Raw genomic sequence first — 1,142,377 nt, 5'->3', positions numbered from 1 at the left:
GAATCTGCTATAGTTTTCTTATGCCTGAATCAGAGAGTTGTAGATGATCTTTAACAATATATCAACATAATATAGATGTTCAGAGTATAAATTAGATTTGGAGGGAGGAATGTGTTTGATTGCTTCTGGTGGATCAGACTGGGTCCCTTCAGGAGACAAATATTACACAGTAAAACTTAGGAGAAGTTTAATGCAAGGAATTATTAAGGTATAAAAGGAAAATAACTGAAAATATAAAGAGAACTCTAAAGGGTAACCTAGGACTGAGAGGCCCCAAGGAAGGAAAACCTTAAAAGAAGGCCCCCTTTCCATGGCTGGAAGTCAGACCTTGTTGAAGAAATTGTGGTTGGAGCCCACAATAGCAGAGAAGTTCTCTGGGTCAGAGCTGGTCATCAGTTGCCCAGAACTAGGAAACAACTCTCTGAATAGAGAAGCCAAGACTGGTTGGTCAGTGTAAAAGGGTGTTGGAATCCTGCTGTGGGTGCAAGGCCTGAAATACATCGAGGGGGCTGTGGCAAGGTGGTCACTAGGGTCAGGCCAGGGAAGTGAGGTCACTGAGCGACTGTGTGTGTGGATGCACAGCTCAGGCAGAGGCCACCAGATGTCCCTCCACACACAAACCATGAGTGGACCCTGCAGCAGGAGTAAGCCAAACCCAAAGGCAGCACCTGAACCCAGAAAAGAAGCCCCTGACTTCTGCATTATTCCTTCAGTCTCCTTAGCTGACAGAGCTTCACGCCATGCGCCCTGGAAAGGAGAAATGTTTGAAGAGTCCAGTGCACCATCATGGAGCAGGTACTGAAGGGTGAATTTGGAACTAAAAATCAATAAACTGATAATTGGCATATATGAGTACAATATAAAACAAGATTCTCAGCTAAATTGAAGCTTCCACTATCCAGGACATCAGTGCCTGTTCTCAATGAATCAGAAGGTAGAACAAGATACTGTAACTTCTTTCTTTATTGTCAAAATCCTCTGATAATTACTATACTATTGGTTTGTGAAGTAAACATATTGGCACTTTTTTTTTTCAAGAGCTGCCATCTAAATATGCAGTGCAACTGAACAGCTCTGAATATTTCAGAGATTTAGTTGGTATAGCAAGGTTGGACACTGAGCATGCACACATGTCCTAAGATATAACCAAAAGTTTTTTAATGAATTTATTTTATTATACTAATACTTACCTATGGTTTACATGAGTAAAACATTCTTAATTTAAGGTTTGTGTTCATTGGGTTTTCAGTTAATAATAGAAGTTTTCCTGTATAAACCTAAACCCCTATCATATTGACAGAAAATGTTGATTGTTTTCATATTAGTAATAGAAAGCAAAGAAATTAATATTTTCCTCTTCACAATAAACCATGAAAGATCAAGCCCAGTGGATCTATAATAATAACATATTTATTTGTATAGTCATTGTAACTTGTATGGCATATTATCCCTTACATGAGGGTACACTGATACCCTCTAAGTTTCTAATAATTGGAGAAACTAAGAGTCAAGTATTTTTAACTCTCATATTAGAGATGAGAAAATGAAAACTCAGAGAAATGATTCTCTAACAACACAGAGAGACTAAGACATTTTTAAAGATTAGGGAGAAAATTTATTATTTCATCCACATTCCTTTAGAGTTCCTCTTACAAGGGAGAATGCCAATATATTCCATTGGTAAGGACAGTTTTAGGAATTACTTAATTTTCATAGAATGTGTAAAATTTAAGAGCCATATCCATCTGACTTATACAGTTGCCTGCCACACAGATGTCAATATTTGGGAGGTTTGCAATTGGACCATCTGTTCTTCAAGGATATTTGTGATGCAGTAGCCCCCTCTGCAATGCACCATTTGCTGTTCTGTGTGCTGCTTCATTTCAGAGAAGCACAGAAATAATGAGAGTAAATTATGTTAGTCTGAAGCGGAGGAAACACCCAGTGTGATACCAAACAAATCAGAGGACTATAGGAAATGCAATTTCCATTACTTTCACACTCAGATCAGTAATAACATCTTGGGAAACAGGTCAGGGTGGTTGATACCAGTTCACTGTTACCTTTGCAGTGTGATAAAGTTAGTTCCAGGTCATGAGTAAAGAATGGAAGGTGGTAAAGGTGAGAACTTGGTGAGAAACTGCCTATACATCCAATTATGCTGACAAGGTTACCTAAGATTCTCATTTGAAATAAAATCTCTCTGCTGTTTGGTAATGGCAGGCAACACTGCTAAGTCCACTGAAGCATAGCTGGAAAATCCAGCTGCCCTCACATCTGTTTTGCATGACCTTTCAATCATCAGCAAATACTTCGGCCTCTAGGAATGGAGGACTGGGTAGGATATGGCTATGTGACTTTCTAATCTATCACTATGGAAAACATATTGAAACAAAATTCACGCATGCCATGTACTGTGCCCAGAAATTAGAGACTTGTCTAGATGGTGTTAAGGTTTTGACCTATCTAGAGTGCTCACACCTGCTTCTTACATTCATGTTGTTAATCCTTTGTTCACAAAATGAGACATATTATGAAATATGTGAATGGACTTCTCTGGCTTAACTCTTAAATGTTTAGGCTCTTAAACTGGTTCAAACTAAAATAACATTCATGAAATAGTGTCTTTTAGACTTCTAATGATTACATTTATTATATTCAGAGGCCTGTGTGATTTCAGTTAACTCTCTGCTTCCATGAGAGCCTTGACTTTATTACAGTACTTGAGTTCTTGGTTGTAACAAAATGTTCTGAAAATAAGAAAAGAAGGGAAAAAATGACTAAGGAATCCCTTGAAAGGATTGTCATGAAGTTTACTCTTATGCTAATAAATTTCATTCTCACACTAATTTGATGAGAAGCCAGTGGAATAGGTGCAAGAACACAGTTCAGTTTATCTCAAGACCAACTTTAGCTGTTGTCAAAAAGAAGCAGTTATTCTGAACACAGTAGTTATCCATAAATATTTGAATCAAGCATTTAAAGAGAGGGAACTTTGTTTAGGAGGAATACTGTAGGTGCTGGCATTTGATAAGTGTCTCTGAGCTGAATTTTGATTACCCCAGGCTGAACTTAGGGCTTCCCTGGTGGCTTAGATGGTAAAGAATCTGCCTGCAATGTCAGAGATCTGGGTTTGATTCCTGGGTCAGGAAGATCCCCTGAAGGAGGGCACGGCAACCCACTCCAGTGTTCTTGCCTGGAGAATCCCATGGACAGAGGAACCTGGTGAGCTATAGTCCATAGGGTCACAAAGAGTCAGACAAGACTGAGCGACTAAATACAGAACAGATTGAAATTTGTAGGATTGCCACAGGCAGGTTAATAATTTGGAAAATTCAACAGTATTGCTTTTTAAATTTTTATTCAATATTTATGTGGAGGAAAGGTCGAGTACTTTGTTCAGGGAGAAGAGTGGGTCCAGGATCCCTTGAAGCAGAGACCAACCTTCTAGGATGCTCTGATCCACTTAACTCTGCCCCATACTTGCCCACCGCGCTCAGCAAAGCAGCCCTCAGCCAGAACTAGCTGGCGTTGTTCCAGAGTCTCTCTTAGGAGTCAGTCCCTGACTCTGTGCTACTTATTAAAGTATCTCATTCAACACCAATGAAATTCTCTCCCCTAAAATCACCCCCAAAAATCACAGTTTTCTCCCCCTCACAAGGTTTTCAGTGATGTTCAGAGTTTCTCATGGATGGGCACTCTGGGCAACTGGCCAGCCAGACCAGCTTCTTAAACTGGTGTTCCCTCCCCTGAGGAACTACTGATCTTGGAAAAGCTACAGAATTTGGTTGAGTCTATGCTTTATTTTTTCCCCACTAGTGTGTCCTACATCTTGGAGAATGATTATTTTCCAATGTCTTGGAGAGTTGTTGAGACACATATGGGATAGTACATGTGAACATACAAGAGCTACAATCCAGTCTTTTTTTTTGAGGAGACAGTAAGTGATATTACTCAAAATACAAGTTCACATTTTTAGTCCTTTGTCCAGAAAATGAGACATATTTTGTAATATCTGGATGGACCACTATAGCTTAAATCTGAAGTGTTCTCAATTAGGTTTGAAACTTGCCATCAACTATCTCAGAGTCACAATGCACATTTAAACATCTTGCTGTGAAAAAGAAAAATAATAGTTTAAACTATGTTTTACTTAAATATATTTGCCCATGAACCCTTTTACTTAAAAAAAATTTATGTATCCTACATAATACAATTTGGGAAATACTGGCTTATCTTTTTTCTTTCTTTAGGGTGAATACCCTTAGTCATGAAATTAAAAGACTCTTCTTACCCCTTGGAAGAAAAGTTATGACCAACCTAGACAGGATATTAAAAAGCAGAGACATTACTTTGCCAACAAAGGTCCATCTAGTCAAGGCTATGGTTTTTCCAGTAGTCATGTGTGGATGTGAGAGTTGGACTATAAAGAAAGCTGAGTGCCAAAGAATTGATCCTTTTGAACTGGGGTGTTGGAGAAGACTCTTGGGAGTCCCTTAGACAGCAAGGAGATCCAACCAGTCCATCCTAAAGGAAATCAGTCCTGAATATTCATTGGAAGGGCTGATGTTGAAGATGAAACTCCAATACTTTGGCCACCAGACACGAAGAATTGACTTATTTGAAAAGACCCTGATGCTGGGAAAGATTGAAGGCAGGAGGAGAAGGGGACAACAGAGGATGAAATGGTTGGATGGCATCACTGACTCAATGGACATGAGTTTGAGTAAACTCTGGGAGTTGGTGATGAACAGGGAGGCCTGGCCTGCTGCAGTCCATGGGGTTGCAAAGAGTCAGACATGACTGAGCAACTGAACTGAACTGAACCCTTAGTCATGCTTACCTTCACATTTTAAACCAGCGGTTCTCAAACTTCTGTGCATATTAGAATCTTCTGGAGGGTCTGACTCCTGGAGTTTCTCAGGTCTGGAGCTGGTGAATATCTGCATTTCTACCAAGTTCCAGGTGAAGCTGATTCTCACCACCTGAAGACCACTCTATGAGTAACACCTGTTCTAGATCTCGCGTTAATATGCAAATACCGCGAGGACCTTGTGCCTGAGCCCGCCCTCAGAGATTCTGATTGGGTAGGACTGGGATGGCGTCAATAACCTCTCATTTCTGAGCGGCTCTGACGGTATCGCTGGCCCACAGACCACGCCTGATGGAGGCGTTCTCTCGCTTGGACCTCTCTGGAGGTGAGGGACCTTAAGAGACTACAGGTAGAAACCGGCGTTTTTTTCCTTCCTCTTGTGTCTAAGACCAGAGACGCACACTTCAGTTTCTGAAAACTAGATATGTTAGGAAAGTATGCCCTACTCTGGGAATCCTGCAAGTTTCTTTTACCCTCTTTTCTTCCCAGGATTTTACGACGTTCGTGGAAAGCAGGGCAGAGACAACAGATCCTACGCAGACCTGGCTTTTGGCTGAAACAGAACACTTAATGCCCCAGTGTGTGCAGCCCGGCAAGTAAGTGAGGAGTTAAATTAAATCTCAAATGGTAGAGGTTTCTCCCATCATTCCATATCGGGAGTGTTAATTTTCCTCACCTTTAAAGATAAACTTCATGGGGAGGTGAGGGAGTGGGGTGCGGCAATCAGTAATAAAAGAACACGCAGGGAGCCAGGTGTAATGCAATTGGGTGTTTGGTCTGGTTGATTACTCTTTCTCTGATGCTGGAAATTGGCCTGAGTCCAAATCCTGACCAGACCGTCCTTCTCTACAAGAATTAACTAGGTCAGTGGCTCCTACATTTTTACCGGTTTTGTAGCTCCTCTGAACAAACTTCAGAAATTTACATGTAGAACAGCCCACAGGAAAGCATTTCGCACGTTAATTTCTTAGTTTTTCTTTCTTTCTTCTTGTTTGTTTGTTGTTGTTGTTTTAGTAAAAGATACTTTAAATTCACAAAAGCACCAAAGAAACTCTGGGCTCCTCATGTTTTCAGGAACAGGGTTTGTAAGTCAGTTAACCAGAAGGTCGCCTAAATTTCTTCTGTTGCAACATTCAAGTACCTGTGAGGATTGCGGATTTGTTCTGGTTGATACACATCCATTTACATTATCTACAGTGACTTTGACTTCTAAAGAGTAGTTTGTTTTTAATCATGATTCGTGTCTTCAGTGCTTTCCTCTCCCCTAAACACAAGCCGCGTTGTTTGTTGTTGTTATTGTTTTTTTATTTGCAAACTATTGAAAACTACTTGGTCTGGGAGGTGGGGGATGGGGGGAGGAAAGATTGTCTGCAGCCACTCAGGGAGGTCTGGGAGCTGCTCTGTTTTCTTAGCTGTGCTGTGCAAATGAACTGAAGGTTTAACACTTAGGTGCTGTTTGAAGATATAATACAACAGAGCCCAGAGGGAGGGAGTCTGGGCCCGCCATTCCGGCCTGGCCCAAGGCCCCTCGGTACAGCTGCTCTGGGGGCTGCAAAGCTAGAATTTGTTGCCATGGCTTAGACCTAAACAAACCCTTGCCTGTTCTGGTATGTAGATTATGTTCTTCCGGGACAGCCCTGCTTACTCATTTTGCATCCATCTGTGGGACACACCGGTTTCAATCATTCCTTCACCGTCTCCCATTCTAAAGCTGCAGTTTGTTACATGATATAGTGCCTTGTCACTTAGCAGCAGACGCCACAGAGCTGGAATCAGCCTGCTCCTCCAGCTTTTCCCCAGCTATACTGGAACCTCTGTCCTCAGGGACCTTGCTGTGGGACCACCTTGCAGGCGTTAATACTTTTCCCACTAAACCCGCTTGGCCAGAGGCCAGCCTGAATGCTGTTCTCAGTGGAGTAATTGAGATTCCAGAATACCTTTAGGTTCGTTTGGAGGCACGAGAGCACAGGATTTCTTCCCTCTTCCATCAGGGTCATCCTCTTTTAATTTCCCATTTCTCCCTTCACCATCTCGGTCTCTCTCTCTCTCTCTCTCTGCCCACCCTCTGGGAAATGACTCTTCTCTTGGTTTATTCAAGTACAGTGATATTTGGCTTGATTTTTTATTTCCCTCCATTTCAGAGGAAGAACCAGAAGGTCTCTTGGGAGACAGCAAAATGACATTTCTTCTAATTCCATGCAACATAGTATGGAGCAAGAAGATAACATATGTGTTTTCTTATCAATATAAAGTGTAAGAGCAAGTGAAGATTATAAAACTTAAAGCACAGATACTTTTAATTAGAATAACTGCACAGTGGTTTCCCTGTATTAGTAACAACAGTGTTACTACATTGTTTCTCTGGCAATTAAGAGGAAAGTGGTATGTGGTCTATATAGTCAGACTGAAAAGTTGCAGATACATGTCATGAGGAATACTCCTGGCCCTGGGTTCTTGAAGGAACTTGTGTTGATCCTTGGGCCATTTTGTTATCCAAGTCTTTTGCACATGTTTTCAGTCTTGAAATGGGTAGAACCATCATTTCTATAAAGTCATCATTTTATCAGCTCTAAGAGCAAAATATGAAATGTCATCCCAGAAAACATTCTTGCAGGGGAGTTTAATATGGTCCATATACATTGATGCCTCCTGCACCCTTTCACACATTTGTTCATGGAACAAACATATATTGGAGCACCTAGCACTTACTGTGCACCGTTTTAGTCACTGGGCATTTAGTACAAGTGTCTTCCCTCCAAAAGCTGACATTCAGTCAGAAGAGGCACGATGGACAAGGTAGCAATTGAATGGATAGAATAACAGTGAGTGAAGCAAAATAAAGAAGAGGGAAAGGCAGGTTAGGTGTGGGTAAACCAGACAGAAAGGGGAGGAAGGGAGTCACATGGATCTTTGGAAGAAGATTGTTCCAGGCAAAGGAAAAATCTTGCCATGTTCAGAGAATAGTAAAGAGCCATTGTGGCTGGAGCGAGTGGGAGAGAGAGGGGTCTGGGGAGGAGGATGGAGGGGGATTAGGAGGCCCCAGAAGGGGGACCTGGGCTTTTATTTGAGTGGTAGATAGTTAACAAGTCCTTTAGGATGGCATCTATCTCCACCGACCCCACCCGCCCCCCCTTGCTCTCCTCTATCTCCACTTGTGAGGCAGGTCGTTGGCAAGTGGAGGACCACATTCCAGTGTCTGAATGAGTGAAGTCCTGAGTGTCTGCCACGTTACTGACCACCTTTGACTTTTACTGTAATTTGCTCACAGGGCAGGGCCTCCTGAATACTCTATTCTTGGCTTGTACAAGAAATTATGTAGTTCTCATCTTGATGAAATTTCACAAGTCTGGACTCACTCTAATTTCTGTAATAGAGAATTTAGGAGTCTCCAATGTTCCTTTCCTTTCTTGCTGTTTCTGGGCGTGGAGGAAGCTCTTTCTCACGGGGCTACCACACTGTGAGATGAGCCTTCCATGACTCAAATTGGCCCTTAAGCACAGGGAAGAGGCTTCTCCTCGGTTTCTTCAGGGCCAGGATAATGGGGAAGTAGGTGAAGGGACTGATGATGAGTTGCTGAAGGCCCAGGAGGTTAAGTAGATGTACCTGCATCCACAGGTGAAGGGAATAACCTCTGCCTTCTCATGACCCCTCAAAAGAGGTGTTATGGAACTTCACTTGGAATCATAAGACTCTTGTATTTTGTTTTTCACTGATTACCTCTTAAAGTGTTACCAATCACTATTCTAGAAACCTGCAGAACTTTGGGGAAATCACTCTAATGTCCACCCCCGAACACTTTTGTCCAAGAAAAATAACTGTCAGGAGTAGTTTAAAGGTAAAAGGGAGTCCCCTAGACAAATCTTGAATGTATGCATGTTAAGAGTATGAGGACTTAAAGACTGTCTTGGTGTTGAACTAGGTCGGTGGTGGAGGCTCTGAAGTGTCGAGAATGTGGCTTCCTTGGCTGCCTCTTCCACCCTGCCCTCTGCTCTGTCATCTTGAGCTACTGTCAGCTGGACAACATTCACCTCATTCTTTAAACTGCTTTCTGGCCATGCAACAGAGTTTTAAAATCTTTACAGACAGTTCTCTCTACACACACATAACAATGTTCTATACTCCGGACATTTGTATTTGTTCCTTCCAAAATCCAGGTGCATTGTGTGCGACTGCCGATTTGTATGGCTTGTTTTATGAGCTTCAGATTACAAACCGTTGACATGATCATTTATCCCAAGGAGAAAGGTTCATTGGTATCACATCCTCCGTTACCACCCTCTTTGACCAATCAGTCATCAGGATGATTCCCGCAAACACGTCTCTCTCATTCTGTTTCCAGATCACCACCTCTGTGTGACATCATGGGAACTTAGTGCAAATAAATCTCCAGAGAAACCTGTGCTAGACAGATATTGAAATGGATTGTGCAGAAGAGCATTGCTTATCTCCTTAGACAGCAGGGTTTATCACTAAAGCAAGACTTTGACAAAAAACACTGCTGGGGCTTCCACCATACCTCAGTGTAGCCAAAGCATTTCACCATCAAGTCTGGACACAGCCCAGAGCAAGATGAGACAGAATCTTATTAGCAGCTCTGAACTAGGACCGTGTTTGGGGGACAAGAGGAAGTAGCTGTGACAATACATTCTAATTATCATTGATACTATTGATGTCCAGCCAGCAGGGTAGAAGAGGTTCCTAGCTGTGGCTATTGAAATTTGGTCCTTGTCGATGTTAAAAAAGTCAGCTGTTAAAAAAGATACCTCTCTTCCCAATCTCTGCATTATCCTGAGTGGAAATTTCTGTCACTGCAGTGGGAGTGTATGGTGTTTTATAGGATGATGCTTAGGACTGATCAAACTTTGAAACCTATAGAATTTCTGAGCATGTCCTCTTTTCAAATAATTTCAGTCCTTCTGAGGTTGTAATTTTAGAATGGGTGTTATTTTCAACACCTTCTCTTAAATCCAAAATGAGACAAAGGAATGACAGACAAAAAAATTTAGGGGAGAGAGTGGTAGCAAAACCAAGTGTTCATGGAGGATAAGGCCGAGAAGTCACTCCACATTTAGCTGGTCTGAAAGGACTGCCTAAAAAGTGGGATAGTCAGGCCTTACCATTTTTGCAGAATCCAGGAGAACGGGTGCAGAGAACAAGCCCAAGTACAGGACTGAAAATGAAAGCACTCAGTAGTGTCTGACTCTTTGTGATCCTATGGACTATACAGTCCATGGAATTCTCCAGGCTAGAAAACCAGAGTAGGTAGCCTCTCCCTTCTCCAGGGGATCTTCCCAACCCAGGGATCGAACCCAGGCTCCCACATTGCAGGCAGATCTTTACCAGCTGAGTAAAGGACTGAGATGTACCCAAAGATACTCCTAGTCTGGAAGGAATAGGGAAGGGGGAGGCAGTATTCAACAACCAGAAAGTAAGAATTGGTGACTTTATTTTAAAACTAGAGGAAACTGAGGTTCAAAATAGGTTATTTTTCACAGGGTAGCAAATGACAGAAAAAAAACTTTCATGGCAGTCTGTCTTCAAAGCCTCTGTGCCCTTGTCTGTCAGAAGTGTTGAACTCATTTGCTCGTTCCCAGAACACAACAAAGAGAATGTTTGGGGCCCAGTAGAAGTCAGGGTTATATGACGGAGTCTTGATCAGAATTTTTACCCTTTATGTCAGAAATTGGAAGTAAATAAGCAGTCTCCTTGCCAGTTGGAATCTTTATGTGGCCATCAGGTTAAAAAAAATGTAAACATAGTTGCTGCTGCTTCTTAGTTGCTCAGTCATGTCCAACTCTTTGCCCATGGACTGTAGCCCCCCAGGCTCCTCTGTCCATAGGATTTCTCAGGTAAGAACACTGGAGAAGTTTGCCATTTCCTTCTCCAAGGAATCTTCTCAATCCAGGGAGTGAACCCACATCTCCTACTTGGCAGGTGAGTTCTTTACCACTGAGCCATCTGGGAAGCAAATGTAGTTGCCCACTGTAAACTCTGGAGATGATATACCCAGAAGTCAGAGTACTGTCTTGGCTCTAAAGACATAGCAGCTTTTGGCCTTCCAGGTGGGAAGGTGCTGGAATCAAGTGGCTGCTGTCCCTTCTTTCTCAGCTTGCTGCTGTTGGCCCTGCAGGCTTTTCACTCATCTTTGACATCTGCCGGACCTGGCAAACACTTGAGTGCCTGGCCCCTGATATAATAATGAAGAGCCATGGAGGGCTCTGAGTAGGAGAATAACATGATTAAAGAATTTTAAGAAGCAGGAAAAAAGAAAAGGTGAAAATAGATCTTTAAATTTGGTCCATATGGCCCTTTATGCAGCTGCTGGCAGTCATTAATATCACCATGCTCCATTCAAATCTCCCCACTGAACAAGCTGTTCTGAGGAGCAGTATTTGTTAGTCTTGGGAGGTACACTAGCAGCTGAGTTCAACCCTTATTTTACAGTTGAGGACAGAAAGGCCTATTTAGGAAAAGCGATGTCCCCCAAGGTTGTTTAGCATGAGAGCTGTTCTCTGAATATATATGAGAAAATCCATTTATTCAAAATGATAGAAAATGATGCAGAGTATCAGATCTTGAGTAAAAGTCTCATTGGAACTGTACATTTCATAATGAGCCTGATTTTTTTTTTTTTTTTTTAAATCTTTCATGTTTCTTTATAACCCTTCTCAGTGGATTTCGTGGTGGGCTGTGGCTCTCTGTGCAAACGGGTTTGCCTTGAGATTGTGTCTGAGAACATGGAGAGGATATAGGCACCCTCCCCTCTCCCCACCCCCATGTCAGTTTTGTCTACGTCAGAGCAAACCAGTGGCCTGGAAAATAGAAACTACAGTCAGTCTTTGGTTCTGGTGCCTTTGGATTTTATGTAGCATTCACATTTCAAAAAAAAAAAAAACAAAACCCTGAGATTCAGAGGGTTCCAATTTTTAAACTTTTCGCAAATTGACAACTATCATTTCCTTATGGAAATCATTACATGAAAGAACATTTTAACATCAAAGATGAAAGACATGATCTCAGAATAACCAACAACTTTGTCTCAGTAAAACTTATTGGCAATCTAGCCCTGACATATATGTAAAAACAAATGTGTGTATGTATTTGTTACAGATATAAGTTATCTGATCTTGCTCTGAATGAGTGAACATTTTAACCGTCTGGTATTTGGGAACATTTGTTCTAAACAGCACCCAACTACAAATTAAAATACTTTATGGCCACTGTGACTGAATTTTGATTATTGCTTTGTTTTCATGTTAAGCCATCTGCCAAGTTTTTTTATTTTAATCTGAAGGAGCCTGTAAAAGCCATGTTCAGAGCCTTTCTCTGCTTGTAGAAATTGATGCATATATTTATAGTCTGCGCTCTGTGCCATTTCTGAGTATACTCCAAAACCTTGCAGAAAAGGAGCCGTCTGCCCTGTGTTCTCGAATTCACAGTTCTGTCTGGTTGTCGTTTGATTCCTTTTAATATAAGCTGTGCTGTTGAGGTGAATTTTGCTTGCTGGTGGTCATGGGTAAGGCAATTACAAAGTCTGACATTATTCTTGGAATGGTTTTAAGCAAAATATCATAGTTCATCAAAACCTGTCTGCAGAACGCCAACAAGTTAATAGTCATTTATGTACAGAAGAAAAAAGTTATAGCTGCCAGACCACCTTCATGTGGGAGATTTGGCCATAAGTTTTAAATATCCATTGTGAGAATTATATTATGTGTAAGGAAATCAACATCCTGCAGTTTTACTAGTAGGCCTAGAAGGACCTAATGTACAAGAAATGTAAACAGGACAGGCAAATAAGGCATCTCCAAAACTTCTGGTGCCTTTTACAAAGCTTTTGGAAAGAGCACCATTCCTAATACTTTTTTCTTTTTTTTTAAATACAGAATGGTGTTGCGGAGCCTGAATGTTTTAAACTCTTTGCTACAAGGCTTTAACACTTTCTATGTGCTGAGTATCTCTTTGGACCATCTAACATAAGCTTTGAAAGAGCCCCGTGAGTTGTAGCTACTGAGGAAGCTGAAGTTCACTGAGATTGGTAACTTGCACAAATTCTCAGTCTATAGGCTAGACTGTATCTGGCCATTGTATCAGATCAAAAGGCACCATCTTAAGGGTAGATGAATTATAGAAAGGTACTCCTCTGAGCACTGGAGTTACAAAAAGGTGCCTGTCCTTCTGTGTCCCTATAGCCCACCAACAGGGATTCAGCTAAGACTTCTTGGGAATGTGGGTATTATCTTTATAACAAAAAGATGCCACTTCCTCAGAGCGGACAGTCTTGCCCCAGAGCATAAGGCTTTGGGAGCAGTGGGCTAAGCTGCACCTCCACTGACCCCAGTCTGGCCTAGCTTCTGCTGCAGCTTTTTTTTTTTTTTAAATTGTAGGATAGTTGCTTTGCAATGTTGTGTTGACACATTATATCAATTCTTCCAGTTAAACCACACAGCAAGTAGAGGGCTTGGGGGTCAAACCCCGGTAGCACCATGCTAGAGGCACATGCTTAGGTGCAATTTTCCCTTTCTCATCCTTAATCAGAGTTCAGGCCAGTGGGCAGACACCTCTGTCGTTCATGCAGAGGTCCCCAGAGTCATTTCTCCTTTCTTCCCATCATATTCCATTTACCTAGGTGGTATGTGCATGCACACCCGCAGTGAATGAGAAATGAACACTGCCCTCAAAGAATTCATGTTCTAGAGGCATCACAATTTCCCAAGTAATTAAATGAGTTGATAGAGCCAGTGACAGGTGCAGGTAGAGGGAACATAAAAGGAGCCATGAGCACACGGGGCAGGAGCCTGACCCTGACTCAGCGTCACAAGACTTCTGGGAGCAGCTGCGGCTAAGCTGGGGGCTTGGGAAGGAAGAACAGGAATCCACCAAGAGAAGGAATGGATACAAGCAGTGGGTGTGACAAAGGCGGTCTATGGAAGGAAGCAGGACACAGATCTCAGAGGACTTCTGGGCCATGTCAAGGAGTTTACACCTTATCCCAGGGCTAAGGGAAACCACTGGATGTTTTTAAGCAGAAACATGTCTTCTAAAATAATAATCCTGTATGTTCACATGGCCATATTTTTTTTTTTTAATTTTTTTATTAGTTGGAGGCTAATTACTTCACAACATTTCAGTGGGTTTTGTCATACATTGATATGAATCAGCCATGGATTTACACGTCTTCCCCATCCCAATCCCCGCTCCCACCTCCCTCTCCACCCGATTCCTCTCGAAACATCCCACCCTCGCCTTCTCCCACAGAGTTCAAAAGTCTGTTCTGTATTTCTGTGTCTCTTTTTCTGTTTTGCATATAGGGTTATCGTTACCATCTTTCTAAATTCCATATATATGTGTTAGTATGCTGTAATGTTCTTTATCTTTCTGGCTTACTTCACTCTGTATGAGGGGCTCCAGCTTCATCCATCTCATTAGGACTGGTTCAAATGAATTCTTTTTAATGGCTGAGTAATATTCCATGGTGTATATGTACCACAGCTTCCTTATCCATTCATCTGCTGATGGGCATCTAGGTTGCTTCCATGTCCTGGCTATTATAAACAGTGCTGCAATGAACATTGGGGTGCACATGTCTCTTTCAGATCTGGTTTCCTCAGTGTGTATGCCCAGAAGTGGGATTGCTGGGTCATATGGCAGTTCTATTTCCAGTTTTTTAAGAACTCTCCACACTGTTTTCCATAGCGGCTGTACTAGTTTGCATTCCCACCAACAGTGTAAAAGGGTTCCCTTTTCTCCACACCCTCTCCAGCATTTATTGCTTGTAGACTTTTGGATAGCAGCCATCCTGACTGGCATGTAATGGTACCTCATTGTGGTTTTGGTTTGCATTTCTCTAATAATGAGTGATGTTGAGCATCTTTTCTTGTGTTTGTTAGCCATCTGTATGTCTTCTTTGGAGAAATGTCTGTTTAGTTCTTTGGCCCATTTTTTGATTGGGTCATTTATTTTTCTGGAATTGAGCTGCAGGAGTTGCTTGTATATTTTTGAGATTAATCCTTTGTCTGTTTCTTCATTTGCTATTATTTTCTCCCAATCTGAGGGCTGTGTTTTCACCTTACTTATAGTTTCCTTTGTAGTGCAAAAGCTTTTAAGTTTCATTAGGTCCCATTTGTTTAGTTTTGCTTTTATTTCCAATATTCTGGGAGGTGGGTCATAGAGGATCTTGCTGTGATTTATGTCGGAGAGTGTTTTGCCTATGTTCTCCTCTAGGAGTTTTATAGTTTCTGGTCTTACATTTAGATCTTTAATCCATTTTGAGTTTATTTTGGTGTATGGTGTTAGAAAGTGTTCTAGTTTCATTCTTTTACAAGTGGTTGACCAGTTTTCCCAGCACCACTTGTTAAAGAGGTTGTCTTTTTTCCATTGTATATCCTTGCCTCCTTTGTCAAAGATAAGGTGTCCATAGGTTCGTGGATTTATCTCTGGGCTTTCTATTCTGTTCCATTGATCTATATTTCTGTCTTTGTGCCAGTACCATACTGTCTTGATGACTGTGGCTTTGTAGTAGAGTCTGAAGTCAGGCAGGTTGATTCCTCCAGTTCCATTCTTCTTTCTCAAGATTACTTTGGCTATTCGAGGTTTTTTTGTATTTCCATACAAATTGTGAAAGTCTTTGGTCTAGTTCTGTGAAAAATACCGTTGGTAGCTTGATAGGGATTGCATTGAATCTATAGACTGCTTTGGGTAGAATAGCCATTTTGACAATATTGATTCTTCCAATCCATGAACACGGTATGTTTCTCCATCTATTTGTGTCCTCTTTGATTTCTTTCATCAGTGTTTTGTAGTTTTCTATGTATAGGTCTTTTGTTTCTTTAGGTAGATATATTCCTAAGTATTTTATTCTTTTTGTTGCAATGGTGAATGGTATTGTTTCCTTAATTTCTCTTTCTGTTTTTTCATTGTTAGTATATAGGAATGCAAGGGATTTCTGTGTGTTAATTTTATATCCTGCAACTTTACTATATTCATTCATTAGCTCTAGTAATTTTCTGGTAGAGTCTTTAGGGTTTTCTATGTAGAGGATCATGTCATCTGCAAACAGAGTTTCACTTCTTCTTTTCCTATCTGGATTCCTTTTACTTCTTTTTCTGCTCTGATTGCTGTGGCCAAAACTTCCAACACTATGTTGAATAGTAGTGGTGAGAGTGGGCATCCTTGTCTTGTTCCTGATTTCAGGGGAAATGCTTTCAATTTTTCACCATTGAGGGTGATGCTTGCTGTGGGTTTGTCATATATAGCTTTTATTATGTTGAGGTATGTTCCTTCTATTCCTGCTTTTTGGAGAGTTTTAATCATAAATGAGTGTTGAATTTTGTCAAAGGCTTTCTCTGCATCTATTGAGATAATCATATGGTTTTTATCTTTCAATTTGTTAATGTGGTGTATTACATTGATTGATTTGCGAATATTGAAGGATCCTTGCATTCCTGGGATAAAGCCCACTTGGTCGTGGTGTATGATTTTTTTAATATGTTGTTGGATTCTGTTTGCTAGAATTTTGTTAAGGATTTTTGCATCTATGTTCATCAATGATATTGGCCTGTAGTTTTCTTTTTTTGTGGCATCTTTGTCTGGTTTTGGAATTAGGGTGATGGTGGCCTCATAGAATGAGTTTGGAAGTTTACCTTCTTACATGGCCATATTTTAAAATGACTTTACAACTTTGCTTTTACTCTATTTGTTATTTACTCTATTTTTGTTCAGTTACTCAGTCATGTCTGACTCTTTGCAACCCCATGGACTGCAGCACTGCAGGCTTCCCTGTCCTTCACCATCTCCCAGAGTTTGCTCAAACTCATGTCCATTGAATCGGTGATGCCATCCAACCATCTCACCCTCTTTTAGCCTCTTCTCCTCCTGGCTTCAATCTTTCCCAGCATCAGGGTCTTTTGTAATGAGTTGGCTCTTTGCTTCAGGTGGCCAAACTGTTGGAGCTTCACATTAGATACTGAGATCTCATCTGGTTTTCAGTGTTTTTGAAAATGGCTTGAAATTAGTTCCTAGTCTTCCCCCAAGGGCTAAGTGACTTATCCTGGGTCTCCAGACTAGGTTTGGCCCATCACCGTCTTCATCACAGCATTTAGCATGATTACATCGACATATGTATTCCTACAGTGCTTTATTCGCTGCCTGCTGTGTCTGAATGTAAGCTCTGCGTGGACAGGGACCTTGTCTGTCTTGTTCACATAATACATTATTCAGCAAACACTTACGTGATGAATTAATATCCCATGTCGAGGGGCCATTCTGCTTCCTGATATTTAGTGGCTCCCCAGCACTCCAGTACTCTTGTCTGGAAAATTCCATGGATGGAGGAGCCTGGTAGGCTACAGTCCATGGGATCGCAAAGAGTCGGACACGACTGAGCGACTTCACTGGTTCAGCATCTTCAGTCCTTGGGAGCTGGTGCCTGAGACATGAATTGTGAACCCCCTGTCACTGAGAGTTTACAACAGGCTCTTGGGTTGTGCATAGTTAAAATTGTTTAGTGCAGCCTTTCCAAAAATTGACATTACATTGTCATTGTAGTTCCCTCTAGAAGCCCATTCATGGAAACCATGAATTTCCATGAAAACCATGGTTTCCATGAATGGGCTTCTTTAAGAATGAAGTAGAAGTTGCTGGAGGTTACCACTAGTCACTGAAAACTAAGACTTTGGTTACTTTAGCAGAGGGATGCCCAACATCATCCTGTTTGGGAGCACCCTAGAACTGAAGTCTTCACAACTCATAATGTCTTAATATCTCTTTACAGCTCATGTTGTGGGTCAGTCCAAAAAAAGTTTAAGTTTGTGTATTTCTAGACATTGACTCAAGTTCTGAATTAATCATGAGCAGATGGTTGTTCTCTTTAGCCTATGTGTTAGTTTCCTTTCTCTCTTATAACAAATTATCACAAAATTTAAAATAGTACAACTTTATTACCTTACATTTCTGAAGTTATAAGTTATTACATTGTAATATATTATATACATTCTTTGTCTGGCATCAGTTCAGTCACTCAGTCGTGTCTGACTCTTTGTGACCCCATGAACGCAGCACGCCAGGCCTCTCTGTCCATCACCAACTCCCAGAGTTTACTCAAACTCATGTCCATCGAGGCAGTAATGCCATCCAGCCATCTCATCCTCTGTCGTCCCCTTCTCCTCCTGCCGCCAACTCCTCCCAGCATCAAGGACTTTTCCAATGAGTCAACTCTTCGCATGAGGTGGCCAAAGTTTTGGAGTTTCAGCTTCAACATCAGTCCTTCCAATGAACACCCAGGACTGATCTGCTTTAGGATGGGCTGGTTGGATCTCCTTGCAGTTCAAGGGACTCTCAAGAGTCTTCTCCAACACCACAGTTCAAAAGCATCAATTTTTTGGTGCTCAGCTTTCTTCACAGTCCAACTCTCATATCCATACATGACCACTGGAAAAACCATAGCCTTGACTAGATGGACCTTGGTTGGCAAAGTAATGTCTCTGCTTTTTAATATGCTATCTAGGTTGGTCATAACTTTCCTTCCAAGGAATAAGCGTCTTTTAATTTGATGGCTGCAGTCACCATCTGCAGTGATTTTGGAGCCCCCAAAAATAAAATAAAAATGTTTCCCCATCTCTTTCCCATGAAGTGATAGGACCAGATGCCATGATCTTAGTTTTCTGAATGTTGAGCTTTAAGCCAACTTTTTCACTCTCCTCTTTTACTTTCATCTAGAGGCTTTTTAGTTCCTCTCCTAAAACTCTTAGAATTGCTGTACTGAGAAGAGCCTTAAAGATATCTTTTGTTATGTTAATGAGGGAACTTTTGGAAGCTACTTAAGGGAGGAGGGTGCTGTTTGCCCAGGGAACCAGCTGTTGAAACTTTCCCTCCCACCTTCCTTTACCCAGACCTCTGAGGAGAGAAGAGATTGAATTCAAGATTGAATTCAATCACCAATAGCCACTGATTTAATCAATCATGCCTCTGTCCTGAAGTCTCCATAAAACCTCAGAAGAATAGGATTCTGAGAGCTTCCAGGCTGCTGAAGACAAAGATTTCAGGAGAGTGATGTGCCCAGAGAAGGCATGGGAGCTCCATGCCTTCCCTCCACACATCCTTGTCATACACATCTCTTCTATCTGGCTGTTCCTGAGGTTTATCCTTCTATAATAAATCCATAATCTAGTAAGTAAACTGTTTCTCTGAGTTCTGTGAGCCACTCTAGCAAGTTCATTGAACCCAAGGAGGGGATTGTTGGAACCTCCAACAATCTGTAACTGACTGTAGCCAATCAGTCAGAAGCACAGACAACCCAATCTTATTTGGCATCTAAAATTGGGGGCATGGGTACACTCTTGTAGAACTGAGCCCTTAATTTCTGGAAACGGATGCTATCTTCAGATAGTGTTAGAGTTGAGTTGAATTGTAGAATATCCAGCAGGTGTTGGAGAATTGCTTGGTGGCATGGGGAAAAAAATACACATGCATTATAACTGATATTGGTACAGTTGAAGTTCAAAATAGAACTTAGCTAAAAGCACAGGTTGGGCAGGGCTATGTTCTACATCTGGAGGCTCTAGGGAAGAAGTCATTTCATGCGTTTTTCAGCTTCAGGTGGCTGCCTGTATTGGATCACTGTGATAGTCTCTCCAGGACATATCTTCTCATACTTATACCTCTGTCTTTAATGCATAAGTGTTGCAGGAAGGGAGACCCTTTCCAGGGCCCAAAACTGGGCTCTTGTCTAACACTTGGAAATGAATTGTCTGAGGAGACACATGTGCTGACAAAGCAAGAGATTTTACTGGGAAAGGGCACCTGGGTGGAGAGCAGGAGGGTAAGGGAACCCAGGAGAACAGCTCTGCCATGTTTTATGGTGATAGGATTAGTTTCTGGGTTGTCTTTAGCTAATCATTCTGACTCAGAGTCCTTCCTGGTGGTGCAAGCCTTGTTCAGCAGAGATGGATGCCAGAGAGAAGCATTCTGGGAGGTGGTCGGACATGTGGTGTCTCCTTTTGACTTTTCCTGAACTCTTCTGGTTGGGGTGGCTTATTAGTTCCGTGTTCCTTACCAGGACCTCCTGTCATAAAACAGCTCATGCAGATGGTTACTGTGGTGCCTAGCCAGGGTGGGCGCTTTCAGTCATTGTGCTTCCCCTAAATAAGGATCCTTGTGATTACATTAAGACCACCTTCATAATTCAGGCTAGTCTTTGCATTTCAAGATCTAGAATCTAATCACACTTCTAAAGTCCCTTTGCCGTGTAGATACCATGTTCCTAGGTCTTAAGGATTAGGCTGTGGACATCTTTTAGAGGACTATTCTCTGCCTACCTCAGCTGCTTTTATGGTGCATTCACCCAACTGGTATAGGAAAGAACGATGAGTCAAAGTAGACCTAATTCCAGTTCACTTCCCCCACTTACAGAAATACAGTCTTAGGAAAGTTACTTCATTTGTCTAAGCCTCAGTTTCCTCATCTGTCAAATGAGAAAGATATTGTCTCACCTCAAACAGTCAAGAAGTTTATAGACAATTCTACAGGTATTATTTACTGCCTCTATCTAGGAAACACTTTAAAATGTTAGATGTTATCATTATTACCTTGTTTTCCTTGAGAGGGCATCTCTGATAGCACATGAGTCTTTTTGACTTGGGGAGATTTTCGGAAGTTTATCATGGTACGTCATCATTCTCTTAAAGATTTTTGTTAACTTGAAATGTTACCATTTTCATAAATGGAAGTTATAAAATACTCAATAGTAAGTTCAGAAATAGTCACTGAGAGCAATACAGATTTTGAAAAACAGCTTTCAATTCCTACAAGAAATTAATTTAGAGACTGGGTATGCCCTCAGAAATATTTTTAAAGTACATAATTCCAATTTCAGTGGGTTCGAGGATCCATCAGCCTTGGGCACGCTGTGGTCTTTGAGTCTGCTTTCCTCTCTTTGAGCCTTGACAAAAATTGCTTCGGGACTCTTACTAGAAATCATCATGGCATATTTAGGGCTAGCATTGTAAATTAGACTGTGCACACCCTGCTCACCTCTAAAACTAAATTCCCGTAGAATAAGACTCATTTCCTGCTGCTTCTTTCCCAGCTGACTTTTGGATAATCAATTTCCTATAAACTCAAAACGAGATGCCAATTTGCCATAAAATTTTTAAAAAGATCCTCAGCAGCTGCCTGAGCTTGCCTTGAGGCAAGGCTCTATGACACCCTCTCCTTTCCTTTCTCCTACTTACTGAAGAGCAAGTCTGCCTGCCGCAGTGAGAGCTCTGTTCTCTGCTGACAGTGGGCATTGTCTCTACACAAAAAGCTGAGGTCTATGAGCACATTTTGAAAAACTCAGTAGGAAAACAGTATGAGAATGGTGAATTCACCCCTCCTCCAGCACACATGTTCACACATACATATCCGTACATACACACATATACTCAGGAATTTACGAAGAATCCCTTGAATCTCGGTGCAGAAGTGAATTGCCAGAATAAAAGAAATAATGTTTTTGTTGAGGCCATTTCTAGAGGCTCTGAGCTTTGAACAGGGACAATTCTTGGTTCATACTTTTGCCATAGAATTAGAAATCAAAAGTACAGTTATTGAGTTATGAAGTTGTTTCTAAAAAAATGCCAGAAATTCTACATTCAAATGTTGTCACTCTTGTACTTAAAGGTATTTAGTTCAATAGATATTGTTAAATGACCAGAGTTTTCACCCATGAGAAGTGTTAAACACTATGATTACACAATAAATGTAGCTTATTGCTTTTTTTTAAAGAATAGATGATTCTTGAAATACTTTGTGAGTTAGATTTTTTACTATTAAGTTGTTAATAAAGTCCTAAAGGATATAATCATTTTAAAACTCCTTGCAGTGAATCTTTATATCAGTATGTTTTATAAAACAGTAATTGGGGTAGTGTTGACACAAGGATAGATGGACAAATAATTAAATCAAACAGAAGGTCCAGATTCAAATCCATGAACACATGAAAACTGGATCCATAGCAGAGGTGTCTGCAGATCAGCCAGAGAAAGTCATCTTTTCAAATAACAATGCTATTATTGGTTGGCCATATACAGGGAAAATTGGGTTTCTATTTCTATATAACGCAAATTTCAAGTGTATAAAGATGGAAATGTGAAAAGTAGACCTTCAAAATGCTAGAATAAAATAGAGACAATTTTTTTATTACTTGGATGTAACATAAGAGTTTCAAAATATCACACATATATACACACATAAAGGAAAATATTAATAAATTATCTTCCATTAAAATACAAAAACCTAGATTTGTCTAAGACCATTTTTAAAAGGTGAAAAAATAAGCCACAGTCATGGAGAAGATATTTGCAAGGCAAAAATCAGCAAATCAATTAGAAGCAGTGTATTTTATAGATAATGGGTATGTAATAGAAACAAAACTTGTATATAATACTATAAAAATGAAGTTAAGGGCTAAGATTGAAACACAAGATTGAACAAAGCTAATTGAGAACTTGCAAAACCACAATTTTATCATTAATAGTTATAACTTAAAAAAATTTCTTCCCACGTACTTGGCATTGTGCTAAGAACTTCGAATGGATTATCCCTTTTATTTCCTACAAACCTGTGACACAGGTACTATTTTTAACAACCCTATTTTACAGATGAAAAAACTGAAACCCATGGACTATGTAATTTGCTTGCAATGGAATATCTAGTGAGTGTTATTGTTTAAATGATTTTGGTATGTTCGTGACTCAGTCGTGTCTGACTCTTTGTGACCCCATGGACTATAGCCCACCAGGCTCCTCTGTTTATGGGATTCTCCAGGCAAGAATACTGGAGTGGGTTGCCATTTCCTTCTCCAGATTTTTGTATAGAAGATATAAAAACTTCCATTATTACACTCCTCTCTGACATCCTTAAGTGAAAGAACTAAGAGCAACAATGAAATAATTGTTATTTTCTCAAAACATTTGTTTGCTTAATTTGATATATTCTCTTTGCATAACTGCTGATAGGTCTTTAAATCACATTGAAACTTGTGATTTAAAAAGTGAGGAAAATTTTTAAAAGTAATATTTTCTAGTTTCAAATAACTAATAGATGGACTCTTACAGAAAGTTCCTGTTTAGATAACTTCTCTGAAAGAGAAGAAACTAGGATGGACGATAATGTCTTATCCTACCCTGCTGTGACTTCTTCAGGTGGGCAGTCAAATTGAGCCCTTTTAACGCAGGTCATTGCAAAAAGGAAAAGAGGTGTTTAATGAGATGTACTAGACAGAGAAAAATGAAGGAAATGCCATGTACCTCTCATCCCCATTTACTCTCTCTGGACTGAGGTTCAACTCCTACACCTCAAGTGGTGGCATCTACTCCTAAATGGAGGTTAGTGCATGCTGGTTTGAAAACAATCATTGCATATAATCTTCTATATTGCCTTCTTCATTGCCTTACCTTCTATAGGCTCAAGCTTGGTTTCTGTTTACTTCATCTGGCAAGGCCATTAAGAAAATATTTGCATAAAATTGAACTCTTAAAAGGCATCAGCATATTATTAAACCTATATAGATGTTGGAGTGCTTTTTATTCTGTGCTATTTAAATTGTGAATTGTATTTGGAAGTAATTAAAAGAATAGCAGACAGAATCAATGAACATACTTAAGTTTCTGTTTTGTAGATGCAGTTAGAAAACACCTTCTATTAAAAACAAGCACTAGCAAGTAGTAAGTTCAGGATTCAAGTCTAGAGAGCCTGACTCCAGAGCTTATCTAGGTTGGATGGATGCAAAGAAAAGTCAATCAAAGACCTACCCCTTCTGATGGTAGAAACTGGTTCTATTTCTTCTTTTTGTTTTTGTTTTTAAATTGAAGTGTGGTTGATTTACAGTGTTAATTACTGCTGTACAGAGAAGTGTTTCAGTTCTACATATATATACACACACATTCTTTTTCATATTCCTTTCTCTTATGGTTTATCACAGGATACTGAATATAGTTCCCTGTGCTATTCAATAGGACCTTGGTATTTCTCCTTTCTATATATACTAGTTTGCATCTGCTAATCCCAACGTCCCACTCCCCCACCTTGAACACCACAATCGATTCTCTGTGATCCTGGCTGTATGAGTCCTATTATTTCTATATACCTATGTCTATACACCCTATGCCCTTCTGAGAACACCTGTCCAAAAACTGAGATTCCATGTATATTCTAACTAAAGCCCTCCTTAATTGAGTTCTTTCCTTTGAAATTCAATGTCTAATAGAAACAACTCATGAATTTTGTTAGAGAAATCTTTCATACTGTGACTCTTTGAATAAATGACTGTCCTCTTTAACATTTCACAAGTGGATCACATAAATTAATACATTTTTGATTCACAGATTAAATTCACATTCTTCACAACATGATTTGATTTTCTTTACCTCATTAAGAATACAAATTTCTAACTTTGTTTAAAGCAAAGAAATTGTTCATCATATTCTTAAGTTTGTGTTAAAGAATACAAAGATTTTCCCTAGTTCAATTTTATCTTGAATTAAAACATCTTATCTTCAACCCTTGTTTTCTGCTTATTGTACACAACAGTGCAAGTAGGTATAACGTGCAGAACATCAAATACACTTATTTTCTCATCCGTGACTAAACCATTTTTATTCAACAAGCCTGTCCTTTAAAATTTTCTCTTTTTCTTTAATTGTGGGAACTCTGGTACTATTGGCTCTTGATCTAATGCTTGTAAGAGAATATTTAATGGTTGGTGGCAGTTTTATTGCCCCTTAAACATTTAATAGGTTTTCTGCATAATTTCTCAGTGTGTTCTTATTTGTTTACATTTTTACACTTTTTGGTATAAAACTGAAAACTTATGGTATTGAATTTTATGACATTGGCAGAATTCCTCCCCCACAGTTGTAGTATATACTTATTTCCACTTTATGTACTCTTATTTCTAGGGGCCAAAATATGAACTTAACAGTGCAACATGGCCTTGATCCATAAAGTTTATATTTAGATCACTAATACAATAAAATAAAAACTTTTTTCTTCTTTAAACTAGTAAGATTGTAGTTTCCTTTTCTTAATTTTCATTTATTTTAAGTACATTGGAAAAATTTGGAGCTACATTTTATTATAATTTTTTAAAGTTCAATGTAAGTTTGATCAGTTTTGTTTTACTTGCCGAAGTATGTTCTAATAGAAATGGCACCAGGGTGGAAGTCAGGAAATTCAGATTCTAGTCATAACACCGCCATTCATTTAGATGCTCTGTGATCCTGAGCCTTAGTTTGGACGAGATCAGAGATTTCCAAATTTTTTTAGGCTAACACTCTTATTTAAACAAAATCTTACAATATTAAAATCAGAACACAGTATCTGAGAGTGTAATTTTGTGTGTGTGTGTGTGTGAGAGACTTTATAATCCTAGAACAGTACAATTCACTTGATGAAGGAAATAAGTCCTGCAAGCAACTAAGGAGAGGTTTTTCAATTGTTTTAAATGACTAGTTTGCTCTTCATGGCGATTTATTTTACAAGCACAGAAATTAGAACTTTAGAAAGTAACTTCAACTTTCACAGATATATTTATAAAAACTTTCTATTAGTCTGTGTCCCCCAGTCATTCTACTGGTATTTATATTAACAATTTAGTAAAATTAAACTAAAAAAAAGCAGTTTTCAAAAGTCCACACTTTAAATGGGCAAAAACCAGAGTGATGATACTGTAAACAGTTTTTACTCTCATATTTAGACTTTATATAAAGTGAGCAAGCATAAATGTTTTTGTTCTTAAATTACATGTATGGGAAAGTTCATTATTTCTTCTGTCTTTTGGGAAATGCTCCCAAGGAACCTGACTGCATCTCACAGTTGATTTCAAACAGGCCATTTCATGCACAACTCAGAACCCACTGTCAAGAGACAGAATGACATAACTGTTTTACAGAAAAACTGAGAATGAATGCCCACTTTATCTTTTGCTCACACTCTCTGAAGTCACATTGTAACCAGCCCCCGTCATATCATTGGCACCCCACTTTGGCCTGTCTAGCCCCAGTCTCCACTTGCCTCCATAGCCATTCTCACAAGGAGGCCCTGGGGCTGCTGCTTCCTTTGGGAACAGCTCCCCTGACTCCCTGCAGGTCGCCAGGAGAATCTTGCCAGACTCTCGCTCACAAACCTCTTTACTCCCCTCTCCTGTTCTTAATTTCATAGCAAATCTTGTAGGTTTTTGATGTCTCCTTTGTTCTAATTGTTTCAGCCTATGCTTGTTCTCTGATTTGTTTTGATGCTCCAAGCCTTGGTTCAGCCACCCTCTCACCCAGGACTCCAGACGACTTTATTGTCCTTGACTTGATCTTGGTCAGAACAGCCCCAGGATTTCCCTCAGTTCAGTCCAGTTGCTCAGTCATGTCTGACTCTTTGTGACCCCTTCAACTGAAGCATGACAGGCTTCCCTGTACACCACCAACTCCTGGAGCCTACTCAAGATGAGTTTGAGTTTGTCGGTTGAGTCGATGATGCCATCCAACCATCTCATCCTCTGTTGTCCCCTTCTCCTCCTGCCTTCAATATTTCCCAGCATCAGGGTCTTTTCCAATGAGTCAGTTATTCTTATCAGGTGGTCAAAATATTGGAGCTTCTGCTTCAGCATCAGTCTTTCCAATGAATATTCAGGACTGATTTCTTTTAGGAGGAACTGGTTGGATCTCCTTGCAGTCCACGGGACTTTCAAGAGTCTTCTCCAACAAAACAGTTCAAAAACATCAATTCTTCAGTGCTCGCCTTCTTTATGGTCCAACTCTCATGTGCTTGCATGACTACTGGAAAAACCATAGCTTTGACTAGACAGAGATTGTTGGCAAAGTAATGTCTCTGCTTTTTAATATGCTGTCTAGGTTGGTCATAGCTTTTCTTCCAAGGAGTAAGTGTCTTTTAATTTCATGGCTGCAGTTACCATCTGCAGTGATTTTCAAGCCCCCCAAAATAAAGTCTCTCACTGTTTCCATTGTTTCCCAATCTATTTGCCATAAAGTGATGGGACCAGATGCCATGATCTTAATTTTTTGAATATTGAGTTTTAAACCATCTTTTTCACTCTCCTCTTTCACTTTCATCAAGAGGCTCTTTAGTTCTTCTTCACTTTCTGCCGTAAGTGTGGTGTCATCTGCATGTCTGAGGTTACTGATATTTCACCGGGCAATCTTGATTCCAGCTTGTGCTTCATCCAGCCCAGCATTTCGCATGATGTACTCTGCATATAAGTTAAATAAGCAAGGTAACAATATACAGCCTTGACGTACTCCTTTCCCATTTTGGAACCAGTCTGTTGTTCTATTGGAGAAGGAAATGTCAACCCACTCCAGTATTCTTGCCTGGAGAATTCCATGGAAAGAGGAGCCTGGTGGGCTGCTGTCAGTGGGGTCACACATAGTTGGACATGACTGAAGCGACTTAGCAGCAGCAGCAGCAGCAGCTGTTGTTCTATATCCAGTTCTAACTATTGCTTCTTTATCTGCGTACAGATTTCTCAGGAGGTAGGTAGGGTGGTCTGGTATTCCCATCTCTTGAAGAATTTTCCACAGTTTGTTGTGATCTACACAGTCAAAGGCTTGGGCATAGTCAATAAAGCAGAAGTAGATGTTTCTCTGGAACTCTCTTGCTTTTTCGATCATACAACAGTGTTGACAATTTAATCTCTGATTCCTCTGCCTTTTCTAAATCCAGCTTGAACATTTGGAAGTTTTTGGTTCAGGTACTGTTGAAGCCTGGCTTGGACAATTTTGAGTATTACTTTGCTAGCGAGTGAGATGAGTGCAGTTGTGTGGTAGTTTGAACATTCTTTGGCATTGCCCTTCTTTGGGATTGGAATGAAAACTGACCTTTTCCAGTCCTGTGGCCACTGCTGAGTTTTCCAAATTTTCTGGCATATTGAGTGCAGCACTTTCATGGCATCATCTTTTAGGACTTGAAATAGCTCAGCTGGAATTCCATCACCTCCACTAGCTTTATTTGTAGTGATGCTTCCTAAGGCCCACTTGACTTCGGACTCCAGAATGTCTGGCTCTAGGTGAGTGATCACACCATCGTGTTTATCTGAGTCATTAAGATCTTTTTTGTATAGTTCTTCTGTGTATTCTTGCCACCTCTTCTCAATATCTTCTGCTTCTGTTAGGTCCATACCATTTCTGTCCTTTATTGTGCCCATCTTTGTATGAAATATTCCCTTGGTATCTCTAATTTTCTTGAAGAGATCTCTAGTCTTTCCCATTCTGTTGTTTTCCTCTTATTTCTTTGCACTGATCACTGAAGAAGGCTTTTTATCTCTCCTTGCTATTCTTTGGAACTCTGCATTGAGATGGGTATATTTTACCTTTTCTCCTTTGCCTTTCACTTCTCTTTTCTCAGCTATTTGTAAGGCCTCCTCAGACAGCCATTTTGCCTTTTTGCATTTCTTTTTCTTGGGGATGGTCTTGATCACTGCCTGCTGTACAATGTCACAAACCTTGTCCATAGTCTTCAGGCACTCTGTCTATCAGATCTAATCCCTTGAATCTATTTCTCACTTCCACTATATAATCATAAGGGATTTGATTTAGGTCAACCTGAGTGGTCTAGTGGTTTTCCCTACTTTCTCCAATTTAAGGCTGAATTTTGCAAAAACAAGTTCATGATCTGAGGCACAGTCAGCTCCCAGTTTTGTTTTTGCTGACTGTATAGAACTTGTCCATCTTTGACTGCAAAGAATAGAATCAATCTGATTTCGGTATTGACCATCTGGTGATATCCATGTGTAGAGTCTTCTCTTGTATTGTTGGAAAAGTGTGTTTGCTATGACAATGCGTTCTCTTGGCAAAACTCTGTTATCCTTTGCCCTGGTTCATTTTGTACTCCAAGGCCAAACTTGCCTCTTCTCTAGGTATCTCTTGACTTCCTACTTTTGCATTCTAGTCCCCTATGATGAAAAGGACTTTTTTTTTTTTTTTGGTGTTAGTTCCAGAAGTTCTTGTAAGCCCTCATAGGACCATTCAACTTCAGTTTCTTTGGCATTAGTGGTTGGGGCATAGACTTGGATTACTTTGATTAACAGGCATTCCCTGACCACTCCCTACACAGTAGGAGTCCTGGCTGAAGTCCAGTGTCCCACTGAATCAGAGTCCCTTATAATCATGACATCACTTAATTCTAGATGAAAAATAAATTTATATTTTAAAGTTATTTTGTATTGATTTAATTCTTTTAGTCCAAAGGACAGAAGACCCCTTCCTGCCACACAATTATTTTTATCTTTTCCCCTTTTTGGTCTCAATCATCTAAAATCCTAATAAAAAACTTAGTTGTTAAATACAATCTGATACAGATCCTTTTGGGATGAACTTGGCTAATACTCAGGTAACAGTTTTGGACCCTATTTTATGTGTATACTGAATTAATTAGAACATATATTTTTATTCTTTATGAACTGACAGATACTTCATACACAGTTGTAGGACTGAAAGTATCTTGGTTTTATGTAGGTGTGCAAACATCTAAAAATGCTAGAGTATTCTTTCATTGTTTGATAAAAAACAGTTTTGGGGCATTTACGCTCTGCAGGATTCCATAGGGAAATGTTTGTAACCTAATGAGCAGATTAAGATAATAAAAGCTCATACAAACAAGTATTTTTCCCTTCCTACACAGTTATTACATGTTTATTTTTCTTCTTGCAGTAAGGACAAAATCCTGTTTAAATATACTGTTTTCACTAAATTGTGAAGTATTTTATGGTATAATTCCACATAAAAGCTTCAGTTCTTACACTGTAAAATATAGTATTATACCTTAAATCCTAAGCATTCTTGCTTGTGAGCTGAAAATTAAGAATCGGGATCCAGTCAAGCCTTTCCAATTGCTTTTGGAACAGGTGCTGGGGCAAAGCTGTGAAAACAGAAAGCTGAGCGCCAGGAATTCCCATGGCCTTCAAAAATGGAACTGACAAAACCAAAGGGTGGTCCAACAGTCACTGCCAAATGACATAGCTCACTCTAATCACTGTATATTTTCAGAGCAAATGCACTGGAATAACGAAACTTTTTTCCCTTATTTTTGTATTTTGGAAAATAGGAACTAGGACAGTTGTGAGAATTTTCTGTGTTGTAAAGAGAAATTATGGGGAGGGCTCTGAAACTGGTATTTCATTAGGAAAGCAAATGAAAGACACAGATCCCACGGCTGAAAGCCGAGTCTCCCAGGACCTCGCTTCTGCTTCCTGGGAGTCCTTCACAGCCAAGCACACTTGTGGGAGGACTCAGGGACTGGCCTCTCCATGAGCTCTCCACGTCTGCCATCACCCTGGGGACTGCTGCCCCCTTCTGGTGCCGCAGCCTTCTGGGTATTGCGCTCTCTCCCCCATGCTACTGGAGCCGTCGGGGTCTCAAAGCTGCAGGGGCTCACCGTTAAGACACCCCAGGCTTGTTTCGCTCCTTTGACCTGTCAAAGAACATCTCTGGAACTCAATTTCCTTGTCTGAATTCAGGATAAATAACAGGCCCTGTCCACACATAACATCTAAATGTACGTGCTAACTCAACATGCACTACTTTACAGGGTCCAGTAAAGGAATGTGTACAAATGTGCTTCATGAAGCAGAAATCAAAGATGTAAAGTGTGAGGTGAGCTCGAATGCCCTGTATGTACAGGTTGTCCAGTTCCGAACAGCATACCCAAGTTTGGATGATGCTACTAGAGGGAGGAAAGTAGACAGCCATGGGGAGCTAGGAGTGTGAGCAAAGGAGCTCTTAAGAGGCAAGAATTTGTCGGTGATAAGCACATCATAAACTCCTGAAACAGGAGTCAGTTTCATCTATTGTATTTCACCTTGTACAGACAGGTGCTTCACTGGGCATAATAATGCTTTGTTCTATTAAAATAGAGTTTTAGATTTTACAAAGTAAAAAGACATACACCTCTGGCAATCCTAAGAAAAAGAAAAGAAATCGTTCATTGGAAAGATCCTGAACAGCTCACAGATCTAAGGAAGAACTGAAAGATGAGATTTGGTTGCAGGAATGACGGGAGAGTCTCTTCAGAGCACCATCAGTGGCAATCGAAGTGCAGAACCCTGGTCAAATTCAAACTTCTTTCCCCCTGCCTGGGATAAACTGAAAAGGAGAAACAGCCCAGAGACCTTGTTTGTTTAAATTGCATGATTTCTTTTAATTTTTCATTTAGGAATAGTTTAGACTTAACATAAAAGTTGCATAAATAGTACAGAGAGTTTCTGTATACCCATCACCCTGCTTTCCCTAATGTTAGGATCTTGTATAACTGTAGTGCAGTAATCAAACCAAGAAATTGGCATTGATGCAATGCTAATAACTGAACTGCAAACCTTATTTGGGTTTCACCAGTTTACTCAGAAATGTGTTTTAACTGCACAAAATCCAGTCTAGGACTGGACTATCTAACTATCAGGTCTCCTTAGTCTCCTGCGGTCTGTGATGGTTTCTTAGTCTGTCCTTGTGTATCATGACCTTGACATTATTGAAAAGTGTGGTCAGTTATTTTGTAGAATGTCTTGAAATTGCATTTGGCTTTTTTTTTTTTTAGTTTGAAGTGAAGAAAGGTTTATTGTAGGTGACTCATGCTCAAAAATCCCTGAACTATCTGGCATTTTATAGGAAAGCTTGTGGTGGCTCAGACAGTAAAGAATCTGCCTGCAATGTGGGAGACCTGGGTTCAGTCCCTAGCTTGGGAAGATTCCCTGGAGAAGGGACGGGCAACCCGCTCCAAAATTCTTGCCTGGAGAGTTCTATGGATAGAGGAGCCTGGCGGGCTACAGTCTGCATGGTCACCAAGAATCAGACGTGACTGAGTCACTAACACTTTCACTTTTCATGTATCTTTGGTAAGAACACCATAGCAGTGATGTTGTTTCCTTCTGGGTGCATCACATCAGTTTATATGACACTAACTTATCTTCTTAATGGTGATCTTTGTGACTTTGTTTAATGTGGCATCTGCCAGGCTTCTCTACTCTAGTTATTATTCTCTTTGTTATTAAAAAAAAGTATTGTGAGGAGATACTTTCTAAGGCTGCAAATATGCTATGTCTCATTATACTTTTGCTCCCTAAATATGACATCTGTTGATGGTTCTTAACTTAAAACAATGCTTGCCTAATGGTGATATTTTTGTTCCTCTTATTCCTTCTCCATTAAGAATCCCATGATTTCTAAATCAGTACTTGATTGGAGCATGATCATGATACCCATATTTAGGAAAACAGTATTTCTTACTAACACTAAGATGTGGTTATAGAAATCCAGGTTGAACTATTGAGGCTTCATGCAGTTAATTGCTCCCAGTGCCTAATCAATTAGTCAAATACTCCCAACTGATTTAGCCTTATGAGATTCCATTTTAAGCATCATATAGAAACTGGGAGTTTTAGAATACTATTTTGTGACAATTAAAAGACTTATAGCTGGGGTAATTTGCTATAATGAGATAAAAACCACAGAATTGGAAAACTCTTGACTGAAAAAATTTGGGTTGAATCAGATGCTTGTTTAAATGAGTTAATTGTTCAGTTTTGGTTGACATGGTGTGGGAGGAAATATATTTTAAATATATGTAAATAGATATAAAAAGGACATAGTCCCTTTAAGAAACCAGAGTGCCAAATGTAGGAAATATTCCAAGAAACAACTCTCAGGGCAGGGCAATCTTTTACATCATTTGCCACAATTTTGATAAAAGCAGAAAGTGCACAGAGGCTCCAAGCTCTAGCCTCTAAGTCAGGAACAGCCCTGGGGGAGAAAAATTAAGAGCCTAGAGTAACTAGAAGGTGTTAAGGAGGCAATAAAATCTTTTCCTCTACATGGCAGCCAGGAACTGGCTGAAGGAGAAAGTGCCAGGGGCGATGAAAAGGTCCAATAACTTGAACTGGTGGCATTATTTCAGATCACAAAGTTTAGTTGGTACAACTGGTAAACACTGTTCTTACAATAAAGTAAATATTCCTAACTTAGAGAGTCATGGGGAAAATGAAATGAGCCGTACTTAAGGATGGCTGGTGTACAGTAAACAGTGAATAAATAGTATTCATTTTCACAACAAACATCCACTGAGTTTCCATGTAGTTTTACACTTAACCATTTTGGACCTTAGGTTTTTTTTAATAGTTATAAAAGTGATCATACTAACAACATCTAAAGTGCCTTTTCACTTTAAAATGCTACAAATACACTACCATAGGTGGATACTTTTAAACAAAAGTGCACATTTCACTTTTATAAAGGCCTAACTGCCTTCATTTATTTATTTGTTGAGTACTGGCTATATAGCAAGCACTGTGCTAAAGACTGGAATCTTCAAATAAATAGCAGTCATTCCTTGACTTATTTCAGCCTCACATTCTGTTGCGACAGATGACTATGCAAACTGTTAATATGTAATATGGTGGAATAATGGAAGAAAGGGTAGTGCTTCTTGTAGGAGCAAAGGCTGCCCTTGGAAGTGAAGACAGAAGACCTGTTCTGTGTAGAGCGAGAAGAAATTTACCCAGTAGAGAACAGTGCTCGGTAAATTGGTAAGGTAGAAGAATTGTTTGAACAAAGGTATGGAGGTATGGAAGTGTGTGGTCATTTAGGAATTAGTACAGTATTATACTTTGGGTGGAGAAGAAAGTGAATGAATATGTGTCAAGCTGGGATAAGACTAGAGTTTGACTTCTATAAGCAACAGGAAGCCATTGTTACTTGAGTCACATGACACGTGACTGTTTTACAACGTATTTGTCAGCAGGGTAGAAAATGAAATTAGAATGACTGGAGGCTGAGAAAACAGTTTAAAAGACAATTCAGGTAGGAAGTAATGATTTCAACTAGGGCAGGAATCATAGGTATAGAAGGGGAAGAGATGCCGTAAATATTTTGAAACTAATGGTAGCCTCTAGGAGTTGCATATCTGTAACATGGCCATCAAAGTATTTATACTAACCTTTTCATTGAAAATATCTACAAATGTCAGTATGCTTGTGAATTTTTAAACATCAAAATGCAGAAAAGTAAGAAAACATCAAGCCAAAAATCTGTGTAAAAGGCAGTAACCCGATAGGTTCAGCAAAGCAGCTCTGCTTACCTAACTTAATTTATCAAGGCTTTGGGGAGCGTAAAGGGCAGAAGACAGAGCCCTTTTAATGTGAAGCTGGGAAGTCTAATAGATAAATTCCTTTGGGACCTCAAAGGGTTATGCCATATGTATAAGGATATAAGGCTGAACGAATAAAAAACTCTCCAAGTTTCTTCCATTCCCCCAACATCAGAGGATTGTTAAGAATTACAAGGAAAATTGTCAGACAAAGCAAGGGTTGGGGAAAAAATAATAATGCAATTCTTTAAGTTGCAATCACAAATCTGTCCTTAAAGTATTTGATAGGTTAAATTCACATTTCCTGGGAGGCTGCCAAAAATTTAAGCCTTTAACCTAGTGTTCCAGGATTGGTAGTACCCTAGTATACTTGAGTGAAGTAGATATCAATCTCCTATAGAGAAACCCACCTACATAGTAGGCCTCAAAGATTTTCCACAATGAATTATTCAAAGGAAAGTGTGTGTGTCTGTGTTTAGTCACTCATATGTGTCTGACTCTTTGTGACCCCATAGACTGTAGCCAGGTTTCTCTGTCCATGGGACATTCCAGACAAGAATACTGGAGTGGGTTGCCATGCCCTTCTCCAGGGGATCTTCCCAACCCAGGGATTGAACTCAGGTCTCCTGCATTGCAGGTGGATTCTTTACCATCTGAGACACCAGGGAGCAAAGATAATCAAGCACACAGGAAACAAGATACCATGGACGTATACCAGCAGAAACAACAGGCAGCAAAAGCAGACCTATATAAATGTTACTATGAGACAGATTTTGATATAAATTTCCATTTTAAAACAAATTGTGTTTAAGGAAAGAAAGACAAACCTAAAAATACCTGAACAGAAAACTAATGTTAGCAGATTTTGGTTGGTTGTCACTAAGTCATGTTCAACTCTTTGCAACCCCATGGACTGTAGCCTGCCAGGCTCCACTGTCCATATAGTTCTCCAGGCAAGAATACTAGAGTGAGTTGCCATTTCCTTCTCCAGGGGATCTTCCTGGATCAGGCATTAAACCCATGTCTCCTGCATTAGCAGGCAGATTCTTACATCACTGAGCTACTAGGGAAGCAGATTTTAAAATTAACCAAATAAAACTAGACAAATGATAATTGAGTTAAAAACTCAGATGACTTTAACTGCAACTACAGCTGAAAACATAATTAGTGAAGTTAGGGGTCAGGAAAGGCCTTATTAAGAACCAGACCTTACAAAAATCTAGGGTAAGAGTATTAAGATGGAATGAGCTTGCATACAAGCTTTGCATGTCAGAAAACAAAGAAGGCCAGGGATCTGGAGCATAGAGAAGGAGAAAGTGGTAGAAGTTGAGGTCAAAGGAGGAGATGGGGGCCAGAACACGTAGAGCTTCATGTACCAAGGGAATTACTGCCATATGGAGCTGTATATTATAAAATGTGATGGGAACCATTGGAAAAGAGATTTCAAGGCAAAGTCTAAATTACATTTTAATAATAACATTCTGATTATATTGTGGGTAGAAAAAGAGGACTATTTAGAATCCTATTGCAATAGTCTTAGATGATGGTTATACTGATGAAGACAGAAGCAAAGAGAAATTTGAATGTGATTTATGGTGGGAGACTAGGAGACAGTTCTTTCTGGGTTTTCGTTTTCTGCATGTCTTGCAAGGAGTCACTGATGGTTTTTGCTCTGAACTTGCTCTGGGACTATCTTTTCTTGTTTGGATCCCTGTGTAGGGTACAATCTTGGAGAATAGATAGTCTTCCATTGAAAAAAGGGCAGGCATGCTTACTGGAGTTTTCCAAGTTGAAAGCAAACTATTGTGTATGTCAGTGTTACTTGGCCCTCTCTGCATTACCCTGTGGGAACTGGAGCTTGAGGTAAGAAAATGCCAATATTCTGGCTATTTGTTGTTGTTCAGTTGCTCAGGTTTGTCCAACTCTTTGTGACCCCATGGACTGCAGCATACCAGGCTTCCCTGTCCGTCACTATCTCTGGGAGTTTGCTCAAACTCCTGTCCATTCAAGTTGATGATGCCATCCAACTGTCTTATCCTTTGTCACCCCCTTCTCCTCCTGCCCTCAATCTTTCCTAGCATCAGCGTCTTTTCCAATGAGTCAGCTCTTCCCATCAGGTGGCCAAAGTATTGGAGCTTCAGCATCAATCCTTCCAATGAATATTCAGGATTGATTTCCTTTAGGGTTGACTGGTTTGATCTCCTTGCAGTCCAAGGGACTCTCAAGAGTCTTCACCAGCACCACAATTTGGAAGCATCAATTCCTCAATGCTCAGTCTTCTTTATGGTCCAACTCTCACATCTGTACATAACTACTGGAGAAATGATAACTTTGATTGTATGGATCTTTGTCAGCAAAGTCATGTCTCTTTTTTAAAAATATGCTATCCAGCTTTTCTTCCAAGGAGCAAGTGTCTTTTAATTTCAAGGCTGTAGTCACCGTCTGCAGTGATTTTGGAGCCCAAGAAAATAAAATCTGTCATTGTTTCCATTTTCCCCCCATCTGTTTGCCATGAAGTGAAGGGATCAGATGTCATGATCTTAGTTTTTTGAAGTTGAGTTTTAAACCAGCTTTTTCATTCTTCTCTTTCACCTTCATCAAGAGGCTCTTTAGTTCCTCTTTGCCATAAGGTTGGTGTCATCTGCATATCTGAGGTTACTGATTTCTCATGGCAGTCATTGATTTCAACTTGTGCTTCATCCAGCCTGGCATTTTGCATGATGTACTCCGCATGTAAGTTAAATAAGCAGGTGACACTATACAGCCTTGACGTGTTCCTTTTCCAATTTTGAACGAGTCCACTGTTCCATGTTCGGTTCTTACTGTTGCTTCTTGACCTGCGTGCAGGTTTCTCAGGAGGCAGGTAAGGTTGTCTGGTATTCCCATCTCTTTAAGAATTTATCACAGTGTGTTGTGATTCATATAGTCAAAAGTTTTAGCATAGTCAATGAAGCAGAAGTAGATATTTTTTGGGAATTCTCTTCCTTATTCTATGATCCAATGGATGTTGGCAATTTGATTATAGCTGTTGGTTAATAAACTCCTTTGTCTCTAACTCAAAACTCATGTCTTATTCTAGCATCCATAAAACTGAAGCAGGTTAACTTGATAGCTTGCAAGTAGACTTCAGTACTAGAAGTGTGCTAGAATGCTACATTGGGTATCAAATTACTTAAAAAGGGAGAGCTTGAGAAAACCCCAGTTTCATGAACCAAGGCATGCAGAGGCAGGAAAACTCAGACAAGGAAACTCAAACTTAGAAGTAAATGTAGGTTTATAAGAGGTTGATCAATGAGGTAAAATGTCAAAGAGGTGAACATGTTGTGTAGTTGTATTTGGCAGTGAATAATGAAAATGGAGAGTCAGAGGCATACAACTGGGACACCCACTGTAGGAATAATGTGGGGATAGAGCTTTGACCTAGGGGCACTAACCTTGCTGTAGGTGAAAAAAGAAAGAAATCTGCCTCCCCTTTTGGGGAGGTTGACTGAGGTTGTTTAAGTACTTATTATCTGCTTCAAATCTGGATTGATTTTAAAACTAAGGGTGAAATGGGCAGATCATTTGTGGGATATAAGAAAGCTAGAAGTATTAGAGGTCAAAGCAGAGTCAGAAAAGTTCTTTTTGACTCCATCTTCTTGCATAAATGTCTTTCATGTTTCTTAGCATTGCATTCTACAAATCTTCCAAATTTGCTTCTTGTTTCCACCTTTTATGTGCTGTAAACACTTGATACATACAAAGACAATGACCTGAGCCCTTTTTGACTATTGCTAAGGCATATTTCCCTTATAAACACTATTTCTTAAATAAGTTATCAGTTAATTTTGTTAGGAATACTTTCAACAAGCACTAATAAGAGTACCCAATTAGCTGTGGCTTAAGCAGTAGAGATATTTGATTATTTCACACAATGGGAACAGTGAAGGTAAGCAGGCTTCAGGAAGAAATGTCTATATCACCAATGACTCTGGTTCTTTTTGCCCTCTAGTCTGCCACCTTCTATCATGATAACAATTTGGCTCTTATTGTTCCTCATTCAGCTGGTTCAAAGCAGGAAGAGAAGTAGAAGGGCCTGGCCTCATGAGACTGGATAGAAAATTTGTTTTTTAGAAGTAATGAGGTGGGGTTAACATCCCTTTGGCTAGAACTGGATCTATACATGTTAGCCCAAACCGGGTCACATGCCTGTGCAGACCAATCACTAGCAAAAGGAAAGGGATTACCATGAATGACATAGGCCAGCATATCTCAGATGTCACTGCCACTGAAATCACGTTGGGAGCCTTAAAAATACTGATGCCTGAGTCTTACCTCCAGAAATTCTGATGCAATTGTTCCGGGTGTGACCCAGGCATCAGGTTTGTTTGTTTCAGTTTCCCAGGTGATTCTATGTGCAGCCAAGGTTGACAACTACTACTGAATACTTAAAATGCCAATTATGATCCCTTAGGGTTGGCGTAGGGACCTAAGTTTACAAGTTCAAGGGATCTCAGCTGCCAACTGAATGAAACTGAGGTAGAAAAATGGCTGCTGGTAGCCTCAGATTCACATTTTTTTCAATCTAGCCAACCCAGTGGGGAAAGTTCTCTTTCTTTTCCAGTATTTCCAGTAAAAGTTCAGAATTGAGTCCCATGGGCCTGTCTTTGGGTCTCTGCCATCCTCGAACAAATCCTAATGGCCAAAAGGATAGGAAACACTAGTAGACTGATTGTGGGTCACGCGCCAGAAATAGAAATCACACCAACAGAACCAAGTAGACTGAGTCAGAAAGAGGAAGAGGTTATTCCCCCAAAGGACCACGTAGGAGCTGGTACTGGAAAAGGAGGAAGAGAAAACCAGAGGTGCACTTGTGTTCAATATACTGAATTTATTGAATGAATGAGTGGAAGAATGATCCTCATTTTTTCCATTCCTGAGCAAGCAAAGGGAATCATTAGTACACTGCACTCTCATTTGGTCTGAGTTCTGTTCTTCAGAGGAACTCCACTGATGGTCAAGACAAGGATCTTTGAAATATAGTTTCATGTATTTAGGATTATTTCTATTCTCAGGCTTTGAACTGACTTCCACTAAATGGATAATAAGGAGAGAGATGTAGAAGATACACACATTCCATAGGAAATAAAATTGAGTCTTTTGGCCCAAGTTCACCACTGTGATCATTACAGTGCCAATTTTGCATATTTAATTGTCAAATATGTGGTATTAGAGAATAGCATATATTATTATGAAATCATCAAAATTAAGGTATCTTCACCTGAAAATAAATAGTTGTTCAATTAAATCAAAGGATGACTTTATTGCTAACAGTGTATTAAAAACAGCAAACAAACAAAACCCCCAAGTAGGTGTTATTGTGGCTTGTTAGCTTGTCGTTGTAGTCTCTTTGAATATTAGCATAAGGTTGTAACACCAAGTTACAACCTTAGCAGGTGCTGTAGGATATCAGAGAACATATGACGAAGAGTCAAAAAGAAATGTTAGGAGGCCAGAGTGGTTCATTCAGCCTATATCCTGACTCTTGACTTTGTACTCATAGATTAATCATTAGCTTCAGGGCAATTATTTTCCAAAGGATATTAAAATAACAATTTCCACAGCCACCCTTAAATGAGAGGGCAGTGAGGTGCTTCTTACAAACTGCCAGGAAGGGAGAATGGTGGAATCTTAGTTCCTGGACCAGGATTGAATCCAGCGCAGCTGTGAAAGTGCTATGTCCTAACCGTTGGACTCTCATGGAACTCCCTGTTTTATATACCCAGGTTTATAATGTTATCATTTTGTTCTACAAAACACATGCCCATTCTTATTAAATCTATGTTTAAATTTACTTCTTCCATCAGTTCTTAGCACAACTTCCTTATTACTATATTCTATATTTTGATTCAATTCTTAAAGTCTGGATTTTATTGTCAAGTAATTTTTTTTTTCGGCAGGGCTCATAGGGCTCTACTAAGTTCCTTTCTTTATCTTTGAGAATTATGACTGTTGTATTTATATTTTTTTTCTTCCTTCATTTATTTTTATTAGTTGGAGGCTAATTACTTTACAACATTGTAGTGGTTTTTGTCATACATTGACATGAATCATCCATGGATTTACATGTATTCCCCATCCCGATCCCCCCTCCCACCTCCCTCTCCACCCGATTCCTCTGGGTCTTCCCAGTGCACCGGCCCGAGCACTTGTCTCATGCATCCAGCCTGGGCTGGTGATCTGTTTCACCCTAGATAATATGCATGTTTCGATGCTGTTCTCTCAGAACATCCCACCCTCGCCTTCTCCCACAGAGTCCAAAAGTCTGTTCTGTACATCTGTGTCTCTTTTTCTGTTTTGCATACAAAGCAGACAAATGGATAAGGAAGCTGTGGTACATATACACCATGGAATATTACTCAGCCATTAAAAAGAATTCATTTGTTGTATTTATATTTAAATGTTTTGGCTAACTATGGTAATTATGGGTCATCCTTTTCCTTAGAACATGACAAATATTGTTTCATTGACTTCTAGAATTAAACTTTGCTATAAATTAGATTGAGTCTAGAGTAATTTTGCCTCTGGATAGATCTGTAAATATATACTTTTTGATATGTGACCTGAAGCCCTATAACTTGGGTGTGTGTCAGATTGGGTACTTAAAATTTCTGTATCAAATTCCTTGAAATACAGTCTGTATGCTGCAAATATTGTTTTTCCCTTCACTTCAGAGACATTTTCTTGTATATATTATCCCTGAATATATCTTTTTTTCCCATGGGCTCTTTGCTTCAGAGCTCTTGATTATCCTTATTTTGGAATTGATTTCAATTTCAGTCTCTGAACCTATTAAGTTTGTATCATTCCAACTGCCATATTTTTAAGCTGAAGCATAGTTGATTTATAGTGTGTTAATATCTACTGTACAACAACATGAATTAACTATTAGTATACTCCCTCCCCCGTGAGCCTCCCTGCTCATCTCCCATCCCACCCATCTAGGTCATCAGAGAGTACTGGGTTGAGTTCCCTCTGCTATACATCTGCTTCCCACTAGCTGTCTATTTTAAACATGGTAAAATATATCAATGCATTTATAGCACTTATATATATCAGTGCTACTCTCTCAATCCGTCCCAGCCTCACCTTCCCCTGCTGTGTCCACAATTCCATCCTCTATGTCTGAGTCTCTATTCCTGCCCTGGAAATGGGGTCATACCTTCTTTTTCATATTCTTTTTCATTTTGTCTTTTCCATTTCTTTTCATCTCACTTTGTTGTATAATCACATTTTTAAGTTCTTTAAATGGTTTGTCTTTTGACTGGTTTGTTCCCATCCTTTTGCTCTGTTTTGCTGGTGGGTTTTCATCATTTCTTGCCATTTTACTGTTTGCAAGTTGCAGAGTTGTGCTGTTTCTTTTTGTATTGTTCATGCCTGAGTGACTCTCAACTCTGTTTGCTCTGCTAATGTGAAGAGTGATTTCTTAACTCTTTCTACAGTATTTGAGGGTTTGTGGGGTTTTTTTTTTCCCACTTCTTACCTACAGCTTGAGATTCTATATGTCCTTAACCTACACCCCCCCTCCCTTTTTTTCTGTGTACTAGAAGAGTGGTGGGGAATGAGAGCAGTGTGCAGGCTGTGTCAGATGACATGGGGTCTTGTGCTTTTTTCCTCATATTTTATTACATAAAGTGAACAAGAGTTCACTTTAGTTAATTAGGACTCAATACCATTCACACTGGGGAGTTCTTCTGGGCTTTGCGTCCCCTTCTGCTTCACCCATTTCTCTCCTTTAGTTCTTTTCCACTATTTGTCAAACATGGAATAGGATAATAAAACCAAGTCAATTTCCTTTTCTCCATATTTGGAGGTATTTTGTGGGAATTCTCAGGCTTCTGTGAACCCACCATCATAGTTTCTGGAAAACTGAGGGCTGGATTCTTAGCCAAGCTATGTCTTTCATTCTTGTTTCATTTCAAAATAGTTTTTTATTGTAATAGATTACCCCTCTTTCCTTATTTGGTGGTTTGAATTTTTCTTTTTGTTGGATTTTATTTTTTTAAACTATAAAAGGCAACTTAAGTAAAGTGCATAAGGCATGAACTCTGGAGTCACACTGCCTAGCTTCAGGTCTCTATCACTTGCTCATTCTGAGATTTGGAATCAGGTAAGGAGCTTCCATGGTGTTAGTTTCCCAGTCTGTCTTATCTTTCTCAAAAAATTTATTAATATTAGTTAACACAAGTAAAGCTTTTAACACTATATCTCTGGCATATAATGAGCACTTAATGTTAGGTAATCTTTTTATTTTTATTATGGCTAACTTTGGTATATATTCAGCCAAGGAGAGTTCTTCCAATCTACCCCCTTAAACCAAAAGTCTCTGATTCTGTTCTTCAGGTCGACGTTTCCTAAAATTTAGAATCTATAATATACATGTTGCCTGCCTAATGTGCTCAGTGAGGCTATTCTGTTTCCATTAGTCCGGACTCTCCATTTATAAACTCAAATCAGATAAACATGCCATTTTTTGTCCTTCATCTTGTCCTTTTCTCAAATCTTTGACTTTTAGGAGCTTATTAAGCACTTACCAATATCTGGTGCCTACAAGGCACTGATCAATGTTTCTAAATAAGGATACCTAAGAACTGTTTCACACTTGGGTTTTTTATGCCCTAAGGGTCATTTAAGAGTTCATGCCATTCTTTCATATATTGGGCATCCTAAAAAAAAAAAAAAAAAGTTTAACTTGCTATCTAGACATTGTATTTTATTCTTGCGTAAGTTAACATGGTATATTTTAAAATATTTATTTTTGGTTTTATACTTCAAAATATCTGATTGCTGCTGCTGCTAAGTTGCTTCAATCATGTCCAACTCTGTGTGACCCCATAGATGGCAGCCCACCAGGCTTCCCCATCCCTGGGATTCTCCAGGCAAGAACACTGGAGTAGGTTGCCATTTTCTTCTCCAATGCATGACGGTGAAAAGTGAAAATGAAGTCGCTCAGTCATGTCCGACTCTTAGCGATCCCATGGACTGCAGCCTACCAGGCTCCTCCGTCCATGGGATTTTCCAGGCAAGAGTACTGGAGTGGGTTGCCATTGCCTTCTCTGCCAACGATTCTCAAATAGTGGGTCCTACAAACTGGTTACATGTAGGTGGTAATATTGATTCCTCTTGGCGGCTGGGCCAAGCCTGAAAAGCTGGAACAACCTGCCCTCAACATTCTCTTAGCTTAGCTCTGTTGCTTAGCTCTGTTACAGTGATCATTTTCTGTGTGTGCCACAATATGGAATATGTTGAAAGGAACGATACTCAGCAGTTAAGAGGTTCAGTACAGTTCAGTCGCTCAGTCGTGTCCGACTCTTTGAGACCCCATGAACCACAGCACGCCAGGCCTCCCTGTCCATCACAAACTCGCGGAGTTTACTCAAACTCATGTCCAAAGAGTCAGTGATGCCATCCAACCATCTCATCCTCTGTCATCCCCTTGTCCCCCTGCCCCCAAGCCCTCCCAACATCAGGGTCTTTTCCAATGAGTCAACTCTTCTCATGAGGTGGCCAAAGTATTGGAGTTTCAGCTTCAGCATCAGTCCTTCCAATGAACACCCAGGACTGATCTCCTTTAGGATGGACTGGTTGGATCTCCTTGCAGTTCAAGGGACTCTCAAGAGTCTTCTCCAACACCACAGTTCAAAAGCATCAATTTTTTGGCGCTCAGCTTTCTTCACAGTCCAACTCTCACATCCCTACATGACCACTGGAAAAACCATAGCCTTGACCAGACAGACCTTGGTTGGCAAAGTAATGTCTCTGCTTTTTAATATGCTATCTAGATTGGTCATAACTTTCCTTCCAAGGAGTAAGTGTCTTTTAATTTCATGGCTGCAATCACCATCTGCAGTGATTCTGGAGCCCAAACAAATAGTCTGACACTGTTTCCACTGTCTCCCCATCTGTTTCCCATGAGGTGATGGGACCAGATGCCATGATCTTAGTTTTCTGAATATTGAGCTTTAAGCCAACTTTCTCACTCTCCTCTTTTACTTTCATCAAGAGGCTTTTTAGTTCCTCTTCACTTTCTGCCATAAGGGTGGTGTTATCTGCATATCTGAGGTTATTGATATTTCTCCCGGCAATCTTGATTCCAGCTTGTGCTTCTTCCAGCCCAGCATTTCTCATGATGTCTCTGCATATAAGTTAAATAAGCAGGGTGGCAATATACAGCCTTGATGTACTCCTTTTCCTATTTGGAACCAGCCTATTGTCCCATGTCCAGTTCTAGCTGTTGCTTCCTGACCTGCATACAGGTTTCTCAAGAGGCAGGTCAGGTGGTCTGGTATTCCCATCTCCTTTAGAATTTTCCACAGTTTATTGTGATCCACACAGTCGAAGGCTTTGGCGTAGTCAGTAAAGCAGAAATAGCTGTTTTTCTGGAACTCTCTTGCTTTTTCGATGATCCAGCGGATATTGGCAATTTGATCTCTGGTTCCTCTGCCTTTTCTAAAACCAGCTTAAATATCTGGAAGTTCTCGGTTCAAGTATTGCTGAAGCTTGGCTTGGAGAACTTTGAGCATTACTTTACTAGTGTGTGAGATGAGTGCAATTGTGTGGTAGTTTGAACATTCTTTGGCATTGCCTTTCTTATGGATTGGAATGAAAACGGACGTTTTCCAGTCCTGTGGCCACTGCTGAGTTTTCCAAATTTGCTGGCGTATTGAGTGCAGCACTTTCACAGCATCATCTTTCAGGATTAGAAATAGCTCAACTGGAATTCCATCACCTCCACTAGCTTTGTTTGTAGTGATGCTTTCTAAGGCCCACTTGACTTCACATTCCAGGGTGTCTGGCTCTAGGTGAGTGATCACACCATCGTGATTATCTGGGTCATGAAGATCTTTTTTGTACAATTCTTCTGTGTATTCTTGCCACCTCTTCTTAATATCTTCTGCTTCTGTTAGGTCCATACCATTTCTGTCCTTTATTGAGCCCATCTTTGCATGAAATGTTTCCTTGGTATCTCTGATTTTCTTGAAGTGATCTCTAGTCTTTCCCATTCTGTTGTTTTCCTCTATTTCTTTGCATTGATCGCTGAGGAAGGCTTTCTTATCTCTCCTGGTTATTCTTTGGAACTCTGCATTCAAATGGGTATATCTTTCCTTTTCTCCTTTGCTTTTCGCCTCTCTTCTTTTCACAGCTATTTGTAAGGCCTCCTCAGACAACCATTTTGCCTTTTTGCATTTCTATTCCATGGGGATGGTCTTGATCCCTGTCTCCAGTACACTGTCATGAACCTCAGTCCATAGTTCATTCAGGCTCTCTGTCTATCAGATCTAGTCCCTTAAATCTATTTCTCACTTCCACTGTATATTCATAAGGGATATGATTTAGGTCATACCTGAATGGTCTAGTGGTTATCCCTATCTCTTCAGTTTAAGTCTGAATTTGGCAATAAGGAGTTCATGATCTGAGCCACAGTCAGCTCCCGGTCTTGTTTTTGCTAACTGTGTAGAGCTTCTCCATCTTTGGCTGCAAAGAATATAATCAATCTGATTTCGGTGTTGACCATCTGGTGATGTCCATGTGTAGAGTCTTCTCTTGTGTTGTTGGAAGAAGGTGTTTGCTATGACCAGTGCGTTCTCTTGGCAAAACTCTATTAGCCTTTGCCCTGATTCATTTTGTACTCCAAGGCCTTAAGTTACACTATAAAGTAAGACCCCTCCTCAAATGGACCCATTCACCATCAGCTTAGAGGACAAATGATGGGTTTGAGAAAGTCCACAAAACCCCTAGAATTGAGCGCAAAGTTTGTGTGTTTTTCTGAGGTAAGGCTATATAACTCTTAAAAAATCTCAGTGTTTTTCAGAATGCAATTTGAGATTCAGAATCATCTGAAAAAAGCTTTATCAAAGATATGGACTCCCAGGACCCATCTTACTGAATATAAATGACTAAAGTAAAATCCTTTACTTGTCCAAGATATTTGAAATTTCTGTACAAATGTCATTTTTTTTTATAAGTTGAAGTTGAGCATAGTGCTTGTGGCAAAATTGGGGAAAAATTATGATTTGTGTTTGACAGTAAGTTCTGCATTTATTGATAATGTAAAGAGGTGATCAAAAGTTGATAAGATCATCTGCTTTACTGACAAAAGTTTATATGTAGAATAGATAAAAATGGCCTTTAATTCCTTATGGATTATATCACACATAGGATGTGTTCTGTCCCAGAAACTTTCTTTTATATTGCAATTTTAATTGAGATAATTATAGATTCATGTACACTTGTAAATAATAGAGGAATCTCATGTAGCCCTTACCTAGTTTCCCTCAATGGTAATGTTTTGCAGAACTCTAGTATAAATTCAGTTCAGTTCAGTCGCTCAGTTGTGTCTGACTCTGCAACTCCATGACCCGCAGCATGCCAGGCCTCCCTGTCCATCACCAACTCCCAGAGTTTACCCAAACTCATGTCCATTGAGTCAGTGATGCCACCTAACCATCTCATCCTTTGTCGTTCCCTTCTCCTCCTGCCTTCAATCTTTCCCAGCATCAGGGTCTTTGCAAATGAGTCAGCTCTTCGCATCAGGTGGCCAAAGTACTGGAGTTTCAGCTTCAACGTCAGTCCTTCCAATGAACACCCAGGACTGACTTCCTTTAGGATGGACTAGTTGGATCTCCTTGCATTCCAAGGGACTCTTGAGTCTTCTCCAACACCAGTTCAAAAGCATCATTTCCTCAGTGTGTACACACTGAGGAAACCAGATCTGAAAGAGACACGTGCACCCCAATGTTCATCGCAGCACTGTTTATAATAGCCAGGACATGGAAGCAACCTAGATGCCCATCAGCAGATGAATGGATAAGGAAGCTGTGGTACATATACACCATGGAATATTACACAGCCATTAAAAAGAATTCATTTGAATCAATCCTAATGAGATGGATGAAACCGAAGCCCCTTATACAGAGTGAAGTAAGCCAGAAAGATAAAGAACATTACAGCATACTAACACATATATATGGAATTTAGAAAGATGGTAACGATAACCCTATATGCAAAACAGAAAAAGAGACACAGAAATACAGAACAGACTTTTGAACTCTGTGGGAGAATGTGAGGGTGGGATATTTCAAAAGAACAGCATATATACTATCTATGGTGAAACAGATCACCAGCCCAGGTGGGATGCATGAGACAAGTGCTCGGGCCTGGTGCACTGGGAAGACCCAGGGGAATCGGGTGGAGAGGGAGGTGGGAGTGGGGATCGGGATGGGGAATACGTGTAAATCTATGGCTGATTCATATCAATGTATGACAAAACCCACTGAAATGTTGTGAAGTAATTAGCCTCCAACTAATAAAAAAAAAAAAAAAAGCATCATTTCTTCAGCGCTCAGCTTTCTTTATAGTCCAACTCTCACATCCATGCATGACCGCTGGAAAAACCATAGCCTTGACTAGAAGGACCTTTGTTGGCAAAGTAATGTCTCTGCTTTTTACTATGTTTTCTAGGTTGGTCATAAGTTACATGTATATATTGCAAAATGGTTATCAGAATAAATTCAGTTAACATATATCATCCCACATAGTTACAAATTGTTTTTCTTGTGATGAGACCTTTTAAGACCTATTCTCTTAGCAACTTTCAGGTATATAACACAGTGTTGATAACTATGGTCATCATGCTCTACATTACATCCCCATGATTCGTTTATCTTATACCTGGAATTTTATACGTTTTTACCACCTTTACTCATTTTGCCCATACCCACCTCTGGCAGTCATCAATCTATTCTCGGTAAATATGAATTCAGTGTTTTAGATTCCACATATACTTGATTATCATATGATCTCTCAGAAACTTTGAAAATTATAGGAAACTAATTTCAGATCCTATAAAAATAACTTTCTCTTAGTCAAAGCTGCTTACTGATGGAATGGGCCATTTTGCAGAGAACTAAGTTTCCCTTTCACTGTAGAGGAATTGAACATAAGGCCAGCTGTAGAGGGAATTCAAACGTAGGCATATTGGGATTCCACTGTTTTAATAATCTACCTTACCCTGCCACTCCAATATTTTAAAATGTTTTTTACAAAAGTCACGTAGTTATTGCAGAAAATTTAAAAATTAGAGACCAACAGGAAAAAATAGAAAAAAATTTTAATCCTATGCCATTCATAGATAACTGCTGCTAGCATTTTAAAGTCTTCTAGTCTTTTTATAGACATATTAATATAAATATTTAGAAATATTTTAACAAAATACAATTATATTGTGCCTAATGTCTTATAAATTATTTTTTCACTTTATATTAAATATTCTGTTAGTAACTTATTTAGAATATAATTTTTAATATCTACCTATTTCATTTTATGGATAGTCATATAATACTCTTGACTTTTTTATACTGAATGTTTAGATTCTTTTTGTAAGACATTACAATATACATCTATATAGTCAAAGCTTTGTGTATATCTGTATTGTCTACTGCTGCATTAAAAAATTATCCCACACTTAATAGTTTAAAGCAACAAACATTTCTTATTTTCTGAGTCAGGAATTAGAAGCATACTGGCTTTTTATTTTTGGCCCACGGTCTTAGATAGGTCATCAGGATGTCAGCCAACGTTTAGTAATCTGAAGTCATTTTTTAAAACTGTCCAATACAATGTCATTAACTATAATCACTGTGTTGTATATTAGATCCTCAGAACTTATTCATCTTATAACTGGAAGCTTGACTCTTTAACCAACATCACTCCTTCCTCCCCTACCCCAGGCCCTGGTAACTACCATTCTGATCTCTGTTTCTGGGGGCTTGGCTTTTTTAGATTCCACATATAAGTGAAATCATGTGGTATTTGTCTTTCTCTGTCTGAGTTATTTCACTTAGCATAATGTCCTCAGGATCCATCCATGTTGTCACAAATGACAGAATGCCCCTTTCCATGGTTGAATAATATTCTATCAAACATCTTCTTTATCCGTTTATCCATTCACTGAAAGATGTTTCCCTATCTCAGCTATTGTGAATAATACTGCAGTGAACATTGGAGGGTAAATATTGCTTTGCTATCTTGTTTTCATGCCCTTTAGATATATACCCAGAAGTGTGATTGATGAATCACACTATCTCTAGCTTCAATTTTTTGAAGAAGCTCCAGTGTTTTCCATAATGGCTGCAGCAATGTCCATTCTCACCAACACTGCAAAAGAGTTCCCTGTTCTCCACAGAACTTTTCTAGCACTTGTTATCTCTTGTCTTTTTGACAGCTATTCTAACATGTGTGAGGTATATCTCTTTGCGGTCTTGATTTTTCTCTTCCCTGATATTAGTGATGTTGAACACCTTTTTATGTACCTGTTGGCCATTTGTATAATTTTTTAGGAAAATGTCCATTCACTTCCTCTGCTCATTTTAAAATTGAATGGTTTGGTTTTTTTGCTATTGAGTTGTGAGTTCTTTATACATTTGGAGTATTAACCCCTTATAAGATGTGATAGATTTCCTTTTTGTTTTGTTGATAGTTTCCTTTGCTGTGCAGAAGCTTTCTAGGTAGATGTGGTCTTGTTTGCTTGCTTTTGCTTTTGTTGCCTTTGCTTTTGGTGTCAATCCCAAAAATTCATTGCTAAGACTGATGTCAAGGAGTTTAGCCCCTATGTTTTCTTCTAGGATTTTTATGTTTCAGATCTTATGTCCAAGTCTTTAACCCATTTTGAATTGACTTTTTTGTTTTTGCTGCAACACATGGTGTGTGGGATCTTAGTCCCCTGACCAGGAATGGAATCTAGGGCCATGGCAGTGAAAGCACCAAGTCCTAAACACTGGACCACCAGGAAATTCCTGAGTTGACTTTTGTTGTGTGGTGTTGGATAGGGGTCCAATTTCATTCTTTTGCACATGGCTGTTCAGTTTTCCCAGGGCCATTTATTGAAGAATCATCTGATGTGTTGTCAGAGGCTGAATGCTGACTTTCATGGCTCCCTCTCATGGCCAACAAGTTAGTCAACTTGGGTTTGGGCAGTAGGTCATGTGGGCTCCTCCACAGGCTGCTTGAGAGTTCCTACAATAAGGCAACTGCCTTTCTGCCCCAAAGCAATTGATTTGGTAGAAAGCCAGACAGAGGCTGTTCTCCTTGTGAGTTAACCTTAGAATTCGTGTGGCAGTCCTTCTACCACGCTGTTTCTGTTAGATGTGTCTTCACTGAATCTGGTTGATCTTCAAGAGGAGAGGCATAAGGCTCCATCTTTTGAAGGGAGGAATGTTATATAAAAAAAAAAAAAAGGTTTTATGAACATGTTATAAAAATCACCTCACCAACTAACCTTAAAATCAATTCCTAAAGAAGGGACTTGAAGGATCAAAGGATATGGAACCTGTTAAGGTGTATATGTATTTCTAAATTGCCTTTCAGACAATTTGTACTGATTTTACTCACATATGAGTTCCTGTTTTCCTGAACCTTAGCAAACACTGAGCATTCTCTTTAAAGCAGGGCCTCTGCTTGCCCAAAGGGCGCCTTTGTAAGAATTATAAAAAGGTGCCCCTTTTCTGGGCAGGCACAGGGCCCCAAGGTACATGGCTTGGCAAGAGGAGTCAGCTCCCCTGGCCTCTTGGGCTGGGTGCCCTTGTGTAGGCCACAGCATGCATAATCATACTCCGTGGCCCTGGTGAAGATTTTCCTTTTTCTCCTAAACTACAAATTTGTCTTTTTTTACTCATTAGATCTGATTTTGCTTCTCATTCTAATCAGCAAAGACTTGCACTAATTTACAGTTTAAATTTATTCCATGTACTTGAGAATGATAAAAATTTACTTTCTTAACAAGTTATTCTATACATGTTTTATTAAACTGGTCTGAGTTTCTTATCCCTGCTTGGCCTGTCTCTCACCATCCTCCAAAATGGGGATTGGATTATAACTGTATTAGGACAAAATTGTTTGTAGGTATGATTTCAGTTTGTAATGATACAGGAAGCTTATAAAATGCTAGCCAGAAAAGTTAAGTATGTACTTATAAGCATCAATTGCCCTTGACCATATTCACAGCTTTGGCCTTTTTTTTTTTTTTTTCACACTTTCATTTCCTGTAAGCGGAGATGTGATAAACCACAAAATTGGCCATGAATCCTATACCTGCTCCAACTGGCCATTTGGATCCTGGCACTTATTTTTCATAAGAATATACAAACATATTTATGCCAGTTTACTGAAGAATACAACAGCCTATTCACATGTTCTGTTAGAAGAAAACATTTAAATTATGGTTTCTATACTGCCTCAACCAGGCTATAACTACCATCCATTTTAATATACCTCTTTCTGTTCCTATACATCAGGCATCAATTTCTGAGTAATTTTTTACTGCTCAACTATCTCTCATCTCATGTCCTTTTAAGACTGAAAATTTACTTCATTAACTAGTTAAAGAAACATTTGATAATTAAAGGTTTGGGAACCTTGACTAATGTAAATGTGGATGATACTGTTAAACAATTTGACTGTTTTAACTAATCTAACCACAGTGGTGGTCTTTTTACATTAAATTGACTATTCCACTTAATCATAAACAGTAAAGTGGTTTATGTGGTTAGCAGAGTTGAAGCCAAAAATATAGCTGCTGTTTTTCACACTAAATATTTGGCTGTGATATTATCATATCTGATTCCTCACTAAATCTATGCTTGGTGTGGTAGGTTTAGGAAGCAACAAGAGCTTGGATTTACTTCCACAAGCCTCATGGGAAGGATAATTGGAACATTACTTAAAATGTAATTGCTTTTCCATCAAAAAATCTAAACAGATCACTTTTCCAGGTGTCTAAGCACTGATTTTTTTTTAAAAAGTTACAGTCGCTAACACTTACCAAAATATACTCTTTATATCAAATAAAAATGAGTTCCACTAAAAAGCAAACAACCTCACTCATAAAAAATTTGTGTGAGTGGTTACCTCTAAATAGATATGTGATATAATGTTCGCGAAGATCAACAAATTCTAATATGACAAAAACAGACTACTAATGGCTTAGAGTCCATTCTGAAACAGTCCCATTTGATCATTACATCAAGCAAGACTATTTTAACTTTACAGCAGTCTCTACTATCAATATCCTCTTTATCATATTGTCAGAAATATTTTTGCCTCTAAAATGTCCCTGTCCTTTCTTAGTTGTCAACCTGGATTTTACATCAGTAGAGAGAATGGTGTGAGAAAAAGCTTTCAGTGGGCCAAGGGTTTAGCTTAAATCAATTTCTGTTAAAGTGCTTTCCCATTTATCACCTCTGAAAGGACGCTTAACAAAGGCCCTCTGACGTAACTTTTGTCAGAGTACCAGGTAAACTGCTGCTTAAACATTAGCTTGGTCTTGAGACTGAGTCTTCGAGAGGGAGGGGCAGTCATCAAACCTGAGTCTATATGAGGAAATGAATTTATTTGTGGAGTTGTTAGCTGCTTGTTCTAAAATCTGTCGCTTGGAACTTAACAGTTTCGTGTCCAGGGTGAGAATTCCCATGTGAAGCATGATCTAGGGGATTACAATATTTAAAGCTTAAAAAAATAAATGGGTGGATCACTGGAAACATCCTTTCCAATGCAGCAGTATAAAAGGTTTTATGTGTACTGTGAACCTGGAATATTTGGATCTTGTGGGGGAAAGTTGACTTTGCTGGCAGAATGTCCTGATTTTTTTTTCTTTTGTTTTTATGTTGTATTGGTTTGTAGCATTGAAGCTGGACTTCAAAGTAAAATAGAGATTTTATATTTGTGGAGATTAAGTCACTTCTATGAGGCATTTTCATAGGTTTAATTACATTCATGTAAGTGAATCAGAGTCCTAGGACAAAACAAGAATATTTAACAGAAAATGACACTTGTATTAAATGATGTTAATATTTACAGTAAAGTTGTTTGGAGGGTAGAGTGTGTCAGAGTCAGTCCCTCCCTCTCAACAACACCTTTTCGGCGGTGACATTTTTGTGAATAGACCAAATTAAAGGTAGGCAATAAGTTGCAACACAAAAGCAAAGATTACGCCTCCACCAAACCTGGCAGCACCACCAATGTTTATTGGAACTTTTTCTTTTTTTAATACCACTTGGAATTTGGAAGGAGAGAGAAAATCTTTTCTGTTGTGTCACTTATGCTGGTTGTAGTCAGGTAAAAAAGAGCACCCAAGGGGACTTTAGTATTTATTTCTGTTTAAATGAAAATATGAATAGAGCGAGAAAAACCTGAATGTGTTTGTGTACACTCCTTTCTCCACCTCAGATGTGGCTGCTGCTCAAAATGAGGGAAGCATAGGATGAGATGCTGTATGGAGGGAAGACTATCATTATGGACAAAACTTCTAGGGTGAACTGCGTTGACTTTTTATGATGTTTCTAGAAAAGGCGCTCTGAGAAATACATAGCACAGTATTCTGTCTCATTAGGTGCTCGGTAAGTTTTTGTTTTTCTTTTGAAATAAACTATAATCCAAGACTTTCCCAGTGGCTCAGTGGTAAAGAATCCACCAGCAGTGCAGGAGATGTGGGTTCGATCCCTGGGTTAGGAAGATTCCCTGGAGGAGGCCATGGCGGCCCACTCCAGTATTTTTGCCAGGAGAATCCCGTGGAGAGAGGAGCCTGGCGGGCTACAGTCCATGGGGTCGAAAACAGCGGGACACAACTGAAGCAACTCTGCACACATGACCCAAGATCTTCTAGGCCCCCAGCTGTTATGCTAAAGGCAATGACTTGTTCTGTATGCTAGTTACAGGACCTTCAAGCTCCTTGAATGTTTCATACAGTGATTTCTAGGAGTTTGAAAGGAGCGTCTTTTTGAGTTGAAAAGCAGGCCGTAGCTTGGAAACTGCTTGAGAGGCTCAACATGGCAGTACTAGTCTCCTTGCTAAGTGGTAGCTTTCTGACCTTCGTATGGGGCCACTGGAAGGTCTGTGTAGGACCATAAAGGTCATGCTCTGCACAGCCTCAGGGAGCACAATTTCCACCTGCTCCAAAGTGAATGGCCCTGCCTGGAATTGTGTACAATTCTTTGCTTGCTCTCCTACAAGGCTGTGCTTGCGTTACCTCTCAGTATCCTAAAAATGGTGCTGTATTTCACAGAGTTCACCATCTGCCAATGGCATGTGTTACTGCAGAAATGCAGAATGCACTCTTTCTTTCTCTACTCTGACCTGCTTGGACACCTGGGCCCTAAAGTAGCACTGCTTATGTCCTCTACCTTCCGTTAACAGCAGCTTTAGCTTCTGGAGACAGCCTCATTCTATACATCAAGTGCAATGGGACCAAAATTTGGAAACAATGAATAGCTGACCCTTCTCCTAGTCCTGACTCTCTGTGCCCAGGAAAAACTTTCACTCAACTCTTAGGGGCCCTAACACATCTATTTATTAAGCATGCTTGTCTTGTTTGATTTTGTGCTGGGAATCAGGTGTGGACTCTTGCTAGAGTTTGAGTATGTGAATAAATTCATGAATGACTGGATTTTAGTATCCATATATATGTCTCTATTTATTAAATTGGGTTTATGATGGGAAAAATCTGTATGTGGTATTAGTTGCCATAGTGGAGTTTGAACCTGAGCTCTCTCATCAGTATCTGTTGGAAAGATAAATTAGTCATTCCTGTGTTTTGGACCTCTCTGTATGATTTAATGGGAAAAGCTTTGAGGTTGATACAGAATCCTCACTAAACTTCCTAATTAACAAGCCATTAAATGGACAATAGGAGACAGCGTAACACATCCTGGAGAGGAATTCTAATAATTTTATGGTTCTGCTTGGTTTTCTTTAAATGATGCGTACCTAATAATCACCAGGGCATCTTTAACATAAATAACTTACTGTTAATTTTAAAACAAAATCTTGGTTACCCATAAGCCACACAGGTATTGTGGTTTTCTGTTCCAGGGTGAATGAACAGTTCAAAGCCCCCTGTTTCCAGGGTCTATAACTCCCTGATGCAATGTGTCAGAGCCTCTAGCCAGAATGCAATGATCTATATACCCCTCCAGACCAAGGTCCTGCATCCAGAGTCTACAGATACAGCTTATGGAGGATGCAGAGGTTTTTGTTTTTTGTTTTCCCTTTCCTGTGTGGTCTGTTTTTAAGTATAGCAGTTCTAGCCAGTCTCAACTACTTCTTTAATGTCTCCCAGTTAACGTGGGATACACTGATTGGATTCATTGAAACCTTTTGAAAGTACTCTCTGTTACTGATGGATAGGAATCTAAACTCCTCAACCTGCTAACAAGGCCCTTAACCACATGACCCCAACCTACCTTTCATACTGTTTTCTAACAAAGCTGTATAGACTGTGCCCTAGCCTACAACAAATGCAACACCATTGCCCATATACATCATCCAGTGCAGTTTTGTGATGGTGTGCAAGCCATTCCATCTGACTAGAACTTTCTGCCTCCTTTCTATAGTCTCCTTCATTCTTAATAACTGGCCATCTCTAGGGCTGTTTACAGATGATCAGTTTCTCCTGCCTTCAGGCATTTGGTAGGAGTGCTCTTCCCCCGTCCTGTTTTAATTTAGGTGTGGTCTTGTGACTTTTTCCCTTCCAGTATGTTGTGAGCAGATGTGCTGGGCTACCAGAAATTCCCTGGTAGAAGTTGAGAGGAATGAGAGGTCCTGAATCCAGCCCCCGCCCCCCTGCCCCGCCACTCCTCGTCCCTGCTGCAGCTCTCAGGAAGGTACCTGTTGAGATGAAGTCTCTGTCAGCTGGTCCCCTAGTGACTATGTAGGACAGTGCCTGCTAACTAGACCTTGATGTCTAATATGAGTGAGATATAAATGTTTGCATCTGTGTTAACAGAAATTTTGGTGGTGGTGTTTTCCATGGCTTAGCCTCGCCTAGTCTGGCTAATAATCATTACCAAATCAAATTCAAATCTTAGCTTATCTAAGAACTAAGATTTGCTGTTGCCCACCTCTCCTGAAAAACCACATTGATCACAACTCTCTTGGGCTTTCATGATGCCTTAGACATAACTTCATCATTACAATTGTCACAGTACATGGTAAGTTTTATTTACATGGCTGTTTTCCTTCTCATCCTTTGAATCACCAAGGAAAAAACTATATCTTAGTCACTATTACTATCTTCCCTGCATTCTAACTGTTTTCATTTTCTGACCTGACCCACTGCTTGGTACCTGATATTTAATGACCATTTTAAAATAAATGAGAAAAGGACAGTGGAAAACCCATTTGCCTTTTATGATTAGAAGTCAGTTCAGTCATTTCAATTTCTCAGTCATGTCCAACTCTTTGTGACCCCATGAACCGCAGCACGCCAGGCCCCCTTGTCCATCACCGACTCCCGGGGTTCACCCAAACCCATGTCCATTGAGTCAGTGATACCATCCAACCATCTCATCCTCTGTCATCCCCTTCTCCTCCTGCCCTCAATCTTTCCCAGCATCAGGGTCTTTTCCAATGAGTCAGTTCTTTGCATCAGGTGGCCAAAGTATTGGAGTTTCAGCTTCAGCATCAGTCCTTCCGATGAACACCCAGGACTGATCTCCTTTAGGATGGACTGGTTGGATCTGCTTGCATTCCAAGGGACTCTCAAGAGTCTTCTCCAACACCACAGCTCAAAAGCATTAATTCTTCTGCACTCAGCTTTCTTTATAGTCCAACTCTCACATCCATACATGACCACAGGAAAAACCGTAGCCTTGACTAGATGGACCTTTGTTGACAAAGTAATGTCTCTGCTTTTTAATATGCTATCTAGATTGGTCATAATTTTCCTTCCAAGTAGTAAGCGTCTTTTAATTTCATGGCTGCAGTCACCATCTGTCGTGATTTTCGAGCCCCCAAAAATAAAGTCAGCCACTGTTTCCCCATCTATTTGCCATGAAGTGGTGGGATCAGATGCCATGATCTTAGTTTTCTGAATGTTGAGCTTTAAGCCAACTTTTTCACTCTCCTCTTTCACTTTCATTAAGATGCTCTTTAGTTCTTCTTCACTTTCTGCCATAAGGGTGGTGTCCTCTGCATATCTGAGGTTATTGATATTTCTCTTGGCAATCTTGATTCCAGCTTGTGCTTCCTCCAGCCCAGCGTTTCTCATGATGTACTCTGCATATAAGTTAAATATGCAGGGTGACAATATACAGCCTTGATGTACACCTTTTCCTATTTGGAACCAGCCTGTTGTTTCATGTCCAGTTCTAACTGTTGCTTCCTGACCTGCATACAGGTTTCTCAAGAGACAGGTCAGGTGGCCTGGTATGCCCATCTCTTTCAGAATTTTCCACAGTTTCTTGTGATCCACAAAGTCAAAGTCTTTGGCATAGTCAATAAAGCAGAAATAGATGTTTTTCTGGAACTCTGTTGCTTTTTCGATGATCCAGCAGATGTTCAAAATTTGATCTCTGGTTCCTCTGTCTTTTCTAAATCCAGCTTGAACATTTGGAAGTTTTTGGTTCAGGTACTGTTGAAGCCTGGCTTGGAGAATTTTGAGCATTACTTTACTAGCATGTGAGATGAGTGCAGTTGTGTGGTAGTTTGAACATTCTTTGGCATTGCCCTTCTTTGGGATTGGAATGAAAACTGACCTTTTCCAGTCCTGTGGCCACTGCTGAGTTTTCCAAATTTTCTGGCATATTGAGTGCAGCACTTTCACAGCATCATCTTTCAGGATTTGAAATAGCTCAGCTGGAATTCCATCACCTCCACTAGATTTTTTGTAGTGATGCTCCTAAGCCCACTTGTCTTCACTTTCCAGGGTGTCTGGCTCTAGGTGAGTGATCACACCATCGTGGTTATCTGGGTCATTAAGATCTTTTTTGTATAGTTCTGTGGATTCTTGCCACCTCTTCTCAATATCTTCTGCTTCTGTTAGGTCCATACCATTTCTGTCCTTTATTGTGCCCATCTTTGCATGAAATATTCCCTTGGTATCTCTAATTTTCTTGAAGAGATCTCTAGCCTTTCCCATTCTGTTGTTTTCCTCTATTTCTTTGCACTGAGCACCAAGGAAGGCTTTTTATCTCTCCTTGCTATTCTTTGGAACTGTGCATTCAAATGGGAATATCTTTCCTTTTCTCCTTTGCTTTTCGCCTCTCTTCTTTTCACAGCTATTTGTAAGGCCTCCTCAGACAGCCATTTTGCCTTTTTGCATTTCTTTTTCTTGGAGATGGTCTTGATTCCTGTCTCCTGTGCAATGTCACGAACCTCCGTCCATTGTTCATCAGGCACTCTATCAGATCTAATCCCTTAAATCTATTTCTCACTTCCACTGTATAGTCATAAGGGATTTGATTTAGGTCATACCTGAATGGTCTACTGTTTTTCCCCGCTTTCTTCAATTTAAGTATGAATTTGGCAATAAGGAGTTCACCATCTGAGCCACAGTCAGCTCCTAGTCTTGTTTTTACTGACTGTATAGAGCTTCTCCAGCTTTGGCTGCAAAGAATATAATCAATCTGATTTTGATATTGACCATCTGGTGATGTCTATGTGCAGAGTCTTCTCTTGTGTTGTTGGAAGAGGGTGTTTGCTATGACCAGTGTGTTCTCCTGGCAGAACTCTGTTAGCCTTTGCCCTGCTTCATTTTGTACTCCAAGGCCATATTTGCCTATTACTCCAGGTGTTTCTTGACTTCCTACTTTTGCATTCCAGTCCCCTATAGTGAAAGGACATCTTTTCTGGGTGTTAGTTCTAGAAGGTCTTGTAGGTATTCATAGAACTGTTCTACTTCAGCTTCTTCCACGTTACTGGTCGGGGCATAGACTTAGATTCCTGTGATATTGAATGGTTTGCCTTGGAAACGAACAGACATCATTCTGTCGTTTTTGAGATTGCATCCAAGTACTGCATTTCCAACTCTTCTGTTGACTATGATGGCTACTCCATTTCTTCTAAGGGATTCTTGCTGACAGTAGTAGATATAATGGTCATCTGAGTTAAATTAGAAGAAGGTTTTTTAAACAGCTCAAACAGGGAAAATAAGCTCATCAGGTTATCTGGCCAAGATTTTTTTGCTGTTCATTTGAAGTCAAGAATGTTAAGTTTATTTAAATATTGATTTTGTCTTAAATTAATTCCACAGGAGGAGAGTCAGTCATTTATTGGTAAGTTTGCAATCAGCACCAAAATCTTCATCTCTTATAATCAAGGTATTTTAACTCGTCACATTGTTAATCCTCGATATTGTGTTTGCTTATGTTTCATTCATTCAGTAAATATTTATTGATTGCCCCTGTTGTGTCTGACACTGAGCTAGGGACTAGATACGGTGAGTCAGTAAAACACAATCCCTAACACTAGGGAGCTGATAGCTTAGTTGGACAAGGATAGACAAGGTAATTATAATACAATGGAGTATGGACCGTAACATACAAGGCATTATTTATAAACACAGAAGCATTCTTACAGCCTGAAGAGTCTAAATCAGAGTGACTTGATCACATTCACAATTCTATTTCACTCTGGTTGCAAGATGGTTTTGTTTTTGTTGCTGTGTTGTATGAAGCACCTGACCTTATGCAATGCTGGTAAAATGGACAAGAGGTAAAGTTGAAACGTCTTCTTGCTTGGGTTGAGGTAGGGGTAAGGAAAGGGAGAAGTCACGAATGACATCCAGGTGCTATCTCATGGGGTTGGGGGTATGATAAGACCACACGAGTAGAAGCACATTTAGATAAAAGTTAATAAAACCATTTTGACATATTGAATTTGAGGTATGCATGGTTATATCCAGGCACTATAGCCTGCAGAACATTAATGATACAAAACTGAGCTTGAGATACATCTGTGCTGGAGATGTGGATTTGAGTTCCCAGCATTCAGCGTGTCCGTGGAGAAGTAAGGAGTGGCAAAGGAATCCAGAGAATTGAGGCATAGAGTGGAGCCACGGTTCTCATCAAGGGAGGAGGAGGCTGATGCCCAAAAGAGGGACAATTTCAGCCATCACAAAGATTGGTAGTGCTCTTGGCATTTATTGTCCTATAAAGAAAGGACCGTTCTACACAATAAAGAATAGTACGTGGCTTTTTGGATGTCCTGCTGGACACTGATGCAGGTAAAAACTTGTTCTGAGCCTAGAAATTGACCCTATTTTATATGTAAATAAGTTTTTCATGCTTTCTCTTGCTCACTTGCTCTCTACACACACACACACACACACACACACACACACACACACACACACACACACACACACACACACACACACACACGTTAGTTGCTCAGTTGTGTCCAACTCTTTGCGATCCCATGAACTGTAGCCCACCAGGCTCCTCTGTCCATAGATTTCTCCAGGCAAGAATACTGTACTGGGTTGCCATTTCCTTTTCCAGTGGATCTTCCTAACCCAGGGAACGAAACCTGGATCTCTCGCATTGCAGGCAGATACTTTACTATCTGAACCACCAGGTAAGTCCTGGTGGAATGCTTTCAGTATACATTGCTTTATTTTTTAGCCTCTAGAAATGTAACTACCCGATAGTTATACTTATGTTTGGAATTTTACCAAGAGTTGTTATTATTTTAGAAAATCATACATTTGAAGATATCAATCACAGTATTTGAGTTATACAACTATCAATCTACATTGTAATTGTCACAATTGATAATGAAAGATGCTAGGAATCTGATTACTTAATTATGGCTTATAGTGCTGCTGAATCAAAGTATTTACATATTGGAATATGTACTAATTTAATATAAATTCTCATTTATATTAGAATATTTTACTTAATGTTTTTAAATATGTGTTATGAAGATATACTATATTTAGCTTCAGGATCCTGAATGGGGCATTACGTGATTATAGAGAAGGGGCTTTGGGGCTGAGGGAGTTGGTGAGCTATTTCCAAAACCTGTAAAGGCCTACAAAGCAATGTGCTTCTTTCTCAGTAGTGGCAGATATAAGAAATAACTTTTATTTTTGAGATAATTTCCTTACATGCCCTTTAAAAAAAAAGTCACTGATGCTGCAGACTCCTGAACCTTCATAGGGATTATCTCTCATCCTCTGGAGTTCATCCCATCTTGTAAGACGGAGACTTCCGCCTCATGTTTAAGGAAGGTTAGGAGGGCCAGCCTTCGAAGGAGAGGAGTAGGCCACTTTTACAGGCCCAAAGGGTTCAGTAGAATCTGAAATTTCAAAGGCCTTGAGTGTACTGGCTGAGATATTTCTCTCTCAAGTCTCATCCTTCCTCATCAGGGCACTGTAATTGAGCTCACTTGTCAGACTTGAGAATTCAAGCTTCTGGGCTTCACTCTTTCTAATTAAATTTAAAGCCCAGTCCTTAGTGTCTTCTGTTCTCCAACTGCAAGAGGTGAACTGCTTCATATGCTGCCAAGGAAGGTCTTCTAATCACACTTTTAAAATTGGTGATTCATCACCATTGTGCTTATTGTCATTGTCTAATGCATCAATAACACCCAGCAACAGCCATCTAATTCAGTGGTCATTAAATTGCTATTTCCCCCATAGTGCTCAAATGCCCGAGATCACAGCCCCCTTCAGTGCGTTCCCTTCCACTGGCATCCTGTACTCCTTCACTGCTGCTGAGTGATTGCATTGCTCCAGTATGCCATGGGCTTGAGTATTCCACCTCAGATCCCCCTCCATGGCTCTGTTACAGAATTGTTCTTAGGACACTTCCAGTTTTAAGCCCTAGGTTGGATTTCCTGGAAACAGATTCTGAGATGTAGTTTTGCAAGTAGCAGGTTTATGGGGGAGTGTTTTATGGGCTTCCCAGGTGGCTCAGTGGTAAAGAATCTGCCAGTCAATGCAGGAGATTTGGGTTCGAACCCTGCATTAGGAAGATCCCCTGGAGGAGGAAATGGCAACCCACTCTAGTATTCTTGCCTGGAGAATCCCAGGGACAGAGGATGGGGCACAGTCCATGCGATTGCAAAGAGCTGGACATGACTGAGCAACTGAGCACACACATTTCTGAGGTAGAACGTGTCAGGAACTGAAGAAGTTGTGATTAGGGAAAGACAGCAGTTGTGTCAGAGGCCCTAGCTGACCTCACAGGGACCTCCGCAAGTGGGATGTCCTTCAGAATTGTCCCACAGTGAAGCCAGGGGCCCAAGGGACTGTAAAATACCACTCTTAACCAGTGTTTAAGTGCAAGCAATCCCTGAGGATGGGATGTGACCTTGAATGAGGCAACTACCTCTGCTCAAAAGTAATTCCCAGAGAGGAATGCCATTGTGATCCACAGGCCAAATTATTACTGTTAAATTATTAGCTGCAGCATTGGGGGAGGGCAGAGACAGGTGCCTTGGTCCTAAGGGGTTGATCTGGGTTTTGCAGCACAATACAGTGCAGTTCAGAAGTGCTGTTTCAGAGGCAGTAGAAGAGGGAAGGGCCAAAAGGACTTCAAGGAGGGAAAGATGAACAGATTGATATCCCTCCCTGCTCTCCTTTTCATTGTTGTTCAGTTGCTAAGTCATGTCTGACTCTCTGCGACCCCATGGACCTGCAGTACAACTTGCTAGCTGTGTGACCCTAGGCAAGGTATTTAAACTCTACACTTTAGTTCTTTCATATGCAAAATAAGGCTAAGGTAGCCACCTTTCACATGGGGTTATCAGAAAGATTAATAGTTAACATTTCTTGCATTCTTAGTATAGACTGGGTGCTCTTTTTGGTATTTCATTTGCTCACCCTGCTAGGGAGGAATGATTACTAGTCAACTCCCAGATGAATAGACTGAAGCACAAAGATGGTCAATACCTTGCCCAAGAATTTCAAAACCAGTATGTGACAGAGTGGGAGATTTGAACACCCATCATCAACTTTATGTACTTGATCTTTGATTATTGTCCTGTACCACTTGCTTTAAGTGAAATGTTTTATTAAAAGAACTCATGGGTGTAGAGTATCTGTCACATAGTAGGCACTCAATAAATGTTAGTTTCTTTCCAGTTACCTTTTGGATGGATTTCTGGAATTGTCTATCTAGATTGCTTTTCTGGTTCTGTTCTCTCAGGCCTCATGTGAGTCTGCATTCAAATGTCCATGAGAACACTGTGTTTTATTCTTGCAGGGTGCTCATATATTGTGTGAGTGTTGCAAACTAGATCCTCAATTTTTTAAAATGAAAGAACAAATGACACTGGATATTTAAAAAAATAGTTTCTAGAAATATTGTAACAAAATTATGGTGGTTTCCACTACTAAGTACATTTGTCAAAACTTATTGCATTATACACTTAAATGGGTAAATTTTATTATATGTAAATTATGCTTCAATAAAGCATATTGAAAAACAGTTTCAACTCTTAGTAAAATGAAAAAGAAGCTCCCTGGAATACATTTAATCACTATGGGATACTGAGATGAGTTCTCTGTCACCAGAAAGGGACTCTAGTTCAATTAGGTCATCCATTGTAGAAAGATTAAGTTTCTAGTTCAACCAAGATAATGTAACAACTTGGCTCAATGTTTCCTTAATTGATTTACTCTTTCCTCCCTGCTGCTTCTGTTATTCTGAGAATACTTTGAGTAAATTTTAATTTTAAACACAAGTTACCAAATTTTTTAGGAAATTGGACCTCTATGGCACTGTCATATTGACCATATCCATAAAGCACAGTGGCCAGGAAACGGCATATTGGTTTACAATCCCAAACAGTCACATATAGTAATCTCAATCAGCCATGTTAACATGGGCAGAAATTCCATATTAATGATATAAAGTGTGGAGTAAGAAGACACGTTCTGATAGTGGTTTTAATTTTCTGAGGGTTGGGGAGAAGTGTTTAAGCAAGCATATTTATGTCATTTTCTTAAGTTGTCAAACCCTAGAAATTTACTGTGGCTACAGAAAATATCTTTTATAAATATGTCATTATAAATACAAAAAAGATGCTAAAGTAATCAGATACAAGAATAAATCTTGACAGTTTTTATTTGCAGGGCCTGCCTTGTGGCTTATGTGGTAAAGAATCTGCCTGCAACATGGGAGACCCAGCTTTGACCCCTGGGTTGGGAAGATCCCCTGGAGAAAGGAAAGGCTACCCACTTCAGTATTCTGGTCTAGAGAAATCCATGGACTCTATAGCCCATGGGGTCGCAGAGTCAGACACCACTGAGCGACTTTCACTTTCACTTTTATTTGGAAGAGCAACTTGGTTTTCAGAGTATTATAGTCCTTCTGCTATTTCTTTTCATATTGGGTCTTTCAAAAAACCGTGAAATTGAGGGAAAACTTTCTTAAAATTATTGAGGGCAAAAATGTATCAGTGTACTGAATTCCTGGTTTGTTGGTGTCTCCCATGTTTTTATTATTTTTAAGCAGCAGAACTATATAGCTTTCATCTTTATTTTCCTAGTCATAGTATAGTGCTAACCATGAATTCATGCTTGTTCACTAACTGAAGGTGAATGAAATGGGCTGTCAGGTGTTATTTTAAGAATAGCCATGAGGCCCACTGAAGACCATGGAGTCACCTCTTCCCAGTGGAGAAGCCAGGTTATTGCTGAAGAGGCTTTAGAAATATTAGCCAGATGAGTACAGCTAATTGAAAACAAAACTGAGGTCTAGAGAGGTGGTGGCAATTTTCTAAAGGTTATCTAGCAGAACCAGATCTAGAATTTAGGACTTCTGAATTCTAGTTCATTTATCTTTCAAATACCTGATCTTGGCCCTCTGGGTTTTTTAAATCATCAGATAAGCATTCACTCATTCAATAGTAAACAAATACTTAATTACCCTCCTATATTCAGATACTGCCCTAAATATTTGGGATAAAATAGTGAAAGGTACCTATACCATACTCTAGTGAAACAGTTGGGAAGGAGAAACAAATACAAATATGCAAATGAACATACTAAATATCACTTTATTATAAAAATAATGATTGTAGTAAGCATTTATTACTTATTCAGTTAATTAGTACGTGTTCCAGGCACTATGCTGATGCTCAGAGAACCTCATTCAGTCCTCACTGGAACTCTAAGTAGTTACTGTTTATCTGTATTTTAAGGGTGAGAGAGGGAAGATTCCTCAAGATGGATAAATTCCAAAGCACTTAGTTTGTTAGATGTCCTCCCCAGGTGGTATAGGCAGGCCCTGGGCCGGTACCGGAAATCTCAGTGGAGAGGAGGACTGCGGTCTGGGCCTCCAGAGAGTGAATTTTCTCTTAAGCCACCAGCTGTCCTCTGCCCTCAGTCCAGAGACCTCAGGTTTTTGCCCTTTCCACAGAGCAAACTTCACTTTTAGTCTTTATTTTCTTTGCAAGGATGAGGAAGGAACAGTCACCTGGTTGAGTGGTGCAAGTGTAAGGGATGGAAACTGGGAAGCAAGCTGCTTCCTAAAGTGACTCTGAACCAGTCTTCCTTACTGAGGCTTCCTCCTCCCATCACCTGTGTTACCCCAGATCATAGTACATGTATGGCAAATTGTGATTATTACATTTCAATATTTGGTATGTCTAATTATTTTTATTAGCTATTAGAAGTTAATATTTATAACATTTAGGTTATAACAGAAATAGAATTACTATGGTAAAAGAACATGACAATTCTCAAGATTATTGATATTGTTTGCACTTTCACATTTTCCTAAAGATAGTATGGGCTTCCCTGGTAGCTCAGCTGGTAAAAAGTCCGCCTGCAATGCAGCAGGCCCCAGTTCAATTCCTGGGTCGGGAAGATCCTCTGGAGAAGGGAATGGCTACCTACTCTAGTATATTCTGGCCCGGAGAATTCCATGGACTGTATAGTCCACGGGGCCACAGAGAGTTTGACACAACTGAGTGATTTTCACAAAGATGTTGTTACCTATTCTGATAATAATCTCTGTTTTGTGTTCACATTTAACTTTTCATCTATCCGGATTTTGTGATTAAGTAAATTTCTTCTTTCTTTTTTTACTCTAACTCATTCTTTCTCTGCCTCTCCCCTGTTTCTTCCCTTTTTTCCCTTTCATATGTCTGACTTACAGCCTTGACAGCATTTGCTATAAATCTATCTTTTCCCCAGTATTTTCAATGCAAATTCTGTTTAAAATCAAGTTTCCACAAATGTACAGGTTTGTTTCCTAACTATTTCATTCTGTTTTGTAGGTTACTTTTGTACAATTGCAGTGCATTAGTTCCTGTAGTTGTATATTAATATTAGTTACCTAGTAGAACAACCCCCACTGCCCACTCCTCAACTAGTGGTTTCTTCTTTATAGTTACTTGGCTCTTTTCACCTCCGTATAAATTCAGAAATCGCATGTGAAGTTCATGAAGTCTCATATTTTGAGTGTTGATTAGATGGTGGTACTAACCTGCCTGTCAATGCAGGAGACATAAGAGACACAGGTTCGATCCCTGTGTTGGGAAGATGCCCTAGAGAAGAGAATGGCTACCCACTCCAGTTTTCTTGCCTGTGGAATCCCATGGACAGAGGATCCTGGCAGGCTACAGTCCATGGGGTTATTCACAAAGAGTCGGACACGACTGAAACGACTGTGAGCACGCACGCACGTAGATTTGTGTTTAACCTATAGATTAAAAATGAACATCTTTGTGATTCTGGAGCAATCTATGATCACGGTATTTTTCTGTCTTAATATCATACCAGAAGTCCCTTTGGTGTCCTTTCTAAAGACCTTTTAAAGATTTATTTCTAGGCACTTTGTTTTTTGATGGTATCGTAACTCTTTCTCTTTTTGATGGTATCGTAATGGTGTCTTTAAAAAATTGTATTTCTATTTGTTTGCTGGCATATAGGAATATAATTGACTTTTACATATTTTGTATCTACCAGTCTTATTAATCTGTGACTTTTAATAATTAAAGATTCTTTTGCATTTTTTATGTAGGCAATGATAGCATCTGTGAAAAATTGTACATTCCATTCTTTTCTTTCTAATTCTTATCCTTTTACTTTTTTCTATTGCCTTATTCTTCTGGCTTGGACCTCTTCTGAGTATGTTTAAGAATTTGCCTTTCATATAAGTATCTAAAATTCAGGGACTGGTTATGTGAAATCAATGAACTGACTACCATCTGATTAAGAATTACCTGTCATTAACTTGGTGGTCCCTATCTAAAGAGAACATAGTAAATCAATGCAAACATAGCTCATGAAACCACATAACCCTTAACTTTTGTGAATCTAGACAGCTGTATAGTTATTTAATGGTTGGCTTCCCTAACAAACCTTAAGAAGAGGAAGGAGCGGGGTGCTCTTCTGTTCATCATTGTTTTCTCCACAGTCAAGCATATTTCTGGCACAGAATGAACCTCTAATAAATAGATAATGTATGCAAGAAGTCTTTTTGAGGCTGATAATTAGACTTTCAGCTTCATTGGCTACATGAAGGCTGTAGATTTATCCCACACTGATTGTCTTTATTCATGCTGCTCAAAATGATGTTGTTGGGCCAGCAGGATCTCCATCATCTTGGAGTTTGTTAGAAGTACAAAACCGCAAACCCTACCCCAAATCTACTATATCTGCATTTTAACAAGATCCCCAGGCAATTTGTAGGCTTTTAGTGTGGGAAGCCTTGATCTATGTGATGCCTGCTGGCTTACCTGATCTAGGATCCTTTCAGAAGTTTAATCCCTATAGTTTTAGGCAGTGTCTGACTCTTTCCTGAGGAGGTCTGAAAATCCTCCCGCAACCAGCCACTCTGCCATCTCTCATGCATGCTAGAAGTCCTTGGAATTAAGTTAATGCTCTTGTTTTCCTGTTCAAAAGACAAGGATTTCCTTCAGGAGCACAGTCAATGCCAGACAGAGATGATGTTTTTAGATAGGCCTGAAAACGTCCCCTTTTTATATCCATCAGAAAATGCTGGGAATATTTGGCAGATAGTGTGTTCAAACTCATCATCATCTGTGTGATTCCACCTCTTTGAAATGCATTAATGTTTGCAGTAAGTCGTAGAGTGTTGGCAGTCTTTCCTGTGTGCTTGAAAATAATATGTGTGCTACATTTGTTGAGTGCAAAGTTCTATGTATGTTTATTAGATCATGCTTTCAAGCTGTCACATTTGTATTTCAGGCAGCAGTGAGAAGGAAGGCAAAAAAATTGGTGTCTCCAAACTTTGCTACTTTTAAGAAGTCTTTGTACAAGCCTCACACAACACTTTCATGTATATTACAGGGAGCAGGAATTAGTCATATAGCAGTATGTAGCTGTGTGGGAGGCAAGAAAATACAGGATTTATTCTGGGTGGCAGTATGCCCAGTTAGCAATTGGGGTTTCATTCCAAAGAAGAAAGATATTTGTATTCATAGACGAGTAATAGTACTTGCTGTATGTAGGACAGAAATTCCCTCACCTCATTAATACAATATTTATGTTTCTGTTTTTTGCTAGTTGAAACCTGGCTCTTCTAGAAGACACTGCTTCTGCAATAGTCCTCTTGTATCAGTTCAGTTCAGATGCTCAGTCCTGTCCGACTCTTTGCAACCCCATGGACTGCAGCACACCAGACTTCCCTGTCTATCACAGGGAAGTGATAGCCTGTGAGTCAAACTCCCGGAACTTACTCAAACTTGTGTCCATTGAGTCGGTGATGCCATCCAGCCATCTCTTCTTCTGTCGTCTCCTTTTCCTCCAGCCTTCAATCTTTCCCGGCATCAGGGTCTTTTCAGATGAGTCAGTTCTTTGCATCAGGTGGACAAATTATTGGCATTTCAGCTTCAACATCAGTCCTTCCAATGAATATTCAGGACTGATTTCCTTTAGGATGGACTGGTTGGATCTCCCTGCTGTCCAAATGACTCTCAAGAGTCTTCTCCAACACCACAGTTCAAAAGAATCAATTCTTTGGTCCTCAGTTTTCTTTGTAGTCCAACTCTCACATCCATACATGACTACTGGAAAAACCATAGCTTTGACTAGACAGACCTTTGTTGGCAAAGTACTGTCTCTGCTTTTTAAGATGCTGTCTAGGTTGATCATTGGAGAAGGAAATAGCAACCCACTCCAGTATTCTTGCCTGGAGAATCCCAGGGACTGTGGAGCCTGGTGGTGTCCTTTCTGTGGGGTTGTACAGAGTTGGACATGACTGACATAACTTAGCAACAGCAGCTAGGATGGTCATAACTTTTCTTCCCAAGGAGCAAGTATCTTTTAATTTCATGGCTGCAGTCACCATCTGCCATGATTTTCGAGCTCCCCCCCCAAATAAAGTCTGACACTGTTTCCATTGTTTCCCAGTCTATTTGCCATGAAGTGATGGGACCAAATGCCATGATTTTAGTTTTCTGAATGTTGAGCTTTAAGCCAACTTTTCCACTCACCTCTTTTACTTTCATCAAGAGACTCTCTAGTTCTTTGCTTTCTGCCATAAGTGTGGTGTCATCTGCATATCTAAGGTTATTGATATTTCTCCCAGCAATCTTGATTCCAGCTTGTGCTTCGTCCAGTCCAGCAGTTCTCATGATGTACTCTGCATAGAAGTTAAATAAACAGGGTGACAATATACAGCCTTGACGTACTCCTTTCCCGATTTGGAACCAGTTGGTTGGTCCATGTCTGGTTCTCACTGTTGCTTCTTGACCTGCATTGACAGATTTCTCAGGAGGCAGGTCAGGTGGTCTTGTACTCCCATCTCTTTCAGAATTTTCCACAGTTTATTGTGATCCATACAGTCGAAGGCTTTGGCATAGTCAACAAGACAGAAGTAGATGTTTTTCTGGAACTCTCTTGCTTTTTCGATGATACAGTGGATGTTGGCAATTTGATCTCTGGTTCCTCTGTCTTTTCTAAATCTAGCTTGAACATCTGGAATTTCACGGTTCATGTATTGCTGAAGCCTGGCTTGGAGAATTTGAGCATTACTTTGCTAATGAGTGAGATGAGTGCAACTGTGTGATAGTTTGAACATTCTTTGGCATTGCCCTTCTTTGGGATTGGAATGAAAACTGACCTTTTCCAGTCCTGTGGCCACTGCTGAGTTTTCCAAATTTTCTGGCATATTGAGTGCAGCACTTTCACAGTGTCATCTTTTAGGATTTGAAATAGCTCAACTCGAATTCTATCACCTCCACTAGCTTTGTTTATAGTGATGTTTCCTAAGGCCCACTTGACTTCACATTCCAGGGTGTCTGGCCCTAGGTGAGTGATCACACCATCATGATTATCTGGGTCATGAAGATCTTTTTTGTACAGTTCTTCTGTGTATTATTGCCACCTCTTCTTAATATCTTCTGCTTCTGTTAGGTCCATACCGTTTCTGTCCTTTATTGTGCCCATCTTTGCATGAAATGTTCCCTTGGTATCTCTCATTTTCTTGAAGAGATCTCCAGTCTTTCCCATTCTGCTGTTTTCCTCTATTTCTTTGCATTGATCACCGAGGAAATCTTTTTTCTCTCTTCTTGCTATTCTTTGGAACTGTGCATTCAAATGGGAATATCTTTCCTTTTCTCCTTTGCCTTTTGCTTCTCTGCTTTTCTCAGCTTTGTAAGGCCTCCTCAGACAACCATTTTGCCTTTTAGCATTTCTTTTTCTTGGGGATGGTCTTGATCTCTGCCTCCTGTACAATGTCATCAACCTCCATTGTAGTTCTTCAGGCACTCTGTCTATCAGATCTAATCCCTTGAATCTATTTGTCACTTCCGCTGTATAATTGTAAGGGATTTGATTTAGGTCAACCTGAATGGTCTAGTGGTTTTCCCTACTTTCTCCAATTTAAGGCTGAATTTTGCAATACGAAGTTCATGATGTGAGCCACAGTCAGCTCCCGGTCTTGTTTTTATTGACTGTATGGAGCGTGTCCATCTTTGGCTGCAAAGAATATAATCAGTTTGATTTCGGTGTTGATCATCTGGTGATGTCCATGTGTAGAGTCTTCTCTTGTGTTGTTGGAAGAGCGTGTTTGCTATGACCAATGCATTCTCTTGGCAAAACGCTATTAGCCTTTGCCCTGCTTCATTCTGTACTCCAAGGCCAAATTTGCCTATTACTCCAGGTGTTTCCTGACTTCCTACTTTTGCATTCCAGTCCCCTATAATGAAAAGGACATCTGTTTTGTATGTTAATTCTAGAAGGTCTTATAGGTCTTCATAAAACCGTTCCACTTCAGCTTCTTCAGCATTGCTGGTCAGGGCATAGACTTGGATTACCGTGATATTGAGTGGTTTGCCTTGGAAACGAACAGACATCATTCTGTCATTTTTGAATGGCATCCAAATACTGCATTTCAGACTCTCTTGTTGACTGTGATGGCTACTCCATTTCTTCTAAGGGATTCTTGCCCACAGTAGTAGATATAATGGTCATCTGAGTTACATTCACTCATTCCATTCCATTTTAGTTCACTGATTCCTGAAATGTCATTCACTCTTGCCATCTCCAGTTTGACCACTTCCAATTTGCCTTGATTCATGGGTCTAACATTCCAGGTTCCTATGCAATATTGCTCTTTACAGCATCGGACTTTACTTCCATCACCAGTCGCATTCACAGCTGGGTGTTGTTTTTGCTTTGGCTCCGTTTCTCCATTCTTTCTGGAGTTATTTCTCCACTGATCTCCAGTAGCATATTAGGCACCTACTGACCTGGGGAGTTCATCTTTCAGTGTCTATCATTTTGCCTTTTCGTACTTTCATGGGATTCTCAAGGGAAGAATCCTGAAGTAGTTTGCCATTGCCTTCTCCAGTGGACCACGTTTTGTCAGAACTCTCCACCATGACCTGTCCGTCTCGGGTGCCCTGCACAGCATGGCTCATAGTTTCATTGAATTAGACAAGGCTGTGGTCCATGTGATTAGATTGGTTAGTTTTCTGTGATTGTGGTTTTCATTCTGTCTGCCCTCTGATGGAGAAGGATAAGAGGCTTATGGAAGCTTCCTGATGGGAGAGACTGACTGAGGGGGAAACTGGGTTTTGTTCTGATGGGCGGGGTCGTGCTCAGTAAATCTTTAATTCAATGGGCTTTCCTGGTGGCTCAGAGGGTAAAGCATCTGCCTGTGATGCAGGAGACCCAGGTTTGATCCCTGGGTCGGGAAGATCCTCTGGAGAAGGAAATGGCACTCCAGTATTCTTGCCTGGAGAATCCCATGGACAGAGGAGCCTGGTGGGCTACAGTCCACAGGGTTGGATACGCAAAGAGTTGGATACGACTGCGTGACTACACTTTCTGTTGATGGGTGAGGCTGTGTTCCCTCCCTGTTATTGGACCTGAGGCCAGCCTACGGTGGAGGTAATGAAGATAATGGTGACCTCCTTCAAAAGGTCCCATTCATGTACTGCTGCACTCAATGCCCCCAACCCTGCAGCAGGACACTGCCAACCCAGGTCTCCACTGGACACTCACGGGCAAGTCTGGGTCATTCTCTTGTGGGGTCACTGGTCCTTTTTCCTGGGTCCTGGTGCACACAAGGTTTTGTTTGTACCCTCCAAGGGTCTGTTTCCCCAGTTCTGTGTAAGTTCTGGCAGCTCTGTGGTGGGGTTAATGGCAACCTCCTCCAAGCGGGCTTATGCCAAACCCAGGTCTACTGCACATAGAGCCCCTGCCCCTGCAGCAGTCCACTGATGACCTGTACTGCTGCAGGAGACACTTCAAACACAATCCTCTTGTATAAATGCTACTCTCTCTCCTAAATACCACCCACCAAGGGAGTGGAGGTATGACCTGAATTGCTCTCATTTCCCTAAACTATTTCAAGATCACTCATTAATTCTACCCCTCCCCCACCTTTTAAAAAACCTCTTGTCACTTGAGCCATGTGCTACTCAGCTACATCAGACTTCCTATCAGTCACGGTCAAGGGCAGTTTCCCAATGACTCCCATATTCACTAAAGAGTTGAGTTCCTGGGTCTTCCTTTCCACTCCCATTGTGATCCATCATCTCTTTTGACTTAATGTTCACAGTGAACTGTAGTTTTCAAAAGGATCCTGGGTTTGGGACCTTTCCAGGGGTTCCATGAGGGCTAAACCATTTTTATAGTAATTCTAAGATGTTATTCCTCTTTTCACTGTCATTGTTTCACAAGGGGACAGTAGAACTTTCCAGAGGCTACATGGTATGTGATATTGCAACATACAGTGTATCCATAGAGGCATCAATGAGACTCCAGCTGTCTCCTATTAAGCCAGACATTAGAAATTCATAAAAAACAAAACAATGCTACTTTTATCTCTATTCTTTTAAGGTTATTTTTTATAAATATATATTGTTTATGTATTGGTTTGTTTTGAAGTGAATTAATATAATTTTTGGTTTAAAATTTGAGTTTAAATTTATCACACTGTACATATACATGATCACAATCTTTTTAGGGTTCTAAAAAGTCTAAGACTATAAAGGTTTCCTGAGACCAAAAAGTGCTGACACAGACAAAAAAAAAAAAAAACAATCTAGTATTTCAGTCTCTGAGTTCTTTGCCTTTACTGAAAGCACATTTACCTCATATGCATAATGTTCAGAACAAGGGGCAATGATTTGTGTCTGATCTTCACATTCAGCTGTCCAGTACAGCAACTTCCTTTTTAATGTCTCCAATTAGATGTCTCATGGGCACCTTGGGCTCATTGTGTCAAAGCTAAATTTCATCACTTCCTCACCAAACGAGTTCTTCTTCCACTTTTACTGTTTCAGAAAAATGGCATCATGACCCACCCATTGTCTTAAACTAGAAGCCTGAAAGTAGTCGTCCGTGTCTCTTTCCTCCAAACTCATATTTAATAATTACCAAGTTACATCATTTCTACTGCCTTTCTATGTGTGTTCATCTTTATTTTCAAATTTTTTATTTTAATTGAAATATATTTGATATATAGTAAAAGTTTAAGGGATATAGCATGTTGATTTGATATATATTGCCATACAGTTTCCCTTGTGGTGGTAGCTAACACCTTTGTCATGTATATAATTATCATTTCTTTTTTTGTGATGGGAATCATTAAAGTCTTGATTTTAGCAGGTTTGTTTATAATACAGTACTGTGGTCTATAATCACTTTGTTTTGCATTAGATGCCCAGGATTTATTTATCTACTAGTTGCACCTTTGTATCCTTATGAACATCTCTCCTATTTCTCTAATTGCCAGCTCATTTTTTACTCTCTTTTTAGGAGCTTAGCTTTTTTAGATTCTATACATTAGTGATATCATACAGTGGAAATTGGCCATTTGTGACAACAGGATGGACCTTGGGGCATTATGCTAATGAATGAGTCAAACAGAGAAAGACACTTCTAGATTCTTAATGACTCCTGAATCTATCCACTCACCTCCAGTCCCATTGTCACTACCTTAGGTAAGTTCACCATCATCTCCAATTCTGGCTGCTGTGACAGACTGCCAAGGGTCTCTTTGTTCCCCTCAAGTCTGTCTTCCACATCTCAAGTTGTTGTTCTGAAATCATTCTTGTCACATCACTTCCTCATTGGCAGTCTTTTCCTTCCCATTCACCTCGAGGTAAAATGTAAACTTCATAAGGTAATGATCATTTTGTGAGCATACATTATTTCCTCAAGGCAACTCCATAAAGTAGATACTGTTGTAACTTGAAATAAAATGAAAGTTGCTCAGTCCTGTCAGACTCTTTGTGACCCCATGGACTATACAGTCCATAGAATTCTCCAGGCCAGAATACTGGAGTGGGTAGCCTTTCCCTTCTCACGGAGATCTTCCCAACCCAGGGATCGAACCCAGGTCTCCCACATTGCAGTCTGATTCTTTACTAGCTGAGCTCACCAGGGCTTACTATTGTAATGTATCATCCCCTTTTAAGATAAAGAAACTAAGGCATAGAAAGGTTATGTAACAAGTCCAACATATCAGTCAGTGAAACAGACCCACTGCGAGTTATGTGATAAGAGATTTACTAAAGTATAATGAGATGTCTTAGAGGAGAATCTGGAAGATCAGAGGGGTCACCAGTTAGTCAGTAAGAAAAGCCAAGCACACACAGCCCCTGTGGTGGGACTATGAGGAGGCTGGCGGGGGAGTCTGTGGGAGCTGTCACCTCCATGGGTCTGCAGTCAGGCATCTAGTAATGGTCCTGGGGCTGCTCTTGGTCAGTGGAGCCAGAGCTGAGAAGAGCTGAAAGTGGTGAAACAAAGGAGGGTGAGGACCAGCTGGAACCCTCCAGGCTCCTCTGGGTCTACCACCACCTCCAACCAGGAGGACCTTCAGAGGGTAATGACTGCCACTTCACTTCCATCTCCTAAATCTCACAAGTTCCTCATCCGGTCAATAATAACAGAACTATCCAGTAATGTAAAATATGAAGTATGATTTTCAAGTTAACCATGTTGACCATGGAATGGTTAAGCACCCTGAAAATCAAGCTTGTAAATGCTTGAACCAGGCTTTGAACCAAAGCAGCCTGCCTCAACTTATGTGCTGGTCCACCTTCTTGTGACTTTGCTGTTCTCGTTCCTGATTCCTTTGGTTTCACAGATGTCTGCTGTGCGTCCTCTACGTCAGTCACACTGACCTACCTCTGGTTCCCTGACTTTGGGATGATTTTTAACTTTAGGGCCTGTGCACCAGAACACTCTGCCTTTTCTTTGCCTTTGTCTGGAGAAGCGTTATTTTACTTTTGGGTCTCAGCTAAGCTGTCACTGACTCTAGAATGACTTCCTTATCCTCTAAAGACTGGCTTAAGTACTCCTTGTGCAATAGGATCTAATGCTTGATGTTATCTTAGGACTCTTGACACACAACCTCTACCATCGCAGAGGCCTATGTGTCTTTCAGACTGCTGTATACCTAACACAATGGCTAATAAACCATGAGTAAATAGCCACAACTTTGAGTAACTTATTCACTAAATTCCCTCCCTGAGCTATAAACTCAATTGAGATGGGTTTTTGTCTTGCCTAATGTAACCTTAGCATACAGCATAATGTCTATTTGTTTAATATATGTTGAATTAATGAGGCCAAAAAATAACTGCAGAAGTTTACAATTCAGATAATCATTGAATATGTTCTCTTCTTGGTAAATTAATAGAGACTTTGTGAGAATGAACTTGGAAGTGAATATTCTTTAGCTTAGATGATTAGACTCATTAATCACTCTGTTCATCTTTATAAATACAGTTACTAACATAAAATTATACTATGCAGTTTTAGTTATTTGTTCAGGTTTTAGGATACCACAGTAAAACCAACTTCTTTAAAAGATCTAGAGCTAGCCAACAGTAAGGATGATAAATCGAGTGTGAATATTGTTATTAGAGAATGAGAGAAACACTCACACTTCTTTGAACATTTTGCTGATTATCCTGGTAGACTTGATTACTGGGAGAAGGAATCTAGCAGTTCTGCTTGCTCATGAATTCTGATAAAGTCCAGGGAGTGAAGTAATCATAGTGTTTCTTCAGAAGGAGGCTGCCCTCCAGATGTAGGATATAGAAAGGTAGAGTTACTAATGTGTTTTCTATGAAAATACACTGGCTTCAGTAGGAAAATCAAAGTGAAAGAATATGCTGCACATTAAAGTGAATCCTAAATCTTATAAATCCCTCTATAAGGAAAAAAAACATGGAGGAGGAAGTTACATGAGCTAGAATATGACCTAGGAAAAGATATGTAATGTATATTCAATGGTCATAGTGGTATGCCACGGGTGAAGGATACTAGCATTTCTAGAGGTGAAATCAACAGTATCAGCTGCCTAAGCCAAACATTAGGAGCAGATAAGTCTTTGAGAGATAAAGGAGAAAGCTTTAAATAAATAGCATGTCATAAAGTTTTACTTCTTTTAACAAAAATGTTGATCAGTGCAATTATAAGTGTTAATTAGCAAGTTTATGAACCTGGGTTCTGTTTATATTCTCTTATGAAGGACAGTTATTTGTTAGCATAAGATTTATTCCTTGATGGTGAATGTTAACAAACTCAAGGATCGGCTGAGTTTGGGTAAAAGATGAGATGTTTACAATATGCACACAATTGTGGAAATTCAAATGTAGAACTTTTAAACAAATGATTATAGTTAAAGTAGAAGTGCAAACAGAGCTATAATTCATGACAAGTCAATTCTTTTTCCTGCCATAGTCACAAGTTTCTCACCTTCCCAGTAACGCCCATATGACTGCAACAAAATAGATCATGACTAAAGGGTTGGTAAGACTTGCTTTGCAAGAAAATAAAAACAAAAATAGACAAGACTTTAAGAAAAAAACTATTGAGTTGCTGCTTAATGAATTCCCTGTACTTTCAGGACTACAAAGCTAGTCTATGGGAAACTGAACTGTTTGAATCTTCTTTTGTTCCCAAATCTGTTTTACATTTACTGACACATTCTAGGTATACATTATACAGATTAGACCCCAGACCTAAATGATTTCCTGGGAATTAGGTTTAAAGAAATGGAGATCTTGGTAGCAGGGCTTTCCATCTGCTACTATAATCAAGACCAGTATCATATGTTAGGAGTGTGTGGAATACACTTTAGCCTGGTTATGACTATATAGAAATGAATGCTGCTTCTTAATAACAGAGTAAAATTCAGGAATCTTCAATTCAGAAGCCCATTATCTCAAAGGTATACTCAAATAATATCTTAAAATTGTTCTTTATTAATTAGAACTAAAGTGACAAAATAGAATGGTAAGAAATTCTGAGATTGTCTTTGATGTAATAGATCGTAAAGCTTGTACGTAGTTGGATTAATTTTGACAACTCCTGGATGCATCACACACGCACCCTAGTCTGTCATACTCCCATGGCCATGTTGTCCTCCAGTGTGAAGGTCATTAAAACAATAATACTCTTAATCATCTATATGGGAGAAGTATCTTAAAAAAAAAAAAAAAACACGAAGTGGATATATGGATATGTATAACTGATTCACTTTGGTGTACACCTGAAACTAATACAACATTGTAAATCAACTGTACTCCAATAAAAATTAAAAAAAATAAAAAACCCCCAAAACAATCACCATCCGAATTGTAGGCAATTGGAAAAAGTGAAAGAATATAGTTAAGAAAAACAATAGGAGCCACTAAAACAGTGTCTTGGTTAATACCTTGAGTGCCTTTATACTAATTTTTTATATATTGTACAGTTACCTGGCCTCAGAATACTGTACTAAACACAACTGTGAAATTACTAGATACAGAAATATGAATATCAGTAATTTTGAGATTATGGTGAGTTGCAGATATAGTGTTTCTTGTGAAATGTTCTCTTGTATAATCTGGAAGTCACTAAAAGCTCTTGTAGTCATTCACTTTTTGGTCAGTGGCATCAGGTGCTTTCTGTTTAAAAAGGTACAGTGACTTGGCCAGCATAAGGTGGCAGCTTTATGAATGAATAGCCTTTCTCCAGGTGATTTTCTCATCACTCAGGGAAAATAGTCTTTCTGAGTGTTAACACCATTCCAACTATTGTCTTTGGTTTTCATATAATATGAAGAGTAGACTATTGTCACCCAACGTACCAGGCTTCTTGTCAACTTTGAGACCGCTCTCTATCTTGCAGAGCCAATACTTGAAGTCTGAAGGATAATCTGTCCTTATTTCAGAATTCATGGTATAACATCATTACAGCTTAACTTCATTATCTTTTTCATTATGACACACATACACACACACACACACATCTTCAACACATATAGGTCAGAAAAATCAGTATAATGCTAAATTGAGACTAGAATTGTGTGATTTATCTTTGTATTCATTAACATGTAAAATATTGATTAATATGATACAAGTATGTTAAATGCTGAGAACACAAAAATATAAAGATATAGTCTTGACCTCAAGAAGTCAAGGGCTTCCCTTGTGGTTCAGCTGCTAAAGAATTCACCTGCAATGCAGGAGACCTGAGTTCGATCCTTGGGTTGGGGAGATCACCTGGAGAAGGGAAAGGCTACCCACTCCAATATTCTGGCCTGGAGAATTCCATGGACTGTATAGTCTATGGGGTCTCAGAGAGTCAGACACAACTGAGCAACTTTGACTTTCAAGAAATTGAGCAACTTGTAAGAAAAATAAAATAAAAACTTAACATTCAATATAATTTCAGTGCTTTAAAACCTTTAATAAAACAAAAGGGGATCCTAAGTTAAAATATTTCCTCACTCCCTATTAATGTTGGACTTTTAACCATAGAAATGACATCTTTAACATCAAATGATGTTGAAGGTACTGTGTTGTCCGCATGGTAGTTTTCTCATGAACATTCCATGGTGTGTGATACCACATCCGAAGGTAATGGCAGTGAAGTAACTTTAATACAGTAAAACGGTAAGATATCTGCAATCATTAACAGTTTACCTCTTTTTGGTCCCCAACAGAACAACATTCTAAAGTAAGTCCATGGCTCTAGAAAGATCTTACTAACAGCAATGAGGACTAAACAGTAGATTCAGTTAGAAATATTTTAGTCAGCCCATGCATCAGCTTGCACTTTTAACTTTTGTGACCGTATTTAGAAGATCTGGGGTAGAGGGCATTCTGGTTAAGAATGTAAGCTCTTTATCCTAAAAAATCTGGATTTAAATATTCATTCCAAGGTATGCTAGCTCTATATCTTAACAAGTTAATTGCTTAAAACCTCAATTTTGGACTTCCCTGGCAGTCCAATTGTTAAGACTTCCAGCTTCCAATGCGTGGAGTGCAGGTTCAACACCTGATAGGGGAACTAAGATCCCACATGCTGTGTGGCACAGCCAAAAAAAGAAAAACAAAACAAAACCCACACACCTAATTTTCTTCATCTGTAAAGTAATGGCAATAATAGTGTCCATGATTAAATGAGATAAATTGCTATAGTACCTGGTACATAATAAACAATGAACAAGTAATAGCCATTGTTTATACTATACTATTACTGTTTTTATTTCAACTCATCTCTAATTTTATTTGACTTATAATAGAAGCATGTGTGTGAGAAGAATTTATCTGTTCTTATACTTCCACAAGAACATTTGGTGGGTGAAACAGTAATGTTATAAAATTGATGCACGTTTTCATGTTATATTTGTTCATTCCTCATATATTAATCAAATACTGAATATGTTCCAGGTTACTAATTGTGTGTTTGCATCCTGAAGATCTCCTATTTATATCAGAAAGTGTCATGAAACACTCTGTGTTCAGATATGAGTGCTCTGAAAATCTGATAACATTCTCAGCAAGTCATCAGATTTGCTGGCAGTTTCTTACCATTTAGAGATGATAGTGGTTATGGACTGAATGTCTATGTCCTCCCAAAATTCAGATGTTGAATCTTAACCCTTAATGGTAGCAAGAGGTTGGAGCTTTGGAAGGTAATTAGGTCAGGAGGGTGAAGCCTTGATGAATGGGATTAGTGCCTTAGTGAGGTAAATGAAGAGTTTCCCAGGTGGCTCAGTGGTGCAGAATTCATCTGCCAATTCAGTAGACTTGGGAGATGTGGGCTCAATCCCTGGGGTTGGGAAGAACCCCTGGGGGAGGGCATGGCAACCCACTCCAGTATTCTTGCCTGGAGAATCCCATGGACAGAAGAGCCTGGCAGGCTATAGTTCTCGGAGTCACAAAGAGTTGGACGTGACTGAGCATGCACACACACATGAAGGGACCAGAGCTCGCTCTCTTTTTTTTCTTTGCTATGTGAGAACACAGTCAGTCAGTCATCTGCAACCTGGAAAAGAGCTCTTACCAGATCTCAGCGTTGCTATCTCCCTGATCTCAGACTCCTAGCCTCTAGAACTCTGAGAAAGAAAATGTTGTTTAAGCCACTCAGTCTGTGATATTTTTGTTTTAATACCCTGACTGGGCTAAGGTAACAGTCTCTGAATTCCTGAGCAAGGACTGAAGAAACTTTGCCCCTGAGACAGTCACTCCCACATCTGACTGAACTTCCATCATCTGGGCTCTCCCCATCCGACACCCAATCCAAATTGCAGATTGGTCCACCCATCACTTGCCCTGATCTTACAGTAAATAAACTTGTTTTTTTCCTTTGAAAATCTTTTCCTATTTTTAATTTTTTTGGTTTTGTTTTTATAAATCCCTGACAAAACCCCATATATCCTGCTTCCCATACAACCCATGTGTGGGATGTTGTTATTTCAAAACCTTTGAGTGGCTGATACAGTTGGTGATGTACGACTGGTTCTAAAATCTGGGCTCATGAGTCTAACATAATCGTGAGATTTCATAGTTTTGTCTTCCTTTAACAGCAAAGATGCATGGAACACCTATTATTACTAGACAGTGTACTATGTTAAGAATACAAAAACGTATAAAATATGAGAGTGGTAGTGCCAAAGCTTGAGAAGATGTGACTAATATGCCTGGGGAAATAAAAACATGTTTTGTGGGACGAAAAAAAGACATTTGACTGGGATCTAGAAGGTGAACCTCAGATGAGGAAGGGATAGCAGTCAGAGGGCCTGATGATATACCAGGCGGGAGAGATGGTGGGAAGTGTGAAAATACTTGACAAGCAGCCTTTGAGGCTGGAGTGTTTGGCAAGAGATGCGGCTGGCATGGGATGCTGAGGTCAGGTTGTGATGAGCCCTGAAGTTTCTACTGGGACGCATACTTTGTAGGTAAAGGAGAATCCCACCATTTTGTAAGCAAGTGAGTTATAAGATCATCCACATTTCATGTTCAGACTTAATATCTAGCTCAACTTAATGAATAGTGCTACTCGACAAAATCACAAATCCTGTGTGCTAAAACAGAATTCTGCCAAAAGAAAAGAGATGTGTTATATGTGTATTTATTTTTGACTGTGCTGGGTCTTCGTTGCTGCCTGGGCTCCTGTATAGTTGCCGAGCGTGGCCGTCTCATTGCAGCGGCTCCCTTTGTTGTGGAACCCGGGCTCTAGGGCACAGGCCTTCAGTAGCTGTAGCACATGGGCTCAATAGTTGCAGCTCCCAGACTCTCAAGCACAGATTCAGTCAATAGTTGTGGCTCAAAGGCCTAGTTGCTCTGTGGCATGTGGGATCTTCTTGGATCAGGGATCAAACCCGAGTTTCCTGCATTGGCAGGCAGATTCTTTACCCTGAGCCACCAGGGAAGCCCTGAAAAGAGATATTTTAGAACATAATTTTTTTGTTTCCTCCTTGACCTTTTGCTTCCTCGTTCTTGCTATTTTTTGTTACTTGGAGGACTTGTTTCCTCTTTAGTCCTTTTCTCCTCAAACTTCAGTTCTGTCATTTTCCTTTCCATTAATAGTAGTGTGAAATGTCCAGGATTTATTGAAGACTGCCAGGGAAAGCTATGGCTTTATCCTGCAGTAAGCCCTAGAAATAATCAACCTAGCTATTTTATTTTGTGGTATAGAAATCTGAATAGCTTTCAGTGTTCCAGTATTGATGTCTTCACATTATGTGATTTCAAAGCATAGATATTCTTGTAATTAGTAATGTTAATAAGAACTTCGTAAAATGTCACCTTTTAGTTCATGGGGTTATATTCAATATTGTTCTGACATTAACACAGTGTTAAATCTTTATGAATTTATTGACATGTAGGGCACAAAACTCTGAATTCCTGGAATAGAGGTTAAACTTCTTCACTGGTTTAAAGCAATTCTATTTATTGAAGAATATATGATGGAAAGAATAGGCTTTTCAGGTAGTTTAATTTCAGGTAGTTTATTTGGAGATTTGCTCTTCATATGTTTTCATTTCCTAACTTTTCCTTTGTCTAGTACAAAGGGGAATAGTTGCTGTATATTTCTTCCTGAGATACACACTGTAAATATACTGTGAGTCACGAGATCACCGAGAGGTTCCAAGGCTGGCAAATCACTTTAGAAGGAAAAGGCCATTGGGAACATGAGACTCCAAAGAAACAGATGTAAAAATTTTTATAAGTTTCATTGCAGAATTTTTTCCTAATTTTCCAGTTTTAGGAATTATGTAGGTGTATGGGTCAGAGTGGTTCAGAAAGAAAAGATGCTCAGGCTGTAGAAATTTTTAAAAATTGAAATGCAATAACATTGTATTCAAATCCAATTTCAAAGGGATTAATTTATATCAGGCCCTGGATAATTTGGCAGCATATAAATAGGTAGATATTATATCTGCTTTTATTAAGAAAAATTGGAACAATGCTGACAGTAAAAGAAAGTAAAATCATTTTAGCATTTCTACTTCAGATTTTTTTCATGGTTTATTTCTGTTTCAATTGAGAAATTCTATTTTTCTTAAACTTACATAGTAGACAAAATGAATTTAGTTCTAGTTATAGAACTAGAATCTGCTTTTTTCCTGTATGTAATCACAGTTGTTTTAAATAAATCAAATAAAGAGAACAGCAGAAAGTAGAGCAGATGTTTCAGGATACAGTATGGAAGTAATCTCTGTATTTTAATTGTGAGATTATCACAGACATGCATCAGTGAATTATCAACATATTCATTCATATTAATTTTAAAGTTATTTAATAGCCATTTCAGTACTATGAGCCTTAATACTTATGAGTTATATATGTCATATTTATGTTGTATTTGTGCTAATATTTTAAGTTATTAACCTAACTACATTAAATATAGACTTGGAAAGTAGAGAGGGGTCTTAGAGATTTTTGACTTTCCTTCCTACCCACTGTAGCAACCTTTTCCACAATATTCCCTCTCTGCCTCAGCCTGCATGCTTATGATGGGACTCTCACTACCTTATGGTACAATCTGCTCTACTATGTGAAAACTTCTGACTTGGTGCTAAATTCACTCATATCTAGTTAGCAAAAGTGGTTGTGTTTTAAAAAACATGTGGTTGCAGAGAGTAGTGAAAGACAAGGAAAGGGATCCTCAGGAAGTTTACAATTTGGCAGCTGGCCTAGCCAAAGGCTTTAAATGCTGACCCAGAGAGCGACATTTCAAAAGCCACAGACCCTCCTGCTTCCCACGTTCCTGGCATCGGCAGCTTTTAGCCCAGGTGCTAGTTTCTAAGAAGCTTGGGAAACTGTTTAACAAAATATAAAGGACTCAAGTACTTTACTCTTCCATCTGTTCTAGGATCTGAATCACAGTTTATCTAACATTCAAGATCTTTAGGTATTTTTGTCTAGTATCTGTTCATTGGATACTTCTCACTGCTAGTGTAGTTTAGTAATGCCGAATAAGCCTGAGGTGCTGTAGCGACATTGCCTGGGTTCATATCCTGCCTCTTCCACTTGGTAGCATGGCCTTCAGCAGGCTATCTAACTTCTCTGTGACTCAATTTCCTCATTCGTAAAATTGGGAAGAAAATAGTACCTACCTTGTTATGAGACTGTAATGTGTTCGTATGTAAGAAGTACTTCGTAGTATGCCTAGCACACTGTAATGAATAAATTGGGCTTCTATTATAGAAGCTATACATGTTGCCCGTACTTACATTTTTAAGTTGGGTTTAAATACTTTAAATACTTCAGTTGAGAGGTTTAATCTCTTATTTTGTGTTTGTAGTCACTGCATTAGTAGTGGGTTCTAAGAAAACCACAGTAGTATGAATCATAGGGAAAGAAAAAGATTTCTTTTTCTGGAATATTTCTTTCATCTAATTCCTAAGATAACTCAAGAAAGAGACTATTGTATGCCACATCCAGGGAGAAATAACTTAAAAGCACACACTTCAGAATGTTACTTACAGTGGTATACCTTTCTTAGGATAAAATAATAATGGTCAGATCCCTTATAGTTTTGGAAGATGGGGAAATGGAAGAGGTAAAGATGTGGAAGTAGCGAAATCCATGAAGAGGGAACGGTTGGGAAAAAGGCTGAGATCACAGAAATTAAAAGACGCTTACTCCTTTGAAGGAAAGTTACGACCAACCTAGATAGCATATTAAAAAGCAGAGACATCACTCTGCCAACAAAGGTCTGTCTGGTCAAGGCTATGGTTTTTCTAGTGGTCATGTATGGATGTGAGAGTTGGACTGTGAAGAAAGCTGAGCACTGAAGAATTGATGCTTTTGAACTGTGGTGTTGGAGAAGACTCTTGAGAGTCCCTTGGACTGCAAGGAGATCCAACCAGTCCATCCTAAAGGAGATCAGTCCTGGATGTTCATTGGAAGGACTGATGCTGAAGCTGAAACTCCAATACTTTGGCCACCTCATGCGAAGAGTTGACTCATTGGAAAAGACCCTGATGCTGGGAGGGATTGGGGGCAGGAGGAGAAGGGGACGACAGAGGATGAGATGGCTGGATGGCATCACCGACTTGATGGGCATGAGTTTGAGCAAACTCTGGGAGTTGGTGATGGACAGGGAGGCCTGGCGTGCTGCGATTCATGGGGTCGCAAAGAGTCGGACACGACTGAGCGACTGAACTGAACTGAGATCACAGAAACAAGCTTACCAAATCACTTTCTCACGTGTATCCTGTTCAGTTGCATGTAAATTCCGCAAATAGGTTTGAGTCCAACAGAGCTGGGTTAATGTCTTATTCAGTGGGAAATAAGCCAGCAAATTCTATGAGAGTTCTTGCTTTTGCTGCCCTGGGGTCCTCTCCTGAGATACTGGGAACTTTTCCTTTCTTTACCTTTACACTTGGATGAAAAGAGAAACTGTGCTTTTGCTCAGATTTGTCATCTCACCAAACAGCCTTCCCTTCCTCTTCTCCTCGACAGCTTCTCCCTGAGTGGTCCCTGTTGCCTTTAAAAAGACCACCAGCCCAGGTTGCAAGGCCAAGGAATATGCTTCTACAGCTCAATGTACTTGACATAAAGTATTTTTCCAAGTCTGCTGGTGATCTTGGTAGCCACATCAATATCTTGGTTCAGATATTTATTCTTTACACAGTAGACTCCTAACTGGTTCTGTGCTTCCATTTCTCCTTCTCTAGGTACTTCAGAATGATCTTCTGAAAGTCCCAATCCACTATTTAATTCCTTGGTTTAAAAATCTTCATTGCAAAAATAAAATAAAATAAAAATCTTCATTGCTTCCACATCACCTAACAAGGAAAAATTTATTTCATTGGCATATCTGACCAGGTCATTCCTAAACACGGAGATTCATCTCTTGTACCTTCTCCTCATAGCTTGGGTAGCAGCACTGAGCTACCAGCTATTCCCTAAGTTTACTCTGCTTTTTTATTCTGTTCCCTTTACTTACAATGCTTATTCTCTTTCTAACTGCTTTTTGGTCTCTAAATGATCCTTCAGAACATCCTTCAGGTGATCAAGATCACCCTGATAAAATGTGACTGTTATGTGCAGTTCTTCCTACCATTTCCAGCAGGATAGCTCCTTTTTCTGTGTTCCAATAGATGTACATTCATACACTAATTACTGTATTTCTCTCAGAATATTCTAATTAAAAAAATATGTATGTATGTAGTCTCTTACAGGTTTCAATAAGGGACAGACAGAATTTAAATCTGAAACACCAGTGCATGGCATACCATGGGTATTCAGTGAAAGTAGATTGTTGAGTAGCTTATACCCCAGATTCCTCATCCCTGCCTATTGAAATGCTACCTTCCAAGGTGTGCTTTGGTTTCCTTGATTGTCCTCTCTGATTCTGTCTTACCCAGAGTGCTTTTAAAAAAAGTTTTAAATTTCTTCATTGCTCTGATTTGGAATTTTTAAAATATGTTATTTAATCTGTCTTCCCTACTCAGAGATGCTTATACCCTTTGGATTAGTGTGTTACATCCAGTATACTGATGCTTACAAGGATATTTGCTGAATGGATTTAAGTCAATTCTTAGCACAGCTTCTGAAAAGCTGTACTGCAACCCACACACTCTCTGCTCCAAAACTTCTTTAATGTCTCATTTATTTCACGGTAGTTTGTGAGGATTGAAATTCTGTGAGGAAAAAATAGTCAAATGAAAGTTACCAGTAATTAACACGGTAGAGGGGGATAGATTCAATCAGATTTATTTCCTCTTTAAACCTAGTTAATATCAGAAGATGGAGATGATAGGAAATTTGAGGACACTGAGGAAAGTAATTTAGGAGCACAGAGAGTTTGGTAAGGGTAAAATGTGTGGATTCCATCTTGGGATTCTGGGGAGAGTAAGATGATTACTTGTACTAAGGACTAGAATGTGGGTTGAGTTAAGAGGGGTGAGATGATGCCAATGGCAAATGTTACCTGCTTTGGAAAATTTCTAGTGTTACGCTAAACAGAACTTTCCTCTCTGTCTGGCACCAAGAACCAGAATGCAGGTTAGTCCCGATAATATCATGGTCCAGATATGTACTGGGGGCATATAGACTTCTGCAGGGACCTTAACATGTCTTTGGGGAAAACATGCCTACATTTTACAGGCTCATCAATACAATGCCTGGATGACCACATGCTCCTGAGTGGAAGTTGCATAAAATGAATTTATATACAGTTTAATTTCTTATAAGCTCAAAGGACTGTATTTAATGTTTAGCATAAAATCATTTAATGGGAATAATTTAAGAAAAGGGAGGAGGTGAAAAGAAAATGGTAGGCTAAGAATTAGACAATAGAAACAGATACAAAAAAAGTTGGAAAACTCAAGAGTGAAATGGTATTAAATGATTTGAATCACACACTTGGTGCCTAGAGAGGGTTTATCAATATATATGGAAGATGGAAAAATTTTACAAAAGGAGGAAATTAATTCTGGAGGGTAAATAACTGAAAGGCACTGGGAGGAAAAAAGTATTTGGAAGTTATTAGATGTCTCCCTGGAAAATACTGTGAACAAAATAGTTGATTTTAAAAAGTTAACTCTTCTCCCCAAGTTTCCTGAAAGACTAGCTTAATTTATATTTACCTCCTTAGAAAATATTCTAACACTGAAAGATTTAGCAAGGAAATCACAAAGAGGTTACATACCTTCCTGAAATAAACATGATGATTGTAAAATTTCATCAAATACAAATGGAAGATGTTTCCTTGTTCTTTTTTTTTTTTTTTTACAATTTCAAAATATTTGAAGAAAGGAAATATTTCTTTTCCCTAGGAGGCCCACCTGTTTCAGGGTTTCTACACTCCTCGTCCAAAACTGCAGGCATAATTTGCCGTGTAAGTGTATTTTTTACAAGGTGTGTGAAAGTTTTTTATCAACTTCTCTGAAGTGTCAGTGGCCTTGATGAGTTTCAGTCCACTGCGCTAGATCAGTTTTGGGAGCCCCTTCCAAGCTCGCAGTGTACAGTAATCCCACCTTTGTTCCTCAAACCTGTTTTTCTTTTTTTTTCAAACCCCTTCTTACACATGACCGAGAAAGCATCTGTGACTGAAACCGAGGTGAGGCTCTGAGAGGCAGACGGAACTGGGAAGTGCCCCGCCTCGATTCAGGGGATGCGGGGCGGCAGAAGGGCGGGAGGCAGCCGGCTCCCCAAGTCCGCTCGCCCTTCCAGACACAGGCGGCGGCGCTGGGGCAGCTCCAAGTGCGTCGAGAAGTGTAATCCCTCCGCTAAGTACTTGGCTCTCAGGCTCCAATCACTAGTGGGAGCTGGAGAGGGCAAGTGAAAAAAAAAAAAAAAAAAAATTCCAGAGGCAGCAGAGGAGCTAGAGGGAAAAAAAAAGTCCCGCGGCGGCGGCAGAGCGGCCACGGCGGCCAGAAGTTGACGGCGCGGCTGTGCGCGGGGCGCGGAGTGGGCGCGGGCCTGCGGGGCTCCGGGACGGGCGGCGCCGAGGACGCCAGTGCCGGGGCGCGGCGGCGGGTAAGGCGCGCGCGGGCGGAGGGCTGGAGGGCGGGCGCCCGGCTCGCGTGCGGGGGGCCGCGGAGCCGAGCCGAGCAGAGCCGAGCCGGTGCGGGAAGGGCCGCACCCGGGCGCAGGGCTGGGCGGGCGCGCCGAGGAGGGGAGAGCCAGGCGCACGCCGTGGGGGCGGCGGCCGCCCAGGAGGCTTTGTGCGCTGGCGTCTCTGCCGGTATCCCCAGCCCCAGTGCCTCTGCCGGCAAGGAGTCCGGGGGCAGAGGCGGCTGCGGGTGGGACACGTGCTCGGGGTTGGGAAGGAAGGAGGGACGCACCGAGGCGGGGAGTCGGGACCTGTGCGCCCAGGGAGCGGAGGGATGGGGGGCGGGAGGGCAACCCTGGGATCGGGGAGACCGGGGGAACCTAGCCGCCGCTGGAGGCGCTGAGCCCGCCGAGACTGGACCTGGGGGCCCCAGCTCCGTACGGAGCCACCTGCCCCGGCTGCCTCCCGAGACCCAGCCTGCGGCGGGAGAAAGTGCGCAGCGGGCCGGTCCAGGCGCCTGAGACCTGGCGGCGCTGCCTCTGGTGCCTCTGTTCCTGTCTGTTGCTCTCCCTTACAAGTTCTCAGTGTTTCTCTGCCTTCTTCCTTCCATTCTCTTTCTTCCTCTCCCCACCCGCACTCTCTCTTCCCCCCCTGTTTCTTTCTTCCCATCGTCTTTTCTGTTTCTCAGTGTTGCTTTATCTTTATCGCTTTATCTTCCACCCAGTCTCCCACACTTCTGTCTCCCTCTCATTTAGAGGCTGACTTTCTGTCCCTTGTCTCACTCTCTCCTCTCCACACCCATCCATCTATTCGTCCGTTTCTATCAGGGCTCAGTAGTATTTCTGACAGTCCCTAGAGGTGTTAGGATTATCTGACACTAGAGAAGATCCTCTGGAAATTGTCTGGTGTGATGCCTCATCCTTCTGAGCCGCACTTCGTCTGGGTCCTCGACCCTTCGAATTTGTTCTCCATGGAATGAGAATACTGGTTTCCTTGAGTTATTAGGAATTGTTCTTAGTTTCCTTTTCACCAAGGTGAGGTCGGTGACGGAGAAGCCACAAAGGTTCCAGTGAAAGAAAACAGAAGAGAGCTGCTTACTGCCCCTGACATAGAAAGAGAATGTATCGGATGTATCCACAGTAAAGCAGATCTACCTGAGAAAAGGCTCCTAGATTCTGGAAAGAAACACAAGAGGCTCTATCAGTAATGAGAGGAGTTAGCTAACAAGTATTTGAAAATAATTTGAAAGAGCGCTTAAGGAAATTTCTCCCTGTCCTAAACTGTTGCCAACTAATAACTGTTTTTCTTACATACTTTTTAAAGGATCCTAGTGACAGCTCTCCTAATTATTGTTTTGGGAAAATCATGGGAAATGTCCTGTGTCAACTGAGACGTTTGTCTTTAAGAAAATATTCAGTCTTTGTACTGTTATACCTCTTTACACTCTAGTGATCAAGAAGAATTATTTCTAACTGCAAAGAAAATAGAAAAGGATTTGTCAGTCATTTTAAAACATGAGACATTCCAGAGATCAATAATTTCTTTGGAAAACTTTCACTATAAGGATGTTTTGAAGGATATTACATCTTAGTGAAATATGCAAGTTATTACACACTTAGATCATTGTACGATGCCAAAAAAAAAGATTGTGTGCTATAAGCAAATCATAGCAGTGACGGTTTTTTTCTTTTTTATGGGAAACATAGCTGGAAATTAATTGCTCTGATTTTCACTGTTTTCTTTAGTCATGCATAATGTACCTTTGTTTTTAGCAAAATATGGCCTAGGGCTACAACACTTGATACAGTGTGTTATTTGTCCAATCTGAATTACCATTTAGAAAACCACCTTTTCCTTTTGGTCACAAGATATGAGTTGATGCGATCTCATTACTCATGTGCTGGGGTCTGCTGATGAATTTTCATGGCACTGACTTGTGATTTTAAATCAAAATGTTAGTTTTTGGTGAGTTAAAGTCTTGATTTATGTCATGTTAGTGAATCATCACTATTTATAGGGGCTTTGCCACCTTGTCTGCCAGGTGCTACACAGCATTTCGCCTGGGCAGGGTTGTCTGAAATTGCCTGTTAGATTCTTGTTCCTGAGTGACGTGCTGCCTCTACTTATGGTGTGTTCACATATGCCCTTCAGAATGTTCTAGTTGTTAAAGATTTATCAAAAAGAAATTGACTTATTTTTTTCTTCATAAACTTTGAAAACTGTGTGAGATGGCGTGATAAATTATTTTTGCTACAGTAAATACTGATTGTATTATTTACTTAAAAGAATAAGGCAGTTTAAAATGTGATTTTTTTGGGGGGGGATAACATATAGCGCCCTTCACTTTTCCTCAACACTCATACTTATCATTTAAATCTAATCTACTCCAACCTAGCACAGCCTTCCCTAATTTTTTAAGCCACCTTATCTCTGCCTCTCTGAGATGGGATATTATCCTTTTCTTAGCTTCTCTGGGTTTCAGATGGCCCAGCACAGTACCTGCCACGTGACACTCAAAAAAATCCTTCAAGAATGATTTGTTCTCTTCCAATTTGTCTCTAACTTGTGATGCTTATGTTTTGTAGATGCAGTAGCTCCAGGGAAATAAGTTAGCATGGTATAATAGAGCATAAACTGAGGGTTGAAAGAGTCCTCAAGAGCAACTCATCACACATTAATATTAACGTTGAAGCAGGCAAGGCCCAAAGAATTTGAAAACCATGCTCAGAACTAGACAGTGAAGTCACGTGGGCTATAGAACTGAGACCTTATATTCACTGTGCCACAGTTGTTTTTTTTTAACTGGACTCATGCCTGGCTTCTTCCACTTGAAATGAGTATATCTGTCTGTTATTAGAAGCAAACAGTTACTTAAACTCTGAAGAGTCCTTCTCAGGCAAACCAATAAGAGTCATGTCTGAAATGTATCAATTTGCAATAACTTGCAATCATATTCTACATATGCATGAAGGTAATATCTTTTAGAACATTGCCTATGTGCTCTTAGGTGTGAAGCATTATTTTGGGTGCTGTGTCAGCTTGTGCAGACTGACTGTTTCTACCTGCAAAGAAGACTTAAGTTCTCTGGACTGAAACTGTCTTCTCTGTAACTTCCAGCTTGTATGTTGAAGAGGGCTGGGGAGAAAAGAAAGGAAGTTTGGACCAGATTAAGGGCTCTTTTTGAAGTCTCTTCAGAGACCACTAGTTGAACTCCCAGAACAACTGCAGATTCATCTGTTTTACATATCAGACGTCTCTGTGAGCTTTTGTTTGAAAGAAAGCTAACACAGTTTAAAAAAAAAAATCTTGAGGACTGCTTCACTTGATGTTTTCCAATCTTCCTTCCAGTTCTTGAATTTAATGACCAAGATCATTTTTGGGTTTTAATTCTGGGTATCTGAAGGATGGTTGATAAAAGTGTTAAGAGTAGAAGGAGAAACTGCTTTTGTCCGAGGGATACTAATTTCGGGTTTCCATATGCCAAATGTGATGTGATGGCAGACATTGAAGTAGGATTGTTGCAGTATATAGAGGCAGGCCAGAATTCACGGAGAGGAAGGGGCCAGAGCTCGACATAGAGATTTAAAAGCCATTCACACTGAATTAATAATTAAAATTAAGGAAAATGGAAACTTTTTAGGGGTAGTCTGGAGAGAAAAATGAAGATTTGGAGTGGAGAACAGGGGCATCTTATATTACTTCTGATTATTTTTAAAGCCCATCTCTAGTATTAAGAGAAAAAAAGCCCTTTGCTGTCCACCTGAAACTGTCACAGCATTGTTAATTGGCTATACTCCAATATAAAATAAAAAATTAAAAAAAAAGTAACTCATGATTTATATCCAGCAGTAATCTGTTTCCCTGAATTTTAGAACATCCACATATATGCTAATATCTTAATTACATTCATTTTTACTTAAATGTTTGAGTGCCCAATCTGTGCCTGAGATTATTGTGTACTTTGGGACATTGCAGCCAAAAGAGACATAAGACTGTTGTTATCACTGAACTCTCATTGTAGAGAGTGAAAACAGTGAATTATAAACAAGCACGTAAGATGATTTTCAGTGGTGCAAATTGCCATTATGAAAATAAGGCAGGGTGATATGACAGTTCAGTGACCAGGGCTGCTTCATGTGAGGTGGTCAAGGAAGGTCTCTTTACGGATGTTTCCAAACAAGAAAGAGCCAGCCCAGTGAAGATCGGGGAGAACTTCTGGCAGTGAACTGAGAATCATAAGGCTTTCACTAGAGCAGCAGCAGGCTGGGCACCCTGGCAGTCAGGGGAGATGGTAGAAATGAGGTCAGAGAGATTGCCAGGCCAGTGTTAAAAAGTATGCATTTTATTCAAAGTATATTTTGTTGACCTATCCAGGAGGATTTTAGACAGAATTGAACAAATGTGACTTAGCATGTCTGTCCGTAGTGTGAGCAAGCATGTCTGAAGATGATGCAGAAAGCTGTGAGAAAGATCTGGCTGAGTTGGTGGTTTGGCTGAGGGTGGAACCCCGAGAGATTGATCAGACATTGTTCTTATCACTGAGTAAGAGTCGCTGGGTTTAATCATGAGTCATAATGTGTGGCCTCCATCCACTCACCACCCTGCCGCCCCCGCCATTGATCTACACTGCAGCGGTCCACTGGTTCAGTAGTTGCTTTTGCTTTGAAATTGCAGACCTCAGAACCTCACAGTTCCCACATGTCACCTTTTTGAAAAGTGTTAGTTGCTCAGTCATGTCCAACTCTTTGGGACCCATGGCCTGTAGCCCCATGGCTTCTCTGCCCACGGGATTCTCCAGGCAAGAATACTGGAGTGGGTTGCCATTCCCTTCTCCAGGAGATCTTCCCAACCCAGGTATCGAACCCAGGTCTCCCACATTGCGGGCAGTTTCTTTACCATCTGAGCCACCAGGGAAACTTCATGTCACCTCTTTATCTTCCTTCAAATATGTCCTGGGCTGGAAGCAAGCTTCTTGACTCCAAGGCTGCAGAATGCCTTGGGAGGTGTTGTGGCCTTGGACTACCTGGGGATGCTCGGCTCTTCAGGCTAACCTCTCTCCACTTCAGTATACCTAAAGTTTGTGTTCTGGTTACAGACGAAAGGAAGCAAGTTGGAATTTCTCTAATCATGTTAGTGTGTCATATTTTTCTACCCCTCAGCTTTGAAAACTGTCTGCGTCTTGAAAGATTTCACTGTGAAGCCCACATTTTAGATTTGGGTCTCACCTGTCATATCCCAGCCTTTGCAAAGAGCATACAGTAAACATTCAGTAAATATGTGTGGAATGCCGTTGGATGCAGTCTACTAGAGATGCCTCGTTTTGATTCCGCTGACTTTATTTTTCCTGTCTTTCAACAAGTATATGGCTGCATGTGCCTTCAGCTTACAAGATAATAAGTAGCAAGTTTGGAAATTATTTTTCTGCAGTTTGCTTTTACTTATTGGCTGAAGGAAAAGATACAATCCAATATATCTCTCTATAAGATTTCTTGCCTGGCTGTCTTAAGATAAACATTTTAGTCATTTTTATAGCAGTTAGATAGATACGGGTTTAAACAAGTACAGACATGTCTGTCACTCGTTAATTTGTTGATTTATGAATCTGAGGTGATTCCAAGGAGGTCTGTAATGATGGTGCCTTTGTCTAAATTAATCTCTTGATAGAAATCAGTGAGTTTTATCTAACTAAAAAGAGTTTACAACCATCTGTAAAAGGTATTAAATTATCATTAGTTTCTTTTCTGGAAACAAACTACTGTTCTGCTGTTGTCCAATAAGCATTTAGCCACACTGGTACACATAATGGGGGATTATCCCTAAATCCTTTTGTTAACAAGCGTGTTCTGCTCAGATGGGCTTACAGGCAAGTTGGTTGGTTGTATCTAGCAATTCTGCTTCACTTTTTCTGTAGATCCTTTTCAGTTAAGCTGTCTCTTCTGGATCTGAATATCCTCTCTTCCTGTCTGACTTCATTTTGCTAAAACCTCTTGCGTTATACCCGCTGGCTTCTGTGTGAAGGGCCTTCTATCTGCCTCTCCAGGTCTGCTCTCAACCCTTCGACTTTATGTCCTCTGTCCAGGATGACACCTGACTGAACCGTGTTGATTTCCAGATGGCTTATGTCACTGGGGACCTCCAGAGACAGATTGGAGGGACAAGGTAGAGAAATGGGTATTGATTCTTCGGTTTGCTCCCAGTTGATGGGTCAGCTTGGGCTGCCTGTGTCTCTGCACAGAACATCGCTTCTGCTCTTCAGCTGCTCTTCTCTGTATCCGTTTCTTTCTCAGGACTCCAGTGATCTCTGGAGTTGGCTCCTCTGTTTTTATGCCCCTGATTTACTGCACTCTCCTCCAGGTTCTTTTACACTGCACCTATACCTTATTAAATTGTTTGCAAATAAATCCTCTACAATTTTTCAGAAATTTGTAATGGTTAAGGTCCTGTTTTCTGTTGATTTAGCTTCTGAAAAGCTGCCTCCTTTTCGGAGCCTTCTTCAATTGATAAGAGCAGTCAACTCCCCTTACCTTGTTGGATCCTCGCTTTCCACCAAATTTACTTGCTTCTTCTATCCATGCAGCAGTGACACAGAAAACTTACACTGTTCTTATATAAATACTTTTCTCTCAACCAGTTTATTGGCTTCAATTCTTTGCTTTATAGTCTGTAAATTTTCACATATGTACTTTGGTTTCACTCACTCTTTTATTCATTTATTAACATGGTACATACTTATAAAGTTGCTGCTTAGACCAATGCACTGTGCTCAGCGTAGGTACAAAAAGGCAGATGTTTGTCCTTTAATTGGGTTGAAGACTGGGGAGGAGAAAAGAAATAAAAAACTAAACATTATATTTACAAATCAAGTTTGTAATTTATTATTCAGTGACCACAGAGAGGGAAAACAGTCTAACCAAATTTCTCTTGTTTAGCAATTCTTGAAATTTTTAGGTCGAACACCATGGCAAGTTATTGCTATCTCATCACGTACTCAGTGAGAAATTGGAGTTCGAAGCAGTATGAGTTATCCAACTAATTCAGATACACAGTTTACATATACTAGTGTATTTTAGTTGATTGCATTGTTTTCATGGTATGTTCCAATGGAACAAAGGTTTTTGGGATGTCAGGTTATGTAGCTCAAGAAGGATTGCATGGGTGGCAGCCTAGCCTACTGCTGAACTGTGAGGACTCTGGAGTTTGACTGCCTTTTTCTGTCACTTAATAGATGTGTGGCCTTGAACAAGCTGCTGAACCTTCTGTGTTTCAGCTTCATCATCTGTAAGATGGAAATGGCAATAATAGTGATTATGTCCTCGGTTTGAGGATTAGAATAGTGAATATTTGTATAGTGTTTAGAACAATGTCAGGTACATAATAAACACCACAGAGGCATTCAATAAGTAAATAAATGATCAGAGAAGTCTGGGAGTTGCAGATATGTTTAAACTGAAGCCTTGTGTGAGCCTTAATTATGCTAATGTGCATTGCGACCATCCCCATAAGGGGTGTTTTGACCTTGGGGCTTATATTTTTCCTTGCATATATCATTGGACAAATGTTCCTCAAAACAAACTTTTGGAAAAATTGATACAAATAGTTGGCTGAATATTTCACCAATCTGTTGTCTCCTGAGAGATGGGACTGTTCCTCTACCTGTCACACCTGTTACAGAGTGGAATCCAGTTCTTGTTCCCCTTTCCTTCCCCCTTTTTCTTTTTAAAGGTAAAATGAACGTTTTTTTTCATTACCAAGAGAAAGACTTTCTGCTTGTATAGATATAAGTATACTCAGGCCTCTGGGGCTCACAGACCCAAGGTTTACAGTCTTCTAAAAATATACTGATTGTTTTATTTTTCTAATAAAGGATGCATATTCCTTGAAGTGAACTTGGGAAGTACAGAGAATTCTAACAGTTAAAATCACTCATTTCTACCACACAGATAGCTTATTAACTTTTTGGGTCTTTTTTTTTTCCTTTATATAATTAAGAGTATAGTATAATATGATTTTGTGTCTTGCATTTCTTTTTCACTTTACTTTATGTATTATTCTCAATCCCAGACGTGTAATGACTTCTGGCCTTCAGATGATTGGTAATCTACATTTCAAAAGAGCTTCCTTCCTTACCTCCCCAGTTCTGTGGCCAGAGACAATATGAAAATAAAATGGTGTATCTAGAACGAGTTTCTCATTTTAAGTATTCTCGGAAATTGGAACCACCTGGTAAGCAGCTGGCAGTTCTGTTTAAGAGACCTGGAGTAGGTGACCTCAGGTTGCTTCATTTATGAGTCATTGCAGTGTTCTAGCCGGCAGCCAGATGGACGCACAAGAACCCATGACCAGGCTGCTTTGGAGGCAGTACTTAGTCATCCTGAGTGCCTGAGTGAGCTTATATAATGTTGAGATGAACTCAGAAAAGTTATACAGGGAAACCTGAATTAGTCCAGGATAAATTTAATGGTTACTCAATTTTTAAATGATACTTTCTTCCTTCCATTGCATGTTTGAGTTGTAGGATTCTAATAACATACTAATATGTGGTTCTCTATTTTATCCTGTCTTGTAATTTTATATTTTAAGTGAGAGACAGTGTTGCATCTGTATGTCAGTACATAATGGAAAGATGTAAAAAATACTAAATGTTGTAAGTTTTACTCTGCGTACTTTATAAGTGAGGGATGCTGTTGTGGTTAAAATATGTCTGTTCAGTAAGTCCTTTTTCATTCAAAATATTTCAACAGTTCTGAATCTTTATCTCAAGATTAAGTCAATCATGCTTTAAAACACTTATCTTTAACATCTGTAGCAAATGAAAATGTTTAAATTCTTTCTGAAGAAGAAAACCATGCTATAATGTTTAATTGAGTTAAATAAGCTTTTCATGGAAATTTACCTAGGAGCTGTTTCTGGAACCAATTTGGAAAATGATCTTTGTGTTCTGTGGCATTTATGTTTGATTATGTTTTTTTTAGTAATTCTCAATGGATGTGATTCACTCCTTGCTTCAGTCATCAAACTCTTCTAATTTTTGTAGGCAAATTAGGCATTTCCTATTCCATAATTATGCATATTTATGGAATAATGTATGCTTGCTTTTTAAGTAAAGACAATATAAGCAATTCCTAATCATATAACTTAAAATTTTCTAAATTTTTTTGATCATTTTTAGCATTCCATAGAGTATGTTAAAGCTGAGATATAACAGTCATATATAAATTAACTTCTTCCAAAAATGTTTTCCAGTTTGTTTTGACAACTTTTACTAAGAAAAGCAGGTGTTATTGTTTCTAAAAATAGCAGAAAATCTAAAACTTTTTGTAAATACATTGCCTTGAAACAGTCTGTACTTTAAGCACATCAAAGATGTGCCTACATTTTCTGGACTACATTTTCTGCATTCTCTTAGATTGTTACTTCACAGAGCCATGAAGAATTTGAAAATTGCTCAGAAAAACTGAAGTTTCAGATTCTTCTAACTGTAAAATTTATCCTTCAGCATCAAGAGTATGGTGTGTGTTTTTATGCTTGAACCAGGACTATGACGTAATACCTTTATTTCTTGAATACTTCCTACTTAGCAGTTTAAAGATATTTAAAGCATATTTAACTTTAAAAAACAAAACAAAAACAACAGCAAAAAACCTTTGCCAGTATCTGCAATAATCTGTATGTTGGAATCGCAGCTCTTTGTCTCCTCAGGTCTGTGAATACACGAATGCTCATTTCTATTCTCTTTTACTCTCCACCATCCTGGTTGTGCCTTCCCCCTTTATTTTTTCTCAGTTTTGCACTTGATTTGAAAACATTGTTTCCTCTACTTTTTCTGAGCCAGAGGGGTTTAAAACATTCTCATTTTTCTATGATCCTGAATCTCCATAGAGTATTTTCACGACCCTTCCTGACTTTTCCATCCTCTGACTGATTGGAGTTTTGACTGAGTTAGTGTAATTGGAATGATGACTTGGTATTCTGTAGACATAATCTTAAAATACTTTAACAATATTATGGAAATGATAGTAATAGCAAGATGAATTTCTATTTTATGAAATTACTTATTATATAATTTCACTCATACTATTTTTATGAAATGTCCATGTTTGAAACATTTAAAGAAATGGATTCTAGTGGTTAAAGTTAAAAATGGCACAAACATATGAAACGTATTGCTAGATATGACTTGAATCTAGACAGTTTTCATTCCTTTCTGTATTTCTTTGATATAATGCAATTATAGATGTTTATATAGGTTTTTATCAGATACTGTCTAGCTCCTCTTTTATTTGAGATTTTATGTGTTTGTAACTGTGGTTTGAAAGGTGTTATTAAGCATTCTTAGATGTTTTTCTTATAACTTACTAGCATGCAGCTGACTTACATGAGACCATAGATTCCTTTTTTGGCTCATTTCTCCTAAACCTGGAAGATATAATGCATTTTAACAATAATATTTTACATCTTCAGTTTGTGAATAATGTCTTTCTTACAAACGGAATTGTTAAATATTTATGCAATATGAATAAACTTCATGCCATATGTGTCAAAGAGATAACCTGAGTCTTGCTCGAAGGGGAAAGATGTTTAAAATCATGGATGATACACTATCAAAAAATAAGCGCAGAGCATAAACAGATGTAACATGGGAAAGACAGGATGAAAGTCGATGAGCACATTGATGAGGTGCCGCGGTGAGTCAGTCAGTCTATCATTCCGTCTTTAGGCAGTGTCACTGGGGACTGTATTAGGGAAGGTGTGACTGGTGTTCCGCGATTTCACTTTTAAAATTTTGTATTATGTCGAATATCGTAGTTTTCCTCAAGACACACCAGTGCTCTCTTTTTGGAACTTAGGAGATTTTTCCAGTTTAACTCCTTGACTTCATATTTGTATTCTAGTTGAATCGATAGCTGCAGTTCTTTAGCTCTGTACATCTTGTCCATACTTTCCTTCGTTATACAGAGCCTGTTGAGCTTTGACAGGTCCAGTGTTTCCATGTAACCATCACCTGTCCAGACTGAAAGAATGCTCATCTATCTTGTTTTTCTTCACAGGCCTGTCCTGTGGTCCACTCGATCATTTATTTTTATTCACGTGGATTTCCCTCAGTTTCTAGATCTTTATTCCCCTTCTTTCTTGGTAAAATTAGAGTTGTAATTTTTCATCCTTTAGTAGGTAGTGGAATGCTACACTGTGTTAGACTAGATCTGTGTGTAGTGCTTTAAGTAAAAATGAACTGTGGTTTTGAATTGGAGGGAAAAGCATGTTTTTTGTTCTTGAGTGATGTCAGTCCCATTGTTAGCTTTGTTGGCTATGGGAACACAGAAACACAGTGACTTCTATGCTCCTATTTATGATATCTAAGGCCCATTTATCCTAAGAAGTACAGTCTCTATGCTTTCCCCCTTACATGTCTAACCCTATAGTTTTCCACTTTAAATCTTATTTGATGTCTTCCTCCTAGTAACTCATAAAGTTTTAGAAACCTTGTAGGTTATCCCACTGACTTGGCATCTCACATACTGGAAAAACTTAGTATCTTTTGAAATCCTGGAAAATTTTATCTACATTTCCTCTTCTGCATCATTTATAAAGATGTTGAATAAGACCACTTCTAGCACCTTCCCTATTTATAGTTTTCTTGCCAAAATAATGTCTTTTTTTTTCTTTTTTACAGTCATCTTTGTTTCTCCAGTTAAAAGTTCGTCTAATCCTATGATGACTCAGTTCTAATAACTTTTGTGGTAGTACCTTGTCAAGGGCTTTTTAAAAAAAAATAGGGTGGATTATATTCACTGGTTTCTCCCTTGAGGCTCCATACAGCTTTTAGTATTCCAAGACATGATTAGCCCTAAAAAAAGTTGAAGCTAGCCCCCCACCCCCTTACCATTGTTTGCTAAACTCTTTGGTGACCTTATGCTTTAGCATATATTGACCTCATAAATTTGCCAAATTGCCAAGAAATAATTATAATATTATATTGGGAGAATTTGAAGGGCTGAGGATAAAGGAGATGAAATTTTAGCATTAATGTAGATGGCTGAAATACAGTTATATATAAGCAGGCAAAAGATAGAGGTTACTGTGTTTGAGTCTTTCCTGTGTTCCAGGCAGTGAGCTAATAAATAAGCTCATCACGGTTAAGATAGTGATTGCCAGCTCCATTTTCAGATGAAGGAACTTAAAGACATAGTGAGGTTCGGCAGTTGTTAGTGGGGGATTCTAATACAGGGCTGTCTGATTTTAAATCTGTACTTAAATATGGGAGGGCTGTTAGAGCCAGACATTTGTTAGTTATTGATGGTACAAAGATGAGTAGAGATAAGCCCATGTGGTCCAACAGCTTTGAAAGACTCCTGGAAGAAGGAAGAGACTTGTGCACAGTTGAAAGAGAAAACTGCATGTGGAAGATGTGAGCAAATTTACCACATTTTTACTTAAACTGACTTCCGTTTGATCCACATTTTTCTGTGTGTGCTTTTTTTTTTGTGAGGGAGAGGGACATGCAGTCATTAACATGGGTTAAATGCAGTGACATGTTTTAGTGGATTTGGGAAACCAAATAGCTCAGGTAGTTTGCTAAGACTATACAGATGCAAATGATGAAAATTGTTTAAAGTTGATCAGTTTATCTGAAATGACATTAATAAACTTAAATTATTTTGAAAGAACCACCATAATATAAGCCTTATAAAAACATTGGATTTGGGGGCTTGGCACAAATCTGCTTATTGGGAGGCACCAGAAAGTTCCCACTAAAAATACAATAAAAACCTTTGAGTAGAGTTTGATCTTGAAATCACTTTTTCTAACATTGAAATGGACTCTAGGTCATCTGTAATAGGGATATCACCTATATTTTGTCTCTATTTTTATTAGACTGTTGGAATGAAAATGAAATTAATACAGAGGTTTTCAAAGAATCATAAAACCTCTCTTTAAGTGTAATACCTTTATTTTTTGCGTGTTTAAATGAAAGGGGTCTGTTGGCTGTGGCCATAGAGCTTAGCTGAGGCAGAGTTGTTAAAGAAATCTTTAGTTTCCAAAATAACCAGTTGAAAAATATTTTACGTGGAGCAAAAGTGCTATGGGGAAAGCAAAGTTTAAAATGGACTTAGGCATTAAAAGTGAAATGATAAATTTAAAAGTTAATATTATAAATATTATATATAAGTTAAGTCCTCACATTTTTGCTAGTCTGGTAATCACCATTTGATTTTCCAAAGGCATGTATAGACCACAAAAACATTAAGTTATAGTATAATTTGTAACAAAGAGAAAGCTTCCTTAGTGACTCTTTATATTCCAAAATATAATTTTTCCATTATGGAAAATTATATTTATGTTGAACATAAATAATCAGATATTTGCTTCACTAATGATCCAGATTATTTTAAAATCATGTTACTGGATTTAACGATGCGACCTCTGTTCTGTGACCTTGTGTATTCTGGAGGCTTGTTATGCATGTCAAGGGTATTTCCTTTTATTTGTTTTAATTTTACCTGCCACTGAAATCATTGAATAACCCTTCATAATTTTATTATGAAACCATATAATAAGGAAGGACTAGTTGATTATTTTTTACTTTAACTTTCATAATCTCATATAGTTCAAATCTTCTTTGTGTTCTCATTTCTCAGGTCAGATAATTCATGTTTTGCAGTTTCTCATCACAGTAACGGATGAGATAGGGTAATATATTTCAATACATTTACTATTTTTCTTTTAGCATTTTAATTCTGTTCTCTCTTTCAGGGGGAGAGAAGCAAGTAGTATGTTGAAAATAGCACACAATTGGGAGACAGGAAAGGCCATAATTAGTTTTGGAACCTGAGACTGATCAGTTAAATAAAAGATTGGCCAAGCTCTCTAAGGTCTTTCTGGCCTGAAATGCTATGATTCTATAACCCAGATGGGCAAATCTTATCATGGTTAATAATTACACTGTGACATTAGGTTTCTTAAGAGCAAGACACTGTAACTAATACATCTTCGTGCCGTTTTTTTTCTTTAGGTGGTTTTTGAAATTTCTGAGACAAAACAGTAATCACAAATGAAGTTCTTTCCAAACCTAATCACCTTTGGTATTTTATAATTCTTCAAATGAGATACTGATACTTATAAATCATATAATTATACTGTGTGCCATTTTATATACTTTTATAAATAAACCCTTGGGGGTTGCAAATAATTTTTGTTAATAGGAAGTGACTCTGCAATCAGTACTGTTGTAATACATTCTTTGAATTATTTTATAAGGACTTTGAAGCAATTGTTGAAAATAGTTTTGTTCAGAAATCAGATTCAGTTTAAAAGTTGACCGTGTTGGATTATGGGCTTTCTGGGTAGAGCAGTGGTAAAGAATCCACCTGCCAATGCACGAGACACAGGTTCCAATCTCTGGGTCAGGAGGATCCCCTGGAGTAGGAAATGGCAACCCACTCCAATATTCTTGTCTGGAAAATTCCATGAACAGAGGAACCTGGTGGGCTACAGTCCATGGGGTAGCAAAGAGTTGGACACAACTGAGCAATTCATTGTGCACACACACTGGTACTGGACTGTAGTGGGTAATTTTACTAGAGATAAAATATGCAGAGAGAATAACATTGAAGCATGTATATTACCATATGTGGACTAGATCACTAGTCCAAGTTGGATGCATGAGACAAGGCACTCAAAACCGGCGCACTGGGACAACCCAGAGGGATGGGGTGGGGAGGGAGGTGGGAGGGGGGTTCAGGATGGGGACACATGGACACCCATGGCTGATTCATGTCAGTGTGTGGCAAACACCACCACAATATTGTAAAGTAATTAGCCTCCAACTAAAATAAATAATTAAAAAAATATGCAGAACATCCCAGCAATATGATGAATTTGATTTGGTGATTATAACTTTTCACTGATAAGAGATTTTTTCTGTGTGCCTTATTAGTTAACTTTGTTTCTCTAATGCCGCATACTAAGTATAATCTCTTTTAGAGTCCTTTTAAATGTAAAAACAGGACTGAACTAGGTTTAAGATGTTGTGCAAATAACCTGGTTCTCCCTATGAGAAGTTAATCTCCGTACTATTCTTTCTAAAATATTCTTTCCTCATATTGTTCCAGGATTGGCTTAATATTCAGATGCCTTTAAAATGTCTAGGGAACTTGATATATTCTTATTATTTTCAAGTTGATTAGTAATTTCCTTTTAAGAACTATAGTTTCATACAACAATCAACTATGTAATTTTTATATGTTTGAAGGTTTCAGTGATATTTTCTAGATTATCCGTAACAAGTTTTTAATCCCAGCCCACTTCTGTGCAACCTGTTTGTATAGTATGTCTGTATGTGTTGAAAGAGTCTATGCTAAAGAAAGCTATACTTACCAAATAAAGTAAAATAGGATGAGAAAATTATGCTTACACAGTAAAGTAAAATAAGACAGAGGACAAGATGGTTGGATGGCCTCACTGACTCAATGGACATGAGTTTGAGCAAGCTCTTGGGAGACGGTGAAGGACAGGGAAGCCTGGCATGCTGCAGTCCATGGGGTTGCAAAGAGTTGAACATGACTGAGCAAAGTAAAATAAAATTGAGGAAACAAATAATCACAGCCCGTAAAAGTTCTATCCTGGAGCATTTGCTGTTGATATAAAGCAGGAAGCCTCCACTGAAAACTGTAGAGTTGTCTGTTTTACATGAATTGTTTGCTCTTAGGAGATAAGGGAAATGATAAGGAAAAAGTTGAAGTTCTTAAGTAATGCTGAAAATGTTTTGTCCATAGTGAATGCATTAGAATTCATGATGCTAAAACTCTTGAATCCAAAATGAGAAAGTGTGAAGCAGAGTAAGGGAAATTCCCATCATGTGGACTCTTTCTTGGAAGTTGGATTGAAAATGAAAAAATAGTAAAAAAAAAAAATTACACCCAACATATATCACTTTACATAATGAATTTCTCACACTGATGCTGTTCTAGCATTTTTCCCTTCTTTGGAAAACAGCTTCATTTTCAGAAGAAAGTCTATTAATGCCACCCGCCTGAACTCATGTATGTACATTAATGCATAAAATTAATGTAGTCTATTAATACATACCCCCTGAAAGTAACTTTTCTTCCATTACTTTGTACCCTCTTCCATTCTAAGTGTTCTGCACTGCATCAATTTATAATTACTAGTTTCCTGGATTGTTAGTGTAATTAGCATCCTCACCAAAAGCTTCCTTGTTTCTCTATTTTCTTCGTATTTCACAATATGGAATATAACACACAAAAGATGCTAGGTCAGTGTTGATTGATTGATCGCCTTCCTTAGTTTGGTTCTTTATTTCCATGTAATTATGGAAATTTTCCCTTGACAATATGTGAGGATTCTTAGGGTTTTTAAAAATCTACCCTTTGTTTAATTTATAAATACATTCTAGGACATGAAATGGGAAAAAATTCTCTTCTGTATTTTGACTAAAAGCAACATAGATGCTCTGCAGTGGATCTGCAGTCAGATAGCCATGTTTGTATTCTGGCTGCTCCATTCAGTGCTCTCATCTGGAAAATGGGGATAGTAGGAGTAGGACTCAGTAGGGATGCTGTGGTAATTAAAGGAAGAACCTAGAACTCTGCCTGGCATACAGTAATTGTTCAGTGAATGTTCACTCTTGTCCTTTATTTTAGACGTCTTTAAGTGACAGGCACTCAGCCTACTTTGGGAGGTACCTATATGAGACTGTTCTACGAAAATGGAATGAAGAATATTAACAGAATTAATAGATCAATTTTTAATTTTTAAAAATTTATCTATTTTGCTGCAGCACAACATGTGGGATCTTAGTTCCCTGACCAGGGTTGGAACCTGTGCCCCCTGCAGTGGAAGCACAGTCTTAACCACTGGACCACCGGGGAGGTTCCTAATTAGTCAATTTTAATGAAAAACAATTTTCTTACAAAATGTTTCCAAATGCACAACATTTTAAGTCACAGATACTCATGAAAATAAGTGCGTAGTTAGAAATAAAAAGCTCATAGAAACAGTTATTTCCTTCCCTTTTTATTCAATTTGGGATACTTACATCTCTATTTCGAATACTTCTAAAAAAGACAAAGTCTGTATAATGAAATAAGAGGATAAATTGTATCCTTTTATTAATTTGAATGATATTTTCCCTTGGATGAATTATGAAAAGTCTGGTTAAGTTTAGCACTAATGGAGCTTGAAGAGATGTCAGTATTAAGCAAGTGTTTAGTTGCATGACCTGATCAGTTTACACTATTGCAGAACCTTAATTAAAGTTTTATTAAACTGTGTAAACTATGATCCAGTTTGGATTTGAAAGTAGATAGACATCTGTTTCAAATATTATTACCACAGTTAGAAATTTATAGCTTTTTTTCTGAAAGTCTCAAAGTTGCCCTTTTGAATCTGTTGTTTCTGTCTCCCCACCATTCTCTGTACTAAAATATTTTTTTGTGATATTAAGGTTATTTTAAAAATCACATTCATAATCTATATAATATCTATACAACAGAAAAGCAGGGCAGTGTTTGGAAATACTTTATTGAAACTAAAAAACAAGACTCCTCTGTTTTATGTTAAAAGCAAATTTCTGTAGTGATGCATCAGAGACACTGAAGCCAGCTTTTTGATTGGGGACCTTTTGTGCCTTTTCCCCCCATCTTTCTCTTTTTTTCTTTATGAAATGAAGGCTAATTCTAGTTAAATTTGATGTCAGTTTACTCACTGACAGTAAGCAAAAGTGCCCTATTTTTTTCCTTTGCCTCAATGACAGAAAATTCTTCAGCAAATGTACTTCTTCAGTTGGTTGTGTATACATTTTATCCTTCCTTCTGGAAAGGAGACTTGGTATCATTTCATTCAGAGTATTTAATGCTATCTAGATAAAAAAATCAGAATTTAAATTTTCTTTTAAATCTTGCTCACCTGATATGATAGAAAACAATGCTTGTGATATCTCACAGTTAAGAATTCATTCATTTACTATATTGCTGTGTCTTGGTTCTGTAGGAACTTATTATTAAATGAATGTGTGTTTGATACAAACTTTTTAAACATAGGAAGAAGTCAAAAGGGAAATTTCTCTACTTGGAGTCTGTTAATTGTTTTCATTTTGATATATTTACGTCTCTCTTTATCATATATTTTTAGATTTTAAAGAAGGGATATTGTCATTTTAATTTTATAAATTTTATTTTTGCTTGAAATTATATTATGAATATTTTCGTATCTTTAAATATGCTTCAAAATATTTTAGTGACTGGAAAATACTAGTATTCCTTAATAGTATTTTTTCTATTTTTTTATTATAAATAATACTGCAGTGAGCATCTTTATGAATAGATCTTTGAATATTTTTATAAAGGCCTTTGTATATAACACCAAATTGCTTACTGCTTTCCGGTCAAGTCATTCTAATTTATAATCCTACCTGCAGGGTATCTATTTAATTCTACTCATATTCTTAGTAAGTACTTCAGTTGTATCCATTAACTTTCTCTAAGGATCAGAAAAAGACAAAATGTGAAAAACCCAAACAGTAGTTTTGAATAAACAGGAATGTGCTTCATGTTATTTTTATTAAAAAAAAAAAAAAACAGCACAGGAGTTTTTACTTCTTATGAATACTGACCATTACTCTTGATATATAATTTCATAAAATATATAAATAAATACAAATTAAAATGCCAGTCTTTTTTTTTATTATTATGGTTCTTTGTAACAATAGAAATGATTTAAGGAAAAAGCAATTAAATTACATAATCCTTAAAGGCAGACATGATGGTAGGAAAAATATCTCATGCAAATTATTTGATACGTAAAATAACATTTAAGGTGGTTTTGTGCCTTGCGAAAATACCCTTGTTTTGGAGCAGAGCTGTAGAAACTAAGTTGTCTGATTCCTGTAATTTTTTGATATATGTTTTAAAAGGAAACATTTCTTCCATATTTAAAAGTATATATTTTAAGGAGTGACAGAGTGAATGTATTTATACCTGCTAGTCACTTTATGAAGCAAAGTAATTCCAGTACCTTTTAAAACTCCTGTGTGCTCTTCTCATTTACTCCTGTCCTTTCCAGCGGAGTAAAAACTCACCTGAGTTTTGTCTGCATTATTCACTTACTTAAAAAAAGTTTTTTTTTATACCGTATGCTTGTGTATCTCTAAACAGTGTATTTAGAACTTTAGGAAAATGTCATTCAGTGCTGTTGTATATTTTTTCTTCCCCGTTCTCAAATTTATGTGTTTAAAACTTATCCATGGTGCCTAAAGCTGTATTTCACTTATTTTCACTACTTTGTGGTACTCTTTTTGTGCATAGACCACAGTTTAGTTTGCCATTTGTTGATGGTTATTTCTTAAATTTTTGCTATTACAGAAAATGATGTTATGGGTTGCTTATATTCTCAGTGCACAGGCACAAGGGACATGGGATTGCTTGGTTACACAAAAGGTACATTTTAAATCTGTAAGATTACATTCTATTTTCCAAAGTAGTTCAAACTCCTACCAGCCGTATAAGATAATTCCTGTTGTGCTGCTTCCTGTCCTGTGCTTTATATTGTCAAATTTATTAAATGTTTTCTAATATCCAAGCTTAACATGCTGCCTTAGTAAGATACGTACAAGTTGTGGATACTAGTAATTTTTAAAACAATCAATTAAATTCTTTGCAGATATCTTCTTACTTGTGGTTTGTCTCTTTTATGTTTGTATGGTAGCTTTTAACCACAGAAGTTCTCAATTTTAATGTAGTCTAAATTTTCCAGTCCTTATGGCTTACATTTCAGTTCCTTGTTTAACTTTTGCTTACTCTAAGGTCTTAATGATGTTTTGTTATATCCTTAATCCATCTGCAACTGAATATTGTGAGGTGTGAGTTAAGGTTCAATTTAATTGTTTCCATATGTATCACCTGTTGCCCATTCATTTCAGAGTGCCTCTCCATTTATGTCAGCTCTTTTATATATGTATATGTATGTTATAAAAGTCTATATGTTGATGTAATATATATCTATTTTATGTATATGCATCTGTATATATAGATATGTACATATCTCTTTTGAGCTTTTAAATTTCCATTGGGCTAATTTTCTCTTCTTGTAGTAATACTGCACTGTCTTAATTTTAAAAGTTTATTGTGAGACTTTATTTTTTTAAACTGAAATATATTTGACATGCAATGTTAGTTTCAGGTATACTGTGTAGTAATTTGACATTTGAATACATTATGAGATGATTACCACTCTAAGTCTAATAACCATTAGTTCACATACAAAGATTTATCTTCATTATGCTTTATTTTACATAGTCATTTATTTTCCTGTTGCTTTGTTGGATTCCACATATGAGTAACATCATAATGAGATTTGTCTTTTTCTCACTTGGCGTAATGCCCTCTAGATACATCCATGTTGTCACAAATGGCAAGATTTCTGTCTTTTTCATGACTGAGTAGTATTCCTCCATGTGTGTCATATGTTCTTTATCCATTCATGTTTTGGGCACGTAGATAGGTTCCACATCTATGCTGCAGTAAACATTGGTGTGCTATGTATCTTTTTGCGTTAGTGTTTCCCCGCACGCCCCTCGCTTTGGGAAATACTCAAAGAACTTCCCTGATGGCTCAGTGGTAAAGAATCCACCTGCCAATGCTAGAAATGTGAGTTCAACCCCAGGGTCAGGAGGATCCTCTGGAAAAGGAAATGGTAACCTATTGCAGTATTCTTGCCTGGGAATTCCCATGGACAGAGAGCCTGATGGCCTATAGACCATGGAGTCTCAAAACAGTCAGATATGACTTAGCAACTAAGCAGCAAAACAACAAATAGCCAGAAGTGAAATTGCTGCATCATATGGCAATCCTATTTTTTAATTTTTTTAAGACCCTCTGTACTGTTTACCATAGAGGCCATACCAAGGTACATCCTTACCGATTATGTGCTAGGATTCCCTTTTCTCCAAATCCTTGTTAATACTTATGATTTGTTTTCTTTTTGATGATAGCCATTCTGACAGCTGTGAGGTAGTAGCTCGTTGTGATTTTGACTTGCCTTTCCCTAATGAATAGTGATATTGAACATCTTTTCATGTGCCTGTTGGTCATCTGTGTATCTTTGGAAAAATGTCTAAATGATTATTTAAGTTGACGATGTCTCAAGTTTAAACATTTTAATCACCCTATTTTTAAAATCCCCTCACGTTTAATATTTTTGACATAATATTTGATGACTTTGCATCCCTCAACTGCTTACTCTGGCTCTAATATGATTTTACTACTTGGGTCTTACCTTTCTGCTAACTTTCTAACTAATTGATCTACCTTTACTGAATACTGTGTTGGCCAATGAGATTTTTCCTTTCATGGTTTTTATATTTCTATGTGATATTTTCTTTTTTGCTTGGAGGAGCCCCTTTAATATTTCTTGTTAAGTGAAATAGTGTTGCTGAATTCTTTAAACTTTTCTAATCTGTAAAACTCTTGGGTGAGGTGGGCTCAGATAGTTCAGATAGCTATTTGCCCAGCCTAGGGGCAGAGCTTGGGGGCTGGTGCTGGCCTGCTGAAGGGTGAGGCTGGGTCCTCAGCACTAGTAGGCTAGAGGCATGAATCCAGAATAGTATTTAATAGTGCCAGTGTTGTTGCTATAGGGCAAGCTTTCAAAAATGTCTGCTACAGCACCTCTGTCCCCAGAGTGACCTCCAGTTGCTGCCTGCCTCTCCAGGTGACTCTCCAAGATCAGCAAGTAGGTCTGACCCAGGTTTCTTTCTGCAGTGGGATTCAGAACATGTGAGGCTTCACGTGCCCTTTTAAGGAAGAGTCTCTGTTTCCTTCTAGCTCTTTGGCTCTCCTGAACATAAGTAAGCCTTGCTAGTTCTCAAAGCTAGATGTTCTGTGTACAGGACTCCTGGGCTGGGGTGCCCAGTGTGGGTCCTAGACCCTTCACTCCTTGGGGAGGACCTCTGTCATTGCGGTATTGCTTCTCTTTGTAGGTCACTGGCCCAAGGGTGTGGGTCCCAACTTTACCACATCTCTGCCCCTCCTACCTGTTTCATTGTGGTTCCTTCTTTATATCTTGCACTGTGGAAAACTTTTCCTGCTAGTCTTGAGGCGGTTCTCATGGATAATTGCTTTGCAAATTGTCATAATTTGGGTGTGTCTGTGGGAGGAGATGAGCTCAGAATCTTCCTACTTGGCTATCTTGGCCACCTCTTTATTATCTTCCTAATAAACTGCTAATACAGTATCCGATTTTGGTCTGCTAATACAGTATCTCATTTAGAACTTTCACATATATGTTCGTTGATGACATTGACTTTTTTCTCATAATCAGTTTTATTGTTCCTTATAACACACTCAGCCCTAGGCAGCCAATAATATAATTTCTGTCTGTATACATTTTCCTTTTTAGACGGTCAGTAAAAAATGCAGTTATTCAATATGTGATCTTTTGTGACTGACTTTTCTAACTTAGTATAGTATTTTCAAGGTTCTTCCATATTTTAACATGGGTTAGTAGTTAGTTCTTTTCCATTGCTGGGGAACATTCCACCGTATGGACATCCCACATATTTAGCCATTTAGTAGTTGATGGAAATTGGGATTGTTTACACTTTAAGCTTATATTAATGATACTGCTACTAACATGCATGTCCAAGGTCTTGTGTGGGAATATATTTTCATTATCTTGGGTGTATACATCAGGGTACAGTTTCCTGGCCATATGGTAAACTCTATGTTTAACATTTTGAGGAATTTCCAGATTGTTTTTCAAAGTGGTCTCAGCATTTTATATTCCCACCACCAGTACATGAGTGTTCCAATTTCTTAATATCCTCATCAGCATTTATTATTATCTGTTTCTTTGGTTATAGCTGTCTTAGTGGACGTGAAGTGGTATCTCATCATGGTTTTAATTTGCAACTTTCTGGTAACTAGTGATGTTATGCATCTTTTCATGTACTTATCATTCATATGTATATCTTATTGGAAGAATAAGAAATATCTTTTTTCTATAAGAAATAGAATAGAAATATCTATTCATATCCTTTGCTCATTTTTAAGTTGAGTTATTTATCTTCTTATTAAGGAACCGTGTGTCCTTTACATATGCTAAATAATGTCTTTTATGAGTCATGTTATTTGCAGGTATTTTTTTCTTGGTTCCTAGGTTTTCTTTTTCACTTTCTTCATGGTGTCCTTGGAAGCAAAAGTGCTTTCAATTTGATGTCCAATTTAATCTATATTTTGTTTGTGCTTTTGGTATCATGTTTAGAGACCATTGACTCATCCCAGGTATATATGTTTACCTCTGTGTTTTCTTATGAGTGTTTTCACCCTCATACTTGAAAGATAGTTTTGATGGATACAAGATTAGTGATTGACAGTTTTTTCTTCTAACACATGGGTATTATCATTCCAGTGTTTTTGGTTTCCACTGTTTCTTATGAGAAGGTACCATTAATCTCATTGATGAGCTTTGAATTACTGCTTTTAACTAGATTATTTTTCATCAAATTTGGAAAACTTTCTGTGATTATTTCTTCAAATATTTTCTCCTTTCTCCTCTCCTTTTGATAGTCTCGTTACACATGTATGTGCTTAACATTGTTATTCAGTTGCTAAGTTGTGTGTGACTCTTTTGCGACCCCATGGACTCTAGCCCGCCAGGCTCCTCTGTCCGCGGGACTTCCCAGGCAAGAACACTGGAGAGGGCTGTCGTTTCCTTCTCCAGGGGACCTTCCCGGCCCAGCGAGCCACCTGGGGAGCCCCTGTACATGCCTAGAGTCCCACATTTCTCTGAGGCTATGCTTATTTTTGCATACTATCTGTTGATCTGTTCCTTATACTTTTTAAAAAATAAGTTATTGTACTACATATCACCAGAATTTACATTAAAAAAGTAATTTCTCTTTATCGATAAAATTTTTCATCTGTGTTCGGTAGGACGCTGTCATCATGTTATCTTTTGCTTTTTAGAACATAGTCTTCTTTAGTCCTTTGAGTGTATTTATAATGGCTTTGAAAGATATCTTTGTTATGACATCTGGACCCTCTTGCCAGTAGTGTCCCTACTGTTTTTTTTTCCCCTGCTTATGGGTCACTTTTCTGTTCGTTGATATGTCTTGTAATTTTTTGGTAAAAAGTGGATGTTTTAGATAGTATAAGTGAAGTGAAGTCACTCAGTCGTGTCCGACTCTTTGAGACCCCATGGACTGTAGCCCACCAGGCTCCTCCATCCATGGGATTCTCCAGACAACAATACTGGAGTGGGTTGCCATTTCCTTCTCCAGGAGTTAGATAGTATAGTAATTCTCAAATCTGATTCCCACCTTCCTCTGGCACTTGTTTTTGTTGTCATTTGCTTATTTCTTTAGTAACTTCGTTGGACTTTTTGAATTAAGCATTCCCGCCTTGGAATATGAAGCTTCTGCTACCACTCTTCAGAAGTGAACATGTATTCAGTCACTCAGGGATGACAGTGTTTTCTTTATGACTCTCTCTTTTCCGAATTATGCTGTCTGCATCTCTTGTCCTAACCTAGCTGTTAGGCTCCACTGGTAGCTGACTGATAGCCCCATTGTTTGGGCCAGTGCTCTGAAACATAAATTTCTTCACAGTCTTGTTTAATACATTTTTGACTACTTTGCAGGGGTAGTTTTTAAGGCTAGTATTAGAAGTTTGTTGTGACCTTAGAAGACTCTTCTTAGTTCTTTCCCTAGTTCTCTCTGATAAACTCGGTGGCCTATGCATGCCACATCTCCAGTCATGTCCAACTCTTTGCAACTCTCTGGACTATAGCCTGCCAGTCTTCTCTGTCTGTGGGATTCTCCAGGCAAGAATACTCAAATGGGTTGTCATGCCCTCCTCCAGGGGATCTTCCCAACCCAGGTATCAAACCCATCTCTCTTATGTCTCCTGCATTGACAGGTGGGTTCTTGAAAACTAGTGCCACCTGGAAAGCTTATATCTCTCATAGACCTGTGTGTGCATGCTAAGACATTTCGGTAGTGTCCAACTCTTTGTGACCCTATGGACTGTAGCCTGCCATATTCCTCTGTTCATAAGATTCTCCAGGCAAGAATACTGGAGTGGATTGCCATGTCTTCCTCCAGGGATCTACCAGCCTCTTAATTACTTACCTCTAAAATCTTTATTTTTTCTCCTGTCCTTAAGCTTAAGCTTTCCTACACTCTGGTGTTCCAGCTAAAGTTAGTCTCTCTGCAGAATAATGCATTCAGTCAAGAATATCCATTTTATTTCATACTTATGTGGTATTTTAACTTTTTTGGCCATAGTATAGATGATCCAACTGTTGGTTAAATTTGCCAGCATGAAGTATTAACACTGGACTGAATGATTTACAGAAAATAAATGATTCCTACTTGGCTGACATTTTTATTCATTTACCCAGATTTCCTAGATTTGTCAGTAAATTTCTATGCAGACATTTGGTGATATATTGTTATCAATGCCTAGAGGACTGCAGAGTAGAAGGAAGCCCTTGTCTAGCTCTATTTTTTTAAAATAAAAAATCCCTTGCATGGGGGGAAATAATGTTAGTCTCTTTGGCAAGAGTTTTGAATCGCTGTTCTTCCAGACTTCCTCTCCCTCTGAGCAGAATCTCTAGGCCCCCTATCTGGAGTGTAGGAGGGGACAATGGCCTTCTCCTGGAGTGATGCCACTGTTTGCAAGGATGGTGCTGGACTGAGATGGTAGCCTCTGGTCTTCTCATCTTGCCGCTCGTGATGTAGAACCTTTACACCATGAGCAAGCCAGGCTGAGGGCCTTCAGGGCCCCAGTATTCTCTGCCTGCTTTGCTTGGTGTGGAGCCTCAACCCTGTTGGTAGAGGAAGGCGGCATTAGCCTCTTGACTGACTGCTCTCACCAGGAATTTAGCCACATAACTCAGAGCTAGGTGGATGACAGATGCTGCTCGCTTCTCCCTCACGGTGAGATAGTGCCAAAAGGTGAGGGAAAATGAGCACCATTTTCTTGGCCATATCCACAATGAGTAGAGTTTTCATCAGGTTGAGCTGTGGGTGGGGAATGGGAGCAGATTGTGGCTCCCGTTGCTGTAGACTCTGTCTTTACCTAGGTTTAGAATTTTTTTTTTTAATAAATGTTTCCTGATTTCATTATGCCCATAAGACATTATACAGAGACTTTAAATGGCCTAAATTTTTTTTAAGTTTTTAAATACTTTTCACCAGTTACATTTTTGGGGCAAGGGAGTAGGTCTGTGGAGCTTCTCATCCTGCTGTTCTGGAAGTGGATTGTTGTGAGATTAGCTTTTAGTTTTCTTATTTTCCATGAGAGATTTAGGTAATCCAATGGGATGATGGTAATGTGATTTATTTTTCTATTTTTTGGATGAACTCATTATGGACTGATGGGTATTTGTGTCCTTCCCAAATTCTTAGGTTTAACGCTACTCCCTTGATGTGGGACATAGGTTCAGTCCCTAGGTTGGGAAGATCCCCTGGAGAAGGAAATGGTAACCCACCTCAGTATTCTTGCCTGGAAAATCCCATGGGCAGAGGAGCCTGGTGGGCTACAGTTCATGGGGTTGCAGAGTTGGACATGACTGAGCAGCTGGGCACACAAGCTTTATGTGTGTAAGCTAAGCCTAAGCCCCCAGGGTGATGGTATTAGGAGGTGGGGGCTTTGGGGGTTAGTTAGATGAGGTCCTGAAGGTGGAGTCCTCATGAATGGGATTAGTGCCTTCATGAGAGAGTCACAATGGGAGAGTCACAGTAGGACAAAGGTGAACTGATGATGGCAGAGGCAGGGCCCCCTGCCCCACCCTGCCCCAGTTAAGACTGGAGATACCCCAGGGCTGCTCTGAAGAAACAGCAGAGCAAGCTGTTGAGACATGGGCAGTGGCACTCAGAAGACTGAAAGGCACATAGGCCAGTTTTAGGGCAACCCTCCCCCGGTGCCATTAGGGTGTCTGGCATGCTCTCAAGACACACCGATCTCATACGAGGAGGTGACTGCTCTTGCATCTTCTCCAAGAGAGGAGGTACAAATCCAGTTCTTCAAGGTAGCAGCTCGCAGGTGCCAGAAAGAGTTAGTAACCAAGCTGCAGTGTGTGCCATTTGCACTGGGTTCTGTAAACTGATTTATCATCCCCTCTTCCACCTCCCATTTTAGATTTCCTTCACCTTTGACCAGTGCTCTGGGTAATCTGGGCTTTTGCCTTATAGGGTGACCCAGACATTAATTCCCAATGGGCTTGGGCCTATAATTACCTTGACTTTGTCAGGCTATAGTTGTTTAAATTGTCCAAAATGTAGTTACCTCAAGGCAGGGAAACAACCAAAGACGGCCCAGTGAATCCCCTAAGCCAGAGACAATGCTCCCCATACCCATGGGATAGCAGTAGCCTTAACTTCCGGTGTTCAAAATGAATGGTCTGGCTGATACTTCTTTTATGCCCACTGGTGCACTGTCATAAGCCCAAAGAGAACAGGTGGTATCACAGCTTTCAGTCAATGGAATTCTTAATGGCCTCTGGCTAAATTGTTCTTCATCCCACCCTCCAGAAACCAGAACCTTTAAACCAGCAGAGGCTAAAATTGCGGGACAGAAAGGACAAAGTCTGCAAGTGGGTCACTGAGATGGATGGTCAAAAGCCAAGTCTAACCTCCACCCCTACGTTTTCAGATTCCTTTGTTACGAATTCAGCACTATCAGTTATCCAGTCAGCACCCTAGGTAGTACAGTACATCCACACCCACAGAATTACCCACATGCTGCTTCCTTCCCCGAACCTCTCCTCCCTTCCACAGGCCTTCCACCCTTCTTATCCAGATGCTTCTGGGTGCTAGAAGGCACAGTGAGATGCCGAATCCTGCAATCATGAGCTCAAGTATAAAACAGGCCCCTTAGTCCAAGGAAATCTTACACGGGGTCCTAAACTGATATATTCATCAGCCAGTCAGTGGACTGAACACTCAGATACCCACAGCTTTCTATAGGAAGGTGAGTAAAAACCTACTGTACATATCAATTCTGATAAGAACAATCTGCTACCTCTTCCAAGCTCAAAGGTATCCAAAATAACCCACCTGCCACCAGAGACTGGCTGGATAATGCCATATCAAGGGCTCTGGGTCTGTTTATTAGTAGGTTCAACACTCATCAGAAGGTTCTAGGTTCTCAAGTCTTACAAAGTGAATCCTTTCCAGTAATCCTGTCCACTAAGGCTTTTGACTCCCTTCTCAACAATGTACCAAAGAAATTCTGATATTTCCACACATCCTAGACTGATCATTTACTCCCAAATCACAGTTACATACCCACATAATAATTAATTTGCCCGGTAACACCCTATATTCCATATCCCACCATCTTTTAATACCCTCAAGATCTACTCCCACAAATACACAATCCCTGAAAGTACATACTATCAGGCAGTTATTTTGATGTACAGTACATTTCTCCTTGGAGTAGGGATTGTAGTCCCCCCACTCAGGCTGTTCAACCTGGAAGTAATGAGAGGTAGTGTGAACAAAGCTTGAGGAGCTTAAGCAACTTACAAAGCGTTACCTTCAGGTAGTGTCACTGCAGAGACTCCGGATGAAGGGAGTGTGTTTTCCCCTAACCAAGAAATGGAGGGCAATTTGAGGGTTCGATACAGTCAAGCACACCCACCTCAACATACCAGATTCCTTACCTCAGAGTCCTGCTCTGCCTTTGAGTTTAACATAGGCAGCCTGTTAAAACTGTACCCCGTGTTCAGGCTCCTTAGCAGCCGTGTCACCCTTATAATCATACTCTGGGCCTGGTTTTCAGCACAGTATTCACTATGGATGCAGAAATGAGTGTCTCCTAAAGCAAATGTGGCTTTCCCACAGTATCTGAAGCTGACTCTCAGCTGCCTTGGGCCTATCCCTTTTTCTTTTCAAAGGCTCTGATGATGCCAAAACATTAAAATCTTTATAGTTATCTGCATCCCTGTTATTAGTCAAGCTCAGTGGCCATACATTTTACCTCTCACACCAAATATTCAGAGCTGAAAGCTGTATCTCTGTGATACCACTGCACACTGGGTGGCAACCTTTGCCTAATAAGAGATGGGACATGGGAGGGAGACAGACAATTGCTTATCTGTCTTTTCTTCAATAGACCCTTCTAAGATGCAGTGGTCCCATCCACCTTTCTGTATTGTCAGTGATGAGTATATATTTAAGAGGTAATCTGAGACAAGAGGAGAAATACTTGTTCCAAATAAAGGACAGCAGCCTCTGTGGTATTTTTAAAACTTCTTTAAAAATTAATTTTTATTGGAGTAGAGTTTATTTATAATGTTGTGTTAGTTTCAGGTGTCCAACAAAGTGAATCAGTTATACAGATACATAATATCCACTCTTTTTTAGATTCTTTTCCCTACAGGTCATTACAAGTATTGAGTAGAGTTCCCTGTGCTATACAGTATGTTCTTTTTATCTATTTTATATATAGTAGTTGTATATGTCAATCCCAGTCTCCCAATTTATCCTTCCTCCCTTTTTCCTCGGTAACCGTAAGTTTTTTTCTACATCTGTGGCTATTTCTGTTTTGTAAATAGGTTCATTTGTACCATTTTGTTAAGATTCCGCATATAGGCAGTATCATAGGATGTTTCTCTTTCTCTGTCTGACTTACTTCACTCAATATGACCGTGTCTAGGTCCATCACTGTTGCTGCAATCTGTGGCATTATCAAGATAGGAAAAGGCGGCCTGTTATTGAGGAACTGACATAGTTTGAGTTGAGATCATAGGCTAATTGGCAAACATGAGATTTGAGTGGCAGATTAAGGCCTGATCTTAACAGTTTGCACTCTATCCTAGAGTTTACTAGTGATCTACAAAATGGTATGCTTGTTCATTGGGATGTAGGAAGAACTTACTAAAACTTCTATTGATATCATTTTTAATATCATCCATTATAAATTTTATGTATGTAAATATCTTAGTACAGTAAGTCTTATATGTAACATAAAATAATTGATAGATGCCAAGGGGAACTGATAAGAGTTGTTACTGTTAGAACATAGTGGACTAATAGCAGATATTGGTTTTAGAAAGATAACTTTATTGTCTGGGCTGGGTTGCTGGGTGGGTTATTGGGGTTCAGAAGGTAGGAAGACAAGCTGCGATGCTTATGACTCCCAGACGCTGAGGTCCCAGTCTCACTACTTTATCCCTCCTGCTGTGGGCTCCCAGTCTTGTTCTTGGCCTGGATCTTTGTGACTTCCTGCAGAGCTGTCCATCACGTAGGAGCCTTGCATTCTAGGATTCATTCTGTGCTTTTCCCCTGTCCACACTGAAAAAATTCTCACTGTATCTTCCTACAGTTTGTTAAGGTAGAAGTAATTTCTCTTTTATCTTAATTTTAAAAAACAGACTTTATTTTTAAAGAGCAGTTTTAGGTTTCAGGGCTTCCCTGGTAGCTCATATGTTTAAGAATCTGCTTGCAATGCAGGTTTTAGGTTTAATCAAGATAATTTTAGAACAAAAAGAAAAGGATACTTTTTAGTTTTTTTTTTATTTTTACCTTTGGTTATCTTCAGTATCTTCATGCTTCGTCACGATGAATGACTCCTTGGTAGGTTGTAACATCTGTTCTGTAGAAATTCTATGTAGTCTTCCTTGATTTACATTATGGCATTGCTTTTAATAGCATTTTAATAGTTTTATTATGAAGATTTCCAAATTTCTAGTGTATCTTTCTATTATTTAGTATTACTAAGATGATTTTATTTGGAGAAGAGTTAAGATTTATTGTCTCCATGAAGTTTAGAAATGATCACTGCTTCACGTTCTTTGGCTAGTGTCTTAAATTTCTGGAGAGAGCTGAAAGATATAAACTATTTAAATGCTTGAGAGTTTTGTCTCAGTTATGCTCATGTTAAATTTTAAAATAATGAAATGAAGTCTTCTAATCACTTGTAAAAATACTTAAGTTATCTAAATTAGTTTTTTATTTACTTAAAGTATAAAATGATAGTTTATTGTTGCTGTTTAGTTGCTAAGTCATATTTGACTCTTTCGAAACTCTGTGGACTGTAGCTCACCAGACTCCTCTGCTCGTGGGAGTCTCCAGGCAAGAATCCTGGAGTGGGTTGCCATTTCCTTCTTCAGGGGATCTTCTTGACCCAGGGATAGAACTTGCATCTCCTGCATTGCAGGCGGATTCTTTACCGCTGAGCCATGGGGAAGCCCCAAGGGGTCACAAAAGAGTCTGACATAATTTAGCAACTAAACAGTAACAACAAAATGTTTTAGGAAAAGCTGACCAAAAGCAGCCAGAAGTGGCTTCCCCTAGTCCAGGCTATTTTCTGAAATGAATGGTTCTTTATTTCCTAAACCTATCTTTACTGGTTGTTTTAAACCTGTTCTTTCTTCTTTTGATCCATGACCTAAATTTTTCGTTACATGGCAATGTTTGATGTATACTGTATTTTGAAAAGAAGTTTAAAATTACTAAATTGAGCAATTCTTTATTTATCTGGCATATTTAAATGATGAACTATTCAAATTAAGGTAACATCTCAATTTTTACATCTTATTAAAATATTTAATTATCATTGATAGGCAACTTAAAAAATATATGCTTTCTTGCCTCATAAAATAGGTTATATTAAGCTAACTTAATCTCTCTTGATTACTCAACTATTATTATAGAAATCCTCTTTAAAACTCTACTTTCATAAATAATGTTAGTATAAATAGGCTTTTTGTACTCCGAGTGTTCTCAGACTGAATTCTTCTGTCAATTTGGCCTCTGATTTTTGTCATTTATTTGCTGGCTGCAGTATTTCTGCCTCTAGTGGACCCATGCCAGTTCCTCTCTTCTCCTTCCTTCCCCTTCTCATCACCCTTCCCCCCCCGCCCCCATAACGCACCATACACAACACATACACACTTCTTTTGTTATTTTTATTTCTTTTATGTCCAGTATATTGCAAAATGATGGCATTAATCTGAAGCCAAGAAATTCTACTATTTGTGAAATATCCAAGTCTCATTGTGTTTATCATTTGGCATTTCTTTTAACTGGTTAGTGGCCTCCTTTAGTATGCTTCTCAGTCTTTGCTAGGCTAGAGAGCTGAATTTTCTAATTAAGCATGTCTTTAGGTTAACTGAGAAGCTGTTGTAAAACTACATTTTTTTGGTAGTTAACATGAATTGTGAAGCAGAGTTGATTATGGAAGCATATCCAAGAAAATTGTCTTTTAAAATAGTGTTCACTAAACAACAATATGGCTTACCTGGTGCCTCAGTGGTATAGAATATGCCTGTCAATAAAGGAAATGAGAATTCTATCCCTGGGTTGGGAAGATCCCCTGGAGAAGGAAATGAAAACCCACTCCAGTGTTCTTGCCTGGGAAATCCCATGGACAGAGGAGCCTGGTGGGCTGCATACAGTCTATGGCACTGCAGAGTCAGACATGACTTAGTGATTAAACAACAAACAACAACATAGACATGAAACTTCATTAAATAATATCCAAAGCAACTTAAATGGGTTCTGCTTTTACTGTCTCCAAGTGATGGCATTATTCAGATAGGCACAAAAAGGGGAAAATATGGTTTAACTAATTTCCTATGGAAGGATATATAGAAAACATCTTATTGAAACATTAAAAATATAATTTGGTGTACCCAGCAAGGATCTCATTCAAATATGAAGGAGAAATCAAAATCTTTACAGACAAGCAAAAGCTGAGAGAATTCAGCACCACCAAACCAGCTCTTCAACAAATGCTAAAGGATCTTCTCTAGACAGGAAACAGAAAAGGTTTATAAACTCAAACCCAAGACAACAAAGTAAACAGCAATGGGATCATACTTATCAATAATTACCTTAAAAGTAAATGGGTTGAATGCCCCAACCAAAAAACAAAGACTGACTGAATGGATACAAAAATAAGACCCCTATATATACTGTCTACATGAGACCCACCTCAAATTTAGGGACACATACAGACTGAAAGTGAAGGGCTGGAAAAAGATGTTTTATGCAAATGGAGACCAAAAGAAAGCAGGAGTAGCAATACTCATATCTGATAAAATAGACTTTGAAATAAAGACTGTGAAAAGAGACAAAGAAGGACACTACATAATGATCAAATGATCAATCCATGAAGAAGATATAACAATTATAAATATATCTACACCCAACATAGGAGCACTGCAGTATGTAGGCAAATGCTAACAAGTATGAAAGGGGAAATTAACAGTAACACAATAATAGTGGGAGACTTTAATACCCCACTCACACCTATGGATAGATCAACTAAACAGAAAATTAGCAAGGAAACACAAACTTTAAATCTGCAATAGACCAGTTAGACCTAATTGGTATCTATAGGACATTTCACCCTAAAACAGTAAATTTCACCTTTTCCTCAAGTGCACACGGAACCTTATCCAGGAAAGATCACATCCTGGGCCATAAATTTAGCCTTGGTAAATTTAAAAAAACTGAAATCATCTCAAGCATCTTTTCTGATCACAGTGTGGTAAGATTAGATGTCAAATACAGGGAAAAAACTGTTAAAAATACAAACATATGGAAGCTAAACAACACACTTTTGAATAACCAACAAATCACAGAAGAAATAAAAAATGAAGTCAAAATATGCATAGAAATGAATGAAAATGAAAATACAGCAACCCAAAACCTATGGGATTCAGTAAAAGCAGTGCTAAGGGGAAGGTTCGTAGCAATACAAGCCTACCTCAAGAAACAGGAGAGAAATCAAATAAATAACCTAACTCAACACCTAAAGCAACTAGGAAAAGAAGAAATGAAGCACCCCAGGGTTAGTAGAAGGAAAGAAATCACAAAAATTAGGGCAGAAATCAATGCAAAAGAAACAAAGGAGATCATAGCCAAAATCAGCAAACCTAAAAGCTGGTTCTTTGAGAAGATAAATAAAATAGACAGATCATTAGCCAGACTAATCAAGAAAAAAAAGGGAGAAGAATCAAGTCAACAAAATTGGAAATGAAAATGGAGAAATGATAACAGTACAGAAATACAAAGGATCATAAGAGACTACTATCAGCAACTATATGCCAATAAAATGGACACCTTGGAAGAAATGGACAAATTCTTAGAAAAGTATAACTTTCCAAAACTGAACCAGGAAGAAATAGAAAATCTTAACAGACCCATCATAAGCACAGAAATCGAAACTGTAATCAGAAATCTTCCAACAAACAAAAGCCCAGGACTAGATGGCTTCACAGCTGAATTCTACCAAAAATTTAGAGAAGAGCTAACACCTCTCCTACTCAAACTCTTGCAGAAAATTGCCTAAGAAGGTAAACTTCCAAACTCATTCTATGAGGCCACCATCACCTTAATGCCAAAACCAGACAAAGATGCCACAAAACAAAAACAAAAACCCCACAGGCCAATATCACAGATGAACATAGATGCAAAATGCAAAAATCCTTAACAAAATTCTAGCAGACAGAATCCAACAACATATTAAAAAGGTCATACATCATGACCAAGTGGGCTTTATCCCAGGGATGCAAGGATTCTTCAGTATTTGCAAATCAATCAATGTGATACACCACATTAACAAATTGAAAGATAAAAACCATATGATTATCTCAATAGATGCAGAGAAAGCCTTTGACAAAATTCAACATCCATTTATGATAAAAAACCCTCCAAAAAGCAGGCATACAAGGAACATACCTCAACATAATAAAAGCCATATATGATAAACCCACAGCAAACATTCTCCTCAATGGTGAAAAATTGAAAGCATTTCCCCTCAAGTCAGGAACAAGACAAGGGTGCCCACTCTCCCCACTGCTATTCAACATAGTTTTGGAAGTGTTGGCCACAGCAATCAGAGCAGAAAAAGAAATAAAAGGAATTCAGATTGGAAAAGAAGTAAAACTCTTACTGTTTGCAGATGACATGATCCTCTACATAGAAAACCCTAAAGACTCCACCAGAAAATACTAGAGCTAATCAATGAACGTAGTAAAGTTGCAGGATATAAAATTAACACACAGAAATCCCTTGCATTCCTTTACACCAACGATGAGAAAACAGAAAGCAAAATTAAGGAAACAATTCTGTTCACCATTGCAACTAAAATAATAAAATACTTAGGAATAAATCTACCTAGAGAAACAAAAGACTTATATATAGAAAACTATAAAACACTGATGAAAGAAATCAAAGATGACACAAATAGATGGAGAAATATACCATGTTCATGGATCAGAAGAATCAGTATAGTGAAAATGAGTATACTACCCAAAGCAATCTATAGATTCAGTGCAATCCCTATCAAGCTACCAATGGTATTTTTCAGAGAACTAGAACAAATAATTTCACAATTTGTATGGAAATACCAAAAACCTTGAATAGCCAAAGTAATCTTGAGAAAGAAGAATGGAACTGGAGGAATCAACATGCCTGACTTCAGGCTGTACTACAAAGCAGCAGTCATCAAGACAGTATGGTACTGGCACAAAGAAACATAGATCAATGGAAAAAAAAAAAAAACAAACAGAAAGCCCAGAGATAAATCCACGCACCTATGGACACCTTATCTTTGACAGAGGAGGCAAGAATATACAATGGAGAAAAGACAACCTCTTTAACAAGTGGTGCTGGGAAAACTGGTCAACCACTTGGAAAAGAATGAAACTAGAACACTTTCTAACACCATACACAAAAATAAACTTAAAATGGATTAAAGATCTAAATGTAAGACCAGAAACTATAAAACTCCTAGAGGAAAACAGAGGCAAAACACTCTCCGACATAAATCAAAGCAGGATCCTCTATGACCTACCTCCCAGAGTAATGGAAATAAAAGCAAAAATAAACAAATGGGACCTAATGAAACTTAAAAGCTTTTGCACAACAAAGGAAACTATAAGCAAGGTGAAAATACAGCCTTTAGAATGGGAGAAAATAATAGCAAATGAAGCAACTGACAAAGAATTAATCTCAAAAATATACAAGCAGCTCCTGAAGCTCAATTCCAGAAAAATAAATGACCCAATCAAAAAATGGGCCAAAGAACTAAACAGACATTTCTCCAAAGAAGACATACAGATGGCTAATAAACACATGAAAAGATGCTCAACATCACTCATTATCAGAGAAATGCAAATCAAAACCACAATGAGGTACCATCTCATGCTGGTCAGAATGGCTGCTATCAAAAAGTCTACAAAAATAAATGCTGGAGAGGATGCGGAGAAAAGGGAACCCTCTTACACTGTTGGTGGGAATGCAAACTAGTACAGCCACTATGGAGAACAGTGTGGAGATTCCTTAAAAAACTAGAAATAGAACTGCCATATGACCCAGAAATCCCACTGCTGGGCATACACACCGAGGAAACCAGAATTGAAAGAGACAGATGTACCCAAATGTTCATTGCAGCATTTTTTACAATAGCCAGGACATGGAAGCAACCTAGATGTCCATAGGCAGATGAGTAGATAAGAAAGCTGTGGTACATATACACAATGGAATATTACTCAGTTATTAAAAAGAATGCATTTGAATCACTTCTAATGAGGTGGATGAAACTGTAGCCTATTATACAGAGTGAAGTAAGTCAGAAAGAAAAACACCGATACAGTATATTAACACATATATATGGAATTTAGAAAGATGGTAATGATGACCCTATGTGCGAGACTGCAAAAGAGACACAGATGTAAAGAACAAACTTTTGGACTCAGTGGGAGAAGGCAAGGGTGGGATGATTTGAGAGAATAGCATTGAAACATATATATTATCATATGTGAAATAGATCACTAGTCCAGGTTCGATGCATGAGACAGGGTGCCCAGGGCTAGTGCACTGGGATGACCCTGAGGGATGGGATGGGGAGGGAGTTGGGAGGGTGGGTCAGGATGGGGAACACATGCACACCCATGGCTGATTCATGTGAATGTATGGGAAAAACCACCACAATATTGTAAAGTAATTAAATAAAAAAATAAATTCTTATCTATTAGACTTAAATAAAAACAATGAAAATAAAACTATATATATATATATATATATATAATTTGGGTCTGGATTAATATTAAAAAAAAAAAAAGTAAAAGCCTATACCACATCTGAGTACACTAAAGTAGTTGCGGAGTTAGATGAAGACAGGGAGAACCATTCAATGTTTAGACTGAGACTTTGCTTTTTGGAATTTATGTTTGGTAGATTGACATTGCATTTTAAAACTGATATTACTTTGCATAGTTGGAGATGGTCAGTAAATTGTCAGGCCAGTTTTATGAGTTTAAACAGTGCTTTCCTGTTCTGCACACACGCTGTGTAGATAACAGTAGCTAGGTAAAGTTGTGTTTTAACAGTACACTTGACTCGCTTCTACCAAGCAGCATTGTGTAAAATCACAGACTTGTGGTATATGTTTGTGGCATCAATGTGTTTCTGAGTAGCTGGGACAAATAGTATCAGTCTGTATTGAGTAAAATCATATTTTAGGCCTTTTTCAGATTATATGCAAGTAAGAAATAATTGAAACCTTTGAGAAGAAGTTTTTAAAAATACTTTTGAAGTTTTAGGTTGAGTAAGGATCAGGACTGGTTAAATAAGAGGTGTTGTTTAAACACACCTCTTGATTTCTCTTCCACCTCATTAAAGATAGACTTTAAAGTAACAGAACTTTTTTCCCAGAAGAGTGTTTTTTTCTGTTTCAGTTCTTAGGTTGCCCATATGTCTTCATTGGACTTCCTTGAATTTCTGTTAATGATATAGTTCTAGTAATTATCTTCCAGTGCTGCTTGAAATTGTGTTATGAGAAGGCAACAGAAACAAAATAATTTCAAAAGTAATTTCTGCTTATTTCTCATTTATCTTTAGTTTATAATCGTGGTCAGGGTTAATAGGTTTACTTTCTAATTTAAATATTGAGCGTAATATGGAAGTGTATAATAATTTGGCCTCTGGAGTACTCAGAGTTCAAGAGATATACATGTAAGAAATAAATACAATTTAGTTGGAAGCACTGTTTCTCTGTTTCTAAAGAGTTTGTTTTGAAAGTGCTCAGGGAAATTTTTTAGAAATCCATAGAAATTACTGAGGTAATCTGTTCTGTAAGTTGAAGTGTTGTGATTGCATGTGTTGTACAGAAGAAATTGTGCAACTTAATATTCAATATGAATTCAAAAAGTAGAGGGGATTATTGAGGCGAAAGTTGTGACCAACTTAGATTTGGTGGTTAAGAGTGAAGTGAGTTCATATTGAACCCAGGCGGACTATGTAGTATTTTTCAAATTTGTTAACAAGGCCTTCCTGGGTAGTAGAGGGTATGTGTTTTGAATCACATTTCTGGGTCCTTTCTGAAGAGATTCTGACTGAATAGGGTTGGGATGAGAGACCCATGAATTTGTATTTTTTACAAGTGCCCTAGGTGATCCTTGTTATTAAGTATGCTTGGCAGACACTCATCGTTTGAAGAGTTGTACTGGCATATAGTGTCTGTTGACTGCAGCAACCAAACAAGGCATTGATTTTATGTTGTTAGAGGACTGTTTGCCGTGTTTGTGGATGAGTTTATACTACTGATGATGGAAAATAGCTCTAGTCATATAATTGCATTTTTCTTAATCATAATGGTATTTATTTAGGGTTTAAGATGTGCCATACATCGTGTTTATTGATCGCATGCAGCATTTGTGAATATTATTTTATATATCTTGTTTTAATCTCATTTCAGAGTTGAGGAAACCAAGACTGAGAGTTGTGACTTAACTAGGGTCAGATTTAATGAGTGGGGAAAGTGAGATTTAACTCCAGGTAGTCTCTCTGTTGCCAGAGTTAGTATTCTTAACCAAAGTGTAGCTATACTGTATGCTGGATTCCCTCTTTTTTGGTTAAGTGTTTATAATTCCATGGTCCTCAACTCTAGCATCCCTGTAATAAGAAAGCAATTCTAGCAGACTCAGAGTAGGCTGTGGGGAGTTGTATGAAGGGACTGTGTCATTCCCAATGAAGTCTGTCCCTCAGCTCTCAAAGAGTGCTTTAGTATGAGGAGACACACGAGTGGCCTGACATGGCCTAGAGTATTCCTCATCCTTAGTTGTGCTGCGTTGTCTTTTCAGCTGCTTCAGGTTCTTTATGACCTCATGGACTGTAGCCCACCACGCTCCTCTGTCCATGGGATTTTTCAGGCAAGAATACTGGAGTGGGCTCTTAAGCCCTCCTCCAAGGAATCTTCCCGATCCAGGGATCAAACCCAGAGCTCCTGGGTTTCCTGCATTGTAGGCGGGTTCTTTACTGCTGAGCCACCGGGGAAACCCCATCCTTAGTTGGGAGTCTCCTAAGACCAGCTGAGAGTTGGATGACATCTACCGCATCACTGTTACTCTCCAAATCCCATCATATCAGTCCTCCCACACAAATATTCTTGAAGCCAGGCAGCAGTATTTGTCCTTTATGTGTGTTTTCACTTACTGACTGACCTTTGGCTGGCTTAGCTGCCTCAGTCCTAAGTGATAACTTTTTGTTGACATCTGCCTGTTGGAGCTGCTGAATGGAGAGTTTAATCAGAGTGCTGATAGTCTAAGGTGTTGATTGTGAGGAAGGTCAAGAGCTGCAGAGTGTGATTTACCCTCTATGTTCTCAGGGTTATAAATACTGAAGGTTTCTCATCTCCCTCTCTTACCCTCTGTTTTTAAAACATTAATTAACCTTTGTGTTGAGAATCTTTTCTCTCATGTTGCTCTTTTAGAAAGCAGTATCCAGAGAGGAAGGGCTTCCTTGGTGTCTCAGTGGTAGAGAACTTGCCTGCCAATGCAGGAGACCCGGGCTCGATCTCTGGTCAGGAAGATCCCCTGGAGAAGGAAATGGCAACCCATCTCAGTATTCCTGCCTGGAGAATTCCATGGACTGAGGAGCCCATGGGGTCACAATGAGATGGACACGATTAAGTGACTACACAACAACAGACAACACATTTCTAGTCAGAGATGTCATTTGTATAAGAACAACTTTTGAATCCAGATGTGAGATCTTAAAGTTTATATTGGAAGATTGTATGGGAGATGATTTATTTTATGACATTTCAGAGATTAGGATAGAGACTGAGCATAGGAGAATTATTTGGACATTCCCCTGTGGTGGGAAGCAAAACTATTTTAAGGTCTTTTAGTTGTTTTACTCTTTTCTTTGGTCAGCAAGTGGGCTTTTAGTGAGTAAGACAGTGACTTTTAAGCACTTAATATGAGTCTGGTGCTCTTCTGGAATATACATGGGCAACCGTGGGGAGGGTGTGAAGTCACCTTGTTGCTCCTCATCTGTGTGACCTCAAGCCAGTCCTATCTCATCTCTGGACTTCAGTTTCCTCAACATGAAATGGAAACTGTCCCCTCACAGACACTAACTGTTGCCTTTTGACCTGCATACAGGTTTCTCAGGAGACAGTTATTATCCTCATTTTATAAATAATAATGAAAATCTCTGTGATTCGGAAAGTTTAAATAATTTGTCCAAGATCCTTTAATAATACATACTGGGACTTGAACTAAGCCTGTGTATCTGTTCTTTTTTTTTTTTTTTATTTGTATCTGTTCTTTTCAATGCTGGAAAGCTGAAAGCTAATTTTAACTATTTGATTTTAAGAAATTTTTACACATAAATAGGAGAAAAGCAATAGGACAATAGTGGACTTTGGAAACGTCCACATTTTTTTTTCCCCCCTTCTTGGATTTTTGCTCCTGCAAAGTAATAGATAAAATGAACCTTATGATTAAGTAAAAGATCAGTAATATATTGAGATAATTGAGTTGATTACAACTGACTCAGATTTCAGGAATATACTTTTTTCTTTTCACTGTGTGAGACACTGTGTAAGTCCAAAAAATTATTTATTTTGATTATTGGATTCTCTTATTTCATATTTTACAAATGAATATATGCTGCTAAGTCACTTCAGTCATGTCCGACTCTGTGCGACACCATAGATGGCAGCCCACCAAGCTCCCCTGTCCCTGGGATTCTCCAGGCAAGGACACTGGAGTGGGTTGCCATTTCCTTCTCCAGCACATGAAAGTGAAAAGTGAAAGTGAAGTTGCTCAATTGTGTCCGACTCTTAGCGACCCCATGGACTGCAGCCTACCAGGCTCCTCTGTCCATGGGATTTTCCAGGCAAGAGTACTGGAGTGGGGTGACATTGCCTTCTCTGAATATATACCACGGCAAATTGAATATATACCACAGCAAATGAATATATACCACGGCAAATTGAGTAATCTTTCAAAAGTTATTTTATTTTTAGCTGGGAGGAGCACCTTCCCTGAAGGCAAGGAATGTTTTGTATTAGGTTGTAGATGTTGTGGTTGCCTACTGTAATTGAGAGAGACAGGTGCTGTAGACATCGCGTTTATTGGATGTTTGACTTCCTGCTTTTTCCAGGTCATTGGTTCTGGCTGAATCCCCAGCATTTGTGTCGACATTGGTCTGGCCTATGATTATGAGAGAGCTGTTCCCCTTGGCAGCAGGGCTGGGGAGAGACCTGGGAGGCTCAGGAACTGGGTTGAGCTGTGCTGTTTGGGGAAACTCCTCAGTGTTTCTTTTAAAGGCATGTTGTCATCTCAGGAGTTTAGTTATCTTGCCTAAAATTATTTTTGTCCAAGAAGATCTGTGAAAAGAAGAGATGAGCAAGATAGAAGTAGAAGACTCTGTGATGAGTATCGTTACACAATCTCCTTGGGTAGTGATAGGTATTTCACCCTTCTTCTAGCTCTTCTACAAGATGGCAAAATGTAGGGGATAATGGGTGTGGCAGAGGGACTTGCCTCATGCCCACCGCCCATTGTCTTTATATGTGAAGCAACTTCTCTTCATTGCCTGGTTGCTGGATGCCTCATTGACCTACAGTGCTCATGTTTGTGATTGATGAAACTCATGATCCACTAAAATTTTTTAATTCTTTCATTGGGTTCATACTGGCTAGCTCCAGTCTTCTTGGCTTTTGCCGGACCGTGGAACCCTGACTGTGATACCCACTTGGTCATGTCCTGAGAAGTCCACCTTGCAAATCTGGTTTCAGAGGGACCTCAATTTATGGCAGTGATCGCCCTCTGAGAAGCTTCTTGGTCTGATTCATCACTGACTCAATGTACATGAGTTTGAGCAAGCTCTGGGAGATGGTGAAGGACAGGGAAGCCTGGTGTGCTGCAGTCCATAGGGTCCCAAAGAGTTGGACAAAACTGAGTGACTGGAACCACCAGCACCACACAGTAATCTAGCACAGTTCAGGAAACTAAACCTCAGTGATCCCCTGCTGGCCAGTTCACTGTGGTTTCTTTTAATAGTTCCGCTCAGGTCCTTAAGGCTATCATGAAAATGGAGAAAGGAGCTTGTGGACAAGTTGGGACTAAAAGAATTGACATGTCTGCTCATCTTGGTGCCTCCCTCCCCTTCTTTTCCCACAGTTCTTCCAGTGTCAAAACCAGGCAGTATTCTTCCTCTCAGGTCTTCCTTATATAGGAGTCTATAGTTTAGCTGAGCAAAGATGGCCAAGGAAGGACAGCCTTCTCTCAAGATAACAACTTGATTTACAAGACTCTTATACTGCAAAATCTTATTTTCTGAATCTTAGAAGTTGAAAGTTTCTTCTGTATTGGTCCTTGTATTTGCAATTATTCCATGATAAGCCTTAATTGCTCCAAGTTGTAAGCTTGGGGCAGATTTGGGAAAGATAATGTGTTTAAAAAGGCCAAAGCTAAAAAAGTACATTAACATTTAATAGTATTTGTTAAAAGTGGTAAATAAGTGACTCTGGAAACTGACCCAGGTTCTTTGAACCATATTTTCCAGGCTCTGTCCTGTTGGATTAGTTAATAGCATGTGTAAGACGAGTCCTTGCAAAAGGGATGTATATCCATCCTGATATCTGCCCCTTAAGAGAATCAACAAATACTGGTTTCTTAAAGGTTCTGAAAAGTCCTGCATAAAAAAAGTATCTGTTATATTTTGACCATGAGGCTTTTAAAAAGTTCTTAAATACCTACTGATTCTTAGTGGAAAACAGCTTTTGGCTGTGGTTGACCTAAATACAGGGCATGTTCATGGTCTTGCTAGGTAGAGTCTAAAACCAAAGAGAAATCAGATTTGAATGGCTGTTCACACAACTTGCTATGTAATGCTTTTTCTTGCCAAGGACCATTACTGAACCTCTAATGAATGGATTTTTCGAAGTAAATCTGTATTTTAAACCTGTTCACCTAGTATTTGCTTTGAACTGAACTTTAGGTAGAAATCATTTTCTTTGGTACGTATTTTTTTTTTTGTAAAGTAGTTTATGTGATGTGGAAACTAGTTCATAATACTTATGCCTAAGCAGGGAGCCTTTTGTTAGAGCCAGTTATTAATTGTTTTCTTTTTTGTTTAAATGTGAGACTCTGAAATTGTTTTCATTTGGCTGCAGGCAGGCAAATTCATTTGGGACAGCTTGTGCATCAGTTTTCTGCAGATGAGTATAATACTAATAATATTTGTGTTTACATAATTCTAGAATTTAGTATGGATAGAAATGGCCAAGATGTACATTTGTCTGAAGTAATATACCAACTTATAGTGCTTATTTTAGAGTTCTTCTAAATCTACAAAATGAAGAAAAAAGATGCTGTGCTTGCTAACAGGATAGAGAATTAAAGAATGAAGAATTTTGGAGCTGGAAGAAACTAAATTGGTGCCTCTTTATACCATATATCAAAGCAGAGAAATGAGGCTCAGAGAAGGTAAATGACAATTTTAAGATTCTGTAGTGAGCACAGAAATATAACTTTACTTTTGGTAAGCTGAATGATGATTTAACATTATTTTAGGTAACGTTGTTTTTGGCTAAAACATTACACCAAAACTCAAGGAATCTGACTCCTTCTGAGATCTTAAATCAGATGCTCATCGTGGATGTTAAATCCCACATTGTCTGTATATATTTTACTCCCTGAAAGGAAGTATATTTACAGGGCTTATAAATATGTGGTGAAACAGCCTCAACTTTTAATTTATTTTGAAAATAAGAGTATTTTTTGATTGATGATAAATGAAAGCTACAGTTTTATTGCTGAAGGCTTTTGTTCACCAGTTGGGGTAATTTGTATTCACAAGTCACAATGGAATGAATTTATAATGCAGTTATAAATCATACTTACATTATTGTTCCCAGCAGTTGAAATGGTTTTAAATAGAAAAGTCACAGAATAATTATATTGCATTGATGGGGGTAGGAGAATTACTCTGGGGAGTAATGCGGAAACTGAGAAAAGAGTGTGGATGTAATAGATGGAGATTCTGGCAAAACCTTGGCTCTTAACCTAAAATGCCCTGGGAATGAATGCATCTGTTAAATTTTGTCCTTAACTTTTGTTCTTTATGTTCAAATCTCCATATCTTAACACGTGGTAGGAGCTGAAAAGTTTATATACATGAGTGCATGAAAAAAATGAGTAAGTGAATAAATATAGATCTGGAAAATTGTAGCCAATAATAGTGTAAGAAAAGAAGATTTTCCATATAATTAAGTTTTAACACTCAATTTTTATACAGTACATTCATCTGATATTTTTACTGCCTGGATGTAGCAATAACAGTATTTTCTGAGGTGACTTCTACATGTAGTTCACTTTAGCTTTATTCAAGAAAACCAACCTCTTATTATCTAAATGGGATATTTTCCATATTGTGCCAAGTCGATCTTAAGGGAGTATATGTACAGCTTAAATGCAGGCTGAATCATGACAGTTTTAATAATATTCAGTGATTTCAGCCACTGTTGATAGTGAGCTTCTATATGTCAGGTCCAGAGTTAGTATTCTTCTCCCTCATAACTGGGCATTGGAAGAGAAATCATTAGTTGGCTCAGTCATTCACTTTGACTGTATACCCCATTGTTTGTAGCAGTTCGCTGCTGGATTTTATAAACTAGTTACTAAGCTAACAGAGACTGTTTCCTCAGTAGTTCAATGAGGGTAGTACCTATCTTACAGGGTTTGAATGAGGATGACATAGATCATCTGATATGCCAACTGCTCAGCAGTTCATGCAGAGATTATTGCCCCAGAAACTAGTAATTCCTTCTACACTTTCCCCTTCTCATTCTTTTACTCTATTGCATGTCAAAATGTAAATGACTGAGTTAATTATGCTTCCAATGCTTTAATATTCTCTTCATTATTTCTACGGCTGCCAGGTAAAGTATAGAATATCCAATTAAACTTGAATCTCAGATAAACAGTAAATAAATTTTTACTGTGAATATGTCCCAATATTTTATGGGGCATGCTTATACTAAAGTAGTCATGTTTATTTCAAATTCTGATTTAACTGGAGTATCTCATATTTTTATTGTCTAAATCTGGCAACTTCATTTCTACATGCCAAATTTTACATTATTAGCAACTGATGTTTCTTAATAAGAACATTATTAAGTAAGTTATGATGAATAATAAATATTAGTTGCTGGTTATCTATGTATTATAAATTATATATTATAATGAAAGTCATATATAGTAAAAGAATGAGACTTGATATAAAAAATTTGGTATGTTGTTTTCTTATCATTGCCTATGTTTTATTTCTTAAGACTCCAGAGAGAGAGGGAGGAAAGGAGGGGTAGGGAAAGGGAGGAAGGCTAGAATCCAGTAGAGAGATTGTGAATGTTCTTTTGGTTGTAAATCAATTAACACAGGAAATGAGTCACACTTAGGTAATTAAGAATGATTTAATTTAACTTCAAGAAGTGAGATCTGCTGACAGCAGATCCCATGAACGTGTCTGCCATACCTGAGATGTTGTGACTAGAGAGAATAACATGGTATTTGGTAATCTGTGTAGAATAAGAAGTCAATTCAGTATGGCTCCAGTGTTGTATTTAATGGAACTTTTTTATAATGCTTCAATATTTGAGCTGATAAAGGAAACATTTTTTATAGTAACATTGTCTCAACACTTAGAAATATCTTGTAGTTATTTGTGATTGTTACTTTGTACCGTCTCTAAAACTAAATGAATATATTTGTTCCTAGTGCTAGTGTAAAGGTTTTGCATTTTCTTTGCTAGACAGGTATCATATACCCACTTTAGAATTTCTGGAAACTTAGAAAAATTATGGTGCTATTACACGAGGAAAACAACTAGTATCTTTTTGGTATTTTAGTTACTTTAAATTTTTTAAATTGAAATATAATTGATTTACAACATATTAATTTCAGTTATATAGGATAGTGATTCAGTATTTTCTACATTATACTGCATTAAGTCATTACAGAATAGTATAATTCCCTGTGCTGTGCAATAGGTCACTGTTGCTTATTTATTCTATACATGGTGGTCTGTATTTCTTAGTCCCCTACCCTTGTTTTGCCACTCTTTCTTTCTGTCTCCCCACTGGTAATGAGTTTGTTTCCTATATTTGTGAGTCTCTTTCTATTTTGCTGCATACATTCCTCTTGTTTTCCTTTTTAGATTCCACATATAAGTGATACCAAACATTATTTGGCTTTCTCTGACTTATTTCACTAAGTGTAATATTTTCTTGGTCCATTCATGTCATTGCAAATGGCAGAATTTCATTCTTCTTTTTTTTTTTGCCTGGATAATAGTTTATTTTCATCCCTGACAACACCAAGTTTTTCATTCTCAACTTGGTGACAGCAGAAATTAGGAAAATATTTTGCAATATTGGTGTTCATAGTAAACACATAATTAAATACATATATATATATATATATATATATATATACACTTGAAAAATTTTTAAATTTAATTTTATCAAAAAATTTCCAAGTGTAGCCTGTTGAATTATTTGTCTCTGCTTCTCCATTGAAGCCTCCCTTTGCTTACATTGATTAGTTTCTGATGGTTCCCCAAAAATCTGTCTTATTTAGGCTTATTTCGGTTATCATGTATATAACATGATATCAGGAAAATAAAATATATTTTAATATTTAAAACAGCAAACTCAATCATGTAGGTAATGAGTCCAAAATAAGTCCATACAATATCTAATCATCAGCAAAACAGTTGACACAAAGTTCATACACAGTTGACCCTTCAGCAACAATGGTTTGAACTACACAGTTTCATTTATACCCAGATTCCTTTCACTGAATATATACTTCATGATCTACAGTTGGTTGAACCTGCTGTTTCAGAATGTTGGATATGGAGGGCCAACTGTAAAGTTATGTGAAATGTTGCAACTGCAGGAAGGGTTGGTGCCAGTTATCCATGCATTTTTCAAGGGTCAGTTGTGCTTTATTTTAAAGTATTAGAATCACTCTCAGGAACATTAAGTTTAACACAGTTAAACGCAGTTTAACTGACTTCATACTAAATGAAAATGTTGATTTTTGCCAAGATTATCCATTTTTTAAAGTAAAAGTATCTAGAAAGGATAGCCAGCTTGCATTAAAGTTTTCTCATTAAGCTTCAGTATAAAGTAGTTTATATTATTTAGAAAATTACAATTACAGGTCATTTAGAATATTAATTTCAGATCATGTTGGATCATTTGGGATATTACAATAATTCTGAAATTTTTTCAGATGACAATAGAGGTATTTAATAATTTTTTATTTTAGTAAATAGTACATAGGTTTGATACTTAAGGGACAGGCACTAGAGATTTTTTTAAACGATTACTCAATGAATAACAATGAATAACAACTGTCTGAAATGTCTGGAAATGAGAAAGACTAATTTTTTGGGTAAGCAGAGTAAATGATCTCTCAAAGATGTCCATGTCCTAATTGCTGGAACTTGTAACTATGCTCTTTTGTATGACAAAAGGAGCAAGACTCTCATTCATATTTCATGGAGAAATAAAAAGTTTTCCAGGCAAGCAAAAGTGAAGGGAATTTATCACCACCAAACCAGCTTTACGCCAAATGCTAAAGGAATTTCTCTAGTCAGGAAACACAAGAGAAGGAAAATAGATATGTAACAAGCAACAAAGGTTTTTACTGTGTAGCACAGGGAACTCTAGTCAGTATCTTATAATAACCTATAATGGAAACTAACCTCAAAAATAATACATGAGCATATGTATAATGGAATCACCTTGCTGGGAACCTGAAACATTGTTAGTCAACTATACTTCAATAAAATATATATATTAAGAAAAAAATTCAATGGATTAGCAACTTAATTCCATCTGTAAACTGAGTAATATTCCTTTGTGTATACATGTGTCACATCTTTATCCTTTCATCTGGTGAGGGGCACTCAGGTTTCTTTCAGATCTTAGATATTGTAAGTAGTGTTCCTATGAATATTGAGGTGCATTATCTTTTTGAATTAGTGTTTTCATTTTTTTCTTGGTTTGTACCCAGGAATGGAATTGCTAGATCATATGATAGTTCTATTTTTAGTTTTCTTAGGAAATGTCATTGCTGTTTTCCATGGTGGCTGCGCCAAGTCACATTCATACCCACAGTGTATTTGGAAAAATTATACTGTGGTTGGAGTGTGTGTGTGTAAAGGTCTCTCTGTTTTGTCTGGCTCTTTCGACCCCATGGGGGAAAAAAAAAAACCCCTGCCAGACTCCTCTGTCCATGGAATTCTTCAGGTCAGAATACTGGAGTGCATAGCCTTTCCCTTCTCCAGGGGATCTTCCCAACCCAGGGATCGAACCCAGGTCTGCCACACTGCAGGCGGATTCTTTACCATCTGAGCTACCCAACACTTATTTGTAGCATTTTGATGATAGTCATTTTGACAGGTATGAGGTAATATCTCATTATGGTTTTGATTTGCATTTCTCTATTAGGCATGTTAAGCTTCTTTTCATGTGCCTGTTTGCCATCCATATGTTTTCTTTGGAAAAATGTCTATTCAGGTCTTCTGCCCATTTTTTGATTGGGTCATTTATTTTTTTGATACTGAATTCCATGAGGTTTTTGATATCACCCTTTGGTCATACCATTTGCAAATATTTTTTCCTTTTCAGTTGGTTGTCCTTGCTGTGCAAAAACTTTTAAGTATGATCAGGTCTCAAATGAATCAAATCATTTATTTGATTTACAAGAGGAACAAAAATAAATAGAGCTGTGATTTATGTTAGTGTTCCGTGTTCTCTTCCAGGAGTTTCATGGTTTCAGATCCTACATTTGGATCTTCAGTCCATCTTGAGTTTATTTTGCATATGGTGTCAAGGGATGATCTAATTTTGTTCTTTTACATGTAGCTGTCCAGTGTTCCCAGTACCAAGTATTAAAGAATCTCTTTTCTTCATTGTGTATTCTTGACTCCCTTGTTGTTGATCAATTGATCATAGGTATGTGGGTTTCTTTCTGGGCTTTTTCTGTCCTGTTTATCGTTGATCTGTGTTTGTTTTTGTTCCAGTGTCATCCTGTTGTGATTACTGTGGCTTTATGGTATAGTCTGAAGTCAGTGGATATGATTCCTCCAGTTCTGTTTTTCTTTCTCAGGATTGTTTTGGCTACTTGGGGGTCTTTTGTGTTTCCATATGAATTTTAAACCTCTTTGTTCTGTTCTATCAAAAATGTCTTTGGTTTTTTGACAGGAATTACATTGATTCTATAGATTGCTGTGGATAGTATGGTCACTTTCACAACACTGAGCCTTCCAATCCAAGAACATGGTATATCTTTCCATCTGTTTGTGTTATCTTCAGTTTCTTTCATTAGAATCTTACAGTTTTTGAAGTTCAGGTCTTTTGCCTCCTTCAGTAGTTTTATTGCTTGAGTATTATTTGTAGGTTGGACATCATAAAAAATTGTCCTCATTGAATACTTTCTAGTTTCACCTCCTTCACACCATTATAATCGAAAAAAAAGCAACAACAACTTGGACAGGTTCACTTGAAACGAGGTTACCCTGATGAAGATACAGAATATTAGTTCTTTTATTATGTATAAGCTCTGGATGATACAGCTTCAGGTGAATTTACTTTTAACTCTCCAAGGGTCATGTTAATAATAAGTCAGTATGAGCAAAAGGTACCCAGTACAGCTGTTTTCTTCTCAATTACTAAATAATCTCATTTAATGCTTCTTTCCTTTGATTTTTTCCCCTCCCTTTTGTATACACTCTACAGTCCTCCCGGCCAACTTGAAGAAAAGAGAAGCAATACTTCGCATAAATAATTTTTTTCTTCTCTTTCTAAAACACATTTGTTTTACTCTTCAGAAACAGAGGCCAAGAATCTGAAGGACTCAAGAATACCAGTCAGCTTTCTACTGTAGGAAAAAAACTTTTGCATCAAGCTAAATATCCATCTGGTCTCTGCTCGTATCCAAGATTTGAGGCATAAGTACAGCCAAGTGTTCGCCCATGGGGAAAGGAGGAACTCAGGTGGTTACTGTTGTTTTTCTGTAGAACCTGACTCTTGAAGGAAGTATGTGTCAGTGAAGGTGTATCAGTGCCACCTTTCTGTTGTTTTGCACTTGTGTGCAAGCACAGAAGAACATGTGAACTTATAGCTTTTTTGACTCTAAAACAAGTTGGCAATGGACTAAGGTCCAAATGGCACAGTTGTTTTTTTTTTTTTTCTTTCTTTCTTTCTGCCTTTGTGCTTTAAAACGAAACTCTCAAGAAATAAAGAGAGAGAATTATGTCAGGCTGTTACTATCAACTCAAGGTACATAGCTTTTTGAGTCAAGTTCCTTTATTATGTATATGTTGGTGTTTATTTGCTTCCAAACCAAAGTATTTTTATTGTTTTGTGTTGAAGACCTGCTACAGTGTGTTCAACACTTGTTGGGCATATTCTGTCTTTAATGAATACCATATTCTTTTTTTTTTGTATTTGCAACACCGTTCATTCATTTTTCATTGACAGTTAATTTACCACTTGAGAGCATCTGTTGACTAGAAAACAAATCCTCTTCTTTTTATAAACTAGGAATCCTTCAGAATAACTCCCACACTGATTGATAGAAGGGGTCATGGAGAAGGTCTGAGTAGTGGAAATGTGTGGCTGAGATATACAGCCTTGCCATCAGACACAGCTGTGTTGGAGTTGGTGCTCTTTGAAGATAAAATGGTCAGTGGTTAGTGTCCAGATCATCTTTGTCTCAGATGACTAAGTGCCACTCCAGGGTTCTTTAATGGGTACCATATTAACTTGGTAACACTGTAAGTAGATATGTAAACAAATACTCGCCATAGTTGAATAGGTCCTTTTGTTCCTTCTAGAGTTGAATAGATCCTTTTGTTTCAGGGAATAAAAGTATGTACTAAATACTAGTAGTATCTTGAGTAGGTATCTACTTGAGTAGCATCTAGTCATCTTCCAGGATTAGAAATTCAGTGCAGCAGGAGAACTTATAAATTTGGTCTGTGAATGGAAATAGGCAGCAAATTGTATTGTTGTCCCAAGGTCAGGACTCTAACAAGAGACTACATCAAACATTTCATTACAGAGACAAACCAAGTGCAATTTGATTTTTAAATTAAAAAGTCTTAAGTCTGTTTTTTGCGATAAATAAAATAGACTTCATATCTAAATCTCTTCTACTATAAAGATAAAACCCAGACTGTTTTTCTTGAAGCTGTTGATTACAAGTGGTCAGAATAAACATGCCACGTATACATTTCTGGGGTGTATTGTGTTGCTTTCACCCTTATGTCTTGAGTGGCTTCCTCAGTGTCAGGCACATAGTTGCATAGTTAACTGATGCTAATTGGGTTAGTTTGGCATGATTCTTTCAAATAGGGATCAGATATCTTTATTATATATATTGTATATAATATATAATATATTCAGTTTATAAACTACATACTTAACATGTAAATTATATATATTTGTATCTTTATATATATCGTGGATCAAATATTTTAATTATTTGTATCTAATACATAAATATGTACATAAAATTCTTTTCAAATAGTCCATAGCATAGTGTTAGGAAGACTGGGTAGAAAATTTACTGGTTACAAGGAAAATCAGATGTTCACATGTTTCCCTGTGAAGTGAAAAAAAGGTAGCATAATAAAGGTAGTTGACTACTTAACTAAAGTTCTCAAACTGCTAATTTTCAGACTCAATGAGTGTATTTAGTTATGATAATGCTTATTGTTGCATAATGATGATAGCTCAAAATGTATAGTGCTCAACTATTAGAAAGAACAAATTTATTTCTTCATGTTAAGTTCAGAACAGGTTTCCTGACTAGCAGATGGTTCTTTGATTTATGATTTAAGGACCCAGGCTGACCTTATTTTATGGCTCCATCATTTTCCATGTATGGCTTCCATGGTGCTTACGTGCTTCAGGCTGAGGGGAGAGACCAGGAAAATAGTGCATTGGAGGTTCCATGGGCCAGGAGGAGAGGTGCTGCATCCATTAATACTTGTGCTCACATCCCATTGGCTAGAACTCACCTACCTAACTCAGGGGTCCTCACCTACCTAACTCAGGGGTCCTCACCTACCTTCCAGGAACTAGGAATATAGTCTAGCCATGTGCTAGACCATAGATAATCAACTGCAATACACTCTTCTTTCATCATTGTTTCTTTTCATTAATCAAATGACTCCAATAGGGCTGTTATACTCCAATCTAGCCTGATCATTAGGAGAATTAATGACTCTTTTAAGAATCAAAGCTAACTGAATGTTTGAGTACAAAATTCCTAAGTTTAAGAACTGCTAAGCTTCGATACCTTGGTCATGACAGATTTCTCCAGTGCCAGGGAGGGAACCTTTGAATCCAAATATTTTCTCTGTATAAAAGGCCCACCCACAATAACATTCATTTGCAGAAGGAAATGATTTATTGCTCCCTGTGAATGAGTGCCAAAAAAAGTTTTCTACTGAAATTTGGTGCCAGTGTTTCCATATAAACATAATTTTACTATATTTGGAGATGTGGAAATTTATTTTTTCCATAGAATTTATAGGTTTTGTGATGTAAAGGGTTCTCATAAAGTCCTTGTGAAGTTTGAAAACTTGAAAATATTTAACTTTTATAGTTCAAAAATTTATGTTGTAGAAATGATATAAACAAGATCTAGAGGACATTTAAAACTTTTTTCTTCCAGGTTACTTGGTCTGCTTGGCAGAGAATATTGTTTTATATTCTCATTCATTAAACATGCACTGAGTCCCAGCTGAGTATTGTGTCATGGGCACACATTTGTTACCTAGTTCTCTAGAATTTAAAGTCAGATTGAGGAGAGAAGCTCTTAATCTATGAACTCAACACATCATCTATTCTGTTAGAGGAAATGGTGAAGGAGGACAAGACCTATTTTTGAGGAGAGTTTCTGATGCTGACATATCATCTTGGCCTTGTTTGAATAGTCAGTTGTTATTTACCTGAAATAGAAGGGCCTTAGAGTATTCAGGGCAAAGAAAAGCACGGGCAAAGTGATGAAGGTTTGGACAATTCATGACATGATTTGGATCCTGGAATTAGTTTTCACAGGCTGGGAGTTTGGCAGGTTAGGGAGTAAATGTGGGCTGTGTGCTCTTCCCAGTAGACTGGACTGGCTTTGCAGAGCATGCCAAGGCTTTTTACTTTTTCCCATAGGCACCAGATAGGTCTGTGAGTTTTCAATATGGACAATGATATAAGCTGTATTTTAGAAAGATAACACTGTTAGCTGTGTAAATGATGTGTTAATGTTGAAAAGACCAGAGGAAGCTGAGAGAGAATGAGGGCAGTCCCTGGGAGTGGAGAGCCCAAGATGGTTAGGGGAGAGAGTCCACAAGTAGAATTGCCAAAAGTTTGTCATCAGTTTCCAAAAGTGGTTTTTCGGTCTGTTATGAGAAATTGCAAAGATAATAATAAGTAAAATTGAGTTGTGTCTTTGATCCGAACTTTAATACATTTATTTTAAATATAGTTTTTGGATTTTGCATTATATGTCAAATATAGAAAAACAAAAGTTAACAAAATACAGGAAGATGAAGACAACCTTTATTGCTTCTTATCATGAAAATAATTGATGTTTTACTTACGGCTTCTTCCTTTACTTCAATCTCATATAAGGATTTTAACCATTGTTCTAATTTTAGTAGCAAACTGGTTAATTACACAGTTATTTACAGAATACCTACATGTGCTCAGAGATGATCTAGTTTATGAACTATAAATCTCCTGCCAGTGTGGAGTTCAATATTCTCTTAAAGGAGACAAATAATATATAAAATAAACAAGAAAGTCTACATACAATGGCAGGTTTTCATAACACCCATGGAGAAAAATAAAGCAGAGGAAGGGGCATGGCAATCATGGAAAGGTCTGTTATTAACAAGTGATCAGGGAGGGCACTCAGAAGGCAGCATATAAGGAGAGACCGAAGGTTATGAGGAAACAAGCTATGTGGATTCCAAGGGAAAGGATTTCCAAGTAGAGGGAACAGCCAGTGTTCAGATGGAGGAAGGAAACTGGGAGACCTGTATGTGAGGAACACCAGGATGGCAGTGGGCTGGAAACGCAGGACAGAGGGAAGGAGACGAGGTCTGAGAGGGAGATGGAGGCCGTCTTGCTGTAGCCTTGTAGGCTGCTGTTAGGATTCTGGCATTTTCCCTGAATTAAATGTGGTGGAGAGTCTTGAGTACAGATGTGACATCATCTGGCTGAAGTTTTCAAAGGGTAGCATTGGCTGTTATGTTGAGGGCAGATTGTAGTGGGCCAGGATGGAGGCGGTGAGGCGGCCACCTCAACAATCCAGTTAAGAGAGAAAATGCTGGCTTGGACTAGAGTGATAGTGGTAGAGATAGTGAGGAATGGTCATACTCAGACTGTATATGCTGACTAATGGCATATGTGGTGTGAGAGAGGAGTCAAGGATGACACCGAAGTTTTTTTGCCTGTACAACTGGAAGAGTGGAGTTAGCAATGTCAAAATAGGGAAAGCAAGAATCAGGAATATAGTTTGAGCATCACAAAGTTGCTCTGTCTATAAGATACACAGGTGAAAAACACCAACGAGGTAGTTGCCAGATACACTACCCTGAAAGTCTAAAGGTCAGAGTAGAATTTTGAGTATGCCAGGATGGTGTTTGGATGAAAAATAGAGTTAATTTAAAACTGGTTTTAAATAACCCAAATATCATCTGTTTATAAATATTTAACACTTAAAATGAATTGGGAAAAAAAATGAATTGGAATATGTTGTAATGACAAGAAAAAAATAGATTGTCTCTATAAAAATAGATTTGTCAGGGATTTTTTCCTGTTTTATTCATTTTAAAATTCTTTTTTTAAAAAAACATATTGTCATTTTTATAAATCCAGGATTCAGTAAAGGAGAACTTAAGAGATGGTTTTTCTTTAATTTGGGCTCAGAAAATAAGCTTTCCTAAAAACACAGCATGTTACTGCCATATGTAAACATTATGCTTACCAATTGTTTACCTACGTCCTTATTCTGCTTTCCAGTAATAAGAGTTTTTGACAGGGTCACACAGTGAATGCCAGAGTAGAACTCTTAAAAGAGTGTGGGCTCTGAAACACATCCTGATTTTGCAATTTATTAGCTGGCTGACCTTAGGCAAGTTACTTACCATCCTTCTGCCCTGTTTTCCTTATTAGTAAGCTAGAGATAAGATTGGATTGTTGTGAGGATTAAAGGTATTAATACATATAAAGTCCTTAGGGCATATAGTAAGGGTATAAGTGTTAGATATTATTATTTGCTACTGATTAAATGGTTAGTATATGTCAAAATTTATAGTAGATGCATTGCATATATTGTTGTACTGTGTACTTTTAAACTATTTTCTGCACAGAATATATTTATTGCACAAAATAACAGTATTAATGGGAAACTAAATTAAAAAAAAATTAGTGTGAACTCTACTACTTCAAATTAATGAGGCATTTTTATTTCTTTCTTAGTCCCTCTCAGACATGTTCTCTTGCATATTTAATATACCTTTCTGTCATCTTCCATGTTGTAATATGGTCATAATGATTATACATTTTAATGTAATAAAAATTATTTGGTTATACTTCTGATGGATATTTGGACTACTATAACTATAAATAGTGTTATTATATAATATTGGGAATTATGCATATTTTCCAGCAAATAATTCTCCTTTTATTTCACTTCCTGGGATTATAGGCCTAAAAGTAGAATTACTAGGAAAAGGAATGTATACTTTGGAAACATTTTCCTAAGTTTCTTTCAAAGCTGTGCAGCATATCCTCCTATTAATAATGTATCATCAATAGTGGTAATTTTTGTTTTGATAATTTAGTGGCTATTGGTAATATTGATAAGTAGATATTAAACTACTAGTAAAAATCTTATTTTTGCTAATTTGAGGGGCTTCCCTCATAGTTCAGTTGGAAAAGAATCCGCCTGCGATGCAGGAGACCCTGGTTTGATTCCTGGGTCAGGAATATCTGCTGGAGAAGGGAAAGGCTACCCACTCCAGTATTCTGGCCTGGAGAATTCCATGGACTGTATAGCCCATGAGGTCGCAAAAGAGTTGGACACAACTGAGTGACTTTCACTTTCACATGATAAAGAACATGGGTGTTGGGGTTAGGTTGTCTGCAAGTAAATTCCAGAATCACCCTTGACTAGATGTGTGATTTTGGGAAGGGTACTTATCTGTTCTAATCATTGGCTTTACTGGACTGTAAAGTGTGAATAATGCCATAGCCTGCCTACAATGGCTATTGTAAGGATTAAGTCAGATGATATGTATAAAAAGAACATAGTGTCTGATGTTTTGTAAGGTTATTACTGTTACTCTCTAAGTTTTTTCCTGAGTGCTTTTGATTCTCAGTATGAACAATTATGTCAAACAGTTTTAATATTTGTGTACATTTTTATTTTGTGTGGATTGTGTTTTTGGAGGACTTAAGCATATTTTGTGCTAAATGATGGCATTTTTCATAGCATATAGTATACATGTAAATTTTATTGATATTTTGGTATTGTATAGTTTCTTTGGTTTGTTGGTTTTCCTTTCTTTCACTTCTGTTTTGTTTTAAAAAGGCATGTGTCATTACAACCTCTTCTCATATACCTAATAAATAGTTTATGCTACTATTTATGTAATTTGAACTGTTTGGATGTAACTCATTCATTCTGTTTGGGATTTGTTGTAAAATGTGAAATATGGATCTCAATTAGTATTCGGGAATATATTATTTTTACTTTGTCATTGTTTTTAATAGTTCAAGTTATTCTTCTGTAGAAAGAAAAATGAAGACATGAAATGCTTCTTAGTAAAACTCTAGCTATTGCATTGTTTTCTACATTATTTATTCTAAAAAGTGAATTTCACAGAAGTTAGTCATATGACTTAGAAGGCACTATTATCAAGGAAAACAAAGTGGTCCAGGCTTATGCTTTTCTTAAAATCTTTATTTGGGAAAGATAGGTGCAAGTAATTTTCCTTCTCAATCTGTCTGTCTCTAAAGATAGTAATTTCACCTGTAAAGTCGTTTGAGAATTCATGGTCAGTATAGAAGACAGCAGTTTGATTCTGAAGAGAATGCACCACAAAATCCCTAGAAAATGTGTTTCCAGGTACTGACCTTTCAAATACTCAGTGTCATTTCCTTCCCATAGTTTCAGAAAGTTCCCCTTTCCACTCTTTGATTAGAGTCTTGCTCTGCTGCTCCTTACGCTTGTGGCTTTTGACATATTATCCTCACAGCCTCAGTTTCTCTGCCTGGTCTGCAAAATGGAAATCTAGTGACAGTTGGTGTCATACTCTTGATCAGTGCCTGTGTCTAACTAGTTGATAATTACTTTAAAATGTCTTTTGCTTCTCAAGAATGAGAGATAATATCTGCTGTATGCTCCAGGGTCCACAGGTAGTGATGGGAGATAGATGCACCTCAAGAAAAGTTAACAAGATTGTATAGAAAACCTTTTCTGATGTTGTTGTTCTGTCCTTAAGTCATGTCTGACTCTTTGTGACCCCATGAACTGCAGCCCACCACGTCCTCTGTCCTCCACTGTCTCCCAGAGTTTGCCCAAGTTCATGTCCATTTAGTTGGTGATGCTGTCTAGCAGTCTCATCCTCTGCCTCCCTCTTCTCCTTTTTGCCTTCAGTCTTTCCCATCATCAGGGTCTTTTCCAATGAGTCATCTGTTTGCATCAGGTGGCCAAAGTACTGGAGTGCCAGCTTCAGCATCAATCCTTCTAGTGAATAGTCAGGGTTGATTTCCTTTAAGATTGACTGGTTTGACCTACTTGCAGTCCAAGGGACTCTCAGGAGTCTTCTCCAGCACCACAATTTGAAGGCATCAATTCTTTGGCACTGAGCCTTCTTTATGGTCCACCTCTCACGTCCACACATGACTACTGGAAAAACCATAGCTTTGACTAGACCGACCTTTGCTGGCAAAGTGATGTCCCTGCTTTTTAATACACTGTCTAGATTTGTGATAGCTTTCCTTTCAAGGAGCAAGTGTCTTTTAATTTTGTGGCTGCAGTCACCATCTGCAGTGATTTTTGGAGCCCAAGAAAATAAAATGTCATTGCTTCCCACTCTTTTTCTCTTCCAGCCACTTTCATGAGGAGGTTCTACATATTGAATGGAATGTGTTATATGCCTAAAATGCACTGAGGTGGAAAATATTGGAATCCGCAGTTCTACATGGGTGGTTCTTAACTGTCCTTCCCAGGAAGATCACTGAGAGAACTTTAAAAATTTAAGCCAGAAACTGCAGTGGCGCCTAGGCATTAGTGTTTTAGAAAGCTCAGCTGATGATTCTGTTGTTAACATAGGTTTAAGAACAAATACTCTGGATTAGTTTTATGTCATCAAAGCAGTACTGCTCTTTGTATTCACTCTTTTCCATTTTACTAAGGCCTTCTTTACAGATATCCCTGTGGTCAACTCATTATAGTATCTTTGTCTTGTGCTTTTATTTATACTCTGGCTATTGTAGTTTAGCCTTCTAGGTATTCTCATTTACTCAACAAACAATAATATCCAGTATTTACATACTGCTAATTTTGTGCCAGGCAGTGCTACAAGTACTTTATATATTTAACTCATGTATTTTCCATGACAACTTCATAGGATAAGGTACTATTACTGCCCCCATTTTACATATAAAGATTCTGAGCCATAATAAATACCTTATTTAGGGTTATACAGCTATTAAGAGCCAGAACTGTGCCTCACTGAAGAGTCTAAGCTTTTACCTTCCAGGCAGTACTCTCTCTCTAGTTGGAGTACCTGGATTACCAGGGACTCTCTGGGGTGCTGAGATGTACCCAGTGGACAGAACAGAAAAAAGTCCTGCTGATGGGGGAAATTCTAAGGGTGCTGCTGATTTTTAGTCAAGATCTTGTCTCAAAATGCTCTACCATGAAGCTATCCAATATAATTACTTATAATTTTGTGTAGGTGAAAATCTATGGTATCTTTACTTCAAGAAATATTTTATTAGTCTAGACTGATTTTGGGGGGTGATGAATAATTGGACATTTATGGAAAAAAATTCCACACTCATTCTCTAGACAGGCTAAAAACTGTTTAGTTTTCTCTTATAGGGTTAGCCTTGGGCCAGAGGGTACAATTTTATAGCTGGAACTTGCTCAGTCCTCTCTGGATGAAGGGACTTAATATATTTTTCCTTATTTTTTTTTTTTTCCCCTAACGGGAAAACGTCAAATACGTACCCAGACATTTGTTAATCCTCATTTACCTTTACAGCTTCTCTTCATGGCCTCTCATTTTTTGGGCACTGTTGAGTGTTATGGGTGGCTAATGAACAAAGCTGATTTGAGCTAAAATACTGGCTGATGATAGTAAAGGAGCTATCCACGCTGATACCAGTTGTGTCTACGCAGGAGTTTCCATGTGCGCTCCTGTGGAGGGACTGTGTGGGAATTTCAGGTCCTGTGGCATAGCCGATGGAAGTATTTTTAGCTCAGAGGCTCTTTCATCAACCCCTCTATCACACTGCTTAAACAGCTGCTTACTCTGTGTATGTGTAAACAAGTTGTTCTTCCTCCTCCCCAGTGACCTAGATCTGAGACCCTAATTCAGTCCTTCATACTTATAGCTTTGGTTGTGACCTTTAATCTGGATGCTCTTGTGATTTTCAAGTACATGCTGACAGAGATTTTATGGGAATATAAGTATCTGCTTCATGGTGAGCAAAGAGTTTTTAACAAGGAGCTCACCCAGTACTGTACATTTGGACACAGTCACAGACACAGACACAGTTACCTTAATAGTGGGACAGAATTTACCTAGTAAGAACTTGTGTTTTGAAAGGTTGACTTGAAAGCATTGTGTTCTGTTATAGTCAGAGGAGCACTTTCCTGCCAAAAGGAACATTTCCTGAAACAGTCTGTCATTCTGAGCTTTGTTCACTCCTGCTCCTTCAGTTTGCTTCAGGATTACTGAGTAGCTAAACAAATTGAAATTGCCTGGATTTCATATCCATCTTTGCTACAAAACTGTGATGCTTGAAGCCTGGGAAGCAAGTGTATTATTTCACTGCCACTTCTACTGAGGCCCAGCGAGACTCACATTGTATAAGTTGTGAGAAAAGGGGTTAGGGAAGCAAAAGAGTTTTCCTAGGGTACTAGACCTTTACCAGCAGGATTTTAACTCGGTAGTTTGATTAAAAAGTTTATGATTTAACTTCACCAAAAAAATCAACTCTGAAGTGAATTTAAAAAACAAACATTGGAATGTACTCCATCTACAACAAACCTTTGTTTTCTTGGAGAGCTTTACGGAGCTCATAATTCGTGAGCAGTTTGCCAGTGCCTGTATGTAACCTGATTGCTGGTCTGCCTTTCCAGTGGGACTGTAAACTCCTCCAGGGCAAGGAGACTGTTTTGTTCATTGTTTATTCCCGGGACTATGCAGAGTGTTCCACAAAAAAGTGTTTTAAATTACTTAATGCCTTGTTGTGATGAAAACATATTTTTCTCATAAAGATACAGTAATGATTTGCATCAACAACAGACGACTTTTTCTCTGAATAGTTGAAAGATCTCAGAACTTTTAAGACAGATACTAACTCAATCTCAAAGGGCATTTGTATCTAGGATTCTTAACTCAGGTTGTCAAATCTAAACAAAGTCAAAAGTGTAGATATATTTGCAGCTCTTAGAAGTGTTAACAACATCACACAGATGCCTAATCTGATTTATACTCAGAAACTTCATGAATGAAAAGAAATACATTTAAACTGGTTAGGGAAAAGAACCTGATTCATTCCACTTTTAGCATTGACTTTAAGCATATAATATATGTTGCTAAAACTGGACTTTTTCAGAAATATGGTATTCACAATAACTCGAACAGTGGATTCTGAGAGAGATCATTAGTGCTCACAATATGCTTTAACTCTTACCAGCTGTGACAGGCCACACCATTGCTGTTCCTCAGATTTTGCCTAGAAGCTTTGAAAGAATCTGTTTATAAACTGGAACCAATACTTAAGTGTCACTGGATTAACACTTCAGAATTTCATGTTTACACGTATATTTCACAACTCTCTTTAATATGCTTTAAAGCTGGCTGAGACTTATTTATGTGTTACACAGCTATACTGGGTTCCATAATCTATACCTACTTTCTTTTGAAATTAAATTTACTGCCACAGAAAATTGTGGCGAAAATAAAGCCAAAAGGTGTTGCAGCCCGCTAATTGAAAACATGCATTCTGTAACTGGTAAGCGTTAGTAGATACTTAGGAGGTTAAGTTTTATTTAGCATTCTTAAAGTTTAATACTAACAGAAAACTCAGATTTAAAAATATTAGCAAAATATTCTCAAATAATCTTAGCTAGAACATATATATATAAACAGAAATTTTGTTTTAAACTTAAGACAAATGTAGACTCTATTCCCAAACAGAATTCATGCAGAAAAGTTAAGATTTGGCTTAAGATAGTCTTGGAAGTGGTTCCTGCCTAGAAGGATCTTAAATCAAAATTAATAGAGGTTCAGTGAAACAGTAGTATATATAAACTATTAAAGTTAATTCCATAAAACTTTTGAGTACCTACTATTTTGCTGGACATTGTGCTCGGCAATATGAATACAGGAATGAACAAGATGTAAGTGCTAGATTGTATGGATTTAGTCATAAATGTAATAAGAGCAAGATTCATAAATGTTTTCTTGTGGCCTAGGTGGAACTGTGTGTTGGCAGCTGCTTTGAAAAAAAAATTAGGTGGCTTTTGGCAAATTCATACCAGATGCATCTATTTAGGTCATGGATAAGTGAATCTTTCAACTCCCTTCCTCCTTCCCAGTTAATGAAACACACTATATGCTAGTACCAAGCTTGGTGGTAGCACTAACTTTATTATGGAGTAATTGCTTATCTATTTGATTAGTTCTTACTGGGCTGTGAGCTTTTAGAAAAGTAGAGACCACTCATGTTTACAGGACAGAGTTTCCTGACTCATTGGACAGATTTAACTATGGTTAGGTAGGATGTGTAAATTAGTAAGTTGGAAAAGGATAAAATGGGAAAAAGAGAAGAAAGAATAAGGAGGAAGATGGGCAGAGTGGAAAAGAAAGAAACGAGGAATACTGAGAGAAAATAGGAGGTGGCTGGCTCCCTCTCTGCCCTGTCTTCTTCAGATGAGACCAGCTGCGACCTTCTGTCTCAGGGCTCTGGGGAGCATGATAGCAGTGACAGGAAAGCCAGGTTTGGACTGAGGTGAGTCTCTAAGTCTTATTGAAACACTACTGCTGTGGGTGTGGTACCCAGAGGACTAAACCACTGCATTCTAGCAAGCATTCCACGCCAGGCAGATGGGGGACCTGTTTGTTCCCAGCTGGGCTCCTGACAGCAGCATTCCCTCATCAGCTGCTCATAAAGTGCGAAGGATACCAAAGCTTTTTTAGTGTGATCCTCATCAGTCCAGCATTCTTCTCCCAGTGTAGTGGCAGCATCCTAGAGCTAAGCTTTGAATGATGATTGCATTTGAGTGGGAAATGACATTCCTAAATGTGTGCTTTAGATAAAATTGTGTTTTTGCTTCCCAGTTAAAAAGTGTTCATATCAAAAGACAAATGTTCCCAAGTTAATTTTTGGCATCAACATTTGGCAAGCATTTCTATAGGCAACCTCTCTGCCATACTGTGGGCTCCCCTGGAGGCTTGGTGGTAAAGAATCTGCCTGCAGTGCAGGAAACCACCCTCAATTCGGGAGATGCAGGCCACCTGAGGGTCTGGATGATCCCTTGGAGAAGGGCATGGCAACCCACTCTAGTATTCTTCCTGGGAAATCTCATGGACAGAGGAGCCTGGTGGGCTGTAGTCCATGGGGTCGCAAAAGAATCGGACATGACTTAGCAACTAAACCAACACCAAGCCATACTGTACGCTTTCTTGTTAGAGATTCTTTGAAATGCTTAGTTGAAATATGGTGAAATAATTTCTTACTGAGGTTGTGGTGTCCTTTCTCATGCCACATCCTCAATTTACCTCACGGAAGAGCAGCTTTAAATTCTGAGACAAAGCTACTTTTCAAAGATTTTGTTTAAAACTATAGCAAAGTGGGCAGAGAGGAGGGGTTTGTCACTGTCAACACATTAGTGGGAGAAGTGACTTAGTGGAAGGTGATCTTTGGTTCATGTCTCTTCATGCTTCTCTCCTCATGGGCTGCCAGGTTCTGTGACGGATGTGTGTGGGGGCAAAGCTATGTTTCATATCTTTCCTTTGGGGCAACTCTGCCTGTACTTTGGGGGACCAGTGGCTGGGATATAGTTTTAGAGACAACTAGCAGAGAAGGTGGAGAAGGAAATGGCAACCCACTCCAGTGTTCTTGCCTGGAGAATCCCAGGGACAGAGGAGCCTGGTGGGCTGCTGTCTATGGGGTCACACAGAGTCGGACATGACTGAAGTGACTTAGCAGCAGCAGAGAAGGGACTTGTGAAGAAAAAATAGAAAGACATGAAATAACATACCGGGAGCCCTTTGCTGCGTACACAGTCCACCTCTGTCTATGGCAGAGTAATGACTCTCCATTTATCTCCCAGGGCTACATTCTGCCTGAGATAGGGAGCAAAGAAAAGGTTAGAGGTGCCAATCTGAGCAGCCTACAGATTGAATTGTTTTATCTTAATGTCCCTTTCAGGTTTGGAGTTCAGAGTCTCGTTTGGTGTTTAAATTTCTTTTGAAATTGTGGTGAAGTAAAATCAAATGTATGATGGAGCTACTAATTCAGGTGCTTAACAGTTTAAAACATTTTTGTTGGGTTTTGATGCATCAACTCAGTACATCATTTTGGTTAGCCTGATAATTGCTGACACTGTCCCATGCATCTAGTCAGAAAGGAGCTCAGGAAATCTTTCATATCATAACGTTCTTCTCCATCGACTCCCCATGAAGTACTCCTTTTTTGTGCTGGTACACAACTCTGCGGTAGCACTTATCTGGTAGTGGTCTGTGTCCGATTTCTTTAGTGGATCCTGAGCATGTGATAGAGCAGACATCTTCATCACCTGTGAAGCTTCTAAACTTTAACCACTGCACCATTATTCCCATATGCCTGCACCAAAGTAGTGCATCCACATGCTATTTGGACTTACACAGTTTTTTTTTGACTTGAAGTATATTGGTTTACGATGTTATGTTAGTTTTAGGTGTACAGAAGAGAGTCAGTTATACGTACATATCAGTTCTTTTTCAGATTCTTTTCCACTCTACGTTATTACAAGTTATTGGATATAGTTCCCCTAGCTCTACAGTAGGTCCTTGTTTAACAGTTTTATATATAGTAGTATATATCTGTTAATTCTAAACTCCTAATTTATCCCTCCCCCTCCACTTTTGATAACTGTAAGTTTGTTTTCCGTGTCTGTGAATCTATTTTTGTTTTGTAAATCAATTCATTTGTATCATGTTTTTCTAGATTCCACATGAGTGACACCATATTGATATTTGTCTTTCTCTGCCAGCCTTCACTTAATATGATAATCTCTTGGTCTATCCATGTTGCTGTAAGTACCATTGTTTTAGTCTTTTTATGGCTGAGTAATACACACACACACACACACATATCTCATCTTTATACATTCATCTGTCAATGAATGGGCATTTAGTTTGTTTCCATGTCTTGGCTATTGTAAATAGTGCTGTTGTAAACCTCGAGGTGCATGTATCTTTCAAATCAGCTTACTCTGGATGTTTGCCCAGGAGGGGATTGTAGGATCATATAGTAATTCTATTTTTAGTTTTTTAAGGAAGTTCTATACTGCTCTCAATAGTGACTGGACAAATTTACATTCCTACCAATGGTGTAGGAGGACTCCTTTTTCTCCACACACTCTCCAGCGTTTATTATTTGTAGAGTTTTTTATTGATGGCCATTCTGACTGGTATGAGGTAATACTTTATTGTAGTTTTGATTTGCATTTCTTAATAATTAGTGATATTGAGCACCTTTTCATGTACCTGTTAGCCATCTGTATGTCTTCTTTGGAGAAATGTCCATTTAGGTCTTCTGTCCAATTTTTGATTGGATTATTTGTTTGTTTGTTTGTTTTTACATTAAGCTGTATGAGCTATTTATATATTTTGGAAATTAATCTCTTATTGGCCGTATCATTTGCAAATATTTTCTTCCATCCTATAGGTTGTTTTTTGTTTCATTTATGGTTTTCTTTGCTGTGTAAAACCTTTTAAATTTGTTTAGGTCCCATTTGTTCTTATTGCATTACTCTAGGAGATGTATTAAAAAAATTATTACTGCAATTTATGTCAAAGAGTGTTCTCTTTTCCTCTAGGAATTTTATGGTATCTGGTCTTACATTTAGGTCTTTAATCCATTTTGAGATTATTTTTGTATATAGTGTTAGAGAATGTTCTAATTTCATTCTTTTACATGTCGTTGTCCAGTTTTCTCAGCATCGCTTATTGAAGAGAGTGCCTTTTCTCCATTGTATATTCTTGCCTGCTGTGTCTTAAGTTAATTGGCTCTAAGTACTTGGATTTATTTCTGGGCTTTTTATGTTGTTCCACTGACCTATGTGTGTCTTTTTGTGCTAGTACCATACTGTTTTGATTACTGTAGCTTTGTAGTATCATTTGAAGCCAGCATGATTCCTCCAGCTTTGTTCATCTTACAGTTTTTTTGGTTCTTTGGGGTCATTTGTGTTTGCATAAAAATTAAAACTTTATTTTGGTCCTAGTTGTGTGAAAAATGCCATCGGTAGTTTGATAGTTATTGCATTGAGTCTGTAGATTCCCTTGAGTATTATGGTCGTTTTTAACAATATTGATTCTTCTAATCCAAGAACATGATACATCTTTCCATCTGTCTTTATCATCTTTCATTTCTCTTATGAATGTCTTAAAGTTTTCAGAGTACAGTTGTTTGTTTCTTTAGTATTTTATTCTTCTTGATACAATGGTAAATGGGATTATATCCAAATTTCTCTTTCTGACACTTCAGTGTTAGTGTTTAGAAATGCAACAGATTTCTGTATGTTAGTTTTATGTCCTGCAACTTTACTGAATTCATTGAGCTCTATTAGTTTTCTGGTAGCATCTTGAGGATTTTTTTATGTATAGTATCCTGTCATCTGCAAAAAGTGACAATTTTGTCTCTTCTTTTCCAGTTCAAATTCCTTTTATTTCTTTTTCTTCTCTGATGGCTGTATCTAGGAGTGCCAAGACTATGTTGAATAAAATGACAAGAGTGGGCATCCTTGTTTCTGATCTTAGAGGAAATGCTTTCAACTTTTCACTGTTGAGTATGATGTTAGATGTGAGTTTGTCATCTATGACCTTTATTATGTTGAGGTATGTTCCCTTTGTTGGCTTCCCAGATGGCTCAGTGGTAAAGAATTCACCTGCAAATGCAGGAGATACAGGAGATGTGGGTTTAATCCTTGGGTCAGGAAGATCCCCTGGAGTAGGAAATGGCAAACTGCTCCAGTATTTTTGCCTGGAAAATTTCATAGATAGAGGAGCCTGGCAGGCTACCTCTGTCCATGAGGTCACAGAGTCGGACATGACTGAGCATACGTGATGTTTCCTCTATGACCACTTTCTGTAGAGTTTTTTAAATCATAAATGGATGTTGAATTTTACCAAAGCTTTTCCTGCATCTCTTGAGGTGCCCATATGGTTTTTATTACTCAATGTGTTAATGTGATGTATCACATTGGTTTATTTGCAGGTACTGCAAATAAACAAGTCTTTGTTTACAAGTCTTTGTATCCCTGGGATAAATCCCACTTGATTATTGTGTGTGATCCTTTTAATGTATTGTTGGAGTCGATTTGCTAAGATTTTGTTGAGGAATTTTACATCTATGTTCATCAATGATACTGGCTTGTAATTTTCTTTTCCTGTGAAATTTTTGTCTGGTTTAGGTTTCAGGGTGACAGTGGCCTCATAGAATAGATTCTCGAGTGTTTCTTTCTTTGCAGTTTTTGTACTAGTTTAAGGAGGATAGGTGTTAACTCGTCTCTGAATGTTCGATAGAATTCACCTGTGAACTGCCTGGCTCTGGTCTTTTGTTTACTGATTCAATTTCAGTACTGGTAATTGATCTGTTCATATTTTCTATTTCTTCCTGGCTCAGTCTTGAATGATTGTACATAAGAATATGTCCTTTGCTTCTAGTGTGTCCATTTTATTTGCATATAATTGCTGTTAGTAGTCTCTTAGGATCCTTTGTATTTCTGTGTGGTCAGTTGTAACTTCTTTCTCACTTCTAATCTTACTGATTTGAGCCCTCCCCTTTTTTTTCTTGATGAGTCTGGCTAAAGGTTTGTCAATTTTCTTTATCTTTTCAAAGAACCAGCTTTTAGTTTCATTGATCTTTTCTATTGGATTTTTAGTCTCTATTTCATGTATTTCTGCTCTGACCTTTATGGATTTCTTCTAACTTTTGGTTTTGTTTGTTCTTTCTGTAGTTTATATATAAGATTAGGTTGTTGGATAATAATGACTGGCTTATCCCTACTTGTGTTAAGAGATGCAGAGTGTCTCCTATAATAGATAAATCTCTACTTGCCAGGTACAAATTTAATGTGTTCTGTGGAATATGGAAGCAAAATGGGTTTCATTTTACATCAACAAAAAGAGTTTTGTAAGAAAATAAAATCATATCTCATAAGTATATATTTATAAAGGATTAAATACTGCTAACAAAGGGCATTTTTCCCCCTGGTTTCCTAAACTTTGAAGTCAGGCACATGATAACATTTACTTTTTAAATCCTTACTTTTGCAATTAGGAATGCTAGATTTCCCCCCTGTGCCATTGGTTACTGGGAGAGGATCTAGAAGTTTATTTTTATTTGTGGGAAAATGTTTTTAAACTGTTGAACCTCATAAGAAGGATATGAAACCATATTTTCTTTGATAATAGCCAGTCAACATAAATGAATTGACAGGATGGTACAGAATGGAGAACTTAGATTTTTTTAAGATATATTTGAAACATAAATGAAACATTAATAGAAATCTCACAGGAGACTTTTGGCTGCAGTCTATTGCTGGTAGTTTATAGCTTGTGAAGAATGTTAAGGTTAAATAAGGGTTGAAGGGATATTGCAGATGTTACTCTTCTGTCAAGTATAGTCATTTGCATACCTGCAACACTGGGGTCTTCTTTTAATGTGGATTAAAGCTCACTAGGGGCCAGACTGCTTCCAGATTTATTTCCTGCTCACTTTGTTCTCCTTTCCACTGTGCTCTTCTGTGTCCTCATCTCATTTATTTAACCTACTTTTTGTAGAGGAAGTTGTTCTTGTGGATTTTGGATTTTCTTGTAATATTAAAAAATATGGAATCATTGAGATTCCTATTAAAGTTTTTTTTTTTTGCTGTACAATTAGCGTTATCATTAGTAAGGTGTTTATAAAGGGAGCCTAGTAACTGTATTCTTTGGGGAAACAGGAACATCTGGAAAATTCTGTATAATAGTAAAAATGGAAACAGATGCATAATTGCTAACCTGTCTCCTGTCAGAAATCTGTTAGTAGTAATTTAGAAAAAATTTTATTCTGCTTACCCACAATGAAAGATAAATATGTACTTAAAATATTAAATTGGTGAAAGTGAAATGAATAGTTTTATAATAATATTAGTGATTTCAGTGAAAAGTCTTGTATTTCCAGAAGTAACAATTTTGCCCATAAAATGTAGGAGTTAAAATACAATAACTTTTGATATGACTTGCCATGCAGATATAAATTGTTTAATAATTTATGTGGTCAAAAATGCATCATGTTGCCAATCAATCAAATTTGCCAACCAATCAAAATTGATTTAATTATAAAAATAAACCAAAAATACAGAATTCTTTAAAAAAAACAAACTAGTTTTTCCTTTTCTTGAAATAATTTTTCTTTGTGTGCTTATTTGCTAAGTCATGTCTGATTCTTTGCAACCCTATGGACTGTAGCCTGTCAGGCACCTCTGTCCATGGGATTTCCCAGGCAAGAATACTGGAGTGGATTGCCCTTTGCTTTTCCAGGGGATCATCCTGACTTGGGGATTGAACCCAAGTCTCCTGCATTGGCAGGTGAATTCTTTACCACCTGAGAAGCTCTACTTTTCTTTATATAGTGTAATTTGGTTCCTTAAATGTGTGCTGTTGCTAAAATGGCATTCTGTTTGATAGGTGTCCCCTGTACCCCACTCCACATCTGCTGCTGTGTTTCTCTGGCTAGTAGTTTAAGACTTGAGCAGCAAAAGCATCCCCTTTTATAGGGTAAAAGCTTTCAGTGTTAGATCCTCTCTCCTTGACATTAGACAGTATGACTGTGTTATCAAGTCTGTGTATTGCCTTTTGGAAATACATTGACAAATAGTTCTTTTAAAGCAAAGTTTATACAGAGAACAAAACTCTCATACACGTATTATTCACATTTCTGTGCTGCTTTCAAACTGCTGTCTGTCAGTCATTTCATTCACAAATTCAGCAGATTGTCTGTGGAATACCCAGTGTGCCAGGTACTGGGTGAGGCACCAGAACAAACAAAAATCTTTTTCTCATGGAGCTCATAGTCTTTAAATCCTATTACCTGTTAACTGATGCTTTCATTCAGAATTACCTTTTTTTTTTTTAATTCCTCTAGTAATTATTTTTTGCTATTCTTACAGCTTCCCTGGTGGCTCATATGATGAATCCATCTGCAGTGTGGGAGATCTGGGTTTGATCCCTGGTTTGGGAAGATTCCCTGCAGGAGGGCCTGGCAGCCCATGGAGATTCTCTTGCCTGGAGAATCTCCATGGACAGAGGAGCCAGACGGGCTACAGTCCATGGGGTCACAGAGAGTCAGAGATGACTGAGGTGACTAAGCACACTCTTATGGCAGCCAGCAGTGCTGAGCTGCTTAGCAGTAGTTGAAGGTATCTGTGCTATGATGTGAAAGATTTAATTCACATGAATTTTTGTGATTAAAAGGAAAAAGAGAAAAGTCGCTAGATGAACAGGATGAGTATACAAGTTACCACCGAGACAGTATAGTGTAATGGAGAGGTGACTAGAATGTGAGTCAAAAGACATTTCATCACTTAATTCTGTGAATTGGTGACTCACTTTTCTGCTTCTTTTATGAGCGAACTAACTCATAGTAACACACAGAGAGAAATGCCTGCCATATTAGCTTCATGCAAGGTGTTTGTAAACACTCAATAAGATCATATATGAGAAAACATTTAGATCTGAACATACTTAAAGTCTTTTATAACATTGCTTAAGCATTTTATTAGGAAATGTGAACACACAGGTGGATTTGTGGCTTTCAGTAATTTGAATTTGCAATGATGTTAAATTATCCATAACTTCTAATTAATTGATTTAATGATTGAAGCATTGTCAAATTTTTTTTCTTCACACCAACTGCTACTGAAGTTACTGCAAGAAATGGCATACATGATTGGATGAGATGCTATTTTATTTGGACAGGAATAACACACAGTAAGAAGTTGGATTGTTTACAAAGACAGAATAATGTTCTGATAGAGTACATTTAAGGAAATAGTTCCAAAGAGTCAAAGGTAGATTTTTCCAAAGTGTATTCTTAAATAATTTTTTACTGCTTTGTAACTTTTGAAATAGAGTTGATGCACAATGTTGTGTTAATTTCTGCTTAGTGATTCAGTTATTTTATATATATTGTATTCTTTTTTAACATTCTTTCCATAATGATTTATCTTAGAATACTGAATATAGTCCCTTGCTATACAGTAAGACCTTGTTGTTTATCCATTCTATATATACCAGTTTGCATGCTAACTCTGAATTCCCACTCTATCCCTATATAATCCACATTTAATAACTTACATTTGCTAACCTGAACCTCCTGGTCCATTTCTCTTCCTTCCTACCCTTGGAAACCACAGATCTGTTCTCTGCCTGTGAATCTGTTTCTCTTTCATAAAAGTTCTTTTCTGTCATACTTTAGATTCCACATTTAAGTAATATCATATGGTGTTTGCCTTTCTCTTTCAGACTTTCTTCACTTCTGATGACAATCTCTAGTTGTATCCATGTTGCTGCAAATGGCATTTCCTTCTTTCTTATGACTGACTAGTATTCCATCACATGTGTATCACATCTTCTTTATCCATTCATCTGTTGATGGACATTTAGGTTGTCTCCGTGTCTTGACTACTGTAAATAGTGCTGCCATGAACATAGGGGTGCATGCATTTTTATGAATTATATTTTTATCTGGATATATGCCCAGGAGTGGGATTATGGAATCATACGGGAGCTCTATTTTTACTTTTTTGAGGAACCTTCATACTGTTTTCCTTAGAGGCTGCACCACCTTAGATTCCCACCCACAGTGTAGGAGAGTTCCCTTTTTTCCCCACCCTCTCCAGCATTTATTGTGTGTAGATTTTTTTTGATGGCCATTTCTGATGTGAGGTGACCATCATTGTATTTTGATTGCATTTCTCTGATAATTAGCAATGTTGAGCATCTCCAAAGTGTATTCTACAGAGCATGGTAAGATGTTAATGGTTGCTCTTTGACTCCAGGGTTAAATAATTTTGTTTGATAACCAACTAAAGCTATTAATTTATTGTAAAACTTATCAGAGTCTGTAATATGCTGATATGTATAGTGAAATTTTCAGAGGACTTACAAAGTTCATAGCATTTTCCAACAGTATTTAAGAATGGGTGTTTTGTGGTCCTGGTACCAGCAGGATCACCATCACTGGGGCTATACCCCAAACTTCCTAAATCAGAATTTCTGAAGGTAGGGCTAAAGGTCTGTTTCAGTAAGCCCTCCAGGTAATCGTGATGTATATGAGAACCATTGTCTTGGGTTCTAGGAACACAGTTTGGAAAGTAAAGAGCTAATGAACTTAAAATATGTATGCTTCAGCAAGCCATTGTTTTATTCTGAGTAGTAATATTTAGGACTCAAGATTTCGTGTAGGGGTGTGTGTGTATGTGCAGGTGTGTGTGTGTGTGTGATCATCAAAGGAAAAAAAGGTAAATGCATTCTTGCCAAATAAGATAGGTGTGGTAGAATTAAAAAGGTGTTGAAAGTTTATGATTCAGGATTCAGCAAAAGTGGAGTTGGATTAGCTTTAGATTATACATCTGTCTTTATAATACCACACCCTGACTACAGATTTATACTTTTGTAAATTGAAAATGTGCGTACTCACATATCTTGGACTACAAAATAGAATTGCTCAGGATTTAAATTTTCAAAAAGAGTTATGCTGTTCTTCTTCTTCTTTCTTTTTTTTTTAAAGCTTCCTGACTCTCTTAATTTATTCTAACAGGTTACAGTTTTCTTATGATAGATAGGAAGGTTTTTTCACAGTTACTTATTGGCTGCTTAGTAGGGGATTGGTAGGCACTATGCTAAGTCTTGGACATAGGTTCGTAAATACAGTGCTGATCATCACAGAGCTTGTAGAGTATGGGAAGGTGGAGGCCAGGAAACGAGACTCTGCCTGAGGAGTGAAGTGCCTCTCTGGTAAGGAAGTCCAGGATACTAGACAAAAAACAAGGACACGTGATCTAGACCTTTGGCATTATGTAAGGTTTCTTGGAGGAAATGTTGAATAAAGTATTGTGATTTGATAGAAGCAGTTTATTAAATTTCACACCATTAACTTGAAAAATAGTGCAGGAATATTCTAACTCATTTCTAATTTGGGAAGGAAAAACAGTACTTACTTTGGGAGCATCTCTGATTAGTGGCCAGTTGATCATGTAGGTTAAAATGCAGTGCATCTGTTGATTAAAAAAAAAAAAAGATCTGTTTTTTCTATCTGTTATAGAAAAAAACAAAGATCACATCATCCTGAATTTTAAAAAATTGGAAATGAATCTTCATCACATGTGTGTTTTATTATCCAAACTTATTCTGATAAGTAATGTATTTAGGCTGACATGAAAAATATTTACATCAAATAACTATGTAAGTAATAAATAATTTTTTGGACACCTTCAAAAGGGAAAATCCTAAAATTTAGCAAAAATAATGTTAAAAGCATTTATGACTTAAAAACCTTTTCTAGGAATGCTAATGTGTAAGCGCTATGTGTGTGCTTAGAATAGAATTCTACTCATGTATGTATGCAGTTTCGTGTGCTACAGTGTCTTTGCTTTTATGAATATAATTTTCTCTCTTTAAAGGAGTAAGTTATTCATACTGTGTCAGTAAAGCTAGTGTTAATTTTAAAATTCTAGTGTTTAATATATTTTTTGAGTCACTGGGTTTTATTAGCTGTTAATTATAGCAGCACTACAGATAGGATTTTATTCTGTGTAGTTTATAATTTTAGAGTCTTCCTCCCTCCCCACTTAAAAACTCTACCAGGTACTGTTATTGCTGTGGTTTTCTTTTGGAAAATTACCTCTAGATACTGCCGTATTGTATCAAATAGTAGAGGTAGCTGTTAATGATGTTGACAATTTCCTGAGTTTACTACTGGACGTAAATGACACTGTAATGTCATTTAACACCAGACACTATTAATACTCCAGATAACCAGAGTCCCTAAGACTTGATGGAGGAAGGTTTATTTGTACCTTAGAGGAGCTGATGACTTGTTTGATTAGGTCAGTAATCATGTAGAAAGGGAGTATAAAAGTCACATTGCATAGGTTACATAGGCACTGAGCATAAAGCACATGATTTAGCTTTTCTGGGCATTAGTTTCCTCATGCTTAAAATGTACCTGCTTTATAGATTGTAATGAGCATTTTAAAAGTTAAAAGTACTTAGATGAGATCATGGTACATAGTCAATGATCAATAAATGTTAGGAATTATCATGTTTCATTTGGCCTTTAATAATCCTTCATTATTAAGGTAAAGAAGATACTGTTGTTAACAAGCCCATAAAACAGCCCCATATTCTGGCCAGTGTCCCTTGCCCACACCTTTTCCCCTCTGAATGTTCAAGCTACTTTCTATCTTTGGGAGGTTTTGTAGCTGTTTGTTACTGTCTCTCCTGAAATATTTCTTTCTTCCATCTTTTCTTGGTCAACTGATTTGTTTTCTTGTGCTTAAAGTTTGAGCTCAAAAAGTAAATTCTTAGCTTAACCTTTCCAGATATTACCCCACCAGCCATCCATACCTCCAAACCAGATATTGCTCCCTGTTCCTGTGTTCATATAGAATTTTAACAGTTTATGATGATGCAATTAGTTTGTTTGTTGTTTCTTTACTCCATAGCATACTATGGGCCCCAAACTGTTCTTAGCACATAGTAGATGCTAAATAAATATTTGAATGTGTATGTGTGGAAGGGAGTGAGTAACTTATGAATGACTGAGTTTCCCTATATGTACTTGGGTATGATGCACATTTGGGTACTCTAAACTCTGGTACCAGATAATCCTGACACATATAATGAGACATTTTTCACTGTTCTTGACTCTTGAGAAGATAAATGCTTCACTGTATGCAGGGGTATTTGAGAACTGCCAATACAGAGTAAGTGGGCTTGGTTTGACTGATTATATGGGAAGAAAGTCTTTGGTTTTTGCATATCATGTGAAACAGAGTAGAAGTATTTGTGTTTGAAGTATGCTAATAATAGTATACCTGGGCCTTTAACTATCACCAGCTTCGACAGTGTTCCCAGGCTGCTGTGGGGCTGCAGGAGGCACAGTTGTGTTCCCTGGTATGCATCTGCAGGTGATCACCCTGAGGCAGTTGCCTGCAGGAAGTCATTGAGAACTAGTAAGTTGGACTTTGAGGCTCCTGCATGAGCTTTACAAGTACAGATTTGTTTGCAGGAGAGACTAGTTCCATTAGGTTGAACTCATTAACTGCTTATCTTCCTTTTCTCCTGTCCTTTTCCCCCTTATCCATACAATTTTGTCTACTTTAGTTGGTTTCTCTTATCATATCCTGGTTTCCTCCAATTTTGCATACTTGAAAATATCTTTTTTCCCCCCTTTCTCCCCCTACAACTTACAAGCAGTGAAAAACTGATCAAAGTTAAACCGTTTCAAAGGCATTAAACTCCTGTTTGAGAGATTAAGGTTTGGCACACGAAGTGAAATTCTATAGTTTAGAATCTTATGAACCAGAATCAATAAAATGGTTCACCAGAATGGGAGTGTTTTCTACTTTCTGGATCACTGATTATTTAGTACAGAAAGTTTGGCATCACCAAAGCACATCATTTAGCTGCTCATCCATGCCTTACTCTGAAAAGGAAATGGCAGTACCTACTTTGTTGTTTTCCACTCGCTAAGCCGTGTCTGACTCATTGTGACCCCATGAACTGCAGCATGCCAGGTTTCCCTGTCCTTTACTATCTCCCGGAGCTAGCTTAAACTCATGTCCATTGAGTCGGTGATGCCATCCAACCATCTCATCCTCTGTTGCCCCCTTCTCCTTCTGCCCTCAGTCTTTTCTAGCATGAGGGTCTTTTCTAACGGGTCAGCTCTTTGCATCAGGTGGCTAAGTAAACTGGGACTTCAGCTTCAGTTGTTCCAATGAATATTCAGGGTTGGTTTCCTTTGGGATTGACCGGTTTGATGTCCTTGCAGTCCAAGGGACTCTCAAGAGTCTTTTCCAGCACCACAATTCAAAAGCATCAGTTCTTTGGCACTTAGCCTTCTTTATTCAACTCTGACGTCCATACATGACTACTAGAAAAACCATAGCTTAGCTATATGGACCTTTGTTTGCAAAGTGATGGTTTTTAATACACTGTCTAGGTTTGTCGTAGCTTTCCTTCCAAGGAACAAGTGTCTTTTAATTTCATGGCTGAAGTCACCATCTGCAGTGATTTTGGAGCCCAAGAAAATAAATTTGTTACTGCTTCCACTGTTTCCTCTTCCATTTGCTATGAAGTGATGGAACCGGGTACCATGATTTTAGTTTTTTGAATATACCTTCTTTAGATATTTTGATGATAAAAGGGACTTATTTTTTTCTCCACTGATTGAACTCAACAGTTCCTAAGAAAGAGGCTGACATTATAATCACAGAATAATCTTGCAATTTTTTTTTTTCTTTGAAACTATCCTTCAGAAAAGCTATAGTGGTAGTCCTTCTCACCGGGATGAGGCCTTATCCATTTTAAAACCATATTCTTGTACAATCTCTAGGCCTGTCTGGGAAGACATAGATTTGATTAGTTTGTCTGAGTCATCTTTGGTTAGGTAGATAATCATAAAGAGTTTTCTATAGGTGTTTTGGTTTTCTGTAGCAGCAAGGGTTATCTTTACAGCAGTGTTAAAATAGAAGACATAATTTATTGCCTTTTGGGGGGGGGCATTTTTTTGGCAGCAGTGTTCACACAAGAGCTTCAACTACAATGTCATTCCCTGTGCATGCTAACACTGAAGTTGTTTTCTTAAAGAAGTGATTTCTAAAAATGGAATATTCTTCTAGTAAGGTTACCAAGCTTTCAGAATTGCAATAAATTCATCAGTTGGCAAAATATTTTCTGTTGACATAGTGATAATCTCTTTGGTGATAAGCAAATGTGGCCATAAAGATACAATTTTATATATATATATATATATATATTAGATGCCAGTTTATATTGAGAATATTTATTATGTGTAAGTTTTGTAAAACTGTACTATGTGAAGATTCTATCTCCAAAGATCATGATATATTTTATTAAAATGTGAGATTGCCATTCACTGAAAAGCCATCATGTTTCCTATTGATGGTCATTAATTGGGGACTGATGAAAATAACTGCAAATGAAGTGAATCTTAGTAATGTTTCTTAGTAGGTTTTCTAATCTTTAGTAATCTTCCCTAGTGAGGCACTTAAAGGAGATAACTGCTGGAAAGTGGAAGGGCATTGTTTTAATAATGACTCAATTACATGTGTTCCTTTAGCATAGACCTTTTTAAGGCCTTGGTGCAACAAAATAAAAAGTGCTTAGAATTTGCTGTTTTCTAAAAAAAGAATGATTTAACTTACTAGATTTTTTAGGTGCATGGTACAAAACTCAAAAACTACAATGAGAACTTCCTCCTCTTCTATACTTCTTCAGAAGTCCTCACAGAGACAAAGACTGTGACCGAGATTCTTGTTATCCTTATAGAGATTGTAAGTGTACATGTACACATACATATAAATGGATATATGATACAGAACAGTGTATATAGCATGTATAAAATATGTTTTATATGTGTATTTCTTGCTTTTAAATATAAGGTAGGGTAGCTATACATATGTTCTGTATCTTCACTTCAGTCACTCAGTCATGTCCGACTCTTTGTGACCCTATGGACTGCAGCACATCAGGCTTCCCTGTCATCACCAATTCCTGGAGCTTGCTCAAACTCATGTCCATCGAGTCGGTGATTCCATCCAATCATCTCATTCTTGGTCGCCCCATTCTTCTCCTGCCTTCAATCCTTCCCAGCATCAGAGTCTTTTCCAGTGAGTCAGTTCTTCACATCAGGTGGCCAAACTATTGGAGCTTCAGCTTCAGCATCAGTCCTTCCAATGAATATTCAGGACTGATTTCCTTTAGGATTTGATCTCCTTGCAGTCCAGGGGACTCTCAAGAGTCTTTTCCAACACTATAGTTCAAAAGCATCAATTCCTCGGCACTCAGGTTTCTTTATGGTCCAACTCTCACATCCGTACATGGATACTGGAAAAGCTTTGACTAAATGATCTTTGTCGGCAAAGTAATGTCTGTGCTTTTTGATATGCTGTTTAGGTTTGTCATAGCTTTTCTGCCAATGCGCAAGCGTCTTTTAATTTCATGGCTGCAGTCTCCATCTGCAGTGATTTTGGAGCCCAAGAAAATAAAGTCTGTCACTGTTTCCATTGTTTCCCCATCTATTTGCCGTGAAGTGATGGGATCAGATGGCATGATTTTGATTTTTTGAATGTTGAGTTTTAAGCTAGCTATTTAACTCTCCTCTTTCACTTTCATCAAGAGCTTCTTTAGTTCCTCTTTGCTTTCTGCCATAAGGGTGGTGTTATCTGCATATCTGAGGTTATTGATATTTCTCCCAGCAATCTTGATTCCAGTTTGTGCTTCATCCAGCCCAGCGTTTCTCATGATGTCTCTGCATATAAGTTAAATAAGCAGGGTGACAATATACAGGCTTGTGTACTCCTTTCCCAATTTGGAACCAGCCCATTGTTGCCATGTCCAGTTCTAACTGTTACTTCTTGGCCTGCACACAGATTTCACAGGAGTCAGATAGGGTGGTCTGGTAATCCCATCTGTTTAAGAATTTTCCAGTTTGTTGTGATCCATACAGTCAAGGGCTTTGACGTAGTCAATAAAGAAGAAGTAGATGTTTTCTGGAACTGTCTTGCTTTTTTTGTGATCCAGTGGATATTGGCAATTTGATCTCTGGTTCCTCTGCCTTTTCTACATCCAGCTTGTACATCTGAAGGTTCTTGGTTCACATACTATTGAAACCCAGCTTTGAGAATTTTGAACGTTACTCTGCTAATGTGTGAGATGAGTGCAGTTGTGCAGTAGTTTGAACATTTTTTGGCATGGCCTTACTTTGGGATGGAATGAAAGCTGACCTTTTTCCAGTCCTGTGACCACTGCTGAGTTTTCCAAATTTGCTGACATATTGAGTGCAGCATCTTCTTTTAGGATTTGAAATAGCTCAACTGGAATTCCATCACCTCCAGTAGTTTTGTGCATAGTGATGCTTCCTAAGGCCCACTTGACTTCAGATTCCAGTATGTCTGGCCCTAGGTGAGGGATCACAACATTGTGGTTATCTGGGTCATGAAGATCTTTTTTGTATAGTTCTGTGTATTCTTGCCACCTCTTGTTAATATCTTCTGCTTCTTTAGGTCCATACCACTTCTTTCCTTTCTTGTGCCCATCTTTGCATGAAATATTCCCTTGGCATCTCTAATTTTCTTAAAGAGATCTCTGGTCTTTCCCATCCTATTGTTTTCCTCTATTTCTTTGCATTGATTACTTTTTTCACTTAACATATAAAGCTATATCATTGCTTTAAATGCTGCATGCAATTATGTTAAATGTCATGTATGAGTATAACATAATGTATTTGGTTTTTCCGGTCATTTGTTTTTCATGTACATGTGTGCTTGTAACTTCAGGACCATTTCCTAGAGCATAGAGAATTGTACACCAGATAGTTTGTACCCACTTCCATGCCCACCCACAGTATGTGATAGTTTCTGCTACCAGTGAATATTTTATCAAACTCTTAAACTTTCACAAAGCTTAGATAAAGAAAAGAATGCTGTCTCTTTGATGGTTTTACTTTGCATTTTTCATATCAGAGATGCTGAGCATCTTTTCATATACTTAACCACTTATGTTTGAATTTTTGTAAAAATATTTCCATAGTGATTATTTTTCATACATTATTTGTCTTTGTTTTTATTTTTAGGACCTTTCTGTATACTAGGGAAAAATTGTCCTTTGTGGTGAAAGTATTTAGTCAATTTGTATTTTGACTTGACTTATGATTTTTTTGATCCAGAAACATAGGTGACTTTTTTTTTTGCCATTTACTCTGTGACACTCTTTTAAACCATTTAATTTGTCCTCATAAATGTGATCTTTAAAAAAATTTAAAAATCTATGAGAAATTAAGTAACTTGCCTACAGTCTCAGAGTTAAGTAGAAATCAGATAGTCTGACCCCAAAGCCCATCCTCTTAACTACTATACTATACTGCCTGTTTGTTTTTCTTAAAGAATAAAAATATAATTTTCCTGAATTAAAAAAAATCTTAATTCATGGGATTTTTTTTCTTCTTGATATGGGCCACTTATAATTAGCAGATACATATTTTAATCATTTTTCCCCCCCAAATAGAAGTACAGGGACTGATTTACTGCTTACTTCAAAGTAAAACTGAGAATTGTTTGTTTGTGAGTTAGAATTCTTATTTACTCTGATTGGATTTTGCTGTCTTACTTTAATGTTTTTTCAGCTTTTTCACAAAACTGTTACATGTTACAGAAACTGCCTCTCAGGCTCTCTTAAAGAGTGAAAGAAATGTATTGGCTCACAAAATAAAGTTCAGGGATACCAGGCTTCAGGTAGGGTTTGATCCAGAGGCTCAGGGTGTTATTGGGATCTGTTTCTGAGATACTCTAGACTCTGCACTTTGTTCCATCCCCAGACAAGATGTCCTCATTACCTCACATATTCAGGTCATACTGTCCAAATGTAACAATTAAGTGCATTCACATCAGAAATTTTAGTGAGAATACTGATGCTTACTCTGATTGACTCCAGTTGGATTTCGAACTCCATCCTTGGGTCTGGGAATGGAATTAGGTTTCCTGGGATTACATATCCCTAATAGAAACTGGGCCTTATTGGGTAGTGGGAAAACAGACTGATGTTACAGCCAAATTCTGGTTGTACCAATGGGATGGGGGAGGGTAAACACACATTTTACTACTTTTGGGCAAGTAATCTGAAGCACAAACCTTTATTTCAATGTATCTTTTTTTTTAAAGGTAAATTACAATTTTACATTATATTCTATAAGACAGTCTTGTATATATCAAAATTCTTTCAGAGTTTTGAGTAAAGTCTTTGAATTGTCTTTTAACTTGTGACTTCAGACATCCCTTGGTGTACCAGTAGGTATTTGTAAACAAGTCTTGCATAATCTTAACATAATGGACTGTTTTTAAAAGCACATATTTGATGTATAAAATAGAACACTGAAAGATTTAGTCAGTCCTATATCCTAGATATATTTTAAGTCATGATTTTTATAAAATATTGTCCATTTTAAGGGTGTTTTCCATAATTGACTATTATTTACAACTACCTATAACAACTGGGATTAACCACTTCTTGGGTATTAATAATCATTATAAAAATATCAGAGGATATTTTTTAGAAAACATTCTTTGTACTCTGGATCATTAAACTTAGTCTGAGAATGTGTTTAGTAGCTGTAACCATGTGCAGGACATTTTAAAAACTAGAATTGAACTCTCAACCCCAGGTTTCCTCTGAGATAATTACAGGATGAAAAAATGACTGAAGGAAAAAAATCAGTTTTATCTTTGTTAATAAAAATGCCTGAGTACTGTTCAATACCTTTTAAATTTAATGATATTTTCATTTTACCTACACAAACACTGACTTAACATCTGTCTGTTTTTAGAAAAAAGTTATCATTTTCTGTGATCTTGTCTGAGACTTGGATAGTAGAGAAAAACTTCTAATTATTTTCAAGCAAAAGTAGGACTCACTGTGTGCCAGCCACTGTTTTAATGTTTAAAATATAATTACCTCAGCTACTTACAGTAGTCCTAAGAAAGTCAGGTTCCAACATGATTAAATAATTTGCCCCACATTGTTTACAGAGCTAGTAAATAGTTAAGTAGGAGAAGCCAGGCAGTCGGACTGAGGAGGCCATGATCTTAACTACACAGTGTGTTGATTCCTAGTTATTCTATTAATAAAAAGGAAATGTTTGCCAGGTAAATCTCTGGAAGTTCGTTATGAAAACAATTTGCGGTGATACTGTCCGTGGACTCTTCTGGTTTAAAAGTGAACCACCAGCCCTGTGTTTGAGCTCTGGCACCAGCGCAGGCTGTTTCCCAGAAACTCACATCTGTGCTGTACCTTTTGAAGTCATGCTTCGTTGGACCTTTGATGTGTTTCTTCTGTCCAGGTTCCTTTCAGGTGTCTAACTTCAAATGAGTGGAAATGATGCCATTCTTCACCAATAACATAATGGAACTTGGGTTCTTTTATCCCTGTTGTTCTGTCGGTCATAATATGCTGGATTTATTTTAACTAATCAAAATGTTGAGTTTGAAGGTTTATCTTTTGGTTATTATTTTGTGTATTTATCCAGTGACAGATTAAATTAGAAACTTTTACATAATATTTTTTGAAACACCAGCTGCTCTTCAAAAGAAGTGTGGTGCATGAATTATGTTTGTGTTTTGGTAAGTAGCAACTGGGTGAAAACCTTAAATCATTTTCTCTCTCAGCCTCAGTTCACCTCTACCTCCTTTATTTTGGATACTCACCTCATGCTTCTCTCAGTTCCAGAATGCACTTCTAGTCTTGTGGGAATTGTGAAGAACAAGCTGGGGCTGTAACTTGGAAAATATATTGAATAGATGTAAAAATACCTCTCTATTTTCAATTGTCTTCCACTGTGGCTTGCTTTTTCCTGTCTCTTCCCTCTGTCATGCTCCAGCCCCCCTCTGTTATAGTTATAGGAAAAAGAAACCAATCTTAGATTTATTGGGAGTGAACTCAGAGTGGCTCAAAGGAAGAATTGAAGAATCAGGCTTTAGGATTGGAGCCAGTTGCTTGCTGACCTATGTCTAGACATCTCTCAAGTTCATGACTCATCTCTGGTCACCTTCGCAGGACTATAGCATCTGGGGAAAGTGTGGGAGGACCCAAGTCAGTTCCCCCCACCCCCCAACGCTGTCTGTGGGCTGGAGGGATGGGGTGTACTCTTGGAGGAGCTTGCCCCAGAGGATGTGGAGCTGGCTAGGTTTCTGTCTCCCCATTCCTCCACCTCCCCACCCCCTGACCCCACCCTGGGTCTCTCTGGATTCCATGTACACTCCCAGACATAGGCAGTCTAATTTGATTTTGAGCAGAATTTTGCTCTAAGAAAGAAAGACTTGCTAAAAAAAGAAAGAAGTAATGGCTCTGGATTCCAAATCAATTTCATATTGATCTCTGGATAATTCTCAGTCATGTTTTGCAGTAATCAGGCATGCAAATTGTTAAGATTGATGAATGTGGCTGAGGGGATAAAAATGGGCCAGAACCTAGCAACTATATATTTCTACCTATGCCCTTCCTCAGGGAAAACCCAGAGAGGAAGGAGGGAGAAGAATTAGCTTAGTAGTTGTGCTTATTCTTCTGGTTTAGCTTTTTGCAAGACTTCTCTGCTTTTGCCAACTAAGAATAGAGAAAAATAGAATGTAACACTAAAAGAGGAGAAAAAGAAAATCATTATAGAATGTTGATAATTAGAATTTTATAAAATACTATCCAGATGACATATTTCATAGAGGACTTAACTGCATGATTTAAAGAATGAGTAATTGGGCAGAGTGGTATATGAGAAAACTTGTACTGATAATTTCTGTTTCAGAAACTTGCTGAATTTAAAGCAGTTCATAATAAATTGTTGGGTTAAAAATGATGAGACTGACAATAACCAGGAAATTAAGAAGGACTAAAGAAGAAAGATTGTTATCAAAACTTAGACTCATTTGTTTCAATCACAAGCTGAAGTTTCTACCTCATTTATATCCTATATTTAAACTCTACAAAAATCAATTTTTGATTAAAATTCTGTCTAGGTGTAAGTGAAAACATTGGGATCTAGTCCATTTACATGTAAACCTTTAAGAAGAAACACTGAATGTTATTGTTTTGACTTAATGTATAGATCAGGGTGTAGGGAACAAATTTGGAAGAATTATTTCTTCCCTGTGTACTGTGCTTAGTTGCCCAGTCGTGTCCAACTCTTTGTGACCCCGTGGAGGGTAGCCCAGCAGGCTCCTCTGTCCATGGGAATTCTCCAGGCAAGAATACTGGAGTGGGCTGCCATGCCCTCCTCGAGGGGATCTTCCCCACCCAGTGGTTGAACCCAGGTTTCCCTCCTTGCAGGTGCATTCTTTACTGTCTAAGCCACCAGGGAAGTCCAAGAATACTAGAGTGGGTAACCTATCCCTTCTCCAAGGGGTCTTCCTGATCCAGGAATCGAACTGAGGACTCCTGCATTGCAGGCAGATTCTTTACCAGCTGAGCTATCATGGAAGCCCATTTCTTCCCTAGAAATATGTATTAGAATTTTGTTACCTTATCAAATATATTGAATAATGCCTTAATGAATTGCAGTGAAAGTAACCATAATTTTTCCAGTTTAATATAGTTGAACATTGGTAAATAAGTGCTATGCTAGTGTGTCATAATCTTAGGATTCACTTAGGAATTTAAAGAAAGCTGAAGCTAAGTTTCAGTTATGGTCTTTCACTGAGTCTATGAAAGTCTGTTTCGGGGAAATTAACTGCTATATATGACAGTTCTCTATAATTGATCCCCAAAGTACCCAACAGGAACATTTTTCATTAACAGAAGTATTAAAAAAAATGGGATAAAAAGTTATTTTTTAAAGAATGAATCACTGCAGCTATTTTCGTATATTAGAAGTGAGGTATGTTTCAGTCATTTCATTCTATGTTGCGGGGAGATGGTCCTGGCAGAGTGAAGAGCATGTGCAGGTAACACGTGCAGCAGTGTGACTGACAAGCTTAAGGGCAGCATGCCTGAAGTGGCCAGCATGGTCCAAGGGGAGAGGACCGAGAGGGCATCAGAAAGTCAGGAGGTAACGAGATCATGTTCAGACTTGTAGCAGCCTTAAGGACCTTGGCTTGTATTTTTAGTGATATGGAAAGTCATTGGAATGTTTTAATCAAATGAGTAACATGAGTTGTCATTGGCTTAAAAAAGATTGTTCTGGCTCCTGCATAGGGAGTAATGTCAGGTCCAAGGATGGCAGTTGAGACACCTGCTGAAGTTTCTTGTAGCAAGCCCAGGTGAACCAGGGTGGCAGCAGATGAGATACACAAAATGTATTTCACAAGAAGAACCAAACGGATTTGAACTGGGTGTGGGAGGTAGATAAGAGGGAGCTGTCAGGAACAGATGCAGGGACTTCTCCAGCTCAAAGGCTGAAGTTTCCGTTTGTGGGGCCAAGGGGAGGCTGAGAAGTAAAGGTGTGGGTTACATCAGGAGTTCGTTTTGGGGCATGTTGAGATATCAGTTAAAATGGGTTTGTGAGACTGGAGTTCAGGGAGGAGTATGGCTGAAGATACAAATTTTGAGTTTCGTTTGCACGTAGGTTTTGCCTAAAGCCACTAGACTGGATGAGACTGTTTAGAGAGTGCATGTTGATAGAAAAGAAACTCAAAGACTGATGCTAGAGAACTCTGAGGGTTGGAAGTTAGGGAGATGAATAACCAGCGAAGGAAGGTAGAGAGTGAGGTACAAAGGCAATCGGGACATTGTATGTATGCCGGCAGCCACATGGTGAGGGTATTTCAAGGAGAAGGAATTGATAATCTTAGTTAAATCCTGTTTAAAGTTCAGCAACAAGGAGGGTCAGCTGGCGACCTTGACAGAAGCAGCTGGTGGCATTGAGGGAAGGCGTGACTGGATTGGATTCAAGAGAGGGAAGAAGTTGAGGGGGGAGTTGCAGGTAGCAAGTATAGACATTTCTCTTGTGGAAAAAAGGAGCTGAGAAATGAGTGCTATTTGGAAAGGAAATGAGGCCAAGATAAGTTTTTTTTTTCTTCTTCTTCTTTTTTTTTTTTTTTTTTTGTTAGTCGGAGGCCAATTGCCTCACAACATTTCAGTGGGTTTTGTCATACATTGATATGAATCAGCCATAGATTTACACGTATTCCCCATCCCAATCCCCCCTCCCACCTCCCTCTCCGCCCGATTCCCCTGGGTCTTCCCAGTGCACCAGGCCCGAGCACTTGTCTCATGCATCCCACCTGGACTGGTGATCTGTTTCACCATAGATAGTATACATGCTGTTCTTTTGAAATATCCCACCCTCACCTTCTCCCACAGAGTTCAAAAGTCTGTTCTGTATTTCTCTTTCTGTTTTGCATTTAGGGTTATCATTACCATCTTTCTAAATTCCATGTATATGTGTTAGTATGCTGTAATGTTCTTTATCTTTCTGGCTTACTTCACTCTGTATAAGGGGCTCCAGTTTCATCCATCTCATTAGGACTGGTTCAAATGAATTCTTTTTAACGGCTGAGTAATATTCCATGGTGTATATGTACCACAGCTTCCTTATCCATTCATCTGCTGATGGGCATCTAGGTTGCTTCCATGTCCTGGCTATTATAAACAGTGCTGCGATGAACATTGGGGCGCACGTGTCTCTTTCAGATCTGGTTTCCTCAGTGTGTATGCCCAGAAGTGGGATTGCTGGGTCATATGGCAGTTCTATTTACAGTTTTTTAAGAACTCTCCACACTGTTTTCCATAGCGGCTGTACTAGTTTGCATTCCCACCAACAGTGTAAGAGGGTTCCCTTTTCTCCACACCCTCTCCAGCATTTATTGCTTGTAGACTTTTGGATAGCAGCCATCCTGGCTGGCGTGTAATGGTACCTCATTGTGGTTTTGATTTGCATTTCTCTAATAATGAGGAACCTCGCGCAGCGCGGGGCGCGCTCCATATAGAACAGCCGGAAGCCTGAGCAGCGCAGACGGAGAAAGCAGCGTCAGACCCTCCCGGCAGCGCCAGCCGGTCCCCGCGGCGCAAGCCCGTCCCCACAGCGCCAGCCCCTCCCCGCGGCGCCAGCCCCTCCCTGCAGAGCGACGGAACTAGCTACCTGAATAAGAGTCCACTTTTTTGTTTTTTTAAACGAAAGTAAATTCAGTACAGAAGTGATCCAGTCCTGAGATGCGGGGGTGGGGGTGTGTGTGAACTGCTATCGTTCTGTCCTTCAGGTAGCCAGGAGAGATGGGATCTAGTGCAGAAAAGGGACCGCGGGGCCTGGGGTGAGGGGTCAGTGGAGAAGGAGGTGGTCTTGGATAGACACACAGATTGTTTATTCACTTAGGGAAGGTGGAGGGTATGGGCACAGATGCAGGTTGATAGTTAGGTGTGTGGGGCATGATAAAGTAGGAGGGTTTTTATAGTGTGTGTTTTAAAAGTTTATTTCGTTTTTGTTTTTTTACTTTCTGCGGGCTATCCTAGAGAGAGGACTGAAGGGCATGGGAATAAGAAGTAAGGAAGGATTGTGGAGAGAAAAGCTAGAAACCAAATGAAAGACTAGTGTGCAGTGGAGTTTTATAGCAGCTGCTGCCTGTCCTGGAATATATTGTATTCTCTCCATTTGTTCTGACTCTTCAGTCAAAACCAGTAGCACGTGAAGGATTGTCCCTTGACTGACTTTTCTTTCCCTTCCTCTCAGTTCTTGCTCTGCCCCTCTTCATCCTGAACACAAGGCTTTCTGTGTGCAGCAGACTTTGCCTCAAGAGTTGAGACAATGGAGGGAGATTACAACATGACCCTTCCTGCCTTAATTAAAAAAAACCCGTTCCCTCTTGCTTCAGAGCAGTTGTTCTTCCTTTTTTGTGCTCTGGAACCTTTTGGCAAACTAGGAAAAGTGTATAGATGCCCCTTGCCCTAAAAAATGTTCGGTGTTTTTTTTTTTTTTTTTTTTTTTTTTTATGAAAAAGTTTGTAGTATTTCAGAGGAAACCAATTAACAAGATACAGTTTTTTAAATGTTAAAAAACACACTTGTGATACAATATGAGTCTTTATTGTGAATTCAAGAATGAGCTCTAGTAGAAGGTCACATGACTACCTTAATTTCAAAGTAGTCAATGAGTAAATAATATTCTTAGATCTCTGTAGCATCTGAGATATAATATGAAACCATGATTTCCTCTAGTGACAAGATCACAGGTATTGATACTATGAATTGTTGCCTACTTTCACAATTAAAGGAAATGCTAAATTTCAGCTAAAGGGTCATAAAAACAGAGATGAAGTATTTTCCCCCATCAAGTTCTGTCCTGCAGTCGGTGTAAACCTTTTGGAAGTCTGGACTTAAGGTGAATCACCCTTGCCTCAGAGGAGATATTGCACCTTTCCTGTCCAAGGCTGATCCCATCACCCTTGGTCTGCGTTTCTATTTTTTACTGTCTCTAGGACCTGCTCCAAACAGATATCCCAGATTGCTTTTATATCTTGAATCTTTTTCTATCAATGGGTTTCAACTTTCTTTTTGAAACACTCTTGACTTTTCCTCTATCTTTTGTTTCCCATGAGGGCAATAAATAGCCTAACTTGCCTGGATGTGGCCTGTGTGCTTTAAATGTTTACTGCTGTAGAAGTGCTCATTAACTGTTGAGGATAAATAAATAGGTACTTCTCTTTCTGATGGAAATTCACAGACTTTTGTTTCAATTATCAGATGTTATAACTGTCTTCCTTCTGGTGAATGGAAGATCCTCATAGGATTAGTGAACATCATGCAAGCCCCAGTGGTAAACTCAGTAAATTCATCTGTCTGTTGGTGAAAGTTAATATTCTCCTGGAGGGATATGTTAAATTTCCAAATTTAAGTGACTGTTAAAAAAAATTGAGATTGACTCTTTATCAAACCAGTTCATACGTTTCCATGAAAATCTGATAAAATGTTGAATGATTTATAACTTGTAACTGTATGTGTAAAATATAGTTTGCCTCAATTTTGTTAAGTTGCAAATGTCTAAATGTGTATGTTTAAAAACATAGTTCTGAATTAAATTTTGCATAGATTGATAGAGACATGAGTTATCTTAGACTACAGTGATAGAATTATGACAATAGAATTTAGTTTGGGAGAACTATTTACTGTTAGTATTAGCACATGTTTTTGTCCTTGATATGAAATTATGTTTATTCTGTCAGTTAATACAGTCTATCCTTGATTGATTTACTTTTCTCATAATCCAGCATCTAATATTCTTGAACACACACTTCTAATTTATGTAGCTATAAATTATATTTTTATGTTATAATATTTGTCTCTGGTTTACTATTCCTTAATTATTGAAGGGTTTCTTGAATTTTTATATAGATATATTTATGCCAACATAAATGAGTCAGTTGAAGTAACTGCAAAGCTGTTACATTGGTGCTTGCACATAATGAACACTATACAATAGCATAAGGGACCACAAACATTCTCTCCAACTAGATTATAAATTTGTGTGTAAACTCTTTGAACATGGGACCTTATTTTTCTTATACATCACCTTCTCCCTGGCATACCTGGCACAGTGTTTAGCCCAGAGTGGGCTATAAATAAATATTTGTTGCATGAATGTAAGCCCCTAAGGAGCAGTGGTCATGTAAGGTGGGAAGAGTTTGCAGAAAGTGGAGTTTTTCTGGTAACTCATGACAAAGATAAACACATTTCCTCTTCTTACCTATTTTTATTTGGTGCAACTGATATATCTTACAATTACAAAATGACTATGGTTATTGAAAGTGGATCAGGTGTCATTAAGCCAGGACACACTGACATGGCTGTCTTCTTTCTGGCCAGCTTCCATTCTCATTCAATATATATGTATAAAGGCCACAGTGGGTAGCATTTTGAATATTATCTGTGGGCTTAAGTGAATATTTGGGGGTAAAGTTCTTCAATTAAGCTGTGTAGATAGGAAAAATATGAATACACACATACACAAAGGGAAAATCCTGAGAGAATTAATGAGCATCATGCAAGCCCTGCTGATAAATGCTGTATGTCTAATTTTAGGCAGTGATTGGTATTTTAACATATATAAACCATTTATGTATTAACATTTATAAATTAGTAAGTGATGTTTTCATATTAGGAATGAGGTATTTTAACATATGGAGTGTTACTTTTTCTAGTTCCAAATGGCAGTCATGGTAATGAAATAAATTATTGGTTTTATTGCATTTATATACTTGCCAGTTTAGTAGAGAACTCAGATATTTTATAGGGTCATGAAAATTAATCAGTCACATTTTCTTCTTGTAATGATAAGCACCCATATTAAAAATGATCACATTCCAGGTACTTTATTTTTTGATCATCATTGTCTTATCTTTCCCCTTTAAGAAAAAGCAGAGCAACTACTATACTATATATAAAGTAATTTTATACTTGCCAATTGATCTTCCCTTGGGGGCTACTGTAATTTTTATAAATAGCTTGCTGACTTCGAAGAAACATAGTTCTGTCCTTAGGAACTCATCTGGAAAGGGCATTTCTTTGGGGATATGGAGACCATGTGTGGAATTTCAGCTACAGGAAAAATCCTGGGATTTAAACAAAGAAATATTGCCTCGTTTAAAATTGAAGGTCTGTTTGTGAAACATTGCCTTGCTCTTAATAGCAGTATTTTGTTTTTAGACCCTAATATACTGTGGAATTATAGTCCCCAGTCTGGAGTTTTCAAACTCCTAGGGACCTGCAAATAGATTGGTGCCACTGGTCGTATTATCCTGGTCAAAAGTGCTGATTTGAAGTAGTTTGCCTTTGACTTATTAAAAATGAGCAAACATTTCTGACTTAAAAATGGCAGTTTGTTTAATTCACTAAATTTCTCATAACATGGAGTTCATGGAGTAAAAATAACAAAAAGTTCCTTTGGGAAAGACTCATGTCAGCCTGAAGCTTAATCGCCGCAACTGTCATATATGTGAGATAGTTGCCACTAGAGATTTTATTGATTGAGTTAATGTATTCATTTGTAAAGCTAAGAAGAAAGACTATTTAAGTGTATTTTACTTAAAATTGAGGTGTAATTGACATATAACATTGTATTAGTTTCAGGTGTACACAAGCTCTCATTACAGAAAAAAAATAATAACTGTCTGTGGTGACGGATGTTTACTAACTCACTCTGGTGATCATTTCACAATGTATACAAATATAGTGAGAGCTTGTTAGATGTACTCTTGGCAATTTTTAAATATATAATACAGTATCATTAACTGTGATCACCATGCTGTATATAGTATCCCCAGGGCTCATTTATTCTGTAAGTTGAAGTTTGTGCCTTTTGACAACCGTTAATCATTTCTGAATTTTACTTTATGGTGATTATTAAGGTTTAATGAACTACTTTTTATCCCACATTAAAGTTTTTTATAGAAGATGCAGGTGGTTTTATGATATTCCTGTGATAAGAATACATGTGAAGGTTTGTGTATCTTGTATATATTATTATCCTTAATGCAATGGATACGTGATACTGAAATTCGTATTTCTTAAAGTAACTTTCATTATGCTTGGATTAAGAGATATCTAAAATAATACCCTTTACTGTTTTAGGACCAGCGTTATTTTCTTTGTTTTTGTTTGTTTTACTTTTTTTCTTTCTCTTTGAGGAAGAGGAGGAGGTCATGGTTAGACTAGTAGCACATGCCAACATCAGGCTTCAAACCCTCTGCATGTATATCACACTCCACCCCCAACTTGTAAAAGCGCTAGAGCTGTTACTGAAGACTCAATTTTCTATGAATTCACTTTGAAACACATGAAAATTAAACATTAAATGAATAATTATAGAATTACTCATTTATAGTCCAATTTGATATTGTGATAAGCAAAGCATTCTTATTCTTAAATGGCTTAAATGTGCTGATGGAATTTCTCATTCTACTGATACAGTTTTGTTCTTCAGGATGGTATGTAAAATACCTAACCTCAATCCTTTCTTATTGCAAGGTAAACTAATTCTAGTACAGCCTGTGGTTGGAGGGAAATAAATTGTGTTATTTGCATTTTCTCTAGGCTGCCTTTGTATATTTTAGGATTACTATGAAGCTCTTTATTCCTGTTAACTCTGTTCTCTAAAACTCCACACTGTTTGTCTATTTTATAGCACTCCTTTAGTTTCCTAAAATAACAACATGATATGATACTCTACTCTAATCCTGTTGTAGTATAAAGGAAAAAGTTACATTAAAATTAATTTTTGTAAAAAATTGTTAACAGATACATTTTCAAAAATAACATGAATTTCAATATGGAAATGCTTCAGCATGACCATAACAGAAATAATTAACAAATTAGGTTATTGTACTCATGTGTAGTATCAATATATGCCATGGATACAAATCAGTTTAGTTCAGTCGCGTCCGACTGTTTGTGACCCTGTGAACTGCAGAACACCAGGCCTCCCTGTCCATCACCAACTCCTGGAGTCTACCCAAGCCCGTGTCCATCGAGTCAGTGATGCCATCCAACCATCTCATCCTCTGTCGTCCCCTTTTCCTCCTGCCCCCAATCCCTCCCAGCATCAGGGTCTTTTCCAATGAGTCAACTCTTCGCATGAGGTGGCCAAAGTATTGGAGTTTCAGCTTCAGCATCAGTCCTTCCAATGAACACCCAGGACTGATCTCCTTTAGGATGGACTGGTTGGATCTCCTTGCAGTCCAAGGGACTCTCAAGAGTCTTCTCCAACACCACAGTTCAAAAGCATCAATTCTTCGGTGCTCAGCTTTCTTCACAGTCCAACTCTCACATCCATACATGACTACTAGGCTAAAAAAAAGTGGTTGTATCAATGACTCAGAAAATAGTAAATGGTGTTGAGAATGTGCGAATTTTTGATATGTTGAATCACTTTTGACAAGGCTCAAAACGAAATAAACCCTTTGACTTACATAGGGGTTTACTTGAAAAATTCAGTGTGTATTAAAAATGTTTCATAAATACTATGTTTTTGTGTAAAATGGAGTAAGATTGTAGACTCGGGTACTTATCAGCATATTTTTCATACTCTTGAGTGTCTAGCTGTTCATTAGGCTTGAGAGCCCAAGAACATTCTTTGTTTGGGACTCTCTTTTGTATTGCAGCAAACATAGCAAGCTTCTTTTCAGCCTATGAAAAGCAAATAATATTCCCTAGTCACTGTGTAAGCCAAAATGTAATCACTTATTTTCAGAAAGGCCAGCGCTAGGTGATTCTTTTGGGAAAGGACCTTTTTCTCTAGGCTGAGGCTTTAAACCTTAATGTCTGTTTTTTAAAGCATCAGTAGTTTTTACCTCTCCTGTAGACTGCCCACTTTTTTTTCATTATCCTAACATAATCAATAAGAATTCATGTTTGTTTATCTTAGAATATGCCTAATAGACAATGAATGGTGCAGCTATAATAATCTAGGTGTATAAATAAAATTTCAAGCAAAGTACCAGTTGCTAATAAACCATTGTGGGTGAGATCCTTTCATCTTCTTTAAGTGGAAGTCTAGTACATGAACTGAGAACTTCCGTATATACAAGCTGGATTTAGAAAAGGCAGAGGAACCAGAGATCAAATTGCCAACATCCATTGGATCATAGAAAATGCAAGGGAGTTCCAGAAAAACATCTACTACTGCTTCATTGACTATGCTAAAGCCATTGACTGTGTAGATCACAACAAACTGTGGAAAATTCTGAAAGAGATGGGCATACCAGACTACCTTATCTGCTTCCTGAGAAACTTGTATACAGGTCAAGAAGCAACAGTTAGAACTGGACATGGAACAACAGACTGGTTCCAAATTGGGAAAGGGGTATGTCAAGCCTGTATATCGTCACCCTGCTTATTATATGCAGAGTACATCATGTGAAATCCTGGGCTGAATGAAGCACAAGCTGGAATCAAGATTTCCAGGAGAAATATCAGTAATTCAGGTACTCAGATGATGTCACGCTTATGGCAGAAAGCAAAGAGGAACTAAAGGTCCTCTTGATGAAAGTGAAAGAGAGTGAAAAAGCTGGCTTAAAACTCAGCATTCAAAAAATGAATACTATGGCATCTGGTCCCATCACTTCATGGCAAATAGATGGGGAAACAATGGAAACATTGAGAGACTTTATTTTGGGGGGTTCCAGAATCACTGCAGATGGTGACTGCAGCCATGAAATTAAAGGATGCCTGCTCCTTGGAAGAAAAGCTATGACCAACCTAGAAAGCATGTTAAAAATCAGAGACATTACTTTGCCTACAAAGTTCTGTCTAGTCAAAGCTATGATTTTTCCAGTAGTCACGTGTGGATGTGAGAGTTGGACCATAAAGAAGGCTGAGCGTCAAAGAATTGATGCTTTTGAACTGTGGTGTTGGAGAAGACTCTTGAGTCTCCGGGAGATGGTGAAGGACAGGGAAGCTTGGCATTTGCAGTCCATGGGGTCACAAAGAGTTGGACATGACTGAGTGACTGAACATCAACAACAAATTTATGTAAAGATTAGGCATTTATTTTTATTTTAAAATATGTGAGGAGTTAATCATAACACCAGTCATTTATAGAACATTTAAGTAACAGTTATTTTGTTTGCCTTATCTATTATTTTTAGTTTGCTAACCATCTGATAAAGCAGGCATTATTGATATCTTCACTTTGCAAAACAAGCTCAGAGCTGTAAGGAGGTTAATTACCTTGATCAAGGTCACACAGCTATTAACTAGTAGAGTCAGGATTTAAACTTGTATTTTTCTTATTCTAGAGCATTTACTTTTAAATTTCAGTGGTATTCAGATGAAACATTTTTGAAAGTAGAACCACTGTTAACATGTCTAACACAGACCTTCAGAGAAGCTTTCCTAACTTTGAAACATATTTATACATGCCTCAGCAGTATGTGAACCGTGAACTTCCATACGTTCAGGCTAGTTTTAGAAATGCAGAGGAACCAGAGATCAAATTGCCAACATCCACTGGATTATTGAAAAAGCAAGAGAGTTCCAGAAAAATATCTATTTCTGCTTTATTGGCTGTGCCAAAGCCTTTGACTGTGTAGATCACAATAAACTGTGGAAAATTCTGAAAGAGATGGGAATACCAGACCACCTGACCTGCCTCTTGAGAAACCTGTATGCAGGTCAGGAAGCAACAGTTAGAACTGGACATGGAACAACAGACTGGTTCCAAATAGAAAAAGAAATATGTCAAGGCTGTATGTTGTCACCCTGCTTATTTAACTTCTGTGCGGAGTACATCATGAGAAATGCTGGGCTGGATGAAGCAGAAGCTGAAATCAAGATTGCTGGGAGAAATATCAATAATCTCAGATATGCAGATGACACCACCCTTATGGCAGAACGTGAAGAAGAACTAAAGAACCTCTTGATGAAAGTGAAAGAAGAGAGTGAAAAAGTTGGCTTAAAGCTTGTCATTCAGAAAACTAAGATCATGACATCTGGTCCCATCACTTCATGGCAAATAGATGGGGGAACAGTGGAAACAGTGGCTGACTTTATTTTTCTGGGATCAAAAATCACTGCAGATGGTGATTACAGTCATGAAATTAAAAGATGCTTACTCCTTGGAAGGAAAGTTTTGACCAACCTAGACAGCATATTTAAAAGCAGAGACAATGCTTTGCCAACAAAGGTCTGTCTAGTCAAGGCTATGGTTTTTCCAGTAGTCATGTATGGATGTGGAAGTTGGGCTATAAAGAAAGCTGAGCGTCAAAGAACTGATGTTTTTTTTTTTTCTCAGTTTTAAATTGACTTTTTTTTTTTTTTTCATTTATTTTTATTAGTTGGAGGCTAATTACTTCACAACATTGCAGTGGGTTTTGCCATACATTGACATGAATCAGCCATGGACTTTTATTTATTTATTTATTTTAATTAATGTATCTATTTTATTTTATATTTTTTCATTTATTTTTATTAGTTGGAGGCTAATTACTTTACAATATTGTAGTGGGTTTTGTCATACATTGACATGAGTCAGCCATGGAGTTACAAGTATTCCCCATCCCGATCCCCCCCTCCCACCTCCCTCTCCACCCAATTCCTCTGGGTCTTCCCAGTGCACCAGGCCGGAGCACTTGTCTCATGCATCCAGCCTGGGCTGGTGATCTGTTTCACTGTAGATAATATACATGCTGTTCTCTCAAAACATCCCATCCTCGCCTTCTCCCACAGAGTCCAAAAGTCTGTTCTGTACATCTGTGTCTCTTTTTCTGTTTTGCATATAGGGTTATCATTACCATCTTTCTAAATTCCATATATATGTGTTAGTATGCTGTAATGTTCTTTATCTTTCTGGCTTACTTCACTCTGTATAATGGGCTCCAGTTTCATCCATCTCATTAGAACTGATTCAAATGAATTCCTTTTAATGGCTGAGTAATATTCCATGGTGTATATGTACCATAGCTTCCTTATCCATTCGTCTGCTGATGGACATCTAGGTTGCTTCGATGTCCTGGCTATTGTAAACAGTGCTGCGATGAACATTGGGGTGCATGTGTCTCTTTCAGATCTGGTTTCCTCAGTGTGTATGCCCAGAAGTGGGATTGCTGGGTCATATGGCAGTTCTATTCCCAGTTTTTTAAGAAATATCCACACTCTTCTTCATAGTGGCTTTACTAGTTTGCATTCCCACCAACAGTGTAAGAGGGTTCCCTTTTCTCCACACCCTCTCCAGCATTTATTGCTTGTAGACTTTTGGATAGCAGCCATCCTGACTGGCGTGTAATGGTACCTCATTGTGGTTTTGATTTGCATTTCTCTGATAATGAGTGATGTTGAACATCTTTTCATGTATTTGTTAGCCATCTGTATGTCTTCTTTGGAGAAATGTCTTTTAGCTCTTTGGCCCATTTTTTGATTGGGTCGTTTATTTTTCTGGAATTAAGTTGCAGGAGTTGCTTGTATATTTTTGAGATTAATCCTTTGTCTGTTTCTTCATTTGCTATCATTTTCTCCCAATCTGAGGGCTGTCTTTTCACCTTGCTTATAGTTTCCTTTGTTGTGCAAAAGCTTTTAAGTTTCATTAGGTCCCATTTGTTTAGTTTTGCTTTTATTTCCAATATTTTGGGAGGTGGGTCATAGAGGATCCTGCTGTGATTCATGTCGGGGAGTGTTTTGCCTATGTTCTCCTCTAGGAGTTTTATAGTTTCCGGTCTTACATTTAGATCTTTCATCCATTTTGAGTTTATTTTTGTGTATGGTGTTAGAAAGTGTTCTAGTATCATTCTTTTCCAAGTGGTTGACCAGCTTTCCCAGCACCACTTGTTAAAGAAGAGGTTGTCTTTTTTCCATTGTATATCCTTGCCTCCTTTGTTGAAGATAAGTTGTCCATAGGTTCGTGGATTTATCTCTGGGCTTTCTATTCTGTTCCATTGATCTATATTTCTGTCTTTGTGCCAGTACCATACTGTCTTGATGACTGTGGCTTTGTAGTAGAGCCTGAAGTCAGGCAGGTTGATTCCTCCAGTTCCATTCTTCTTTCTCAAGATTGCTTTGGCTATTCGAGGTTTTTTGTATTTCCATACAAATTGTGAAATTCTTTGGTCTAGTTCTGTGAAAAATACCGTTGGTAGCTTGATAGGGATTGCATTGAATCTATAGATTGCTTTGGGTAATATACTCATTTTGACAACATTGATTCTTCCAATCCATGAACACGGTATGTTTCTCCATCTGTTTGTGTCCTCTGTGATTTCTTTCACCAGTGTTTTATAGTTTTCTATGTATAGGTCTTTTGTTTCTTTAGGTAGATATGCTCCTAAGTATAGAACTGATGCTTTTGAACTGTGGTGTTGGAGAAGACTCTTGAGAGTCCCTGGACTGCAAGGAGGTCCAACCAGTCCATCCTAAAGGAGATCGGTCCTGGGTGTTCGTTGGACAGACTGATGTTGAAACTGAAACTCCAATACTTTGGCCACCTGATGCGAAGAGCCGACTCATTTGAAAAGACCCTGATGCTGGGAAAGATTGAGGGCAGGAGGAGAAGGGGATGACAGAGGATGACATGGTTGGATGTCATCACTGACTCAATGGACATGAATTTGGGTAAACTCTTGGAGTTGGTGATGAACAGGGAGGCCTGGTGTGCTGCGGTTCATGGGGTCGCAAAGAGTTCGACATGACTGAGTAACTGAAGTGATAAATGCTTCCTCTTAGTTTCCCTTTTGAGGGCAGCTATATGGGATATAAAAGTGACCTGTACACAGAAATTCTACTTACTGGTGTTTAAATGTCAATGTGGCAATGAGAAATTGATGATGACCAAGTACTTCAAACTTGTCAACATCAGGATGCTCATCAGTCAGTCAGTGCAGTCGCTCAGTCGTATCCGACTCTTGGCAACCCCATGGACTGCAGCATGCCAGGCTTCCCTGTCCGTCACCACTCCCGGAGTTTACCTAAATTCATGTCCATTGAGTCAGTGATGCCATCCAACCATCTCATCCTCTGTCATCCTCTTCTCTTCCCATCTTCAGTTTTTCCCAGCATCAGGGTCTTTTCCAGTGAGTCAGTTCTTTGCATCAAGTGGCCAAAGTATTGGAGTTTCAGCTTCAGCATCAGTCCTTCCAATGAGTATTCAGGACTGATTTCCTGTAGTATCGACTGGTTGCAAAAACAGCACTCATTTGTGGATGGGACGGGTGATGGAAATAAAGTCTAATGCTGTAAAGAGCGATATTGCATAGGAACCTGGAATGTTAGATACATGAATCAAGGCAAATTGAAAGTGGTCAAATAGGAGATAACAAGAGTGAACATCGACATTTCAGGAATCAGTGAACTAAGATGGACTGGAATGGGTGAATTTAACTCAGATAACCATTATATCTACTACTATAGGCAAAAATCCCTTAGAAGAACTGAAGTAGCCATCACAGTCTACAAGAGAGTCCAAAATGCAGTACTGGGATGCAGAGTCAAAAACAACAGAATGATGTCTGTTCGTTTCCAAGGTAAACCATTCAGTATCACAGTAGTCTAAGTCTGTGCCCCGACCAGTAGTGCTGAAGAAGCTGAAGTTGAATGGTTCAATAAAGACCTACAAGACCTTCTATCACTAATACCCAAAGAAGATGTCCTTTTCATTATAGGGGACTGGGATGCACAAGTAGGAAGTCCAGAGCTACCTGAAGTAAGAGGCAAATTTGGACTTGGAGTACAAAACGAAGCAGGTCAAAGGCTAACAGAGTTTTGCCAGAGAACGCACTGGTCATAGGAAACACCCTCTTCCAACAAAACAAGAGAAGACTCTACACATGGACATCACCAGATGGTCAACACCAACATCAGATTGATTATATTCTTTGCAGCCAAAGATGGAGAAGCTCTATACAGTCAGCAAAAACAAGACTGGGAGCTGACTGTGGCTCAGATCATGAACTCCTTATTGCCAAATTCAGACTTAAACTGAAGGAAGTAGGAAAACCACTAGACCATTTAGGAATGAACTAAATAAAATCGCTTATGATTATACAGTGGAAGTGACAAATAGATTCAAGTTATTAGATCTGATAGAGTACCTGCAGACTATGGACAGAGGTTCATGACATTGTACAGGAGGCAGGGATCAAGACCATCCCTAAGAAAAAAAATGCAAAAAGGCAAAATGGTTGTCTGAGGAGGCCTTACAAATAGCTGAGAAAAGAAGAGAAATTAAAGGCAAAGGAGAAAAGGAAAGATATACCCATTTGAATGCAGAGTTCCAAAGAATAGCAAGGAGAGATAAGATAGCCAGGATGCTTGTCAGTGATCAGCATGTGAACTTAGTCTCCCTGTGTGGTCTAGAATGATAGAAAATATAAAAACACTGTCATGTACTTGAGAAAATCTACAAGAATAATAAAACCCAGAAGGTACCAGCAAATGCTTATTTTTTGTTAACCACCTTCAACTTCAACTAATGGGAAAGCCTGCTTGAAATTTCTTCAGGTGCCAGTTACCAGTGAAGAAAATGAGTGTATATTGCTGCCACTGGTGATATTTGTGACTTTATTATATAAACTGTGCCTTTTAGTCTTCTGTGTGTTATTCCTTTCAACATTAATAAATTTATTTAAATAAGGTCATATGAAAGAATCAAATGAATCTTTCTTGTGCTTGATAGTGAAGTAATCAGAATTTTCACTTATTTTAGATTCAGAGAGGCTTCTCATTAAAAAATAGCATTTTCAGTAGTTGCTGATTCTGCCTCTTCCACTTTTCTATTGGAAGACCATTGAAGACTTTGAAAGAAATACACACCGTATTGGAGGAAGAAAAAGAGTAACTCTACCAGAAATTTTGATGCATTTCCTCCACCCAAAAGGAACTGAACTGGTTAAAACCAGATTGTCTGATGAAACAGCCCAGCCAGTTTAAAGTAGGAAGTGTAGTTTGCTGCTTTCATAACATCTGCTGCTTGTTCAAATGCCTCTAGTCTTTAAACAGTGAGAAAATGAGGCTGCTCTCCATCTGCTGCAAGGAGGCTGTTTTTCTGAGGAAGCTATAGTATTACCATCACTTAGGTCTCCATTCTCTCATGTCTCTCTACATCCGTCCAACAGCTGTATGAACAATAGTAAGCAGCGAGAATATGAAGGGTAGAGACAGTTGGGGCTGCCCACTGCTGCATCCTGAATGGATGGTGTCTCCTCAGATAGAGAGCTCGAGATGGGAATGGAGAGCTAAATGGTAGGCATTTTACTCTTAGATGATCGTTTTTTAGACCAGCAATATATAAGGAGAAGGTCCCTCTGCAGTTCAGAAGACCAGCTGTAAAATAATGCCTGCGAGGGACTTCCCTGGTGGTCTAGTGGTTAAGACTCTGAGCTTCCAATGCAGGTGGTCTGGGTTTGATCCTTGATCAGGGGACTAGATCCCATATGCCACAATTAAGACCTGGCACAGCTGGAAAAAAAAAAAAAAAGTGCCTGAGAGTCACTGAGAACTGGGATTATAACTTGTTACATTCCTGCTACAGAATTGAAAAGGGGGTTCTGTAATTATCCAAGAGCAAAATGAGCTAGGCCATGCCCTCTATTGACAGTGAACACCACCATCATCATAGAAGATGCAGTAGAAAAATTCAACAACGTGGGATCTGTTGACAGACAGTGTATACTTCAAGGTGAAGATTGATCATCCTGAAGATGCAAGAGAGAAGCATGTTTTGGAGAATATTTACAATGATTAGGATATTTACTAAACAGTGTACCATAAGAGAACATCTTCTAAGGTCTGGTATCTGTGGAACTGCAGTGGAGAACTCTAAGAGAACGAATTCATGTTTTAGTGAAAGTGAGCAGAGTGTGCAAGGAACAGTGAAACTGAGAGCCGGATTTAAGTCTGCAGGGGAGGCGGCATTCTTAGTCTTGAAAACCTAAATCAGTGATGGGAAGAACGAATCTGAGGAACTTTCTTAGATTTTAGAGAAGGACCAATAAGTGAAAAAATGGGAGAGAAAGCTGAAATCCAGTCTAAGAAAGGCAAATATAAATGGCTGATAAAAATATGAAAATAATTCAGCCTTATTATGCAGAGAAATGTAAATGAAAATAAAAATGAGTTCTCACTTTGCACCAATCAAATTAACAAATATTACTCAAGTGACAGTTTTGACACAGACCAGTAAAAAGAATGCTGTTTAAAATGAACAGTTATTTAATGCTTAACAGTGTTATTAAAATATTTAACACTGCATTTTAAATCAACTGTACTTCAATAAAAAATGTAGTCATTTAGATAGTTTGATAATATTTTCTTAAAGAGGTTGCCACTTTATCTAAAGGGATAATTCATATGTAGTAAGGTTTATATATAAGGGTAATGGAAATGGGAAAAAAATCCAGTAAACTATGAGAGTCTTAAACCTAGTAATAATTTATAGCCTTAAAATGTGATTTTGAAAATATCTAGTGATATGGAAGTATCCTTTGCTAATAGTGTAATTCCAGTGTTTCTCAAGCTGGATGCTAACAGACAAAAGAGGAAAATATATTAAGTGGGAAATAAATTTGGGAAGCTGCTTACTAACTAAATTTGAGATGACTTGCTTCCTGTCTTTTATTATGATTTGAAAAATCATAGTAAATGTTAGCACATTATAGGCTCTGAGAAATCCTTCAATAAAGACATCAGCTAACTTTTCTTAATATGTTTTATACTGTTTATACCACAAAACACTGCTTTTAGTGGAAGAGATACTAACATATCTCAGACAGTGTTCTTTAAATACCAGTATGGGAAATAGTGTGTTTATGAAATGGGAGTAAATACACCAAATAACTTGAAAATATCTCTGAATAATGTAATTGTTTTATACTTACATGTAACTCAACTTTTCTTCACGAATTTATTCAATAAGAATGCAGTACTTTTTTTTAACATGAGGAAATACAGCAAATGTATTTAAAAAGCTGGGTACTCCAACTATAAAATTTAGAAGTCATTAGAGGAACCACCATTATCTTGAAATTCATGTCACATTTAACTTCTGTAACTTACTGTTACAGAATTTTGGATTAGGCCTTTATTTTAAAATCTGGAGGGAGATATTTAGTTCCTCCTTGACTGTGAATAATGGATTTCAATAGACTAACAAATTGGGTTACCTTGAGTCAAAACAGAATGAAAATAGTTATTTGTTTTAATCAAAGAACTGAATACAACTGTCATCTTATTTGTTACTAACCTCAAACATATGAAAAATAGGACAGGGAGGTTAGTTGCTGTTGATGGTTGAGAGGTATGTGTGTGCATGTGTGCATGCTGAGTGTTTAAAGTTTCTAATGTCTTCGTTTTCAATACATCAAAGTGACAAACCCTGTAATCCTACCTCTTTAGAGCCTTTCTCCACCCTTTCCAGATCAACTTAAATTCTTCTAATTATTCACAGATGAGATTAAGTCCAAAGAATTTTTGTCCGCATTATGCTGTTTCTCTTCTCTTTCTTTTAGAGATGACTACCTTTCTTTTTGTAGCTGTATTAATAGATAAGCACATCAATCTAGTTTACTGTTGCCCTAATCATATTTTATTAATTCAAGAGGTTTTAGACTAACAGAGGAAAATCTGGAAGTGATTTAGATCTTGCCTTTTTGAAAAATTTGAATTGTGGTCCCATCAGACTGTCCAGAGCAAGTTCAGTTGGGAGATGAGAGAATTAAGCTTCAGGAGGCTACACCTTGTTAGAATAGATAATATTCACTGTAAAAGTTGTAAAGTGAAGTTGAAAAATGTGTATTTTACTTGGTCTTTTTTTTTTTTAAAGTAGCTTTCCATGTTTTCAATTAAACAAATGAGTTTTTTATGCTTTAGACCAAAGGCTATGTAGCACACATGAATACCCATCTTATGAGGGATGCTTTAATGCTGAGTCAGTAGACCAGTCTTAATTTGTTTACTGATAGAGGTAAAAGAGCATCTCTTCTCCCACATTAATTTGCTGAGTAAGACATAATTTCAGAAGACCTTCTGCACATTTACTTTAAGAACAAAGATGGAAACTACTGGAATCCTCATATGTTTAACTCCTACATTCTTGATGTGGTGAGCACTTTGATCACTGTAGTATGGCAGTTTTGCAGCCAAATCCTAACCCAGGTGGCAAAAAGATGATGAACCTTAAAACAATGGGCTTCAGTGACAAGGCTTTCAAAGGGGGTTAACATGCTGTAAAAGTAATAGAGAAGTCTGTGAAAATAAACATTTTGAGTTATTTTGGTTGCCCCTGTGAACAAAAATTATTTAATTGCATATCAATAACTAAAGGGTGGTGTGGTTAGGATTTCAAAAGTAAATCATTTCCATTTCATCCAATGAAAAAGTCTTCTTCCTGAGTCTCCGGAAGCTCAGTTAATGTTTTTCATTGTGATCAATGTGTCTTTCGGGATTTTCATCTGTAACTAAATAGAACTTATTTTTTTCTCTTAATTTGAAATTCCAGTTCCTTGGTGAAACTCTCTAATTGGAATAAGAGAAGCAAATTTTTCTGACCCTATTCTCCCTTCACAAATAAGGGTTCCCTAAAAGCACAAGCTGGAATCAAGATTGCCGGGAGAAATATCAGTAACCTCACATATGCAGATGATGCCACCCTTATGGCAGAAAGTGAAGAAGAACTAAAGAGCCTCTTGATGAAAGTGAAAGAGGAGAGTGAAAAAGTTGGCTTAACTCTCAACATTCAGAAAACTAAGATCATGGCATCTGGTCCCATCACTTCATGGGAAATAGATGGGGAGACAGTGGAAACAGTGTCAGACTTTATTTTTTGGGGCTCGAAAATCACTGCAGATGGTGACTGCAGCCATCAAATTAAAAGACGCTTGCGCCTTGGAAAGAAAGTTATGACCAACCTAGACAGCATATTAAAAAGCAGAGACATTACTTTGCCAACAAAGGTCTGTCTAGTCAAGGCTGTGGTTTTTCCAGTGGTCATGTATGGATGTGAGAGTTGGACTGTGAAGAAAGCTGAGCGCCGAAAAATTAATGCTTTTGAACTGTGGTATTGGAGAAGACTCTTGAGAGTCCCTTGGACTGCAAGGAGATCCAACCAGTCCATCCTAAAGGAGATCAGTCCTGGGTGTTCATTGGAAGGACTGATGCTGAAGCTGAAACTCCAATACTTTGTCCTCCTGATGCGAAGAACTGACTCATTGGAAAAGACCCTGATGCTGGGAGGGACTGGGGGCAGGAGGAGAAGGGGAAGACAGAGGATGAGAAAGCTGGATGGCATCACTGACTCGATGGACATGAGTCTGAGTAAACTCTGGGAGTTGGTGATGGACAGGGAGGTCTGGTGTGTTGCTATTCATGGGGTTTTAAAGAGTCAGACACGACTGAGTGACTGAACTGAACTGAACACTTTTTAAGCTGGGTATAACGCTGCCGATGAAGGGAGAAATTGAAGGTTGAAAGAATCAGTGTAGCCTGTTAGTTTATTTTGTATCCAGATATTGTTTACAAGGGGAAAATTGGTCTCTTTGGGTAGGGAAGAAATAAAGAGAATTATATGTGCTACAAACTTCAGGAGCAAAAATTGTGTACTTATAAGCATTTAAAGATCCAGAATGTCATTAAGAAGCTGAACAAATACTGTTCCCCAAATAGTCATCAGACATTAGAAAATGAAATCCATAGTCACAATGGGCAGCTCTTGAGAAAAAAGACTGTTTATTTTTTAAATTCATAGGTCTTTAATGGCAATTTTCATATAAAAGGTTTGCTTAAATATCTATCAAGAAAATAAAAATGCTGAGGCATGAGGATTAAATTTATGAATTAAATTGAGTCTGTTTTAAATTAAACTTGTTCTGTTAGTGTGTTACAGCCAGGCATCTTTTTTCCTTAAGGAAGAGGTGTTTGCTACTCCATTAAAAAAAAGTTTTGTAGTTTTCTCTGCTTCCTATTAGTAAGTGTTGTGATTATAGGAAAGGAAAGTGTTTAATAATAGTTGGAACCAGCTTTTAAGTTTGGCAGACTTGTGTCTTCTTGATCCTAGAAATTTTTGCTGTAGTCTCTCCTAGAAGTCCTTGGACTAAGTCAACCTAAAACTTCATTTTTATATGACTGTCTCTCTCACAAATCCCATTCCATCCCATCCCAGTTCATTCTTTCCCATTCTTTTATTCTTTAATATATGTGAATATACTTTCCTGGTGGCTCAGATGGTAAAGAATCCTCCTGCAGTGCAGAAGACCCAAGTTCAGTCCCTGGGTTGGCAAGATAGCCTGGAGAAGGACATGGCAACCCACTCCAGTATTCCTGCCTGGAGAATCCCATGGACAGAGGAAAAGCCTCTTGATGAAAATGAAAGAGGAGAGTTGATGAAAATGAAAGAGGATGTGAGTTGGACTGTAAAGAAAGCTGAGCGCCAAAGAATTGATGCTTTTAAACTGTGATGTTGGAGAAGACTCTTGAGAGTCCCTTGAACTGCAAGAAGATCCAACCAGTCAATCCTAAAGGGAATCAGTCCTGAATATTCATCGGGAGGACTGATGCCGAAGCTGAAGTTCCAATATCTTTGGCCACGTGATGCAAAGAACTGACTCACGGGAAGAGACCCTGATGCTGGGAAAGATTGTGAAGGCAGGAGAAGGGGACGTCAGAGGGTGAGATGGTTGGATGGCATCACTGACTCGATGGACATGAGCAAGCTCTGGGAGTTGGTGATGGACAGGGAAGCCTGGCATGCTGCAGTCTGTGGGATTGCAAAGAGTCAGACAGACTGAGCGACTGAACTGATATGTGAATATATTTTCCATTTTTGTCTTGAGAGTTATATATAGTGTAGTGCAGTGATAGGGAAAGGACACAGTGGCTAAACTGGATTCAGACTCCTGTTTTGCTATTTACTAGCTGGACACGATTTATGATAAATTATTTAAGCCCTGTGTGTCACTTCCCTGGTATGTAAAATTGAGATACTGGTATCACTTACCTCTTAGAGCTGTTGTAAGATTAAATGTGATAATATGTAAAGTGCTTAGAACAATGTATAATGTGCATCTAAATCCTTTTGTCTATCTTTGAAGGCTGATGAGAACTTGCTATTTCCTATTCCTTCCCAGAGTTTTTCTGGACCCACTTTGATGGTCATATTTCACTTCAACCAAGTTTGAATTCTTCCTTTGGTCTGCTCCCCCCATGCCCTGCATGTTCCTAGAATATTCTCTACATTGCTCCAGCTACTTGGATTCTACATGTCAAGCCTCCTATCCTTCCCTTTTCTTACTACCAAAGTAACGTCATAGTCCCTGAATTTAAAACTCATGTAGACTGCAAACCTTTTAAGTACAGACAGAAATTGCTTTTTGGTATCCCGAAACATCCTATATTGCAACACTGAGCAAAAATGTTAGCAAATAAATACCTGCTGATTATAAAATTGTGCTTGTTGCTTATCTATTGATATTTAACAATGGAAACATTTAGAAATGATGTATAGTAATATAGGTCCCTGGGTTGGGAAGATCCCCTGAAGGAGGGCATGGCAATGTATTGCCATGCTCTAGTATTCTTGCCTGGAGAATCCCCATGGGCAGAGGAGCCTGGTGGACTGTAGTCTGTGGTTTCTCAAAGAGCCGGACAGAACTGAGTGACTAAGCACAGCACATGCAGCAGGTTTTTCTATTTACAATTTCAGTTGTGTGCTAATAGATGAGGAATTATCAGAGGTGGTTTTCACATTGTATATATTCCCTGAACCTACTGTTTGAATAAAATAGGATCATCCTATGGTTGAATTTCATACAAGTAGGTGAATAGTTTGTATTTAACCACTTTGTGTAGACATCAGTTGTAAGGAAACTATACATTTTATTTGAAATAATAGTAACTTTGTTGTACAGAAGAGACTAACACAGCATAATCAACTATACTCCAGTTAAAAAAAAATTGTAGCAGTTAAAACTTTATATAGTGCTTACTGCATGCTGCATGGTACCTGTTAGACCATGTTAGAAAGGAGCTGCATGGTACCTGTTAGAAAAGTAAAAATAAAGACAAGATATCTTGGGGATTCCAAATTTGATTATAAATGTTAGAAACTTTTTTTTTTTTTAATGAGAGATTTTAGTTTAGAGAGTTTTATGTTGAATAGAAATGGTGCTTCTAGATAGCTCACCTGTCTGTACCTGATTCTGAGGAATCCCCACGGTGGTGGTCTCCCCCAAGTAGTAAAATGAGTGGTGGAGGGCATTTGCCTTGCAGCCTGGAGCGGTGAACAACAGTTCCAGGGTTTTCTTTTCCCTTGAAAATCTCTCCAAGGTTTGCAGGCTATTCAAAGAGAAAGGTGAAGAAAATAGTAGCACTCTGTATTTATTTTGCAGCTGCTATTTGGTTTCTAATTTAGGCTGTGTATTTTCCTTTAATGTTTCATTTTGACATAATATATTTTAAAATGGACTTTTCCTGTGGATAAACATTTTTTTTTTTGGATAAACATTTTATGATATGATATTTTCTCAAGTTCTAGGCGACAATGTGGCTGTGTTTTATTTATTTGAATCATTTGTGATGAGAACCAGACTCAAACTTATTTCAGAAATAGTGGTAATTATACAAATGAAAGAGGCAGATATCTGTTTTTATTCAGAGTTGCTCTGCAGTGCATTCCTGAAACTATATCTGAATAATCATACATCTTCTAAAATTGGTAGGTGTGTTATACTTGTCCATTGGAAGTTATATGTAATTAAATGACCACACAATGATGTATGGTTGTCAGACAGAATAAGGTTCAGCATATGGGTTGCTACAGTAGTCCCCCTTGCCTGTGGTTTTGCCTTTCAAGGTCCCAGTTAGCCGCAGTCAACCACAGCCTGAAAATATTAAATGGAAAATTCCAGAAATAAACAATTCCTAGATTTTAATTTGCACACCATTCTGAGTAATGTGATGAAGTCACACATCATCCCACCTGGGAGGGGAATCATCCCTTTGCCCCACGCGCCCGTGCTGTATACCCTACTTACCAGTTAGTCACTGAGTAGGTGACCTGGTTATCAGATGAACTGTTGAGGTGTGCAGTGCTTGAGTTCAGGTAGCCCTTCTTTTACTTCATAGTGACCCCAAAGTGCAAGAGTAGTGATGCTGGCAGTTCAGATATTCTCACTGTGCCTCATTTATAAACTAGGCTTCATCATAGGTATGTGTATCTAGGAAAAGACATAGTGTATATGGAGTTTAGTACCATTCAGTTTCAGGTGTCCACTGGGGGTCTTGGAACATATCCTCCATGGATCAGTGGGGGAGTACTATAATATATGATAATGAGGTTAAAGGTAATGAAAGATAGATACAAATGTGCATGAAAAATTGTGTGCTTTTTAAACTAACTGAAGGTTTTAGTTGATCTCCTACTTGCATATATAAATAAAAAAAGAAGTTGGTAGGTCTTGTTATGTTCTCAGGTATGAACATTTGGAGTGGACAAAATTCAAGGCATATTGTGTTGCAGTAGCTGTACTGTGGTTTGTTACTTGAGCACCCATCACTGTAATTATTGGAATCTAGTTTTCAGAAGATCCTCTCTGGGATACAGTCCCAACATGAATCACAACCTGTCCCATTTTTCATCTCCTTCATGGCAGGTGGACAGTAATGGTGGCATTTGGGAGGGTGTCAGGATAAAAAAAATCAGGATGTCAGGATTAAAAAAAAAACAAAACCTCATTTTATTAAAAAAAAAAAAATCAAGGTATTGCTCATTGGGGGAGGAGTAGAGGTATAAGGATTTGGAGTAATTTTGGATATTAGGGTGATTTACAATCCTTAGGAAGTGTTTATTAGGTGCCAAAGACTTATCAAAAGATTAAGTTGTATAGAAGTAGATAATTTCTTAGAATTTCTTGACTGTAAATTAGGGACTTAGTTATCTTAGGTCATTGTATTTGAGCTTGAGGTACAAGCTCAAGGAGCTTTAAGTATGTTTTGGAACTACTAGGACTGAAGGTTGAATGTGAACAAAAAGTCAGACTGACTTGATCACCTTTTAATCAACTTTATTTAAATAATATTTAAAATTTTAAATCCTGAACTTACCTTTTCTATTTAAATATATTATTATATTACATAAAAATATTTTAATAGCTTCGTGGTATATGCAGCTTTGTTTTATAATTTACCAATGATACACTTCAATATAATTTATAGAATAAGAATGAGTTTATGGATATCATGTAGATTAGTTTAGAAATAAAAATGTAGATTTTAGTTATTTTGTTTATTAAAACTCATAAGAATATAGTACATAGTTCAAAGCAAATCTGTTCACATTGCTTTCTACATGAAGTTTTTAGCAGTTCCCGTTGCCTTCACGATGAAGTACAACTTGTGTATCTGGGAAACCTCATCTTTTTCATTTATTCATCTGCAAAGCTTTTATTTGTCCCCAGCCTGCTCCTTCTTCTCATTCCTAGTAGAGATTTTGTCACTATTTGTGTTCTCCAGTGTTCTCCCTTATCGTATTCCTGTAGCTTTTTAGAGGGTGACCGTTTCTTTTCTCTAGCCGAGAAAATACAGGTCTTAAGAGATGGCTATCAGCTTTCTGCTTTTTTACCAGTGCCCACTCATGCACCTCTTGATACTTAAAATAACAATATTCTTATTCAGTCATATTCTCTCTCTCTTCCTGTCTTTTTCTTTGCTAACTAACTCCCTTTTTACAAACTCTTGGCCCTTCCCTGATTCAATCTCAGTATCTAACTGTTACTCTCACTCTTTGGAAAGAAGCCGTTCCTGACTACCCATTCATTGTTTACTTCATTGTCTGCAGCTAGAATTTGTTCACTTGCTTCGTTGTGTCTGACTCTTTGCGACCCATTAGACTGTAGCCTGCCAGGCTCCTCTGTCCATGGGAGTTTCCAGGCAAGAATTTTGGAGTGGGTTGCCATTTCCTCCTCTAAAGGATCTTCCCAACCAAAGATCGAACCTGCATCTCCTGTCATGTCAGGCAGATTTCTTTACCACTGAACCACCTGGAAAGCCCCATAGCTCCAACTACCTCCCTCAGATTACTAATGACCACTGATTTGCCAAATCTCAGAGATTTGTTTCAGGCACTAGCATATCCCCTGTATCCTGCAGTGCTGCATGTTGAGACACAAACAATTTGTTAAAAGAATGCCATTTTTCACTTGTATTACCTTCTTTTCGTTTATCTGACTTCACCTTCTCTGGGTTCTTTTGTGCATGCTAAGTCGCTTCAGTTGTATCTGACTCTTTGCAGCCATGTGGACTGTAGCGACCAGGCTCCTCTGTCCCTGGGAGTTCTCCAGTCAAGCGTACTGGAGTGTTTTGCCATTCCCTCCTCTAGGGGATTTTCCTGACCAAGGGATTGAATCTGCGTCTCTTACATCTCCAGCATTGATAGGTGGGTCTTTACCACTGGCACCACATGGGGAGCCCCTAGGTCCATTCACTGGCTCCTTAAATATCTGTGTTCTCTGTAAGGTTCTGAGAGACCACATTCTCATACCACCATGATTTTTACTGTTTGGATAGAAGGTGCCCATTTACAAGCACGCCTTCCAGTGTATATAGCAGGTCTCTCATCTTAAGTCTTAGCCCGTATTCAAAGACTTCAATCTTTTTGTGTGTTCACGGAGTTCCTAACTCAGGATGTCCAGTGCTGAACTCAGGATCAATCCCCAGAAGTATAGTCCTTCTAGGTTATTACCTATAAGTGACTTCACCAGATGCTCAAACACTGAAACCAGATCTGAAAACAGCTCTATAATCCTTGCTGCCTCTAATACCTTAATTTTGAGTCGTCTTCCTCTCTTTACTCCTCCATCTTAGGGTCTGGGTTAGTGCCATCTCAGTTTTCACCTGGAATGTACTTAGTTTAGTCCTTTTGCCTGTCTCTCTAGTTTTGACTATCTATGTTTCTTCTTTTTAACCTAAGTAAAAGATTTTAGAGTTTCAATGGGATGCATACATTTTCTTTTCAGATTGGTCAGATTGAAAATATTTGTTTGTGAGCCCTTGGAAAAACAGAAATTTTCAGGACCTTCAAAAGGTGATTGGTACATTACTCAATGCATGTTTATGATTTTGATATAGTGATATTTTTTGAAGCTAGTTTTAGCTGCATGTTGAGATCATTATTTACTTCTTTATTCAGTTTAAAAGAACTTCTTAGTGTTGTTGGCTTTGCATGGGGAAACTAATGAGAGGATCACATTTCCTTGGAAGGGGCTGAGAAGTGTCTTTTATTTCCAATGTTGGAGAATAAACATAACTTTAACAGTTGTATATGACAGGAAGGCCATTCTCTGTAGAAGGAAGACAAAAGCCAATGCTTAATGCCATGAAAAGAAGCACAGTGAAAATATTCTTGGAATGTGAAAATGTTTGAATTTATGCAAATGCATAAGAAGATTAATATTTATATTTGCCTAGTCTCATTAGTTTATTTAGACAAATATTTCATCTTAGAGATTCCCAACTTGGTAGACTAGATATGATGTATTGAATGCTGCCCTTTAATTTCTTCTGTAAGTCCTAATATCTTGTTAGTACTGTTTATTTACATAGTAATATGAGTCTCCATGGCGTCATTATTTAGAAGTCAAATGTTAGAGCACTCTGATGATAGGGCCAAAAATAAAAAATTGAATCTTAACTTTGTCTAAAACCTCTTAAAAAAATAGCAGTGAGGCTGTACTTCGTTTAAAATCATCTATCTTTCACACACATACACACACGTAGAGAGAAATGCTAATTTGTATTTCTACTTGCTAGATAACTTGTGAATTTCACTTACTCTTTATATAATGTAAAAGATAAAGCCTCCATAGCTTTTCTTTTAAAGTCTAGAATCATTATTCATATAATGTATGAAAACAATTTTACACTTTTTTTTCTTCAATCCTTTTTCCTTTATATTACTAAGCACCAGAAGAAAGGCAAATTTTTCCTGTGATGCTAAAATTTCTTCCAGATCACATGCAGAAGTACCCTTTCCTTTTCCCTTTGAGGTCCTTCTTAAGTGATCAGTTATAGACTTTTAAGTATATATGGCCAGGTCTTTAATCTGAGCTACTCTGTCTAAATTTAATAGTATGTATCTTCAGTGTTAAGCTTTGCATATGGTCTACACTTTAACCAGGTAGTATTTTTTTTTTTCTTTTAGATTTGACTGAAATTAGAGGTGTGTTCCATCTATATTGTATGGGTTCAAAAGACTTGCTTGATTTTGAAATACTCTTTTATTCATTATATAATAGAATGTGACTGTGTTTCTAACTGTACGTTTCCTAATTAGTAATACTTAAATTATTTTCCTTGGATTATGTATGCATTTCTTTTAAAAGTTTAGTTTTTATAAAATGGTTCATGTTTTATATATGCTTGGCTTTCTGAACTTTTTTTCTGAAGATGTGAAGCTGAATGAATTTAAAGAACAGCAGTTCCACTTTCCCCTTTGAGACCTGGTCAACTTTTGCATAAGAAATAGCAAATGTCTTGCAGATTGAATAAATTATTAGTAGTACTTTCAAGATGATATTTAGCAAGCCTTATGGGTAATACAGTTGAAAATACATGTAGTCTATATGTTATAAAATTACATTACTATAGGGAAAAAATTGCAGACTAATTTAGATTTTAAAGAAATGTATCACTTTGTTCCTAAACAGTCTTTTAAAATCCTGGTTTTATAAATCCTGATGAGTCTTTACTAAATTTTGCTTTTAAAACTTTGAATGAAAATGCATGATGCATGAGTTCCTTCAGTGTGGAATTTGTGTTGTATTTGGGCTTGTTTTTGTGATTTTCTTCCACTGAAGTTGAAATGGAGTCTTGAAGAATAGGTTTTTGGCTCCCAAGGGCCATCATAGTCATACACTAATTCTTAATCACTGTGTCTATGGAGTATCTCCCTGTTGTAGCCCTCAGCGTATTGACTTGCTCTTCTTCTTACTTCCAGCCAAGATTTTTTTGGAAATGTCTTAACCATAAAAAAAAAAAAAAAAAAGTACACATTCTCCACTTGTGATGGAAAGCATCTTTACTTGGTTATACTATTTGCTGTGTGATGGTTAAGGAATTACTGCTCTAAATAGAAACTGTCAACTTAGTTATCAGTGTACATTTTGAATGAAAGGATCCATAGCTTTTATTTCTTCTCAGTCCTTTTTCTTGTTTTTGTATATGTTAGATAGTGGAGAATTGGGAAGAAAAATAAGTGATTTACTGTTTAATAATTCACCTTTTCTTGAGTATGTGAAAGTAAATATGAATGCCTTTGTTACAGTGAGGTTTTTACATTATAGATGGATTTCATATTCTTTGAAATAAAAATTTGTGCAAAATTTAAATTGCACAAATTATCCTGTTAGCAGAGCAGATTTATAATGCTCCAACATTATTGAAAATCTTGCACTGGATTCTTACCTGACTCTGCAAGTTTTTTCTCTAAAACTGAAATGATACAAAGAAGGTTAACATGACTCAGAATTTGGGATTTCCCATATCAGCACTGGAAGCTGTCTTCTTATACAATCTTGAACGGCAATTATGAAGCAGTGGAAATAACCTTAGATGAAGAGCTGGGTAACCTGAATTTTCAAGTAGACTCTGTTGTTTTCAAGTTTCAGAACTCCACCGTAAATAATTTTTTTTTAATAAGAGGTATTATGTTAAATGCTGCATGTTCATTATCTTAATTCTTACAGTATAAGTTAGGCATTATCTCCAGTTTACAGATTAAGAAACCAAGGCTTAGTAAAGTTAAGCAGCTTACCCAAGATTACACAGCCAGGAAATACAGAGCTGGAATTCATACCCAGGGAATATTTGGCTCCAAGGCAAGTTCTTCCCTGTATTCTCTGTAAAGCACCATGTACTTGTGGTGAAGATTGTTGTTGTTATTTAGCCACTCAGTCGTGTCTGGCTCTTTGGGACCCCATGGGCGGCAGCACGCCAGGCTTCTCTGTCCTTCCCGTATCTCCCAGAGCTTGCTCAAACTCATGTCCATTGAGTCAGTGATGCCATCCAACCATCTCATCCTCTGTCGTCCCCTTCTCCTCCTGCCTTCAGTCTTTCCACATCAGGGTCTTTTCTAATGAGTTGGCTCTTTGTTTCAGGTGGCCAAAGTTTTGGAGCTTCAGCATCAGTCCTTCCAATGAATATTCAAGGTTGATTTCCTTTAGGATTGACCAGTTTGATCTCTTTGCAGTCTAAGGGATTCTCAAGGGTCTTCTCCAGCACCACAGTATAAATGCATCAATTCTTTGGTGCTTAGCCTTCTTTATGGTCCAACTCTCACATCCATACATAACTATTGGAAAAACCATAGCTTTGACTAGATGGATCTTTGTTGGCAAAGTAATGTCCCTGCTTTTTAATATGCTGCCTAGGCTTGTCATAGCTTTTCTTCCAAGGAGCGTCTTTTAATTTCATGGCTTCAGTCACCATCTGCAGTGATTTTGGAGCCCAAGAAAATAAAGCCTCTCACTCTTTCCTTTGTTTCCCCACTTATTTTCCATGAAGTGATGGGACTGGATGTCATGGTCTTCGTTTTTTGAATGTTGAGTTTTAAGTCAGCTTTTTCACTCTCCTCTTTCACCTTCATTAGTTCCTTTTTGCTTTCTGTCATAAGGGTAGTGTTATCGATATTTATTGGTATTTCTCCCAGCAGTCTTGACTCCTGTGCCTCATCCAGCTCAGCATTTCACATGATGTATTCTGCATATAAGTTACATAAGCAGGGTGACAATATACAGCGTTGATATACTCCTTTCCCAATTTGAAACCAGTCTGTTTTTCCATGTCTGGTTCTAGCTCTTGCTTCTCGACCTGTGTACAGGTTTCTCAGGAGGCAAGTGAGATAGTTTGGTATTTCCATCCCTTTTAACAATTTTCCACAGTTTGTTGTGATCCACACAGCCAAAGTCTTTATGTAGTCAGTGAAGCAGAAATAGATGTTTTTCTGAATTCTCTTGATCCAACTGATCAAGTCCTATGATCCAATTGATGTTGGTAATTTGATCTCTGGTTCCTTTATGTATTGTCCATCCTTTGTAGTCTTGTTAGTCTTGGTATAGTAAAACATGGCATATTTGGAATTGGAACTGTTGTTAATCCCTTATGCTATTTTAAGGTTTTATGTTTACTTTGTAATTTTTTATATATGAATACTTTATACCCTCAGGATTGTTTATATTTTGTCAGTGTCATGTTTTTTGATTTATGATGTATTCATGTTATTTTTTTATTTAAAAAAAAAAAAACAACTTACTAACAGGGAAGGAAATCTATGATTCCCTCCCCCTGCCCTTATTTTCCATGGAATTTTGTTCTGGAAAAAAGAAAAATCAATAGTTTTACCTCAGAATCTTATTTAGGATTTTTTGGACTTTAGAGCTTAATAATTTTTAAAACGATTCACTTGTCATTTCCTGATGGAGGATAGGATCTTTTAACACTCCAGTATTCTTCTTCTTTTTTTAAACACTCCACTATTCCTAAAAAAAAAGAAAGACAAGGTAAATACATTTAAAAAAATTGATTGCTTCGGTGAGAATACTGAATGGTCAAAAGATTTTAAACAACTTAGTTTACTACCTGTATATAGAAGCTGTTTTGAGTATTGTGCATTACTGAAATACTTGAAGGCCTTTTCTTGGAATGCATTGCTGAAATACCCTAAGGTTTGATTCTAGAATGCTTGAAAAACTTTAAATTGCAAGAGGAAAACAAATGAATGCTTACTCATGTTGTAACACTTTTCTGTAATTTCCCTCAATTTCTGAGGTTGTCCTTTGTTACCTTTTATTCAGGTTAGGAATGGATTTTAAGTACTCTTGATTCCAAGTAATTTGTTTAATTGTCTTAATGCTATCTTTGTAATGACTTTAAGCTGTGGTGCTCTGTGAGCTAGCGCCCAAGGGCTGGATAATTGACATCCAGGCAGTGAGGTCTGCTTTCTCTTACTGATCTCTTGCAGCCTCTGTGACCTCACAAGGGCATTTAAAAAAAAATCTTTTAACCTCTAGTAGCTTTGAAGGCAAAGTTCTGGAATATGGTTTGGGAATTCAGAATTGATAATTTAAGTAAACCTAATGTAAATACATATTTGTAGACAAAACCCTCGAGTCTAAACTATAGTTTAAACACGCTCTAAAAGCATGCACTCTTTTTTTCAAGATTATTTTTTTAAAGCCAGGAGCAATATAGTGTCCCTATCAGTATCACATATTTAGTGATGGTTGCTAGTATTTGTTTGAAATATTAATTTTGAAATTCTGTTTTTTGATTAAAATAGATGTATATGAAATTATTAACCTTAATTTTCAGATGGAAAATTAAAAATAATTCTTCACTTCTCATGAATAGTATGATGGATGAATCTACAGCTTTTTGTTTTAAGATTCTTCTTAACAATTTCAAGTATTTAGCAAAGCTCTGTGTAAACATTCACAATAGAAGATGATCAGTGTTTGCCTAGTTACATGTAAATGCTTTCTGTAAACATAAAACTGAACTTAGAATAAAGGATATAAGACACAGTCTCTACTCCCATTAGGCTCCTCTGTCCATGGATTTCTCCAGGCAAGAATCTTGGAGTGGATAGTCATTCCCTTCTTCAGGGGATCTTGCTAACCTAGGGATCTAACCTGGGTCTCCTGCATTGCAGGTGGATTCTTTACCATCTGAGCCACAAGGGAAGCCCTCCTAAGCCTGGAGCAAAGAAATTTTAATTTGAATCAATTTAAAGTAATGTAAGTCTGCACTAGCTTTGAAAGATTTTGTAGGATATGTCTTCATTTATAGGCCAGCCAGCTAGTTAGTTGCCTGTGAAGTCCCTCAAGCCCATCTCAGGTGTGTAAAGGCTGAATTTAGAAATACTCTATCTGAATTTTATTTGCCTTCAGTCAAACTTCCTGGGTCGTCATTGATCAGTCTTGTCGCAGGTATTCCTGATGGCGTTCTTTTGCCTCTCTGGTCTGTTTGGCCGGTGCTTTATTTGTTCTGTCACTTCAGAGAGTCTTGAGTACTGACCACATTATCAATTGATCCTCAATCCACTTGTCAAGTTGCATCTGGGCCACTCTTATTTGCCTGTTTCCCTAGATCTTTGCTTCCTCTTCCTTTGTGTAGGTTGGGTCTTCTGCCTAGTTTTTCCCATTCCTCCTTCTGCTTTTCTAAATCTTATTTATACTTCAAGGCTATGAATTATGAAGCATTGAATTATGAAGCATTGAATTATGACTGTAAATTCATGTATGTTAATTATTGTTACCTATGTTTTATTGCCTTTAAAATTTGTGCAGAAAACACAAAATGTATCATGCTACCAATTTTTACCTGTAAAGTTCAATAATGTTAAGTATGTTCATATTGTGCAACAGATTATCACTGCTTCGTCATCTTGCAAAATTGAAATTCTCTGTTCATATAAAAGCTTCCAGGAGAAGGAAATGGCAACCCACTCCAGTGTTCTCGCTTGGAAAACCTTATGGACAGAGGAGCCTAGAGGACCTCAGTCCATAGGGTTGCAAAGAGTTAAAAAAAAGAAAGAAGAAAAAAAAAAAAAGGTTCCTATTTCTTCTTCCCTTCAGCCTCTGGTAACCACTGTACTACTTTCTGTTTCTGTGAGTTTGACAACTTTAGATATCTCATGTCAGTGAAATTATACAAGGTTTGTTTTTCCATGACTGACTTATCATATTGCATAATATTTATCCATGTTGTGACATGTGACAGAATGTTCTTTTTTAAAACTGAATAATATTCTGGTGTATGTATATACCGCATTTTGTTTTTCCCGTTCATCCATCTGTGGGCATTTGGGATGGTTTTACCTCTTGGCTACTCTCAGTAATGCTATTGTGAACATGGGTGTGCACATATTTCTCTGAGATGTGCTTTCGATTCTTCTGGCTATAGACTCAGAAGTGAGATTGCTGCTGGATCATATGACATTTTTATTTTTAATTTTTTGAAGGATTGCCATAATGTTTTCTGTTGTGGTTGTACCATTTTATAGTCCCACCAACAGTATATCAGGGTTCCAGTTTCTCCACATCCTTTCTACTTCTTGTTATTATTTTTTTCTTTTTTAAAATAGTAGTCATATTCATTCTTATGGGTGTGAGGTAATATCTCATTGTGGTTTTGAGTTTTCATTTCACTGTTGATTGTTGCTGAACATCTCTTCCTTTGCTTGTTGGCCATTTGCATATCAAAAATTTGGAGAACTTTTGTTGACGTCCTTTGCCCATCTTTTTTTTTTTTTTAAGCTTTATTTATTTTTTAAAAAATTTTTATTTATTTTTTTACTTTACAACATTGTGTTGGTTTTGCTATACATTGACATGAATCTGCCATGGATGTACATGTGTTCCCCATCCTGAACCCCCCTCCCACCTCCCTCCCCATCCCATCCCTCTGGGTCATCCCAGTGCACCAGCCCCGAGCACTTGTCTCATGCATCCAACCTGGACTGGTGATTTGTTTCACATATGATAATACACATGTTTCAGTGCCATTGTCCCATATCATCCCGCCCTCGCCCTCTCCCACAGAGTCCAAAAGACTGTTCAATACATCTGTGTCTCTTTTGCTGTCTTGCATACAGGGTCATCGTTACCATCTTTCTAAATTCCATATATATGTGTTAGTATACTGTATTGGTGTTTTTCTTTCTGGCTTACTTCACTCTGTATAATAGGCTCCAGTTTCTTCCACCTCATTAGAACTTTGCCCATCTTTTAATTGAGTTCCTTTTTTGTTGTTGATATGTAGGAGGTCGCTGTATATTCTGGATATTAAACTCGGATGCATACTATGCTAATATTTGCTCCCATTCTACAGTTTACACTCTATTGATTGTGTCCCTTACTGTGCAGAAGCTTTGTAAGTTTAACATAGTCCTGTTTGTTTGCTTTTGTTATCTGCATTTTCAATGACATGGCCAAGAGTTCATTGCCAAATCCAATGTCATGATACTTTTATATTCTCTTCTAGGTATATTAGTTTGAGTCTTTAATCCCTTTTGACTTAGTTTTGTGTAAGGCAAGGATCTGGCTTCATCTGACTTCTTTCAGATGTGGATATCTAATTTTCCTAGCACCATTTGCGTAAAAGACTATAGGTAAGCTAGACTTTGAAAATTGTCTACGCATTAATCATACTGAAGCTGGTCATTGAGTGTTAGGCATTTTTGAAACGCCATGACTTTTAATAGATGAGATTGAAGCACAGAGGAATTTCAGTAATTCATCTAAGGCCCGATGAAATGAAATATGTTTACAAACTCATTAATTCCTAGTTACTTGCTAGATGTCTATTAAGTACCAAGACTGGTTTTTTTGAAACTGTTTTTGACTGCATCATGTCCGTTTCAACAGGTGGGATCTTTTGTGGTGGTGCACCAACTCTGTGTTCTTAAGTGAATTGGTCTTATGTTGGCATTTAAGGCAAGATGCCTGGTATTGAAGCATTTCAGTTTGATGCTGTGTATAAAGTGATCTGATTTATTCTGATTCTACCATTTATTAGTACTTTTGCATGTGATTTGAATGCTCTTAAATTGCAATAATTGTAAAACAGCATTAATTAAAACATAAATCATTAATTCATACTTGGCATCATAATCTCATACAATTTTGTTTTTCAGACTATTAAAATGTCCTATTTTGTGAATCCAATTTAAGGTCTCTCCTGATTTGGGAGAGTTAAATAAAACTGTTCTAACAGAGTTCTGTTTGTAAATTTGAACTCTGTGAGAAATGGGTTTTATTTTGCTTTGAGATTGTGGGAATTTTATTTACTAATCTGGCAGTCAATTCAGTTTGTCAGTTTAATTCAGATATAAATTTGTTTGCCTGCTTAATCTGATACCATTACAATGAAAAATATCTTTTTTTTTAACCTCACTTGACCACACATTTTGCTTTTAGTCTTCATCTTTATTCTTTGTCTCTCTTATGTGTTTTAATTGGAAAAACATATTTCCTACCTAATTAAGATCTAATTGTGGTTTACAGAAATTTTACTAGAATTGGATGATATGAATACTATCAAAGGACTATCAAAATCCCATTGTTTTTCTTGCTTCCATTTTTTAGTAAACAAACTTGGTTCGAAAATTGTTATAGATAAAATTCAGTATACATAATTTACTTTGTGGCTATCCTTTTATATAAGTAAAATCTTTAGTGTTACTTATACTTAATAGTAGCTTCATTTTGGAAATATACCAGACAAACTTTGTATGATATCTGTAATTTTATTATATGGAGTACTGTATTTTCTTATGTTTGCAAGCTAGGAGCTCAGAAGTTAGAGCTTTGAGGTGCTATAATACAAATATCTTTCCCCCCAGTTTAATTATGTATTGCCATTGACTCTGCATTTGTATTGATGAAACATCATCCACCTTTTTCTTCAACTAATAGATTAAAACAAATAATATCTCCATTTTTTTCTCCCTCTGTTGACAGACTGGATTTCACCCTACTCTTAGATGTGAAAGGGGGAGGTTATTGCATGCTTTGCTGATAAAAGTAAGGTCATAGTAATTATTAAAGAGTTTAGGATGTTTGGGCATCATTATTAGTTTTTAACATTTTGACTTTGGAGTATGCTGAAGTTAACAGAAAGTTAACATATTTTATACAAAGAATGGAATGTATGTTTGGTCCTTTAGTTATCAGTAAAAACACATAAGATAAGGAAACCAGCATAAATCAACATGACAAAGATGTGATTTGTTATATAATGAGAAAGTAACTTGTACCTTTCATTTGAAATGTTGGCTTACACAGTTTGTTCATCAAACATTTACACACTTGGTAATAACCTTTTTCCAAATGTTACTGATATCAACATGATAACATTTTTCAGGTTAATAAACAAACTAGATTACAGAATTATGCTGTTTTCAAGCAAATCCAATCCATTATATTTTTTGACTGATAGTTCTAGTTGGCTTCACTCATTTGAGAGGGCAAATGTGAAACAGGTGTGAGCACTTCAGAGGCCCCAAGACTGAAGAGATTGTGAGGGACTCTGGTGACTGTTCATGTGAAGACTCTTTTCTAACCAGTTTGTCCCTGTGTATAGTTACTTTTTATAATGTGCTTCATTGTTCACTCATTGCTACAAATCCTTCATATATATATATATATATGTACATATATATACACACACACACATATATATTTTTTTGTGCTTGCTTAGTCACTCAGTTGTGTCTGACTCTGTGACCCCATGGACTGTAGTAGCCTGTCAGGCACCTCTGTCCATGGGATTCTCCAGACAAAAATACTGGAGCGGGTAGCCATTCCCTTCTCCAGGGGATCTTCCCGGCCCAGGAATCGAACTGGGTCCCCTGCATTGCAGGCAGATTCTTTACCATCTGAGCAACCAGGGAAGCCCTAGGAAGCCCTACACACACACACACACACACACACACACACACACACTCACCCATATATGTAGATAAACATAAGTATATGTATAGAGAGATAGATATTTAGTATTCTTTGCAACATATCATTCCCACTTTAAAGATAATAAAACTGAACATCGGAAGGTTGAAAAAGCTAAGATTACATGGCTAGTAAATGGTAGACCTGAGATTAAATCATGACCTTATGTTCTTTACTGCCAATGTTATACTTAAAACCTATAAAACTACTTTAACAGTTACCCTAGGGCAGACTGTGTGTGTGTGCGCTTATGCTAAGTAGCTTCAATTGTATCCAACTCTGTGCAACTCTATGGACTGTAGGCCACCAGGCTCCTCTGTCCATGGGATTCTCCAGACAAGAATGCTGAAGTCTCTTGCCATGCCATTCTCCAGGGGATCTTCCTAATCTAGGAATTGAACCAGAGTCTCTTATGTCTCCTGCATCGGCAGGCAGGTTATTTACCACTAGTGCCACCTGGGAAGCCCAGACCCTTGCTTCAGTTCAGTTCAGTCATGCAGTCGTGTCTGACTCTTTGTGACCCCATGGACTGCAGCATGCCAGGCTTCCCGGTCCATCACCAACTCCCAGAGCTTGCTCAAACTCATGTCCATCACATCAGTGATGCCATCCGACCATCTCATCCTCTGTCGTCCCCTTCTCCTCCCACCTTTAATCTTTCCTAGCATCAGGGTCTTTTCCAATGAGTCAGTTCTTCACATCAGGTGGCCAAGTATTGGAGTTTCAGCTTCAGCATCAGTCCTTCCAGTGAATATTCAGGACTGATTTCCTTTAGGGTGGAGTGGTTTGTTCTCCTTGCAGGCCAAGGGACTCTCAAGAGTCTTCTCCAACACCACAGTTCAAAAGCATCAATTCTTTGGCATTCATCTTATTCCACATCAACTGACAGCTCAGCTGCAAACTTAAATTTTGGTCAGATTTTGCTTTTTAGTAAAATTCTGTACTTCACATATGTCTTTTAATTTTTGACTACCTAATTTGTTTTCAGCCAAAAACAAATGCCTAAATTTTTTTCTGTGAAAATACTAACTTCATAACTCTGTAATATCCACAGTTCTGTCTTTGTTTTGGAAGATTTAAATTGTTATAATGAGAGGTGAGATAATATTCAGTAGGATAATGTATATTTTCACCTTTTGATTAGTGATTTATCATTTTCTCATTTTCTTTTAAACATTCTTCAGGAAAATATTTGCTTCATTATTTCATATTTCTTGGAATTTGTACAAAACGTTGCAAAATACTAATGAGAAATTCTGTGAGAGAAAATTGCTGCATGTTTCTTTGAACATGAAGTACTTAGGAACATGAGTTAAATACTATTGGAGTGATAAAGTTCACTTTGACAAGACTGGTTTTAAAGGCAGGGCATGTTGGTCAGAAAAGCTGAGTAGAGAGTATAGGAGACCAAGGAGGTCTGTACACAAGAGCTGGGCTATTTAGAAGGCTCGTGGATGTCAGTAATTGTTTAATTGCTGTGTTTTTATATTTTTCTTAAAAATAAAATCCCCAGAAACCATGTGCCCTTCTTTCTTCTCTTTCTGTAATGAAAGGTAGCACCATCCGCCTGGTGGCAGCAATTTAAAGTATAGACCTTGGACAGGGAGGAAATAAGAAGGCTCCAACCTAAACCTTTTTTTGACAACCAGCTACATCTGAGGTGAACAAGCGTCTCTTCAGCATGGGACAGAAGGGGTTAGGTGAAGAGAACAATGATTGTGAGTTAGTAACTCTTAAGGATCTGATAATTTATTAGTCAATTTAAAGCTTCTTAATTTGTTCTTGGTAATTAGAGATTGGACTTCCCTGATGGCACATCAGTGCAGAATCCGCCTGCCAGTGTAGGAGACTCAGGTTCCATCCCTGGGCCAGGAAGATCCCCTGGAGAAGGAAATGGCAACCCACTCCAGTATTCTTGTCTGGGAAATCCCATGAACAGAGGAGCCTGGCGGGCTACAGTCCATGGGGTTGCCAAGAGTTGGACATGACTTAGCAACTAAACAACAGCAGCAGTTAGAGAATAGGTGAAATTTTAGTGTAACATGAAAGGAGAATGAAAATTTTTCACCAGGTGCTTCAGTGATTGTTCCAGTTCTTTTTCCATAAGAAGAAAAAAGTAGATGAGATTATAAGAAGGTTGGTTGACACTTTTTCTGTGTGAACATTGCAGGGTGAGCTGGTTCCATAATAATGGAGAGATGGGCTTTGTTTTCTTATGTCTTTTCTGATAACAAATGAGCAATAGGGAGAATAAAGTTAGATTTTTTTAATGTGCTAGACTTTACTACAGTGAGCTCTATCAAAATTTTTAATATTTTAAATCATTATTGAATATAGTCAGTACAGTTTTCGGAAAGTTGCTTAATTAAGATTCCATTACTTGCTTAAAAATAACCATTTTAAAAGCTGACAGGATAATAGTAAGAATTAATAAATAATGTAATTTATAAGTATTATTATTGTTGCTTTTTGGGCTATCAGTGAAACCCTTAGCCTAGGGGAAAAACTGAAGCTAAATTTTCAACATGGTAACACCCAGAGCCACCACCTTATGCCATCGTACTGAAAAACACATGTTGACTTGGGTACCAGAATTGTGGAATTTCCCTCATGGGGAGAGATGATGGGAGAAAAAGCCAGAAAGAGTAGGTCTTGCTGGTTTTTTTGCAGAATGACATCTGCATGGCATTGATAGGGCATCAGGGAACTCCTACAGGGCTAGGGTGTGGGCGTTGGAAAAGGTTTCTGTCCACTTTTTAGTCATGCTCCCAGTTGTTGTTGGGATCAGAGTTAACTCCAAGGGAAGAACAGGAGGCATCTTTTGTCGGATTTGGGATGGGTCAGAGAACTAGTTTGACGTGGCTTCAGAGTTGGGATTTCTGCTAGTAAATGAACTGGAGTAAATCAGAAAAAAGGGAGAACTTCAGCCTGTGGATCAGACGCTTACAATTCTGCTGGGAAAGGGGGGCGGTCTTACAGGCTCTGTTCCCTAGAAATTAGCTTTAAAATTAATCTAGACTACAGAAGTAATCTCAGTCTGACTCTCCAGGGTGCAAGGACTTATAACACAAGGCTTCATGAACATATGCCAGAACATGGGACTTGCTCACTACAATTAGCCTGTAAATTAAAATTTTAACTCTACTTGTTAAATAAGGAGCTTGAGAAAGGTAGAAACTGATATGCATGTGTGTGTTTTCAAGGGCATCAACTATCAAATGTGTCCGCTTTCATTTAATATGCAGGTGACTCTGGTTTGATTCCTGGGCCGGGAAGATCCCCTGGAGAAGGGATAGGCTACCCACTCCAGTATTCTGGCCTGGAGAATTCCATGGACAGTGTAGTCCATGGAGTCGCAAACAGCTGGACATGACTGAGTGAATTTCATTTAATATATTGTCTAGAAATGCAAGATTAGGACAGTTGAAACATTTTATTAGTGAAAATAATCCATGCTTATTGTAGAAATAGTAGAGGTAAAAGGAGTTCTATAACCTCAGTGTTTGAATTTTTATATTTTCCCTCCATCTATTCCCTTACCCTCCCTCCCCAACTTGTAATTGGAATCATATTGCCTTTGTTGCTGCATGGTCTTTTGAAATAGAATTTTAATTAAAGACTGTATAGTCTTTGAATATACTGAGTCAGTTTATATCTCTAGAATATGTTTCTAACATAATAACTAGATAAAAAAAATAGGAATTTAAGGCTCTTAAAATACTGTAAAATTTTTTCAGAATGCTGTATGATTTGTATTTGTTCCAGGAGTTTGAGGGGACTGGCTCTACTGGCTAGTATTATGAAAATCTTTGTTAATTAGATGGGAGATTTGTGTTCTATTGTTGTAATATTCTATCCTTTGATCCCTTCTGAGGTTCTACTTTTTCTTTCTTTCTTTTTTTACTTCTGATGTATTTATTTGGATAGACATTTGTATTTCATTTTGTGTGATTTTCCTGTTCATATTTGCCAATTTATCTATTTCAGTTTTAGCTTATTACTAACTTGAATGAGATTCTTATGTAATGAAAATGATTGCTTTTTTTGCTGTCGTGTCAAATAGCCTTAAAGCTTGTTGCTTACTTCAATTTAAATGCATATATTGCAGTTTAGAGGTTTCACGTTGAATTTATTGAAGTATAAAGTTTTCACATTCATGGCTAATTTTTTTTTTTTTTTTTTTTTTTACAATTTCTTCTAGTTTCTGGGTTTAGAAAGCTTTCAAATTGTTGCAGGAAGGGGGACCCCTTCCAGGGCCCGAAACTGGGCTCTTGTCTAACACTCGGAAATGAATTGTCCAAGGAGACACATGTGCTGACAAAGCAAGAGATTTTATTGGGAAAGGGCACCCGGGTGGAGAGCAGTAGGGTCAGGGAACCCAGGAGAACAGCTCTGTCACGTGACTAGGGTTTTACAGTGATGGGATTAGTTTCCCGGTTGTCTTTAGCCAATCATCCTGACTCAGAGTCCTTCCTGGTGGTGCACTCCTTGTTCAGGCAAGATGGATGCCAGAGAGAAGGATTCTGGGAGGTGGTCGGACAGGTGGTGTGTCCTTTTGACCTTTCCCGAACTCTTCTGATTGGTGGAGGCTTATTAGTTCCCTGTTCCTTACCAGGACCTCCTGCCATAAAACAACTCTTGCAAATGGTTACTGTGGTGCCTGGCCAGGGTGGGCAGTTTCAATCAGCGTGCTTCCCCTAACAAAATGACCATTTTGATGGTGATAAGAATAGATTTGGCATGTACTTTATTTCCAGACTTAGTCTATCATTCACTGTAACAATCTTAGGAAGTAATTGGCTTCTAGTACTTTGTTTTGTGAGCTTCTTTTGTAAATGGATGGCAAAACTAAAACAGAGAAAGTAAGTTACCTGAGTTAACCTAGTAAGTAAATGATAGAACTGGCCCCACACTTCCCTAGAACAGAACAGACAAGGGTACTCTTAAAATGATTCAGGTATTAGTGGAAAGTACCGTGAAAGACATTTGATTTATCTAATATTTGAATTTGTGATCCTCATTTTTCTAATATTCAGTGAGTTCTTTCTTTTTTCCATAAACTCTTTAAAAAATTCCATTGTTACAGAATTGGAGCAGTATCTTACAAAAATATGTAGCTCATATATATTTCAGTGTCATCAAATTACTGTATGATAAGAATTGACTAGACAATGAACAACTAGTTTTTAATAAAAAGTAAAATATGTTTTAAAAAAAACTTTCTATGTTTCAGTTACATGAACCATATGGAGTATTCAAATTTCCTAGATTAAATTTGAATTAAAGTACTTAGTTTTTTTTTATTTGTGGCTTTTATCCAGTGTCTAAGAGAAGTGATTATGATGTGAACAAATTAATTATTTATGGAATATCCTGTTATATAAAATGTCAAGACAACAAAAATTCTTCTAATTTTACTTTTTAAAAAGTATAAGACACTGTTGTATTTATTTATTGTTGTATTTATTATTTATTGTTGTATTTATTGTTGTTGTTATTTTCTAAAAAGATAGAACTTTCATAGCAGGAAAGCCCTTCTTTAAAGTAGCTAAACACTTGGCTGCCTGTTTGAGTGGTTCTCATTCAAGAACTGGCAGAATTTCAGAGAGTACTTTCTAAATCCTGATTGTCTCTATAAATTCAAGGCAGAACAGCTAATTTGCGCTCCATACAAGGAATTAAAGTGGTATTTTAGTAAACTTTCAAAGATAGAGAACCGTTCTTTTTTCTTTTTTTTTCATTCTTTTTTCTTTCAAAGACTTGACAGTGAAAAAGATGTGATGCAAGAATTTGGCAGTGAGAAGAGCTGGGTTCAAGTTCTAGGTTTAGGCAAATATTTTAAATTCTCTAGGCTTCCTTTTCTTCGGTTGTAAAATAAGGCCATTGATTTCATCTCAGTGGGTGGCTGTGGTCCCTTCCAGCTCTAAATATAATCTTTCTAAAATAATCTGAGATATCCTGGAGTAATTTGAAAAACTCATCCTGGTAAGACAGTGAACCCTGAATGTTCCCACGACAAAATTTGTGAAGCTTTGAAAAATGCTGATTCCCTTTGCTGGGACATTTTTGTTTCCAAATTCTGGTTTCCAGACCAAGGACTGTGTGTTTTAAAACAAAAACCAAAGCTGTCATGTGAACCTATTGAAAGTCAAGTTTGAAACTACTCTAAAAAGGGCTCCTCTGTTGCCTACCTTTTTTATTCTTTCTCTACTGAAAGGCTGGGGAACAGGACATCTTTCTGTGAATTCTTTCAGTTTAAAATTTTTGTCCTTTCCATAGAGGAAGACATTTTTACAGCCTGCAGAGGAAAGTACATAGTCTTTTGTGTCTTTTCTATTTCAGGAAGCAAGAACTGTTCTATCACCAGATAAATTTCTTATGGGAACAGGTATAGCTTTGTCTTATCTTGTAAACAAGAATTGGTACTCCCTTCATCAGTTCAGCTTGGGGAATGAGGAGTAGCAGTGGAAATACATGAAGATTTAGCTGAAGGTTTATCCTTTTGCCTGTCCTCTCCTTTGTTTTTGTCGTCTGTTAAAATTGTCTTTTACTTGTCATGCGATGATAAATACCCGGCATACTTGTTTCATTTCATCTTGTCAGCAACTCTTTGACAGAAGATACTATAATCTGTTCTTTTTAGAGATGAGGAAAATCAGAAGCAGAGACTTCATTTGCCTGGTCCAGATAATCTGGCTAGAATTGGTAGAGTGGAGATTTGAATTTGAATTTAGGTCAATCTGGCTGTACCTTTAAAGGTTACAGTATCTGGCTTTAAATAGAGTTTTTCAGATTTCCTCAAGGATCATGAAATACAGGTAAAACAAAGGTCTTCTGTAAAAGGCATTTATGATATCATACCATGCCGTGTGGGGCCACCGAAGACAGACAGGTCATGGTGGAGAGGTCTGACAGAATGTGGTCCACTGGAGAAGGGAATGGCAAACCACTTCTGTATTCTTGTCTTGAGAACCCCATGAACAGTATAAAAAGGCAAAATGATAGGATACTGAAAGAGGAACTCCCCAGGTCAGTAGGTGCCCAGTATGCTACTGGAGATCAGTGGAGAAATAACTCCAGAAAGAATGAAGGGATGGAGCCAAAGCAAAAACAATACCCAGTTGTGGATGTGACTGGTGATAGAAGCAAGGTCTGATGCTGTAAAAGAGCAATATTGCATAGGAACCTGGAATGTTAGGTTCATGAATCAAGGCAAATTGGAAGTGGTCAAACTGGAGATGGCAAGAGTGAATGTCGACATTATAGGAATCAGTGAACTAAAGTGGACTGGAATGGGTGAATGTAACTCAGATGACCATTATATCTACTACTGTGGGCAGGAATCCCTTAGAAGAAATGGAGTAGCCATCATGGTCAACAAAAGAGTTTGAAGTGCAGTATTTGGGTGCAGTCTCAAAAATGACAGAATGATCTCTGTTCATTTCTAAAGCAAACCATTCAATATCACAGTAATCCAAGCCTGTGGCCCAACCAGTAACACTGAAGAAGCTGAAGTTGAAGACCTACAAGACCTTTTAGAACTAATACCCAAAAAGGATGTCCTTTTCATTATAGGGGACTGGAATGCAAAAGTAGGAAGTCAAGAGACACCTGGAGTAACAGGCAAATATGGCCTTGGAGTACAGATGAAGCAGGGCAAAGGCTAATAGAGTTTTGCCAAGAGAACACACTGGTCATAGCAAGCATGCTCTTCCAACAACACAAGAGAAGACTCTAAACCTGGACATCACCAGATGGTCAACACTGAAATCAGATTGATTATATTCTTTGCAGCCAAAGATGGAGAAGCTCTACACAGTCAGCAAAAACAAGACCAGGAGCTGACTGTGGCTCAGATCATGAACTCCTTATTGCCAAATTCAGACTTAAACTGAAGAAAGTAGGGAAAACCACTAGACCATTCAGGTATGACCTAAAACAAATTCCTTATGACTATACAGTAGAAGTGAGAAATAGATTTAAGGGACTAGATCTGATAGACAGAGTGCCTGATGAACTATGGACGGAGGATCGTGACATTGTACAGGAGACGGGGATCCAGACCATCCCCATGGAAAAGAAATGCAAAAAGGCAAAATGGTTGTCTGAGGAGGCCTTACAAATAGCTGTGAAAAGAATAGAAGCGAAAAGCAAAGGAAAAAAGGAAAGATATTCCCATTTGAATGCAGAGTTCCAAAGAATAGCAAGGAGAGATAAGAAAGCCTTCCTCAGCGATCAATGCAAAGAACTAGAGGAAAACAACAGAATGGGAAAGACTAGAGATCTCTTCAAGAAAATTAAAGATACCAAGGGAACCTTTCATGCAAAGATGCATTCGATAAAGTATATAAATGGTATGGACCTAACAGAAGCAGAAGATACTCAGAAGAGGTGGCAAGAATACACAGAAGAACTGTACAAAAAAGATCTTCATGACCCAGATAATCACAATGGTGTGGTCACTCACCTAGAGCCAGACATCCTGGAATGTGAAGTCAAGTGGGCCTTAGAAAGCATCAGTATGAACAAAGCTGGTGGAGGTGATGGAATTTGAGTTGAGCTATTTCAAATCCTAAAGGATGATGCTGTGAAAGGGCTGCATGCAGTATGCCAGCAAATTTGGAAAAGTCAGCAGTGGCTACAGGACTGAAAAAGGTCAGTTTTCATTCCAATCCCAAAGAAAGGCAATGCCAAAGAATGCTCAAACTACCGCGCAGTTTCACTCATCTCACAGGCTAGTAAAGTAATGCTCAAAATTCTCGAAGCCAGGCTTCAGCAATATGTGAACCGTGAACTCCCAGATGTTCAAGCTGGTTTTAAAAAAGGCAGAGGAACCAGAGATCAAATTGCCAACATCCGCTGGATCATTGAAAAAGCAAGAGAGTTCCAGAAAAACATCTATTTCTGCTTTCATTACTATGCCAAAGCCTTCGACTTTGTGGATCACAATAAACTGTGGAATATTCAGAAAGAGAGGGGGATACCAGACCACCTGACCTGCCTCTTGAGAAACCTATATTCAGGTCAGGAAGCAACAGAACTGGACATGGAACAACAGACTGGTTCCAAATAGGAAAAGGAGTACGTCAAGGCTGTATATTGTCACCCTGCTTATTTAACTTATATGCAGAGTACATCATAAGAAACGCTAGGCTGGATGAAACACAAGCTGGAAGCAAGATTGCCGGGAGAAATATCAATAATCTCAGATATGCAGATGACACCACCCTTATGGCAGAAAGTGAAGAAGAAGTAAAAAGCCTCTTGATGAAAGAGGTGAGTGAAAAAGTTGGCTTAAAGCTCAACATTCAGAGAACTAAGATCATGGCATCTGGTCCCATCACTTCATGGCAAATAGACGGGGAAACAGTGTCAGACTTTATTTTTTGGGGCTTCAAAATCACTACAAACGGTGATTGCAGCCATGAAATTAAAAGACGCTTACTCCTTGGAAGGAAAATTATGACCAACCTAGATAGCATATTAAAAAGCAGAGACATTTTTTGCCAACAACGATCTGTCTAGTCAAGGCTATGGTTTTTCCAGTGGTCATGTATGGATGTGAGAGTTGGACTGTGAAGAATGCTGAGTGCTGAAAAATTGATGCCTTTGAACTGTGGTATTGGAGAAGACTCTTGAGAGTCCCTTGGACTGCAAGGAGATCCAACTAGTCCATCCTAAAGGAGATCAGTCCTGAGTGTTCATTGGAAGGACTGATGCTGAAGCTGAAACTCCAGTACTTTGGCCACCTCATGAGAAGAGTTGACTCATTGGAAAAGACCCTGATGCTGGGAGGGCTTCGGGGAGGAGGAGAAGGAGACGACAGTGGATGAGATGTCTGGATGGCATCACTGACTCAATGGACATGTGTTTGAGTCACTCCGGGAGTTGGTGATGGACAGGGAAACCTGGTGTGCTGCGATTCATGGGGTTGCAAAGAGTCGGATACGACTGGGTGAACTGAACTGAATTATAAATATGGAAATTAGTAAATTATAAATGTTATCACTGCTCAGATTTGGTTGGCAGTGCACTATGAATGAATAGCACCTTTTCTTCAGAGTTGCTAGTATTTCGAATTTGCACCAGGCAAACTGATGAGACATAGTGCGGACATCTTCTCTTTGCTCTTCTTTTTCTTCTTCAGTGACCTTGACATTTTTAGGCAGTACTCAGTTGTTAGTGCAGGGTTTTTTCTACTGATCTGCCCTTCCTGACAGTGTCCTTAGGAACATTGAAAACTAACCCTGTAAAAGTAATGCAATTCTGTTGATAGTTTACCTCCCCTCTTCCATGGACGAGACAACTGTGTTAGCTGGATTCTAGTCCAGAGCTTGCTCTTTTATAAGGTAGTTGTGAATATGAGGGAGTTTCTTGGGACTGAGTGCCTGCAGACTCTGATGCTATCTATATTCTAAATTTGTCTATCTGTACGTTTTCTGGTTCATAACTTCATCAGAGTCTCCAAGAAGCCAATGGTCAAAAAACTAGATGGAACCAAGAGTTTTTACATTTCATCACATTGACATTCTAGATAGTCTTGTCTTCTCCATCTCTGAGACTAATCAAATATTAATGTGATAGCTCATTCCCCAAGGCTTTCTTATTCATTACTGATATACATGCTCATGTATTTGCTGTTTATACCTCTGCTGTGGGCTTCCCTGGTAGCTCATCTGATAAAGAATCCACCTGCAATGCAGGAGACCCCGGTTTGATTCCTGGGTTGGGAAGATCTGCTGGAGAAGGAGGATAGGCGACTCACTCCAGTACTCTTGGGCTTCCTTGGTGGCTTGGACGGTATAAAGAATATGCTTGCAGTGTGGGAAAGCTGGGTTTCATCCCCGGGGTGGAAAGATTACCCTGGAGGAGGGCATGGCAACCATCTCCAATATGCTTGCCTGGAGAATCCCCATGGACAGAGGAGCCTGGAGGGCCACATTCCATGGTGTCATAAAGAGTCGGAAGTGACTGAACGACTAAGCACAGCACAGCACCTCTGGTGTATTTTCATAAAGTATTTGAGACTGTTCATGTTAAAATATTAAACAACTTATTAATAACTTGATTTTTATCCAAGAAGAATACTTTTCATAATGTGATACATTTCATAAGCTTTTCATCTAACATACTTACTTAAAAATGGTTTCTAGATGGAGAATTCTTTATTGTGGTATGGTCAATACATATGAAATATATATTGAAAAAAAATATATATGAAATGTAAGGTGCAGAATATAGGACTTATTTAGCTTGTTTTTCTTTGTGTTAATTATTATTGCTTCATTGTAATGATTTTTCCAAGTTTTAATTTGACTCTTTTTCATCCAGAGATTGAAAACTTGAATGGCTTGAGAGTTGATTGGGAGTAGAGTGGGCTGAGGGCAGAACAATATGGAGTAGTGGGAACTATGACAAAATAGAAAATAACTGCACTGCTAAAGCATTTATGTTCATATTGTAGGAGAAATGCTGATAGCTTCACAATTATGGTTAAGGACAGATGTCTGTGACTGATGATCTGCTCCCTTTTTAGGACTAGAGATGTGTCAGTAAGTTGGATACATTTGCAGTTAAACTATTATAGGATAAAGCAAATGATCAGTCATAATTGGAGGAGTATTTTTTTTTTTTAAGATCTGTTCTTCAATAAGTTGAAGATTCCATGAGTAGATGAACTGTTGACTCCTCAGACCAACTATAGTATTTGGCCCATAGCAGTGTGTTGAAAATACATTTAATAGTATAGTGAGTTCTGCCTCCTAATTTCCCACCAAATCTGCTTATTCCTTTGCATCTCCACCATCAGTACTGTTATCTACAGCACTGCTGTAACTTATAAGTTACCAAAATAATTTTTCTGACTCTAGTTTGGTTCATGTGAATCTTTGCACACTGAAGCTGGGGTGATCCTTGAAGGATTCAGAACTAGTAACATACCTCCTTCAATTAAAAGCTTTTGTAGATTTTAATAGTTAAGATTAATCTTAACTAACTGCTTGGTCTTCTAGCCTTCTTGTATAGAAGTCTGACCTCAAGTCAGCTAAAAGGATCCCTCTAATATAAATAAGATTTATGACCACTGCAGGATTGTATCAGAAGTTTTGCATAATCTTATTTAAGTGTTATGGAATTTCTAGATGCTAAAAAAAGATAACATCTTATGAAATATTGACTGCAAATTTAAATTTCATATTTACAGATTATGACTTATCCAGTGCAAAAATGGCCCTAGTTCTCTTCTTTTTCTGTCTATATTCTCTGCAATGTGACTTTACAATTCTTCCTATGAAGAAATAGAGTCTATTTCCTACCTCTTGAATCTGCTGGCCTTGTGATTTGGTTGAGCCAATAGAGTAAGGGGTAAAAGTGGGACAATTTTCAGGCTTAGTCTTAAGATTCCTTGTTGTGTCTGTTCCCTTTTGGAACCTTGCCACTGCCAGGAGAACAAGGACAGACTAGGCTGATGGAAGAACATTAGCCAAGTGGACAGTTAAGTTGTTATACGCGAGCCAGTCATTCTAGGCTAGCCACCATCCAGCTGACCCTGAAACATATGAGAGCCCAGCAGAGATGAGCAGAGTCACCTCCCCAACTTGTACCTTACCACGCAATCTTGAATGAGCCCAACTGACATGAAGAACCTTCCAAATGATACATAGACTCTTGAGAAATAATTAGCATTTGAAGCCGCTGAGTTTTAGGGAAGTTAATTTTTGTATCAGTTGCTAATAGATACAGATACTGGTACCTTTTTAATCCAGTTAGTGAAAAGAAGACTTAATTTAAAAAAAAATAGAAAATGTTATATCTTTATTTAGAAAATCATCATTATTGATGTTTAGAGGATCTGACAAATGAGTCTGCCTATTCCTAAGAGTTTATATAGAATGATGGTATTTGAACATTTTTTCTATTCAGGTCTGTTTGAAAAACCATAAAAAGGACATGCAAAAGTATCTTTGTTTTTAAACTGGAACCATTAGAGCTAGCACGTTTTTTCACCAGGGAAGAAACTAATACAAGAGACATTTTGCCAAAATGTCTCATTGTCCTGTACTTGAAGGAAATGTTTATGTAGAAGAACACTTGACTTCCATTTTTGACATTATGGCAGAATATTTTAAAAAATTTTTCAAGATTTTATAAATATATAATATAAAAAGCACAATTTACTATTAAATATAATTTTAAGTGCATTGCTAAGCTGGCAAGATACTAAGAGAAATCTTTGGAAGCCAAAAATAAGAGAACATGAATCCAGAAAAATAAGGAGAGCTCTAAATTTGACAGCCTTGGTGTTCCAAGCCTGGAAATTTAGCATTCTCAGTGAAAGGATGTACTCGGACCAAAACTACCCCATAAAAGAAAGCTTAGTAAAAGTTGCAGGACAGATCAGGTGAACAAAAGATCCATAAATAGAAGATACAAACAACCTAATCAGTAGGGTGGGTCTTATAGAGATAATTTTAATATAAACTCTACACCCTAACAGTTGAGATTACACATACTTCTTAAGTGCTGATTGCATTCACAAAAATTGATAACATTCACAAAGAAAACATTAATTTTGTAAAGTAAAAATATGGCAAATAGCATTCTCTGATCACTATGCGTTAAAAGTAGAATTTCTTAACAAAAACAGAACATGTTAGTAGCTTTGAAGAAAATAGAAACGATCAGTTTATAGCGAGAAGGGTCTTTCCTGCTGGCTCAGACAGTAATCTGTTTGCAATGTGGGAGACCTGGGTTCGCTCCCTGGGTTGGGAAGATCCCCTGGAGGAGGCCATGACAACCCGCTCCACTATTCTTGCCTGGAGAATCTCCATGGGTGGAGGAGCCTGGTGGACTACTGTCTATGGGGTCGCAAAGAGTCGGACACGACTGAGCGACTAAGCATAGCACATAGAGAGAAGACCAGGAGTGTATATGTACCAAGTTTGTAGAATGGTGGGGGCGTGGATCTTCATTGATGTCAAAGTGATGGTGCTGTTGGTTTTTTTAAAAAAACCTGTCATAATAGAATTGAATAAAAATTTTATTTTACCACTGTTAGTGCTGAATTCAGCAAACTTTGTTTTTTCTACTCTGTGCAAAATACTGAGATGAAAAACTCTTCTTTGCCTTGAAGAAACTCCTTGTAGAGGTGGGTAGTTATGATCATTACAGTGGTAGAATTAATCAATTACTCCTGGAGAAGGAAATGGCAACCCACTCCAGTATTCTTGCCTGGAGAATCCCAGGGACAGAGGAGCCTGGTGGGCTGCCGTCTATGGGGTCGCACAGAGTCGGACACAACTGAAGCGACTTAGAAGCAGCATGAGACAATACTCAGCATCTAATATTTCTACAGTTTTGCTGCTTGTTGAGGAGCAGGGTCTTCATATTGGGTAGAAACCCTCCACACCCTGTGCTGTTTTTCTTCTGTACCTTGTGGCCTGGATAATGCAAATCCTGTTTCCTAGCCTCCATACAGTAAGATATTCAGTACAATTAAAACACAACTAATGAGTCAATCTCATGTCTGTAGTTTTTTAAGTAATTTATATCATCTTATTATTTATACTTTATGATAATTTTAAAAATGAAACAGTTGAAAGTGCTAGTCGCTCAGTTGTTTCTGACTCTTTGCAACCCCATGCACTATATGGCCCGCCAAACTCCTCTGTTCATGGAATTCTGTAGGCAAGGATACTGGAGTGAGTTGCCATTACCTTCTCCAGGGGATCTTTCTGACCCAGGGATCAAACATGGGTCTTCTGCGTTGCCAGCAGATTCTTTACCATCTGAGCCACCAGGGAAGCCCAATTTTTAAAATAAGATTATAATTTGTATATGAGGACCTTTACGTGAGCAGATCTTTTTTCAGATGCTCCCTGCTCTAGGATCCCTTTTACTCATTTTGGAATAACAGTGACATGACTGACTGTCTTGTTTTTATTTGTTTAAAAACAACAAAAAAAGACTTTGTCTTTTTAAATAACCGAGTTAGACTTGGTTATTTTACAATATTTAGAAAGTCCAAAGTATGAAAAAAAGAACATGTTTCCACTAATTGTTACCCATATGAGCATTTCTTGTATTGTGATCAGTATTCTTACTCCTTTTCTCTCTCCCCTCTCCCATTTCTCATTAGCTTTTTCCCCCTCTCCCTCCTCTTTCATTTGTACCTTCTATATGTGTACAATTAAAATATTTTATGTATCTGCTGTTCTTTTACACAGTGTGATGGTGGGACCAGGGATGATAAATTATAAGTGGACAGATTGAGGAAGGTCTTCTTAGAGATGGTGGTTTGGTTATGGAAAACACATTGGTGAGCATGACATCCAGTTGAGGCCAAGCAAACTGAAACATCAGAGTTTGGAGCAGAGAAAGATTTATTTCAGGACTATCCAAAGAGACAGGTGACTCATGCCCCCAAAGCCCCAAACTCCCTGAAGGGCTTCAGCAAAGCACTTTTAAAGACAAGTGAGGGAGGTTTGGGACTGGTTATTGCAAACCTCTGTGAGGGGATCCTTTGTTCTTATGGCTGTTCAGCTGCCCCCATAGGTCAGTTTCCTATAAACCTCTAACAGGAGAAATGTTCTTTCTTGTTTTGAATGGAAAAGTGTTCTACTCTTAAAGGACAAAGTCTTGAGAATGGGCTTTCCTGTATATTTCAGGTTATTTTTAACTTAAATCAAAAACAACAGAATACAAAGGTTGAAGATCTCATGGGGAATCAGATTTATTTTTCCTTATTGTAGTTTTTTTTCTGATCTGGGTTTCAGAGAATTGGGAGAGATGTTTGACAGGCAAAAATGGGGACAAGTTCATGGTCGGTAAAGTTCTGTTACTAAAGGCACACAGGCAGGGAAATTGAGACTGTGTTTGAAAAATGCAAATAGTTGTGAATGTATGTATGTTTGTTCACCATCATAAAAGCCTGAATAATAGCAATAGTTAATGATGATACAAAGCACTTTCTATGGGCCAGGGACTGTTCTAACCTTGTAAACATTATTTAATTTTATCACAGTTGTATGAGGTAGATTCTATTATTAAGTATGTTACAGATAAGGAAACAAAAGCATAGCGGGATTAACTAGTAACTTGGCTCCAAATTGGTAAGTAATAAAGCTGGGATCAGACAGAGGAAGGCTGGCTGTAGATTTGTGCTTGTACCCATAAGCAAGGTACTTCCCTGGTGGCTCAGCTGGTAAAGAATCTATCTACAATGCGGGAGACCTGGGTTCGATCCCCTGGAGAAGGAAATGGCAACCCACTCCAGTATTCTTGCCTGGGAAATCCCACGGACATAGAAGCCTGGTGGGTAACAACCTGTGGAGTCTCAAAGAGTCGGGCACAACAGTGACTAAACCACCATAAATAAAGTGACTTAGTGGACCAGAAATTTCTGGTCTTGTCCCCATTTCATACATTTTTCTAAGGTTATTTACATGGGATTTTTTTTCTCATTTTAAATTTTCAGAAAAGATATTGATAGATTACTAAGGCAACTACATATTCCATTGTTTCTTATACTGTTAACCTGACTTTTCACCAGGATTAAAACACTCTAAATTTTATGGTAATAGGAGTAGTTTAAAAAAATATATAGACTTCAGGAGCCTTATTTTTTTAATTTTAAGTGTATGCTGGAGTCTCGAAGAATGAGAAATTTATAATGTAGTCCTTTTAGTAATTCAGTACCAAAAGTCTCTTTTGTGGAATCCAAGGGAGATCTTCCTCCTAATGAATTTGTTGCAGGAACGGGGATCCCTTCCAGGGCCCGAAACTGGGCTCTTGTCTAACACTCGGAAATGAATTGTCCGAAGAGACACATGTGCTGACAAAGCAAGAGATTTTATTGGGCAAGGGCACCCGGGTGGAGAGCAGTAGGGTCAGGGAACCCAGGAGAACTGCTCTACCATGTTGGCTCGAAGTCTGGGATTTTATGGTGATGGGATTAGTTTCTGGGTTGTCTTTAGCCAATCATTCTGACTCAGAGTCCTTCCTGGTGGTGCAGCCTTGTTCAGCCAAGATGGATGCCAGAGAGAAGGATTTTGGGAGGTGGTCAGACCTGTTGTGTCTCCTTTTGACCTTTTCAGAACTCTTCCGGTTGGTGGAGGCTTATTAGTTCCCTGTTCCTTACCAGGACCTCCTGTCGTAAAACAGCTTATGCAAATGGTTACTATAGTGCCTGGCCAGAGTGGAAGGTTTCAATCAGTGTGCTTCCCCTAACAAATTCTTACTGTCTCTACCTCCTTTGGATGGTAGGATGATGTTCCAAATGTGTAATCCACAAGTCAGCTTAGTGGAATTTTAAGGAAGATATTTTATCTCTTGCCTTCCTATATTTTTATCTTAATTTGCCTATGGTTAAAATATTTTTTCAGTAATAACAAAATAATATATTTAGAATTTCTCAAGTATATTATGCATGATAGGCATTTTCTGAGTCAAATGTGGCTAAGCCCTATGGCAAGTCTGTATAATCTGTTTCCCAGTTGAAGTAACTGAGGCTCAAACTGGCACAGTGAAAACAAGTGAAGATTAAAACTTAGGATGGTAGAGTTCCAGAGTTCATGCATGTGGTGCTAAAGCTCTGGTTCTTTCAATACAAAAATTGGTCATTGGATGAAAGGAAAAGGTTTTACCCTTTCTACTGATGTGAACAGAGGAAGTGCTTATTAGTTCTAAGTCTTCCCTAGTGATTTTCACTGATGCTGCTGTCCTGCTGAGAGCTTTCCCATACTGTCACTATAATGTACCACAGCCCCAGGCTTCCAAAATGGGAAACCTGAGAAGGATCCACAGTCTTCCTGTAAGCAACAGATGGTTACTGTTTAAATGAGGATAAACTCTGAATCTCATCTGTGAAGGGATTTTAGGTTTTTGCAGGGTGGGTGGGTTTGGAGGGTTGCTCAAGAAAATCAAGCTAGTAACAAAATTGAGGAGGAGGAAGAAATAACAAACCAAATTTGCCTGTAGCTCTTTTCGTGATATATAGGCTTCAGTCACAGTCATGTGGTAGGTTGTATTTTTCTGCCCCTTCCTTACCCCAGTAGAGGAGGAGGGGTGATGGGAGGGAATGGCAGGCTGTTGAAATTTGTAGTGTGTTGGCATCTCGCGAGTGAGTTTTCTGCGGGGTACGTCCTGTGGCTTGTTTTCTGCCTTGTGAATAGAGCCTTTCCATCTTTGCCAAGCCTGCAGTTAATGCGGTCAAGGGATTTATTATGAAATGTACTAAAACTTGGCATGGAGCTAATTGCATATAACAAGAAGCGTGCTAGGGGCTTGGACCTGAGAAGTGACACATGCAAAAAGCATTCTCTTTCTGATGCTGCTGAAAGAGGTTTTGTGTAGGGAAATGTCTGCATGTCTGCGCTTATTGCTAATGAGGTAACCTGTCACCCAAAGCATATTTCTGAGTTACTTGTTAAAATAAATGCAGAGGTCTACCTCTTACTCTGAAATTTACCAACAATTGGCAATTGAAGAGTATTTACTAGCTCCAACTTTACTTCTAAAACTCTTAGTATACCATAAAAATACACTCATGGCAGTTTAAATTACATAATTACAACTTAGAATAATTCTTATATAAAGGTATAAGAGTTAACCAGAGAGGTATTGTCTTAGCTCAAGCTACCATAACAAAATATCATGGAGCCGGGGGCTTGCTTGCACAACAGAAATTTTCACATAGCTCTGAAGGCTGGAGTCTGAGGTAAGGGTACCAGTATGGATGGGTCTAATGAGGGCTCTCTTCTTGACTTACAGATGAATGATTTTTCTTTGTAGCCTCACTTGGAGGTGGAAGAGGGAAAGAATGGGAGATGCAAAGAGAGCTTGAGCTCTTGTTCTCTGGTGTCTGTCCTTATAAAAGCACTAATCTTTTCATAAGCTACCTCCTACTCCCTGCCAATGACCCTGCCAGAAGAGTCTAAACCTAGTTATCCCCCAAAGACCCTATCTCCAAATACCATCATATTTGGAGGGGTGGGGCTTCAACATACAAATTTGGCAAGGACACAGTCCAGTCCATAGGAGAACTCAAAGGATAAAACACACAACACATCCTTTTAAGCCCACTGTATATCCTTAAATTTTTATTTTAAAATTTCCTTTAAAGGTAATTGAATAAATGAAAGTAAAAAATTGAATAATATTTTCTTTTTCTATTGTGTTTGTGAAGTGTTTTTTTAATGAAATGTCTCAAAGCTCTGTTGAGATATAGTCTTCACAACACTCTAATGTATGCAGTGTATATAGTAGGTGCTTAACACTTGTTTGGTATATTAAAAACCTAAACAGGTTTAGCACTTTCCCACAGTACATACCACATTATATATTAGTTTACTGAGATATACAGAGAGGAAACCAGTAAAACTTGGTTTAATGAAAGAGTCACATCTTTTTTTGACTATTAGTAGAAACATTTTTTGGAGACAATTCTCTTCCCTTCTGATACCAGATTCTGATTAACAAGGTATGTTTAGGAAATAAAGTTTCATATTTTCCTAGATTAGTAATTTTTGTACATGTAAAGTTGAGACTGATACTTAAGAAGTAAGTGGGAAATGATAAATGGGATGATTGGTCCCCATCATACAGTTAACACTAATCTTGGTGCTAGTGGTTTTTCAGTGGCAGTAGTCCTGACTAAAACAAAGCAGTAGCGGTCACCCATTTTAATCCTGGCACAGCAAAAAGGAAATGTTGAAATGAAAGTGTTTGTAGCCTTTGAAAAAAAAAAAAAGAGTAGCATTCGAAAATAGAAGAGCAAAGAAATCATTTGTATGATCCCTGTAACATTGCAAATTCATTAATATCCAGGGCTTACCAGATCAGTTTGAATTTTTATCAAGTGCCAGAAGTTGGCACTGATCAGGGTGATAAAAACCTGATGATTAACAGAGAAGGAATGGTTTGCTTGTTCATTCATTCATTCAAAATTAATTTATTGAGGTTCTGTGTTTTGAGGCACCATGCCAAACACCATATGAGAGAGACAAATCAGTGATATTAGCTTTTACCCTTGAGTACTTAATTTTGTAGTTACTTAACTAACATTGAGTCTCTCCTACATATACAGTACTGTCCTGTCTCTTGGGATTGAAAATATAAACATCATTAAAAATGGTCCTTTTCAAAAAAGCTTGTGTCTCATCTAGGGAAATACACATAAACACATAATTGCTGTTAGTTATTAAGTTTAATAACTTAAGATTTGGTGCCAGGTCTAAATAGAGGTTAACATTCAAGTGGAACGTATGGCTTTCCATACCATTCACCAAATCTGATAAGTGTTATTGCAGTAGTATATGTCTTTTCTACCCAATGGGTGGTCTGAGAACCAGCAGCAATGTCATCACTTGAGAGAAAATACTGGAAATGTGTAAGAATCTCGGGTTTCACTCCAGACCTACTGAATCTGACTCTTTTATTGTTTAGTCACTCAGTGGTGTCTGGCTCTTTGCGACCCCATGATCTGCAGCACGCCAGGCTTCCCTGTCCTTCACTATCTTCCGGAGTTTACTCAAACTCATGTCCATTGAGTCGATGATGCCATCCAATCATGTCAACCCCAGTCATAAGATCTCCACACGATTCATATATACATTGAAATTTAGGGAACTTTAATACAAGATTTGACTTGTATTCATACTTAGATGAAATTTTATCTGATCTCGTAGATGATTTCTTTTATTTGCACATGTGTTCTTTTCACAAGCATTTAGTGAACACAAAATTTGTTGAACATGTACCGGGTACTGTATTGGGAGCTGAAGACAAATCAAACAACTTTTAGCCACAATTGATTGTTAAATAAATTCTATAACATAGTAAAAAAGTAATTACATCAGTATGGAGAGGAAGAAAATGTTCTAGAGAAGATGTAATACCTGAACCAGATCTGAAAAGGTGGGCAAAGATTTTCTTTAGGAGAGGGAGAAATAGCCCAGATTCTTTTCTCAGAATCCATTTATCTGTCAGCTTTTGAACAGGTGAGTTACTAGAGATAGGTTATTGAGTGTTTTAAAAATTATTAGGTAGCACCTAAATCAAGGTTTGTGTATTTTGGTATATTTTGTCAATGAGATGAGTATATTCTTTCTCAAGAAAAAAGCTATGTAATGAGCATTGAAGTTCAATGTGAGTAATTTCATACTGTGAGCCTGAGAGTTTTTTTTTTTTTTCCTTTCATCTGTAAAATAGGAAAGTCTGTGAGATTTTAATGAAGATTACTGGTGCAAAGAATTTAACACTATGGAGTCCAGTAAATTTTAACTGTTTTTAATGATTATAAGAACAATTTTTGACGTAATGTTGCTAATTTATTTTAGCAAAAAGAAAATACAACAATGTGATACGTTTAAAGTAAAAAATTTCCCAATAATAATAGTATCAATAAATCCTCTATAATCTGAGATGAAAAAATTAAAAACAGGAATAATGAGTCATAATGTCTAAAAACTGGAAAAAATATTTTCACCTTCTTAAAGAGGAAACTTGTGAACTCAACATTCTCCTTTGGCCCTAGACTCTGCACTTGAGTGTTTATAGTCAATCCCAGGACAGGCCCTCTCTGTCTATAGTAACGGGCCATTTCAGTCCTTCTTAATGAGGCTTCACCGTAATGCCTTTTAAATATTTGAATAGCAAATTTGTCTGAAGTGGACTCTTTAGCATGTTGTGTGTGGGCTTCCCAGGAAGAAATACATCCATGTGTTCTTAGAGAAAATATGACTGTTTTTTGTTTCCTGAATTTGAAAAAACATGTTTAAGTTCCAAGCTAATGTAGAGCAGCTGAGTCTTTCTCTCATAAACAAAAATTGAAATTGGCTTTCTCTAAAAGTTCTTTATTCAGTTTTCCAGAACTGGGTTACTTGCTTTTCTATAGCTGGAGTCTCATACGACTTCAGGCAAAATTTCTTGGTGCCTTTCCATTCATTTAAAGTGGCCTTCTAAGAACCACCAGTAGAAGGCAAAATGTCAGTGGGAGGTATTAATCTGAATAAAGGTGAGAATAGTGCAGAGAACCCACTGCTGTGTGGCACAGTCAGAAATGGGTAACAGCGTAAAGGGGGCTGAGGGAAGGATTTGAGTCCCGCAGTGAAATGTGCTACTCAAGGTAAACAATCCATCGTTGTTGTCTTTGGCAATTCTTGAGAACCTTGTCATGTTAATGTCGTTATTGAAATTGAATTTCAAGATTGTACTGTTATTCTCATATTTCACTTAAAAACAGTGCTGCTAACTCCCACCTTGAGAGATCACATGTATCTCATAAGCAGGGCACTGCTAATATTTTAGTAACCCCACAAGAAGGATGGTGAAATGAAATACTGTGAAAACACAACCGACGTGTGTTTTCTTTTCCCAACTTGCTTGCAGTAAGAAGCGTAATGTAAAAATAACCCACTACCAGGTTCACTTCACAAACGCACAAATGGTACCCATTGTGTGTCAGAGATCACCCTGAGTCTCTGTGACCTTGGCAGCATTTCAGGGGTTACATTTTCACACGAATCAACTTTTCTTGAACAGTTTCTCCAGTATATTGGCACAGACCAGCTGTTCTTAAACAGTAAGCATTTATACCTTTTCCCCACCTATTTTTCCTCACTGAACATAGCTATTGTAGTCTTTATAAGAGAGAGAGAGAGAGAGAAAGAAGAAAAAAGGAAGAGAGGGAAGCAAGGAAGAGGGGTGGAGAGAAAGAGAAGGAAGAAAAAGATAAAGGAAGAAAGGAGCCCTAATTACCTATTTGTGCTAGAAGGTTCCACAATGTCAGGACAGTGGTGTTGTAGTATGATCTTAGTTCACATTTGTCCCTTTTAAAAATATTTATTATTTTTGGCCATGGTGGGTCTTCACTGTTGCGCAGTGTTCTTCTCTAGTTGTGGTGAGCAGAGGCTACTCTCTCATTGCAGTGTGCAGGCTTCTCTTTGTGATGGCTTCTCTGTTGCTGCTCCCCAGCTCAGAGGTTGTGTCTCAGGGCTTAGTTGCCTTGCGGCATGTGGGATCTTCTCAGAGCAGAGATTGAAGCCATGTCTGCCGTGTTGGCAGGTGGATCCCTAACCACTGGACCACCAGAGAGGCTCGGCACCCACCCACCCCCACCACCACCTTTTGTAATTTTAAAATACTGGTTCTTTCAGGATTTCCTTTTGATAACATATTGCTTATCGCTCCCTTGTAGGACAGTTTAAGAGATATTTATGAAACTACATGTATTTTCATTGACATAGCATTTGATTGCTTTTCTAATAGGGAGGAGTTATAGATTTGACTTTGGGGTATTTCAGAATTACTTGAAGAAAGGAGACTTCTTATTTCTTTCAACTTGCTCATCTTAGGTGCTGAATATTGAAAGAGATTGCTGCTTTATGTTCTGTACTTGCACATTTTAATGTACTTCTTAAGACTGTATAAATAGAGTGAGTCTTTTGATCATTATTGGATTTTTAAAGTTACGTTAAATCTATCATGAAACTACTGATTTCTTCTTGATTCTCAGGATTAGGCAGAACAGTTATTCTGCAAGTACCATGATAAAGAAAAATAATAATAGAAAACAAAATAGTTAATATCAGTGTCTTAAGTTTTATAAAGTAACTTTATATTGGAAAGACTTGGTAGTATGATGTCTAGCTATTAATGTAAACAAGCATCACAAAATTCTCTTTTCTCTTGATTTTAGAGTTGTATAGCTCATCCAAAGTTGAAAATGTGTTGTTCTTGAAAGAAAAATATCCCTCATTGCCTAGATTAATGGTGCTTCAAGACATGTTTACTCAAAGATGGCAGCAAAGAGTTGAACAGGGTAAATGTTCTGCATTAGCGATCACTGTGTCATATACAACAGATGGAGCCAATGGACTGTTTATGTAGCTGCCTTCAATTTTTCCTTGATTTATAATCTATGAGAAAATTGAAATGTTTTTCCTATTTTTGAAGAGAAAAAGCAAAATAAGGACATTTTACACAAAAATCTGTTAATTATAAAATTTGGTTCATGAAGAATCTTAGCCTGCTGTTATACATCAGGTCTGGTGTTAAGTTGTACATTCAGGTCCTTTTCAAGAGTTGCTCTATGAGACAGCTGAATCAAGGAAAATTACCTTGATTTTGGTATCCTAGAGTCAGCTTATAGTATGTACCTATAATCCACTGGTTAAATTTGAACATATGGCACTTGCAAGTAATCATTAAGAAATATGCTGGTGTTCATGAGAACAGAACATGAAAGGTATCAGAAATATGTTTTATATAGCTTGTGATTTTTAAGTAAAACAATCAAATTTCCTAAACTGGTATGTTTCTCTTGTGTCCAGTTACTGGAAATCATCATATGAGCATTCTAAAATAGGCAAAGTGATTTTGCTGTATACTTTATAATGCTAAAATGTTACACAAACATGCCAATCATTAGAGAAAAGAAAGGAACCTATCTGTGTTTATCTGTAGGATTTCTTAAAAGAGTTTCTGATTGGTATTTGAGTTTGAAGTCTACTGTTGACATTAACATATATATTTCAATGTTTTATGACCAATCTCACTAGTAGGGCTTTGGCTATTACTAGTATTCTTTTAGCAAGGATAGCGATAAAGACTTCCTACTTTTAGAAATTTATTTTTTCATTTAATGATGTAGTCCTGGTTGAAAGCTCTTTGGGGATTTATTAAAAAAGAAAAAAATTCTTCTCTACTACTTACTCAAAGGATAAAAGTGAATAGTATCTTCAGAGGTTTGAAAAAAAATGTTTATCTTCTTATTGTTGAAGTTGATATAACTTCTCAAATTAGTGATATATATGTGCATGGCTACATGGCCCATGAGTAGAGTATTTTTGACCTTTAGATTTAGATAGATGATCAAAATATTTGTTTCATACAGAAAGAGAAAATTTTGAGAATGGAGTATTTTAAATTGACATTTGATATTTAGTCTTATGTGACTGATCTTCTGATGCTTTGAATTTGCTGTATATAAATCTGAAAGTTGAAAATTAGCTCTAATTTGAACATTATTTTTATACCAATAGTTATAAATATCATTTATTTGGTTATATTTTAATGTAAAAGAACTTATCAAAGTTAAAACTAAAATAGTAAGGTTCTGTAGTGTATATTTACAAATATAAAAATATTTAAAAATAAATTTGTAATATAAATTTACAGATATAAAATGTCTATGAATTGATTCTATAGTCTAAATGAGAATGTAAAGCTTTTGAAAAAACATACCTAGTTATAATACTTTTTTTTTTTTTAAACATATTTTGGGTTACATTAAGTCTCTATAGAGTTTCATAGGAGTTATTTTTTCATTTGTGCCAATAAGTGAAATTAAAGTTTGTCAAGAATTGTTGGCTTTCAGAATATTAGAATATGTCATAAAATGACCAAATGTCAAACTAAGACCCTATTGTATGGCGAGGCTTGGCCAAAAAAATTAATATAAACTATATCCTAATTCAAAAATAAGTGAAATGAAAAGATAGTATTGATTTGAAAGATTGAGTATCTCTTATATTTATGTATAGTAGGTTATATATAGTAGGCAGTATTTATAAAATTCTGGTTTAGTTATGCCTTGGCTTACTCATGAGTCTGAAGGTTATAAGGTAATGAAATATTTACCAATAGGATTTCCATACTTAAATATCAGCCAGTGAGAATAGGTTTGAGGCCTCAACCTTGTTTTTCTAAAGCTTTCTGATGAAGTTGTCCTCTCGCCATGGCTAAGCCTGGCTCTGCTGCTACACTGCCATCACATGAAGGGGACTCAGCCCCCAGCCTAAAATGAGATATGCTGTGGCTTTTGTCCCAGCTCTTCTGCTTTTGTAGGAGTGGCCTTGAGTGGCCTCCAAAACTTCTTGTTCTCTATTGTAAATAAGAGATAGTAATATGCATTCCTGAATAATTCACAGATTAAAGTCATTGTAGACGATGCAGTGCGTTTGAAGGCATTTGCGAGACTTGTCTGGTAAGGCATTATTCTTATGTCTTCCAGTCACCCGAAAAACTGGAACATTTGTATCTGCCAGCTACCCTTTTTTCAGCACAGCCTGCCCTCAAAGTATCTGCTGTATTTTTAGTAAAACTTAAAAGGAAAAAGTCGACCGTAATCCTGTATATTTCTTTCTGGTCTTTTTTCTGTGCATTTAAAATAAGAATTAAAAGCAATAATGTATATATTCTTTTGTAAGTTCCTGTTTATGTATAACATAGATGTTTTTTCTTGAATTCTTTTTAAACATTATTTTTGATGGATATATAAGATATTTATCTGAGAAGACATACTGCGGTTTACTTAATTCTTGTTCTGTACTTGAAAGGTTAGATTATTTCTATTTTTTTTTTTTAATGCACAGAAAATTCCTTGTGCAAAATTTTTGTAAAATTTTGTAACTCATGAAGGTCTTTTTAAAATATTTTTCTCCTTTATGGTTTATCATAGGATACTGAATATAGTTGTATGTGCTACATAGTAGGACCTTGTTGCTTATCCATGCTATATATCATAGATTACATCTGCTAGCCACAACCTGCCAGTCCATCCCCCCTGCAGACTTCTCCCTCTTAATAACAAGTCTGTTCACTGTGCCTGTGAATCTGTTTCTTTTTCATAAAAGTTCATTTGTGTCGCATTTTAGATTCCAGGTATAAGTGATGTCATATGGTATGTCTTTCTCTTTCTGACTTGTTTCACTTAATATGATAGTCTCTAGTTGCATCTGTGTTGCTGCAGATGGCACCATTTCATTCTTTTTGTGGCTGAGTAGTACTCCACTGCACATGTGTACCACTTCTTCTTGGTCCATCCACCTGTTGATGGACATTTAGGTTGTTTCCATGTCTTGGCTTTTGTGAATAGCGCTGCTATGAACATAGAGGTACATGTATCTTTTTGAATTATAGTTTTGTCTGGATGTATGCCCAGGAGTGGGATTGCTAGATCTTATGGAAAATCTAATTTTAGTTTTCTGAGGAACTGTCATACTGTTTTCCATAGTGACTGTACCAACTTACATTCCCACCAACTGTGTAGGAGTATTCCCTTTTCTCTGCCCCCACTCCAACATTTGTTATTTTTAGACTTTTTAATGATGGCCATTCTGACAGGTAGTACCTCACTGTAATTTTTTTTTTTTTAAGATTTATTTATTTTTGACTGCACCAGATCTTCATTGCTGTACTTGGGCTTTCTTTAGTTTTCCCGAAGCATGTGGGATCTTCCTGGACCAGGGATCGAAACCCTCTGCATTGGCAGGTGGATTATTAACCACTAGACCACCAGGGAAGCCCACCCATTGTAGTTTTGATGTGCATTTCTCTAAAAGTTAGTGATGTTGAACATTTTTTCATATACCTATTGGCTGGATTGTTTCTAGTTTTGATATAAAAGACATGTACTATAGGAACATCTTAATCGGTAAAATTTGACCTGATTTTGGCTGCTTTCTAAATATTTATTCTTAGCAGTGGAATTACTGAAGCAGGGGGTATAATCATTTTCATGTTCTGATAATTACTGAGAAATTATTTTCTGAAAGATTTTAAATGTAGTTTCAGTTCTTCTCCTGGATTAGGCATTTTCTTTCTTTTCATATTTAAACACTCTTCATTTTTCAAGGACTATTTTTTTTTCTAAAACCCTTCCTAGACTCCTCACAGCACTCTTGAAGAATATCTGTCATTTTCCAAAGTGTCTGGAGACTCCTTAGGCCCAATTTTATTATTTTGAAAATTCATTCTGTTATTTTGAGATAATAGTAATTATAGTTGTATTAGTTTCCAGGGCTCCTGCAACAAGACACCACAATTTTAGTGGTTTAAAACAGCATAAATTTGTTCTCTTACAGTTCTTGATGGTAGAAGTCAAAAACCAGTTTCACTATGACTCAGTGAGTCCAAACCCACTCTGGAGGCTGTAGGGGAGAATCCATTTCTCGTTTCTTCCAGCTTCTGGTGGCTACTGGCATTCCTTGATTTGTGGCCACATCCCTCAGTCTGTCTCCATGGCCACATTACCTTTTTTTTGTATGTGTGTGACATTGGCTTCACTCTTTGTCTTATAAGGACATGTGATGGCACTTGGAATCCACCCCGTTAATCCAAGATACTCTCGCTATCTCAGTGTCCTTCATCACAGCTGTGAAGATCCTACTATATTAGGTAACATTCACAGGTTCTGGGTGGTACGACCTGATGTTTTGGTAGCCAACATGAAGGCCCATACAATAATTCATTGCTAAATGAGTAGGACAATTTGAATGATGATTTGGATTTTTTAAAATTTTTATATATTTAAAAAAAAAACCCGATACTGTTGGGAAATGATATAGTTGAATATGAAGTAAGAATATGAATATAAACTTGTGAAGTGCTCCAAGTAGTGTCATCTCTTACAAGTGTTATGTGACCTACTATTAAACATAGTTTATGTGTATTTATGGAGATACAGCAAAAGAAGGGGCTTCCCTGGTGGCTCAGTGGTAAAGAATCTGCCTGCAATGCAGGAGACCTGGGTTTGATCCCTGGGTCTGATCCCTGGGTCGGTAAGATTTCCCGGGAAGGGGGGTATGGCAACCCACACTAGTACTCTTGCCTAGAGAATCCTGTGGACAGGGGAGTGTGGCAGGCGGCAGTACATAGGGTTGCCCAGGGCCGAACTTGACTGAAGCGACTAAGCAGCAGCAGCAAAAGAACACCATTTATAATTGGTGTTTAAAAACCTTTCAATAGAAATGTGAAATTTCCTAATTCAAATTCATGAAAAATTCCTGAAAAAATTTATTATAGTCACCGTCAAACTTAAGCAAGGTACTAAAATTTTTCTTTTTGACCTGCAGTGTTTCTACTAGAATTAAATTGGGCATTTTTCTCCCTCTAGATACCTGTGACATTAACTGAGTTTCCCTGTTCACCCACACGTAGTTATCATTTCAGGTAGCTATTTCTTTAAACTTTTTTTAAAAAAAATTGAGATGTCATTGATAAAGTATGTGTTTGTGACAGTCCATGCCAGGTTCAGAGCTTGCTATTCCAATTGCTACTGTACCATTCCAGAAAACAGCAGGTTGTTACTTAGCCTCCCAGTATGAGAGAGGAACTCAGGGAAAGTGGGAGGAATAGGCAAGGGTTAGAAATAACCTGCAATTCTAATCTTCAGAACCTTTGCATAAACAAGATTGGAATAAAAACAGTATTGTTGTTTTTCTTAAATTTGGAAACCTGTAACTTATCCAATCATAACATTCCATGCTGAGTGCATGCACACTTTTAAAAGACACCACACTGTAATGCATTAGGTCCCCACGTCTGCTTCAGTACTGGCTTTGTGTATAACTTAAACTTCAGACGTCAATTGGCTGGACACTGTATTTTTATATCACATCCAGTGAAATGAAAAGATAAAATAGCCGGCAGAATATAGTCAGCATAGCACTAGTTAGTTTTAAGAACATTTTATGTTTGATCAGAATGTTGGGTCCTATATTTTTAATGCAAAATCATAAAGGTACAATTTAAGTTTTCCTGTATGTATAGAAACATTTAGAAATTTTCACCACTTAGGATTAGCGTTTGACTGTTGAATACAGTGAAAATTTATTAAAAACAAGGGGGCAGAGTTCTGAGAAAAAGAAAAATTAGCCGAAAATGCAATTTAAAATTAATGGAACATTCTATGTCTGATTGTTTTGTTCAAGAATGCAAATGTCCATATTCTCTGAGGCAGTATTTGGAGCAGCAAATAAACTGTCTGAATTATTTGCTTAACAAAGAGTATCAGTAAGTTGTTTGCCAGCTTCCTGGGGCCGTAGAAACAATTTTGCTTTTTGTTATGGCAAATCTTGAAACTGAAATAACATACAAAATAAAGCATGCTTTTAGGCGTATTCAAAATACGTCCCTGGTCCATATCTCTCTGGAATGTAAAAGACAATCTACCATAAAACAAAACAATACAATCCTAGAATAGTAAAAATAACTCCTAAAAATACTCCTCAGGGGAGTCAGACGTGCTGCGTGCGAGCCTGTCCTTTGTGCATCCAGGTGAAAGGTGGAATGAGATCTTGTAACAGTAAGGGGCTGAGAGGCCTGGACCTCTTTGAGCACATGCCCATTTAGGCGTATCTTGCTATCAGTGTCTTTGTGTGTGGGTAGGGGGCTTCAGTTCATTATAGATTGAAACTTTAAATGTACTCTCTTCTGTCTAGGCCCTTTGGGCATAGGATAGATCCAGTGTTTTTCAGACTGAGTATTGTGATGCATAAATAGAGTTATGACATCAATTTAGTGTCTCAATTAGCAGTTAAATACATTGAGATGCAATACAATAGAAAATATCAGAGTGCTTCACTGATAATGTAAGAGTAAGCATTGTTTTGCATATTTGCTTATGTTCTGCAATATAACATACAAATATTCTAATCAACTCTTCTGAGATTTCTCATTAGTTTGGAAGTACTGTAATATATGACTAGGTCTTCGTGTTCAGACTGTGGGAAGGGTGGAGACACCAGTATGACAGTCAATTATTGTTGGTAGATTGATGAGATAGGAACAGATGCAGAGTGACCTTAAGTGATAAACTGTACTTATGTTGGGTGAGAGATTTTTCTTTGTGTTCTTGACCAGCTATTCACTCTCCTGAAATTGTGGATTTATTCAGCTCAAAAGGTTGTTCCTAATCTATGAAACAGAAAGTAAAACAGCAATGAAATACCACTTTATACCCATCAGATTGGCAAAGTAAATCTGATATCCCCAACTTTGGCCTGAATGTGGCAATAGAGTAATTATTTTCCATCACTTTGGAAGGCAGTTTGACCCATCCTGGTGAATTTGAAGGTATGTGTGTCCTCTGACCCAGTACTTCTATGGCTGTGTGTCTGCTGCAGAGGAAGGAACTCTCTCACACATGCAGGGAACACTTGTACCAGGGCGTTTATTACACCATTCATATATATGTCTGCATATCCATATTTCTATCTAAATACATATATGACTGTGTAGATACAGAGATCTGATCATTTCTATACTGTTTCATTTCAACAGTGGAATGATTAAGAGGGTAAAGCCAGATACTTTGATTTTGTTTTTCTTATTCTCAGTTCTCTTTCTGCAAATTGTGTGTGTATGTATGTAAAGGAAACAAACTGACTATCCCTTTACTAAGGAAGAAATAACAAACTGAGGTTATCTATGCTGTAAATATACTATAGCAGAGTTGGAATGAATGGGTTAGACCTACCTGGACCAATGGAACACATCAAAAATAACAGGGGAGACAGAAAAGAAAAATGCAGAGAATTCACATAGTTTAATGCTACTTCTGTAAAACTTTGATATATAAAATAAAATGTAGTATCTATTATGTATATACATTCATATTTATTAAAAACCTGAGTGAAAATAGTATTCTGAGGTTTGATCAGCTTGGTAGAGGCAGAGAGTGAGAAGTGAGTGATAATACTTAGTCGTGCTTGGTGATGATATTTTAGCTATTATCTGTACCATTTGTGACCAAAAAGATAAAGGTTCCAAAGAACAAGAGTGCGAAATGAGACTGTCATGCAGAGTGAAGTAAGTCAGAAAGAGAAAAGCAGAAATAGCATTGGGTTAGCGAAAAAGTTTGTTCTGGGTTTTCCATAAGGTGTTATGGATGAAGTTCATCTGAATGAACTTTTTGGAAAACCCAGTGTATATCACTTATATGTGGAATCTAGAGAAATGATATAGATGAGCTTGTTTGCAAAGCAGAAATAGAGACACAGACATAGAGAACAAATGTATGGATACCAGGGGGAAAGGGAGGATGGGATGTGAATTGGGAGATGGGATCTGATATATATACACACTGCTATGTATAAAATAGGGCTTCCTGGATAACTCAGCTGGTAAAGAATCCGCCTCCAGTGCAGGAGACCCTGGTTCAATTCCTGGGTCGGAAAGTTCCCCTGGAGAGGGGATAGGCTACCCGTTCCAGTATTCTTGGGCTTTCTTGCTGGCTCAGATGGTAAAGAATCTGCCTGCAATGTGGAAGACCTGGGTTTGATCCATGGATTGGAAAGATCCCCTGGAGGAGGGCATGGCAACCCACTCCAGTATCCTTACCTGGAGAATCCCCACGGACAGAGGAGCCTTGTGGGCTGTAGTCAGTAAGGTCACAAAGAGTCAGACAGTACTGAGCAGCTAAGCACAGCACATGTATAAAATACTTCCCAGGTGGCGCTAGTGGTGAAGAATCTGCCTGCCAGTGCTGAGACACAGGAGACCCAGATTTGATCCCTGGTTGGGAAGATCCCCTGGAGAAGGAAATGGCAACCCACTCCAGTATGCTTGCTTGGGAATTCCCATGGACAGAGGAGCCTGGCGGGCTACAGTCTATGAGGTTGCAGAGTCAGACACGACCAAGTGCGTGTGTGCATGTGTATGAGTGTACACACACACACACATAAAATAACTAATGAGAACCAACTGTATAGCACAGGGAACTCATTACTCTACGGTGAGCTAAATGGGAAGGAAATCCAAAATGAGGGGATATATGTATATGCATAACTGATTCACTTTGTTGTATGGTTGAAACTAACACAATATTGTAAAGCAAATATACTCCAATAAAAGTTAAAAACAAAAAACTCTGAAATATTAATATTTGCTACTGTGGCTTGTAAGTACATGGATATTATATTGTTCTCTGATCATTTCTCTTTGTCTAAAATGCTGAACTACTTAAAATGTAGTCTATCCTATCTTTAAAAACTAGAATTTTTTAAATCTTTGAGGTGTAGATTAATAAATTTGAGTTTCCATAACTCTTTAAATACATTCACTTAATAATAATATTTTAAAGAAAAGGTAAACTTTATATCTCAACAGTCTCATTTTCTGATCTCTGCTATATTTGGCTTCATTTCAGTGCAGGAATGTAAAGAAAGTAATGTGAAATGTTTTGATTCTTTGTTGTTGCTTATTCCTTTTCTGCATTCTCAGTGTACATTCACTAGAACAGAAGCTCGTGAAGGATGGGGTTTTGGTTTCTGACTTACCAGCATCTAGAGGAGTTGATGCCTGGAGCTAGTAGGGCTTATTACTTTTTGTTCAATGAATGGACTAAAGAATAATAATGAATGTCCAACTGTGAATGCTTTCTCCTAGTCTGTATGCATATAGCACAGCCAGTGCTATTACATTCCAAATGAAGTTACTGTGAAAGACATTAGGAGATACTTTTATATTAATCCATTCCTTACTTTCCTCTGAGGGCTTACTGTCAGGACAAAATTTCTTTTGTTGGACAAGCTTGCAATCTACCTTTCTTTAAAAGATAACCCAGTTCATTTTCTGATTAATTCAGAGTTAAACCTATTGTCTTTTGGATACTGTAGAATGAATTTATGCATCCCTATGTCTTCTACAGTGTCTAATGGTTTCCAGTTTCTCTTTGATTTTTTCTTTTTACTGTTCTATTATCATATTTCATATTGTCTTAATACTGTAAACTGTCTCAAAATTTTTTTGGAAAAAGTGTTATTTCCATAAAAATCACATTACTTTAAAGTTGTATATTACCTACTTTTTTTGAAAATGCATCATTTAAAATGTACCTGAGGTCTAATATTTTTACCAGAAATTGGTTATGAACTTTATAAAGCCAATGCTTATTTAATGTAATTGGCTGAGTTGTATCCCCCCCCCAAATTTATACATTCTCATACCTCAGAATGTGACTGTATTTGGAGACAGAGTTTTTAAAGGGGAGTAATTAGGTTAAAATGAGGTCACTGGGGCGTGCCTTAATCCAATGTGACTGATTTCCTTGTAAGAAGAGATTAGGACACAAACAATACAGAAGGAAGACTGGGTAAAGATACAGAAAGAAGACAGCTGCATGGAAGCTGCAGAAGTTGATTAGAAGAAATCAACTGTGTCAACAATTTCATCTTGGATTCTAGCCTCTAGAATTGTGAGAAATTAACTTTCTGTTGTTTAAGCTACCTGCTGCTGCTGCTAAGTCACTTCAGTCGTGTCTGACTCTGTGCAACCCCATAGACGGCAGCCCACCAGGCTCCCCCGTCCCTGGGATTCTCCAGGCAAGAACACTGGAGTGGGTTGCCATTTCCTTCTCTAGCGCATGAAAGTGAAAAGGGAAAATGAAGTCGCTCAGTCCTGTCCGACTCTTAGCGACCCCGTGGACTGCAGCCTACCAGGCTCCTCCGTCCATGGGATTTTCCAGGCAAGAGTACTGGAGTGGGGTGCCATTGCCTTCTCCGTAAGCTACCTAGTATGTGGTATTTGCTATGCAGAAAACTAGAAAACTAATATACTTGGTAAAATGAATGGATATATACACATTTATCTTTTATTTTGTTTACCAAATTTAATAGCCAATAACCTACCATTTACATCTTATGAAAATACAGAATCTGTGAAAGTGAAAGTCACTCAGTCGTGTCTGACTCTTTGTGACCCCATGGACTATACAGTCTATGGAATTCTCCAGGCCAGAATACTGGAGTGGGTAGCCTTTCCTTTCTCCAGGGGATCTTTCCTACTTAGGGATCTAACCCAGGTCTTCCACATTGCAGGTGGATTCTTTACCAGCTGAGCCACAAGGGAACCCTGAGAATACTGGAGTGGGTAGCTTATCCCTTCTCCAGTGGATCTTCCCAACCTAGGAATTGAACTGGGGTCTCCTGCATTGTAGACAGATTCTTCACCAACTGAGCTATCAGGGAAGCCCGAATAAGAAAATAAGAATAAGGAAATAGAAAGTAGAAATAGAAAGATGTCAAATATGTGATCTGTACAGTCTTACTTTGTTTATGTAGTTTTTTAGTCTTTAAATACAGTGTCATTTGGAGGGACCTAGAGATTACCATACTAAGTCAAGTACCTCAGAAAGACAAATACTATGTGATATCAGTTATATGTGGAATATAAAATATGACAGAAATGAGCTTATTTGCAAAACAGAGACAGACTCACAGACATAGAAAACAAATTTATTGTTACCAGAAGGAAAAGGGAGGGGGACCGGGATAAATAAGGAATTTGGGATTAGCAGATACAAACTACTATATATAAAGCAGATAAACAACAAGGCCCTACTATATAACACAGGGATTTGTATTCAGTGGCCTATAGTTAGCCATAGTGGAAAAGAAAAAACATAAATACAGTGTCATACATCATCTCCTTAGGTAGCAATCTGACATTCCAGTACATGGTAGCATTTCAGCATACATTTGGCCATACATCCTACACATGTACAGTTCTTTAATAATTAGTGCCTGTGGTAGGAACTTTGAAGTACTTTTCAGGCACTTTGCCACCTCAATTAGACTTAATTTAAATCTAATATTTGAAAAAGTGGTAAACAATGGGTATTATTAGTATGGTAGCAAACAAGAATACAGAACATCAAGTTAGCTCAAATTGCTCATTCATAGCTCCACTTATTTGGTAAATATTTTTCTACAGTGGTTTTACAGTATCTACCTCTCCTGGTTTCAGTTCATCTACACCAAGTGATTTGTGAATTACTAATAAGAGAAATCAATGATTATAAAACTTTAATCAGTGGTGAAACATTCTTTTGCTTCTAAAATGAAAAAATAGTCATTAATATTGTAGAACATTATTTTCTCTGGTAGCAAGCAGGGAAGTAAGTTTTATGAGGTTTTAAGATGATGAACCCTAAAATATGAAAAAGGTTGTATTTGAATCTACTTGCTTTGCTTTTATTCTGCAACTTGGCAAATATCAAGAAAAGCAGGTTTGGCATATCTCTCATTTCACTTTTTGTTTTTCTTCATCGTCCCTCTTTGTTTTCTTCATGTGTACACTTCAAACACTACAAGAAAATAAAAATATATGAAATAGTCTACCCTAAATTTTGAGTTTTCTCTTTTGAATGACTTTGAGCTGTAAAGGCCTTGGAATCCTTAAACAATCTCTATTTTCAGCAGGCACCATGAAAATTGTTTTGTAAATTATTTTAAACTATCTCATATAACTCGTGAAACTTCGGTGAATTCGTTTATAAAATCTTCCAAAGATGGTACATTTTCCCTTTAAGATGGTCATGATTGTTAGTGTTGTTAATTTCTTAACTATTGGCATGAATTAATTTAAATGAATTTTCTCACTTTTATTAATTCAGTAGCAAATTATGTCTCATTTTTCATTGGACTGCTTGAAATTTTCTGGTTTTCATCATACTTAGAATAGGTAGATTTTACTACCATTTAGTATCACTTACGCAGTGAAGGTAACTAATTTCTAACGCAGAACAGTTGACAGTTTAAAGTATAGACCTCTTAAGAGCAGTTTATAGTCTAAAAACAGCTATAAATATTGTTTATGCAGGTTAATCAGTGAAAATTAATCTACATTTTCTGTCAACTTGTATTTTATTCAAGTCAGACTGTTTTTGACTAGTCAGATCATCCGTTCACATAGCCTTCCTTCAGTTTTCCTCCTTTGATTAACCCCCATTCCGTTTGTACCCAAAAGATAGTTGGTGTGATCATGTTGCCATGTTCTGCATTCCTGTGTATTCCTCACAGCTGTGATGCTAAGGGTTCTCTGCATGGAATGCCTACCTACCTCTGGCTGCACCAGCATACCTAATGGTTAAATATATCACAGCTAGTCATGTGGAGGGCAGGGCTGTATATCTCTCTCTCTGATTTTCTTTGCATTTACTTTTCTGTCTTAATGTAAAATTTGTAATTTTAACATTTACTAAGGAAGCAGTTTAAATGGAATTCATTTTTTTTAAACTGTTCATTCTGTTTTTAATAGAGATTTATTTCCCTTTGGGAAGGTATTAAGCTACACAGGAACACTGAGTGGATAATAAAATTAACAAAGTAATTTTGGTGATTTAAAAAAAAAGTATTTCATAGCTAAGGTTGGTTCTTGTGAAGGAAACTCTTAGTTTCTATTCAGCCAAGATTTTTCTCTTCTGAATAGTGTTTGGATGTAATTCACATTATCTCCAGTGACTCTACTTTTTCCTGGCTGCTGAAGCTGAGTAACTCTTCAGATTATTTTCTTTCTGTAGGTATTTTGATAAATCAATCAGTTTGGGTTGTCTGGTTGAGTTGGGAACTCAAATGTAAAACCTTTGAAAATGTCTCCAAAGACCAAATAAAATCAAAACCTTTTTTTCCCCTTTATATTTGTTATTTTTGTTATGTCAAAAACCTAGTTCAAATACCAGTGCATTTCAGACTAGACATTTGAGTTTTATATGGGTAAAAAAAAAAATCACATAAAATATTCATACTTGAGGGGCAATAGCCAAAGGCAAAAATGTTTCATGACTCACTATTAGTCTTCCTGACTGTTCATCCAAGAAAGACATATCCTTTCCTCTTACATCTCTCTGGCCTGATTTCTTAATGCCGAATTAAACTCTTGATGACAATCATGTATCATTTATTTTTACTTTTTAGGGGATAGTTCACATTTTGTCTCTTTAATACGAACAAGGTCTTCTGTATTGTAATTTGGTTAATTTCTGGTTTATAGAGTAACTTTTGGATTATAATCTCTGCCAAGATTATTCCTCTCTATATCCAGGTAGGTAGAACATTTTAGCAGCTGTCACCTTTGAGTTCCAACTGGTATAATGTTTATGCCACAGCCTTCAGCTTCGGATCAGTAACTCTGCGAAGTGTAATAGAATCTGACATGCAGGGAGGTTTTTAGAATGCACATGCCTGTGCCCTATTCTGCACATAATGCTTTAGAGTTTTGAAGGTGGTAAACTCGGCATGTGCAATTTGCAAAAACCTCTCAGTATATTGTGATGCACTTATGTGGTGAAGAGACATTGACCACACTATAAACCCTGAAAACGTGTCATTGGTGATATTCTTCATTTAACTGAGAGGAAGGCGACTTTTGTTGTTTCTGACCCAGAATGGCATTGCCTATGACTGGTGAAAAGAAACTAAGCTATTTTAACAGAAAACAAAATTATTCGTTAAGCATGAATTCACCTATGCAGGAAATAAAGTGATGTGGTAGGAGCACTTCGGATTCAATGCGTAAGCCATGAAGTAATTGCCTATCGTTATGCTCAGCCTCTATCTCAAACTCCCCTCTTCTCCATTCTCTCTTTACCTAACTCTTTACTAAGACATGCTTCAGGCGGTGCCATCTTGTTTCACTGATACCCTTACCAGAACCTCTAGGTAGAATGAGAGGCCACGTCTATTGCTCTCTACAAGCTTTAGCATGTTACTATCATCTGTGTGTCATACTGTACAGAAATGTTATTTCTTACGACTTCCTTGTGTGTGTCCCCTCATTAGCCTGTGAATTCATTCAGTGCCTTACATAATAGCTGGGGAAATCTTTGTTTTGCCAATGCTGAAGTGTCACAGGTGGTCTTAAGTGTTTGCTGAGTGCCATTACTTTTTCTACATAGTAGTAGGATTAATGGGAATGCACATGTCTGGGATCATTACAAGTTAAAAAGGCCTTCAGGGAGGGTCCATGCTAAATAAATATGGAAAGTTTCACCTGCAGCACCTTGAATAAGAGACAAGATATTTTTCATGAGAATTGCTCTTTCTAGACTGAGTCAGAAGTTTTGATACTGTATTAGAATTTCAGAATTTTATAAGAGTAAATTTGACATACTAGTGCGTGTGTCTGATATTTTATATACTACATTTGAATTGGATTTTTCAGTTAGTGTTAATTTATTCAACAAGCATTATTTCAGTGTCCCTAAAACACGATTACCATGTTTTGTGTTATATCATGTTTTCTTTGTTATCTTACTGCTTTTAGCTCCTTGATCTGTCTGTCTTGTTTCTCATCCTAAACCTCTAAATGGTAGAGCTCCTCAAGGTTTTCTTCATATCACCTTCTTTTCTTTTTTTGTACTAATATCTGTTGATATCACTCTTGCTCAAGGCTCTCCATACCATCTATACGTTAATGATCCCCAGATTTTGTCTTCGGTTTCAATTCTCTTATTATAGGTAGTAATTTATTTCAAAAGTTTAGTCATAGTAAAGGGTAGGCTGATGGATATCTGTAGATGAAGACAGAACTTTTCATCAGATCCACTGGTGTCTCATTAATGCATTCATGTCAGATATCTTCTATTTAAATGAATTATGAAAAACCCATATTCTTGATTAACTCTTCTTTTATAGTTCTTAGGTTTTCCTCATGAACTTATTTTTATTGAGGTAATATTGATTTGTAACGTTGTATGTTTTATGTATCCAACAGTATAATTTGACATCTGTATACTCTACAGTGGGCTCATCAGCAAAAGTCTAGTTTCTGTCACTGTTCTGTTAACCCCGTTTATCCTTCCTCTGCCCTTCTTTCTTTCCCCCTCTAGTAAGCACCAATTTGCTTTCCATATCTATGAATTTGTTTTTCTTAATTACTGTTTTTAGTAATAATAAAATATTCTGGTTCTTAAAGAAATGGGAATACCATCTTACCTGCCTCCTGAGAAATCTGTATGCAGGTCAAGAAGCAACAAGTTAGAACTGGACATGGAACAACGGACTGGTTCAAAATTTGGGAAAGAGTATATCAAGGCTCTATATTGTCACCCTGCTTATTTAACTTATATCATGAGAAATGCCAGGCTGGATGAAGCATAAGCTAGAATTAAGATTATAGGGAGAAATATCAACAACCTCAGATACGCAGATGATACCACACTTATGACAGAAAGCGAAGAAGAACTAAAGAGCCTCTTGATGAAGGTGAAAGAGGAGAATGAAGAAGCTGGCTTAAAACTCAACATTCAAAAAATGAAGATCGTGGCTTCCAGTCCCATCACTTCATGGCCGAATATGATGGGGAAACAATGAAACAGTGACAGACTTTATTTTCTTGCACTCCAAAATCACTGCAGATAGTGACTGCAGCCGTGAAATTAAAAGACTTGCTCCTTGGAATAAAAGTTATGACAAACTTAGATGGCATATTAATAAGCAGAGACATTACTTTGCCAACAAAGGTCTGTATACTCAAAGGTATGATTTTTCCAGTAGTCATATATGGATGTGAGAGTTGGACCGTAAAGAAGGCTGAGTGCTGATGAACTGTGGTGTTGCAGAAGACTCTTGAGAGTCCCTTGGACTGCAGGAGATTAAACCAGTCAGTACTAAAAGATATCAGTCCTGAATATTCATTGGAAGGACTGATGTTGAAGCTGAAACTCCAATACTGTGGCCACCTGATGCAAAGAACTGACTCATTAGAAAAGACCCTGATGCTGGGAAAGATTGAGGGCAGGAGGAGAAGGGGACGACAGAGGATGAGATGGTTGGATGGCATCACTGACTCAATGGACATGAGTTTGTGCAACTCCAGTTGTTGGTGATGGACAGGGAGGCCTGGCGTGCTGCAGTCAGTGGGATCACAAAGAGTCAGACATGACTGAATGACTGAACTGATTCTTTAATTCCACATATAGGTGCATTCATATGGTATTTCTCTTATTTTACTTATGACACACTCAAGGCCCATTCATGTTATCACAGGTGGCAAGATATCATTTTTTTTTGGTTGAGTCGTATTCCATTGTGTGTATGTGTGTTTATATCTCATCTACTTTAATACACTTATCTGCCCAATGGCACATTTAGGGTGTTTCTATATCTCAGCTATTGAAAATAATACTGCAATGAATATAGGGGTGCATATTTCTTTCTGTATTAGTGTTTTTTTATTTTTCATACAAATACCTGCAAGTGGCATGTCTGGATTATATGATAGTTCTTTTCTTAATACTTCGAGAAATCTGTTTTCTGTTTTCTATAGTGGTTGCACCTACATTTCTGTCAATAGTGTATAAGGATGCCCTTCTCCAGATCCTCTCTACTACTTACTATTTCTTGTCTTTTGATAATAGCCTTGCTAACAGTCATAATGTCATATTTCATTGTGGTTTTGATTTGTATTTCCATAATAATTAATGATGAACATCTTTTCATGTACCTATTGGCTGTCTGTGATCCTCTGACCATTTTTTAATTAGGTTATTTTTGTTATTGTTATTGAGTTGTATGAATTTTTTATATGTTTGGATATTAACCCCTTATCAGATACGTGATTTGCAAATATCCTCTTTCATTTGGTAGATTGTGTCTTGCTTTATTGATGGTTTTCTTTGATGGGCAGAAACTTTTCAGTTTACTGTAGTCCCACGTTTGTTTTTTCTTTTGTTTTCCTTGCCTGAGCAGGCATATCCAAGAAGATATTGCTAAAACTGATGTCAAAGACCATCCTGATGCTTAGGTTTTCTTCTGGAGTTTTTATGGTTTCAACTCCTACATTCAATTCCTCAGTTCATTTTGTGTTAATTTTTTTGGTATAAGATAGTGGTCTAGTTAAATTCTTTGGCATTCCAGATTTCCCAACACTCTATAGAAGAGAATTTCCTTTCTCAGTTGTATTTTTTATGTCTCTTTTGTTGTAAATTAGTTGTCCATCTATGTGTAAATATATTTCTGGGCTTCAAATTTGGTTTCCTAGATCTGTGTATCTGTTTTTTTCCCAATACCATGGTTTTAAAAATTATTATTATAGTTTTGTAGTATAATTTGAAATCAGGACTTTGATGACTCCAGCTTTGGTTTTTTCTCAGGATTGCTTTGGCTTTTTCTCAGGATTGCTTTGGCTGTTTGGAATCTTTTGTGTTTGCATGCATTTTTAGAATTTTAGCTTTTGTAAAAATATCCTTGGAATTTTGATAGCAATTGCATTGAATCTGTGAATCACTTTAGGTAATATGAACATTTTAACAATGTTAACTCTTACAGTGAACAAGGAATAGCTCTCCATTTATTTGTGTCTCTTTCAATTTTTTCAACAGTGTCTTACAGTTTTCAACATACAGGTCTTTCACCTCCTTAGTTAAATTTTTTCCTAGGTATTGTAGCGATTGTAAATGGAATTGTTTTCTTAATTGTTTTTTTTTTCTACAAGCTTGTTGTTAGTGCACAGGAATACAACAGAGTTTTGTGTATTGACTCTGTGCCCTGAAACTTAATGGTGTTCATTTATTGTTTCTAAATTTCTTTGGTATCTGTAGGGTTTTCTGTGTATAAAATGCCATCACAAAACAGTGACAATATTTCTCCTTTCCAGTTAGGATGCCTTTTATTTCTTTCTCTTGCCTAATAGGGAAGTACTTCCAATGCTGTGTTGAATAAGAGTGGTGAGATTGAGCATCCAGGGATAGCTTTTGGTTTTTCATTTCTGAGTATTATTTAGCTGTGGGTTTGTAATCTGTGGCCCTTATTATGTTGAATATTTCACCTATACCCATTTTATTGAATATTGAATCTTGTCAGATGCTTTTTCTGCATTTACTGAGATAATTGTATGCTTTTTACCTTTTGTTAATGTGATATATCATTGAATGATTTGCAGATCTGGAATCATCTTTGCATTCCTGGTGTAAATTCCACTTGAACATGGTATATGATCCTTTTTAAATATTATAGAATTTGGTTTACTAATATATTGTTGAGGATTTTTGCATCTGTGTTTAATCGGTGATACTGGCTAATAATTTTCTCTTTTTTTGGTTGTCCTTGTCTGATTTGGTATCACGGTAACATTGGCCTTGAAAACTGTGTTAGAAAGCATTCACTTTTCTTGAGTTTTTTGGAAAGTTTTTGAGAAGAATAGGTAGTGAATCTTTGAATGTTTGGTAGAAGTTGGCAATGAAGCCATCTGGTCCTGGAGTTTTGCTTTTTGGGGGGGATTTTTGACTACTCTTTCAAACTTTTTACTAGTGATTGGTCTATTCAGAATTTCTGCATCTTCCTGATTCAATCTTGGAAGGTTGTATGCTTCTAAGTATTAATCCATTTCTTTTAGGTTGTCTGGTTTTTTGGCTTATGGCTATTCATCATAATCTGTTACAGTCTTTTGTATTTCTTGTTTCACATTTTATTTGTTTGAACTACCCACCCCCCCCCCCCCCCGCCCCAAAGGGAATCTAGCTAAAGACTTTTAAATTTTGTTTATCTTTTCAGAAAATCAGCATTTTGTTTCATTGATCTTTCCTGTTATCTTTTTAGTCTCCATTTTTTTTCCTCCAATTTTTATTATTTCCTTCCTTTTATTGACTTTGGTCTTTGTTCTTTTTATAGTTCCTTTAGATGCTGAGTTAGATTGTTTGGAATACAAAAGTAGGAAGTCAGAAACACCTGGAGTAACAGGCAAATTTGGCCTTGGAGTACAGAATGAAACAGGGCAAAAGGCTAATAGAATTTTGCCAAGAGAACACACTGGTCATAGCAAACACCCTCTTCCAACAACACAAGAGAAGACTGTACATGTGGACATCACCAGATGGTTGACACCGAAATCAGAGTGATTGTATTCTTTGCAGCCAAAGATGGAGAAGATCTATACAATCAGCAAAACAGGACTGGGAGCTGACTGTGGCTCAGATCATGAACTTCTTATTGCCAAATTCAGACTGAAATTGAAGAAAGTAGGGAAGGCACTAGACCATTCAGGTATGACCTAAATCAAATCCCTTATGATTATACAGTGTAAGTGAGAAATAGATTCAAGGGATTAGATCTGACAGAGTGCCTGATCAACTATGGACAGAGGTTCATGACATTTTACAGGAGCCAGGGATTAAGCCCATTCCCAAGAAGAAGAAATGTAAAAAAAGGCAAACTGGCTGTCTGAGGAGGCCTTACAAATAGCTGTGAAAAGAAGAGAAGCAAAAGGCAAAGGAGAAAAGGAAAGATATACCATTTGAATGCAGAGATCCAAAGAATAGCAAGGAGAGATAAGAAAGCCTTCCTCAAAGATGAGTGCAAAGAAATAGAGGAAAACAACAGAATGGGAAAGACTAGAGATCTCTTCAAGAAAATTAGAGATACCAAGGGAACATTTCATGCAAAGATGGTCATGTTAAAGGACAGAAATGGTATGGACCTAACAAAAGCAGAAGATATTAAGAAGAGGTGGCAAGAATACACAGAAGAACTATACAAAAAAGTCTTGATGACCCATATAATCACGATGGTGTGATCACTCACCTAGAGTCAGACATCCTGGAATGTAAGTCAAGTGGGCCTTAGGAAGCATCACTGCAAACAAAGCTAGTGGAGGTGATGGAATTCAAGTTGAGCTATTTCAAATCCTAAAAGATGATGCTGTGAAAGTGCTGCACTCAATATGTCAGCAAATTTGGAAAACTCAGCAGTGGCCACAGGACTGGAAAAGGTCAGTTTTCATTCCAATCCCAAAGAAAGGCACTGCTAAATAATGCCCAAACTACTGCACAGTTGCACTCATCTCACATGCTAGTAAAGTACTGCTCAAAATTCTCCAAGCCAGTCTTCAACAGTACATGAACTGTGAACTCCCAGATGTTCAAGCTGGTTTTAGAAAAGGCAGAAGAACCAGAGATCAAATTGCCAACATATGTTGGATTTTCAAAAAAGCAAGAGAGTTCCAGAAAAACATCCATTTCTGCTTTATTGACTGTGCCAAAGCCTTTGACTTTGTGGGTTACCACAAACTGTGGAAAATTCTTAAAGAGATGGGAATACCAGACCATCTGAAATGCCTCTTGAGAAACCTGTATGCAGGTCAGGAAGCAACAGTTAGAACTGGACATGGAACAACAGACTGGTTCCAAATCTGGAAAGGAGTGCCTCAAGGCTGTATATTGTCACCCTGCTTATTTAACTTACATGCAGAGTACATCATGAGAAACACTGGGCTGGATGAAGCACAAGGTGGAATCAAGATTGCTGGGAGAAATATCAATGACCTCAGATATGCATATGACACCACCCTTATGGCAGAAAGCGAAGAAGAACTAAAGAGCCTCTTGAAAGTGAAAGAGGAGAGTGAAAAAGTTGGCTTAAAGCTCAACATTCAGAAAACTAAGATCATGGCATCTGGTCCCATCAGTTCATGGCAAATAGGTGGGGAAATAGTGGAAACAGTGTCAGACTTTATTTTTTTGGGTTCCAAAATCACTGCAGATGGTGACTGCAGCCATGAAATTAAAAGATGCTTACTCCTTGGAAGGAAAGTTATGACTAACCTAGACAGCATATTAAAAAGCAGAGACATTGCTTTGCCACCAGAGGTCCATCTAGTGAAGGGTATAGTTTTTCCAGTAGTCACGAATGGATGTGGAAGTTGGACTATAAAGAAAGCTGAGTACCGAAGAATTGATGCTTTTGAACTGTGGTGTTGGAGAAGACTCTTGGGAGTCCCTTGGACTGCAAGGCGATCCAACCAGCCCATCCTAAAGGAGATCAGTCCTGGGTGTTCATTGGAAGGACTGACGTTGAAGCTGAAACTCCAACACTTTGGCCACCTCATGTGAAGAACTGACTCACTGGAAAACACCCTGATGCTGGGAAAGATTGAGGGCAGGAGGAGAAGGGGACAACAGAGGATGAGATGGTTGGATGGTATCACTGAGTCAATGAACATCAGTTTGAGTAAATTCCAGAAGTTGGTGTTGGACAGGGAGGCCTGGCATGCTGCGGTTCATGGAGTCTCAAAGAGTCGGACACAACTGAGCGACTGAACTGAAATGAACTAAATTGTTTGAGGTTTTTTGTTTCCTGAGTTAGGCCTGTATTGCTGTAACTTTCCTGTTTTGTTGCATCCTATAGATTTTGTTATGTTCTTTTTCCATTTCCATCTGTCATCCTATATGTTTTTATTTCTCCTTTGATTTCTCCATCGACTCAATAGTTGTTCAGTAACATTTAGTTTAGTCTCTACAAGTTTGTGGTATTTCCAGCTTTCTTCTTGTGGATTTCTAGTTGCATATCATTTTTTGTTATGTTTTTAGTCTTCTTAAAAGCTATTGAGGCTTATTTTGTATCCCCAAATATGGTCTATTCTCAGATGTCTTTATGCACTTGAAAAGAATGTGAATTCTGCTGCATTTGGCACAGAAGGTCATGGCAACCCACTCCAGTACTCTTGCCTGGAGAATCCCATGGTTGGCTACAGTCTATGGGGTCACTAAGAGTCAGGCATGACTGAGTGACTTCACTTTCACTTTTCACTTTGATGCATTGGAGAAGGAAATGGTAACCCATTCCAGTATTCTTAACTGGAGGATCCCAGGGACAGAGGAGCCTAGTGGGCTGCTGTCTATGGGGTCATACAGAGTCGGACACTACTGAATTGACGTAGCAGCTGCAGCAGCTGCATTCGGATGAAATGTTCCATATATATCTATTAAGTCTATGTGATCTAATGTTTCATCGAAGAGCTATGTTACCTTATTGACTTTCTGTCTGGATATTCCATCCACTGATCTGAATATGGTGTTTAAGTCCCATCTTATTACTGTGCTGCTGTCAGATTCTCTCTTTGGATCTGTTAAAATTTGCTTTTTATATTTTAGTGCTTTTATGTTAAGTGCATATATGTTAATAATAAAGAGTATGTTTTCTTGCTGCATTTTGCCCCTTTATCGTGATATAATGTCCATCCTCGTCATTTTTTGTCTTGAAGTATATTTTGTCTGTTATGTGTGAAGCTCCACCCACTTTCTTTTGACTGCCATTTGCTTGGAGCATCGTCTTCCATTCCTTCACTTTGAGCCTCTGTTTGTCTGCAGGGCTGAAATGAGTCTCCTGTAGGCGCACATATACTTGGGTCTTAGTTTTTAATCCATCCAGCCACTCTGTGTCTTTAGATTGCTGGATTCAATTCATTTACATTAAGAGTGATGATTGTTAGGCAGGACATGGTATTGTCTAGCTTGGGTTTCTGGTTTTCCTATATTTTTATTGTTTCTTTTTCTGTCTGTTTCTGTCTGAAATTTTACTATGGTGGTTTTCTTGTGATGTTTTTCTCAGTGTCTTTTTTGTTTGTTTCATGTCTCTGGTCTAGGCTTTTGTATTGTGTTTATCATGATATTTGTATAAAACATCTTGTTAATAACATAGTCCTTTTTCTGCTGATCGCATCTCTTATCTTCATTTGTGTCTACAGGTTTTGTCATTTTCCTTTGTGAGTTTTATTGCAGATTATTTCTTTTCTGTTGTGCATTTGTTACCAAATGAAAGTAGCTGTAGTTATTTTAATCCTTTTAAATTTTATGCTATAATTGTTTAACATCTTGTCCTAATATAGAGTTGCAATTTTCTGATTCTGTTTACACCTTACTTAAAGTCTTATATACTTTTGCCTTTTTGTTTCTAATAAAAGAGCTCCTTTCAACATTTCTTGTAATGTAGGTCTAGTGGTAACAACTTACTCAGCTTTTGTTTGTCTGGTAAAGCATTTGTTTGCTTTTCTATCTGATGATAACTTTGCTGGATATTCTTGACTGATAATTTTTGTCTTTCAGTATTTTGAGTATGTTATTGTACTCTCTTCTGGTTGGCAGAGTTTCTTCTGAGAAATCTACTGATAGCCTGATGGGGGTACCTTTGTAGGTTATTGTCTTTTTTACCCCTGGTTGTTTTAAAAATTCTTTCTTTGTTATTGACTTTGGTTATTTTAATATAATGTGTCTTGCAGAATGTCTTTTTGCACCAAGATAATTAGGTGTTCTATTAGCTTCATAGACTTGTATACCTGATTCCTTTGCCAGGTTGGGGAACTCTTGGCTATCGTTTCTTTAAAGAAGTTCTCTGCTTTCTTCTCTCTGTCTTCTCTTTCTTGGATACCTAATATCCCCATGTTGCCTTTTCTAAGGGGAGTTAGATAGTTCTTGTGGAGCATCTTCATTTTTAAAAAATATCTTAGTTCTCTCCCATCTGTCACATGAATTATTTTTAGATTTCTATCTTTTAGCACACTAATTTTCTCTTTTAAATGGTCTGTTCTATTTCCAGTGCTTCTAATGCAATCTTCATCCCACTTGTTGAGTTCTTCAGCTCTAGATATTGTTTTGTTCTTCTTTTTCAGAGTTTCAGTCTCTTCATTAAAATATTCCTTCTGTTCATGAATTTTATTCCTGAGGTAATTGAACTGTAGTTGTGAGATTTTTTTTTAGCTCATTGAGTTTCTTCATAACAGCTATTTTGAATTCTCTGTCAAATCACAATCTTCTGTGACATCGAGTTTGGTTTCTGGAGAATTTTCTTTTTGTGATACCATTACTGTGATTTTTCACGTTGTTTGGTGAGCTGCTGTTCTGATGGCACATTTGCAGTAGTGAATACTTTCGTTATTTAAGTAAAGCTTTTTTTACTTTGATTCTAGTAGTTCAACAGATTGGTAATTAGAAGTCCTTCTTTTGTTTTTTTCTGGTGGGTTGACTGGTAAAGAATCTGCCTGCAATGTGGGAGACCTGGGTTCATTCTCTGGGTTGGGAAGATCCCCTGGAGAAGGGATAGGCTACCCACTCCAGTATTCTGGCCTGGAGAATTCTGTGGACTGTCTAGTCCATGGGGTCACAAAGAGTCGGACACGACTGAGTCACTTTCACATTCACTTTCACTTTCTTTTGTTTTTCAGTAGATGGAGCTATAGCAGTAGTTTTCTTATTTCTCTTATCTGCGTTGCCTCTATTTTTCCTCTGAGATATCTCTGAGAGTTGGCGTTATCGTCCCTCTACCACTTCTGCCAGAGGTGTTACGGGGTCTCTTGTCCTCACCGCTGGTACCTCCAGGGTCTCGGGTGCTTTGTTGCTAATTAGCTGACGGTGCTACTAAGGTCACCATGTTGGTAGGCTACTCTGCTGTGTCCAGGGTTGCCTGTGTCCATGGGCTGCCATGGTGTGGAAAGGGGATTGTATGCGGGAGCTGAAGTTGTCAGGTTCATGGGCATTATTGCTTTGGGGGAGTCAGATTTGCAGGCAGTGCACTGGTTGGAGGGTTGGGGTCCCAGGCCCTGCCACCTCTGCTGTTTGGTCCCCTGTCACTTAGGTGCTGCTGTGGCCGAGAGGCTGCAGTTTCGTGTGCTGCCTCTGCTCCTGCTCCCGAGGTCTTTGGGGTGTGAACTCGGCTGTCATCGCTAGGGTCTCGAATGGGACACTGCCTTTGCTGCACCCTTAGTTCTGGCCTCTCTATGTGGCCAGTCCACTCATATTCAGATGTCTAGATGTGTGGATCTCTCCTGCGTAATGTATTGGACAGAGGATACTTTTTTGAGTTATGAATGTTTAGCTAGTTGTAGATGGAAGGGGTTAGACAAAGGCAGCATCTCATTACCTCGTGTATTGGTTCCCTAAGGTTGCTGTAAGCAATGACCACCAACTTAGTGGGTTGAACGACAAAAATGAATTTGCTTATAGTTCTGGAGGCCAAAAGTCTGAAATCAGGGCATTAGCAGGATCATGCTCCCTCTGAAGTCTCTAGGAAAAGCATCCTTCCTTGCCCTTTGCTAGCATCTGCTGGCTTCTGCCAGTCATTGGCATTCTTTGCTTTGTAGCTATGTCACTCTAGTCTCTTCCTCCATCTACACATGGCCTCTTTCTCTGTATGGGTGTCTGTGTGTCCTCTCCTCTTTCAAGGATATAATTCACTGGCTGTATGGCCTTCCCTAAATCTGTTATGACCTAATTTTAACTAATTATTTCTGCTAAAGACCTTTTCTCCTATGTTTGCAGTGAAGTGAATTTTTGGAGGACACTAACCCACTATACTCTGGGTTTATCTGTGCCGAATAAACAAGATGAGAGGCAACCGCCATGTAGACCCAGAGTGCACAGTCTAGACAACGTGTCAGATTCCACCACTGACAGGTGTGTGACCCGGGGCAGGTTACTTAATTACTCTGTGCTTTACTTTCTCCTGTATAAAAGTGGAGATCATCATAGTGCCAACTCGTGAAATCGTTGTAAAGATGAGAATATTTAATATGTGTATGGTGCCTGAAATACCTGGCACAAAGTAAGCACACTTTAGTCTGTTAGTGCTGCCACAGTCAGGCTTCTGACTTAATAGGCCTGTGAAGGTGTTTTCCTGAAAACTTTCTCTCAACTTAATTTCTCCTCCCTCTTCTTGATCTTAAATACTGTTCAGTTGTGGTAATTTGTGAGGTAATGCAAGAGGTATACTAGAGTAGTGTAGATGGCCTTTGCACACATTCAAGGTCAGCTCTGGACCATCCCACTCAGAAGCCTCTACACGGCTGAATGGTTAGAGATTGTGGGACCTATTGTGCTTTTAAATGCATGTGGTTGCATGGGATCCCTGGAATGTTAATTAATTTTCATATTTCCCTTTAAGCTACCTCTGTAGCTGGAACAAAGAGTTTCTGAGCTGGGTCCCAAAGTGGCATTCTCTCTCATTCACAAACACCCTCAAAGAAGATTGTACTTGAAGTTTTCCTGTTATTTTGAAGAGTCTGTAAAAGGCATTCTAGGTTTGCAAAGCTGGTTTAAAACATGTTCCCAGATCTAGCAGTGGAGCTTTTGGTCGTATATTTGTACTAAAGATTCTGGGATTACTTAAGATAGTGTCCTCTGTTAGGCTGAGGTACATTTATGGCAACGGAGGGACTGTGAGATAAAGAATGATGCTCTCAGATGTCCTCTGAGAACCTCCTGGCCTTGTTAGAAGTGATTTGATTTCAAAGCATGTCTCATTTTATATTATTCTCTGCAGTATTATTTTTCTCTTAAAATTAAAGAACCCCTGATGTAGTTATTGAAGTAAATTCAACTCTGTTGAATTCTTTCCTGTCATTATAGACCAATGGCAAGAAATGAGACTCAGTCAGGCCTTGTAGACTATGCATGTAAGTTTGGTTGATCAATGTAATTTATAAATGTGTGTTTTTTAACGATGACTGCTTACTTTTATTATATTTTTAAGTTAAACAACAGTATTGAAAATTTCAGATAATTCAGGGTAAAAAAAATTATTGACAGAAGAGAATTTATTAGGTTAAATTGACTCATACAGTACTTATATTCCACTACTGCCACCTGTGAAACACAGAAATTTTTACTGATAAAAGAGATTATTAAATTGACTCATCCAATACTTATATCAACCACATATACTGTATCCTCCTTTCTACCTCATTGACTTGCTTTTGGGTCTTTCATACTTACTAATGTATTCAAAACAGACTAGTCTAGTTTCTTGTTTCTGTACAGTGAGATGAGCTGAGAAAATTATTCATTCATCAATACTCATTTGGAGTTTACATTTTACTGACTTGGTCCCAGCCTCTGAGATGAATGAGACTCAAACTTTTGCTTAGTGAGTCTAGAAGAGAGAATTGATGTGTAAACCATTGAATTACAATATGGTATGAAGAAAGCAAGAGGTTGCAGTGATTATCTAGGATTGAGGGTGGGGAAAAGTTTGCCAAGAGAAGGTAACACTGAGCTGTATTTTGAAACATAAAGGAAGCTTGTTGGCTGATATAAACAGAGAAGAAAATGAACATCATAAATTATGGTGTATACAGTCAACTTTGTTTTGATGTTTATAATTTATGGTTGCTTTATTTTGGAGAAGGAAATGGCAACCCACTCCAGTATTCTTGCCTGGAGAATCCCGTGGAGGGAGGAGCTTGGTAGGCTATAGTCCATGGGGTCGCAAAGAGTAGGATACGACTGAGCGACTTCACTTCACTTCACTTTATTTCTGGAACTCCTGGTAGCTGTGGTTTTTGGTGTAGTTTGGGGAACTTTAGGAAGTTTTATTTACCTTATACCTGCCAAATAATTTGATGAGATAGTATAATATCAAATTAACATTTGCATTGTGTTGTTGCTAAGTTGTGTCTGACTTTTGCAACCCCATGGACTGTAGCCTGCCAGGATCCTCTGTCCATGGGATTTCCCAGGCAAGAATTCTGGAGCAGGTTGCCATATCCTTCTCCATAAGTGAATGTAAATTAAGCCCTGATAATTGATATCACAATTTCAGAGGTTTGGAAAGTATTACATAATACTACAGTCATAGCATTTTCAGCCCCTTCTGCTCCAGTACATCTGTGTAATGCACTCTCTTTGTGGTTTAGTGGTGGCTCACCATGGTGATAGCTCTCAATCTTGGGCAGTAGGGTAGGCCCACATAGAAGCATGTACTTACTAAGGATAATCCAGTCCTTGTAACATATAAATCTCTAAGTACAAGTGGATTAATATGCTAGGTATTTATTTCTCTCCTACAGGATGAGAATTTTTGACTGGTAACTGGATGTGGGATGGCTGGAGATTAGGTAGGAGGTGAGAGGGTTTGGTGCCTTATCATTGCTCAGGGATCTAGACTGATAGACATTCCTCTGTCTTTAGCATACAACTTCTAAAGTTGCCATGGGTGTTCCCATCCAAGTTCTGTTTGGGAGAAGAGAGAATATGGAGAAGGCCTATCAGCTTTGTATCTACTTAAGCCCTGAAGTGACATACATAACCTCTGTTCCTGGTCCATTGGTAAAAAGCAGCCAGAAGGCCCCACCTAAATGTAAAAGAAGATGGAAAAATTGTCCCCTGCTGGACCACTGCTTCTCAACAACTCAGTGCTATGGAAGATGAGCATAAATGTTTGCTGGGAAGTCAGCGACCTCTGAACTTCCTTGGTAGCTCAGATCGTAAAGAATCTGTCTGCAATGCAGGAAACCCAGGTTTGATCCCTGGGTCAGGAAGAACTCCTGCAGAAGGAAATGGCAACCCACTCCAGTATTCTTGCCTAGAGAATTCCATGGACAGAGGAGCCTGGCAGGCTATAGTCCATGGGGTCTCAAAGAGTCAGACAGGACTGAGTGACTACCATTTCACTTTCACTTTCGACTACTTCTACAACCAGGGTATGTTAGAATCATTAATGAGGGAGTAAGAGGGTTTTGGAAGTGTAAGTAGCTTGAAAAAGCCTTGCAGGTGATTTGCATGTGTCTTCAGGCATTTTTCTTTTTTTACCTTGAGTATTAATACTAGCCAGATGTCTTCCTGTGTAGGTGTTGATTCTGAAATTCAGGGAGTTTAAGTCTTAAAGTTAAGTGTTAAATTTTGACTTAGTATTTCATGTACATCATCCTGACTTTATTTGACTTTTCTACCAAAGTGTGCTTAGTATGCTGAGTTTTTTTGCTTTTCCAAACAATTTTCAAAGTCCATTTTTCTTAAAAGTTGAAAATTCCTACAACTCCCAGAAAAAAATGCTTTTAAATACATATACACTGCTTTTGGAAGAGGTCACAATCCTTGGATCTAGGGAATTTTTGATTTAATGTTTTATTTGACTATAATTTCAGTTATAGTTGTGTAATAGTATACAGTATAGTTATAGTAAGTAGGACATAATTGCCAGGTAGATGATATATGTGCATTATTTAGTTTATAAGTAGAGATTGAGTATGCATTCTGCTTTTCGTCTCCATTTCAGTGACAGATGCTGTAAGATTTATTAATACATTGTTAACATAAACTTATCCAGGAGGTGATAATGAGTCCTAAGGTTAATAACAACAACCATGCCTCCCTTGGAATGAGATTCAGAATTTCTGCCAGTGCTGATAATTTTGACTTTTACAATGTTTTAAACCTGTTTTTGGCTGTCCTGGGTTTTTGTTGCTGCACAGGCTTTTCTCTAGTTGTAGTGGATGGGAGCTACTCTCTAGTTGTGGTACACTGGCTTCTTACTGCAGTGGCTTTGTTGCAGAGCACAGGCTCCAGGGCGTCAGTAGTTGCAGCACCTGGGCCAGCACTTGTGGTTCTCAGGTTGCAGAGCACAAGCTCAATTGTTGTGTCACACCATGTGGGATCTTTCCAGACTTGGGTGGATTCGTTACCATGGCTCCTCCAGGGAAACCCAATTTTGACTTTTAAGAAGTTACTTCTTTTCACTGGTTCTCCAAAGTGTGTTCTTCATAGTGTGATGAATTTGAACCACAAATGATTTCTGGTTGTTGTCCCACTCTCCTGTGTTCGTTATTCCTCAGTAGTTTGTGTGTGTGTGTGTGTGTGTGTGTGTGTGTGTGTGTGTAGCCTACTCTTTTTCAGGCCCTCTATAAGTGCCAGGTTGTGGGTGGTGGGTACAAAGTGCTCTCATGCAGCTTACATTTTAGTGTAGTGCTAATTATTGAGATGGAAATGTTGTATATCTGTAGTATTCCCTATGATAGCTGTTATCTGCATGTGGTTCATTAGTCACTTAAAATGTAGCTAGTGAAACTGAGGAATTGAATTCTTTTTTATCACTTCAGTGTTATTGAGATATAATTGACACACAGCACTATATAAGTTTAAGTTTTACAACCTAATGATTTGACTTACATATATCATGAAATGATTATCTCAATAAGTTTGGTGAATATCAATCATCTCATAAAACATTAAGGAAATGAGGAAAAAGTGGGTTTTTTGATTGTGATGAGAACTCTCAGGATTTAATCTTAACTTTTATGTATATCTTGGCCTCCAAAATCACTGCAGATGGTGGCTGCAGCCATCAAATTAAAAGACACTTGCTCCTTGGAAGGAAAGCTATGACCAAACTAGACAGCACATTAAAAAGCAGAGAGATTATTTTGTCAACAAAGGTATGTCTAGTCAAAGCTTTGGTTTTTCCAGTAGTCCTGTATATATGGATGTGAGAGTTGGCCTATAAAAAAAAGCTGAGCACCAGTAGTCCTGTATATATGGATGTGAGAGTTGGCCTATGAAAAAAGCTGAGCGCCGAAGAATTGATCCTTTTGAGCTGTGGTGTTGGAGAAGACTCTTGAGAGTCCCTTGGACTGCAAGGAGATCAAACCAGTCAATCCTAAAGGAAATCAGTCCTGAATATCCACTGGAATGACTGATGGTGAAGCTGAAACTCCAATACTTTGGCCACTTGCTAGTAAGAACCGACTCATTGGAAAAGACCCTGATGCTGGGAAAGATTGAAGGCGGGAGGAGAAGGGGACAACAGAGGGATGAAATGTTTGGCTGGCATTGGGCTTCCCTTGTAGCTCAGTCGGTAAAGAATCTACCTGCAGTGCAGGAGACCTGGGTTCGATCCCTGGGTTGGTAAGATCCCCTGGAGAAGGAAACGGCAACCCATTCCAGTATCATTGCCTGGAAAATCTCATGGACAGAGGAGCCTGGTGAGCTGCAGTCCATGGGGTCGCAAAGAGTTGGGCACGACTGAGCGACTAACACCGAGTCAGTGGACATGAGTTTGGGTAAACTCCTGGTGTTGGTGATGGACAGGGAGGCCTGACATGCTGCAGTCCATGGGGTCGCAAGGAGTCAGACATGACTGAGCGACTGAACTGAACTGCCTTCATCCCCTGCTCCTCCTTTCTTCCTCTGTTAACCACAGGTGTGATCTCTTTTTCTACCAGTTTGTTTTTGAAGTATAATTGACCTGCAACACTGTATTATTTCCTGATACACAGCATAGTGATTTGATACATCTATACATCACAAAAAGATCACCATGATTAGTTGTCCTCTGTTGCTAAAGACGTTACATAATTATTAACTATTTTCCCCAATCTGTACATTTTATATCTGTGACTAAAATTTGTTGTAAAACTGAAAGTTTAATGCCTCTTAAGCTCCCATTTTCCTCTCCCCAACCCCTACTCTCTGGCAACGACCTGTTTGTTCTTTTTTATTGATGACTGTTTCTATTTGGTTATATTTGTTCACTTGATTAGCTTTTTAGATTTTACATAAATGAAGTCATATAGTATTTGTCTTTCTGGCTTATTTCACTTAGTGTAATACTTTCTAGGTCCATCCACGTTGTTGTAAAGGGAAAAGTTTCCTTTTTTATGGCTAAGTAATATTCTACTATGTGTATGTATGTATATATGTATGTATTATGTGTGTGTATGTATAACAGAAAACATTCTGTTATACAAAATAGACTAAGGCGAGCTTAGGGAGTACAGAAACCTCCTGTGGAGCAGGAGTGCAAAAGCTTCAGTGCGAATACAGACCATGAAAGTGGGGCCTCTTTAGAAAAATAAAAACAAAACAAAAACAAAATAGAATACATATACACTAATATAATACAATACAATATATTCTATTATACATACATACACACATGCCTATATATGTGTTTGTGTGTGTCATATCTTCTCTATCCACTAATGATAGATGAGCACTTAGGTTGCTTCCATACCTTGAGTATTATAAACATTATTGCATTGAATATAGGGGTGCATATATCTTTCTGAAATAGTCCTTTCACTTTCTCTGGATAAATACCCAGGAGTAGAATTGCTGGATCATATGGTAGTTATACTTTTATTTTTTTTGAGGAACCTATGTATTGTTTTCCATTATAGTTTCACCAATTTAAATTCCCACCAACAGGATGAGGCTTCCCTTTTTCCCCATCACCCTGTCAACACTTGTTATTTGTTGTCTGTTTGATAATAGTCATTCTAGCCTGTGTGATACGATATTTCATTGTGGTTTTGATTTGCGTTTCCCTATTGCCTAATGATATTGAGCATCTCTTCATATGCTGTTGGCCATCTGTATGTCTTCTTGGAGTTGAATTCTTAATTTTATTTGATTTTAATTAATTTAAATTTGAACACCTACATGTGCCAGATATTGGCTTTCTAATTGAACTGTGCAGGTCTAGGGGAAAATTACACATTATTGAGATAATCACACTATGAAATGTAAAATTGCAAGATTGATAAATGGTGTGAAATATACACACAGTGCTTGGGCACCTATTGAGTTTTAACTTATGCAGGTAGGTCATTAAAAACTTAGGTTTGGGCAAGGCTAGAGATGGAGAGAAGTGGGTAAATTTGAAAGATAAATACAATGTAAAATGAACAGGATCTGGTGATAGTTAAGTGCCTTCTAGATTTCTTGCTTGTACAACTGAAGAGATGAAACTTATTCACTAAGAGAACACTGAAAAAGAACTAGGTTTATGGGTGAAGCAAATGAGCTTGGTTTTGTAATACTGGGTTGGAATACACTGGGCTGAGAAACAGAATAGAGATTTAGGCTGGACATAGACATACGGTAATTGAAGCTGTGAGCAAGAATGTGTTCACTTAGAAAGCATAAGTTGAGACAGTGAGAGTGCCGTGGACCGAACTCTTGTGCTTGATTGTGGGTTAGCATGTAGAGGAAGGAGAAGGATAGTGGGTTCAGAGAAAACTAGGATTCAAGGAACTTGAGGTTCCAATGAAGTCAGAGAATAGCCTTAGTTGATATAGTTGGATGAGTAGGCTTGGGGAGAAAAGGTTATGGTTTAAGACGTATGAATAAATGAATTTTGAGATGGAATATTTAGTAGTTGTAGTAGTCTTAGTCACTCAGTCGTGTCTAACTCTTTGTGACCCCATGGACTGTGGCCTGCTGGGTTCCTCTGACCATGGGATTCTCCATGCAAGAATGCTGGAGTGGACTGCCATTCCCTTCTTCAGAGGATCTTTCCGACCCAGAGATTGAACCTGGGTCTCTTGCATTGCAGGCAGATTCTTTGCTCTCTGAGCTACAAGGAAGATCCAAGCTACCAGGAATTTTTAGGGGTCATGATAATTTTCAGGCACTGTCTATGGGCATGGATGACCAAAATAAAGCAGAGAAAACCATAAAGATTAATTATAATGAGAGCATTTAATCCCATTTTGACAAAGGCAGTCTAAAACTTTCTCTTGTTAGAATTAAACGATATTAAAATGTGTTTCATAATGTGCATATATTTAAGTAGTAATATATGCATGATATACTCATTTGTTATGGTACATAATAAAGCTAATGATAACATAATATCTCTTAGGGAGCTTTTGATCATTCAAAATTTGAAGATTTGTTGTGGAAAGTCTTTTGAAGATGATTAAAGATGATTTACCGTGTTATTTAAAAAACTTACATGACTCCTGAATCTTGGCAGATACCAAAAATGCCTTGAATCTTGCACTTGTGGCTTTGAATATATGAATGTTATTGCAAATTAAATCACCTGTCCATGATTTGAAATATGTAAAATTGAGTATTTGACCATTCATTTTTCATTGGCATTGACTTTTTAGCAGCTCTTACATTTTTTCTTCCTTTTATAATTAACTGAAGCCACAACCTGGAAAGAACATGAGTTATTTGAACCTTATGAAAAACCCCCATTGAAGTTTTAATAACTTCAGGGAAGTAGATAGTTATCAAAACGATTTTGATTTACTATCTGTGAACCAGTTCTTACACCTCCCCCCATGCTTGGAAAAGCACACATGAGTTAACCTTTCTAGTTCCGGCTAAATTGTAGAATATAATTCTAAAATTATTTAAAAATAGTTTTTGAATATAATTATTCAGTTTGACAAATGTTCCATTTTTTTCTTGCCTCTCTTTAAATAAATGTTTTTGAAATGAAGACATATTTAATTAACTGATGAAGATATTAAGAAAAGGAATGATATGGATGTATCAATGTAAATACCAATTTCAGTTGTCATTTATATGATTAATTTTTTGGTACTTAACATATTACCATCACTACCACTCAAAAAATGCAGATTAAGTATTTGATTTTAGCATTGTTAATAATTTATGTATAATTGCCATTCAACATTATGTTAGCTTCAGGTGTAAAATGTAATGATTTGATATTTGTATGTGTTGCAAATAATCATCACAGTAATTCTAGCTATCATCCATCACCAGAATTTTTTTTCTTGTGATGAGACCTTGTAAGATTTACACTCTTAACAGTTTTCAAGTATGCAATACAGTGTTATTAATTCTAGTTGTCATGTTATACATTCCATCCCCATTACTTAAAAATGAAAACTGTACCCTTCACCTGTCCCATCCAACCCTTTCCCCTTTGGCAACCACCAATCTGGTCTCTCTATCTAGGAGCTTGTTTCCTCTGTATTTTAAGAATTCCTTATATAGGTGAGATCATACTGCATTTGTTTCTCTTTGTGTGACTTATTTCATTTAGCCTAATGCTAAATGAGCGCATTTAGCCTAATGCCCTCAAAGTCCATTCATGTTGTTACAAATGGCAAGATTTCGTTCTTTATATGGCTGAAGTGTGTGTGTGTGTACCACATTTTCTTTATACATTTGTCTGCCAATGGGCAGTTAGGTGTGGTTTCCATATCTTGGCTATTGTAAATAATGCTGCAGTGAACATAGGTGCACATATCTTTTCAAGCCAGTGTTTTCATTTTCTTTGGATAAATTCCAGAAGTGGAAATGCTAGATCATATGGTAGTTCTATTTTTAATTTTTTGAGGAAACTTCATATTGTTTTTGACTGTGACTATACCAATTTATATCCCACCAGCAGTGCACACAAGTATTCCCTTTCCTTCACATCTTCTCCAACACTTATTTCTTGACTTTTTGATACAGCCATTCTAACAGGTCTCAGGGTTTTGATTTGCATTTCCTTATTGATTAGTGTTGAGCTTCTTTTTATGTAGCTTGGCCATCTGTATATCATTTCTGAGAAAATGACCTTTCAGGTCTTTTCCCAACTTTAAATCAGATTTTTTTTTTTTTTTCTTTGCTTGAGTTGGATCTTCCTGACTCAGGCAGGGATGGAACCCGGGTCTCCTCCTTTTGATCCTCCAGGGAGGCCCCAAAGTGTTAGTTGCTTAGTCGTGTCCAGCTCTTCGTGATCCCGTGGACTAGAGCCAGCCAGGCTCCTCTGTCCATGGAATTCTCCAGGCCTGAATACTGGAATGGGTTGCCATGCCCTCCCCCAGGGGGTCTTCCTGACCCAGAGATCGAACCCAGATCTTGTGCATTGCAGGCAGATTCTTTATGGTGTGAGCCACCAAGGAAGCCCTATATTTTGAGTATTAACCCCTTATCAGATATATGACTTGCAAATATTTTCTCCCATTTAGTAGGTTGGCATTTCACTTTGTGGATGGTTTTCTTTGCTCTGCAATAACTTTAGTTTCATGTAGTCTCATTTGTTTATTTTTGCTCTTATTGCCTTTGATTTCTGTGAAAAGTGCAAAAAATTGTCACCAAGACTGATATCAAGGAGCTTACCACCTGTATTTTTTCTGGGAGTTTTATAGTTTTAGGACTTAAATTCAAGTCCTTAATCCATTTTGAATTAGCTTTTGTGTATGGCATATGATTCCACGCTTTTGCATTTGTCTGTCTGGTTTTCCCAACATCACTTATTGGAGAGACTTTTCTCAATTGTGTATTCTTGATTTCTTTGTTGTAAATTAATTGACCATGTGTGTGTCAGCTTATTTCTGGGCTCTCTATTCTGTTCCATTGATCTGTTTCTCTGCCAGTGTCATACTATTTTGATTAATATAGCTTTGTAATATAGTTTGAAACCAGGGAACATGATGCCTCCAGGTTTGTTTCTTCTTTCTCAGTATTGCTTTTGGCTTTGGGGTCTTGTGGTTCCCTCCAAATTTAGGGTTGTTTGTTCTTTTCTGTGAAAAAATACCATTGGCATTGTAGTTGTCTTTCCTTTAAATCTGTATATTACCTTAGGTATTATGGACATTTTAACAGTATTAATTTTTCCAGTTCATGAGCACAACACATTTTTTGATTTGTTCCTGTCATCTTCAATTTTTTATCAATATGTTATAGTTTTCAGTGTACAGGTGTTTCACTTCCTTGGTTAAATTTTCTTCCAGGGTATTTTATTCTTTTCAATGAAATTATAAATAGGAATGTTTCCTTAATTTTTCTGATAGGTTTATTATTAGTGTATAGAAACAGACTTCTATATATTGATTTTGTATACTGTAACTTTACTAAATTTATTCTAATATTCTTTGGTGGAGTCTAGGTTTTCTATGTATAAGGTCATGTCATGATTATATATATATTGCTTCATAGTTGCCACTTGTTTGTGTATATGTCAAACACACTTAATCATCTTCCCAAACTCTGCATGTAACAGCAAAAAAGGATTTTTTTTCCAATGAAATTATTCTAGAATGAAAGATACTATTCTACTATTCTCTAATTTTCTGAGACTTAAGTATTGAGGCAATGCTATTAAAATTCTATAAATATGCATATTATATCATGCTAATTAGAAATTAAGTTAGTTATTCTTGTGGCCTCACTTTAAATGGTAGATATAGCAAGAGAGTAGTTTTACTCATTCCTATTTACAAAAAGTACAGCTTCTACCTATAATGGATTTCAATTTCCTTGTGAACTTGCTCTGCCAAGTAACTGGTTATTAAAAATATAATCTTGTCAGTTAATAATTTTTTAGCCTCTTCTGAATTAAGTCATTTCCTGTTGATTCTGTTTGGTGTAAATACTCAGTCTTTTGTTTTCTCTTATCGTATTACTCTGTAAGATGCATCTCTACTTGTCTCCTGTGACAGTCTGGTCAGGGTTTTCTTCATTGTTGTGGTGAGTTCACTGCTGGGAGCCTGGTTTGTTGTGATCTATACATGTGTCTGTTGAGGGGTGCCTGGTTCTTACTGGCCCTTTTGATCAACATGTAGGTGTGTACTACTAAAGTCCATGATCCCAGCTATTTACATTTAATTTTGAAGACCTTGGATAATGCCACCCTTTATGCTGAGCCTAAGCCTCTGCCAGCCCACCAGCCCTCTCAGTGGGCTTTACCTCTCGGGAGGACCTGTGAGAAGTTCTGAGTCCCTCTCAAGCCACACTGAAATCACGAGTACCCAGAGCATTGCTTTAGGTATATCTGTCACTGCCCTCTTCCAATCTATATTCCCATGTCATTTACTATATGCAGTTGAACTGATATTTGTTCTTCTCCTAGGGCATTTGCGTTCACACTATTAGGCTATGATCTATAATAAATACATTTAAAACTGTGGCATGGAAACAAAAGTTTCATAAATCTATATTTACCTTTCCTACCTAAGAGAAAATATCTTCTATATTATTGTAATAAATTTTTTAAAATGATACTTTTGACCAAATAATAGGTCTTTACCCGAAGTTTAATGAACATTGTTTTTAGAGGCCTGTAGCCTCCCCCAGGTTATGCCTGAGATGCAGATCTCTAAGGGAGATGTTCTTTGCGCGTCTTATATCAGACTGGATGTATTAACAGAGTCACTTGCTTACCTGCCTCCCCCCACCCCTGCCATTTCCCGCAAATAGAAGGTTCAGGCCATACGGTCTGGTTTTGTGGTGATCTCCTTTCTCTCCATCTGTCTTTGCTTTCCATACTCTCCCATGGTCAAAAGGAGCAGACCTTCTTCTGTGCATTGGGGTTTTCTTTTCATCATAAACTAAGCCCTTTCTATGTTAAATGGGTAAATTCTGTGATCCAGTCATCCAACTTTTGATGTGGGGCTGGGGGTTACCAATAAAACTAGGTTACTTTAACAAAAACTGTCACCCCTAATACCATGGTTAGGATCATGCTATTAGGTTAGGATATACTTTGAGTCATTTTTTTTTTTTCCATTTGAAAAAGCTGGTGAATTGCCCAGGTTGGATGCATGAGACAAGTGCTCAGGGCTGGTGCACTGGGAAGACCCAGAGGGATTGGATGGGGAGGGAGGGAGGAGGGTGGATCGGGATGGGGAACACATGTAAATCCATGGCTGATTCATGTCAATGTATGGCAAAAACCACTACAATATTGTAAAGTAATTAGCCTCCAACTAATAAAAATAAATAAAAAAGAAAAAAAAAGCTGGCGAATTAAAGTCGGGACAGGGACTTGGTTGTCATATTCTTTATTCTTTAAAAGTGATTGTCTTTCAGTTGTATATGAATAATAATAATTCTTTAAACTCTGTATTGAGTTGTTGTGCCACTAGTAGAAAAAGTGTGTTCTTGCAAGTTTTCACTGTTTTTGGGTTCAGAATTTCCAGGAGACTTCAGACTCAGTTTTGTATGAAGTCTAAAATCAGATGTGGCAGACTTATTTATCTTAGAAACTGGAGGTTGGTGCCTTGACTACTTTCACCCATTTCCTCCACCCCCCTGCCTCTGGCAACCAACCAGTCTGTTCTCTATATCTGAGAGTTCAGTGTTTTGTAAGTCCTGGGGATATGTTGTGCAGTATGGTGATTAGAGTTAACAGTACCATATTGTATATTTTAAAGTTGATGAGAGAGTAGATCTTAAGAGTTCTCATGACAAGAAAAAACACCGTGTGTAACTATGTGCAGTGATGGATGTTAACTAAACCCAGGTACTCATTTCACAATCTGTACGTCTATCAAATCATTATGTTGCACATCTAAAACTAATACAATGTTTTATGTCACTTGTATTTCAATAAGAAAAAAGTAATCATAAAACAAAACCAGATGTGGTGAGGTACATTGAAAAAAGGAAAAAGGTTGTTAATTGTGTTTTCTCTGTTAGCTAAAAGGCGTTCTGACAGGTTCTTCTAAATGTAGAGCAAACAAAACCACTTTGCCCATACACAAGGAAAGCCCTCTTTCTGAAGAGCAGTTAGTTATTCCCACTTTTTATAAACGTAAAGATTGCCCAGAGTTTTAACGTTTTTATTGCTTTCTGATTATTTTTTATTGAAATGCTTATTGTTTCTTGTGTAATAGCTGCTTTAATTACACGGCAGTGGCCCAGCTTCTCAACCTTTTCCAGAAGAAGCCCCCAGTTTCCATTAAAGAGTTTTATGGGGGTTCCCCACACGTCAGATTTCACACAACCAGCTACATTGGCTTTTTATAAAGGTCTTTGAATGCAATGCCAAGGCCTCCCACTAATTGTTTTATGGGCTCGGTGTGGGATCTGCATCCCTGACTGAGGAAGCCCCATGTTAAAAGACTGTGGGAGTGAGGAGTTGTCAAACATACCCAGAAAGAGCAGTTAAAAAAAAAAAAATCCTGGTTAGCTGTACTGTTGTTGCCAAGGAGCGTAAGCAGGACACAAAACATGCCAAAAGGTGACTGATTTTAAACAGCGTCTCCTATTGCAGAGAATACTCACTTCATTACATTTTTGACAGAAAATCAAATTACAAATAGCTCCATAGTTGATTTTAATGCTCTTTGGAAACTTTGGCACTGGTAAATTGCTGTTTTTTCTTAAAGTGGTTAAAAAAATACAACAGACTTAAATATTTTTATGTGTTCTTTCAAGGGGAGATAACTCTTCACGATTATCTGTGAAGATTGAGTCTTGGAATAATGTGTTCAAAGTTCTTTGCTTCATTATCTTTTTTTCCTCCAAAAAGGTTAAGGAAGTATGTTTTTGCCCCCCTTAATGGTGTTGTCCCTTTAATGGTTTTAGTAACCATTAAAGTACATGTATTCCACACTAAAAAGAAGTACTTTCTGCACTTTAAAGAAAAATTGTAGTAGCAGAATTAATACTGTTCCTCCCTCACCTTGTGTTTTTTTCTATCGCAAGCATCTGCTTGGCATTCTGAGCCTGTCTTTCCTCTAGACACAGAAACAGGACATTTGTGATGTACATTTGAACTTAGAGTTTTTAGCTTGGTTAATGTTGACGTGTGAACAGTCATTTGAGCCAAACTTCATTAAGGCCTAGAGTAGAAATACTGTATTCTGTAGGAGGGTAAGTACAGAGTGTCTCCTTGCAGGTTGATAGCATTAAAACGAAATGACATATTGGGATTTTTGTGAATTTTGAAATGTCACGTTGGAAGCTGGTGAGGGAGAAAAGTGAGTAGAGTTCTTCTCAGTAATTGAAATGTGCTGATTAAAAAAAGATTCTCATATTTTTAGAAACATAAAATTAGCAGTTATTTATGGAAAAAGTATTCTCTTTTTCTTAGTGTTTCTCATGTTGTTCAGTTTCTCAGTCACATCTGACTCTTTGCAACCCCGTGGATTGCAGCAGTCACTCCAGCGTTCTTGCCTTGAGAACCCCATGAACAGTATGAAAAGGCAAAAGTGTTTCTTATATGTATGTTAATTTGTGGATATGTCTTGTGTGTGGTGTATGTGTGTGATACATATGCTATTCTCTCACACCATTAATAATACAGTATCAATGTCTCTAGGGCTTGCCTGGTGACTCAGTGGTAAAGAATCTGCACACCAGTGCCGAAGACTTGGGTTTGATCCCTGGGTGGGGAAGATCCCCTGGAGAAGGGAATGGCAACCCATTCCAGTATTCTTGCTTGGGAAATCTCATGGACACACTCTATGGCATCGCTAAGAGTCAGACCCAGCTTAGTGACTGAAACTAAACAACCGCCATCAGAATGGAATCTGTAGAGCAAACCACAAACGAACAGTGTGTTAAGTACACAGTGAGTTAGACTTTGCTAACTACAGAAGGTAATTTCAGTTGTCTGTTAATATATTGATGCTTTTGAACTGTGGTGTTGGAGAAGACTCTTGAGAGTCCCTTGGACAGCAAGGAGATCCAACCAGTCCATCCTAAAGGAAATCAGCCCTGCATATTCATTGGAAGGACTGATGTTGAAGCTGAAACTCCAATACTTTGGCCACCTGCTGTGAAGAGCTGACTTATTGGAAAAGACCCTGATGCTGGGAAAGACTGAAGGCGGGAGAATAAGGGGATGACAGAGGATGATTATTGGATGGCATCACCGACTCAATGGATATGAGTCTGAGTAAACTCTGGGAGTTGGTGATGGACAGGGAGGCCTGGCGTGCTGCAGTCCATGGGGTCGCAAAGAGTCGGACACAACTAAGCAACTGAACTGAACTGATTCATGTAACTGTTACATTTTTGCTTTCAAAGTTGGACATAAGATTGCAAAACCTGAAACAGAAAGAAACCCTTGATGGTAATTTCCTTATCACTGTGACTCTAAAAAATTTTAATTTCAATTTTAATATATGTTATAATTATCTATGTAAAATAACTTTAGTCAACATGCTATTACCAACTGTGTGAAAAATCACTCTTTAAAGCCAGATATTCTCTCTGGATGACCCCTTGTATGTTTATTTTGAATAATAATCAAGTTGGTAGTATGACCCATAAAATCAGCCATACCCTGTTTATTAAAGATAAGTTATCTTTTACAGCTTCTTTTATGAGCTTAAATTTGTCATTTTAAATTCAAACTGCAAATTATGAAATCTTTTAACTGTTGGCAACATTTCTGCTGTCAGTTCTGCTAAAATTTTCCCTATGTTTTGAATTCTGAGGGGCCAAATTACATAGAGTGATTGACACTGCTTGTGTGTGCCCTAAGATTCTTTCATCCCAGTGGAGCTCACATCTAAAGTGCTAGTTCATTGACTCATTTTTCCATTAGAGTCACACAAAATATCCTTGGTTGTAATTAATCCATCTTTAACCAGCTTGCTTTTTCTTCATAAGAAACTTTGCTCTTTCTGTAGTTGTTCTGTTGATATCTTTGTGTGCATTTTTTATGTCCGTGATGATAAAGTTCTGATTCATTTTCAGTTAATATTATAAGTTAACATATATTTAATACTTTCTCAATTCCAAGTACACTTGTATAATAGATATATCTTCTTCTCCTGTATCTTTAGCCTTATATCATTCCTATTTCCAGGTGAGAAAATTGAGTCTTAAGAGAGTTAGGAAAATATCCCAGTCACAGCAAGTAAGCAGAGTCAGGATATGAATGCAACAGGCATATTATGTATAGTCCTCACTCAGTGTCTGGGGAAGAGAGGTAGTTGGTTCAGCGACCCACTGCAGATACCAGACTCCATAGGTGCTCAAGTCTCATAGTTGGCCCTCTGTGTCTATGGATGAGGAACTGTGGATAGGGAGGGCCAACTGTATATGTATTGAAAAAAATCTGTGTGTGAGTGGATCCACGCAGTTCAGATTCATATTGTTCAAGGGTTAACTGTACTACGAAGTTTTATGTTTGTTAAAGGAAGTATTGAAATTAAAGAGATTGTTTGGATATTTTGATTTATTTTTTTTTTTTCTGGTGTCTGGTTTACAGAGACTGTTCTCAAGTAACTACTAATAGTATATGCACAGTAATTGTTGAATGAACCCTGGAGCCCTGGGTTCAGGTTCAGACATTTAGACTGAATATTGATAAATATTGATTGAACCTTCTTGAACCTAGGCTTCTCACTTTAAAAAATAATGTATTGAGGCATGGGAAAATCTGCACATCCATGTATGAAAGAATGAAATTGAATTCTCATATCATACACAAAAATCAGCTCAGAATGGATTAAAGACTTAAAACATAATCTTGAGGCTGTATACCTGCAAGAAGAAACATAGGGGAAATGTTTCATAACATTAATCTTGGCAATAATTTCATGGATGTGACCCACAAAGAAAGCACAGGTAGCAAAAGCAAATAAAAAAGTAGGCCTACGAGCACTGCTCGGCCAGGCAGACAACAGACTAAAAAGGCTTCCTGCAGAATTAGAGAAAATATTTGCAAACCATTTATCCGATAGAGTTAATCTCCAAATATATATAGTAAACTTCTACAACTCAACACCAAAAAAACTAATAACCTGATTAAAAATGGATTATGAACTTGAATAGTCATTTACCCAAAGAAGACCTAAAAATCCAACAGGTATATAAAATCCTACAAGTCCAACAGATATTTAAAAAATAGTATCACTAGTCATGGAGGGAAAGGAAATCCAAACCGTGATGAGAGATCACTTCATACCTATCAGGATGGCTGTTATTTAGAAAGATACAAGTATTGGCAAAGATGTGGAGAAATTAGAATGCTTGCACACTGTTTGTGGGAATGTAAATGGTGCAGCCACTAAGGAAAGCAATAAGAAGGCTCCTCAAAAATTAAAAATAGAACTATTGTATGATCCAAGCATCCTACTTCTGGATATTTATCCAAGGAATTGATGTCAGGATCTCTAAAGGAGACGAGCTCTCCCATGTTTATTGCAGAAGTATTTGTAATAGCCAAGATGTGGAGAAAACTTAAACATCCATGGTCAGATGAATGAATAAATAAAATATGGGATATACACATTGTAACACTATTCAGCCTTAAAGAAGGAAATTCTGCTTTATGTGACAGCATGGAAGAACCTGAGGATATTGCATTAACTGAAAAAATCAAATCAGAGAAAGACAGATGCATGACTCCACTTTATGAGTATACCTAACACAGCCAAATTCATAGAATCATAGTGTGTAGTAGTGGCTGCCAGGGGCTGAGGAGAGGGGGAAATGAGGAGTTACTCATCAGCAGCCGTAATGTTTCAGTTAAGCAAGGTGAATGAGCTCTAGGGGTCTGCTGTGCAACATCGGGCCCAGAGTCAACCCTGCTGTGTTTTACACTTAAAATTTGTTAACAGAGTAGATCTTGTGTTATATGCTTTTACTCACAATAAACTAACATTAAAAACTTTCTTTTAAACATGAAAAAAGAGAAGTTTATCTGAGCTATTTTGTATCATAGATAAGAACAGACATGCTCTTCTTAGAGATATATTGATAACAGTGGGATGAGAGAGTGGTCATAAAACTTCCTCTGCTGTATTTGTCCCTGCCCTTAGGCAGCTGAAATATACTAGATAAGGTGATCTTTCAACTCAAAGATAATTTGGGTTCCAAATCTCTTTGGCCACAATCTCTTGAAAGGTCTGGCTTGGACAGGGTCTTAGGAGAATCTACAGTATGATGTTAAACAACATGATGAATAAACCACTCTTGGGGGTAGGGATGGGGTTGCCTTCACTACTCAGCCCTTTCTAATTGTCATGGGATCCAGTGTAAGGGTGTGATGTCTTGACTGGCATATGCTGTTCTGGGGATGGTGGTATTCCCTTTTACTTTGGGAATACTTTCCTTTTCCTTTTTCGGATAATTTCCCTTTTCCTCCCTGCCTTTAGGCATTTAAAACATTTACTTGGTATATGTTTGTTACTCCTACTTGGCAACTGTAGTTGCTTGTCTTCACTTTTTCTGGGAAAGCACTGTAAAGTTGGTGTTACCTTGTATAGTGACTTCTTGCTCTTAGATTTCTAGGTAAAACTTACTGTACTTGTAAATTAGAGAAAAATGATAATTGTTTTGCTTTATGTTTCTTGAGACTATAAAAGTCGGGAAGATACTAGAGCCCATTGGGATACCTAGTCCACTATAAACTTAATTTGGAATAGGGACATTTCGGGGCATTTTGCTTCATTTCAGTGTAAATTTACTCTTCTTTTACCTCTCCATAATCTGTCAAAACAGAGACTTTTAAAAAGAGCAGAGCCAAAGTCTCAGATAGGATCAGAATGTGTCCCAGGCTTGATTGGTAGGATGGATTCTTTTCCTGCCTCCCCGGCATTCATTTGACAACTTTTCTCCCACTAATAATCCATGGTTTCCTTCTGAGTATCCATGAATTTCTAGAGAAGCTGGCTTTACTTTCTGCATACATTTTAGATCAAGGCAATCAGTGTATTTCATTCTTCTGGCTCTAGTGATGGATACAGGGTGTGTATGTGACCTAAGCCAATTCAGTCAAACTGAATCATAGAGCTTTGTTCAAGCATGTTAGAACAATAGTGATTTCTTTCTTGGCAAACTTGGGGAAGGGGAGTATTTTGCCTTTGGAACTTCTCGTCCCAGTGTTGGAATAATGAGCTAAAATGGTATAGTGGAGAAATGGTTTCTTGGTTATTTCATGAAGCATTGTATCAAGCCTTATCTGAAGCTCATCCTACTTAACTTTTCAGTTATGAGAACCAGTAAATCTCCTTTACATGTAAGTTAGCTTGAATAAGTCACTGCCTCTGAGTGAATTTTGACTGATGTATGGAAACTTTTTGTAGTTTTACCTAGACCTTCCTGATTCAGTTTTCTTTCCTAGAAATAAAACTGTCCTGTCTATTTAGAACTTAGTTTCCTCATCTATTAAATGCAGAGTTTGAATTGGACTGTATAAAGTATCCGTTGGATCACTTTTTTTCTCTTTTTTTCCAAGTAGTGGAGCTTGAATCTGTTAGATCAGAAATGTGCCAACTTCTCTTTTTCTATTTAAGAAAGATCTATCTTGCTGAAATCTAGACTCTAGGAATGTGGATTCCTTCAATACTACATATAGAACAGCGTGAATATCATATACTTTTAGTCAGTTTCACAATATATGATTAGCTCTCTCTATTTTTACCCAAGAAATAAATATTTTTTAGAGATGCAAGTTTAGAGAAATAGATGAACATAAGAATGATGAAGAATTACTTTCCCATTAATATTTCCATTAATCTGTAAGAAACAACAAATGACTATAGGGAAGCAAGGAAGTAATAATGCCAAAAATAAGCAGTATGTCCTGATATAAATCATTTAATTTTGCTGTGTTTTTTTCCCTAATAACAGACTGGCTGCCTAACCTTAGCCAGCTATATCTTAACTGTTGTCTGTAGTTAAAATTATTAGAGAATAGTCACCGATCAGCCCACAACTTTAACCCACTATTAGAAAAACAACTTACAGCAGATGTCTTAAAGATATCGTAAGTCCAGGTGAAATTCACATGTAAGGAAAAGCACAAAAGTGCAGTTGAAACTTGGACATGGTACCAGGGGAATTTTAATGGAGTTTGGGTATTCATAAGGACTTTAACCATCTGTTCCAATAAGGTGAATAACTAAGCAGATTTTTAAAGCTCACTGGTAGTGAGTGGGGTATTGGTGAGAATTAGCTTCTATTGAATTGTACTGAACAATGACAGGCAGCAGTCAGCACTTTATATGAATTTAGTGAATGATACTTTGTAGCAATCCAGTTTCATGCAGCAAGGATTACTTGCAAGGCACTAATTTGTTTCTGTTTTTTTTTTTTCCTGAAAGCGACAATTTTGATATGTGTGATTCAATGATAAATGATTGTGTGAAATGCTATTCATGAGAAATAGGTGTATTCCTCCTCCAGATTGCACTGTAGGACTTTTAATGCTTTCTCTTCTGAATAGGTGTTTTTCAGATTTTGCAGAATTTGTACCAAATTTATCTTGGTCTTATTTGTAAGGAAAAATTACTTGAACATAGTTAGACCTAATATTGCTCTCATATTTCTTTTATGCTTGCTAACTTGACCTTAGCAGTGAGTTTTCTTATATTCTAAAGTATTACTTAAATTAAAGATATTTAAATTTTACTATTTTTCTTTCAGGCCAACCAAAACATTAGCCTAGAGGAGTTTGCTCTGGAGTTCAGATGCATCTGCCATTTTGAATGGATGCCCCAGGGACCTGTCTTGTTTTGTTTCTCTCAAGAACACCTTGTTAAATTTGGCAATCATGTCCAAAGTCAGCAATACATGCTGAGTTTTGTGAGTTATTTGGCTATACACTGGGTTGCTTTTTTTTTTTTTTTTTAGAGCTGTCACTATTTTCATTGAATCTTATAGTGTTATATTGATTTATAGTTTTGTGTGTGTATGTGAGCAATGGCTACATTTGCTTCTTGTAGTTTAAAAAAATAGTTAAGAGTATCTTTGCATAGTGTTCATAATGTGGAAATCTAGTAGATAAAGTTTAGAAAACAGATGACCTCAAATTATGTGTTAGCTTTTAAAAAATATGTTTAATTTAAAGCGTGTTTATTTTGACACTTAGTAAAAGGATAATTTTCCTTGTGATGGAATGATAGGAGTTCCTTTGAAAAAGATAGTTCCTCTCTTAAAATTAACCTGATATTTACTTTCTTTGCGTCAAGTTTTTTTGTATATAATCCATTCATCCAAAGAACTTAAGTTTCACTAACAATAATTGGTAAACTTGGATGAAACTGCATTCAACCAGTACAAGTCCCAGTCTCAGTGTCCAGAAACGGGGCAGTAAAAGTGCTAGTGGACAGACCAGTTCATTCACTCTGATGAGTTGGTTTGCTTCCAAACCTGCATTAATGCATTGACATTTGCAACTAAATTCTGCAAATACTGACAGTGTTACTATGATCAGACCATTAGGTGCCTCTAGATGAGAAATAGCTGTGGCACATTTCCTGTCCCTCATGGAGCCAGTGGATTACTAATGGCATAATGTAAAAGCAAAAATAAACAATGTTCAGGACATATATAGAAACTATACAAGACACAGGTGTTCTGTGAGGGCATGGTCAGAGGTGGATGGGGAAAAATAAAATTGTGAACTAACCAGTGTTTGAGATCATCATTGAAATATCAAGCAGCTTTTCTGGGAAGAGGATATGGGATAAAGGGACATTCAATGAGCAGAAATGCCATGCGTAAAGTTAGGGAACTACGACTAGAAAATGGTGGAGAAATGAAGTTTCAGGATAGTAAGCCTTAAGTAGGTTCTCTATGAAGAAAACTGCCATGTAATGAATGGCTCTTAAATGCCAAGGGGTGTTCACTTAAGTTTTTTGGTGGAGGGGAACCACTCAGGGTTGAAAATAAAATCACATGGAACAGAGGTTTGTGCAGAGCAGTTGGGGTTCTGCTTAGGAAGAACTGGAACACTTTTGGAAGTTACACAGATGGTAAAATGGTGAACTTCATGGTGGCCGAAGCAATGGAAAGAAAGGGACAAATTCCTGACATATTGAGTATGTGGAATCCATTGTAGTTGGCACATATTTGGATATAGAGGATGAGAAAGACTGGTGTGAAGGATAACCCCAAAGTTTTGAGGCTGTCTCTGGAATGTTGGTTATTTTATTAATGGAAATTGAGATGTCAAAAAAAGAGCTGTTTATGAAGAGAAGACATAGAAATTAGGTAAAAGGGACTTCACATGTGCTTAATTTCACAGCTATAACAGGAAAAAGCTTCATTTGATGACTAAATACATGTGTATTTTTTTTTAACATTAGTTCTGCAAGTCATTCTAATTTGTATGTGAAATTCTTTAATACATTTCTTAGATTTGGAGTTATATGCCAAAACTTGTACATAATGGCAATTACACTTTTAAAATATCTGTTTTAATATAGTTGATTTATAATGTGTTAGTTTCTGTTGTACACCCAAGTGATTCATATTATTTTTCAGGTTCTTTCTCATGATAGGTTATTATAAGATACTGAGTATATATCTGAGGGTATATATATGCCCTGTTCTATACAATAGGTCCTTGTTGGTTATCTCTTTTATATGTAGTTGTGTGCAAATTCCTAATTTATCCCTTCCCCCTTCCCCTTTGATAGCCGTGTTTGTTTCTATGTCTTTAGTCTATTTCTGTTTTGTAAATACGTTCATTTGTGTTATTTTTTTAGATTCCGTATATAAGTGATATATTTGCCTTTCTCTGTCTGATTCACCTCCTTTAGTATAGGAGGTGGATAGTGTAGGTCTATCCATGTTGCTGCAAATGGCATTGTTTCATTCTTTTTTATGGCTGAGTAATATTCTCTTGTATGTATTATATACCATATCTTCTTTATCCACTCACCTGTTGATGGACATGTAGGTTGCTTCCATGTCTTGGCTAACAGACCAATTACTCTTTAAGCTTGGTAAACTAAAAACATTTCAAGGATTTGAGACCTCTGTCCAACATTTGATTGACTCTCCTGTGGCAATACTAGGTGGGTCCACCTCTTGCTGTGTGGTCATACAAAGGAAATGAAAGGGCTAAATTTTTTTCTAGATGTTCTGCGGTAGAACAAAAGGAGGATATTGTTTGGCCAGATGCTGCGGAAATAAACAGCTGGCTAGGACGACTTTTTTCTTCTTTGTTGTGTGAGTTTCAGGGGTACAGAATTATAATTCAACATCTGTGTACATTACAGGGTGATCACCACCACAAGTTTTAGGTGCCATCAGTCACCGTACACCTGACCTCCTTCACCCATTTTGTCTATGCCAGGCACTACTCTCATCTTCCATAGATATTAAAACATGTTTAGGAAGATTTGTAATGTAGAGTCCTTGGTTTTGCTGTCTGAACGTTGGTTCACACCAGATATTTTACCTACTTATATCTTTATTAAGCACTTTAATGTATCAGTTTTATTTACAAATGATAACGTGCAGTTCTTTAATTCTCAAAAGCTCCTATACCTCAGTCGAAATGTGTCATGGGTGATATAAGGAGACAAGTGAACTCATAATGAGTACCTCCTGTCCTGCCATTAATATTTACTAATCATCAATTGAACAATGGATTTGGGAACTTTAAGTCATGTAGAATCTATAGCATGATTTAGTTTGATACTATGTTTGTATTTTATATTTTACACTTGATATACTTGCATATTTTAAAGATATTGTATGTTCAGCTCCAGATTACTGTGGTAAAGTGAATATTGCAATAAATCGAGTCACATGATTTTTCGGTTTCCCAGTGCATATAAAAGCTATGTTTACACTATACATGCAGTTTGTTAAGCATGCGATAATAGCATTATGTCTAAAAAATGTATATACCTTACTTAAAAAATATAGTATTGTTAAAATATGTTGATTATCATCTGAGTCTTTACAATGAAATTTACCTTTTTATAGACTCTTCCTTTCATGAACAGTTTTTTTTGTAGATGCAGTGCTAATTGATAGTGGTTTACCTTCAGTAGAACTTATTTAATAATTGAAGTCAGTCCTCTCAAACCCTGCCACTGCTTTGTCAACTAAGTTTATGAAGTGTTCTAAATCTTCTGTTGTTGTTTCAACAGTCTTCACAGCATCTACACCCAGAATAGATTGCATCTCAAGAAACTACTTTCTTTTTCATCCCTAAGGAGCAACTCCTCATCCATGAGGATGGAGAATCCCCATGGACAGAGAAGCCTAGGGGGACTGTAGTGCATGGGGTCACAAAGAATTGGACACAACTGAGTGACTAAGCTCATACACACAATTCTTCAGATGGTGGAATTTTCGGAATAAGTGAGCACTGGCTTCAGCTTAAAGCAGTAGCTCCTACCAAGACAATCAGCATGTCCTTTGAAGCCAGACATTGACTTCCCTCTAGCTATCAAAGTCACTGATGGCATCTTCTTTCAGTAGAAGGCTCTTTCCTTAATATTGAAAATCTATTGCTCTGTGTAGTCACCTTCATGAATTATCTTAGCTAGATCTGGATAACTTGCTACAACTTCTGTATCAGCACCTGCTGCTTCACCTTGAATTTTTCTGTTATGAAGATGGGTTTTTTCCTTAAACCTCATAAACTAACCTCTGCTAGCTTCAAACTTTTCTTCTGCAGCTTTCTTACCTTGGGATTCATAGATGTGAAGAGATTTAGGGCCTTGCTCTAGATTAGGTTTTGGCTTAAGGAAATGTTGTGTCTGGTTTGATCTTCCATCCAGACCATTAAAATTTTTGTCTACCAGCAATGACTGTTTTGTTTCCTTATTATTCGTGTATTCACTGGATTAGCACTTTCAGTTTTCCTGCAAGAACTCCTTGCATTCACAGCTTAGCTATTTGACACAAAAGGTCTAGCTTCCCACCTGTGTTGGCTTTCAACATGCCTTCTTCAATAAGCTCAGTCATTTTTAGCTTCTGATTTAAAGTGAGAGACTTGAAACTCTTTCTCTCACTTAAACACCTAGAGGCCATTGTAAGGCTACTAAGTGGCCTAATTTCAATACCGTTGTGTCTGAGAGAATAGGGAGATTCAAAGACAGAGAGTGATGGGGGAATGGCCAGTTACTGGAGTGTTCATAACACATATGGCATTGATTAAGTTTGCCATCTTATATGGGCATGGTTCATGGTGCCCCAAATGAATTAGAATAGTAACATCAGGGATCACTGATCATACATCATGACAAGAATATAATAATGAAAAAGTTTGAAATATTGGGTTGTCCAAAATGATCGTTCAGGTTTTTCTGTAAGATGTTATGGAAAAACTGAAACAAACGTTTTGGCCAAACAAATTATTTCAACAATTAAAAAAATATGACACAGAGACACAAAGTGAGCAAATGCTGCTGGAGAAATGGTGCCGACAGACTTACTCAATGCAGGGTTGCCACATTCAGTTTGTTAAAAACAAACAAAAAACTATGAAGCACAATAAAGTACAATAAAATGACATGCCTATATTCCCCAAATGTTTTAGATAGGGATATAGTGATCTTATTTATTTCCTTAAGATTCATTAAAATACAATGACCTATGACACAACTCATTGAATGGTTTTCATAACACATGCACTTAAAATCAGCAGAAGCCAATGTCTCCTCACAATTCAGCTTCCTTAGACTGAAAAACATTAAACTTGGCTTGGGTAATGGTTTAAGAGATTCTCAAATAATACGGGGAGTGTCCTAGAGCACTTCTCTTACTTCCCACTGAGATTTCAATTGTAGACAAAGCCATCATTAAACACTTGTTTGGTATTGCTTTGGGGGATTGTGGCATATTTTAAAAACTTGGATAGGGTGACACGCAGTGGAGTGTAAATTAGGAACAGTTGGAACACTTAATATGTTCCAGGAGCTATGCAATTTTTTCTATTCCCACATTGTATTTGTTCTTCAATAACTTTTGCATCACTGTTTTCTTACTGCTGAAACCATCTTTTCAAAGGTCATGAGTTACCTCTTTTGTTGCAAAATCTATTGGCCTCTTTTAGTCCTTTGGCTAAAAGTGCTCCCAGGATCATTTGACACTTAGGTGTTCCCTTCTCAGAACTCTGGACTCTTTACTCTAACTCACTTCTCACCACCTGTGCTGCTGCTTTTGTTTCTTTTACATGTTTCTTCACTTCCTCTGTCTCCCTTTTTGTTGTTCCCAGGAGTTTAATCTGAGGCTTTTTTTGCCGGCCCTCTCCTGGTTCACTCTGTATACACTTCCATGACTTTATTTGCCATTACTAATGCTGATGGTACTCATATTCCTGTTCCCAGAACAGATCTCTTCCGCACACAGCAAATCTTCTTGTACAGTTTCTAAGGATCCCTGTTGGAATGGATTTTCTCAGTTGTCAAGAAGGTGATTTCCTTGAATATTTGCCTCCAGTGAACCATTGGTTTCCAAGGTATTTTCAGTTTTTTCCCTCACCAGATTTGCTCTCTGCTTGTTCTGTTTCTTTAATACTTCTTATGTGTGTCTACCATTCTCTGTTTTGATTACTACAACCTTAGTTGAGGACTCTATCATTTCTCACCTAAATCATCATCATCATGAAATTAAAAGATGCTTGTTCCTTGGAAGAAAAGCTATGACCAACCTAGACAGCTTATTAAAAAGCAGAGACATTACTTTGCCAACAAAGGTCCATCTAGTCAAAGCTATGGCTTTTCCAGTAGTCATGTATGGATGTGTACTCTAAAGAAAACTGAGCACCAAAGAATTGATACTTTTGAATGGTGGTATTTCAGAAGACTCTTGAGAGTCCCTTGGATAGCAAGGCAATCCAACCAGTCTATCCTAAAGGAAATCAGTCCTGAGTATTCACTGGAAGGACTGTTACTGAATCTGAAACTCCAATACTTTGGCCACCTGGTGTGAAGAACTGACTCATTGGAAAAGACCCTGATGCTGGGAATGATTGAAGGCAGGAGGAGAAGGGGACAACAGAGGATGAGACGGCTGGATGGCATCACCGACTCAATGGACATGAGTTTGAGTAAGCTCTGGAAGTTGGTGATGGACAGGGAAGCCTGGCATGCTGCAGTTCATGGGGTCGCAAAGAGTCGGACACGACTGAGTGACCGAACTGAACCATTCTCTGTTTTGATTACTATAGCCTTAGTTGAGGACTCTTATCATTTCTTACCTAAATCATCATAACCACCTCTTCACTGGTCTTCCTACAGTCAGTTTTGCTTCTTCCATTCTGGTATCCATTTTGTAGTCAAAGTGACTTTTCTAAAACATATTCTTAAATGGTTTCCTAGAATAAAGTACCAAATCCTCAGTATGACATAGGAGGGTCTTGATATATGGTGAGCTTAAAACTTCAAACCTCGTATTTCATCACGTGTTCTGTGGTTAACTCCCAGTAACCTTCAGAACTTGTCCCACTGTAGCTCAGACCTGGCCTGTTCCCCGATATTCCAGGTGAGGCCTCTGTCACTTCTTTGTGTTCCTGTGGGACAGTGTTTAAGACAATGTATTGCAGTCATTTGTTTTCTTTTTCTTTCTTACACTTTCCTTTTAATATTGATAGATAGGGGCCTTTGGCTTTTTTCTATATACTTACTGTAAGTATTTAGCATATGACTAATAGATATACAATGAGCATTGAATGAATTAATGAGTAACCACACTAAGATCAATAAAACCTACATTCTGTTCTCAAGTACCTCATTGTGTGGTGAGGAGTTTTACAAGTACAAATAATTTTAAAAAGCCATCAACAAACAATTACAATGTAGTGTGGTATGAGCTATTAAATGTAATGTTTTTAAGTAGGAAGTCATTAAATGCTAATCTCTCAAGGGACTGTCTCTTGAGGATATATAATAGAATTAAACTAATTTTCATGACATTCAACCATGTTTCTTTGAAATGAGGTCTTATTGTAACACTTAAGGTATTCAGAGTACTTTATGAAACATTTTTATTGACTCTGTAAAACTTTACTTTGTCTTTTGTTTTGTCAGTTTTATGAGGGCTCAACAAAAGTGAGGCAGGTTGTATTAAGTTTCTAGACATCTTATTTGCCTGGTTAGGAAGTATGAAGATCATAGCTTAATTTTCTTTTCCTTTCTGAGCCTACTACAATAATTTCTATTATCTAACAAGATTTTACATGACTTTATGCTTTATAGTTGATTAGCTAATAAAAAGAAACATATTGTTTTTTCCCTCTAAAGCAATTTAAAAGGACATCATGCATTTTTAAGAACTTGGGGCTGCTACTTTTATGATCTCTAAGATTTACAAATGCTGTTGTAACATAATTTTCTTCATAACAATGGAGTAAAATATTGTTGAAAAAATTAGTTACCTCTTCTGATTTTAAACTTTTAATTAATATGTGTCATGGACTTTTAGAATAGTCAACACTGTGAATATTAACCTGGTGATTGCAAGGGCAGGATCTGCTTAACTGGTTTTCAAATCATGTCCCTCAGGACTCTAGCTTTCCGAGGGGTGTCTGAGGGAAACTGAGGAGTAGGTGGACCGATGGTTGGTGAAGTTCTGTACCCCTCATGCATCTTCCACCCTTCAGTCATATCTGCTGTTTTTCTATCATCTGCTGGCCTTTCTTTGTAAAGGATATTGGTTAAGGAGAGGAAAACTTCAAAAATACCTCAAACCATTGGTTCACTTGATGCAAATATTCAGGGAAATCCCCTTGTTGACAATTGAGATAACCTATGAAGGTGGAAAATGTACAGAATTTTTGCACTGTTTTTTCCATGTGTCACCTTCTGTGAGATCCTGAAAGACAGTGAAGGAGAGCTGTACACTTTAAGTGCTGGGCCACGTGTCCTATCTCATGTGTTTTCCATCAGAGACTCTCAGTCACCACATGGCATTTCCATTGTCTGGTCTTTAGAACCTGTGAACCAGGGCCTGACTAGATTTAGGGGGAACTGGTGGTGGAAATTTTGAGGATGGGAGATTTAAAATTTAATGCTTCTTAAGAGCAAGGGAAAGGGTTGCTGATCTTGCCAGTTCCGTGGTGTTCACATCATAAGGCTAAGTACTTTATGCCAGGAAGCTGAAGGGTCAGGTCATAGTTTTATAGGTTTTGGCCAAAGGCAGTTCCAAGGGAAAAGTAATTGTTTAAAGGTGCTGACCACTAGCCGATCTTAGTCGTCCATTCTTTCGGTCTCTTACTTCTCTCCCCTGCCCCAAATAGGGTTATCCTAGGTGCACGATTCAGGTCACTATCATAGTAACCACACAAACAGAGCACAGAGGAGTGCAGTTTGCTTCAATTTCCTGAGGATGAAAAGAAAACTATACAAGGAGATGCTTAGAGGTGACATAGATGCTGGGATAAAAATGTATCAATAAGAGATATGTTGGAATGGACTTTGCCCATAAAATAATTTTATATCTTAAACAGAATCTAGGGAGTAACTACATCTTTTTAAACACTTAAAAAAGTTGGCAGAGTTGATTCAAAGTGCTATTTAAAACTTAACATTTAAGATGACATTTTTGGGGGGAAACTGTAACTGTCAATTTGAAGGATAGGATTCTTTTCACCAGCAATTGTAAAAATATCCATTTACATATGTGAGGCAGGTTTAGCGTAGTTTATCATAAAGAGATGAGTTTGTCAAATGCATACCCACACACGCAAACACATATCCCTTTTTGGCCTCAGAGAAGAAATTCCAAGGCTGTAGATAAATACTGTGCATTTCTACAATACGTCTCACAGATCAGTAGACTTTCGATTAAGACACATATTAAGATGAAACAGTTTAAGAATAGGGATTAATCATACCTGGGACAAAGATATTACTGGAGTTTGTTTGTGGACTTGGTTGGAGTTGGGGTCCTAGGAAGTGGTTGAGTGGGTATCACTTAATGATCTGACTCATCCCTTGTTGTACTGATGACTTATACAAGGAACATGATCTTCAACTGTGGTCAACTCCATTTGGCTCAAACAATTGTAGTAGCTACTATATCTTCATTTCTAATTATGAAAACAGTATATGTTTGTAATTAGAATTGTGTTTAGTTCTACTACTCAAAGATAACCTCTGGGAACATGTTGGTGTGTCTTATTTTCTCTTTTTTGTATGACTTAGTATATGTATTAAAATTGGAGAGTCAAATTATGCATATAATTTTTGTATAGGTTTTGTATGCTGCATTTTTATTTCCTTTAACAGTTTTTCAATATGTGCCTGTTATAATCTAGGAATTTTTATGTGCCATTAAATTTTCCTTGAAAGCATGATATTCAGTGACTTCTTAATATTCCATCATATCACAGTTTATTTCAGTATCTTACCCTTGGACATTTACATTGTTTCAGCTTTTTGCTATTATAAACATTTTTTTTACCTCTAGAAATCTTTTCTATTTGAATTTATCTGATTATTTCCTAAGGAAAAACTCCAAGAGATATAACTATAGATTTTAATAATCCTTGATTTAATAGCACTGTAATTGGGGAGAATGAGATGAACCTAAGCTTTCACAGAGCTCAAATAATCAGACATTCAGAAAATGTAAGACATAGTTACTCTGATTGACTTTTCAGTAATCAGCATTCTGGATGGATTTTAAATGGTCTAGTCATCACTGTCATTTTAGTGTAGATGTATCCAGGTTCTAACATAGTGCTACTGCCCAATAAGTAACACATATTTGTTATGACCGTGTCATTGTAAACTATGTCATTTCTTATTACTGTTCACAAATACCTGAGATTTGCGATAGTCTCAACACCCAATTCTTATTGCATAAAACAACTTTTAGAGCCTCATATCTTACACGCATCTGGATCATTGATGCTGTGAAAATGTTGCAATGTACCATAACCCCATTGAATAAAAGAGGAGAAATTTAAGAGAAAAGAAAATTCCTATACAGTGTAAAGGTATTCTGTTGTGTTCTATGATAATCAACAAATTTTGCATTTATTGCTGAATTTTGAACTATGTCTGACATATTTTTCTTTTAGATACCCCTTGCAGTAGCTAATGGCTATAATATGAAGGGTCACTGATAATTTTCTCTCCCTCCTGTCCTCTCCCTCTTCCCATGTGTGTGTTCTATGACTCAGGTCTATTTTTTTCAAATATACGATTTGGTTCATTTCTGTCATGTGTAGCATCCACAAATATTTAGTCAAGTATTTAATCTTCCCATGAAATGCTTCAGAGATTTGTCTTATGAAATCATTGGTTTCTCTTTAGTGCTAAGTCATAGCAAATTATCATCTTTTTTAGGTTGATTTCGTAGAGTGTTAAGTGCTGTTTAAATTTCACTTCGATATGGAGCTATTTATTTTTCTCCTGATCACTTAAAATAGCAAGAGCTAATCAACTGGAGTTTTTCTCCTTTTTATGAATACATCAGTCTACCCCTGACTCACATACATGTTTCTGCCTTTAGGTCAGTGGGAACTTTTCCCAGCCATGTTCCCCCCCCCCCCCCCCCCCCACCCTTCATTCCTAATTTCTCTCAGGAACAAATGGCAGCATAGTTAAGCATTAGAAACTTGTTGCTAAAGGTGCTAACCTAAACATCAGTGCCAGGATATGACTGAGACTTAATAGACTAATTAATTTGTCTACTGCACCTCTGACCTGGGAATTACATACAATGGGCTATACTTCCAGAACTAAGAGTTTGGGATCCAAAGTAGAGAAAAATGCAACTTTTGTGTGCTTTATACATCAACGTGCAATTAATGCTGGGTTCTTTTAGAAAACAGATTTTGAAAATGGAGCTTTCTTCCATCACGTTTTGGAAGTAAGATAGTGCAAGATTCTGTGTACCTTATCTCAGTTTTCTTCTTTTATATTTTATAACGGTACTAAGCAGAGCCCTCACATTACTTGATCCAAACATGCTACTGACCTCCAGAGGAGCAAATTATATAGCCCATGTTTTCTGTATTTATTGCAATGTAGTATGCTCAGATAGGAACCACAGTCACTCTTAGAAAAAAAATAGGAACTTGAAGCTTGAATGACATTTTAAAAAAGTGTTTGTGTTATAATTCCTGACTGTGCTTTTTATGCTTCTATCAGTGAGAAGATTAATTTTATTTTCCCTTACATTCCTTTTCTCCCTTCTTCATTTTAAAGATAATTTGACTATTTCTTATTCAAAGGACAGGTAACATTTGACTACCACTGAATTCTTATTGTCCACACTGGATAGAAGCTGACATGAAAAATAATCTGTTTATATTAGCCTGTCAGTGTCTGATTGGAGGCTTCTCGGGTGGCTCATAGTAAAGAATCTGCCTACAATGATGGAGATATGGGTTCGATCCCTGGGTTGGGAAGCTCCCCTGGAGTTGGAAATGGCAACCCACTCTAGTATTCTTGCCTGGGAAATCGCATGGACAGAGGAGCCTGGCCTGGGCTCATTGGGGTCACATGAAGTCGGACATGACTTAGTGACTAAACAGCAAAAACATCTGGTTATGCATCTCTCTGGGTCTTGAGAACTCTCAGAGGTGCCAAGTAAACCCTTCGCTGTTAGGATTTTAGTTAGAGCAGGGTTTTAATATTTTGGTGGTTTGTGGATTTGCAAGGACTCATCAGGCCACCAAATGTTTGTTGAACACAGCGCAGACACTGCTCTAGACACTGCTGCTAAAGCAGTGAACAAGACTGATGCTTCCGGCTCTGCTGAGGCTTACAGTCCAGTAGCAGTAGTCACACAAGGTAAGTCCTAAGAGTAACAGTGTAACTCACGACAAGGCTATTTGTTATGTACACAGCAAAACAAGCTGAAAGGGTAGAGCTGTGACTGGAATGTGTGTGAGGAGCTATTTTAGCCAGAGTATTAAAGAAAATAGCTCTCAGGGAGGCAGTACTAGAGCTGAGAGCTTAACCATGAGACGGTAGCCTTTGGGTAGATCCTGTTCCCTTTCCGTTGCTGGCAGTCACTTTACCAGGAAGATGCAAGATTTCATATACTTTTAGTGTAGGCATAGTGCATGGATAGAGCAGATGCCCACAGGGTATGAGGATGAACAAAATAGATAGATACTGGCCTATGATTTGAGAGGCAAATGCTTTACCTTTCTAAAGTTATGTTGCCTCCAGTGGTAGAGTGAAAGTTTTAGGTTTCATATGCATGTTGTTGTTGGTATTGTTGTTAAATGTAGTGTGAACCTCACATTGAATTATTTGTTTATTTACTAGGTTTCAGCGTGGTCAAGAGCGTGAATGTACCTGAAGTGGATGTACTGCGCGTAAATCATCAAGAACGTCCTACACATTGGTTATCAGCAGCCTGTTTATCTGGTTGGTATCTAAAGCAAGTCAGATTTGCCACGATAGTTCATCTCATAGTAACTAAACCATTGATTTTAAGGAAAAAGCCTTAAAATGACTTTGTTTGGCAAGTAATGCACAGGCAGTTCGCCATATGTCTAACCAGGTCACTTTAAGGTTAGTTAAGGTGTTAAAGCAGTAATCTGAAATCTGAGGTAGAGGGCAAAGGGAGATGCTAGTGAAGGCAAGAAGTCAAGTTGTGTAGAGGCCAGACAGAAAAAGGCACATAGACTCTATTTACTGCCTTGCTTTTATTTGTACCCATTTCAAAAGAAAACCTGATGAACAGGTATGTTTGCCATGCCTTCACTTTGACAGGTTGTGGGGGGGGTTGGTGGGGGAGATGGAATTCTGTTATCTCTGAAGACTTAATGTTTGAAAGACATTCCAAGATCAGTAGATAGATAAACATGGTTTCCAGTTTAGGCTTTACATTGCTAATCTTGACCTGTTTCTTCTTGTTTATACGCTGAAAACTGAAGTTTTCAAGATAGAAGAAATATTTATTCACAAACAGAATGGATTTGACTTTCAGTAAAGATTCATGTTAAATGTCGATGTTGCACAGAGCCTTTTCTTGCCTTCCCCTCTTCTCATGTAGTTATCGTTTCATGATAATTCATATTACATTATATTACTTTCATTTATTGTCATTTCATTTGCTGCATCCCTTATTTCAAATACTCATTGTTTCTCAGTTATATTTTAAAATAGCTTCTCAGATCCATCTACTTTATCCCTTTCTAAACTCTCTACTATTTCATCAGCAGAAGGAATACCGACCACTCTCTCTTCATGACCTCTAATGCTTCCAGGATTACATCCTGTAACATAGAGGGCCCTTTAACTTCCTCAGATCCTTACACATCCTCATCACTTGGCACTACTTTTTCCAATCTGTTACTTATAGCCTATGAATCTTTTATGATTCATCAGTTTATCTGCTTGCTCATTCATTCACGATTCTGTTCCTTTGCACTTGCTGTTTCCGCTTGTTGAACGTCATTCGCACTCCTTATTTGCTTCGCACATTTTTACTTATCTTCATGATTCTATTTAAAGGAAAGGTTTGTCTATGATTCTTTCCCTGGCAGAGTTAGGAACTTCCCATCTGTCGTCCCATAATGCTGTGACTATCTCTGATTTGAATCTCAATATAAAAGTTTTCATGGCTCACTCACAGTATTCAGTAAGCCTTTTATGGACAGACACTGCCTTCTGTTTTCCTCTTTATCCCCAGCCCTCAACACATAACTAGCAGTGATTCACTTGTCATGCATTGAATGAATAAATTGATAACTGCTTTGTGTTGTAGCACCATGCTATTTATGGTAAAGGAAAAATTTTAATATATGATTGTTTAGTTCCTGTTTTCAGTAAGCTTTTGATTTCGTTTGGTGGACAAGACTTAAACACGTGAAATAATTAGGAAACACAAGCTAAAGCATAGTATACAAATGAATTATTTTTATTTTAAAAGTATAGCGTATACATACATATATGATACACATGGTGGTTTGGAGGAAGGGCGAAGATCAAATTTAAGTTATTAGTTAAGCTTCTTGGACTAGATAAAGATTTCATGGGATAGTAAGGGAGTTGAGATTGGAACATGGTCTGAGGCATGAGCAAAGTTCTTGTTTGATTGAGTCCTCTTATGCATGTTTTGTCTAGCTTATTTTTAGTAAGTCTTAGGTAGTTTGTGTACATTTACTAAAAGGCAAATGGTTAATATTTTTATTTTGTGAAGGGCCAAAAATCAAATAGGGGAAATTAGAACAAGAAATAAAAGTTGAGATGGATGCTGTGTATGCATCAGAAAGAGATTAATCCATAGGAAGCAAAATCTGGACTGAATGAAGTCCTAAATCCAGATGCCCAGGTAGGAAATGGAATGACTGACAGAATTATCTCATAACGACAGTGATGTAAAACCTCCCTTTGATTGGGTTCTAAACAATATTTGTGAACAGTATTTTCCTGGGATCAAAGAGGTTAGGGCTAGAACACATTCCACGTGTATGGGGAAAATGAAAACCAGAGAACAACAATAAGCCAAATTCATTAGTTTTCAGGTGTTTAAATTGAGTCAGGCATGACTCTTTGATGAAAGAAAAACCATCTCACCATCTTTCTGGGCAGTCAGAAAAGAGAAAATGTGCAGTGGGAATGTGCAGAAGGTTCACAGACTGAGCAACTAATTAAGTAGGTTAAGTAGGCCTGCAAAGGCTGAAATCTATAGCCATAATCTGTGACTGTGCGTTTCTCACTCGTGTATTAGTTCCCTGAGGGCTTTGAAGATAATCCTGCCTTAGTCTAGGATATGTGAGTCAGAAAGAAATTTAGGAAACTCAAAACCGTATTCTTCCCTTTGGGTCCTAAGGTCCCTAGTTGGTCTTCTCCTCTGTACTTTTCATAGTCTTCTTATGTGCCTTTTGTAGATGTTCAGAATTTTTAGTTGTAGTCATCTAGTGGGATAAGGGCTTCCTGGTGGCTCAGATGGTAAAGAATATGCCTGCAATGCAGGAGACTTGGTTTCCATCCCTGGGTTGGGAAGATCCCCTGGAGGAGGGCATGGCAACCCTCTTCAGGATTCTTGCCTGGAGAATCCCCGTGGACAGAGGAGCCTGGTGGGCTACAGTCCATGGGGTCGCAAAGAGTTGGACACGACTGAGTGAGCGTAGCACAGCACAGTAGGATAAACATGAGGAAATACTTATATCCATTCCAGTCCAGAATCACTTAGATTTTTAAAAAAGTTTCTATTTGGTCTTTGGAATTTAGGATTGGAACATGTTGAATTGATAGCTTTTCAAACATAAGGAGATAATATGCTGTGGATTCTTAGGCACCAAAAGACGAACTACAATAATAGCTACATTTACCACATGCCAGACCCTCTGTAAAGCATGGGGCTTCCCTGGTGGCTCAGATGGTAATGAATCCGCCTGCAATGCAGGAGACCCAGGCTCAGCCCTGGGTTGGGAAGGTCCCATGGAGAAGGAAATGCAGCCCACTCCAGTATTCTTGCGTGGAGATTTCCATGGACAGAGGAACCTGGTGGGCTATAGTCCATGGGGTCGCAAAGAGTTGGTCCTCGCCAAGCGACTATCACTTTCACTTTCTTTTCTACCTCAGCCCTCTGTGTAAGGGAAGCAGGGCAAAGAAAGTTTTTAAGCTTTACCCAGGACCCCAGACCTGATTCCATAAACTCAACTTTTAATCACTGTGTTACTGTTACCATTTGATTAATAAAATTTCTTAGGACTCTAACATTCTAAATTGGGTATCACCAACTTTCAGCAAAGGATTATGGAAATTGGTGATGGAACCAGATACTTAAAGTGATAGACTGAGAATTGTGTATGTGAGTCCAGAAGAACTATAACTACAAACTTGAGTTTTTCCCTCACTTCTCCTTTCCTCTAGAATAATTTTTATGTTTCTCATAATTAGGGAGTAACCAACGCTGTGAGTTAAAATCAGGGTAATAACTAAACTCTTCAACATAGAAGTAATAGTTCTGGATAGGCAGGTGGTCTGTGATGTTATTAGGGTGTCGTGAAAATTTAAATATCAGTTTGAAAATCAGCCTGAGGGTCCACTGTACTTGCACATTTGGAAAGTTTTCCTGGACTAATGTAGTATGAGTGTCCTGACTTTGTCAAGTTTGTAAATTTCGTAAGCTTTATTACTTAAAGTCAGATCCAAAGCAAACTGATAACTAACATTTGCTGTCTAGTCACAACTTTCTTATTTTCTCTTAATTTCTTCATGGAAACCATCAGTACAGGTGGCATGTTGCTAACACACTTCAGTATATATGAGGTGAAAAATCTCATTTGTTATTTTCCAGTTTTTAGATTTAGTGGTTATATTGCCTGATTTTCATAGTTTGATATAACTTTCTAGATATTAATTAGGAAAATACCTTGTTTTGGTTTAACACATTTTAAAGCCAAAACCATTTTAGGATACATTGGCCACAGTTGAAGGAATCCAGCAGTCATGAAAGGACCTGGCGAATTTCAACAGTATTCTGGTTAGTTGTTGTGATCAGTGCTTTAACATGAGTTGTTTGTTTTGAATTATATACTATTACAAATTAATACTACCCACCCTTTTTTTGTGTGTGTCTAGGAACTAAGCCAGGAACTAAGCAACACTAATGCATGTGGGTGTTATCATTATGGTGATGTAAAAATCAAACATTTATGAACTAACAAAGCAGGAATTGTTCAAGGTACAATTGGATACTGGATCTAGTTAATTTTTCCACCTGACTTCTTATAAATTCAGGCTTCTGCAACGTTGCTTATGATATTTTCAATGTGTCATAATTCCTGGTGATAAAAATTTCTGTAGTTTTGCCAGTTATAAGTTCTTAAAGATTTTTTTTTTTTTTTGTCTTCATCACAGTTGTTGAACATGTAAAGAAATAGTATTTGCTCAGTTGTACAATATCTATAGGCTGACTTACTGTGAGGCCACTGGATTGCTAGTCAGTTTAGATTATCACTCATTTCAGCATTTCTTTGCCATATTGTTAGCTGTGCCCTAAGACCACTAATTGCGCCAAACTTGTTCCTCTCCTTTCCCTTGAATTGAAAATATTACCAAGCTCTGTTGCTGTGTCCTCTGTTGGTCTCCAGAGGTAACCCCTAAAATTTATTCTCACTCTCACAATCCTCTCCAAGGCCTTTATCCTCAAATGACTGAATTTTAGCACAGATTTTTAAAACTGATTTCTCTGCTTCTGTTTTTTCCAACTCCATGCAGAAAAGTTGATCTGAATTTTGAGGTACATGGTAGTAGGTACATTATAAGGATGCAATAAATGCTTATTGATTGGTTAGAAATGAATTCTCATTGGTAAAAAGTCAGATACTTTATTTGAATATTTAAATGTGAATGATTGAAGCCATTTTTTGTTTGTTTTGGTGAAAAGTCTTTCAAAATTCAACTAGGTTCTTTATTTATGTACCTTCTACATTTTAGTTGTGAATTGTGCACCCTAGTTCTCCTATAGGTGCTAATAAAAACTAAAAAGTGCTGGTTACAAACTTTTAGTAGTTCAGAACAGCAAACATTGAGTAAACATTTAGTAGTTCAAAACAGTAAAGTTAAAGGTAATATTTCCTTTCTAGATATTTTCCATTTTTAGCTGTAAGATATATTTAGACATTTAAAAAGATTAAAAATTAAAGTGAGAGTTAGCAGATGGTGTGGGCAATATAAAGAAGTGTAAGAAAAAGACAAAGTAGCCTTTTATAGGACTTTCTCACATCTGTGAGGTTGTTGACCTAGTAACAATTCATTTTGGGTAGCTTAGTTTCAGTGGGTTGATCTCTGTTTTCAAGAAGAAAATTAAAATGGTAACCTAACTGTAGTTTGTGGCCTTTTCACCAGATTCCTTGAGTAAATTTAAAGTTGTTTGAAAAGCGTGCAGTGAAAGTTGTGTGAACAGTCCTTCGCTTTCTATTGTTTTGTGTTTCAAACATCACTCATCTGCTTCCAACAGGTGTTCTGCCAGCTGTGCCCAAAACGTTTCAAATGATTTAGAAGCTGTTTCCACACTTACCTTGCACAGGGGCTGTTTACTGTGAAAGGAGTTCTCTGATTACAGAGTGCTTCGGTACAGGCAAGAGACTAGAAGCCAGAAAAGCAAATCTAACTTGAGGTCTACCTGCCTGTCATTGTTGCTTCAGAAGGAGAAAGAGTGAGAGGACTAGGATTGGTTTTTGTGTAGCACTGGTGCTGATAAAGGGGTTTTTCTTTCAATCTTGCATACTTTGGCATGTGTATTTATGTTGTGGCAGGAAAGAATTTAAATGGTATCAGAATAATTTTATTTTCATAGCTGCATGAAGATGCAAGGAAAGAGTTTGAACTCTCAGAGATCTTAGAGCTATTGGGGCCTATTAAAATAGAGGAATAGACTCTCTGTATTTTACCCCTTTAGTAAAAAAAAATATGTAAGGTCTTTTCTATAAGGTAACTAACTAATGATCGTAAATGACCAGGAACGTGTAGGAAATTTTGTGACTATCTCACACTCTTGTCGAGACATTAAACAAGCATTAGAATTTATGAATATTTATGTTTCATGCTACTGAGATTAAACTATTCTTTGTTTACTTATTATTAACCAACCAAATAAGCAAGTCTCAATAGGTAGTAAATTAAACAAAGCCGTTTTCATGCTGATAAGTAGGGTTTGCCTTCAGCTATAAATAATCATGTTGAAAGCATTTCATTTTCAAGCTGTAGTTATATGCAACACATACCATGTTTAAATGTGATCTTATCGCTAATATCAAATTTAATTGTTGCGTCACTTTATGGCATACCATTATTGGACTGAATTCCAGCTTCAGAGTGCAACTCCAGATATAAGCAGGTGTTAAGAATTTTTGCCTAAGAGTTACAGGCATAGGATAATGTGTCCATGCAGATGATATGGTCTTATTTGTAATATTGAGAATATGTTTGCATTTTGTGGATGAAATAAAACTAATTAGGAGCTCTAGGGATTATCTAATACTTTCTTTGCATATTGTACTATATTGTAGAGCTGCTGTGATCTAAAGTACTGCAGTATCTTCAGTCAGCAAACCTTAAATTTTTTATTAAATTTTTATTTTTCCCTATTATTAGAAAATTAAAACAGCCAAACCTCTTCATTCCGAAGAATATCTTAGTATAATGCAGTCAGGACACAGCTTAGCGACTGAACAACCAAGTATGGTGATGAAAAGAGCTGGTCCTAGAATCACCTGACATGGATGTAAATTTTTGCTCTTCTTTCCTACTTGTCTTTATCTTTAAATGAGGATAATAATAATAGTACTTAACACATAGGTTTATTTAAGTGTTAAATGAATTCACTTATTGTCTTTACCTCTAAATGAGGGCAATAATAATAGTACGTAACACATAGGTTTGCTTAAATGTTAAATGAATTAATGTATTCAGTGTGTAGGACAGTGCCCTGCATGAACAAGTATGGTTGAGCTGTCATCATTTAGAGGCTTGGTCCTCCCATACCTGATGCCTGTTGGTTGAAAAATACTAATGTGGGAAAGTGGAACTTTATATACTGTCATTTCTCATGGTTTTAATTTTTAAAGTAAAGGAAATTGAAATTGAGTGCTGTTAAATGAATTGTTTAAGATTGAACAAGTACTTAGTGGCACATTTGGCCCAAACTAGAATTTAGGCCTTTTTCAATGTTTGGCATCTGCTCTGTTTTTATCTCAAGAGCATTTAAATAATTTTAATAGTTATCTTTTGTACTTTTGATGTTCAGAATTTTTCTTTAATTTGTAATTTCATGAAAATAGTTAAAATGCTACAAATGTATACAGCAGAAACTATTTAATATTCATGTATCTCTAAAATTACTTTAAAAATTCTCTTTGGGAAGATGGTTTGCATGTCTTGTTGTATAGGAACACTGGGATGTGGGAGCCAGAGTGCATTTCTGCATGATGTCTTCTATCTGCCGTGGACTGAAGCTTAACGTTCTGTGCCATAACAAGTGATAGCAGGGTTTAAATTCATAGGTTAGCTCTTAACATTAATAATGCATTGTTGCTTTGCATTTCTCTGAAGGCCAGGATTTAATTCATCATACTTCCTATGTAGATACATACCATAGCCAAAGAGAAATTGTTTGTTTAGATGACCTTGTATACTGTCCTTCAAGAGCCTAATGATTTATAATGTAATTTTTACAAAGTACTGTGATTCACAATAGGATGTCAGGCAGTTAGATGGTGACATTTGTATTTTTTGGATAGTTCCAGTGGTAAGTGAAGCTTCTGAAGGCAGAACTATAAATAGGTCCTAATTACCTCCCCTCAGTGATTTTTTTTTTTTTTTTTGTATTGAACTTTTTGACTAATTGTAATGCTACTACAGTCTTTATGGTGCTACCTGTATACCTGAATTGACTGGAGAAATTGAATGGCTGGCTGGTACATGAAATAGATTCCAGCCTTTTTCCGTGACATCATCATTATAACAGACTTCCTTGAGAATATGAACAGCAGCTGTGCACTTTTGTGAGTTTTACATTATGAACCATAACAACCTTTCCAGCTCTGTACAGGTGATAGGGTAGCTTGATGCTTAACAAATGAAGCCAGACTCTGAGCTGTGAAACTGTTAACAGATCTAGTAATGACATGGGCCCCTGTTTGGAACATTTCATAATACAACTGGGGAAAACAGGGGTGACTGCCATTTAGCACATTGGCAAAAAGGTTTTTCTTTACCTCTTATTCTGTATAAGTCCGTGGAATCAATGAGAAATTGATTTGCAGTTTGTGTCAGTAGATCTAGAGTCTCTTCAGTTGAATTTTATTTTGAAAATACCAGATTTTCCAGCATTTGAGCATTCTATTTCCAGCCTTTAAGCAGAAAATCAAGTAATATTTTCCTTGATTATCAAAAAAAGTGCTTGCTTTTACTATAAAGGTAAGAATCTAGTGTGATGATGTGAAAAAATGTCTTGATTAAACATCTATGGGTTATATATGTGTAGCAAAATACTATCTATTTCTAATCTGAATAATAATAAAGCAAAAATAAATCATTTTAACAGAGAAATTTAACTGTTATAGACTTACCTGAAAAGTTCCTTACATATTCTGCCTTATCAAACTTTTTCTTTTTGAATAATAATTTATGACTGTGGCTTGCAGTGACAAATTATATACCTTCCATGTGTCTATTTTTATAGTAAAAAGAAATAAATAACCTGGAATCATGTCTTTTCCTGGGATTTGTAAAATTCTGCAGAGTGTTTTAAACAAGAGAGATTAAAATTCTTGAGATGGGAAATTTTTTAGAAGAATATCCTGAATAATTCCCTATCTCATTATAAATTTATGCTCTTAGAAGAACAGTGATTCCACAACTAATCATGTACAATCCTTGCTAAAAGGAGTGAGTGCGGCCATGGAATATTGATGAGTATATTAGAGTTATCTCTTATGACCCTTTCAGCAACAGACTCCAATTTTTTAGACTGTCATTGTCATCACTACTTTTTTTGAGTGGTAGTTGACTGCTTCTTTGTTATCAGTGAAAGAATATAAAATATTTTTCAGATTCCTAATGAAAAAAATTGTGGCTTGTAAAAATGTCAAATCTTGAATTTTTCAGGGAATAGTAATTCTAAATTTTATCAATTTTGCCATTTTGTTCAGATATCACTTAGTTTGATGTGAGGGTTCATTTTTATGAGTGAGGCACCTAATACTTAGAGGACAAATTGATCTGCAGAAAGCTTTATAATATGGCTTCTTATAGAAGGGACTGGGGCAAATTTGAAATAAGCTTCATGTAATTGAGTTTTCAGTGACAAGAATTGAATTTATATTACATGTGTTTAACAATAGACTAAAATTACTGGGAGCGGGGATCGGGATGGGGAATACATGTAAATCCATGGCTGATTCATGTCAATGTATGACAAAAACCACTATAATATTGTAAAGTAATTAGCCTCCAACTAATAAAAATAAATGGGAAAAAAAAACAATAGACTAAAATTATGAATTAGGAATTTAGTTTTTAACTTCAGTTACTAAAGTTTCTAGTCAAGCAAAACAAATATTAAATAAATAATGCTGTTTCTTTTCAAATGCTGTCATTTGAGATTATAAGTCATAGTTTATATCATAATATGCAAAAGTGTAAATTCAGACAAAGGTCCTGACTTTAGTAGAAAAAATATGGCATCATAATCTGTGTATTATTGTGATTAGGTTGATTACTATCACTCAAAAATGAGAAGTTTAATGATAGATATGTTGAATAAGTTTGGGAAGAAATTTTAAACATAGCCTTTCTTGAATCCCTATAACAAATATTTTTTATTTAGGCAAATTTTACTCGATGGGCTTAATACTACTTATGTGCTTATCTGGAAGTGAAGGTAGCTTTAACAACCTGAATAAAGTGAAATGTTTGCTGGTATAATTTGCTTAGGAGTATTGGTATGGAATAAGTCCATTTTTAAGAAAACAGTCACAATTCTTCACAGGTACTTGCTTCTTTGAGCTAATTGGTGGCTGGCTGTCTTTCAGGTGAATTAATCTTTGTTCCATTAGATTGTAAAGTCCTTGAGGGCTGGATTCTTGCTTTCCTTGTACCTCCCTGTGGTTGGGGGTAGAGTAGGTATTTAGTACACATGTGTTAGTTGAAGTAATGGTCTTGTTCCAAGCAGGATTTTGAAGTCAGATCACATGCCTTTGTGTGATAGCCAGACAAATAGCCAAGGGTGGTGTAGTTGATTGAATTTTCTGGCCTGTCACGGCTCCTTTAGCACCATTTCTTCTTGCAGTTTCTTTCTATTCCTGGAAATGAAGCCTCCTGCAACCTGCAGCCCCTCTGGCTGTTGGTGGATTTAGTCCTGAACCACACGTGTGCTGTAAGGCTTCTCTGAGTTCTTATAAATTCAGATCCTAGGACTAAACGCGTTGCTGCAGTTTACTGACTTCTCTTAGGTGTTAAGTCCTTTGCATATGCAAATTTATTGAATTCTCACAATCCTGTGAGACAGGCATTTTACATGCCAGAACAAGTACCCTGTCCAGTGACTCACACCAGACTGGGGAGAGACCAGATGTTCATCTAGGACTTTCTGACTTTAAACCTCTTTCCTTAAATCTCTTCCTGGCCAAAGCTTTTTTTCCCTTCTGTCAAACCAGGTACTTGCACTTCTCCTAACTGTAGTTGAGTGCTTATAGTTCAGACCCTTCTAAAGTGACTTGGTCCATTACCCAGTGGTAGTTTGCACAGCACCACCACCAGAATCACTCTGAAAGATTCTAGAAGAACAGGCATGTTGAGAAACATAAGGAGACCTGAAATGAGGAACATGGAAGAATGAACAAGAGGACACTCAGGATCCCTGTGTCTTGCCGAAGTGCTCAAGTTTCCAAGACAGACAATGTATTTAAGCTCAAAACCAGTATTTTTGCCTGAAATTAAATGAGCCAGTAGCACTTTTTAAGGTATCTAATCCTTCTCATTCAGATAGAAGTTAAAAACAAAGGGGGAAAAAAAAAAGGAGCATGAAGAAAAGATGAAGCTTTGTGTTTCCCATCCTTGAGCCCAGGTCCTTGAAGAGTTCTAAGGTCCAATATAATCTGGGATCCTTCTTAGCTGACTGTGTAATGTTAGCTATTTCTCTTACTCTCTGAGCTTAAATTTCATCCTTTGTAAATTGGAGATTATAATTCCTGAATCCAGGCTGCACAACAGAATCTCCTGGGTTGTTTTAGTTTTTCCTCCTTTCTCTTTTCTTCTTGCCCCTATCTCTCCCCAGGTGTCTGGGATTCAGCCTAGATTTGCTAATCACAGTCTTTGCCTGGGCTTGTGCAGAGATAGAGAGATGTGACTGGATGGGAGGTGGTGAAGTGTGCCTTGCTAAGGAGTGTGGGCATTGCTGCGCAGGTGGTTAGGAGGCTGTGCAAGTTTTAAAGCAGTTTATTAGTGTCTCTGACAACATTGAATGAAGGTAGGCAAAAGGTGTGCCATCAAACAGGTAAATGCATCTTTATTTTGTGAAATGTGTAACTTAAGGTAAATGTATTCGTTAGTAAGTTGTATTTTGAAAAGAATAAAAGGTGAAGTCGGTGAAGAGACTCGGCCTTTCTTTTCAAGGATGGATTTATATTTCTAATTTGTCTCCAAATGAAAATTCATTCATTCTTTCTTTCACTCAGGAATGTTAATTGTGTGCCAGATACAAATTATGTTACTCCCTCAGAAAATAATTTGGTCTTACTGAGCTGCTGCCTATATGTGGAATAATGGAAAGGGGTAATTTTGAATCTGGTGAAGAAAGACCTTTTAATTGCTAGACAAGAACTATGCTAATTATCTCTGCCTCTCATTTATGTTTTCCTCACATATTGGTACTTAAAGGTGATTGTGGTTTTTTTAAAAATCACAATTATATTAATATTTTAAAAGAAAAATACTTGGTTTCATTATCAAGTACAGAAGAACGTACCACAGACTGCTTAATGTCACTTTTACAGATTATTTATTTTTGTCCAGTCTCCAGTTCCTGTTGAGCTTTTGGAAATGCTCACAAGTTCCTCACATAAATTTCTTAACCAGGACTCAGTTTTCTCAACTGCAAAATGGATGTGTTAATTCCTATGTGATAGAGTTGCTGAGGATAAAATGACTTCTGAAAGCAAGTATCAGACTTAATATTAAGTCCTAATAAATGTCATTTCTCTCAAATAGTTTTCCAGCATCCAAATAGAAGCATGAATAAGCACATCATATGTGCAGATCATAAAGCCAAAAAGCTCTTGTATGTTTTGTCTATTTATTTATATTAAGCCTATTTTCAAGAGCAGTTTTAGAATCACAGGAAAATTGAGGGGAAGATACAGAGATTTCCCATATACTCCCTGCCCCTACAAGCATAACATTTCCTCATTATCAACATCCCCCTCCAGAATGGTACATTGTTACAATTGGTGAACCTACATTGACATAATCACTCTAAGTTTATACCTTATGTAGCAATTTAGTCTTGGTGGTGGGTATGGGTATGGACATTCTATGGATATTCTATGAGTATGGACAAATGTACCCCCATTCTGTGGGTATGGACAAATGTACCATCACTGTGGTATTTTCACTGCTATAAAAATCCTGTGTACTCTGCCTGTTCATACCTCTCCCTGGCAACCACTAATCTTTTTACTGACTCTGTAGTTTTGCTTCTTATAGGATGTCAAATAGTTGGAATCATATAGTATGTAACCTTTTCAGATTGGCTTCTTTCATTTAATAATATGCATGTAAAAAAATTATACATGTAAGTTTACTCCATACTTTTTCAAGACTTGAGAACTCATTTATTTTTAGCACTGAATAATATCCTGTTTGCATATACTACAGTGTATCCATCTACCGACTACTGAAAGACATCTTGATTGCTTATGTGATGTTTTATTTTTTTTAAGGAATTTTATTAATTTTTGGCTGTGCTGGGTCTTTATTGCTGCATGGGCTTTTCTCTAATTATGGAGAACGGGAGCTACTCTCTAGTTGTGGTGTGCAGGCTTCTCATTGCCATGGTTTCTCTTGTTGCGCGGCATGGGCTCACGGCAGCGTGGGCTCACGGGCACACAGGCTTCAGCCATTGTGATGCGTGGGCTCAGTAGTTGCAGCTCTCAGGCTCCGTTGCTCCGCAGCATGTGGGACCCTCCTGGATCAGGAATCAAACTTGTGTGTCCTGCATTGGCAGGTGGATTCTTTACCACTGAGCTGCCAGGGAAGCCCTTATGTTTTATATTCTTACTTGAGTCCTTTTTTTTCTTAGTCATTTGAGAGAGTTTCAAATAGTACAAATTTAAGTATAATAAATAGTTAATTGTATTTTACTTTGTAATTCATTGTTCTTACATTTTCCTTAAAGTTATTCTGAGAATTTAGAATATCACAAATGCAAAATGAAACAACATTGTATAACATAGACTCCAGCTGATTTTGAAAACTGTACTGAGTTCTTATCCCGCCCTTTATTCAATATTCCTTGCTTCTCCATTATAACGGGCTCTAACATCTTGTATTTGTTAGAGTTTTTCTATTTCCAGGATTCTTTTATGTCCGTTAATGAATTCAATCCCATGACAGCTCTGTTTTAGGGTCTTCTTTCTGCCTTTGGTTTAGATCCTATCCATTGCTGCCATCTTCTTGATGTTGATTGAGCCTTCACTTCTTTGTTGCTTCTTGATTTTTTTTGTTTCTCTGGAGAAGAGATTCCCTTGTAATATATTGCTGGTACAGTTACACAGTTCATCCTTGTAATGTAATATTGGGAGGCTCAGCTCTTTGGAACAGTAGATGTATACACTGTGCTTTTCAGGAACAGTCAGTGGCTTTTCTCTCCCATTCAGAGCATAGAGATCAGATGGGAAATGAACTAAGTATCTTTATCCTTTTTCTTTACTCTTTATCAAACCAAAGTGGTTTACTCCTTGGGTCCCAGAATAAATCTTGCTTATTACCCTGTCTTTTCATTGCTGATTCCAGTCTGAGTGAAAAGAGTGAGACTGACTATATTTCAGATTTTGATTGTTTAACTGTGCAACTTGGGCTAAATTATTAAACTTTATACCTGTACAATGCAGATCATTATGGCTGCCACACGTGGCTGCTCAGATGGGGCACTCAGATGGCACAGCGCGAGGGACTCTGTTCAGATAGATTACAATATTTGGAATGCCCCACATCCTTTGAAGGATTGTTAGGAGAATTATATGAGATCGTAAAGAGAGTAGTATTACATGATGATAAAGAGTCTGGATTTCAGAGCCCCAATTCCTGGGATTATAACTAAGCCATTCCACTTACTAGCCGTATGATCTTGGGGAAATCATTTAACCTTTTCTATGCCTTACTTCTCATTTAAGATGGAAACAGCAGTGACTCTTTCACAGGGATATTTTGAAAATTCAATGTATTAATATTAAAAAAAAAAACACTTAGAATAGTTCCTGGCATATATGGATAGTTCCTGGCATGTACTGAACTCCTAGTATGTTTTAGCTGTTTTTCTAACTAAATGAAAGTTATTTACTGTCGTGTTGATGCTCTTTAACTGTTAGCTCCTTATATAAGGCTTACTTTTCACATTTATGGTCCTTCTCCATTAGGTCTTTTCTAACCCTTATGCTCTGATTGTCTTTTCTTTAGAATTATACACAGTAGCAATTACAGTAGGCGTGTAATTTAGCTTTGAATTTATGCTGTATTATAGTATGTGTGTTTCTCTTTCTAAAAGTCCAGGACCCTCATCTGTATCTTTAAAGTGTTCTCAGGTTGTATCAGCTTCTGCCTCACCTGAAATAATGTTGGTGGAAAAGGATCCAGCGTTGCTCTCTGCTCTGTAGGGAGCTCTCTGCTCTCCTAAGAGTCTGAGGCTTGAGAACCAGAAAAGACAGTAGAAGTGATATACTCATGGTCTCCTCATTTTAAAGGCTTTTATAATCCATTTGATGATTTAATTTTGCCTGCTTGACAGTGAACAATTGCAATGTAATTAAATTCTATGGTATATGTTCAGGCTAACAGAAAGCAGTAGGAGTTGAGAAGAAAGCTGTCTGTAAGAGCTGGGTTAGTGAGAAGAGGTTTCCTGTGGGGTGCAGCTGAAATGGAGTTGTGTGAATTGATTGAGCTGAACTAGACCTTCAGACAGTGCTGATCATGTTAATATTTACGTTGATACTAATAGCTGGTGATTTAGTCACTAAGTTGTGTCTGATTCTTGGAACCCCATAGACTACAGCCTGCCACGCTCCTCTGTCTGTGGATTTCCCAGGCAGGAATACTGAAGTGGGTTGCTGTTTCCTTCTCCGGGGGATTTTCCTGACCCAGGGATTGAACCCTCATCTCCTGCATTGCAGACAGTTTCTTTACCAACTCAGCCACTATTAGCTAATATGTGCTAATATTAATCCAAAGAGTAAACATTAACGCAGCTTGCAATGCTAGGCATTGTTCTTAGTGTTTTACACATATTTACACATTTAATTCTTACAATAAATCTATGAAGCAGGGACTACTATTATCCTCATAGTAAAAATAAGGAACTTGATATGACCAACACATTTATTGAGTTGTGATCATGATCATGAATTTTACTTTATTTCACAATAAATGAAAGCCTTTACAGTTTCTTGAATGCCAACATTTTGAAATTATATTCCATCATGTTTTCTTTCATCACTCCATGTAATCTTTCTTTTTAAATGAAAGTTGTTTTTATGGTAGCTCCCTCCTGGTAAAGACATAATATAATTATCAACAACAACACAAAAAGATAAAAGGCTTTCCTGGTTTGGAATGTGGGGTAGCTTATTCTATAATTTTATAGCTTCTTTTATAGTTTAGGTCAGCACATCAGATTTTAATGGTTTCTTATTTGTCTGATTGAAAACAACTGGTAAAGCTCATCTCTAGCAAGATGAAACAGTATTGAGTTTGAAAATATTTATGGTGGTGGAGTTCTGGATTTAATTTTGAGATACTTGGGTGCCAGTAACAGACTAGAATTTGCTTTATAACAACTTTGATGGACTTGGTGTACTCCTGTCTAACTTTATAACATCAATTGTGGATTATTGGCAAATCCCATCAGTAGTTTCTTGGGCAGGCTTTTGGTGGAAATAGACTTTGATTTTTATTGTGTTATTGAGAGGAAAAAATTGAAATTAATCTGTCATTTTTTTATTTATCAAAGAGTCTGTCTTGGTTTCAGTTTGTAACTGCATCTTTTTCTAATGAGACATAGGCTATATTCCTTGTGATGTCAAAGAAAATTGTTTAGTTTCTAATAGAAGTAGAAATCATTTAAGAGGTTGCTGAAGATGAACAGGCTTGAATGTGATTTCAAAAAAAAAGTCTCCAAGTGTGGGCTGTTGTGTTGATGCGCACAGCATCCAATCGTTATTGGTTTATTCATTTGCCAAAGTAGCAGAGAAATAATCTGGAGGACAAGTGTTTGTTGTTGAGTCCCCGACTAACTGGGGCCATATATCCTGTGGGTGTTTACCTATCTTACTTTATTCTCATTCACAGATCTTGCTGTGGATTAGTGTTAACAGCCCTGTGTTTGAGCATAGCTGTGAAACTTGATGCCTCCCTCACACAGGAGGCCTGCACCTATGGCAGCATAGAAGGCGTGATTATAAAGTGTGAGACTGGTTTCCACTTTATGGACAGACTGTGACCATGCAGTCTGCCTCTGTTGTGTGTGTGTGTGTGTTTTTTTCTTTTTGGAGTATGTGGGTGGGAATGTATGTAGGAATTCTTTCTGGCTCTTCTCTCTCCACCCCCGCCTACCCCCCCGCCCCCGACACACACACCACAGAGACTTCAGGAAGTTTGAATAAACATTTGTTCTATTTTTCTTGTCCCGCCCCCGCCCCACTGCCCTGTTGTCTTCACTGCAAATGTAGATGGAAAACATTTTTCTTTGCCCTACCTTTTCTATATTACTTTAGCTCATCACAAGGATGCTTCATAGATGATATTGTGATCATTCATTGTTTAAAAGTCTAGGCAGTAACACATAACTTCAGTTAGTGAATTAAAGTATTTAATCAACTCTAAGATATAAGATACAATCTGATTTCAGAGATATAATAGTGTGAAAACATGTTTATAGTGGTGGTAAAGTGTTACTGATTTAAGTTGTACCTTTTTCCAGGATGTCACAATGAAAAAAAAAATGCAGGTAGTTGTATCAGTGAAATTTGGTAACTTTTATTGAGCCCTGGCTACTGTAGGTTATCACTCATATTTGATATGAATTAAACATAATATGAATGGAACCAAGATAAACATATGTGTGCCAAATTCCACTTTTTGACCACTTTTAAAAACAGCTCTTTTAAATAGACCATTATTAATTATGGAACCTGATTATTACTCATGTTCTTAAAATGCTTATGAAAGAAAAGAAAAAAGAAAAGGAATAAAAGAAGCTTTCTACATCTCAGTCTATCAATTCATCATCATTAGCATTCTACTGAAAAAGCAGTACTAGTGGTAATAACATTATCTTTGGATCACTCACACATGAGCAGTAAAACATGGTGTTTAATACCATGAGCTTCAGAGGAAAGTAGACCTATGCTCTGCTTTGTCCTGGGGTCTACTTTGAAACCTTGAGCAAATTACTTTTTTCTTTCATTTTTCTCAAATAAGAACCATACTTAACACATCGAGCTGTGTTGAGGATTAAATTATTAATATAAGGACACTTTACAACATTTCCGGACATATGCCTGGGATGTTAGTTTGCTAGGGTGGCTGTAAACGTGTGCCACAGACTGGGTGACTTGATTTTCTCAGTTTGGAGGCTTCAAGGTCAGGGTGCAGGTGTCAGAGGCCTTTCTCCTGGGCTTGCAGATGGCTGCCTTCTTGCTACCTCTTCCCATAGTCATCCCCTTGTGGGCACACATTCGTGGTGTCTTCCCTGTGTCCTAATTTCTCCTCCTTTTAAGGACAACAGCCTAGCAACTGTCAGCAATCCTAACAACCTATTTGTAATTTAATTACCTCTTTAGCGGCCCTATTTCCAAATACAGTCACATTATCAGGTATTTGGGGCTACAGCCTGTGAACCTGGGGGGACTGCAATTCAGACCATAATTGCAACCCCACAAGATTATTTGTTACTCAGAAATGATTACTGCTTAGGTGAGGGTTCTCAGGTGGTGTCTGGGGTCAGAATGAGACTGGTGGTGTAGGGAAATGAGAGTCCTTTTATCCAGGTTAGCATGGTCAGCATAGGTCTCCGGAGAACCTTGGAGTTTTCCCTGGTGGTGAGGATGGTAGTGCAAGTTTAAGCAAAAGATCAGTAGTTATAAATGAGGTTTAAAATGTTAAATTTGGAATGAGCATGGTATGGTTGGAAAAAATGTGAGAAAGTTGATTTGGCAGGGGAAGAACACTGCATTGGGAAGTCATGAGAGGTTAAGTGTCTATAAGAAAAGGAGAAACCAGCTTTTACAGTTGCTCGAAAACCAGGCTGGGTTTGTAAACTCATGTTAAAAGACTACTGAACTGTAGTATGACATAAAAAGAATTTTAAGAGGGTCAGAAAGTTGTTTGTTTGTTTTTTTTTTTTTTTACAATACAAATTTCTGTATATTTTTAATACATGAAATGAGCATATATTTTACATATTGCTCATGTATTTAAATACATTTGAAAGCATTTGAAGTGGTCTTGTTAGCAATGCATGGTAATGGTAGGTAGTCAGCAGTCTCATAAGACCTGTGGTGTGTGTGTGCGCGCTCAGGCGCTCAGTCGTGTCCGAACCTTTGTGACCCCATGGACTGTAGCCCACCAGGCTCCTCTGTCCATGAGATTTCCCAGGTGAGAATACTGGAGTGAGTTGCCATGTCATTCTCTAAGACACGTGGAGCACTCTGAAATAATGTGTTCAGTTCCTCTGCTCTCCTCCATCTCTGTGAGAAAATGTAAGGTTTAAAGATCCTTTGTAGACAAGTCGTATCGGACTTGTGGATAATCCCTGAGAGAGTTTGTAAGCATTTTATGGAGACTCTTGAAAGTCGAATATTCCTTCGGATTATTAAAATGTCTCTTCTCACCTTTCTTTTAAATATTTTTTACCAATATTGTTTCAGCCACATGTGCTGTCTTTATAAGGACAGCATTCTTTCTTGAAATCTAATATAAAATTTCATTACAAAATGCTCACTTGGGTTCCATTTCATAAAGTTAATTTACTTCACAGAGCTTTGGAAAAGCTTTGTCTCGTGGAGCTTTTGATCTTTGATTAAAATGTCAGGTAATAAAAATATTATGTGAATTGAGATATATCTGAATCAAATCTAGGGTAGAGAATATGACTTTAGTTACAACATGGAAAGTTTTGTGCATTAGTTATTATTTTTGAAATCCCCTTAAAAGTGAAAAATAAAGAGGTCAGTGTGATAATCTAAAAATTAGTTTTCAGAGATTCAGATGTTAATTGAATTGTCTGTGTGTTTGCAGTGTCAGAGTAGAAGTTTAATAGCTCTTGACTTATTGTTTAAATTGAGAGTTAGTAGTGACACATCTTGAATTATTGCATGATCCTAAGGACCAACCCCTCTTAACTCACAGAAATTGTCTTGGATGCTAAATTTTTATCTCTTTTTGCTAAAATGAAGGACCAGGAACTTTGCAGATCTTTTTGTTTAATGAGGACAGTTTTAGTTGTAAGTCATCTTTTAAGGAAAATGAAATTATATCTCAATAATAGGAAATAATATGTCCGTGTTACCAGTTCTGAGGGAATTATCTCCTCATTAGAGTTGTAGTATTAAGACTCTTTGGCTTCCCTGGGAATTCAGCTGGTAAAGAATGCACTCGCAGTGCAGGAGACCCTGCTTTGGTTCCTGGGTCGGCAAGATCGCCTGGAGAAGGGATAGGCTACCCACTCCAGTGTTCTTGGGCTTCCCTGGTGGGTCAGTCAGTAAAGAATCCGCCTGCAGTGCAGGAGACCTGGGTTCAATCCCTGGGTTGGAGAGACCCCTTGGAGGAGGGCGTGGCAACCCACTCCAATGTTCTTGCCTGGAGAATCCCCATGGTCAGAGGAGCCTGGCAGGCTATAGCCCATGGGGTCTCAAAGAGTCAGACGTGACCAAGCAACAAACACATTGAGATTCCTGCTTATCTAAAACATCATTTCATAGCATAAATCTCCTGCATACTAGACCCTTTAAGAGATCATTATGAACATCGTTATTTTTCCCGTGACTCATGTCAGTGAACCGTTTTCAGAGGCAGCTTGAGTCAGTAAGGTTAAGTCTCTCATATATCCGCGTGGTTTAGGAATAAGTGATAGTAATGTTAGAGCGTAAGAAGAGAAAACTTTCGGGCATTCTGAGGCAAACTAGGTCTAAGGGGCTGCTTTAATTTAAAAAACAAAAGCACTACTGTTTCTATCCAGAAAACCAAAGATCTTGGAGTTAAACATGGAAAATGTTTATAGTGTTGTATAGTTTTATTACTTCAGACAGAAGGAAAAGAGTTTATTGAGTAACCTTCAGCCAATAAGAAATTTTATACAGGCCAACAATCAAGAGGTGAACAAAAAATATTTTCTGGTTTAGGGAGAATGAGTAATAAAGGCTTAAGACCTTAGCTGTTCTTTTTGAAACAAGTGCAGTTGTTTTTTTTTTTTTTTAACAGTAGACAGCTAGCAAGTAAAAGGGCTTTGTGACTTAAAGAATGGCTCTCAAAGTGTAGGCTGTGCCTTTTTCTACTCTTCTTCCCTTAGATTGCTCATTTGGTGGTTGAACTTCAAGCAGATGTCTTGAACCAGGAACTAAGAGTTGTACGTGGAGGATGGTGTGAAATTGGTATTGGAAGAGACTGGGCTTTTTAGGATTGTGGAATTGCCATACGAAACCTCTCTGTTACCTGGGATTTGCTTATGATAGAGAAATACACTTTTGCTTGTTTGAGCCAATGCTATGTTAGGCTTCCTATCACTCGTAGTGAATGTAACTGTGACTCAGATACCCTCCCCAGCTGTGTTTACTTGTGGTTGTTCAGTCTCTAAGTTGTGTCTGACTTTTTGCGACTCCGTGGACTGCAGCATGCCAGGTTTCCCTGTCCTTCACTATCTCCTGGAGTTTGTTCAAACTCATGTCCATTGAGTCAGTGATGCTATCTAACCATCTCATCCTCTGTTGCCCCCTTCTCCTGTTGCTCTCAGTTTTTCCCAGGATCAGGATCTTTTCCAGTGAGTCGGCTCTTCTTATCAGGTGGCCAAAGTATTGGAGCTTCAGCATCAGTCCTTCCAGTGATTATTTAGATTTGATTTCCTTTAGGATAGACTGGTTTGATCTCCTTGCAGTCCAAGGGACTCTCAAGAGTCTTCTCCAGAACCACAGTTCGAAAGCATCAATTCTTCAGAAGTGCTCTTTTACTCCTAGAGCCACATGACCTATGTTCTGCTGGTCAAATCTAGTCCACTGCCTGTTTTGTAAGTAAAGTTTTATTGGAGCACAGCCATGCCCACTTGCTTACACATTGTCTGTGACTGCCCGTGGCTGCTCTCCTATTACTGTGGCAGAGTTAATAGCTGTGGTAGAGACCATGTGGCCCTGAAAGCCTAAAACTTTTATGATGTGCCCCTTTATAGAAAAAAGATTAACCAATCTTATCTCTTGATTGACTTCATTTTTTTTTTTCCTTTGCAAATGTCTCTTTCATTCATTTTTTTCCTATATTTATACAGGTCCATTACCAGGCTGAACATTTTTAGCTCATGTTTGAACTACTTTAGCTGTCTTGTTGCAAGTGTTCTTAAATCATTTGTCATTCTATCACTTATTCATTCTGATATGCCATAATATGGTAAGCTTTCCTAGACACATTTCCATTACGTTACTCCTCTGATGGAAAACTTTCAGTGACTTCCTTTTTGCTATAGCATCAGGTCATAAAATTTTGCTTCTCTTTTATGATTCCTTATATTCTTTCCCTATCCTGGCATGATAGTATTATTCCTTTATTCATTTATTAATCATTTAACAAACTTTTAAAAATACCAACCTATGCTAGGAAACCTAAAATGAGTCCACAGTTCTAGTGATCCTTTGTAAAATAGTAGCAGCTTCTAATTGGTCTCGTAGCCACTAGTCTTCCGTGTTCTGGTCTATTATCTTTCTTAGTGCTTTCTGGGGAGTTTTCTGGAATGCAGTTTTGACTGTCACACTCCTGATTACAGCCTTCAGTGACAGATGTACCCCTGCATGGTAGCATGTGCAGATTCAATCTCAGTTAGTGGTGTAGATACGAGGCTCTGCCTGGTTTGGCCCTTGCATGTGTTTTGTAATGCTAGTTTTTCTTTGAGATGACCTTATACTCTTTCCTTGAGAGCTTGCTCTTTTTAAAATTTCTGCCCAATTTCTGTTCCTTTTGCTCGTACAGTATAGCTGTCTGAAGAATCCTTCTTTCTCCCTCTTTCTTGCCAGCCTTTTTCTGCAATAACAACATATGCTTATTATGTCTTCCTAGATGAAGCACGAATGACACTTTCATCAGAGGTGTCCCTGCCTCCTCAGCCGAGCTCATCACTGCCTCCTCTGTGTTAATAGAGCCTTGTACATACTTATTATTGAGCACTTAGAATCGTCAGAGTTGCTGGTTCAAACAGTCATTTCAGCTCTACTACACAGTGACTCCTTGGATTAAAGCTTCCTGATCACATGTGCCCCTTGGTTCTTGCAACTTTGCCGTTGTCACAGTTGTGTGTTATATTTCTCTGTGTTGTTACTGGATTAATGTCTTTCTCGTTCATTTCATTTCCCAGTGTAGAGCTGAGTGCCTGGCATACAACATGCACTCAGTACCTGGTTGTTGAGGAAGTTTTGTAGTTTAATTTGTTGAGGGCAAAAGACTGTTTTTCCTTTTGTGTTTGTGTCTGTGTCACATAGCACAGAACTCAACAATGTTAATCGCTAATGAAGCCTTGAAGAGTACTTGAAGAAAAAAGAGAGATTCTTTTCTTCAAATAAATCTTAATAGAGTTTCAACATATAAAAGAGATAAAATCATATACACTATGGAATTTTACTCAGCCATTAAAAAGAATTCATTTGAATCAGTTCTAATGAGATGGATGAAACTGGAGCCCATTATACAGAGTGAAGTAAGCCAGAAAGATAAAGGCCAATACAGTATACTAATGCATATATATGGAATTTAAAAAGATGGTAATGATAACCCTATATGCAAAACAGAAAAAGAGACACAGATGTACAGAACAGACTTTTGGACTCTGTGGGAGAAGGAGAGGGTGGGATGTTCAGAGAGAACAGCATTGAAACAAGTATACTATCAAGTGTGAAACAGATCACCAGCCCAGGTTGGATGCATGAGACAGGTGCTCAGGGCTGGTTCACTGGGAAGACCCAGAGGGATGGGATGGAGAGGGAGGTGGGAGGGTGGATCGGGATGGGGAACACATGTAAATCCATGGCGGATTCATGTCAATGTATGGCAAAAACCACTACAATATTGTAAAGTAATTAGCCTCCAACGAATAAAAATAAATGGGAAAAAAAAACCAAAAAGAGACAAAATCAGAAGTACCATGTTTGAATACCCTCCTCCTGGCTCCTCACTGGGCTCCCGAGGGAACTTCCCAAAATCCCTTGGCCTCACCTCAGGAATGATGGTTGGGAAACCACTGCTAGAGTGGAAATAGCATTGTCTAAAATAGCAGGTGAGCAGTGTTTTTCATCAAGTTTTGGCTGTCCCCGTGTGTCTGGGCAAATTGTTTAACTACTCTGGGACTTGGTTTTCTTGTCTTTGAAATGAGAGGTTTGAACTAAAGTTCTTGGTGTTTCTTTTTAGCTGTGTGAGTGTATTTAAAGTGCATGTTTTTTCTGGCCCTTGGTCCTCGTTTAGATATACATATTCTCTTATTTGCCCTTTTTAAAATTTCTGCCCAATTTCTGTTCCTTTTGCTCATACAGTGTAGCTGTCTGAAGAATTCTTTCTCCCTCTTTCCTGCCAGCCCTTTTCTGCAGTAATAACATTGGAGCATGCTTTCTTCTGCCTCGCCCTAGTGCTGAATTTCTCTCAAGACCATGCCAACTTTCAACTCGTCTAGGAAGTACTCCCCAGCTACTCCTTTGCTTAATACATTTGTCACATTCATTGTCCACGAGCACGTAAGCTAGAACCTAACACACAGAGTTTTCCCAGTACAGAGTTTCCATGCCAGAATGTGTTTTAGCAGGTAGATTGGCCAGACACCCATTTTGCTTACCTTAAACAACCTAATATTGTTTCAAGATATTAAGGCATGTTCTTTCCTTATGTATGTTATTTACTTTCTGATAAGTATATTAATATATACATTCTATTGGAACACTGTAAAGTTTCTTCTTTTGGTCAATTATCTCTGTTAGCTTTATCTGCTTGATTGCACAGACCTTACATTTCTATGTGTATCTTATAATTTACTAATGTTGATTGATCTTTTGAAAATTAAGCCCCTATTTAGTTGTTCAAGTTAGAAGAAATAGAGGGAGATATACTTTGAATATTATTTAGTGAGACTGTAATTCAAATGAGGTTGTATTTACTTATGCAAGAGTTGGACCATAAAGAAAACTGAGCACCAAAGAATTGATGCTTTTGAACTGTGGTATTGGAGAAGACTCTTGAGAGGCCCCTGGACAACAAGGAGGTCAAATCAGTGAATCCTAAGGAAAATTAATTCTGACTCTTCATTGGAAGGACTGATGCTGAAGCTGAAGCTCTAATACTTTGGCTACCTGATGGAAAGAATTGACTCCTTGGAAAACACCCTGATGCTAGGAAAGATTGAAGGCAGGTGGAGAAGGGGACAACAGAGGATGAGATGGTTGGATGGCATCACCAACTCAATGGACATGAGTTTGAGCAAGCTCTAGGAGTTGGTGGTGGACAGGGAAGCCTGGTGTGCTGCAGTCCATGGGGTCACAAGAAGATTTTGAAAGAAAAAAGTCGGACATGATGGAAAAAAAAAAAAAGAAACAGGACTGAGGGACTGAACTGATATAAGAGGGACAATCCATTAAAATCATTTCTATTATTCATTAGCTAAAAGAGCAGAACAGAAGAGAGACCTGTTTTGCTCTCAGATCTTAATTTGAATTGGAGCTCTGCGTGCCTTTAGGCAAAATAAAACCTCTCTTACTTTAGATTCCTTTATTTAAATGGGGTAATGCCTTCTCAGGCTTGTGAGGATTAGAGCTAAAGCCATGTCTAAAGCCTATCACATAGCAGACATCCCACCAAAGTTAACTGTTCATGGTATTTCTTATCACTGGAGAAATCTGAGATAAGCTTCCAGTAGTCAAAGAAAAAGATCCAGGTTTTTGATAGGGTGCATGCACATCCATTTATTTTCTGGCCTGGCTTATGTAAGAGATTTTAGATTGAAGTTAAGAGCTTTTTTTTTTTTCTTTCCTCCCCTTCAGGCAGATTTTCTCTTGGTTTAAAACTGCTGAAAGAAATTGGAGAAAATAAGGAGAATAGGTAACTTTCATGAAAGTAACTTTCATGTTCACGTTTTGTGGGACTGATTTTTATCTTCTGAATTTACTTAGTGGTACACTGAATGTCTTTCAAAGAAATGTAGTTTGTTTTAGACTAAAAGAGTAAATAGTGCCTGTGTTCTCATGTTACATATATGCAGAGGAGCATTGATATGATGACACATCTTTAGGCACTCAAGAGCCCTGAACAGTATTTAGAGCAGTGACCCTGTGATCATCGATGAGGCATTTGTGGACAAACATTGGAAAGCAGGTTCACTGGCACATAGGGAAAGTGTGAACCAGCAAAGCACTTAGGATGGACATACGACCACACAGTTGTAGAAAACAGATTTTGAGTTTCTCAACAAAATGTCTTGGCTTTGGACTCCCTTAATTTAAATATTGACTTTTAAAATGGGTTGAAAGTTGATATATGCCACCTTGCAATATCTTTCTCAGCACACTACGTTAAGTGGCAGTAACATAGCCTTGATGAATAACTAGTTCTGTGTTGTTTCTGATTTACAGCCCTGGTAATTTTTCTTGTTCTGGGAATACAAGAAGTTGAAGTTAAAATTAGCTTTAAACCTACCTAAGTAAAAGTGAGAATTCTCATATAACCAACTTAAAAATATTTAAATTTAAAAATAGTGTTTCAATATATAGATTTAATTCTCTTTCTCAGAGAAATTATGAAAAGAATAAAAAATATAAGCATAGAAACAAAAATAGAATTAAGAGTATTGAAATGAATGATATATCAGTTTTAGAAGAAAATAGAATACTTAAATACCCTTGGAAAAAACAATGTAAAAATTTGCCATAAGAAGAACAGGCGTATGTCTTCTTACTCAAAGGTAAAAAATATACTGTAATGAAAAAATGCAAACTTCTTAATTGGCCACAGTGTTTTTTTTTACAATGAATAATCTATTATATAGTGGATATTCTTTTAAGTCATGAGCTCTGTATAATGAGCTATATGGAAAAAATCTCCCTATAATTGGATAATTCCAGAACCTTCACTTGGCTGTGTATATTTGGCATAAATGTTCTCAAGAGAGTTTATGACTTAATTGTCATGCCTAAGAAATAGTTGCATTTTATTAGATTTAATTTAAAGTACAATTAAGAATTGAAAACCTAAAGTTTGATGGCTCCATTCAGATTATGTGCAATCATTGAAAAATATTTTACTTGCTATGTGTATATTGAAAAATTTTCATGAGCACAACCAGCTCTATCCTAAGAGATAGTGTGGGAAAGTTTAAGGAGTGTTTCTAGAAGTTCCATGAAGGGAATGAGGGCCCTTGGAGACATATTAGTCAGTCTGTAATAAAGAAATTATTTTATCTTGGGAGGTGACAAAAAGAGGCAGAAACTAAGCATGTGAGATATTTTTATATAATACTGATGTGTAGGGAGGAGATAGGGATTCATGATAAAACCCCAAAAGTTGGGTTATATTCAAACTCTGTTAGTTTAAGAAAAATAAAACCATTGAATTAAGGGATAATTTCACCTTTTGACCTAGAATAAGCCCTTTTAGACCTTTTGTGCAGTCTTCAACCCTGTTAAGTAGACATACACATACGTTTAACATCTTTCTTAGGTTTAATGACTAATGTAATTTGAATTGAGAAGATTGCCTAGAATCAGCAGTTCAGAAAGTAGGAAGAATTATAAATGCAACATTCTCATTACAGAGTATGTACCGCAGTCACATTTATTGTAAAGTGGCTTTCTGTAAATGAGAATAGAAAAAAATTCCAGTTTTATTAACTTATACAACAGATAACTTTAATTTACACGTGTTTTGTCCATGTGAAACAGGTTAATTTTCCTTTGGCCATTTAATAAAATAAGAAGAACATTAAAAAGTCTGATTGTGGTACTCTAACAACTCAAAAAAGATCTGAAATTTTATTAGAGAACATGAGATAGCACACATGACCATATTTGTTATCTCACTTGGAGGGTATCTCCATAAAGGCAGTGATAATGATATTTTAGTGGTTTGATTAATTTCTCTATTAGCTGTCCAAATATGAACTGTACTTGTAACTTTACATTCAGAGAGATTTTCTTTCCTTTTTGTCCTCTTTGGACTTTCCTGGCATCTGTCCAGGTGCTATTACTTAATAATATTTGTATGGCTTACTTGCTGTTCAGAAAGATGTAGCTAGAGACCAGAGTGGTCACACCTTGCTTAGTAGTGGTGGCTCCACAGGCTCCCCGTCTCCCCCACTCCTTATGGCAAGGTCTCACTGAGCCTCCACAGAGGAACATTGTAATGCTCAGCTCTGGGATGTGGTGAGTACTTAATTAAAAAAATAAATAAAAGCAAGTTTAAGAATGCTGTTTTTCGTGGACTGCACTTTACATGAGAAAATGAAAATGCTATGTCGAGTTCTGGGCCAAATTTTACATTTATTTAAAAATTAGGTATTTTATTTTTTTGGACTGAGAAATGTCAGAAAATTTACACTGCCAATTTAGACGCTGAAATGTTAGGAGGAGCGTTTGAGAAGCGGCAACCTCAAAGTAATTTTATACTCCTTGAGTTACTTTTGACTTTGATCCTTACTGTGACACTTGAAGGCAGCTCATGGAGTTGGGCAGGTGGCAGGCACAGAGCCATGGGCCTCTGGTGTTTGAGACGACTCGAGAATCCGTCCTGTGCCGAGTCAGTAAGAACTGAAGATCTTCCTGATTAGTGAGTTCTACCCCTGGCATCATTATATTCTTGTACCTTTGATCCATGTTCTAAAGTAATTAGGCCTTATTCCTGGAGATCTACATTCCCTTACTCCATTATCTACTGTCAAATGTCCCTCATGTTCTACAGGTTCTATCCAGCTTCACTCATACTTGTTTGTGGATTTTCTAGCAGTTTTTCTGGGCAACCACAGTTCATCCCTATATCTCAGATCGTCTTGACCAGCTGCATTCCACCAGCCCCTGTGACTACATTCTAACTGAAACAAGTGCTTGGATAGAAGCCTATAGTTGCCAGGCTAGTAAGATAGTAAAGAATCTCCCTGCAGTGTGGAAGACCCAGATTTGATCCCTAGGTCAGCAAGATCCCTTGGAAAAGGTAATGGCTACCCACTCTAGTATTTTTGCCTGGAGAATCCCATGGACAGAAGAACCTGGCGGGCTATAGTCCATGGAGTCGCAAAGAGTTGGGCATGACTGAGCAAGTAACACACACACACACACACACACACAGACTAGGCTGTTCATTCTATTCCAAACCTGAAGGACTTTATTTTGACTTTGGGTAATACCCTCGGAAAATTTGTAGCCCATCACAAAGCATTCCCCTGCCCCATGTTTTATCCTAACAAAATTTTGATTACTTTAAAAACATTTGGATTTTAGGATTAAGAGCCTGTGTTCTTACTGCAATAATAGAATCAAAGAATAGAAATCTTCCTTCTCTGATTTAGTTTCCTCCTCACCAACATATTTCACATTGAAACCTTGTTTAGTATTCTTATGATCTACCCACTACAATGTGAGATCCACTTAGGCAGAGAATTCTGTCTGCTATTTCCCCTCTGTGTCTTCCATTATTGTAATACAGCCTGATGTATGGTACATGCCCAGTAAATATTTGTAGACTGAAATTCTAACTTTGTCAAATAATTAGGTATTTAAGTTTAGAAGTCTGCTAAAGAGTCAATGTTTACTATGCTTTGATTGCCTTGCGGTTTTTTTAAGAAGTAAAAGTGATATTTTCATGAGTTTTTAAATGTTTGCTATATTTCTCAATGTTTCAACATTTACTATGCTTAAGAACTATAATTAGATATTAACTCTTTAGTTACTTGGAAGCCTAGGATTATGTTTTTGTTATATACTTGTTTTATATCTTACAGCCTTTTAAATTCTTTTGCCTCTTGTAAACCCATTAAAATAAGCCAAGCGTATTCAATGATCCTAAGACATACAGTGTTAACATATTTTATGATCACTGAATTTGGGATATGGTTTAATGTCACCATATGACAATCACAGCGTTTTTTTTTTTTTTTCCCCCTTAGTGCTACATAAAATGGTGGTGTGCTGCATTATGTGAATAATGTTTTATGTTTGAGGAAATACTTTAGTTACACTTTGAAGTTTTGGATAGTGTTTGAAAGTCATTAAAGTTTACTTTCTAGAATAATTTTCCATTTGAATCACAAAGCTGATGTGAAAAAAATCACAAAACACTTGATAGTCTTCTTCTTTACACTTCATATACCTCAGTTACACTAGCAGAATAATAATTTGAAGGGGGTTTGCTATTACTAAAATTGAACTAGAGGGAGTGATTAATTGCCTGACACTGATTCAAGGTACCACCAATGTATCACCATTCAAGTGATTTCAAGGTGCCACTTCTGACAGTGTGTGTAATGGAAACTTGTCCGTTTGCAGCTTCACACATGATCTCAGCCTGTTGTGTGACCTCCTCCTGTTGTGTGACCTTGTTGTGTGACAATTTCCATCTCCTAAATAAAGCAGAGTTGTCCTCCAGAGACCACTCAGTTTTTGATAGAATATTAGGATCCTGTGTTAACAAGTTTGTGAGAATCTAGAATGTATCTCCCAGGCAGGAGGCAAGGGACTTTGAGTTGTCAGAGAAACTATGTAGAGTTGTCAAGTTTTAAAGAAACTATTTGACACCTCTGATTCACTGACTGACATTGTAGAAAGTCACCCATGTCTGCGCCTGTTTCAGTAATTGTGAAATGGGAGAACTGGCCTGTAGAATGATAAATAAAAAAGTTGTCTCTGTAGAAATGGATATGTTTTAGAAAGAGTCAGTTTGATTTCGGCAAAAAATTTGTTTGAACATTCATTGATTGAAAGAGAGTGATCATTTATTGGTTGGAAGAGGGTGATTCCAATAGTCTTTGAACTTAACATGTTTATTAATTAAATTAGTCATTGTTACGAACTAAATTTTACTAAGATAGTTTTTTATTCAGTCTTTCACTTTAAAGAAAAACAGTTTAGACCTCACCTCTATCACATAGTCATTTAACTTATGTTTAGTTTCACATGACAATTAAAACATGATGGATAAGCATGCAGTACCCTAATTTAATTCAAAGATGCCTCAGCTGCAAGCAGCAGCTCCATATCTATTTACCGTCTTGATCTTATCAAATATGACACCACAGAGATCAGATTTAATTACCATTTTCTCTTACTGCTTATTCATTGACAGATTTATTACTTTCAATATTTAATGTTACAGAATATTTTGGATTGATTATTCCAACAAAATTTAAGTTTTTGAAGCATCAAATACTTCATATGTAAACTGTAATAATGAGACTGATATAAATGTTGTTAGCAATAAAATTTAACCTAATTTAATGTATTTGTCGCCACAAAATAGGAAGCTGTGACACAATTTCTCTCTTATATAACACTATAATCTTAAACTAATGTTTTCACACTTAAAATATATTTCATGTCTTAGACAAAGGGGCTAAAAGTAAAAGTTATACAAGTAATATAATCTTATTTAATAGTGAAAAGTATAAATAAGTTTCCTAAATGATTTTAAGATCATTTGATTGACATTGTGTTGCATTTGTATTGAAGGTTTGGGTGATCATTTATTATATATATTATAAATAATTGTGCTCAGAATCTTTAAGAAATTAGAGGAATATTTAAATGGTATTAATGCAAGATGTAGTACATATAATATTTTAATTCTTTAATATTCTTTTTTCTCCCACAATAAATAATAAGCCAAAAAAAATCATTCAGGCTATGGATAACATAAAATCTTCTTTGAAGAAATTTTATGAGTCATCTTTACAAAGTATTTTGGGGAGAATTAAGTCCATTTAAAACAAATAATTTGCATTCAGTGTCTTGCTAGCTGTCATTTTAGCTAACTTGTTTTTTGCTCTTTATTTAGACAAATAGCTTTATCTCTACTCATACTGATTTTTCAGACCTGTTTTTATTTTCAATTGATATTTAATTCAATAATTTTTTCCAAACAACTTTTTATTGATGTATAGTTGATTTACAATGTTGTGTCAGTTTCAGGTGTATAGCAAAGTGATTCAGTTATATATATTTTTTTTTCAGACTTTTTTCTCATTGATTTTTACAAGATACTGAATACAGTTCTCTGTGCCATACAGTAGGTCCTTATTGTTTACTTTATATATAGTAGTGTGTTTCTGTTAATCACAAACTCCTAACTTATTTCTCCCCCACCTCTTCTCCTTTGGTAACTGGAAGTTTATTTTCTGTGTCTGTGAGTCTGTTTCTGTTTTGTAAATAGATTCATTTGTGTCATTTTTTACATTATACATAAAATTAATATCATATGATATTTGTCTTTCTCTGATTTGTTTCAGTTACTGTGATAATCTCTAACTCCATCCGTGTTGCTGAAGAAGGCATTATTTCATTCTTTTTCATGGCTGAGTAATATTCCACTGTATGTTTATACCACATCTTCTTTACTCATTCATCTTTATCCATTCATAGCCATTTAAGTTGCTTCCATGTCCTGGTTATAAATACTGCTGCTGTGAACATTGTAATGGATGTATCTTTTTGAATTAGAGTTTTCATTGTTTCTGGATATATGCCCTAAATGAATAACTTTATATGATATTTTTGAATATGAAAATAATCTGCTGTCTGTAGTACACTTGGAAAATGCAGACAGTAAAAAGAAAATAGGTTTGTTCATTAGTTTCATCACCTCGGGTAACCATAGATGTCATATTGGTTCATTTCTTTCCATTACTTATTCTAGGTATGTACATACATCCATGCATTTTCATAAGTATCTTGTAGACAGGCATACTACCCTCTACGTGGTGGGATGGGAGATATTATTGCAGTTATCTGCCTCTGGCCGTTCTTTGACCACACCTTTACAGCCCTCTTACATTTAAGAAATGCTTATGTTTGCCATCAAAGCCCCCCACCCCACCCCGCTTAAGTTTCATTCCATTACTGCATTACCTTGGAGTCTAGGACCTTGTCTTCTAAATCAAATCCAGGTGCAGATGAGGCTCCTTGAGTAAGGCTTCAAGTATTGAAAATTCTTGAACTAGAGGATTTTCTGAAAAAACTTTGAACTAAAGATGTAAGTTATCTGCCCTTTATAAGGTAGCCAACATTTTATGGTATGACAGGCACAGGAAAATTCTGTGGTCCCACCTGTTCAAAGACGGAGAAATAAGAGCCTGCTGTATCCCACAGCAAATATCAAACCCAGATGGTCTTGCTGTCATTTGCTTAAGTTGGGGCTCAGTCTTTTTCTGGGAATTGTTCTCCTTGACTCTTGATTCTTCTCACTGTGTTCTTCTTTCCATCCTCGGAATTTTCATTCTTTTTCCAAAAAAACATGGCCTGTATTTGTTGCTGACAAGTTTTCTCAAGCTTCTACCTGTGCATGAAAGTTTGGGGTCCAAAATCCACTTTTTATTTTGTGGTGTTTTTGTTTGCTTTTAGTGCCAATTGGAATAATTTGCTAAGAAATTTTTAGAGTTTCTTATATGTTAATTTATAATTCACTCTGTTAACAAAAGCCACACTCCCCAAATTTCTGAGATAATTGCTCTTTTACCAGAGGTTCCCTATGTGGTGTGATAACATTCTCACTTTTTTTTTTTAATTGAAGTATAATTGACTTGCAATATTATGTTAGTCTCAGGTATACAGCATAGTAATTTGATGTTTTAATAGATTATACTCCGTATAAATTATTATTGAATGTGGCTTTATTCCCTGCACTGAACATTGCATCCTTGTATCTTATTTTATACCCAGTAGCTCGTGGGACTTCCCTGGTGCCTCAGATGGTAAAGAATCTGCCTGCAATGCAGGAGACCTGGGTTCAGTCCCTGGGTTGGGAAGATCCTCTGGAGAAGGGAATGGCAACCCACTCCAGTGTTCTTGCCTGGGAAATCCCATGGAAAGAGGAACCTGGTGGGCTACCATCCATGGGGTTGCAAAGAGTGGGATATGACTGAGCGACTAACACTAAAAACTTGTATCTCTTAACCCCTTACCACGACTTTGCTCCCCGACCCCATTCCCAACCTTAAAATTCTTAGTAGTCATGTTGCTAAGAGGAGAAAGTTGTCTTCTTCTTCCCTTAAGAACCTTAGATGGTCCTTTATCTATTTTAAAGAATCTATGAGGCAACCATCTTGATACTCCTGAAATTTTGATACAGTGTGTTTATAGTCACATGCTTACCTTTACTTGTAGACCAGATTTTTCTGACATCACCTGGCATTTTATCTTTTCCCTGAGGCTCCTTTTTATTTTGCTCTCTGAAGTGATAGGAAATGAAATATAGTTTTATTTTCAAACCTAGAAAGTTTGGTCTTGTTTTTAATAGTTCCTCCAAATTTTGCTGAAAACCAAGTAGTCCCTTTTTTAACTCACCTGTCTCTATCAGTATCATATCGTAAGTAGCAAAGGGGAGGCAGGTGTTCCTTTCAGTATTCTGTTCAGAAGTCTCTTTAAATTAATTCCTTGGCGTTCATTAGGTACATTTTCTATTTTTTACCTCACTGTGGGCAATCATATTGCTAAATGTCCTTCAACCACTTAGCAAGAATCTTCTTTTCTCTGCCTTCAGAAAACATAACACTTGTTTCTCTGGGGCCCTCACAGTCAAAACTCTTTGAGGCACATCAAGGTCTTATTGACGGTCTCATTCAGGCTTCCATCTGCTGCCTGGTCTAAAAGTCAATACTATCAGTTTTGAGTTTGCTTACTTTTATTGTGCTACTTTCACTTCTGATATCAAAGTATGTTCTAGTTATATATTGCCTTCTAACAAAGAACTATAAAACACGGTGGCTTGAGACAGCAAAACCAATGTTATCTCCTGCTTCCTGTGGGCCAGAATTCTGGGCAGAGCTCAGTTAGGTGGTTCTGACTCCATCTCATGCATTTGAAGTCTTTGGTGTCTGGAGCCAAAATAGCGGGATGCTGAAGCAGCTGAGGGTGTGGTCCAGGCATGTCTCTATTCATGTAGTCTTAAGGACTCTATGAGTCCCCCCCGTTGGCAGTTTGGTCTTATAGCATCATGTCCCCTGCATAGTCAGACTGCTAAAGTGGTAGCCAGAGGCTTTAAGAACATGGGTTCTGATGAGTCAAGTGAGGGTCGGACCATATTTTAATTACCTGGTCTTGACGCACATAGTGTCACTTTCACTGTAGTCATCAGCTCATCCAGATTCAAGGAGAAATAATGTAGACCTCACCTCTCAATAGGATGTAAGAAGAGCATTTGGGATAGGAGATATTGTTGTGGCCATTGTTTGAAAATGAACTCTACTGTGCTTTGCACCCAGTCTTTACAGGTCAGCTTCAAAGTTTATGGAATATAGACATAGATGTTGATAGAAATATATGTATTAAATTTATGTATTAAAAAAAAACACTTAACATCCTTGCTTTCATCCTCAAATTTTGCTATTTAAACATTCAGTGAATTTTATAATTCTAGTTATAGCATTTAATGGGGATCTAAATTTGATGTTTTTCTCTTGACTAAGCCAAAATTAGGATTGTGGGTGGTACATGTTTTAAGTTGTATCAAGTTCTTAGGCATGCAGAGTTTATGAATAGTAATAGTTTTAACTGGCCAGCTATTGAAACCTTGTGGTTTTGTAAAAGAAGAAAAATGTTTCTTAAAAACTAAGAAAAATTACATTTCTTCCTACAACCCAGCTCTGCAGAAGAACCGACAGATTGTCACGGTAATTCTTCAAATTAATCTTTTGGAAATACTCAGAACATACGGTTGAACTTCGTGAATATGAGCAGTGAGCTCTTCCGTTAAAGGCGGTGAACGTACAGCTGCCAGCATCTCCTTTCTTCCTGGTCGCATCAGCTGAGTTTGTCTTCTGCCACTCCATGACTGAGCCACATGTGCTTTGGAAAGTTTTTGACTGTTTCGGATGTTTAGTCTGCATAGGCTGAGCCCTGTCCCCTGCATCTTATTACTTCAGCTTTCCCTCTGCTTCCAGCAGCCTTGCTGTCCAGCCAGCTTTTGTAGGAGTGCCAGGCCTGCCGTAGCCTGTGAGAGCCAAGGACCAGAAAACTGCTGGCTGTGTGAAACTCGACCGTGTCTTCACGGAACTCTTAAGGACCGGTTCTACTTAGCCCTCTTAAATGGATCTCAGGTGATATAAAATGAATAAAAAATACCAGAATAAAGTATCACAGTTGATTGCAATTAATATACCTAGGAAAGTATACCACTTTTTTACCAATTAACGTGGCCTACCGACAGTGGAAATGCAGTTACCGTAAAAGCAGAGTTAGCGTCGTGTGCGTGCCACGGTGCATTTGTGTCCCGCGCTTTGCCACCGCCTGGATTGTAGCCCGCCAGGCTCTGCGCGTGGGGTTCTCCAGGCAGAAATACTGGAGTGGGTTGCCATTTCCTTCTCCAAGGTAGCATTGCTTAGTGAAATGTTAACTGTAATTTGAAAGATCTTTTAAAATATATTCAAAATGTGGTATAAGTTCTAACATAGGATTGCTTATTACATGTCTTAGTTATAATTTTGCCTTAGCAATTCACCCTCGAGTAAATTTCTCTGTGATATGAATTCCAGCAAGCAACCTAGTAAAATTGAGTAGGTTTGTTCATTTAAGTTCAACCAGATTTTTAAGACGATTGAATTGTATTTCAAACAAAAGAACTTAGATCATTAGGTAAGTAGTAATCCTATAAAAGCAACAAATGACAAAATAATATGACAGCATTGAAAACTGGGTCATAAAGTAACATAAAAGTAACATGAAATAAGATAATTGGAATGTCAGATTGTGATAAATGTTTTCAGCTCATTTCAATTAATTCACTTAGCATTTTAATTGTATTAAGAAGGGTATTAACAGTTTGATTATTATGTTATTAATAATAATACTTATTAATAAGTAATTATGTTATGACTTATTCATGAAAATTGAACTTATTCATTTAAAGATGAAATTCATATGTTCTATTTAATAGTTTCCTACTCAAATTTTACGAGTTATTATTTTTTTTTCTGCACAAGTTGGTAACTCATTGATTGTCAGAGTACTAACTGTTAGGTTTATGTGTTCGCCATTATGCAAGATCAGATGAACCGAAATTTATTAATAATTTTAGGACAATCTTTTGGGGCCTTTATATTTTTTTGCTTACTTCCCCTCCTACCCATCCTGCACACTGCTTTACAAATCTTCTTATGCCACATGGCTTCTTAAAGCCGCTCACTGGTTTCTCACTGCCAGGAGGCTGACAGTTACAAAAGCCCAGGCCCTCCGTGATTAGCCCCATCTTCCCTTTCTTGCCTTGTCTCCTGCTTCTCCCTCCACGGCAGCCTCTGCTCCATCCACAGAGACTGCTTGTCACTCTCTGCACAGACTGTACTCTCTCTCACAGCTCTGCCTCTTTTCCCAGACTAATTCTACTCGTCCCATTTAGGCTTAGTTCCATGACTACCTTTCCTTCCCAATGAATTAAGCGCTTGTACTTTTTCACTTACGTATAGCGCTTACATTGGTCTTATTACTATACATTATAGCTTTTGCTGGTGTGCTACTTGGAGTCTGGGGCTGTGTCTTACTTAGTTTTATGTTCTCGATGGCGGGCCTGTATTAGATGTTCAAAATTGTTTACTGAAGGAGTGAATGATTGAATGAATTTATGGCCCATTTTATCTTTCATTTATGTCTGCAGTCTTAAATCATCGACTCCTCTTTTTCAATGGGTCTCTTTTCTTGTTCAGAGCATAGCAGTACCTCTCATTTCACATTTCAGCCTTTTCGTGTTTTTTTCAAATTCCTCACTTTTTTGTCCTTTTACCAAGGAGGAGAGAGTGGTAGGCACCAGGGCTTGTCATTGGTAATGTATATTTGCAGCTCCTTCCAGCACTTAGCTGCTTTATATGTCTTACCTTCAGTAGTGGGAGGCTGATAAGTCTGCATTATTCATTAATTAGGTGTTTGTATAACACTACAAAGGATGGTACTGTGAATGTGCAAAAGTACATAAACATAGCTCTTGATTTCAATTAATGTATTGTCTACTAGAAAAAAAAGGAGACAGATACTTAATACAAGATGGGGATGCTGTGGGTTTTCATAAAGGTATAGAAAGAATGCACAGGCTATTTTGAGATAGGTTAACTCAGATGGCTTTATCAGATAGAACTTAAAGAAGATAGGGTTGAATAGAAGTTGTTATTTCTTTTGACTCACATACTGTGAATTCCATACAAATGGACTGTACAGAAAATTTATCTACTGTCTTGAAATTCCTTTAAAGAAAAATTGGTGGTAATACAGTATTTACATATGCAGTTTTGATGAAATATTGTCTTGGGTAGGCAAATTAAGGAATATCTTAAGTTTATTTTCTAAACTTAAGGGGCTGACTTTTTAAATAAAATTCCTTCATGTAGTTCATGTATTTTAGTATCCTCATGAAACTGGAGGAGATGGTATCTCAGCAGAGCTTCTAGGACTGTGGAGCCACATGATAGTTGAGTCAGTTTTTAGCTGATTGGTTTGCTTGCCTGAAATGGGACCAGGACTTGATTGCTTTTGCTTTTCTTTAATTTTGGTACCTTAGTTTATGCATAATTATTAGCTGTTACAAGATAGGAACTCAAGTTGACACTAAGAGCTGGAAAATGAGACATTTGACTACCATTGGGAAACTTTATTCTCTGTTAAATGCCGTCCAAAAAAAGAGGTGTTCTAGTGTTTATTTGAAAATAGAGATGTCATCTGCACCTGATAAATGTATCTAAATATTTTAACCCATGGTGAGTTTCTCAGGTGACATCAGTTCCAAATAAATCCCATTTCTCCTCAAAGGTTATTTCCCAATGCAATGCTAGTGAGCAAACTCTTATCAGAATTATGTTCTTCAAAATGATGTGCCATTTACAGTGGATGGGACCATGTGGGCTGCACTAGAGAACTCCCACAGTTAATGCTGCAAATAATCAAAAAAATAATATAAGGAAAATTCAGACACCAGCTCAAATGTTTTGTGTGTCATTTTTCTTCAGAGATACAAAGTTATTCACAAATTATAAGCAAACATATTCTAGGATTTACAGGGAGAATACATTAAAGCAATGAATCAGGAAATGCGTATGACCGAGTGGGCATTACCTGAAGAACCATTATTCACCTAAATTATTTGAATTTCTAGAGGGACATGTTTCAATAATTGTTTTCATTTTTATTGTTCTTTAGAAGAATTTGCTTAGGAAACTAATGTATTCTTAAGGCCTGTTGTTTCTTTTCCCCAGGTATCCAGATAGACATTAAACAATTAAGTGCATGACAGAAATTTCAGCTCAAATTTAATCTTCCAATGACTGTTTGTGTAATTAGAGTAAAATTTGAATCTTTCCATGGCTTAAATTAGTGCTTTTAGCTGGGCTGCACATCAGAATCCCATGGAGGGTTTCGAGAACACTTGATCACTGGTTCCTGCTTCAGTGATAGGTCTCGGATGTGGCCTAGGCATTTGGATTTTTAAAAGCATTACAGGTGATTCTCATGTGCAGTACAGTTTAAGAACCACTGGCCTAAAACACCACATCATTCAGTGCTAATTATTTAACTTCATTGTGTATCTCTTTCCCTCCTCCCCCAGCGTTTTTCATTGTTTGTCATTTTTGTTGTTGTTGTTTGTCATTGAATGCCAAGGATTGTTCTTACCCTAGGATCTTCCATTAGCAGTTTCGTCTGCCTGGAATGCTCTTCCTACAGATCCTTATATGGTTTATCTCCTCATCTTTCAGGTCTCAGCTTCATGGGCTCTTCAGGCAAAGCTTTTATTAATTCCCTGTCTCCAAAGCTTTCTTTTCCCCAGCATTGTCATATTATTCTGTTGTATTGTTGCCTTTCTGAGGGGACCATGAGATGTTTCACTCATTTGTTAGTCCTCTCCACCCCCAACTATAAGGTAAAACCCGTGAAGGTATGTCTGGTTCACCGTCATATTCCCAGTATTAAAAGCCAAGCCTGTCATCCAGCAGCTCCTTGATAAATGTTTTTTGAATAAATGTCAATAGAAAAATTTTTGTGGGAATATGGCTCCCTGGAATATGCCTCCTGACTCATTTGAAAAGACCCTGATGCTGGGAAAGATTGAAGGTGGGAGGAGAAGGGGACAACAGAGGATGAGATGGTTGGATGCCATCACTGACTCAATGGACATGAGTTTGAGTAAACTCCAGGGGTTGGTGATGAACAGGGAGGCCTGGCGTGCTGCAGTCCATGGGGTTGCAAAGAGTCAAATATGACTGAGCTACTGAACTGACTGATGGCTGAAGCGGTAAAGAATCCTCCTGCATGCAGGAGACCTGGGTGTGATCCCTGGGTCAGGCAGATCCTCTGGAAGTGGAGATGCAACCCACTCCAGTATTCTTGCCTGGAAAATTCCATGGACAGAGGAGCCTGGTGGGCTACAGTCCATGGAGTTGCAAAAAAGCTGGACAAGACTGAGCGGCTAACACTGCTACACTAGTACTATACGTAATTATCTTTTTCCTCTCCAAAAACAAAACCTAATATGGGATCACATTTTAAAAATCAGAAGAAAGTTTGAAGATGAAATCAGTGAAAATGTCAACAGGCAGGGAAGAAATAAACCTTGACATTTGCCCCCCTCCTCCCGCCCCAGTACTGAAACCTCTGGGTTAGTGATACTAAGACTGGGCTATTTATTACTACTGGAGGCGCCCACTGCATGGCTGTACTGTGGGTCTTAACCATCATCCCAAAGTGCCACACATTTGAAATCCTCACATACTTTCTTCTATTACTTCATATAGTTTACTTCTATTTTAGGAGCACCTCCTCCTCCATAAAGCCTTCCCTGAGTTCAGTCTCCAGGAAGAGTTGTTCTGCTTGCTTGCCCGAGGCTGTCACCATGCTGTGTTATAATGATATGTTCACCAGTCCCTGTCTCCCGCACCAGCTTCCCTGAGAGCAGTGATTGTGCTATAGTACCAAGCCCATCACCAGTTCTCAGCAAGTGTTATGTTGAATGAAAGCATAAATAAATACTCCACAAGAAGCATTAGAACTGCGAATTAAAATTATAAAATGGATTTGTCAGGAATATAAGTAAGTTGAAATGGTTTTTAATAGAATAAAGCAGTAAGTAAGGGTATTCTAGGCCAACTTGGGGGTGTGATGTTGTGTACACTTAGGAAATTAAGAAAACATTCTTGGTGCCAATAAGTCTGAGCACTGGTTTCCAACTGATAACGGGGCTTGTCATCTATACAAGGTTTTCATCACTCACTTGGGACTTTTATACATTATTTACCCTTTTCGATAAACTTCATTTCAATAGCTGCTATTCACATGGATGCATTTTCCAGTAACACCTGATATGCAGTTTAAAATGTAGCTTTTAATTGGTATTGACTGCCAGTAAACCCAATAATAACTTTCATCAGTGTATTTTGAACTTCGTTGTTCTGCCCAGTAGAAAATGGAGCAATCTTTGGGCATATAAATATTTAAAATTCTCTAGGTAGATCCTTGTTAGTTCCATGGTACCATTGTTATCATTTTAGTTTTTGAATACTACTTAAGGTTACTCTTTCAGACTGTATCCTGCTTCAAAATTGCTATCACTATGCATAAGTTTACCAGAAAGCTAGATTTTTAAAAAAGGAAAATCATGTAATTGGATTGAACATTTTCAACAGCATTGTGGAATTGTTTATTGGCTCATTTTATGTCACAAAGATGATAAAACAGAGAAGGAGTGAATACTCAGGACAGAAATGCCATCAGGTCCCCCCAGACCATCCTGAAGTGCACAGTGTGATCACTACTTTGTTGCTGGCAGACTCCAGGCTGGTGCTTGCTTTTCCTTTCTGCTTTTAGGAGGAAACACTAAATTTGTCACACTTCTAAAAATGAGACAAGAGGGAGTAAGGAGTTTTAATACCAGTGTCACAGCACCCAAAGAAGTTTTTTTTTTTTTTTTTTATCTTTTCTTTTGAATTTTTGAGTTTGCCTTCCCACATAGTTGGATCTAGTTCTGTACCAGCTCAAATATTACTTCAATGAAATTAGGGTTCAGAGAATTTCGTTTGTTCTTGAAAAGATACAGAAACGTGTAAGTGCTGCTTCACAGGGCATTTCTAGTGAACATCTGGTTTGGTGTGTTAGGTGAGTGTAACGTGGGATTTGTGTTGTGGGCAAAAGGGAAATGATATACTAAATGATATACTAAAAGATAAGGCCAGGTCGAGATGGCTGAGTGGCCTGTATTCTGTGCTGAAGGTTTGAATCCTCAGTTGGCAAGATGAGGTGTTGAAATTTTGTAACCTGTTGTAGCAGTGTAGAAGACAGATGGAGGAGAAGGCAGAGTGGTGACAGGAGACTCGATGGTGAGTCTTTTCAGTGTTTAAGGTTATATAAAAGCTAGACTTGAATTTTGGTAGGAACAGAGGGAAGGGTAGGAGGCACAAATTTGAGAGGTATTCCAAAGATAGAGTAGTAACCAATTAGAATTGGGGGAGAATGGTAGAACCCTGAAATTTTTACTGAGTAATGGTACTGTCATTATCCAAGTAATGAGTGGGTGTGTTTGTGTGTGTATATGTTGCCGTTATTAAAAAATATATATTTGCCTCAAACTGGAATACTTCAGTTTGTCCCCTAGGTGTTACTATTTTTTTCAATACGAAAATCCCTACTGAGGGAGGGTCCCTCAGGTGTTGTTAAAAGATATAGTAATACAGGCCAAGGGTTTAATATGAAAAGTCCCAAATTCAGTTTCTGTCTATATTTCTTTAAAATGTTAGCACATTGGGCTGTTCCTTGCCTACCTTGGATTTCCATTTTTGCTTCTGTAAAGTAGGGATTTTTTCTCATTGTCTTATCCTAGTGATCAAATGAGAAAGTATATGAAGAAAGACTCCTTAAAAAATGCCGTATAAATGTGAGTCAGTATATTTGTACAGAGTTGGCCAGCAAGAGAGGGAACACCCCATCAACATGGGTCCCATACCCTGAGCATGGTTTGAGTTCCTGTACTTCTGAAGTGTTCCTTTATGTTCTTCACTGATGTGATTTAAGTATCCGGAATGAGTTTCAGTTTGTATATGCTTTTTCAAAGATGGATAGTTATACAAAGCAGTTATTTTAATGGTTCAATACATATTCTCTTCATAATAAAACAGAAATATAATCAGGTTGATTCCTAAATTGATGTGTGGTTTGTTAACATTATTTCATCTCTTCAGTGGATTATGAAAGAATATAAGGATATTCTTTCTTTACCTTTTCTATGTGCGTGTAGAAAAGTCATGTCTAACTCTTTGTGACCCCATGGACTGTAGCCCGCCAGACTCTTCTGTCCATGGGATTCTCCAGGGAAGAATACTGGAGTGGGTTGCTATCCCCTTCTCCAGGAGATCTTCCTGACCCAGGGATTGAACCCAGGTCTCCTGCCTTGAAGGCAGATTCTTTATCATCTGAACCAGCAGGGAAGCTCGTTTATACTTTTACCTCCTCCCTATCCTCTGCCTAGTTCCAGCTCTGATCTTGGTCCATGTAGGCTGAATACTAGGATGAAACAAATTACAGGAAGGGAAACAAACACCTCAGAGGGCACTCCTGTGCAGTTTTCACCTATTCCAAAGTAGTCTAATGAAATCAGAGCTTATAGAAACTAGAAAGATTGCTTTAGTTCACCTCAAAGTTTATTTAACTTACTGTTGGAAATATATTATATATGACAATATTCAGATCCACTAAAACACAGAAGTAAAAGTAAGATTTAAAATATTTTCATCTTTCTTTCAGCATTACTCTTTATTTACTTTTGACAATACATTTAAAGAAAATTTCAAGCCTTGTCAAGCAGGACAGCCAATAGAAACAACCCCCATTTTATGTGTAAACTGAACGAGAGTAATAGATATCTCATTCATTCTTGTTAAAATTGGTTTGCTTTATTGTTTTCTTCCTATTTCCTCTCCTTTTTTTTTGAGACATATTTTGATTAGAAAAATGTGGCATTAAAGTGAATAATGATATTCCTTGGCTTTATAAATTTAAATCTTGCATATGAGAATAGATTGATCATATAGCAGTAAAATAAACCAGTGATGTTTTTATTTTCATTTATGAATTTTAATAATTCTTTTGTGAGATTTAACATACATTCCTATTTTCCAGGCCCATTTAATTATTCAGTGATACTTTTATGAGTTACTGTTTTATGATTAATAATAACAAATGTGGTAGATGGGTATTTCCCTCCTCCACTGAAGTGATTTTTGCTGAATTCTTCCTCGCTGGGATTTCTCCTTTTCCATCCTAAGGAATGCTTGGTGGTAGCTTGTCTTGTTGAGTTCCCCAGTCTTTCCTGCTCTCCTTTTAGCTGACAGAGATGCTTCTGGTAGGGGTGATTTTAGGATCACCTTGCCCCTTCTGTCTTGGAGAAGGCGCTTAGTTCTTTCTCAGGATATCTGTTCTTCTGTTCAACAAAATATACTCTTGTTGTTTCTAGAAATGTTCCATTAAATTAATATCACATTGCTAATTATGGATATCCGTGTGACTAAAAAGATCCTCAAATGAATTGTCCTTGAAAAAGCAACAAAAATTGAGAGTTGAGCTCTTTCTGGTGAAAGAAAGCCTTTGTTTCCAGTGTTGGGTAATCATCTGGAGTATTAGAACTACTCAGTGATTAATGGAATTAAAAATTCTCAAAGATTCTTACTGTTAGATAGACAATCTAATTTTCATTTTGAAGTGATTTTAGAGAAATTTCAATTACTGAGGGTTAATTCCTTAAATTTAAGAAATAAATATTACAGCTATGTAATGATTGTAAGACCTGTACACTTTTGTAAGAGTAGAAAATTCCTGAAATTATATTGCAAATAAATATTATATTTCCAATATTTTTGAAATTGTCCTTAGTGTTATATAAATTTGTATGCCTTTAGGAGGAAAACAAATGGAAATACTGGTATGTAGCTGAGAACTCACCTACTAATATTAAGCATGAAGAGGCATTAGTATAGTTTTATATGAGACCAATTAACAACAACTAGAAGAATAACTTGATAATCTTGATGCTTTTCACTCTTTATTGTTACCTTTTCTTGTTAAATGGTATTGAGCTTTTTTATTGATTATGGTTGTATGTGTTTGTTTATGGTTATCTGTTCCATGCACTCTGAATTTCAAAACTATTTCTATTTATAAGTGATACAGTATTTAATTTGTCATTAGTTTGTGTGATGTCAAATACAAGTGTAAAAGGACTTCCATTCTTTGCTATATATTTTTATGCCTCATATTTTTCTCCTTTTAAATTTATATACAACATTGTTCTGGTTGAAAGAGCCTTTTTTATTAATTATGTAGTCAATACTTTTCAACTAATAATGGATAGGTACTTAGAATAAACTGGCAGCAGTAAAGGTTAGTAGACTAACGTATGATTTTCCTGTGGGGTTCCGGGAGCCCAAAGTATTTATTACATGAGAACAAAGAACCTTAGAGTTAAAGGTAAGTGACTTTCTTTATAATATGACTAATAGGAGACCTATAAAGGGAAAAACAAGGAGAAAGCCATCCATAGTTTGTTTCTAATCAGGCATATTATAGAATCAGTTTTCTTTCTCTTCAATCTTTTACACTGAAAGTCACATATTTCCTTAGGTCTTTTTGAAAAATCATGGCCAATTTGGATTACTAATATTTTCGTAGAACCCATTGCCCCTGAGGAGTGTGTCATTCTTTATGGGGTTGGGTAAATTTGTAGCATTCATATCTGATTAAGTTTGTCAGCAGTGTATTTTAAGGTCATTCATTTCTTAATCATTTTTTTGCTTTTTCTTCACCTCTAACCTCAAGGAAGCATTAAAGTATTCGTATAACAGGATTACAGTTCCAGTTTCCTAGCACTTATCTAATAGAGTACTTAATTATTACCAAACTGAAAGTACTAATATAGGTATTTATCATAATACTGAACAGAGGGTTAGTACATATTCTTTGTCATTACAAATTTTAAAAGTTTCTTTACCTTATTAAAAATTCTGTTGAAAATGCAGAGGAATTCAAATTATTAGTTTAAAAATGGAAGCAATATGCCAATAAATCACATATGTCTAATGCCTAGTCTTTCATTTGTTGATTAGTTTGTTCAATTATTCAGCTAAGAAGTAAGTGGCCATGTCTGTGTCACATATAACTTGAAAATATGCCTTAAGCTTTATTTGGTCCTAAGCTTTTTTGAAATTGTATTTACTGAAAAGAGTAAATGTTCAAAAGGCCAAGAAGCACACGAAAAGATACTGAGCATTTTGTCATTAGGGAAATGGAAATTAAAATCACAATGAGATTGTACTTTATACTTACAGTGTTGCTGCAATAAAGATAGTTGATTACAGGTGTTTATAAAAATGTGGAGAAATTGGAACCCTCATACTTTGCTGGTAAGGATTTAAATGGTGCAGTCACTTTGAAAAGCTAAAAGTGAAAGTAAAGTTGCTCAGTCGTGTCTGACTCTTTGGGACCCCATGGACTGTAGCCTACCAGGCTTCTCTGTCCATGAGATTTTCCAGGCAAGGGTACTGGAGTGGGTTGCCATTTCCTTCTCCAGGAGATCTTCCCAACCCAGGGATCAAACCTGGGTCTGCTGCATTGCAGGCAGACACTTTACCCTCTGAGCCACCAGGGAAGCAGTCACTTTAGAAAACAGTTTGACAGTTCTTTATGGTGTTAAACATAAAATTACCATATTATTTAGCAGTTTCACTCCTGCTGTTTACCCACGAGGAATGAAAATGTATGTTCACCCAACAACTTGTACATGAAATTTCATAGCAGCATTTTTCATAATAGCTCAAAAGTGGGAACAACCCAAATGTCCATCAGCTAATGAGTGGATAAATAAAAAGTGTATTTTAGACAGTGAAGTATTATTACACAATAGAAAGAAGTGAAGTACTGATACTCAGATCAGAGGTACCATATGAAACTCATCTATTTGATGAGGAAACTAAGGTTATATAACTTATAATGTAACTTGAGAAAGATGAAAACTCAAGTCAGCTTCACTTTAGAACACTCGGTCTCTACACTGATGAGTGGTTTGTTGTTTTAAATCATTATCCCCATCTGTCTTTCTCTTTTTTTGTAGCCAAACTTTTTGTAAGAGTGATCCTACTCAGTGTCTCATTTTACTTGCTTGCCTTTCTTCTGCTATGGAAATGGTTTAGCCACCATTGATCTCTCTCTCTTTTTAATACCTGCTTTATTGAAATATAATTCATATACCATTAAATGTATCCTTGTAAAATGTACAGTTCAGAGATGTTTAGTATGACAGTGCTGTCTGAAGGCTGTGTATTTTGGGTTGTTTTTAATTACTTTTATGTTGGATCTTTCTGGGTATTTGCATTTGCTGACCTCTCCCTTCAGAATATTCCTTCCTCATTCACTCTGGGTCCCATTCTCTCATTCTTCCCCTACTTACATACATAATTGTTTTATGGTCATTGTGGACTTTTCTTCCTTGACCCAGTTCTTCAGTGTTGATTTTGGGTTCCTTATAATCACTAAGAGGTCTTATGACTTCAGGAACCACTTGTATTGGTATATGGCTCACAAGTGCCTATTTCAGTCATTTATACCATACATACTTATTGTGCATTTATTGTGTGCAAGACTCGATTTAGGCCCTTGAAATCTATGCTGTCATTGAATTTGCATTCTATTGGAAAGAGTTTTGTCTTTTCCAGAATGTCATACATTTGAAATCATACATTCATAGTTTTCTTCCCATTGGCTTCTTTAACTTAGTAATATGCATTTAAATTTCATTCATGTCTTTTCATGACTTGATAGCTAATCTTTTAGTACTGATGATATTCCACTGCCTAGATGTATCACAGTTTATTCAGTCACTCACTGAAGGAACTTCTGGTTGCTTCCAGGTTTTTGCCAGTTATAATTAAAGTTTCTATAAACATCTGCATTTTTGTATGGGCATAAGTTTTCAAATCCTTTGGGTAAATAATGAGTGTGATTGATAAATCATATGATAAGAGTGTGTTTAATTTTGTAAGAAACCTCCAAACAGTCTTTCACAGTGGCTGGATCATTTTGAATTCCCACCAGTAGGAAATGAAAGTTCCTCTTTCACATCTTCACACCACCAGTTGCACACCTCAATCAGCATTTAGTCTTGTGCGTGTTCTGGATTTTAGTCATTCTCAAAGTTATATAGTGGTATGGCATATCATTGTTGTTTGAATTTGCATTTCCTTGATGACAGATTAATTAGAGCATTTTCCATATGCTTATTTGCCATCTGTATATCTTTTTTTGTGAGATATCTATTAAGATCTTTGGCTCATTTTTAAAATTTTTTTTGAGTTTTAAGAGTTCTTATCTTTTAGATAACAGTCCTTCATTGGATGTCTTTTGCAAATATTTTCTCCCTGTTTGTGGCTTGTGCTCTCATTGTCTTGATATTGTCTTTCTCAGAGTAGAGGTTATTAATTTTTAAGTTCAACATACCAATTATTTATTTTATGGGTCATGCCTTTGTTGTTTTATCTAAAAAGTCATCATCATATCCAAGGCCATCTAGGTTTTATCCTGTATTATATTCTAAGAGTTTTACAACTTTGCACTTTACATGGGAGATCTGTGATCTATTTTTAGTTAATTTTTGTGAAGGGTATAAGATCTGTATCCAGATTCAATTTTTTGCCTGTGGATGTCCAGTTGTTCCAGCACCATTTGTTGAAAAGATTGTCTTTGCTTTATTGTTTTGCCTCTGCTCCTTTGTCAAAGATTAGTTGACTTTACTTAAGTGAGTCTATTTCTGTGCTTTCTGTTGTTCCATTGATTTCTTTTCTTTCTGTAATATTACACTGTCATGACTACTATAGCTTTATAGGAAGCCTTGATGTTATTGTCTTTCAACTTTGTTCTTACTTAATGTTGTGTTGGCTATTCTAGGTCTTTTGCCTCTCTGTATGAACTTTAGTGTGAGTTTGTTAATATCCAAAAATACCTGATGGATTTTGGTGGAGATTACATTGAATCTATAAATAAAGTTGGGAAGAACTGATATTTTGGCAGTGTTAAGTCTGCACACCTTTGGCTTTATGTAGTCCTTCCCCTTCAGTCAAATCAAAGACAAAACCCTTCAAGTTATTTTTTATAGGGCATATCAATCATTTTAATTTTGTCCACTGATTTCCACTGATTAATTTCTTCATCTCGTCTTCTTGCTACCCTTTAAGCCTCAAAATTCTAGGAGTTTCTTGAGAGAACTGTATGATGAGGCTTTAGTTCCTTTCTGACTGCATGACGGCGCTGCTTAGACCTTTTCCTTGCCTGTCCTTGGCTGCCTCTGTCCAAGTACCTGATAGAAAGGCAGTATGTGGTCCTGTCGTCCACTCAGACAGATGTGACCAGGGTCCCACATCTACTGGTTATGAGCTGTATGGCTTCAGACAAGTCACTTTATAATACCAAGACTCATATTCTTTTTCTTGAAAAAGGCAAAAGCATACTCATCTGTCAGAGTTTTAGTGTTAGAGATAGTTCTACATTTTTTATTAGGCAATAATCACTCAATAATATTCTCTTTTAGACCACACGCTTCAGGAAGTCAAGAGACTTAACTAAAGTCCCTAATTTTCATTAGGGCTCTCTCTTTGTGATGGTTCCGTTTTGCCAAATGTGTTATGTCATGTATCTGCCATTACAGTGTCAAAATAAAGCCAAAACGCATAGCTTCTCTGACCTAAAATTCCCCGTGTTCCGCCTGCTCATCCCCCCTCCCCCCTCGCCACCCAAACCCTTGGCAGCCACTGATCTTTTTACTGTCTCTCTAGTTTTGTCTGGTTCAGAATGCCATATAATTGTAATCACACAGTATATAACCTTTTCAGACTAGCTTCTTTCACTTAGCAATTGAATAAATGGTTTGAATGGAGTGAGTGTCCAGATTCTCAACTTTTACACATGCATTTCTTTTAATATTGATCTGGCTCAGAGCAATGCTTTATTCATAGCAGTTTTCCTCTAACTTTACGAAAGAAAGGCATATACCTATCCATCCCAAATCATACTATGGTGCATTGTAGCCGGGATCATAGAAAACTTAGCAATTAAACAATTTAAATTAATTTCTTAGATTTTTCTTGTGGAAAAGTATGAACATTTTTTTGTTGCAGAGAGGTTTAGGGTGAAAAATGAAAGAATTTTAGTTACAAAATACATTATGTAAGAATTCTCTGAGGAAGTGAGATGGAAATGAAGGTTGATAAAATAGTAATGAAAAATTTTCAGCTTGAAAGAAGAGTATTCGTGTATTTTTTAAATGCATAACAAGAAGAGTCTATTCGTGTATTTTTAAAATGCGTAACAATTTTATGACCCTGAATTTAGTTTCTATTGCATATTCTTAAAATAGTTGATAGAAGTTTTATTTAAAATGTTTAAAATGTCAGTATTTCCAATAGAGTGGAAATTAAATTCTTTTCAAGTACATATTTTACCACAGGTGAAAAATTGTAGGCATTAACTTGATAATGTGTTAATGGTTACATACTTTTCAAAATTCTTTTAAGGGTCTGTGAATAAAAATAGTTGAAGACTACTCACCTACTATATAAAACCCAGTTTTTTAACCTGGTATATATAACCCATCATCACCTTTCTCCTTCTAGTCCTTTTTTTTTTTTTTTGTCATTTAACCATTTCCTGCTTTACATTCTGTGCTCCAGTAAAAGAGAATTTAGAAATTCCATATCATTTTTTTTTTCTTGCCTCCTTGTCTTTATTGTGTTATTCTTTCTCATCTTTGTCTCATTGCTGTCTACTCATTCTTTTTTTTTAATTTTTTATTGGGGTGTATCTGATTTAGTATGTTGTTAGTGTCAGGTGTACAACAAGGGAGATCAGCTATACATATACATATATCCACTCTTTCCTATGCCATACACTAAGTTATTATTAGTTTATCTATGTTATGTATAGTAGTGAGTAGTGTCAGTCCTAATTTCATCATTTATCTCCCCCCCCCCTTTTCCCCTGGGAAACCATCAGTTTTTTTTTGCTGCATCTATGACTCTATTTCTTTTTTGTAATTAAGTTTATTTGTACATTTTTTTGTTTAGATTCCACATGTAAGTGATAATAACATGTATCTTTGTCTGTCTGACTTGACTCAGTGTGACTGTCTCTTGATCCATCTGTGTTGCTGCAAATGGAATTATTTCATTCTTTTTATGGCTGAATAATATTCCATTTATATATGTACCACATCTTCTTTATCCATTCACCTACTGATGGACATTTAGGTTTCTTCCATGTCCTGGCTCTCATAAATAGTGCTGCAGTAAATAATTAGGGTGATTGTCTCTTTTTGAATTATGGTTTTCTCCAGGTTTCTCCCCAGGAGTAAGATTGCTCTCTTTTCAGTTTTTTAAGGACCCTCCTTATTGTTCTCCTTAGTGCCTAAACCAATAGCATTGGTATATATACATTGGGAATATACAGTCCTATCCCCAGTGCAAGGGTTCTGTTTTCTCCATACCCTCTGCAGCATTTATTGTTTGTAGATTTTTTTGACGATGGCCAGTCTGACTTGTGTGAAGTGATATTTCATTGTAGTTTTGATTTGCATTTCTCTAAAAGTTAGTGATGTTGAGCATCTTTTCATGTACTTTTTGGATATCTATGTGTCTTCTTTAGAAAAAGATCTGTTTCAGTCTTCCACCCATTTTTTGATTGGATTTGGTTTTTTTTTTTCTTGATGTTAAGCTGCATGAGCTGTTTGTATATTTTGGAGATTAATCCCTGTCAATTGCTTCAATTGTAAATATTTTCTTCCATTTAGAGGGTTGTCTTTTCTTTTTGTTTATGGTTTCCTTTGTTGTGAAGATCTTTTAAGTTTAATTAGACCTCATTTGTTTTATTTTTGTTTTTATTTCCATTAGTCTAGGAGGTGGATTGAAAAAGATCTTGGTACTGTTTGTCAAGTAGTGTTCTGTGTTCTCATTTGATAGTTTTATAGTATTCAGCCTTACTTTAAAGACTATTTAGGTCTTTAATCCATTTTGAGTTTATTTTTATATATGGTGTTAGTGACTGTTCTAATTTCATTCTTTTATATGTAGCTGTCCAGTTTTCCCAGCACTGTTTATAGGAGAGACTGTCTTTTCTCCATTGTACATTCTTGTCTCCTTTGTCATACATTAGGTGACCGTAGGTGTGTGGGTTTTTCTCTGGACTTTCTATTTTTTTCATTGATCTATATTTCTGTTTTTGTGCCAGTACCACACAGTTTTGATAACTGTAGTTTTGTAGTATAGTTTGAATTCAGGGAGTCTGATTCCTCCAGCTTTGTTTTTCTTTCTTCAGTTTGATTTGGCTACTTGGGGTCTTTTGTGTTTCCATACAAATTAAAAAAGTTTTTTGTTCTAATTTTATGAAAAATGCCATTGGTAATTTGGCAGGGATTGAATTGAATCTGTACATTGTTTTGAATAGTATAGTCATTTTGACAGTATTGATTTTCCTGATCAAAGAATGTGGTATTTCTCTCTATCTGTTTGTGCCACCTTTAAAGTCTTGATTGAGGAATTTCCTGTGTCCGCTCACTTCATGCTGGCTCAGATTCTCATGTGTCAGGCACCCTTGCTGCCCTCCTAGTTTGCATCACCATATTAACATGCTGTTTTGTCATTACTCCCCCCCCCCCCCCCACCACCGTGTGAAATTGGACTGAAAAGTCTCAGAGTAGGGACTGTGTTTCATCTTGGGCTCCTCAGGACCTAACATACACCTCTCCTGGTATTAAGTTAATTTATTGGGCAAATATTGATTATTAAATGAAGCAAGAAAAAGTAGATTTCAACTGTTAGAAAGCTAATTCTTGTATTTAACTTTTTGGTAAGGGTAGTCAATTACACTTGTAAAGACTATTTTTGTTTTATGCTGGTTATTTCTCTAGCTATAATGTTTACATTTACTGATAAGGCTTTTGGTAAGATTTCATATGAAAATCAGGGTTTGAACCTAAAAATGAATTTGTAGTAGAAGGAGCACAGCTTTGTGAGCAATAGAGCAAGGGCTTCTGGTTTCGGCCCTGCCACAAACTTGCCATGTGATTGTGTAAATTAACCAGCCTGGAGGTGACTTTTCTCATCTATTAAATAAGTAAGTGACCAGATATTTCTTAAATTTCCTTTACTCTTTATTAATCGAGATGACATTTCAATTAGGTAAACATATGATTAGTCTCAACAGGAAGAATAAAAATATATGCTTAATTTATTTTCTAATTATTCATACTGTGGACATTATATGTGGTACAGTGGATGATGGTGACCTTGTTTATATCACCTACAAATTATATAGTCATGGGTTAGATTTTATCCTTAATTTTAAAAAATAAAATTTAAATTGTCATCATTGAAAATCTAGAAGTATTTCATGTCATATGTTGATTCATATAATTTCCAGATTATATTTTAGCCTCTTTCAGAAAGTACTTAATTTGATCTGATTAATACTATACTTTCCTGTGCACTTCAATCAGTCTAGAAATGAATTTATTCATGTTGAAACATTTCTTTGCGGTCAGTTACTCAGTCAGTGCAGCCTTATTCAATGAGAAGCAATATTAAAAACAATTGCAAAAACATTCTCCTGTGTCTTGGCTATTCATAGTATGTAGTAATTCAGTTTTATAAAGCTTGATTAAATGACATTAAGGTATGACTTTTATAAAGGGTTTGAAATTATATTGTTTGGCCAAAACAAAGGCAGTATTTCCTTTCTTGGCTTCCACTCCATCCAGCCCCCTCTTCCCTTCACCTGCTTGAGGAAAACTGTATTTCTTCAGACAAACCTCATAATTGCCCTTCTGTGCCTGATTTGGGCCTCAGGAAAGGCCCATAGCATCTGTAAAGCTGGCAGAAAAATGGTATTTCCAGGCAGGCACAGGGTTGTTGGGTAGTGAGCCAATCCACAGCTTTGTCTGAGCAGCTGAGAACTTTGCCGGAGTATTACCACGGTGTTCAGTAACACGGACCTGTGCCATGAGCAAGTAAAGCACTGAGCAAGTGTCAGGGTCAATATTTATAGACCACTACGTAGCTGCCTTGCAGAGAGAGCACACGAGAGAGAAACACGCACAGAGGGCAGGGAAAGAAAGACTGTACTGGAGGGAACTTTAATTTCCCATTTTTTTCTTACAATATTGTTTTTGATTGTCAGGTTCAAACTTCTGCTGAATCACAACCATTTTCCGTTGAGCTATGACAAGAGAGGAAACAAAAAGTTAAACAAGCAAGCCTGTCATACGTAGAAGGTAAGTAATTAGCCAGCTCAGTCTTGCTTTTGCTCGTAAACTCCATCTCCCTTTTGGCTGCTCTGCATCAGTAAGCAAAGGGCTGTGTGACATGTTAAAGCTAATGAGGAAAGGCTGCCTGCTGGTTGAGTGTTCTTATGGCAGTGTATTTTTGTGTTCTGCTCTTAAGAATGTTGTGTAGGTTCAAAATACACTATAGTGCCGTGGGTGGTGGGAATGGCCCTTGAACACTGATTCCGTGGTGTGTCCTGTCAGTAAATTTCTGTGTCTTCATTCTCTCAGACTTGAAGTCTTCTGATTGGTAAATTTGTGTGTACTTTTTATATTGGTATTAAAACATGATTATTTGTAAGTTTATAGTGGATGCTGGTTTGGAAATGGAATGGGGGAAAAATTCAGATGAATGGGTGAAGATGTTGTTTACTTTGTGAAAATGTGTTGAATGTGAACGTGAGATGTGAGAAACATAAGGTCTTTTTAAAAGAAATCCAGTGTCCTTTTGGCAGTGCATTAAAATGAAATAATGACTACTTCTGGGAATAGAGAAAAGCAGGAGTGATGAAAAGTGAGAACAGGCTTCTTGGTCCAAGATGCAAAGGACTCAGTGTTTAGGAGAATTTCTCTGCTTGTCTAAGTGACCTGCTAGATTGGGTCCTCACAAAATGTGGTTCTTTACTAAAGACATTAAGTTAACATCCCCTGCTCCACATCATAGTGTTTTTTTCCCCCTTTTCATCACAGGTGGCACTTTGACTCATGATTCTCTCTGTGACTATAGTGCTTTTGTATGTTCACTTATCATCATTGCTTTGCATATCCCAGATTGACATTAAAAGCAGTGTTGCTAAAGTTTGGGACAGAAAGTACTTGTTTTCTATGTGTTTTCTGATTTAGGACACCCATGAATTTATACAGTGTGTTTTATGTCTACTGCACATAATTTGGAAAGTAATATGTTGCTTTACTGTAGGTTTGGCATTAACTAGATGAAATTTGTCAACCGACAGATTGAAAATTTCCCTGTTGGTTTTTTAGTTGTAGAATAACACTAGTGTGGTATTTAAAAATTTTAGGTTGAGTGATAGATGGTGATTACAGTTCCAAAGATTTTTTTGTATTACATAGTTAAGTTAAAAACAAAAATAACATGAATGCTGCAGTAGAGCTTAAACTGCAGACCAATAGAGATACAAGAAAAAACTAATACTCTGGATAGGCTTTGTATTAGAGTTAATATTCAGGAATCAACTCATTCTAAAACTGGATAAACTTATGTCCAAAACAGTAGGTGGAATATCTTAAGTAAATATCTAAAAATGAAGCCAATAGTTGCAGAGTATCATTGCTGTTGAATCACATAAAATTTTAAGAATAGTGCAAAATGCTTCAAAATCAGTTTACTAATTTAGATGTGCTTTAAGGCTAATCTGATATCTATAGTTAAACTGTATTTGACTTTCATTTAGTGCTTGTTTTAGCCTCTGCATCAAGAATCCTTTTTTTTTTTTTTTTTTTTTTACTTTTTAAGGTATTGGCTACCCTTTTATTAATGGGTTTATGTAGACTTTTGTCAACAATAATATTTATTTTGAAAATGCAACCATGATTGATTTAGAATGGGTGTTTCTTAAAATTTTCTTTGCTAATACCTTTGGGTAATAACTCTTGATCAAAATTGTAATTTCAGGTCTTTACTATCTTTTACTCATTCATTTTATATGTTATATAAGTAACATGATATTCAATCAGTGATAATTGACTTCTTAAGCCTTTTAAAATTTGTTTTATTTTTATTTGTTCTGGTATCTTGTTTCTGAAGTACCCTATGGAAACTTTGGTCAGAAAGCAAGCTAACAAAATTACTACAATAAAATAAAGTTTTCCCTTTAATCAAAAGAGGAAATAGAAAACTGTGGTATAGATTGACAGTGTCTTAAGATGGGATATATATTGGTTGAAGGCTGGTTGAGCATTTTAAAACTTGAAACCCTATCTCAATATTATTTTTGACTTTAATGTCAACCCTAATATTGGTTATTTATCATATTTGTAAATAACATTTCATACTTAAGTGAAAGCATTAGTCACTCAGTCGTGTCCAACTCTTTGCGACTCCATGGACTATAGCCCACTAGGCTCCTCTGTCCATGGAATTCTCCAGGCAAGAATACTGGAGTGGTTAGCCATTTCTTTCTCCAGGGGATCTTCCCAACCCATGGATTGAACCCAGGTCTCCCACACTGCAGGTAATTCTTTACCGTCTGAGCCACCAGCCACCGTGAAATGGGGAAGCATTTCATACATAGACATATTATAAAAATGGATAGTGTCTTTTGTATCATGTTTTAACTATCTGTTGAAGTAAAGTTAGTGAATTTAGCTTGAAATGTTAACGTTAGCCTCCTCTCACTGCCCCTACAGTCATTTGCTGTACCCCTAGTCCATATGCTATATGTACTACCCTTAGAGGGATCCATCTCCCACCATGATGAACTCTCTACTTTCTTGCTAAAGCCCTCTCATCCCTGGCCCTCTTTTGCTCATAGATAGAGGTCAGGCTTCTTGGCACAATGAGTCCCTTCTTGATCTGGCTGCTACTTTTGTTCTATATTCATCTTTTGCTGTTCGTTCTGGGCTGTTTTCCACATCTCTCTTTTCTCCGTGAGAGTATTCCTTTTCCCTCTGCTTTATGCTCCAACATTATTGAATATCTTATATTTCTAAAGCAATCCATGCTGTTTTACTCCTTTCTGGAATTGTTTACATTGCTTCTTCTGTCGTGAAACACTCTCTTCCTGGTCTTTGCCTTTCAGCCTCAATGAAGTTATCCCTTCCCAGATGCCCTGCTGGTTCACTGTCAGCCTCTATGGTCTGGTCTCCTGTGCAGACCATGGCCTCAGCACTTCTACAAAGTTGATGATACAATGTTTTTGTCTTCCCATATGAGTTTGTGAGCTATGTACATAGCCAGGCTTTAAAATTTTACTTATTTAATTTTTGTAGCAGAATTAAAGTTTATTTCACTTTTTCTTACAGCACAAAACTTAAAAACAGTATTATTTAGCATTTAATGTACATGAACTAGTAAAATATGAGAAACCCAGCTGTCAAATGTATTACATTGTGGAAAAAATGACCTCAAATATATAAAAATGCACAAAGCATTAGTCTTCCTCCATTACTGCTTAGAAAGATATGATTGTTTCTCAATTTACAAAGAAGAATCAGGACAGTTTAAATTATTAAAAATTTTGCATACAGAACACTGCAGTTGCTTATATAGGAGGGCATTCTCACCAGCTTCTTCTATACACAATTGAATATATAATTTTGTATGATTTTAAAATGAATTCTTTTGTGTTCTTCCAAGACCTAATGTAAAACAGAAACTCAAGAACTTGAACTAAGGAAAAACTTTATCAAATTTATTTTAAACCCACTTTTCTTTATAGGGTTTATTTTAATGTAATTTAAAACCTTGGTTAACTCGATTGAAGGAAAAGCCTCTTATGAAGTTGGTAAATGCTTTTGAAACAGTACCAATACTTAAATTTGTTTCTCTACCAGCAATTATAGTAAGGCATATTATCCATGCAAGTAGATATTTATTTGAATGACATTCAAAATTATCTTGGTTAGTACATACAAATTCAGGATATATAGCCTGCAGATATTTAATTAATTTTATGAAATCTATCAACAAAATCAGCTAGTTGCTGCACTCCTATGAATGAATTGCTGCGGTAAATTAAGTGATGCTGTGGCAAACTGAAGGCAGAGTTGTACCTTCCAAAAGGACTGGAGAGAGTTTCAGGAGAGAGTGGGTCTATCCTTGTGTATATTAAAAAATTACAGAGTGGAATGACTCTTCAATGTTACCAATAAAGTTACACCTCCTAATTTTATTTCCTCTTGTAGAGAAAGTTAAGGATTTAAGGAAGTAATAGAAAATCTTGACTTAAAATTTCTCTAAACTGAAAGGTGATGATACTTCATTTCAGTCAGAAGAATTTGCCCCTCAAAATAGAAATGTTCGAAGAAAAGGATGGCAATGTTTAAAAAAGTAGTTGAAAAATAGCATCTGTTTCTTTGAGCTCAGATAGTGAATAAAATTTTATTTTCTCTTTAATTGTTTTATTTCCCCATCATACATAAAATATTTACTTTGTAAGTGAAATAATTTGTGTGCCAGAATCAAGGTATAGCTTTATGCACTATTTAGAATAATTCAAAACTTTCCTTATTTTGGTTATTTTTACTTCTCAGTGTACTTTGCTAGTGGTTCCCACTGCAGTAGAAGTCTTATAAACCTCTCCCAGCTGTTGAATATGACTCTTCTGTTTGTTTAACCTTGAATTGTATCTGTCTTAGGAAGGAAAACAAGATTGGGTATTTTCACAGGTAATATTGGTAGCTTTTTAATTTGCTTGGTATGGACCATAATTCAGTCTGTAATTTTTCTTCAGATTTATTTTGCCCACATAACTATCTTGTAGTTAGTTAAATAGGTATGTTAAGGTGTCTTATCAAAGAGTTATAGGTACAAATTTATGTATCTTACTGACTTATCAAGTGATATAAACATTGTAAGATGGGAAGAGCAGAAGTTATTGTGGTCATGGATTTAGGAATGTACCTCATTTCCATCAGCCAGTGATGAGAAAAACCTGAGTTTGTCTCAATATTAAATAATTACAGCCAAAACAAATGAAGGCAAAAAATACTATTACTACCACCAGCAAGTAGTAGTCAAAAAAGCATACAGAATTTTGCTAAAACAATTAAATTTTTATTCTTGTTAGCAGGTTGGCTTGCTAGTCATTTTCTGTCTATAGCTATGCATGGCATAGAATTCATAGAAAGTGAGAGGAAAAAATGAATTAATCATGGAAGTAGAAGCTTCAAAAGCTGCTTCTTTAACCATTTTATTTTATAGATACGGGCAAATGTTGTACAAAGTGGTAATGTAACTTGCCAAACATCAGCTTTTAAAGTAGCTAGGTAGGATTTTGATTAAAAAAAATGTAAGGCCAGTATTTTATCATTGTGACTTTCCCTATCTGTTTATAATTGCCCTTTTTATTCTGTGTATTGCATGTAAAGCCTAATTTGTTGTATCTCTGAATTTTGTCTTGTATTCAGACTCCTTTGTATTATTTCACAACTCCTGAAAGTTAAAGCCAGTAATTATTGCTCCCAACTGAGATGGAGGTCTTTCCCACTCATAATCATAGTTAAACATATTTATTTTAAAATAACAGAAACTCTTTTCTGGCTTCCCCGATTTCTTCCACTCTCTTTGGTAGTACAGTTAGATTTATGCCCTTACAAACATTCTCTTTTTCAGTAGGATATGGCAGATAGTCCTGAAGCAAAAGACAGAAACTGTAGAAACAAATTTAATACTTTCATTATATCTAAGCTTCTAATAGGGAATATATAGTTATGTATTGTTTTATAGCTTTAAGATGACCATTGTATTTACAGCTGGAAAATTATTGAAAACGAAAATCAAAGAACCAAATGTGCTTTTTTAGATTATATAGACTTTTATCTTAGAGTCTTAAAAAAATATAAGTAAAGGGTCAGAGAGGAGTAAAACAAGCTTGTTTTGTACATCTCATCTTCTTGTAAGACTTTGCTTCTCTATTTCTGTCCCCACCATCCCCCAAGGAACTGGAGCTCTTCAATTCTTCACATTCTCATTTCTGGAAACAATTGCTTGTACTGAAAGATGAAAATGTTTTTGAGCAAGTCACTGGAGGCTTGTCTCAGCCTCAGCCTATGATTACTATACCTTCTTCTCTCCTCCTCCCTCAGTTAAGTGACCCGCTCTACCCACCTTTCCAGTAAATGAAAATAGTCTGAATATTCTCCATTCCTTAGTATATATTTTCATTGGATTGACACTTTTCATTTCAAAGATGTAGTACCTATCTTCTCAAACTCTTGGTGCTCAGAGATCTATAATTTTAAAATCTTTGCTAATATGATAGAGGACAGTGATATTTATGTTTTTAATTACTAGTAAACTTGAGTCTGAGGGGATTATTAGTTATTAGCATTATACTTTTATCATTTATTGATATAGTTTTTTTTTTCAGAGGCTGTATTTACTGGTTTAAAAAGTTTTTTTTTCAAGTCAAAGAATCTTGATTCTTTAAAGCCCTGTTAGTTGTAACTGTTTTCATAAGCTTCTGATCACTTTAAAATTTTGTTTTCTGTGATTTGAAATAGGTGTGTTGGAAATACCTTTATTAATCCTAGTCAGTATTTTCTTCATCCCCTTTGAAGCTTATAATGTTTTTTACAATCCAAATATATGAAAAATATTTTTTTATATTTTTATGGTTTGTTGTTCAGTCACCCAGTCATGTCTGACTCTTTGCAACCCCGTGGACTGTAGCATTCCAGGCCTTTCTGTCCCTCACCATTTTCTGAAGTTTGCCCAAGTTCATATCCACTGTGTCAGTGATACCATCCATCCATTTTGTCCTATGATGCCCGCTTCTCCCTCTGCCCTCAATCTTTCCCAGCATCAGGGATTTTTCCAGTGAGTCAGCTGTTCGCATTAAATGACTAAAATCCTGGAGTTTCAACTTCAACATTAGTCCTTCCAATGAGAGTTCATGGTTGATTTCCCTTAAGATTGACTCGTTTGATCTCCTTGCTATCCTAGGGACTTTCGGGAGTCTTCTCTAGCACCACAATTCGAAGGCATCAGTTCTTCAGCACTCAGCCTTCTTTACAGTCTAGCTTTCACAACTGTATGTGACCACTGGGAAGACCATAGCCTTGACTATATGGACCTTTGTTGGCAGAGGAATGTCTCTGCTTTTCAACACACCATCTAGGTTTGTCATTGTTTTCCTGCCTAGAAGAAAACATCTTCTGGTTTCATGGTTGCAGTTACTATCTGCAGTGATTTTAGATCCCAAGAAGAGGAAATCTTGTCATTACTTCCACCTTTTCCCCTTCTGTTTGCCATGAAGTAATGGGGCCAGATGCCATGATCTTAGTATTTTTTTTAATATTTGGTTTTAAGCCGACTTTTTCATTCTCCTCCTACACTCTCAGAGAGTCTCTTTAGTTCCTCTTCACTTTCTGCCATTAGAGTGGTATCATCCGCATGTCTGAGGTTGTTGTTTCTCCTATCTTGATTCCAGCTTGTAACTTGACAAGCCCAGCATCTCTCACAATGTGCTCAGTGTATAAACAACCAGGGTGACAGCAGACAGCTCTGTCGTACTCCTTTCTTAATCTTAAACCAATCAGTTGTTCCATACAGGGTTCTAAATGTTGCTTCTTGACCCGCATACAGCTTTCTCAGGAGACAGGTAAGATGGTCTGGTATTCCCATCTCTTTAAGAGCTTTCCACAGTTTCTTATGCTGCACACAGTCAGAAGCTTCCACGTAGCTGATGAACAGAGGTAGATGTTTTTCTGGAATTCCCTTGCTTTCTCTGTGATCCAGGGAATCCTGGCAATTTGATCTCCAGTTCCTCTTCCTTTTCTAAACCCAGCTTGGACATCTGAAAGTTCTTGGTTAATTCTGTGATTCACAAGGGCCTTATTAACTAACTACTTCAATACTTTTGTTGAATCTCTAGTCTCCTTTCCCACTTTTTTCATGAAGTTATCTCTTAACTTGTGCTCCTGTGATACAAATTTAAATCTTTATGTTACCTCTCAACTTGTATTGCATTTAAATTTTTGTCTCTAAGAAACAACATTTCATGTTTATTATTAAGTAAGATTTAAGCACTGGAACATGTTAGGGTGTTGTGGAACTTAACTTGGCATGTGCCTTGAAAGTACTGTAGATGGGAGGCTGCATTTATTACTTATGTTAAAGCAGACTTAATAAGAATATGAATCTGTGTGAGTGAAAAATTATACATTAATAATAGTCACCATTTATCAAGGTTTTCTGGATAATATATTTGGCATTCCACCAAGCATTGTAGCTATGATTTCATTAACTATTATGATTTCCTTGTAAGTTGAGTGACTTAATTTGACTTTTTTTTCAGGATAAACTGAGACCCCAAGATATAAAGTAGCCTGATGGGTCTCACATAGCTAATAAATGATAGGGCCATGATTTAAACCCAGTTCTGACCAAAGTCCAACTTTTAAGGAATTATTGCCAAATAGAGAACTTATGCTTTTTCCATGAATGTTAAGAGATGCCGGTCTCTGGGGTCAGGTGTCAAGAACCTTCCTGACTTGGATCTGTCTATGAGGAAATGATCTCAGGAATAATGACTTTCAAAGGCATGTCAAGGAAATGGGTGATATCAGGAGCCTTTTATTGTTTGGAATTATTAATGAAGACACAAGAATCTCAAGGTGGGCAGAAATAACCCTGGACTTGGATGAGTTAAATTCAGCTAAATTTTTTAGAACAACTTCAGATTTAAGTACCTCTATTGATTTTTATAATTTTGTTTCATCCCAAGCCAACTTACTCACTTCTCCCTCACGTACATAATACACAGCACCATTCCCTCCCTCACATACCTGCTTGTGACCTTGGCAAGGAAATTGGCACTGGGCCGCCGGGCCAGCAGGGAGAGACTATTCCATCTGGGCCTCTGTTTTTATAACTGCAAGCTTCATTCAGGGAAGATATGAGTCTCCCTAACTGGCAGCCTTGGCTATCATCTCTATTTTAAGCTACTAATTTAAAAGCTTCACAGTTGTTGCTGTGGTATTTACAGCAGGAAAGGAAATTCTAGATATTTTAGTATCATTAGAACTCAGTACTTTTGTGCTAACTGGTTTACCTGGTGTAGTATGAAAGGATAGCTTTATCCGCTGTGAATGAACTTAACCTATAAATACAGTTTGTATATGTTGGAGGCAGGAATTCCTATATAAAAGTTTATACAAAGACATTTGCTCTCTTATTTGTTTATTATACATTTGCCCATCAGGAAGTAATTTGTTTTCCTCTTTAACTCAAGGCAAACCGTTTTGCTTCAAGATATTATAGGATTTTCTTTCTCCCTGGGTCACTCTGCTCTTTGTTGATACATTGGTGTTATTTATGTTAAGATTTGCAGTACAATTTATTGGGGTTTTGTTTGCAGCTCTGCCTTGAACACTTGAAGATAACAACCTGTTAGTTAATAAGCAGGTTATTTTTGTATTATTACTTGGAAAGTTTGCATTAGTCTATATATGTACTCATTAACAGTTTTAAAAATTCTAAATAGGTTGTTCATATTCTTTTTTCATTCATCTTTTATAGTTTCCTGTTTTTACTTAAAGATAATTAGAACTGCACGGTGTATTAGTTCAGTTCAGTTGCTCAGTCGTGTCCAATTCTTTGCGACCCCATGGACTGCAGCACACCAAGCTTCCCTGTCCATCACCAACTGCTGCAGCTTACTCAAACTCATGTCCATCGAGTCAGTGAGGCCATCCAACCATCTCATCCTCTGTCGTCCCCGTCTCCTCCCACCTTCAATCTTTCCTAGCATCAGGGTCTTTTCTAGTGAGTCAGTTTTTCACATCAGGTGGCCAAAATATTGGAATTTCAGCTTCAACATCAGTCCTTCCAATGAACACCCAGGTCTGATTTCCTTTAGGATAGACTGGTTTGATCTCCTTGCAGTCCAAGGGACTCTCAAGAGTCTTCTCTAACACCACAGTTCAAAAGCATCAATTCTTCAGCACTCAGCTTTCTTTATGGTCCAACTCTCACATCCATACATGACTACTGGAAAAACCATAGCCTTGACTAGACGGACCTTTGTTGGCAAAGTAATGTCTCTGCTTTTTAAAATGCTGTGTACGTTGATGATAGCTTTCCTTCCAGGGAGCAAGCGTCTTTTAATTTCATGGCTGCAGTCACCATCTGCAGTGATTTTGGAGCCCAAAAAAATAAAGTCTCTCATTGTTTCCTCATATATTTTCCATGAAGTGATGGGACTGGATGCCATGATATTAGTTTTCTGAATGCTGAGTTTGAAGCCAGCTTTTTCACTCTCCTCTTTCACTTTCATCAAGAGGCTCTTTAGTTCTTCTTCACTTTATGCCATAAGGGTGGTGTCATCAGCATATCTGAGGTTATTGATATTTTTCCTGGCAATGTTGGTTCCAGCTTGTGCTTAATTCAGCCTGGCATTTTATATGATGTACTCTGCATATAAGTTAAATATGCAGGGTGAGAAGATGCAGCCTTGACGTACTCCTTTTCCTATTTGGAACCAGTCTGTTGTTCCATGTCCAGTTCTAACTGTTGCTTCTTGACCTGCATACAGATTTCTCAGGAGGCAGGCCAGTTGGTCTGGTATTCCCATCTCTTGAAGAATTTTCCATAGTTTGTTGTGATCCACACAGTCAAAGGCTTCGGCGTAGTCAATAATGCAGATATAGATGTTTTTCTGGAACTCTCTTGTTTTTTTGATGATCCAGCGGATGTTGGCAATTTGATCTGTGGTTCCTCTGCCTTTTCTAAAACCAGCTTGAACATCTGGAAGTTCACAGTTCACGTATTGCTGAAGCCTGACTTGGAGAATTTTGAGCATTACTTTACTAGCGTGTGAGATGAGTACAATTGTGCGGTAGTTTGAGCATTCTTTGCGATTGCCTTTATTTGGGATTGGAATGAAAACTCACCTTTTCCAGTCCTGTGGCCACTGCTGAGTTTTCCAAATTTGCTGGCATATTGAGTACAGCACAGTGTATAGTTATAATTCCATATGTGCTTTCATACATTAATTCTGCAGGTAAATATTGACTTTTTCTATGTGTGAAATTCACTTCATTGAGTGTCTCTCTTTTTCATTCCTCTCTATACCACTTTTAACTTCAACAGCAAATTAATATATTGTTATTCACAGTAGTAGCTTCGGAGAAGGCAATGGCACCCCACTCCAGTACTCTTGCCTGGAAAATCCCATGGACGGAGGAGCCTGGTGGGCTGCAGTACATGGGGTCGCTAAGAGTCAGACACGACTGAGCAACTTCACTTTCACTTTTATGCATTGGAGAAGGGAATTGCAACCCACTCCAGTGCTCTTGCCTGGAGAATCCCAGGGACGGGGGAGCCTGGCGGGCTGCCGTCTGTGGGGTCGCGCAGAGTCGGACACGACTGAAGTGACCTAGCAGCAGCAGCAGCTTAGCTTACTAACCTTGAAATTTATTTTTATCTTTGTTATCAGAGGCTTGTTGGCAAATCAAATAGACAAGGAAAAATAGAGGAGGAAAGAATGGTGACCTAGGATATACTGTTCTACAAAAGTAATTCATGCTGCTTTGAATGTGCAAAAATTTTTGTTTATTTGTTTAAAATTAGCTAGCATACAGTGTGTATGGTCTTTGAGTTACTCATTAATACTTCACATGTAATCTTTTAAAATTATTATTGATAGAAGTAGAGAATTACTTAGAATGACTTTTTTTCTTGTACTGTATCAGTCTAAAGTAGATGAGTACAACTTTCAAAGCACAGTATGAGCTTAAAATAAGACTACTAAAGTCATGTTTCTTAACTAATGGAGCCAGTTTTTTGGTCAATTGTAAGCTGTTTCTTTTTTCTTTTTTTTTTCGCTGAAATGTAGTTAATTTACAGTGTTGTATTAGTTTCTGGTATACAGCAAAATGATTCAGTGATTGAATCACTGGATCAAATTCTTTCCCATTATAGTTTATTACAAGATATTGAATATATTAATAGTTCCCTGTTCTATACAGTAGAACCTTGTTGTTTATCTGTTTTATATATAATAGTTTGTATTCGTTAATCCCAAACTCCTAATTTATTTCTACCGCCACAAACTTCCCCCTTGGTAACCATAAATTTGTTTTTGATGTCTGTAAGTCTGTTTTTTGTTTTGTGTGTAAGTTCATTTGTATTATTTTTTCTAAGGTTCCACATAAAAGTGATAGTATATGATATTTGTCTTTCTCTGTCTGCCTTCACTTAGAATGATAATTTCTAGTTTCATCCATGTTGCTGCAAATGGCGTTATTTCATTCTTCTTTTTATGGCTGGGTAATATTCCATTGTGTATATATACCACATGTTCTTTATCCATTCATCCGTTGATGGACATTTAGGTTGCTTTCATGTCTTGGCTATTGTCAGTAGTGCTGCAGTGAGCAATTTGAGGCTGTTCTTATACTGCACATTCTCTCTAGTAGAAGAGAAATGAGATGCTTATGCCAACATGATTTTAATAATTTCTTAATAATCTAAATTGCATATGATTTGCCCAGAAGTTGAGAATCAGTTTTTTTTTCTTAATTTTGGTAAATTTTGATGAGGTATTTTCTGTGATATACCTACTTTTCTGTTTGTTAGCTATATATTGTCAGTGGTATAAATTGATGCTTTTAGAGCCATAAGGCATACTGAAATCAAACACTGGTTCACAGATACCATAGGCATGTGGAACTTATGGCATAGCTCTTGTCCTTTGCACTTCTATCCCATACATATTGTGAAAGTGAAAGTTGCCCAGTCATGTCCGACTCTTTGCAGCCCCATGAACTATACAGTCCATGGAATTCTCCAGGCCAGAAGACTGGAATGGGTAACATTTCCCTTCTCCAGGAGATCTTCCCAAGGAAGAGAAGTGGGGCCTCCTGCATTGCAGGCGAATTCTTTACCAACTGAGTTTTCAGGGAAGCCCATACATATTGTAAGGTGGCTCATTTCTACATGTTGAGCAGTTCAAAAAACAGGTTGACCTGGGTGACCTGGTGACCAGCACAGGACCACCTGTCCAGCCGCAAATCATGGAGGCTGTCAGTCCCCTCTTTCTTTCCCACTGTGTCTCTTCATCCCCACCCTGCCTCCTTACTTGTTACTATCTTCCTTTCCCTGTTCGTAGTTAATGACCATATTAAATGATTGATTTTAACTTCAGCATTTTCCTTATCTTTCATCTATTTCCAATTATTTCAGAAAATATGTTTTGTGTAATTTTAAGAAAACATTTCCAGTTTTAACATAAATATTAATGCCTGGAAGTAAGAGAACGTTGTATCATAAAATGATATTTTTATTTTTAAAATCGTATTTCACAAATCCCAGAAAGTCATTTACTCTCTGATTTTATAATTAATAATAACTTGGTCAATGTTTTGCCATGAATATTTGTGTTTATGATAATTTCATTCAACTCTTACCGTAATTCTTGGAGATGGTTATTTCTATCCTGTACTTAAGATGAGGATATGGAAATCTGAAATTAAATAGTAACTTTGCATGTACAATCATGCCTATGATCATACAGGTTGGAAAGAAGGACACATAGGATTAGAACCCAGTTCTTTCTGACTCTAGAAACTTTATAGTAAAATGTCTCACTTTCTTTTAAAGTAGACAGTTTCACTTTCCTATTCCTACACGTGTCTTAGGTTTGAGAAGTAGTTCAGCAGTGCAGGTGGCTTCCCAGGGTAACGGAGGTCCAAATCAGAGGGCAGCCAGATCATACGGAAGACTGGCTTTCTTAATAACCAACAGGAAAAGAAGATCTCATTTTTCAATATATTATTCTTGTTTAATTCCATGTTCTTCTCACTTTTGTAACTCCACCAAGGTTCTTTATGTGAAGGGATAGCAAAACGAGTTCTTAGAAACTCTATTCTTCCAAATAAATCCATGCTATGCTTTAGCATGTTGTTGAGGCAGGTCAAAGTTTCATCTGTAAACTATCCATTCTCGATTTCAGTTGAACTCTAGTATACTTTCTCAGTTTTAAATCACACTGAGATGGCATGAAGTTTTAAATCACACCATTCTGAAAATAGATATTTTCAGATTGTTTGGAGATGAGTTATATTGCTTGTATAGATTAACTTTGCCTTGCTCTACTTTTCAGGAACTTTATTAGAAATTATGTGGGGCAGGAAATAACATTCAACCAATAAATTTTAACCTTAGTTGGGGAAACTATTTTTGAAAGACTTGATATTGAAGAAATTAAAACTATAGATAAAGCTGACTTTGAGGAATTACCTGTTGATTTTTTTTTATGACTTATGAAAAAAATCTATTATTTGGAATATATAATTTAAGGTTATTATATATTATAACTTCTGTTTGCAAAATGTTTTACATTTTAAAAGCATTTTAACACCCAGTGTTCTTTTGACCTTTTGCTCCCCGAAATGCTTTGAAGCAAATTATATGCAGTTTATGGATGAAAAAATTAACATGAAGTGAGCCTAGGGTGATGGCCCCCAGACTGGGGAAAGCAGTGTTTTGACCTTACCAGAATAGATATTGAAGTTGTTTAGTTTAATTTTAGTATATGAAATGTAAAGAGATAAGTATGTATTCAATATATGTTAACCCACACAAGACTTTAGAAGAAATAATGAGTAGCAGGTTTAAGTCATTTAAAAAAGTTATGTGTGTTAATGTTGAGAAAATGTTATAAATTTAGTTATTTCTGAAACTGAGAAAGGAATTTAAGAGTATAGTGGCAGAACACCTGCACTGAGTTTGTGGAATTATGTGGGAGTCTAGTTTGAGAACCACTGAATTATCACATAAAATTCTCAATCAGTATATAGTGTAATAGTAATATTTTTCTCACGATTTTCACAAGCTGTGTTGGCGTATCAATAATGAGTTTATAAGGAATACAGACTAGTTTAAATAAACTTCTAAATGTTGTCTCATACTGTATGGGTAAAGTGGTAACAGCATGAACAATTACATAAACTATATAAAAATCATATAAATGTGAAGGGAGTGAAGTTATCAAATTGATTTTCAGAGTTTTCAGAATTTCCCAAAATCTATTTGTTCTTTCATCATCCTTTATGATGGGGGTTTCAACTGTAGTACATCCATCCATGCAGCAATCCTAGCGCATCTGTCCTTTCTTCTTTTGAGTCCCTGGTGAGCCTTGAATCAGTGTTGCCACTACAGTCAGTGATTAGCTAGCTATTCATATGGAAAACTAAAATTGATCCCTAAACACTTCATTTCATAAATGGAAACAAAATCTGTATGGAAGAATTAACTATGAAAAATAGTACTCTTTTAAAATATTTAGAAAAGGATATATTTATCTTTTTAGGGTAAGATAAGAACTTTAAACATAAACAGAGAAAATCATAAAAAGATTAATAAGTTCAACATTAAAATTTAAAAAGTATGTTCATCAAAGAGTAAAAATGGCTAAGAAAAGTAAAAAAGCCTGATTTAGTGTGTAGAATATATTAAAGATTCTATGAATTAATAAAAAAAAAAGTGTGATCACCTAATATAAAAATAAACAGGAATTTCAAAAAGAGAAAATTCAGATAGTAAACATGTGAAAGCTTGCTGAGCCTCATTAATAATTAGAGAAATGTAAATTACAGCTAGAGTAATATGCTATTTTATATCTGTCGTGTGTTAAAAATATAAAAGTCTTAAATAAACCAAACGTTAGTATAGCTGTGAAGCAACAGGAACTCTCATGCACTGTGAATGGGAGTGGAAATTGGTCCAATTGAATTGGCTCATGGAAATTGAGCATAGTATACTCTTTTGCTCAGCAGTTCCGCCCCTGGGAGTATAGCCTATAGAAATTCTTGTTCTTATGCCTTAGGAAATAGGAACAAGGTTTTTTATTGTAGTCTTGTATATAATAGCAAAACACAAGACAGATTTAGAAAGGACAGAAAATAGAATGGATAAATTAGAGATGAATGAATGGATGAACCTGGATGACTGCCAAAAACATAACGGTGAATAAAAACAAGTCACAAAATACACACAGCATGACCGCAGTTATACAAGCTTTGTGTGTTGTGCTGCGTTAAATCTTCAGTCATGTCTGACGCTGCAGCAGAATGAGCTGTAGCTTGCCAGGCTTCTGTCCGTGGGATTCCCTGGGGAAGAATACTGGAAACTTTGGACAGAGACAGACTGAGTAATATATTTTTGTAGACTCATTATACATGTGATCAAATATCAAACATATTTGGTCACATACATAATGTGTATGCATGTACATTATTATTTTAAAAAATCAAGAAAAAATTAAAACAAATTGAGGCTATTGAGTGTTCTAGTTGGAGGGAAGGAGTCGGGTTCAGGGCAGACACAGCCCGGAGAGCTTGGGTAATATATAAATGGGTGATCCTTAAAATTTTTGTTTTAACTAGTACAGCCACTATGGAGAACAGTGTGGAGATTCCTTAAAAAACTGGAAATAGAACTGCCATATGACCCAGCAATCCCACTCCTGGGCATACACACCGAGGAAACCAGATCTGAAAGAGACACGTGCACCCCAGTGTTCATCGCAGCACTATTTATAATAGGTAGGACATGGAAGTAACCTAGATGCCCATCAGCAGACGAATGGATAAGGAAGCTGTGGTACATATACACTATGGAATATTACTCAGCCGTTAAAAAGAATACATTTGACTCAGTTCTAATGAGATGGATGAAACTGGAGCCCATCATACAGAGTGAAGTAAGCCAGAAAGGTAAACACCAATACAGTATACTAATGCATATATATGGAATTTAGAAAGATGGTAACGATAACCCTATATGCAAGACAGAAAAAGAGACACAGATGTATAGAAAAGACTTTTGGACTCTATGGGAGAAGGTGAGGGTAGGATGATCGGAGAGAACAGCATCGAAACATGTATATTATCAAGTGTGAAACAGATCGCCAGTCCAGGTTGGATGCATGAGACAAGTGCTCGGGGCTGGTGCACTGGGATGACCCAGAGGGATGGGATGGGGAGGGAGGTGGGAGGGGGGATCGGGATGGGGAACACATGAAAATCCATGGCTGATTCATGTCAATGTATGGCAAAAAACACTACAATATTGTAAAGTAATTAGCCTCCAACTAGTAAAAATAATTGGGGAAAAAATGTTGTTTAAAAGTATAATTATTAACAATTATGTATAGTATAATTGATTATTATAAACAATGGTTTTTTAAGTAATGTTGTATCATTAATATATTATTAAACTGAAATTATATAAAGTACACGCATATAAAATATTTCATAATACAGTAAAAACAATTGGAAGAAAGAATTTTTTCCTCTTTTTCTTCAAAAACCTTTTAAGTTTCAAGTTAATTTTTATGAGAGTATTCTACTTAGCTTTTACATGGGTGCTTACAAGTTTGAATTTTTCATATTTTATACTTAGTATGACTCTCTTGCCTGTTGGCTCTAATGTCCAGGAAGTTATATCATTTGCATTGATTTCTCACCGTCATGATTTTCTGCTGGTAATCTTGTTTTCCAATGGTGCCTGTACCTCACTAGCTTGTGGTCCTTCCCGGATATATATTGCTTTTTTATTTAAGTCTTATCATTTGTTTGTTTATTTTTGTCTGCCCCGGATCTTCTTTGCTGTGCATGGGCTTTCTCTATTTGCAGCAAGCTAGTTTCTTATCGTGGTGGCTTTTCTTGTCGCAGAGCACGGGCTCTAGGCTTGCAGGCTTCAGTAGTTGCAGTGGATGGGCTTAGTTGCCCTGCAGCATGTGGGATCTCCCCAGAACAGGGCTCAAACCCATGTGCCCTGCGTCCATAGGCAGATTCTCAAACAGTGTACCACCAGGGATGTCCCATTCATACTTTAGCTCATTGACTCCCATGTGTTCAATAACAGGTCATATATTAATTCTTTTCAATTTTTTTTCCTTCTACAGTATTTCTGGGATCCTCAGGAATTTCCATATTTGTTCACACACATACCAGGGTGCCTATGTGGACTAACACTCTCCTTCCTCAAAGCCATTCTTCCTAACCCCAGGCTGCCATTCTTCAGCACCACCATCATGCTTCCAGCGCTCTTCCTCATAGCTGCACCAGGCCCCTTCTGTTGGGAGATGTTGCTACTTTAAATCATTGCTGTTATTCACTATGCTGGAGATAGTTTTGCTGTTCCTATTGATGGTGGTGATCTGTCCCTGGCTACCAGAACATTTCTGCATCTCCAGACTGATTGCTTGTTCTGGATTCTGGGATGTGAGGTCTCGTCCAGTACCCATCAGTCTTTAATGCTTGAACCCGACGTTGTACACTCTATTGCAAATTGAAAAGAGGAACAGCTACCTTCCTGCTGTTAAGTGTTAATAGCTCTTGTTTTGAGGACCTACAGAATGTTTGCATAGGCCTCAAACTGTTGTGGGTTTTGTGGAATTGTGTGTTCTGGTTTTACCTCTGTTCTTATGGACCACACATGCCCCAAGATAGATGGCTCAATAAGGGTTATAGTCACATTTATCAAGTTATTACCAGAAGCATTACCCTCCTCTGAATCTCTGGTCTTATTGCCAAGTCTAACTTGCCATTTCATTCTTCCCTGTAGATAAACTGTCTCTCAGAAGTACTGGTTCTAACTTAAAAATTTGCTTTTAGAAATTTTGCAGTTCTGTTGTAACTTCAGACCTAATGTCAACTGATCAATCAATGAATTGCAATCTCTTCCTCTCCCTTTCTCCCACTTCGTTCTTTCACTTTCTTGTACATACATATAGAACTCTAGATTCTTTGGCACTCGGACATGCCTGCATATGTCAAACTCTTATTGTGGATCAGGTTTGAATTGTTTCTCATGTATTTCCTTAGGCTCTAGATAAATCAGTGGTGGACTACATACCAGGAGAGAATTAGGCCCTCACATATGTGTCACTGCCTGTATCAGCATCTAAGCCCTGAACTTAGCCTGAATCCCAATAAATAACAGTAACCATTATAGCAGCAGAGCGTAGAGCAAGGATAATTACATTTCATATATTATTTAATTTAAACTGTATTAAAGTCTGTGAAATAGATTTTATCATCCCCATTTTATGGGCAATGAAGCTGAGACTCAGATAACATAAATAACCAAAATTTGGATAAATAGTTAAAAAAAAAAAAAGTAGAGTTGTGCTACAAAATAAGGCTACCTGATTTGAAAGCCTATGATTTTAACCAAAATTTAGATTTAAAAAATGTTAACACAGATTCAGTTCAGTACATTCTTTAAAGTGTGATTTCAGGTCCTGTTTAGCTTCTTATTTTGAGTAATCACTCAAATTTTTTCTATAAGAATATAATAATTTGTTTGAAAATAGTAGCTCAGTGGTATAATTTATATTTATGGGCAGTGCTCAGTTTCATAACAATCTGTTGTATTAGATGTTACTCTGTACTTGAGAATCCATTCCGTAAAAATTGGATATCCTGCCTACTAAACTGTAATCCTCACAAGCTGCAGGGTTTACCGAGCCAATAAAATCTCTTTAGTCAACATTTGATTACTTTATCATTAAGGACTATTGAGCTTCCATGAAATACTGCAAGTAAGTTTAACCTTTCAGTAACCTTTTATTAACATTTCCCCCTGAATTATAAGCAGTATAAACTTCTGGACAATAAAGGAGGGGCTTCATTTTTTTGAGATTGGGTTATTTTATAGAAAGATTCGGGGAGGAATCAAAGTGATCAAAACTCTGTGGTAAAAAATCTGAATCTTTATTGTTACACTGTAATGGAAAATATTGAAGTCATCTAAATACTCAGTCACAGTAGAATAGATAAATAACTCTTTACATAAAGAACTGTATAGTTATGCAGTTAAGTGAATGACCTGAGTTATGATTATCATCATTGATTAATCATTAAAATATAAGCATTGAACAAAATAAGCTACTGAAGGAGACATGCATTACGTCATTTATAGAAAATATTTTAAACATTCCGTAAAGCGTATATATGGTTTATAGATACATATATTCATAGGCATATACATGCGTGTATACAGATAAACATATATACATAAGACTCACAAACTCACACACATACATTAAAATATGCCTGAAAATGGTAGTGATTTTCAAGTAGGTAGTGATTTTCAAAATCAGGATAGTGATTACCTATAAAAGGGGTAAGAAGGCATTTGATATTGGAACTGGCTGTACAGGATTGTATCTGTAATGTTTGCTTTCTTAATCTTAGTAAAATACATGGGTATTCAATTTATGCTCTCTATCCTTTTGGCATAATTGAAATATTTCATTTTAATAAACCTGAGCAAACAAATTTTCAGTTTTTGGATGGCTTGGCAAAATCAATATGCTTTCCCAAAGGTATTGATAGAGCACTTAATTTTTAAAAATAACTTTATTTTCTTATTTTTTCCAAAAATAAAGAGAAGCCAAAAGGCAGAGGAAGAGAAAGCTGTGGACCACATGCTTCCTTTTCCCTTTCCATTGTGCTCCATTATATTACTACATACTTCACAAATGGTTTCATAAATACCATATTTCTCCAGTTCCATGAGGCAAACTTCAATTTATTATTAGCTTTTTTTGAAAGGAAAAATTCTACTGTACTAAATATACACTTATGCATTATACATATATATGTACTTTACGATTTCACTAATGAAATATATTAATATTACATATGTATATGAATATAAATTAAAGAACAAATGAGGATGTTTTGCCAGATTTGCTGAAACAGTCACTACCTACCCAATTAAGCTTTGAGTTTGCAGTGAACCTTCATGCCCCAGTGGAACCAGGCTCATTTTGCTGGTCTTCCCTTAAGTTAGGAAGGATTTACAAAAAATTATTTCTGTTTGTCAGCTAATCTATTTGAATGAAAGCTGTCTAGGTTGCCATGTGTTTAGTTTTACGTAAAGTTTTCCCTGTGTGACTAATATGTACTTAAATTCCCCAACAGTCCAGTTTTTTGCATAAGAACACATTGTACCTGCAGTGTTATAGACATTGTTATTGACAGCTGCATTTTCTTTCATCCTAAGGTGAATATTCTTTCACATACTACCATCTATCTTATAAAACATGCATGCTCAGTCATGTCCAACTCTTTGCAACCCTATGGACTGTAGCCTTCCAGGCTCCTCTGTCCATGGGATTCTCCAGGCAAGAATACTAGAGTGGGTTGCTGTGCCCTCCACTAGGGGATCTTCCCAACTCAGGAATTGAAATCACATCTCCTGCATTGTAAGCAAATTTTCTCCTGCTGAGCCACCAGGGAAGCCCCTTATACGGCATACATATGTATTTAATGAGGTAGTTTCTTCTTCCCAAAAGAGAGCTCAAAGTAGATTAGAGTTGACTTCATGTAATTGAAAAAAAAAGTGATGTTTAAGAAAAAGTTGTAGAGTATGTGGCAGGTCCAGGCATCAGTTTTCAATATAATCTCACTGTCTGCTCTGATAATTTATCTGAAAAAGGCTTAATAGTTTGATGAGAGATTAAATGTAAGTTATGAAATTAGAGAGCCTAGGGTCTCCACCACCAAGTCATTGTATGAACTTTAACAAATTAGTTAACCTTCTGGGGCTTCAATATCCTCATTTGTAAAGTGGTTGTTTTTTTTTTTTTTTTTTTTTTCACTTGAGAAGAGTCTCGGTGTGGAGAATGAGTGCACTCGAGTTAAAGAGTCAAGTCAAAGGGCAAGCACTGTGCAACAGATAGAGACCTAATGAAGACATTTGCTTAATTGAGACAAAGGCAGAGAACTGGAAGATACGGGAAACTTTAAAGACCTAGAAAAAACTTAAATCAAACAGATTTGAGGGACACAGAGAGAATAGTAACATATTTTCATGTTGTCTGATCTGGCCAATTGAGTGGATGCTGGGTATGGTTTAACAAGATAGAAAATATTGGAAGGGCCCATTTTAGAGGAAGAATGGGTCCTTAACATTTCCATGTGTAAGTCTATTCATTTCAGACTTAAAAATTATACTTATCATCTTTTTTACTCTGTACCTGCCCCTCTGTGTCACTGTTGAAAACTGTTTAAATACATTCCAGTGGATGTCCTTCATCGCTGTGTCTTCTATTCCTGCTGGCATGGTTGCTTGCTTGCCCTGAAGTGATACTCTGTCCGTTTCGGAGAAGCTTACATCTTCAGTTACCTGCTATATTGTAAACATTCTCTTAACAGCTCCATCATTGGAATGATCTTGATGCTCTTTCTGTTTCTTTTTAGTGTCTTGGTGTCCTTTGCTCTCAGAACCATTGCAGTTCATTAAAAAAATTCCAAAACTACCTAATTTCAAAGAGAATGGAGTTAGGATTCTCTTTTTTAGAAATTACTTGATCCATTCGAAGATTTATGTAGCTACTACCTTAGAACAGTTTTTTAAACTCCAGGGAATTGGAATAATCTTTGCAACCAAGAGTTCCATAACCCTTTAATCCAGAACAATGATGTATCTTCACTTTATGTCTTGTAATAAGAAAACCACTCAACTTTTTCAGTAATAGCTAAGGAAGATTTGTTTCAGGCTGAGTGTTGGTGTCCACATAAGTTAAAGATATATCAGATTTATAACAGTTATGTATAGATTTATATAAAGATAATATGACTATAACATATGGTAGAGGTGCAAGGGTCACCTTATCAGGCACATATTTAGTTTCTCATTGTGGATCTATGCTTTCTATCATTTAGTAATTGTATTGGATATAATTAATGGGAACTGGAAATGATAGTAGAAAAATAAAAGGTTATTTCTCTTTCACCTAAAGAAGTCCCGAGGCAGGTAGTCCAGATAGGTTGTGGCAGTTCCATAGACATCAGGGATCCATCTCTTTCTAGTTTCCTATTCTACCAACCTAGCATGTGGTTTTTTTTTGGTCCTTAGTGGCTATTATCATTCCTGCTGTCATGTCTAATTTCTAGGTCGCTGGAAAGAGGCAGAAGTAAGGGACAGATCATATGAACAAATAATTTGGTCAAGTACCTTTTTGTGAGCAGCAGTTCAAGATTCTCAACTCTGGTTAATTTCATGACAAACTTTGAATCAAAGGACCACATCACAGTCTTCTAGCTGAGTATGTTGCTACCCTCAAAAGCCAGGATTCTGTTGCCAAGGAAGAAGAAAAGAATGGTTGATGGGTGATGACTAGCCTATTTTGTCTCATGAATTCAACTTAAGATATCAATGAAAGTAGAAAAATGAACTTTGCTCTTTGGTTATAAATTGTATATACAGTTGCCTCATCTTGAAATGTCCCTGATAGATACCTTTAAAATTTGTTAACCCCAATGAAAAAGGAAAAAGATAATCCTATCTTATTCTTAACACATTAAGTCAAAATGCATGGTTTCATGAAATTTGAATATTTCCATGAATATTTTAGACTGAGATTTAGTCTAGTTGAGGAACTAAGGAATCAACTGGAAAAGTTCTGTGTGTGTTTGTGTTAGTCACTCAGTCCTGTCCAATTCTTTGTGATCCCATGGGCTGTGGCCTGGCAGGTTGTAGCTTGCCAGGAGGCTGTAGCCTCCTTCAGGCTTGCATGGAATTCTCCAGCCAAGAATACTGGAATGGATAGCCATTCCCTTATCCAGGGATCTTCCCAGGGTTTGAACCCGAGTGTCCTGCATTGCAGTAGATTCTTTCCTGTCTGAGCCACCGGGGAAGTCTATGGATGTACACGTATACCCAGAACCTTAGGTCTGTTCTAGGAACTGTACATGATTTTAGGCAGAAGGAGAAAGTGAGCCATTTATTTGTTCAAGATCACAAGCTAATACATTGTTGATTATTTCAGTCATTTACAGTGTTATTAATACAAGAGAAATTGAATCTTTATATTATAATTTTATTTATTTTTAGTCTCAAGCATAAACACTAACCCGGCCTGTAGATTCTTTGATATGATTGTACCTATGCTGCTTCTAATTAATATTGATTTGAATTAACATTACATAGGATAGTTATTTTTAGTGCTTTTCCAGCTGTGTAAATATCCTTATTGCATAAACAGACTAAAATTAATCACAGAATTTACTGTACTAGCACTATTTACAACTTCATTGTGAACTGTGTTTTACACATCTGTCCTTCATTAACTATATCTTAAACATAGACTTTTATAATGCAGGTCAAATTAAAAGTATTTGTACAAAGACGCTATAATACAATAGTACTTGGAAGAAAGAACAAAATTTCTGAGAAAAGAGTATCTTAATAATTAGCAAAGTTTGGGTTAGTGATGCTGTTTCTCATAAAAACATATAGGAACCTATCAGAAATAAGAAAAAAAGCATTTTTAGGAGAGCTCTCAGAAGGCTAAACTCTATAATACTGACAATTTGAAATCAGTTTTCTGAATAGGATATTTATGTTGTTATTTTTAAATGTATTTGTTTTGTGTGTTGCAACTTTTTCATTGAATAACTGGTTATTGAATTGAAAAAACACTGTGTGGTCTTTAAGGTAAATTAGGATATGCAAAATGGAGAAAGAGATTTAATAAATCTGACTTTCAAAAGTTATTTTTCCCCTCCAACAATAACTCTATGTCTGTCCAATTTGATTATGTAAAAGTCATAGTATATTATTTTTATAGTTAATTTTCTAGCTTGAACCCTGTAAGGCTAGTTCCTCATGTATTTCATCCAACTGATTTTATTTTGGATAAGATGATTTTTATCTGATTTTCCTTTGAGAAAACATGAACATTTGCTTCCTTGGCTGACTTACAGGTTACGGTGAGTACTAAAGGACCCACATGAATGGGCTCCACATAAGAGAGCCCACCCCATGCAGAGATGCTGCCCGAGGCCAGCTATTTGTGCTCTGGAAAAAGCTGACTTGCCTGAGAAAATAGGTAGTTTAAGACTACCCTGCTTGTTTGGCTTTAATATATATATACAGGGTAGTGAACGATGTTCTTAACAATGATTAGAGAAAACTAAAACATGTAAAACTTTTGGAACAGTAATACTTACACGTGGTATAGAAGAAAATAGTAAGGATAAGGAGGTAGTAAATTAGAAAACAGATACTGTGTGATGTCACTAACCTACACTGAAATCTAGATATATGTTGTTATTTTCTTTTGTGAAGTTGGTATTTTTGTATTATAAAATTATATTCTGTATTGTCTTTCTTAACTAGATGATAGTTTTTCTGTGGAAACTGTTATCTTTTATTTCTTTGGGATCTCCTGTAGCATGTAGCATCATGTCAGACACTTTATAAACCTAAAATAAGATATTTAACTGAATCTGAGTGCAAATTTGATGAACAGTGATTCCTTCATGCAAGTTTCCCCAATGGCTCAGTGGTAAAGAATCTGCCTGGAATGCAGGAGATGCAGGAGATGCAGGTTCAATCTCTGAGTTGGGAAGATCCCCTGGGGGAGGAAATGGCAACCCACTCCAGTATTCTTGCCTGGGAAAGCATCAGGGACAGAGGAGCCTGGTGGGCTACAATCTGTAGGGTCTCAGAGAGTTGGACACAACTAGGCATGGCATGGCACAGTTCATTCATTCAACAGTTCCTTCATCTGGTGCTTTGAGGATTCTGAGGCTGTGTCTGTGTCAGCAGGAAAAAAATATGGTGTTAAATTAGACCAGGGGCTGTTTTATATATCGCAGTGCCTGGATCTTATAATGGTGCCTGACAGGCTGTAGGTGCTAAATAAACATTTGTTAGATGAATGAATAAGTGTTTCTGCAATAGTTGAGAGAGCAAGAAAGAAAGGCAAAATATTTGACTTTCTGTTACTAAGTTAACTCTAAAGTCCCTCTAAATTCTAAATTCTATGATTGGCATAAACATTTGTTAATTCAGCAAATGTTATATCAGCATCCAGATTCAGAAGCCAGACTATCTTATCGTTGGCAGATTTTTGTAGATTCAAAGCTATTAAGAATAATTAGATTGATAGAAATCATCTTTTCTGGGGTTTGCCTACTGTGATTTAAAAAACAATGAAAAAACAACTATATGAACTTGATGAAGCTATTCAAATTTTAATATTGTTCTGAACCCCAACTAATACTCAATTGGTTATTGAATTACATTCGTCTTCAGTTTATATTGCAGTTTACAAAGAGTAAAAGCTCATTAATGGCTGTGGAATATTTTGTGGGGTGATTGAATACTCTGTTTTATGTAGGGTAAGATTAAACTGGCTCATTTATCTGATTTTATAACATCAGCATTTTGAAAGAGACTTTATACATCTCTAAATATTTTAGACATAAAATGGATTCCTGGAGATTATGTGATTGGAATTGTAGGTTTTTATTACCAGGGTTAATTAGTACTCAGATCTCCTGATTTCAGCACTAATGCCTTTTTGAAATGTCAGTGTTTCCCAGTGATTTTTCCCTTATATGTAGGTTTAAAAAGATACACTCCACTAATAACGAAATGGCTCAGTATTACACTGAGCATTGTCCAGAAGGACTGGGGGAGGGGGCAGGGGCCGTGAAGTGATGCGCGTTTGTCCCAGCGGGGCTCCTGACTCATGAAGAGAAGGGGCAGCCAGAACTGTGGCTCTCAAAGTATGGTCTGTGAACCCCCGGGAGCTCTGAGGAACCTTTTAGGGCTTTTCTGAATTCAAAACGACTTTAATAATAATACTTAGATGTTATTTGCCTTTTTCACTGTGCTGATATTTGCTCACATGGTTTAAAAGCAATGGTGGGGAAAATGTGGATGTCTTGGCACCTACCAAGGTAGTGGCTGCAGATATATAATCACCACTGGGTTCCTCACTGCCAAACCCTTGAAGAAAAACAAGAAAAATGAACATTTAACTTAAAATGTTCTTAATAATAGTAGTAGAAATTATCACTGCATTAAATCTCAACCTTTGAGTGCATGCCTTATGTTAATATTCTCTGTGATAAAATGAAAGTATACTTGACCTTCTCCTGCATAGTGAAGGACAGTGGTTTTATTTAAAGAATTGTTGCAGAACTAGTTCCTTTTGGGAACTAGAACTACAATGGGTCATCATTGTAAAATGAAAGAACGGCTGACAAACTGTGACAGTTTAGACTTGGGTATTTGGTGGACATTTTATTGAAAATAATGAACTAAGCTTATCAAGAAAAATAATGGACTGTATTTGTTCTACTGATAAAATCTGAGCTTTCAAGTGAAAATCCAAATAAAAACTCAGATTTTGGAAAACTTGTTTGTCACCACGAACTTGAGAGTATATAAATGTTTAAAATCTCTTTTAATGATATTGGTGCTGATATTAACAAATGTGACCTTTCTTTTGTTATTGTATAAGGATATGTGTTAATGTTTCCAAGCTCTATGTGGATCAGTGTGTGATATTATGCAACTATAAATGAATAAAAAATCTACTCAAAGTGCAAGGGGGTAGAAAGATTTTAATGTAAAAGACTACAAATATTTCATTGTTATATTTCAGATTCTACATTACAACTAAACAAGAAACTACTCCATGCTGAGTTTTGGTGTAGTATAATGGAAGAATATCCACAATATATGAAAAAGCTTTTAAAATATTTCCCTCTTTTAAAGTTTTTTTAATCCAGGGAAGACAGACTTGTCATTATATACTCTAGCCACAACAGCTTATCACATGACATATTGAAAGCAGAAGCAAAGTTGAGAATCTATCCTCTGTTAAGCCAGATACTTCTCACCAAATTATTTTTATTTGAGGAAACATGGTTATTTTCATGAAAATATTAATGATAATATATAATAGATATTTTGATTTTAAATGAATTAAATGTTTTATAAATGCCTCAGTTTTAATTTCTAATACAGTAAATCAAAACCAAAACAAGCATAAACAAAAATAAACAAAGTTTTTTGGGGTCCTGAGTATTTTTTGAGAATATAAAAGAATCCTGAGACCAAAAACTTCGATGGTGCTTCTCTAGACTCTAGATTAGATGATGCTAATCTAGTCTAGTCTAATCTAGACTCTAATCTTGCACTATTTTTGTAGATATGCAATTATATACAGATTGTAGGAACAAGAGACAAGAAGAGCATTGAAAGAGAGAGATGAAGGACGTTATCAAGGTACTTGCAAAGTATTTTCCAGATCTATTCTTAACTTTTGCAGAGGCTACAGCAAGGGTACAAATGGCTAGCTACATACCTTGTGTCATGATATTTAAAATTTATGAATTAACATACTGTTAAATAAAATATGTTTATCCTCATGCCCTGACAAATATACCATTTAACCAACCATTAGGAAAATATACATAAAGAAACAGGTTATGCCAAATAACTGTGTGTAGCACAAATTCAAAATAATTGCCTTTCCACAAAGGACTATGATTTATCTTAGGGAGACCTCATAGCAACGGTCAGACAAGAGAAGGACAGGGAAGAATATTCTCCTTTTTTGCTTTTCCAGCATCTTCTTCCAATCAACTGACAATTCCAGGGAAAATGCCCACCTTCTCTTGTTTGTGTGAGAGGAGGCTCTTTACTCTCCACCCAGGATTCAGCTGCTCTTCCATCTTGTGCTCTTTCCTCAACCTCACTGTGCCTGCTAAGTTGCTTCAGTTGTGTCCAACTCTTTACAACCCTATGGACTGTAGCCATCAAGGCTCCTCTGTCCTTGGGGATTCTCCAGACAAGAATACTGGAGTGGGTTGCCTTTTCTTACTCCAAGGGATCCTGCCACCCAGGGATCAAACCTGCATCTCTTAGGTCATCTTTTTTGGCAGGAGGGTTCTTTACCACTAGCACCACCTGGAAAGCCACCAGCCAGTGCGGGAGACCTAAGAGACATGGGTTTGATCCCTAGGTTGGGAACGTCCCCTGGAGGAGGTCATGGCAATCCACACTAGTATTCTTGCATGGAGAGTCCCATGGACAGAGGAGCCTGGTGGACTGCAGTCTGTAGGATTGCAAGAGTCGGACACGACTGACGCTGCTTAGCACAGTACAACCCCACTGTACAAGACATCAAATAAAACGCCCAAATGAGTCTGCAAAGTTACTCTTCAGTCATCAGCAAGCCATTCAAGCAGTTCCCCTCTATGGCAATACTGCTTTTTTAAGATTTTCCAATAAGACACATAGAAAGTCCAAGTTTCAATGTAGGGTTCCCAGATTTACTTGATTTTGGGTTGGACTACTGCTGCCTTGGGAGAGATGATCTGACCCTGGCCAAAGCACACAATCCTTGTTCTTCCTCCCACCTTCTTACCACAACATAAGGCACTTATCTTGCATATACGTGGACACCTCAGCCTTCTTGTCTGAACTCTGTCTCACGGGTGTGGGTGTGTTCATGCTGAGTTGTGTCTGACTCTGTGACTCCATAGATTGTAGCTCACCAGGCTCCTCTGACCATGGGATTCTACCGGCAAGAATAATGGAGTGGGTTGCCATTTCCTTCTCCAGGGGATCTTCCCAACCCAGGGTTCAAGCCCCTGTCTCTTGTGTCTTCTGCATTGGTAGGCAGATTCTTTACCCCTGGGCCACCTGGGAAGCCCTTGGGCGGTAACTGATTACTCTTGGCCATCCAAAGGCTGTATATTGTCACCCTGCTTAATTAACTTATATGCAGAATACATCATGAGAAATGCTGGACTGGATGAAGCACAAGCTGGAATCAAGATTGCCGGGAGAAATATCAATAACCTCAGAAGATACCACACTTATGGCAGAAAGCGAAGAACTAAAGAGCCTCTTGATGAAAGTGAAAGAGGAGAGTGAAAAAGTTGGCTTAAAACTCAACATTCAGAAAACTAAGATCATGGCATCCAGTCCCATCACTTCATGGCAAATAGATGGGGAAACAGTGACAGAATTTATTTTTTGGGCTCCAAAATCACTGCAGATGGTGACTGTAGCCATGAAATTAAAAGATACTTGCTCCTTTGAAGAAAAGTTATGACCACCTAGACAGTGTATTAAAAAGCAGAGACATTACTAGCAAAGGTCCATCTAAGCAAAGCTATGGTTTTTCCACTGGTCATGTATGGATGTGAAAGTTGGACTATAAAGAAAGCTGAGCGCTGAAGAATTGATGCTTTTGAACTGTGATGTTGGAGGAGACTCTTGAGAGTCTCCTCAGACTGCAAGGGGATCCAACCAGTCCATCCTAAAGGAGATCAGTCCTGAATATTCATTGGAAGGACTGATGCTGAAGCTGAAACTCTAATACTTTGGCCACCTGATGCAAAGAACTGACTTATTTGAAAAGTCCCTGATGCTGGGAAAGATTGAAGGTGGAGGAGAAGGGGACGACAGAGGATGAGATGGTTGGATGGCATCATTGACTCAATAGACATGAGTTTGAGTAAACTCCGGGAGTTGGTGTTAGACAGGGAGGCCTGGCATGCTGCAGTCCATGGGGTCGCAAAGAGTTGGATACGACTGAACGACTGAACTGAACTGATCCAAAGGATATACACTCTGGTTCTTTGGGGTGAGAATTCCAGGGTCCTAGGTATGTGTCACTTATGTGCATGTATCAGTTAAGAAAATTTGTGTTTTAATTTTGTTGATAATTTGCATTTAGAGTACATTTTTATTAAGAAATAATTTTAGGTTTCCAGAATAATAATACTTTCTATAGAGAAGTTATGGATCAATTTGGGAATTGTATGGAAATAAATATATTGTTTTTGGAAAGTATTTTTAAAAAGAGTGAATAGTTAAATTTTAAAGTGACTAATAATAGTTCCATAAAACCAGTAATGAAGCCATTTACTTACTTAAAAAAAATTCTAATCTTAGGCCCCTGAAGAGCTCTTTAGTAGGAGGGGGCAGGTGGGAGGGGGTGCTAGTTGCTACTAACCATACAATATCCTAGTTGTTTCTCAGAGTTAATATTAACTACCATAGATTTGTAATTTATAATGTGAAAGTATTTTAGTCACTTGTATTACCTGGATTATTTGGTATTCTGCATCTCTGTGAAATATTGAATGGCCCCTTGTTCGTGGAATTATATGAACTATTGGGGTTGGCTATTTTGGGAATTATTTTATACAACAGAATTGTCTTCTTAATGATAATGTTTTCCTTAAAAAAATAGTCCAAGATTTTATTTTGGCTTGCATAGTTAAATCAACATAGTATGGTTAAGAAATGGGACCTGAACTGGAAGGGTTAATCTTCAAGTTCAGCTTGAGCTGTGTTTACTGATCCTTTTCTGCTTTTTGTTAATTGGCACCTCGGACTCCGTACTAATTAATGGGAGAGCAAGGGGCAGGTGGCGCCGTTTTATTTTGATAATCCTTGTCAGCAATGTCTGTGTAATCTTCTTGTTCAATTATAATGAATGTGCATTTGGGGTGCATGAACTTTCAACAGCTTTTCACTGGAAGTTCACTGGACAAGGACAGTTTTGCAATTGTCAGACACTGCTACAGATTGCATACAAAACCAATTGTTTCACCATTTTAGTTCTGAACTCACACAAATGGAAGTCACTAATGGACATACCTTGTGATTCTTTAAAACCAGACAAGGATAACTATCCAGAGAAAAGAACTAAATCTATGCTTCCTTTAATTGTGCCCCTCTTTTTTGGAGTGAGGGTAAGAAATATGCTTAAATAGGGACATTAATTTTAAGAGTACTTAATAGATGAAAATATTAGAGTAATGTTTTTCCTGGAATGAAGAGCCTAGGCAGGAAGTCAAAATAAATGGAACTGATTTACTTAAGAATTTGCAAGTTTTAGCTGTGAAATGACTAGATAAATGATTCTGTTGGAAAGTAGGTGCGTACTAGCAGATGCATATTTTACTAATTTCCATTTTAAAGAGAATGTTAGGCTTTCAAGTATAAAGGTAGATTTAGGTAAAAAGAAACTCATAATAATTTTGAAGTCTGGGGACCAGTCTTAAAATTGTGTTACAAGCAGTGCATTATTTATTTGGGGGAAGTGCGAGAAAATGAAGGAGGAAAAAGTCAAAAAACACCTCCTTAGCTGTTAATACCTTGAAACTTAGTGGAAAGGAAATAACACCCAATTTATAAGAACTCTAATGTAAACAAACAGGAGCTATGATAGGAAATAGCACTAGGGCCAGTTTATAAGCCTTGGTCTATGTTCATTTTTTAGATAAAACTTCCCGTACTTCCAGCCATTTTAGTCCAGACCAAAACCAAAATAAACCTTCCTCAAATGGTGAAAGGAAGCATTTCATTGGGTGATATTTTTGGAAAATCAAAAATAGTTACTTCTACTGTTGGTACTTTCATAAAAGTTTCTGTTATTGATAAAAACTTAAGTGTTATTTGAGATATTGTAACACAAGTGTTATTTGAGTATTGATAAAAACTTGTGTTATTTGAGTATTGATAAAAAATTTAAGTTTTTTTTGAGATAAAAGTATAGATTTATATGAATTTGGATGTTAATTATATACTTACAGTTTATAATAATGACATTTCATAATACTATTGTTGTGCCTTATCAGAGAATACTTACTAGACTTAGTTTAAATTTACAATTAAAATAGAAATCCAAATCTGTGGTTCTCAACCCACGAACAGTTTTGGCAGTCTCAAGTCATTTCTTATTTTTACCACGGGGAAAGGGTACCACTGGTGTCTAATGAGTAGAAATTATGGATGCTGCTAAAAAGTCTGTAAAAGACACAGGACAGTTTCCCCATGAAAAAGAATTATGTGTCCCCCGATTGTTTATATTACTGGGATTAGAAATCTGCCCTTTTACTTATGAAACACTACACATTTATAATCAATGGATTGTGAAGATGCTGGAGAGTTTATGAAGAGATGCTGTGTTTAAGGAAACAGTTATATCTGGCTTCCCTGGTGGCTCAGTGGCAAAGAATCTGCCTGCCAATGCAGGAGATGCAGGTTTGATCCCTGGGTTGGAAAGATCTGCTGGAGAAGGAAATGGCAACCCACTCTAGTATTCTTGCCTGGGAAATCCCATGGGCTGAAGGAGCCTGGTGGGCTACTGTCCATGGGGTTGCGAAAGAGTAGGACATGACTTAGCCACTGAACAACAGCAAATCCAAGTATTGGGTTGTATGGGATTGATCGATAAATAACATATTCCTAATTTTTATCACTTTCTCTCCCTTTCAAATTATAATTTTATACTGAAAGAATAAAAAACAGTAAGATAGGTGTTAGCTCTTCTCTAAATTTTTGGTAGAATTCAGCTGTGAAGCCATCTGGTCCTGGGCTTTTGTTTGCTGGAAGATTTTTGATTACAGTTTCGATTTCCTTGCCTGTGATGGGTCTGTTAAGATCTTCTATTTCTTCCTGGTTCAGTTTTGGAAAGTTATACTTTTCTAAGAATTTGTCCATTTCATCCAAGTTGTCCATTTTATTGGCATAGAGCTGCTGGTAGTAGTCTCTTATGATCCTTTGTATTTCAGTGTTGTCTGTTGTGATCTCTCCATTTTCATTTCTAATTTTGCTAATTTGGTTCTTCTCTCTTTGTTTCTTAATGAGTCTTGCTAATGGTTTGTCAATTTTGTTTATTTTTTCAAAAAACCAGCTTTTAGCTTTGTTGATTTTTGCTATGGTCTCTTTAGTTTCTATTGCATTTATTTCTGCCTTAATTTTTAAGATTTCTTTCCTTCTGCTAACCCTGGGGTTCTTCATTTCTTCCTTCTCTAATTGCTTTAGGTGTAGAGTTAGGTTATTTATTTGGCTTTTTTCTTGTTTCTTGATGTAAGCCTGTAATGCTATGAACCTTCCCCTTAGCACTGCTTTTACAGTGTCCCATAGGTTTTGGGTTGTTGTGTTTTCATTTTCATTCGTTTCTACACATATTTTGATTTCTTTTTTGATTCCTTCTATGATTTGTTGGTTATTCAGAAGCGTGTTATTTAGCCTCCATGTGTTTGAATTTTTAACAATTAACAAAAATATACAAGCAACTCCTGAAGCTCAATTCCAGAAAAATAAATGACCCAATCAAAAAATGGGCCAAAGAACTAAACAGACATTTCTCCAAAGAAGACATACAGATGGCTAACAAACACATCAAGAGATGCTCAACATCACTCATTATCAGAGAAATGCAAATCAAAACCACAATGAGGTACCATTACATGCCAGTCAGGATGGCTGCTATCCAAAAGTCTACAAGCAATAAATGCTGGAGAGGGTGTGGAGAAAAGGGAACCCTCTTACACTGTTGGTGGGAATGCAAGCTAGTACAGCCGCTATGGAAAACAGTGTGGAGATTTCTTAAAAAACTGGAAATAGAACTGCCATATGACCCAGCAATCCCACTTCTGGGCATACACACTGAGGAAACCAGATCTGAAAGAGACACGTGCACCCCAGTGTTCATCGCAGCACTGTTTATAATAGCCAGGACATGGAAGCAACCTAGATGCCCATCAGCAGATGAATGGATAAGGAAGCTGTGGTACATATACACCATGGAATATTACTCAGCCATTAAAAAGAATTCATTTGAACCAGTCCTAATGAGATGGATGAAGCTGGAGCCCCTTATACAGAGTGAAGTAAGCCAGAAAGACAAAGAACATTACAGCATACTAACACATATATATGGAATTTAGAAAGATGGTAACGATAACCCTATATGCAAAACAGAAAAAGAGACACAGAAATACAGAACAGACTTTTGAACTCTGTGGGAGAAGGCGAGGGTGGGATGTTTCGAGAGGAATCGGGTGGAGAGGGAGGTGGGAGCGGGGATTGGGATGGGGAAGACGTGCAAATCCATGGCTGATTCATATCAATGTATGACAAAACCCACTGAAATGTTGTGAAGTAATTAGCCTCCAACTAATAAAAAAATTAAAAAAAAAAAAAAGTACATAAAAAAAAAAAAGTTAGTAAGTTTCTTTTTCCAAAAAAAAAAAAAAAAGAATAAAAAACAATTCACTATGTGAGAGAATAAACATTAGCTATAGTGATGCAAACTAAATGGTTGACTTAAATGTGGTAATCATTTAGCAATAGATGCATATATTAAATCCTTATGTTGTATACCTTATATAATGTTATGTGTCAAGTACATCTAAATAAAACTAGGGAAGAAAGTTACTCTTGTGGGAAGTAGCCTAAAATATAGGAAACAGCAGTTACAAATTCTCTAGATTTTGTTTCAGTTTTTGCTATATATTCAAAATTGAATAAAGTGTAGTATTAATGTGGCCTAGAAAGTGTGATCAGTGTGGTATGTGCCATGTTGTATGCTGTTGTATTTGTAAAGCTTGTGTGGTTTCCTTGGTGTAAAGTAGCTACATGTTAGAGATTTTAAAGTGAATTTTAACCCAGCAACTAAAATCAGGCTTCAGTTCATCTGGTTTGAAAAATTTATCCTCATCTTTTATTCATATGTAATTTTTTATTAACCTATGATCAGTGGATAGAATTTAAATCAGGTGTTTATTTGCTATGAGAACAATAACCTGATTCCAGATTAAACAGTTTAAGTTTCATTTGCTCATTATTTTTCTTTCATGACATTAATGCAACTAAATATATCCTCAGCACTATATTTCAGATGCTTTTTTTGGCCTGCTATTATTCATCATTTGTCTTTTAAAAGTCACTAAATCAGTTCCTACTGACTTTCATATGTAATAGGGCAGAAATGCTATGTAAAATTTTTTAAAGTATGTAGTATTTTACATATACTATATATAGGGCATCTGTAAGCAATGAAGCTTAAAAATATTTCTGAACCCAGCATTGTACATAAGAAATTTAGAACTAACATTATGTTAATGCTGTATGAACATTGGTTGAAATAGGGATGCTTGTTTGCTTTTGGTTGGCCTATCTTCAAATATTATTGGTAAAACACGTATTTATACAGCTCAGCAGAAAATGAATGTGTACTGAGTATGTGAGGAGTTGAAAGATTTCTCAACATTATGTATTCATAAAAGATAGCTTTCTAAGTAAACGAGAAGTGACTTGTTTGCAGAACAATTCAGTAGTTTATATATATATCTTATTCCCTGGGAGAGAAGAAATAGGACAGGCACTGTGGTCAGCAGTGTGGTGGAGAACTTGTTCAATGGCAGGAGGTTTTGTCTACAGAAACACGAAGGCTCACTAGCTGGGTCACTGCAGTATATTTTATAAGGAAACCTGTGTGTAAAAATAGATGTGATTGAAACTTCTTTTAGGGCACAGGGTCCTATGGTTGTTAAAGAGCCACTTTGTTTTAGTGGAAAGAAAATATGAAAGCTCTCCATTTGGAAGCAAGTCTTAGGGTAGTGGCTTTTAAAAAGTATCTTTTTGTGCACTGTTACTAGTAAGCATTCCAAAACAGATGTGTTTTCTAACCACACTGATTTAGTACCTACCTTAATCAGCATTTCTCAAATTCTGTTAGGGTGTACTTCTTTCAGAATCATATATAATGATTTGGTACGGTTTTTCTGTGAATTTTGGCAGATAATTCAATATTTAAAACAAAATACGAAATTGAAGGAAATTGTACTGAAGTTCTAGGTAATCTTTGCTATTTACCCTTTAAAAAAATCACATGATACACCCAGTCCAGAGTTTTAATGTTATTGTCTATGACAAGAAAATGTTTTTATTTCTATGGTTTTGTAAATGCCTATATTTACAACTCTTTATGGGACATCAGTGGAGTTTCTGAAATTTGAGTTTATAAAAAGAATATGGAATTAAGTTAATATATGACTATTAAAATATTCAAGTAGTATATACATAAAACTACTACTGCTAGTTTAAATCAATTGGAGGGATTTAATTTAAAGTCTGTTTTCCTTGTGACAGAGGAAAGGAGAACAACCCTATTTATTGCAGGAAGGACTGTGTTATGGATTATCAATAATGTTTTGGAGCTCAGGTTAGATACAGCAAATGGAAGCTACTCTGTTAGCAGTATCATACTCTGAAGTTATAAATAAGGAAAGCTTTGAGTGCTTTCTTGACCTCCATAGTGAAAGTCAAAGTTGCTAGTCATGTCCAACTCTTTGTGACCCCATGAATTCTCCAGGCCAGAATACTGGAGTGGGTAGCCTATCCCTTCTCCAGGGGATCTTCCCAACCCAGAAATCGAACCAGGGTCTCGTGCATTGTAGGAATTCTTTACCAGCTGAGCTACCAGGGAAGCCCAAGAAGAAGTATATTTTCTTTACCATAAAATTGCCACTAACTTTATTCTCTTATGTGAAATTATTTACCATTTCAAATGAAAAGTCCATAGGGCTCAAAATAAATGAAATGTAACACATTTAAACACACATACCCCCCAAAGTTTGCTCCATACCTTTCTTTCCTCTCCTTAGAGACTCCTGCCTTCTCTATATAGCAGGCCTGCCAACAAAACTTCTAGTATGGTAAAATGTTTTCAATTTATGTGTTCTTTCCAGCTCTTATGTCAGAGACCCTTGAAGTTACTTCAGATCTTGATGGCAATGATGGCAAGCCTTCAACACTCACTTCTTTTAAAATAAGTTTATGTGCATTTGTGTAATACATTTTCTGGTTCTTTGGCTTTGAAGCCTATGCCACAAATGAAACAGACCTCTCACACAAAATACATTTTAATATATGCATGCTTATACACATGAACGAGAAAGTATATCATACAAGAAGTCCTAATGTGAAGACTTAAATACTGAACAATATCTTACAGGTTACAAGCTTTCACATATGTTATGTCATTTGTTCAGTGTGACAATATTGTGAGGAATAAGGGGATTTCTGTTTTCTAGCAAGAACTGATGCTAAGAGGGATTAATTGTGGTAGAGGTGGAATCTGTGACCCTTAGTCTAATGCACTTTTTATTAGACCACACTAAAAATTCTATTTTAAAATCCAGCAAGATGACACTGCTTATTAATAGAACTGTTGAATTAAGAATTGCTGAATCTGTCTGTAATTTAGCCTATGAGGCCAGTACTTTTAGCTACTTGAATAATGATTCTAGCAGCTAACATATTAGAGTCTATATTTGCACACTGCATAGTCTTTGTCCACTAAAGGAAAATGTAACATTAATTGATTTATCTGATTTTGCTTTTAGAAAACTCCATTTTCTCTTTGATGAGAGATGATTGATCTTGACAATTGAAGGTTTTTATTGCGTTTCAGATTAAAATTTTATCTGCCAGGTGAATGTCTCAAACCTTTTAGGGTTTCCCCACTCTCTAGAATTCTACTGACTGTCTTCTCCTTCCAAGATCAATGCTGTTGCAAGCTTAAGAAGGCTCACGGTATTGGGAGAGGTATGTCCAGTCCTGCTACTTTTCTGTGTAACCCACGGCATCTACCTCTGTAAGGACTGCCCTCCTGTTTACTCAGTCTGTGGTCTAAGCTATTCTAGAACACAGTCAGTAAGTGTTTATGGTGTCTGTAAATGTAGCATCAGCACAGGTAATACAACTTACTTCATTCATCCCATAAATGTCAACTGTCTCTATTGTGTGCCAGGCACAGTTATAGATGCTTTGGGTTTTATAGTAACCATGACAACGTACCTGCTTCCAAGTGCTAATATTTAGAAGGAAACAGCCAATAAATACAAACAGAGATCATCAAATCAGACACGACCTGAAGAAAATGTTAGAAAAGTTGGCAGTTAACTTTTCTTAGGATGGCCACAGAACTGAAATCTAAATCATGAGATTAAGGTAGAGGAAGAAGAGAAGGGACTGGGAGAGGAAACGAGTGTGGCGTGCTTGAGGGCTGGAGAGAAAACCAGTATTCAGAGGACGTTTTGGGCAAAGAGGAAAGTGATAGGAGATGAGGTCAAAGAAGTAGGCAGAGGCCGAAACCTGTGGGCCACAGTACCAAGTGTGGTTTTGTTTGTAATTGGAAGTTTTAAGCAGGAAAGTAGCATGTGATTTACACTTTGCAGATGTTTCTTTGGCTGCTGAGTGGAGTACTCCATCTGAGGCAGGGTGTATGGAATCCGTATACTAAAGAGGAGGCTATTCTATGAGTTTCAGCAGGACTGTAACTTAGTCTAGAATTTTTGCAGTGGAAGGGCTGTAAAGTGGTTCAATTTGGGATATATTTTGGATATAGTATTACCAAGTCGTGATCTAATGTATTGGATCTAAGACCTGAGAGAAAGAGAGGAATTAAGGAAGATCTAATGATTTATTAGATCTAATTTATTAAGAAAGATCTAATGATTCCCTAGTGAAGGACAGGGAAGCCTGGCATGCTGCAGTCTGTGGGGTTGCAAAGAGTCGGACAAGACTGAGCGACTAAAAAAAACAAACAAAACAAACAAACAAAAAGACTGAGCGACTGAACCACAAAAATGATTTGTGAACAGAAAATATCTCTTGTAAAGGGTTAAAATGGTAACAGCTTACCTGGCTGGTTTGCCTTCATTCACTCGTTCATTGTTGTGGAAAAGTGAAGTATCTTGATTGAATCAGAACTTTGCACTCAAATTGTTTCCTAGAAGTTGCTGCTTCAGTTAGTTCAAATATACCTATTAGCCGGAAGAAGAGAAAATGGGATACATTTTGGAACGCACTTTTCAATTTTGAAATGATTTTCAGAAACATTATTAGGAATCATATTTTGAATATCTGTTGTAGAACTGTGATCAAAGTGTCAGTTCATTGGAATGGTTTTCTGATGAAAACCACTTATTTACCAAGAGAGAAGGTAAAGAACATTGCTCATATTTGTGCTATGAATTTGAAAGACCTGATGTGGTAATAATAACTTATTTTGAGAAAGCACATATAATCATTAAACATTTGTTTAGGTTTTATCATGACTAGCATAGATTTATGATTATGTTTTCTGGGTCACAAGTACATTTGACAGTATGTCAGGGCCCCTTGTATAATCAATGTGTAACAGTGCATCTTTGCTCATTTTATAGAATATAACTTCATTATACGCAGGTTGATATTTGTATCTTCTAATTTATAACATTTTCTTCATACATATCATCTATTTGATTTTGTAATCTTAATGAGGAATTAAACCCCAAATAATAATAGAAAGCATAGTTCAGTTATTACACAAAGGTATAGACTTCAGAATATCCTTGTAAAGCTGTACGTTTGTAAAGTTACCAAATAACTTTGTGTCCGTACTGACTCCATCCACTTTAAGCATGATTTCTCACTATTTCTTGGTCCAGGCACTTTATATATTATATTCTCAGTTTTGTTACTCATTTAACATTACTCATTTTTTGAAATATTTTTCCTTTAATGTTCATATAATTCTTAGATAACGTTCGAAGTTGTCCCTATAATGTCTATATTATTTTAGATAAATATAATAATTATCAGATTACTCTGGATTTCATTTAAAAAATGAGTGAAGTGTACCATAGTTATGTATCTATATAGTCTGTACTTTTAAAAATGAAAGTCAAATTTTTCTTAACTGAATTCTTAAGATTATCCATAGTCCAGGTTATTACTTCTTTCTCTGTGCCCAATTAAAAAAGGAGTAGTACTCCATGGGGTTGCAAAGAGTTGGACATGACTGAGTGACTGAACTGAACTGAATTGAATACTTTTTAGGGTCAGAAGACCAGTTAGCTTTGTCAGTCAAACAAAATGAAAAGAAATATTTGATTCCAAACCGAGAAGAACCTATTTCTCATTTAACTTTTTTCTCATGTGTTTCACTTGATTAAAAAAATAAAATAAAAAATAAAATTATAAATGCTAATTGATTTGTCAGTTAATCTCTTAGAGTCTGAAATGTTGAACTAGTTATCTGAAGTTATTTGATTAAAAATGTGGAGGGGGAAAAACCAGAATTTCTCCGTTTCTCATGACCAAATCCTACATGCTTTTCTCTCAGTATGTGGATCTGAGAGAGAAACCCAGCTTGCTTTATTATTCATCTTTTCTTTTGAACTGGATGATAAATGCTGAGCCATCACATCAAGCCCATTCTGAAGATGTCCTGAGTAACAATAAACCCTTTGTGATGAAAATAGAACAGGGTAGCTATTTACAAAGTTAAAAATCCTGAACTTACTTATTATCTATATTACAATATACTTTGCACATCAGCAGTCTTCTGCTTATTGACTGGGAAAATATAAGTTAAAATAGATTATCTTGAATATAAAGTTTTTCATTTTCAGTCTTGTACTTTAACCACCAAACCACTCAAATAATTAAGTTGGTAGATGAGATGCCTCCTTTTATGCACATATATTGCCTGATGTGTTCTATACTTTTTATTAGGGATGGTAATAATTAGTGATCTTTTATCTGTAGTTACTTTCTACTTGATGATAGTTTTTGCTGTGTCAAAGATTGTCTTGCAGAAATAACCTGACCACAGTGGAGGAACCCCTAGAGTAAAAGAAAGCACCCTAAGATTCAGATGAATTAACTTAATGAAGATGGTGTCTTCAGTGCAGAGGCAACAGGAAGGCAGGACCAGAAGCATTTACCCCAGGAGGTTATATATAGGATGATTGGAGACATTCCTAGAGACAATGAGGCACTGGCATTTATTTAAGAGAGAGGCTATTTCACTCAGAGGTCTCATGCTGGAATTAACTGGTGTCATTTTGAAGGAGGGCTTTGCTAATTGGCATCTCCCAATTGTATATAATGCCAACACCTTTTTGTATTAATTATTTCCCGTAAGCATAACTCACTAAAGCAAAACTCATTGCAGATTTATAAAGATTTAAGAGGAACTGTTGCAATTTAATTGGTTTCCAAAAGCCCTATGTGAACCAAAACAGTTGGTTGGTATTATTTGTATAATGTTTTGTTGTTTGAAGTTGCAAGCATTATGTTCATGTATTGTGGTGATGGCCTGCTGAGTAACTGCAAGGTTCATTATACTACCAAGACTGTCAAGGGGCATTTATGGATATTCATGTGCAGTGAACCCTTGAACTTGAACTGGTCATTCTTCTCTCCCATGGCTGAAGTTGTGTTTACTCTAAATGGCAGGAGAAACCTTAATTATGAAACTAATAAAGAGGAAAAATTACCTAAGTTAAAGTTTAAAGTGATAAAAAGTGATAAATGTATTTAAAAATGTACCTGCAGTTTTTCCTTTCTACTATTAAAATGTTATAGTGTTGACACATAATTGCATGTTAATATATATATATATATATGTTTACCCACACATACCTCTTGAGTTTTGTTTTTTAATTTCTTTGATATCTCAAAAGTTTTCAAGTCAATGTGCAATGCTTGGATCATATTTTTAAATTTCATATTAATATTTTCAATTTTTTTATTAATATTTGGCCTGTAAATAGTTTCTACAGTGTAAATAATGGGTTTCTCATTTTTTTTATATTGAAATATATTTTGGGTGCCCTTTGCCATGAAACAGTATGTCTTTAAAATACTTTAAAAAGCTTAGATTTATGAGTTTCTTTAAGAGTACAGATGACATTATTATGGTAGAAGGGATCTCTTTATGAGTGTCCCGCCACTAGACTTTTAAATTCTTGAGAATAGAAGCATTCTATTAATTAATCTATGTATCCTGTCTCCATGTGCTCAATGCATAGTGCATGTTCAGTGAAATCTTGTGGAACTTAATTGAAGAGAGCTGAGAGAAAGGCAGGAATATAAGAGAAAATTGTAATTGAAAATACAGATACAAGTAGAACATGGAGCACATGGAGACTGGTGGCAAGAGATGGAATTGGAGAATGAGGCAGGGCAGATGCTTCTGTTGCAGGTGCTTGGATCAGATAGAGACAATGTTATGGAGCCACTGCAGGACTTTAAGCAGTTAATCACTCTTCACAGTGTTATGGAGGATGGGAATGGGGCAGGAGTAGGAGATCAGCTCTCTGATTCATCCTGGCTGGGATATAGTATTTTGGAAGCCTGGGTTGGACAAAGGTTGTTTCCCCCCACCCCACCCTTAAAAAAAAAAAAAAAAAAAACCTCTTTAAAAAATTAATTTTGGTAAAATGCACATACAATAAAATTTACTACCTTAATGATTTTTACATGTTATAATTCCGTAGTCTTAAATATGTTCACACTATTGGGCAAAGTTGAAATTCAGTCTGCTCAGGCAGCATAATACATTATACTGAGTGACTTAAGCAACCACGAACATATATTTTTCACAGTTCTGGAGGCCTGAAAGTCCAGGATCATGGTGCCAGAACATTCGGTTCCTGGTGACGGCCCCCTTCCTGGAGTTAGATTGCTGTCTCCTTATAGGGCAGAGAGAGACAGAGAACACAATAGAGTTAGCTCAGATCCCTCTTCCTCTTCTTATAAAGACACTAATCCCATTATGGGGGCCTTACCTTCATGACCTCATCTAAGCTTGGTTATCTTCAAAAGGCCCCACCTTCAAATACCATCACATTGAAGGGTTATGGCTTCATCATATGAATATTATAACGGCATTTATATTTTTGTGACTGGTTTATTTCACTCAGTATAATGTCTTTAAGGTTCATCCATTCTGTAGCATATGTCAGAATTTCCTTCCCTTAAAAGACTGAATAATATTTCATCATGTGAACATTCCATATTTTGTCCATCCATTCATCTATTGTAGAACTCTTGAGTTGCTATTACCTTTTAGCCCTTGTGTATAATGTTACTGTGAATGTGGGTGTGTAACTATCTTCTCAAAATTCTGCTTTCAGTTCGTTTGGATATATATCCAGAAGTACAATTGTTAGATTATAAAGTAATTTTGTTTATGATTTTTTTAAGAGTTACTCTTTTCCATACCAGCTGTACCATTTTATATTCCCACCAAAAGGGTTTCATTTTCTTCACATCCTCTCCGATGATTATTTTGTTTTTGTTGGTAATAGCCATTCTGTTGGGTATGAGATGATATCTCATTGTGATTTTAATTTACATTTCCCTAGTGATTAGTGATGTTGAGCACCTTTTTATGTGCTCGTTGGCCATTTATATATCTTCTTTGAAGAAATATCTATTTAAATTCTTTGCCCATTTTTAAAATTGGGTTGTGTTTTGTTTTTGTTTTTGAGTTCTAGGCATTCTTACATATTCTGGATAATAGCCTTTTATCAGATATATGATTTACATGATTTCTTCCATTTCATAGGTTGCTTTTTCATGCTATATTCGGTTGTTTTTTCATGCTATTGGTTGTATTCTTTGATGCACAGAGGTTTTAAGTTTTATGTTCACTCTATCTATTTTTTTAAATTGCCTGTGCTTTTGAAATCATATGCAAAGAATCATTGCCCAATGAAGTAATATGATACATTTCCCATATGTTTTCCTTTAAGAGTCTTATAATTTTTGTTCTTATGATTTGTTCTTTGATCCATTATGAGTTCATTTTTGTATATTGTGTAAGGTAGAGATCCATCTTTACTTTTTACATGTGGATATTCATGCTTTCCCAAAACCACTTGTTTAAAAGACTGTCTTTTCCTTACTGAATGGTCTTGGCAGTCTTGTTGATGCTTCCCGCTGGAACAAAGGAAGAAAAGGGGCTTTGGTGCATGGAAATGAGAGAAGGACTTAAGAGACAGAATCTTGGGGAGACACCAGAAACTTCCTAAATAAGATAATTTTGGGGGCAATTTCAGGAAAAAGATGGTGGAACCTTATCAGATCAAAAGCACAAAAGGGAAGATTTAGAGCAACTTCCAGAGCCAGAAAGAATGAGAAAATAATATTTTGTTTGTTTTTGAAAAATATGTGAAGTAAACAATGAGGGAAGTGAAAAAAAAAAAAAAAAACAATGAGGGAAGTGTAAAAAGTGTGGAAAAAGATGAATGATAGGCACTTCACCTTAAGGAAATATAAAGTGTCCTATGGAAGACAGTAGGCATAAATAGTTATAATGAGGGGTGAAATAATAAGATATGTGTCATAGACATGATACCTGTCAAGTACTATGGAAGTTTGGAAAAGGAAACAATTATTTCTACCAAGGGAATCAGTTGGGTCTTCCTGGATACATTGATCACAATTTCAGGTTGAAAGCAATAGAAACCAAGTATGATTAATTTACACAGAAAACAAAGCTACTAAGAGGATATTTGCTAGTTCATAGATTATCCAGGAAGAAATCTGGATCCATCCAGGAGGTGATGGAATTCCAGCTGAGCTATTTCAAATCCTAAAATATGGTGCTATTAAAGTGTTGGACTCAGTATGCCAGCAAATTTGGAAAACTCAGCAGTGGCCACAAGATTTGAAAAGACCAATTTTCATTCCAGTATCAAGGAAGGGCAATGCCATAGAATGTTCAAACTACCACACAATTGCAGTCATTTCACATGCTAGCCAAGGTAATGCTCAATATCCTTCAAGCTAGACGTCAATAGTACATGAACCGAGAACTTCCATGTGAACAAGCTGGATTTAGAAAAGGCAAAAGAACCAAAGATCAAGTTGTCAATATTCGTTGGAGGCTAGAAAAAGCAAGGGAGTTCCAGAGAAACATCTGGTTTTGCTTCATTGACTATGCTTAAGCCTTTAACTGTGTGGATCACAACAAACTGTGGAAAATTCTTCAAGAGATGGGAATACCAGACCACCTTACCTGCCTCCTGAGAAATCTGTACGAAGATCAAGAAGCAGCCATTAGAACTGGACATGGAACAACAGGCTGGTTCAAAATTGGGAACAGAGTGTATCAAGGCTGTATATTGTCACCCTGCTTATTTAACTTATATGCAGAGTACATCATGTGAAATGCTGGGCTGGATGAAGCTCAAGCTGGAATCAAGATTGCCGAGAGAAATGTCAGTAACTTCAGATATGAAGATGACACCACCCTAATGGCAGAAAGTGAAGGGAACTAAAGATCCTCTTGATAAGGTTGAAAGAGAAGAGTGAAGAAGCTGACTTAAAACTCAGCATTCAAAAAACTAAGATCATGGCATCCAATCCAATCGCTTCATGGCAAAATAGATGGGGAAAAACTGGAAGCAGTGACAGACTGTTTTCTTGGGCTCCAAAATCACTGCAGAGGGTAACTGCAGCCATGAAATTAAATGATGCTTGCTCCTTGGAAGAAAAGCTGTAACAAACCTAGACATCATATTAAAAAGCAGAGACATCACTTTGCCGACAAAGGTCTGTCTAGTGAAAGATATGATTTTTCTACTAATCATGTATGGATGTGAGAGTTGGACCATAAAGAAGACTGAGCATTGAAGGATTGATGCTTTTGAATTGTGGTGCTGGAGAAGACTCTTGAGAATCCCTTGGACTGCAAGAAGATCAAACCAGTCATTCCTAAAGGAAATCAACCCCACATATTCATTGGGAGGACTGATGCTGAAGCTGAAACTCCATTACTTTGGCACCTGATGTGAAGAGCCAACTCATTGGAAAAGAACCTGATGCTTGATAAGGTTGTGGGCGGGAGGAGAAGGGGAGGACACAGGATGAGATGGCTGGATGGCATCACTGATTCAATAGATATGAATTGGAGCACACTCCGGGAGGTGGTGAAGCCTGGTGTGCTGCAGTCTGTGGGGTCTCTGAGAGTTGGACACAACTGAGCAATTGAACAACAACCAGGAAGAAATGAGAACCAAGTTTGGAAGAGACACTATCTAGAACTGTATTTAAAATCACAGCCCAGCATTCATCTTGTAATAAGGATGGCAATGTTACCAGTTTAGCATGGGCATTCTCACTTACCTGCTCACATCTTCAGTGCTAGGTCCAGTGTTACCTCTGTACTGGTGCTGCTGCTGCCTTTGGAAGCACTGGTCAGAATGTATGCCCTGAGCTCTTTGGGAGCTTTGTGTAAAGTCTGGGAGAGGCACATCTGATTTGGAAGTTTTGGGTCCTATAGTCGTGTCCTCACTACTAGAGAGGCAAAGAAAGTGAATCTGTGAAATTTTTTACCTTCTATTTTGGTAGAGTTCTGTCTCAAGCAAATGGAAAATGCCCAACACTTAGGAAATGAGAATGGAATCAAGACTTGAAGAAGGTGATGGAGGGAGCCAAGTAGATATCTAAGAAAGGAGTGTTTTAGGCAGAGGAATGGGAGACCCAGGGTTCTGAGCTGGAGCATGCTTGATGTGTTTGAGAAACAGGATGAGAAGAGGAAAAATAGTGGAAGAACCCAGTGAGATATTTGGAAGCCACCTTTTATCTGACCTTGTAAACCACCACAAGGACTTCAGAAGGACATCCTAAGCATCTACTCTAGGACTGACAGCTCTTTGATATTTTTTTGTAGCCCACTATGGGTTTAATCTAAATCTTCATATACAATTCAGAAAGACTTCAAACTTGCTTTTCATAGGCTATTTTTACTTTTAACAACTTCCAGAAAGAGATAATGAAAAACCGATACAGAAAGATAATGTTATATAACAGATGCAAAGTGAGGCAAGATTCTTTACTGAAGAGACAGAAGGTAAACTGCGATATAGTTGTTTTTTTGCCTCAGAGTGAAGTGAACATCTTGTTCAATTGTCAATTTCTGATTATATACATATAATTTTAATGAAAAATTGAACATCCCTTTTAAGCAAGTGTTTCTAAAAGAGCAGCTATTGCTTTTGAACTTCTCTCTTCCCTTTTTTTTTTTTAACAAATTTTTTAGTGAAGGTGCTAATGAGATATATTAGCACTCAGAGTGGAAATTATGGTGACTATTTAAATCAGATTGATCATCTTGATTGGCCTTAAATCATCTGAATAAATTCAGGTTTTACTCGTGTTGGTTAAGGTTGAATTTGAATGTTTTCGCATAATCATTTGGCATAATCCTCAAGATAACTCTCTGGTTGACTAAAGTTTTTAGTTTTCAGCTGGGTATTTGATAGTAACAGACATGACCACACAGGTTGCTGACTGACTATATAATATAATAAGAAACATAGAGCATAATGAGCAGATAAAGGAATGCCTGTGTAACTAAAACTTTTGTATTAGACAAGAGTGCTATGAAATTTGCAATTTCATATATTTTCATTGGACTAGTGGGGATTTTGTTTCTAATATGCCACTAATTTATCTGCTATCATGGCCTGTAAAGCTCATCTTTTTTGTCTCTATAATTTAAGCATCTTATTTTTGTCACTTCATGTACATTTAGTATCCTCTGATTTGGCTATAATGTTTTGGATGGAGCACAGAAGAAAAGGGTTTCACTAAGACTTCACTAAGACTGAAGTCTGATTTCGCTGTCTGGTGACGTACTCTGATTGAATAAGGTCTATGGGTTTTTTTTTTTTTTTTTTTTTTTATTACAAACTATTGGTTTAAACATTCAAACCAACCAACCCTGAACCTTGTGAAAATTCTCCAGATATGGAGTATATTATAAAAGCTTTAATGAGGCTATTATAGAAAATGTTTCTTCTCATAAAAAACCCAAAACACTAAACAGCTGTGCTTTATATCTGGGGACAGGTGAAGAAAGATAGGGAATTATATGCATGCATGTGTACTTATACAAGATACAATATATTTCAGGCATCCTTTTGGTATCAACCATCTGTCATTAGGAAAGTATTTTCAATATACACAGTTGACTTCTGGCCAGTAGAAGAGATGAAAAGGTCTAACATGTTATGATTCTGAAATGAAAATTGTGACAGTCTTACTTCTCATAATTGAAAATATTTTTGCATGTACATAGATTTTCAGTGTCACATTAAATCAAAATTAGCTTTCAATAACCTTTGCATTTCTTCTAGCATCAATTTGTAAAACACTACTAAGAGCTAAGTCTGCTAAGAAATGTGGAAATCATATGCTGGCAGCACTGTTGTTAAAAATATACCCTGAACAAGCTGATGGATGCTAAATAAAACCAAACTTTTCTTTGTTATAAATGTCTTCTTTTACTTTAAGAAACTTTTCCTCATGTGATTCCTTATATACAAACTTAGGTATTTTCCAAAGAGTGGAGAACAGATTTTCTAGGAGTTGGCTCCATATGGTATGTGAACTTAAGCATATATTCTTCAAATGTTTAAATAGGGCTATACTTTAACTCCTTTTATATTTCTTTTTTTTGTGTGTAAACTAAGATGCACCTTCCTTCTAATTTATATTCAGAGGAATTTACAAGGAAACATACAAGGTAAAATTTTTTTGCATAGTAATTTAAATATTAAATTCTTATTTTCAGTTTAATACTGGTTCAAGTTGAATTTGCATGAAATTAATCCATAATTGACTCTAGGATGAAGTAAGAGTAGAGTGATAGTAATTGTCTTTAAGAATTGATTTTTAAATGATGATTTTTATAATGGCTAGCAAGACAGGCAGAGACATACTTGGAGGTTTTGCTTTTATGCTTAGGGGTGCATTAGCACTAATTTGATAAAGAAGATAATATCCTTTGGAAGAGAGCTTCAGGTAGGACAAGTTAGTAGCTTCTGTGGTGCATTATTTTCCTAGTGGGTAACTTTAATACTGAAGAGACTGGGGCTGAAGCATGAAACAACAAAAATGCTTTTCTCACACAGTTCCCTTGCAAGTGGGGCAAAGTAGATCTTCTCAACAGCTTTCTCATGTGTGAAGAAAATAGTGTCTTTCATTAAAACAAGCTTGGACTCATCTCGTGGAGGGGGGAGTGCATTACATGGTTCTGGTGACTTCCTTTACCCACTTTTTCTTTCTCCTGTCGACAGAGTTGCTGCACCATACCTGCTGAAGCACAGGTGACTGAAGGGAAAACACTCTTTGTTCCCTCACCGTAGCTGCTTCACTGGTTGATAAACATGGATTGAAGGGCTGCTGGAAAAGTTAAAAAAAGATGTACACAAGACACTGCTTTAAATTAATGAACATAAGCTTATGTTTTAATTATCATTAGTACACTTTTTAACAACCACTAATACACATGGTCTAGAGGCAAGTTACATCTCTTACTTTGTCTGAAACTGCTGACCTCTGAATTCACTGCTTTGATTACTGGGGTGTCTCTTGTCCCCCTCCTCTGATTCCACAGGTTTGGGATTGAGGGTATCTGATCACTCATTTGCTCTAGCCTTCAGAATTTCTGGCAGTCATTTTCTCTGAATGAATCTTATCAGCCCATGTCTCTGAGTCTTCCATCAACTGAGTGGATTGTTTCTGCCCCAGTTATTTCTTGCAGAGCAGAAGCATGTGAGTCCCTAGGCAGTGAAATACTGGTGACTGATCCTGTCTACCGGTGACCAGCTGCCAGGCCTCTTTGGCTCAGGCTTACTCAGTATTCTCACCTGTGAGTGGGAATGATATCCGTGGTGGCTCAGACAGTAAAGAGCCTGCCTGAAATGCGGGAGACTGTGGTTTGATCCCTGAGCTAGGAAGATCACCTCAAGAAGGAAATGGCAATCCACTCCAGTATTCTTACCTGGGCAATCCCATGGACAGAGGAGACTGGTGGTTTATACAGTCCATGGGGTCGCAAAGAATCAGACACAACTGAGTGACTAACGCTCACTCCCTCGCACAAGGAGGCAGTGAGGACGAATGAGGCAATGTATGTTAGTTACTAAAGAGTAAAAGTTCACCAAGTATTATGTAACATCATTAGCATCATCATCCTATAATCTTTTAGAAATAGCCTATTTATCCTCTCTGGGATACTTACTTTCCAGATCCTGTCAAGACATCTCCCTTTTATTCAAATTTAGCTTCTTGTCTGAGGCAGTCCTATTGACCAGGTGATGGATTGAATAACATACAGAATAATCTCACATTTTATGTATCATCTGGTTTCCTATTTCTGGAGCACAAGTGTGACCTTCAGTTCGGTTCAGTCACTCAGTCGTGTCTGACTCTTTGCGACCCTAGGAACTGCAGCACGACAGGCCTCCCTGTCCATCACCAACTCCTGGAGTTTACGCCGACTCATGTCCATTGAGTTGGTGATACCATCCAACCATCTCATCCTCTGTCATCCCCTTCTCCTCCTGCCTTCAATCTTTCACATCATCAGGGTCTTTTCAAATGAGTCAGCTCTTCACATCAGGTGGCCAAAGTGTTGGAGTTTCAGCTTCAACATCAGTCCTTCCAATGAACACCCAGGTCTGATTTCCTTTAGGATGGACTGGTTGGATGTCCTTGCAGTCCAAGGGACTCTCAAGAGTCTTCTCCAACACCACAGTTCAAAAGCATCAATTCTTCGGCACTCAGCTTTCCTTATAGTCCAACTCTCACATTCATACATGACCACTGGAAAAACCATAGTCTTGACTAGACGGACCTTTGTTGACAAAGTAATGTCTCTGCTTTTTAATATGCTATTAAAAGTTATGACCATCTGGTCATAACTTCCCTTCCAAGGAGTAAGCGTCTTTGAATTTCATGGCTGCCATCACCATCTGCAATGATTTTGGAGCTCCCAAAAATAAAGTCTGTCACTGTTTCCACTGTTTCTCCATCTATTTGCCATGAAGTGATGGGACTGGATGCCATGATCTTAGTTTTCTGAATGTTGAACTTTAAGCCAACTTTTTCACTCTCCTCTTTCACTTTCATCAAGAGGCTCTTTAGTTCTTCTTCACTTTCTGCCATAAGGGTGGTATCATCTGCATATCTGAGCTTATTGACATTTTTCCCGGCAATCTTGATTCCAGCTTGTGCTTCCTCCAGCCCAGTGTTTCTCATGATGTACTCTGCGTATAAGATAAATAAGCAGAGTGACAATATACAGCCTTGACATATTCCTTTTCCTATTTGGAACCAGTCTGTTGTTCCATGTCCAGTTCTCACTGTTGCTTCCTGACCTGCATGCAGGTTTCTCAAGAGGCAGGTCAGGTGGTCTGGTATTCCCATCTCTTTCAGAATTTTCCACAGTTTATTGTGATCCACACAGTCAAAGGCTTTGGCATAGTCAGTAAAGCAGAAATATATGTTTTTCTGGAACTCTCTTGCTTTTTCGATGATCCAGCAGTTGTTGGCAGTTTGATCTCTGTTTCCTCTGCCTTTTCTAAGTCCAGCTTGAACATCTGGAAGTTCACGGTTCACGTATTGCTGAAGCCTGGCTTGGAGAATTTTGAGCATTACTTTACTAGTGTATGAGATGAGTGCAATTGTGCAGTAGTTTGCGCATTCTTTGGCATTGCCTTTCTTTGGGATTGGAATGAAAACTGACCTTTTCCAGTCTTGTGACCACTGCTGAGTTTTCCCAGTTTGCTGGCATATTGAGTACAGAACGTTCACAGCATCATCTTTTAGGATTTGAGATTGCTCAACTCGAATTCCATCACCTCCACTAGCTTTTTTCGTAGTGATGCTTCCTAAGGTCACTTGACTTCACGTCCCAGGAGGTCTGGCTCTAGGTGAGTGATCACATCATTGTGATCATCTGGGTCATGAAGATTTTTTGTATAGTTCTTCTGTGTATTCTTGCCACCTCTTCTTAATATCTTCTGCTTCTATTAGGTCCATACCATTTCTGTCCTTTGTTGAGCCCATCTTTGCATGAAATGTTCCCTTGGTATCTCTCATTTTCTTGAAGAGATCCCTAGTCTTTCCCATTCTGTTGTTTTCCTCTATTTCTTTGCGTTGATCGCTGAGGAAGGCTTTCTTATCTCCCCTTGCTATTCTTTGGAACTCTGCATTCAAATGGGTATATCTTTCCTTTTCTCCTTGCTTTTCACTTCTCTTCTTTTCACAGCTATTTGTAAGGCCTCCTCACACAGCCATTTTATATTTTTGCATTTATTTTTCTTGGGGATGGTCTTGATCCCTGCTTCCTGTACAATGTCATGAACCTCCATCCATAGTCCATCAGGCACTCTGTCTATGAGATCTAGTCCCTTAAATCTATTTCTCACTTCCACTGTATAATCATAAGGGATTTGATTTAGGTCATACCTGAACGGTCTAGTGGTTTTCCCCACTTAGCCTTTTTTTGAATCACACTGAAACCAGGTATTAATAGAATTAAGTCTGTGTGGGGATCAGAGGTCCTGGGGCAGTCTGGAGGTTTATTATTGCTTTGTTTTTACTTTAACTCTATAGCTTATCTTAACAAATTAACTGAGTTCATTTTCATTAGTAGTTTAATTGTGTAAGTTGCCTGTAATTCTCTGCTAGTCTTTAATGTTAATTGTTTTTTTGTGTCTAGTCTTCTTATCTTGTATGCAGGCTGTATAGGTCTTTGTTATATTCATGATCTGACATAGGCTTTTTTTAAAAAACCTCACAGTCTCTAGGTAAATGATAGTGTCCTAGATTTAAGATATTATTCTATTAGAAAGTTCCATGAAGCATCTTTTTGTAATGGGTTTGCCTGATGATCAAATTATACCCTCTAAGTCCATAGTGTTACATTATTTTAGGAGAATAAAGTTTGGGCTTATTTGTTCTCTTTCATAAGCTGTCTCAGATCCCTTTACTGAGTTGTGAGGAGTAGCAATGATAAAAGACCAACATTGAAAGCCTATATCAGAAGATATTATGTCTATTTCATAATATTGGAGCTGTAGCCTGTTAATAATGATCATATTGTATTAGGTAAAAATAGCTTATGCTATTGATTGGTATTTAATTTCATTAAGGTATGTTCAGAGTATTTTATAACAAATACTCTATTACTTTTATAAATGCCTCAAAAAGGATACCATCTATGATGGTTGTTATAAAATTCATAGTTTTAGTTTTTGATATATATCTTTAGTGAACAATTATTTCAGGAAAAAATATCAATGCTAAAATCATTGACCTGGTGTAAAAGTAAAGGTTTTGAAATTTTTAAAGCTGAAGTGTAATCTGGTTGTCTCTCTTTACTTGTGTGTGAAATTTTTTTGTTGCTAGTGGTAACTGTAGAGAATTTTTTTCAAATAGCACCCTTTTAATAACCATGGTCTCCCCAAATATACTGTGGCATAGCTTTAAACATTATTAAGTCTGTCTTGGACTCCCCCTTTCTCTCTCTGAGTAAATGGAAGAAAAGTTTGGCAGGCTCCATGCTGTGCACTTGATTGATGTCCAGAACATCTGAAGGACTTTTGTGTCCTGCCTGCTCTCCATGAGTGCATAATGTGTGAATACTTAAAGAAGGTCAGCCCTTATCACATGTAATCTAGGCCTGAAGGCAGATCAGCAGTGACAGTCATATCCCGTAAGTAAGAACACAAATCATCCTCTACATGCTTTAGACAAGTTGTGGGATATTTTTTCTCTCTTTTTACCCCTTCCCACTCATGGGGGGACCTTGGCAGAGCCATGAAAGCAGAGAGAAGACGTGCTGGGAATAATGTGTCACTCCTGAGAGGGAGGAAGGGATTGTTTATTTGTCATGATGTGATGGTCTTTCACTGTGCAGCTGAAGGGAGCTTTGGGTTGTTAATGACTAGTGATGTGGAATGCTGCAAATTAGAATGGGGTGGGGAGGCAAGAGGCAGCCTGAAAGCTGCTGAAGTTGTGGCCTTTGTAAACCCCAGAGTCAGGAAAAAAGGTTTTTGCACACTTGAGTTCTATTGTTTATTTTTTTCTCCGATAAGGGAATAAATTTTTATATTATTTTGTAAGTGCAAAGCTGAAAATCAGAATGACAAAATGCATTAGCCAGTACAATTCTGAACACATTTTTCTGTTTTTTTGCACAACTAGTATGAAAGTAGGAAAACTATTTTACTGCAAAACTCTGTGGCATGGTAGGTACTTAAAATGCTATAACTTCTAATAGGAGCAAGGAAAGAACTGTTTTTTATGTGTGTGTGTGTTTTAACAGAAGTTTAACAGTAAACATTCCAAACAATATTAGCAGAGATGTTCAAGTGTTAAAGAAAATAACACTGTTCTCATGAAGACTAGTAAGGATATTGTTGCATTTTCTTATATAAAAAGGAAGAAAATATTTTTCATCTAATCTCAAATTTTTACTAGTTTCTTTTGAAATGCAATCAGCTGCAAGAAGTAGTTGTGGTCAGGTCATACAATGGAAACTGTACAGACACCCCCTTCAGAGGCCAAGGCATTGCTTCCTATGCATGTAAGATAAAATCAAAAACCAAATTAGGAGCTATAGGGCCCTTCCTTCCCAATGTCCCCCAGTCTGCTTTTCCAGCCCAGTTTCTCTGCTCTCAAGGCATATCCAGGATTTCATGTTCTCAGCAAACATTGCTCTTTTTCTTGCTCATAAATGTCTGTACTGTCTGTTCTCTTTGCTTGGAATCCCTCTGCCCTCCCTTCACCCAGTGAATTCCTACTTATCTTTGAAGACCTAGTTCAAATGCCTCTTCCCCATAAGCCCAATCCCACCCCCAGCCAGAATTAATCTTTGTTTATGCACTGTATTTTCCATGCTCCCTCGGCAGAGCCGGCCATTCTGTAGTGCCTTGTCATGATTTGATTGTGTTTGTCTTCGCCCACTACAAGGTAGGCTTTGTCCTAAAGGCAGGTATGGTGTGATGTTCCCATACCCCATTCACTTGACACAGTCCCCACATGTAGTTTAAAAAACTGTGTCTATATGTAAAATCAGGAGATTTGGGGGAGTTTTATATGAATATAAGTCACAAGTTGAAATTTTTACAAAGTAATCTCATGCTTTCAAACTGCTTTTTGTATTTCTTCAATTACATAATGATTTAATAAATGAGGTAAGTAAAATAATTAAATATTTGCCTTCGTGAGTATAATATGAATTTTTAAAACTCAATTATCCTAAGATATATTATATATATATATATATACACATATATATAATATCCTTGTTTTAGTGATCATATTATTTCTGACAGAAAGAATTTGGCAAATGTCATATTAAAGAACATTATTGTTAATAAGGATTTTTTTTGTCAAGAGGCAGGAGAGTGTGACAGTTGTCAGGAAGTTGACTATTTTCTGATGTCCTCCTATGTACTGGGCACTGTATTCAGTAATTTCTGTTCATTTACTTGTCTAATTGGTATAACAAGCTTAACAGGTACTGAGCAGATTATAGCACAGAGAGCTTAAATAATTTACCTAAGATTATACAGATGACACAAATAGGCTTTCTCTACAAGATGGATCCACAAACCTAGAATGAGTGCATCTGTGTATGAATTCTACAGATGATACGGAGTGACGACTTGTTGTATTCATATTGGTAACACTAGCTGCAGTCTCTTTTCTTTCCTTGCCCCTCTCAGGTGTACAAATTCAATTTGATACCTTTCTTTCAATATTCTGTCAGAGCTTCCTCTGAAGCCTCATTTGGTGTGTACTTATATGGGTTTTTTTTTTTTTTTCTTTGCTAAGTCAGATTTCTGATCTGCATTACAAGAATTTTTAAAGATCTTTTGAGCCTGTTTGTCTGGAATGGAAGTATGTGTTTTATAGAACATCTCCTGCATGGTTGGTACCTGAAAGAAAGGTGAAAGAGTTAGTTGCTCAGTCATGTCCGACTCTTTGCGACCCCATAGACTGTAGCCCACTGGGCTCCTCTGTCCATGGAATTTCTCCAGGCAAGAATACTGGAGTGGGTTGTCATTTCCTCCTCTAAGGGATATTCCTGACCCAGGGATTGAACCCGGGTCTCCTGTATTGCAGGCAGATTCTTTACCATTTGAGCCATCAGGGAAACCTGGCATATGTTAAATGGTAAAGGCAAAATGGAGGGAATTAATAGGGCTACGTCTTTAATTTCTTCGTATAAGTAAAAAAAAAAAAAAAAATCTGTATTGCCAAAAACTTTGACTAAGTGAAAAACTCTCCTCACACTTCTAATTTTCACTTCTATTCACATGAGTGAGTGAGTGTCACTCAATCATGTCTGACTCTGTGTGACCTCATAGACTGTAGCCTGCCAGGCTCCTGTGTTCATGGAATTCTCCAGGCAAGAATACTGAAGTGGGTTGCCATTTCCTTCTCCAGGGGATCTTCCTGACTTAGGGATCGAACCCAGGTCTCCTGCATTGAGGGCAGATTCTTTACCATCTGAGCCACCAGTGAAAGTGAAAGTCGCTCAGTTGTGCCTGACTCTTTGCGACCCCATGGACTATATAGTCCATGGAATTCTCCAGGCCAGAATACTGGAGTGGGTAGCCTTTCCCTTCTCCAGGGTATCTTCCCAACCCAGGGATCGAACCCAGGTCTCCTGCATTGCAGGAGGATTCCTTACCAGCTGAGCCACAAGGGAAGCCCTCTACTCACATAATTGGAGATTCAGGTTCAGACACTCATCCTATATTCTGAAATCTTAAACCTTTATAAAAATTCATTAAGCCAGTTCATGCTCAAAAGCCTTTCAGTTATTTATATGATATATAGCCTAAACTCTGTAACCTGAAGTTAGAGTCCTGCACAATCTGCTTGCACTCTGTCCAGCTTTCTTTTGAACCATTTGCTATAGGAGCCATCTGTTCCAGTAAGATTTTTCCGTTTCATGCTATTGCACAAATGAAATATTTAATCCTGCCTCTAATCCTTGCTCATATAGTTTCCTTTCTTTTCATCCCCTCTAAGTTCAATTCATATTTCAGCATCCAACTCTGCCTTCAATGTTGGCCCAGTCTAATCCATCCCTTACTCTGATTTTCCATCTTTACTCCATATGAAGACACTTCATTTTAAAGTGACTACTGTTTTTCACTTTGTTCTCTATTACATATACACTACTTTTTCTATGGTACTCTGAACTTCTTGAATGCATTTACTTCAGCTGGCACATAGTCCATCAGAAATGATTGCTGGTATGTCTTGTTTTGAACTGAATTAGGATTTGGGGGAGAGAGCAACTATTCTCTCTTTATGCTTTGTACCATTTGTGGATGCCCATATTGGGGAAATATGAGCAGTGGGAACTGTCCCACATTTTAGCCATTCACTCTTCATCCCAGAGCTCAAGGCTAGGTTCCAAATTGGCAATGGAACCATGTTGTGATGTGGCACTGAGCCGAATGTAGAAAGTTTGGACAAGAAGTTCTATTTGCTTGATTTTGGTCTGCTCTTCACTCAAGTGACCCCTTTGATCCTGATCACGCCTATTCATTTTAGTATGCCTCAGTCTCCCTAAAAGGAATATGGATAAATGATACTGAAAGATTATCTCCTTTACCTCCCCAAGCTTCTGTTTTCCTGAGAAGTAAGGTGTGTGGATTCTGTGAAATGCTTAATATGTAGTTTAAGGTTAGAATATTCCAAAATTGTCTATGTGGTTAAAAATATTGTATTTGTGTGAAATTCCATCTCATGAAACTGACCTGAGGATGTTGGATTGATAGTATTAATAACGTTTGTTAAATCCTAACAAGCAGTTGTTCAGCTACTCTAAGACGGAGAATAGATTTGAATGCCATCTATTAGGGTAGTGCTGGGAGTTGCTGGTGTGTGTGAGAGAAGTGGGGGTGTCTCTTAAGAAGGAGAAGATAGCAGAGATTTTTTTCCCAAGAAAATGATTCTTAAAGTTTCAAGTAAACACATTCTAATGCTATCTTAGGTATAACCATTGAATTATGTCTCTGCTCTCATACTTATATATCCTTTATCATGCAAATGGATTAGATTTTACAACTACTTTTGTTTGTATCTGTCTATGGTGATATTGTTCTTTCTATAATACTGAAAATTTGTTTATATTTCTTGCTGTTCTTTAATTATCAACAGTTCCCAAAGTGAATCAGAGTCTTTTAAAATGTCCCTTAGTATCAAATAGGTCACTCAGAATATCATTAGAAAGTTGAAATATTACAAAATATTCATAGTTATATTGAGGCACAATTATAATTAACGTGTAAAACATTGAATAACTTACCTTGGTTTTATTCACATTATAAAGTAGGTTAGGTTCACTGTACTTTTGTTTTTGCTCTATAGAAAACTTTCAACTATAGTCATATCAAATTAATTAATTAATGAATAGCTTAACTGAAATCTTTCAACTTGGAATATTCATTAAAGATGCCTTTTATCTGTGACCCTTTTTTTGTATCTGTGCACTTGATTCAGAGGCATTTGCCTCATTATATAAATGATGATGTAGTGTGAGAAAATGCCATAACATGACGCTTTGATGTGCTGCAACATTTCTACATGTTATCAAAGAAAAAATTTTTATTTCTCCCTGTCTTTCGATGGTTCCCAAAGAGTTACCATTCATAGCAGAAGGAGGAAAAAAAAAAAAAGCAAAAACCCTTAACAGAAGAGACAAGCGGTTGCGTGTCGGCACCGTATAGGTGGTGTCTGTCCGGAACGTCTCCACTGCTGCCCAGGGGGTGTGGGGACGTCGGCACGGTCAGTCCGGAGCGAAGTCCGCCTGCGCCGGCCCCAGTGCGGACAGCTGGGTCAGGCTCCTTTCTTAAGAAAACAAGCCGGCCCGGGGTCCTGGCCGCCCTTTGTTGTCCTCCCCACGAGGTGATCAGTGGAAGTCTCCGTGGTGACAGAACCAGTTTGTAACAGGCTTGTCTTTCACGGTCCGGTCTAGGGCTTGCTGGCAGGCTTGCCGGAAGCTCTGACAGGAGGGGCAGCACAGGAGTCTCCGGCAAAGAAGGGAAGGCGAGAAACGGAGGCTCAAGCAGGCAGGTCCCAGTGACTGCTCTCCTGCTGCACTGGGGTGGCCGGACCAACTAGACGGGCAGCGTCACATGTCCTTGCTCATTCTTCTGTCCATGCACACGAGGGGTAAGGAGACCAGTGGCCCGCAGTACGGTGCTCACAGGCGGCTCCGCGAATGTCCGCTTTCGTGGGTTTTATCACAGAAGGGAAAGTTCAGGGCAGAAGTTCAACGGCTAAACATTTCCAGCCCCCATCCTCCTCCTCTGTAATCTTACTACTTTCTCTATCAGGGCAACGCTTTGTAGAGAGGGTGTCAGAATAATTTTAACAGGGATGCAAAGTTTCTGTTTTCTCTAGCAATTAATTATGTGCAGTCTGGTTTGGAACTTTTGAGTATGAGGTTGATTGTCAACATACTGTGACAGTTTATATGATGAATTTAAGAAAACAGTCTAATAAACTTTGTTTTGATCATTTAAATTTGAGTATTAGGTTTTTTTATAGTTAGCTAATTAACTTTGAAGTTCATTGTAATTTTTACATAGATGCATTGAGTAAATCTGTAGTTTTATAATGGCAATAATTGTAATTTGTGAATATGGCAGATGTTTACTCATATTTAAGAACAGGGGCTTTCTTAGTGATCATTTTGTTCAGAAGAATTATTCTTGTATAAAGTTGCCTAATGGAGAAAAAACATTTTAAGTTACTTTAAAGAGCTAAAAGAGTGATTATGAAAGTAGGTGAACTATTTTCAAGTTAGAAGAAGGTAACTTAAAATGAAACAATTATCTGTGATAGTGATTGGTAGTGAGGGAGTCACAAAGTTGTAAATAAGGAAATAGCCCTTTTATAAAATTAAGCCAGATGACAAAGGGAATACGTGTGAGGTCGAAATGCATTTACAGTTCAACCTCATATACCTGTGAATGCGTTTAATAGAACGTATTTGGCAGTACTGTTTACTTGAGAAGCCTGTATTACCAATTGGCATATATTTGGATTTATATAAGATTAATTTTTTGTAATCTTGCAGTGTTCCTTAACACTATATAAGTATTATATTTTGTTGCTTGGCTCCATGAAAAAATGCTTTTAATTTCTGGTTATAGATATGTGTAATTCAGAAGAGTTTTGTATGTTAATATGAGGAAACAACATGTAGTTCATTTACTTGGTTTGCTAATTTATTTTCCAAAAATTCTTATAATCTGGTACCTCCTAGAAGAGACAGAAAGACCTCAGGGAAACTTTCTTAAGAATGTCCCAGGAAACTCAAAGCATGATATATATGTGGTGAAAAATCTTATACCAGTACTCATGCTACCAGTATTTCTTGATTGCCTAAGGGCAATTTTGCATTCCCTGTTTGTCATTTTCCCTGAAACCCATGAATGCATAAACTATTTATCGTTATGTCAGCCAAAAGTGAAGAGGCTATATGTTACAGACTGAATCTTTGAATCATAAACATTAGGATTAGAATACACCTTAAGATAGTATTGTGGTGTTGACTTTTCAGTGAGAAAGTTGAAGCCCAGAGACATTCCCCGCTTTTCTCTGTGAAGCATAACCTTTTTTAACTCCCTGTTCAGAGCTCTTTCACATGAGTGTCCGTGTGGGTCCGTGTGTGTCTTCTAATTTATTTCATAGCATAGTGGTTAAGAATATGAACTCTGGAGCCAGAATGCCTGGGTTTGAATCTTAGCTTTACCACTTACTAGATTGTAAACTAAATGAGGAGTCTTATTGGTGCCTTGATTTTCTCGACTGTGAAATGGGCATAATAATAATAACTAATCATAGGATTGACTTGATTACTAAATAATTAGTACATACATACAAAGCACTTAGAGTAGTGATAGTGCAGACTATTGTCTAAGAGTTTGCTATTATTAGTATCATCAGTAATAATGTTAATCTCCGTAGGAATAGGAGACAACCAATCTGGAAATGGGAATTGAGACAAGACTTTAAAAGAATCCCATAGCTCATCTTAGTGTTATTAATGTGTGCTGTGCTTAGTCACTCTGTTGTATTTGACTCTTTGTGACTCCATGGACTGGAGGCAGCCAGTCTCCTCTGTTCATGGGGATTCTCCAGGCAAGAATACTGGAGTGGGTTGCCATGCCCGCCTCCAGGGAATCTCCCCAACCAGGGATCACACCCAGGTCTCCTACACTGCAGGCAGATTCTTTACCTGCAGTGCAGATGGTGATTAACATACTGAATCTCAGTTTTTATTCCTAGCTTTGTCACTAATGAAATTTTCACTGTTTTTGAAGAATCTCTCTACCTGTAACCTTGTGTAAAATAAGTTTCTTTTTTTTTTTTTTTTTTCTGGAAAAAATGTATTTTCCTGGGTGAAAATAGAGTGTACCCTAGAGAGAAACTATGAGCTCAACCAAGACCAAGTAACTTAGACTACTTAAGTTAAATATTCATTAACAACTTGTAATGCTTTATGATCATTAATTAACATGTACTTCAGAAAGAATAATCATCACTAAGATAGGTATATATGACGCATAAACCTATGTAGTGGTCATGACTTATTAAGTGAATGACAAATCCAAGATTAATGTTCTGAGACCTTAAATACGTATTTAAAGTAACTGTGTTTCAAAATGACAGCTTGAGACATTTGGAGAGTGTGTGCTTCAGGCTAATACAAACATTTAGTTATTTAAATATATGGAAATCTAAACATTCTACATGGAAGGAATATGTCCATTATTCCAATTCTACCTTAAATGGTACAAAGCTCTGCAAAGTCATAGCAAGTGGAACAGAGTAGCTAGGTTGGCCTGTGTGTGGGGTGATTCATCAGCCTAAATCTTATCACTGCTTAAATCTTATCTTAAGCGTTTTACTTGAGACATAGGCTTAGAAGAAAGGGACAAAGGGTACATGTTGGTAGCTTTTGAAGGTTGTGTTTTTTATATTGGTACATTGTGATTGCTTCAGGAATGTATTTTTTAAAACTCAAGATCATGAAATGTGGAACTGCCCCCTTCTAAAAGTGAAAAGATGACCTGTAATGGTGAAGAGCTGTGTTGTTTATTTCTGCTTGAAAAATAGTATTTTAGAGATTGATTTATTGATGCCACCCCACCCCTTGTTTCTCAAATCACAGTAGAGAATTACAGGCAATCCTAATGAGCATAGTACAATGTGTAAACAGTGTTTAGGCATCATTTTGGTCACTACCATTCTTGTGAAGTTCTGCCAAAGGAATTTAGTGAGGTTATAAAGGTGGTAGATCAAGGGACCTGAAAAGTAAAGGATGCTTTCTGTTTGTTCTGACACATTGGTGGCAACAATGTGCCCTTCCTGACAAGGATGGGACTCATGCTCTGGCATTTTAGAAGGTGAGATGTTTATTTGGCTTCTTGTTAAATGTATATGTGAAAATTTTCACAGTGCCTGTGCCTCCCAATAAAGTCATAGTAATAGATTATTACAACAATCAGATTGAAATAAAAATTGGTAGCCAACTTTTGGTCTTTAGGAGTGATTCTATATCAATGAAGAGTTACTGGGGATAAAGGCAAGATAGGAAGTAGGTATTAGCTCTTTTGGAATAGAGGAGAACCCCCAAACCCAATGAACAAAAGCAGGTCCCAGTCTCCATGGCCCCTGCAGTTTTATATAACCAGGATTTTACATCCTGCTACATCATTGCCAGGTCGTATTTCGTACATTTCCTACTGTAATATTTGTGTTTGATCTGGTTGACACTAATTTAAAACTGTTAAAAAAAAAAAAAACCTATGCTATTAAATATTTTCAGTAGAATTAAGACAAATAGGAAATGCAGTAACAGGAGGATAACAAACATTGCTGTGAATGTGTAGTTTGAAAATTAAAATGGTAGTATTGCTATAGGGCATCAATTTTTGGTAATATTTTTAAGTGAAAAATGATCCTTGTTGCCATATGGCACACTATAGTGAAAATCTGAACTGTTAGACCGACACATCTGTTAAATGCATAAACATGGGCCTGTGTTTAAAATGTTTTCTACTGCAGCTATTATGTGGCACTTCCAACAATTAATCTTGGACTGTTAATCGGGAGTAACTGCACTTTGTGGTGAGCGTCACAGATGTAAGAAATTTTATCTCTGTGGCAATTTACCTGGGAGAAAAATGGCTAAATTATAGTTCTCAATTTAAATTCTGCAGAGTAGATTGGATTAAACACATTCACGTTACTGGTGAGTGCAAACTCAAATTATTTCGTTTTATCTTTTGTTATGAGAAGTTATCTTCTTTAAATATATAGTGATGGCAACCATGTATTTAAGGCATATGTATCTCTCAATAGCTGTGCATACATAATTTTAACCTTTATATTACAAATACTTGAAAGCTTCTGAAAAAATATTGATATTATAATAGATCAGAGTTCATATTATTTTTTTTTTTTGTCTTTGTGAGCCAGTTAAATTTGAAATAACATTTTGCAAATCTTTTATTGACTTAGAATAACTGCCAGGAACAAAGTTATGAATATGTTTTTTCTGCTCACTTTTCAAATGTATACCTCATTTTTAGAATTCAGACAGGACATTAGGCAAATCTTTAAGTAAGACAACGTACTGACAATTAAAATCAGCTAAATTGTCTATCAAGCTTTCTTATGCTACATTTTAGGTTCAGATGGACCCTTTTGGTCTTGATTATTATACTTTTTCCATCTGTAAAATAATTACTCTCCTCATCATAGATTTGTGTGTGTGAATATTCATATTAAAATACCTAAGGATGATCTTTTGACTATGGGCTCAGAATAACCTCATTCTTGTTTCTGGGCCCTGCATGCTTTTCACTTTATGCTAGAGGAGCTGTGGCTTTTGAATTAACTGATTTCTTGCTTGTTATCAGCTCTATCACACTCCTTCCATGACTAATTGGCTTCCATATTAGTTAATAGTGTGTCTAAGATCACATTAGTAGTATTGATATTTGGGGCAGAAGAATAGAAACTTAAGTAGGGGAAGAAGTTGAATGGAGACCTAAAGAAAAGCTAAAGGAAACACAAGCCTCATGGGACCCAGAGAGGCAACGGGACCTGAGTTTCTACTCATCCATGTCTGTGAGGGACCTCATGGACATTGTCTTCTTTTCTCTGTGTGTCTTTTCCCTTCTTTCTGTTTACAAGTCGTTACCAGACATTCCATGCATTATAAAATCCAGACCTTTCTACGTCCTTCTAGGCTTACATCAGCGAGGCTCTGACTCCTTTGCAGCTCATCTCCCTACTCAGTGGTCAGCAAGCCACAAAGGCCTTTCCTGTCCAGAATGATCCAGACTCCTCTTTCTTTTCACATATGTTGTTTCCATAGCCCGAAAAGTTCTTTTCTACTCTACTATTCATTTGCTTAAGTGTCACTAAGTTTTCTGTAACAATCCAAATTAAATGAGATCCATTTGATATAATGCCTCATTGTAAGTTTTGTTTCACTTTTATAGTACATGTGATGTATCATTATATGTGTCACTCTCCTGCTGAAAGCCCAGCTTCTCAGAGGAAAAAACCACATCTATCTTATTTATTGCTCAGTTCCAGTGCATAGTACAGTGCTTGGTCTGCAGAGGATTCTACCTCCTTAGACATACTCATTATTTGCACATGACCCAAAATAGTGTCTGCATTTCATGATATTTGAAGAGCTTCTTTGCTTAGCTCTCCAAACTTAACTGATAAACATTTCACTGTTTCTTGTTTTTAATTCTTTGGAGAGAGAATTTGATTGACTGCTGACCCTAACAGTAATCAGATGTGAGTCAGATCGGATGTGTAGTCACCCAGTGCCAAGATGGGCACCAGACAATAACTGACACTGTAGACAGTGGAAGTTTGTTCTAGAAGAAGTTTTGGATTAGGTTGACAATCAAGAACACCTAATATAGCTGCTATTGGAATTTATAATAGCAATATGAATACCTCTAGTATTCCTTTGCTTATAATGGAACTCCTGTTGGCTACTAAGTGACTTATTAGCTATATGAGTAGAAAAATTATAAAAAAGTACTTTTTTTTTTTTTACATGAACTTTGGTATTCAGGAAATGTCACTACCAACAGTTGTTGATTTTAATAGTAACTGAAGTGGTATGATTTTCTTTACTCTCTCAGAAAAGATGCTGTAGAAATTCAAGATACTAAAGATGGTGGCAAAAATAGTACATGAAACAAGTACTGTAATCTCTTGGCAGATTTAGTTTTGTCAGATTGTTACATATAACTTTCACTCTTTTATTGAAACAGTAGTTGCACACCTTATGTCTCACAAAGAATATCATAAATTTTACATTTTGATCCCTAAAAATGCCACAAGTTTGTGGCTAGCAGTATACGTTTCATTATATTAGATTCTGGGAATTTGAGTGTCTGAAACTATGCTTTTGATCCCTTTTGGAGTCCAGGGGAGAATGAATATACATAACAAATTCACTTTTTAAAAACAAAAAACATTAAAAAAAAAAAAAAAAACTACATGCAGAAGACTGGCTTTGATGCGTAGGTTTTTACTGCTTGATAGTATCCTGTGGTCATAGTGTGAAGACATAATGTCCCCATATTTATCTTAGTATCTTCACAATTTTAATGGGAATTTTAAAGGTAAGGAAATAGCGACTTACATCAATTTTGCATCAGTTGTGAAACTTCAGCATTGTGGGAACTGCATTGATAAGATATCAGCCAAGTGTGAGAGAATTTAAGATAATACGGCATCTTAAAATTCTTTACGATTATTTCTGTTTTCCTTTAAACTATGCCAAGGCCAATAGTATATAGCTTCAGAAAATCTGAGGCCAGGTTTGTTTTGTAAACTTTGCATAAAATTATCTTTCTGCTGTTATGTTTGTAGAAATATTCATGTTGAAACTATGTCTTTGCTAAAATCTTCAGGCTTATGTTGGTTTCTCTAAAACTATGACAGTATTTTTCAAATCTGAAAAATAATAACCTGCCAATTGTAATTGTGTATACTTTTAATGATGATGCACTTTTTATGGGGCTAAATCTCAATGGAATGTTTATTTTGGTTAGAGTCAATATGCTCAATTGCTTATTGTTTTTAAATTCCATTATGATGTATATGTTTCTTTTTTGAAAAAAGAAAAGGTTAATGTTGTAAGAGTAATATGCTGTATTTGCCCATTAACTATTAACTCATTTAAGTGAGGGGATGTGCAGCTCATTGGAGGAATATTCAACTGGTTCTGAGTTTAACTTAGGCACTTAAATCAGCTGAGTTATCGAGAACTGTGCAGTGACGTGGAAAACAACAAAAAAAGAGTTTAATCAGGACGTAACAGAAGAAGGGTAGATGCCACTTAATTGAGGTTACTAAACAAATTGCCTTTTTACTTCCATACTTTCTTATACATATTATATATATCCACATACATATGTTTCTTATATGTATGTTTTCATAGGGTTATTACAGTATATTGAAATCAGAGACTATCACTATATATTTCCTACTTAATTTCCTATGCCCTGAATGAAAATGTGTTCAAATTGGGGAATGGGTTTAAAGGAAAAGGACCCTCATGATAAACTGAATGATTTTTACTGACATAAAACATTCTTTCAGTGGGTATTTTTGAAGATTGTTTTTGGCTGTATTTTTAAAAAGACACTAAACAGTTTATTCATAAAATGCGTTTTGGTAGTTAATATGAATATTGTTAATCTACCCTACTTAACCTCTTCTAGTGAAAAATATAATTTTCTGTCTTTTTTTGTTAGACTTAATGACAAACATCTTGCAAATTAGATTTTCATATATTTCATCTCTTTCTTATGCTCAATTTAATCTATCAAAGCCACACATTGTATAAGACATCTGGTATTGAGCTTAGGCAGCTGGGTTTCATTTGTAAAGGTTTTGAGCAAATTTCGGTGCTTGCCAACAATAATATAGCAGTTAGCCAATGTGTTTTCTTTGTGGCAGCTTGGTGCCGTGTGGTAGGAGAGACCTGAATTCAGGATCAGGTGATTTTCTGGCCTCTTCCTGGCTTGACTGGAGGGACTTCAGGATTTTATGCAGGTGTTGCTGTGACCATTGGCTGGGTGAGGGGCCTGCTGCAGTGGCTAGTGAAGGAGAATTAGTTGATGAGCAGTGTGCAGTCAGCAGTGATCCATTTGAGAAACAAGAAGTCTGCAGTTTTCCTCACAGCATAGTTCAGTGTATTTCTGACATCAGAGTCACTGTGGGTCATTTTAAAGATGCAGTCCCCTATACCCCACCCCAGATCTACTGAACCAAGTATTTGGGAGCTGAGCCCAGAAAGCTGCAGTTGATTAAGCTACCTCAAGGGATTTGGCACACACTGCATTAGAGTTAATAAATTTCAGTTCATTCTTTACCTGCAGACACAACCTCTAACCCGCCTTTGCTGACCAAGAACTTGTTTATATTAATGGTATTTTAAAAGAATTGTCAGAATTTGTTTCAGAAATAACTTACCTACATATCTGGTTTAGGTGTCCTTTCATAAGATACTGCATTAGTATGATCTGTTGTTTAAACGAACCAGTTGTCCTGGCATTATTAAAATATTGTCTCTAATGATGAAGAAGGGATCCTAAGTCTTAATTTACTTAGAAGAATCCAAATCTGGAATGAAGGATTTCTTGGAGGGTGAAACAAAAATGTGAATCCCAAATTAATGTACATTAAGGTACATTAATTCAGTTATTTCTGTCTCCAGATTGTCATAGGACACCTGGTTGGCTCTTGGAAATCTTTTCAGAGTTTGGCTCTGTGAGCCACCTTCAGAAAGCTCCTTATTGTTGTTGAGATGCTTCTGAGCCCTGTTGTTGTTGAGTCGCTAAGTCCTGTCCAACTCTCTGCGATCCCATGGACTGTAGCACTCCAGGCTTCCCTGTCCTTCGCTATCTCCTGGAGTTTGCACAAGCTCATAGCCATTGAGTTGGTGATGCTACCTAACCATGTCATCCACTGTTGCTCCCTTCTCCTGACCTCAATCTTTCCCAGTGTTGGGGTCTTTTCCAATGAGTTGGCTCTTTGCATTAGGTGACCAAAGTATTGGAGCTCCAGCGTCAGTCCTTGCAATGAATATTCAGGGTTAATTTCCTTTAGGATTGACTGGTTTGATCTCCTTGTAGTCCAAGGAACTCTCAACAGTCTTTTCCAGCACCACAGTTTGAAGGCATCAATTCTTCGGCACTCAGCCTTCTTTATGGTCCAATTCTCACGTGGATACATGGCTACTGGAAAAACCATAGCTTTGACTAGACGGACCTTTGTCAGCAAAGTGATTGTCTCTGCTTTTTAATACACTGTATAGGTTGATCATAGCTTTCCTTCCAAGGACCAAGCATCTTTTAATTTCATGGTTGCAGTCACTGTCCACAGTGATTTTGGAGCCCAAGAATATAAAATATGTCATTGTTCCTTGAGCCCTGTACCCACCTCTAATTATATTCAATGTTATTCCTAATGCAAATAGTTTGTCTTTGTAGCTATATAGGCAGTTTTGGTGACTGTTCCGAAGTAAACCAAGTTATAACTCTCTTCTTTGCTTCTGCTGGAAAAGTTTTATGCCAGAATTCTTACCTAGTGTTGTATTTTTGTTTCATTGGTTCTGAGTCCAGAATTGAGTTTTCCAGACAAACACTTATGAGTTCCAGGGCAGTATGGAAACACACCCAGGGAATGTGTGGTTTGAAGTGAGGATTGCCTCTTTGGAAGTGAACAGGGTAGTGACTGTTGTTGAAATGTCATTAAATGGAAATGTACTTTTCACCTTATCTTCCTTTGGAAGTTCACTCTCAAGATAGTCACTTTAGAAGTTCCTGTATTCCCTCAGAGACCTGATTTACAATAAACATACACATAGTGCTTAAATGTAAGCAGCCAGCACCCCAGAAAATACAGCATGAGAAGAGGGTAAGAGAGGGGGCAGTCTGAGTGTTTGAGATTGTCTCGTTTCATGATCCGTGTCATGCATGGGCTCCATCTGCAGCTTTTTAAAGTTTTTGGAGGAAGCTCAGCAATGCAGCTGTCTCTAATGTACTGTGAACCTTGAAAAGGAATTTCCTTTCAAGTAAGAGCGGAAGTAGTTTGTGTGTGGGATGATGGAACTGAAGGTTTTCTTCAACAGAGAATAAAGTGCCATTATATAAACAAACATCTACACAACCTAAAGTAAGCCCAGTAAAAACAAATGCTACGGGCACCTACATTGCTATTTGAAAAGATCTAGTTAATTTTAATGATCCACTTGTGCTTTGTCATTTTCACAAGGGAGGAAACATGGGCACACAGTTTTTAGGCGACTTACCCAAGTCTCACTGTTACTTCTAGTGGCTGAACCAGAATTTGGAATTGCAGGGGTTTTGTTCTTATTCTTTGAGGAATTGCATTTAAATTGGACTTTAGGATTGCTATTTAGGCTGAATCTTTCGAAGTCAAAGTCTTTGCCACATGAACATTTTTATTTAAGAGACAGGTTATAGAAACACATACCACAACTACCACAAATAAATATACCAGTGTATGAATAAAGCTCAGAGATGATAACTTCTGCTTAGATTTTCCCACTTACTGTAATACGTGATATTTTGTAAAAAGTACCATGTGTTCAGCCACATTTAGACTGTCATAATTCAGTGCTTGGACTTCCCTGGTGGCTCAGTGGTAAAGAATCCTCCTGCAATACAGGAGTCACGGGTTTGATCCCTGGGTCAGGAAGATCCCCTGGAGGAGGAAATAACAACTAACTCCAGTATTCTTGCCTGAGAAATCCCGTGGACAGAGAAGCCTAGAGGGCTACAGTCCATGGGGTTGCAAAAGAATTGGATATGACTTAGCAACTAAACCACAGAACAATTTAGTGCCTACAGAAATGCAGCTTATATTCAGTGTGTTCTCAGCCACAGCACCTCACCATCTGAGGTGGGAAGGCAAAATTAGCGACAGAATTGAGTTATTTTCTAAGAAAAAAAATCTATCTTGCTGTGAAGAATGGGGCATCCTTCCCTTTTTCCTCTTCCTAAGATTTTCTGCAAATGTTAATCTAAAAAGATTACTTGTGAAGTATCCTGAGTAGCTCTGACTGCAAATAAGAAATGTGATCTGCGGCTTTATACAAAAGCGAATGCTCTTACCTCTCCAGATTTATTTCTTAATGCTAAAATTACCAGGTCATTGTTTCTTCCTATTGTAGGGTATCACTTATACATGGATCCTTTAGATTTGCACATTGAATTTTATGGTCTTGAGCAGTCGCTGTAGAATGTTTTAGTATAATCGATGAACTGTCTTTACTAAGTAAAATTGCTGTGGTGTTTATACTAATCTCTTCTACCTCTTCCTCAGTCACTGTGAAGCCACACTGTGATTTTGCAAACTGAATGAGAATACTTGGTCTTTTGTTCTGGGGCTTTGTTTTCATTTTTAAATTTCTTTTTAAGGAATTTTTGAATTTGTGCTGAAGATTTCTTATCACCTATTTGTACTTGGTGTGTGAGCAAAATTACCCATCCCATGAAAAAGTTCTGTAATGTTTTACTTTGTCTAGATTGTTTATTATCCCCTTGGCTTTCAGTAAATCACTACTTTATTTACAAAATAATCAAAATGGTCTAGGACTTAAAAAGAAAAGTGTATACTTATAGTTCTATTAAGTACTAAGCTAACAGACAATATTTTACTTGTGATTTTATAATTCACAAATCCAAGGATACAAATATCTGCATTGTAATCCATTCACTTTTAAGTGCCCGTGTTTATAGATAGTAAGCACTGAGCAAGTTAGGTATATTTGCTCTTCTAGATATAAAAACTTACTCTGATTTTATAGTTTAATAGCTGTAGTAATTAAAATAGTGTGGTTATGGCCTAGGGTAGCCATAGATTTATGGAACATGATAGAGAATCATATATATAAGGAAATAATGTGTCAAAGGGGGCATTAGAGATCAGGGGGGAAAGGTAGACTTGTTTGAAAACCTCACTTCATACCATGTATAAAATTCATGAAACAGGAGAAAAATAATCATCTCCAAGTAAGTCATAAAGCTAAAGGTGAAATTCAAAAAGTGAAAATGTTTAGAAGAAAATAATAGCTGATGTGCCATGTGTTGTTTATAAACACTTCATCATTTAAATGCCACACAACATGAGATATGTGCTTTTATTCCCCCCATCCCATAAACGAAGAAACAGGTTCAGAGATGTACATTTGTTTCAGATTACACAGTAATACGTGGTAGAATAGAGATTCAAATCAAGGCAGATTGGTTCCTGTGTCCATTCCATTAGTAGCTATATAATGCGATGTCTCTTAGAGTAGAACATTTGTATAGCTTAAAGTTAAAAAAAAAAAATGCAAAGACCACAGAACATAAAGATATTATTTTAGAATTTCTAAACAGTTTAATTATTGATAGTTCAGCAAAGCAAATGGCAAGCAAAAGGATGGCTTACATACTTGGAAAACATGTTACAAGACATGAAAAATTTAATATCAGTTGTATATAAATAATGTCTTCCAAAATGAGAAAAATACCAGAAAAGGGTCAGAAGACATGAACAGGTCATTGATAGAATAGATGGAAGTGCAGGAAAAGAAACTAAATAAGTAAAGTGAAAATAATATGCGCTACCAAGTTAAAATTAAGAAATAGGCAAAATAAATCTGAGGTTATCAAGTCTTGGCAGGGATGTGGAGAAATGGGAAATTTTAAGCACTGTTAAATGGAACTTAAGTTGTTTTCAACCATTTTCAAAAGTAATATTTGATTTTTAGGTCTGGATCATGATTACATAGAAATATTCATAAGATAAAGCAATTTAGATATGTCAAAAGCACAAACAGCAGTAAAATAATAAATAATACAAAGGATCATCGAATAAAAATACATCATCAAGAAAGTGAGAGAAGAGCCCACAGAATGGAGAATGCATCTGCAAATCATATATCCAGTATTGGACTCAATTACAGATTATATAAAGAACTGTTAAAATCAATAATAAAAGGTAATTCTTTTTTAAAATGGCAAAGGATTTTGACAGACATTTCTCTAAAGAAAATGTACAGATGACCAATGATCATATGAAAAGATGCTCAGTGTCATTAGCTATCAGTTCAGTTGAGTTCAGTCACTCAGTCATGTCTGATTCTTTGCGACCCCATGGACTGCAGCACGCCAGGCTTCCCTGTCCACCACCAGCTCCTGGAGCTTGATCAAACTCATGTCCATCGAGTTGATGATGCCATCCAACCTCTGTTGTCCCCTTCTCCCCCTGCCTTCAGTCTTTCCCAGCTTCAGGGTCTTTTCCAGTGAGTCAGTTCTTCACATCAGTTGGCCAAAATATTGGAGCTTCAGCATTAGTCCTTCCAATGAATATTCAGGACTGATTTCCTTTAGGATGGACTGGTTTGATCTCCTTGCAGTCCAAGGGATTCTCAAGAGTCTTCTCCAACACCACAGTTCAAAAGCATCAATTCTTTAGTGCTTAGCTTTCTTTGTAGTCCCAACTATCACATGCATACATGACTACTGGAAAAACCAAGGTTTTGACTAGACAAACCTGTGTTGGCAAAGTAATGTCTCTGCTTTTTAATATGCTGTCTGGGTTTGTCATAGCTTTTCTTTCAAGGACCAACATCTTTTAATTTCATGGCTGCAGTCACCATTTGCAGTGATTTTGGAGCCCAGAAAAATAAACTCAGTCACTGTTTCCCCATCTATTTGCCATGAAGTGATGGGACCGGATGCCATGATCTTTGTTTTTTTTAATGTTGAGTTTTAAGCCAGCTTGTTCACTCTGCTCTTTCACCTTCATCAAGAGGCTATTTAGTTCTTCACTTTCTGCCATAAAGGTGGTGTCATCTGCATATTTGAGTTTATTGATATTTCTCCTGGCAGTCTTGATTTCAGCTTGTGCTTCATCCAGTCCGGCACTTCTCATGATGTACTCTGCATATAAGTTAAATAAGCAGGGTGGCATTATACAGCCTTGATGTTCTCCTTTCCCTGTTTTGAACCAGTCCATTGTTCCATATCCAGTTCTAACTTGTTTCTTGACCTGCATACAGGTTTCTCAAGAGGCAGGTCAGGTGGTCTGGTATTCCCATCTCTTGAAGAATTTTCTACAGTTTGTTGTCATCTACACAGTCAGAGGCTTTGGCATAGTCAATAAAGCAGATGTTTTTCTGGAACTCTTTTGCATTTTCTTTGATCCAGCAGATGCTGGCAATTTGATCTCTGGTTCCTCTGCCTTTTCTAAATCCAGGTTGAACATCTGGACATTCATGGTTCATGTACCGTGGAAGCCTGGCTTGGAGAATTTTGAGCATTACTTTGCTAGCGTGTGAGGTGAGTGCAATTGTGTGGTAGTTTGAGCATTCTTTGGCATTGCCTTTCTTTGGGATTGGAATGAAAACGGACCTTTTCCATTTCTGTGGCCACTGCTGAGTTTTCCAAATTTGCTGACATATTGAGTGCAGCACTTTCACAGCGTCATCTTTCAGGATTTGAAATAACTCAACTGGAATTCCATCACTTCTGGTAGCTTTGTTCGTAGTGATGCTTCCTAAGGCCCACTTGACTTTGCATTCCAGGAAGTCTGGCTCTAGGTAAGTGGTCACACCATCGTGATTATCTGGGTCATTAATATTTTTTTGAATAGTTCTGTGTATTCTTCTTAATATCTTCTGCTTCTGTTACATTTATACTGTTTCTGTGCTTTATTGTACCCATCTTTAGCTGTCAGTGACATTCAAATCGAAACCACGAGATACTTGTCCACTCACTAGAGTGACTATAATCAAAAAGATAATAACCAGTGTTGGTAGAGATGTGGGGAAATTGGATCCTCATACACTACTTCTGGGAATAGAAAACGGTGTAACCACTTTTTAAAAAACAGTCTGTCAGTTCCTCACAGTGTTAAACATTCAGTTACCATGTGCCGCAGATGTTTCACTCCAGAGTATCTATCCAAGAGAAGTGAGAACATAATGTCCCCACAGGATTTGTACATGTTCACAGCAGTGTTATTCATAATAGCCAGTAAGTGGAAAACCCATGTGTCCAGCAGCTGATGAATGGATAAACAAAATGTTGTGTGTCTATATAATAAAATATTCTTTGGCAGTAAAAATTATGCTATAACATGAATAAACTTTGAAAACATCATGCTATGTAAAAGAAGCCAGATTCTAAGACCACATATTGTCATACTGCATTTATATGAAAAGTCTAGAATTTAAAACTATACACCGAGGTAAGACAGACTGGTAGCCTCAAGTTGCCTGGGGTGCGGGGCCAGGGGCAAGAATAGGGAGTGACTGTTAATGGCTATGGGACTTGTTTGAGGGTGTTATGAAAATGTTCTGAAATTGCATGGTGATATGATTGCAAAACTCTGTGCTAAAAAGGATTGAATTGAACATATTAAATAGGTCAGTCTTATGGCGTGTGAATTATATTTCTATAAAGCTCCTAAAATATTCATTGTTGTTCTTGTTCATTCACCCAGTTGTGTCCAGCTCTTTGTGACCCCGTGGACTGCAACATGCCAGGCCTCCCTGTCCCTCACCATCTCCTGGAGTTTGCCCAAGTTAATGTCCATTGTATCAGTGATGCCCTGTTATTCTCTGACGCCCTCTTCTCCTTCTGCCCTCAGTCTTTCCCAGCATCAGGGACTTTTCCAATGAGTCATCTCTTCGCATCAGATGACCAAAATACTGGAGCTTCAGCATCAGTCCTTCCAGTGAAGTAGGCTATTTATCTACTACTATAAAATATTCATAGTAGTAGATAAAAAGCCAATTTAGGATAGTGGTAAATATGGCAGGAGAAGGCGTTAGTCCTCAATCGACTTTATTCTATAATTTATTCCTTTATAATTAAAAAAAATCCCTTAAGACTTTGTAAAAATGAATTGTGAGGACCCAATATTCTTTTTTTTTAGTGTCTTTGTAGAATTTTATGTAATAAAAGAGATAACCCATAACAAAATTGAGTACATAGCCACACCCTTACCTTCTTTTCAGCTAGAAAGCATTATGGGTTTTTCTTTCCTCTAAAAATTGAAGGAGCTTTGCAAGTGGTGCTAGTGGTAAAGAATCTGGCTGTCAATGCAGCAGACATAAGAGATGCGGGTTTCATTCCTGGGTTGGGAAGATTCCCTGGAGGAGGTCATGGCCACTCACTCTAGTATTCAGGACTTGGGTTCCAGGAAGTGTTCTCTACAAGGAAAACACTGAATTCAGGTTCCTGTGTTGACTGTTATTTGCTTTTTCTGATATCAATTATAATAGTATTTTACTTGTGAAATCAGAATTTTAGTGAAAAGGCTTTGTTATTTTATTTAGTTGGTTTATGAGAAAAATTACTTGTGAGAGTTACCATTAGTTCTGGTGAAGATCATATCATTTTTCCTTTGTTAAAACTTAGCAGAGTAGCCCACCTGCAGCCCTGCTTGTTCAGTTATTGCTTAGGGGGACAATTGGTCTTCATAATTCTGTATCTGGGCCTTATGGGGATCTGTTAATTTGCCTATGAATCTTTATCATTAACTCTCCCTACACAGATTAGTAGATTGTCTTGGGGACAGAGAGCATGCCTATAGGCTAGGGAGCCTCTTTCCAAGCTTTTCTCCTTGTTACTCTAGCAGAAACGCCTTTCCTGTAGAGTAGTTGGAAAACTGCCCACACTGACAGGCCCTTCTCAGATAGCAGAAGCTCATAGTCATAACAAAAACATTTTTCCCCCAGAATATTGTTTCATGCTTCTCCCACTCAGGGCCATGGCCATCATTAGGATGGGAAAATGACCCCAGGGCCTTGAGGTTTGTACATCAGAGTATTAACAACAAGTGATGCTAAAGCTGATTCAGGATAAGCTAGAGTGTGGTTGTGACAGCATTCAAATACTGTTGAAATACAGTTGCTCTATTGAGTACAGCTAAAGCAAGAGTTCTTTCGTTGAATTCTAGAACCTATAAACACAAGCGTGATTGGAATAGTTTACTTAGAATCAAAGGATGAAAAAAATGTGCAGAGCCAGAAGTCTGTGTAGGGAAATGGATGACACATGAAAGCTAGATTGTGACTGGACAGTGAGTGGTTTTCAGATTGTGGTCCCTGCATCAGTGTGACGTGGGAACCTGTTGGAAATATAAATTCTTGTGTTCCAACCCAGATCTACTGAATCAAAAACTCCAGGGAATGCATCCAGAAAACTTTGTTGTTAGCAAGCCCTCCAGTTGATACTGATGTGTGGTTAAAATTTGAGAACTTTGAACTAAAATTATGTTGCTTTGTGAGTAAACTTGAACTTTATCCCACAGGCAATGGAAATTCATGGAGGATTTGTGAGCTGAGTTATGGTATGATTGGTGTTTTAGTTAGATAATGGAGTCTTCTGCCTTATTTTTCTAATAAAGGAATTTCAGTTTAGAAAAATTTAAAAATGCTACCACATCTAGCTATGTGATTTAATGCATATGTTTCAGAAGTGTCTATGATTTTGTAGTATTTTATAATTAAATATGAGTTAAGGACTTAATAGAACTTTGGAAGTTTCAAACTTGTATGATTTTTATTCTCTATGAATTATAAAATGATGCTTTCTTTTGCATGCTGTTTTGTTCCCTACATTGAAGACACTTTGCAGTTTTAGTAGGACCTAGGTGTACTCTTAAATAAAGATATTCTCGAAATGACTTTAGAAAATGCTTGAGAGCGTGTCCCAGGTCACTTTACTGTGTAATTTTTTCCCAAGTATGTTTTGCCTTTTAAATGTTTTCATTTTTCCTCTTAATCTTGTTATGCATCAGTAACACATGATGTGTTGGCATCTTCGGGAATTGCACATTTGTTCCAAGTGAAAAGGACTAGGTTCAGAAAATCTAGTCAGCCAGAAAATTTACCCAACAGAAACCTATATTGAATCTAAAAATAATGTGCTCACATTTTCCATCAGAACTAAAATGGACTGAAGTCAGGAAGCCTCTATGAGAAGTTCACTGGGCTCTACCCTCCCTGAACATGGCTTCTCATGTGGCTCAGTGGTAAAGAATCTGCCTGCCAACGCAGGGGACGCAGGTTCGATCCCTGGGTTGGGAAGATCCCCTGGAGAAAGAATTGACAACCCACTCCAGTATTCTTGCCTGGAAAAATTCCATGGACAGAGGAGCCTGGTGGGCTTCAGTCCATGGGGTTGCCAAGAGTTGGACACGACTGAAACAACTGAGCGCAATGCCCTACATGAACAGCATAACGAAATATGTCATTTAGTCCTATAACTTGTAGACAACATGGTGAAAAAGATCTTTTACCCAGAAGTCTGGCATGGGGCTGACTGCAAATATCTGATTTTATCAACCCTCTCTTTAAGAGTCTTTAAGATTTAAGATTCAATATAATGATTTGTTTTACTTCCAGATGGTCTTATTTTTATGTTAACTGGAATGCTGGTATTAAAACACAATAAGATGGGAAGGAGGAAGCAGGAGAGGAGGGATAAATTGGGATTTGGGGGTTGACAGATACACACAACTAATATATAAACAATGTGGACCTACTACATAGCACAGTATCTCTATTGAATATAGAGAACTGTATTCAATGTTATAATAACGTAAAATGGAAATGAATCTGAAAAATGTGTGTGTGTGTATATACACACACACACACACACTTTGTTGTACATCTGAAACATTGTAAATCTACTATACTTCAATTAAAAAAGAATGCAGTAAGCATTTTTACTCTTTAATGATCTAATTCTATAAATATCCTAAAACATATTATACTCAGATCTTGGCTCAGAGTTAACTATTTGGGAAAAGGCAGGAGTCTTTTCTGATGGGAATCAAAATAATTGAATTTTAATTGTTTCTCAGCTACTAAATACTTACGTGACTTTGCACATAAGCTTCAGTGTCTCAGGAGGAGGTGACACATTAAAATATTTAAACAGTTCATATGAGAAGTTGGTTTGGGGCACAGATACTGTTTTAAAAATAAACATAGAATGACTCAGAGAAACCATTTATTCCTTAATTTGACATACTTTAATTGCACACCTACTATCTTCCAGTATTGTAATATGCCCTATGGGTTCAAGAAAAATATTCCATGATTACATCCTGGAGGGGAGGCAGGCACATACAAAGACTACTTTGGGAATGGCTAGGTGTGTATCTAACTTAAAAGGAGGTATCTACTGAGTTTCCAATTAAAGGCTGATAAGGAGTTATTTGAGCAAAACAAATAGATAGCCAGAGGGACCAACCTGAGCAAAATTCCAGAGAGCCCTGAGACAGCACTGTGTGACCAGAGGATTGAGTTTATTTAGTATACCTGCAGAGTTGGAGGTGAGGGGTAGTGAGTGGCTAATTTGAGATTGTAATGGGGCTGAGGAGATGAAGGAAGATGTGTGTGGACCGGAGATGCAGAGATCCATGACTACCTTTTAGAAGGAAGTAACATAATTGTATTTCCCACTGTCAGTTTCACGCTTATAGTTCATTAGGCCCAAACCTTGGCATTATCCTTATCTTTCTTTATCCCTCACATAGTGCATATAGTCCATTAGAGAATTATTCCAAGACTGTTTTTTTAGGGCTCTATGTACTCCACTTCAAAATCCTCTTGAGACTACCCCTTCCTGCTGTCATGGGTGGGTGTGTGCTCAGTCGCTTGAGTCGTGTCCGGCTCTTTGCGACCCTGTGGACTGTAGCCTGCCAGAGTCCTCTGTCCATGGGATTCTCCAGGCAAGAATACTGGAGTGGATTGTCATGCTCTCCTCCAGGGGATCTTTCTGACCCAGGGATTGAACCCCCGACTCCTGCATTGCAGGCAGATTCTTTACCCACTGAGCCACCTCTTGTGAAGGCATTGCCCTGTTTTACGAAGATAAAATTGGATACTCTCTTACCTCTCGGTCCCCTGCCTTGAGGCCTCTTTAATGCAACACGAGGAACCAATGTGTGCTGACACACAGCTTGAAAGGAAAGGCCATACACGACCAGTGGGGGATAGGAGCCGAGCCAGAATGGAGACACTGAGGTTCATGTCATGGTACCTCTAGCGATGTGAGCTGGTTACCTCATCCTCAGATTGCTGTTGTCTTTTCTTTCCTGTTTCACAGCGCTGGTTGATTCCTGGATGACATTGCCAGTAAACGACCTGTTTGCAAGCAGTTGTCTTAGGCTCTACTTTCTTGGAAATTAAAGTAACAATAGTACCTTCAAAACACATCTTGAATTTGACTGCTTCTCTTCACCCCTGCCACTGCCATCCATGTTCAAGCCACAGTCAACACCTGCCTTAATCCCCCACTAACCGCTTCATTTTCAGTGCCTGCAGTCATCTACTAAGTGCTCTGTGCTTTTATTTTTGTCCCTATAGTCCATCTTTGGCACAGCAACCAGAGGGAAAAGTTCCCACAAGGCCCTCTCAGATCTGTCCCTTTTTCTTCTCTGACCTCATCTCCTACTACTGTGCCTCTTTCTGGACAAAATTGTGCCTGTTGCTCTTCAAGGACCCCAGGTACACTTCTACCTCAGGGCCCTTGCTTTCTTCTGTCTGGAACATTTCCACTTCATCACTCACTGTCACCGCCTTTCCCTTCCCAGAAATGACTGCCTCGGTGAGGAGATTCTCACCATCCTCTTTAAAATAACATTCACTCCCTACATCTTCTGTCTCCTTCCCCTGCTTTATTTCTCCACAATAACATAATTAATGTCCTTCCATGTTGACTTTTCTTCTCGTCCCTTTTTTCCAGTAACTGTCAGCTTTGTCAGGGCAGGGAATTGTGTCTTTTTCTTTTCATTACTACATCCGTGGGCAGAACCTATTATCTGGCTCAGTTTGGTTCAGTTCAGTCGCTTAGCTGTGTCCGACTCTTTGCGACCCCATGAACCGCAGCTCGCCAGGCCTCCTTGTCCATCACCAACTCCCGGAGTTTACTCAAACTCATGTCCATTGGGTCGGTGATGCCATCCAGCCATCTCATCCTCTATCGTCCCCTTCTCCTCCTGCCCCCAATCCCTCCCAGCATCTCAGGGTCTTTTCCAATGAGTCAACTCTTCGCATGAGGTGGCCAAAGTACTGGAGTTTCAGCTTCAGCATCAGTCCTTCCAATGAACACCCAGGACTGATCTCCTTTAGGATGGATTGGTTGGATCTCATTGCAGTCCAAGGAACTCTCAAGAGTTTTCTCCAACACCACAGTTCAAAAGAATCAATTTTTTGGTGCTCAGCTTTCTTCACAGTCCAACTCTCACATCCATACATGACCGTTGGAAAAATGATAGCCTTGACTAGACGGACCTTTGTTGGCAAGTAATGTCTCTGCTTTTTAATATGCTATCTAGGTTGGTCATAACTTTCCTTGTAGGTGTTTCCAAATAATTTTTTTAGTTAAGCAAAGTAATGAATGTGTATTTTAGAAAATGAAGTTCTGGCTGTAGTATAAGATGGTTAGAGAAAGGTAGGGTTAGTGATTAGGAGCCTGTTGCAGACTACCATGCAAGAAATGATGAGGGCTACATTTGGAATCTTTTAACAATATCAGTAGAGATATTGGATAGAGATAAGGAGGAGATAGGTAAGTAGAGATAAGGAAGGATTCCAGAAAAATTTAGAAGGTTGAAATGATTGTATTGCTAATGGATTGGATATAATGGATATAGAGAGGGAGATATTTAGGAGGATTCTTGGGTTTTTCTTTGGCAGCCGTGTGGATGATGGGCATGTTTATCAGAAAGAAACTGAAGACAGTTCAGGTTTAGAGAGAACAAGGATAGGCTGGAGAGGCTTCAGGAAGGAGGAAGAAGAATTTCAGATTTAAATATGTTGAGTTTGGTGTACCAGCAAGACCTCTTAGCATGAAATGTTAGAGATCTCATAGTCAGTTGATTATAAAAGGACTAGGGCTCAGAAAAGGGTACTTGTGCCTAGTAAGTGGATTGTGTCTTGAGATGGGCCTTATACAAATCAAACGAAGGAAAACCATATGCTACTGCATGTTCCTATAGGAGTATAGGAATTCGTAACTGTTGCCTGGGGGGGAAGTGGCTCTTGTTTAAAAAAGTTTGAAAGAGTAATCCTTGAAAAAGAGAAAAGAAAAAAAGAAAATGTCTGATTGATTTTTGTTGGTACATTTTAAAAGAATGAAAACAGCATTTATCTTTAGGTGAAGTGTCTAAGTACCTCTAGAATACAAAGAACTTAACCTTTAGCTTGCCCTGGCTAGCCTCAAACACTCCATTTTACTCTTACAGCCATCTTCTTTTATTGAAAACATGTTGAAGTACATTTTTTTTCCTTTAGTCACCGGAAATGAGTACGTTCTTTAGTAAAACATCCAGAACGCATGTAATGAAAAATGTTTAATGTTTCAAGTAAGATTTCTGGTATATATGTATCTATTGAGTAATATAAGTTTTAAGTGATTGTGTTCTCCACTTACATGCTTTCCACCTATTTTGAAGCTCAGATTTTTGCCAATAGCTTTCATACCTCTGGTGATTTTTATTACCTTATTTAGTAGAGGAGAGTAAAGCATCTTGAACTGGTCTTCAGCCTAGACATTTATTTAACAATTTGATTTCTCAAGGGGCAACACTGTTGGAAGAGATTACTATACACAAATCTCTGGGCCGAGAGTGGATAGAGATGAGAAAGATACTGCCAAGGAAATTTATAGAAACAAAATCCAAATCACTCTGCGCTGTGATCATCTTGTAGTTGGTGAGTGCACCTTAGCTTTGGTTGAAATCTTGGACTTGTTATTTGAATTTAATCCTTGCTGTTTGATCTCATGTGAACAATTTACATTTCACTTACATTTCACTAAGATGTGAATGATCTTATAGTCTTAGCTTGCATTGGGCACAGGGGCATTAGTGGCTGCACTGCCTGAATTGCCATCAGTAGAGCGTGGATTCTGAGGACATGTTTAGCTGCCATGTCTGACTCTTTGTGACCCTGTGGACTGCAGCAGCGTGCCAAGCTTCCGTGTCCTTCACTGTCTCCTGCAGTTTGCTCAGATTCAGGCCCACTGAGTCAGATACAGAGTGAGTCTGACATACAGTGAGTCACTCGCTGAGTCTGAGGACATACGTTAAATCTAAACTATATTGCTGATAGTGAAATTAAACTTTTTATTAGATTGAAGAAACTCTAAGAACCACAATTCAAGGGCCCAAGGTAATTCAGATTTAATTAAAAGAACTTTTTATATTTATTTAAGAGACTTGGGTATTTTAGGAAACTTTGAAAACCAAGAATAACTGAATCAAGGTTCTCCATAGAAATACCACGAATCAGAAGCATGTGTGTATATATGTTTTCATGAGGAACTGGTCCACATTATGATGGGGGCTGGCAAGTCCCTAGATTAGCAGTTGACAAGCTGCAGACTCAGGAGAGCCAGTGGTGTAGTTACAGTCCAGACAGAGATATAGAGGTCAGGGATTTAAGACCCAGGAAGTGAGCTGATACTTCAGCTGGAATCTGAAGGCAGGAAAAATGTGACGGCCCAGCTTGAAGACTTTAGACATGAGGCATTCCCTCTTCTTTGGAGAGTCAACCTTTCTGTCCTATTCATACCTTCAGCTAATTAGGGAGGGAAATCTGCTTTCTGCAGTCTCTCAGATGTTAGATTCATCCCAAACACCCTCCCAGAAATACCAGATAATGTTTGACCAGATATCTGGTACCCACAATCCAGTCACGTTGACATATAAAGTTAATCATCACAATAACAGTATTTTAAAATCTATTCAACTACATTTAGTTAATAAGCATTTAGGCATAGCTCTGTAGATTCAGCAGAGAGTAAGACATTTTGAGTATCTAAAGAAGTAAAGAACAGGTGTTAGGTAATGCTTAATAAGACCAAAATAAAGTAAATAAAGTCAATAAAAGATACAACTTTTTAGTATTTACGTCCTTCACTAGGATATTTTTCATGTATATGGAAGCTTACTCAGTTGTGTCTGACTCCTTGCGACCCCATGGACCTTGTAGCCCACCAGGCTCCTCTGTCCTTGGAATTCTCCAAGTTGGAATAGTGGAGTGGGTAGCTGTTCCTTTCTCTAGGGGATCTTCCCAACCCAGGGATCTAATCCAGGTCTCCTACATTGCAGGCAGAGCCAGCAGGGAAACCCTGGAGCTTACTACGTGGGACTAAAAATTGAGTTTCTTATTCTGAACTTTAAATTTTTAAACAGATATTAAAAAAAAACTATATACTTATTTTTCCATTTTTTAAATTCCTTTTTATATTTGTTTGTATCACAATGCATATTTGTCTGAAAGGTGGTAGCATAATCACAAAGAACCAATAAAAGCTTAGTCTGTTAAAAAAGTGCTAATGGATACCACAAGAAAAAAATTTCTTCAGCATTTTTTGCCCCTGTGTTGCATTATTCTGTTCCTGCGTAATATTTGCGGTCCCCTGTTTGGTGCCATGTGTTTCTGAATTCAGGTAATATAAAATGTTTCTGTGCTTACTGGATACTATAGGTAAACCAAGTTTTGATATTACTTAATTTTAAAAGAATGAGCGTCTTTATAAACATATGTATAATTATTTAGCCACAGAGCATAGCTTATTAAATAGCCATTACAGATGTGTTTCCTCTTCCCATCTCACCGTCCCCAGTTCCAGTTAAACTTTAGGAAGTGAAAAATACAAAGCAGCTGGGAAAATGATTGTAAGAATTTAACAGCTGTGTTTGAATGACTTAAATATTTTAGAGTCAAATACAAAATAAAAATTATCTGATTACTGTTTAATAAAATTTCTTAAAGACATTTAAATGAATTAGGTCTCTGAATTTGGCTCATTTTTGGAAATTATAGAGGGGCTTCACTAAACATATGTGCTTTCTTATGTCTTAATTTCCCCAAATTAACTGAGGTATCTTTTATTTCTGGTTTTGTGATAATACAAGGTAGTTAGTTTCACAATTCAGGGACTTTGGGGAGGTCTTTTTATAGAAACATATTTATCTCTCATTGAAGAAACAACAGTTTTAAAAGGGGGGAAAGTTATTGCTATATGTCTGAAAATAGCGAACATGTTTTCCCTTTTCTTACAGTGAATCAGATGGGGTGGGTTTTGGAGAGACGTGTTCTCATGGAGTTAATATTTGACTTGCCAGCTCATTTGCATTTGGCTGAACTTGGGAACTCTGGCATGGCCATGATATCTTGTGAGATCTCCCACATTTTGGCAATAGGAGGAAATATTTGAGGCTATGGCTTCATCAGAAGTCAATCGTTATGATAATACACTCCCTGACAGCTGTATAGGATTGATGTAAAATGCAACACTTTGGTGAATGCTTTCTTTGAAGACTCAAATCCAGTGTGAAAACATTTTTTAATGAGAAAGATTTGTGGCACTTTCATAATAGCTGGGCCTGCCCTGTTGATTTAGATCAAAATCATTTCCTCCCAACATCATAACCATTTTACTGTTCAGTGGTGCAGAAGGCATCATCAATAGTTAGTGAAATGTTTTGGATCATTTGGAATTGGATGACTGATAAAAATGAAAATATCTCCAACAGGTTGTGCTGTGGTGGACTTCTTACAAAGGCAAAAATAAAAGTTATTGCTACACTAAGAATTTTCTTAAGTGTTCTAATGATATGAACCATTTGGGTAAACATCTAATACAATACTGAATGTTTACAATTCCATTTAAGACTTTCATCATGGCTACTCTACTTTGGAATCTTAACTGTTTTCTCTTTCAGCTTTTAGGGAAAGGAAACACTAGTTCTTTTACTGTTTAATGAATATTTATGAAGTCCTTTGACAATTAAGGGCTCATTAAAATTCACTTCAAAAGAAAAGAGATAAAACACTTTTAAGACTAGAGCAGAATGTGGTGGCAAATAGAAATTCACATCTCTCTCTCCTTTAAGTCAGCAACACTCTGCAAATGAACAGACAGTCTTAGTCCAGGTTCGATGCATGAGACAGGGCCCTCAGGGCTGGTGCACTGGGATGACCCAGAGGGATGGGATGGGGACGGAGGTGGGAGGGGGGTTCAACATGGGGAACACATGTACACCCATGGCGGATTCATGTCAGTGTATGGCAAACACCACCACAATATTGTAATTAGCCTCCAATTAAAATAAATACATTTAAAAAAATAAAAATGATTGTAGGTTTACATATGGTGGATGTATTTGATTATCACATTGTGTCTGTGATTTTGTATTGACTATTGCCATGGTGAGTCTTTTTTCTGTAGCTACTAGGAGATCCTATTTTTATATGGCATATCTGTTAATGGGAAAGAGATCAGTCTTGGTTTGGAGTCAGACTTCTTGTTTAAAATCTGTTTCAACTCTTGTTCTGTGACCTTGTACAGTGCCTCAGTTTCTGCATTTTAATATGGGGGAAATAACACTCTAGGACTCAAAAGCTTGTTGGAAGAAGCAACAGAGTTATTGCAGAGAAACACTGCGGATAGTTGCTGGCGCATTAGTTTTCTCTGTTTTGAGAAATTTTTTCTTTCAATTTGAAAAGATCTTTGTTTCTCCTGGCTGAGGTTGTGCAAAGGAATAGTCAGTGAATCCTCACTTCTTATGGGTAGCGTTTTAGCTTCCCTTTTCATCTCTGTTTTTCTCCATTCTTTCTTCCCAGGACCCCAAGCCTCTGTGTATCACCATTTACAGCTACCTTAGACTGCAGTCTTCTCTTAGTTCAAATATGTCACAAGAATATGAGGATGCATAAATATATATTCAGTCATTTACAAAAGCAGTCTTTTATGAATGAATTGCTGGAGTTAAGGTATTTTGAAGTGAGAGCACTTATAACATCTTTGCTATTATTCCATGTATGTCATTGTTATTTGGTAATGGAAATAAAGAATACCTGGACATGAAATCAGATAATGGCCCAGACAGTTACATGCCGGCTCATCATTATTTTAAATTTGAAATGGAAGTATGTGTTGGGATGAGTGGAAGAGTACTAAGGAATCTACTCATTTATTTCTCTTTCTAAGAAACTTAACATTGCAGAAGTAAGCACTGACTTGGAAACCAAAAATTTGTATTCTGTTGATAAATGTATTCCTCTCAAGAACATCTCACTTATTCTTAAGTAATCTACCATCCTACTTTACACACTATAGGTCATAAGATTAAATTTGTCTTTGTAAAGTGCTAATTTCTGTTATTTAATGCAAATCATATCTTTAAGACTAGCCTCATAAATTGAATAATAGTCATAGTTTCCACTGGAATTTTTGCTGCTTTCACCATCTGCTCTTTACAGTCTATGAGAAGACCTATGCAAGATGTTGGACCTGTTTTACGGTAACTGAGTACACTTTTGCTTTTAATAATTATTTTCTATTGAAATGCAATGACTCTATTTACTGTTTTTGAGAAGTGAAACTGCCCTATTTGATTGTTGTTAAATCTGTCTTTATGGTTTTTAGCCATCGAGTCCTCATTTTGGAGTGGAAACTTTCTAAAGAAGACACTAAATATTTCTGTATTTTCTGTATAGATGCTCTGTAGATTAATACTGCTCAGGCTGCTTTTTGCTGTAAAAAGGCTGTCATCTCCCAGTTCAGTGAGGTCTGTAGCTTCCTTCTCCCCTAACGTCACTGTTAACAGCCATGAGGTGGGTGCTGAGAGGTAAAAGATCAAAGTTGTAAAGTTGTCTAGTGCAGAGAGAGAGGAGGAGACCCAGATGTTGAACTGTGAATGTCCTGTTGATATAAAACAGGCTTAGTTTTTCTGTATGGTTGGCAGAATGTTCAGAAAGCATGTAGAAAGTTCCCAAATTGTACCAAGAAGAAAGAAAGTCCAGTGAATAATCTTGTCTCTATCCAAGAGTCCTACGTTGATATATAACCCTCCTTTCACATCTGTGTCATCAAATTATAGGATGAACTGGTACTTTGCTGAAGAGATGTACTTATTTTGTGCTCTGCAGGAATCCATTATGATAATGTCTGTGTGTATGTGTAATATATGTATGTGTATATATATGTGTAAATATTATATACATGTAATATATATATATTTGCCCTTATAAAACTACTTAGAAGACTTATAAAATCTTATGTTTTAAAATGTTTTTATACTCAAAAACTTAGATATCTTTCCTTCAAAAATTTACAAATGCTAAAATCAGAGTTGGATGAGAATGTGAGCTAGTTAACACCAAACAATGAAATTCTTTGATCAAAAATTTCAGTGATTAATAGTATACAAATTGTTTACACTTATACTGGACAAACTCCTTAAGGTACTGTTCTGAGTATTTTATATATACAGATGAATAAATGCCATTGCCCTCATTTTACAGATGAGGAAATTGGAGTTCATGGAGTTTAAGTAAATTGTCTGAGGTCACACAGCTAATTATTCAAGTTAATAATCAGTTGGGTGGCTCACATGTAAATAAATTGTACTACTTGCCATAAGAGGGTGATAGTTGATAGGCCAGAATATGTGTGCAACTAACTGTTCTTCAATGTAGAGTAAAATGTGTAACATGGCAAAGTTCCATGAGAAAGAAAAAAAGATGCGTATACCTGTGATTGTGAACTGTAACATAGATGATGGAAATGGAGGTGGTTATAGTCTGAAAATTATGAGCAAAGGCATGGGAATGTGAAAAAACCTGGAGAGTGTGATAAATATGGACAGAGAGCTGGAAAGGTAGGTTGAGTCAATTAATTTTTCTTTTTAGGTGTACTGGGTCTTTGTTGCTGTTGGCAGGCTTTCTCTAGTTGTGGCCAGGGAGAGCTATTCTAGTTTCATGTAATTGTCTCATTGCAGTGGCTTCTCTTGTTGTGGGGCATGGGCTCTAGGGCACAGGCTTCAGTAGTTGTGGTCCATGGGTTTAGTTGGCCTGTGACATGTGGGATCTTCCTGGACCAGAAATCAAACCTGGGTCGCCTGCATGGCAGGTGGATTCTTAACCACTGGATCACCAGGGAAGCCCAGGTCGAGTCAATTAAAGTACCTTGGATGCTTTTTTAAGAACTTGGGAATTAGAACTTTTTATTTCACTTCAGCTTTTTTATTTTCTCAAGTTTATGCATGTGTATTGCCATTTTTAGAAGATTACTGTGAACATAATGACCATAGAAATGGGAGAAAGATCAGAGATCTAATTGTTTATATGGCATAGCAAAACTCTTAGTTCAAACCTAAGACTTTATATCTGAGCCTCAGTTATTTATGAAAATGGAAATAATTGTACCTGTGGTGAGAATTATATGAAAGTGTGTGAAAACTCTGAGAACAGTGTTTTGCCTGTGGTAAGTACTCCATAGCTTGCTTGCTTTCATTTGTGGCTCATTTCAGCAATTTTTATTTACTTCCCTGAAGCTTACAAACCACATGTGATAGCCTTTGTATACAGTAAAGAGTTAATGGACAAGCCGCTTTCTCTGTGCAGTTTTTAGGTTGTCTTCATACATTTTAAAGTGAGTGACCCTGTTACCTCTTTGTTCTTTTAATTTTTTCCCTTTTAAAAACATAGGACATTAGAGTCTGGTGAAGTTATATAAGTGGCTATATATGATTATATATCAACAGAAGAGCTGAGATACATGATTAAGTATAGGCCAATTTTAAAATTTCATAACACTGGATGTTATAGAATGCTTATGTATATAATTTCTGGTTCTGTTTAACACACATATGTTTGTTCATGTAAGTATCTTGCAATGATACAATGAAAGTATCTTGTAAGTAACTTGTAAGTTGTTCTGAAGATATAGAATATTGTTAAAAAGTAGTAGCTAATGCTGTCTAACAGTTGATAGCAACTTGAATTGAATATGACATACAAGGTATGTTATTTTTAAGATGTGTGCTCAGTCGTGACTGACTCTTTGCGACCCCATTGAATGTAGCCTGCCAGGCTCCTCTGTCTGTGAAATTTTCCAGGCAAGAATACTGGAGCAGGTTGCCATATCCTTCTCCAGAGGGTCTTCCTGACCCAGGGATCTAACCTGAGTCTTCTGCTTTGGCAGGCAGTTTCTTTACCAATGCACTATCACGTAAAGTGCGGTGAAGGCAAAGTTGATATGACATAGTAAACAAACCTTAATATGAGTAAGTACTGAGTTGCATAATGTTCTATAGTTTTTTCTTTGAACAGTGCTACATTTATTTATCACTACTAGCAGGAGCCATGATAATGGAACTTCCATGTGATTTCTTCCAAATAGTGAAACTAATTTAAAAAACATATTATAAAGTGGTTAAATTTGTTTGAAAATTAGAAATATGAATTAGTACCTGTAGATAGTACCAATGATAAATTGTAGTGGGTCATAGAAAATAGTTATGTTTACATATTTTTTTCCTCCAGTCACTTTCTTTTTTATACACCTTTTAAAAGTTACTTTTAATTTATAATTATTACACAATATTGGCTATATTCATTGTGTTGTACATCCTTGAGCCTATCTTACACCCAATAATTTGTACCTCCTACACCCCCACATCTATATGGCCCCTCCTTCCCCTCTGCACTAGTAACCATTAGGTTTTTCTCTAAATCTGTGTCTGCTTCTTTTTTGTTATATTCACTAGTTTATTGTATTTTTTAAATTCCACATATAAATGATATCATATAGTATTTGTCTGTCTCTGTCTGACTTATTTCATTTAGCATAATGCCGTCCAAGTCCATCCTTGTTGCTCCATATGTTAAAATTTGGTCTTTTTTATGGCTGAGTAGTGTTCATTGTAAAAGTACCACATCTTGTTTGTCCATTTGTTTATTGATGGACACTTAGGTTGCTTCCATATCTTGACTGTTGTAAATAATGCTACTGTGAACATTGGAATGAGTCTATCTTTTCAAATTAGTGTTTCTGTTTTCTTGGATATATACCCGAGTGGAATTGCTGGGTCATGTGGTAATTCTATTTTTAGTTTTTTGAGACACTTCCAAACTGTTTTCCATGGTGACTGCATCAATTTACTTGGCTCCCAACAGTGTACAAGGGTTTTCTTTTCTTCATATCTTAGCCAGCATTTGTTATTTATGTTCTTCTTGATGCTCGACATTCTGACAGGTGTGAGGTGATTCCTCACTGTGGTTTTGATTCGCATTTCTCTGCTGAGCATCTTTTCATATACCTGTTGGCCATCTGCATTTCTTCTTTGGAAAAATGTCTCTTCAATTCTTCTGCCCATTTTTTAATCGGGTTGTTTGTTTTTTGATGTTCAGTTGTGTGAGTTGTTTATATATGTTGGATATTAATCCTCTAAATCTTCTCCCATTTAGTAAGTTGCCTTTTTGTTTTGTCAGTGCTTTTCTTTGCTTGTGCAGAAGCTTTTAAATTTAATTAGGTTCCATTTGTATATTTTTTATTTAATTTCCTTTAGGAAATGGATCAAAAAGTTATTGCTGTGATTTATGTAAAAAAGTGTTTTGCCTAAGTTTTTCTCTAGGAATTTTATATTATGTGATCTTACATTTGCATCTTTTATCCATTTAATTGTTCTGTTTCTAAATTGGTTCTGGATTCTGGTAGTCACTTTAAAACTTATGTAGCTGGGGTGAAAGATGTATCCTCTTCTGTGTTACAAACTTCACAGTCATTACCATCAAGTTTTAATCCATAGATTTCTGGAAAATCAGGGCAACTAGCATTTATTGGGAATTTACTCTGTCCTGTCAGTCACAGGGCCTATGGTAAGTGCTTTGTATAGAACTTCATTCAATCTTAGCAATAACTACAAGAGAAGTAGACATGATTACTCCTATTTTCAAGATGGAGAAATGGAGGTCTAGAGAAACGACTGAGGTTTTTCACAAGGTACACAGCTAATTAGCCATGCTGGGCGTGATCGCTAGCCCATGTGTCCTCTCCTCTGAGTGCTGTCCAGGTTACACTGGCATCACAGACAATGTTCAGAACCTTCCTTTCACACTCCTGTTTTAGTAACCTAAAAGGTAATTTACTTGAATTCGCTCTGTCAAAGTGGGATCAAAATCTTTCTTGAGCTTGAAAAGTATATGTAGAGGGGACAGAGGAAGTGTCAGAAAAAATTTAGCTGCATTTTCGCATTATGTTTTCAATTAGTAAAAGTGGAGATTTTACCAAACAGCAATCACCATAGAAGATGCACACACTCCCCTCTCTGAAATAACATCATAATCATAGATGTATATGAGATAGCATCGTAGCTTCCTTCACATTAGATAATCCTTGAAACCTTCATACTAGGAAAGTTGTTCCACATATGAGAGGAACAACTTATATGCCTGCCCATGCCAGGCACTGTTCTAGATGCTGAGGTTTAAACCAAAGAGATATAACTTTTACTCTGTTAACATTTATATGCAAAATACATATTTCATTTGAGTGTTAGTAATAGCACATTTAAGAACTCATATAAGAAATACTGAGTTTCTCTGTACAATATTTTTAGGTGGGAGAGAAGATTTGCTAAGTGTATCCCTTGTTTAAGACCCTTCAGTGATATAAAGTCTAATTTTTCCTACAAACAATAAATGCTGGAGAAGGTGTGGAGAAAAGGGAACACTCTTGCCCTGTTGGTGGGAAGGTAAATTGATACAGCCACTGTGGAAAACAATATGGAGTTTCCTTAAAAAAAACTAGGAATAAAACCACCATATGACCCAGCAATCCCACTCCTAGGCATATATCGTGAGGAAACCAAAATTGAAAAAGACACATGTATACCATTGTTCATTGCAACACTATTTACAATAGCTAGGGATTCCCTGGTGGCTCAGATGGTAAAGTGTCTGCCCGCAATGAGGGAAACCTGGATTCGATCCCTGGGTCGGGAAGACCTCCTGCAGAAGGAAATGGCAACCCACTCCAGTACTCTTGCCTAGAAAATTCCATGGATGGAGGAACCTGGTGGGCTATAGTCCATGGGGTCGCAGAGTCAGACGTGACTGAGCGACTTCACTTTCTTTTCTTTCTTTCTTACAAGAGCTAGAACATGGAAGCAACCTAGATTTCCATCGACAGATGAATGGATAAAGAAGTTGTGGTACATATACACAATGGAATATTAGTCATAAAAAGGAACTCATTTGAGTCAGTTTGAATGAGGTGGATAAACCTAGAACCTATTATACAGAGTGAAGTGAGTCAGAGAAAGATAAATATCATATTCTAACACATATATATGGAATCTAGAAAAATGGTACTGAAGAATTTATTTACAGGGCAGCAATGGAGAAACAGACATAGAGAAATAGACTTATGGACATGAGGAGAGGGTGAGATGTATGGAAAGAGTAACATGGAAACTTACATTACCTTATGTAAAATAGATAGCCAATGGGAATTTGCTGTATGGCTAAGAAACTCAACCAGGGGCTCTGTACCAACCTAGAGGGGTGGGATGGGGAGGGAGACGGGAGAGAGCTTCAGAAGGGAGGGGATATGTGTATACCTATAGCTGATTCACCTTGAGGTTTTACAGAAAACAACAAAATTCTGTAAAGCAATTATTCTTCAATAAAATATAATTTTAAAAAATCTAACTTTTCTTAATTCAGAATTGGCTGTTTCCTGCAGAATAATGGCTCTTTGGAGATCAAGAGACTTAAACTGTGGTCAGATCAAGACATGCACATAGTTAATGTTAGAGAAAAGCTTGTCTCATCGTGGTCAGCCTTTCAGTATTCAATATGAAAAAAACACAGAACCATGTAGAAGAAACAGAAAATCCTGACTGTGATAGCTTACAACCAAAAAGCAAAGCAAGCAAATATCAACCAGAACTAATTAGTGCCACATTTAACAAATTCTTCTTCTCTTCTTAATTACTTTCCTGAGAATGTGAACTTTGTGTACCTGTTTATTTTACTTTCATATTAATGAATCACTTTTTGCTTTTCTCAAGTGCTTATCAGTATTTCATAACTGGCAGCATCTAAGTGGTGACAGCTTAATTTTCAGTGTGCTGTGTCATTTATGTTTTAATTGATCTCTAAATTTATATTAATGATTGCTTTCATATCTGGCACACATCATATTTTTGTGAGCTATCTAGTGTTTCCAGCTGCAAATCTCTCCTTAGATCTCTAAAGGGTTCAATAATATATATGTATTTTACTTATTTTTCCTTCTTAAAATTATCTCTCATGCTCATTCCCTTCTCTTCCACTATTGTTAACATTTCTTAGCTTATCTTAATATATACATAAATTTTATATATCTAGTGACCAGTAGTTTGTCATCTAGTATGGCAGTTCTCAAAAAATGATTCATAAGGATAGTAATAAGATTTGTTATTAACATTTTCACTGATGATACAAAAGAGAAATAGTGTTGATAGAACCTTAGCACAAATGAAGACGGGGCATCAAACTATACTTATATTCCTCACTGCCATGTATTCAGAGTAAAAACAAACCATCAGACACGCCAACTGACCAAACACCAAACCAGGTAACCAAACACCTACCACCCAACACCAAGCAAAAAGCTTTATTATTATTTAATAATAACTTGATTAGATAATATCCTGAATGAAGCTGTTAAAATTATAATGTTTATTAAATTCCAGCCTCTGAGTATATTTCTTTTTAATATTCTGTGTGACAAAATGTAGAGAATACATAAAGAAATTTTTCAGCATACTGAACATGAATGGTTACTTGACGACTTTTCTCATGAAAGGCAATTTTTACTATAAAGAATGACTGACAGACAAACTGTTGTTCTTCAGGCATGGGTATTTGCAGATGTATTCTTAAAAATAAGTGCTCGGGCCTGGTGCACTGGGAAGACCCAGAGGAATCGGGTAGAGAGGGAGGTGGGAGGGGGGATCGGGATGGGGAATACGTGTAAATCTATGACTGATTCATATCAATGTATGACAAAACCCACTGAAATGTTGTGAAGTAATTAGCCTCCAACTAAAAAAAAAAAAAAAAATGAACGGAGTGAACCTCTCACTTCAAGGAAAACAACTGACAGTATTTATTGCTAATGCTAAAATTCAAACTTTCAAACAAAATTCAGGATCTGGAAAGCTTGCATCCACAGGATTGATCTGCATAGCTGAGTGAACCAAGATTTTTTTCTCTAGACAACTAGTGCCCATTGTTTCATCTTCATGCATATATAAAATCTTTTCAAAGTATATGACAGACAGTAGATTTTAATTTATCAGATTATGAAAATTTTATTGATAGGGTTTCACACTCAACTTGAATCTAACTTTGAAGAGATGTCTACTTGTCCAGTGTTTGTGTAGTACCCCAAAATAACCACTATTATGAAAAAAGTCTACTAAAATATAGGTCTTTTTCCAACTACAAATCTGTGGTCATACATTCTTTGTGTATGTCAGACACAATATATTGCAATATATATAATTCAGAAGCAGATACCCAGTTTCTTAAGTTTGACATTAAAGCGATTTGCAAAAATGTAAAACAGTACTACATTTTTTGTTTTTCTGAAAGCATGTTAAAATAAATGGGTTCCCAGGTGTCACTAGTGATAAAGAACTCACCTGGTGATGCAGGAGACATAAAAGACGCAGGTTCAATCCCTGGGTTGGGAAGATTCCCTGGAGAAGGGCATGGCAACCCCCTCCGGCATTCTTGCCTGGAGAATCCCATGGACAGAGGGGCTTGGCAGGCTCCGGTCCAGGGGGCTGCACAGAGTCGGACATGACTGAAGCAATTTAGCACACACACATACATATTTAAAAACTGTTCAGTTTTAATTCCTAATTTAGTAAATGATAGCTGTTATCCATATAAATAAAAATATGTTCTTAATAATTTTTAATTAGGGAAAAGAATCTTGAGAGCAAAACATTTGTGAACTGCTGTCTAGCGGAGTCATTGCTTTTCAGAGTCACAGACCCGAGAGTTTACCTCCCACCTTTGTCTGCTGTTCACTTGTTTGTTTTCAGAAAAATAACCTCTCTTCGAGCCCTAGTCCCCTCATTTATAAAGTGAGCATTTTGAGGATTATATTATATGAGATTTATCAACACATAATTGGGGATAGATAAATGCTTTTTTTAATTAAATGCTTAATCCCCTTGAGACTCCTTGAAGTGGAAGTCCAATGTTACTATGAAGTGTTTTGAGATTTAAAAAAAAATTAAGAACTGACCTAAGGTCACACAGTTAATACAAGGCAGTACTGGGATTCTTATATTTTATTAATATAGTATTCAATACTCTCTTTTTAGGCTATAGATGCAAAAAAGAATGTGTATCAGCAATGTGAAAGTTATGTGGAACCATACTATGTCTGAAGTAGGAGGGAGGTTAGAGAACACTTTCCTACCATCTCCTTTTACTGATAAGGACATTCAGAGCACACAAATATATCATTGTGACCCCTGAATTGCTTTGAACCTGAAAGTATTTTTAACATAATTTTTATCATCCTTTCTTACCTCCCATTCTTCTTTGCTTGGCTGGACTAAAAGAACTCAATTATCTTTGGCAAGAACTATTCTTACCATCCCACACAGATGCCGATGAAAACAAAAGCACACAAAAATAAGAAAGAAGACAGAAAGGATATGGTAAATAACCATAACCTTCTGTGTCTACTGGCTGATCTGTTTTTATTTTGCTCATTATTTTGATTTGTTTAAACCTTGAGAACTCAGTATTTGTTGGAAATTTAGCTGAAGTAATTTAAGAAGGGGATGTTTGGGGAGACTCTACAAAAATAATAAAAAGTAATAAAAAAGACAGAAGGAGCCGGCCGTGTTTGGAACAGGAGAGTGTATATACCAGTCAGCGCCAGACAACCCATCCCGCAGAAACAGGCTGATAAGACTCCTGCTAACACTCATGTGGTAATTTCTAGAGAGGAAGGCGTAGTTCTCTACTACACATGCTAATGCTTCTCCCTCTCCTCACCCACAACCCATTGATACCTTATGGACACTGGCATTAAAGCTTGCTGCTGCCACTTTATTATGTTTATTCTTTCTTTGTTTCTTCATAGTTTGCTCCCTTTTTACTATTACTTCCTAGAATTGAAAACATGAACTTAATATACTGTATCAGAGTAAAATCTGGCCTTTATTTAAACATAGCTTATATAAATAATCAGCTCAAGGGAAGTGAAAGTTATTTCCAGGCTATTCTATGTGTTAGTTTAATTTTAGAAATTCCCTACTGCCGTTCAGTTTGGGCTGTTTGTCCTGTCACCTTTCCCCTTTCTCTAATATAATGTAATCTCTATTCAAATTTATTCAAATTCCTTTTTCAGTAAACTCATTAATGCAAGCCCACAAGCATACATAATTTAGTATGCATGTAATATTCCCTAAATATGTAAAGATAGACATCAGCCTTAAAAAATCTGCCTGAAAGTAGATAGGTAAAGTCAGGGGCATCCATATATATAGCCATATTTATTATATAAAGTACGCGTACTTGTTATGAATGATTTTCTGTACTTGTTGCCAGATGGGCTTGGGTTGATTTTTATTCCTCCTGTCCATGACTAGTTATGCTGTTAGGCAGCGGGAGGTGAGATGCCGTTTTTCCAAATTGTTTATTGAGTTAGGGGAGAGCTGCAAGTAGTTAGTGATAGAACATGTAGTATTTTGGAATATTTGGGTCACCAGAGCAACCAGAGCAACTGCTTCTTTCCTCGCAGATTCTTTTCTTTAGAAACACTCAGTCACTCTCTGTTACCCATCCAGGGAATGCGGTCCTGGGAAAGCAGTCACCGTGTGGCATTGCTATGTTATGGTGTGGACTCAGGGTCGTTTCCTTCACACTGAGTTTCTAATCTAGACAGGTATGTTTGGCCGAGTCTTTCCTTGTGATCTAATTCATTCATTGGCATTCCTTCCACGAACATATCCTGAAAACCTGTGTTTACTGTCTATGCCTTATTTGGTCAGTCATCACTGTGCCAGTTTTACAAACAAAACTTTCTGGACATTCTGGAGATTTCCAAGTTGATAGCAAACCTCGGGCTAGAAATCACAATTCCTTCACCTGTTTGGAATCCAGTTATCCTGTTATACGTGTGACTTGGCCTATTGTAAGATGACTTGGTGCTTGGTTACATGTTTTGTATATAAGTTACAACATTTTGATATAACGGCACAAGCATCTCAGGTTTTCCTTTCAGGGCTCCTTTGCACTTTCTTCCCAATATACTCATTTTCTCTTTGTCCTAAAATCCTTTTCCAGCTGGGCTGATCTAGCCTGGGAAAACTGCTCTTTGTTCATAACCCAGGAAGGAACGGATGAAGGCAAACCATCCTCTGTGAGAAACTGGTCTCGGCTGTGCATCTGGGTGTGTGAGAAGAGACGCGACCCAGCAGACAAATGGCAGGGTGGCTCCCCTGAGAGGACAAGTAAGGATGAAAGCTCCCAGTTAGGATGTGTGTGTTGAGTGGAGGGGCAAACAGAGACATTTCACACCTGGCGTTTCCTGTCTTCTCAGTGGGAATGGGAGGGAAGAAAGAAGACATCTGGATCTTCAAGAACAGTGAAGTTTTTGAGAAGCCATTGCGGGTTGGGAGATAAGAAGTGAGGATGGAAGGTAGGAAAGAGTCTCACATTTTTTTTTTAGACAGGACTATTCTGCACATACACTCGAGTGGAGGGCCCCTACCTTTGTTTTGCCCGTGCATTGTAGAATATTAGTGGTGAAGACCTCCGGGTTTGCTGCTACTGAGAAGAAAAGTAAAGCTGAGAAACTTGGCTTGTGTAGATATGCAATTTAAAAGCACATTCATCAGCCACTGCCGGTTATGCTGCAGAAGTGGAGAGTGCCCCTGCTCTGAGCATCAGCTCTTGGTCTGATTCAGACCTTGGGTGATGGACTGAGGAAAGGAAAAATGCTCTAAACGTTTCTGTTTTTTGATTATTGCCTGGGGGAGGGTGTTCTGTAGTGAGACCTTGTTTGAGGTTTGGAAAATACTAGGGATACCTGGCAAGAAGATGCAAGTTTTATGGTAATAATTTGCTACTTGTGTATCTTCATTGTGAACATACTTGTAGGATGTATGTGTGTTTATGTGTGGGAGAGAAAAGGAAAGGTTATATAAAATAGTAAATCTTTGGAATGAATGTTTATATGATATGATTTTTTAAAGTCTAAATTGATATGTTATTAATGTCAATCATTAATAAAATCAGAAATCTATGACTGTTAAGTCTCCAGTGGTAGGCAGAATTTTTCTGATCTTGATTCATTTAATAGCAAGAATTTCCTTCTAGTCACTAAAAAAGATTAAGAACGTGTCACACTTAAGTTGCTTTTGAGTTTAATATAGGTACTGAATGGCTAACTACAGTTGTTGTCGTTGTTGTTGTTTTAAAACAGGCACTGGTAGTTTCAGAATTGAAATACTGTTTCCATCTTTTTGTCTCAGGCTTGGTTTCCTCAAGACCAGGTGGCTATTAATGTGAACCAGTTTTTCTTTTTTTTGAACCAGTTTTTCTCAAGCATTTGTTACTGATATCCTTACGTTTGGTTTTTTGTGGATTGTCATAGTTTTCATGATGTGACAAAAACTTAACGTTTATTGATATCAAATATTTTATTGTTGGTTCAGTCTGCTGAATTGCCAGTGAAGTAGAACAGAAGAGGTGATATTGAAGAAAACATTAAAGGTTTGCTAAGAGGTGGCAATAAATGTGGTATTACTAGCAGAGATGCTTTTGAACAATACTGCTAAGGAATAGGTCTAATGAGATTTGGGATGTTGTTTAGAGTTAGTCAGCATTAGTGTAATGCTCTTTCAGGGAGCGTTTGTAATGCCCACAAGAATGTGTCAGTGAAGTGATCAGATTCCAGGCGAACCTTCAGTTGCTTTCCACAGTTGACATAACACACACCTGTGTGTTCTCTTCTCTGACCTCAAAATTGTTTTGAAAAACTTCTGACATCTGGAAGTGTGAAAAAGAGCAGATTTTGATTTGTTTTCTGACAAGTGGGAAGAATAAGTTCTAAATGTAGTATGTTTTACTTGTATATGGTACTTGCAGAAAGCGCCATGTTTTTCTCATAGCCTTTTAATCAAGTATGGAATAAAACCTTTGAGTTACATGATAGACTAATATTTTTCTTGTAGCATTTTGACATGCTAGAGATGGAAATATGTATATACATACATATTTACATAATATTATAGATGTAGATAAATGAACAGTTGCACTCAGTTGTATTTCTTTTTCTTGGAAGGAGTCATTTAGGAATTTTCTATCAAAACAAATTGTGAATAGGAATAGTGCTGATAAGAAAACTGGCCCAGTTCAACTTTACCTTTTACATAGTGACAGGTAAAGCTTTCCTTGATAACATATATTTGCTCAGCCTCAGTATTACCATAAATGCTGTCACTTAAAAGAAAATATCAAGTATCAATAAATTTTCTTTGAACTCAAACTACTCTGCAATAACTTTGGTAACTGAATCAGTTGGTCTTTTAAAATATATGCTCTATGTTTTATATATTATTTTATAAAATAAAGTGCTTAATGATTTTGTATGCTCTGGTATCCTAGATTGATTTTTATTAAATCTGCAGACTTTTCTTTTCACAATTAAGCTTCACTTGGTTTGGCATCAGCAGCTTATTCTTTGCAATCTATTTAATTGAATAGCTTCTGCTGTTCATCCTAAAATGCAGATAAATGGCTTTCAGCACATTGTTTATAGTTTAATAGTTCCTGAAGTGAGTCAACATTATCTGCTAGCGTCTACATGTCATAACTAATGATCTCTCTGCTTACACTTTCTTGCTGGTGAGGAGACACTGAACTCTCTAGAGGGGAAAGCCCTGAACACTTGGGGGTGGGGGGCTTATTTTTATGGTGCCTATCGAACAGCTTTCCCCCCACCCCTTATTGGTATGAAATGGGAAGAGAAATATTTCCTTTACCATGGTTTCAACTGCACAAAAGCGATCACAAAGTCCTGTATTCTAAGGACTGGGGTGGAAAATTGGGGGGATGTAGGTACTAGAGGGATTTATTTTATTCCAGATTTTCTCTCTAATTAATAATTGCACAATTTTGATCCTTTCCTGGCCAGGCTGTTTGATATGATGGTAGAGAAGGAGAACCACCAGGAAATTTTCATGTTATCACCAAATAGTTACTGTGGTTTCAGTGATGAAAGCAAATAGTTTTTTGTCTGCTAAGAAAGATGAGAAGAAAATAAGTAACCTTCATTGTTGAAAATAAATAACCATCATTTATCACAAGTGAGGTCTATTCATTCTGAAAGAACCTCATGCTCTTTCTTTAAGGAAAAAACAAAACAAAAGTCAATGAGATTTCACTCCTACTGAGGATCAGCAGGCTTGATGGCTCTTACAGTTAAAGCTGACAAAGTTTTGCCAATCTCTGATTCATTACATAATGACAGTTCTTGCATCCCATATGGAATATCTGACTTTTTAGGTAGGGAATAGGACCTTCTGTAGGTGAACTTAAAGAAAGATTTCTTAATAACTGAAAAACAAATTCTTTAATTTTGGTAAAATATTTTGCTTGATCTTAAATATTCTTTGTCAAAGTGGGAAACTTCCTAACTGAAGTGGTCATTTAAAATAGCTACTCTTCTTTCTCCTATATTAATGTTATTACTTATTGTTGGGAGTACTTTGGTCATTTAAATAGAACATGATTAAGTATGTATTTTTTATTACTCTGATACTGAAATTTAAAATCATATACCAACTTATCAAAATATTTCAGGGTGAAAAAAAAATTATATAGAGAGATATATCTGCCTTTTGTTGGTGTGGTTGAGAATTACCATATATGAGAGAGTTACTTGTAGCAGCTTAGATTCAGGGTTTTTTTGTAGGGGGGGTTGGTTATCTTGATTTGGTTATACCATATTGATAATTATTTTAAAAAAGAGAAAGGAAACATTTTTACTTTAGAATATGATGTATGGGCAGGTAATTTTTGGCATCATTGAGGAGTTACAAGTTGGATAAAGAACTACAAAGAAGGAAAATTTGAAGGTAAAATCAGACTTATCAAAACCTGGGCCACTTAGTCTGCTAGGCTTTATACAATTGCAAAATTTAAAAAGTAAGATTGCTTTTGAAGAATGTTTTGAAAACTGAAGCCATTTGTTTATTGAAAGAGGGAAAACTTGAGAAACATCAGGCCAGAATGTTCCGATGTATGTCATACCCAGATTTAAGATAACAAAATCATTACAATAACATAGTCTCAATTCAGATCTTTCCTTGGTGTTTCTTCTCAAACATCAATAAGACTTTTGCCTTTGGCAACCTTATTCCAAAAAATCAAACAAAACTGATGGTGGTTCAGAATCTCAATACTATTTTAATAGTCAATTAAGTATAATTTCAGAAAAAAAATTTTTTTGTCTTAAAACATCAGTAATCTAGTTATATATTTTGCTAGTCATATAAGTACCCAGAACCCAATTCAGTCTTCTTGTTTAGTTCAGATGCACAGACCAGAGTATGGGAATAGTTAGGAAAATATTAATACAACGTTTTGTGGCATACTACCACAAACCTAGGTCTTTCTCCAGTTAGCCTCACAGTGTTATCTGGAACTTTAAATGCAGTATTGTCTTTAACACTGCTGTCCACAAATATAAAGGAAAGCTCTAAGACTTGTCAGATTCTAATGAGAATGCTTTTATGACCATAGAAATTTTCTTTGACCCTATTACTCTTAATATATATCATGTGGAATTTTTCTAGTATTTTATATATTGCTTTTCTTAATAGGTAATTAGTGTCTAATTAATGAAAACAAAAAATATTGTTAAACATTTTAGTATATACTTTATATGTAAGATTTTAAATTGATGTATTTTCTTCATTTCAACTCTTTTTATATATAAATGAATGTTTTGTTTCTTAACCATCTGCTACTAGGAAAGGGTGTTTGGTTTTTGGGTAAGTTTTTAGATTATTTAAAATGGCATGGACACTGGCCTAGAGGACAGATGGTTTTGTGTTTATCTAGAGTGTAAATGGAAAAATAGTGAAAATTTTGGTATGAGTGAATGGTCAGCAGCCCTTTTATGACAAAAGAACAACAATAACAGAAAAAATAACTTTTATTCACTCTCTTGGATTAGATTTTAAGGTTTATGAGTTAGTGGCCATTTCTTCTTCACCTCTGTGAAATCAGAGTGCTTTGTAGATAGCTTTGTGTATGATAAATATTTCTTAAGTCAATTTGGACTTGCTAGCAATTTAATGCTGGTTAAAATAAATATTTTATGCTGTCTTAAGCCACCCATGATGAATAAGATAGTTGTGTTTCAAATATAAATTTTATATAAAAAATTCTGAGTCAAGTCCAGTGATATGGTGGACTTGATAAAAAGATAAAATTAATGGTAATCATTTGGTTTCAGTTTTGCCAACAAAAGAAGTTAGACATCTAAACAGGTAAACCTCTTTAAAGAAAGATTTTTAAATGTTTGTGTAGCTGATCAATTTGTGAAGTTATGCTTATTTTAAAATAAACCCAAGAGTTGCATGTTGATGTATCATTCTAAATGTCAAAAGGATAATGTCAAAAATAGATTTCTAGACACTTGAATGTTGTATGTTTTTCTGCCTTGCGTATAATCAGAGGCAGCCTTGAACCATCTGGAAATGTTACATAATACACTGTGGTCACTGACTTTTTTCTTTTCTTTTTATTTATTTTTTTGATTCTAAGGTTTCCTTTCTCTTCCACCTTTCCACTGTCATATGCCATGTATCTTGAACATAGCTCAGTGCCTCACCAGAATAATCTCTCTTGCCAGCTCATAATCAAAGGGAGTACTGAGAAAAACAGCTGAGCTGTATTAAGCAACCACCGTCTGGACTGCGTTTCTTAACTGGTGAATAACACGTCACAGGTGCAGGGTTAGCGCTGCCTGCGGTGCTGGGCCCTTCAGTGGGCGCCCCTAGCAGTTCTGTGCACCCTCCTCATGTCTCATCCCAGGGAACCTGGCAACGGTCTTAGCAAGCGTACAGAAATCACGAGTGAGTAGTGGGAGATGCTTTTTATCTTACACAGGCTGTTTATCCCCCTCCAGAAATGTAAGCCAGACCAGTTAAGATGCTTCTGGCACACCCAAAAGAGATGATGGAACTTAGTCCTTCTTGGCATAGATGGTGGTGAACAGGACAGTTCAGGGGGTTCAAAAATTTGTGCACGAAAATTACTGTACATGGCAAGAAGATAGTTTAGCTTAGCTGTCCCTGCAGTGTATGATTGAGGTTAATTTTAAACTGCTAAATATCTTGCATATATTAATTTCTGTGTCATCTGTGTGTTGGAGTAGGGGCCTGTGTTTGCCCTTACACATTTTCCAGTATGGTCGTGGTTAAAATCAAGTGTTACGGCTGTGTAAAGCCCTTGTGGTATAATTTGTAGTTTTTGACATAGTAAATTCTTTTGCTGTCTGTGATATGTAAGTCTCAATTCATAGATTATAGAAGTCTAAGTTACTTTCATGCAAGTGCGATATTTACAATACAAAAATGTTTTAAAGTATAGATTAATGATTTTAATATTAGAAGGAATCAGTGTTTTGAAGATTAGGTTTCTAAATGATTTACTTTAATCAGGAAGGTTATAAATTGTTTTACAGTAGAGTATACAAGTCAGAGAAACTAAGGCAAGTATATTTTAGTAATTCATGTCATTTTTGCTATCTTAGAGAACTTTTCTGTGAATCATAACACGTAATTGTAAACAGAGCTATGTAAGCAGCACCGCAGGTTTTGTATGGTTGTTTCTTTTGTTTTGCTGTTTAAACTCCGTATAATAGCTTTCTGATATTCAGATTTTGTCTTAATTCATTTTGCTGCTGGTTATCATTATTCCATGTTGTTTCATCATAGACCTTTAAACTCGTTGGCGATGATAGTAGTTAATATTAGTGTATTGTAAGTTAAGTTTTAAAATATACATATTCTATTTTATTCCTCAAACATTTAAACATTTGAAATAGCGATATATTTGCATTTTTAAGGTCAGTAAACTCCTCACTAATGTATCCTTTAACCTTTATCCAATTAGAGGGTACAGAAAGGATTAGAAACAGAGAGAGATCCTAAATGCTTTCCAGGTTTTTTCTTTGGGGAAAAAGATAGCATGAACTTGGTGATTTGGTTTCTGATCTATCTGGCTTCATTGTCACTTCTCTTCTTTACATGGATGTCTGTTCAAAGTAGTTTTACACATCAAGCTGTCTTGGGAGTGCTTTGCAAAGCTGTGGAGTAAGTTTTGGTGTGATGGCAAGTAAAACATCCACTTTGATTAGCTTCAGAACTCTGTGAAACAGAGCATTGATAGAAACATCACCGAATAAAACCAAAGCTCCTGGCTTGGCAGTCTGCCATGTCCTGGTTGACATTATTGTCAAAGAGGCTGTGGTTCAGTTTCTTTTCCAAAAATGTGGATTTGAACAGACATACTAAGTATTTTAAAATACAGAGATATTTTTGACCTTTAAAATGATCCTATTAGCTGTGATTATGCTTTTTTATGAATACAGATTCAGTTTGATGTTAAACTATCTTTAAACATGGTGGTTACATGCTTATGAAGTTTATTATTTCTTATATTCACTTTTTTTTTGAGATACTTGTAATCATGTTGTGTTTTATAGTATTTTCAAAGGTTTTTAATATCTATAAACATTTTGGTTGAACTTCTCAAAACTCAAAAGCATTAAAACCTGTGGGAAAGGTAGCTACTGTTTTACCCTTAAAGAATATAAATGTGATGTCCAAAGAACTATAACTCATATTATAATCAATTATGATGCTTACTTGGGCTCATAACTCTATATTAGTTACCTGGAAAACAAATAAATGTACACGTTGTATGGTCCCATTTATGTAATATTTCATTTTTTTTATGATTTGCTCAACTCATAGCATCTCAGGATATAAAACACTTGAATTATTGAAGTTTTCACTTTTTACCCAGATGTTGTAGGGTCTCTGGGCAGAGTTTGCATGATATAAAATGTTGAGAACATGATTGTCTTACAGAAGCTGAGTGATGTGGTGATATGGATGTTTTAAGTATGGTGAAGAGAGAAACAATTGCCAGCAAATGGAAACATTTATAACAAAATATTTTATTATTAAGGCCCTGGTTTCTATAGTGGTCCAGCATGTCTCTAATATTGTAAAACTAATATGTTTTTCTTACCCTATTCAGTAGTGTTAACAATTGAAATGAAACAACTGTCAGAATCCCTGGTTTTGGTGCTTATGTTTTCCATAAACGTTATTGGTTGATTACTGCCACTCCTGGTCATCTTCCCTTCTGTGTCTCCTACCTGAGACTTATATTTGACAATTCTGTGGGCATTATGACATCCATTTTATTGTTTGCATACACTGTTTTTGGTTTTCCATATGTAGTTGATTTCTCTCACTATGTTCCACATGCACTCGATTTGTCTCACCAGCAAGATTGCTCTGTTGCTGAAGGTAGTTCCAGTGCTCTTGGCCGTTATGTTATGTAGATGGAATGAATTTAATGATTCATTTTTACCACAGGGAAAAAAGAAAATGAGTAACAATGTATTAGCCACGAACAAACTATCCGTGTTCCTTAAACCAAAAAACTCAATATTTTTATAGACTTTTTGTGCACAGTGATGAACCTAAAAAGGCAGTTAATGGAAATAACAGAAAAGAAAGGGGAATTGAAGAAAAAGAGAGAAATTAGGATAAGAAAAAGGATGGGGAAAGAAGAAAAGGAAGAGAAGTAGAAACATATAGGAGATGAAGCCTTAGAGAAAAGGAACAAAAATAGTTGAGTGAGGGAAAGAGAAAAATATGAAGAACAAAAGCAAAAAAAAAAAAAAAAAGGCAAAAAAACAGAAGCTTTAGCAACACAAATAACAATGACAGTCTACTATTGTTCACTCCTAGTATGTACAGGGAACTGGGATAGGTGCTTTCTTTGAAATAGCTCATCCAGTTCTCATAGCAAGCCAATGTGTGCTGACACTCTCCACAGCCTCAGTTAGGGACGTTAAGTGACTTGCGAAGGCCACAGAGCAAGGCAATAGCTAAGCCAGGTTTGAACTGTTTTACCCTGTATCCTGGTCGAGTCTGAGTCCACTGCTTGGTGACCACACATGACATGGTTTCTCACTTGGTGTTCCATGCCCTTCTAGAGCATACTAGCCCCTGGACTCACCACCAGCAAGCTTCCCTTGTCCTTCTCTCCTATGACTTCTGAGACTCTTGAAGGAGAAGGACACTTCTGAGCAGTTAACATCACTATTAATAATTGAAAGTCTACTCTTTCTTTATAATGCATGAGATTTTGCTTTGATATTTTTGAGTCTAAGTTGTATTTATATTTTGTTTTCAAGAGTTTAGGCGCATATTCCAACTTTTTATTAATGATTGAGTTTCATGTTGTTCATATATTTTTTTCTAAGTTCTGTTGCAAACAGCATAGAAAGCTTGTTTGAAAATGTCTTAGTGTAAAAGAGGGTTAGGCAATGAAAATTGAAGTCAGGACTTTTGAATTGAATATGCTTGCTAGATAGTAAATTAAATTATTAAATTGAGTTAAATGAGTCAAGGCTTAGGTGATAAAAATAAAAATAAGTTATCTATTTAAACCCACTCTTCAGGATCACTAAAGCTTGCAAATTAATATTATTTTCAAACTCTGATTCACATTTTATCCCTGTGTATTATAGGTTTTTGTTCTGAACCAGTATATCCTTTAAACCAGCTTTGGTTGAGAAAGGAAATGGGCATTGATTCACATTATTTGTTATCACAGCAGTGAGGATAGTGGTAGAATGGATCGTTCTCAAAGCACTACTGGACAGTTCAGTGTTTTCATATTTTCTTCCACTAATCTTTTTACCCAAGATACTTGAAGTACAAACTTGTGTGATATGAATTTCAGTTTCTCTTCTTGCTCTGGCCTGCCCTCTGGTGAAGGTGAGGTAGAACAGAGAAGACACTCAAAATTTTGTTAATTTTTGAGATATTTGGAGATCTAAAAAGTAAAAAAAAGAAAGAAAATGAGAGCAAAATAGATTACTAGTAGATTCTGTGACACCAGATAATTGTATGTCATCTTTAAATGAATTTTGAAGAGTCACAGCTCTTTTTTAGTACACTGCATATTTGAGATTTATTTTTTCTTGAATTACCCCTATTCATAAAGATTGCTCTCTATGTGTTTCAATATGATAGTGGATTCTAATATTCTCTTCACTGTGACATATGAAACAATATGTATATCACAAACTTAAAATGATTTATTGTATTTTTGAAATGACAAGAATGTTACCAAGAAAAAAAAAAACTAAGTTTAGCTAAAATGTGCTTTAAGATATAATAATGTACTGTAGGATACGACCTGTTTAGCCTTTGTAATTGAATGGAAGTCACATTGTTGCATGATGATCATTTTTAGTTCATGAAGTTTGAGCAATTTGCCTGAAAAATCTGTAAATCTATCTCATATGAAAATATGTGTTGAAATATGTTCTTTCTGTACATGTTGAGAGTTTTTTAAAAACATAAATGGATGTTAAATTTCGTCAAATGCTTTTTCTTCATTTATTGATATGATATGATTTTCATCCTTCATTTTGTTAATATGGTGAATTGCACTGATTGACTTGTGGATATTTTAACATCCTTACATCCCTGGAGTAAATCTCATTTGATCATGGTGTATGATCTTTTTATTATATTGTTGGATTCGGCTTGCTAATATTTTGTTGAGGATTTTTAGATATGTTCATCAAGGATATTGACCTGTAATTTTCTTTTCTTATGGTGTCCTTGTTTGGTTTTGGTATCAAGGAAATTCTGGCTTCATAACATGATTTTGGATGTGTTTCCTCCTCTCCTGTTTTTAGAATTTGAGAAGGATTGGTATTAATTCTTCTTTGGATTTTTGATAGAATTGACCAGTGAAGCCATCTGAAACTAGACTTCTGGATGTTGGGAGGTTTAAATTATTGATTCAGTTTCCAGATCTTCCTAATAGCTGCATGATCTTTTGTGTACTATACACAAAAAATTAACTCAAAATGTATTAAAGATATGACTGTAAGACCTGAAACCATGTAACTCCTCAAAGAAGATGTAGATAATAAGCTCCTTAACATAGGTCTTGGTGACTTTTTTGGATTTGACACCAAAAAAGACAAGGAAAAATAAATGAGAGGGACTACATTAAAAAAAAAAAAATGCTGCTGTACAGCGAAGGGAAACCATCAACAAATGAGAAGGGAACCTGCTGAATAAGAGAAAATATTTATAAGATGTATATCTGATAAGGAGTTGACAATCCAAAATATATAAAGAGCTCATACAGCTCTTCCCTGGTGGCTCAGTGGTAAAGAATCCACCTGCTAATCCAGGAGACGTGGGAGACGTAAGGTTGATCCCTGGGTCTGGAAGATCCACTGGAGAAGAAAATGGCAACCCATTCCAGTATCCCCTAGATGGAGGAGCCCGGTGGGCTACAGTCAATAGGGTCGCAAAAGAGTCAGACATGACTTAGCAACCGAACAAGAACATACAACTCAGTAGTCAAAAAACGAATAAAAAACCAAAGTCCTGTTTTTAAAAATGAACAGATGATCTGAATAGTCATTTTTCCAAAGAAGATATATAGATGACCAACAGGTACATGAAAAAACATTTAACACCATTAATCAATAGGGAAATAGGTATGAAAATCTCAATGAGATATCACTTCACACCTGATAGAATGGGTGTTCTCAAAAAGACAGAAGATAACAAATCCTGGTGAGGATGTAGAGAAGAGAAAAAAACCCTTGTGTATTGTAAATTGGTGCAGCCGCTGTGGAAAACAGTATGCACATCCCTCGAAAAACTTAAAAATAGAACTACAATGAGGTCAAGCAATTCTATTTCTGGGTGTTTATCCAAGGAAACAGAAACTAACTTGAAAAAAATATATCCACCTCTGTGTTTACTGCAGCATTATTTACAATGACCAAGATACAGAACAACCTAAGTGCCCAGCACGGGATGGATAAAGAAGGTGTGGTACGTCGTTGTACCCCTGACACTAGTATTGTATGGCAGTTACACCACGCTTTAGGTTTTATAATCTTCTTTAACTGTATTCTTAAGCTTTCAATATGAGTCTCATCAAATGTATTTATTCTCCTGCTACTGCTTCTCTTACCCCATTCTCTATTTAGCCTCCAAATTATCACTCAATGACTTTAATTTTATCTTGTGATTGGAAATACTGTGAATTGTCTGATAACGATTTTCATTTCATAAGAAATTAACACATCTATACGAGTAATTGACTCCTAAGTAGTAATTGTACAATTTACATAGATTACTCCTTTGATTATTTTAGCGAAAGCAAATATAAAGAACTCTTTACCTGTCTCAGATTTGCATTTAATTATCTATTTATTTGAAGCTTCTTAAAAGCAATCATTTATCATCTCACTACTTTTAGTTGTTTGGGTCACATTATATGTTTTCTGTTAACTCAGTTTGCAGAGATGAAATCTTTAATATGAGCTAACCATACTTATCTTTTGTTATTGTAAATGTGTTTTTGTTAAAATAGCATGTATTTTGACTCCATGTTAAAGTGTTAAGCATTTTAGAAAGATTATGCAGCAATATTTTATCTTTGCAATCTGTATAGAAAGGATGATCCTTAAACCTTCTAGTTAGCATGTTTTCCTTTCTAGTGTCTCCTCAAGATCCCTTTCATATTACTAGATCTTTGTTTTAACCCTTTGTGTCCTTGTGGTGGAATTTTGTAATTAAAATGCTCTGTAAACTATCCCTTTGAGCAAAAATTATATTTTTAACAGTCTTTCTTGTCAGTAAATATACTTCTACATCAACATTTCAATAACTACATAGGAATCTCTTTTTAAAAATCTGACTTATACCCCTGGTAGCTCAGCTGGTAAAGAATCTGCCTGCAATGCAGGAGACCCCGGTTCAATACCTGGGTTGGGAAGATTCCCTAGAGAAGGGATAGGCTACCCTTCAATATTCTTGGATTTCCCTGGTGGCTCAGCTGGTAAAGAATGCCCTCAATGCGGGAGACTGGGTTCAATCTCTGGGTTGGGAAAATCCTCTGGAGAAGGGAACAGCTACCCATTCCAGTATTCTGGACTGAAGAATTCCATGGACTGTATAGACTATGAGGGTCACAAAGAGTTGGACACAACTGAATGACTTTCACGTTTTTCACAGATTGTTAATAAGCAATATTGTGAAAAGACTCTTTCTAGCTAAATTTCATATCATTATTTTATTTAAGTTAAAGTGGGAGAATATCATAAATCCTTTCTTAAAATACTTCTTACAAAATGACATCTTATTTCCAGTAGTTTGAGGGTGTTTCCTTTTCTGCCATAGACCATTCTATGTGAATATTCCATTTAACAACTTTTCCCATCAGACGGTAAATTCTGTGTATGTGTAGTTCATCCTACATACCTGGGCTATGTCTGAAACAAGATAGGCACCCAGTATATATTTAAGAAGTAGACATATGTGTAATATTAATAAATGAATTTTTATTATTTTGTTTTAAAAACTTCAAAGAGCAGGGGCCTGGTATGGAGGGAAGCAGGATGTAGTAAGTTTTAAATATCTTACTTTCATCACTGTGAATTACTTTGAGGTTCCTCAGGTCATAAAGTTAGTAAGACTGAGAACCACATTTATAAAGAATGAAGTCAATGTGGTAAGGAGATACATAGACATACCAACACCCACTGCACCTGGATATCAAGCAATGCTGGGGCATTTATGTAGGTTTTAAATACAGCATGTGAAAGTGAACTGTGTTTTACTTCACTTTCTTTTGGAGTTTTCACTTATGGATGAGCACCATACTTTATAGAAATAATAAACATCTATTGGGATTAAATATTAGTAATCTAGTCCTAGTTTTCTCGAAGTAGAGTTACACGTCATCTGTCTCAGAATCACATGGGGTCTTGTTAAGTATGCCTTCTCTTGGCTTACCTGAGACCTGTAGACTCAGAATCACTATGATGGCCCAGGATTCTAAATAGAACAGTTTCAAAATACAAAATACATCATTATAAAATACATTACATTCTGAAATGTAAATTTCAGAATACAAAATTACAGTTTGTATATCTTCTGCAGACTAAAATTCAAGGAACTGTTCGAGAAAGTTAGGTGCACATCTTACATAAATTTTAAAAATCTAATGAAATATTGGAATTGATGATTGGGGAAATTCTGATAAATTGATCTAACAGATTATTGTTTTCCTTTTCAATTATTACTCTAAGAATTCAACTAATTGTTATAATACAGAGAAAGTCAGAAAACAACATCACAGATCTTTTTTTAAACTCCTCATTCTCTGATATAATAATGGTTGGAGGCACTAATTTGTAGTTTTAAAAATAGCAAATAGTATGGTACTTGCACAAAGACAGAAATATAGATCAATGGAACAAAATAGAAAGCCCGGAGATAAATCCATGCACCTACGGACACCTTATCTTTGACAAAGGAGGCAAGGATATACAATGGAGAAAAGACAACCTCTTTAACAAGTGGTGCTGGGAAAACTGATCATCTGCTTGTAAAAGAATGAAACTAGAATACCTTCTAACACCATACACAAAAATAAACTCAAAATGGATTAAAGATCTAAACGTAAGACCAGAAACCATAGAACTCCTAGAGGAAAACATAGGCAAATCACTCTTCGACATAAATCACAGCAGGATCCTCTATGACCCACCTCTAAGAATATTGGAAATAAAAATAACAATAAACAAATGGGGCCTAATTAAAATTAAAAGCTTCTGCACAACAAAGGAAACTATAAGCAAGGTGAAAAGACAGCCTTCAGAATGGGAGAAAATAATAGCAAATGAAGCAATGGACAAAGAATTAATCTCAAAAATATACAAGCAACTCCTGCAGCTCAATTCCAGAAAAATAAACAACCCAATCAAAAGTGGGCCAAAGAAGTAAATAGACATTTCTCCAAAGAAGACATACAGAGGGCTAACAAACACATGAAAAGATGTTCAACATCACTCATTATCAGAGAAATGCAAATCAAAACCACAATGAGGTACCATTACACGCCAGTCAGGATGGCTGTTATCCAAAAGTCTACAAGCAATAAATGCTGGAGAGGGTGTGGAGAAAAGGGAACCCTCTTATGCTGTTGGTGGGAATGCAAACTAGTACAGCCGCTATGGAGAACAGTGTGGAGATTCCTTAAAAAACTGGAAATAGAACTGCCATATGACCCAGCAATCCCACTCCTGGGCATACACACTGAGGAAACCAGATCTGAAAGAGACACGTGCACCCCAATGTTCATCACAGCACTGTTTATAATAGCCAGGACATGGAAGCAACCTAGATGCCCATCAGCAGACGAATGGATAAGAAAGCTGTGGTACATATACACTATGGAATATTACTCAGCCATTAAAAAGAATACATTTGAATTAGTTCTAATGAGATGGATGAAGCTGGAGCCCATTATACAGAGTGAAGTAAGCCAGAAAGATAAAGAACATTACAGCATACTGACACATGTATATGGAATTTAGAAAGATGGTAACGATAACCCTGTATGTGAGACAGCAAAAGAGACACAGATGTATAGAACAGTCTTTTGGACTCTGGGAGAGGGCGAGGGTGGGATGATACGGGAGAATGGCACTGAAACATGTATTTTATCATATGGGAAGCGAATCGCCAGTCCACGTTCGATGCATGAGACAGGGTGCTCGGGGCTGGTGCACTGGGATGGCCCAGAGGGATGGGATGGAGAGGGAGATGGGAGGGGGGTTCAGAATGGGGAACACATGTACACCCATGGTGGATTCATGTCAATGTGTGGCAAAACCAATACAATATTGTAAAGTAAAAAAATAAAACTGAAAAAAAAAATAGCAAACGCATACTGTGCATATCTATTGTGTATACTATACTTCAAGAATTTCAATTTTTTAACCCAGTGTCTTTCAGATAATATTTTTGTTGAAGTTTTATTGAACTATAGGCAAACTGGATGTGTTATGAGATTTTAAATCAAACATTGCTCAAGGTGACGATTTCTACAGTGACATAGCATGTATGAGAACTTTTACCACTATGCCTGAAACTTAATAGCTGTCAATCCATGCTTCCTCGAGCATCATTATATTCCAAAGGTGGTGGTAAAGAAGAAAATATGAAAACAGTCTCAGTGGTATGTCACCCTATGTTGCGAAACATTGTCTTGCCACTTAAAAGGTAAAAAATTAGATTTTTCCAGTAACATTACCTAACATTTATCATGTAATAGTACGTAATATACACACTCTAAGTTCTTGACATGACGTAGGTATTTATAATTATCTTCATTTTAATGATAAGAGAAAAGCACAATGAGGTTATTTGTAAAGTTATTCAATGTCAACTAACTGATAATAAAGCCTGTTTTTGGACCCAGAAAAATATGTCTCTAGACATGTGTACCATCGTTTCTTCCACTTAAACTGAAGATGTACAATCACTGCTAATAAGTAGTCCTTTTTGCTTGTAAATAATATTGAGAAGATATATTTTTTTGAAATACATCTCGATAGCTAAGTTTCCATCTTCCTAATGAATTTCAGAGATTAAATATTTCCTATGATTTCTTTAAAAAATACTTAATATACCTAAAGTAAAAAGTCTAGTAGAAATTTTAGGGCCCAAACAATCTGGATTTAAATCCTGTCTTCATGACTTATTAGCTGAGTGCAGATCACTGAAATTTCAAATCTTAGTTTTCTCATCTAAAAATGGGAGTGATAATATTTACTCACAATATTACATACATTACATACATACAGATAATCTATATAATAGTGTGTCATTGAACTGCTTGCACTCAAATACAACTATTATAGCTTAATGTAGAAACTACTACTCTGAAAGGTTTATGCGAATTTCTAATGAGACCTATCTATATTGTAGAGAAAGTATAGTTTTTCATATCAGAACATCAGAATGTATTTCCTGTTTAAATCTTTAAGTGTCATGAATACTTACTATTTTGTTTAACATCATAATTCTTTGGACAGAAGACTGTGGCTGGGCTATCCCAAATATGCTTACATTAAACTCTTACTCTTCCTTCTTTTCAGCAAACTTCCTTGATAACATGCTTTTGCGAAGTTCAGGAAAATTAAATGTGGGCACCAAGAAAGAGGATGGTGAGAGTACAGCCCCCACCCCTCGTCCAAAGATCTTGCGATGTAAATGCCACCACCACTGTCCAGAAGACTCGGTCAACAATATTTGCAGGTTGGTCATATAAATTGTTCAACTCCAGTTTTCACAGAAAGGCATCCTTTTTTGACTGTACAATTTTAGGCTAGTGCTCCCAAGAACACGTTTTGGGGAGTATGGCCTACCCCCATTACCTCTCAGAGCTGTGCCTGTCTGAACTATTGAATCCCATTTTGCCTTGAAATGTTGTTCTAAAATTATACTTCCACCAAACATCACTCGTGCACATAAACAGAGAGTGCAGATCCCAGGGTCCTTGTCAAGGAGCAGAAACTAATTATTTTCTTTCAAAAGACTTCTGCCCCCAAATAAATAAATGCAACAGCAGGAGCTGTAAAATGTGGGGGGGGGGGTTTGTTTGTTTTGATTATTTATTATGCTGATGGTGTTAGTATATTGGAAAGAACAACTTAAGCTGTTGACTTCCCAGGTGGCGCTAATCATAAAGAACCCTTCAGCCAATGCAGGAGATGTAGAGATGGATTTGATTCCTGAGTTGGGAAGATCCCCTGGAGTAGGAAATGGTAACCCACTCCTATCTTCTTGCCTGGAGAATCCCACGGGCTGAGGAGCCTGTTGGGCTGCATTCCATGGGGTCAAAAAAGTTGGGCATGACTGGAGTGACTTAGGCTGAGTGACTAATACTCCCTGTCAAGCTGTTAGGAATATTCACAAACTGATCCTGGGAAACAGTGTAGTAACAGAGCTTATGTGAGTCCACCAGAAGTTAAGAAAGACGTTATCAAAGTCCTCAAGAATATACTCCTCAGTAGGTAATCAAGTTTGTATAAATACTTTCAAATATTTGAAACTAGGCTTTTGCTTCTTTCTTTCGTACACATCATGATGCAGCTACATCCATCTTGTTGGTAACTGTCGCTGCATTTATTCCCCCTGGTGAGGTCAGCAGTAGATACAGAGGCTAGAGTACGCCCAGGGAGAAGTGGATGAGATAACAAGACAAGTGTGACTCTCAGGAGCTGAAGTGTCAGAGAAGCAGAGTCTCCCTCAAGGAGGGTAATGGACCCAGGTATGGAGGGAGGCTGCTGCTGGGTTAGAACTCTGGGCAGAATATCTGGGCAGCTGTTTAGGACCTCTAGTTTCCCAGGAAGGAGCATGAAGCTGAGCTGAATGTTTTTTCTTTCATGCTGAGACTTTTTTTAAAAAAGCTTCTTATGAAGTGGGAACTATCTAATAAAAGCTTACCAGTGTATCCTAAAATATATAGTTCAAGTAATATGAATTGACAGAATGATGCAATGAGCAGATTCGGGTGTATTAATAAATATATGTCTCATTTAATCAGCACAAAAATGCAATGTGGTAGAGAATGCTCCTTTCTTACCCTTAGACCTGAGGAGTTCAGGGCCCAGAGAAGTCTAGTAACTTGGCCCTTGTATGATAGCACCAGGTTGCAAGTCTTACTCCAAGTCTTAAACCAAGATAAAATGATTCCAAAGCTCAGACAGTATTTCCTAGGAAATGCTTGCAGTAAACAGAAAAAAGTATCAGAAAAATCACACGAAGTTTCTGAAGAAGAGAAGCAGGAATTAGCATGTTAGGGAGATATTCTACTATTTTGTCTAAGTCTGTAGCAATTGCAAGTGAGTCTGTACGTGCCCTTTGAGCCATAGTTCCGGGGATCATATGTTTAGATTTTCCAGAATTATCCAGAATTACCCCAGTTTCAAATATTTTGTCCTGTTTTCCTCATAGGCCATTGAAGGGTCCTAATTTGATTTGAGAGCAAGTGATGAGGCACTGTTAACTGCGATGAAAGTTCTCTGTGGTGGGAAGGGGAAGCTCAGCATGTAGGAGATGTGGTGGCTTTGAGCCTGGAGACGGGAGAACTCTGACTGTGGCCTGAAGGAGGTGTTTAAACAGGAGTAGCAGTGGAGATTGATGTGATGTGATTTGCTTTTTTGAAAAATTATCTCTGCTGCAGAATCCTCAGTGTATTAGAGGGGGACGAAAGTGAATTTGAGAACAGCCGCAGCCAGGTAAGAGAAACTGAAAAGTGGATTCAGGAAAGACATAAAACTAATGTTTATTGAACTTTTATATTACTAGAATGTTTACTTTCATCTGTCTTTAATCTTCATAGCATTCCTGTAAAGAATGTAGCATTATATGTATTTTCCAGGTGAGAAATCTGAGGCTCTGAGAGGTTATAAAATTTTTATTAGGTCATTCATTGTGCACACCCAAATGATTGAAAAAAAATTGTGGCCAAGGTACCAAGATTCTAAATTTCTAACTAACGGCTAACCTTTGACACTCAAAGGAGCAGAAATATTCACTCTTGGGTAGCAGATATATCCATTTTGCTAACAAGATATTGATTCGGGTTGAGTCTGCTATGAGCTGAGGTCAATCATGTCTGAATCACAAGGCCTTTTTCTGTTCTGTGCTCTAAGACTCAAGAACAGATCCAGGCCTTTCTGCCTTCATCCCTGTAAGCTGTTTTAATCAGATAGTTCTCAGGTGGTGGTGGTTTAGTCACTAAGTCGTGTATAATTCCTTTGCGACCCCATGGACTGTAACTTGCCAGGCTCCTCTGTCCATGGAATTTCCCCCAGACAAGAATACTTGAGTAGGTTGCCACTTCCTTCTCCAGGGGAATCTTCCTGACCCAGGGATCAAACCTGGGTCTCCTACATTGCAGGCAGATTCTTTACCATCTGAGCCACCAGGGAAGTCCCTTCTCAGGCTATACCTCTGGTCAAAAATTTTTCCCCAATAAGTTGTGCACTGGTACTTTCTAAAGTTCAATAAAAATGAATTACTGGAAAAATTAATTAAAAATACTTACAGATTACATTTTTCATTTTTCTCTTGTCTGTTAATTAAGTTCAAGGGCTTCCCGGATGGTTCAGCAGTAAAGAATCCACCTATAATGCAGGAAATGCAGGATATGTGGGTTCGATTCCTAGGTCAGAAGGTCCCATGGGGAAGGTCATGGCAACCCACTCCAGTATTCTTACTTGGAGAAGCCCATGGACAGAGGAGCCTGGTGAGCTACTGTCTATAGGGTTGCAAAGAGTTGGACACAATTGAACGACTGAGCATGCATGCATTCATTAAATTCAACAGAGCTGGAGTTACTGTGATACAAATTTCAATTTCTATATTAATGTACTCACAGACGAGTGATAAGCAGTTTTTGAGGGAACATACTTTGAGTAATACTGCACTAAATCTTGCCCTTCTAGGCAAAACAGTTTTAAAGATAAAAGTGTCCTTGCTTAGGGCTTGGATGAAGGCTGGTACCAGGCAGATTGTAGCCAAGCTGGATAGCCTGGGTAGAGCGCATGCTCATTTACACTCCCACATTCCGGTAGAGAATAACCCAGAAAGTAGCCCAAATCAAAAGTGCATCATACTTTCAGACATTCTGAAATCCCCTGAAGATCCAGGGAGTCTTCCGACCCAGGGTTCGAACCCAAGTATCCTGTTCTGTAGGTGGATTCTTTACTGCTGAGCCGTCTGGGAAGCCCTTGATGGGATAATTCAGAGAACATGCACAAAGTGTACAGGGTCTTGTCCTTTATTTTATTATTATTATTTTTTAACTCTTTATGAGTACTTTTTGGCTTTGATTCCTGTCAGGTGCAGATGTGTCTGCTTTCAAAATCCCTTCCATTTACATGGCCTAATGGCATGTATGTTAGAGGATGTAGTGCATATCTATCATGCTGAATAAAGTAGTAGAATAATTTTTTAATATCCATAATTCAAATTAAAAGACGAAATCATCGTCTAACCTCCCTCAATAAAATATTGATCATCTAAATACCTTTCAGTTGTTACTTTGCATTGTTTATCTTTCTTATTCCATTTCTAGATTCTATTCCTAGGACCTCATACTATCCCTGTATGCTTTGAGAGCTGCATAGTCTCCTTAATTAACTCTTTGTGTATGACTTCCACCATGTCAGTGTTCTATTTTGTTTTCCTGTCCTAGCAGGCATAATCTCAGTCTTATTTATTTTTTTCTCTATATAATCTGGTCCCACTTTATGTATTCTTCCTAGTTTTACTTGACATGATCTGTGATAATCATTTTTGTCCCTTTCTCACCACCTCCCTCAAGTTCCTCTACTCTCTCATACGAGTCTATCCATTTCTTTTTTTTTTTTTTAAATGCTTTTTCAAGGTAATTTTAAATATTTCCTCATTTATTTGACCAAAAATACTCCTACCTTGGCAGTTTTCAGGGTTTGTAGGTATAATAAATCACATTGTATATTTGCATAGATGTACAAATGATTCCAGGCACCTAAATGACAAATTAGGTAAGTCTCTAGCTGTTCCCTGAAGAGTCAAAGAGGGCAGAAGGGAAAGCTTAGGGGTTTAGTAGGAAGTGAACAGGGTAAGGCTTTTTACAGCTATACATTGAGAACCATTGAAGATTTTTGAGCAAGAAGGAACATGTAAGATCAGGCGATGTTGTCCAGAGCTCTTCCATATACTTTGTGTTAACCCGGAGCTTCTAAACCTTCTGCCAAATATGATGGTGTGTGCTTTGAGAGATGCTCCTGACCCAGGTCACAGAGGATTTGAAATGAGCACTGTTCTCATTTGTGTGTACATCTTCTGTTCATCCAGTTTATTCCACTGTTGCCCAGACCACCTGAACATTCAGCTTTATGATCTTTTTTTTTCCTAGTAGAAGATGTTGAGTTAAAACCATTTCACTTACGAGAATGTTCCTTCTGTGGGACATATCACTTAGTTGGATGAGGATATGGTTTCAAATTCACTTGTGAAATCTTTTATAAGGAATAACTCTGCTTTCGTGTCTCTCATTAATGATGAATGATACTTAAATGGATCCATTTAGTGTTGGACTTAATAGAAAGGGAACAGTGTTGAGCTCAGTACAGTTATACATAGAGAATCATTGAAGATACTTGAGCAGGAAGGAAGATGTAAGATTTTTCAGGCAGTGCTGTGCGGAATGGGTTAGAGAGGAGAGGGGGTGTCTGGCTAGGAGGCTCTCAGAGTAAGGAAGGTATGTGAGAGGTCTACACAGGACTGCAGGAGTGAGAAGAAAATGAACAAAACGTTAAATCACCTGGCATGGCTGCCAGAGGACGATGTATGGTAGTTACACTCTCTTCGGGATAAAGTAAAAAGACCCCTCTCACATCGGAACTTCATCACTAATGTTGTAACTTCAGGAACTTCAGCTTCCCCCAGTGCTGTGACATCTCAGAGGAGAAGCCAGAAAATGGGATCAGTGACAGTCATACCTATCGTACCATCTTTCCCTCCACCACCATGGGAACACACCCACCTAAGATGATAAGGGGAAACAAACAAACAAAAAAAACCTTAGGATTCCATGACTCTAGTGATGACCTTTGCTCAGCATTCTTCTTTGCCTTCCTGCCAGTCAGTAGAAAGCACTCTAATTAGCTGGTGATTTCTGTCCCTCCTGAAGTGGAATGACTTTGTCTTTCCTAGGATCAGTGCATAGATGTTGAACTCCTTGAAAACAGAGGCTGCATATTCCTCACTCTTGATTCTCAGCATCTGTCTGAGACATAGTATGCTTAATCTGTCTGTGTTAGTTACTCAGTCGTGCCTGACTCTTTGTGACCCCATGAACTGTAGCCCACCAGGCGTCTCTGTCCATGAAATTCTCCAGGCAAGAATACTGGAGCGGGTTGCCATTCCCTTCTCCAGGGGATCTTCCCAACCCAGGGATCAAACCCAGGTCTCCTGAACTGCAGACAGATTCATTACCGTCTGAGCCACCAGGGAAGCCAGTATGCTTAATAGTTTGTAAAATTAACTGTAGTTAAGCAGCTTTCAGCTGTTAACTGACTAAACTCTACATGACTTAAACACAACTTGAAAAGTTGTATCTTTACCTATAACAGAAAACTGTATTTATTCCCTTCATTGTGAAATAGATATTTTAGAAGACAGTGTCCTCAAGGATTTACAATTCACCTAGTGAGCAGCCTTTCAAGTAGTTTCTGACTGAAACTTAAAAGAATTTTGAAAGAAATTTAAGAATGCTAGTATTTCTTACACCCTGGAAAAAAGTGGAATAAATGAGTTGATTCAATTTGATCAGAATAGATTGATTGGTGTAGAGGACTTGAATTCTTGTGAACAGATGCACTTCAAGTTTTCATTTATTTAATCAGTTTTTGTCAAGGGCAAAATTTTAAACTATTTAATAATTAAATAATATTTGAGTTACTTGGTGATTTTTATTTTATTACTGCTTTTAAAATTTCCTATCACCCTGATTGAGCAGATCAGATAAACTCCTTTTTAACTACTACTTTAAAAATTATATTTTATAGTTAAATTGATCTTTATAAAGATCTAAACCAGTTAGAAGAAAATTTCTACAATAGTCCCTTCTCAAATGGGGTGGTTATATTTCTGGACAACTTGGGGTTTATAAGAAAGAAGCATAAGATCTTAGTGGAAGAATAGAGTTAAAGGGACCAAGACTTGGATAAACCTTATAAGCCTTGCCCTCACTCTGCAATGAGTGAGTTGGGGTCCAGAAGTGAAAGTCAAAGTGGCTCAGTCATGTCCAGCTCTTTGTGACCTCATGGACGTAGCCCATGGAATTCTCCAGGCCAGAATACTGGGATAGGTAGCCTTTCCCTTCTCCAGGGGGTCTTCCCAACCCAGGGATCCAACCCAGGTCTCCTGCATTGCAGGTGGATTCTTTACCAGTTGAGCCATCACTATTTGTAAATCCATTTGACCCCAAATGAAAACAGGCTAGAACTTCCAGGCTCAGGATGCCCAGCCACCTAAGGCGTATCATTTGGTCCCTCCAGGCTTTGAACTGAGTGTATCCTGTTCTTACTTACTGCTAAGTGTCCATGGTCACACTGAAAATCTCCAAGGCAGTCTATCCTCGATGGTCTCAAGATGTTCCCGATTTCTTTGCTTTTGAGATACTGGGCATATTCAAGGAGGCATGAACCTGTAGAAGTATCCAAGGTTGTAACAGAGGTTTTATTATCACTCCTTTGACCTCATATAACGTTTACTTTTTCAAATGCTTCGCTTTTTCATGAATTAGCCTTATGTTGAGAGGCATTCAGTAGTGATGACTGATAATGTTTATAGGCAACTGTTTGTCAGTTACTTTTCCTGACTTATAACACAGGGACAGAATTTTTGAAATGTCACATCAATTGTCTTTTTTATTGAAGTTTGGTTGATTTACAGTATTACATTAGTTTTCTATAAACAGCATAATTATTTAGTATTTTTATAGATTGTACTGCATTTAAAATTACTATAAAATTACCATATTTCCTCATGCTGTACAAATATATCCTTGTAGCTTATTTATTTTATACATGGTAGTTTGTACCTCTTAATCGCCTGCCTCTCTCTTGCCTCTCCTTCCTTTTGAATTGTCTTTTAAAATTCATTATCATTACTGTAATCAAATGATTCATCCTGTGTTCATATATACATCTCACTGCTTTCAATTTTGTATAAAATTATTTCACCTTTTATTTTTCTCATGATTCTTCATCTCTTGTTATCACTTTCAACACTCTAGGGATGACGGGTAATAATCTGTATAAAACATTTGAAAACTATACTTAAATATGGAAGCAAGCAGCAGAATGTTGAGATAAGCCCATAGTAAAGTCAGATGCCTTGGGTGACATTCAGCAGCCGTCTCTTAGCGGTGGGTGGTTGATCGGCTTTGATTCCAGAGTGCAGTTGTGTTTATATTTGTGCTTGCTCGAGAGTTGAAAGTTCTCAAGTAATTTTTAAGCTTCTGTAATTGTGTTACTGGTTTCCAGTCAATGGCCCTTACTAGCTAGCAATTTCAGTAAGAAGTTTATAAATTATTTTTGTCTTGTTGTCAGTAATATGCCTTTAAGATGGTTCTCTTGCCCCCTTGCTTGTCCTCCAACTAAATATTTCAGTTTGTATCCAAATTTATAACTTATAGGACACCAACTTCTTTTTCTAGGGCCTCTCTCCCTCTCCATCCTCTTTTTAAAATTTATTTTTTATTGAAGTAATGTTGGTTTATAACATTTCATGGTTCAAGTGTACATTTTATTTCTACTTCTGTATACACTATAACATCTCTCCATCAAAAATCTTGTTTCCATCCTCTATTTTTAGCTTCCTCCTCTTCACAGATAAAGGAGTACATTTTTATAACTTGAATTTACTCTTCCTGATGTTTCTTTACATTTACCAGGACATTGTAAAAGTAACATGCCAACAGCTTTACCAGCCTTTTCTTTTTTTATTCTTATAAGTTGCCTCAAATTACATTTCTGTATACTCAGATTTTGACTTAAGGGGACCTCCTGGATAAGGAGAAATTAGTCTTTTTTAGATTTAACATATTATATCAAACTTTTTAAGTTATGCTATGATTTCCTAATATCAGAAGCTTAAAATAAATTTATTCTTAATTCCTGAATTTTACTTTTGATGAGAAATGCAAGTTACAGAGTGTAAATGTATAGGAAAGGGATAAAAGAAATGTAGAGGAAAGGGATGAAAGAAAAATCACATGGTTATTGTTTGCTTATATTGTTTAAGGTAAATTTCTAAGGGATGGTTCTTTCATTTATTGCCTTCAGGGTTTACGTGCTTTGGATTTTCATAATAATTTCAGTACATTAGTTAAAAAACCCCCAAAAATTTGGAGCATGGGCTGTTCCAAGGCAGTCTTTCTTCTACAGCAGTATTCATGCATTTGACCTTGGTCTAACAAAGAGATTTGTCATTGGCCATTCCTTGCTGTTCATTAGTATGTCTGAATTTTGCCTTGCTTGTTCTTGTAAACAGGCATTTTGGATCACTTGAGGCTTATAAACCAAGTAAACAATTCTAAGAGTTTTGATGATAACTGAAGTACCAGTGTATGGCAGAATGCTGTCGCCACTAACACAGAATAGACCAACACACAAATCATGCTCAGAGCTTTCCTCCTCTGACTTTTTAGGTCTGTGTAGTCACATCTGTGTTGGACACTGACCATGGATGTACATCTTTCTCACATGAGAAAGATGGGGATGTAGTTCAGAAGTTTATTTCTTAGCACATGCAGTAGTGGTTTATGACTTATATTGGGAGTCTGTCTGCGTTCATCACCCAAACTTGTGAAGTATTGTCTGTTTAAAAATTGTTCTATTTATAATAGTCCTTGTTTTTAATTTTTAATCTCTGGAGGGACTTTGGAAAAGCTATGAGAATGAAGCAAGAAGTCCTTGATGCTACACATGATTCTGTATCTGTTTGTTTTGTGACCTTGTATAAGTTTGTGAGACTCTCATAACCTTAATTTACCTATTTGTAAAACAGAAATATTACTTGTCATTATTGATGAGAGGATTAAATGAGATTCTAAGTGAAAGTTCTTTTCAGTGTAGAAAACCAGACAGAAATTAAAAGTATTGTTTCTTTGGCTTTCATGATCATATTAAAAGCCCTTCTTTCTGTTGTCCATCCTTACCCCACACCCAAATTAAGACCGGACTTGTTACCACAAAGCCTGATGTTTTCATATGGCATCCTGAAAGCAGAGGGCAGGTACTGCGTGGCACAGTCTTAGTCACATCACCTGTGCTGTGCTGACCTCAACTCCTGCTTCCCTTAGTCTGTAAACCCCCTGTATGCCTTAGGAAGAGATAAATTCACTTCACTACCTCAGAGCAAGTAGAACCAGAATAAACACTCACCTGCATGGCTTCAAACCCCTGTTGCGCCTCTCACTAGCTGTATGGCCTTTGAGAAATTACTCAAGATCTCTGAACCTCAGTTTCTTCATATAGAAAGTAAGCATATTACTGCCTTCCCCTTGGAGTGGATTTCTGAAGGTGATAGCTGTGAAGGGCCAGAATGAGTGTTTAGTATGTAGTATACAAGCTGTTAATTTATATGTTATATGGAAATGCTGGATCCTTTCTCATGAATTCTAGACAGAGGATAAAGGACTAAATAGTTGATGATAATTAAATCAACTTTAAAGGAAGTTTTGGGATTCTTTAATCAGATAATGACCTGTTATATGATCTTTGACTTTCTTCTTGTTTGTAATGAAACAAATGATTGTTGTTGTTGTTTAGTCTGTTAGTTGTGTCTGACTCTTTTGTAATGCCATGGACTGTAGCCCACCAGGCTCCTCTGTCCATGGGATTTCCCAGGCAAGAATACTGGAGTGGGTTGCCATTTCCTTCTCCAGGGGGGTCTTTCTGACTCAAGGATTGGAACCTGAGTCTCCTACATTGGCAGGTGAATTCTTTACAACTGATCCACCAGGGAAGCCGAAAACAAGTGATAAACATCTTCATTTCCTTTTACCCTGGACATACTCTCTCTCTCTCACGCACACACACACACACACACACACACACTTACTTTGCCTATTTGATCTTTAGCACAGATGGATATTGTTTCACGATGATAGAAGAAGATGACTCTGGGATGCCTGTGGTCACTTCTGGATGTCTAGGACTAGAAGGCTCAGATTTTCAATGTCGGGTAAGGAAGATACCTTGATTCCACTTTGTAACCTTTTATGGGCAAGATTACAAACAACCAAGTTGCAAGCAAGATAAAGCAGAATTTTTTTGGACTAGTTTGTTTTCAGTAATTTGGACAATAATTAGAAAATTTGCATTGGGTCAGTTCTCCCTTCATTTTGAAATCAAGTAGTCATTTTATTTTTGCTGTTAACTTTTGGCTTAGGGACTCATTAGATCATCTTTCCCAAATTCCGGTTTGGTTAATTGCATTAAGCCAAGCCTTCTTCCTGAGTTTATACTATGCATACTGGTTATGGCAAATATAATAGTAATTTTGTAGAAGTGCAAAAGTTGCAGTAAGAATATACTTGATGATTTGAAAGAAATTACCTAATATAGCATTTCACCGTGTCTGAATAAAATTATTAGAATTTTAAGTCAGTTCTCTAAAGAGTGTTAATTGGCTAGTTTTAGGTGATATGGCTTTGAAATTTGGGGTAAACCTATTAATAGCTGTCAGGTTTCAATTTCAGGACACTCCCATTCCTCATCAGAGAAGATCCATTGAATGCTGCACAGAACGGAATGAATGTAATAAAGATCTACATCCCACGCTTCCTCCGCTGAAAAGCAGAGGTAAGGAGAGGAAGGCTCATGGGCTGGAAAAGCTTTAGGCATAAAGAGATAAACATTAGAGTTATTGTCTTTTCCAAATGTATCTGCCTGTACCGTTTTCTCACTCCTGGACCAGAGGGCCGAGACAAGGTTACAATGAAACTGACAATCAGAGATGAATACAGGGAGTTATTGGGAAAATAGTCACATGTGACTTCACTCTTAAGATTTACTTCTTTACCCTGTTCTTACTTCCCTCAGAAAACTAGTGACTAGAGCTTGGAGTGGGTTTCAAGAGGATAGAGGAGGGACAAAGTGTTTTTTGTTTACCCCTAAATGTTATTCAGAAGTTGTGCCTCATTCAAATGCTATTTGGCTACGTTTGTTTTAAAAATAAGGACCTTATAAAGCTGCAGTCCCCAACCTTTTTGACACCGGGGTCTGGTGTTTTGGAAGATAATTTTTTTGCAGACTGCACGGGGAGGTGGTTTCAGGATAATTCAAGTGCATTACACTTATTATGCATTTCAATTCTATTATTATTACATCAGCTCCACCTTAGATCATCAGACATTAGATTCCGGAGGCTGGGGACCCTTTTATAAAGGGTTAATTCAGATTATTTGCTTCATGGAATTTCCTTTTACTTATGCTACAGTAACTACCTTTTAGTCAATTCATATATATTGATAAAATGGAGAAAATATCTAGAAAGTTTAGCTCTGAGACGTATACATTTAGTGTTGCTCATTAAAAAAAGACACACACTGCATTCCCAATGACTCTTGGTTAAAAACAGCTCCCATGTTTCCTTTTTTCTTGGTCTCACCACAAAAGAAATGATTTGTAATTGTCATAGAGTCCTAAGTCTTAAAAAAGTAGCGTAAGATGATTTATCATCATTGATTTTTATTTCTTAAAAGAATATCTTCCCAACAAAATACAATGACCTTATTGGGTTCTGATGATATTTTATAACATTTGTTCCTATAGCCTAGCTCTGTAAGATTGATTCATAATAATGCACATCAAAAAGTCACAGGCAGTTTTTTTTTTTTTTTAATTTTGCCAGTCAGCATGCTAGGTGTTAGGGATTCATAAATGAATGAAGAAAATTCTCGCTTTCAAGACTAGCACACTAGATTGTGAGAGAGAAACATGGAAATAATTATACTCAGAAAAATCTCAGTAGACACAAAAGAGTGGCTCATTTTGGAGTAGGAGGATGTCAAAAGAGCTGCATAGATGTGATATTTGAGCAAATTTTAAGGATGAACAGAAGTTTGCCAAGTGGGCAAGGCAGAAATAAACAATTTTAAAATGAAAATGGCTAACATAAGCCAAGAATAATGCTAGTAACTATGACATTAATTCAACCATTTGAGCTTCACAACAATCCTATAGGGTATTTAGGATTATTAGTCCCCATTTAAATATGAGGCTCTTGTAACACAGAGATGTTAACTAACTTTCCCAAGGTTGCACAGCCTGTGAATAGCAATGACTCTAAACAGAGGCAATGTAATGTTTGTAATATTTGAGAAAGATTTGCAAGCTGCAGTCATGTGAAACAGCATAGCTGGTTGGGAAAAGTCTCCTAATTCAGTTGTTTGACGCCTCGCTGTTCAAAGTGTGCCTGTGGATCAGCAGCACTAGCATCACTTGAAACTCGTTAGAAATGCAGAGGCTCAGGCCTCACTCCAGACTACTAAACCTGCATTTTTAATGAGATTTCCCAAGTGATTTATATGCACATTAAAGTTTGGGCAACACATTCGGTAGAAAAAGACCTATGTGTGGATATGGCTAGCGCCACTGTGTCTCAATGTGTGTATTTGACAACACCTTGTTCAAAGAGAAGTCCACTGATTTCAAACTGCTATAAAATTCTAAATGTTTATTTTGTTTTGTGGTTATTCCATTATGAATCAGTTGCAAAAAGTAGGTGATCTATAGACAGCATTTTGAATAGCACTGATATAGGAGTTGATGTGTTGGGCTTGGGGCCGGAAGGTGGATAGAGAGTGCAAGAAATGAAGATAGATGTGCTAGAATCACTTCCCTCAAGGAGAAAATCCTGACAGTAGGGATTAGGAAAACTGACTTAAATGCTGAAAGGGCTGCAGTTCACATGCTGTCCTGTAGGTGGAACCAGATTCCAGTTAGGACCTGGCAGGCAGCGGAGGGCTCTCTGAGGAGGAGGTTGAGCGTTCTGGAGAGCTCAGTGAAAAGGTTTTGGAAGGAAGAGTAGTGGTACTGGGAAGGCAAGTCCTTTGTTCAGGAAAGCAGATGCTGATGTGGCTGGTGGATTATGTGAGAATTATACAAGGTGACAGATTTGAAGGTGCGGAGTTTAGTGGCTTTAAAGGTACTCTTTTGAACTCCGAAGATCCTAGGTAGTGCCTAGGTGAGGTCTGTGTAGATTCCACCTCACCGTTTTTGGTGCAGTCATTGTGCGGTCTAAAAGTCACTGAAGACTATGGTCTGAGTCATGTTTACATAAATATACCATAGAGCTGCTGTCTTTTTGCCTCTGCCATATATACATGGGCAGCATTTTCACAGGAAGTGTACTGTATATGTTTACTGAATTCAGTAGTGCCTTGGTCAGAAACATTTGCATTGCAGCCTGATGTATATATGTCTACATATAGTTGTATTGGAGACATGTGTATGTGTGTTTTGGTATAAAACCCAAAATAAAGAACAGGGGTATTAAAGAGACATGGAACCATCTTATTTTGATATTTTAAATTTTAGCTGCTGTTGCAATACTTAGGACCAACCCTAACTTTCGTGGAGCTGGGGCAATGGTATAAATGGAAAATCGTATACCATTTACCTAGTTATTTAAAACTCATAATCCAATGAAGCAGACTGGCAAATAAAATACTTTCTATTAACTGAATTTAACAAGTATATTTTTATAATGGTGAAGAACACCAACTTTGTGTTTAGAATGCTTGAACTACTTAGACTGATTCACTGCAGTGTGGGAGGGGGAGTGATGGGGAGCCCTGCCCTGGAGGAGCCGCTGGACACCGGTTTGTGTCTGTGGTGGGGATACTGTTGGTTCGGAATGCCTGAAGCACTTACCTGGGTCCACACCACTCTGGCAGCCCCCACAGACATTTCTTCAACTGGAGCCAATGTTGTGACTAGACTGGCCCATGTGGTTCTTATTATATAAAATTCACCTCAGTAACCACTGTCAGAGAAATCTGAGAGAAAAGATGTATTATTTGCAGAAACTCGAGGTTACACAACACACCTGAGGGCCACCCAGCAGGGTCACAGGCATGTGGGGTGGGGACCTGGGCTTCTACTTTTATTGGGGTCAAAAGTAGGGTGCCTAGGATTTCATAGATTCACCCTTTATTGGCAAATTGATTAATTAATTTAAATGACTGAGTTATAATTGACATAAAATGTTATATTAGTTTCAGGTGTACAACATCATGACTCGATATTTGTATGTATCGCAAAATCATTACCACAGTGAGTCTAGCTAACATTTGTCACCCTACACGGTTACAAAAATATTGGCAAATTTAAAACATAAGAGTGGGGATGAGGGTATGGGGAAGGAAAAGTGGAGTTATCAAGGTGGTCAGTTATCCAGGGAACTTCGTGGGCAGGGTTACCTGCTTTCTTACTAGTTGTTTTGCTAGTAGTTGCATCATGCAACTGGTAATATGTTTATTTGAGATGTTTGAAATGGATGCCTTAGTAATCAGAAGCTTAATGTTGGGCAAACACCTGGCCGTCTGGTTTATGCTCTGCCCACGTGTCTTGCCCCAGCCAACCTCCGTCACCTCTTTGTCAAAGGTTAGGGTAAGTACACCAGTTCTTCAGTCCCCCTTCAAGGAGACAGGGGGCTGTACAGTCCCCAGACACAGGCCTGGGGCCATTTAGGTAGAATTTCAGACTTTGGGGCAATGGTCAGTGTTTTAAATGGAGAGTGGGATGGTACAAATTCGGGATGGACACTTCACTGGGGTTTTGCAAACCCACTGCTCATTGGGAAGAGGTACAGTTGAAGGGAGCTAGAGCTCAGAGCCCAGGCCAGTTTTGTGGGTGAAGGCAGTGGAAATTATCACCATAACCATGATAATCACATTTGCTAATATGAATGGAGTGCTTACTTACCATAGCCCTTTTTGAAGTTGTTGTTGTTGAGTCACCCAGTCATGTCTGACTCTTTGCAGCCCAATGGACTGTGGCAAGCCAGGCCTCCCTGTCCCTTACCATCTCCTAAAATTCACCCAAGTTCGTGTCCATTGTATCGGTGATACCATCTAGCCATCTTATCCTCTGATGCCCTCTTTTCCTTCTGCACTCAGTTTTTTCCAGCATCAGGGACTTTTCCAATGAGTAGACTGTTCACATCAGATGACCAAAATACTGGAGTTTCAGCTTCAGCATCAGTCCTTCCAAAAAGTATTCTGGGTTGATTTCCCTTAAGATTGACTGGTTTGATCTCCTTGCTGTCCAAGTACTTTTCTGATTACTTTACATATACTAACTAATTTAATCCTTATAACAGCTCAGTGGGGAAGGCACTATTATCATCATCCCCATTTTGCAGACATGCAGCTGAGGAACAGTGAGGTCAAGTACCGTGTGAAGGTTACAGAGCTAGAGTGAGTACTGGAGATGGGAAATGGGCCTTGGACCACATCACCCTGAATCTTCTATAAAAAAGAAAAGGAGAACAAAACCCTGAATGACATTGTCGAAAAAAAAGCTTTTATGTATATAAGAGCTGGAAAGCTCTAAGTAAGTAGTTGGTTGGTTAGCCATATCACGAAATAATCAATAAACAATATGATTACTTCAAAGCCTTCTGTTTATTATGTTTGCTTTGCACAATCAGCATTTTCTTTATTCTAGAATAGGCTTCCCTTGTGGTTCACCAGGTAAAGAATCTGCCTGCAGTGTCGGAGACCGGGTTGTATCCCTGGGTTGGGAAGATCCCCTGGAGAAGGGAAAGGCTACCCACTCCAGTATTCTGGTCTGGAGAATTCCATGGACTGTATAGTCCATGGGGTCTCAAAGAGTCAGACATGACTGACCGACTTTCACTCACTTCCTTATTCTAGAATATAGAGTTAGAGGGTTGCTCCCTCTGTGTCTTGCACACACACTCTTCCTTCCTCCTTTCTCTTCTTCCCTATAATTTATCATTTATTGAATCCCATGTAAGTACTGGGCTTTCCCGGTGCCTCAGCAGTTAAAAATCTACCTGCAATGCAGAAGATGCATGCTGGAGACATGGGTTTGATTCTTGGGTGGGGAGGATACCCTGGGGAAGGAAAGGGCAACCCATTCTAGTATTCTGGCCTGGAGATTCCATGAAGAGAGGATCCTGGCTGGCTACAGTTCATGGGGTAACAAAGAGTCAGATATGATTGAAGCAACTTAGCATGCATGCATGCATGCACCCCTACACTTAGTACTTCTCTGATCTATAATAAAGCCTCACCTAAGCCTCTTTAATTATAAATACCTACAAGTAAGTTTGCTGATTAAAAAATAAGCAAGAAAACCTTTTCTATCTATCCAGTTTTTTCACCTCCCCCCCCAACTTGGATGCATTTGTTTAGCAGGATATTAGAGATACAAAATCGCATCCAATAAATATTTATCACTGTATATTTAGAACCTTGAAATTTTATTTGTCATCTTCTATTTCAAAAAAAGATGATGAAGGGTGGCCAGAAAGCAGCAGAAATTCTTCTATGAATATTAGTTTTCCTTTGCTTATTTTATTTCAGCACCAGCAACACAGAATACCCTAGGATGATATTCTTTCTCCTGAAGGAAGAATTACAAAAAGTAATTAGATCAAATGCAGCACCTTCATCGTAAATGATGAAGTTTGATTCAGGAATCCCAGTAACACTGCAGTTGGTGCTAAGAGGAGGGAGAGAGATATCTGTTTTGATGGACAGGCTTGTAGGGAGAAGTCATGGTGTCTGGCTTCCTGCCTGCAGAATTAGTGATGAAGGGGCACCGCAAGAATGATGTATGCCTACACTCTCAGCATCACATGGTTTGACCAAGATATTGTGAATAAAATGTTCTCTTGAAATGATATTTAGGCAGGAGAATTTGGTGAGGTTTTTTTTCTCCTCTCATGTTACTTATTACTTATTTTTGTTTAAATTTTTTTTTTTTTTTTTTTCAAATGAGCGCTTAAAGGAGTGGAAGACTGGTGTTAAAATGAACAGAAGCTTTCCTTTATTAAATGGGATCCTCTAATTTGGGTTTTACAAAACAAAAGTTCATATAATTTTTTGGAATAGGTGTGGGTTTTTGTGTGTTTAAATATGGGAATTATGTATACTGAATGTATACTTCATAGAAAATGTGTCAGAAACACCTTTTTGTTTATTTTGAAATAGGGTACCTTCCAGTGTAGGTTAAGTAACATTATAATACAGGATTTCCTAAGCTCAACTTTACCTTCTGATTTCTTAATCAACTAAAAAACTATTTTGAGCAGTTTACAGATTTGTTTTAACATGCTGTTACTTAGCTTTGGTATTATCAATTATAAATTAAACTCAATAGAGTAACAGGTATTTAGCCAGTGAAACAACTCCCTTATTCTCCACAATACACATAGGTTGAATATATGATAGAATGCAAATTTGAGTTGCAGAATTCTCCTTCTGACACATGTATTATACTTGCGGTAATATAAACCAGTATGTGAGCCTGAGCTGAATTCCTTGACAAGGAGTAGCCTCAACATTTCTTGAAATGTGCAGCTTTTAACTTTTCTGGAAATTCTGGTTAACTTTGTTTTGGGGGCATATGGAAGGAATTTAGAAATCATTAGTCTTTTTTAATCTGAATATAAAAATTCTTTCTTAACTTCCTTTGTTACCAGGAAATAAAATTCTAAACTTTTTCTGCAGGGAAGTAATTAGAATATTATGTCTTTGTTCTTATAGTGAATTTATTTCTAGATGTTACCATAAGATGACATACCAATATATGAGGAAAGTAGATTACTTTACAGTATTATCTGTTGACTAAAATCCTCTGACAAGATTATGCTTTTCAGACACTTTTTGCTCTAGTAATAGAAAGATGTCTCCAATTTATCTGTGATTATAACACTGAGAGCACACATAAAGATGTCTTCCAACATGTGTTTCCAAGATTCTTTCTAGCTATTTAGTTTTTTATTTCTTATTGCAATTATGAGCCATATTCTAGCCTTATGAAAACAGTCCTGGCATTTTAAGTAGCTGCAAACCAGTTAATTATCAGAAAGGAGACAAGTGGTGACAATACTATTTTGTTAGGAAACCACTGGTGATTCTTCTTTGCCTCTCAGAGTGAACCAGACTTCCCTGGAGAGTTCTCCGATCTCCTTCCCTGAGCAGTTGGAGTGACAGCCCGGTAGAAACCTGCTGCCCTGGAGAGAATCGGGGGCTCTGTTCTTTTCCTGATAGGTATCTCGTAGTGTTCGCCTTCGGAGACTCAACAGTGACTTGGGTGTTTACATTGTTAATGCTCTGAGCGCAGGTAATGGCAGATTAAAACATGACTGGCATGACCAACAGAAACAAAAGGTTTATTGATAAGGCAATAAATTCATGACAGAAGACCAGGAGGCAGTTGTTGAGGCTATAGGGGCTAGGGTTATTGGGGCAAAGAAAAGGAAAGTGGGAAGGTAATGCTCGCATTTTTTAAAGCAGTGCTTGATGATAAGGAAAAATCCCTTAGATGCTTTCTGGTCTCATGGCTCTCATCAATCAGAAATCTGTTAAGATGAGTAATAAATATACTGTCCTTATGACTCAGAGTATTCTGCATTTACGTGGAAAAGTGAAAGTCGCTGAGGCTTTCTATATTTGTATACTGATAATATGTTGAGCAGTGGAAAAATAACTTCAGAAAGAATGAAGGGATGGAGCCAAAGCAAAAATAACACCCAGTTGTGGATGTGACTGGTGATAGCAGCAAGGTCCGATGCTGTAAAGAGCAATATTGCATAGGAACCTGGAATGTTAGGTTCATGAAGAATTGATGCTTTTGAACTGTGGTGTTGGAGAAGACCCTTGAGAGTCCCTTGGACTGCAAGGAGATCCAACCAGTCCATCCTAAAGGAGATTAATCATGGGTGTTCATTGGAAGGACTGATGTTGAAGCTGAAACTCCAGTACTTTGGCCACCTTATGAGAAGAGCTGACTCATTTGAAAAGACCCTGATGCTGGGAAAGATTGAGGGCAGGAGGAGAAGGGGACGACAGAGGATGAGATGGTTGGATGGCATCACCGACTTGATGGACATGGGTTTGGATAGACTCTGGGAGTTGGTGATGGACAGGGAGGCCTGGCGCACTGCGGTTCATGGGGTTGCAATGAGTCGGACATGACTGAGTGACTGAACTGAACTGAATATGTTGTGCTTATGTAGTTAGTTCTTCTAGTTCTGATAGAGTATCCAGGGATCTGTATGATTTTCTGCAGAATCAGGCCTTTTGCTTTCTTGTCCTTAAAACTGGAAATAGATTTAAAGTTGTTTCCAGCGCCATTATTTGCTCCATGCCGTTTGTACACCTGCATTGTCAGTTGCTCTCTCACTGGAATGGGAACTCTCTAAAGGGCGTGTTGGAGTCCTTTATCCTTACCGGTTTTCTATAAGACTGAAATTACTTCAAAATAACTAAGATATATGTTCACATTGTTAAAAAAAAAAAAAGAAACTGTTACAATCTTTTTAAAAGGATATTTTGACAATGTATTTGACAAAATATATATCCTTCAACCTAATAATTGTACTTTTTAGAATCAAGAATAGGAAAGTAATCATTGACATGTGCAATGATGTATGTATAAGAATGTTCATCACAGAATTTTATGTGTCACAGCAAAGATGTATTATAACAAAATCTTCCCAATCTTCTAGATATACATCATCAGAAGACTGACTTTCTAATTAGGATGTGTCTGTATGTATACCATGTAGTCTTTGAAACTCATGTTGCAGAAAAGACTATTGTTTTAGAAAATGTCTACAGTATTATAAGTGAAAACAATCTAGTTACAAGGTAATTATGATTTCCCCCCAGTTTTTTATGTGGTGAAATACACAGAACAGAAAGTTTTCCATCTTAATCACTTAGGTATACAGTCCATTGATGTTAAATATATTTATAATGTTGTGCAACCATCACCACCATCCATTTATATAGCTCTGTTTATCTTGTAGAACCAAAACTCTTACCCATTAAGCTTTAGTTTTCCCAAACTCTCTTCCCTCCTAACCCTTGACAGCCACCATTCTTCTTTTTGTCGTTATGATTTTGACTTCTCTAAGTATCTCATATAAGTAGAGTGTTCATCTTTTTGTGACTGGCTTATTTCACTTAGCCTAATGTCCTCTAGGTTCATTCATGTTGCTAGCATCTGTCAGGAACACCTTCCTTTTTAAGACTGAACTACATCTTATGTAATATACCACATTTTGCTTATCCATTCGTGTGTCAGTGGACACAGTTTACTTCCATGTTTTAGCTGTTGAGAATAATACAGCTGTGGGCTTATAATGCTTTTTTGTGAACTATTTTGCTCATGAAATTTTTTTGTTTGTTGAAATGAGACTGGAAAGACATATAGTAAAATGTTAGTAGTAGTGAGGTGTAAGTAGTGAGGTGATGGCAATTTTATTTATTTCAGTTAATTCGTGCTATTCAGTTTTTCTTCAGGGAATGTATAATGCTTTTGAATGAAAAAGAAAGTTAAAACGAGTGGAATGAGGTCCCCAGCCAGAATGTTCAGATAGCCGTGCAATGAAAAGTGCACAGCACGGTTAGAAAGCATCTCGTTTGTAGGTAACCAAAGACATAAATTACAACACATGATACCTTTTAAAGTTAAGAAACAGTACTGATTCTCCCAAGGATGTGTTGTGCCCTTAATCAGAATGGTGCTCATTCTATTACTATGGAAGTACACCTGGCTTCCAGTCAGTTTTCTCAGGAAAAAAACGTATGTTCCAGAGACTACTGCATGTAAAATCACCTGGGATGGTTGTAAAAAAAAATTAAATACTTTGAATAAAAGTCTCTGGTGTTGAAGTCAGTAAATCAGCATTTGTATGAAAGCTCTCCCAGTCATTCTTATTTTTAGGAATTTTGAAAAATCATGCTATAAGTAGATCTTATTTGTGAGGAACTGGAGTTAAAACAGCATGCATACTATTTAAAAATTTGTTCTTTAAAAAGATCACACCATAATTCTTTGAGTAGACATATCCATTCTTTTAAAAACTGATGCCATTTATGAAAAAATTAGTTATGTATTTTTGAAGGTCATCTTTGTTTAAAGTATTGCACATCCATGTATTCTATTTATTTGCTAATATTTGAGGAATTGTGTTCCTTTGTATCCATCATAGGGTTGCTTTGCTTTTTATGTACAATGAATATAGATTCATTTTTTATCCAAATTTATGATGGAGAGTGCCCCAGAAACCACATGAGAAAAGCCTGGAAACCCATCAACTGGATCTGAAATAAAGGCGAACTACCTGCTTATATTTTAAGGGTATTGGTCCATTTACATTTGTTTGTATTCTGTGCTTTTATCCTGTGTCAAACCTATTCCTTCCAAACAGGAAGAAATGCATACTCTTGAAGTGAGTGCCTAGATGAACAGTGATTCATGTTACTCAAGTTTATTTACTCAAATTTTGAGAGTATATATTAATTTCTTATCAATAAGCAGATTAAAGGAACCTCACATCTCTCACATCTTACACATGGAGGTTAGCAAGCACTTTGAGGAAAGACTTGCTTCCTAATTTTTATGTAAAAATAATCTTGTATTACGCCTCTCTTTGCTTCTGTTTAATTTCAGATTTCGTTGACGGACCTATACACCACAAAGCTTTACTTATATCTGTGACTGTGTGTAGTTTGCTCTTGGTCCTCGTCATTTTATTCTGTTACTTCAGGTAAGTTTCCAACATGTGGATGTAGAATTTTGAGTTTATAAAATCATCCTCATACTGTTCTACCAGTTGATGTTTTTCATCACAGCTTTCCTGGACCTGATTAGATATTAGATGTCACTGACAATATCAGTTACTATTGATAATCATTTGTCCTAATGAAGTTATTAATAGATAGCTATCTTGTTTCTGCTTCAAATATCAAAACTACCCAGAAAAATTTCATTTCTAGGAAAATTATGGTGGCTAGGAAATTCAGCAACTAGTTGCTACTAACCTTTGATTCAAAGCGAGAAATGACCATGTTGACCTAGAATCACTTTAGTAATTCCTTATTTTGTAAGCTAACAGTATTCCCTTAGTATTGAATGATTATAAAAGATAACTTATAGATTAATTATTAAAATAGACTATGTTCAGTTAGTAGTTTTGATCCATGGGTCAGGAAGATCCCCTGGAGAAGGAAATGGCAACCCATAACCAATATTCTTGCCTGGAGAATCCCATGGACAGAGGAGACTGGCGGGTTACAGTCCGTGAGGTTGCAAAGAGTCAGACATGACTTATCAAGTAAACGACAACATTACAAATTATTTTCAATCACCTAAGAACTCATTTTCTAGTTTGTGAAATATCAGGGACCTTTAAGTTCTTATCATTGCCCTTTTGTAATACTTATTTAGGTTACTATTCTACAAACAAGAGTTGACTCAAATATCATCAATTCTAACTGAAGACATTATTGACAAAAGCTTTTAAAGTTTCAGTTTATCTATACTATTGCTTTATACATTGCCTTTTATGAGAAAGTTACAGTGTCTTTTGTAAACAAAAAAATCTGCATCTTTAGCTAATTAGAGACCATATAAGAAAAGGCTTTAGGGCACAGATACTGGAACTATCCTGGAGAAGGAAATGGCAACCCACTCCAGCATGCTTGCCTGGGGAATCCCTTGAACAGGAGAGCTTGGTGGCCTATGGTCCGGGAGTGGCAGAGTCAGACACGACTGAGCAACTACTACTGCTACTCTTGGAACGATATAAAAATGTTAGTGGAATATAGGCCACCTGGACATATGCAGTCGAAAGAAACAGAGAAGGAAAATTAAAGATGGCGGTGACTGAGTGAAAACATGAAGTTTAGTTTAAAAAATAGGTTGGAAGACTAATTATGACTTTGTGTTTTGGAAATCATAACTAAGGATAATATATACTGAGCATCTAATCTTGTATTTATGTGCAAAGATGAAACCTGCCGTGGTTCTGCATGTTCTATCCCTGTCATTGCGATCCAGTGTCTTAACGTTTTCTTCCTTTGTGCATCTTCAGGTATAAAAGACAAGAAGCCAGACCTCGGTACAGCATTGGGTTAGAACAGGATGAAACTTACATTCCTCCTGGAGAATCCCTGAGAGACTTAATTGAGCAGTCGCAGAGCTCGGGGAGCGGATCAGGCCTCCCTCTGCTGGTATGAGAGGAGCATGCCTTGAACGTAAAGGATATGTCAGTAACCGCGGGTGTCATTTTACTGAAACAGATAGGGCCGTGGACAGAGGAAAGCGCTCTGCAGTCAGACATCAGATCTCAGATGCAGGGTTTCCAGATAACATTTTGACATATTGGGGGTGAGGTCATTGTTCTTTAATGTAAGTGTATGGTTACAATCCAGACCTCTGCGTTCTGATAAAGAGCAGATTAGAAAACATTCGACATGGGACCATCTTCCCTCTGTTTTCAGGAAGGATAACGTTACAGCGCTTTGGCCTGGCTTTTGAAGGCAAAAGTATTACAACCAACTGGGATCTGAGTACTTCTAAAAGGGATGAAGGCTGCCGCTCAGCTGGAGGGTTTATGTTTCAGGGTGAAGCCCTGGCTTTTCCATTCAGAAGAGTTTTAATTTTCTGATGGTCAGCGCTGCCAACTTGGAAGAAAATGTATAGTGAATCCAAGGCACTTGCTTTAATGAGAAAAGCATTTGGTTACTTTATGGACCATGTGAAAAGATTGTTGGGACTTGAAATGGAAATAACAGCGAGAAATATTTTCCTTTATAAACTTTATAAATTCTGAGATTGATTTTCCTAATCTTTATTGTCTGGTTCTGACTTTGGATGTCTTGTTTACTTGATTCTTTTGGTGACCTTTTATTTAGTACTAAAACTAACTTAAAAATCTCAAGCCAAGAATTTATTTTATAACTCTTTTCCTTAGCATACAAAAAGCTGTATACATTTAACGTATATAACTTGAAGAGTTTGGAAATAAGTAGGTGTCTCAGTCGGTAAAGAATCCGCCTGCAATTCAGGGGACCTGGTTTTGATCCCTGGGTTGGGAAGCTACCCCAGAGAAGAAAATGACAACCCACTCGAGTATTCTTGCCTGGGAAATCTCATGGACAGAGGAGCCTGGCAGGCTACAGTTCATGGGGTCACAAAGAGTTGGACACCACTTAGTGACTAAACCACCATACACCCCTGAAGCCATCATCACAGTCTAGGCCATAAACATATCCATCACCTCCAAAAGTTGCCTCCTGCCCCCATTCATTATTATCATTTTATGATAAGAGCCCAGTGTAAGATCTAACCTCTTTGAAAATTTTTTAAGATTATGATACACATGTATTAAATAGAGGTGTTAGCTAATGCTACTGTGATAATCATTTCTCATTATTTAAATATATCAAATCAACATGCTGTATACCTTAAACTTACAAAATGTTATATGCTAAGTGTATCTAAGTAAAAATAAAGGGAGTGTCAACTTTTTGCTTCAAATTAGGGAAAAAAGAATGCAATATTCCATTATCAATTGTAGGCACTGTGTTGTGTGGTACATCTCTGGGACTTATTCATCTTGCATAACTGAAACTCTCTGTTCAGGTCAGCCACTCAGTCGTGTCCGATTCTTTGTGACCCCATGGACTATAGCACACCAGGCCTCCCTGTCCTTCGCCAACTCCCATAGTTTACTCAAACTCATGTCCATTGAGTTGGTGATGCCATCCAGCCACCTCATCCTCTGTCGTCCCCTTCTCCTCCCGCCTTCAATCTTTCCCAGCATCAGGGTCTTTTCCCAGGAGTCAGTTCTTCACATCAGGTGGCCAAACTCTACTCTTTAACTAATACCTCCCCTGGAGGTAATACACCAGACAGAAAACCACTTGTGAAGTAGTCATAAATTTTTTTTAATGTAAAGTTCTTATCAAATTGCTTGACTTTTCATTCTTAGAATTTAACTGATATATAGCAAATACCATTCTTACATTTAAAAATATTTTATCACACTTCTTTTTCAAGTACAGATATTAAAATTCCCTTTGATATTAATCAATCAGATACTTACACTCTCAGAATTGGAAACTACTGTCTTCCTCCTTCTAGCCCATCTTTCTCATTCCTGTGGAGTTCTGTCTCAAATCTTTGACCTTGCTGCTCTCTCACTTTTCTGCATAACACACTCTAATATCCAGTCATGGTTATGGGTCTTCTTTCTTAGCTTGATAAGCATAGTATCCCTCTCCTCCCACCTCTTCCCCACTGGATTCTTGAGCTCTTGAATCAGCCTTGACTAATTGTTTTGAAAATACAGCATGTTTTAAAAATCCATGTCTTTGCAAATATAATGTCTTTCTGGAGTGTTCCTCAGATTATGCCCCATGTTTTATCTCTGTGACAGATTAGTCTAGACTGAGCCAGTCTGTTTAACTTATGTCATAACAGAAGTTTGCATAATCAATGCAGCAACCAATATAGCTGTTTAAAATAACATTGAAATTGGTTTTAATGTACCTGTGTCTTTGGGTGGACTCTCATCTCTTTTGAGGTGGAAACTACATTTTGTCACTTAGCATCCTGGGGTGATTAAAGAGGCTGCTCAATTATTTGTTTTTTTAAAAAAGAAAACTTGCAACTCCCAACTTTTGGTATCTGTGAAAATACTATCTTATGTCTATAATCTGGGTACCAAACAGTGTTTGGCTATTAACCATAATGATTAAGAGCAGCCAGGTTGCCAGAGGTCCAGCCCTGGCCAGATTCTGGCCTTTAAAGGATGATCTCATTTAATCCTTGTAGCCACTGTGAGGTGGTGTAGAAATGTATCCTGTATCACACATCAGGGGCCCAAGCCCACTACGGTCAACCAGCTGGTCCGTGGAGAAGCCAGGAGTAAAACCCGGGTGATCTACCTCTAGAATCTGTGCTCCCAACACTTGTGAACCAAATGTTAAGTAAAATTAAGACCTGCATTTGATAACAACAGGATGGGCGAAGGGAAAGCCTCGGTATTACAGACTTAAGACCCTGCTTTAAGATTTGTTTTTTAAGATAAACAATACAGAAGTGTTCAGTAGTCTCTCTTGGTATTATATGAGTGAATGTCTCACCTTAATTCCACTTTGTCTTTTATTTCATTAACAAAGAGGGCAAGTTCATGTCTTGTGTATAAATACATACTTGGGACTAATATTTACTAAGTGGCTTTGTATATAAATCCTCTAAGGGAGGAATATCATAGAATGGTTGTAAGAATTTTCCCTGCTCTCTTTCTCTCTCTATATATAGCATATGCTATATATATATATACATATATATATATACACATATAAATATGCCTGGCATACTGAATACCTGTGTACTATGCCTTCAATCAATAGTAACATTATTTATTTATACCCTATTTGTCTGACCTTGTAAAGGAACAAAAGGTGAAGTAAACTAACTGAACACTAAACCTCTCAGCTGAGGAATCTTTTGTGAAAAATCTGTCCAGTATGCAACATTAACATGGTCTTACTAAGCAGATATGTTAAACAGTGTATGTGTGTGTAAAAGTGAGTATTTTGTTAATTCAGGGACATATAGAGAACACAGAGCATTACTTACAACTCCATGGTTTCTAGGGTCCACATGGGCTTAATTTACTATTGGACACTATCAGATAACTGACCACTAGATAGAAAGACATTTCTAAAATAGTGATAACCCTTATAATCCTTACACAGTGAGTTGTCCCCCCTTTACATGAAATAATTCTTCTCTGTTTTGAGTCACAATTATAATGATTGTATTGAATTTGTATAATCTAACTTTCAAAACTGATATCTAAAGATGTCATACAGAAGGAAAGTTTGGGTACACAAAGACCTGAAACATTAACTAGATCAAATAAAAATGCAAATAAATGACATAGTTAAAACATTTTTCAAAATATATTTTTGGATTACAAAAAATATATTTTGTAGATGTTATAATAAATCTCAAAATAGAAGTATATTTAAAATTTCTGAATATAGTGAGACTTTTTATTTTGAGATAAGTTGCTTCTGTTCTTGTGAGCGTTGCCAATTTCATCTGTACTCTTATCAAATTCATTATATATGTGATCATTAGAAAAAAAGTGGATTTAAAACTGTTTCTATTAGGAAATGTTCTGTGGATTTATATAAGCAATGCTTTGTAACAACAGTAAATTAATAATACTTCTTTAATCATTGTAGGAAGTCTCCTCTCAGGTCAGTAGTTTAACTACTTATGGATTTGGCTCTCAGCTGCGCAGTGATCTTGATGCTTCTGCTCCCTTATTGGGAAAGGGAAATGGACTGACTGTCTCCTACAGGGCCTTTTCGACTCCTAAAGGGAGGAAGGCTGGTCTACATGTACACTTGATGCCTCATTTCCTTCAGGCTGAGTGACTTAACGGCATGTCAGCAATGCTTTTATTCTTTAATTCTTCTTTGAGAGGAAAAGAAAAAGACTTTATCTTGTCCCCAGAAGCTTTCAGTCTGATATTAGTGCTGTTAATGATTCTGGCAATGGATAGCATTACATCTTGAATTGATGAAATTCATTCATTAGGCAAAAACAGAACCCATCCCAGTTGGTAGACATCCGTGGTAGTCAGAATGCTAACCCCCACAATGTCCTCAGCCCTAGAATCTGTTATTTTACAAGGCAAGGGGGAATTAAAGTTGCTCATCAGCTGGGCTTCCCTGGTGGCTCAGATGCTAAAATTGCTCATCAGCTGACCTTGAGATGAGTTTATTCTAGAATATCTAGGTGAGCTCACTATAGATGTTGTTGTTCAGTCACTAAGTTGCATCCAACTCTTTGTGACCCCATGAACTACAGCACAGCAGGCTTCCCTGTCCTCCCCTATCTCCCGGAGTTTGCTCTGGTAAATTACAGTAGCTCATATATACAGTTATCTCAGTATAGTTACATGACCTTTCAAAGTATAAATGCAGAAAGAAACACTTTGAATTTACTTGATGCAAAGCCTGTCCCTGGGAAGAGTACATCCCAACTTTCTAAGCAGATCTTAGGAGAGTTCTGTGTTTGGTTCTTTATGTCTCCCAAATTATGTAAATAGTCACCAACACTTAGCCCCTTTAGTCATGGCATTTTTAAAAAGATGATCATGTGTAAAGAGACATCTAACCCCTATGCCACTTGAACCCTCTTGTTTTCCTTCTGCCTGTCTCCGCTGCACTCCGTAATTCTTCGGAGCTCTCTCATAGCTTTGCTTTCTCCCCAGCTCTAATGGGCTGTTCTCCCTTTCCATTTTACATTTTTGGTTGTGACAGCTCTTCTGCCTCAAAGCCTAATTTTCAGTGATTTCGTACTGCTTGCTTATGTTTCATTCTGTCTCCTATCCTTCACATTCTTCACACATCTCATGCCTTGTGGCATCCTGTGTCTGAAGATTCCCACATCTGTCATCTGAAGGGGTTAAATCTACTTGGATTCTTTCTTTTGCCTCATGTGCAGTGGCTGTTTCCTTTTGTTTTAAGGCATTTACCCTGTGAGATCCTCTCTCTCTCTCCTTTCCCTCCCTCTGTTTTCTTTCTTCCCTTCCTTCTCTCCCTCCCCTCCCCAAGGTGGGGATTTCCTTTATTCCCTTGTGCGTCCAATAAGCATTACAGTTTTTTGTTTCTTATATTTTATCCATGACCAAGGTGTAGGGTGGTAGGAGCTCCTTCAGAGGGTCTAGTATCCTACCAGTAGTGGAGTGAAGCATATTCTGCAATAATTTCCTCAAGAGAGGATTTGTGTTTGTTTTTGCCAGGAGCCATGGTGGTGGTGTGTCACCAAACTAGGGCAAATTTGGTCCCATTCAGTGGTTCAGGCTTAGTGCTAAAGCCCAGGGTTCAATGTCTCTCATTTTAAAGGGTCAGCGTTCATTGTCTCGATCTCAAGGCTGGTGTTATTCTTTGCCCAGATAGCGGCCTGGCATTTGTATTTGCTGAATGCTTATCTAGCCTTGCTCTGTTCTTAACTCTTCCCTTCCTCTTTTCCTCCGTCTGCCTACACCTCCCTGCTTAGAGATTTCGTCTGCAAGTATTTCTGTGTGTGCCCAATAGTGCGTTACCTTTCTGTTTTGTTGTATGTTATCGAAGCATATAGTGGCATGATTCCCTTTAGAGTATCTAGTGTCCCACACTAGTAGTAGAAGTGAAAAGTATTCTTTTCTGCCAGTTACTGTGAACCCTTCAAGTGTTTTTCTCTGTGAAAATAATAATCGGTTAAATGAAATAATAATTTGGAAGCAATACTTCAAGCACTCAAAAAGAAGTCTCAAATATACATTTAAAAGAGGACAACATGAATTAATAAATAAAATTAATAAGTGAATAAAAAATAGCTTGTCTCACCAGGCTCCTCTGTCCATGGGATTCTCCAGGCAAGAATACTGGAGTGGATTGCCATTTCCTTCTCCAGGGGATCTTCCCGACCCAGGGATCGAACCCAAGTCTCTTGTGTCTGCTGCAGTAGCAGACAGATTCTTTACACTAGTGCCACCTGCGAAGCCCATATAAAGAAAAACTACTGGCTAAATATATTTCACATGCAATTGTTTTCTTCTCTGAAGGAAAAAAGAAAACATTAAACAAATCTGCAGTGCTGTGAATACACTAACAGTGTGTTGGGGGATTTCACAGGTCCAGAGGACGATAGCAAAGCAAATTCAGATGGTGAAACAGATTGGAAAAGGTCGCTATGGGGAAGTTTGGATGGGAAAGTGGCGTGGCGAAAAGGTAGCTGTGAAAGTGTTCTTCACGACAGAGGAGGCCAGCTGGTTCCGAGAGACAGAAATATATCAGACGGTGTTGATGAGGCATGAAAACATCTTGGGTGAGTATAAGCCTGTATGAGCGATGTTCAGGGTTTCCTAGCTTTCCTCTCTTTTTCTGTTAACATCTGCATATTAACTCATCTGTCTAGACCTGCTGTGAAATATACAGACATTTTCTTTTTGGCATAAGTCCAAAAATGTCGTTCGCTTCTAAGGGAGACCTCACAGGAGGCATGACTAAGGCACTTCTATGACTGGATGGTGGGCTGGAAATGAAACATGTTCACGTAATTTTTTTTTCCTTCAGGGACAGGAAATGCAAATGCAATACCAAAATTTCTCAGATTTCTTAGGGATTTGAAGGAGCACATTTTTGTCTAAGTACTGTGAAGTTATGGGAATTTTATCTGCAGGGTTTATTTATATCCAGAGTTTATATTGAAAATTGATTTCCTTTTTATTTTCTCAAGTTAGAAATGATCTAGCTGGATTATTCAAGTAGAAGGAGTGTCAGCTAATCATGGAGTCTGTGCCTGTTTTGTAAACAGTGTCTTATGTGTAATTATAATACTATGAATTATCTACTGTTAACTTAGAAATAATTTAAATATCAGCTACTGATTGGAAAGGTATCCTGTCTTCAGATACAAACTCTTAGTCTTTCTCCACCCCTGCTGTTTTGGTTATCTCTGATGGGCTTCCCAGGTGGCTCAGTGGTAAAGAATCTGCCTGCCAAGCAGGAGACATGGGTTCAATCCCTGGGTCGGGAAGATTCCGTGGAGAAGGAAATGGCAACCCACTCCAGTATTCTTGCCTGGGAAATCCCATGGACAGAGGAGCCTGGTCGGCTACCATCCATGGGGTCACAAAGAGTCAGACACGACTTAGCAGCTAAACTACAACAGTGATGGGTATTAATAATTTAATGTTATCATAAGCACAATCAGAAAACTCAATGAAATGCCAAATAAAAGACACCTATGACAGAGGACAATAGTTGAAAAAATGAATTATCCTGGTAGTATTTAGAAAACACGTAGCTTTCAACCCTTTTTGTCTTCTTTCCTTTTAGGCTTCATTGCTGCAGATATCAAAGGGACGGGATCCTGGACACAATTATACCTAATCACAGATTATCATGAGAACGGTTCCCTCTATGATTACCTGAAGTCCACCACCCTAGATACTAAGTCGATGTTGAAGCTAGCCTATTCCTCAGTCAGTGGCCTATGTCACTTACATACTGAAATCTTTAGTACTCAAGGCAAACCAGCAATTGCCCATCGAGATCTGAAAAGTAAGAACATCCTGGTGAAGAAAAATGGAACTTGCTGTATAGCTGACCTGGGCTTGGCTGTTAAGTTTATTAGGTTAGTATCAAGGTGAACAAATATACTTTTTATGGTTCTTTCTATCACTTTTTATAGATGATGCATTTTGTCGCTCAGGGCTTCTAGGATATTTAGTGGAGGAGGAATTTTGCTTTTTCTGGAGGGGAAAAAGAAGAAATGTCTTTGCAACAAATAAACAGTGTTTGGGTCAGTTCTATTGTTTCTAAGCTTATCAGTGACCTGACTTCAAGACACTGTTCATATAGGTTTGAGCTGTCATGAAGCTGTTAAGAAAAGAAGTTGCTATTGCCTGGGATTGTGTGCTCAGAATTCTGCATAACATTTGTAGATAGGAAGAGGTTTCAGGAAAGAGCTACGATTATGTAGTGATAAAGGCATTTTTTATGTGTTGTAAGAAAGATAACTTGCCTGCAAAGTATTCCATGAGAAATGTTAGGAATGAATAAGCAACACAGTGCCAGTACTCACCACTATAGCTTCTGCAGGACAGGCAAGAGGAATGCTCCAGAGCTGGGGTTCTGTTTTGCTTACCTTTGTTGTATTCATAGCAGCTCCTTTATCTTGTAGGATTTAATTAGAAAAATGATTCTTCTGCTTTGAAAACAAAACGAAATGAGTTTGCAAACTAGAAGAAAAGAGGGATCATCTTATACCTACTTTTTAAAAAATTCAATTTAGGCTCAGCTTTTATTAAATTATTGGACCTTCTTATGGATTTTTTTTTTTTTCCAAAGAGACTCTGTAAAATATGGAGAAGGACAGAAAGGAAAAGCCAAGGCAAAGAATAAAACTGATGAGAAAGGACTAAGGGATTGGTCTTTTCACCCAGAAGTAAAGATGGAGAGGTGATAAAATGATAAATCCTAAATATATAAAGGTCTTCACCAGTTAGAGGGTAGCAAATTTTGAAGTTCTTGGTCTTTAAAAACAAAGCAGGAGAAAATGCTTCGGATTGTAGATTCAAGTTAGAAATATGAACTGCCAGCTAATAAAGATGATTTGAATCTTCTCTCTCTTCTAAATTCTTTTTTCTGACCTACACCCTTTTTTAAGTCTCCTCTACCACAGGAAATTTCCCATGATGCTTCCCAAATTGCCAGCTTTTCTCCTTCCACCCCTGTGAAATTTCTCAAGAGTTCTAAAGAGTAATTTGCTTTCACAATCCAGTAATTCATGATATTTTGCAATTTGGCTTCTGCTCCGTCTCTTCTGAAGCTCCTTTACTGAAGGACAACACGGATTTTGTCACCAGAAGCCTTTTTCCCTGTCGGCCCACCTCCCCTCTGCCCACACCTCTCTTCCGCCTGTGTTCCTAATGTGTTTATTCCAGGTTCTCCTCCTTTCTCTCTATGGGTTCTGCTGTCTTTTTCTTAAATCTTTTCCCACTTCTCAGTTTCATGGTGCACGTGCTCTCTCTCTCTAGGTTCCCAGTTTTAGTGAATCCATTCTAAAATGTGAGGCACGCTTCCTTTGTTCCCTGAGTTTGTGATTGCTCAGTCGAATGAATTCTGTCTCTGTGATATTCCCACTGGAACTGGGCCAACTGGGGGCCTCCTACCATCTTTCTAGATTCTGGAGTAAAGCATTTTGTAGTTATTTCCTCTTTCCAATTTGTCTTTTACATACTGCTGCCAGATTTACTTTCTTGAAGCATAATTTTGGGCATCATCATAATTTCATCATTTCCTCTGGATTTGAGTTAAAATGTAATTTCTCTCAAACCTCTGAGTGTTTTTAATATGCTTTTATCTTTACCTGAATACCCAATATCCTCTTCTTTATTTTAGTAGCTACTACTTCTTAATTTTATCCTTTAGAACCCCTATTATTATTCCCTTACAAGCCTGACTTTCATTGAGTTTCTGTTGTATGGTTATCAGTGACTACCTTTCTGTCATTGTCACTGGAGACGAAGTTCCATGAAGGTAGATACCATGTTTTTCTTAAATTTACATCTCTAGTCTTTCCTTGGTGCTCATTATATAGGGGTTGCTTCAAAATTTTGTATAAAGCTTAAATGAATGATTCCATATGGACTATGGGATGAAGGGAAAAAGCATTTTTTTTCCCTCTTAGCTTCAGAGACTTTGCACATGCTGGATTAAATTCACCTTTCTATTTTTATGTCCAATTTATATGGACATAAAACTCTCCAATTTATATGCTTTATTTTGCAAGACTGAACTGATTTGTGTTTTTGCCACGTATACTCCATGTTTCCTACTGCTTTGCTTTTGACTAGACAACATATAGCTTGGAATACCCTTGCGTCTCCATGTTACTTAATCCAGTCTCAGAGTTACCTCTAAGTCACTTTACTCATCCCCTAGGTAGAAAGGATGACATCATCTCTTCTACTCCTGTGATAATTTTCTGACCCTTGTCTGCCTGACCCTGTAATTATTTTAGTGCATGCCTTGTCTTACCCTCCTTTTCATTGGGCATCTTGAGAGTCCATGTCATTACGTAATGTGTTTCTCATTTGACATGACATAGTGAGTTACCCATTAGAGATATTATTTTGAATCAGTACATGTTGGCAGTATCAAAGTAATTAAGAACTCATCTTCTTAATAGACCTTAAAAAAAACCAAGAAAATGAGTATCTATTATATTTCTGAAACTTAGTTCTCCTTAATGCTAATGGAAATGAACTAAATGAACTCTCAAGTTTCATGCAAACCCAGATATAAGAAGTGGAAGGAAATACATTAAGGGATAATTCAGAGATTTATTTGGCATATATTGGCTGTTTAATGGAGAGAGGAAGGATCTGAGGACACTGGCTCAGATGAACAACTGCCATAGCTATTGGATACAAAGACCTCGTGTGGCTAATTAGCACCTATAGGATCATTTGACATTGTGGGCCTCAGTTTCCTTTATATTAAATGGATGTTGAATTTGATCGTTGGAAATCCTTTTCGTGTTTTTATTTCATGTGTTTCAGAGGAACTTTGGTCTTCTCAATTTTTGAGCCTTGCTTTTAAACCTTGCTGTACACAGTTCTTTGGTTTTCGCTCTTCCTGACTCTCCTGTTGCGGGGGAGTGTGAAGCATACGTGCACAGATATTTATAGCATTGTACTACAAGTGGGGTCAAAGCTAACCCAGTGTTGAGTTCTCAAACCTCATACGTGAACTTCCTGTGAGAACTTAATCTTTACTGTGGTCTCTGTGTGCCAAGTATTCTCTCAGGCTTTTAAATCATTTGGGGGAGGTTTCCAGTGACGTTTGGAGAAGGCAATGGCAACCCACTCGAGTATTCTTGCCTGGAGAACCCCAGGGACGGCGGAGCCTGGTGGGCTGCTGTCCATGGGGCTGCACGGAGTCGGACACAACTGACGTGACTCAGCAGCAGCAGCAGCCGGTGACGTTCACAGAGGGTGGACGATGCGTCAGAGGTTTCCTGCTCGTGTAACTTCTTCATGCTGTATTGTCTTCTCCGTGCACACTCTTGAAAATGATGTCAGTGCTGTTGCCTCTCATGCCGAAGGGAGATGGAATCCGGGTGATGCCACAAGAGACACTCCCATTAACCTGAATCTCTCGGGATAAGAAAACAATGACACGTGGAATCTCATGAAGGAACTTATAGAGCTTTTCACCCTGCCCTCTGGAGGATCACACAGCCCCTCTGGTACTTCAGGGACAGAATGATATGTTTTCTTAGCGGGGGAGTAAGTCCTGCCTGGCTTACGGCCTTTCAGGTATTAAATTTTATATAGAACACCTACAGTGAAGACCGGGCTGTAACACACATCTCCAGATCGATGCCTGTCGAAATGTCCAAGTGCAGAGGAGATGGAGAGTCTGGCCCAGAAGGTTCTCAATGTTCTCTGTCTCTCAATGACATGTACACACCACTGCTTCTGGTGTGTATACTTAGTGGTTTTTGACAAAAGGGACATGGTTTCAGCCAGAGCCACAGACCAAGCATGGGTGGCAGCACGCCCAGTCAGGGTTTCTGCAGCCTCACCACCTTCTGTTGAAGTTTCCATGTCAAGGTTCTCTTTCTAAGAAACCCTGAGATGTCTCAGGGTTTACTCATAGGAGCAGTGAATTCTGTTGGAAGGTGCTGCAGAAAACCCTCCTCGCTGGTTAACATCTGCCTGGGCAGAGCTCCGCTCAACAAGTCAGTTCCATAGCTGTTTGCAAGATACAATAGGAGAGACGAAGGATGTGCATAGCCCCTTCTGAAGGCTCATGAGAATATTTCATGCTTTGGAAGGTCATTTTTGTCTTTCTAACAAGTGATCAGTATTCTCTGGTGTGGTTCATGTGTGGTTAATTTCTTTTTTTTTTAAATTAATTTATTTTTTTTCATTTATTTTTATTAGTTGGAGGCTAATTACCTTACAATATTGTAGTGTTTTTTTGCCATACATTGACATGAATCAGCCGTGGATTTACATGTGTTACCCATCCTGAACCCCCCTCCCAATGTGTGGTTAATTTCTTGCAAGAAATGTGTGGTAACATTTCTTGAAAGAATCCTGCTATGGATTCATAATTAGAAGCTTAATTAATATGAAAAAAATTAATATAAGGTTAAGATGGATATTATACTTTTAAATACCCACCTTATTCCCTGCCACTAAAATAAAATTCTTCTTTCTGCCCTTCTTCCAGTGCATGAGAGCCAAGAGTTTAAGGCACCCCCTGCTCCACTGAGTTGAAAGCGTGCTCAGGTTCATTCTCTGGCCTCTCAGGATCCTGGAAGGAGGCTCCACTTCCAGCCTTTCTGCACCCACAGGGGCTCTCTGATTCCTTTCCTCAGTTCTACCAACACCTGCAGTCTACACACCACTCTAGACACCAGTGTTGGGCCAGGAGAGGGACACTGCAGGCGGCTGCCTGGGTACAGGCAGTAAGAGGCTGCCCTGTTTGTAGACCATGAAACCCATTAAGATGATCTCCATGTGTGGAAGTTCATCTAGAGTGAATGCACACCACATTTTGATGGAGCATTTTTAGTTCTGCTTGCTAGAAATGTGTCTTTTCTATAATTTTCTCCAGTTTTTATTTAGGCTGTTCTGAGTCTTAGTTGTGGCATGCAGGATCTTTAGTTGTGGCCTGCAGACTTTTAGTTGCACCATCTAGTTCCCTGACTAGGGATCGAACCCAGGCCCCCTGCATTAGGAGTGGGGAGTCTTAGCCACTGGATCACCGGGGAGGTCCCTGACCAGTGTATTTAGAGGACTTTTGGTCTTCACAGCCTTATGTCTCTAACCTTAATCCTTGTCATGTATGTTTTTCTCGTTCCTGATCCTTCTGAGTTCTTATTTATATTAGTATTTTAAGTCTACAGGAAATATTAAAAATAATGAGGCGCCTGTAATTATTTAACAAAATCAATTAACAATAACAAATGTTAACAATTTGCCTTAGTTTTCTTTTTTTTTAAAGAAATGCACTGTTAAAGAGAGTCCTTTTGCATTCTCCTCCCTATCTTATCCCCCTTTTTCCTTCCAGAAGTAGCCAGTATCCTAGAGTTGGTATTTATATTTACTATGTGTGATTTTATAATTTTCACACACATGTGTATCTGTGGCCATCTCAGCACACAGAATTATTTTGTGGATTTGAAGTTCCTTTCTCCGACCCCACCCCCTTGTGCTGCATCCATCTTCTCTTGCCAACCTCGTCTCTCGGCCCTCTCATCCTCCACGGAAAAGGAAAGCAGAGACGGTGAGGCAACCTGCCCTCGGCTGCTGCTTCTCTGCCCTGGGCCCTTTCCTTCAGGTACTCACACCTGTCCTTAAAGATCTGCATCTTGTCCTGACGCCGGGCCTGGGAAGAACCCCTCTGACTGTACTTCCTGTCCCTTCTGCTGTCTTTGCTCTTGCTGCCCCAGTGCGAAGTCACTTTAATTTCTCTCTGTGACCTTGAAGAGGAATCCAAGTTCCATTTTTCTCTCCCCTTACTTGGAAACAGCTAAGATGATGTGACTGAATACCTGGGAGAGAAATGCAGTTTAATTACTTTCAAGTAGGAAAACCCTTCTGAGGGAAAAGGGACAGAGCTGGGTGTCTTGGAGAAACTGATGCTTCATAATGTTGGATGAAAATTACTTATAATTAGTATGTTTGTTCTTTAACATATAGTGCTGAAGGCTTTTGCCATTGGGTTGATAGTCCTGTACAAAATTAATTTGCTGAACAAAATGCAGTTTATCTTTCCACATGTCTGCAATGTTTCGTTTTATGGACTATGTATAATAGAGATTTTTAAGTTTTTCTTTAAATCATACATAGCAAAGTTTACTATTAAAAAACCTTTTCCTTCTTTCATTTAAAGTGTATTCCCTACTGCTGTGTGCAAGACACATGGTGAATGGAGACGGAATGGGGACCTGCTCTTTAGGGACAAACCCGATGATTATGATGTCACTCAGGGCTCAAAGGAGTTTACAGTCTTTGGTTGGAAGATGAATATTAATGAGATGCCACAAAGGAGAATATTTATTCAGATTCTTCTAGGGGAAGATGTTTATTCAGCTCTTCCAGGGGAGATAGTTATTCCAGCACTGGTGGGGAAGCACTTGGGATGGAGAGCGCAAGGTGGCGGAGGGACAATAGTGGCTGGCGTACTGTGTAAATCAGGAGCTGGTTTTGGAGCATTTGATGGACAAGCAAAGTCCTCAACTGAGTGTCTTCCATGTCTGAGGGAATGAGAGTCTAGAGACTCTGTCTAGTCTGGCCATCACAAATCCTAAGTCTGTTGTCCTCCAGTACCAATTATCTTTCAGTCTTCCCATAGATGTCTCCATGTCACGCATTCTGTTACCCCTTCTTGACCTCCCAAATCCAACTGAAACATTAAGGACTAAGTGTAAGAATGGAAAAGAATTGTCCAAAATTGTTACCAACTGAGGTCAGAGTATACCTTTGGCCTAAATGTACTCCTCTGGAGCCCATGTTCTTGGGAATGTTCTTGGTTTTCTTTCTCAGAACATGTTTTGGAAGATTATGTAAGCCATTCACCATCTTCTTTTCATCTGCAACCCCCCACGCTCATTTCTCTACATAGAACCCAGAATCCTCTATCCAACCCCAGCACTGTTTTCCTCTAATGATTCAAAGTTATAAACTATAGCACACACAGGTAACACATTAATGAAAAGCCTGCTCTGTGTTCACATGAGAGGTGTCAGTGGGTAGAAGAGGAGGAGAGAAATTGCTTTATAATCGAAGGGGGAGCCTTTGTGGCATCTTTTACATATGTTATTTTCCCACATTATCATTCGGCTCTTCTCTCTGGTGTCCCTTCCTTACTATGTACTATTTAGGTATACAGGTGACATTTTTCTATTGTGTCCTGCTGATAAATGCTGTGATTCATATTTTATACTCTTTCAAGTCTTAGAAAAAAGCCTAGAGCACTGAGACCTACATTTGCTGATGGAAAGGAGTATGAACTCTTTTTATTTTTTCATTTTAAAAAGTTTCCTTTAACTCTTATTTTAGGAAAATGGGCTCCTTCAGAGTTGTTGCTTTTAAAAGATCTCGTGGGGCCTAATGAATATCCTGGCGACACATCTGGTAAAATTGCTTTAGCTGAAGAATTTTAGATGGAAGTGAATTTTAAAAGGTTGTGAGAATGAAGCTTTATAAGGTTTAGTAAATGTTAACAGTTTTGAGATCTGCAGAGGGACAACTGCCACCCTTTAGATTTTCCCAATGATACTATATGTTTTATGTTTTTGAAGGTAGAGACTGAGGCAGTGAGATCTGACCTCGAGTTGTTGTTTTTTTTTTTCCCCCAAAAGCCATTTTGTTGTCGTTCAGTCACTCAGTCCTGTTCAGCTCTTTGTGGCTTCATGGACTGAAGCACCCTAGGATCCCCTCCACCATCTCCCAGAGTTTGCTCAGGCTCATGTCCATTGAGTCGGTGATGCCATCCAACCATCTCATCCTCTGCCGCCACCTTCTCCTTTTGCCTTTAATCTGTCCCAGCTTCAGGGTCTTTTCCATTAAGTCCGCCCTTTGCATCAGGTGGCCAGAGTATTGGAGCTTCAGCATCAGTCCTTCCAGTGAATATTCAGGACTGATTTCCTTTAGGCTTGACTGGTTTGATCTCCTTGCAGTCCAAGGGGCTCTCAAGAGTCTTCTTCCATACCACAATTTGAAAGCATCAGTTTTTTTGGCGCTTAGCCTTCTTTATGGCCCACCACACACATCTATCCTTGACTACTGGAAAAATCATAGCTTTGACTTTACAGACTTTTGTTGGCAAGATGATGTCTCTGCTTTGTCATGTGCTGTCTAGGTTTGTCATAGTTTTTCTTCCAAGGAGCAAGCATCTTTTAATTTCATGGCTGCAGTCACCCTCTGCAGTGATTTTGGAGCCCACAAAAATAAAATCTGTCACTGCTTCTGTTTTTCCCCTTCTGTTTGCCATGAAATGATGGGACTGGATTCTATGATCTTAGTTTTTTGAATGTTGAGTTTCAAGCCAGCTTTTTCACTCTCCTCTCTCACCCTCACCAGGAGGCTCTTTAGTTCCTCTCTACTTTCTACGATTAGAATGGTATCATCTGCATATCTCAGGTTGCTGATACTTCTCCCAGCAATCTTGATTCCAGCTTGTGCTTTGCTAAATTTGCTGTTGTCTGTGATGCAGTGTGATGAACGTGGTGTTTGATATATGCAGCTGTTTTCTGCATTGAGGAAAAAGAACAAACATATCAGTGTTGGAGAGTGAGTGGAGTCTGATAAAAAGAAAAAGAAAAACTCTTGGGAATCAAGAGAAAGGAAGGTTTATCACAGATTAGTTTCTAGAGACTTCAGTTTAATCATGAGTTTTGTTGTTGTTGTTGTTAATCTTTTCTGTTTTGCAGTTGATTCATCCATCAAAATAAGGGTTCATTGCTCCTTATTTCCACTAGTTTCTTTTGAGCTGTGGGACTTGTTGAACTTGTGATGTGTGCTTAGCATTGTGCTGGCAGTAATGTTACATGTCTCCTCTCATTAATTGTCAGCTTCTCAAGCAATCATAGTTTGGCAGCTTTGCCAAGTGGGTTCACAGCTCTGGCTCCAGCTCACTGCACTGAGACCGTGGTTCCCACATGCCAGCCTGCAGAAGACTGTCCTTCCATCAGGAATTTTCTCCCTGTCTATGCAGAATAATAATTAATAGATCATGTTGTGAAATCATCTGGAAGCTAAAGATAGTATATTCAGTTATTTTCCTTTTTGTTAAAAAATACATGTTATTTGGTTTATGAAATAATAATGCTAGTAGAAATCCTTTTTATAGATTTCTGCTTATCAAAGTAAAACCTTTGCAAATCTTCGCTGACCCTCTCCTCCTGTCCCTTCTTACTTGTTTGTAGCTGCAAAAGCCTCCCAACACTTGGTCTAAGAAATACTATCTCAAATAAACCAAATTCACACGTGCACCTGCCAGTTTTAAGGGCTAAGCTGTTAACATATGAAGAGAAGGACGGTAATTTTGACATTGAGTAGGTATTTATTAATAGCAGTAATTTGGAGTTTACATTGATCTTGTGGCAGTGCTATCTTATACGTTGCAGCTTCATTCTGACTGTCACCTTCGTTGGGTTTTGACCTGTGAATATCGAACTTTTGGCAAGAAATATTTTTTAGGGAAATGTTATGCTTTGAAAAGATATCCTTTCTCACCTTTCACTAAAGCCCCGAGTTAGGAATCCCCTGACCTGTCATTCATTGGTCCTCTTGAAAGCTGATGGCGCTTTGCCTGACTCTCTCCTTAGTGACACGAATGAAGTTGACATACCACCCAACACTCGAGTTGGCACCAAGCGCTACATGCCTCCCGAAGTGCTGGATGAGAGCTTGAACAGAAATCACTTTCAGTCTTACATCATGGCCGACATGTACAGTTTTGGACTCATCCTTTGGGAGGTCGCTAGGAGATGTGTATCAGGAGGTAAGTGACAGTGACATTGCTGGAGCTGCTGCAGATCCTTTCTTTTGGTCAGAAATCAGAGTCACTGTATTGTTTACTAAATCAGATTTGACTTGATTTTCCCCTTTATGTTGATGCGATCACAGTCCTCCCAGAACATGGTGTTTAACGTCTTAGAACTGAGTCTCTCTTAGGCACACTGTCAACTTCCTCTTGCCTTTTCAGAGCTCACTGCCTTCTACCGTGTATATTGTCTCCTTTCTCTCTTGAACTTTTCCTCCAGCAGTTAACTCCATCAAGTCAAACCCCCTTTCTACCCCTTCCAGCTTCTGGCCCCGGCCCTAACATCAGTGACCCCTTCCCTCTGGCTTCCTCTGTACAGATGAAGGGAGCCACATCAGTGTGGGGGGACACCCATTGTTTAAGCCCCTAATTCTTGAATTTCTATGATATGTCCTCATAAACCAGTTTGAAAACATCAGTTTGTATCAAAAGGAAATTAAAGCATAAGAATGTCATTATTGTTCATGATAGCTTTTCTATCAACATAAGGATTCCTTAGTAAAACGAAGAAAAGATTTTTTTAAATATTCAGAGGTAATATTTTTGTAGTGTTTTGTTTACTGCTGCATATGCTCTTAGGTAGATTTGAACATCTTTTAAGTGAGGAGCTGAGTTGCAGGCTCTTCAGTATCATGTGCCCTGTTTATGCCTCTATTTTTGATTGTGCTGGTTCAGAAGGCAACATTGCTGCCTTTCCTCATGATGGCAGGTTCCTCACTTTCACAAAAATTTGAGCTTATCCAGGGATCTGATAGTGCAGCAGGCACTTAACTAGTACAGGAAATTTTTTCTTGGACCTGCCATTTATTTATGAACCTTCGTTACTAAATTTTTCTTTGCTTCTGTTTTCTTATTGTCCTAAGGACTTGAATGATTGTATCTACCTCAGATGGTGGTTGTGAGGTTTCAATGATTGTAAAAAAAAAAAAAAACCAAAAGAAAATAAAAAGAAATAAAAAAAAAAGAATTAAAACTGCCTGGCATATAAAGAGCACTCAGTGCACACTAGCTATTATTTTTAATTTTCATTTTGGTTGGTAGAGACTTAACTTACATTTAGAGTCATATTTAAATATGAAGGAGAAACAGTAAACCAATAGGTATTTACACTTTCATAGAAAGATCATCTTCAATAATGCCTTCTAATCACTCTGGGAACTCTGTGCCTCTTGTAAGCAGTTTAAAATAGAAAACTTTCCCTTTAAAATAAGAGAAGTCTTTAGGCCAAAAAGAAAGTTTCCTAAACAGATATTTTATAAATCTCCTTTCGTAATTATGATTTCATGCTTTATTAAGAGTAAACGAGTCTATTTTTTAATAATATGCTTACACTTATTTTTTTATTAAGATAGGTTTACAGTAGTTTAAGGAGTAGTAGAGTGTAGATTACTTTTCTAATTATGTTTCATGAACGTCTAAAGTGAAGAGGGCTACAAGAAGCCTTTATTTGGAAGCTTGTGGACAGGAAGACAGGAACCGTGATTCTCTACTTAGGAAACAATCCAGCCTTATGTAAACAGCAGAGTATTAATTGCTTTTCTAGGGCTATCTCTGCCTGTGGGGGTTGGAGAGGTACTAACATGTTCCTTGTCTCCATATGAGATTGATGTATATTTGTCTCTGCCTAAGACCAACTGTATGGTATCGGGCAAGTTACTTAATCCTTCAAAATCAACTTTACTCATCTGTATAGTGCTATCTTATAGTTTTGAGAATCTAATAAGATAAATTATAACACATACTGTTCGTGCCTTGCAGATCATAGACTCTCAGCAGATGAGTTTCTTTGCTCTTCCAGAGGAGAAAAACCCAGAGATTCTATTCTCTAACACTCTCCTTTATGAAGATACTGGAAGTTTGGGGGCTTATCTTTCTAGTCCGGATGCTTTTGGGTGAAGCAGACACATCCAGGTATAGGCCTTTCAGACTTTGGGAGAAAAGAGGAAGTTTTGAAGTTTCAGACACAAAGGTAGCAGATGTGGAAATTTTTGATAATGTCATTGCATGATAAGGAGAGAGGAGTAAGGCCTAGAGTGCAAAGACAGACTCCTATGAATTGATAATTTTGTGTGGTTGGCTCTGTCTGTGGTGGTCTATACACCTACCCCGCCACCCAAGTATCAGTCCAGCCAGGTAAGGCACTAGCATTAGGCACTAAGGAAAATCTGAGATGAATGAGATCAACATCATCCTTGCTCTCAAGATTTCCAGAACCATCATCTTGAGAATTAGGAAGGGGAATGAAGTGAGCGTCTCCTGTCCAGGAGACCTTTGCTTTCATTGTCTTATGTGGAGATGTCATACAGCAGAAGGAATTAGTAACATAGTTAATACATATATTTTTGATCTGTAATCTCAGCAGGGGACAGAATAAATGGGAGTTGGAGTGATCTGAGAAAACTTTTGAAACTTCTGGTCCTTCATGATTATAAATGGGTTTGAGTTTACAAGAAAGGACATCATAAAGTGTTAGTCACTCAGTTGTGGGGCTCTTTGCGACCCCCATGGACTACATAGCCCACCAGGCTCCTCTCTCCATGGGATTTTCCAGGCCAGAATACTGGAGTGGGTTGATCTTCAGGGGATCTTCCCAACACAGGGATCAAACCCACATCTCTCATGTCTCCTGCATTGGCAGGCAGATTCTTTATAACTAGCACCACGTGTAATACAGTATTTTAAATTTTTAGTGTGCAAGAATACATTCTGATGATTAAGCAGAAAAAAATGTACATCTGACATTTTGTTCAAGTAGGATACACTGCCAAATTTATTATGAGATTCATAATCTCATATTGCAGTAATAGAAATAGTTACATATTGTGCATAATGAGTTTGGGGTGTGCCTGCCAAATTTGCACAAGATTTAATATAGATTTTTAAAATTTTGGCACAGAGTACAAGAGCCTTTATAAAATCAGAAGTAAATTTGAGATGTTTGTTTACTTAGGTTTTGGAAGTTAGAAAAAAGGCCTGAAGGTGTATAATAATGTTTCCTTGTGCTTTTTATTCATTTTTAAAATATTGTGTCATTTGGGCCCATTTTTTTCAAGGTTGGTGGGTTTTTGTGTTTGTGGCTTTTTTTTTTTTTTTTTTTTTGCTGTTTTTCCACCTGAACTTGTCTTTGGTACTGATAGAAATTTTCTCTGAGAACAGTTTGTTTGTTAGACTTTTATTTCCTCTTCACAGAAAATAACAACCTTATTAAAATTGTATTTTCAGGTATAGTGGAAGAATATCAGCTCCCCTATCATGACCTGGTGCCCAGCGACCCCTCTTACGAGGACATGAGAGAGATCGTGTGTATCAAGAAGCTGCGGCCCTCCTTCCCCAACCGGTGGAGCAGCGACGAGGTGAGGTTGGAGGTCACCGTGTGGCCATCACCAGTGTCAAAACAGACTTTTCTCCTTTTGCCACAATTCCAGATATTTATTGCAGGAATGCGTCTTCTCTGTTGGGACGGTAAGGGTGCATCATGGCAGCAATTTATAGGGAGATAAATTGCAGTATGTTACATTATCTGTTCCTTTCTCCTGTTTGATTTTGCTGCTTCCAAAATATATTGAATGGGTCAGTGTTTAGCTGACATAATTGATAACATGATTTCATTTATTGGTGATGTCCTGACACATGCATAGAGGCTGTTACTTCTCCAAATGTGTGTGTGTGTAAAACATCATGAATTTTCTCCGTGACAGACTCACATGCAGCATTCTCTCATATAATGAGAGAAGAGGTAGGCGTCTGAAGAATTGGGTTTTCTGTGCGCAGAAGTGGTATGAGGTGACCTCGGTGAGGCACCTGACTGTGCTATGGATCTCCTTAATGAGGATGACGTGATGCTGTGGGAACAAACCCACACTCAGCCGGGCTCCGAGTGTGTCCTGGTGAAACCTACAGAGGTCTGAGAGGAGCCGCCCAGAAGGACGAAGTGAGCCGGCCAGCCTTGCCTCTCCTGCCCGCTCTGCTCCTTGCTCACCCCTTCTCCATCCGCCCTCTGAACCTCTAGACCCCACAGACCTGGAGTGTCTGGCGGCCCTCGGAGGAGTGCCACATTCAGAGAGGAGTTTGAAGCATCCCTTAAAAAAAAAAAAGTATCCAAGCTAGTACAGACAAATGGACAGAACACTGTTTATAAACTAATTCTTCAGTGTTAATTGCATTTAAAAATAACTTTTGGTTCTTTGGTTTTGTGGCCAGTTACTGAAAGGCTAAATAATACATATGTTTCCCAGTGAGCTATGCAGAAAGCTTTATGAGATGCTGGAGTTTATATTATTTTGAAGGTGGTTATGGGCATTGATATTGCTCAGAGTCCCTTCACTGAGGATTTCTAATGACGCGAAATGGTGCTTTTCAACAGGAAGGCCAATAATTGACGTGCCACAGGAGAACACAGGAGAAACTGTAGTGAGGCTGTGCACAGGTCATTAATCTCGTTAAATGGTACAGTGTGATGCTGTTATTGTAGCGGACAGCTATGATTGAGGAATAACCATGTTTGTTTGACTAGTATGGAATTAGATAAAAGATTTAAGCTCTTCAGGTGTTAGAGACAGTCCAGGAGTGTGCAGCGAAATACAGGCTCCCTGGGTATTTTTGTATTTGTTTAATCTGACTTCAAAGACACTCTTCTACAATCAGCAAAGCCACCTGCTTGCTCCTATCACAAGGAAGACATGAAAATTTGTTTTAGTCCTTTAAGATTTGCACGAGAAAGGAATTTTTATGGAATTTTATGCCTACATGGTTTTAAGACTATCTTTTAAAAGTACGTTCAAATTTCAGAAACCCAGAACTAAAAGCCAGGATCGAGTGCCAGCCTTACAGATCGTACATTTCTCAAGTGTAAGTCCAGTTTTCCTTTTCCTTCCTGCAGTGTCTCAGGCAGATGGGGAAACTCATGACGGAATGCTGGGCTCACAATCCTGCCTCAAGACTGACAGCCCTACGGGTTAAGAAAACACTTGCCAAAATGTCAGAGTCCCAGGACATTAAGCTCTGAGGCAAGAATAAGTGTCTCTGGACAAAGCCAATAGATATTCTTCTGTTTGTGGGCAGAGCAAAAGATGTTCCAGAAGCATCCACAGTCCAAGCCTCGAACATCCTCCTGCTCCCCAGAGGGTATTTTCTTACCTCTCAGGGAGCAGCCTGGACAAACAGAAGTTTCCAGAAACACAGATTCCTCGTGTCTGTCTATAGGAGAGAGAAACTGCCTGGGTAATTTGTTCAAGATATGATGCATGTTGCTTTCTGAGAAAGCCCTGTATTTGGGGATTGCCTTTCATTTTTTCCTCAAAAGATAATTTTGCCAAAATAAAAATGTAAATGTTTCAAGGTTTATACTATTTTAGTTTAAAGAATAACAACTAAAGTTCTTCCCAGAAATTCTGCTGGAAGGTAAATTAAAATATGTGTTTCCATTGGTAAAATTTTGTTGCACTCTACCAACCAAAAGACAATCGTTGAAGCCGGAGAACTGAATGGAGCTCATCTTAAAAGCCCCCGACATGCCCCTGCCTCCTCAGACCACTCTGGCCAGCCCTGTGCTGGGGCAGCCGCAGCAATGTGAATGCACCTGGGTGCGGGCACCGCCTGGGTGGGACCACCTCTGGGGATTCCCTCTCGTGACCTTCTGCAGCTTCAGAGGATGTGGGACAAATGAAGGTTTTATGTGACTCTACTAGAAGTAAATGTTAACACTGTTCTTCAGAACCACTTTGTATTTCTGATTCTGTTAAGTTTTTTCTTTCATTAAACACAAAGCTTTTTTTGTGTGTGTAGGAAGTTGAACCCCTGCCTGCTTTTGATCTCTCAAATGAAAGGATCAATATTAGGTAGAGTGGCTGTCAGTTGTGTCGAAGACAAGGCGCTTTAAAACAGAGCTAATTTGCTCTTGTGCTGTAAGAAGATGGTGTCGAAAAGGCAGGCGGTGAGGGTAAAGGTGCACGTGGCTTGTGTCTTAGGAAGAGGCCTCGGGCGCACGAGGGGAGAGGTGTGCACGACTCACTGTGTGCAAAGACGGTTTCTTCTAGTGATCACCTGCCTTTTCTCTGTCTGACTTTAGAGGAGAGGAAAGTTATGTCAGGTTAACTGAACTCATTTTAATTTTAAATTAGATAAATACAACCTCCAAATGGAACAGCAGAGGAATGCTAGTGGAGACCACCAGATACTATGGCTGTCGTGACTTATTCTAGAATAGATACAGATGGAGGATGTAAGTCTTAGGTGATAGCGTCACATCTTAGGAGTGCTGACTCAGATTATTTTATCTTCATGACGTTCAACTCACTTTTTAATTTATTATTGTTTTCTTCTCCGTGGCACTTGTGCAGAACATCTCTCCACCTATTCAGTTATGTAGGCATAAAAACTTTTGAGCAGCAGGAGTCAAATCCTTGACAGGGCCAGTATCCCTTAGCAACAGGAGCATAATAAAGGGTACAATTGTACACCTCTAAACCTTATTCGTTTGCTTCCTGACTGTGGTTTTCTTTTGCTTCTTAGAGTTCTGTAGTGTTTAGCAAAGAATTGGGAAGCCCCTCCTCTCTGCTCTTTAAAAAAAAAAAAAAAAACACAGCAATTCTGTTCTTTCCAGAATACTCCAGGGGGCAGTGTTTTATAAGACATTTTCATTTCCCCACTTGGTGGCTGAAGGATGGAGGGTTTTTGGAAATGTGAGAGCTGCACGAAAAATGAGAAAATATTTTCCTCACTTCTGAAGTGAGCTTGCAGCTGGTGACTGGTTCCTCCAGAAAGCATCCAAAGGCAGAGGCCAACTATGAGCTGTGCTTGCCGTCTGGGAGAAGCAGTGTTCTGTATGCAGCATTCACTCCCCAGCACTTCAGAACCACAGCTCCTTTGTGACAATATTTTCTTAATCCTTGAATATGGAAAAAAAAAAGTTTCAGCTTTTTCAAAGATTAAAAACAGTTGGTTCCAAATATAATTATGATTAGAATGCTGCTTTTACTGATATTAAGATAATCTGAACAATAGTGTAAGTGTTTCCTTTTCTTATGTCAAATATTCTTTGTGATTGCTTAGAAGGAGTATGTGGCTAAAGCTAAGTGTGATAATCGTCTGAGCCTAGGAGAGAAACTTCAGTGCATCTAATCAGATCATCTGCAAAACAAATAAGTAAACGTTTATGTCTGTTAAGTGGGGACATGTTTGTGTTTCTTGATTTTCCCTAAATTTAGGTGATGTTTGGGCTTAGCGCTCAGGTAACAAAGTGGTTTTGTTTTTAATAAGTTCTTATACATGGATGACTTCAAATCAGAATATACTGTGGAAAGGTGATGATTTGAAGGTAAACAGATTTCTAGGGAGGTGTTGGTTCCTGTGAAAAATGGGAAGAAATTAAGATAGTGTCCAAATTTCTTTCATATAATTTGTTTGGTTGCTTTGGAAAAATGGATAGCTTACTTTCTAATTCCCAACATGGTATACTCACTATGGACATTTAAAAATTATTCCTGGTATACTTAAAAAGACACATTAGTTATTGTTGTGTTTTAATGAAATAAGAATTTATTTATGAATAGATTTTTTTTTTCTCTTACCAAAATCCACCTCACTTAGGAAATATTAAATTGTTCTTAAAGAGACTACCTACTCACTTCCAAATTATTAATTTTGATTTTTAAATTTCTGGTAGCTCAGAAGTGAATTTTATTTTTTTGTTTTGTCTCTCAATAGAATAGTGGGGACCTGGAAATAATGTAGATGATTGCTTCCTTTCAGGATGATTTCAAAGACTAAAATTTTCTCCTAACCTTTTCCCTGCAAAGGAGTCCTAAAATATTACTTGTTAGCTAATATAAGTTTGTATGCTAAGATATTTGGGTTTATAGTTTATGTATGTGTGTATATTATATAAATATATGTATATATAAATATTATGTTCAGTTTGGAGTCCGGCACAGCTCCATTATGTGGATTAGAGAGTAAAATATTATGGATGATAAAGTACTAAGTAAAACGTAATATTTATTTATAAAAGGGTGTAGATTGTTACATCACAGGCAGCAGTGCTATGAACATTGCGTGTTAGGAGACAGGTCTCTGACCTCCTGAAACGCGCTGCTCAAAAGACACTAGTGACCATTCTTTTTATTCTCAGAACAAAACTTCTTATAACATATGCTAAGATTTTATTTACAGGGAATTCTTCGACATGTTTCAATTGCTGTGTAGTCAGGTAGAGCAAGTACTGAATAATGATTGACTTTCATGTTTCTAGAGTCATGCATATTCATTAGAAGTGACAGTGTTTTGTGTTGTTGGTCTGTCCTTCTTTGTTGGTAGGTGGAAAGTCACTGAAAGGAGTACAGTTTTTAAACTTGAATAATTCTGTAGTTACAGCTCCTTAGACAACTCGGTCACATAGCCGTGGGAATGAAAGAAGGCATCAGAAGTGACTTAATTTAGAACTTAGGATTCCTTTTGTAAAACAAAACAAAACAAAAAACAATGCCATATTTTTTGGAGAAAAGTTAGACTATATAAGGGATTTTGTTGTCTGTTTCAAAAGAAGACTCATTTGTGTTCTTTTGGGGAACCAGTGCCTTACTGAATTTGTATATACTGTAATTATTCAGAACTAGGGAACAAACAATTGTATTTGTTACAAATTGTATATGGCTTTGTTTTAACATTCCCCCTAATAAAATGGTTTCATTCTCCCCTTGGAAAGAACATGTCTGTTGTCTTACATAGTTGTGCCTTTTTTCTGTCTCTCAAAATGTCACACTGTAACAGGCAGGAGAGGCAGCCATGAACAGCAATGCAGGTGAGTGTGTGCCCTGGGGGCGGGAGAGCAGGACGAGAGGTCTGATGGCTCCCAGGTTGTCTGTAATTAGGAGGCGCAATCATCTGTTGAGAGTGAGAGGAAAGGAGGGGACATTGGTGACAGGTCCCAGGCAGATGCTACAGGCAGTGCCGAGGGCCCCGTCGAGCTGGAGGAGGCAGACTGTGGCTGGTGACCAGTGTGTGGCCGCTGGGCCACCAGACAACCGGCGTGTGAACCTGGGCCCCCGCATTCTCCCCGCACTGTCAGGGTAGGCCTGTTTTGACCACTTGAAGACTCAGCTTCTTCCCCTTGAAGACAAGAATATTAATCTCTGCTGCATGGAGTGGTTCTGAAGATGAAATAATCCATGCCATGCCCCAAGCATTAGGTGAAGCACTCGACTATTACTAAATATTAGCTATTATTACAAATTCCCTGTGCTACTCTTCTATGTATTAATAGTTTTATGGTTTTATTTTTTTCTATCAGGAACCGAGATGTAGGCCCGGAGACTGCGACAGCTGGTTTCATTTCAGGTGGGAGTTACCAGGCATATGCAGCAAGAGGCCCTGGAAAATAAGATTTATCATCAAGGGAACAGCTGACGTGGTCCGGAGGAGGGAGGGGGTTAAAGAGGAGGCAGGTGATAGGTCCAAAGAAACTAGGTCAGAGGGCAGGGAACTAGGCTGGGGTCGAGGTGGTGTGTTTGCAGTTACTGAGAAAGAGGCTGTGTTCAGAATCAAGATTTCAAAGAGTGAGTCACAAGACCAAGGACAGGCTGAAGGTGTGCTCACAGGGGTGGATGGATTTATTCACGGACAAGATGATTGGTGATGACACATGCATGCCAAAGCCAGGTCGTTGGATCTGTCTTTGTGGATTTTGAAGCCCTCAAGGTGGTGGTGGTCTAATGACATGAAGATTGTGAAGCAGGATTCACCAGAGCCACTGGGGGATGGGGGCAGAGGCTGGGACAGAGGCTGGTGGGGCTGACGGCCTGATGTACAACAGAGTGGGCATTCATGCCAGAGCAGCGACCCGGAAGCAGCGCCCCAATGGTAGGGGAGAGGCTCCATCCTTACCCCCGACTGTGAAGTCCGTGGGGCGTGGAGCAAACAGGTTGTTGCTGTTGTTTCTGAATCAGTGTCCCCCAGAGTGGAGACAGCCGTCTGCAGAGGGAGAAGGAACATGTTCGGGTGTCTGTCCATGGACTGGGAATCCTGGAGGCCAGAGTGAAAAGTTTGATTTCAAGGCCATCCAGGGGTGGCTTAGACAGTAAAGAATCTGCCTGCAGTGCGCGAGACCCAGGTTCTATCCCTGGATTAGGAACATCCCCTGGGGAAGGGAATGGCAACCCACTCCGTAGTATTCTTGCCTGGAGAATGCCATGGACAGAGGAGCCTGATGGGCTACAGTCCACAGGGGTGCAAAGAGTCAAACGTGACTGAGCAGCTTTCACTTTCTACTTTCACAGTGGAGACTGGATCCCGAGAGAGGAGACCCAGAGCCGTGGGGGCACCGGGAGCACAGGCGGGCTTGCATCTCAGTTCCCAGGGGCTCCCGGGTGTGTGACTGGCTGCGCTGAGTCAGCTGCAGTAATGCCAGGAGCGTTCACCCCAGCATGGGGGTTCAGATGGATGTAAGTCATGTGCATGGTTTTCATCTTCTCAGTTGCCTAGGAGTACATAGTCTGAGCCCCAGACTTCTTCCCTGTAAACTGAGACCACAGCCCACCTCACGGGGCTCTGAGGAGGAACAGATGAGGGGAGCATGGGCGTCTGTGTGGCTCCACTCCAGGCACATGGCAGGTGCTCATAAATACTGCCTTTCCTCACGGACGTTAATTTTACAGGATGTGAAGCTGGCAACGTGTGAAAGTAGCCGGAGTCTGCAGTGGGGACACCCTCTCCCACGCTGTCTGCACCCCACTCCCAGATGATGTGGGCCTTCCTGGACTCAGAGACAGAGATGTTCGCCCCAGCTGAGGCGGACAGCATCTTCGCTTGCCCTGGCCACTTTTAAGGTGCATGCTTGGTGGGTCCTTCCCGTCACTGCCGCAGAGCACCGGTGATCCTGCTCTCGGGACCTTTGTTCCTATGAAGCAGTGCCTCCCCAGCTTGTGCTATTAACTGGCTGTAGGGAACTCTGGGGCTGATGAGGGTTCTGTTCCTGGGCCACGTGCCAGAGCTTTCCAGTGACACAAACCCAGAGAGGGGCTTGGGTAGCCTTCCTCCCCAACTCGGAAAATGTCTGTGTGTTTTGCGGGGTACACTTCTCCCGACAGCAGCCCCAGCCACCAAAGCTCCACAGCAGGGCTCACGGGATGGCCGTGGGCTGAGCCTGTGCCGCTGTATGCTGTCTGTGAAGTGCCGTCTCATTCTTTATGGAGTGTCCATTCTTTAAATGGCACTAACGTCTCAACCACGGCGCCCCCTTCTCCCTTCTGTTTTACCAGGACTCTGGTTGACCCCGTGCCACCAGTTCCTCAGCGCTGACCCACAGCTGGCTTTGTGACCCGAGTCTTGGATGGTCTTAAGTCAAGGGACAGTATTGTCAGGACAGGTCCAGTTACTCACAGGCTCTGGCGGCCAAGGCGGAGGGACAGGAATGGGCAGGAGCCTCCCCTCTCAGAGCAGCTCCCTCACAGGATGAGGCTGCCTCAGAGTCCCCTGCATGCGCGGAGCACCTCTCACGCTGAGCATTCGGAGGGAGTGGCCTGCCGTCCTCCAACGAGTTGAGCAGGTCGGCCTGGTGTTCGCTCTAGCTCTGGGCATCCTCCCTTTTCATTTTGTACCTACTAATGTAGCTGTTGCTTCCCAGATGGCTCAGGGGTAAAGAATCTGCCTGCGATGCAGGAGATGCAGGAGACTGGGGCTCGATCCCTGGGTCAGGAAGATCCCCTGGAGGAGGAAATGGCAACCCACTCCAGTATTCTTGCCTGGAAAATTCCACAGACAGAGGACCCTGGTGGGCTACAGTCCATGGGGTCTCAAAGAGTCGGACACAACTGAGTGATTTAGCACACATATACAGTGTGGCTCTTGGCAGACTTTTATTTTTAAACTTTTATTGAAGTATAGTTGACTTTTAATGCCGTGTTAATTTCTGCTGTTAGTTTCATGTTGAATGTAGTTCCCTGTGCTATATGGTAGGATCTTGCTATTTATCCATCCTACATACATTCGCGTCTGCTAATCCCAAACTTCCAATCCCTCCTCTCACATCCCTGCTCCCCCTTGGCAACCACAAATATGTTCTCCATGTGCAGAATTCATCTAAAATGGACTATAGGAGGATCTGGACTTCGTTCACTTTCTTCCCAACTCTCCAGGGCCTCTGACCCACTGTACCCAGACCCAGTCCCTGCCGTAATTGCTCATTGATATCACCTGGGAACTTATAATACTCCCAAGGCCAAGTCTATACCCCAGACCTATGAATCCAGGTTCTCTGAGGGTGAGAATCCAGGCAGTCATATTGTAAAGCTGCTCAAAGTGTAAAGCTGTGACACCATTGTGCACAGAGGCTTGAGAAGCATCATTCTAGAGCCTCATCCTGGCCCGAGGGAGGTTGTGGTTACCATCTGTGCAGAGTCCAAGCGCTTTTCCGTGCTAATGAAGAAACACTGGGTTACTCTCCACACAGAGGAGGGAGGGCTCTGTGAAGGAATGAGTGAGGCAACACACTCTGTTGCTTATAAATATAATTTATTACCTGTTTAAAAATTCTTTCTTACATTTTGTACATGTTGGCTGACAGGATAAATGCAGGCAAATTTACAAACCAAAGAAGTGCAGGAAAATGGGGAGAGGCAGCCAGGGCTAGCATCCCTCACTTCCAGTGCACGGCGACTCGGATGGGACCCCAGAGAGCATGCCTCTGCAGGGGGTTTCTAGAAAAGGAATTGCATAGAAGATACAGCAAGAGGGAACTCCGAAACAACAAAAGAAGTGCTCCGTATCTGAAAAGCTAAGGTTGTATCATTGTGTTTGAGAAAAGAAGGACAACACAGCACAGAACCTTCTTGTACCATTTCTGCAGGTGAACTTTCCCCCGGGACTGGCAGGTGGGTGACACATCTCTATAGCACAGACTGCTGGGGAGTCTCCTCTGACAAACATTGGTTGTCTTCTTTAGAGAGAATGAAGAGAAGGTCACCAGTGTGTGACAGGTTAACATAAACTCAGTGAACACGTACAATAACCATGACACACAACACACACACACAGGGATGCTCTTCCCTGCAACTGGGCTGAATGCATCCTATTGGGAGGGTGAGGGTCTTACTACCAAGGGGAGACCTGGGGAAGAGCAAAGGGGAGGATGCAGGTCGTGCCCTCAGCTTGTTCTGACCGCTGTCCTCCTGCTTTTTCAAGGCCTGGAGGAGTATGTGTTTGAATTTATTCACCCACGTTTACAGGTGTCACATAACAATATAAAAGGGTAAAGGCATTTTACACTGCCTGTGGATTTCTTGCTCTATCAGGTTTGGCATCTGGGACATGTTTCTGGTCACAGTTCTTGGATGTTGCCTCACCATAGTGCTGACCTTCAGAGGTCAGGGTTTATCAATGCTGAGGCTGCTGACCAGCAATAATTGCCCACGATTCACCTTCTAAACTCAGTACCAAGGGTTATTCCACCCTGGCTGGTGCCGTCAGCTCCAGTAGCTGCTCTGATACTGCCAAGTCCAGGAGACTTTGGAATTTAAGATTGGCACGTAAGACTTAAGCATATTGGCTAAGAGACCCTGAAGTGTTACAGCTTCAGCAGCTTAGACTTTTCTGAGGCACAGTCTAAAATGGCAGGTGTGGAGGCTGGTGTATACCATAGCAGATGCTTTGTCTCATGAGCAGCTGACCTCATCTCAGGCCACCTTCCTTTTCCCCTTCTCAACAGCTGGTGGGTCAAGACTCTCCTGACACTCAGCAGAATCCCAGATCATCTCTGGACAGTTCTCTGAGGTAAGTAAAAGTCTGAAGTGTACAGCTGGCTGGGAAATAGCTTCTGTATTAGTTGGTTTTGTTTGCCAGTGCATTTGTGGAGTTCCTGTCTGTCTGTCCTGGCAGCACTTCCTTGACCATGCTGAAATACAGCCAGGCATGTATGTTATGTCTGGGTGCATGAGCCCATTAATATTCCACCTGTAGATCAATTCAGGCAGGTGACAGGGCCACTGTAAAAGCTGAGAGCCATGAACTCTTCTGAAGACAGATTTTTAGAGCAGGATTTCCAAAAATGGGGCAATCACAGGGCTGATAAGACTAACGAATCAGGAAGTTAATTGTTAGTATGTAGAGAAAACACACCCAGTGACATATAAGGCCATCTCCCTATTTTCAAAAATGTTTCAGGCATGAATTATGGAAATATTTATGACTCTATTGGCTTACTTAACCTGTATAGACACAGGCTTAAATTATTAATGCTTACAATGTATATATTACCCCTTATGCCTTATTCCATTAAAAAATCATTTGAGATGCAAAGGAACTTTTTCAAAATAATCATTACAGCCAGAGATTATACAAATAGATTTCTTAGGGTAAAGAAATAGCACTTGATTGCACAGAGGCAAAGTTCTAAGGATTTAAGTCAACATTAGCTCAGTAAAGTTTTAAAAAATACAAAAAACCAAAAAGGCAAAGTGTAATAGTTGGTCCTGTGAGGCACTCAAAAGGTAAAACAACATTTTATTACCTTGAGATAATCGATCATAAAAATATTTTCCTTATTGGTTCCATAAAATCTAATGCTCATTGACCATTATCATCTTTACAAATAGTTGATTTTGAGGGATGGCATGATGGCATTCTGACTCACAAAAGCTCCTCTGCACTCAAAGCAGATGGATCAAACCCAGTTTCATTTGGCTGTGTCTGTCCATAGGCATCCTTCCTCTCATCGGCTTCAGACTGGGACTGGGGTCTCTGTGCAAGACTGATAAGTTGTCCAGAAGCCCCGCTCAGCGAGAGCCATGGCTCCCGTTCAACCTGAAGTCTGAAGACTAGATAAGGAAACTTTTGCTACCTACTTTATGCTCTCTGAAGGTCAGTATTTTTATGTGCTTGACCTCACACGGGCAGACATCGTAGTGGCAAAGGCAGTGAACCCTGAGGAGATGGTGATCGACTGCTGCTTCCTTCCTCAAACATCCATAGGAGAGACAGAGGCAGACGTGGACCAGGAGTGCACCTGCTGTGTGCCCAGCAGACACACTTCAAGATACATACACCAGAGCCTTGTCTGCTCCTCTCCAGAGGAAGGTAAAGAAAATCTGAATCCTACTATTGGAGTGTCTAAAATATCTTTCTTACACCCCTAAAAAGTGTTACTGACCGTATAGTTTCCAGAGTGTCCTGAACTCAGTCTCCATGACTCTTTCCTAACGAGTGGTTCTAATATCTGGAAGTTGGGAGATTAAAATCTACAAAGTAATAGTGAAAGTATTAGTTGCTTAGTCATGTCTGACTCTTTGTGACCCCATGGACTGTAGCCTGCCTGGCTCCTCTGTCCATGGAATTCTCCGGGCAAGAATACTGGAGTGGGTAGCCATTCCCTTCTCCAGGGGATCTTCCTGACCCAGGGGTTTAACCCAGGTCTCTTGCAGCCAGATTCTTTACCATCTGTGCCACCAGGGTGGCCCCACAAAATAGTAGTATGTATCAGTATAAAGGGTTGGAACTACATGTTGTCTAAATATTATCAGGATAATTCAGTTTTTCAACTATTGTCCTTTGTCATAGGTGTCTTTTATTTGCCATTTCATTCAGTTCTTTCTAATTGGGCCTATGATAGCATTAAATTACTAATACCCATTGTTGTTATAGTTTAGTTGCTAAGTTGTGTCTGACTGTAACCCCACAGACTGCAGCCCACCAGGCTCCTCTGTCCATGGGATTTCCCAGGCAAGAATACTACAGTGGGTTGCCATTTCCTTCTCCAGGGCATCTTTCCGACCAAGGGATCAAACCTGCATCTCCTGCTTGACAGGCAGATTCTTTACCGCTGCGCCACCTGGGAAGCCCAAGATGGCTAAAGGTCATTCAGTTTACCAAAGGACTTCTCACCCCAAATACTCTCTTGCCTTAGAAGAGCTTACATTGCTTCCATGAAGATGGGAATTCTCTGGGTAACTGAGGTGAGTGTCCATGTTGGTGTTCATGCTGTTTATGAAAAGGCTCTTGGCTGTGAGCACTTTGGTGTTACCGTTTGCTGACATCTTGTGCCCAGTTATCAATATTCTGAATCTAGCTTCTATTCCTTCCAGATCACATTAAGGAAATTTGATTTAGTGAGAGGAAAATGAAAACAGAATGAAACATCTGCCCTTAGATCCCCAAATTCAGAAGGAAGCTAGTTTCTTCTCCTTGATTAACAACCACAACAGTTTTCACTTCATTAGATGTAGTATTTGCATATATAAAACTTATTTCCAATTGAATACTGCTTATGTCTTCAAAAATAAATATCAGAGAACTAAAAGTAAGTTTTAAAACACATTAAGCCTAATGAAAAATATAAATAATAATGACAAATCTTCCAAAGCTGTTTTGTACAGATTTTTATGTGTTTCTATTATTTCTATAACCAAAACCCAATTTGAGATGTGTGTGGAGTTAGAAACAAACGTACTAGGCTCATAAAAAGTGAAGTTGCTCAGTTGTGTCCGACTGTTTGCAACCCCATGGACTGTAGCCTAAGAGGCTCCTCTGTCCATGGGATTTTCCAGGCAAGAATACTGGAGTAGATTGCCATTTCCTTCTCCAGGGGATCTTCCAAACCCAGGTCTCCTGCATTGCAGGCAGACTCTTTTACCATAATTTTTGATATGGTTAATTTAAGTGAAGAAAAAAAGGTGAGGATAAGAAATGTCTATTTGATGTGAAAATTTCCACATCTGTCATAAAGATGCTATACGCGCTACAAGTATCCATTACCATTGTCAAAAAACTCGGTTCCTGAGTTTTCCTATTAACCTTGGGGTAGATAGTGTTATCCACCACTAGATGGCACCAGGCACAAGTGATAGATTTCTTTTTTTTTTTTCCTTCCAGATGAAGTAAATGGTTTTTGCTCTCAACCTACAGTGAAGCCCTAGGAAAGAAAGAGAGGACGTGTTACAGGATGGCTGATGAGGTTGCTCCCTATATACTGAACTGTTGAGCCTAGACCTTCTGAGTTTGAGAGCAATCTAACAGCTATTACTTCACTCCCCCAAAGGAAATCAGAATTTGCTGTGTAAATTCTTTGATGTAAATGGCGTGCTATACATATAGAAGTTTGTTCCCCTGGCAGTGAACATGATGGGGGTTCCATGACAGACAAGTACCTCACTTCTAAGGAATTAACCACCTTTCCCCTTGCTGGTGCTAAGATGTAGAACCAAATACCAGGACACACTTAAGGTGAACCCAATGGCTTTGAAAATACAGTTCCTGCTATCTTCTGTAGTTCTGTGTTGATGACTTTTTAAAAGTCAGTTTTAAAATTAATTTATCTGGATACTACATATTTGCTCCTTTCTATTTTTCATTAGGCATTAGATTTCTAATTCTTGACTTCCAGAGATGACAGCCCCCCCAAACCAGTAATGCTGAGTAATCTTGAGAAGTCATTTTAAGATGCAGCAATGGACCATAGCTCTTTTTCTGCTTCCTCCTTTTTAAAAATTAAGTTTTTAATGTAGAGTACAACTTTACTATCTTTTGGTCAAAGATCTATTGGTAGAAGCATGAAACACTGAAGTTTATTACTGCAATCTTACCTTTCATAGCAAGAGTAATGTATTTTTATGTATGGTACAGGGTGTGGTCTAAGAGAGACAGAGCATGGAATAGTCTTCATGTATCTAAAACAGAAGATAAGAAAAAAAAGGCAGGAAAGAAAAGGCTCCCTACCAAGGTAGCAACAGTTTCTCAGTGATGAGGATAGAGGAACCTGGGCATATCAACAAATTACCAAAACAGCTGAGGAAATGCATGTGGAAAGAAGGGGAAAAATGGTAAGATTATTTCTAATTCAAATCCACTCTGTAACTTGGATACCTCTAGCCCCAAGGAAACCACAGCCATGCTTTGGAAGTGCCGATTCATATGCAGGGGTGCTTGTTCAGTCTCAGTTTGGCTCCTGGACTGTTGACTCTTTACCCCCCAACCTGCTGAAAGAATTGAGCCCCTGCATAAAAACAAAGAGCTTGTATGGTCCTAAAGAAATATCATAGTTTATACAAAGTAGTCTGTTGACTGACTATTTTTCAGTTAAAAAATTTTTTTAATTAAAAAAATTTTGACCAAGACAATAGTAGAACATAATTTGCAACTACTCAGGAAGGCAACTAGTCCCAAGAGAGGAAAGGAAGTGATACGGGGATGCCATCTCTGGGTGAACAGCATGATGCAATGACACGAGGACAAGACTTGAAAGCATAACAAATATGTTACAGGTCAGAATAATTATCTTCCAAGTCAGAACTATCTGGAAGGCATAATGTAGCCTGGGCGAAAGACAGGTTGAATCGTTAAATGATCCAGGTCAGCGTCCATTGTGGTCTTCAGACTGATGGAGGAGACTGGAGGCATCACAGTGGGAAGTCAAACATTTTAGAACCTTGAGCTGATTTAATCCACCCCTTCATTTTACAGGTGAGGAAACTTGAGGTCCAGTGAGGGTAAATGACTCTCCCAAGGGAGCACAGCTAGACAATGACAACCCAGAATGAGAACCGGTTTCCTGATCTCCAGCTCAGAGGCTGCTCCTTCAATCACACTGCCTCCGTGGTAGACAGAGGACCCACCAAAGGTGTGGGGGGCCGCGTGAGCTTGTCGAGAGCATGTCCCAGGACAAACTCGGGGGACAAAGCGCCTGCCTGAGCAAGCTTAAAGAACAGACTGACAACGCCGGGAAGCATTTACCACCTTCTCAGGCAGAATGACCGAAGAAAGATAAAAAGGTCAAGGAAGCAAGGAAGGCCTGCTTAATTAAACTGGTGACCACACCCACCTTGTTATGAGAAGGTGCCCAGGTCAGATACCTAAATACTAACAGTACTGCTAACAAAAACAAGGTAAAAGTAAATCCTTTTACTAGAATACTTGTAAATACTCATCAATAATAATAATGATGATGATAATAATACCTTTAAAAAAAAAAAAAAAACACTTCAAGTTGCATATTACCAACACACAAGTTGTGAAGAAATTCTTGTGTGGTTGAACATGAATCAAGGTCTTCCCTGTGATGATACAGCTTTATTCCCTGAGGGCATGAGACAGTGCTCTCAAGGAATAAGAAGTCTTATCTATTTCTCCTTTATGCTTAGATTCTCCACTTCCCTGATACAAACAGTAACACTGGTTCTACAAGTTCTAGAAAGAAAACACTGATGGGAGGATTATCTGAGACACTTGATGCACACAATTTGTAGGAAAACTCTGATTTCTCTGTAAATTACTGATCTGAAAGAGACACAGCAAACCGTCCACAGCTTCAACTTCAAATGATTTAAACAAAAATAGAACGAGCCATGGACAGTGTCTGCATCCCTGTCCAATTTGATGTAAACAACGTTTGTAGAAATTGGGTTTGTTAAGAAAGTTTATCCATAGATCTGGATAGCAATAAAAAGCGTTTCCTAGGAAACTGTAAGATCCTGTACCACACAGCATACAGCCCAACTAAGAGGAAAAGTAGGTTGATTTCTAAATTCAAGATACACATTTGTACAATTGTTCTTAACTCCTGTGATGTCCGAGCAGAGTGGGCGTGTACATTGGTAGTTGTGTCTGTCTGCCTTCTCTCTCCCGCTGCAGTCTTGCCTGTGGAGCTCACTGGTCCAGAGAGGCTTCCTCCTCCACTTCGGCCCCAGCCTGGGTCAGTACTGCCCTTCTGCTAGTGACACTACTGTTTCATGTCTTCCCATTTCCTCTAAGACAGCTGCCAGCACGCTCAGGTTTCCATCTGGGAAGTTCTGTGCTTCCCAGAGATCCAGGATGACACCAGTTGGACTTGATTTGGTGGCAAAGTAATTCAAGTACCTGTAATTGGCAATGGGAAAAAGGGCTCAACGGTGTGATTTATGGGTCTGTTTTCTTTTCAGTCTTGACTAAACCTTTTTGTTTCTGCATGTCTAGAAGTATCCTGGTCCCCCTTGAGAAACTGGGGCTTGCAGTGAGCTGTCCTGAATAACTAGCCCATGCTTAATTAGGTCAGCCCCAGACAGGAGACGTGATGCTTAACTTTATTAACCTCAACTCTGAGTAAGATAATTTAAGAGACAAGATGTCCATGGGTCACATCCTGAACAGGAAATCAAGAGGCTTATGTTTTCTTTCCAGCCCAGCCTCTGATCATCTTTGACAGGTCATGCCTGGTGTTTTGCCTGGTAGTGATGGCAACGTTCTAAAGGGAAGAGGCTCCTGAGGTCTCTTCATAACTTAATAGCACTGCTGTGTTTAGCATGTTAATTACCCATCCAGCATTAGGTCCTGCTTCAACAGGAGGTGAGGAACAATAATTAGTGAATAGATATATAAGAGGATGAGATGGCTGGATGGCATCACCGACTCGATGGACATGAGTTTGAGTAAACTCCGGGAGTTGGTGATGGACAGGGAGGCCTGGCGTGCTGCGATTCATGGGGTCGCAAAGAGTCGGACACGACTGAGCGACTGAACTGAACTGATATCATTTAGGGGGATTTAGCCCATCAGCCTTGTGAAGTAGATCACAAAACCTGATGCTTAGAAAAGTCAGAGAAGCCCAGGATGTCTCTCAACCATGTATCTGCGACATCATGGTGCAAGATACAAGGTAGGACCTTAATACATGTCGGCGGAATGAAAAGCAAGTAAATGTACAGATGGAAAGACAAAAGAGAATGTTGCTCCAACAGTTATCAGTCCCGAAGCCCTGTGTCTAACAGGAACCAGACTTGAAGCCTGGTCATACCCACCTGTCCAGGTTGAGCTTATGTGCCAGCATCCTCCAGTCGTGACCTCTTGTCTGCGGGGCATCCAGGCTGCTACAGAGCTTCTGCCGGATTGGGGGCGGAATGCTGAAAGCACTGGGGCCTGTCATCGTGGTGATGGTGCTCGCTGGATCCAGAAGAGGCAGGTCCATGCCAGTAGGTTCCTGTGGTTCAGGCAGAGCAACAACACAGCGTTATTTCTGAAGACAAAAGCAATCCTTATTGACCCAGTCAACATAATGCCTCGTTTGAAAAGATAAGAGGAGAATGGGTGCTATTATTCTCCTTCCTGAGAATGACTTCTTTCTGGCTGCAAGTTGTGGTTCTCTGTAACCTGGCTGAGAGGGAGAAGTATGTTGTGAGCTGACTTTGCATAGCCTGGGATTTATGGGTCTTCCTTCAGGACTGGGCTAGCTGGAGACCTCGTTGTAACTCAGTAACAGCTTTTCTACTAGAATTCTCCAGGATGAGCCAGGGAATGTCAATACTCCTAAAGGTTTAAATTTTGGGGGGCTTGGGGGGAGAAATGTTTGAAAGGGCAGTTCTTTGAGAATGAACTGATCCAGACCTGAGATTCTAGAGATTGTCTAACCCTAAGGGGAATGCCCTGGACAAATGCTCGAGTAACTTCTGCTTCTAACCTCTGTACAAGATGGCTTGATTCTGCTTTTGTTGAAATGGAACATAGCTCTCCTCTAAATGATATCAAATTAAGACTAATTTTTTAAAAGAAAATGGTGAACACGGTATACTGCCTTAGGGCAAACTGTTAACAGAATCCTCCAATTGCTATACACCCTTAACTTAAAAAAAAATCTAATTTTAGTAGAGAAAACCATAGATTGGCTCTTAAGATAGTTTCAGCTCATAAAACAGCATAAATGCAAAATCGGGATTTCATCTGCAGGAGAAACTCTAATCATTTTCTGATCACTTCTGCTGGTTGGAAAAGCAAAAGCAAATGTTGCCTGGGAACTATTAAAGTAATAAAAGAAAATCCACTTAATCTACTCTAAATGTCATCTCTCTCTTTTTTCCGAGCAGGTAACTGAGGTGAAGATAATTAGCTGCTGGAGGATAAAGTAGCCTCATGCAGCTCCAGCCATCAGGAACCCTCAGGGTCTGGCGAGGTGCTCCACCCAGAGGTCAGTGACCCTGTCATGCAGAACCTCCCAAACCCTGCTGCTCCTGCTCTGTGGGGCCACGGGGTGCATCCTGGGGTGGCCTGCTCCGCGGCCCCGGATCAGCAGCCAAGACTCACTGCGAGGCTTGTGCAGTCATACCCCACGGGGCCTGTCAGGGCCTTTGCAGGGCATGTTAGAGCAAAACAGAAAAAATTTTTTAACATAGAACACACAGCAGTGTTGACTGTGATCACAGTCTTTGGCCTCAAAACCCAGAGCTTGGCAAACTCAGTCTCCGAGAATTGTACTGGCTCCTTTATGTTAACCCCCAGCACATACCAGGACTCAAGGGACTGGTGTGAAACAGAAGCACCAAAGGGGAGCGGGAGCCTCTGAGTCCTGAAGATCATTCCCTGCACTGGGCACGGGGACCTTGAAGACATAGTGCTTAAACCAGGGGGACCAGGAGAGAGGGCTGAAGGCACATGTTGGTGCTTTTCAGAGGCGTTACAGTAGGAATGTTCAAACACAAGTGGCCAACACTTCTATTAGGTATAAATGGAGGTGGGGACAGAGGTGTAGAGAACTCACACCTTATTCCACACCTTAGGGCTACGGCCCACTTTGAGGTCCTCCATGCTGTTTGTCTGGACCGTAACAGTGGGGTCTAGGTGGAAACCCAGCCGAACTGTCCCTGGCTGGTCATGGAGTTGGGTCTGCTCCGTGGAGTGCTGATTCACAGCCTCAGATGTTCTCGTTGGTGGCCACACCAGCTCCCTGCTTCTTACCTGTGATCTCCCTTCTGCCACACTCATTTTCCTAAAACCCAGCACTGACATTCTCCTGCTTTCTCTTAGTAAGTATCAAATGGCTTTCCTACCACTCCCATCCCAACTCCTAATCCTGCAGTAAGGGGGTATGCTGGTTTGGAGGCCCCAGGTGCTCCCTCCACCCAGCAACCTGGCCCCCACCTTTCTCATGACTCTCTCTCCTCAGACTGGCCCATTCACTCTTCCAAGTATCTTTCTTAAGGGTGTTTGTTGTTCAGTCGCTCAGTCTTGTCTGACTCTTTGTGACCCCATGGACTGCAGCACACCAGGCTTCCCTGTCCTTCACTATCTCCTGGAGCTTGCTAAAACTCATGTCCACTGAGACATGATGCTATCCAAACATCTCTGTTCTCCCCTTTCTTCCTCCTGCCTTCAATTTTTCCCAGGATCAGGGTACCTTTGCTAGTTCTATTTGCTTCCCTGGTGGCTCAGATGGTAAGGAATCTGCCTGTAATGAGGGAGACCCAGGTTTGATCCCTGGGTTGGGAAGATCTCTGGAAAAGGGAAGGGTAACCCACTGCAGTATTCTTGCCTGGAGAATTCCATGAACAGAGGAGTCTGGCAGGTTACAGCCCGTGGGGTTGCAAAGAGTCGGACATAACTGCAGCAACTAACACTTTCTCCTCACTTTTGCTAGTTCTTCTGCTCTTTCCCTGAACCTCTGTCAGGCCAACCCCTTCAAAGTCTAGACCAGAAAGCATGTTTCCTGAGCAAACACACCCCAAGCTCTCTGTCCGGAGCCCTCCTATAGCGCATCCCACAGCTTGGGATCTCCACCCAGTCTGCCCTGGGAACCCTGGCTGTACTTACAGAGGACTTCCTCTGACTTCCCCAGCTGCTTGGAGATGAGACTGCTTTTGTCATCCCCAGAACTCCTATGATGCTCAGGACAGTGCCTTGCGTACAGACGCTCTTCAATTCGTATTTGTTGAAATGAGAGAAAATGTTTCTTGATACAGAGAGATGAGACCCACTCCACAGAGCTTCTGTCTAACTGTGGCTAAAGGTAAGGGTCTTCTCACTGTTCAGTAATGAAGGTGAAGGCCAGGGAGAGGCAGGCACGGCTCTCAGGAAGAAGGTGTGCTCACATCCACACGATTCCCCTTTTTCTGGTGAATAAGGAACCGTCAGCACTTTACATGGGCCTTCAAACCCTGCATCTCCAGCCTGTTTATTTCTGTGTGGACGAAATAAGAACCCTGATAGGGCATCATCTTGTCTCCCTTATCAGATGGCTGACAACAGCCTTGGAGGTAAAAGAAAAATACATATATACATTTACATTTAAATTTCACCTACTAATTTCTGTTGCTATTATTTCTTCCTTTACTTCCAGGTAAAAGTAGAGTTTACTCTCACATAACACTTATCACAATAATTGTTTATGATGATATTGGTACCATCTGCCTTTGACGTTATGATTCTCTTAAACATATGATTTTTCACCATTAACCAAACAGCTGCTATGGCCTACATTTCAACACTCCACAGGAGAAGTAACTTTCCACTTCTGTATTCTGACCCTTTCTGAAGTCACTTAGAAAAACTAGATTTCCCCAAGGGTCCTTTGGAACAGATTACAGAAAACAGAAGAGGTAAACAGACAGGATGGCTTTAGCAGAGTGAAGCTTTGGACGCTAACATTGTTCTTGGTGGGCACAGAGGTGCTGTGGGTCAACAGTTAGGAGTTATAATGTCTTTGTTTATAGTTAAAACTAAAGGTCCTGAAGACGCTGAAATTCCTCTTCTACTTTCTTTCTCTCTCAGTGGGCACCTTCCCCTTTATTACTTCCCTGGTTCCTCTAAGAAGAACCCTCTTACCATCATTTACATTTTGACATTCATTCATCCCCATACCCTGCCAGGCATTTTCATTCTTACACTTCATCTCGAGGTAAGGAAGGAATCACTGGCCAAGGCACCCAGAGAGGAATAACCCTCCAGCTCCTGACATCACCTTGGTGTACGTCCAGCACTGCTGGGCCTCCCTGGGGGGCAGCAGGTCCTCCACCCGGCTGGAGAGGCCCGAGGGCTTGAGTGGCTTTAGAAAGGAGCGCGGGGGGAGCGGCACCGTCCTCGAAAGTCAGCTCCTTCTCGGGAGATGGGACGCTGGCACTGCAACCCCCGCCCACCCGCCAACTTGCCATGTGACCCTAGGGAGGAGCCCCCTCCGGCAGACAGACACCACCCATGGAGCCCTTTCTGGGGGTGGCTATGGCTTGTCAGTCACAGGGGACCCCACCTCGAGCTTTTGATGAGGGTCCAGGGCTCAGGGCACTCCAGGGCCAATTGTTCCCCAGCGCACAGCCTGGCTCCCAACGTCAGTACCAGCCCGCTTGCACCGCATTCAGATGCTAACGACAGCGGGGGACTCAGTGACCCAGAAGGAAAAGCAGCAGTGTGCCCCCTAATCCCCAAAGTCACCTGACTTGGGGCCTTTCTGCACACACTCCCCCACCCCTCTTCACTGTGCTTGTCTGTCACAGGCCTCCGAGGGGCCTTGAAGGGTGGGCCTCTCGGAGCTGACAGCCACCGGGTTGCAAAAGAAACCATCTTTCCTCTCTGTTGGCACAAGAAAGAAAGTCCTTAAAACTGTGATCACACTAGGCGACACTGTCGCCTCAGCGGGGGGAGAGCCCTGCACGGCGCCCTTTCATTTGCGGCCGCAGCTGATCCACCTTTTCATCACACAGCCCGACGCTCAGGCTGAACAGAAAGCAAGCATCAAAGGCGCAGACCTCCTCGCCCCGCTCCAAAATTCCGCAGCCTTTGTTGTCCCCGGAGCTGGGTGGTTATTGAACTTTGCAGACCTGCTGGGCCTGGAAAGTGAAAACACCCTCCCGAGCCAGCAGGGGTGGTGCTGTGGGCCCAGGCGATAGGCCGGCCTGGCGGAAGGCTGGGCGGTTGCCATGGCGCCCTGACACCGAGATCATGCCTTATGAATGTCACCGAGGTCTGTGACTGAAGTTGTTTATGAGTCAAAAGTCTCATGAAACTGCGGGAGGAAATGATGACCGCAGCTCTGAGGGCTGTGGGAAAGGAGGATGCAGCAGAGCCTATGTGCTTTCCCCCGCGGTTTGCTAAGGAAGACCGTCCTTAAATACGCCAGGCAGAGACACACACCGAACACGGTGAGATGTCATTCACCAGCGAGAGAGAGGGTCTTTTAAATCAGATACTGTAGTTCTAAAAGATGACAGTTCCATGCTGTGGCTCACGAAGCACCACCAAGCCCAGTTCTGCAGGCCCCAGAAGGCGCTGCCCCTTCATCTGGTCCTCTCTCGTCCCTTCAGCCTGAAGGGTTTCCACTGTCCTAACTCCAAGCCCTGGGGTCCCAGGTAACCAGTAAGGTCATGAGCGCCCTTTCTTTCCACCCAGGGAAGTTTTAAATAGCAGCGATGATTGTTATTTCTGAGATACAGACGTTCTAAAAAGTCCCACCTGAAGCGGGTGAGGATCACAGCAAAGAAAGAGAGTGAGAGGGCCACTGGGGGAGATGCGTAGGTTTACCTTCTATTTCTGGCCTCTCTCACACTGGGGAGAGGGGCATCTCTTCTTCTGTTTGGAGGGTGAGGTATAAGACAGCAAGCACACCCAGAGCTTTCTCCTTTCAACGTGGAGAAGAAAGGAAAGGAGGTGGTGGGCAGCGCACGATTGGGCAAAGGCAGGCGCATCCCGAGGAAAGAAGCAGAACCAACAGGAAGAGAGTCGGGGGATCCAGGGGAACAGGGTACAGTGGGGATGCTTCAGGAAAGTTATTGAATGTGCACACAAATTAATCCTTATGGCTGAAGTTCAGATGTGTCTAAGAAGTCCTTAAATTCATGTCACAAACTACAAAAGTCTTGTTTTTTGAAAAGGATCCTCTATTACACTTTTATGTATTGGTATCGCCCTGTGTTCATTAAAAGCCCTGTTTCGTGAACAAGCTGGCCCCCAGGACTTCCCGTAGGTGCACGGTGAGATGCTTTATCCCTCTCCGTTCTGAGAGCCACGGGTGCCTCTTACCTCAGACACGGTGCAGTTCAGCTGGAAGATCTGCCCTTCTCCCTCCACTTGCCGCACACACAGTTTGCAGACCAGCTCCACTGTGTTCAGGCTGAATCTTTCCAGAGTGAACGTGCAGTGGAGGTTTCTCTGAGACCCACTCCAGATATGGTAGAAAGGAATTTCCTGAAGCACAGAAAAGGGGGAGCCACAAATGAGGGACACAGTACTGCACGTGTGAATTACGGTACCTTCTTTACTCCTCACAGTGGTCTGTGTACAAATATATCCCAACTGCCTTTTCAGAAGGAAAGACTGAGGACTCACTCAAAGCCCCATAGCTAGTAAGTGGTAGAGTTGAGGTCCAAATCCAGGGACTTGGCCCCAGAACCCATTTACCTAACTAGCCTGCCACTTCTGTCATTTATAAAAAAGCCACTGTAAGTGGGTTTTTTTTTTTTTTTTTTTAAGGTTTAGACAATTCCCCAAATAAAACCCACTCCCCTCCAGTCACTGCCCATGAAAAGAACTGCCTGCCAGGGTATCATGGAGGAAAGCAAAGAAGTCTAAAGGGTGATGCACTGACCCAGTTCCTTTTCATGCCCATGCCCTCCGCAGGACTAGGAAAGCCAGGACTCACTACAGGTTGGAAACTGGAGGCTTGATTAGCTGCCACATGAAAGCTCCTGGCCTAAAAAGCACCAAGCCTCTAACAGGCATAATTTCCTATGAATCTAGATCTCCTCACAGAGCCCATCCTAGAATCTTTTTTTTTCAATAAAGGAAAAAAAGGTTGACACACAATGGGAGACCATGTTGGTTAAGAGCAGAGGCTTGGAGCCAAATTCAGTACAAATGAGATGCCTTCCCATTGTTTACTTGGTGATTTGGGGCACGTCGCTTAACCTTTTCTGTCCCCTCATCTGCGAAAGCCTGTGCCTAAGCAAAAGAAAAACCTGAATGAAGGGGGTTAGATGACAGTCATCAAAGTACAGGAGAGTGTGGCGGATGGTGAGAACTCAGCCAGGCTTAGCCTGAAGTAATATCATACTATCATTATTATTATTAAAACAGTATTTTCCATTACAGTTGCACACACAAAAACACTGTTCATAAAAGGGGAAGATTTATGGAAGTTGCAAAATCAGAGAAGAGAGGAAAAGGAAGGGAGAGATTTAATGAGCAAGTCAAAGCCAGTCTCTCAAGTGCTGAGTTACACAGAAGAGTCTGGCATGCGCCCCCATCAAAGCTCAAGACTGTTAGTGAACTAGTAGGTCCCCCCCCCCACAATTTATGTGTATGTACCAGACATCTAAGAGTAAGGATGCAGCAGAAAATCTTCCCTCTATCCCTTCTAGTGCATTCATGGCCTTCCATCAGGAAATAACAACCAGTGCAGATGCAGCCCAGCATGGGGGACTGGGTGTGCATGCATGTAGACAAGGGTGAGCTGCTTATATAAGTGTGTCAGTGACTCCCAGGACGGGGTCTGAGACTAGGGATCCCATTGCAGCCTCCTGAGAGCCCGGGCTGGCTGATGGAGATGGAGATGAGAAGCCTCTGGAGAATCTTACTTTCCCCTCATACAGCTATATACAGAGGGGACCAGTATTCTTATGCTGGTGTTTAATAAAATCCTGACCCAGGTTTTATTTTTACTTGCTATTCCTAGTTTCCAAGATGATGTTTCCTCTAAGTTTTCAATGTAAAGGCACTCTCCTAGTCAGGCAGAAGCCTAATTTGTGTCATGTGGGATACCAATGTTCTCTTTCTCCTATGAATGCTTTTGAGGCTCCTTTTATCAACTCAGTGTTAACATTACTCTGAAAATGAATAGAAATGATGGACTTGAGGTCTTATTTATTGAAAGTAAAACTACAGTACACTTACCTGAAACAATTAAGAGCATTTCCTCCAGTACATCTACAGTATTTTTTGGAAATCCTAAATAACCCCAAACTATTTTGGAGGAGTACCGAAGTAAGATTACTTTTAAGGAATGGAATAGCTTCTGTCTAAATCATTCCAGTTCTCTTTCTTGGAGATGTCCCCAAGCCTTCAGTTCATCTTGGGAACCTTACCTGATATTTGGCCAGTAACTTGCTCTTCCAGAGGGAATGGGCAATATCGTGAATGGATAGGCGCAGGTTGTGGGTGCTGCCTTTAAAGTGAAGAGCCTTAGGTTCTTCTAGGAGCTGTCCTCCCATCTGTCGCTCGAGCTGCAAAACTTCCTGCAATGACATGCCCCAAACCAAAAGCAAATTGATTGACTGGCATCACTTCTGTGGTATCTTCCTCATTCTGCCCCCCGCCCCCACACCTAACTGTGCAACACAGGACCTCCCCCTCCAGCCTTGAGACCCTCCAGCAGAGGCGCTGGCCAGTTTGCATGGGATGGTCCCCATGGACCATGGACAGTCAACAAGCCACCACACACTTGTGCAGCTCGGTACAGTCTGCACTTCCCAACAGACAAACGGGATATTTAATCAGATACAGGGAAATAACAATCAGGGCCCCAAATGGGGAGAACTCCAATAAAAGAAAACACAGGCAGAAATATAAACAGGTAAGAAAGTAGATTTTCAATGAACTTTTAGGGAAAAGGGCAAATAACTAGAAAACAAACCACATCTTGGATTGGTTAACACCAGCCAACAATTAAAAATCTGGAATGTGTTTTGCGCACCCTTCCTATCTTTTTTAGTTTCCTTACCTACAGTAAGACAATTTCTGTTTACAATTATCCATTGCACAATTCCTATGTATCAAAAAATTAAAACAGGCTCATTAAATATTCTATTTGAGAAAAGTATACAGATCAGGAGGATTTTCCAGCACCAAATATTGACCTAAATAGTCACTCAGATTAAATTTTTTTAAAAAGTCACCTCATTTTTCAAGACCCATGGCTGATTAAAAAATTTGCTATGTAACTTTTCTTATGCCATAAATATATAACATCAAGATAAACTCTGTATCTACTTCCACTCCTCAAGCTCATTAATGGGAGTAAATGAAGCATTTCCAACTACAGCTGCAATTATCCAAACATCAGCAAACCATAAGTTACCAATGAATAAAATATCCTGAGTCTCTTCTGCTGTCGGAACTATCCCTGTGCATTTTGTTCCCCTCAAGCTTTAACTGTTTTAGTAGCGCAAATACACAGGCATTTATGGCCCCTTTTCCGGGTTCAGGTAATAATGAATTTTGTAGCAATATAAAAACAAAATCTGACTTTCTTCGTTGGTGAGATGTCATCTGAAAGCTGGAGTCTGATAATGCAGGTAATCAGTCAGGCCCCATGCCACACACACATATAGGGAAACTATTCCTGCACAGATAAGATGGTCACAGTGGAAAACTATAGTCCAGTAAGTGCAGAGCTTACCCACATCATTGATTAGATGCAAACAGCTCATCTCAAACTGCTCCTTTAGTGGTTCTTAGCATCCATCATCTTTGAGTCAGGTCACTATTCTGTACAACGCAAGCTGCTGAAAGGTGCTATGAGGTATGTTATGGAGGGAATGTTAGGGTAATGTGGAATGTGGTCTCCGGCAGGGACTCCTCTAATTAGTGAGTAATGGAAGAGATGAAGTAATAGCACATTGACACAGATGGGCGGGGGCTAGCTGCTTGAGAGCTTCAGTGTTGAGCATATTCAGCCTTGGTGGCCGATGAGCAGCTATTACTTGTGACAGGAGCCTAAGCAAGCAGCCCCCCAACAGACCTCCTGCGTCACTGCCCTGGCTCGGCTGTGGCAGGCTCGAAGGGTCCCCTGTAGGGCCCCAGATCGGCTCAGTCCAGAGTCACACACACTCCCCACGGAACACCCTCCCACCACACTTCACATGCCATTCCGCAACCAGAATCTGGCCATGTGGAAATGAAGACGCGTAAGAAAAGTGAGAGTTAACTGCAGTTTCTTCTGCTTCAGCAGGAAGGCATAATGAGCCTATGTTGATCATGTTCAGTGTCTAGTTAGCATAATAGAGAAGGCTGACGTTCCCGGTGAACCTGGCACCTGACAAATTCTAAAGCTAAAATGATGTTTGTTTATAAGCCATTAGAAGAAAAGCAACATAATTAGAAATCTTTGCGATTACGGTCATGCCAATCAATCAGTTTTAGCTTCTTTCCAGTACACCCTAATTACCTCATCAAGACATCTAAAGAGCAATCGATAGTAATTATCTGATTACTATAGATCTTCATTATGTCCAGATTATCTCCCTGGGATGTCTAGAAGAAGATGCATTGTATTCCAGGAGGTAATTGTACCCAACAATGTATAATCCACACCCCATTCCTACAATCAACATGGATTGTCAGACGAGATGGAGAACATGATCAGCTTTCTTGGCAGGGAGGACCACTGGTAAAAAACCTAAACTGCCTACTGGTCATGACCTTGAGGTCAAAAAATCTAATAACAGTACCACATTTTGACTGCAGGGTCTGAGTAGGAGGCAGCCCGAGGACAAAGCTCAGTCTTTGGCTTGTTCGGCATTGACCTTGAATCTCAAGGTAAAGAGCTCTCCCAGTGAGGAAAGAGACTGGGTTGGTGCCAGCCCTCTTTTGAGAGGAAGCACTAGGTAAGAGGCCATTTTAAAGAATATGGTGCCAGAGAACACACCCTCTTCACACTGCTGCTTTCTCCACCTCTCCACTAACCAGGAGTGACACAAGGCTGCTACCCACAGCTGAGAGGAACCTGTCTATTCTGACCTGTTCAGTTGAACAGGAACCCTGGTGAGAGATGAACTGCCCACCAGGACACACCCCTGCTTGGAGCAAGGTTTCTGAACATCTTTGACTGCATACACCATCAGTCAAAACACTGAGCTTGCATTTTATGTTTCTGTACAAATATATAATACGTATGTTAACACATCAGTATGTTAATATGTTATAAAATATATCTAAAGTTAAAAGGATGAGCTGCGATGAACAGACACAGACGTCCCCATACTGTCTATTTTTGTGCCCAAAGTCTCACTGGCCTGGGGCTGAGAAGCCCATTTTGGAGACTGCTGGTGGGGGCAGCTGTCCCTCCACTAGAACTCTGGGAGAAATCAGCCCAGGAGTAAATGATTCGGTAAATTTAACATTTTTTGGCTGGAGAAGAAACAGCTACCCACTCCAGTATTCTGGCCTGGAGAATTCCATGGACCATGTAGTCCATGGTGTCACAAAGAGCTGGACACCACTGAGTGACCTTCACTTTCATTTTTCACCTTTTGAAAAGTAGCAACTGGTATCATCATACCCAGGTTGTGCAACTTCAAAAGAACACAACAAAATAAAGGAGAAGAAAATATCCAAAGTGCAAATGAAAAATATTAAGGTGTGAATTAAAGATATTGCAATCAATAAATAAAGCAACTCCTTGAAAACTAAAATCATCTAAAGGCACACATGAGACAGAGACCATTTGCCACCTACAGCAATTCCCATATATAAATGTTATGTCAGAGAACAGAAGAGGCAAGCCCAGTGGATACGGTAATCAGGGTTTTGTTTCATACTGTTATGGTTTAGCTGTCAGAGTTTCAGATATTTTTTATCTGATCCCACTTAATATGAATACAACTTATATTTTAAAAATTCTCTGAATTTCTTCTGCATGAAATCATTTTGGTTATTGTATGTATGATAATGAAGAAGTATGAGAACATAACAATAACAGATATGTGAATAAATAAGATAACAGTTTTAGAGTTGCATGCTTTCCTCTTCTTCTGAATGAGGAGCACTCAATCCTTCCTGGGAGCACTCATTCAGTACGCCTGCCAGGAACCACGCCAGGCTCTGGGACATACAGACAAGTGAGCCTCTGTCCCGGCCTCAAACCACACTCGCGAACCTTGGTTGGAGGAAGACCGACAGACAAGACATGTAACCGCAACACTGTGCTAAACTCTAAGACAGCTTCTTTCAGGTCTCAGGCTGCTCTGGGGTCCCAAAGGTCAGGATATTTCACACACCTTAAAAGAGGACAGGAACGAAATATGTTTAAGGTCAAAAGATTTAGGAAGACTTAAGAGAAATATCATGACCTTGGAAAGAAATGCCGTAACGGGAATTCGGATCATCTAGGCTCGTTTTTCTTAGAAATATAAATGTCACCTTCCTCTGCAAAGGCCGTCCTCCATTCTGGCAGCACCCCCGCCTCAGTGCCTTGTTGGGGCTCTGCTTCTGTAGAAGGGGTCACTTTCTGCTCGCCTTTGTCAGTTCCATCTTTGCCCCTCCAACTTAACCGGGAGAGACTCTCACAGGGGTCAGTTAGCAACAGAAAGTCTCTAGCCCGTCCTTCCGCAGGAACACACACGTGAACCCCGTGCTGCAGGGGCGAGGCCATACATCAGAGCTGGAACCCCAGGGATCTGGGCAGTCCTGTGGGACAGCTGCTTCCTAGTGTGGTGGCCATCCCAAAGCGGGCACCTCGCCAGCCCCAAGTGAGGGCTGTATTGATTCAGGGAGCCTGGGAGGGATTGTTTGAAAGGCAGAGACAAGGGATTCCACGGTAGAAACAATTGGCTTTCACAATAACCAATTAAACCAGGACATTATCCATGCTAAGCCATTATTCTCGGCCACTTAAGAGCCACAATAAATCCAAGCTGCTTTAAAGGTCTGTGCATACAAAGGGAGCCCCTCTGGCCTGTAACCAGCTCGCCCTAGCTCTTTGAAGATAGGATCTGCCCCCGTGAAGGCTTTCGGGGAGGAGCCCTACAACTCCTAACCTCGATGTCCCTAAGGCCACAGCTCTTCACTCTGCATCACTCCTGGGCTGGACCGTGCCTGCCTCCCTGCTGCTGCAGTTCCTCCTCCTCCTCCTGTGGGTCTTTCCCAGTGGGGCAAGCATCAGCCTTACAGATAGTGCACACGAGAGCCTCCGGGATACGCTGTCTACCCTCACCTGGAAGTACACACTCAAGAACGTGGTAAGTCTCGATCTTAGGGCAAAGTGGTGACTTTGGACCAGGAACTGTGTGAGGAGCTGGGACCCTGGCTTTGCCCTCCACACCCAGTGCTCACTCTCATCTTCCTGACACCTGTGATCCCTGTCCTGCTCAAGGCATGGCCTCCTCTCTCACACCACTGCTCCAAGCTGAGCCTCCTTCCTTGAAGGCGCCTGTTTTAACCTCCAGTTTCTCAGGAATCCAATCCAATTTGTGGGTTATCCAGCCTTTAACTTCCCCCTCTCTCTGTTTTCTCTCCAATGATTCTCTTATCTCTCCTCTCCTTTTCTTAGAAATCTTTATGGGCTTCCCAAGTGGCTCAGTTGTAAAGAATCTGCCTGCCAATGCAGGAGATGCAAGAGATGCAGTTTCAATGCCTGGGTCAGGAAGATCCCCTGGAGGAGGAAATGGCAACCCACTCCAATATTCTTGCCTGAAAAATCCCATGGACAGAGAAGCCTGGTGGGCTACAGTCTATGGGGTTGCAAAGAGTTGGAGACCACTGAATGACTGAGCACATAGCTCAGGAAGGAAGGAACACATGATGAGACTTAAATCCCATATAACACATTAAAGTCTCTTCTGGAAAAGAAGGATGGAGGAGGTGAGATCAAGGCTTTGCTTCATTTTGTCTTGCTTCTTTCTTGGTACTGTCTGGATATGAGTGGTCCACACATTCTTTATTCTAGATGGAAGTGCAGAGGCCTGAATTGGCTGTAGTCGCAGCTGCCAAGGGGCCTGGGGGCAATGCCTGGCACCTGGACAGGTGGACATAGCTCTCGTGGGGATATGACTAAGATTTCCATTCAGGGCAAGAGCACAAAGGGTGGCAAATGGAGCAGCAGCCAGCCTTGCATGCCAAGAGGTTCCACTTTGGTTTGGCTCTGTGGCTCCATGGAGAGGGACTCTCACTCCACACTCTCTGCAGGGAGGGTGCTGGACTGGGCATGGAAGGCTGTTGTGCAGCTGGAGACCTGCGCCCCACCTTCACCAGGCTTCTGCCACATGGACTCGGGGCTCCCCAGGCACCGAGAACGAACCAGCAGGTGTTCAGAGCCCCACATACAGTGAAGCTGCAAAGACAAGCCCTCAAGGACTGTGCTGCCTGCTGTTTTTAAAAATCCCATCTTCATCAGCTTTGATGCAGCCCGCCTTGGTCCTATTCACTCCTCCATCCTGTGCGGGAACCGACCCCTGTCATCCAGGGAGGAGGACTCTTCTCTCTTTGCTCGAGGCTATCTCCTCTGCCTTCCAGCCTTCGGGCCCGGGGTCTTCCGAAGCAGAGGGCTGCCCCCTCCCCCGTGCCCTGCCAGCTTTCTAGGGACACCAAGCGCGGCTCCCCGCGGGCCGCCTTCTCCTCCGGCTGCAGAGCCGGCGGAGGGAGCATCTGAGCGTCAGCCGGCATCCCCCGCCCGCCTCGGGTCACTGCTGCCCCGCCTGTGAGCACGCCGGGGAGCCCTGCGCTCCCCCCCGAGTCTGTCTGCCATGCCTCGTCCCTAATAATAACAAGGTTGGATTCGGGTGACCACATGCACACACTTCCCGTCAAGTCGCCTCATTTCTGGGCTCTGCCTGCTGCTCCCGCAGCTGCTGTGGCCACAGACGCCTGGTCTGAGCTGCCACTTCCAGCTGCCCGGTCCAGCCGGTTTGTGACACCCTTAAAGAAAATGCTTCAGGGCAGCGCTCAAGGAAGTGGCCATGTTGCTCATCTACCTCTGGGCTTATTTCTAAGGGAAAGTTGGTCTCACATATCTATGTATTAGGGATAACTTTATAGGTTGTTCTAAAACTTCTGGAGCCATCTTGTATTTCTTTTCACCCTTGAACATTTAGTTTCTTGTTTGCTGCAATAATAAATTACTAGAAGCTTAGTATTTAAGGGCTTCCCTGGTGGCTTAGACAGTGAAGAGTCCACTTGCAATGTAGGATACCCGGGTTTGATCTCTGAGGTTGGGAAGATCCCCTGGAGGAGGGCATGGCTACCGCCCCCACCCCCCCTCCCCCGCCCCCAGTATTCTTGCCAGAATTCCATGGACAGAGCAGCCTGGCAGGCTATAGTCCATGGGGTTGCAAAGAGTTGGACATGACTGAGCAGCTAAGACTTTCACTAGTGACCTAAATAACACAAATTGTTTCCTTACATTTCTGTGGGCCCGAAGTCTGAGGCAGGTCCCGCTGCAATAAAATCAATGTGGTGGTAAGGCTGCTTGCATTTCTGGAAGCTCTATGGAAGAATTTGCTTTTTTTGTCTTTTCCATCTTCCAGAGTTGCCCACATTCTTTGGCTTATGGTTCCCTTCCTCCTCCTTCAAAGCCAGCAATGGCATATCTCTGCTCCTTCTTCCAGGGTCATGTCTCCCTTTGACCATAGCTGGAAAAGGTTCCCCACTTTTAGCCACTCAGTAATTAGATCAGACCCGTCCTGATAATTTAGGCTAATCTCCCCATCTCTGGGTCTGTACTTAGAACAATACTTGTAATGTCTCCTTTGCCACCTAAGGTAACACCCTCACAGGTTCTGAACCTTCCATCTTCCACAACTTATACTTCCTCTTCTCTCTTTCCTCCCCCTCTCTCAAACATAAATTCCACTTTGCAGGTCATTTCAGTAACTTGGAGTTACCAAGTTAACTTGGAGACACCAAAAAGAAACCGGTCCCTAAGTAGCTGACCAACCACCCTGCTACCAAACCTGACACTCACACACAATTAGATCACAATTACAGTTAATATCTTCTCTGAGCCATTATCTTCAAAATGCCATTATAATCTAAATGCCCACCTAGGGACAATTAACATTATCAAGTGACTATTTTGTGCCAGGAAACTTACGGGAGTCTCCTTGACTCCCTTAAGGGTCCCTGATACAGACCGAGTGACATACCACAGAGGTCAAATTCCGTGACCAGGTGATGAGGGGCGGGACCAGTCATGTGAGTCAGCCTGACTTAAGCTTTCTTTTGACCCTACACTTCCTTCCACACACCAAGCAGAGAAAACACACTTGTTGTCATTATCTAATGCATGTATTACATGGACGAATTGGAAAATTAAAGATTTACCAAGCATGGCCATACCCATCAGAGCAAGACCCAGTTTTCCCCACAGCCAGTCCCTCCCATCAGGAAGCTTGTACAAGTCTCTTATCTTCATGCATCAGAGAACAGACAAAAGAAGCAAGAACTACATTCCCACAGCCTCCAGAATGAAAACCACAATCACAGAAAGCTAACCAAAATGATCACATGGATCACAGCCTTGTGTAACTCAATGAGGCTATAAGCCATGCCATTCAGGGCCACCCAAGACGGATGGGTTATGGCAGAGAGTTCTGACAGAACGTGGTCCACTGGAGAAGGGAATGGCAAACCACTTCAGTATTCTTGCTTCAAGAACCCTATGAACAGTATGAAAAGGCAAAAGATATGACACTGGAAGATAAGCCCCCTAGGTTGGTAGGTGTCCAATATGCAACTAGGGAAGAGCAGAGAAATAGCTCCAGAAAAAATGATGTGCCTGGTGGTGAAAGTAAAGTCCAATGCTATTAAAAAAACAATATTGCATAGAAACCTGGAATTTTAGGTCCCCTGAATTAAGGTAAATGGGACGTGGTCAAGCAAGAGTTGGCAAGAGTGAACATCAACATGTTAGGAATCAGTGAACTAAAATAGATAAGAATAGGCAAATTTAATTCAGATGACCATTATATCTACTACTGTGGGCAAGAATCCCTTGGAAGAAATGGAGTAGCCCTCATAGTCAACAAGAGTCCAAAATGTAGTACTTGGATGCAGTCTCAAAAATGACAGAATGATCCTGGTTCGTTTCCCAGCAAACCATTCAACATCATAGTAATCCAAGTCTGTGCCCCATCCACTAATACCAAAGAAGCTGAACTTGAACAATTCTATGAAGACATAAATCATCTTCTAGAACTAACACCCTAAAGAGATAACCTTTTCATAACAGAGGATTAGAATGCAAAAGTAGGCAGTCAAGAGATACCTGGAGTAACAGGTAAGTTTGGCCTTGGAGTACAAAATGAAGCAGGGCAAAGGCTCACAGAGTTTTGCCAAGAGAATGTTCTGGTCATAGCAAAACCCTCTTCCAACAACACAAGAGATGATTCTACACATGGACATCACCAGATGGTCAGTACTGAAAGCAGATTGATTGTGTTTTTGCTGCCAAAGATGGAGAAACTCTATACAGTTAGTAAAAATAAGACCACCATCACCCTAATTCCAAAACCAGACAAAGATGCCACAAAAAAAGGAAACTACAGGCCAATATCACTGATGAACATAGATGCAAAAATCCTTAACAAAATTCTAGCAAACAGAATCCAACAACATATTAAAAAAATCATACACCATGACCAAGTGGGCTTTATCCCAGGAATGCAAGGATTCTTTAATATCCGCAAATCAATCAATGTAATACACCACATTAACAAATTGAAAGATAAAAACCATATGATTATCTCAATAGATGCAGAGAAAGCCTTTGACAAAATTCAACACTCATTTATGATTAAAACTCTCCAAAAAGCAGGAATAGAAGGAACATACCTCAACATAATAAAAGCTATATATGACAAACCCACAGCAAGCATCACCCTCAATGGTGAAAAGTTGAAAGCATTTCCCCTTGAAATCAGGAACAAGACAAGGATGCCCACTCTCACCACTACTATTCAACATAGTGTTGGAAGTTTTGGCCACAGCAATCAGAGCAGAAAAAGAAGTAAAAGGAATCCAGATAGGAAAAGAAGAAGTGAAACTCTCACTGTTTGCAGATGACATGATCCTCTACATAGAAAACCCTAAAGACTCCACCAGAAAATTACTAGAGCTAATCAATGAATATAGTAAAGTTGCAGGATATAAAATTAACACACAGAAATCCCTTGCATTCCTATATACTAACAATGAAAAAACAGAGAAATTAAGGAAACAATACCATTCACCATTGCAACAAAAAGAATAAAATACTTAGGAGTATATCTACCTAAAGAAACAAAAGACCTATACAGAGAAAACTATAAAACACTGATGAAAGAAATCAAAGAGGACACAAACAGATGGAGAAACATACCGTGTTCATGGATTGGAAGAATCAATATTGTCAAAATGGCTATTCTACCCAAAGCAATCCATAGATTCAATGCAATCCCTATCAAGCTACCAACGGTATTTTTCACAGAACTAGACCAAAGACTTTCACAATTTGTAGGGAAATACAAAAAACCTCGAATAGCCAAAGTAATCTTGAGAAAGAAGAATGGAACTGGAGGAATCAACCTGCCTGACTTCAGACTCTACTACAAAGCCACAGTCATCAAGACAGTATGGTACTGGCACAAAGACAGAAATACAGATCAATGGAACAGAATAGAAAGCCCAGAGATAAATTCACGAACCTATGGACACCTTATCTTTGACAAAGGAGGCAAGGATATACAATGGAAAAAAGACAACCTCTTTAACAAGTGGTGCTGGGAAAACTGGTCAACCACTTGTAAAAGAATGAAACTAGAACACTTTCTAACACCATCCACAAAAATAAACTCAAAATGGATTAAAGATCTAAATGTAAGACCAGAAACTATAAAACTCCTAGAGGAGAACATAGGCAAAACACTCTCCGACATAAATCACAGCAAGATCCTCTATGACCCACCTCCCAGAATATTGGAAATAAAAGCAAAACTAAACAAATGGGACCTAATGAAACTTAAAAGCTTTTGCACTACAAAGGAAACTATAAGTAAGGTGAAAAGACAGCCCTCAGATTGGGAGAAAATAATAGCAAATCAAGAAACAGACAAAGGATTAATCTCAAAAATATATAAGCAACTCCTGAAGCTCAATTCCAGAAAAATAAATGACCCAATCAAAAAATGGGCCAAAGAACTAAACAGACATTTCTCCAAAGAAGACATACAGATGGCTAACAAACACATGAAAAGATGCTCAACATCACTCATTATCAGAGAAATGCAAATCAAAACCACAATGAGGTACCATTACACGCCAGTCAGGATGGCTGCTATCCAAAAGGGAACCCTCTTACACTGTTGGTGGGAATGCAAACTAGTACAGCCGCTATGGAAAACAGTGTGGAGATTTCTTAAAAAACTGGAAACAGAACTGCCATATGACCCAGCAATCCCACTTCTGGGCATACACACTGAGGAAACCAGATCTGAAAGAGACACGTGCGCCCCAATGTTCATCGCAGCACTGTTTATAATAGCCAGGACATGGAAGCAACCTAGATGCCCATCAGCAGATGAATGGATAAGGAAGCTGTGGTACATATACACCATGGAATATTACTCAGCTATTAAAAAGAATTCATTTGAACCAGTCCTAATGAGATGGATGAAGCTGGAGCCCCTTATACAGAGTGAAGTAAGCCAGAAAGATAAAGAACATTACAGCATACTAACACATATATATGGAATTTAGAAAGATGGTAACGATAACCCTATATGCAAAACAGAAAAAGAGACACAGAAATACAGAACAGACTTTTGAACTCTGTGGGAGAAGGCGAGGGTGGGATATTTCAAAAGAACAGCATGTATACTATCTATGGTGAAACAGATCACCAGCCCAGGTGGGATGCATGAGACAAGTGCTCCGGCCTGGTGCACTGGGAAGACCCAGAGGAATTGGGTGGAGAGGGAGGTGGGAGTGGGGATCGGGATGGGGAATACGTGTAAATCCATGGCTGATTCATATCAATGTATGACAAAACCCACTGAAATGTTGTGAAGTAATTAGCCCCCAACTAATTAAAAAAAAAAAAAAAAATAAGACCTGGAGCTGACTATGGCTCAAATTATCAACCCCTCATTGCAAAATACAGGCTTATATTGAAGAAAGCAGGGAACACCACTAGACCATTGAGGTATGACTAAAATAAACTCCCTTATTATACAGTGGAGGTGACCAGTAGATTCAAGGGATGAGATCTGGTAGATAGAATGCCTGAAGAACGATGGATGGAGGTTCGTAACATTGTGTAGGAGGTAGTGACCAAAACCATCTTCAAGAGAAAGAAATGCAAGAAGGCAAAGTAGTTGTAAGAAGAGGCCTTAATAATAGCTGAGAAAGGAAAAGAAGCAAAAGGCATAGGAAAAAGGGAAAGATATACCTAACTGAATGAAAGAGAATACCAAGGAGAGATAAGAAAGCCTTCTTAAGTGAACAATGCAAAGAAATAGAAGAAAACAACACAATGGGAAACACTAGAGATCTCTTCAAGAGATACCAAGGAAACATTTCATGCAAAAGAAAGAAAGTGAAGTCACTCAGTGTCCGACTCTTTGCAACCCCATAGACTGTAGCCTACTAGGCTCCTCCATCCATGGAATTTTCCAGGCAAGAGTACTGGAGTGGGTTGCCATTTCCTTCTCCAGAGGAGCTTCCCGACCCAGGGATCAAACCTTGGTCTCCAGCACTGGAGGCAGACACTTTACCATCTGAGCCACCAGGGAAGCCATTTCATGCAAAGATGGGCACAATAAGGACAGAAATGGCAAGGACCTATCAGAAGCAAAAGAGATTTAGAAGGGGTGACAAGAATACACAGAAGAACTATAAGAATGACCCAGATAACCACAATGGTGTGGTCACTCACCTAGAGCCTGACATGCTGGAGTGTTTGAAGTCAAGTGGAACTTAGGAAGCATTACTACAAAGCTAGTGGAGGTGATGGAATTCCAGCTGAGCTTTTTCAAATTCTAAAAGATAATGCTGTTAAAGTGCTGCACTCAATATGTCAGCAAATTTGGAAAACTCAGCAGTGGTCACAGAGCTGGATATGATCAGTTTTCATTCCAATCCCAAAGAAAGGCAATGCCAAAGAATGTTCAAACTGCCATACAATTCACTCATTTCACCTGCTAGCAAGGAAATACTCAATATCCCTCAAGCTAGGCTTCAACGGTATATGAACCAAGAACTTTCAGATTTGTAAACAGGATTTAGAAAAGGCAGAGGAACCAGAGATCAAATTTCCAATGTCTGTAGGATCATAGAAAAAGCAAGAGAATTCCAGAAAAAGATCTACTTTTACTTCATTTACTATGTTAAAGCCTTTGGCTGTGTGGATTACAATAAACTGTGAAAAATTCTTAAAGAGATGAGAATATCAGACCACCTTACCTGTCTCCTGAGAAAGTTATATGCAGGCCAAGTAGCAACAGTTAGAAAAGGACATGAAACAACAGACTGATTCAAAATTGGGAAAGGAGTATATCAAGGCTGTATATTGTTACCCTGCTTATTTAACTTCTATGCAGAGTACATCATGTGAAATGCTGGGCTGGATTAATCACCAGCTGAAATCAAGATTCCCAGGAAGAATATCAACAACCTCAGATATGCATGTGATACCACTCTAATGGCAGAAAGCGAAGTGAAACTAAAGAGCCTTTTGATGAGGGTGAAAGAGAAGAGTGAAAAAGCTGGCTTTAAATTCAACATTCAGAAAACTAAGATCATGGCATCTGGTCCCATCACTTCATGGCAGATAGATGGGGAAAAAGGGGATACAGTGGCAAATTTTAATTTCTTAGGGTCCAAAATCAATGTGAATGGTGATTGCAGCCACGAAATTAAAAGATGCTTGCTCCTTGGAAGAAAAGCCATGACAAACCTAGACCGTGTATTAAAAGGAAGGGACATCACTTTGCTGACAAAGGTCCGTATAGTTAAAGCTATGGATTGTCCAGTAATCATGTAGGAATGTAAGAGTTGGACCATAAAGAAGACTGAGCACCCCTGAAGAACTGATGCTTTCGAGTTGTGGTGCTGGAGAAGACTCTTAAGAGGCCCCTGGACAGCAAAGAGATCAAACCAGTCGATCCTAAAGAAAATTAGTCCTGAATATTCACTGGAAGGACTGATGCTGAAGTTTCAATGATTTGGCCACCTGATGTGAAGAGCCAACTCATTGGAAAAGATCCTGACAGTGGGAAAGACTGAGGGCAAGAGGAGAAGGGGAAGACAGAGGAAGAGATGGTTGGATGGTATCACTGACTCAATGGACATGAGTTAGAGCAAACTCCGGGAGACAGTGAAGGACAAGGAAGTCTGGCATGTGGCAGTCCTTCGGGCTGGAAAGAGTCAGACACAGCTTAGCAGCTGAACAACATGTCCCAATATATTAATTTCAGAGACCATGGTCCTGAAAATATGAAATGTAGGCCACACTAGTTTTAAGGTGGTTGGAGGGAAGTGAATGAAAAGATATGGCTAATGGGGCCAACCCAATGGAGGGCCAGCCTTCGTTGGCCCAGAAGAGGCAAGGGTGAGGTGTTCTGGGTTCAGCAGGGTCACATCTGGTCATGGAGGGGACATCAGAGCATCAGTGAGGAAGCACCAGGTGGCAGGATGAAATAAAATCTTTTAACGGCTACCTCTGACTATCTTATGACTGCCCTGAGAAACTGAGGGTCACACAGTTATCAACTAGATTTCCGACTTTCATTTTCAGTGTTTCTTTCATTTTTCTCTTATCTTTTCACATAATATGATCTTTCACAGAGTTACTGTGTTACAGCCTGGATTAGGGTATGTGATTACTGAAGTAATACAAAGACAACTCTCTTCCATGACAAATGACCACATAAAGCATGGTACACATCATTTGGATCGTATCGCATATACATTTGTCAGAAATTCAATTTACATGATTGTATGTATGATACATGAGACTGCCCATATTATATGCAAATAACTCCCCTTTTAGGTTCAGAGTTTTTTATAAACCTCTTTATTAGGAAAGGACAGTCAGAATCGCACTCCTAGGATAGTGGGACAGAAATCACTTACGTTGACACTGATGTATGTTTCTCCCTGTAGTGTTTTTAAACTTACCCCTATATAACCTTGCTCTCTATTAACTTCTGGTCTATTTATATTAGGATTTAAGCCTTCGAAAAAATGAAAGGAAAATACCAATATTGCTCTAATCACCTAAAGAGAAGGCAAAGAGAAAAGCTGTGACATACCCAACTCAATCTTTTCGATAGATGTGACCTCTCTATTTGGGAACAGAAGTGGTCCTAAACTATTCTCACAATTCTTAGCACCTTCATATCTGTACATGAACTCGGCTCCCACAGTGCTCCCACTTGTCCTTCCAACACATGAATGGGGAGAAAAAAACAAACACACACCATCTGAAAGGTACATAAAAGAATTCCACCATCTCCCAGCAACCTTGACTTTTACTCCAACAGTCTCTGCCAGCATTCTAATTCAATATTAATATTTCCATGTTGCGAAGTACAGCTTTTAAATTTGAGGTGACCAGTTTTGCTTCCAGGTTTTAACAAAACTCAGGGAAACTGTCATAAAAGCTGCCAAATTCAAAGAGGTGGGTGGGAAGATGAAAGAATGCATCAGGACTGCGGAGACAGACTGACGTGGTGTTTCCTTTAACTTCTTCCCCATCCACATGGATAGTGTGACAAAAAGTGAGATTTAATATTCCCAGCATGTTCAGATCCAAACACTGGGCTGGTCTTTCTCTAACAGCTCTCCAAACTGTGTAGTTCCAGCCCCTAAGAATGAGTGCTGCATTGGGCTCCCCTCTCAGCTCCTTGTCCAACCCTCTGTGAGGATTTCTGCAATTCAGAAAGACTTCCCAGTCCACAGCAGTAACTCTAAGAAAATATCAAGTCTGGGGAGACCCACCTCCAGGCATCGCTTGCTAAGCTGGAGACAGACGTGGTGGAGAAGTTGGATTAAAGTCCCAATAAGAAAGTAGAGTTCTTTTCCATCAGAGCTCAAACTAGTTGAGAAGAGGTTGAAAGAAAAGGTCTGCAAAGTAAAGAACAGCAGCTGAGGGAGTGTCCCTTGGCTGATACCATAGGCATTAGGCCACAGCAACCATGAAGGAGCTGTGGTACTGCCAGGGATTTGGGAAGAGTGGAGAGGCTTGGAAGAAATATGTGAAATCTCTTGAGTCAAGGAGAGATACAGAAAAGGACTGCGCAGAAGCAAGAGAGCTATAGCTTAGGGCAGATGTCTTGAGGGTATAATATACTCGATCAGAAATTTATAATTTATTTTAGAGAAACTCAATAGCCTGGAAGCAGAACTGGAGGGCCTGTTCATTGGAGGTCATCTGTAGCCATGGAAATCAGAAAAACCTGCAGCAGCTTTAGATGGCAAAAGATTTCTGAGTGGAAGTAAGCTCCCTGGAGATACGGGTAAGAGCAGATGAATGTTCGTGGAGCAGGAGACCAGGGAAGGTTGAGGCAGGTCTTTCTTCAAAACAGAGAGCAGCTTACGTGTACCTTGTGGAAGAGAGATGCAAGGTCAGATGCTTTCACTGGTGGAGATCTCGGCTGGTGGAGATTGCAGTTCCTACTGTGGATGAAGAGCACGCACACTGGAGGATAGGCAGTGCAGAATGACAGGAATGTTAGTAGAATACAGTTGAGCAAAAGAACTATGAATATGAGATGGCCCTGAATTTAAGAGGATGAGGGAATAAAAGGAGTGGAAAGAAAGAGCAAGAGGCAGGTACTGCTAGGATGGAAATTTGTACTGAGGAACTGACTTGGGTAATGAATCACGGAGTAACAGATTAAAGAATAATAAACAGAAAAGCCCGCCCAGGAGTAGATCAATGCCCCAGAAATAGTCAGCGGTATGAGAAGTACTGAAACTTTCCCTCTTGGTTAGTTAGGGGTGTGGTCTTTACTGCAGAGACTGTGGGAGACACATATTAGTTGGGAGATCCAGTTACAGGTAATGTGAGCAGGTGAACGTATGGGTGAGAAACTAATTTGAGGATATAGGAAAGTTTGCCCTCAGTAGAATTAAAGTGCCAGAAAGACCTCGGACATTGTTTAGTACAGTAGTTTATAACCTTAGTTGCACAGTATAATAACACAGTGCTCAAACAAACAAACACCAAACTCAGTACCTACACGGATCAGATCAGAACCTTTGGGCTGGAACCCTGAAACAAGTCCTTTTTTAAAAAGTCTCCCAACTGACTCCTATGTGTGCTGGATAGAGAACTACTACTTAGGATTTGGGATGAATATGGGTGAGGAGTGGGGTGGATCTCGAGGAGGAGGTATTTGGAGGGGTGACACAAAAGACAGTATTTACAGATAACAGCGATGAGAGGATCGGGGAGACGGGAGGGAGGCTGGGGGGAACATGGGCAGGCAATGTGCCAAGAATTCTAGCAGAAGTTTGGTAATGAAGGGCCTTTCCGAGTTAATGGGCCCCAAAGTTCCACTTCGAGCATGAGCATAAGGCAGTTTTGGCAGGGCTGAACTAACACTCTCTTTGGTGTGCTGGGTTACCTGTAACTAGGATTTTGGCACTTCTGCATTTTTTAAAGTCCATGAGGGGCAAGAAAGCCTTATTCATTATTTACGTTTCTTTCAGGCTAAGTGCTGGATCCCCTGATGCTGAGAATTTATAAATGTCTATTTGGAAAGCACTGACCATAATATAAACTCCTCTTGGGTTGTTTTCACTTCTTAAACCTGTTTGTCAGTCTCTCTTAGTGTTGAGCATTTGCATCTCTTCTTGCTAATTATCATAATAAAAATTATTTTATGAGATCTAACTTTTTTTTTTGCAAGGATTTGTGTATGTCTTTCAAGAAGAAAGGTCGAGTGCCCGAGTATGAAAATTACTTGTGTGAATATAAAACATGTGTATCAGATATTTCAGATATGGTGTAGATCTTCTATGGATGCTTTTTGCAATGATTTTTCTTTGAATTACTAAAAAAAAGTTGCCTTAATCAGACCCCGTGGATTGCCTACACACACAGTTTTTCCTAAGAAGGATTTATGCCTAGGATGATTTCTATCCTGACTGCGCCTTGGAAGTATCACATTCACAAAGAATATAAAAGAAATAACCTCAAGCTTTACACAAGAGCTGTGTGTTCACATCATTTAACATCAGGAACTCCTATAGGCTAAACCATCAAAAACATATCCAGGGACCAACTGTGGTTCCTCTCCTCATGGACACAATCTGCAACACTCAGTTTTCATGACCTAGAAGTACCTCTGGATGGAAATTCCAGAAGGAAATGCCCTGAATTTCAGAAAAAATCTCTCTTCCCGGGGCTTTCTAGATGCATCTTTGTCCCACTTCTCCACTTCCTCCTCGTGTAGCTCCTCTTTGGCTGCCCCACGTCTCCCCTGCAAAGGCCGGGCTCCCCCAGGCCCTGGGCTCTAGGGTGTGGCTCTCTGAGCTGCCCATTTGAGGCGTGAGGAGTCCAGATGGCCACCAGCTGCCCAGGCATGAAGCCTGCTCTTCCCATCTGATAGTGTGACCGAGAGCAGCTTACTTCACCTTTCTATGCCTTGGAGTGCACAGCTGTAAAACAGGGACAGTGGGGTCCAGGGTTGTTGTGAAGCTTCAGTGGGTTAATAAAAGGTATGTAGGGACTGCCCTGGTGGTCCACTGGCTAAGGCTCTGAGCTCCCAATGCAGGGGCCCTGGTTCCATCCCTGGTCAGGGAACTAGATCCCACATGCCACAACTAAGGCTTCACACGCTGCAACTAAAGGCTCTGCATGCTGCATCTAGGACCCGGCACAGCCAAATAAATAAAAAGCTATAAGAAAAGGTACTTAGAATCTTGTGCAGCACATTGGAAATTCTCAGTAATGTTTCTTATCTCTGTTTTCTCTCTCTACTTTCCCTTGATATTCTTCCCAATCATCATGGATGACAAATATCAATGCTGTATGGTTGGTTCCCCAAACTCCCAGGATCTGCTCTTGGCTGGGAGAGTCACACCTATATTTCTAACTGTTCATTGGGCATCTTGGTCCTGGTGTCTAATCCGTGCTCTGATTCAATATACCCACGGCAAAGCCACCACATCATGACTCCAGAGCTACCCACCCCCGACTCTGCTACTATTACTTAGAGGCAGACCTGACCTTCTGCTCCACCCATTCAGGGTTCCTAGTCTTCAGGGACTGCAAGAATTACTTATTAGGACTTTTCCTACCTGTTTCCCTTCTTCTCACACCTCTGTCTTCACCCCAGCTCTATCACGCTTTTCTTAGCTTGACTCTTATCTTTCCACTGACATCAGACTAATATTTCTAATATATATTTACAGTCATGTCTACCTTCTATTTACATCTCTCCAGTGAATCTTCATTAACTCAAGAAATGGAACCTCCACGCCTCTCTCTGATCCTCAAGGTCCCTCTGAATAAGATGCCTATCTATCAATTTTGGCTTTCTGGAAATGAGATGCTGTGTAGAGTCTGTATTTACTGTTCCCTCTGTTCATGCTGTTCCCTTCACCCAGAATCTTGTGTTTCTTCCCCATTATTGATGGTCAAATCCTAGCTTCCTATAGGGCCAACCTCAAATGTTAGCTCCTTTTCAGATTTGCTCAAAATAATATGATGCCTCCTTCTGAATTCCCATAAAACTTTGCATTCACTTATGGCATATATCACACTCTGATTTGCCTCCAAGTCCTTGGCATACTTCTTTTCCCTCTCCTTCTAGATCATAATGTCTTCGGAGGCACTCACTAGATCCTTTAAAGCTTCAAATGGGAGAAAATGAATGGCAGTAATAGCACCAGGAATTAAGCCCATTTATTTTATAAAGCAGAAGCCTGTTGTCAAATGCTAACCCTCTTCCACACAGTCCTCATAAAAAGAATGGGAAAGCATATAATGAAGCAGCACACAAGAGGAACATAGAGTGTGAGCAATTATGCCAGCTCCTTTTATAGGAAGAACACAGCTGAGATAAACATGGAAGCAGGTTATTTACCATCCATGCGTCTCATTGCCAAATTCTTCCACTTCTAAATTTTTCATTAAAAGAAATCAAGGAAGGTAAACAAAAGTAGCCCTTGGGAGGCGTCAGCAGAATGGAAACGGCGTATTTATCAGCAGGGCCTCAGAGAAACGCCTAATTTGTTCTTGTAGCTGCATCTCTGGGGGCCAAACACGTGTGCTCACGCACTTGGTGAACGTACACACACACCCCGTCTCTAGGTGCGAGGTGCGCAGACCAGGCTGGGGCTACCTACCTTCAGGGCGTCCTGAGTGTCGTCCAGACAGTACACTCGGAGGCTGTACTCCAGCGAGGAGCAGCAGAGGGGCCCGAAGAGGGCCAGCTTCAGGCGCTTGGCGGCTGCTTTGGTGGTGGACTGCCCGACCAGGGCGTAGGTGCCGAGGTTCTCGGAGAGGAGGTGGCAGGCCTCCGCGTCCAGCTGAATGTAGCACGGGGTGGTGAAGTTTTCCTCGCCAACGACCACCACGTCCTGCGGGACAAGAAGGAAGGGGCAGTGGCTGAGCCTCTGATGGCCATGATGGTGGCCAGTGGAGGTGCAAAGAGCAGGGCCTTTACCCCTGAGTTTTGATTATTCCCTTTCCTGCTCCTTTTTTCTTTCTCTGACTTTACTATACTTTTATTTCCATTCTTCACCATTCTCTCCCTTACTTTGTTTGCCTGATAACATGCTTTATTTAGAAGACCTTCATTTAGCCTTTTTTGATCTTTCAAGAATCTCCGTTCTGGGGTCTATCTAAAATTCCAAAAGAAATTTACACTATCCTTTGAACTTCAGTATATTTGAATTGATTTTCTGTTTCTGACCATTTGCTTTAATCTCTAAATTGCTAATTTAATCCAAAAGTACTCTTTTAGTTTGATGTGATTTCAGCATGGTAGTTTTTCCCCTAAAAATTTAGGGGTTTGAAAAGAATTTTTTAAAAAATAATTAGGAAAATTAAAGAATTATGCAATACCATTCTACTGAGTTCTCCCAAACTCACCTATCAATTACTTTTCCAAAGTGGTATACTGCCTTTACCTCATAATCTGGGCTCTTGAACTTTGCAAAAAGCACAGTATGGCAAACTCTATGCATTGACACATGTTATTTTTCATGTAAGCCTTTAAGCAGTCTTTTAGATTTTTAATATTTAGCAAGAAATAAAGACAAGCGGAACTGATAACTATATTAACCGGTTTTGATTTAACCAAATGACTCCAGCCACAGAAATCATCTGAAAGACCAAGCACAGAATCCATAAAACAAGGGTCACAATTCCATGGTAGAAAGGTAACAGGACTGTGTGAAGCAGACAGAAAATAATAGGGAACGGTAGAGACTGCGGTGAAGCAGAGCACAAGCCAATCTAAAGAGCTCAGTGTCCACTTGCCTTTAGTCACCACAGACACACAGGAATGGGCTCTCAGCACTTTAACTGTAAGCATTTTTGCCTGGTAATTAATGGGTGGTAAAGCCGCTTTGCCATAAAAGGTGAAGTAGTAAAAAATAAAAGACATTAACAAAAATAATAAAACATGAAAACATCAATAACAAAAAGACTTTATTTTGAAATAAAAAATATTTTAAAACATTTGAAATGTGTGGGGATTCATGACAATACTGTACAAATAACTTGTTTTTATTTTGAGGGTTATACACATGCCCCTGTCTTCAGTATCTTTCGATCCTAGTATTATTCATATTTTTTGCTTGTTCATGCATCTCCTTATTTGGCATTTCACATTTCTTTTGCAAAAACTTCTTCCTAATTAAGAGAAGTATGTTTCCAAATACTAGGATGCATATTTATAATTGAGCTTTATTATTTTATATTGTGTTGTAAACATCTCTATACCGTTGCTTGTTCTTGGTTTACATTCTCACATGTCCCATGACAGATGTTCCAAAGTTCTATGAGAAAAGTGGGCTCAACTCTGTGCCTTTTCAGCCCTTGGCCTCTTTCAGATTTATGGGATATAAAAATGTGAGTACGTGTTAGTGGAGAGATGAAAGCAAGCTGTCAACTTTGGTTTGAGGTTGACCAAAGAGGTGACCAAACTGTCACACCAAACTGTCCACCGGGTGTTTTATCTTTTACACCAAAATTGTCTTATGACCAATTAGTTACGTGGCAAAAATGCTTGTGGTAATAAAGATGTCTATGTCAAAGATGCTTACAGTAAAAGTACCAGGTACAGCGGGAGTTCAGGGCTAGGCAGGACGCAGCCTTTAACTTTTCAAGAGAAGTTGGAAGTTCAGATTTTGTTTTTTGAAATCGTCCAACTTTTAATTCACTCAAATTTAAAAGAGAATTTCATGTGGGAGGAATGAAACCATGTGAGGGCACAACTCAGCCTCTGCATTAGGCTACTTATTCTCTGCAGAGGCAGCAACCAGGTTACTTTGCTTCCTACCGTATCTATGTGGGCCTGGCTCATGGTGAGCAAATGGTTATTTATCAAAAACATGAACAAATGTTTCATCATATATTGAGTCCCCAGGGCTTGTCACAGCTTTGAAAGTTGCCACCTCAGATGGCTATTTATTAGTTAGGCCTTGCAACATCATCTGAGCTACACCATGACTTGTGTTTTAATAGCATTCATGAAATCATTTCTTCAGATGAACCCATACCTAAAGATGAAGCTCTAACTGAACTAAAAAGGAGAGAAAGGGACTCAGCACCTCTAGGCTTATTTCAGCTCCAAAAGGACACCTGGAAAAAAGCTGCTTTCTTCAGCAGGGCAAGGACAAGCCTTGAGTGTCATTTCCTGATGGCATGTTACAGAAAGCCTCCTAGAAGAAATGGCAGAGAACGAATGCTCCCTGTTCCCATCACAAATATAATTACAGTCTTTTCATAAGGATTTCCCTCTTCTACTCTTCATAGCTCTTTCTTTTATTTTCCTCTTATCATTATTGTTATTGCTATTATCACTCAAATCCAGAAATACGGTATTATGGTAATAGGTGGAGAATCATGCCAACAAAGTAGGATCCCTTGAGATTAAGACTTTGGTATGTTTCTGAGAGAAATCATTTAAACGTAAATGGAACTGAAGTTAGACCTGGTCAAGTTCAGTCTTAACATTAAGTATAGCCCTAGACTTTAATCCAGGTCCTCTTGCCAGGAGCGGTGCTCACGTGACCAAGAAGAGTGTACGTCCATAGAGAGGACATTCCAGATAATCCCAGGGATGCCTGCTATGCTTCTATCTCTACTATTATTTTTTCCTAAAATATTAGGAGTTGAGTCATAATGTTATTTTTTTTCCCTATAGTTTTCTTTCCCAAAAGAAAAGTACTGTAAGTAATCACAAAATACACACAGCATGTGCCGTGTGCTGGGCTTAGTCGCTCAGTCATGTCTGACTCTTTGCAACCTTATGGACTGTAGCCCGCCAGGCTCCTCTGTCCATGGGATTCTCCAGGCAAGAATACTGGAGTGGGTTGCTATGCCCTCCTCCAGGGGATCTTCCCAACCCAGGGATCGAGCCAAGGCCTTCCGCATTGCAGGTGGATTCTTTACCCTCTGAGCCACGAGGGAAGCCCACACACAACATGCATATTGGATAATTCTCTTGTAAAGACTTACACAAATCACTTTTTTTTTTAAGGTATTTGGTATAAAATCTTCATGGTAAATATAACAAATCCTTTTGCACTTAATTTCAGGTTTAACTGCAGGGTTCTGATGGAAACAGCAGGATCTGTTTAAGCTGCTGCCCTTAAGAAGTTCCAAGGGCCGCAGCTACAGACAGCCAAGGTGCTACACATAGTCTTCATTGTATCGGAGCTTAGGGTACACACTTCCTGCTTTCCCAGGTTAAATTCAGACCTATATTTCCTGGACTTGTTGGCAAGTAAGTCCTAACATTTTCTGACCCAGGTGCAATGTTTCTCTACCTGACAATTAAAACACACACACACTAACACACACACACACAGGTTTCCCTGGTGACTCAGATGGTAAAAAATCTGCCTGCAATGTGGCAGACCCAGGTTCAACCTGGTGGGGAAGATCTCCTGGAGAAGCGAGTACCCATTCCAGGATTCTTGCCTGGACAATTCCATAGACAGAGGGGTCTGGTCAGCTACAGTCTCTGGGATCACAAACAGTCGGACACAACCGAGTGACTAACACTTTCACATCTATATATATACTATGTGTGTATATATATATTTCCCTTCCCAAGATAGTATGTATATTCAAAAGGGACTTATGTAAGACTCATAAGTGCACTTCCCTATGAGTTAGCTACTGACTGGCCATCATTTTTTTTGTGCTTACCAGTCAGTAGATAAAACACTCAGGAGCCAGTGTCTGACTGTCTGTCTCCCCATCTCCCCTTGCCTCTCTCTCACTCTTTCTCTCGAGTATAAGCTAAAATTCCACCCATGTTTTGCTTTAAAAACAAAAGCCTTCCCATGGTAGCCTTGCTTGTCCGCATGAACAGCACCTTCATCCCCACAGAGGCTCACCTCCCACTGGCCCTGCGCTGCCTGGTTCTTGAGCTGTATCTTCCAGTCCTCGGTGCTGGGATCTGCACAGTGATGCATAGTGAGGATGACGGGCCGGGTCAGCAGGGCTCCTGGGGGCCCACAGCTCACCACAGGGGTCAAGAGAGTCTGAGAGTCCTCCATGGGCGGCCTAGGAGGGGAGCAGAGATCGCATGGTGACAGTTCTCTGGTATTCAGCTACTATGTACTCACTGAGATTTCAGATCTAAAGTTGCACACATAGTTTCCTCTTGGAGGTTTTACTGTTGGAGGGTGGATGGTGGGTTGAGGCAGAATTAAGTAAGAAGACATGCATTTCATACCAAGACTTTGATCTTGTAAGACTTGAGGTCTTTCTGATAATAGTGAATCTGCCTGCATCTCTTTGATCCTTTCCTTCAGACACAGGTCTGCCTTTGGTAATTTCCTCTAAATTCATGTACAGATACTTTCAGGATGGAATGAGGTGGAACAGAGTCCTTATGAAGTTACATAAGCATTTTTTTCCTGATAATACTTGCCAGTGGTTTCATAGAGTTTTAGATACTTTTGTGTTTTTATGACCTAACTTGAAAAACACTTCAAAAAAAATCACTTTAGAATAAGGATACCCTAGAGCTAAACTTCTTCCAAATGACTTTCAGAAATAATTCAGGCTAGTATACCAGATTCATTTTTTCAAATATGACCAAGGAAGAACAGAGCACTGTATTTCTATAGCAATTTAAATGGATATTTCTCTACATGTATACTTCATACATGGTGGCTCAGTGGTACAGAATCCACCTGCGATGCAAAAGACCCGGGTTTGATCCCTGGGTCAGGAAGATCCCCTGGAGAAGGAAATGGCAACCCATTCCAGTATTCTTGCCTGTAGAATCACATGGACAGAGAAACCTGGCAAGCTACAGTCCATGGGATCGCAAAGAGAAGGACACAAATGAGCCACTGAACAACAATAATAATTCATACTCTGAGAATTTGGGCAGAATGAACTTCAAAGATTCAAATTCTTTATTTTAAGTCTAGGTTTCTTTTTCCTTTTTAAATTGCCTTATTCTTTCCCTAATAAGACTGTAATTAACAGATAATGAATAAATTAACTTAAACTGTCAGTTGGTATGTGAGGACAGAGCTCCAAGGTGTTGAGTGGACTGCCCAAGCCTCACAACTAACAAGGGCTCGTGCTGGGACTAAAACCAATGCCTTTGCAAAAATGACACTCAAAACTATGCTGCCAGAATAGCCTGACTTAAGAAATCCTGGGCTCACAGAATTTTAGAGGAGGAAGGACCCTCAGGGTCAACAAGCACAGAGCTTTCTCTAACAACATGCTGATGTTTGGTTGGCAGTGAGGGGTCACCTTATCTATTCTCAAATCAAATTTACAAAAAAATTCTTACTTGGAATGAATACAACGTGCCTTCCTGACACATCTCTCCACATATCCTTGACCTGCTTTCTCTCCACTTTGACATTAAAGAGCCTCTCAAGCATTTAGAGATTTTTATATCTCTAAAAATCTTCTTCCAGACCAAACTTCCTCAATTTTTGCAACTTCAGCTAGAAAAGCATGGTTTCCAGATCTCTCTCCATAATTCCATCTTTCTTTTCAGAGAGATGTCTGTGAGCTTCACTGTCTTCACTAGAGTGAGGCATCGTGAAATGAAAGTAAGACCATCTCCCTGTGGTGTTCATGCAAGAGTGGTTCCAATGACCGCCCCCCCCCCCCCCCACAGACATCAAAATCCCTGGATGTTCAAGTTCCTTACATAAAAGGGCATAGTATTATATTAAATGGCATATAACCATTATATAAAAATTATATAACTACTACAAAATTTCTTTAACCATTTATAACCAAAATTATATAACAATTACATAAAATGATTATAACCTATGCACACCCTCTCACATACTTTAAATCATCTCTAGATTATTTATCATACCTAATACAATGTAAATACTATGCAAATAGTTGCCAGTGTACTGAAAATTCAAATTTTGCTTTTTGGAACTTCCTGGAAAAATTTTTTTTTTTTCCAAATATTATTGATCCAAAGTTGGCTGAATCTGTAGACACAGAACTCATGGATAGAGGGCTGACTGTACTTAAATATACAGTATAGCAGACTACTGCTTTCTTTGTTTTGGAATGACAGTGAAGCCTGCTGGGCTATAGTCCATGGGGTCACAAGAGTCAGACATGACTTGGAGACTAAACTACCATCACCATGTACTTATATCAATGCCTCACAAAACTGTTGCTTTAGATTATTCTCAATCAATTATTTATAAATATTATTTAGCAGACTTGAGTTAGATGGGAAAGAGAAATAATATGGTTAAGCATGTCCTTTATAAAAGGAGGCAATGACGCCCTAAGAAGGTTAAGTAATTTGTTAAAGCTAACCACTCTGTACTCTTAACATGAAAGGCTCTTAGGCTGTCTGTGGTTATAGCAATGGCTTCTGAACCTATACAGAGAAATTTATATTTAGCCATCTAATTTTACTTTAATTGTTTTAGGAAATTTTTCAGGTCATCTATTTCTTAATGCTATGTTTTTCCTCCATATATTGGCTACCTCCTCTAGTCTTTTATCTTCCATAAATTTGATGTAACTGCCATTTATGGTCTCATTGCAGTCATTGATAACATTGTAATATAAGAACAGGGCAAAGACAGAAACCTTTTCAAGGACACTACTTGAAACCTCTCTCTAGTCTGACATCAATACTTTGAGTTACTTAGTTCAGTCAAATATAAACCCATTAAAAATGTATACTGTCCAGTTCATATCTTTCCATTTCATTCACATGGATATTACAAGGGTCATATCAAATTTCTTTACAAATTGCATCAGCCACTTGAACTGGATTTTCCTCTAGTCTTTATCTATGGTTAATATATTCAATACTATGTAACCTAGAAATTAGCTTTTATCTGTGGCCTACCCTCACTTAACACTCAATGAATGATAGTAACCACTATTGTTTCTTTTTAATGCTGTTGGAAGACTACACTCCCTGAATCTCTCATGTTTCTGCAAGGTCCCAGTTGTCTTTTTAAGACAACTGTATAGCAATCATCGTTGACGATACAGGGCTTACCTCTGGAGCACATGGTAGACATGTCCACTTCCCATTATAAAACACTCAGGCTCCCTAAACACAGTGGTTTATTCCTGGAATGGAACCACTGAATGTATAGATGTCATCTGTCTTTACATCACCCTTTCAGAACTGAGGCTTGGGAAACTGGCACAAAAATGGTAACCCTTTGGATGGTGCTATTGCTGTGAGCACTTTGACTCAGGAGTCTTGTGTCATTTATCAGCATCTACAGAACTGTGGCAGCCTTGATAGGTCACAAGTAAGGTCAAATTTTAGAAATTCCTAAGTTCTTAGTGACTATTATCATCAGGTCTAAGAACTCAGTTAAAACTTGACCTATTTCCCCTTAATAAAACTTTGCTATCCGTGGTTCCCATTTTAAAATTTCACTAGAATCTTTCAACCTATGGCTTTCCTTTCTTCCTATTTAGAAAAAAAAATAGTTAAAAGTCATCTCTTTTTAGCCTTTTGATATCATCTCCATTCTCACTGAATAACAATAAAGTTTGATTAAATCTAAAGTCATCAAAGTACCTGGAAATGTACTTGTATTTGGAATTACAAGGGAGGTGGCAGCTTGAGAACTCATTACTGTCCCCTTTAGTTTTCATTTCCTCTCAACCCACTCTGTGCTCCTTTGTTCCAGTCTGAAATTCATTCTCTTAGGACATGAGTGAGTGACGTCTTGCTTTCACTGTGCCATAGTTGACATTACACTTATCTTCCCTAAGCAGTAACCACATTCTTATTTAATTCTACTTTTCTTACTGGGGGAGAAAATGTCATGGCTGCATTCTCCTGAGCACTATTCTTACCTTTAGTTACAAGTACACCTTCAGAATGCACATTAAACTTTTAAGGAAGGAGACTAAAGTGAAATCCATTTCAAGTGGTCCTTGCAGTAGAGATGGGGATTGGAAACAGCTGTCTCTCAGTCTGCTGTTAGCAGCCGGCACTTGAGGAGGAGGAGGAGGAGGAGGAGGGGTTCCTCTCATCACTGAGTTGGAACAGAAGGGAGACCGCTGCCTGCTGGGCTGGGGCGCTGTCAGACCTGCACTCCCCTGGCATGCAATATTGATGGGCGCCATTCTTGGAGGAGGGATAGCAAGGGAGGGAAGGGGCAGTAGGTGTCAAAAGAATTTATTAACCCAGTGAGATGCAAGAATGTAATGAATAGGGAAGTGGTGATGTGGAATTCATAACCGGGAATGAAAAACAAAGAAGAAATAATGATAAGAATCTTAGGGGGTTTTCAAGATGAAAGAAATAGCACTGAAATTGGAAACACTTCCAAGCATACATGGAAGGAGCCACTTAGGAAAGGTTAAGATTTAACTGTGTGAATCCAAAGGTCACAGCGTTTAAATCTGCATTTCCTTTATTTACATAAAGGGAGGATATTAAAATACATAAAACAAAAATAGTAGAAAATAAATTTTAAAAAATCTGTTTTATGTTTTTTCAGGGAAAGGCTTTTCTCTGTTATGTCTCATGTGTTATCTAAGATATTTAAGCAAACTTTCTGTAAATATTAATTGCAGATGATATGGAAATGAACGCAAAGCAAAAATTAGCTACAGAAATAGCAATTAAGTAGAAATCCAGTAATTAACAATGATTAAATTTTAAAAACTTTTCAGAGTCCAACGAAGATAATATCATGATGAATGTTGGATGGGTTCTGAGCACCCTAGGACAAAGCCCTCAGATGGGAATTTTAGTTTCCTGTCAGATTTTCTTATCCTTTGCTTGCTCTTATCAGTGAGGAGAACTTCTATACAGAAGAGCACAATTTACAAAACTTTTATAAAAGCTATTGCATTGGCTGCCCAAGGCACATCTGTAAGGTAGGCAGGATAAGTACTCATAGCACTTTTTTTTTCTCCCAAAGAGGAAACTGAAATCTAAAGAAATTAACACACTTGCCCAAAGCCGCAAAGCTAGTCATAGGCAAAACTGGGATCTGAACACAAATCATTGGTTTTCTTTCCCAGCAGTGGTGTATTCTGAGTTGCTTATCCAGATTTAGGACCTTGAGAAATTTCTATGAACTGTTTGCTAGAGCAAGCTCATAATTGCCTCTTAAAAAAAAAAAATCTTCCTCCCACCTACCTCTGTGTGAAGACGAGACGCCTTCTATTAACACACACATCTTTTGTCAGGTCCCTCTGGATGACAATTCCACCTCAGGCTCAGCTGCCTTTTAAAGCACACGGTTTCATGTATAACTAGCAACTTGAAATATTTGCACTTTAGGTATCTGACAAGGAATATCTAACTCACTTGCTATCAAAAGATCAATTGAGCAAAAGAAAATATTTATGGAAGCCACTCTGAAGGGCGTGCCCCCATTTCCCTAGATAGGCCAAATCTGTCCCTGGATTAAGCCTGAACAGCTAAGCATTGTGCCCTAGATTGAAATGCTGAATCCTTGAGGAATTATTTTATTGAATTTATAATTGGGTTTTATACTATCTACTCGCATTGAGGGATACCAACAGAAGTAGCCCTATGAAGCTCATTGCTATTTTTATCTTTTAAAAATGTTGCTTGCTGTATGAAAAAAAAAATATGTTTTCTTTATGAGAAACCAAAGTAACTGAGCTTCTTCCAGGCATCTTTTCCCCTTCTGGGCACATGGATCTTATAACTTACTATGTTTCCCTCTTGAAAGCTTTGAAACAATAAGTTCATGACCTATTAACAAGAAATATGCTGGGAATTACATCAAATATTTTATATTCTAATGGCCCACCTGACTTTATCTAATGTTTTCTAATCTTATTTTTTCCATTTTTTTTGTTTTTTTCATCCACTTATTTAAAAAAATTTTTCCTCCCATTGAAAGATTATTTGCATAAATCACCTTGAATCATTTCTTTAGAAGTAGGACCTTCAATAAATAAACACTGTGAAGAACAGTCAGAGAATAAGATTTAAATATATCTGGATTCTACTCCCTGCCCACTCTACCTTCAGTCTCTTTATAGCTATTCCTTCAAACAAGAAATTTAGGACTCTACCTAAAAGGAGAGTATCACTGAGTTTCACTGAGAAATAATAGCGTCACCTACTGTTTTACAAAGTTCCAAACACCCCATTAAAATAAATGAAAACGGTCTGCAATATGATTACAAACATAATACATTTTGGCCCACTATCCTAACGTATTACTTTATTATTTATATTCAGTAAATATAATGATAGTTTTAATTGCCTCATCACTAACATGCTAAACTTCTGACTGGGATTTCGGCCTTAAAAAAAAAAATCCTAAATGCCACCAATGTCCTACAGTTGACAGATCTGACAAATCCAATACCTTCTTGAATTATTATTCTCTTTCTTTACACTTCAATTTTAGTAATACCTCTGTCAGTCACCTCCTTTTGAACCTCTTTTTACCTTTGATTTTTTCCTGTTATAATTACAATCATTCATTCTTTCATTAAAAATAGTCATTGATGAACAACTATATATTAAGCTTCTTGCTAGATGCCAACTCTTGCTTATGTGCCTTATCCTTATCCTGCCTTATCTATTTAGCTTTGCTCCTTCTACCCAAACCTTAAATAAGAATATTTCCAGGACTTCCCTGGTAGTCCAGGGTTAAGAATGCACATTGCAATGAAGGGGACTCTGGTTGGGGAACTAATATCCCACATGCCTTGGAGCCAGTAAGCCCACAGATACTGAGCCCTAGCACTCTGAAGCCTGCACATCACAACCAGAGAGTCTGTAGGCCACAGTGAAAGATCCTGCATGCCACCAACTAGGACCTGACATAGCCAAATAAATAAATACTAAAATGAATACTTCCCAAAGTTCTTTCCGCAGTCCTTTTTTTTACTGCCTCTGCACTTTTTCCCTGAAGAATCCACTCACTGGTGACTGCCCATCTGCATCTCCAGCAAGAGTTGCAAGTCCCCTCTTACACAGACCACGCACAGAGAAATCAGAATTCATCATTTCTCTCCTTGAACCAGTTGCTGCTTCCGACCAACAAGAGTTGCTCTCACAATTTTCTCAGTGCCCAGGTCTTGAACCCTAAATATATTCTTTGTGTTCTGCAACTTCTGCCACACTTTTAACCAGCTGTGAAACTTGTCCTGAAATACACTTTTCTTTCCATTCTCCAGCCTGGCTGCTTCCCTAGCCCCGTCCCCCACATACCTTGATTACTGCCATCGGTCAGCCGGGGCCCCGGCCTTTGGAGTAGTCTTTCTGTTCCCCCTGCTAGTTCATTCTGCACACTGTCACTGTCAATCTTTAAAGACACTGCTATTCATGTAGCACTTGGCTGCTTAAAGATCTTCCATGGTTCCCCACCATTTACCAAAAAAATTTCTATTTACTTTTATTCTTGGAATGTCTACATTGATTTTTTTGGCCTTTTGAGAAAACTCCTAGGCAAGTACACAAAATGAAGAAAGTGAAAAGTAATGCTATCTTCAAATTGTGTTTCAATAAGAAATGACAAAAGGCAAAATTTCAGTCTGAGTCAGACTCATTTTTTTTAAACTGCTACTGGAAGCAAGGCAAAAAGGTCCATGTTGGTGCCGTTAATTGTGGGAAGTGTATCCATGGGGCAGGGCAGGAAGAGGCTTTGCAATCTCTGCAGGGGTGTGTCCGGTAGGAGGAGAGAAATCACAAGTGCAGCCTTGCAGCTCAGATCCCTTTTGGTCGCAGACAGCCTGTCCCATGTCTGCAGCTCATTTAGACTGCTTTCTCTTAGTGCATATTCCATAATGATAAGGTCCCCTTTTGTCACATTCACTTGCCACATGCAATTAAGTTCACACCTCCCTTTAGACAGTTCACATCACCAGATGACCCACTGGAAGGTATCCAGCTGGAAAAACACCCAGTTTTGGATTCAAAAAAGGCCATCAAAGAGAGGGAAGATGGAGAAAAGTAATCAGAATTTTCCTGCACATGCATTGAAGTCACATTCATGTCTTCTCTTGTCCTCACAGTGTTTCCTCTGAAAAAAGTTCTAAGATCATGTGAGCAATAAACAGACACGTGTCCCAAAGGCACTAGAACAAGAGCGCGAGGCTCTGTTTGTGTCCTGGAAGCTATGGAGTGGGGATAGCATGTCAGCAGAAGAGCTTTGTGAGGAGATAACCTGGGGATGGATTCTGCTGTCCCTCAGTTGTTAACTGTGAAACTCTGGCTGTGAACCCTAGTCCTTTCATCTCTAAATGTGGAGGTCATCATAACTTGCAGAGAAACAGTGAGGAATAAACGAAGTGAGGAATGAATAATGAAATTAAAAGTATGCTGACTCTATGGTAGCTATGTTTTGTATTACTACTATACACTAAAACAACATTCTGGTCATTGTGACTTCACAAGAAAATCGCATCTAGTTCACAACAAAAATGAATGGAGAGGACTGTCTCATTTATTTGAGAGAGCTGTCTCCTTGTGTTTGTTCCCTGTTGCATGGTTTCTGGTGTACATTTTCATTTGAGATCCTGAGGATCCTCTAGCTTCACTTTTATAAACAGAACTTCATTGAGGCACACCAAATTTAATAGAGCAATTCCCTCTGCACCTAACTTCAAGTGGTAGGCATAGTAAGAGGTGATTTATAGTTTCCTTTTCTTTAAAGTCAAAGGCAGAAGAACACTAAAGCAGAATTGTCTAGCTTTGTCAATTTCCTGCTTTCCCCCTCCTTCATCCAGAGTGTACAATTATCCTGGTCAGGGTGCTAACTAAATTGCAGGAAGAAAAATCATACAAGGCACCTGAGTGCCCATGTCTTTCAGCTTCAGCACACCCCGCAGCAGCCTCTTAAGGTTTGATCTTCAGCCATAGATTATGGTGATCACATGGAAAATAACAGACCATGAACACCTTCTCAGAATAAAGCACAAGCCAATACTCATTTGTGTTTAAACCAAACATCCATGTTGGCAAAAGGCCCTGAGGGATGGATATGCTTAGTGTTAACTTTGATTCTGGACAAAAGAAAGAATACAAAAATATAAAGGGATCTCTGTTTGCTAATCCTCATTTCTCCTGCTGCAAAAGAAGGGCACTCTGAGGGACTGTGAATATTACTTTACATTGGGAATGGAAAAATGAATATTTGATGTGCACAAATACAAGACTTTTAGTGATTTTCTGTTGCTCAAATTGAAGGCACATGAATAATGACCATGGAATTGTATTATTTTCTTGGATAGGCTCATGTTTGTGTAGCTGAAAGTATATCACCTGAGGAAACCACTGGTCTGGGTCCTACAGGTTATAAATACCAAATCTTTACTCAAGAGCATAATAACAGAGCTTTTTGGCTACTGAACACAATCGCTAAAGAGAGATGTTTTTCTGAGGATGACAGAGAAGAGAAAAGATATAATGTCTTACGATGACATGACTTAGCGACTGAACAACAACAGCAAATGATAAGCTAGTTCTACATCTGGCATTCCTCACTTTGCATCCAGAGCTCAGGGCAGGGGAGCCAACGCCTTTCCCCTTTGGAAAAACAGTGATGATTACATGTAAGGATCGTCATTTCAACATCTCTTATTTTAAGATCTTGGTGCACTTCAGAAGCATTCATCAATCAGGCCTCTAGAGTGCTATTTACCACATGCACTTTATGTGAGAACTAATCAAGAATGACCAGATACAATTTATTAGAGGCCAAACTGAAAACTGAATTTAGGACTTCGAAACTCCTCTTGTTATTTTTACTCAAAATAATTTCATCTTTATGATTATGACACATTCAAAACACTCTTAATTCAACCTAGTTTTAATAAACCCTATATCCATTTAGCAAAGCCCAAGCATAGATTTTATAGGTGCTAAATAATAAGAAGTAGGTCAATAACACTTAAAAACTAGAAGACAGTCCCCCAAAGAAGAATCTGCAGGTGAGAATAAAGTGCTAGACTGAGGTTGGGATGCAGGTCAAGGATTAAGGGGTTGTCCAATTCTATGTGACCTTTAAACCTAAAATGGCAACAGGCTGTATTCCTGAGCCAGGCCACATGAAGCTGATTTCTCTCTCTCTAGCACAATTTACGGATCACACTTCCAGCCATCTTTTCAGCTAACATGGCCACATGTCCACTTGGGGGAAATATCTCTGGCCTTCTGCCCATATTCAAGATCTGCAAAAGCGTCTGGAGCTCCAAAGATAAAGAGAAGTAAAAACTGACCTTTTATGGGTCTAGTTGAAAAGGATATGCCAGAAGCAGGGCAATCAAGACAAACGTATGTTGGGTTTACTCTGTCTAACATACAATTCTCCTGCAAGTCAGACATTGATAAAGTCAAGTGCACCAGAAAAAGCATATTTACCTCATATTTTCTTTTCTGTGTACAGTCACATACATTTCGTAGACTCTCCCTTGGGGAATGGCCCCAGCGGGGATCAGCAAACTTACTCCTGAATAGCAAAAGAGAAAAGCAGTCACATAAGACCTATGAATCAAAAGGAAACTTCACAGAACGCCTTTGAAGCAAGTGGAAAGGAATGAGGAGATTTTGTGGCCACATCGCCACAAGCCTGCTGCTTTTTCTCTAAAGACATGTAAATATTCATAGCCACCCACCTTTCCTCCCTCATTGGTCTTATTTGTTACCACAGCTTCCTCTGAACTGTTATGGAATCACTTAAAGGAATGATGTCATTTTTTTTAAACTCTTGTTTTATTTAAGGAATAGACAGATGGTTCCACTGGTGTTTTCCTTGTAAAATGAGGGGAAAACCAACAACTGCTCTTAAAATTTCAAACAGCTGTAATGATGCATCGTTTCTAATTAAAAAACAAAAAAAAATCCCCACAAGGCTCAAAGTCAGGGAAATGCTAACCTCAACAATATCAAAAAACATTTATATCTGAAGTATCTGGTTAGCATCAGTGTTTTTCTGCAACAAATAATTGGTGAAGAACTTCTTTCATCATAGGTAACTCTAGAAAGTGAGCAGCAACTGAGCAATTGCTAGTTTTAGTCACAGCAGGCCAAGCAGGTTTTTACTTAGTTGTTAACTGGTGCATTTTGTAGACTATTGGGTTGAGCTCTGTTCTAAGTCAACTGTGCTGACAGTAGTGGCTTGTAACTTTAGTTTGCAGCAAAATTACCTGGAGGTTTTGCTAGCACATTACGGGATCCTACTCTCAGAGTTTCTGATTCAGAAGGTCTATGGAAACTGTCGTTCTAACAAGTCTCAAGGTGATGCCAATGCTGGTGGTCAGTGGACCACACTGTGGGAACCATGGGCTTGGACCACTGTGGCATTATCACAGACAGTAATTCAAGGTGGGCAGCAACTTGAAGATATTTGGCTCCACAATTCTATTCTAATAAATGCGGTTAATTTCAACTCTATAAAAAACCTTATGGAACCTGACTGTGAGTAGAGTTTTTGATGGGTTGTGAAAGCCAAGAAGTAAAAGACAGTGTTCTTGTCTTTGAGTAGCTTATTTAATGAGCAAGGGAATGGAGTATGCCATATGAACACAGGACCAGAAGGAAGTTGCTCGACCATATTGGAAAGCCTCAAGAGTAAAGGACAGAGTTAAAGAGGAATAGTTATTCAAAGCCCTTTGTGTAGCTGGTTCCAACTGTTGAGGCGTGACCTTCTTGAGAAGTAACGTGCGCCTTGTGGGGCTGCGGGAAGTACGATGTCATGCTCATGTCAGATACCAGGATGGTTTGGTGAGGCACACAATGAAAGCAGGAAGACCACACAAGAGGCACTCAAGCCTCGGTATTTTCACTTTTTCCAACGGGAACAATCAAATGTACCTTTATGTTTGTTAGGGGGATGAGACAGAATGATGGATGCAAAGTAACAAGAACAAGGCCTGAGACATATTGGATTACTGTTAAATAAAATAATGCATGTAGATCACCATTGTCCAGTACATATTTAAACATGCTGGCTCTCTCCTTTCTACTTAAGAAGCCTTTAAAACAATTCATATGTGAAAAAGTGACAAGTGTAGAAATGGAAAGAAGAGGTATAATCCACTGGCTGTTATAAAAAAAAAAACTGTCTTGGAAATAATATAATGTTTAAACAAGGAAAGAACAGTAGACTATATGCGGATCTATTCATTTGTAGACTATTAAAAATATATTTAAAATCATGATTTTAAAAAAGCATGCAGCTGTGTGAGAATGAGAAAGAATGGAATAAAAGCACTTTATGTAATGTGTGATCTCAGCTCTGTAAAATGTATTTTAGAAAAGGGAAAGTGATGTTCCATTCAACATTTCAATTTATTAACATACACTTTTAAAAGGCATGGGGTGAAAAATTGCTGAGGTGTTGAAATGGGGGACTGAATGAGAAGAAGAAGCAAAGACAAGTTCAATTGGTTCTCTATATTCCTTGGCTCTATGGCTGTTTACACATTACATTCACTTCTTATGCTACATATAGATCTTCGGTCAATCAAACTGTTTTTTTTTTCCCTTTTCTGTGTTCACAGACTATTCCATCTGGTCCAAAAGAGTGCCTGGACATGCACAGGGGAGTCCAATAACCCTCTCATAACTGATGGTTCCAGTTACTACTGGAACCCCTTACTACTATTGATTAATAAATACCAAACTTGAAGCAAATATTATGGGTCACTAACTGTAGTTCACTACTTAAGAGCTTTATGGAGCTTATTCTCTATAAGTAGATAACTAAACGAACTGAAAACTGAATAATACTAAAAGGCACTACTTTAATCCTACCTTAAAAAGACACATGATGAAGCTATGTGGAGTGAATACCTTATAAATACCTTGACCCTGAAGACTCTGTAAAAAAGAATTAATAAATGAAGATTTGATGTCTAATATCATGCCCTCTGATCACCTAATTTCGTATTCTGAAGTACCGATTCCTGTAGGAAACTGGAACTGAACCAACTGATATGTTTTCTAATTAATTTGTCCTTTTAAAGTGTGATGACAACAGTGAGAGCTTTTGGCTTAATGCTGCCTTCTGAAGTGCTATTAAAAAGAAGGTCAATGGCAATTGTAAGTTATGCCTCGGCAGAAAGTTGTGAGTGCAATATTTCTAGAGGAAGTGTTTTCAGAGTTGGCTAGAGGAAGATAAACAGTTTTGATGATCTTGACTGAAGTAATGTTTGTTTTACATTGAAGTAACAATAGATTTGGATTAGATAGGATATATTTAACTTTTCAGGCCTAATGAAAACAAATAATAAAGATCTTGGTACAAGAATAGGTTTCCCAGATCTACCTCTGCAACGTAAACACCTTTAGGAATTACCTGAGTTGGGGATAATAAGGTGACCCCCAAGGGAGTTGAAGGTGCCAAACGCAGTGCAGGAGGGGTCTGTCTGCCGTGCTAGACTTTGATTCTTCAGGTTGAGGGCCTCATTCTCCAGCAAGGATTGGGTCATCTGAGGGGACAGTTTTGATGCAAACTCAGAGAGGTCATCTTGGGGCGTGACAGCACCTGAGGTATTGTACACTTTGATCTTCAGGTTAGGCAGTGGATCCAGAATTGGAGAGTTGGTCATTGGGATTTTGTCTGAGACATCATGCAAGGCATAAACAGGTCCTCTGTACATAGCTGCGGCTGATGTGAGGTCTGGGGGTACTGCCAGGAGATCTGAGTCAGAAAGAGAAAGGACGCCCATTTGCATTCTTCATTCAGACAACTTAGACTCTCCCTGACACTTTCTGAGCCAATAGCAAAGCAATTCAACAAATATTAGAGATGGACAGACACTAGGGTTCTACTGAAAATGGCAATTAGATAGCTGGAATCTGTTTAATTATTGGCTACAAATAAATAGACAAGTTCATTCTATATTTTGCCTTGAAGATTACTCATTGTTTCTATGGTACTCAGCTAACTCAACAGACTGAATCTGTAGACACTTGTGATCCTCACTAGGTGACTAGGGAGTAGTTTCTCTCATCTATACGGGATCTGGGTTCACCTGTAGACCACTGTATTCAGAGCAATACAAGATGCCTTGTTAATAGGAAAAAAAGGGAACATAAGAAATCTATCAACCAATCTTTGTACTCTTCTCAAATAAAACTTTATGACAGAGAAACCTGTTACAAAAGGGAAAAAAGAGATCTGTGCACCTTGTCAACTCTAACGACTTATATGATGGAAATTAACATAATAATCAACAAAACAGATGAAAATCTTTGTCTTCATGGAGCTTATGTTTCAGCTGATGTGGTTTCATTGATTTTGAAGACATAGGGAGGCTGCTTACACGCCTAAGTCCACGTATGAAGTGCAATGTCAACTGACCTTGTCTTGCTGCCTTGATGTTCACAGGCTGAAAGCCTCCATTGAGTGCAGAAGAGTCAATAATATCAGACTCAAAGTCACGATGATTCTTCCTATACACAAAGAGGGCCACAACTACAGAAATGGCCAGGCAAACTATCACAGCTATCACAATGCCGACATACAGAGCAACATCGTCTGAATCGGGAGCAGCTGAAGGGGAAAAGGAAACATGGAATTCGGTGGTTAGAGAAACTTCTCACAGTATCTATATGTGTTGCTATAATTTCTCTCAGACAGTTATTGCCTTTTTTATAGGTTAATTTCAAATCTATTTCAAAAGCTATTTAAAACAACTGTGGCCTTTCAATGGAAAATTATCTTGCATTTTCTTCCTTTTTCACTCTGCATCTATTCACTCACTAATCTATCTCAAATTGGGCAACATAACAGACCATTTACTAAAAGGCGTAAAAGGAAACTGGAGCTAAAAACATCTCAATCCATAGGAAAAAGAAAAAAACAACAACACTTTATTACTAATTTCAGGTGGAGAAGTTTGGAAGGCAGCTTTGAATTCACTGACAGTTCTTTAAAAACAAACATAAACACTCTGTTAGAAACATCTGGCATTTACTGAATCTGTATATTTATTGCACCAGAATATTTTCCTAAGTATCATTCCCAGTCACAAAATTACTTTCCACAGCACTCTTCTCACTTTCCCCTCAATCAGTGAAGGGGTGAGTGGGAACGATGGAAGGCAAGGCAAGGCAAGGCAAACATTGGGAGCAAACATGCTGGGTTTGAAAGGTACACTTTCAGAAGACCCAGGTCTGGGGAGCAGAGGTTAATGCTGATAACTCCAGGCTTTTGCTACAGATTCAGTATTACCTCTGAGAACACTGAGTTTCTCACGGGTTCTTGTCAGAGATTTACATGTGAGCCACTCATTACTGGAATAAAATATAGCTCTATGCTGTACTGAGTAAGATAAAGGCCTGGTTCAGTGATCAGAAAGGTCAGACTACCCCCAAAAGGCAATTAAGCATTTGATTAACATGGTGTGAGGTCAGCTGGGAGGTCTGTCTCTGGGTAGAGCAAGAAGAAAATTCCTATAAATGTTGCATGTTGCCTTAGTGGCATAGAGCATGCTCTGATCCAATGGCAAATGGTGATAAAAGTTGATAATTGAACCAACAAAATTAAAGCTTTCCTGAATCCTTGAGACATCTTAATGCCTCTATTATTTCTAGTTTTCTGTGACTCACAAAAATGGCCAGCAAAATTAACCAAATCTCTCTGCTCACTGTGAAGGGTGATTAAACTGGTGCTTCAGAAGGTCAAGAAAAGCCTTTTTATGTTCAACTTTATATACAAGGGCATTTTTATTTTGCAGGAAGAGAATTTTCAGGTTTGCAGGTCTCCTGGCCTCCTAAAGTCAAGGAACTGCTCCTCTCTCCTAAGACTCACAGTCACACGGTTTATATGTTGAAATGACTCGTCTCTTGCCATGTATCTGTAACACACTGACAGTAAAACAGCATTCCCTACGGGGAATCGCTCCATTTCTTTCAGGATTTTGTTTAAATGTACTATATGTGAAAGTATTTGTTTCCTTTTTAAATAATTGTCTTTACCAAAGTTTCTAGACTCTCTGCTCAAGCATCAATCAAGTCAACACTGGCAGATCTTTTCAGGAAACCAGTGATGTACCAAACCCTTCCGGCACTGTGAGCACTGCCTTCAGAGTGCTGTTTCATTTTGCTGCTGGGTTACATGTGAGGCCCTACAGCAGTGCTCTGAACTCTGGTCAGAATACTCTATCTAAATCCTTACTGTTTTGCTTTACCAGGCTGTAATTACTTATTCAACATTCATGATCTCTAACTCAATGGATCTGCATTTTCTCAACTCTTTACTTTTTAGCATCTGAAACTTGCCCTTTATTTAGATCCACATATTTCATGATAAGTTTTGTCAGCTACTGGGACTTAAGCTTTGAATGTTAGACTGATAGATTTTAAAGCTGGCAGAGACTTGAAATGACCCTTTCTTCTTTTCAGCAGTGAAAATCTAATTTGTTTTTCATGTTGGAATATATTAGGCGTGGATTTCCTGTGTGCACATCTGTGATCCAAGGAAAGGTAAACTTGAACTGGGGGCAATAACGTTAAATGATTATTCAGCAACATAAAAACCAAACATCAAACTTACAAGAAAATCCATATTCATTCTGGGTTCTCTGCTCAGTTGAAATAGGATAAATGAAACCTTGAAAAAGAAACAAAAAATGAAACAAAAATGGGAACAAAATCAAATTAATGAGGGAAACAAAATGAGAAGCATGAAAAATGGCTTAATTAAAATAAAAGGAGAAGAAACCTGGGTCCTTTAAAATTCTGGTTCAGTACAGAATTATGATTTTGCATCTCCTGTCTGCTCTGGAGCCTCACTAAGAATTAATAAGGAGGCAGATTGAATTTCAGAGCAAAAACTAGTCTCGAGTCACTAACTTTGGAGTGCTTAAAGTCTTTCTTTTATTGAGCATAAACTCTAATGGATCTAATTTATTTCAGACATCAAGGGTTATTAGCATAAGGAAAATCTTTTTTCCTTATCCCTGCCATATGCCTTAATTCCCAGGACATATTCAGTACGGCTCTAAACAGTTTTTTTTTTTTTCTCTTTTATTTAATCATAACAGCTTGCTCTCAGTCTAATAGAACTAAAGAAGGCCTGTCGTCATTGGTCAAAGGTTAAATACCCATTTACTGAGCTGAGCAGACCAACTCTCCTCCTTCCATCTCAAGTCTACTTTTTGGATTTTCAGTTGTTGGCCCTCCATCTAACAGGAATCCAATAGGTTTTGCCCAGGGGCTGAGCAGTTTGTCAATGCAATGGAAACTGGATGCTTTTTATTTGAAATCATTCAAAAATCAATAGAGCCTAGAGACTATAAGGTTGTTTATTTTAGGGCTTCAGAGGAATAGTGTAAATTGGGAAAAATAAAAACCTCATCCCAATAGTGACTGCAGAGATAAACAATAGCAGTTTTCCTTTTCTTTCTTTTTAGTGTAATCCAAGGTAGGAAACTGATGATAATGATGATGATTGATGATGATAATAAATAATAGCCATAATGTGAAGTAGACGATTGTGAGAAAATATTTCTTAAATGGGGAACATAAAACTTCTTGAAATGAAAATCTATGGAAAAGTTTAAAGTATCACCTAACTAGCACCCACAGATTCCTAATATTTAATATTCTGCAACATGAATTAGTCAAATAATACAGCATCATTTGAATTAACCAAATGAGGATGAATAACCATGTGAATTAAACTTTCCTAGTAATACTCAAGGACAAAAAAATGCAGAGAAACTGCAAGAATCACAATTAATTGGTTCAAAATTAAAGGTCTGTCTGTAATGCTTTAACACTGAAGGTAGCTCTAAATTGTGCCTCATGTAGACCTTCTGTAGTTTGCAGAACACACAGTTCTTATAAGCTATTTACTTATTTGGGGAACTAATTCAGGAGGAACATGCAGCGCTACCTTAATGAAAGAGAGCTTTGCTGTAGCACAGACAGGTTTGCTCTGAATTAATTTTTAATGCTTTATTTTAGAGCAATGATTGCAACCTCCTACTCAGTTTTATAAATATTATATTCCTTATTCCAGTTGTTGGAGTCCATGTATTAGGTTTGATTTTCATCTTTAAACACTCTGTCTGGTAATAACCTTTTTCCATTTGTATTCTGTGAACTCAATAAAAGGACATCTGGGACATATATGAGCACAGGAAAAAAGGTTATTTTTGAAACCCAAAGACTTAAGCCAATATAATTTCACAGCTAGTATAGGAGACCAGATAAGTGATGTCACTGTTATAGGAGATGATTTTAAGCTGGGTGATGTCAAAAGATTTTTTTGGCAGATGTGAGGGCCAGGAAAGAAGTATAAAATAGGATATTTGGGGATAGTTTGATGTTTACCCTGAAATTTTTGGTAAGAATAGTGTGAGCCTGCTGGAATAAACAGAAGATCTGTATAAAAAGGAGACGCCTATCTCTGGAGAGATATAAAGTGGTCTGAAAGTTTACCCTGTGAAGCAGCCCTAGGTTTTCCTTGGCTTTCACCTACTTCCCAACAGAATCCCTTTTGTTGATAGGCAGATCACGGAATAATAAAAAGAAAATTGATAATTTCATTTTAGTTTCTACTTTCCCATGTTTAATTAGATCTGGACCACTCAATATAAACTTTTGTGCCTTGTGGCCATTTACCTCAGACTTACATGTCCAGGCACAGAACTGGAATCCATTAATTCATTCAGTCACCTAACAAATACCCTTGACCCTACTGTATGCTGGGTTCTATTCTAGGCACTGAGGTACAGTGACAAGATGTACACTGCTTTCATGCTTGTTTAACAGAAAACAAACAAGTAAACAAAATAATCAAGGTCATTTCAAACGCTGAAAAGTCCTCTTGGAAAATAAAGTAAAATGCAATGTGACTGGAGATAAAAGAATGACTAACTGAGGGAATCAGGGAAGAATTTTCTGCTGTAATGAAATTTACACTGAAGCTTGAACAACGAGAAAGAATTGGCCAGGTAAAGATCTGTGGAGAACATGGTCCGTGAAGAGCGACAGCAGATGCAAAAATCCTGATATAAAAAGGAAGTGGTTAGATGTCAGTGAGTGGAAAGAGGAAGGAGGGAACCTCAGAGGGAAAAGCAGCAGCCAGATCTCGTAGGCCTGATGGTCCACGATGAGGTGCTTCAATTTTATTCTAAATGAAATGCAAATCTTGTCATCAAACCTAATCCTGAAAAGATCACTTTGGCTTCTCTATAGATAATGGAAAGCAAAGGGAGAGAAGTGACAGGACTTTATGGATGGTTGCTATAAAATATGGCCTGGAAGATGTCTATCCATAGGTATGTTGATATATTTAATGATGTGCTTGCATTTGAGCTTGTTCTAAGATAAAATAAAAAATATAAAAGTCTCAGTATTAGCTATTTCTCATAGTCGATAGAGACCAATCCAGCCAGACTGCTATTTTCCTACATGGGAAATTTTATTTTTTTATTTTATTTTATTTTTTTATTTTTTTTTCCTACATGGGAAATTTTAAAACAGCCAAGTAGTAAGTGTACTCATCAATGGCTCAACACCCCATCTTACTGGTATGGAAACACTGATAAAGAATTTTGAAAGGCAACTCTGCAAAACTTTTCTCCACCTTTTTCAAAACACTTCTGCAACTACACAACTAAAACATCACTTAGGAAGCTGGGTATCAGAAAAGAAGGGGATTACTGTTCTATCCCCTAAATGAAAGGAACACCGAATCACTTTCTAGAGTTTGTTTTTATACTTCTCCATCTGATCCGTCTCTCATGGAACAACAGGGAACATTTTCTTCAGCTAATGAGATGATCCTGCTGAGAGCAGTCCTAGCAATAATGAAAAATCGCATCTCTGGCAGAACACAGTACAAAATAATTGTTTTCAGTGTCACTATCAACAGCCTGGTTCATAAGTTAGGGATTTCAGTTAACTTTCTTACTACTTGAAAGGCAAGTCAGTTGAAAAAGCACCTCGGCTGTTGGCCAAAGCAGTGAAACTGAGTTTTTTAGTCTCATGGACTTCAGCTGGAATCCTAGCCCTGTCAATTTCTTAACGATGAGAGCTTGATCAAACTCCCTCATTTCTCTAAGCATCAGCTTCCTAATCTGTGTAAGGGACTATGAATATGCATTTCCATGTAGTTGTGGAAAGGATAAAGGAGATTTATACAGTGCTCATGCATTGTGCAAGTGCATAAAGCTGCTTCAGTCATGTCTGACTCTTTGTGACCCTATGGACTTTAGCCCGCCAAGGGCTCCTCTATCCATGGGAGTCTCTAGACATGAATACTGGAGTGGGTTGCCATGCCCTTCTCCAGGGGACCTTCCCAATCCAGGCTTTAGTAGCAAGTTTCAGAAACAAATTTCCAAGACCAGAGGGCAACTTGATGCTAAAATGATTTCTCAACCACTGGTAGTTCTGCTTGTCAAGGGGGTGTCTGGAAGTAGGTAGAGGAGGTGTTTTTTGCTTGTCCTAATGATTAGGTGGTTGTTTGTTGGCATTTAATGAGTGAGGGCCAAGGGTATTTAATGTTCTGCAATGGGAGGAACAGTCAAGTCATGGAAGAACTAACTGGAACAAAATGAACCTCCACTGACAACACCTTTCAAAGCCACTCCCATGGACCGATAGAAGGGATACAGAGCAGTAGTTGGCTGCTCTTAAATGGTTAGTGAAATGCTTCTTATGATAGGAAGCTAGGTCATAACTGCTCAAAACATCCATTTAAGAGAATATCTAGCTCAACTTTTTTTCAAAGGAGGAAAATCAGTTCCCAAAATGGGAAGTGGTATTTCAAAGTTATGGAAAGTTTTTGACAGGCAAATTGGGTTTCTATCCTTCTCTGAGAAAAGCTGACAGCATGCAGGTTTTGCACTGTCCAGTTTTGGCAGGCCCCGTTCGCAGTCCTGTTGGCTGAGGATCTGGATTGCTAACATAACAATGTTCTGGTGGATGGTGGCTAAATGACTTAAGGAATGACTTATTTTAATTTTCACAAAGTCATCCTTCAGACTACAGATGGGATTTACCCATATTTTTCAGCTAATGTCCAACTGTTATATGAGGAGAGCGCATGCGCAAGTGTCCTAAAAAGGCAAATGAACTTTCCTCCGTTTTATACAGCAGTGAGTAATATCAAGTTATCCTTAAGTACATGGCTCATAACTGTGCAATAATAAGCCTGAATATAGCCTATTTAGTGGGTTTATAGTTGGGAAATCTCCTGGGAACAACACCAGAAATTATAATACATAAATCTTCATTTCCCCAATCAACACCAACTACATTGATATTTCTAGTCTTTTTAAATTTTCAAGAGATATGAATAATAGACAACAGTCAAAATGATCATGATTTTATGATTAAATTTTTAAAAGATAATACAAACTTTTAAAAATAGTATTCTAATAGAAAAGTTATCAAGCAAATAAGCTGCTGTGAGAAATGTTAAAAGTTCTGAGCATTAATAGCCAGGTATATTTTGCTCAAAACTAAGTCTATGCCCTTACTAACTTGCAAACCCCCAGGATGTTAGAGTTAAAACAGATCATTGATTTGAATTTCTTCTTCTAACCCCTTTGTACTCACAGACCCAGGAGTCAGAGCATAGACTGATGAAGGGACTTGTCTTAAAATCACAAAGTTGGTAAAACATTAAAGCCAGGGGCAGATTCCAGCTCTTAGGCTACAGACCTGTCATTTTTATATGTACTGTCTGATGAATAGATTTAAATGAGGATAGACAAGGAAATAACAGAAATGGGTTTGATATGTTCATGGCTTAATATGCAATTCAGTTATTGAATGAAGTAATGTTAATTATTTAGACTAGAAAATACCTCTCCATTTGAAATGTTATCAGTGATTGTCATGAGAAAGTTAAAACAACAGAGATTTTTCACCCCTAAAGAAAACAACATCCAAATAATGTCTTTTGTTTAAAGTGTAGGATAAACAAAGACGTGCTCCAAACTTGGACATCTCTACTCGAAGGTAACCGGAGAGCTATGCTAACATAACGCAGGTGTTAATGTATGATAATCACATTGTATTTGGCATAGAACCTACCATAAATGTAAGTATTTAAAAGGGAAACATTGTTTCTCTCAAAAAATGATGCCAACATTTTTGATAACAGAAAAAAAGGAATAAACATCAGAAAACTGGAGGAACACTACACATAAGAAGAAAATCACATTTTAAAACAATAAAGGCTGACAACCTCTTGCTTTTGGTCTCCAAGAGACCACATGCAAAAAGGCTTATTTCAAAATTAGACAGATTTGGGTTCATATATTGTCTCTCACACTAACCTGTGGGCACTGGGTGGGCTGTTTCAATTTTATGCCTGTTTCTTCCTTTCCAGGTTAGAGCTATTATTAGGGGAATATCAGAATTTCTGTTTGTAAGATTATTTTCTGTACTTTTTGAGTTTTATTAAATTGAACACAGGTCAATTTTGCTCCAGTTTGGCCACATCTAACACAGTAGATTGGACTTAGAAGCAACTAATGCCACGGCCTTAAGTAGAAAGTGAATAAAATTAAAATTATATCTGTACCTCCTTTAAACTAAACATATAGAAATATACACATATATGACACAATAATTTTTACATTCTCCAAAGTTTGTGAACCATTGAGCCAGATGTAAGGAAGACATAAAAGGAAAGTATATATCAGTAGATGTCTTGGAATTAACTGTTTCTTTAGATTAGTTACCAAGTTTGTAGCCAAAGGGAGACAGGTGGAGTTTTTAAAGGTGTTCCTGCTTGCCTTCAAGGTTACTCATTATATTTCTGTATGGACCTTAATAAATACTCTATTTCAGTATGGACCTGCATCTACAACCTTAATAAAGATTTTACGATATGGTTAGGATTAAATAATTATTGAGATATAGTTCACAGCTTACATGGGGAATAGTATATAAGTTATGAATATGACATAACAATTTTAGTCTATAAAAGCATTGTGTTGTATAAAAGTCCATGTTTTTTAAATCATTAAGCTTTCGATCAGTTTTCGTAAATTTATCTATCTGAAGTACAACAGATCACTTCAGAAGATCTGTCCTCATTTTTATGATCCGAGCATTAGAAGAATCTCAGTTCTCCATGGATTTTACGCTCTTCTTGATCTGGTTGCCTGCGTCTTTCTTTCTGCCAGTGACCTCACACTAAGTCAACATATCTGATTTCTCTCACCAATTTAATTTCTTCTGATGCAAATATTCTTATTAAAAACCTCAAGGACCATTCTAAATAAACATGTCCAGATTTTTTTTTTTCCCTTTTAGGTTGGCTCTTATCTAGCCACCCCATCAAGACTGCACTAATGATGTCAAAGGTCAGGTCTGTCAAAGACACTCATGGTCATTTATTATAATTTACCACTCTTCTGAGGGTTTATTTATTGACAGGAGCTTAAGGAACTCCAAATAAATGAATACATAAATCCTAGGACATGACAACAAAAATTGAAAAGAACATTTGCTTATCGCTGATGTCAGTTATCTAAATTGCCGTGGTAATTTGTGCTCCAGTCTTCACAGGACCGTCTGCCACGCTTCACTAACTGATCCACAGCCCTGTTCCTAGCGCTGACAATCACGCCCCTCTGAAAATGAACAGCAGGGAATGAACATCTCAGATATAGAAGCCTTATCTCATGACCCACAGAAAGTGATGAATAAATATCCAAAATTTAACTAAACAGTTGAGCAAAATCAGACTCCTAAATCAACTGCCCAAGAGCTGTCAATTGGTATTTTCTATCTGATGTGCACCCTCAGAAAAAGGATATATTATTAAATCCAAAGGCAGTGATATAATTCAATCCATAGTAGTTAAAGACATCTGATAGAAAAAGTCATGCAAAGGCCTGAAGTAAAGAGGCCGATTCCTAGCATCCATCACCCTACCTACTGGATTTTTAGGTGAAAAGAAACACTCCAAAGCACAGGCCCTGCCCCGCTGTAGTCTTGAGGAAATCCGTGCTTTGCTGCAGTTGTGAAAGGTGGTAACTTTCTCCATCCCCTCTGAGTCTCCTTTGCCTCCTTGAAGCTGAAGCCCTTGTACTTGTCCTCTCACAACAATCTGCCCAGGGCGCCATAGGTTTTCATCAGGTTTCTGTGGGCTAAAGTTCCTAACCACATCCCTACTTTCAAAAGCAGGAAAATGTTTTACCAGAAAGGAAGAAAGCAAAAGTAAACCACACTCATTATACCAGCGAAAGCAGAGCACTGTGTTGGGCAGCCAGTCCATGGACAGAATATTTATTTGCCAGCTGGGACACTATGCATATCAAAGACTATACAAATACAGCTATGACATCAACATCTTCCAAACTACAGATAAAAGCACTCACTGTCTGACACTCACAATTATACTTTTCCTATCAAACTGCTGTGTTGACAAGAATTTCACTTGCACCTTCTCAAATGCCTACCATGGTGGTTATAAACACATCGTGCTAAAGACAAGAACAGACTATTTGCAAAGTAAATGATTGCCTCACATTAAATACATTAAATCCCCCTGGGATTCTAGGGGTTCTGGTATGCAGTGAGTCCACACTACATTTACACATAGAGTTCTGCCACTTCCTCTATATGTGAGAATTAATGGAAGAGCAGGGTGACATGTAAATTTTTTAATGAGTAGAAAGTGCTAAATTTGCAGACTGCATAACATTTTAATTTCCCAAAGTCAGGAAGTTCACTGATGCAGACACAATTCCAGGCAGTTCTTGTTTGTAAATTGCAATTTCTAATTTGTCTGCTGTGGCATAAACCTTCTTCAGCAAGAAGGAATAATTCTAAATTCAGATATGAACTCTCACATATCCCAATGTGGGACTCCAATCTTCAAATAGGATTAAACACCAAAGTCTATAGGAATAGCTGCAGCAATGTAATAATCTAATTGAATGTATTCATAAATATATATAAAGCACCATTTCTGGATCAAGTCACATACATATTCCCTTGACTGCTATTTTCAAAAGCAAAAGGTAAGCACGGATTAAACCATTTTATGCCAAGTTGACAAAGTAGGTCTTACTACATGTCATTATAAAGATTATAAAAGTTAAGTTTTCAGGTCTAGGTTACACAACTGTGTGTAGTGTTAGTCACTCAGTCGTGTCTGACTCTGAGACCCCATGGACTGTAGTCCGCCAGGCTCCTCTGTCCATGGAATTCTCCAGGCAAGAATACTGGAGTGGGTAGCCATTTCCTTCTCCAGGATACAACTGTATTTCAATATAAATGGTAAATATGCTTATTGGCTCAACATTTTTGGAGACTGTCTTAAGTGCCTTTTTTTTTTTTTTTTTCTTTTGTACCTCTTTCCTTCTGGGTCTACAGTGTTCTCTCTCTCTCCAGAACCATTTTATATAAATCCTATCTCAAAACTATGTGGCAAAACCAGAAGCTACTTTCATATAGTCTTAGTGAAAGTTGCTCAGTCGTGTCCGACTCTTTGCGACCCCATGGACTATACGGTCCATAGAATTCTCCAGGCCACAATACTGGAGTGGGTAGCCGTTCCTTTCTCCAGGGGGTCTTCCCAACCCAGGGATCGAACTCAGGTCTCCCTCACTGCAGGAGGATTCTTTACCATCTGAGCCACAAAAGAAGCCCAAGAAAAATGGAGATCCCTTCTCCAGCGGATCTTCCCAACCCAGGAATCAAACCAGTGTCTCCTGCATTGCAGGAGGATTCTTTACCAACTGAGCTATGAGGGAAGCCTTTCATATAGTCTTAGAGATAATATAAAGACAACTAAGGGCTTCCCTGATGGCTCAGTAGGTAAAGAGATCAGTTCAGTTGCTCAGTCGTGTCCAACACTTTGTGACCCCAAGAACCGCAGCACACCAGGCCTCCCTGTCCATCACCAACTCTTGGAGTCTACCTAAACCCATGTCCATTAAGTCTGTGATACCATCCTCATCCTTTGCCATTGCCTTCTCCTCCTGCCCTCAATCTTTCCCAGTATCAGGGTCTTTTCAAATGTGTCAGCTCTTCCCATCAGGTAGCCAAAGTATTGGAGTTTCAGCTTCAACATCAGTCCTACCAATGAACACCAGGACTGATCTCCTTTAGGATGGACTGGTTGGATCTCCTTGCAGTCCAAGGAACTCTCAAGAGTCTTCTCCAACACCACAATTTAAAAGCATCAATTTTTCAGTGCACAGCTTTCTTTATAATCCAACTCTCACATCCATACATGATTACTGGAAAAACCATAGCCTTGACTAGATGGACCTTTATTGACAAAGTAATGTCTCTGCTTTTTAATATGCTGTCTAGTTTGGTCATAACTTTACTTCCAAAGAGTAAGTGTCTTTTAATTTCATGGCTGCAGTCAACATCTGCAGTGATTTGGGAGCCCCCCAAAATAAAGTCAGTCACTGTTCCCACTGTTTCCCCATCTATTTGCCATGAAGTGATGGGACTGGATGCCATGATCTTAGTTTTCTGAATGTTGAGCTTTAAGCCAACTTTTTCACTCTCCTCTTTCAATTTCATACAGAGGCTCTTTAGTTCCTCTTCACTTCTGCCATAAGGGTGGTGTCATCTGCATATCTGAGGTTATTGATATTTCTCCCAGCAATCTTGATTCCAGCTTGTGCTTCTTCTAGCCCAGCATTTCTCATGATGTACTCTGCATATAAGTTAAATAAGCAGGGTGACAATATACAGCCTTGACGTACTCCTTTTCCTATTTGGAACCAGTCTGTTGTTCCATATCCAGTTCTAACTGTTGCTTCCTGATCTGCATACAAGTTTCTCAAGAGGCAGGTCAGGTGGTCTGGTATTCCCATCTCTTGAAGAATTTCCCACAGTTTATTGTGGTCCACACAGTCAAAGACTTTGATATAATCAATAAAGCAGAAATAGATGTTTTTCTGGAATTCTCTTGCCTTTTCGATGACCCAGCGGATGTTGGCAAGTTGATCTCTGGTTCCCCTGCGTTTCCTAAAACCAGCTTGAACATCTGGAAGTTCACAGTTCATGTACTGTTGAAGCCTGGCTTGGAGAATTTTGAGCATTACTTTACTAGCATGTGAGATGAGTGCAATTGTGCGGTAGTTTGAGCATTCTTTGGGATTGGAATTAAAACTGACCTTTTCCAGCCCTGTGGCCACTACTGACTTTTCCAAATTTGCTGACATATTGAGTGCAGCACTTTCACAGCATCACCTTTTAGGATTTGAAATAGCTCAACTGGAATTCCATCACCTCCTCTAGCTTTGTTCGTATTGATGCTTCCTAAGGCCCACTTGACTTCACATTCCAGGATGTCTGGCTCTAGGTGAGTGTGCGTGATCACACCATCACTGTCATCTGGGTCATGAAGATCTTTTTTGTACAGTTCTTCTGTGTATTCTTGCCACCACTTCTTAATATCTTCTGCTTCGTTAGGTCCATACCATTTCTCTCTTTTATTGAGGCTATCTTTGCATAAAATGTTGCCTTGGTATCTCTAATTTTCTTGAAGAGATATCTAGGCTTTCCTATTCTATTGTTTCCCTCTATTTCTTTGTATTGATCGCTGAGGAAAGCTTTCTTATCTCTCCTTGCTATCCTTTGGAACTCTGCATTCAAATGGGTATATCTTTCCTTTTTTCCTTCGCTTTTCACTTCCCTTCTTTTCACAGCTATTTGTAAGGCCTCCTCAGAGAACCATTTTCCTTTTTTGCATTTCTTTTTCTTGGGGATGGTCTTGATCCCTGTCTTCTGTACAATGTCACAAACCTCCATCCATAGTTCATCAGGCACTCTGTCTATCAGATCTAGTCCCTTAAATCTATTTCTCACTTCCACTGTATAGTCATAAGGGATTTGATTTAGGTCATACCTGCATGGTCCAGTGGTTTACCCTCCTTTCTTCAATTTAAGTCTGAATTTGGCAATAAGGAATTCATAATCTGAGCCACAGTCAACTCCCGGTATTGTTTTTGCTGACTGTATAGAGCTTCTCCAACTTTGGCTGCAAAGAATATAATCAATCTGATTTCGGTGTTGACCATCTGGTGATGTCCATGTGTAAAGTCTTCTCTTGTGTTGTTGGAAGAGTGTGTTTGCTATGACCAGTGCGTTCTCTTGGCAGAACTCTATGAGCCTTTGTCCTGCTGCATTCTGTACTCAAAGGCCAAATTTTAAAGAATCCACCTGCAATGCAGGAGATGTGAGTTCAACTACTGGGTTGGGAAGCCACCCTGGAAGAGGAAATGGCAACACACTTCAGTATTCTTGCCTGAAAAATCACATGCACAGAGGAGCCTGACAAGCTATCTCACAGTCCTAAGCATCACAAAGAGTCAGACACAACCGAGCGACTGAGCAAACACACCTACACAGGCACACAGCACAACAGAGCTTTGATTACCTTCTGGATAAGACATAGGATTCTATCATTTTATGAAGCAAAAATGGTCTAATGTTATTAATGTTAAGTTTTCTATATCAAAGAGATCAGATATGCGTTTAGTTATTTTCTATAGTAATAATTCTCCGAATCATCTACCTTGTCTTACTGAATGCAATTGATAGTTTTAACGTACCTAAGAACTCCAATATTTGTTTTCTATTAACAATGTGCTTATAAACCAATAATGCCTAGCTTCTTTCTGGGATAATAAGTGACTCTGATGATTTTGAATTACAACATAATAATGTTCTAATAAAATAACACCAGTTCCTCTAAGTTCTTAATTTGCAAGTAGTGTCTCCAGAATAAGAACCACTTTTTTCAAATCAATGAGGATATGTGTGTGTGTGCTAAGTTGAATCAGACGTGTCCGACTCTTTGCAACCCTATTGAACTCTAGCCCACCAGGCTCCTCTGTCCATGGGATTCTCCAGGCAAGCAAACTGGAATGGGTTGCCATGCCCTCATCCAGGGAATCTTCCCAACACAGGGACAGAAACTTTGTCTCTGTGGCAGGCAGGTTCTTTATCATTAGTGCCACCTTGGAAGCCCTAAAGATGATATACCTCATGTATAATATATACTTGGCTCGGTTGGTAAAGAATCCACCTGCAATGTGGGAGGCCTGGGTTCCATCCCTGGGTTGGGAAGATCCCCTGGAGAAGGGAGAGGCTACCCACTCCAGTATTCTGGCCTGGAGAATTCCATGCACTGTACAGTCTGTAGGATCGCAAAGAGTCAGATACGACTGAGAGACTTTCACTTTCTTTGATATGTTATACTTCAGTATCAACTACTATGTTTGGATGGCTTTTGAGTAATAACTGTGGGCCTTTCTCATTCTATATTCCATGTGTGTTAAGGTGTGTGTGTGAAAGTGTGCACACACATGAGCCCAGCTGTGTCTGACTCTTTGCAATCCTATGAACAGGCTCCACTGTCCATGGATATTTCTAGGCAAGAGTACCGGTGTGGGTTGCCATTTCCTCCTCCAGGGTATCTTTCTGACCCAGCGATTGAACCTAAGGCTCTTGTGTCCCCTGCACTGGCAGCTGAATTTTTTTACCACTCAGCCACCTGGGAAGTCTGTATTTTAACCTACCTTTTATATAATCACTCACTTTATCCTTCCTCCATGTCTTCTGAAAAGTTTCATGAGATCTACATCAGTTTACTAATTTTCTCTTTATCAAAAGCTGTCTCTGACCTGATCTGATTTTTAATCTCCCATTGAGTTTTAACCTCTCAATAGATCACCTTCCATTCGATTTTCCCCCAAATCTCTGTCGTTTTACAATATTCTATTTTTTCACTTGCGTTTACATTCCTTTTAAAAAGTTTATCTTTTTATTGTTATTTATTTTACAGCCTCATTCAGATTGCTCTAGGAGTCCGTGTTATTAAAGTACCGACATACCTATTTATTGTTGCCAACTTTCCCTTGCAGCAGACTATTTATTCCCTTGGGTGATATAAAACTTGTATCATCAATTAATTTTCAGGAGTGAGTTATCTTTATCCTAGACCAATGCACTTAGGTTGTGGAAAAAACTCCTGAAAATGGCTTGCTGTTCACTTCTGCTGGTACTCCAGAAGTTTTACTGCTTATATAAATTACACATACTTTGCATTTTCCTCTCTGTACGGTATCTTAGACTTCATATCCAGAACTAAGTAAAGGACTGTGGTTTTATTGAAGTGAAGACTTTGTCTTTTCTGTACCATCAATTTTCCTGTAGCTTTCCTGGGCTGATGGGTAAAAATTTTGAGTTATTTTTCATGGTGGGAGAAGCCAGTTATGAGACCCAGCTTTATTCAGGTTTCTTGCTTTCCACCCAGCCTCAGATCCAAAAACCTAACTCTCAATCCCTAGGACCTACATCCATGCCTAATGCCTCTCTTGGTTATTCTGGTGTCCACTTATACAGATACTTCTTTAGATCTGAGTTCATTTCTGTTACTTTAGTACTTCTTTTTCTTTTGAACTTGATATCCTCTCTCTCTTACACACACAGACTCCAAATGTGTTCATATGTCTTTTAAGTTTAAACATTTTATCCAATATTTCTAGATATTTTCAGTCAAAGGTGCTTATAATGAGGGGAATGGCTAAGGAAGAAATGTGTCCAAATATGATTATTTTGAACAAATTAATGAATAAACATTGACAGTAATATTTTCTATATATTTTACACTGTATTGCTCTTAAGTACCAATCTGGCTTTTAAAATATACTACAGTACATTATCTATGTAACTCTGAATTCTACTGACATCCATCAGGAACTCTGAATTCTTCCTTTCTAGCAGTGTATCTACATTTATATCCAAACCACTTGTAGACAATTTTTAGTAAACTCAGAGGTTGCACTGCCTCCCTAGTTCAATGCTAAGCAGGCTAGCTCTGAGATAATATTGCAATACTTATAAAGAGCTATTTATCAATGCACTGAAGATGCTAAGTCTCAATGTAAACAAACATTAAATGATATTTTCTAATTATTAACTGCAGCTTTATAGCTATCTTTTTTTTTCCCATTCTTTTTCTTAATTCAGAACTTGTCCCTCTTAAAAGCCTGGTACTTTCACTATCAGAAGCCTTTTGTTTTCCAAAATGAGGACATTATTTTTTTTGCAAGACACTGTCAGCATTGCTATGCCAGAAACACCCAGCTTACTGTAAACAGAGACTATAACTTTCACTGTAAAATATTATAATTATACAGCATAACTGTATCTGAGGTTTTTAATCCCTGAGGAAATCGATAACAGCACAAACTACAACTATCTTTTGTACTACAGTAGATACAAGAAGGAGGAAGAAAGAGTTTATTGACTTAGTAGAGACTGTTAATATAGCAAATCAGAATTATAAAAGGAAACAGCTTTTTAACTGACTGATTTTAATTCAAACACCCAAATGTTCCAGTCTGATAGGAGACTTGATAAAGAAATAAACAACAAATAACCACTATTGTAGCCTCATTCTCCTTCCTTATTTACACATACACACACCTCATGCCATCATACCCAATCATTAGAAAAAATTGTATTAATTCTGTAAGAAATAAGCTAGATGCTAAGGGGATGCTGGGCTTCCCTGATGGCTCAGCCAGTAAAGAATCTGCCCGCAATGGGGGAGACCTGGGTTTGATGCCTGGGTCAGGAAGATTCCCCTGAAGAAGGGAGTGGCTGACCACGTCAGTATTCTTGCCTGGAGAATTCCAGGGACAGGGGAAACTGGCAGGGGTTGCAAAGAGATGGACACAACTGAATGACTAACACTTTCACTTTCAAAGGGATGCTATATCATAAAATTCTTAACTTGAACATTTCATACTTTGTGGGCTTCTCTGGTGGCTCAGTGGTAAAGAATCTGCCTGCCAACGCAGAAGACATGGGTTCAATCCCTGACCCTGGAAGATCGCACAGGGCAGCTAAGCCCGTGCGCCACGACTACCGAGCCTGTGCTCTGGAGCCCGAAGCCGCAGCTACTGATCCACGTGCCACAACCATGAAGCCCTACAGCCTGGGCTCCGTGACAGGAGAAGTCACCACGACTAGTGAGTAGCCCACACAGCGGTGAAGACCCAGCATCAGCATAGCTAAAAATAAATGAATAGCATTTTTTCAAAGAGAGTATTTCATGCTTTTATTTGATATATGTCATAATTTAGAATGTGTCATTGTGTGTAACTAATAAAAGGGCCAATGTTCCATCTTGTAGCATTGTACTCCTTATTAAATCGGTTGCTTTGGGAATTTTAAAATATGCACAATGGAAGCAGAAGGCATTAAATCACCCAAAACTGAAGGATAATACTGAGAAAGGGAGTGAGCCAGAGAGAAACTTCGAATATTGTTACTTTTCCATCACATGAGTTAATTCATTCTAAACTAAAAGAATACTACTAAATTATAAAAGTGTTAAAAATAACTTGTGTGGTATGTTTCCATTTTAATCCTCAACTCAAACTAACACCTAGAGGAACAAATTCTGTATCTCTGGATAAACAGTTAGTAAAATAGCTGTATTCTTCTCATTCTGTGTTTCTGGTACAAATAGTGAGGTGCACAGTAGCCATCCTCAAATCACAACCAGAAAATATGCTTTACACTCAGTTGCAGCCTGTTCTCAAAGAGTACCACGTACCACGGACAGAAAAATAAGAGGCCCATTAGATTTATATTCCGTGTCAGCAATGAGATTATCTATCTATCTGTATTTTAAGTAAAGTTTCTTTTTAAAGGTTCCTGTAAGCATAGACTCTGGGAGACAAACAGAATTTCATAAATGTGCTGGAAATATCTTATTCTTAAATGACAAATACAAATACTTCCACACAAATACATTTGATTGCTTGTGTCCCACAAGCAATTTGTACTATGTTATAAGAAATGTCAACATTTGGTCACCATTACCCAAGATCCAAAGATAGCACACTGCTTGATTCATTCAACTGTACAGGTGTGATTTCAGAACAATTTTTAGTACCTTAATTCATGCCCATAAAAAACATGGTTAATTTTGTATATTTAAGGGCTCCTCAGTAAGTATGGAAAGTATTTTAAGTATGGAAATCAAACCACCATCTCATAAAGAAAATCTAAGTAACAAAGCCATAAAAAATGTGGAATATTTAGCTTATAGCATCTATTATATTGCTGAGCCCATCTTATACATCCATTTTAAAATTTACATTTTATAAACATGATTCCCTTTAGATAAACATTATAATTTTAAAACAAACCCAGCAATTTCAAGGGCTTGTGAAGATATTCCCACTAAACACTTAAAAACTTGGAAATCTACCAGCAGAAATGTTTCTTGTCCTTGTACATGTATTCTAAACGTCATGGACGTTGGTTCAGTAACAGCCATGAATTAGAAGTAAATAGCTTACTTTTTGGAAGTCGTGTGACTCTCTGAGGAGTTTAGGGTGCCCTTTTGGGCACTCTAATAAAACCAAGCAGCAGTTCCCTGCCCTGAAAAGAGTGACAGACCCTCTAGGGAAACGACTAAATCACTTTTTGCTCATGGGAAAGCAGTACTGTGTGTGCCATTTGTTAACTGGACACAGTTATTATTCATTCTGGTTTCTGGGAGATTCATTTTTTTCAACTTTGAGAGCCCTAGTATTGCATTTTTGTTGTTATTCAAGGGATTATTTTTGTTTGTTTTTGTATGTTTCCTTCAAAGAAATCCAAGGGTTAAGACTCCCACCTCCCCCGTGTCTGCGGTTCGCAGACAGACTTACTCTGCATGCACAGCCCGTCCGTGCAGTTCTTGGACTGCAAGACGAGGCCATCGCAGTCCTTGCCTCCATTCTTGGGGGCGGGGGCCGTGCACTCCCTCCGGCGCCAGTGAGTGCACTCGGTCCCGCAGGTGGACCACTTGCTCCAGGAGGTCCACCTGCCGTCCACTGCCACAAAAACAAACACACACAGCGACAGGTCAGAGAGAAGGAGCTTCCTGAAGGCAGAAAGGGGCAGGGCTCACGTAGAAACTAAGCACCGAACCCCGAAGGAAACGCGCCACCAGGGGGCGCTGCATTCACTTCAACTGCTGGAAGCTGCACATGCTCTCCAGGCATCCTGCGGCTTCTGCAGACTGTCCTTCCAAGAGGCCTGGGGCTAGTTCTTCACTGACCAAGCAAGCGAAGTTTAATGGGGCACACGGAAATCAAAGTTGTCACCAGGAGTTATATAAAGGTAAACCCTAGTAGGGCCCCTTTTTCTATTAAAGAGGAAACTTCTAGGTCCTGGATTGAAAATTAGGGGACCTCTTTTTGGATCCAGTATTCCTGTGAATAGTGCATGTGAACAGTGCCAGTAAACCTCTGTGGGGTTAAGGAGAAGAGGTCAGGAGAGTGGGGAAAAAAATCCATCCATTCACCTATCCACCCACCCACCTCCATCCTATCCATATATTCATCTACCTTCCTATTTCTCTCTCTCTCTCTCTACCGCACTATCATCTATATCTTATACACTCTTTTTAAGTTTTCATCCATGCTGCTTAATTCTGCTAAGATCTTCTGCAATGCCTTCTCGAAAAGACTATTTTCCATTTATTATTTGATTATTTCATTCCATTATTTTATTTGATGATGTACACATTTTTATTTTTGTTTTAAAAATAATATTTAAGCACATTCTTAATTTCTTCCTGTGATTCGGTCATTTGGAATAGACTTTCTTCTTAATTTTGGTGCTTGACTTGTTAGTAAATTTCAATGATAATAAGCCAAGATAACTCTATTTTAAAAAAACACACAACTTAAACCCTAACCTGAGAAAATATATAGTAAATTTCACTAAGGTGATACTTTAAAATGCATTCTTTAAAGGTTCTTACATAAATAAGAAGAAAATATCAAAATAAGAGTTACATTAAAAAAAATTTCCCTGAAATCCATAAATAATTACCCAGGAATAAATGTAAGACAATGGCAAACATCATTTATTGAACATGCACCGTACATAACATGTTATATCTACATCTTGCTCGAAATTAGACCAATTTTAATAGTCTGTGTAGTTTGGAGAATCTCTGTGATGTCATATTTAAATCACTGTGTAAATATAAGTATTATGCACAATGTATAGAGATATAAATATGCCCATATGAAAAAATGATGAAAGTATTAATATTTCGACTGTACAGAGTTAGCTACATAAATAACCCCCAACTATCTAGAGAAAAGACGTTTGCTTTGACCTCGACCATCCTTAAGTACACACACAAACACACATGTCTATTTTAACTAAATGCTTGTATGTATGCATGCGTGCTCAGTCATATTAGACTCTTTGCGACTCCATGGACTGTGGCCTGCAAAGCTCCTCTGTCCATTGAATTTTCCAGGGAAGAATACTGAAGTGAGTTGCCATTTCCTCCTCCCAGGGATCTTTCTGACTCAGGGATTGAACCAGTGTCTCCTGTCTCGGCAGGCGGATTCTTTACCACTGAGCCACCAGCAAAGCCCAACTAAATGCTTGGTGTATTTCTAATTGTGGGAGTCGGTATGTAGATAGAATATAGAAGAGTACAAGATAAAAGATAATGAAATTCTTAGCCTAGCTAAGTGTCAAAGTTTGTTCCATAAATAAAAGCTCTTAAAAGGGTTCAGAGTGGGATACTGTTTTGATACTTAGAAAATTAACATAGGAATTATAAAATTTAGATTATGGTTTCTCTCCAGTTCATTTCTCTAACCTATCTCTGAGAAAGATTCCATTTAAGAATGAACCTGACAAAAGTCAGGCAAAATAAAGGCAAGTGAGGAGTCTTTGTATCTAAATAATGAAAGTGATAATAGCTACCCCAAAGGAATACATTAATAATAATTTTAGCTTAATTTTCAATATATTATATAATTAGACATTTTAGTAGATTTTGGTTTCAGCAGATATTAACTTCAATTTGCCAAAGCATAAGAGCTTGGGACAACATAAGGGAACACAGACAGATGCTCAGAGGCAAAGGGATGCAATCCTGTTATAGGTACCATTGCAAATGACTCAAAAAGAGGTGACTAACATATAGACATGTTACCGTATGCATGTATAGACTGTTGGGTGATACACAGGGAAGCCTGGCATGCTGCAGTCCATGGGGCTGCAAAGAGTTGGACATGACTGCGCAATTGAACTGAACATGTATAGATAATAGCTGATTGCATCGTATTTTCAAAATCCATTAGCTCATGTGTCACAAAGCTTAGACTTCCTTTTAATTCATTCCAAATGTCTTATTTGCCCTTGCCCAGAAACTGACACCAAATATCAAGTACTTTACCTCAAACATTTTCTAAATTTCAGTTCCAATTAATTTCCTTGACTTTCTGAATATCAACGGTTGCTATCCTAAGTGTATGGCTTTCGATGCTGCTCAAATGCCTTGAATTATAAGATCCTGCAAACGTGGCTCCAACAGTTTTGTTGAGTAAGAAAGAGGGATTATGTTCCTGTGTGTTTTTCATACTATTTTGCATGTTAATGTAATTAATAACGTTAAGTACTCTTTTGGGGAAAAAGACGTGATTTCCCAGTAATGTGAGCATTGGAAGGTATGATGGATTTACATACTATCTATCACACATTCAGGTCTAGAATAAGCCTTTGTGTATATACCGTAAAACATTTCTAGAATGAGAAGATGCATTTGGAATGAGGGCACTGGTTTATTTACCTGGGCATAACGTGGTGCAGGCTATTTTTTGTACACTCTGCCCTTCACAGAAAGCACCACCATTGAGCGGAGCTGGGTTGGTACAGGTCCTTGTACGCTTCTGATACCCCCGTCCGCAACGGCTATTACACACAGACCACTCTGTCCAAGTGGACCAGCCACCATTTACTGGAAGGAAATGATAAAACATGAATTAAGTGTACATGCATACACACAGAGATGCATAAACCACATATCAGACATGAACAAGAATGTTGTATTCCAAGGGACCATAAAAAATCAAGAGCTTCAAAGCTGGAAGAGACCTTGGATGTAATTTCATTCAAAATTTTATTACTACAAAACTAAATAATCTAAGCACAGTGATAAATTAAATGAATTATCAATACCTATCTACCTACTTAGAAAACAGAACTGTGTTCTCATCTCCTTAGCCACTGTTGTTTTAAAAAACATCCCCTTACCTACTAAAGCTCCAAAAATTAATGATACCTTTGACAACTTATCTCAAATAATATGCTTATATCCTTGTACCAAGGCTGCAGGTGGCTATGAGGCATGGCAACTGATAAAATCATTTAGCCTTTCCTTAATAATAGATGATTATTTATCTTTAGCATATATAAACTTTATAACCTTTCAAGAACTTTCAGTTTCATTAATAAGTGAATCTATTTTTTTTTTAAAGTCTTGATAGCTGGATTTTTAACTAAGTGTCTATTTGAATGGATCAGCAATTAGCTGATGTAACTGCAACTGACACATATTTTGTGTATAAAGACTATTTATGGTGTTTGATGGAGCTGTCAGTATAGATGTGATTATAAAACCTACCATCTAGCACTATGTATATTATTAACCTCTAGAGATTTCACTCTAGAAAGTACTGATATACTCTCATATCTCAGTATATGAGTCCATGAAATTATTATAATTAAGCAATTTATAAAAAATTATTTTCTGCTGGTTAAAACATGCTACAATCAGTATATGCATCTACTTCTTGATGGTAAAGAAGTGTGTTACTCAGGTAACAGAAACCTATATAGGGACATCACATGCCCATCATCCCCTTTTCTAGAATCTTACGCAACAGGGAATAATCATGGATGTGTTATACATAGAGACATAGGCTGTTTTTCAGTGGAGAATTATTTTTTTCTGTATCAAGATAACAACTTTTATAAAAAGATTTATCTTTATTTTTTTGTATAAATAAATGAGAACAATTTGGACACTCAACAACAGGAAAATGGTAAATGTACTATGTTCACGAGATTGGCTGCCAGGAAGCTATTAAAGATGATGCTGCCTGTGTGCACCCGTATGTTCATAGCGGCGCTATTCACAAGAGCCAAGACATGGAGACAACCCAAATGTCTGTCAATAGGTAAGGGGTAAAAAAGATGAGGCACACATATACAGTAGAGTATATGTATATATATTTTATATATATACATATATATGTATATAAAAAAGGACAAAATAATGCTATTTTCAGCAACATGGATGCAGCTTGAGATTATCATACTAAGTGAAGTAAGTCAGAAAGAGAAAGAAGTAAGTCAGAAAGTAAGTCAGAAAGATAGCATTAAAGCATCACACACTACGTGAAGTAAGTCAGAAAGACAATTACCATATGATATCACTTAAAGGCTGAATCTAAAATAAATATGACACAAACAAACCTATCTATGAATCAGAAACAGAATAAGGGACATAGAGAATTATGGTTGGCAACTGGTGGTTGCCAAAGGGAAAACACTGTAATGCAACTATACTTAAATAAAAGAATACATTAAAAAAATAATTCTGTAGAAGTCTATGTAATAATACATGGATATTTCAACATTATGTTTTAAGTAAAAAAAAATTATATCCCTTATTTTAAAATCTTATCTATGTTAAGAAAATATCGGTAAGTATACATATCCATCTTTTTTAAAGCTATCTCTGGATGGCAAAATGACAGGATTACAGGTTTTATTTTTTCTTTGCCATTTTTCTGTTTCCCAAGTTTCCTATAATGAATATATACTTGCAATCTAAAAATGATACTAACAACAGACTCAAAAATGAAATACTGGTTAAATGTATATGTTTTTCTGTGGTCTTCTAGTGAGTCCAACCTATGAGCCTTGGCCAACTTATTTTGTGAGGCCATGAAAGAACATGCAGATGTTTGACAGAGTTTTGTGTTCCAAAAGTAATTTAACCCACTCAACTTCACAAAACTCCAACTACTGTGGAACTGTCAGTATAAATTTCTTGCCAACATACTGGCAAGCTGATATTTGGGGTTACAGTACTGCTCTGTTAGGATTTGAATGAGAAATTAATAACCAGAAACGTTTAGAAAAAGACAAGCCTCGAAGATTCTAGGCTTATTCTGTTATTTTCTGGGGAAGGAGGTATGTGCTCTGAGTATTGTAATGCTCAAGCGTCCAACTGAAGGTGAGTTACTGCTAGAACGAGGCCGAGAACATCAGACTCCCGAGCCCTACTGCCACACTGCTTTCTAAACTCAAAATGCTTTAGTTCCTCATGTTTGATCCTTACTAAAGACAATGTTTGGCTTGGGCTTATGGATATTGAGAACATGCTATACATAGGAAAAGAGTTGCTTCTATGTAATACATCTATTTAAGAGTCTGCCCTCATTAATCACTTTCGATTGGTACAAACTGTGATGGACCCTATTTTTTTTTTTTTGCATTTCCAGTGCTGTTTATTAAGTCATTCAGAGAGTCTAGGAAAAAAAGTGGGAAACACTTCACTCTGACTTAAGGAAATTAAACTTCAGAGTATTCAGAGGATTTTTTTGAAAAAGAAGCATGCATCTGTCCTGTAATGAAAAGGACAGCATTAAAGCATCACTGCATTCAGCCTTTCGAATGTCACAGTGGTTTCTGTTTTCATAACATCCTACAGCCCGAGGACGCATCCAGCCAAGCAGTACTACCTGCAGTAAGTGCACTGAGCCACGTACTTGCCAGTGACAAATCCCCTGAAGTGTCATTTAACACCAAAGGAGCCGTGAACAGCTCCCTACCTTCTAAGTGGTGGCCATTATCATTCTGGAGGTGGATGAACCTCAAAACATTTCTCAGGGTTGTTCAGTTTCCTCTCAGACAATAACTCACCAAGAATATAAAGATCGACCATGTAACTAACACTGTAAGAAGCATAAATGTATAGAGTTGTCTCTTTTGTCTACCAAGGAGCTTAAAAGCCTCACTGGGCAGATGGAACTGCTTGTGAAATGAGAAAACTGCTGAGTGCTAAAATAGGGAGATAAAAAACATCACATGCAGTGGCAAAAGTGGGTGTGGAATCATTTAGTCCTTCTGGAGAAATGATAGGCTTAGAGAAGAGATGGATTAGAAAAGGCCAGAGAATGGAAGAGGAGCTCTCTGAAGAAGTCATCATGTTGCAGCTTGCTACAGGTTAGGACTAGAGCTGCATGACAATGGCAGGCCTTGTCTTCACGTTGGATGTCCTTGATGGAGTGTAAAGCAAGTTCCAGGCAGTTAGAGCTGCTCTGATGTGTTTGGAGAACATGTCAGCTCCAGTTTACCTGAGATCTTGCAATCACTCTCCTGAGGCCCACAGAAAGAGCAGCAGGCTGCTTTAAGTATCTTCATCTCAGAACTCCCTCTAGGTCTTGGGAGTCCAGGCTGAGAAGGGGGCAGGGCTTAGGGAAGCAGGGAATCCTCCTGGATTCCTGAGTTCAGTTTGAAATGCAGGACATTTATGCTTCTTAGAGTGTCAGATCCCTCAGTGGATTTCCTTTACTGTCCTATAAACTGACAGAGGGCTAGAAGTTCCAAGTCCAGGTTCTTTTTATGAGCATCAGAAAAGCAGTTAAACCTCACTGTCCACATGAGAAGCAGGAAGAGAGCTGCGATGGGGACTGAGAAGGGCCCTCTTCACTTGCTATTTTCCCATTCAATGAGAAACTGCAGTTTGACCTGAGCTAGATGGAGGCGCACACAGCTCACTCACCGTAGACTATGACAGTCGCGGTTGTGCTTTTCCTCTTGGCGACAATGTTTTTGGCAACACAAGTATAGTTGGCAGTATCTGAGAGGCGGGCCTGCTTGATGATGAGGTTGTGATCAATAGTAATATAAAAATTCCGGTCTTCCACAGGATCGATGATGTCTTCATTTTTCAACCATTCTACCTAAAGATGCACAAGAGAAACAGATAAATCCCTGCTATGAATCCCTCGATGGCTGTCAGTCCTGACTTTTGTTTTGCAATGTGAACAGCACTGTTCCATGCTACGGAATCTGCAAACTTGAGGAAGTAACTTCCTGAGGTCATGTTAAGTCTCACTCACCTGCCAAACATGCTGATTCTGTCTGTACTGCATTATTCTCAAATGTCAATGACCCAACTGGGAAATACAGCGTTCAAATTGTTTTCACTTTGCCCGGCAGGCAGGAATAGGTGATGTGCACTGCCAAGTTCAGAACCCAATCAAAAATAATGGGCTAAGCATTTCAAACTGAACTAAAATCTTTTGCTATTTGATTTGTTTACTCTTGGCAACTTACCTGCTGCTTTTCAGAAAAGAATATAAGGACTATCAAAAAAGTTCAAAAGGCGTCTTAGACATCATGCAGCTCTAATAAAACAACATTTGGATGACTTATGTATAGTCTTGTTGAAACATATGGATTAAATTTCCCTGAAAATGCACTTACTTTAAAATGTAGCAAACACATATTTAGAGATGTATCTAAGCCAAAATACTTGGGAGGGGAAAAAAAAAGGTTCTACCAACTCTCAACACAATCTAAAGAGCATGTAAGTCATAGTCGAATCTCTCCTTTTGTCTGTCACTAGCATCAAATCTTTGGCTTTCATGGTTTGCTTCTGGAGCACCTAAGACATGACTATTCAAAACTACTCAACTATTTTTCGTAAGTAAATCTCAGTTTAGCAACAGCAATGTTATCCTTACAGAGTGAAAGGAGGGAAGGACATTCTGTAATATACATCCTTATGAAGGATAAACAGTTTTTGTCCCATAAATTGCTTTTCTTCCTCACGGGTTTTCCATAAAGCAAAACATACTGATATTTACCACACTTAAACTTTCCTTGCGCATTAGAGTGGATACAGATACAAGTAACCTTTAGTAGTAGGGAGTCAACAGTGTTGCCATTTTCAAAATCTTAAGGCGCTTCCCCCAGCACCACAAGAGGTCTGGAAATTAATCTCTAAATCTGTCAGTGGGCTGGATGTTACACAAATTATGTTTAACACAGAGACTCTAAAATAATGCTTCTCTAATCCTTAAAAGAGAGGCCACAATTTAAAGGGAAAAACAGAAATCAGCTTGAAGTAAACATATGAGGATGTAGATAAGAATAATTATTTGTAGTAAGTTTTGAAACAATGTTTACATTTAAGGATATTTAATGAAAGTGAAGAAGACTGAAGTCCATCTAAAATAGTGGAGTTTTAAAACATGCATTTTGTTCTCATTTAAAACAGCACATTCAATACTGTGCTTAGATATAGCTGGTAAAAGACGCGCTGGCTTAACCTGGATTTTCTCAAAATTTGGCCCCATGTGTTTTGTAATATGGGCTTTCCAGGTGGTGCTAGTGGTAAAGAACTTGCCTGCCAATGCAGGAGACTTAAGAGGCGCAGGTTCAATCCCTGGGTTGGGAAGATCCCCTGGAGGAAGAAACGGCAACCCATTCCAGCATTCTTGCCTGGAGAATCCCATGGAGGAGCCTAGAGGGCTACAGTCCATAGGACTGCAGAGTCAGACATGACTGAAGTGACTTAGCACACACACACAATCATGTGTGGTAATAAAATCTTGCTAGAAGTGCAAGGGAAAAGATAGCAAGATTCAAAATATTAAAAAAAAAAAAAACCCTGCTTACTGATAATAGAAAACTGATATTAATATCATCAGAATCCCTATGCAGGTTATCTCTGCCACTCGAAAGAAAGCTTTCCACTTAGAAAAGGTACTGTAGGACTTCCTGGGGGTGTGTGTGTCTGTGTGTGTGTCTTTCAAAGACCCATCAGTACAGTTCAGTTCAGTCGCTCAGTTGTGTCTGACTATTTGCGAGCCCATGGACTGCAGCACACCAGGCCTCCCTGTCCATCACCAACTCCTGAGGTTGACCCAAACTCATGTCCATTGATTCAGTGATGCCATCCAATCATTTCATCCTCTGTCATCCCCTTCTCCTCCCGCCTTCAATCTTTCCCAGTATCAGGGTCTTATGCAATGAGTCAGTTCTTCACTTCAGGTTGCCAAAGTATTGGAGTTTCAGCTTCAACATCAGTCCTTCCAGTGAACACTCAGGACTGATCTCCTTTTGGATGGACTGGTTGGCTCTCCTTGCAGTCCAAGGGACTCTCAAGAGTCTTCTCCAACACCCCAGTTCAAAAGCATCAATTCTTCAATGCTCATCTCTCTTTATAGTCCAACTCTCACATCCATCCATACATGACTACTGGAAAAACCATAGCCTTGACCACACAGACCTTTGTGGCAAAGTAACGTCTCTGCTTTTTAATATGTTGTCTAGGTTGGTCATAAATTTCCTTCCAAGGAGTAAGCGTCTTTTAATTTCATGGCTGCAGTCACCATCTGCAGTGGTTCTGGAGTCCAAAAAAATAAAGTCTGCCACTATTTCCACTGTCTCCCCATCTGTTTGCCATGAAGTGACTGGATGCCATGATCTTTAGTTTTCTGAATGTTGAGCTTTAAGCCAACTTTTTCACTCGCCTCTTTCACTTTCATCAAGAGGCTCCTTAGTTCTTCTTCACTTTCTGCCATAGGGGTGATGTCATCTGCATATCTGAGGTTATTCATATTTCTCCTGGCAATCTTGATTCCAGCTTGTGTTTCATCCAACCCAGCATTTTTCATGATGCACTCTGCATGTAAGTTAAATAAGCAGGGTGACAACATACAGGCTTGACGTACTCCTTTTCCTGTTTGGAACCAGTCTGTTGTTCCATGTCCAGTTCTAACTGTTGCTTCATGGTCTGCATATGGATTACTCAAGGGGCAGGTCAGGTGGTCTGGTATTCCCATCTCTTTCAGAATTTTCCAGTTTGTTGTGATCCACACAGTTAAAGGCTTTATCATAGTCAATAAAGCAGAAATAGATGTTTTTCTGGAACTCCCTTGCTTTTTTGATGACACAGTGGATGTTGGCAATTTGATCTCTGGTTCCTCTGCCTTTTCTAAAACCAGTTTGAACATCTGGAAGTTCACAGTTCATGTGTTGTTGAAGCCTGACTTGGAGAATTTTGAGCATTACTTTACTAGCATGTGAGATGAGTGCAACTGTGTGGTAGTTTGAGCATTCTTTGGGATTGGAATGAAAACTGACCTTTTCCAGCCCTGTGGCCACTGCTGTGTTTTCCAAATTTGCTGGCATATTGAGTGCAACACTTTCACAGTATCATCTTTTAGGATTTGAAATAGCTCAACTGGAATTCCATCACCTCCACTAGCTTTGTTCGTAGTGATGCTTCCTAAGGCCCACTTGACTTCACATTCCAGGATGTCTGGCCTAGGTGAGTGATCACACCATTGTTATCATCTGGGTCATGAAGATCTTTTTTATACAGTTCTTCTGTGTATTCTTGCAACCTCTTCTTAATATCTTCTGCTTCTGTTAGGTCCATATCATTTCTGTCCTTTATTGAACCCATCTTTGCATGAAATGTTCCCTTGGTATCTATAATTTTCTTGAACTGTGCCAGCTACTTTTCTCTGAAGAATAGCCCTTGGACTCCTGGATATTTTGCCTGGAAGTACCTAGGGGCTCACAGCTTCCCCTATGACCTCCTCCTTTGCTATGTCCGCACAGGTGTGGAAATAAACCTTCTGTCTAATCAGATTGGAACCTGAGTTGTCATTCTCGAGAGCTCCCTTGCAGGGTTGCAGGCTGAAGCTACCTCCTTAACACATCTCCTAAATTTTACATTTTCTGGGTCTCTCCTTTTCTCTCTTGACTGGGCTCTCCTGGGGGCACTCCCATAACCAACCCTTTGCATTCAGACCTCTGCTTCACGCTCTGCTTCTGAAGAACCCAACCTATTAATAAGTCAAGATTGTGCAAAACTATGGGTTTTTTCTATGTACATAATAGGTAACAACAGTAATGCTATCCGGATCATAAATGACATGAAGAGATCTCAAGGGATATTGCAAACCACTTGTTTATTTGAAAAGTTTATTACATGGAATAAAAAAGCAATCAGCACTGTTGACAAAGGATTTAAAAAGACTTATGTGATTATTGGGCATGTAATCTCTACTTTCTTATACATGGCTTTGCATTTTCCTTGGTGTCTCTCTTCAGCATAGGAGCAATGAGTACATGAGATATGAAGACCTCTGAGGCGCTCTAGAAATGTGGCCGCTCTCCTGGACCCTCTGAGGGATACTGCCTTCTTCCCCTTCAGCTTTAACCAGGGAAGCTCTGCCTCAATCTGTTCTCCACACTGAGATAGCCTATAGGCCTCTGTCTGAAGAAACCATGAGATCTACAGCTAGAAAATAGTGGTAGGAGTGAAGAAAAGAGCCAAGGACTCTGGCTTTTGGTAAAATGTCCCCCTCCCAGTCCCCTATGCCTGAGAACTCCCAGTCTTGTCACAACACCTTGTTCTGAGACCTCATCTCCACAAGAAGCTTGGGTTCAGACTGCAGGCCATCACTCACCTCCTGCAATAGAATCTCCATCTTGCTCAGCAGGTCCCCATCACCCATCCTACAAAACTCTCCCAGTCCTTCCACACTTCCTTGGAACATAGCATCACTGTCCTCCAAAATTTCAACCTCTTTCTTGAACTTTCTCTAAATCCTAGCTCCTTATGATGCTGCTGCTTCTTCTAGAGTCCTCTCAAATAGGGAATGTTTGATTTCCCAAACCCAATGCACCACTGGGCCTGGGAGGTCCAGTGAGTAACCTCCTGGATCTGCACTATCGGCTCCATCATCTCCTCACAGCGGAATGTCGCTGTGCAAAGCCATGCCGAGTGGCGTAATCATAAGTTTGTGATGACAGAACTCAAGTTGGCCCTAAATTCTGCCCAAAATATTGTACTATATTTTCATCTGTTCACTGTCCCACACTCCTAGACACCTATCTCACACCTTCTCCTCTCTGCTTAGACACTACTTCCCCCTCTATCCTCACTCTCAGCTGATGAATGACCAAGATCTCCCAAAGCTCCCATCACCCACCTATCAACTCTACTTCTGCAGCCGCCTACCTCCCTTGTTACTCCTCCTTACCTCTCACTTGTACTTTGTATCCTAATCCCATTCTCCTATTTAAGACCACACCCCAGAAATTCTTCTCTTTTAAATCATTAATTTTCCCTCGACACAGAGTCATTTCCACCAGCATACAGACATGTGATTATCTTTCACAACTTAGAAGAAAACCCATCCCTACTCATTTCTGCCTTCAGTTACCCCGTTTCTCAGCTCATCTTAAAAAATGCCTTGGAATACTTGTTTGCACATTTCTCCAGTCCCTGTCCTCTTCATCCCTACAGGATCTACTCTAATTCACACTCGCCTCCACTGTTAGAACTGCTCTTTTCAAAGGCACCAACTCCTTTCACTTTGCTAGATGGGCTGGTGAGGTTTTTAGTACTTGACTAATTCGACTCAGCAGCAGCATTTGACCCCATGGGTTTCTCCCTCCTCCATGCTTGCTTTCTCCAGACAGGGCACTTTCTTACTTTTTGTACCATCTCTTCCCACCCTCCACAGCTTCTCTGAGCTTAGGTCTGTTCTCCCTGGGTAGCTCTGTCCATGGACCTCTTCTTTTTTCTATTTTCCATCCACATTCACTTTCTTGGTGAGCTCATCCATTCTCATGCAGATGACTCCTAAATTTATCTCCAGTCCGACCTCATCCCTGAACTCCAAACTCATACATCCAACTGTCTTCTTACAAGCCCACTCAGTTGTCTAATAACATCCTCCCCAACTGCCCTTCAAACCCGCTCCTCCCACCACCTTATCTGTCACAGTTAAGGCCATCCTCATCCGTCCAGTAACTTAGAAACCTCAGACTTGGACTTGACCCTTCTCTTTCTCTCCCTTTGCCTATGTGGCATCAAGAAGCATTTGGAATTTGACCACTTCTTGTCCCTTCAGCACCAATCACTTTTCCATGAAGGTCACCATCATTTCTCTCCTGGATTAACTGCAACAACTTCCTGTCTTATCTTTGCTTTTCCCCTTAGGCCCTAACATCTATCCTCAACACAGTTAGAGAGGTCCTTAAACCCTAAGTCAGATTATGCTATACCTCATGTCCAACCTTCCAGTGGCTCCCCATATTGCTCAGTGTCAATGCCAATGTCCTTATAAAAACCCACAGGATCTCCTGCAAACTAGGGCCCCTGACCTGAGATCACCTAGTTTCCTCTTCCATTCTGTCACCTCTTTAGACGCTGGTTCTTATGTACATCAGGACCCTCCTATCCTGGGGATGTTGAATTTGATTATTCCTGCTTGGAAGAATCTTTCCCCAATAAGTTTGCTCTCTTTTCTCCTTCAGGGCTTTCCTCAGAGGTCACCTTCTCAATGAGCCACTTTAAAACTGCAACATCTCCCTCTGCCTATGCCCCCAATCTCACACTCTCTTATTTTCTTCAGCTCATAAAATCGGTATTTTACTTACTAGTTGTCTCCTCTACCAGAATGTAGGCTTAACAGATTTGGGTTTAGTTTTTTGATCACTGCTATATTCCCATGGCCCAGAACTAGCATATAGTAGGTGCTTAATTAGTATTTCTTAAATGTATGAGCAAAGAAGACATGTAGTAGTGTCAAGCCTGTTATACACATTTTTAGATCTCTATCACCTGGACCACAGCCTTGTCTAACTCAATGAAACTATGAGCCATGCCATGTAGGGCCACCCAAGACATACAGGTAATGGTGGAGAGTTCTGACAAAATGTGATCCGTTGGAGAAGGGAATGGCAAACCATTTCAGTATTCTTGCCTTGAGAAACCCATGAACCCATGAACAGTATGAAAGATAGGACACTGAAAGATGAACTCCCCTGGTCAGTAGGTGCCCAATATGCTACTGGAGATCAGTGGAGAAATAACTCCAGAAAGAATGAAGGGATGGACGCAAGGCAAAATCAATACCCATGTGTGGATGTGACTGGTGATGGAAGCAAGGTCCGATGCTGTAAAGAGCAATATTGCATAGGAACCTGGAAGGTTAGGTCCATGAATCAAGGCAAACTGGAAGTGGTCAAATAGGAGACGGCAAGAGTGAATGTTGACATTTTAGGTCAGCGAACTAAAATGGACTGGAATGGGTGAATTTAACTCAGAGGACCATCATATCTACTATTGTGAGCAAGAATCCCTTAGAAGAAATGGAGTAGCCATCATAGTCAACAAAAGGGTCTGAAATGCAGTACTTGGATGCAATCTCAATATGACAGAATGATCGCTGTTCATTTCCAAGGCAAACCATTCAATATCACGGAAATCCAAGTCTATGCCCCGACCAGTAATGCTGAAGAAGTTGAAGTTGAATGGTTCTATGAAGACTTACAAGACCTTTTATAACTAACACCCAAAAAAGATATCATTTTCATTATAGGGGACTGGAATGCAAAAGTAGGAAGTAAAAAAACACCTCTAACAGGCAAATTTGGCCTTGGAGCACACAATGAAGCAAGTCAAAGGCTAATAGAGTTTTGCCAAAAGAATGCTCTGGTCATAGCAAACACCCTTTTCCAACAATACAAGAGAAGACTTTACACATGGACATCATCAGATGGTCAACACCAAAGTCAGATTGATTATATTCTTTGCAGCCAAAGATGGAGAAGCTCTATACAGACAGCAAAAACAAGACTGAGAGCTGACTGTGGCTCAGATCATGAACTCCTTATTGCCAAATTCATAATTAAAGAAAGTAGGGAAAACCAATACCATTCATGTATGACCTAAATAAAATCCCTTATGATTATACAGTGGAAGTGGGAAATACATTTAAGGGATTAGACCTGATAGAGTGCCTGATGAACTATGGATGGAGGTTTGTGACACTGTACAGGAGACAAGGATCAAGACCATCCCCAAGAAAAAGAAATGCAAAAAAGCAAAATAGCTGTCTAAGGAGGCCTTACAAATAGCTGTGAAAAGAAGAGAAGCAAAAAACAAAGGAGAAAAGGAAAGATATTCCCATCTGAATGCAGAGTTCCAAAGAATAGCAAGGAGAGAGAAGAAAGCCTTCCTTAGTGATCAGTGCAAAGAAATAGAGGAAAACAATAGAATGGGAAAGACTAGAGATATCTTCAAGAAAATTAGATACACCAAGGGAACATTTCATGCAAAGATGGGCTCAATAAAAGACAGAAATGACATGGACCTAACAGAAGCAGAAGATATTAAGAATAGGTGGCAAGAATACACAGAACTGTACAAAAAAGATCTTCATGACCCAGATGACCATGATGGTGTGATCACTCACACTCACCTAGAGCCAGACATCCTGGAATGTGAAGTCAAGTGGGCCTTAAGAAGCATCACTACAAACAAAGTTAGAGGAGGTGATGGAATTCCAGTTGAGCTATTTCAAATCCTAAAAGATGATGCTGTGAAAGGGTTGCACTCAATATGCCAGCAAATTTGGAAAACTCAGCAGTGGCCACAGGACTGGAAAAGGTCCTTTTTCATTCTAATACCAAAGAAAGGCAATGCCGAAGAATGCTCAAACTACTGCATAACTGCACTCATCTCATATGCTAGTAAAGTAATGCTCAAAATTCTCCAAGCCAAGCTTCAACAATACATGAACTGTGAACTTCCAGATGTTCAAACTGGTTTTAGAAAAGGCAGAGGAACCAGAGATCAAATTGCCAACATCCACTGGGTCATCAAAAAAGCAAGGGAGTTCCAGAAAAACTTCTATTTCTGCTTTACTGACTATGACAAAGCCTTTGACTGTGTGGATCATAAGAAACTGTGGGAAATTCTGAAAGAGATGGGAATACCAGACTACCTGACCTGTCTCTTGAGAAACTTGTATGCAGGTCAAGAAGCAACAGTTAGAACTGGACATGGAACAACAGACTGGTTCCAAACAGGAAAAGGAGTACGTCAAGCCTGTATGTTGTCACCCTGCTTATTTAACTTACATGCAGAGTGCATCATGAGAAACCCTGGGTTGGATGAAGCACAAGCTGGAATCAAGATTGCCAGGAGAAATATTAATAACCTCAGATATGCAGATGACATCTCCCTCATGGCAGAAAGTGAAGAAGAACTAAGGAGCCTCTTGATGAAAGTGAAAGAGGCGAGTGAAAAAGTTGGCTTAAAGCTCAACATTCAGAAAACTAAAGATCATGGCATCCAGTCACTTCATGGCAAACAGATGGGGAGACAGTGGAAATAGTGGCAGACTTTATTTTTTTGGACTCCAGAACCACTGCAGATGGTGACTGCAGCCATGAAATTAAAAGACGCTTACTCCTTGGAAGGAAATGTATGACCAACCTAGATAGCGTATTAAAAAGCAGAGACATTACTTTGCCAACAAAGTTCTGTGTGGTCAAGGCTATGGTTTTTCCAGTAGTTATATATGGATGTGAGAGTTGGACTATAAAGAGAGATGAGCACTGAAGAACTGATGCTTTTGAAATGTGGTGTTGGAGAGACTCTTGAGAATCCCTTGGACTGCAAGGGGATTCAACCAGTCCATCCTAAAGGAGATCAGTCCTGAGCGTTCACTGGAAGGTCTGATATTGAAGCTGAAACTCCAATACTTTGGCCACCAGATGTGAAGAACTGACTCACGGGAAAAGACACTGATGCCAGGAAAGACTGAAGGTGGGAGGAGAAGGGGACGACAGAGGATGAGATGGTTGGATGGTATCACCGACTCAATGGACATGAGTTTGGGAAACTCCAGGAGTTGGTGATGGATAGGGAGGTCTGGCATGTTGCAGTCCTTGGGGTCACAAAGAGTTGGACATGACTGAGGGACTGATGGATGTTCACTGGAAGGACTGATGCTGAAGCTGAAACTCCAGTACTTTGGCCACCTCATGAGAAGAGTTGACTCATTGGAAAAGACCCTGATGCTGGAAGAGACTGGGGGCAGGAGGAGAAGGGGACGACAGAGGATGAGATGGCTGGATGGCATCACCAACTTGATGGGCATGAGTTTGAGTAAACTCCAGGAGTTGTTGATGGACAGGGAGGCCTGGTGTGCTGTTCTTGGGGTTGCAAAGAGTTGGACATGACTGAGCGACTGAACTGAACTGAAGGAATGAACTGAACCAATAGAGTTGGTACTTTAACTGTAAAAATTAGCAATGAATATATATACATATATATATGCATATATACATAGAGTAATTTTAAACATTCCTTCAAGCTAAGTTCTGCTAGATATTAGGAAAACAAATATCCACTGTTGTTGTTGTTCTTCTTCAGCCACTAGTCATGTCTGACTCTTTGTGACCCCATCTACTGCAGCACACCATGCTCCTCTGTCCTCCACTATCACCCAGAGTTTGCTCAAGTCCGTGTCCAGTGAGTTGGTGATGCTATATAACCATCTACTCCTTTGCCACCACTTCTCCTCTTGTCTTCAATCTTTCCCAGCATTAGGGTCTTTTCCAGTGAGTCTGCTCTTCGCATCTAGTAGCCAAAGTATCAGAGCTTCAGCATCAGTCCTTCCAATGAATATCAGGGTTGATTTCCTTTAGGATTGACTGCTTTCGTCATCTTGCTGTTCAAGGGACTCAAAAGTCTTCTCCAGCACAATTCAAAAGCATCAATTCTTCGGCACTCAGCCTTCTTAATGAACCAAGTCTCACATCAGTACATAGACTATATGGACCTTTGTTAGCAAAATGTTGTCTCTTTTTAATACGCTTCCTAGGTTTGTCATAGCTTTCCTTTCAAGGAGCAAGTATCTTTTAATTTCATGGCTGCAGTCACCATCCAATGATGTTGGATATCAATATTCCCTTGATAACTCCGATTTTCTTGAAGAGATCTCTAGTCTTGCCTATTCTACTGTTTTCCTCCACTTCTTTGCATTGTTCATTTAAGAAGGCCTTCTTATTTCTCCTTGATAGTCTCTGGAACTCTGCTTTCAGTTAGGCATATCTTTCCCTTTCTCCCTTGCTTTTCACTTCTTTCCTGAGCTATTTGTAAAACCTCTTCAGACAACCACTTTGCCTTCTTGCATTGTTTCCCCTCTGGGATGGTTTTGGTCACTGCCTACTATACAAATTTATGAACATCCATCCATAGTTTTTCAAGCCCTCTGTATTCCAGATCTAATCCCTTGAATCTATCACCTCTACTGTATAATCATAAGGGATTTGATTTAGGTCATACCTGAATTGCCTACTTGCAATGGTTTTCCCTACCTTCTTCAATTTAAGCCTGAATTTTGCAATAAGGAGCTCATTATCTAGGCCACAGTTGGCTCCAGGTCTTATTTTTGCTGACTGTATAGAGCTTCTCCATCTTCAGTTGCAAAGAACATAATCAATTGATTATGAAATCAATTGATTTCAGTATTGACCATCTGGTGATGTCTATGTGTAGAGTGGCTCTTCAAAAAGGGTGTTTGCTAAGACTAGTGAATTCTCCTGACATAATTCTGTGAGCCTCTGCCCTGCTTCATTTTGTACTTTAAGGCCAAATGTGTCTATTATTCCAGGTATCTTTTGACTTCCTACTTTTTCATTCCAATCCCTTGTGATGAAAACGACATCATTTTTTGGTGTTAGTTCTAGATGGTCTTGCTGGTCTTCATAGAATTGGTCAACTTCAGCTTCTTCAGGATCAGTGGTTGGGGCAAAGACTTGGATTACTGTGATACTGAATAGTTTGCCTTGGAAATTAACTGAGATCATTCTGTCATTTTTGAGACTGCACCCAAGTAATGCATTTTGGACTCTTTTGTTGACTATGAGGGCTACTCCATTTCTTCTAAGGGATTCTTGCCCACAGTAGTAGACATAATAGCCATCTGAATTAAACTTATCCATTCCTGTCCATTTTAGTTCACTGATTCCTAAGATGTTGATGTTCACTCTTGACATCTTCTGCTTGACCGCATCCAATTTAACCTTGATTCATGGACCTAATATTCCAGGTTGGTATGCAATACTGTCTTTCATAGCATTGGGCTTTACTATCACCACCAGACACATATACAACCGAGCGCTGTTTCCACTTTGGCCCAGCCACTTCATTCTTTCTGGAGCTATTAGTAATTACCCTCCACTCTTTCCCAGTAGCATACTGGACAACGTCCAACTTGGGGGGCTGATCTTCCAGTGTCATAACTTTCTGCACTTTCATACTGTCCATGAGGTTTTACAGGCAACAGTACTGGAGTGGGTTGCAAGTTCTTCCTCCAACAGACCACATTTTGTCAGAACTCTTCACTAAACACATCTGTCCCCATCTGCCTTGGGTGGCCCTGCATGGCATGGCTCATAGCTTCATTGAGTTATGCAAGCCTCTCTGACATGATGAGGCTATGACCCATGAAGGAGAAATTTCCACTGCATAAGGTCAAATCCTCAGGGCTAACCTGGCCTCCAAGTGGACTCACTGGAGAAACCATGAGATAGACGAGGGCCTCTGAAATGATGCTAGGAGACATCCAAATATTTTACTGCCACTTACTAGTATGGGTCTAGAGTGTCCAGTGGCCAATACATTTTGATTAAGTCAGATTTTAAAATCAAACTCCCTGTAGCCCACATTATACCTATATGTCTGCTGGTGAATTTTAAGGTGCTACAGAATTTCATCTACTAATCACAAAACCTAGGTGACCCCAGTATACCTGAGCCTGTAAGAGAGCTTCACAAGAACTTTCGATTTCAGTAAACAAAGACCTAGGCATCTTGTTATTTCAGTTCCATGCCACAAACACTGAGTCCCTACTATGTGCTAGGCATCGTGTCAAGTGTTGGACAATAAAGGGACAAATCAAGAGAGTGGCGCTCTCTACACAGGATAAACCTGTAGACAAACAACTACACCATGACAGCAACAAGACATGTGCAAGGATGGAAGTAAACTGAGGATCAAATTATGTGAGAAGAGGACATTTAAGGAGGAGACACCTGAACTAGTTTCTCAAAGATGGAATTAAGCTTGTTGGGAAGGTAAGAAGGAAAGTGTGGGCTGAAGAATGAAGACATTTGAGAAAGAGGAAGCTTCAGGTGCTTCACCCAGCTTGAAGCCTCAGGGAGTCTGAGCAGTGCACAGTGGACTTAGGGTCAGGGGGAGCGGAGTAAGAATGGAGAAACTGCTTTCAGGAAATCACTGAGGGACTCTAATGCTGTGATCTACTGAAGGGTTTAAAAAGAAGAAACATAATGACACTTTAAGAATGACTATTTTAGGGAGCATGTGGATTATTGGGGGGCACAATGGAAGATGGAAACCAGTTTCGAATGCTATTGTCTATTTTATACATAGCAGTGTGCATGTGTCGATGCCAACCTCCCTTATTTATCCCTCCCACCCCCTTATCCCCAGGTTACCATAGGTTTGTTTTCTACGTCTGTTACTCTACTTCTGTTTTATATGTAAGTACATTTGCACCCTTTTTTTAGATTCCACATATAAGCGATACCATGTTTGCCTTTCTGTGTCTGACTTACTTCACTCAGTATGACAGTCTCTAGGTCATCCATGTTGCTGCAAATGGTATTATTTTGTTCTTTTTTATGGCTGAGTAATATTCCATTGTATACATGTACCACATCTTTTTTACCCATTCCTCTGCTGATGAACATTTAGGTTGCTTTCATGTTCTGTCTATTGTAAATACTGTTGCAGTGAGCATTGGTTCCATGTGTCTTTTGGAATTATGGTTTTCTCTGGGTATATGTTTAGGATTGGGATTGCTGGGTCATATGGTACTTCTATTTTTAGCTTTTTTAAGGAAACTCCATACTGTTATGGAACAGTATGGAACCTCCATAGTGGTTGTACCAACTTACATTTCCACCAATAGCATATGAGGGTTCCCTTTATTCCACAGTCTCTCTAGCATTTAGTTTTTGTAGATTTTTTGATGATGGTCATTCTGACGGGTGTGAGGTGATACCTCAATGTAGTTTTGACTTGCATTTCAACAATTAGTGATGTTGAGCATCATTTCAAGTGCTTCTTGGCCATCTGTATGTCTTCTTTAGAGGAATGTCTATTTAGTCTTCTACCCATTTTCTGACTGGTGTATATTTTCTCCCGTTCTGAGGGTTGTCTTTTTGTTTCGTTTATGTTTCCTTTGCTGTGCAAAAGCTTTTAAGTTTAATTAGGTCCCATTTATTTGTTTTTGTTATTTTCATTACTCTGAGGAAGTGGATCAAAGAAATCTTACTGTAATTTATGTCAATGAATGACCTGCCTATGTTTTCCTCTAAGAGTTTTACAGTGTCCAGTCTTATATTTAGGACTCTAATCCATTTTGAATTACTGTGTAGCACTGGAAACTATACTCAATCCTCTGTAATGGCCTTACGGGAGAAGAATCTAAAAAACAGTGGCTAGATGTATAACTGATTCATTTTTCTGTACACCTGAAATTCACACAGCATTGTAAACCAACTATATACCAATAAAAATTAAATAAAGTCCCAAACTCCACTACTACTAGTGGGGTAACATCCAGCAACTTGCTTGCCCTCTCTGGGCCTTTCCTTCTTAACTGTAAAATGGGCAAATAATAGGACCTACATCATAGGGTTGATGGAGGATTAATTAAATTGGCAAAAAGCTTCAAACAAAACAAAACAAACTGAATAAATAAAAAGACTGCCACAGTCCTGGAGAAAGAACACAAAGAATGAATTAAGGAAGGAGCAAGGGGACTGAGGAGAAAAGAATGGATTCAGAAAGTAATTTGAAGGGACAAGGGACAGGGTAGAAGAGTTGACTGTATGTGGAAAGGAGGGTGCAGAACAAAACCATCTTGCTTCTGGCCCGGGAACCTGTGTATGGAGCAGGGATAGAGGTGGCAGATGCGATTAAAGGGCTAAACGGATGATGATGAGTTGATTCCCTGACATTACAAAGGATCCAGGTAGTACTGTATCATTCTCTACAACAACTAAAATGCTCAAAATTCTACAGTTATTTCCATGAAAAGAGTGATTCTCTAAAGTTTTGATTTACAAAGTAACAACAATAAAACCCTCATTAATTTCATTTCTTGTATATCACAGTACTAAGAAATGTAACGTGGATACTGATAAAAGAGGATAAAACAACACCTATACCCATGTTGGTTAACTAAAAGCTCGAGGAGAGCACGTATGGGAGGAAAAACAATGTGTGAGAATAATTCTGTTTATCATGTAGAGGGTTGTCTGAATCAGGAAGATAAACCAACATAAAAGCCTTACATTTTAACCTTTTCTTGAAAAATATATCCTTTTCATGCACTATCTCCAGAACCCAATACCATCAAATAAAGTGACACTCTTGCATTTGAAGTAATTTCACATGAGTCTCCTTATAGGAACTGTATGTAAAATTCCAAGAAATAATACAGTATCTTCTGTAATGAAAAGATACTAGAAATTAACAGTATTGAGTAGTAAGTATTTAATTATATTTTTGCAATGCAATTTATTCTTAAATTAATTGTGGTTAATCAGGAGTCAGTACTTGGGTCTTACCTCTGAATTCTGTTCATATTTTGTTCATTTCAAGCTTCTCGTTGACTTCCCTCTGCGACTTGGCTTCCTCCCACCCCTTCCATATAGCAAATCATTTGATTTATATAAGGGAGAAGTCTTTCTAAGTTAGAAGTTATTTTTAGCTATGTATAAAACATTCAAGAAGAGAGAAAAATAGGTTGAAGTTCAGAAAACAATAAAAGGCTTTGCCCATAAACCATAACTTGTCAGGGTTGCAGTGAAGCAAAGCACTGTTTCTGTCCTTGTGGCACAGTAACTACAGTCTTTTCAATAATTTGGGGCATATTTGAAGTAATTTACTCAAGTGTTTATAAAGATGTGGGGTTTTATTAACAGGTAATAAAAATAATTATGAGGAAATGTTAGGGTATCCTATTTGCATATTCAGTTTTTGCTGTTTGGTGTTGATTACCCCATTGTGTGTGACTGAAAATTTTACTATTATGTAAGAAGCAGTTCCTACAGTTCCAGATACGAGGGTTATTCTCAGGCCAGACTGCCTGGGTTCCAAACGCATGTCTGTGCCTCTCTTTGGCAAGTTTCTTCTCTTCTTTTTTTTTTAAGTTTCTTCTCTTCTATGTGCCCTATGGCTCTTAATTGCGGCTGCTGCTGCTAAGTCACTTCAGTCGTGTCCGACTCTATGCAACCCCATAGACGGCAGCCCACCAGGCTCCCCCATCCCTGAGATTCTCCAGGCAAGAACACTGGAGTGGGCTGCCATTTCCTTCTCCAGTGAATGAAAGTGAAGTCGCTCAGTCGTGTCCGACTCTTAGCGACCCCATGGACTGCAGCCTATCAGGCTCCTCCATCCATGGGATTTTCCAGGCAAGAGTACTGGAGTGGGTTGCCATTGCCTTCTCCTTCTTATTTGTTACGTGAGTAAAACTCTAGAACTAATTTCCTAAGGTTTCTGAGGATCTAATATGTTAACACACAAATTACTTAGTGCTTGGCATATAGTTAATATGCTTAAATTATTATTAACATTAAGCATATTTTAAAGGAGATGGAACAAAATCCAAACAACTCAATCCAAACACAGAAGTGATGTTCATCTTAGAACAAAAAGAAAAGCAGGAAAGCTCAAAATGGTGGCATAGGAGAGTGTGGAGCTCACCTCCCCCCAGGAACACATCAAAAACATATCTATCTGTGGGACAATTCCCACTGAAAACAAACTGGAGACTGGCAGAAAGACTCTTGTACTGCCTAGGATGTAAGAAAGATCCTCACAGGATCCACTAGGAAGGGAAGAGAAGCGATCAGGTTGGGACCTGTGTCCCCTGGAAAAGGGAGATTACAAGGACAAATACCTGCTCTAGGGAGTGGATGGTTCAAGCCACATATTGGGTGCCCTAGCCCTGTGATCCAAGCATGAAGACAAGTCCCCTTAGCTGGTTGGAAAACAAGCGTGACTAACAGGAAGGCCATAAGGAACCTAAACTCTCCTTGGGAAGAGTGTGCACATGCTTGCTTACTCCTAGGAACAAGGCAAAAGAAGCAGATTTAAACTGTCTGGGCCTTGGCCAGACTCCCGAGTCTGTCCCAGCATATGTCACAGTCTGAGCCCAGGACCTGCTCTGGCCCCTCTTGCTCAACAGCACAGCTTCACATTAGGAGAAGTGCTGCCGTGGCCAAGGAGAGGGCACGGTTGTGCAGGACGGAGCCGATGCAGAGCGAGAATGCATCTGAATGGGGCAAGGACAGCCACTGCTGGTGCTTGCAAAGGCAGCGTATGGGGAGTGGGCCAGGGTTCTGCTTGGGACTGGAACAACCAGAGCTCCCACCCCACACCAAGCACCCACTTCTCTTGTGCCAGCACTGTCCCCTACTGAGGTGGGGGTGCAGATGCTGGGAGGGGAAGGACAAAACACATGGAGGGGATGGAGCCAGCTTGGATCTGACCCTCTGGGCTTCTGTTCCAGCAGCTTGGGACCTGCCTCTGCCCCTGATAGGTTGGTGCTGGCCGCACTGAACAGAGGATAAAGCCCAGCTCACACTTGGTGCTGGCTCTAGCACCTCTATCTCAGCACCACTTTCCACAAAAGTGAAAGCTGCCAGCACTCCCCGAGGGAAGATGTGACTCATGCTCATGTCAGAGCCAACTCTTTGACCAAAGCCACCTGGCACAAACATATTGTATAGGGATGCTCTTACACACTGCTTTAAGACCAGAACAGGTAATTGCTTCACCTAATATCATAGAAACAAAGAAGGTTAAAAAAAATAAGACAGAAAAATTTGTTTAAAATGAAGAAGAAAACCCTGAAAAAGCAAACAATGAGACAAATAAATAATTTGCCAGATAAAGAGTTCAAAGCATTAGTAATAAGAATGCTAACTGAATTAGAGGGCATAACATATGAATGCAGTGAGAATTTTAAGAAGGAACTAGAAAATATAAAAAAGAACCAGTCAGAACTGAGTAATACAATAACTAAAATGAAAAACACATTACAGGGAATTAACAGCAGACTAAGTGATTGGACTTCCCAGGTGGCGCTAGTGGTAAAGAACCCAACCACCGATGCAGGAGATGCAAGAGACCCGGGTTCGATCTCTGGATTGGGAAGATCCTCAGGAGAAGAAAATGGCAACCCACTCCAGTATTCTTGCCTGGAGAATCCCATAGATAGAGGAACCTGGCAGGCTACAGTCCATGAGGTTGCAAAGAGTCAGACACGTCTGGAGTGACTTAGCACGCACACAAGTGCTACAGAAGAACGCATAAGTGATCTAGAAGATGGTATAATGGAAGTCATCCGACCAGAACAGCAAAAAGAAAACAAATTTCAAAAATGACAGTTTAACAGACCTTTGAGACAACATTAAGTGTACCATCATTCGCATTATAGGAGGCCCAAAAGGAAAGGAGCAAGAGAAAAGGATTAAAAATGCAGTTGAGGAAACTATGGCTGAACGTTTCTTGAACCTGAAGAAGGAAACAGATATTTAAGTACAGATGAACCCAAACAGACCCACACCAGACATGTCATAATTAAAAAGGCAAAAGTTAAAGCAAGAGAAAAAACAGAAAATCGTACATACAAAGGAACCTCCAGAAGGTTATCAGCTTATTTTCCTGCAGAAACTTGCAGGCCATAAGGGTGTGGTGTGATATATTTAAAGTGCTGAAAGGGAAAAACTTCCAACCGAGGATACACTTTCAAACAGGATTATAATTTAGAATTGAAGAAGTGGTAAAGAACTTCTCAGAAAGCAAGAATCAAGTTCATAAGCACTAAACCTCACCTAAAAGAAATGTAAAAGGGTCAGTGGAAAAGACTATAACAATAAGTAAGAATCTAAAGGAAAAGAAAAATCAAACTAGTAAAGGCAAATATATAGTAAAGGCTGTGGATCAACCACTTAAATAAGCTAGCACAAAGATTAAAAGAAAAACATTTTAAATCAAATATAACTACAACACTGAAGAGAGACAAAGATGTATAATATGACATGAAATACACAACATGTGAAGAAGAGTTAAAGAAAAAAAAAGAAGGTATTTTATAATGGTTTTGAACTTAATCACTGGTTTAAAACAAGTTAGATATAGTTATAGGTTCAATATATATGGATCCCATGGTTATCACCAACCAACCTAAAATATACACAAAAACTAGAGAGAAAGGAACACCAATATAACAGTAAAGAAAATCATCAAATCACAAAAACGTGTTAGTTGCTCAGTCGTGTCTGACTCTGTAACCCCAGGGATTGTATGTAGCCCACCAGGCTCCTCTGTCCATGGGATTTCCCAGGCAAGAATACTGGAGTGGGTTGCCATTTCTTTCTCCAGGGGATCTTCCCGACCCAGGGATAGAACCCCAGGTCTCATGCACTGCAGGCAGATTCTTTACCATCTGAGCCACTAGGGAAGCCCTTCAAATCAAAAGAGAACAAACTGAAAGAAAAGAGAATGGAGAACTACAAAAACAATCAGAAAAGTAGCAACAGAGACGAAGACAAAATAGCATGGTAGAAGGACTTGAAGTTAACCCCTTCTAAGAAAATCATCAAAGTCACAACCAACTGCTAACCAACCATTGAAAATAAACAAACAAACCTACCAAAAAAGAGACTCTACATCCAAAGACAAAGACGCCATGAGCCACTAGGAGGGGAGCAATCATGATAAAAATCAAACATCATACCCGCTGGGTAGGTGACTGACAAACTGGAAAATAATTATATCACAGAAGTTCTTCTACAGTAGCTGAAAGTTCTGAGACCCATGTCAAGCTCCCCAGTCTGGGGGTTTGGCAATGGGAGGAGGAGACCCCAGAGAATCTGGCTTTGAAGGCTAGTGGGGCTTGATCAAGGGAATTTCACAGAATTGGGGGAAACAGAAACTCCACTATTAGAGGGCTCACACAAAGTCTCAAGTGTAGTGGGACCCATAGGGGAAAAAAAAAAAAACAAAAAAACTGTCTTTATAAGAGATTAGACCAGTCCTAGCTGCTACTATTGGAGGCTCTCCTGCAGAGGCAGGGTCATCAGCTCTGGCTCACCACAGGGACAAAGATACAGGCAGTGGTACTAATGGGTATTACTCACTGCTGTGAGCTCTCCTGGAGGTCACTGCTTTCTCACCAGGACCCTGCCCCACCCTAGCTTGAAGGCTCCAGTGCTGGGCCACCTCAGCCAAATGGAAACTGCTGACATGGTGGGAACAGTCCCACCCATTAGCAGACAGGCTGCAGAGTCTTTCTGAGCACACAGCTTGTCCCCTAAGCACATCCCTTGACACAGCCCAGCACACCAGAGGGACAAGACCCACACCATAACCCACAAGTGGGGAGGAACCAGTCACAGCCAGCAGGAAGCCTGCGCAAGCCTCTTAGCTTCATATACCAAGTGGGCAGGGCGCAGAACCAACAGGAATGACAACCTACAGCCTGCAGAACAGAAACTATAGTCACAGAAAATCAGACAAAGTGAGACAGCAGAGGAATACGTCTCAGATGGAGGAATAAGATAAAATTCCAGAAGAACAATGAAGTGAAGTGGCACTCTACCTGAAAAAGAATACACAGAAATGATAGAAAAGATGATGCAAGGTCTCAGAAAAGTGGAGGCACAGATTGGGAAGATATAAGAAATGTTTAACAAAAACCCAGAAGAACTAAAGAACAAGCAATCAGGGATGAACAAAACAATAACTGAAATGAAGCATACACTAGAAAGAATCAATAGCAGAATACCGAGGCAGAAGAACACATAGTGAGCTGGAAGACAGAATGGTGGAAATAACTGAAGCAGAGCAGAATAAAGAAAAAGAATGAATCTAAATGTGACAGTCTCAGAGACCTCTGGGATGATATTAAATGCACCAACATTTGAATTATAGGGGTCCCAGAAGAAGAGAAAGGGCCAGAGAAAATAGTTGAAGCAATTCTCGTCAAGAACTTTACTAACATGGGAAAGGAAATGGTCAAACAAGTTCAGGAAGCGCAGAGAGTCCCATACAGGATAAACCCAAGGAGAAACATATTAATCAAACTAAAGAAACAAAAAAGTAGCAAGGGAAAATCCACACAAAAAACCTACAAGGAACCCCCTTAAGGTTAGCAGCTGATTTTTCTGCAGAAACTCAGCAGGTAAGAATGGAGTGGCAGGACATATTTAAAGTGATAAAAGGAAAATGCTTACAACCAAGATTACTCCACCCAGCAAGGATCTCATTCATATTTGATGGGGGAAAAAAAAAAGGCTTTACAGACAAACACAAGTTTAGAAAATTAAGCACCACCGAAGCAGCTTTACAACAAATGCTGAAGGAACTTCTCCAGGCAGAAAACATAAAAAGAAAAAGAACTGCATTAAACAACCCCAAACAATGAAGAAAATGACCACAGGAAGATCCATATTGATAATTACCTTAAATGTAAATAGATTAAATGCTTCAACCAAATGACACAGACCAGCTGAATGGATACAAAAACAAGATCCATATATATATGGATATATACACATATATATACCATCTACGAGAGACCCTGGTGCTACAAGAGACTGTTAGCTCAGCTGGTAAAGAATTCCCCTGCAATACAGGAGACCCCGGTTTGATTCCCGGCTCAGGAAGATCCCCTGGAGAAGGAACAGGCTACCCAGTCCAGTGTTCCTGGGTTTCCCTGGTGGCTCAGCTGGTAAAGAATCCGCCCACAGTGCGGGAGACCCTGGGAAGATTCCCTGGAGAAGGGAAAGGCTACCCACTCCAGTATTCTGGCCTGAAGAATTTCAAGGACTGCATGGTCCCTGGGGTTGCAAACAGTCAGACATGACTGAGCAACTGAACTGAATTGATTAAAAAGAATGAAATAACGCCCTCTAAAGCCACATGGATGGACCTGGAGATTATCAGAGTAAGTGAAAAGTCAGAGAAAGATAAACATCACGGTATGGCTTATATGTGGAATATAAAAAATGATACAAGTGAACTTATTTACAAAACAGAAACAGACTCACAGACTTAGAGAATGAACTTATGGTCACCGGAGGGAAGGGGAGGGGGAGGGATAGATTGGGAGTTTGGAACTGACTTGTGCACACTGGTATATTTAAAATAGATAACCAACAAGGACCTACTGTATAGCACAGGGAACTCTGCTCAATATGTTGTAGTAACCTAAATGGGAAAAAAATTTGAAACAGAATAAGTAAATTTAATCTATATATAACTGAATCACTTTGCTGTACTCCTGAAGCTGACACAACATTGTTAATCAACTGTGCATGCCTGTGTGGTAGGTCACTTTAGTCGTGTCTGACTCTTTGAGATCCTACGGACCATAGCCTGCCACGCTCCTCTGTCTGTGGGACTCTCCAGGCAAGAATACTGGAGTGGGTTGCCATGCCCTCTCCAAAGGGTCCCTCCACCCAGGGATCAAACCTGCATTTCTTACATCTCCTGCATTGGCAGGCGGGTTCTTCACCACTAGTGTTACCTGGGAAACCCTAATCAACAATATTCCAATATAAAAAAGTTAACATTAAGAAACCCAGTATGGGAATGGCACAAAAACAGACAAATGGATAAAATGCAACAGAATAAAGAAAATAAACTGACAAACCTATGGTCAATTAATCTATGGCAAGGATATACAATGGAGTAAAGATAATATCTTCAATAAGTGCTGCTAGGAAAAAGGGAGAAGGAAATGGCAACCCACTCCAGTATTCTTGCCTGGAGAATCCTGTGGACAGAGGAACCTGGTGAGCTGCTGTCTATGGGGTTCCACAGAGTTGGACATGACTGAAGTGACTTAGTATGCATGCATGCATGCATTGGAGAAAGTAATGGCAGTCCACTCCAGTATTCTTGCCTGGAGAATCCCAGGGACAGGGGAGTCTGGGGGGCTGTCGTCTATGGGGTTGCACAGAGTTGGACATAACTGAAGAGACTTAGCAGCAGCAGCAGCTAGCAAAAATGGACAGCTACATGTAAAAAACTGAAATTGGAAAATTTTCTTAAGCTATATAGAAAAATAAACTCAAAATGGATTAAAGACCAAAATGTAAGACTGGAAACCATAAAACACAAGAAGAAAACAGCCAGAACACTCTGTGACATAAATCACAGCACTATATTTTTGGATCTGTCTTCCAAGGCAAAGGCAGAAAAAAAAAAAAAAAAACCAAAAATTAACAAATGGGGCAAGTAGGGGCTCAGCCTGGAGGTGGAGAGGGCACACTGTAGACCATAATGCAAATCATAACTGTTGGGGGACGTCATCAAGAGGACAGGGCAGCAGCTTGACCTGTGAGTGGGGCCTGGGCAATTAACGGTCCTTCACAGCCTCCCCTGTCCTTAGAATGTACACTCTGCTTGCCTTTCTTGCACTAGAAGCTGCCCAAGGATGCAGTTTTGAAATAATAATGTGATGTTGAGACCATCTTGATGGTATACGTGGCAGATCCCACATTTGGGCCTCCCTATTTGTTTTCTAAAATATTTATTAAAGATGAAAAAGGACTACCATAATATTTAATTGGGTTGTGTGAAATCTTCATCATTTTCTCATAAAATTGGGGACATAAATTCTAAGCCAACAAACTGCAGAGGAAAGATAAATGATAATCAAGGTGAATACTAAGAAATACCAAAAAGCAGATAAAAAATGAGCATAATTTTAGACCTCTAAATTAATTCTTAAAGATGCTGGAAAGCAGATGCAGAGATCTACTCCTTCTGTGGCCATCCAAGACAAGCTTTGTATGTTAAGTTTCCCTGCTTATTAAACTTTCCACCTGCCAATGTGGAGCGGTCTGCCTCCTCCTTAGGTCTCTGACCTCCCTCTATGAGGGCCAGTTTCTGATTTCATCCAGGAAGCTCCCCAGGAAGTTGCAAACTAACAGTGACCTGGTTTAAGGAGAGTTCAAAAGCAGAGTGTTTTCCCTCTGCTGAAATTTTGAGGGGCAGAGAAGGGGGTGAAAGGGAAGCAGCGTGTCGGCCACGAGTGTAAAGGTCATGACAAGTGGCCATGTTGGAGGCATTTCAGACACCTAGCTGGGTATATTATGGACATAACCTCTATTCCTCACAGAAGCAGTGTGAGGGGTTGCTAGGGTGTGTGTGTCTGTGTGTGTGTGTGTGTCTGTCTGTGTGTGTGTGTGTCTGTGTGTGTGTGTGTGTGTCTGTGTGTGTGTGTGTGTCTGTGTGTCTGTGTGTAATATATGTATATGTGTATATATGTGTGTGTATACACACATATATACACATATTTTTCAGATGAGAATATTGATGCTCATACATAAGGCACAGGCTTACAAAGCTTGTGGAGTAAGCGTAGATCTGAATAACAACGGCCTTGAGTTCTGGGCTTTTTTCCATCTACTAAGCAAAGAACTGGGAGGAGCAACTACAGTGCCACAGACTTGTGTGCTCCAGATCACGTGTTGGTGGCTGGAAGAACCTGAGACACTGAAGAACAGCTTAGCTACTCCAGGACATGGACTTGGGCTAGCCCTGGCTGATGTCCTCCAGGAAGGCAGTGAGATCATCAGAGAGACAGACGATCCACCCTCTGTTACCACCCCTACTCTGTCCTGTCTGAAAGGACCAACTCAGATTTACTTTCAGAGCTAACACTAGGACTAGCTGTACTTTGATTTCAGGGGCATCAGGAAAACCTCCTTGCTCCCCAAAACTGTCCCCCAAATTTTTGGCAGTGACTTAAAATGTATTTTGGAGAAGGCAATGGCAACCCACTCCAGTCCTCTTGCCTGGAAAATCCCATAGACGGAGGAGCCTGGTAGGCTGCAGTCCATGGGGTCACTAAGAGTCGGACACGACTGAATGACTTCCCTTTTCACTTTCACTAAAATGTATTTAAGTGGGGCTGCTTTTTAATTCCACCATTAGAAGGTCCTCTTCACATGCAAATGACCTGAAGAAATAACATCTTAAACTAAATCATATGAAGTATTATAAAACAGGGCATATAAATGATTAAGGGAAAACTCTTTCAATTTAGATAGAGTTTGAAGGTGTAAGGATTTCAAACTGTGATTCAAGTACCCAGCAGCATACAAACTTTTCTAAAGGGTTCATGAACAAGAAGTATTTATGGAATTAAATATTTATATCTTGAACACCCATATATATCCTAAAAAGAACTTGCCTTGAGAACCTGTCCTCTGCTTTTCAAAATAAAGGCATCTCTTATATCCCAATCTTACCATGGTACACTGTGAGGGTGTAAAAAAACCCCAGGCTACCAAACAAACAAGTTACCAGAAATGTAAGTGTGGAAGTTGACAGAATAAGATACTATAATGATTTTCCTCTTGAAAATCGCTGGTTTACAGTTATTTGTTTTCATCAAAATTGATGGAAGATCCAATATGACAGCCAATGAGACCTTACCAAAAGACACTTTAGTTTCAAGTTGATGATAGAACACTATGATTTTTGGTGTATAATTCAGAAAATGTACAAAGAGTCGGGGGATGTTGTTCAATATAACTCCATGTGTTCCTATTTACTTATTTATGGATGAGAAGAATCTCAGTATTTGAATCTATTATAGATGACAGATAGAAATAAAATTGATGTTATCCAGTCTCATTTCAGTGGAAAGTAACATTCAAACATAGCCAAATGAGCTAACTGGGGTGGATCACAATGTCATTTCTCCTGTTTAAAGATGTAACTCTAATAAAAACTTAGTCTCTATATTAAATAATTATTTACCAACAACTGCAGTATACTTGGATTCTTTAGACAAATCATCTAATTAGGATGAATGTACTGACAATTTAATCCAAAAGAAATTTAACACTTAGATCTCTATTGTCAAAAGAAATAAAACTTACATATATATTTTTTTTAATAGAGAGAGGTATGGAATGGTAACTAAAACTTTTGTGCATTAAGTGTATTATTTCAGGATAAAAAAAATCCATGGAGGAAGTGGTGTAGAAATAGAAGATAGGAAAAAGAACACTCCAAATATTACCTTCTATTAAAGAAAACTTGTTCTCATTTTGTCAATGGATGATTTGGGTTAAGAAATCATTATGGTGTTTGGTGTTTGCATTCCACTGGGTCATCTTAAGACACCTAATCACTTTATTTGAAGATGTCAAATATTTATAATATACCCAGGCATATTATCTTTTCCTATTATTTAATTTTATGAAGAACATTTCAGATATTAACTTAAAATTGTTGGTGAGATATATATTAGCTATCCATTTATCTTTATTTAAATCTTTTAGAAATATGCTAAGAAAAATGTGAAGATCACTATACTAGGGTATGGGAGGATGGTGATTCCGTCATCGAGAAAGGAACTCTATCAGGGGAGAAAGAGAGGCTGATAATCAGGAAGACCAAGGAACAGGATAATAGGAGTGGGAGCTAGGGACTGTGAACATAACTCTGCATATTTCTCCCGGGTACTTCCACAGTTACACATATTGCTTCACATTTACATAAAGCCAATGAGAGCTGACCAAAAGACACTTTAGTTTCAAGTTCTAAGGGCTAGAGTTAAGACCCACCTGCCCCATCCACTAATTGTTTGACTTTAGGCAAGTCACTTAATATCATTAAACCTTTTTAAAAAATCTCTACATATTCATATCTGCCCTGCCTCCTTCATAAAGGTCCTGTGAGATATTAAAAATATTATATGAAAGCGCTTTTGATTACTGCTATGGTAACCCATTCCAGTACTCTTGCCTGGAAAATTCCATGGATGGAGGAGCCTGGTAGGCTATAGTCCATGGGGTCACAAAGAGTTGGACATGACTGAGCAACTTCACTTTCACTTTTTTTCATATGACCTAAAGCTGGTGTTAATATTCTTCTTCTACAGTGTAAATACTTTACTCCAATTAAAAATTGATATAACTTTCAGTGTCTTTACTAGTTTAAATGACTTTCATAAAGTAAGATCTAAGTATAGTAAACAGGAAAGAATATCACCTAATATAAAATATTTAAAAATATTTTTAATGGTCACTTCTTTTTTTACCTAACAACCTTCCATCAGATTCTGTCTTAAGGACACTTTTCATTTGCATATATCCAGGTTCAGCTGTGTTAGATCTAACAATACTGTGGTTTGCTATTTTCTTTTTTTTTTTTTTAGTTCTACCACTTTATTGCCACCAACCCATCTCCCTCCACCCTCGTGCACACATGCTCAGTCATGTAACCCCATGGACTGTAGCCCACCAGGCTCCTCTGTCCATGGGCTTTTCCAGGCAAGAGTACTGGAGTGGGTTGCCATTTCCTTCTCCAAAGTTTGCTGTTTTCTTAGGCAACATGATCTATGGAAAAGATGCTGAGCAAAGTGATATAGTTCTGTATAGAACTATATCTATTGTTCTATATAAAGAGCAATCTTCACAATGTGAGATCTTCATATTGTTCAACATTCAATCAAGGAAAGACAAATGAAAACAAGATCATCTTACGCTAGCCAAAAAGTGTTGTTAACAAACAGGATTCAGTTTCACCCTCCTGAATCTGTCACTAGATATGCACTCATTGGCCACTTCCTCCACTTCTTAGGCTTTTTCAGGCCCAGGTAATCAACAAATACTCAATATTCTTGTGATCTTCCTTAATCTCAGCAGATGAGGTATGTGTTTAACAGAACAAATAGGCCAAAAGATATAAACTCCTCTCAAAGCTCTTCCATCAAGTCACCCACAAACATGAACATCTCCTCCATCCCCAAAATAGGCCACCAACAAAATTACTGGTGACAAGCCCATCCCTTCTCAGCTATGCTTCTGCATTCTCCTTCCCTTCGTGGCTAAACTGCTTGAAAGAGCAGAATATTCAGTCCCCAGTTATTCACCTGCCTGTCCATTCAGTCTTCAATGTACTGCTGTCTGCATTCAGACTCACAGCTCACACTTCACTTTCAGAGGTGACCAAAGACCTCCCCAACTGCCCAGTCCAAGGGCATTTTCTCTCACTCTTTTGTGTATTCTTGCCACTTGACTGCTGTTTGTCAAACCTCTTTCACTGGTCCCTTCATCTCATCTAGCATTTTTACAGTCCTCCCCACGGATCTCTTTCATTTTTCTCCTCTTTTAATTTTACAGCAGCAGTTCTCAACGTTGTTGAGACTCCCCAGGATCACGTGGCAGAGCTGTAACGACTTTCCCATGCCTGGGCCCTACCTGCAGAAGGTCTGATTTAACTGGGCTGACAAAGGACCAAGGCATCAGTGTTTTTAAAGCTTCTCAGGTGATGCTAAAATGAAGCCAGGTTTTCAAACAACCAGCCTCAATGCACTGACTGGGTGATTCCTTCTCATGGCTTCTAACTCAAAAATCATTAACTTCAGTCTTAAGTTCTGTTATGCTCCATTCACATTTCCAATTACTTTCTAGATACTTCACATTTCCAATTACTTTCCAGATAATTCTATGTAAATGCTCAACAAATATGCAAAGTGTAAGGTGCTGAATTGATCTCAATATCACCTAACAAAGGTCCTCTCTCTATAAACTTGGCCTTCTTGAGTTGTTATCCTCCCATTTCTAAACTCGAAGCTTCTAATAATTCTCACAGCTCTCTTCAAAACATTCCATTAAGTTACAGATTCTACTAGAACTAAGCAGAACCCTACAATCCCCTCCCCAGTACAAAGCCAAGCAGTTTATGATTAGGACAACAGAGTCAGCGACTCAGTGTCTGATGCACATTTCTGAGTTGTTTTACAGATACTGTAACTGCCACCAGGCGGGAAGGAAAGCTAACTTCAGAATGACCCGACTGTAGTCATAAGCGGCTCCATCTTGAGCAGACCCGAATCTGTGCCTAGCACAATCCCAAGAACTGACCTTAAGGGAAGGGATTAACATTATTGCTCATAATAATCTATATCTTAATGGGCATCAAAATACCTGTAGCCTACTCTACCCATACATGTAAGAGGACAACTAAAATTGTCAGCAAAGAGATGCTACAGACCCATGCTGAATATGGCTCCCTGTGTCAGCAGGAAAAAGTTACAGGAGATGGATTTTCATTCCTAGATGAAGATAATTCCATAAAATTCAAATGGTGTTTGATGATGTTTGACAGTGAGGAATTGAAAGCAGGTCTTTTGCCTCTTTCCTGTTTGCCCATTTCTGTTCTCTTCTAACCTTGCTACTGCTGCTAAGTCACTTCAGTCGTGTCCGACTCTGTGCAAACCCATCCCTGGGATTCTCCAGGCAAGAACACTGGAGTGAGTTGCCATTTCCTTCTCCAATGCAGAAAAGTGAAAAGTGAAAGTGAAGTCACTCAGTCATGTCTGACTCTTTGCGACCCCATGGACGGCAGCCTACCAGGCTCCTCCGTCCATGGGATTCTCCAGGCAAGAGTACTGGAGTGGGGTGCCATTGCCTTCTCCCGTCTAACCTTAAAAGAACTTAATTATAGGAATGAGATCACTAAGCAATTGAAACTAACTCCTGACTTATGCTCTCCTGAACACATGCCATGCCCTATCTAGCCCCTTGATTCTTTTCCTAGACAAAAAGAAGTAAGAATGAGGGATAAAGCAGTTAAGGAATGCCTAGTTCTCTACCTCTAACAGCTCCCTTAGTAATCCTGTAGAAAGATCCTTGGGGCAAGAGAACATCTGAAGAGAGCCAGCCAGTCTGCATGCACTGGAGAATGATGCAGAAACCAAACTCCCACCTCCATGATTCACTGAGATTCTTCTTCTCCTCCATAATTCCTTTAAAAACTGTCATGGCTGAGCAGAATCTTCAGAGTTTGTCTTTGGACACAAGTTCTTCTTCCCAGTGTGCCAGCTTTTCTAATTTCAGTATCTTTCCTTTCTACTGACACTTGCTTCTTGAATTACTGGCTTATGATTGGTGAGCAGCTAAACCTGGGTTTGGCAACACTATTCAAATATTTCTCAAACCTGGTCCTCTTCCCTACCCTCACTCTTTTTAAGTAGTGTGATACCATTTTAATTTCAACAGAATTCTCTCTAAAAAGTAAATCTTAAAAACAACATCAGCAAAAATGTTCTTCATGCATCCAGTTTAAGAATCCAAACTGCACCGTGTGCCATGTGAAAGCTTTTGCAAGCTGCTCCCAATTCCTGTTCTAACTTTGAGATACACAGGCATCTGGGATCCTTTACTGGAGTACCTGCGCCTGAATAAATGTCTCTTTAAGCAACAGAAATACAAAGAAACAGGGACTAAAAATAACTGTATACATGCCTGAGTTGCAGCAAATTATGAACAATAAGATACAAAAAGGCCAATAACCAAGTGTCATTTCTGAGGTACTAGGAGCAAAAGCCGGAGAAGGCAATGGCACCCCACTCCAGTACTCTTGCCTGGAAAATCCCATGGACAGAGGAGCCTGGTAGGCTGCAGTCCATGGGGTCGCAAAGAGTCAGACATGACTGAGTGACTTCACTTTCACTTTTCACTTTTCTGCATTGGGGAAGGAAATGGCAACCCACTCCAGTGTTCTTGCCTGGAGAATCCCAGGGATGGGTTTGCACAGAGTCGGACACGACTGAAGTGACTTAGCAGCAGGAGCAAAAGCAGTGTACTGTGCATGATCTCTGCACACAGCACCACCAAGGGAGTGGGCAGACCCTCAACACCAACCCTCTGGCAGGACCTACTGATCTGCCTTCACCCTCATGCCATTTAAGGAAGCAGCCCACCCTCCTTGGAGACCACCTATTTCTTGTTTTCACTTCCTCTTGCTACAGCTTGAGCCCCATAAAGCCTCGTCTGAATTCCTCATCTGCTTCTTACCAATTTCTATTGATTAAGGAGTCCAAGGACCCTGGATGGTAATAGCTTTACCTTGGAGACTTAATCCCACTCTCGAGGCACACTGAACTTCCTGACGTTTCCTCAGCTTTTCCCTCTGATGTGATCAGCAGAACACGGCCACTTCATACCTTGGTACTGTCTCTGCACTCTACCCAGAACGCCTTTCTCCTCCTTCTCTGCGGAGACAATTCCATTCCTTCCTGAATGTTCACCTCAGAAGATGCTTCCTGTTTAAAGCCTTCCTTGTCTCTCCTTTTTTAAGATAAATTTATTTTAATTGGAGGCTAATTACTTTACAACACTGTAGTGGTTTTTGCCACACACTGACATGAATCTACCACAGGTGTGCATGTGTTCCCATCCTGAACCCCCCACCCCTCTCCCACCCTCCTCCCCATCCCATCCCTCTGGGTCATCCCAGTGCACCGGCCCCGAGCACCCTGTATCATGCATCGAACCTGGACTGGCGATTTGTTTCACATATGATAAAATACATGTTTCAATGTCATTCTCCCAAATCATCCCACCCTCGCCCTCTCCCACAGAGTCCAAAAGACTGTTCTATACATCTGTGTCTCTTTTGCGGTCTCGCATACAGGGTTATCATTACCATCTTCCTAAATTCCATATATATGCGTTAGTATACTGTATTGGTGTTTTTCTTTCTGGCTTACTTCACTCTGTAAAATGGGCTCCAGTTTCACCCACCTCATTAGAACTGATTCAAATGTATTCTTTTTAACAGCTGAGTAATATTCCATGGTGTATATGTACCACAGCTTCCTTATCCATTCGTCTGCCGATGGACATCTATGTTGCTCCCATGTCTTGGCTATTATAAACAGTGCTGTGATGAACATTGGGGTACATGTGTCTCTTTCAATTCTGGTTTCTTCAGTGCATATGCCCAGCAGTGGGATTGCTGGGTCATACCTTCCTTGTCTCTCCTAAGCAAAATCAGTGTATTCCTTTTATGTGCAGCTCTGGCACTCTTTTCAAACCATTTATCACTGTACTGTAATAATTTATGTAGAGTTTGTGGACACCTACCACAAAAGCTCTTGAGAGTCTTACTTTATATATATATATATTTAAAATATATATTTATAATATATATCTTGTGTATGTATCAATGTATATGATACAAACAACATGATTCATTTTGAATACATTTTGTATGCACCCTATCAAGCCTAATGGGCTTCCCTTATGGCTCAGATTCTGGTAAAGAATCTGCCTACAATGCAGGAGACATGGGTTCAATCCCTGCGTTGGGAAGATCCCCTGGAGAAGGGAAAGGCTACCCACTCCAGTATTCTGGCCTGGAGAATTCCATGGGCTTTATAGTCCATGGAGGTCACAAAGAGTCAGACATGACTGAGCCACCTTCACTTCACTTCACTTATCAAGCATAATGCCCCAGCAGAGATGTTAAAAAATATATTGATCATTTATCCAATTAATATTTGTTGAACATCTACTATGTGGCCTCACTATTCCTGGAACCTGGGATTCATCAATAAACCATATAGAGTCTGTTAAAAGTGATTTTTCAAGAGAAAAGAAAATAACATATAAACAAATAAACATACTGGAAAATTTCAGTGGTGCTAAAGTCTAGGAAAAATAAATCAGCATTATAGAGTGCTTTAGATCTAGAGTCAGAAAACTTTTTCTGTACAGGGCTACGTATTTAATATTTTAGGCTTTAGGGGCCATATAGTCCCTCAACAAAAACCACAGACAATATGTAAATGAATGAGCAGGGTTGTGTTTCAATAAAACTTTAGACAATATGTAAATGAATGAGCAGGGTTGTGTTCCAATAAAACTTCATTTACAAAAGCAGGAGGTGGGTCATATGTGGCCTGTACAGTCTAGTTTGCTGACCCTTGCTTTAGATAACAGACACGGCCTCTCTTAAGAGGTGACTACACACTAGGACATGAAAACCTAGAAAGAGCCAACACTGAGCCAGAATGTTCCCGGTACAGAGAAGAGCACTTGCAAAAGCTGTTGTTGGAAACACAGAAATAAAGCCATCATGATGAAGTGTGGTGAAAGAAAGCATGGATGAATATATGAACAGAGACATGAATGAGTGAGCTTTATCCATATGAAAAAACTATTACCATAAGCAGTAAGGTTTTGAAAATAAGCATTCCCTCAATTGAGATATGCTGCTACATTTAAAGATAAGAAACGGACATGATTGCACAGGAAAATAAAAGTCAGTAAGATCTACCCAAAATTAGTTCACTCTATGAATATCTATGCACCAAGCACTACTGCAGGTGCTAGAAATAAGGCAAAATATTTAATAATTATGACTGCTGAAGTTTCAGACAATTACAATGTTGGATTCCATTGATTCTTAGTAATATATACATTTTTTGACTCTAGAAGCTGAAAGATTCATAGGACTTCTAAGTACTGAAAGTGTGAAAGTGTTAGTTGCTCAGTTGGGTCCGACTCTTTGTGACTTCATGGACTGTAGCCCGCCAGGCTCCTCTGTCCATGGAATTCTCCAGGCAAGAATACTAGAGTAGGCAGCCATTCCCTTCTCCAGGAGATCTTCCTGACCCAGGGATTGAATCCAGGTTTCCTGCATTGCAGGCAGATTCTTAACTGTCTGAGCCACCAGGGAAGCAAGTTCTATTTATCACAAACTATCACAAAAGTAAGAGCAGTACCAGGATAGATAAAAATGACCTATAGTATATACCAATTAATTTAATTTTAGAAATACACTTTGGCAAAGTTCTTGAACATTAAATATTTAAAAATCATTGAGATATTCTTTATTAATGGATCTTAAGTGGAGTTTAACTTCTCTTTTACATTCTAAAATTCTAACTATTTTAAGAATTGTGTATAAATAGTAACATACAACTCAAGTAAATATGAGTACCCCACTTTTGGAAACTCAGTGAGATGACTGTTGTTTAGTCACTAAATCATGCCCAACTCTTTTGCAACCCCATGAACTATAACCCACCAGGTTCCTCTGTCCTTGGATTTCCCAGGCAAGAATATTGGAACGAGTTGCCATTTCCTTCTCTAGGGGATCTTCCTGACCCAGGAATCAAACCTGCGTCTCCCACATTAGCAGGCAGATTTTTTACCACTGAGCCACCCAGGAAGCCCTCAAGAAGATAATTATATTAAAACAAAGAACTTTTCCCATAAAATAACCTTTGTCCAGATATTATATGATTAGCTCATGAAAACTGGTCAAATAAGGCTACACACGATGTGTCATTTTAATGAACTAAATTTCAAAATCATGCAGTCAATCAAGCATTTTTTTATAGAAAAAAACATGGGCTTTGGACCTGGCCAGACTTGGCTCTGTATTTTGGTTCTCTCACTTGCTGATTCAGCAGTCATGGGTAGGTTGTAAGTTTCTAGAATCAGAAGCCTCGCCTGTACAATGGGAAAGATCGTTTCTTCCAGGCTTGTGGGAGGATTTAATGAACTATGGAAGGTAAAGCACTTAGAGTTAGGAGAGAGTCAATAAATTTAATTGCCTCTTCTCCAACTTTACCCCAAACAGAACTCCATCCATCTGCACTAATGTATTTTCAATGCTGGTGTTTCAGTGTACCTCAGTGTCTTTATTAAGAAGTACATACAACTGAGTGACTGAACAACATATGTTTATACTCATAATACCAAACGGGGGGAAAAAAAAACACAGAGAAATTTTTCAGTTTTCCAGTACATTGGACTAACGGTGTTGGTTTGTGGGACTTCATTCATAAAACTCTCCTGATTAGGAAGTTTCTCCTTATTTACAACCCCAGTCCACCCTAGAGTAGGTCATGTTTCTAGCCGTCCTGTAAGAGGACTAATTCCCAGCTGTTATGGTAAGATGAGAAACCGTTCAGAAATTCCTCCAACAGGTCTTTCAGTCCTGTTAATGCCTTCAGCCTGGCACAGAGTTCTGAAAACCCTAACATGATTTTATTAATGATGAGTGAGTCCCAATTTGATTATAAGTTTTAGGGCTACAGCATATTGACCCCATATTGTGTTTTCCCAGAAAAGGTGTGTAAAACTGCCATCCTTTCCTGTGTGTGGTGTGATTTAAGGAACAACTTTTTTTTTATGGCTCTTACATGCATGGTTTTATAGTTTTATTGTTACTGATATTTTATAAAATTCAGAACTATTGGCTTTGTAAGTGCTGTCAGGGGAAGAGAAGTTGTGCAGAAAAACATGGAGATCATTTTTCAAGGGCTCAGGCTTGCATAACCTCTTCTGAGCAGTTGCTGGAGCATTCAAGCACCCTCATCTTTCAAAATTCTATTATCTTTTCCCTAAATACTTTATTTTCTCACTTTGATTTTTGATTTACATCACCAGCAAAGATAGGAAAGTGGATTAACATTCCAGATGGGATAAATAATCCCCATGTTTAATCTTGGCTTCCTACATTCATTTTCTCACCTTTATTCACTTCTCTTTCTAGTGAAATATCATAAAAGCTAGGTTACCTAAGACAGACTTCAAAACTCCCAATGTTAAGAGTATATAAAGTGGGGGACCCATTTCCACAACAATTATTTTCTAAAAATTACTTATCTCAAGTTACTTTCTTTATGGGTTACTACTAAAATTGTTTAAAACCTAACTATGTTCATGTTTTACTAGTAAAAAATAAAATATAAACATTTGGGGCAGAATGATATAATAAAAAGTAAAACAACAACTACATCCACTTCCTCATTGCCTTATCCCTTCCAACCCCCTGGGCAAAAGGAACATATCCCAGATTATTCATGTATTAGGGGCTTTACAGAAATGCCTTGCACTAGCATTAGCAAGCTCAACTATTTCCAAATATATTAAAAGTCTTCTCTCAGTTTTTCCTTTAAGTGTCACAGTAAGAAGAATCTACAATCTGAAATTCATTCTTCTTTTCTGGCCAACTGTTTATAAAAGAATGATAGTGACAATACAATATTTGGAACCACTATAATATAAACATTATAAAAACAAGGATGATGTTTTAACCTTGGATGACAAAAGTACATAGTTTAATATTATCAAATGTTAGGAATGTAAGCCATATTTTGCTAGAGTGCATGTACTTTCAATTCTAAACAAAAGCTTTATCTGAGAAATGGTCAGGATACATTTTGACTACCTTCAAGAAGGCTAATGTGTTGGTTTCATAGGTCTTGTCTCCATTCTGCCAGAAACAACACAAGGGCAGAGGCATTACTCACATTATGAAATAATTAGGCTACAACCACATCTCTCTAAACCCCTGCCCAGTATGGACTGTAAATTCCAATAAAACAATAGAAGCAAATTCAATTTTTCCATTAATCAGAAAACTCCAAAATTAAGACACATGGAAACATATAAGAAGAAACTGTAACAGATTATAAATCCAATAGTGATTTGCATGTATTTACAACACCTTCAGTATAATCCTATAGGCTGAATTTTGTGATTTCTTTCAGGGTGCTCTTTTATATCAATAAAATTGAATTCTTTTTGAGAGTTGTAAATACTTAATAATTTGTTTCTTTCTACAGTTCAGGGTAAATGACATATCTACATTTTACTGATAAAGAAATGTAAATTTATTTATTTATTTTGTAAATTTATTTATTTTGAAAGAACAGACAGACCACTTAAATTCTTTGTAGAGATACTTTAGAAACAGACTTTGGTCAGGAAATTGCTAACAGGGAGAGGTGCTCGGACACCCAAATAGCTATTGGCACCCTATGCCCTCTTGATAGATGAACTGCTAACCATGTGATTGGCTAAAGAACCGTTTATCCATATATGTAAATAATAAAGAGCATCTTGCAGTTTTCTTTTCTATTTTACTCCCCTGTGAAAGACAGATGTGTTGTGTCTAATTATTCTCTGATTGGTATCTGGAGAAACATTAACATAATTGGCACATTTGTTCTAATTAACAAAGGGAAACTGCCACATGCCACCCAATATGAAAAGTGAGTCCAGCAAGCATTAGCTAGAAAAATCCATATCAATCAAAAAGGTTACTCTGCTAAACTCAAACTGGGGTCCCGCAAGTCAGAGCACGGAGGTTGAAAATGACTCAACAGAAGAGAGAAGCAGGTGTACACCTGAGAGAATGAAGATTCAGCCTAGAGTTGTTGCATGCAGGCATATTAATCATACAAATGGGAAAAGCAATTACGGGACAATTATCAAATGCACACTCAGCCAAGCCACGCTTCTAGAAAAAGCATTAGCTAGAAGCTGGGAGTTGGCCAAGTTTTACTGACTGGTTTAGAAAGTGACAAGTTTGAACTTTTCCTTATTTCTTTGTTTTAACCTTCCCCTTTAGACCAGGGGTTCTCAAATTTTGTTGCATTTTAGAGTCACATGGGGAGCTATTAAAAACTTATTAAAAATAGTGATACTCAGCCTGCACAAAACACCTATTCAATGAGTATCTGTAGCATGAGCTATAAGCATCAGTATTTTCTAATGATCCCCAGATGATCCCAATGTGCATCCTAGTCTTTGAGAACCAGTACTGAAGAATGGTTCTGATCATTTTGCTAAAATGCAGATTCTAATTAAGTGCCCTATATGGGGCTTGAGATTCTGCCTTGTTAAGAAACTCCCAGGTCAAGTCAGTACAGATATTCTATGCATCAAGCCTTGAGTAGTAAAGTCTTGACAATGCTAAAAAGATACTTATAGCTAGTAAGCCTTCTGTAGACTTTCACCAGGTAGGATTTAGCTCCATTGCCCCAGAGTTTGAAATCACAGAATGATCTGCTGGTGTCTCACCCTGACAACAGGTGTTTCATATGTCCAATCAAGAAAGTCTTCATGATAGACTGCAAATGAATGCTTTTTACCCATTAAAGTTATGAGTAAAAAGTATCTTAAAAGAAGCAAAAGGCCATTAAAAAAAAAAAAAAAAAGGATACAAAGAAACTCTCCTTGTCTCCCAAGTCTACTGTGAAGACATTGTTATGATACTACCTCTAGTCAAGAATGGAAGGCTACTTTATTTATGCAGCTATTTGCTTCTCAGACTGGCAACAGCAATAAGACATTCATTCACTTCTGTGTTAACCACTGTCCAATATACTTTGTACCTTTCAGTAGCTTTATGAAAGTATTTGTACTTTTATGCTGTAAAAGTATTGGTCTTCAAGCATGGTCTTTAGATAACTGTACAAAGAAAAAAAAAGGCCAGAGAATTAAAAAAAAAAAAAAAAAAACCAAGTACAAATAAAACCATGCCCCACAGACTTAACAGAAGCTGATAACTAACAGAAATTCTTGAGCTTGTCTTACAGAACAGAAAGGGGGCCAACTTGTCAAAACCTCTTTGCTTACAAACTGCCTTCACTGATAAAGCGTGTTTCAGTATTTCTTTCCCCTACCCCCGTCTTTTAATTACATACCTTCCCGGCTTCCACGCAGTCCAGTTGTTTTAAAGGAACTTGAAACCAGCTCCTGCCCAGTGCAAGCGGCTAAGACTGGCTGGGACCCCTGACACTAAAACCAGACCTTTGACCAGTTTTAGGCGGTGAGTGGCCTGTTGACTAGGGAAGACTGGAAACTGCACCCTCAGGTAAGACTGGGCATCTTCAGTTTGAATATGTATTAGCATTTAACAGAGATGTGCCTGCGCAGACTACTCATTCCCGCCCCCTTGTGCCACTTCCACCAATCACCTTTCCCCAACCTAAGACCACCTTGCTTGTCCCATAAGTATCCCACTCGCTCAACCTGGAGGAGGCGGAGCTAAAGCTTGTTCTCCATCTTCTTACTTGGCTGCTTTGTGAGTATACTCTTAGCTGCAAATCTCAGTGTCTCAGTGACTGGTTCACTGCAAGTCTGGCGTAGGGACTTGTTTAGTAACAGAAACAACTGACATTTTGCAACTTCTGCAAACAGAAGGACTTTGCTAAGAAAGGGGTCCTATTTTCCTGCTGCAGAAACACTCCTTTAATTGGACACATGTCTAGCTCATTGGCTTTCCACGTGGCTCAATAGTAAAGTATCTGCCTGCCGATGCAGGATGCGTGGTTTTCAATCCCTGGGTGGGAGAGATCCCTTGGAGCAGGAAATGGCAATCCACTCCAGTATTTTTACCTGGAAAATTCCATGGATAGAGCCTGGCAAGCTGCAGTCCATAGGGTCGCACAGAGTGGGATGAAATTGAGCACTGGCACACAGGTACCTGCCTCATTGCTTTTGAGAGGTGAATGTGTGTGAGCCACATTTTAGATGTCAACTTGTCTTGAAATCTGAATTTTTTTCCTAAACCTTAAATTCTACTATGAGGAGATAAAAAGCATGCTGATAAATGAATCAATAGTGACAATCACCAAAAGATCCCAAAGTAGAATGACTCTGATAATATCTTACAAGCAAAATGACACTGAAATGTCCTTAAAATGCTAACTTTTTCAGGGCAAAAGACCTATAATTGATTAGTCACGAGATAGCTTCTAACCAGCCTTTACTATAAACTTTCAGATTAAGTAACTCTCAGCATTTACCAACTAAAAGTGTTTGGACTCTTGCTAAAACTGATCACTTTTTAAAAACACTGCTTTTTGCTCTCTGTGACTACCACTTTTCTTCCACAGTGAGTTTACAATAAATAGTGCCTCTAGGCATATGAAGAATTATTGAAAGAAATTTCAAAGCCAAAGAATTTATCTAAGGGAAAAAAAATTTTTTTTTTTTTTTTTTTCATGAAATAAGGACTGTAGAAATAAAAGACCCTTCTGCCCTGGGATCATGGGCAGATTATTGCCACTGCTCAGTGTAGGTTATTGCCTGTTGCTGAAGCACCACTGAGAGAGACAGATTGTATTTGAAAACAGCTGAAGTCTACTGACCACTGATTTTAGGTTATCTTAGAAAAGCTCTACTGTTTGCTCTCTTTTTAGCACAGAAGATTTCACTTTCTTCTGAAGAACCAAATACTTTCTAGATTTTATTCATTTAATAAAATAAAATTTAAAATCCATGTTCAGAATTTCTATTCCCAAAGGAATTAAAATATATCCTTTGTTTCTCCACCTTTCTCTTATCTCTTCTGCCCTAAGACCAACAACTATCTTCTGTTGTGTGAAGTACAAGATCTCCTGAATGGTGTCTCTGCTTCCATTCTTACACTTTTAAAATCTGCACTCCCTATAGCAGCAAGAATGAGCTTAGAAATAAAATGTATCAGGTTGTGTCAATTCCTCGCTTAAAATCTCCAGTGACGGCATATATTCAGAAACAAAATCCCTTCGCATTACCTCTGTCCCCAAGCTCATCCTGACTCTCTGACTGAAGGGCTTTCTGCCCTCCTTCTGGTTCACTCTGTCTCAGAGACACTGGCCTCCTTTTTAATCTGTAACCACATTCTGAGGTATTCTGCTTCCCTGCCTGGAGCTTCCTGACCCAGATCTTTTCAAGTCTGGCTCTTTCTTGTCATTCAGATCTCAGCTCAAATGTTATTTCATCAGATAGATTCTCCTTGAACTTTAAGTGACTCCTGATCCCCACCAACCATCAACCTTCTCAGATATGACCTGGTCGTATTTCCTTTAACTTATAATTATCTGATTATATCTTGTGCTTTTATTTTTTTTCTTGTTTTTAGTGTTTTATTACCATTTAGGGACTTTGCCATGTATCTCCTTCAAATAGAAGAATATCTAGTACATGGTGAGAGGACAATAAATATTTCTAGAATAAATGATTTAGTGAGTAAAAATAAAAACTGGATTTTGTACTATAGGCTCAAAGGAACCACTGTATATGTGCAGAAGTCATGCCACAAATCTATTATAAATCAAAGTTTACTAGGGCTGATAATCATCTCATAAGCAAAATCCCTTCTTGTTGTTACACACATGCTAGGAGAAAATTCCAATAGGTATCACTGGGCAATGAAAGCAATATCTCCCTCCAAATTAGTATTCAAACTCTTCTCTAAACCTCTTTTGGCTACAAAGAATATAAAGCACAGCTTGGGAGACAATGTACCTGCATGGAAATGCATCAACACGAAGTTCCAGTTATGGGGGAATGGCAGCAAAACATGCATGTCTCTCATGAAATGAAGTGTTCAGTGGTCATATTAATAATCAATTAGATGGAGAACCACCTGATGCTATACATTTGGAGAAGCCTCCAACTGCCAGCCGCTTTTCCCCCTAGCATTATCAGCTTAAAAATTCTCTATTCTTATATCCTTCACCCCATATTTTCCCACTTGCTAATTAGAGATGCAAATGTTGATAAATAAGATGACACTTTTTAAGCACAATTGGGTCAATAAGTTGAACATGGTGCCCTGCTCCTCCAATTAGACTCCTATGAGAAATAGTTCAATTATAATTAGCAGAGCAATTATCCCCTTGTTTAAGATGAAACAAATCACAGGTTTATTTTAGTGAAAAAATCAGTTTTGCTCCTTATGTCATGCCAACAAATGTCATATCCATTGATGTTTTGATCCCAATACTCTCCAAAAGAGAGAATCTGATGAAATAAAGCATCTCTGAGTGTATTTCTGGCTCACCATATGACAGAAACATTTTCCAGGCATAAACCAAAATGAGCAAGGAGGGATTTATCTCACAGAGTTCTGCCATTATGCCACTGGAGCAACCCAGCACCCGTTCACAGGCATATTAATTTTCTGGTTTCTTTGGAGAGATGAGAGATTTCTGCTAAAGGAAGGCAAATGCCTCCCCAGCTTGATCCTTGCAAAAGACTTATTAAAAATACTGAGGAATACCATTTCAGATTATTTCTGAGATTTATTTTCTTTCTTTCGCCGAGCCTACTTTTAATTTTAATAAATTAATATTAACCTGTCCCATAGTCCATGAACTAAAGTAACTGCCAATGGCCTTTTGGAGTGATCCAAATGGTCCAGTGGGTTAGAACCTTTCTGACTGACTGAGTCCCTTACTCCACCTGCACTGAGTTCTCTCAGCATACATCTTCCGTGATGACAAACATCCTGTTTCTGGAAAGTTCCATTTCCTGAGGTGCAGCTTCTCTGTCACATCCAACAGGCACTCTTTATTTCATTTAATTCAATGCACTCAGAGAATCTACTATGTAACCTACAGTCTGCTTGTGTTAGAAACAAACATGAACAAAAATCCCTTTTCTTCTTATTTCATCCAATCTAGTCAAGCATGCAATGGAGTAAACAGACATATTTTGACACAGTTAATAAATAGTTGGAGCTATAAAAAGTCAGAGAACACAGGGGCTGACATTCAGGCAGCTTTACAGCTTTATTCATACCAGGTATTAAATAGTGAAATAGTTCTATATCTGCTGATTAATAGCTAAGTACCCCTCACCCCGAGGTGCTGGCTTCTGGGGATCCCTGGACCATACTATGATGCAGCAACTAAAGGGTTTGCGCCTTTGATATTGCAGAAGGCCCCAAGATGCTAGCCCTGTGCTAAGGAAGCTGTGTGGCTGATAAATATTTAAATAAAGAAAATGAGGAAAGGGCCTGGCAAGTTGGCCAGGGGAAGAAACAGCCAAAACTAGAGCTCTGAAACTCTTGTGCTTCATCCCTGAGGTACCTGGAACATATTTTTTTTTCTTAACCACTGAGTACTGAGAGGAGTTCTTTGTCAAAACTTTCACCACCTGGAGAGGTGGAGTACAGGGGATCCTGAGTTGGTCTCTTCCTCCTCTGAGACTTTCTTTGGCACTCTCTTTCCTTTTGCTTGGAAAAGGAGAACTTCCAACAGTAATCCCACTCCAAATTCCCTCCTTTGGAGGAAACACAAAGTCTGGTCCAGTGTTCTAGGCCCACGATGACTGAACAGATAACTTTAAAAATCAGTAAGAACTGCAGCACATCAGGTCTTGGTGCAGATTTCCACAGTAACAACTCATCTGTAGAGTAAATGTGTTACATAAATAAGGGAGTTTCCTTATTTTAAAGCTCAAACTTGATCTTCATTTGTAGCATTTGTGGATTCTAATCAAAATAACTGGTTAGAAGACACAGGAGGGAATCTCTGGGATTCCTCATCGGACATAAGCTTCATCACTGTGGACACTACAGCACCCATCAGAGGCTCAATGTGCCAGTGACTATGGTGAACTTGAGGTTGAGTTCAGTCTTCTCTGAATCAAGAGGTGATAACATATTAATAATAATAACAACAGTAATGTCTCTTGAGTTCTTCTACATGTTCTAAGTGATTTATTTGCATATATTGTCTCATTTAATCTTCAACTACATTCTGGAGAGACACTGTTATTCTCTCCAGTTTGTAATTTAATTAAGGAAACTTAGGTATAGGAATTGAAATACCTTGCTCGAAGTCCAACAGTCAGAAATGATGACATGGGGTTAAGCCTAGAGTTCTGAATGGAAATTAGTTTAACGCTCTGTAGCAAAAATTAAAACCAAAATAGAGGAGAAAATTAAATGTTATTTATTACCACAGAAATTCCTGTGCCATTATTTGCACCAAAGGTGATGCTGCTGTAACTTAAGATTAGTAGAGCCCTTTAGAAACCTACTGGCTTATGTGGGAAGGAAATTATTGCCTCTTGATATTTTACAAATAATGAACTTGACTACCTATTCGATGGTGCTAGACATATGCTTACTAAACAAAGATAAATTGAATCAATCAACCATGTATTTGTTGAGCATGTAGTAGCTGAGGTTTTCAAAATCATTTGCCTAGAACACAAAAGAAGCAAGAATCCTTGCCAGTATGGCCTGATACCTTAAAGACTGATTTTGTTTATGGTAACACATGAAAGTTTTACCTTCTGGTTTCCCTTTAAGATCAGTATTTCATTTTATGCTATTTTTATGCTTTTAAATTCCTCAAACAAATAAAATATTATTTAATGAATATGTATATCATTAAATTAAAATAATTTTATAATCCCTTAATTCACCACATTATATTTCATCCCTTTGTCTTTTTTCTGCTCCTCTTGAGCAAATGACAGTTGCAATGTGTCACGTTAAGGTATACATTAGATTTCTGATCTTGGTGATTCTAAGGGTGTTGGAAATAATCTACACAGGAGTTTATAAGCCTGCTCTCAAGCAAGTGTTTTTGATCTCTCTTCTGACTTTAAAAAAATCACATTAAATATAGTTCTTTGAATGTCAAATGGGTATATGATTTTTGAGCTTGCCAAGTGTTAATTGGTCTCTTCCCCAGTGATGATACTGATAAAATTCACAGCCAATTAGTTTGCAGTCATGAATCTTTACTCCTTGACAAAGTGAACTACTTTGCTGAGGAAACTAAAAAAAATGAAGAAGTTACTAGAATCTCCTAACTGAAAATCTCTGCAGGGATCTGCTCACTTTAAGAAACACTGAGTCAAGAAGAGTCTATGGACACTCATGTTACTCAGGATATGTTTTGGTCTTTAAGGCAATTTAATGGAGGAGGTTTGCATTAGAATTTTAGAAATATGATTAAGGAGAGAGATGCACTTATTGTCATAAGTGAAATGAAATGTTGCATAGGGAAGAGCTATTTCCTTTCTAATCACAATAAATCATCCTGTGAGTCAGTGGTGGAAGATAAGGTTTTAGTGTGGTTGGATAAAACAGAAGTAATCATGCATAGTCTCTGGCACAGTGCTAGAAAGTGCCATGGGATGTCAAGTACAAGACAAAAACCAACTCTCTTCTTTCAAAGTGAAAAAATGGAAATTTCATTAAAAGTGCCACTCAAAGTCTTGCATTGACAGACTGGAAATGTGAATGGTATTGATAAAAAATGGAGTCATTTGTAAGGGCCCTGCCTAAATTTCTAATTAATTTATTATTATTGTTATTTTGGAAAGAGCTATCAGATGTTTAATTTTGTTGTCATGGGACACTATAACTGTGCTGACTCTCACTTTTGCCTGAACTTTCAAAGGACAGAAAAACTATGGAAATCTGATAGTGCATTGATTAACTATTAAAAAATTTTGGACAATGTAGTAAGTCTTAGTAATATTATTTTACAATTTCATAGACAGGAAAAAGTCCAGGCTTACTTTTACAAAAAATCAGCTGACCCATATACAGGCCCAAATTGTAGCAATTTAAAAAATGCTTCTTTCCATAAATGCAATAAAGAGTAAAGATTCCAAAGAACTCAGTGTAGTTTAGAGGCTAACAAGGACCACCAGCAAATTGGCAGTTATGTTACTTATCAAACTAAAGCTTTTCTATGTTTGTAGGATACTGGATCTGCCAGGACAATAGTGTTTGATGTATATTAGAATGTCTTCTGATAATTATAACAGGGTAACATTTTTCAGAGTTTGGAATTAGTTGAAATGAGATAAAAGACATGGTATTAGATGATTGTCCTCTGCAGTGTGCTCTAAATGGTGTCTCAAGGAGAGCATAGGATACTCTTGTGGTCATGGAGGCCTATGCCCCATGGACAGGCATTTTCAAAGGGCAGTGTATTGTCTGGTGCTAATAAGAAATCATGGTAGAAACCTGATTTATGATATTTCATGAGCTTTCAATAGGCTTTGTTTCACCAAAACCAGAAAATGAAAATTAAGAGCTAATGGAAAACTTACAGGATGAAACTACTTGACATTCCTCAAACATGTTTTTATTCATGGTGTGTGGCTATGGCTTTTAGGTATGTTCCTGATTACATCACAGGGCAGGACACATACATGTGGAGAACACAGGCTGTCACACACACACACACATGCACACCCATCTTACTTTTTGTGCATAGCATCAAGAACAATAATGAAATTGATGGCACATTATTAAGTCAGGCCATCTTTCTTTATGATTAGTGCCAGATAAAATAAAACAGTGTTTCTGATTTCTTGAAAGAGAATGACAAAATTAAGCCAAGCTGCCTGTGGCTTTGTCCAGTGGGGCATTCTAATTGACTCCAAGTCATTAATCAGTTCCCAATCAATCTAGTTTGCCAGTAGCAAGCAGTTAGGACTCCATTACCAACCATTCATCATGCCATACCCTAATTCACTGCACCATTAGCCATGGATTAGGCCTCTCTTAGAATAACTAAGTGCCAGTTGCTAAATGTAAAGAATTTTTGCTTCTCACCTCAGCCACTGGGATCCCTTCAGGTGGTCGGCACTGCAGCAAGACTTCCTGTTCCAAGGAGACTTCTTTTCCCAGAGGTTCCTGCTCAAATGTTTTTCGTAGATCTGGAAAGCACAAGTCGTAACATACAAGACAAAACTAATTAACATTTATTCATTTCTAGAAAGTACAATAATAAACTTGCAGTTTATTATTTTCTGTTTCTTTGTGGTTTTTAATCACATTAGTACTGTGCCATAATGTGGCTGATTATATTCTATGTAGTGGAAATTATGAAATTTAGAGATTACTAGCTGTTCCTACTTTAATCTTCACTGGAATGCTTTGGAGATCCTCATTCTAACAACTAGTGACACTCATTCATTATAGTTTGCTAGTATTTCTTAACAATCAACTATAACAATCACATTTTTAATCAAAGGAATCCCATTGTTATGATTCTTATTCATAGAGTCCCTTAGGTATATTAATATTCTTTCTTTCTTTACAATAGATACTACTGAAGTTGCAACAACTCTGAGATCTTTTGATAAATAACTCAAAAGCAAATTTCTATTTCAGAATGAAAACAGAATGCTGGAGTCCTGGAGAAATAAATATAGCTTCTTGAAGTATCTCAAACATAAGACAGAGAAAAGAGTAACTATTGGGATGGGTCCAGAAATATCTCAATATGTAATTATGTCACCATTCTCCAATTAGAAGATTAAATAGTTATTTCTGCTTAAATGTAACAAGAATCTAATCACTTATTTATATAGTTATAGTTGCTATAGCAATATGCAGTACAATCTTAAAAATTGCTATTGATAGACACAAAAATGTTAGAAATCAGTTTTATCATTTTAAACACCAAAGCTAAAAAATAAATGAGTCAGTTATAAAGCTTTAAAGCAGCTTTTTTTAAAGACAAAGTTAAAAAAATTTCATCCAGGTACTATTCAGCTCCTCCCAATAAAAATTTATTGAAATTTTACCCAGTAGATTTTATTAAAAAGTTAACACCTCTGTCTTTTCATCTCACATCCCCAATAATGACTTAAAATTATAAAAGCACCATTTCAGCCTACTGAACTAATGGGTAGTAATCCAAAAACTCTAAAGGTATATCTCTAAGCCTTTCAAGGAGCTATAAGAAACCACCATCTGGAAAAATGCAGTGAGAAAAAAATTCATGTCATATTATTTGCTATTTGGGTGAATTTCTTGGCAGAAGGAAACCTTCAAGAGTTTAGGGGTTCTGAAAAGATTATTGGATCTATGTGGGTCTGAGGTAAGATAAGAGACTCTGTAAATCCTGCAAAATTTCTGTCAGAAAGGCATTTCTAATTTTATTATCAAGAAATTGAGTAGACTGTAGAAACAGATACTTAAAATCCAGAGTTATTGGAACATGAAAGTTATCTAAGCCATGTCCTTATTTTACATATAAGAAACACATTTCTAAAATTACTCAAAGCCTCACAGCAAAATAATTGATGCTGCATTAGAACCTGCTGGCTGTTGAGCTGATACATATTTTTTTATCCCACACATCCCTTCATATCTCTTAAGGTTGATTTGTATCCTTTCAACAGCAATGTCAGAAAATTTCTACTCTTTCTTTTCTCATATGGCAGCTTCTCTTTGTTTTAAATCTGCATTAAGATAAAAAGTTTCATCAAAATATTAATAAAAGCAACAGCAGCACTGAGTAAGTTTCATGGGATAAAATGTTCTTTTTTCCTTTTTTGCCTGGGCTGGGTCTTTTTCTAGTTGCCTCAAGTCGGGGTGCTGTGTGGACTTCTCCAGAGGTGGTTTCTCTTGTGAAACACAGGCTCTTGGGTGTGCTGGCTCAGTAGTTGAGTCATATGGGCTTCCCACAGCATCTGTGATACTCCCAGACCAGGGATTGAACCGTGTCCCTTGCAATGGCAGGCAGATTCTTAATCACTGGACTGCCAGGGAAGTCCTAGGATAAAATATTCTTATAAGGTATATCTTATTTGTGAAAAATTATTCTGAAAACCTCCCATATGATGCATGGTAGGGTAAAGACGTAAAGACTAGAATTAATTCTCAAATCAAATAATATATAGACTCACTCGCAGTTAAATTAAACAGCATATGAGAAAATAAGGATGGAGAATTAGAGTGAGGCACATATATCTCCAAAGAGTCAAAACAAATTCCTTTCATATTTATTATCTCCTTATGATAGATACTTTATTAGGTACTTAGGATGAAGATATGTAAGATTCACAATCAAGACTAGAAAGGTAAGCTGCGATCTACTCATGAAAAGCCTTCCTGCTACGCTAAGGAATAGCAAACTCTCAAAGGCTTTTAAGCAGAGAAAGGAAATCAGATGTCATATTGCTCTCAGTGTGACTGAGGTGGTGCTGAAGAAGCAGAAGGTAGTTAGAGATCTATTTGAATAGATCAGGAGGGATGATGGGGAACTGAACTCAGCTAGTGACAGTGGACAGGAAGAAGAGAAAGCAGATTCTGGTAATGAACAGATCATTTGTTTCAGAATACCTAAGTATCTGGAGAGTGCAAAGAGGAAAGGATAATACTATATTCTCAGCTATTGCAATTATTAAGTTTATACCATCATTAAATGAAATCATACCACCGTGGGCAGGAAAGTGGTGAGAAAGATAGCAAACTTATTTTGGTACACATTCAATTTGTTATCGTTGTTCAGTCACTAAGTCGTGTCCGACTTTTTGTGACCCCATGAACTTCAGCACACCAGGCTTTCCAGTCCTTCACTATCTCTCAGAATTCACTCAATCTCGTCCATTGAGTCAGTGATGCCATCCAACCATCTCATTCTTTGTTACCCACTTCTCCTGTTGCCCTCAATCTTTCCCAGCATCAGGGTCTTTTCCAGTGAGTCAGCTCTTCGCATCAGGTAGCCAAAGTACTGGAGCTTCAGCTTCACATCAGTCCTCCCAATGAATATTCAGGGTTGATTTCCTTTAGGATGGACTGGGTTGATCTCCTTGCTGTCCAAGGGACTCTCAAGAGTCTTCTCCAACACCACAGTTCAAAAGCGTCAATTCTTCAGAGCTCAGCCTTCTTTATGGTCCAGCTCTCACATCCATATATGACTACTGGAAAACCCATAGCTTTGACTATGTGGACCTTTGTCTGCAAAGTGATGTCTCTGCTTTTTAATATGCTGTCGAGATTTATCATAGCTTTTCTTCCAAGAAGCAAATGTCTTAATTTTTTGGTTGTAGTCACCATCTGCAGTGATTTTGGAGCCCAAGAAAACAAAATCTGTCACCGTTTCCACATTTTCCCCCCTCTATTTGGAAATGGAAAAGTCCAGTAGGTCCAGATCATGGTTTCTAACCTTAGCATGATTGACATTTGAGACTGGATTTCCTGTTGTGAGGCCGCATTCTGCATAGTAAGTTTCTTAGCAGCATCCCCGGACTTCATCCAGCAGATAACAGCAGAGCTCTCGAAGCTATGACAACATAAAAGCCTCCAGATAATGCCAAATGTCCCCTGACAGGAAAATCACCTCAAGTTAAGAACCACAGGTCTAAAGTTTGGAAAAAGAAGGCCAGGTAGAAGATACATGCTTCACTGTCTAGGAGATAGCAGAAGCACTAGAAATACCAGACCAGTGGTATTTCCAGACTAGTGGTAATACCAGAAATGACACTACCTGAGCAGGGAAAAGAAAAAAAAGAGGACACCAACATTTCAGAGGAAAAGCTGTCTGCAAACATGTTACGGTGTGAACAAAGACATAGGAGAAAAACCAAGAGTCAACTGTCAGAGGAGTGAAGTTTTAAGAAGTTTGGAGGCCAACAGGACAAATGCAGCAAAGAACTTAAAAGGAGAAGTTTGAGAAATTTAGGAATGACGGGGGACTAGAAACTCAGCTGTGTTGGGGGTGCATAGAAATTGGGAGAATGACTATAACAGTAACTACTGCTCTTTTGCAAATTTTATTTTGACAAAAGTCAGCAGCACCGTTAAGGGATGATGGGTTCAAGTATAGCAGGCTATAATTCTTCTTAGGATTTGGTATATAGTTTTTGCAACTGTTTTCAAATTCCTGCCAATGGAAGGCACATCTTATGAAAATTATTGTTTCCTAATTGAGAATGGTGACCACACATCAGAGTCCTATACTTCAAAAGACAGGTTTAACTGAACCATCACTGAATACCATATATTATTTTGATGTTATTTGATTTTAAACTGTGTGTAAATTTTATCTAATTTCTAAAATGATTCATAGGTAACCCCTCACAATGTAATACTTCTTCCTGAAAAATCCTTTTAATCCTGCCCCAAATCTCTTTTCTAGCTTTCAGGTTGTATAAAGAACATAGAATATATTGTGCAGTCCAGCACGGCAGCTGCTCCTTTCATATGCCTCCAAAGTACTCTGCAAGCAGTGTGAGTAACATTTTAAACACATCCTTCATCATTTGGAGAGATGTGATAGAAGGCAGGCCGGATGCCTTGCAGGCAGAGAGAACACGAGGGTGACGAATGAGTAAGCAGGAAAAACGGACACTTGTCAGCTAGGAATTAGATGTAAAACAGAATGTTTTCGAATAATGTGGGCATTTCTGTCAGGAAAAAGATGAATTTACGCCCTTGGAAGACCTTTAGGATTCTACACTTCTGTTTTCTTTCCATTAGTTCTAAGGCGACTACTGAAATAGGTATAAAATCCTTTCATTAAAACCTAGATTACTTTTGCAAAGTCAACTCAGCTTACCTCTGATTTAGTCATTGATTCCATCAATTAAAAGAAAAATCACCTTTGTCATATGCATGCATTCAGAGAGATGTTTACTTAACATGAATATTGGCTTACTAAATCCATACAGTGAAATCCAATTAGCAGATGCAGAATCAGACCTGAAACTATATGGATTTCTATTTACCATTTACACAGTAATCAAAGAAAGTACATGTGTGGCTGTACACAGCGTCTCATTTTTTATGGCAGAATTCTGATGCTGTCAATGAGGTTTTTTTGCAATATAATACAGTGATTATAAATTATTTATGATGTGAAGCCCACTAATTTCAAGGCATTCTATAAACATGAACTCTGCTTTTTGACAAGAATCCGCCTGCCAATGCAGGAGACATAGGTTCAATCCCTGGCTCGGGAAGATCCCCTGGAGTAGGAAGTGGCAACTTGCTCCAGTATTTCTGCCTGGAAAATTTCATGGACAGAGGAGCCTTGTGGGTTACAGTCCATAGGGTCACAAAGAGTAAGACACGGCTGAGTCACTGAGCATATGCACACCTACACAGGTAGAAAAGGCGGCTTCCTGCGAGTGTGAAGACTCTTCCTCATTTGCAAAATGGAAGTAAATAACTGGATACTTTTGAAGGTCTCTTTTGTCTCAAGAGCCTATAACTGAGTAGACTAACATTTTTAATATGCATTTTAGGGGAAAACAGCCTGGCCTTTGTCAAATAAGATCTTTAAGGATTTATACCGATTATCAGTGTCCAAGAGAAATAATAGAAGAAACTGTTTTTCAACAATCTAGAGGATGATGCGTCTTTGAAAAGAACAGCTTATAAATCCTCCTCTTAGGACAATCTTCCTGGAACTTCTGTACACTTCAATATACAGGTGTCAGAGAAAATGGGGCACTGGATGGGTTTCAGAAGATTCCAAATTAAAAACATCAGAAAATTCTTTGTACAAATGCAAGAAAGCAATATAATATACATCACAAGAGCAGATGAATATTGCAGCTTTGATAATTATACATGTATTGAGAATTATAAACACATTGAAAGTTATGAATGCATTGAGAATTACTGACAAAACTAATTTTCTTGCTCTGTGGAGAGGTGGGAGTGAAATGCCTACCCAAAACGGCATGCAAGAAAGTCTATCATGCCAAGGCATGATATTTATGAAAGGGGCCCCTCATCAGGTCTCTTCTGCAATGACAACAACCCTTGAGCATCTTTGCCTGGAAAGGGTGAGTATGGTCTAAATGGGAAAGTCGGGGCTGGACAGGTGGGAGCTTTTACTGTAACAGGTTATATTACTATCCAAGCACCTGTGAGCCCTGCTGATCTGAAAGGAAACCTGGAGAAAATACCAGCAAAAGATCTCCCTATGGTGTCTAAGTTGGTAGGTTGCTGATACTATTGTCTTTGAAGATGAAAATAATCATGTTCTCACTCCAAGTTTGAAAAAAATAATTTACATTTGTTAGAAATGTTTATTCTCTTAGCAATGCTACTTCATTATGCAGAAAGATTTATTAGAATAAAATATTTTTAAAAAGACAATTTCTTGACAATGTGACAGACGGATATTATGAAGTCAAGAATTCTCTGATGAGCATACTACAACAGATTATTCTAATGGAAATTAAAATCTTTAAATTCCATTGAATAATAAGATAGAAACAACATATTATTACCTTATTAATGTTGGTTGTTTTTTGATTTAGATCTCATAGGGTTCACAAATGTTAGATTTCATAGGGTTTTGAGAATATTAAAAGAAATACTGAATCTTAAAAGGTTTTGGAAGATTATGAAGTATAAAACACATGTAATAAATTATCACAACTATTTCTATTACTATTAGAGAGTCTGGCATGAAACATGATTCCTCATCTGAGTAAATTTCAGCATGTCATTATCTTACACACTTGAGTCATTTGGTCTAAAAACCATAGTATCTAATATTCCATATTTTTCTTATGGAATTTGTCCTTAGAGAACTATGAATTCAACTTGGAGGACTGAATACCAGCATTAAAATATGAAATTGAATAAACAGAAAATGTCAAGTGTATCATACATAGTATTGTTGTCGTTCAGTCACCAAGTCCTATCCAACTCTGCGACCCCATGGACTGCAGCAGGCCAGGCCTCCCTGTCCCACACTATCTCCCAGAGTTTGCCCAAGTTCATATCTGTTAAATTGGTGATGCCATCCAACCATCTCATCCTCTGTCCTCCCCACCCCTTTCTCTTCCTGCCGTCAATCTTTCCCAGCATCAAGGTCTTTTCCAATGAGTCAGCTTTTCACATCAGATGGCCAAAGTATTGGAACTTCAGCTTCAGCATCAGTCCTTCCAACGAGTATTCAGGATTGATTTCCTTGAAGATAGACAGGTTTGATCTCCTTGCTATCCAAGGGACTCTCAAGAGTCTTCTACAGCACCACAGTTTGAAAACATCAATTCTTTATCACTTTGACTTCTCTATGGTCCAAATCTCACATCCATACATGACTACTGGAAAGACAATAACCTTGATGTATTATTAAGTATGCACAAATGTACACACGCATATACATACACACATACCTCTGTGTATTTGTATGTGTGAGGAGATGGGTAGATGTTTATTTAGTAGATCATGATATAAACATATTTTTTATTGTAGGTCACTGTGAAAAAGATCTGAAAGATCCCGCAAAGCAAGATATCATTGCAGTCAAGAGCAAGATCTTCAGCTTGGACAACCTTGGTTTCAGATCCTGACTCTACCACTTGACTAGTTGTGTAGTCTTGAGCACACTGCTTAACCTCCTCTTACTTTAATTTCTTCAGCTAAAAAAATAAGCATGATAATAGTGACTCTTTTACAGGTTTATATATGGAGAAGCCTATATAAAATTCTAGAATCATGCCTTGAATATAAAAAGCACTCCCTGTAGTATTAGTAAATTTTAGTATGCTGTATCAACTTTAGGCATCACCATTAGTCAAAATAAACATAACCAAATGAGACAAAATAATTATGAATGTGGGAGACTAATGACTGAAAGTTATGTGTCACAAAGGAAAACTCAGGGATTACCATGCTGTGCTTGGAAAAAAAAAACAAAACACGCAGATTTCATTCCTAGGTTGGGATCCAGGAGTCCACAGTTTTCACTGGCCCCCAGGTATATCTGACTTACAGCACGAAAATCTGAGAACCACAGATTGATCGACTGATTGAGTATCTGTGGAACAACCATGATGTGCAGAGCACTGTGCTAGACCATGTAGGCAGAGGGAGAGAAGAGCCTGGAGGCCATGGGAACCAAGCCCGTCTCATTCTACACTGTGGCTCTTAAGACAATGAGTTCCTGTTGGTGTCTCCCAGTGTCGGTAGCCCTTAATTTTGTCCAGGCTGATGGCTGACATTGTCTAGCAGACACTGAAATTTCACATGCATCTAGGGAACATGCAGGTAACTTAAAATAAAGTTAGGCAAGAGAATTATTTTTGTCTTAAAACATTATCATCAACCTAGGCTGTCTTTGGTTTCCCAAACTGTAAGAGACATAGGTACAAAACCAATTCACTTTTTACTACTCAACTCTATGCTGCCATATAGGAATGCAGCTTCTGTGGGACACAAACCCTATATTTAGTTATAAAAATTTTGTTTTAATGTACTTTCAAATTGTTCCTCTAGCAAACAAAATAAGTCCATGGTCACATACACTACTTGTGTTCTTAGAGGGAAAAATGTGTCTTTCTTCCAATAATATAAAAGGGTATAATTCCCTGGTGGCTCAGATGGTAAAGTGTCTGCCTGCAAACCCAGGTTCGATCCCTGGGTTGGGAAGATCCCCTGGAGAAGGGAATGGCAACACACTCCAGTACTCTTGCCTGGAAAATCCCATGGACAGAGGAGCCTGGTAGGCTACAGTCCATGGGGTTGCAAAGAGTCAGACACGACTGAGCGACTTCACTTTTCACTTTGATGTTGTCATAGTAGAGTATAACTTATACTTAAATCACCAAATCTGGCTGTTAACAGGAAACAAACTATCATGAACCAACCAGTATAGCATATTTTGGGAAAACTAGATTAGTCTTTTGAGCTTTGAGCATTTATTAAAAGTAAAAATTCCTGAAAATGCTACAGAACCCTAAAAAGTTTGCCATGGTTTTCTTTTCCAGAAATAGAGTATCTTTGCTGGAATTGAAAAAAAAAAATCATGAAAAAATGTTATATTCAGCAATTCTTGTGGTTTTTAAATGGAAGGGACACAGTATATAAAAATGTTGTAAGTTTTCTTTTTTTACTTGCTTTTTCTTCTCAAATAATATAAAGATAAAACAAAACAAGGAACCACAAACCAACAAAAACATGAGGTTTCCTCTATGGTTAGATTGCAAAGTGAACTATCACATTTCTGTAAACCCGTACAGTGAATTGTACAGTAAAAAGAAAAGTTTATAATTCAGATTTACCATTTCCTAAACAAATGGCTTGGGTAAGTTATCTAATATTTCATTTCCATGCTTCTGTTTCACTATTTGTAAAGTAAGGATAACAGAATCTACCTCATAGGATTGTTGGAAGCATCACAAGAGTTAACATGCATAAGGGGCTTATAACAGAATTGGGCATACAGTAAGCATGCCCTAAATGTTGGTTACTAGGTCCCAGGATATTTTAAGAGACAAAAGATGCAAGATTTTGACTTTCTTCCTGTTATTGTTCTGTAATTTCCTTTTACTTTTAAAAAAACTAATGTTTTTGACCAGTCTTATGAATTTACCACTAACACTTTCAGAACATAGTAATTATAGGCAGAGACAGAGGTTAGAATGATCTTTGAGCAAATCAGCAGAAGGATTGTCTTGGCAATGTTTTAGTTTTGCCAAGGATGCCTATCCTTTACCGCACACGGTCATTTAAACAGAATCCTAAATGAACGAAGTCCCTGCAAAAGGAAGTACGCTTTCAGCCATTCTTCTTTATTTCTTGGTTTTGGGGGCATTTATAGAACAAACATATTTATATTCAGATGGTTTTGCTGAAGGGTTTTTTTAAAAATAAATATTTTAGAGCTGGAACTCCAATGACATCCATTACAGAGAAGAGGAAGAAAAAAAAAATCCCACATAAGCCACTCTTCTATTCACACTGCATCTTTAGTTTCAGAAAAAAAAAATGATTATATGTCATCACAATACTTTTTAAGGTACGTCTTAGGGATAAATAATCAGAAACATGCCAACTTTATGGATGAGGAACCCAATATATCAAAAAGTTAAGGCTCTTTTCTCAGAGTACAAAAAAGAACACAATGATTACAGACAAGCTTTTTTGCAAATAAGCAGTTTAGCCAGAAACTTCCCATTTCATATAGCATAAAACATCACTTAGGCGGCATATTTTGGTCCAGTGGGTTACCAGCCCTTCCTCTAGCACATAGCCCATACATGGATGACTTCCCCCCAAATATAACTTATGAGACAGTGTTCTATCAATTAGAAGTCTACTTCTCAGAACAAATATGAGCTATAAATGCGTATGGATTTGTGGGGCCTCCACGGATCTTGAAAACTTCTGTCTATATAAAAAAGCAAATACGTTTGGAAAAAGATAGACTAATGCAATCAGGAATGTGTTGTGGTTTTTAATCTTGAAACAGGAACCACATAATGAACTAATTAATACAACAGTTGACATTTATATGAAATGAGATATTTATTGTTAAAAATTTATCTGATCTAAAAATGTCTAAATTGTATAATTAATCTCACTTAATTCAAAATCTGGCCTCTGTAACTTCTAATGGGCTTGTTGTTTAGTTAACTAAGTTGTGTCTGGCTCTTTTGTGACCCCATGGGCTATAGCCTGCCAGGCTCCTCTGTTCACAGGATTTCCCAGGCAAGAATACTGGTGTGTGTTGCTATTTCCTTCTCCAGGAGATCTTCCCAGCCCAGGGATTGAACCTATGTCTCCTGCATTGGCGGGCAGCTTCTTTACTACTGAGCCACCAGGACTTAAACAGCCATACAAGGGATCCAACCACAGCTCGGAAATGCATGTTAGAAGCCAGGCCATTTACTCTGGTGTGCTGGCAAGCTTGCACTTGCTGAGCTCTACCAAGACACTTGGCATTAGGCTGCCAATTCTGTCACGGTATAACCTAAATCTTTCCAAACACCTGCTTTTTAAAGAGCTGCTGTCTCGTCAGAAATCTGAACGAAAGAAGGAAGTGAGCCACTCTTACATTCTTCCCCAGGTAGAGTAGGGGAGAATGTTCCAGGTGCGAAGGAAGAGCTATTGGCATCAGTGTATTACATTCTCTAAGCAGAGAAACTGGTGTGGTTGGCACAGACCAAGTAACAGGAGAGAAGTGGGAACCCAAAGCCTTCATACATTTCTGCATTATAAATAATAATCAGCCTATAACATTATCCATGCGGAAAATAAGATATTTTTGTAAATTGCCAGCTGACACAAAAATCAATCGTCACCTCCTCTCTTATTTGTATCCAGTGTGTTGCTTCAAGGCATGGACTTCTTTGCCAATCTGACCTGCTTCTCCATATAAGAGCTTTGAACTCAGGCAGGTTTTTTTTTATTATTTTTTTAAAAAATTATTTATTCAATTTGACCACACCAGGTCTTACTGGCAGCATGCAAAGATCTTCACTGTAGCATGATCTTTTAGTTGCAGTATGTGGAATGTTTAGCTGTAGCATGTAGGGTCCTCTAGTTCCCTGACCAGGGATCAAACCTGGGTCCCTAGCATCATCAGTGCCAAGCATTAGGCACTGACCACCAGGGAAATCTGTTGGTCAGGTTTTCAAATTTCTCTTTGTCCCTCATTTCCTCATCTGTAAAATGAGGATAATAACACCTGTCACACCAGTATTGGTGCAGGAATTGAATGAACCATCCAAAATTGGTCAAAGGGTACAAACTTTCAGTTACAACATGAATAAGTTCTGGGGATATTTTTGTACACCATGGTTACTATTGTTAATAATATGATATTGCATAATTAAAATTTGCTAACAGAATAGATTCTAGTGTTTCACCACTTGTGTATGGTCCTGTAAAAATTAGCATGAAAAAAAGAATGTAAAACTTGTCATGAATACACACACACACACACAGTAACTATGTGAGGTAAAGGAGTGATTGCAACAGTTCCTCTATTATAAGAATTCCAGAGCCCATCTATCCAATGTGAGACACATGTGGCTATGGAGCAATTGACCTATGGCTAGTCCTAACTAAGAAGTACTGTAAAAATTAGTATGAAAAAAAGAATGTAAAACTTGTCATGAATAGTTGTTTATGTTGGGTATTTTATTGAAATGATAGCTTAGATAGAGTGGACTAACTAACATATTATTAAAATTAATTTGGCCTCTTTTATGTTTGCTTTTTACTTTTTTAAGGATGGCTACAAGAACTGAAATGACATGTGGTTGGCATCATATTTCCTCAGATACAGTTGTTCTGGACAGTGTGTTAGGCACTGCAGACTTACAGATGTAAATGCAGCCTGTGTGACACCCACAGGTGGCTTACAAGGTAGCTCAGATCTCAGGAAAAAGGAGGAGTGAACTATGAGAGCAAGGCAGAGAAGTCTACCCTGTTCTTCCCTAATTCTTCCCAGGAACTGTCTTATTCCAATTTGTAGTCAGTGGCCTTTGTGATGGTGGCTGTGATTTATAGGTTTGTACACAGAAGAAAGAGAAACTCCTTAGGAGCTATCCTGACATCCCCAGGAAGATGGATTGTCTGTGCACATAGATCCACTGTAACTCCTGAATTGAGGAGAAGGGTGGACATGCAGAGGACTCCTCCATCCTCAGGCGCAGGGACAAAATTACAGTCCAATTATACTTGAATTGGCAGACAACTTCAACTTCTAGGACTGACAGCCCAGGGTGTACAGGAAGTGGTGAAAGAAGGAAAAGCTCTTTAGTTTTTGAAGTTAACTTGGTACTACTAAGTTCCAGAATGCACAAATAAAGTCGTTTGCATCATTATCTCTGTTGTTATGAACACTATTATCATTCACTAAGCAGTTGCTTTGTGTCTGGTACTATGCCATATGCTTTACAACTATATCCTAGTTTAATCTTAAAATAACCCTATCATTTTCATTTCATGGTTGATGGAACCAAGTCTCAGAGGGGTTAAATTGCTTGACTAAGGTCACGCTAGTAAGTGATGGAACTAGGATTTGAATATATAGGTCGACCTGGCCCCAAACGTTTGCTCCAACCACTCCACTTTGCTCTTCTTTTCACATAATGCCCACCATCCCCTGACAACAGCAACCACGACATCATCAACGATCACGACATCAGCAGCAGCGGCCAAGACATTTCCTGAAGAGACACAGGGTTTGATGACATTCTGCCTGCATTACATTTTCCTCCCTTGAACATTCCGAATTCTGTCATTGACTATAGTGAGGGACACTGGAAGAAAGAACCCAGTGAAACTGGCAGCTGCGTCACCATGGGGTTCTACTTAGACAGTCCTTACAGCGCCCCTCTGAGTGCCCTCAGAAGAAACCCCTCCCCTCCAAAGGAAGCTGCCGCACCCACTGAGGCATCGACCCTGCCATCTGGTAAACACATGTGATTCCAGAGCAGGCACGCTGTGTCCTCAGCTCATTCCTGGCCAAATCCTAACTCTGTCCTATTTCCTATTTTCCCTCTGCTCTGATTGAATCACAGAATTATTTTTGTATTTTATGTAGTTTGAATATATAAAAAATATATAAGCAAACTTAAATAAATAAAAGAATGGCTAATATTCATTTCTACTTTATAAACTTCTTAAAATAGAGCTTTTTCATGGAAGAACTATGGCTCCCTTTTTAGTACACACACATATATGTACTGTATACATATATACACTATTTATAGTATAGTACACATAGTGTACACTATTCACACATCCTGAATATAGATCAAATGAGATGAGAGGTAAGTGAACTTAATTATCTCTAGCATCATGGCTATCTTTATCTGAAAAAAATTTAAACTTTAATTGCAGTTGATGTGACAGCCATCTGTCACATATTACTGGGTAAAGCACCACAGCTGGCTTGAAACAGAGCAAACCAGAGAATGTGCAACCTTTCTGTAACATTAGTGAGGGCATGCTTGGTAGGGATCAGCTCCGACAAGGAGAATTCGAAATTTAACTTTTCTTTTCATCATGAGGTAAGTCTGTATGAGTAAATCTTTATACATTGGATGTTGTTCCTTGACTAGTAACATATGAGTTCAGTTAATTATGGAAGTACAAGCAAAATGCTCTTCAGTCATAATACACGAAGATGAAAAGGTGCTACGGGCAAATTAATGTCTTACTAGAAGAAGGGTTTGTCTTATTATTTGAAAATGTCAAACTACATTTAAAGGCCATGAAATAAATAGAAAAGTTTATTCTGCAAAGAAAGATAAGGTTCTTAAACGTTTGTAATTTTTAATATGGGAAACAGGGTTACATAAAGAGAAAAGTGCATATATTAATACTATTAGATACATTATGTTATAAATACATGAATACATATAAATACATGAATATATATGAAGTTGGCACCACACAAGAGTCATGATTTGTAATAATGAAGTCTTTAAACTTCAGCTTCTGGGGCTTCCGTGACGGCTCAGTGGTAAAGAATCTGCCTGCTAATGCAGGAGACAGGAATTTGATTCCTGATCCAGGAAGGTCACACATGCCATGGAGCAACTAAGCCCAGAAGCCACAACTACTGAAGCCCTAGGGCCTGTGCTCCACAAGAAAACTACTGTGAGAAGTCTGCACCTCACAACTAGAGAGCAGCCCCCGCTTGCAGCAACCACAGAAAAGCCAGCACAGCAACAGAGACCCAGTACAGCCAAAAATAAATTAATAAATTAATTAATTAATTAAACTTCGGCTTTTAAGCAAGTCAATTTATTATAAATTGTAGACTGGCAATTTTAAATACCTATTATACTTGCTATTAATGAACATATAGCAATGAAAGATAGTTTTATATCATTGTGCCTCTTTTGAATATAACTAGAAGCTAACTTTGAATTCATTTAATTATTTGACCAAAGCAATTCACTTGTTTCTTTTTAAAATGTTTGAAAGTATCTTTTTACTTCATAATTAATAAAATGAAATCTAAAAGATGTGTGATAGATGATTGTAGTGGATGACATCCATCTTCAGGACTGATCCCCTCTGTCGGGAGTGTTGATGGTGAAGGCTCCCAGACTCTCCCTCCAGAAATTGCCCTCAGTTGAGATGAGCTGACCTGACCCAGGTCATACAAGTTGGTGAGGGTGAACAGAAAAGAAAGGGCCACATCCACGGACTAGTCAATGTTGGGGATAAAGGTCTGCTCACTCCTGTGCCTCATGGTGGGACAGCTCTGGAGGGCCATCCTAATTCCAGTGTCCCCTATGGCATCGTCTTCTGTTGCGCCTGGGCTGCAGTTCAATTTCTCCCTCTGCCCAAGTCTATTCCTCCACAGATATTGTTCTAGAGAATACTTGTTAATATATTACCTGCATGCATGTCTCCATCTCAGAGTCTACTTCATAGAGAACCCACTAAGACAAAGAGAAAAATCCCTTTAGACATGCTCAGAGAGGAATGATTAATAGAGAGCAATGATGGTTATAATGGTCTTAATTGAACAAAATTTATTAAACATCTTTGATGTTCTAGGCATTGTGCTGAGCACTGAAGATATACAGTTAAGCAAAGCTGAATTAAGCAAAACGGATCTCAAGGAACTCATTGGCCTGAAACACAGACATTACAACAAGCGAATATAATTCAAAGGAGACAAGCCCTACATTAAGAGGATGGATGCACTGGTCTGAAAGGTTTGAGAAAGGAACCCCTATCATTCTGGAGACTGATGAGGCAAGAATGACTTCACCAAAGACAACTGAAAAATCCTTCAACAAGCTCAGGCCTTCTGAATCATTCTTTCTCTCACGTTCCACATCCAACCTTTCTCTTTCTCAAAAAAAAAAAAAAAAAAAAAAAATACCCCACTACCTCTGCCTTTAAATAAATCTAGAATCTAGGTCTCACCAGTGCCACAGCTTCTAATCCAGGCTGCCCTAACACTTCTCACAGCTGCGGCCTCCTAACTGGTCTCCCTTGCATCTGCTTTTGCTTCTCACGATCTTTTCCCAACAGAGTAGTCAGGTGTTCTGCTAAAATGGAAGTCAGGGCATGAACGCCTCTGCAGAAAACATCCCAAAGTTCCCATTTCATACTGAGAACCAAAGGAGTTACACCCACAGGGCCTAGACCATCTCCACACTGCCCTTCCTGTCCTCACCTTTCTTAACTCATCTAGGAGGCTCCTCTCCCTCACCCTCGTCCAGCCACGGTGGCCAATTCAGTCTTCATGGCACCAGCAAACGTTCCTGCTTCAGGGCATTTGCACTTATGCCACTCGCTGTCCCCTCTGCCTGACTCCCCCTCTCCCTTTCTTCAGGTTGCTTCAACTGCCAGCTTCTTCTGAAGGCCTTTTCTGACCACTGTCCCCAGCACAGCACACCCCCTTCCCCCACTATCTTTCTTCATAACACTTACCATCTGCTCTGTTACTGATTATTTACTTCATTAAGAGTGTGCCCTGAATTTCCTGGTGGTTCAGGGATAAAGAATAATGTAGGTAAAGCCTATAATGTAGGAGATGTGGGTTTGATCCTTGGGTCAGGAAGATACCTGGAGAAGGGAATGCTAACCCATTCCAGTATTTTTTCCTGGAGAATCTCATGGACAGAGGAGCCTGATGGGCTACGGTCCATAGGGTCCCAAAGAGTCAGACAGAACTTAGTGACTAAACAACAACAACTTGTTCAGCTGACACAAGCCTCTTGAAGGCAGGGATCATTATGTGTTTTGATTCTGGCTCCATACCAAATGCCTAAAATTATTTACTAAGCATAGTAAATACTTGTTGAATAAATGAATTTTTACAAATAATGAAAGGAAGTAAGAGAAAGGTAAAGCGCTTCAGGATGAATAACAGCTGAAAACAAAGAAATGGAAGTAATTCTAATCTAGTGTGACTAGATCAGAGACATTCTTTGTGGTCAGAGCTAGAAACTTAGGTTACATTATGTAGACAATGAAATAAGGTTGTTATGGGCTGAAATGTATCCCCCCTCCAAAATTCACAAGTTTCCTAGGCCAGTATACCTCAGAAGGTATTTGGAGCTATGACCTTTAAAGAAGTGGTTAAGTTAAAATGAGACCATTTGGGTGGCCTTAACCTCATATGACTGGCATCCTTACAAGAAGAGAAATTTGGATGCAGACAGTTACAGAAGGAAGATCATGTGAAGACATGGAGAAGATGACCATCTGTCAGCCAAGGAGAGGGGCTTCAGCAGAAACCAATATTGCCAGCACCTTGATCTTGGACTCCAGCCTCCATAACTGTGAGAAAATAAATTCCTCTTGTTTAAACCAAAAGTTGGTAGAATTTTGTTACAGCAGCTCTACTAAACAAATACAGTGATCTATACCATTGTAGGAAATTTTGACTTTATCTCAGAAGCCATTATGAAATTTTAAGCAGGGATGGAGGTGAGCTGAGGTAAGACCCGAGTTTTAGGAATCTTCCAGAATCTTGCATTTGTGGTAATATGGAGGAAGGGCTGGAAAAGGTGAAAGACTAGAATCATGGAGATTAACTGCTACGTGATTGTAATGGTTGGGATCTAGATCAAGCAGAAGGGAAAGAACAGGCAAGAACAGGAATTGTGGGAAGCATCGGAGCCAAAACCGTTTGAACTTAGTGACTTCCCAGGTGGCTCAGTGGTCAAGAATCTGAATCTGCCTGCCAATGCAGGAGATGCAAGAGATAGGAGTTTGATTCCTAGGTCAGGAAGATCGATCCCCTGGAAGAGAAAATGGGAACCCATTCCAATATTCTTGCCTGGGAAATCCCATGGACAGAGGATCCCGGTGGGCTATAGTCTGAGCATGCTTGACTGAGCATATGACATGATTGAGCAGGCATGGACACAGTGACATATTAGAGGTAAGTGACACTGACATCAATGCAAATTGAAATTTAATAAACTGCAGACATGCAAGGGGCTTCCCAGTTGGCTCTAGTGGTAAAGAACCTGCATGCCAATGCAGTAGATGCAAGAGACGAGAGTTCGATCCCTAGGTTGGGAAGATACCCTGGAGGAGGGCATGGTGACTCACTTCAGTATTCTTGCCTGGAGAATCCCATGGATGAGGAGTCTGGTGGGCTACAGTCCATGGGGTCTCACAGAATCAGATACAACTGAAGCAACTTAGCATACATGCTGGAACACACATGCCAAGGAATTCAGACAGTAAAATTTACATGGGTTTCAGTGGTCTCACACTTGAGGAAATTTCTCAGTACAGAAGCTTCAGACATTAAAGCAGCATTCATGCTGTTTGGGGTGTGAATAGTACTCACTGAGAAAAGGGTCTACAGAAAGAGCTGCAGGCAACATCTCCTTCTTGGGGATAATATGCACATTGGCATATTAAAGAATCTGGAAAGTTTTGCAATGAAGGAACTTCTTTAACTTTGTCCAAAAAAGTATTTCCCACATTTACTGATTATGGAACCCTTTTAACCTCTCCCTGAACGTATATTAGAAATATCTCCCTGAAATACTCTAGAAATTAATACAGTTTGGAAAAGAGTGGTGTTTTTTGATCCATTAGAACAGTTCTAAAATAAATAGAGAAGCTTTGCTGGGTAATTTCTATTTCTAATAGCAAAACTAGTCAACACTGTCCTAACAAATTGGCAGAATAAACTCATTAAAGGAATGTAGTTGTTTTCCTATAGCCTAATTACTATTAGATTAAAAAAGAACATTCAGTCTTTTGAAAGTGGCACTAATTCTTTCACATCCCTAAAGGAACATTACTCAGTGCCTCGAAACAAAAAATGAAATGATATTCTGATGACTTAAGGGGAAAGTGTAGCTCAAATGCAGAAGTCTGGGAGCAGTTTTCAGCCAGGGTTCTTCGACACCCGAGCAGGTGTGGTCAAGTTTTCCCATATTCCATTAGCTTCTGGAACCCACAGTGCCCCTGCATAGTGACTCACAAGCGATGCGCACGTAGGCTTTCCGGCTCTTGGTGGTGCCTGCCGAGCTCCAGGCCACACACTGGCACCAGTAATCTTCAGGCCCAAAGAGTTCTTCCACTTGCTGGCGTGAAATCTCAATGCTCACTTCCCGGACAATGAGACCTGCCAAGGCAAAGGAAGATTTAAGTCAGGAGAAGACTTGCACTAACAAAATACAAAACATCATACCTAATTTTTCCCCCAGTGATCCTTCTTAATGCCATGGACCAACAAATCACATATTACCTCTCATCTCCTCTGACTTTCTTCTAGCTCCAGTTACTTGATTCACAGCTGTCTCGTTCTCTTATTTGCTATTTGAAATCTTCTGGATTCATCAGAAGATGAAAGTGAATTAGACCTATCCACAAAAATCCTTTCCCCTTATTACCTAATATTCACCCACAACCAAGTTATCTTTCTCTGTGTATTCAAACATGAACTTGAATTTAACATCTTCTAAGGATTCTATCTTAATTATACAGGTTGTGTGTAAGATACCCATGTGCTAGGTTTACCTAATTCTTTACATAAAATGAGAGAGAATGACATAAAGCAATAATCATAGGTATATAAATCATTAATATGCATATTTATATACACAACTATATATATTTAGGTTTTATTATTATATGATCTAGTCCTTTATAAATATATGGTGATTTTTAAAAAAACTAAGTCATTTTAAATGGCTTCATTTATAATTAAGGCACATTGTTTTTTACTGAGAGAAATATTAGCCTTAGTTAACAAACCTCTGCTGCTCTAGCCAGAGAAGGAATGACTTTAAAATTTTCGTGAATTTTTGAAAGCCCAAATGTTTCTCTTTAATAACAAAGTAACCAAAATCCCATGAAAAATAAGGTGAATTCCAGTTAAAATGCTCAAATAATTGGAATTTATTTCACAACATTATATAATCCTAAAACAATAAAACTTGAACTTGAGTCTGGGATTATCATTTTAAGGGTATTTATCTTGTGATACCAAAGTCTAGTTCAGAGATTCATACTGAAATATGCCTCTTTGCATTGAGCAAGAAAAATTAAATTAATCTGAACAATCTAAGTGGGCAACTGCCACTTCTCTTGCACACACTTCTAGCATGGAGTGTCTTTGCGAGAACAGGAAGGGACACTCTTTAGGGAGTAGGAACATAAATGATGTATGAGCATCATGCATGAGCACAGTAAGAAAAATTAATTACATTACTTTGTATTGTTTATTCATTCATTCATTCATGGGCGAAATATCTATCAAGCATCAATTATGTAGAAAATATTGCACTGGGTACTTATGAAATTCTGATGAGTAAGATAGTCATTGCCCTTAATGAACCTTTATTTTTATGAGAAGGGCATGTATTAACTAGAGTTATAATAAATATATAAATTTATTATTTAATTACAATTGTGTTCAATGCTGCAAAGAAGTATAGAAGTAATGAGAGTGAATAACAAAGAGACTCAACATAGTATGAAGGATCCTGCATGAGTTAGACTGATTAAATCACATGGGGAGAGGGACAGGACACATGGTAAGAAGAGGAAAGGGAAGGAGGAGACTGGGAACCCAGGAGAAGATACCTGAGCACTGGACACAGAGAATACGAGCATGAAATGAACCCAGAGACAAGAAAGTGACCTATTCATAGACATTCTTGTAAACCTGCAGTTCTCAAAGTATGGCCCACAGAACAGCTTTATCAACATCACTTGGGCACTTGTTGAAAATGCAAATTCCTGGGCTCCACTCCAGACTCTGTGAAAAAGAAAAATTGAGAGTCCAGCCCAGTAATATTTTAACAAGTCCTCCAAGAATTCTGATGCATGCTATAGTTTGAGAACAACTGTTGTACACTGTGTTAGGATTTGGAATTTCTTTCTGAGAGTCAAGTGTTTTAAGAAGATGACATAATCAGATGAGAATAAAAAATGCATGCATATATTAATGTATAAATGAAATGACATATGATACAATGACATGTATAGGATATAGAGTTTAAGTAGCTCATAAAAGTTATGATTTCTTAAAATGTTTGATCTTGACTTCTTGGTATAAGAAACATGAAAGAGAAAACTGGTCAACCACTTGTAAAAGAATGAAACTAGAACACTTTCTAACACCATCCACAAAAATAAACTCAAAATGGATTAAAGATCTAAATGTAAGACCAGAAACTATAAAACTCCTAGAGGAGAACATAGGCAAAACACTCTCCGACATAAATCACAGCAAGATCCTCTATGACCCACCTCCCAGAATATTGGAAATAAAAGCAAAACTAAACAAATGGGACCTAATGAAACTTAAAAGCTTTTGCACTACAAAGGAAACTATAAGTAAGGTGAAAAGACAGCCCTCAGATTGGGAGAAAATAATAGCAAATGAAGAAACAGACAAAGGATTAATCTCAAAAATATACAAGCAACTCCTGTAGCTCAATTCCAGAAAAATAAATGACCCAATCAAAAAATGGGCCAAAGAACTAAACAGACATTTCTCCAAAGAAGACATACAGATGGCTAACAAACACATGAAAAGATGCTCAACATCACTCATTATTAGAGAAATGCAAATCAAAACCACAATGAGGTACCATTACACGCCAGTCAGGATGGCTGCTATCCAAAAGTCTACAAGCAATAAATGCTGGAGAGGGTGTGGAGAAAAGGGAACCCTCTTACACTGTTGGTGGGAATGCAAACTAGTACAGCCGCTATGGAAAACAGTGTGGAGATTTCTTAAAAAACTGGAAATAGAACTGCCATATGACCCAGCAATCCCACTTCTGGGCATACACACTGAGGAAACCAGATCTGAAAGAGACACGTGCACCCCAATGTTCATCGCAGCACTGTTTATAATAGCCAGGACATGGAAGCAACCTAGATGCCCATCAGCAGATGAATGGATAAGGAAGCTGTGGTACATATACACCATGGAATATTACTCAGCCATTAAAAAGAATTCATTTGAACCAGTCCTAATGAGATGGATGAAGCTGGAGCCCCTTATACAGAGTGAAGCAAGCCAGAAAGATAAAGAACATTACAGCATACTAACACATATATATGGAATTTAGAAAGATGGTAATGATAACCCTATATGCAAAACAGAAAAAGAGACACAGAAATACAGAACAGACTTTTGAACTCTGTGGGAGAATGTGAGGGTGGGATATTTCAAAAGAACAGCATGTATACTATCTATGGTGAAACAGATCACCAGCCCAGGTGGGATGCATGAGACAAGTGCTCCGGCCTGGTGCACTGGGAAGACCCAGAGGAATCGGGTGGAGAGGGAGGTGGGAGCGGGGATCGGGATGGGGAATACGTGTAGATCCATGGCTGATTCATGTCAATGTATGACAAAACCCACTGAAATGATGTGAAGTGATTAGCCTCTAACTAATAAAAAATAAAATAAAATAAAAAAAAAAAAGAAACATGAAAGAAGTGTCATCTGGAGATTCTAAAAAAGAGTGTTTCAGTACTCACCCTAAAATCTAGGACATTCTCATATGGATAAAAACACTCAGGGAAATTAACAATCCCCCAACAACAGCAGATGCTGACTCATTAGAGGATAGATAATTCTTCCCATCACGAGTGGATGAGAGTTGAGTCACAGAAACAACGAAGTCTTTAAGCCCAACTCATGAATCCCTGAACTGGAATGAAGCCCAGGAAAGTGGGTTTTATAAGGCCTAGGCAGGGCAAGGTTCTAATGGGGTGACTCTACTTTCAAACATTTATTAAATATATTTAATGTTACCTTAAAATTTTGGAAATTAGTAACGACTTTATGTTTAAATGGTGATCAGCTTAAAAAGAATTATCAAGTAACTGGCATATCCCAATCCTTGAAAAGATTACTATATTATTTCAGCCAATGGCCAACTAATAAAACAAATCTCCACAGTGAAAAACCAACTTATGAACAAATAGCACTACTTTCCTTCCTCTTTCCTGGTCCTTGCTTAGGCCTCTCATTTTCTTGTCTCATTGTAATTATTCTCATTTTTCTGATGTCTAGAAACCTGTACAAAGATGGAGCAGTCTTCTCTCCTCTCCTGCCACCTTTTTAACTCCACTCTGGTGTTTAATACTCTTGCCTGTTTTATTTGTTTGTACCTTTTCTGCTCATGCATAAAGTCAGTTACTGGAAAAGAAACACTTCCTCTAAAGGTTGCTGCAGTAAATTTACAGTCACCAAAGGGCTGATAAACCTTAGGACGTATGTAGTTCCTTAGGACTACGAGGGCTCTTTCCAAAATGTAGAGAGCAGCAGCAAAACAGGCTCAGGATATTAAAACCGCATACAAATATTTTGTATCCCAAGATCATAACTTCAGGTTTCACTCCCCCCTTTTACTTACAGCAATCAAAGGAAACCTAATTAAAAGCCAGGGAAACTTCACGAGGGCTACTGTATCCCTTTGCCCAAAGAGGCTCATGGATGTTTCTATTAACCACAAATCTAAATCCTTTTACGAAGCCACAGACCTACCCTCCTGCTACAGGGATTATTCACAGTATGAATGTTCTGAATTGTGTGGCCCAGGCTCCCCATGGGCCCAGGAGTCAGGCACACACTGATTTTTGTCTTCAGCTTCACAGATGCTCCATTCAGCAGGAGATGGATTAATTACAGTTGGGTACACTGGCCCTGCCACAGGCCCAAAGCTTATATTCCAACTTTTGGTCAGCACCACCAGAAAAAGAAAAAAAACTGAAGCATTAAGTATATAAACACTTACATCTTAGAATTGTCTAGAATTAGCTGCATTATTCAGACTCTGAGTTACCGGGTTACACATCATTTTTTTATTATCATAGGTAAGTTCATTACCTATGACATTTTGTTCATCAAACCAGAGACTAGTGGTTTGGGTAAAAGTAGGTAATGTCCTTTCTCTTTGAAAGTGAAATTTCAAATCTGCTTGAAGCCTTGAGATGGAAAAAGCAAGCTGCCTTGAAATTTGAAATGCCATCAGCATTACTTCCAAGGCAGGTTGCTTTGAAGAGCATTTGGGAACTTGAAATTGGTTTCAGGTTATTTAAGGGTTGGGAGAAATGCTTCGGTCTACAGGATTTACTCAAATACAAATGTGTATTTTCCATCCTGTCTGATAACATCAAAGATTTCCCATCATTGCTCATCCTTTAATAGTGGCATTTCAAGGATGCATGCTGTTTGAAGTTTGCAGTGATTTGCTTTTATAACAGGGATCATTGTGGCTTGGGAGCCAGAGTGTAGAAAAGCAATTAGCATACTATACCAAGAAGTCTTATAATGAGCATGAATATGTACTTGTTAATAGGGAGTTTCAAATGACTTTAGAAGTTCAGATATAAATGCAACCCTCTGATTGGATCTTTATGAGGCTATACATGAATATAGCAATAAAATCTGGTACTTGACATGTATGTCTTATCTTTAGCATAATTTTAACTTCTAATAGTGTTGATATCACTAACAGTGTTTTCCTAGAGATTATTATAAAGTGATCAAAATTTGTGATTAATGCTGCTATAAAATTATTTAAAGCAATATCCACATATCCCCAGAAATATAATCTGCAGTGCTATCAACAAATAGTAAAAGTTCACTAATGTCAAAAATTAACTGTTAAGTTCCAAAAATGTAAAGATGGATCAAGTATCACATCCAAGCTTGTGCTATTCATTTATCATGTTTATTAGGTGATACTCAAGTTATGCATCATCTTAAAATTTTTTTAAATGTGTTAACCAAATCTGCATCTTTTAATACCCCATGTATGTTTCACTAAAAAGCATCTTTACCTCATGTTAGTCTTAGGTGTTTCATGTGCCCCAGTTGTATTTTTCATTCCTCCCAATTAATCTTTCATATGCAAAGGGAAGTTTTGAGACACTTTGTTGTGTAGACCTGGCAATTCTATTTCTTCCAGTACTCGCCCTATGGGGAGAAGAGCTACAGAGGTCACTCTACCAAATCTCATCAGAATATATTCACATAGTATTTGGAAATGTACAAAGCTGCAGGTAAGGATGTTCTGGAATATACTACAACATTTTATTGAATTAGCATGTTTCTCTTTTTCATGCTTTCTCCTAGAGCTCAATCCTATTAGTTTTCACCAATATCTAAAATATGAAACATATCAGTTTGAGATATCTTAATATAAATTTAATCACACAGAATGCTATCATTATTTAAAAGGATGTCATACCATAAAAAATGTCAAGCCATTAGGACTTCCCTAGTGACTCAGAGGGTAAAGCGTCTGCCTGCAATGCGGGAGACCCAGGTTTGATCCCTGGGTTGGGAAGATAAGATCCCCTGGAGAAGGAAATGACAACCTACTCCAGTACTCTTGCCTGGAAAATCCCATGGACAGATGAGCCCGGTAGGCTACAATCCATGGGGTCGCAAAGAGTCAGACACGACTGAATGACTTCCCTTTTACTTTCATACCATAAAAACTGAAAATTATTTTAGTAACTTATAACTCTCACTAAAATAATAAATATGACAACTCATAAGGCAGAACTTTATAATTACAACATTGCTATTTGTTACACGAAGTCATTTGACAATCTTTAAAGTACATCAGGAAAAGCAGACACTGTAAATGCATAATTTACCAATTTCTCTCGGAAATGTTTCCCTTGAATTTTTAATATATAATATATAAACAGGCCACCTAAGTAACTAAAATTACTTTGTGCAATTGGGAATTGCAACTTACTAGTGTATTAGATTTATTATGAGTATATTTTGTTAAATTTACATTTACTGTCTTTGTGATATAGATGAATTTTCCTAAAAGTTAAGGAATAACATGGCTGAGACCGAGAGGTTCAAGAGATTTTCTTGGAAGAATTTTGTTCTTTTATGTAATAGTTTGATTTGATTCCCTTGTATGTGATAGCTTCTAGTCATTTGGTTCTCTGCGGCATTCTGTGTCCAATGAGGGTCTGTGTTTTATTTTGTTAAATTTTTGTTTTGTCTAGAGCTGAGAAAACAATATGCATTGGATTATGTATCTGGAGTGGGGAGATGTCTAGTAGTTCTAGAAAGCTATTAGGTTGGTGCAAAAGTAATTGCAGTTTTGCATTGTTGAACTTTGCCATTTGATATTGGAATACATTCTTAAATAAATGTGGTTATGTTATACATCATTTTAATGTGCATTTCTCACTTTATGTTTTTTTTGCTAAGGGCATTAAACGTGTATTTTATATTTATTTTAGACTACGGAAATGATGTTAGACAAAAAGCAAATTCAAGTGATTTTCTTATTGTTCAAAATGGTTCATCAAGCAGCAGAGACAACTCGTAAAATCAACAGTGCATTTGGTCTAGGAACTGCTAAGGAACGTACAGTGCAGTGGTGGTTCCAGAGGCTTCTCAAAGGAGATGAGAGCCTTGAAGATGAGAAGCAGAGTGACTGGCCATTAGGAGTTAACAATGACCACCTAAGAGCATCATCAAAGCCGATCCTCTTACAACTACACAAGAAGCTGCTGAAGAACCCCGCATCGACCATGTTGTGGTCATTTAAAATTTGAAGCAAATTGGAAAGGTGAAAAAGCTTGATAAGTGGGTGCCTCATGAGTTGACCACAAATCAAAAAAATTTTCATTTTGAATCATTGTCTTCTCTTATTCTATGCAACAATAATGAACCATTTCTCCATCAGATTGTGACATGTGACAAAAGGTAGAGTTTATATGACACTGGCAATGATCAGCTCAGTACTTGGAGCAAGATGAAGTTCCAAAGCACTTCCCAAACCAAACTTGCACCAAGAAAAGGGCATGGTCACTCTTTGGTGGTCTGCTGTCCATCTGATCCATTATAGCTTTCTGAATCCCAGAGAAACCAGTATATTTGAGAAGTACCCTCAGCAAATTGATATGCACTGAAAACTGCAATTCCTGCTGATGGCATTGGTCAACAGAAAGGGCCCAATTCTTCTCTCCAACAACACCCAACCACACGTCACACAACCAACACTTCAAAAGTTGAATGAACTGGGCTACAAAATTTTGCCTTATCTGTCATATTCACCTGACCTTTCCCAAACTGAGTACCATATCTTCAAGCATCTCGACAACTTTTTACAGGGAAAATGCTTCCATAACCAGCAGGAGGCAGAAAATGCTTTCCAACAGTTTTTCTAAATCTGGGGCATGGATTTTTACACGACAGGAATAAACTTCTCAATGACAAAAATGTGTTGACTCTAATGGTTCCTATTTTGATTAATAAAGATGTGCTTAAGCCTAGGTTGTAATGATTTAAAATTACAGTCCAAAACTGCAATTATGTTTGCATCAACCTAATATATGTCAACCACAGATAAATGTAATCTTCCTTTCTGAAACCTGAAATTTTAATTACAAGATGCTATTAAAAGAGAGTGACAAATGACTTACACAGACAAAGCTACACTGTTTTTCCCTTTTCTTTGCAGGACTGTCAGGTTTAGATGTCATAACATCCTTGTAAGGAGAACCAGTGCTCCTACCTTTTTAAAAAAATGTAGTTAATTAATTTATTTTATTTTTGGTTGTGTTGAGTCTTCGTTGCTTCTCAGGCTTTGATGGCTTCTCTTTTCACAGAGCATCGAGGATAGAGCTCAAGGGCTCAATATCTGTGGTGCTCGGGCTTAGCTGTCTTGCCACATGTGGAATCCTCCCGGTCCACGGATTGAACCCATATCCCCACATTGAAAGACAGATTCTTAACCTGTGGACCACCAGGGAAGTTCGGTGCGCCTACTTTTGATTTGATTTTCTCACCACCATCAAACTAAGGGCTGCAAGAATGAAGGATAATTGGAGTGGTAGGTATATAAAATATTTTATCTTACTAATCAGTTCAGTCAGTCAGTTCAGAAGCTCAGTCATGTCCGACTCTTTGCGACCCCATGAATCGCAGCACGCCAGGCCTCCCTGTCCATCACCAACTCCCGGAGTTTACTCAAACTCCTGCCCATCGAGTCGGTGATGCCATCTAGTCATCTCATCCTCTGTCATCCCCTTCTCCTCCTGCCCCCAATCCCTCCCAGCATCAAGGTCTTTTCCAATGAGTCAACTCTTCGCATGAGGTGGCCAAAGTATTGAACTTTCAGCTTTAGCATCAGTCCTTCCAATGAACATGCAGGACTTATTTCCTTCACGATGGACTGGTTGGCTCTCCTTGCAGTTCAAGGGACTCTCAAGAGTCTTCTCCAACACCACAGTTCAAAAGCATCAATTTTTCGGCGCTCAGCTTTCTTCACAGTCCAACTCTCACATCCATACATTATCACTGGAAAAACCATAGCCTTGACCAGATGGACCTTTGTTGGCAAAGTAATGTCTCTGCTTTTTAATAAGCTATCTAGGTTGGTCATAACTTTCCTTCCAAGGAGTAAGCGTCTTTTAATTTCATGGCTGCAGTCACCATCTGCAGTGATTTTGGAGCCCCCAAAAATAAAGTCTGCCACTGTTTCCACTGTCTCCCCATCTATTTGCCATGAGGTGATGGGACCAGATGCCATGATCTTAGTTTTCTGAATGTTAAGCTTTAAGCCAACTTTTTCACTCTCCTCTTTCACTTTCATCAAGAGGCTTTTTAGTTCCTCTTCACTTTCTGCCATAAGGGTGATATCATCTACATATCTGAGGTTATTGATATTCCTCCCAGCAATCTTAATTCCAGCTTATGCTTCTTCCAGCCCAGCATTTCTTATGATGTACTCTGCATATAAGCTAAATAAGCAGGGTGACAATATATAGCCTTGATGTACTCCTTTTCCTATTTGGACCAGTCTGTTGTTCCATGTCCAGTTCTAACTGTTGCTTCCTGACCTGCATACAGGTTTCTCAAGAGGCAGGTCAGGTGGTCTGGTATTACCATCTCCTTCAGAATTTTCCACAGTTTATTGTGATCCACACAGTCAAAGGCTTTGGCATAGTCAATAAGGCAGAAATATAAGTTTTTCTGGAACTCTCTTGCTTTTTCAATGATCCAGCAGATATTGGCAATTTGATCTCTGGTTCCTTTGCCTTTTCTACAACCAGCTTGAACATCTGGAAGTTCTCGGTTCATGTATTGCTGAAGCTTGGCTTGGAGAATTTTAAGCATTACTTTATTGAAAGTAATGTGAGATGAGTGCAATTTTGAGCATTACTTTACTCAAAGTAATGTGAGATGAGTGCAATTGTGTGGTAGTTTGACCATTCTTTGGGATTGCCTTTCTTAGGGATTGGAATGAAAACTGACCTTTTCCAGTCCTGTGGCCACTGCTGACTTTTCCAAATTTGCTGGTATATTGAGTGCAGCACTTTCACAGCATCATCTTTCAGGATTTGAAATAGCTCAACTGGAACTCCATCACCTCCACTAGCTTTGTTCGTAGTGATGCTTCCGAAGGCCCACTTGACTTCACATTCCAGGATGTCTGGCTCTAGGTGAGTGATCACACCATCATGATTATCTGGGTCATGAAGATCTTTTTTGTACAGTTCTTCTGTGTATTCTTGCCACCTCTTCTTAATATCTTCTGCTTCTGTTAGGTCCATACCATTTCTGTCCTTTATTGAGCCCATTTTTGCATGAAATGTTCCTTTGGTATCTCTAATTTTCTTGAAGAGATCTCTAGTCGTTCCCATTCGGTTGTTTTCCTCTATTTCTTTGCATTGATCGCTGAGGAAGGCTTTCTTATCTCTCCTGGCTATTCTTTGGAACTCTGCATTCAAATGGGAATATCTTTCATTTTCTCCTTTGCCTTTTGCTTCTCTTCTTTTCACAGCTATTTGTAAGGCCTCCTCAGACAACCATTTTGCCTTTTTGCATTTCTTTTCCATGGGGATGGTCTTGATCTCTGTCTCCTGTACAATGTCACGAACCTCTATCCATAGTTTATCAGGCACTCTGTCTATCAGATCTAGTCCCTTAAGTCTATTTCTCACTTCCACTGTATATTCATAAGGGATTTGATTTAGGTCATACCTGAATGGTCTAATGGTTTTCCCTACTCTCTTCAGTTTAAGTCTGAATTTGGCAATAAGGAGTTCATGATCTGAGCCACAGTCAGCTCCAGGTCTTGTTTTTGCTGACTATATAGAGCTTCTCCCTCTTTGGCTGCAAAGAATATAATCAATATGATTTCGGTGTTGGCCATCTGGTGATGTCCATGTGTAGAGTCTTCTCTTGTGTTGTTGGAAGAGGGTGTTTGCTATGACCAGTGCGTTCTCTTGGCAAAACTCTATTAGCCTTTGCCCCGCTTCATTCTGTACCCCAAGGCCAAATTTGCCTGTTAGTCCAGGTGTTTCTTGACTTCCTACTTTTGCATTCCAGCCCCCTATAATGAAAAGGACATCTTTTTTGGGTGTTAGTTCTCAAAGGTCTTGTAGGTCTTCATAGAACCGTTCAACGTCGGCTTCTTCAGCGTTACTGGTGGGGGCATAGGCTTGGATTACCGTGATATTGAATGGTTTGCCTTGGAAATGAACAGAGATCATTCTGTTGTTTTTGAGATTGTATCCAAGTACTGCATTTCAGACTCTTTATAGAGTTGTATAAATGAGTTGACAGAAGTTAATCCTACCAGTTTTGACCCATCATTTAATTCTTATTTCTAACTTTGGTGATGAAAGACCTATTGAAACTCTGTTTCAAGAAGCCTGAGACCAAAATGGGAACTAAAATGCTTTCTGTAATTTACCTCTTCTTGTATGTCAATGTTCTTTAGAATACAAAGAAGTGATTCTGTGAGAACATGATATGGCAATCTGTTTAACCCAGAAAGTCACAAAGCACATTCCACTGAGATGGCAAATACATTACTCATCTAAATATTTTTTCTAAAACATCAAACTTTATATATGTTTGAATATATATTCAACATTTTTCTTTAAAAGCATAATTGTTAATAATTATTGAAATCTAACTACATGCATTCCTTTCTGTCCCAATTTCAGGCAGTTCATTAGTAATTTCAATAGAGGTAATTTTAACAAATTTTTTAGAAAAAGATTTCTGTCAATAATGGTGGGGAATAATAAGTTATTAGAGGTTAGTTAACTGTGGAGTTATGAATTATAGACCTTATTATGCTTTCATCCAGTCCTTCATGCAATAGGTATTTGTTGAGACTCTGTTATATGCTAAGGACACAGTGGTAAAGAAGATCAATAAGGACTCTGTCCTCCTATGGGTTACTTTCTACTATGGAGATTGTTCTTGAGCACCCGTTTTATGTATAGTAGTTTCCACGATGGGCATGGAGATGAAATGCTTCATGGATTCTGCTTTCAGAAGCTTACTGTCTAATATGAGAGATAAAAATAGTAGTTTACTGAGTAAAAGGACTCTTTCAAATGCATTGTATATCCATCAGTATAGTAAGTGGCACAAATATTTGTCTAGTTAATGTATGTTAAATGAATGAATGATTTGTGTGTTATAGCTATAATTCAAGTACTGTTAAATCCTAGGAATGAGTAAGTTTAATTGTAACTCAGAACAGTAAAGGTAACTAGTATTTAATGAGCATAATAACTCTTGGGATTAATATTGTTAAACCTATAATATGGGTAAAAATGGAGGTCAGAATTTAAACAACTGTTCACTCAGCCAGTAACTACTGAAATCAGGATTCACAACCACAGTTGTCTGAATCCAAAGTCCCAATTCCTTTCACTACAACAACATTCCTCAATTGTGCCTAGAAAAAGTGGTTTCTGCTGAAATAAATTTGGGAATTTCTGGTTAATACAACATTCTCTTAGAAACTTGGAATGCCGTTAATATACAAAAGGCATTGGTCAGAAGTTCTGCCATAAAGAACTGGGTTTAATTTGGACTGCCAACATTCTCCTCAGACTTCCCTGGTGGCTCAGATGATAAAGAATCTGCCTGCAAGAAGAGAAGAGACCCGGGTTCGATCCCTGGGTCAGGAAGATACCCTGAAGAAGGGAATGGCAACCCACTCCAGTATTCTTGCCTGGAGAATTCCATGGACAGAGAAACCTGGCTGGCTACAATCCATGGGATCACAAAGAGCTGGACACAACTGAGCAACTAACACTTACTTACTTACTTAACATTCTCCCCTAATTTATTAAACCATAGACCCCTACAGTCAATGCAAACAAAGAATCCATTTCAGCATGACTTTCAATGTGGTTTTGCTTAGCATTCTCCAGATGTTGATATATTGAATAAAAGTAATCCATTGTTTGGAAAATTCCAAAAACCCAATAAAGAAAGCTACAGTGAAATAGTTTTAGAAGGAGAAATCAGGGGAAACCTGGGGAATAGAATATTTGAATTTAATGTTGAAGCATGGTTTGAGTTTAAAAATTTAGAGATGAATCAAAGATACTTGGAGAGGAGAGAACAGCAAGAAGCCAAAGGGCAGAGAAGGAAAAACACGGAGACCACAGTGCAGAATACTTAGCATGAATTAAGTAAAGAAATAAGACCAGAAGAGAGATTCCTGGAGAGCCATGTATGGCAACTAGAGAAGACTGTTTTATGGAGAAGGAGCTTGTGAAAATTCTGCAGTGGTGAATGACATTTTAAAAATGACATCTGCTTTAGAGAGATTAATATGGCTTTACTAATAAAGAAAACTAATCTGATTTACTTAAATTGAATTTTCATAATTTTAATTTTAATTATCATTACAAAATTTGTTTTCAGTTCTATGATCTTACATGAAGTCATTAATCATGTGTTAAAAGCAATATTCTTGGTGACCCTCTGAAAACAGCCTGACAATAAAAATCAGGCACATATATTCAGAATAATAATCAGTCCTACCATCAGGCTTTCATTTGTTTTCTTATCCCACATGATTTAGAGACAAGAATTAAGTGCTATCACCTCTGGAGTGATCACCACTTATAATAGTTCACATGTAGGTTACTGGGGACAGTTACTTATTTATTTTAAAAGCAGTCCATTTATTTTCTTAAAAAAAACTTTAAAATCAAATTAAAAATGCTCACTTTTTTGGAAAAATTCAACTCAAGCAAGACAATTATTATTACAACTGAAGGGTTAGACAAATACTTGTCTGTGCTAAGTCACTTCAGTTGTGTGTTGATTCTTTGTGACTCCGTGAACTGTAGCTCCTCTGTCCATGCAATTTTCCAGGCAAGAATCCTGGAGTGGGCTGCCATTTTCCTCCTCCAGGGGATCTTCCCAACCCAGTGATCGAACTTGTACCTCAAGTCTTCTGAATTGGCAGGCAGGTTCTTTACAACTAGTGCCATCTGGGAAGCCCTTTAAGACATTTTTTTAAATACTTGTCTAATATACAGCCACTTAGTGATTTATTTAGTTAGGAGAATAAATTCCTGCTCTGTATGTACTATTTGACATTTGGAAAATCTTAAATTCATCAAGCCTTGGTTTCCTAACTTGTAAAATGAAGTTAAGAATTTATTTGTTTCATTGGGTTGTGAGAAAAGAAATGGAATAATAGCTACAAAAGTTCTTGAAATTGATAAAATTCTTTTAAACTATAAAACATAACAGCTGAGAATAAAACTATGTTTTATTAACAAAATTATCACTGGAAGTACTAACATACTAGTTCTAAGTACTAACTTAGTACTAAGTACTAACATAGTCTTAAGAGAGGGGAAGAACACCCTAACTGGAAATTGTGTTAGTTACAAACCCAGATGAGAAAGACATGGCTGGTTTGGGAAATTTTCAACAGAGTTGGAAGAGTTCAGTCTGGGTGGGGACGTCAACTATCCAGGACAATGTAGATGTGGCTATGATTATTTAGAAATGGAATTTGAACAGCAGGAACAAGTTCCAGTGATTGGCCTTTAAGTTCCCTGTCCTTCAGCCCAGTCACCTAGGACTTTACTCACCCCCAAGGTCCCTATTATATCAGAGCACAGATAGAGTGGAGCTACCCTGATGGGTAAGTGAAGAGTCTACTGGTTTCTGTAACCAAGGAACTCGCATAGCTCACCCATTAGGTATCACTTACATCCCTATCCTACCACCAGGTGAAACAAGGACACTGAGCAACCATTCACTATTTAGAGAAGACTTAAAATTGATGAACTTAATTACATCTTCTAGAGTCTTTCTTCACTTTCCAGTTGGGATGTGAGTTCCATCAGGGTAGAAATTTTTGTTTGCTATCTGATGTTGCTATGGTCTAGAATAATCCTTGGCACACATTGTAGGTATGCAATAAATATTTGTTGAATTAATGAGAGAATATTTCCCCTAGGACACTACAATATACTTATTTAAAAGATATGTGATTGTGTCTCCTTATATCTTAGAGGAAAGGAACTTTCCATCATGGTGGCAGTTGTACCTCCTATCCTAGCCAGAAAGACACACTCAGACACAACTTTGATTTAAGTTTTGAATGTCCTTTGGTAATTGCACTAACAATGGGGAACAAAAGTGGAGTGACTGTAATGCTTTTTAGAGCCTCCAAAGTTGTTGAGTCTCCAGTAAGAGCTGAGTAAATACAGATCAAGTACCAATGAGATGAGCTTCCCAGGTGGCTCAGTGGGTAAAGAATCCACAATCCACTGCAGGAGATGTGGGTTCGTTCCCTGGGTCGGGAAGATCCCCTGGAGGAGGGCATGGCAATCCACTCTGGTATTCTTGCCTGGAGAATTCCATGAACAGAGAAGCCTGGCGGGTTATAGTCCATGGGATCACAAAGAGTCTAACATGACTGAAACGACCGAGAACACATGCATGTACCAATGGGATCCCTTTTGCTTATCCTTAAAAAAGAAAAAAAAAAAAAAAAAATCCAGTATGTGAGAAGGAATCAACTTATAAAAATAAGGAAAAAATTTAACTTGTGAAATCCTAAGTAGAGGTGAAAAATACTAGCATTTCATATTTCCAAGCTAGCAGTATGTATTCAACTTGGGCTGAAACACCAATTTTAAATTTTAACTTTTTAATTCTAACTGAGAAATAACTGTTCTGATATTTCCAAAATATTTTTATATATACTGAGATCCTTGCCTCAAATATTTCTTTTGCTATTCCAAAGGAAGGATGATTTAATACAGTAATGAAAACAAGCATAAAGCACTTTAAATTTTTTCCTTTTTTTTTTCTATAGAGAATGTCTCTTTGATCTTCTGCTGATTCTAAGTTGCACAGACTTAGTTTTTGATTCAAACCTTTTATAAACCAAAGGTTTATCAAACATAGAATTCCAGAGGACAATACTGCTACAGATAGGCCAGTAAAAACTTAAGAGTTTAATTAATCCTTGGCAATTAACTTAATTGAGGGTATGATGTTTGGTGAAGTACTTGGTTCAAATTCTAGCTCCTCCAGTGACCAAATGTAGGACTTTCAGAAAACCCCTCTACCTCACTAAATAACACTTTCCTCAACAAGAAAGTGTGAATTAAAATTCCCGACTCAGTGGGTTATTTTAATGATTATATAAGGTGATACATGTAAAACTCTTAGCAGAGTAAGCCCTTGATACAAGACTAGCCTAACATAATTTTAGAAGCTAAATAGTTTATGTCATGCTGTACACTAAACAAGGTCTCTTATTTCAGAGGCTTTACAAAATTAAAATCTATTTTCCATCACAGAAGTCTGCAAGGCAGCTATTTTATCTCAGCTTTCTTAGTAATCCAGGCTGCATCTATTGGCACCTACATCTTTTCAGCCATGGCTAGGGTCCCCAAGTAAGGAGAAGAGGGCACAGAGAGCTCACACCTGCTCTTAAAAGGCTTGGCTTGGAAGTTCACATAACTCACTCATAGCCCATGGACGAGAAGATTCACCAGGCCAAGTTGCATGGCGAGAATGCAGGACCTGTAGTACTCCTCTGTGCCCAGGAAGGAGAGAATAGGAAATGAGTATTACATGTCCTTCTACAATATAACCGATAAGCTCCTTCAACAGGAAAACAAGAAATTGAATTTTAAAGAAAGTTTTCTTTAACTTTTTAAGAAATTTTTAAGAATCAACAGTAATATTGAATACTTACAGTTATCAAGTCAAATGAAATTTGGATCGTTGTTTTCTATGGTATTAAAGACTTTATTGACAGAAAGAGCTAAATGTAGAAAATATAGAATACTAGACCAAAAGGAAGAAGACCTGATTTTTAGCCATTGCTTGGCTATCATCCTGGGTTTGATTCCTGGGTTGGGAAGATCCCCTGGAGAAGGAAATGGCAACCCACTCCAGCACTGTTGCCTTGAAAATCCCACGGACGGAGGAGCCTGGTAGGCTACAGTCCAGTTCAGTCGCTCAGTTGTGTCTGACTCTTTGCTATACCATGGACTGCAGCACGCCAGGCCTCCCTGTCCATCACCAACTCTCAGAGTTTACTCAAACGCATGTCCGTTGAGTCTCATCCTCTGTCAACCTCTTCTCCTCCTGCCTTCAACCTTTCCCAGCATCAGGGTCTTTTCAAATGAGTCAGCTCTTTGCATCAGGTGACCAAAGTACTGGATTTTCAGCTTCTGCATCAGTCCTACCAATGAATATTTGGACTGATTTCTTTAGGAGTGACTGGTTGGATCTCCTTGCAGTCCAAGGGACTCTCAAGAGTCTTCTCCAACACCACAGGTCAAAAGCATCAACTCTTCGGCGCTCAGCTTTCTTCACAGTCCAACTCTCACATCCATACATGACCACTGGAAAAACCATAGCCTTGACCAGACGGACCCTTGTTGGCAAAGCAATGTCTCTACTTTTTAATATGTTGTCGAGGCTGGTCATAACTTTTCTTCCAAGGAGCAAGTATCTTTTAATTTCATGGCTGCAGTCACCATTTGCAGTGATTTTGGAGCCCAGAAAAATAGTCTCTCACTGTTTCCACTGTTTCTCCATCAATTTGCCATGAAGCGATGGGACCAGACGCCATGATCTTAGTTTTCTGAATGTTGAGCTTTAAGATAACTTTTTAACTTTCCTCTTTCACTTTTATCAAGAGGCTCTTTAGTTCTTCTTCGCTTTCTGCCATAAGGGTGATGTCATCTGCATATCTGAGGTTATTGATATTTCTCCTGGCAATCTTGATTCCAGCTTGTGCTTCATTCAGTCCATCGTTCTCATGATGTACTCTGCATATAAGTTAAATAAGCAGGGTGACAGTCCATGGGGTCACAAAGAATCAGACAGGACTGAGCGACCTCACTTTCATTGTCACATTTCTTGGCTTATCATCACTAAGGAAGGGTTTCTTATCTCTCCTTGCTATTCTTTGGAACTCTGCATTCAAATGGGTATATCTTTCCTTTTCTCCTTTGCCTTTTGCTTCTCTCATTTTCACAGCTATTTATAAGGTCTCCTCAGATAACCATTGCATTTCTTTTTCTTGGGGATGGTCTTGGTCACTGTCTCCTGTAAAATGTCACAAACCTCTGTCCATAGTTCTTCAGGAACTCTGTCTATCAGATCTAATCCCTTGAATCTATTTCTCACCTCCACTTATAATCATAAGGGATTTGATTAGGTCATACCTGAATGATCTAGTAGTTTCCCCTACTTTCTTTAGGTCTGAATTTGGCAATAAGGAGTTCATGATCTGAGCCACAGTCAGCTCCCGGTCTTGTTTTTGCTGACTGTGTATAGTTACTCCATCTTTGGCTGCAAAGAATATAATCAATCTGATTTCCATATTGACCATCTGGTGATATCCATGTGTAGAGTCGTCTCTTGTGTTGTTGGAAGAGGGTGTTTGCTATGACCAGTGTCTTCTCTTGGCAAAACTGTACTAGCCTTTGCCTTGCTTCATTTTTTACTCCTAGGCCAAATTTGCCTGTTACTCCAGGTATTTCTTGACTTCCTGCTTTTGCATTCCAGTCCCCTATAATGAAAAGGACATCTTTTTTGGGTGTTAGTTCTAGAAGGTGTTCATAGAACCGTTCAACTTCAGCTTCTTCAGCATTACTGGTTGGGGCATAGACTTGGATTACTGTGATATTGAATTGTTTGCCTTAGAAACCATTTTCTTCAAGAAAGTTAGAGATACCAAGGGAACATTTCATGCAAAGATGGGCTCAATAAAGGACAGAAATGGTATGGACCTAATAGAAGTAGAAGATGTTAAGAAGAGGTGGCAGGAATACAAAGAACTGTACAAAAAAGATCTTCATGACCCAGATAATCGTAATGGTGTGATCACTCACCTAGAGCCAGACATCTTGGAATGTGAAGTCAAATGGGTCTTAGGAAGCATCCCAACAAGCAAAGCTAGTGGAGGTGATGGAATTCCAGTTGAGCTATCTCAAATCCTAAAAGATGATGCTGTGAAAGTGCTGCACTCAATATGCAAGCAAATTTGGAAAACTCTGCCGTGGCCACAGGACTGGAAAAGGTCAGTTTTCATCCCAATCCCAAAGAAAGCCAATGCCAAAGTATGCTCAAACTACCACACAATTGCACTCATCTCACACGCTAGTAAAGTAATCCCCAAAATTCTCCAAGCCAGGCTACAGCAATACATGAACCGTGAACTTCCAGATGCTCAAACTTGTTTTAGAAAAGGTAGAGGAACCAGAGATCAAATTGCCAAGATCTGCTGGATCATCGAAAAAAGCAAATGAGTTCCAGAAAAACATCTATTTCTGCTTTATTGACTATGCCAAAGCCTTTGTGTGGATCACAATAAACTGTGGAAAATTCTGAAAGAGATGGGCATACCAGACCACCTGACCTGCCTCTTGAGAAACCTGTATACAGGTCAGGAAGCAACAGTCAGAACTGGATATGGAATAACAGACTGGTTCCAAATAGGAAAAGGAGTATGTCAAGGCTGTATATTGTCACCCTACTTATTTAACTTACATGCAGAGTACATCATGAGAAACGCTGGACTGGATGAAGCACAAGCTGGAATCAAGATTACTGGGAGAAATATCAATAACCTGAGATATGCAGATGACATCACCCTTATGGCAGAAAGTGAAGAAGAACTAAAGAGCCTCTTGATGACAGTGAAAGAGGAGAGTGAAAAAGTTGGCTTAAAGCTCAACATTCAGAAAACTAAGATCATGGCATCCAGTCCCATCACTCCATAGCAGATAGATGGGGAAACAGTGGCTGATATTATTTTTCTGGGCTCCAAAATCATTGCATATGGTGATTTCAGCAATGAAGTTAAAGACACTTCCTCCTTGGAAGGAAAGTTATGACCAACCTAGACAGCATGTTAAAAAAGCAGAGACATCACTTTGTCAACAGTGTCCATCTGGTCAAGGCTATGGTTTTTCCAGTGGTCATGTATGGATGTGAGAGGTGGACTATAAAGAAAGCTGAGCGCAGAAGAATTAATGCTTTTAAACTATTAATTAATTATTAACTAAGTAACTATGAATTAATTAACTATTAACTAATTAATGCTGGAGAAGACTCTTGAGAGTCCCCTGGACTGCAAGGAGATCTAACCAGTCCATCCTAAAGGAGATCAGTCCTGGGTGTTCATTGGTAGGACTGATGTTGAAGCTGAAACTCCAATACTTTGGCCACCTTATACAAAGAGCTGACTCATTTGAAAAGACCCTGATGCTGGGAAAGATTGAGTGCAGGAGGAGAAGGGGACAACAGAGGATGAGATGGTTGGATGGTATCACCGACTCAATGGTCATGGGTTTGGGTGGACTCTGGTAGTTGGTGATGGACAGGGAAGCCTGGCGTGCTGCGGTTCACGGGGTCACAAAGAGTCGGTCATGAATGAGCAACCGAACTGAACTGAACTCTTGTATACATAGAGAAGAATTTCTGTTAATTTTTTCTCAAATACCTGAATGTGATTTTAATATTATGCCCCAAATGCTATAAAAGAGTATAATTTGCTTCTTATGTAACAAAAATTTTTTCAAATGGTATGCTCGCAGTTTTCCAAAGTACCATTTCTAAAAAAATGTTGATACTGATGTGAAAATCTAGGTTATAATATTTAGTGACTGTTACAATTTTTTTACAGTCCAACATCTTATTTTGATGTTTTCACAAGAGATAGGGAAACTAAAACTTGAAATAATGTAAAAATAATGCCTGATTCTGAATGCTGTGTATAATTTGTAATGTCTTCATGTCCATTCTGCACTATCCCCACAAAGAAAAGGAAAGAAGGAAACATAACTGCTTCCCACCACAAGCCTCAATTCCCTGAGATATTTATGTAACTGTATAATACTGCCAACTGAACAAACAGCTTCAATCATGTGTCTGTTCATATCTCCAGGCAAAGTTTTGTTCTTTTTCCTTTCTCTTATAAATGTATTCCCTTCAAAGGCCACATACGCTAGTGGATAAACAATCTCTGTGGGAGAACAGGAATGTTGGCTATTTAACACGTGCAGTTCAGTGACATAGGTGTGGAATCACAATAAACAATATTTTGTGATGATAACACTAATAAAGATGATAACATTTTCATGATTAGCCATGTTTTTAGTAAAATTAAATTAATGGACTGGACCATTCAGTCTAAAGGATACATACAACATGCTGACAAACAAAAGTGGGCTTCAGCATAAAGTGTGTATGTTATATAGACAGTATACATATGCACCTTACAGCGCTATGTTTATTTACATGCATATCATCCATCTAGTACTTTCTTTTTACTCCCAAGTTGGAATGCACTTACTTCATACACTATTATAAGCCCATTTAGTCACATTTTTGTCAGATTCCAATGGCAAATATATCACTGAATAAATCAGTGGTTAATAAATGTCCTTGGAAATATGTTTAGCGATAAATAGTGATCTGCTGTATCTCATCATAAATGTATCTCATCAGAATCTTGAAAGCAAGATAGACTGAGCTGTTATGGAAAAAGAGAAATAGTTACAGAGCAGTCATGTAAAAGGAGCCTGGTTTATTACTCTTGAATGGATATACTGACAAAAAAGTAAAATGTTCTCATAAATGTTCACAAAATTCTACTGCAAAAGATATACCGAATGAGGGTGGAGAGTGAACCTTCCCATCACAAATGCTTCTGTCCCAGCTCCACAGGCTTAGGTCAGGGGCCCAGCCCCACAGCAGGCAGACTGCAGGGCTCTCAGCATCCCAATCCCACTCTGCCGCCCTCTCATAGGCACTGCTCCAGCTGACCACATGCTCGCTTCTAATTTATGGTGAGATGGTCTGACAATCAGGCAGGGAGGACAGCAGAGATGGGCACATAGATCAAGTAGAGATAAAAATATGTTCACCTTGAAAAACACAAATAAGACCTTTGGGTAATAATATATAGGGGCTGCACCTATTGAAAAGTGAGAGGAACACAATCACCTCTTTCTCATTAATCTTTTCTTAATTCCCTTTTGAGTCTTACCCTAACCCCTCTCCATAACCCAGTATTTGTACACTTCCTACATCTATACTTAAATAATATAGATTGATGTCCCCAGCACATATCTCATAAATCTCAACCCATTCCCTCAAAGCTGGTTTCATGTTTGTTTTAAAAAATCTATCATGTGGGTGATCCCTTAGCAATACTTTGAAGTTCCATCATTATTAAAAGTGAAGAGGGCTCTGGTATCCTAAGAAGAGAAATAATGACAGCACATGCTCTTGACTATGAAGTAAATCTGTGTTTAAAAAAATGAGAACACATATGCCAAAGTAAAAAAAAAAAAAAAAAAAAGGCGAAATTAAAATTGAGAATGTAAAAGGAAACACACAAAAAATCTTGCCAAAGGTTCATGTTTTACATAAAGCTGCAGTTGGGACTTCACAAAGGAAATCTCTGCACTTTTTATTTCTGGTTCAGAGGATTTACATGCTCTTTCTAATGATCTGGGCCTTCAGCCCTGGGTAATGTCTCCCAGTCCCCAGCTAAGCACTCATGCAAAATTGAAGCACTTTGGAAGCAGTTTAGTAGCTGCAGATGAATCTCAATGTGCAGGAAAAGGCATAATGGCTGTTTAGCACTTGCTAGGAGAAGCTGAGGAAATCAGGGGGAAAAATCTATTGAACTTAAGCCATCTGGGAAGCCAAGTGAGAGCGACTGCATTAACAACGTGTTTACATTCCCATTGTGTTGCTGGGCCAAGCAAAAGTGTGTGTGTGTGTGTGTGTGTGTGTGTGTGTGTGTGTGTGTGTAGAAGATTATCAAGTGCAACTTTTTGGTTGAGTTGGCTATTTCGGTTTAGTTTTGGCAACTCTAAGGGGAAAGAACTTTCATGAGAAACATGGCTGTGAGAATTTTTAGGTCTCCGTGAGACAGGCCGACTGTCAGAGCACAGAGGCTGGCAAGGATGCTAGGCACAAGGAAAGTGAAGATGCAGGAGCCTGGTTGTGCATCTCTTTCCCTGCATCTGGCCCACAACACAGCGGAGCAGATTGGGGGAAGCTTCAGAAAGCTGGTAAAGAACATGAGGAAATGCTTTCATTGCCAGTTACATGTAGAGTTGACTTAGAAACACTGACTAAACGAGGGAAGACAGCCAGGAAAGTGCCTTCTCTTTCAGCCCCCCCCCCCCCCCCGCCCCCCACTCATGTCTCCACTATCCTGGCCTTTTTTGGTCATGAGATTTAATAAAATTTTAATAAAACTTTATAGAGCAGTTTTAGGTTCCCTGCAAAATTGAAAGAAAGGTACAGAAATTTCTCATATACGTCCTGCTCCCACACATGCATGGCCTTCCCTGTTATAACACTCCTCACCTGAGTAGTACATCTTTGTTTTTTTACAACTGATGAGCCTACATTGACATACCATCACCCAAAGTCCACAGTTGTATATTCCATGGATTTGGACAAATGTGTGAATATGTATTCATTGTTATAGTGTGATACAGAGTAGTTCCACTGACCTAAAAATCCTGTGCTCCACCTATTCATCCTTCCCTCCCCTGACAACCACTATTTTTTTCTACTGTCTCCATGTGTGTGCTAAGTTGCTTCAGTCATGTCCAACTCTGTGCAATGCTATGGACTGCGGCCCGCCAGGCTTCTCAATCCATAGCATTCTCCAGACAAGAATGCTGGGGTGGGTTGCCGTGCCCTCCTCCAGGGGACCTTCCTGATGGATTGAACCCCCATCTCTTACATCTAACCTGCTTTGGCAGGTGAGTTCTTTACCACGAGGCACCACCTGGGAAGCCCCACTGTCTCCATGGTTTTCCTTTTTCCCAATGTTAAATAGTTGACATCTTACATGAAACATTTTGAGATTAACTTCTTTATTTAATTTTAATTAAAAAATGTATTTATTGGTCTGCTCTAGGTCTTAGTTGTGGCACTCTGAATCTCTGATCTTCGCAGAAGCATGAGAGATCTTTAGTTGCAGCATGCAAACTCTTAGCAGTGGCATGTGAGATCTAGCTCCCGGACCAGGGATTGAACCTGGGCCCCCTTCCCCGGTGGCTCAGATGGTAAGGAGTCTGCCTGCATTGCGGGAGACCTGGGTTCAGTCCCTGGGTTGGGAAGATCCCCTGGAGAAGGAAATGGTAACCCACTACAGTATTCTTGCCTGGAAAATCCCATGGACAGAGGAGTAGGGCAGGCTACAGTCCATGGGGTCACAGAGTTGGCCAAACTGAGAGACTTCACTTTCACTTTCCCCTTCACTGGGAGCATTTAGTCTTAGCCATTGGACCACCAAGGAAGTCCCTAGATTGATTTCTTTCGCTTAGCAATATGCATTTAAAATTCCTCCATATCTTCTCATGACATGAAAGCTTATTTTTTTTTTAACACTGAATAATATTCTATTGTCTGGATGGACTAAAGTTTATTTATCCATTCACCTACTGAAGGACATCTGGATTGCTTCCAAGTCTTGGCAATTATGAATAAAGTTGCTATGAACATCCATGTTTTTTGTGGACATAAGTTTTCAACTCCTTTAGGTAAATACCAAGGAATGCGATGGCTATGTCATATGGTAAGAGTATGCTTTGTTTTGTAAAACAACTGCTAAATTGCCTTCCAAGTGGCTGTACCATTTTACTTTCCAACCATAAATAAATAAGAGTGCATGTTGTTCGACATTTTTGCCAGCATTGGTGTTGCAGTGTTCTGAATTTTGGCCATTTGAATAGATTCATAGTGGCATCTCATTGTTTCAATTTGCATTTCCCTGATGACATACGACATGGAGCATCTTTTCACATGCTTACTTGCCATCTATATATTTCCTTGGTGTGCTGTCTTTTAAGGTCTGCTGCTCTTTGGAACTGTCACATAAAGTGATTTTTTCTTGACAGATGTTTAGTGACTATAGTAAATGGTGGCCCCTAACAAACTTATGTCCACATATGAATCCCCAGAACAAGTGAATGTTACTTTATTTGGTAAGAGGGTATTCGCAGATATAACTAAATTAAGAATTTTGATACCACAAATTATCCAGGTGGGCCCTAAATCTAGTTTTAAATGCCTTTATAAGAGACATACAGAGAAGACAAAGAGAAAGTGATGTGAAGACAGAGGCAGAGATTAAACAATGGGGCCACAACCCCAGGAATGCCAAGGCCCCCAGCAGGAATTGGAAGAGACAAGGAACAGATTTTCCTCTAGAGTCCCCAGAGGGAGTATGGCTTTGCCTGATTTCGGACTCCTAGTTTCCAAAAGTGTAAAAGAATACATTTCTGAGCTTTCCTGGGGGCTCAGACGGTAAAGAATCTGTCTGCGATGCAGGAGACCTGGGTTCAGCCCTTGGGTCTGGAAGATTCCCTGGAGAAGGGAATGGCTACCCACTCCAGTATTCTTGCCTGGAGAATCCCATGACAGATGATAGCCTGGTGGGCTACAGTCCACGGGGTCGAAAGAGTCGGACATGACAGGTCTGAGAGACTAACACTTTCACATTTCTATTGTCTCAAGCTATGAATTTCATACTAATTTATCGTGGCAGCCCTAGGAAACTAATACAATGACTAAGGGCATTCACTCTCTGTCTCTACATTCAAGCGTTGACTCAAGAATTTGATGGAGCAAAAAGGTGAGGAAAAGCTGTCTGCCATGCGGTGTTTTTCTGGTTTCACAAATGCCCCATGGAATGGGTGTGGGGAGGTAGGCTTTTAGTCACTAACATCATTTCATACAGAGGGCATCATTGTCTGGGATCATCAAGGCTGTAGCTATAAAAAGAGACATGTCATTCATTCCCTGCCATTCCTGGAATTGCCTTGTACAGACCATTCCCCTGGGTTTTTCCAGCTAAATTTTAATTCACTCAAGCCCTAGAGTTCCCCCTCTTCCCTCAGGAGGCTGCTATCTCTCAGCCTGAGAAGTTTAATAGGCAGAGACAGGCAAAAGGATATTGAAGAAAGCAGGGGCTCTCTACCATGTAACTCTATACCAGGGAACTATCAAGGGGTTTCATGAATTTATTCTCAAAATGAAAGGAGAACCTAAGCAAATGGTAAAGCACATCTTTTTTCACTCTCTCTTTACCCTCTTCTATTTTCTCCTCTCTAGACTGTGATCTCTTCCAGCACATCAGGTCTTAGTTTTATCTCTAGTTACAGCACCACGTATCTGGGTCATGGTTTTCGAATAGAAAGTCTATGTACCTCCTCTATGCTACATTTTCACAAGGGTGTTTTATCATGTCCGGTTTTCAAGCCTGGTTGTACATTAGCATTCCTAGTGAGCTTAAAACAAGCAAACAAAGAAAAGGCTATGTCCTGTTTCCAATTAAACCATTCTCTCTGGGGGTGAGGCCAGGACATAGGTATTTTCCAAAATCCCCCACTGGTGATTGTCAAATGCAGCCCGAGTTGACAGCCAAATGCCCTAATAGGTCCTTGTTGCTCTTGCTTTCACTTTCTTGGAGATTTCTTTCAAAACAGATTTTTAAAATCAGATTGAACTCTCAATGAAATTAGGAATGAGTCCAAGACTTCCCTAATCTTAACTGTTTTTCACTGCTAGATATTATACTTCTGTGTGCTATGCTTGCATTTTTTGCCAGATTCTAATATTTTGCTAATTGTAGTTCTCATGTTATACATGCTGGTTTTGTATAACCAAATAGTACTTTTCAGAGGAGTTGGCAAGAGTAGTTATTTCAACAGGTATCCCCAAGGGGGCTCTGAAAATCTCTAGCTAAGAGATGACTCTGGATTGATGGTATTTGGGTAAGAAGTCTATAAAGACTCCATAGCAAGTGAAGGCCTCTCTCCTCAAGTTTTAGCATTAGGTAATTGGCAGCTCAGTGGTAAAGAATCTGCCTGCAATGCAAGAGTCCTAAAACACTTGGGTTCGATCCCTGGGTCTGGAAGATCCCCAGGAGAAGGAAGTGGCAACCCACTCTAGTATTCTTGCTTGGAGAATCCCATGCACAGAGGAGCCTGGTGGGGTACAGTCCATAGGATATAACTGAGTGAGTGAGCATGCACACACTATTCACTGTTATTGTAGCATTTTAAACTAAAAAAAATCTCTATTCTGTTTTTTAAAATGACCCAAAGATTTGGGGTGAGGAGAAAGAAAATTTTGAGCCAATTATTGGGAGAATATCAGATAGGAAGATTTAGTGATAGATTCAGAGCCTCAAATAGAACAGGTAACAATTTGTGACATCACAGAATAAGGACAACAACCTGGGTAGTTATTGCATAATTATGAACCATATTTATTTATGTTTAGCACAATAGGTAGAGATACCAAACAAAGACAGCTAAATTTTGAGAGAAAGCCATGCTATTTAGGAAACTAACCCTCTTTTTAAGCTGAAATTGTTTCTTAAACTTTCCTAAGATAATAAATCCATTTCATATTACAACCCAGGATTCTTGTTAGTTATGTTCCTTCCCATTAAAGTAAGGGACAAGAAACTTTTTAAAACCTTCACATATATTAGCCAAAGGTTAGATTAAAAATACATTATGGGTTTTAACACTTGTGCTATTCTGACTTTGAAGTGGGCATATTAAAACTCTAAGCTATGGCATATATATGGTTGCTGGGCACACGGCAGAATTGCTACCTGAAATGCCCTGTTTGAGTTGCAAGTAATCTAGTGAAGAATGGTCCTTGGACTCTAGTTTCTTATTGCAGTTTCTATGTGAGCCTAGGGGTGGGTAGCATTCAATCTTCTCAAATTTACAAAGGCATATACACAAACACACTCAGACACATATGCATATGTTTGTTCTTATATATCTACTTATATGCATATTCTTGATTACACTATATTAATCAATGCTTTCATCTTAGTTGCAGCAAGAAAAAGGAGTAATGCATTACAAGTAACCTTGCCCTAAGTATTAATTGGCAGGGGAGAATTCCTTTGTATTCATTACATTAAAACTCTCACTGCATATAATTTTAGAAAATTTCTGTTTTCTTCTAGTGAAACACAGCTAGCTAAAACTGCATTGAAAGGTGTGATGTGTTTATGCTTTTCCTTTGTAATCATGTTCTGGGCTGTATCTGTTTTAAAAAATACTGGTGTTACTTTTTTCTATACAGTACGTAACTCAAATGTGAAAAATCTTCCCCATGGGATAAAGCTAAATTAAAATTATATAGTTCTATAAATATGGTGTAGTCAGGACATTTTGCAGTATGTGAAGAATCTATAATACTGATATTTGCAAATACTAGAGTTATAAAACACACAACAACAATAAAAACTTCATGACAATGACATTAGAAACAAAGGAATCTAAACATGTAGCCCCAAATTTTTCAAGTATTCACTTCTGTTTGTAAGTTAGGAAAAGAATGGAAACAAAAGCCAGGTTCATATACAGTGAGAGCCCAAATCACTCAGCCAAGACCATTTTCACGCTAGAACAAAATGAAAGCAACTACAATCCAAGTTCTGGAACTCTGATCAACCAACTTTTGTAAGTGCAGCTGGGATTATGTTGGCAACATGAGTCCAGTTGTTTAAAGACAATGTCAATGTGAAATTAAGATAAATCAATTGTGAGCACTAACAAAAGAAGAATAAGAGAAAGTATATATTTGGGGACAATTAGTATTCTGTTAGCACTAACTGGTGAGTACTTTCTTGCCAAGTTATCAGATTGACTCAGTGGAAAAGCCTCAATGTACTACATGGATTCTTGCCAATTTTCTATTTTTACTTTGGGGCTGGTCTCATACCAGAAAGGAAAATTGTTAGTTTCCAGTATTGAGAGAAGGACCTCTGAGAAGGAAATCAAATAAAAAACAATTGATTTATATTTCAGAATCATTTACCTTCATTGATATACAAACATATTACAAATTTAAAAGCTCTATTCTTATAAAGGCAGTATTTCTGCCTATAAAGGCAGTATTCAAACAGGGCTTCCAAATTTCATGCATCATTTACCAAAATGTAAACGAAGTCCACCTAACTTCCTTTAGAAAATATTCACTCTACTAATGAGAACTCAGTTTAGTCAGTTCAGTCACTCAGTTGTGTCTGGTTCTGCGACCCCATGGACTGCAGCACCCCAGGCTTCCCTGTTCATCACCAACTCCCAAAGCTTGCTCAAACTCATGTCCACTGAGTCAGTGATGCCAGCAAACCAACCATCGCATCCTCTATCATCCTCTTCTCCTCCTGCCTTCAATCTTTCCCAGCATATGAGAACTAAGTTTAGAATAATTATTTTGTACAGAGAATAACAATCGATTTGATGTGCGTATTTAATATGTAAAGTCACATTATATATAAGAATAGTCACACTACATGTATGAGTAATCACACTACATATATAAAGTCATACTACATATATAAGAGTAATCACACTACTCTTACAGAAGATTATGCTTTATGCATTTCTCAGATTGTCTATTCATGAAGTATTCCAAATAAAAACATCATCAGTATGTCTCACTACATTTCAGTTATCCAAATTTAGTAAGATGAATGGCTACAATCCCACAGAACAAGCTTTTATTTGTCATCCTCTGTGTTAATGCCATGTATTATAAACTTTATAAAAGACAAAGTTTTACAAAACAGGCCCTACTGTACTGTTCTAATCCAGCTGAAAAAACAGAGTATATATATATATATATATATACATATTCATATTTATGTGAGTATATAAATATATCATAAATAATATATGATATTAAATTATAAGAAACTATTTTGTACCTCTAAATGAATATTGATAACTTTATATGGTTTACCCTAGTATACATTTACATTTATGAGCATAATGAAAATGGAAGCACAAATAAGTGAAGTGTGGACATGTGTATGCTATGACTTGGGGTTTTATAGAAATACTCACCTATGATATCACTTTAGAGATACTTCTTTAAGAATGAGTAGGATTTTAAGAGAGGTGGAATGGGGGAAAGTACCATATATGTAAGTCACTTCAGTTGTTTCTGACTCTTTGCAACCCCATGGGCTGTAGCCCTCCAGCTCTCTGTCCATGGGATTCTCCAGGCAAGAACACTGGAGTGGGTTGCCATCTCCCCTCCAGGGGATCTTTCTGACCCAGGGATCTAACCCGCACCCGTTAGGACTCCAGCATTGGCAGGTGAGTTCTTAACCACGAGTGCCACCTGGAACCCACTCCAGTGTTCTTGCCTGGAGAGTCCCAGGGATGGGGGAGCCTGGTGGGCTGCCGTCTACGGGGTCGCGCAGAGTTGGACACGACTGATGCGACTTAGCAGCAGCAGCAGCAGTGCCCCTGGGAAGCCCAAAGTACGGTATAAGGAAACACTGTTTCACACAACACATAGTTTTTGAGCACCTACTAAGTACCTAACAACAAGTTAAGCATGGAACTAGAATAGCAAAAAAGATAGACATAATCCCTGAATTCATGGAGCTTACTCTTCAGCTCATAATGTTTAGACTGAAGAGGACAGAGAATTTGGGGAAGGAAAAGTGGTAACTGTCCATTTCAAATATCCAAAATTAGGAGTAGGCCAGGAAGTGACCAGATTTATTTCCTAAAGTTCCATATAAGTAGGACCGTTAAGTCATGATAACAGATATCTGACTACATTCACTTTAATATGACTTAATGAGAAGCATGCCAGTAATTCACTGAATTTACTCTCACTGAAATAAAGCTTCTATGATCCTAAGGCATAAAAATGTAGAGTGTTTGGACTGATTTAATAAAATTATAAACGAAGTCTACATAATTTCCCTTTGAAAATGTATGAGTTGCATTTTCGAAATCATGTCCTAGTCTGACGTTAAGTTCTCTGATATTTTAAAAAATATTTATTGATTTAGTTTAGTTTGCTATGTCAGGTCTTAATTGAGTCATGCAGGAGCTTTCCTTGTGGCACACAGCCTCTCTAGTTGTGAGGTGTAGGCTCAGTTGAAGCACCAGCTTAGTTGCTCTGTGGCCTGTGGGATCTCAGTTCCCCCACCAGGGATTGAACCCACATCCCCTGCATTGCAAGGCGGATTCTTAACCACTGGACCACCGGGGAAGTTCCTTTTCATGATATTTTAACAGAGATTCTGAGAAAAAGAGTTAAGCTACCAAATAATATGAGGTTAAAAAATGTTTTTCGACTTCAGAGCTTTACTGGGACTTCTACATGCAAATATTCTTTATATTTTCTCCAAAAGGGGAATATAATTATTGCAGTGCTTCCTAAATTATTTGACCGCAGAGCCTTTTGTTTATTTTTTGTTTTCTTTTTCTCAAATAGCACTTACAAGACACTAGTGGTTTACTGAACACAGTTTAAGAGGAAAAAACAAACTGCCCTAGTATACAGGGCATGTGGTGGGGGAGAAACTATTAAAATAAGGCTATAAAGTTTGATTAGGAACAGACTGTACTAACGCTTTTGAATACATGAGCAAGGAGGATACGCTTTGTCCATGGACAAAGGAAAGACATACATTTACAAAAATGAAATGATATAAACATTGGCTCTATTCTTTAGGCCTATAACTAGCTAGAGAATGGATTGCTGAGGAAAAAGGCTGACACCAAGAAGGTGTAGGAGGCTATTTAAATAATCTAAGAGGTATTTAAGTAAAGACTCTACTAGGGGAGTAGCAGCAAGAATTAAAAACAGAAGGATGTTTTGGGGAGAATTCTGAGGAGGAGTTAACTGTTTTTTAATGACCACTTTGGCTGCTGGAGTAAGGGGTGAAGTTGCGATTTCTGTTTTTGCTGATGGAATGCAAAAAAGAGGTAACTAAAATAAGAATAAAAAAGGAGAAAGAATTCGGCAGCTGTGCCACTCTTGCAGGACCTGAGTGAGCACAGTATATTTTTTGAAAGCTCTGTTTTGAGTAAAGGTAATTCACTTAAATTTGTGTCCATGTAGTTTCATCAACTTCTTTTTTTTTCCTGTTAAAAAAAAGGGCTCATCTTCTGCTCACCAACTGAAATTCTTTCTATTTTTTGCTATTTGGTCAAATGTTAAATACCTTCACAAATAAAAATAATCAAATCCTAAGCACCATCTTGATTACTAAAGAACCACAAAGGGCCACATATAAAAAACTTGACACAAGACAAGAAGGGAGATGAAAAGCATCAAAGATAAATGTTTAGCTGACATTGAGAACCAGATTTTCTTTCCTGAGAAAATGGATAATTGTTTTACATGGATCTTTTTTGTTTAACTTAGTTCTGTGTACAAAGTTGCAGAAGTGTTCAGGCAGACACTGAGTACAGGCCAAGAGCAAAACCTTTGGAATTAGAGAGACCTGAGCTCATATCTTGACTGTCACCTCTTAGCTATGCAACTGGGCAAACTGGTTTCTTTATCCTGCTGAGCCTCAGTTTTCTCATATGCAAAAGGAGAATCCCAAGGTTATATCATAAGATTGCTGTGATGACTAAATGACATAATTCATGGCATTCAGTAGAAAGCTTGAAATTCTTTGCATTGCTGTCATGTTGGTCCTATTGATAACATTCTGCTAATGAGAGAATAATTATAGATGAAAAGGGAGAACCTAAGGCTTAGGTTTCTAAACTCCCTTGCTTTTTCATAGAGGGGAAATGTTTACTTTCCAATGGTGAATCTTAGGCACCACGGAAACAAGGGTAGAAAAGGTTTCAAGTAAATGAAAACCAATCAGACAAGCCTGAGCTTTTCATAAAAATGTAGCCATAAAATTTTGAGCAGATCAAGATTTCTTTGGAATCCTGAAGGAACACAGATGCTTATTACTATATTATCAAGAGCTTCTCAACATTCAAAATTTCTAAATCACCTAATATATGCTGCTTTTCACTTTTCTGTTTCTCATATAACATATTTGCAAGAAATGAAAATGTGATTTAAACGATGGAAAAGTAAACAATAACAGTAATGAATGATCTTTAATCAGTGCATTTTATTATCTATGGAATAGCTTTGCTCAGTGAATAAATATAACCATTTACTTACTATTTCAGAGCAATTCAGCATATTTGATGTCTTCATAATTTAAAAGAAAGAATTTTGTTAGTTGGAGAGAAACTTTTGCTTTTTTTTTGTTTTATTATTTTGTAGTTTTTCAATTAAAATGTACCTCTGGGAGGGGGGATCGGGATGGGGAATACATGTAAATCCATGGCTGATTCATGTCAATGTATGACAAAACCCACTACAATATTGTAAAGTAATTAGCCTCCAACTAATAAAAATAAATGAAAAAAGAAAAAAAAAATGTACCTCTGATGGAGATCTTACTGAATACATCTGATTTCCAATGTATTGGATTTCAGGTATCATTATTCTAAGGGAGTTTTTGCTGTTGTTGAGTCTCTAAGGAGTGTCCAATTCTTTTGCAACCCCATGGACTGGAGCCCATCAGGCTTCTCTGTCCATGGGATTCTCTAGGCAAGAATAGTGGAGTGGGTTTCCATTTCCTTCTCCAGGGTATCTGCCCGACCCAGAGACCAAACCCACGTCTCCTGCCTTGGCAGGCAGGTTCTTTACCACTGAGCTACCAGGGAAGTCATTCTAAGAAGGAGATACCTACCAAAAAACTTGTTTGCAATGACTTCTCTCTGTCTTGCCATCTGAGAATCAGTTTGATTTTTAAAATGCCCAGAAAATTTCTCCGATATCTAATATATTTCAAGACAATGTAATCTAACATTTCTTGATATTAATAATCACTAAGGCCCATAACAAAATAATACTCAAACTGTATTAAATAAAGAGCTGGGCACCAAAGTTGCAGATGAAACTAACTTCAGAGGAAAACCCCCAAAGTTTGAACCAAGCAATTCAATTTCATTCACAATGTTCTGAAAGAGCAAAGAGATGGTAAACAAAGAGCTCTAATATAAGAAGGCCTACAAATCTCTCTACTCCCTGTAGTGTATAGGTTACAGATTTATGATAACAGGCAAAGAGCTGCAATAAAGCAGTTTGGGCCTTTAAAATTCAGATTTCATTATCTATCATGAAGATAATACATTCAGAGGATTGAATGAAAATCAAACAATTAAAAAAAACAACTCTTACTGCCCCAAATTCTGAGCTGTCAACTGCTTGTACGTTTCTTCAGAAAATCCTAATGCATAGACAAATACATGTGCATCCTCTTTTTACATAATAAAGACATATATTGCATGCAGTGTTGTGTATTTTGGTTTTCACTTCAAATTTTATCTGATAGAATTTTCTACCACTTCACATGTGTACAAATCTCATTGTTTTACAAAGCAGTGCAGTTTCCATCCTAGAGATGAACTGCCCTTGATATACTAACTTCAACAAGGGTGCAATGGGCAACCTTGCACACAAGTCTTTGTGCTCATCAGGAATTTTATTTTTAGACAGTTTCTAAATTTGTAGTTACTGAGTAAAAAGGTATATACATTTAGATGTTGACAGATATTTTCAAATTGGTCTTCCAAAAGATTATGTCAATTTGCAACCTCATCAACAAAGTATGAAATATCCCTATCCCACTCCTTTATCAACACTGTACACTAACAACTGTTCTGATTTTGACAACATTTTCTTATATGTGCATTTACCACTTACATTTCCTTTCCTATAACTCCATCTTTAAACTCGGCAATATTTCATTGGGATACATATCATTTCCTTAAAAATATTTTAAGAGCTAGTAGTATATTAATTAAATTAACCCTTTGATTAGTATATATCTCTCCCTTGGTTTTTGTGGTTTTCTTGCTTTATGTAAATTTAATAATGTTTAATTTTTTCTAAAATAATGCTTTCTTATAAGGCCTCTGGATTTTGTCTTCATTAGAAAAGCTTTGATCACCACTGAAACCAAACAACCAATAAATAAATTACCAGAATTTTCTCCTAGTGATGATGGTGATGACTACAATGACAACAATGATGATGATGTTAACCCTAACATCTAGAATTTATTTTATTCTAAAGAATGAGCTAGAACTCAAACTTTATTTACTTACTTATTTATATTTTACTCTTCCAACTGCCTACCTTGTGCATTTAGAAATTATCACCATCACAGTATAAAATGCCTTAGATGTTTATTTCCTGATTTCTATTTTGGGTCCATTAATCTGTGTGTCTTATTCTCTGCGTGTGTGTCTTATCAAACTTCTTTAGCCTTATTACACAGTTAAAAAGAGCTGATATCTCTTTATTGTGCCACTATTTCAGAATTTTTAAAGCTATTTTCACAAATTATTTTTCACACAATGCTGATGACTTTATGGATTCATTAATTTTTTTCCCAATTATTTTTATTAGTTGGAGGCTAATTACTTTACAATATTCATTTATAAATAGCAAACATTTAAAACGATTGTCTTTTTATCTAGGAACAAGACATGTCTTTCCACTTATTCAGGTCATTGTATTTTTTTTTTTTTTTGGTCTCTGAGTAGATTTTAATCTCTTTCTAAAATTCTCCAAGTTTTTGATAGTTTTGTATCTACATTTTTACATTGTTATTGTAAATGATATATTTTAGTTTAATATAATTTGAACTGACTGTACTTAGAAAAGTTGATGGGTTATGTATATCCTTTATCAGCCACTTCTCTATATTTTCTTAATGGTTTTCATTTTTTTTCCTTTGAAACTGCATAAGTTTTCCAGATCTACAAAATCATATTTGTCCAAATGATCGTTTTCAACTATTTAGTTATTTATCTTATCTAATTGCATTGGCTAGTCTGTTAAGAACAACATCAAATGACCGCGGGCGGGGTGGGGGGGGGAAGGTGGTCAGTGGTAAAGAATTCACCTACCAAGCAGGAGAAGGAAGAGACTTGGGCTTGATCCCTGAATGGGGAAGATCCTCTGAAAGAGGAAATGGCAACCCACTCCAGTATTCTTGCCTTGGAAATCCCATGGACAGGTGAACTTGGAGAGCTACAGTCCACGCGGTCACAGACAGCAGGACATGACTGAACATGCACACAAGAATTATGTTAAGAACAATATCAAAAGATACTAGTATCTTTGGTATCTCTCTCTTTTCCTATATTTAAAGGTAATGCATTCTCCTGGATGCTAGCTATCCTGTATAGTTTTGGATGAAAAGGAAAAACAACAAAAAAGCATTCCATTCCAAATATGAATATGCAAGTATTAAGGCTGCCAAATCTTTCCTCGGCTCTAATCTAACCCATCCTGAATTTGAATGAAAACATATCATATATTTTCATTTACAGTTGCTTTAAGATGTATTTTTAATCATTGTTATAGGCAATATTAATTAATTTTCTGTGGAGGTAAAAATATAATGCTTTATGAAAAGGAACTGTCCTACAAGCATAAAAAAAAAGAAAGAAAAGGAACTGTCTTTTAAAAAAAATACACATAAACACACACAACCAAGAGAGCATTAGGCTGCTAGACTTATTCAGTATCAGAGCAATTTTGTTTTTATTTATAATCTTCCTATAAAAGCATATTCATTAATCTAGTAAAGACAAGCCTAAGTATGTTTATGACTCTCATTTTAGTTTTGTGATTTTATTTCTTTTTCCTCTTACTATTAAAATGTGTGTGTTTGAAATCTTTACAAATAAATGGGCTGAAACAAATAAAACTCAATTCACTTGAGATTTTGAAGACATCTGGTGGAGCTATTTACTGAGTAATTAGACCAAGAGGTGTAATAGACCAATTCCCTGAAGGAAGAGACCATATAGCTGGATACCCAGTTATTTCTACAGTGATCAGCTTGCATGCAGTGAGCATACTGACTCACAAACTGACAATTATGTGGAGCTGCCACCTAATTTTCTAAGACCACTTGTGTTATATAAGTATATGTCTCACAAGCTTTTTCTTTTTTCAAAGATGCCTCTTCTCAGGCTTCTCACGGTCTATGTTCAATCACCTAATATCTCTTAGTTGTTAGAGACACTGAACAAAGATTTCCTTCAAATGCTGGTCACTGCTCGCCCCTCATTAACCAACCTTTGGATACAAATACGAATTAATTACAATTGAAGTTTGAAAACATGTATTCATTTTGTTACATAGAGATATTTATGAAAGAAAACGAAGATATTTAAATGCTTCCACTCATCTTATTTGTCACAATTTAGTTTGGAAATATTGATCAACAAAGTCTTAATTATTAAAATGTATGTCTTATTATTATTAAAAAAAAAATCACAAATCTGGAAGGGATGTGAAAATTCAGATTGTTATTTTTCCTGCTGGAGAGTAAAAACTCTTGAACCACTGCAGAAATATACATATTTTCTAGTTTGAAATAACTCTAGGGGTTTCCACAACTCTCTTAAGTTACCTATTGTGGAATAAGAAATTTCTATCAAGAAAGTTCCCTTTATAGCCAATGTAAATCCTACAGTTTATTAAGATCTACTCCATCCTCTCTTTGGTTTTAGTATTTTGCTATTAAGAACGATATTTACAAAGCAATAAAGTCAGGATTTTAACAATGTGAGAAGCAAATATACTATAATCAAGATCTACCACTTTTCTTTGTGGAACACACAATATAACTTTTCTCAATCACCCTGAATTTAACTTCAGCGAAGAGTTAGGTAATTAGGATTCATCTTCAGATGTAAGTTAAAGATACAAATAGTTTGAATCTACAATGTCTACAAATTGTTTAAAAATATATAAGGGGAAACTATGCATGGGAATTACTTGACAATCATGTAAACAAGTACTGCTGCTGCTGCTGCTGCTAAGTCGCTTCAGTCGCGTCCGACTCTGTGTGACCCCATGGACCACGAGCCTCCTCTGTCCACGGGATTCTCTAGGCAAGAATACCGGAGTGGGCTGGTAAACAAGCACAATTTATCCTTAATTGAAAACATTCCTCAATCCCAGGATATTTAGGCCTGACACCAGACTTGATAACACAAGTGAAATTCAAAGCCATCTTCCACTAAGGTATTTATTTACCATAATTCAGTCTATTCACTCTCATTATTTATCTTCTTAAGTATAAAGTAAAAGTGAAAGTCACTCAGTTGTGTCTGACTCTTTGTGAGCCCATGGACTATAGGCCACAGGTTCCTCTGTCTATGGAATTCTCCAGGCCAGAATACTGAAGTGGGGAGCCATTCCAGTCTCCAGGATATTGTCCCAAACCAGGGATCGAACCCAAGGCTCCCGCATTGCAGGCAGATTCTTTACCATCTGGGCCATCAAGGAAGTCCTCTTAAGTATAAACCATGCGTTAATTCTAAAGGGTTCAACAGGAATCAAGTCAAGATTTACTCATCACATTTTACTTTGCAATACAGGGAATGATATCACCAAATCTTAACCAAACTGCCTTAAAATTTTTTACCAAAGGATAATCGCTGTACTTTCAATTTCAATAATTGACAACACATCAAAGTAGTAAGTGAATCCTAAACAGCAGTGCAAATGCAATGGAAAACTCACCAGAAGTTTCATCTACTCTCTCGTCTACCATGTGGTCCTTCTGATGAACCCATTCACTATTGCACTTGAAGTAGATCTGGGTGGCAGGGCTGGCTTTACAATACAGGTTCACAGGCTTGTTCTTCACAATATAAGCTTCTTCAGGCTCAATAAGGAAGTGTGGCAGAGGTTCAGGTGGGTCAGATGGAAAGGTTTCTGGGAGTTCATGAAAAAAGTCGTCATCTGGTAAAACAAGAAAGTGAAAAATATTTAGAACTTTGTAGCTATTTGCCTTTCACTTGCTATTCATTCAAAAATAATAAAACTGTGGGTAATCATTAGTCATATCCATTTCACCTGCCTTCATTAATCAAGGTATACAGAACACTTGCATGTACCTCAAGAGGCATCACACCTAAACAATAAGATGTTTAGGAATCACTTTCTAGGAACTTGAAATCAGCTGTGTCTAGCTTGAGTTGAACAGTATAGGAACACTGACCCTTTCAACTGGGCATGTGCGAGTGTCCACTGGATGACATTTTGACATCTAAGGGCTGAAAACTCCACCCTCAGATCCTGCTAAGTGCCTTCATTTTTGAATAAACAGAGGCCTGAGCTGAGTTACACCTGTGTAGAACAATTAACTGCACCTTTTTCCAGTCCCCTTTCCCCAAGCTCCCCAGGCTCCCCTTGCCTTAGACAACCCTGCTTCTTTATTCTTTATTTCATAGCTACCTCTAGATGGCGCCTGCCTGCCAATGCAGGAGATGCTGGGGACAAAGGTTTGATCCCTGGGTCAGAAAGATCCCCTGGAGAAGGGCATGACAACCTGCTCCAGTATTAGTGCCTGGGAAATCCCAAGAACAGAAGAGCCTGGTGGGCTACAGTCCATAGGGTCGCAAAGAGTTGGACACAACTGAAGCAACTTAGCATGCATGCATAAATACTCTGAACCCTTGCCTTTTGGAGAGGTGGTTCTGAGACTTGCTCCTTGATATCCTTACTTAGTTGCTCTCTTTCTTGAAAACCTAGGCAGCTCTGCATTTTGGCTTGCTGTATATTGGGCAAAACAAACCTGGTTTGATAACAGTAATGATTCATAAATCATCTAATTAAGTAATTTGAGTGCCTGCTATTAAACAAGCAATATGTTAGGTCTAGTGACTAGTTGTTTAACTAAGGATTTAGATGATTATTCTTATTTTTACACATGGCAAAACACAATATCTAGGGTGATAATTATCTTGCCCTGAGAACACAGGTAATAAATAGCAGAACTGGGATCAAAGCCCAGGTTTGTTTCCCTCACAAACTGTGATCTTCCCAACATAGCACCACCCCTCCCACTACACAGTGTTACCCTTGAGAGCTGACAAAACCAAGAGCAACTTCATAAGAAAAATTTATTTGAAAAGTACAGGGCTCTTGTGTGTGTGTGTGTGTGTGTGTGTATTCAGTCCCTAAGTTGTGCACCACTCTTTGTGACCCCATAGACTGTAGCCAGGCTCCTCTGTCCATGGGATTATCCAGGCAAGAATACTAGAGTGGGTTGCCATTTCCTTCTTCAGGGGATCCTCCTGATCCAGGGATCAAACCCATGTCTCCTGTGTCGGCAGGTGGATTCTTTTCCACTTGAGCCACCTGGCTCTTAGGTAAGCCTTGAATACTATGCAAGGAGCTTAGAATACTAGAAATATGAATTAAAGATCTTTAAGTTCAGAAACTTCACAAAACAACTTCTGATCACTAGCTGAGGTCATCAGGCGCCCAGAAAAGCAGCCCATTGTCTTCTAAAGGAGTGCTGTATAGTTGGAGAAGTCCTGAGACTACAGGAAGAATAAAATTGAAATCCAGAGGCAGGAGACTTAAGCCCAAAACCTGAGAACACCAGAAAACTCCTGACTACATGGAACTTTAAGTAATAAGTGAACGTCCAAAAGCCTCCATACCTACACTGAAACCAACCACCACCCAAGAGCCAATAAGTTTTAGAGCAAGACATACCACGCAAATTCTCTAGCAACGCAAGTCTGTCAATATTTTCAAAAGATGCCACTTCATGATATATTCATTCACTTAACCAAAAATATTTATTGAATTATTAATTTATAACTTTTAATTATAAATTATTATTGACTCAGAATTATTCTCAACACTGGAAATATACATAATAACATCAAGTCAACCAATAGTATTAATATTAATAGTTCCACAGTAAAACCTAGAGTTTAGCAATGCTGTTTAGTCTTATTTGGAGACTATATCTCAAATACCATAAGAGTTATATTATTAGTCACACTTATTCTCATTAGAATATTAATAATATTAGAGTATTAATATGAACAACAAAAGCCTCATTTTTTTATACACTGAAATTTATCAAACATACTGCTCCTACCTTGCTGTTCCAATACCACTGAAAAACAAAACCCCAAGACTGTTACAGATACTTACACAATATTTTCGTTTAACTTGGTTTCTGCATGATTCCAAATAAAAAACAAAAACTAATAAAAGTGCCTTAGAAACCCTATTATTATACTTCACAAAAGACAAAGGAATCTAATACACTACATTTCAGTTACCCCTGATAATTTTCTTCTTATGAAGGATAGTGGAGAACAAAACTATTATTAACTTCCTACATTGACTAAGCACCCTAGGCTAAAAAATGTAAGTTGAAACTCTGAGGCCAAAATTAAAAGCGTTTACAAGTTCTTTAAAAGTACGTATTGCCGTTGTTCAGTCGCTAGGTCATGTCCCACTCTTTACGATCCCATGAACTGCAGCATGCCAGGCTTCCCTGTCCTTCACTATCTTCCTGAGTTTGCTCAAAAAAAAAGCACATATATTCAGCAGCAAGTATCGATTATGGTGTCAGTAGTTAAACACTGATTGCTAAGACATTATCTAGGAAGTCATTTCACCGCTTATTCAGTTGTTTCCCTGTTTGGGGAGATAGTCATTGGTAAATCGGACATTTGTCCACTAAGAAACTTGGCCTGGGACTTTTCCATCTAGGTCATGTGATCGCAGTCAATTAGTAATGACATCTAGTCTCTACTAATTTTGGAGAAGGCAATGGCAACCCACTCCAGTACTCTTGCCTAGAAAATTTCATGGACAGAAGAGCCTGGTAGGCTGCAGTCCATGGGGTCGCTAGGAGTCGGACACGACCTGAGCGACTTCACTTTCACTTTTCACTTTCACGCACTGGAGAAGGAAATGGCAACCCACGCCAGTGTTCTTGCCTGGAGAATCCCAGGGACGGGGGAGCCTGGTGGGCTGCCGTCTATGGGGTCGCACAGGGTCGGACACGACTGAAGCGACTTGGCAGTGGCGGCGGCTCTACTAATTTGTTCTGCAGTCAAAACTGGCTTTACCTGCATCACAGACAAAACCAGCTTTCAAAACCACTCCACAATTATAAATGACTGACCCTGCAATGCTTCCCGTCTCTGACTTGTTTTCTGACTTTACTTCCTTAGTATACTTTCCTCTGACAGGGCATCATTTCTGGTTTTTCAGTTGTTGGACATCAAGGACCCAAACTGTCAGCTTACTCCAGAATAGCCTCATTTCCATCAGCTTCAGCTTCTTTAGTCAATGTGCAAGAACACTCAAGAGTGCCTAAATAAACACAGTGCAAGAAAAAACAGGGAACTGAGGTATTGACAGACCCATCAGGGTGCAGCTGATGTCTTGAAGGCCTTATTCCATTTTTTGTTGTTTTTCTCCTCTGAAGCACTTACTGATCTATGTAATGATGGACCGTGCCGATGATCAATAATGTGCCACAAAATATAAGACTCAAATTCTGTAAAATGTTAACTGCTGTTTTCCATTATTACTCACAAAGGCAGAGGGTAACTCAATTTTTTCACTATTTATGTATATTTATACATACAACATGTGTATGTATTCCATAATAATATATTTATTCAAGTAAGAAAAATGTAAAAAGCCTTTTTCTCAGTCATTGTTCTAGAAGATAAGGCTTGTTCCTTTAGAAGGAATGATGATTGTAAGATATCAGGTGATTGTATGCCACCTTACCTTATTCAGTAATGTAGCAAAAGTAGTTACATATTTACATCCTACAGAAAGATAGAGAAGGACTAAAAATTGATTACCCTGCCTAGCCAATTGGAGAAGGCAATGGCAACCCACTCCAGTGTTCTTGTTCTTGCCTGGAGAATCCCGTGGACAGAGGAGCCTGGTGGGCTGCTGTCCACGGGGTCGCGCAGAGTCAGATATGACTGCAGCGACTTAGCACACATACATTGGAGAAGGCAATGGCAACCCACTCCAGTGTTCTTGCCTGGAGAATCCCGTGGACAGAGGAGCCTGGTGGGCTGCTGTCCACGGGGTCGCGCAGAGTCAGATATGACTGCAGCGACTTAGCACACATACATTGGAGAAGGCAATGGCAACCCACTCCAGTGTTCTTGCCTGGAGAATCCCGTGGACAGAGGAGCCTGGTGGGCTGCTGTCCATGGGGTCGCACAAAGTCGGACACGACTGAAGCGACTTAGCAGCAGCAGCAGCCTAGCCAATACATATATCTCTTCATTCTCCACTTCATCTCTGACTACAGTCAAGTTCAAATGTGGATAAAATGACATGAACTGCTTTAGTGATTTAAAAAAAAAAATTCATCTGATTATTTTATTGTAAACTACTGTGAAGCTTAATGGGCTAGTCTGAGAAAAAGTCACACATATGTTTTCAAGGCAAACAGGGTTCTGTTAAGTGTGGGGAAAAACCAGTAATGATTTGATGTATTTAGAAAATGTATGAACAAACTAATTTTGAATTTCCTTAATTTTGAATTTTAAAACGTAGATGATCACTACAAGGAAAGAGAAATAATTCTATGTCTCAATTTGAGCCTTCATAAATTATTAATTTTTCAGGGTGTCTGTTAAATAACAATATGTAACTTATTAAAAATTATTTATATCATTTAAAATGTTTTCATCATAACTCCAGTGTTTCTTTAATACATCATTCTAGTCTATGTATGAACCCCATTCTTAAATTTGATCAAGAGAGATGCCTTAACTAATCACAGCATATTAGTTTATTAATATTTCTTGTGCTACAGATACAGTATATTTAAGTCCATGCCCTAGATTAATTCACATCAGGCAATATGGTACATCACTTCTAGTACTTAATTCGGGTGTAAGAATGACATTTATAAAGGTAATTTTCAAGACCCCGAGTCAGTAAGATATACATAGTAAAACAGATAAGACAAAGTGCAACTATACTGATTATCAGTGAGCTCGCTATTGAGAAACCCTTTCTTTCATCATTTGCAACAGATGGCCTGGGTACCATGCCCAACTGTGGAAAATGTCCCAGAAAACAGCTCACCCACCATCAGGTTAAGCATGCTAAGAGAAAACTTTCTTTGCTCTAGACAAAAAATGGTAAGTGTCAGCATTGGTTTCCAGATATAGTAGTATTACATAAATTGCCTTTTAATGATATCTTCTATTTTTGCTAGAGTAATTTAAAAAAAATCAAACAAGCAAGTCAATTCTCTTCAATCAAGATTTATAAAGAAAAATGGCTGAGTATTTAAATATCCAGCATGGTTATATCTATATGTATTTAACAAGGAAAAAGTGATCATCTCCAAATGTGTATTTAATAAGGAAAAATGTGTATTTAATAAGGAAAAAAATATCATCTGCAAGTGTTCACCTACAAATACCTCTTCATGAGCATTTTTGCTTTTCACACTATAAATTTGCCTCTCACATATGGAGAAATCTACTTTCCAATTTTGGCAACCAGAGTTATCCAACTATTCCCAATTTTCAAAGCAGAAATATATAACAAATTCTTAACACTAGTATGAACGTTTTTTGAAGACAGAGTCTACAGTTGTTTTTATTTTCCATAAGTCTAGTAAAGTATCAGGCACTTATAGAAGGTCAACAAAATGCTCACACTAATGTGACTTTGAGCATTCTTAACAGATCCACAAGGTATTTTAGAGTTTACAGTGCCTCAAATTCATTTACAAATATAAGGTGTCATAAAAATAGTAAAATCTACAGACTGGATTGGCTATCAAATTTGTGTGGCCCAGTGCAGAATGACAATTTGGGGATCCTTTATATAAAAATGTATTAAGTACCATACTGTCCTTGGGAGCTGACCTCTAGCCACGACCCTCGGTTGGATGCATGAAATAAGTGCTCGGGCCTGGTGCACTGGGAAGACCCAGAGGGATCGGGTAGAGAGGGAGGTGGGAGGGGGCATCGGGATCGGAAATACATGTAAATCCATGGCTGATTCATGTCAATGTATGACAAAAACACTACAATATTGTAAAGTAATTAGGCTCCAACTAATAAAAATAAATGAAAAAAATGTATTAAGAATTCTGAGAAGCTTACAGCAGGGTATTAAACAAAGCATAGGCGCTGTGTGACAGCACAGGTCACATACCACGAAGGTGGCCCTGTCTATAAATATCGTTTAGTTGAGTGTTTCACATCATGTGAAGTCTGAGGATTAAAATTGCATCCTACTTAGTGGATATCCACTTTAGAACTTATCTGGTATTTCCCAGCTTCTTGTAGTGATCAGATATTTTCTAGAAGAAGAGATGGCTTTTCAGACTGAGAAACTCAGGTACCAATCAATTCTCTAAGCAAGTGTGTCTGCAGTGGTGTTCAAGGGAAAGTGTGTGATTGTATCTGTTACTGGATTTCCCTTCGATGTACTCCAGTGCCCACCCAAAGGCCTGATCCGAAACAAATACAGTTCCTGTCACACAGAGGTTAACATTTTTAGGGCACTAGAGGTACGTGAGAATAATAAACAAGGTTTGAGATTCTACCTTGAACTGGTAGGCTGTTTACTGAGATCATTTCCTAGCATGCAATTCATTTTACTGCACACATAAGCCAGCTTTTTGATAGTAGTATTAAGGTCATGCTGCAAAAGTTGAAGCTATAAGAGAACAATTAGATTTTTCAGCCAGCTAGAGCAATGAATGCATCCTCTTACCACTTTATTTCTTAATATAAATATCCAAAGAGCCTCCTAAAGTCTTCAGGGAGATGATGGGAACTCGATTTGTGAATAGCAACTTCAGACTGTGAAGCTATTTCTGACAACGGACTACAGTTATCCTAAGTCATTACACATAAAGGCACAGTCCAGATGCTGATACTGTCCATATTACGCTATTTGGACAAACTGATTTAATTAAACAGCTAAACAATTTTTCTACATGTAGTTCATTCAAATTAACAAAGAAAATTTTCCAAATTTGGTTTTATTCTGTTCGTTGAGTTCAGTATTAACTTAAAGATATACTGCCTTTTTGATTCACATTTACATTATTTTTCATTTTACCCTCCCTAACACATGATATAATTTTCCACTTTCTACCATTATTCAACAATGATATTACCACTTTCATTTCAATATCAGGTAAATCTCAGTATTCCTTTTCTGTTATCTTATCTAGCCTTTTGTTTTTTCATTTATATACAAGAAGAGAAAGCTTTGCACCATGTATTATTTTTATAGACTGTCATTCCACCTAATTTTTGACAGGAAAATATTATGCTACGAACATCAATCTAGGAAGCTTTAGGTTTCTGGTTTTATTGCTATATATCAAGCTTTAATTTTCATGAACTTAATACATAAGTTTCTATATTTCTAAATCATAAGACTTAAGCTATTATTGCTTATATCATAAAATATAGGACTATTATCTCTTTGTCTGAGACCTGGAGCGTAGTCTTTTGAAATGGAATTTACTTCCAAATGATTCAAGAGCAATTTAAAATGAATGACTGCAAAGCTAATTTTATCTGCATTTGGCTGCCCATCCATCAGAGAGATAATTCATGATATATTACAACAAAAGGCAACTGGAATTAACTATTTGAATGAGACTTTGGCTTATTTTTAATACTTTGATTAAAATATCCTTTCAAAGACAAAGACTATGACTTATATTACAAGTAACATATTATTGGATTCATTATTTAAATTTAAGTAGTGGAATATATAATGCCTTAAATGTATTGGACAATTTGAAAGTACTGCATGATTTCTAACTCTAAAAGAAAAAAACTTTTTTTCTGCATTTAAGGAAATAATTTCCAAATAATCCCCATACATTATTAACAGTGACATGAAGTCAGCATGCTATTTGACATGCACTTAGCTGTGAAAGAGAGGCACCTACTTCTGCCCCAGTTTAAGCCTTATAATTTCTGACTTTTGCTAATGTAAAATCCTAAGTGCTTTCCTGCCTACAGTCTCTACTTTGCCCTGTGTTCTATACACCATGCTCTTAGAAAAGTTTGCTCCCTTCTTCAAATAATTTAATCAATGCAATGTAAAGCATGATAGTAAGTTTCTTTTTGCTTATCATATTAGCTAAAATATACTGCATGATTGATGAGGTTTTGAGGAAATGTGTATTTGCACATACTGGCTATAGTGTAAATTGGTATCACAGTAGAGACTATATGACAATACAAATAAAAATTAAATTCTATGTATACACCCAAATAGGTTATTCCACTTCTTGGAATCCCTGTTTCAGACAAAATGGCATCAAAATATAAATGTGTACAAAGATGTTCACTGCAGCATTGTTTATTTAAACAAATAAATGATACACTGCAACAAAATGCAGCTGAAATTAACTATTTAAATAAGTCTGAGAACAATTTAACAACAAACTAAGGAATGATCAGATAATTATTAATGATATATCCATCCAGGAGAACACTATTTCATCAATAAAAATTAGGAGGCAAATTTGTATGTATTAAATTAGAAGGGTATCCATTATTCACTAGGCAAATAAAACAAGGTTTCAGCCAATCTGTATAGAGTGATACAACTTTTGTTAAAGAAGACAGAAAAGAAGGAATGAAAGGAGAGAGGGCAGAAAGAGAGGTGTGTGTGTGTGTGTGTGTAGATGGCTGCATCAATAAATCACAAGAAAAAGTGTAAGGCAAAGCCTAGAAGCTGAAGCTCAAAAATATTAACAGTAAATACTTCTTGGGGAGAAGAATCAGAGAGCTTTAAGGGGAATTTTTTTCCTCTATTTGGAGTGGATTTTTCACATGCTAGATTATGGAGGATTTCTATGTTTTAATGTGTTTTTGAGTTTTTATTTAAATTAAGAAAAGGAGAAATTAGAGAATTCCACATGCAACCTACTGCTTCTGCCTAGAATAACCAGTATCAGTTTCTTCACTACATTAAACCTTCCCAAATCAATGCTACTGACTCCATAAAGCCTTATGTGATGTCTCCACTAATACCTGTGTTCAAAGATCACATTACTTGTAGCTATACAGCATTTAATTCATTCTGACTAGTTATATCTCATTTTTCTCTTACAGTCCATTGTCCTAATTTCTTCATCTGTGTGATCTCTGACTTTAAGATAGTTTACTATATTTCTCAAAATTTGCTCAAAAAATACTTGTGGATTATCGTCTATATGCTAGGGCTGTCCTAGATGTTATAGTCAAGCTGTATTTTATCTCTCAATGAAATCTTTTTTCTTATAAAATGAGATAATGAAATAAAAGATACTTAAATTTATGATAATCTGAATTTATAATAAAAATTGGCCAATTAGTCTGGTTATGTAAATAACATGTTTATAATTCATTAATACTTGACTTTCACGTTAATGTGCTTATTAACTTTAGGATGTCAGAAAGGTTTGCTAACACAATTAGAAACTTAATGGGCTTCCTTGGTGGTTCAGATGGCAAAGAATGCTCCTGCAATTCAGGAGGCCCAAGTTTGATCCCTGGGTTGGGAAGATCCCCTGAAGAGGGGAAGGACTACCCACTCCAGTTTTCTGGCCTGGAGAATTCCATGGGCAGAGAAGCCTGGCAGCCTACAGTCCCTGGGTCACAAAGAGTTGGCCACGACAGAGCGACTAACACACAACAGTATAGTGAATTAAGAAAAAAGTTCTACCCCTCCCTCTCCACGATAAGTTCTACTGCGTTCTTACTCTTCATTAATGGTTAGAGTTATAAATCCTGTACTATTGTTTTGAACTTCAGGAATCTAATGAATAAAGCAAGATCGCTCAGAAAAAATATTATAGAAACTAAACAATTATCTATAGATAAATAAGACAACATAAATCTGAAGTTAATCCTTGAATTTTAATTTAACTAAAAGAATGACTCATGGTTTAAAAGAATCCAATAAAGTCTTGAAAATTTAACATTATATTCATATAGCACATATTTATTTAATTCCTGTTAAACTCTTATGTGATGGTCAATTTTACAAGTCAAGATGCCAAGAATATATTCCCCAATTATTCAATCAAACACTAATCTAGGTGTTGCTGTGAAGATATTTTCTGGATGTGATTAAGCACAAAATTAGCTTCCTTGAGTAAGAGAAATTATCCTAGATAAAACTTGTGTGCCTGATTCCATCCATTGAGAGCCTAATAAGCAGCGCGAAGACTTCCCTAACAACACCATGTTACTATTTGATTGAATAAGGGGACTGTAGCCTAGCCAGGCTGAAACATAAACCTGGCCATCACACTTCCCACAACTTTATCACCATCTCATTTCATAACTCTTACTCATTCTTCAGGTATCAAACACCCCTTCTTTGGAAGGCCACTCTGCTTCAAATATTGGACATAAACCCCTGATATCACCTATCACCACCCATTGCTCTCTACTCTTCTTCTTGTTTATAGTTCTTCCTCACTAGAAGGCAAGTTCAAGGGTTAGGAAGACTTTTTATCTTATTCATTTCCATATTACTGACATGTAGTCCAGTGACTGGCAAGAACTTCAGCTCTTTTTTTCCTTCCCATTTGAACTGTTCCTAAACAAGTTCTATAAGATAGCAATATATAGGAATTACATGAGAAGAAATCCTTGCACAAAATATAACAGAAGTGTACATATTTGAAAGGTGGTTCTTTAGGGTTTATAAGTACATATCCAGTTCCTGTATAAAAAAATTATACCTATCCTCTAAGCAACTGTAAATATCATATATCATGAGGTGTGCATACCTTTGGACTAAATACACCCCCTCACTAATCAAAGGTGAATTTACAACATTTTGTGAGTGGGAAATAACAGGCTACATCTGATTATAGTCTCTCTTCAACCCCTTGGCCTCATTTGACACTTGACTTCATTGCATCGCTCCCTCCTCTCTGAAACTTCCTCCTCTCTGGGGGACTGTGCCTTAGCACTAGATTACTTCCCATTCTACCTCTGTGACCTTTCTCTTCATTCTTTCCTGTTTGAATACAGAGAGACACTTTCCAAGGTTCTCTCCTTTAGTCTCTCCCTTGGGCGTCTCATCCACAACTCTGGCTACAATTATCAGATCATGTCACACACAAAACCTTCTGCTCCACCCGCTCTGCTTCTTAAAACCCTTCAGTGCCTTTGCATTGACTGAGAATGAAATCAGATTCTTTAGCAAGGCTGACAAGGACCCGCGTGCTCTGACTGCTGCCAGTCTCTATGTCTCCTTCCCAAGCCTCCTGGCCTTTCCCTGTCACGCTGGAGACAAGCCGACTGGTATTTACATCTCTGAACACACCAAACTCAGTCCCACTTGAGGTCATTTGCATTTGCTCTTCGTTTCTCTAGGAAAGATCTTTCACTTCCTTCTTGCCACTTAGGGTTCAGCTCAAAATGCCTCCTGGGCAAAGAGGGATTCTTGACTACCCAATCTCTACTTGATTTTCTTATTGCTACCAAGTCCAAGCTTGAATTGCTTGCCATACAACAGACCAATGAATCAAGAGATCAGTTGTAAGTGTAAGAAATAGTGACTTTATTTGGAAAGAAGCCAACCAAGAAGATGGTGGACTTGTATTCCAAACAACCATCTTGCCTGAGGCTAACACACAGCCTCGGGAAGGTAAGTGTTAATTACACCCTTCCTGCAGTCATTCACAGTTGGGCCTGGTCAGGATGTTTCCTGTGAGCTAAACAAAGGTATTTTAGCTTAATATTCCTACCTGGGAGGATGAAGCGTTCCTGGAAATGGGCTATTATTTATACTTATGCTTATAGGCAACATCCCTTTAGTGATGAACTTTTAGTAGAATACAAATATTTTTCCCTGTTTTGTTATCTCCTATCACTATCTCAAATTAGTTTACCAAGTTAGTTGCTTATTTTCTTTGCCCTTCCCATAAAACTCCAAGCTTTATGAGATCAGAAGTTTCACTCTCTAACCTCAGCATCAACATTAAACTTATCTTCCTTCTAAAACTAACTTCTTTTTTTGACTCAACTCCTTATTTCTGACTGTAATAGCCTCAAGTGAAGAGCCTGGAGTCCCATCTCCCCACTGAGTTGAACTTATCTATATGGATAAATAAGTGAAAGTCACTCGGCACTGTCTGACTCTTTGTGACTTCATGGACTACACAGTCCATGGAATTTTCCAGGCCAGAATACTGGAGTGGGGAGCTATTCCCTGCTCCAGGGGATCTTCCCAAACCAGTGATTGAAGCCAGGTCTCCTGTATTACAGGCAGATTCTTTACCAGCTGAGCCACAGAGAAGCCCAAGAATAGTGGAGTGGGTAGCCTATCCCTTCTCCAGCAGATCTCCACAAGGGAAGCCCAAGAATAGTGGAGTGGGTAACCTAACCCTTCTCCAGTGGATCTTCCTGGCCCAGGAATCGAACTGGGGTCTCTGGCATTGCAGGCATTCTTTACCAGTTGAGCTACCAGGGAAGCCCCATCTAAATGCATAGTGCACAAAATCAGCTCTAAATTTTCTCACTCACCATCAACCTTTACTCCCTTTTGCAGCACCACTCAAGTTGAGGTCCTACCATTTTCCTGAGATTACTACAAGGTCCTTGTTACTGATTTGGCTTGCTCATGAACTTTTCTTTCTCAATACCATCTATACCACATCATTATATTACCATTTCTAAACAGAATATGAAATCGTAACAGATTTTGCTGGAAACTTTCATGATTCAACAAAACATGACCCCAAATAAGCTGAATTTACCTCTTATTACCACCTTTCAGCTTAGTTAGGGAAAACACGGTGTGTGGTGCTTGTGGTTGCAGAGAAGTAATTTGTTGCATAATTCAATATCCACATAAAATTTGAGAGCTGGCCTATTTTCCAGAAGAGGAAATGGAGGCCCAACTACTTCGAGTGACTTGCCTGAGATTGCACAGCTATTAAATGGAAGAAACGACCTCCCAGGCTAATACTGAAATTTCACATCTCTGGTACACATTTTCTGATTATGTAAACTCCATGGCACTGCTTCAATCCCCCCTTCTAATTAAGTTTATTTGCTGTCTTCTTATTTTTGAGTTACTTCATGCTTATTTCTTATTAATGCTGTTATTTTATTTTTTCTTAATTAAAAATTTACAATACTTACAGATTTTAGTTGACAAAATTCTATAATAAACAAATAACAAAAAGGGAAAGTCACTCCTAAGGTCCATCCCACTCCCTGGACCTACCTACTATCGACACTAGTGTGTTTTATTCAGAATATTTCTCTATGCAGTTACTTTGGCAGGTGTGTGTGTTTGTGTAAATGTGTGTGGATACATGCCTGCATGCTCAGTCACTTCTGTCACACCCAATTCTTTGTGAACATATGGACTGTAGCCCGCCAGGCCCCTCTGTCCATGGGACAAGGATACTGGAGTAGGTTACCATGCCCTCCATCAGGGGATCTTCCTGACCCAGGGACTGAATCTGTGTCTCCTGTGTCTCTTGCATTGCAGGCATATTCTTTACCCACTGAGCCATCTGGGAAGACTCATATGGATACATATATGGCGCTAAAAATACAAGTGGGATCATGCAGTACGTATTGGTCTGTGTTGACTACTGATTTCTATAGTAAATTCTCTATTCCACTTGATCCATCACTTGTCAGGTAAGTGCCATGACATGCCTACTAAGTTTAGCATAAGCTAACAGCCAATGGAAAAAAAAGAAAAAAAAAATGCAATGTAAGGATTTGGTAGTATTTGCATGACACTAAACTTTCTGCAGATGTTTTACCACAGAAACAAACAAGCATCACAAACTTTGTTAATGTCACTATTATCTTCAGCTTTGATATCTGAATTCTGGATCCGTATCTGTCTTTTTCAAAATCATAGTTTACACGGGGCATGTAATTCAAAGTCATATTTCATAAATCCTGCTTACTAAGTGAGGGTACTGATCATGTACCAATATGTCCATGTTTTATCTTTTTTGATGGAGCAAGTGACATTCTTTCAAAATTTACTGTTTAAAATATAATATATCCATTATACCAAAGAAGATGGTAAGGGTAGGAATCACCTCCAGCAAGATAAAGGGTTGGTTAATTTTTCACGTTTCACCTCTCCTGCCACTGGAAATCACAACACTTGACACTAGGTCACAAAATTATTAAACCTTAAAGGAGCAACACTTCCTTCTCCATGTGAGACCTCACTTCTCCTTGACACTTTACTCCTGAAATCCCTTTAGGCTCTTGGCCTTTTCTCCCTGCCTTTAACTCCCGTAACTAATTAAATTTGGACAAGTCTTTGGTGAAAATAGTTTTCCTTCAAAGTTATTCATTCAAAGTTCCCCTTAAGGCATTCTTTGTCACTTTAGCCCAGCCTGATATCTTTACACAAAGTTGAAAGAGGTGAGCTATTTTTATAAAATAAGAACTCTTTCAAAACCTAAATATACCTGACGTTTCAGATAAAGACTGTATTTTGATATATGACAAATGCTTCAGCATTTCTAGATGTTTACAAGTAAACAAAAAGTTCCAAAGACTCCGGTCTTACTTTAAGACAGTTAAACTTTAAAAACTGTATTATTACTCTTAGAAGTAGTTAACTGAGGGTCAATAATTAAATTCTTCAATAAAAACAAAAAAGATTAACCAACAGGTATAGTTAAACTTATTTCCAATTTCCAATAAGTTTGTTTTGGAAATCATACTGGACTGCAGAATTAAGCAGCGTTTTTAATGTTGTTATCTATTTAGAAGACAAAAGTGAAGATCATATAAAAAGATTAAGATTGGGAATGTGGCACTGCTCAATTATTTTCTCTGTTGAAATAAAATGAAAACTTGCCAAGTTGTGAATCACTTTAAACCTATTCCTATGTTTTATAAATAAGCAGAAAATATTACTTTAATTTTGTTTTACAATATAGAGATCAAGCATGTACCATTCATTGTTGATACAGGGTACTCAGTTCTAGGGCAAAAGACTGAATGAGATTTAATGATGGGCTCTACTACCACTTGGTTAAAGCCAGAGACTTTCCAAGAAGAGGTGAAGAAAGCTTTCTTCGTGAAACCATTTCCTACATTATTTAGTAACATTACATCGCTGTCTCCATTTTTAGCTACCCTGTGTCATGTGACTTTTCAGAGTGAATTTGTTATATTTTCCATAGACGAAAACCTAGGTTTTGAAAGTCTGAGCATGTTTCCTAAGACTATCCATCCGTTTGATGGAAGAGCTTGGAAAGGAATTCAGGTACTTCCAGCTTAATGAGTCTGAGTGCTGTCTAAGTGGTGCTGCCTCCCACAGTGTGAAAACTTATAACTTAGCAAGTCATTGTCCATAATTCTCCTATAGTACTACTCTTAGAAACAATATAGATACAATAAAAGAATAATAAACACTTATAAAGAACTTACAAATTCTGGGTACCCCCTAAGTACTTTAGATTTATTGCCTCCCTTAATTCGCACAACAGCACCATGGATAATGTAGTTATCTCTCCTGTAAAGATGGAAAAACAAAGGCACAGAGAAGCCAATTAACTCGCCCAAGATTCACACAGAAATTTTCTTCAGCTGACACTCAGTATACAGTCTTAGAGAATTACCTGATGAATAATCAGCTCTGTGGAGTTTCTCCAGGAAATACCAACATCTATTTATTAGTTATAGGTTAAAATGAGATATACAGATGATAATTTTTTAATACATAATTTTATAATACTTATCTGCTAGTCTCTTCAGAGATCACAATGATATGTTCTTATTGTTCTATTATTTGGTTTACTTTCTAACTTATTCAAATCTACTTATTTTTTATACTTCTATATGTAACTGCTTTAAATTACCTGTAAAAGCTGTGATGAACTATAAAGGAAAAAGATAGCAAATCATTATCCACAACACTGACAGGAACAAAGAAACAGGGCAGTCTTGAATATGTGTAAGAAATTTGAAAGTTGTTTACCCTATAGAATAAGATATAAGCACTGTTAAAATGATTGTGAAATAAGTAATAGCAAGCTAAGACAATTTGTAAAAAGATTATAAAGAAAATATTCTAAGACATGTAGTACAACTCAAATGCAAAATTCCACAGCTTTTAGCTATTATTCTTGAGCCAGAAATCTTAACTTGCATTCTCCCCATCTACGAAGTGCCTCTCCAGAATATATAAATATAAATAATGACTATGAACTAATTTAAACTGAGGCAGAGGAGGGATTTGTAAAAAGGCAGAGGCATCGAAAACAGCTCTGACTTATTTTATTACAGGAGGTAGATTTCCTTGAACGGTATCCATTTTCCTTTCACCAAGGCCTCTGTTTCATCAAATCTCCAAAAGAGAAATAGGAGTTGACAATCTTTACAAATATAAAGGATGCAAACGATTTGTGGAGAGGAGGAATAACCAGATTTCCTCACACCAAGGAGGTATTTTTATCAGAAATGCACTCATGCCTAGAAAATCTAGGTCTTTGAGCACATGCGGTTATTTTCAGAAAGGCATACCGTTTCTGTCTTCCACTTCAGTAAACTCAGGGAGTGAAAAGCCATTCTGTGAATGCAGCTAGTTCATTGACATTAGAGACATATCATTTTCCCAAAGTTTGAGAGAGCAATGGATTGATTTCAGGGTTCACAGTGGGGCAGGGTAAGATAGCGCAGCTCACAGGGCTTTCAGAAACAATATAAATTCATAGACCTATTTCAAGGTTTCAGGAAGATGTGATAAACTACTGGATTGGGTTACACGTTTCCTCCAGCAGGGACTATTTTATCCACTCCTCCTAGATAAGTCAGGCTGATTTGTTGTTTTCATGCTCTGTTTTTCTTCAAATCTATTTAAATAAGCAGGTTGATTTCAGGGCAGACCCTCCCCCTAACTCCCTCTTCCTCTGTACGGGTTCAACTCAAGTTCTTGTGAAATCATTATCCTTCTCATCCCTTCCAGACTGACTGCTACAAAAAGTGAAGCAGAAAGTCAACAAAAACTGAACTAGAATAAAATGTGGTTATCAAGGTTTTGCCGTTCTGTGCAAATGTGGATGCAGAATCATGCAGTCTTTATGAAGATGTCCCCTATGCAGGGCAGCTGTGGGCAGTTCGAATGTCTGTGACTCTTTCAAACACACACAAATCCCTCAGGCCAATGTGCCACTTCACTTCCACCAAAATCAGAACCACATCCAAAGCAAAGCAAATCAAGTCCTTTCAATGGTTAGGAGAGGAGGGAAACAAGGAAGCTATCTGAACTTGTTTCTCTTGAAATCAATGAAAATACTACAGGGACAGTTTTCACTTGTATGATTTGTCAGGAAAATCAAGCTATCTTTTTTCATAAATTGGGAAATCAGGTTGAATCCTACTAAACCACAGACTCAAAAAATATTCTCATGATTCCCATTATCAATTTACCCATTTACAACTTGTGACTTTTCAGTATCTCAGAATACCATGTTGTAGGTGTAAAAATGCCCTTACTGTTAATTACCTACAAACCTGAATCTTTACAGAAATGACTCAATGAATGATAAAAAAAAAATGTGCAAGACACACTGGGCTCAGTGTCAGAAGACTTACATTGCCAAGATATCGATCCCTTCTGAGCCTTAGTTTCATCACCTGTTAATGGAAGATATTATAGTGAAAATGTGTAGTTTTTCTTTGCTCATCATCCATTTCCTCTCATTTTGTGACAGAAATGTCTCCTACCCTCTCAGGCTATACAGGACTCCTCCAGCCCATCAGAGCATTCTGGTCCTATGACCACAATTACTGGTGTGAGGTGAGCATGTGACCCAAGATACTGTCATCAAAATGAAATATGGGATTTTGTTGTCCTGGAAACAAATGGTTCCTGAAAGGACTGGGTGTTAGTGACCATCTTGATGTGCGACAGAAAGAGCTGGCTTGAATGGAGCCAACACAGAGAAAGGCAGAGCAGAGAGCTGTAGGGAGAATATGTTGAGATCATCACTCAGGTCGGTGGACTTGATTGCCACTGAAGTTAGATGAGTCTATTCTGGGATTTTTTTTTTTAATGTGAACCACTAAATTCATTTTTTCTCTTTTGACTTAGACTTGTTTGATTTGATCTTCTTTCACTTGCATACTAAACATTCCTCACTGTTACAGTGTGAAGGCTGAGCTATATACTGATATACCGATATGCTATACTGATACAAATAACGTTTTCGAGAAGTTTTTATTTGTTTAAAAGCTAAAATCCTTGGCTTTATAAAATACATTTGCATTTTTGTCCAATTAAATGTATAAACTTTTTAAAAAGTTTCTTATGCCATGGGATTCTACCAGGGCTTGACAATATTAAGAATAAGAAAACTAACCCAGGGGTTTATAGGCAAGTAGGGACACAAACAAGTGTTAAATAATTATAGGATACTGTTAAAACAGTAAAAACCATGGACAATATAATATGTAGAACTACTGTATTACACAACTCTAGGGGACGCCATTCACACCCTAGCTTATGTAAGTGTCAACCCTTGGAGTCATGGGCTTCCCAGGTGGTGCTAGTGGTAAAGAATCTGCCCACCAATGCAGGAGACGTCAAAAGAAGCAGGTTTGATCCCTGGGTGGGGAAGATTCCCTGGAGTAGGAAATGGCAACCCACTCCAGTATTCTTGCCTGGAAAATCCCATGGACAATGGAGCCTGGCAGGCCACAGTCCATGGTGCTGCAAAGAGTCAGACATGACTGAGTGACTTGTGTTGTGGGTTACTGGAGTCATACATGGAAACCAAACTCAACTATACCTCTCTCAGCTGGTAGGCTGAGCCAGCTAAACACTTGCACTACCAAGTATTTTCAATCTCTATAATGGCTCTTGGCTGTTGCATTTTTTAAACGAACTGATTATTGCCCACTATATTTGAGTTTTTAAGAGTTTTTAAGGAGAGTTTCTGGCAGACAGCTGGCACCACAGGCTTACCATTACATAAACCAGACACAAATCTCACTGGTCTTCCTTGGCTGTGCTATCATTTGTTAGTGATCAGTTGGCAGAAGCACCACTAAATCAAGCATCTGCAAACATTAAATGTCGCATTTCAGGATTACAGAGGTCTTTGGGCAGTGGGAGATTCATTGAACATCAGATTAATTATTTGGCAAAACAAGTGGAGCTTTTATGACTCAAAGGTCATTTACAACAACATACTTTCACACTGTTGCCTCAGCGATAATACTTCATTTTAAGTGGCAAAATCAAACTATAAGTAAATTAGTACCCAAATTAATCCAACAGCTGTGTGTTTTGATAGTGATTAATATGCACTGTATTAAAAGAGGCTTTGCTTCTCTCTTGTTCTCAGTCACAAAAGAGAGAGAGAAAAGTTCTTTGATATAATGCCTCGTCTGAAGCAATGCCAAGGTAGTTCATTGTTTAGTTACCAAAAAAAAAGAAAACACTGAGAGATTCAGGGTAATGCTGCTGCTTCTCTTTTCTGGTGGAATAACAGCCACAGTTCCCCTTGAAACCCTAGGTGAGCTCGCCTGATGCCTCATTCCTGGAGTCAGACTGAGGCTAGAGCACCTCTAGTTTACAAGGCAAAACAGCTCCAGCCTCTGGGCTTGGGTGGACTGCTTTTCTTAGATGGGACACCTTACCCTTTTAGAGGAAGAAACTGCAACCCAGCATTTAAACCATGCTGGCCAAAATTTATCTTTGGATAAAATACCAAGATGACAAATCCGGATACATTCCCATATGTGTTTATCAACATGGTAAGATTGGCCACTAGTTTGGCTACATGTTCAAAATTACCCATTTCCTGCAAATCAAAACCACAATGAGGTACCATTACACGCCAGTCAGGATGGCTGCTATCCAAAAGTCTACAAGCAATAAATGCTGGAGAGGGTGTGGAGAAAAGGGAACCCTCTTACACTGTTGGTGGGAATGCAAACTAGTACAGCCGCTATGGAAAAGAGTGTGGAGATTTCTTAAAAAACTGGAAATAGAACTGCCATATGACCCAGCAATCCCACTTCTGGGCATACACACTGAGGAAACCAAATCTGAAAGAGACATGTGCACCCCAATGTTCATCGCAGCACTGTTTATAATAGCCAGGACATGGAAGCAACCTAGATGCCCATCAGCAGACGAATGGATAAGGAAGCTGTGGTACATATACACCATGGAATATTACTCAGCCGTTAAAAAGAATTCATTTGAATCAGTCCTAATGAGATGGATGAAACTGGAGCCCATTATACAGAGTGAAGTAAGCCAAAAAGATAAAGAACATTACAGCATACTAACACATATATATGGAATTTAGAAAGATGGTAACGATAACCCTATATGCAAAACAGAAAAAGAAACACAGAAGTACAGAACAGACTTTTGAACTCTGAGGGAGAAGGTGAGGGTGGGATGTTTCAAAAGAACAGCATGTATACTATCTATGGTGAAACAGATCACCAGCCCAGGTGGGATGCATGAGACAAGTGCTCGGGCCTGGTGCACTGGGAAGACCCAGAGGAATCGGGTGGAGAGGGAGGTGGGAGGGGGGATCGGGATGGGGAATACATGTAAATCTATGGCTGATTCATATCAATGTATGACAAAACCCACTGAAATGTTGTGAAGTAATTAGCCTCCAACTAAAAAAAAAAAAAAAAAAAATTACCCATTTCCATCATCCATTCCTAGTCCAACTTGCTGCCATCTTATCCAGGATGTGAAATTTTCTAAAGTGTCCTCGGGCCTGCATGCTGCAAAATGCCATTGGTTTGGAGGCTGAAAGTCTGACTCTCAGCTGAGCTAGCAAAATGCAATTGTGCTCACTTGGCTTGTACTAATAGTCTGCTGTTTAGAGGGGTGGATGCTTTCAAGAGCTATAATCCATTATTGACATGGGGGTGTGCATAATTTGACTCCTGGTATGATTCCATACATACTGCAGTGAGGTAGTTTCAAATACATCTATAAAGCGTTTTGACTTTTAATTCCCCAGGATGATTGATATATTATTCCTATTGACACTATGATTACATTTGCAGCTTTGGTATAGCTGCTAAAAGTCTTAGAGTCAAATTTGTGGTGAAGTGAAAGTCGCTCAGTTCTGTCCAACCCTGCGACCCCATGGACTATACAGTCCATGGAATTCTCCAGGCCAGAATACTGGAATGGTTAGCCTTTCCATTCTCCAGGGGATTTTCCCAGGTCTCCCGCATTGCAGGCGGATTCTTTACCAGCTGAAACACCAGGGAAGCCCTGTGGGCAAACCATATGCTGGGTTTACAGAGAAGTCAGTGGAACTCAGTGACCTGGAGTCCAGGCTTGGAGGCCAGGTGGCAAGTTTCCAACATGGGTTCTGCCTCTTAAACTCTGTGACTTAGAACATGCATCTTAATGTCTTTTTTTAATCTGTAAGAAGTTCTGACTAGCTGAGGTTACTGTGAGGATTAAATAAGTTTCTACATGAAAAGTGCCTGGCCGTGAGTACACATTGAATAAACATGTCATCATCATCATAAATTCATTATCATCATAGCCTTGATGATTTTCCTGCCTTAGCAACTTCCCCTATGATTTATCTCATTCATTGAAGTTTATGTATTTTTCTAAGCAGTGCCAAATTCTTTATCGAGCACAGTTCAGTATAAACAAAATAAAACATCATAATTTATTCTTTTAATTTTCTAACAGAAATAGTACTCCACTTTGCTTTTACAAGCACATCCTTATTGAAAATTTTATTTCATAATGCTATTTGAAGATTCTATTTCATAATGCTACTTCTAATGGCTCATGCTATATGTAAAACTGGTTTTATCAACACCCAGATATGTGCTGAAATGTCAGGTGGTCTTCTCAAACACAGATCAATTTCTAACAAGTTAAAACTACGTATGTTTAAATACCAATGCATATGAAAAATTATTGAGAATAAACAACATAAAATGTAGGTCAAACAACAAGACCTGAGTTTTCTGGGATACTGGTGATCTCTAGAGATCTCAACTCTGGCAGTGGCACTCATTTGTAGGACAGTATCTGCGTTCTAATCCAGGATTTAACTGTTGTGTACCAAGCCCCCAGGATTTCCTCACTCTAAGGAATTTCCTGAGAAGTAGTTATTTAATATCCAAATTATCAGCAGTAATCTATGTCTTTCTTTCATTTGAAGAAAAATTAAATTTGGTTCTTTAGAATATCACGGGGCAAATATAATGTAAACCCACTATCTGTTCCCGTCAATAAAAGGTCATGAAATTACCTACTTTTCAAAAGAGAAAGGTACAAGTTTTAGTTTTCTAAGAAATGAAGTCAAAGTAAGCATTAATTTTATATTAATAAAAATACATGTGATGTTGAAAATACGAATCAACTTACAAATTATACTTTACCCAAATTAAGAGATGGATGAATCACTATATCCTTTTATCTTAAACTTCTTTAGAAATCTAAACTGTCTGGAGTGTTCAACAACAGAGACAACACAGTTAAAATTCTAGTCATCTTCCTGGATTCTTCTAAGTCTTGAGAAATTGCTTTTGAGTCTAAAATCTCTCATTTAAGTAAAAATTTAAGCTAGACATACAGTTCATTATAAAATATAACAAGAAGCTATTACTGGTAGGACCTTTGTTAAAATGCTAGCTGGAAACCTAATTGGAAAATAATTTGTAAAGTATAATTGACCCCTGAACAACAACGGTTTGAACTGTGTTAGTCCACTTATGGGCTTCCCCCGTGGCACTAGTGGTAAAGAAACTGCCCGCTGATGCAGGAAACATAAGATGTGGGTTCAATCCCTGGGTCCGGAAGAGCCCCGGGAGGAGGGCGTGGCAACACACTCCAGTATTCTTGCCTGGAGAATCCCACGGACAGAGGAGCCTGCTGGGCCACAGTCCACAGGGTCACAAAGAGTCAGACACAACTGAAGTGACTTAGTGTGAAGACACACAAGCCACTTATATGTAGGTTATTTTCAAAGATAAATACTACAGCAGTGCATGATCTATGGCTGTTTGAATCCATGGATCAGAGGAACCTCAGATACAAAGAGGCAACTATAAATTCTACTCTGATTTTTCAACTGTGTGGAGGGCTGATGCATGTTACTGCCACGTTCAAGGGTCAACTACAGTTCCATATTAAAACCCCTCCATGATCTTCTGATTATGCCAGTCAAACTTAACTTGGTATTTTTTAATTGTTAAGTTTATTTTGGTCACATTTAACAGCAGAGCTGAACAATGAGCTTGTTATTTTAAGGTAATAACTTTCCTTTGTGAGGCAGTTTATGACAAAACATTCTATTTGTGCCCAAGTATAACTTGCAAAGAGTTGGACATCACTGATTGCGCGCATGCACACGCACACATACACACACACACAGAGTTTGCAATGATATCAGGTCTACAAGCAGCTAAAGGAAGCAGAGGTATATTAAATTCCTTCAAAGGAATTTAAGAAGTTAGGTTGGTAATAATATCTTGCATTTGACTAGTCTCTTAATGTTCAAAAAAAGTATCTTCATTGAGACCTGTGAGATCAGGCAGGGAGGGGTTTTAATTAATCCCCATTTTAATGTAATGATATGCTTACTAACAGATCCCCAAGTCATACTTCTGATCAATGGTAACTCGGACCTCAAGTTTGGATCTTCTCACTTCTCCAGTTCTTTTTAACACTATGCTTTATGCCATTTGATGCAGAAAGCCAACTCACTGGAAAAGATCCTGATGCTGGGAAAGATTGAGGGCAGGAAAAGGGGGCAACAGGGAATGAGATGGTTGGATAGCATCACCTATTCTATGAACATGAGTTTGAGCAAACTCTCGAAGATGGTCAAGGACAGGGAATCCTGGTGCTGCAGTCTATGGGGAAGCAAAGAGTCGGACACAACTTAGCAACTGAACAATGATTTAAGCCACTTTTTTTGAATTTAGATAGTCTAAACATTTTGCATATTAAATATTTAAACTTACTCTTTAAAATATTGATTTCCACTCCTCATAAATCTTATGGTTACTCCAAGAAAACTGGAATATACTAAGATTAATTATGCTTTCCTGATTATATTCAAATTTTTAAATATTTTAAGTATTATACTAATATTATCTTTGTTCTGATGTTTAAACTTTTCACATAGATTCATTTGAGTGATTCATGCAGCTTTTAGTTGTTTCAAGAAAATACCATACTTGGTATTTACATGGCCTACCATACTTAGCTCACAGTAGGTGTTTAAGAAATTCTTTCTGAATTGACCATCTTCATCTAAGGAGATGTTTGTAGACTTGTGTTAGCAACAGAATACAAACAGTACATTCAGAAAATTATTTTATATTATCTTCCCTAGAAATGGCTGACAAATTCATTCTGATGAAAGACAGATATGGTACACTGAATAGATGCTTTCACAGAAGCATTAGAGCCCAAGAAAATAACCCAGACACAGTTTAAATTAGCCTCTGGTGTGCTGACAGCCCATTCAGCCTTGTGTATGAATACCTCTTTCATGATTTAAAAACATTTTGACGTCTAAAATAACATTAAATCTAGTTATCTGTGATGTATGAAATTATAATACATCACAACTGAGTAGTTCAATTGAACACTGAGGTATTTGGAAAAGCAAATTCAATAACATAATATGTCTACGTTTTTCCCTCTACCCATAGAATCTGAGTAAAAGCTTGTATTATTACAGTATCTTTTTTCTGACTGTTAATTTCAAAACACTTTAATAAAATACAGACTTACTACTATGCTTCAGGTCACTTTATGGAATTGGTAAAAATTATTAATTGACCTTAAAAATATGACATTAAAAAAAAAAAAAAGACCCAGAAACAAAAGAGGCAATAACATCTCACAGAACAGTATGTTGAAAGCTAGGCCAACTCTGATGACTGCTAATGTTTATTTATGATGCACTTTATTAAGCCCTTTGACTTTTTCAAGGGGCCACCTGTAAAGCAGTTATGATTTACAGATTTTAGAAATGTGTTCTACTCTCACTCCTAACTCTTCAAACCACATGTTTGAGAATTTCCTAAAACTCAGTAAGAATAAGAACCTAAGCCAGAATTTGTACAAATACAAGCATAATGCAAACCACATAGGCAATTTAAAATATTCCAGTAGTCATATTACAAAAAAGAAAAAAAAATGAACTTAGTTTTTAAAATATTTTACTTAACTCAATATATCAAAAATATTGTAACTGTAACATATACTCAAAAATTTATTGACATTTTACATTCTTTTCCTTGCCTGTGTAATTCCGTGTATATTATAATTCTAGTGATCTCAATTTGAGAGCTAAATTTTCATTAGAAATTTGGTTTTTATAAAGTTTATAGTTCAATAACTATAACAGATTCACACACTCCAAAATATTTCAAACATACTTTAAATATTTTCTAATAACTGACTTCAATATCAGTTTGCATGCCAGGTCGCTACAGTCATGTCTGACTCTTTTTGACCCTAAGGACTGTAGCCCACCAGACTCCTCTGTCCATGGGATTTTCCAGGCAGGAATACTGGAGTGGGTTGCCATTTCCTTCACCAGTGGATCTTCCCAACCCAGGGATCAGACCTTCATTTCTCATGTCTCCTGGATTGGCAGGTTAGTTCTTTAGCACCAGTGCCACTTGGGAAGCCCAGTACCAGTTTTAAGTTCAAATTAATGAAAATGAAATAAAATGCAGAATTCAATTCCTGTCCTACTAGCAATGTTTTAAGTCCTCAAACATTCAATGTAGCTAGGGTTAAGTATTAGACAGCAGCAACAAACCAAATTAAACAGAAGTTTCAAAAGGATCAGTAGGCAAAGTAGGACAAAAGAAGAAGGATGGCAGTTTAGAGGAAGCAAAGTAGTAGAAATGGTAAATGTGAATAAAGTTCTTTTGTAAGCCAAGGCTTCCCAGGTGGTACAAGTGGTAAAGAGTCCGCCTGACTGGCAGGAGACTCAAGAGACCAAGAGACGCTGTTTGATCCTTGGGTCAGGAAGGTCCCCTGGGGAAGGAAATGGCAACCCAGTTGAGTATTTCTTGCCTGGAAAATTCCATAGACAGAGGAGCCTGGCGGGTTACAGTCCATGGGGTCACAAAGTGTTGGACATGACTCAGATGTCAGCTGTATGCCAAATCAAAAAAAAAAAAAAAGTTTCCAAGATTATTCAATCATTTTGTAGTTTCCAGAACAATTTTGCCATTGGTCTATTTGCTATCTACAAGAAAATACAGAACACAGTATTAAGGTTAGAATGGAGCTAGTGAGCATCCGATTCAAATCTGTTTTATCAATAAGAAAAATTTAGTTTAGAGTTGAACTGTCCAATACATTGGCCACTAGTCACATGTGGCTGGTGGGCACTGAAATATGGCTAGTCCAAACTGAGAAGTGGTATAAGTATAAAATATGCAATTGATTTCAAAGATTCAGCACACACACACACACACACACACACACACACACACACACACACAACAGATAAAAAACTGTCTCATTAATAATGTTTTAAGATTGAATACATGCTAAAATAATCAATATTTTTGATCCAGTAGACTATATTATTAAAGTTAATTTTATTGGTTTATTTTTTAACACAGCTACTAGAAATTTAATATGCCCTATGTGGTTGCATTATATTTTTACTGGACAGAACTGTCTACAGAGAGAGCTTGTATTTGCCTGCATCACAAAGTTACTCCTGAGGTTGCACTGCTTGGTTTCCGGTTTATTCTGGGCATGTTATTTCTGATACTCCCAGAACTCTTCTTCACCAATATGATGCCAAGTAAAGGATGCATATTCTAAGCCACATGGGGCTTTATCACCTGGTTTCTTGTTGCTGGCTTTCTCAAGCAAAGTTAGGGTGGACTCCAGGGTCTACATGAAAAGGAAGGCTTATCTATACTCATTTTCAGCTAATTGCTGTTTTGTTCTGTTAACCTTTTTCTGCTCACTTATGTTTGGCAGTTTGATGTGTACTTTTCATTCTTTAGGAGTTTGGTAGCAAACTGTACCACCCATTGTGGACGACTCCACTCAATTATTACACTCGGCTTTACATTTTTATCACAGTAGGACAAAGGCATCATGAGAAAATCACTCTGCGAATGATTATGTGAATAAAACAATCACTGGGTTTTTCAAAACTCCATGTAATTAAAAATATTCAGTTCAAAGTGATCATGCATTCCTTAACAGGCAGGCAGTTTAGAAGGAAAGCTATAGTTTTACTTAAGCCTCAGTCTTTACATTGCCTATCTGGTTATCAGGTGATCTGTGTAGAAAGGTCCTGAGGTTGTCAGGAAAGGACTTCTCCTGCTGCCCACTCTACTACACTCTCATTGGGTGGGAAAGAGCTTTAATGGTGTTATACCAAAATGCTTGGGGTTCCCTCGTGGCTCAGTAAAGAATCTGCCTGCAATGCAGGAGGCCCAGTTTCAATCTCTGAGTTGGGAAGATTCCCTGGAGAAGGGAATGGCAACCCACTCCGGTATTCCTGCCTGGAAAATCCCAAGGACAGAGGATCCTGGTGGGCAACAGTCCATGAGGTCACAAAGAATTGGACAGAACTGAGTGACTAACATAACACAAGTAACCAAGATGTTTGGCGATTGTTCCAGTCTCTGCTGCTTAGGTTGTTTACAAACATACTGAAGAACTGGCATCTGGGAACTTCAGTTTGGAAAAACCTCTGAAAGTGGTCTCATCATACACATCAGGTTTTGGGGCCTTCTTTGATAAGTGAGTCACCCATATGTGGCCTGAGCACGCTGTCTTAGAACAGAGCATTGTCACCAAGTCCTCAATGCTAAGTGACCCACGGTGCTTGTTGATTTTGCCGAGTTGCCAACACCACATCCAATGCTCACTGCCTTTTGTGAAGCTTCCTGGACCCTATCACGAAAATAGAAAGTTTCCTTCCACACCACAAACTTAGCATTTAGTCCTTGGAATGAATTCGACTGTAGCTCGGGGGCTTTAACACAACACACTCTTGCATGGCCCAGATAACGAGGAGCAGATTTCTGTGGTACTAACACTGTGGTAATTTGCCTCCAAGAATCCCACAAAGGGAACCCTTAGAAAATGAAATAGTCAAACCTCATTAAAAAATATAACATTTAATAACACCATTTACAAGCACAGACTTTCAGCAGGAAACATAAAAGGACAGAGTTACACAGAAGGCCTGCTGGAGGTCCATCAACTTCAGTACTTCCTTTTAAAGGGTTGATAAGGTTGCCTGTAAGACTGAAAAAGAAAACAGCTAATGGAATTCACCTTTTTAAAGGTTAATCTTGCTGGAAGACAAGAAGTTGAATGGCAGTTTATGTAAACACTGACTTTAGCACCCCATGTGAGTACCTGTGTGTATTTCAAATGCATATAACAACACACTCTCTAGTTTTAAGAAATAATTATTCTTCTAATTACTAATTCCAGTGAATTTCTAGAAGAGGCAGGTTGGGATATTAATTACATAATATCTGCCTTTTTCTCTCAGAATGATTTACCCAAAATCTCATTTATAAATAGAAGAGGCATATCCTTGGGAATAGAATGTGAAAGGCATGGGATTTTAACAGATTTATTTTTCTAATAACAATTTAACAAATGCTAGTAGAGATGGACAGGAAAAGAAGGAACACACTCAGGGGACTATGCCTAACATTTGTCAATTAATTTATGGCTTGAATAATATATGGCTGATATCATTAAACAGTTTGATATTCTTCCTTTGTCATTATGGTCACGTTTAATTGATGCTACTGTCTCAGAAAGAATTTCTAAGATTTTGAATTAATATTACACTTGTTGAGAACCTACTGTATGCAGACACAGTACTTGGTACTTAAGTACCCAGCCTTCTTAATTCTTACAACAATCAGCTCAAGTATGAGCTTCATGAATAGTGAGGAAACCAAGAGCAAGATCAGGTTCCCTAAGGTCATGTAACTTGTATGTACAGAAAATTGGATGCTGGTCTGCCTGACTGTAGAGCCTGGGGTTTTCCATTAAGCTACACTGCTACCATGAAAAGAGTTATGCAATGATAAATATGAAATTTTAAAGATATGTTACTAGTTGTTACCACTGGACAGAGTATTAATCCAGGCTGCTGAAGCCCTCAAGCAGTTGTTTCTTGGTAATAGAAAATAATGTCAAACTTCTCTTTGGATAGACAAAAGTATGTTTCTTAGTGTTCCTTTCCAGAATCAGTAAGATGAAGAATCAAAAATATGATTCCAAGGCTGACTGAGGCTTGTAATATCCTTACTTCTATAACTAAATGTTATAATTTCTATCACCCATTTCTACTAAGCTACGAGACTGAATCTTTATGTTGAAAAAAGTACCTGAGATAAGGTTGGGTGGCCATTACCTACTAGACCACTACAGCAATTATGAGAAAATGAGTACTGAGGTTGCTTCTTCAAGCCTAGTGATAATATGATTTTTTTTAACTGCTTGAAATAGCATGTCGATTAAGCTTAGGATTGATTTAAATGAGCTAAAAGTTTTGGATGGAATAATGTTCACAGTAACTGTTTATCAATAAACAGAAGTCTCTAATTTCTAAGTCCTTGGCATTACCCTTTGCTTACCTAATGATCTAAATACTGTATAGATAAATAAGTAATGAACATATCATGAAACTACCCATGCTTTTAGTTATATAGAGTACAATATGTCTATATTTTAGTGACACTTACCAAAACTACAAAATTTTTGCTCATAACTCACTCTCCAACCTTTAACACTAATTTTGAGCAATTCACATTTCAGTTACTCCAATTATGCAACAGAACAATCTTTAAATCAGCCAGGCAAAAGATAGCACATGGCTGACATTAACCATGGGATCTCTTCAGCCTTTGGACTGATAACAAACTGAAAGGCTGTTCAGTGAATAACTTTCTGTCTAAATGCTGAATTATCCAAGTTTATGGCTTCTAAAGGAAATGTCATAACTCTCTTAATAGTTCATAATTCTATATGTATGTCTCTATGTGTATATACATTTCTCTGTTATACCCCTTTAGGTAGCCTGAGAGGGCATTAAAGGAAAATAAATAAGCCAGCTTTGTTTAAGATTATTAAATTAAAGTAAGACAAAGAATAAACTCTTTTTTTTCTTTACCTCAATTGCTGATTTGAACAAACATGGATGATCTGGAAAAAAAAAAAAACAGTTTATGATGGGAGAATGTTAAATGTTCTGAATTGTGGAAGGGATGCTGCCGCTGCTAAGTTGCTTCAGTCATGTCCAACTCTGTGCAACCCCATAGACGGCAGCCCACCAGGCTCCCCCATCCCTGGGATTCTCCAGGCAAGAACACTGGAGTGGGTTGCCATTTCCTTCTCCAATTCATGAAAGTGAAAAGTGAAAGTGAAGTAGCTCAGTCATGTCTGACTCTTAGCGACCCCATGGACTGCAGTCTACCAGGCTCCTCCATCCATGGGATTTTCCAGACAAGAGTACTGGAGTGGGTTGCCATTGCCTTCTCCTGTGGAAGGGACACTTGGTGGATAATTAATGATTATATGTATATTTAATAGCATAGTACAGACTATATATTATAGAGTTACCAAGGAAAACTGTTGAAAAGGTTTGTAGGAAAATTTCTTTAATCAAATCAAAGACTTGAAATTTGGGTTAACATTTCAATTCTTGTGATTGGCTAAAGATGCTTTTCTTCCTTAAAGTTGGCTTTTTTCCCTGCATACTCATATTCCTTTCCCTTACTTTAGTCCATAACTCATCAATCTAGGTCTCTTAACTTCTATGGGTCAAGTGCAAGTTGCCTTCTTTTTGGACACCTTCACATAAATATGCAACTCACATCTCCAAATTTAACCTGTTCAAGGTGGAGAGGAAGGGAGGATGTAAAAAACCATGAACAAGGTAATTTATATATACCCAAGTTTTATATAATGACTACCAGTCTGACCCTCTTCCTATGTTTTTTAGCTCAAATATAATTAATTAAAATATACCTTTCTCTTAAGTCAACAAAGTTAGAAACATGGGAATCAAATTTAATTCTTCCCTTTCCCTTCCTCCTCACAATCACTCCATTTTCAAGTTCTGTCCATTGTACCCCTGACATGAGCAAACTCCAGGAGATGGTGAAGGACAGGGAAGTCTGGCATGCTGTAGTCCATGAGGTCGCAAAGAGCTGGACAGGACTTAGCAACTAAACAACAGCAGCAACCCCTGACATGTTGCCACATTTCATGTCCTGTTTTCCTTTTCCACCAGCTTTAAGCTGAATCCTCCCCAGCTTCTCCTGAATTACTAACAGAAGTGCATATTTGTTTTTCTTGCTGGAATCAAAATACTACAATGTCTGTGGTTTTTTGTTTGTTTTAATAATGCAATTTAATGCTTCCCTTGTGGCTCATCTGGTAAAGAATCCGCCTGTAATGTGGGAGACCTGGGTTTGATCCCTGGGTTGGGAAGATCCTCTGGAGAAGGGAAAGGCTACTCACTCCAGTATTCTGGTCGGAGAATTCCACGGATTGCATAGTCCATGGGGTCACAAAAAGTCGGACATGACTGAGCGACGTTTACTTTCATATTACTAACTTTCTCCAATATCCTTTCTTGTTCCCCATTTATCTCTGGCATTAAAGTCAATCATCTTGTGTTTACATTCAAAGTCTTTTATAAAATGGCCCTCATCCACTTTTCAAGCCTCATTTGACTTCACCCCACCCTACTCTGATCTTACAGGACTTCTGTTCTTGGCCTTAATCCTTAATTCCTGACCCCTGGTTCTTATCTTTAATCTTCATTTATTATAATTACTACCCTTGTCCCTCATCTAGCACTCTCAATTTGTCTCACTCTGCTCCACTTTTTTCCTTGTATAGCATATCACCTTCCAATCTATCAATATTTTACTTACTTCTCTATTATTTACTGCTAATTTTTATCTCACTAGAATTCAGGTTCTACTGAACAGGGATTTTTGTTCATCTATATACTTATCATTGCAAATAACTAGAATAGCTTTAAAAACATAGTGAGTATTCAACACTGACCTGTTGAATGAAAAAATTCCCTGAATGACATCGTTCCTTGTATCTTCTGTTTTCAAGATGCCCTTATTGCTTTTCTAGCTACCCATCCGTTAGCTGGCAAAACCTTGTTTCTCCTTAAACTCATAGATCTAATGTTATCTTATTTTCTAGGGTTTTATTTATTTCTTAGGTGTAATTAATCAACACATCTCTTGCTTCCATAGCATGTAATCCAGTCTAACGGGTTATGCTTTGTCATCTCTATTATCGAACTGAACAATTTATCTTCCCATCCATCCAGCCCTACATACCATAGAAGTTTAGTATATGTTTAGCAAATTGATTGTTTAAACAGAGCTGCAGCTGGGACATAAACTGAGGAAAATAAGACATGGGTTTATCAAGTGGAACCAATATTTAATTGTATTAAAACACATTTTTCTTTAATCTATTTGTGTTTTCCAACTCCAATACATTCTAGCTTATATATTTTTAGAGAGTCTACCTTTTGGGTATTTTAGGTGTTTTTTTTAAGCTTTTCCTTCATGTGCATTTAATAGTAGCTTCCTCTCTGGGATATTTTGTTAATGAATACAAGAACAAAATCTCCTAACAATACAATTGGTATGCACTATATAATCTCAAAAATTATTTAAAATAAAGTACAATCTCTTCTTAAATGATTTTTTTAAAAGGCTATTTTAATTGAGAAAGAATAAAGACAAAGTGAGACAAGCTGTAATTTCCTAAACCTGTATTCACTCTTTAGGGAGAAATGGCTAGGAAAGATTGAATGACCCATATATTCAGCCAATAACAGGAAGTTTGGAGGCTAATTATCACCTGATACTTTTAGAATAGCTGACACTAATTCTGGATATACTTAAAAGGACAAACGCCATCTATGGAAACAAGATTCCCAGAGCATTAAAATATCCCTCAGTGTTTCTGCAATCATCTTTGTCTATCACAGGTCAGCTTAAGTGATCTAACAAAATCACAGCAATGGAGTTTGCTTCAAGCCACTGTGAGTTCTTTGTGCTCTAAGACTCTACATGGTATGTCAAATGTTAATTAGACAATGAAATAAACCAGAGTTGGCATTAGAAAATAGTCAAGCACTGATGTTCTTTTCACTTTTTATTTATTAAAATGTTACAGAGGAAACAGATAAACCTTCTTGGCTCAATATTTATGACCTATTTCCCTCTTTTAACTGGGAAAAGCAAAGCAGCTTCATAAGTGAATTGAAAGCCTGTCTGTTCTCAGGAATGCTTTGGGTAAGCAGGTTTTTCCTGCTACAACAGGCTTCTTGCCACAGTGCCACTCAGTAGACTTTTTGTTTTTCCATTGGTTTTATCTTGCAAAAATAGTGTCAAAGAATAAGTAAGAAATGTAAAAATGAGAAATTCAGACTGCTTTTTAAACTGATGCAAACATGCTTTGCATAAGGCAGACTTGCCATTGTGTTTCAACATTTGCAGAGCTTATAATTATAAGAAAGAAAATAAACACATTTAAGGGTTTTGTTGCTATTTTCGGTGAAAGCAGATGGAAGTGAGATTAGAATTTGTCGTTGTTTAGTCGGTAAGTGGTGTCTGACTCTTTTGTAACCCCATGGGCTGTAGTCCACCAGGCTCTGTCCATGGGTTTTCCCAGGCAAGAACACTGGAGTTACCTGCCATTTCCTTCTCCAGGGATCTTCCCGACCCAGGGATCGAATCCAAGTTTTCTGCATTGGCAGGCAAGTTCTTTACCACTGACCCCCCTGTGAAGCCCAAGATTCGAATTGTAGAAGGGCAAATTCAAGAATAAGGAAGATGCAGTAAAATCAGTCCATTAAGAGTTATGTCTTTGCATTTACATTGCCTGAGCTCACCAGTTAATACCTGTGTGAATTTGGGCAAGTAAATTAACCTCTTTGTTCCATATATTTTCATTTGAGAAATCAGGATAATTTTATTACAAACTTCAAAGCATTGTTATGTAGATTAAATAAGTTAATATGTATAAGCACTGGGAACACAACAGCTGCATCAGTGTTTGTTAAACAAATAGCTGTTTATAGAAGGAAGCAAGCTCAAAACGTTATAGCATAGAGCATACAGACACTTGAGAAGCAATAAGTCAAAAGGGTATTTAATTCAGATTTTACCCAGTATAACATATGTCCTATCCAAATAAACATTAAAATGCAATAACCCTTATTTAACTTTGCACTTTATTATTTATAAAGACATGTTCTGCATTTCTTAGTAAAGGCTTTCAAGGTGTCCATCTCTCTGGTTTCTAAATTATAACGCAGCTAGTACCACTGCCCAGAAAATGACAGCTTCCTATCAATTATCTCTTCAATGCAATGCCTCCTGAAACCATATGTAACTCTCCTATCACATAATTGTGTAACACCCAAGACACCCATGCCTGTTGTTTAATGCTAATTTCCTTGAGCTTCTGAAGAGGAACTGCTATTGATGGCATTCATTAGGAAACGACTGACCCTTCTCCAGTGGAGCATTCTGAGAAGAAATCCACTAAATATACCCATATATCATCTTTTGATATCAAGGTGCAATAGACATGGTGAAGGATATGGTTTACTTAATCCAAAATTAAAATTTTATAGGCTACATTACCTAAGGTAAATTGCTTAATACATTTAGAAGAACAGCTGCTTTCTAAATGTTTGGTATCCATGTATTTTCATCTGAGGCCCAAAGTAGGTGAAGCTACAGACACAAGTGCAGATATAATGGTCTCTATGATATTTCCGACACTTTCTCTAGTCCTCCCTCTCCAACCACATACACAACTGACGTTCATAGGATATATTTGCTCTATCAGGCACCACTGGTTCCAAAGAGATTTCTTAATCTTTCCTCTTACTTTCTTAGACTAAAAAATTAAGAAATAGACAAAAACATTTAAGATTAAACATCCTGACTTTCAGTATCTTCAACTTCTTTTGGGTAAGACTATATTTTTATTAAAAGTCAGTATTCATTCCACATTCAAAGATAGCTATACATAGTAAAAATTCATTAAAAACAGACATACAACAAAGGACTTAAAGCTACACCTAATGTGCAGTTGGTGGTTTGTTAACACAGAGGAAACTTTTGCTCTGCTTCTAAGTAAAGTACCCCCAAATCCTTCTATCATGCTCAGAGAACGCAACTATGACAAGAGTCCAGTCTACACTTCTGTACAGTTGAGCATAAGAGATGGTACCAGACTTGAGGCCCTCAGGGAGCTATTAATATATTACCACATGAGGGGGAAGAGTGGGGAAGAAAAATAGGTATCAAGATTCTGTCAACTCTCCTTGCAGCTAGGATTAAGAGCTGACTTCTGCAAACCAGATATCCAGAAATTCATTTCTTACAGCATTCTACGCTACCAGCAGAGTACAAGTCATCACGATCTTTGTCTTGTAACTACTACAGGAGCCTCCTTGCAGCTCTACTTTGACTTGAAACTCCTAAACACCACTATCCCCCAACATTAAAGTGATGTTTTTAAAACATAAATGAATACATGCCAGTAAAGACTCCCGATGACTTCATTTCTCCAGGCCTTAGAGTGCCCTTCACCTACACAATTTGACACTAGCTTCTCATTCTTCCTACCACTCTCTCCTTCCTCAATTCAGTTCCAGCCCCTGGGCTTTTCTGGTGTCCCTCTGACACCTGCCGTTCTCCTAACTCAGGACTGCTTTTGGTTCTGCCAGTTGGGATATTTCTCCTTCCACTCTGCTCTCTCAACTCATTCAGGATCCACCCCCACTATCACTAACCCAGAGACACCTTCCCTGACTCTTTTGTATGTCCTTATTTACTACTTCATTCTTCTTCATGGCCTTTATCTTCACTCAACATTATGACACATATTAATCTATTAATATGATTTTCACCTAATTCCTCCTCTCAAATGTCCTGAGTGTCTGAGTCACTGCTGTATCCTCACACCAGCACAGTGGCTGGCACATGCTAGGAACCATCAGAAGACTGTGAGTAAGTGAACGAGTCTCCAGTTCACAGGAAATAAATGGCTTAGCTGTGGACTGTGGGATAGAGAATGAAAGACACTGTCTCTTCCTGCAAATATGGGAAGACAAGGGAATACTCACTTCCACTGCCTCCCCTTTGTTCCTTGAAATATGTTAAGCTTCAAGATAAAACACTTTGGCCACCTGATGTGAGGAGCTGAATCATTTGAAAAGACCCTGATGTTGGGAAAGATTGAAGGCAGGAGGAGAAGGGGGCGACAGAGGATGAGATGGTTGGATGGCATCACCAACTCAATGGACATGAGTTTGGGTAAACTCCGGGAGTTGCTGATGGACAGGAAGGCCTGGCATGCTGTGGTTCATGGGGTTGCAGAGAGTCCCGGACATAACTGAGCAACTGAACTGAACTGAACTGAACAAGATAAAAGGAAAGAGTAAATACATTGTTACACCTTGCTTTGAGAAGCAATTTGATGTTGAGAAAAGAGGAAAGAGATGTCAAAGCAATGTCCCTCAAGTACAGATGTCAATGAATTGGGAAAATAATCCAAGAAAAAAAAGGAAAGTGATATTTTAACATAGACATGCTCCCAACCTTTGCAAGACTCAGGGCAAATGTACAAACGGAAGCCTGGGTATCATATGTCTAAATAGTTAAAGGTTATATATCAAGCTAACAAACTAATAAATAAAATACTTAATATTTCTGATCCTGGAAAATATATCCCTTTCAGGGGTATATTATATGGCTAAGCCTTAACTTATCATTCTCTAAGTGCTCTGAGTTCCATGGCGAATTCCATGGGGCATGGGAAGAGAGGATTATTCTCTTTCCACCAACAGATCCCCGTGTTACCAGGAGTGGCCTTGCAGGCACCTATATGGCCATCCCTGAAATCAATCTACAGCCATTTGAACAGAGCATTCTGGAGTCCATGGTACTGAATCCAGAAGGGGAGGTGGGTAAGGAGAGGCATAGCTGGAGGAGGGCCAAAATAGAGACTTTAGAGAGGGAGCTCCAGGTCAGCAGGCTCTTTCAGCCAGGTGTGAAGATAATATGGTCCTGTGGCAGTCAGAGGCTTTCTGTACATTAGGGAAAGAAGGAAGCAGAAAAGTACGGAAATCAAACATAATGCATAGGTCATAGAAGGTAAATACAGAGTTTAGAAAGAAATCACATTATTAATTACACAGAATAAGGAAGTTTAAAATGTCATAGGAGCTAAAGTTCAATGATATAATAGGTTGGACTCTGTAACCCAATTCTCCAGGCCAGAATACTGGCGCAGGTAGCCATTCCCTTCTCCAGGAGATCTTCCCAACCCAGGGATTGAACTCAGGTCTACCGCATTGCAGGCAGATTCTTTACCAGGTCTACCGCATTGCAGGCAGATTCTTTACCAGCTGAGCCAACAATGAAGCCCACTTAAATCAAAGCACCTCAAGTATTACATAGTAGAACTGACATGGAAAACAACATAGATTAAAGTAATATACACTAAAAATACTTAAAAGAAACTGGGAATTGAGCACTTTATCCTATTTGTCTTTCTTTCATCCACTTTGCATAATGGCTTGTCACAGCTGACTAGCAGTTAATATTTGGGTAAGAAGTAGATGAATAAATAAAAAGTTAAACTAAGAAAAAGGTGAGAGAAGACTGACAGAGTAAATAAAAAGGATTCTGAATAAATATAAAGATGATTAAAATTGGTTATGAAGGACATAATTGAAGAAAATATTTTAAAAACAGTTAAAACAACAAGAAAAAACATTATCAAGATGCCTTCTCTTAAGATTCTTTAACTTCATAGAAAAATATATTTTCCACATTCCCAAAAAGGTGAAAAAAAAGGATTATTTAAAAAAAATTATCAAGAAATGTGTAGATATTCTTTCTGCAGTGAGGAAGAAACAACAGTAGAAATGCAAAAATTATTATTATAAAGAAATTATGTTAATGCAACATGCTAATCAAATAGCAATGAAAATATATGATTAAAGCCGATGAAGTGTTTAATAACTTTCAACACTTACCCTTAATAAAACCATTGAAAATAAGATTAGAAGGACAATTTTCCAATAGCAAAGTGCCTATTTTTAAAACGAAAAGCAGGAACTTCCCTGGAAGTCCAGTGGTTAAGACTCTATACTTCCACTGCAAGGGGCACAGGTTTGATTCCTAGTTGGAAAACCAAGATCCCACATTCCATATGGCATGGCCAAAAAAAAAAATTAATTAAATGAAAAGCAATGTTTTCAATGGCAAAATTCTTAATGAAGTCCCTTTAGGTACAGGAATAAAATGAGTCCTCACTATTGAACATTATTTAATATTATATTAATTTATACTATAATGTATAATTATTATGTTGCTTAACATTTCTTATACAAAATGCTTTTAAACTAATGGGAATATACATATATTCATATATGAAAATACATAAATATCTTCTAAAAATTTTGCCCTTGACATAGATATATCTCACATATATATATATATGTGTATATATATATATACACACACACATACACACACAAATACATGCACATACTTTTTTCAGTGAAAGATCCTAGCCCTGTATCTTGTATTGTTGAACTATAAGGTGATTCAGTTTCTTCTCTAAGAAGCAGTTTATATATTAGAAAGTAGAAGGAAATAGATTGCTTTTAAATATTACATGTTCTGTATGAACAAGTAGATATGCCGGTTTATCAATATTTATGTTGGTTTAAAATAGGGTTAGCTTAAGAATTAGCATTAATTTATACTTTTAGAAGCTTCCTCTTTTTAACAATAAAAAATTTTTATTATGATAACTGAGTTATGACTTATCTTTGACATTAGTTTAAACTTAACACCAAAAAAGTGTATGATGAAATTATATAGGCTTTTCCTTGATTAAGTCTTTTCAAATTACTTTCAAGACAAAGTAATATTGTTATCCATAACACATTATACATCCACCTATTGTTTTACTGTTAAAAATTCAAATATGACCATTTAAGATATATGCATTTTTTCTTGAAAATATAGTTTCTTCCCCCAAATTCAGCTGAGAGTCAGCAGAGCCCAAGGGTATCCCCAGGGCCCCTAGACAATATTTTTGGTTGTCTGCCTTTTCTCTGGTATTTTAAACCCAAGGAAGTGCTAAAATCATTCTCTACTCATAGGTCTCAACTCTACAGAATTATTTAATATTAGACACACTTTGCATAAGCAGATCACTATTCAGTAATATTCAGGGAATGCAATCACATGTTTGATTATATTTTGGAATGTAATAACACTGAGGGGAAAGAAAATCAAACAGCTGTGACAGAAAGAGCAGATAAGAAGTCTTTGTTGTGAGGGGTGGTTGTATTTAATATTCTTATTTTAAAATCACACTTCAATTTTCTGCTTTATAACGAACGACCGCCAATTACTTCCCATCAACACTGATAAAAAGAGCTGTCCAACTGTTCAACATTTGCTCTACTAATTGAATGATCAATTATTCAAATAAATGATTCTCCCTATCAAGTGCCAGGAAGCTCCTGGTTGTTGTTCCAGCCTCAGATATAAAACACAGTGTAGAGAAACAAAGAGACCAAATTCAGATAGAATTCTAAATGTTAAGAGAAAATCTCTCTAATTGGGCTAAGATTTATGGCCACTAGAAACTGCTTTGGCATCTCATGGATTCTGATCTTGTCTGAGACTGTTAATCTCACCTTCTCATAGTCTATTTTGCTGATTAATTCATTGGCAAGTATCACTATATTCCTTAAGAACATGCACTTTGTTAGGTAATGGGTTTTAATGATTAGTCTAAATGCACTCTTTCCTTGCCAGCCAAGAAAGACCTCTCCCTAAGTTATCGTAGCCCCAAGAGGACTTTGTGGGGAGTAGGGGTGGGGTAGTGGCAGGGGAATTCTCAGCTGACAGATGGCAGATGTGTTCTGCATTCATGCCCTACATTTAGATGGATTAATAGTAGCTGAAGGTCATTCTGTGGATTTGCTCTTTTAGAGACAAAATAACTTTTAAAAGACTCAGACTGCATGCATAAGCAGATACTGTCCAATCGAATTCAGGATTCCTTCTAAGTAAGTGTCAAGCTTTAAATATATACACATGCATCCAAGCAAGAAAAACTCACACCTATGGGACAGGTGTTTTCTCCATAATTATTTTCTTACATAACAGTCTGGACAGAGTGTACTGAATGATTTTCACTCATGTCTTACCTTACATGGACACCTATATACTTTTATTCTTTCCTTTCTTTTGTCTACATCTAAAAGCCACCTAGTTAAACTCAAGATTTAGTATTTTATGTAGACAGTGGTCTAATTTTCATTGGCAGTTCATGCACTTCCCCAAATTAAGAATATGCCAACAAAAATAAAAATTACAGCCTTTAGAACTAAGATTAGTTTACAAATGAATCATTCATATCAAAAGAATACAGTAAGTAGAAAATATAACCCACTTTCAGAACAGGGACTAAAAATCAGATACTCAGATAGAGATACAATCTATTAATGGGAGGAACATTTTATTAAACTGGGCAGAATTTTATCTCAAATCAGGCTGATAAAAGCCTATGTGACCATAACAATTTTTATGATACCTGAACACTATTGCAGATGATCATTTCAGGAAGTGAAAAGAAAGCCAAACTTTTTACATGTTACAAACATGATTTTCATAAATTCCAGTTAATAATAGCTTCCAGTACACAGCTTATGAGGAATCACTAGAATATCATAACAACTGGAGACTTTGTGATACTTCCTGTCAGTGGCTGGAATACCATAGGTCTCCTGTAGGCATTTCTTGAATGAATGAATGACTCCAGCTAGCTATGACTATTTTAAACTGTATTTATTCCTTCATAGTAAATTTGACTATAAGCATTTAATTTTTAAAATCTTAATTAGATTGTAACCAAAAATTTCTCAAATTTTATGTTAAGAACCTCCTGCAAATACAAAACAGTAATTTAGGATTATTTAAGGTTACTTAAAAGTAGTTGATTTACTTTGTGTTATGCTTCTAGAGAAAGCACTAAAATTTCTTGGTAAAACTTAGAAACTTCACCTAACATTTTAACTATTATTTTTGTTTTAAGACCTAACCCAGTTGGTTACATGATAATGTTCTTGTTTTGAAAGCTTTAGAAATTATTACTTGTTTTGAAAGTAGGAAGTAAATACTCATACTGAGGGTAGTTTATTGGTTCTGGTACACATAATTTAAAAGCTACTGGTGAAAAGGGGAAGAAGGATAACTGGGGCCAGGAGAAGAGAGACAATAAAGAAATAGCCTGATCAATAATAAATAGGATACTAAGAAACACCCCAGAGACTCCATGCCTCCAAGTTCACTTAAGACTTAACGTACTTTACATTTCAAATCATATCTCACAGAACAAGTGATAGGATTACACTGCTAAATCCATAAGCATTGATTTTTGTCTCAGTCACAGATGCATGCTGGGCACTATCAGAAAATTTGCTAAAATAGGTTTAGTGCATACAGTGACTACCATGTAGCAAGCCCTATTTTTATACACTCGATGAAGTCTTTAATGAGCAATTACCTAAGCTTTAGTAAGCATAAGCAACATTAAATTTATGCAAACAGCTCTCTGAACATGTTCATGGATCTCTCCTATTTCTACCATTTTTCATTGTTGCAGAGGCTTTCCTATTCCCCAAGCAGAGTATCCTGCTTTCAAAAAAAAAAAAATCACAGCACACATGTGTGAGCTTTCAAAGTGTTTTTAGGAAATATCCCCAGTGGACTCAGGAGAGCCTGCCTTCCGGTCAGAGAAAAGAAGAAGCGCCCAGATGGGCTATTATTTTCACTGATAGGTTGACCCCATTCCTTGTGGAATTTTGGATTTAGTTTCACATGACTTAGTGTCACATCAGTGCTCAGCAGCCAACAGAGTGACAAGGACTTGGCACTTCTGAGGTATGATAAGAAATCTCAGAGAGCACAGTCAGAAGATAGGGAGGTGTCAAGATGGTAGCCTGCCTCATGTCTTCCTTACTCCCGTCAGTTCCTCCTAGGGAAGGGTCGTGAGATGGACCACCAGCAGTAAAGGAGCCATGAGTAGTCCCTGAAAGACTTGTGGTTTGATGACCAAGAAACAAGTATTATTACAGCATTTGTTGCATTTATCACTCTGCTCCTCCTCCATTAGGAAGCTTTCTGAATTATCCTCTTTAAAGTTTCTGATTTGACAATTCTCTTTGTTCCTTACTTTATTTTCATGACCTCCATATTGACTTAATTCTCTTCAATAAAAAGCAAGCATATTCTGTCCCATTTTCTCATGCACCAATTTCCACTTGAGCCATAGATGCATATCTAGCTTCTTTCCAAGTCTTTTAAATGTGTTCTTAGAATTACTCTGATTTTAATAATTGAAATAATAGAAAATATTTACATTTATTTAAAACAAAATCAAGGCTATCAATTTGTATTTTATGACTCATTAACATGGTCAAATTGGTGGAATATATATATATATATATAAAATACATTATAAAGAATACTGAAAACCACAAAAATAATTATAATTACAAATTACTGTTTTTCTTGATGTTTGAGACCTTCATGTTCCCTATGCAACTATCTTTAAGACAACTTTTAAAAAGTAGCCATTAATAAAAAACCTGCAGACTAAATCTCTAGACTTGTGATGCTACTTTTTCTCACCTTTCTTTCTATGTGACAAACAATTCCCTTTTGTGTATATCCTAGAGTAAAATCACACTACTTATTTCAGAATTCATTAACTGATCATTTCTGATTTCTATGATTAAGCACCTAGCTTCAGATTTTGCATGTAACTAATAGCGCTAAGCCCACTCTAATTAACTTAACCTCATTAAAGAAAAGATCTATCTCCCAAGGACCATGTGACAGGTGAAAGGTAAAAGTTCATATTTTGTTCCGTTTTCCTCTGCCAATTTTAAATCTCCATGGTAACAAATATTTGTTATGTATGTAATTTATACGAGAGAAGATTTCACCCAGTACACAAGAAAAAAACGAAAAGAAGACTGTTAGGATTTCAACATGTTTAAATCCTAATACCTAATATCATTACTGCTTATAAATAGATTCTTAATGAGCTTTTAATTTTGGAATCATATGTTTTTAAAATTTTTTTCGGCACTATTCTCTAACAATGCACAACTTGAATTTCTTCTAAGAACAGAATGAGAGATATGCTTTGCTTCTGAATATGAATACTCATCATTATTGAACAAAATAGTGCTGCTAAGAGAGCCACTTTGAAGACTACATCATGGAGCGGAATGTGTTGATTATATACTTCTGTGAAATTATTCATGAAGGTGCTGAGTGGCTTGATGTTTATAGCAGATCTGTTGTAAAAGAAAAATATGCCTGCATGGGTGCCATATTGCTAGAAGAAAACGAAAAAGGAAGGAGCAGCTATTTCTCTTCTACGTCTTCTTATTTTATCTTATTTCAAATAAACATGCCATTCTTAACACTCTTCCCCTGACCGAAAAAAAAAAAAAAAATCACACCATCACCACCATATATCCTTGCCTGTGAGATTAGTAAACTCGGACAGCATTAACTTTAGCAAAAAATAATTACATTTTGAAGAATCTGTCTAAAGCTTAAGTATGAGAATATCAAATTGAACTGTACAACTTAATTATTTGTTACTTTACTTCTAAGGTTTAAGTATGCTACTATCAATAATGGAGACTTGGAAAAATTGTGAAAAATACTGCATATACATTTGTTGTTGTTTAGTTGCTAAGTAATGTCCAACTTTCTTGTGACCTCGTGGACTGTAGCCCCGCCAAGATCCCCTGCCCAAGGGGTTTCACAGGCAAGAATACTGGAATGGGTTGCCATTTCCTGCTCCAGGGGATCTTCCCGACCCAGGGATCAAACCTACATCTCCTGCATTGGCAGGCAGGTTCTTTGAAGCCTGAGCCACTGAGCCACCAGGAAAACCCACATATGCACTTAACCAATTACCTAAATGGCAGCATATGTGCCTAGATATTAAGAACAAACAAACAGAGCATAAACCCCCCAAATCCTGCTATAGCATTAAATGAAAGCTACAAATTTACACAACTATTAAGACATTCAGATGATTGGGTCTTGCTAGTATGCTATCAGTTTAATAGTGATTCACTGTTGATATAACCATGGAAGATGAGTGTATATGTGTGGAGTGTGTAGGGGCATCTGGTCTGTAAGAGCGTTACTAGAAGAAAAGAGCAAAACCTACACTCCAGGGTTGGTAAAGGATCCACCCACAAGCTCAGGGGACCCAGGCAAAGCTGGGTGAGGATCTGGTCTCCAGGTTTCCTAATCAATTCAAAATTGCAGCCTTAAACACAGGGGCTGGGTTCTACTTTCTTTTTAAAACTATTTTAATTTAACCAAAGAAATCTAAATATTATTATTCAAAATGTAGTACACATTAGAATGAAGAACAAGATACATTATATCTTTTTCTTCTTTCCGGCTTTTGAAATACAATTATAGAACATCTCAGTTCAAACACTAAACTTGATTGGTTATCCTTGATCTGCATAGGTATTTCATTAAGACCTGCAGCTATGAGAAGATTTTTAAAACATTTCTCCAAACACCTTTTTGTTGTTGTTCTCCTTTTGATGGCAGGGGGTCACTCTCATGGTTAGTACACCTATTATAGTGAGTAGTACACCTCTCAGTTATACTGCCTGGCAGATATGACAATGGGTTTGATTTCACAGCCGCCACTGGTTTTCTTGTCCGTCACAGCTTTGCCTGTCACATTTTGCCCGTCACAGCTTTGCTCTCTCTCCTGACTCCACTCTGAACTTTCCTTATAGCAAGTTGGAATATAGATTGGGTATCTTAAACCTGAAATTCTTTTTAAAGCAGAAAAGCATAGATGATCACTGTTGCTCTTTTGTCGAGAGTTGAATCTGACTCTTGGTGACTCCATGGACTGCAGCACGCCAGACTTCCCTGTCCTTCACTATCTCCCAGAGTTTGCTCAAACTCATGTCCATTGAGTCAGTGATGCCATCCAACCATCTTATTCTCTGTCGCCCCCTTCTCCTGCCCGCAATCTGTCCCAGCATTGAGGTCTTTTCCAATGAGTTGGCTTTTCACATCAGGTGGCCAAAGTACTGGAGCTTCAGCTTCAGCATCTGTCCTTCCAATGAGTATTCAGGGTTGGTTTCCTTTATGATTCACTAGTTTGATCTCCGTGCTGTACAAGGGACTCTCAAGGTCTTCTCTAGTACCACAGTTTGAAAGCATCAATTCTTTGGTGCTCAGCCTTCCTTATGGCCCATCTCTCACATTGGTACATGACTACTGGAAAAATCACAGCTTTGACAATAAGGACCTTTGTTGGCAAAGTGAAGTCTTCACTGTCTAGGTTTATCATAGCTTTTCTTCTAAGGAGCAAAAGTCTTTTAATTTCATGGCTGCAGTCACTGTCTACAGTGGTAACTATGGGGCATGGATAACAACTCTGTGTATTTTGCTTAATATAAAACATGGAAAGCTCACAGTCAAAGAAGTGCTCCCCCACATTTGGGAATCAGAAGCATCTTTATTCACTTTAAATATATTAACACTTTCTGGCCAACTATATAAGATAAACTTCCATATAGAAACATAACGGACATAGTCTTCAAAGATTTCTTTTAAGTCACAAACATCATCTGACTTACCTGATTACTTCTAGTACACTGCATAAGACAACTTGGAATTATCCTGTGTCATTTTGCCTAAGTCAACCTTTCAGGAACAGATAATAGCTTAGCTTTTAATCATGCTCATTAATATATGATCAAACTGGTACTCAAAAGGAATTCATAAGGCATAGTTGACCCATCTTACAATTTGGGTGAGTATATAGTATAGAGTCCCCAGGCGGAATAATATACTACTGCTTGTATCTCCTTTTAGCAATGGGATGAGTGGCCTTGCCATCATTTGAATCTAAATTGATTGTCCTCTTAGCCCCTGTTTTACCAATGGTTGGCTAAATGTAAAACTAGAAGTGAGCAACTTCCTTAGGGTGCACTGCTTTTGATGAGTTAGCTGTCAAATGCTCCATTGTTCAAATTACACTAGTACTGTAGATTTCCTGCTAAGAAACAATTTGCTGTAGCATTTGGCTATCAGTCTTGTGGGCTGTGTTAGTTTTGGGGTATCTAAATCTGATTAACTTACTGCTGATACTCAGCAGTTCCTACTGCGGCTTTTCCCAAATTTCCATTTACTGTGTTGTTAGCAGGATATGATAACAGAGGCTCTATACAGGAAGCATCCTGGAATAAACAGTAAACAAGGTTGGTGAAGCTTAATGCAATATAAAAGCAGAAGGCAAGTGTGAAAATAACAAATAAAAAGAAGAGGATGAAGAAAAAGAAGCTAAATCTTCAACACATTCTTATTTTCTCTTCTTCTCTCAAAAAATGCATGAGATATATATATATATATGTGTGTGTGTGTGTAGATATATATATATATATATACACATATTTGCTTTTAGTTAGATATCTTTTTCAAAAGGATCAAGTTATAAAAGAATAAGTACTGTAAACTATGTGTACGGATTCTCTTTACTGTTGCTGTTAAATGCTTAAAAATAGTGGGATGTTAAAATTTCTTTGGGTAATTTAATATTTTCTCCTCTTAAAACTTATTCCCTTTTTCTTTTTTTTTTTTTTCAATTTTGATTTGCTCAGGGTATATGCATAGAAGTGGTATTGCTGAATTGTATGGTAGTTTTATTCCTAGCTTTTTAATGACTCTACCTACTGTCTTCCAGAGTGACTGTATCAATTTACATTCCCACCAATATTCATATTGGTGTATGGCAGAAACTAAAGCAATATTGTAAAGCAATTATCCTTCAATTATTAAAAAAAAATAACTATTCCCATAATAGTCATCCTCGAGATTTCTGTTTTGGATATTAAGACTCAATTATCACCTTACTGATTCAACACTACTTAATGCTGAGTCTGTTTACCTTTTTCTAACTACTTATTTATATATAAACAGTAAACAACAGCACACCAAAGAGATTTCTGTGATAAGGAAAACAAGCTATTTGCTCCTTATACAATATGAGGGAGTTGAGTACTAGACTTAATTTAATCATTCACTGCATTCTAGTTAGGACTAAACATCAGTTCTAATATTGCATCTGTGACAATATTGACATTCATATTTGCTAACTTAATTGAAGCATGACAACTAACTTCAATATAAACTTCCCACTTTTTAATAAGCCGAGACATGGACATTCTCATTACACTGGCAAATAACTGTACATGTAACCTTTTCATCTTAATTTTCAATAAGACCACAGGTTTCCTCTTCACGTCAGGACATTCAAATTTGTCTTTTTCATCTTTCATTTTAAAAAGAGCACTAGATTTTATTCAAATATAGGATACTATACACTTTTATAAATAGCATTAACCAATTTATTTTGCAAATGCCATTTATTAAATTAGCAGTAGAGTGTTGAAAAAATGATTTATTCTAAAAGACAGTAATAACTAAAACAGTATATTTCAAACCCGAATATTTTATTGTATATGTGTGTGTATGCTAAGTTGCTTCATTTGTGTCTGACTTTTTGCAACCTTATGGGCTGTACCCCGCCAGGCTCCTCTGTCCATGGAATTCTCCAGGCATGAATGCTGGAGTCGGTTGTCATACCCTCCTTCAGGGGATCTTCCAGGGGTAGATCCAGCATATCCTGAGGCTCCTGCATTGCAGATGGATTCTTTACCACTAAGCCACCAGGGAATCCCTTTTATTATATATAACTATAATCAATTATAGATTCAATATGGGCGTCTTTGGGGGCTCAGTGGTAAAGAAGTTGCCTACCAATGTAGGAGACACGGGTTCAGTCTCTGGGTTGGCAAGATCCTCTGGAGAAGAAAATGGCAAGCCACTCCAGTATCCTTGCCTGGGAAATCCCATGGACAGAGGAGCCTGGCAGAGTACAGTCCATGGGATTGCAAAACAGTTGGACACAGTTTAGCAACTGACAACATAGATGTTATGTGGATATATACACATATTTTCCAACAAGTTTTATGTGAAAGTTTGTCAATGGTAAGGTAAGAGAACTGAATATTTTTCTAACATTAAGCCCATTTCTGCCTACTTTCTTAAATCAACTCATGAGGGAAAGATTTATTAACTATTATGTATCAAGTCCTGTGCTTATGGAAAGTCTTTAAAGAATTCACAGTTAAAAGGAGGGAGAGAATGAAAAATAATTAGAATTACAGGAATAACAGATAGAAGTATAAACTAAAAGGAACAAATTGTGTCTACAAGGGAGGAGGTCAGAGGAGATCATGTTTTAGCAGTATCTTGAAAGATGATCTTGTTACATCAGCAAGCGGGTAGAGAACACTCTACGTAGTCACCATGTTACAGAAGTAAGGAAAAAGAACCACTGGGAAGCGGCACAGAAAGTCTGGCAGAGTTGGGACACAGGCTCTTGCGCAGCAGTAGGGATACAGCCTGGAGAGTAGATAAGGGCTTGGCAGTGGAATCAAGAAATTTGAATGGCATCCTGGTAAGAGGCCAATAAAGAATTTTCCAGGGGATACTGATGGGTCCAGATTCCCATTTAAAAATAGATTACTTTGGTTGCTGTGTGGAGGAGGGACTGGAAGGGGTAAAACACAGCCAAAGAGATGAGTAGGCAGAAAGATATTGCAAATCTGGTGAGAGGTTACAGAGGCTCATACCAAACCAGTGGCCTTGGAGAAGATGAGGAAGAAAATATAAAAGATACAGTAATTTAGACAAAGAATGTAAGAAAAGAACAGAGTTTAACGAAGGGAGAAGGGCGATGAGTTCCCTCATATTGCATTTATGCCCAGAGGGAGGTCTGGAGCCCATTGGAAGTGGCGATGGGAGATCCCTCAGAGTGAAATGAAATGTTTTCAGTCACTAGAACAAGTATGGGTCCCTGTTTACATTTTTCATTCACTCAGGGCTTTGTAAACTCTCAGAGAGAGAAAAATTTTTCATGCACACAAAGACTTCATTTTATTTCAAGCATGCTATGAAAACAAGCTGTGCTGCTCATGGTTTTTTCTGTATTGTGTAGATATATTGAGTTGCTCATACCTATAAAAAGTGGTGGGTTACAATTTGTAGGAAGCTAGAAGAATATATAATATTGTGCTGCTCAATTTCATTTTGTTCTTGTAAAAAATTTATATTCTCATTAAAATTCATTTTTATCATCATTACACAAGTAAGAACCAAAGCCAAATGATTTTCAGTGATACTTCATAGAACATAGAAGAATTTTAATAGCATAGTGTATTATTCCAGGGTTCTGCAATTAAAAATGTCAGAAGTTTCTATCGCTATCAAGTAGATGTTTTTACATGAGAAGGAAGAGACAAAAAAGTGCTTATAAACTTGCAAATTCTTATATTCTCACAACAAAATTATTATTTTCTCTAATGGCTATCCAAACTTTATCTCCAGTGCTGATCAGGGGCTGACGGTCTGGTCCCATGATAACACACAACTTCAGTAGACAGCTACATGAAGGTCCTCCTGGGATCATAAATTAAACATATTTAAGAAAAACATCATGACAGTCTTCTTCTTCTTCTTTTTTATTTAGTATCTACTTAAGCTCTGTCCAGAGATCTTTTCTTTGTCCATATTTTAGAAATGATCTGAGAAAAATCAGGCTCTTTTAGGATGACAATTGCTGCAAAAACCCCAAGCCAAAGAGTGGGTCAAGGGCTGAATCAGGTTTATACAAAGCTGAAACATCAAAAGCCTCAGTCCTCTTCAAAAGATATCTAACATTCTCTCCACCTCATGTGAAGAGTTGACTCACTGGAAAAGTCCCTGATGCTGGGAGGGATTGGGGGCAGGAGGAGAAGGGGACGACAAGAGGATGAGATGGTTGGATGGCATCACCGACTCAATGGACATGGGTTTGAGTAGACTCCAGGAGTTGGTGATGGACAGGGAGGCCTGGCGTGCTGCGATTCATGGGGTCACAAAGAGTTGTACACGACTGAGTGACTGAACTGAACATTCTCTCTGTGTAAAGAGTCTGTTAATGGTGCCACTATTATTACTGATACCCATGTTGAAACTTATCTTATTTCTAAACATCCATCATAACTTGCAGTATCTGTCTCTGTAATTTTTCTAACTTTTCTTTCATCTGTTTCTTCATTCCCCCTAGCTGATTCTTATATTTTTACATCCAATTTCTAACTGTTCTCTTTTGACACTACTGTTATGCCCAAATACAGTTTCTGCATGTACTGCTGGCCAAGCATTCATGTCTTCATATTTTTTCAGTCTTATCTCCTTCCTCACTAAAGCACTCATCATCTGATGCACTCAAATATTTCTTCTGAGCACACTTAGCACAGTTGCATAAGTTGGACATGAATACCTTTGATCATTCCACTGTTTCTATGTGAAACTCTCTGTCCTTCTCTTTCTAATGCCTGTTTATACCTTGAGATGCACACAATCTCTCAGTCTCTCTGGTGGTGGTATGTTCTCTTAAACAAAAATGGGCAAACTCTGCAGAGCTGTGACGTGCTAGCCTCTCTTGGGGACAAGGATGTTGACAGCAGGAGACACCAGGACCAGGTCCTTGCCTGGTTGGGAAGGGAAGATGCTAAAGATATTCTCACTTCCCACCAAAAATCTGCTTAACTTGCTCTCCTCTTATACTTAATTTAATGTAGTAAAGTATTTGTTTTCTCTCCATGAAGATCTTCTTGTGGATTTTAATGGACATTCATAAGGATTGTAATCCAAGATTAAAAACCTACACAAGATGTCAATGAAATGCAAATTATATTACTAAGGCTTGGACAATTACAATAATGTTTGATCTAAACTCTGGTCTTCTAGATACACTTACTTCTCTTTCACTCATCCCTTACATAAATAAAATGTTAAACCTAAAGAATATTAATCAATATATGGAAGAAAACATAGGTATTCTAACTCATAAAGAAATAATATTTTTTAAACAATGCATTCATGGCTTATGTGACACCGTGCTCTCTTTGTTCAAATTCAGCATCTTTAAAGAGAAATTGCCATTTGTTGTTGTTGTTGTTCAGTTGCTAAGTCATGTCCAGTGTTTTGGGACCTCGTGAACTGCAGCACGCCAGGCCTCCCTGTCCTTCATTATCTCCCAGAGTTTGCTCAAACTCATGCCCATTGAGTCGGTGATGCCATCCAACCATCTCTATCTCTGCTGCCCCTTCTTCTTCTGTCTTCAGTCTTTCCTAGAAGCAGGGTCTTCTCCAATGAGTCAGCTGCTTGCATCAGGTGGCCAAAGTATTGGAGCTTCAGATTCAGCATCAGTCCTTACAAAGAGTATACAGAATGGATTTCCTTTAGGATTCACTGGTTTGATCACCTTGCTGTACAAGGGACTCTCAAGAGTCTTCTCCAGCCCCACAGTTTGAAAGCATCGATTCTTTGGTGCTCAGCCTTCTCTATGGTCCACCTCTCACATCCATACATGACTACTGGAAAGACCACAGCTTTGACAATATGGACCTTTGTTGACAAAGTGATGTCTTCTATTTTTATTTTTAATATGCTGTCTAGGTTTATCATAGCTTTTCTTCCAAGGAGCAAGTGTCTTTTAATTTCATGGCGGCAGTCACTGTCCACAGTGATTTTTGAGCCCAGCAAAATAAAATCTGTCACTATTTCCATTTTTTCTTCATCTATTTGCCATATTGAGCTTTAAGCCAGCTTTTTCTACTCTTCTCTTTCAACTTCATCTAATTAAATATCCTGACATTTCTAATTTTGTGTTACTTTCTGACTTAGTTCCACTTTTAAAATGTAAAGAAAAAGAAAGTGACCTGAAACTCCATGCACATGCAAAATTAACAACTCAATATTTTTTTTTAAATGCCAAATATATTCTAAAGCCTTGTTTCTTCCTTTGCTGACCTGACTATGAACTTTTGTGACTAACCCTGTCAAAGAGTAAAGTTAGATTTTTTCTGCCCATGATAATGCATCTTAAACATTGGCTCAGCGTCAGTTTTCACTTAAGGTAACAAAGACCCCCTTCCTAAAATATTTTTACTTGTAACAACCTGATTATCTCAAGGATTTTGCTGTTTAGTAGAAATACTTAAATGACTGACTGCTCCCCAAAAGTGTGGGAATGATTTTCAAGCTATGTTTTCAAGGTAGTTAGGTAGATAAGCAAAGCCCATAAGAATTCTGTTCAAGAGATGGATGGTTCTATATTTGTTCCAGAAGGATATTTTTCATAGTCAATGAGTAAGCACATTTGCTTTTAACATTGAAAACTACCTAACAGAGATGATCTATTTTTATGCAAACACTATAAACATAACACATGCCACATTAATAATAATAATACAGAAAAGAGTTATGAGAAATAGGAGTTGAGGAACATGAAGAATGATGTAAATTAAAATACAACCAACAACAACAATAATAGGACAGCAAAAAAAGTACAGTAATTTACCAATCTGGCAATACATAAAACTAGTAAATGTACTCGTGATGTTTATCTTTGCTATAATTTTCAGAACATAAAACCTTACCTTGATTAAAAGTCTGATCTATTATTCACAGAATCATTTTTGAGAATTTGTTTATAAAGTCTTATTTCAAAACAGATGCAAACTAGTCATCTAGGAACAGGCAAGAAAAGCAAAATTTTCACAATGAAAGGGATGAACAGCTCCTTTTATGTCTTGGGAGAAAGAACTTACACACTAATTCAAAAGAAAAAAAAATGAAACTGGAAACTCCTCACTTTGATATTCCATTCTTCAGGGTCTATACACTTTGACTTTTCTTCACCACAGCTACATACAGCATATATTGTTCCTCTTTTTAACCTTTGGAAATGGGTTTAAAGTGTGACAATACCTATAGTTGCAGAAGTTTTGTATAGAAAAATTCATATTCTGAGCACTTACTTTGTGCCAAGCACAGGGTTGAGGATATATTCTCATTTGGTTCTCTAACAACACTATTAAGTAAATCCAATTCTGATCTCCATTCTAGAATGAGAAAACTAAGGCCTGGAAAGGTGAAGTAACTTTGCACAAATTTATATATTTTATACATAGTGGAATCATGATACAAATACAGCCAGCCAGACTCATGAGCCATGCTTTTGATTACTTTGTTATGTCATCTCTCTACATGGCCTCAGAACCTGAATTTTTTAGAAAGCAATAGTAACTAATAAGCCTATATATTATATAAAAAGTATTTTCTAGAATTTGCTAGTTAAGAATCTATTATGAAGCTAAATATTTTTTTTTCTAAAATGGTTTGCCAGGTACAATAAATGCTGCAAAAAGCTGCCCTAAGCATATTCCATGGATCTCCCGGTTGGCAATTTGGTAGGCCTGTCATTATTCCAAAACATTTGTCCTTAACCATACTAGAGCAATCAAGTGAAACAAGGCAGGTTACTCTGAAAGTAGTTATGAAGCAGGGCACACAGTTATCCAAACCCACAAAGCATTCAAAGCTGTTGGAGAGGAAATCTGGTCAATTCAAGCACTAACAATCACAGTGAAGGCAATTTCACAACATTTATCTTCCCATCAGTTCTCATAATGCATGTTTTATTAGTCAGTATGGAAAGGAAAATCTAAGTATTTACTATAAACAGTATGGAGAAGGTGTTTGCCCATAACAAAATATAGCATTAGTCAATGAAATAAAATAAAGTAGATGGATAGGTGGATTTTTGACTCTCTTTTTCTCTCACCTAAATAGGGATAAACTAAAATAAGAGCATTGCACAGGCTTCTGTGTTATCCTATATGGTGGCTATTGAACAATAAAAATCTGGCTAATATAACTGACAAGCTAAATTGATATTTAATCCAGTAAAAGGATTTTTTAAGAGTATCTTTGTAATAGTTAAGGTATGCAAAGTTATTTTTCAAATGCAAATATTATGAAATTAAATACAGATCAAGTACTTCCAATGAAAATTTAGCATCTGAATTAAGATGTGTTGTGAGTATGAAATAAACAGTGGATTTCAAAAACTTAGTTAAAAAAGAGAATGTAAAATATCTCATTAATAGTTTTAAAATAATGATTACATGTTGAGATATTTTAGATATTCTGAGTTAAAGTAATGTTAAGTTTAATTTTAACACTACTTCCATTTACTATTTTACAATGACGACAAGAAAATGTTAAGTTACATGTTCAGTGCGCATTATAGTTCTACTAGATAGAGCTGTTCTAGAAAATAAAGTTGAAAGTGCATTGCTTGTCTCAAAAATAGTTTAAAAGTGTGCCCCAACAGTTATGAAAGTGCAACATTTTCTTCTCAATCATAATTTCCATTCTTGTTATTGGACAGTAAGAGGCATCACTCAAATTCTTTATTAAGTAGACTCAGCAGGAGATAAATCACCCCAAAACAAAAGGGAAACTGGGAGACTTGGAGGAATCTGGTTCATTCCATTGCTTCAACACTGTGCTGTGTGCTAAGTAACTTCAGTGGTGTCTGACTCTTTGCAGTCCTATGGACTGTAGCTCATCAGGTTCTTCTGTCTTTGGGATTCTCCAGGTAAGAATACTGGAGTGGGTTGCCATGCCCTTCTCCAGGGGATCTTCCCAACCCAGGGATCGAACCCATATCTCTTATGTTTCCGGCATTTGCAGGCAGGTTCTTTCCTCTACTGCCACCTAGGAAGCCCTGCTCCAACACTGTGTGTGTTAGTCACTCAGTTGTGTGTGACTCTTTGTGACCCCATGGACTGTAGCTCACCAGGCTCCTCTGTCCATGGTATTCTCCAGGCAAAAAATACGGGAGTGGGTTGCCATGCCCTTCTCCAGGGGATCTTCTCCAGGGCATCTTCACAACCCAGGGTTTGAACCCCAGTCTCCAGTATTGCAGGCAGACTCTTTACCGTTTGAGCTACTTAGGAAGCGCCAACACTACTGGTGGGTTAAAGCCAGGATTTGGTAAAAATCTTAGCTGGAAACTAGCCAGGTAAGACACATTTCCAAGATAATATAAAACAGGCACACTCCCTAGAGCTTCTAAACCAGGGAGCATGCCCCTGAAAAAAATTTATAAATTCTCACTCTTGGCTTCTACATTTTCAAAAGAGATAAGATACAACCCTTCACTTCTTAATAACCCTGATGGCATTCTATCCTTTGGGTTACATTCGAAAAGTAGATATAATAAAACAAAACAAACAACAGATATACAAGTAAAAAATGAGATGACACAGAGAGTCAACAGGTGTGAACTGAGGTCCAAGTTTTGTGTGATGTGGAGCAAAGATCACTACTTCCCTGGTAGGTTCTCTCATTTCCCAAATGGGGATGAGGAGGCTCATCATCCCCAAAGGTTCCTTCTAGCTCCAAAAGTAGGTGATCCTAAATGGATTCTAAAGAGCTGACTCTTACAGAATGCTTTCCATTTTTCATAGCACCTTCCATATTTAATCCACAAGAAACTAGTGACAGATTTTTTAATCCCTTTCACAGAGGAGACCAAACCTAGACAGCATATTAAAAAGCAGAGACATTATTTTGCCAACAAAGGTCCATCTAGTCAAAGCAATGGTTTTTCCAGTAGTCATGTATGGATGTGAGAGTTGGACCATAAAGAAAGCTGAGCATTGAAGAATTGATGCTTTTGAACTGTGGTGTTAGAGAAGACTCTTGAGAGTCCCTTGGACTGCAAGGAGATCAAACCGGTCAATCATAAAGGAAATCAGTCCTGAATATTCATTGGAAGTCCTGATGCTGAAGTTGACACTCCAATACTTTGGCCACCTGATGCAAAGAACTGACTCCTTGGAAAAGACCCTGATGCTAGGAAAGATTGAAAGCAGGAGGAGAGGGGGATGACAGAGGATTTGATGATTGGATGGCATCACTAACATGAGTCTGAGCAAGCTCTGGGAGTTGGTGATGGACAGGGAAGCCTGGCGTACTGCAGTCCATGTGGTCACAAAGAGTTGAACATGAACTGACTGAAATGACAGAGGGGAAATCTGAGTCACGAAATGGATAAATGTTGTCCAATTGACACATTTTAGAAAATGGGGAGGCCAGGACTACAACTAGTCTAAATCGTTTTCCAGTATATTATACTGATTGTCATTTTCTGACAATTGCATAAATTATGCTAAACAATTTTCATATATTAAATAATTTTTCTAAGAGATGAGTGAGAAAGTCAGAGAACTGTCATTTCTTTCTCTCCAATATATCTCTCACTCTTTCCTTTTCTTGCACTGTCAAGACCACTTATCTTCTATGTAAATTCCTAGAACTCAGTAAGAATATCTATTAAATACAGATTTAAAACTATTTGGTAGGTAGTGTCCTAACCATTTTAATGATGACAAACCTCTTAACTTTTTCACCTACCCTGTTTTGTAAACTATAATGTGAGTCATGTTCTTTACATGAGAAAAAACAGTACTTTGCAATAGGTACTCATATTTTTTAATGTAGTTTGAAAAATTAATGATTTTTTTTAATAGAATTATATCTTTGAGACAGGGGAATTAAACTACCTAAAATTTTAGTCAATTTTTAACCAAGGACCTCCTCACCTCCGCCAGAAACCTGGTTCATTATTGAGTAATTATACAGTTATTTCTTGGCAACACACTGCAGTATTCTTGCCTGGAGAGTCCCTTGGATAGAGGAGCCTGGCAGGCTACAGGCCATAGGGTCACAAAGAGTTGGACAGAACTGAAGCACTCATGTATGCAGACAGTTATTTCTAAAATTTTCTGTGAGTAGAAAGTAAGTATATAATTGATACAATTTTTATGTTAGAAGAAAACATTCCAATAAATGATTAGTCACTAGTCTAAAAATGGTACAGATTTTGGCAAAATTTAAACAATTGACAGAGCTATTTTTAAAAGAATTTGAATTATCTGAACAACTTTCTAATGCATTATTTTACTATAAAAACCTTATTGCTGAAAAGTGATTAAAAATGTCACAAGAGAGAAAATTAGAGAATTTCAATTCATCAGATTTTCATAAACCAATTTAGCTAAACATATATTACTGGTTTGGAAGGACTGAGGCTGGGCTTCCCCAGTGGCTCAGCGGTAAAGAATCTGCCTGTATTGCAGGAAGGACTAAGGCCATATTGATTTAACTATGACTATCTAAAAGTAAAAATCTCCCAGGAGACTATAAATAAGATATATACATCTCACATTCCCCTGGGGAAATTCCTTCAGATCAGCATGCATGGTGTTAGATGTCCACAAATGCACCCTTTAACCTGGAAACAAAAGAGAAAAGAAACAGAAGGGATCTCTACCCTTGGGGAAACACAGTTAAGTCACAGGCTTAGATTTATTATACTACTCTTCTATTATGTGTCACTTTGTGATAAAATGCAAGGTGGGAGTAGAACAGATGGAGGAATTAGATGGATCAGAAGGAATCTAACAGTCATGCCTGTTGACTGCCCTGTTACCTCCCCCACACCAATATATTAGGAGTTATTATTTTAAGAAGGTCAAAGGATAAAACAAAATGTTGAGTGAATGTAAGTAATTCGAATTTTCCAAGATGGAACTTTTGTGACCTGAATATCCTCCCTGACTGTGGAACACTATTGGAGGGATCAAGGAGGGATATCAAAACAGGAAGCAAAAAAACTCTTCTTTTAAAATGCTTATGGCAACTATGTGGGCTGAACTGATAACCCCAGAGGAAACTTTTTATATCTTAAAGTTCTTCTGGAGTATTTTCTAAATTTCAGTTATGCCAATTGACACTCTAGACTTGACTAGGAAGTTCCATTAGGCCCCATTAGCATTTTCAAATATTTAAAATTTTCATTGCTTCTAAATATTATTTCTGTGGTCTAATGAAATATTATTGCTGTTTCTAACTGCCTACCCTGACCTGATATATGGACACGAGTGTCATTTTACTAAATTTATACAGAGAATATTTAGCATGCTGATACTGTCTTCCCATGATGATTTATTCACTTGAAATTAAAAACCTAAAATGGTCATTTTCTAATTTTTTATAACCAGCTATTCCACAAATTATGGGTATGTCAAAAAACAGAATTCAAAAGCAATTTCTATATGATATTTTTAAAAATAGCTTACTATATGTCTCTCCTGTAAGCATTAACCCTGGAGGACAGTTTTGAGTGTAAATAAGATTAAAGTTATGATAATGGTACTCACTTTTGAAAACCTATTATCTCATAGCTTTATTAAGAAACAGAAAAATAAGTGAATATGTATGGCTGGGTGGCTAAGGACATCTTCTCTGCAAGCCTGTACTGAGTATTGTTAATGCACTGCCCTTAGTGGTGCTTTGATGGACTGAAGCTCACACAGACACAGTGAAATAAATCTGCTATTCTCTGCAGTACTGCTATTCCATTTGTTTTATTTTAAGAGTTAGCTGAGCTTGACTTTTGTAGCCAGGTACTTTCTAGCCATCTAACTGAGACTTCTGTCCACTCCGGAAGCATTATGAATACTTTTTGAAGGTGACTTCAATCCTACTAAAGCAACTTTTGAAAGGCAGTAATGCAATCTCACAAACTAGGAGTACTTAACTGCACAGCCAGTCCCTCCTTGTACTATGAACAAAATGCTTCTAATCGAAAAACTCCTCTTGGTAGAACGAGGATTGACCTTTACTCAGACTACCAAAGGATGAAAACTGGAGTAAATAAACTGTGTTCACCTTAATAGCAAAAAATATAAAATTATATTCTTCCATTGATTTCCAGAGATAGGCTATGAGTTGGACTAGAAAAGTTCAATACTTGGACAAGTATTTCCCAACAGATTCTCTACATAACTCAAAAGGGATGACAAAAATATACCGTTATAATTCTAAAAAGGTATTTGCTATGTATTTTTTTCTCATCTGTTATTATCTGGGATTATTTTTATCTTTTGTTAGTGCTATCCAGCTGTTTGCCAGAAAATATGCTCTGCAGAAAGATGCTGGTTCAAAGCAATTCAGCAGCATAAACAGCACTAGAAAAATTGATTAAAAAAAAGAAAAAAAGGGAAAAAGAACAACAACAACAAAAACTACCTCAATCTCTGCTATTGCTGACACCTAAAACAACAGGCTGTGAAAATGGTTTCATTAAAAAATAAAAAGCCCAATGCTCACCAGGGGATAGATGGGGGCAAAGTGAATCAAAAATTCCTCAATCATTGCTCAAGTAGGTCAACTAGAATTAATTCAAAGGGCAAAGATTCACGGTGAGCACCCCCCCCCCCCCATTTCCCACGTTTGTTTCCTCAGCCCTCCTCCACTGCCCAGAAGCTAAATGGTTTGGAGGAGCCCTCCACGGTGGGCAGGTCATTTGGCCAAGCCTCTCTTCACATCAAGGTAAGTGTAGCCCCTTGTACTGTAGACTATTAGTTTGAGCTCTGACTTGTCTACATTGAAAAACTTACCAACTGCTAATTAGATCCAAAGTTACTTGCCTTTTAGCAATATACTTATGTGATTGTTTAAGTTATTGTCTTACTTTTTCAATACAGTCATTAATTCAGCTAATGGTTAAAATGCTGGTTATCATCACAGTAAAGCAATTTTTCTTCTGTACAAGTTCTAATAAAACACTATTCATTTTATTCTTATATGTTAAATTATGTTCTTTATTTTTTAAAAATCAGGACAAAGCCCCTTTAAATAGAGATCAAGAGGAATTAGTCCAGGTTAAATCTGTAGAGTTCTAAGTCTTAGTTTCCTTCATGACCTGTCAAAGGATACAGCTGTCACAGAGCAGTTTTTCTCGTCTTAAATGCCATATCAAAGCTCAAAAACCCTCTTTTTGAACACTGTACAGCATGCCACTTTAATGAAAGTACTAATTGAGGGATTTAACAGCCCTGAGTTTTGCATCTCAGTTCCTTCCATGCAAAGCAGATCTAAAGTTTCCAGACCAAGGAACTTACCATAAAGATCCACCACTTTATCAGAGGACTGGGCAAATAATTTGTAAGCCCAAGTGATCATGAAAATGTGGGATCCCTTATTTGAAAAAGACTAAGAATTTCAAGATAGCAACAGCAGAGCATTAAATGAAGCCTGGGGCCCTTCTAGCGGCCAACAACACTTCTGCTGGCACACTGGGGACACTGGCCCTGTCTCTCCATCTCACTGACCTGGAATGAGCATGTGGGCAGCGTTCAGAGCAGCACCGTTACTCTGACTTCATCCCAAAGCAGTTTCTTTATTTTTCTGAATCAGCCTTTGTGATTTTCTGAATCAGACTATTATAAACAGGTAACTGATAAATAGGGCAGGGCAAGGCATTTCAGCTTGAGATAAACCACAGGAAATGACTCTGAGGGTTTGTGCCTTTAGGACCCCGGGAATCTACAAAGGAAGGAAGAGATTCTGCTGAGTAGAAAACGAGTGCTGACCCTACAGGTATCAGAACACTTCGATTCAGGATCTGGTGCTCATTAACTAGCTGTGTGATCTCGTAAAGATAGCCCAGCTCTCAGGAGCTCCATTTGCTCACTTATAAAGTAAGAGTGTTGGATATATGATTCCAAGGGTACTTGGAATATTTTCTAAATTTACGAAATGAGAAAAAGAGTGATGACCTGTGTTTTCTTGTCTCAAAGAGTGAAAACATCTCTACCCTCTACTTTTAATGGGCATGTAAATTTGTAGAAGGGTAATGATGATGATGCTGTGTGCCAAACTTTAAGTGTTTCACATGTAATATTTAACTAATTCAGTTTATATTTAGCTCATTTAATCTTCATAAATACTTTGTGAGGGAAGTATTGTCATTATGCCTGTTTTACAGATAAAGTAGCTGAGGCCCAAAGAACTTCAAGACACTGACATGCACCGAACTCCTGTGTACTGTGGACTAGGATCCACGGCAGAGTCCACGGGTTCCGGGCATTCAGACAGGGAAGCCAGGAGGCTGGGTGCCAGAGAAGCAGGGGGAGGAAGAGAAAAGGTGTGAATTCTACCTGTGCTGTCTGGGTGCCCTGGGAAGGAGCCGAGCACAGAAGGGAGAAGTAGGGGTTTGATAGGTGGGAAGCAAGAATTTTTCCAATGAATATAAAATACTTTTCACTTATGATTCTGAGAAAGCCAAGTGCTTTACACAAAGTGAGAATGTCTACCAAATTTCAAGATTAATAAACTGCTGTATTTAACTGTTCACAATAGCTAGGACATTGAAGCAACCCAGATGTCCATCAGCAGATGAATGGATAAGGAAGTTGTGGTACACATACACAATGGAATATTACTCAGCTACAAAAAAGAACACATTTGAGTCAGTTCTAATGAAGTGGATGAAACTATTATACAGAGTGAAGTAAGCCAGAAAGAGAAACACCAACACAGTATCTTAACACATATATCTGGAATTTAAAAAGATGGCAATGATGACTTTATATGTAAGACAGCAAAAGAGACCCAGATGTAAAGAACCAACTTTTGGACTATGTGGGAGAAGGTGAGGGTGGGACGATATGAGAGAATAGAATTGAAATATGTATATTACCATATGGAAAACAGATGACCAGTGCAAATTCAATGCATGAAGCAGGGCACCCAAAGCTGGTGCTCTGGGATAACCCAGAGGGATGGGGTGGGGAAGGTGGTGGGAGGGGGGTTCAGGATGATGGGACACAAGTACACCCATGGCTGATTCATGTCATGTATGGCAAAAACCACCACAATATTGTAAAGTAATTAGCTTCCAATTAAAATATATAAATTAATTTAAAAAATAAACTGCTGTAGTTAAATCTTTGCCAATCAGTATTATTTTCAACTAAACAAGTATGGACATGAGCACTTACATTTGTTTTTCTGTTAATCGCATTCCATTAATGATTTTTAAATAATAGTATTAGATAAAGGTAGTAAGGAGATGTAGCTAATTCTGGTCTAGACAAAGCACTCATTTTCTTTATATTCCTCCTGAGTTTTCATTAGACATTTCACTAACAGTCAGTTTTCAAATAAACATAAAATATATTCTGCCAAAATAGAAAAATGTACAGCTGACAACAGCATATACTACAAGTAGAAACTTAAGTAGTTCTTTGGATAGTTTTAGTCTATAGTCTATTTATGTCATTGGATGCCCAGAACATGAATGTACATGATGTGTACATGATGTGTAATATCTATAAAATTCAGTTCTTTAGACAAATGTCCATCTACTAAAGAAAAACCGTATGAGTCTCTACTATCCTTCAAATTTTTAGACATGGACTTCAGGGAATTAAGCACATTTAAATTAGCTGTGCAAGGTAGAGCGTAGAGATCACCTCATCACACAACACTGAGAAAACTATCAAACACACTTCTTTGAAATTCTCATCTATATTTTAGAGTAGTAGTATTAATTGTCTGCATTCTGCTCCATCTTCATAACTCAATATGTCTAGTTCTACAATCTGTTCATAAAATTGACATTTTTATTGCACCCTTGGGACACAATTTCCCAAAATGAGCTAGCCAAATGTAGCTTTTTTTTGCTTCCTATGTAAAATGCTATGGTGGATAACATACATTCCTGCTCCCAAAAGGCAGGAAGAAAATTTATATCTCTAACAATAAGCAAGTTGAAATAAAGGATTCCATGGTTATAATCAAAACTATTTACTTAGATCATCAGGATGACTTGGGTAATCAGAAGAAATTATCTCTTTAGAGTTTTAATGAAAGGTATTCTGTACTGCTGAGTAATTGAATCTGTCCTGCATTTTACCAGAGTTGCAACCAAGATTGCCTTGATTGTGATACCAATCCTGCCCAATTCTGGCTGCCAGATTCTGTAAACTGTCTACCAAATTAGCGAGAATAACAGCTGCAAGTCAGAAGTCTAACTTTTGTCCAATCATTCATTCAACAATTATTTGAGTGTCAGCCTAGGCACAAGAGTAGGTACAGTTCTATCATAGCAAAGGATTTTCCCTACTGAGTGTTTATATCATTTTAGACCATTGCTGATTTGCTAAAACTATCCATCTGAAAATAAAAAACTTGCATTTTAATTACTATTTTAGACAGAGCAATGAATGCATACCTATTTCTCATTTCTGTTGCAAATTATGTATGTCTAGAAGATAATAGGGCATTGATTTTCAACCACAAGTAAACAAGGCATCTGGATTTTGTCTTAATGAGATAAAGTTTAGTCTGTGCTTTCTCAGTGGGATGGTTTCCACTACTTAATTGGTAGCAAAAAACACTTCAGCAGCATGTCCTTTTTCTGCCAACAGTGAATTCTATGTGGGAATGAGGTTGCTACAGAAGGCGTTCAGATATAAATGCAGCTTTAGAACTAATTACATAAAAATCACAGGAAAAATACAGTTTATCACGTAACAAAGTAAGTAAGTAAGAGGAAACGGAAAGCATTATTTTACTCCATGAATCCCCTGAATAATACTGGAAAAAATATAGAACTTAGCTTCTGTGTTCCTCCATGGAAATCTTGCAAAATGAGGTCAATTTACGTTAAACATGCTGTTTAAATCACAGGTCTTTCTAACATCTTCAACATAATCAGGATAACAAACATGAATAGAGGTATGTCACCTGCAATGTTATGCCCCTAAAACACAAATGCAATCAGTACAAAATAAGGGAAAAAAATCCCCAGACACAGAGATGATCATGCCAAAAAAAAAAAAAAAATATTCTAAAAATGTTAAATGAGACGTGATTAAATAGCAATTACTTAAAGTAGGGCCTTCCCTAGAGACTACCAGGAAAAACCTTGTCAACAACTTCACAAAAAGACATTGTATTGCATACAACAGGCAAGAATTGCTAGTTATTAAGCATTAAAAAAAAAAGTGCAAAATATTTGTTCTCCATTAATGTTTTCAAATTGGATCATGTTACTTCCCCACTGAAAACCCTTCAATAGATTCCCAGTGTACTCAGGATAAATGTAAAGTCCTTATCAAGGGCTATAGCCCATTCCCACCTCCCCATCTTGATCTATCCACACTGCATCTCCTCCAGTTACCCTGATCTTTTTCAGTCTCTCAGATGGCCTTAGTCTTTCCTGCCTTAAAGCTTTTGCATGATGGTTCTTCCTACCTAAAGTTCCCTTTCCTTCTTCTTGAATAACCTCTAGGTATTCTTTAGGTGGTCAGATGACATTTCTTTAAGGAAGTATGCCTTCATCACCAAACCTAGGGTGCTTATTGCTTTTTATTCTCTCCCATAATACCCTTTCTCAGTCGTGTCCAACTCTTTGAGACCCTGTGGACTATAGACTGCCAGACTTCTCTGTCCATGGGATTTTCCAGGCAACAATACTGGAAAGGGTTGCCATTTCTTTCTCCAGAGGATCTTCCTGACCCAGGGATCGAACCCAGGTCTCCTGCATTGCAAGCCATTTCTCTGTAGTCTGAGCTACCAGGGGAGCCCACCCAAGTGGGTTTCCTTCATTAATCTCTTTCTGAGAACCTTGTTCTTCTCCTTCTCAGCACCTACTAGAAACTGTAATTACAGAGATTAATAGGATTTTTGTTTGTTTGCTTGTAATAGTAAGTCTTCCCCATTAGAGTATATGTTCCTCAGCCAAACGGACTGTCTTCATTGTTTATCCTTAACCTAGCACAATGCCTGCATATATTCACTTACATGTTTCTTAAAATAATGGTTAACTTCTCTATCATTGAATTTTGTTCCTAAAATTTCTATAGAAAAAGGTACCAATCTTTGACACATGCACACTGAAGTGGACAAAACTATTGCAGTGGGCATATCCTAAACTAATACCAGTGATTTAAATCCTTGTATAATTCCCTTTCCTTGAGTGCAGGAGAAACCTATGACTTGCTTCTGACCAGCAGAATAAGCAAAGCTGATGGGATGCCTTTCTTATGATTCGATTACATTATGAAAGCTTCTGTCTGAGAAGACAGGGACTCCCTGTGTGGGCTTTGAAGAAGCAGTCTGTCATGGTCTGAGAGGGGCATGTGGCAAAGAGTGGTCGGCAGATGGTGGGAACTGAGAGCAGACCTCACCAACAGCCAGGAAAGAAATATGCCTCTTGGTCCAATGGCCATAAGGAAAGGATTTATTCCAGCATCCTGTGGGAACCGAGCAGTGGATCTTTCTCCCCACCCCACTGAGCCTCGATGAGAGCTCACTCTTGGCCGACAACTGTGCTGTAGCCTGGTAGACACCCAGCAGGGAACCCGGGGAGCCACACCTAGACTTCTTACCTGCAGAGACCGAGGCAGTAGATGGGTGTTATTTTAAACTGCTAGTTTTGTGCTATTTTTTACTGTAGCAGGAAACTGCATTACATCCAAATTAACATCAAGTATCTTCTTCTTTTTTATTCTGACTTTATCAACTGAGTTTTGGATGATAGAGTGTTTTCCTTTTTTATTTCTCATTAAAAGAAATATTCTTTTTCCTTTGAGATATAATCTTAGATGTATTTTTCTTATCAATATATATTCTGATTGGGAGGCTTTAACTTGTTAAAAATTGAGGGTACTACAGTGTGTATAAGTTAGAGTGTACTCTTTGGGAGGAGATTGAAAGCTGTTGCAGAAAACACATTATCCAATAGTATAGAAAAAACTGGATAGGACTCCTCTAGTGGTACAGTGGATAAGAATCTGCCTGCCAATGCAGGAGACATGGGCTAAATCCCTGGTCTGGGAAGATTCCACATGCTGTGGAGCAACTAAACCCATCTGCCATTACTTACTGAGACCGTGCTCTAAATTCTGCGAGCTGCATCTGCTGAAGCCCTCACACCTACAGCCTGTGCTCCACGACAAGAGAAACCATGGCAATAGGAAGCCTGAACACCAAAATGAAGAGTACCCCTTGCTCGTCACATCTAGAGAAAGCCTGTGCAGCAGTGAAGACCCAGTGCAACCAAGAATAAAAAATAAAAAGAAAGAAAATCTATTAAAAAAAATAAACAGACTGGAGAGCAATACAAAGAATTCAACATGTACATTCAGTGTCTCTTCAGATATTTTTATTCTAGTTCTCATCCATGACAGGCTGGGGTGGAGCCCCTGCTGGTATCTGGGGCTGAATAAGTGGCCAAGGGCCCAAGAGAGATGAGTCTAATTAGACCTGAGCATGCAAAACTCTCTGATATGAGGACTTCTCATAGGAGGCCAGGAACAATTTTGCTTTCACTTGTGTATTCTCTAGATGTATAGTTGACATTCAAGAAATACTGATTTTTAACTGAAAGTCAGGGATATCAGAGAATGACGAAGCATGTCAATGATAGCATCTTGAAAGTGGTGTCTTTTGTTGGTTCTGGAAGATGTGGGCAGATTTGAGAAATAGTTTTTCTCTCATCCTCATGCAATTTAAGGTACTAATTATCTAGTTTTTCCCTAAAAACTGTTTCTAAAAAATGTATCATTTGTAGTTTTACTCATTTTGTGAAATGTAATACTACTAATGCAACATGCTCACTTAATTCCACTTCTACCTCCTGGTAATTTTTTTCAGAACGCTTAATGCTATTATTCAACTTAAAGATATCACTTATGTTTCTCTCTGTTGGCTATAATTTTTAAATGACTCCTACCCTCTGCATTTCCATATTTCTCTCGTCTACCCTGGCCTTGCTTTCTTGGCACACACAGGCCTTGACATGGAAGAAAGAGCTCTGGACATGGACAAAGAAGACCTATGTTTAAATCTGGGCTCTGTGATCAAGTACACTTCTCTCAGGGACTTATTTTGTATAATAGGCATAATCAATCCCCATTTGTTTATTTCTTGAAGAACTGCTTAGCCTCGAGGGGAATAAAAATGCACACAATTGCTTCTCCCTGTTTTTGATGACACAAGACCAAAGGGGAGAGGAATAAACAGATAATCCCAGATGGCCTTAAAGGGTTATAGTACTTAAGTGTTACAGGGTGTTATTGAGGACAAAGATAATATACACACAAAAATAACCTATAAACTATAAGACCCTCTATTAGTATATAAATATATAACAACATATATTTACTATCTATTTCATGGTTGTACCCTATACTTTCCTCTTCTCCATTTTAGTTCAGGCTACATCTCTAGATTATTACCTACACTTAGCTAAATCCTTCTAAACCTATTTGAAATTATCATTTTTTTGGCAGCAATTTCTCTGAAGTCCCTCAGTCTAAATACATTGCTTCTTTTCCCCCCTCCCTCATGTTATAAACTAAATGTCCTTGGGACATTGCTTCTGTGATCCTAAGAGTGATCTAAATTTGGGGTTACTTACCTTTTCATGTATTAAATAGCAATTTAAAAAAATACAGTGTAAGGTATTTAAGATAACTTTTCAACCTTATGAGTATAAATTACTTCTATGCTCAGGAGGTTAAGAACTTCACAGTCTTAGAGGCAGAGGGAAAGAATTAGACAAGGGCACCAATAATTAATAAGTGAAATGCAGGAGTAAATGCAGTAGGTATTAAAATTTTAAAAAGGAGCAAAAGACTGCATCTAGTTGGGAGAGTCAGGTAAGGCTTCTTAGAGTAAGGTCTTTATAGAAGCCTGTCAGTATTAATGACATTTCAAAAGTAAGAGCTAGGGAGTCGGCAGGGAAGAGAACATTTAATTTGGAAACAACCTGAGCAAAAATGTGTTGGTTGAGCGACTGGGAGTATGTTCTGAAACATGTCAGCGTGGTTGGGATTCGCACTTGGGAAGAAGCTCATGAAGGGAGGAAGCTGAAGAGAAGGCCTTTAATTTGACAGACAGTGGGAAGCTGTGGAAAGCTTCTACACAGGGACGTCAACAGTCCTCAATAAATAATTCCTAATAGATACTTTTGTTTTATTTCTACTGCATTTCAAATGTAGTAGAGCTCCCCTTTGGGAGTCAATATAAATATTTTAAATATAACACTTTTATTGTGGAAATAAAAACAAACACATATTTTCCATACTCATCGTCAGCTGCTGATCAATTGCTATTTCACAAGTTTCTTTCCTCTAGCCCAAGTTCATCTCTTTCCATTTCCCTCAGTTTCTATGTCACTGCACTGTTCTATGGATTTGCTTTAGGTCATGACTAAAGAAGGAAATGCTGCTGTTTCCTCAGTAGTGTTTCTCGAGTCAATTTTTAAAGTTCTTTCTTGTGATCAATAGGAGCATATTTCTAAAGCAGCCAGCGTGGCTCATAGATGGACCTCTTTCTAGCAACAGAAAGCTACCTTGGGGAAGGAAACTACTTAGCCTCCTCTGTGGCAAGTACATTAGACATAGCTGACACAGTAATTAAATTGATGAAGAGTCAATAGATACTAACTGACTGGGAGGAAAATATTAAAAAGTGCATACACATTCTCCTCCTCTGGTTTCCATTGAGAATAACTTATTTCCTATTACCAACTATGAAAGAAATTAATAATGCAACTGCTTACAATTTTGAAGTAATTTACAAAGTCTGTTCATTTTCATATGTTCTCCTGGAAGGGAGTCTGATTATACCCCCAACTATTTCATTTAGATCTAACCACTGAAGGGAAACAGAATATTTTTGAACAAAACTACCCCAAAATATAGGGCTTCCCAGGTGGTACTAGGGGAAAAACCCCGCCTGACAATGTGGAAGACATGAGACACGAGTTTGATCCCTGGGTTGGGAAAAACCCCTGGAGGAGGGCATGGCAACCCACTCCAGTATTCTTGCCTGGAGAATTCCCATGGACAGAGGAGCCTAATGGGCTCTGTCCATAGGGCTGCAAAGAGTCAGACATGACTGAAGAAGCTTAGCACACACGCATGCACTCAAAAATATGTTAGAAAACAATCAGGAGTCTTGAGGTATTTTTTAAAGTACTGGTATGGATGAAGCAGAGCACACAATTCTTTAAATGCCCACTTGGCTGAGCTTTGCTTCATTTCTGATTGTACTGGATGTAAAAATTTCAGGATCCTGGCATGACCCACACTATTTACGTTTGACAAGTTTGAGCAAATTATATCAGAATACCATAGTGATGTCATATGAAGAGGTACAAAATGAACCCAAGGTTCTAGGCCAAAGTCCAAGGTTCCAGGTTGCTTTTTGCCTCTAACTATTAAGCCGTATGATAATAAGCTTCATCAATTTTCTGAGATACTTCAGTTTTCTCATTTATTAAACAAATGTTGGCAGGGGAAGTTAGCCTTTATGTTTGCTAAGGGTGCTACCAGCTCTAAAATTCTAGGAACAAATAAAGCTAGTTTGTTCTTTGATCATTCCTCTGTTCCTGAGTGGAATGCTGTTGATGGTCATCATCAGCTTCATAATTTTTCACTCCTCCGCAGATGCATCAAACTAAAAACAACCAATAAACACATTAAGGGTCAGAAAAAAAAATCTTTTAATTCAGAAAATTTAAGAAATATGAGGGACTTAAAAATAAGAAATCTGGTCTGATGCCTCATTTTACATGGAGAAGTTAGATGACCTGATCATGTCATACATTTGCTATAAAAAGTCAAAGTGTTAGTCACTTAGTCATGTCTGACTCTATGTGACCAGGCTCCTCTGTCCATGGAATTCTCCAGGCAAGAACACTAGAGTGGGTTGCCATTGCCTTTTCCAGGGGATCTTCCCAACCTAGGGATCGAACCTGGGTCTTCCACATTGCAGGCAGGTTCTGAACCACCAGGGAAGCCCATGTCACACATTTGCTATAGATAGAACCAAAGTCCAAGCCTCCTACCCTCATCCTGCGAACTAAATCTTAGTTGAATGTTCACAATTTCAGATATATTCACTTGTCTTTAAGCATTATTTGTGATTTTTTTAAGTTGAAATCACTTTTAAGTTGAAATCATTTATTTATGAAATAAATCATATTTATTATAAGAGGAATTCATATATAATCACATTAAATGGAAACAGTATCAACTGCCATCAATAGAAGGCTACCATATATGTAAAATGAAAACAAACCAATGCTTCATCATCTAGTAAAATACGTTGCTTGCCATAAGCCTGGGATCTAGGACAGACTCTTTTTTAAAAAATAGAATTTAGCCAAAAACAAAAAAACAGACATTGGCAAATGGAAGGAGATGTCAGCCAAGTAGAAAAAAAAATAGAAACTCTCGTCTTAATGAGTTCTGAAAAACAGAAACAACTCTATTTACATGCTAGATCAAGATATGATTCCAAGATTACTTCACCTCCCAATATCTTGACCTCTAACACCACTCCCAAATTAATAATTTACTAGTTCTATTTCACTGCTTCCCAACATTCTGCAAACTATCTGTAGGAATACATCATCTATATCAATGTTAGGTTGGGTGAGAAGTTGCCTGTCTTTCAGTTAATAGGCTGCATTAAATAGCATGAGCTTCTTGGAGATAATGTCATGATCTACAGGTACTGCGGCAGGCTTTTCAAAGACCTTGAAATCATCTGAAAAGTTATTGTTTGATTCCATTAGGGCCAGGCGTGATCTCATTTCTCTAAAATGAAACCTGACAACTGTGGTTTAGGCATGGCTGATATGTGATGCAACTAGGGCAGACTTGGTTCACAGTCCAAATTTATCAGAATGTGGCAAAAAAATAGGTTATATAACAAAAAATAGATCATAACCTTGACTTCTTTTAGTCCTTTAACCCTACTTCATGAACAAAGTATATTCACTCCTTATTTTCATGTTTAAATTTCTGAGTAGAATTTATAAAGCAACTCAAGCAAAGAGAAATAAAGTGATATGCTCCTAGAGAATGAAAGTAACATCTAAATTTTAGTGGTTAAAATTGTTAACTAAAAGTAATTCTTAAATTTTTTTTTAAAGCTAGTCCACTCCAAACTGTATTTTCAGCAATTTAATTAAAAAACATTCAAAACTGCAAATATTTGCTTTTAAAATCAAAATAATTCAATGGTTATCAATGGCAAATTCAACAAATATGACATTAAATGGGCATGTTTTAGGTGTTTCATGAAAGAGATACAACTTACTGGTTATAAGTGAATGGTTGCACCTCACTCCTAAAATGCCTAATTCCAAAGATAAAACATAAAAGCTACAAACACACAAAAAAAAGAGAATGGAAAAGTAGACATATAGCAGATGATGGCTATAAGACAAAAAAAGGATATAAGATGATGAATTATTAAAAGGTAAAGTGAAGTGAAAGTCGCTCAGTGGTGTCCAATTCTTAGTGATCCCATGGACTATACAGTCCATGGAATTCTCCAGGCCAGAATACTGGAGTGGGCAGCCGTTCCTTTCTCCAGGGCATTTTCTCAACCCAGGGTTCGAACCCAGGTCCCCCACACTGCAGGCAGATTCTTTACCAGCTAAGCCACCAGGGAACCCCATTAAAAGCTAAGGTTTTAGATAATAAAGTTTTTATCTAGAAATCTATATACAGCATTGCACCAATTGACTATCCTAAGAGAATAAAGATGTTTTCACACATAAAAAGGACACTAAAATTTAATTTTTCTCTTTCACGTGTTTACTCCTAAGAAAAGGCTAACAGATGTATTTTACCAACACTAAAGAGCAAACCAGACAAGAAGAAATGAGGTGTCTCAAGAGACAGAACGTCCGATGAAAGCAGAGGATACTTCTGGGGCAAGAGCAAACAGAATCTCAGGCGGACAGCTGTGCAGCAAGCCTGGAGGGGCAGCAAGAGCCACGCATCCGGGACCGAGGCAGGAGGGCTCCTGAACTCCTGTTCCCGAGGAGCAGTGCGCAGATTACATGGTGCTGTGGCCTTGCTGGGAGGAACTTTAGAATCTGGTGGACGCATTGGGGGCTACATTAATATGAGTACTTAGAAATCTAAGGTGCAGGGGGAACAAAGACATGGACACACAGAGAGAAAGAAAAAACACAGGGAGGTGCAAAAAAAGCAATTATTATTTCAATAAAAACAAGACATTGTACAAGAAAATAAATAAATATGATGATCTATACAGTCATGCAGCAAAAAAAGTATTATACTACCAGATGGGGGAGATAGGAGAGGGGAGCGTGTGGCGTGGAAAAGGGAGTTGTAATAGAGATAAATTGCAGTTTGCAATAGTTGAAAGTCAATCATGGACGACTAAAAATGTTAAGAAACAATAGAATCAACTGTTTATCGAGGAACAGATATGCAAAGAAACAGAAGAAACCAAAGTGTCAAAAGTGAGCGGCTCTGAAATTTGAAAGGGATGTTGTTATTGTTTAGTTGCTTCAGTTATGTCTGACTCTTAGTGATCCCATAGACTGTAGCCTGCCAGGCTTCTCTGTCCCTGGGATCTCCCAGGCAAGAATAGTGGAGTGCGTTGCCACTGCCTTCTCCAGGGGATCTTCCTGACCCAGGGATCAAACCGGCGTCTTCTGCTTGGCAGGTGAATTCTTTACCACTGAGCCACAAGGGAAACCCCTTGAAAGGGATAGGTAAGGAATTACTTGATGTCTGAAAATGTTATGTTTGACAATCATAATATTAATAAAAACATATTACACATTTATTAATATGTAAATTAAAATAAATACTTTTAACTTGTTAAATTATTGTTAAATACATGTATTGCCAAATAAATTGTTAATTTCTGGAAATATCTATACATAGAGAGTTACCTTCCTGGAGGCTCAGCAGTAAAGAATCTGCCTGCAACGCAGCAGCTGCAGGAGATGCAGGTTTAATCTGAGGGTCAGGAAGATGCCCTAGAGGAGGGCATGGCAACCCACTCCAGTATTCTTGCCTGGAGAATCCCATGGACAGAGGAGCCTCATGGGCTACAGTCCATAGGGTTGCAAAGAGTTGGACATGACTGAGGTGACTTAGCACACACACATATAGAGAGAGAAAAAGAAAGAGATATTTTTAGCTACTTCAAATATGTCACTTCTGCAGCATTTAAGTAGCCTACATAGTACAACCTCCCCAAAGATTATACGGTTGAGGATAATAATCTATTTACCCTTTAGAGCCCATGACTTGACCCACATTCACATCATTTACAGAAACGGACACAGGCTAAAGCAGCTGATGCCAGTATAGTTTCTTGGGACCTTAATCCATGCAAAGGCAGATGAAGTAGGTAGTTTGACAAATTAGTTTTTTTAACAATTGAACTGCATTCTAGATTATTAGAATTTCTTATTGGAAGCCATTGCTAATACTTGTATCTTCACATAATTTCAAATGCTTTGCAAGAACTTTCCTATCTGTCAGATCAGTTTAACCTCACACAATCATTAGGAGGTTAAATGACAGATGCTATTATCCTCATTTCAATAATGAGGAAACAGACTCAAAAAACTTAACTGGCTTTTTTGCTCGGTTTAGTTTTTGAAAGGGGCTTCCAAGGTGGTGCTAGTGGTAAAGAATCCGCCTGCTGATGCAGGAGACATAAGAGACATGGATTCAATCACTGGGTTAGGAAGATCCTTTGGGAGAGGGCATGACAACTCAGTCCAGTATTCTTGCCTGGAGAATCTCATGGACAGAGGAGCCTGGAGGGCTACAGTCCATAGGGTTGCAGAGTTGGACACAACTGAAGTGACTTAGCACACATGCATCATAGTTTTTGAAAAAGCAGAAAATAGGGCTCAGGTCTCCTATCTTCTCCACCCAAATCTTTTTTTCACTCTGTCAGTGATTCCAACATACTGGCCTCAAGTAACCTAAGTGATTCAGAATAATTTTAGCATTCAAATCCTCAGGTCCAAATGCAAACCTGGCATCATCTTCAGAAGAACCAATAACATTTCCTATACACATATGTACTTTTAAAATATACATGGATCTTGCACTGATAAATAAAACACACATTTGCGTATAAGGGTCTTTTTTTTTTAACTGAATTCCCAATAGCCTTTTATTTCTGTGTACTCTCAAATTGATGAAAATTGAAAGTATCACAGAAGTATTATTTTGTGGAGGTTGTCAAGTTTTTTGATGTTGAAAGGGATCCTTTATGTATCAAGTTGAGGAGCTTTACACCATGCTCCCAGAGAGGCTCTCCCTGACTAGCCAGACTAACTCAAGCACCCACTCCATGCACTAGTTCAGCCCCCTTTACTCTTCAGAGCACTCACCACACTAACAAGCATTCCCTTTACCTACTGACTTGTTCTGGAGTCCACTGTGATCTATCCCTCACCTGCCACAAGAGGGTGTGGCCCACAAGGGCAGAGAATATGTTGTGTGCACCCAGAACTGACCTGGGGCAAATGATGGGCTTCACCAAGCCCTGCGGACTTCATAGAGAAGTTTCCCCCTGCCCCCAGTTCTCCCAGCTGACTCCTAACTCTATCCTCATAGAGAGTGCATGGTCAGAGCATAAGTAGAAAAACAACCATGCCAATGAAAATGGTGACTGTTGATAGTTTTGGGGTGCTTAGCACATCATGTTAGTACCTTACATACATGTTGTATTTGTTCCTGGTCTGTAAGATGGGTATTACTGCCTCTACTTTGCAGACGACAAACTGATTCTCAGAGAAGTTGGGACATCATCCCCTAGACCACACTGGAAGAGGTACTAATGCACCTCTTAACAACATCTGCAAGTTCCTAAAAACCGTCGTAATCCACCGGGTTATGCTGTCCTGGGTACCACTCCAAATGCATGGCCTCCCACACTAGGTCACAGCTTAAAATTAAAAAGAAAGGAAGAACAGATTTCATTCAAGGGGCTACCTGTCCTCTTACTTTTGTGTATTCATTACAAACTCCACTCCTTTAGAATTCAACAGATGTCTCAGCATTAACTAAAATCCCCTATTATTTTTTCAATTCCTAGAGGAGAGGAGAGAAGAGGGAAGAGAGGCAACATGCTCACAAAGGGAAGTCTGTGATGCTGAATCAGCCTCAGAACTGAAGCCCAGGCAGTTGATGCAGCTACCGCCCAGAGCAAATCAAAGAGGCACTTTGTTAGTAATGGGGGAGCGTGTTGGGGGACGCAACATTTAGACAGAAGAAAGTCAAGCCCCAGGCAGAAATCAGGGCAATTATTGAACAAATCTGGGGGCATCGCATTCACTCTGAACACTAAAGAGATGATGGCCTTCTGCTCAGAGGCAAATGACAGCATTCAAATGTGTGTCCCACACAAACAGCCCCCACCCCAGTCACCAGTGTGAAGAATCAAAGGGAGTTCGCGGTTCAGCCTGGCTCTGCCTCGGGGTTGACAAGTGTGAGTGGCCCCTCCTCATCACCACCTGATTCCCTCTGGACCTTCTAATGGTTCACAGGGCAGAGGCATAATGCAATTTGTCAGGAAAGGGACAAATGCTGCAATAACAATGTCCACGTAAACTGAGCAAATGCTCCGTTTAATTGTCTCTGCACGTCAACCTTGTAGGAGTTCAGCTGGGAAAGCTGATGATCCAAAAGAAATTATTTTCTGATTTTTCATTGAAAATTTCAAGGAAAACACATGCCACAGCCCCTCAGGACAAACCAGAGAGCAGCCAGGACAGGGAAGATGGATGTCTTCCAATGTCTTGACACATCTAACTTTAAGATATTGAGGATACTATCATAACTTTCTGCCTTACATGTCTTTATTAGAGAAACAAGATTTATGTCTCTAGTATAGGGGGCAAAAGAAACTTGGATGTCCATAAACGGTCCTGAGTCAGTCACTGAGCCTATCTGATTAGGGACACAGAGGATAGAATTTAAAAGAGAAAGTTATCTTCCTTTGGGTAGCCAGGGTCTCTGCCTTGCAATTTACTTTTACATATTCCCTTGAGCTTTCTGGCACATTGTATTACATTTTTGGGTTTCTGTTAGAAGTTCCTACAGGAAATAGTAACTCTCCAGTTTCCTGATTTTCAAAAATGAATGCACACATATGTTTAACATCAGGTTCTCTCACATCCACTCATAAATCTGCACACAAGAGGAAAAGTACATATATTTTAAATAATTCACAAAACATAGTATAAGCTTGTTTTACATTGAAGGAAATTAGGCACATGAAAAAGCTGCAATTAAATTGAATCTGTATCTCTTCCCTGTATTCAAAAGTTTTAAATCCTCACAGTTGTCTAAGTGATGTACAGGAGAATAGAGCTGATGATTAAGTTGAAACTTTTCTGATGGCTTTCAGCAGGGGCAATCATGGATCCTAAACTAGTCATTACCCTCCCCCATCAGGTCCCCTCCTGCCTGTGTTCTTACCCTTATCTCTCCCAATAGCTCATGTTTGACTCAGGTCTAATGACCTGCAAAGCAGTGTGCTCATTAAGACCTTTTTTTTGGTCATGCTGGATCTTAGTTCTCTGACCAGGGATCAAAACCATGCCTACTGCTTTGGGAGCACAGAGTCTTAACTACTAGACCACTAGGGAGGTCCCTAAGCCTTTTTATGTTCATACATACTTCTCCCCATTCTGAAACTCCCTTCTTCAATTCCGTTCACTGGGTTCCTATCACTACACAAAATGCAACTCTGATATTTTCTTTTACATGAAGCCTTCTCTGAACACATTATGTGACTACAATTGTCCCATCAGGGCTTCCTACTGGATCTGCTTTTCTTTTCTTTTCTCTTTTCACACTTTATTGTAGTTTTATGGCAGCCTTTTCCTCCTTTTCTAGACTATAAGCTCCTTCAAAGAACCAATGTTTATCATATAGTTGTTTTTCAAGTATGAAGAGTTTTGCCTGCTGTATATTAGCAGACAGTTGGTAATGTTTATTAGATAAATCAATATATTAAGAGTACATTGGACTTCCCTGGGGGTCCAGTGGCTAGGATTCCATGCTCCCAATACAGGGTCCCTGGATTTGATCCCTGGTCAGGGAACTAGATCCCACATGCCACAGCTAAGAGTTCACACACTGCTACTAAGACTTAGCATAGTCAAGTAAATCAATCAGTCAATCAATATTTTTTAAAAGAGTACATTGAGTTGAAAGTCACTGTATTTGGTATAAAATGGGAAGCAGCAAAATGTCAAATATCTCCCCCAAGATTATACTGATGCCTGAAAATCTACCATTCATGATTTACTCCATAAATGATTTATTGTCTTATTCCTGGAAGATGATTACAGTATAAACACTCTTGTGAGAATCAGCAGAGAAAGTCACCAACTCCTGACCTTGAGAAGGTTTTAGGCTCCCACTGTCACCAGAGAGGACTGAGAGCGTGAGACAGGTGGAAAGAGAAAGGGCAAATAGCAAAAGGGTAAGGCCAAACTGCGCAGGGAATGGAAGACAAGAGGAAAAGCAGTTTATCAGCTTCAGTACGTTCCTCAGCATCAGCTCTTGCTTTCCATCTACAAGGCCAGGATTCTCCCTCACTCCTTTCACTGATAGAATTGAACAAAAGTTAAGAGTGTGTTGTTCTCCTTTTTTATTTTTCTTCTGAAGGTGTAACAAATCTTGGAAAACAAAGAATGAAGAATCCCAGGTGAACTTAATAAACCCACCTTCCCTTTTCATGAAACTCGGTTCTCCAAACACATCCAATGTTCCTTCCATACTCCAGCTTCCTGGTCTTACACTTTCTTGATTTTTTGGAGCTGTTACTTTAATTTACCTGAGATATAAAATGCTCAGTTATTGGTATGGCCTCTCTTCTGCTTCCAGCATCTCCCATAACACCACTGTTGCAACCCAAGTGGGCTTTTCATGTGCTCTCCAGACATGCCAACTATAAAAGAGCAATGACCTCTATTTCTCTGCCTATCTCCTCAGCCCTGACTTCTCAAGGCCACTCATGGTAGAGCCTAGCCTCCAACACTTTCCCACAGAGGACTATATTCCTTTCCAGAATTACCATTCATCAGCCTCATCATTCAAATGGGATCTAACACTGAATTATTTTGATTATACCACATTGGTGTGGAGAGTCTTATTACCTTTGCATTTTATTGAAGATGATACAATTCAAAATAATTAACTGAATTCATTCTCCCAGTAGTGGAAATGAAGGTTTTAGAGCTACACAGATTGGAAAAAGCATTTGGCAGCACTGTCATATACCTCATTTTTGTTCTTATCACAATAATAATTTCTGCATTAAAACATATTGCTTCCAAAGTGTTGAAAACTTTCCCTCAAAGCCTGTTTGTGAGAATGTGCGACAGGCAAGGAAGTTGAGGATCATACATGTCCCATTCCTGAGTCAGCAGACCACACAGCTCTTCACAGCAAACTCTGCAGATGGATAGGTCTTCAATGAGGTACAGAATGGCTTCCCAGTTCTTTTTTTTTTTTTTAAAAAAACAAGAGACAGAGCCTGCAAATGGGAAGGATGAACCCTCATCTTCTGAGCAAAGCTGTTTCTTAATTTGCACTCAGACCCAAAAACCCTGTCAAACTTTTCTGGACCTTATTACATAGTGGAGACACATAGACAAATAGCTTCCCTTGTGATTTAGATGGTAAAGGGTCTGCCTGCAGTGAGGGAGACCTGGGTTTGATCTGTGGGTTGGGAAGATCCCCAGGAGAAGGAAATGGCAACCCACTCCAGTCCTCTTGCCTAGAAAATCCCATGGATGAAGAAGCCTGGGAGGCTACAGTTCATGGGGTCACAAAGAGTCGGGCACGACTGAGTGACTTCACTTCACTACACATGGACAAATATGATTTTTTTTTTTTTACGTTCAGATCAATGTATCACCTTAAATAGAACATGAAGTTAATTTGAGTCACTCATATGGTTGGTAAAAATTATGACACTAAGGAGGGATTCTTTTATTCATTCTCTAAAAATGCTTCAAATTTCCCATGTTTCAGTTTCCATTTTTTTCCCTCCAGAATATAGGCTTTTTTTGAAAGGGAAAGTTACCACCCATGCTTCCATAATAAATAAATAAATAAATAAAGGACAGATAAAATGAAAGATAAAATTATAAAATGAAATAAAATGTTGAAGGTCGTACCAACTCTACCCTTCCTGGAAAGCTAACTGTGTTCTAGCACCTCCATGATCACTTATGGGTTTCTGAAGACACAAGCCAAGTATGGAACTCAGCTGGCCTTGCTATGAAGACCATCAGCAACGATCTGAATTCTTTCAGGCAAGGAGTGGTGTTACCCAAACTTACTGGCATATGATGGCAAAAAGCAGAGTATAAAAAATACTTAGCAACTAAGGTGCTTCGACCTAACTGTTTTGCCTTTTGTAATTAGGCAGGCAGAAACAAATAACCTAGTATTTCTAGGTAATTTTTTTAGGTTCAGTAAAGAATGCCTTTGAACTTAAATACGTTTCCTTCAAGAAGGTTATATAGTGCAGTGAAGGAGAAAAAATGATCTGGATAATTATGCTGAAAATATAAAGAAAAGAATTTTGGAGATCACTGTGATCTTTCTTTTACAAGTGGGAAATAAAATAAAATAAAAAAGTTCAAATCTTTAGTACAATAATATTTACTCATCATATTAAATTCATATAAACTTAAGCCTCTCCCTTGATTATATTATAAATCCATTGGAGCCCTGGCCAACAGAACTAAAGATTTTCTTCTCTTTTTGATACGTTAGCCTGAGCTGTCACAGACCCTTTAAACTTTTCAAGGGAGTGTCAGAAGCATAAATGTGAAAGTACCAAGTAAGTAATTTTTTAAAATACTAGGCATGCAAAAGTTTCATTAGCCACAAATATTTGTCTCAATCTAGCCTATTTTTTGGAGAAGGAAATGGCAACCCACTCCAGTGTTCTTGCCTGGAGAATCCCAGGGATGGGGGAGCCTGGTGGGCTGCTGTCTATGGGGTCGCACAAGAGTCGAACACGACTGAAGTGACTTAGCAGCAGCAGTAGCAGCAGCAGCCTATTTTTACATCTACCCTACTTCTTAGAGGGCTTCTCTGGTGGTTCAGATGGTAAATAATTCACCTGCCATGAAGGAGACCTAAATTCAACCCTTGGGCTGGGAAAATCCCCTGGAGAAGAGAATGGCCACCTACTCCAGTATTTTTACCTGAAGAATCCACAGACAAGAGGAGTCTGGCCGGCTACAGTCCATGGGGTCGCAAGAGTTGGACACGACTGAGCGACTAACACTTTCACTTTACTTCTTGCTTCTATTCACAAATTTTTAGTTCAAGTTTCCAAACACACTATGACAATGATCCTCAAATTACTTGGCAAAAGAAATCACCAGAATTGTTTCGGTGATTATAGCTTCCTAGCCCTAATCTGACTTTCTAAAACCAAATCTCAGACTGGGCTGGGAATATGTATGCTTCATAGCAAACACCTGGCGTCTGCCACAAAACATAGATTTCTAAGAAAAACAAACAAAAACGCAAGCCAATGAAAAATAGAATGAATATACTAAAATGATTATTCACTGATTGAGTTGATGTTTATTGAGGTTCTTTTATGTGTCAGTCACTTTTCTAGTCCCTGGGCACCACTTACACATTATTCATTAAGTTAATTGTGTGGTTTTAATAAGTTCAGTGCCTCATCTTCAAGAAAGCAATGATGATTTTTAAAATAAGGCTTATTACACGTATCAGAATTCATTTCCTAAACAACCTTAATGATTAAAAGCCTTGAGAAGTGTGCATGATGAGTCATTAGAAAGGATGGGATAAACAGAACTTACTGTTTCAGTTCAGGACGTGTGTGAGTGCTAAGTCACTTCAGTTGTGTCTGACTCTTTGTGACCCTCTGGAGTGTAGCCTGCCAGGCTCCTCTGTTCTCCAGGCAAGAATACTGGAATGGGTTGCCATGCCCTCCTCCAGGGGATCTTCCCAACCCAGGGATTGAACCCGAGTCTCTTAAGTCTCCTGCACTGGCAGGTGGGTTCTTTACCACTAAGGCCACCTGGGAAGCCCTGAGTTCAGGACATGCAGTTATTAAAAGGCAACTGAAGTGTGAGCTCATCATCCTGAAAAAAAAGGCACTTCCTTTGAGATCGCTTTTCAAGTGTTTTGAAAATCACTCAAAATTGTTGCTGGTTACTCTGGCAATAACTGAAAGATAATAATGTTCCTATGTCCTCCAGCTCCAACTTTAAACTTCATCAGAGGATGTAAAAACATTGATGGAACTGGGTATAAGATGAAAATAGAAGCAAATAAGTGAGAGAAAGGGGACTTTGTAATAAATTTATTTATGAATGTCTAGAGATCAGAGAGAGAATGGAAGTTAGAAAAAGAATGGTTAACGGAAGTTAGAGAGATTTAAGTCAATTTACAGTAGAAATTTTAAGCACTTATTTTACGGATGAGCCTTATCAGCAGAGGCAAGGGAACCAACTGTCAGGGTTTCTATGGGTACTGGGACTAAGAGTTTTGAAAGATTACTGGCTAAATATGAGTTTTTAGAGTGAGGAAGCACCTGAAATGGTGATGTGCACTGTAGCTTCCCTAGACAATCAGTTTAAGTAAAGTTCATCCTTCAGTACATCCTTGAACTGTGTTTATCTTTAAGAACTAAGTGAAACACCAAGTGGAACACAGCCAGACCCTGTCCTGGCGACAGTGATTTAAACAAACAAAAAGAGGCAATAAGGGTGTGGATATGATACAAAATCTCTGATGTCATGGGTAAGTGCTACCTTGATTCCCTGGCTTTAGGGGATAAAAAGAAAATTAATGTGTGAAAATTAAGAAGAGATAAAATTTGATTCAGGATAAATTGGATTTATCTGGAAATTAGAACAGTTAGGTCCAGTTCACTTAACTATTTTTATCAGCATTACAGAAATAAGCTTTCATTTCTAAAACTTCTATGAGATCATTATCAAAATGTCTACATGCCACCTCCAAGTCTCAGGGCAGCAGGACAAAACATATGACATAATTAAATGGCTTGTGCTTCTTGGAAAAATAAGCATTCATAGCATGTTTAATAAACAGCTTTTAAAGCTGTTTGAAAAGATCCAGCAGAATGCCTATCCTCTGCACAAAGTAAATACTCCATAAAGTTGTGCATACATTAGAACTAGATGAGTGCTTCTGATAGCTCAAACTTCTGTTCCAGGAATTCAAGAGGTGTTAAGTCTATTGTCTCATTTATTTCTTTAAATAGCCCTATGAGGAAGAGTCTATGAAATTTTCTCACTGGTGAGACACTGAGGTCAAGGAACTGTCCAAGGTAAGTTAAGTGCTAGACACAAGAATTGAACTCAACTCTGTTTGATGACCCCAACCACATGCTTACCCACTGGGCTGAGGAATCTCCAGGCTCCACTTGCTCCAGCATATTTATTTTTATATATTTCAGAATGGGCCCCCTTAGGACCTTTGTAGTCTAAGAAACTACAGCTCTAATGGCATACAGAAAAATGAATTGTATATGAAAATGATTTTGCCAGGTGGAGATTTAATACATCTTTTTACATAAATTAGCACTGTAAGTACTGAATGTGCATTAAGTTCAATCATTTGTTTTAAATGTGCCTCCCTCTACTACAGAGCTCTTTGACCTATATTTTCATTATTAATAGCTCCAGTGTTTGACATCATGCACTTGTTGCATCATGATTTTCACATTTAGTGAGCAGGAAAAATCATCCTCATGATGACCATTTTGTAATTCTCCTTGAAAATGTTTCCTTGGGATGTTGTTCAGATTGATTAAAACTAATTTAGAGGAAAAATGAGGTAAGCATCTTCAGTTCCTAAGCTAATTAGCATCATGTAAAGTCTGTGTAACTGACATAACATTTCATAGTTGTATTTCATCATTCAAATGGTGATTATTCATGAAGTAATGCCAAAGCAGGAAGGAAACGGGGGTAGGCACAAAGGGAATGAGTAGGTGAAGGAGCACACACAGCGTGGAGTGTATGTCTCTGGCATTGTGCCAAATCCAAATAAAAATATACTTGCTATCTGTTGTTTTGGCATAGTTATTTCCTCTTCCTCAATCTGTTATTAAGCACAATTAAGACAACTGTATATGAAATGCAAAGCACAAGAGGCAGTTCTTTAAAATCCAAGAATGCTCTGTCAATTTTATGCAAATACCTCTGATATAATGGCATTTTGAGATACGTGATACCTGTTTTCTCTCCCATAATGTCACTTGCAAGAGATTAGGGACACATACCTAAACACTCCCTGAATAAATAAGTAGGGTTTATCCATGAATTTAGCTAAATGTTTTATGAGTATATTTATATTTTTAGCTTTACTCCTCAAGACAGTTGCGGTCTTCTGTTAAGTAACCTTCTGTTTACAGTCTTCTTTAGTATTTCACTTTATTTGACTTAAATCCATCTCCTCCAAACTTCTCAGAATGCTTTCAAATTGTGGAATTTCATGAAATGGACTTATCTGCTTGCTTTCTTGTCAGTTCTTAGATGGAGTTAAAGCAACTCAGTCTGTCTTCCTCTGCTTCCTTTTCTGTTATACTCCTTTCAGGCCACCTCTCCCTTGAAAGGACCAGGCAGTCTCCGACTGCTGCTTCTCCCGAAGAAAAAGAATTACTGATAAATTAAGATATTTAGTGAGCATGTGAAGCGATTAGCTTTCTCTTACTCCTTCTTTAATGTGGAGAAGTGGTAGCTTGGGACTGGCCAGAGAGTCCCCAGGGAACCATTTTCTCAGTGGGCTGCGTCCTCCAAACTCATCTGGTGGACAATTCCTCTCCTCAGGTGAAGGAGCAGTGAGGACCCCACCCACTCACCCATGACTGTGGACTCTGATAGCTTCAGTGTCTTAGTCTAGCCAGAGTGAATGATTACATGTATCAATAGCAAACTGTGTCCTCCTTTGAAACATTAGTATGAGGTAATTGTTCTCTTTCAGAATGCAGTTCTAAAACTATATGAATATGATAAGAAATGCCATGACAAGAAGTTTTTGTTTTGATTCACTGATTTTGTTTTGATTTACTTTATGGAAATGAGAAGAAATTTATGTAATTTTTAAGCATTTTTTAGAATAAACTTACTTAGGAATTTTAAGAAAGACAAAATTAAGAAAGAAAGAATGAAAGGGAAATGTACTGTAAGTAATCATGCTACAATCTAAAATGTCCATCTGCACAAAGATGCCAGATGGGGATGGGAAGTATGAGTAGTAACCTGAGGCCTGTCTTCCACTATAGCAACATGAATATTGTTTATTGAACAAGCACCAGATGCCCATGGCTCTGACTCCTGAGCATCTATAAAGAGAAAAGGTAAAACTTTCAGTCCTAGCAACAGCCAATATGACTTCCTTCAGAAAGATAAAAAAAAAATGACTGCAACACAATCCCTTTTTTCATGACAAAGAGAAGCCAACACCAGGCAACTATCTTGGACTTACTTCTCTCCTCCCTGAACTGCCACCCTCCCTCATGCCCACCTTCCTGGACTTCAGAATTTTTTTCTCTGTTCACTTTCTGTATCACTGATTTTAGTTTGTTTCAAGAGAATCCATCTCATTAGGTGAGACATAATAATCTTTGATATTTTTGACATCCCTTAATTTTTTGCTCATAGATACTTGGAATCAAGATAATGTAAACAAAAATATAGACTTCCTTAAAGTTAATATTCTGGCAGCCTGAAACATTAAGATATCAAGTTTGTGATAAATGATTGATGATGATATAGTAAATTACATCCATGTGCCTTTTTGTTGTTGGTGGTGGTGGTTTGTAAATATTCCCTCTAGCCCACCCAATTTTATATCAGGGAAATTTAGATGGCAAAGTAACCTGGCTATTATGTAAACATATCTAGAGAAAGTAATTCTTAATTTCTTAAGACAGTGAAAACCATTAAAAACTCAATTTTCTGAAAACCTAGTATTTTACTCTATTTGCCTTTTTGCTTATAGATTCTTTATAATAATACAAAATCTGTTTTCTAGTGAACCAATTACTAGTGATCAGAATGAAATCATAATCGATCTTACAACTTGAGTCTCCTCTGTGAGCAGAGGTGGACACTAGAAAGGTTGTGTTCCCTTCAACTCCAGGGAGAATATTCTATGGTTTTCCACAGCCTAATGCAGCTGGCTGCTAGCAAAGGATTTCTGGTAAATGCTATTTATGCCCACTCAATTAAAGTAAACGGATATTTATTGAGCTGTACAGAAGACAGAATGTTGCAGTAATGTGGTAATGTAGTCACCACCTCACCACCCTAAAGACCCTCTGTGTTTCTCCTTTCAGAGCTCGGCACCAGGGAATTCATTCCTGGAGTGTTAGTTTTCTGGTACATGTTGAAAATTTATACAATACTAATGACTCATGATACTATCATGGATACACTAGGTAATATAAAATACCTAAAATAAAAGATTCTTGCCCTCTAGAATGTAACTTCTAAAATACAAGCTTAGGATAGTTCCATAGTTCTTTTTAGAAATGGATAGCATGACCTTGGTTACAAGATAAATAATAAAAAGAACTTGATATGCAACACAATATTTCCATAATTTTGATGGTCTTTTTATGAAGAAATGGCATCTTTAACATTTCTACTTGAGAGGGATGAAAATAAATACAAAGAATCAAATATGAACACAATGCATTAGGAAGCATTCACAATTTGTTAATTTATTCTGCACTTACTGTATGTATGAAAAAAGATGGTTCAGGTTAAATTAGTCTTATATGAAAAGTATTATAACTCTCTACCCTCTAAAATATGATGAAAATGCACTGAACAAGTACCAAGACAGTATCTTTAGGTTTCAATTCCAGCTATTCTTTGTTACATTCATTGGGAATGTCTGACATAAAATTCAGGCAGATTTTGTCTATTTTGTAAGCAATTTCATTGAAGATGTCAGATACAGTTGTGTCAAAGAGGACACATAAACAAAAAAAATCAATATTTTCATAAGTCTAGAGAGTCAACAAATTTAATTTGTTTTATCTACCAGCACCTGCACACTTTCATTTTTCAAGAGGGGATTGATATTTCTCAGTAAAACTTTATGCAAATATTTTTATTGATGCATATACTAAAATATATCATTTATTTTTTAGATCTGTAAATTGGTTTAAATTCATTTATTTGTTCATTGTGTTTTCCTTTCTTTTAAATGGGAATCTTTTTCCAGGTTTTATTACAACAAGCTACAGTAATAAAAAAATGCAACAAAAATTGGTTTCAACACAGAGGTTCTGCAAACATAGTAGAAAACATACTCTCTTATGGTAGCATCTATACACTAATATCATGAGTAACATGGAAAAGATACATGAGACTCAGAGAAAGGCCACAAAAGTGAAATATACATAATCTGGATTACATTTTAAAAAGAGTCTAAACCAAGAAAGTTCTCCAATAAAGAAAAAAAGCTACTTTGATCAAATTCTATAAATCATATGATTAATACTTGAGATTAGCAAACCAAGGCCATTCCAGGATTCCAGGTCTACCACATATTAGATGCTGAGATTTGGGGTCAGTTCTCTGAAAGATCTGATTATCTTCAATCTCTATTATGTTCTATTTCAGCCTTTCTACTCCATCTGGGCAAATAAAAGTAATGCTTTTCCCTTTCTCCGTTATCAGACATGGACTTTCCACTCATTTCTGTCTAAACAAATTACTCCACATCCTCAAAACTTCCACATGACCTTATTGGAGCAGACTTTCCAAAACAAACTCTAGCTTCCCCAAAAGTCTCTTTTCAATCAAATACCACTGGTAACTGTATTCTCGATAAAGGTAAAGAAACACCTACCAACTGTGAAGGATAATATCTGAATCAACAGCTTTGCAGACAGAATGACCTCAGCAAGACCACTTTTCTTTGTCATTCATCTCCTTCCTCCACTTCTGGAATTTATTTTTCAGCAAGATTCGGGAAATAAAAATAAATTCAACATATTTGTTGGACATCTATCTAAATATTTCATATTATTTTAGGCACTAGAGTAGATAAAAAAGATTTTTCTTTTTATTTCTGCTCTTAAGAAGCCTATCTATTATTTGATATTTCATCTAAAACAAGAATCAGAAAGTTCAAAGCAAACTTACTTCTCCCTCATTTCTACCGCACTCTTTCACGCAACACACAATGTTAATTGTTAACTATAATAGTTTTCATCAAAATATATAATATAATGGTGTTTAGTAAAATGAATGTTTGTGAATAATTCAATATAACTATTTCATGCCCCCAAAGTAACATCCTTTTTACTGTGTTTTCCAAAGTTCTCAGTCAGATAATTATGCTACACAGAAGAGTCCCTAACATATCCCCTGTTATGAATTTTATGATTCATTTTTTCTGAAATACTTTTCCCCTTCTTTATTACCTATGACTTGCATGCCTTTTTCCTCTAATGCTTTACTACCAAGACAGGAAATCAAGTTGATAGTGTCCTACGGATCATAACGAGTTCATCTGTTTGCACTGGTGGAAGATCTGTGGTAACAGCAAGGGCCAACCGAATACAAGGTGTCAGACGTGCTGACTGGTCCCAAGACAGCAGGCAACATGCGACAAAAAAGAGAAGTTCAAGACCTCCCTGACGACAACAAGCTGCAGCAACAGCTTCCCAGCTGAGTGACATGAAGCCCATAATGGAAACATTACTCGTTTAGGTAGGCTCACATGAAATATTAATTTCCTGGATTCTCTGAATTTGCATAGTAATAATAAGTTCATCTTCTTGGCTTGTTCTGACTTCAATTAGCAATTCTATTGTCATACCTGAGATTTGGGATAGGAAGTAGAGAAGGCTGTAGAAAATATCCTTCTGGAAACAGCAACACTAAGGGGGCTTATCAGTACCATCATTAATTTAATCAAAAACCTTGAGGCAGAGGGCTAGAACAATCTGTTAAGGAAACATTTTCTAAAATAAGAGTGCTTCCCATTTGAATTAGGGTCTTACTTTTTTTTTTTTCTCTTTAGAACATTATTTTTCTCTGTTATCTCTCTCTCATCCCTCCCCTGTTTCTGCCACTGATTAGATCTGCAACTGAGGGCTGTATTTTTACTAAAAAATGTATTCTTGCAAATTGACAATTTTGCAACAACATCCCTCTCCTCTAACCTTTTTAACTGATTTCTTTTTTAATGACATCTCAATTAGTTCAGACCCACTGTACCAAAGATAAAGTCCTTCTATCTCAATGAGAGAATACTCTAGAGAGAATGGAGTTTGCTTCACGATGTGCATGTTAATATGCTATTTTCTTTAATTAGTTTTACAGATAATGGCTGCCAGCGGATGACTCTGCTATACTTAAATGTGTGTTTGTACTCACATGCATGCTTAGGTGTATTTCCTTGTCAAGATATAAAACAAAACAACAATATAACTATGAGGGAAGTTGCTGAGAATAGGATTCTTGAAAATGGAATCCCAAGGATGACAGGCATCATGCATGTAAGATAAAAACATCAATCCACTATTTCAGAACTATAAATTTGTTGATTTTTAAATCTCAGGAACATCATATTTAGATATACATAATGTGGTGGGCTGGGCTCAACAATGAGACTTCTGCTGCTGCCTCTAGGGAATACCTTTACTAATGCAGAGAAATTCTTCGACAAACCCTATTGTAATGATTATACTTACTATATAAAAGGATTACCTCTTCTGCTGGAAGAGCACTTTCTGAGCTGGATATCACATGAGCATCCCAATAGGAGTAGCACTCTGGAAGTTTGAGGAAACAAAACTGCCTTTTGAACCTTTGTGACACTAAAGACAATCACGATTTGGCCATGCTACCCAGAATACACGGCGCCACCTCCACCTGTGTTCACTGACACCTTATCCCAGTGGGTGCTTTTATACGGCAGGAGGAAGCAAGGTGCTCTCTGATCACCTTTCCCAGTGCAGCTGTACTTCAAATTTTTAAATAGCTAGGGACTTCCCTGGGCTTCCCTGGTGGTTCAGGTGGTAAAGAAACTGCCTGCAATACGAGAGACCTGAATTTGATCCCTGGGTTGGGAAGATTCCCTGGAGAAGGGAATGGCTAACCACTCCAGGATTCTTGCCTGGAGAATTCCATGGACAGAGGAGCTTGGAGAGCTCCAGTCCACGGGGTTGCAAAGAGTCAGACATGACTGAGTGACTGTCACTCATCATGGACTTCCCTGGTGGTCCAGTGGCTAAGATTCTTCACTCTTAATGCAGGAGGCCCTGGTTCAATCCCTGGTCAGGGAACTAGATCCCAAATGCTGCAATTAAGGCCTTGTATATTCCATGGTGTATATGTACCACAGCTTCCTTATGAGATGGATGAAACTGGAGCCCATTATACAGAGTGAAGTAAGCCAGAAAGATAAAGACCAATACAGTACACTAATGCATATATATGGAATTTAGAAAGATGGTAGCGATAACCCTATATGCAAAACAGAAAAAGAGACACAGATGTACAGAACAGACTTTTGGACTCTGTGGGAGAAGGCGAGGGTGGGATGTTGAGAGAGAACAGCATTGAAACATGTATACTATCAAGGGTGAAACAGATCACCAGCCCAGGTTGGATGCATGAGACAAGTGCTCGGGGCTGGTGCACTGGGAAGACCCAGAGGGATGGGATGGGGAGGGAGGTGGGAGGCGGGATCAGGATGGGGAACACATGTAAATCCATGGCTGATTCACGTCAATGTATGGCAAAAACCACTACAATACTGTAAAGTAATTAGCCTCCAACTAATAAAAATAAATGGAAAAAAAAAAAAAAAGAAAAGAAAAAAAAGAAAGGAAAAAAAAAAAAGAGAGCTTGTATAAAGGTGGAGCTAGTGGTAAAGAATCTGCCTGCCAATGTAGGAGAAGTCTGAGACAAGGGTTCAATCTCTGGGTCAGAAAGATCCCCTGGAGGAGGGCATGGCAACCCACTCCAGTTTTCTTGCTTGGAGAATCCCATGGATAGAGGAGCCCGATGGGCTACAGAGTTGCAAAGAACTGGACACGGCTGAAGTGACTTAGCACATACACGTGCTACAACTAAAGATCCACATGCCACAACATAGATGGAAGATCCTCAACTAAGACTGGACGAACCAAATTTAAAAAAAGAAAAAATGTTTTTAAACAGCTATAAGTAACACCATGGAATTATGAAGTCATGAAATTGCAGGTCAGGGACTGCATCAATGGGCCATTATAAGATCTGAAAAAGCTTTCCTAAGAAAATACATTCTCAAGACAGAAAAGAACATTTTTCATATTGTTCTCTTCTATACATTTTCTGTCTTAGCTTTCAATATTTAAAATATGCTTGGAATTTGTGGAAGATAAATCACACATAAAAGGTATTTAAAAAAACACTTGGGGAGAAATGTTCTTTAAAATAGAGAGTAGACTTCCAAAGTCAAAAGTAATCTCAGTCTTTTCTTTTAAATGTACAGACTCTGTGCCCATTCCTCTGTGCCTGAGAGAGAAGTTCTGGGACAAGTGAGCATCTGCACTGGTGTAATTAAGAGTCAGGCTCTAGTTAACTCTAAAATAAGCATTCCCTGACACCTCCATAATCTTCTAAAGTTGAAGGAAGCCACAAATGGCAGTGAAACAAGCATTTCAATAGTTATTGTCGTTTCTAGAGTGACTAGAACTATGCCCTTGTTCTAAGCTAGAAGCTGCCAACACGGATAATTATACAACAAAATTAGTCAATCTCCATAAATGTTAAACACGAAATAAGAAGGACAGTATTGATTCACACATTAAAAAGCTGCCACCTTTTGTTTTTCCCCATGTGGGCAATATGTGAGAGCAGGAGTGTGAAGTTGCTTCAGTTCTGTCCAACTCTTTGCAACCCCATGGACTGTGTAGCCTGTCATGCTTCTCTGTCCATGGCATTCTCCAGGCAAGAGTATTGCAGTAGGTGCTGTGCCCTCCTCCCAGGGATCTTCCCGACCCAGGGATTGAACCTCTGTCTCTGATGTCTACTGTGTTGGCAGGCAGGCACCTCTAGTGCCACCTGGGAAGCCCCTATTGCATGAGGGGCTATATACTAATTTTTCTCTGATTCATAAAATTCTTAGTAAATCTTATTAAGGGATGAGAAACCTGGTGAGAGACTTCTTAAGGTACCAAGATATTAAAATAAATAAATAGGAATAATTCTTGACATTCCTTCACCTCCCTAATTATAATACAAAACTTATCATATAGAGATATATATCTTTAATGTATGAAGAATAGGTAATATTAATTGCTCATATGTGATAGGAAATCTGCTGAGTGCTTTATAGATATTATCCAATCCTCTCAGCAACCTTCCATGTATAATAACCCTTTTAGTTTATAGATAAGAAAACTGAGGTAGAGACATACAGAAACTAGAAGTGCCTCCACAAGTCTGTAGTTCTCTATGTCTGCATCTCCACTCCTGCCCTGCAAATGGGTTTATCAGTACTATTTTTCTAGATTCCATATGTATGTGTTAATACACAATATTTGGGTTTTTTTTTTTTTCTTTCTTTCTTAGTTCACTCTGTAGAAGAGCTTCTGGGTTCACCCTTCTCACTGGACACAGAGGGTAGGGCAAATTGAGAAAGTAGGATGGACATGTACACACTATCATACGTAAAACAGATAGCTAGTGGGAAGCAGATGTATAGCACAGAGAACTCAACCCAGTGCTCTGTGATCGCCTAGAGGGTTGGGATGGGAGCAGGGAGGGAGGCTCAAGAAGGAAGGGATATGTATATTATTATAGCCGATTTGCATTGTTGTATGGCAGAGACCAAAGCAATTTCCCACCAATTAAAAAATGTTTAAAAATAAACAAAATGATTTTTATACATGGATTCAACTAGTGATGGGCACAGCCCATAGGACAAGAGACACTGTTAAATATTTATTTGCTATCTTTTTATTAACCTTAACTATATATACCCTTAAGGCTTAATTATTAATTCATTTCTTTCGTTTTTTGTATCCTTTGCTTTGTAGATATCTTTCTATAAATATAAAGAAAAAGGGATTGCTATGTAAAGTTTTGGAAAATACAGGAATACTAAAAATAAATTTTAAAACCTTACAATTTAATCACTCAGAGAAATCCATTAAAGAGAATATCTTAGCAGTTATTTTAATATACATATTTCAACTTTCTAAGAATTAAACTTTCTTTTTACTCAATAGTATAATGTGAACATTTATTCATGCCATTAACTATTCTTGGTGAATATGATTTTTATAATTGTTTCAATTTCTTTATATTTAAAACTTTTTTACTATAACTTTTTAAGAATTTATAATTCAGATACTCCTACTCATAACTATCAGTACTTTCTTTATAGTTTCTTCACTAGTTTACCCAACTCAACTCCAAAAGAGGTTAGACATTTGCTTCTATTTTCTTGTGGATTTTTTATGGTTTCTCAATATTTTCTATGTTATCTCTTTAACCCATCTGTCTTTTATTCTGGCATACATTTATACTGTTAGAGAAGCTATAAATTTCTGAAACCCTACATATGGTATTCTTCTATATAGTAAGACTTCAGATATTTGAAATCTATGATCTTGTCTATCACTTCTCTTCTATCCAAATCACAAATCATCTCTGTATTTTAAATATGGTCAATTCCTTATTTTTTCAAAGGTGTTTGGAAAGTAATCTCTGTATATTCACAAATTTGCCACTTTTACTTAAAAGTGGGACGTTCAAAACTGAACACAACTTTTAAAAACTTTTATTGAAGTACAGTTGATTAACAATGTTCTGTTAGTTTCAGCTGTACAGAAAAGTGAATACAAATATATTACTTCGCCATAAAAAAGCAACATGGATGGACCCAGATATTGTCATACAGTAAAGTAAGTCAGACAGAGAAAGACAAATATCATATGATATCTCTTTTGTGTGGAATCTAAAAATAGGGTACAAATGAACTTACGTACAAAATATAAGTAGAGGTAACAGATGTAGAAAACAAACATGATTAGCAGGGAGGGCATGGGAGGGAAGGGATAAATGGAGAGATTGGGAATGGCACATACTCACGGCTATATGTAAAATAGATAACTAACAAGGACCTACTGCATAGCACAGGGAACTCTACTCAGTACTCTGGACACAATTTTTTTAAGTGCACTATCAGTGTCCATGTTTCCTAGGGCAGGAAATTATAATTCCATAAATGCAAGTAAGATTAAACAGATTTGCTGGCTATCATATCATAGCCTTTGCACGAATTCCACTGGTACTTAACTAAAATCTCCCAGATTTTTTTCACATGAACCACTACTGTCAAGCCCCGTTTTCTGAAAATACTGGCAATGATTAATAATCTATAAGCTGATCTATATAGCAGTATATATATATTTGATGTACATTGTGCCTTCAAATGGTGTTTGTGTTTCTGACTCAAAGATTATGCATTTGCCAAGAAACAGAAGGAGAACCAATGAATGCCTTTGATAGGAGTGATAATGTGGAGTGTACAGAGCCCTGTTCAGTAACCCTTCCTCATAGACACACTCCATCTCACTGCTGCATAAGAAACATGATGGCCATATACTGAGCAATGCCTTCATTTAAAATACATGCCTATGCTATGATAATAGAGATTTCAGGGAATCTTTTCAAGAATACCAAGAAACAAACTTAGAACTCTCCTGAATAAAAGAAGAGTTTCAGAAACCAGAAGAACTGAGCAGTCCACTTTTTCTGCAAAGCCCTTTGTGATCTTCTTAAGCCCATCTATTCAGACTAAAGGTCAAGTGGGCAAAGCCAGCAATTCTATTTTCCCACAAAGCTACTACAGTTTTCTGTCTCCTGACAGCCCCGTCACTAGGAGTCTATTATCTTCCATTCTCTCTCCAGCACCACCCAGATTCTTAACTGGAAACGCACTAAACAGTTCCTTTCTTTTCATGGGTTGACTTCTGGCTTTTTGTAATGGCTTCATGTTATACATCTAAAAGCTTTCTTCCCTTGTTCTGTTTATTTAAAGAGGGCAATTTGAGAAAGCAGAATCCACCCTAAACAAGCCTTTCACTATGGTAGGCCAATGTAAGTAAATTTGCTAATAAAAGCCTTTTCCAGTTCATTAGGTGGCACTTTAAAAGTAGCATCTAAATGACAGGTCTGAAAACTGTCTTTAAAGACTGTCTTAAGAACTTGATTTCTGTTTGAAGGAACACTTTGCATCTTCCTTTAAATAATAGTGATCTCAGGGGAAAAAAAAGAAAAAAAACTGGAGTTTTTTGTTTAATCATACAGACTACAGGTTGTATATGCATTCTATCAAAAACTCATGGCTTTAGTTTTTCTTCCCCCCTAATACCTGGGAAGATTGGGAGACATTTTCTTGTTCAAGTCTTAATCCAGATCAAGAAATCAAACACTAGGAAATAAATCTAGTTGTTTTGAGTTGACAGCTACTTGGCAGATCAAGAAAATCAAATCCTCCTAATTTCAAAGTTAAATGGAGAAATAGGAGAAGGGGGGAAAAGTGACTTCTTGGCAGACTCCAAGCTTTCCATTTAAAGGTGTTTGTGCACTGATGTGATCAGAGCAGGACCAAGAAGTCACGTTACAGCAGTGGAGTTAACACATCAAGTTTAAGTTCAAGGAAGGTGTCTTACATTTCTTATATTTAGTGCATATTTACTTGCCATTTCTGGACTGGCAAGTCGTGACACATAAATACACATTTAAATACACACATATCCATAACCAGGAAGAGAAAACAGGTATGGGTAACTGACTAATGACCAAAAGACATGAACAAAACAGGAAATTTCTTCAGTCTGAAGGTTAGCCTGTATCTTGTGGCGTAGGATGATGATATTCAAAATTTCATGATAAAATGTATTCAAAACAAAATATTTTGAAACATCTGATTTACTTTCCGTTACTGAGTAGGAAAGAAATGCCCTTAAAAAATCAGGCCATCAGACCTAAATAGAAGAATTTTAGACCAATTTTTTTTCCTTTTATTTTTGTCACAAGAAATTGTTTTATCATAGTGCTTTTGTCATTTCCCAATATTTACAAGACAAAATTAATAAAGAGAGCATTTTGAATTATTAGATGTAAGTTATCTCCAAGTAAAATATATTTAAGAAGCCATTCTTCTTGCATGTTACATACATCATGACTTATTTCTGTAGGGTTTCCACCCTTGGAAGCTGCAGTAGAATAACTGTATTAAAAACGACTGTCTTCCTAACATGGTGATAGACCCAAAATTGTGTGTGTGTGTATATTAGTCGCTCAGTTGTGTCCAGCTCTTTGTGACCTCATGGACCATAGCCTGCCAGGCTCCTCTGTTCATGGAATTCTCAAGGCAAGAATACTGGAGTGGGTTGCCATTTCCTTCTCCAGGGGATCTTTCCAATCCAGGGATTGAATCTGTGTCTCCTGTATTGCAGGTGGATTCTTTACCACTAAACCACCCGGGAAGCCCAGACCCAAGATTATGTGGAGCCTCAGACATGACCAATCACAGGAATGGTGGCAAGGGCACCCAGCCTCCAGGAGTTGTGATGGCTGGCAGGATGTTGCCCTAAATTTTTGGGCTGGCTACAGGAACTCTGATCTTGTGGTCTGATCTCAGTTCACGTCTTCAACCTCATCTTTATATGATGCCTCCTCAACCACTCACACAATACACTTCATCCAGATAGATCTATTTGTGGACTACAGAAAACACCCATTTGTCTCTAGTCCCTATGTCTTTGCACTTGAATTTATTTCTCCCTAAAATGTCCTCACCTTCTCACTCCCATTAATCCCACCTGCAGGTAACTCTTACCCAGCCTTCAGTACTCAGCTTGAATCCAGTGCTACTATCATGTCAACTTAGGTTCCTCTCCTGTGCAGTTTATGGCACCCCTATGCACCCCCATAAAACACTAGAGTTATGGTATGAAGCAGAGGTTTTCAAAATGTATCCAAAAATCAGGTGCACCAGAATCTCCTCAGAGGCTTGTTAAAACAAAGCATTCCGGGTTCCCCTATCACGCTATTGAATCAAAACCTCTGGGAATGGAGCTAAGAAAGCTGCACTTTATAAAGAAACTTCCCAGATAATACTTATCCATCCTCACTTCAGTGGCTACACGCTTTGGAGAAGTAACGGCATGGATTGAAGAGACTTCTGCTGTTTTAAAATATAAGAGAATAAAGGTAATGGGTCAAAAGTGTATTATTTTAAAAATGGAATCTAACCTTTACAGGGGGTTAGAACCATTTACACTTCTGAAACCAACAATTCTCTAGATGATTTTCTTCCTTTTGCAGTCAAGGAAAATGAAATAATACCCTATACATGTCAATTTCATTCTTTCCAGCAACACATAGAATAACCACTTCCTTAAAGTAGATTGGAACAAAAATGTGTGTGTATGTGTGTATTCAAGAGAGGTACACTTAAAAGAGACATTTTAATTAACCCCAATTTAGCAACAATGCTGAAACATAGGGGATTTAAGACACTTCTGACCTATAGCTTTTTAGTGATAATGATGATGATAAATGAGGCTATATTTTCCAGTCTAAAATATTTGCCACAGGCATGATTTCTGAACAACTTGCTTCTCTCACTTCTCAAGGCTCCATACCAAGTAATAGTGATGTCAAGCACAAGAGCAGAAATCCAAGGGAGTCAAATGAAAAAGATATAAAAGGAAATAAGCACAAATGAGATTAGGCAGCTCTGGAGACATTTTTTTAAAACCCAAATTCCAACCAAGATCGTTTAGAAATTGGAATGACCCACAAGGTTGGTGCTGCAGTGAGTATCCGTGTTTCCTGGACAATGTTGGTGTTTTCCTCAGGTTTTAATTAGCAATGGTATACCCTAAGAAGACTCTCAGCAATTTCTCGTACACTCTGGGCCATTTGCTCTCATTATGAAAGTCTGCTTTCATCGTTCCTGCAGTATAATTGATCTTAGCACAGTTGCTAATGCCAACAATCATCTAATTATTTTCTCTGTGACACAGAGAATAAAAATAAGTTCCTCTGTAAAACTTACCACAAATTTTACTTTTAAAAGTCTGATGGTTTTTCAGAAAAAAAAGGGGGAAATAACCACATAGTTTTCTATATGCTAAACTATTTCTTTATATGTGGCAAAAACATTGATTTTGGCATTTTGCCTACACCAAAAAATCAGCACTTTGAAGGCAATAAGTAACTGACTACTTACACAGAGCCTGTTATAATCTCTTACCCCCTACCTTCTTGGAAAGGCAGAATTCACAGTGGTTGGTCAGAATCCTGTTTGGGGCTGGAATAGGCCAAGATCACTCTGAAGTTTCTAGAGCCAATTAAATACCCCTGATTTACCGATTTAATAAAGAAACACTGTCTTCTGACCTTAAGGGGTCAATAAGACGAAACACCAGTAAAAGGGAAATGTTTTTATTGAAAACACAGGGAGATGAAGCACCAGGTTTCTGATGTGATTCTGTGATGCACTAATTCATCAGGGAAATGCTCACGATGGGTAAGGAATCAAGGAGAAGAGTGATCTCTGATCCAGAGGCTTGGAATTATGCCACTTAAATCCTCACAGAAAGGTTAGAAGCAAACTCCTAAGTACACCAAGAAACTTGTGCACACTCTCAAAGAAACATTATTCTTTTTTTTTATATCATTTAAGTCAACCACAAAACTGGAAAAAAAACCCAAAAACAAAACTACTCGAATCTTTTGCAGATGGTTGGTCACACTAATAGACTCAAGGGTGTTCATTTCCTTTCTACTATACTGATAGGTGCTGGTGGACAGTTTTGGATTCATGAGTTAGTCTAACACATTTATCTTTATATGAATTCTTACTCAAAGAAATTCCTCATCAAAGATTTGATAGTTTAAGTGACATAAATTATGCAAATAATTTGAAATGTTTTTTAAAGCTTTAGGATATGCTTATTACTCTGAAAAAGGTACCAATTCCATAAAAATAAAAAGTCATAGGAGAAGAATCAAGTGGTCATATGCTAAAATAATCCCTTCCTTTTGGTTGTGAGATTTTTTGATTTTTATGTCTTTCCTTATTATCATATTTGAGCATTCACTTACTTTCCCCAACATTTTACCATGACTATTGACATAAACATTCAGCAAAGTTAAAGAAATTTTATAGTAAATATCTGTGTATCCACCACATAGGTTTTACTAGTAACTTTACACCTTTCTATACATCTATCCATTCCTCTATCAATCTATCTTATATTATGGATGCATTTCAAAGTAAATTACAGACTCTAGTATGCCTGCATACGTGCTAAATCACCTCACATGTCTGACCCTGTGTGACCCTATGGACTGTAGCCCACCAGGCTCCTCTGTCCACGGGATTCTCCAGACAAGAATACTGGAGTGAGCTGCCATGCCCTCCTCCAGGGGATCTTCCTGACCCAGGATTGAACCCGCACCTCTTCTTATGGCAGGTGGGTTCTTTATCACTAGCACCACCTGGGAAACTCAGACTCTAGTATGCATGCATGCATGTCTGCTCAGTTGCTATAGTCATGTCTGACTCTTTGTGACCCAATGGACCATAGCCCTCCAGGCTCCTCTGTCCATGAGACTCTCCAGGCAAGAATACTAGCGTGGGTTGTCACGCCCTCCTCCAGGGGATCTTCCCCACCCAGGGATTGAACCTGTATCTCCTGCATTGCAGGTGAATTCTTTACTACTGAGCCACAGGGGAAGCCCAGTCTCTAGCTTGCTGCTGCCGCTGCTGCTAAGTCACTTCAGTCGTGTCCGACTCTGTGTGACCCCATGGACGGCAGCCCACCAGGCTCCCCCATCTATGGGATTTTCCAGGCAAGAACACTGGAGTGGGGTACCATTGCCTTCTCCACGACTCTAGCATACTTTTCCCTAAATATGTAAGAATGTGTATCATTAACCACAGTTCAACACTTATTTAGCTTTTTGTGTAATATGTACATAAATACTAAAAATTCACTGTTTCCTTTCTGAGTGAAATTTCTTTTTTTAAATTGAAGTATAGTTGATTTACAATGTTGTGTTAGTTTCAGGGGTACAGAAAAATGATTCAGTTATATATATGTAGTTATGTAATATGTGCATGTATATAGATATTTTCAGATTCCTTCCTAATATTTTCCTAATATATTCCTTCCTAATAATTATAGGTTATTATTAGGTATAATAGGTAAGATTATTATATTACTTATTATAATAATTATTGTAATAATGTATTGGCAATATATTACCAATATTGATATTGAATATAGCTCCTTGTAGGAGCAATACAGTAGGTCCCTGTTGTTTATCTTATATATAGTCACATATATCTGTTAATCTTAAACTAAAACTCTATACGTTTTGACAAACACATGCGACCCATCCTGATTAAAATTCAAACCTTCTACACCAAGTATGATGTGGCTCCAGGCTGTTTCTCTTAACCACATCCCTAGACCATCATTTCTAGCTCACTCATCTCCATTTGCACCAACCTTCTTTTTTTCTCACACACGCTGAGTTCCTATCATCTCCACAGCCCACACAGAGGTTAATCCTTCTTTGTTTTGCCTGTCCTCCTCCTCCAATTGTCACTCTTAAATATCACCCCCTTTAAAATGCCCGTACTGCATGCTCATGTAGATTATGTCTTCCCAGTTATGCTCTGTACTTGCTCTTATCAAAATTTTAATTGCACATTTCTTTAGGTTTTCTTTATTTAATATCTGCACTTCACTAGACTAGAAGCTCCATGACTGCAGGGACAAGATATTTCTAATTACTATGTCCTCTAACAAGGTGAAACACAGTAGGCATACAGCAGATAACTATTAATTGAATGGATTATAGTCTCTTTGATCATTTCTATCTTGGGCACTATTTATTCACTCTATAAAAATGAGCCATATTATCTCTCAGCCAATTTGAACGTTTATCTTTTCTTTCTCTGAGCACTAAGGTTTTGCGTTCCAATGCACATTCATTTACTCATATATGTTTACTAAACACCTACTCTGCCCCAGACAATTAACTAAACAATTAATAATAGGGACAATTAATAGGGAATGGGACAGAAAAGTTTCTATCATGGTTCCACAACAGGACACAGGAAACAGAGAAGTACAGTCCAGCCTGTAAAGTGGGCATGCATGAAGGGATACCTAACTTGGGTCAGATGTGGAGCAAAGACTTGCCATTCAAAGTAGTCTCCATGCTGAGGCTTGGAGTAGATTTTAGACTTACTACCCTTCTTTACACACTAAATTTAAGACCACCTTCTCTCTTAAGTGCAAACTCCCTTTCACTTTTATCAACATGGACTGTGGAGTACTTTTCCCTACACGAGAAAGAGCTAGTAATAATAAGGTGTCAGTGTGACTTTCACTTGACTTCTGGCAAGTAAAATCCAGGACAAGTTCAAAGCTATGACTATATTATCTTTCTCCCCATTGGTCTCCTTCTTGAATATCCCACAGTGACTATGAAGTTTCAGCTCAAAGAACTTATTATTTTTCTACTCTGTGCACTGGAGTCTACCTCCACAATATGAAAGCACTCTGCAAGGGCCACAGAAGCACTGAAGTCTTCAAAGCCCGTTCCTTCCAATATTTGTTAACTTCTCTCAGAGTACAGAAGCACAACACAGGACATTCTTGCTCTTGCAGAAATAAGATAGACTGAATAAAATCTGCACTTCCCATACTCACTTAGTCTTTTAAATTCATTCATTCACGAAATGAACAGCGAATTCCATGTTTACTTGTACTGACGTGGACTGATGTGTACTGATGTTTACTTCTGCTACTTGGCATGGTAGCACAAATTCCAGGGACAGAGTACAAGAGGGCGGACAAAGAAAAATATTTTAAGTATTACTTGAATATTCAGAGGTCTTCCCAATTCTGATATCTCTTCCAGGTAAGATGTTATATCTCAGTGCAAAACGAATTTGAATGAATGAGTCAGGCTGGACAGAAAAGTTGAAGTTCAATTTTGCATAACAGTAGAGGGAAAAAGTCAAAGTGCAGCATATTGATTGTACTTGTATTTTTGACAATATTTATTGAACAGTCACCTCTTTTTACCATAAAGTTCATCATCTTCAATTAGAAAGTGTGCCTAGCTTTCAAATGTATAGTCAGTTCCTCTATAACTCTTGTTTTGAAAACGTAAACTCCCAACAGGAAATAATTTGGGCATGATGCAAATATGCCATTTTATTATACATTATTTTGCTTGTGACAAAAGACAGTCACAAAAAACTACAGTCAACTGACCTGATTACATAGGAATCCACAAAATGGGGGTCTGAGCCCCTCTGCTCACACACAAACCACCCCACAAACATGCACCAGCCACTTCAGTCCACCATAAGTGTTAAGACTCACACCCAACCACACCTGGTGTTAAAGCTTCCAACCAAGTTTCAGATAACTTTCCTTCTGTGTGTGTGTGCTCAGTCACTCAGGCGTGTCCAACTCTTTGTGGCCCCATGGACTGTGTAGCCCACCAGGCTCCTCTGTCCATGGGATTCTCCAGACAAGAATACTGGAGTGGGGTTCTAGGGGATCTTCCTGACCCAGAGATTGGACCCAGGATTGCATTCCTGCATTCTGCATTGTCAGGCAGATTCTTAACTCTAGTGTCACCTTGGAAACCTAACCTTCCTTCTGCCTCTTCACAATAACTCTCTAGCTGCTACTCTTCTATAAGCAAACTTCAGATCTCTTTCAAAATAAAGTCCATATTTCTTGTAGCATTTATGTGCTTTTAAACCATTTAATTGTGTAAAACTATACTACCATTTTTATTAAGTTTCTGTCTTTGTATGTGTGTGTGTCTAATTCAGATTTTGAGTTTTATCACCCAACCCCACATTTCCTATTAGGTGCTTGTGATTTTTAATTTCATGATTTTGCAAAGAGGAGTGAGTTTTAGGAACATACATGTTGCATTCTAGCCAGAACCAATTGTGCACTTTCTCATTGCTACTTGTGTGTGATTTTTATGAAGACCCTCCCCATAGTTTAAAAGTACCTTAAGATATTAAATGCAAATTTAACTTAAAATAATTTTATTCTAATAACTTTCCATGATTATCCATTTGTAGGTTTGGTAATAACTACGGCTTTAAGACATAATTTATTTAATGCAAAAAATCCAAGGAGAAAATTAGTTGTAGCAATCATTATCTAGTGGATTAAAAATAATAACCCATAGTCTATTTCTCTGAAATTGAGAAAATACTCCTCTATTACATAATAATATCTTCAAAAAGTCCAGGAATTATTTTCTTGGAAGTGAACTCCAAAACTCTTTTGAAGCTACAACATATTCCTCAGTATAAGTGGAAAAAAAAAATCCATAAATATGAAATAAAAGGAAAATTGTAACAGGAGTTAATGTTCAAATATTACACTGAATATTGCAAAAATAAGTAACAATAGAAACAGCTATGGATAAGTAGTTTTGTTTGGGCATTTTTTGAAGCAGTCATCTTGCTAAAAGTGTGAAAAGACTGGTCACTCATAACAAAAGGTTCTAGGTTGTTTATGCTAGTTAATTCTAAGAATTAATGAACTCAGAATTAAATGAATACTTTTAAGCTATGAGGATAACAGAATATTTTACCAATATATGCCATACTGGAATAATGCTAATTGGTTTATAGCCAGTAGAAATACAGAAATAGCAAACCAACAACGATGAGTACAGGGGGAGGTGTTTTCACTGTTTTCTATACTCTTTTTCTAGAAATAGTCAACATTATGGTCTTAGAAATAATGATCTTTAACAGAATTTCAAGGCTTATGTATTTTCTGTTGTCTATTATCTAGAAGGATGTATCATGGGATTTTCATAATGCTTCAATGAAGACAAAAGCATTTTTTGAAGTGCTCATAAACTTTGAATAAACTTCTTTTAATAGGACTTGGATTTTTGCTTGCCTCTTTCTCTTTTGGGAAAAAAAAAGACAATATAAAACAGCAGGTCTGCAACTTTCTCACTAAGGAAATAAAGGGAAAAAAACCTGACAGAGCAAATCCAAACCAATTAAGCAGAACAGAAACCATTTTAAAGTGAATAAAAGCACGGCTAAACATCAAATATAGGTCTAATACTGATGTGAATAAATTATGCAGCTCTAATTGTGAAATTTACATAAGTATATCATGTCAGTTCTAATATAGTCATTATATTTTATTAAAAATATTATTAAAGATTCATATTTAGATGGCCCTGAATACTTGAACTGGTGGTATTTTATGACCATAGTTCTTTTTGTGTAATCTAAAATTCTTAAGGATTCAAGAAATGAAAAAGATTTTAATTATTAAGTTCAAAGTTTTTATTTATTGAAGATTCATAAAAGTTTTATATAAGTGAGAAATAAAAGCCTATCTTTATTTGTGTATTGAGAAACTATAACACAAGGGAAAAGCTCTATAAGTTTGAAAACATGCTAAACAATCTTTAATAAAATAAAGAATATAGTCCTCTCATAAATAGAGATGATAAAGAAGAAAATAAAATATTGAACATTTTTGATTGTCATAGAAATCACCATATTTGTAGTGAGTAGAAGAAATAATAAGGGTCAGTCTGATATAGAACTATAGTTAGTTCTCCTGAAATATGCAGTTTAGCAAAAAAGTTGGATTAGCTGGAACCAATCACTGGAATGAAACAGCATCAAGATAAGGTCTCATGTAATGCCATCTGATTGTGTCATAAAAGCAAAAGCCCAACAAAAAAAGTTTGCTAAATTGTTTGAAGCATCAAAAGAAATAAAATTGAGTGGCAGGATCCTTATCAGAGCCTCAGACTTCAGTATGATTAATTTAACAATTTAGCTGGAATTTATTTAGATGTAGAAATAAAGGCAGAGCTGCAGGTAAACTGTGCACATTTATGCTTCTAAATTCATTAATAATCATCTGGATTTTCCTTTTTATCACTACAACAAAACCCATGGTAAAATAAATCGCCACAAACAAACTGCATTTATAGACATTGGCACTGTTTAACTGATCAAAGGTTTGAAGTCTACCAACAAAACTAAAAGAAAAAAAAAATGTATTCTGCCAAGGTTTGCTCTATTTTTATCAAGTCATTTTGTACACAGATGGCCCTAGACCTAAACTTGGGAGATTCCACGACCACTTTAAACTAATATAAGTGAAAAATCAAAGCCATATCTCTCCTTCCTTGATTAAAACAAAGCTCCTCCAAGCCACATATCAGTGCAGATTAGCCAAATGAATTCTGGTGGCTTTGGAGTCAAGATGATTGTCAGAGAATAAGTACCCTCTTAGTTAATAATCCAACAATGTAACTCTGTTTTTAAAAATATCTGTAAATGAAATGGTCAAAAAACATATTAGAAAGCAAAGTATGAAGCAAAATATATTCCTCAAAACAAAAAGATAATTTGTGAAAAATATTTTAAACTTTTCTCATAACTAATGAGAGCAAAAATACAATTATATGAAAACATCTTTGAGATAGGTGTTTATTACTTGCATTTTGCACTGAGGAATCTAGACACATATTATCTGAGATGAGCTGGAATGGCAAATGCTTATCACATGTGGAGCTTCCTAAACAGCTGCTTTTATTGATTTATTTACTTCAAAAATTTGCAAATGGTAGTTCTAGCTTCTGAAAATACTGTTTTCCAGAAGTGACCTACAGTTATCGTCTCCTTTTCACGTAACCCATAATAGTGAGGAAACTCAGCAATAAACTGAGGGCCATTATGTAGTACCAGTCCTTCCCTATATGGTTAAATTTCTAACTTCCTCCCCAAGTGAAGATGACACAAGATAGCTTTGCTTTTAATTCCTAAATTCTCAAAAACTCCCATCAGTAATTTCAGTCTCCTTCTGCCCTGTCATGTAGTAAGAAAAACTACACCTCTGGGTATATCCAAGTTTATGGGCCAAGTTCAACTTATTTTTCTTTTATAGGACCTTGCAATACGCAGTTCACTACAGTCTTCTTCATCAAGGCTGATCCCAACAAATACAGATAAATAATGAAACATTTTAAGTGCCTAGAATGTAAAAGATTTATAGGCAGGGTGGCATGGATGACATGAGGAAGTGTTCATAGGTCATTCAAACCATAAACTCAAGAAGAAAAGTCTGAATCATTTACAAAAAGAACAGTGTTATGTGAGTTTTTGTTTTCTTTCTTTTTTCTTTTCCTTTTTATGTTTTAAGACAAAGTTTATTTAACATAACCCACAAGCATCCCCTTAGTTATCTGATATGGTTAGAGTCATAGATAAGCTTCTGATAGATGAAAGAGAAATGTTTTTAGAAACAAAGCATTTTTATCTGAATTTTTTTGAAGGAAACTTTCCAAAACCATATCACATACTCCCTTGTTAGTGTGGTATGCTGAAAATGTAATTAAACCTTTTCTGAGTATTTAAAGCATTATCCCCCTCAAGTGCATTCTATGGAACACTAGCTCTAGAAGTGGGATGTTAATGGTGTTTCAGGGGGAAAGAAAAGTATTCTGAGGTCAAATAAGTTTAGGAGATGTTGATGTCAACTTGGATTTTCTTAAAACAATGAACATCCCCATTTTGACTGGCTAATTGGGTGAGAAACATAAACCCATATGTCAGAGTGTGTAGTGACCCCACAAGCACTAGGAAATGGAATGTCAGTCTTTCACTTGTAATCTCATAGCACTGCTCCTTCACCAACTCCTTATCAGAGGTTGAAATATTAGAAAGGGAGAGAGAAGGGTTCAGGAAGAAAGGATAAACCAAAAGCTTCCACAACCATTATACTGACTGTCTGTTTTCTCTCATTCACATTTTTTCCCTGTCTTCCCAGCTCTATGGGGCCAACTGTTGCTGCTTCTGTGTTTTATTGGCATTTCTTCCAGTTCCATTCTTTGTTTGGCAAGGCAGTTACTGTCAGCTACTTTTGTCTGTGTGTCTGTCTGACATTTAAACACCACAGGCTCACTGTTGTTCGACATGGATAAAGATGCCAGGAATATATGTGATAGGATAAATGGAGACAATCAGATAACAGATTATTTTCAGAGGGAGATCACTTACCTGTGTTTGCTGGCTTTTCCTCTCCTAATCACTAATACTAGAGAAAGGAGTGAAAATTAAAAAAAAAAAGAAATAGCCCAAATGAACTTCAGTCAGTCAGTCAGTCAGTCAGTTCAGTTGCTCAGTCATGTCCAACTCTTTGAGACCCCATGAATCACAGCACGCCAGGCCTCCCTGTCCATCACCAACTCCCGGAGTTTACTCAAACCCATGTCCATCGAATCAGTGCTGCCATCCAACCATCTCATCCTCTGTTGTCCCCTTCTCCTCCTGCCCTCAATCCCTCCCAGCATCAAGGTCTTAACCAATGAGTCAACTCTTCACATGAGGTGGCCCAAGTATTGGAGTTTCAGCTTCAGCATCAGTCCTTCCAATGAACACCCAGGACTGATCTCCTTTATGATGGACTGGCTGGACCTCCTTGCAGTCCAAGGGACTCAAGAGTCTTCTCCAACACCACAGTTCAAAAGCATCGATTTTTCAGTGCTCAGCTTTCTTCACAGTCCAACTCTCACATCCATACATGACCACTGGAAAAACCATAGCCTTGACTAGACGGACCTTTGTTGGCAAAGTAATGTCTCTGCTTTTTAATATGCTATCTAAGTTGGTCATAACTTTCCTTCCAAGGAGTAAGCGTCTTTTAATTTCATGACTGCAATCATAATCTGCAGTGATTTTGCAGCCCAAAAAATTAAAGTCTGACACTGTTTCCACTGTTTCCCCATCTACTTGACATGAAGTGATGGGACCAGATGCCATGATCTTAGTTTTCTGAATGTTGAGCTTTAGGCCAACTTTTTCACTCTCCTCTTTCACTTTCATCGAGAGGCTTTAATCACATCTAAAAAAAAGTGTTTCTCTCTACATGTGAGAAATTCAAACAAAACAGACCACTTTTTCATAACTTTCAATAATAATCATTCAGAGAAGGAAATGACAACCCACTCCAATATTCTTGCCTGGAGAATCCCACGGACAGAGGAGCCTGGCAGGCTATAGTAATCATTAACATAATTTACCATCAAGGGAGGATGTTAGAGTCTCAGTACTCTCATAATTATTTCAAATATTGGTATGATTTTAATTAAAAAATAAAGTCTGAGTAGAAAACCCTTCATATTTCTTTATAGTAAAAAGGCAACAGTGCATAGACAGCTAATCTCATTTGCACACAATGTTAAGATGTTACATATTAGTTCCTAGATGTTTTTAATGGTGATGATTAAGAAGAGAAAATGAAAACTCCTGAGACCTGACACTAAAGAAAAGAAAAAACTTCCAGAAAAAAAAAAAAGAGAGAAAGAGAGATTCCTGGAGTGCTTGAATAGCCTGGCATGCATGCCTCACTGAACTTTTGAAAGGAATTCAGGGAAATGAAATTTAAAAAGTGTCATCAGCAAACTTAGCTCTAACATGGTTTTCTTTAACAAACAAAACATACACATAGTGGTTATATCACAGTTTTTATCTTCAACATATTTTACAAACATTAAGTGATTTTTAATAACACTCCTGAGAATTAACAATGATATTTTGCCTTTATATAGAGTCACTCAACTGAAGAATATAAAAGGACTTCACAAATATTAAACTTAAGCCACACTCAACTGATTTTAAAAAGGACAGGAGCAAAATATTAAAAATATTGGTCAGCCATATTATAGAGTTAGTATAACAGAGTTTAGAATTCCTAATAGCCAAATTTAGTTTTTGACACAAAAGCATTCCTTCATGAAGTGGCTCAGTCATGTCTGACTCTTTGTGATCCCATGGACTGTAGCCTACCAGGCTCCTCCATCCATGGGATTTTCCAGGCAAGAGTACTGGAGTGGGTTGCCATTTCCTTCTCCAGGGGATCTTCCCAACCCAGGGATTGAACCCGGGTCTCCTGCATTGTAGGCAGATGTTTTACCCTCTGAGCCACAAGGGAAGTCCCATTACTTCATGAGGTTGCTTAAATTCAAGGGTGTTGGAAACACTGGTTCAAAAATGAATACAAAGGGCTAACTGCAGTTTAAAGGCAGGAGACTTTCATTTTTACGTCTTGTTTCTATCCATTTCCTGAAGTCATAATACGTCTATCTCCTCATTACTTAGCTTAATGAAAGGAAGCAATGGCACTGCTAATGGGAGACATACATGAAAAATCATTCATAATGGACTTCAAATGAATTTATTACTCTCCTTGCAGTAAATTTAAAACTGTATGTTTCAAAAGATAATACTGAAATTGTTTTACATTTAATTAACAGTGAAAGAGAACTCCTTGGTTAATGGTAAGAAGTCTGTCCAGGGTGCTTTTTTCTTAAATCAATATTTAACTAATAAAGAAATTTCTAAATTACTTTAGCTAGGTATTATGTAACATGTTAGTACTCAATTTTTATTTATCCAAATAATCCTACAGACAAATGTTTTAGAGCCCTTCTAAAAAATACATACAATAACTCTGTTTTATGTACATAAATTGTTTTCTTTAATTCTCAAAGGAAAAAAAAATTGCTGCTATCACTGTTTTATGGGGGAATTAACTGAAACACAGTTGTATAACTTACTTAACTAGGATATTGTAGATAGTGAATGGTACAGTTAGGACTCAAACCAGACAGTTTGTTTTGGGAGCCTGAGCACTGGTTCAGAATAAGTCACTTACATGAAGCCAAACAGTATAGGAAACTACCAAGACCAAGAGATGCCAGGCAGGTAAATCAATGGTTAATCCAGCACAGAGGAAAGAAAGACAGCTTAGATAAGTGGAAAGATGTTCAAATGACTTCCATTTAGAAGCCCAGTTTGGAGAATGGCTTGTATAGCCTATCGAACATGTGACCCAGTGCACTATGTCACCTTTTTGCATCCCATTTACCTTGACCATACAACGGGAGTGGAGAGACAGAGACCAAATTACAATACAAAGTCTTGAAGGTCCCTACTTTGTGTGTGTGTGTTTTTTTTAACCAATGTATGTTCTCTTCTGCCTCTAACATTTGTAGTTGGAAAAATCTGGTGAGGTAAAATAATAGTTTTCCTACAAAGAATAATTAGCAAATATATTCTAAATAATTAGTAATATATGCAGATGTGCCCTTTTATTTTAGAAGTCCCAAGCACAAATTCATGTAAATATATGCTACAGATAGCTTTTCCTTGTACTACTTATGATACTAATGGCTCAGGCAGGTGTTTCCTAGGTTGAGGGGACATAACAACGAACAACTCAGCCCTTGCCCTCAAAGAGCTTTACAGTCCAGTTGGAGGAAACATCTAAAGAAATAAGGTAACTGGAGAGAAAGCAAGTAGGAAGCTGGTGATGTTTCAGTAGGACTGGTCAGGAAAGGGTCAGATGATAAGAATTACGGAAGCATTTTGCTCTGAGAATATAGGGAACAATTAATGCAGGAGGCTTGAACTGAGAATCAGCCTGAATAGGTCAAGAGACATCAGGATACCAGTGTGACAGAGCAAGAGGAGAATGGTACCCACCAGATTAGATGGGACACAGTCAGGCAGGAGCCACTGAAGATCAGAGAGGACCTCAGGAGCCTTTGCTTATTTCTGTTGTTATTTTTCAATATGTAATTAAAGTTTGCACTAGGGCTATAAGCTACCTATTTTTTCTACTCACAGTATGAATTAGTGTTTGAACTATTCTTTCCTTAAGGCTTACTAAGTCTCAAAAGATTCCTCTGAATGATCCAATGTTGTCTGCTAACCTAAATACACTTCGGTATTATATGAAAGGCTTCCCTGATATCTCAGTATACTCAGGTATTATATTTGGGGCTTCTCTTGTGGCTCAGCTGGTAAAGAATCCGCCTGCAATGTGGGAGACCTGGATTTGATCCCTGGGTTGGGAAGATCCCCTGGAGAAGGGAACAGCTACCCACTCCAGTATTCTGGCCTGGAGAATTCCATGGACTGTATAGTCCATAGAGTGGCAAAGAGTCAGAAACGACTGAGCGACTTTCACCTCACTTCACTTCATTATATGAACAGTCAAAGCCATTGGCTGGTCATCTTTCCCCTACCCAGTATAGGTGAAATCTACAAGCTTTAAGAATTTAATAAGCAAGTCCTCCTTTTGGAACTTACTGAAAATTTGGTTTTTATCAATATTCCCTTTTGCTATTTTACTCTAAGTTTATACTTTTCAGAGCTACAATGTGAAAACTCATGTTTCTGAATAGAATTTTACCAATTTTAAGGGAATATAGCAAAGTTTATTTAGGCTACATATTTGCTCTTGTTTTAAAATATTGTTCTTGGGGTTTCTGGGGGATTATTGGATTTAAAATCTAAATGCTAACAGGATTTGAACTATTTCTTCGTTTATGATACAAATACTCTACCTTTCATTAAAGATAAACTCAAAACCAAGTTTAGAAAAAATTTTAGTTAAATCATGAGTGTATTATATATATGTGTGTGTATATACATATATATATATATATATATATATATATATATATACTCTTATATTAATCTATTAACACTCCACCACCCTTTTAAAATATTGCAGAATAAATTCCTTAGTTTATTGTCATGGAGATGGATATTAAAATAGTACATCTCTGTATATACTGATAGTCTACTGAAAGTTTGAAAGCACAAAAATGTCTCTATACATTATATTGAAAATGGGCAGACAAGCAACAGAACTGGGGTTACCCTCATTAATATGGGGTTTTACAGTGAAAACCAGTAAAACTGGTTAAATGGAAACCTGCTTCTCATTAACTTCATCTTCCTTTATTCACTATGAGATCTTGAGAAATTAACTTTGGGCCTCAGCAATTCCATTTATGAAATGGGGGAACCTGCTTGTCTGAAAATACGTACAAGAGTGGATTGCCTTGTGAAGTCATTTAGGAATTTGTATGACTAGCCAAGGGGATATTGAAAGTACCATAGGTTTAAGGAGAGGACCTCCAACGTGGCTCAATGGTAAAAATCAACCTACAATGCAGGATATGGGGGTTCAATCCCTGGGTCAGGAAGATCCCCTGGAGGAGGACATTGCAATCCACTCCAGTGTTCTTGCCTAGAGAATCCCATGGACAGAGGAGGCTGGTGGCTATAGTCCTTAGGGTCATAAAGAGTCAGACACAACTGAAGTGACTGAGCAGGCAGGCAGGCAGGCAGGTTTAAGGAGAAGAGTCCTTGGGTTGGAGCAACGGATTAATAATTCTTTCCTCCAATGTCTACTGGTCCTCAGTGCTTCTGGTCTAGCTCTGAGATTTATGTGTCGTAGGGGGATCATCACCAGTGTGCAAATCTAAAATTTTGCTTCCATTAAAAAATTAACTGAAATATTATATTCAAACAGTCTTCCATTATATTTAGAAATGTACCAAGAAGTATATAAATAGCCACTCTTGGTGGAATTATTCTAATGGAACTCTCAAGGCAGGATTGGCAGGGTTTAATAATGTTGGAGGGAACTAAACTGACAGCGGCAGAGGCAGAGCCTTGGGGGCGTCATTCGGGAAGGGAAGTAGCGAGCAAATCCAATTTAAAAAATGACAAAGCTGTCACCTCACTCAACTTATTTTCCTTATTAGTTGCCTTTTGCTTTTCTATTTTTGCAAAGGAGAGAGTTTAGAGACAATTCATATATCAAATACATATCAAACTGTAGGGGATGCTTTGCAAACTAAATTAACCAAGGTCCATTTGTTCCTTCCTTACTTATAAGTATATATTATTTTCATTCATTTTGTAAATTTTTAAAATTGTTGGCTGCCCTGGGTCTTTGCTGCTGCACCCAGAATTCCTTTAGTTGGGGCTAGAAGGGGCTACTCTTAGTTGTGGTGTCATTAGGGTGGCCTCTCTGTTGCAGAGCACGGGTTCTAGGGGGTGTGGACTCAGTACAGTAGTTGTGCATGGGCTTAGTTGCCCTGTAGCATGTGGGCATGTGGAATCTTCCCAGATCAGGGATTGAACCCCTGTCCCCTGCATTGGCAGGGGGTTTTTTAATCACTGGACCACCAGGGCAGTCCATATCATTTTCATTCTTACATTTTACTCCTTAATTCCATCTGTCCTCCCTTCTTTCATTTCTCATATACATTAATTAATGAGATGAATCTTCTTTTTTTCTTTCAGGTGAGTAATTGTGAAAAAGGGAGAGGGATGTAGCTGATTGCAGTTTAGGTGTCTGGAATCAGATAGGGGGCTTTTCTCTATCACCCTGTGACAGCAACAGCCAGAATATAGGGTTTGTTTGTTTTTTAATATCATGCTATCATAGACTTAGAACATCAAGTATGCAAATTCAATAAGATAATGCTTTTGGTAATGCTAGAAGGAACTCTTAAGTTACCTTTAGCAGGACTACTAGAGTGGAAGAGAGGGGACAATTGGAATGTGAATTTATGTTATCACTAGGATGGTACCATCAAGAGTTACTTTTAAGAATACAAAGTTTCTGGAAAATGACAAAGAACTTGCAAAGAAGAGGTTGGTTTTTACAAAATAAGACTTTATGAAAAGTATCTGAAATGAAAAAAGGACACATGTCTTCTCAAGAGTGACTGAAAGAGGCCCTCATTCACAGTCTATCTGTTCTTAAGCAACCAACAATTTAACAAGTTATTTAGTCTAATTCACTATTAAGCAGGGGAGAAAATACAGTACATACAAAGGGCAGAGTGTAGGAAGAAGTAGCCAGGGGGCAAAGTGAAAGCAATTTGTAAAGATAGAAGGAAAAAAAATTCTACAAAATAGAAGATGAGAATCCATAGTAGTCTGAACCCGTTCAGGAAAAATTAGCACTCCATATGGCGATGCTCTGAAAGATCACATAACACAAATTCTTATATATAATAATCACTCAGTACTCAATAAGCGATGGTCTAGATGACTAAGAAAATCTCACAAGATGCTTAATATTATTATAAATCTATAATTGTTCAGTTGAAAATCAGAATGGCATATCTTTCATTATATTTTTTAAAAAATCACTCTAAATAATAGTTCAAAACAGTTACTGTGTGACCCAGCAATCCACTTCTAGGTATTTACCTGAGAGAAATGAAAACTTAGGTTCATACAAAAACCTGTCCACAAATGCTTATAGTTCTTTCACTTATAATTACCAAAAACTGTAGGCAACCTTCAACTGGTGAATAAATAAACAAACCATGGTACATCTGTCCAATGAAATACTACTTAGGAATGAAAGGAATTAAATATTGACATATAAAAAAAATGTGGGTGAATCTCAAATAATGATGCTGAATGAAAGGAATCAGAGAAAGAAGCTATTACATGATTATGTTTGTATGACATTCTGTAAAGGGCAAAATTATAGGGACAGGAAACAGCTAAGTATTTCCAAAAGCTGAGAGTAAGAAAAGGAACTGGTGCAAAGTGGACATGTGTGCTCAGTCATATCTGACTCTTTGCGACCCTATGGACTAGCCCACCATGCTCCTCTGTCCATGGGATTTTCCAGGCAAGAATACTGGAGTGGGTAGCCATTCCCTTCTCCAGTGGATCTTCCTGACCCAGGTATCGAACCTGCATCTCTTGGATTCTCCTGAATTGGCAAGAGGATTCTTTACCACTGTGTCACCTGGAAAGTCCTAGGAAGTGGACATGAAGTCATATTTTGGGTGTGAGAGAAATGTTCAACGACCAACAGCCTGAAAGTAGCAGATCCAGGAATTAAACTAAGTCTGCCTAATTCCAAATTCACTGACCGTGATAAATGTTCTATATCTTGATTGTGTTGGCTACACAACTGTGGAGTAGAAAATGGCAATCCACTCCAGTATTCTTGCCTGGAAAATACCATGGTCACTGGTTTGTAAATAGTGGAGCATTAAATATGTCTATTGACGTATTTAGGCAGGCACATCAGACACCACTGCTGTACTTGACAACCCATTCACCAGGTGGTCCTCACTGCTTTTCTCTCTCATTCCCTATGCACAGTTCAGTAGACTGGGCGAGGCTTGCTATTATCTCTGTTCATATCTTTCTTTGACCCCAATTAAGAATTAACTCTATATAAAAGTTATTTTTAAATATATTTGTAGTATCTTGAAACATGAGATCAAGATAAAAGAGTTCCTACATAGCATTGTGAAAATGTTACATTTTATCTAGAAACACTTGCTTAGACCTGAATCTAGATTGTCCAGTAATAGCTGAATAGTTGGATATTACATAGATATTCTTTAAAAAGTCAATACCCAACTACTGTGTTAGATGTATAGACAGAAGAATATCTATACTAAACTCTAATGAGACACAAAGGCCAAAAATGATAGCTACCATTTATTGAGCATTTATTTTATGTCACACATTTTGCAAAGCTATTTGCATATTTTAAGCTTGAAATTTGACCATGAGGCAAGTGACCTAATTTACAAACCAGGAAAGTTACACTAGAAAATTTAGCAACTTGCCTAGTGACACGCAATTTATTTAAAGTGGCAGATCTGAGATTAAAATTCAGGCCTGCGTAACTGTAGATTCATTAAGACACAATGAAAGAAAACAAAAGGTTACCACCGGCAGCCTATGAAGAATATTATAATAGAGGAAAAGGAATTTGTGGAAAATGAATCTTCTTCCAGAAAGAGGGGGCTTGGGAGCTGGCCCATAGGATGGATACAACTCTGATCAAAATGAATGAGGAGGACGTTGCCAGTAGAACAAACAGTCACTTCCATTCTCAATTTTCTAGCTAATATCTCATTTAGAGTGTGATTTCTCCTATTGTCAGGACCTTCTCTTACACACAAAAGGACACCTAAGCCTGATTTCCAGACACTGTACTATAACATCTGCAAAAGAATTCTGAGGGTTTTAGCCTCACGTGAGACACTTGAAAATCTCATCATGAGGGGCAAAAACCATACAGTCTAGCTGGGCCTTACGTTCCTCATCCGTGGAATACATATGTAATTTACATATATATTATATACACACATAAGTAAATAAATGCTAATGATGGCACACAATGGAGTAATTTAAAGATAGATATTTCTAAAATATAAACAAGTCTCCTTTTCCTGCTTTCCTGGCCAGGTTTTACGAGATGTACAGTACACAAAACAGCTCTGACTCAGAGTGGAGCTGAGAGAAAATGGTGGCAATGGTTATGTTCTTGTTACAACTGTTCATAATGTTCAGTAGTGTGAGAAAGTGTGAAGTAATGGAATTTTATATATATATTTGATAAATTAAATCACAACTACTATAATAATGCCTGCAGATTTTTAACACAGAGGTATGGTACTATAATAACACCTGCGAAATACATTTTTACATAGAAAAACTGTCAGCAACAGATAACACTCCTTTGAAATGAATATTTTATCATCATATGATTCAATTATTTAAAAAGTAAAAAAAGACACTTTAAATATTGACATTTTGTTTGACGCCTGGCAAGAACCAGAGGGAACAACTATATCTGGTTTAAGAAAGACCACTGTGGACTTTCCTGGTGGTCCAGTGGTTAAGAATCCACCTGCCAATGCAGGAGACATGGGTTTGGTCCCTGGTTCAGGAAGATTTCACATGCCCTGGGGCAACTAAGCCCATGTGCCAAACTATTGATCTTGTACTCTAAAGCCCATGAGCCACAACCACTGAAGCTCATGTGGCTGGAACCTGTGCTCCACAAGAGAAGCCACTGCAATGAGAAGCCTGTGCGCCACAGCTGGAGAGTAGGCCCTGCTCAATGCAACCAGAGAAACCATGCATAGAGCAACAAAGACCCAGCATAGTCACAGATACATAAGTAAATCGGATTTTATTTACTTGCTACCACTGCTACTTGGCTCATTTGTTCTTGTTTAGTCACTAAGTTGTGCCCGATTTTTTTGTGACCCCATGAACTGCCAGGCTCCTCTGTCCATGGGATTTCCCAGGCAAGAATACTGGAGTGGGTTGCCATTTTCTTCCTCAGGGGATCTTCCCAACCCAGGGATCAAACTAGCATCTCCTGAATTGGCAGGCAGATTCTTTACCACTGAGCCACCAAGGAAGCCCGACCTGGATCATTCAGTTCAGTTCACTTGCTCAGTCCTGGTCAACGCTTTGCAACCCCATGGACTGGTGTACACCAGGCTATGCTGTCTATCACCAACTGCTGCAGCTTGCTCAAACTCATGTCCATTAAGTTAGTGATGCCATCCAACCATCCCATCCTCTGTCATCTCCTTCTCCTCCCACTTTCAATCTTCCCCAGCATCAGGGTCTTTTCCAATGAGTCAGTTCTTTGCATGAGGTGGCCAAAGAATTGGAGTTTCAACTTCAGCATCAGTCCTTCCAGTGAATATTCAGGACTGATTTCCTTTAGGATTGACTGGTTTGACCTCCTTACAGTCCAAGGGACTCTCAAGAGTCTTCTCCAACACCACAGTTCAAAAGCATCAATTCTTCTGTGATCAGTTTTCTTTATGGTCCAACTCTTACATCCATACATGACTACTGGAAAAACTATAGCTTTGACTAGATGGACCCTTGTTGGCAAAGTAACATCTCTGCCTTTTAATATGCTATCTAGGTTTGTCATAGCTTTTCTCCCAGGGAGCAAGTGTCTTTTAATTTCATGGCTGCAGTCACCATCTGCAGTGATTTGGGAGCCCAAGAAAATAAAGTCACTCACTGTTTCCATTGTTTCCCCATCTATTTACCATGAAATGATGGGACTGGATGCCATGATCTTAGTTTTTCTGAATGTCGAGTTTTATGACAGCTTTTTCACTCTCTTCTTCCACTTTCATCAAGAGGCTCTTCAGTTCCTCTTTGCTCTCTGCCATAAGTGTGGTGTCATCTGCTGTTTGAGGTTATCAACATTCCTCCAGGTAATCTTGATTCCAGCTTGTGCTTCATCCAACCTGGCATTTTACCTGATGTACTCTGCATTTAAGTTAAATAAGTAGGGTGACAATATACAGCCTTGACATACTCCTTTCCCTATTGTTCGATGTCTGTTATTCCATGTCCAATTCTAACTGTTGCTTCTTGACCTGCATACAGATTTCTCAGGAGGCAGGTCAGGTGGTCTGGTATTCCCATCTCTTTAAGAAGTTTCCACAGTTTGTTGTGATTCACACAGTCAAAGGCTTTGGCGTAGTCAATAAAGCAGAAGTATATGTTCTTCTGGAACTCTCTTGCTTTTTCGATGATCCAATGAATGTTGGCAATTTGATCTCTGGTTCTTCTGCCTTTTCTAAATCCAGCTTGAACATCTGGAAGTTCACGGTTCATGTACCATAGAAGCCTGGCTTGGAGAATTTTGAGCATTACTTTGCTAGCGTGTGAGCTGAGTGTAATTGTGCAGTAGTTTGAGCACTTTGGCATTGTCTTTCTTTGGGATTGGAATGAAAACAGACCTTTTCCAGTCCTGTGGTCACTGCTGAGTTTTCCAAATTTGCTGGCATATGGGGTACAGCACTTTCACAGCATCATCTTTTAGGGTTTGAAATAGCTCAGCTATAATTCCATCACCTCCACTAGCTTTGTTCATAGCAATGCTTCCTAAGGTCCACTTGACTTCATAGTCCAGGATATCAGGCTCTAGGTGAGTGATCACACCATCGTGGTTCTCTGGGTGATTAAGATCTGTTTTGTATAGTTCTTCTGTGTATTCTTGCCACCTCTTCTTAATATCTTTGCTTCTGTTAGGTTCATACTGTTTCTGTCCTTTATTGTGCCCATCTTTGCATGAAATGTTCCCTTGGTATCTCTAATTTTCTTGAAGAGAACTCTAGTCCTTCCCATTCTATTGTTTTCCTCATTTTTTTTTTTTTTTTTTTTGCATTGATCACTTAGAAAGGCTTTCTTATCTCTCCTTGCTATTCTTTGGAACTCTGCATTCAGATGGGTATATCTTTCCTTTTCTCTTTTGCCCTTCGCTTCTCTTCTTTTCTCAGCCACCTGGCTCATTGCTGAATAACAAGCCAACTAAGTCCCAATTTGATGAAGAAATTTTAGTCTCTGAAATTCTACTTGTTTACATTCTAGGTGCCCAAAGGCAAACAGAGGACGAATGCTCAGTCATCAGTATCAGAACTCCAGATCTTTAATGAAGCCATCCCTTAAAATGGCTTCCCCGGTGACTCAGACAGTAAAGAATCCGCCTGCAATGTGGGAGACCTGGGTTCAGTCCCTGGGTCGGGAAGATGCCCTGGAGGAGGGCATAGCAATCCACTCCAGTATTCTTGCCTGGAGAATCCCCAGGGACGGAGGAGCCTGGCCAACTACAGTCCATGGGGTCGCAAAAAGTCGGGCACAAACGAGCGACTAAGCACACCCCTTAAAATGTTTACATAGCTATCCTTTTATCATGGCTAGAATTTTAAACAGTAATGCTTTTTCTCACTCAACAAACATTTGTTGAGTTTCTATTAATTTCCAGGAACTAAATTAGCTCCAGGGCTAACAGTGAGCAAGGCAATCATCTTTTCCCTCATAAACTTGGAAGCCCCAAAAGACAAATGTCATATACAGAATATATATAAAAGTGCCTAAAATTTTGCTTCATACATACGCTCAATACATTTCCGGTGATAAAACTTAGTGATATTAACTAATAATGATTCTATAAAATATAAAGATGTTTTAAAAATTTTATTTTAATTGGAGAATAAGTACTTTATAATATTGTGATGGTTTTGTGTCAAAAATATGAGAAATTTATAATTTAAGTAGTTTGTTGGGCATCACTGACAGGGTTGCTTGCAGTATTTAGAATTCTCCTCAAGTCTCAATTTTGAGTCTTGCCACTTTGATCTTGCCAGTGGCCACTAAATCAAAGGACACATCTAAATAATCAGATCTAAGAGATCTTATTCAAAAGGCAGACATTGCTGATTCAAATGATGCTTGAAATCTACCACAGCAACTTGAAACTTTCCCTACTCAGTTCAGTAAAGTGATATTCACATCCAGAAAAGAAACATTGACAGAAACGTACAGGAGAAAGTAAATTGTCCTTTCTGAAAAGCAACTAAAGAAAAACTCCACCAGGCTTATTCCATCATCTCCAAATGCCTTAAAAACTATCATCAGGCAACAGCAATATAGTAATGCCACTAATGTATAATCTAGTGGTAAAGTAGAAAAATTAGAAATTCTTGATATCATAAATATACATCCAGGAAATACAGACAGGACTTAACATTTGCTATATTTCAATAACATTTAGTCTTTTATTATTAAGAAAATATATTACTGTACTACTTTTGTTTTGTCTGAAATAAGATGGATGACACGTAATAAAATACTTATGAAAAGGGCACTCTATTGTATCTCATTTCTAGTTTCTAGTCAAGCCAGAAACTACATTTTTCAATAAAAATGATTTCAACAAGCATCTCTTTAGTGTTATTATAAGCACTGTAATATACTAAGATAAATGTTAAATTATTAATATGGCTATTTCAAAAGCTGTATTTATTTTCCTTCTTGTTTGTCTAAAAACACTTAAAAATTCTGATAGGATTTATGTTTTCAAACTCATTGTGCCAATGATAGCTCTTGAAACATTATTCTAAGTTGTAAGTCAGAAGAAAAATATGTTAGGGGAGAAATGTGAAATAAGAATCCAAAAATTTAAAAATAACCTTTTTAGGCAAACATTTGTGAATTCTTAGACATTTCCCATCAGTTAAAACAAAGTGATAATATATATGGTGCATTATTTTAGAATTATCAGTTCTAAAACTTTGCTGCATATACTTTGTTTGATATTTTAATTTTTCATGCAGAACTATTTTTTGCCCTCTACACCTCCAGTGAGAGGTGTTGGTTAACACAAAACAAATGTGTTGTAATACTTTTCTCGAAACCCTGTAGTCAACCCTTTGCATATAACTTTCTAATAGGAAAAAAAAAAAAAATCCCACATACTTTATTTTCCCTAAAGAGCAGCATGAGATTTCCAATCCTTTGCTTGAGCACATAAAATATTAAGAGCCAATTTTCAGCTGCACCTCTGTCACTTCCATTATCATTCTACACGTCCAGAGGTGATAATGGACTCCGTAAATTGCAGTCTTTCTCCATCCCAGAACACTGAGGGTTTCACCAGGGGACAGTTCCACACAAAGGTGGCCCAGATGTATGCTAATGGTACTGTGCAGTGAGAAGCAGACACCCCCAAACAAGATAATGTGATGTGTTACCCAGAGGAAAGACAAAATGAGCAGAAGACAATTTCCTGAGGAATTCAGTGAAATCAACAACAACCTATGCTTGCTCATAAATCAGATGTATAGCACTATCTTCATAGAACCTCGGAAACAGAAGATTAAAATATATTTCTGACACCCTGCCTGTGAAGGAGCAGTTTGTCTAAACCAACACAGAATAAGGGCTCACGGACACTGATGTTGAAAGAATTGTGGCAAAGGCTATTATTTCCCACTGACTTTTTTCAGACACAATGAACAGATCTGCCAGCATTAGTGGAATTATCCTCAAACACAAAGTGAAAAAAAAAGTAAGGTAAAAGAACACCTTTATCTTAGCCACTCCTGAAATGATACCCACCACTCTCTGTGGTGGCAATTTCTCTACTTTAAGACTAGCTGCCTTGTAGGAAACTGAATGGGATTGACACTGGGTTTTTAAATGACCATGTTTTCATTGTCCCATGCAAAATAAAAACCATATTTTAGGGAAAGTATATAGGAAAAAGTGATTTAGATCTAGTTTTTCTCCCTTTTCCATAGGCACTATCCTAACTATATGTCTCTCACTCTAGTACTGAGTTGAGTGTTCATTGATCGATCCCACTGGACTGAGTACTGATGCTTTGGGCAAGGGGGTGGGACTGGAGTTGGAAGACAAAGGTTGTGCTGAAGGAAAGAACTCCGAGAGAAAGGAAAGAGAACAAAATCAGATTGTGTTGCCCAGATAATTAAATGTAGCTCTTTTACATGATATATATGATCATAATTATGACCGATATGCTAATAAAGCTAAGTGTTGGATAAGTGAAGGTAAGGCCAATTTTAATTCTATAAATACATTTTGGGACCAAGTCAATAGTCTTCCAAGTAACATCAGGAAAGTCAGATCTCAAAAAGAAAACAACATATACAGGAAAGAGAATAAAGAAAAGAAAAAAAAAAAAGAAAGGAAAGAGAAGAAAAGAAGAGCAAAGAAAAGAAAAAAGGATTCAGGATATTTATTTAGGCCAAAAGATTGTCAGTAGCTCCACCTCTTCTTGCCTTCCATTCCCTTCAATAAACAACAAGCACTTAAATGTATGAAAGCACTGTATCAAGCACTAAGGCTTAAAGAGAAAAAAGTCTGGTGATTTTAGTCTTGAAGATAGTAAGGAGATGATTACAATACACTGTGGTACTTGCTATGGGAGGAGTATCAGAAAGCTGCTTCTGATGACATTTTACCACCCTGTCAGAGTTTTCATAACTTATTCTTAGGATTTTACCCTTACCCTCCATATCTCTTTCCTCAAGGAAAACAGGAATAAAATCAATGTATAAGCAGAATCTAAAATTTATACTTATTTACAGTTAGAACCATTGAAATCCAGAATAGGCAAGTTCGCAGAGACAGCATGCTAGTGGTTGCCAGGGGAAGGGAGGTGAGAGTCCTAGAGAGTGATTACAAGGGCTTCTTCTAGATCAGATTAGATCTAGATATGAAAAAGTTCTGAAACTAAAGGAAACACACTATGAATGCACTAAGTACCATTAAATTATACAGTTTAAAATGGTTAAAAATCTATGTGAGTCTCACCTCAATGAAAAAGACAATCAAAATACTTCCTTTGCAATTTTGTGGCACTGTTTGAAACAGTCATTGTGAAATATCACAAAAATTTACAGGATCCATCAATCTTCTGTTTTTCATTTCTTACCCTCTAGCAGGAAATAGTGCTATGCTCTTTGGAAAAAAAAATCAGAAAGCTTTGATATAATTGGGTAACTAGAGCAAAGTTAATGTCTTTGAGATAATTTTAAAGTTCATCAGACTATAATAGTACAGTAGCATAACAGGAGGTACTATGATTACATATGTCAGTCTTCTCAAAAACTTTCTCTTCTATGAATTTTTAATGATGCAAGTAATTTTTCAAGGTCACTGAGAGAGCAAGCAGTTATTCAGACGTTAAATTTGTTCACAGTTTCTTGGCAGCTTTGCAAGAAAACAAGCAAGTGGGATTTGTGGAGGAGGGAAAATGGTGTACTGAGGAAGAGGTGAATTAGAAGTAATATATAATTAGCTGCAGACATAGCTTATTCACTTTCTAACCTAGTAGAACATTATCTAGGTGTTCTTGAACATAGAAGGGGACTTAAAATTAATCATTTTCTGATTGCAGCTGTGGTTTATATATATACACATATATGTGTGTGTGTGTATATATATATATAAGTTTTAGATATATACACATATATTTTCCATATCTGTAAAACTCATTTTTCTAATGGTTTGAATATATTAGTATCCAGATATCTGCCGAACATTCCTAATTTCACACTTAAGACCATGGAAAGGACATTAAGAAAAATTATATTTGTCAATGTTTGCAGACCAGAATGAGATATCTCCCCAAACTTGAAAATAATAAGAAATTATATTGCCCTTAAAGTTAAACTATAAAGTGGAAACATAATGGAACAAGAAAGGGCTATGCAAAATGTACATATGTATTAAAAATAGTGTCTTAATCCCTGGAGGAGTCAGAGGATCATTAATCATCCATGGGATCATAATAAAAGGGGAGTCACAGAGGTTAGTATTCAAAGTATCTTTCAAACTTTGTTCAGAAGAGTATGGCCTTTAGGCAATAAACTTCAAGAATCTCTTGCCCTTGGCAAAGTCATGTCTAAGCTGAAGATAGATGAGGGGTTTGTATTGTTCCTTTCCCACTAGCAAGACCTTCTCTACTGCATTTGGTAGCCATCTGCAATGGCTCAGAATATTGTATGATTCACCTAACTCTCCTTGACCTGATTGCAAACAACCTTTATTACTTATTTCTCCATGTTCTTTTGCCTACAGAGGGAAACTGCTTTTGTCATACAGATGCTGATAATCTTGTCCGTGAGATATTTGTTCTTACTAGATTGGAATATCTGGACAGTCATTTGAATATCCTTGTGTCTAGACTATGGGGAGAGACACTATGGTTCATGGCAGTATTCCATTCTATATAATGGTTAAGCTTTCCATTTTAAATTGGAATTTTGGTTTGATACCTCAGTGTACCCAGGGGTGAGGGCTAAATCCATTTGTGTCTGAAACCATAAGTGTGAGAGCCAGGCCCTGGATGCTATTTATTTGCTAAAATAATGACTGTCGCATGAGGCTTGTAGGTGACAGAGAACTTATCCTAGATTAACAACATACAGAGGGGCTTCCCTGATTGCTCAGTTGGTAAAGAAGCCACCTGCAATGCAGGAGACCCTGGTTTGATTCCTGGGTCAGGAAGATCATCTGGAGAAGGGATAGGCTACCCACTCCAGTATTCTTGGGCTTCCCTTGTGGCTCAGCTGGTAAAGAATCCGCCTGCATTGCAGGAGACCTGAATTCGATCCCTGGGTTGAGAAGATCCCCTGGAGAAGGGAACAGCTACCCACTCCAGTATTCTGGCCTGGAGAATTCCATGGACTGCATAGTCCATGGGGTCACAAAGAGTCGGACACGACTGAGTGACTTTCACTTCACTTCACAACATACAGTCTCCCTTATATAGAGATATCCTTTTTCCTCAATTTTAATTGCTGTGCATATGATGATCACAATTATAATAGGGCAATGAAACATTAATTTAGAGTAAAATATTGACAAATGGAACAGACCACCAACTATCAAAGAGAGGTTAAAATCACAAAATCAAGAAGAGAAAATCTGCTCAAGTAATGTCTTCACCTACATGTCTATGTACATATTTAAAAAATAATCTATGTCACACTGTTCAGTACTGTTTTTAGAGCTCATTAAACTTGAATTCAGAAACATTAGGAATGCACTCATTTTTGCTATTTCCTATTTTCACACCTATTAATTTCAGATTGTAAACAAATATGTTTTAAAAAGTACAGAAGGGAATCATATTCCATATAGAACACTTCTTTGTGCGATACTCTTTTAAAAATTTGTTTCCTGAAATAAACAAACGTGAAAAGAAAGTGACTTGCCTTGCCCTCTTTATCCCTTTGCCAAATTGTGCTGTCAAAGAATTGTAGTGACCATATCAAATACTCTTACCATCTTTGTCACTTTTCATTTGTCTGGGAAAGGAACCCTAAAGAACCAACATGACAAGAGGACCCAGCTAAAGACTCCTGGTCTGCACTCACATTTTCTATTTGCACATTTAATGCTGTTAATATTTCAGCAGCTGTGGTTCTAGGGTCAAACTGAAACTTTTATCCATTTAATTCTGAATCCTCAGTCACAGACTTTGGAGAGAAAGAGATTGAGACTGACGGTGAGTGAGAAGGGGAGAGAGAAAAAGAAAGAGAGATTCATTTTTTTAAGAACTAACCATCAGCAAGAAAGCAGGGACATCAGTCTTACAATCACAGAACTGAATTCTGCCAGTAACCACAGACCCTAGTCAAGGATTTACACCCTAGAAGGGACTGCAGCACAGGCCAGGCTGACACCTTAATTTCTCCCTGAGGAGACTCTGTACCAAAAACCCTGCCAGCCCATTCCCAGGGGTCTGTCCTGCTCAACCCAGAAAAATGAACAGCTTTCTTTGTAGTGTTAAACTAAGCATTACAATAATATTTAAATAGAAATTGCTACATTAAAAGCTATATTTTTACCTCTGTGTTAGCCATGAAACAGGGATCACTGAGATTAAAAAAAAGAGTGTTTAAAAAATGTCTGTAGCATATCTTTTTACCAACAGCTTTTTGCTGAATGTTTTTTCAGTCAGGTAAAAAACAAAGAATAGAATTTTTGTCATTTTCCTTACACATCTGTTTGTTTGTTTTTCACAAGAGCTAGCACATAATTTTAATTTGCTTTTTCCATCTTTTTCTTACTAAAATTATAAAAATTTTCTTTCCTTTTTTTCCCCTCTCAAGCCCTCTTCCAGAGATAACTGAAGGAAAAGATTTCAATGAGATCTCTTCTAAAGCATTTCAAAATTACCCTTATTTTTTCAGAGTAGGTTGATTATGAAAATAGATCTTCTTGGTCTTCCCAGGTGACTCAGACGGTAAAGTGTCTGCCTACAATGCAGGAGACCCAGGTTTGATCCCTGGGTCGGGAAGATCCCCTGGAGAAGGCAATGGCAACCCACTCCAGTACTCTTGCCTGGAAAAACCCATGGATGGAGGATCCTGGTAGGCTACAGTCCATGGGGTCACAAAGAGTCGGACTCGACTGAGCAATTTCACTTTCACTGTCACACAGGTAATTAGTACTCACAAGATATTTCATTTCAATAAATAATACTGATTAAATTTTATTGAGTACCTACTCTAGCTTTATCCATGTTAATTCATTTAATCCTCACAATGACTCAATGAGTACTATTACTACTATTATTTAATAGAACACTGAAGTTCACAGGGGTGCCCAAATTTAAATGGTATGGCAAGAATTTATAACCATCAATTTGACTTTTACTACAAGCCTTGATTCACTAATATATAAATAAAAGAATGAATGAACTCTAAAATTATAATTTCCTTTGGCTTGCTCTAAAAAGGTTTCCTACTTCTCTTATCTCATAATTCCAGAAAAGTTATGTGGACATTCCTAGCACCTTTTCATTTAAGCTCGGCTAGTCACCTAGGATTTTTTCTAGGTTATTTACTCACTACATCTACTTTAAGAAAAAACATACAGTTAAAAGGAACCCTGTGTTCCATTTGAAAAGTATCTTCCAGTAGAGACAAAGGTACTACAATTGTGCGGTGTTTTTCCTTTTCCTTCCAACTCTCAAATCCCTAGTTCCTTCCTATATTTAGTAAATACATCTGGAATTCAATTTAATCCTCTCATATGGCATTGTATTAGTTACTTTATGTTCCTTCTTCTAAGAACTGACTTTGGTGTGTACCTTGAATATTAAAAAAAACATCAAAATGTACAAAGTCATTCAGCAGACTGATGCTGTATCATTCCAGTAATCAGTGTATTAAAACTCCCTAAAGGCCCATCAAGGTATCAGACTATCCTGGCTCCAGACCTGCTACTGTCTGCTCTGGTTCAATAATGATTATGCACATATCATTGACTGAGAATATAGCAGACCCATAAGTTGCATTGTAAATGGACAGAATACAATAAATGTATACAAACAGACTATAATTACAACTTAGTTCAATACAGTGGATCTGATATAGTTCTTTATAAGTTGAAAATATTCTAACAACCTTGTGAATGACTCTGCCCACAGAGTCATCAAGGATAACAGAATTGGAGGCAGAGCAGTTAATGCGGGCTCCAGTTCCTTTGGAAATAAATGAAGGGACTTTAATGTGGCATTAACTCACATCACATTGCAACAGTGGTGGATCGTGTGATCCCAGGATGGTCTAAAACAACTCCCCTAAAAGACTCCTTCTGTAGAACAGCAATCATTGACTGTGATACCCAGGTGGCACCAGGAAAGAATCTGCTGACAATGCAGGAGAGGTAAGATATGCAGTTTAGACACCTGGGTTGGCAAGATCCCTGGAGAAGGAAATGGCACTCCACTCCAGTATTCTTGCCTGAAAAATTCCATGGGCAGAGGAGACTGGCAGGGGTACACAGAGAGTTGGACATGACTGAGCACACATTTACTGCAATACAGTGTGGTGAGCTGGTAACAACACTGCTCTCAACTTTGCGAGCAACTAGCAATCCTAGAAATATCTATGTATTTCTCAACAATTTTCTACATGTGTAACATTCTAATTACTTACTCATGGATTAGGTATTTGTATGAACTATAATTCAAATAACATTAAGCAACTTGGCAATTATTTTAAAGAGTAACGGGTTATTTTTCAGAATAGCCAATGAGTCAAAATATACACTCACAGGTACTAGATTAAGATTCCTTTTTCTTTGTGCAAATGAATTTTTCTTTGGATCAAATACAAGAAAACTGCATTTTTTAAAAGAGGTAAGGGTAACAAGTAACCACAAAGGCCCCCATGAGGACTCTCTGTAGGAACCTACCATCTTACAAGCCTGCTTCTGAAACTGTTTCGATGCATGGAATCAAAACTATAACTTTTCTGGGGGGAAATGAAGAATAAAGTGTGTTTTTCATATTTCCTTGTAATAAACTTGCTCTTTGAAGAGTTCATTTACACACATGCATATATTAAATTTAAAATAATTATTATAATTATTTATATATTATACTATCACATTTATATATAGTATGTAAATATAATTTGTAAACATATCTAAATATATTTTATATATTAATTTAAATAACATAATAAAAACTTTTCTTTGTGGAATAACCTAGATAGTTAGCAATCTGCTTGTTTCTCTTTTATCTAAGCCAATGCCAACTGTTTATGGATCTTAATTACAGCTACAAAATCCCTTTTGCCAAACAACATGACATAATCATGGAAGAGACATCCCATCATTTTCACAGGTCTGTCCACACTCAGTGAGAGAGGTTTCTACAAGGATGTGTATAATAGAGGGAAGAAATCTTGTAGGCCATCTTAGAATTCTATCTACTATATGTATACAAAAGTCTTATTATTTAAAAAAATTATAAACAGAGTAATAATTTCTACATAGACACACAAGATAGCTTAAAATATTTCAGATACTTTCTGATATTTCAGCATATTACATTCTGAAAAATCACATTTTCTTATTATAGAAAATATTCCTGAGTGTTAATTTTAAATTATTGACAATGACAACTATTCTATTTCGTTAAGTACTCTGAAGATGTAAACTGGTCCTCTGTTTAGTTTTTCAGATAGACTTGAAGAGAAGACTTCTTAAAGCAAAATACCTTTTCCTCCAAAGACAATGTAAGGCATGAAATTTATAATAACTTACATATCATTAGACTGATCTTCCTGTGAATTTAAGATGTGACATAGTCCTTTTCCAATATGGAGCAGAGGGCAGGAATGAGTTGAATAGATGTCAGAAGAGAGAAATCAGGGAAATAAATTGTTGTGGTCTTGGTGATTAAAATACTGTATTAAGAACACATTATAATCAAATGTCGGTATGAAAATATTCTCCTAAGCAAAATTATAAATTATTGTTGGCTCATGCAAAATAACATCCAGAAGAGAGAGAATCAAGTATTCATTTTAATCTAAATAAAATTTCAGTTTTAAAAAAAGAAAAAAATGTTTCAGTTTTACCTTAGAAATATCTCAAGGTGATAAAATGAGATTAATGGTAGTATAAGAAATGATACATCCTCATTATTTCCTGGTCACTCAAGTCATTTAGGATTTCTCTAGTGCAAACAACAACAACAACAACTTTGGGACTTTCATTGGTAAGTCCACCTTGAGCGTGCAGTTGCACAGCTCAAACCATGTGTTTCTCTAATACTCTGTCAGACCCAACGCCGACCACACAGGAGGAAGTCCATCAGAGTTGATGTATGTGATGTTACTGATGGTGCTCCTAATAGTGCTGGCAAAGTCAGGCTGCTTCCCCAACCAAGATATTCTCTCATGTGTGGATATTTAACTAAATAAGAGGAAACATTTCTTCGCCCCTTTTGATTTTCTCATTTTTATCCGGTGGTTGTATGATTGGAACTTCGAATTACTTATTGACTTTTTACTTGTTTACTGATTCCCACAATCCTTTCCTCAATCAACATGATAGAGCCTTGGAGGTTTTTAGATGAGGAAGTAGAAAGAAAATGATATGCTGTATTACCATAAAATACAACCACATTAAAAAATAGCTAATGCTGCTATTTAATTGTTATTGAATGAGCAAAATATTTCCTTAACACTTGCTCATTTCCCTCCCTCTCTCTATAAATACCTTCTGTTTGACATATGCATATGTAAACAGATTATACCTAAGTGGATACACAGTAAATAGTTATAAATAAATTTAGATACCAAAAAATTAAAACTCAAACCAGTCACAGGATAATGGCATAATATACACTATGGATTTACTTATAAATTCAAGAAATATTTGAGTGATAAATATGTTCTTGGTACTAGATTAGGTATCAGGAATTAAAACCTAAATAGGACCCCCTCTTTTCTCATAGTGGCTCTTATCAGCCTAAAAGCATTTTAGTGGAGAATATAGTCAAGTTAGCTTTAAACATTAAAATGAAATCCTCAGGAGTAATTCCTAGTCAAAGGTAAGTTCTTGTAATATGGAAACACACAGGAAATACCTATCTTAAGGGAAAGTCAAATAAAGCTTTCTAGATTAAGTAAGTCTGTAATGTTTTAGATCTTTCCCAAAAAAATTACTAGCAAATATCCTGGGTATAGGTGACAAATTTAAAAACAACCTATGTAGCTGATTTTCTTCCAATGTATTCAAATAATTAACGAATAACCTTTCTCTTATTGATAAATGTATTCAAGAAAATTAAATGTATATGTAAGTGTGCTCTTTGATTCTCCAGATTACTTGATTAAGGTAGATGGTCAAACACATATTAGAAAGTCACCACATGCATTCAAGCACTTGAACATGAAATAACACACAGTCGGTGAACATTTAGGGGTCATAAAGGGGTGAAGGCCTTGAGGCTGCTCTGCTAGTCTTCAAATATTAGAGGGTAGCAGTGTCTTCGATCTGTCTGCATTTTAAACAAGGAAACCTGGGAATATCTCCAATGATCATTTGGTTTGTTTCTGTCTGGGCAGGTAGCCCTCCAGCCGCCCCCCTCCAACATACTGTGGCTCCACACCCGCTAAACCCTAGGTTTTTATGTTGGTGAAAAGCCAGGCTTCCAGTAACACAGAGGGTTAAATAAAGGGCTGATGAATAGTCAATGATTGGAGTGGCAACCAGGCCACGGGATCCAACTGCAACCTCTGTCCCAGGACAAGTGGTCATGGGATGGTGAAGCCACTAAATGCATAACAGCAATTGGTATCTAGAGAAGAAGAAGCTTCTGCTGCTCAAAGAAAGGATTCTCAGGAAGTAGTAGAGGCAGGAGAGGTCTCAGCTTAGGAAGACACAAGCCTCTCCTAATTCAAAGGGCAAGAAGTCCAACTGCAACGAGTGGTGGACACAGGATGAGGCACAAGTGGAGGCTGAAACTCAGGCCATAAACCACGAACAGAAGGATGCACAAGCCGGCATGCATGCCAAGTCGCTTCAGTCGTGTCCAGCTCTTTACATCCCTGTGGACCACAGCCCGCCAGTCTCCTCTGTCTGTGGAATTCTCCAGGGAGAATACCGGAGTGGGTTGCCATGCCCTCCTCGAGGGGATCTTCCCGACCCAGGGATTCAACCTGCATCTCTTAAGTCTCCTGCTTTGGCAGGCATGCTCTTTACCACTAGCCCCATCGGGGAGGCCGAAACCCATTCGAATGGAAAGCAGGAAAGTGGAAAATGGAGCAGAGGACGGGGCTGGAAGCCCAGGGAATCCTAGTACTGCAAAATCCTCCAAGTCAAAACTATGAATATTCCATGTGACTTACACGACTTGTGAGACAGAGAGAAAGGGTGATGGGGCTTAAGAAAATGTGAGATTTTAGAATTCTCCTATCATTGCAAATATAAGTTTCAGCGTATGCCTTATAACAACATTTACATCCATTTAACCATTCAATCATTTAATCAACAGGCCTACACTGACTCCTTATTTTTAAACCACAGTGTTGGGTACTTCCTATATAAAGATGAATAGGAAGCAGGTCCTGCCCTTTGGGACAGTCTAGGAAGGGAAAGAAATATGTAAATAAACTGGAGGTTTCTCTCCTAAGTATTTTTAAACTCTACAACTACATTATTAAATTATTTATATCCAGTTAAATAAAGAAGCATTCAATAAAATGATTGCTCATGATTACTATAAACAAGCACTCAGGAAGTACAAGATGAAATTTATCAATGTAAATACTTTTGTATAAGCTGAAAATATGAGCTTACATAGAGAACCACACCCTTTTTTATTCGCAAGTTTCATTTTTACCACATCACAGAAAAGCATGTGGATGAAAAGAAACATCTCATTTTAGTGACTCCAATAAAATGGATGTGGAAACTCTTGGCAGTGAACTGTAGCATAAGGCTCATCTAAAAAGCTCTGTTTTGGTTTTCTTTTAAGGAAAATACTTGGTGAAGTCTAAGCTGGCCTGCTGGGAGGAGTTAGAACATCATTGGCAGGCTGCATAATAATGAATTGGTTCCTACGGAAATGAAATTGTTACTGTTCATTTTTGTCATTTACAATTGATTCATGTGCTGCATCTGGCATTTTAATCTTAGCATTCGAGAGCCATTCCATCTTTCTTTAAGACACGAGAATTAGTCAAAGACAGTTAAAAGACAAGTATCAAGAACAGCATCATTAAGGAGAGTCTGATTAGCAAAGTTTCTTTCCAGGTCATAGGAACTGCTGTTTGACAGTACCTTGTGTGGTAAATGCAAGGCATCTTTTAAGCTAGAAAAGTAAGAGGATCTGAAATAGTGCTTTTTAAATTCTTTAACTTGTGAACATAATCAAATGTGTGGCATGTCCAACTCTTTGTAACTCCATGGACTGTAGCCTGTCAGGCTCCTCTATCCATGGGGTTTTCCTGGCACAGACACTGAAGTGGGTTTCCATTTCCTCCTCCAGGGGATCTTCCCGACCCAGGGATCAAACCTGTGTCTTTTGTGTCTCCTGCATTAGCAGGCAGGTTCTTTGCCAGCTGAGCCACTGGGGAAGCCCATAATCCATAGAAAGTATAAATTAATAGAGTGTATAATTTCATTAATAATACTTTCAAATGTCACAGATGCATTTCTTAAATGTGAATAAATTCATATCATTTTGTAATTGAAATGACATGGGAATTACTTGTTGAATTTCTCTTACAAATCAGTCTTTATTTTCTTATCATGATCATGAAGGAAATTCCAAATAAGACTTTTGCTTCAACCTAAACCTACTAATGAGTACCTTCCCACCTATTCTTCCTATAAATTGTGAAACTAAAAAATAATAATAATAATACCAATTTAAAAAAGTAAATAATAATTTTCAGAACTTAGAACATTTACTAGTGTTCTGAATGGGGTTAAGCACTATGTTATAACTTAGGGCAAAATAAATGAAGAGTTCTGATGTTCAAATGAAATAGCATAATCAAGTGTTAAATAGTGAAAAAGAAGTCCCTTTGGAGCTTTTCACAGAGAGATGATCCAGGCTGAACATGCATCCCCAGTGATGGTGAGAAGCACATGACTGCCTGACATCCTACTATCAGGGCCCAGAGTCCCAAATGAAACTGTACAGGTCAGTTGCAGGCCATGTTAAGTAAAGAATAAAAAATTTAAAATAAATGGCCACAAAGACTTAGGAATACCCATGAGGGGCAGAGGGTGAATTATTTTAAATAGACTCCCTATATTATCCATCCCTGTCAGGGGATAGAATCTCAAGCCATATTGCAGCCTCTAACTTCCATCTCCCTGAAAATGAAGGAATGAAGAGGTTTAACTGTGAAGATCATAGATTTTCACTTTAAAATATTTTCACTTTAAAATAGATAATTATCTGAATTCTCTAACATAATAAAATGAGATTAGAATACATAGACAAAAAAAAAAAAGCAGAATACACAGTCAATAAAGTCCCCCTGAAAGCATGGAGTTTTGTGGTACACTATGCTATACTGTGAGGTGCACAAAAAAAGTTCTAGCTCCTTTCTGTGTATGTGTCTTTTCTTCTATGTCAAAGGAAGCCAAATAGTCTTCCTCTCACTCTCATCCTTTCTTAACAGTCTTGGTGGTTCTTTGAAGTAAATTTGAGCCATTATTTTCGGTAACACGTGGGATGGGTGAAAATTAGTAGAAAACACCCAGTACATTTTATTTTCTTTCTAATTTCAGGGCCAGAACTATAGATGAACAGTTTCCCCCATGAGCTTCCTCTTCTCTTCACCCTTGCTCAGGACCTGAATGTGTATTTAGCCTTCACGAGTTTTCAGGGTTTCTCTTTACCACACAGGCTAAGTCATTTCAGTCATGTCAGACTCTGTAAGCCTACAGACTGTAGCCTATCAGGCTTCCGTGTCCATGGAATTCTACAGGCAAGAATACTAGAATGGGTTGCCAGTCCCTTCTACAGGGGATCTTCCCGACCCAGGGATCGAACCCCTGTCTCTTGTATCTCCTGCCTGTATTGGCAGGCATTTCTTTACCACTAGTCCCACCTGGGAGGCCCCTCTCTTTTCCATACTTTGACCTGAAAACCTGACTTGCCCATCGCTCACCCTGTAGTTTCCAAAGTGCCAAAACAACTTAATCAAACAAACTGAGTCATCCACAAAGGCCCATACCTGGACAATAGCTGTAAGTGTGTTTCAACAATAAAATTTTAGGTATGAACTACTCTTGAACGCTGAAAACTTAAGCCCAGAGAGAAGAGATATTTTGAAGATCTTCAAATAAGCATAACTATATCTAAACTGAATCCATGATAATTAAAATTTAACTTTCTGACATCCTTAACTTAGTGAATGTTTTAATTAAATCACTTAATAAACATTCCTAGATGGCGGAGTGGTAAAGAATCTGCCTGCTAATGCAGGAGATGCAAGAGACTCAGGTTCAATCTCTGGAACAGGAAGATCACCTGTAGGAAATGGCAACCCACTCCAGTATTCTTGCCTGGAGAATTCCCATGGACAGAGGAGCCTGGTGGGCTACAGTCCATGGGGTTGCAGAGTCAGACACGACTGAGTGACTAAGCATGCAAGAACACACACATGCTAATACACAGAACAATGTTTTGGTGCTGGGAATACTGCCTTAAAACAAGCAAACATCTTGGTATTTATGAAGCTTAAAATTTTGTAAAGGTATCAGGCAATAAACAAGGTATCTAATAACAGACAATCAACATATAATAGGCTACATATAAACTTCACATATGTGGGATGGTAATTAAGAGATAAATTTAGACACTTGTAACTTTTAAAATTCATCTTCAAAATTTAATTCCATTTTTCCTTATGTAACATTATTGAAAGCTGAGCAAGAAGAACCCAATGTAGGCAGTAAAACTTTAGATGTTTAGGAAACATACATTCAGCACCTAGTACTATCTACCAGCTTCTATTCTTGAGTTGAACTATGGATAAAAGGTTGAATAAGGTAAAAATAATCCCAAGTCTCAAAAGAAATTCATACTATTGTTATTTTTAAAAGCCATTCATAAATCTCATTATAGTGATAATTTCAGCAACTAGAGATATTTTCTTTCTTAATAAACATGATGATTTTAAGATATGTCCACAATTTCTTTGATGCTACTCCCTTCAAGGGGTACAGCCTAACTGCATTCCAGTTGGGTGGGAATTGGGTCTAGTGACTCCCTTGTAACAGACAGAATGAGGTGGATGTGAACAGGAACAATTCTAGAGAGTGGGTCATGGGAGGCATGGTGCTTCCTGCTTGTCCTCTTGCTCTCTGTTAGATCACTTGCTCAGTGGAAGCCAGCTGGCATGTTGAGAGGACATTCAAACCATGATGAGAAACTGAAGCCTCCTGCCATCAGCCACATTAAGTGAGCCAACTTGAAGGAAGACCCTCCAGTCCTAGTCAAGATTTCAGAGGACCCTGGCCCATGCCGACAAGCTTGACTGCTACCTCGTGAGAGATTCTGTCAGGTCACATAACAGGCTCTAGGTTCATCCACCTCACTAGAACTGACTTAAATTTGCTCCTTTTTATGGCAGAGTAATATTCCATTGTATATATGAACAACTTCTTTATCCATTCACTTGTTGATGGACATCTAGGTTGCTTTCATGTCTTAAGAAAACCACAATTCTAAAAGACACATGTACCCTGATGTTCATTACATTCATTATTTTGTAACAACATGTTCCACAGTTGACAAAAAATGCTGCATAGATCCTAAAGCTAAGTTTGAAAAAGCCACAAAACTATGTGACAGTTAAGTGAAGTTCTGTGTCCAAATATTCCCTCCATAAAGTATTGTTTATAAAGTATTTCCTAAGAAGGCCTCTGAGGAAGGGTCAGTATTTTAAAGCGGGGGCTGAGTGAGCAATTTAACATGGATCCATTTAAGTATAACTTGGACTACTTGGTCAGCAAAGGACGGAACACACCATGAAGACATCACAGCATCACAAACGATGGGGACTGCATTTTCGAATGAGATGCTGCCCTGGAAGGGGGAACTCTCCTTGAGTAGTTCTAGTGTGAGTGTGAGAAAAAGATGGTGGATGATAAAGGGCAGAGAGAAGGGCCAGGAAAAAGCTGCAGCTTATGTGATGGCAATAAATTATAAACATGAATAAAGTGGGTTCTCAAAATGAAGTGAGGCTACTTCATAACAGGTTTTGAGATGGGTCAGATATTTATCAAATTTTATGTTTAACAAACATCTATAACCTGAGCAGGAAAATAAGCAACATTCTGGTTTGATAAATATTTTAAGGAGGTGACAGAGAAAACCCATTTCTAGCAAGACCCAATAACCCTATGGTCTACTTGCTTAGCTAAGCAGAAATTACTAAGTATTCTTTTTAAATTGCAAAAGCTGCCTTGATTTTTTAAAAAAGAAAAAGGTATGAAATATTTCAATCTCTCAACAAGATAGCTTAATGGTGCTGAAAAAGTTCTTGCTATGTATGGTGAATGTAGGTAAACACTTAAATTTTTTTATCCTTGTCAAAGAAAGATATAAAGATGGAGCCAATTATCCAAGCAACATGAAGTCAACTTGGGAAATTTAGATATACTTTTCATACAACTTCTCAAATTTAAATACAGGGAAAATGGCTGAAACTTAAAACTATTTCTGAGGGCCAAGAATGAGAGAGGGACATAGTAAGCCAGGGGTGAGGAGGCTGGAATTAAAAGCAGAAAAAAGGGATTTTCCTTGAGTGTTGATTTTGGTTTGAAATTGAATTGATAAAAATAATGTAAATATATTATGTTATAAATATAAATAAGTAAAAGCCTCAAGCATCGCTATTAAATCTAAACAAAATCTAGTCCAGCAGATAATGGGAATCAGAGCCAGAGCATATTTTGTATAGTTTCTGTTTATTTCCTTAAGAATAAGGGTACAATCTATTTACAAATCTACTCAAAATTTACAGCAATTAAAAGCACTGGTGTAAATTAAGACACTGCTGAAGGAATATCAAACAAAACTCATTAAGAAGATGGCAATGGAAAATATTTGGTAGCTTCCATTTTATGGCTTTGCTGTAATAGTCTATCACAGATGTTATTTAAAGAAGAATATTTTCCATTCTAAAATATTCTAATTAATCCACAGAAGTGAAAGTTAAATTCCAGTGATAAAGGAGTAAGAGGTTGCTCGTTCCACATTTTCATCACAAGTTCTACTTTTCTATCTAAGATTTTAAAAATATTCTTTTTTTTCCAAAATATTTTTGTATGAAATAAGTTCCAAAAGTTCCCAAGCATTTATCTGACTTTTTTGCCAAGATTCCTCTAAATGGAAATCATGAGAAATAGATGACTACTCATTTTTCAACTATGTAACTTTTCAGACACTGAGGCAATGTTAAGTTGTGTCTTTTAGGTAGTAGTTTGGTCTCGTTATTCTCCACGTATTTCAATATCATATGTTTCTGAAATGAGAATATGAAGACTAAAGAATGGAAATCCAGAATGAATGGTTCATTATATCCTTTGTAGGATCATTTCACTGCAGCATGTTCCCTGTGTTGAGCCCCACGGTACACGTATAAATTCACCTTTCAATCATTTGTGTGGGTTAATGGCACTGAGTAATTGCACATTAGCAAAGCGCCATTCCAGACACCAGCCAGGCATGCCGAACAGATCATCTGACAATCGTTACAGATTCATTTTCCACCAACAGAAACACTGTTCAGGCTTATTAACTGGCAAATCTGCATAAGGCACAGCATAGAGCACGGAACCTCTATTAAAAGGAGCAATTTATCTCATTAATGTAATTTACAAGGATATTTGGCCCATTCTATTGTTTTAAAATCTAAAAAAAAAAAAAAAAAAAAGCTCCTATTCAACAAAGCCATCGTTTATTTATAGCAAGTTCTTATCATGTCCCTTATGCTTCACTGAAATAAAAGGATCATAAATTGGTTAATAACCAGACTGTTACTCAAATATCTTATATTTTGCTGCCAATGGTACAGAGCATTTGGAAGTTAACTCCTATTATGTTCCTCAAAATATAGAGGATGATAGATTCATCCAGTAATTAATGATGAAGCCTCTTTTTTTGGTTTTGACTTTCTCCTTACACTATGCCTTAAAATTTCTCCTTGAAACTTGTGATCAGGGACCTACAGTACTGCCTATATCTGAAACATGATTGTAATAACGACATGCTTGCCTAAGATTTCTGCCCTATCCTCATCCCTAATAGCCAGGGTCCTGTTTCATTTTAACATCTATGAACAGGAAGTTCACCAGTGAATATTCACGTTCTCACTGTGGAGCTGAGCAAAATATTCCCTTTTTCTCTCTTGAGAGCTTGCTGCTTCTTTGTGCTTTATTAAATATGTGTTGTGTCCTTCTGTTTGTTTTGCTGGGAAATGTCCCCGCATTTATCTTTAGATTTCATGATAAGAGCAAATTTCATTTAGAATTCATGTCTTTAACAATGGTTTAATTTTCTTTCATTTTCTTCTGATATAGGTACAAATTTATGTTAAATTGAGGTGACCTGTTCTTAAGTATTCATTTTCAAGAAATTCTATCAAAAGATGAAGTCTTAGAGGTGGTCACATACAGGCAGATTTTCAAAGTCAGTGACCTGTGCTGAAGTTACTCAAGAAATATTAAGACCTCCACTCTTCTGTGGCATATTCCAAATCTAGTATCAGTTGCATTGTAGAAGTCTACATGGGGGGACAGTAGCCATTAATGATTTAATTGTGACAGAGTGAGGTCAATACAGTGTTTCAGAAGGACAGAATTCTGGAAGGGAAACATTTGTTAGAATAATAGCTCCCAACTGAGAATCTGTTTCTTTTCAAGGTCTAACTCCCTCACAGAGATCACAGGGGTTTTCAACCCTGATAGGCTACAATCACAAAACACATTTTTTTCCTCAGCCTTCAATGTTTTCTGTGTTGAAGACGCTGATATTTCATATAATCAAATTGCTTACTTATATCACCTAAACCTTCAGTGATAAAATCTTCCTTCAATGGTTCTATAATTAATGTTTACCTTTTACTCAAAAAGTATTAGTGTTATTATTTTTTCCCCTTATGTTTATATTGTACAAAAAAAAAAATCTGTTTGCATTCCTCAGAGTTGATATGCCTTCGTGACCGGCCTTCTGCCACACAGTTGAGATGCAGTTAAACTGGGCTTCACATATGTACACATCTACATATACTCACACTTTTTTTTTGGTCATATATATAGTTTAAAAAGACATGTAACAACTGGATAGAAACCAACACCTGAAGAACCAGACAATACATGCTGTGCTGTGCTTATTCGCTCAGTCTTGTCCAACTCTTTGTGACCCCAGGCTGCCAGGCTCCTCTGTCCATGGGGATTCTCCAAGTAAAAATACTGGAGTGGGTTGCCATCCCCTCCTCCAGGGGATCTTCCCAACCCAGGGATCGAACCCAGGTCTCCTGCATTGCAGGCAGATTCTTTACCATCTGAGCCACAAGGCAAGCCCCAAACAATACATAATCACATACAAACAAAAGCATAAAATAAAAATATGAATAATTTAAAAACACTTAGGAAAATACATGGATTATAATGTAGAGTTCATTAGATTTCATAAAATGAACCTACTTGCCCACCCAGCACCAGAGCAAGAAAAAGGATTTTACCAGAATCCCAGACGTTGCCCTCATGCTGTCTTCAAGTTCTACTATGTGTCCAACTAACCGCTGTTCTAAAAATTAACACCACAGGTTAGTTTTCCCTGTTTTTGAGTGTTTTGTGTTTGTTTTATAGTGCCTTGGTTTACTAAATGTTGGTTTATCTCTATCACGCAGCACATGCCTGGTAAAGGCGGATCCACCTTCTTGTCTTCACCACAGCCTGCTCTGTACGCTAATAAGCAGCTCCATCTGGGAGTCATCCTAGGGTTCTACCTCCTGCTCTGTTCACTCGTAGCTGAGGTCAAATGTCTCTGCTTTCCTGAAGATAAAGGCATAATCTAATTTTAAATTAGGAGGTGTCTTTATACTCTGTGCTCTGAAAACTGACTTAAGAAACTCCAGGGACCCCGTGAAAAATCCATAATTGAAGAGAATGTGTGAGAACATGGAATATGAATCAGAGACCCATTCTGGGTCTTGCTTTACCATTCCCCCTTCTTTGCTCCATCTCCCAGTCTATAAAGAGGAAGTAATAATGACACTTAATTTGAAGAGCTGCTGAGAGAATAAAACGATGGCATATATTAAAAATCCTAAGGCTCTATGAAAGCTTACATGCTGGGCCCTTTCTCTTCACTTTCTTTCCATCACATTCAGAATATTCAAAAACAAAAGCAGCAAGCACAACTTGCTCCTAGGAAACCTCTATGATCAGCATTAATGTTTCATATGATTAATTTTCATTAATTGTTTTAATTCTCCCCGTGCTTGACCCTGAATAAAAACTATTACCAGCTTATTCATTCCTTGAATAGACACCATGATCACTAATGATAACAAGAAAGTCCCGCTACATTTCTCAGAGGAATAAAGTCGTTTTTTAAGTTCATGTAATTATGCCAAGCACATACTATGTTTCCCTGCATTATTACACACTATTGAGGATAGGCCAAGATTCCTAGTCAGATAAACAAATACTTCTGATTAAAGACTCTATGATGCAATGATGCATTGTAATAACCTAATAGGGCTATTTTGTTCAATTCTATTAATATTCACTAACCAAAGTCAGTTTGTCCAACTTCCTACTTCAAATATATCATTCAATCTCACTCCACTCCTTGGCCTTTCCTTTTAAACACATCCTTTCTAGAATTAGAGAACTTCCCCCTGGGCTCATTGCAGTTTCTCCAGTAATGAGCCCTATTTTCAGCTGTTAGTCATGCTCTCTTTCTTCAGATCTCTGATATACGGATTAGCTTCTCAGTAAATATTTCTGTTTGAAAGCAGTTGGTCTCCAGTCTTTGTAAAGTCTTAAAAAGGCCTGGCATATACCATCTCCACAGGGTATTTTGCAGTTGTGAAAGGAATGATGGTTTGGAGATGACAGACAGTGAGTTATTTTCTTTGCCCCAGAAAATGATGGTGGCTTACAGATAAAGCATTGCACAAATTACATAAAATCTCACATAACCAAATGAAAATTAATAGAACTTTTTAGAACTTGGGTGTCCATTAGTTTTGTCAGAGAACACTGCCTTTACCTCTACTCCTTTCCTAAATTTTTAAAAATTCACATTTTGATATAGTTTCTAAAATGCTATAATTTATTCATGCTACAAAAGACCACACATCTCACATTAATTAAAAAAAAAATACACCAAAAAGTCCTTCATGACATAAAAATTGCACAGGCTGAGAAACAGCTGATGTAATGAGAAGAGCCCAGACTTCAGAACCAGGACCGAGGGCCAAGTTCATGGCCCTTCCTAGATGTGGAAATTTGGGCAAGTATCTCTTGTCCTCCTTCATAAGATAAGAAGAGTGAGACTTGCATTGCAGTTTGTCATGAAGATTTAGCAATGATTTACTTATTCATTGTTTTCTATATATTAACTTGTGTCTTATGACAAGATTGAAAGTCCAGTGAAAGCAAACTATCATGTCTTACTTATCTGGGAGCTTAAACACTTATGTGTGAGTATATGAAAAAAAAAAAACTCAATACATATTGCAATGTTTGGGGTGGTATTTTGTTCAGATCAGATCAAACCAATGTGATCACATACATGGTTAATACTGTTTGGGAAAAGTCCCCCTGCCTACTTTTTTTTTTTGGGGGGGGTGCGGATTTTAGCAGCAACTTTAATAAATATTATTTGTTTAAATGGCAATCACAACAGTAGCTCTTTTGTTTGAGAACAAATTTGTCATATCAAAACATAGCTCCAAATAGAGGTTTTTAGATTACATGGAGATCATGAACTTAAATAGATCCTTTATCTTTCTAGTTAATACCTTTGCACAACAGCTATTTTATTTATTTTTTCTTTTTTTTCTTTTTTCCCAATTATTTTTATTAGTTGGAGGCTAATTACTTTACAATATTGTAGTGATTTTTGCATACATTGACATGAATCAGCCATGGATTTACATGTGTTCCCCATCCTGAATCCCCTCCTACCTCCCTCCCCATCCCATCCCTCTGGGTCATCCCAGTGCACCAGCCCTGAGTACTTGTTTTTTTTTTTTTTTTTTAATAGTATTGTTTTCAAGAAAAGAAAAGACCTATGACTCTACTAATAAAAATTACACTATATATAAGACAGATAACCAATAAGGACCTACTGTATAGCACAGGGAACTCTACTCAATATTCTGTGATAACCTATATAAGAAAAGGAGCTTCCCTGGAGGCACAGATGGTAAAGAATCTGCCTGTAATGCAGAAGACCTTGGTTCAATTCCTGGGTTGGGAAGATACCCTGGAGAAGGGCATGGAAACCCACTCAGTATTCTTGCCTGCAGAATTCCCATGGACAGAGGAGTCTGGCAGGCTATATAGTCCATGGGGGAGCAAACAGTCAGACACAACCCAGCAATTAAGCACAGCACAGCACACATGTGAGAAAAGAATTTTAAAAAGAATGAATATGTGTGTTTGTATAACTGAATCACTTTGCTGTACATTTGAAACTAACACAACATTGTAAATGAGCTAATCAATTATACTCCAAAGAAAAAAAAGTTGTAGAACTGAAGATCTTTAATATTGTCATATGTCTAAGATCACATATTAAATGGTGGAAATGATATGTGAAAAATATAGTTGTTTAATATTGAATAATACATATTATAGCAATAAGAATTTTCCCATACTTTAAAAAAAAATCATCATAACCCTCTGATGTGTATACTACTCTTATCCCTAGTTTACAGGAAAGAAATCAAGTCTGGAAGCAATGAAGTAACTCTACAGAGTCACACAGAGTCTCTTTATCCTGGTTTACCTGCCTCCAGAGACTGTCCTCTTTTCTGTAGCCTGTATGAGGAAAAGCAACCTGACATCAAATTCATTTATTTGGATATATCCAGACAGCAAGGAGATCAGACCAGTCAATCCTAAAGGAAATCAACCCTGAATATTCATTGGAAGGACTGATGCTGACACTGAAGCTCCAAAACTCTGGCCACCTGATGCGAAGAGCCAACCCTTGATGCTGGGAAAGATCTAGGGTAGGGGAAGGGGGCGACAGAGGATGAGATGATTGGGTGATATTACTGACTCAGTGGACATGAGTTTGAGCAAACTGAAGATAGTCAAGGACAGAGAAGTCTGGCGTGATGCAATCCATGGAGTCGCAAAGAGTCGGACACAGCTATTGAACGGCAACAACAACAAAGACTGAATTGCAACAGCCTGTGAGATTACTAGTTTGTGACCATGTGTGTGCGTGTGCCTATGCACACATAAGGTAGAAGACAGAAAGCAAGTAAAAAGGAATATGAATTTTAACTTGCATAAAAATGTCTAAAGCTACCATTAGGATGATTAAATCAGACTGCTCATAGATTTGGGGAAGGAACAGATGTATATATAAGGATGCAGAGAGCCATATTTCTAAGACATTGGAGAACAGTTTTGCCAACTGGCTGTGACATAGATTAGGCACCCTCTGGAGAAGCCTTTTTAGCCCAGTGAGTTTGTTATCCTTTTTATGTTACCTACACAGGCAGACTAGTAATTTGGAAATAAGATTTCACTGTGAGTTAGAACTATCATGATCAATACAAAATAGATCACAAGAAAGAAAACTGCAAAATTAAAGAGACTCCTGATCCCCAGGTCAAAGACTTAAGTGGTGATATTAACATAACCCAGAAAAGAATATGTCAGTGTAAGGGGGTATTAATGTGGAATGAAGAAAGGCAAAATGTCTGAGAAACTGAAGCTGGTGGAGCCAAGCTAAGAGCATTGTCTGAGGTGTGTCTCCAAGAGAGACAGAGCCTCTGCTGTCAGAGCTCACCACCTTCTCACCAAAACTCCTTTGGATGCTGCGCCCTGGTCCATCCACATTCAGCAGACAACCTCCCCAGAGGGCAGACCACAATCCAGCCTTTTTTTCATCAAGCATATGTTACATTAGAACGTTCCTAAATTTAGAAAAATGCTGTCTTTGTAATAAGCATGATTTTTGTGAAAAAACTGCCATCCAGACACAACTGCCTTCAGCTGTTATATTTCAGCACACATTCTCATACTTCAGAGCACAGGCTTTGGAGCTAGATTACCTGGGCTGCAATTGCAGTCCTCGGGTTCACTAGTCATGTGACCTTGCACAAATTATGCAGCCTGCACCAATAACAGTACCTTGTTTATTTATTGATATGCTATTTAAAATCCCGACCCAGGAATCGATCCCAGGACTCCCGCATTGCAGGCAGATTCCTGCATTGCAGGCTGATTCTTTACTGACTGAGCTACAAGGGAAGCCCCCATTTAAATAAGTTAACATGTGTGAAATGCTTAGAACGGTGCATGGCACATAGCGTTCAATGCACTTTAACTGTTATTATTGTTGCTGCTGATGTTATTGTTCAGTTCAGTCGCTCGGTCATGTCTGACTCTTTGCGACACCATGAATCGCAGCACGCCAGGCCTCCCTGTCCATCACCAACTCTCGGAGTTATTGTCACTAGACTAGATTTTTCAGTTCTACCACTGTCCAAACCCAGTACTCAACTCCAAACCTTTCTTCAGTCCTTATACCATTCCCTCTTCATACTGCCACTCTCCTCTACCTTTCGGTTTCTGCTCCCAAAGCTCCTTCCATCACGGCACTTATTCTCAATTAAACACTGCCTCTTTTCTGCAATAACCCTTGCCAACTCTTGCCCAAGGCTGGGCCTTCTCTGTGCCTCTGTCACTAGTCTTCCTGACACACAGAACAAGAGTAAGAGATTGTCATTCTTTTTGTTTGTCCCTATCACTTTCCCTAAGATCACTTGCCAACCTCTCCTCTTTTAATATCTGCCAATGCAGGAGACACAGGTTCAATTCCTGGGTTGGGAAGACCTCTGGGAAAGGAAATGGCTACCCACTGCAGTATTCTTGCTTGGGAAATTCCATGGACAGAGGAGCTTAGCAGGATACAGTTCATGGGGTCACAAAAGAGCTGGACATGACTTAGCGACTATACACCAATCTGACATTTGTTTTCCATAATCAGTGAACGATACTCACCCAGGTATTTCAGTAGTTCAGGACTGCTTCACATTTCACTATATATCCCTCCCATCATCCTGATGGACAATATTGTTGACACTGATGATCCTTCCTCTGTCTGGGTGGTTGTTTCCATTCCACACCCTTATTGTAAATTAAACTGATGTATGTGCCCCCTCCCCCCCCACAAGCAGCTCAGTTCATTCAAACTAGCACAAGTGCCTTTTCTTTAATTCATCTGTTTTTTTATTGTTTTATTACTTAGTTCTATCAATAAAAGACACAGTGGTCTATTAAGTCCTGAGTCTAGGATTAGATTTGAGCATCTACCTTTAGGAACTGTCCTATACTTGCTACATTCTGTGTGTCTCTTCCTTGAAATTTTAATAGCCTAGGTGATGGTATTAGTAGGTGGAGCATTCGGGAGGTGCTGAAGTCACCTCATGACTGGGACTAATGGAACCCTCATGAATGGGACTAATACCTTACAAAAGAGAATCCAGAGAGACCCCAAGCTGCAGTGAGAGGTGCTAGCTATGAACCAGGAAGATGGCGCTTACTTGACTATGCTGGTGCCTTGACACTTCTGAGCCCCAGAATCATGAGAAATAAATTTCTGTTGTTTTCCCACCACCCAGTCTGTGGTATTTCATCACAGCAATCCAAATAAATAGCAGCTTTAGTCTTATGTCTATATTGTATGCAGACTTACATGAATGCAGTTTTCCAGGTCATTCTTGATTTCAAATAGTCTCTGCCATTATCACTATAAGTATATTCTTTCATGTCACATGTCTCTGTTTTTTGGTTAAAAACTTATCACTGTTCCTCTGTGAGTTTATATGATATGGAATTTTAGACCACAGGATAGATTCTTGAGTGTATGATGAAAGATCATACCGGAAGCAAGAGATATGTTTTGCATTCTGTAATATGGGAAAGGTATGGGACAAAGAAAGTCAGGTTTTTATAGAGATACTCCTCAGCCTTGTTTTTCAAATGCAATTCCAAGGGGTTGGAGCAAACTCCACAAGGAAACTGTTCTCTGCTTCCTGACATTGTCATGCAACACTAGAATTTTAATCTTCTTTCAGCAGGGACGAAACACAAGCCCAATTTGGACTTGAAGGTTCTAAATTTAGAGGTTCCCTGGATTGTCTAACCATCATGGTCTGGGGAGTGTTCAGAAAATAATCAGCCCCTGACAGACTTAGTGAAACAAAAATAGAGGTGAGAAACTTTGAAGTATTTGCCAACATAGCTAACGGAGGACCCAGGAATTGGCATTTATTTGACAAAGAGCAGATAGAATCTAAGGAGGTGAAGAAGAATCTCTAGACTACCAGACAGGACACTTTTTAAGCAGAAGGGGACTCACGGGAAAGAGATACATCATCATCTTTGGTTTATGGAATCAGGATTTCAAGTCTGGCTGCCCATTGGAATCACCTCGGACACTTTGACGAGACATGGATGCCAGGCCCCACCTCAATGAAGCCAATTGTTCTGGATGTCTGGATGTGTTAGGGAAATTAAACGAATAGGGCAGGCAGGCCTCTGACATTGCTTCTAACCTGCCTAGACACTGCCCTGACTGTGAGTGACTGCCTGCTGTGAGTGAAAGACTTTCAGCACTACAGATAAGATGAGGGAGAAATCTTGTGATGAGCCCCTGAAGGGGGCCTGGCCAACCAAGCCCTAGGCTTATTAACATTCCAACTTTTACAAGACAAAACAAACAGCATTAACAGGAAATCAGGCCTGCAATTTGGTCACAGACTGATGATGATATCAGTTTGCATCCATCCTGGGATTATAAACAGGAACCTGGAAGTGTAATCTTTGAAGTCTCAACCATGGAGCAGACTCACTTCCTGGGGACCCTTTTCCCAGCTGGGACTCCAGATATGCTGTGCCACAGGACTTCCCAGTGCTGTTTAAGTCTGGGTGTTGGTCAAAACCCAGTTTGGTGATGTATTCTCTGTTCTTTCTATTTCTCTTTTCTTTTAATGTTAGTATGTTGAAAGTAAGCTAGATAATTCTCTAATAAATATCTATATTATTTATTTGTATATAATGAGTGGCTTATTTCGTTAACAAATCTTTGAACCTGAGACCAAAGTGAAAACTCTTGGCAAAACAGGATGGCAGACCAAGGCTGAGTATTTCAAAAAGCTCCCCGGATGTTGTTCTTTAGCTGCTAAGTCATGTGCAACCCTTTTGTGATGCCATGGACTCTAGCCTGCTAGGCTCCTCTGTCCATGGAATTCTCCTGGCAAGAATACTGGAATGGGTTGCCATGCCCTCCTCTAGAGGATCTTCCCGACCCAGGGATAGAACTCGCATCTCTTGAATCTCCTGCATTGGCAGGCAGGCAGGTTCTTTAACACTAGGTGCCACCTGGGAAGCCCTAAAGCTCTCCTGTGAAAGTGTTAGTTGCTCAGTTGTGTCCAACTCTTTGTGATCCCATGGACTGTAGCCCACCAGTCTTCTCTGTCCATGAAATTCTCCAGGCAAGAATACTGGAATGGGTTGCCATTCCCTTCTCCAGGGGATCTTCCTGACCTAGGAATTGAACCCCGGTCTCCTGCATTGCAGGCAGATTCTTTACCTTCTGAGCCACCAGCGATGTCCTAAAGCTCCCCTAGATAGTACTAATATGCAGCCAGGATCGAGATCTTGTGTAAACCACAGCAGAGGATAGAACCTACGTTACCATTTGAGTTGATAGTATTTCCCCACTTTGTTACTTAAATGTATATTTGAAACAACAGGCAAGTTCAGAATGTAACAATTACGGTTAACAGTGGTTATTGATGAACTGTATTTAACTGAGGTAAGAGTTCTCTTATTCTAAGGAATAGCTTAGTTTATAAGAGACCCAAGAATGTGAATGTATTTTCCACCCAGAAATCTTCCTTTCCTGCCAAAAAGTAATTTACTTTTCATAGATGTGATGGTTAATTTTATGTGTTAACAGACCGGGAAAAAGAGCGCCCAGATATTTGGCTAAATGTTATTCTAGGTGTGTCTGTGAAGGTGTTTCTGGATGAAATTAACACATGAGTCAGTGGAGGTAGCTTCCCAGGTGGTGCTGTTGGTAAAGAACCCACCTGCCAATTCAGGAGACACAAGAGATGTGGGTTTGATACCTGGGTCAGGAAGATCCCCTGGAGGAGGAATTGGCAACCCACTCCAGTACACTTGCTTAGAGAATCCCAAGGAGAGAAGAGCCTGGCAGGCTGCAGTCCATAAGGTCACACGTAGTGAGACACGACGGGAGAGACTTAGCATGCATAGCAGAGATAGACTGAGTAAAGCAGATTGCCTTCCCAGTCTCCGTGGGCCTTAGCCAGTGCTTTGAAGGCTGAAGAGAACAGAAAGGCTGAGTAAGGGATAATTAGCTCTCTCTGTTTACCTTGGAGCTGGGGACATCAACTTTTACACTCAGACTTGAATTGGAACATTTACCAATGACTCTCCTGCTTCTCAAGCTTTCACATTCAGACTGGGACCTTACTATCAGCTCCCCTGAGTCTTGCTGGCTGCAGGTCTGGGGACTTCTCCGACTCCATAATCATGTGATCCAGTTCCTTATTAAAAAATCTTAAAAAAAAAAAATATTGGTTCTGTTTCTCTGGAGAACTCTGACACACAATGGGATATCAGTTTACTATTTCTGAGACACTTGTTACTTCAGGAAACAAAGTAACAACTACTAGTTGCCGTGTCCTCAGAAATAGGTGATAAATGCTACCATCTACATGTATATATGATGGAATCTGACTGAGATGCTACCATCTACATGTATATATGATGTAATCTGACTGAGAATTTTCTCAAGGATCACCCCTTGTCATTTTTCTGCCACTGCACACAGCCTGGTTGTCATGGCTCAGATGGAGGAAAAAATAAAAGCATTTTAAGATGACCACAATGGAATTCACAGGAATAGCAGCAGGGGGTTCCAGCAGTTTCCAAAGCCAGCCCTTTATAAGCACCAGCCCATCACTACCTTGTTTTCAAGACCTCCTGCTAATAGTCAACACCTGGGTTTGGTTCTGGTATATTAGACTGTCCACTGGCAAAGAACTCAAATTCCATTCGGGCATAATAAATCATCAGTCTCACACTAGTAAATAATTCACCCAAACTCCCTTTTTCTGCCCTTCTTTGACAGGTCATCTCCTGTCAAGTGAACTCAAAAGGATATTAACATTTTTCATTTTGCAACTGTCAACATTAAATCAGCACTTTTCCTATTCTAAACTCTTTCTCTTTATATTATAAATACCCATTCCTTAATTCTACCTATGTAAATGTGTATGTGTATAGGAAAGTATATTTTTCTCTACTCGTTACATTAGTAAGCATCTGCTTACTTGAAATCTTAAACAATTGTCTAATTTGGTAGATTATGATATTACTATAAAAACGTCAGAGTGATAAGCTCTTCTCACTTCAACAATCAGATACAGTCTCATTTTAATATAAATTAAATAAAACTAAGAAAAAGATTCATTTATGGTTCTATATTCTACTATTAATCCTACATGGTTCAGAAGCTATGTTAAAAAAATCATGCCAAATCAGACCTCCCTTGACCTGCAGATTCTCTCCCCTTGTATAATCTTTCTATACAGGTACCCCAGGTTCGCCTTTGATCTCTCCTTTTTACTGGTTTCAACCTGGATCCCATTTAGCATGGCACATGTCTTTGTATGATAAATTTTAGTGATACCTTCAGAAACAAGGGGAGAAAAGGAAGTAAGGGAAAAATAAAACATGTTTCTTAAAGAATAATACCTGACAAACAAGTTAACTATACAGAGGCAAGGAGATTTTCAACACAGTTCTTAGGGGCATCCTATTCATTCATTCCTCCATTCATTCATGTTCTAACATGCCAGGCACCACTCTTGGCATTGGTGTTAAAAGGGTGAACTAAAGAAAGTCCTTGCCCTTCTGTAGCTTGCATTCTAGTAGGAAGAGACAAACAATAAACAGGCAAAACCAATAACCACAGTATATCAAAGAGTGGTAAATGCCAAGGAGAAAAATAAAGCAGAGTAATAAAGAAAGGCCCTTCAACAAGGAGACTTAAAAGAAGGAAGGGAGTGAACCACTCAGGAGGGTCTATGTTAGACTTTGTGGTTCACAGTAAGGACATTAGTTTTCCTTCTGAGTTAAATAGGGAGCCATTCAATATGATTTCAAACAGAAGAGTGACATGATCTGATACATTAAAATGATCACTTTACTATTCTATTGAAATTATCTTGTAGCTAGGAGGATTTGATTGTCTAAACTAGTGGGGAAGACATTAAGAGTTCTTGAGAGTTCCTCGCCCCCTTTTGCTGCTTGGGCATATAAAAAGTGTGTTTCTTAGCCTCTCTGTAGTTAGTGGGGCAACAGGACTGATGTCCAGATGATGAAATGTGAGCAGTAGTGACCTGTGTCACTTTTATGCTGTGACTCTAGAATTATCTAGTCTTTTTCCCTACTGTTTCAGCTGGCGACATGGAATGGGACAGCTTCCCTCAGCCTGGATCCTTGAGTGACTGTGAGAAGTCGCCTCTAGCATCTTCATCTTGTCAAAATAAAGCAGACCTTTGTCAATAAGATATATGAATTACTTTTGGTGTTAAGCCACTGAGGTTTGGAGGGTTGAGAATCATTGCCTGCAAAAGCCTAGTCTGTTCTGCTGTAATCAACTAACCAGGTAGGAGGCCAATACAACGACTCATTCTCATAATAGCTTAGACCAAGGTGAAAGAAATAGAGGTGAGATTCTAGATAAACTCTGAAGATAAACCCAAACCATTTGACAAATTCCTGTTATCTTAATAAGAAATTATTTTTAAACCTGAAAACACTTCCTAAACTTTGGTCTGTAGTTATAAACTACTTCGTGAATGACAAATATAATTCATTCAAGCATATATAATCTCTTTCAGCTGATAGAACATAATTCCTATTCAGTTCAGTCACTCAGTCATGTTCGACTCCTTGCAACCCCAAGGACTGCAGCACGCCAGGCCTCCCTGTCCATCGCCAACTCCTGGAATCTACTCAAACTCATCTCCATTGAGTCAGTGATGCCATCCAACCATCTCATCCTCTGTCGTCCCCTTCTCCTCCTGCCCTCAACCTTTCCCAGCATCAGGGTCTTTTCCAATGAGCCAGCTCTTCACATCAGGTGGCTGAAGTACTGGAGTTTCAGCTTCAACATCAGTCCTTCCAATGAATATTCAGGACTGATTTCCTTTAGGATGGACTGGTTGGACCTCCTTGCAGTGGTCTCAAAACAAATGCAGTGAAGAATAGCTGACAATTATTTTCTGCCTTCCTGTCTCTAATATGAGCATATATTTTGAAACAATTACATAAATTTCCATTTAATGGAACATGGTATGTTATTAATTACATGTTCTGATAACAATTATCAATAAAAAGACATATAATTTCAAAAAATTCACTGCACTAAACTGTCTCGGGAATCACTACATATCTTATGCTGAGACAGAATATGACAATGTCTATTATAGTGATACTAAATGAGTTATGTTCAAAATTGTGCCTAAAGGTAAAATAGCACAAGCTATTTTACAAAATATTTAGCAAAAATGTAAAAAAAAAAAATGATATGTGAAAATCTATGTTAGTTACTTGAGTCATCATCAAATAAATTATGGAACTTTCTAATATCAATGCCTATAGCCCTAAATATCCATTTTATAGTATTTTGAAAAACACAGTATGTAAGTAAAAAACCAGTATAAAAGGAACTTCACATGTGGTCTCAAAGCAAATTAATAGTCATAACACTATATAATATAGATTCCTTCCTCCACAAGTTGTGGAATACTCATATTTTCTCTGTGTATTTCATAAGTACTCAAAAACTTCAGTTTTTAAATACTTGTGAACTGATATGAACTGGTTATCATATTGATGATTATAAAATGTTTCTAAATTAATAGTGGTTAGATATGTAATACATCTTGAATTTAGTCATTTTTAAAGGGGGAATAGGAAAGAAGATGTTTTGTTGTCATGTTTTTCTATAACTTATTTTGACAGTAAATCTCAGCTATGGGTTTAAAGGGTCAAGGCTATCAGGTAGGGTTCCAAAACTACAGTCCTGCTTTACCCAGATGGTCACTTTTATGCTTTTATGAGTAATACTAGGAACAGAATAACCACAGGTTCAAATATGCATTTAATTATACAACCTTCTAATATCTTTTCCATTAAGAATATCATTATAGTTAAGGAAATGTTAGATGACATTAACTGATTTTAGAAATTTATGTCAGAAATGAACTCTAAAATATATTTCTCTGAAAAATACCAGGTTTCTTAAGGGGCAACCTTTTGCTGAAATAATTTTATCTGATTTAATCAGCTTTGATTTTTTTTAAAAAAAAATCAGTTTTTATCTTTTTAGTTTTTGATTTGTTCAAGTTCAAAATGTCACATATACATGAAGGAAAATTAAATATATAATTTCATAATTTATAACCATTACAGAAAGTTTTTATTATTTTAACCCTGTGTAAAAAATGTTTCTGAAAATAGAGCATGTTCAACAGTGACAACAGCTGTTTTATCTAAGTTTTAGACTACATGTAAGCACCATTTTCTAGGCCATCTTTTTCTAACCTATACAATACTTATATAAAATAATGTATTTTTTTCCTCTCTAACATCCTTTGACTCCAAATCATTGCCACGTCAACACTCTTTGTTATCCCTTATTGATATTCCTACTGCAAATGCCTTCATTCAAGTTCTTATCTTCCCAAACTTGAACAACAGGGTGGTTTCAAAGCATACTGTGTTCTTATCTCTAATCTGGATTAATCCCCACCAGCCTTCACACTGCCATCAGAGTTATTCTCAAATGCATATCAGATCATCTGAGTCACTCCTTGACTTAAAAAGTCTTTAATCTACGTCTTCTTCCAGGTCCAGAAGAACCCAGATGATCCTGGGCCTTCCCATCTCATCTGAATGTTCCTCCACCCTGACTCGCCCCCAGTACATTTCCCTTTTACAGGATTTATCGCAGCGTGCCAAGATGACTGACTTATTGCCATCTTTTTCTCTAGTCTAGTTGAGAGTAGGTAAAATATTTGATTGGAATCCTTTGTGTTTTGCACATTGCAATGTACCTGATAGTGAACAGGTATGTGCTTGTTGAATGAACAAAGAAGTCAATGAACAGATATATCTAACACCCGAATACAAGGTTTTCATAAAAGACTGAAGTACTAGATTCCCTAAAACTCTACAAGTATTTATTCCCACTTGAAAGTATGCCCACAAATCTCTAGGACATATTTTGCCACAAGAAATACAAAACAGAAATGCCTTATGAATGCTACACTCTGTGGTATACTTTTTAATATTCATACATAAAAATCACTCTAAGTAAAACATTGCTTTTTGCCTAATTTATTCTATTTAGACAAATAAATCAGACAGGCCTGATTTATGAGATGGTTAAAAGTGCTATGTATTGATTTATACTATTATAAATACTTATGTGCCATCAAAGTTTTTCATTTTAAAAAAGAAACTACAAATGTTAAATGATATATTAGAGAATTCCCTCCTACCACATCCTAGTTATTTTAAATGGAATCTAAATATGGGATCTAAACTAAGAGAATACATGTAAGTTTCACGCAGCATAATTTAGAACAGGAAGTTTCCCTGGTAACCATATATAAGCTGGCAAGCAGCAAAATAAGCTATAGCCCTAGGTTCTTATAAAGAAATAGGAAGTATACTTTATGACCTTGAATTCATTATTGGTTCTCTTTCCTCCTAATAATTTTAGATTTGTCTTTTTCATTTAAATCAACTGTTTATAAGTAGGTAGAAGAAAATTTTAGGAAATCCCACTCCACTTTCTTTAAAACTTTCCAGATACAGTGTGATAACCTTTCTTCCCTCTTCGATTAATACACTGGTCCAGTCAATAAAGCAATCTTTAGCTTACTTCAGTCAAACTACAGTAAGCCCAAATGACTTTTTAAATATTCTATCCTGGAAATGTTCTGGAAATAACTAAGTAAAGGGCAGGAATATTGATGTTAAGCTTATTTCTTTATTTATGTTCACATTAAGGAACTTCAAAACACACTGTACTATTGAATGCAATATACTGCTAATTTATTCATAGTAACAAAGAGAAATATAATGTTCCAAAGAGAATTTTCCATTGATTTACTTGATATAAATACAAGAAAAGAAAAAGATAAATGAATACATTTTATACACTCCTTAACAACAATAACCCGGGTCTCACCTTAGCATGTGGTTCCAATGGTAAAGAAAATACCTGCAATGCAGGAGACCTGGGTTCAATCTCTCAGTCAGGAAAATACCCTGAAGAAGAGAATGGTTACCCAATTCAGCATTCTCACCTGGAGAATTCCATGAACAGAGGAGCCTGGCAGACTACAGTCCATGGGGTCACAAAGAGTCCCCTAGAGAAGGGAATGGCTACCCACTCCAGTATTTTTGCCTAGAGAACTTTATGGATAGAGGAGCCTGGTGGGCTACGGTCCACGGGGTCACAAAGAGTCACATACAACTAAGCGACTCTTTCTTTTTTCACTTCACAACAATAATCAAAGTCTCATTACCTTTATTTTAGCAGATTTTTAAAAGAAATTTTTCTTAAACTCAAACAGTGAAGTACTTTCATAACATCTGAAAATTTAGTTCTTTACTAAAAGGCACACCTAACATGTTTTTAAGTACTGTGGTGTCAGTCTTTCGTTATCTATAATTTTCTGCAACCAGTACTCTAATTATTATACACGATTTTAGGAGAAAAATGCATGTACAGGCAAATTCTGCCATTAGCAGGAACTCATAACACAAATTAATGGTAGCACATGCTCCTTAGTGGTTAATATAACATTTACAAAAGCTTTTTGTTAACTGTAGCAATATGCTGAAACTTCTGGACCATCTGGAAATAATTCCATTCACAGTCTCAGGAGGAAGCAAGAGTTGTTAGCACAGAATATTTCAAATATTTAGATAACTTTAGATAATGATAACATTAGGTGAAGTAGCAGCTCACTCTCACATGGACATGCATGCCCTCCACCATTCTGAGGTAACCTCAGAAAAGATCAGTTAGAAAAATTAGAATTTGACTAAACCATGCCATTTGGCAGGTATTTATTTATTCTTTGCTACATTAAACTGTGTTATGCATAAAGGGGATGAGGGTAGAACAATGTTATAAAAATGAGAGAATTCAAGAAAGGTATAAGGTAATGGAGTGAGGGAGAAAGGGAGGAAGGAAGGGAAGGAGAAAGGAAATAAATAAGAAATACACTTTTCAAGATCTAAGAAGTTACACTAGAGTGATGCGATAGTGATGCCTATTACGAAAGCAGAAGTCGATTTCTGGCGACAGGCCATTGCAGGCAGAAGAACCAAAGGCCCTATGTGGAAAGTCCAGTGGCATCTACAGGAACAGAATGAAGGCAAGTGGAGCTCAGTGAGAGATGGTGAAGTGTGTGGTGAGAAGATGAGGAGTGGAGATGGGATGCAGAAAATGAGTTCTGGGGTAAGGAATGAAGGGAAAGAAAGCAAGAATTTGGTCACGGACAGGGTATTCTAGGTGAAAGTGAAAGTCGCTCAGTCCTGTCCGACCCTTTGAGACTGCATGAACTATAGCCTGCCAAGCTCTTGTCCATGGAATTCTCCAGGCCAGAATACTGGAGTGGGTAGCTGTTTCCTTCTCCAGGGGATCTTCCCAACTCAGGGATTGAACCCAGGTCTCCCACCATGCAGGCAGATTCTTTACTGTCTGAGACACCAGGGAAGCCCATGGATATTCTAGGTGGAGATGTCAAATATGGTGTTGACTGTATGATTCTGGATTTCAGGAGGAAGGTCAGGACTGAAATTTAGGAGACATCATGATGAAGTTGAAATTTCAATCCATGGGAGTAAATGAGATTACCTAAAACAGGTCATCAAAATCTTGGCACACAATGGAAACAATACATGCTGAAGCCCTAATACATAGAGGCCTGAGAGCGACTCAGGATGGAGCTCTGAGACTTCAACACTGATGACAGAAAAGGAGACTGAAAAAGATAGATCTGGGAGGGGGAGGGAAACATGGAAGGAAAAGATGATTTTACAGTAGTCAAAAGAAGTACTTCAAGAAGATGGAAGGGGTTTGCAGTGGTTAAATTTAAATACAGCAAGTTACCAAAAGTCTTTACAGAAGTAACTCAGAGGGGAAAAGCTGTTAAAATGTGACAATGCTAATGTTTTGAACTTTTCAAGATATTTCTGCCAATAAACATGCTAAAGTTCATAGTGAAATAAGCATTCAACCACATTTTATTGCTTATCTGAATTGCTGATCCCATGGTGAACTTTTAATTAATACATAGAAGGAGCCCCTACCTTAATTTATTCTAATCCTTATAAAGTAATTAACATCCTAGCTATGACTCAGATTCTGCATGTCTGTATGTATGAAATAAAGCATAATTAACACTATTATTAGATTCATCATCTGCATTTTAGTGAGTGACCTTATTGCTTCAATAAAACCTTACTGAAATGTCAGCACAACCACAAATATAAATGGAAAAGAAAATTACCATTCAGTAATTATCTCTCAATAATCTTCTGCTAAAGGGAAAGTTTTGTTTCTGAATACATGTATCCGTTAGTCATATTGATTAAAAGAATATCTGAGAGGTAGTCTCAGATGTTTTTATTTGTGCTAAAGGATAAACAACAAAACACTTTAAAAGATAAAATATTCTGTAAATATAAAATGCTTTAAATCGTACAACTATTGAATTATTATATACCCAGATAGGTCTCATTTCACATACTAGATCAATTATAGAATATACTTTATTTCTGTAATTATTATTTATTTCCTGTTTTTCCCACTAAATAAAAGGATCCTTATGGCAGTGACTAGGTTTATCTAAATCCCCAATGCCTAGTTCATGGGATAGTGTAGGAACTTAATACATAGCTGCCGAATGAACAAATAAATAGGCAGGTAGTAACACAAAAATAAGAGGGAATGCACACATTGCTACCTTTCTAAGGTTATAATATTGGCAAATAAAAGTTTTCAGTGACGGCCCAAAACAGTGATCTGTGTGTGTGTGTATGCGTGTGTGTGTGTGTGTGTGTGTGTGTGTGTATATATATATATATATTTTTTTTTTTTGCATGAAACAAGGAAAAACATGAATTTAGTAATATTTAACTGGTGCTGTGCTAGTCGCTTCAGTATTGTCTGTCTCTTTGTGACCCTATGGACCATATCCTGCCAGTGTCCTCTGTCCATGGGATTCTCCAGGCAAGAATACTGGAGTGGGTTGCCGTGCCCTCCTCCAGGGGATCTTCCCGACCCAGGGATAGAACCCACATCTCCTGCAGCTCCCACACTGTAGGCAGATTCTTTACCACTGAGCCACCAGGAGACTGACAAAATAATCACAGGCACAAATGAAGTTTAGAACTGCATTGCCATTTTAAAGATGAAAAAGGTCAGTAGAGTTTAACAGAAGTGGTCATAGTCCCTCACAGGTAAGGAAAAAGCATTCAGCGTTTCAGCAAAAAGGCCAAAGATTTAATGAATTGCCTTTCCCTTCTCCAGGGGATCTTCCCAACCCTGGGATCTACCCAGGTGTCCTGTATTGCAGGCAGATTCTTTACTAGCTGAGTCACAAGGGAAGCCCAAGAATACTGGAATACAAGAATATCCCTTCTCCAGCGGATCTTCTTGACCCAGGAATCAAACCGGGGTCTCCAGCATTGCAGGTGGATTCTTTACCAACTGAGCTATCAGGGAAACCCTTTTGAAGACTTACATGTGAAAAACTGAGCAACTCAGAAAAAGTCATTCTATCTCTGAGGCCTTTTATTCCATTTATTGTCAAGTTGTAATACAGAAAGACCACTGAACATATCTTTATGTATGTTCGTTTCTATCAGGCTTATACCATTTACTGTTATCTTTTTTTTAAAAAGACTGAAACTGTTGCAAAATTTTAAAAGTGGTTTCTGCTTCTTGCTAAAAATAATAGGTAATCAATTTAGTAGAAACAATCCATAGTTACTGAACCTTCCTCTTCCAGCATTAGAAACCTGAATTATTTGTTCTTTTTTTTTATACTCACTCTCAAAATGCATACCAGATAGCTTAAAGATTTTGTCTTTAGATAACCTTGCACATTCAACATTTTTAACCCCGTTTAAGATTCAAAAGTATATTTTATTCAAGGTAGGAAAAATAAATTTAATCTTTCATCCATGTTATCACACACACACACACACACACACACACACACTCAACTTCATCTTTAATGGAATTGAATTTACTAGGGGAAGGCCTGCAGTGTGGTTTACTATTGTTCTAAGAAAAATTCATCACCTAATGAAATTAGTGGAGTCAGTTTCTACAAATGCAATGTTTAACTTAGAATAAACTTTTCAACTAACTTGGATATGATTTTTAGGTTTATTTTACCTCATTCTCATTTCCGTATTAAAGTAACTGTCCAAGGATTCCTATAGGTAATACTCTGATAGCTAGACATATATTTAATAGTAAACAGCTTAATTTCTTTTACAATGATAAATAATTCTGATTTTGACTGATTCATAGTACTCTTTTCAGCTAGAGAATAGCTCACAAATATTAAACTGATTTTATATGTTGGGATATATGTTGGAGAGAATTTATAAGTACATATGATGATGTACTGGGGATCAGCTTTAGAGGTAACCTGCAGTAATATGTGATGTGTGTTCAGTCACTTGAGTCATGTCCAGCTCTTTGCGACCCTACGGGCTGCAAAGGGCCCTCCAGGTTCCTCTGTCCATAGCGATTCTCCAGGCAAGATTACGGAGTGGGTTGCCATGTCCTCCTCCAGGGGATCTTCCCTACCCAGGGATCAAACTCGAGTCTGTTATGTCTCCTGCACTGACAGCCGGGTTCTTTACCATTAATGCCACCTGGGAAGCCCTTAATATATGGTAATGTAATCTTAATCTCAAACTAGAACAAAGATAATGACTACAATATAAGTTCAGATAAATGTGAAGTGACCATGGGCTATGATTTGCAGTGAGGAGTTGTTCCCAGAGCTAGAATCTGAGACCATAATGGAGTGTAAAGAAGGTGCAAATAATTTGAAACCAAGAGTAAGGATATAGCTTTGAAGGTGGAATTTGCAAAACCTCTTTGGAAAACTGAGTACAACAATCCAGTAACTATACAGAATTTCGCTTGGTTGGAAAGATAGCAGGAAATGTAAGTTGGAGACAAATACTAAATTTCAAATTAAGGTTCGGGTGTGTACACTTTTTTTAAAAAAAGAGGGATTCACTTGGCTGTGCACCTGAAATTAATACAACATTGCAAATCAGCTTCTCCAATAAAAATTTAAAAAACATAAAGAGGGTTTTTTAAATGTCTTTACCCAACAATGTACTTTTTAGTCAGTGGAAGAAAACAATAAATGGTGAGTTTTATTACACTTCAACAATTTTTTTAATCTGTGAAAAAAACCATTTTTACCAAATGGTTAATAAACATGCTATTTTCTTTCAATACAGCTTTCTTTGAAATCTTTCAGTTGTGCTAAGCTACTCATTCCCAACCTTGTACTATAGGGCAAAAGTTGTACATATTTTTAAGGCATCTAGTAGCTGAGTTAGGAACTTTTAAATTTTGACAAAACGCTGCATATTCCTGCTTGTTTCAGAGATCTTGCAAACCATTCATTTTTTAACTCAGAGATGTCTGTCTGATCAACAATATTCCAACCTAAAGGCTAATCTTATTAATAAACAATCTAAAAGCAAATGACAGAAAATCTCCACTACCATTCCTAGTTAATATTCTATTTCAACAACAATGCTATTTTTTTTTTAAGTTTTAAAGAATGGAATCTGGCAAAGATGCCAAATATATGGTGCATTTTATGATTAAATCAAAACTATGATATCAAAATTCAGTAAGGAGATATTGAAACTGTAGGAGTCAGTTATCTTGACTTACTCTAAGGTTCTTAAAAAATGTTCCCAAGATTGAAAAGGGCAAGAAATAAAAATCACTCATATGATCAGTGAGCAAAAACTAGAAAAAGATGATTGACTGAATAGAGCTTAAATCACCATATAGGCTTAAAGAGTGGTGCTATTTGGCGAATGTAAAAGCACAAATCAAACGTTGTTTAAATCCATTCACATTTATAAAAGAGCAAATCATTTATAATTTAATAGTAGTGTCAAGGTGGGTCTGAAAGTTCAGATATTCAACTGGCATAATAATAATAGCAATTCATAATTCATTCAGAGATTTTAGAAACTGTATAAAAATTTACTATTGATCAGCTGTTAAAAATTGGACCAAAAAGATCCCATACTTTGCTTTGGGCCTTAGAGATCTTTTTCATACCTTGTTGCTATTTCCCATACCTCCAACTTTGTAGTTAAGTGAATTCAATGCTTTTATCAAATAAAGTGCATGGAATGTACCTCTGTTTAGAATGCTTTCCCACATTAGGTGGAATTCTCGAAATTGTAAATGTAGAAATTTAGAAAAGAAAAAGCAGATTTGATGAATGAAAGAGTGGCATCTTCTATTTCAAAAAAGACAATGTTAAAATGAAAACTCATTAAACTAAATCTTAGCTAAAGTTAAAACATTTTGAAATCCAATTTTAAAATGAACATGTTCATAAAATGTATTCACAAGCTCTTAAAGTGCAGAACTGACACAATTTTTAAGTCAGTACCTATTATAAGTGTCTTCATTAATCTCTGTACCCAGAAGTAACTCACTATTACCTTTCTTTAAATTTGAAAAAGATTAAGGAAAAGTTGATTTCATTATAAATTAGAATATTTTATACTAACACACATGGTTACCATGTACAGAAATATTTGGAACTTAGATTTATAAAGGATATTTCTCCACATGGAACAAAAGTGACCTATTTACATAAACTTGTGCATATCATTTATAGGGGCATTTCTGATTATTTTTAATAGAAATCAACTAGTCATTAAACGGAAAAGAAAAAAACTACTGCTTTCTAGTTTTCTCTTTCAACATAATGTGTATTTTCCAGGCCCAAATGAAATGAAGACTCTAACACATTTCCCATCTCCGCTATTGCAAATGTTCTTAACAATAGGATAGTCCTTTTGGATATCACCTGCAGCTTTGGTCAGTTTCAAGACAGAAAAATGTTATCAGTATAAATGCCAGGTTCTGCTGATCTATAGAGGTTGCCCTGAAATTGACAAAAACTTTTGTCTCTAACACCAGAAGGAGTTTCTTAATTTCAAGATCAAATTAAGCACTGACTTTTTTTTTTTTTTTGCATTGAAAGAACCTCTGAGGAAAAGGGTGGACATTATATGGAGTTGAGAGCCACATATTTATAGTAAAAAAGATAATAATTGATATGTACTTATCATCAAGATCACATTAGCTTCACATATATTGGGTTGGCCAGAAAGCTCATTTGGGTTTTTCCATAAGATACTGTACTCTCTACATATACTTTCACAACAATATCAATAAGCAAATTAGAGACCTAAGAGATGTGGATTCAATCCCTGGATCTGGAATATCGCCTGGAAGAGGGCATGGTAATCCACTCCAGTATTCTTGCCAGGAGAATTCTATGGACAGAGGAGCCTGGTGGATCCCAGTCCATAAGATCGCAAACAGTCAGACATGACTGAAGTGACTTAACACACAAACACACACAAATTAAGATGTAGGTTACAAACCATATTTTATGGACAGGGAACTAAGACTCCAGCAAATAAAATGGATGCCCACATCTGAACAGTTATTAAATTGCACATCCAAGACTTAAAATCTAGAGTTCTGACTTTAAAGCTCATATTCTTCTGTGACCGAATCAGTCATCTTCATTTTTTAATTATGAATCTAGTGGGAATCTGTCAGTTACAGTAGAAAAACGTAATGGGCCAAAAATAAGAAGCTTTTAAGAAAGGACTGAAAGTGAAAGTCGTACAACCATGTCTGACTTTTTGCTCGTGTCTACTCTTTCTGACCCTTTGCACTATACAGTCCATGGAATTCTCTAGGCCTGAATACTGGAGTAGGTAGCCTTTCCCTTCTCCAGGGGATCTTCCCAACCCAGGTTTTGAATCCAGGTATCCAGCACTGCAGGCAGATTCTTTACCAGCTGAGCCACAAGGGAATCCCAGGAACACTGAAATGGGTAGCCTGTCCCTTCTCCAGGGGATCTTCCTGACAGAGGAACTGAATCAGGGTCTCCTACATTGCAGGTGGATTCTTTACCTACCTATTTGGGCAGAAAAGCCCAAATGTAAGGATCATCAAAGTTCAAATGCATGACAAAGAATCAAGATTATTGGCAACCCTCTTCTCACATGGAAAAATTAGAAATTACTCAGGGACTTGTATAATCTATACAAGGTGTCATACATACACTATCCCATTTCTATTGCACATAGGAGCTATTCAATAAAAGTTACTTGAATAAAACTTTTTAATGGAAAACTACCACAAGAAACTGAAAATCCAAGGCCTCAGATATTATACCAATCTGGAGAAGAAAAGCATTGGCCATTCTATACATTAATTAGTTTGCATAAATCCTTATTTATAAACTTAGCAGAGTGGTTTCCTCTGTTGACTGTATGTGCAACCTGCTTCCATGCATAAGCATTTCCTGGTTTTCAAAGGAGACATTTAGTGAGCCTCAAAAATTAGGACTTAACCAAATTTGTCTATTCATTTTTCTCTTTTCTCTTTCAAACTAGTGAAAGACCCAGATGGGCCAAGAAAAGGTATAATAATATCTGATAAGAAATTGAAAGTATTGACTGCATTTTGAACTAAAACACATCTGATATTGTGGTCTGTTAAATACTGTAGAATACAGAACTAAAAATAATTATAGGCTGTTCTTTACTTTAATTAGGAAATTATAAACTGCACAGTTTCAGCCCACTTGTAAGTTTTAACCTAAAATATTTTCAAGTGTGCTACTAACAAAGAATCACTTTTATCCCACCCTAGGTTTCCCTGGTAGCTCAGCTAGTAAAAAATCCACCTGTAGCATTTCACCTCAAAACAATGAATTTCACCTTTTCCTCAAGTATACATGGAACATTCTCCAGGATAGATCACATCCTGGGCCATAAATATAGCCTTTGTAAATCCAAAAAAACTGAAATCATTTCAAGCATCTTTTCTGATCACAATGTGGTAAGATTAGATGTCAACTACAGGAAAAAAACTATTATAAATGAAAACATATGGAGGCTAAGTCACACGCTTCTGATAACCATTATAGAAGAAATAAAAAAATAAATAAAAATATGCATAGAAACAAATGAAAATGACAACCTGACAGCCCACAACCTATGGGAGTCAGTAAAAGCAGTGTTAAGGGGACAGTTCATAGCAATACAAGCTTACCTCAAAAAACAAGAGAAAAATCAAATAAATAACCTAACTTACACCTAAAGCAACTAGAAAAAGAAGTGAAGAATGCCAGGGTTAGTAAAAGGAAAGAAATCATAAAAATTAGAGCAGAAATAAATGAAAAAGAAACAAAGGAGACTATAGCAAAAATCAACAAAACTAAAGGCTGGTTCCTTGAGAAGATAAAGAAAATAGACAAACCATTAGCCGGACTCATCAAGAAAAAAAGGGAGAAGAATCAAATCAACAAAATTAGAAATGAAAATGGAGAAATCACAACAGAAAACACAGAAATAGAAAGGATCATAAGAGACTACTATCAGCAACCATATGCCAATAAATGGACAACTTGTAAGAAATGGATGAATTCTTAGAGAAGTATAACCTTCCAAAACTGAACCAGGAAGAAATGGAAAATCTTAACAGACCCATCATAAGCATGGAAATCAAAACTATAATCAAAAACCTTCTAACAAACAAAAGCCCAGGACCAGATGGCTTCACAGCTAAATTCTACCAAAAATTTAGAGATGAGCTAACACCTATCCTACTCAAACTCTTCCAGAAAATTGCAGAGGAAGGTAAACTGCCAAACTCATTCTATGAGGCCACCATCACCCTAATACCAAAATCAGACAAAGAAGCCACAAAAAAAGAAAACTACAGACCAATATCACTAATGAACATAGATGCAAAAATCCTTAACAAAATTCTAGCAAACAGAATCCAACAACATATTAAAAAGATTATATACCATGACCAAGTGGGCTTTATCCCAGGGATGCAAGGATTCTTCAATATTCACATATCAATCAATGTGATACACCACATTAACAAATTGAAAGATGAAAACCATATGATTATCTCAATAGATGCAGAGAAAGCCTTTGACAAAATTCAACATCCATTTATGATAAAATCCCTCCAGAAAGCAGGCATAGAAGGAACATACCTCAACATAAGTGAAGTCACTCAGTCGTGTCCGACTCTTTGTGACCCAATGGACAACAGCCTACCAGGCTCCTCTGTCCATAGGATTTTCTAGGCAAGAGTACTGGAGTGGGTTGCCATTTCCTTCTCCAGGAGATATTCCTGACCCAGGGATCGAACCCAGGTCTCCCTCATCGTAGGCTGATACTTTACCATTTGAGCCACCAGGGAAGAGAAGCCATATGTGATAAACCCACAGGAAACATTATCCTCGATGGTGAAAAACTGAAAGCAATTCCCCTAAAGTCAGGAATAAGACAAGGATGCCCACTCTCACCACTACTACTCAACATAGTTTTGGAAGTTTTAGCCACAGCAATCAGATAAGAAAAAGGAATAAAAGGAATCCAGATTGGAAAAGAAGAAGTAAAACTCTCACTGTTTGCAGATGACAAGATCCTCTACATAGAAAACCTTAAAGATTCCACCATAAAATTACTAGAGCTAATCAATGAATAAGTAAAGTTGCAGGATATAAAACTAAACACAGAAATCCCTTGCATTCCTATACACTAACAATGAGAAAATAGAGAAATTAAGGAAACAATTCCATTCACCATTGCGACAAAAAGAATAAAATACTTAGGAATAAATCTATCTAAAGAAAGAAAAGACCTATATATAGAAAACTATAAAACATTGATGAAAGAAATCAAATATGACACAAATAGATGGAGAAGTATACCATGTTTATGGATCAGAAGAATCAATAAAGTGAAAATGAGTATACTACCCAAAGTAATCTATAGATTCAATGCAATCCCTATCAAGCTACCAACGGTATTTTTCACAGAACTAGAACAAATAATTTCACAATTTGTATGGAAATACAAAAAACCTCGAATAGCCAAAGCAATCTTGAGAAAGAAGAATTGAACTGGAGGAATCAACCTGCCTGAATTCAACTATACTACAAAGCTACAGTCATTAAGACAGTATGTTACTGGCACACAGACAGAAATATAGATCGATGGAACAAAACAGAAAGCCCAGAGATAAATCCATGCACCTATGGACACGTTATCTTTGACAAAGGAGGCAAGAATATACAATGGAGAAAAGACAATCTCTTTAACAAGTGGTGCTGGGAAAAATGGTCAACAACTTGTAAAAGAATGAAACTAGAATGCTTTCTAACACCACACACAAAAAATAAACTCAAAATGGATTAAAGATCTAAATGTAAGACCAGAGACTATAAAACTCCTAGAGGAAAACATAGGCAAAACACTCTGTGACACAAATCATAACAGGATCCTCTATGACCCACCTCCCAGAGTAATGGTAATAAAAGCAAAAATAAACAAATGGGACCTAATTAAACTTAAATGGTTTTGCACAATGAAGGAAACTATAAGTATGGTGAAAAGACAGCCTTCAGAATGGGAGAAAACAATAGCAGATGAAGCAACTGACAAAGAATTAATCTCTAAAATATACAAGCAGCTCCTGCAACTCAATTCCAGAAAAATAAATGACCCAATAAAAAAATAGTCCAAAGAACTAAACAGACATTTCTCCAAAGAAGACATACAGATGGCTAACAAACACATGAAAAGATGCTCAACATCATTCATTATCAGAGAAATGCAAACTAAAACCACAGTGAGGTACCATCTCATGCCGGTCAGAATGGCTGCTATCAAAAATCTACAAATAACAAATGCTGGAGAGGGTGCGGAGAAAAGGGAACCCTCTTACACTCTCGGTGGGAATGCAAACTAGTATAGCCACTATGGAGAACAGTGTGGAGATTCCTGAAAGAACTGGAAATAGAATTGCCATACAGCCCAGCAATCCCACTGCTGGGCATACACACCGAAGAAACCAGAATTGAAAGAGACACATGTATCCCAATCTTCATCACAGCACTGTTTATAATAGCTAGGACATGGAAGCAACCTACATGCCCATCGGCAGATGAACAGATAAGAAAGCTGTGGTACATATACACAATGGAATATTACTCAGCTATTAAAAAGAATGCATTTGAATCAGTTCTAATGAGGTGGATGAAACTGGAGCCTATTATACAGAGTGAAGTAAGTCAGAAAGAAAAATACCAATACAGTATATTAATGCATATATGTGAAATTTAGAAAGATGGTATGACCCCATATGTGAGGCAGTAAAAGAGACACAGATGTAAAAAACAGACTATTGGACTCTGTGGGAGAAGGCGAGGGTGGGATGTTTCGAGAGAACAGTATCGAAACATGTATATTACCATATGTGAAATAGATTGCCAGTCTAGGTTCAATGCATTCAACAGGGCACTTAAGGGTGGTGCACTGGGATGACCCTGATGGATGGGATGAGGTGGGTGGTGGGAGGGGGGTTCAGGATGGGGGACACATGTACACCAATGGTTGATTCATGTCAATGTATGGCAAAAACGACTACAATATTGTATAGTAATTAGACTGCAATTAAAATAAATAAATTAATTAAAAAAAATCCACCCGCTATGTGGGAGACCTGGATTTGATCCCTGTGTTTGGAAGATCCTCTGGAGGAGGGCATGGCAACCCATTCCAGTATTCTTGTCTGCAGAATCTCCATTGACAGAGGAGCCTGGTGGGTTACAGTCCATGAGTCACAAAGAGTCAGACATGACTGAACGACTAAGTACAATACAGCACAGGATTAAAACAAAGACGTTATTCATATATAGGATAACCACAATTTTATCAAATGACATAAATACTGGGCACTAAATGTCAACAGTATTGAGAACAAGTACAACAAGAAATATATATTTACCCTTATTTTGAAATATAAGCCCATATTGATATCTGTAATATAAGCCATATTACGTTTATGAAAGATTATATTCATTAATTCTATGCTTATTCCACTAACTTTGTATTATTAATGAGCTTTAAGAAAGACCCTTGTTTATTCAACATTCGTCTGGGGTGTATTTAATGAACACTCTGGGACATGCTGGATCCTGGAGGCGACACCCATGTGGAAATCATTAATGGTTTCCCAGGGGTGTAAACAAATTGTAAGGCTTAATATAGTAAGTGTAAACTCAAGGTATAAAAGGCACACCAGTGACACAAATAATAATTAATATTCTTCATATGCTCATTAATCCCTCAACCATTTGATTCACTTATTATTTAAAGACTAAAACTTATGAACAATATAATTATAACAATATTAAGGAAAGTTTAGAAAGTATACCAAAGGAAAAAAAATCATAACACAGAAACTACTTTCATCTTACATGTTTTGCCCCAGTCTTTCTAAAGATATGTATTTTATTGTGACCTACATTTTTATATACTCCTTCATAAGCATTTTCAGATAATCCCACATAATTTTATGATAAGCTTTTAAGTAGCTACATAATATTCTATTCAGTGATCAGATAAATCATAATCATAGAATAATGCTAAACCTACAATCTTTCAAATTTCATGGACCTGGGTTTCGATTTAATTGTTCCACTACCATTTAACCATAAAGAAGGCTAAACACAGAAGAATTGATGCTTTCGAATTGTAGTACTGGATAAGACTCTTGAGTATCCCTTGGACAGCAAGGAGATAGAACTAGCCAATGCTAAAGAAAATCAACCCTGAATATTCATTGGAAGGACTGATGTTGAAGCTGAAGCTCCAGTACTTTGGCCACCTGATGTGAAGAGCCGACTCACTGGAAAAGATACTTATGTTGGGAAAGATTGAGAGCAGGGGAAGGGGGCAGGCAACATAGGATGAGATGGTTGGATGAGATCACTGATTCAATGGACATGAGTTTGAGCAAACTCCAGGAGATAGTGAAGGACAGAGGAGCCTGGCATGCTGCAGTCCATGGGGTCCCAAAGAGCTGGACATGACTTAGCAACTGGACAACAGCAAACTGTTTAGCTAGACTATTTTCTTCTCTGTAAAACGGGAATGATAATATACACCTTTCAGGCTTTTCAAACATCAAAGGCTGTTAATTCAAGAAGCACCTATCATGGATGCTGAAACTCAGTAAAGAACTAAGAAATGGCATTTATTGTTTATTATTATTCTCTGAATGTTGTAGAATTAAATCAGAATATTTTCAATAATTATTTCTTTCAATTATTTTACTGAGGACTATGTACATTTTTTCCTACTATTTATTATAATCTCTGAATTTCTTATTTTCTAACCTCAAATCAGAAATATATTACAGTAGTTATTTTGGCAGAAAGAAAGATCACTCAGGGAGTCATAAGGACAAGAGTGGGGGCATGAGTGGTGTCGCTTCAGTTGTGTCCAACTCTTTGTGATCCCAAGGACTACAGCCCACCAGGACAAGAGTAGCTGCATTTAAAACACAGTTTCTGCTGACTCTTGACAAGTACTGCATAAGAAGAAAAACATTCTGTCTTCTCTAAAGCTATCAAATGAGATGCTATTTGTCAGAAAGCTCTAAACATTTTAATGTGTATACAGGTGTGAGCTAATATTATCATTTATTGTAGGATTTTTCTTTTCTCCAAAGATTGGTTGTAGCTCAAACTTTGAGCCAGTCTCTACATATTTGCAATTTTAAAAAACCTGTGGAAAATCTCTCTGTTACAATGCTCTATTTCTTCCACAATATTTTTCTGATTGGGAAATATATATTTTTTGGCGATCACTTATTATTATTAACCGAGTTCAGATTTTACATTTAAATACTTTATTTTGGAGTTGATTTATATGAAGTAAAATGTAAAACTTCATGAAAACTCAGGTAGGACAAGACACAGAGAAATGCTACTTTAATTGCTGATACATTTATTTTACTGACATAAATCTGCTTTTTTTTTCCAAATAAAAATAAGCACTTCTCTATGCTTAGAGAAGGAAAAATGCAAGCTTATAGTAGTCTTTATTGGTAAGTGCTTTGCTAACAAAATCTCTTTCCCTTGATGGAAATATAGGAAGAAATAAGTTTACCAAGGATGAGGTAAAATGCGCTTAAGTGAGGAAAATATTTTCAAACATACAGTTTCCAAACATACTTCTGATTCTAGGTCAAATCCCATTCATTATGTTATTTTCAACTTTAAAAAAACCCCACAAATTCCAGTGAATCTCAGAGTTCAAGGTGGGAGGAATATTCTGGATATAATTGTTGTTCAGTTGCCAAGTCATGTCCAACTCTGTGATCTCATGGACTACAGCATGCCAGGTCTCCCTGTCCCTCCCTGTCCCTCTCCCTGTCCCTGGCAAAACCATTTGCCAGGGTTTGCCCAAATTCATGTCCATTGAATCAGTGATGCCATTCAACCATCTTATCTGGATATAACAGATGGAGATTAAAAAGTCAGCTTGATAACGTTAGGCAACTGAGGATCTGGTCAGTGTCCCTTACAGGAATGTTCTGAAGGTCAATAAACCCCTTGACTGCTGTCTTCCCTTTATATTAATACATGAATCTCACAGGTTATGGATAAAGGCTGGATGTGGCTTTCAGCTTCCTTGTGGATAATTGAGTGTTCCCAGGTCCTGCTTCTGCACTAGTAACCTCTGTGGGAAACCCGCATGATCTCAGGGAGTGGTGGGAAGGGCAGGTGGCAGGCCAGTTCTCTTCCCCAGAAACCTCACTCCTGTGCACTGTTTATGCAATCAATGAGGAAGGCCAGGTCAACAGACACATTCATACAACGGATTCATTTAACTACTGACATTGATCTGAGGCAGAGAAGGGAAGCGGTGGAGAGATGGATGGAGGATCGCAGCAGTCAATCACAGGAAGCCTAAACTCCTTTAAGTGTAAAGAGACTAAACACATTCCACACACTCCGTGTCCTCACTCATAGACAAATTTGCCTAAGCCATTAAAGTGAGTTTACAGTGATGTCCAGTTAGAAGCTGGGATTCGTGTGTACATATGGAAAGGGAAGACACTGGGGAGGAAAAAGCAGGATTGAAAGGACAGTCGTTCACTGTGATTAACATGACCAGACAGGGCTGTGTTTCAGAAAGGTTAACTGGCTACCTCACAGGCCATTAAGTGCAGCCCTGGATGTCAGAAAACAGAATGCACATGAGGATGAATCCCTCCATCTTTCGAATACTTAATACACCTTTAGTGTCTGACTCATTAATAACTGGAGCACTTCATAGTTTAGTCTGTGAAGCCAGTTGACCTGGAGACAAAATAAATGATATAAAATTTGGAGGTTCAGTTTGCTTTTGGAGCAATTAATCCCTTAACTCCTAGTTCACAGAAGTGCAGTAACGTTTTCTTTTTAATAGAAAATAAATTTAATTTCCATTATGGTTTCATTCTTAGCACTTTGTTATGCCACACAGAATATTATTGAGAGAATCTCCAGTTTCAAAGGAGTCAAGAGCCTCTACAACCCTCTTCCTATCCATTCAGTGTCCTTCCAGGCAATATATTTCATGAGAACAGGGACTATAAATGTTTTGCTCACTACGATAGCCCTAGTACTTACAGGCCAATAACTGACTCACAGCAAGTCCTAAATAAATAAGTTGGTTAATGAATAGTTGAGTTCCCAAGAAACTGTCTTTCATAGCCACTTTAGTGTTTTTTCCTAATTTTCTACACTTGTTTCATTGGTTCATGTTTCTATGGATTACTTTTGATTTGCCATAGATACAATAGAATGAGTACCCTTGATCCAGGTTTGTCAGCTGGATAAACAACAAGTTGCTCTTATTTTGATTAAGGAGAGCCATTACATGCTTTTCCTCAAGCTATTATTCTGCTAGGAACATCTAATTCATAAGCCCTATCAAAACTTTCCCTTTAATGAAATGAATAGGAAATTAATACAGTCAGGCAGAAAGTTCTTTTAGCTAATAGTATTTAGCACTTTCTTCTTTGAAATACTAGAGAGTAATTTTCATGTACTGGTTATTTAAGGATGGAAAATTCAGTCCCACTGATATCACCTTGAATAGGTTTACATACAAGTATGGTATATTCTTTCCCTTGGGCAAGATAAGTGCTATATCATGGAAACATAAATTTTCCAACTCTTTAATATTAATAGCTATTACAAATAGAACTGAATGACTATTAGCAAATAAATTCCCAGAATAAGGCTGTTTCCTATGTGTTACTAAACACTTGTAGAATTTGGGTAATTTGTGTTAGAGATAAAACACTTTATTCATGGACATTAAAAGAGATGTGATTTTAATTCTGCTTGACACAGAGGGACAAATTAACCTACTTAGTTTAGTTCCTGGAAAGTGCTTTGTGTTTGAAATACTGAAATAGATGACAGTACAATTAGATTTTACTTCTTAAAGATATATATGTAGCTAGTCCTCTATTTTGTATGTGCCTGTGTCCTTTAAAAGAACTAGCTGGAGGCAAATTTCACTGGTTCAGGACTGTTAGAACCAGATCATTATATAGGGCTTTTATTGTCAGCAACCATTCTATAAATACAGTATTTACATACAATTTTACTCTTTTAGACAAGTCTAAAGGAGTTTGCTTTCTAAGAAGACTAACTATGCCCACTTGCAACATACTTTTTGTTACTGGTTATCTTAATGAACTCTTTGATAGCTGAAAGGTTATTTCCAGCCAATCAAATATTAATATCAATACATACTAAAGAATGTAGAAATCTCAATCACTGTTGTTAAATTAATAAGTTCTTTGATTCTTGTTAATATATACATATATATCTGAAATAAAATAATTTTGAAGAGCAATAGCTTCTAAAACACCAACCTATAACTTGTACAAATATTAAAAAGGAAAATCAGAATCCTAGGAACATGATTAAAACCAAGGACTCCTTTGTCTATTACAATTCCCTTTTCAGGATTCAGCTTTGAAGCAGTTTTGAATTTCACATCTGATACCACCTTTGAAAATATTCTCACAGTGATGAATGACCTCTTCCACGTAAAACAGTTTTTGAAATAAATGTATGTTTAACAAAGCTCCTTTCCTCTTATGTTGGAAATGTTGAAATGTTTATTTCTTGATTGGAAGCCTGTGGTGATGCAGCCACAGATAAATGTTACAGTAAGAGAAAAGAGGAGATCTATTTCCTTCAGTTAAAAAAAAAGAGTAAAAAAAAAAAAAAAACTACAAATGAATCCTACTCTTCTGTTGACAAATTAGGGTTCTAAGAACTGGTCTTTTTTTTAATTCAAAAACTTGGTTCATTAGGTTGAAGTATTATCATATTTTCAAATTCTTACCATGGTGGTATATTCAAACATCATCACTAATTTTGACACAAGTTAATGAGCATTTACACTTGATCTTCTACTGACAGATGTAATATTTCCTAGTTTGGTTGGTTGTTATATTACAGTGGATTTGATTCAACCCTGATCACCTAGTAAAAACTTGGGATCAGAAGTTTTTAGACATGCAACAAAAATAATTTTCACATAAAAATGTTTTTGACTTATACATAATTGCAAAGTTATATGACATAATTACATGACAGCCCCTAAAGTTCACCACAGTCTTGACTGCCTGTGAACAATCCTCAGTATACAGGCATCACAATTTTTACCATTATTAACAATGAAAGTAGCTATTTTTATTATATTAAATGCTTAATAAAATCATCCCTCCATAACTTTCTTTTAGGGTAAAGCATAAATTTTAGCCCAGATTATTTTATATATTATAGTGTTATAAAATATTACCAAATCATTAAAACTTCCAGCTTGCCAAGACTCCACACATCTCCTATTTCTGGTTTTTCAAGTGATGTTTTGCTGGATTCTAACTGATTTTACATTCTTTCTTCATAAAAATTCTTTTGATCTTTACTGGACATGGAACAACAGACTGGTTCCAAATAGGAAAAGGAGAACATCAAGGCTGTATATTGTCACCCTGCTTATTTAACTTACATGCAGAGTACATCATGAGAAACGCTGGGCTGGAAGAAGCACAAGCTGGAATCAAGATTGCTGGGAGAAATATCAATAACCTCAGATATGCAGATGACATCATCTTTATGGCAGAAAGTGAAGAGGAACTAAAGAGCCTCTGGATGAAAGTGAAAGAGGAGAGTGAAAAAGTTGGCTTAAAGCTCAACATTCAGAAAACTAAAATCATGGCATTTAGTTCCATCACTTCATGGGAAATAGATGGGGAAACAGTGGGAACAGTGGAAGACTTTATTTTTTGGGGATCCAAAATCACTGCAGATGGTGACTGCAGCCATGAAATTAAAAGACGCTTACTCCTTGGAAGGAAAGTTATGACCAACCTAGATAGCATATTAAAAAGCAGAGACATTACTTTGCCAACAAAGGCAAGTCTAGTCAAGGCTATGGTTTTTCCAGTGTCATGTATGGATGTGAGAGTTGGACTGTGAAGAAAGCTGAGCCGAAGAATTAATGCTTTTGAACTGTGGTGTAGGAGAAGACTCTTGAGAGTCCCTTGGACTGCAAGGAGATCCAACGAGTCCATCCTAAAGGAGATCAGTCCTGGGTGTTCATTGGAAGGACTGATGCTGAAGCTGAAACTCCAATACTTTGGCCACCTCATGCAAAGAACTGACTCATTGGAAAAGACCCTGATGCTGGGAGGGATTGGGGGCAGGAGGAGAAGGGGACGACAAAGGATGAGATGGCTGGATGGCATCACTGACTGGATGGGCATGAGTTTGTGTAAACTCTGGGAGTTGGTGATGGACAGGGAAGCCTGGCATGCTGCAATTCATGGGGTTGCAAAGAGTCGGACACAGCTGAGTGACTGAACTGAACTGAATATTCCCAAAGTGTATTCCACATCTTAACTTCCTATTGTGGAAAAAAAGTTTAATTTGTATGTCTTCAATTATCTTCAAATCTGTAATTATTGGATACATCTAAGTTTTCTCTTTCTGAACATTAATAGGTTGGCATTCATTTAGATTCTCATTGTAACATATTGTCTGTTACAGTCATTTGACATAACTCTTCTCTCAATGCAATAAATTCAGTTTATTTTTCCAATACTGGCTGACTTCCATCAGGACACAAACCTTCTGAAAGTTACTGAAAACAGAAGTGAAATGAAATAAAAACTTCAGAAAATATATTAAGAGGCACTAAAATAATAGAATAGAAACCATATTATTTACATGTTTTTATTTTATTTCCGCTCTTTTTACTTGAAGAATATGCAAAACCACCTAGCTGACTCTTTAAAAAAAGCATAAAATAGTATGCCTGCCCCTGGAGAAGGAAATGGCAACCCAGTGCAGTACTCTTGCCTGGAGAATCCCATGGACAGAGGAGGCTGGTGGGCTGCCATCTAATTGTTTGACACTGAACACTGTTTCCATCCTATCCAATTTCATTTTGCTTATATTCAGCGGAAAATTTTCACTAGTATCCTTAACATAACAAAGCAGTTTTAATTTCAAACCTATGGCATTTCCTTCTCTTTCACCTCAGTCTCTAATTATCACTTCATATCAACCTAAAAGGAACTTCAAATTAATGTTATTAGTCAATCACCGCTATCTAATATCACTAAGAATCCTTAAAATTTATTTCCTACAGGTTTTATAATATATAATTTTATCTTAACTCTATTTACAAGATTAACAGTAAAGCCAAGACTTGTGTTCTTGAAATCCCACTGAAATTTTCTATAAAATAATAAACATTCAGTGTATGATAATATAAGAAGCCACTCCCCAGTTCTCAGATCCTGGAAAAGGTTCACCATTCTTTCTTCTACACTAGGGTCTACATTGTGCCTTTCTACACTAGGGCTTCTTCCCCTTTCTTACTGCAAACACAATTCCTCTCTGAGCAAATTTCCCCACTATTCAGTTCTAAATATAGCACAAAATAAACCAAAAACTTTAAGCATTTCTTTAACCTCTGTCTTTAAATCCCCAGTTGTTCCTTTTGGGCACCTCTTACTTCCTCTTGACCCCATGTCTGTGGACGTATACATATGTTACATGAATCACATCTTTGTGGACCTAACTTCTTTAATAGTACCCTCAAAAAAACTAGCATGAATCATAATCATGACCAGAGTACTGACTAATTTAGGAGTATTTCATTACTGATTTCATCTATTATTTGAAGATGAGTAGAAAAAAGTTTTTAATGGGAGAAAAACACATTAATTCAAGTCTACACACACAGGAACAAAATCAAGTTGTGGTTTCAAAAAAGAAGACATAAGAGAACAATGAATGAAAATTTAACCTCTGTGACAAAATTTTAAAAAATGTATTTTGCAAAGGTATTATATATGCATATATATGCACAATACCCACACTTATGAGTCACTAATATCTTTGCTTCATGATGTCATATATTTCAGTTTAAGTTTGGGGGTCTGTTTTATAATTTTGATTATCTTTTCTTATGATATTATTTAATTTTCAATTTTTCACAATTACTTTCAATAAAAGATTTTTATTTTTTATGAATTATTCAAATTCAACAGTATAGAGCTCAGAGTCTTAGCTTATTTATTCAAATATTCCTGATAGTCTCTTTAAAAAAAAATGAAAATAACTATGCTAAATAGGGCAGGGACTCACAGAGAAAAATCAACAAATATTCACTCCTCGATTTCATAATTTTGCTCCTCTGCTTCAACAGGTCCATTATTAGACCTTGATTTTAATTATTCATTAACAGAGAACAACTTATTGTAATTTATCTATTAAGAACAGTAGCAAATGAACAACTTAAGGCCCCCAAAGTGTTACCACCTTGGTACAGGTCAATAGAACTAGGCAAACAAGAGGCCAATTCAAGAGTTCCTGCCCAATTTCCTTCCACAACCAGGTCTTTATGAGCAAGCAGTCATGGAAAAGATCCTAGAAAAATAAACTGTGGAAACATTTCAGCAACTTAATTGAGATTTTGCAAGGCTCTCAAAGCCTGCATTGTTTCAGCCCACTCTCATCAAAGACCATGATTCAGCTTTAGAATCAGTGCTATTCAAATCCTGCTGTATTAGCCATATATCTTAGGAATTTACTTCCTAATTATGCAGTATGTCTTATAAACACTTTTTTTGTTCTGTCATTGGGTGACATAATATTTTAAACAAGTAAAGCAAATTGGTTTGATCATTATTATGAAAAGTTCTTTCTCAACACTTGTCAAATTTAGGTTATGGGAACACATTGTGTTTGTGTTCTAGAAACTTTTATGATATCCAAATGAATTTATTACTTACTATACTCCTGAGAAAAAAGATATGTGTCTATATGACCTTATATCTAATGGCAAAACTGCTGCTCCTCTATTTGAAATATAGGGGATGTTGAAAAAGCAATGCCACAGTTTCTGTAAGAAGTGAGAAAAGTGTAAGAAGTTTAAGAAGTCTTCTGAAAGAGGAAGCGTTAAGGTCACAACTTTGATTTTATCTCTGTCTCTGAGGAAAGCTAAAAACAGATTCTAAGAACACAAGACTGAACTCATTTCAAGGCTGAAGAGTCACTCTAAAGTGCTTTTTTCTTCAGAGTACTACCAGAAGACTAGGATATGTGCTGACTTGGATCCCTTCTCTTAATATCTGTCAAAAAGAAGAGGATGAAAATTGTGCTTCATTTATTCACTTCACTCATCTAATTTTTATTTTCATTATAAATTCATCTTAATCTTAAAAATTGGCTAAATTTATTTTATGCTCCTCCCAAGAAATGCAGACAGAGTAGAAAACATTCTGTTATCTAAAAATAATCAAAAATAATTTAGAAGCAAAATCATTAGCTAGCTGCAGAATATTCAACTCTGGAGCAGTAAGTACAGGGCAATAGTGCCATGAAAGTATTTGTCCTTAGTTGTTGCTTTTATCTGCCTCAGATTCAGTACTTATCATAAATTACTACATTTTCTAATGCCCAATAGTACAGAACATTCCACTCAAAATATGTCACCAAACCACCAACATTGCATGATGCTTTTCGCCTCTAGGTGATAGTGATGTTAACCATAATACTCAGTAGTAATTTATCCTGTCATTCACACATTTTAAAGTTGCTATTTTGAGTGGCCTTTGATGTAATAAAATATTACGTGTTACTTTCCTTTAAAAAAAAAAATCCAGCATGTTGAGTAAAGGCTAATTGGAAAGAAGACCTAGCAAAACAACTATGTAGTTGACTTACCCAGATGGTAAAACTGGGAAAAATTAATCAGAAACCATATTATCAACTTGTTTTTTTAAATATTTGCACTGTATCAATAAGAAGGATGAAATAGAGTAAGATTGTTGCTTACATATACAGTAGTGATAATATCCAGGATACATCTCAATTTCTTTCATTTTTACTATATTCTAATATCTTCATTTTTGGATTCTGAGTACAAGTATTCAATGTGTTCATGTGTGCTCAGTCATGTCTGACTATTGGGGACCCCATGGACTGTAGCCTACCAGGCTCCTCTGTTCATGGAATTTTCCAAGCAAAAATACTGAAGCAGGTTGCCATTTCCTTCTCCAGGGGATCTTTTCAACCCAGAGATCAAACCTGCGGTCTCTTGCGTCTCTTGCATTGGCAAGTGGATTCTTTACCAGCTGAGCCACCTCTAATGCCTTCATTCTTGGATTCTAAGTACAAGCATTCAATGTGTTTATTAAATATAATCCAAGCAAGGTATGAGTGACATAAACAATAAATGGTCTATTTACATAGGTGTATACACAACACATGGTGACTCAGTGGTAAAAAATCCACCTGCAATGCAGGAGATGCAGGTTTCATCCCTGAGTCAGGAAGATCCCCTGCAGAAAGAAATGGCAACCCACTCCAGTATGCCTACCTGGGAAATCCCATGGGCAGAGAAGTCTTGAGGGCTATAGTTCACGTGGTTGCAAAAGAGTTGGACACAACTTAGTGACTGAAAAACACCAACAGTACACAACACATACATATACACTAAATGACTAGAAATTGCATTCTAACCAATTTTATTTTGAAGTACAGATTAGGAATTCAATAGCGAGGTAAGAATCCAATAAATGTGCTGCATTTTTCAGTTTTCAACATTTCTACTCTCATGAATTTGAGACTACCGAATACACCAAAAAGACATTTCATGTCTCTCTAATATATCATACTGAGTAAATTAACTGACAAATAGAAGGAAAGTGATGATCTGTTTGAAATGACTGAAGAAAATGAGCTAATGATACACCATTAGATAATTAGGATAGATAACTGACATCTGGTAACTCTGGAGTAACTAAGTTCTTTCTAATGACAGCCAAACAGACCAATCAATGAAATAGCTTAACCCTTAATCCTTCCTCCCTCATTCCAGCTCTCTCTGTCTCTCTTTCTCTCTCTCTCTGTCCTCTTTAACAATGGTGGAAGTCATCACTTTATCTTTTTAGTGATGTTAACCATTGTTTACTACACATTCTTAGTTTCTCTCTCTGAATTTTTTTCTTCCACAGATGTCACACTGAGTAGATCCCAAGACCTTTTCTAAACTCAGCTCTTATCTCATACTTGGCCTTAAAAAAATCCTTATACCTCCTCCGGATCTCACTCCTCAAAATGGTGCTGATGACTCCAGTTCTCTGTGTATAGCCATTTTCCCCCTCCTGATATACAGTCACATGATTCTAGTTCACTGAAATCACCTCCAACTAAAGAGCTTTAAAATTCAGATGCATCATTTTCCCCTATGACTATTTCTGCTGCATGAGTTCCTCAGTTTTCTTTTTTTTTTTTTTTAATTATTATTATTATTTTTTTTTCCAGTGGGTTTTGTCATACATTGATATGAATCAGCCATGGGCCACAGTCAGCTATAACTGATACAGGGAACTCCTCTATTTCCCTGCATCAATGTGAAGCCATCAATTAACTCAAAATGGTCAGCATTAATGATTTCTTCTTAGAATCGCTAAAGTTCACTCCTTTTTCATTCCCAGTACCATGACTGAAGCAACTTAGCACGCACAAGCGCATGCCTTATCACATTAGTGAAAAATATTAGGATCTTTCACTTGGTTTACTGCAAGAACCTCCTGACCAAAGAATTTTTCTATCAGTCTACTTCCACGTGGATCTATCCTACATATGATTTCTGTTAATCTCCTTATACAGTCCTTTACACTCCTTATACAGTATAAATATACATATTTACACATGGAATAGAATTTAAAGGCAAAGATTCTGAAAGCACACTGCTTGGGAATGCATGCATGCCAGCCTCAGCTTTCACACTTTTACTAATCTTGTAAAAGTTACCTGACACTTTGTTGCCTTGTTTCCTACCTACTACTTAAGGTTGTTAAGAGAAATAGATGGGTTAATACAAGTAAAGCAATTAGAAAATTTCCTAAGACAACCGTTCAACAGATGATGTCTACTGTTATTATTGGGGCTTCCCAGGTGGCATGGGGATAAAGAATCTGCCTGCCAATGCAGGAGACTTGGGCTCTATCCCTGGGTTGGGAAGATCCCCTGGAGTTCAGTTCAATTCAATTCATTCGCTCAGTGGTGTCTGACTCTGCAACACTATGGACTGCAGCACACCAGGCTTCCCTGTCCATCACCAATTCCAGTATTCTTGCCAGAAGAATCCCATGGACAGAGGAGCCTGGTGGGCTGAGCCGCTGAGCATACACGCACACACTGTTACTATTATCAATTTTCTCATTAAAACTTTTAACATCTTCCTGTACACAATGTGATAAAGCCCAAATCCCTTAAGCTAGCATCAAGACCTGGACAGTCCAGGTCCTGTTTGTGGCCCAGATTCAATGAACAGTATTTGCTAACAAGAATCCTCTTGTCCAGTCAGAGTGAACTAATAAAATATACTTGCAAATTCTGTTTTCATCCTTGCTGTTACTCACTGATGTTTCTCATTTCACTTAATGTTTCTTTTCTGTCCATCTTTGCTGCTCTTTCTTTAATGCCCTACTCAAGTCTTGTTTGTTTCCAAAGAGGGTGCACCAGGTATGCATTTCTTGAGGTCCAAAGTCTCTTAAAAAGGGGGTTCCTCATACCTGAACAGAGCTGTATAACCCATCTTGGAGTTTAGTAATGCACATTACTTAATTAACATTACTGTGCTAGTAATAATCTGTGAAGTCCTACAGTAAACAGCTTTTTATAAAACACAGTTATCAAAAAATTTATTTGAAGATGAAATGGTTTTTCCTTCTAGAAACAATTAGAAATCGGGACATGAACATTCCAGAGTAAAGAAGTGAACTGTAAATCTTTAAATTTTTCAAATATGTTGAATTCATAATTTCTCACTATAATTCTAAACTTCAAAAGTGAGTTCAGGTGAATCCTAGAGAATTGAGAATGTGGAAACATAATTTTCGATCAAGTAAAAACTTCAACATAGCATATGGTGCACTAAAATATGTTTAATAACATTTAATGAAGTATACTCCTGACTTGTGTTATTATATTAGTTAAAAATTTTGGAAGTCCAGAAAGATTTTCTTAAAACTTTCTTTTAGTAACCATAAAAATACCTGCCCACAATTTTCAGTGTAATTATTTTGCTGTATCTGATGGCAGTCAAAGAAATATAATCCAATATTTATTAAAGTTTTATTTTAAGCTTCCTTATTCATGAATTGATTTCATACAGACTCTTAGTCGATAATTCTATGCTTTTTGGAGACATTAGCCTTCACCCTAATTTCTAGGTCCTGCCTTGTAGCTAGAAAAAAATCCATCTTTATTTCCATTATATAAGCTATAAACTGAAGCAAAGAGAAGAAAGAGGTTTAATGAAAATCTGTATTGACATTCTCTTTTAAATAACTGATTCAAACATTGCTGCTCGCCAAAAATGTATATATCCTGTTATTAATTCAATTAAAAATAACTGCAATTATGTAGACTAAAGATAATTATTAATTAGAGAGCTGTTAAGAGAAAAATATTCTTCATAATATAAGTTTTTATGAATGTTCATTTAATTTTATTCTCATTAATTATACTTGATGTTAGAATAGAAGGCCATTTTTATCCAAGTAATTATTTGTGTAACATAACCAAACATGAACAATGGAAATAACATTTTAAAAACTAAGTAAATATTAATCAGCTACACTGGTGTCTAAATTACCAGTAGCTTCCTATCTATATCAAAATATTCCACAAGAAGAGTGTGTTTGCATTTCATGTCTATAATTACAATACTCTGCTAGATTTTGTTTTCCACGTGGGCAATACTTGATTGTTGCAAGACAAGAAACACAATTTGAATTCCCTGTATATTTTGGGGAACACAACAAATATTGGGAAAATAGCTAAAATATAATAGTATCAGGTTTAAGACATCAACCTCTCACATAAAATATCTGCAACTTTCTAAATGGAAAAGTCTTTTCTTTGGGTTTCCCAAATTCTCCCTGACATGATTTCACTGCAAAAAATTTTAACAATCAAAAGGCAACTTTATTAGACATATACTTATGAAAAATTAAAATGATCTTACTATCCATCTATAAATATTTTATATTATCAAGTAAATGTTTATCTTTAAAGGCCAAGTTAGTTTTATTTTTTTAATGCATTAAAAAAAATCAGGATGGGGAATACGTGCAAATCTATGGCTGATTCATATCAATGTATGACAAAACCCACTGAAATGTTGTGAAGTAATTAGCCTCCAACTAATAAAAAAAAATAAAATAAAAAAATTAAAAAAATAAAAATAAAACAGACCACTAGAGGGCAAGCAACACCCTGATCTCAGTTATAAATAAGTAAATTGAAACAGCTCTTTAAAATAACTGGTTATAACTAATGCTCATTCTTTTTTCCCTTCTTTCTTTGTTCTTTCATTCAACAAGTATTTTTTCTGTGCTTACTGTGTGCCAGACACTGGGAATCCAGAATTAAAGCAATCAAGTATGGCTCTGTCTATCTTTGCGTCTCTCTCTCTCCATATATACATATGCACATATATTTAAAAAATAGTTTTAATACATTCCTTCAGTGTTTTTTATCCCTTCACAATATCTTACTTTTAAAATTGTATCATATATGTATAGTGTGCTATAGCAAAACGAAAATTCAGATTTAGCAGGTAAGTTGTAGTAGAGTAACGTGTGTGCATGCGTGTGGGCCAAGTCATGTCACTTAAGTCATGTCCAACTATTTGCAATCCTATAGACCTCAGCCCGTCGGGCTTCTCTGTCCATGGGCCTCTCCAGACGAGAAGACTGGAGCAGGCTGCCATGCCTTCCTCCAGGGGGTCTTCCCGACTTAGGGATCAAACCCAGGCCTCTTGCTTCTCCTGCACTGCCTCGTAGGCTCTTTACCCCTAGCACCACCTGGGAAGCCCTTACTAGTAGAATTATTAGTACCAGTAGAGGAATGTTACCAGTAGAGTAATGTGGACATCGCCAAAACTGAGGACAGCAGCTTTCGGTATCAAGCTTACTTAGAGCCCATAGAATGTTCTACAACCCTATACACAGTCTGCCTCAGCATTTTCCTGTTTGTCCCTTGTTTTACTAGATAATCAGGAAAAAAATGGATATGCAGAGAAAAAAGAGGTTGAGCTGTTGTCAGAGACAATTCAAGGCCAATGCCCCAAAGAAATGAGAGGAATGACTCCATAATTTCTGTTGAATATAAAAGAACACTGATACCCTGGGGATACTGGTTCAGAAAGACAGAAAGAATAGCTAGGAAACTCTTCGAATGATATAAAAGCTAATAATTTTGTGGTTCATCCAAGAGAAACTCCTCACAACCCTTGATAATTGAAGGCAGATAGTCACTGATGACCTTGTTAAATTAGCAGAAGCTGAGTTCCAGGGAAGATGCCAAACCCAAGAATCACAAAGGAGAGATTAGTAATACAATATTTTTTTTTCAATTGTATTCACATATGTGTTTTCTCTAACAAGAGATTGCTATTAATTCTTGTTCATCTCAGGTTCAGAGTGTTTTCAAACCTCAGCACTTTCATGGCATGCTAGAATTTCAGACAAGCTCTCCCAAATAACTAAGAAAAATGGAATCTGCCTCTCTCCACATGGCAAAAACATGGCACACAGAGCTAGAACTGTGTTAGATATTCAGCTTAATTGAATTACCCTGGGAGAAAAAAGCCCAAAATGTAAAAGCTGATTGAGAAATATTTAACCCCTAGATAACAATCTGCCTGTAATGTGGGAGACCCGGGTTTGATCCCTGGTTTGGGAAGATCCCCTGGAGAAGGAAGTGGAAACCCACTTCAGTATTCTTACCTGGAGAATCCCATGGACAGAGGAGCCTGGCGGGCTACAGACCATGGGGTCACAAAGAGTCAGACATGACTGAGCAACTAACACTTTCACTTTAGACAACAATCTACATTTGTTTAGCAAGTGGTTTCTTCACTTAATATTTTCACTGGTTCATTCCTTCAGAGGATGTGTACAGAACTCCTAGATAAGCTCCATGCACAGCAGATCTGTTCTCATGTCTACATTCTGGAGAGAGAACCTGCCTTGTCTTCATTAGATGCACAAGATACAAATTGATCAAATGGTGCCTGGTCCCTCCCTTTGAAGGGTTTCCTGTCACGTGTGAGAGAAAGACAGGGATTCAGAACCATGCAATGGAAAAATTGAGAAAAACAGCAATAGGTACTATGACTGTGGAAGGGAAATGATGGGAGTTTTCTTCTGAGTAGCTGGGCAGGGATGGCTGGAGGTAACATTCTGGGCATCGTCTGGAAGATGTGAGGGAATGAGATTGCTTTGTCAAGTTCATCCTGTTTGGGAAGAAATTTGACGGATAAGTGACGAATATTTGTTAGACAAGAAGGAAGCAAGATGCCAGGTACTGGCACCAAGTGGTTAAAGAGCATAGCGATCCAATAGAATATTGAAATACAAATGGGACTGGAAAAGAGGGCAGCAGGCAGGACCAGAATATGAAGGACCTAGCATGTTCCATGACTAAAAGGAACTGTGTCTTCATTTAATTGGTGATAAAGAACCATTTTAAGATTTAAAGTAGAGAGTCAAGCTTGAACTTGATGAAGGAAAATGTGAAAAATAAGAATAAAGTAGGAAAAATCATTATTTTTGCTTTTCACATGCACAAAAAAAATATGATGAAAGTGTGAAAAACATATTGGAATCATGAAGTTCTTCCTAAGCTTATAGGTCAGGATATTGACAGAGAAATTGGATGGACAATTTTCAACCAAGCATGGAGAATTTCTCATTCACAGCTAGCAACTGTCTAATCCTCTTCCCCTAGATAATGTGGTAAGGGAAACTGGGCACGAACAGTCCAGACAAAATAAAACAATGAGAGAACATCACTTTTCATCCTCAAAATCTTCCAATATTCAAGTCACCTCAGGGAGGAAATTTTCATATAAATAACTAGATGATTCAAGTACATTTAAATTGACATTTGCTTATACATAAAAATAAAATCTCCTAAAATTAACCATTTTCCACATTTCAATAGTGTTTAAAGTTTCTCTACTTGAAATTATACTTGCTAATGACTATACAAACTAGATTTTTAACTTTTTCATGCCAGATGCATATGAAACTGCTCAGGTATCTATCACTACCACCTAAAAGCATTTTTGTTTGTGTTCTTATAAATTAGATTAAAACAAAAATTAACTTTTCAGGTAATAAAAATCATTTCTCAGAAGTGTTGACCAAGAAAACTCGTCAGTATTTTCAAGGACATAAAAAGTCTTCACAAATTAATTAATCTACCTTATAGAGGCCGTATGTATGTGTGCTTTGCTGCTGCGGCTGCTTAGTCGCTTCAGCCATGTTTGACTCTTTGCAACCCCATGGACTGTAGCCTGCCAGGCTCCTCTGTCCATGGAACTCTACAGGCAAGAATATTGGAGTGGGCTGCCATGGCCTCTCCAAGGGAATCTTCCCAACGCAGGGATTGAACCTGGGTCTCCTGCACTTAAGGCATATTCTTTACCACGGAGCCACCAGGATATGTGCTTCACTCACTGGCAAAGGTGTCCCTCTGGAAAACATAAAAAATCTATTTTCTTGGTAGAGGTTGGTGTCATGGCACCACAACTGGTTTGACAAACCTAGTTCTTGTCATGGTGCTAAATAAGTAAATCACACTGAATGACCGAGGCTAAAAGCAAAGTGACAGTTGACTGTGACTGCCATTAACCATGGATCACATCCCGGCATGTAATGCAATTATGTGGCAGGAAACAACTAATGTGGGCTGCTCTGGTGGGAGAAAGGCGAAAATATTGAATTTTTCTTTGTAATCTATTTACATCTTGCAATGGGGGCATTAGTCAGATTAAGGTTCAGAATGCCAGGCACACACAGACCTGGTGTGCTAAGTGGTGGCTCCATTCATAATGTGATAAGACGTAATGGTTAGAGAAACAAATACATTATGATCCAACTGCATCAGGGAGCAATTTTCTCTCACAAACTTCCCTTTCTATAATAGCATCTCAGGATACAGACTGAAATCTTTTAGAAACATAAAGATCTGCCAGCCTTACTATTTTTCAGTACTACTTATCCTTCTCCTTCAAAGCAGACTCATTATACTGAAATTTTAATATTAATTCATATTAATTTCTTCACAAAGTTAATCATGTGTTTATCAAGACAGATGAACCAAATGGTATTGAAATGTTCATCTCAATTATCTTCTTTCTACAGCTGAATATATTAAATAGATCACACCAAATTTAAAAGAGTAACAGGCAATGTGGGAGGCTGAATAAGGCAATAACTTCAGAACAACTTGGCAAATCCCCTTTGAATATTCTGGGAGTTTGAAAATCCAAACCTCAGTATGTTTTTCTTGGATGCTCAGGTACTGCCAATCATCATGACAAACCTCTTGTTTCTCCAAGCAGCTTTTTGAGATTAACCAGTTTTGCAGTCTCAGTACCACTCTTCTCATTTTTCCATAGTCTCGTTCACCAGAAGTTATGTAGACAGGGAAATCATTCAAAAATTATGGATAGCATGTAATAACTCAAGATCAAATCTGTTTTAGATTAGCCTGATTAGTTAAGGAGTAACTCAACTAACAAAATGTGCATTCATATTTAAACAGCTATATGCAGTTTGTGCACCTAAATTTTCTAAAAAATATACTATCTGAATTAAGCACAAACATAAATTCAGACTTTAAAAAAACGTGACCTTAGTATGTTTTGACTAATTTCTAGAAGTGTAGAGTAGTTCTATCGGTCCTTGCAGTGGACTGGAATTCCCTTCATGCTGGGTTAATTCTTAGGACTCTTCCAGGGGTCAAAGGACCTCTCAAAAGTCTTCCCAGGCAGTCTCCACAGTTATCATTGTTTCATTAAGTTACTGTATATTTTCCTTCAAGGCATTTATCACAATTGCAATTAAACAATTTTCTCTATCATTCTTTACTGTTTATCACTTACATTACCATGAGGCAGGAACCACAGATCAGCATTATTAACACAGAAACTTTAGATAAGAGAAAAGTGCCAGACAAACAGCAGATTCAGTAAATACTTACCAAATGAGTAACTATATGAATACACATTTAGTTTTTTATATTTCTCATATTTCTTATATTTCATTCTAATAACATACTCTTTTAAATGTACCCAATTTCCTGTTTCTGAAGCAAGTAATTCTTACATATAGACATTATGGCTCAAACAATTTCTTGAGGCATTTCTCAATTTGTATGGAAAGACTAACAGGACTATTTCTATACAGATGACAAGAAAGAAGTCAACTATTCTATATAAGTAATATGGGAAATTAAGAATAGTTCAAGCATCAAGAATATCTCTCTTATGCAATATATATTTACTGGTATACATGCAATTACTTTACTGATTGTAATTCAATTCCTGATTATAGTACATTCGTGAAACATGCTCCTTTCACAAATGTCTTCTCAATTAGTTATCACAAGGGTCTTAGTGTATTACAGTTTCTATTTTACAGATGGACAAAAAATATCAGAATATTAAGGAACTGCCCAAATTTAAGTAGATGGTAAGTGACAATGACAGAATGAAACTGCATAGCCTATATTCTGATTTGAAATCCCAATGACAGAATTGGAAGACAATTCCATAGTTTGCCCTTAGAATAAGATATTTGTGCTTAGCCTCTTAGGTTTTCCTCTGTGAGCCAAAATTTTAGTTAGCTGAATAAAACAGATAATTAAAAACATCAAAAATTTTCCTTTATGATAGAGAAAGAAATAAATGTTAACCATGAATAATGCAGTTAAGTAACTCTAATCATCTACTATGCATAACCAATAGTCAACAGATGTTCAACATAGATCTAAGGGAAAAAACACCTTACATGTCTAACAGGATTTTACAAAAAACAATGCACCTCCAAAAACAGCAATTTTTACCAAAAAATAGTAAATTTCACCAAATCTTATACTTTTAGAGGTCACGTTTTCCTATTCTAGGGTTGTATGGTAGCTTCAGCCAAGTAAAACTGGGCAGTTTGAGTGTATATTAAAATGTTTATAAACATTAACCAAACAATTTTTAAATGATGTGGCACTATGCATGTATACATATATTAATTCTAGAAATGCATACATGTGTGCACAAATTAAATGTTTTATTATAACTTATAAACTGCACCTACATAGGGTGACTTAACAAATCAAGTAACTCTGTAACTGTGATTTTGGTCTGGATCACCTATGCAGAAAAATCTTCATTATTTTTTTGTCAATACCATAGTAATAATGTTCATCTATTCAATCCTAGTCCTCAAAAATTATTGCTATAGTCAATCACTTTATTTGGATTATAATAAAATTTAATTAAAATAAGAAATATTTGATACTTGAATAAAATGTGACATCTCAAATTGACCCCAAAATCTAGCTCCTCACAGAATATTCCTGAATGTAAATTCTGGACTGGAGGTTCTAACTGTTGAGCAAATGAAAACAGTACTGATAAGGATAGAATATTCCATGGTTTGGAATAGCATTTATTCTTTCAACCGAAATAGTCAACATTGAATATGTGATGAAGAGTAAAAACACACATGGCTCATACTTTTAGTAAACTAAACTTCTGGAAGTTGGGCCAAATTTTCTGATTACAAAGATCAAGTGCCTTCTTTGCCAAGTTGGTGCACAGTGAAAATTTGGGGACAAGTATGTGTGAACATGCAGTGGTGGTCAGTTGCCTTGTCAGAAGTGGGCACATGACCCTTTGGAGTGGGAGGAGTGATGGATTTGCAAAATCTCCTACTGCTCCCAAAGCCTTCCCAAGCACTGCCTTCTAAGTCCACTGTCCTTGCAATCAAAATAACATGCTCATCAGCCTGGATAATCATTGCTACATCAAGGTCTGCATCTGGTGTTTATCTCTTGGAGAGCCAAGCAACAGAAGGCTTCATTTCAACCACGCATTTTAAAATCTCTTCTTGAAATGACACTTCCTATATGCCCTAGAGGACCTACAGTGAGTGCCAAGTTACTGAGTTCCCCATGGCACACCCACATGGACAGTACTAGGAAAAGAGAACTGAAGTTCCCAGCATGGAGGTTTATAGGCCCCACGAAGTAATGAAAGAGGGTTAAGAAGGGAAAGGATATGTGCATGGCTCAGCCACTCACTAGTCTGTTTCCTCTTCTGTAAATTGGGGGGTATTTTTTTCCTGACTCAAAGATTAATTATGAAGGTTAAATGTAATAACATATAAACATTGTTTTATAAATTGCAAAATTAGATAAAACAACTAATAATGATAAAAAATATTAAGGTGTTATTCAAATCAAGATACTAGTATCTTACTCTAACCAGAAAATTCTTGCTTCCTCCAAATATAATTCTTACTTCTTTGAAAGCTGCACCTTCCTCCTTTGTTGTTGATTTATACTTTAATCTATGAATTAGGGGGTTTCTAAGCACCAATGATCTTATGTCTGAGTCACACTTACTACATATAAATATATGACTATCTTGTATAGGATGCATAGCTCACACAATAAAAAGGCAAAAGAAGGTGTTCCATCTGTATTATAAAAACACACATGTGGGCATGCGTGCACGTGCACACACGTGCGTGCGCGCACACACACACACACACACACACACACACTATGAAACTGAAAAACACAGAAACTTGAAATAAAATGAAAAAGGATAACTGTGGTAAAGTGTTCCTAAAAATATCATGACCAAGACAACAATTTTTAAAATTAAACTACTAACTCAATACCACAAAGACATATTCTCCCAGGTTGGAATTCTGCTATTTCTATCCCTGTACTAGAAAAGGAAAGTATATTATGGTCATTCATAGTCATAGAAAGTTGGAATTGAGGCACAGTATAGAAAAAGGGATACCATTAAGGAGAGCCATCTGGTCATTTCGGCATGATCACATTTCTGTTAGGGAGTGCAAATACATTCTTTATGAGAATGTGCCATTGATTACATACTCAGCATTTTAGCACTGTTTCTAAACATACTGTAAATTATGTTAAGTAACTCACTGAGTCCCTAATTTAGCTTTTTCCCTCTCAAGCAGAAAGATAATGTTTGGTCCAAAAAAGAAAAACCTCATAGACACATCACATTTATAAACTCTGCAAGTGATGTGAGTGATGTTGAAACATCTGGGAGATGTTAGAGACTGCATTAACTCTAATCATGGATCACATTATGGCAGAGTTGTTTTTTTTTTTCCCTCCTTAATGAGGAGAAGAGACTGAGATAGTGAATGTGTTACTCAACATAACCCTGAAGTCCTTGTCCAAGAACTGATAAAGCACTAGAAGACCGCCTTGCCCCACCAGACTTCCAGAACCACGGCCACACAAGCTCCTTTATGTTTGGCCTATAGTGTCACTGGTGATGGTGTCTGCAAAAGCAAGGCCCATTTTCTAACTGCAAATAAATCACTGACTACCCAGCATCCCATATTTACACTGAACAAGCAGATGAACTTTGTTCTCTTTCTTTCAGAAACACTTCATTCATCTGTTAACTGACTAACCTAAAGAAGCAGTCACTGCAGACTCAGTATACAATGATAAGACTGAAGCTCTTTAAACTATAACATACACAGAAAAACCTATTTAGTAATTATGCTACAAAATATAGTTAAAATATTTAAAAATATTGATCTGAAATATGGACATTTAGAGGGAAAACCATATGAAGTTTCAATGTCATGTGTATAAATATGGAAAAAGGCCTAGAAAGTAATTACAGCTGTAGTAGCTCACCTTGGAAACACTCTGTCATTTTTAGTATGCAGAAGAACCATCTCACTTTAAAAACTGCTTTTCAGCCACTTAATCTATAAGAATTACATTTTTATTTCATTTATAAGAAAGCATTTAAATAACATCTATTTTGTGTAGAGTTTACTTAGTGACTGAATTCAAAGAATAATGAAGTGGATTAAAATATGACTATCCTTTTTATGAAGTTGTTTTCTTAAGGTATAAGTAAGACCTTATAAACAAACTTATGCAATTTTTAAAGGAGGCATAGATGAGGTTCTAGTGAGAAATATAATTTAATATTTAAATATATATTTGCAACAAACAAAATATATTGACTTGGGTATATTATTAGTAGGGAATTAGAGAGATTGGTTTAGAGTATTATTTCCGAAAGTATCTCACTTGAAATTCATTTCGAGGCTGAAAAAGAGTGAAAGAGAAAGAGAGAGAGAGAAATCTGGCTAGAGAATCAACTCCTGTTTTCTAAGGGTTACACACTTTGGGAAATGTAGCTTCAAGGTTAAATCAACATTTGGGAAATGTGGCTTCAAAGATGCAGAGAACTAGGAGTTAAAGAGAATTTTATGACGATGCTTGGGTATACTGTTAAGCTTCAAGCAGCTAGTTAAGCAAAAAAAAAAAAAAAAAAAAAATTCTAGGAAAGCAGTAATTGACACGAGAACCCCCGGAGATGTGGGACTGGTGCTTGGCTTTAGAGCAAGGCCAGCATGGTTTGTATCCCCTAGAGAAGTAAGAGCCCGTTTGGAGGGAGAAACTAGAGATCTCCCTTCAGGCCATCATACCGCCCTATCATTCCAGAGTGATTAAATGATTTCTCTCTTTTATAGACCATAAAATAGACTTAAGATTATTTCATCACCGCTACCATCACCATTACTTAAACACAATGACCCAAAACACTGCTTCACTTACTAGTTCAGAAAACATCAGAAAAGCAAACATAAATACAAACCTCCTTAAACATATACATGCCTGCACACACACAAACATTTTCTTTCTTTTTTAATCCTTTTCTTCACCAAATGCTTATTGAGGCAATATTTTGACTGGAATTCACTGAAATTTTTTTTTTTTTTTAGTAAACAACTTAGTCTTTTATTTGCCCAAGGCCAGCTGTTGCAGGCACTGAGATCCCAAGACTTCCAGAAGGGATAGGGGGGTGGCGAGCCATCCTGCGTCCCAGGCACTGCCTGCTCCATCCTGCTTCCTGCAGGGGTTGGGAGAGTAGATAAAGTGTACCATCAAGTACCTCTTCAATTTTGTGTGGGTGTCAGTTGCTCAGTCGTGTCCAACTCTGCGACCCCATGGACTGTAGCCCGCCAGGCTCCTCTGTCCGAGGGATTCTCCAGGCAAGAGTACTGGAGTGGGTTGCCATTTCCTTCTCCATGGAGTAAAGTGTTGGCACAATCAACCTAACTGCCTAATCATCTCCTAGCAAACATTTTCTTATATCAATTCAAGTGATGGGATTAATTGAGGGAACATTCAATAAAGGTCTTAATTTTTCAAAATGCATACGGAAACAGAGGAGACTTTTATGAATTTCCCATTTCTTCCACTGTCTGCCCTACTTACCTTCAAACCTAAATTGCAAACATAACTGAAGGTATTTTTGCTTTGAATAGTTCCTAATGTCTGCATCTTTAATATAACTTACTTATAAAGAGCTTTGGAACACGCTGACTTCATAATGAAGGAGCTCTACTCCCAGCAGAGTCATTAAACCAGGCATCACCAGTGCCTGAACCACTAGGAATCACTAAAAACTATTCTATTATCAATGCCAAGATGGATTCTTAGCCTTTCAGACATACTGAAGTATATAGGGATCTCTATCAATTCCCCCAAACACTGAGATAGATAAAGAAACTGATGCTTCCAGAAAGGTAAAATGACTTCCTCAAAGTCACAGAGCTTCCCAGGTTTCTAGATACTGAACCTAGAAAGAGATCTAGATCTCTTCATAGATTGCATCATTTCTACATATAGGATATGAAATACATTCGTAGGTGTATTGATACTTTGTTGTGTCACTGTTCTAAGATACTGCAGTTAACTCAAGAAAAAAAGATAGTTGTTATTTCAAGTAAGGTTTAAACCTAATTCAACATTTATCTTTTTCATTTTTATAATTAATTGATATGGATGTGTTATTAGATTGGTGCAAAAGTTATTACAGTTTTGCATTACTGAACCTTGATATTGGAATATATTCTTAAATAAATGTGGTTATATCATACATAATTTTAATGCACATTTCTTGCTTTATGTTTTTTTGTTAATGAATTATTACTTGCTATTTATTTTAGACTATGTATTTTAGATAGTACTTTAGACTGTAGAAATGATGTTAGACAAAAAGCAAATTTGAGTGATTTGTTGTAAAACAGCAAAGACAATCACAACATTAACAACACATTTGGCCAAGGAACTGCTAATGAATGTACAGTGCAGTCGTTAATTGTGGTTTGAGAATTTTTGCAAAGGAGACAGAGCCTTGAGGATGAGCCTTGAGACAGAGCCTCGACCAGCCTAAAGGCTGGTCACTGGAAACTGACAACAACCGATTGAGAGCCATCATTGAAGCTGATCCTTTTACAACTACACAAGGAGTTGCTCAAGAACTCAATGTAAACCATTCTATGTTCCTTTGGCATTTGAAGCAAATTGGAAAGGTGAATAAGCTCAATAAGTGGGTGCCTCATGAGTTGACTACAAATCAAAAAAGTTGTCATTCTGAAGTGTCATCTTCTCTTATTCTATGCAACAAAAGTGAACCATTTTTCAATTAGATTGTGATGTGAGATAAAAAAGTGGATTGAATAGGACAATTGGCGATGACCAGCTCAGTGGTTCAACTGAGAAGAAGCTCCAAAGCACTTCCCAAAGCCAAACTTGCACCAAGAAAAGGGTCTTGATCACTGTTTGGTGGTTTGCTGCCAGACTGATCCACTATAGCTTTCTGAATCCCAGCAAGACCATTATATCTGAGAAATAAACTCAGCAAATTGATGAGCTGCACATAAAACTGAAACTCCAACAGCCAGCCCTGGTCAACAGAAGAGGGCCCAATTCTTTCCGCGACACACCCAACTGCATGTAGTACAACCAACACTTCAGAAGTTGAACAGACTGGGCTGTTCATCTGCCATATTCACCTACTTTCTTGCCAAACTGACTACCACTTCAAGTATCTCGACAACTTTTTGCAGGGACAATGCTGCCACAACCAGCAAGAGGCAGAAAATGCTTTCTAAGAGTTCATCGAGTCCCAAAGAACAGATGTTTATGCTACAGGAATAAACAAATTTATTTTTCATTGGCAAAAGTGTGTTGATTGTAATGGTTCCTATTTTGATGAATAAAGATGTGTCTGAGCCTAGTTATGATGATTTAAAATTCAGAGTCTGAAACAGTAATTACTTTTGCACCAAACAAATAGTTACTATACTAAACTCCAAAATCCAGAATAGTGAAAACATGATAGAAATTTACACATGAACTATGATAGGAATAGCTTGATCTAAAGAGAGATTCAATACTTCTGGATAAATGACTAAAAATAGAACAATATGAAGCTAAGATTTTTTTTAGTCACTGAGGAAGCTACATATAAAAAACTATTTTCAGAAAAAATTTAAAAAGTAAATCACCTTTTTGGTAATTTTTTAGCAATTATTCCCCTTTCTGTCCTGGTACCCTAAATAGAAATATCCATAGGAAAAATGTGAGAAAGGTACATAGATCTTCATAAATTTCCCCAAAAAACTTGATTAAAAATGAAAACTCTAGAAAGAAACATTTGTTTATTTTTAAAAGTTCCTACCCATCTTTATATATCACAAAATGCAAGGGAAACCAAATTCCCCAAAAAACTTGATTAAAAATGCAAACTCTAGAAAGAAACATTTGTTTATTTTTAAAAGTTCCTACCCATATTTATATATCACAAAATGCAAGGGAAACCAAAATGAGTAAAACTGTGTAGAAGTAAACATAATTTTCTTTTTAATTTTATCATTCAATTTGGTCTTGGCATGGTGAATGAGAAAACTGCAGTTACAAATTATGTAATTCAACTTAATGAATATCAAACTGGAAATAAATGTCAGAAATGTGCATTTTTTCCTAGGGAAAAAATGACCAAATTTCTTCTAGTAATTTATTTCTGAAATAATTTAATATTACATACTAAATCATATTCAATTTCCCCAGATAAGCTACAAATAGTCTCTGGCTGAACAAATGCATGTGAACAAAGACATTATTTAAGCATTTTATTAAGGTATAGTTTATATATTTGATTTTCAGATATTAAATTACATGTAAAACAATGTTTGCAAAATACCCTTTTTATAAATGCAAGAAAAACTAAAACCCCTCAGTTATTCATATGTTGGTACCCTACAAATGACCAGAGACTTAAATAATCATTTAAAAAGTGCCATGGTAACATTTTTTTAAGTACAAATAGGCAAATCTAGGTCTTCCCAAGTGGTGCTAGTGGTAAAGAATCTGCTTGCTGATGCAGGAGACATAAGAGATGCAGGTTTGATCCTTAGGTCGGGAAGATCCCCTGGAACAGGAAATGGCAATACACTCCAGTATTCTTGCTGGAAAACCCCATGGACAGAGGGGCCTGGTGGGCTACAGTCCATGGGGTCAAAAAGAATCAGACACGACTGAGCGTCTGAGCACACTCACAAGAAGGCAAAGCTAAGCTAGATGAAAGGCATTCTGAAAGAAGGCATGAAAGAGAGAAAGGTGTGTCTAAAAGATGGGGGTGGGTGAGAGTGGTAGAATGGGGTAGAAATAAGGGGAAATGAAAATGAGGAGTGAGAGAAAGTTATCAAGATTTTTATAACTTCATCTTTACTAGCAAGTTTTTAACATGAAAGACCATCTACCAAAAACAAAAGCAACCGTAATCTTTTTTTTTTTTTTCTTTTTGCTCTTGGAGACTGCATTTTCAGTCAATCACTTAAGGTTGAGAGTTGAGAGTCAACCTCCCAAATTACAGTGGATTCTGTTATCGCTATTAACCTTCAAAACAAAGGGCTCTTGAAATCCCCAGCAGAATTCTTAAAATCAGTTCACTATTTCCATGTTAACCTTTTCTTTCTTTTTCTCCTGATAGTGGATCTGTATCTATATTAGAGACTGCAGGACAGAAGAGCTTGTGTTTCAAACCATATGTTCTCATCGTTGTTCTAGGCAAAGACCCCAAAGTCTTGTATACTTTCTGATTTTGAGCAACACAAGGGACCAGAACAAAGCACAAGAAATTAAAGGGTCTCTCACTTGTAGGCACATTTTCTAGCAAATGACAGTGTATTTCAACAACACTTAATGGGTACTCTCATGTCTTCTTTACCTGAGTTCCCTCAAAGAAGGGCCTGATACAGTTTCCTGTGCCTTTGATTCACTGAAGGACACTCACAGGAGTCAAGGAGTGAGGGGGCAGCATAAGGCAGAGGAAGAACTAAGCAAAAAATCCTGCTCTCAGCTGGAATCAGGCTTCAGCCTTGTGGACAGGGAGCATAAACTGCCCCACAGTGTTTTTCCCACCTTGAAAAAACCTATAAGGCCAGGCAGCTCCTGGTTCAGCCAATGGCAATTCTTCAGAGAAGAGAGACAGCTGTGAGCCTTTAGCCGCCAACATCACAGCAGCTGAGGGATGCGTGCACTGGGCCAGTAAAGAAGATCAGGACAAGGGACCAACAGCATTCACTGCAGTGCCCATTCCTTAGAGACCTCCTGTCACCTCTCTTCTGAGATAACTGATTATCTCTGCGTGTAGCAGAAACAGATGTCAGGACAGATAAAAAGTTTTGACTGTAGTTGAAACAAAATGTGGCTGTGCAATTAATTAGGGATATACATTGTGAAAGAATGCATGGCCATACTGAGAGAGAGAGAGAAAGAAAGAGAGAGGGAGAAAGAAAATAATAATAAAAACATTAGAAACTAATTTTTAAATGATTCTACTAGTTCCACTAAATTGACAGTGACAGTACTGTACCCAAAGTTGAAAGATCAAAATAATTAAAAGCAAAATAATTTTTGTAATTGCTTTTAAAATGATGTCAATAAAAAAATCAAATTGAACTTAGAGTCAATTAGAGTTCCAATTCTAAATACATAGTAAATAAAATTGAAACAATGTTACCTTTAGGAATAAATGTCAAAAGTATCAATCACCTAATAAGATTTTTTAAAGCCTGAATTTCATCTCTATTGCATGTATACAAACAATTTATTTTTTTCAAAAGAAAAATAAGAAATATATGTCATCCCATCTAGGACTCAACAGAATAGCCAGCTAGAATCATTACATCAGAGATGTGATTTAAATTCTAGAAATTATCATTTTCTATGTTTAAAATAATTATTAGTATTAGTAAATGTAGCTTGTTTACCAGGCCAAATTTCATGATTTATGCAATGTTATTCTTCATCTTTAGGGTACAAAATACTTTCTAGATAGTGATAATTCAAAACAAAGACCCTGATGCTGGGAAATATTGAGGGCACAAGGAGAAGGGCAGGGAGCGACAGAGGATGAGATGGTTGGATGGCATCATCGACTCAATTGACATGAATTTGAGTAAACTCTGGGAGGTAGTGAAGGTCAGGGAATCCTGGCATGCTGCAGTCCATTGGATTGCAAACAGTCGGACATGACTGAGTAACTGAACAACAAAATTCAAAACATGTCTGAAAAGCTGAATTGAAATAGACTTTGGAAAACTATATAGATTCACCAGTAGGTTTAATTCAACCAGTGGTGGTGAACCATAAGTTTGGCTGTAGAGTGTGAGAGTAAAATTACAGCTGTGAATCAGACAAGGGTAGGCTAGCCTTGTCTTTAGCTGGAGCCTCAGTTTCCTCATCTTCAATAGTTTCCTGGGATGGTGAGAGGATTCCAAGACATAATGCACAAATCGTGCCTTGGATGTTTTAAACAACGACACCAATTATGATTGCTGCTTTAGGGAGATGAGAAGCAGGCCCTAAAGTGGAGGCTGCAACCTTCAAGCAGCACGCAGATGTCCAAGGGACTGCAAGTTTTCTTTGACCTGTCCTGCCTGAGAAGTTTCAAATAAAAATGGAGATTTCTGGCTTTTCTGGAAAATCTGGAGGCCATAGTAGGCCCACACTCCTGCGGTAAGGACTGGAGCCTTCCATGTCGGGCAGGACCTATGCTCTCTTGATTTGCCATGGTCCCCAGCAGTATCCGTCATCCTCCACTCAGCGCACTTAACTCAGAGAACCTCACTGGCCCCAGTTGGCACTGGAGCTTGTGACTGCTGGATTAGCCAAGGAAGAATAAGACTCAGAGGTATGGAATATAAGTCTGCATGGGGGCAGCTGGAGGTGCAGTGCTGCACAGGAGAAAGCAGCTGGAACCGAGAACTGGTAGACAGGTGTTGTATCCTCCGTCTGCATTAACACCTGTGTGAACTCTGGGCTCTATGGGCTTCTGTTTCCTCATCTATAAAATACATGTTCTGGGTAGGTCAAGTTTCTGAACACAAGGCAAGTCAGTTCCCCATCTGCATTTCAGCTTCTCAAGTGTTCTTTTCTTTTAAATGATGTCACATTAGTGGGTCACTGAAGCCTGGCTGAATTAGAGGAAAGCCCTCCCCCTCCACATGCCCCTGTCAAAAGAAGATGCATTGCACACAGACTTGATGGAATACATGTGGAAGCTCAAGTGCCAAAAGGAAGTATAATACATGTAATGATAGCAATTTTGAGAATGCCCTCCCTTGTGTTGCTGGCCTCATGCATTAGTTCTAACTGAGTAAATATAACTAATTGTTTCCCCACATTTATTCTTCTTCCTCAAATACCAGTGACTGCTCAAGTACTAAAGTAATTACATCAGTTTTATAATTTTTCTTGGGTGAAATGCCAACTTTATCCTCTTATAACTTTGCAGAGCTACCTTTTGAAACTTGATGGTTGAGTATTTAATTATTATTTGTATGCATTTTTCATTCCAGAAAATTTTAATAAAATGACTTGGGTAAATTCCACAAGATAAAAAGATGTGAACCCCATGTAGCTCAAATATGTTTCACCAAAATTTTCATTCAAGATAAGTACTGTTAAGAAAAAACAACAACAACAACAAAAAACCTTATGCAATTCTCATGTTAATGAACTAAGACTATTTCTTTTTAAAATAGGCACAATATATGGCAAATATATCATGCCTCTGTCCAAGACAGTTGTTTGGAAATATTCCTTCTTTTCAGTTCAAAAATCCATTTTGGTTCTTTCAGTTGAATTTCAATACACTCTGAAGTAGACATTAACAAAGGCAAATAAACCAACTTAGAGGAGGTTACTGTCAGAGTTTTCTCTGCTTTGTGTTCTGTTGCTGGGTATCTATGGAGCGTCCAAACTGAATGCGCTGATGCCATGCATGCATGCTCAGTCATTTAGGACTCTTTGGACCCCATGGAATGTAGCTTGCCAAGCTCCTCTGTCCATGGGATTCTCCATGCAAGACTACTGGAGTGGGTTGCCATTTCCTCCTCCAGGGGGAACCCAGATCTCCTGCATTTCCTGCATTGGCAGGTGTATTCTTTGCCACTGCACCACCTGGGAAGTCTAACGTGCTGACAGAGCCTCTCAACTCACAGGCCCATTTAATGACAATTCTAAGCAGTGGAATAACAGCTAACAAGAATGAGAGAAAAGGGGCAAGACCAACCCTGGCAAAGAATATTCTGGGTCTGAATATTCTAGGTCTTTTGAAACAAATCTTGATTTTAATACTTTTTAAAATAAAATCTGCTACTGAAAACAAGTTTTGTTTTTTTTTTTTTGCCCCTGATAATACATTTAATAAATCAATCAAATAGGTTTCCTGAAAGAGTGAAGGTGCACAGGTAAAGCACACTCTATCATTTGAGACAGACAAGAAAATAGCTATTCTGATTAATCAATTATTCTCTTCAACATCAAAAAGGCAAAATCAGTCCAAAAATATGAAGTAAAGTATATTTAATTCTAAAACCACTATGAATATATATTAACTTTCTAACCTAGCAATTTAGAAGGTATTTCAGGATTTTGCAGTGTCCTGGTAAGTTGATTATTCATCCTGTTAAACCAGGACAATCCCAGTTTATGCTTCCAGAAATAACACTTAATAGCTTTCCCATTCATTCACAGAAATGACCTAATTTAGTCAATAATTATGTGGTCTCCCTACCTCTGTGTCATTGTAATGAGTCTAATCTTCTATTCAACATGCTGCAGACAAGCAGACATGTAGGTTCAATGATAAAATTATACCTGATTAAGAAAATGCTCAATAAAAGAGTTTATAATACAAAATATAAGTGAATATACTTCTATACAAATTTTAGTTAAGATATACTTACATTTAGGTTAATTCAATAATGAAAATAAAAGTTTTTCATGAAGAATGGTCAGAAATAGCTCAAAAAACCTAAACTATCATGTAATACAAGAACAAATGCATTTCGTTCAATATCTATGAAGTTTCTTAAAGTCAAAATTAAAGCCCAAACAAGTTAAGTAATCTCCACAAAATAACTATATTCCAAAAATTGTATAATTAAGTCAAGTTTTTTAAAAAGTTGAATATGGACCCTAAATGGGCCACTCATTTTCCAAAGTTTAAACAATATTCTCACAAGTCAATTGTGTCATGTGTTGGGGTCTCTGAAATTAATCATCTGGATTGGAAAATGATCTTACATATAGTTATATACTACCAACATTACATACTAACAATAAAGATCCTAAAGAAAAAATTATTTGCATTAATTCCCTTGCGAATAAAAGTAGCTGAGAATTCAATTGTAGTTTTATTCAAAGAATTTGTAGCACTGAAGAAAACAATTATAGGAACCAAAACATGTCTTTAATGCACACCTGGTATCATAGCTTTTTAGGATAAAGTTTCAAATCAGATAACAATATTTAAAATTCAGTATAAAAACTCTACAAATAAGTTCAAATAAATTTTTATGACAAAACTGACTGAACTCAAGTAAAGAGGTCAATTTCAATTCCAAATATTTTAACAACTAAGGATAAACACACACATTAAAAACAAAATTTTGCAAATTTTATACTACTTACGACTCTTCATATTCCCCCTTATTTTAACATTGTTTTATACTCACTACTTAATAAATTATGTTTATTGAAAAATAAACTCACGTTCAATCACAGAAATACATTACAAATTAGGGCCTCTGATCAGTGTTACCAAATTGAGTTAATATTGTTAAAGTAGTGAAAAACTTCAACTTCTTGTTTGGAGAGCTCTGCAACCCTAGGATTTTTTGAAATATTGGAGTAACTCTTATCCTCTGTATCTTTCTTTATAGTCCTGAAGTTGGTATTCTACAGAGCTATCAGTATATATTTATATACACATCACGTAACATAGTAAAGCATTTGTAATTGGTTTTATGATTGTTATTAACATATGTTTTAGGAAAAATGAATTGTCTGTTTCACAGTCTTATAATTAGTGGGTCAGATGAGAAAAATAGCATTCATTAAGAATTATGAGGCCTTCATTTGAAAGGATATGAGGTGCTTTTCCTATTAGTCTAAAACAAAATTTCTTTATCTGTATTTTTAATGCAGTTATTTCAGAAACTTAATAAAGCCCTACCTCATGCATGACTGCAACACCAAACTGAAAAATCACTTTACACTCTTCTTCTACATTCTTCCCACATTTTCATTTTCAAAATTCTAAAACTGGAAAATACCAGAGCTTCAGAAATATTCATTGGCATCCCATATACTGTTTACCCTAGCAACATTCTTAGTCTCTCCAAATGTCAAAAAAAACCGAAAAGTAAAAATGGAGATCTAAAGAGTAAGAACACTATTAGAGTTCTAAAAGTTATTATACTACCTAATTTAAGATTAATATCTATCAATTTATCTATCTAACCATCCATCTACCTATATTTCCAAACATTTGTGGAAGATGTTAGGCAAACCATTCTTACATTTAAAATTTTAAGGCTAAATTTCATAACTGTTCACACAGATCCCTCTGGCCCTTTCAATTTAAATTTACCTGAAGAATTTTAGTTAAGTATAGAAAGTGCTACAATTGACTTTGAAGTAGTTCTACAGGTTGCATATGCTTAACTTCATCCATTTGCTCACCCTTGAGATTCACGCAAATGGTCTTCCTCCCTTTTGTATATCCTTTATAGAGAAGGGCAAGTATCTACTATAGCAATCCTCTACCTTTAAGTACTGACATCATTTTATAAACATCGGAGCACCAAGGAGACCATTACTCAATATCCAAACAAGTTTTAAAACATGTAAAACTGTATTTAAAAAGAGACAACAAATCTACACAACTTGACAAACTCAAACTCTGTTGCTGGGAGATGCAGTAATGTCTGGCCTAAAGTACCTTAGCTACAGAGTATGTAATAAAATAGCTAAATTTGGATTGGAGGCTCAATTTACACTGAAGAAAAATGTAACACAGACCTGAGACAGCAAAGGCAAGAGCAACTCAGGACTCGAGAAATCAGAAACCAGGTCTCTGCAACTTCTCACTTCAAGGCAAACAAGTGCTGTTAATAGGAGAAAGCCTGAGGGAAGAATTGCTCTCAGAATTGAAAGGGGAAGAAAATGGGAAGAGATGAAGAGAAAACACAACCTTACAACTATAACAAAACATTTCCAGTGGCTGCCAAGTTAAGTAGAAGCAGTACTTACAAAAGGGAATGAGACATGTTTCCTTATTCCTTTCTCAAAATTAGCTAAGAGTTTATCCCAGTAGAAAGTCCTAGCACCAAATCATGTTTCTCCTTTTATCTCCTTCAAAATAGTTTTATTTATTCTGTCAATTTGCCCCCTTGTAGTTTTGTATGTTTTACCTGCAATTATTTTATCTTCCAAACAAGATTTTTAAGTTTCTTAAAGATGGGTACCACATTTTATTCTAGTCTATCTCATTTATCTCTATGGGAAACTGCAATTAATACTTCCTAAATTAAATTGATCTCAGCTGTACTAGAAGTTTTTACTCTGTTTAAAAAAAAAAAAAAGGTTAAATGAGACTATCACTTGAGAGAATATACTACATGTTAAAATAGGAAGATATTCTACATTTCACCAGTTCTAACCACATCTTTCTCCTCCATGTCAATTCTAAATTTCTTTAGTGAGAATGCAGGGAAGTATAATACGTGGATGCCTCGTTATCCCTATATAAACTATGAGCCCTGTGTTCAGCTTGGTACTTTACTCCACAATCTGAAGGAAAAGAACTCCAAATAAGTCAAAATATGCACATAAATTTCAAAGCATAAAACTATTATTCTCCTTGATTTTATCTATCTGTTTCTAGGTAATTCTTGAATCTCCCATATTTGGGGTCCACTTTGAACAAAGGACTAAGACCCTCTACAACTTACATATATATTTTTAGATGGAGCTATCGTAAGCATGTGTCAAGTGTGACTTAAGTTTATTTTAATTTAGCTACAGAGGTCTTTTCTTTCACATTTTGAGGGCTAGTCTGTCCTGGTAAATTTCCAGAATAAATCTTATGTCTTCCTTTTAAGTAGGGCAAGATCTTGACATACAACTACTGTGGGAGCTAAAGGCATTTTTGGCAAGAGCAGTGGATGACTGACTTCTCCACTTATTTTCATAGTGATAAATACATGACTGATTTCTCCACTTGTTTTCACAGTGATAAATATATGGCTAGCATTAGGCAGGAAAACAAATATTCCCGAAAATACAAGCTAAGCACATCTGAGAATGAATGAGGTCTTTATAGATATATCACGACTCCTCAGTCCTTGAGAAGGTGTTCAAGTCCACATGGTTCATTCACTCCCACAACATAAAGACAACCAAATTGTATGTTTACTTGAAAAAGAAAGAAAAAAGGAAAAGAAAATTCCCCATTTAAAAACATAAAAAACTACCCAGGCAGTTATGTTTTGTTGGTTTTCTTTAGTCTGTCAATGCCTCATACAGTATTAATAGAATTTCCTGTAAGTTAATATAAACCACAGTCTTTATAGTTTAAGATGAAAGAAAAATATTGAAATAATAGGACACTATCAAAACAACTTAGCTAAGCGCACTTCTTAAAGAGGAACTGGCATTACAAATCTACATTTAATGTTTCTTTTATAGCTTGATTACAAGTTTTTATTGAATATAGTTGATCATATGGATAATTATTCCTTCTAAGTACCACTCAGAAACGATGATAATATTTTATTTCTTTTAGAAAAGGGTGAACATTGAAAAATGCTATCACTGAAAGGTGAAATTCTGTATAATTGACAAATGTCTAATAAATTAATATATAGTAAACTAGTAAAATGTATATTAAAGGTTTAGTGAAGTCGCTGAGTCGTGTCTGACTCTTTGTGACCCCATAGACTGTAGCCTGCCAGGCTCCTCCATCCATGGGATTCTCCAGGCAAGAATACTGGAATTGGGTTGCCATTTCCTTCTCCAGGGGATCTTCCCGACCCAGGGATTGAACCTGCACTGCAGGCAGACTGTTTACCATCTGAGCCACCAGGGGCTCCTATATTAAAGGTTTGATTCTGATTTAATACAGTTTCTTTTGTTTTTATTCTTCAAATTGAAGTTACAATTGAGAAGATTAACTTATAAAATTAAAATAAAAATTTTGGTCATGTATGATTATGGAATCTATGATTCAGTGTCATTTGAAGCCATGAAAATTCATTTTTGAAAAGCTAATTTTTCGTTTGATTTATTCATGTGATAGTTATTAAAATAAAGAGCAGAGCTTTTGTTTAAACCATAACCTTTTAATAACCAAAAGTGCCTAAAGTTGTTAAATTACTCCTTTTCTGAACATGGAGTCCAATCTTTCAGACTTTATATCTTGATAATACTTAGGCATATGGAAGAAGAGGTTAATTTGCATAAAAAGAATTTATTATACTTTCTTTTGTTTCCAAAGACACATTCTTTTAATACTGCTCTCAAGCCAGTTTTTATTTAGACATCGTTTGGTCTAAATTGACAGTCCTGAAAGCTTTCCTAAAGTAATATTTGCCTCTCTAAACATCTCTCTGGCATTCCATTATGGGCACCTGCTGCTGATAATTACAGGTCTGTCTCCTAACCACTTCCTCTGCTTTATGTTAAGGCAAGATTCAGGCTGCTTGATTACAAACAACTACCAGTTAAAGACCATTGCATAGCTCTCTGTGGTAATTACCCAGGGCAAGTTGGGTCTGTGTTTACTGAAGTCTTAACAAAAAAGAAGTAGTTACTTGTTATGATTTCCTCTTTGCTGGCAGTGTAGCATAATTCATAACATATTCTGGTCACCTTAAACGTGCCTACGAGAATATCTGGTTCAATAATGCTTTATAATGATACATTTCACTATATGATTTCCTAGTCTAGAAAACAAAATATCCTGCCCAAAGAAAATGGACTGTGGTCCTAGCAAAAGAACTTTCAAACAGTAGTCAATTACAGGAAGATAACTGGCTGAATATGCACTCCCAGATTTATTTTTCTTGACTCTGGACTACTCTGCCCCCTTTCCTCACCCTCCCACCTCATACTCACAGGATCATACCATCAAGTTGAATGTTTGTATCTTACACAAATTCATACTTTGAGTCCCAACTCCCAAAGATGATAGTATTAGGAGGTGAGGCCTTTGGGTGATACTTGGGTTGTGAGGGTGGAGCCTTCATGAATGGGGTTAGTGTTCTTATAAAGGAGACGGGCAAAGATCCTGTGCTATACTGCCAGGTGAGGACACAGACAGAAGATCGCTGTCTGGGAATCAGAAAGTGGATCCTTACACACATGACCATGCTGGTGTCTTGGTCTTGGACTCCCAGCCTCCAGAACTGTGACAGACAAATTTTTGATGTTCATAAGTCATCCAGTTCGTGTTATTTTGTTATAGTAGCCTGAACAGACTAAGACGCATACCCTGCAAGAGCCTTATTTACTTTGTAGTACAGAGAAATAAAAAGAAATACTCTATAGAGCAATTGACCTAATATAAAACAATTTCATCACCCAGTAAAAAATCTATTTTAATAATATTCCATGTGGTAGAATTCTATAACTGAATAATCAGGTTCTCTGAGGGTTGATAGGGTGCTGGTTCAATTTGTAGGTCTCTTTAACTCCCCATTCTATGTTTAGGCGAATTGACCAAACTGGCCAAGAGTCTAGTTGTATTCATATTGCTTACCCATCAATTGTCTGAGGTTTATTTCCTTTGACTATTGAGAATCCAAGTTCTTCATTACTTAATAGCCCCAAATTAAAGGGTGGGCTATCTGAAGTCAGGAATGGATTTCTGAAGTAAGGATAAGTAAGATAAGTAAAGATAAGCCCTTTAGGCAGAATCTAAGAGATGGTGAATCTTCACTCCTGAGCCTTCAACTTCACATTCAGCTCACTGTGTACGGGAGCTCCCCAGGTCAGTGAAAGGGAATCAGGAAAGTTCTTGTAAACTCCACCACAGTGGGTACTCACCAAAAGCCCCTCTAAGATGCATCATGAATTTATCCAACATCATTCAAAAGATCTATATTGTATGCCCACTGCATATATGCAGCTCCTGTTACGTGCTAGAGATACCACGGTGAGCATGCTTCCTGCCCTCTTCCTGCTGACAGGCTAGCTGGGGACACAGAGAAAAGGAAAGAGTGTTACAGTTGGGTGTAAAAGGCAGCTCTATGGAGAAATGAAGATCTAAACTAAGACATCAAAACAGAACAGAAGTCAGCCATAAGAAAGGGATGAAACCTGAGGAGCAAACAGTCGTTCACAGCAAAGGGAAGCGTATAAGCTGCCATACTCACTCACTGCCAGCTTGTTAAGAATATCTGAAGGATGTCCCCTTCTAGGGCTGCACTGGAACACCCATGCCAGGTTTGGGGAAGGTGCATGCTCAGAGGAAACCATAACCACAGAGGAATACCAGGAATGGAATTAGAGGTTTAAGAACAAATATCTATGCCAATCATGTTAAGTTTGGGTCTGATTCTAGAAGCAATGGAAAGCCATCAAAGGGTTTTAGGAAAAAGAGCTTTACTGATGATGTTTGTAGGATTTGCCTAGCTTCCGTGTGGAGAATTGAGGAGAGTGAGGCAGGACAGGAAGCAGGAAAAAACTTCTTTAGTAATCCAGTTGGGAGAAACAGACATATTCAAACTATGTTTCAGTAATAAATATCATCTTTCATAATTTAACATCATTAAAGGATTGAATGTAAGTGCTTACAAACAACTAACATATATGAGACTCAAATAAATTAATTTTTTGTTTGCTTCAACAACTTGGCTTTCTAAATTGCCCCTCCTTCCTGAATAAAATAATAACAAATAAAAATGCATTCTGGCACAAAATAAATATTGTTCATATCAATTTTAAAAAACAACAAGACCTAAGTAATAACACACTAGAACTGCCTAAGAGCATTTAATATTCAGAAAATTAAAGTTCTGAGAAGCTTGTCTTTATTTAAAAAGTAAAAAAAAAAATACAGGTATACCCTAGAAGGAGGGGCTATAAATACAGTCTCATCTTTTTAATGGTTGTGGTTTTCCCCCTGGAAATCTTCAAAGAAAACTACTGCAAACCAAATGTTATATACAGTAGAAAACCCCACATGAGCAGTTTAATCAATCATTAAAACATTCTAGGTTGCTTCTGTTGGTTTTTTTAAATGGAATAAGATGCTATAAAGACAAGTTTTCATAATTATGTAGGAACTAAACCACACTGTTGATTCTAGACTTCTTATTAATTTTCTCTTTTAAAAGTGGGATGTTTCCTACAATGCTGGACTTGGGGAAGTGAGGGAGCTGTGGTTGCGGAGGGTTGGAGTGAAAACTAAGTGTGTTAAACTGTTTTTTTAGACAAAGAAAATGGCAACAGAATCAATGTTCAGTGGGCTTTACAAAGTGTTTCCTGTGTGAGTATCATTTTAGTGGTGGAGTTATCCTTGTTTATTTAGTCAACGCATCTATTACATTGTTTGCTAAATATCCATAATTGCATTATTTTTGGTCATAAATGCTTTGGGTTATAGTCTTCCTGTCAAGTTGACATATTTGAGGAAAAAGCTTTTTATGCTTTCTTTTAATTTTACAATAACACTTTTTAAAGGGCATTTTAAAAAAGAACAAACAAGATTATTTAATGTCACAGTAAACTAAAGACTGAACAATTATTTAACGTTAGAGTGAACTAAAAAATATAGTATTGAATGTTATTTATATCTAAAAGCATCTTTTATGTCCATTTTTTTCAAAATAAAGTTATAACTTAAGCAACAGTACTTCCATTTTATAAATGTACACTAGAAAACTTTTCATATATATCATAATTAACATATATGTCTGAGAAACTTAAGAGTTCAGCTACAGTTTGTTCATGAACTAATCCATTAGGAAAAAATACTTTATTAAATGCAAGTCAATTATAAAATACATAACAGTTTGTGTATCTTAATTTCCCTTTTTGCCTATATTATAACATGCCCCTCACACATATAAGAACTTTGGCTTTGCTTGGAAACTTAAGTTTAATAAATTTTGCTTCTACCCTAGGATCAGTAAATGCTTTGCTTTATGTCAGTAAATTTCTGATATAAGTGAAGAAGGCTGTTTCTATTCTTCTAGAAAGAATTGTGTTGTTTAGTTGCTAACTCATGTCCAACTCCTTTGTGACTCCATCGACTGCAGCCTGCCAGGCTCTTCTGTCAATGGGATTTCCCAGGTAAGAACACTGGAGTGGGTTGCATTTCCTTCTCAAGGGAATCTGCCCGCCCCAGGGATCAAACCCAGTCTCCTGCATCGCATGTGGATTCTTTACCACTGAGCCAGAAAGAATTTAAATGTTAGCAAAAACTAAAGAACTTTCTAATTGTTCTTTCCAGTCTTTTTACTTATACTTGTCTTTACAAGTATAGCTAATGTATAGTAGAGAAAAATATAAACTGATTATTTCATTAACATTTAATAGATACTAGTATTAGTGGAATATATTCTACATTCAGATTCTAGCATAGAAAAAAAAAATCATCTAAAACATGTCCATAAAACCCAAACACATATGTGTTGAGTTTCCAAAGAGTTTTAATGTACATTAAAATCTGACGACTTAACAGGATATTTTAAAATGTGATTTTTAAATCTACCAAATTCTTTTTAAGAATTTCATCTTTGACAACATGCTTTTGTTGGTTTAAATAATATTTTTCCACCTGGTAGTACCCCCATTTGAGTGCAATCTTTTCATTCCTGTGATATAGTCAATGATTTTCAAACTAGTGCCAAGACGCACGTGATGAAGATACAACAGCAGCAATCTCTAACGTGCATCAAGCATGTATCATGTGCCAGGCACTGTGTCCTCAATTCTTCCCTTTTTACAACCCTGTTAATCTTCATAATTCTGTGATGTGAATACTATTCTGACTCTGACATTCTTCTTACAAATGTGGGATGAAGCGAAGATATTTTAAATTCGTGTGCAATATTCAGGCTTAGAACTAAGCTCAATTTATTCACTTTTACCAAAAGACTTATTTATATAAAGGCTGCATAAGTATTTAATATTTCCCTAGCAGAGATGCCAAGAATACTCTTGATTGTAAACATTATTTTTTTTCAATGAGTTTTGATTAATCTCCTATACCAGGAAATTATCAGACCCATACATACATGCATATATCTAATATGTTTTAATTCCTTAAGTGTCAAAAGAAATATTAAAAAGCAAAAAAGCAGTGATCTAAACCATTCATTATTCTAAACACAGTCATGATAATTACACTAAACAATAGACATTATTAAATACTATTTTAAGAAAAGTTTTCCAAGTATAAATGAAAAAATTCAACTTAACACCAAGCCATACTATACATTATGTTCACTCAAAATTTTTCAAAATGTAATTCTTCATCTCAAAAAAAAAAAAAAAAAGCACACTGTAAAATTTCTAAGAAAGCAACAGTATATTAACATTGCAGGGTAATTTTTTTTCTAAAAACTATTCCAAACTCTAACGTAATAATTGTCCTATTTCATTCAGTTGAGCATCATCTTATAATTTTCCACATAATTCAATTTCATAATACTAGTTCATAGATGTGTACAAATTTATCATGTGGCCAAATACTCTGGCATTCTCTTTTCATCTTGCGACAGATTTATGCAACAGAAAAGAAAAAACATACAGAAAATAGTCACTTTTAACAGATGTTTCAGTCCGAAAAACCTAAAGTCACTTTAGAATTAAAAATCAAAGCCTACTGGTTGAACTTAGGCATATTTCCATCTGTTATTAATGTCTGAGTTACACACTAAAGGCGAGATTATTCATCAAGTCCCTCATGCAATATGTTAGTAAGTGGGATTTTGGTTGGGAATTTAATTGCATAAACTCTATCCATAGAAGCTTCCAATTCATTCAGAATAAGTCTTTACAGTGGCCTGAACTGAATTAAAACAGTTACCAGCACCAAAGAGAACTTCTTGATTTTATTACGAAATGCTTGTATGGAAAGCTGTGAACATAAAAGGGAGATCTCTGTCACCCCACTGTGGTTAAACGGTAGACCTTTCTTCTTTTCCTCCCTCTTCCTTTCTTTTTCCCCCTTTCAAGCCACACAGTTAGGTGAGGTATTTTTTAATCATATAAAGAAAACTGAGTTAACTTTAAAACAAAAATAAACAAAAGATGTAATATCTCAGGTTGTGTGTGTATAAGATATCTCAGGTTAGACATAAATAAATTCCTAGATTACAAAGATAAATAATTCTGAGTCCTCGAAAATGTGATGAGAATTCTAGTGACCACTCCGAAAATATGCACAAAGCTTATACCCAAATGATTAGGGTCATAAGCTTAGGCAGGCCTCCCTATTGTTGCCTGTATGGGGTTTTACTAATGGTCTGATAATGGGGAGGGGTGGTCAGCATGAAGGTTCTCGTAATACTTTATAGTGGTGTGAGCATGACAGCCACTGATTAATTACTGCCCTGTTCCCAACTCACCCATTAGATTACAAAGTGACCCTCACTGTCTCCACAATGGCCTCACAGTTACAGAACACTGTCCTAGGGTTCTTTAAGATAACTTGTTAAAAATCTTTGGATTCTATTAAAAATTTCCAGTAAAACTTCCTGTCTTTCAGATGATTAAAATGGAGATTGGAAAATATTCAAAAGATGGAAAAACAGGAGAGGGGGGATAATATAAATATTTCAACCTTTGATTTCATTGTAGGCAGCATTAATAAATCAGATTGCTTAAAAATATTAGCATAGTAATCTCCTTAAAGATATTAACACATATGAAGTTACATCTTTTTTTTCACTTGTGTTCTTTTTTCAATCTCCTTTTACCCTCTCCCCCAACTCCCTTGCTATTTATACATATAATGGTGTCTAAGGAGGGGGCTTCCTGTTGTTTCAAAATACACTGAAATACTAAACACTGAGGCTAATGGTAAAAAAATCACTCCACTTTAAATGAATATCTCAAAGTAGTGCACATTAATACATGCTTCTATGGAAACAACTCTTTCTGGATGTCAGCTTAAGCTTCTCCATATGATTTTTCTCAAAGACTTCCTTTTAAAACCATCACTACCATTTATTATCTTCTTGTTATATAGACTGTTACTTTTGTTTCATCACAAATCTCTGCCTGCTTATTAGCAGCCCTGCCACTACTATCAGATGACATTTGTTTTACTTAATGTATGTAGTTTTAGAAAAAAATTACAGAACTGCTATTACTGCATTATATGAAAAAATTCCAGTGTACATTTAGCTGACACTACATCAGCTGCTATTTAAACTGAGCTTAGCTAATGGACTTTTAATGTCAGCAGGGTTACGTGCAGTTACTGGCTATTAGCAGAAATGGCTCCTTTCTATAAAAATCACTTTTCCTCAAGTGTGTTGTTTGAACATTCCTTTCCCTAATTTAGTGACTGTCATTGAATGCAAAACAAACTCAAGGACTGTGGAATCTGCTGTTATCTTTAAGACCCTCTTTTTAACCTTGCAATTCAGCATTAAACAGGCAACCTCTCATTAGCATTTAGACTTGCAATCGCAAAACTTTGTGGGACATTATTATTATTACTTTGCTGTTCTTAACAGAATATTACATATTTTTCTTATGAAAACAGTATGTCATCCATGAACATATGATATATAAGATAGAGAACACAGGAAACAATTCCCTGTGTGGTAGAATTTATTTGCATGTTTTAAAATCCTAGTTCAGAAATGCCAAGTGATGTGGAAACATATGGCAATAATTAACATATATTTACATATTGATGTGTCATGTAAATATATATTAACCTGCATTTAATATAATATTAAAAACAAGCAGGAAATCATATTATCCCTCTATGTGGAATTAAATTTTTTATATTCTTTCAGTAGTAACAACTCTTTCCCCCTCAACTAATTTTATTTTTGTTCATTTAAATAAAGGTATCAATGGATATAATGGAGAAATCTGGAAATAAAAACACCTGTATGGCATCTGATGGAGTCCAAGAAAATTAAACATTCCACCTGGAAACATAATTCCATTTTATTAAGAAGTTGAAACATATCACCAGTTGAAAAACAACACAACTGACTGCCTTCAATCTGCCCAATCATAAGAGGTCACCTCAGGCAAGGTGCTTACCAGGCAAACATTGTCTCTGTTGAAGAGGGGGTCCCACGTGTGAATGAAACATTTTACTCATGCACAGAGGAGAGTCGGCCTTCTCTTTTGGTCAAAAAATTATAGTCTACTGTGTAGGACCAGGTGGCGCTAGTGGTAAAGACCTACCTGCCAATGCAGGAGATGCAAGGAACAGTTTGATTCCTGGGTGGGGAAGATTCCCTGGAGGAGGTCATGGCAACCCACTCCAGTATTCTTGCCTGGAGAATCCCATGGACAGAAGAGCCTGCAGGCTATAGTCCATAGGGTCGCAAAGAGTTGGACATGACTAAAGTGACTTAGCACACATACACGCATGTGTAGGAAAATGTGGTATTTCTTCTCCACATGTTTAAAACAAGCCAGTGCACGTGGAGATCCCCCAGTTTCTGTCACTTGCAGGACAGGAGAAAACTACCTCTATCAGATAACCACTGCACAAAGGAAGCAGAGGCAGCTCAACTGTGCGCTTCTGTAGACAACTTAACTACTGGTCGACAGCTAGGCACTTTTTGCAGAAAAGTATGTAATTTTTCAGTTAGAAACCAGGGGTGAAACCCGATTCCCTATTCAATGACTACCTTATAATTTCTTTTCAGTAAGTTTGTTTTCATTTATTTGATAGGTTTTATTTGCTTTGGGGGGATATTGCCAAGACTGTTTGACAATGAATTATCCTAAAACAAAGAGTTACACACACAATTTGTGCAAACATAAGTGTGTGTGTGTGTGTATGCTCATAGATAACTCTTCATTCCACTAAGAGTCTTCCAGGAAATGCCCTCCTGGGAAATAATTCCATAGATATTTCATTCTATAAAAAATGACATGTGTATCTCTCACATGATCACTGTTTCTAATAAAGTTAATAAACTGATTAACCCCATCCCTACTTGGAAAACAAATCTATTGTTAAAATTTTTTCTAGTCATCCTTCTTCTACATTTTTTCATCAGTTTATAGTAAGTAAACTCTAACTTTCTCCGCTATGCCTTTTAAATATATATATATATATACACACACATATATATACACACACACATAGTTAAACATATATGTAGTTAATTTTTGTTTATATGTAAACATAAGCAAAAATAAATATATATTTTGATTAATATATAAGAGAAAGATATTGGTAACATTTTCTATAAGTGTACTGTTATTTATATTAAAGATAAAACTTCATTCAAGCAAATTCTTTTCTGGGACAATTGTCCCTAATAACTCCTATAAATCCTAAGAATGATATTTAATTTCTGATGTACTGGTGAGATTTAGCATACAAGGTTGGTATTATTAATGACATTATTTAACAGAGTAGCTGAGGAAATATAAATGCATTTTATAGAGAACTTTAAAGGATTCCATGTATCAGTATATCACTTTGATTTAAGTCTAGATTTCTCAAACAAGTACATCCTGCTCAAACAGGTCTAAGTAAAATCCAAATGTGGTATATAAAAAAATACATCTTTTAAATACTTTATAAACTCTTTTGCTACGTTCTTTGAAACAGGTGTGTATCAAGACTCTTTATATAAAGGTTTCAAGTCACAGTGCCATTGAATATTATTATAATGAAATACTGATCTTACGTCTCTATTCCGGATAGCACAAACAATAAATCATTTGAGCATGCCTGTTTTTCCTCAGCTTCTGAGAGCAGTTTCTGAAACAGGCTTCTGTTTTCTACCAAGCTGCATGCTCTGTGGGTGATGGTTGTAGCAGGCTGGGAGGAAAATGTCTTAGGCTCTTTCAATACTTGAATTTGATCCCTAACACATTTAAAAGTTTATGTTCTCTCATGATCTTATGGAGATACAGAAGAAAGAAGGAAAGTTGCTAAAGAAAATAACAGGTAAGGTAATTACTGTTTTCTCTAGAATGACTCCAAGATTTCTGCTTGCCAAACTTGCCTACTTCCATTGGGTGGCTGCAATGTGTATATTTATCAAACTCTTTATTCAATGGAAGATAAAATGAATCATTTTCCCTTAGCAAAAGCTGAATTCAAATGTCAACATATTTCACACAGACATCACACTCAAAGTGAAATTGCCATCATTTACTATGCCTTTCCAATCGAAGTTTTTATTGTGGTAGTAATCTGGCTATTTGGTTTGGATCAGAGGCAACACAGGTTTGTGATAATCACATATAATAAAACAACAACAATGCTTTCTTCACTGACTGTCGCTTTTAGTTCCCGAAAATATCAGAGAACACCATTTGATTAAGAGTAGTCTCTAATTCAGATTTTGAAAGATTTTTTTTTTAAGGTTTTGAAATTCCAAAAAGATAATGGAATCATATACTCAATTTGAGTGCAAAAATCAAACTTGCAAATTCACAGAGACTAAAATAGTCCCAAACTCCTCCCCTTCACTTTTGCCTGATACCTGGATGTATTTCACTATGCCTATAATTTATAAGTGGATATTATTATACCACATGCCTATCATAGTGCACTAAAATTCTATTGTCTAAGAGAATGTACATTATGCATTATCTTAAAATAGTTATTTTTCTGTACAAATGGTCTACTTTACTTCTACATTGCTCTTTCATATTTTGTATTATTATGCACACTAATTTTCATGAATTTTGAAAACACCTGCATTTCCACTCAAGAACATGTTTACCCTTATAACTGGGCTACAGATGTATTTTAGTGGGCAAGCACTAATGTGTTTTTACTGGAAATGAATGTTCATATATAAGATTTTTATTCTGAACAGAGGAAAAAAGACAACATTTGAGTTCAGTCAGTCCATGATTAAATAATCAATTAAGACATTGACTAAAACTGGAAAATGTTAGCATTCATCAATAAACTTGTTTAATGTGCTGCGGGAGTTTCTGTTGTTTCACATTCTTAGAAGAACAGATAATACACGTTCATCTACATGAGGCATTCTTATGGCTCTCATAATTGCCAAGAAATGAATCTAGCCACAGGATCCAAATGACAATGATTAATGAAGATAAAACCCTTATCCTCACAACATTTTAAAATAAATAAGACTGGTAACTCTGGAATGAAATTTGATTAATCAATATCATCTGTTAACAGATGATTATTTGGAGCCCTCATATTTTAAGTAAGAACTCTAAGAAGCACATCAATAAAATGAAGTCTCACCTGTCTCCTCTCTCTCTCTTTCCACTACCACACTGGGATGAGACATGCTTATTTAATTAGAAGAGGGTATTCCCCAAACACTGGAGTTTTCAGATGTTAAGCTTATACTTTCACTACTTAAAGCACATTTGAATCACTACCCATTGCTAATAAAAAGGTATACTGACATAAGGACAAATACCAGCATATTTGGCACTTTGAAAGCTTCAGCTCACTTTTCAAATTATAACTTCAATTTAATTAATGTCACAGTAACTTTAACACAATGTGTGAATAACTAGATATGTTTTAAGTATCAAATCTGGAGACATTCTTCTATGGCTTTCAAAACCTCATTATATAATCCTAAGGGAGCAACTTTTGGGGGGCAGGAACTCTCAAAATGAGAAACCACATTACAACTTTAACCGTGAACTCATTTTAATTGTAAAATTATAATAATATTTTTAACATTTTGTTTATAAACAGTCCAAATATTTACAACACAATATATGTATTAGGTTTTCATGAAAAGGCAGAAATTCTTCTAAGAGTTCTAAACAGGTAGAGAATGTAAAAAAGTATACTATTTTTGAGCTTGTTAGCTCATTAAATTATTATTATACAATTTTTGTTATTAAAATCTCAACAAATTTAGAGGTCATAAATATTTAAAATAAGAGAAACTAAAAATTATTCAATCATTGGATTTCTTTTAAAAAACTAGAAAAAAAGAAACAGTAGTTTTTTAAATATTGCTCAAAGCAAATTAACTATACTTAAAAAATGTCACATGAAGAATAGAGTTGAGTTTCTCATAGTTTCTATTTTAGTTTAAACATCCTTGAACTAAGTGATACTGGAACAATACCCTAGGTCTCATATTCATGGAGCTTTCTTCTACAAATCCATAAGCAATCTGCCGTCAAAGAAGAGCCCACACATAGGAGTTAGGTTAAAGGAGTTAGGTTAAAAGAGTGAAAGAGTGAGAAATTCAGGACTCTCTAACTGCAGACCAGGCAATCCAAAAGTAAAAGTGGAATGAAAATACTGTACGAGAAAGATGTGTTTTAACTCTAAATAACACAAAACTCCCACAAATGTCTAGTTTTATCTTAAAATTTTGCCAGAAAACAACATTTACTACAAGCATGAGGGAATTCCCTGACTGTCCAGTGATTAGGACTTGGAGCTTTCACTGCTGGGCCCCTAGATTTGATTGCTGGTTGGAGAACTGAAATCCCACAGTCCACATGACATGGGCAAAAAAAAAAAAAAAAAAGCACCAAACATGAAAAAATGGCATTAACCATTCAACAAATAGAAGTAATTAAGTGTGACACTTTCAAAATACATATTATCTAGATTACCCATGTTGTTCTACATTATGATGCTGAAACCAATATAACTATTGCCAATATACTGCCAATATAACTTGAATGTATGAAAGTCTTGGTGATTTGCTTTCCCTTGTTTTTCTGTATTTTTGTGTTGTTTTATCATGTATTCCATTATGATTTTTAGATATACACTTGTGTCTTTTTTTTTTTAAGAAAAACTATCCACATTTGCTCAACAGGCTGGTTTTCTCAAAACATTTATCTGAAAATCTGGAACTTACATGTAATTTTTAAAATAAAAGTATTTATTAAATAAAAGTGTTTATGGATTTATGCAAGGTTATTTTTCAATATGCATTGTAAAGATAGAAAGTCAAAGAGTGGAGCCAGGGCTCGACAGGCTGTGACTTAACATGGCATTTTTAGAACTGGTATTAGGTTAATTTCCCAGATTGCGTGGGAAGGAAGCAATGTGGCTATGAAAAGAGACAGCTTCCCACAGGCTGTTCAAAGAACCATGCCATGCCCAGGAGTCTGCAGTGGGACATTTTGGAGCATTTCTTCAGACAACTCCATTTGTGACTTTGGGGGAAGCAGTGTCTGCAGCAAACCCTACTCTGGGTTCAAAATTATTGACCTTTAATTTCTTTAACTTCCAGATTTCTTTGTGGTTTACAGAGTTAGAAACCAAAGAAGACTGTTGCTCATACTTTTGATGTGTTAATTCATACAGCCCTTATCTGACTTATAGTTTACCTTATCCCCATTTTACATCTGAGGAAACTGAGGCACAGAGAGGCTAAATAACTCACCAGTGGCCACACAGCTAGGAGGTGGCGGCGGCAGTATTATGAGGCGGTCGTAACCACTAAACTAACAGGCAGAATGGGCACACACCACTAACAGCCTCTAAACTGTGCCTCCCCAAAGCCAGACCAATGATATATTAAACCTAAGTAAGATCTAATAAGACAGTTGCAATGCAAATAGCTTTAAGACCAAACCACTTCCAACCAAACTCCTGCCCTTAACTTCCTCTGTGCAGAAATTACGGAACACCTGCTACCACTCCCACTGCAACCCTAGCTTGTCCTGTTTACTACTAACATAGGATGCTTGAATCCAGAAAGTACCATACCTATGCCCACTGTTATATTTCAGAATGCAAATCATAATTCTATGGTTCTGTGTTCCTCGAAGAGTGAAACTGTCTTCTCAACTCCCTAACAAATAGCACACAGTATGGGACATAATAATTGTTCAGAACTTTACTTATAATACCATACACTATACAAACAGCTCATAGATCCCTAATTTGAGGCGAAGCGAACAGGTTTGTTCCTAACTGCCACAAATGCAAAAGTCAAACTAAAAAAGAAGACAGGCTAAAAGAGCAAGGCAAGAATGCTGGCTCAAGCCCCATCCCCACATGCTTCCCCATTATCATCTTGAAGTGGCCGCTGCGTGTAGTTTTAATGTTTCTTCTGAGAGTGACTCCCTCTGCTGCTCCAGCAAAGCCATGACCTAAATCAGAAAAGTGCTAAAGGCAGTTAGGGCACTGTGGCTATTTGCACTAACTGAAGAACCTAGCATACATTAGAGAACAGTTATTTTTAAGTCTCAACAGTAATTCTAAATATGCCATACGGGTTTGCCTAGGAGAGCTGGATGCCTCTTCCATACCCTTAGGAGGGTTGCTTAACAAGGATCTAGTATGAATTCTGATGCGGACAACCAGACTATAACAGGAGACGCTCTAGGGCTCTGTCTTGCTGAACATGGAATCCCCGGGATCCAGAACACAGAAGGCCAGGAAGTCAGTAAATGTTAACAATTTAATGGTTCCTCAGTCTTTGCAAGTACTTGAAAAGTTTGTTCTCTGAAGCCTTTTAAGTATCCCCTAAGCTAGAAGACATGAAATTATTGTTCTAAACAAAGGTAAACTAGCTTACGTTTCCTAACTACAAATTCTAAATGTGAACTTAAGAATTTACTCTGCTCCTCAAACAGAAAAACTATATAGTATACATGTCATGAAAGTCAGTCTCCCATGCCAGTTTTCTATTTGTAGCACATCAATATGCATAAAGGCATGAAAGTAATTTTTACTTTTTTTCTTGGAAGAAGTATATTGTTTTAAAAACATTACAAATTATCTTACAATAATAGAGAATTACCCCAATATAATTAGAGTCTTCAGTAATTTTCTGTTCTGACTTTGGTGGTGTTAACACTCATAACACTAGTTGGTGCTAGATAAGCAGAATATCAATGCTGTGTAATCCAGGAATAAAATGCATTTCAAGAGGACACTAATTTTGAGGCAAACTGGACACACACACACACACACACACAGCCTTTTCCCGGTGAAATCTTTCATTCTTGAAAGTGAGAAACACCACAAATTCCCTGGAGCTAGGAGTTCCCAGCAATCTTGAATGAAACAATTAGAACATAACCAGAAAGCAGAAAGTTGTTGCTTAAAGCCTAAAGACTCTCCCAAGGACTTGTTTAAAATGACTGCTGTCTTTTTTCAACCCACAGTTACAAAACGAGTACACTCACAAATATATCCATTCTGCTTTTTTATCTTAAACATCTGTTATTTTCTTGGCTCTCTCTGAAGACACGTATTTCCTAAAACTTCCAATTTTCTAGTATCTTTCTAACAACAGAATAAAAAACCTTATCCACATTGTAAAGTGCTTATATTAACTTTCTCATCTTAATTGCATACATACTTCCATTCATAAAAAATCCTCTATCCCCATCTTTAAGCCCTCAGCATAAGGAAATCATACCTTGAGGAAGCAACAGCATCTTTTATTTCCCTAGTGATCTAGTCCAAAGAGAGAGGAGAAAAAATAGAAGAAATTAGAAGGAAAGAAAGGTCTGACTTCCTTATCAAACCATTATAGGAGTGTGATTCTGAAAAGAAAGTGTATTTAATAGTAGTTCAACAGAAAAGAGGCTGGGAGCACGGATTAGAGTGACAGGGATGGTAGCAGAAAGTAGAGTTTGGGGCTTTCCACATTTTTGACACCTAACAGGAAGACCTGGTATCCTGGAATACAGAGGAAACCAAAGATTAAAGGGATGGAATAGTGTGTCTCTCAAAGACAAGATTCAAACAGTCTGTCCACCAGGAACTGAAAGAAAAAAATAAACGGAGAAAAACAGCAGTGAAATGCACAAACCCAAAAGAATACATTTAATTGTTCCACTTAAGATCAGAAGAGTTGGTTCAACCCTCAATCTTTGGCATGTCTGGTCTATGAAATGAAAAAATGTGTAAGAGGCAAACGCTCAGTCTATCCTGGGCATCTTTTCTTTTAATCGCTTCTCCCCTCTTCTTTCAATATTAATCCACTTACAATCTTCTGTTTGATTATCTTTATTGATCTTTTTTCCTATCCAGTCTTTTTAATTTGGCTGTAGTAAGCTCTCGGCAGGGATCCTCTATCTCCCGTTTGGCATCTTTGGGGACTTTAACTTGTCCTTTCCCTGAACAGTTCTCTCACTGCCTGGTCCCCCTTCCGTCCCCACCTCCACCCCCACCCTATAGCTTAGGCCTTTGTGCGCCCAATAACAGCAGGCGAATTCCACTGGGAGTCACGCGGTTAATTCCACAACAATTCATCAGGTTGCTCACTTCAACTTGCAAACGCCCCCTCTAAGTACCCTCAGCAGCCGTCCTGAGAACTTCTTCCAATTTCAAGAAACCTACAATAAGTTTATGATTCTCAATGGGGAGTCCTTTGTAAAACAGACAGATGAGCTTTAGAAATATGAATAAGAAAACCAGGGCAAAACCTCGGGGATGGGCGGCATCTGGCTAGAAGGGAAGGATTTATGAGTGTGGCTACTTAGCTAGGCAGCAGGAAAATTTACTCTCCGAAGTAGCTACGGCTAATTCACAAAGCCTAGCTAATCACTTACCGCCCCACCCGGACCACACCAGCCTGCGCCGGGCGCCCGCCTCCACCTCCCACGCCCTCGCCCCCAGCTCCTCTGCAGATCTGCGGGAATGCTGTCGCTAACCTCCGGAGTGTCTGAGCATCTCCCGGGGAGTTGAGGCTCTCCCCGCACCTCCTCTGCTTTCCAAATTTGGAAAGAGTGTAACCGAGATGATAGGATGCCTGGATTACCTCCGAACGCTGCGGAAGCTTCCTCCACCCCCACCCTCATCCCAGGGAAAAGCTGAGCTGCTAGCGCGGAGCCAGCGACCACCACTAAACTGGGCGGCAAGACCCACGGGGGCGCTCGGCTTGGCCGGGAGGTGGAGGGGGGTCAGATGACCCGAGAGAGACCCCGGAGAGCGGAGTCTTGGCTTTCTCCTTTCGGAAGGGCTCGGGAGGCAGGGATTTGCCTCCATCACCTCAAACTCGCAGGGCAAGAAGAAAACGGCGGTCAGCCTCTGTGTCTCCCCTCCGCCCTTACCCACCCTTAACTCCTGGCTGAGCTCCTCTAGATCCCGGGTGTGCCCAGGGCCTCGGCCACTTATTTTTTAAAGCGCAGACGCATTAAAATGTCAGTTATAAAGTGGCCGGGTTACCCCCGGGGAGTTTCGGATTTAGTTTGAACGACCAGTCCGTTTCCTCAGAGCTGAGAGGTTTTAAGTTTCTCCGTCGCCGGCGAGGAGGGCGACCCGGAGAGGGTACGAGAGCGGGGAGGCGTGCACACCCCAGGCCTGCCGGGGGCTGGGACGCCGTCCCGGTGCCCCGCGAACCTCCACCGCGCCCAGGGCGGCCGCCGACGGGCACCGGCGTCGGAGGGTACCCGGCCGCAAGGGACACGTTATCTTAGCTGAGAGCCCTCGGGCGTCTGGCGTGTTCAGAGACTCACTGACGATCCCGCAAACCCAGACTTGGCACAGCGCGGGGAGCCTCTGCGCATCAGAGAGCATCCGCGGCTGGCCACGCCGCCGCCCGCACCCAGGGTCCCTCCAAACCTCGGTGTGGGCAATGCACGACGTGTGAGTGTCGGGCAGAAAGTGCAAGAGACACCCCAAGCTCCCACATGCCCAGAGGTCGACGCGTGTCCACACTCCCTGCGTCCCCGGCCCCGCTGTGCCCATCTCCGATGACAGATTAAAAATAATCATGACCAAAGCTTCCCGACTAGTTGGAAAAGTAGAATTCAAAGTGATTTCCAGTTGAGGGAAACGAGCCGAAGTAAGGAAGTCAGGAGAACTGGGGAGGAGGAGAGAAAGAAGGAGGGAAGCCCCAGAAGCTGAGAGAGGCGGCCGCGGAGCCGGCGGACCCCCTTACCTTGGGCGGCCGAGCCGGTGCCGCTGGCGCTGAGCAGGGCCAGGGCAGGTAGCACGAGCATCTGCAGCACGTATCCCAGTCCCAGTCCGCAGCGGGCCGCTGTCGCCCGCAGACCTTTCCTCATCGTCGGCCGAGGTGTGCCGGGGGGAGCCACACACACACAGGCGCGCCAACAGCCGAGAGCCCCACTGGGCTGCCGCCGAGCCGCTGCACCGCGAAGCTGTCTGAAGAAATAATGATCACCGAGCGCCACACTCCACTTTCTTCTAGGGCAGGGGCCAAAAGAGGGTGGGGAGAAGACGCCGAGGAGGAGTTTGCAGGTCCCTCTTTCCCAGCGCCTTCCAAACCCGCGGCTTCGCGAGAGGTTGCTCTGCCCCCACTTGGGAAGTCCGCGGAGGCGCAAGGCGGCCACCTCGTCGCTCCCCGCGGCAGCAGGAGCAGCCGCAGCTCCGCCGCGCGCCGAGCCTGGACTGCTCCCTGGGTCCCCTCGCCGGTGCCGCACACACACAGGCACGCGGGGGGCGGGAGGGGGGCGGAGGGAGAGGAAGAAACGGCGAGAGGAGGGGCGGCGGAGGGAGGGCGTTGCGCACAGTGAGGCGCTCGCGGCTCCAATCGCGAGGTTCTCCTGCGGGCGGAGAGACTTCCCGGCTGCCGCCGCCGCCGCCGCCGCTGCTGGGTGGCCAGAGAGGGTCGCCTCCTAGCTCGGGGCGCACAGGGGCGCGGAGGCGAGGCGGGCCCAACCCAAGTCGGTAGAGGGGTAAGAGGCGGCGGGAGCGCGCCCGCCCGCGTTATGTAAGCGAGGAGTGAGGGAACAGCGCGCCCAGAGCCGGAGGTGGAGAGCCGCGGTGGGTTTATCTGCGGAAGCTGAGAAGAGAGAGACCTGAGGAAAGCCGCGGCTCGGCAGAGTGGGAGCGCGCCCGCCTCCCGCCGGCGCCAGACCTGGACTCCGACAGCGCGGCGGGCGCGCACCGGACACTTGGCCGCGTCCAGTGGAGCCCAGCCTGCCGCCCGCCAGCTACACCCGGGGCCGCCGCCGGAGCCCTGCTCCCCGGGCTGGACTCGCGTACCACTTCAGGTCTCGAAACTCGGTAAGCCGGGTTCGAGCAGAGCTGAAGTCCTGCGTGCCGGGGAAGAAGGAAGGAAGCTTTTGCAGTGCCCCAGTTCGCCGCAGTCTTGGGGTCGTCAACGCCAACGCCACTCAGACTGCCTTATGCTCTGGGCTTCTCTGTAGTGGATCAGTAACTGAAAGCTCAAGGAAAACTCCTTCAGCAGAGATTTGTTTTCATGCGTCTTGGGGGCTGGCAAGGTTGAGTATGTAAAGAGTGGTGAGATGATACCGGAAAAACTCCCAGAAACAGTGCCCAAGAGAATTTGTAGATACTCACTTAAAGTGATGGTGGAACCTGTGACATGTCTTCCATATTCCTAACGGTGTGTGTAAGGACTCAAATTGCAATGAATTTTTGTTATTATGTTTTTACTCAGGAAAGAACTGCCTGGGTAGTTAGGTTGTGGATCCCTGTTGTAATGGTGAAGGGGAAATAGAAGCACGGGTGGATAAAATAAGGAAAGGCTGGATAAAAGGAAAGTGGATGGATTAAAAGTTCAATACACAGTGACAAACTGACCTTCCAGGAAGAAGAAAACCACTTCCCAAGATTGTTACATTTCTAAACTAATACTAAATAATACATCGGGCAAATTTTAAGCTCTTGTTGCCAAGGAGGCAATGTGAAAACACACACACGAGCAGGAAGCCTGTGGTCTGATCTGGCTGCGGTCCTGACTCATTCTGTTATCCTGGACAGGTCAGGTAAACTGCATGTCTTAGTTTCTTCATCTGTGAAATATTTCATTAGATGGTTTCAGAGTTAACCCCACCTAAACCTCTAGCCCATAAGGCCTGTCTTGGATGAGCCTGGTAGATCTGAAAAGGTCATTCATGGAAAAGACACTGACAAATTGGTCATTTCTTATTTCTGTGGAGGCACAGACTGCCATACTAAAACCACTTCTTTCCCCTCTTCAGCTTCCTCTTACCAAGACATTTTGGTAAGAAGATAGGAGGCGCCTGTGTCAGACTGCCTGGGTTTAATTCTTAGCATATCTTATTACTAGCCGGAAAGATGTTGAAAAATAAAGCCGAATGCCTCAGTTTCTTAATCTGCAAAATGGGTCTATTAGCAGTAACTATCTTCTAGGGTTTTGTGAGAGATAAATGAGTTAAACATCTGTGAAGTGCCTGACAGATAAAATTGTTAGCTGCTGTTATCTTTGAGGAAAGATTCTCATCAGCTGCATGTTATCTAGACCAGTGCTGTCCAACAGAACATTCTGCAATGAGAAACGTGTTTATGTCTGTGCTTTTCAAAATGGTAGTCATTAGACACATGTGACTACTGAGAACTTGCAGGGTAACTAGTGGGAGTTTTTTCAATTGCCACGTGACTAGGGGCCACCATGTTGGAAAGTTCAGATAGGCCATTCACAATCTGTATTTTGAGGATGTCATCAACAGAAAGGGTTAAATTATATTTCATATTTGTCTATAATTTTTCCAAGAAGAACAGCAGCTTAAATACTAAGAAGCCCCCATATATACTCGTTATATTAACAACATCTAAAATGTATTTATTCATTTGCAATTTTATTGTCTATCTTTTCTAACTATAATTTAACTCTGTAAGGTGGATACTTTGCCTTGTTTACCATTTCGTCCCTCGCTCCTAACATAGAAACCAATATATAGTTGATGCTCAATCAGTCTTGGTTGATTGGTTGCCAAAAAGGCTCAATAAGGGAGAATTCCCAAGTCTAGTTAGTTAAATAGAATTAAATTGTCATATAATTCTATTTGGGTCACTGAAGTGCCCAGTGACAAGCACTGCATAAAATTAATTCTTTGAAAGAAAGTGTAAGAGGTAAGAAGGGGAAAAGTAGTTCAATACTGAAATTAAATCCACAGAGAGCAGGAGAATTGTTTGAGAAATGGTAAATAGAGGTGAGGTGAGAAAGAGAAGGAAGAGTTGGTGCACAAGAACAAGGATAGGAAAAGTACCAGTAAATCTGTCAGCTTTTCCAAGCAGGTGACTTTCCTATAATCTATAATTGCCAAAGGAACTTACTTTGTGTATCAACATCCTGCCTAGTTTTTTCTTCATGGAAAAGATAATGCAAGTGTTGCATATAGGCATCTGGGCTAGACTGCTAACTACTCATTTCCTTAGATCTGGGCTCAAATGACACCACTTAGAGATTCCTTCTTTGACCAGCTTACCTAAAATAGCACCTACCACATCACCCTTGATTTATTTACCTGTTTTGATTTTCCATATAATACTTATGTTATAAAACATATATGCCTATGTTTAAGTATACATAGATGTGTATATAATAAATATGTGTGTCTGTTGGATACTATCCAATAGAATATATGCTCCACAAGGGGAGGAATTTTTTTGTTAACACTCTCACTGATCTATACCACGTGCCTAGAAAACTGCCTAGGACATAATAGGTGGTCAATAAACATTTCTTGAATATTGAATGGATGAATGAGAGTTAATGGATCTTAAAACTATGTCCTGGATTAAAACATTCTTTTTACCCTGAGACAAATTTTCAAATTATGAATAGGATTTTCCAGCTGTTGAATAAAATCAAACTGGGGTAAATTCTCACAAAAATGAATTTAAATATGAGTTTTTCAGGCTTGGTATACTACAGGTGTTTAAGGAACAGACATGAAATTCATCTCATTTTGAAAAATAAAAAGCGTCATTTAAATCCGTGTACAAGGGCTTCCTTTTTCTTGGCTGCAGTGAGTGGAGAATTAACTCTGGGATAATAAATCCCAGTGACAGGTGCTAATGGGAATTAAGCATGCAAATCCCCCGCATATCCCTCCAGAAATCTACACCAAGAAAAGTATGCTATTTAGCATGCAGGCTACTTAGTTATAATATTATTTACTACAAACTAGTATGGAGAAAGCTTCTAGCTTAAGGCTTATGACATAAAAAACAGTGAAAATGTATTTTAATTACAAAAATATTCTGTTTCATATCACCTTATATGTTTTGGTCTCTGTTTTTTGTATTTTTATATGTTTTAAAAAATGAATCATATCAGAGATATTAATGGGAACACAGAAGAAGGAGGATTTTAGTGAGCATCAATAGGATAGTGAGGAGGAAACTCACTGTGGGTTGGGAGTTCGTAGGCCTCAAGTAACATCACTGATAGATGTCCATTGAGGTGAGACAGGTGGTCCAGATTCAGTTGGTTCAATGCCCCTCTCTGCCTCAGTCATCGAAGGGAATTGGACTTACTGTAAGCCCATACACTCTGGGGGTTTATGCTTTATACTAGTTGTATTAGACAAGACCTTTTAGGTTGCAAGTGATAGAAACCCAACTGAAACCACCTTAAGCAAAAAAGACAATTTATTGCTGAACATAACTTACAAGACATAGAAGAAAATATCTACATTAACAATGGCTAACATTTGTCACTCACTGTGTGTCAGTCACTATTCTAAGTTCTTTACATGTTCTATCTCATTTAATACTTAAAATGAGGGTTCAGTTAAAGTACTGTTATTATCTCCATTTTATACAGGAGGAAACAGAGGAGTTAAGTAATTTTTTCCAAGTCTGATTTCAGGGATCATGTTCTGCGTCGAATAATTTAAATACCACCACTCACAGGACTTAGACTTTCCCTAGTGACCCCCAATCTCTCGGTTCTGCTCTCCTCTGATTTAGCTTCATTCAAAAGCCCACAGTGTCCACACTGGGAGGTGGCAGTCCCAGGTTTATATTGTCTTTAACATTATCAGTCGTCCCAAAGAGCACTCTCATTCCCATCTAGCTGACAAACTCCCAGAGTCATGACCCTGGCCTATTTTGGGACACATACCCAAACCTGAGCTGATCATCAATGGCCAAGTGATTAAGACACACTTAATGGCAAGATCTAGATCACGTGCCAATTTATGGGACCTGGGAACTTGGAATGACAGTGGGGAGAAGGGGTTCCCCAAGAGGAAAATCAATATACTGAGAAGTAGTATTAATATGAAAGAGAATGTGCCAAGAGAATGGATGTAGGGCAGACAAAATTACTCTGCCTAATCTCTGGTGTAGAAGGGGAGAATGAGTTCTTCTCCAGGCTTGAGTTTTGTGCTATGACACATCACTGAACCGAATGAAGAGCATTAATTAAGGGGGGCTGAAGAACAGCTCCTAGTGGATGGCTTTTTGCATTAATTGACTGGGAGAATTGAGTACTATTCAATTCAGTTCCATTCAGCTCAATGCAACCCAATTAAAGTTCAACTCAATTTAACTTAGAAAACTTTCACTCAGCCCCTGCTATATTGAGGCACCATGATTCCAGAATCTCTGGTAAAAAATATTCATGAGTAATGATCCTTGTGCACCAAGGGTTTACAGTCTAACAGGTAATATAGATGAATAACAAAAGGATTTCACAATAAATACCAAATGTGGTGGAAATATAAAGATATGAGAAAATCTTAACTGAAGGAATCTGAGAAGAAAATTAACCAGAGGGACAACTTAAGCACGTGTGTATCAGCACTGCTAACCTAAACACAGATGGTTTATTTATCCTGAACAATAAGAAATCTGGGAGTGGGCCATTCAGGGTCACTTTGGACTAAAAGCTGCTTAGTTATGTCCTTTTCATGGCTTGGCTTCATGTTTCATAATATATGATGTACATTCTCACAGTTTCTTGATGGGCTGTCCACTCTAGCCATCATGGTGCACTTTCCAGGCAGGAAGAAGGAACAACAGGCCTTAGTAGATGCAGCCAGCATAGTTGCCTTCTAAATCACATTCCCGGAAGTTCTCAGTCCAATAAGTTTTCATTTTCTCAATGGGGCTCCTAAACCAGTCATATGTAGTGGACAAAGAAAAGGGTGTTGTGAATGTTGGCTGGATCATCTATGTTGGTCACAATTCTATTGAAGAGGAGGGATGAGAGGAAGACACAGAGAAATACATGAAGACAGAAGAGGACAGTGTATGTAGAGAATTGTAAGTAGATGGAAAGGCATTCTTCTGTCTTTAGTTGAGTAAAAGGGAGGAAGTGTTTTCTATCATGCTGGGAAATAAAAGGATGGGAGAGACTGCATTCTTCAGTCCCCACTAGAGAGTATTTATTGAAAATGTAGAAAGCAGGTAGTCCTGAGATAGCATCTTCTCCTCAAGGGCTTTATAGTTGGGGTACAGAGATAATATTTAAAAAAAGAAGAAACAAAGAAAAAAAAAAAAAAAAGGAACCATAACACAAAAGATTGAGAAGAGAGAAAAGAAAGAGAGAAATAAGATACTTTATGGAGTGGTGGAAAGATTCGGAACCAGGAAGTATAGATTTAAGTCTCCATTTATCTAAGTTATTTGTTCAGATATTCCTGCAATTTCTTTGGACTTGAATTTCTTTGTTATAAAAAATAGAAACAATATGAACACATAAGTGCCCTGAAGATGAAACGTGTATGAAAGTGCTTTGCAATGTGTCTGTACTTGGGAGATGATTATGATATGTTCTGTATTGTCCATAGTATTTAATATGCATAATCATCTAAGGAATGGCATCAGTGATGTGGTTCTCCATACATGAACTGTGCCTTCTCAGTGAAACCTTGGAGCTGTTCTCAGTATCATCCTTACTTTTGCCACATCACATATACCATTACTAAAATCCATCCAGATCTACTACTGATATATCCTGGAGACCCAACTCATTATCTCCAATCCCACAGGCATACAGTATATTGGCATGTTCCCAGTGGTCTCTCCTAGTTATTTCCTTAGTAGTTAGTCTGTTCTCATATTCCAACCCAGCTCTCCAGATACTCCAGAATGACCTTGTAAAATGCAAATCCATAATTTTACTGTCCTAAAAACTTGTTCATTCCTCATTATCTTAGGCCCCCTTTCCCAAAGTCCATCACAGGGAACTCCTGTTCTTTAAAAAGGAGTTCTGGAGTAAACATAGTGTGCTAGATTGAATTGTTCCAGATTTTTGCTCCTTCTCTATTAACAGGCTTAACCTTTTGCCTTTGCAGTCCCACCCACCACAGTGGGATGGACTTCTCTACCTCACTGCTGGCAGCTTAGCCACGGGACGGGCTTTTCCCAATGAATGTGGGCAGGTGCTACAGAGTGCCCGTTCCTTCTATTGCATACTTCTACTCATTTTGATGTGCTCCTGCCATGAGGCATGGAAAGAGCATTCCCCACGTAGCCACCACTCAAAGTGAAAGAGAGACCCATGAAGAGAGCTATAGACTCTGCAGCTTGGGACTTGCAGCTCAGGACCTGCATCCAACCCAGCTTACCTAAGATGTGGCAGACCCAATCACCCATGAGCAAGACTTCAAAAAAAAGAAAAAAAGCTTGTTGGTTTGACCCCAACTTCTCAAGTGATTTTTTCATTCAGCATTATCACAGCAAGAGGTGCCTGATAAACATAGTGGGAGAAATCATGTCCTCACATTAAGTTGAAGATAAATCAGATGGTAATCTCCTCTGTTGTGCTAATAAGCTAGTAGAAAATAAGACAGAATAGGGAACAAAATAGGGTGCCTCTGAGAAGTACAGCGGAAGAGGTAGAGAAACATAGCTATGACAGGTGAGAGGAAAGAAGACTTCAGATAGAAATGACTAGAGCACTCAATGAGAACACATCAGGCCTGGCCTCGAAGGATAAATAGCATTTATGTTTGTGAAGTTGGAAACGATAGCATCTCAGGCAGAAGAAACAGCTGGGGCAAGAAGAGGCAAGAAGAGTACAGCATAGATGTCAAATATGGAGCAGCTTTGTTTAGAGTCCACAAAGCACTGTGCTTAATATAATTACTAATTATAATTTAAAAAATTCGTACAGTTAACATTTTTGAACACATTAGTCTGACATATATATTTCTTTGCTACAAATTACAATATGAAGTAGGTATTATTAATATCTTCACTATAAGCATGATTAAAGAAGTCAAGAATTAGAGGAGGTAAGTAACTGGTGTACTTAAATTGGGATCTGAACTTTAGTTTGTCTGAAAGAAAGAGAAAGTAATTCAGCTGTGTCTGACTCTTTGCAACCCCATGAACTGTAGTCCATGGAATTCTTGAGGCCAGAATACTGGAGTGTGTAGCCTTTCTCTTCTCCAGGGGATATTTCCAAACCAGGGATTGATTGATCCCAGGTCTCCCGCACCGCAGGAGGATTCTTTACGAGCTGAGCCACTTGTCTGGAGGCAGGCAAATACAGCAAGGTAAATTTGAACAGGAAGGTAGGACTGATTTTTGTAGATTGCTAAGTGGTCTATTCTACATTGCTGCTAAGTCGCTTCAGTCGTGTCCGACTCTGTGTGACCCCATAGACGGCAGCCCACCAGGCTCCTCCATCCCTGGGATTCTCCAGGCAAGAACACTGGAGTGGGGGCTGCCATTTCCTTCTCCAATGCATGAAAATGAAAAGTGAAAGTGAAGTCACTCAGTCGTGTCCGACTCTGCGCAACCCCATGGACTGCAGCCTACCAGGCTCCTCTGTCCATGGGATTTTCCAAGCAAGAGTGCTGGAGTGGGGTGCCATTGCCTTCTCCGCTATTCTACATTATGCCTATGCTATTATAGGGCTTCCTAGGTGGTGCTAGTAGTAAAGATCCCACTTGCCAATGCAGGAGACATAAGAGATATGAATTTGATCCCTGGGTCGTAAAGATCCCCTGGAATAGGAAATGACAACCCATACCACTATTCTTGCCTGGAAAAATTCTATGGACTGAGGAGCCTGGGGCTACAGTCCATGGGGTCACAAAGAGTCAGGATTAGTTAAATACAATTCTATATTTTCCATCATCGTGAACACTGCGCAAATAATGTTACTTTATCTGATCAGTAAACTGATGTGAAAACTTAAGGAATTTCAGATCAACTGCTCACTTCATGAGAAAGCACATCTAAATCCTATTTAAAAACTACGTCTATGCATTATATTCCATATTTATAAAATAGAGAAAAACTCATAGAAGCATTTTTAAAACCAGAATTATCAAAACATTCTGATTTATCAAAAAAAACACTTGATTACATGAACATTTTTAATAGAAAATGTTGCTATGGAAGGATCTTTTTTTTCTTAGTAGTTTACACAACTAAAGTGTTAGAAGTCTGCTCCTTTATATGTGGGAATTCTGGGAATATTATTTCTATGTAAACTCCTAAATTTTCTATAAATCAATCAGAATTGAGTCTTATCTTGAAAGATCTTTAAGAGGGCTTTGGGCAATGATGAGATGCTAGCATGATTACATCTTGCATTAATGTGCAAAATGAATTTAAGTGGGAAGAGTCATGGAGTCTTTTCCAGTCATTAAGATGGAAAGCAGTGAAAGCCTGAACATAACAAGTAACAGACAGAAGAGCGGATGTTCAGTTGGGATGGTGGGTTACTAATTCCAGAACACAGGATGACAACTTTGTATCATTAAATATTCATGATATAATTAAGAATAAACTATATAATCCCCCAAAGCCACTTGCAATAGTAAACTATCCTCAATTTAATTAAAGGCATTAAAGAATTAGAAATAAGATTTAAAGGGTGAGAGGGACACATTAATTTCTTAAGACTACTCGTGCTCTTTGGGGCTTGAGGTGGTTTGTTCAAGAAATATTGTAATGATTCACTAACATTTTGATTATATAACAAGATTTTATTCATAGTCCGTAATACTCGCACAGAAAAGGTAATCAGTAGGCATTTAAAGAATAAATGAATAACAATTATAAAAAACTTAAAAAATATACAACCTAAATCAGTTGTTATATACTAGAGATTTTTACTGTCAGTTTTTTCCTGAATTTATTTATGGTTTCATTGATATAAGTTTCTTGTGCTTTATTTTATGGAAACATACTATAAATTGTGGTCTAGAATTCAGCCCACAAAATCAAAATCATATTCATCATGCTTAATATATGGAAAATGATGATATTATAGCACATGTAATTCTACCAAATTTTTTTTTAACCTTTTAAAAATATTTTCCTTTATTTTTGGCTGCAGTAGGTCTTTGTAGCAGTACGTGGGTTCTTCACTGCCGCACACAGGCTTTCTCTAGTTGTGGTGAGCAGGGGTTGCTCTAGTTGCTCATCGCTCTCACGTCTCTTGTGGTGGAGCACGGACTCTAGAGCACGTGGGCTTTGTTAGTCATGGTGGAGGTTTAGCTGCCCCATGGCACGTGGGGTCTCAGTTCCTGGACCAGGGATCAAACCTCTGTCCCGAGCGTTGGCAGGCGGATTCTTAACCACTGGGCCACCAGGGAAGTGCCTCTACCAGAGATTTTTTAAAAATCATTTCGGATTAAATCAGACAAAAAGCAAAACATTTGATCTTTGTTTTTATGGTACAAATAAAGAAAATGGTAAATATTATTGAAATTTCTAAGTTCACTTCGTGTCATTTCCAACAACACTCAACGATGAAGCTATTCTTTTAACTTCATGTTTAGTTTCAACTGGAAATAGGAGCATTTCATACTCTTTAAGTAGTTGCACTAGTTCTAACTAGCCTCATGCTGATCATCGTTGTTTTTTGATGAACAGATTACATTACAAGGAGTAAAGAAGGAATACTTTTTTCCTGATAAATTGAGAACAGCAAAAAATTCAGGGAAAGAAAGAAGCAGTAAAACAATTCAAGTGAGAATTTTCCAGAAGCATTTTAAACAGAACTATGTGAAACAGAAGTTTAAAAGATTGAGATGAATAGTGAGGAAGCATCCAAGATTCAGACCATTCAGACCATGTGATTACCCACGTAGTCCACCAGATGGCCCCACTGGCCAAGAACAGCCTGGTGGTGTAAACTAGAATTCAGTGCGCAACCTAGCATTAAGATTTATGAGAGTATTATAAATGAAGCACTCTTAAGAATAAAGGCCTTGCAATTATTTGCTTGTTTATTTACATGCAGTACTTCTCTAGACTCTGAATTTCTCAAGAAGAATTTTCCCCAATGTAATAATATTTGAATCATCATCATCTACCCAATGCTATCAGAAGACCCTGAGTGATTACATAATGAAAAAAAAATCTAACAATGCATAAAGTATAGAATAATTTATGTGCATTTTAATTTAATTACTTTTTTTTTTGGTATTTGCTATTTTATTTCTTGTTTGGACAAGGAAGATCTTTTGATGATTATTATTCCCAAAGGTAAATTACATCTTATATTTTTTATCCTAGTGAGATCAAAGGGGACCTCATTCTTTATAGATTTTCCTTTGTCTGTGGACAAGTCTTTTCAAAATACAAGGAGGTATTTTACAGGCAATGACTTACTTTTCATTTTATTGACCACTCCAACTGAAGGCTACAAAGTGTGCTGGTTATAGACTGCATGCATGCTAAGTCATTTCAGTTGTGTCCAACTCTTTGCGACCCTCTGGACCATAGCCTGCTAGGCTTCTCTGTCCATGGGATTCTCCAGGAAGAATACTGGAATGGGTTGCCATGTTGTCCTCCAGGGGATCTTCCCGACCCAGAGGTCGAACCCACATCTCTTATGTCTCCCACACTGGCAGGCAGGTTCTTTACCACTAGCACCACCTAGGGAGCCCCAGTTATAAATTAAGAGGAATCTACTGAGCAAATATGTGATTATAGGAGATAGGCCAAGTAACTTGAAGAAAGTCCATTTAAATAACTGAGAACACTAAAATTTCTCAGGAATATTGAGATTTCAATTGAATTTGAAGAATATTTCAATGAAGAAAAATTTCAAAATATTGAAAAATATTTGAGGAGGGGTGTTAGCATCTGGAGCCTGGTGTGGTAACCACACTTCTGCCTCCATAGCCTTGCTGTAGCCAACTTTCATTACCCCAGGTTTTGAACCTTTTGCCTGTTCACAGTCTATAAGCTGGCAAATTCAAGTCTGAATTTTCTGATGACCTTACACTACCTGAAATTTCCTTCCTTGCAAAGAGACCAACTGTTCAAATTCTAGCTCAGATGCTAATGCAAGCATCAAGCTTCCCCCAAGTGCTACAGTTGGAAGTGCCCAGCACTTCTCTGATGTCCACATGTATTTGCGTCACCTTCTATTGATATCCCAACAACATATAGTTTCCTTTCACTATTTACATGGCCTGTATGATTCAAGTTTGTGTCTCAAACACCTTTGGACACTTTAACAACAGCTAACTTGTTGGTTTATGTATAATAAAGAATAATAGTTTTAGTTATGTGTTAAAGAACTTGTCTATTTTGCCTTTTCATGAACAGAATAGTCCTCCCTGTCATCTCAAGGCACTCATTAACCTGGGGAAGAGGAGGAAGGAGCAGGAAATAGGCATACCTTTGGATAGAGCAGAAATTCATATGGGAAACAATTTATATTGAGTTTCTGAACACCTGAATACTGAGGCCACATTTCTATGTAACCAAACAATTGATTTTTAAATTAGCTTCTATAGGGTAGAGAAGATGCTATTATTAAGTAAGATTGAGGCTATCAAACTTGCTGGTTTATTTAGAGGATATAATATGGGGAAGTTAAAAAAAGAAACAAAAACTAGAAATTCAAATCTTACCATGTCTATTTTCAGATAGTGTGGCAAAAACAGTAAGGAAAAGCCAGGATGTCAGGTCTTTTTCCTTGTGTCTTCTTTTTCATCATGTCTACATATGAGGAAGAAGAAGATAGAAACCCTATGGATTAAGAAGAAGAGACGGCAAGATCATCTTATATCAATACGTTGTACCTCAATGGAAAAAAAAGAGAACCTATTACTATTTAGTAATTTTGTGTCAGAAAGGCATCTAGAATGTCCTTAATGAAAAAAAGACACACAGGGTAGCAATGATTTGAAAGCCATGGTAACTTCTACAATAACCACTGTGAGAGGCCATGGGCATAGGTGCAAATCATTGTATTTTGCAGAGCTAGTAGGACTCAACCCAAGGATGAGTCCCAGAGCACCAGTAGACTTGACAGTCATCAAGTGTTCCAGAGAACAGGCTCTGCAGTGAAAGTGTCTGAGTTCCAATCCCTGTTCTGCCCCTCAGTAACCTTGTGACATTAGAAAAATACCCGTTTTTCATCAGCATTCTTGTTGGTAAATTGGGATACTAAAAGTATCTACTTTATAGTGCTGTTATAAGGGTTGAATACCTTAATTCACATAAAAACTACTAACCATACATGGGATTGAATAAACATTAAGTGTTAGCTATATTTAAAATAGACTTCCGAAATGGCTCAATAGCAAAGAATCTATCTGTATTGCAGGAGACATAGGAGCTGCAATTTCAGTCCCTGGGTGGGGAAGATCCTCTGGAAGAGGAAATGGCAACCCACTGCAGAATTCCTGCCTGAAAAATCCCATGGACAGAAAAGCCTGGTGGGCTACAGTCCATAGGGTCGCAAAGAGTTGGACATAATTGAGCACACACATACATATATTTAAAATATTATTATTGAAATTTTAGTAAAGACATCAATTTGTTGGAGAGGTTTCAGAATCTTTTTGTCATTTCACCAATACAAAATATGTTATATCAAATGTATTATAATATTTTGAATGCTTTGATTCCATAAGTACTTTAATGTTATCTCCATTCATATGAATAATTTTACTTCCAAATATGAAAATTATAATCATAATTTATGAATATTTAGTTTAAAAAACTCAACACATTCCATATTTCAAAATTTTGGCAAAAGCATGCTAGAATAAAATGATTCAATTATGTGATTACAACATAAAAATGTGAGCAGCGTATGTGTTTATGCTGGTACCTTATGTTCACAAAGTCAAGATAACGCTTGCAGCAAAGAAGGCCTCAAAGGTCAGTTCTGTGGAGAATAGAACAATATCTACCAAGCCTCACAATGTTTTTTTAAAGGGGAAAAAAAATGCACTCCAGGGATTATGACACAGTTGTCACATTTTAAGGAATTTAAGCTATGGGAAATGTGTGTGTAGTAAAAAATGGCTTTTAACACTGCTTATGATATAAAGTTGATGTTTCTCACTCATCATGCCTTTCTAATAGTAGTAGTTAATTTAAGCTGAGTCTGCCACACTCTTTTACTTCATTCTACAAATGCTTGCATTTATGAAAAAAAACCTCACAGAATGAAACCTGAATTCATGAAACATTCCCAGAATGAAGCTTGCTGACCTATATAAGTATTTAAAGTAGCAATTTTCATCTCATTAGTACAAGAGGCTCACCAACTGAATAGATCACTCAGAAAATACAGATGTGTCCATTTTTTAACATGTCAGCATTCAACTGAAGGATGATGTCACTGATGTATGTTTCAGCACCCCCACCCCCATACATGTTAAAGGCTCATGTGCAGAAACCTGCCCTTTTGGAGATAAAAATGTCTATTTGTAAGTGAACAGATGGTTTTGCTCAAGTTCAGAGACACATCTTAGGCAGAATCTCAGGGGAAGGAGGGGCTGCGGGAGGAGGAGGGCTGGTGGAGTTTGAGAAGGCTTCCCGGGTGATTCAGATAGCCTCCCACCTTGCCCCCAATGTGCAGCACTGATTTAAAGCTTAAAGATACATAAATGTCAGGAAGACACTGATTTGAACTGCAGAGTAAAACATGAACACTTTCCCAGGTAGAAACCTGTCTTGTTGCATTTCTTTGCATTTTATGTCATAATTTTTAGAGCCCAAACCTCCCAACAATATCTTAAAATTGACTCATTTTAAAACTTCTGATTAGTTCAAATATTGCATTAATGCTGTGTGTGTCTCTGTGCTCAGTTGCTTAGTCATGTCTGACTATCTGGCCTCATGGAGTGCAGCTTGTCAGACTTTTCGTGCCTCATTGTGGCATTAAATGCCAGGTCCCACATGGTCATTCAAAGATGATTATTATTATTTTGGATAGTTTTCCATATATATAGGTCACAATAAAATGGGTCACACATATATGACTTTATAATGTCAGTAACCACATCTACAAGTCTTATTAGTGGAGCCACTGAAGTAAGATTTGAGATTCAGAGTAATTAAAATAATTGTGTTTGTGTGCTCAGTCATGTCTAATTCTTTGTGACCCCATGGACTCTAGCTTGCCAGGCTCCTCTGTCTATGGAATTTTCCTGGTAGGAATATTGGAGCAAGTTGCCACTTCCTACTCAAGGGCATCTTCCTGACCCAGGGATCAAACCCAAGTCTCTTGCATCGCCTCCATTGGCAGGCAGATTCTTTACCACTATGCCACCTGGGAAGCCCAATTAAAATAATTCCCTTTCGGTAATTACCAAAATGACCTCTGAAAAATCCTTTATATCCAATGACAAAGTGTGGTAAAGGTTTTGTGTGTACAAATTTACCCAGTAATTCTTATGCATGCTAAGATCTAAGATCTTGTTAAACTAAAGAAAACAAGGAAAAAGTCGATGCAGATGTCTGAGCATTTAAACCATTATGACTTTCAGGTAATTACTGAATCCAGAGAAGTGCAAGATGCAAGGCAGAAGTGCCAGAAAGTTACCCTGATTTCTGTCAGGGGGTAAACAACCTTTGCTACACACGAAAGGAGGTGCTCGTGTTCCCTTGGCTGTGCTGTGCTGGGTCATGTCTGACTCTTTGCTACCCCATGAACTGTTAGCCTGCCAGGCTCCTCTGTCCATGGGGAGTCTCTAGGTAAGAATACTGGAGTGGGTTGCCATCCCCTCCTCCAGGAGATCTTCCCAACCCAGGGATCGAACCCAGGTCTCCCGCATTGCAGGCAGATTTTTTTACTATCTGAGCCACCAAGGAAGCCCAAGAATACTGGAGTAGGTAGTCTATCCCTTCTCCAGGGAATCTTCCCAATCCAGGAATTAAACCAGGGTCTCCTGTGTTGCAGATGCATTCTTTACCAGCTGAGCTACCAGCGAAGCCACTGTATTCCCTTGGAGGCATCAAGGTTTCCCATTCTTGGGAGGGTGGGAGGATAATGCTCTTTCTTTCATCTAGACAGTGTTGTAATCAGATGAATGTGGAGTATCTAAAGAGAAGAGATCGACAGAATTGGTGGAGTAGGCAACAGGAAAGATTGTGTTTGAAATTCTTGTCTGATGAAGCAGTGGATGCAAGAGCCCTTCTAGCCCAGTTCTGAGCTCACCTGCTTCCTGGAGGGGACTGAATATGTAAAGAGAGAAAAGAATTGAAGCCAGAGTCCATGACAGTGCTGGGACATAGAAAATCTAACTTGTCATACACACAAGAGGAGTTGCCTGTGTTCCTTTGAAAGTGAAAGTGTTAGTCGCTCCAGGTATGTCTGTCCTCCAGGCCAAATGCCACTTGGCTAACAATGAAAGTGAAAGTCATTCATTCGTGTCCGACTCTTCATGACCCCATGGACTATACAGTCCATGAATTTTCCAGGCCAGAATACTGTATTGGATAGCCTTTCCCTTCTCCAGGGGATCTTCCCAACCTAGGGATCGAACCCAGCTCTCCTGCATTGCAGGCAGATTCTTTACCAGCTGAGCCACATGGGGCTAACAATGGTCTCTGCATTTTGTGTTTGCCTTATGAGGCAACTTGCCCTGATTTTCAAGGTTAGTAATTGTTGTATGTGGTATTGATGGTGGGGGAGTGTGTGTGCATGTAAATATAGGGGGTAGTCAACCAGTTCTTTCTCTTGAGACCCAGGCTAAATACCACTCTATCATCAACTTCCCATTATTTACAGGTAATGCTTCAGTAGATCTCTCACACACACCGTTATATAGTCACAGTTTTACTCCTCTTGCAATCTACAACTCCTGATTTCCTTCTAGCATTTTTAATTTTTATGCTGGGTCCTTCCATCACCTATTTTTCTACTGTCTTAGCCTTTTTCTTTTCACATCCCCCCCCCCCCCACCTTCTCTCCATCTCTCTTCTATTATAATAAAGAGCCAAAGGATGACTTATTTTTCTATCATGATTAGAATTTCACCTTAGGGAAGATAATTTTATAGACAAGGAAAGTGAGCTTCAAAATGTCAAATTTACTTATCCAAATCAAGATATTTTAATAATAAAATCAGCAGCAATAACCATGTCTTCTAGGATCTTTCCAAGACAACCAGAAAACAGAATAGGAGATTACTGTTATCAGTTCCACTTTTGATATGATTTGACTTAACCCAACCAAATAAACTTTGGCTTATTTATCTTTAAATAGGGCATGAATAAGTACAGTTACTATCAAGCATCACATTGTGAATGGATATCAAATGACCTAATACAATGCATGGAATACAATACAATGCACGAGAAACAGGATTTTTGTACTAAGTTCAATGCTTTTTCTTTTAGGTCATATCACTTTGCTATCTCCCTTTTAGTTTACTCTTTTCTCTTCTGCAAAAATTACTCTTTTTCTTTTCTTTTCATTATTTTACTGTCTTTTCTCTCCTTCAGTGTCCCTGCTCAGACTTCAGAGGCTGGCGAAATCTTTTCTACATCTCTTAGTGCCATTTCCTATCTGCAGGCTTGTCTGAAGTTGAGCAGATGCAGAAGCATACAGCGACGGGCCTTGCAGGGCGCTCTGCTCGTCTGCATGCTGAAGTAGCCCAGAGCTGCAGCAGCTCCCCTCCTGCAATTGTTTGGAGTCTGAACTCTCTGCAGGACTTGACTTTTGCCTATGGTTCAATCACAGGGGCACTGCCTTTCTCTGGCCATTGGCAGAAAACACAGAGCTTAGCAGGTAGTCGATAAATATTTATGAAATGCATAAAGGAATAAATGATTGCATAAATATAGAAGTCCTTGCTTGTCTCACTAAGCAGGGTGGGGAGGAAATGTCTTTATACTGGAATCAGCATCCTCCAGTTGGTGATTTACTTTGTGGGCCCATCTGTGTAGGACTGGATGAAACAGCAGCCTCTCCCAACATCTTAGAACCAGCTGCCTCCCCAACCCCTCCTGATATTTCTAACCTCACAGAAGGGCAAAGATACCCAAGTGTAATCAGTCCTCTATAAAGACACTGTCAAATTCAAGAGCCGAAGTCACAGTGATGTTTTGGGGACATTTCTGAACACCTACTGCTGAAACTTTCACCCCCCCACTCCCAGCTCTCACATATAGCTAGAGTCTATTTCATTACAAAGTGCTCATGCTGCGATCTTAACTCTCACTAACATTTTGACCTGAGCCTGAATAGCAACCTATCTCCCTCAAGAAAGTTAAGACAATATGGTATTTTCAATAGTACTTTTGTTATATTAAAAGATAGTACAAAATATAATACAAAGAGTAGATAAATAGTCATGTTTCAAAATCGTAGTCTTCTATCCCTTCCAGGTGATGAGACTTCGTCTTTGTAAGCATCTCCTTTAACTTCACGCTTCCCTTGGTTGTAGGTGGTTTCATTGGACAACATCTTTTCTCCTGACATGTGCTGGGACACTTGGACATCTTTTTCAAGGTCAAAGGTCAAAGCTTCAATTTCTTTATACCCTTTAAATCAGTACAAAACTCCATCCCAAATTATGCTTTCCTCAGTCAGTGGCCAGGCTGTGGAGTTTGAAGAAATGTGTGATCTCAGTCTCCTTCTTCAGAATATCTATTTAGCCCAATGCTGCATAATTTCCTGATTTACTTCCTAAGGCACCTTTTTAAACTCACATGCATGCATGCATGCTAAGTCACTTCAGTTGTGCCTGACTCTTTGCAATGCTATGGACTGTAGCCCACCAGGCTCCTCTATCCATGGGATTCTCCAGGCAAGAATACTGGAGTGGGTTGCCATTTTCTTCTCCAGGGGATCTTACCAACCGAGGGATCAAACCCACATCTCTTAAGTCTCCTGCATTGGCAGGCAGGGTCTTCACCACTAGTGCCACCAGGGAAGTCCTTAACTCACATGAACAGAACTGGTTAATGTCCACTTATTATTCAGTTTCCCATCAAATTACTGCTCATCTGCCACATCATCTTATTTGTTGTTTCTGAAATAACCAGTGACTCCTCCAAAAGAGGGAGGGTGGGGTGGGGAATTTCTCCCTTACCTGGGCATATTCTTTGTTTGCATATCTATGCCTATGTTTATAGTGTGAAGACACTGAGGATGGCTTCCATGGTTTTGAACTTTGTATCACCAGATGCTAGCACAGCAGAGCAGAGCTCCCCCCAACCCCAAATACTACAGCCCTTGATTTGTATGCTAGCTTAGAAATATACTAACCTCAACATTCATCCATTTGAGTCCTGCACACATAGTAACAGTGGGATCATGTGCTCCAGCTCACCCAGTTTGTTGGCGTGCATCTGCTTTATCAGATCAGATCTGGATTTGGTATTAAGTCTACCCTTTCTACTCTCCTGCATCTTCCATATAAAAACTACAGTTCTGGTGTGGGACTCCTTCCTTGCCCGTGGAGATTTTCCATATCATACTAGCCAGTGCTACTGGATTGTACATTCTGACTTTTGCCAGTCTTCCCATTTTCATGATCTCCCAAAATAAAACTGGAGTTACAGGACTTCTATGTTTCTCATATAACTGAGGAATAAAATAAAAATGAGAATTTAGCAGAAAGAGAGGGACAGAAGGAAACACAGAAGGAAATGGAGAAGATATAGTTACCTTATATGCAGAGTACACCATGCGAAATGCCATGCTGGATGAATTGCAAGCTGGAATCAAGATATCAACAGCCTCACGTATGCAAATGACACCAGCCTAATGGCATAAAGTGAAGAGGAGCTAGTTGAAAAGCTGGCTTAAAACTCAACATTCAGGGGAGAACAAGATGGCGGAGGAATAGGTGGATGTAGAGTACATCTCTCTGCACAGATACATCAGGAATACACCTTCAGACACAGAAGTGCACGCAGAACACCAGCTGGGAGCGGACAGGAGTACCTGACCAGCAGAAAAGAACATACAGAACCACGCAAAACTCAGTAGAATGAAGGGACTAGGGGGAAAAACAGGAGTGTCAGTAGGACTGGCCCTGCCCTCAGTGGGTGGGGGAACTGAAGTGAAGTGAAGTCGCTCAGTCGTGTCCAACTCTTTGCGACCCCATGGACTGCAGCCTCCCAGGTTCCTCCACCTGTGGGATTTTCCAGGCAAGAATACTGGAGTGGGTTGCCATTTCCTGGGGGAACTGAAGCAGGGGTCCAATCCCCACATGGGGCAACTGTCTGAGTCAGAGGAGAAACGTTTAAGGCTGAGAGTGAACCAGCTGATATATGATAGCCTAAATGGAATGAGAATCAGACAGTCCTTGCCACAGCCGTATATACCCTGGGCAGGGATGCAGGTCCCCTGGAAGGTACAACAGTTGGGAGCTGGAGTTTAGGGATTGTGGAGCAATCCCAGGGCGAGGGCTGCTGTTGACTGCAGAGAGACAGATCAAGGGGATGTGAGGGAGGAGACTGTGGTGGGAAATGCCTGTGGAGGAAAGCTGGGCAGCCATGGAAGCAAGGCGATACTGCTGAGTCATGACCATGAGTCAGGGGGTGGAGCCATCACCATAGCCTCTCTCTCCTCACAAGCCAGCATCGGCAGCAAAACAACAGAGAGGCTGGCCCATCAAACGCCTGACGCACTGAACTACAGACAAGGACCCCAGCCAGGGTGCCCCTTTAAGTGCCTGATGTGCTGATCTACAGTGTAGGATCCCAGCCAGGGGGCCCCTCTATGTGCCGGACGCACCAAACGCACCAAACAACAGAGAAGGACCCCAGGCAAGGGAGCCCTCTAAGTGCCTGAATGGGCAGAGCTACAGAGAAAGACTGTCCAGAGGCCTTCCGATCGCCAGTTACAAGAGGCTTGAAAAAAGACTCTGATAGGGCCATAACTCCTGGGGTGGAGGCAGTCCATGTCCCTGCACACTTTGCACCACCAGGGTCACCGCAAGCCAAGCAGCTGTGCCACCTTCACGCTTAACTGTCACTGGGGCAGAGCTGCACAGGCAAAGAAACCTCACGTCTATGCACGCAGGGTTCACTTCAGTCATGTGCAACTCTTTGCAGCCCTGTAGACTGTGGCCTGTCAGGCTTCTCTGTCAGGGAGTGGGTTCTCCAGGCAAGAACACTGGAGCGTACTGGCCAATACTGGTTGCCATACCCTTCTAGAGGTCTATATTTCCTGCTGCCCCAGCCACCAACCCCCTGAGGACCTGGTGCTGCCAGAACCCCTGCGACCCAAGCAGCTGCATCACCTCCACGCCTGGCCCTCACAGGGGCGAACCCAAGTCCTCCAGGGCAGCCTCAGGAGCAAACCCCAGTGGGCGATCCACACGCAGAGGAGGAAATAAAACCACAACTGAAACCCAGGGGCAGTGTGGCTAAGGAAGAAGACCCCAAACCTTCCCACCAGCTGTACAAGCTGCAGATTAACTCCACACGATCAACTAGGCAGACTCTGTCTATGGAGTACATAAAAGGCCACTGAGAGCTCCCACAATAGAAAACGCACTAGTTCTGCTAGCTGTGGACATTGGGGGCAAGAACACACAGAAGTAGGACCAGGTCAGACTCTGAGCGGCCCCCACAGCAGGTCCAGAGACCAGCACAGTGTTGGAGGGCATCCTCGGGAGGTGAGGTGGACTCTGACTCCCAGCGAAGGAAAGGACTCTGACAGCAGTGATTCAAGAAAATCATTTATTATTCTTATGTTTTGACGTGTTCTATAGATTCTTTTGTATTTTTTCTTTTTCTTTTTCCTTTATTTCCCTGCTCTGTTGTAGTTGTTGATTTTAATTGGCACTATGAAATCTAATTAAGCTTTTGAGCTTTTTTTTTTTCCCTCAGTCACATTTTTTATTGCTGTTATAAACCTCTGCCTCTACATTGGGCTTCTGGGCTTTTACAGTTCTGTGGAGTTTTCTTTTTTTTTTCTTTAATTTTAATTTTTAAACCTATTATTATTTTTCCTACATTTACTCCCTTGTTTGCGTTCCCTACTGTTTTTTTCCCCTTGCAATTAAACTTTAATATATAAATCTTCTTTATCTACCTCTATTTAACTTTGCATATCTATTCTTTCTTTCTTTACTTTCTTTCTTTTCCTCTCAACATACTTGTTAGGTTTGTTTTCATTGCCTTATTCCCCAGTTGGCACCTTGCTTTAGTTTTGTTTTCCAGTTTGTACTTTAGTTAGTTTTGTTCTTAACTGGTAGATATAATTTTTGGTTTCCTTTGTTTGCTGGATCAATCTATTGTATTTTATTTTTGTTGGACTGTTTTGATTTTGCTTATGGGTGTATATGTATATGTGTATATTCAGTCACACTTTTTATTGTTATTATAAACCTGTGCCTTTACATTGGGCTTCTGCAGTTTTGTGGAGTTTTCCTTTTTTATTTTTTCTTCCTTTTTTTTTTTCCCTCTTTTTTATAATTTTAATTTTTTAAACCTATTATATTTTTTCTATATTTATTCCTTTGTTTGCCTTTCCTACTGTTCTTTTCTCCTTGCAGTTAATCTTTAATGTATATAAATCTTCTTTATTTACCTCTATTTAATTTTGCATATCTATTCTTTCTTTCTTTTCTTTCTTTCCTTTCCTCTCAACATATTTGTTAGTTTTGTTTTCATTGCTTTATTCCCCACTTGGCAGCTTGCTTTAGTTTTGTTTTGCAGTTTGTGTTTTAGTTGGTTTTGTTCTTAACTGGTAAATATAATTTTTGATTTCCTTTGTTTCCTGGGTGAATCTACTGTACTTTATTTTAATTGGACTGATTTGACTTTGTTTATGGGTGTATATGTACATGTGTATATTCCATTATTTTAAACATTATTTGCCTGCTTTTGTAACAGCCATTTGTCTGGAGTTCATCTTTGGTTTCTTGTTTTTGGGTATTTGTTTTAATCTCACTTAATGCCATAACAAACCACTTGTGGAATCTTTGTTTTTAACCAGAGATCAAGCCCTGAGCCTTTGGAGTGGGATCACTGACTCCATGACCCTAGACTACCAGAGAACTAAGAACTCACCCTAAGGAAACCACTTGAGTACAGCACCCAGCATCACCCAACCACCAGTAGCACTGTGCTGGACACCTCATCTAAACAACAAACAAAACAAAATTACAAACCCAATCATCAGCAGACAGGATTACCACCTCAATCAGCCTTGCCCATCAGAGGAAAAACAAACAAACAAACAAAAACCCAGCACAAATCTCACCCTATACAAAACTTACACAAACTTTTGGATCAACCTTAAGAGGGCAGAAAACAAAAGGAAGAAAGAATTCAACCTTGAAGCCTGAGAAAAGACCTCAAACAAAATAAGTTAAAAAAAATATAATGAAAATGCAGAGAAACACAACACAAATGAAGGAACAAATCAGAAACACAGAAGTCCAAATAAATGAAGAGGAAATAGGCAAACTACCTGAAAAAGAAAATTCAGAATAAAGATAGTAAAAATTATCAAAAATCTTGAAACAAAATGGAGAAAATGCAGTAATCAATTAACAAAGATCTAGAAGAATTAAAGAATAAATGTATAGAAACAAACAACACAATTACTGAACCTAAAAACACTCTGGAAGGAACCAACAGCAGAATATCTAAAACAGGTCGACTCAGTGACCTGGAAGATAATATGGTGGAAATAACTTCTGAAGAGCAGAATAAAGTAAAAAGGATGAAAATAACTGAGTCTTAGGGAATCAAAGTCTTAGGGACCTGTGGGACAATATCAAATGCACCAACATTCAAATTATAGGGGTCCCAGAAGAAGAAAACAAAAAAAAAAAAGGGTATGAGAAAAATTTTGAAGAGATTATAGTTGAAAATTTCCCCAACATGGAAAAGGAAATAATCAATCAAGTCCAAGAGGCACAAAGAGTCCCATACAGGATAAACCCAAGGAGAAACACACCAAGACACATACTAATCAAATGAATAGAGACTAAACACAAAGAAAGAATATTAAAAGCAGCAAGGGAAAAGCAACAAGTAACATACAAGGGGAACCCCATATGTTTAACAACTGATCTTTCAGCAAAAACCCTGCAGGCCAGAAGGGAATGGCAGGATATATTCAAAGTAATCAAAGGGAAATATCTACAACCAAAATTACTGTACCCAGCAAGGATCTCATTCAAAATTGATGGAGAAATAAAAAGCTTTTCTGACAAGCAAAACTTAGGAGAATTCAGTACCATCAAACCAACTTTACAACAAATGTTAAAGGGACTTACATAGTCAAGAAATACAAGAGAAGGAAAAAGATCTATAAAATCAATCCCAAACAATTAAGAAAATGGCAATAGGAATAAATATATCAATAATTACTTTAAATGTAAATGAACCAAATGCTCCAACCAAAAGCCACAGACTGACTGAATGGATAAAAAAACAAGACCCATATATATGCTGTCTACAAGAAACCCACTTCAGACTTAAAGACACATACAGACTGAAGCCGAGAGGATGGAAAAATATATTCCATGCAGATAGGAAGCAAAAGAAAGCTGGAGTAACAATCCTCATATCAGACAAAGTAGACCTTAAAATAAAGAAGATTAGAAGAGATAAGGAAGGACACTACCTAATGATCAAGGGATCAATCCAAGAGAAAGACATAACAATTGTAAATATCTATGAACCCAACACAGGTGACCTCAATACATAAGACGAACACTAACAGATATAAAAGGAGAGCTCTATAGTAACACAATAATAGTAGGAGACTTTAACACCCCACTCACACCAATGGACAGATCACCAAAACAGAAAATTAATAAGGAAACACAAGTCTTAAATGATACATCAGAAGAGATGGATCTCATTGATATTTTCAGGATATTCCATCCAAATGCAGATGAATACACCTTCTTCTCAGGTGCAATTGGAACATCTTCCAGGATAGACCACATCTTGGGTCACAAATCAAAGCTCAGTAAATTTAAGAATATTGAAATCGTATCAAGCATCTTCTCCAACCACAATGCTATAAGACTAGATATCAGACACAAGAAAAAAACTGTAAGAAACACAAATACATGGAGATTAAATAACACATTTCTAAATAACCAACAGGGTACTGAAAAAATCAAAAGGGAAATCAAAAAATTTCTAGAAACAAATGACAATGAAAACATGACAACTCAAAACCTATGGAAAGCAGCAAAAGCAGTTCTAAATGGAAGTTTACAGTAATACAATCCTACCTCAAGAAACAAGGAAAACATCAAATAGAAAACCTAACTTTACACCTAAAACAACTGGAAAAAAAAAGAAAAAAAAATCCCCAAATTAGTAGAAGGAAAGAAATCATAAAGATACAAGCAGAAATAACTGAAAAAGAAATGAAAGAAACAATAGTAAAGATTAATAAAACTAAAAGCTGGTTCTTTGAGAAGAGAAACAAAATTGACAAAGTTTTAGCCAGAATTATCAAGAATAAAAGAGAGAAGAATCAAATAAACAAAATTAGAAATTAAAAAGGAGAGGTTACAACAGACAATGAAGAAATATAAAGGATTATAAGAGACTATGATGACAACTATATGGCAATAAATGGATAACCTGGACGAAATGTACAGATTCTTAGAAAAGTTCAACCTTCCAAGACTGAACCAGGAAGAAATGGAAATTATGAACAACCCAACTACAAGCACTGAAATTGAAGCTGTGATCAAAAACCTCCCAAAAAACAAAATCCCAGGACCAGATGGCTTCATGGGAGAATTCTTTCATTTAGAGAAGAGCTAATGACTATCCTTCTAAAACTCTCAAAAAATTGCAGAGGAAGGAATATTTCCAAACTCATTCTGTGAGGCCACCATCACCGAGATACCAAAACCACACAAAGACAACACAAAAAAGCAAGCTACAGGCTAATATCACTGATGAACATAGATGCAAAAATCCTCAATAAAATTTAAGCAAACAGAATTTAGCAACACATTAAAAAGCCTATACACCATGATCAAGTTGGGTTTATTCTAGGGATGCAAGGATTCTTCAATATATGCAAATCAATCAATGTGATACACCATATTAACAAACTGAAAGATGAAAATCATATGATAATCTCAATAGATGCAGAAAAAGCCTTTGACAAAATTCAGCACCCATTTATGATGAAAACTCTTCAAAAAATGGGCATAGAAGGAACCTACCTCAACATAGTAAAGGCCACATATGATAAGCCTACAGCAAACATTATTCTCAATGATGAAAAACTGAAAGCATTCCCCCTGAGATCAGGAACAAGACAAGGGTGTCCAGTTTCCCCACTATTATTCACATAGTTCTGGAAATCTTAGCTACAGCAATTAGAGAAGAAAAAGAAATAAAAGGAATCCATATCAGCAAAGAAGGAGTAAAGCTTTCACTGTTTGCAGATGACATGATACTGTACATAGAAAAAACCCTAAAGACTAGTATCAGAAAATTCCTTGAGCTAATCAGTGAATTTAGTGTTGTTGCAGGATAGAAGATCAATACACAGAAATCACTTGCATTTCTATGTGCTAACAATGAAAAATCAGAGAGAGAAATTAAGGAATCAATCCCATTCACCATAGCAACAAAAAGAATAAAATATCTAGGAATAAACTTACCTAAGGAGATAGAAGAATGTACACAGAAAATTCTAAGACACTGATGAAAGAAATCAAAGACAACATAAACAGATGGAGAGATATTTCATGTTCCTGGGTAGGAAGAATCAATATTGTGAAAATGACTACACTACCAAATGCAATCTATAAATTCATTGTGACCCCTGTGAAATTACCAATGAGATTTTCCACAGATCTAGAACAAAAAATTTCACAATTCATATGGAAATACAAAAGACCTGAAATAGCCAAAGCAGTCTTGAGAAACATGAATGGAGCTGGAGGAATCAACCTTCCTGACTTCAGATTATACTACAAAGCTACAGTCATCAAGACAGTATGGCACTGGCACAAAAACAGAAATATAGACCAATGGAACAAGATAGAAAGCCCAGAAATAAACACATGCACCTATGGGTACCTTATATTTGACAAAGGAGGCAAGAATATACAATGGGGCAAAGACAGTCTCTTCAATAAATGGTGCTGTGAAAACTGGACAGCTACATGTGAAAGAATGAAACTAGAACACTTCCTAACACCATACAGAAAGATAAACTCAAAATGGATTAAAGACCTAAATGTGAGACCAGAAACTATAAAACTCTTCGAGGAAAACAAAGGCAGAACACTTGATGACATAAATCAAAGCAAGATCCCCTATGACCCACCTCCTAGAGTAATGGAAATAAAAATGAAAGTAAACAAGTGGAACCTGATTAAACTTAAAAACTTGCACAGCAAAGGAAACTATAGGCAATGAAAAGACAACCCACAGAATGGGAGAAAATAATAGCAAATGAAATAACTGACAAAGGATTAATTTCCAAAACACACAAGCAGCCCACACAACTCAATACCAGAAAAACAAACAACCCAATCAAAACGTAGGGAAAAGGCCTAAACAGACATTTCTCCAAAGAAGACATATAGACGGCTAAAAAACATATGAGAAGATGCTCCACATCACTCATTATTAGAGAAATGCAAATCAAAATTACAATGAGATATCACTTCACACTGGTCAGAATGTCCATCATCAAAAAGTCTACAAACAATAAATGCTGGAGAGGATGTGGAGAAAAGGGAATGCTCTTGCACTGTTGGTGGGAATGTAAATTGATGCAGCCACTATGGAAGACGGTATGGAGATTTGTTAAAAAAAAAACTAGGAATAAAACCACCATATGACCCAGCAATCCCACTCCTAAGGATATAATCTGAGGAAACCAAAGTTGAAAAAGAGACATGTATCCCATTGTTCATTGCAGCACTATTTACAATAGCTAGAACATAGAAGCAACCTAGATGTCCATCAACAGATGAATGGATAAAGAAGTATTGGTACATGCACACAATGGAATATTAGTCAGCCATAAAAAATAATGCCTTTGAGTCCGTTCTAATGAGATGGATGAACCTAGAATCTATTATACAAAGTAAGTCAGAAAGAGAAAGATAAATATCATATTCTAACACATATATACAGAATCTAGAAAAACGGTACTGAAGAATTTACTTACAGGGCAGCAATGGAGAAACAGACATAGAAAATAGAGTTGTGGACATTGGGGAGAGGGGAAAAGAGAATGAGATGTATGGAAAGAGTAATACGGAAACTTTTATTACCATATGTAAAATAGATAACCAATGGGAATTTGCCTAATGGCCAAGAAACTCAAACAGGGCCTCTGTATTAACCTAGAGGAGTGGGATGGGGAAGGAGATGGGAGGGAAGCTCAAAAGGGAGGGAATATATGTATACTTATGGCTGATTCACGTTGAGGTTTGACAGAAAACAACAAAATTCTGTAAAGCAATTATCCTTCAATAAAAAAATAAATAAAAAAACCCCCTAAGCATTCAGAAAAAAAACTAAGATCATGGCATCCAGTCCCATCACTTCATGACAAATAGATGGGGGGGGGGGGGGTGGGAAATGGAGATAGTGACAGACTTTATTTTCTTGGGCTCCAAAATCACTGTGGATGGTGACTGCAGCCATGAAATTAAAAGACGCTTGCTCCCTGGAAGAAAAGCTATGACAAACCTAGACATCATATTAAAAATCAGAGACATTACTTTGCTGACAAAGATCCATCTAGTCAAAGATATAGTTTTTCCAGTAGTCGTGTATGGATGTGAGTTGGACCAAAAGAAGAATTGATGCTTTTGAAATGTGGTGCTGGGGAAGACTCCTGAGAGTTCCTTGGACTGCAAGGAGATCAAATCAGTCAATCCTAATGGAAATGAATCCTGAATATTCATTGGAAACACTGATGCTGAAGCTGAAACTTAAGTACTTCGGTCACCTGATGTGAAGAATTGACTCATTTTGGAAAAGACCCTGATGCTGGGGAAGATTGAAGGCACTAGGAGAAGGGCACAAAAGAGAATGAGGTGGTTGAATGGCATCACTGACTCAACAGACATGAGTTTGAGCAAACTCCAGGAGATGGTGAAGGACAGGGAAGCTTGCCGTGCTACAGTTCATTGGATCTCAAAGACCTGGATGACTTAGCAACTGACCAACAACAATAGTTTTAAAAGTACAGGGCAGGACAAATTGTAAAATTAGACTGAGTCAATTCCAAGGGTGACAATCTCATAGATAAAAAATGTTTCAGGCTTGTTAGGGAACATCCATTTCATTACTGCAACCTCCTACCCTCCAGTATCTGCTGCTGCTGCTGCTAAGTCGCTTCAGTCGTGTCTGACTCTGTGCGACCCCATAGATGGCAGCCCACCAGGCTCTGCCGCCCCTGGGATTCTCCAGACAAGAACACTGGAGTGGGTTGTCATGTCCTTCTCCAACTGCAGTATCTGAGGTCACGAATAATCAAATACCTAGAGAGGGTGCCCACTTCCATCTCCACTCTTCACATTTTCCTGTTTATTTCTTTCATCCCCAACCACCAGACCTCTCTCTGTTCTCCAACTAAATGAAAGTGTCTTAAAGTCATGAATCTTTCTTATATCCTACAGATTCCATAGTGCTTCTTACAGTCCCTGACACACACTAGGCACCCAGTTACTATCTGAATGACTAAAGGGAAAAGTGTTACTTTTAAAGAACCTGGACTTTGAAATTCTCCACTCACTCCATCTTTCCTGAATTATTAAATATTTATAATTATTAAATATTGGGACATTGACAATGGTTTGATATTTCCATTCATTACAAACAATTACTAAAGTTAAATTCTTGCTTCATTTTGTAAACATTATTAAAGAAACATGTCATTTGGAGAAGAACATTTTAGAGTAGTGTTTGATAACCAATATACAAGCTAAGGGAGGGACAAAAAAACCCTGGTGCACTTGTTATGATAATGACTGTGTTAGAATGTGAGAACTACCCTAAGGAAAGTTATGTATTCAGACAATAACAACCTCACTAGAGTGCACTGAACAGAATACACACCAGTGGCTTAAATGCTCATATGAATGGGGTGTTACAGCCCACACATTAATAATCCATGCTTGAATGTCAGCTTAAGTGGATGATGCCCAATACTTAAAATGCCATATTAAAATATATTTTTTGCTCAAATTGATTAAAACAAAAATTATAGCATTATAGTATTGTCATGCAGCATGTTCTAACTCATTTAATGAAATTAATATTTTGCTTCCTCATTTCCTGTCAAATGAAATAAAGTGAGTATTATTTATTTTAAAAGAAATTATAAAACCAAGACAGAAGATAAATACATAGATACCTTACATTAGCATTGTCTATGTAAAGACAAACCCTAGAGCAGAGAATTCATGTATACACACATACATGTATATACAAACTCTCATATATAACTCTTATGATAGCTGGTAAATCAGTATAAGTAGCAGAGATGACATAAGGCTGAAAAACTGGCAAAAGTTATAGTATTTTCTTTAAAAAAAAAAAGGAGATAGGTAAATCCTACATATTTCATTTGGTAAGCTTGTATCAATCCATGAAAAAATTGTAGGTCCAATGAGTCGTGAGCTTATATGTTTGCAAGTTAAAGTTTATTAGTGTTCAGCATGAATTTTAAGAAAACTTTATATTTCAAAGTAACACCATTTTATTTTAGGATAATTGTCCAGATTATCCCAAGGGAATGACACAGATAGAAGGTTAGTTTTTTTTTCTGATATATGTCTAGACAAGATGATAAAATGTGAGCTATACAATAACTAAAGGGAGAAATTATGATCGGTGTTATTAGTAAAACAAAGTCAATCCAACAAATGTTGTTGAACCTTCAGTGACTGCAGAAATGGATCCTTCTGATACTGCGTGCTGTGTATATTTGAAGAGTTTCCTCATAAAAGTACAGACTGATTCTCCAGGATGGGATTTTCCAGGCAAGAGTACTGGAGTGGGTTGCCATTTCCTTCTCCAGGGGATCTTCCTGACCCAGGGATCAAACCCAGGTCTCCCGCATTATAGGCAGACACTTTACCGTCTGAGCCACCAGGGAAGTCTCTCCAGGATGCTAGCTCTGGTTAGAATCATTTGAGGCAGGGAATCCTTAAGATGGTGTGATACATGTTACTATTGTGCTTGGACCCACTATGGTCCAGAACAATTAAGAGAAATGAGAAATTCAGTACAGTTGAATTAAAAGTTTGATATCAGTAACTGGAATAAAATCACCTTCTCCATACTCTTTCCTCTTCCCCAACCTGAGGGTATCTTGGACATTTAAACTTGAATTAAGGTAATGAGGACATGTAAGGCTACCAATGGCTATTAATACCTCTCAAGGTTGTCTTAAAATGGATTATTTTGCTAGTGGAAAACTGGACTAGATCAGAGATCTTCAAACTTCCTTCAGTTCAGTTCAGTTACTCAGTCGTGTCCTACTCTTTGCAACCCCATGGACTGCAGCATGCCAGGCCTCCCTGTCCATCACCAACTCCTGGAGTTTACTCAAACTCATGTCCATTGAGTCGGTGATGGCATTCAACCATCTCATCCTCTGTCATCCCCTCCTCCTCCTGCCCCCAATCTTTCCCAGCATCAGAGTCCTTTCAAATGAGTCAGCTCTTCACATCAGGTGGCCAGAGTATTGGACTTTCAGCTTTAACATCAGTCCTTCCAATGAATATTCAGGACTGATTTCCTTTAGGATGGACTGGTTGGATCTCCTTGCAGTCCAAGGGACTCTCAAGAGTCTTCTCCAACACCATAGTTCAAAAGCATTAATTCTTCAACGCTCAGCTTTCTTTATAGTCCAACTCTCACATCCATACATGACTACTGGAAAAACCATAACCTTGACTAAATGGACCTTTGTTGGCAAAGTAATGTCTCTACTTTTTAATAAGCTGTCTAGGTTGGTCGTAACTTTTCTTCCAAGGAGTAACCGTCTTTTAATTTCATGGCTGCAGTCACCATCTGCAGTGATTCTGGAGCCCCCAAAATAAAGTCTGTCACTGTTTCCACTGTTTCCCCATCTATTTGCCATGAAGTGATGGGACCAGATGCCAAAACTTTTGTTTTCTGAATGTTGAGCTTTAAGCCAACTTTTTCACTCTCCACTTTCACCAAGAGGCTCTTTAGTTCTTCACTTTCTGTCATAAGGGTGGTGTCATCTGCATATCCGAGGTTATTGATATTTCTCCCAGCAATCTTGTTTCTAGCTTGTGCCTCTTCCAGCCCAGCATTTCTCATGATGTACTCTGCATATAAGTTAAATAAGCACAGTGACAATACACAGCCTTGACGTACTCCTTTTCCTATTTGGAACCAGTCTGTTGTACCATGTCCAGTTCTAACCGTTGCTTCCTAACCTGCATACAGGTTTCTCAAGAGGCAGGTCAGGTGGTCTGGTATTCCCGTCTCTCAGAATTTTCCAGTTTATTGTGATCCAAACAGTCAAAGGCTTTGACATAGTCAATTAGAAAACAACAACAACAACACACACACACACACAAAGATCAGCTTGATTAAGCATACTTGTATCTAACTTGCCTTCCTACCTCACATCCCCCTTCACAACTGCCCTTTTCTTACTTCAGAAAAAAAAATCCCACTTCTCTTTCATCCTGTGTTGCAGCCACTGTTGAATTTAGTGTAGAAGGCCCACTTCAGCACTAAATCAAATGACCATTACAAATTTTGGTACTTGTCCTGATGAAGTAAACTAATCTACTAACTGCAGCAAATTTATTTGCAAATCACATGGTTTCTAATCTTCTGCTTTCAACGAAATTCAAAGGTACCTAACTGATTGCTATTTGATGATAGATCAAATAGAATAGAAATAGTAGTGAATTCTATCTTATTATAGCCATAAATAATATTCATCCCTACATATGCAAATTAATTGGGCAATAAAACTACATTTATCTCATTAAGAGATGCATTCTAATAAAATTTTGCTATTTATAGTAACTATCATAAAACATGTAATATATTCAAGTTTTATTACTCGAGTTTGTATTACAAATAGTTCTAACTCAATCCAAAAGAAATTTTTATGACTTGAGAACCTTAAAGTCACAAGAAATTTTTAAAATTATATTTCAATTTACATAAATATTTCCTTACTGAAAATTATGGTAGGGGATCTATAAAAGATAAAACTTAATAATATTACATATTAATAAAGTTGTCTGGGTAATTAGAAGGAATATATGAGTTCAAGAGAAAGTTCATGATGTTAAATTTCTGACTGTTGAAAATTGTTTACGTATTTTTAAAATATGAATGATAGCAAGGATAAGGCTGCTAGGATATTTAGATTCCACTTGTTACATCTTATTTTTTATTCATTTTTTATTGGAAAATAGTTGCTTTACAATGTTGCGTTAGTTCCTGCTGCTCAGCAAGGTGAATCGGTTATCCTCTCTGTTTTGAATTTCCTTTCCATTTAGGTCACCACAGAGCATTTAGTAGCATTCCCTGTGCTATACAGTAGGTTCTTATTAGTTACCTATTTTATGTGTGGTCATGTATACATGTCAATTCCAATCTCCCAATTCATCTCATCCCCCATCCCCTGTTGGTATGCCTGTGTGTTCTTTACATCTGTGTCTCTGTTTCTCCTTTGCAAATAAGTTCATCTGTACTATTTTTCTAGATTTGTTTTTGTCTTTCTGACTCACTTCACTCTTCATGATAGTCTCTAGGGCCACCCACATGTCTGCAAATGGTTCTGTTTTGCTCCTTTTCATGGCTGAGTAATATTCCATGGTATATATGTACCACATCTTCTTTATCCATTCCTCTGTTGATGGACACTCAGGTTGCATTCATGTCCTGGCTTTTGCAAATAGTGTTGCAATGAACACTGGTGTGCATGCATATTTTTGAATTATGGTTTTCTTTGAGTATACACTCAGGAATGGGATTGCTAGGTCATATTGTAGTTCCCTGCTGAGTTTTTTGAGGACCCTCCATACTGTTTCCCATAGTGGCTGAACCTATTTACATTCCAATCACAGTGTAGGAGGGTTCCTTCTTCTCTGCACCCTCTCCAGCATTTATTGTTTGTAGATTTTTTGACAATGGTCATTCTGACTGATGTGAGGTGATACCTCATTGTAATTTTTATTTGTATTTCTCTGATAATCAGTGATGTAGAGCATCTTTTCATGTGCTTGTTGGCCATCTCTACATAATCTTTGAAGAGATATCTATTTAGATTTTCCCCCATTTTTGAATGGGCTTCCCTGGTAGCTCAGGCAGTAAAGAATCTGCTTGCAATGCAGGAGACCTAGGTTCCATCTCTGGGTTGAGAAGATCCCCTGGAGAGGGAAATGGCTACCCACTCTAATGTTCTTGGCTGGAGAGTTCCATGGCAGAGGAGTCATTTTGTGATTGGGTTATTTATTTATTTTTATATTGAGCTATATGAGATGTTAGTATATTTTGGAGATTAATTCCTTGTTGGTTGCTTCATCTGCAACTATTTTCTCCTATTCTGAGGGTTGCTTTTTTGTTCTGTTTGTGGTTTCCTTTGCTGTGCAAAATCTACTTGTTACATTTTGAAATGAAATAAGACTTTTAAAAAATGAATCAATAATTACATGTTAGAAAATATAAATTACAACTACTTAAAGTTCATTGGAAGGACTGATGCTGAAGCTGAAACTCCAATACTTTGGCCACCTCATGCAAAGAGTTGACTCATTGGAAAAGACCCTGATGCTGGGAGGGATTGGGGGCAGGAGGAGAAGGGGACGACAGAGGATGAGATGGCTGGATGGCATCACCGACTCGATGGGCATGAGTCTGAGTAAACTCTGGGAGTTGGTGATGGACAGGGAGGCCTGGCGTGCTGCGATTCATGGGGTCGCAAAGAGTCGAACACGACTGAGAGACTGAACTGAACTGAACTGAAAGTTCTATGAAGAAATTTGGCATTGACTAAAAATTGTAAAATTGTGTGAAGGAATAATACAGTATTTCAGAATTCATAGTACCTAAGTATTGAAGCAAAAGTTCAAAGATCATTGCACTGGTTCTCATTTATTTATAGGATGCTTCTTATCTGCAATAAAAGGAAATTTATTCAACTAACAGAAATTACAATAAAAAACAAAGATTAATACAAATGAATAAAACCTGAAGTGACCATCTGGTCCAGCTTTTAAGTAACTGTCCAGATGGTATTATTTCTTTTAATTTCATGAGCTGAGACTTATTTATTGTACAAACTAACAATTGTTCTACCAAACGAACTTGTTATGTGAAAAGAATCTGTTGTGTATATGAAGTTACAATTAGCATTTATTTACTAAAAACCTGACAACTGCTCAGCCTATAGAAAAATAAATAAGTGCAATTACAGTATTTCCTTCTTATTCACAGTGTCACTTTCTGAGGTTTCAGTCACCTGCAATCAACCCAGTACAAAAATATTAAATGGAGGTTTCCAGAAATAAACAATTCATATGTTTTACATTGCATGTTTTTCTGAGTGGCATGATGAAATCTCATGACATGAACCCTGTTTGTCCTGTGTATTCTGTCTATAACTCACTTAGCAGCCATCGTGGTCATCAGATGGACAGTCTTGGCATCACAGTGCTTGTGTTCAAGTAACTGTTAGTTTACTTAATAATGGTCCCAGAGTGCAAGAGTAGTGATACTGTCAGTTCAGATGTGTCAAAGAGAAGCCATAAGTGAAGCCATAAGTCTTTAAGTGAAAAGGTGAAAGTTCTCAACTTGGTAAGGAAAGGAAGCTTGCTGTGGTTGCTAAAATCTATGGTAAGAAGGAATCTTCTATCCATGACATTGCAGAGAAGTAAAAAGAAATTTGTACCAGTCTTCTTGTTGTGTCTCAAACTGCGCTAGTTATAGCCACAGTGTGTGGAAAGTGCTTAGCAAAGATTAAACAAAAAAGCATTAAATTTGTACGTGAGGGGCTTTCCTTGTGGCTCAGAGGTAAAGAATCGGCCTGCCAATGCAGGAGACACAGGTTCGATCACTGGTCAAGGAAGATCCCACATGCTGCGGAGCAACAAAGCCCAATGTACCACAACCACTGAGCCTGTGCTCTAGAACCGGGAAGTCACAACTGCTAAGCCCACGTGCTGCAACTACTGAGCCCATGTACCGACCTCTGTGTGCACTAGAGCCCAGGCTCCACAAGAGAAGTCACCGCAATGAGAATCCTGCGCACTGTGGCAAAGAGTAGCCCCCACTCTCTGCAATCAGAGAAAAGCCGCACAGCAACAAAGACCCAGCACAAGCAAAATTAAATAAATAAAAATTATTTTAAAAAATGGTTCACATGAAAAATAAATCTTAAAAAAATTTGTATCATAAGGTATTTTGAGAGAGAGACTACAGTCATATAACTTTCATTACAGTATATAGTTATAACTATTCTATTTCATTAATATTGTTAATCTCCTACTGTGCCTAATTTATAAATTAAACTTTATCATAGGTATATGTGCTAGAAAAAAGTAGCATACATAGGATTTAATACTATCTGTGGTTTCAGGCATCCATTGGGAGTTTTGACACTTATTCCCCAAGAATAAGGGGAGACTATTGTATCTAAATGTGATCCAGTTCAAAAATCTACATACTTATGAAAACATATATATATGTGTGTGTATGTGTGTTTATATACAGTATGTGATTATTGCATACCATTATTAAATATCATATAGATGTAACATTAATCATTATTAGTTATTAAACTATATAATACATACCATAGATGTCAAATTTCTTGTTAGGATAACATTATCTACATATAGCAAAAATTATTGACTGTAAAATTGTTGTTAGCTTTTGATATATTATGATATACATTTTTCTTATGCACGTTCAATTTTTCTATTTCTATCCATATCAATTTCTTTTAAAGAATTCTTACAGGTCCTATTTTATCTATTATTAGAAGATCCCATAAGAAAAGATGCAAAATAATACATTTCAAAATGAGAAATTTCTTGACATTTTCCATTATACTTATAATGACAGTGTTAATATTTATAGCAGTGATTAAGTTTAATAAAAGCTACTATAGCTTATAATGGATTCTGATTCAGCTAGACTCCATAATTAATAACTTACTCAATAATCCTGTAGTATTTAGACTTCAGTTTATCAGCCATAATGGCTAAAATATTATTTGATCTAGGTTTAACAAACAGATTAAAATTATAGCTGCACTTAATAATTGGACATGATTTTGTTTCATGTGCTTAAATATATTTTTAGATTTGTAGTGACAGACTTATTAGATGTGAGAAAATAGCCATATTAATGTGGTAGGTATTATTATCCTAATTAAAATTGAAAAGTTCCTCAGTTTGGAACTATCTTTTAGAAAACATGTGCATTCCTTGGATGAGCCACACTTTATACAAAGAGCACTTGACTTTCATGTGCAACATTATCTATGCTTCTATGTGAAAACCAGACTTTATTAAAAAGTATTTGAGTTTAAATAACTGTTTTGAATCCTGCTTGGAAATTAGAAACATGCTGATAATTATTGTTTTTTAATCAATGTAAGTGTACCATAGCAAGGATCATTTATATTTTTGATCATTATGTTTTTACTATGAAAATCTTGAGGTTTGCATGTAATGGGAAATAATCACATAGGTAGAAGCATGAGATCTGAATGAGGAGAACCCAACTTAGGCATGTGACTTTTCCTCAGTCAACTAAGTTTTTAAAATAATTTAAAGACAATATTTAGATTGTAGAAAGCTGTAAACCCACTACATGCTGGGCTGGTGATATCACAATTGCAGTATTGTGTTGACTCTTAGCCTCATAAATTTAAAAACTACATACATACATACATACATACGCACGTACATGATGTAGTACTCTCCAAGTGAAGGCATACATTTTAGGATCAGTAGCAAACTAGAATGCCTCCAAAAGGAGGCATTCAGGATAATAAAAAGCCTAGAAAGCATGCTGTACATGCTTGCTTGCTCAGTTGCTTTAGTTGTGTCCAACTCTTTGCGACCCTGGACGGTAGCCAGGCTCCTCTGCTCATGGCATTCTCTAGGCAAGAATGCTGAAGTGGGTTGCTACGCCCTCCTTCAGGGGATCTTCCAGAACCAGGGGTTGAAACCATGTCTCCTATGGCTCTGACATCACAGGTGGATTCTCTGCTGAGCCACTGGCAACTTAGATTGTTTAACCTTGAGAGTGGACTCAACAGAGCTACCTTTAAATACTTATATAATTCCTAAAATAATAAATGGACTGGATTTTTCCTATGATGTTTCAGAATTCAGAACTAGGATTAATAATGGGAGTGAAAAGAATATAGGTTTTTGTTTTATCATAAGAATTACTTTCAAAGCACAGTTCTTTGGCAATGGAATAAATTGCCTCATAAGCTAGGGGGCTACTCAAAGTGGAGCTATCTCAGCCAATCATCTTTTAGAAACATTAAGAAAACACAATAAGCCCGAGAATTCCCATACATTTTAAGGTTTTTATAGTACTTTGAGATTTCTTTAAAAATTCTAAAGTTTCACACATGGATTGTTTAACAAGTTTCTCTTTACTTTGATATATGGTGACAAGATGGTTTTAATTTTGAATGTGCTTTCATTCATTCAGTCAACAAATATTTTTTGGGCAGTTACTACATGCCAGGTGTTGAGTTAAAAGCTAGCGTAGGATGGAGAATCAAACTAGACATAGAGATCAGAGATTGTATGGGCAGATATTACTCAGTAGTCATACAAACAAATAGTCAATTACAAACACTGATAAATGGAATGGAGAAAGTGCACGGTACTCTGTGAACTTGGGCTTCCCTGGGAGCTCAGCTGGTAAAGAATCCATCTGCAATGCAGGAGACCCTGGTTTGATCCCTGGGTCAGAAAGATCCCCTGGAGAAGGGATAGTCTGCCCACTCCAGTATTCTTGGACTTCCCTGGTGACACAGATGATAAAGAATCTGCCTACAATGGGAGAGACCTGGGTTCGATCCTTGGATTGGGAAGATCCTCTGGAGGAGTGCATGGCAACCCACTCCAGTATTTTTGCCTGGAGAATCCCACAGACAGAGGAGCCTGGCAGTCTACAGTCCATAGGGTCACAAAGAGTTGAACATGACTGAAATGACTGAGCATGCAACGCATGCACTTTGCAACCTTATGCAAACAAGAGGAGTTTCTTTCCTCTACATCACTACCATCTAGGGCAGCCGTCATCATCTCTTACCTGAAGTACCACACAGCCTACTAAAAATGGGCTCCCTGTTTTCACTCATGGTGAACTCTTAACTTTTCTCAACTCCACAAGCATAATTTCCTCAAAATGCAAATCATAACGCCACCCTGCCTGAAATCCGGCAATGCTTCTGACTGCTAGAGGGTGGGACAATATGAGAGACTAGCACCGAAACATGTATATTACCATAAGTAAAATAGATGACCAGTGCAAGTTTGAAGCTTGAAGCAGGGCACTCAAAGCTGGTATTCTGGGACAACCCAGAGGGATGGGGTGGGGAGGGTGGTGGTGGGGGTGGTTCAGGATGGTGGGACACATGTACACCTATGGCTGATTCATGTCGATGTACGGCAAAAACCACCACAAAATTGTAAAGTAATTAGCCTCCAATTAAAATAAACAGATTAATTAAAAAAAAGAAAAAAACCCACCATTCTTATCATGGCCTAAAAAGACTTTTATAATACAGTCTATTTACATACCACTTTATTTAAAATATGTAACCAACAAGGGCTTCCCTTACAGCTCAGTTGGTAAAGAATCTGCCTGCAGTGCAGGAGACCTGGGTTCGATCCCTGGGTTGGGAAGGCCCCCTGGAGAAGGAAATGGCAATCCGCTCCAGTATCCTTGCCTGGAAAATCTCATGGACAGAGGAGACTGGTGGGCTGCAGTCCATGGGGTCGCAAAGAGTCGAACAGGACTGAGCGACTAACACTTACTTAACTAACAAGGACCTGCTGTGCGGCACATGGGACTCTGCTTAATGTTAGGAGGCAGCCTGGATGGGAGAGGAGTTTAGGGGAGAATGGTTACATGTATACGTATGACTGAGCCCCTTTGCTGTTCATCTGGAGTTATTACAACATTATTAATCAGCTATATCCCAATGAAAAATAAGAAGTGTAAAACATATATAGTCCATTTCTATCTCCATGGCTATCTCAAACCATTTTCCCATATTCCAGTTACTCTGAGGTTTTTCAGTACTGGGCCATTATCTTCTGCGTCAGGACCTTTGAACATACAGTTCTCTCTTTTTGCTAAGGTCTACATCCCTTCTCCCTTCATCCAGTTAATTCTATCAATATAAACTCACATATTGCCCTCTTGTACAGAATCATAAGTCACTCAGTCATTTACTCAACAAATATTTATTGAGCTCCTAATATGTACCAAGCATTATTCTAATTGTTTGGATTACAGGAGCAAACAAAACAGGTCAGAGAGACTTGCCCTCGAGGGAAAATAAACAAAGATTCCTGCTAGTTTATACTATGCTTAGAAAGTTAAACCATGACCTAGATGCTTAGATCAAATTGTTAATTTTACTGGCTATCCAACTGTATTCCCACAGACTTTTTCAGGGTTAAGGTTTCTAATAATTCTTCAAAATGTAAGATTAGACAGAAGCCTATATAAAAAATGGTCCTATGACAAAAACACACACTACTCTACATTTACAATTTGTAGACGTGGCTCATTTCATGCCTTATGATTTCACAACTCTGTGCTAGTACACTAAAATATAAGTGTATATTTGGACATATATTTTTTATGTATATACATTAATAAGTACAGTGCATATGTATGTTATGTATGACAACATAAGTAGATTATATACCACAGAAGGATGTAAACTAAAATTTTACCTTGAAAGTATTAATGGATTTATTAAAAATTATCTTACTATTTGGGAAATTAAACTTATAGATAATGATTATAAATTTTACTTCCTTTGAAGCAAGTGGTCATTAATTAATTAACTGCCTGTTTTAGGTAGCTGACATTTACCACATTTTGTTCAGTATTGAGCATGGAAGGAGGTTTTACAAATTAGGAAAGCTCTTAACTGGTTTGAGGAATTTATAGTTCACCTAGAAAGACAACATAAATGAAACAATATGAGGTAGTATATCCACAAAGTACAACAGAGTATAGTAAAAAACTGAACATAAAAGAAGAAAACAAAGAAACTCTTCCTCACCCCAATTACTTTCAATATACTCCATATTCAGAGAGATAAAGGCAGAGGAGCCATGAATTTATGTTGCATCAGATAAAATTCACTAGCCAGAATGTAATTTCTGGTAAGAAATAATTGCTAACGAGAGCAGTGTTACTCCAAAAATGTAGAAGCAGCAACTTGGAATCTCCAGAAAGCTTCTGGAGGTACTCGATTGTGATTATATTCTCTTAAGATAAGGGTATCTCAGTTTCAAGGCTTTACAAGTTATGGATCTTAGGAGAAAAATAACAGTTTAGTGAAAGTTTCTCCTTTGTAGCTCACTGAGATGAGGGAAAAGGTCAAAGGCAGCTTAACACATTTATAGCAGCTTGGAAAGTAGTGGTGTCAATGGAGGCCACGGCTGATAGGATCTCATGGTGATAATTGTAGCTCTGCTTTTCCCCACCTCATCCTGATTGTGGTGAGAGCTGAGAACTTAGAGCAATGGATTGAGAAAATACCATGAAATGAAAGGACCATTGGTCTGGATAAAACTACAGTCAGTAAAAATGGAAAATAAACTTCCATGTGTTTGGCCTTTAGCAGCCTCAGAGACTTCAAATAACGTTTCACCAAATTGCTTTTGAGTCCGTCATAGTTGTAATGCTTTTTCTTTGGGTCACTTGATAGTTTAAAATCTGTTAGCAGTTGTGAAATAGTGTTAAAGGAATACTGAATGTATCTATTTTTTCTTAAAAGCCACTTAATCCAGTAAAGTTCAGGCCAAGGGGACATACTAATTTAAAAATTGTTATCTGTTTCTACTGCTGATGATATGGATAATGTTTATACTTTAAAAAATTGTTTCTTTAATTCAGGAGTAGCTAAAACAAACTTGTTTTCATTGGCTTACATATTGCTTTCATAGGGTTCAGTCCTGTTAAAGAATTTAGCATCACTCCTGGTTTCAGGTATTATTTATGCTAGATGCTTTTGTATGTAGGGCACACAGTTTAAAAGGGTGCACTCTGTAATATTAAATGATATGAAAAATGAATGCTGAGAACAGAATTCAAATTTGAAAAAACTAACATGCTGACAACTGAAAAATGGCCCAATTAACATTACAGACATTTTACTTAGTTGAAAAATGAAACACAAACAAACTAAAATTCATTTGTATTAGAAGCAAAGTTTAGAAGTTTATAAAAATCTTTTTTTCTTTCCTATTTCAGGAAAATGGCTTAGGATTATTTCTCTGAATTGCCTACTTATGGTGGTTTAAAGAAAGCACAGCATATGTGATTAACTGTCTAATGATTTAGGTGAGTTATTGAAAAGATTTCATATAAATTGAATATTTATGTCTTGAATCACTCTGTTCCACTGGATCAATCTATTCAGTATCTGACAGCACGGGTGTCTGGCTCATTGCTGTAGTCCCCGGAGCTGGACAAGTGTGGTCACACAATAAACCTTTAAACCCTCAAGACATTTTTTGTTGAATATATGGATAAAAGTCCTAATAAGAAAATGAACACAGGAAAGCAAGATATGACTCGGAATATGAAGCAGTCTGAGTAGGTATGAATGGATAGAAATGGTATGGATATGAATAATTGAGTTCAGAATGATGAAAGCAGAGTTTTGCCAAATTGATCATGTAACATGACTAGAAGGTGTTTTAATTCCCCCAATTTCTAAAATCAGTTCTGTAGGGAAAAGCAAGTAATGAAAAAATAAAAAGTGCTCTAAAGATGAACTTAATATCACTATGTATCCTCAATTGTAGGAGAAGATAAAAGTTAATGCTTAAAGGAAACCACCACTGTTTTTTGTCATTTTTCTTTTCTGGAAAATTTTACCTTGATAGGAAAAATGATCAAGAGAAGACAGAGATAAAAAAGATGGTGGATCCACAGCAAAACTATAGTGAAACATGGTGTTTGGATTTAATTCTTTCATCAAAGGATCTTACTGAAGACCACTTTTAGTCCTTAGTTTACCCTTTCTTCCTTCCTTCCTCCTTCCCTCCCTCTCTCCCTTCCTTTATTCTTTCTTTCCTTCCTCCCTATTGAACCCCAGGCAAACAGAAGTCTTATAAAATATTCAAACACCTGCTTTGAGAGTTGGACAGGCCTAAATCACTTTTTGGAAATCTATCCACTTTAACAGATGCTAAAGATTTGGGCCAGGAAAGTATAGGGATTTAGAAATAAAGAGAACCCTGAAATTCCCCTACCTTCCTTGATTTGCTCATTCTCTTCACAATATGGCTCTCCTATTAGACTTTAACAGTAATTCTGAAGCATCTATGGTGCAAGGTGAATACCTTCCTTGATTCTCCACATTTCTTTTTTTCTTTTTTTTTTGATTCTCCACATTTCTGTGGTTCTTAAGTTAACCTTCATTGAACAGAGACTCCTTTCATTCTTGATGGAACCATCAAGTCTACCCACATCTCTGAGGGATATCAGAATATCATCAAAAACTGCATATGAATAAGTCTAAGGCCAGAGCATGAACTCTTGCTTCCTATTCATCACATTTTAAAGCCACATGTCACAGTATTTCCTTAATTGTTGAGGAACACTTCTTGAAAATAAAAACAGATATTGTAGAAAATATCAGATCCTGTTTCTCTGCTTATTGGTACTGCCTAGCTTTCTTGGAAGTGCTGCTCTTGAGAGCCAGATTCCTTGAAATGACCTTATAGCATAAGAGGATAAGCATCAATTCTCCTCTGTCACCAAGAGTCTGCTGGGGCTTATACCTGGTTATGGAGATGCCACACTCTTTTAAAAAATAAAAGGTTACCAGTTAAATGATATTGGACTACTGGGTGCCAGATTTTTCAAAGCAGATTCATCTAGAAAATAAATATGGACACAAGACATTTATTGCTTTATTTCATTATACATCCACACCTCAAACATTTAACATGTTGTCAGGAATAATACTTTGAGCTCTCAAACCTTAACCAAATGTAAAAGCAGAGACCCATAGAAAATTAAATCTCCAGTGAACCAATATATCAAATTGTGTGATTTTCGTTCCTGTTCCAATGACTCCATGAAAAGAAAAGAAGTCAAGAGATATGGTTTAAAATGCAAAAAAAAAAAAAAAGTCAAAAATATGCATCAAACAATAAAAGTATTTTTTAAGAACATCACTGACTGTGCAAGAGTGTCAATTAAATAAAATATCATGGCTGACTTAACAAAAAAGGGAGTATAAAAGACCTGAAGAAGGTGCCTTTAGGAAATTGGAAACTTTGATTTGAAGTAGTTCATTCCTGACAATTTTTGACCCTTTGTGAAATAGAGCATAGGACAAGGTTGTGGTTCAGGATAAGACAATGAAGCGGCAGTAATAAGAGAGGTTTATGGGTTGAAAGGAACTATGAGTTATGAAGTCTGATTTATAGTTATATCGGGGTGAAGATAGGGGAATGCCTAAATAGCAGTAATCTGGGAGAGGAAACCAATGCTAGATAAATGCATATTTTGTTTGCCTTAACCATTAAATTCATCTTTAAATAATACCAAAGTGCCTAAAGAATAAGACATCCATCATCTGAATATGAGGCTTTATAAAGTCTCTCTATTCACAACATACAATTTTATGTTTATCTAGTATATGTTTGCAGAGAAGGCAATGGCAACCCACTCCAGTATTCTTGCCTGGAGAATCCCAGACGGAGGAGCCTGTTGGGCTACCGTCAGTGGGGTCACACAGAGTCGGACATGACTGATGTGACTTAGCAGCAGCAGCAGTATAAGTTTGGCGAGCGGCAGCTGTGCAGTGCTGGAGTGGTGAGGGGCCAAGAGGAGACACCACAAATCCAGGGTAAGGAGCAGCAGCTGCTCTTTGCGGGAGCAGCCGTTGAAGAGATACTCCACATCCAAGGTAAGAAAAACCCCAGTAAGATGGTAGGCGCTGACAGAGGGCATCAGAGGGCAGACAGACTGAAACCACAATCACAGAAAACTAACCAATCTAATCACATGGACCACACCATTGTCTAACTCAGTTAAACTAAGCCATGTCTTGTAGGGGCCACCCAAGACGGACAGGTCAGGGTGGAGAGTTCTGACAAAATGTGATCCGCTGGAGAAGGGAGAAGCAAACCACTTCAGTATTCTTGCCTTGAGAACCCCATGAATAGCATGAAAAGGCAAAAAGATAGGACACTGAAAGATGAACTCCCCAGGTTGGTAGGTGCCTAATATGCTACTGGAGATCAGTGGAGAAATAACTCCAGAAAGAATGAAGAGATGGAGCCAGAGTGAAAACAGCACCCAACTGTGGATGTGACTGGTGATAGAAGCAAGGTCTGATGCTGTAAAGAGTAATATTACATAGGAACCTGGAATGTTAGGTCCATGAATCAAGGTAAATCAGAAGTGGTCAAACAGGAGCTGGCAAGAGTGAACGTCGACATTCTAGCAATCAGCGAACTAAATGGACTGGAATGGGTGAATTTAACTCAGGTGACCATTATATCTACTACTGTGGGCAGGAATCCCTTAGAAGAAATGGAGTAGTCATCATAGTCAACAAGAGAGTCCGAAATGCAGTACTTGGATGCAACTGCAAAAACGACAGAATGATCTCTGTTCATTTCCAAGGCAAACCATTCAATATCGCGGTAATCCAAGTCTATGCCCCAACAAGTAGCACTGAAGAAGCTGAAGTTGAACAGTTCTATGAAGACCTACAAGACCTTTTAGAACTAACACTAAAAAAAGTATGTCCTTTTCATTATAGGTGACTGGAATGCAAAAGTAGGAAGTCAAGAAACACCTGGAGTAACAGGCAAATTTGGCCATGGAGTACAGAATGAAGCAGGGCAAAGGCTAATAGAGTTTTGCCAAGAGAATGCACTGTTCATAGCAAACACCTTCTTCCAACAACACAAGAGAAGACTCTACACATGGACATCACCAGATGGCCAACACTGAAATCAGACTGATTATATTCTTTGCAGCCAAAGATGGAGAAGCTCTATACAGTCAGCAAACACAAGACTGGGAGCTGACTGTGGCTCAGATCATGAACTCCTTATTGCCAAATTTAGACTTAAATTGAAGAAAGTAGAGAAAAGCAATAGACCAATCAGGTATGACCTAAATCAAATCCCTTATGATTATACAATGGAAGTGAGACATAGATTTAAGGGACTAGGTCTGATAGACAGAGTGCCTGGTGAACTATGGATGGAAGTTCGTGACATTGTACAGGAGACAGGGATCAAGATCATCCCCATGGAAAAGAAATGCAAAAAAAAATGGCTGTCTGGGGAGGTGTTACAAATATCTGTGAATAGAAGAGAAGTGAAAGCAAATGAGAAAAGGAAAGATATACCCATACGATTACAGAGGTCCAAAGAAAAGCAGGAGAGATAAGAAAGCCTTCCTCAGCATTCAATGCAGAGAAACAGAGGAAAATAATAGAATGGGAAAGACTAGAGATCTCTTCAAGAAAATTAGGCACACCAAGGGAACATTTCATGCAAAGATGGGCTCAATAAAGGACAGAAATGGTATGGACCTAGCAGAAGCAGAAGATATTAAGAAGAGGTGGCAAGAATACACAGAAGAACTATACAAAAAAGATCTTCACGACCGAGATCATCATGATGGTACGTTCACTCAACTAGAGCCGGACATCCTGGAATGCGAAGTCAAGTGGGCCTTAGGAGGCATCACTACGAACAAAGCTAGTGGAGGTGATGGAATTCCACTTGAGCTATTTCAAATCCTAAAAGACGATGCTGTGAAAGTGCCAGCAAATTTGGAAAACTCAGCAGGGGCCACAGGACTGGAAAAGGTCAGTTTTCATTCCAATCCCGAAGAAAGGCAATGCCAAAGAATGCTCAAACTACCACACAATTGCACTCATCTCACACACTAGTAAAGTAATGCTCAAAATTCTCCAAGCCAGGCTTCAATAGTACATGAACCGTGAACTGCCAGATATTCAAGCTGGGTTAGAAGAGGAACCAGAGATCAAATTGTCAACATCTGCTGGATCATTGAAAAAGAAAGAGAGTTCCAGAAAACATCTATTTCTGCTTTACTTACTATGCCAAAGCCTTTGATGCTGTGAATTACAATAAACTGTGGAAAATTCTGAAAGTGATGGGAACACCAGACCACCTGACCTGCCTCTTGAGAAACCTGTATGCAGGTCAGGAAGCAATAGTTAGAACTGGACATGGAACAAAAGACTGGTTCAAAATAGGGAAAGGAGTATATCATGGCTATATATTGTCACCCTGCTAATTTAACTTTATATGCAGAGTACATCATGAGAAATGCTGGGCTGGAGGAAGCACAAGCTGCAATCAAGATTGCTGGGAGAAATATCAATAACCTCAGACATGCAGATGACACCATCCTTAAGGCAGAAAGCGAAGGAGAACTAAAGAGCCTCTTGATGAATGTGTTGGCTTAAAGCTCAACATTCAGAAAACTAAGATCATGGCATCCGGTCCCATCACTCATGGCAAATAGATGGGGAAACAGTGAAAACAGTGGCTGACTTTATTTTTCTGGGCTCCAAAATCACTGCAGATGGTGATTACAGCCATGAAATTAAAAGATGCTTACTCCTTGGGAGGAAAGTTATGACCAACCTAGACAGCATATTATAAAAGCAGAGACATTCCTTTGCCAACAAAGGTCTGTCTAGTCAAGGCTGTGGTTTTTCCAGTGGTCATGTATGGATGTGAGAGTTGGACTATAAAGAAAGCTGAGCACCAAAGAAGTGATGCTTTTGAACTGTGGTGTTGAAGAAGATTCTTGAGAGTCTCTTGGACTGCAAGATGTTCCAACCAGTCCATCCGAAAGGAGATCAGTCCTGAGTGTTCATTGGAAGGACTGATGTTGAAGCTGAAACTCCAATAGTTTGGCCACTTCATGCAAAGAGTTGACTCATTGGAAAAGACATGATGCTGGGAGGGATTGGGGGCAGAAGGAGAAGAGAACAATAGAGAATGAGATGGTTTGATGGCATCACCAACTCAACGGACAGGTGTTTGCGTAAACCCCAGGAGTTGGTGATGGACAGGGAGGCCAGGCATGCTCTGGTCTATGTGGTCACAAAGACTTGGACACAATTGAGCAACTGAACCGAACTGAGTATATGTATGAGGTAGATTAGCAAGCAACACAAAAAATAAAAGAAAAAAATTAGAATAAAAATATTGCATTATGTTTCATATAAAATATCTATTAGTCTATATTTCACTGTTTAGGCTAGAACTTTTGTCCCCAATATTTCTACTTTAAGTAATGTGCTCATCCAATTAGAAATTTTAGGATTTTTTAAAATGACAGCTTTCCTGTTGAAATATTTTTATTTTATACAAACATTATTAGATGCTGCTCCACATATCCAAAAGATCAAAATTTAGCTATTTGAAAACTATTATACCATTCCTACATGACAGGCACTGTACTAACATTTATAGATACACATACATAGATACATATATAGATAAATACATACATAGATAGATATATCTACATATATAGATACATACATACATAGATACATATATAGATACATAGATATATCTACATATATAGATACATACATACATAGATATATCTACATATATAGATACATACATACATAGATACATACATAGATACACATGCATACACATACAAATACATAGATACACACAAGCATGCATACATATATATACATATACACATGAATGCATCCAATGAAGGTACACTCAGTTGATCAGATTGTTACTCATATTGAATTTTAAGGAGAAAATCATAGGAAAATAAGTAGATATTAGAAAATAAGGTTTTTAAGCACCCCTATTTTAAATTAAAAATAACATTTTAAATATAAGATCTGGGATCAACATCCATTCAGATTGACTTTCTACAACTTTTATCAGTACACATTTTAATGTAAATTGACACCTGTACTATACTTTTACAATATTGCAAAATATCAAAATACCCTTTTCCTGTGTATTACAACAAAGAGATAGTACATTCTTATCGGTCTTATCCACATGAAAAAATATATTGCACTATGATGAAAGGAGATAAAAATATTATACTAAAACCTTTAGTGCAATCTTTAATAATAGTCTGTTGCTGCTTTGGGTTAAAAAAGAAAAAAGAAATTTCCCTTCATTGGTAATAACTTGATGTTTGTTTGGTGAAGCAGTACTAATATTTTGATAAGAGCAAGATTGAATAGTAATTTTTATGACCCACAACTTGTGTCAAGCATTATGGTTTTTTTGAGCAGCATATTGCACTTACCAAAAGTAATTTCTTTTTTCTATTTGGAAATGCTCAGGACTCTTAGAAAAGTGAGGATGCAGGAAATGATGACACAAACCTGTGAAGCCAAAGTTCCACGTTGTGAAAGATATGTAAGTAATAATCTTGCTATTGAGTGAAATAAAACACATGTTAAATGTTTCTGTATCAGTCAGTTTGTTATGCTTTTCATTCATATATAAAGTATTCTTCACTGCAAACATGCAAAAGTGCATTTGCCTCACTGCAGAGGAAGACACCGCAGTGATACTGGATTTTTTTTTTTTATTATCTAATTATGTCATCCTTCTCCAATGTATATTGTTCATAGAAACAAGGAAGAAACTAAATAAGAGAAAAAATGATGAGATTACGTGTTTTATAAACTTGTTTTCTAGTGTTTTACCACGTTAGTGACTCATAACATTAGGATGAATTTAGTAAGAAAAACATCATAGGAAAGTATCTAGAAGTATGTTTATATTTGCTTCAGGTCAGTTCAGTTCAGTCACTCAGTCGGGTCCTACTCTTTGCAACCCCATGGACTGCAGCACACCAGGCCTCCCTGTCCATCACCAACTCCCTGAGTTTACTCACTCATGTCCATTGAGTTGGTGATGCCATCCAGCCATCTCATCCTCTGTTGCCCCCTTCTCCTCCTGCCTTCAATCTTTCCCAGAGTCAGGGTCTTTTCAAATGAGTCAGTTCTTCTCATCAGGTGGCCAAAGTATTGGAGTTTCAGCTTCAGCATCAGTCCTTCCAAAGAATATTCAGACTAATTTCCTTTAGGATGGACTCGTTGGATCTTGTTGCTGTCTAAGGGACTCGCAATAGTTTTCCCCAAAACCATGATTCAAAAGTATCAATTCTTCACTACTCAGCTTCCTTTATAGTCCAACTCTCACATCTATACATGACTACTGGAAACACCATAGCCTTGACTAGATGGACCTTTGTTGGCAAAGTAATGTCTCTGCTTTTTAATATGCTGTCTAGGTTGGTCATAGGTCTTCTTCCAAGGAGCACACGTCTTTTATTTTTTTATTTTTTATTTTTTTAGCACACGTCTTTTAATTTCATGGCTGCAATCACCATCTGCAGTGATTCTGGAGTCCAAAAAATAAAGTCTGTCACTGTTTCCACTGTTTCCCCATCTATTTGGCATGAAGTGATGGGACCAGATGCCATGATCTTAGTTTTCTGATGTTGAGTTTTAAGCCAACTTTTTCATTCTCCTCTTTCACGTTTATCAAGAGGCTCTTTAGTTCTTCTTCGCTTTCTGCCGTAAGGGTGGTGTCATCTGCATGTCTGAGGTTATTGATATTTCTCCCAGCAATCTTGATTCTAGCTTGTGCTTTATCCAGACCAGCACTTCTCATGATGTACTCTGCATCGAAGTTAAATAAGCAGGCTGACAATATACAGCCTTGACATACTCCTTTCCCAATTTGGAACCTGTCTGTTGTTCCATGTCCAGTTCTAACTGTTGCTTCTTGACCTGCATACAGATTTCTCAGGAGGCAGGACAGGTGGTCTGGTATTCCCATCACTTTCAGAATTTTCCACAGTTTATTGTAATTCACAGCATCAAAGGCTTAGGTGTAGTCAAGAAGCAGAAGTAGATGTTTTTCAGGAACTTTCTTGCTTTTTCAATGATCCAATAGATGTTGGCAATTTGATCTCTTGTTCCTCTGCCTTTTCTAAAGCCGCTTGAATATCTGGAAGTTCATGATTCATGTAATATTGAAGCCTGGCTTGGAAAATTTTGAGCATTACTTTACTAGTGTGTGAGATGAGTGCAATTGTGTGGTAGTTTGAGCATTCTTTGGCATTGCCTTTCTTCGGGATTGGAATGAAAACAGACCTTTCCCTGTCCTGTGGCCACTGCTGAGTTTTCCAAATTTGCTGGGACTTTCACAGCATCATCTTTTAGGATTTGAAATAGCTCAACTGGAATTCCATCACCTCCACTAGCTTTGTTCGTAGTGATGCTTCCTAAGGCCCACTTGAGTTTGCATTCCAGGATGTCTCGCTCTAGGTGAGCGATCACACCATCGTGATTATCTGGGTCATGAAGATCTTTTTTTGCATAGTTCTTCTGTGTATTCTTGCCACCTCTTCTTAATATCTTCTGCTTCTCTTAGGTCCATACCATTTCTGTCCTTTATTTTGCTCATCTTTGCTTGAAATGTTCCTTTGGTATCTTTGATTTTCTTGAAGAGATCTCTAGTCTTTCCCATCCTTTGTTTTCCTCTATTTCTTTGCATTGATCACTGAGGAAATCTTTCTTAGCTCTCCTTGCTATTCTTTGGACCTCTGCATTCAAATGGGTATATCTTTCCTTTTCTCCTTTACCTTTCACTTCTCTTCTTTTCATAGCTGTTTGTAAGACATCCTCAGACAACCATTTTGCCTTTTTTGCATTTCTTTTTCTTGAGGATGGTCTTGATCACTGCCTCCTGCACAATGTCATGAACCTCCATCCACAGTTCTTTAGACACTCTATCAGATCTAATCCCTTGAATCTACTTGTCACTTCCACTGTATAGTCATATGGGATTTGATTTAGGTCATACCTGAGTGGTCTATTGCTTTTCCCTACTTTCTTCAATTTAAGTCTGAATTTGGCAATAAGGAGTTCATGATCTGAGCCACAGTCACTCCCGGTCTTATTTCCTTTGCTTCCCCATGACTTTTAATTTGCTATTTTCATATTTTTTCTTCAGTATGACCCATTTTATTGAAATCAAAACTCAACAATATGTACTTTCAGAAAGTGGAAGGAGTTGTCTGAATACATAAACTGGTTGCTTCTTGGAGATGAATGATACATGTTTACTGAGGGAAATAAATAATATAAATCAAATAGAGTATTTCTATGACCAAAATTAAAAGTGAATCATTAGGTTTCCTGGAGAATACTGAAACAAATGATAAATTATGTTATTTTTTTTAATACGGAAGCAAAGCTAGGTTTGTTAAATTCTCTCCAAGCTTCTACCCCATCCCCTGACCTCTATCTTTTTTTTTTTTCCATTTATTTTCATTAGTTGGAGGCTAATTACTTTACAATATTGTAGTGGTTTTTGCCATACGTTGACATGAATCAGCCATGGATTTACATGTGTTCCCCATCCTGATCCCCCCTCCCACCTCCCTCCCCATCCCATCCCTCTGGGTCATCCCAGTGCACCAGCCCCGAGCACTTGTCTCATGCATCCAACCTGGACTGGTGATCTGTTTCACACTTGATAACGTCTATCTTATCTCTGCTTCCCACATCCTACCATCCTGGCACTCCAGCTACTACTTATTTATGTTTTAGTATTCATTTCAAACATCAATCCTGTAAGTTCTCCATGAAGTTTTTTCTTTTTTTCCACACATGACTTGGGACTTAAAGAACTAAGCACCATGCTTTGTGCTTTAAAATTTTGGTCCCTTTATTCCCCGAAAAGCACTATAAAGACAGCAAGATTCTATTGTAGAGTACGGGGTACTATATTCAACTGCCTGTTATAAACCATAATGGGAAAGAATATGGAAAACTATATGCATGTATATATATATAATATAGCTGAAACATTTTATTGTATGGCAGAAATTAACATAACATTGTAAATCAATTATATTTCAATAAGATAAATTTAAAAAAACTATGATGTTAATTGTACTTTGTTGTAGAAATTAAGTAACTGTGACTTGTTGAGATTAGATTACAATCTTAAGTTTATGCATCAGAAAGTACTGGAGCCAGGAATTAACCTGAAGTCATTCAGACTCTAAAACTCATATTTCTACTAGTACATAAACTTTTAAAATTAAATTCTCCAGACTTCATACCAAAAAAAATCATGCTACTTCATTGACAATATTCAGATTAATTACTCATTTAGTCTAGGAATGCTTTCTAAGTACCTTGCATGAACCCTCTAGAGGAGAAGAAATGATTACAGGCATGAGAATCTCAGATACAAATCCTTCTTGAGCAAATTACTTAATGTCTCTGTGCTTCAGTTTATTCAGCAATGTGGGGGTAATAAAGTTCACCTCACGGGCCAACATAAAGATTGTTATATTCCATGTAGTAATACCTGGCACAGAGCAAGGAAGAGTTTTAAATATGGATTATTATGCTATTATTTTGGATAGAGTCCTGTACTGTACAGGATAAATGAGTGGGTAGAGGGCTTAAAATCTAACTGAGGAGACAAAAGACCAAAAATAAAATGATTTTAGGAGAATAGTATGTTAAAAATTATGCAGTGATACACATACATATATACACAAATACAGATATATTTTTAAGTGAGGACTAAGAAAGTGATAAGAGGAAGAGTGGTATACATAGAGATTTCTATGAGCAGATGTATAACAATATATTAAGGTGACAAGAGACATGAGTTTAATGGTATCAGAGTTGAAGGAGAGGCATGAGGGTGCTCTAAAGAAGAACTGGAGGACTCAACTGAAATAAAATACTGAGGTGTTTCTAATTCATCTATCCTTCAAATGAAATCATAGCTAATATTTGATTAGTGTCTTCAAATGCCAGACATTGTTCTAAGAACTTCGTGCTAAGGAGACCTCATGGCAACTTCATATCAGGAGGTGCTAATCTTGCCTAGGGTCCCACATCTAGTGAGTGTCTAACGAGTAGTAGATCTAGGATTCCAAATCCAAGATTTCCAACCCAGGTGTCTTGGTCCCAGGGCTAAAAAGCAGTAAGAGAAGCACTTAGCTCACACCAGGGATTTGGGGCGGATGTAACCACTGAAGGGGGGCTCTGTGGAACAGGCTTAATATTAAGGAGCTGAGGCTGGTGCCACTTTGTTATGTCAACTGAGGGTCAAGTCAAATGCCTCATGCTTAATTCCTAAGAATTAGAGGATCTGAAAGCTATCTTTGAGATGTAAACCACACAGGGATTGACTAGGAATTTTGCTAACAAAAGGATAAACAGATTGTAATAAAGGACTAAATCCTACCTCAGAGATAAGCAATCCCAGAGACTAGAGAATGAGCAAGAATGTAAATTACATTACAGAAGTCCAAGAAACTGGGCTCAGGATGAAGCTTGGGAAGGAATTTAGAGAGAGGGAAGATTTCATTTAAGAATTAATAATGAGATACAAGAGGATTCCAGAAAAACATCTACTTCTGCTTCATTGACTACTCTGAAACCTTTGACTATGTGGATCACAACAAACTGTGGAAGATTCTTAAAGAGATGGGAATACCAGACCACCTGACCTACCTCTTGAGAAATCTGTATGTAGGTCAAAAGCAACGGTTAGAACCTGACATGGAACAATGGACTGGTTCCAAATTGGGAAAGGAGTATGTCAAGGCTATACACTGTCCCCTGCTTATTTAACTTATATGCAGAGTACATCATGAGAAGTGCTGGGCTGGATGAAGCACAAGCTGGAGTCAAGATGGCCAGGAGAAATATCAATAACTTCAGGTATGCTGATGACACCACCCTTATGGCAGAAAGTGGAGAGGAACTAAAGAGCCTCTTGATGAAGGTAAAAGAAGAGATTGAAAAAGCTGGCTTAAAACTCAACATTTAAGAAACAAAGATCATGGCATCTGGTCCCATCACTTCATGGCAAATAGATGGAGAAACAATGGAAACAGTGAGAGACTTTCTTTTCTTGGGCTCCACAATCACTGCAGATGGTGACTGCAGCCATGAAATTAAAAGACGCTTGCTCCTTGGACGAAGACCTATGGCCAACCTAGACAGCATATTAAAAAGCAGAGACATTACTTTGCTGACAAATGTCCATCTAGTCAAAGCTATGGTTTTTCCAGTAGTCACGTATGGATGTGAGAGCTGGACCATAAGGAAGGTTGAGCGTCCAAGAATTGATGCTTTTTGAACTGTGGTGTTGGAGAAGACTATTGAGAGTCCCTTGGACTGCAAGGAGATCAAACCAGTCAAAGGAAGTCAATCCTGAATATTCATTGGAAGGACTGATGCTGAAGCACCAATTATTTGGCCACCTGATCCCAAGAGCTGACTCATTTGAAAAGACCCTGATGCTAGGAAAGACTGAAGGCAGGAGGAGAAGGGGATGACAGAGGATGAGATGGTTGGATGGCATCACCAACTTCATGGACATGAATTTGAGCAAGCTCTGGGAGATGGTGAAGGACAGAGAAGTCTGGCATATTGAATGAAGTCCAGGGGGTTGCAAAGAGTCAGACATGACTGAGTGACTGAACAAGAATGAGATACAGATGGAAGTTTGGGGAAAATAGAAAGGAGGGAAGATAAAACCAAAGCACCATTTTGAAAACCTGAAAATATCCATTCTGAATAGCAGATGGAATGGAAGTGCTAGCAATATTAAGCAAAATTTAAAAGGTAGAAAAACTAAGATATATTGAAGATGAAGCAGATGTAGTTTTCTGAGCTAGGAGCAAATTTTAACTCATTTATGAAATAAATTTCTCTGAAAAATTTTTTTATCAGAATTAACTATTTCCAAATACAAATTTTAGTGAATTACCGATTGACAAAAATGATTGAAGAATATAACAAAGGACACTGAATTTATTTGACATGGGAAAAATAAGTCTCAAGACTGACAACAATTTTCCTACACAAGTTATGCATGTGTGTATATATGTTACATATATAATTACAGAAATACATATAAAATATGGAGATCAACTTATATCCAATGAAAATAGTGTGAGAAAAATTAAGAGATGTATTAAAGACAGGATATGGATATTATGAAAAGTAGCCTCTCTATATTTATTTCATTAAAATGAAAATAGAATTTGTATTTGACTGGGACATTTTAATATATTTGAGTCAGAGTGACCAATCATATTCTCTTAAATTGTTTGGCTCCAGTTTCATTTACTTTGCTGTTGTCATTATCTCATATCAACAGCATAAGACAACTGCCCACAAACCTTGAGTTTGGGGAGCCTAGAGGTTCCTTAAATTCATGTAAATACAAATTATCTAAGCCTTTGACCTTTGAGAAGTCACAGGCTCTTCATCTCTACTTCAGGGCAGAGACGCTAAAGGTCAGAAAATCTTAAGGCAGAAAGACTCATGGAAAGACCTTTGGGGATTCACATTTGTGGTCAATGCCCTACTTGAGAATCAAAAGATTGTCATGAAATCCATGTTTTATTGCCTCCTCTTTTAATATCATGCAGTTCCCAAAAGGCTATCATTGTGTCCCATATTTGCTTATAGTGGTAACCAAGGCAGGTAGACAGCTGAGTGGAAACCTCGAGTACTTTTTGCTGGTCAATAAACCAAAATTGATTTTGGCTGTATTTTATTTAGTTCCCTAAAGAAATATCCCTGGGTTGGGAAGATCCCCTGGAAGAGGGCATGGCAACTCACTCTAGTATTCTTGCCTGGAGAATCCCATGGACAGAAGAGCCTGGCAGGCTACAGTCCTTGGGGTCACAAATAGTCCAACACGACTAAGCGACTAAGCACATCACACAAAGGACGATTCAGTTCTTCACTATTCTTGGGAATAATTTGGTGAAAATGTTTGTCTGCTTTTTCTTGATCCTTCTTTCTTTTTTTCACCTTCGGTTATGCATTTGGAAAGTGGCCCAGAAAATAGCAGTTTCTCCTGATTATTTCTGTCAGCCCTATGGGAGTCAACTTCTAGCTATCTGAAAAGAAAAAGAAATTCCCAATCCAGATCCCAACCATAAGGACATAAGTCCCCAGGCTGACAAAAAAGCCCCTACTTTTTGCACCTGTGTTATGTATTGATCATATTATGGTAGTCCTTTCCCCTTATTTTCCCTTATTTTGAAAATCTCATATCTTTTAGCATCACTATAAAACCACTCGCTTCCCATTCTTTCACCATAACATCATTTCAGTTTTTCTTATGTCTGTGTCTGTGCCCTTTCCCCCTGAATAGTGCAAAGGTCTATAGTTTGACTATAGAGTCAAAACAATAACAGCAGCAAAACCAAAGTGTTTCCCACCCATATCTAAAGCATCAAATCTTACCAGGCAAAGCAAGTCCTAGGTAAACTCTATTTCATACAAAATGTACCTAATCTTTTCAGGTGAGTGACCAAGATATCTGAGCTACGAAGGTTTTCCCAATGAAACTTTCACCTAACTTCAGTTGCTTAGAGGCACTTTGAAGACAAAATTACAGTCATATTAAAAATTTCTGATGGAAAAACACAGAGCTAGAATATAAAAATTCCCATCTAGAAAATTCACATGAAACAATTTCCAAACCAGCTTTTAAATGTCACCTCACTCTACAAAAATTCAAATTGCCAAAATATTAATTACGTTGTACATCACTTTACCATATCACAGTTCCATTACACGTAACTGCATGAAGGTAAATTTCATCCTCCTTTCCCTTCCTTTCTTCCTCCTTCCCTTCCTTTCTTTCTAGATGTTCATAGTGAATTGTATCACAAACACTGAATATTTTAGTGTAAGCATCCAGCTTTTTCTTTTTCATGGATTATAAAAACCACATTACTTCCTGGGATTTTGTGTTTGGTATTAGTTATAAGTTACCACAGAGGTGAAAGATATTCTCACCTCAGAAAACTTTACCTCAGGTGGGATCATCCGGCAAAAAACTCTGAACTAAGGATTGATATATTTCTCAGTTCTTTATGCCCTACACTTTTGCAGTCTTTAAGAATACAATAAATTCTAAAACATACTTTATATTTAGCATTTTCTAGAAGAGGAAAATTGATGTTCCATTTCCTTTTCTTTTGTAGTAAAAAACAATGTCCTCAGGGAAAAAATCTAAAGACACAAATCTTCCACCTAATAACTCACTGAGGGAATATGGCCTTTTTAATATATTTGCCTTTTTATAGTTGACATCCAGCCCACTGGGTCACTTTTGGTACTAACAGTCTTCCATGAAACAGAAATGGTTTCAGAAATTAGTCCTAAAAAGCAAAAAAAGAATGTCCTATTTCCCAAATAATACAAGGAAAAATGCTACTGATGTGTTAAATCTATCAACTCTCACTCCCCACAAAAAGAAACATAAGCATAAATGAAAAGAAAAATCTTCCCCCAGATAGGGAAATTTCTTATATCTAACATAGGAAATGAAAAATCACAACCAACATGTCAGTTAACTAACTTTGGTTTAATTATTCAAAGACCAGATATTTCTCCAGCTATTCTGAATGCCAAACAACATCAACTTGTGTAACTGTCACTAGCATTAGGAAGATTTAATTATTGAGTGTATGTCCTCGGCCCTTGTCAAAGAAGGAAATGGAGAACAAGCAAGCATGAGTGACACTCTCAGAGCCAGCCAGACCACATGATCATCACAAACCACATGCTCAGAGCAGAAGGGCTTTCATAAATGTAACAACAGGAAGAGCCCCTGGAGAAGGAAATGGCTACCCACTCCAGTATTCTTGCCTGGAGAATCCCATGGTCAGAGAAGCCTGGCAGGCTACAGTCCATGGGGTCGCAAACTGTCAGACATGACTGAGTAACTAATATTTTCCTTACTTTTTTTTCACATAGAACCTTTAAGGGAGAGGTTATTTTCTACAGAAGAAGCAGCTTTTACAAAAGATTAAATACATACAGTTTTATAAAACATAATTTTGATATAAAATTTAAAACTTGCCACAGATATAGGCATCCACAGTACAAGAATGAAGCTCGGAAGCCCAGAACTTATTCCTCAGATAAGTTCTGGCCTCAAGAGACAAATTTTATTGTCCCATAAGCCAAAGGCTTCCTGACTTTAACTAAGGGCCCATAGGATGATAAGCTTTTTGCTTTTTTACTTTTATACTTTTTTCGTTTTTTATACTCTGCAATAACTATTATTTGAAAACTGTCCTAACACAGAAAAACGCAGACTTAATTTCTTCTAATTTATCACATCTATAATGATATGATTTTGCCTCTTTCATTTTCATTTCTTATACTTTATATAATTTAAAATTTTAATTATCTTCATCAAATACTTATTGGAGAGTTCTTGGAACTTTATCTGACTGTTTCCTAACTGCTGGACCTGAGCCTTTCCTGGGCTACAATGAGGTTTCTTTCTGGTGGAATTCCAAAAAATAATCAGCTTCAGCTATTATTATTATTTGTTGGTTTCACTGCTTGTGATAATCTGAAAGCTGTGAAAATGCTCTGTGCCCCTAAACCGGACTCAGCAGCCTATGTTTTGTGTTGAGTCTGCTGACTTTGGTCACCTCCACCTGCTCCCTCCTGTCTTTCCCTCAGCTACAAAAGAGTAAGGTGGGTGAGATAGAAAAGGTCTAGAGTTCTAGTAAGGCCATTGTAATTAATTTTCAATGCTACTCAAGGATTCCTAGGGATGTCTCTAGTTTCCTCAACCTTGTCAAGTCTGCCTTCATAATGACAAAATTGATGACAAATGTAGGGATATTATTTTATTAATAAAAGTCAGTAAAATAATAAAGACAGTTTAATTATTATTGTTCATTACTGGGTGGTCTGTTGATAGGTTGGTGACATCTTCTAAGTAATAAAATCATGCATAATTCATATATTTTATATGTTTATTTCATAAAATTTAATTTTCTTGCCTTCATCATAATAAAATCACTGATTATAATTATATAATTATAATTAAGATGTTCATATTATTTATGTTAAATATTTCTTGAAGCATTATAGTTATTACAGTTTTATTAATTTCATGTTAGAGAATTTTCTCTTGACTGAAGCTGTAGAGGATGAAATAAAATTACTAAAGCCACATTTAAAATGGGAAATATACAGTAAATTTGATGTTATGATCATATAATGGAATCAAATTTAAACTATCATGATCACTGAAAATACTACAAAATTTTAATTATCATGATCACTGAAAATACTACAAAACATTTTACTTTTATCTTACAGTTCAATGCATATCACAGTTTCTACTGCCAAAGCAGTATATAAATTATAGTGTTTGTTCATATTTTCCTTTTAAATATTTCAGTGCTATGATGGTAGAGAAATTAAAGGACAACATATTACTAAACCTGGCCACATATCTTAGCTCAAGATTATATCTTGATCTGTAATAGCAAAGTCTCTATAGAAATTAATTTTAGGATTTGTATGTGAACTAATTTCCTTACATTTTACTGAAATGTCATAGCTCACATAAAATTTGCTTCAATTTAGAAAAACCCCAAAGTTTAAAACTGTGGAAATATAAAGTAAAATAATAAAGCTAGATTTAGATTTTATAGTCTATTCCTATCATGATTAACACTTAGTACTTCATAACAAATAACTGCATATATCACAAGTTAAAAATTCCTTTAATTTATACCAAAAATATGATTCAATTTTGATCTGGGGACTGGCAATATATTTCCTTAATTCTGCTAATGAAGTCTGTCTTGTCTAAATTAATTCTAATGGTATTAACCAAATTTAGCCAGCATCCCATAATGTGTCTGAGAGTCATCATAAGATCAAGTAGGATAACATGTTTCACCAAGCTGCTTCACCTTTGGAGAGATCTGAAAAATATATAATCTTGACTTGTTCCTAAGTTTGTTACTACTACTGGCATAATTGAGACCATGCTTCTGTATGGCAATCTCAAACTATAAGCCATGCATGGCACCTAGAATATATGTAGAGTTTTAGCCAAAATTCCAGCTTGTAGACACTTTCCTTTGAACCATTATGTGACTATCTTGACAATCAACGCCTAAAACTGAAAGATGTTTTCTCAGTTCCTCATTTCATTCAAAACATATTCTTTTCACATCAGGCAGAAAACCAGTGAAAATCTCTTTAATTCTGACTTCCATATTTCTATATGGTGGTTCAAAAGTTTGTATAATAAATATTGTTCAACATGATTTTTGTCCCTTAAAAACTACTTGACTAGCTTCTATTTCCTTTTTTATTATGGGTATAATCCATTCTCTCACTTTAATGCCATTTAATAATATCATCTTGAATTTTTTATCTTAAGATAATAATAATCTGTCAATATTTTGCCTGTCTTCATATTTAGTCATTTTACCATCATATTTCTAAATCATTTCTATTAAAATTATTCATTTTTCACTATTTCTTCTAATGGAAAAATTTTCCAAATTTTTCCAAAAATACTGTACTTCTCTTGCCACAAAACACTATTGTGCTTAGCTAAATATTGAAGAAACATGATTGATTAATCTTTAAGAGCAACATTGCCATTTCTTTTTTGCCAATTACTTGTCTGTGTTGGATGCTATTGATTTCTTACTGTTTATTCACTCCCTCCACCCATTCTAGTAATTCCTTGTATGTGTGTATTCTTGTGCAAGTGATATTTCCTATTTTTTATTTTTGTCAGTATAACTGTTTCCAATTATAGATTAAATCCAAAGTTGAACAGACCTTCAGTTTGGGTGATGAAAAAATTTTGGAGATGGATAGTGATGGTGGTTGCACAATAATATGAATGTATTTAATGCCACTGAACTCTACATTTAAAAATTCATTAAATGGCATATTTTATATTATGAATCTTTTACCACAATTTTTAAAAAGCCTATTTCTACAGTTTATTTCTACATTTGAAATAATTTTAACATAAAGTTAAATAAAAATATTCTGCCAAAATTAATAAAAAAAAGTAATTGTGATAGTAAATTTGAATAGGATTATGTTTTGTTAAAAATATTATCATGTTCTCAGGATGATCATTATCACTTTTCAGAATTACTACCCAGTAAACATAGTAAATCATCAAGAACTTTTGTATTTTCCTGCCTAATTTACTAATTTCATGATTATGTTTTTTCATATTCTAACAGACAGTCCAGGGTTGCATTTGTTGTTTCTGAATCATAAATTTGACATGAATAATTCTTTATTTATTCTAACTGTTTTGCTCATTAATTACATTATCCAGTAAATAATATAATATGTCTGATTTCAGCTGACTTATTCAAGTGAAAATTAGATGATAAATTTTTATAATTCTTATTTTTATTATTTTGATTAGTAACTATAGAATAATTAAGCATTTAACAATGTCTCAGTTGTGGATTTTATATGTAATGTTTGACAGAAGTCTATTCATTTTTATTGTTAGAATTTTTAAAACTTCAGAAGACCATCTCTTGAAAGAGTTCTTACTTCTTTCTTTTCAGCATCTTATTTTTGAATTCCATTTCCCTATCTTTTATTGCTATCATGATCTCAATTGGAGACCAATCACAGTCTGAAAGTTTAAAAAATAAAGTATAATTATGTTTAAAGAGATCAAAATTGAATACATTTTCAACAAAAGGTTTATTAAACAGAAAATGTCAACATTTTAAAGTCATATTCCTTATGTGTTGGTTAGTAAGTTATTTTCTCAATAATACATTATTGCAATAGTTGGGAGATAGTACCCTGAAACAACAGTTCTGTCCAAGAGGGTGCACTCTATGCCTGAATCAATGACCGATTCATTATGATATTTACTCCTATAGCAAGAATATTGGTCTTGGACTCAACGACAAATGTGATAATAGTTCTTCTCATTAGTACATCTTACAGAATTTTTTTTTTTTTGCTTCCATCACTACAGATGGTGACTGCAGCCATGAAATAAAAAGATGCGTACTCCTTGGAAGAAAAGTTATGACCAACCTAGACAGCATATTAGAAAGCAGAAACATTAATTTGCCAACAAAGGTCTATCTAGTCAAGGCTATGGTTTTTCCAGTAGTCATGCATGGATGTGAGAGTTGGACTATAAAAAAAGCTGAGCACTGAAGAATTGATGCTTTTGAACTGTGGTGTTGGAGAAAACTCTTGAGAGTCCCTTGGACTGCAAGGAGATACAACTAGTCCATCCTAAAGGAAATCATTCCTAAATGTTCATTTGAAGGACTGATGTTGAAACTGAAACTCCTATACTTTGGCCACCTCATGTGAAGAGCTGACTAATTTGAAATAAAATCTCATGTTGAGAAAGATTGACGGCAGGAGGAGAAGGGGACGACAGAGGATGATATGGTTGGATGGCATCACCGACTCAATGGTTATGAGTTTGAGTAGGCTCAGGGAGTTGGTGATGGACAGGGAGGCCTGGTGTGCTGCAGTCCATGGGATCGCAAAGAGTTGGACATGACTGAGCCACTGAACTGATTCCCTGAAACCTGGAGTTATGCTGCTTTGGAGCTCTTAGTTTCTAAAGGAGGGTTTGCCTCTGACAGTGGCCATGACAAGAAGTCCAGTGAACTGGACTGTTATGTGACCATTCTGGAGTTTTCACGATTTTGAACCAACGGGCAAAGAAAACGGGTGGGTGTCACTTTAATGGATGTGGAAATAATCCAGAAGAAATTAGGATCCTCTTTACAATGGGCTACGGTGGACTATACCTGGAACCCCGTGGATTCCTTGAGGTACGTTTAATTATTTCCATATCAAATAGTAAAAGTCAATGAAAAACTATACCAAGGGAAAAAAGAGGTAGAAACACCAAGGATTCACATTCTTTATGAATGAAGTTTGGCATCACCCCACTAGGTAAACAATTCCAATTAATCAAGGTTCTAAGTGAGCAAAGGCAGCATAAAGTGACTAGTGAAAGATATTAACTATATCCTCTTGGTTAATTACTGGAATGAGGGATTTAAACTCTAGGCATAAAGTGTAGATGTCACCTTATTGTTTTCCATGAGACTGGTTAGCATTTTTTAATCTTCTGGTTTAATCTTTAGGTTACAGAATATTCAGGTGGAAATTTGGCTGATTTTTATGAAGGTATTTATAATTTCCTGATACGGATACTGTGATTGTCACAGAATATGCCATAGCACCTATACTGAGTAACAGTGGCCTTTCATATACATATATATCTTTCCTTTTAGAAGAGAAAGTAAGTGTTTTAAGGAAGAGATTTATTTTGGTGGGAAAAAACAAATGATTGCTATTGTTACATGGAAGTTCAAATACATGTAGAAGATATCAGGAGTCAAGGAGTATGAACCCTGTAGGTTACTTACTAAGTTTTTGGTTTTCTGCTTCAAAATCATCCTTTTCTACACTACATTTTTATGCTAAGTCTAGCATTAGCTAGTTCCCTGTTAGGCTGTTCCAATAGGGACACTAGAGAAGACTGGAAAGCAAAAGAAGAAGAAGGATCGGTCCATCATGATTTTAATTCCTGTTGCTGTCAGAATCTCTCTGGCGATGTTTCTGCACCCTGATAGTAGCTGTTGGCTTCAGTTTCCTTTGTTATTGTTGTTGTTTGTTTCACATTCAAAACCAACCCATAGAACCAAATTAAAATGATCACTTATGACAGGAACAAAATGATGATGGTCATCTCAGGCACATAAAGGATTCTTAACCTAATCTTAAAGGAATTCACAACTCTTTTCAGAAAGCAGCCAATGCCCAAATGCCTAGTCTATTGATGCTGGCTCTGGACTTCCTTATTCCCCTTGCTGAGCTACTCTGATCCAAGTAAGAAATAAGACCACTAGGCAACCAGTCAGTTGAAAAAGACAAATAACTTCCATATGTAGCCCTTAAAAGTCTCTTAATCTGTGAGCAACTTGAAATTCAGTGCTCTCTTAGCCTTGAGTTTCTTGGCTTGTGGATCAAAGGCCTTGCCATAAACTCATCTTTCTGTTTTCTTTTATTCAGTATGAAGAATCTGGACAAATTTCATTGTGTCCCTTCAGATATGTCAGCTCCAAGAAGCTAGTGCACTCTCCTCATAGCTTAGTTCCAGCTCCTTGGGGGCACTCTTCTAAGCTCCTGAAGAGCTGGTTTTAAATGCTTAGGTTCCAGTTTTGTAAGGCTCCATATAAATTCCTATGTTCTAGGGATTTTACTGGTGGTCCAGTGTAAGACTCTGTGCTTCCAATGCAGGGGCCCAGGTTTGATCCCTGGTCAGGGAACTAGATCCCACACGGTGCAACCAAGAGCTTAGCAATGAAGATCAAAGAGCCTGTGTACCGAAAATAAGACCAGCACAACCAAATAAATAAATATTCTTTTAAAAATAATAAATAAACTTCGAGTTTTTAAACACCCAATCTCTTTTACTTTGCTCTCCTAGTCCTAGGAGTAGTGGCTTATTTAAGCAGTAACTAACTCTGTGCTATTCAGTGTTATATTTTTTCTCTTTTACTTCTCTAGAATTTATTTAACACATTTCCAATATTGAATTCTTGCTGTGAAAATAACTGGTGTGTATTCTGTTTTCCTGACTGTACCCTGACTACTACGCTATAAATATGAATATATATTCTGTGAAATTACTCAAATTATATATTAAAATTAAAAGAAAAATACAACTTATAATTTAAGTAGAAATGTTTAAAAGCAAAATGAAGTAAATCTGAGAATTTTATCTTTAAAAGACAATATGAAAGCTCATAAACTATTTTATAAAAATTATCAATTCCAGTATTTAAAAGCCATCTAGTTATGTTTAGACCTAGGCATGGGCATACTTAAGAAGACATAAATTATCTAATGTTGCAAAATGTTTCTCAGACATCATGGGCAACTGTTATAAATATTACCCAAATTCAAGGATACCTCCAGAGACATTATTTGGAAAACCAAGCAAAATAATAAAGTGAAACCCTGGCAATACTTAGGGTGATATTTTTTACATAGGAATTTGTTTCTTCATATCATCTGAAAGGAAAGATTTGACAGAAAATTTCCCATTTCTTTTACATAAACACTGGCACTGCTCAAAAGCTCCCACTAAATAACTGCTCTTTTTGTACATCTGCAGGGAGACAACTTGCAAGCCTCACTGGCATTTATAAACAATGACCTGTCTTCAAGTCACAAGGCAAGAGATATGAAGAAGCATTTTATGCGGTATCATAATGGCTATACTCTGCCAGTGGTAAGCATAATATCTAAGTTCACAGTAACCTATATGTGATTCAAAACAACTGTGTGTGTGTGAGTGTGCAGGTGATAACGTTTGCTGTTGCTGTTGATTAGTCATTGAGTCGTGTCCGACTCTTTGGGACCCCATGGACTGCAGCACTCCAGGTTCCTCTGTCCTTCACTATCTCCCAGAGTTTACTCAAACTCATGTCCATTGAGTCGGTGATGCTAACCAACCATCTCGTCCTCTGTCATCCCCTTCTCTTCCTGCCTTCAATCTTTCCCAGCATCAGGGTCTTTTCAAATGAGTCAGTTATTTGCATCAGATGGCCAAAGCATTGCAGCTTCTGTGTTAGCATCAGTCTTTCCAATGAACATTCAGAGCTGATTTCCTTTAGGACTGACTGGTTTGATCTTGAAGTCCAAAGGGCTTCTCAAGAGTCTTCTCCAGCACCACAGTTTGAAAGCATCAGTTCTTCAGCACTCAGCCTTCATTATGGTCCAACTCTCACATCCATATATGACTACTGGAAAAACCATAGCTTTGACTGTATGGACCTTTGTAGCCAAAGTGATGTCTACTTCTTAATATACTGTCTAGGTGTGTCATAGCTTTTCTTCCAAGCAGCAAGAGTCTTTTAATTTCATGGCTGCAGTCATGGTCCACAGTGATTTTGGAGCCCAAGAAAATAAAATGTGTCACTGTTCCTAACTATTTGCTGTGAAGTGATGGGACCAGATGCCATGATCTTAGTTTTTTTAATGTTGTGTTTTAAGCCAGCTTTTTCACTCTTCTTTTTCACTTTCAAGAGGCTCTTTAGTTTCTCTTCACTTTCTGCAATAAGGGTGGTATAACCTGCATATCTGAGGCTACTGATATTTCTCCTGGCAATCTTTATTTCAGCTTGTGATTCATCCAGCCTGGCATGTTGCATGATATACTCTGCATATAAGTTAAATAAACAGGTTGACAATATACAGCCTTGATGTATCACTTTCCCAATTTGGAACCAGTCCATTGTTCCATGTCCAGTTCTAACTGTTGCTTCTTGACTTGCATACAGGTTTCACAGTAGGCAGGTAAGGTGGTCTGGTATTCCCATCTCTTTCAGAATTTTCCACAGTTTATTGTGATCCACACAGTCAAAGGCTTTAGCATACTCAATGAAGCAGTATATGTTTTTCTGGAATTCCTTTGCTTTCTCTATGATCCAATGGATGCTGGCAATTTTATCTCTCATTCTGCCTTTTCTAAATCCAGCTTATACATCTGGAAGTTCTCAGTTCCCATACCGTTGAAGGCTAGCTTGAAGGATTTTGAGCATTACTTTGCTAGCATGTGAAATTAGTGCAGTTGCCTGGTAGTTTGAATATTCTTTGGCACTGCCCTTCTTTGGAATTGAAGTGAAAACTGACCTTTTTCAGTCCTGTGGACACTGATGAGTTTTCCAAATTTGTTGGCATATTGAGTGCAGCACTTTCACAACATCATCTTTTAGGATTTGAAATAGCTCAACTGGAACTCCATCACCTCCTCTAGCTTTGTTTGTAGTGATGCTTCCTAAGGCCCACTTACTTCACATTCTAGGATGTCTGGTTCTAGTTGAGTAACCACACTATTGTGGTTGTCTGGGTTACTAAGACCTTATTTGTACAGTTCTTCTGTGTGTTCTTGCCACCTCTTCTTAATATCTTCTGCTTCTGTTAGGTCCATACCATTTCTGTCCTCTATTGTGCCCATCTTTGCATGAAGTGTTCCCTTGGTATCTCTAATTTTCTTGAAGAGATCTCTAGTCTTTTCCCCTTCTATAGACTTCCTCTTTTTCTTTGCACTGTTCACTGAAGAAGGCTTTCTCATCTCTCCTTGCTATTCTTTGCTATTCTGCATTCAGATACAAATATCTTTCCTTTTCTTCTTTGCCTTTCGCTTCTCTTCTTTTCTCAGCTACTTATAAGGCCTCCTCAGACAACCATTTTGTCTTTTTGCATTTCTTTTTCTTGCAGATGGGTTTGATCACTGCCTCCTGTACTATGCTACAAACCTCCATCCATAATACTTCAGGCACTCTGTCTATCAGATCAATCCCTTGAATCTATTTGTCACTTCCACTGTATAATCATAAGGGATTTGATTTAGGTTATACCTGAATGGCCTACATGATAACAAGCAGACCTATAAAACATGGGAACCAGAGTAGGAGCTTCTTTTGCCTGGGGCCCAAGGACATTACAGGTCACCTTTAGTGTAATGAGATACTGCAGTGTTCAGTAGATTTTGTTTTAAGACCCCATCATCTTTTCTGATCTTTCTCCAATCTTTATGTGATTTCTTTCTTTTCTTTCCTAAGCATCAATTTCTCTTCCTCAAACTCTACTTTTCTCTTTGATTTTCACTTTCTCTCTCCAGGGAATTTATTTCTTCATATTTCCATGACATAACCAATGCTACATGTCTTCTGAGGTCCCCTTCATTCTGGTCTTCTTGTCCTTTTTCATTGACACATTTTTCAAAGCAGTGGAAAACAAATTTCATTTGCAGTTTATATAAATCTAAAGCTCACTTTGCAACACACTTTGTATGTATTTACTGGGATCTGTCACTTCTCCAAAGTCTTCCAATGCAGTCTCCATCTTCTGAAAACTTTTAGTACAATTATATTCACTTTGGTATTGCTTAAGGAGAACAGTTAAATTTAAGGGTTCATTAGGGACCCCCAAGTTCTTTTACACTCTGCAAAGGAGTTAAAAGTCTACTCCTAAAGGCATGAAACCCTGGAGGAGGAAATGGCTACCCACTCCAGTATTCTTGCCTGGAGAATTTCATGGACAGAGGAGCCTGGTGGGCTACAATCCATGGGGTCACAAAGATTCAGACATGACTAACACACACACACACACACACACAGTTATGAAAACTCTGCATTTACAGGTGTTATCACATCACAGTTCTTCACCTCCACCAATGGATCTGCCCTCCTCAGCTTAAGCCTGCTATGTGGTCTCTGAAGATAAAGCTAATCAATACAGAAATCTTCTATTTTCTTTAGTTGCACATCATGTAGGTCTTTCCAATAAGAAGCAAACAGGATTCCCCAATTCTCAAATATCCAATGCAAGAAAGTGGTCAAAACATAGTCTTGAGTTTTTCTTCATATTGAGTCTGTTCTCTATCCCTCAGACAAAAAGTCTAGGCAGAGAGTATGGTTTGAATACTAAAATCTTGCCATTTTACAGTCACTATTCTTTTTGTGTTAGGCATTCCCAAGTATTTATCTTGTTATCATTTTTTCCTTAAGAAGTAAGAAAAGGTTTTATTGTAGTCAGGCTGCAGGAGATCTTACTTTGTATAAAATATACCCATTACTCTAATTAATTTGTACCTATTAAAATGTGAAAGAATGATCCACCTTGAATTTGACCTGGTGTATTCCTGGGTGATGAAGTTTTAATATTCTTGGTTCTGTTGATTATAAGTGTTTATCCTGAGGTCATGTCTTTAGCCCATATACTCTTCTGGTCCTAGAATTATTTTGCATAAACAAAAATATTTAAAAGAACTTGTTTTCAAATGTTTGTATTTTGTTCTTTCTCTCACTTTGCACTGAATTCCAAAATTATTATCTATTTATCATTAATCCTTTAATATATCTACATTTTATAGTCTAGTCATATAGAATTAAAATACATTAATTAATAAATTCTATAGTAGCTTAAATACACTAGGAAAAAATAATATAAAATTAAAATATATATTAGACTAGAGCAAAAATGTTTCAATGATTTCTAGGCATTTTACCAAAGTAATTATTTTTTCTGTATAAAGTAGAACTTAGTGAAATATAGTCCAAAGGAAATTTTAATATTTTAATTAATATCATAGGCCACTGAAGTATAATATACCAACATTACCTTTAAAGTTTTTAACTAAAAAAGTTTGAACTTTTGAATTATCATATATTTTCTTTGCCATCTGATTATGTCAGTGATTAAACAAGCCTGATGATTCTGAAGACATCTTAAAATCTTCACAAAATAATTGTAAAGTATATAATTCACAATCTTTTTTGTTGACAAAACACTATTTGCAAGTATAATAGGCAATAATCTATCTCTTTATTCTCAAGGTGGACAGAACAGTCTCACAGAGGCAGGAGAGAACTTAAAGGAGTGTTGGAGCATGTGTCATCTGAAAACATAATTTCCCTTTCACCAATACTCCCAAATACAGTTGAAAATCACTAGTGTTGTTGCAATTCTGTTGGTGTACTTTACGACTTTTCCATTTTTATTTATTGATTTTTATTTCTTGGCTGTGCTGGATCTTCACTGCAGTGTGGAGGCTCTTCATTGTGGCTTGCTGGTTTCCCTAGTTGCGGTATCTTAGTTCCCGGTGTATGGAACCAATGATTGAACCCTTGTCTCCTGCACTGGAGGGTGGATTCTTTAGCACTGGACCACCAGGGAAGTTTCACTTTGCAACCTTGTTTTTTTTTTTTTTAAGCAATGACTGAAATTCTCTTAAAATCCCAACTGTTCAAGTAAAATTGCCTGAGTTTGAACTTGATATTCAGATATGTGATAAGGGTAATAGTAACCCTTTTTTGAAGCTACAGGTAACACATTCTTTCACTGATAGGAGTAAACTCTAGGGAGAAACCAATATTTTACCAAAGTTACCTATCCTTCAAAATGTAGCTTGTATGGCTCAGAATAAAACACATTATAAAAAATAAGCATTTTACATATTCCTTGGCTTAAGCAAAGCTTTGACTCACGTAAGTGGTCTGAATCCATTGGTTCCATCTGATCTTGAAAGCCCATCACTTGTCTTGCTGACGCCTCCAAGCTCATGTTCTAGTGCATGGCAATTCTGGGAGGACAATAATTAAATCACAGCTTAAAATGAATTAATTTAGGCCCTAAATCAAGCCATTTAGTTATTAAGCATTGGAGATCATGTTGACATAAATGAAATTTAGAAATTTCATCTGTTAAAAAAACATGTAAAATAAACTTTAGAAAATATACTGACCTGTATCAGGGAGTTGACATGGTCAGTGCTCTCTTTTAGGCCTAAACTATCCACTTACAGGTAGGTAAACAGAAGACAAACTAAAACACTCAGGTGTTAGAGTATCATTTCCTGTATTATTGTTATGTGTTGCCAATTATATGCATGTAATGTATTCTCAGAGTTTCTAAAACTTTTTTTTTGCCCCCTTCTAATTTGCAGTGTGGATTTTGAAATTAAATTTTAGGCAGACAATCTATTATAGGGATTGAAAATGTTGGTTTTAATGCAATGCAAGCCTGGGTTTCAGAATCACATCGTTACCAATTATTAGTTTTATACCCTTGGATAAGTAAAATTTTCTGTTTTTCCTTTTCCTCATTTCTAGATTATGGATATCAACACCAGCATCACAGGTTTGTTTAGTATTAAGTAAGATAATAAAGAGTAGAGATCCTTGCTCATGTAAGGACTCAATGAGTGGTACTTATTTTATTATCTCTGCAGACTTTTTCTAGAAATGAAAATAAAAGAAAACAAATGAACAACAGAATGTCAGTTATACTGCAAAATATACTAAGCTAAAATCAGAAAATAAGGTCCTAGTTTTGACTCTAATAAGAACTTACATGTTCACTCATTGACTATAGAAATCGATAAAACTGGGCTTTGTTCTCTCATTTATAGAAGAAGATGATGATATTTGAGTCCTAAACTCAGCTTAGTTTTGAGGCTAGTCAAATAACATGCTGGAAGTTATGCTGAAAAGCATCTATTAATATATCCATCACATTCAGTCTCAAGCACAAAAATGTTTAGAATTGATGTGAAACCAGTTGTTCACAGTATTTTAAATATATGAAATAGTACATACTCATGAAAGAACATAGTATAATATATATAAAGCTTAAATTGTAAAAATAAAATTATAAGAGCATCCAACCACATAAACAGAGCATTGCTGTTGCAGCTTCCTATGTGTCCTGTTTCAATAACCCTCTCCTGGCTTCTGCCAGAGATAAGATGCAGCAGAGTTTTGGTTTTATGTTTATTTTTATCTTGTGCATATATTTATTACAATGAGTAATACATTTAACAATTTATTAAAATGATAAAACACTTTGGGCAGTCTCTGTGACTTTAAAAAACTGCTTTATTGTGATATAATTCAAGTAGTATAAAATTCACCTATTTAAAATGGGTAATTCAATAGTTTTTAGTATAGTCAAACTAGTGCAACCATGGACACAACTTAATTTTAGAGCACTTTAAGCACTCCCCAAAGAAACCCTGTACTCCTATACTTCCTCAGAGTTGTTCCCTATAACTCCTCAGAGTTCCTGGCTCTGTGCAATCACTATTCTATCTTCTGTGTGACTTGATTTTACTCATTATTATGTTTATGAAATGTATCCCTGCTGATGCAAGCAATATTAATTTATTTTGTTTATTTTGTCTGCTTAATCTATTAGCTACTCAGAGAGATGTATTAAAATCTCCACCAATCATGACTGACTTTTCAATTTTGAAGCCACATTATTAAGGACATACACATTTAGAATGATTAGATTCCTGGTGATTTAAAAGTTTTATTTTCACATAGAGATCAATATCTCTTGAAGTACCTTTTGCTTTAAATCTTAATTTATTTGCTATTAATAGAGCTATATCAGCTTTTTTCTGATTAATGTTTGCATATATGTTTTCAACACTTTTACTTATGATTTAGATGTGTTTTTATAAAGAGTATATTGGATGTACTTATCTAATTTTGCAAAACACATTTATTTTGAAAGAGTTTAAGAGTACAGGTTTAATCATGTTATAGGTGTATACATTTGGGTGTATGTGGATCTATGTATATTTATATCAAGTGTTCTAGTCTGGTTTATATTGGCATAGCTGGTCAATAGGGAACACAATAAAAAGGTTTCATTCTTTTGGGTAGTTGATGTATTAGCCTTTGCTAAGAATATTTTTATATCTCATCAAAGCAGATGTCTAATCAAAGGAGAGCTAATGGTATTAGTTTAATTCATTTCCCAATTTAATCTCAAGATGGAAACCCTGAATATAAATGTTTCACAAACTGGAAGTAACACAATTTCTAGTGCTTCCTGTAGACCTTGGAACAGTACTAGGAAACAAATTTAAGCTGTCTAGGCAACATTTTAGAGGCAAAATATGTGGGTGCTAGAGGCCAAGTGTGTATATTAATAATACAAATATATTTGACTATATATGCTATTTTAAGTTAAGATTTCACAGGCTTCTGAGGAAAACTCTATGTAAATAAAAATGGAATTTTCAGAAAACAAGTGGGAATATACACTCTTAGTAGACTTAAAATTAAGAATCATTTACCAAAGAAATTTAGTTCAAATTGCATCACTGAAGAATAATTACTACCAGGAAGAAAGTTCTAGAATCAGATAGATCTGGGTTAAGAGTCTAGATTCATGGTTTTTCACTCTTTGGACATTGTTGGCTTCTTTCCAAATCTGTAAAATGGAGAAAATAAGGATATTTATCTCATCAGTTTCAAATTTTTATTTTCTAAAAAAATACTCTTTCAGTATTATTTTATTACAAAATTTATTGAGTATTAATTCTGTGCCAAATATGATACTAAATGTTTGTCTTGAGTTATTGGACTTAATCTCACCCAAAGTCATGGGTATGTACCAGTATTGCCCCCATTATTTAGATGAAGCAGTAGATCTATGACCGAAATGCTAGACTAATTTTTTAAAGCTATCCAGTGCTATCTCACAGTCCTATATAATATCCTGGTTTTCTTCCTACTCCTATTTAACTCTTTTTATTAAATTTTATTTTTTCCATTATTTTCCAAATCTTTTCCCCTTTAGGTTATTACAGAATATGAGTAGAGCTCCCTGTGCTCATTAATTCCTTATGAGTTTCAAATATAGCAGTGTATACATGTTAATCCCAAACTCCTTGTCTATCCCTCCCCTCCACCCTTCCCTGCTGGTAATCAAAGTTTATTCTTTAAGCCTGTGAGTCTGTTTCTATTTCACAAATAAGTTCATTTGTATTATTATTATTTTTTTTTAGTTTCCACATGTAAGTTATTGATCATATGATATTTGTCTTTCTCTGTCTGACTTACTTCACTTAGCATGATAATCACCAGTTCCATCCATGTTGCTGAAATCAGCATTATTTCATTGTTTTTTTAATGTCTGAATCATATTCCATTGTATATATGTACCACATCTTCTTTATCCATTCATCAAGGCAATCTACAGATTCAGTGCAATCCCTATCAAATTACCAATGGTATTTTTCACAGAACAAAAAGTCTTAAAATTTGTGAGACCCCAAATAGACAAAGCTATCTTGAGAAAGAAAAACAGAGCTGGAGGAATCAGGTGCCTTGACTTCAGACTATACCACAAAGCTACAGTGATCAAAATAGTATTGTACTGGTGCTAAAAGAATGAAATATAGATCAATGGAACGGAATAGAAAGCCTAGAAAGGAACCCATGCTCCTACCGTCAATTAATCTACAACAAAGAAGGTAAGACTATACAGTGGAGGAAAGACAGTCTCTTCAATAAACAGTGCTGGGAAAACTGGACAGCTACATGTAAAAGAATGGAATTAGAACATTCTAATTGTAACACCACACACAAAATAAAACTCAAATTGGATTAGAGATCTAAATGTAAGACTGGATACCATGAACTCTTTACTTTTAATTCTTCTCATAGCTTCTCTTTTACCTGCTAACTATAGACATTGTCTAAACTCCCAGCCCTATCCTTTTCTTTCTCCTTATCTTATGATCTTATCTACATCCATGTCTTCATTCATTCTTCTTCATTGTTCTTAGATATATATTTCCAGCCTTGAGGGCTCTCCTGTGTTTCAGATTCTTATATTCAACTACCTGCCAAATAGAACTACCTTGATGTCTTCACATACTTCAAAGTCAGAACTCATTTCATCTTTCCTCAAAAGAATACTCCTTCTTCAGGCTAGGGTATTGCTATTCTCCTAATTACTTGAGTACCAACCTAAGAAACGTCTTATATTTGTTTTTCTTCATGGCTAACACTCAGCCATTTGTTAGCCTTCCTTTGTAGCCACCACTGATGTGTCTCTCCTGTTTTTCCTCCACTTCCTACTTCTTCATCTATTCTGGATTATAACATCATTACCTGGGTTATTCTCAGTAGCTCTTGACTTCTCTCCCTTGTCTATTAACTACTCTTCTTTTGATCCAATCAATATATAACTTCCAGATGGATTTATCCTAAAGCCCATCTCTAAGCATTTAGAAAAATAATGAAAGCAACCCACGGACATTACAAGGTCCTTTTACCTACTAACTTTAGATCAATATTTTAAGATGACTCTTTTAAACCATCAAGACCATTCATGATTTGATTCAAACTCATCTTTCTAGGTTAGTCTTTCACAAACTGTTTTTATAAGTAGCCCATTCAGCTGTTAAACTAGACTGCTTCCAATTTTTAAACATATTTTTTTAAAAAATGTGTCACATGGTTTTCTAATTTTGCTCTCTCACTCTCCCTCTTTCTGCATTACCTAGCCTTACCCAAAAAAATATCTGACACTATTACCTGCTTTCTAAGAGGAATTTATACATATTTTATGGAATATAGTAGAGTTTACTTAATTTGTTTTGTATGGTCATGTCATCTCATGTATTAAATTGTGAAGGAGAAGAGAACATTTAATGAGTACCCCAATGGAGCTAGCACACTGTCTTCTCAAGAGCTGTGTATGACAGCATTAACTTAATTTTATGGAGACATAGGTCCAGAAAAGCTAGTAACCACAGGTGTTTTGATTTCTACTTTGACGAAATTCTGATAAAATTTAATCTCAAGTCTGAAGTTTCATGTATTGGAAGAAGAATGATTCCTTAATTCTTGCCACAACACACTTGTTTCTTATTTGACTTCTTGTCATGAATACATCTGTAGTGGTGAGATTGAACTGTGGCTGAAAATGTGCACATTTGACTTTGTTCTAATTTTTCTGGCATTACTGAGGAGCAACTTCTTGCCCTTATATACAATTCTAAACTCAGTGAGGAAGATATTTACAGTTATGTAAACATCACTTTGATGTTTTATATTTTGTAGAAAAGCACCTTTACATGAAGCTTATAGCATAGTTGAGTTCCTAGAGACAAAGGAAAGAGACTTTCCCAGAGAAAACACTGAGCTTCAAATTCACCATTGAGAAGTCTGCACAATTCTTAGGGGTTTCTGTGAAGAGTAGATGTTATTTGATGAAAAGCATAGAATCCCATGTTTATTCATTGGCTAACAGGAGAAAAGATGGGTCAACATTTGAATAAAAGGAAGAGGGGTTCTGTACTTTACTTTTTTTATAATCTATGTGCAGGATCACCCTGGATCATTACACAGTATAGGAATCAAAATAGACAACCCTGACAAATAGCAATTTCTATATATCTTGGTAAATTATTATGCATGGAGGTATACTGTGCAGATATAAATGGTTTAGAGATGGATTATATAAGTCTATGTCATAATTTAGAAAGAACAAGTTCAGGAAAATTAAGCTTTTGCAACAAATACTTAGATACTCAACATGGTACAATATTTATCTCAAATTATAGTTGCAATACTATCAGTCTTGTTGACATATTAATGATAAATTATACAAGCAACTTTTATATATCATGTAGAGATTGTTTCTATGGTATTTTTGGAATTTAAATGTCAACGGTTATGGTAGCTTTAAGCAGGCATGGGCTGCTGATGCTGGCACAGAAATACTTATAATTAAAGTCTCATCATAATATAAGGTTTACTGTTCCTATCATCATTTAGGAAAAAAGTTAAATGATTTAATGTTCACTGAAATTGTTTCTTTATTCTTTATTGTTTTCCTGAAACAGCATAGTATATGATTCAAAAACACAAAGAGAACAAAAAACTCTATTTAACCGACTGTTGCTGACATTTTGCCTTTTCTCAGAAGGCAGACTCAATTAAGAACAACTCAAAGGCAGTTTTGGTGAGTGCTTTGTCCATGAATAAAGACATCCCAATAAGTTAGCAATTTTATGTTTTATAGCTGCTCCTGAGAAGAAAAATCCAAGGTGATATTTGTGTTTATTATGTACTTATGAAAGAGTACTGTGCCTAGTCACTCGGTTGTGTCTGACTCTTTGCAACCCCATGGGCTGTAGCCTGCCAGGCTCCTCTGTCCTTGGAGATTCTCCAGGCAAGAATACTGGTGTGGGATACCATGCTCTCCTCCAGGGGATCTTCCCAACCCAGGGATCTAACCCAGGTCTCCTGCATTATAGGCAGATTCTTTACCATCTGAGCAGCAGGGAAGCCCAGGAATACTGGAGTAGGTAGCCTATCCCTTCTCCAGGGGATTTTCCCAACAGAGAAAGTGAACCAAGGCCTAATAGGGAGTCATGAACCATGTGGAACTGATACATCTTTGAATGAAATTAATTATTATTGTGCATTCATATATGTGCTGAATCAGTTTTAAAATGAGAAAACCTCATAGAAAGAAAAGACATTCTTTTCTGAAGCTGTTAGAAGGTAAGTTGAAAAGATTGATAAGGAAACCTCTATCAGTGATCCTTTCCCATTCTTATTTTTTCCCTGAGTTACTTCATTCTTAACCGTGACTTCAACTATCACTTATACCCTGATATTCCTAAAATTCCAACAAAGATTTCAAATCATGCTCTATCTGAACTCCAAGATAGACAATATCCAGCTTTAGACATACCTCCTTTTATTGTACTTCATTTTATTGCATCACACAAATGGTGCATTTGTTTTGCAAACTGAAGGTTGTGACGCCCCTGCATTGTCAAATGATGGCTAGCATTTTTTAGCAGTAAAGTATTTTTAATTAATATATGTACATTATTTTAGACATAATGTTATTGTACATCCAATAGACTATAGTATAGTATAAGAATAACTTTGATATGCTCTTTTGGAAAACCAAAAATATTTTTGTGGCTCACTTTGTTGCAATAGTCACTGTATTGGGATTGTCTGGAACTGAACCCACAATATTGTTGAGGTATGCCTGTATTGTATTAGTTATCTATTGCTGTGTAATGGATTACCGAAAACTTAATGGCATAAAACAAGAAGCTCTTACTAATCTCACATTTTCTGGAAGTCGGAAATCTGGGCCTAACTTAGCTGGGTCTTCTGACTGAGGGTCTCTTGCAGACAACAAGGTTGTAATTAGGTGTAAGCCTTGACTGTGGTCTCATCTAAAGGCTCAACTGAAGGAGGTTTGGCTTCTAAAAGCACTACAGGATTCACTTCCATGAAACTGTTGACCTGAGGCCTCTTTTAGGTCTTGCCCCATAGGCCTCTCCTTTGGGAAGCTCACCATTTGGCAGCCGGGTTGTCACAGAGCAAGATTGTAGAGGAGAGTGAGCAAGCAAGGTACTCTTATTATAATTTTGAAAATGTCAGCATGTTACTTTTGCCATATTCTCTTCAATAGAAGCAAATCATTTGGCCCAGTCCCTGTCAGGTGAGGGGATGATTCAAGGGCATGAATACGAGGAAGTGGAGCATCCAGGGCCATCACAGAGGCAGCCTTCCACATGTACCAACTGAATGTTTCCTTCCAGTATCACAGACACTTGAAACTCACTATGTCCAGATGTGACTCTATTTTTGTTGCTCTTAAAACTGCCTCTCCTTCTGTGATCTCTATTTTGAATATGTCACAGATTGTGAACTGTATAGTGACTACTGGTGTGTGCATGCACCTTTTGGTATGCATGTTTATTGAAGTTTTTTTTTTAATTAATGTTTTTGTCTGAAGGGTGGGTTGATACAAGCTTATATTATTAGTTGAGAGATCCAGGAGCCAGAGAGTGGGAAGGGACCATAGCTGATACGTGTAATTCCAGGGGACTTCATGTTCAGTGAATTCTTGTCTGAAAGATCAAATATCTAGTGTCTCTGTCTGGCCTGGCCTTTTTATCCCCTAAATATGTGGCATGATGATATCTGGTGTCCTTACAGATGTTGCTTTCACTGTCATTTCAGGTTGAAGCCCAGTGTCCTTCCATTAATGCCCCGCTCTCTTTCCACTAAGGTGAGGCTTATAGAACCTGTCTGCCCAGCAAACTGCAGTGCAATTCCAGTGGGGAAAAAACCAGGAAGAGTGGATCCAATTTGTACTAAGATGTTCTCTCAATTCCAGTTCTTATATTTTAAAATTATAGGGCTCAAAATCACCTCTTGTTGCTTCCTTCAGTCCTCAAACAAACGAGTTATGACATCTTTTGATACCAATTGCAATATAATATTATAGCTATTTTTTCATTTATTTTTTTGAAATACGGGTGATATTTTCAAGTTCTGATTCCTACTTTATGTTCTATTGAAAATTCCCTTTGTGATCTGGAACAGGTCGGAGGTAAGCTAAATTAGGAGTGTGGGGTGACCTGTTTATTTTACAGGTTTTTTTTAAAAAACTACTTTCTCTTACCTTGACAACAAAAGTGATTTCATTATATAATACATTCTATTATGGGTTTAATAACATCTTAAAAAATTTTTCTGTCAAAAACAATTATCTTCAAGTTCCTCCTCCTTCAAACATTTATTTGTTCTTCCCAAAGAACTCTAGTAGATTAGTAAGAACTAATGTTGCTTTGAGATCAGAAGATTGTGTTTCAAAAAAGAGCACTATACCTATAACTTCATTGCTTTGGAGGTAAAGTTAATTTAATAGTGTGTGAGTGAAAGTCACTCAGTCGTGTCCTACTCTGTGACCCCATGAACTATACAGTCCATGGAATTCTCCAGGCCAAAATACTGGAGTCGGTAGCCTTTCCCTTCTCCAGAGGATCTTCCCAACCCAGGGATCAAACCGATGTCTCCTGCATTGCAGGCGGATTCTTTACCAACTGAACTATCAGGTGAGCCCTAATAGTGAGTGGTCTGTTGCTTTTTCTGAAACTTTCTCAGAGTTGGGGAACATCTTGGTAAGCCTCCAATTCTCAGAAAGCTGCTACTTGGCTGTGTACATTAATCACGTTTTATACATATATACTTATGGTTTTTCCAAAATTTTGGTTAGAAATCCAGTTTTTTTGTGCTTTATCTGATAAAAGATTATATGAGATGGTAATGCTCAAATAAATGTATTGAGCATTTTTTCAATGCTTAAAATTTTTTTCAATGAGTGCCAAAACAGTGTTTATAGAGTTTTTGCTATTTCCTTGTCATTTTTCAGTATAAATTTGGTATCATAAAGACCAAATGGCCCCAACGGTTTCAGCTTTCAATTTATTTAAAGAATCTTTTCATAGACTGTATTTCACATGGTAAGTAGCAGCTAGGGGTGCCTAAATGTTCACATTCATCTTGCTATCCTTACTTATAAAAGTTTCTTTAGATAGCTAGAGCCACTCTTTTCATTTTTTCCCTATTAAATGCTTAACTTTAACTTTGGTAGTATTCTCTTTTCTGAAATTGAGTAAACATGTCATGGATATCAATTACATCAAGATCTTCACTTGCTGCAAACTATTACAAACATTGATTTTGCTTTTATGCCTCTAGTATATGTCTAAAAGCATTTGTCTATATTCCTGGCTTGGCATTTCTGCCACTTCCTATACTTGTCAGTTGTCTGAGCCATTTAGTAGATCACTTTGCTGTCCCTGTTTTTCTCAAGTACATCATCAACTTGCAACAGACAACCTCTGCAAGTCTAGTTGTCAGTCTGAGTGCTTCTGCTGTTCTGCATTCATCCTTTACCACATTATTATATAAAAATATACAAAGCATTTTTGCCAACATTTTATATTTTAGTGCCAACTGATTGGTTACATGTCTATTCATTCTCTGTCTCCTTTTCCCCTTCAGTGAGTACTTCTGTTTATTAAGGAACATTTCTGTGGCTTAGGTCAAACTTCAAGTGGGTTCTCAGCACTTTCAGGTTAATATCCACCATATTTCCCTGTCAATTACCTCTAACATTCTTAAAGCGGACTCAGCTGATAACTTGGTGTTTTATTTCACTGAGAATATGCAATCAGTGGGAAAAAAACTTTATGCTTCTGCTAGCAAATTTACTACATACCCGTGTATCTGAATATCCTGTGTCCTCATGCAATAAAGCATCTTTTTTCTTATTGAGGGCACTATTATTAAGTATTTGATCTCTTTCAATTTCTTCTACTCAAGGACTTTTGCTCTTGCAGGTATACTACCTCTTTTCTGCATCATCAAAATTTTCCTATTAAAGAATTATTCCCACTGACTTATAAACGTAATATTTTTCATGTACAATAAACAACATACACACAATTAATACAAGGATGGTTACTGCCATTTTTCAATTATTCCAATTTTACTTCAATAAGACATTAAAATTAAATATGCCACCAACATAAATGCATTAAAAATGTCACTTAATGGAATCTCATGGCCCCAACTTTTTCCTATGCGCTGTATATAGAAATTCTAAACATAGATCCTACTCTGTTAAAAGGAAAATATCAGATTGGCAAAGAACATATTTATATTAATTATTAGGTTATCACTAAAAGAAAATATATTTAAAATTCAGACAATTTCTAGATTCCTAAATCTAGGACAAGAGCATGAGAAGCATTTCAAAAAAGGGTGGGAATTCACTCCAAAGCTTGGGTCATCAACAAATCTGGATTTATTTGCTCTGAGTGCCCTGGAGTGCATGGATATAGAGAAAGAGGACTGTTCACGGCTTTGCATATTCAGGAGCTAGCCAAATGTTCTTATATATTTCCCCTATCAATGCTCAGTATTAAAATGACTCTTTTATATGTCTTTAAGTTTTGATTGTCACTAACAAATATAACATAGTTACTCAAATGGAATCGGACTTTATGATCACTCCACTAAGTACAGCAGTCAGTATGGGATAATAGATAAAGCAGAGAAAACAAAGTGTAACACTCAGGAGGCCGAGCGCATTCAGGCTTTGTGTCTTTTGCCAAATTGTTTTTGTCCTTTGCAAAATTGTTTTCCTTTTCTACAGATTGACAATGTTGGATTAGATGATCCATATGCTCTCTTTCATTCTGAAACTCAAGGAATATATATTTTTTTGGCCAATAATAATTAAAACTAACCTTCATTTTGAGCTCTTCCTAGGTACATTTCAGAGTACCATTTTAAGTACTTAATATAGATTATGTAATTTAATCCTCACAACAACCCTTTGAATTTTGGTTCAATTAATATCACAGACAAAGACACTGACAATTAAAAAGCTAATTAAAATGCTCAGAGGCTCTCCGTTGGTAAGTGGTGGAGCTGAGGCTTATACCCTGGACATCTGATACAAAAGCCGAGATCTCTTAACCATCTCACAGAACTACCTCTCCCAAGAGTTGGCAGAATTGTAGAGTGAACTATAAGTGGAATGAAATATTGTTTAGTGAACACTTGTGGTGGGATTAAATTTTGAGACTTTATAAACCTGGTAATATCCTTACTCTTACTCCTAAGAGACAAGCATTGCTTCACGGCAATGACTACACAGACTAAAGAGAACAATGAGCCGTCTCTTTTGGCTTTTGAATATCTAAATTTACTTTTTAACCTATAATGAGTTAATTAGTTTTTTAGTCAGACTTTTGTGATATGTAAAAGCCAGGATTTTAAAATTTTAAACAATTAGGTTCCTAGGAGTATTGAAAGGAAGTTCATGTTTCCATCAGTGGACTTAAAAGGACAAGCAGAACAAATCTACACCTTACTCAGAAATCACAAGGTAGAGTAGCCTAGACAGAGAGAAGAGTCAGAAAGGAATAGAGCTAGGCAGAGGAAAAGGGATCAATGACCTATTCTGGGTTTGAAAATCTTGGAGAAGGGATGCAGTGACAGAAGCAGCTGATAACTCTTCTAAGGAACTAGAGAGTAGTGGAGAAGTAGGTCGATTTTTTTGGCTGGAACCCTGGAAATGTCAGCCTCTCAGAAGATCTTCATGGAGTGGGAAGAATCTGTGAAATGAATATCTAGAGTGAATATGCCTCTATAGAAGAACCAGGGGGTAAGGGCAAACTCAACAAATTTCTGAACTGGGTCAATGTGGAAGAATAGTGCACTTTTTTCCCTAAGCTGTCACAGAATGTGTGGAAGTTAGGTAAGAGGGACTTTAATTTTGGAGTAGTCCATTGGCTCAGTGGTAAAGAATCCACCTGTCAACGCAGGAGACACAGGTTCAATCTCAGGGTTGGGAAGATCCCCTGGAGGAGGAAATGGCAACCCACTCCAGCCTTGTTGTCTAGAAAATCCCACAGAGCAGAGGAGCCTGGTGGGCTACAGTCCATGGGATCACAAAGAGACTGACAAGACTGAGTGACTGTCTATGCAAGTCTCATGTTAAGGATAAGCAGAATGCAGAGTAAAGGGGCATCAAAGAGAGAGGCAAGGAAAGGTGGGTGGTAACAGCCTGATGTCAGAAGAGATAGAAAAGTGTCAGTCAATATGGAGGAGGTTATAGAATAACAAGTTACCAACTTTCCAATTACCATGTAAGTTGTTGTTATTCTTTTTAAGTTGATAAGTTGTGGGTTACTGGAGTGGGTTGTCATTTCCTTCTTCAGGGGATCTTCCTGACCCAGGGATCAAACCCATGTCTCCTGCATTGGCAGGCAGATTCTTTGTCACTGAGCTACCCAGAAAGCCCCACCATGTAAGTACCTAAGGAAATTAAGTGTGTCTCAGAGAAAAGAGGAAGGGATAGCAGATCTTGAAGTGACAGCAGCAATCTTGAATTGACCGAAAATCTTTTGTGATTGAATTAAATATATTATGTTTGAGAAACTGACTAGGAAAACCTGGAGTTAATTGAATTAAGTTTTCCATCATCATGTAAAAGACAGGCTTGAAATATTAATAGAAACCAAGTTCAGTTTGGAAAATATAAAACAGTTAACTATTTCTGGAATTTTCAGATAAGTAGGCTAACATTATAGAAAAAGAAGGAAGAGTATATACTGAGAAATTAGGCAAAATTTCTCAGAGGATTTGGATTCTGAGTTGAGCCTTAAAAATGTGAGTAGCATTATTAGGCAAAAAATACAAGAGAGAGGAAGGGGGTGGGAACTGTATATCAGCCGAAGACAATATGAACAAAGAAGACACATAGTTGTGAAAATTGCCGATGTCTTCAGGGACCAGTGTGCCTAGGGCAGAGGGCTTTTGGAGGGCATAGTAGGATATATATTAAAAAAAATGGTTTAATCATAAATGGAAAAAACACTATTCTTATGAATTTGGATATTTTCACACCTGCAGACAATGAGAAGCTGTTGAAAGACTTTTGGTTAGAGAAGAGATATAAATTACTTGCATTATAATGTCACTCTTCTAAGTACCATGCCAGTTACCCAACTTCCTACTCAGCATTCCCACTTGGATGTCTCACAGACAGGTAAACTAAACCAGTTTCAGGGTAAGTTTTTTATATTCTTCCAGCTCTTCTCTTACAGTCTTCTCTATTCCAGGAAAAGACACTTCCTTTCCTCTTTGTGCTCAAGCCACAATGCCCTTGTTCCAATTACCCTTCCATATTTCATCTTTTTTTCCCCCCTATTTTGTCTATACTGCTAGCAAAACAGATTTCAAATAAGAACACTTCTCTTCATCTCCTTTGCCTTCACTTATAGCCCAAGTCACCAATTTCCCGTACCTGGATCCTTGCAATTGATTCTAGTCTACTCTTCTCCATCTTTCACTCTTGTCTTTCCAATCCATTCTTCCCATTACAGTAAGAATAACACTTCTAAAACCAAAGTAAGCTCATGCATGCTCCATTAAATTTCTTCAATCTCTCCTTATCACCCTTAGAACAAACACTCAAATCAATATAAACAACAGACTGTGGTATATGCCCCCTGCAGACCTTTCCAGTGGCACCTCTTGCCTCTCTTTACCCTTTAATCTCCAGCTATACTGACTTTTTTTTTCCAGTTCCCAAATGAATTAAGCTCTTTCCTGGCTGATGGTATATTCATATGTTCCTCTCCTCCAACTCTCTTTCTAATAACTTTGCACATCCTGTGGTTTCAATTAATACCATTTCTAGAGAATTCTTCCTTGAATCGCAATTCAAATCCAGACCTTGTTTTAACTTTCATCATGTATTTCCTTTTTTTATACCATAGCTTGTATTTCTACACCACAGTAGGTTCTTCTTAAAAACTTGATGAATATGACAGTAAATGATATGAAAGCCAGGTATCAAGTTTGAAGAAAGAAAATCTGTTTAAAAAAACTTGGTAATAAAAAACAGTAAAAGATAGAATTTGGTATAGTTGTATGTTATAGAAAAACAAGAGATATAAACTGATGATTTTCATATCATGAGGTAGCTAGTCCCAGACACATAGAGTGGCTCCAAACTCATCAGATTCTTAGGTGCCACATGTTTCACTGCCTGACTTTCCCAAGAATGGCACTATCTGGACCAAGATGGTCACACAAATTCTGCCAACAGGTCTACATTCCAGGCAGGAGTGAAACTGAAGGGGAGGCAAAGGACACGCAAGCTCTTATCGAGGTCTTCTAGAACTTTCACAAACACTTTTCTTTACATCGTGTTGAACCAATATTAATATTCATTGCTCACAGTTGGTTTCAAAGGGTCTAAGAGTATGGTTCTCCAGCAGCAATTGGAGTTCTGTTATCAAGGAAGAAGGAGAGAATGGGAGTCTGAGTTTAGACAATTAGTAGTCTCTGCCATACTGTGGAAACAATGAAAACAGAGGGAGTAGAGCATATATGAGCCAGTTTTTAGAAGTTCTGAGCACTTTGTTCTGATTAGATGAGCTTTGCTATATCTCATTTTGTAAGTGAAAAGAAGTGAGGTCAGCTAGAACGAATATCTGTAAATATACACCTCCTTACTTTCCATCAACCTGATAACATAAGACTCATTCTGGTCAACATATGGTTTCATTTATGCTGACATTTTCAACAAATTTCATTTTAACTAAAACTCAATGAGGAATTCACAAAACATCCTCAAAATGCTTAAGCAGTTTGTACAGTATAAATATTTAAGACAAATATATCCAATAGGTAAACACCAATTGCCTCATTTTTCTCATAGATAAATCTAAACATATCAAGGGGGCAGTGAAAAGTCAGTTATCTTTGTTCAGATGTTGTTTAACATATCCCCAGATGCAGTGGAAAACATTTCGGGGGTGTTCTTTTCTTTCTGTTAATCCTTTTTATCATTGTATAATGTTTCAAAATTTAGAGATGCAATCCTGCTAATAGAAAATGTGTCTAATTAAAAATCTCATCCACACAAATGTGTTCTGCTCACAGAATGAATTTTTAAAGATGAAATGCCAAAATATCATCTACTACTTTTGCTTTTTTACACCATATTTCAACTAAATGGTATCCTGTGCTTATCAAATATATGGGCAATATGTAGAGATTTATCTACTGATCATGTCTTCTGTTTTTCCTTTTGGCCAAATTTGGAATTTTTTGTTTAGTAATAGTTTTTCATCTCAAATAGGATCTTTTTTCAAAATTCTATCACATCAATGTACAATAACGTGGAGAAATAATGCACACAGAAGCATAACACCATGACAATACTGACAATAAACCAAATAATGATCAATTATCGAGTATTTATGGAAGAGCAGGTAGTGGCACTGGTACTTGGCATGCATTATCTAATTTAAAATGATCAGTGATTACTTTCACATTTCATTGATGAGGGAACTAAGTTCAAAGATACTAAGCATTATATCCAGAAATATAAAGTTCACAGAATTAAGCCAAGTCTGTATGACTCAGGTCCTATATTACTCCTCTCTAGGGCTTCCCTCGGAGAAGGCAATGGCACCCCACTCCAGTACTCTTGCCTAGAAAATCCCATGAATGGAGGAGCCTGGTAGGCTGCAGTCCATGGGGTCGCTAAGAGTCGGACACACGACTGAGCTACTTCACTTTCACTTTTCACTCTCATGCATTGGAGAAGGAAATGGCAACCCACTCCAGTGTTCTTGCCTGCAGAATCCCAGGGACAGGGGAGCCCGGTGGGCTGCCGTCTATGGGGTCGCACAGAGTCGGACATGACTGAAGCAACTTAGCAGCAGCAGCAGCAGCAGGGCTTCCCTGGTAGCTCGTTGGTAAAAAATTCCACCTGCAATGCAGGAGACCCAGGTTTGATCAGGTGGGGACGATCCCCTGGAGGAGGAAATGGCAACCCATTCCAGTTTCTTGCCTGGAGAATCCCCTGGACAGAGGAGCCTGGCAGGCTACAGTCCATGGAGTTGCCAAGAGTTGGACATGACTGAAATACCTAGATTGTGTGTATCTCTGCCTGCCCTCCCCTTAATGTTGATGAACATTTATCATGACAGATATTACATTCATTAAAAAACCCAAAAGATAATCTACATCTATTTTTTTTTTCATTTTTATGGGATTTGTGCGTTCACACCTTAACAAAATTTTTCACTTGGAGGGCTGCTAACCCCAGTGGTCCAGAATATGCCTCAAAGTGCCTATGAGCTTCCTGAAATTTTATGCATTTATTTAGGGGGACTGTCTATGGACTTCATCAAATTCTTATAAGGACCTGTGATTTCTAAACACCTAAAACTCCAGAAAAAAACAATAAATATTCATGAATGATGAACATGACAAACTAGTAAGAAACATGTTCATATATTCATTTGAAATATAGCACTGTTCTTTTTAAGAAACTTGAGTGGGTGAGACTTGTTGAAATATATCGACTACTTTAAATTACTATGGGAGAAAGGTCAAGTCAGTGTTCACTAAAAGCCTGCTGCTCCATTGGGTAGTACTAGAGTGTGTGGTAAGAACACAGAAGTGTGAGGGCTGAATTCTACTTTGACTCAGACCCTTCCTTCTCCAACTTTGGTACAAGTTTCTTAATAATTCTTTCCTTAGTTTAAAAAAAAAAAATGGATGATAGTATAAACCCTATCTGAAAGTAAAAATGTTAGTCACTCAGTTGTGTCCAACTCTTTGCGACCCCATGGGCTATAGCCCACCATGCTCCTCTGTTCATGGAATTCTCCAGCAAGAATACTGGAGTGGGTTGCCATTCCCTTCTCCAGGGGATCTTGCTGACCAAGGGATCAAACCTGGGTCTCCTGCATTGCAGGCAGATTCTTTCCTGTCTGAACCAACAGGGAAGCCCATAAACCCATCTAATCAATAGCAAATGAGATAATATAGATAACAAACAAACACAATTATTATTGACAGTAAATTGAATTTCTTAACTTCTTTACTTCATTCTAGGTTTTATAAAGACAAAGTAGGAAAGCCATTTTACTTATCTCAGACATCATTTCCTCTTAGGAAAATAAGAATATCCCCTCTGCTCTGCCTCCCAGAAGCAATGTTTGAATAACAATAACAGCAAAGTGATATTTAAAGGTTATTTCTTCAGTGAAGCCTGCCTATCTGATATACCATCAAGTTTATTAATTCAACAATGAATTAGGTGCCTAAACTAGATGCTGTTGAAATAGATACTTAAACTAGAACTGGAATTGGAGTAATGTACTAGTTGCATTGAGTACTTTTAATTCAATGGTTAAAAAAATTAAATAATACATTCAATAAATTTGCATAATTCAGTGACTCTTCTTTTGACCTTGATCCATTCTATACCAGCTTATTTTATAAGCTATTCATTTATTTCTTTGCCTATTGTTTCTCTGTCCCCTGCTATGATGGAAAATCTATGAAATCAGGGCTTTCTTTTGGTATCAGTAGTGTCTAGAGCAGTGCCAGGGACATGGTAGGTATTAACAAATATTGGTGTACAGATGTTGGAAACTTACATGAACAAAATGCTTTGATACAATGAAGGCAAAAAATATCATTTTCATGCAAAATTCTACTGCAACTACCTGATTTTTTCCTTATTTCTCTATTATTTAATTATTTTTATCCTGTAGGCTTTCCTTTCTTCCTAAGGGTTGACGGGTGCTCACTTAATTTCTTATTATTTCCACCACAGTCCTCCTCTTTCATCTCTGCTGGGCATTGTCACGCCGCTGCTGCAAAAACAGGATGCAGGAGCCAGACCTGCATGGTGACTATGGCTCAAGCTCAGTTGTCAGTAATGTGTGAGCTCCTGACTCGGCTGCTAACTAGCTCTGTGTCCTGGGAAAACCTGACTAATGTTTTTAAACCTTAGTCTTTTCTAATCTGTAAAAAAAAATTTTTTTTTTCAGTTTAGAATGGAGCAAAAGAAAGTAGGAAAAACAGAATCACAAAACTTACTTTGGCTAGAAAGTAGGGATTCGAAATTCTTTAAAAGGAGTTTTCATAGAATAACTTTGAAGACAATTAGCAAAAAGAGTGAGTTTAAAGTAGTGACATGGATTTCAGTCAAGTTTAAGTTTCAGCTGCAGCCTTTGTAAAGGACAAAAGCTGTTTATCCATTAGTAACTACATTAATAAGCCTTTATGTGGTTGTTCTTAACATTGGACTTTTAACAAATGCCCTAAATAGGCATGTTCTTCAGGAACATTTGACTACGTTCTGAAGCACATCAGGAGCTCTGACGTGGGCAGACACAGATTGCTGGGGCCAGATGGGCCTGTGGACTTTAAGCACACTGGCATACTAAGAAACCTGCTCAGAGTGGTTCTTCCATCCAAAAACTCCTACTTGGTGCATATTCTTCCTTTCAACCACAGCACATAAATCATTTCATGCTGAGAGCTCTACACTTTCTCAATAGGGAGGTGAAGTACGAAGATACGTGGGACAATTCTGGGAGAAAATCAAGTAATTACAGACGCTATTTTAGTAAACAACTTTGATGGGGACAGAAAGTCCTAAAGTCAACTGCGTGCCAACATGGAGTTAATTTCTCACTTTTGAATACTAACGGAACATATTTTTTGAAGTCTTTTGGGACTAAGAGGGTAGAGGTGGGTGGGGTGGTAGAATTAAAAAGGGTTAGGGGAATGGTAGTAGTATTGCATGAATCTGTGAATATGATCTTCCTGCAGGAGATGGAATGGGATGCCCATTTTCCCATGACTCCACAGATTTTAACAGGACTGATGACAAAGGGAAATGGTCTTTAAAAAAAATTTTTAGACCTGTTTTCTATCATGAGGTTTATACTTGGGCTTTGATTCACTTGCTTCTAATGGAAAATAATTTAAGAAGCTATGAGGTAAATTTTTTGCTCTTTAAGGCAAAAAAGGATGCTGCATTTATCTGCATATGTATTTATACCTATATAGGTAACTTGTCTCAAAATGCTAGTAAAATTATAATTGGTTTGGATTGTCAAAACTTAAGTCTATGCCGTTTTTGTCTCAGAGGAGTGGCAAAAGGCTGCAAGGTTGGTTAAAATATGGGAGCATACCAGTTACTATGGATGCATTTCCCGTTTCTTCTCTGCTCTCACCTTTTGTATACATTTATGGTATATACAAACACCTGTGACTTCTTTCATTTTTTTTGTGGGACAAGCTTTAATCGCCTAGTTGTTAACAATTCCAGGAGTGGTCCTTAACCATTGGTTAAGGTGGATAAATACTCCAGCATTCTTACCCCTTGGGTGGGATAACTATGAAGCTTACTTTATCAAGTCTTCCAGAAGTCTCCAATAGGACTCAGCCCTGGCTGTGATAATCGACTCATTGACACATGCTGTGTAAACTTCCTTTCCTGTCTCACTCTTTAACCGCACTACTTAGGCTTCCTAGGATCACTTCTCCAAGAAACTACTTCACTCAGATCATTATCTTCAGCTCCCCTCCCAGAGTGGTCCTAACCCAAGACATGGAGTCATAAAAAGATACAGGAACATTGTGGCTAGGATTTCAGAAAGAGTAATCTATGGATAAGAGTAGACAATTTCATTTGTTCATTCATTCATTGATCATTTACTTGGTGAGAGCTGACAATGTTTCCATAATTAAGGCAAGTCTTGTAATGGCTAATAACACATCACTCCCATTCATGGAGAGCTCATGATTAACAAAATATCTGATCTTTAAAGGCTGAGACTATTACAATTCTTTTTCCTTGGTCTAGGAATCAAATTCTAAATTGACAGGATGGAATAAGGAAAATTTGCTAGTTCCTCATTTGCAAATAACGGAGGTTTTAAACATAAGCACAGGGCTGAGCTAAAACAGGACTGTCAGTGTAGACTACGTGTAGTGTAGACTACGCAAAAGGGAAATCATTGCCATGTGGACTCTTTATGGTCAGCTCACAAGGGTGTGATTAGTGAATTCTTTTTTTGTGGATTTCCTGGATTTAAGATGCTCTATAAGTACAAGGTGTTATGTACTCAACTCTTACTATATTTTTTCCTTAAAAAAATCACACGGTTTTTGTTTAAACTAGCAAGTAGGAGGGTTTTAGAAAACACATTTTATTTCCACTCTCTTGTTCTGTTCCCTCAGTACCATCTGGTATAAGGGAGAGCCTCCTTAATTGACACTAATGACTGGGAGATCCATAGCAAATTACTGAATTTTGCAGATTAGCAAACATGATTAGAAAAATCAAGGGGTCTGCATCAAACTAATGTACTTTGTTGAGAACTAAGAAAAAAATTTAAACACATTATTAGAGCTTAATCTTTTAATATAAATAGATACTTTATAGGGGTTGACTGTGCCATTAGGGAAAGCTGGAACATAATGTTCTGTGGAAAAAATTAGTTGCAATTTAAAAGAAAATGTCCTCATGCTTTATGCTTTTTCTGAATGCTACCAATATTCACACTACACATGGACTAAGACTAACAGCCATCCCATGAGAATCTTAGAGGTCATCTTGTACAATTTGTTCTGATGCAGGAAGTGCAGAGATTATTTGTGTATGTGTGTCTCTTTATGTTGTGTCTTATTGCTTTATAATAACACTGCTTATGTTAATGGAAATTTTGTGGTTTGTAAACATTTTAAATGTCAGCTGTTGAGGCTCTTAAGGTTTATTATACTCCATTCCCATTTCTGTGTTATCCTTGTTCTTTATCGGGCAACAAAATCTCTTGCTTCCTCCCACACACCAGTGTAAATAGTTTAACACACACAACCCATATTGCATACAACTTTCTTAGCCCCAGCTGTGTGTGCCTTCTGCATCCTTCAGGAATTCAACCATTAAGAGGGGTGAAGGAGAAGGAAAGGGGGAGGAGGAGAAAATGAATATAGTGGAGACTGTCACAGCATAGATAATTTAGAGATTTTTTTCTAACTTTAATTATTGTACTTTACTGTGCATTATAAAGTAATAGTTTTGCCAGCGTCTTTGCAAGTAAAAAACTCTTTGACATCCAGTTGAAGTTAGGAGTAGAATTTTGAGCTCCAGAGGTTGCTGCTCTGACCAAGCTACTTTTCTGATCATCAGGAAACGGGGGTGAAAAAAGGTCACTGTGCCATTTACCTCATTGTAATATAGTTAGAAGCCATAGAAGGAACATGCCCAGAAGAGGTGGTCAAGAAGTCATCCCATGTACCCTTTCCAGCTGGAAACTACACTACAAAACATCATGCCTTGCATGTGATATGAAATTATCACTTCTGAAACTAGAAGTAAGAGGAACCAAGGATGTACATTTGATTGACTGTGTAACTGAATTAAAAGAAATAAATTAAACAAATGGATTAAATACTTAAATCATTACCCATTTTTCTTAGTCTAGGTTTTCTATAACATCAGCTCTTAATCCACATTTGATTCTTTAAAATATATTATCTTTAAAAAGTAATATTAAAAAGGTATAAAAGCAACTTAAAACTTTTATTCTGTTAAGTTTATAATTCAATTAACAATATGTAAAACTTACTGCAAGAAAAAAAATTAAGACAGAATGCAAATGCATGGCACAGTTTTAACATTTATTTTTTCCTTACTGAATCTTTTGTAATCAAGTTCTGCTGAACTTTCTCATTTCTCACTGGGCAAGTTGGAAAAGATTAGAGGAGATTATGTTAGTCTTAGACATTATGTGAATTTAGATCCCCCCACTTAATTATAATTCTTCAGAGCACTTTCTCTAATGTTGTATTCTCTTTTCTTTTTTAAACACTGTTTTTGGCAATTTTAAACACCATCAACATTTTTGTTTGGAAGCTATTTTGTACTGAGAATGTCATGAAACTTGAATCCTACAGGATTTTAGATTATGAAATGAAGTGCCTTAGTCACTGAATGGATTATGCTTATAATAACTAAAACCTCACAGATCTTTCTGACAAATGTATATGTTTAGATTTATTCAAATTAATCCAGGGAAAAATTTTGACAAAAATGCATCACTCATTCATGCTCCTTAAAAACCAACAAAATTAAGCAAAAGGTAATAATTTTTGAACACATCATTTGTGCAAAAGTCCTGCAACAGTAGGAAAAAACTAATCTACATATGAATGGCTAGAATAATTATTTTTTCCTATGATTTTCTAGCACAAAATGTATCCACTTCATGGTGTTTGACTTTTTTTTTAGTTTATACTCCTTCACCCCACTGAAAGAATTGGGGAAAGCACAATACAAAAGAGGGGTTAATTACCTAAGCTTGCATGAGAGATGCTTGCATGAGAGACAGCTTGTGGTCACACTGAATTGAATAGGAAACCAACCAAGAGTTGGGTGATACAGGGATAAGGATGTATAGCATATTTTCAGGAAAGAAAAAGGAATTGCCAATGCACCCATCAATACAAGGAAAAACAAGAGGCAGTGAATGGAGAGAAATTACAACCTCTTTTCCTAAGAAAAACATTCCCTTGATGTGACTAGATAAGGAAGGAACTGATGCTGAACTTTGTTTTGGTATTCCTGTCTGTCATTGCTACAGTTGAAAAGCAGTCATTTCTTAGAACTTGAGAGATATTTCTCAGCAGTCCCCATAATGTTTACCCTCAGGGATTTAAGCCCAACAACTCCTGCAACCAAACTAGCTTAAAAACATTTCATCTCAAAAGGCCTCTGTCATGTTCAAAAAGAGCAAATCATCTTTAATCTACTTTTCAAATTGAAAGTGAAAGACAGTAGATATTAAACTGAGGTCTCCACTCCAGTCACATTGCACAACTGCATTAAAATGCCCTGGGTAGAATGACAGTCTATAACAACACTCTGTACTGCTGCTTTAAAATATTAATCATTCTCTTTGTAGACCTGGAAGAAGTTATGCAAGTGAAGGAAATATTATAACAAATGCAGGTGGTAATAGGGCCATTCCCCTTGAGCTTTGGAAAATGTTCTAAGGAATGGGGAAAAGTATTCAGACCAGAAAAGTACTCTGTTGTATAACCAGACTCTGTACTTACACAACACATTGCTTCTATCTCACTCAGATTCTCTAATGTAAGTATATATTATTCCCAGTTCAAAGATAAAAACACTATGACATACATTTCTTTTTACCATAACTTGATACATTAATATTCTTAGTAAAATAGAACCAGAGTTGAAGAGAAGATGGATTAAGGAAGACTGAGAAATTAATTTCTGAGGCAGGCTAATAACCTTGGCCTTTTGCTGTCATGTCCTACTGTCTGTCTTTTTAATCAACCATCAGTTCTAACAGAGCTGTGTTCCAGTTAAAGATTTTTGCTTAAACAGTTTCTGAATCCACGTGGGCATAAACTTGAGTCACGGTACAAGGTGAGGCATGGGCTTCCTGGTGGCTCAGACAGTAAAGAATCTGCAATGCAGGAGACCTAGTTCAATCCCTGGGTGAGGAAGATCCCCTGGAGAAGGGAATGGCAACCCACTCCAGCATTCTTGCCTGCAGAAATCCATGGGCAGAGAAGCCTGGCAGGCTACAGTCCGTGGGGTTGCAGAGTCGGACATGACAGAGTGGCTAACACTTTCACTTCAGTTCCACGTGGTGAGGCATAGGTCCCCCGGGTGTTCAGGGGCAAAGAAGCTGAACACTTTGGTCTCACAAAGGACATCGCACTTTGTGAGAAGTTGTGAGGTTCACTGGAATCACAATCTGTTCACCAATCTGAGCAGCTTCTGGAGTTTGCAGTGTCAGCCCCTTAGCCCAGCAACCCACTCCAGTATTCTTGCCTGAGAAATCCCATAAACAGAGGAGACTGGCAGGCTACCGTCCATGAGGTCACAAAAGTCGGACACGACTGAGTGACTACACAACAACAATACATTCAGCATTATCCAACACGCTCAAATCACTCCTTAGACTAAGAGAGAGAAGGAGCCCTAAGAGAAGAGGAAGAAGCTTAACAGCAAGTCATCTGAGATCTTGGACTTCCTCTAGCTTTTCTCTCTAGTTTATAATGACCAGTTGCAACTTACCCTCTCAAGGAGGGCTCCAACAACGGTCTTCCTGCAGGGCGTCACTCGCACCAATAGACAGATTTCGGTTCAGAAGCCAAGAACAGTTCTACTCTTTGATCTAAGGATGGAGACCTGCGAGCTCAGGCTCTGCTGCACACGGCTCCCCCACAGGCGGTCTGCTTTCCCGGCTTCTCCTCCGCGTGGAGGGGGCGGAGCTCCCAGGTGCGCAGTGGAGCGGCTCCCGGCGCTTCTCGCGAGAGCAGAAACAGGCGCCTGCGCACAGCTGACGCAGCGTCTCTGCACGTGGCCCGCTGGCCACATTCAGTTGCTGAGTGCTTATGAGCAGCGCTTCTCTAAGCGAACGCCAAGGTGAGTCCTCCCAGCAGTTCTGCGCTGGGAACGCTAATCTGGTGTCTCAGGTTCAAAGTTTCCTGCAGGCAAGTAAAACTAGACTAAGCACAAGAGAAGAGGTTAGACCTTACTTTACCAATTTGTTGTGATTGGTTGGTCGCTCAGCGGTGTCCGACTCTTTTGCGACCCCATGGACTGTAGCCTACTAGGCTTCTTTGTTGATGAAATTTCCCAGGCAAGAATACTGGAGTGGGTTGCCATTTCCTTCCCCGGAATACCTTCCCAACCCATGGATCAAACCCGCGTCTCTTGCATTGGCAGGCAGGTTCCTCACCACTGAGCCACCTGGGAAGCTATATTTTATCACCTACATTCCCTCTTATTTTTCTTCCGGGGACCCATGTGACCTTTGTCTGTAGCACAATTTCCAAACTACCAATAGCTTGTGGTGTAGAAGCAAGAATGTGGGCTGTAGTTTCATTTGGCATGGCTGCACCTGACAATTTTCTTAACTTCTCTGAGATTTACTTGCTTTATAAGTAAAAACACATGCTATAAAGCCCAGGTCACAAGGTTGCTTTGGAGACTTCATAGTATGATGCTCCTGGCACAGTCCTGGAGAGAGTGGAACTCACTAAATATTTGTTTTTTATTTGTAATAACTCTACCTGAGTCTGAACTTGTGTGGTGGTGGTGGCCGAGACTGGTTCCTTTCAGACAAAATCTCCAGCTCCCAGAAAATTACCTAGAACATGGCAAGAGCTGGGGAAATGAGAGGTCTTGTGTCCTAGCAGCCTCACCTGGTTCACCCTGTTCCACACATGCTGGCCTTTACTCTTTGCCTTGAATCTTTCAAGCTCCTTGCTGCATCTTGTACATTCCACAGCTGCTCTTTCCTTGGATGTCCATTCCTCAGCTCTTGCTGTGGTGGCCTCCTCCTTGTCATTTGGGTGCCAGCTTAACTGCCTGCCTCCTTGGTGAAGCTGACCTCAGTGGCCTTGGCTTGCAGAAGTTTGAAGCAGGGTTTTGGTTACTGGCTAGAGACTGAAGTTGGGCCATAGCAGTGAGAGTGCTGAATCCTAGCCACTCGATCATCAGGGACCAGTGGCCTGAGAGAAGACCCTGGCCAGTATGACTTTGCAGGAAATCTGTTTCCACAAAGATACAGAAAGTAGTGAAGCAAGTAAAGTATTTATTAGGAAGAAAAAGAGTACAGCACGTGCAAATATACACGTGGGTGGGCTAAGAGAGAGAGTCACACACTTGTGGTAGTTTGAATCACTTTTATGGAGCATTTCTTCCAGGTTTTCATTTGGCCAATCATCTTGCTTTGCCTGGTTCTGAGTTTGTATTTGGTTTATCTCAGGATCCTCCCATGTGTGCATGCGCACCTCTTAGTCAAGATGTATTCCTCCAAAGCCTATGGGTAAATTTGACAGTATTGACAGTATTCCCCTTTTGACCTCCAAGGAGCTTTCTTGTCAGGAAGATCACCTTGACTTCGAGAATGAGAAATATGTGGTCTCTTATCAGGGCAGGGTCCAGCCTTCTCTCTTGATTGTCCTGCTACTGATATTTTGAAGTTTCTGTCCACAGGGAATGAACTTAAATTGCTCACCCTGGGTGGGGGTGGGGGTGGGGAGAGTCATCTGTCTCAAAGCCTTCCCACCTCTAACTCAGGAATCCACTCCAGGTCCAAATCCTCTGTGTGATCTTTCAGGCCCAGCCACAGACAATGATAAGGTTGGGGTGACAGTGGAATTGCCCTCTGCATACCACGACCAGTGCATTACAGCTTGGAGGCAGTCGCAGTCAGGACCCAGCTCTTTCCTCCTCTGGCCAGGCCTGCCATGCCCATACTGTCATATGTCTGCATTCCTAGCCCAGGCTTCTCCATGCAGAGGACTATTTCTTGGGGACCTTGGCCAAGGCACATATACTTTGACACAGCATCTTTCTCCTCCTAACCCTTCCCCCTTTCCCTTCTCCCAGCCCATGGAGCTTTAAAGAGAAAGAAGCCTTTCTTAAGGGGCTCCTCTTTAGTGAGATGATTCCCCCATCTGTTCTTCATCCATCTGATCCTCACCCCATGCTTTCTATGGAGACAATGGAACATTGGTAAACTGGTGCTTCTTTTTTGCCTCTTTCTTGCAATATTGCAGTAAGCTTGATTGTTCATTTCAGTTTGGCTTATTACCCTATATGATTGATTGATAGTAGGAGCTCATTTGAAATTATCTTGTTTACTTATTGGGCTTCCCAGGTGGCACTAATGGTAAAGAATGATCTTGTTTACTGCCTCCATTTCTTGACTCGAATGCAAGCTCCATGATTCCAGAGACTTTGTTCTGTCTACTGCTACACCTGCAGTACCTGGATGAGTATATGGTATACATTAGGCCTTCAGTAGAAATATGAATACATGGTAGTTATATACCCAGTAGACTACTTCATCTGGGCTATTCCTAGGAGGCAAATCTGTGCACACCATGCCTCTCACAAGGATAGGAGCAAGATTCAGGTCCTTATTACCACTTCTCAGGTCTCTTCATTTTCCTGATATTTGGTCAATAGTGTACAGTACAGTACATAGTCCATTTGACTAGTTTCATCTACTATCTTTTCTAAGACCACTTCAAACAATATTCTATATAGCATATGTGATCTGCACTTACAGTTTCCATTGCTTTATCTGCTATTGACGGCTAGTTGGCTAGAACATTCCCCAGTTGTTTATTAATTGTTGCTTTTTTTTTTTAAATACCTGATTTCTATAGGACTTTCCTCTCCCATGTCCTGGGAATCTTACATTTGAGGCACTTCACTTGTTACCAAAAATGCTAAACTCTAAGGACAGTTAATTGTTGAAAGTGGGTCAAATCCAACAGGTGGCCTGTTTCTATGTAGTTCTGGAACTAAGAATAGATTTTACATTTTTAAACTGTTGTTCAAACAAAAGAAATATGGGATACAGAAAGTGTGTGGCATACAGTCCTAATATATTTACAGTCTATCTGGCCCATTGGAGGAGATGACCGCTGAACTCTGCTCTAAAAGATTTTCAGCCAGCCCCAGGAATTTCAACACCCACAGATCTACTTGCTATCAGCCAACAGGCTGCTCTGATATGGCTAGCTAACCTGCAGAGAAGACTATTTCCCTAACTATAAGCAAAATTATCTCAACTGTCTTTGGCCTCTGTACTGGGAATTTAATCTTTTCAAAGTGACTTTGATATATAAATCTGGGGACAAAGTTTCACTTGTCACTTCAAACAGTAAGCAAACTCTACTACCTGTTCTATCTGTTTTTCTAATTAGGGCAGAGTTGGTGCCTCCTTTGGACTCGGTACAGTGCTTGTGACCCTTGGGTCACCCTGTCCCTTAGGTCCTGGTGACAATAGGCAGCCATTTACTATGGAGTATAGAAGGTCATTAATAAAGTAGACACTGGTACTTTTTAAATTCATGCTGGCAAATATAAGAAGGGTGGGCCAAGGTGGGAACCCAAGGGGATTATAAAAATGAGGGAGCCTATTTGCCAAGAAGCATCCATCAGAAATATAAAACTGTGTAGACCTCCACTAAGCTTTCTATTGTTTTGATTAAAATGCCTGAAAAAAAAAATTGACTGCATTTGGAAGGTGTAGAAGTATTCTTTTGGCTGCTAAGACAGTGGCCTTCATATTGTTTACCAAGCACTGCTTTCAGTACTTCAGATGCAACAGTGAAGAAAACAATGTTCCTACCTGGCCCATCCTTTTAGTGTGGGAAACTGGCGTATGTCAGGTGGTGGCAAATGCTGTGGAGATAAATAAAATAGAGTAAGGGAGAGAGGAAAGGTCAAAGAGGGAATGTTGCTATTTTACATGAAGAGTTTCAGGAAAGCCTGATTGATGAGATGAAAATAGAGTAGAGAGCGGAAGGAAGTGTGAGAGAAGATATTAGGACAACAGCATTTTATGAAGGAACTGCAGAAACCAAAATATCAAGGTGGAAGCATGATCTGTCCAAAGAAAAGCAGAGGAATAAGGGGAGGGTAGAGGAGGCGGAGTCAGAGAGGTGGTAGGGAAGCACATGTCAAGGGTGTTGTTGCCTTTTATTCTGAATGAGACAGGAAGAGACTGCAGACTCTTAGCATAGTACTGAAATAATATGATTCAGACTTTAAAGGATAGTTGGGACTTACTTCCGAGGAGAATAGACTTGAAGACTAGGAGGTTGGAAGGCAGAGTAAACAATGGGATTTTAGCTAGTTGGCCATTTCAGTAGTCTCAGACATGATTAAAGTCAGGACCAGAGATGTAGCAGTAGAGGCAGTTAAATTATTTTCTAAAGAACAAATTGTATTTTGAAGCTAGAGCCCACATGTTTTTTAATGGATTGGGTGGATTGGGTGCAAGGTATGAGAGAAAGAGAAGGTCAATGATGACTCCACACATTTCATCCAGAACAAAGAGAATGTTGAAGTTGACGTTTGCTGAGGTGGAGAAAAACATGAAAAGCAAATTTGATGGATTAAGTTGGACTCTGGGTTTGGGGCCTCTTAATCTTGAGATACCCATTGAACAGCTAAGTGGAGATGTGTAAGACAGAAGAATGAACAAGTCAGAGAGAGATCAGAGGAATTATATATATATTCTCATTTTATTTAGCTTGTATTTAAAGGCATTAAATGGAATGAGGTCCTTCAGGGAGTCAGCATCTTTAGAGAAGAGTAGTTCTTTGAGGAGTGAGCTCTGGGCAGTGGATAGAGGGACAGGCAAGGGGGACAGAAAAGGAGCAGCCACTAAAGTGGCAGGAGAAGTAACAGAATGTGGGTCTTAGTAATGGAATGAAGATAATATATCAAGAAATATCTGATCAATTCTGTCAAGTGCTGATATTGTAGAGTAAAACAAACAATGGATTTAACAATGCTGTGGCCAAAGTAACCTTTGGTAAAGAGATAGAGAAGATGGACTGGGTTTAGCAGAGAGAAGAAAGTATAAAGGCAATTGCTCTCCTCAATAAATTACTCTGAAGTTTATGGTAAAGGGACATAAGAGAAATTGGCCAACACTTATAGGGTGACTTAAGCTCTTCATTTAGGAGCAGAAAATAGCACCTATGCCAATTTTGAAAGGCTTTAGAATAGAGTGACACCCCCTCTCCCCTACCAACCAGGCTCTGAGATGGTTGTTAATTCTCTAATCCTTCGAAAGCAGAGGAATCAATCAAATTTAGTGTGTTTTTTTTGTTTTTTTTTTTTTCTCTTTTCTTTATTGGGAAAGAACTTGGGGATATGACAGTGGTGTGAGGAGTATGGGGAAAAATACATAACTAAAGAACAACAAGTGAGTAATTAATTGAATGCCAAGGCTTGTTTTTTCTCTGCTATTTTAATGGAGCAACAAATCCTGTAAACCAAAAGAATCTGGGGTGAAAAAGTAAGATGTAAACTCTCCTATGAACTTTGTTCTTTTAATTGGTTTTACAGTTAATCTCTCTAGACTCAATTTAGGCACCTTTCTGGGTCCCATGTTAATAATTTGCCCAGGATTTTGCAAAGTTAAGAAAAACACATCAAATAACCAAGTGAAAACTCTTGGTTATTGTTTGTTTGGTTATTTTCTTAAGACACAGATATAGAAATTGGATGTATGCCTGATTTTAACTACAAGTACTTTGTGGCTGCTGCTGCTAAGTCACTTCAGTCGTGTCCGACCCTGTGCGACCCCACAGACAGCAGCCACCAGGCTCCCCCGTCCCTGGAATTCTCCAGGCAAGAACACTGGAGTGCGTTGCCATTTCCTTCTCCAGCACATGAAAGTGAAACGTGAAAGTGAAGTCACTCAGTCATGTCCGACTCTTAGCGACCCCATGGACTGCAGCCCACCAGGCTCCTCCGTCCATGGGATTTTCCAGGCAAGAGTACTGGAGTGGGGTGCCAGTGCCTCCTACTTTGTGGAGGTTTAGTTATTATCATTGTGACTTTTTATTTTAAACATAACAACTCTTGTTAATCGAAGAGCATGGTGTTATAATCATATCTTCAAGTTGAATTTTATGAACAAGAGGACATTTTTTAAATGCTAGAGTTTGTACTATACTATATTTTAAATTTGTACTCATGTGACCTTTTTATTTCATTTACTATCATTCTAAATGAGACTTTTTCTCTTGTAACATTTTTTTTTCTTGTAACATTTTTAAGTATTAGAAAAGCCTTTATACTACTCAACTGGCTCTAAAGATCAATCTTTAACATTTAATAGCTATAACTACAGAAGATGTAATCTCATCAAACCCTTGAGATGAAATTTCCTTGCATTTTATAGCTTATAATTTTAGTTTTTCATTACCAGTAAGAATGTTATTCAAGGTTAGACTTTGCTATTCTAAAGTTCTATATTCCACATACTGTATTGGTCTTTGAGTGAAAGAGGAGTTATTTGAATGGCTAATATCATATAAGGCTTGAGTAGGAGGAACAATTAGTTCACAACTGATTTTCGTGTGTACCAGAATCAACAGAAGCTTCTCACTAAGTTGTACCTTTAAAAATTGTAACAATGTATTGTAAATATATTTGCTGCTGTCTTATCATAGAACCATGTCACATGCATAGAATTTGGGGACTGGTGTACCTTGTGTGTGTTACTTGACTGACTAGACCCTCCGTCCCCCTCTGTACATTGAGAGGATAAAGGGGATGGCTTTGGAATCTAAGTTTTTCTCACTCTAAGATCCCATGAATCCATTTGAAGTGATTTAGGTCTGTGCACACTTATAAAAGAGTTGAATAATATTTATCTAATTGATAAGCAGTACCAACTTTCCCTCTTCTTTTAAATGTTTCCTAGAGTCATTCTTTACTTTCCTCTTTTCATTGCCAGTACTTAACCTGTGGAACTAAGTACTTGGGCTTTTTCATTGCCTTCCAAGCTGGTTTTTGGTGACATCCATTCTGTTACTCTAATAACAGACTGATCATTAATTACTTCATTCAGCAAACATTTATCAAATGACTAGTACGTTCTAGGAACCGTTTTGCTTCAGCAGAGACAACAGTGAACAAAACAGACAAAGCTACTTTATTCCATAGATTCTAGTGAGGGAAGAAAAACAATAATAAACCAGTATAATATATATGTTGGAGAGTCATAAGTGGTATTAGAAAAATAAGAGGGTTTAAATTTAAGGAAAACTAGGGTGGGGCAGCGTGGAGGAATAATTTCAGGTAGGATGATCTGGGAAGGCCCCCTGATGAAATGACTTTTTAACTGAAATTGTTCAAGCATTTATTGTAACACAGGGAGTATCTGATCGTGTGTCATGTGAAGCATTTGCAAGAGGAGAAAAATCTAGAAGCACAGTATCAAAATTTAAGGAGATTAGAGTCAAATGAAAGAAATGAACAAATAAAGCATAGAGTACAAAAGGTGTTTGTGATATAATCTCAAAAATATGAGTTCAGATTCATTCCTGCCACTTTCCAGTTGTGCTTCTCTGAAATTGATTAACATCACTAAATATCTATAAAATTGAGATTATAACAGTACCCACACCTGTGCCCTGAAATAAGTACAAAGGTTACATGCATTCATACATTTTATTTTGATTCTCATAGACTATACGTAGCCAGAAACAATAAGCTGGCAGTTAATATGTGTTCAATGATTACAGAAAAGAACAATGATTTGCTTTTTAAGAAGTGATTTTTGTTTCATCGTTTTATCCACTGTACATAAGCAGTTACAGAATTTCTTAGTGGTAAGCTTTTAAAATTTATGCTTATCTTTTAAATTATCTGAACTATAAAATAATCTAAGCAAAATAGCAACTGTGACTTGAAATAAAAACAGTCATAAGAACAACATTGATTAAAATGTTAAATCTTGGGGTCTGTAAATATAATTTTCTATGAACAAAAATAAATATTGACTTTAAATCCACAGTAATTTTTGTTAACCGCAAGGCTCCCTTGCAGTGTAAAAGAGTATACTTTACAAGATGAAGAAATTGTTTCCTTCTGCTACATGAAGGTTTAATTTCGATGACAGTGAAAGGCATCCCTGGTACCTCTGCTTGAGTGCATGCTCAGTTGCTCAGTTGGGTCTGACTCTTTGCAACCCTGTGGACTATAGCCGCCAGGCTCTTCTGTCCATGGGATCCTCCAGGCAAGAATACTGGAGTGGTGCCATACCCTCCTGCAGGCAATCTTCCTGACCCAGGGATCGAACTAATGTCTCCTGCATTGGTAGGCAGATTCTTTAGCTATTTACATATTGTATTGAAGTTGTCATTTAAAGAGTGAAACAAACTGTAACTTCTTTCAGCTGAAATTGGGTTAATCAAAAACATCAGTCCATTTCTTATTACAAAAAGGTAATATGAAAAGAATGCAATATAAGAACTGTATATATTTATTTTGCTACTCAGCTGTATAACACAACTATAGAACCCACTATGAAATACCATGTAGGCAAATGACACTACTTTTTATCTCAGACTCTTCCATCTTTTGGAATATTTAAATCAAAGCCAAGTTTAGGGTTTTGAGAAAAGCCACAACTCTTTCATTAAATTCTTAAAGATGGTACATTTCTGATACAGTAAACTCAATACAAATGAAACCAGGAAAATTGTTTTTGATGCATTTTAGCTTTGCTTCAAAAATACTGAAATAAGCACTTAAGGCAGAGAGTTGTCTCTCAAAAGTATAGTAGCTTTTTTCCCCCTTACAGAATCTATCAGCTTTTGAAGAGGAATAAGTCATTCACTTGAAAACAGAGGTCATATCAGCAAAAAGACAATAAATGCATGACTAACAAAAGCTTCTCATTCATGAGAAAAATTATATTTAAATTTCAAATCAGTAGTGAACCCTATCCAAACACTTTTTGACCAGAAAAGAAAATAAACTGTGTTTCTATGGAGGTAGTTTGTGAAGCATAACGTATGAATGATGTTATCTTTCTTATGCCCTTGCTTATCACTGGAAAGTACAGTAGGTCACAAAAAAGTACAGCACAATTCATAATGTTTAATTCATTTTGATAGTACTTGTCATTCTGCATGGAGCCAAATAAGTAATCCTTGATCCCAATTATAATAATTTCATTATCCTTAAACAAACCCTTATAGTATATACCAGGAAATATTTTTTGATGGTTACAAATAGGCTTTAATATAAGTTGTTAGCAAACAAGTGTAAATCATGTTGTCATTGTTGTTCAGTCACTAAGTTGTGTCCAACTCTTTGCAACCCCATGGACTGCAGTACACCTAACTTCCCTGTCCCTCCCTATCTCCCGGAGTTTGCCCAAGTTCATGTCCATTGAATTGGTGATGCCATCCAGCCATCTCATCCTCTGTCCTAGCCGTTTAGGGATTGATAAGTAAATTATATTGAATCACAGAAGTTATTTTTCCTTTATTTTCAGAGATGAGGCGGGGCTGATGTAATTTTAAAATTTTATATCCAGCATCATTATTTTTATGTTTTATATTATATCATTATTTGCAAGATTAGCTAGCCATCTTTGATTTCTTTTAGTATTATATGACTGGTTTGGGAAAATACTTGTAAAAATACATTATAAAAGCAATAGTTGTAGACCATTTGGGAAATAAAAAGAAATGTAGGTTATTAAAATTTTCAGTGTGAAAGTGACTTTGAATTAAACTCTGTGAAAAAAACTGACATTGTGAGAAACACAAGAAAGGCAGTCATTTTAACATTTTTAATTGTTAGATGTTTAGAATTGTGCATTCATTTCCATCCTGGGAAAACTTTAACAGGGTTGCAGATTATATAGTTTGGGCAACCTATTTTCCTTTGGATTACATCAAATAGACGTGAGTACCAACCCTTTAATCACAAATACAATACGTCATTGTAGAATAATAAAATATGCTTTGTTACAGGCGTTTTTAAGGAACAGAATCATAAATAACGTGTTTTCCACACCTAAGTTCTGAACCAAAATCAAGTAAATGAAAACCAAAATAATTCATTTATTGATTTGGTTAGTATTGGAGGGCTTGCCTTATATCTGAAGGCAAGAGAACTTCTTAATAAATTCAGTTGCAAGTTATGTAGGATTCTTAACCGTAGTGACAGATTTCCTGGAGGAACCGAGTGGAGTGAAAACATTCTTGGTGTGAATCTCTTCTCTTATGAGAAAGAGAAACAGAGAGAGAAGATTGTAAGTACCCAGTTCTTCTTTCATGCTTACTAGTTAGAAAAAATCAATTCCACCTGAAATGGAGCCAAAATATGATTAGAGAGGCAAGAATACTAGCCAATGGGTGATCTTTCCACGTGCAAGCAAACATGGGGAGTAGAGAAAAAGGCTAGTGCTTGCTTCAGCTGACACATCTCTTAGAAATGGGATAATAGAGGCAAACAAGGAATAGTGCTAGGTAGACAAGAAATCTGTGACCAAAATTGCTACTTTAATGTATATTTATCAAGTTGCTGCCATGTACAAAGGACAATGCTTTATACAGACTTTGGCAAAGAGGTTTGAACTCAATAAAAAAAAAGGTTAGTTAATAAAAGATTATACAAAAACTCTAGATATAAAATTCCAAGTCAAGAGTTAACTTAGTTAATTGGTGCCACAATTCCAATTGCCTTTGTTTAGCATTTGGAAACAGAAAATAAAGAATAAGCAGAGTACCAAGTTGCACTTGTCATGTAGTCAATATCTTTATTTCATTTGCTGTAGATCACAAAAAAAAAAATGGTCTCAATTCTTCCCTACATCATGCATCCATGATCTTTTTTATCTAATGATAGCTTTTCAGGGTTCTGGGATTAGCCATGGTCCTTGTTTGGGCCAGTAACATGTAATAGCAAACATGACCAAGTAGAAGCTGGAAAAGTGCTTCAAAGAATGGACTTAACCTCTCGCATTTTTGCCAGCACCAGGCCCGGTCTAGAGTCTGTTGAAGTGTAATAGACATGCAGCAGAGTTAATTTATTCCAGTTGGTCCACCTGAGGCTGCCATAGGTAAGCCCAATGCCAATAAAAGTGAGTGCAGCAAAGTTCCACAATACAGCTAGAAAGTAGTCCAATCCCTTGGGCATTTGAAAACTTACTGTTATATGCCACTGAAGTTGTGGTTTTTTTATATAGCATTATGGTGCAATAGATAAATGGTGCAGCTTCTTTCTACTCTCCTTTCCTCTCTCTCTCTATGTCTTTCCCTGAAATCTCTTTCTTTTTTCCTTCCTTCAGTGATAAATTAAAATTTATTCTTCATTTTCTCTGTGCTGGGCAATATACAAAAAACTGGAGATGCAAGGATAATGAGGCACTAGCCCAACCACTTTATCCTTACCTCTCTGCAATTCATGCTCTCATAATTATCAAACTCAATAGGCTATAAAATTAAGTGACTATCTGCAGCCAAGTATAATTTAGTTAATTGTTGAATTCAAAGCTCTTTGAGCAACTAAGTGAAGGTAAATAATAGACAGTGCTTAGTCATTACTTTTATTGTTAGCTCTAGCCTTATGTCTTAAAGTCTGGGCATAAAGCCCTGAGCTCATCTGTAAGGTTGTTGGTATCTAAAATGCCAGGGGAAAAACATATCAAGTGGAGTATACTTTAATCATAGGCATTGCCAGAGAGAAAATACATATTAATGTGGGACTGTATATGATGTGATGACATAACTATCAATATTAAGTTATATTTTAAGTGGTCTTATGAAAATATGTTAAACATATAGATTTACATTTTAATTAAAAATTTTTATTATGAAAAACCCAAGTCATATGCCTGTTAAGCTAGACTCAACAAATACCAGCTGAAGGTCAGTTTTGTTTAATCTATAGCCACACACATTTCTACATTGTAACTTGAAGCAAAATCACAGTCAGCATATTATTTTATCTATAACTATTCAGTAAGTATCTAAAAGATAAAGTCTTTAAAAAACAGCAATACCATTATCACACTAAAGTATAATAATTACTACTTAACATTAGCAAAGTCCACAGTTCATGTTCAAGTATTGACTTTTGTCTCTGGCAGCTCAGATGGTAGAGAATTTGCCTGCAATACCAGAGACCTGGGTTCAGTCCCTGGGTCGGTTTGGTCCCCTGGAGAAGGAAATGGCAAACCACTCCAATATTCTTGCTTGGAGAATTCCATGGAGAGAGGAGCCTGGTGGGCTACCGTCCATGGAGTTGCAAAAAGTTGGACGCTACTAAGTGACTAACACACATCAAAAGGCAACCAGAATTCACACATGGCAGCCGAAAGATCCACAATTTGTCTCTCAGTTTTAAAGGTTAACCTGTTTCCCCTTTTTGTCCTTTGCAGTTTACAGTTTGAAGCAAAAAAGTCATTCATTTGAGATCCTGATTCTTGTATTTCCTGAAATATGGAATTTAGATCTATGGGCCTAATCATATTTGGATTAGACTTTCTTGCAAAAAATACTTCAGAGGCAGTTCCATATATTTCCATCAGGAAGTCCTGGCCTATCTCTTTCAGAATCTGTTAATTATCTACATTAATTCATTAAGGAATGCAAACTGATGATACTCCAATTATATCTCTTGTTAGCTAGAACATAATGCTAAAGAGAAACTTCTCTAGACATATTTGGTTACCCTGGGATGTGGTTGATATAGGACAAAGTAGATAAATGCTCAATTGCTTTCTGTATTTACTAGTATTCAAAATAATGGAATTATAAACTTGCATCTTTCAAAGATAAACAATGAGTTTTCTACTTTTCTTTCTCCTCCTCTTCTCTGTTTCTTATTTTTTTTAAAAGAACTTTAATGATTCAGGGGGCTTCCCAGGTGGCACAGTTGGTAAAGAAGCCACTTGTCAAAGGAATTGACACAAGATAGAGATATAGGCTTGACCCTTGGGTCAGGAAGATCCCCTGAAGGAGGAAATGGCAACCCATTCCATCTACAGAGAAGCTTGGAGGGCTACAGTCTATGAGGTGGCAAAGAGTTGGACATGCCTGAGCACACACATACCACCACATAATGACCCATAGATTTAATCATATTTGATTTATTTTAATTTTTTGGTCAGCAAGAGATGCTTTAGGTTGCTCACTGAGTTTTTTAAACTAATCATCAGTTGTTGTGGATGGCTTCTTTTGCTTCCTGGTTGACAAAATATTCCAAACTCACTTTGCACATTCCCCTCACTTCCAACCCAAACTTGAATCAGGTATTTCAATGAGCCCCTGGTTCATTTGTATGAGAAATGGTATTTAGAGACTACAATTTGAACACTAGTGGTAATATTCAACTAAGCTCCTCATAGTTACTAGGCCTATATAATACTTAATGGATTTATTCAGACTTAATTCAGATTTAGGACCAATTAGATCAAAATTGTATATATAACTAGAGATCTTGTATCTGCATCACCTGACAACCAGTGCTGAAAATTCATGTTCCCAGTGACTCCAGTATAATTGTTCACTGGCTTTTTTTGGCAATACACATGTAACACTATCTGTCCTACCAGAAAACACTGTCAGTACTACCATCAAAAACATAATCACGCAAAAAAGATTGACCTTTTTTTAGTTATTTTTTGTGTTTAGGACATATCTAGCTAAGAATTGTAGTCACATTTTGTGTTTAGTCATTTGAAATAGTTCCTCTTGTTGGTTATGTAAGTACCCTGATGCTGCTGCTGCTGCTAAGTCGCTTCGGTCATGTCCAACTCTGTGCAACCCCATAGACTGCAGCCCACCAGGCTCCTCCGTCCCTGGGATTCTCCAGGCAAGAATGCTGGAGTGGGTTGCCACTTCCTTCTCCAATGTACCCCGATAAGTAACTAGAAAGTGTGAATATTTATAATTTAGCTTCAGATTTTGAGATCGTTCTGTAGCATTTAAATTCTCTATCATATATTTAGAGTATTTTCGTTATTTTAAAGTCAAAAATCACAAACAAGTGGTAGTAACCAGTCTTCTGCATGACACGCAAAGATCTTTGCCTCTGGTATTCATTTCCTTGTACAATTCCTTTTCACACCAAATTAGGTTAATCTGTATGACATACTTTGAGAGTGATGACATGTGACTTCTAAGGATAGGTCATAAAAGACACTGTGGCTTTTGAATCACTCACTAAGGGAAACCAGCCACTATGTCTAATATATTTCTTGATACTTTATTAAAAAGTTCACCCTCTGGGGGCTCTCAAAGAATTGAGTGTTGAATGTGCAATTGTACATAATAAATCTACTTCTACATCTGTGTCTTCCTAAACCTTCAGGTTCTTCCTACTACACTATGTGAAAGAAAATCAACTTCATTGAATATAGGCTGCTCTCAAATCTGTTTTAGTTTAAAGGAAACTGCTAGAGGTGTTTCTATTGCTGGAGCCAGCACCTTAAATACAGAGTCTGTGATAAGTGAATCCATATCAATATTTTGACATGATCAAAAATTATATTCCATCCTGCATGGTTAAAACTCTTACAGTTCATTACCACATATATTTACCAAAGTTTCTGGTGATATAAATTAAAACATTGCAATTATTTTGGAGTAAAGATCTTCTTCTTTACTCACTTTTGTTTCCCTTAAGCCTTCTGATATCTTGACACTAAATGTAGACCTAGAGGCAATAGTGTGTGGTTTTGGGTGGGAGGTCTTGAGGTGCCCAGCATCTCCTTACCATACAACTGCCTCTGTAAGTTTATTTTGCGTTCTTCAAGCAAGGGGGAGTGTTTCCTCACACATGAGAGGAGAGGAAACCTTAGCTGATAAAGAAGGCTTAGAAAACTGGGAGGTTTAGGATGGTCACCATAATTCAAGTTCACCCATGTGTTCTCATTGCAAATCTCAGTGTCCCACTATTTTCCAATCAATGCTCTTTCAGTTGTTGAATATTCAACTTATATTGTACTTCTTTAACTTGCACAATTAAATGTTGGATCTTATATTCAGCAGACTTGGCTGTGTCAGGTATAAGGAATAAGTGATTTTTTTAGGTCAGCCATAGAATTTGATTTAAATAGAGTTTAGAATCTCATACTCATCATCTTTCGTAAGGCTGTCTTGTGCAATAAGAAGCATCATCGTTCCTCAGAGATTTAATGTGACCATTACTACCACTTTACAGTTGTAAAGTGCAAAAGCCATTTGATCTGTCAGAGTCCTTACTTCAGTAGGTGCTGTCACAAGCAACAGCTTATAATTTAACTTGCTATGATGACTGTGAATACTGTGGATTTCTAAAATGTTATTTCACATTGACCTGGAAACTAGCCTGCATTCAGAAACATTGCCAACCAACACAAGTATCTTCTCAGTTAAGATTTATACCAGAATAGAGCTACCAAACGAGGTATTTCAAAAGACAGCATGGCAACCCACTCCAGTATTTTTCCCTGGAGAATCCCATTGACAAAGAAGCCTGGAGGGCTACAGTCCATAGGGTCACAAAGAATAGGAAAGGACTGAAGTGGCAGCACACACACAGAGCTACCAACCTAGGTATTTCAACAGAAGGAATTTCATAAGTGAATTGATTACACAGGTACTGAAAATATGAGAAATAGGCAACACTTAACATGATGATAATAACTGCAGGAAAAAAAAAACTGCCACCTTTACAGGCAATAACTTGAGGTTATCAATACATAGATGATTAACAGAAGGCATCATGTAGTTATAATTCAGAATTTCTTAGGGAAAGCCTGCCCAACTGCCAAGGATAATGGTGGGTGGGGACAATGGAACAGTTCTGGGAATGCTCAAGGCAGTTAGAGGCTGGAACCAACTCCTGTTGTTGTGCTGAAGTGTCCTGATTAGGACATTACTATCAGGAACAGTAGGAAGAGAGGAAAAGAATGAACTAATTCTCCTCTCCTTTGCCTTCAAGTCTTGCTACTATTAGTAGAACCTAATGGGTTGTCATTTGATAGATGGTATGCAGAGTCCCAGATACAGCATCAAATGGGAGAGAACAGAAAGACAGATGTGAAACTAAAGTTAGTAAATCAGCGACTGGCACAATTACTGGTTTTCTGTTATTTTAGTAGGGAAGAGAGCTCTTCTCCAGCTGCACATATCTAGGACTTCTTCCTCTGTTGTTATCACTAGGCGTTCAACATTATAGACATGTGTTCCTTGAGAGCTGTGTCATCAGCTTCTCTCCCTACTTTTATGTAGAACTTCTTTTTCCTTTGCAACAGTGTCTCCTTCCTGCTCAATGACGTTTCTCTTTCCAGAAGTTTCTTTCAAACTGGATTGAGTCTTTTAAATCAGTTACACTTGGTTGGTTTCTAGAGTTTATCCAGACTGCCATGTACTATTCACATTTTCCAATGTCTCTATTCACCTGTGAACGTCTGCATGCTGATCAGATTCTTGTTATTTGAGAAAGAGCGTGGCTGACGGTTCCCTTCTTGAGGACTCTGATTCTCTGGGCCGTGGGGAATCTCTCTGCCTTCCTTCTGGGTCCTCCTCCATGTTTGCTGTTCCCACACAGTCCTTGTGGCAGTTGTGCTCTGGCCCCACCTTCGTATGTTGTTGCTCTGAGGCTACCAATCGTTAATCTCTCTGTAAAAGTTATCTGTTGGATTTTTTAAAAATTTAAGTATAGTTGATTTACAATATTATATTAGTTTCAGGTGTTCAACATGGTGATTCAACATTTTTATAGGTTATACCCCCTGTTAAAGCTATTATAAAATATTGACTATATTTCTCTGTGCTGTACAATGTAGTTTTATAGGTTACTTATTTTATGACTAGTAGTTTGTATCTCTTAATCCCCTAATTAGTGGTAAACATTAATTTGTTCTCTATATCCATGAGTCTGTTTCTGTTTTGTTTTATTCGTCCATTTGTTTTGTTTTTTAGATTCTGCTATAAGTGATAACACAGAATTTGTCTTTGTCTGTTATTTCACTAAGCATAATGCTTTCCAGGGCCATCCATCCGTGTTGTTGCAAATGGTAAAATTTCACTCTTTTTTATGATTGAGTAGTAGTCCATTGCTTGTGTGTGTGAGTGTGTGTGACATCTTCTTTATCCATTTATTTGTTGATGGACACTTAGATTGATTTCATATTTTGGCAACTGCAAATAATGCTGCGATGAACATTGAGCTGCATGTATCTTTTCTTTATAATTTAAGTATAGTTGATTTACAGTATTACATAGGTTTCATGTGTACAACATTCAATACTTAAAATTTATATTCTATTTATAGTTATTATATAATAACATCAGAAGGACTGATGTTGAAGCTGAAACTCTGATACTTTGGCCATCTGATGCGAAGAGCTGACTCATTTGAAAAGACCCTGATGCTGGGAAAGATTGAGGGCAGGAGGAGAAGGGGACAACAGAGGATGAGGTGGTTGGATGGCATCACCAACTCGATGGACATGAGTTTGAGTAAACTCCAGGAGTTGGTGATGGACAGGGAGGCCTGGTGTGCTGTGGTTCATGGGGTCCCAAAGAGTCGGACATGACTGAGTGACTGAACTGAACTGAAAATAATTGCTATATTTCCTGTATTGTACTATATATCCTTGTGTCTTGTTTATTTTATAAATAGTAGTTTGTACCCCTTAATCCCTTATACCCATCTCACCTCTCTCCCCTTCTTTTTCTCTATTAACCACTAGTTTGTTCTCTATACCTGTTTGGTTACACTCATTAGTTTGTTGCAGTGTTTAGATTCTACTATAAGTGATGTCATTCAATATTTCTATTTCACTGACTTCTTTCACTTAGTGTAATATCCTCCAACTCCATCCACATTGTTGTGAAGAGCATTAGTTCATTTTTTCATACACTTGTGTAGTATTTCATTGTGTATTAATAGCACATATTCTTTATCCATTCATCTGTTGATAGACACTTAGATTGCTCCATATCTTGGTAATTGTAAACAATGCTGCTATCAATATTGGGGTGCATGTATATTTTTGAATTAGTGTTTTTGCTTATTTGGGATAAATACACAGGAGTAGAATTGCTGGATCATAATCCACCTATAATGCAAGAAACCCCAGTTCTATTCCTGGGTTGGGAAGATCCCCTGGAGAAGGGTTAGGCTACCCACTCCAGTATTCTTAAGCTTCCCTGGTGGCTCAGATGGTAAAGAATCTGCCTGCAATGCAGGAGACCTAGGTTTGATCCCTGGGTTGGGAAGATCCCTGGAGGAGGGCACAGCAACACATTCCAGTTTTCTTGCCTGGAGAATTCTCATGGACAGAGGAGCCTGGTGGACTACAGTCCATGGGGTCACGAGGAGTTGAACAGGACTAAGCACAGCACAGCACATGATAGTTCTGTTTGCGGTTTTTTGAGAAGCTTCCATGCTGTTTTCCATATTGGCTGTCCCACTTTATATTTCCATTAACAGTGTATCAGTTCAGTTCAGTTGCTCAGTCATGTCTGACTCTTTGTGACCCCATGAACCACAACACGCAGGGCTCCCCTATCCATCACCATCTCCCGGAGTCCACCCAAACCCATGTCCATTGAGTCGGTGATGCCATCCAACCATCTCATCTTCTGTCGTCCCCTTCTCCTCCTGCCCTCAATCTTTCCCAGCATCAGGATCATCTACAGTGAGTCAGCTCTTTGCATCAGGTGGCCAAAGTATTGGAGTTTCAGCTTCAACATCAATCCTTCCAATGAACACCAGGACTGATGTCCTTTAGGATGGATTGGTTGAATCTCCTTAAGAATTCTCTTTTCTCCACATCCTTATCAACATTTGCTCTTTGTGGCCTTTTTGATGATAGCCATTTTGATAGGTGTGAGGTGGTATCTCATTGTGGTTTCAGTTTTCATTTCTTTGATTATTAGTAATGTTGAACATCTTTTCCTATGCCTATTGGCCATCTGCATGTCTTCTTTGTTTTTTTTTCTTTTTGATAGCTTTGTTTCACATACTATACAATTCATCAATTCAAAATGTACAATTTAGTGGGTTTCAGCATATTCACAAAATTTTGCAGCTAATGTCACATTTAATTTTAGAACATTTTCATCAACCCCAGTGGAAATCTATTGGTAGTCAGTTCCATTAAGTATGATGTTAATGGGGTTTTCATATAATCCTTTATCAGACTAGTAGAGTTCCTTTCTATTTCTAGTTTGTTAAGTGATTTTTTTATCCTGAATGGATGTGAGATTTTGTCAATTATATATCCTGTGTCTTTTTGAAATTATTGTATGAGTTTTGTACTTTTTCTATTAATATAATATATTAATACGATATATTTTGTTGATTGATTTTTGTATGTTAAACTAATCTTGCATTCCTGGGATAGATCCTATTTGGAAATGGTATATAATTCTTTTTTACATGTTTCTGGATTTGATTTTCCAGTATTATGTGAAAGATTTTTTCTGTCTATATTCATAAAGAATATTGGTCTGTAGTTTTTAAAAATGTTGCTTTGTTTTACTTTTCTTTTACTGTTAAGCAAGCTCCATGTGATGGTGAAAGACGGGGAAGCCTGCATGCTACAGTCCATGGGTTCACAAAGAGCTGGACACGACTGAGCAACTGAACAATAAAAATTTACCAGTGACACTATCTGGGCTTTAGATTTTTTCTGAAATGGAAAGATTTTTAACCATCAATTAATTCTCTTAGCTTGTTATAGGTCTAGTCCTATTTTCTATTTCTTGAGTCTGTTTGGTAGTTTGTGTCTCTTTAGGAATATGTCCATTTTAACAGTGTTATCTGATTTGTTAGCTTACAACTCTTCATAGTATTCCTTATAACCTTTTATTTTTGTAAACTTAGTTGTGATATTCCCTCTTTTATTCCTGATTTTCTTAATTTGTTTCTGGTTTTTTCTTTCTGTCAGTATAATTAGGTGAGTCATTTTTGGTGACTCAATTTTTGGTTTTGTTGATTTTTCACCATTGTTTTTCTGTTCTCTATTTCATCCATTTCCAGGCTAATTTTTATTTCCTTTGCTTGTGTTAGTTTTTGTTTATTTGTTAATTTTAGGCTAGTTAAAATGAATTTGGAGCCACTCCCATTTTGTCTGTGACCAATAGAAGACATTTGAAAACTACAAGGACAAAGCATGTATATATATTCTTTAAACAGCACTTTCAGTAATAATACTTTATCATGAACTTTCTTGAGTAAAGAAATGCAGTGTTATTGATCCATCATTAAAAATACGCCATTTCTTAGGTGTTACTTATAAAGTCAGTGACTACATTGTGAAAGTCAATTTGATCAGTCAAAATAATTTGCAAGTCTTATAGACCTGAGTTTATTAATAATTAAATCAAGTTCTGCATGAATAAATTTATACAGAGGTGTACAAATATACATACATATATATGCATATAAACACATGTATTCATATATAAAATATTTGCATGTATATCATTTACCTTATATATTTTATACTTTATATACATATATACACATATGTAAATAATTTGCATTATTTTATGACTGTTATCCTTTTAATGAGACTAAGCTCTGGGAACTTTGACTTTTGGCAGTGTCACATGAAGAAACAATATACTCTGAAACATGTCATTAATAATAGTAATAAGCTCTAAAACTAAAAAATGTAAAGTAGATGCTTCATATACATTGTTTCACAGAGCTCTTACTATTTTGAAAATTGATATTAACATGTTTATATTAAGGAAACTGAGGCACAGAAAGGTGAAGATTTTGTTCATAGATTCACGAGAAATAACTGGCAGAGCAAAGATTCAAACAGGATTTCAGAGATTTGCGCTGCTCGTTTTTAAAATATAGCTCTGCATTCTCAATGCAGGATTTGGGATGAAGTACTTTCAAGTATATTTATCATCTCATGTGAAGAGTAAACACATTTACCATATTTAATGGAAATAAATTGGGTTACATATGAGGTTAGCTAACTTGACTCATCCTGTCTGTATACGGACATCTAGGCATATATGTGATCAAAATAGGGCAAATAAAACTGTGTTGAAAATAGAGAACTGACCTTGTATCAAGATACATTTCTGTAGTTTTAGATGTCTAGTGCACTTATACACTATTTCTTTCTAATTACCAAGATGTGGTTCTTCGGTCAAAGGCTGCCAGATTATGCCATGTCAGAATGACTATGGGGCCTTTCAAAGAACAAGTCATTGATGTTGACCTGCAAAGCCTTAGAATAGGCATAATGCTCCCACAAACAATCATGGGCAGAAACATAAAGAACCTAGTGATGGGTGACTTCTCCATTCTCGATATGATTGATTATAGAAAGTCATAAACAATACAGGACTGATCACTAAATGGAATAGCCTCAAGGAGAGAGGTCCTTTGTCCAAGAAGATTAGTCAAAGAAGAGGATATAGCTCTGAAAACATGAATTATGGTTTGGGTTAGGAGTGATAAATGAATCCTTCTGTTGATATTCAGTGGAACCCAGGGGCTATTTGAGATAGTTTGGAAATGCAACTGCTTTAGGAGATAGACAGCTTCATGGTAAGAAGTGTCTTCAAAATATTAATACTTTATTGACATAACCCTTATCTTCTTAGAATTAATACATTAAATAATTTTTTAAAGTTCTAGGGTTACCTGCATATCACAATTTTGTTCTTTCATTCTCTCTCCAATCCATTCCCCCCACCCCAGAATTGCATATTGACCATTTTTGAAGAAGAAAAGAAATATTAATGTTCCAAAAGTTAGCTATGTGAAATTGTGAAGGATTAGGTCACACCCATATTTTTTTGTTGTAGTGTAAAGGTGGTAGAATTTAGCCAAGATTGAAGAGAGGGAGGAAGGGAGGGAGGGAGGGGGAGAGGGAGGCGGAGAGAAAGAGGGACAGAGAGAGGAGGGAGAAGAAAAAACAAAAACCTGTTATTTACACTTACTGCAAAGCTATCATGTTAAATGGAATGATGACCAATTTTGATTCCTGCTCATGAAGTTTGTTGAGTATTTGAACTACTGTCGTGGTTCTCCCTTTTCCAAACTTCCTGTTATCACACTACTGCCCATGGTCTTCAGACTTGGGAGGATGGCAGTTTGTTCCTGGATTCTTGTTTATTCCTCTCCTGGAGGTTTGCTTGTCTGTCACACTGAGGGGTTTTAGTACAAATTAGGACCAGGACAGCTCTATTTTCACTTCATTGAGATTCAAACTAAAATTGCTCAATAAACTTGTTGTCTTTATTCAGAACTCCCTTTTGACTTGAGTGTGAAGAAAACAGAGATCTTAGCCTTATACTGTTCCTCCCACGCTGTTTCCTTCTTGCTTCTGCTTCACATTGCTTCTAACAGTCCAACCCCTTCAACCACGTGGGTAACTCTCCTGAAATTTCTTGCTGCATTTTCTGAATTTGCTTCAGCTATTAACTGAAACATTAGGACCTTAAACAAACAAACAAACATACATAGATTTTCCTTTCTTACTTTCATTCTTACATAATACAAGGTAGGATGCCCTCATCTTTTTATCTGCATAGACCAAATTAAAGTGAAAAGCTAACCGCTTAGATGTGATTATAGATTTATGGAAAAGAAAAATCTGACTGTATGCCAGTTGCTATGTCATGCACTTTTCCACATGCTTAAAGAAGACTTTAGCTTTGTGGGCTAGCTGTCACATTAGGATAAGTAAGAAGACAGGAAACTAGATCAGATGCTCTAGTTGTTATTGAACTGTCTGCTAATTTCTATTCTTCATGGATGGATGAAAGAGAAATTAAGGTACAAGATGATGAGTAAACATCAAAACAGTTTGTTACCTCAAGAAGCCTAAAATTAACTGCAGTATAGATATGTTCTGAGTAGTCTCATAATTCAATCAGCAAGATGAAATTTTAGCAATAAAATTCAGATTTTCAGAGCAGATGATTTTCATTCCTACCACTGTGTACTCTCATACTCACTGAAGATGATGTTGAAGAAAGGATTCATTTTTTATTTGTTCCTTTCTTCCTTACGAGCTTGGATTTAAGAGAAGTAGACAGTGTGTGTGGGTGGATAGAGCTTTGGATTAATGTTTAATTTTCTGTCCTTCAATTACACCAGTGTTAGAATAAGAGTTGTAATATCACACCAAGATTAGTGAGAACATGAATTAAATAATGCCTGTCAAGGTCCTGTAGCTCCTTAGAGAAAGGTATTGTCATTTGATTCATGTTCATTTGTAAATGACTAGAGATGTAAAGATAAAGAATTTACTTGATTTCTCTTATATTATAAAATTTCAAGTATATTGATATTTTATATTCCCATTATACATAGGACTCTGAATCTACTCAGGTTCAAACCTAAGACAAAGCATTTATTACATAACAAAGGCAGGAGTTTCACAATAAATAATGTCATTATAAACTAAAATTATTTACATTTTTAATGTTACATGATTAAAAGAACAAAGACATTTGGTAAAAATAGGGAAGGTTTTCCAGTATTTATCTTTTTACTATAGCTTGCCATAATGACTTTATAGGCTCTTTTCTTAAATAGTTTACATTCAAATTTTTAAAACCCAATTTAATTGAAAGAAAGAAATAACCAGTTTTCTCAAGCAAATTTTTTTCCTTTAAATTGTAGTTCTTACACTTTATTGGGTCACTGATTCTCTCTGGTATTTATTGAAAGTGATGACTTCTCTGTTTATGTAAAAGTGCTATGTCAACCAAAGTCTTCACTGAAAAGAACAGGGACCAATGCTGGTTTGCTAAAGCAGAGACAGGACTTACTAAGAGATTATAAATAGCTTACAGAATCTTTGAGTGGGTCAGAGAATTAGGCCTGGGAGTTATGTTATTCAGAACAATGCTTCAAGCACACTACTGTATATTGTTGCCCATCCATAACTTATATTACCACACTGCGTGCTAGTGTAGAAAATTTGACTTTTGCTTCTTTGAAAACTTGATTCAGTTGATGCTACCTTTGATATCAAGAGAAAGATTAAGAAGCATACTCTTTTGTTTGTTCATTGATTTAGCCAATATCATGTAAGATCTACCATGCTATTAGACACTAGGGAAATCATAAGAAAAAACAAAAGGAGATAGTCTGTGGATTTGACAGAGTTTTTTAGAAAACTCAAAGCAGTTGTGGCTAAATCAGTGGCATTTTGTAAGACTTTTATCTGAAAGTATTTGACATTGTTGCCAAAAGCTGTAGAGCTTCTTTAAGAGAATGAACTTGGGGAAATCAATAAAAAAAGCGGTGCCATCACTCACAAGGCTATAACATAAAATGGAAAATTCCAAGAAAATGCAGGATAAAGTCTGTAGAGTGGTGGTATGAAATTAGTGTCCACAGTGGAATTAAACAATGATGTAACCAATAAATAAAGAAAAAGTGTAAGGAGAATTTGAAATAAGCATACATATGTAAATTTAGTCTAAAGAGCCAAGTAGTTAGTTGCAACATTATATTATATTGCAACAAAATACCACAAACTGGGTGGCTTAAACAATAGAAATTGACTTCTCATATTTTTTGAGTTTAGATATCCTAGATCAAGATCCAGGAGTGTTTGCTGTCCGGCAAGAGCTCTCTTCATGGGTTGCAGACATGTACCATCTCACTGGGCTTTTTTTTTTCTTTGTCATCTTCTTTTTAAAATTATTTTTCTTTTTATTTATTTTTTAATTGGAGGAGAGTTGCTTTTATGATGTTTTGTTGGTTTCTGCCATAAAACAATGCAAACAAATGATAATTATACATATAGCACCTCCCTTTTGAGCCTCCTTCCCATCCTATCCTCCCATCCCACCCCCTAAATTATCACAGAGCACCAAGCTGGGCTTCTCACTAGCTATCTGTTTTACACATGGTAGTGTATATATGTCGATGCTCCCTTCTCCATCTGTCCCACTCTTTCCTTCCACCACTCTGTCCACAAGTCCATTTTCTATATCTGCATTTCCATTCCTTCCCTGCTGCAAGGTTCATCAATATCATTTTTCTAGATTCCATATGTATGTGGAATCTAGATATTCGTTTTTCTCTAACTTACTTCACTGTATAACAGGCTCTAGGTTCATCCACTTCACTAGAATTGACTCAAATTTATTCTTTTTATAGCCAAGTAATATTCTTTTATATACATGTACCACATCTTCTTTATCCATTCATCTGTCGATGGACATCTTGGTGGCTTCCAAGTCCTAGCTATTGTAAATTGGGCTGCTATGAACACTGCAAATGAAACAACTGACAAAGGATTGATCTCCAAAGTATATAGGTATCTCATAGAACTCAATAACTGAAAAACAAACAACCCAATTGAAAAATGGGCAGTGGACCTAAACAGATATTTTTCAAAGAATACATACAGATGGGCAATAAACACATGAAAAAAAGATGCTCAGTATAACTAATTATTAGAGAAATGCAAATCAAAGCTACAATAAGGTTCACCTCAGTCAGAATGGCCATCTTCACTGGGTCTTAAGACGGCGTTTCCTTTGAGTATACTCACAGAGAGACAGAGGTAGTGAGATCTTCTGTGCCTCTTCTTATAGGGACACTAATCTCATTGGATCAGAGCCCCCACCATTATAACTCCATCCAACCTTCCTTCTATCTCCATCTTCTATCGAGAGATAGAAGGATGAGAATCCTACTATCACATTAGGGATTAGGCCCTTATCATATGAATCATTTGAATTTTGAAAGAATATAATTCAGTGCATAACAAACATTAAGCATATTTTATGTAATATTGTTAATATTTTATGATTTTAGGAATTTTTGGCATTTTTAATCCAATCAGATATCATTTTGAGATATGCTAGACCAATACATATGTTTTGATATATATGATCAGATACATAGCACATTTTGGTTTAAATTCATAGCATTTACTCAGTATCCATTCTGTACAAAAGACTAAACAAGGCATTTTTTAGTGTGCACTTTTCATTTAATGCACATAGTAGACTTTTAGCACTCTATCAATCATATTAACTTAAGTGAGACTGAAAATTGTCTTTGGGAAACCACTCCTACTTATGGGAACATAATAAGTAAGATGTAATAAAATATGACTTTTATTTGCTTATTGTCCAAGGGTTTTCTTGAGAACTCTAAACCACAAGAACTTGCCTGTATTTGGGATGCCATTGCATAAGTTTGGAACTCAAAACCCAATAGTGTTGAATATGGGAGGGGCTATAGCAGAGCAACAATTGCTCTGAGCACTATAACCTTACTCCATTGTTTAATCTCGCCAGTCTGTATACTTCAAAAGCCTTTGATGTCGTCTCTCAAAGTATTTTCAAATTCCAAATCTGCATTGATACAGCAAAAAGGCATAACGTAGTATTAAAAATAAAAGAAAAGCAACTAAAAATATATGCAAACACAAAACCATGCCACACTCATCAGAGATTGCAAACTAGAGCATTGATTATAATGATCATGTCAGTCTTTGCATACAGATTTGTCTTCCTCTAAAATAGTACTTGTATATTTTAAATTATAATGAATCTCATAGCATTTCTTCCCTCGCTGCACCTACTCTGGAGGGTAGAATCTGAAATAAGTTCTCCTTTGCCTGGTATGCTTGATGATATTTTAGGTATGATGTACTATTGTTGTTCAGTTGCTCAGTGGTGTCCGACTCTTTGTGGCCCCATGGCCTGCAGCAACCAGGCTTCCTTGTCCTTCACCATCCCCCAGAGCTTGCTCAAACTCGTGTCCATTGAGTTGGTGATTCCATCCAACCATCTCGCCCTCTGTTGTCCCTTTCTCCTCCTGCCTTCAAACTTTCCCAGCATCAGGGGCTTTTCTCATGAGTCAGCTCTTTGAATCAGGTGGCCAAATTATTGGAGCTTCAGCTTCAGGATCAGTCCTTCCAATGAATATTCAGACTGATTTCCTTTAGGACTCACTGGTTTGATCTCTTTGCAGTCCAAGGGACTCTCAAGAGTCTTCAACATCACAGTTCAAAAGCATCAATTCTTCGATGCTCAGCTTTCTTTATGGCTCAACTCTCACATCCATTCATGACTACTAGAAAACCATAGCTTTGACTATGTACTATTGAGCTATCTCCAAAGGTTACTATGTGTTTCTTGCTTTCCAGTAGCTAGGACCACAGGGATTTGTTGAACTGATTGTGTATATTTCTCTCTGTGAGGTAACACTGCTGCTGCTGCTAAGTAAGTCTCTTCAGTCGTGTCCGACTGTGTGCGACCCCATAGACAGCAGCCCACCAGGCTCCCCCGTCCCTGGGATTCTCCAGGCAAGAACACAGGAGTGGGTTGTCATTTCCTCCTCCAATGCATGAAAGTGAAAAGTGAAAGTGAAGTCGCTCAGTCGTCTGACTCTTCATGACCCCATGGACTGCAGCCTACCAGGCTCCTCCATCCATGGGATTTTCCAGGCAAGAGTACTGGAGTGGGGTGCCATTGCCTTCTCCGGAGGTAACACTACTTTTACCTATTTAGAGCAAAAAGACCCCATTGTACAATTTGCTTTCATCAAAGGGTTTATTTTATTTCATGAATGTGTTTATTAAAAACATGGTTTGTAATAGAACTGGTTTTGCTCATGATGTATTATGAGCATAGTTGAACTGGTAAACAGAGACAGACAGAAAAACCAGGTTTTCTAAGAGATCATGTATTCAGTAATGTTGACTAAACAACAATTTTCCACGAGCCTCTGGAAACAGTGGATTTATAGTTTTATAAAATAACAATATCATTAGTGGTAATTTTCAGTAGTATTGACTTGTACTTTTAATTTTTAATGGTGGAGAAACTTGGAGTAATAACATAAAATGATACATTTTATTCTGATTATTTTTTATCATAAATACTTTATCTTAAGAAATCTGAATTAGTGGTTTATTTCACTTTTCATTTAAACAGCTAAGTGATAATATTGTTATATCATAGTAACATTTATTAATTTTCAATGAAAATAGGAGCCTTTTACCAAAACATGAACTGACCAATATCCCTAATTATTCTGAGCAATTATGAGGGACTTTTGAAGGAAATCAGTCCTGGGTTTTTTTTGGAAAGACTGATGTTGAAGCTGAAACTCCAGTATTTTGGCCACCTGATGCAAAGAGCTGACTCACTTGAAAAGACCCTGATGTTGGGAAAGATTGAAGGCAGGAGGAGAAGGGGACGACAGAGGATGAGATGATTGGATGGCATCACTGACTCAATGGACATGAGTTTGGGTGAACTCCAGGAGTTGGTAATGGACAGGGAGGCCTGGCATGCTGCAGCTCATGGGGTCGCAAAGAGTTGGACACGACTGAGCAACTGAACTGACTGACTGACTGACTAAGGTACACAAATCAATGGAAGATAATAAAATTAAATAATAGTTGAATTTTGAATATATTTCATCTTTGCTAAAGTATGAACATTATTTTTATTTATAATACTTGTTTAGCTTATTGAGAACCATACAATATATGATAGTTTACATAGAAAGATAAGGAGAAAGTTCAGTTTTGTTGTGTTTTCTAAGTATTCATCCTAGTGGTGTGATTAAGACTTTAGAATAAATCCTTAAAATCAATATTTGTGTTTTTTCATCATTCTAATACCCTTTTTTTTTGTTGTTGAAGTATTTCATGGCCAGAATGATGGGGTAAGGATGTCTATACCCTAATATCAGGAATTTGTGAATATGTTACATTACATGGCAAAGGAAAATAAAGGTAACACATATAGGATTAAAGTTTCTAATCAGCTGACCTTGAGACAGGGAGCTCTTCCAGGACTATTTGATTGGGTCTAATGTTATCACATAGATCTTTAAATGTAGAGGGAGGAGGTGGAAGAGGAGGTCAGCATGGCTTGACCTGAGAAAGACCTGACCCATCCTTGCTGGCTTTGAAGGTGGAAGAAGGGGCCATTAGCCATGGAATAGGAATGGCCTCTGGGGCTAGAAAAGTAAAGGAATTTATTCTTCCTAGAACTTGAAGAAAGGAACAAGGTTGGACACTGCTGTTAGCCAGGAGTCACTCCCAGTTGCTAGAGGCTGCCCTCAGGTCCTAACCTTTTGGCCCTTGTAACAGAACTGATTCTTCAGTTAGCAGGAAAATCTTTCCAGCCAGCAGTGTCTAATATCATGTAATCTAATCATCAAAGCAATTATCCTTTCATATTCATAATTCCTGCCTGTACTCAAGAGGAATACATATATGGAGTGACTATACCAGAGGACAGGAATCTTGGCGGTCACTTCAGAATTCTGTCTAGGTCGCTCTTCCTATCTCTCTTTCTCTACATGCACATGTGTACATGTATTTGTTTTTGAATCAACATAGATATATCAGCATCTTATATTGATTAAATTTTTTTTACTAGTTCAGTCATAGTATTTCTCTGTTTTAATTACCAGATTCCATCTGATTCATGAAAACACCACAATGAAGATTAAGAAAGTTTCTTTATGCATTCTTTCCCTCATTCAATTGCATACCCATAATCACCAAAATCACACAGTTACTGAGACTAACATTTCAGATAATCTATTTTAATATTAATTTATTAAGGACTTCTTTATCTTCAAGAGTTATGTAAAAATTAATTCACAGCTCTGTATTTCTGGTGACCAAAAAAGCTGTAACTGAAAAATCTTCACACAGATCTGCACTTTGATATTCTCAATGTGTCAGGTGAGTAATTAAATCCTAACACTCTTATGCGGGAGATTGGGTATTTTTATAAAGAGAAAAATTACAGCTAAGGTCTTAAATCAAGTCATTCTGATTTTCCAGAATGCCCCCAAATTAAAGACTTCTTATAGGGAATATAAGTTAAAATTTTTTACTAAAATAACAACAAATGATATAATAAAATATACTTCCTATAGTAAATTTTTTAAATTGTGGGATAATTCTGTGAGTTAAGAGGTTACAGAATATGTAAAATATTGCATGTATGTGCATAAATTTTTAAGTGAAGTTAGAAAACATGATTAAGGAGCTGTGAAGCATTAATTCTGTGCATTTATGATAGATTCCTCTCCCCTGTGCTTAAGCTTATTTCCTGACTCAGTTAACTACAGAGTAAAAGTTAACCTCTTTATCACTGTGAATGATTTGTTGTTTGCTAGTGCAACTTGTAATTTTTTACATAATAAAAAGATAATATGGTTAATGTATTATGCTGAGATTTTACAGAATAAACTGTAGTTTAAATATATCTTAGCATTTTTCCAGAAGGATTGCAGTAATTTTTCAGTGAGAAACCATCCCATCTTCTGAAGGAAACTTAGTAGTTAACTAAAAAGAAAAGATTCATTATGATCTAGGGGCCCAGGAAACCATGCACTACAAATCCCCTTTGGTTACAGGATAAAACGCATCTTACTGATTTTATAAAACTCAAAAAAAAAGAAGAGAAAAAGTTTCAAGTAATCCCATTACGATTTTTCCCAAATACTACTGTTAATAAGGGTAGATTTCCTTGTCGTCTCTCCTCTTTCTTCCAGATGTAACTGCCATGTGGATCAAGCATGTCTTGTGGGATATAATCACAAACCACATTTCTTCTTGACTCTTCCTGTCTTTGTTCATTTACTGTGTTGACTAATTCTTCTCCTAGTCCTAGTTCTTTTCCTGGATGAAATTTAGGGCAAGTCCCCAGGCTTATCAAGTCATTTTCAGATAATGGAATCTTCTCCAAACAGCAGTATTTTTAGTCCACTGTGATACTCAGCACACTTTAACCTCATTCAAAATACCAGGCACTCCCCCTCTCCCAGTTTGTGCCAGCTGTAGGCTAGGTAACTGCAGTGGGAGAGAATCTGAGTGCTTTCCCCCCCTGCCTGACTGATGTCTTTGCCCCTTCTTCTTAGTCTTGTCAGTCACAGTGTCTGACCCCTATTGGGGAAATGGAGAGGGGAGGAAGGAAGGGAGTGAGATGTTCTTTTGTCTGACTGATACTGTTCAGAACTGAAATGTGCTTTTTATCAGGGAAATATTTAAAACTATCTCTCCTGGAACATTTTCTTGGGTTCTTTGGAGACTGCTCTGCTTGACCTCTCTACCTAATGAGAGATTTTGCCTGAAATTCCTTTGCCCAGGTAAGAGCCTCACCTCCGTCTTGCTTTCTTTCTCTCCCTGGTTTTCAGTATTCCACTGCCACGTAAATTTTCTCTCACCGTTGGAGTCCTCTTGTCGCTCTGGATGGCAGTACTGAGCAAGATCACTGCAAGTTCACCAGGCTGTCTCTCACTTGAGGTCACATCTAGTCAGGACAATCTTGAGGAGACAGGCAGATACCAGTGTAAAAGCACCCCTACTTCCCTCAGCAGATAAACTTGCCAGGAATTTACTCATCTTGAGATTTCTCAAACACATTCTGATATCTGCTCGCCATGTACAGCAATTGTGGTTTCAAATATTAAGCCCCTTGAGTAGTTTCCTCGTTATCCTCTCTCTTTAGGTGAGAAGGGAGAATTCTATTCATTCTCCTTCCTTGGGGAGGGGAATGGATGGGTACCATACACATGAGCACACCAAAAACTCTAGCTAACACTTCTAATCTACTTCTCTTCTTGATGTAAACAAGAAGGTTGGGAACAAATGGTTTTCCACCACCTTTCTTTGCAAGCTACATGATGGTCTCTTGCTTCATTTGGGAATCTGTTTTCTTGGTCCTCAGCAGAAACAAAGTAAAACATTTTTATATTAACATTATGTTGCACTACTGTTTAAAAAATGAACACACGTTTACACATATTAATTAAATAATGTAGTTTCCTTAACAATCTTGGGATTCAGTTGTATATCATCTTTTATTCAATTATTAAGTTCTAAAACACTTTCCATCTCACTACACATCATTTGAAAACATGATTTTGATGTTAGTACAATATTCAGTAATATAGACATTTAACCATTTTCCATTGTTGGGCCTCTGTATGAAATCCTATTTTTATATTATTATTATATTAATATTACATATTCTAATATATACCACATTGTAATGACCTGCCTCTTGAGAAACCTGTAAGCAAGTCATGAAGCAACAGTTAGAACTGGACATGGAACAACAGACTGGTTCCAAATAGGAAAAGGAGTACGTCAAAGCTGTATATTTTCACCCTGCTTATTTAACTTATATGCAGAGTGCATCATGAGAAACGCTGGGCTGGAGGAAGCACAGCTGGAATCAAGATTGCCAGGAGAAATATCAATAACCTCAGATATGCAGATGACACCACCCTTATGGCAGAGAATGAAGAGGAACTAAAAAGCCTCTTGATGAAAGTTAAAGAGGAGAGTGAAAAAGTTGGCTTAAAGCTTAACATTCAGAAAACTAAGATCATGGCATCTGGTCCCATCACTTCATGGCAAATAGATGGGGAAACAGTGGACACAGTGGCTGACTTTATTTTTCTGGGCTCCAAAATCACTGCAGATGGTGACTGCAGCCATGAAACTAAAAGACGCTTACTCCTTGGAAGGAAAGTTATGACCAACCTAGACAGCATATTAAAAAGCAGAGACATTGCTTTGTCCACAAAGGTCCGTCTAGTCAAGGCTATGGTTTTTCCAGTGGTCATGTATGGATGTGAGAGTTGGATTATAAAGAAAGCTGAGTGCTGAAGAATTGATGCTTTTGAACTGTGGTATTGGAGAAAACTCTTGAGAGTCTCTTGGACTGCAAGGAGATCCAACCAGTCCATCCTAAAGGAGATCAGTCCTGGGTGTTCATTGGAAGGACTGATGTTGAAGCTGAAACTCCAATACTTTCACCACCTGATGTGAAGAGCTGACTCATTTGAAAAGACCCTGATGCTGAGAAAGATTGAGAGCAGGAGGAGAAGGGGACGACAGAGGATGAGATGTTTGGATGGCATCACCGACTCAATGGACATGGGTTTGGGTGGACTCCAGGAGTTGGTGATGGACAGGGAGGCCTGGCGTGCTGTGGTTCATGGGGTCGCAAAGAGTTGGACACAACTGAGGAACTGAACTGAACTGAATTATATAACACTATAATGAATTTATTTTGGGTAATTTTTTTATATTAGCCTATTTTCTTACAAATTATAATATATACCACATTGTAATGAATATCTTTTAGCCAATTTTCTTTTCAGTAAGAGTATAACAATTTATATTCCACCAGAATTGTTTAAGCACACTTTTTTCAATTTAATAGGTAAAGTGGTGTTTCATTAATTTGTTTATTTGCCCTTATTTCGTAAAACTGAATCAAATGCTTTTGGATGACTATTGGTCTTTGCCTTACCTGATATGCTCCATCTTTTAGTAAGAAGGTTTTTGACCTCCTTATATTTATATTTACTTTTATAAATGTTTATATTTATATTATATTTTATAATATAAATATATATAAATATAATATATTATATTTATATTATATTTTATAATATATTATATTTATATTATGTTTACTTTTATAAATATTTATAAATATAAATATTTATATTTACTTATATTTATATTTTTGACCTTTTATATTTATATTTACTTTTAGCATGTTTTATAATTTCTGTTTATAATCTTTTTCCTTTCTTTTCTATTTGTCTTTCATTTATTTTTGTTTGAGAAAGATTTCTGCATTCCCTCTTCTCTTTTCTTTGAATGGCATAAAGGTATAGTCTTCAGTTATTCTTTTAGAGGTTATCCTAAAATTTTTAATAAAAAATCTTTACCAAAAACTTAAAGAGGCCACATCCATTGGCAGATAAATGGATAAGGAAGTGAGGTACACATACACAATGGAATATTACTAAGCTATAAAAAAGAATGCATTTGAGTCAATTCTAAAGAAGTAGATGAAACTAGAGCCTATTATACAGAGTGAAGTAAGCCAGAAAGAGAAACACTAATACAATATATTAATGTATGTATATGGAATTTAGAAAGACAGTAAGGATGATCCTACATGCAAGACAGCAAAAGCGATACAGATATAAAGGACAGAATTTTGGGCTATGTGGAAGAAGGTGAGTGGGGATGATTTGAGAGAAGAGCATTGAAACATAGATATTACCGTATGTAAAACAGATGACTGGTGCAAGTTTGATGCATGAAGCAGGGAACACAAAGCTGGTGCTCTGGGGCAACCCAGAGGGATGGGGTGGGGAGGGCAGTGGGAGGGGGGTTCAGGACGGGGGAACACATGTGTACCCATGGTTGATTCATGTGCATATATGGCAAAAACCACCACAATATTGTAAAGTAATTATCCTCCAATAAAATAAATTAATTTTTAAAAAAGACACCCAAAACATAACACAGAAGCAATACTGCAACCAATTTAATAAAGACTTTAAAAATGGTCCACATCAGAAAAAAAAAAAAGAGGCCTGCATTTAGCAGCATCACTTTCTTACCTCACTTAGGACAACTAAGTTAGGATAACCAACGTTTACATGTTTTGTGAACAGTCCTCTATCACAGGCTCCTAAAATTTTGTATTTAAATATATCAGTTAATAAATTTAAATGAGTTATTTAAATATATCAGTGTTTCTAATTTCTTCTTATTGAAGGTCATCTTCTGTAGTTTTTCATGAAAGCCAATAAATATTGAGCACTTTAGGTTAGCACTGCCCAATAGAAATACACTACAAACCACAAATGGGAGCCACATACATAATTTTAAATTTTCTAGTAGCCACAGTAAAGGAAGGAAAAATAAATGATGTCAATTTTAATTTTAATAACATATTTAAAGCAATATATTAAAGCTAATACCATTTCAACATATAGCTAGCAAAAATGATAATGGAAAGTTTATAGTTTTGTACTTTGACATTTAGGGTAGATTGATACGTAAAGCACATCATCATTTGGCATAGATTTCAAGTTCTCATTAGCCACATATGATTATTGGCTTATGTATTGGACAGTGCAGTTCTAAGTCATTAAGAGTCTTTAAAAGCTCAAGATGAAAATAGCTTCATTTTTATACCCCTGTTTTTACCCATTCTACTGTTTCTCCTCCCTCCCTGATGTTTCACATTTGCATTTGTTATTTTCTTCCTGATCAAAGAACTTCCATTAGCCATTCATTTAGTCTGGTCTGCCGGCAATACATTAACTTAGCTATCTTCATCTGAAAATGTCTTTTATTTTGCTTTCATTTCTTAAGTATATAGAGATTTGTTCTGGGTTGAAGTTCTTTCCTTTCAGCACTTGAAAAATGTTTCGCCAATTCCTTCTGACCTTCATGGTTTCAGATGAGACATCCTCTGTTTTTTGATTTGTTTTTCCCTTATAGGTAATGTATCATATTGTGCCAGCTGTTTTCAAGACTTTTTTCTTTATCTTTAGTTTTCAGAAATCTGATTATGATGTATTTTGTTGTGCACTTCCATAAATTTATACTTTCTGGAAGCCATCTTCTTAAATATCATTATATTTAAGATTTGTGCTGTTTGCCAAATTTCAGAAAATTTTACCCATTATTTCAAATATTTTTTGAAAGTGACACGTTTTCTATTCTTTTTCCAGGACTTTAGTGTCATAAGTTTTACATCTCCTTTCTTGTCTACATGTCCCTGACACTCTGTTCATTTTTTACTTTTAAATCTATTTTCTTTCTTTGTTCAGATTGTGTAATTTTTATTAGTTGGTATTGAATTTATTAATTTTTATTCTGTCACTCTATTCTGCTATTGAACATATACAGTGTTATTTTTCATATACAGTGAAAATTTTATTTTGATACTTGCATTTTTCAATTCTATAATTTCCATTTATTTCTTCTTTTTATTTTTTTGCTGAAATTTTCTATTTTTCCCCCTTGCTACAAGAGTGTCTGTAATTGCTCATTGAAGTGTCTCTAGATGGCTGCATTGCAGTCCTTGTCAGATGATACTGATAGCTGATACACTTTCAGGTTGAAAGTGAAAGTGAAAGTCACTCAGTCCGTCCGATTCTTTGCGACTGTATGGACTATATGGTCCTTGGAATTCTCCAGGCCAGAATGCTGGAGTGGGTAGCCTTTCCTTTCTCTAGAGGATCTTCCCAACCCAGGGATCGAACCCAGGTCTCCAGCATTGCAGACAGATTCTTTACCAGCTGAGGCACAAGGGAAGCCCAAGAATACTGGGGTGGGTAGTCTTTTCCTTCACCAGTGGGTCTTCCTGACCCAAGAATCTAGCAGGGGTCTCCTGCATTGCAGGCAGATTTTTTACCAATTGAGCTATCAAGGAAGCCCTACACTTTGAGGTATGTATTGTCTTATACCTGTTATGATTTTCCTGTTGACATGACAAGCAATTTTCAAATATATACTGGGCATTTCAGGTATTATGTTATCAGATCCTGGATCCTATCTAAATCTTCCTTTTTAGCAGATAGTTACCATGTTGAGGTTTTTCATACAGTTCTGCTTAGTTTTCAGTCTTCGTAGTGCTAGTCTGCGCTGTTTGTGTGCTATCAGAGGATAGGCTGAAAACCTCAGTGGTTTTCCAAATGGTAGTCCAGCTCTTAAATATTTTGCTATGCTAAATCTGGTCAATATGCTAAGTATGGGATACTCAGCAGTCTGCCTCGAACTACATATATAGTTTTAATAAATTCTTTCACTAGCTCTCTCCCCTGATACTCTGGTTGGGAGTGAAAGGATGTTCCTCCTGCCTGTGCAGGAAGGTGGTCTAAGTTCCCTTTGGGGGCTCAGTAGACACTAGCATATTTGGGGTAGTGTGATGCCACCCACTAGAGCTGGGCAAGTTTGCAAGTCCAGGCTCCCCACTGAGCTACCACTGATACCATCTTAGCAGAAGAAGGAGAGCTTTGCCTACTGTCACCTGATGGTGGTAGAAGCCCAGGGTCTCCACCTGGCCTCTGATGGCATCAGGGGGGAGTCGTGGTGCTAGTGAGGTGATGAGAATGTTTGTTGTGTGCAGTGGCTGAAGAAGTTTTCTTCTCTTCCAGGTGATCATTTGTTGTTGTTTGTTTTTGATTCTTTGTTTACAGAGGGCAGTCTTTCCTTGAATCTTTTTAAAATCAGTGCCTATTAGCATTTATGCATTGCCGTCTTCCCTAGACATCAGTCTGGAATACAGGAAAAACAAAATGATAATCCAGAAAACACACTGCTGTATTATTCCCCAAATCCCAAGATCTCTCTTCTTTCTACCTTTTAAATTCTTCCTGTGTTATTTGTCATATTATATTCAGAGTTTTACTTGTATTTAGCAGAAGTACCAGGGTGAAACGATTCTATTCTCTTTTGTCTGGAACTGAAACTCCTATTGTTCAAATCAATTTTATCTTTGTTGATGCTATCAGTGTCTCTCTGTAACTAATTTTGAAATAATTCAAGAATATTAATATTTGCAAGCACTGTTATTTCTATTCAGTGTATATATTTTAAAAGTACTGTACTCTAACAGCTGATCAAGTTAAAGACTCCTAATTGACATAAAAATAATTATCCTTGACGGTAAAACTTTGATTTATCGATTCGGTAACTGTCCTTCCCAAAGAAGGAGTGATTTTCCCTTAGTTAGTGTTCCTTCCCAGTAATATTGGTTTAGTGCAAAAGTTATTATGGTTTCAGACCATTATTTTTAAATCATTATTACTAGGCTCGAACACATCTTTTTTGATCAAATAGGAACCATTACAATCAACACATTTTTGCCAATGAGAAATATGTTTATTCCTATAGCATAAAAATATGTGCTTCAGGACTTGAGGCACTCTTGGAAAACATGTTCTGCCTCCTGCTGGCTGTGGACCCATTTTCCCTTCAAAAAGTTGTGGAGATGCTTGAACAAGTGGTAATCGCTTGGTGAGTGGTCAGGTGAATATGGCAGAAGAGACAAAATGTAGTAGCCCAATTCTTCAACTTGCGAAGCCTGGTTGTGCAGTGTACAGTCAGGCTTTGTTGTGAAGAATCGGGCCCTTTCTGTTGGCCAGTGCCAGTTGCAGTTTTTGCAGTTTGCAGTGCAGCTCATTGATTTGCTGAGCATACTTCTCAGATGTAATGGTTTCCCTGGGATCCAGAAAGCTACAATGGATCAGACTGGCACCAAACCACCAAACAGTGACCATGACCTTTTTCTCATGCAGGTTTGGCTTTGGAAAGTGCTTTGGAGCTTCTTCTCTGTCAAAACACTGAGCTGGTCATCACAGGTTGTCATATAAAATCCACTTTTGTTGTACATCACAATCCAATCAAGAAAAGTTTTGTTGTTGTTGCATGTAATAAGAGAAGACACTTCAAAACAGTGATTTTTTTGATTTTTGGTCAGCTCATGAGGCACCCACTCATCAAGTTTTTTCAACTTTCCAATTTGCCAGATGACCATAGAATGGTTTTAAATGCTGAATGACCATAGAATGGTTGAAGTTGAATTGTTTAGCAACTTCTTGTATAGTTGTGAGAGGATCAATTTCGATGATTGCTCTTAATTGGCTGTAGTCAACTTCAATGGCTGGCCACTATGCTCCTCATCTTCAAGGCTCTAGTCTCTGTTGAACCTCCACTACACTGATGTTTGTTGGTAGTTCCTGTGCCAAATGTGTTGTTGATGTTGAGAGTTGTTTCCACTTCTTTACAACCCATTTTGAACTCAAAAAAATCGCTCAAATTTGCTTTTTGTTTAACATCATTTCTATAGTCTAAAATAAATAGAAAATAGCAACTCATAATTCATTAGCATAAAACATAAAGCAAGAAATGCACTTTAAAATGATGTATGACATAACCACACTTATTTAAGAATGTATTCCAATAACAAGTGGCAAAGTTCAACAATGCAAATCCACAATTACTTTTACACCAACCTAATATTTAAGTCAACACTAAAAATAATATTAAAAACTTGAAATTAATTCATTACAATATTTCATCTTTCAAATGCTCTAGCAGTTTGAAAGAAATGACAGGGATTATTCAGGGCTTATGCTTTTAAGAGCCTGTAATTATGTTTAATTATGTTCAAATAGAGTTAATATTATTTGTTGAATGAATAGACTTGTTTATTAGCAGGATTTAATACTCAATTCCATAAACATTTTTGCACTGATTTTTTTCAAAGATGTTTCAGGATATGTCCATGAGGCACCTATGTTTTTACAATTTTTCTACATCTTTAAAAATTATACATGAAGTTATAAAAGTAATAATATATTATCATACATTTAAAACAGACTGATACATTCCAATGCAGACTTTTGAATTGTATTTTGTATGTGAACAGTTGGCTCTGATAATATACATAGTTTTCAAGTTTTTTTGTATTTTTTAACATATGTGCTATAATGTTCCTGATAGAGCTTTTCCAGGCACTCATGTAAATATGATAAATATCAATATGTATTGAAGCATATTTTTATAATCATATTAGGTATGATAAGAACTGTTTTGTTTAAATTTTGTTTGCCTGTATAATTTAGTTGAGAAAAATGTATACCTTATATATGTTATAGATCATTTCAGAATTAGGATTTTTGAGTTCAGTAACGCATATTTTTGTTACATGGAAATATTTATTAGCTATTGGCTTTTATAATTTATTGCTAGTATCTGATAAAATACTTCAAATACATATATTTTTAATTAGTGCATTGGTTGAAATGAGGAAAACAAGTAAAATGAGTAAAAAGAAAAATACAGGTGTGATGCTTTTCAGTAGTTTACATATCCAGAGTTTAGGACATTTATCTAAAAGAGGGGATGTAAAATTGTGGTCAGCAAGCTGTATTCTCAACTCAGTTTCGGGAATGACTTACTGACAAGTCATCAAGCTGCTGCTTAGAGCTATATGAGAAGGACCCTATATACAATCTCTCTCTTTCAAATATACTGTCTGAAAAGCATTATTAGTGGCTTAGAAATGAGTATTTTAAAATGTTAGGAATTATATTCTTAAGTAATTTGGCCTCCTTGAAGAAAAGAAAATACATATTCTCACATCTAAATTTTCTTCATGCTAACTTCTTAGATGATTTCACATCTAAATCATCATGTATAGAGGCAGGTGATATAATTCTATGTCCTTAGCAATAATGAGATGGGAGATACACAGTCGGGCCACAGTTAATGCACAAGTTTCAATATAGGAAACCTTCTGCCTCAACTACCATAATGGCATCAATACATTAAAAATATTAGTCATAAAATCATGTCTGGGATACCAAATATAGCTCTTCATTGTCCAGTGATACCCAGATTGACATTAAGAATCTATCACTGTGAACACTAAGTCCTTGGTTTGGGGAGTACAATAAGGAATGACATCCTTTTGAATTATTTAGAACAACCAGTTAATTTCACCTTTGTTCGTATTTAGCCACATCACTAGTGATATTTCATGGGATATTTCAGTATCTAGATGGTAGGAAACTCCCTATATTCTCAACAACAGCTTTCATTTGTATTTTTCCCTTATACATCTTGTGTTTGAAGATATTTTGTCTACCAAATCATGATATTAATTTCAGACTTTTTTTTCTTAAACAAATACTGTTGATTATCTGCTATTAATCAAGCACTATTTTAGGTCCTATAGACACAATTCTTCTCATAGAGCTAAAAATATCCTCCCTCCCCCCCATTTAATAGTGATCAAAGACATGAGCAATTTTCTAACAGCTTCTGATTATTAAATAAAAACCAAGGCTATTATACTGGCTTGATAGAACACTAGGCAAAAGCAAGTTATCATGGTGATTTGCTTTACTTTTTTAGCTTATATATCTTATGTTCCTATATTTAGAAAATCACCAAGCAGCCTTTCATAACTAACTCCTGTCACTTAAGGGTACAGAGAGCCCTTCTGGGACAATTGCCCTATAGCTTGAAACTCTGCTAATTTTAAGAACTAATATCATTTTGACAAAATTTTTGTCTTGATCTATTTTCCTACTTTTTTTTGGTTAATTATATAGTTGTATTTGGCTGAGCACTCAAATGAAATTGGATGAACATAGTAAAACTAGGAAACTGCTCATGTTAAGATCCCTATTTTCTCTTCTTCTTTTTCATTCTATTCTGAATTTTTCAATACTATTTATATTATTGTTGAGCCCAGGTTTATGTGCCTAATGGACAGTGAGGCCAAACAAATCTATGTGTTGAAGTTGAGAACAGAGTAAGGTTTACTGCAAGGGGAATGAGAAAATGCTCAAACTCTCTATTAGGTTTTAGTTCAGTTCAGTTGCTCAGTCGTGTCCGGACTGTTTGCGACCCCTTGGACTGCAGCACACCAGGCTTCCCTGTCCATCACCAACTCCCGGAGCTTGCTCAAACTCATGTCCATTGAGTCAGTGATGCCATTCAACATTCTCATCCTCTGTCGGCCCCTTCTCCTCATGCCTTCAATCTTTCCGAGCATCAAGGTCTTTTCCAATGAGTCAGTTCTTCACATCAGGTGGTGAAAGTATTGGAGTTTCAGCTTCAGCATCAGTCCTTCCAATGAATATTCAGGACTGATTTCCTTTAGGATGGACTGGTTGGATCTCCTTGCTGTCCAAGGGACTCTCAAGAGTCTTCTCCAACACCACAGTTCAAAAGCATCAATTCTTCAGCACTCAGCTTTCTTTATTGTCCCAACTCTCACATCCATACATGACCACTGGAAAAACCATAGCTTTGACTAGATGGACCTTTGTTGGCAAAGTAACGTCTCTGCTTTTTAATATGCTGTCTAGGTTGGTCATAACTTTCCTTCCAAGGAGCAAGCATCTTTTAATTTCATGGCTGCAGTCACCATCTGCAGTGATTTTGGAGCCCAAGAAAATAAAGTCTGCCACTGTTTCCACTGTCTCCCCATCTATTTGCCATGAAGTGATGGAACCAGATGCCATGATCTTTGTTTTTGAATGTTGAGTGTTAAACCAGCTTTTTCATTCTCTACTTTCACTTTCATCAAGAGGCTTTTAAGTTCCTCTTCACTTTCTGCCATAAGGGTGGTGTCATCTGCATATCTGAGGTTATTGATATTTCTCCTGGCAATCTTGATTCCAAATTGTGCTTCATCCAGCCCAGCATTTCTCATTATGTACTCTGCATATAAATTAAATAAGCAGGTTGAAAATATACAGCTTTGACATACCCTTTTCCCAATTTGGAACCAGTCTGTTTTTCCATGTCTGGTTCTAACTGTTGCTTCTTGACCTGCATACAGACTTCTCAGGAGGCAGGTCAGATGGTCTGGTGTTCCTTTCTCTTGATGAATTTTGCAAAGTTTGTTGTGATCTACACAGTCAACGGCTTTGGTGTGATCAATAAAGCAGTAGTAGATGTTTTTCTGGTATTCTCTTGCTTTTTCTATGATCCAAGGAATGTTGGCAATTTGATCTCTGGTTCCTCTGCCTTTTCTAAATCCAGCTTAAATATCCGGAATTTTTCAGTTCACATATTGTTAAAGTCTGGCTTGGAGAATTTTGAGCATGTGAGATGAGTGCAGTTGTGTGGTAGCTTGAACATTCTTTGATATTGCCCTTCTTTGGGATTGGAGTGAAAACTGACCTTTCCCAGTTTCGTGGCCACTGCTGAGTTAGGTTTCAGGGAAGGGTTTTTAAAGGAAAATCTGGGGGTAGGGCTGCAGGGTACATGACTTTCTTCTGTTGGCTGGTGATGAAATAACTGGGAGGGAGAGGGGTGGTCCAGAAATCTCAATCATCAGCCTGCTGATTCTAACTGGTCTGAGGTCCACATGTTTATACTCAGCTTGAAGTTACCCTCTTCCACCTCAGTGGGGCCCCCAGCTCCTGTAGAACTCAGAGGTATGTAGCATATCGCTATGCACATCCCCCAGAAAGAACCAGAGCCCTGCCCCAACACTATTGTTTCTTGACTGCCTATCCTTTGTATCTGCATTTAGTCACTTCCCTAATTAGTAACTGTTTCAATCTGCCCTTTGGAGAGGAACCCCCGGAAGGTCTAGGAGGTGGAAGCCTTTTTCCTACAAACAAAAAAGGAAGGACTTTTATACCCAAGGGGGCCCCCACAGCGTCTTGCTTGGTCTTACTATTTTGTACAATTTTTAATAAATCCAGTCTACATATTTACGGTATGCCTGATTTGTATGAGATTTTTTTTTTTTTTTGGGGATGCCTGATTTGTATTTGTATGAGATTTTCAAGGAACAAACTGTGTGTATGTGTGTGTATGTGTTAGGAGTACTTGACAAAACTCTTATCTTTATTTTGGACATTTCCCCCAAAAATATGTTCTTTGTTTAAGCCCTCTTGACTGAGACTTATGTCAATATCTTGGAAAATTGGTTATATAATTTAAAAATGTTATATATAATAAAAAAGTCGTGACCTTCAAGATTATAATGGCCTAATCCTCTTTTTTCAAAACACGTTTCCTAAATCTTACATCTGTATTCCTGTTTCTTCTATGCTTTTATTACATGTATGCCAAGTTGCTTAAATTGTGTCTGACTCTGCATCCCTGTGAACTATAGCCCACCAGGCTCCTCTGTCCATGGGATTCTACTGGCAAGAATACTGGAGTGGGTAGCTATTTCCTCCTCCAGGGGAATTTTCCTGACCCAGGGATCAAACCTGGGTCTCTTAAGTCTCCTGCAAGCAGGTGGCTTCTTTACCACTAGCACTACTTCCTTTCAGTTACTTCAGGAATAAATTTTGATGGACTGCAGGTATGGGAGGCTGAACTTTGAAGCCCCCTGTGACAATGCCCCTTGATAGTCATACCTCTGGGAGTCCCCTCCCATACCAACTCCAGTTGTAGTCATGACAGTAACACTGGATGTTAATATGTCCTCTTGGAATATTCTTCATGGATTTCAGATACCATATATATGAGGAATGTCAAATAGCCACGTGGAGGAGTCCACATGAAAGAAAACTGTGGTCCCTGGCTGACAATCTCAGCTGTCAACTATGTGAATGACATTTAGACCTCTAATTTTGCCCAGGGGCCTGTGAGATATACACTGTAAAGCACAAAAAAATCTCTAACAAATAAGTGACCAGAACAGAAAATTTTAATACTTTTTAGATAAATAAATTTGTGAAGAAATGGCAAGAAAAATGGATTAGACTGGGGAAGTAAATTGTGGCAAAGTGGCTAGTCAGTATATGGGGAGGGGGGATACAAAATTAGTGGGAGATAAGTATTATTTTAGTGAGGCTGTATAGATCCACCTCAGTGCTGACTCCCAGTCTCTGGTGATAGGGATATTTTCTTACTTTGTTAACAAAGGTCTGTCTAGTCAAGGCTATGGTGTTTCCAGTGGTCATGTATGGATGTGAGAGTTGGACTGTGAAGAAAGCTGAGCACCGAAAAATTGATGCTTTTGAACTGGGGTGTTGGAGAAGACTCTTGAGAGTCCCTTGGACAGCAAGGAGATCCAACCAATCCATCCTCAAGGAGATCAGTCCTGAGTGTTCATTGGAAGAACTTATGCTGAAGCTGAAACTCCAATACTTTCGCCACCTGATGTGAAGAACTGACTCATTTGAAAAGACCTTGATGCCGAGAAAGATTGAGGGCAGGAGGAGAAGAGGAAGACAGAGGATGAGATGTTTGGATGGCATCACCGACTCAATGGACATGGGTTTGGGTGGACTCCAGGAGTTGGTGATGGACAGGGAGGTCTGGTGTGCTACGTGTGGTTCATGGGGTTGCAAAGACTCGGAGACGACTGAGTGACTGAACTGAACTGAACTTCCTGCTGCAGGAAGGGTACTTTTCTCATGGGAAATTTTATGACTTGTTCTGGGTAGAACAAGGTAGGTCAGAGAGTCTTTCCTGCAACCACTGTTTCTCAAGTGCTTTAAACTGAAATATAGTCAATATACCAAAGTGGCATATTTTGGGGTGGCATGTCCTGAACTCCTTTAACATGAAACTAGAAGAAGAACTTATGGGAGAAGTTAAGGTTGGAGATGGATCTTTTGGAACGTTGGTCTGAAGATAAGTTATTGTTTTTTAGTCACTCAATCGTGTCTGACTCTTTGTGACCCCCATGGACTATAGAATGCCAGGCTTCCCTGTTCTTCACCATCTCCCAGAGCTTGCTCAAGCTCATGTCCATTGATTCAGTGGTGCCATCCAACCATCTCATCCTCTGTCATCCCCTTCTCCTCCGGCCTTCAATCTCTTCCAGCAAAAGGGTCTTTTCTAGTGAACTGGCTCTTCACATCAGGTGGCTAAAGTATTGGAGCTTCAGCTTCAGCATCAGTCCTTTCAATGAATATTGCAGGTTAGTTTCCTTGCAGAGAAGTTAGGGCAAGCCATGTGAGTTGATGGGAAGAGAGATTAGAGAAAGAAAAGCAGTCAGAAGTGTCTGGTGATTACTTTCAGTAATCAGTACTTAAGTTCAGTACTTAAGCAACTACAAAAGGATTTGTAACAGGAGAAGCATTGATAATGAGAAAAATGCTCACTTAGCAAATGTTTGTTGAACATGGGATAAAAAGTAAAAACTAGGAAAAAATGGCTTCCATCAAGAATCTTACATTCTAGAGAAGTTCAAGAAACAAGCTTAATGACTTTTTAACACTTGGGGGGTTAAAAATATATCTAGCTCTTAGAATATGTGAAAATTTCCAGGCATATCTTTGATAACTAGTCATTCTAAAGCAGACTTTTTTATTAGAATATAATGGATATGGCAGTTATATCTCATGGAATAATATTTCTTGGACTTGTTCTTACTTTCTGTCTTACTCAGGCATATTGTCAGATAAAGCTAGTGATTAGAAAAATTGTTTAAATCATCTTCATAATTAACTACCCTTATTTATAAGAAATAATTTATTTAGAAGTTTATCCAGACATTCTGTCTTCCCCTCTTCTTTAATTTTTTTTAATGAGTAGAATTTTTGGTACATTCTTTAAATTTCCATGAATCAGATTTAAGAAAATATAATTTTTAGAACTACTTCTAAATTGTTAGTATTTGTGATTTCAAATATAAAATGCATACATTTGTGTAACACACCTGCATATATATATTCACACACATATATATGTGATATGCATATAGCTATATTCTTATTCCACAATAGAGTTGAGTTTGCAAACAGTATTTTCTGTAAGTTAAACACACACATGCACAGACACACTTATGAACCAATCTGAAATTAGAGCTTCAAATTGTAAAATGCTATAAAATCCTTAATTGCAGAGGCATTAATGGGAACTTCTATGGTATAATGCTAGGAAATTATCCACTGAATAATGCCTCTCCAGAGAGAGTTGCTGACTACACACCTGCTTCAGGAAATGAATGCAGAAATCATGCTTCACCTCGTATCTTCAACCTTAAAACTGCTGAGAATCCTTACTCTTCTCATTTTGATATATCTTTCATATGAGTGACAAGTATATACATGAGATAATAAAATGTGTTAAAACTGTCTGCTTGGCAGTGTTTTTGCTGATGTATTAATTCATTTCATTTCATGTGCTATATCACCATCATGTCTAACCAGATTTTATGAGAGGGCTCACTGAAGTGAAAATCAAGCCAATGAATCGTTTAATATGAACTAATGAAAACCAGATATAAAAGGCTTTAGTAACTATTTTGGAGCCTTAATTGTCAAGTGGATGTAAATTCTGAGCACTACTAAGTAAAGGAAAGGACTGTAATGAAGAAATTGGGATCACTTTGTGATAATTGGTTTAATTAAGAAGTCATGTAGCAGTGATGTCCTGGATGTAGCAACGGAAATAGGAAGTAGTACACATTCTCTCCAAAGTAGGAAATGCCTTTTTTGTTTATTTTTATTTTCTAAGAGTTGAGAGAAAACCACTATTCTCACATCATGGTCATTTAAACAAAGCTCAATTTCTTCAGAAAAATTCATGAGAATCTACATTTTTTGATATATAAAGCAACAAAATATTTCAAAACTTATGTAGCATGTTTATAGTATTGATATGATAAAATTTGTGGGTTCCCATGTGATCAACTGTTACAAAGTACAGCGAGGCACTTTGAGTAAGGTAGCTATAAACACAACTCATTTGTTATTCAGGATGTTGAAAAAATATTTTATTAAGCCAGGCATTATCTATAATAATTGATTCAAAGAAAGGCAAAAAGTAGATGATAAAACCATGGGGTGAAAGATTTTTAGGGAATAGAAATTGGTCAGATGCCAAAGTATCATCCAATAGAAAATTTACTAAATACAAATAAAAAATTACAACTTTATGATGAACATATATGTAGATAAGACCCTTAAGTAGATCATCAAGTTTAGCACCATTGCTAATAATTGTGCTTCTTGATATGGTACTGTAAAGAAATATGTAATATCACTTCAGTAATATTTGTCCTGAAATATATAAGGTCACTTAGATATGTTTGTACTGAATTTAATCACAAGGAAGCAAGCAGAAAATTCCAGGAAGTAGAGCACTCTACAAACAGCTGGTCTGAATGCTAAAACAAAACCCACCTCCCACCAAATCTGACAAAGTTATAAAACACAAAATGAGAGAAATCCCAAAATATGAAAGCATGCAGTTCTAATTTAAAAGAGATTATGAAATAGTTCTCCTAGGGAACACTGAAATTTATAGTGTATTTTGGGTAGTATAGCATTAATATGACCCCATGGACAGAGGGTCCCAGGGTCAGACACGGCTAGAGACTATACCTCCACCACCTCTATGGTAACGTAGATCTTCTTCTTAGGATATGTATGCTGAAGTGGTGCTTAAGCATCATGATGTCTGCAATTTTTTAAAATATGATTCATCTCCAGAATACTACCCTCTGAATCACACACACACACACACAAACACGAAGAGATAAAGAAAATGGGACAAAATGTTTATAGTTTGATTTATATACCTAAAAGTGTATAGGCATTCATTGTACTAACATTTCAATATTTCTGTAGATTCAACATCTTCAAAATAAAACATTGGAGAGTATTGGCACTCTAATACTCTGTATTGCTCTGTATCTGTATTGCTTAAAGATAATTGTATTTAGGACTTGCCAAACAGTTAGGTACACACTTCAGTTGAAGAATTTTGATTTCCTTACCTACCCAGTGTTACTTAACTCAGGGTTTTGAATAGTTATATACAGATACACTAATGCAAAGTTATAATTATTTTCTGAGATGTCACAGGCCAAAGTTCTCCTGACATAAAAGACCCAATGATGTCGATTATTTTTGCTCAGTAGCATAGTTTGGAATTACATTTAGCTTTCTTAAATTATAAGAATGAAAAATATTTCACAGGAATTAGTCAGTGCATCTCTATAATTTAGATCAAGAAAAATTTTGATCTTTGCAAATTTTAGAGAATAATGACATAAAAAGAAACTTATTTTTGGAAAAAGCATATTGACATGCATTTTCTTATTATAAGCATTTAAACAGGCTTGGCAAATGAACAATCCAGTCATTGAGTTATTCTGTTGACACCATTATTTGACTCATTCTGATCAATAATTTGATTTCCCTTATTGTTGCAAATACTGTAGATACATTTAGATGTTTGTTGTCAAAAATCAAGTTGGTACTCATGAATATAGAATTGAAAATCCCATCCAGCTGTTTATTAAAATAATGAAGTACCTAAATGTGGAAGTGATGGTTAATGTGAGTTTGATTGTGTGAACTATATGCTTTGTTAATCTAGCTCATTATCATACAAGCATACCATGGAGATATCACACGTTTGGTTCCAGAACACACAAATTAGGCAGATACTGCAGTGGAGTGAGTCACAGGAATGTTTTGTTTTCCCAGTATGTATAAAAGTTATGTTTACATTATACTGTAGTCTGTTAAGTAAAATAGCCTTATGTCTAAAAAAAAAGCAATAATTAAAAAAATAGTTTATTGCTCACGATCGCTAACCATCACCTGAGACTTCAAGTTATAATTATATTTGCTGATGGAGGTTCTTGCCTCTATGTTGATGGCTGCTAACTGATCAAGATGGTGACTGGTGTGGCTGTGGCAGTTCCTCAAAATAAGACAGCAAAAAGTTTACTGAATCCATTGATTCTTCCTTTCACACATGATTTTTCTGTAGCATGCAATGCTGTTTGATACTGTTTTACCCACAATAGAACTTTCAAAACTGGAATCAATCCTCTCAACCCCTGCCATTGCTTCATTAACTAAATTTATGCAATATTCTTAATCCTTTGTTCTCAAAAGTCTTAACAGCATCTTTTCCAGTAGATTTCAATCTCAAGAAACCATTTTCTTTGTTCTCTGATAAAGTAATTCCTTACTTGTTAGGGGTTTATCATGAGATTGTAGCAAATTCAGTCACAGCTTTCGGTTACCAGCTACATTAGTCCCTAACAAGAGAGTCAGCCTATTCTTTGAGGCTTTGGAGCTAGGCATTGATATCTCTCTAGCTATGAAAGTCCTAGATGGCATCTTCTTCCGGTAGAGGGCTGTTTGGTCTACATTCAAAATCTGTTGTTGGGCATAGCCACCTTCATTGGTTATCTTAGCTAGATCTTATGGATAACTTGCTGCAGCTACATAAATACTTATGCTTCATCTTGTACTTCTGTGTTATGAAGATGGCTTCTTCCCTTAAACTTTATCAACCAACTTCTGCTGGATTCTCATTTTTCTTCTGCAGCCTCCTCAAGATTCTCCACCTTCATAGTATTGAACAGAATTAGATCTTTGTTCTGGATTAGGCTTTGACCTAGGGAATGTTGTGGCTGGTTTGACCTACCTAAACTTTTAGACTAAACTTTATCCATAACAGGCATAAGACTGTTTTACTTTCTTGTCATTCTCATTTTCTTTAAGAACTTTTCCTCTGCATTCACAACTTGGCTAACTTTTCTGTGCAAGAGGACTAACTTTCAGCCTATCTTGGCTTTTGACAAGCCTTCCTCACTAAACTTAATCATTTCTAGCTTATGATTTAAAGTGGGAAACATGAGTCTTTCTTTGACTTGAACACTTAGAGGTCATTGTAAGGATATTAATTGGCCTGTTTTTTTTTTAATTGGTCTGTTTCAATATTGTTCTATTAATATCTGAGGGACTAGAAGTTTTAAACATGAGGGATATGGCAGATGTCCAGTTGGTAGAGTGGTCAGAACACATACAGCACTTACTGATTAAATTAGCAGTCTTAGTTGGACATGGTCCTTGGAGCTCCAAAACATTTACAATAGTAACATCAAAGATCAGTGATCACAGATAATAATAAAAATAAAAGAATAATGAAAATGTTTGAAATATCATGAGAGGCACCTAAATAGGACACAAGACAAAAAGTGAGTAAATGCTGTTGGAAAAATGATGCTGATAGACTTGCTTGACACAGGATTGTTACAAACTGTCAACTTGTTTAAAAAAAAAAAAAGGCAGTATCTGGAAAGAGCAAAAAATCAAAGCACAATGAAAGGAGTTATGCCCATACATGATCTAAGAGAAATACAGGAATGCAAGGATGGTATAATGTCAAGAAGTGGATAATATTGCATAATTCCCCAATAGATCAAATATATTAAAATCAGTTTTTTCAAGAGAGTCCCCCCAAAACTTTTGATAACATTTAAATAATTCCTATTATAAACTCAATTCATTCTACTAAAGAATAAACCCACTCAGTAATGGGATTCTAAACTAACATCATAAAAAAGTATTTGCTTCAAATAAGTAGTGAACATCATTTTTAACAGTGAAACTTTAAAAGCATTCCCCGTAAAGTCAGCAATAGTTAATGATTGACAATAACTCCATTATTTTTTTATTTTTTTTTGGGGGGGGAAGGGCTTTTATAGCATAAAATTTGGTTTGAAATAGAAATGAGATCTTTAATTTTGCAAGTAAGGAGAAAAAAGTCACCAATACTTACAGAATATTTCATATATACTTATAAAAAAAGTAAGTTAATTGAAAAAAATAGACATAGTAAGAATTCTATAAAGCACTGGGATCACATATAGTTAACAATAGCTTTCTTATTAAAACTATCAATCAGTTAGAAAACACTTAAAAAACAATTTTCATTCACAGTAACACAATGAATTACAAAACACTAAGAATTAAATTATCAGGAGGTTTTTAAGATTTATATGAGGTAAGTTATAAAACTTCTCTTGATAAATGAATGAGTTGAAAAAAGCAAAAATTTCCTGTAACAGGGAAAGAGCTAACTTACCATGCCAGCACCTTTATTCTTAGACTCCCCAGGCTCCAGAAGTGTGAGAAATAAATTTGTTATTTAAACCATTCAGTGTACAGTATTTTGTTATTACAGCACACGTGGACTAAAATATGAAAGAAGGAGAAAGGGATCAAAATCTGCTCTCTGGATCTTTGATACATTACCCGTATCCACTTGAGAATTTGGGGCCAAGAGCAGTCAACAATAACCATGCTCATGGCAAAGGTTAGTTCTTCCAATTATGCTAATTACAATCCTCTCTCTGGTTGTAGGATGTCTCTCCAGCACTATCAATTCAACAATTCATAACTGTATCTTTACCATCAGCAAATAATCATTATTTGACCACCCCTCACCTCCTTCACTGTTAGTGTCCTGATCCATGCAGTCTTCTGTCACTGGCCATATTGCTGTTGCTTCCAACTGGGTTCCTTTCATCCCTCTTGCACTTTTCAATCCATTCTCATCATAGTAATTCTGTTAGAACTAAGTCAGATCACATTGTTTATCTATATAAAGTTATCCAATGCCCTTTTTATCTATTTCATAATGAAAGCTAAAGTTCTTACCATGTCCTGAAAGGCAGCCCATCTGAACCCTGATTAGCTCCTGATCCGATCTCTTATGAATATCCTTCTTTTCTCCATCTTTTTCAGTTATTCTTTTTTTTTTTTTTTGGGTACCAAATTACTTTATTTGAAGGAATGGTAATAAAGAAAGAACTTAAGTAGATGTTTTGTTACAACTTACCGAAAAGGTGAAGGTAACCCAAATATGCATGCACTGCCTTGGGGACCAGAGGAGTCACCCCTGTGGCTGTGGGAAGCCAGCCGGAGGCTTAGCTCTCACTGTGTCCCAGGGTGTGCTTGTCAAAGAGGTACTCTGCCATGCCAGATCCAGGGGCCCCCATCTTGCACAGGTTGGTTACGTGGTCACCCAATTCTTTGATGGCTTCCACCTGCTCATTCAGGTAATGAGTCTCAATGAAATCACACAGATGGGGATCATTTTTTTCAGTGGCCAGTTTGTGCAGTTCCAGTAGTGATTGATTCACACTTCTTTCCAAGCACAGCGCACATTCCATTGCATTCAGCCCATTCTCCCAGTCATCACGGTCTGGTTTCTTGTATCCTGAAGGAAGATTCGGCCGCCTCGCTGGTTCTGCAGCTTCATTAGTCTCTCAGCATGTTCCCTCTCCTCATGAGATTGGTGAAGAAAGTACTTGGCAAAGTTCTTCAAAGCCACATCATCGCGGTCAAAATAGTAGGACATGGACAGGTACACATAGGAGGCGTAGAGCTCCAGGCTGATCTGGCGGTTGATGGCGGCCTCCGAGTCCTGGTGGTGGTTCTGGCGCTCCTGCGAGGGGGATGCGCTCGTCATGGCGGGCGGATGGGAAGGGGCGGTGGCGGCGACGGCGACGGCTGCGCTGCGCTGGAGCGGCGGGGACCTTGGGCCGGTCGGAGGGTGTCGTCAAGTGGTGACGAGGGCTGGCTCTGAGTAGCCTGCCGGGCTGGGGGGGTGGACGAGCAGCCGGTTCCGTTGAAGCAGGAGACCACGGCGACTCTCCGCGAAGACTGTTTTTTTTTCAGTTATTCTTGTTCACATGCTGATTTTTTAATATATGAGGAATGCTTCTGCTTCAGGACTTTTGCATTTCCTATTTTCTCTGCCTGGAACATTCTTCCCCAAAATATCCCATGGATTATCCTCTCACTTTGTTTTCTAGCAGTTATCTAACATTATCCAAATGTTGGTTTTCTTCATGTAGTCTCTCTTCACTGCTGTTGAATGGGTTTAACTGTGCCTTCCTGAAAAAAAAAAAAGAAAAAAGAAAGGAAAATTCTAATACCCAGTACCTCAGAATGTGACCTCATTTGGAAATAGGATCTTTGTGAATATAATTAGATAAGATAGGTCATACTGGAGTAGGGAGGCCGTTCAGTTCAGTTCAGTTCAGTCCAGTTCAGTCTTTCAGTCATGTTCAACTCTTTGAGAACTCAGGAACTGCAGCATACCAGGCTTCCCTGTCCATCACCAACTCCCAGAGCTTGCTCAAACTCATGTCCATCGAGTTGGTGATGCCATCCAACCATCTCCTCCTCTGTTGTCACCTTCTCCTCCAGCCTTCAGTCTTTCCCAGCATCAGGGTCTTTTCCAATAAGTCAGTTCTTCACATCATGTGACCAGAGTATTGGAGCTTCAGCATCAGTCCTTGCAATGAATATTCAGGGTTGATTTCATTTAGCATTGACTGGTTTTTTCTCCTTGCAATCCAAGGGGCTCTCAAGAGTCTTCTCCAACATCACTGTTCAAAAGCATCAATTCTTTGGTGCTCAGCTTTCTTTATGGTCCAACTCTCACATCCATACTTGTCTACTGGAAAAACCATAGCTTTGACTAGATGGACCTTTGTTGGCAAAGTAATGTCTCTGCTTTTAAATATGCTGTCTAGGTTTTTCATAGCTTTTCTTCTAAGGAGCAAGTGCCTTTTATTTTCATGGCTGCAATCACCATCTGCAGTGATTTTGAAGCCCAAGAAAATAAAGTCTGTCATCATTTCCATTGTTTCCCCATCTATTTTCCATGAAGTGATGGGACTGGATTCCATGAAGTGATGGGACTGGATGCCATGATCTTCATTTTTTGAATATTGAGTTTTAAGCCAAGTTTTTCACTTTCCTCATTCACCTTCATCAGGAGGCTCTTCAGTTCCTCTTTGCTCTGCCATAAGGGTGGTATCATCTGCATATCTTGTTGCTATTTCTCCTGGTAATCTTGATCCCAGCTTGTGCTTCATCCAGCCCAGGATTTCACATGATGTACTCTGCATATAAATTAAATAAGCAGGGTGACAATATACAGCCTTGATTTACTCCTTTCCCAATTTGGAACCAAATAACAGGAAATAAGAGCTGCCTTATCTGAAACTGTAATTCCTGGGATCCCCTGTCCCCTTAACTGGAATTATTTTTTTGTTTCAGCACTTGACATCATCTAACCTACAATTTTCTACTTATTTATTTTGTACACTTTTTTGCTAAACTACCCTTAAATCTTACCCAAATGCCAGCAACATGAGACTAGAAATTCTTTTCTGTTTTTTCTGCTACTCTGTCCCTAACACTTGAAATTGTTCTTGTTGTTGTACAGATCCTCAAAACATATCTCTTGACTGAAGCCATGAATATATGAATGAATGTGAGAATGAACCAAGTAATTTGTTCCATTTCCATGGGGAAGAGTAAGAGGGGCTTCAAATGAAAGTCTTTTGGAAAATTGCTCTACTTAATGTATAAAATACTCATTGGAAAGTATTCCTTTTTATAAAATATTACATGGCAAATAAATATAATTTTTGAAGAGCTTAAATGACATGAGAATTTCTTACTGTTTTATGGAAAAGAAGGCTTATAAAATAGTTTCTACAATTTAATCATAGCTATAAAACAGAAACTTTTGAGTAGACCAGAGAAAATATTCTAAATTTTTAACAATGGTGTTTTATTTGATGACACTCAGTTCAGTCGCTCATTTGTGTCTGACTCTTTGTGACCCCATGGACCACAGCATGCCAGGCTTCCCTGTCCATCACCAACTCCCAGAGCTTGCTCAAACTCATGTCCATGGAGTTGGTGATGCCATCCAATCATCTTATCCTCTGCCGTCCCCTTCTCCTCCCGCCTTCAATCTTTCCCAGAATTGTGGTCATTTCCAGTGAGTCAGTTCTTCATATTAGGTGGCCAAAGTATTGGAACTATGTAGGATTATTTTGTCTGTTTTTTTTTATTCTGAAACTTCTGTACATTATGAAACTTGTGTAATTATAATTGATTTTAAAAAATGCTTTTATTTCCCTCAGTTATTCTCCCACTAACTAAAAGCTGCCCACGCTTTTTCATAATACCAGCCAAGAACTTAGTAGTGTTGTGATAATTCCCTGATACACTTTCAAAACCATGTAACAGAACTAAGCCACTAAATTGGCAACTTCTTCTGCCACATTAACTTAGAAACAGAAGGTTCCACCAAACTTTTCTGCATCAGAGCCTTTCTACCTTTATTTCTCCAATCCTTCAGCTTGAAGCTGATGATATTAGAAGCTCCTTGCTGAATCAGAGAGCCCCAACTGATTCAAGAACCTCAAACTTCTAATCATAATCCATGCCAACAAAACATAGATGTTATATCCTTCCTCTATCCTCTTGTTAATTTGAATTAAATCTCACATATGTGATCTAAAGAGCAGTACCTATATAATATCCAGATTCCTAACTGCATGGGAGATTGGGAAATGATATTTTAAACTCTGCTGCCTTTGTGTATTATAACTTAATTGCAATGCATAGTGATTGCCCATGAGATAAAAAATCTCTCATAGTGGGGAGAGTGTTTATTGTAGTCTCATTTCTAACACATATTCAATGGGAATGAAATATTCAACATGTGGGAAATGGTGAAATAGGAGATAAGACTTGATTAGAAATACCCTTAAGAATTTAAACAACCTTCAACTTTTTGGCTCATAGTAAGTGAAGAATATCTTCCCTGGTGTGTCAATACTATGAAAGAGATCCAAATTACTCCCAAAGAATATATAGGAGTAGAATTTAATAAAATGGAATAAAACAATCTTGTTGGTTCCTTTCATTGATTATGGCCAATTTCTTTAGATTTGCTGTATTCAAAATTTCCTTTTCCTCTCATGAAGATGGAATTAAGCCACTCACTTAAAAAATCATTTAGTTGGATGGGGACTTAATCATTAGATAGATATTTGAAAAGGAGCCTTTAGGCTGTAATTTAAGGGAAGTGAAGCTATTAGATTAACAGGAATCAGGCCTATGATAAGTTGAGTTAGGCCTTCAGTGTAGATGGAGGAGAAAACCAGGAATGATTGCTAAAGATGAGGCAGACTGGTCTTACAATAGTATAGATACAGTACCTATAGAAATGCTGAAAAAGCAAACAAACAAAAACACTTGTAATTTGTGAATAAGGGCAGAAAACAGAGATAAAGGGAGGTAACTATTCTGCTCCTTCCCCTTCTTCCTTGCCTCATTGGTCCTCGATATTTTGTTTCGACAGTGTAACTAGTTGGCATACTGGCCCAGAATGTATGTTCATATAAAGTGGAGCACTGGAATTCCTTTTAACTGATTTCTGGTTTTGTGATCTCTACTTTTTAGTTGAATGTTAATTAGGCCTCCCGGGAAGGCAGTGGATGTGAAAGATGAGAAAATATTGCCAATTATGAAAAGTGAATTTGACACTCAATATATAAATTTCATGAATCAGTAAGTGGTGAGTTGAAGATACAAAGAGCTGGGTTTATTTTAGGAGGATGTCCCATTGAAAAAGGAAGGCCCTCAAGGGTTAATAAGAAATTTGAACTTTATGATGGAGTGATAGAATTAGAGATTTATTTTAGAACTAGGAGAGGAGTGGCTTCAGCCTGAGTAACTAGTTAGACCACTGCACAAAATTTTTGAAAGCCATACACTGAGCTGTGCAAATAATAGAGCAAATGTTCTGAAGAATAACAACCAACTCGATGATCCTGAGCTACTCCATGTTATCTACTCCATACTCTTTTTTTCCTTCTCTGTTGACTTTCACAATTCCTCACTACAGCTTGCCTTTAATTCAGCTGTTCATCTGTCTTACGTATCCGCTTAATGAAAATATAAAGACTATCTTGGATTTTGCTTTGGGTCTCTCTCCAGATTCAGTTTTTAACTTTGTCTCTTGGCATGGAGAGTTCTTAAATTACTGTCCACTTAGGAACAATTTTCCATGGATCTCTCATTTTCTTCATGTCTTGAAAACAAGGCACTGATTGCCGTTTGTTTTGGACTATCTTTTCATGCATGTTTTTACAGCAAAAAGCCTTGAAATCTATACACAGTGTCTCCCTCCACAACAAAGAGCACGTTTTCTTACAGACTTGGGAGGTGGAGATAATGTCTCTCTAGAGCAAAGAGCAGAGCAGCCAGGTTTAATGCCTGTTCTAGAAATTTCAGGTTTCCTGAGCTCAGTACTCCACTCATGTAATGCAGTTCACATTTGCAGATATCCATCTACGTACTTCTATGTCACCTCATGAATTTAGGGGCAAGAAGAATTAAGACAAATATGATGATGCTCCTGCTGTTTTCTGCATTGTGAGTAATAAAGTCCTTTGTCTCTGACCCAGAAAGCCTGTATCTTCTGCCAGCATCCTTGAGACTGTGGCAGGCTAATTTTTTAGTTTGCAAGTAATGTAAAATTTCAGACTATTCATTTTTTTCCATATTGGATTTTATTTTAACATCTTTATTGAAACATAATTCACCATTATAGAGTGTACAGAAATTTTTAGTTTATTCAGAGAGTTGTGCAACCATCCCCACAATCTAATTTTAGGACATTTTTATCACCTGAAAAGGAAACCCTGTACTCCTCAGCAGTCACTGCCTAATCTTCTGTTCCTCAAGCTCCTGTCTATTTTTTTCTCTACAGATTTGCCAATCATAGACATTTCAAATAAATGGAATCATATGTATGTGTGTATGCTGTGGCATTTGTCATGCATGCTTTGGCATTTGTCTATATTTTATTTCTTTATATTACCAAATAATATTCTGTTGTGTTGATAGACAATAAATACCAAATATATTATTATTTTAATAAGTATTTTAATATTTTATTAAATATTTAATTTTTAATTAAATAATATTAACATAATACCAAATTTATTATTTTTTTAGTTGATGGATATTTGGTTTGTTTCACTTTCTGCTTGCAGTGAATAATGCTGGACATTTATGTGCAAATTTCTGCGTGGGCTTATGCTTTCATTTTCCTTGGGAACGTATCTGGGAGTGGAATTGCTATGCTGTATGGTAACTCTATGCTTAACATATTTAGGGACTGCTAGGAAACTTTCCAAAATAACTCCACAACTATGCATTCCCACCAGCAAGTTATGATGAATCAAGCCTTCCATATACCCATCAACACTTATTATTGTCTGTTCTTGCAGAATTATTATAGCCTTCCTTGTGGGTGAGAAATGATTTCTCTTTATGGTTTTAATTTTCATTTCTGTAATGACTGATGGTGTTGAGCATATTTTAATGTTATTACTGGTCATTTTTGCATCTTTGGATAAATGCCCATTCAAAACCTTTATCCATTTTTAATTGGTATGTGTGACCTTTAATTATCCAATTATGTTTATTTATATTTCCAGGTCTGAGTCCTTATCAGCTACATAATTTACATAATATTTTCTCCCACTCTAGACATTGTCTTTTCACTTTGTTGATGGTGTCTTTAGACACTTCAAATACTCACTTTAATGAAGGTTAGTTTATCTGTTTTTGTTGCTTGTTATTTTGGTTTTGTATCTATGAAGACTGCTTTTACATAAAAAATTAAAAATTTATGCCTGTTTTTTCAAACTCAATTTTTTTATGTCTTACATTTATTAATAGTCCTATAATTCATTGGGAGTTAATTATTGTTCATGATATGAGGAAGAAATCCATCATTCTTTTCCATATAGCTGTTCAGTGGTTCTAGTACCATTTGTTGAATGATTTTCATTCGACATTGAGTTGTCATCCTGTGTCAGGAATCAGTTGACCATAAACCTGAGAGTTCATTTCTGTATTTGCAGTTTTGATCCACTGATGAATGTGTTTACGCTGTGCCAGGTCCACATTGTCTTGATTTCTGTGGCTTTGTAGAAAGTTTGGAAATCAGAAAGTATGATTTGTCAACTTTTTCTCTCTCTTTCAAGTTTGTTTTCGCTAGTGTGCATCCTTTAAACTTCCTTAACAAGTTTTAAGGATTGTTATTTTAATTTCTGAAAAAAATTAGGCAGGAGTTTGATAGATACTGTGCTGAATCTGTAGATGAACTTAGTAAATGTTTTCATCTTAACAATGAACCTGGACAGATTATTTACTCTCTGAGCCACCAGGGAAGCCCTCTTAACACTGTAAACCATCCAGTTTATAAACATGGGTGACTTCCCATTTATTTAGGTTATTAATGCTTTCAACAGTGATTTGTAGTTTTCAGGGTCCAAATCGTGTGCTTATTTTGTTAAATTCGCTTCTAAACCTTTTTTGTTTGTTTTTTATAGCAGAGTAAATGGAATAATTTTCCTGGTATCATTTTGGATTGGTCACTGATAGTATATGGAAATACAAATGGCTGTTGTATATTGATCTTATTCCCTGAAACCTTGTTGAACTTATTAGTTTTAATAGTTTTTTTTTAATGGATGCATTAGAATTTTCTACATAAGGAAGATCATACCAACTGAAAATAGTTTTATTTCTTCCTTCCAATCTGGATGCCTTTTATTTCTTTTTCTTGCCTACTTGTGCTGGCTACAAACAAGTAAAATTTGAATAGAAGTGGCGAGAGTGGACATCCTTGTCATGTTCCAGACCTTATGGGATAGCAGTTAATTTTCACTGAATGGTGCATGGTGCTATCTGTGGATTTTAACAGTAAAAATGAAGAAGGGAACTTCTACTTCTCATTTACTGAGGATTTTTAGATGAAAGTGTGTTAGATTTTGTAAGATGACTTTCTTGCATCTATTGAGATAATTAAGTGATCTTTGTTCTTTATTCTTTTCATATGATATATTAACTTTACTTGGGTTTTATATGTTAATACAGTCTTGCATTTCTGGGATAAATCCCACATGGTTGTGGTGTATAATCTTATAGGTTGCTGGATGTCGATTCCTAACATTTTGTTGGGAATTTTTTTATCTACAGCAACTAGAAATATTGGTTTGTATTTTTCTTATCTTGTCTGGTGTGGTGTCATTGGCATGTTTTGAATCAAGGTTTTAATGACCTCATGGAATTAATTAAGAAATGTTGCCTCCTCTTCTGTTATTTTGGAAGGGCTTTTAAACAATTGGTATTAATTCTTCTTAAAATGATTGGTAAATCCACCAAGAAGCCATTCTCTGGCACTGGAGTATTTCTTTGTGGGAAATTTCGAAATTACTAATTCAGTGTCTTTCTTTTTATAGTTAAATTCATGAATTTGTTTATTTCAAGTAAATTATTGGCATCTAGTTGTTCATAGTATACCTCATGATCTCATTTATTTCTGTAATGTCAGTAGTGATTTCTCCTCTTTTATCCTGATTTTGCTAATTTTAGCTTTCTCTAGTTTGCTCTTGGTCAGTCTGTTGAAAGGTTTATCATTAAAACTTTTTTCCCCAAGAATCTTTACTTGATGTTTTCTATTGTTTCAATTATTTATATTTTATTAATTTTGCTACAATATTTATTAATGTCTTTCTTCTGTTTGCTTTAGCTTTAATTTGCTCTTCTTTTCCCAAGGTCTTAAGGAGAAAGGGTGGTGGTTGATTTAAGAGCTTTTTATATAAAAAAAGACATTTCAGTTCAGGTCAGTTCAGTCACTCAGTTGTGTCCAACTCTTTGTGACCCCATGGACTGCCACACACCAGGCCTCCCTGTCCATCATCAACTCCCAGAGTTTACTCAAACTCATGTCCACTGAGTCAGTGATGCCATCCAACCATCTCATCCTTTGTCGTCCTCTTCTCCTCCTGCCTTCAGTCTTTCCCAGCATCAGGGTCTTTTCCAATGAATCAGTTCTTCTCATCAGGTGGCCAAAGTATTGGAGCTTCAGCTTCAACCTCAGTCCTTCCAATGAACACCCAGGACTAATCTCCTTTAGGCTGGACTGGTTGGATCTCCTTGCAGTTCAAAGGACTCTCAAGAGTCTGCTCTAACACCACAGTTCAAAAGCATCAATTCTTCGGCATTCAGCTCTCTTTATAGTCCAACTTTCACATCCATTCATGACCACTGGAAAAACCATAGCTTGACTAGACAGACTTTTGTTGGCAAGGTAATGTCTCTGCTTTTTAATATGCTGTCTAGGTTTGTCATAACTTTCCTTCCAAGGAGTAAGCGTCTTATAATTTTATGGTTTCAGTCACCATCAGCAGTGATTTCGGAACCCCAAAAAATAAAGATAGCCACTGTTTCCACAGTTTCCCCTTCTATTTGCCATGAAGTGATGGGACCAGATGCCATGATCTTAGTTTACTGAATGTTGAGCTTTAAGCCAACTTTTTCACTCTCCTCTTTCACTTTCATCAAGGGGCTCTTTAGTTCTTCTTTGCTTTCTGCCATAAGGGTGGTGTCATCTGCATATCTGGGGTAATTGATATTTCTCCTGGCAATCTTGATTCCAGCTTGTGTTTCATCCAGCCCAGCGTTTCTCATGATGTACTCTACATATAAGTTAAACAAGCAAGGTGACAATATACAGCCTTGATGTACTCCTTTTCCTATTTGGAACCAGTCTGTTGTTCCATGTCCATTTCTAATTGTTGCTTACAGACCTACATGGTCTGGGATTCCCATCTCTTTCAGAATTTTCAACAGTTTATTGTGATCCAAATAGTCAAAGGCTTTGGCATGGTTAATAAAGCAGAAATAGATGTTTTTCTGGAACTCTCTTGCTTTTTTGATGATTCAGTGGATGTTGGCATTTTGTTCTCTGGTTCCTCTGTCTTTTCTAAAACCAGCTTGAACATCTGGAAGTTCATGGTTCACATACTGTTGAAGCCTGGCTTGGAGAACTTTGAGCATTACTTTGCTTGCATGTGAGATGAGAGCAATTGTGTGGTAGTTTGAGCATTCTTTGGCATTGCTTTTCTTTGGGATTGTAATGAAAACTGACCTTTTCCAGTCCTGTGCCCACTGCTGAGTTTTCCAAATTTGCTGGCATATTGAGTGCAGCACTTTCACAGCATCATCTTTTAGGATTTGTAATAACTGGAATTCCACCACTTCCACTAGCTTTGTTCATATTGATGCTTCCTAAGGCCCACTTGACTTCATATTCCAGGATGTCTCCTCTAGGAGAGGGATCACACCATCATGATTATATGAGTCATGAAGATCTTTTTTGTATGGTGTTTCTGTGTATTCTTGCCACCTTTTCTTTAATATCTTCTGCTTCTGTTAGGTCCATACAGTTTCTGTCCTTTATTGAGCCCACCTTTGCATGAAATGTTCCCTTGGTATTTCTAATTTTCTTGAAGAGATCTCTAGTCTTTCCCATTCTATTGTTTTCCTCTATTTCTTTGCACTGATCACTGAGGAAGGCTTTCTTATCTCTCCTTGCTATTCTTTGGAACTCTGCTTTCAAATGGGTATGTCTTTCATTTTCTCCTTTGCTTTTCACTTCTCTTCTTTTCACAGCTATTTGTAAAGTCTCTTCAGACAGGCATTTTGCTTTTCTGCGTTTCTTTTCCATGGGGATGGTCTTGATTCCTGTCTCCTGTAGAGTGTCACGAACCTCTGTCCGTAGTTCATCAGGCACTCTGTCTATCAGATCTAGTCCCTAAATCTATTTGTCACTTCCAGTGTATAACTGTAAGGGATTTGATTAGGTCATACCTGAATGGTCTATTGGTTTTCCCTACTTTCTCCAATTTAAGTCTGAATTTGGCAATAAGGAGTTCATGATCTGAGCCACAGTCAGCTCCTGGTCTTGTTTTTGCTGACTGTATAGAGCTTCTCCATCTTTGGCTGCAAAGAATATAATCAGTCTGATTTCGGTGTTGACCATCTGGTGATGTCCATGTGTAGAGTCTTCTCTTGTATTGTTGGAAGAGGGTGTTTGCTACGACCAGTGTGTTTTCTTGGCAAAACTCTATTAGCCTTTGACCTGCTAAATTCTGTACTCCAAGGGCAAATTTGCCTGTTAGTCCAAGTGTTTCTTAACTTCCTACTTTTCCATTCCAGTCCCCTATAATGAAAAGGACATACTTTTGGGGTGTTAGTTCTAGAAGGTCTTGTAGGTTCATAGAACCATTCAGCTTCAGCTTCTTCAGCATTACTGGTCAGGGCATAGACTTGGATTACCATAATGTTGAATGGTTTGCCTTGGAAATGAACAGAGATCATTCTGTCGTTTATGAGATTGCATCCAAGTACTGCATTTTGGACTCTCTTGTTGACTATGATGGCTACTCCGTTTCTTCTAAGGGATTCTTGCCCACAGTGGTAGATATGATGGTCATCTGAGTTAAATCCACCTATTCCAGTCTATTTTAATTTGCTGATCCCTAGAATGTCAGCATTCTCTCTTGCCATCTCCTGTTTGACCACTTCCAATTTGCCTTGATTCATGGACCTAACATTCCAGGTTCCTGTGCAATATTGCTCTTTACAGCATCGGACCTTGCTTCCATCACCAGTCACATCCACAACTGGGTTTTGTTTTTGCTTTGGCTCCATCCCTTCATTCTGTCTGGAGTTATTTCTCCACTGATCTCCAGTAGCATATTGGGCACCTACTGACCTGGGGAGTTCATCTTTCAGTGTCCTAACTTTTTGCCTTTTCATACTGTTCATGGGGTTCTCAAGGCAAGAATAGTGAAATGGTTTGCCATTCCCTTTTCCAGTGGACCACATTTTGTCAGAACTCTCCACCATGACCTGTCATTCTTGGGTTGCACTACACGACATGGCTTCGTTTCATTGAGTTAGACAATGGTGTGGTCCAAGAGATTAGATTGGTTAGTTTTCTGTGATTGTGGTTTCAGTCTGTCTGCCTTCTGATGCCCTCTCTCAGCACTTACTGTCTTCCTGGGGTTTCTCTTACCTTGGACGTGGGGTATCTCTTCACAGCTGCTACAGCAATGCACAGCTGCTACTCCTTACCTTGGATGTGGGGTATCTCCTCACGGCCACTACTACTGATTTTAGATGTGGGGTACTTCCTGCGTTTATTTTTTCTTTGGCTCTCAACATTTTTACTGCAATATGTCTGCATGTAGATCAATTCATGTTTATTGTACTTAGAATTCATTGCACCTATTGGATGTGTGAATTGTTTTTATCAAATTTGGGAACATTTTCACAATTCTTTCTGTAAACATTTTTCTTCTCCTTTTTCCTTCTCCTCTCTTCCTCATACTCTCTTTATGCATGCAGGCATGTGGGCTAAGTCACTCAGACATGCTGGACTCTTTGTGACCCCATGGACAGTAGCCCACCAGGCTCCCCTGTCTATGGAATTTTCCAAACAAAAATACTGCATTGGGTTGCCATTTCTTTCTTCAAGTGTTCTTCCTGACCCAGTAATCAACTCACATCTCCTGAATTGGTAGGTGGATTCCTTACCACTAGGTAGTCACCTCTTTATGCATATATGAGTGTATATAATGGTGTCCCACATTTTTCTGAATTCCTGTTTATCTTTCTTTAATTTCTTATTCATGTTATTTGGATTGTCTAATTTCTGTTGGTTTATCTTGAAGTTAATTGAGTCTTTCTTTTGCCAGGTCAAATCGACTTTTGAATCCTGATAGTGAATTTTTCATTTCTATTGCTGTTATTTTAAACTCCAGATTTCTATTTTTTCATTTTTATGCAATTTCTATCTTTACATGATCATTAGACTTTCCATTATTGCTTTAAATGTATTTTCCTTTGAAAACATGTTTATAAGATCTTCTCTGACATCTTACCCTGTTAGGTTCACCAACAGACCCCCTTTAGAGGTAGCTTATATTGCTTGCTTTTCCATTCATTGTATATGAATCATACTTTCCAGTTCTTTGCATGTCTTGCAATTTTTTGTTATTGCCAAATCTGGGATTTTTAGTTCCCATATTTTAGCAACTCCGGATAATAATCAGTTCAGTTCAGTTGCTCAGTCATATACAACTTTTTGTGACCCCATGGACTGTAGAATGCCAGGCTTCCCTGTCCATCACCAACTACCAGAGCTTGCTCAAACTCATGTCCATCAAGTCGGTGATGCCATCCAACCATCTCCTCCTCTTTCTTCCCCTTTTCCTCCTGCCTTCAATCTTTGCCAACATCAGGGTCTTTTCCAATGAGTCAGTTCTTCATATCAGGTGGCCAAAGTATTGGAGTTTCAGCTTCAGCATCAGTCCTTCCAATGAATATTCAGGGTTGATTTCCTTTAGGGTTGACTGATTTGATCTCCTTGCAGTCCAAGGGACTCTCAAGAGTCTCTCCAACACCATGGTTCAAAAGCATCAATTCTTCAGCACTCAGCTTTCTTCATGGCCTAACTGTCACATCCATACATGACTACTGAGAAGACCATAGCTTTTACTAGATGGACCTTTGTCAGCAAAGTAATGTCTCTGTTTTTTAATATGCTGTCTAGGTTTGTCATAGCTTTTCTTCCAAGGAGCAAATATCTTTTATTTTCATGTCTGCAGCCACCATCTGCAGTGATTTTGGAGCCCAAGAAAAGAAAGTCTGTCACTGTTTCCATTGTTTCCCCATCTATTTCCTATGAAATGATGGGACTGGATGCCATGATCTTTGTTTTTGAATGTTGAGTGTTAAGCCAGTTTTTTCACTCTTCTCTTTCACTTTCATCAAGAGGCTCTTTAGTTCCTCTTCACCTTCTGCCATAAGGGTGGTGTCATCTGCATATCTGAGGTTATTGATATTTCTCCTGGCAATCTCGATTCCAGCTTGTGCCTTATCCAGCCCGGCACTTCTCATGATGTACTCTGCATGTAAGTTAAATAAGCAGGGTGATGATATACAGCCTTAATGTACTCCTTTCCCAATTTGGAACCAGTGTGTTTTTCCATGTCCAGTTCTAACTGTTGCTTGTTGACCTGCATATAGATTTCTCAGGAGACAGGTAACTCTTTCCTAACAGAGACTTGTTTTTGTTGTTTGTTTTATTTTTATTTGTTTAGTGACTTGGTTTGGTATTGTCTATTTCCCTGGCAGTCTCTGATTTCACTCCTGCAAAGGCACAGTATTGAGCATTTGTCCAGTCTCTCTTTGTTGACAGTATTTTGCTGTCTTTGTCTTTCCTTGGTCTCTCTGTTAAACTATCTGCCTTTCTGGATTTGATACCAGCAGTTAGCCTCCACTGACTGACTGATGATGACTGTGATCATTGCTGACCAAATGTCCATTTTGCTCACAATACCTAGACCAGGGCTCATAGCGACTTCCAGTTGTTCTCCGGTGCTAGGAGCAACAGCGAAGCTTTTATTATGAGCCTTTATTTCATGGCATATTCATTTATTTTAATGCTTGCTGGCTGCTCTTTTGAAAATTTAGACTTCAATGATGGGAGAATTTCCACATAAACTAAGGCAATTTTTCTTTCCAGTTTAGAAGGCTTTCAAGTATGCACAGCAGAAACTCTAGTAGCTGTACCTGGTCTTTGAGGAAAACATTTAAGTCATAGAAGTGCAGTTGATAACAGCTAAGGAAATGCCACTTTAGCTTTAAATTACTCTAAGCACCTCTTGGTTTGCTAGAGAAGTAATCTCTGGAGAAAAATTTCCTATTATACCTGTACTAAGTACTTAGTGCTTTCAAAGGGTATACTGTGCATTCATTTAAGATAAATTTAAAGAAATGATAGGAGTATTCCCAGTCTTTCTCTCTGTGTGACACAATTTGAAGTTTGCCTTTTTTCCTCCCCAAGAATGGTTTGTTCTCCTGTATAATGACCAGCTTTTTGGCTGAACTTTCTGTATTATAGGTAGCAAATAAATACATTAGACGTTTTAAATTCTTCTGCTTAAAGACTATAGGAAAATAATCCCTAAACATATGGCATATCATGTTTATTTTAATGTATACATCACAGTATACATAGTTATCTTACTCTGCCATATACCTTCTCTTTGTTTCTTTATTATTACTGCTCTTGTTATTAGTATTATATTAACTTCATTGAAAGTGCTCTTGCTCTTTGTTGAGCATTAAATGAGCTAGTTTGAATGTGCTAGTGAAATTATGACTTAAAAAAAAGTAGCCATTTACATCAAAACATCACGTTTATCAAAAAAATGTTTTCTTTCCAAGGAAGAAAATGTATTTCATGAGAAATTAATAAATTACTGAAGTTTTACTTCTATATATGCACAGTAAGTAGTCAGAAGTACATTGGAAGATATTGTGGAGAGTGTATGCTTATGGAACCATCTTTCTCAAATTAGCATTGAGAATTTATTAAATGTAAAAAGACATTGAAATCCTTTAGTGAGGTTTTACTGTTCTTTACACAAATACTTTTTCCTGGTTAGGTACAAACATGCATTACATTGAACGCTAAGCTGTTTAGTAAAAACATACTAAATACTTAAATACTTCTTTGTCCTACTGGCAGTGACATTGAAAAAGAATCATTATGATAAATACAGTCAATAACATAAGATACATTTTTATTTTCAGAAAAAGTTAATGTTGTAGATGAATAAGAACCGACGTTATTATTTATTTCCTCATATAGATCTGTTTTTCTTTCCTAAATGCTACCACAATTGGTTCATTTGCCCAAGTTAGAATTCTGAAAATCATTCTCATTTTTACCCTTAAATCCACATGTATTTAATCAGTCACAAAAGCCAGTTTTCTATTTTTAATACTCCATAATCTAGGTCTTCCTTCTCTACTGTCTGTCACTGACTTGGTTCAGCCTGTGTTTCTGTTTCTACTTAGCTTATTTTGGCAATTGTTCCTTCCTGATCTTCCTACTTATAAACTTCTCCCCTTGAGTCATTTACCAGGGAGGTATTTATAAAACATCAGTATCATTTTATGGCCTTAAAGCAGTCCATGGCTCCCTGTTATCTTTATGAGTAACACACTATTCCTTAGCATGGTGTGCAAGCCCCTTCATGATCCAGCCTCAGACTTTCTCTCCAGGTTCATCATTGGTCGTTTCTGCACTCTCCACACATTGTCCACCGTTCTCCAGGTAGTTTCCAGTTCTCTGATTGTACCACATGTCCTCTTCTCTTCTCCTCCCTGCCTCACTGGCTCCCCTCCTTCCCTTTCTTTCTCCTACCCCACCCCATCTCTTTCTTTCTCCCTTTTTCTCCTTCCTTGTGAAAATTATCTCTCTTCTGCTAATAATAGCCCTTGTTCTCAATCCTCACATGCTTAATTCCTAAATTGACACTTATCATGCCATCTGAATTCAGTATTTCCCACAGCAAGAGTGATAATTCCATAACACCAGTATCACTCCCCAAAATTTTGGGACTCTCTTCTAAATTACTCTATTTCTCTATGAGTCTATAATTTTTGAAGCCTTTATGACTCTATATTGCTATTGTTGGTTTCTTTATCTGTTTCAAACACATGACTCTGAACTTTCTCAGGGCTAAGATTATGTTCTGCAAATATTCTAATTGAACAGCTTAAGCACAGTTGGAATACAATGAATGTTTAATAAACATGGTACTTTTAAATATATTTTACTGTTAGGTAAAAAAAATGTTTGTTCTTTTAGGGGTACTCACAAGTTTAAATAGTTGTTGAAGCATAAAATAAAATATCAATATAACTACATAAAAATTAATAACCCTTGAAATAAAGCACCTATAAAGAAAACACACACATACACACAAATATGGTAACTTCTATTGAAATAAAAGCACAAATAGACATGGAGCTTGTGTTCATAGCTGTAGAACTCTGATGGGCCATCTGAAACTACTTTGAAATTTATCAAAATTCTCCACCATTTCTTGATGCATATGAACTGCTGGTCTTAGTATTAGATATTTATGTGAGCTTTTTTTGTGTTTATTTCATTGTGTTTTAGTGGAAAATTTGAACAGATTATAGAGAGACAGCAATCAAATGTAATTTAAACTAGCAGAAACTTGATACTGTGATTTTAGTTCTTTTGTTTAATTGTCCCTGTGGGATTCTGGTACAATTCTGTAGTATCACATTTACCAGGTTATGATACAGTTAATGTCTTTATTCTCTATGGGAATTGTGAGATCCCTGAGAGAACATGTTTCTTTAGATCCTGGCCCAGAGACTGGGGTTTAAAAGATGTTTTAAAAGGTGTTTTTGAATAAATGAGTAGAATTCCCAGTTTGCTTGAAATAATGTGATGATTTATGGTATGCTTACAAGTTTTCATTTCATTATGAAAAGAAACAATACACACTTGACCATTTGTTCTGTTTTATATGTTTCAGATGATTAAACCCTAAGGGAAAGGGACAGGGATGTGTCAGCGTCTTGTGCATAGTATGTTTTCATTGTGAAAAGTAAATAATAAATCACTTTTAGAACATCAAATTTCCACTAGAGGTCTAAGTCACCATACTGTATCAAAGAAAAATCTATGATAAGCAATTCAAATCAAGTTAAAAATTTTTGTCTCCTAGGTACATGTTTTGGAGAAGGAAATGGCAACCCACTCCAGTATTCTTGCCTGGAAAATCCCGTGGACTGAGGATCCTGGTAGGCTACAGTCCATGGGGTCGCAAAGAGTCGGACACGACTGAGCGACTTCACTTCATTTCACTTCAGGTACATCTTTAGCAAGTTGGTCTATTTGTTAGGTTTTGGCTGTCACATTTGGATTGTGTTGAACTAAAAACTGTATGTATCATGAAGAGAATTTTATTGGCATGATTAACTGTTTAGTCATATTCCCACAGGATTTTAAAGTATTTTGAAAGATAAAAGACAATGTTTTATATTTATTTTTATGATAATTATGATAATCCAAGAATTTTATCAAGCTGAGATATCACATAGAAAAAAGGGAATTCCATTAGTATGTCATCTGCTAATTCCTAAGTATATGGGAAACATCCTGTGGTTGATGGATAGTTGTATTATAGGTTGAATTTTGTACTCCCTTCACCCACCAGAAAAAAAATATATTGGAGGTCTAATAACCAGTATACATCATTTGGAATATGGTTTTTCCAGTGGTAATCAAATCAATGTGAGATCATTAGATAGGGCCTTAGTCCAATTTGACTGGTGTCCTTATAAAAAGGGGAAATTTGGACACAGAAGTGCACAGAAGGAGAATGTCATTTGAAAAGATGAAGACAGAGATTGGAGTGATACATCTACAAGCCAAGGTACACCAAAGATCACCAGAAAACCACCAAAAACTAGGAGAGAGGAAAGAAATTGATTCATTGCCGCAATCCTCAGAAGGAACCAACCTTGCCAACACTTACATATCATGGACGTCTAGCTTCCATAATTGTGAGACAATACATTTCATCCAGCCTGTGATAGTTTGTCACAGCAACCCTTGGAAAGTCGTAAAAAAGGTATCCCAAGTAACCCATTATATCATCTGTTCATCGAGAGTGTCTCCATTTATTCTGGTCTTCTGAGAAACAGACACCGAAAAGAGATTGAATGGGCATGATCTTTTTGTAGAAGAAAATACCAGTGTGAAAGAAAAGAGGGAGGAGCCAGGTAAGGCTAGACCAGCCAGGGAAGGCTAGGAGAGTCATCGGATCACCATGCAAGTCTGACGCTGGGTCAAAGGAAGATGCAGAAGACCATAGACAGATACATCCTTGATTGCCTTGCAAGCTAGGTTGGCAAACTTGGTGTACTGTCTTCTAGTCAAATTAAACTGTCAGGGGCATCTTTGGTTTCCCAGGGAGAGATTGGTTTAGTATTGCCATCCTCATTCACTAACTGAGTGACTGTGGCAGGTGGTATCTCATCTCAGATGAGATGATGGATTTTCAATGCAGTATGGGCCCCTTGGTTAATTTCACTCCCTGAGGAAGAAGGTCTGTGAGGAACATTCTCATGGCCCTCAGAGATGCTTCTCAAGTGACTGAAAACTGATACAGAATTAAGTCCTTAAAAGGAATCAAATGTAGATGTCTGTATAAGAATAGAAAAAAAAAAAATCAGTCATCTAAGATATAGGTTAGGGTAGACAAGGCTGTGAAAATAAAGGATCAACATGATGGAAACTTTTGTTGCTGACAAGGCAGCTTAACGATAGGGAACTTGGCAGTTGGGGGTGAGAAAGTCACTCTTTTCTCTTCCTTATCAATAGTGAGAGACACAAGCAATAGTAACTCTACTGTATTAAATATGTGACTTCGCAGTTTACTCTGGGGTGGCAGTTGTAGTCACCACCTGAGTTAATCAGCAGAGAATAAATACAAGTAAATATGTGCAAGCGATTTTGATGATCAAGGCCTTGAAATGGCACATGCTTTGCCACTCACTTTCCATCGGCTAAAACTGTCACTAGAACCAACTCAATTGCACAGTAGACTAGCAAATTAAATATGTATGAATTACATGCCCAGGAAAAGAGAAAACTGGTATGCATCTGACCAACTCAACCACACTTTATAAAGATCAAATGTCAGTATTTGTGGCACCAAGTAAAAAAAGATTCCAAAAGATTGAGTGAAATTTTCAGGTTTTATCCAACTGTTAGACATTAGGCAAATACAGAAAATAATCATTGACTAATGCTGTTAAGATTAAAGGTACCTACAATATCTGGAGACACATAACTATCACATAAATAAATAAATTAAGCATACACTAAAAGGATTATTAGAATTCTATGCTTCATAATTTAATTTTCTCCCAGTTTTTACAAATAAAAATGCAATTAAGTATCCTAGAAATAGAATTACAGGTGGTTCAAGTGAAAACGTATGGAGGTGGATAAACCTGACATGCTGAATCAGTCTTATAAATACATTTCTCTTCAGTTTTGTTTTACAAATTTTTAAGAGTGCACTTTGAGGCTCATCATGTTTTGGATTATCTGTATTCTTGGTGTGTATGCATCCATAGGCTTTTAACAGAAAGTTACAGAGGACTAAAGGAGTCCAGATTATATTTTCAGTAACAAAACAGTAAAAAGGTAATTAAGAATAAATGAGGACTAACTATTAGTAATATAATCTTTGTAGAAAAACAATATTAATCAAATCTGAACAAGTCTCAAAGTTCAGAAGTGTGCAGGTGTCTACTTATCCACAGTCCCTACCCCAACCTTGGTCTACTGTGTTCAGCAAATATTCTGCTGCCTGTAGACAACTCTACCTTTTCCCAGTAGCTCTGAAAACAATAAAGCCTAACGAATATTAGTGTGGTGCATATTTTCAGGTGGACCCAAATTAGAAAGTCAGCTGTAGTAAGTATATAAATGACCTTGGGAGTTTGCAAGTTCCTCAGACTCTCTGTACCTCAAATTTTTTATGTAATATAAAATGAGAATGTCAATAGCTCCTCAGAAAATTGTTGTAAGGAATAAATGAGATAATCTATGTATAGTGTCCATGATGAATCTGACACATGGTTGCTGTTCAATCATATTATCAATTATTACTATTAATATTATATGCATATTTTATATGTATCTTATATATGAATATAATATACACTTAAGTTATATATGTACATACATATGGACTTCCGTGGTTGCTCAGTGGTAAAGAATCTGCCTGCCAGTATAGGAGACATGGGTTCAATCCCTGGGTCGGGAAGATCCCTTGGAAAAGGATATGGCAACCCACTCCAGTATTCTAGCCTGGGAAATCCCATGAAGAGAAGAACCTGGAGAGCCACGGTCCGTGGGGTTGCAAAAGAGTCGGACTTGATTTAGTGACTAAATCAGTTCAGTTGCCCCAGTTGTGTCCAACTCTTTGCAACTGCATGGACTGCAGCATGCCAGGCCTCCCTGTCCCTCATCATCTCCAGGAGTTTGCCCAAGTTCATGCTCATTGCATTGGTGATACCATTCAGCCATCTCATCCTCTGAGGTCCTCTTCTCCTTTTGCCATCAATTTTCCCAGCATCAGGGACTTTTCCAATGATTCAGCTATTCACCTCAGATGACCAAAATACTGGAGCTTAAGCCTCAGTCCTTCCAATGAGTATTCAGGGTTGATTTCCTGAATGTATATATTCAGGAAATCAGATATATATATATATAATTTTTTTAACCTTTTATTCCACTGTTAGTTGTGTCTAGAAAACAGTTCTCAGTTTAGGATGAAATGTTTGAAAATTCAATTGACCACTTAGTGTTTCATCTATATTACCATATGCAGGCCCCTAAATAATACTGTAAGATATTGGTCCCTCTCTTGTTTTTGAGGAGGAGTAGATTTCACAGGGGCCTCCTAGGTTTTGGTCCTCTGATCTCTGAAAGCCACATGGCACCTGCTCTGCAGATACATTTTTGTGAAACTGTTTCTGGAGTCCAGATTAAGTCCAAGCACTTCTCCTTATCTGACCATTAGTCCCAGTACTTAACCAAATTGCCTCCTGTCAGACCAAATTTGCATCTCATCAAAGGCTGCCAATGACCTAGAGTGACTAAGGCCCAAATTTGGAACTACCCTTTGATTTAAAATCCTTTCTTGGGTTACTCTTTCTGCCCTTAGAGTGTTCTAAATTACTACTTTAGTGTCTTCCATGTAACTTGGTCTTCTTTCTCCTTTTTGTAAAAGACATCAAGTTTAAAAATAAATTATTTGTATCTTTTACTACATTTTTATTACTAGAATAAGTGTTATTATTGTATTATCAACATAATTTTTCTAGCAGTAACTTTCTATACTTTGTTTTTAAAAATCTATATATCAGATTTAGTAACATCTCATCTGTAAGACTGAATTCATATGATAAATGGTAATAAAATCATGCCTTTGTTTACCTCATGCTCTAATAGTTAAAGTATATAGTAAGATTATATTATAACTTTGATATAATTTTTGATAAATTTTGATTTGGAAAAGCAAAAATGACATGAAATTTTCCTTTTAAGTTCCCACCAAAATGTGCTATACATATTTTAAAATAAGAACACATCTGTTCTTTTATGTATTATTTATTTTCATCATTCCACCTTAAAACTGCACACGTCTTAATTTTAGGAAGAAATTTTTTCTTTGCTGTCTTATGCAAATACTTTTTGCATCATGTCAGTATCAATTCTTTCATCTGATCATTTTTTTTTCTTTTATTATTATTATTATTATTATTATTTTTTCCAGTGGGTTTTGTCATACATTGATGTGAATCAGCCATGGATTTACATGTATTCCCAATCCCGATCCCCCCTCCCACCTCCCTCTCCACCCGATTCCTCTGGGTCTTCCCAGTGCACCAGGCCGGAGCACTTGTCTCATGCATCCCACCTGGGCTGGTGATCTGTTTCACCATAGATAGTATACATGCTGTTCTTTTGAAATATCCCACCCTCACATTCTCCCACAAAGTTCAAAAGTCTGTTCTGTATTTCTGTGTCTCTTTTTCTGTTTTGCATATAGGGTTATCGTTATCACCTTTCTAAATTCCATATACATGTGTTAGTATGCTGTAATGTTCTTTATCTTTCTGGCTTACTTCACTCTGTATAAGGGGCTCCAGCTTCATCCATCTCATTAGGACTGGTTCAAATGAATTCTTTTTAATGGCTGAGTAATATTCCATTGTGTATATGTACCACAGCTTCCTTATCCATTCATCTGCTGATGGGCATCTAGGTTGCTTCCATGTCCTGGCTATTATAAACAGTGCTGCAATGAACATTGGGGTGCACGTGTCTCTTTCAGATCTGGTTTCCTCAGTGTGTATGCCCAGAAGTGGGATTGCTGGGTCATATGGCAGTTCTATTTCCAGTTTTTTAAGGAATCTCCACACTGTTTTCCATAGCGGCTGTACTAGTTTGCATTCCCACCAACAGTGTAAGAGGGTTCTGTCATTTCTCTACCATGTGCTTGGATATTATACTGGATGTTGTATTCAATAAAGAAGACAGAAGCTACCAATATTTTCAGAGCTCATATACTCTAGGAGTCTATGAAGATAAAATAGCTATCTTTAGGTGGAATATATTTCATTTGTGATACGATTTGTTCTTTCACTAAGAAATCTGTCGTGCCATGTGCACTATTCCCTAGATAGAGGAATAGAGTGGCCAGTAAGGAAATCAAGTATTACTATTTTTCAGACCCATCCTAGACAATCTACTTTCCCCCTGTTTGCAGTGGAATCCAGAATACACAGAACTTGTTATATAGGGCATGGGAGAGATGGGAGCAAGCGGTGAGTCTTCCACTAATTCTATTAGTCTGCTGCATGGCTCTTCTTCCCCCATATCACTACCATTTCCCTTCTTTGCAGTATTTAGGATGAAAATGGCAAAGTGGGATTCTGTTTCCAACACACTTCCTCTCTAGCCATTTTGGTGCAGCGGAGCAGTGCAAACCCCTGGTTCTTATGCTGGAAGTGATGTAATAACACAGCGAAGCTCTCGTGGGAAGAAAAGTCCTGTAAGTGTCTAGAAAGTCAGTTCATTTCCTGGACTGTCACTTATGAACATGTGACAGAAACCCTTTTATGAATTTCTCTCTAAGCATTAAGAAAAGAACAATGTAAGAAAAAGTTCCTATTATGGAATCTTAGGTGACTCATTACACTGAAGCAAATGGGCTCACTAATTTCAAAGAATAATAATTGTTGAGTGTATCAACAAATTAGACTGAGATGATCTTAAAAGGGATCTAGTCTTGATTATTTTAAATGATTAGTTGAGAATGCTTTATATTTAGAATTAAGTATGATTAATAATTAAATGTGTTTAATAATGACATCAAAAACTAAAAGATAAAACTGCAGCCACTTAAAAACTTTCCAACTGGAAACAGTTGTCCACAAAATTCCAAAGATATTAAAGTCTAAATTTTGCTATCTAAGAATAACTCATATTCTTTTTTTTTTTTTTTTAATTTTTTTTATTAGTTGGAGGCTAATCACTTCACATCATTTCAGTGGGTTTTGTCATACATTGACATGAATCAGCCATGGATCTACATGTATTCCCCATCCCGATCCCCGCTCCCACCTCCCTCTCCACCCGATTCCTCTGGGTCCTCCCAGTGCACCAGGCCGGAGCACTTGTCTCATGCATCCCACCTGGGCTGGCGATCTGTTTCACCATAGATAGTATACATGTTGTTCTTTTGAAATATCCCACCCTCACATTCTCCCACAGAGTTCAAAAGTCTGTTCTGTATTTCTGTGTCTCTTTTTCTGTTTTGCATATAGGGTTATCATTACCATCTTTCTAAATTCCATATATATGTGTTAGTATGCTGTAATGTTCTTTACCTTTCTGGCTTACTTCACTCTGTATAATGGGCTCCAGCTTCATCCATCTCATTAGGACTGGTTCAAATGAGTTCTTTTTAATGGCTGAGTAATATTCCATGGTGTATATGTACCACAGCTTCCTTATCCATTCATCTGCTGATGGGCATCTAGGTTGCTTCCATGTCCTGGCTATTATAAACAGTGCTGCGATGAACATTGGGGTGCACGTGTCTCTTTCAGATCTGGTTTCCTCAGTGTGTATGCCCAGAAGTGGGATTGCTGGGTCATATGGCAGTTCTATTTCCAGTTTTTTAAGGAATCTCCACACTGTTTTCCATAGTGGCTGTACTAGTTTGCATTCCCACCAACAGTGTAAGAGGGTTCCCTTTTCTCCACACCCTCTCCAGCATTTATTGCTTGTAGACTTTTGGATAGCAGCCATCCTGACTGGCGTGTAATGGTACCTCATTGTGGTTTTGATTTGCATTTCTCTGATAATGAGTGACGTTGAGCATCTTTTCATGTGTTTGTTAGCCATCTGTATGTCTTCTTTGGAGAAATGTCTGTTTAGTTCTTTGGCCCATTTTTTGATTGGGGCATTTATTTTTCTGGAATTGAGCTGCAGGAGTTGCTTGTATATTTTTGAGATTAATCCTTTGTCTGTTTCTTCATTTGCTATTATTTTCTCCCAATCTGAGGGCTGTCTTTTCACCTTACTTATAGTTTCCTTTGTAGTGCAAAAGCTTTTAAGTTTCATTAGGTCCCATTTGTTTAGTTTTGCTTTTATTTCCAATATTCTGGGAGGTGGGTCATAGAGGATCTTGCTGTGATTTATGTCGGAGAGTGTTTTGCCTATGTTCTCCTCTAGGAGTTTTATAGTTTCTGGTCTTACATTTAGATCTTTAATCCATTTTGAGTTTATTTTTGTGTATGGTGTTAGAAAGTGTTCTAGTTTCATTCTTTTACAAGTGGTTGACCAGTTCTCCCAGCACCACTTGTTAAAGAGGTTGTCTTTTTTCCATTGTATATCCTTGCCTCCTTTGTCAAAGATAAGGTGTCCATAGGTTCGTGGATTTATCTCTGGGCTTTCTATTCTGTTCCAGTGATCTATATTTCTGTCTTTGTGCCAGTACCATACTGTCTTGATGACTGTGGCTTTGTAGTAGTCTGAAGTCAAGCAGGTTGATTCCTCCAGTTCCATTCTTCTTTCTCAAGATTACTTTGGCTATTTGAGGTTTTTTGTATTTCCATACAAATTGTGAAATTCTTTGGTCTAGTTCTGTGAAAAATACCGTTGGTAGCTTGATAGGGATTGCACTGAATCTATAGACTGCTTTGGGTAGAATAGCCATTTTGACAATATTAATTCTTCCAATCCATGAACACGGTATGTTTCTCCATCTGTTTGTGTCCTCTTTGATTTCTTTCATCAGTGTTTTATAGTTTTCTATGTATAGGTCCTTTGTATCTTTAGGTAGATATACTCCTAAGTATTTTATTCTTTTTGTTGCAATGGTGAATGGTATTGTTTCCTTAATTTCTCTGTGGGTTTTTTCATTGTTATTATATAGGAATGCAAGGGATTTCTGTGTGTTAATTTTATATCCTGCAAATTTACTATATTCATTGATTAGCTCTAGTAATTTTCTGGTAGAGTCTTTAGGGTTTTCTATGTAGAGGATCATGTCATCTGCAAACAGTGAGAGTTTTACTTCTTCTTTTCCTATCTGGATTCCTTTTACTTCTTTTTCTGCTCTGTTTGCTGTGGCCAGAACTTCCAACACTATGTTGAATAGTAGTGGTGAGAGTGGGCACCCTTGTCTTGTTCCTGATTTCAGGGGAAATGCCTTCAATTTTTCACCATTGAGGGTGATGCTTGCTGTGGGTTTGTCATATATAGCTTTTATTATGTTGAGGTATGTTCCTTCTATTCCTGCTTTTTGGAGAGTTTTAATCATAAATGAGTGTTGAATTTTGTCAAAGGCTTTCTCTGCATCTATTGAGATAATCATATGGTTTTTATCTTTCAATTTGTTAATGTGGTGTATTACATTGATTGATTTGCGGATATTAAAAAATCCTTGCATTCCTGGGATAAAGCCCACTTGGTCATGGTGTATGATTTTTTTAATATGTTGTTGGATTCTGTTTGCTAGAATTTTGTTAAGGATTTTTGCATCTATGTTCATCAGTGATATTGGCCTGTAGTTTTCTTTTTTTGTGGCATCTTTGTCTGGTTTTGGAATTAGGGTGATGGTGGCCTCATAGAATGAGTTTGGAAGCTTACCTTCTTCTGCAGTTTTCTGGAAGAGTTTGAGTAAGATAGGTGTTAGCTCTTCTCTAAATTTTTGGTAGAATTCAGCTGTGAAGCCATCTGGTCCTGGGCTTTTGTTTGCTGGAAGATTTTTGATGACAGTTTCGATTTCCTTGCTTGTGATGGGTCTGTTAAGATCTTCTATTTCTTCCTGGTTCAGTTTTGGAAAGTTATACTTTTCTAAGAATTTGTCCATTTCATCCAAGTTGTCCATTTTATTGGCATAGAGCTGCTGGTAGTAGTCTCTTATGATCCTTTGTATTTCAGTGTTGTCTGTTGTGATCTCTCCATTTTCATTTCTAATTTTGTTAATTTGGTTCTTCTCTCTTTGTTTCTTAATGAGTCTTGCTAATGGTTTGTCAATTTTGTTTATTTTTTCAAAAAAACAGCTTTTAGCTTTGTTGATTTTTGCTATGGTCTCTTTAGTTTCTTTTGCATTTATTTCTGCCCTGATTTTTAAGATTTCTTTTCTTCTGCTAACCCTGGGGTTCTTCATTTCTTCCTTCTCTAATTGCTTTAGGTGTAGAGTTAGGTTATTTATTTGGTTTTTTTCTTGTTTCTTGATGTAAGCCTGTAATGCTATGAACCTTCCCCTTAGCACTGCTTTTACAGTATCCCATAGGTTTTGGGTTGTTGTGTTTTCATTTTCATTCATTTCTATACATATTTTGATTTCTTTTTTGATTTCTTCTATGATTTGTTGGTTATTCAGAAGCGTGTTATTTAGCCTCCATATGTTTGAAGTTTTAACATTTTTTTCCCTGTAATTGAGATCTAATCTTACTGCACTGTGGTCAGAAAAGATGACTGGAATGATTTCAATTTTTTTGAATTTTCCAAAACCAGATTTATGGCCCAGGATGTGATCTATTCTGGAGAAGGTTCCGTGTGCACTTGAGAAAAAGGTGAAGTTAATTGTTTTGGGGTGAAATGTCCTATAGATATCAATTAGGTCTAGCTGGTCCATTGTGTCATTTAAGGTTTGTGTTTCCTTGTTAATTTTCTGTTTAGTTGATCTATCCATAGTTGTGAGTGGGGTATTAAAGTCTCCCACTATTATTGTGTTACAATTAATTTCCTCTTTCATACTCGTTAGTGTTTGCCGTACATATTGCGTTGCTCCTATGTTGGGTGTATATATATTTATAATTGTTGTATCTTCTTCTTGGATTGATCCTTTGATCATTATGTAGTGTCCTTCTTTGTCTCTTTTCACATCCTTTATTTGAAAGTCTATTTTATCTGATATGAGTATTGCGACTCCTGCTTTCTTTTGGTCTCCGTTTGCATGAAATATTTTTTTCCAGCCCTTCACTTTTAGTCTGTATGTGTCTCTTGTTTTGAGGTGGGTCTCTTGTAGACAGCATATATAGAGGTCTTGTTTTTGTATCCATTCAGCCAATCTTTGTCTTTTGGTAGGGGCATTCAACCCATTTACATTTAAGGTAATTATTGATAGGTGTGGTCCCGTTGCCATTTACTTTGTTGTTTTGGGTTCACGTTTATACAACCTTTCTGCATTTCCTGTCTAGAGAAGATCCTTTAGCATTTGTTGAAGAGCTGGTTTGGTGGTGCTGAATTCTCTCAGCTTTTGCTTATCTGTAAAGCTTTTAAATTCTCCTTCATATCTGAATAAGATCCTTGCTGGATACAGTAATCTAAGTTGTAGGTTATTCTCTTTCATTACTTTCAGTATGTCCTGCCATTCCCTTCTGGCCTGGAGGGTTTCTATTGATAGATCAGCTGTTATCCTTATGGGAATCCCTTTGTGTGTTATTTGTTGTTTTTCCCTTGCTGCTTTTAATATTTGTTCTTTGTGTTTGATCTTTGTTAATTTGATTAATATGTGTCTTGGGGTGTTTCGCCTTGGGTTTATCCTGCTTGGGACTCTCTGGGTTTCTTGGACTTGGGTGGCTATTTCCTTCCCCATTTTAGGGAAGTTTTCAGCTATTATCTCCTCGTGTATTATCTCATGGCCTTTCTTTTTGTCTTCTTCTTCTGGAGACAATGATTCGAATGTTGGGGCGTTTCACAGTGTCCCAGAGGTCCCTGAGGTTGTCCTCATTTCTTTTGATCCTTTTTTCTTTTTTCCTCTCTGCTTCATTTATTTCCACCATTTTATCTTCTACCTCACTTATCCTATCTTCTGCCTCCATTATTCTACTCTTGGTTCCCTCCAAAGTGTTTTTGATCTCATTCATTGCATTTTTCATTTTTAATTGACTCTGTTTTATTTTTTCTAGGTCTTTATTAAACATTTCTTGAATCTTTTCAATCTTTGTTTCCAGGCTATTTACCTGTAACTCCATTTTGTTTTCAAGATTTTGGATCATTTTTATTATCATTATTCTAAATTCTTTTTCAGGTAGATTCCCTATCTCCTCCTCTTTTGTTTGACTTCGTGGGCATTTTTCATGTTCCTTTATCTGTTGGGTATTTCTTTGCGTTTTCATCTTGTTTAGATTGCTGTATCTGGAGTGGGCTTTCTGTATTCTGGAGGTCTGTGGTTCCTTTTTATTGTGGAGGATTAACCCAGTGGGTGGGGTTAGACGATTGGCTTGTCAAGGTTTCCTGGTTAGGGAAGCTTGCGTCAGTGTTCTGGTGCGTGGAACTTGATTTCTTCTCTTTGGAGAGCAATGGAGTGCCCAGTAATGAGTTTTGAGATGGGTCTATGTGTTAGGTGTGACCTTGGGCAGCCTGTATGTTGATGTTCAGGGCTATGTTCCTGCGTTGCTGGAGAATTTGTGTGGTATGTCTTGCTCTAAAACTTATTGGCTCTTGGGTGGTGGTTGGTTTCAGTGTAGGTATGAAGGCTTTTGGACAGTCACTTATTACTTAAAGTTCCATGTAGTCAGGAGTTTTCTGGTGTTCTCAGGTTTTGGGCTTAAGTCTCCTGCCTCTGGATTTCAGTTTTATTCTTCCTGTAATCTCAGGACTTCTCCAACTATACAGCCCTGATAATAAAACTTCTAGGTTAATGGCGAAAAGATTCTCCCCCGTTAGGGACACCCAGAGAGGTTCACAGAGTTACATGAAGAAGAGGAGAGGGAGGAGGGAGATAGAGATGAGCAGGAGGAGAAAAAGGGGGACTCAAGAGGAGAGAGACAGATCTACGCAGCTGTCTGTTCCCAGAGTGTTCTCCGTAGCCCAGTCACCTACAAAGATTCACAGAATTGGATTGGGAAGAGAAGGGGAAAGGAGGAAATAGAGGTGTTCTGAAGTAGAAAACAGAGAGTCAAGATTGGGAGAGAATAATCTTCGGTTTAAAAATAGGGCTTCTCTTCTTTTTTTTTTCTGTAAGGTTATAGTGTATTGACAATGAAAATTAAGGAGTAGTAGAGGAGTAGTAGAGGACTTTAAATGAAATAAGAGAGAAAGAAAAATAGAAAATAGAAGAGAAAAAGGAAAGAAAAAAAAAGAAGAAAAAAGAAAAAAAAATTTTTTCCCCTAATTAAAAAAAGTCATAAAAATCTGTGGAAATGAAAATTAAGGAGTAATGGGGGAGTAATAGGGAATTTTAAAGGAAAATAAAAGAGAAAAAATAAAAAAGAAAAAAGAAAAAAAAAGAGAAAAAAGTAAAATTATATCTAGGAGTTTCTCTGGAGCTTTTGCGGTCAGTGTGGGTTCGGCTCAGTTTCAGATAGCTCCTCGATCCAGCTTACACTTCTCGATATCTACAGGCCCCTTCCGGTGTAGTCGGTGTTTTCTAGAGGGATTTTAATCTGTTGTACCAGTCCCTTCTGAAGCAGTTCCCTTTGTTTATTTGGCTTCTGTTTGCCGGTCTCTTCAGAGCCTCATTTCCGCCCTGACACAGGCGGGCGGAGGTGGACTCTTACTCAGGTAGCTAGTTCCGTTGCTCTGCGGGGAGGGGCTGGCGCTGCGGGGACAGGCTGGCGCTGCTTTCTCCGTCTGCGCTGCTCAGGCTCCCGGCTGTTCTATATGGAGCGCGCCCTGCGCTGCGCGAGGTTCCAGCCCTCGGGTGTTCCACAAAAGCGTGGAACGAAAAGCTGCACCTGCTCTCTGTGCCTTCCCCGTCAGAGCAGTCCAGGCAGCCAGGGGCTTGGTGGGCGCACTCTCCCCAGGTGTGGCGCGCCCACTCCCCTCTACGGACCCAGTCTCAGTTTCCGCTGGCGCCAGTCGGGTGCGCGCGCCTTCCGCCCTCCGCGTCCCCAGCCCCAGTCCCCGCCCGCGCTGGTCGGGTGCCTGCGCCCTGTGTCTCGCCGCGAACTTCCCCTCCCCCCTGCCTCCTGCCTCTGGCGGGGCTGGGCCGGTCCGCAGCCTGCGAGCTCTTCTCTGGATTTTCTCGGTCTCTTTGTTCTGCGAACGGCCGGCAGTGTGTTCAGGCGGGTTAATTTTCTCTCTCTCTTTTGGTCTCCCACAGTTCAAGTTGGCAACTAACCCTAGGGAGTATCAAATAGTGAGAATTTACACAAAGGAAACCACTTGCATACAAGACCTGGCATCACCCAACCACCAATAGGACCCTGTGCAGGACATCTCATCTGAACAACAAACAAAACATAAATACAAACCCATCATCAACAGACAGGATTATCACCTCACTTAGCCTTGCCCATAAGAGGGGAAAAAAATCAGCACAAATCTCACCCTATACAAAGCTTACACAAACCACTGGAGGGCAGAAACAAAAAGGAAGAAAGAATTCAACCTTGAAGCCTGGGAAAAGGAGACCTCAAACACAATAAATTAAAATAATAACAATAATGTAAAGGCAGAGAAATACTACACAAATGAAGGAGCAAACTAGAAACACAGAAATCCAAATAAATGAAGAGGAAATAGGCAAACCACCTGAAAAAGAATTCAGAATAATGATAGTAAGATGATCGAAAAGCTTGAAAACAGAATGGAGAAAATGCAGGAATCAATTAACAAAGACCTGGGAGAAATAAAGAATAAACATACAGAGACAAACAACACAATTACTGAAATTAAAAATTCTCCAGAAGGAATAAATAGCAGAATAGCTGAAACAGAAGAACGAATCAGTGAGCTGGAAGATAAAATGGTGGAAATAACTTCCGAAGAGCAGAATAAAGTAAAAAGAATGAAAAGAACTGAGGATAGTCTCAGAGACCTCTGGGACAATATTAAATATACTGACGTTTGAATTATAGGGCTCCCAGAAGAAAAAGAGAAAAAGAAAGGGTATGAGAAAATTTTTGAAGTTGAAAATGTCCCCAATATGGAAAAGGAAATAGTCAATCAAGTCCAAGGGGTGCAGAGTCCCTTACAGGATGAACCCAAGGAGGAACACGCCAAGATACATACTAATCAGGCTAATGGAGACTAAACACAAAGAAAGAACATTAAAAGCAGCAAGGGAGAAGCAACAAGTAACATACAAGGGAAACCCCATATGCTTAACAGCTGATCTTTCAGCAGAAACTCTGAAGGCCAGAAGGGAATGGCATGATATCTTTAAAGTACTGAAAGGGAAAAATCTACAACCAAGATTACTGTACTCAGCAAGGATCTCATTCAAAATTGATGGAGAAATAAAATGCCTTTCAAACAAGCAAAAGTTAAGAGAATTCAGTACCACCAAACCAGCTTTACAACAAATGTTAAAGGGACTTGTATAGTCAAGGAATACAACAGAAGAAAAAGATCTATAAAATCAACTCCAAACAATTAAAATGTCAATAGGAACATATATATCAATAATTGCTGTAAATGTAAACAGATTAAATGCTCCAACCAAAAGAGGCAAACTGGCTGAATGGATTAAAAAAACAAGACCCATATATATGCTGTCTACAAGAAACCCACTTCAGACCTAAAGACACATCTAGACTGAAAGTGAGAGAATGGAAAAATATATTCCATACAAATGGGAAGCACAATAAAGCTGGAGTAGCAATCCTCATATCAGACAAAATAGATCTTAAAGAATATTATAAAAGATAAGGAAGGACACTACATAATGGTCAAGGGATCAATCCCAGAGGAAGATATAACAATTGTAAATATCTATGCACCCAACATAGGAGCACCTCAATACATAAGGAAAACACTAACAGACATAGAAGGAGAAACTGACAGTAACACAAAAACAGTTGGAGACTTTAACATCCCTGTCACACCAATGAAAGATCATCAAAACAGAAAATTAATAAGGAAACATGTCTTAAATGATACATGAGATGAGATGTACCTCATTGATATCTTTAAGACATTCCATCCAAATGCAGAACACACCTTTTTCTCAGGTGCACATGGAACATTCTCCAGGATAGACCACATCTTGGGTCACACATCAAACTTTAAGAAAATTGAAATCGTATCAAGCATCTTCTCCGACCACAACACTTATGAGACTAGATATCAATTACACGAAAAAAAAAAAAAAAAAAGACTGTAAAAAACACAAACACATGGAGATTAAACAGTGTGTTTCTAAATAACAAATAGGTTACTGAAGAAATTTTAAAAAAATTTCTAGAAACAAATGACAATGAAAACATGACAACTCAAAGCCTATGGGATGCAGTAAAAGCAGTTCTAAGAGGGAAGTTAATAGCAATACAATCCTAAATCAAGAAACAAGAAAAACATCAAATAGACAACCTAACTTTACACATAAAACAACTGGAAAAAGAAGAACAAAAAAATCCCAAAATTAGTAGAAAGAAAGAAGCAAATGAATAAGAAATGAAGTAAACAATAGTAAAGATTAATAAAACTAGAAGCTGGTTCTTTGAGAAGAGAAACAGAATTGGCAAACCTTTAGCCAGACTCATCAAGAAAAAAATAGAGATGAATCAAACCAATAAAATTAGAAATGAAAAGGGAGAGGTTACAATGGACAATGCAGAGATACAAAGGATTATAGGAGACTATTATGAACAACTATATGGCAATAAAATGGATATCCTGGAAGAAATGGACAGATTCTTAGAAAAGTTCAATCTTCCAAGACTGAACCAGGAAGAGGTAGAAATTGTGGACAACACAATTACAAGCACTGAAATTGAAGCTGTGATCAAAAACCTCCCAAAAAACAAAATCCCAGGACCAGATGGCTTCACAGGAGAATTCTTTCAAACATTTAGAGAAGAGCTAATGACTATCCTTCTAAAACTCTTTCAAAAAATTGCAGAGGAAGGAACACTTCCAAACTCATTCTACAAGGCACCATTACCCTGATATCAAAACCAGACAAAGACAACACACAAAAAAGAAAACTACAGGCTAATATCATTGATGAACATAGATGCAAAAATCCTCAACAAAATTTTAGCAAATGGAATTCAGCAACACATCAAAAAGCTCATACACCATGATCAAGTTGGGTTTATTCCAGGGATGCAAGGATTCTTCAATATACACAAATCAATCAATGTGATACACCATATTAACAAAATGAAAGATGAAAACCATATGATAATCTCAATAGATGCAGAAAAAGCCTTTGACAAAATTCAGCACCCATTTATGATGAAAACTCTTCAAAAAATGGGCATAGAAGGAACCTACTTCAACATAGTAGAGGCCATATATGATATACCTACAGCAAATCAATGGTGAAAAACTGAAAGCATTCCCCCTAAGATCAGAAATAAGACAAGGGTGTCCAGCTTCCCCACTATTATTCAACATAGTTCTGGAAGTCCTAGCTATAGCAATCAGAGAAAAAGAAATAAAAGGAATCCAGATCAGAAAAGAAGTAAAGTTCCCACTGTTTGCAGGTGACATGATACTGTACATAGAAATCCCTAAAGATAGTATCAGAAAATTACTAGAGCTAATCAGTGAATTTAGCATTGTTGCAGGATACAAAATCAATACACAGAAATCACTTGCATTTCTATTTCCTAACAATGAAAAATCAGAAAGAGAAATTAAGGAATCAATCCCATTCATCATAGCAACGAAAAGAATAAAATATCAAAGAACAAACTTACGTAAGGAGACAAAAGAACTGTACACAGAAAATTCTAAGACTCTGATGAAAGAAATCAAAGACAACATAAACAGATGGAGGGATAATCCATGTTCCTGGGTAGGAAGAATCAATATTGTGAAAATGACTATACTTCCGAAAGCAATCTACAAATTCAATGTGATCCTTATCAAATCACCAATGGCATTTTTCACTGATCTAGAGAAAAAAAATTCACAATTCTTATGGAAACACAAAAGACCCCTAATAGCCAAAGCAGTATTGAGAAAGAAGAGTGGAGCTGGAGGAATCAACCTTCCTGACTTCAGACTATACTACAAAGCTACAGTCATCAAGACAGTATGGTTCTGGCACAAAAACTGAAATATAGACCAATGGAACAAGAAAGAAAACCCAGAAATAAACCCATGCACCTATGAGTACCTTATTTTTGGCAAAGGAGGCAAAAATATAAAATGGGGCAAAGAAAGTCTCTTCAATAAATGGTGCTGGGAAAACTGGACAGCTACATATAAAAGAATGAAACTAAAACACTTCCTAACACCATACACGAAGATAAACTCAAAATGGATTAAAGACCTAAATGTAATACCAGAAACTATAAAACTCTTAGAGAAAAACATAGGCAGAACACTGGATGACATAAAGCAAGATCCTCTATGATCCACCTCCTAGAGTAATGGAAATAAAAACAAAAGTAAACAAGTGGGACCTGATTAAACTTAAAAGCTTTTTCACAGCAAAGGAAACTATACGCAAGGTGAAAAGACAACACTCAGAATGGGAGAAAATAATAGCAAATGAGACCACTGACAAAGGATTAATTTCCAAAATATACAAGCAACTTGTACAACTCAATAGCAGAAAAGCAAACAACCCAATCAAAAAAATGGGGACAAGCCCTAAACAGACATTAAGTCATACAGATGGCTAACAAACACATGAAAAAATGTTCAACATTGCTCATTATTAGAGAAACACAAATCAAAACTACAGTGAGATATCACCTCACACTGATCAGAATGGCCATCATCAAAAAGTCTACAAACAATAAATGCTGGATAGGGTGTGGAGAAAAGGAATGCTCTTACACTGTTGATGGGAATGTAAATTGATACAGCCACTGTGGAAGACGGTATGGAGATTTCTTAAAAAACTAGGAATAAAACCACCATATGACCCAGGAATCCCACTCCTAGGCATATACCCTGAGGAAGCCAAAATTGAAAAAGACACACATATCCCATTGTTCATTGCAGCACTTTTTACAATAGCTAGAACATGGAAGCAACCTAGATGTCCATCAACAGATGAATGGATAAAGAAGTTGTAGTACATATACACAATGGAATATTACTCAGCCATAAAAATAAATGTATTTGAATCAGTTCTAATGAGGTGGAGGAACCTAGAGCCTATTGTACAGAGTGAAGTAAGTCAGAAAGATAAAGATAAATATTGTATTCTAACACATATATATGGAATCTAGAAAAATGGTACTGAAGAATTTATTTGCAGGGCAGCAATGGAGAAGCAGACATAGAGAATAGACTTATGGACATGGGGAGGGGGTAGGAGCGGGTGAGAAGTATGGAAAGAGTAACATGGAAACTTACACTACCATATGTAAAATAGAGAGCCAATGGGAATTTGCTGTATGGCTCAGGAAACTCAAACAGGGGATCTGTATCAACTGAGAGGGGTGGGATGGGGAGGGAGACAGGAGGGAGGTTCAAAAGGGAGGGGACATATGTATACCTATGGCTGATTCATGTTGAGGTTTGATAGAAAGCAACAAAATTCTGTAAAGCAATTATCCTTCAATTAAAAAATAAATAAATTAAAAAAATTAATGATCCAAAAAAATAAATGCTAATCTCTTAAAAAAATATTTCTTCTTGGGGCTATTCATTTTCAAATTAAAAAGTGAGTTCAAGAAAGATAAATAAATGTGTGAATATATAGTCATATTAATGCCTATGTTATATAGATGTATACATTCATACTGGTATACTAAAAACCATAGCAGTGGCAACATCAGCAATGGTCACTAAGTCATCCACTTTATTTCTCTGCTGTAAAGAAAAATGTGTTCATGGTATGTTTTCCAACCCTTTGTCCACTTCATGTTTAAGTCACTTAGTTACAGGAACTTTGAGGATTTCCTTTATAAAAGCATCGCATTGACTGATAGTGTACAGAGATGTTCCAGGAGTTTCAACCTGAATTTTCTTTTGGTCATTTTTATGTTGCCGTTTCTAGTCCTGCTTCATTTTTACTACCTTACAATCATTTGTAAGATGATCATTTCCTTTATATCAACCAATAAAATCTATTATAAGAGCATCCTAGTTGATCATCATTTTGCTTGTTATACCTATGAAGTTGTTTGTGGTTTTTTCATTTTAATACACTCTGCTTGCCCCTAAGTCATGCTTTGTTATTCAGATATGCAATTCTCATTACTGCTGACAATTATTAGTCAAATAATTTGTCTTGTTGTACTTTAAAATTGAGCCTTATTTTGGAAATCTTTCAGTTTTTGGCATTCGGAAGTCCCTATAAGGTTCGGTGGTTGTAGCTTAGGACGTGGCATCTCAGTCTTGCACAGATCTGTATCCCTTACTTTAGCAAATGTGGGAATGAGGTACTTAGTGAGACAGTTATTAAGTGAAATCAAAAAACATATAGTACACGCCCAATAAAAACTAGCTATTATTATTGGTCACATGGATTCAGTATTGTTTTTAATTACTTTGAAAACACAAAACAAGTTACAGTGATTGCTCCTGGGGCTTAGGGTACAATTTGTTAATTTTGAAAAAAATTCATTTGAAAAGAAACATTTATAAATGTATGCCATGGCATTTGTAATGAATGAACAATAATTTCTAATTTGGCTAAAATCTAGTCCTCTACTACTGATTATCAGGAAAGTTTAGAAAAGCAGTATTGATTTCTTTTGTAGAATAGGGAAGAATTCCACAGTGGCCCAAGGCACCAAATAATCACAAACCATTGCCCTGCAATGGCCAGAGCTGACTCGCTTTTTATTAGACATTGATCTTTGGCTTTTTCTGAATGCACCAGTGAGTTCAAGGTCTGGATATGTATGACTCATGCAAGCTCTGTGCCATTAAACTGCTTTATAGGAGAAAATGATTCTTCGTGCATTGAGTCTGACACTTGACATTCTTTTTATAATTTGAAAATTGGCAGCTCAGAGTATATTTAAATGGAAAACACTACCATTTGTAACCATGATCCAGTTGATAGAAACAATGTTTTTGCCATTGAAATGACTGTACAAAACCCACTCTGACCTGAAACTATCATTGACCTAGACAAATATTAATCTTTTATATATAATGTTGTTAGCACATATTGTTTTTATAACATTTTTTATACTCAGCATTTATGTTTGGTAACATTCTCAACAGTATAAAATTATATGAATAAGTTAAATTATGCTGTTTAATTGCAGTCATGTGAGGGAAAAAGCAAGCAAATGCATTTATTAAAAACAAGAATTTTCTACTAATCACCATCACAATGGTGTACTTTGCAATGTTTTTAAGGTATGCCTGTGTCTCTAAATAATACAAATTCAGTAGGGGTAAAATAATTAATTTGAGTAGCTGGACAGATAAATTACCAAACATTTTAGTTTTTTTTTTAATTTACTTTAGTACTCATTCTATGTTCTTATCATCTGTAAATCCTTATTGTTTTCTACTGAAAATTTTCCCAAAGTTTTCTCTTCTGTAACTATAGTTTAATAGGACTACAAAAGCTGACCTATGGCAATCTTGGTTATTTTGATTATTGAATAATATTTAGAAGATTTTGAAATTCACTTCATACCTGGTATCATATTACCATTGGGCATTAATTTTAAACTTGTAGGTAAATGTATGGCTTATTTGCATTATAATACTTTATTTTCTTAGCTAAATCTTGACATATAAATGGATGAATATAGTATTTTTCTTCTGTTACTTTTTCTTTCTGTTACTTTTTTACTTTGACCTAAAATTACACTAAAAACACCTAGCCCAGAATTATTATCCTTTACACATGTTTTTATCTTTTTACCTGTGGTAGAGCTGTTTACTGATATCATTTTAATCCATAAAGTTTCTTTATTAGTGATAGTCTGTTATAAAAATAAATCTACACTTTATGATGTAAATAGCCAAAGGGATACTCAAATTCACTATCAGTTTTGAATTAAAGTTTTTAAGTCAGTGTCTTTGAAAGGATATGTAATGCACATATAGCCTTCACATATTCCAGCTTTTAAATTAATGTACAATCAAACTTGACTTATGCTGGAGTCAAAATATGTAGGCTAAGTTTATGCCTAGTTTTTCTAAGGATGAAATTTATGAGCACAAGGAGGGTTGAAGGAAACATTTTAAATAATGCCATTTTATTCAAAATTTTAAATTAGGAAGGAATGAACTACTCTTCAATAATTCAAAATAAAGCATAAATCTTTCATGAAATATTTTCATTCCTCATGTACATTGGTTAACATAATTAATGGCAGATTAACTGAAAGGAGGGTGAAATGATGACCAACCTAAATACCTTATATGAGATAAAACAACAGATATCCCCTTATTGCTCTTCTTATACCAACCATTCCATTTGAAGGAGTCAGTCATCAATGATGACATCAATTTCACACTAAAATAAGCTTCAACTGAGTCTAATCCCTTTATTGGACAAGTTGGGGAAGAAAAAAAACAAACCTGAAGTTAAGAGAGACCAAACAAAAAAGTCTGCTTTTTGTGAACTGAATGTAGGCCATCCAACAATGCAAACCATCTATCATAAGTACATTAATTCTTACAATTCCATGTATACTATTGAAGCTTCTAACATGGATTTCTGGGTATAGGTAGAGATGGATCATTTTCAGGCTCTGCCCAATAAGCCATAATATCTTGACCAAGAAGAGCCTTAGATTCCTGAGAATTCATACACTAAACATGTAATTTGTCTAAAATGAGGATCACTAGATATTTGAGAATTATAGATTGTAAAGCAAACAGGGTGCCTGGTTCATAGTTGTGGTTCAATAATTGGTCATCTGGGAAGACCTATTATTTGAAGTATAGAGAAGATCATAAGATGTCAAAGTTACTTGTTTATATTCTATTTCTTTACATTTCCTGAAGTATTTTCTAATCATTTGGTGTATTAACTTCATCTTATACATTTACCTCAGAGGTCATTTTGATATTTACATTTCTAGTCCTTCATGAATTTGGTTGCTATTCATTGTGTCTTTATTTTGCCAACTTTGATAAATATACAGAATGTATGCCTGCTGTGGAACCGAATGTATTCTGGAGTAAAAAATATTTGTTAATAGCTGCTAAAACCCATATCTAATTTATGATCATTCCCATTGTTAGCACCATACTCTACAATGAGACCAAGACTTTTGGTTTTAAAAATAATTACTCTTATGTATTATTCTTAGTAATAACTGTTGGTTATGAATATAGAAAGTTGGAGTTCTGCATAAATTCAATTTCACTGTTCTGAGGATAAGATATATCCTCAGATATGTCTAGGGTGAAGATGCTGTAAGGGAAATATGAGGATAATCACACAATGACAGCTTCCTTGAAGGGCTTATTTCCAGTTCAGAGAGACCTAATCAGAGATTATCAAGTGGAATTCACAGCAGGAGCTCAAAAACTCAATAATGTATATCATGTATACATACCATAGACACACATAACATATGACATTGCCCTTTGAATCATAGTTTGGAGAATAACAGTGTTGGGTATTTTGTGATCTACTGGCTCAGTGAAGATATGATAAAAGTAATATCATTTTTTTCTCAGTCCTTTTTAATTCATGTTTTGGATTTAGTGCCTGCCTGGTGGACATTTTTGAGGACCATGGCAGCAGCTACTGGCTTTACAGTGGTCCTGAAGGGGGACCAACAAGGTCACACACAATTTCAGCAAGCAACTTCTAGTAACAAAAATAAAATTTAATATTTTGTTAATAATTATGAGTTAATGACTGCTACACTATACAAATGATCATATATAATATCAGTATAAAAAAGTACAAAAAATAGGCCTTATTATTCTCATTTTACAGAAGAAAAAAGATATTATTATTAACTTGACAAAATGTTTGTAGCCAGAAGTGGCAGAAACAGGGTCAGGTCTATCTACTAACAAATCCAAAGAACTTGGTTACCACTGTATTGCCTCATGCCCAACCTATCTTTACTTTGTTATTTTTTAATGAGTATTTGTCTCAGGCAAGAGATACATGGAACTGTGCATTACCTTGATGTTTAGTTTGAGATATCCCTGGTGAAATTGATTTCTGTCTGTTCTGAAGCCTAGCTTCTGAAAAGTTCAATTATTTAGACTACAATAAGGACATATTTATTAAGTTCTGTGCTGGAGGCTTCTGTCTAAAGTCATTTTCAGACCTGGAAAAGTGTTTTAAATTTTCTAAGATTTTGGAATATGATGAAATATAATTTTTTGAGCAAAGCCTACACTATAATTTTCTTCACATGCATAAACTAAAGACATAAAAGATGCAGATAGAATGGAAATCAAAGAAACATCAGGGTAGAAAATCTAGAGGCAAGCAAAAATTCAACTCCAATAAATGAATGGCTGATCCATCAGTCCTTTTCTTTGAAGTTTTGATCTGAAAGAATAAAAACAAAAGAGAGACTGAGGGAGGAAAAACTTGCTTCTACAGGAGTAAAGCTAAATATAAGCCAGGTAATTTCCTCCTTTTTAAATATCCCCAAGGAAGCCAGCTTCTGGATGGAGGACTTCTTTTAGGTTCTTAAATGAGAAAAGAGGGAAATCATTTTCAAAATAGGTCAATATCAAAAAAGTGTCCCTAGATTTCTCATAACACCTATCTGATCAGATGCTGTGATTATCGATGAATTCCAGAGCAAACTCATTTGACATTTCCTTCAGAAATGTGGAGAGATGTTTAGAATTATTCAGAAACAGTCTCTTTAAAAATGGTGGGTCTCCTCCCAGAATGTTGGAAATAAAAGCAAAACTGAGCAAATGGGACCTAATGAAACTTAAAAGCTTTTGCACTACAAAGGAAACTGTAGGTAGGGTGAAAGGACAGCCGTCAGATTGGGAGAAAATAATAGCAAATGAAGAAACAGACAAAGGATTAATCTCAAGGATATACAGGCAACTCCTGCAGCTCAATTCCAGAAAAATAAATGACCCAATCAAAAAATGGGCTAAAGAACTAAACAGACATTTCTCCAAGGAAGACATACAGATGGCTAACAAACACATGAAAAGATGCTCAACATCACTCATTATTAGAGAAATGCGAATCAAAACCACGATGAGGTACCATTACACGCCAGTCAGGATGGCTGCTATCCAAAAGTCTACAAGCAATAAGTGCTGGAGAGGGTGTGGAGAAAAGGGAACCCTCTTACACTGTTGGTGGGAATGCAAACTAGTACAGCCGCTATGGAAAACAGTGTGGAGATTTCTTAAAAAACTGGAAATAGAACTGCCATATGACCCAGCAATCCCACTTCTGGGCATACACACTGAGGAAACCAGATCTGAAACAGTCACGTGCACCCCAATGTTCATCGCAGCACTGTTTATAATAGCCAGGACATGGGGGCAACCTAGATGCCCATCAGCAGATGAATGGATAAGGAAGCTGTGGTACATATACACCATGGAATATTACTCAGATGTTAAAAAGAATTCATTTGAATCAGTCCTAATGAGATGGATGAAACTGGAGCCCATTATACAGAGTGAAGTAGGCCAGAAAGATAAAGAACATTACAGCATACTAACACATATATATGGAATTTAGAAAGATGGTAACGATAACCCTATATGCAAAACAGAAAAAGAGACACAGAAATACAGAACAGACTTTTGAACTCTGTGGGAGAAGGTGAGGGTGGGATGTTTCAAAAGAACAGCATGTATACTGTCTATGGTGAAACAGATCACCAGCCCAGGTGGGATGCATGAGACAAGTGCTCGGGCCTGGTGCACTGGGAAGACCCGGAGGAATCGGGTGGAGAGGGAGGTGGGAGGGGGGATCGGGATGGGGAATATGTGTGAATCTATGGCTGATTCATATCAATGTATGACAAAACCCACTGAAATGTTGTGAAGTGATTAGCCTCCAACTAATAAAAAAATTAAAAAAAAAAAAATGGTGGGTCTGTCTCGGCTGTGTGAAAAATGTTAATCATGTTCATTTGAGGAAATTTACTAACATGATGCATATAAATGGAATTCAGTTTACTGAATTATGTAAATGCTTGAGATTGGCAAAATTTTATAAAGCATTAAGGTTTTAACAGAAAAAGCAAAGGAAAGTTAGCTGTAGATATTCCATTTATTTCTCAAGTATTTACTGAGTATGATTGGCAATATGAGGATGGCTTAAAAGAGGGAGTGACCCTAAAGTTTTGAAGAATCAATAGGAGTTTTCCAGAAATATGAATCAGAATCCTAGGCAGAAGAAAGAACGGGGGGAAAAGGGCAGAGAAATAATGAAGGATTCAATCCATGAGGACCTTAAATCAGCTATAGTGTAATCACTTCAGTGTTTGTTAAAAATGAGGTTACAGTGTCTTGTCCCATGCCATGTCAGTCATACTCAGTGATAGCAGAAGGCAAGAATTTATATTTTAATAGGCAAGCCAGGTGGTTTTTTTAGGCATTAAGATTTGAGAATTGTTGATATAGATGGTAGAAGCATCTGGACTCAGGCAACAATTTCACAATCTATTTTACTCTTACAAAAAATATAATGATGGCTTTTGAATAGTGAGAGAGGTTTAATAATGAAGGAAAATAATCTGTTAAAAGACTGATACACTAATCCTTACCTACCTTTCTCTTTTCAGTATGCTTTAATCAGATTTTAGTTCCTAAACTCTTGTCAAAGTTAACAAGAACCTTTAGCTTTCCAAAATGCTAATTCTTAGCTTTCCAAAATGCTAATTCTCAACCTACATCTCAGCAGCATTTGAAAAAATTGATTATCCATTCTAAAACAATGAATTTTCTTGGTGATAAAAAAGCTCCTGGTATTCATTTTCATTTTCTTGTAGGCCTCTCTTTGTAATTCTACTTTCCTGGATACTCCAGAATCTTGACCTAATATTTTCTCTTTCAGTAATTATTCTTTGAAATAGTAGCTTTAAATATTCACATAATTAGACCCCAGATATGCATCTCCAGACCCTTTTTCTTTACACCTATATTTTCAACTATCTACTCAAAATATCTGCTTTAATGTTTAGAGTTTCAAATATTTATGTTTTATAGGAGATCCCTTTAGCTCCAAACTTGCTCCTTCTCTAGTCTTACTCATCTTGGGCAATGGTACCTCACTTCATCAGGCCAAATACCTAGTAACCATACTTCCTACCTACCCTCCTACCTTCCTTCATCTCTCTCTGTCTCTTCTTTTACATTTCACGATTGATCCATTGGCAGCCACACTGGAACTTTCCTTAAACTATATCCTGAATCTTACATCTTCTCACGAACTCCATGAATCCTTTCTTGTTCAAGCTGCCAGCATCACCTATTGCCTAGACAATAGCAATAGACTCCTACCTGATCTGCCTGCCTCTATTCTTGCCCCCATGGTAAATTTTTCATAATGATCCTGAGCAAACTTTAAGAACATAAAAATGCCACCTGCCTGCTCAAAATCCTCCAGTAGCTATCTTACTTAAAACCCAAAGACCTTACCAAGGCTCACAAGGGTCTTCTCTCTCTCCTGCCAACATATTCTGTATACTTTGTTTCTACTGCTTCAACTGTGGTAGACTTTCTTGTTGTTTTGCACCAAGCTTGTTTTTCTTCAAAGGTTAGCATCATGGCTTCTTCTGCTTGGGATGCTTTTCTCCCACATACCAGCATATCTTTCTTCCTCATTTTATCTTGCTCTCTGTTCATATATAAGCTCTTTTGAGTGTCCTTTTATGAGCACCTTATTTAAACAGTTCTCTCTCCTCTATGTTACTCTATACTTCCTTACCACACTTTATTTTTATCACAGCATTATCACATTTAAAATTGTATCAGATAGGTGTTAGCAGCTTATATATTTTGCTCTTCCACAGGGAATATAAACTTCTTAAAAACAAATACTTTATCTTGTTTACTTTTTCATAAGCACCAGGTTCAAAAAAATCCAAGTAGTAGATAGAAGGCAAGCAAAGAATATTTGTTAAATGAGTGAATCTTTTATATGTAAGATGGTGAAGGCTTAACAATGGTGTTATGAATAAGGGTGGTGAGAAAAGAGAAAAGCACAATCCTGCTTTATGAAATTAAGTTGTAACTATTAATAACATTATGCCATATTATACTATAATCTGATAAGATAAATAAGTAAAAAATATATGAAAAATGTCAACATCTCTATTATGAAAAAGATAATACAAAGGATAAAATGGTTAATTTATTCAAGAGAATGGGATGTCATCAACAGATCTGGGTTTGAAGAGTCCTTTTTTCTGACCACGCCCCATGGCATGTGGGCTCTTAGTTCCCCAAATAGGGATTGAATTCATGCTCCCTGCATTGGAAGCAGAGTCTCAACCCCTGGACACCAAGGAAGTCCCTGAAGGGTTCTTAAAAGTGGAGTTGCTGTGGTAGAATATGAGATAAAAGAAGAAATGGGCAGAGATGAGTTGAACAAACACTCTAGGCATAGAAATTGACATTCAAGATCACAAATATTGGGGAAAACTGCAGACAATTAATTAGGCTAAACCATAGAATTGGAAATTAGAGAAAATTGGAAAGTAGGAAATAAGGCTGGAAAATTATCATCTCATATATTTGTAGCTTTGAATGCCATACCTAAATTATTGGGGATTAATTGAAGTAAAGGATAAAGGATATTAAAAGAGTTTTAAGCAGAGAGGAGTTAGGGTTAGGGTTAGTGGATGTTTGTTTTTTTGCCACTACAGAACTGAAAAATTTGAAGGGGTCCCAAATAGTATGCCTGGATTTTAGCTCCAACCACGGTGGCTGAAATGGGACAGATAGTATCTCTCTTTGCACCCTGGCAGCCAAGGCAAGGGCATATGACTTAGCCAATTGGATGCTTTGATTGGGGATTTTAATTCCTGAGGAACAAACAGTACTCACAGTGGCAATGGAAGAATCAGCAATTCAGGATATGGTGGCTCAAGCCCGTGCATTGAGCGATACCATGGAGTACTGAGCACAGCATTCTTCGTCCTTGGAGCTTTAAAAGACCTTTTCATCTTTCTGTACTTTTTTGATAAGAAGCTGAATGTTGCAATTCTCAGAAGCCAGCAAAATCACAGATAGATACACAAGGGGAAGAATTAGAGAAGGAAATATTATGATGTCTGAAGATCAAAAGATAAGCTTTATGAAGTTTTAAAGTTTTGTGAAACTTGCTGATAGTGAGAGATGGTATTAAATGATATGCTAGTGGCTTTGACAATTGAACTTCCTAAATTTGAGCAGCAAGTTTCATTGTGTATTTATGCAGGTCCACTCATGTTTGACAAATGTACGTCAGATTAGATGAGTGTTATTGCTGTTCAGTTGCTAAGTCATGTCCAATTCTTTGTGACACCATGAACTGTAGCATGCCAGTTTTCTCTGTCCACTACTACTGGAGTTTGTTCAAAGTCAAGTCCATTGAGTTGATGATACTATCTAACCATCTTATCCTCTGCCACCCTCTTCTCCTTTTGCTTTCAATGTTTCCCAGCATCAGGGTCTTTTCCAATGAGTTGACTCTTTGCATCAGTGGCTAAAGTATTGGATTTTCAGCTTCCGCATCAGTCCTTTCAATGAATATTCAGGGTTGATTTCCTTTAGGATTGACTGGTTTGGTCTCCTTGCAGTCCAAGGGACTCTCAAGAGTCTTTCTCATCCAGCACCACAAATCAAAAGTGTCAGTTCTTTGGTGCTTAGCCTTCTTCATGCTCCAACTCTCACATCTGTACATGACTACTGGAAAAACCATAGCTTTGACTATGTGGATCTTTGATGGCAAAGTGATGTCTCTGCATTTTAATACATTGTCTAGGTTCATCATAGCTTTCCTTCCAAATAGCAAGTGTCTTTTAATTTCATGGCTGCAGTCACCTGACCATCCACAGTGATTTTGGACATCTTTAATGTCTACTATTTGAAAAAAATTTAATAAGCACTAGTGGCAAATTGTTTTTTGGCAAGAATAGAGATGTGATGCTTTTAATATACAAACTCTGTAAAAGTGTGACATTTTATGTTTTGAACATGTTTATGTATTAATTGTAGCTAAACTAATTGCAAGCTTTCATTAAAAGAGACTAATAACATTTAGACGTAGATTCTAGAGGTAAAAACTGAAATTTCAATTCAGTTGTTGGAAGTGAAGGCATATTATTATTTTCATACAAAAAGATAGTGTGTAAGAAGCAGTTGTCTTCTATATAAATTGACTGTGTTTGTGATTTAGCAGAATCAGTGACTTTAGAACAGATTCTGACTACAGTTAACATTTGAACTTTGCATTTGTGCTCAGTCGCTTCAGTCATGACCAACTCTTTCCGACCCTATGGACTGTAGCACGCCAGGCTCCTCTGTCCCATGGGATTCTCCAGGCAACAATACTGAAGTGGGTTGCCATGCCCTCCTCCAGGGGCTCTTTCTGACCCAGGGATTGAACCCCCGTCTCATATCGCTTGCATTGGCAGGTGGATTCTTTACCATCTGAGCCACCAGGGAAGCCCTTTAAGCACTGTGATCTCAAAATTTTACTAAAGGTCACTTATGAATCACTCAGGGCTTCAGTAGAAACATAATATGCTTAATTATGATTCTGTTTGCATTAAAGAAGCATTCTTCAAGGCAGGCTTCATGAAAGGGTCTAACCATGACCTTAAGATAAGAAATTTTTCACAAAATAAGGGACTGGGGAAAATTCACCATCTTCTAAGGAAGCTCATTAACCAAATGGCTGTTATAGCACATGGCAATAGGACTTACTGGTAGGCATTGGAAAATCAAGCTGAAAGTTTGATAGTGGAACATGTTACACGTAATTAAATATGGATCCTCCTTAACCAATAGTGAGGGCATAATTACTTTTCTCAAGGTTAGTTAGGCAGGGTTATTTAAGAGGACAGAAGCCAGAGTGAAAGAAATCAAGAAGACAAACTAGAGAATCATGCATTTAGGAGCTGAATAAGCTATTAGGAGCTTTAGCACACTTGGAAAACTGTACTGCAGCTTTATCAGTAGGCTCGTTAGGGAACTATTAGACAAGGTCTCAACTATAGGAACTGATGGGTACATTTAAGCAGTGGCTCCCTCCTTCACCAAGCTGTTCAATAATAGCTGCCACATTTTCATGTCTTTGAACAAAAACATCTTACATGAGCATCTCCTTAAAGTGTTTGTGCAGTTCTGCCTTTTAAAGATGTCATCATTCCTCTCTGATAGTTTTATCAGTGATAAATTAATGAATGTTTCCTGTAGTGATGAACCCAAATTGTTCCAACCACTGCCTGTTAATCATGAGGGAAAGAAATATGTACTTAAGCATATGTAGGTGTTGTAAATATGTTTTGTCCCAAACCTGACCCCTGTGAAGGAGGACTAATGAAGAGAGAGAGCATAACAGCTTAGTCCCATCAAGTTTGTGGGCTAACATTCCTGGAAATGTTGCTAAATATTACATCTTTTCTCCATCTCTTCCTTTTTCTCTCTGTCCCTAAATATTTATTGAGTAACTTCTTTGAGCCAAGCACTGAATATAGGAGATAAATTAACTTGAAAGACATAGATGGTAATGATGTTGATAGGGCTGCTTGTGGGGGTCTGCCAAGTATCACCAGATGTCTAAGAAGGCTCCTGGTTATAGAGCAAAAGATAACTGGAGCTCTTAGTCTTGTGATAATGTAAGACTATCTACATTTTTGACTAAGCTGGAACAATCTATGAAGGGATATCAAATCTATTCCAGGAACAAATAATGTGATTTTGTATATTTGTAAGAATAATACTTCCCTGAAACATTTTTTCCCAAACATATTTGATGAAAGTTCTGATTTCAGAGAGTTGTTTTTTCCCCAGGGAATTTACAGTATTCTTAAAATAGTCTAAAATCCTAACAAATATATCTCTTAAAAACTTTCCTTTTTACTTTTACTTCTAAAACTTTAATATGCTCTTTTAAGAGAAAAGAAAATAAACATTGTTTTTATAAAAATAAATAGTATATCAAATTTAGTAACTACTATGAAATGGTCAAATTTTGATCTGAGATAATATGTATATATAAAACCTTTGAAAATAAATTATCTAAAGCTTGAGAAAGGAAAGTCTCTTGGGTATTATTTACAGACTTTATGTATATTTTTTTAAGTAAAGCACTAACATCAAAAATTTTTTTCCCACTGGATATTTTCAAAGTATGTTACATTTAACTTTTTTTTAATTAAAAAAAACTAGTTTTTCACAGGACTAGAGAGGCGAGCTGTTTTTAACAATGAATATATTTTATAATATGTTTATTAACTGTGTCTTTACATAGGCTACTTGAAAAGGCCTTTCCCACCTTAACCTTTACTAGCAGATCTCTGTTCCATTTTTTTCAGTTATGTAGCAGAGACCTTAGGGATGATGGGTCCCATAGTTAGCCTAGGGTTGGGAATTTGATCAACGAGAGGTATATACAGAAAGACAGAAGCAGAGAGGAGAGGGAGGGAGGTTGTAGGGAACTGGCTCACACAATTGCAGGATGGTAAATTTGACATTTGTAGGGCAGGTTAGCGGGCTGGACCCTCCAGCAGGAGATGATGCTGCAGTCTGGAGGCAGGTTTTGTTCTCAGGGAAACCTATTTTTGCTCTTACTGCCCTCAGCTAATTGGGTGAGGCACACCCCCATTATCAAAGGTAATCTCCTTCGCCTGAAGCATTGTAAATCATTAGCCACATTGCACATATTATCCACATCTACAAAATACCTCCACAGCCACACCTAAATTAATGTTTGATTTAAAAACTGAGTATTGGAGTTTAGACAAGTTAACTCATAAAACTGACCATCACAGTATTCCTTGATATTTCAAGAAGGGGATAAAAATCTAGGTCTGGGGTCTGGTGGATAGCATCCTAATGAGTCCCTAGCATGGAAATTCGAGGTAGTTCCTCATGTTTCCAGAACTAAGGGTATTTACACATGCAGAGGCCCTCAGCTGAGGAAGGGTTGAATCCCTTTGCAGAAAGATCCTGTAACTTAGCCATGTGTATGTTGTAGCTCTTTCTCCAGTACCTCACCAGAAAGGTCATTTATTAATGTGACAGTTTAAGTAAATACCCAGATATTCCAGAATTTGGTAGAAACATGGTTCTGAAGTGATGCTAAGGTCTAGGGATTCAAAGCTTCACCATAGTCCATTGTAGATTATGGTTTTATGGAGATAAATGGAGTCTTGACCCAGGATTATTGTATTATAAAATTGGTCTAGCAGACCCACAGATATCCTGTCATTGCTTTTCTAGTTCCTTATGCATATTAGAATAGACAGTTTAGCAACAGGATCTTCACATTGGTTCTCTGACCAATGAAGTAATGATTATAATGGAAGGAAGAGCCAAGTACCTGGAGTTGCCTCCTCTCACAAATTTACCAGTTTAGTGAACCAATATTAATCCTGTTTTCCAGGGAGTGGGGAATTTTAGAGGTGAGTTTCACTATAAAAACTTTGAAGACACAGAGGTGGTGATTCCTATTCTATCACCTCTGAATGTATCTGGTTGATCTATGGGGAAAAAAATAGATGAGGTTTTGAGAAAGACTGTGGATAATCACAAACTTGATCAGATGGTGATAACAATCTCAATTCTAAGGTATTATTTTTTGAGAAAATCAACTCAATTCCTGACACCTAGTGTGTAAGATTGACTTGGCAGACACTCAACTTCATTTAAAAAACAACAGCAGTCTCATTTGCCCTCACCTAGCAGTGGCAGCGGAAAAGGCAATGGCAACCCACTCCAGTACTCTTGCCTGGAGAATCCCAGGGATGGTGGAGTCTGGTGGGCTGCCGTCTATAGGATCGGACAGTCGGACACGACTGAAGTGACTTAGCAGCAGCAGCATCAGCAGTGGCAGCAGTATCCTGAAATCGGTTATAATAGTCTGCAGTAATTCTGATGATCCTGATAATCCAGAAAACATCACACTAGTCCTTATGTTAAGGGAGTTATGCTCATGAGACCTGGGTATCAGAAATTAGTAAGTATCCTAGATGCCTTAGACACATGTTTGCCAGGGGTTAAAAATAAACTCCAGGAAAATTCAGGATGTATTTGTCAGGGGTCTCCAAAACAACAGAGCCAAAAGGATACCTATCCAGAAGAGAGAGATTTGTTTTAAGAAACTGGCTCACCTGGATGCCTGGTCATTTTTTGTTGAATCCATTAAATCTATCCCTTTAAATATTGTTTCAATGAAGTCTTTTTGGTTGAACCATCTGAGTGGAAATCTGTTTCCTGAAAGACTAAGATCCAGAGAGTATGTCTTTCTTTCTTTCTATGTGTCATCTGTTGATTATCTACCTATCTTTGTCTCATCCTAACCTAATATTGAAATGGATATTTTTAAGACTGTCAATGAATATTTGTTGACTGATAATTACCATAACAACCAGGAATAAGCTTGAATTATCCAGCAGAAACTATGCCAGGCATTAAACATTTATTTCACTTTAGTCCTATGTTAACCCTAAAAGAGTTAACAAGAGAAGAGACTCAAGAAGGGTACTCAGTAAGGTGAAAAAAACTACTAAGTAGTGGCATAGGAATTTTTACCTAGATCTGTTTGTAATAGTATGTCACCATGCATAATAAGAATCCATCATTTTCTTGTTACTAATTTTGAGTTAGGTATTGTAATATAAGGGGCTTCCTTAATGACTCAGGCAGTAAAGAATCCGCCTGTAATTTGAGAGACCTGGGTTCAATCCATCCGTCAGATAGATCCCCTGGAGAAGGGAATGGCTACTTACTCCGGTATTCTTGCCTAGAGAATTCCATGGACAGAGGAGCCTGGTGGGCTACAGTCCATGAGGGTCTCAAAGAGTTGGACATGACCGAGCAAATAAAACTAACTACTATTGTAAATAAAAAAACTCCCACTCTTTTCTGCATGATATACTCAGCAAGTATGCAAGAAAGTCTGATTCCATTGTTTTTGAGCACATAATCCTTGGCCCTCAACTTGCCACACAATGTAGGTGACGCGCAGAATTTGACATATTGTTTCCAAATTATCACCACTGATTCACTGAAATTGAACAGGTAGCGTCTAGAGCCACTGCATTAGTATACCAACTTCACAAAAGGAATTTTCCTATGTTGGAAGAAATGGACCATACCTACTTCTTGTGAGCTCTTAGAATTTTTTAATATCACCATTAAAAATAGAGAAAAAACTAATGCAATTTCAAAGACATAAGATATTATTGGAATCCTACCATCTGGCTCTACAAATTCTGAAGAAGAAGAAGACCTATTTTTCTGGTTTAATGTGGGAAACTAGTGTCATGATTCCAAAGTATTTCCAGGGCCCTCCTGTTGACTATTATGTTCATTTGTAATACAGTAATAATTGTTAGGTATACAGAGTCTTAAAAGCTATCCCATAACTACTGTCTCAACACATGATACAATAGGTGATCATGAGTAGAAATGGAATAAAATCAACAAGCCACCATCTCATTTCCTAAGGAGTAATATGACCTTGTAGAGATCTGAACCATGTCTTTAGTCTCTCGGACATGAGCAGAAGATCAAATGGGGGAACTGACAATAAAATGTTCATTTTTTCCAGAAGACCTGGATACTTGTTTCCACCAGAGTGGTAGATTAAATTATGTCCTGAAGGATATGAATGACATTTACATAAGAAGCTGCAGAACAGTCAGTTTGATTTGAGTACCCCACAGTCAGCAAGCCTCTTTGATCAGAGGACCCATTAATGAGCAATTAGCTTTGTGTTACTTCATTTAAATTTAAGTTTTACCTTTCTCTTCTTCTATTTCATCAATATATAATCTTGCCACTTTATTTTTAGGAAAGAAGTTGCATTTCCATGTGCAGTTTCTTCTTTGAGCAAAAGTTTGAATTCAGCACTTTTTTCCCCCTGAGATTTACTACACTGTGATTTCCACTAATATAAAAAGCAAGAATTTACAGATTTATGTCATTGCATGTAGGGGTAAAATGACTTGTTCCAAGTTAGAGAGCAACTCAGAAACAAAATCAAGGAAACTGCAGAAAGTAAGGAAATACTCAAAAGGATGGGGGCATGTTAAAGGAATGTGGGAGACAATGTGAAATACTCCCCAGGGCTGGAGTATTTAAGCAATTAAATAAATTAATTTAAATTTAAAAAGTTAATTTAAGCAACTAAATAAAAAACATACTATTATATTATACCCCACAATAGAAAATGAATATCTATAATAATTCTAACAAAGTATTAAATAACTAAATGAGGAAGAATGTACGGATTTCCTATACAGAAGAATTCCATATAACTTATATATCTTTATTACTCACACTCTCCAGGAGATGGAATTTTTTTAAAAATTAATTTATTTATTTTAGTTGGAGGCTAGTTACTTTACAATATTGTAGTGGTTTTTGCCATACATTGACCTGGATAAGCCATGTGTGTATGTGTGTTCCGCATCCTGAACAGCCCTCCCAAATCTCTCCCCATCCCATCCTTCAGGGTCATCCCAGTGCACCAGCCCTGAGCCCCCTGTCTCATGCATCGAACCTGGACTGGCTATCTATTTCACATATGATAATATACATGTTTCAATGCTATTCTCTCAAATCATCCCACCCTTGCCTTCTCCCACAGAGTCCAGAAGTCTGTTCTTTACATCTGTGTCTCTATTGCTGCCTCACATATAGTGTCACTGTTACCATCTTTCTAAATTCCATATATATGCATTAATATACTCTATTGGTGTTTTTTCTTTCTGACTTACTTTGCTCTTTATAACAGGCTCCAGTTTCATCCACCTCATTAGAACTGATTCAAATGCATTCTTTTTAATAGCTGAGTAATATTCCATTGTGTATATGTACCACAGCTTTCTCATCCATTCGCCTGCCAATGGGCATCTAGGTTGCTTCCATGTCCAAGCTATTGTAAACAGTGCTGCGATGAAGATTGGGGTACACATGTTTCTTTCAGTTCTGGTTTCCTCAGTGTGTATGCCCAGCAGTGGGATTGCTGAGTCATATGGCAGTTCTATTTCCAGTTTTTAAAGAAATCCCCACACTGTTCTCCATAGCGGCTGTACTAGTTTGCATTCCCACCAACAGTGTAAGAGGGTTCCCTTTTCTTCACATGCTTTCCAGCATTTATTGTTTATAGACTTGTTGATAGCAGCCATTCTGACTGGCGTGTAATGGTACCTCATTGTGGTTTTGATTTGCATTTCTCTGATAATCAGTGATGTTGAGCATCCTTTTATGTGTTTGTTAGTCATCTGTATCTCTTCTTTGAAGAAATGTCTGTTTAGTTCTTTGGCACATTTTTTGATTGGGGCATTTATTTTTCTGGAATTGAGCTGCAGGAGTTGCTTGTATATTTTTGAGATTAATTCTTTGTCTGTTGCTTCATTTGCTATTATTTTCTCCCATACTGAAGGCTGTTTTTTCAACTTGCTTATAGTTTCCTTCATTGTGCAAAAGCTTTTCAGTTTAATTAGGCCCCATTTGTTTATATTTGCTTTTACTTCCAATATTCTGGGAGGTGGGTCATAGAGGATCCTGCTATGATTTATGTTGGAGAGTGTTTTGCTTCTGTTTTCCTCTAGGAGTTTTATAGTTTCTGCTCTTACATTTAGATCTTTAATCCATTTTGAGTTTATTTTTGTGTATGGTGTTAGAAAGTGTTCTTGTTTCATTCTCTTACAAGTGGTTGACCAGTTTTTCCAGCACCACTTGTTAAAGAGATTGTCTTTTCTCCATTGTATAGTCTTACCTCCTTTATCAAAGATAAGGTGTCCATAGGTGTGTATATTTATCTCTGGGTTTTCTATTTTGTTCCACTGATCTATATTTCTGTCTATGTGCCAGTACCATACTGTCTTGATGACTGTAGCTTTGTAGTATAGTCTGAAGTCAAGCAGGTTGATTCCTCCAGTTTCATTATTCTCTCTCAAGATTGCTTTGGCTATTTGAGGTTTCTTGTATTTCCATACAAATTGTGAAATTATTTGTTCTAGTTCTCTGAAAAATACCATTGGTAGCTTGATAAGGATTGCATTGAATCTATAGATTGCTTTGGGTAGTATACTCATTTTCACTCTATTGATTCTTCTGATCCATGAATGATATATTTCCCCATCTATTAGTGTCCTCTTTGATTTCTTTCATCAGTGTTTTATCATTTTCTATATATAGTTCTCTTGTTTCTCTGGGTAGATTTATTCCTAACTGTTTTATTCTTTTCATTGCAATGGTGAATGAAATTGTTTCCTTAATTTCTCTTTCTGTTTTCTCATTGTTAGTATATAGGAATGCAAGGGATTTCTGTGTGTCAATTTTATATCCTGCAACTTTACTATATTCATTGATTAGCTCTAGTAATTTTCTGGTGGTGTCTTTAGGGTTTTCTATGTAGAGGATCACATCATCTGCAAAGAGTGAGAGTTTTACTTCTTCTTTTCCAATCTGGATTCCTTTTATTTCTTTTTCTTCTCTGATTGCTGTGACTAAAACTCCCAAAACTATGTTGAATAGTAGTGGTGAGGGTGGGCACCTTTGTCTTGTTCCTGACTTTAGGGGAAATGCTTTCATTTTTTCACCATTGAGGATAATGTTTGCTGTGGATTTATCATATATGGCTTTTATTATGTTGACATATGTTCCTTCAGTGCCTGCTTTCTGGAGGGATTTTATCATAAATGGATGTTGAATTTTGTCAAAGGCTTTCTCTGCATCTATTGAGATAATTGTGTGGTTTTTATCTTTCAATTTGTTAATGTGGTGTATCACATTGATTGATTTGCGAATATTGAAGAATCCTTGCATGCCTGGAATAAAGCCCACTCGGTCATGATGTATGATCTTTTTAATATGTTGTTGGATTCTGTTTGCTAGAATTTTGTTTAGGATTTTTGCATCTATGTTCATCAGTGATATTGGCCTGAAGTTTTCTTTTTTTGTGGCATCTTTGTCTGGTTTTGGGAGTAGGGTGATGGTGGCCTCATAGAATGAGTTTGAAAGTTTACCTTCTTCTGCGATTTTCTGGAAGAGTTTGAGTAGGATAGATGTTAGCTCTTCTCTAAATTTTTGATAGAATTTAGCTGTGAAGCCATCTGGTCCTGGGCTTTTGTTTTTTGGAAGATTTTTGACTACAGTTTTGATCTTCGTGCTTGTGATGGGACTGTCAAGATTGTCTGTTTCTTCCTGGTTCAGTTTGGGAAGGTTATACACTTCTAAGAATTGGTCCATTTCTTCCAAGTTGTCCGTTTTACTGGCATATGGTTGCTGATAGTAGTCTCTTACGATCCTTTGTATTTCCGTGTTTTCTGTTGTGATGTCTCCATTTTCATTTCTAATTTTGTTGTTTTGATTTTTCTACCTTTTTTTCTTGATGAGTCTAGCTAATGATTTGTCTTTTATTCATCTTCTCAAAGAATTTTTAGCTTTTGGTTGTTTTTTTTTTTTTTTTTCCTTCATTCTGCTATAGTCTTCTTTGTTTCTTTTTCATTTATTTCTGCCCTAATTTTTATGATTTCTTTCCTTCTACTAACCCTGGGGTTCTTCACTTCTTTTTCTAGTTGCTTTAGGTGTAAAGTTAGGTTATTTATTTGTTTTTCTCTTGTTTCTTGAGGTAAGCTTGTATTGCTATGAACCTTCCCCTTAGCACTGCTTTTAATGAACTCCATAGGTTTTGGGTTGTCATGTTTTCATTTTCATTCATTTCTATGCATATTTTGATTTCTTTTTTGATTTCTTCTGTGATTTGTTGGTTATTCAGAAGCATGTTGTTTAGTCTCCATATGTTTGTATTTTTAATAGTTTTTTTTTCCTGTAGTTGACATCTAATCTTACCGCATGGTGATCAGAAAAGATGCTTGAAATGATTTCAATGTTTTGAATTTACTAAGGCTAGATTTATGGCCCAGGATGTGATCTCTCCTGGAGAAGGTTCCATGTGCACTTGAGAAAAAGATGAAATTCATTGTTTTAGGGTGATATGTCCTATAGATATCAATTAGGTCTAACTGGTCCATTGTATCATTTAGAACTTGTGCTTCCTTGCTAATTTTCTCTTTAGCTGATCTATCCATAGGTGTGAGTGGGGTATTAAAGTCTCCCACTATTATTGTGTCACTGTTAATTTCCCCTTTCATACTTATTAGCATTTGCCTTACATATGGCGGTGCTCCTATGTTGGGGGCGTATATATTTATAATTGTTATATCTTCTTCTTGGATTGATCCTTTGATCATTATGTAGTGTCCTTCTTTGTCTCTTTTCACAGCCTTTATTTCAAAGACTGTTTTATCTGGGAACTTCCCTGGTGGCTCAGGCAGTAAAGCATCTGACTACAATGAGGGAGACTGGGGTTTAATCCCTGGGTTGGGAAGATCTCTTGGAGAAGGAAATGGAAACCCACTCCAGTATTGTTGCCTGGAGAATCCAGGGATGGAAGAACCTGGTAGACTATAGTCCATGGTGTCGCAAAGAGTCCAACAAGACTGAGCAACATCACTTTCACTTTATCTGGTATGAGTATTGCTACCTATGGTTTCTTTTGGTCTCCATTTCTGTGAAATATTTTTTTCGAGCCCTTCACTTTCAGTGTGTATGTGTCCCTTATTTTGAGGTGGGTCTCTTGTAGACAGCATATATAAGGGTCTTGTTTTTGTATCCATTCAGCCAGTCTTTGTCTTTTAGTTGGGACATTCAACCCATTTACATTTAAGATAATTATTGATGAGTATGATCCCATTGCCATTTACTTTGCTGTTTTGCATTTGAGTTTATAAACCTTTCCTGTGTTTCCTGTCTAGAGAAGGTCCTTTAGCATTTGTTGAAGAGCTGGTTTGGTAGTGCTGAATTCTCTCAGCTTTTGCTTGTCTGTAAAGCTTTTGATTTCTCCTTCATATTTGAATGAGATAATTGCTGGGTACAGTAATCTGGGTTATAGGTTTTTCTCTTTCATCACTCTAAGTATGTCCTGCCATTCCCTCTGGCCTGAAGAGTTTCTATTGAAAGGTCAGCTGTTATCCTTTTGGGAATCCCCTTGTGTGTTATTTGATGTTTTTCCCTTGCTGCTTTTAATATTTATTCTTTGTGTTTGATCTTCGTTAATTTGATTAATATGTGTCTTGGGGTGTTTTGCCTTGGGTTTATCCTGTTTGTGACTCTAGCTTTCTTGGATTGGGTGGCTATTTCCTTCCCCATTTTAGGGAAGTTTTCAACTATTATCTCCTCAAGTATTTTCTCATGGCCTTTCTTTTTGTCTTCTTCTGGGACTCCTATGATTCAAATATTGGGACATTTGACATTGTCCCAGAGGTCTCTGAGGTTGTCCTCATTTCTTCTAATTCCTTTTCCTTTTTCCCTCTCTGCTTCATTGTTTCCACCATTCTATCTTCCACCTCACTTACCTATCTTCTGCCTCCGTTATTCTACTGTTGGTTCCCTCTAGTGTGCTTTTGATCTCAGTTATTGCATTATTCATTATTGATTGACTCTTTTTATTTCTTCTAGGTCCTTGTTAAACATTTCTTGCATCCTCTCAATCCTCGTCTCTAGTCTATTTATCTGTAACTCCATTTTGTTTTCAAGATTTTGGATCATCTTTACTATCATTATTCTGAATTCTTTTTCAGGTAGACTCCCTATCTCCTCCTCTTTGGTTTGGTGGGCATTTATCATGTTCCTTTACCTGCTGAATATTTCTCTGCCTTTTCATTTTGTTTAGATTGCTGTGTTTGGGGTGGCCTTTCTGTATGCTGGGAGTTTGTGGTTCCTCTTTATTGTGGAGCCTGTTCCCTGCAGGTAGGGTTGGAGGAGTGGCTTGTCAAGGTTTCCTGGTTAGGTAAGCTTGCGTCTGTGTTCTGGTGGGTGGAGCTGGATCTCTTCTCTCTGGAGTGCAATGAAGTGTCCAGTAGTGAGTTTTGAGGTGTCTCTGGGTTTGATGTCACTTTTGGCTGCCTGTATATTAATGCTTAGGGTTATTTTCCTGCATTGCTGGGGAGTTAGTGTGGTATGTCTTGCTCTGAAACTTGTTGGCTCTTGGGTGGAGCTTGATGTCAGTGTAGGTACGGAGGCTTTTGGATGAGCTCTTGTCAATTAATGTTCCCTGGAGTCAGGAGTTTTCTGGTGTTCTCAAGTTTTGGATTTAAGCCTCTGGCTTTCAGTCTTATTCTTACAGTAGCCTCAAGATTTCTACATCCATATAGCACTGATGATAAAACATCTAGGTTAATGGTGAAAAGATTCTTCACAGTGAGGGACACCCAGAGAGGTTCACAAAGTTATATGGAGAAGAGAAGAGGGAGGGGGGAGATAGAGGTGACCAGGAGGAGGAGAGGGGGAGTCAAAAGGGGAGAGAGCAATCTAGCCAGTAATCAATTCCCTCTGTGCTCTCCATAGTCTGGAATACCCAGAGAGGTTCATGGAGTTACATAGAGAAGAGAAGAAGGAGGAAGGAGATAGAGGTGACGTAGGGGAGAAAGAGGAGAGTCAAAAGGGGAGAGAGCAATCAAGCCAGTAATCACACCCCTAAATAAAAATGGGTACTGAAGATTAGATTCTTAAAGGTACAAAATTGATAGCAAATACCAAAAGCAAAGATTAAAAATCTAGAGTAGAGGTTATACTCTCAAAAGTACAGTATTAAAAATACAAAACAAAATAGAAAAATTATAAAAATATATGTATATGAAATTTGCTTTAAAAATAGGATCCTTTTTTTGCAACATAATAGGATATAAAAATGAAAATTAAAGGAGTAATAAAGAACTTAAAAATAAAAAAATTTAATTAAAAAATGATAATAGTAAAATATATCTAGGAATTTCCCTGGAGTTGTTGAGGTCAGTGTGGGATCAGTTCAGTTTCAGATAGTTCCTTGTTCCAGCTTATACTTCTTCTCAAGGTCTATAGGCCCCTTTCAATGTAGTCAATGCTTACTACAGGGTTTTAATCTGTTGCACCTGTCACTTCCAAAACAGTTTTCTCTTTATCTATTTTGTCTTCCTGTGTTTGCAAGTCTCTTCAGTGTCTTAATTTCTGCCCTGACACGAGGGGGCAAAGGTGGTCACTTATTTAGGCTCACTTGTTCAGTCGTGCTATGGGGAGGGAGGAGCACTGCAAACAATATCACTGGCGTGTGTGGGGAGCGCTCGCAGTGCCTGGGCCACACTGGGTTTGCCCCGCTCACGGCATGTGTACTTTCCTGGTCTACACTGCTCAGGCTCCAGGTTGCTCTGCAGGGGAACTGTCCAAAGCCGGCCCTGGGTTTTGTGCACTTCCCAGGGCTAAGCTGCTCAGGTTGGGGTCTTGGGTGCTCCACAAAGGCACAGACTCAGCTGGGCAGGAGTTTTGTGCCCTTCCCAGGTCCGAGCAGTTCAGGCTACCAGGTGCTTGGTGAGCGCACTCTCCCCAGGTGGGCAGTGCATCTTATCACCTCCCCTGTCCCAGCCACTCAGTTTCCTGGGTGTGCTGCGAGAACACCGTCTTAGGTGTGGCTTGTGTCTCCTCTGGGGAGCTCATCTCTGGCTGCGACCTTCCTGGCAGATGTCAACCGTCCAGGATCCCAGGAAGACTTGGTTAGCAACTGGGATCCTGCTCACAGTTTGGTGGAGGATGCCGTCTCTGGGGCTGGGATTGCCCTTTGCCTTCCAGCTCTGGCTGTTGCCCGCCTGCCTCTCTGCCTCTGGTGGGGGATGGGCTGGTCTGCAGCTGGCTAGCTCTCCTTTGGTATTTGCTCAATCCTTTGTTCTGTGAGCAGGCCTGGGTTAGACGCCTGTGCCTTAAGTTAGAGCTTTTCACAGGAAAGCTCTCTCTCTCTCTCTTTTTTTTTTCTCTCTCTGGCTATCCCATAGTTTGTGTTGCTGTCTCATGTTAGCTGCCTCAGATTGTCCTCAGGGCATTCAGGAACAGTCCTTACCCTAAGCATGCAACCCACACCTTTCTGTTCAGCCCTCGTTTGCTGGTGGTGGATGTGAGCATCTGGGCTACTTCTCCACTGGGAGTTGTGGTTTTTTTTTTCCCTCCCGGTTATGTTCCCCTCTGAAATTCCTCACAGACCTGCCAGTGAGGTTTCCTGGTGTTTGGAAAATTCTCCTTTATGACTCCCTCCCTGGGACGCGTCTCTGTCCCTAACTCTTTTGTCTCTCTTTTTGTCTTTTATATTTTGTCCTACCTCATTTTGAAGAGAATGGGCTGCCTTTCTGGGTGCCTGGTGTCCTCTGCCAGCATTCAGAAGTTGTTTTGTGAAAGTTGCTCAGCATTCAAGTGATCTTTTGATGAATTTGTTGGTGAGACAGTGGTCTCCCCGTCCTGTCCCTCTGCCATCTTCATGAGATGGAAATTGACACCTCACACCTCTCTTTCCTGCTACAATGTGGACTGCTTACTAACTTGCTGCCAAAAAGAACAGTATGAAAATAGTTGAGAAACAGAGAGTGACTTTACAGTGGAGTAAGTTGGCAAATATATCTTGACCAGGTGATCAAGTAAATGTCATGAATGATAAAGTAATGTATCCTTGATATTATGTGATAAGAATGGCACTTCACTTCTGTGGTCTTCCTCTAAAAGTATCTATAAACCTCATCTAAAAATGAGAAAAGCATCACATAAACCAAGTTGAGGAACATTCTTCAAAATATCTGACCAGTACTTCTCAAAACTGTCAAGGTCATCAAAAGCAAGAAAAAAAATGACAAACTGTCACACACCCTAAGATACAAAGTGACTAAATATGATGTATCTTAAATGGGATCCTGAACAGAAAAGGACATGAGGAAAAAACTGGTGAGTTCGAAATAAAATGTAGTTTAGGTGATAATTATATACCAAACTGGCTCCATAGTTAAGACAAATGTTTTGTAGCAGTATAAGATATTAATAATAGGGGTATCTGAATGAAGAGCATATAGGACATTTCTGTAAAGATAAAACCACTCTAAAATTTAAAGTTTATTTTAAAAATCAGAGTTTCTCTGATTAGAGGTCTCTGCTGTCCTAATCAAATTTTTTACTATACTTTTTTTTAATGTAATGCTGAGTAAACTCTTTACAACTTCCTAGTTTCCATTGTTCAGCACATCTAGTATTAAAAAGAATGTTTATAGAATGCAGTAAGTGAAACAGCACTCAACACATTGCCTTGTATAAAGTAAACCCTCAAATATTTATCAACTGATTGAATAGAATTGCAAATTATTTTTCACCCTGGCTTAAGGTCTTGAATACTTATTACTTTATTCTGGTTTCTTATTTAATAAGTAGAGGGGTATAAGTGAGAGGCCTTTTAAAAAAATGGGGAAGTATTAATCCCCCAAAACCACGTTAATAAGAATCAATAAATAATATAGTAGGTTAGTCATATAATGAAGTAGCTGATCTGGTGAAATGGTCTCTCAGTTTATCTTGAAGAGATTTGAGAAAGGTCTACCCAATCAAGATGATTGGGAAGTAGGCTCAGGAATGCATAGCTATAATAAAATTATTATGAAAGAAAAATAGGTAGATCAATGACATTAACATTCCTGAGGATAGCATAGTTACTCAAAGTGTGAAGAAAATGGACTCTGAGAAGGATAATTTGTCAGCATTTCCCCAGTACTCTCCAGAATGCCTCAGGCTATCATAGCTTGATGTCATTAACTATTAGGTTCATTCAACTAACTCTCCTTGCTCTAATTAATTTTATTTCCCTTGTAGATTTTTAAGTAGAAAGAAAATACTCTAGGGTCACTTTACTAGTTATAGCTCTCATGGTAAATTCATAGATTTGCATTCTGGTTTACTCACCAGTTTCTTAGGCATTTGGTTAACCTAGTTTTTGTTTATTTTTGGCAAATACGTGCAATGTTATTACCCACCTTATGTATTAGTCTTGAAATTAAATGACAAAATGCATACCTTGCTGTTTATAATTGTTTTGTGGTTGTTGAATCACTTTATTTCTTCATCTTGAATTTGAGCCATTCTGACAAAATTGAATCCTTTAATTTGAAAATCTGAGAATTAGATAATGGACCACTCACTCTCTTGCTGACCTGCCTAAGCAGTGGATTGGTTTCCCTCCATTCCCTTGTTTCTCCTCTCACTCTCAACACCAGCCCCTGAGGATCATATGCACACGTCAGAACAGCTAGTAATAAGTAGATAGGCTACTTTATAAGGATCTCTTAATTTATCACCAAAAATGAGGCAGCTCTGGACTGGAACATAAAAATTATTTAGTCATCAGATTGAATAGCTGTGATAAATGGTGTGTGTGATTTAAATTTGAGTAAAATTGTATTTAATTGAAAATTTGGCCACTACATGAAACTTTCACTGCAAAGATAAGTACGACATTGAAGGACTGCTAAAGGTGCCAAGAATATGGAAGAAAGATCCACTTAAGTTAATATTTCATGAAGCAGTTTTATAAAGCAGCGTTCTAGAGGATATATTCCAGGACTAGTTTCATCAGAATCACGTAGGGTATTTGTTAAATTACACATCCTTTGGCCTCAAAGACATTCTGTTGGACCAGAATTTCCCTAAGAGGAGTCCAGGAATTCGTAGCTTTTGCAAATTTCACAGGTAATTCTTACACACCCTACTATCTGAGAACTTTGTTTTGCTTTATGAATTAAGAGAGAGCATTTCTTAACCACTGTGCTGACAGATTTTGTTCTCCATTGTTCATGCCTTTCCAGAGTCTTAAATTTATAACTCAGTAGGTAAAAAAAAGTACAATATCATGCTCAAGTGTTGTGCCTGCTAATCAACATTTACAGTAACATAGTTTTAGAATATGTCATGTAAACTAAACATTGTACTCTGCATTTTTAAATGACCAGTGTTTTAATTATAAAAAACCTTAGTTCAGAGAGTTTAGTCAATTTGCATAGAAAGGAGTTTCTAGATGTATAGCGATTCTACTCAGTCTAATTTTTTTGTTGTCATTTGTCAGAATCTTTCTATATATGAGGTTGTTTTTCTTTCAATAAACCTTTTAAGAATGTCAGAATCAAGCTCTAACAGCTTAACCTCACTGATTACTCTCTGGATTGGATTAATTTTCTGAGATTTGCTTTGTTTGGTGTCAGTATTTGCAATCCTGATGATATTTCTGTGAAGTCTCATATGTGCTTGTGTTTTCAAAATTTACAAAACATATCCTAGGGAAAATACACCAGACAGGCTTATTTGCAATTAAATGTTCACCCTAACCCCAAACCAACAATAAGCCAGTGGAAACAATCATGCAAATAATTTCCCTCTGATCATACAGAAGGAATAGGACATTGAGTCATAGAAGTCTACGTATTTATTACCTGTATGACTTTGAATACATTCTGTGGAATTTCTTCACCTTCAATTACATACCTATAAAATGAGTTGAACAATAAATTAATAATATTTGTAAAATGCCCATCACATATCAGATAAACAAAAAACAGTAGCTAAAAGGAAAAAGAAAGAAGCTCTGAAATAATAGAACACAGATGGAAGGAGGCTGCATCTTCTGGGGCTTGGCTTTGTAGACATGATACAAAACTCTTCATTCTGAAAACTGGGCAGCCAGACTCTTCGTGAGTACTGGAAATATTATATTATAAAAGAGAAGAGGAAAAGAATATAGTCTCATTTTGTGACATAGCTAGAACTCATAGTAATTTTGTGACTTTTGAATTGTAAAGTGAGTAAGGATATTATTTACTTCAAGAAACATTTCCATTGTACCATGGTTGAATGAATCTAGAATTCTTAATAAAGGTACTGTGCTGTTAGAAGTATCTCTTGGTGCTGCTGACCGTACATTTCCTGTGTTACTTTTTATTCTTTAACTTCACATTTCCTGTCTCCCACTTTATACATAATGAATAAAAATTTTTCTATATTTTATATTATTGTGCACATTATAATTTCTTATTAACATTTTTATTTTCACAGAAAAAGAACAAAATGCCATTTTCCATGAAGAAGGGGTAGATTAAGAATTTTTAAGCCTTCAAAATCTTTATGGCTATTAGAATTATTACTGTACCTTACTTAAAAAAAAAAAGGCATTTTAAGGGAAAGAGTATTTTAGCCTTCTCCTGATTACACAGTGCAAACAGTTACCTAAAGAAATATATTATTATAATTAGATTGATGACTTTGAGCTGATGCAGTTTTCACAGTATTTTTTTCAAAAATCTGTATTACCAAATCACCCCCCTCAACTCAGATTTGAGACTCTATTAAACTAGAAAATCTACTTTTAAAAGGTATGCAGTGTTTGAAAAGAGGTTTAGTATATCAGAAATAGGAAGAAGGCCTTTGATTTGATAATTAGTAAAAATATACACTAAAATGCAAGTTATTTTCAATAAAGAAATGCTTGTTAACCCATATTGAAATATGAGGCTTCCCCAATGATTTAGTGGTAAAAAATTCACATGCCAGTGGAGAATTCAGTCTGTCAAAATTTAAAGAGAGATTCCAGGTTAAGACACTATAACTCTTCTATGTTTCTAGAATCTTAGGAAGTAAGGAGAGGACCAGAAATGTAAATTATGCAGGATTTCACACATTAAGAAAAATAATTTTCATTGCTATTAGAAAAAGGACAACACTGCTGTTTTTGAGTGACATCAAAAAAGCAATGAAGGTTTAGAAATCAGGAACACAATTCTACAACTTAAAGGCCTAGGGAATGAGAGCTGTCATATTTATGATATAATATATGTTATACATTTTTGCAATTTGGTAAAACAAAAGACTATTCTCTGATTGATAAATTACAGGAAGTACAGCTTGGATGTCCTAAGCCAGGCTAGATAATGGCAACATAAAACCTGAGCTTGCTTCAATTTATCTCTTTTTGGACAGGTCAGTCCCTTACTTTCTGTAAACTGATCAGCCTGAAAAAAAATTAAAAAATCAACTAACATCCCTGAGACATTGTAAATTTTTAGCCAACAAAATAATATTTTACTCTATCCCTCATATGACCTAACAAAAGTAATAATAGGTGCTTGACAAATAACTGTTGATGTCATTTCTTTGGTTTAGCACAATGTAAGGCAAAGTGGGAGCTTAGAATTAGCACAGGACTCAGTCTCTAATACCAAAGGCTTTAATCTTACCAAGGAGACAAGAATTTAGAAGCATTTGTTGAAAGCTAGCGGAGTCTTAATTCTAGTTACAATTTTGTAAATGACCCTAAACTGTGGGCATAATGGTCTTATATATGCATTTTATTGTAATATGTGGTTTGCTTTCTCTTAAAAGTCATGATAAAATATTTAGGACTTTTAATATTTATATATTAGTCCACAGATTGAAAAATGAGACTAGAGGCCACCTGCAAAGACTGATAATTTCCCATTATTAAAATCTTAGTTCTAATCAATATCATGCCTGTATGTTACCTTACTAATGATTTGTCTTTTTTCTGTTTGTTTTATATTATCAGTATTCTTAAAAGAGCTCTTCAGGAAAGTTCACTCTTTTTTTTTTTTTTTCCTCTTTTAATGTTATCTTATTTTTTTTTTTTTCATTTATTTTTATTAGTTGGAGGCTAATTAATTTACAATATTGTAGTGGTTTTTGTCATACATTGACATGAATTAGCCATGGATTTACATGTATTCCCCATCCCGATCCCCCCTCCCACCTCCCTCTCTACCCGATCCCTCTGGGTCTTCCCAGTGCACCAGGTCCGAGCACTTGTCTCATGCATCCCACCTGGGCTGGTGATCTGTTTCACCCTAGATAATATACATGTTTTGATGCTGTTCTCTTGAAACATCCCACCCTCGCCTTCTCCCACAGAGTCCAAAATTCTGTTCTGTACATCTGTGTCTCTTTTTCTGTTTTGCATATAGGGTTATCGTTACCATCTTTCTAAATTCCATATATATGTGTTAGTATACTGTATTGGTCTTTATCTTTCTGGCTTACTTCACTCTGTATAATGGGCTCCAGTTTCATCCATCTCATTAGGACTGATTCAAATGAATTCTTTTTAATGGCTGAGTAATATTCCATGGTGTATATGTACCACAGCTTCCTTATCCATTCGTCTGCTGATGGGCATCTAGGTTGCTTCCATGTCCTGGCTATTATAAACAGTGCTGCGATGAACATTGGGGTGCACGTGTCTCTTTCAGATCTGGTTTCCTCGGTGTGTATGCCCAGAAGTGGGATTGCTAGGTCATATGGCAGTTCTATTTCCAGTTTTTTAAGAAATCTCCACACTGTTTTCCATAGTGGCTGTACTAGTTTGCATTCCCACCAACAGTGTAAGAGGGTTCCCTTTTCTCCACACCTTCTCCAGCACTTATTGCTTGTAGACTTTTGGATAGCAGCCATCCTGACTGGCATGTAATGGTACCTCATTGTGGTTTTGATTTGCATTTCTCTGATAATGAGTGATGTTGAGCATCTTTTCATGTGTTTGTTAGCCATCTGTATGTCTTCTTTGGAGAAATGTCTGTTTAGTTCTTTGGCCCATTTTTTGATTGGGTCATTTATTTTTCTGGAATTGAGTTGCAGGAGTTGCTTGTATATTTTTGAGATTAATCCTTTGTCTGTTGCTTCATTTGCTATTATTTTCTCCCAATCTGAGGGCTGTCTTTTCACCTTGCTTATAGTTTCCTTTGTTGTGCAAAAACTTTTAAGTTTCATTAGGTCCCATTTGTTTATTTTTGCTTTTGTTTCTAATATTCTGGGATGTGGGTCATAGAGGATCCTGCTGTGATTTATGTCAGGCTAACACCTATCTTACTCAAACTCTTCCAGAAAATTGCAGAAGAAGGTAAACTTCCAAACTCATTCTATGAGACCACCATCACCCTAATTCCAAAACCAGACAAAGATGCCACAAAAAAAGAAAACTACAGGCCAATATCACTGATGAACATAGATGCAAAAATCCTTAACAAAATTCTAGCAAACAGAATCCAACAGCATATTAAAAAAATCATACACCATGACCAAGTGGGCTTTATCCCAGGAATGCAAGGATTCCTTAATATCCACAAATCAATCAATGTAATACACCACATTAACAAATTGAAAGATAAAAACCATATGATTATCTCAATAGATGCAGAGAAAGCCTTTGACAAAATTCAACATCCATTTATGATTAAAACTCTCCAGAAAGCAGTAATAGAAGGAACATACCTCAACATAATAAAAGCTATATATGACAAACCACAGCAAGCATCACCCTCAATGGTGAAAAATTGAAAGCATTTCCTCTAAAATCAGGAACAAGACAAGGGTGCCCACTCTCACCACTACTATTCAACATAGTGTTGGAAGTGTTGGCCACAGCAATCAGAGCAGAAAAAGAAGTAAAAGGAATCCAGATAGGAAAAAAAGAAGTGAAACTCTCTCTGTTTGCAGATGACATGATCCTCTACATAGAAAACCCTAAAAACTCTACCAGAAAACTACTAGAGCTAATCAATGAATATAGTAAATTTGCAGGATATAAAATTAACACACAGAAATCCCTTGCATTCCTATACACTAACAATGAGAAAACAGAAAGAGAAATTAAGGAAACAATACCATTCACCATTGCAACAAAAAGAATAAAATACTTAGGAGTATATCTACCTAAAGAAACAAAAGACCTATACATAGAAAACTATAAAACACTGATGAAAGAAATCAAAGAGGACACAAACAGATGGAGAAACATACCATGTTCATGGATTGGAAGAACCAATATTGTCAAAATGGCTATTCTACAAAAGCAATCTATAGATTCAATGCAATCCCTATCAAGCTACCAACAGTATTTTTCACAGAACTAGACCAAAGAATTTCACAATTTGTATGGAAATACAAAAAACCTCGAATAGCCAAAGTAATCTTGAGAAAGAAGAATGGAACTGGAGGAATCAACCTGCCTGACTTCAGACTCTACTACAAAGCCACAGTCATCAAGACAGTATGGTACTGGCACAAAGACAGAAATATAGATCACTGGAACAGAATAGAAAGCCCAGAGATAAATCCACGAACCTATGGACACCTTATCTTCGACAAAGGAGGCAAGGATATACAATGGAAAAAAGACAACCTCTTTAACAAGTGGTGCTCGGAAAACTGGTCAACCACCTATAAAAGAATGAAACAAGAACACTTTCTAACACCATACACAAAAATAAACTCAAAATGGATTAAAGATCTAAATGTAAGACCAGAAACTATAAAACTCCTAGAGGAGTTTTACAGAAAGTTCACTCTTAATTTAGCAAATAAAATGAGAAGAAAAATCATGATACTTCTTTTTTTTTTTTTTTTTGGTTTTAAATATGTGGTTACAAACTAGCAGTTACCAGCACAGAAAAAAATGGGGAGAAGCAATATAAGGGTATGTGAATAAGAGGAATAAACCATTGGCTATAAACTAAGCTATAAGGATATATTGTACATGAGGATAATAGTCAATACTTTATAATAGTTATAAATGAAGTTTAACCTTTAAAATAATAAAAATATGAAGTATTTTTTGTCACAAGTTTAAATACATTACTAATCATGAGGTTTATGGTGCCTTGAAGGTGAGACCTTATTTCATGAGTGAAATGAAATCAGCAGTTTAACTTAATTTTTGACATAAGATTCCATATGTTTGTGTGTTCTCCCACGTAAGCTTAATGATACTAAAGAAAGCAAACAATTTATATACTACTTTTATAATCTTGTGACTTATATGTTTTACATTCTGTGAATATTTGAAGGCCATAAATAACTGTTAAATAGATAAGTTGATATTAAACAACTGTGGAGAAGTTTGGTTTAGGCAAAAATCACAGCTACCAAACCCAGAAAGAATTTCACACATTCCTGTCTTTCCTTTCACTCTTCTGTGCCAAGACTCCAAGGTATCCAGTGATATCAAGATAAACAGGACATTTCCAATGACTTGCAAGGGGGATTTCTGTTGCTGAACTTCTAATTATAGTAGGCCCACTTGTTAGTCTGGGCAGTTCCTAACCTATACCAGGAAAAATCACTCTAGGGAACAAGGTGGAAGAGGAAAATCAGGAGAATCAGGTAAAATAGACCTGTTGTTTTGTGAGCACAGAGGAAGGAGTAAAGGAAAGACATTGGTTGGCTTTCCTCTTCTCACTGGGTGTCGCTGTGTGTGCAGTTTGGCTTTAGACACCTACTCAGCTACTGTGGTGCTGGAGAAGGCTCTTGAGAGTCTCTTGGACAGCAAGGAGGTCAAACCAGTCAATTCTAAAGGAAATCAACCTTGAAAATCCATTGGAGGGGCTGATGCTGAAGCCACCTGATGTGAAGAGCCAACTCACTAGAAAAGACCCTGATGCTGGGAAAAATTGAGGGCAAGAGGAGAAAGGGCAAACAGAGGATGAGATGGTCAGATGGCATCACCTACTCAGTGGACATGAGTTTGAGCAAACTCTGGAAGATAGTGAAAGACAGGAAAGCCTGGTGTGCTGCAGTCCATGGGGTTGCAGAGTCGAACATGACTTAGTGACTAAGCAATAACAACTACAAAAATATAATGTTTTTTTATTCTAAGATTACAAAGCACTCTTTGTGGAAAACATAGTATTCATAATAAACTGTTTCATTGTGCTGGAAACAAAGTCTAGAACAGTTTACAAGCATTTCTTTCTCTGTACTCAAAACCACCCAGTAGAGGGAAGAGGTTGGTGAATTACCTAATTTCTCAAGAACCATATTTTAAATCAAAAGGACTTATTTAGACAATATTAATTTGTTTTTGTTGTTGGTAGTTATGTCATATGAAAAACAAAACTTTGGTAATGTTTCTTTGATAACTGATCAGCCATCATAAAATTGATAAATTACAAAGAGTTAGCCTTTTGTAACTGACCTGAATTGTTATATGGCTGTTCTCTTCTTATAGCTAAAAAAATCAATGAACACATGATAGTTAATGTCTATTGTGGAATACAGCTATAAGTGAATCTGCTAAGTGAAGACAAGTTCAGCAGTTTTCAACATGCTCCATGGTCCATTCTTACTTGAAAATCTGTTCTTTCCTGCTCCTGCAAGTGATCTTTCAACTAATGTGTTTTATGACAGGCTGACATTTGTTTGGCCTATGTTCAAGAAACAAATTTAACATGGTACAAATAAAAAGAGGTTTTAAAAGTCATTGTAGGCAAAGAGAATTCCTCTACCAGCAAACTAAATCTTCTATTCTTCAATAAATAAAATCATTAGATGCTATAATTTGTTTCCCATTGTAGAGACTGTCATTTAGTTTTGCCTTTAAAAGCAGGATATCTTCTGGTTATACTGTCTTTGAACAGTGATTTAATATTAAGTATTTGAGGATTTTCTACCAAATTTGCTGATGATAGTAAATTCTTCAAATGGAGTCTGTTTTCCTCTACATCAGAAAAGAAATCTTATTTTATGCATTTTATACCTCCAGTTTATTTCACCTCACTCAATCCACAATAGAGGGAACCTACTATCAAGAAAAGCTATTTCGTGTATATATTTATTGGGAATATACAGAGCATCACTTTGTATTTTACATACAGATTTGTTGATTCATCTATCCAAATCACTCACACATTTGGAATAGGGCATGCATTGTATATGTCAGCTAAATTCTGAGATTGGAGGTGAGACTCTGCCACTATCTATGTCACATACAGTAATGTGTCTAGTTCAAACTTGAGATTAATAATCAGGAGTAAAGTTCTTAACAGCAGAGACTATCCTACTTTCAAAGGTTAAGATATATTTCCAAAACAAACAAAAAACAAACAAACAAACAGATATATTTCCATGCTAAAAAGGGATTTTGGCCTGTGCCTGTATAGAGGGGTGAAATTTGCTGTTGGAGAAGTTTTTCTGAATCTTGGGAGAAGAAAATATTTATCTTTCAATGTACAAATCAGTTCAGTTCCATTCAGTCACTCAGTCCTGTCCAACTCTTTGAGACACCATGGACTGCAGCACACCATGCTTCCCTGTCCTTCACCTACAAAACCAGAATGACTTTTTCCAGCATTTTGGATATGACATTCTTAGGTGTGATCGAGTGATTTTTAAAAATAACTTTAATCTTAATTAAATAAATAAATTTAAATTAAATAAATTTAATCTTAATCTTAATAAGTAAACCAAGAAGTAGAAATTAAAGTAACAGCAATAAGCTACTCAAATTTGAGGAATGTTAAGATTTATTATAG

General features: G+C 37.8%; 2 protein-coding genes and 1 pseudogene across 6 annotated transcripts; 1 reads left to right on the top strand and 2 right to left on the bottom strand.

Moving 5' to 3' along the window:
- Positions 1–429,324: 429,324 nt before the first annotated feature.
- Positions 429,325–510,042, top strand: BMPR1B (bone morphogenetic protein receptor type 1B). Of its 2 annotated transcripts, XM_061164374.1 has the most exons (11): positions 429,325–429,406; positions 461,823–461,982; positions 472,374–472,476; positions 472,994–473,096; positions 483,957–484,053; positions 485,380–485,518; positions 491,993–492,185; positions 493,199–493,496; positions 503,217–503,392; positions 506,657–506,787; positions 508,314–510,042. In XM_061164374.1, the coding sequence occupies exons 2-11, from the start codon at positions 461,840–461,842 to the stop codon at positions 508,437–508,439; spliced, it is 1,509 nt and encodes a 502-aa protein (XP_061020357.1). In that variant the 5' UTR covers positions 429,325–429,406; positions 461,823–461,839; the 3' UTR covers positions 508,440–510,042. The 2 variants fall into 2 exon arrangements, with proteins under 2 accessions (XP_061020357.1, XP_061020358.1); XM_061164375.1 differs by lacking the exon at positions 429,325–429,406 and having other exon boundaries at positions 461,868–461,982; positions 472,379–472,476.
- A 5,875-nt stretch (positions 510,043–515,917) lies between these two features.
- Positions 515,918–922,879, bottom strand: UNC5C (unc-5 netrin receptor C). Of its 4 annotated transcripts, XM_061164370.1 has the most exons (18): positions 922,595–922,871; positions 718,613–718,654; positions 700,752–700,973; positions 662,013–662,156; positions 643,154–643,257; positions 597,080–597,260; positions 593,075–593,242; positions 590,139–590,303; positions 573,014–573,070; positions 570,818–571,009; positions 569,810–570,154; positions 566,872–566,959; positions 556,415–556,583; positions 552,185–552,418; positions 532,222–532,371; positions 530,162–530,326; positions 524,185–524,363; positions 515,918–523,267 (listed from the first exon to the last, which is right to left on the bottom strand). In XM_061164370.1, exons 1-18 carry the CDS (start codon positions 922,716–922,718, stop codon positions 523,105–523,107), a joined length of 2,892 nt encoding a protein of 963 aa, XP_061020353.1. In that variant the 5' UTR covers positions 922,719–922,871; the 3' UTR covers positions 515,918–523,104. The 4 variants fall into 4 exon arrangements, with proteins under 4 accessions (XP_061020353.1, XP_061020355.1, XP_061020354.1 ...); XM_061164372.1 differs by lacking the exon at positions 573,014–573,070 and having other exon boundaries at positions 922,595–922,879; XM_061164371.1 differs by lacking the exon at positions 718,613–718,654 and having other exon boundaries at positions 922,595–922,867.
- Positions 922,880–1,070,472: 147,593 nt separating this feature from the next.
- On the bottom strand, positions 1,070,473–1,071,098 carry LOC133071902 (ferritin heavy chain-like; annotated as a pseudogene).
- Between the last annotated feature and the right edge of the window lie 71,279 nt (positions 1,071,099–1,142,377).

This window comes from Dama dama, chromosome 17 (assembly GCF_033118175.1).
Source record: "Dama dama isolate Ldn47 chromosome 17, ASM3311817v1, whole genome shotgun sequence".
NCBI classification, from domain to species: domain Eukaryota; kingdom Metazoa; phylum Chordata; class Mammalia; order Artiodactyla; family Cervidae; genus Dama; species Dama dama.
The sequence above is the reverse complement of the archived record's forward strand: the minus strand, read 5'-3'. Positions and strand labels throughout refer to the sequence as shown.

Coding starts and splice junctions, on each gene's coding strand:
- BMPR1B (XM_061164374.1), top strand. CDS start 461,840: ATGCTTTTGCGAAGTTCAGGAAAATTAAATGTGGGCACCAAGAAAGAG. Junction 473,097..483,956: donor TCCTCCGCTGAAAAGCAGAG/GTAAGGAGAGGA, acceptor GTTTAATTTCAG/ATTTCGTTGACGGACCTATA. Junction 493,497..503,216: donor TTGGCTGTTAAGTTTATTAG/GTTAGTATCAAG, acceptor CTCTCTCCTTAG/TGACACGAATGAAGTTGACA.
- UNC5C (XM_061164370.1), bottom strand. CDS start 922,718: ATGAGGAAAGGTCTGCGGGCGACAGCGGCCCGCTGCGGACTGGGACTG. Junction 700,974..718,612: donor GGGATCGATATCTTGGCAAT/GTAAGTCTTCTG, acceptor TTGTTTTACCAG/ATGACGACTTTTTTCATGAA. Junction 530,327..532,221: donor AGTTACTGGCCAAATATCAG/GTAAGGTTCCCA, acceptor TCTGTGCTTCAG/GAAATTCCTTTCTACCATAT.